The sequence below is a fragment of the Triturus cristatus genome, chromosome 2_2 (genome assembly GCF_964204655.1).
Source record: "Triturus cristatus chromosome 2_2, aTriCri1.1, whole genome shotgun sequence".
Lineage (NCBI taxonomy): Eukaryota > Metazoa > Chordata > Amphibia > Caudata > Salamandridae > Triturus > Triturus cristatus.
The window spans coordinates 308458676-309612108 of record NC_140582.1 but is presented as its reverse complement, the minus strand read 5'-3'; the positions used below and the strand labels follow the sequence as shown (position 1 = coordinate 309612108).

The window sequence follows — 1153433 nt, the reverse complement described above, 5'->3', positions numbered from 1 at the left end:
AAATGCTTGCTGACCCCACCCACCATCTGGCTAAGGGCTATCATTATCTAGCCTTACCTTAGCACTTCTTGTTTTGTTTCCTGTCTCTGCAGGGAGAACTGGGGATGTAGAGGTGACTCCCGGGTTTTCACCTCCATCGGACTGTTCAGGCGTATCTTCCTCTTCTGGGCTTTGGAAGAATCCTGTAACCATTGAGGAGGTGTCAGTATGGAGTCGGTTAGCTTAGACGGCCTCTCATGACTCCATTGTCAAGTAGAGATGGAGGCAAAATGTAGAAAGACGAAGATTTATTCATGGTAAAAGGAAGCACCACCGGCTACAGCTCTTAGCGCACCGAGAGGCTCCAAGCAACTGACTACCTTGGCTCACCGGCCCGATCAGATGCTCTATTCTAGAATATCTAGATCGTGCCATGAGGCAAGGTATTGAAAGAACAACATAAAGAAACATATGTGTGCATGCAAGCACGCGGAAATACAGAACAAGCTTAATGTAACACGCCTTCCCCCTTTAATGAGCAGAGAAACAAAAAAACATTAATTTATTTTACAAATTGGTTTCTGATGAAAGATACAGTCAGGCATCCAAATCGTTTTTTTCCGTGAGCGTTTACCAAGATTTTCAATACATACAATATTCTTGGGGATATTGCTAACACTTGGAACAGATGCATGACTTTCAACTACAACTTTATCATCAGAGGAGTCAAAAGAATTTGATTCAGTGGTGTTAAACTTGTCATTTGTTCAATAATGTGTTTCCTCATACACTTCTTTGTCAGCTTTGAGAATAGCAATTCTACTCAAACTCCAGACTTTGTTGTTGGATAATCTCAGAGTTTTTTAGAACTTCTTTAATTGACTCTCACCCTTTTTAACTTTCCAGGGGTTTTTCACTTTAAGAAGCATGCCAACCTTGACAATGGGGTCCTGTTTTGAACCCTTTTTATTATCGAAATACTCCTTATTGAAGCATGAGTCTGAGCAATTCTCTCTTTAACAGCTACCAAATCTAGGTTAGATTAAGTGGAAGGAGATAACCATGAAGGATTGCACTTGGTCCTAGGAAGTCTACCTCTCATGATTTCAAAAGGAGAACAACCAGTCATAACATTTGTGGTAGTTCTGTACATCCATACAGTTTTGAAAATGTGTAGTTCCCATTTACCGTTGTCTACCCCAGCGGATTGTATGGCACCCTTGAGGACTCTATTGAATCTCTCAATAACACCATTACCACTGGGGTTATACAAGAAAGTGGTACAATGAGTTATGCCAACTCTCTTGAAATATTCTTTGGCTTTATTGGATAAAAACTGGACACCATTGTCCGTGATAAAGCGTACAGGTAAACCGTCTTCAGTGAAAGTCTCATCCAGAAAAGTTAAAACAGAATCAGTATCAATCTTTTCAACAATTTTGATAACTGGCCATCTTGAGAAAACATCTATGGCCGCAAGAATGAATTTAGAATTAGGTCCTTTAGGTCCCACGATGTCCATGTCAATAGTGTTCCATGGATTGTCAGGAATTATATGGTCCCCATGTTGGGTTTAAGAGTGACAAGTGACTTATCTGAATTGGCACAGGTGATACAGTTTCTCACAATACGTTTTCAATAAACATGTCCATACCTGCCCACCAAAAAACATTTTTCACTGTTTGTTTCATTCTTACTATACCACTATGACCTTCATGGCCATGCAAAACTATAGAACGGTTTAACTTGCTAGGAGGAACAGCACGGTCCCCTCTTTTGAGTACACTGTATATGCACAATAATTCATTCCTAACTTCCCAAAAACTTCTGAGCTCTGAATCGATGGTTTTTTGTTGGGCCATCCACCCAAAATATAGCTTTCTACTTTTTTTAAAAGAACATCATTGTCAAATTCCTTGCACCATACAGCTTGGTCAATAGGCATGGAACCATCATCGTGTACTAGAGCAATTTGAAAGTCATCCCATTCATTGTAAAGATCTTCTGTGATAGATAGAGGCATCCTGGACGGAAAGTCAGCAGTGACATTTTCTTTACCAGGGACATAAACAATGGTGTAAATAAAATCTTGGAGACGCATGGACATACGTGCAAAGCTTGCAGATGCTTTTAACACCCCTTCAGTGGTAAGTAAGCGTACTAAGGGCTTGTGATCACTTCTTATTAAACATTCTTTACCCCCAGACAAACGCTCTAAAATGTTCTAGAGCCCAAACGCATGCCAAGGTTTCCCTTTCTATCGTGGAATATTTTTCTTCTGCTGGCGTAAGTGCTCTAAAAGCATGTACGATTATGCATTCCTTCCCAGATTTGGATTTCTGCGCTAGTACAGCCCCTGAACCCTTAGAACTTGCATCCGTGGTGATGATGCACATAAGTGAAGGGTCAAAACAAGAAAGAGCAGTGGCAACGCAAATAGCTTTTTTTACATCCAGAAATTCAGTTTCACAATCACTTGACCTCACAAACTTATTTTTGTTCTTTACTAATTGTCTAATGTTAAATGTTAAACAAGAGAAATTGGGAATATACTTTGAGTAAAATTCAGTTAATCTTAAAAAGGATCTAATATCATCCTTGGACTTAGGATGAGGTGCAGCCTGTATAGCTTCAACTAAGTCAGATTTAGGTTTTATACCTGCTTCACACAGCTCATGTTCAAGATAAGTAACAGATGTCATTCCATATTTGCACTTTGAATGCTTAATGGTCAAACCATGGTTACTAAGACCACTAAGTACATTTTCTAATGCTGAAATGTGTTCTTGTTCATCACTCCCAAAAACTAATATGTCATCTTGAAAACAGATGGCATTTTTGCAATTGTTTAAAATATCTTGCATGACACGCTGAAAAATGGCTGCTGCGGACTTTAAGCCGAAAGGCATTCTATTGTATCTAAAAAACCCAAAAGGGGCGATGAATGCTGTAAAATCTTTGCTCTTTTCATGTAACTCTATTTGATGGTAAGCCACAGATAAGTCTACGGTTGAGTCAAATTTTGAACCACCGACAGTTGCTAACATTTCAGAAATACAGGGTAAAGGAAATTGATCTACAACTATATTGTTGTTAAGATGGCCCAAATCAATGCAGAGTCTAATCTTACCATTGGCACATCCGGCTACCACTATGGGAGAAACCCATTCAGAGGATTCAATTATTTCAATAATACCTTCTTTAACAAGTGATTCAAGTTCTTTTTTGACTTCCTCACGTACAGCTACGGGAATGTTTCGTGCCTTGTGAACTTTGGGACATGCGCCATCCTTTAAGCATATTTCATGTTTGAAATTGACTAATATGTCGATTTCTGTTTTAAAAGCACTTGGAATTTTTTTTAACATTATGCTACTAATACCATTTTGTTCATCAACAACCATGACAGGATCAGAGCTATTAGGGTAAAGAATAATGTCAAGTTTACCTTGTTCAAATCAACTAAGCACTGATGGACCTTTTTTAGAAACATGTAATTTAGCAGTGCATTGACGATTTTTGAATCTGAAGATTAGAGTTTTAAAACCAAGAATCTCAATTCTTTCACCAGAATAACCTTCAGGATTGACATCAGGAATTTCTAGATTATCACCTAACCTTCTTGCAAATTGGGATTTCCACACCGACTCATTTACAATGGAATATGGTGAACCTGAATCAGAGTACATATGAATCTTCACACCTCCTATAGTCATATCGCAAACTGTTTTTTTTTTTTTACTAAAGAATTATCAATGTTGAGAATGGTGGGGTCAGCATCTTCGATATTGAGTACAAAAGAATTACTATTGCTAGAATCATTGTTGTATTCTTCTTCATCACTGCCATTACTATGGTCAATACATTTAACTTTGTTAATTCTGTTTCTTCTGCAAGCTGTAGCAAAATGTCCAATGACACCACAATTGAACATTTTTGTTTAATTGCAGGGCAGAGTTTATAATTGGCTAAATGCAACTTACTATTTCATCTATAACATCTCCAATTATCTTTATCATCAATTTTACTTTTAGAATTATAAACTTGTTTTTTCTTTTTTAAGTCTTCTTTTTTGCAGTCGACATTTCAGACTTCCTCACAATAGATAAAATGCTTTCAAGATCGGCGTCACCATTGACCCATAATCTCTCCTGAATAGTAGAATTGTTGACATGCATAACCACCTGATCTCTAATCAATTCCTTTTGCAAAGTACCAAACTTACAATCAAGAGATAAAGTTTTAAGAGCAGAGACATAATTGTCAACAGATTCATCTGTGAGTTGTTTTCTCTGAAAAAAATTATATCTTGAAATACATATGCACACTTTGGAAGAGCAATAGCGATCGAAATCTGAAAAAGCTTTATCTAAAACATTTCTATCTCCTTCACCCTCTGTTCTAGGCAATTGATTGAACGCCTTGAGCCCTTCTGGGCCCAAAGAATGCAAAAAAAACCTTTCTTTCTGCAGCTTCTATTTTGCCATTAGCATCTAATGTTTCAATGTAATTTAAAAAATACGCTTTCCATTCATTCCAGGGCATACAAGGTGTACTACCCGCAGACCAGAAACATTGTGGTGGAGACAGCGTATAATCTTCTGCACACATATTGTAAACAATACAGAAACTTGTTCACTGAGAAGTAAATAAAAGTAGAAAGAGAAAAATAAAACAAATTATAACTGAGAAAGAAAAAAAATGACAATGTCAAAGTTGTATGATGGCAGAAGAAATAAAAAAAATATACAGGGAATTGTTCACTGATAAAATAAATAAAAAATCAGAGTCCATACTTCACCCTGTGTAGAGAAGAAAGCAAGTCAGGTTCCATAAATCAACTTGTGTAGAAGAAAACAAGTCGAAGTCCGTAAATCACCCCTTTTTTTTTTTAGACTTTAATGGATACGAAGAGAGAATCCACGAAGAAACACATTTAAAAAAAAAAAAAAGAATCTTCCTCTATGAGAGGGAACAGAACAGAGCATGAAGAAACTCAATCGGGAATGGCAGATTCGAAGAAACTCAATCGGAATGGCAGATTGTGACGAAGAAGTTGTAAATCCTTTCTCGGTCAAAAGGTTGTCATGGAAACTTTAAACTTGCACATGCGCAGCGTAGGATAGCTTGTGCGCCGTGACACGTAACATGTTGGTTACCTAACGAGGTAACGTCATAGACTTAAGGAGCTGTTCCGGAGAAGAAATTCCACTGGAAGAATGGCGCCTTGGATTCGGTAAGAAGAATGCCAGGAGTAATGCCGGTAAGAGGAATGCCGAGATCTTTCAAATAATAACAACCAACATGTAATTCAGTATGTTGTGCTCTTGGAAAGGAAGACTCTCAAAACGTAGACAAAGCCACGAAGAAAAATCTTTTAACAGGGAAATCTTTCATAATCGTCAAAGCGATTAAAACAAATCCAGTAGAAATATCCGACACAGATCATGAAAGCTTGAAAACAGCTTAATAATCTGCTCCTTGAGTAATAAATAATGGCAAATCCAAAGCCTCTGAGTAGCACTTTGCCAGGGCCGGTTTTGATTCCCAGTCCAGCCCTGTTCGCGCTAAATAAAACTTAAAAAAAAAAAAAAAAAATAGGAGCAGCTGCAGGGTGGGATGTCGGATATGCAGATGGTATTCTCCGCGTCTTTGGAAGGATGCATGTATGCGTGTTCCAAATGAGAATTTACTTCTGCTTTGGTGAATTCCGCACGTGCGAGTGACAGCTGTGAATAATTGGTATATGCTGTCACTTGCACGTGCGCTAGTTGAAAGCAGTTCAAGCTGCCATATCGGGTGTATGTATTTAAGGCTATTCTGCATCATTGTTGGTGTATGGTTAGCTTTCACTATTTGCTGTTTTGCAATGGCGAAACATGAAGTGAAATGGAGGCACTGTTCTCCTTCATCATCGTTTTCTACTTCTGGCAATACTGTACAATCACCTCACCCAAGAAAAGGAAGTTGGGTGAGGAGAAGAGGAGGAGAGACTTAAGCAATCAATTTTGCATACTTTATCTGCCTTGAAGAAGAAGAAACCAGGATCACAATCTTTTTTGAGAACATGATCTGCATTCTGATATTTCCAGTTCTAATTCTTTGAATGAGTCCTCTCAGGGCTCAATAGAGCATGAAGGGAAATATGTGTCAAAAGACATGTTACCAGACATTCTTACCCATGTTAGAGAAAATATGGATTTTCCAGAGGAGGATGTTGTAAGTACATCCATAGAATCTGTCTTGTTGCAATTTAAAAAGATATCTAGCAAAGCTCTGCCCATTCATCAATTTGTTACGGACGTTCTGTTGAATGAATGGAAAGATCCAGAACACATTAATTTGTCTCGCTACATGACAAAACTTTATACATTGGAGGGGATGGAAGAAAATCTCCCAGAAGCACAGCCTTCAGGACTCGTGTTGTGAAGTCATAAGGCTGAACACAGGCAGTGTTTCAATGTCATTTAATCAAATTAGAGGGAAAGAATGTTTAGAAAGGAGGCCCCTGACTTCAATTTGGATGATTAATACATCCGTTATTTCAGCTGCTTTGAGATGTCTGTCCTGACACCTTATCGAACTGGCTTTTTGGAAGCAATTTGGCTGTTTTCTAAATGCATCCGAATTGTAGATGCATTAAGGGTATACGGAACACATCCAGTTTTACTATTTTTGAATACCCTGGTGCGCAAACCCAATTTTGATGTTGTCCTTTGAAACAGTGTGACACTTCCACACACATGGAATTCGTAATGCCAAAAACTCTGGGCATGCCAATGTCCACTTGGAAGTTGGCTCAGAGCAAACTGTCTGAATTTCATTTGATTGAGGGAATCTTTGCCCCAATCCTTTAGTGTCTCCATTTAAGATACTTTGCATCCTGATGATGACCCCTCTCAAAATGCTAATGTTGAGGGGTCGAAAGGTCAGCAAATAACTTGTGTGGACTGGGTTTTTAAGACATTTTGATTGTGGATGTCAACACTCGTTTCACGGGTGTGGACTTTAAAACTTTCTATTGTCCCTATCAGCCACATGTATATTTGTTGGACATAGCACAAATGCACTTTTTATCACTATATATCACTCTCACTGCGCCGTCACTTTTTAGAAGCACCTTGTATAAGTACTTCATTATACTGTGTGACTTGAACAATATATTCATAAATGAGGTATATGTAAATAAATGCACTAAACGCAAATATTGAACTTACTCATTGGAGTAGTTTTTTCCTCTTTCCCTAATATAACACTATTGCCGTGGTAGTCAAGGACTACACTACCCCCATAGGGACCACTTTATTGTTTATTAATTAAAGAAGAAGAAAGCAGGATCACAATCTTTGAGAGAACATGGTCTGCATTCTGATATTTTCAGTTCTATTTCTTTGAATGATTCCTCTCAGGGCTCAATTGAGCATGAAGGGAAATATGTGTAAAAGTACAGTTACCAGACATTCTTACCCATGTTAGAGAAAATATGGGGTTTCCAGAGGAGGATGTTGCAAGTACATCCATAGAATCTGTCTTGCTACAATTTAAAAAGCAATCTAGCAAAGCTCTGCCCCTTCATCAGTTTGTTATGGACGTTCTGTTGAATGAATGGCAAGATCCACAACACATTCATTTGTTTCGCTTCATGACAAAACGTTATCCATCGGAGGGGATGGAAGAAAATCTCCCAGAAACAGCCTATATGGTTTCGATTGTTGTCAGTCTAGTGATGCGACTTTCAATGGCTGAAGAAAATGGGAGACATCGTTTACTTCGCATGCGTTACATCTCATGCCATTATAACGTGGTCGTTACAACAACCACGTTGTTACATTGCATCCGATTACATCGCAAGTCATTACAACGACTTGCTGTAGGGGGCAGAAGGTGTTGCATTTACAATCCAACACCTTCCCTGCTGTTGCATAAACTGGAGTAGGAATAGTAAATTATAGTATTCCTAAGTCCAGCGTGCCCCCTACAGCAAGTCGTTGTAACGACTTGCAATGTAATCGTATGCGATGTAACAACGCGGTCGTTGTAACGACCGCGTTATAATGGCATGCGATGTAACGCATGCGTTATAATGACATGTATTCAAGAAGAAAACATTCTAAAGGATGGGGCTTACAAAAATACAGACACTTCATAGAAGAAGGCTTATGATGGGTTCCATCTAACCATTAATTCTGGAGTATACAGGCCTGTGTCGTACAATCTTTACTGTCTGACTTTAAGATTTTGTTCAAGACAATACAAGAAGGTGGCCCGTGTCCGGGTCTCTTGGAGTCTATGGAAAGAGAAACTGAATTTGTTTCTTATATTGTTTTTGATCCCGTCTGTCATGTGATGCATCTATTGTGGCCAGGAGAAACCTGTTCTTAAAGGGTTGGAACACTGATTATGCACAACGTTCTATGGCTTTGAGATTGGCATTTACAGGGCCATTGCTCTTTGGTAAGGACCTTGAAGGACAACTTCATAAAGTATTCAAGGAACAGAAGCATTCCTTTTCATTCTGGAAACAGCAGCAGAGCAAACAATCTTTGTTCTCTTCTTCGAGCATATCATTTCGCCAACCATCCCGTAGACAACAGAACACTGCAGGTGGTCAGAAGTTCCATGAAAAAAGTTTCCAAGGGAAATTTCAGAAGAAACAGGATTCAGGAAATATGAGTCATTGTTCCTGAATATGCCGCCTTGGATGTTCCAACTGGCGAGATACCAGTGGATGGGGGGAGACTCAGTCATTTCCTGGAGAGTTGGTGCTGCATGACATCCGACAAGTGGATGCTGAGCATTCTGGAGAGGGGTTATCGGATCGAGTTCCTGTCCCTTCCTCCATCAAAAGGGACTGTTCAGACACCCGTTCCAAGGGATCCAGTCAGAAGGAAAGCTTTGAAGGATGAGATTTGTTCCATTCTCCTAAAGAAAGCAATTGTACAAAGTGTTTATTCATTTTTTTTCCTAGTCCCAAAGGTGACTGGGGATTTCATGATTGTGATCAACCTCCAGTCTCTGAACAAATCTGTTCGAAAAATTCTGTTCAAGATGGAGACCTTACAACGGGTCATTCCATTGATTCAAGCGAGATACGCAATTATTACATTGGATCCCATGGGTGCATATCTGCATGTTACCATGGCATCAGAATTTCATCAGATCCTTTGGGTTTTTCTACTGGGACGCTACTGACTGTATTGTGTCCTACCATTCAGGCTACAGTTATCGCCCAGGGTATTCATAAAGTAGTGGCACCTCCTGTGACTCACCTTCATCTTCAGGGGATTTCAATCTTCCCTTACCTGGATGATTGGCTTCTCCAAGCCACATCGGTCCAGGTGGTGCAACAACATCTGGTGCAGAGCATAGTTACTCTAGAGAGTCATGGGGTTGTTTTGAACTTTCCAATGTGCAATCTTCAGCCTTGAACTGGAGAACATACATTGGGGCGGAATTTAACTCTCTTTGGGGTAGGTTCTTCCTTCCTCAGTCGAGGATACAGCGTCTATAATCTCTCCTGGCATCTCTGCTGTCTCAGAACATGGCCAAATTGTTTCAGTAGATGGAACACAGGGACATATGAAGGCTCCTGCCTTCACAGTACAGTGGGCGAGGTTACATCTACAGCCATTACTGTAGCACCTTCAGGCATTTGTGAAATTTCCTCTTCAGGATAGGACCATGGAGATTCCAGTTTCTTGAGAAATTGTTTAAAGTCTGCAGTGGTGGTTCGATTCGTCCAACCTCACCAAGGGGATGGTGATACATCCTTCACCTTCAACCGTCGTGACTATGGAGGCCAGTGCCCTGAGTTGGGGTACCACGTTGGACAATTTTCAGTCCAGGCTTCATGGATCGATCAGAAGTCATGCGGTCTTCCAATTGGAAAGAACTTTCAGAGTGGAGAGATTCTTCTGGTGTTTGGAGTCCCAGCTGATTTAATGCAATGTTCTATTATGCTCAGACATCGCATTGACATACCAACCATCAAGGCAGAACTCACAGCCAGTCACTCAATCAGGTGGCTTCTTTGATAGCATGATGGACAGAACTCAACTTCAAGCCATATTTAATCAGCGCATCAGGAGCATTGCAAATGCTTTGAGCTGCAATTTCCCTTCCTCTCGGGATCTGTGACTCTCCAACAGTATGTTGCAGCAGATCTGCTGGAAGTTCACATGTCCAAAGGGCACCTGCTTCCAGGACCAATGTAATCCTACTGACCTTCTGCACCAGTACTCCGGAAGTGAGGGCTTAGGGAGTGGATGCTTTGTCAATTCCGTTGCCTCTAAAGTTGCTATATGCATTTCCTCCCTTTTCCCTTGATAGAGATCAGGGTGTGTATAATATTCCCACTACCACGGATAAAGTAATCTCACAGTTACACGCACATGTATACATCATACGCTAGGGCCCATTTCACTAACATACGCTCAAATACTCTACCAGCAATAAACCTGTGGAAGAAAAACACTCCTGAACACCCTGCATCTATATCGAGGTCGATAAGACCTGGTTTTTGTGACTGTCCCTAAGCATAACCTATACAATATATACAACAATAATCAATAATGCAAACCCAATAATTGACAATAAAGAATATCCAACACCATGTTTAAAATTATATTGCTTTATCTAAAATTAGTCAAAGAAAATCAATCAGAGTAAATCATTTCTCATAGTTACCTATTCTAGCTAAATGTCAGAACGGGTCAGGACAAGTCTCTCGGTAAATGTCTCTCAAGACGAAGTCCCGTCAGCATCAATCCTCAGCAACGCAGGTTCAATACGCGGCAAGGCAAAATGGCAAGTGGCAAAAAGACCCTCTCTAGGCTAACATCTTATAATATTCTGAACAATAGAAAGATACATTGGGAACATAGAAAAAACATAATGTTCGCCGGACTTGCTGAACAGAGCGAGAAGGAAAGGATGTAACATTGCAACATTTGTGAACCTCCGCTCAGGAAAAATACACATAGCGAAAACTACGGAACAGGAACCAAGAAAATAAAACATGTAACACAGTTATCCTGCTTCTCCTCGGCCATCGAGCCACAGTTCAGAGCTTCTCTCTAAGGCTCCTTTGTTTCCCAAGGCTGCCAAGGACACTTTCACTTTTCTTGGAGAACTCCCAAAAACTGCTGCTGTCCTCATGGAAAGTTTTCCGACAAGAACCATGGTCAGTTAGCTTCAGGACCATTTCCAGCAGGGGTCTCCCTCGTCTCGGCTTTCAAATTATAATCACAGTCAGGCTCACTTATTCAGCCTTCTCTCTCAGGCCAACATAGGCCTTAATAGACCATCTTAATTAAAAGAGACAAAAACAACGTTACTACAGCATAGTGATTAAACAGTGTTAACCCCACTAATACCCTTATGTGTATGCATTTATCTAGCACTTGCAACATGGAAAAGCATTAATTCAAAAGCGTTTTGTGCTCAAAAATAAACAGCACATTGCAACGTTTAAACATGAAAACATGCACGTTAATTTTAGTCAGCACATTTATGCACACTCACGTGCAACTCTCTCTTCTCTTGTTAGGACAAACGGATTGATTAATATAAACACACTTGCACAAGACAAATAATTAATTATTAATTATTAATACTTAGTACAACGAATAGACATGCCAGAGCTTCAAAAGCCCCAGAATTTTCAAACTGAAAACTCTGCTCCAGCAATCCCCCCTTTGGTGATTTTATCACCAAATAAACCCAAAAAAAAAATTAGTGAAAATTTAGTCCCATTTTAGGAGAAATCGGAAATGTCTTTTCCCCTATACACAACATTAAACACCAGTCACTCTTTCATCATCCCTTTTTGTCTCTAAGTAAACACTCTCCCTCAATTCTTCTAGTTCAATTTCTTGAGGTTCTCTTTTCAACCTCTTGTTTTTCTTTTCTTTATTCAATTTCTTCCTCCCTCCCCTGTTTTTACAACACACACACACCAATCTTATTATTAATAAAGCCACAATTATACAAGACAAGGGAAACAATATTCTACCTATAATAGTACTACCTATCTTTGCAATAAAATCCTTAACAGCTATCATTTTATTAGCTATTTTAGTCCACAAACTCTCAGCTTCAAGTGGTACTAATTCTTCATGCAAATCAGTAATATTTTTGATATAGACCTTTAGGTCTCTGCTTTCATCTGGAATGTAAGTGCAACAATGTTGAACTTTCAGCATTCCACAGACTCCACCCTCCTTGGCCAATAGAATATCAAGGGCAAGTCGATTTTGCATAGACATGGCACGTACGGCACTTAATTCCGTATTCACCAAAAGAAACCCTCCAGCGGTATTTGTCGATAAGCGATCAACCAGTGTGGACAGTTTCCGAATTCCATAAGCATTCAAAGAAATTCCCACTGCTGGAATCAAAACCCCAAAAATATCACCCACTATTTCAGACCAAGTTTCTCTCTTAAAACGCATTAGTAAATTAACATCTTCTACATCTGTTACTTTATCTATATGAAAAATCTTTGGAAAAACTAGACCCACATAACATGTGCCATACCAATGGTCAGGCAACTTGTAATAAGCCTTATTCCCACAAACATAATATACTCCTGGAAAAATCGTATCTTCTCCACCTCTGAAACCCCAACCTGTTGCAATGAAGTATGTATCATAGCACTCACTAGTCCCAACAAAATACGTATCATATTGGGATTTCCTTCTTGTAATACAAAGTTTACCCTTCTGTGGTGCATCTAGAGCTAAAGTTGGACTAGCCCCATTCTTCAACTCCTTTCCCATCTCAATGTCCCAAATTGTCTCACTTACTTTATATTTCCCTGCTTTCTCATGCATGTTCAATCTCCTTTCTTCTACCATATCCAGGAAAGCTTTCTCCTCTCCCTTCAAACTGCAAGTTAAATTATTCTTAAAAATGTAGTCTAATGTTAATCCTTTTTCTTCAATAAAAATCTCACCAAAAGTGTTAGCTTCTTTAGCCGGATTCAGCTCTTTGTTCATTGGCAAGTGCCCAAAAATACTATCTCTGTTAGACATCTTATAATCTACTTTCCCTAACAAATAAAAAACACTACTTAAAATACTACAGGAAATACCATATGTAGCTGGTAAATGATGATAAGTAACACCCTCTGAAACAGATGCAGGTAATTGCATACAGACGTAGCAATCCCTTACTTCCATTGTCTTCACATATTCATATAACAGTTTCGAAAAAACATTACTAGAAAAGTTATTAATTGACCTATCTTTGTGTGTGTAAGCATTACTAATTCTAATTGGAACTACTTTTTGTGAATTCTTCTCTACATTTGTCACATTCTCTGTATGCATCTCAAACTCTACTTTAAAAGTAACTAATAAAACTAAAACACCCCATAGAAGCATTAATAATCCAGTACAACAGCAGCACATCCTACACCACCTCTTAAGGAAGGCACATCTATTTCTATTATCCTCTATGTTAGCCATTTTAGTTTTAGCCTCTACTACTCCACTACTGTTTGAACTTTTCAATTTCAATCCTCCAGCAATTCTTCAGGTTTCAGTTTATCCAAATGATCTCTCCGTTCACTTGATCCAAGTGAATCCTTCTTTCACTCAGTTTGGATACTTGTCATTCTTCACTTCAATTTCTTCAACATCAAATTGTATCAGATCTCCAACATCAAGATCCTCAGTACTCGACTCTTCTCCAATGTCAGCCAAGAGTACTTTCAGAATTTCACCAGTATCTTCCTCAACCACTTCTCTCAAGACCACTTCCGGATTATCTCGAGTCACTGCTTCTTCTTTTCCTCCTTCAGACAGTGCCACATAAGACCATTCCGGTGATCTGTACTTTTGGTTGGGTCTTCTTACTCTTTTTATTTCCACTGGTTCGTTTGACTCCTTTGATTCTTCTCCTTCAGCTTTTGAACTTTGACTCGAAACTTCATTCACTTGTTCAGCTTTCGATGTATTTGCTCTTATTATTTTGTATCTCAGCCTCTTAACTCTGTTGTTAGGCCAACGGTCTCCTCTCAACACCTTTTCCGGCTTTATTTCTTTATTATTTCTTTCTCCGATCCAAGTTCTCTTTCTCAGAACTCGACCCTCTGTTTGTTCATCTTCATCATCTGTTTCAAGTGCCTCTTGTTTCCGTTTTCCAGCAGCTTTTTTCTTTTCCACAGATTTTTTCACCACTGTTTGAGACTTCCCTACTCCTGTCCCTCCTCGGGTCTCCGACACGCAATCTTCTTGCTGTCTACTTGTCCCTTCACCTGGCTCATCAAGAATGTTCCCTACACCTCCTCGGGGGTCTTCCGCAATCTGTCCCTCTCTATCTTTTTCTGACCCTACTTCTTCAAGTATAATCTCAAGTGGTTCTTCAATCTCCTCCTCTTCTGATTCAGGAGTAATCTCTGTGTGATTTCTCTTTTCTTTTCTTTTTCCTTCGCTGCTGTTTGAAACTTCAGGCTCTCTTACAGAATTTGATCTCCTTTCTGATACTCGCAGTGGTTCATTCGAAGCTCTTCCTACTTCTTTCCCCACTGATTCTGTATCTTCATCATCGCTGGAATCTGACTCTTCAAAATACTCTTTACCAGTCCCTTCTTTCGGGTTTGGAACTCTCAGAGTATGACTTGCATGTACCCAGTGCTTCACTCCAGCACACTTTACTGCAGTCGTCGTAGTCAGAATAACTTGTCTTGGCCTTCCCCACCTTGGAATCAAGCAATTTCTTCTTCTGTGAACTTTTATCCTCACCCAGTCTCCTGGACTCAGATCATGGGCTTGCTTCTTCTCAAGTGTGGTAGCTTCTTCTCCAACCTGGTGAAACACAGAATGAACTGCGTCAGCCAGGCCTTTACAGTAATCCAAAATCATGTCATCAGTTATTGTCACCAACTTATTGACAGGCACGAATGCATGGCGCATAGCACGTCCCATGATTATCTCGTGCGGACTCAAACCAGTAGTTCTATCTGGAGTAGATCTCATTGTCATCAGAACTAGAGGCAAAACATCTGGCCATTTCATGCCAGTGGCTAAGCACATTTTTCCAATCCTATTCTTGATTGTGCCATTAATCTGCTCAACCACACCAGAAGCCTCTGGTCGGTATGCACAATGTAGCTTCTGCTGTATTTTCAATGCTTCACAAATCAAACCCATAAGCTCATTTTGAAAATGTCTACCTCTATCAGACTCAACTGTTACTGGAAACCCGTACCTAGGAATCAACTCCCTTAACAGTAACTTTGCCACTGTTAATCCATCATTTCTTCTAGTCGGGTAAGCTTCCACCCACCTTGAAAACAAACAGACTACCACTAGAACATACCTCAGTCTGTTTACTTGGGGCATCTCAATGAAATCGATTTGCATTCTCGTAAAAGGACCTCCTTCTCTGCCTATTGTTCCCAGACTCACCACTGTCTTTTTCCCAGTGTTAAATTGCTGACAAACTAAACACCTCTGACATATGCTTTCTGCAATTGTCCTGAACTTTGCATTGTACCAGGTCTGCTTGAATGACCTAACCATCGCGTCCCTCCCCAAATGTCCCTGGCCATGATACATCCTTGCCATTGACGACAAGATGGAGTTGGGCATCACTGGTCTGCCATCTCTGTAGACCCAAACATGGTCTGTTTCTCTTGGAGCACATCCTGCCTTAATCCAATCCTTTTTCTCTTCCTCTCCTGCCTCATCTTGCAACTGTTTCACTTCATCCCAGGTCTCTAGGACATTAGTAAACATCACAGAGAGAAAATACATTTCCCTTTCTCTGTCCCTGTTGATGGACTGATTCGTCTTGGCACAGTATTGCGCAACATCGTTGGCATATCTGTTTCCAACCGTTATAAAATCCTCCCCTGGACCATGGCCAGCACATTTTACAACTGCTAACTCCTTAGGCAGCTGTATCGCCTCAAGCAATTTACCAATCATTTCAGCATTCTTTATTGGAGTTCCACTCGATGTCAAGAAACCTCTTTGTAGCCAAAGTTGGCCAAAATCATGTACCACTCCAAATCCATACTGACTATCAGTCAACACAGTCGTCCTCAAATCTCTCCCAATTTCACAAGCTTTTGTTAATGCTATTAATTCAGCAACTTGCGCAGATTTCATTCCTTTCAATGGTGATGCTTCCATGACCTCTGAAACTTTGCACACCGCATATGCTGCACATAGCACACCATCATCATTTCTCAGGCATGATCCATCCACAAACAACACATGATCACTCTCATTCAAGGGAAGATCCCTTATGTCTGGTCTCGGTTTTGTACAGTACTCAAGCACATCCAAACAATCATGATCATCTTCCATTTTCACACCCACATTTTCAATATCCGGCAAAAGCGTCGCTGGATTCACATTTACACACCTCTCAAGAGTCACATTTGATGCTCCCAGAATCACTTTTTCATATTTGGTCAATCGACTATGTGACATGTACTGAGTTCTGCTTCTTGTCAAAAGAATTGCCACATTGTGAGGTACAAATACCCTTACAGGATATCCCATTATGATTCCTTCACTCTGTTCCAGACTCCTGCATGTTGCAGCCACAGATTTCAGACAACCTGGTAAACCCACAGCTACAGGGTCAAGTGTCGATGAGAAGTACGCAATAGGCCTTCTCAGTAAACCATGCTTCTGAATTAACACTGAAAGTGCACACCCATTTCTTTCACTGCAGTACAGCTCAAATTCTTTCTCATAGTCAGGCATACCCAAAGCTGGAGCCTCACACATTTTACTTTTGAGCTCTTCAAATGCTGCCATTTGTTCTGCATCTAGATCCAATGGATCTGTCATCTCACTTTTTGTCAGTTTAATCAGTGGCTTTGCTATCAGGGAAAAATTAATTATCCACTGACGACAATAACCCACCATACCCAGGAACATTCTCACTTCTCTCTGGGTCTTTGGAGCTTTCATTTCTCTGATTATTCTGATCCTGTCAGTAGTCACTTTTCTCAGACCCTTTTCAATATTGTGTCCAAGATAATGAACCTCTTTCTTGCAAAATTGCAATTTGGCTGGAGATACCTTTAACCCTCCATCTGCCAGATGATTCAGTAAAGCTATGGTATCTACTTCACAAGCTTCACGTGTCTTTGATGCCACCAGTAGGTCATCAATGTACTGCACTAGCACTGAACTCTCGGGCATGATCAAACTTTCCAACGATTTCTTCAATAACTGATTGAATATCGAAGGACTCTCCGTATACCCCTGTGGGATTCGACACCATGCTAAGATACGCTGGCCAAACCTAAATGCAAAAATCGGCTGGCTATCATGATGTAATGGAATTGAAAAGAACGCATGACACAAATCAATCACTGTATACCACTCAGCATCATGTGGAGTTTGATACAGGATCACTGATGGATTTGGCACAATAGGACAACATGCCACCACAATTTGATTAACTTTTCTCAAATCCTGTACGATCCTAAATTTCCCATTGGGCTTTTTTAGTCCCATTATCGGTGAATTACACGGACTACTCAGTAGTTCTCTCAGGACTCCTTGCTGAATCATTTTCTCAATTATAGGAGTTATCCCTTCAATTATTTCTGGTGTCATTTTGTATTGAGGAATGTTAGGATATGTGATTCCCTCTTTTACTGCAATTTTCACTGGATCTACATTATTCATCAATCCCACATCCTCTCCAGTAAAATCCCAAACTGTCCTTTTCACTGTGTCTCTCAGCTCTTGAGGCAAATCCTCTGGATTAAACACAGCAAATGCACCAATTAACTCACTTTCTCTATTTTCTAGAGTCACTCGGTACAAAGCATCTTCATCTGGTGTCTCAAAGGCTATACCATCCGGTGTACAAAAAATTGTACAGTTCATCTTACACAACAAGTCCCTACCCAGTAGGTTCACTGGACTCGTGTCACAGACAATGAATCTATGCATGTCTGAAAATTTCCCTATCTGTACTCTTACAGGTTCAGTAAGACGTGTTTTGATCTGTGTATTGGCTACACCAACTACTTGGATTGCTTCATCCGAGAGAGGAAGATTTCTAACATCTGTTGACCTGACAGTTGATCTTGTCGCACGTGTGTCTACCAAAAAAGTAACACTCTCCTCATTTATTTTCCCATCCACAAATGGTCCTGCCTGGTCTATTTCTAGAGTTGCACCAAGTATGCACTCTTCTTCCTCTCCTCGGCACCGTCAATAATCACCCTCAGACTCACTCCCTTCACTCTTTAACAAGTACTGCTGTACTTTGTTAGAACGTCTTGGTTTGTTTACCTGCTCATCATTGTAGAATCCTGAATCCTGATTATACTTTTGTAACCCTCTATTCTGCGGCAAGGGCGGTTTTGGCTCTTGACTCTGCTGTCTCACAACTTTCTGTTGTTGCTGTTGTTGATTATTTCCTTCGTTCTGGTTCTGCACCTGTTGATTTAAAGGTTTACTCTCATTACTCACTAATGGTGGATTAGGACACTCCGATCTCCAATGTCCCAATTGGCCACAGTTGTGACAAGGGAACTTTTTCTTCGCTTCCTCAAGACTTCCTTTTCCTTTTCCTGCATATCTTGGTCTATTCCCTGCATTATTTCCTGGATTATTCGCTTGTTCCACTAACTGTGCTTCTTGTCTCTCCGCAACTTTCACTTGTGCCCACATTGCTTTCTCTTTCAGCTTTCTTTGTTTTGCTTCAATTTCATCACTGAAGTATTTTGCATGTCTCAGGATCTCATCTACTTTCTTACTCTGCCAATCCACTGTGTGCTCACGAATTCTCTCACCAATTTCAGGTCTTAGGCCATATACAAGTCTGTATACAAAGTGACTCAAATCTTTGTCACCCAGGTGTTCATCTCCACTGAATTGTTTAAAAGCCAGTATCAGCCTTTCGTAAAAAGCATGAACTGATTCTTTCGCTTCCTGTTGTGTTCGATCTATCTTTACCCAGTCTGTCTCTTTTGCAGGTACTTTACTCTTCAGGTATACCATCACCTGATCATACTTCCTCATTACTTCTGGATCTGGCGCCCCTGTTCTTGGGTCTCTTGGGTATTCCTCAGTAGGCCAACTCACAACTATTTTACACTCAGTCCACAAGTCTGCTGGAACAATTATATCAAACAGACTATTCAGGTCAACCCACAGCACTTTTGACAATTTCACAAACCTATCTACCTGCCTATACCACTCGACGGGCTTTTCTCTCAATCGAGGGAAATCATTCGTAAATGATAAAATATCCTGTCTGGTCCATGGAACATGTACATATCCTCCTCCAGGTATTTCTCTCATAGGATAATTATCCACTGGTTTCTCCTTTTCTCTCACTGGAAATGCTGAATAAGTTGTTCTATCTTCAGTCTCATCTCTTTTCTTATACCACCTATCTTTCCACTTTTCAACATCACCCCATCTACGCAATAATGCTACCATCTCCTTAATCTGTCCTGTTCTACCAGTAGCATTCAAATTTTCAATATCCTTTTCAGTAAAATCCATCCTGTAAGTTCTCTGTAAAGCTTTCACTTTATCAATGTCAACTCCCTGTTCATTTGCTATTGCTCTTAGCCTGTCATGTGTATTCCTTGCTCTCCAGGTAACACTCTTGCACATAAACATTAGTTCACCATCATGATGACTCTTCAGAATCTCTGTTGGAACAGTTCCTGTAACAAGCTCTTCTAGTTCTACACGTAACTTAGCTACGTCAATTACTTGTGAATCTTTATCCTTTTTCTGTAGAACCTTCATCCAATCATTCAAATCATCAACTGTTATTTCAGCAGTTTTTCTCACTGGAACCACTCTCTTTTCCGGTTCTAAAATCGGCATCCCTGAACAACTAGCTTCACTAGCATCCAATATTTCACTACATGTGTCATGTCTTGATTGTCTCAGGTCATTTCTTTCTGCTCTTTTGTTTGAATCTCCTGAAGGACCAACTGAATTTGTCAGATTATTCCCAACATATGGAATCACCAGTCCATTCTCACCTGCTCTCTGTTTATCAAATACAGGCATAACTGGACCTATTGTTACAGGCACCGTAACAGCTTCTAGATACTTCGTTAACTCCCTAATCTTCTCAGTCAACTCTGTTGTAGTTCTGGCTAATTGTCTGGCATTCTTATCAAGGTAATGATCACTTCTCACTTCAGGTGTCTCATTTTCTGTCTCACTAACACAAACTGTATCCCTTATCGGAGAAACAACTGGTGTACTTTTGTCCGGTTCTGGTCTATATGGAGGTGGTCTTTTGTAGATCATGTCATTTAAGACCTCATCCTCATACTCATTAACTCCATATTTTCTAATTTCTGACTCAGGAACTCTTTCTGCTCCTCCTTCAACTGTTCTCATCGGATATAATCCCTCTGACATACTAACATCTCGCCACCTTTTCATTCGATCATGATGAGTTTCACGATCATGTCTCGTCCCAAACATATACCTATAGTACCCTCCTGATCTTTGTTTCTCTCTCTCATGTACTTCTTCTTCCCATTCCACTAAAGCCTCGAACTGTGTAGGTCTCGGCTTCGGGTCAAGACATAGCATCTTTTCCCGTAAGTTTCTCAACACGGCCAGATTAAATGAACCATGTTCTGGAAATGCTAGAACACCATCTTCTTTAGTATACCTAACCCAATTCTCCAACCATATACAAGTATGAAACCCATGTCTTGCAGCCATGAAGGATGCAGGTGTTTTCGGTGGAGGTAACAACTCACCCTCTCTTGTTTTAACATCTTTATCCTTGCTAAACCACTTTTTAACTTTACCAAAAATGTTTTTTTCTTCTTCTCTTCTTGATAATACATTTTAACGTTTACAAAGAACTTTTCTACTCTTTCCGTATTATAAATATACAATACGAATTTTCAACCAATTGCAGCGCGACTCACACTAACGCACCAATCCTGGAACGTTTACGTCACTAAATAGCTCTTCCAATCCTTGCGCGGCTCACACTAACGCACCAATCCTAGCGCGAGCACTATTCTGATCTACCACCCAATCAGAGCGCGGTCTTTCTGACGTCAACAGTCGCTGCAGTTTGTCTCTTGTCTTCTGTCACTCGTCTACCCCTCCTTTACAAAATCTTTTCAGTAGACTTCGTGTCAAAATTTCTACAAAATCTATTAGTTACAACATAAAAACATCTCCATTGTCTGCTTCGCTAACCACAGAATAGTAAAAAAAGATTCTATTTCATCAGAAACCTTTCATTGACACAGTAGCACTTCTTCTACTCTGTCCTACTAACATACATTCATTAACTGTTTCCTCTAGGACTTATCCAAAGAGTCTTACAATCAACTAAATGTACAAACATTCACGCACATTCATACAAAGGAAATATAGTACATACGCACAGAATCCTGCTTCCCGAGAACAGAAAATCTGCTCCACTACAGAATTATAACACACATTAACTAAGCAAGCTTTCTTTGCCCAGTTCCTCAAATAAGCTCAGAGAATACCTATTACTCCTCCCGCAATAAGCTTTAACGGAAATCTTTACAGATCCCTGGGACTTAGACCAGAGTTTCACAGATAACCTTCACTATCATTCACACTCCTTATATACCAGAAATATCTAATAGTAACATACGACGATGTCACTGATTCCGAACCCAGACAATGTGACGCGCAACTTCAATTGTCACACGTTATTCCTTACAATTCCGTCTTTCCCGAGAGCAGCATTTACTTCCCTCTGCCCTACTACGGAACTGCTACAGCAGCTTCCAAGTTCCAGAAGCACTACATATAACTCAACATTACGACTCCAACATATAGTATTAGTACATATACCAACATGAACCAATAATCAATAATCAAATAAAAATAATCTTATCTAATCAAGACAATCATCAAAAACCATCCTCTGCTACCAGGAAATTGATAGAGATCAGGGTGTGTATAATATTCCCACTACCACGGATAAAGTAATCTCACAGTTACACGCACATGTATACATCATACGCTAGGGCCCATTTCACTAACATACGCTCAAATACTCTACCAGCAATAAACCTGTGGAAGAAAAACACTCCTGAACACCCTGCATCTATATCGAGGTCGATAAGACCTGGTTTTTGTGACTGTCCCTAAGCATAACCTATACAATATATACAACAATAATCAATAATGCAAACCCAATAATTGACAATAAAGAATATCCAACACCATGTTTAAAATTATATTGCTTTATCTAAAATTAGTCAAAGAAAATCAATCAGAGTAAATCATTTCTCATAGTTACCTATTCTAGCTAAATGTCAGAACGGGTCAGGACAAGTCTCTCGGTAAATGTCTCTCAAGACGAAGTCCCGTCAGCATCAATCCTCAGCAACGCAGGTTCAATACGCGGCAAGGCAAAATGGCAAGTGGCAAAAAGACCCTCTCTAGGCTAACATCTTATAATATTCTGAACAATAGAAAGATACATTGGGAACATAGAAAAAACATAATGTTCGCCGGACTTGCTGAACAGAGCGAGAAGGAAAGGATGTAACATTGCAACATTTGTGAACCTCCGCTCAGGAAAAATACACATAGCGAAAACTACGGAACAGGAACCAAGAAAATAAAACATGTAACACAGTTATCCTGCTTCTCCTCGGCCATCGAGCCACAGTTCAGAGCTTCTCTCTAAGGCTCCTTTGTTTCCCAAGGCTGCCAAGGACACTTTCACTTTTCTTGGAGAACTCCCAAAAACTGCTGCTGTCCTCATGGAAAGTTTTCCGACAAGAACCATGGTCAGTTAGCTTCAGGACCATTTCCAGCAGGGGTCTCCCTCGTCTCGGCTTTCAAATTATAATCACAGTCAGGCTCACTTATTCAGCCTTCTCTCTCAGGCCAACATAGGCCTTAATAGACCATCTTAATTAAAAGAGACAAAAACAACGTTACTACAGCATAGTGATTAAACAGTGTTAACCCCACTAATACCCTTATGTGTATGCATTTATCTAGCACTTGCAACATGGAAAAGCATTAATTCAAAAGCGTTTTGTGCTCAAAAATAAACAGCACATTGCAACGTTTAAACATGAAAACATGCACGTTAATTTTAGTCAGCACATTTATGCACACTCACGTGTAACTCTCTCTTCTCTTGTTAGGACAAACGGATTGATTAATATAAACACACTTGCACAAGACAAATAATTAATTATTAATTATTAATACTTAGTACAACGAATAGACATGCCAGAGCTTCAAAAGCCCCAGAATTTTCAAACTGAAAACTCTGCTCCAGCACCCTCATTCAGTCATCACTGCAGAAGATCCGGCAAGAAAGAGCACATGTGGTGGCAGGGATTCCATTTTTGCCACAGAGGTTATGGTTCTCATTGTTGAAGAGAATCTCCATTTTCCCTCCATGGATCCTCACTTATTTATTTATTTATTTGGCTTATATCCCATTGCCTTAAAAATCTCTCTGTCCTCAGCTGCTGGTACCTCTAACATTAGCAGCTTGGAGGTTGAACGGAGGAACAGTTTGCCTGCTCACATTATTTCTGTGGTACTAGGTTCATGAAGGGACTCTAAACTGTCTTCTTATTTCAAACACTAGTTTAATTGTGACACCTGGTTTTCTCTTTCTAATCGTTCTCCTATTTCTTGTACAGTTTCATTTATTCTCCAATTCTTTTTGGATGGTTTTGAAAAAGGATATTCACTGTCTACCGAGAAGGGTCACTGGATGGCAAGCAGAGCATTCAGACTAACTTTCCTTTTCTTCGAATGATGAGCCTTTAGTATCCAGGTTGTTCCATAGTTTTTGTCTAACTTCACCTACTGTGAAACTTTCTGTTCCATCTTGGGATCTTTCTCTGGCTCTTCACTCTCTCCAATCTTCTCCTTTTGAACCTTTAACATCTGTGGTTATGAACTTTCTTCCCTTTAAAGTGGCGTTTCTGGCTGCCATAACGTCAGCCATGCATTTGGGGGAGCTGTCTGCTTTACGGTGTTACCCACCATTTTTGAGGTTCATGGACTATGCAGTGGTGTTAAATTTGGACTCTGGATTTATTCCCCAAAAAATTCACTCCAATTTCAATCTTCACAGGATCTTGTTTTACCTTGTATTTGTCCTTTCTCCCTCTTCTCCAGAAGAAAGAATGCTACACATTTTGGATGTTAAACACGCATTGTGAATGTTGACAGATCTGTTGCATTTTGGACTTCTGACAGTCTCTTAGTGACTCTTGGTTTAGCAGGACGCGGTAAAGCAGCATTTAAGGTAACTCTCAGTTGTTGGATTAAGGGCACCATCTCCTTGGCATATCAGGGCTCTAAATTTGCCTTGTCCTTCTAATATCCACGCAAGATCCACTAGAGAAGTATCAGCTTCACAGGCTGCTTCTAAAGGAGTGTCCTTGGATGAGATCTGTCGGGCTGGTATTTGGGCATCAGATCACATTTTTATTAGACATTATCGTTTAAATTGTGCTCAATCCAGTCACTTGAATTTTGGGTGTGGTGTGTTACAGGCCTTGGAGGATTGAGCTCCTGTTTGATTATTTCAGTTTGTTTTGGATATGGCATTAAAATCACTTGGGTGTGTATTATATCATTTCTTGTATTTTTGTTCAAGTGTCGGTATTTGCAGAGACCTTTATCTTCATTGTGTGTATGCGTTGGTAAATCTCATTTGTAAGGACTGGGTCTAGGACAAGGGATGTCGAGGAAATGCTCTGATTATTACCTGTAGTCATAATTACTCTTAGTCCCACTTGTCCTCGACCCAATCATATTTCCCCCCTAGCCTCCCAATTTCAGGCCTTTGTGGTGCTTGGTATTTCAGGAAGTGCTAAAGTAAGGCTAGATTTTTCTAGCCCTTGGCTGGAGGGTGGGTGAGGTCAGCAAGTGTTTTCTGTTTTGTTTCCTGTCTCTGATTGGATATTACCTCATTAGTAAGGACTGGGTCAAGGACAAGTAGGACTATGAGTAATGAGGTTTACCGGTAAGTAATCAGGGTATTCTGTTCCCTTATGGTGAAGACTAGATCATGGCCAGCTAAAGCTGTGGTCACAAGCACAGGATCACTGGTGATGCCAAACTATATTATGTTAGTCTATCTGGTCTTGTATTGCTGACTCAAACTAGTCATATTTACCATAACAGGGATAATAATATACAGACAAATGCATCAAAAGAAAAACCGGTCGCAAATGGGCAGATTCTCAGAATCTGTCCCTTTGCGACCGGTATTTTTGCATTTGGGATGCATCATCCCAAATGCACCCTGCATTTGGGATGCATGGTGCACCCTGAAATTGCATGCGCAATTTGCGAGTACCTATTGGTACTTGCAATTTCCCATTCATTCCTATAGGTCTGTAGGCCCATAGGAGTGAATGGGAAACTATTCCTTATTTGCGACTTACAATTTGCGAGTCGCAAATAAGGAATCGCTATTATTATAGCGATTCCTACATGCATAGGATTTTGCGAGCCCTTAATTGCGAATCCTTAATATTCGCAATTAAGGACTCGCAAAATCCTAGCTTGATGCATGTGCCAGATAACCTCTTATTATGGTATTCTTTCTTAAACTCATACTTCTAGCAGGGATTCACTTTTCTACTTCTAACCCTCTGGCTGCACATGCCACTGGCACTGCTCTTTGTTGCATTGCACAGGTTCTTGCAGCGGGTGTTGACCACCAGAAAGTTTTGGATGTAGGCACTGTAGCATTACCGAAGGCTGTGGAGTACTCAGCTATTAAAAATAGAGTAGAAGCTGAAGCTGTTGCTAGGGTACTGTGCCCATTGCAACACAAAAGGGTTTGGAAAGGATAGCATATGGATGCCCTGCTGTACAGCATCCATTTTAGGACATAATCCACCGCCTAAGGCATGATGGAAGGTGACTTACTTATTGAACTGAGCATCAAGGCAGACAAAAGTAAGGGGCCAGTTTGGTGAGCATGTTGTTTTAGTGACTTCCCTCTTAATGATGACTTGGGTGTTAATTTAACACTGCAGGTGCTGCTGTGGTAGACACCATGGATGCATACTTTCAGAGAACTGATCCTGTGGGCCAGCTTTCACCGCGCCCACTGACTCTCCCAATCTGAAGTGGTACAAGTGTGGCTGTAGCTCTTGGTGATAAGAGGCTACCTGGGCCATTAAGAGGGTCACAACCTTGTAAGCTTAAGATCAGCAAAGACAAATGGTAAAATAACAAAGACGCGGGTGGGGAGGTTTCATTTAAAAAAACAAAAAAGTTAACTTACCTTCGCCGGCCCGGTCCTGCGTCGTCTCTGCTTCTCTGCTCTTCTCCTGGACAGGCAGCATGCAGCCAACCCTCCCCTCCCCTAAGCCAATCACAACGCTGTAATGGCATCATTGTGATTGGTCGGGACGCCGACCAGCCTGGCATCTATGGGGAGGCCATTTTGCCTACATTGAGAAAAGGCGAGTGCACATGATTGGTTTGGTCAGCCCCAGAGGGCCGACCAAACAGTCAGTGCCCTCAGCAGTAGGCAAGCCACTCCTCCCCTGCCCTAGAGCAGATCTGCCCACTCGCCCGCCCCATCCAAACCCTTCTGCTTTCTCGCAGTGCAAGAAGCAGAAACATAAAATGGTATTTATAATACTATTTTATGTTTCTGCTTCTCGCACTTTGAGAAAGCAGTGGGGCGACGCTCCTCCGCCCACATGGAGGAGCCGCCCCTGCAGTCGTGTGACGTGGAAATGTTTTCCCATGAAAAAAGAATAAAGTTAGCTAATGCGTTTGCAATGGTGTTGCAGACTTTCCTATCCGAAAGTACCCACAGGTATCTTGAATCTGTAGTCTGGCAAATCTGGTGCCACATGTAGTCAGAAAGTGGCCTTGTGTGCACAGCGACTCTCCTTTCAAGATCTGATTCTTTTATGTCCTTTTGTTGACTGCTAAATCTGATGTAGAAAATCTTGATTTGGATCTGTGTAGCCAGTGGAGTTCCTGGAAGGCCGTGGTTATGTGTTAATCTCTGTGTTTCTTTCTTTTTTCAAACTCTGCAGAATGAAACATTATATTATTCCAATAACATCTACACCCATTTCTTTCCAGAAATAGTCTTCTTTCCAAGCCTCAGCATAATTTCAAATGTTCCTTATATTTGACACGCTACCATTTCTCTCACAGCTCTCCTACAGATATTCTTTTCTGTTTGTAAATTTGCTTTTAATTTGTCTTTTTGTTACTATTCTTTTTCCATCTTATTTTCATTTTAAACAAAATCCAGGACTCTCCCTTCAAGATCTGATTCTTTTATATTCTTCATAGTATTTTCTGAGCGTCTTTATTCACATTCAGATCAAATATATAAGCTAGGTTAAATCTTGAATGTAACCTTTTTTTTAACATTTCTAAATATGAAGGGGATGTCCATGACTGTATATCATACCGTTACTGTTTTTCACTTTATAGCAGGACCCAAGAGTTCTCTCCTGCCACTGGGGTTTAATAAATTATTGTACATCTCCGGAAAGTTGCCATTTCATTCACCCCTACTTTTCCTGTGTACTCTGCCTGCAAGCACTTTCCTGCATGTTCTTTGCTTCCGTAAGACATGGTAAAGAAGCAGCCTTGGGGCACTATACAAAAGGCCCAAAAACTTTTTTGTCTTATTGTATAAGGAACCGAGCGCTACAGGTAAAATACAATTGTACCTACAGTGTTTAAAGAGCATGCACAGTTACTACTGTCATGACCTAAATTCTGAGGTAGGCACAGCTGTCAGGAGCCCACTTTACCAACTTTAAGAACGTGGCTACCACCAACCTTTTCACTTTTATATCCAGGGTAGTGACAGCCTGCAGAACTAATCGCCTGCAGTTGTGATATTCCTTCCATACAGGCCTTGAATTTAAGTTACCTAACGCCTTCAGGCCAACCTCCCAGAGGCAGTTAACACTGTTACCACAGGGGGTCAGGAGTACACCCAAATATCTGAGTTAGAGCAACATTTCTAAATCACTGCAATGGGCCTGTAGCTTCGAAGCACTACAAATACCTATTTTCATATGATCTCAAGTGATATTTGCTCACCTAGTCTGGGAAAGATGGCCCAGCTGGCAGAGTTAGAACTAGTGAGTTCCGTAGAAGGTGCTTAATTTGCAGGACTATGTAAACAGGTCAGAATAGCCTTGCTGATGACCATGGCTCCCTTCCTCTCTGTCTCATCCTTACCATTTGTTACTAAAGTGGAACTTGAAGCAGTATACAGATCATGTATTCAGATTTAAAATGGATAAATTTTTGCTGGAAGTTGTTCCCGGGTCACATTGGGAACTAACATTATCTCAGGAAAACTGCAATACCTGCTCACATCTGGATCTGATGGACTGACTCCCTGATGTGGAGACCCCCCCCCACACTTACAATTTGTCGGTGGAGTGTGGACTCCCATTCACTGCCGTAGAAACCATGCCTTTCTCGCCTACCTGGGTCGGGTCTTGTCCCTTCCGGGGCACTGAATGTGATAAAACCCAGCCAATAATGTTAGCCTCTTGGAATGCAACTGAGTGGGGAAGACAAGACTGGCTCAACTTCATTGAACACTATGTGGTCATTTGCCTACAAGAGACCTGGCCCATGGCCTCTGTCTTCATGGATGGGCATACCACCTATTTCACACCAGCCATCAAGAGCTATGGGCAAGGCCAAGGTGGGGGGCCTTATTACTTTTTATTTCCCTCACATTCCATGCACAGGTAACATGGATGTATTGTGGCTCTGTGTACCAGCTCTGTGTATTACATAAAACATTCCATGCACACATAGAAAGAGCAATATGCCTCTAACGATTGTTTCTGTGTGAGAAAGTAGCCCTTCCTGCTCAAAAATAATCCTGCCCATAACACAGGCACCCTTGCATCATGGTGCAAAAGTGCCTGCTTTCGCGCTATACAGCAAACAGGAGAGAACTGAAATGCTCCATATCTTTGTAAATATTGAGCCTTTCTTTTCTCAACCCTTTTGCGCAAAGCAGAAAAAACAAGTTCCCATGCTGTGCTGCATGAAATAGTAGTAAATGTTCCCCATAGTGCCTTGAGTGTGTGTGAGGAGTTTGAAACGAGTGCCTTGGTGTATTGGGATTCAGTGGAGCTCCCTGTGGTTTGGTGTGATCTGTGTGGGAGGTTGAGAATGAGTCTGACTGCCAAATTCTAGATGGATTTTAGTCTTCTGGTGAGTTGCCTGGTAATGCCAGCTCAGACGGTGCTCCTGTAGTCCAACTTGCTGGTGACTAGGGAGGGAGTGAAGGTTTTCCTGGTGTTGCTTGGGAGCTATTTGAAACTCTTCCTCAGTGTAGGAAAGTGGAGTATTATTTAGTGAGGCTGGTTAGGCTTCACTAAGCAATACTCTCACAAAAACCCACAGATAGGTCCTTTTGATTCACAATAATAAATCCCTAGCTCAGTGCTGTTAGTGTGGCACAGAGCAGTCAGGCTTACTAGAGGAACATGTGTTAAGTATTTCAGAGTATCAACATGGATGATAAGTAACTGACATGACTCGAAAGAAATCCACACCAATTTATAAAAATATAGCAGAATTTTATATAACATGTACACAATCGAATAAGTATAACCGTGCCTATGGATTTTAGATGGAAAAATAAATCAGTGCATTTCTCTACAACAAAACTTTAACGTTGCGGTCAATGGCGAAAACAGCTAGTGACAATTGGTCGAGTACAGTGGAAACCACTGGAGGGGTAAGGAGATGTGGGTCCTAGGACCAAGCCACTACAGTCAGTAAAATCTTATCTGGCTCGTGGGTCCTGAGTGCAGAGTTGTCCTGGCTGTCCCTACAGCTGAAGCAGGAGCCTCGGGGTGCTGGTTTTACCGTTCAGATGGTGCCGGTGAGGAAACAGATGCAACAACTCAACAACGGGGCCACTGAGGTGAGGAGGTGAAGGTGCTGTGGAGTTCACTTGTGGCACAGCGTCGAACTAAAGTAGTAGTAGCCGTACTAACCACCAGCAATCCTTGGATGCGGCAACCTCAGTCCTAGGTCACTTCGACATCCTGGACTCTGGGGGAACGGAAGGTGCCTGAAACTTACTGGAGGTCAGGACTACGTTTCCCACAATGCACTAGACCATTTTCTTATGGGTGAACCCTCGGCAGGCCCAATGGCCAACGATTCCTTGGTTCTGGGAGCGTGCTTTTACCTGCGGGTTGCTCAGTTATGGAGTTGCCTTTGGTGCTGAAAGAGGTTCCTCGTAGCTTTGGAGCCAGTCTTTGGTGCAGGACAAGTCACAGCCATGCATTTGCAGGGGTGTTGTCACGGGTGCAGGGTATCCTGCCTTTGCTTTGTGCAAGTCCTGAAGTTGCAGACTGATATCTCTTCTTTGTCCTTCTTTGCAAGTTGTTTAAGATCTGAGGTTCTAGTGGCAGGGATGACACTTAATGCCTAGATTTAGGGGCATTAGGTGGTGTGGGTGCAAGTAGCTGTGGGCTACTAGCCCCAGTGGCTAATTCGCCTCTGAGGTGACACCTTTGCTACCCAGAAGCCTCTATTCTGCCACTGTTAATAATGGCAGAACCCTTCTTTGACTGTACAGAACAGGTAGCCCACCCTAGGGGTGTGGCTGGCCTTCTAGTGGTGTACACCACCTATCTAATTGTCCCAGCTACCCAGGAGCCTGGGGAATGGGGATAGCTGTTTCCTCTTTTGGGAGGCAGCCTGGTTGCTTATCAGTGTGGTGAAAGCTTTGAAGAGCACCTTATTGATGTGCCATTTCACTAGCCATCCTGTCTGGGAGGTAGGTGTCACCTCCTTCCCAGGCAGGCCTTTGTTTCTGACTCCTGGCAGTGTTCACATGTCCTGGCAGAGGGTCCGATTCCTGTCTTGGCGGTAGCATCTTTAGGCTGCCAGCCTGGGTACAGGAAAGGCTGTGGCAACCAGGTGGGCAACCTCTAAGGTAGCCAACTGGGTGCATGTCACAGTCGGATTTAATGAGATAAGTTGTGTGATACCAAACATGACACTTTTCAGTGGGACCATAATGAAGCTGGCAATCCCGGGTGCGAGGTGCCATGCCATGTGATCCTATGGCCCTCTGAACACTTATAGTAGTCCTTAATGGATGGGGCTATTATAGAGATATATCAGCTTGCATTTATTTGACCACACCTTTAATATAATGCACTCTGCCTCCTGGGCTCAGGAGGCCTACCTTAGGGGTGGCTGACATATATTAAAAATAGTGCTTTGACCATGGCACTCGTGGTGAGTTTGAGCAGTTTGCACTGCTCATGCAGTCTACACTGGCAGAACTGCTGTCATCTGTTTACTTAGGTCACTCAAGGTTTCACAATCTGTGCTTCCGACCCTGGTGAGCCCTTTAACTCACATGCCCTGGGTACCGATGGTGCCACTTATTGGAGACTTATATGGGGGTTAAAATCCTTGCCAATTGAGGTTACCAATTTATTTACATTACTTTTAGGGAGAACGCACTGGCACTAGAGCCTGGATAGCAGGCTCCAGTGTACTTTCAGTCATAAACATCAGCATTGGGGAAAAAATGTGGGGATGACAATGCAAAAAGGGGACTTTCCTACATACTCCCCAGACGGACGGTGATGAGCAACTAACCTATACCATGGTAGTTCTCATCATCTAAGTGGAAAAAACCTGGAAAGGCCATCTGCATTGCCGTTGTCATTCCCAGGTCTATGTTACACTGAAATGTCCACACCCTGTAGGGAAATGGACCACCTCAACAATTGGGGGTTCTCCCTTCTCATCTGCATCAGCCATCTGAGACGCATGTGGTCGGGTTGAACCTTGAAGTGAGTCCCAAAGAAGCAGGGTCTCAGCTTCAGCAGGAGCCACACCAAAGTTAAGCCTTCCCTCTCAATGGCATTCCAACGCTGCTCTCCTCATTATTTGTTTGCGACATCATTGCCCCAACCTCATGTTCAGAAGCGTCTGTTTGGACAATTAACTCCTTTTCATAGTCTGATGCCTTCTGGACAGGTGCTGAGCGCATAGCCTCTTTCAGGGTGTCAAAGGCCTTTTGGCATCCTGTGGTCCAGAAGACCTTCTTAGACTGCTTCTTGAAAGTGAGCTCAGTGGTAGGGGCCACAATGGAACCATACCCTGTTATATAGTTCAGCGTATTAGGACGACAGGACTTCAAAATGTAGGGGCTCAGTCCTTCTATCCCATCAGAGACTGTCGTCCCAATTCCGAATTAGCTCACAGTGCCTCATCCGAACCCCTAACCTTCCTGGGGTGGCAAGTGATTTTGGCAATCTCGAACTTGAAACTCAGATCCCCAGGGGAATAATAGAAACATATCTTGCACCTTTTATTGTTTATTTTTGCAAGACCATGATAAACACAAGATAAAGTTTTCAATACATTTATTGAAGCAATCGTAATCTTTCATAGAAAAAATGAGCTGCGATTATTAGGTAGATAAAACAAAGCAATGTAACCAAAAATATGAACATGGTGAAAAGAATAAACAATCCAACCATGGCAGTCTGATTTCTTTATATTTTTACCTATCAATGCCCCTGCTCTGAGAGCATAGTGGGTGTACCCTCTGCTCGATCTCTTAGGTTAGCCTGAGTCCCTATACCTGGATAGCTTGGTCAGGAGTTTAGCCTGGAGTGGGATTGGCAATCATTCTCTGCAGGATGGAAGACCAGCGTCAGCAGAGCTGCCTGTCCAACACAGGCTTTGTTCCAGGACAGTTTTGACAGGAGGCCTCTCCCCCTGAAGGCCAGTGTACCCTTAATATAATAAAAACCAATGTGTTAGAGGTGCAGCTCTGATGCAATGATATGTCCAGATGTTAGAAGCTGTCTCTGAACGGGCAGCGCAAGCACTAGGGTATCTTGTTCTGTGTTCCTAGCCTTGTACGAAGTGTACTGATTACATAGCGAAAAAGGCAAGCACCATGTTCAATGTCTTCATAGAATAATATCATGCAAGCATAAACTTACAAAATAGCATTGCTAAAGTGATGTCACCCTAAAACGTGCAAAATATAAAACTAAAATGGAGAACCAAAGTGGTACGAAGAAGGCCTCATGACAACCCCTTCACAAACCTCCTATAATACCCAGTCAAGTCAAGGAAAGCCCTGACTTGGGTCTGAGGCTTGGGAGCCTCCCAGTCCAGAATGGTCTGGATTTTGTGCTGGAGAGGTTGCATTTGTCTTTCACCTACAATGTGGCCCAAGTAAATAACAGAACTATCTGGCACTTACTGACCTTGATTGTTAGGCCTGACTGCTACAGGGCAGGTATTACCTCACTTAGGTGGACCAGGTGATCCTTCCAGGTGGAACTGAATACAGTAATATGATCCAGATGTGCTGCACTAAAGTTGTCCAGACCTGAGAGAACTCCGTTCACCAACCTTTGGAAAGTGGCATGTGCATTCCTCAGTCCAAAATGCAGCACGTTAAATTGAAAGTGGCCTTCAGGGGTTGAAAATGTTGATCTGTTCTTTGCTCCCTGAATGAGTGCAATTTGCCAGTACCCTGACGTTGAATCAAGGGTACTCAGGAATTTTGCTGCATGCAATTTGTTAATAACCTCATCTGCTCTTAGTATGGGGTGTGCATCAGTTTTAGTGACTGCATTTTAACCCTTTACTCCATACAAAACCCCATCTCTGGTTTTCTACCCTTTGAGTGAGGTTTGGGGACCAGTACCACTGGGATAGCCTAGAGACTGTCAGAGGGTCTATCACTCCTAGCTCTATCATCTTGCTGACTTCAGCCTTGATGCAGACTCTGACTTGATCAGACAGTCTGTATATTTTGAGTTTGAAAGGGAAGCTGTCACCAGTGTTCACATCATGGACACACCATGTTGTCTGTCCAGGGGTGAAAGAAGCAACTCGGTTTAGGACTTGCCTGAAAGCAGTTTGCTGTTGTGCAGTAAGAGAGCCTGATAACACAACACCCTCTACTGAACCATCTTTTGGGTTATTTGACAGTAGGTCAAGGAGGGGCTCACTTTCCTCCTCTTGGCTTTGATTAGTGAAAATGAGCATGGTCATGTCAGCTCTGTCTTGGTGTGGCTTTAAGCAATTTACTTGGAGTAATCTGTGAGTACTCTTAGGGGTGCCTAAGTCCATCAGGTGATGACTTCCCCTTTCTTTTTCAAAATGAGATAGGGCCCAGTCCACTTGTCCTGGAGGGCCCCAGGAGTCACAGGCTCCAACATCTACACCAACTGACTTGGTTGGTACTCAACCAGTGCTGACTTTTGGTCATGCCAAAGCTTGAGAAACTCTTGGCTGACCTCCAGATTCTTGCTTGCATTTTCATGTACTCAGCCATGCATATCATGTAGGCCCAGGACATAGTCCACTATTTCCAGTTTGGACTCTTTGAGCGTTTTCTCCCGGTCTTCCTTCAGCAGTTTCAATGGACCTCTCACAGGATGGCCAAACAGAAGCTCAAAAGGGCTAAAGCTAACCCCCTTCTGTGGCTCCTCTCTGTATGCAAACAAGAGGCAAGGTAATAGGGTAACCCATCTCCTTCTGGCTTTTCATGTAAGCCCATTCACCCCCTTCATGTTTTAGTTTTTTTTAATCTCTCAACTAAACCGTTTGTCTGAGGGTGATAGGAGGCGATGAACTTGTAGCTCACACCACATTCATCCCACATAGCTTTAGGTATGCAGACGTGAAATTTGGTTCTCTATCAGAGACCATATCTTTTAGAAACCCCACTCTGGTAAAGATACCAAGAAGGACCTTTGCCACTGTAGGAGCAGTAACAGTCCTAAGGGTAATTGCCTCTGGGTATCTAGTGTCATGATCCACTGCCACTAGAATAAATATGTTCCCAGATGTAGCTTGAGGGTCAAATGACCAACAATCTCAATCTCTACCCTTTCAAAGGGAGCTCCAACCACTGGAAATTAAATTAAAGGGATCATTTGGTTGTCCACTTGTCTTACCGCTGGATTAACAGGTGACACAGGAGTGACAGACCCCCTTCACTTTTTCAGACATCTGGGACCCATACAAATGGGTAAACGACCTGTCCCAGCTTTCGGTTTGTGCCAGATGTCCATTTAGGTGTATGTCATGGGCTAACATCAGAATATACTCTATGTACACCTGGGGGACAACCACTCTCCATGTTGCCCCTAGTTTGGGGTCCCTGGCCTCAGTGTACAGAAGTCCATCTTCCCAATAGTCTCTGTGGGTACCACTGACATCTCTCTCTTCTTGCCTTGCAGCTTGCTGCCTAAGGCCTTCAAGAGTAAGGCATGTCTTTTTGGCCTTGGCATAGGTCCTCTCTGGAGGGTCCCCCTGCACTTAGGAGGTCTGTCAGGTCAGGCCAGGCTCCTGCAATTCTATACTCAAGGACCAAGGCATCTCTCTGAGGAGGACTTCTTGCCCCTTCTCTTGTGCCGGAACTCCTGGGCCATTATTTCAGGCTCCAAGCTCCCATGACTTCCCTATTGTGCTGCTTCATACACACCCACTCAGTGAGACCCAGCATTTCTGCATTAGCCCTCTTTTTCACTTCTGTGCAAGCAGAATTTTCCAGATCACTTCCCAACAGACCTCTGATCTGGGATGGCAGGGGACACAACCACCTTCTTTGGGTCAGTAACCCCACCCAGCTTACCAAGGCCATTGAATGGAACTTTGTGTCATTGTCAGCACCGATCTCCTGGTGATTAACACAAAGTATCATTTGGACTGGGAAAACCAGTCTAGCTACCACCATAGTGACAATGGCACCTGGATCCCTCACAGCCTCTACTCTAGTCCCATTAATCTTTGTCTATACTTCACTATGATTGAAGGTAAGACTGTCAGGGCTTCAATATTCATCCCACCCAGGTAAACTAAAGTAGTCTCAGTGTATCCTCTGGCCTCTCCAGAGTATACTTCCACCGCCTCTCCTATGCTAGCCAATCCCTTGGATTGTTTACCATTGGAGTACTTTTTAAAGCATGCTGTATTTCCTTTCTTATGCCCTGACTGCTGACAGTCATAGCATACCCCAGTTGCCTTTATGGGATCCCTTACCTTGGTAACCCCTACCTTCGGACTGGGAAGATTCTTGGGCCCACACTCCTGAGAAGAACTTTGGGGGTCTCTCTTTTTATCCTTGGTGTTGCTCATCTCTTTCCCCGGCTAGGAAGTCAGAGCACCCTACTTGTGGTCACTCCCTCTATGTACCTTCTTGGGCACCCGGGTTCTGACCCATTTGTCAGGTACCTTCCCTAGCTCTCTGGGAGAAGACAACTTTGAATCTACCAAATGTGATGCAATTTCTCTGAGGTACAATTGGTTAAAATGTGCTCTTTCACAAATAAATAATATAGCCCATCATGAGTGTCCACCATGTTGCCTTTCATCCAGCCTTCTAATGCTTTGACTGAGGATTCTACAAAATCACCCATGTCTGTTTTTGAGCGTCTGAACTCTTCTGTGGTAACTCCAAATCCTTTTATCCAGGTCTTCTTCGTATGCTGATTGGGCTCAGCCACATCATTATTTTAAAGGTGTCAGAAGTCTATCTCCGCCCTTGACTGAGAAAAGCTCCCACAATAGAGAGCCCCAGTGCTGGTGACCTATCCTTCCCATTTTGCAGGCCCTCGAAGGGCTGCACACCATTTATTAATGTCACCACCATCACTAAACCTTTGACAAGCAAAGGTTTCTTCTCTTTCCCTATGAACATTACTGCCACAACTATATTTGCGCTTCAAGACCATCTTGACCATTCTTTCTTAAAGGGCTAGTCTTCTTTCCTTGAGTTTAACTTTTTTCTCCTCTAGTGAGGGGAAATCAAGCTCTTCCTCAGGGCTTACGGCCACCTTACCAGTAGGGTGTCTGCTAGAGTGACTTCTCTCACTTCCTGCTGGTGAAAGGGGTCTAGGAAAGCATGGAGTGTTGTGGTCTTCACTCTCTTTCCCATCATTTTTATTTTGGGTTAGGGCATCATCCTCACCCTCTTCAGGGTCTTCTCCTGATGAATGGTCCTCCCTCTCTTGTTTCCATCTCTCATAGGAGCTGAGGGCCTTTTCGAGATTCACTTTTTTGGCTTTTACTCTATAGCCAACGCCCATAGCTTTGCACAAAACTCTTAGATCACTGACCTTCATAGCTGGGATGACTGACAGGTTGAGGTTTTTTACCAGCCTCCATTGTACACTAGGTTTTATTTGAAAGTTGTGTTTTTTTTAGCCTTCTAAAAAACTTTAAAAAACCTTTGCCTAACTTCTTATCTTTGTTTTGCTTTACTTTAGAATGGAGTACTACATAGGTCCCTAATATATCCAATGTGAGTCTAATGCCAATAGTGAATTTCTCTTTTAAAAATCACTTATGATCAAGTGGTACTTCAAAACCAGAGTTCTGTATCCCACCACTGTAACATCAATGTAGGAAAGTGGAGTATTATGTAGAGAGGCTGATTAGGCTGCACTATGCAATATTCTCAGAATACCCCAAAGATAGGTCCTTTGGATTCGTAATTATAAATCCCTAGCTCAGTCTTGGTATTGTGGCACAGAGCAGTCAGGCTTTACTAGAGGAACATGTGTTAAGTATTTCAGAGTATCAACATGGACGATAAGTAACTGACACAACCTGAAAGAAATCCAACACCAATAGATAAAATAGAGCAGACATTTATATAAATTAAGACACCAAAACAAATACAATCGAATAAGCATAACTGGAGATATGGATTTTAAAAGGAAATGTGAATCGGTGCATTTAACGACAGGAAAACTTTAACGTTGCAGTCAATGGAGAAGACTACTTGTGACTATCGGTCACTTGCAGGTCAAGTCCAGTGGAACCCACTGTGGGACTAAAGTGATGTGGGTCTCAGGACAAAGCCTTGACAGTCAGTTCACTTTTTCCTGGCTAGTGGGGCCCAGGTGTAGAGTTGTCCTGGCTATCCTTGGTGCTGAAGTGAGAGAGGCGGGGGATGAGGGTTTTATGGTTTAGATAATGCTGGTAAGGAAATGGGTGCAAAACTCGACAAAGTGGCTACTGAGGTGACCAGGTGAAGTTGCTGCAGAGTATCCTTGAGGCACAGTGTCGAGCAAATGTAGTAGTAGCCGGACTGACCACCAACAATCATTGGCAGCGGAAAGCTCAGCCTTGGGTTACTTTGATGTCCAAGGGCCCGATTCACAGAACTAACTTAAGACAAAATCCTAAACTTACTACCATTTTGGTATTCACAGAAGGCACTTACTCATTTTGGTATTCACAGAAGGCACTTACTCATTTCGGTATTCACAGAAGTTAGGAGTCCTAACTTTAGGACTCCTAAATGCCTTCTGTGAATACCGAAAGTCTTAAAATTAGGATTTTTCTCAGTTTAGGAGTCCTAAAGTTAGGACTCATAACTTTACTACTACTAAAGTGAGAAAAATCCTAATTTTAAGGCTTTCGGTATTCACAGAAGGCATTTAGGAGTCCTAAAGTTAGTAGTCCTAACTTTACTACTACTAAATTGAGAAAAATCCTAATTTGAAGGCTTTCGGTATTCACAGAAGGCATTTAGGAGTCCTAAAGTTAGGAGTCCTAACTATACTACTACTAAACTGAGAAAAATCCTAATTTTAAGGCTTTCGGTATTCACAGAAGGCATTTAGGAGTCCTAAAGTTAGGAGTCCTAACTTTACTACTACTAAATTGAGAAAAATCCTAATTTTAAGACTTTCGCTATTCACAGAAGGCATTTAGGAGTCCTAAAGTTAGGACTCCTAACTTCTGTGAATACCGAAATGAGTAAGTGCCTTCTGTGAATACCAAAATGAGTAAGTGCCTTCTGTGAATGCCAAAATGGTAGTAAGTTTAGGATTTTGTCTTTAGGATTTTTCTCAATTTAGTAGTAGTAAAGTTAGGACTCCTAACTTTAGGACTCCTAAATGCCTTCTGTGAATACCGAAAGCCTTAAAATTAGGATTTTTCTCAGTTTAGTAGTAGTATAGTTAGGACTCCTAACTTTAGGACTCCTAAATGCCTTCTGTGAATACCGAAAGCCTTCAAATTAGGATTTTTCTCAATTTAGTAGTAGTAAAGTTAGGACTACTAACTTTAGAACTCCTAAATGCCTTCTGTGAATACCGAAAGCCTTAAAATTAGGATTTTTCTCACTTTAGTAGTAGTAAAGTTAGGAGTCCTAACTTTAGGACTCCTAAACTGAGAAAAATCCTAATTTTAAGACTTTCGGTATTCACAGAAGGCATTTAGGAGTCCTAAAGTTAGGACTCCTAACTTCTGTGAATACCGAAGTGAGTAAGTGTCTTCTGTGAATACCAAAATGAGTAAGTGCCTTCTGTGAATACGAAAATGGTAGTAAGTTTAGGATTTTGTCTTAAGTTAGTTCTGTGAATCTGGCCCCCAAGAGTCCGGGGGAAAACAGTAGCCACCTGAAACTTACTGGAGGTCATGACTATGTTTCTCATAATACACTAGACCATTTAGGTTTTAGGCGACCCCTCATGGGGCCCAATGGTCAGTGATTCTTTGGTTCTGGGAGCATGTTTTTACCTGAGGGCTGCAGGGGACTAGTACTTCTAGTCAAATGGAGTTCTTGAGTTGTCTTTGCTGCTCAGAGAGGTTCCTCGTGACTTTGGAGACGGGCTCTGGTCCGGGACGAGTGGCAGTCGTACAGTTGCAGGGTGGAGGCCTCAGGTGCAGGGTATCGCAGCTTTGTTTTGTGCAGGTCCTAAAGTCGCAGACTTCGGTCTCTTCTTTGTCCTTCATTCCAAGTTGCTTCAGACCTGAGGTTCTGGTGCCAGGGGTGCCCCTTAAATCCTATATTTAGGGGCTTTAGGGGTTTTAAAGCCAGTAACCAATGGGTTACAAACCCCAGCAGCTAATCTGCACTAGAGGTGACCAAATCCGGGGGGGGGCGGGGGGGTGTCACCTTTGCTACCCAGAACACTCCTTTCTGCTACTTTAAAAAAAGGCAAAATCCTTCTTTGGCTGTACAGATCAGGTAGCCCACCATAGGGGGTGGCTAGCCCTCTGGGGATGTACATTGTCTTTGGGTGTACAGATCAGGTAGCCCACCCTAGGGGGTGGCTAGCCCTCTGGGTATGTACATCTTATGACTATCTAATTTTCTGACCTGCCCAGGTGCAAATGTTCCTGGGGGCAGGGGGAAGGCTTTTTCCTCCTTTGGGAGGAAGCCTGGTTCCATATCAGAGGCGGTGAAAGTTTTGCAGCTCACCTTGATGTGCCACTTCAACCATCCTGCAGGGAGGGAGGTGCCACTGCCTTCACAGACAGAGCTGTGTTTCTGACTCCTGGGAGTGTTCACACTTTCTGTCAGGGGGTCAGATTCCTGTCTTGGCAGTAGCAGCTTCAGGCTGCCAGCCAGGGCACAGGAAGGCTGGGGCAACCAAGTGGGCAACCTCTAAGGTAGCGACATTGATGCATGTCACATTAAATCCGACTTTAGGAAAAAGTCGGAGTGAATGAGACAAACATGACACTTTTCAGTGGGACCATAATAGAGCTGGCAACCTCGGGGCACCGGGTGCCTGTCCATGTTATCCTCTGGCCCCCTAACCAATTATGGTAGCTTTTAATGGAAAGGGGCTATTATAGGGACATATAAGCTTGCACTTATATGTACCCATTTTAATATAATGCATCTTGCCTCCTGGGCTCAGGAGGCCTACCTAAGGGGTGACTGAACTATATTAAAACTAATGCTTTGACCATGCCACTCATGGTAAGGGAAAAGTTAAATTTGAGCAGTTTGCACTGCTCGTGCAGTCTGCAATGGCAAGACTGCTGTCATCTGTTTACTTGGGTCACTCAAGGTGGCACAATCAGTGCTTCCAGCCCTGGTGGCTCATTTAGCTCCTTTGAGCTGGGTACTACTGGTACCACTTACCAGGGACCTATAAGGGGGTTAAAGTCCTTGCCAACTGGGGTTACCAATTTACTTACATCACTTTACGGCGAGAGCACAGGCTTCAGTGTACTTTCAGTCTCATAACCATCAGCACTGGGGGGAAAAGTGTGGCGGTGACCATACAAAAAGGACACTTACCTACACTTCAGAGTGTGGAAGCAGTATGCAGTGATGGCGTTGACTTGTGCAGTCATGTCCATTTTGCTGTCTATGATAATTCTAAGGCTCGTTGTGTGAGCCCGAGTTTAGCTTGCAACCATTTGGTGTCTGTTGGACCTGTCAGCCTTTCAGCCTTAGGGTGGTCTCACCCTACCTTTTTCGCCCTTGTGCCTCCCATTTTTACCATACCTTTCTGTTGGACTTAGGCCTCTGGGCGCCTCACCACTGCTAAACAGTGATGAGGTGCAGGTTCTCTCCCCTGCTTAACCCTCCATAGGCTAACATTGGGAACCGCCCTTCTGGGATAAATTTTGACTGGGACCTAATAGCCCGGGATCTTCGTGGGGTGCCTTCCCCGTGATCGCCTCTGATTGCGACGGTGAGGGATCCGAGAGCGCTGTGTGCGTTCCCTGCTGCTGGTTCCGAGTGGTAACGAGGAAGCCGGCTGCACTCCGGCGTTGCCTGGCAATGGCAGACTCCTCTGAGCTGAAGAGCTTCGAAGAGGGCGAAGGGGCTGTCTGGCTCCTCACCCGTGCAGCGCCAGCCGAAACCGAGTGAGAGGAGCCTCGCACCAGCGACCACAACTGCTTCCGCAGGAAACACCTCCGCTCCCACCAAGTTGCTGTGACTGGGCGAGTTGCGGGGTAACCGGGCGGCTGTGAGCCTATACGCTGGGACAGGGCAGGCCAGTAAGAACTTACTTTGTTTTGGGGGCATTTCCATTGAGAACGGGCTGACGGGGACTGAGTTATTTTCCTTACAACGGAACTAGTTGACAGTACGTCGATAGCGCGCCCGCCAGCGGGACTGAGAAAAGCCTCCCCTTTGGGACCGGGCCGGTCCACTGGAACTTGCTCACTTTACTCTGGGACATCAGGGCTTTATTGACGGGCCGGCACACATTGGGGACATGTTTTTATCGTCACAGGCTGCGAAGTCAGCGTAAGGGATTCTGCCATTTCATGAGGAGCACCGCGCATCGGTAGCGCGTGAAGGGTGCTATTAATTAACAGAATTTTTAATAAAAGGGAGACACGGTTCCTACCAGTGACTTGCTCTAAGCCTGGGAACCACTGACTGCGTCAGAGGGACATGTCCTGGTAATTGCTCAACCGCTGCCAATCGAAGACATATCTATTGAGAACCTCTATGTGTGTAATGGACTCCTGTTAAGTTTTTAACTTTAATCCAAAACAAGAAGGAACAAGGGCTATTTAAGACAGGTCCAGCATACGTAGCCCAGGTAGAAGTATAGAAATACAGAAGTATGCTGTTCCTCAAAAGGGCTTATAATGATTGAAGAGATGTATGAGTCTGCAAGGTCAGGAGGAGATTCCTCCTTAAGGGAAAAGACCCTCACACATCCGGCAGACTAGCTGTCATATATCGTCAGCATGTGGCCCAGATGTCAAGTTTCATCATTAGGTCTGCTCCGAATCGGGGCGGCGCTGCAATCCCCGATCGGCGACCTTAGTGGCGCCTTTTAGTGGAGATCTTTATTCCGTTAACTGACGGTAGGTGAAGTGCAGGTGAGGGCCCTAAAGTGAAGTGTGTGTTGGAAATAGTGTGTTAAAAATAAGTAGTGGAGATCCTAAGTAACAAGATTCTTTTAATGAAGGAGGTCCCACTCTTAATTAAAAACAATAACGTGCGTAATACTACAGTTAAGGTGTCTGTTTTACGCTATAGTGATGAATGGTCAACATGTTTCTTGCATAGGTTGATATAACCGCAATTCTTCAGGACCAGAGAGTTCACACACTTATTGGTAGTGGTAGCAACTAATAAAGCACTTACCACTGGTACAGCACCCTAATAAGTGGTTACTTATGATGATAAGGTAAAAACGCCTGAAAAAGAAATACAGGGGGACAAACATACAAGTCAAAAACATCTTACTAACACAATCTTAGTAAAATCGCCTTATATACTGCAACCAACTAGTGTCATGCAGTACTCGTAACATTGTAGTGTTCAATTTTGTGACAAAGGTGTGTCAAACAAACTTATTAGTGGCTAAAGGAAATAGTGCCCCTGGTGTGATAAACGCTGCTGCAGAATCCACACGTGTCTTAGTATTTGAGGACCACCGTGACTACAGAACTTATTAAGAAAAGCTATTCAGTATGTTCAACTCACCCTGAGGTGCAGGGTTTCGGGTTCCAACGAGATGGCGCTGGATATCGACACTGAATAGTGCAGTGTCCTATTAACAAAAAAGGGGAAGGGGAACATTGCAATCGCATAGGTCTCATGTATGTATCTAAAAACTCGTAAAGTATCATAATATATTCTTTAAAATAGCGGCTACCAAAGACTAATTGGTCAAGGTTTAAATCCTGTTGAATGCACAAGAATAGTAATGAACAGGGAGAGCAAAAGCTCGCCAAAGATCATGGGGTAACTTACACCGGTCCGCAGTGCGGGATGCCTTGAATCCTACCCTGTGTCCGCGCCGGCTCGGTGGACACAACCAGGAAATGGCGGGTGGAATACAAAGGGACAGGGAGCCAATCAACTATGAGAACCAATCAACTCATTAGGTTGAGGAGTGGTGCGCTGGGTTACCTTCCGGTGGCGCGGGCTCAGGTATTCCCGTAGCAACGTTACTGTGTCAAGGAGCGTGCCACGTCATTACCTGTCGACGAGTAAAAATACGGAGATAAGCTAGTATGTAAACTAACTTGTTAGGTCGCGGTGATTCACGCGAACCGATCTAGTAACAGCTGCATATCAACAAACTAACTTGACAAGTGGTGTCGCCATTCAGAGATAAAGTTATAGCATGTTAAGAAATGAAATAAATATAAAGCTGTTTCACGAATAGTTCAAGGTTTCGAAGGGATGAAAAGGCCAATAACTTACTGTATACTTCCCAGAGGTAGTAGGCAGAGACCTTACCGCGATCATTCACTGTAGGTGAACTGGTGTGATGTATCAACTAGTGATTATCCAATCCTCTGGTTCAGATATTCACAAGGCTACCCCAGGGGATATCTTCGTTCAGCCCTTCCAGGTGGGAGGATAATCTCATTACCCACCTCTGTTCTAATGTAAATAATTTGGCTTTACTGATGTTTTTAAAGGATTGGAGAACTATCCAATGTAAAGAATCAGGGGAATGTTTTTTCTCAAAGAAATGTGTCGTCATTTTTGTATTCACTTTCTTACACCGGAAATTACTCCGATGTTCAATAATTCTGGTTTTTACTGGTCGCGTCGTCATCCCTATGTAGGAGAGATTGCATGGGCAAGATATTAAATAAATGCAATTCGGGGTGTTGCAGTTGGTGTGTGTTCTGCATTCCCAGGTGAACCCATTAGAAAATGTGATGCTCTTTGTGACTTTGGTTAATGGGCAGACCACACAAGAGCCACAGGGGTAATGGCCCATTACAGGGGGAAGGTTCCATAATATGGGCTGTGTGGTACACTTAGATTGTTTGGGTCTCGTGTGTATGAGTCTCTCCTTCAGATTGGTGGTACGTTTGAAAGCAAATCGGGGGGTTGTCATTGAAAGCCCCCCGGTAAGAAGGATGCTCCAATGTTTTTTGATGATATTCTTCAGTTGGAATGAGTTAGGAGTGTAAGTGGACACACATGTGAGGCAGTCATCAGTTTTGTGCTCCCTTGGTTCAAGTAACCCTTCCCTGTTATTGTTACGGGCACGTTTGTATGACTTCTTGACATCCTGACTCTGGTAACCCCTCTGAAGGAGATTAGTGGTAAGGACCCTAGATTCCTTTATAAAGTCAGATACAGAGCTACAGTTCCTCCTGATCCGGAGGAATTGACCAAAAGGAAGATTTTGTTTGAGGGCCACGGGGTGGTAGCTATGGAAATGTAATAGACTATTCCTATCGGTGGACTTCCGGTGGAGTGTGGTACTCATTTTATGATCGTTTAGTAGGACCAAGAGGTCCAAAAAAGGAAGTTGTTGGTCAGAAATCATGCTGGTGAATCTTAAGTACGGGTTTAGGGTGTTGATCCATTTACAAAACTCTTCACAGTGGGCCTGGTCGCCCTTCCAGAGGATCAGAATATCATCAATGAATCTCTTCCACAGTAGGATATTAGCTCTGTAGGGATTTGATTCATTGTGAATGGCTCTTTCCTCAAAGGCTGCCATGTAGATACAGGCCACACTCGGGGCGAAGGTACTCCCCATCGAAGTGCCCTGTATCTGATGGAATAATTGGCCCTCGAACTCGAAAAAATTCTCTGTTAGAGCTAGAGATGCACACTCAAGGATAAAGGGGCGGGGGGTGGGTGATACCCAATCTAGCCCACTCAACACATCCTCTATAACATCAAGGGTTGCCCTTTGTGGAATATTTGTATATAGGGCCTCAACATCCAGGGTGATGAGAAAGTCCACTTCTACCTGGTGCTGAGTACCCTCTAAAAGCCTGAGGACATCAGTGGTGTCTCTCAGAAATGAGGGAGTTCCTTGGACCAACGGTTTCAGAAAGTAATCAACAAACTTGGAGAGGGGTTCAAGCAGGGATCCAATCCCGGAGACAATCGGTCTCCCAGGAACCGGATTGGTTCCCTTATGTATTTTCGGAAGACAGTAGAAGTAGGGAGTTCTTGGTTCACTGATGACTAAAAAAGTCGCCTCTTTAGTCGTGATCCAGCCCTGGGTCTCTTCATGAAAAACCATAGTAGTAATCAATGTACTGAGCCGATTTGTGGGGTCCTCTTTGATTGGAGTATAGTATTTCCTATCACTGAGTTGGCGCTTGCATTCAGTGCGATAATCAGTGGTCGACATGATTACCGTCGCGCCCCCCTTGTCTGCTTGTTTAATAGTGATGAGAGGGTCATCGTTAAGTGACCGTAACGCTGCTTCTTCCTCATTGGTGATATTGTGGAAGACAGTGGCGGGTCTGATCTGTTTCCAATCCTTAAGAACTGCCTGTTCGAAGGTTAAAACCTCATTAGGGACCATCCCGCTATGTGGTGTGAACGTGGATGGTTTATGGAGGCCAGAGTCTTCGCAAGAATCCCCTGGTTCGTCATGAAAATAGGCCTTAAGACGTATTTTACGGAAAAAGGCCTGGATTTCACACATTTCTTTGAAAGAGTCGATCCTGGGTGTTGGTACAAAGCCCAAGCCTTTTTGGAGTACTCGTCTCTCTGTCTCATCTAGTGTACGGTGAGAGAGGTGGGGAACAACCTTTACAACGCAACTTTTACAACGCACTACCTTTACAACGCATTTTTTACAACGCATAATCCATTTCAACGCATGACATTACAACGCATGACACTACAACGCATTTTTAAAAACTACCTTTACAACGCATTCCATTACAACGCATACTACCATTACAACGCATACCATTACAACGCATAATATTACACTACACTATCCAACACTTACCCTACTGTTGCACCCCCTGGAGTTAGAATAGTAATTTTTACCCCTATACTATCCAACACTTACCCTACTGATGCACCCCCTGGAGTTAGAATAGTAATTTTTACCCCTATACTATCCAACACTTACCCTACTGTTGCACCCCCTGGAGTTAGAATAGTAATTTTTACCCCTATACTATCCAACACTTACCCTACTGTTGCACCCCCTGGAGTTAGAATAGTAATTTTTACCCCTATACTATCCAACACTTACCCTACTGTTGCACCCCCTGGAGTTAGAATAGTAATTTTTACCCCTATACTATCCAACACTTACCCTACTGTTGCACCCCCTGGAGTTAGAATAGTAATTTTTACCCCTATACTATCCAACACTTACCCCACTGTTGCACCCCCTGGAGTTAGAATAGTAATTTTTACCCCTATACTATCCAACACTTACCCTACTGTTGCACCCCCTGGAGTTAGAAAAGTAACTTTTACCCCTATACTATCTAATACTTACCTTAAATGTAATTTAATATTATGCGTTGTAATGGTATGCGTTGTAAAGGTAGTATGCGTTGTAATGGAAATGCGTTGTAAAGGTATTTTTTAAAAATGCGTTGTAGTGTCATGCGTTGTAATGTCATGCGTTGTAATGGATTATGCGTTGTAAAAAATGCGTTGTAAGTGCATGCGTTGTAAAAGTGTGCGTTGTAACGTCATACATCCGAGAGAGGTTAACAATTAACGTCTCTTGTTCTTGGTTTGGCTCCTGGTCTCCATTGATGTTGGGGGTTGGTCCTGCCAGTGTACTCTCTTGTCGTCTCCTCTTCTCTGCCCTCTTCCTCTGCCCCAACCTCTGCCTAAAAAAGGGGGGCCCTGTTGGAAAAAAGGGGGTGGAGGGGGACCTGGTTGAAAATTTGGAAAATGCCAGAAAGGTGGGGTCGGTTGATACTGTCCCTGAAAGGGAACCATTGGATAGGTGGGGTAATTCTGTTGTCCTTGTCTATTTCGATTATTGGAGTAGCCACCACTGCTAGAATCGCTACTCGTATTAGAATTGCGTCTAGAGCTGTTAGACTCCCCATCTGAGGAATAGCTGTTGAGCACTGATGTGTAGTCTGCCTTAAGGTATGGGTAGACCTTCTCCTTATCAAATTTCTTGATGTCTTTTTGTAGTTTAGTTATTTTTTGTTTCATCAAGAATTCTTTATTTTCCGCTATCTCATTGTTAATTTCAGACAATTTGGTTTTAAATACTGCGGTAGTAAGGGAGACTTTGACAGCACCCTCAGCATTCTGAATTCTGATCAAGAGTGCATCCGCTAGTCTCTTGGCTGTATTGATAATGAGTATCAACCAATCCCCGGTGCATTTCCAAGACACCAGGGACCATTCCTTCTTGAAGATCATGTCTTCAAGAAAAAGGCGGGGAAAATTCTTAACAATTAACCCATTGGGGGCGATGTTAGCCCTAAGATACTCCGTCATCATGGCCCCGTGTAATGTAATTTTAAGCCACTCCCGTTTCATGGTAGTGAGGGTCATTAGGTCGTCTGATTGGGCTCCAGAAGTGGAGCTGTTATCTGGCCCCATAAGGGACGGTGTTCGTAAAATTTCTGCAGCGATATCGTCACCAAAACTCAAACCTTGGCAGTCGTCCATGGTAGAGGCTTGGGTCAATGTAAGGACAAGAACAAAAGATACAACAAAAAGAAAAAGAAAAAGAAAAATAGGGCAAGTGAAGTATCAAGCCTTTTGTGATACACATGGGCCAAGGCTTCACAATTGTGGGTGTCCTTGGTATCCTATTTAGTTCCTACGAGGAAACCCCGTGCTGAACATAATCCAAAACAAGAAGGAACAAGGGCTATTTAAGACAGGTTAAGCATACGTAGCCCGGGCAGAAGTATAGAAATACAGAAGTATGCTGTTCCTCAAAAGGGCTTGCAATGATTTAAGAGATGTATGAGTCCGCAAGGTCAGGAGGAGATTCCTCCTTAAGGAAAAAGACCCTCACACATCCGGCAGACTAGCTGTCATATATCGTCAGCATGTGGCCCAGATGTCAAGTTTCATCATTAGGTCTGCTCAGAATCGGGGCGGCGCTGCAATTCCCGATCGGCGACCTTAGTGGCGCCTTTTAGTGGAGATCTTTATTCCTTTAACTGCCGGTAGGTGAAGTGCAGGTGAGGGCCCTAAAGTGAAGTGTGTGTTGGAAATAGTGTGTTAAAAATAAGTAGTGGAGATCCTAAGTAACAAGATTCTTTTAATGAAGGAGGTCCCACTTTTAATTAAAAACAATAACGTGCGAAATTCTACAGTTAAGGTGTCTGTTTTACGCTATAGTGATGAATGGTCAACATGTTTCTTGCATAGGTTGATATAACCGCAATTCTTCAGGACCAGAGAGTTCACACACTTATTGGTAGTGGTAGCAACTAATAAAGCACTTACCACTGGTACAGCACCCTAATAAGTGGTTACTTATGAAGATAAGGTAAAAACGCCTGAAAAAGAAATACAGGGGGACAAACATACAAGTCAAAAACATCTTACTAACACAATCTTAGTAAAATCGCCTTATATACTGCAACCAACTAGTGTCATGCAGTACTCGTAACATTGTAGTGTTCAATTTTGTGACAAAGGTGTGTCAAACAAACTTATTAGTGGCTAAAGGAAATAGTGCCCCTGGTGTGATAAACGCTGCTGCAGAATCCACACGTGTCTTAGTATTTGAGGACCACCGTGACTACAGAACTTATTAAGAAAAGCTATTCAGTATGTTCAACTCACCCTGAGGTGCAGGGTTTCGGGTTCCAACGAGATGGCGCTGGATATCGACACTGAATAGTGCAGTGTCCTATTAACAAAAAAGGGGAAGGGGAACATTGCAATCGCATAGGTCTCATGTATGTATCTAAAAACTCGTAAAGTATCATAATATATTCTTTAAAATAGCGGCTACCAAAGACTAATTGGTCAAGGTTTAAATCCTGTTGAATGCACAAGAATATTAATGAACAGGGAGAGCAAAAGCTCGCCAAAGATCATGGGGTAACTTACACCGGTCCGCAGTGCGGGACGCCTTGAATCCTACCCTGTGTCCGCGCCGGCTTGGGGGACACAACCAGGAAATGGCAGGTGGAATACAAAGGGACAGGGAGCCAATCAACTATGAGAACCAATCAACTTATTAGGTTGAGGAGTGGTGCGCGGGGTTACCTTCCGGTGGCGCGGGCTCAGGTATTCCCGTAGCAACGTTACTGTGTCAAGGAGTGTGCCACGTCATTACCTGTCGACGAGTAAAAATGCGGAGATAAGCTAGTATTTAAACTAACTTGTTAGGTCGCGGTGATTCACGCGAACCGATCTAGTAACAGCCGCATATCAACAAACTAACGTGACAAGTGGTGTCGCCATTCAGAGATAAAGTTATAGCATGTTAAGAAATGAAATAAATATAAAGCTGTTTCACGAATAGTTCAAGGTTTCGAAGGGATGAAAAGGCCAATAACTTACTGTATACTTCCCAGAGGTAGTAGGCAGAGACCTTACCCCGATCATTCACTGCAGGTGAACTGGTGTGATGTATCAACTAGTGATTATCCAATCCCCTGGTTCAGATATTCACAAGGCTACCCCAGGGGATATCTTCGTTCAGCCCTTCCAGGTGGGAGGATAATCTCATTACCCACCTCTGTTCTAATGTAAATAATTTGGCTTTACTGATGTTTTTAAAGGATTGGAGAACTATCCAATGTAAAGAATCAGGGGAATATTTTTTCTCAAAGAAATGTGTCGTCATTTTTGTATTCACTTTCTTACACCGGAAATTACTCCGATGTTCAATAATTCTGGTTTTTACTGGCCGCGTCGTCATCCCTATGTAGGAGAGATTGCATGGGCAAGATATTAAATAAATGCAATTCGGGGTGTTGCAGTTGGTGTATGTTCTGCATTCCCAGGTGAACCCATTAGAAAATTTGACGCTCTTTGTGACTTTGGTTAATGGGCAGACCACACAAGAGCCACAGGGGTAATGGCCCATTACAGGGGGAAGGTTCCATAAAATGGGCTGTGTGGTACTCTTAGATTGTTTGGGTCTCGTGTGTATGAGTCTCTCCTTCAGATTGGTGGTACGTTTGAAAGCAAATCGGGGGGTCGTCATTGAAAGCCCCCCGGTAAGAAGGATGCTCCAATGTTTTTTGATGATCTTCTTCAGTTGGAATGACTTAGGAGTGTAAGTGGACACACATGTGAGGCAGTCATCAGTTTTGTGCTCCCTTGGTTCAAGTAACCCTTCCCTGTTATTGTTACGGGCACGTTTAAATGACTTCTTGACATCCTGACTCTGGTAACCCCTCTGAAGGAGATTAGTGGTAAGGACCCTAGATTCCTTTATAAAGTCAGATACAGAGCTACAGTTCCTCCTGATCCGGAGGAATTGACCAAAAGGAAGATTTTGTTTGAGGGCCACGGGGTGGTAGCTGTGGAAATGTAATAGACTATTCCTATCGGTGGACTTCCGGTGGAGTGTGGTACTCATTTTATGATCGTTTAGTAGGATCAAGAGGTCCAAAAAAGGAAGTTGTTGGTCAGAAATCATGCTGGTGAATCTTAAGTACGGGTTTAGGGTGTTGATCCATTTACAAAACTCTTCACAGTGGGCCTGGTCGCCCTTCCAGAGGATCAGAATATCATCAATGAATCTCTTCCACAGTAGGATATTAGCTCTGTAGGGATTTGATTCATTGTGAATGGCTCTTTCCTCAAAGGCTGCCATGTAGATACAGGCCACACTCGGGGCGAAGGTACTCCCCATCGAAGTGCCCTGTATCTGATGGAATAATTGGCCCTCGAACTCGAAAAAATTCTCTGTTAGAGCTAGAGATGCACACTCAAGGATAAAGGGGCGGGGGGTGGGTGATACCCAATCTAGCCCACTCAACACATCCTCTATAACATCAAGGTTTGCCCTTTGTGGAATATTTGTATATAGGGCCTCAACATCCAGGGTGATGAGAAAGTCCACTTCTCCCTGGTGCTGAGTACCCTCTAGAAGCCTGAGGACATCAGTGGTGTCTCTCAGAAATGAGGGAGTTCCTTGGACCAACGGTTTCAGAAAGTAATCAACAAACTTGGAGAGGGGTTCAAGCAGGGATCCAATCCCGGAGACAATCGGTCTCCCAGGAACCGGATTGGTTCCCCTATGTATTTTCGGAAGACAGTAGAAGTAGGGAGTTCTTGGTTCACTGGTGACTAAAAATGTCACCTCTTTAGTCGTGATCCAGCCCTGGGTCTCTGCATGAAAAACCATAGTAGTAATCAATGTACTGAGCCGATTTGTGGGGTCCTCTTTGATTGGAGTATAGTATTTCCTATCACTGAGTTGGCGCTCGCATTCAGTGCGATAATCAGTGGTCGACATGATTACCGTCGCGCCCCCCTTGTCTGCTTGTTTAATAGTGATGAGAGGGTCATCGTTAAGTGACCGTAACGCTGCTTCTTCCTCATTGGTGATATTGTGGAAGACAGTGGCGGGTCTGATCTGTTTCCAATCCTTAAGAACTGCCTGTTCGAAGGTTAAAACCTCATTAGGGACCATCCCGCTATGTGGTGTGAACGTGGATGGTTTATGGAGGCCAGAGTCTTCGCAAGAATCCCCTGGTTCGTCATGAAAATAGGCCTTAAGATGTATTTTACGGAAAAAGGCCTGGATTTCACACATGTCTTTGAAAGAGTCGATCCTGGGTGTTGGTACAAAGCCCAAGCCTTTTTGGAGTACTCGTCTCTCTGTCTCATCTAGTGTACGGTGAGAGAGGTTATCAATTAACGTCTCTTGTTCTTGGTTTGGCTCCTGGTCTCCATTGATGTTGGGGGTTGGTCCTGCCAGTGTAATCTCTTGTCGTCTCCTCTTCTCCGCCCTCTTCCTTTGCCCCAGCCTCTGCCTAAAAAAGGGGGGCCCCGTTGGAAAAAAGGGGGTGGAGGGGGTCCTGGTTGAAAATTTGGAAAATGCCAGAAAGGTGGGGTCGGTTGATACTGTCCCTGAAAGGGAACCATTGGATAGGTGGGGTAATTCTGTTGTCCTTGTCTATTTCGAATATTGGAGTAGCCACCACTGCTAGAATCGCTACTCGTATTAGAGTTGCGTCTAGAGCTGTTAGACTCTTCATCTGAGGAATAGCTGTTGAGCACTGATGTGTAGTCTGCCTTAAGGTATGGGTAGACCTTCTCCTTATCAAATTTCTTGATGTCTTTTTGTAGTTTAGTTATTTTTTGTTTCATCAAGAATTCTTTATTTTCCGCTATCTCATTGTTAATTTCAGACAATTTGGTTTTAAATACTGCGGTAGTAAGGGAGACTTTGACAGCACCCTCAGCATTCTGAATTCTGATCAAGAGTGCATCCGCTAGTCTCTTGGCTGTATTGATAATGAGTATCAACCAATCCCTGGTGCATTTCCAAGACACCAGGGACCATTCCTTCTTGAAGATCATGTCTTCAAGAAAAAGGCGGGGAAAATTCTTAACAATTAACCCATTGGGGGCGATGTTAGCCCTAAGATACTCCGTCATCATGGCCCCGTGTAATGTAATTTTAAGCCACTCCCGTTTCAGGGCAGTGAGGGTCATTAGGTCGTCTGATTGGGCTCCAGAAGTGGAGCTGTTATCTGGCCCCATAAGGGACGGTGTTCGTAAAATTTCTGCAGCGATATCGTCACCAAAACTCAAACCTTGGCAGTCGTCCATGGTAGAGGCTTGGGTCAATGTAAGGACAAGAACAAAAGATACAACAAAAAGAAAAAGAAAAAGAAAAATAGGGCAAGTGAAGTATCAAGCCTTTTGTGATACACATGGGCCAAGGCTTCACAATTGTGGGTGTCCTTGGTATCCTATTTAGTTCCTACGAGGAAACCCCGTGCTGAACATAATCCAAAACAAGAAGGAACAAGGGCTATTTAAGACAGGTCCAGCATACGTAGCCCGGGCAGAAGTATAGAAATACAGAAGTATGCTGTTCCTCAAAAGGGCTTACAATGATTTAAGAGATGTATGAGTCCGCAAGGTCAGGAGGAGATTCCTCCTTAAGGAAAAAGACCCTCACACATCCGGCAGACTAGCTGTCATATATCGTCAGCATGTGGCCCAGATGTCAAGTTTAATCATTAGGTCTGCTCCGAATCGGGGCGGCGCTGCAATCCCCGATTGGCGACCTTAGTGGCGCCTTTTAGTGGAGATCTTTATTCCTTTAACTGCCGGTAGGTGAAGTGCAGGTGAGGGCCCTAAAGTGAAGTGTGTGTTGGAAATAGTGTGTTAAAAATAAGTAGTGGAGATCCTAAGTAACAAGATTCTTTTAATGAAGGAGGTCCCACTCTTAATTAAAAACAATAACGTGCGTAATACTACAGTTAAGGTGTCTGTTTTACGCTATAGTGATGAATGGTCAACATGTTTCTTGCATAGGTTGATATAACCGCAATTCTTCAGGACCAGAGAGTTCACACACTTATTGGTAGTGGTACCAACTAATAAAGCACTTACCACTGGTACAGCACCCTAATAAGTGGTTACTTATGAAGATAAGGTAAACACGCCTGAAAAAGAAATACAGGGGGACAAACATACAAGTCAAAAACATCTTACTAACACAATCTTAGTAAAATCGCCTTATATACTGCAACCAACTAGTGTCATGCAGTACTCGTAACATTGTAGTGTTCAATTTTGTGACAAAGGTGTGTCAAACAAACTTATTAGTGGCTAAAGGAAATAGTGCCCCTGGTGTGATAAACGCTGCTGCAGAATCCACACGTGTTATTAAGAAAAGCTATTCAGTATGTTCAACTCACCCTGAGGTGCAGGGTTTCGGGTTCCAACGAGATGGCGCTGGATATCGACACTGAATAGTGCAGTGTCCTATTAACAAAAAAGGGGAAGGGGAACATTGCAATCGCATAGGTCTCATGTATGTATCTAAAAACTCGTAAAGTATCATAATATATTCTTTAAAATAGCGGCTACCAAAGACTAATTGGTCAAGGTTTAAATCCTGTTGAATGCACAAGAATATTAATGAACAGGGAGAGCAAAAGTTCGCCAAAGATCATGGGGTAACTTACACTGGTCCGCAGTGCGGGACGCCTTGAATCCTACCCTGTGTCCGCGCCGGCTCGGGGGACACAACCAGGAAATGGCGGGTGGAATACAAAGGGACAGGGAGCCAATCAACTATGAGAACCAATCAGCTCATTAGGTTGAGGAGTGGTGCGCGGGGTTACCTTCCGGTGGCGCGGGCTCAGGTATTCCCGTAGCAACGTTACTGTGTCAAGGAGTGTGCCACGTCATTACCTGTCGACGAGTAAAAATACGGAGATAAGCTAGTATGTAAACTAACTTGTTAGGTCGCGGTGATTCACGCGAACCGATCTATTAACAGCCGCATATCAACAAACTAACGTGACAAGTGGTCCTGGTAATTGCTCAACCGCTGCCAATCGAAGACATATCTATTGAGAACCTCTATGTGTGTAATGGACTCCTGTTAAGTTTTTAACTTTGCCAAGTTACCTTTGAAACAATCTCTTCACAGACATTATTTACTGGAGACCTTGGATGACCTACGACAGATCCTGGTCATATTTTTGGATCTTGCATAATTTTTAGATAAAGATAACTTTATTTTTATATACAACTGGTGTAGTGTCCTTTTGTGAGTGTCTTTACTGTGTCACTGGTGGTCTGTGCTGCACAGGTACTTTACACATTGCCTCCTGAGTTTAGCCTACCTGCTCTGCGCCAAGCTACCCTGTCGGAAGCGGTGGTCCCTACTTGGACTAGGGTGCATACCCCTGCCAACTAGAGACCCCGGTTCTCATAGTGTCCCATAGCGGGGTGTTTTTGCTAAAGATTATTACTTCTGTCTTGTCTGTTTTGAGCTTGAGACAGTTGGCTTTCATCCAGTTAGCGACTTCGGTCATGTAGGAGGTGAACTTGTTTCTTGTGTTTGGGGTCTTTTCCAAAAGGTATCATTGGCATAGGAGAGGATGTTAATGTTGTGTGTGAAGATTATGTTAGCTGGATGAATCATGTAGGGGTTGAAGAGGGTGGGGCTGAGCAATTAACCTTGAAGCACCATGCAAATGAGTTTACAGGCTTCCAAGTAGGAAGGTGCCAGGCTGACAGCTTGTGTTCTATCCGTTAAGAAGGAGCAGATCAAGAGTAGAGCAGGTGCTTGGCTGCCAATCTTGTGCAGGCACTTGATAAGGATTGGGTGTGATACTGTGACAAATGCAGCAGAGAAGTACTGTAGATGAGGGCTGCCATGTCGCCGCGGTCAAGGATCTTGCAAGTGTTGCATGTGATGCAATGAGTGCTAATGAGTGCTGTTTCTGAAATATGGTTGGGCTTTAATCCGGACTGCTATCATCAAGGTGCTGGTGGTTGATGAGGTGGTCGGGAGGGCATCAGTTGATTAGATTCTCAAAGACCGTGGCTGGGTATGGTAGGAGGGAAATGGCTCTGTAGTTGGAGAGCATGGCAGGGTTAGCAGATGGTTTCTTAAGCAGTGGCTTGTTTCCAGGTGTCTGGGAATGTGGGTGAGTCAATGGAGGCGTTGAGGATAGGACTTAGTGCTTTGTTGATCAGTAGGAGGCCTTTGGTGAAGGAGTAGTGGAGGCAAGGTTCAGATTGGGCCCCTGAGTGGATGGTCTTCTTAGTAGTGACAGTTTCAATGGTAGTGAAGGTGGGCCTGGAGGTCAGGGTTAATTGTTCACCCATGATGGGAAGTTGAGTTGAGATTGTGACTGGAATCATATGGAGGTGATTTTTTTACAGTAGAATTCTGAGAGCAAGTTGCAGAGGTCTTGCGAGAGACTGATGTTGCTGGAGGCGGCAGGAGGTGGGGTGAAATCTTTGATGAAGGTGAAGTTTTCCTTGCTGCTGTTTGTGCCTGTGTTGATGCACTTAATGTTTCATGTCTGTTGATGATTCCGTATTTTGGCTAATTTGAAGATGTCTTTTTCCGTGGCTTCTTGATTTGTTCTCCATTTGCACTCCAATTGCTGACAGTGGGATTTCATCAGCCGGAGTTCCTCTGTGTACCAGCAGGCCTGTGGTCGGGCTCTTGTTGTTGGGTTGTACTTAAGAGGCGCCAAGGTGTTGGGCAAGCAGTGATCCACTGTTGAGATTCTCAATGACATTCAGCAAGTTACTGGTGTGCTCAGGCCCTGTGTGCAGCGAGAGCAGAAACCCAGACCTCTTCTGTGATGCTTTTCCTGTTGCAGCCGATAGGTTCAGTGGTGGTAGGTCTGTGGTGGTGCCGGAGGGTTATGCTGAAACTGACAATAGTCTATCGAGGTCGTCGTTGCTAGTTTGTTGACTGTGATGTAACTGATTTAGATCCTTGACCCAGCTCCCCATTGCTGCCCCGAGCAGCAGGTCTCAGCTTACCACCCGCATATACCTTCCTGAGAGCCTTCGGCCTTCTGTCTCATTTCTATTGCTTTTTGCTGCATTTTTTCTTCTGCTCTTGCCTTTTTTCTACTGCCTTCTGCCTCCATTTTCTACTGCCTTTCTACTGCCTTTTGCCTCAGTCTTCTGCTTTTTCACTGCTTTTGCCCTGTTTTTCTTTTATCTGTTAGATTGTTTTCTACTACTTTGACACTACCTTTTGCTGCTTTTTCACTGCTTCTGCCCCATTTTTCTTCTGTCTGTTAGATCGTTTTCTAATGCTTTGATTCTACTGTTTGCCTCCTTCTACTGCTTTTACACTGCTTTTGCCCCATTTCTATTTTGTTTGTTAGATCCTTTAAGTTCTATTTTACTGCTTTCTGGTGTTTGCCTTTTGCTTCTCCCACACGTTTCTGCTACCTCCCACTTCTCGCAAGCCCTGTCCACCTGCCACCCAGCACCAGTACCTCCTTCCAGGACCTACATGATGGAGGCTGTAGCGCTGGCTAAGAGCGACCGTGCCGCTGGCTCGTCAAAGCAAAACCCATCTACGCCCATCCACACCTGTCCGCACCCAGCGCCAGGATCCCTGGCTCTCAAGTCCATTGCAGATACACCACTGCCGACATCATCACCACCCTCACCCCCACGTCATCTTCCTCACTGAAACCTGGCTCACCCCTGCACCCCCAATCATGGAATACCTCAATTTTAAACAGATAGGAATTCCACCATAAGGGGCACCCTAGCTTACAGACCTCCAGGGCCACGACCCAGCTTCTGCAACACCTATCACGACTTCAATGCCATCGCAATTGACTCCAAGGGCCAGATCTTCCTTGGTGACCTCAATTTCCACTTCAATCACCTTAATGACGTCAACACCGCCAACCTCCTGGAAAGCGTGAACATCGAACTCACCAAACTAGTTACCAGTCCTACATACAACGAAGGACACACACTTGACTCCATCTTCACATCCAGCAACAGTCATTTACAGTTGTGTCACTGAGCTCACCTGGACAGACCATACCATCATCCATTTTGTCATCACTACACCCCCCTAGCACACCGCCTTAGCCATCCAGTGCCCCCCACCGCAACTGTAGCAAAGTGTCAGGGAGCCAGTGGACCGACACCTCCAACCATTCCCCACTCTGACCCGCACCCAACCTAGCACAAGCTGTCAAAAGCGTCACCGCCTACATCAGCGACTGCGCTGACAGTCACCCCATCAAGCCCAGCAAACGCAAAAGATCCACCAAACAAGCCAGATGATACACCACTGAACTGAGAACTGCGAAATGCAACTGCAAGCAACTAGAAAGAAAATGGTGCGCTAGTAAAGAATTCACAGACAGAGTCACCTTCAAGACAACCCTCAACCACTACCACCAGTTCCTGAAGGACATGGAGAAGAACACCCTGGCAGACCCAGCTCTAACTGTAGCAAAGAACTCTTCAACATTGCCAGAGAGTTCTCCAACTCCTCAGCCATGTGAAACATCATCACCCCTTCCCACAAACTTTGCAACACCCTAGCTGACTTCTTCCATGACAAGATCTCCACCATCTACAAGAACTTTGAACCTCAGCAACATCCCCTCTGACCTCTTTGGCAATCTCGCTCCCACTGAAGCAAGACCTGACTGCAAACTCACCACTTGTGTGCAGCTTTCCACAGAGACCACAACAGCAATCATGAACTACGTCCACTCAGGAGCCCTGTCCTCACCACATCTTCAAACTTGGGAGCAGGAAGATAAGCAGTGAGCTCACTCCCCTTCTTCAACGCCTCTATCACTCCAGCCACCTTCCTCGAAGAATGAAAGCACACAGAGTTAAGCCCCTTCTCAAGAAACCGTCCGCAGACCTCAACCAACTAAAAAAATTACCGTCCCATCTCTGGGCTGCCCTTCCCCGCCAAAGTACTTGAAAAATACATTGACTGCCAACTCACTGAACACCTGGGGAGCAGCCATCTTCTGGACACCTCCCGATCTGGATTCCGCACCAACCAAAGCACCAAAACTGCCATAATTGCTGTCACTGATAACATTAGAGGCCTCCTCGATTGAGGGAAAATGGACACCCGTATCCTCGTCGACCTCTGTGCAGTGTTAAACATCATGTCCCACCGCACCCTCATCAAAAGACTTCATTGCATTGGAATCCAAGGAGATGCCCTCAAGTGGATAGCCTCCTTCCTCACAGGAAGAAACAAGGGATTCAGGCTACTACCGTTCACCTCGGAACCCAAGAACATCATCTGTGGTATTCCTCAAGGCTCATCCCCTTGGCCAACATCGTCAGGGCCCATGGATTAAACATCATATCCTTCGCAGATGACACCCAGCTCATCCTCTTGCTCTCCAAAGATCCCACCAACATGAGAAAGAACTTCCGCAGGTGTATTAAGTGCATTGCCGACTGGATAAAAAACAACTGCCTGAAACAACACAGACAAAACTGAAGTGCTGGTCTTTGGCAACAACACAACCCCATGGAATAGCTCCTGTTGGCCCCTGGAACTAGGTCTCTCTCCCACTCTGACAAACCATACTTGGAATCTCGACAAAATCAAGGACAGCACATGCACAATAAAAACTCAGATTAAAGCAGTCTCATCCACCTGCTTACTCACACTTCGCATGCTCTAGAAAATCTTCAAATGGCTCCCCATTAACACCTGATGCACTGTCAATCAAGACCTACTCACTAGTCGCTTAGACTACAGCAACATACCTGCACAGGAATCATCATTAACCTCCCAAAAAGACTGCAATCTATACAGAGCTCAGTGTCCATGCTCATTCTCGATCTCCTCAAATGGACCCACATCACCCCTCACCTCCAAAACTGGCTCCCCATACAGAAGAGATGTCAATTCAAGATGCTGATCCACACCTACAAAGCCCTGCACAACCAAGGACTAGCTTATATAAACCACCGCCTAAACTTCCACCAACCCTCCAGACACCTGCACTCCACCTCCCTCTCCCTTGCACACAGGATGCTCCTTCTCCTACCTCATGGCAAAATCCTGGAACGACCTTCCCCTACACCTTTGGACCTTGCACTCTTTCCTGTAATTCCAGAAGGCATTCAAGACATGTCTGTGCAACAGAACACACCGACATCAGCAAGAACCTCAGCGCGGGGATACCCTCACGGGTAACTAGTCACACTTTATAAATCCCGATTGATTGAGCTAGGAGAAAATAGGTGTCTGGCAGTTTGGACATGTTTGGGAATGTACTGGGTGAGGAGAAGGTTTCCTAGGCTTTCTAGAAGGGCTGTATAGTTTGGTTTAGTGTGCTCTTCTAGGTGAAAATTAAGGTCGATGAGGAGGATGAAGATGCTGGCATTGATGATGAGGGGTGCAATGGAGTCCATGATGTTGCTGGAAAAAATGGTGTGGGGTCCTGGTTGTATGAAAACAGGCTTTTTGCATGTTTCAACCCAGTTTTTGCCCCCATTTGGACTAATAGCTGCTGGTTTATGACTCTGAAAGGGCACTGAAGCCTGCTGTCCAGGCCCCAGTGACAGTGCTCGCACCCTAAAAATGATATCAGTAAATTGGTACTCACAATGGGCAAGGAATTTAACCCCCTTTTAAAATAATAGTAAATGGTACCAAGGGTATAGAGGGCATTGGTGTTAAAGGGGTCACCAGGGCCTGAAGCAATATTAATGCCACCACGAGTGACACACGTAAACTGATGACAGCAAGCCTGTCATTGCAGACTGCAGGAACAGTGCAAACTGCTCCAACTAAACTTTGCCCTCACCATGAGTGGCAACGTGAAAGTACTATCCTTAAAATATGTCAGTCACCCCTAAGGTAAGCCACCTAAGTCCAGTAGGAAGGTAGGTTGCAGTATATTAAATGTGTGGACATATAATTGCAAACATAGATGCCCCTATAGTAGTACTTCCCATTAAGGACTATTATGAGTAGTCAGCTGTCCGTAGGATAACATGGGCTGGCATCTGGGCACCCTGAGATTGACAGCTCCATTATGCTACTTTCGAATATGGTCATGTTTGGCATCACCACCCCGGCATGATTTCAATGTCGGGTTTGATGTGGCATGCACCCATGTGGCTATCTTAGACGTTGCCCACCTGGTTGTCCCAGCCTTTCCTGTGTCCTGGCTGGTGGCCTGAAGCTGCTATGGCAAATAAAATATTTCGATCTCCTGCCATGCTTTGTGAACACTCCCAGGATTCAGAAACAGTGGTCTGCTCAGGAAGGAGGTAACACCTCCCTTCCTGACAGGATGACTCGTTAAGTGTCATATAAAGGGGATGAGCTTCAAAGCACTCACCAACTTTGTTATACCCACATGCTGACTCCCAAATGCCCACAGGCACATTTGCACCTGGGCAAGAGGCAAAATTAGTTAGTCTGAAGGCAAAACCCACAGAAGGATAGCCACACCCCTAGAGTGGGCTACATTGTCTGTACAGCTGAGGAAGGTTTCTGACATTTTTAGAAGTGGCAAAATAGTGTGTTCTGGGTAGGTAGTACAGGTGACCCACTCCCCTGGATGTGGTCACCTCAGGGGCAAGATTAGCCACTGGGGCTAGTAGCACAATGTCACTTGCACCCACACCCCTAACACCCAGGATTTAAGAACTACCTAACCTCAGTTCTGATCTAACTGGCAACAAAGGACACAAGAAGAGACCCAGTCTGCAACAACAGGAGCTGCACAACCCAAAGCATTGATACTCTGCACCTGTGGCAACCTACCTGTAACTGCACAACTGTGACTTGTCCTGGACCAAAGCTCAGTTACCCCAGGCAGGGGGATCCCTTTGAGAACCAAAGGCATCACCAGACTCCCCTGGACTAGTGGCACTAGTCCTCTGCAACAGCAGGTAAAAATCATGCACCGGCCACTTGCACCCACACCCCTAAAGCTACTAAATCTAGGATTAAAGAACACCCCTGGCACCAGAACCTCGGATCTGAAACAACTAGCAAACAAGTATAAAGAAGAGACCCGTGTCTGCAACTTCGGGCCTGCACAAAGCAAAGCTTCTTTTTGGAAATGTGCTCGGTGCTCTCTTGCATTAGATGCAGGGGGAGTTTATTCCATTCATAATGGCCTAGGCAAGAAAAGGAGTGCCCACCGGTCCTTAACCTATCCAATTTCCGCATGCTTGCTAAGGCCTGACTCGAGGACTGGAGATTCCTGGCGGCGCAGTGGAAATGGACTCTACAATACAAGTCACTTGGGCCAATGCTATTTAAAGAACAGAAATGTAGCAGCAGGGTATTGAACAGAATCTTCTTCTTAACAGTGAGCCAGTGCAAAGAATGATGATTAGAGGTCCTGATTCTCTAAGGTAGATTCAATAACAGGTGTGCCACAGCATTTTGTTCCACCTGAAGCTTATGGATAACGTAGCCCTTAATTCCAAGAAACAAAGCATTGGCGTAATCCAAGAGAGAAGTAAAGAGCGCCTGGATAACAGTTTTCCTGGCAGGGAAAGACAGAAAAATACAGGAACAGTTTCAGTGCCCGTAATAGCCCAAAACACTTCCAACCACCAAACTAATCTGCAAACCATAGTGCAAGGGTGCTTGCGTTGTAAGCAGGATTGTTTTTGTGCAGAAAGGGACACGTTCCTGCACAAAAACAATCACGGGAAGCATTTTCCGCTTTCTATGTGTGCTGCAGAATGCAGCACACATAGAAAGAGGAAAACATGAGGAGAAAAAAATATATTTCGCCTCATTATGCCTCATCTGGAGAGCCGTTGCATGTTGACGCTTTACTCGACGCTTCAACAAAAGGAACTCCGCAGCACCTTCACCCGACTATAGCAGTGGCCAAGTTGTTGACGTTTTGCATCCAGTTCCTTCCCAGCACTGACTAAGCTGTAAACCCAGCTCTCTCGTGGCTCCCTTTTCAGCACCAAAGACAGGCCAGACAACTCTACACCTGGGCCTTTCCGGACTGGTAAAATTGAACTGACTGTTGTAGCTTGGGCCTGGGACTCCACGTAACTCGACCTGCAAGTGACTGATTGTCACTAGTGCTTTTTCCCATTGACTGCAATTGTAAAGTTTTACTGTAGTGAATTGCATCAATTTATTATTGCTTCTCAAATCCATAACTCCGGTTATATGATTCCAATTGTATTCATTTTGGTGTCTAAATTAATATAACATTCTGCTTTATTATTATACATTGATGTCAGATTTTCTTTGAGTCATGTCAATTAATTATCGTCCATGTTGGTACGCTAGCATGCTTTACACATTTGCCTCTAGTAAAGCCTGATGCTCTTTGCCACACTACCAGGAATGAACTAAGGAATTATTATTGTGAATCCAAAGGCCAACTTTGGGGTATTGTGAGAGGATTACTTAGTGAAGCCTAACCAGCATCACTACAGAATACTCCGCTTTCCTACACTAGTGGTCTGTATAAGAGGGTTCCACATAGGGAAAAGTTGTCTGTGATGCATATCTTGAATGTGAGGTGATCCATGTAGCTAATGTGAGTGTTCCATGTAGATGGAGCTGATGGTGTCATTGAATGTGAAGGTGACTCACCTCCGGGATTGTGCTGACTATCTTGCTTGACGATCTTGTAGCCTGCGGGGATGGCTGTAGCAATATCTGGTGCAGAGGCAGGGTTTAGGCATGTTTCTGTGAGGAAGTGCAGGTCTGGAGCATGGTCATGCAGTAGATCCCATTTTGCTGTGGCATGTTTGGTGAATAAGCGGTTGTTGAGGAGCATGCGTGCCAGTGTGGCGTATTTTTTGTGAATGGTAGTTTTTAAAAAATATATATTTTTATTGAGTTTTCATCCATATAACATTGCAATGTTGCAGTGGCAGCAATTACATATTGTATATGTTCGAATACACAAATTAAAACAACATTACACTTCCATCTGTTATGAGTACAACTAATAGCTGATGCTATCCACTCCATACCGCAATTTGATACAAAAGAACAATGTCCAAAAACAAGTCTAGTCAATTCAACTATAAACAACCTCCCCCCACCCCAGGTCACCTTGGGATACACCTCCCCGCACCTTGTACCCGGAATATTTAGCAGCATTCACCGGGGCTCACCAATGGGTTTACAAACTGGGATTAGTCCCTGTTCGTGGTCCCTCCTCCGAGTCATGTCTAGCCAATTGCGGGTCCCCAGTGACGGGTGTAAGGGGACTCTCCTCCTCTAGGGGGACCTTCGAGGTCATAGCCTGCCACGCCCTCACGTCGTCCTCTAATTTATCATCCCTACGGACTCGTCTCATACGGATTAGTTCCGCTGTAGCCCATTCCTACAAGTCTTTAGTCCAGTTTGTCATCGTGGGGGGTAGCCCGCCCATCCAGCTGACTGCAATCCGTCTTATAGCCAACACCAGTCCCAGCTGCAGAAACTCCTTGTAAGCTTCTTTCCCTTGGGCCTAGGGGGAGTCCTAAAAGTACCTGCCCAATGGAATGTGCGATCGACCAACCCGTCACCTGCTTTAAACGTTCTAAGACCGACTCCAAGAAGAGTTTCATTTTCGGGCAGTCCCATGTCATATGTAGGAAGTGGGCGTCATTAGGACCACACTTGGGGCATTGAACGGAACGATCCGGGTAAAGTTTGTGTAATGTATGTGGGGTCAAGTATGTTTGATGCACAATATTAAATTGAGTGAACTTAAATCTCACATTTGAACTAATTTGTTTGACCCCTTTGTGTGCCTTTCCCCACTCTGATTCTGTCAAGAGTAGGGGTGGGCGGAATTTGCGTAATCGCGTTACGCAAATCTCCGCGAAACGGTAAAAAATCTCCGCGAACACGCAGAAATTCCGCGAACACGCGGAATTGCTTGTTCGCGATACTTTTTTCCTGTTCGCGATCGCTGTTTGCGTGCTCGGGGTGAAATATCTCGCGAACACGCATATTGAGAACGCGAACAAGCGGAAAATTTCGCGAAGTCGCGGAACGCATATTTTTGGGTGATTTCGCGTTCTCCGCGGAACGCGAAATTACGCAAATTCCGCAAATTCCGCGAACGGAACGGAATTTACCGCCCAGGCCTAGTCAAGAGCTCTCCTAATAGTCTGTCCCACCTAGCCTGCACTAGGAGCGGATCTGCGGCAAGGTCCTCTCTTAACACCCTGTAAATATGGGAACCAATCTGCGGCCCCCAGCCATCGTGATGAGGGTCCGGAGTGTGGCAGTTATGGGTGGTTCTTCTGGGAAAGATGGCCATATCTCCTGTGCAACCGCCGAAATCTTGGCGTACTGGAGATATTGTCCCTGAGCCAAGTCAAACGTAGATTCAGCTTCCTCTATGGTGAGGAATCGTTGCCCCAGGTATAGATCTCCCATATTGGTACAGATTCCCGCCGTCCACCTAGTAATGGCCATATTTTGACTTTTTCTTTTGAACAGTATCACCGCCCACAGCAGGGCCTCCGGAGCATATGGCGCTCGTTTCACCACTGTTTTAATGGCAATTTCCCATAGTGCAAGCAAAATGTCTAATGATATAAGGGAATCTTGCGGGAACCCCGGATCCCATCATAAGGAGATCAGGAAGGGGAATCCCCTCATGAGTACCCTCCAACAGCCGTTTCTCCCAGTTGTCATTGTCATCCAGCCATTGTATCGTATGTTGTAGTTGTGTTGCTATATAGTAATGGGTAATCCTGGGTACCTCCAGCCCCCCCTGGTCCCACCTCCTCTTCACGTCCTCTTCAGAGTATCCAATTTCACTCTCTTCCATTTGGATCCCCACAAGAGTGCCACTAGCAGTCGATCTAGCCTGTGAAAATACACCCATGGGATAGGATAGAGAGAGTGCTGCAGGACGTATAGGCAATGTGGAAGGACCACCATTTTAATCAGGGCAATCCTCCCCATCAGAGATAAGGGGAGGTTTCCCAAGAATCCAATAGAGTTTTGAACACCCTCCACGCATTTCCACACATTATGTTCCAGGTATGCTACCTGTGTGTGTGCCAATCGGACCCCAAGATAGCGGACCGAGTCATCCCCACTACAGGCAGAGCGTCTATCCCTACGCCCCATAGAGTGCCCATGGGGAAAAGTTTAGATTTCCCAGGGTTAAGGCAAAGTCCTGAAAGGTTGCCGAAACTTGTGAGCTCCAGGAGGAGATCTGGGAACACCGATGCAGGGTGTTGGAGGTATACCATGGTATCATCGGACTTACATAGACACGACATGAACCGAAGTCCCCAGCCGAACTCCCCAGCATTCCATCTGTCGTCTAAGGGCAATCGCCAGAGGCTCCATCACGAGGGCAAAGAGGAGTGGCGACAGGGGGCACCACTGTCAGGTACCTCGTTGGAGTTTCAGCTTATCGGATACCTGGTTCCCGAGGCATATCCGAGCCGTGGGTTTACAGTAGAGCAATTTCAACCATCATAAGTAGTTGGCCCCTAATCGCATTCGGGCCAGAACCAGCCGCATATAATCCCAATCAACACTATCGAAAGCTTGACGAATATCTAACAGACATAACTCCCAATCCGACTCTCAGAGATCCAGCGCATGCCACAAGTGTGCAAGTCTGCGTAAATTATGTGTGGTATTCCGACTCGGGATAAACCCAGATTGGTCGGGGTGGACCAACTGAGTCATATATGGCAAGAGTCGTGCCGTTAGAACCCCGCTCAATATTTTCTCGTCAATATTTAAAAGAGAAATAGGCCGGTAAGAGCCCGTGGAGTGGGGATCCCTATCCGGCTTAAGAATCATGGTTTGTGGATGGTAGTTGATCTGTGTGAGTGGGTGGCTGGTTTGTCTGTGAGTGAGTGGGGAGCTGGGTGCTGTTGGTGTCGGAGTAAAGGGTGTAGGGTCTTTGAGAGTGCCTGTGAATTTTCAGGAGGTGCATTTGAATGCTCCCTCCGTTTTGAGTGGTGCAGTGTGGCAGCACTGCATCGATAGGTGGCTGAGGTTGAGGGAATGGAGGAATGTGGAAGAGTATCGGTGGGAGGGGAGGACCAGGATTCCTGGAGCTGGGCACGGACGAGAGCAGACAGACTTGCCTTTGACACACATCCACTGCACGTCCATGCTGCAGCCGCCATTAAGTAGGTCCTGGGAGGGTAGAGGAGCGCAGGGGCGGTGGGCGGTGTGTGGATGGATGATGGGAAATAAAGACCTCTCACTTGGCTTCTTCTTTTAAAGAAGTTTTGAGCTGGAAATCAGTGATGTCACTTCCTCTATAGATGGATGAATGGAAATGCAGTGACGTCACTTCCTGTGCAGATGGAGAATGGGGATTTCTCTCCCCATCATCCATCTGCACAATGCCTATTTAACAGCCTACGTCATGGTCTAATTCCATAGCCGACTCCCCACAGTGACATTACAATAGTAAACCCCAGGCCCTGCCTTCCCTGTGACGTCATCCCACCATGGCTAGTTCTGAAAGTCCAGCTAATGAGCTTTGAGTTGCATTTTCCCGCGTTTCAATAAGTAATAAATGTTAATTTCCCATGTGGATCGTTGTGTTTGACGAACATCCGTGGCTGTTATAATCATTCGATACAAGTAGGAATACGACCAGTTCATGAGAAACAAGTCAAAGATTGCATGAGAAAACCGTGAGCCTGAAATGACTCTCGTAATGGAAATACCATGCGACCGAAACCACAGCTGCTGTCAGAGAATTTCAAAAGTTTAGTTTGTTTTTCCAGAGATTTGTTTGTAGAAGTCAGTGTTAAGCAATGTCATTTATGCACTCATTTGAATGTGTAAGTGACTTTAAATAATTTCAAACCACAACGTTAAATGTCCATAATATTTATTTGTGCCGTTTGTTTGTTTACTTCATCAAATGTTGAAAAAATCAGGGAACCGATTACAAGATGCCTTTCAAAGGAATTTAAGAGCAGAAAAGGATTTCGATTATGACTGACCACATGCTTTCTCTGAAAAACATGTTTTTAAAGTTGATCGGCAAATGTTCCTAACATCGAAAATCTGCAAGTGCACACCTATGTTTGTAGAAAAGCAGAATGCAGACATTGAAGTTAGGCTCTTGTATATATAGAATTCATTATGGGTCAAAGGAGGACAAAACAGCACACTTCTTTATTTGGGAATAGGGGTTTCATGAAGAAAAACAATGTCTCAATCGGAGCAGCATAACCTCCCTGGTTAAAATGAAACCGGATGATCAGTTCAGTACACAAGTACCCCATACACATTAACATATTAGAGGGAAGTCAAGATTATTGTATTATGTTTTGATAACAGCTTTCAGAAAAACCCAACAACTCACAATTTTTTTATTTTTTTTAATAGATCTTTTTATTGAAAAAGGCATGTAAACAGTCGAAGCACCACAATACTCAAATGGTCTGAACAATACCTCCAGACGTACATCCATTAATACATTAACAAAGTGTGTAAAAAAGATTTTAAAGCATTTCAAAACTTATAACAAATTTCCAGAAAACTATGGCTAAGTGCTATTGCCCTTTCCTTATTTACGGTACAATTCTTTCTCAAGCATATTTGTTCTATTAATGTCAAATAAATAAACATGTCCTAGCTGTGTTTTTGGATGCCACTTTTACACATAGGATACATCAGTTGAGACAGTTGAATATTGTCTCTATCACCTATACATCAGACTATGGAAAATTGTCCTATAACCTGAATTTTTGGCAAAAGGAAGGCCCCCTTTCTTAAATTAATATAAAACAGTCAAGCCCTGGGTCACATTATCAGCTCCAATTATGTTTGCATAAGCTGCCACCTACACTAATTAAAGCCTGGTCATTTATCCAGTGCTTTGTATCAGCACCAATCCATTTAATATTACTGCATTATATCAAATGAAATGAGATACCAGTATTTGTAAAGTGCACAGCTACCTCCGAAGTGGTGTCGGGAAGATTAAGCAAGCTATTGCCCAGAGTCGCATGGTGCTGAGCTGACCTGCCGCCGGCGATCGAACTGTGAACCCTGTAGTCCGGAGTCAGGCACCCTGGCCGCTGCGCCACACCTCTTCTAGTAGGAGCTGTGACTATTCTGCATACCCACCCCAGATTTTTCACCTTTTAGGGACCCTATTTTTGTTGGTAATTTGACCCCGGAAGCTGTTTTTCGGTGCCATATTGAGTATGCACTTTCCCTAAATCTCTTCCGTAAAACTGGTTTCATCCAGTTAATGCCTTTAAATTGTCAGTAAGGCCATGCTAAGTTGTTGCAGAAATCGCACCAGTGTTGTGAAAGTTTAATGTCATATGTGAGCTGAAATGTTCATTTACTCCTCCCACCTATATGACAATAAATTATGAATTCAGGAACAACATTTCTTTCTCATTGGGCTGCAGTTTAAAACCACTGGAGTGACGCAGGGTTAGGTGCTTTTGCCACGTAGAAAAGCCATTTTTTATGTATTAGCTAAGTCACCCATTAGGTGTGCCTTTTTGTTGTAATGCCTAATATATGAAAACAAGTGGCATACTAGAAATTGGAAAAAGATTACCTACTTGGTGAAAACAGCTATTTGTAAAATTGTTCACTGAGTGGGCAAAGTTGCATTTTCCATAAACCAGCTTAGATGTAAATAAAATCATTTCTCTATAGCTGCATGTAAAATATTAAGAAAAGGATTAAAACATATATTTCATTTAGTTTCAAAAATATATTTCAATGACGAAAGTAAATTTTTGATAGCTTAAAGGGAAAATTGACTTTAAGAACGTGTACTCTGTTGTGCTTGAGAGAAATCCGGCTTAGAAATGGTTTGCTTCTGAGCCCTACTCCCAAGGCCCACCACACATCCTTGGAATTGTACAGGCCTTTATACCTGCTCAGAGTGACAGATTGATGCCCACAGGTATCCTCATGTAAAGTTCATCTTGCATATGTGTATGTATGGTGAATGGTAGCATAACTCTGTGTTTGTGAGTGTATGTTTTTTGCAGCCCATAGGATCCATTTTGGATTCCCTTTGGTTTAACATGGCACTAGATGGTGATTATGATACAGTCTCCACAGACAGTGGAATTGTATTGTCTGGCTTTCTGAGCTGCAGGGTGTAACCCTAGAGGCTGGAGTGTGAAGAGATGGGGACAGGGCTACCTTTAGAAATTCTATGGTATTCCTTTATTAGGCTGTTGCTGGTTAGGCCTCCCTTAGTTCTTCCATTTGATTGTTGGGGCTGAGGGCCAGTAAGCAGATTTAGTGGTTAAATTGAGAGAGGTTTCTGAGCAGGGCAGGGCATGGTTCTATCATCTTCCCTTTGAGTGGCCCATCCAGCAAAACTCAAATAATCAATCAACTCAGATTTGTAGAGCACGGCAAATCACCGGCGAGGGTATCCAGTTGTTAGGTTCTTGCTGGGCTGAGTCAAAAAGTCAGGTCTTGAGTCCCTTTCTGAATTCTGGGAGAGAGAGGATGATGTTCGGAGGAAGAGGGAGGTTGTTCCTGTAGTTGGCGGTGAAGTAGGAGAAGGCTGGGGGCAGCCAGAGGCAAAGTTTCATAATTATTGTGCTCATGTTATGGGTTCTCTTAATTGGATTCAACCTATCACTACCTGCTAGGAGAGTCATTATTTTACCTAAAGACTGTGGGCCCGATTCACAGAACTAACTTAAGACAAAATCCTAAACTTACTACCATTTTCGTATTCACAGAATGCACTTACTCATTTTGGTATTCACAGAAGACACTTACTCACTTCGGTATTCACAGAAGTTAGGAGTCCTAACTTTAGGACTCCTAAATGCCTTCTGTGAATACCGAAAGTCTTAAAGTTAGGATTTTTCTCAATTTAGGAGTCCTAAAGTTAGGACTCCTAACTTTACTACTACTGAACTGAGAAAAATCCTAATTTTAAGGCTTTCGGTATTCACAGAAGGCATTTAGGAGTCCTAAAGTTAGGAGTCCTAACTTTACTACTACTAAATTGAGAAAAATCCTAATTTTAAGACTTTCAGTATTCACAGAAGGCATTTAGGAGTCCTAAAGTTAGGAGTCCTAACTATACTACTACTAAACTGAGCAAAATCCTATTTTTAAGGCTTTCGGTATTCACAGAAGGCATTTAGGAGTCCTAAAGTTAGGAGTCCTAAATTTACTACTACTAAATTGAGAAAAATCCTAATTTTAAGACTTTCGGTATTCACAGAAGGCATTTAGGAGTCCTAAAGTTAGGAGTCCTAACTATACTACTACTAAACTGAGAAAAATCCTAATTTTAAGACTTTCGGTATTCACAGAAGGCATTTAGGAGTCCTAAAGTTAGGACTCCTAACTTCTGTGAATACCGAAATGAGTAAGTGCCTTCTGTGAATACCAAAATGAGTAAGTGCCTTCTGTGAATACCAAAATGGTAGTAAGTTTAGGATTTTGTCTTAAGTTAGTTCTGTGAATCGGGCCCTGTGTCTGTGTTGCAGCCAGAAAATGAAATGGGAAAAGAAGCTGCAGGTTCCTGGACTTTAGACAGTGGCTCTACATCCCCTGTCTGGAAATCATAAAAATTATATTATGTTATGTGTATTTGCATAGCTCAGGACCCACCCGGGAGGGTATCCTGCACTGACATTAGAAGCTGTGTAGACCAATCCAGGGCTAGGTGAAGTGCAAGGTCTTCAGTTTCTTGCGGAATTCAAGAACAGAGGAGGTGGTTCTGAGATGCAGCGACAGGTTGTTCCAGCCTTCAGGAGTGAGGTAGGAAAAGGCATGGCAGCTGGATCTGGGTCTGCATATGCAAGGGGGTGTGTAAGTAGGAGTCCGGCTGAGCAGAGGTGTCTGGTTGGTTGTTGGAAGTGTTGTGGTTGTTCAGGTACATGGAGCTAATGTTGTGTAAGGCTTTGGATGTGTGTGTTAGGAGTTTTAAAAGTGCCCTTTTGTGCATTAGGAACTAGTGGAGCTCTTTGAGGTGCGGGGTACTATGATTGCAGGGTGGAAGGTTAAGGATGAGCCTGGCTGTTGAGTTTTGCATGGTCTGGAGTCTTCTGGTCACTTGAGCATTGATTCTGGTATTGAGTACGCTGCGAAAATCCAACTTGCTGGTGATGAGGGCTTGAGTGGCGTTTCTGTGATTGTTAGTGAGGCCCCATTTGGTGATCTTCTTGAGCATCTTGAGTGTATTCAAGCAAGAGATGGATAGAATGTTCCCATGGTCAGTCATGATGAGTTGATTGTCCATTACTATTTCCAGGTTTTTGTGTTGATTGCCATGAGTGGTGTGATTCCAAGTTTGGCAGGCCACCAGGTGGAGTCCCAGAGTAAGGTTTCATGTCTTAAGATTACTTCTTCTGTCTTGTCTGTGTTGAAGCTTGAGGCAGCTGGTTTCCATCAATCTGGCAGCAGAGAAATTGGTCCAGGTATTTGGTGTCTTGTCGAAGAGGAAGGGCATAACCTGGGAGTCATCAGCATAGGATATTTTGTTGATTCCATAGTTGGAGATGATGCTGGAGAGTGGGGTCATATAGGCATTGAACAGGGTGGGACTGAGTGAGGATCCTTTTGGAACTCTGCAAATTAGATTGATGGTGTTTGAGGGGAAGGAGTTCAGGCTGGCCAACTGAGTGGGACCCGTCAGGAAGGAGCAAATCCAGCTAAGTGCTGTTACTTAGATGCCTGCTCTGTGTACTCATTGTATGAAAATGGGGTGGGGGACAGTGTTGAAAGTTGCAGAAAGGTCTAGAACGATGTGTCACCTCTGTCAATGATCATCCAAATTTCGTCCATGGCAGCGATGAGGGTGGTTTCTGTACTGTGGTTGGGCCTGAATTTGGATAGAATGATGTTGAGGACATGGTTGTGATGGGTGGCTTTGCATTTGTTTAACATATTTTCCATGCTTTTTTCAGGGTAGAAGGATGATAGGCCATTAGTTAGGTAGTGTCTTCAGGCTTCTTGAAGGTTTCTTGAGGAGGGGTGAGTATTGTGGCATGTTTACAGGCATCTGGATATGTGGCTTTGAGGATTGAGTCATTCAGAATCGGGTGAAGACTGCACTTATGGAGTCCAGTCCTTTGATGAAGACATTGGGCCCGATTCACAGAACAAACTTAAGACTAAATCCTAAACTTAATACCATTTTGGTATTCACAGAATGCACCTAGTACTTCTGGTATTCACAGAATGAACTTACTACTTTTGCTATTCACAGAATGAACTTAGTACTTTTGCTATTCACAGATTGGATTTACGACTACTAAACTCACGTCCGCACTCGGGCCGGAAATTCCGGCCCGGAGGCGGGGCTTCTGGCCCGGAGGCGGGGCTTCCGGCCCGGAGGCGGAGCTTCTGGGCCGGAGGCGGAGCTTCCGGCCCGGAGGTGGAGATTTCGGCCATAGCTAAATCTCCGCCACCGGCCGGAATCCCCACCTCCGGGCCGGAAGCTCCGCCTCCGGCCCGGAAGCCCCGCTTCCGGGCCGGAAGCTCCGCCTCCGGGCCGGAATTTCCGGCCCGAGTGCGGACGTAAGTTTAGTAGTCGTAAATCCATTCTGTGAATAGCAAAAGTACTAAGTTCATTCTGTGAATAGCAAAAGTAGTAAGTTCATTCTGTGAATACCAGAAGTACTAGGTGCATTCTGTGAATACCAAAATGGTAGTAAGTTTAGGATTTAGTCTTAAGTTTGTTCTGTGAATCGGGCCCATGGTGAGGCAGGGGCCCGAGGATGTTCTGGAGTGAATGGACTTCATGATCTCCGCAGTTTCTTGAGTGATGATAGTGGGCTGACAGTCAGGATGGTCCTCTGGGTGTTAGTTGAGATAGGCAGAAGGGCTACAAGGGTGGAATGGTCTGGTTTGGCCTTGCTTGTTGTTGTACATACTGGTTATCATGTTGCTGAAGAATTGGGACAGCTAGATGCCAAGGTCCTGAGAAGGTGTTACGCTTGCTGTCAGAGAGATGATGTTTCTCACAATGGCACTGGTGTTACTTCTGTCAATACGGTTGGTGAGTGCAGAGCATTTATGGCTGTGACTTCCTAATGGTAGCGTTGGAGGCTGGATTCATAGGTGCTCTTGTCAGTGTTGTCCTGATTTTGTCTCTGTCTATGTTGAATTTGCTAACAGTGGAGTTTGGATAGCCTGAGCTCTTCCGTGTACCAGCTTGCTTGCGGTCTGGTTCTCTTGGCTTTGAGAGGGGCCCGTGCAAGCGGTGATCCAGGCTTTAAGTTGGAGATGGATTTGGGCGTGTTGTTGTGCTGCGGCCAGTGGTGTAGGAGTTCAGAAGACCAGGATGCTTATGAGATCTTGCTACAGTCCTGTTGTGAAGATTTGGCAATGGTGTTTCTGCAGTGGTGTGGGACAAGTATGTTAAAGTTGACAAGGGTGTGATCAGACCAGGTGACCAGTGTGGGCTTGTCTGCTGTGATGTTGCTAAAGCTGGTAAAGATGGGGTCCAGTAGGTGACCGAAGGCATGTGTGGGGCCTTCCTTTCACTGAGTGAGTCTGAAGTTGGACAGGTCCTTGAGGAGGCTGGTTGTGTTGGGATTGGAGAGGTCTTTCAGGTTGTAGTTGAGTTCACCGATGAGGATGAAGGCACTGATGACAAGGATCAGGGGTATGACGATGTCAGCGATAGTGCCGCTGAAGTTGGCATGTGTTTGCTGCGGGACGTAGACGAGGGTGTCACTCGGGGTGTAGTTAGCTGTGATGAAGAGTTTTAAGGTCAAGTGATCCTTGTTGCTGGAGGTCCTTTCCTAGGTGGTGTAACATTGTATGGATTCTTTGAAGATACTGGCAATTCTGCCTCTGAGTCTATTTGTCCTGTCTTGCAATCTTGTTTTTGGGGGAGAGTGCCATGGTAAAAACAGGGCCGACAAGGTTTTGGTTAGGTTTTGGTTAGGAAGGCCTGGTCCGAAAAGTTGTTGTGTAGCAAATCCCAAATTTCGGTTGTGTGTTTATTAGGATAGCGAGTATAGACAAGTATACAGGGAAGGGAAGGGTCCGGTGTGGTGTGGTGGGTTTCAGGTGTTTGTGTGGTCATGTGTGTGTTGGGTGTGTGAGTTGTTGGTTGGAGTGAGATAGGTGCAGGTAGGAGCCTATACAATGGCAGGTGGCACAGAAGATTGCACTTTCAGTTTTGGGTGGCGAGGTTTAGAACCAATGCTGGGAGACACGACTTGGGTTCAGGCTACAGAGGGCCGCAGTGGAGTAGTGACAAGTGGAGATGTCTGGGAGGAGGACCAGTGGACCAGACATTGGACGCAGGCTACTCACAGACTAGCTTGTCTGTGGTGTGCCTTTGGCGGACCAGCGGTAAGTCCACTTTGCGTTCATGCTGCAGCCACCATTAAGTGAAGACCATTTTGGCGTGAAACCAGTGACATCACTTTCTGTGTAGATGGATGATGGAAAACCCCATTGTCACTTATTGTGTAGATGGATGATGGGAAATCTAGTGGGTAAAAGTGAGCTCCAATCTTTCCTTCCCGAGACCCTTCGGACTTCTCCCCCTCACTACCCTAACAGCAGTAGCGGCTCCTCGTGGGATTGCTGCAGGGCGGTGGGGCGGGGTGGGGGAGGGGCAGGGGGGGTAGTAAACTCTGGCTTACGACTGAATAAATAAAACAAATTACATAGCGCGTGCTGAAACGCCAGTCGGCGATGCCGCGCACGCAATGTAATTTGTTTTATTTATTTATTTACTTAACTCCATTCGGCCGTAAGCCGGAGTTTACCATCATCCACACTGCCCCACCGGGGAACAGCCATTACAACGCGGTTATTACCACGCTGTGCAGTTACATCGCATGCGTTACAACGCATGCGATGTTACAACGCTATGCCATTAGAACGCAAGTCTGTACATCGACTTGCGCTAGATGGCGTGCTAACATTACAAATAGTGTAGTTTACTATCCCAACACCTTCCCTACTGTTAAGTGGACTGGAGTTGGAATAGTAAATTACACTTTTTTAATGTCAGCACGCCATCTAGCGCAAGTCGATGTAAAGACTTGCGTTCTAATGGCATAGCGTTGTAACATCGCATGCGTTGTAACGCATGCGATGTAACTGCACGCGTGGTAAAAACCCGCGTTGTAATATCATACATCCGCCCCACCTCCGCCCCACCGCCCCGTAGCACTCCCACGAGTAGCCGCTATTGCCTAACAGTCAAGTTTAGTGATGGTGTATTTGACCCAGTTTGCAGTTCTGAAGTAAAACAGACTCTAGGACACCAGAGGCAAAAAAAAAACAGTTCCAATGGTTGTGGGCGCCCCCCTGAACCAGGTATGACACTTGACCTTTGGCAGCAAGAAGGGAGAGGTGATGGCAACAAGTGGTGAATTAGCAGGGATTAGCCACCTCGGAGGGTTTCAGGAATATCCGAAGATCAAAGAATAGCTTTCCCAGTTATTCCTTTGCCTTGGAGATGGCAAATGTGTCTGTCAGTAACTGCTACCATTCTTTACCAGGGCCACTCCACAACTTTCTTGCTCCATCACCAGCAGGAGGAAAATCTGGCTGTAGCCCTGACAGAGGAGAGAACATCTTATCTCCTTCAGGGACTGACAAGAGGAATGACCTGAGCTCATCTTTTAGAGCTGCTGGATAGGTTTACAGTAAACCAAGAGAGAAAGAGGAAGTTCAGGAAAAAGGATGTGGGAACTTTGCGACAAAGTTGTCAAGATTGGGTGTGGGGAATTGTCCAATAACTGCCTAGTGCACAGGGTGATACCGGCACCTCACTGCCATCTCCTAATTCATAGACATAGGAAAAAAGCAGCTTGAAGAAGAAAGTTTATGCCTGGCTGCTGGAACAAGAATACCCAGGGACTCCTTACTTCTGACACGCAGGGACTTGAACTGCTCTTCACAAATCACATGGTTGGCCTCCTGTTACCTGCTGCAGGGACACAAAAAGCAGAAGGATTCCTGACTTTAAAGAAGCCAGCTGGAAACTGTGGACTGGACTCAGCAGGAGAGAGACTTGGGGGCATATGTCCTTATATTTAACGGAATGCTGGGCAGCACCCCCTGGTGCTTAGAAGCCTGCCGTGAGGACCTAGGTACTGCAGGAGCGACCAGTTGAAAACTTTCCAGTACTTAAAAAAAATGGGGCCTTGTGCTTGTGAAATCTCTTGTATTTAAAAAATGTTGCACAGCAGCTCAAGTTCTGTGCAACATGTAAAAAAAACATTGACTAAGGCAATACATTTCACATAGGCGAAATCTATTGGCTTTGCCAATGCTCGTTTTAGCCTTCTGAAGACCTTGACAGGGGCTGAGACTACCACATGGTGGGTGCACTATCTGTGGGCAAGAAAACAAGCGTGAGCCTGCCCCAAGCATTTTGCATGCAGAAAACTGACTCAGCATGACCTTGTGGGAAAGGTATACAGCTTCCTAGGGCCCTGCCCAGCTACAACTTACAGCTTTACCTGACTGGTGAATTTCGAGACCCAAAAATGTGACTAATTCTGAAGGTACAACTTTAGACCAGGGCAAGGTAGAAAATCTATCTCAACACTAAAGCAATGTAGGTGGTTATGGAATCCAGCATAGTCCTGTACACAAATTAGGCTCTAAACCAGCTGACTTCAGTGGGGACTCAACAATGCTGTATCCAACTTCAAGAGACCTTCACCAGCATTAGCTTCTTACCTTGCCCTGCTGGAGGTCTCTCAGGCAAGGACCCACAATTGAGTGTGGGAATCTTTAATCGAAAAGGCCTGTGGATACACAGGGATCCATTTAGATCGACCTGTACCAATGGACTGGTATTTGCTGCCGTTACCACCTGAAGAAGCACCTCATGCAAATTCACATGACTGTTGAGTTCACTAGTCAGTGAGAATAAATTAACAAGGCGAGACATCACAGATGTTTCAAACCATACCGAGGACATTTGTAGCAACATATAGTTTTTAAAAAAAATAACAGGCAACACAGGGCCAAATGTATCAGAATTTATGCAACTCAATGCAACAAGCTACCTTGCTGCACTGCGTGAAAGGGAGAGCGCATGAATGTGCCGTATTTACAGTGATACAGCGCATTCCTGCTCTCTGACTTCGCTGGAGCGCAATGTACTGCCAAGCGCCAATGCAGGCACCCATGGGTGCCTCTTTGTAGGCAGGATTGTTTTTTTGCAGAAAGGGACACATTCCTGAACAAAAATCATCCTCAGAGGCATTTCTCTCTTTTTATGTGTGCTGCAGAATGCAGCATATATAGAAAGGTGAAAAAAATAGGAGACATAAAGATAGTTCTTCTCATTACACCTCCTTTAGGGAGGAGTAGCATTTTGGCACATTCCCAGGTCTACCACTAATGATAAATCTGGGAATGTGCCAACATTCATGTGTGGATGCATGGGAACACCCATGCTCCACCCATGTAATGCCTCCCTGGGACAGAGTAACACAAGGCAGCTACATTTAACAAGCCACGCAGTGCCACGCAAGGTGAACTTGCGTGGCTAGGTAAATATCATTCTAGGTTTTGTGTCGCCCTTGCGCCCCCTTGCATGGTGCAAGAGCTACCTAAACCCATGATAAATGCGGGCCTAAGATTCTAAGGTCATTGCTTTTGTAGCTCTCTGACATGTACTTTCCATCTCTCTAAAATGTCTAAAACACAAGGAAACATGGAATACCCGTACCAAATCCAGTCTTTATTGTCCTTATTACAGTTGGTTTTTGACGTCTATAGTCACCAGTAATAAGAAAATGCTTCTCAACTGTAATATGTTATTAAAGCTGAGTTTTGATGTCACAATGTCTTCTGCTAGAGACAGAACCCAAGGTGAAAGGCTTGACATGGAACGAAATGACAGCACTAGTTTAAACAAAGAAAAGAAGATCTGGCTTTTCTATCTTCCGATGTGCTTTTTTTTTTTTAGGTGAACAGTGATCAGCAGATAGAAGATATTGATAGTAACATTTATTTCTTATACAAACTATTAGTCATTACATGACAAATAGAATTACGTGAAGGTTTCTGTTTCTACTCATTCTGAGCTACTGCATTTTGTTAATCTGACTACACTAATCTGATTCTAATATCTTTTTGGCAACAAATACTAACAGATTGTTTATGTGTTTAACTCCAGATTACAATTGTATTTGTACTTTTTATGTCTGCTAACATATTGGAACCAATTTGCCATTCTTTCATACAACGCAGCAAGGCAATTTTCTGTACAGTATAGCAGGAAATGTTCTATATATACAAAGATATGGAGCATTTTTGCTTTTTCATTGTGGTGGTGCACTGTGTGTCGCCTCACACCACCGTGGGCACCTTTTCACAATAGTGTAAGTGTGTGCGTTAAGGGTCAGATTGTTTTTTGTGCAGGAAGGGGCACCTTCTTACACAAAAACAACCCTTTGAGGCATATTCCTCTCTATGTATGCTGCAGAATGCACCACAGTGGAAAGAGGAAATAACAGGAGAATTAGAGCTATTTCTCCTTGTTAGGCCTCAGTCGGGTTGGCGCACCATTTTGGCACAAACCCAGATCTACAAGTCTTTGAAACTTCTACCCAATGCAAAGTAATGAAAAGTGGCACAATGCGTTGCCTTACTTTGTACTAACTAAACAAAGCACATTTATGCAAAGAGAGTTTGAGTGGCTTACTAATTCTCAGTTAAGGACTTGTTTTGTTTTGTTTTGTTTCTCAGTTAAGGACTTGTGTCACACAAGAACAATACAAGTCGTTAGTAAATCTGCTCCATTCCCTCTTTCATATGCAAGAACAAGACACTAAGGTCCCTATTTATCATTTTTTCATGCAGCGCAAAGCCCCCTTACTGCGCTGCGTGAAAGGGCAGGAATGCTCCATATTTCACATTATACAGTGCATTGCTGTCCTTTCCCAGCACTAGGTCACCTTTGGCTGCCTAGCGCCAACACAGGCACCCTTTCATCATGGTGCAAGGGTGCCTACGTTGTAGGCAGGATTATTGTATGTAGGAAGGGACACTTTCCTGCACAAAAACAATCCTCTGCAACATTTTTCTCTTTCTATGTGTGCTCCACAATGCAGCACACGTAGAAAGAGGAAGAAATGATGAGAAAGAAAGATATTTCTCCTCATTATGCCTCACCTGGGGAGCCGTAGCATTGTGACACATTCCCAGGTCCACCACTCATCGTAAATCTGGGAAAATGCCAAAATCCATGGGTGGATGCGTGGGAACACCCACTCTCCAACCATGGAATGCCTCCCTGGGGCAGAGTAACACAAGGTAGCGATTTGGTCTGCCTTGCGCTACTCCAGATTTATCAAGCCATGCAGGGCCTGGGAAAGTGGCCTTGTGTGGCTTCATAAATCTAACTTAGGTTTTGTGTTGCCCTTGCTTTGATAAATCAACCCTAAGGATTTAAGCTTTTGTTGCATAGGTGATGATCTGATTGTGTATTAAAACAACTTAAATACCTTTTGCCATACGTTAAAAGGATGGGAAGTCACCTGGGAGATCCATAACCTTACGAGTTCCATGGCCATATAGAGGAACAAGGCCGAAGTTCCTATCCAAGTGACTTGCAATATCCTTATAATCTATGTCATGGGGTAATATTTCCTACATATAATTAGATGTATGTAACCTAACACAACTCTTTATTGTGAACCTATTAAAGTCATTATAATAAAATATGTTGAATTTCTCTAATTCATGGTCGTACTAAATGTATTTATGAAAGCCTTTTGGAAGAATGGGAAACACACTTATCTCACTATTTTTGGGTTGTGATTCCAATGTAGGGCTCATAATGTATTTTTGTCATTAATTTGTGGTGCAAAACCAGCAGTGTTTTCTACCCTAAGGCGGAGGGGCGCTGCCCCAGTGCATTTTGAGTAGTGGAAAAAGGAAAAATAAATGATAATAACACTATGTTATTAGTATTATTATATTTTTCTGTTGTCAGGCAGGCTACAGGGTGGGGCGGAGCTTGGGTTTGTCCCAGCCAGCAAGGGGAGGACTGGTGTGCATTTAAGTGCACATAACGGTTTGGCCAGCCGTCTTGGGCTGGCCAAATAGTCATGCGCACTTTGCATGTTCCCCACCAGGCTGTAATGCACAGCCTTGTGAGGAACATGCACAGGCTCCCACTGCCTGTCTGAGCGCCGAACCACGCTGCTCAGACCGATCAAAATGCTGCATTGCACCGTTGTGATTGGCTTAGGGGAGCCTGGGTGTGCTTCCTGCTTCAAGCAGGAACAGAAGAGGATGATGTGAGGCAGCGGTCTGGCAGCAAAGTAAGTCATTTTTACATTAATTTTACTCCCCACCACCATACCCATGCTACTCGGTGGCAGACGCCACTCTGTAAAACCCTGTCTACTGTTGTTAATAGATAGGTATTTGCATCAAAAACTACAGGTCACCCATGGGATGCTCCCATGGAATGCTTCCTTGAGGCAGAGGAATGCTGGTTTGCCTTACGTTTTCTTACAAACCAATGCAAGTACCAATTTGCATTGATTTGTAAATCCCAAAAAGGGTTTTGTGTTGAGTCTGTTAAAAAGTAACACAAACCAGACACAAAACCTTTTTTAATCTGGGCCATAATGTTTGATTCATGCACAATGGGACCAATTCACAAAAGCCTTTGTAAGTAGGGACAGTAGTACTACAGGAGTACTCTTTTACGCATTTTAGCATGTCTTTGTGAATAAGCCCCGGAACATCCAACTCCCTATTAATAAATGTACATAGAAAGCACAGTCCTTTGTATTTTTCACTCAGTGTATGAATACTCCCTGAATATTACCATTTTATTCCAATTTTAGATGTTTTAGGGCCAATTTACCAACGTGTATCAGAGTACCTTAAAGACAACTCCAAAATGTCCTTGTGAAAAGGCATTTACATACAACATTTGGATTAATCAGATAGAGCTTTCCACATTTGAATGTCTTTAAAAAAATTGTAAAAGTCCCCCCCTTTCCCAACAAATCTAGCCAAAATTTGAGTACATCTTCAATCCAGCATTCAGTAATTATTTTGCTTGTAGGCATCAAATGTGACATTAAAATAATGTCTTTTTTCCCTTTCGTCTTTTTGTTTCAATGTGTTATTTTATTAATAAAGGCAGAAAAAGTTGAAAAACAAAAAAAGGTCTAATTGAACTGATTTGTTTTCACTATTGAAATGTTTAGTGCAAGGGAACACAAAGCATACCAGAGTGTGTGAAATTGCTGCACGGTGTTGCGTGTAAGAGAGATAGCAGAAATGCTTCATATTTATTAAGAAATGGAGCATTTCTGCTCTCTCCTTGTGGTGGCGTAAGGATGGCTGCATTATGGAGAGGATTGTTTTCTGTGCAGGAACGGACATCTTACGGCACAAAAACGCTCTTTAGAGGCATATACTTCTTTCTATGTGTGCTGCAGAATTCTGCACACATGGAAAGAGGAAATCACATGAAGAAATAAAGACATTTCTCCTAGTTATGCCTGTGTCAGGTTGGAGCACCACTTTGGCGCAAATCTAGAGTTACACGTCTTTGTAAATCTGGGTTTTTTATCAAAATGCATTGGTAGATGCATGGGAACAACCATGTTTCACCAATGTAACGCCTATCCGATGCAAAGTAATGCAAGGCAGCACAATGCACTGCACTGCATGCCTTTTTATTTACTAAGCCACGCAAAGCAGCTTTGCTTGGATTAGTAAATGCCAAAAATTATTTTGCAATGATGCTGTGCCACAAAAGTGGCACAACCTGACACAGACTCATAGTAAATCTGGGCCTCAGTATGCAAGGTCCCTGCCTCTCATACAGAAGCTTTTGTATTGTAATGTAATGTAATGTAAGTTGGTATTTGTAAAGCACTGACTGCCACTCCGCAAGGAGCATCCTGGCGCTGGTTGGTTGGAGGTGGGAGTGGGCCCTAAAGATACTAAATAAGACAGAGGCATAATTTGTCTGGGGCGATAAATACCCAAGTCTTCAAAACCTTCCTGAATTGCGTTTCTGTTTTTAGTACTCTTAGGTGAGGTGGTAGTAGGTTCCAGGCTTTGGTCCCAAGGACGGCCACTGTTTTTCCTCCTTTTGTTTTACATCTGAAAGTGGGTGGTTTGAGGAGGTTGGCAGAGGATGACCAGAGCGTCCTAGTTGTGATGTAGGGAGTGAACCGTGCCGCGAGGTACTTACGTCCCAATTTGAGCCTGACTCTATAGGTGATTAGGAGGATTTTGAAGAGAATTCTCTTGTGCAGCGGAAGCCAGTGAAGAACTTTTAATGCTGCAGATGCTGAGGATCTTTGTGGGAGTTTTAGAACTAGACATGCCGCAACGTGTTGGACCACTTGGAGCTTCTTTAGTGTCGATTTGTTGGCTCCAGCCAGAAGGCTGTTGCAGTAATCTAAACGCAAGAGAATCAAGGCCACTGCCACTGATTTCCGTGCGGCAAGTGGAAAAAGATCAAAGATTTTTTTTTTGCGATTTGATAAGGCTAAAGCAGGTCCCTGCTACAGCCATAGCGTGTGGGAGGAAGGAGAGCGTTGTATCAAATTGTACTCCTAAATTCTTGGCTACCTTGACCATGTCAGGCGGGGGAGTAGTTCTCTCAGGCCACCATTTACAAGGCTGGAATGAAACATCTTTCCCTATGGGGAGGATTTCAGTTTTGTCGGTGTTGCATCTAAGGTGGTTACCTGAACTCCTTGTTGGAATTTGATGGACCTGGCCCTCTCTGGAGGCTCACCCCAAATGTGTTGCCTTTATTCCCTTTCTTTGCTGATCCTATTTTTCTTTGCTTTCAGGTCTGTGTACTTTACCACTGCTAACCAGTGCTAAAGTGTTCATGCTCTCCCAAACATGGTATAATTGGACTACACCTAATTGGCACATTTAGCTTACCTACAAGTCCCTAGTAGAAGGTACTCCATGTAACTAGGGCCTGTAAATTAGATACTACTAGTGGGCTTGCAGCACTAGTTGTGCCACCCACTAAAGTAGCCTTCTAAAACACATCTCGGTACTGCAGCCTGTAGTTCAATTTTAAATTGTCATTTCAACTTGGCAAAATAAACCCTTTGTCAGGCCTAAGCTTTCCTTTTATTACTTAAAAGTCACCTATAAGGAAGGCCCTAAAGGCTCTTAGGGCAGGATGCGTTGTATTGAAAAGGTAGGACACATGGGTTTATGTTTTACGTGGCCTGGTAGCGCAAAAAACTACAGTTGTTTGTCACTACTGTAAGGACTATCTCTCCCTTTGACTAGCACTGGGTTACCTTATTACATATAAAAAAAGTAATAACTTTGGATTGCGAGAATTACTGTGAATGGCTCTGGTTTTGAGGTTTGTGTGTTCCTACCAGACAGTGACACAAAAAGTATTAGATGTGGGCAGGATGGTCAATCCTGCCAGGGTGGATGGCATTGAGCTGTTTCCTGTCCCATTTACATTTCAAAGGGCTTGCCTCCAGCACACAACAAGGAATCTACCACTAGCCTTTCGTCACAGCAAACTACTTGGACCCTTGACAGGGGAACGGAGGAACTTTCCAGAACCAGATGTGAAGGTAGGACTGGATGTTTCCCCCACACACAAAGGCTGACATCAGGTATACATATTGGACCTCCAGAGCCACTCATCAGAACAATTCCTGGACCCGTGGACACTACAAAAGAAAGACTTCCCTGCTGCTGGATGACTGCCTTGCTCTCTGAGAAGGAAGACTGGACGTTCTTACCTTCACTAACCTAGAGGCTAACCTAGAGTAACTCCAAGGGTCAGTTGACTGATCTCCTGTATGTGAGCTACAGGGACACAACACACTCCACAGTCATCCCTTCAACTACCCAGCTGACCTGTTGCAAATGGACCTGCCTGGATCTGCAACTGAACATTTAACTGGAGCTGCCTGAACCCTGCTGTCTCCTGTTGGAGTGAGTCCCTGATCTCCAAGAAATGCTCCCCAGTTCCTGAACCCTTGGCTGGCATCAGAGTATATTCCTCCTCATGAAAAGGTTAAAATCCTGAAGTGTAGGCTCTTTGAGACTGCAAATGAGCCTGTTCATGCCAAGTCTCTGCTGCCCGCAATCACCACTAAAGCACAGTTCTGGTGAGACCTGCTCTTCATGCTACTGCCACCGCCAGTGACGATCGGCAACGTGAGTGCCACACTTCACACTACCGCAACCACTGTCTGCGATGCCCTACTGGCTCTTCGCTCTGCAGTGACGACAGCCCATGACGTCCAGTAAGCTCTGCGTGCTACAGCGATGACCATCCGCGACTCTCTTCTAGCTCCTCGTGTTGTCCACCAGAGTGAACAGAAATCAGAAGTATCTGACCCATGCTCCATCACTGTTGGCCTGACGTTGTGACTTTCTCTCAGTCTAGCGCGACAAGAGGACACTAAGTGTTGCTTTTTGCTTTGAGGCGCTATTTTCATTAGGAACTTTAAGATTGCATATCTCTGGTTCTACTGACTGGATTTTTGTCATTCTGGTTTCATTTTACTCTATTTTTCTAAATTGGTTAGAAATTTTTCTTGTCTGTGTTTTCACTTTATACTGTTTGTGTGCTCAATAAATACTTTACGCATCAACCTAAAGTTAAGCCTGACTGCTTTTGTGCCAAACTACCAGCGGGTCAAGCACAGGGTAATTTAGTGACTTTTGTGGTCCACTTTAACAAGGATTGTGGTTGTTGCCTATGTGGGCTTCCACTCTCCTCAACCCAATTTCTCACAGCATTGATTTATCTGTTTTTTCTGTCTGACAATTGAGAAAGCAACAGTGTCTGCTTTCCGCTCACTTTTTTGTATACTTTAATGTGGGTCTAAATGAGATGGGTGTGCCCACATTATGTCTCATGCATAAAGTGTCACAGGAACCAAGCTATATGTGGCTGATGAGCCCTAACAAGGGTAAACCTTGTTCTGGGTTGCTTGTGTTCCTGGTCAGGGAGGATCTCACCTGGCAGTTCAGACTGTACTGATCTGATTGGAGAAGGGTCAAGGCTGATTTGCATATGACTTAGTCCACACTGAGGTGGAATGTTGTGCACACTAACGATGGATTGGGATGCGGCCTTTGGTGATTACCAATGGTTGAGATTCATTTAAACATTCACTGTAACACAGTTTTTTTTCTCATATACTTTCCTGCTCTTAAGTGTCATCTTTGTTTAGTTTACCTGTTTCTTCATTTTCAGGAAACTTGTGATTACATGACAGAGGGAGGGGCTTTCATGTGGGCAATCCTCTAATGAGGACTGGTGATATATTACATGTATGTTTGTCTAGGTAATCTGTCTCTCGCTGAGGGGCGTTCTGGAATTGAAAGACTTTATCAGTTCCTCCAGTGGCTTGACCCCGTTCCCCCTCCCCCCCCCTTTTCCCAAGGATGTTGGCCTTCAATGAAGTGGTAAAAGATAGCTCTTACTGCTCGATATGCATCAAGAGTATTGCAAAGATACTAATCTTGAAGTCTGATATGCTCTCTCTCTTGTCTGGGCTGTAGTAGAAATAGAAGAAAAACTTCCATGGCTCCTTGTTATCGAATCGCCAAAACAACTCTCTCTATATTTTTTTTTTGCACAATATTTGTTTTTGCATTTTCTAGTCTTGTAGAATGCCTAATGGTCAGCTGCAGCCAGCACGGCTCCAAGGTAGGGGGAGAAGGGGTGGGAGGGGTGCTTAGGACGTGGGGAAAGTGGGTGTTAACAAATAAAATAAAAAACTTACATTCTCGCTGGGTCTCTCCTCTGTAGTCCTCCTTCACAGGCCTGAACAGGAAGCACACCCAAGTTCCCAGTCACACAATCACAACACTGCCTTAGCAGCATTGTGATTGGTCTGAGCGCTGTGTTTCGGTGCTCAGACTCTGACTGGGCGCCTAGACATGTTCCCCACGCAGGCTGTAATGCATCCTACATGGAGAACATGAGAAGTGTACAAGACTGTTTGGCCAGCCCGAGAGGGCCGGCCAAGCAGTCTTTGCACACTTAGGAGGGTTTACCACACCTCCCCGTCCCCTGCCCCCTAATGCAAAGTTTTTGAACTAGGAGACGCGAGTTATTATCATTTTATTTTTCCTTTATTTCACTGCTAAAAAGCTGTGGGGCGACGCTCCTCCACCTTAGCGGAGGAGCCGCCACTACTAAAAGTACCAGAATCAAAAATCGATCCCTGGTCAGGTATAATGCATTCAATTAAACATTTTTCACCAAAGTGGATATTCTCCAGAAAAGGAGTTGCGTCATTTGGGGGTCATCAGAAGTGTGTTCTTAGATTTTCATCTGCTAAATTTGTTTCCTTTGAAGACCAACTGTAACTGGACTCCTCTTGAAGTGTGTCCCGCAAACACCATTTATTGCCCATTAAATGGACACTGGAACATGGGGCTGGTTTCTTTCCTCTAATTAGTGAGACTTACTTTTTCCAAATCAAGGTTCTTGTGTCATTCTTTCCTTTCTGTTAACAGAAGCAAAACAAAGTTAGTTCAGTGTTCCCTCAAGCGGAGTATGTTATAAGTTGAGAAGAAAATGGTTTGTTTATTCAGGAAAGTTCTCAACCACAAGCTTTATGGGAGGGATAGCTAACGGCCGATGTTATTCACCGGAAAAAATTGTTGATCAAATATAAAGGATGTGTAGAGAAATCTATAATTCTCATTACTGGTCTATTATCAAACTTGGTTTGTACATATTAGTCCACGTTGTACACTAACTGTTGGGATGGATAAGTCCTCTGCAAGGTAAAAGAGGACTGCCCCTGCCTTGAAAGCCCAACTGTACTGTTGCATGGATACCTAATGCTGATCATTTTTGTAATAGGCAAACACGGATCATGCATGTGCACCATGACATAATCCTGTCTCAAGGATTGTGGTCTTGTTGGACTGGGAAGGGCACCCAAAGTGCTACCCTCATAGTGGTGGAAGGCTACCACCTCCATCAGGAGTTAAGCAGCACAAGTGTGGTGATGGCAACATACTGTGTAGTCATCTGTAGTAGTTAACATGACGTGTTTACCCTGGGTCCCTGGAGTGAGGCCTACAGGCTCACTTGCCTTTTTAAAAGTTACACTGCTGTGTGCTTAACTCACCCTTGGCCTACATCAGGTAGATGTAGATTACTGCATAGCGTAGGAATGGTCACTCTGCATTGGGTGTATATGTGCCTGTGAGGGGTACAGTACAATGGGAGAAACAACCTTTACATCGCGGTCATTAGACCGTGATGCCTTTACAACACGGTCATCAACGACTGCGTTGTTACAACGCGATGCCTTTACTATGCAAGTCATTACATCGACTTGCAGTAGATGGTGCTCTAACATAAGGAATAGTATAATTTACTATTCCAATACCTTCCCTACTGTTGCATAGGCTGGGGTTGGAATGGTAAATTATACATTCCTAATGTTACGGAGCCATCTACTGCAAACTGACTTGCGTAGTAATGGCATCGTGTTGTTAAATACCGCGGAGTAAAAGCACGTGTTGTAACGTGCTATCTTCGTACAAGGGTAGCACAGTACTGTGCAGTACATGTTGGTTCGTACATTTGTGGGGTCTATATGCCAGAGAGGAATACATTACTTGAGAGATATAGTCCTGAGCAGTGCGTGAGCAGGGACTGCATGTCCCAGGTATATTTGTGCTTGCGTGAAGTATAATACATAAAGGCTGAAGAGGTGTGCAGCATGCACATAGTGTGTGTGCTGGGCGTGCATACCTTTTAAAATAAGCACACCCTCATTGACTATAGGAAAGCTTCAGTACTGAACAGTGTGTACAGAGTAAGGGGCATATTTATCATAGCGCTGCATTGCCCTTGTACCATGCAAGGTGGCACAAGAGCGACACAACACTAAAGTTAGATTTATAAGGCCACAACAGGCCACATTGCGTGGCCCTGCATGGCTCAATAAATCTTACTCTGCCCTAGGGAGGCATTCCATGGGTGGAGCACGGGTGTTCCCCCACATGGGTTTTGATTAATTCCCATATTTACCATTAGTGGTAGGCCTGGGAATGTGTCAAAATGCTACGCCTCCCCATGGGAGGCATAACAAGGAGAAATATATTTATTTCTCCTCATTATTTCCTCTTTCTATATGTGCTGCCCTGTGGCCCTCTGAAAGGCGTTCTTCACCATTTTAAGTTTGGGAATTCAAAGTGCATAGATACCGAACACCTTTTTTTTAAACTCGTCCTTTAGGGTGGGTAATTTTTATTTTATCCATGCCCCCTCCATAAGATTAAGAGTTGATGTTTGTGTATGAACCCTGCTTCAATGCTTAATGATACGATTCTTCATCAGGTCCTGTGAGGTTTGTTTGTACAAACCTTAGTTGTGGGTAGCTGTGGCTCAGAGCAGTCAGGCTTTACCAAAGGAACAAGCGCAAAGAATTAAGAAGTACCAAAACAGTTGAATAAGAAGAAAAAGCAACACAATAGAATATCCAGCAACAATTTATAAAAATAGGTTTTGATTTTCTCATTAAAGAGACACCTCAACTACAATAATCCACTAGAGGGTTCCAGAGATATGAAGTTTTAAGTAAACAATAAATCACTGCTTTTCACTCAAAATACAATAAATCATTTAAATCTTCCGTGACTCGCAGTATAGGGTGAGCCAAGACAAGTGACATGAAAATAAATATGTAGGAACCATTGTGGTTGCTAACTCTGAGGGAGAGCTAGTCACAGTTACCTTCCAAGAAAAGCAGTCTCTAGTCCAGTTCTAGGCTCTATGGGCGAACTGCCATTGGAATCAATAGAGTGGTTCTGATGCAAATCATATGGGATGCTGAAGATGCTAAAGGATGCTGAACCAGTGTTGGGGGTCTTTGTGTGGCCACCTCAAGTCTTCGAGCAAGGGGGTCGGGGGGGGCAACTGTGGCCTCAGAGGTCAATGTCCCACAAAGTCATGATAAGGTCCAGCACAAAACCAATTGCCACTGGTCTCCAGTTATAGCAAAACCAGCAGGTCTCTTTAACTTACAGTAACTTCCCTACTGGGTGACCAAAGTGCACTACGACAACTCTCCCGGCTCCAGCAGACTTGGATGCAACTTTTGATTGTCAGGACTTGGTCTCCCAGACTGAACCTCAGTATAGAGCAGCAACCAGATTTCTTGGCACGGGGCTCACAAGGGTGCAAGCTTTTCAACTTTTGTGGTCCTGTGGCTGTAACAGGGAGCCAGCCAACTGACTCCTGGAGTCATCTTTTCTGTCTGGGACTCTGGGTTGACTTTTCCACAAATGGGGAACCACATGCACAGTTCTTTCTTTGCTAGCCCAAGGATCAGCAGGTGCAGTATAGTCTTTTGTGCAGCATGTCTTTACTGGACCCAGGGAACAGCAGGACAGTCCTTCTTCAGTCCTCTCAGATGTGATCTGAGGTCTTGGTGCCAGGGATGCCAGTTTAAATGCCCACATTTTGCCCTCAGGTGATGTGGCGACTACTAGTCAATTGGCTACTTGATCTCCCCCCATCTAGTGATTGACTTCCTGTTAACTGTGGCATCTGGCTTTCCCAGAATGCACTATTCTGTCCACTACTAACATTTGAGTATCCTTCTCTTGGTATGTGGAGCTCCCTATCCCAACCCAGAGCTGTGGATACCTGGGGGCGACACTCACCTTGAGAAACCAGTTTGACAATGTTTTCTCCCTTTCTGCTGTGATGCCAGCCTGTCTGCCTAAACAAAAGAGCAGCCCCTTCCATGTGTGATCACCATATGCCATTCAAAGGCAACTTCCCCCACGAAGCTCGCCTTTTGGGCTCACACTCAGTCTTGGCCATCCTGCACGGAGGAGACTGGATCTGCCAAAGGAAGAGGTGCATTGCTTGGCTTCCTGAGGGTTGTTCTCACCTTCCCCAGGAGGGTTAAAAGGCTGTCTTGAGGACAGAATCGTGTGTGCAATCGAGAAAAAATACTTGAGACTTTTGCACAAATATCATCTTTAGAAAGTTGTTCTTTGGTTGCGCAAAGTTACATTAAATTTGACCTGAGCAAAAAGTTTGGTTTAATATAACGATTAATTTGAAACCTTTGAAAGTCATGTTTATTAGTCCCATTTGGAAGTTAGCACTACTGAGTTGTCAGGGTGTGACTCTATACTTACCAATGGGGCAACTAGCCTTTCCAGAGTAAAATGACACTGCAGGTTTTTTACTGTCAGGACATGTGAAGTTAACAAAGCACATGCCTATTTTAATATTAATATATTGCACCCTGCCTTTAGGGCTCAGTACGCCTCCCTTACGGGTGACATATAAATATTAAAAAGGAGGTTTGGGCTTTGCTATTGGTGAATCTGATACTGCAAACCTATGCCTCTTAAGGAACAAGGAGATCTAGTCAGAGTTTATTACAACTTTTTGTTAGATAACAAATTTAATCCACTCTTAATCAGATTCCATGTCACCTACTTTAGGAAAAACAACATTAAAAAACATTTAAACCATTAATGAATGGTTCCATGTTCTGAAAAGCACCAAGGGCAGATAAATGAAAATATAGAGCATGGAGTTCCACTATGTGGTATCCTTTCTCTGTTTATGTGCCTACTTCCTATGTTCTAAGATTTGATGACATAGTGTGGAATGTTCAAGGGTTGCTGGGTTTCTGGGAATGAAGATTCTTTGTCATGAAAACTGTTGGTAGGGGCGGTTGGATGTTGAAGGTGATGCTGCCTTGATGTTTCCCAGCTGTTTAGTTACTTCTACAATTAAACGTGACATGAATCTCTACAGCAATGCCGTCTGATTCACTACAAATTTGGCGACAATGCGAAAGCCAGAGTGATGACTCCGTAGGCTCAATAACACCTTGTTCGCAGAGAGATTTAAGTTCAGACTCGAGGTCATCCCTTACACTAAAAGGAACACCCCTCAATTTGTGTCTTACAGGAACAGCACCATCTTTGACGATAATCTTATGCCTGAAACCTTGAATGGTACCAAGATTACTTGAAAAAACGGTTGGATAACGTTCCTTCCAGCCACTTGAATCTTGATCATCTGAGACTACAAGGACTTGCTCAAGTGCACCAGGTTTGAGAATCATTTTAAACAAACCTTGGTGATACCATCCCAAAATGTTAATGCAACATAAATTTTCCCCCAAATTTTCCTACCTTTGAAGACTAATTCATCTTCAAAAAAACCTTGAAGATCTATTTTACGACCTTCATAAGATACGGGGGAACGATCAGGAGGTCGAAGACTCCTATCACCCCAAGTCTTGTAAAACAATTTCTGTGTCAACATAGTGATTCTAGCTCCAGAGTCAACCAGAAGATTTAAAGGTTTCCCCCCTATGACAATCTCAACAATAGGATCAACGCAGTCTGAGGAATCTTGAATGGATGAAATGACCTCATGATTATCTATAACAGCAGAGATAACATCTGAATCAGATTCTTGATCTGATTCTGCAACACAAGCTACAGTTCTCCTAGAATACTTTTTTTTTAAACACTCTTTCTCAAAATGCCCAGTTTTCTTGCAATAATTACAAACAGCATTTGCCCCGGGACACCTCCCCTTCTATACATGTTAAGAAGGGAGGTAATCTGTTCGGTCCTCCTGTTTCTGTTATTAAGGTGGGTAGGAATGCTGTCCAAGTTGAAGGGGGGAAGTGGTGAAATGTGTGTAGAATTGTTAAAGCTAGAGGAGTTTCCTCTTGCCGTTCATCGACCATCTGTGGTCCTAAGGTTGATGGCTCTTCTGAGTTTTTACGAAGGAAGAGTGGGAGAACAATTAATACTCCCATAAGGTATAGGGTATAAAAAAAAAAGGGGAAAAAAATAAACAGGAAAAAACCTTGTATTATCTGTTTATAGGTCTAAGTATAGTTTTTTATATCTGATTTGTTTAATTGTATTCTCAGTTTTGTTTTAGTTATTTTGTTGTTCAATTGTTTTGTTTCAGAAGAAAGGAGGACATGTGGTATCCTTTCTCTGTTTATGTGCCTACTTGCTATGTTCTAAGATTTGATGACATAGTGTGGAATGTTCAAGGGTTGCTGGGTTTCTGGGAATGAAGATTCTTTGTCATGAAAACTGTTGGTAGGGGTGGTTGGATGTTGAAAGTGATGCTGCCTTGATGTTTCCCAGCTGTGTAGTTACTTCTACACTTAAACGTGACATGACTCTCTACAGCAGTGCCGTCTGATTCACTACAAATTTGGTTTGCGTAGAAGCCTGGTGTAGCGGTATGGAACTCCACAAGACTGTCAGCTGTGTAGCCGGCACCGTGCTTTCCCATTTCATTCATCACATGTACCTATTAACGTGCGTATGCTGTTACTGGCCATCTACAAACTGTACTTTTCATCGGAATCCAAGGGATTCCTCGGGTGAGTTCTTACCTGTGTCATTTCGGACTTCACACGCTGCAGTTTCGTATGCCATATCCCATTTTGTAATTCATCTTTTTCTGCAGCTTTGACATTTTCTCCATCACTAATGACATTTCTCCATCTGATGTGCCATTGCCATTTTTTAGGGGCTTTACAGGGTCTACATATTACTATTCATGACTGTTTTCTTTACAGGTTTGATATCTGGGTGCGCAATTTGGGTTGTGCTCCGTTCACACTACTCGGGTGAGGGATCGCTCACCACCCTGGTTAAGCCTGTTTTACACATTGTGTTGTATAGGTCTTGAATCACTTCTCTATTACAGATCTAGTTTGATGGTGATATGTTGAAGCTGTTCAGAGACGTACGCTAAGTCTCTAAAAGTCCAAGTAAAGACTTCACCCCTGTTTTGTCAACCGGATCAGGAGCATAAAAAATCGCATCCAACAGACCCTGTCTAGGTCTGATTCCCTCACTAGAAATAAGATGACCCAGGTACTCAATTTCATTGCACATAAACTTAAATTTTTCAGATTTGACCACTACACCACGTGATCTGAATACAGGTTACGGTCCCAGCGCTTCTGAACGAATTTTCTCCGTTTTTGTCAAAAGGTTGGAGATCGAAATCGGTGAGTGAAAAGAATCGAACATTTTGAGCTCTCGCTGATCTGCTTTTATGCCTCTACGCTGACACGTTTTGCATCATTTGCGTGTTTCACATTAGTTCACGCTGATACACACAGCTCTGGTGTATCTGTGCTGTGAATCAAGAACAACCACTGTACTGTACATTCTCTGACGACGCAGACACGCTCAGCCCTATCTGTGTGTTTGTACATTTTATGTTCTGATATACACAGCACTGGTACATTTGTGCCTGAAATTAAGAACAATCACACTGAAGTGTATATCTGTAGACAACGCTGATACACTCAGCCCTGCATTTCTTTTGCTCGCTGATACACACAGCACCGGTGTATCTAATGGGACACATCCTTGTTGTTATACACATCATCTAATGGTCATTTTTTTCCTTTTCTTTATGTGATTTTAGCTGTTTACATCTGACGTAGTTCCCGTTCATCTTTATTTATTGTTCCACTAATTTAGCTTCCAGTCCTACTAGGAGAATGCAATCAGTTACGCCTCCTCCCTCGTTTTTGGAATCTCCTGGTGAACCTCCGGTTCGATGGGAAATATGGTTTGACGCCTTCCAAACTTATCTGGGTGCTATAGGAGCTTCCAGATTCAGTAGTGAGCGCAAGAAATACCTTCTTTTACATTCTTTAGGATTCGAGGGAAGGTCGATTTTCAAGCACCTTCCGGAAAAAAATCGTTCTCCAGACGATGATATTGATGTTTACGATGATGCTATTTCCAAACTTAAAACCAGGTTCGAAAAACAGCCTAGTTTGATGGTTCTCCGTCACAAGTTTCTAAAGAGGCATCAATCTGAAAATGAGGATGTCGATACTTACATCTCTGCCCTACGTAGGTTAACTGCTGTCTGTCAATTTGAAATGTTCACTGATCAACTGATCAGAGACCAGTTTGTCTGCCATTGCAGAGACAAACACATCCGTCAAAAATTGTTATCGTTAGCCAATCCTTCTCTAGAAGAATCAATCAAAATTGCTAAGAGTATTGAGACTTCACAAGTAGAACTGAAATAACTTGAAGTCAAACCTGCTGAATCTGTCAATGCTGTTAATGAGGGAGGTAAAAACAAAGCTCCTTTATCTCAAGGTCCTGTGAAATTCAACTCCTCAAATAATTTTTCCGCTGTCAAGAACAATTCTTCATTTAAATCCAATTTAGAAAACGTCAGGAACATGTGCTACCGTTGTGGAAACCCTCCCCATCAAAAAGGGGGGAGGTGTCCTGGGGCAAATGCTATTTGTAATTATTGCAAGAAAACTGGGCATTTTGAGAAAGTGTGTTTAAAAAAAAAAAGTATTCTAGGAGAACTGTAGCTTGTGTTGCAGAATCAGATCAAGAATCTGATTCAGATGTTATCTCTGCTGTTATAGATAATCATGAGGTCATTTCATCCATTCAAGATTCCTCAGACTGCGTTGATCCTATTGTTAAGATTGTCATAGGGGGGAAACCTTTAAATCTTCTGGTTGACTCTGGAGCTAGAATCACTATGTTGACACAGAAATTGTTTTACGAGACTTGGGGTGATAGGAGTCTTCAACCTCCTGATCGTTCCCCCGTATCTTATGAAGGTCATAAAATAGATCTTCAAGGTTTTTTTGAAGATGAATTAGTCTTCAAAGGTAGGAAAATATTTGGGAAAATTTATGTTGCGATAAAAGGCCTTAACATTTGGGATGGTATCACCAAGGTTTGTTTAAAATGATTCTCAAACCTGGTGCACCTGAGCAAGTCCTTGTAGTCTCAGATGATCAAGATTCAAGTGGTTGGAAGGAACGTTATCCAACCGTTTTTTCAAGTAATCTTGGTACCATTCAAGGTTTCAGGCATAAGATTATCGTCAAAGATGGTGCTGTTCCTGTAAGACACAAATTGAGGGGTGTTCCTTTTAGTGTAAGGGATGACCTCGAGTCTGAACTTAAATCTCTCTGCGAACAAGGTGTTATTGAGCCTACGGAGTCATCACTCTGGCTTTCGCCTTTGGTCGTCGCACGCAAAAAATGTGGAAAATTGCGCGTATGTGTGGACTTGAGGTCCCTCAACAGAGAGATTTGGGTTGACTCTCATCCCTTACCCAAAATTGATGATCTGTTTTCAAGTGTCAGAGGTTCATGTTTTTTTTCAAAGCTGTACCTAGCTGTGCGTACCATCAAATTGAGTTAGATACAGAATCACGCTCTCTCACAGCATTTGTCTCGCCTTTAGGTACTTTCCAATACAAACGTATGCCTTTCGGCCTCTCCTCTGCTGCATCCGTTTTCCAGCGTGTCATGCAAAGTATGCTGGGAGACATTGATGGCGTTCTAGTTTTTCAAGACGACGTGTTAATACATTCAAAGGATATTAATACGCAAGAAGCCATCCTAAAAAAGGTTTTTGATGTATTCAGATCTCGTGGTGTAGTGGTCAAATCTGAAAAATGTAAGTTTATATGCAATGAAATTGAGTACCTGGGTCATCTTATTTCTGGTGAGGGAATCAGACCTAGACAGGGTCTGTTGGATGCGATTTTTTATGCTCCTGATCCAAAAACAAAACAGGGGTGAAGTCTTTACTTGGACTTTTAGAGTATTACTCTAAATTTATTCCAAACTATGCAACAATTGTGCGGCCTATGACTTCCCTTCTCAGAAGAGGTGTTGTTTTTGACTGGAGCAAGGATTGTGTTTCTGCTTTATGCTCAGTCAAGGAATGTTTAAAAAATAGTTCTGCTCTTAAACCGTACAATCCAAATTTGCTTTCTTGCCTTACTGTTGACGCGAGCCAAATAGGGTTAGGGGCTGTACTTACCCAAAATGATCACATGACTGAGCACACGGTTGCATTTGCTTCTAGAGTATTGAGAGATAGTGAACACCACTACTCTGTTATTGAGAAGGAACTTTTATCTTGTGTGTGGGCAATAGAGAAATTTCGTCCTTATGTCTGGGGTACGCGTTTCCTTTTGAGAACTGATCATAGACCGTTGATTAATATTCTTAGTAATGTTTCCAGTAAAAGCTGTTCTCTAGAATTCTTAGGATGGTGTCACGATTCAATGTTGTTCATATCTCAGGAGGGAGGAATGTTAGGGCAGATTTTTTGTCTCGTTTTCCTTGTGATGAGGGTGGTAAAAACTATGACTGTGAAGAAGAGGATTCAGATGATTGTTTTAGTGCATCCATTGATCTATGTGGACAGGGCATTGGTACAGAAGATAACTGGGTGGAAGCTCTTTCTGATGATGTTGTCCTGCAGCAGGTCATTGAATGAGGGTGGCCCAGAGAACATGCTCTTCCTCAAAATTTACAACCTTTCTGGAAAGTAGAATCGGAAATTTCTTTGGAAGGTGGGATTCTGCTTCGTGGGTACAAACTTATTCCCCCTCAAAAACTCAGAGCGGGTATTATCTCAAATGCCCATGAAGGACATTTAGGCTCCACGCTTACTAGTAGGCGTATTAGGGAATGTTATTGGTGGCCCTCTATGGATAGAGATATCAGCGAGTTAATTGATATGTGTGTTATTTGTCAATCAGCTGATAAAGGTCTAAAAGTAGTCACGCCACCACTGATTCCCGTTGAATGTCCTTCCGGACCATGGTCTAAGGTGGGTGTAGATGTCATGGGTCCTTTTGATGTATTACCTGGTGGGTGCCGTTTTGTTATCGTTCTCATTGACTATGTTTCAAAATGGCCAGAGGTCAAAATGGTCAGAGAGGTCTCCACCTGTAGTATCATTGCTTTTCCTAAGGAAGTATTTTTGCGTGAAGGATTTCCAGGAGAGATCGTGACAGATAATGGTACGCAGTTTACCAGTCTGAATTTTGATAAGTTTCTACAATCGTGTTGCATCAAACATATTAGATCTTCACTTTATCACCCACAATCCAATGGTCGTGTAGAACGGATGAACAGAGTGGTGGGTGATTGTATTAAATGGGCCAAGTCTAGTAATTGTGACGTTGCTAATTCGCTTGAAACCATGTTATGGTTTTATAGAACAACTCCTCATTCCTCAACTAAAGTTCCTCCTTTTGAACTTCTTAGAGGAAGAAAAGCAAATACTAATTTTAAACCTGATTGGATGAACAAGTGGATCAGAGAGGTACCGGACATAACGTCTCTTATGGAGACAGTAAAAGGCAATGTTTTTGTGCTCAACAAAAACAAAAGTCTTTCTTTGATAAAAAGAAAAGTGTCAAAGTAGTACAAGTTGGAGTTGGGGATATGGTACGCATAAAGTCTCCTTTTTATGTTAAGAAGGGAGGTAATCTGTTCGGTCCTCCTGTTTCTGTTATTAAGGTGGGTAGGAATGCTGTCCAAGTTGAAGGGGGGAAGTGGTGGAATGTGTGTAGAATTGTTAAAGCTAGAGGAGTTTCCTCTTGCCCTTCATCGACCATCTGTGGTCCTAAGGTTGATGGCTCTTCTGAGTTTTTACGAAGGAAGAGTGGGACAACAATTAATACTCCCATAAGGTATAGGGTATAAAAAAAAAAGGGAAAAATAATAAACAGGAAAAAACCTTGTATTATCTGTTTATAGGTCTAAGTATAGTTTTTTATATCTGATTTGTTTAATTGTATTCTCAGTTTTGTTTTAGTTATTTTGTTGTTCAATTGTTTTGTTTCAGAAGAAAGGAGGATATGTGGTATCCTTTCTCTGTTTATGTGCCTACTTGCTATGTTCTAAGATTTGATGACATAGTGTGGAATGTTCAAGGGTTGCTGGGTTTCTGGGAATGAAGATTCTTTGTCATGAAAACTGTTTGTAGGGGCGGTTGGATGTTGAAGGTGATGCTGCCTTGATGTTTCCCAGTTGTGTAGTTACTTCTACAATTAAACGTGACATGAATCTCTACAGCAGTGCCGTCTGATTCACTACACACTACCTTTTTTACTGCTATCTCGAGATGAGCAAACAAAACGATACCCATGCATGTACAATATTTTATCATTTGTTTGTTAAAAGACAGAGGGCCCAAATCACAAAGATGTTACTCTGACATACTCATGCTATTCAGAAGTACTATAAGGGTGAGTCAGAAGTAACGCAAGAATAAATCACACTTACTCATACACTGGTCCTTGTGAATCTGGCCCAAAGTAGACAATAGTAAACAGTTGTTGAGGTTATTTGTACAAGGAGCAGTGCTTTAAATGGGCCAGTAGTGTCCGGTACTGAGGACCGGCACTTTTTTATTTTGTGAGGGAGAGTACCGGCACTTCTCAAGAAAAACGTAAGACTTTTAATTGGAGAGTATCGGCACTTCTCAGAAACAAGCAGGTACTCTGATACAGAGTACCTACATTTCTGTTTTTCCATTTCAAGCACTGACAAGGAGGCTTACCTTTCAAGTCTGACAGAAAATTGTTCATATCCAAAAGAGAGCTCACCTGAAAAGCAATGAGATTCAAGATAACTAGGGGCATATTTATAAATGTTTTCTGTCACCCTTGCACCACACAAGGGTGAACAAAGGAATCTCAAAACCTAGGTGAGATTTACCAAAACATGCAAGGCCACCTTGTGTGGTCATGCATGGCTTTGTAAATCTGGAGTAACAGAAGGAAGTGCCTTGCATTACTGTGCCCCAGGGAGGCATCCCATGGGTGGAGCATGGGTGTTCCCACACATCCACCCATGGATTTTGAAGCATTCCCAGATTTACCAATACTGGTAGACCTGGGAATTTGTCAGAATGCTACGCCTCCCCAGGGGAGTTGTAACAAGGAGAAATATCTTTGGGGCTAATTCACAGAACTAATCTGAGACAAAATCCTAAACTCCTACTTTAGCTGGGTCTGGTGGCTCAGTGGACGATGCATCCACTGCAGGGGCCTGTGTTCGACCTCATGGTCACAGGTTCAAATTCTGGCGAGTCCACTCAGCCTTTCATCTATTTGAGGTTGATAAAATGAGTACCATTGAGTTGGGTAACAATATACATCTGTTATTTCAGCACCAAGGTGCCCCGTTGCTGGGGTGAACGTGCGCTTTACAAATACACCTGTTATGTTATGTTTTGGTATTCACAGAAGGCATTTAGTAGTAGTAAAGTTAGGATTTTGTCTTAAGTCTGACTTAACTTTGACTTAAGACAGACTTAAGACAGACTTAAGACAGACTTTAGACAAAATCCTAACTTTACTACTACTAAATGCCTTCTGTGAATACCAAAAGTAGTAAGATTAGGATTTTGTCTCAGATTACTTCCGTAAATCAGGCACTTTCTTTCTCAAGGTATTTAGTTTTTCCTACGTGTGCTGCAATCTGCAACACACATAGAAAGAGGAAAAAGTCTCACAGGATTGTATTTGTGCAGGAAGGTGTTACATCCTGCATGAAAAACAATCCTGCCTGTAACGGAGGCCCCCTTGCACCGTTGTGGAAGGGTGCCTGCATTGGTGCTAGACAGTAGTTTGTGTGCTAAAGCAGGGAGAGAGTAGGAAGGCGACTTAAATACGGCACATTCCTGCCCTCTCCCTTTTCCACAGCACAGCAAGGTGGCTTGCTGAGTTGCTTTGCGTGAAATGCTGATAAATATGGCCCCTAGTGTAGTCTTTCATAAATATTATTGAAATGTATATCTGTATAACAGCCTCATGCACTTGAACACTACTCGATAGCTGCCTAAGATTTCCCCTCCACATAGTGTTTGCCGCAAAATCCACATGTGGAGAGGCTGTCATATCTCTCCAGGATCCAAGAGCCGGTCATGAATCTGGTACCATGAGATTTATCAAGAACATTCCTTCTGCTTCAATTAAACCCAGGATTGAGTTGCCACTATATCAAGTAACATGTAATATGTCATAGGGCACATTTTACCAATATCTCACACAGCGCAGCACAGCACACCACCTTGCTTTGCTACGCGAATGGGCAGGAATGTGTCATATTGAACATAATACGGCACATTCCCGACCTTTCCTTGTGTTGGCGCACAATGTGCTCCCTTGTGCCAACATAAGCACCCTTGCACCATAGTACCCTTGCACCATAGAGCAAGGGTGCTTGCGTTGCAGACAGGATTGTTTTTTTGCAGGAAATACATTCAAAGGATATTAATACGCATGAAGCCATCCTAAAAAAGGTTTTTGATGTATTCAGATCTCGTGGTGTAGTGGTCAAATCTGAAAAATGTAAGTTTATATGCAATGAAATTGAGTACCTGGGTCATCTTATTTCTGGTGAGGGAATCAGACCTAGACAGGGTCTGTTGGATGCGATTTTTTATGCTCCTGATCCAAAAACAAAACAGGGGTGAAGTCTTTACTTGGACTTTTAGAGTATTACTCTAAATTTATTCCAAACTATGCAACAATTGTGCGGCCTATGACTTCCCTTCTCAGAAGAGGTGTTGTTTTTGACTGGAGCAAGGATTGTGTTTCTGCTTTATGCTCAGTCAAGGAATGTTTAAAAAATAGTTCTGCTCTTAAACCGTACAATCCAAATTTGCTTTCTTGCCTTACTGTTGACGCGAGCCAAATAGGGTTAGGGGCTGTACTTACCCAAAATGATCACATGACTGAGCACACGGTTGCATTTGCTTCTAGAGTATTGAGAGATAGTGAACACCACTACTCTGTTATTGAGAAGGAACTTTTATCTTGTGTGTGGGCAATAGAGAAATTTCGTCCTTATGTCTGGGGTACGCGTTTCCTTTTGAGAACTGATCATAGACCGTTGATTAATATTCTTAGTAATGTTTCCAGTAAAAGCTGTTCTCTAGAATTCTTAGGATGGTGTCACGATTCAATGTTGTTCATATCTCAGGAGGGAGGAATGTTAGGGCAGATTTTTTGTCTCGTTTTCCTTGTGATGAGGGTGGTAAAAACTATGACTGTGAAGAAGAGGATTCAGATGATTGTTTTAGTGCATCCATTGATCTATGTGGACAGGGCATTGGTACAGAAGATAACTGGGTGGAAGCTCTTTCTGATGATGTTGTCCTGCAGCAGGTCATTGAATGAGGGTGGCCCAGAGAACATGCTCTTCCTCAAAATTTACAACCTTTCTGGAAAGTAGAATCGGAAATTTCTTTGGAAGGTGGGATTCTGCTTCGTGGGTACAAACTTATTCCCCCTCAAAAACTCAGAGCGGGTATTATCTCAAATGCCCATGAAGGACATTTAGGCTCTACGCTTACTAGGAGGCGTATTAGGGAATGTTATTGGTGGCCCTCTATGGATAGAGATATCAGCGAGTTAATTGATATGTGTGTTATTTGTCAATCAGCTGATAAAGGTCTAAAAGTAGTCACGCCACCACTGATTCCCGTTGAATGTCCTTCCGGACCATGGTCTAAGGTGGGTGTAGATGTCATGGGTCCTTTTGATGTATTACCTGGTGGGTGCCGTTTTGTTATCGTTCTCATTGACTATGTTTCAAAATGGCCAGAGGTCAAAATGGTCAGAGAGGTCTCCACCTGTAGTATCATTGCTTTTCCTAAGGAAGTATTTTTGCGTGAAGGATTTCCAGGAGAGATCGTGACAGATAATGGTACGCAGTTTACCAGTCTGAATTTTGATAAGTTTCTACAATCGTGTTGCATCAAACATATTAGATCTTCACTTTATCACCCACAATCCAATGGTCGTGTAGAACGGATGAACAGAGTGGTGGGTGATTGTATTAAATGGGCCAAGTCTAGTAATTGTGACGTTGCTAATTCGCTTGAAACCATGTTATGGTTTTATAGAACAACTCCTCATTCCTCAACTAAAGTTCCTCCTTTTGAACTTCTTAGAGGAAGAAAAGCAAATACTAATTTTAAACCTGATTGGATGAACAAGTGGATCAGAGAGGTACCGGACATAACGTCTCTTATGGAGACAGTAAAAGGCAATGTTTTTGTGCTCAACAAAAACAAAAGTCTTTCTTTGATAAAAAGAAAAGTGTCAAAGTAGTACAAGTTGGAGTTGGGGATATGGTACGCATAAAGTCTCCTTTTTATGTTAAGAAGGGAGGTAATCTGTTCGGTCCTCCTGTTTCTGTTATTAAGGTGGGTAGGAATGCTGTCCAAGTTGAAGGGGGGAAGTGGTGGAATGTGTGTAGAATTGTTAAAGCTAGAGGAGTTTCCTCTTGCCCTTCATCGACCATCTGTGGTCCTAAGGTTGATGGCTCTTCTGAGTTTTTACGAAGGAAGAGTGGGACAACAATTAATACTCCCATAAGGTATAGGGTATAAAAAAAAAGGGAAAAAAAATAAACAGGAAAAAACCTTGTATTATCTGTTTATAGGTCTAAGTATAGTTTTTTATATCTGATTTGTTTAATTGTATTCTCAGTTTTGTTTTAGTTATTTTGTTGTTCAATTGTTTTGTTTCAGAAGAAAGGAGGATATGTGGTATCCTTTCTCTGTTTATGTGCCTACTTGCTATGTTCTAAGATTTGATGACATAGTGTGGAATGTTCAAGGGTTGCTGGGTTTCTGGGAATGAAGATTCTTTGTCATGAAAACTGTTTGTAGGGGCGGTTGGATGTTGAAGGTGATGCTGCCTTGATGTTTCCCAGTTGTGTAGTTACTTCTACAATTAAACGTGACATGAATCTCTACAGCAGTGCCGTCTGATTCACTACACACTACCTTTTTTACTGCTATCTCGAGATGAGCAAACAAACCGATACCCATGCATGTACAATATTTTATCATTTGTTTGTTAAAAGACAGAGGGCCCAAATCACAAAGATGTTACTCTGACATACTCATGCTATTCAGAAGTACTATAAGGGTGAGTCAGAAGTAACGCAAGAATAAATCACACTTACTCATACACTGGTCCTTGTGAATCTGGCCCAAAGTAGACAATAGTAAACAGTTGTTGAGGTTATTTGTACAAGGAGCAGTGCTTTAAATGGGCCAGTAGTGTCCGGTACTGAGGACCGGCACTTTTTTATTTTGTGAGGGAGAGTACCGGCACTTCTCAAGAAAAACGTAAGACTTTTAATTGGAGAGTATCGGCACTTCTCAGAAACAAGCAGGTACTCTGATACAGAGTACCTACATTTCTGTTTTTCCATTTCAAGCACTGACAAGGAGGCTTACCTTTCAAGTCTGACAGAAAATTGTTCATATCCAAAAGAGAGCTCACCTGAAAAGCAATGAGATTCAAGATAACTAGGGGCATATTTATAAATGTTTTCTGTCACCCTTGCACCACACAAGGGTGAACAAAGGAATCTCAAAACCTAGGTGAGATTTACCAAAACATGCAAGGCCACCTTGTGTGGTCATGCATGGCTTTGTAAATCTGGAGTAACAGAAGGAAGTGCCTTGCATTACTGTGCCCCAGGGAGGCATCCCATGGGTGGAGCATGGGTGTTCCCACACATCCACCCATGGATTCTGAAGCATTCCCAGATTTACCAATACTGGTAGACCTGGGAATTTGTCAGAATGCTACGCCTCCCCAGGGGAGTTGTAACGAGGAGAAATATCTTTGGGGCTAATTCACAGAACTAATCTGAGACAAAATCCTAAACTCCTACTTTAGCTGGGTCTGGTGGCTCAGTGGACGATGCATCCACTGCAGGGGCCTGTGTTCGACCTCATGGTCACAGGTTCAAATTCTGGCGAGTCCACTCAGCCTTTCATCTATTTGAGGTTGATAAAATGAGTACCATTGAGTTGGGTAACAATATACATCTGTTATTTCAGCACCAAGGTGCCCCATTGCTGGGGTGAATGTGCGCTTTACAAATACACCTGTTATGTTATGTTTTGGTATTCACAGAAGGCATTTAGTAGTAGTAAAGTTAGGATTTTGTCTTAAGTCTGACTTAACTTTGACTTAAGACAGACTTAAGACAGACTTAAGACAGACTTTAGACAAAATCCTAACTTTACTACTACTAAATGCCTTCTGTGAATACCAAAAGTAGTAAGATTAGGATTTTGTCTCAGATTACTTCCGTAAATCAGGCACTTTCTTTCTCAAGGTATTTAGTTTTTCCTACGTGTGCTGCAATCTGCAACACACATAGAAAGAGGAAAAAGTCTCACAGGATTGTATTTGTGCAGGAAGGTGTTACATCCTGCATGAAAAACAATCCTGCCTGTAACGGAGGCCCCCTTGCACCGTTGTGAAAGGGTGCCTGCATTGGTGCTAGACAGTAGTTTGTGTGCTAAAGCAGGGAGAGAGTAGGAAGGCGACTTAAATACGGCACATTCCTGCCCTCTCCCTTTTCCACAGCACAGCAAGGTGGCTTGCTGAGTTGCTTTGCGTGAAATGCTGATAAATATGGCCCCTAGTGTAGTCTTTCATAAATATTATTGAAATGTATATCTGTATAACAGCCTCATGCACTTGAACACTACTCGATAGCTGCCTAAGATTTCCCCTCCACATAGTGTTTGCCGCAAAATCCACATGTGGAGAGGCTGTCATATCTCTCCAGGACCCAAGAGCCGGTCATGAATCTGGTACCATGAGATTTATCAAGAACATTCCTTCTGCTTCAATTAAACCCAGGATTGAGTTGCCACTATATCAAGTAACATGTAATATGTCATAGGGCACATTTTACCAATATCTCACACAGCACAGCACACCACCTTGCTTTGCTACGCGAATGGGCAGGAATGTGTCATATTGAACATAATACGGCACATTCCCGACCTTTCCTTGTGTTGGCGCACAATGTGCTCCCTTGTGCCAACATAAGCACCCTTGCACCATAGTACCCTTGCACCATAGAGCAAGGGTGCTTGCGTTGCAGACAGGATTGTTTTTTTGCAGGAAATACATTCAAAGGATATTAATACGCATGAAGCCATCCTAAAAAAGGTTTTTGATGTATTCAGATCTCGTGGTGTAGTGGTCAAATCTGAAAAATGTAAGTTTATATGCAATGAAATTGAGTACCTGGGTCATCTTATTTCTGGTGAGGGAATCAGACCTAGACAGGGTCTGTTGGATGCGATTTTTTATGCTCCTGATCCGGTTGACAAAACAGGGGTGAAGTCTTTACTTGGACTTTTAGAGTATTACTTTAAATTTATTCCAAACTATGCAACAATTGTGCGGCCTATGACTTCCCTTCTCAGAAGAGGTGTTGTTTTTGACTGGAGCAAGGATTGTGTTTCTGCTTGTGAATCTGGCCCAAAGTAGACAATAGTAAACAGTTGTTGAGGTTATTTGTACAAGGAGCAGTGCTTTAAATGGGCCAGTAGTGTCCGGTACTGAGGACCGGCATATTTTTTATTTTGAGAGGGAGAGTACCGGCACTTCTCAAGAAAAACGTAAGACTTTTAATTGGAGAGTATCGGCACTTCTCAGAAACAAGCAGGTACTCTGGTACAGAGTACCTACATTTCTGTTTTTCCATTTCAAGCACTGACAAGGAGGCTTACCTTTCAAGTCTGACAGAAAATTGTTCATATCCAAAAGAGAGCTCACCTGAAAAGCAATGAGATTCAAGATAACTAGGGGCATATTTATAAATGTTTTCTGTCACCCTTGCACCACACAAGGGTGAACAAAGGAATCTCAAAACCTAGGTGAGATTTACCAAAACATGCAGGGCCACCTTGTGTGGTCATGCATGGCTTTGTAAATCTGGAGTAACAGAAGGAAGTGCCTTGCATTACTGTGCCCCAGGGAGGCATCCCATGGGTGGAGCATGGGTGTTCCCACACATCCACCCATGGATTCTGAAGCATTCCCAGATTTACCAATACTGGTAGACCTGGGAATTTGTCAGAATGCTACACCTCCCCAGGGGAGTTGTAACGAGGAGAAATATCTTTGGGGCTAATTCACAGAACTAATCTGAGACAAAATCCTAAACTCCTACTTTAGCTGGGTCTGGTGGCTCAGTGGACGATGCATCCACTGCAGGGGCCTGTGTTCGACCTCATGGTCACAGGTTCAAATTCTGGCGAGTCCACTCAGCCTTTCATCTATTTGAGGTTGATAAAATGAGTACCATTGAGTTGGGTAACAATATACATCTGTTATTTCAGCACCAAGGTGCCCCGTTGCTGGGGTGAACGTGCGCTTTACAAATACACCTGTTATGTTATGTTTTGGTATTCACAGAAGGCATTTAGTAGTAGTAAAGTTAGGATTTTGTCTTAAGTCTGACTTAACTTTGACTTAAGACAGACTTAAGACAGACTTTAGACAAAATCCTAACTTTACTACTACTAAATGCCTTCTGTGAATACCAAAAGTAGTAAGATTAGGATTTTGTCTCAGATTACTTCCGTAAATCAGGCACTTTATTTCTCAAGGTATTTATTTTTCCTACGTGTGCTGCAATCTGCAACACACATAGAAAGAGGAAAAAGTCTCACAGGATTGTATTTGTGCAGGAAGGTGTTACATCCTGCATGAAAAACAATCCTGCCTGTAACGGAGGCCCCCTTGCACCATTGTGGAAGGGTGCCTGCATTGGTGCTAGACAGTAGTTTGTGTGCTAAAGCAGGGAGAGAGTAGGAAGGCGACTTAAATACGGCACATTCCTGCCCTCTCCCTTTTCCACAGCACAGCAAGGTGGCTTGCTGAGTTGCTTTGCGTGAAATGCTGATAAATATGGCCCCTAGTGTAGTCTTTCATAAATATTATTGAAATGTATATCTGTATAACAGCCTCATGCACTTGAACACTACTCGATAGCTGCCTAAGATTTCCCCTCCACATAGTGTTTGCCGCAAAATCCACATGTGGAGAGGCTGTCATATCTCTCCAGGACCCAAGAGCCGGTCATGAATCTGGTACCATGAGATTTATCAAGAACATTCCTTCTGCTTCAATTAAACCCAGGATTGAGTTGCCACTATATCAAGTAACATGTAATATGTCATAGGGCACATTTTACCAATATCTCACACAGCGCAGCACAGCACACCACCTTGCTTTGCTACGCGAATGGGCAGGAATGTGTCATATTGAACATAATACGGCACATTCCCGACCTTTCCTTGTGTTGGCGCACAATGTGCTCCCTTGTGCCAACATAAGCACCCTTGCACCATAGTACGCTTGCACCATAGAGCAAGGGTGCTTGCGTTGCAGACAGGATTGTTTTTTTGCAGGAAAGGACACTTTCCTGCACAAAACCAATACTCTGAGGCATTTTCCTCTTTCTATGAGTGCTGCAGCTAAAGATATTTCTCCTTGTTTCGCCTTGCCTGGGGAGGCATAGCATTTTGACGCATTCCCAGGTCTACCAGTATTGGTAAATCTGGGAATGCACCAAAATCCATGGTAGATGCATGGGAACATCCACGCTCCACCCATGGAATGCCTCCCTGGGCCAGAGTAACCCAACACAGCAATTTGCGCTGCTTTGTTTTAGTCTAGATTTTCCAAGCTATGTAGGGCCACACAAGGTGGCCTTGAGTGCCTTGATAAATCTGACTTAGTAGTTCTGGTGTCCTTGTTTTCCCTTGCGTGGCACAAGGGTGATGCACCTCTTTGATAAATCTGCCCCCATGCGATTGTTCTATAACCAAATGCCACATTTCTCTCATGCTATTACTCAACATTAAAAATCATGATCTTTCAATAGGTATTTCAATCTGGGTGCCCCTTGTATATAGATCTTTTACGTGTATCTTTATTTGAGAAATGTCAGTGTGCACTATAGCAGTTTGCACTAGTCAGGACCCACAGACAAGTCTACATTTTTGCCTATGGCTTTCATATAATGCTCTTGTACCATGATCTGTCAACACTTTGATCAACATTAGTGTGTTTTTGTGGTGGGTGGGGGTTGCATGGAAGAAACATAGGCAAATACTTCAATAGTCTCTCTAAGGTTTTCTTACAGACTACTAGTATATTATGGTGTACTAAAACAGCCTCACTAGGTATATTTTACATTCAATGTACAGTCAATGGACTTAATGTAAATTAGTACTCTGGAGTATGTATCACATGGATGGCCCACTTCCAGTGCTTAATTTGAGCTATTAGGGCCCACTGGCACTCTTTTATAGGGACTGCCACTTATTTTTTGTCATTCCATTTCCTCATATTTTTTCCTGAGAGCAAGAGAGGGAAAACACACAAAAGGAAAAGATGCAGAACGAGAAAGACGGAGAAACTGTCACAAATGTTGAAAGCAGGAATCTGTAAGAATCAGATAAAGGGGCCGGCAGTGTCTGGTAGTCATTGAAAGAGACATGAGATGTACTAAAGACTACACAGCCTTGGTATCTAGCACGCCGGTGCCGGGTGTGTGCTTCTTAGCAGCGCTTTAGGCAATTGCACATTTTCTTCTATAAACTAAGCATTGCTGACTCCCACGTATTGCTATTTCATTAATGTGCATTGTAAGAAATTGGGTGACTGGTTGATGGGGGTGAAATCAACTCAAGCAGGAACCACAATCCTTGTCAGGACGAAGTCACAAACAAACCCTAAATTAACCTGCGCGCAACCCTCAAGTAGCTAGACACAGAGCAGTCAGACTTTGGGGTCTGTAGTTCAACAGAAACAGGTCTAGTCCTTCTCACTCAAGCAAGAGGGCAGCAAGTCAGCAGGGCAGCAGTCAAGCAGAGGGGCCGTCCTTTCCACCGCACAGCAGTCCTTCTTCTGGCAGAGTATCCTCAGGCCCAGAAGTTTATTGAAGAGTTGGTGTCTGAGTTCCAATATTTATGCCTGGTGCCCTTCCTCTGGAAGGTGAGAAAAGATTCTAGAAATTGTCTTTGAAGTCCCCAGGCATCCTGCCTTCACTGTCCTGATTCCAAACTAAATACAAGGCGCATACATCCTTTTGAGTGGAGGCTGGAAAAAGCCTATTCAAGTGTAAGTAGAGCTGGGACCAGCTCCGCCCTCCCATCCTGCCAGTGATGGCCCATCCAGGTACGCCTAAACTCTATTGTGCCTGGCTATCTAGGAAGAATATACAAAGCTCAACTGTCAGCTGCACCCAGTCATGTGGCCCAGGGATAGGCTACAGGCACTAAATGGCTAATGAAGGAAAATGCCAACACTTTTTGCCCTAAGTGGGATGGGTATGCCCAGACGTGGGTCCCTTGCTCACTGCGCCACTGGATTCAAGCTAGCTTGGCTGAAGAAGGGTGACATACCCTGAAACCAGTCAAAGGATGCTTGTTTCCGGTCCAGGGAGGACCTGGCCTGGCTGTTCGGTCTGGACTGTTCCCATGGGGCACAGGGTCAAGACTGATTTGCATATGGCTGGCGTAGTGGGCAAAAGAACGATGGATTTAACCCAGATCTTTTGACTGGGGGAGAATGTTTGCATTGTCAGCATTCTGTCCATCATTTGTTTGCTGTAACACGTTTTGCGCTAAGTGGGATGGGTATGCCCAGACGTGGATCCCTTGCTCACTGCGCCACTGGATTCAAGCTAGCCTGGCTGAAGAAAGGTGACATACCCTGAAACCGGTCTCTGGATGCTTGTTTCCGGTCCAGGGAGGACCTGGCCTGGCAGTTTGGTCTGGACTGTTCCCATGGGGCACAGGGTCAAGACTGATTTGCATATGGCTGGGTCCAAACTGGGGTGGCGTAGTGGGTAAAAGAACGATGGATTTAGCCCAGATCTTTTGATTGGGGGAGAATGTTTGCATTGTCAGCATGCCGTCCATCATTTGTTTGCTGTAACACTTTTCGCCCTAAGTGGCATGTGTATGCCCAGACGTGGGTCCCTTGCTCACTGCGCCACTGGATTCAAGCTAGCCTGGCTGAAGAAAGGTGACATACCCTGAAACCGGTCTCTGGATGCTTGTTTCCGGTCCAGGGAGGACCTGGCCTGGCAGTTTGGTCTGGACTGTTCCCATGGGGCACAGGGTCAAGACTGATTTGCATATGGCTGGGTCCAAACTGGGGTGGCGTAGTGGGCAAAAGAACGATGGATTTAACCCAGATCTTTTGACTGGGGGAGAATGTTTGCATTGTCAGCATGCCGTCCATCATTTGTTTGCTGTAACACTTTTCGCCCTAAGTGGCATGTGTATGCCCAGACGTGGGTCCCTTGCTCACTGCGCCACTGGATTCAAGCTAGCCTGGCTGAAGAAAGGTGACATACCCTGAAACCGGTCTCTGGATGCTTGTTTCCGGTCCAGGGAGGACCTGGCCTGGCAGTTCGGTCTGGACTGTTCCCATGGGGCACAGGGTCAAGACTGATTTGCATATGGATGGGTCCAAACTGGGGTGGCGTAGTGGGTAAAAGAACGATGGATTTAGCCCAGATCTTTTGATTGGGGGAGAATGTTTGCATTGTCAGCATTCCGTCCATCATTTGTTTGCTGTAACACTTTTCGCCCTAAGTGGGATGGGTATGCCCAGACCTGGGTCCCTTGCTCACTACGCCACTGGATTCAAGCTAGCCTGGCTGAAGAAGGGTGACATACCCTGAAACCGGCCCCAGGATGCTTGTTTCCGGTCCAGGGAGGACCTGGCCTGGCAGTTTGGTCTGGACTGTTCCCATGGGGCACAGGGTCAAGACTGATTTGCATATGGCTGGGTCCAAACTGGGGTGGCATAGTGGGCAAAAGAACGATGGATTTAACCCAGATCTTTTGACTGGGGGAGAATGTTTGCATTGTCAGCATTCCGTCCATCAGTTGTTTGCTGTAACAACTTTCTAAAAAGGGCATTTTCAAAATTGCAGTTTAACATCTGACTTTACCATTGGGTAGGGTTTTTCATTATATGATTCCAAAGCCACCAAACATGAACTGGTTACCTGTTCCCATTTGGAAATTACAGCTTATTATATGTAATAAGGTAACTCCAATGTAACCCCCCTGCCCCGGGGAGAGATAGGCCTTGCAGTGGTGAAAAACACATTTAAGAGTTTTTCACAATCAGGACATATAAAGCTAAAAAGTATATGTCCATCTTTTTAAACACACTGCACCCTGTCCTGTGAGCTGTTTAGGGTCTACACTAGTGGTGATGTCTATGTATTAAAATGGAATGTTTGGGCCTGGCAAAAAGGTTTATTTTTCCAGGTTGAACGTTCAGTTTAAAGCTGCACACTCAGGTTGCAATGGCAGGCCTAAGACATGTTTAAATCAGTGCAGCAGGCCCACTAGTAGAATTAAACTTACAGGCCCTGGATACATGTAGAACCACTGTACTAGGGACTTATCAGTTAATTAAATATGCCAATTGGGGATAAGTCAATGTTACCATATTTTGAGGAGTGAGCACATGCACTTTACCACTGGTTAGCAGTCGTAAAGTGTGCAGCGTGCTAAGGCCAGCAAAAACGAGTTCAGCAAAAATGGAGGGGGAAGGCAAAAAGTTTGGGGGAAGACTACCCGATGGCTGACGGGTCCAAAATGAATTATATGCTTGGAAAACAGCATTGATCCCAATGTTGTGCAGTGGCTGCTCAGAAACATGCAACTTTTATTAATTTGCCTGTTGCTTCACATCGGCTCAGCAGTTAGGCACCGATTGATTGATGTGTCTTAAGCTTATATGCAAAATATTTTGTCACATGGGTAGAGGGCATGAGTGGTAGTTATGGTATCATGTTTGGGCTATATTTTTTCCTATTTAGATCTTAAGAGGAGTCCTAACTTACCTTTCATCTCTGCATAAAGTGTAACCAATTGAATCATTAAGTGGGGCCCTGCGTAGACTGTATTTATGTCCCTGGACTTTGTTTTTGTTTTCTTTGTGGTCATCCTAGTTTAGTTCAAGTTTCACAGGAATCTAAGCATTTAGCACCTGCATTGTCACTATTGCAATTATTGCGGGTCCACTGTTTCCAAGGCGTGTGTAGACTGAGATCAATGAACTCAGTTGCTGTTACCAATTTCCGGACTTGTTCAATGCCTCTTTAAACATTAGCATTTCTGAAGGGAACATGTTGTTTTTCTCTTGTAGATTTGTCTATTTATAATGAACTTTCTAATCTGGCTAAACTAACAGGATGTGAATGTACACTTAAGATTCATTGTTAGTGGTCGACAACAAAGTCTCAGTTGGCTTTTCTGAGTCTTCTGGTTTGCACTATCATTAGATGACTGCCTAGAATGGTTTACAAAACCCTCATTGATAGACATTACCATCTGTTGTGTAAAAGCTGTCATCCTTAAACGCTGAAGGATGACTTAACATTCGGGCAGTTTATTCAAGTTCAAAGGAAATATTGCAAAAAAAGCCGCATATGACTCACAAGCAGATGAACTGGCATCTAGAGTTTGAGATACAAAAAGTGCACCAAGGGTCTTCAAAAGGGCATGGAAGAGCTACAAATGACATCCATAATTTCTAGGCATTCAATAAGCACCAGAGACCTGTTTAAGGCTGTATGAGTGTGGATATTTTTAATTTTATTCACAAAACCCACGAGAATAACAGATGAGGATTTTTGATAGTTTTGTAGTGTCTGTCTATCACTTGTTTCTAATGAGGAAACAGTACAGTAGTTAAAGAATTTAAATTAAAAGTAATCTGGCAGTAATCTTGAAAGCGGCCAGTCCGGATGGGGTCCCAGTGGATTTATTTCTCATACACAAACACTTCTGGGTACCCCTGTTGACCATTGTATTTAATGCAGTGATCAAAACAGGCCCAATGACCTCCTGGAAGAGATCAGTGTGTATCCTGGTGCAGAAGAAGGGGGATGGTACACAAACCCAGCAAATTACCGCCCAATCTCACTAATTGATAGTTCAGCAAAATTAATGGGTAAACTTTTGCTCAAAAGGCTGAACGAGTGGGCGGAGGAAAAAATATCTTAGCGGAGGTACAATATGGTTTTTGGAAGGGCAGGGGAACACTTGACTAATGTCTGTTGTTATCACTATTAGCTTCAAAATCTACCATAGCAAAGAAAGGCCAATTTTACATGGCCTTCATGGATCTTTCAGCGGCTTTCGATTGTGTGGCCCACAGTAAACTGTGGTTCGTTTTGGAGGCCATGGGTGTGGATTAGAGATAATTGTATTCATAAGACAAATGTATGTGGCGGCAGAAGCGGTAGTGTGCTATGGAAGGCAAGGGGAGTGCACTAAACCTTTTAAAATTGAGAAAGGCGTAAGGCAGGGATGTGTCCTTGCTCCCTTCCTATTTTCATTATATACTAACAGTTTTAATACAGCTTTGCTTGATAAAAGCATGGATTTTTGTTACGCCGCCTCCATGCCCCTCCCAATCATGCTGTACGCAGATGATGTGGTCCTGATTGCCAAGCCCTGATGGCCTTGCAAAATTCCATAGGGATTTATTCAGCTTTTATGGCAGATTTGGAACTGCATGTGAATAGAACAAACACTTTTATTTTGGCGATGGGTGGGGCCAAGAAAAGAGCGATGAGTCTCTTTATAGAGGGTAATAGTATAGAGTGGGTCAATAAATGTACCTATCTAGGCATTCTGTTTGACTATGATTTAACCTGGAAGGAAATGATAAGAAATAGAGCAAACTACATGTCAAAAAGCATAGCCGCACTTTTTAAATTTGCAAAAAACGTAGGCAATAAACCGATCAAGGAGATGATTAAGATTTACTTTGCAAAAACCATATCTATAGCCACTATGGGGCAGCGATATGGGGCGCTGCACAAGTTGAAGCATTACTAAAGATAGATGACAAGTTCGCCACCAGGCTATTGTGAGGTCCGGGTTTGTGCCCCAATGTTATTGCACATAAAGAATTAGGCCTGCCACGTATTTGTGAGAGCATTAAAATAGCCCCGTTACTGTTGAAGCTAAAGAGGTCCAACCTAATCAGCACATCATAAGGGATGTTATGGATCTTGAACCTGCTGCATCTCTTCCCTTGCTAACAAATGTGAAGCAGACTTTCGTCTCTATGGCCTGAAAGATCTGTTTGAAACTCCTCTTAGCTGTGTAACTTTTGCTAAATCAAGACTGAAAGACCTCTTTTTAGTGAAAACTAACCAGGCAAGATGGGAAAGGAATATAGCAAAACGCATAGTAACTTTATATCAGGCTCTACCCTCTGTGCTGCCTGGGCCGTCTTCTTACCTCTCTTGTGTTACGAAGCCCCACCATCGACATTTATTGAGAAGATTTCATTTAAATTATATCCCCTTAATGTTGGGTTATCCAGCAAACACACATTCATTTTAATTCATCTTCCTGCATGTGATGCTACATCAAAACAAACAATTTCACATATCCTATTTTTTGGCACTTTTTACCAAATATCGAGAAAAAAGTATATAGTACCATCGGTGCGAAACTTTAGTTTAAGCAACTACATCTCTGCGCTTCTAGTTCTCCAACAATTGGAAATGCCATTTGTGTGTTTTGTGATGGTGGCTTTTTTGCAAGCGGCACTAAAAATCAGAAGGGTGTCCACTTTATAAGTAAGATTAATTAGGTATCACTAAAGTTTGGATGGTATAAGGAGAATTAGATAGGTTATGCGGCTAGTAGAAAGAGTAAGAGATTATCTATACTGTGTATTTATGAAACATATATTTTAACTATTTTATAATTTAGTGTAGTGTACATGTAATTTATTGAGCAACTGATATTAGTTTAACCTGGAAGTGTTATATCTTAGATTATTTTAAAGGATTTTATATTTTGCCATATTTTACCCAAAGCTGAAAAGAGGAACTAATGAATCAATAACTGTTTGTAATGAAATTCTCTGTACTTTTATGCATTTTTTATGCAAATAAAGTTTTGTTGATTGATTGAATCTAACAGTAGCTCAAGATGTGATCGTTGTCCCATAGAATACCATGTCCCTATGACTTTATGTTTATTGCAGTATAGCACCTTACTCATTTAAAAAGTTCAGCCATACAAACAAGAAGGTTTTGCATAACACCGCCTGGGGAACAGGTCTGACACCTAGCTCACTTCATAACAGCTCTACTGTACATGTTTGCAAATATTAATTTTAGAAGCAATATCTCTGGGTGAACTTTGTGAGTAGTTGTGTGTGACTACTTAGGCATTTTGTATGCGTGTTCCAGACCGCTTGCCAACTCCCACATTAGGTCTTGACTACTTGACAAGGTGTCCTTGTAGAGTCAAGTGTAGAAAATGAGTAAATTGAGGATCCAATTGGAGTCTGGTACTACCTGAGGCCCTGGAAGCAGAGTGGTAAATAACAGTGGGTGCCATGGATGCTGCCCAGACTGACTGCCCTAGGCCTAGCGGAACACTCTCATGATTTGTTACCCTGAGCCACTAGTGATACCGAGCCACTGATCATACTGAGCTTCTGAAGACATAGAGCCACTGATAATACTGAGCTACTGAAGACATAGAGCCACTGATAACACTGAGCCACTGATAATACTAAGCTACTGAAGACATAGAGCCTACTGAAGACATGGAGCCACTGATCATACTGAGCTACTGAAGACATAGGGCCACTGATAATACTGAGCCACTGAAGACATAGAGCCACTGATAACACTGAGCCACTGATCATACTGAGCTACTGATGACAAAGAGCCACTGATAATACTGAGCTTCTGAAGACATAGAGCCACTGATAACACTGAGCCACTGATCATACTGAGCTACCGAAGACATAGAGCACTGATAATACTGAGCTACTGAAGACATAGAGCCAATGATAATACTGAGCCACTGATAATACTGAGCTACTGATGACATAGAGCCACTGATCATACTGAGCTACTGAAGACATAGAGCCACTGATAACACTGAGGCACTGATAATACTGAGCTACTGAAGACATAGAGCCACTGATAATACTGAGCATCTGAAAACATAGGGGCATATTAGCAAGGGCGGTATCAACACTTTAGCGGCACTTTTTGCCGCTAAAGCGGCGATATTTCTATCCCCCTATTAGCAAGCTGTCGCTAACCGCTGTTAGCAACAGCTTTATGGCGAAAGCGACCGTTTTGGTGCCGCTATGCATGTCAGCAATATTTATCGCTAATGACATGCAAAGTGGGTGTTCCTCCACACAACTCCTTGAAAACACTCGCTAACCCAGCTTCGGGATATTAGCAAGGCTGCACAAGACCCGCGATGTGAGCTTGAAAGCCGCGCTAAGCCCCCTTTAGCGCAGGTTTTTAACACCTGCTGAAAATACAACTTAGCCATCTTTAACATGGGAGTTGGATTGCATGGCTGAGTCCATGCCTGCCTATCAGCAAGATTTGCAGTATCGCAGGGAAATCATCGCTTGTTTTCCCACGATACAGCATGTTATCACGGCTATTGCTGGATTTAATATCGCCTTGGAGATACGCGTTGCTAATGACACGCTAGCTCGGCAATAAAACCCAGCGATATCCGGCGATAGAAAAATGTGCGCTAAGCGCGCTTTGCAATATTTATCGCAAAGGGTTGCTAATATGCCCCATAGAGCCACTGATAACACTGAGCCACTGATAATACTGAGCTACTGATGACATAGAGCCACTGATAACACTAAGCCCTTGATAATACTGAGCTACTGATGACAAAGAGCCACTGAAAATACTGAGCTACTGAAGACATAGAGCCACTGTTGAGTACTAGACCAAGCCATACTTACAGCACTTTATATATTTAACTGATGGCAAATGCTGTGTCGATTGCAGTGATCAGTGTGTAACATTCATGCCGGAGGTTTGCATCCCACCCTGACATCTCAGCCTTCCCGGATGCATACATTTTGTACCCTTGGTAATGGTACGAAAAATGTCAAGTAGTAAGTAGAGGTAAATGACAATTATAGCATGTTCCTGTTTTATTATTATTCAAACTATCACATTTAAGAGGGACAAATCCATGCCACTTCAAAGCTGCGTCCCATATGTGTAATTTTTTTTGTGTGTGATTGTTTTCATAAATACTTGATGAAAGCAACTGTAAACATGCAACAGCCATCTATGTGTAGAATGTAGAAAAAAAGACAATGTTAATGTTTTTGACCAATACCTTAAGTAGTTTAAAGTTGCCCCGTGTTACTTATTCATTTAAAGAACAGCCTTAAACTCTACTCAGTAATGTTAGCCGACCTAAACAAGATGGACCGAGCAAAAACTTTAGCAGTAGACTATTTTGCTCATACTTTTGCAACAGTCAGTTAAACGAGAATTCTGAACTATGCCAACCAGTTACAGTATCTGCAAAATAGTCTGTTTCTGTAGTGACTCATGACCAAAGAACATTAGATTTGCTCTTTTCTGTTTCCATTGTTGAACGTGTATTGACAAAGCAAAATCATTGGGCAGTGCATTAAATATGAGTATAGAAGTTCTGGTACTCACTATCTGAGAACGTGTTTGCTCCTGAGAAGTGCGGGTACTCTCTCATTAAATGTACTGCAGCAGTTCTGAAAAGTGCAGGCACTCTCCCTTTCAAATAAAAGAAGTGCAGATACTCCATAGCAGACAGTGCGTGGCCATTAAATAGGGTGACCCGATTTTGAAAATCAAAAACTGGGACATTTACTAAACATGAAAGAAGGACTACTATTTTACATTGGCACTGAATGAGTTAAATGACAGCGCTCATCAACACAGTAACAAAGATGAGGCACCAAAAGACTAACTAAATTAAATAAAACTTTTAAACCCAGCCTCGCGAGTGTTAAATTGATTTCTTTTAAGAGCTGTCTTACCTTGGAGGACATAAAAATGTGCCTTCCCCTACTTACAGTCGACTCTTTCGGAAAACTGGGACATGTGCAAATTTTGCTGAAATCTGTCAGGACAGCTGGTGAAAACCAGGACTTTCCCATCAAATCCAGGACGCCTGATCACCCTACATTTAAAGCACTGCATTGGGCTATTGCTAGCCCATTCATACCACACGTGCCCCTGCACATACAATTTCACCCATCCATGCACATGCACTAATAAACAAGCATTAAAAATGCAATAGGTCTCGCCTTTCATTAAGTTAAAGCCATTTGCTTGGCTATACAATACCATTAGCAAAGCAAATGGCTTTAACTTAATCAAAGGCGAGACCTGTTGCATTTTGAATGCTTGTTTTTTCTTATTAGTAGTTTTCGACTGACCAGGGATTGCCTGCTGGTGTTCGATGTGGAGATCTTCCCTGCTGGGTAGGCTGCTTATATTGACATAGCACAGATCTTTAATTAGTGGAATAGTGCTGCTGACGATCATGCATTTGTTTCATCAACACGCAAGGAGCAGTGCTCAAGGTTCCTGTAGACAAGTGTGATAGACAGTTTGCTATGGAGCTAAAACACCAAAGGACCAGTGCTGTTGACTGTTGTGGAATGGTGCAACTGTGAATCAAATAATGGTGAGATCACCTCACAGGGAATGGTGCTATTCACATTTTTTTTGGGGGGGGGGGCAGTTTTATATAGCACAAACTCGACCCAAAGGTATTGGTGCACTACATGAGCATCAGTTATGTTACACAAGAACACCTTCATTTTTGGTAAGCACAGGGAGATTACGTGATTTACCCAGAATCACAGGATGTTCCCCAGCTCCAAAGTAAGCAGCTCTGGCCATTAGGACACATCCTATCAATAGCATGATGCTATTGGTCCTCGTGAGTGATAGCGCTTGCTCTGGTTCGGTGCTGCAGTGCACACTCTTGCAATGGTACTCTCAGCAACCAAGTTATGGTGCTCTCCTTGGGATGGTGCCATCTAGGCTTTTGCAGTATCTCAGTAAACATTAAACTACTGGTTCTATTGGCACCTCTGCAATAGCCTTATGGACACTCATAGAAGGCTGCAATTGACACTCTTGGAATGGTTGTGAGACACTTGTGAATAGATGCTATAGACTCTTGTGTAAGAATGGGATACGCACTTGTGTAATCGCAGAGTAGGTCACCTGATACTTATGGAATAATGCTACAGACAGTAATGGAATGGGGTCTTTGTCAGTGTAGACTGGTGTGATCGACCTTTACCAACTACAGAGCCTTAATGAAGTGTCCTATTGCCAGTCATGGAATAGTGCTAGCAAGCTCCCTCGAATGATGTCTTCCTCATTCAGATGTGCGTTCTATCCGGCAGCAAGCAGCTCTGAAGACAATCTGCTCTGCATAACTATTTGCATCTTTTTTTTGTCATTTCTAGACGTCACATCGCTCGGGGGATTCACAATTATAAAACACAAGGAATCACTAACGGCAAGCCCTCCGAACTCCCACAGACCAGACATGCAGAGGGAACCTCGTTTTGGAAAGGCACAGAGGTAGACATTAAAGGTGGAGGAGCAGGCGATATGTGAGCATGACTCCTCTGATACATGAACCAGACCCACTGAGTGTCACTGAGTCCTGGGGGCTTGGGTGGTCTCCAAAGAGGCAGCAATTGTCCTCAACTCTTGCACCCACAAGTGCTGACAATCCTAGCCAAATTACTATCTGAAAACGGCTACCCCTGGAAAACTGTGTAAACCAAATGTGTTACTGAAAAAGTGAATGCGACCTTGTGTAATGCAACTAATGCTCATGTAAAGCGCACCAATACTTTCAGGTCGAGTTAGCGCTATATAAAACTGCACACAAAAAATCTGGCAGGGAAAATAGAGATCTGACAGGGGCAGGAGCATTTTTCAGCTTCGTGTACATGAAATAGAGAGTCATCAAGACCTTCGGACAGGGAGCCGCTTCTGAGACAAGTAGAGGTCTCCTTCAATAGGAAACAGGCTGCAGAAAAACAGCATCCCCGCAGACAGGGAGCGCTACAGGCACAAACAGACAACACTTATACCGTCCTCAACCATGGGGGGTACCCGAGAGAAACAGCAACTCGTTGGCGGAGGACCACACTGACATGAATTGACTCACTAGGAAGCACCGCCTTCGGTGTGGAATGAACCTTCAGGTCGAAAGCAGAGCCACGGAGGGGCAGGAGTGCCCCAGCAGACAAGGAGCACCCCTGGATTCACAGCAGTCCCTCTAAGAGGGGACAGGGGCACAACCCGTGAGCTCCCTGTGACGTCGGGAGTCTGACGGAAGCCTAGTTCTCACATTTTCTATAATATTCTCATCAGAATGCACTATCTCTGCCAGTGCCTCAAAAACACATTTAACAGTCGCAGGTGTAGGTTTCAAGGAGAAAATAAGCAAAAAAACAAGCCAACCCCGCAGAGGGAGGAGAGAGACACGCACACAGGCTCCTCTACTCTTCACAAAAGGGCACCAGAGACAGACGTCTACACTGCACACATCAGCATCACACAGACTCCAGCAAAGCACTACGAACCACAGAGATCGTCTCGAAGGCTGCACATACATGACGACGCCAGCGACAGGCTTCAACCCACCACACAGAGACACCGGTAGACTCCATCACGTTATGACGACAAGTCTGCATTCAACATCAGAGACCAAACTACCCTGCACGCAACATACAGATGCAGTGAGACTGCAACTCACCACATATAAACATAGCCCAACAGACACAACCACCAGAGCCCTGTACATAACAACAAAAAGACAGATGCACTTGTACACTGCAATTCACAGGCAAACAACAGCGCTCCAACAGGTTCTATCCCTGCACAGAAAAACACATCGTCAAATACTTGCAGACTTCAGTCATATACACACATACACCAGAGACTAACAGATCTGTTTACTATGGCACAGAAGACAGACTGCACAGTGTCCACATACGCATTTGCACGCGCATGTTGACAGCCTGACGGCGTTAGCAGCGCACTGCGCTGCACTCGGCATGCGAGGGCTTTTTACATGTGCACGCCTACGGAGGGACAAAGATGGCGTTGGGCTGGCAACATGCGCGTGCATTTGCAGCTGTATGTGGACAGCCCGACGCCATCTTTGTCCCTCCGTGCGGATGCACATCATGAATTGATTACAAAAAACCCTCGCATGGCGAGGGTAGCGCTGTGCGCTGCTAACGCCAGGCGAGACCTAAAAACTAGTCCTAATGATTTTGACAATGCTTGCTGTAATGCACCTTAATACATGTTTACAATCTGATTGAAGAATGTATACCTTGATGATTACATTTATGTCATTTAGGGGTCACCAGGGGTTGCAGCTTTGACCCTTTGCTTGCCCCTTGTGACCTCTGACCCAAGAGGTCGCTAAAATAAGGGCCAAGAACAGAAAGTAAACAGTGCTAATCAGAACAGGGTTTACTGTCTGCTATTCCGGCTACACTTTTTAGTTCAGCAAAATTAAGTTATTAAGAAGTACAATGTGCACTCTTAAGAATACAAAATATAATTACGAAAATTGAAAAAAAGCAAAATGTTTTCAATTCATTGCCACGTTCCATTATTGTGAATACATGAAAATATGTCTGTGCTCCATAAGTGTTTACGTTCCTTACCAGTGATCATCAACTAAACCTATTAACAGTGGTAAAATAAGCAAAATAACGCTAAAAACCTAATTCATTTGCAATATATGTTCCATAGGAGTTAGTACCACGGGGACTGACCAATATTGTTTTTTTTCAATCTGTTTTTTGTGCAGCTCTCTATGGAATACATTTTCTCTGTGAAGTTTTCACTAGACTTCAGTGACATCAATTATGGTGATGTCATAATGATTAAGGTCTTATAGCATCCCTTCCTACGATTCAGGGCTAAAGGTCATATAATGTCACCTCAGGGTCAAAGGTCATATGATGTCACCTCTTGTCCTGGCATTGGGGTGAAAGGGTGCATAATGTCCTTAGCGCTACACGTGGAACCTTGGTGAATTGCTGTCCTTTCGTGTTTGTATCACAGAAGAACTTTGAAATTAACATTTATTAGGTATAGACAATGTTCTAAAAACCGTCATTGAAAAAAGAAAAAAAACTTATTGGCAATAAGTACTAGACCTTGTCTATATTTAAACAAGAAAGCTAAGGTATAGTAAGTAATCAGTGTGCATGTTATCACTAGGTGGCTCTTGGTGGGTAGTTTCTGTAATTAAGTGTTGGGTTCCACAACATCCAACTCCTTCCTCTTTCTTACATCTCTGTACTCTTTGTGACTTCTCATCCCACTCTTGGATGTTCATTTTCCATCCTGACTTCCCCATTTGTCACTGTTTTCCTTTCACTTCTTCCTTCTTTCTCCCCTTTTTGCTTTTCCATTTCCTGCTTTGAGTCAAAGTCTGGTGATGAAAAATAAGTCTTGGACCTTAGAAACGAGTGCTGGTGCACATCACCCAAAACAACCTACTCAAATTAGACACTGCATACTGTCCTGGAGTGATCCATCAGGCCCAACCCGGCAATACTACAAGACATCTCGCTTTTGAAAAAAATAGTGGACGGGCTGCTAACGCTGTCTTTTTTTTTCTTTCCCATTTTTACTCCAACATATGGAAATGTGTCCCCAGGTCGCCCTCTCTTCCATTGAGTCACCACAGAATGCCTGGTATGCAGATGGCGCTCTCGATGGCATTTCATTGAGACAATGAGTCTAGTGTAGCCGCTCTGCAGCAGCCAGGGACTGGGGAAACATCAGCCGATGCCAGCATTCCTGTAAACTCCTGCTAATATTTATGGAGCGGTCAAAGGCAAAGACTTTGTGTAAACAAGATTAGGAACGAAATAAAACATGCCATGTCCTGAAATAAATCACAGAGCACTCTATTTTGTAACGTAATAGGGTTTATCTGCATTTTCCAGCAAACGTTCAAAACAAGAGATACGAATCCCCGCGGAGTTCCCATAGCAGAAAGGCAGGACGTGTACGGAAGCAGCCTTATCTTGCGTGGTCGGCCAGTAAGATCGCCGCAGCTCCTTGAAAACACATCAGGTCCGTTCAGGAAGAGCAGGGTATGTGTGCTGCACTTGTAATGATCATGCAGCAGGGGGCGCAAGCTCCCACAAGATGGCTCATTTAGTAAATGTGTTCCTGGGCCTATCCCCGAGCACACAGGGGACACATGCATTTCATGACATTATCTTGTGGTGCCAATCCATTTATTATATCTTTTAAGGATCGTTTATGAATTTGGTGACACGTGTGAGGAGCAATGGGGTCTAACAGGATTGGAGCATTCTAGCTTCATTTTTTGGGGTAATTGTATATATTTACTGAGAAATGGGGTGTTTAGCAGAGTGAGATACAACATTTTCTTTGTATTTGTGTGTTTTCTTGTCAGTTTATGCCATGATTTGGCTTGGGAGCCTGATTCAAAGTAGTTTTGCTATGAGTAGTTGCGGAATACTCCTGTCTTAGATGTGAATTACTCCTGTATTACCAGGCCTAGTCAAAGACCACTTTCTGAGGTGAGTTATGTTTTACTCAAACCGTGAGGGTGACTTACACATGAATTTGCAAGAGTAAAACACGCTTACTTAAGGAAACACACTTTGTGACGCAAAACATCTTTTTTTGTAAGTATGTCTTACTCCTGGTCAATTCATAAGTTAGCAACCTCTGCGCCTGGAGTAAGACGCATCTCAGATAAAATGCTCAGTGAATCCTGCTTGGGTATTTAGGTGTAATTGACATCCAGACATGAGTAAGACACACCTAAATACACAATCACCAGAAGTGATTTCCTCGTTCTATGTGTGCTGCAGAATGCACCACGCATAGAAAGAGGGGAGGCGTAACATTCAGACGCATTTCCATGTTTACGATTTCTCAAAAATCTGGAAATGTGTCAGGTTCCATGGGTGTCGCGTGGGAACACCCACAGCAACATCCATGCAATGCCCTTTTCACGCAAAGTGCTGTGTGTAAAGTGGGCATATTTACGAGGACAAGAATCCGTGGCTTTTCCTGTTTCTGTAAATATGGGGCAGCAAAATGTGCAGAGAGTGCGTCACAAGCAATGCAAGGGTCTTGTAAATAAGCCCCTTGGAATTTGGCAGGGGCAACACTTTTGGTTGATTTTGGCGGGATAAACATTATTGACGCATTATTGCATTGGTGACGTAATTAAGAGACAGTGACAATTTTACAGTTATGGGGCAACTGATTTGTTTGATTTTGTGGTGGGCCCTTTAAGCACTTGTTTGCATGATATGAAGCATTAGTGGTCTGGAAGGGTTGGGTGGGGAACACCGCTGTCTTGTCCTCTTTTTAGGGGATTATTTATGGATTTGTTCACATAAAGCAGGGGCAACTGGGGGGGTTGAAATTGGGGTATTTGTATTTTCTTGGGGAATATTTGGCGGTCTGGTAAGGTAGAAGAGGTCCTGATTCGATTAAATTCAGTGGGTCCTGATGTTTTGCTTTATATTCCTGTGGGATTTATGTATATATGATTCACAGGCAGTGTGGGTCAAGCTTGGTTAAGAGCAATATTTTTTGCTGTTTTTGGCAGGCATTTGTGAAGGTCTTTCACGCATATGCCATTGTGATGCATGAAATGGTGCGACTAGCATTAATGAGGGAAAAACAGTTTTTATGTCGAGCCTGAGGCATGCTGTATTCGGGTATGGACTTGAAGCGCCACCCATATTTTGTATTGGCGTGTGTCATTGTTCTTTGTAAATGCTGACTTCTGATTAGTTAATAGGCTTGTTAGTACCTCCTTAGTATCACCTAGTCTTCATTTGTAACCTCCCATGAGGACTGACCCTTTTACTTCTGTTGTTACATGGTATGTCCTATTTAGTCTGTAAGCACTATTTTCTTTAATGAGTTTCTCCTACTGCAGGCACAACATGCTTTCCTGCAACATTCAGCGCGCCATGCGTGCTTTCACTTTCCAAGCTGCCCGGGACAATGGCGGCTGCTTCTTTGATGTGAAATAGGTCTTGCATTTACAAGAGTTTGAGCTATTGGCATTGTAAATGATAATGCCTTTTTTTATGTGTTAATTATCAAAACAGATAAATAAAAGGCATTGTCATTTACAATGCCAATACCTTAAACTCTCACAAATGCAACACCTATTGCATTGCAAATGCTTGTTCTTATTTGCGGGCTGTGGTCATTCTTGGTTAGGGAGAGGAAGCTAGAGCTGCAGGCATTTTGGCACATGTCTGCGGGACAATGGAATTAGGCTAGCATTATATGGGTACTGTTTTTGTATTTCTTGACAGTTTTGATGTAGTTGGTGTAAACATGGAGTTTTGGCACATATTTGTTCATTGCTTTCCAGGTAACTCTTACAGTACTTTCCTTACAAGCTACTCAAAGCAATAAAAGGGTGGCTGACGTGGTGCCTGCTGATACTTGCTTATAGGAGGATTTCTATTTTTGACATCCTGCCACTGGGTAAACACGGGATATGGGAATTCACCTGTTGTACATGGTTATGAAAGTACTATCTTGAGTCTCTGATCTACGATGAGCTTGAAGTTCTTTTTGATAAAATTCTTCAGCTACAATGGGCCCGATTCACAGAACTAACTTAAGACAAAATCCTAAACTTACCACTCATGGTATTCACAGAATGCACTTACGACTGTCCTAAGTTTACGCCCGCACTCAGGCCGGAATTTCCGCACCCGAGGTGTTAGCTCCGCACCCGGAGAGTAAGCTCCACACCCGGAGCGAAATTTCAACCATAGGGCCGGAATCTCCACTTCCGGGCCGGAATACCCGCAATCTGGTGTTAATTGACTATATCTGATGCATTCTGGCCCATGTTAGTGCAAATAATACAACTTCAAGATGGAACTGAGCACACCAAGATGGACGTATGTATTGGAAACTAGTCGAAAAACCCTTATATTCAAAACGAGGGTGTCCAAGGAGTGACCAAGATCAGGAAATGTACATAAGGTAAACATATGTAAAGTAAGCCAAGTTAGAAGAACGTTTGCTGCTATGTAAAAGTGGAGCAAACGATGGCCCCAATATCTATTGCTGATCATGGGCTGCTGTGTCCAAACAGATAAACATCAGTACATTGACGTGAAAATTGCTCAAGGATGTCGTATGCCACGACTTTCATGTTTGATTTTTTAATAATTATACCAATCTTTTTGTTCCACACACTCCTACCATCTGTAATCAGAACATTAACCATAACCTTTGGTGAGTCACTGATAGTCAAAGGTCACTGAGAGTTAATGATCATTCAGGTGAGTTACAGCAGGTAGTTCGTCCCCTAAGTACCCATCACCATGTTGCTCACAGGCCCAAAGCTTTGAGTAAGTTGTCCACTGGCTCCATGCCACAGTGCCCGTTAGCAACTAGTTCATGGTATCTTGCCCATGCACAACTAATTTTATTTTATTGTGCCCATTACCAACTTGCAAGCAACATACTCATTTTTCATTTATTCGTTTTGCACAATTCACTTATTTTCACACATTCAGAGTATTAAATACACATTTCTTTACAGTGAACATGTGTGTATCTAAGTCCACATGCCTTGATACTGGAGTAAGTATGACAGGGGCCCAAAGTAAATGTGTCTGCACTTTTCATTTTGAGTCACAAAAGTACTTAAACACACTAAGAGGGCCGTTTCTCTTTTTGCTGAGGTCATCGCACCGATGGTGTTAGTGCAACAAAGTCAACCAAACACTAGGAGGAACTAGTGTGGGGTTTACATGCCCATTCACAAGTGTACACACTCACACACATAGCTGATTCATTGCAAACTCAATGGCAGCACAAACATCACGTCACCAAAGATGGAATTTTAATTCCAGATTGTATTTTGTGAAGCAGAAACCTGTGCACTAGAGAATGTGATTTGAATACCATTGATGTAACTGTTTTACCGCGTGCAGGATCTAAGGCTCGGGAGCCAGGGCTGTGAGGTAGTGGAACAACTGATGGCCAAACACTTAATCCAAGGCACTGAGGGGCCAAAACTAAGCAATATTTTGCAACAACAATGCAATAGGGTACAGGCAGTGAGCAAAACCCATAACAGTAGAAATATTTTACAGAATGCGAGCACAAAAGTCAAAGAAAAAATACATCCTGCATGAGAAGCTTCCAGTATTACGTGGAATAAAGTGCGATGTAAGAGAGATTCATTTTTCTGTGCATGATGCTAGGATAATGAAATAAAAATTTTCACACAGAACCCGCGGTTGGACTGAGAGAGAGTGAAACAGACCAACTTAAGCTCAACTGCCCACTGATTTTGTGTCGAAGTCCAACATGAAAAACACTGAACACAAATATAATTAGAGGATCATTTTTAGGTCTCGCCTGACCCAGCGCATGCGCTGGTCTGGCGAGACTTATTGAGAGGGCCCCAAAAAGTGCTACCAGGCCAGCCTAGAGCTACAGTGCATGTTCGCGGGAGCGCGCGCCGCGCTTTACCGCTCTTTACCACGATTATTTTCACTTTGATGTTTGATCGTGATCACTTTCGCGGCTGCACGGCCGCTTGGCATAGCCAATAGGTCTCGCTTTTGGGACCTTATAAGTATTTAGTTATGCAACTGTTGCATGGCTAAACACTTATAAGGTCCCAAAGGCGAGACCTATTGGCTATGCCAATGCTTTTTGGTGATTGATTTCTAGATATAAGTTTGGCAAATTTTTGTGTAATAAAGAAATGGTTGAGCATCACATCCCTGATGCTAGGGTAAAAGTGTTGGACATTATATGAGGTGACAAGTCAATGCAAACTAGAGGGGCCCAGCCCCCTGATGCCATCACTTGACTGTTTAGCTAAAGCAACTTTAAAAACTTAGGCCTAAATTCTCAAAGGTTTAGCGTTGGGTTAGCGTAACTTATTCAGCGCAAACCTTATGCTAAACCTGTTTTGGGATTTACAAGCCAACACAAATTGGTATTTGCTTTGGTTTGTATGTAGAAGTAATGTATATTAATGTGAAACACTGCTTTGCATTACTTTGCGTCAATGGGGCTTTACATGGGTAGTACATGGGCATTCCCATGCAAACACTCATGATTTTTTACGCAAAACCCTATTCACTTACATAAGTAGACAGAGTTTAGCGCCAAAAATTAATGCCGCTGAAAATGAGTGTTAAACAGAGTGATGCCGCCGATAAGCAGCCAGATCCCTTGATACATATCTAAGCTGATCATGAGACATTGTGAGTAATCTATGACTGAACATGCACTAATTCTACAATGAAGAAACATTGATAATATACAGGAGGGAAATTAGTTATAGACGATTTAAAACTAAGAAAGAAACAAGAGGAATAAAAAGGATAAGAGCTGAAACAGAAGTAGTGGATATACAAAGTGTATACTATGATGAGATAAGTCTTTGGAAGAGTCTAGATTAAAGATCATGAAGACTATAATAATAATAATACAGACACTTACAAAGCGCGACATCTACCTCAAGCAGAGGTGTCCCGGCGCTAAGCGGTCAACAGTATGCCGAACTGTAACGTGTGACATCAAATAAGATAGTGATGTGATGGCTGAATTAGCCGGGGGAGGGGTGGGGGGGGGGGGGGTGATGCAGCTGATAAGCTGCTAGTTCCCTTGATGCATATCTAAACTGATCATGAGACATTTTGAGAAATATACTACTGAGCATGCACTAATTATATGTTAAAGAAATATTGAAAATAGACAAGAGAGAACTTAGGGCCAGATGTATGAAGCATTTTACCGCTTGCAAATGGCCCATTGGGCCGTTTGCGACCGGTAATTGCTTTTGGCATGTACAAAAGGCAAAATGCTACTCGGTAACTTGTTACCAAGTCGCATTTTGTTTTTGCAATTCGATGTTAGAAAGTAGGAAGAGTCGTGTTTAGGGCTTCCCTTCCTAATACCGAATAGCACTGGTATGTAGGAATATTTTGCGACCAGGAATGCGGTCGCAAAACATTTACAGTTACCACCAATTTTAAGTTGGTGATAACCCATTTGCAAAGGGGAAGGGGTCCGAAGGGACCCCTTTCCATTTGTGAATGTATGCGAATACTTTTTTCCAAGGGCAAGCAGTGGACCCAGGAACCACTGCCTGCTCTTACAAAAATGAAAAGTTTTCTTTTCATTTTTTCTTTGTAACGCATCCCATTTTCCTTTCAGAGAAATGGACTGCTAAACAAAAAAAACAACAACAACAAATTGCTTTATTTAAAAGCAATCACAGACATGGTGGTGACCTCAGCAGGCCACCATGCCTGTGATTTTTGCAATTACTAATGGGTCGTAAATTGTGACCTACGTCATTAATATTCATGAGGTAGGTCATTTGTGACCGACTGAGAATCGCAGAAAGTGTTCAACACACTTTCATACATGCCTTTTTTGCGATTTCCTAGTTGCGAATCACAAGGACTCCCATTGTAAAAGCATGCAGATAAATGTAGAATAGATGGCATTATATTCACATAATAATATAGGTTCTTAGATTTATCAATAAACCTTAATGGGCTATTTTAATATGACTTGTCAGTTCTTCATTTTAGCACTCCATGTAATGAAATCCTTAACTTTACTTATCGAAATATTAATGTGTGTGAAGACAATGAAATCTAGCATGTGATATTTAAGGGTTCATTCAGAATTTCATCATTGTACATGTGAAAACTGTGCACCAAATGAGAAAAGAAAAAGTGGTGCTGCATAGTTGTAATGAATGATAATTATATCAAGCTTTCAGAATTCGATCTTCATATATGTACTAATGTAACCCACTTGAAACAATGTTAATATTTCATGATTTGAAATAATTTTACTCATTGGTACTTTGAAAATGCAGTAATATTCATAGTTACATGGGAGATTTACAATACGACTAATGATGTATTCTTAGTGCCTATGCGCTGAAAGAATATTAGTGCATTGCTTTTATTCGTTCAATGTATTTTCATTAAAAGATGTGCAGAATATAAACTAAAGCAAATATACAAGGCCTGCATTTTCTTCTCCCTTTACACTGTTTTTTTATTGTGAGAAGTTTCTTAAACTTGCAATGTGAAGCGAAACTGTGTCCTTCTAGAAGAGTTCTCACTCGCTTACAAGGACTAACCGTTACAAAGTCCATACATTGGGAACATTTGCTCATTTGAATTCACTCATGTGCCTACGGCAATGGATCATTGTATGTGGAGTTTACGTGTACTGGATGATTCAACAACTTATGTGACCAGCAGTACCTCTTTTTCTTACAAAATGTGTCTTCTTTATGTCTCATGACAACTATCGTATACAAACTGACCAATGGACTGAGTGGTCTGCCACAGTGAGGGGATCAAGGTGGTGTCACCACCGGAACTGAAGGAATATATTCTACATTGGTCTGAAAGAGGAGAAGAGAACTATTATTTCTAGATTCGAGCCAGACCTGATCTCAGAGACTGCCTTTTGGGAACTTTGCAGACTCTAACTTTTGCCCTTTCCGCCGAAACATACGTTGTGAGTGCCTTCCATAAGGCGCAAGTGGGACGTCCTTTTCTCTTTGCTTACAGGGAGATACAGCAGAAGGGGGGTTGGCTTTAGCCCCTTTGGCCAGCTAAATGGGCACTTCTTAGCCTAGATACCTTTAGGGTGATTAATCACACTTTACAAATCAGGACACATTTCTTTTCTCCATATTTGACAGGTATATTCTCTAAAGACACTTTAATGCCTATTAGAGATGATAATGGAGAAATTAAATATGGTATGTTTCTGAGAGTGATTGCACAAAGCAAGCATGATATTAACCCGGTTAAAGCTTTTGTGTGTCTGTTAAATAGTGAGGAGCATGATTTCATTGCAGAATGTAATGAAAGACTAGTAAAGGTAGTGAGAAACTGGGAGGAACAGAAGATTGCATTAGAGGAAATAAAGAGAGAAGAGGGATTTAGATTGTCAGGTTTACATCCTAGGTTGAGAATGTGGCAAGAAAGAAGAGGTGAGTTGTGTCTGATAAAGTGTAGCTCCTTGAAGGCAAGTAAGGTAGAATTTGTAGGGCAGAGTGTGTGTGTGATAGGACTTATGAAGTTAGTGGAAACTATTTGCTTGGTGACAAAACTATTATGAGATGCATATTTTTGGGATAAACCAATTTTATACATTTTCTCAGTAAAACACTAAGAGGCTTATTTACAAGCCTCACGTTTTGTGATGCACTGGCAGCACAATCTGCTGCCCCATATTTACAAGGACACGTAAAGCCACCCTGTGTCTAGCAATATCATTGCTAGACATCAACAACAGCACACAGAGCACCCATAGGAAAGAGCACCAATGTGCTACCACAGTGTTTGCACACTATGCATAGTTTGATCCATGAATTAGATGATCCCACACGTGTGTATACATAATTACAAACATACAACACACGTGCAAACAGTGTTAACAGGTCAACTATACCCATCACACAGACAACTACATTTACTGTTTATTTTTTGGTATTAGGATGTGCGGTTTATGTTAATATTGCCAAAGTATAGGTCTCGCTTTAAGGAAAATTTATGCTACACCATTCAGCTGGTAAAATGTCTCCCGCCGCATATATTAAAAATGACGCTCTCCCGTGGAAGCGCAATATCAACATTATTTCACTGAAGGCCTTAAAATGAAAAAAAGATGCAATGAGCGCTAGCATGAAAAAAAAATGCATAGGCTGAAACCGTACCGCATCTTCCCAGGACGTGAAATAATGGAATTAGGAAAGTGATGTAATGATCCTACATGCTGCAAACCAGGAACTGTAAAGTTACTTTCACTTTAACAATCAGCCACAGTTTTACTGTCTGTGCTTGTGAGAAGTGGTGTTTGGATTGTGTTGGAGAGTGGTTTTGGAGACTGAGGAGTTTGTGCGTTGTGTCTGCTGTCCCCGTTGTGTGTATTGAGTCCTATTTTGTGTGTTTTTGTTGTATATTGTTGTTTATTGTCCTGTAAAGTGTTGGGTATTTGTCTTTTGGAGTACCTTTGTAATAGGGGTATTAGGGTGTTTTTTGGGGCTTTTGTAGTGGTAGAATTGTTGTTTGTGGGTGGGCTCATGCTGGGGCAGCGACGTAGTTGACCTATGAATTCACAGGAGTTGGGTACTTTCCTGTGGCTGGTCTGCCATTACCTCTCAAATATGTTAGCACAGGGTTCCGTGGGATCCAGGGCTACCATGCCACGGTCTTGGAGCAGATGTGGGAGAGCATCCATGGCGTGGACCATGACACCCCACAATGAAAGCATCACAGGGCAGATGTGGTTGGCAGGGAGTCCGTCCTCCTGCAGTACGTGGGCCTTGAAGTTGGTGTACGAACATTTAAATACACATAATGTTTCTGCTAACTTATGTTTCTCATTTACCCATTGATGCTTTTAGGATACATTAAGTCTGGCTCACAATAATCTTTTGCGCTAATCAGTCATGTCCCCATCAATGTTCCCTCTAATTCTTTTTCTCTATGTGCCGCAATAAAGGTGCTTCGTGCACTGAAGCCAAGGCTGTGTGCACTGAAGATAAGCAAAAACTTAATATACAAGCATGCGCTGCGTGCAAGCTATCAAAATAGGTGCCATAGTAAGGGTGCCATGGGCCCTAATGAAAACCAGTAAAAAAAGAAAAACCCCAAACACTTACACACTCCTCTGGGTTGGTTTTAAAAGAGACCCATTACTGGGGCACAGAGGGCTCCTTGCACCCCTGGGCATAGGTGCCACTGCATCTTGTGTTCTAATCATTCTACCTATAATTCCTCTCTATGTGCTATCTCCATGCCACTATTATCTCCTCCTTGCACCTTTTCTTATCTCTGTCCCCTTCCACTTGAGCTTCTAGATTGTCCTTATCACCTTCCTCCCTTTTTTTCTCTCCTTGCTCTTCCTTACAATCACACTTTTCTTTCTCTATTTCTGCTCTGCTCCACTTTCCCCTCATTCTGTCTCCTCTCTTTAATCTATGTCCTACTCTTCTCTCTCCCACAAAGTCTCTCTAATCTCCCTGTTATCGCTCATTCCACCCTCACTCTGTCAAATCTATATCTTGACTATGCTTCTCTCTCATCTTGTTCCTCTATTTGGCTCCGACCACCTTGTATGCTACCTCTTAGTCCACCTATCCCCTTTAGTTTGTGTTATCATCCTTTCCTTTTTTCTTTCCCTACCTTTTCCCTTTACTTTCTATGTTTCACTCCCATTTCTTTCTTTTTCTCCCCCTTTCTTGCTTGCTATCTCACTTCCATATCTCATCCTCTCCATACATGTTTCCTTTTCTCACTACACTCAAATCTCCCCTCTTCCTCACACTCCCAAATCATCTTTCCTCTCCTACTCTCTATTATTTCCGTCCTTCCTACTTTTCTAATTTCCTATCCAGTACCTTTTCTTACTTTCCAATCCCTGTTCTCTTCCAATCTGAAACCTGTCTACAGACATTTGGCATGCTCGGTGCGAGACACAAATAATTTTTCTCTCTTGCTTCAGTGGCCCCTTCTCTGTGGCATCTTCATTGTCTCTACTGGTTTCGCACAGTAAAGCAAGATTTGCTCTGCATTGGTCATTTGGTAACCTTATATTAGCTTGCAGTAATATTGACAAGTATCGGTTTAGAGATTCTGATCTAGATTTATTAACTCTTTGTGCTTTCTTTGCATCACAAAAGTGACACAAACCCAGCACCTAGTGTTGTGGTTGGATTTACTTTCCAACATACATCATGATTTGTGTAATTAAAAAAGGCCCACAGTAATGCAAAGTAGCACTATGCACTAAATTGTGCTATTTTGCATCGAGCGGCATACCATATGTAGTACGTGGGCATTCCCAAGCAACCACCCATGGGTTTCTAATAACATTTATAGATGTGGAATTGAGCCAAAAAATGATGACCCCTCAAGGCAGGCAGTGGAGTAACTTTTAAAAGTCTCCATATTTTTCAAACTTTGCAAGTATGATGCGCTTTACAGCACACATACAGTGAGAAATGTCAAATGGATATTTTTTGTAAAGGAAAGATACCATTCCAGTAAAAAACCTATGCTTGACAGACTGCTCACATCCCTGTTTTAAGGTCAGACACTGGAATTATTAGATTTTACATCCGTGCATGATGCCACATGTGCCACATAATTCATCATCTGCTGTATAAAATGCAGATTTTAATCCGCAAACTGTTGCTTCTAGCTTGAATGGTATTGCTGTGAAGTGGAAGACATTTCGCAAAGGTTGACTGGTCACCTTTTTGTCGCTTATAGTTGTATTTGAGTGTTAAATGGTACTAATCAGGTGAAACATTTGCCCCGTTAGTGTTAGCATGTGTAAAATGTCAAAATAATAAAGTAATACTATCATAACATTTGCAGGATTACACTGCATAACTTGCCTTTTTTTGCTGCATAATTCAACCCTGATGCATAATTTGGTCTTCTGCTGACGCATAATTCCAGTTACCTGGACTATGGCAAAAGGCAAAGGTGGGCGAGACAAAAAATTAACAGGGACAGCCGAGCCAAGGGTCTGCTCTGGCTCTTAGGAACCCATAAACAAGCCAAGCTTTGAAAATATGTGGCTGTCAATCATGCAGCACAGATTATGTTAGACTATAGTAAGCTATTGGAAGCACCTCATTTTAGTACATCAGATTATGTGCAAAGTATTTATCAAACATGAACTGAGAATTGCTCCAGCTCCCCCACCACCTATACCCAAAAGACAATGCTGTTTGTGAACTAAATGCAAGTCAGGGGTTTTGTACAGTGCAAAGCCTGAATTCATGTATTTGAAGGTGTATTCTTTGGGAGGATAAATAAAAAGTAGGATCGGTTTAAAAGTATTTGCCTATATTTTAAGATGAATGTTTAATGTTTTTTTACAGTTTTTTGACCATCCTCCACTGGAAAGTATTGGAGCTCTTTACTTGAGCATCAAGACTAGAACCTGTTTCCAGGGCCGTCTTTAGCGCTGGTGCTGCCCAGTGTGACACTGTTTGTTAGCATCCCCCAATGACTACTTTCGCCACAGATTCCCTTACTATCACCCTTTAACAGGATTTAAAATGTAACATCATGGCTGGGGGTTCTCTGTAATAATAACAATTGTTTTCTACTCAAATAAATCTTTTTTGCAACACTAAGAAAATGAAAGACTGGGGAAAAAATCATAGCACTCTAATATATACCGTGCAGTTTGCATGCAGCTCTTTGATTACAGTTGATGGCTCGCAGTTCTATAGGATTTTAACTTATAAACTGCAAGTAACTAAAGGATCACTCCAACAAAAGCAGTAACCCACTGTGCTATCTTCATAAATACAGGTCTGTGATGTGCACGTCCTTTACATCAGGCATAATAACCCTCTGTGCTACCTTGCAATGAGTCAAAACTTTCACTAGACAAAACTCCGATCTCACTCCAGGAAGAACATTAATCACTGGAGATATCTTAACATTTTTATTGTGGCTAGGAACGAGGCAGCAGGTGCATTTTAAACTTTAATATACTTGCCCTAGAGCCTAGGGGCCCTGCAATGTTTCCCCAGTTCCAATGTCAGCAGCACTGGCTGTAATGACACATCCACACCCTCTCATTGCAGTGTGAAACACATTCACATATGATTAGTTTCACACTGGCTGCTAGGGGCCTCTTGGAAAACTGTAAGCAGCCCCTTTGTCATTTAATTGTTGTACTGGGCCTCCTGGTGCGCTGCCTCCTTTGAAAGGGACGTTTTCACGATGCCCTTTTGTTATGTATTCTGCTCCTCGAGGGGAGAGCGCGCTCCCACAGAGTGTCTGGGCACTGTAGGAAGCAAGTCTGTGCGCGTGCGCAGCCTCGAGGGTACATAGGTCCCCATGCAAAAGGGGCAAATGCAATGACTATAGTGCAGAAATAATTAGTGCACCAGTGCCATTTGTGATACAGTGTGTCCCACACTATTGTCACTATTACCGTGGTGAGAGAGAGATGAGTCTCAGGGAAGCATGGAGTTGATGTACATTGCAGTAGCCTGTCTAGTCAAATTATTTGAAGACATGGCTAGTAGAGCAGATGTGCTCCAAAACTGTTAATTTCTCAGCAGCATTTGTCATGTCCAGTTATGATGGTGCATTACAGAACCTATGTCATACATATAGAGGCTTATTTACAAGGCCCTTGCACAGCTGGCATTTCACTTCTAACAACGTCAAAATGTGGCTGCGCTAGAACACTGTAAGGAAGCCCCATAGTGATGTGCCAATTATACTCCTTGGCATACCTCCCCTGAGTTGTATATCATCAATGAGGCGTGCCATGACTTACACTGCCTAGCTCACCTCTGAATGTTATATGTTGCAATCTGCTTAGGGATGCATGCTATATAAGTGTACATTAACATGCACTCAGCAGCACTGACAGATAGAGTACACAAGTTACTTAGTGGACAAGTATGTATGAATTGAGATGTATGTGGCTTACTCATTTACTGGTGCCTGCTTTTCAGAGGGCCTCCGGATACCATCACTTTACAGAGTATGGTATGTGAATTGTGAAGGTTCACAGCATCATCTAAGTCAGCTACCATTGTTGGCCAATTAGTACAATCACGTGCTGAGGAGCATCACTGCCTAAATACACAAGTGCATGTGTAAGACATTCACATATATGTTTGACTCAGCCAGCCTTATCATTGTGTATCATCCAGGCATGTCAAGTGTATCATCTGAACACTTACAACCTGAAAGGCTATATTGCCAATAGCGTTGAATATGCACTATACAGATGTTGCTTATCATATATGTGTAATACGTTAAATAATGTGCTTTACTTGTTATGTCTTGTAGCTGGACACCCACTTACATGGAACCTGAGTTGGCCAACTTAATCAAACAAAGGCACTCACAGGTGAAGTTCTATCTGTGCTATATGTTTAGTGCGAGGAGTGAGTGTCATGTCAGATGATTTGGTAATTGTCAGATTCATTGTGCATCCTTCTCACAATTGACCTTTTGGAATGTGAGAACTAGACATGCAACATGTCACCACAAATTTGCATGGCTTATCAGGCAAACTTTATTCCTAGATAGTAGTCTGAGGCTATCTGGTAAGTACAGCATTAAAGTTGTTTGAGAGGGTAGCCATGATCCCAGTGTCAGCCAATTAAACTGTATGTGGTAGCAGATGCACAAAAGATCTTGATGTGGGTGTGGGTATGCATATCATTTGCACATGCCATGATATTGGAAACACGGGGTCAGCGGTGGCTTGGTCCACTGTTGAGTTGCTACAGGGCAAATATGGGAAGTATCAGTTTTTTTCTGTATGAGCTGGTGTACATTTCCAGCATTCATTGTCACATGTCACGTGATCTGTATAGGTAGCAATGTGTCCTGATATGGCTCTTAGCCTTATCAATTACTGAATGCTTTGAGGCAAGACATGTGCTGTCTTTCTTTCCCAGTGGCACACTAACCACCACCACTGGAAGCTCTGCGAGCCATGGACAACCTACTGCAGGGCCCTCTCAAGCAGCCATTTCTAGCACCTCAACCAGTAGACCTTCACAAACACAGACACCCCCACATCAGCCCACAGGAGGACCTCAAAGTTTGAGAGTGACAGGAGGAAAGACATGCCAGACATTAAATTCCGTACGGCTGTGGTAGAAAATAAGGTAGACCAGGCCTTGTCCCTGCTACAGGGCATTAAGTAGGCAGTTTGGCAGGGCAAGAGATGAGACACACAGGGACCCGCTCCTGTCATTCAGCCTGCTTGACAGGCAGATATTTTTGATGGGTAGTTCATAGGGTAGATTAGGTTAGAGTATTGTTTGTGTAGTGTTAGTGGTCTAAGGTTTTTTAGGGGTGGATTGGTTTGTTGTTGGGTAGGACCACTTTGGGTTGGTTAGGTGTGGGGGTTAGTGTGTGTTATATGTATATAAAAATAAAATACCAACTAAAATATAACTTTTGTAAAAAGAATACCAACAAAATATCTGGATGACTAGATTTCATGTGTAGGTAGTTAATGATTAGGTGTAGTTTCTTTTGTCCTGTGGTACAATGTGACGTAAGAGGGGTGGGGGGCTGATGTTTACAATTTCATACTATTTGTGGAGGTTCAGTTAAGGATGTTTTAAATATTAGATAGGCTAAGTTAGTGTAGGATAGGTATTTAGCATATGGTACGTAGTTATAGCTATTTATACTTTTATATTTCCATTAAATCTACTATTTTGATACATACAGGTGTATGTCATGATTTCCTGTATGGAAGTGATCTAGTGTGCTCAGATGAAATTTTGTACTTGCACAACTCTTAGCTTGCAGCGTCTGCAACATGTGTGAGTGCGTTTCTTAGCTATGGACAGGGATCTCTCAAACTGCCCATGATGACACAGTGCTCATTTCCTACTCACATACGAGATCAATGTCTGTGTTGCTAAAGCAACATGTCTTGGAGGGATGTTGTGCCCTATGACTTTTGCACATATAGGTGCCAATTCCGATCCGGTAAAAACCGGGTACGAACCGTCGGACGGAGCCTTTTCTCCGTCCGACTCGTACCCGGTGCGAAATCCATCCGAAAATGCAAGTACGATTCATACGGAAACACCATTTCCGTACGATTCGAACAAAACACCGACCGAACAGAAACTAAACACAATTCCGATCCTGAAAGGAGCCGACGTGACGTCGGTACGCATCCAGCCTACGTTTCACGAACCAGGAAGTACGATTCGAACCGACGTCATCCCGCACGGAAAATATTTACCGGCTGCCAAAAACTGCCGGGAAATCAGGACGACACACGCAAGGAGCAGCTGGACGCGACGAACAGACATGGACCCGAACCTACGTGCCATCCCTGCCCTCCTAGCAGTCCACCTGGCGTACAGGAACCGACGCAGACGCCGCAGAAGGTCAGCACAACAACCAGGGGCAAAGGGGGGGGCAGGGGCAGGACACACAACACCAACACATGGTACCAAATCACACATGGCCTGGACATACCTGACCATCAGGGCCTGGTCACTTCCAGGGGGTGGGGGCAAGGCCAGCAACGCAAGCGTCCGCCACAACGGAAGTGGATGGTCACGCGAACCGGTACGTACCCTACCCAGGCCGCAAGAGCGTGGGTACGGAACGTACCACGCGTCCCCCTACGTCACTCCAACAATAGCGGTACGGCCCGTACCCACGTCAGAAAGGCCTTGGTACAGCTCGTACCAGCATTGCTGGGGTCATGTAGGGGTACGCGTGGTACGACCCGTAGCCACGCCCCCAAGGCCTGTGTACGGTGCGGACCCCACGGCCCGCAACAATGGTGGGACGCACCGTACCCACACACCAAAGGCATGGGTACGGCCCGTACCCAGGCACGCAGAGCGTGGGCAGGGGTATGTACGGACCGTACCCCCACCCGTGGAAGTACGGCCCGTACCCCCACCCGTGCATGTACGCCCCGAACCCCCACTCGTGTATGTACGCCCCGAACCCCCACCCGTGTATGTACGCCCCGAACCGCCACCCGTGTATGTACGCACCCAAGCGCCACCCGTGTATGTACGCCCCGAACCCCCACCCCACCCTGGTATGTACGCCCCGAACCCCCACCCGTGTATGTACGCACCCAAGCGCCACCCGTGCATGTACGCCCCGAACCCCCACCCCACCCTGGTATGTACGCCCCGAACCCCCAGCCGTGTATGTACGCACCAAACCCCCACCCGTGTATGTACGCACCAAACCACCACACCAGCCGTGTATGTACGCACCAAACCCCCACCCCAGCCGTGTATGTACGCACCGAACCACCACCCGTGTATGTACGCACCGAACCACCACCCGTGTATGTACGCCCCCGAACCCCCACCCCAGCAGAGTATGTACGCCCCGAACCCCCACCCGTGTATGTACGGACCGAACCCCCACCCCAGCCGTGTATGTACGCACCAAACCACCACCCGTGTATGTACGCCCCCTAACCCCCCCCAGCCGTGTATGTACGCACCGAACCACCAGCCGTGTATGTACGCACCAAACCCCCACCCGTGTATGTACGCACCTAACACCCACCCCAGCAGAGTATGTACGCCCCGAACCCCCACCCGTGTATGTACGGACCGAACCCCCACCCCAGCAGAGTATGTACGCCCCGAACCCCCACCCGTGTATGTACGGACCGAACCCCCACCCCAGCCGTGTATGTACGCACCAAACCACCACCCGTGTATGTACGCCCCCGAACCCCCCCCCAGCCGTGTATGTACGCACCGAACCACCAGCCGTGTATGTACGCACCAAACCCCCACCCCAGCCGTGTATGTACGCACCGAACCACCAGCCGTGTATGTACGCACCAAACCCCCACCCCAGCCGTGTATGTACGCACCGAACCACCACCCGTGTATGTACGCACCGAACCACCACCCGTGTATGTACGCCCCCGAACCCCCCCCAGCCGTGTATGTACGCACCAAACCCCCACCCGTGTATGTACGCACCTAACACCCACCCCAGCCGTGTATGTACGCACCGAACCACCACCCGTGTATGTACGGACCGAACCCCCACCCCAGCAGAGTATGTACGCCCCGAACCCCCACCCGTGTATGTACGGACCGAACCCCCACCCCAGCCGTGTATGTACGCACCAAACCACCACCCGTGTATGTACGCACCAAACCACCACCCCAGCCGTGTATGTACGCACCAAACCACCACCCGTGTATGTACGCACCAAACGCCCACCCGTGTATGTACGCACCAAACCACCACACCAGCCGTGTATGTACGCACCAAACCCCCACCCCAGCCGTGTATGTACGCACCGAACCACCACCCGTGTATGTACGCACCGAACCCCCACCCCAGCAGAGTATGTACGCCCCGAACCCCCACCCGTGTATGTACGGACCGAACCCCCACCCGTGTATGTACGCACCAAACCACCACACCAGCCGTGTATGTACGCACCAAACCCCCACCCCAGCCGTGTATGTACGCACCGAACCACCACCCCAGCAGAGTATGTACGCCCCGAACCCCCACCCGTGTATGTACGGACCGAACCCCCACCCGTGTATGTACGCACCAAACCACCACACCAGCCGTGTATGTACGCACCAAACCCCCACCCCAGCCGTGTATGTACGCACCGAACCACCACCCGTGTATGTACGCACCGAACCCCCACCCCAGCAGAGTATGTACGCCCCGAACCCCCACCCGTGTATGTACGGACCGAACCCCCACCCGTGTATGTACGCACCAAACCCCCACCCGTGCATGTACGCACCGAACCTGCTATAAGAATGGGGTGTGCAAAACACCCCCAGCAGTGCCCAGACACAGGAGGGGTGGGTGCAGGGTCCTCCCAGCAGTGCCCAGACACAGGAGGGGTGTGTGCCTATCACTCCCAGCAGTGCCCAGACACAGGAGGGGTGTGTACCTATCACTCCCAGCAGTGCCCAGACATCGGACAATATACCCCATCAACAAGTTCAGTGACCTACAAGGGTGATACCCCAGATGCAGGCGGAGCCATCGCTGAGCCAGCATGGCTATATTGAAAGGCAACCCTCACACATCCAGGAAATGTAGACACAGCACAGCACAGCATTTGGGAGACACCCTGCAGGAAAAATGGCCTGGGCCACAGAGGACGGAACACACCTTGGGACAATGTCACCATACAGTGAGAGCAAACATGACCAAATACCATTTGCAGAGACCTTTGTGATGGCACGCAGATGGCAGGGTACACCCCATGAGCAGCACACTCCAACATTTCACAGACCCCTAACACATTATCACCACCCCAACGCAGGGAGCACCAGCACCAACAGCAAGTCCAGGAAAGCATCAGTGTGCAAAACAAAAAGAAAAGGCTTTATTCAGCAGGAAAATATATCCGAGAAAATGTCCACTATGTACAAGGGCCATGGGCCAGCCCAGCAGCAATGTCCGGGGGGGGGGTACACATCGGGACGTGTGTCCCCTAGCTTGCCTGCACAGTTCACAAGTCCATTTCATCCACAGAAGAGGGGGCATCAGGGGGGAGGGTGGAAACAGGCACCGCAGGGACAGGAGGGGAAAGGGTAGGTGTTGTGGGTGCAGGGAGGGATGAATCTGCCACAGGGGGGGTGCCAGCGCCAAAGGTGGAGGACAGAATGGCGCTGCACACGTCGGCAAGTTCCCCCAGCGACTCCCCCGTACCCAATCCAACCACAGGCCCCAAGGAGGGGGGGGGGGCAAAGGGATGGGTCGCAGCGCCACTGGGGGAGGGTGTGGACAGGGTGGGGGACTCAACTCCCCTGGCCGGGTCCCGCCTCCACCGCTTGCGGGGTGGTGTCATCCTGGGGCTGGGGGGCACACTCGCAGTGGATGATGCTGTCACTGACTGTTGGCCAGGAGAGCTAAGGGGAGTGGATTTGGAGGGAGTGGGTTGTGTGGAATGCGGACTCCCACTGTGGCTGCGTGTTCTACGTTTCCCCCCCGACCCAGTGGGTGTGCCTTCCTCACCCTGTGTGTGCGTGACAGGAGGTGTGCGCTTCGACTTCCCTGGTGGTGTGGTGCCTGTGTCTGTTGGGGTGCGTGCACGCTGACGTCTGGATGTGCGTGGGACAGGCACGGGAGTGGGAATTGTGGATGGGGCAGGGGTAGGGGGTGTTACGCAGCGCTGCAGGAGATCCAGTGCTGCAGTCAGTGTGGAGTCTATGGACCTCAGCAACTGCCGTTGGTCAGACTGCGCAGCCGACATGCCCTCCATGTATGCCTCCATCTGGGTCAGCACCTGGGTGTGGGCATGGAGGACATTTAGCATCGCAGTCTGACCAACCTGCAACTGCCTCAGGATGTCCACAGACTCCGCACTCACCGCAGCAGTGGTGACAGGGGCAGGGGGTGCGGTGCCTGGCAGGAAGGAGACATGTGGGGACCGAGCACGGAGGGAAGGGCCACGAGCATGTGGGAGGCCGGTGATGGAACCTGAGGTGGCGGGGGGATGTGGAGGGCTGCCATCAGCTGGGGGGGCAGACTCCGCCACCTCTGGGAGCTCAGCCTCGGACCCGTCTGCGTCATAGTCTGTGTTGGCAGTCAACAGGTCCTCCGCCTCACTCCCTTCGGCCTCCGTGCCACTCCATGTGCCAGACAGGACAGCACTGCTGGTACTGGTGCTCAATCTCTCCTCCCGGTCCGTGCTAGTGTCTCCTTCCGTGTCCCCCGGCGATGCTGTGGGCAAGGTGAAGAGACAGGAGAAAATCAGACACCTGTACACTTATGTCACATGAGTCAAATATACATAGGTCACATTGCATAGCCTGAAAAGCAACAGGAGTAACACCTACAAAACAATGTACACATGTAGGCCATGGAACACACAGTTTTTCTACCCACCATGCCACTGAGACACAATGGAGATCATGACACAACAGCAAATCACTGCACCTGAAATTTTAGAGAGGAGTCAGCCTCTGGGGACAAATGTGCACAGCACCTGCACCACACTGCGTCGTCAAAAAGGGATGAGCATGAATCATATCCATTTACTCTTGCCGCATGCTGCAAAGGCAATACATGAAACCAGGCCACACATGACAGGGTCACTGCACCTTGAGCGTATGTCCAGTCAAACATCACACACAGGCTAAACCCAGCAAGCAGGATGAAGCTTCTGACATGTAGGCCTTGTACGCACAAACCACCCACACCTGAGACAATCTCATTGAGACGGAGAAAGTATGTACACCTCTTACTCTGGGATGGAAACACATGGCCTCCACTAATTCATGACTGTAAACACACAGCCCCTGGTGGCCATGTCCACACATCATTGACAGGCAAACATCATCAGATTGTCTCAACAACACACACAGGTAATGCCCACTGTGAGTATGCACAAGCAAAATGGGTCCCCCTGTACAGTGGACACATGTAGCAACCTGTAGGTCCTAACAGTTGAGCCCAGGGTACAATGCCACCCTACGCAACCCATGGCAAAGACACAGTGAATGGCCATATTGTTGGATGACGCACATGATACCTAGGAAGAGGTGCCCCAGGGCACAGTAGTGCCCACACTCCTCCATGGTCCAGGATGGACATGACTGCAAATTAAGCAACCGTCCCTGCACTTAGCAGGCCTCCCACTCAGGCACATCATGTCAGAGGGCACACAATTGGACATGCATGCTGGAAGGCTGTACATTTTGGAGACACACCCCTATGTCGTGATTCACAATCAGTGCCAAGTGACATGGACACCACAATGACTGAAATTGGCCATGGCACACGCAAGGTCCCCATACCTGTGGCACATCACCCCCACACATGATGCTGATAGCATAGGGCACCTGCATGAACTGCCTGCATAAATAACCTTGTGCAAGAGTGGCGACAGACCAGGGAACACATTTCAAGGAGGGGAAGGGAGGGAGTGAGAACAGCACTGTGCTACTTTGTGGAGAAGTTGACGCACTGCACAATCAAACCCTGGCAGTGTATCCATGCAACTGCACACTTACATTGGCTGGGGACACACAACTGACACACATGTACCTACCCCCTTCCTGCTGCTGCCTCTCCTGTAGGCGCCTGTCCATATCGGGGAAGACCACCGCCAGCACACGCTTCTGGATGTGGGTCAGACGACGGCGGCCACGGTTCTTACGGCTCTCAGGTGAGTCCCCCAGCAGGAGCCGTGCAATCCTCCTCGTCCAGCACCGGATGTCCTGCCAGCGTTTCCTCACCTGAGACAGGCTCCGCCTCCGACCCTCTGTACCCCTCACGGCACTGACGGCTTCCCTCCAGATCTCCCCCTTGGCAATGGCGCCTACCTGTGAGGATGCAAAAGAGAGAATACATTAATCCACATGAGCAAAGACACAGAGACACACATATAGAACAATCCTCATTATGAACAGGCCATGGTATGCATGCAACTAATTGCACCTTTGTCATAGGGACATTATCCACTGTGGAAGGCCAAATGCACTACGTGCCAGTGGAAGCACACGGGTGGCATGAGGGGTACCACACACTCACTGACCAGGGATCACACTGTGCCTCACAGGCTACACCAGGATTATGTACAGCACCTCACAGCAGTCACCTGCCCCAGCACACTGATGCTACCTCAGCAGAGTACACAGACACACACAGGTACAGGACAATCACATGGCATTGCCAACTGCGGGTACACACCTCACTCTGCCCATGTGCCAGTAGACGGGGGTGTCACAGGTGTGGGGCTGGCTCAGCACGGCATGCACACAGCACTGCTCCCTGCTCACATCCGATGGCCAGGCCATATCCATCCCTCATGCTGCTTGTGTGCAACACTCCCCATATGCACTCACCCACATGACAGGGGACTAACACACACACCAATGTGCAGGGGACGAACACGGCCTTTGGACACTCACAGCACAGGTACACTGAACAAACACACATCCATGGGTACTGACACCTGTCACACTGGGGGGAACACAGGATCACATCAGGACTGTGGAAACAACATCCCCAGGAGGAGTATGCAGGCAGAATGTGGCATGCACCTTGCATTCATTGTCACAGTAGGCACTATGCAAGTGAGGAGTGCACACAGGAAACACAGCATGCTCTGCATGGGTGACATGAGGCCTTCCACACCCTGGGACCCACTCCAAACAACAGTGCATGTCTGTCACACATGGACACAATGCCAGAAGTCACTGTCACACAAAAGGGGCACAGTCTAAGCTAGTGGAGTCTGCACTCACCTGAACCCCTGGTCGACCATACAGGCTCTGGAACTGTGGGAGGATCACATCTATCAGGGCAAGGTTCTCCTCCTGGGTGAATGGCTGTGACCTCTCCACAGTCCTGGACATGGTGCCAGAGGAATCACTATCAGCAGCAGTGGTCATGGATGAATGGATGTGCAGGCAAGTGCTCTCTCATGGGACCTGGCTGCCTTATATATGCCTGGCTGGCCTGTTCATGTATAGGAGTACAGATTGATTGGTCAGTCACATTAGCATCCTACGTTTCATCCAATCCCTTCAAACCTACCCCAGTGTGTGGCTTTGCATGGTTTCAGTTTTGATAATGATGTCAAGTCAACATCCACATTGCAACAATGTAGATTCTTTCAAACTGACTTCTGCTGTGCACCTGGTGCTCAAATTCAAAAATTTAACTCAGTCTCCATGGCAACCATCAGGCATTTAGGCCCTTATACTTGTCCCTCATGTGTCCCCTATGTGTTTTCATACATTTACACACAGGTACGGTGCGTTCCACGCCCTAGGGCACCCCACAAGCAGTGATACCGACCGTACATGCGCTTGTACGGTCCGGATCACAATATGGGCGCTGGCGTATGCGTACGCCACAGTAGTACGGACTGTACACGCGCTTGTACGGTCCGGATCACAATATGGGCGCTGGCGTATGCGTACGCCACAGTAGTACGGACTGTACACGCGCTTGTACGGTCCGGATCACAATATGGGCGCTGGCGTATGCGTACGCCACAGTAGTACGGACTGTACACGCGCTTGTACGGTCCGGATCACAATATGGGCGCTGGCGTATGCGTACGCCACAGTAGTACGGACCGTACAAGCGCGTGTACAGTCCGTACTACTGTGGCGTACGCATACGCCAGCGCCCATATTGTGATCCGGACCGTACAAGCGCGTGTACAGTCCGTACTACTGTGGCGTACGCATACGCCAGCGCCCATATTGTGATCCGGACCGTACAAGCGCGTGTACAGTCCGTACTACTGTGGCGTACGCATACGCCAGCGCCCATATTGTGATCCGGACCGTACAAGCGCGTGTACAGTCCGTACTACTGTGGCGTACGCATACGCCAGCGCCCATATTGTGATCCGGACCGTACAAGCGCGTGTACAGTCCGTACTACTGTGGCGTACGCATACGCCAGCGCACATATTGTGATCCGGACCGTACAAGCGCGTGTACAGTCCGTACTACTGTGGCGTACGCATACGCCAGCGCCCATATTGTGATCCGGACCGTACAAGCGCGTGTACAGTCCGTACTACTGTGGCGTACGCATACGCCAGCGCCCATATTGTGATCCGGACCGTACAAGCGCGTGTACAGTCCGTACTACTGTGGCGTACGCATACGCCAGCGCCCATATTGTGATCCGGACCGTACAAGCGCGTGTACAGTCCGTACTACTGTGGCGTACGCATACGCCAGCGCACATATTGTGATCCGGACCGTACAAGCGCGTGTACAGTCCGTACTACTGTGGCGTACGCATACGCCAGCGCCCATATTGTGATCCGGACCGTACAAGCGCGTGTACAGTCCGTACTACTGTGGCGTACGCATACGCCAGCGCCCATATTGTGATCCGGACCGCACAAGCGCGTGTACAGTCCGTACTACTGTGGCGTACGCATACGCCAGCGGCAATATTGGCCCAGGGACCCTATACACGCGCTCCGAGCGTATGTACGGTGCGTATAACAACTGTCAGTGGTGACAGGCGGCACACAGACAGGAATGGAGCGGACAGGTATTGCCAAGGGTGGACACCAATGCATTGTCTGTGCAATACCACCTGTGTGTGACACAGGTGTGTCAGGATGTGATGTGGCACTTTACCCCTGAGGTGTGGGCAAAGCACATGTACGATGAGCTGTGTACACATGTCGTGTGTGATGGTGCGCATTGTACCACACATCCCCTGCACTCCTTTGACATGTGTGCATGTCGTACACACTAGTGGAGCCATGAGTCACTTGCATGTCCCAGTCACGGACACCCGCACCTGTCCCCTGATGCCAGGTACACGGAATATTACATATGACACGTGTATGGCTGCGTTGCATGCTGCAACCATGTCATGTGTGTGGCATGTCTTTCCATGATTTTGCTGTAGGTGTGTGATTCAATGTGTCAGCAGTTGCTGCTGCCAACATGTGTCTGTGTGTCGATGGGCATGGCACACTGTTCCGCACACCAGCCCACATATGTGATTTGCCATGAGGTGTGTATGTATCCAACTACACGGAGTATCAACACAAGTACATATCCACATGCTCCCTATGTATGTTCTGTCTCGACATGTACTCCTCAAAGGCAATGTGTGTGGCCTGTCCTATTCCTATGACATGTGACCAGTGCATATCGCATCCAACTACCTGTCTGTACCATACGCATACTACCTCTGCACATGTGTGGATGTCTGTGAATCCTGTGATGCGTGTGCATGTTCACTTACACTGGCCCACAGCTAGTCTCATGCCATGTCATCGTGATCTTGCCCCCCTCCGTTAGTGGCTGTCCCTTGGTAGGAGTGTAACCTGACTGGCGTTCGTGTCCAGGAACTGTGGCACAGACCTGACTCACAACGTGGCATATGTGTATTGGCTGTGTAACATGTGCTCAGTGCATTGACGATGTTGTTGTACAGTGCTCACTCTTAGGTGTTCCTTCCATTTCACTGCAGGGCTCCGCCTCTCCCTCGACGTATGCCAGACATTGCTGCCCTGCATGAACGGGACTGTATACGCCGCTACAGATTCAGCCAACGGTTGATTGATGAGTTGACTGGCCGGCTGGAAGCACAACTCCTCCCGCGCCACAGGTATCCAAGTGCACTGACACCCAAGTTGAAGGTGATGGCAGCCCTACATTTCCTTGCCACGGGTACGTTCCAACATACCATTGCTGATGTCGGGGGCATGTCCCAGACGATGTTCAGCCGTGTTCTGCATGATTTCTTAGAGGCCATGTTGGTTCACCTGGATGAGTACATTAAATTCCCAAATCGTGAGCAGTTGACAGATGTCAAGCGTGAGTTCTATGCCCTGGGAGGGATGCCCCATGTCATTGGGTCCATAGATGGGACACATGTTGCGTTGGTACCACCACAGGCACAGGAGGTGGTGTATAGGAATCGCAAACATTATCACTCCATTAATGCCCTTGTGGTGTGTCTGTCCAACATGGTGATTTCACATGTCTGTGTTCGCTTTCCAGGATCAGCACACGATGCCTTCATCATGAGGCGTAGCAGGGTGCCAGAAATGATGCTGCAGCTGCGGAACGAGCGAGCATGTATTGTTGGTGGGTAGACTCTGGCAGTTCAGTGTTTGGCGTCATCTTCCAATCTCACTGCCTGTGCTGACACACTTCTGTCCATGATGTTTCCTTGTAGGGGACGCTGGCTATCCCAACATGCCATGGCTGATGACGCCTGTCCGCAACCCCAGCACGGCTGCCGAGCACCTCTACAACAACGCACATGGGCGGACCAGGAGAGTCATTGAGAGGACGTTTGGACTTCTGAAGAGCCGATTCCGGTGCCTCCACAAGACCGGCGGAGCACTCCCATATGCCCCGGTGAAGGTGTGCAAGATCATCATCGTCTGCTGCATGCTGCACAACATGGCAGTGGAGGAAGCTGTTCCACTCATACTGGATCAAGATGACCAGGACCATCCACCCGTGGAGGATGAAGGGCTTGGTGACGGGGCAAGTGATGTGGAGGAGGAGGAGGCTGTGGAGGACATGCGGAGTCGGCTCATACGCAACTTCTTTGCTTAGTGGTGAGTTCCAGTGTCTGAGTGTGCACGCATTGGGCCGTGTGTGGCATGTGTTGCAATGTGTGTGTCCATCTGCATGTCTGCCAAGTGAGTCAGTGGTGTGTATTGAAGTGTCACTCAAGTGATGGCGCAATGGAAGGATGTTGTCTGAGGGTCATCATTGTCACCTGTCATGTTAACAACATGATACGTGTTAAGTACATGCTTGCGGATGTGCTCCTTTGTGCTGAATCCTTGTGTGTCTCTCTTCCACAGGTCCATGTGCATGCTGTCTGCTGGTGGCATTGTTGTGCTCCTGCTACTCCTCATGAACACAGCGACATGTGCTGATTCAGCGTCACATGCACGGGCAAGTGTTGAAATCTCCTCAGGGTAAGGGATGCCTCACGTCGTTTTGGGTGTGTGAATTGTTTGTAGTCTGTGTGCACTTCTCCGGTTCATGTGTGTTCCATTTGCATACATGGTGATCCTACATGGGGAACATGACATGGGGCAGGCTTCACCTGGAGCCATGCTCAGACTTGGTGACTGTCATGTGGCAGGGGATTGGGGATTGTGATGAGGCCATCATTGTGTGTAACACTGGCCTCGGAAACATACAGGTTGCACCGGGTTGACATGGTGTGTGATTGCCCCATCAGGGCCTCAATGGTGTATAGCGGCCTCTCCGTGGCAGCAGGGGGTGTTTAGCTGTTATCCGTCACTTGTGTGCCAGGTCAATGGGATGCCAGCATCTGTGTTGCAATGGGGGGTGCCAGTGTTGCTCCCACATGTACATCCACATGACCTGTGTATGTGTTGACAGAGTATCATTGTCATTCCAACACACATGACTAATAAATTTGTCCCTCTGTCTCCAAGGTGCCTCTTCCCTGTCAATGGTGCCCTGTTGCCACTGTGCGTGCCGCAGGTCTGGCATAGTTTTCATAGGTGGTGCATATGTGTCTATGTGTAGAGTGACAAGATGCTAGGGGTTTGTCAGGGAGTGGGAACTGTATTATGCACAAGATGCACAGTTCCATCCACCTCAAGGCAAGAGAGACCATCCCCCAGGGAAACTACAACATCTGTGTAGAATCCTACCCTGCAGTCTACGGACATGTGCCTCACGACTCCCATGGTACTTGTCCATATCCGGAGTGCATCTGCACAGCTCTGCTACTGCGTCGGGCAACCAGGCCACATCAACGTCCTAACGGGATGGGGGGAATGTTTCACAGCCAGCTGCAGGATGACCTTCTAGATCCACGCCCACACTCATGATGCAGCCCACAACCCCAACACAACCATGTGGCACAGTGATCCTAAACTGCATTCTGGCATCTCCATGCATCCAACCTTGGCCTAGCCACCATTCTCAACATCCGCCTGACGCAAGCATGCTGCACATTGTAGGGACACATGTCTAGACATACCTGGGAGCGGCAAGCCAGGTCACTCCACATGATCCCTGACCTCTGCGCATGACTGTTGCTCCCCTGAATGTGTCTGTAGCCACAGTTGTGCGGGAACCACTCAGCTGGTTGGGCCCAGCACAGGTGAGTTTGGTACTCCATGTCTGTATCAGATGAGACATTGGGACCCATGTGTGTCCTGGGCAAGACTGCGACCCCACGGTTTGGATGGTTGGAGTTAATTCTGAGATCAGGCATGCTTTGACTGTACGACACACACATGTATTGTAATAATGTAGAATCACGGCATCATCTTGTAAGTGTGATTAATTTATTTGTGGTGGGGTACGGGTTTGTGGGGATGACAAGAGGTGCACAGCGGGAGTGTAGAATCCAAAGTTCACTGGGGGAGTTGGTATCCTTGTCGTAGCAAAATGTCAGAGTCCATGCCACAGTCTTCGTCAACATAGGTCAGACAGTGACCAGCAAGTCCATGTGGCAGAGAATGTCATGTGCTGCTATTGGGCCAGAGGGCCAGGTGCCAGGCCAGGTGACCTGGGAGATGGTGATGTTCTGCTGACTCTCACAGTCTTTTTCGTGGACGACCCACCTTCCTGCGGGGACCCTCGGAAGCAGTCCGTGACGATGTCTGTGACGCTCCGTCGGATGAATCCTCCTCCTCCTGATCCCTCCCTGTGTCTGGTAATGGCCTTCGCCTGGTGCCACAGGGAGGGTTGCCCATGTTGTCGGCAATCCGACGGAGTACACCGGTCATTTGGGTTTGCACCGCCACGAGCTCAGCCTGTCTATCCTCCATCCTTCCTTGGTGTTGCAGTTGACAGGCATGTTGCTGGGACTGCAGGGTCTTCATCTCCTGGAGGGTCCCCTTGATGTCATTGAGGGTGGACGCAATCTGGTCCATGCCCCTGGTGTCACGCCGGTATGTATCCAGGATGTTGCTGACCTGGGACACTACCGGGTCCTGAGCTGCCTGGTCAGGTTCGCGCCTCCGCCGTCCTCCACTCCCGCCACCCCTGCCCACGTGCACCTGGCCTGCCGTTGTGGGTGCATCGGGTCTCCGGGACCCCTGAGGGATGGCATCTGCGTTGCCGCCTGCCTCCTCCTGGGTGCCCGGAGGACCGTGTCCCTCCTGGGCAGACTGGCTGGGTGGTCGTGTGCGGGCAGGGCTCCTGGACGTCTCCTGGGATGTGGCAGGAATGGGGGTGGTGGTTGGCACAGTTGTACCTGACGCAGGTGCTGCAGGTGGTTGGACACCAGAGGGGCCAGGTTGGTCTGGGTCATCCACGGAGTGGTGAGAGTCATCGCTGGCGGTGGGGTCATCATCCCGCGGAGCCTGGTCCTGTGTGACTTCCCCCCCAGTGTTGGGGGGTGTTCGTCGACGTTGACCTGTGTGTGAGAGAGACAATGTTAACAGTGTCACATGTGGCATCCATGTTGCATGCATTTCTGATTTGGCACTCTTCCTCTGGGTAGTTGGATCTGTCCTGCATTCCTCTCACAGTGCACTTGTGCATGGCTATGTCCCTTGGCCACAGCTGTCAGGGCTTTACGCATGTGTGAGACACAATCTTAGTTGATGCATCTATTTGGGTACACAGTCAGCAGTGTGGTGTGCGGGCGTAGCGAGCCATGCAGAGGCGCCTTACGTGTTGCACTGTACGTGGCCAAATGGTGTTTTGGCAAGGCAATTTGATGTTGCAGGTAGGGGACTGAAGCATTTGTGACAGGGTTCTTACCGACACGGTGGGTGGGTATACTGGGTGTGTGGTTAGGTCTGTGCCTGCAGCACGGATGGACTCGTGCACAGATTGACACATGGACCGGTCTTCATCTACGGAAGGGGGGGTTGAGGCACTGCCAGACCTGGTCTGCATGCACACAGTCCACCGGCTGACGAGTGGACATGGCCACACCACCCAAGGGTGATTTAGTCTCCCTGTGTCTCCCTTCCTCCCTCCCTCTGTCACCCTCCTCCCTCCCTCTGTCGGTCTCCCTCTGTCACCCTACTCCCTCCCTCTGTCTGTCTCCCTGTGTCCCCCCTCTGTCTCCTTCCCTCTCATTCCCCCTCTCCCTCCCTCTCTTTGTCACTCTCTGTCACCTCAGGCCAGCTTCCTGGGCACACACAGTTAGCCGGTCTTTGAATGGCCATTGGCTTGTTCATGTGAGTTAGTCCCTGTTCTCCGGGCACCCATTGGGCAGTGTGTCTGAGTGTAGGCTGCTGCTGTGGCGGTGTGTGCTGAGACTCTATCAGAGCGATGCATCTTCATTGTCTGCTGTTATGTGCAAATTGTGCCTTCAGACCCATGGCATCCTGCATGGCAGCCATCATTTGCAGGCAAGACAGTACTGTGTGGGTACACACAGTTTGTATGGCTGTGCCCTGGGCCATATGGGCTGAGGGCATTGTTGTGTGCTTGTGAGTTGCTCAATGTTAGTTTTGCTGCCCCCACTCCCAGCATCGACCACATCCTGTGTTGTGTTGGTGTTTTGTGTGGCCTGTGACTTGGCATGGCCCTGATTGATGCATGGGGCATGGAGGTGCCAGTGGCATGTGTGTGTTTGTGGAGTGTTGTTGTGTCCGGTGGTGGCTTGGGGGGGGTGGCATGCATGATTGATTGTGTATGGCATCCCCCCCATGTGAGGTGAGTTGTTTGTGTACTCACCAGGGTCTGGGAGTCCTGGCAGTCCGTGTAGTCCCTCCACCGCCAGCGTGGACATCACCTTCTCCTCCCAGGGATGGTATTGTACCGGTCTGGGGGGCGGCCCTCCTCCAGTGATGTTCCCCTGGTTGTGATTGTCAGTCATCTTCCTCTTGACCGTCCTCCGCAGATCGTACCACCTGGATTGGCACTCGTGCCTGGTCCTTCTGGTTGTCCCAACAGCATTCACAGAATCGACGATCCTCTGCCACATGGCGGTTTTTTCGGATATGCTGGTCTGTCTGACCAATGTCCCAAAGAGCTGTGGCTCGACTCTGAGGATTTCGTCGACAAGGATCTCCAGCTCCTCCTTTGTGAACTTTGGATTCTTGGTGGTGGACATGGCGTGGGGTGTGGTTGTGGGGGTGTGGGTGTGGATGGCTGTGGGTGTGTGGGTGTGGTAGTGGAGGTGTGTGTGTGAATGTGATGAGGGGGTGTTTGTGTAGGTGGTTGTGTGAAGGTATGCAAGTGTGAGGTTCAAGTATGGTGGTGTGGGTCGTCTGTGGGCTCTGGCAGCAGTGGGTCTGTTGCAAAGGCTCATGGTTTGTGTGTGTGGTCCATTTTTATTGGTCCATTTGTGGGTGTGGCTGTGTTTGAAATTTGTGTGGGTGTGTTATGAGGAGTGATTGAGTTTTGGGCCTCTGTTTGGCAGTTTGGCAGTTGCAGGTGAGTGTATGTGATGTTTGTGGGGTTGTTGGGCCTGTTTGGTGGTGTGGGGAAACTCTACTTGACTCTCCTTGTGTAAATATGGTTTGTCCGGGTTCAGTACGTGTTTTTTTGGCGTCAGTACGGTCCGTACATGCACTGGTGGGGGTGCGGTCCGTACATTCCCTGGTGGGGTGGTGGTTAGGTGCGTACATACACGGCTGGGGTGGGGGTTTGGTGCGTACATACACGGCTGGTGGTTCGGTGCGTACATACACGGCTGGGGGGGGTTCGGGGGCGTACATACACGGCTGGTGGTTCGGTGCGTACATACACGGCTGGGGGGGGGTTCGGGGGCGTACATACACGGGTGGGTGTTTGGTGCGTACATACACGGCTGGTGGTTCGGTGCGTACATACACGGCTGGGGGGGGGTTCGGGGGCGTACATACACGGCTGGTGGTTCGGTGCGTACATACACGGCTGGGGGGGGGGTTCGGGGGCGTACATACATGGGTGGGTGTTTGGTGCGTACATACACGGCTGGTGGTTCGGTGCGTACATACACGGCTGGGGTGGGGGTTTGGTGCGTACATACACGGCTGGTGGTTCGGTGCGTACATACACGGCTGGGGGGGGTTCGGGGGCGTACATACACGGCTGGTGGTTCGGTGCGTACATACACGGCTGGGGGGGGTTCGGGGGCGTACATACACGGGTGGGTGTTTGGTGCGTACATACACGGCTGGTGGTTCGGTGCGTACATACACGGCTGGGGGGGGGATTCGGGGGCGTACATACACGGGTGGGTGTTTGGTGCGTACATACACGGCTGGTGGTTCGGTGCGTACATACACGGCTGGGGTGGGGGTTTGGTGCGTACATACACGGCTGGTGGTTCGGTGCGTACATACACGGCTGGGGGGGGGTTCGGGGGCGTACATACACGGCTGGTGGTTCGGTGCGTACATACACGGCTGGGGGGGGGTTCGGGGGCGTACATACACGGGTGGGTGTTTGGTGCGTACATACACGGCTGGTGGTTCGGTGCGTACATACACGGCTGGGGGGGGTTCGGGGGCGTACATACACGGGTGGGTGTTTGGTGCGTACATACACGGCTGGTGGTTCGGTCCGTACATACACGGCTGGGGGGGGTTCGGGGGCGTACATACACGGCTGGTGGTTCGGTGCGTACATACAGGGCTGGGGGGGGGGTTTGGTGCGTACATACACGGCTGGTGGTTCGGTGCGTACATACACGGCTGGGGGGGGTTCGGGGGCGTACATACACGGCTGGTGGTTCGGTGCGTACATACACGGCTGGGGGGGGTTCGGGGGCGTACATACACGGGTGGGTGTTTGGTGCGTACATACACGGGTGGGGGTTCGGGGCGTACATACGCGGGCGGGGGGTGGTGGGGTGTTCGGCGCGTATGCGGGCACATGTCTCCATGGTTGCTATGGGAGTTCGGTTCGGACGGTGTTTTTTGCGTACGGTTGTGAAATGGGGAGGACGGGAGGGATCGTACTTGCGCAGTCGGACTTTATTTTTCCGCACGGTGGGTTTCTCGCCCGGGGACGTGTCGGTGACTTTTCCCGACCCGAGGACGTGTGGGGAAATCTTCCCAATGCGATTCGTATGGACTTTTTTCCGTTCGAATCGTACTTGGCAGTTTGTACGCTACTTTGACGATTCGGACGGAAAAAAATCCGGATACGAGTCGGACGGGGAATTTTTTTACCGGATCGGAATTGGCACCATAGTTGTTATTTGGACTCCTACACTGATGGCTGCCTTGTAACCTCTAACACTTGCAACATCTACTTGTCAACCCAATGTTGTATGCTTGCTAATAACCATGGTTGGACCCAACACTTATGGGGTGACTGATCTCACCATTCACATTGACTGCATGACACCATTTGGACTATATTCTCGCTACCTTGAGTATGCACTTACCAGTCATCACACAATAGGTGCTTCCAATATTTCTTTCACTCTCACTGCCTAGCATTGTCCCTAACTCTGCTAACACAATGATGTCCCTTTTTAATGGTATGTGGTGTAGTAGCATCACTGATTGGACAAGGTTTGTCATTTGCTGGACTCATAGAGACACACAACACACAGGTAATTAGTACTGGTGCCTTTATTTACAAGTGCTAATGTTGTACGACATCACAGATAAAGTTGATTGGACAACAACCCCAAAGGATGTTTATAGCCAGTGGATGTCCAGACAGAGCACTTGTGGGAACATGTCATGGGACGTGTTGTGGTGAGGAATGTTTGCGGTCTTCCTCCTAACTCATTGTATTTTTGAGAGGATAGGCCACATCGCCCTGTTCACGTTGAACATTTGTGGACTGACAAAGTCAAAATAAGGTCAGTGACAAACAAGTTACTTACCTTCAGTAACAATGTATCTGTAAGAGACATATGTTAGTTGTAGAATCCTTACTGTAGAATTTCCCCCAGGCATCAGTCTATATCCGGAGATTTTTCTTTAGCAGAACCCCGGCGGATCGGTAGGTGGTGTTGATCGACTCCGCATCTGTCGTCGGCGTCATGGTTCCCGGGATGACATTGCGGTGCCTACTTAGATGCCGTCCCTGCACGCTGATGTCAGTTCTGACATGACTTTCCATGCCAGAGGCGCAGAGCCATGCAAGGCACTGAACACCGGTGCACCACAACTAGGGCCCTGTTAGGGAGTCCCTGTCCCTAGAAATCAGTTCGCAGAGTGGGGAGGATGGGTGGGGCGGTAAGTAATCTAAAACTAACATATGGGTATGTAAGGTAAGTAACTTGTTCATCTGAAAGAGAAAGTTAGTTGTAGATTCCTTACCTTAGAATAGATATCCCAACAATACCATCCCCGGAGAAGGGATTGCTAACCAAGTTCACACCAAAAAATCCTGGAGGACCGAACGGGCAAAACACTGTCTGGACAGCCAAGTCCGGAGGGACAGCTAATGTCTGGTGAACGTGTGCATAGATGCACACGTTGAAGCATGGCAGATATTGAGTGGGACTCCGTGTGCCAATGAAGTGGTCCTGCCGTAGCCCTAGTGGAATAAGCACGCAACCCTACTGGAGGATCCTTCTTGGCTAAAGCGTAGTAGATCTTTATGCTAAGGACAACCCATCGCGAGATGGCATGTTTTTGAACAGCCCTGTCAATCGAAGAAAAGCAGAGATAACTGCAAGATAACTTTTCAGAGTGCCTAGAGAAGAGCCCTGCTGGGCCAAAGACAGTATATACAAAAGGATCTCAGAAAGAGTGGCAGAAAGGGGATCAACAGCCTTTGCTGTGCACCATGCCACAAACTTGTTCCATCTACAGGTATGTACCTATTTAGTGGAGGGACTCCTGGCTGCCAAGATAACATAGCTTTTGACCTCCTGCCCAAAGTGTGCAATCAACTGTCGCCGCTTAATCTCCACGCAAGGAGGTTGAGACTGGACAGGTTTGGGTTAAGAACCGTTCTCTTCTGCTGCGACATAAGATCCTCTCGTAGGGGCAGTCTGATCGGAGGATCGATGGCCGTGCTCAGAAACTCGGGGTACCAGACTCTTAGTGCCCAGTCCGGAGCCACAAGATTAACTTGAGACTGGTTGCGCTTGATCTTCTTTAGCACTCTGGGCAGAAATGGTATAGGCGGAAAGGCGTACAGAAGACTGCAGTACCACTGACGAAAAGCGTTGCAGAGCGAGTGCTGCCTTGGAAACTCCAACGCGCAATACTGCTGTCATTGTGCGTTCTCTTCTGTGACAAACAGATCTAACCAAGGCTCTCCCCATCGCTAAAAGAGACCTTCCACCACCTCCGGATGGAGATGCCAGTTTTGATCGACCTGGCACAAACGGCCGAGTTCGTCCGCTCTGGCGTTCAGAGAACCCTCAAGGTGTTGAACCACCAGGCTTATGCCCTGATGTTCCACCCATGTCCAGTGGCGAAGCGCCTCCTGACAAAGGGTCCACGACCCCACCCGCCCTGTTTGTTGCTGTACCACATGACAGTGGTGTTGTCCTTGAACACTTGCACCACTTTCCCTTAGGCACTGAAGGCTTTCCTTCCCTCTCCCAGTCTGATCGCCCGTAGCTCCAGTAGGATGATATGGAGCCAGGACTCCGCCGGAGACCAGACGCCTCTGATATTCGCCTCTCCCAGATGGCCTCTTCATCCCAGGAGAGACGCATCTGTCACTACCATTAGATCAGGTTGGGTTAGAGGCAGATCCTTCTCCCTTTCCCAATCTTGGTTCGTTAACCACCGCTGCAGCTGTGTCACAGTCCCCTCAGAGATCTTTACATAGTCTGAAGGATTCCCCTAATACTGCACCCACTGGAACTTCAAGTCCCACTGCAGAGCCCGCATATGCTACCTGGCATGATCTACCAGCAGGATGCAGGAGGCCATGAGGCCCAGCAGTCTCAGAGTCATTCTTACCCAGACAGGGCCGGCTTTAGTGTTGGTGGCGCCCTGTGCGACATTGTTTGTTGGCACCCTCTAATAACCACCACCGTTCCGAATTTCCTCACTACTGCCCTTTTACAATGCCCCTCAAGTCTCCATAACCACTCTCTCTCAGATATGTTGAATTCGTTTTATAGCGCCGCTGTCACTCATACTAGGGTAGGGTGTCAGAGCACTTTACAACACACACAGTACACAGAGACAATCCATCATACGTGTGTAGATTTGTGTATAGGAAATTGTTAGAACCGGCGGTCTCTAGTTGGCAGAGGTATACACTTCTGACAAATAGGGACCAACCAACTCTAGTCAGGGAAAGGGGATTACACACTCAGATAACCCCTGCTACCCCCTTGGTAGCTTGGCAGAGCAGACAGGCTTATCTCAGAGGCAGTGTGTTAAGCATTTATGACCACATACAGTAATAAAGTGAATACACTACAGATGGACACGACACAGAAGTTATTATAAAAATAGGATCTTTATATAAGGTTTAGCACAAGACCAAATAACGACAAAAATATACCACAGTCTTAATAAATACTCTTTGGAAAGAAAATGATAGTTCAAGTAAGGTTTCTTTTTGGCAAATAGTTCTTTAGCAAAGTATTCTTCTGAGCACAGTTCTTTGGCAACAATGTAACCCCCACAGGAGTCACACGACGTCGAGTCTACAAGATTCCCAAGGTTCGGCGTCGACCGCGAGGAGCGCTACGTCGAGCCTGGAGTCGCAACAGACCCCACAAGTACAGTACCTTGAGAAACGAAGAAAACGATGATCCACGGCGTCGAGATCGGCGTCGAGGTCGTGCCTCGGAGTCGGGTCAATCCGCAGCGGCGTCGAGGGATGTCGGGCCGGAGCAGCGCTCACGGCGTCGTGAAGGGCGTCGAGTCGATGCGATCAGCAGCGGCGTCGGGACGGGGTCGCTTGGAGGTAGAGCCGATACTCACTCCTCACTGGCGTCGATACCGGCGTCGAGACGGGGTCACTTGGAGCCGGGGCCGATACCCACTGCTCACTGGCGTTGCTGCTGGCGTCGATCGGGCCCGGCGGCGTCGAGACTGCAGATTTCCCTTGTGTACTGGAAACAACACTTTCCAGCAATTCAGCAATTCAGTAGAGGGTGAAGTCCTTTGGCCCTGTGACTTCAACAGGAGACTGGCACTCTTCCAGTCCTTGGAGATTTCCTAGCAAGTGTTCAGAGAGTACACACCAAGTTCCTCTCTCCTTGTTCCTTGGCAAAAATAAAGAAGCAGCTTTCAGGTTCCTCCACAGCAAAACAGCACTCTGGCAGAAAGGGGAGGCAAGTCCTTAGATCAGCAGGCTTCTTGTCCTTGGTACAGGTTTCCTTGTCAGAAGTGATCTGAGTTCTTGGTTCAGGGGTCCTTCTCTTATACCCCTTTTTCCCTTTGTTCCCTTTGTCCAAGCAGGGCGATTCCCACCATCTCAGGTTTGTTGTGGGTGTTGCCAGGCAGAGGCACCTGGCCTATCCACTGGGCAGGGCAGAGTCCTCAGCCGCTCAGCAGGAGGCGGAGCCAGTATTGTCACTGGTAGGAGCAGGGCTATCAGTCGCCCAGCAGGAGGCGGAGCCAGTATTGTGTCAGGCAGGGCAGGCTACTCTTCCCTCACTCTACGTGTAAACGCCCCATTCACCCCACACTGACTCACTCAGACCTCTGGAGCCACCCAGCCCCGGACACACACACCAAACCAGCAGAGACCGGTAGATAGTTGGACAAGAAAATAGCCACTTTCTAAAAGGGCTATTTTCAAACATAGAATTTAAAAACCATCCATCCTAAAGGGTGTGTTATTAAATGCTGAGTTCAGGGATACTAAACTCGACTTGCTACCATGCTCCCTGAGTCAGATAGATTATAATGGAGTTAATAATCCGTCTGCCCAGTCTGGCCTATTGGAGGCAGGTAGCCCTTCAATAGTGAAAAACGAAAATGGCTGTAATTCACTATTAGGTCATGCCACACACATCAGGGCATGACCTACCTTTTACCAACAATGCACCCTGCCCTAGGGCCTACCATAGAGGTGTCTGAAATGTGGCAAAGTGAAGGTTTAGAGACTGGTAAGTAGGTTTCCTTACCAAGTCGACATGGCAGTCAGGGACGGCACGCAGGCGCTGCGGTGGCAGGCCTGAGACACATTTTACACGCTGCTTCTGTGGGTGGCACAACCAGTGCTGCAAGCCCACCAGCAGCAGTTAACTTACACGCCCTTGGCACCCGCAGTGCACTAGACTAGGGTCTGAACAGTAAGTCAACCAAGCCAATCATGGTAACACCAATCAATGTAATAATTTAACATAGGGAGCACTTGCACTGTGGCACTGATCAGCAGTGGCACAGTGCCCAAAGCAATAATCCAGCAAAAACATCGTAAACAGAGGAGGCAAACAGAAAAAAAAATGGAGGAGAGACTCATGCCAATGATGCCAGGTCTAACACGTGTCCCCTCCAGCTGAAATGTGGGGAGAACTACCCTTCACCCAGGGAGTCCTCATCACTAAGGCGGAAAAATCTGGACAGACCATCAGCATTGGCGTGATCTGTACCAGGGCGGTGTTCCACCGTAAAGTCCATCCCCTGTAGGGAAATGGACCACCTCAACAGCTTTGGGTTCTCACCCCTCATCTGCATTAACCATCTGAGGGGCCTGTGGTCCGTCTGAACCCGGAAGTGAGACCCAAACAAGTAGGGTCTTAGCTTCTTCAGCGCCCAGACCACAGCAAATGCCTCACGCTCTATCGCACTCCACCTTTGTTCCCTGGGAAGTAACCTCCGGCTGATGAAGGCTACAGGTAAGTCTCGGCCCTCCTCATTCATCTGTGCTAGAACAGCCCCCACACCATGCTCTGAAGCGTCCGTCTGGACAATGAATTCTTTTGAAAAGTCGGGTGCCTGGAGGACCGGTGCTGTACACATCGCAGTTTTCAGGGTGTCAAAGGCTTTCTGACAGGCGTCAGTCCAGATCACAAGTCTCGGCTGCTTCCGGGAAGTCAGCGAGGTCAAGGGGTGCACAATGTTGCCATACCCCTTGACAAACCTCCTGTAGTAACCCGTGAGACCCAAGAAGGCTCTCACCTGAGTCTGGGTTTTGGGCGGTTCCCAAGCCAGGATGGTATCTATCTTGGGTCGCAGGGGGGCCACCTTGCCGCTCCCTACTTGGTGCCCCAAGTACACCACTGAACCCTGCCCAATCTGGCACTTACTAGCCTTGATTGTGAGGCCTGCTCTGCGCAGGGCCAACAACACTTCCTGGAGGTGGCGCAAGTGTTCCTCCCAGCTGGCGCTGAACACTGCTATATCGTCCAGGTAGGCGGCGCTGAAATCTTCCAGCCCGGCCAATACCTGGTTAACCAACCTCTGGAATGTGGCAGGGGCATTCTTCATCCCAAAGGGCATCACACGGAACTGGTAGTGCCCATCTGGTGTGGAGAATGCAGACCTCTCTTTTGCCCCATCAGTCAAGGCGATCTGCCAGTACCCCGACGTTAGATCAAACGTACTAAGGTACCGGGCAGCCCCCAACCGATCGATGAGCTCATCAGCTCTGGGGATGGGGTGCGCGTCAGTCTTGGTGACCGAATTGAGTCCTCGGTAATCCACACAGAACCGAAGTTCTGGTGAAGCACCAGGCGCTGCAGCCTTTGGGACCAAGACCACTGGGCTGGCCCAAGGACTGCTAGAGGACTCAACCACCCCTAAGGCAAACATCTTGGAGACCTCCTCCTTGATGTATGCTCTGACCTTGTCAGTCACCCTGTAGGCCTTGTGCCTCACAGGAGTGCTGTCCCCGGTGTCCACATCATGGACACACCACTGGGTGACACCAGGGATTAAGGAGAACAGATCAGGGAATTGTACCAACAGATGGCGACAATCTTGCTGCTGCTCAGGGGTCAGTGTGTCAGAGAGGACAACACCATCCACTGACCCATCTTTTTCTTTTGCACACAGGAGGTCAGGAAGAGGCTCACTCTCCTCCTCCATCCCAGCATCTGTGGCAAGGAGCATGCCCACTTCGGACCTTTCTAAGTGGGGCTTTAACCGGTTGACATGCAGGACCCTTAAGGGGTTCCTGGGAGATTTCAAGTCCACCAAGTAGGTGACATCGCTCTTCTTCTCCACAACCTCAAACGGTCCAGTCCACCTGTCCTTGAGCGCACAAGGTTCCACAGGGGCCATGACCCAAACTTTCTGACCAGGTTGAAGCTCAACCAGAGTGGCATTCTGATCGTACCACCGCTTCATCTCTTCCTGGCTGGCCTCCAGATTTGCCTGAGCAAGATCTCTGAAGCGCCGAGTCTGGTTCCTAAAGGCCAGCATGTAACTATATACATCCTGGGGAGGTTTCCTGGGAGATTGCTCCCAGCCTTCTTTGACCAGACTCAAAGGTCCTCTTACCGGGTGACCATACAAAAGCTCAAAGGGGCTGAACCCTAGAGACTTCTGTGGCACCTCACGGTAAGCAAACAGCAGGCATGGCAAGAGGACGTCCCATTTACGCCTCATTGGTTCTTCAAGACCCATGATCATGCCTTTTAGGGTCCGGTTGAATCTCTCAACCAGCCCATTACCTTGAGGGTGGTAAGGAGTGGTAAACTTGTAGGTTACCCCACACTCCTTCCACAGAGACTTCATATAATTCGAAATGAAGTTGGTGCCCCGGTCTGACACCACCTCTCTGGGGAACCCCATGCGGGAAAAAACACCCATCAGTGCCCGTCCCACCACGGGGGCCGTCACTGTTCGGAGAGGGATGGCTTCCGGGTACCGGGTGGCATGGTCCACCAAGACCAGGATAAACCTGTTGCCCATGGCTGTCTTGGGGTCCAGTGGCCCCACAATGTCAATTCCCACTCGCTCAAAGGGGGTACTGACGACGGGAAAAGGTTGGAGGGGAGCCTTCTGCTTCCGCCCACTTTTCCCACTTGCCTGGCAAGTTTGACATGTCCTACAATGGATATCTGAATCCCTTCTCATCTGAGGCCAATAAAAATGGGTGACAAGCCTGTCATAGGTCTTGTCCTGCCCCAGATGTCCAGCTAACGGAACGTCATGAGCCAACCCCAGTAGGAAGGCTCTGAAGCGCTGGGGTACCACCAGCACACGGGCTGACCCAGGTTCAGCAGCCTTAGGCTCGCTATACAGGAGGTCGTTCTCCCAGTAGACCCAATGTGATCCTGACTGATCACCTGTCGTTTGGGCTGAGGCCTGCTGCCTCATACCCACAAGAGAAGGGCACACTTTCTGTTCAGCACAAAATTCCTCCCTGGAGGGACCACCATCCTGCTGCCAATGGGTCAGCTCGGGCAGGTCTCCCAGTTCGGCCACTTGTTCTCCTGTCGGGTCCAGGGCATCCCCCTCAGGGTCTGCTCCCTCCTGGACCGCGGGAACGATGGGGGACGGTTTCCCGCGCCCCCTGCCTCTTCTCTTCACGGTTGGGACCTGGGCCATACTTTCAGGCTCCGGGCCCCCATCAACACCCTTACTGACTGACATGGACCGGGTGGTCGCACACACCCACTCAGGCAGACCCAACATTTCCAGATGCGCTTTTCTCTCCACCTTAGCCCAAGGGGAGTCCTCCAAATCATTGCCCAAGAGACAATCAACAGGCATGGCGGGCCTCACAGCAACCTGAAGAGTACCTGAGACCCCCCCCCACTCAAAAGGAACTTGAGCTACCTCACACTTACTCTGTGAGTTGTCAGCAGCTACAACGGGGTAGAATGCATGAGGGACCACCTGCTCTCTGGACACCAAGTGACACTTGACAGCTGTCACACTCGCTCCGGTGTCTCTGAGAGCTTCCACCCTATGGCCATTAATGGTCACCCACTGCCTATATTTCTTAGTGTTACTAGGCAGAGGGGTTGGAGGGACCATTTCCACGTCTCCTAAAGAGACCAGGGACATTTCTGCGGGACCCCACCCACCGGGGGCACCCATCTCCTCCCCTCCCAGGGCTACACTCGCTACCTGACGAGGGGGTGCACGCGGCGGTGCATTCGAATCCTTCATGGGACACTGGGGATCATAATAACGGTGTCCCACCTGCTTACAGGCATAGCAGGTCATGGGGCCCCTGTGAACAGGTTTACCTGTCGGGGCCTCTGGCTTCTTTACAGGGGGAGGCTGGGAACCCTTCCCTTGGTTCCCTTGGGGACTACTTTGGGGCCCTTTCTGAAACTCCCTCTGTTTACCCCTGTCCCCCCCACTCTTCTGCTGGGGACCCTGCCCACCTTTGGCTGAGTCTCCCACTGGACCCTTGTGGACCCTGGTACTGACCCAGCGGTCCGCCTCCTCAGCAAGTTTTCTAGGGTTAGATAGCTTGCTGTCAACAAGGTGCTGGCGTAGCTCTGGAAAACAGTTATTAGACAAGTGCTCCCAAGCAAACAAATCATAAAGAGCATCATAACTATCAACCTTGCTACCCTTTATCCAACCATCCATGGTTCTGCAGAAAAAAGACACATATTCAACCCACGTAGTACCAGGCAACTTCTTACATTCTCTAAAGGTTTGTCTGTACTTTTCTGGGGTTAAGCCATATCTCAGCATTAAAGCATCTTTCATATGAGTATAAGACATCCTATCCTCAGCAGGAAGGCTCAACAAGGTATCTCTCCCCTCGTTTGTAAAGCGGCTCCACAACCCCGTTCCCCAATCCTTCTCAGGGACCCGGTGGGCCAACAATGCTAACTCATATGCTTTAAACCATTGGCTAATATCTTCATTCTTACTGTAATCTTTGATCACATCCTTAGGAAAATAAAACCTACTTTCTGCAGGCACGGATGGAGTGCTGCCACCAGAGGGATTCAACTCTAAACTCTTAGTTTTAAGCTCCATCTCCCTCACCATCTTCTCACGTTCAAACGCTAATTTCTCTCTCTCAAAATCTAATCTTTTGCTCTCCATTTCAGCTTCTCTCTTGCTTCTCGCATTCTCTAATTCCAACTGCCCTCCTAATTTAAGTTTTGCCATTTCTAACTTGTACCCCCTCTCCTTCTCCCTGTCTTCTAATTCTTCGGGGGAAAGGCTCCTAGAGGACGCACTACTGCCTGGAGATGACACTGGCCCACCTGTGGGCTCTTCCTCTTCCTCTTCTTCTTCCTCTTCCGGTACCACCACCGGATCAGAGGGATTTCTGGCCTCTAACCAGGCCTTCAGCGCTTTGAGGAAGCCCTCTTTCTTTGAGACACCTGTGGTAGGAACTTTAAACTGCTTGCAAAATCCTTTTAGATCTTTTAGCGTGTAGGAATCTATCTTCTCCTTATCAAATTCCCCCACAACATTCTCCACAGGCGTAGCAGCTCCGGCATTCTCCATGGTCAAAACTGGCAGTGTTTAAGAAAATAAGCTCCAGGAAAGCGGAGAACAAAAATAGAATATCCTACCAAACAGACTGTGGCTGCGTTACGGTCTGCTTTCACTATGTAGCGTACACTAATCACTGCACATGAGTCATAAATGCAAAGTTCAAATCCTCACCGCTGACCACCAATGTTAGAACCGGCGGTCTCTAGTTGGCAGAGGTATACACTTCTGACAAATAGGGACCAACCAACTCTAGTCAGGGAAAGGGGATTACACACTCAGATAACCCCTGCTACCCCCTTGGTAGCTTGGCAGAGCAGACAGGCTTATCTCAGAGGCAGTGTGTTAAGCATTTATGACCACATACAGTAATAAAGTGAATACACTACAGATGGACACGACACAGAAGTTATTATAAAAATAGGATCTTTATATAAGGTTTAGCACAAGACCAAATAACGACAAAAATATACCACAGTCTTAATAAATACTCTTTGGAAGGAAAATGATAGTTCAAGTAAGGTTTCTTTTTGGCAAATAGTTCTTTAGCAAAGTATTCTTCTGAGCACAGTTCTTTGGCAACAATGTAACCCCCACAGGAGTCACACGACGTCGAGTCTACAAGATTCCCAAGGTTCGGCGTCGACCGCGAGGAGCGCTACGTCGAGCCTGGAGTCGCAACAGACCCCACAAGTACAGTACCTTGAGAAACGAAGAAAACGATGATCCACGGCGTCGAGATCGGCGTCGAGGTCGTGCCTCGGAGTCGGGTCAATCCGCAGCGGCGTCGAGGGATGTCGGGCCGGAGCAGCGCTCACGGCGTCGTGAAGGGCGTCGAGTCGATGCGATCAGCAGCGGCGTCGGGACGGGGTCGCTTGGAGGTAGAGCCGATACTCACTCCTCACTGGCGTCGATACCGGCGTCGAGACGGGGTCACTTGGAGCCGGGGCCGATACCCACTGCTCACTGGCGTTGCTGCTGGCGTCGATCGGGCCCGGCGGCGTCGAGACTGCAGATTTCCCTTGTGTACTGGAAACAACACTTTCCAGCAATTCAGCAATTCAGTAGAGGGTGAAGTCCTTTGGCCCTGTGACTTCAACAGGAGACTGGCACTCTTCCAGTCCTTGGAGATTTCCTAGCAAGTGTTCAGAGAGTACACACCAAGTTCCTCTCTCCTTGTTCCTTGGCAAAAATAAAGAAGCAGCTTTCAGGTTCCTCCACAGCAAAACAGCACTCTGGCAGAAAGGGGAGGCAAGTCCTTAGATCAGCAGGCTTCTTGTCCTTGGTACAGGTTTCCTTGTCAGAAGTGATCTGAGTTCTTGGTTCAGGGGTCCTTCTCTTATACCCCTTTTTCCCTTTGTTCCCTTTGTCCAAGCAGGGCGATTCCCACCATCTCAGGTTTGTTGTGGGTGTTGCCAGGCAGAGGCACCTGGCCTATCCACTGGGCAGGGCAGAGTCCTCAGCCGCTCAGCAGGAGGCGGAGCCAGTATTGTCACTGGTAGGAGCAGGGCTATCAGTCGCCCAGCAGGAGGCGGAGCCAGTATTGTGTCAGGCAGGGCAGGCTACTCTTCCCTCACTCTACGTGTAAACGCCCCATTCACCCCACACTGACTCACTCAGACCTCTGGAGCCACCCAGCCCCGGACACACACACCAAACCAGCAGAGACCGGTAGATAGTTGGACAAGAAAATAGCCACTTTCTAAAAGGGCTATTTTCAAACATAGAATTTAAAAACCATCCATCCTAAAGGGTGTGTTATTAAATGCTGAGTTCAGGGATACTAAACTCGACTTGCTACCATGCTCCCTGAGTCAGATAGATTATAATGGAGTTAATAATCCGTCTGCCCAGTCTGGCCTATTGGAGGCAGGTAGCCCTTCAATAGTGAAAAACGAAAATGGCTGTAATTCACTATTAGGTCATGCCACACACATCAGGGCATGACCTACCTTTTACCAACAATGCACCCTGCCCTAGGGCCTACCATAGAGGTGTCTGAAATGTGGCAAAGTGAAGGTTTAGAGACTGGTAAGTAGGTTTCCTTACCAAGTCGACATGGCAGTCAGGGACGGCACGCAGGCGCTGCGGTGGCAGGCCTGAGACACATTTTACACGCTGCTTCTGTGGGTGGCACAACCAGTGCTGCAAGCCCACCAGCAGCAGTTAACTTACACGCCCTTGGCACCCGCAGTGCACTAGACTAGGGTCTGAACAGTAAGTCAACCAAGCCAATCATGGTAACACCAATCAATGTAATAATTTAACATAGGGAGCACTTGCACTGTGGCACTGATCAGCAGTGGCACAGTGCCCAAAGCAATAATCCAGCAAAAACATCGTAAACAGAGGAGGCAAACAGAAAAAAAAATGGAGGAGAGACTCATGCCAATGATGCCAGGTCTAACAGAAATGTTACATAAAACAGGACTACAAGATACAGGTGTCAGGTCATCCATTCTGGTAGACAGTATAGTTTAACATTGTTTGGGCTGGAGAAGCACAAACTCTGAATTTAAAACTTAGCTCCATGGTTGGGGGTTCTTTTTAATAATCAGAATAGATTTCTATCCAAATGAACCCGTTTTTCCAACATTAGCAAAATGAAAGACAGGATAAAATCATAAACCTTCTAATCTATGCCTTGCAGTTTTTATTCAGCTCTTTGGTGACAGTTAAGAGCTCACTGTTTTATGTTAGGATTATAATTTATAAAAGAAGACACAAAAGGTTCGCTCCGGAAAAAAAACTGTAACCCACTGACCTATTTGTATTATATGCGCTTTGTGATCTCCATGGCACATGTTCTTTGCAGCAGGCCCATTAACACTCTGCGCTACCTTACCACAAGTCAAAACTTTCAAAAGACAAACCTCCGATCTCTCTCTCGAAGAAGCTTATTAATTATCGCAGTTATCTTGACGTTTATGTTTTTGTCTGTACATTTCTGGAGGGCAGGAATGCGGCAGCAGGTGCTTTTAAAATCACACAATACTTCCAAATATGACGCCCCACCCGAAGTCAGTGCCCGGTGCGGTTGCACCGGTCGCACCGCCCTAGAGCCGGCCCTGTACCCAAACCCAGGATAGAGGCTGAAACATCGGAATCATAGCCCGACTATCCCAGACTCGCTGTTCGGGAGGAAAGGCCCGAAACTGCACTGTGTCCAGAAAAACTCCAATGAAGGGAAGCGTTTAAGAAGGAGTCAGGTGTGACTTGGGCATGTTTATAGTGAACCCCAGCGAATGCAGGAGGTTTGCCGTAGTCGGAAAACACACATTGCACCGAATTCAGTACAATGCATGCCATTAGAACGCATGGCATTACAAAGCATATACCTTTACAACACATTTCGTTGTAAAGGCATGAAGGGTAAAGGCATATGTGTTTTACATGTCAGCATAAGGTAAGTATAGGGTTGAGGGTGGTTATTGGTTTTGGTGTAGGTGTAATTTTAGAGTTCAGGGTGGGGTGGGTTTTGGGGTGCCCAGGGTAATTTTAAGGGTTCATGGTGGATAAAGGTTTTGGGGTGCCATGGGTAATTTTGAGGTTTAGGGTGGGAATGGGTTTTGGGGTGCCAAGGGTAATTTTAGGGTTCAGGGTGGGTATGGGTTTTGGGGTGCCAAGGGTAATTTTAAGGTTCAGGTTGGGTATGGGTTTTGGGGTGTAGAGGTAATTTTAGGTTTCATGGTGGATATAGGTTTTGGGGTGCAGGGTAATTTAAGGGTTCAGCATGGGTTTGGGTTTTGGGGTGAAGGGATAATTTTAGGGTTCAGGGTGGGTATGGGTTTTGGGGTGCCAAGGGTAATTTTAAGGGTTCCTGGGTGGATTTGAGTTTCGGAATGTAGGGGCAATTTAAGGGTTCAGGGTGGGTACGGGTTTGGGGTGCCAAGGGTAATTTTAGGGTTCAGGGTGGAATTGGGTTTTGGGGTACCAAGGTGATTTTAGGGTTCAGGGTGGATTTGGGTTTTGGGATGGAGGGGCAATTTTAGGGCTCAGGGTGGGTATGGGTTTTGGGGTGCTAAGGGTAATTATAGGGTTCAGAGTGGATTTGGATATTGGGGTGCTAAGGGTAATTTTAGTGCTCAGGTGGATTTGGGTTTTGAGTTGTTAAGGGTAATTTTAGGGTTCAGGGTGGGTATGTTTTGGGGTGCCAAGTGTATTTTAGGGTTCAGGTTGGGTATGGGTTTTGGGGTGTATGGGTAATTTTAGGGTTCATGGTGGGTTTGGGGTGCCCAGGGTAATTTTAGGGTTCAGGGTGGGATGGGTTTTGGGGTGTAGGGGTAATTTTAGGGTTCAGGGTGGGTATGGGTATTGGCGTGCCAAGGGTAAGTTTAGGGTTCAGGGTGAGTATGGGTTAAGGGGTGCTCAAGGTAATTTTAGGGTTCAAGGTGGGTTTGGGTTTTGGGGTGCCCAGGGTAATTTTAGGGTTCAGGGTGGGTATGGCTTTTAGGGTGTATGGGGTAATTTTAGAGCTCAGGGTGGTTTTGGGGTGCCAAGGGTAATTTAGGATAAAGGGTGGGTATGGGTTTTGGGGATGTGGGGTAATTTTAGGGTTCAGTTTGGGTTTTGGGGTGCCAAGGGTTATTTTAGGGTTCAGGGTGGATTTGGGTTTTGGGGTGTAGGGGCAAATTTAGGGTTCGGGGTGGGTATGTGTTTTGGGGTGCTAAGGGTAATTTTAGGGTTCAGGGTGGGTACGGGTATTGGGGTGTAGGGTTAATTTAAGGGCACAGGGTGCATATGGGTTTTGGGGTGTAGGGGTAATTTTAGGGTTCAGGTTGGGTTTGGGTTTTGGGGTGCCCATGGTAATTTTAAGATTCAAGGTGGGTTCGGGGGTGCCAAGGTAATTTTAGGGTTCAGGTTCGGGATGGGTTTTGGAGTACTAAGGGTAATTATGGAGTTTTAGGGGGTATTAAAAAACAAAACATGTATATATACATATATATACACACACATATACACATACATATATACATATTGTTCCTTAAATTGTGCTTAGCTGAAAACGGGTCCAACGTCCGCAGCCATGCAGAGGCTGGACATCTTGCGTGTACCGGTGGCTATGCTGGGGCCAGATGTGGCTGGGTGCCCCTTCCATAGCCACGAAAAGGACGAAAAGCAAACTGAGGAGGACGCAGTGAGGCCCAAAGATCTGGCCATAGCTCGAGAATCTTTGAAGCACTCATGCGGTGAGTCTGCTTTGTCGCCAAAAAGATGACGGCCATCGAAAGGCATGTCCATCAAGGTTGACTGGACATCCCCCGAAAAGCCAGATGTCCTCTACCAGGCATAGCGTTTCAGGGCTACTGACGTGGCAATCGTTCTGCCCAGTGAGTCAGTGGTATCAAGTCCACACCTAATGGCGAATTAGACTGCGTCCATCACATCCACAACTGCCTGGGAGAGAACAGCCCGGGCCTCCTCTGGGCACTGAGGCTGCACCTGCGCGACCGTATCCCAGATGGAATGGGAATAACAGCTCAAGAGGCACGCAGTATTCGCCGACCGCAGTGCTAAGCTGGAGTAAGAGAACATTCTCTTCCTAAGATGGTCCATCTTCTTGGATTCCCTATCTGGGAGAGCGGAAGAGAATGCATCCTTGGAAGAAGAGGCTTGGACCACCAGGCTCTCAGGGGAAGGGTGTTGGATCAAGGTCACTGGGTTTTCGGAAGCCAGGCAGTGGCAGCGGGCAATTTTCCTCTCCACAGGAGCCCCTGTGCTGGGCTTGAACCAAGTGCCCAGGAGGATGTCAGTAAGGGCTTCATTGAAGGGCAAAAGGGGCTCAGAGGATGAAGCAGCAGGCTGAAGCACATCTATCTGGTGGCAGTACCTCCTAAGAGAGCACAAGGCCAAAGGCATCAGCTGCCCTTCTCACCACCACTTCATAGGAAGCTCCCTTCTCCGTAGCCACGGTAGGGCGAGAAAGCAAACCAGTGTCTGGAGATGTGTCCAGACCACTGGCGTCACCCAGGGATGAACAGAGGAACAAAAGTACCCTCCGGCCACATGGTTGACGTCGGTCCAGTTCCGTGTTCAAGTCGGGATTGAGGATGGGATCGGTGTCGGCTGGGGACACAGCCGGCGGTAGGGGAGTTGTCATTGGGATCAGCGCTGGGGAAGGTCGAGTGAGATCAACCGGTGTTGATCCGGTTCCAGGCCTGGATCCATGGGGGCCCTCTGGTGCTGGGGCCAAAGTGCCGGCATCGAAGGCCCAGGACTCTGACCCGCTCCACGAGACCCGAAGGCATGTCGGTGGAGTTGGGCTGCCCAAAGACGAGGTGTAAGGCCTCGTAGAAAGTTTTAGGTTGGACATGAGACGCTCTGGCTCCCAGAAAGGGTGGGAGGCGTGGAGTTGTCTCTGAAGTAGGTGCCGGAGATGGTGCCTTTGAGCGATGATGCTCTAAATCCAGCGTTGCGTTGGCCAACTGACGGGGAGAAGGCAAAGATCACCTGTGCTTCTTCACCTTCTTCTTGTGTTTTGACTTACCCAAGGACCTCAACGACTTTGAGTGCGATGAGGAGTGGGGGATCCGTGAACAGCCTCGAGACCTTTTCTCTCGAATGAGTTCGGGAACAATGCAAAGACAACCGCCGGGCCTCCAGCAAATTTCGGGACTACTCCAGCAAAGTCTTCGGCCCCATGGCCCGGCAGTCAGAGCACGACTTTGGGTCGTGGTTAAGCTCTGGACACCACAAGCACACAAGGGGTGGGTCCGTCACAGATATCGCCTTGTGATAGGCGCCACAGGGCTTGAAGCCGGTTCAACATAGGGTCATGCCTCACGCACCAGGAGTCAAACAACTCATAAAAGAAGTCGGCAAAAAGTCACAAAATGTTAGCCATAAATAGGCTAAGGGGTAGCTCTCTCTGGATCTGTGAAAGGCTGGCGCAAAAAAGAAGGAACTGATGTCAGCAAGCAGGGGCTGCATCTAAGTAGGCACCGCAATGTCATCCTGGTGACCATGACGCTGGAATCGACTGACGCCACCTACCGATGCGCAGGGGTACTGCTAAAGAAAAGTCTTCTGATCCAGACTGACTCCTGGGGGAAATTCTAAGGTAAGGAATCTACAATTAATTGTCTCTTTCATATAGCCCTATGCTGATCAACATGCCAGGGAACATCTGCCAAGATGAAACTGGTTCTATGACACAGATGAATGCTACCGGACACTTCTTTGTTTGAAAGAGGTACCATCCACATCTTCCTCCTTAAATGTGTGCGCTGTCTCCCGTAAGGGTGATGTTATAGATGCAGCAGCTGAGGTAGGCACACACACACATCAGGGGCAGAAGAAGTGGATGCGATCCCTGCAGCAGCATCCATCTGTGCAAATACATGAGGTGTGCCTCCCTCAGCTGCTGCATCTATAACACCACCCTCATGGGAGACACCGCACACATCAGAGGAGGATGATGTGGACGGTACCCCTTGCCAACGAAGAAGTGTGCGGTAGCATTCATCTGTGTCATAGAACCAGTTTTTCCTTAGCCCTGTGGTGATCAATATGCCAGGGAACATCTGTTGTCACTGTCCTCATTTTGACTTCGCCCTGTTCACCTTGAACATTTGTGGACTGACAATGTGGTCTATCCTTCCTAATGACATTGCGGTCATCCTCCTGACTGAAGCATTCCTCAACTCAACATGCCCCATGACATGTACCCCACAAGGACTCTGTCTGGACATCCACTGGCTCTAAACATCTTGTGGGGTTGTTCAATCAACCTTAGCTGTGATCTCCAACAACATTAGCACTTGTAAATAAATACATCCATTACGTACTACCTGTGTGTTGTGTGTCTCTATGAGTCGGGAAAAGGTTCTCCATTGGCTAATCAGTGAGGCTACTACACCACATATCAACAAAAAGGGACATCATTGTGTTAGCAGAGTCAGGAAAAATGCTAGGCAGTGAGAGTAACACATATTGGAAGCCCCTATTGTGTGATGACTAGTAAATTCATACTCAAGGTGGCTAGAATATAGTCCAAATGGTGTCATGCAGTCAATGCGAATGATGAGATCAGTCACCCCACAGGTGTTGGGTCCATCCATGGTTATTAACAAGCATACAACATTGGGTTGATAAGTAAGTCGCAAGTGTGAGAGGTTACAGGGCAGCCATCAGTGTATGGGTCCAAATAACAACTATATGTGCAAAAGTCATAGGGCAAAACATCCCTCGAAGGAACGTTGCATTCGCAACACAGACATTGATCTCATATGTGAGTAGAAAATGAGCACTGTGTCATTATTCAACCATTAATGCCACGTCTGCTGCTCAACAATGTCTGATTGTAAGCTCATGTTAAGTCATGGGCAGTATGAGAGATCCCTGTCCATAGCTAAGAAAACCACTCAGCTTGCAGTGTCTGCAACATAAGACTAGTACAAAACTTCACCTGAGCACACTAGATCACTCCCACACAGGAAACCATGACATACTCCTGTATGAATAAAATTAGTATATTTAATGGGAATATAATAATTAAAATAGCTATAACTATCGACCCTTTAATAAATACTTATCCAAACTTATCCTACACTAACTTAGCCTATCTAATAATTAAAACAACCTTAACTTAGCTTAGCTTGACCTACACAAATAACACAGCATTGTAAACATCAACCGCCCACACCCCTTATGTCATATTTTAACACAGGACAACAGAAAATACACCTAAACATCTACTACCTACACGATTGAGTGACATGTGGTCTGCCTTGTGCTTGAGAAGTACTTACCAACCAGTATTCCATTCCCATAGGTCCCATTCTGGAAACGCTCATTGATAAGGGAATGCCATTAGATGAATGAGTGATGTGCACTCCCCGGGTACTTGACAAGGACGTTCATGAAAAGGCCTGGATGGTCCATGATTGCCTGCACATTCATGGAATAGGTGTGCTTCCTGTTGCAGTAGATATGGAATGTAGCTGCAGGAGGCACAATTTGCAAATGGGTGCAGTCCATTGCCCCCAACACATGAGGAAATCCTGCAATGGCATAAAAGCCTTACTGATCTTCTGTTGTTGCTGAGCTGTGTTGGGTAAGTAGAGGTATTGGGGCGTGAGGCTTATGATAGCATCCAGGACAGTGGAAAGGAACCTGGAGAACGATGCCTGGGATACTCCTGCCACTCTGGCTTTGGTGGGTTGGAATGTTTCAGACACCAGCATGTGCAGGACAGCCAGTAGTTTGGCCTGCTGAGGTAGTTGGTGCAACGCTGCGATGTTGACTCAATCTGGTGCAGGAGGTGAGCAATGGATTCCGTCTTGAGCCTGTAATGGGCAATGACCTCTTCCTCCCTGAGGTCAATGAGGATTTTCCCCTGGCGTATGTCCTCTCCCTTCTGCGCTGTCTCTATGGTGGTGGAAGTGGTGCTCGTCTCCTTGGTGTTCCTAGCTGCAATAGCAGTAGATCCATGGCATAGTTGAGCTTGCCAAATTAATTAGGGTATGCTCTGCTTTTATACAAATGTGCTAAAATGCAGCACGCATAGATAGAGTAAAACAAGGAAAAATGATAACATTTCTCCTCGTTGCACCTCCCTATACCTCCCCTGGAGAGGTGTAGCATTCTGACGCATTCCCAGGTTTATGAAAGGTTGTAAATCTGGGAATGTGGCAGAAGCCATGGGGTTGCGTAGGAACACTCACAGCAACAACCATGGCACACCCCTTTCACACAAAGTGCTACGTGAAAAGGGGCAGTATTTACAAGGACACAAAAAGCCACACAGGGTGGCTTTACGGGTCCTTGTAAATATGGGTCAGCAGTATGCGATGCCGGTGTGTCACAAAAAGTTGCATACCAGCAGCGCTAGGGGCTTGTAAATAAGCCCCTAAGTGCAGGTGAATAAAGACTTTTCTTAGAAGGTTGCAGCCTGCTTTCAACATTGGAACTACCACGGGTCTGCTTCACCACTGGTTCGTCCCACTTCCACCACTGCCTCATGGTTGCCATTCACGGTCTTTGGCATTAACTCCAGACCCGCCTCCAAGTAGTGGCTGCTGGTGATCCTTTACAGTGGTTGGAGATAAATAGCTGTGTCAAATAGGCTCCTTAACTTCTTTTGATTGATTCTGACCTTTTTAAGAGCAGGATCGGGCAGATTTTTGTCCCAAGAAAATACTGGAAAACACATAAATTAGTTAATTTCACAGCGCCATTTTCACATAAACATACTAACATTCCAGAGATTCTTAATAAGCCCAACTGAAATATTCCAAGTATTGTGTGGGGTGCCAGACAATACCCTCCCCAAGGGGAATTTGTGCTTATTCAATTTGATAAATTGTGTCAAAATAGGGAATTGTTCAGCACATTTTCAGAAAAATTGGCAAGAGAGCTTTATGTATTACAGGCAACTACAAAATCTAGTTATGCAAGTCCACAAGGCTATCATTTACCAAAATGTATATAACCTCTCACTTCACCTATTTTTCTAGTCTCATCCTTCCAGAAGGTGCAGGGTGTAGAAATAAAGTGTTATGCAAATCTCATAAACATGTGTCACAGATAGCAGTGCTACGCTCATAGAGCAAGGAAATGCAAAATTACACCAGGCTTACAGGATCAGATAACAAATATCCTGCATAGGCCCAGACAGCCGAATTGGTATCGCCTAATGAATTTTCAATGTGTTGTTTATTATTGTCTCTGTGGTTATGAGCGTGTTAATACCAAACTATTTCAAATACATGAGCTGTGTTGATTGTGCAGGTTGTTGTCTGGTGTGTTGTGTTGTATTCAGTGCATGTTATTTGCAGGAGATATCCATATGTTTACACATATGCAGTTGAACACATGTACACACACACACACACACACACCACAGACAAGACTCTAACCTGTAACCTGAGCATGAAACCTTTACTGGCCTTTGGCCTCCTTTTTAAGGTCACCATAACCTAGACATGGCAATATTGGACCATAAAACCTTCCTGTTGTTTTAACTAGAACAAGTATTAAACAAGTAAAGAAAACAACTTTAAAACTTCTGCTGTTAGTTGAAGTTTTGAATTGATATAAATGGCATGTATTGAGAAAAACATAATGCCCAGATATGAAAGCACTTGTGGAATACATGGGCTTGAAACCATTTCTGATTCCGAAACAGTCAAAGAACACACACCCACATACACACAATCCTACTGACACACACATAAATATATAAGCATGCATACATGTTGTCTGAATACATATATCCAAGCATATACGTACAAATAAATGAACTTAAATGCAGTGATTAGCTTTAAATGCTAACATTTCATAGTCAATTATTAGATGGTCATCGCCATAAAGTGATCGATGTGCTGGGAACAGGAAGAAAAACCGACTGACATCCTGCTAATACCTGGTGGGAAAACCCTTTACATATCACCATGCATTAGCACAACTTCCCTTTCATCTCCAGCTCACTTATGAAAAACAACTCTTAGCCCCCACTGCAACCAGCTTTCTACTTCACTGCTTTGCACCAACCAAATTGCATTGAATCTTATAAATTTGTCACCTGACAAATGCACAACACATAAAGAACAAATCATTTACACTCAGAATGCCAACATTAAACTATCCACTTAATATCGAGGGTAGCAAGGGGGACCTGTTCAATCAGCGCATTCCTGGGGCAATATTACAATGAGCTTCATTCAGTTCAGCCCTTTCCCTAAATGCAAAAGAAGCCATATACAATCAATGCACATGCATACTTGTTCCCCCGCATTGTAGCTTTAGCAATATCCCATGTTGGATGGGGATGGCCCTCTATGGGCCAGTTCTAATGCAGTTCAATCAGCCTCCTGTGGGGTTGCATCCTAGGGAGATCGTAGTGTAAGGGGAAAATGTAAACAAATCCAGGCATCAGCAAAGCAGCACCTGACACAGAGTTTTTCACTGCTATGTATTTTAAATATACGTACATATATTGCATGTATTGATTTTAATACTTAGAATAGCAGAGGCTTTTACAGGTTATCGTGTAAATGTGGCGGGACACAATCAGAGCAGATAAGGAGGAAGCTGTAGGCCAGGAACTGGACCATTGGCACTGCTGCACACACATGTGCTGGTGCTGAGCTTAACCCTGCTCGACTCACCCGAGAGTGAACACGCTAACCAAACCCTACTGCTTAGATTGGTTTCATTTTTATGCGCTTTTTTTGACTATGTGAGCTGTGCGTCTTTACAGCGAAGGCTTTAGGAGTTTTCTACACCTTTGTGTATGCTTTTTTACAGGGTTGTGTCCTGTGGGAAGAAAAGAGTGCTAGTGCTGCCCACCGGCAACCACTGGCTCAAATTAAGTTCTACACCGGAGAAGCCTGTAGACCTCATACAGTCATGGCACTCAAGCTCCACACTCGTGCCCATTACCCGACCCAAGTAGTCAGTCATGTTAAAGCCATACCTTTTAACACATTTTGCTGTATCCCAACGGTCCTGTATTGTTTGGGCTGAAGATGCAGGTAGGTCCTCGGGAACGTCCAATAGGATTTAACCAACCACATTCCATAAAGCATGAATGTGGCAGCCTAGGAGCCAGCTGGCATTGAGCGAATGCAAAGCAAGTCCAACTGATTAAAGCATGTGCTTTCCAAAGGTCTCCATGTGTTTAGACTTACCTTAGTATGAGTCATTTGAAAGGCGTTAGTGTTGGCTGGTGGATGCCTGTATCACTATACTCTCTGGAGTAGGGTGTTGTGTTAAAAAGTCTGGATCACCTGCTTACAGTCTATGGCAGCGAACTACCTGCTTGTTGACTGAGGGCCAAGAGCATGGATTTTCCCAAGTGTCCAAGATGGCATCCATTAAGGTCTCAGATGCTTGGCAAACCTGAAGAACCTCTGTCAGAACGTTAGTTTTGAGCCCCATTGTAGAGAGCTGCAGGTCAAAGAACTCTGCAGCCCGCCTCATGACTATAGCGAAAGACACACTCTCCTCTGTGGCAGGACCAGGGGGAAAGACAAGTCCAATGTCTGGGGAGGTGTCTAGACCACTAGCATTCTGTAATTCAGCGCACTTATTGCCCTCATCGTATTGTGGGTGAAATCTTGTTGGAATAAAAAATAATATTCTCTTTATCTATGTACGATTTTTTGTATTCAGCCACCATTTTGAGCCATGATTGAAATTAACTTCTGTCTCACTCTGTCTACCCTCAGCAGAAAGCAGCCTCATTATTTTCTTTTCCTGTATTTCTCCAAGGTTGAGTTTTGCTGCACTAATGAATAGACTGTTTGTCGTTGCATACTTTTCTTATTAGATAGGCCTGCTCCCACTCTTAGAGCAGCGGGCAGAGTAACCTGTACGCTAAGATAGCATGTACCCGGTCCCAGGTTTGCAGCTCATCTTTCTGTAGCTCCTTTGTTCACCAGCTACCAACTGGAAAATTCCAGTCTGGGCGTGTCTTTAGGGGTATTGGAAATGTACTTTATGAATTGCCGTGTTGACTGAAGTCAGTCCCTCTGCAGTAATCCAAGGAGGCTGATCAGATCGGACTCCACTTGAGTGTAATACTAATAAAAAATAAATTTGGTTTGTACTCTACTGACCGACTCTTCATGTTTTGGAAGGCTGAGAGGTGCTCACGAGTGACCCGCGTGGCCCTAAATCGGGTCACTTCCTTCATTTGGCACCCGAACAGGGACTCCATCGGGTGTGCCCCATCCTCACCAACGGACGGGTGGGGAGGTCAGGGCCACATCGGGTCAGAAGGCGGAATGGGGATCCCTGCAAGAGAGAGTCTGGTACTCGCAGCTGCCCCGTCTATCTGACCGGGCGATGTTATGTTATGTTATTTTTATTTGTACCGCGCACAGCTGCCCCAGCAAAGGGGCGTCCTGGCGCTTTGAGAAGGTGAACACAACACAGCACTAAAAGCGGACAAAAGGAGACGAGACACAACAGATAAACTAAACAAATAAAAAGGTCTTGATAGCCCGTCTAAACTGAAGGAGCTCATCGATGGCCCGGATTTATGGAGGAAGAGAATTCCACCAACTCGCTGCCAGGACTCGAAAGGAGCGGCCACCAATTCTGCTCAACTTAAAACGCGGGACCACTGCTAAGTTCTGGCCTAGCGATCTAAGAGTGCGAGAGGGGACATAGGGGATCAGCAATTTCTCCAAGATTTGTGAGGGAGTACCCTTTAGGATTTTAAATGCAAAGCAGAGAACCTTAAATCTAATCCTCTGCTGCACAGGGAGCCAGTGGAGAGAGCGCAGAGTATTGGACACCGAGCATCGCCTAGGCAGACCTGTCACCAGTCGGGCCGCAGCGTTTTGAACCCGCTGGAGCCTCAGAAATTCTGACTGGTTTATCCCCGCCAGTAGGGAGCTGGCATAGTCCAGCCTGGACAGCACTGATGCTTGGACCACCAGCTGTCTTGTGGGTGCATCAAAGAGTTTGAGGATGGGTCGAAGTCCTCTGATGATGCCATAGCAAGAAGCCGCCACCTTCTTGGTATGACAGATGAAACTCAGAGAAGGATCAAGCCACACCCCCAAATTTTTTATCTCTGCCGCTGGAAGGGGAGTCGCACCCAACTCCGAAGGCCACCATTTGTCATCCCACAAAGCCACCTGTTTACCAACCACCATAATCTCCGTCTTCTTGGTGTTTAACTGGAGACAGTTGGAATTCATCCAGTTAGCCACTTCCCGCAGACCATCACAGAACCTGGGAGCCTCCAGGTCTGAGTCCCCACTCAGTGTGACCGCCAGCTGCGTGTCATCTGCGTAAGAGACCATGGTCAGGCCCCACCGCTTGACGACCGCAGCCAACGGTCTCACATACAGATTGAAAAGGGTGGGACTCAGTGAAGACCCCTGTGGGACTCCCTGGTCTAGCGGGTAGGATGACGACTTACCGGGCGGGATTGCCACCTGGAATGACCTATCTGTAAGGAAGGAACGAAACCAGTGCAAGGCGGAGCCAGAAACGCCCACCTCCTCAAGACGCCGAATCAGAATCCCGTGCGAGACCGTGTCGAAGGCGGCACTAAGATCTAATAACAGTAGTGCCGCCGTCCGACCGGAATCCAGCACGGAACGCAGATGCTCGACCATCGAGAGAAGGGCCGTCTCCGTGCTGTGACCCGCACGGAACCCGTTCTGGGTAGGGTCGAGAATGTTAAGCCTACCAAGATGGTCTGTAAGAGTGGCATTCACATGGGCCTCCGCTATTTTCGTGGCCCAAGGGAGAAGGGAGATAGGGCGGTAGCTTTCAGGTTTAAGGGGGTTAAGGGTCGCCTTCTTCAGAATTGGTGTGACTACTGCCTGCTTCCATCTAACGGGAACCACTCCAGAAGAGAGAGACAGGTTGATCAAGGACAGCACCGGGGTACGGCAAACCGGTGCCAGGGTCTTGAGTTGGGCCGGTTTCAGCGGGTCTGCCGGAGATCCAGACTTGATTTTGGCGCTGAGAAAGTCAAACACCTCCAGAGATAAGGGGGGTAAGATGGAAAGACATTCCCCCTAACCTAAGGTGCGACCAACCTGCTCTAGCATCAGGGAACCGTTGGGAAAGTGCGATAGATGGCTTGCACTTTTTCATGGAAGAAAGAGGCCAAACCCTCACAATGTGAGTCCGAGCATATTTCCACTGCAGTTGCTCTCTTCGCCATCAAGTCCTTTAATACTTTAAAAATAAGTTTCGATGGATTGGCAGAGTTCTGAAACTGTTGAGCATAAAAGGAAGCGCGAGTTTGACACACTGCCCTGTGATAAATCTTGACCTTGGCCAGATAACATATTTTCAGATCTGGGTCGTACGACTTCCTCCATAATCTTTCGGCCTGTCTACAGGCCCTCTTAAGAGATGCCAAGGAAGTGTCATACCAAGGGCTCAGCTCCTTCCGGTGACACTTGGACCAACAGATAGGAATCAGAGAATCGAGGGCACCAGATATCCACTCACAGAAAGAGTCGTATCCACGATCGACCTCGGTGAGCGGACCTAAAGGAACCTTCTCGAGCTGATGGTAAAAATCCTCCAGTCTTAATTTCTTCCAGTGTCGTTTAAGAACAAGTCTATCCTGAGATAGAAAAGGAGAGTCAGACAAAGAGCATGCCGTTTTCACCAGCATGTGGTCTGTCCAGACCAACTGGGAGGAACCAAGAGCTCTGAGTCCTTCTAGATTTGTGAAGAACGGGTCAAGAATATGACCACCTTTATGTGTGGGGAAAGTAATCATCTGCGAGAGCTGTAAAGCCTCAAGATCCGCCAGAAAGCTCCTAATAGAGGGTAAAGAAGGGCAGTCCAAATGGAGATTAAGATTTCCCACAACATTAAAATTTGCGCATCCTAGTGCCTCTATGCTAATATACTCAGGAAGAGCAGCCCTAAAAACAGAGTCACAGCCCGGAGGCCGGTAAATTAATAGCCCAGAGAAGGTAAACTGGTGACTAAACGCTATTTTAAATAGGGCACCCTCACACCCCAAAAGTTCAGCGGCTTTCCACTCGCAGGGATAACACCGTTTGGTGGCCATCGCAATACCTCCACCTCTAGTCGTCCGATCTAAAATGAAATTAGCATACTCTGGGGGAAAGGCTAGGTTAATTATCGAGGAGTCAGAGTCCTGGAGCCACGTTTCCGTCAGAAAAAGCACATCCGGCGAACCATCAATAAGAAGGTCGTAAACCTCCTGATGGTGCTTTACCACAGATCTGACGTTTAAGCTCCAGATACTCAGGTCCCGTTGTCCTATCCTCTTTATAACAGGCCCCAAGGAGCGTATAAGAGAGGGGGTTCCAATGACCAAGCACCACACCTACAATGATATGGGCCACACAGCAGGACTACAGGCGAAAACTCGCAGCGTATACATCGGTCCCGAAGGGCCAGTAGATCGGCTCTACTATAAGTTCTCAAAAGTATAGTCATGATGGCCTGGTCCAGAGTTCTGCCGCGAGCCGCGCTTCCTAAGCGCGGACGGGCGCAGACGGGCAGGACTCTGGCACAGCGAAGGCACGCCCACTGCGCGTAACCGCTGCGCGTTGAAAGGAGCTTTAAATAGGCGTCCCTCCACTCAGCCGGAGTGCTAGACCGCTCGTCAGCAACACCCACCCAGAGTGACCACCACTCCAAGATGGCGCCCAAAGTGACCACCACTCCAAGATGGCGCCCAAAGTGACCACCACTCCAAGATGGCGCCCAAAGCCAATCCCACCCCAGAGACTGGACCCGCCAAAACAGCGGTGAAGGAACCGATTAGAGTGCAGGTGAGGGGGTTACAATAAATCCTATTAAAATCAGGGCAAAATACAACTAAGAAAAACACAAATAGTTATAAGGGTAGCTTTAAAAATGATAGCGCGGTATTGAGGCGCATAGCGCGATGCAAAGCGCGAGTACCTTCTCAGGGCAGTCCACATGGCAGGTCGCCTTAAATAGGCGTCCCTCCACTCAGCCGGAGCGCTAGACCGCTCGTCAGCAACACCCACCCAGAGTGACCACCACTCCAAGATGGCGCCCAAAGTGACCACCACTCCAAGATGGCACCCAAAGCCAATCCCACCCCAGAGACCGGACCCGCCAAAACAGCGGTGAAGGAACCGATTAGAGTGCAGGTGAGGGGGTTACAATAAATCCTATTAAAATCAGGGCAAAATACAACTAAGAAAAACACAAATAGTTATAAGGGTAGCTTTAAAAATGATAGCGCGGTATTGAGGCGCATAGCGCGATGCAAAGCGCGAGTACCTTCTCAGGCACTCGTCCAGTAGTCGTCCCGAATGGGGTCCTGAACGGTGAAACCCTTGGAGCTGACTGAAGAGTCGGCAGTGGTGAATAACTTTGTATAGCCTGTGTGCACCTGGTGAGTTTGCTCTGGTTCTTTACGGATATGGCACCATTTTGATTTGTATTTGACACGGTCTGAGGACCGTTTTTGGACAAGGGCTTGACTTTGTTTGAGTTCTTCATGAACATGGTTCTGAGGTAATTCAGTTTTCCGATTCCGTTCGTATTTAGCCACCATTTCGTGTCCTGCCGCCATTTTGTGTTGCCCTCACTCAGGCAGCACGGTGAACGAGGTGTTGTTTTCCCTCTTCCTACTGCAAAGTGTCAAATAACCTCCTGCCTCTGTTTAGAGCTGGTGTCAGGGTCTGGCCGACTCCACTAATCCTCATCTGGTTTGACTGATCCCTGTCTCGACTATCTGTTGGTTCGCACCATTCTTTCCTGACTTTATCTTATCCTCTGGCCTTCGCTATTCTTTACTCATATTCTCTCATTTCACAACTGTCCTCCGGGGCATACACATGTGTCCTGCCACCTGCAAGTCGAATTATAAACACTACCACTGATTAACTTGTGGGGAAGGGTGACAAACACTGTTGGAAGAGAGGCTTATTTGAGTTACTTAATATCTTGTTTTCACATTCTTCTCATTGGTTAACCCTGTATGCATTGGGAGTGTTCTTTGTGAATATGTGTGTTATAAAAGATTGTGCGCCACAAAGTAAAGTGGCAGTCTCCTAAGAACATACCGAGTGTACTTCTGGGACAACTGTACTTAGCTGCAGCTAATAAACCTTATCTTCTACGCCTAACGGAGTGTCCCGTGTCTCTGTTCGACAAAGCAGGTGAACTCAGGAGATTAAGGCGTACCCTCCGCCGCCAGGCCCATAAGGTCCCGGTTCTTCAAATTGGCACCCAACATGGGGCGGCTTCAGAGGTAGCAGTTCTGCCCGAGGATCGCGAGGAGCCCCGCAAGAAAATTCTGGAGGAATCGCGAACCACGTCAAGCGACCCCTGTAAGTCGAAGTGGTCCGAAGGTCTTTTGCAGCGCGGTTTCTCCTATCTGACGGCTGCTGACGACTGCTGCCCTGACTGCCGCCCTGCTTTGGTCCCTTTGATAATGTTTGGTATCACGAGACATTAGACTGGCCTCTGTTGGCGTAAGAAGACACTTAGTTAAGTATTGGTGGGTAGCTCCCACTATTTTGTTTTGATTTGGGTCTTTGATTCGGCTATTGCAAAAGCCGAGGGGTGAGTACGTTTGTGCTGTATTATTTGATTTAACCCACTTGATGTTTGTGAACAGTCCAGTGAAATAACGATGCCTGGTCTGAGTAAGTTTAGGAAGTTCTGTTGCCTTGGTTGTAATAGGGATTCCCGGCTGGAGGACTCTTGTCCGATTCCTCCGGTTGAATCTCCCACCTATGAGCTTTATTCAAAACATGGTGTTGGCCCCATTGCCTTTAATAAGGCATGGATCCGATACACGAAGAACAATGGCGTTCTACAGTGGCCACAGAATGGTAGTTTTGAGCCTGACATATTAGACAATTTGGAAGCGATATTGTTCAAAAGACAAGCCCGGCCGACAATGTTTGACTCTTTCCGCCTCTGGCGTAAGGAAGCCAAACAGAAAGAAATTAAGCAGGCAAAACGAGATAAGAAAGCACAAAATATGACGATTATACAGGCTGCCCAGCAGTTTAAAGATAATGAGATTGATAATGCAATGGAAATTTCAGAGAGACAGCATCGTATGGCAATAGATAGATGCTTTCCGGTGTTGCCTAATTCCCCTTCTGATAAAAGTAAGGATCTGGAGGATGACCCTTTGATGTCTCACCTATTAAGATTGCCTCCACCCAATGTACAAGGTGCTAATGCACCCCCGTTGTTACAACCTGTTCAGTTGCCTGTTGTCCCACCACCTTTTCCGGTTCTTCCACATTTGCCCCTTCCAGTATTGCCACTCCCACCTCCTGTGCCACCGATTCCTTTGTCTCCATCTCCTGAACATCAATCTCCTTTGCCTTCGGCTCCCCTTATAACTGCCAGGTCCTCTCCTGTATCGCCTAATACCTTGTCCCTTGTCCTTATGTCTAATTCTCCTACTGTGCGCAAACGAATAACAGATACTGTCTCTGGTTTTTTATCCCCTTTCTTTGGGACTCTGAACATGTCTCCGGCTTTTTCTCGAAGACAGTCTCGTAGTCAACTTCCAGGTTCCGACGAACGGGTGGCGTTGGACCCTCTCGCTCGCAAATGGATCGAGAAGGGTCCCCAGTATAGTGTGAAATATATCATGATCACCTTTCATCAGTTGGATGCGCCCATGCAGAGATATGTATTTAATGTTATGTGTGACACTCTTGCTAAAGAATGGGAGGATATGGATTTGGGTTTACTTCCCCAGGGTCTGTTGGATGTTCAGGCTAATTTCGATAAAGGACTCATTTTGGGTTCTAAGGTTGAGGACGCCGTAAGGACACTTGTTACTTTTAGGTCCTTATTTTCTTCACAAACTTATCTTGATTCTGATCCTGCTGTTCGGCAGACATTGAAACATTACCCAATGAGAGAGGTTCCTCCGATATGGAGGGAAGAGGTTGCGCAAGCAGGTAATAATCCAGCTATTGTCGCTCACTTCCAGCGTATATGGGTACATGTCCCCTGGAAGAGATCTGATGTTTTGGCCGTCAAACAATCTTTACCGGATCCCCGTAAAAACCCTGATGGTTACTATAAAGAATTGTCCCAGACTGTTGATGCCTGTATTATGAATTTAGCCGATATTGACATGTTGATGGGAAATGTAGTCCCACAAGCGTTATGGGCTCGGATTCGTAGAGAGGATCACGTTCAAGAATTGGGTGGTACATGGGCTGCTATAACTGCCTCGGATAGAGCATAAGTGGGTGGTGCTAAGCCTGATGTTTTGATCACAGAACTCCCTGGTAGGGTTATTACTTTAATGAAAACGATGATGCCCGCCTTACGAGTTAATTGGGATAAATTAGCTGCGTGTAGACAGAAGAAAGATGAGAGTGTCTCCGATTTCTTCACTCGTTTTGAGGAGACGTTTATTGATCACAGTGGTCAGGATATGACTACGGAGGGTGGGCAGCGATTATTTGTAGATAAATTCGTATTTAATTTGCTCCCTGAGTTGTCACATAAATTAAAAGACTCTGAAAGTTCATGGGCTGTTTCTTCTTCTGCTCAGATATTGGCTACTGCTCAATATTACGAAAACAGGGACAAAGAGGAAAAAGACAAGCAAGAGAAAAAGACTAAAGAATTAAAAACGAAGGTTCTTCTGCAACAAGCTTATCCTCCTCGCTCTGCTCAGCGCCAGTTTCAACAGCCTCCCCATTTTCAGAGGGTGTTTCAAAAGCCTGAGCCCTATATTCCGCGGCCTTTGTTAGGTCCTAACCAATGCGCCTATTGTAGGGAGGAAGGTCATTTTAAGAATGGCTGCCCGGTTTTATTACAGCGTAATGGAGGACTATCTACTCCACGAGGTCGTGGTGGTTCCCAGTTAGCGCCCAGGGGTAGAGGTCGAGGTATGTCGCCCCAGACACAGCGTTCCCTTCCACCTCCACATTCTATGAACTACTTTGATCAGCAAAATACTCAGTCTACACAGTATTACAATGATGATTACTATGTTGAAGGTGAGAATGACGGTCTTCACGCTAACTAGGACAGCCATAGACAAAGTGAGGGAGTTGTATCGATTCCAGTAGATCAGAATGGGCCTTATGTTAATGTCACTACAATGGGTGTTTCAGAGCCATTTCCTTTAGATACTGGTGTGATGAGAAGTTCTATTATTCACTCCAAACTCCCTGGAGCACCTTTGTCTGGCTTAACAAACGTATCCGTAGGATTTTCTGGCACCCCAGTTCATAGCCCGGTCTCTTGTCCTCTGCCTATTTCAATTGGTTCTTATGATTTGGAAGCTCCGCTTCTTTTAACAATTGGTTGCGGCGAAAATCTGTTGGGTTTGGATTTATTGAAAAGATTGCATGCAACAATATATTGTTCTTCTGGTGTACATCTCGCTTTGGGGCAGAAACTGACTTCTCCAATGTATTTGTCTAAAGATCAATTTCCACCTGAATTGCTCTCTCTCCCCGCAACACTTTGGGCTACGGGTCCAAATGATGTTGGTTGTCTTGAGATCCCACCCTATGTCGTTACCCTCAAGCCCAATGCTAAATTGCCACGCATCCTTCAATACAAAATTCCCAATGATGGTGAAAGAGCACTTTTTGCTATTATTTATGATTTGGTTCAGAAGGGTGTGGTTGAGGAGACGAGGGGAAATGTATGCAATAGTCCTGTTCTCCCGGTTCTTAAACGCACTGATCCTTCTCAGCCTCCTGTTTACCGCTTTGTTATTGATCTCCGGGAGGTTAATAAAATTGTTGTACCACAGTTTCCTGTTGTTCCAGATATCACTGCCCTGTTAACTATGATACCTGCCTAGGCAGCTTGGTTTTCTGTTATTGATCTGAAAAATGCTTTCTTCAGCATCCCCATTGCTGAAGAGAGTAGGGATATTTTTGGCTTCTCTTTAGGAGGCCGAAGTTTCCGGTTCAAGCGCGCACCCCAAGGCTATTGTGAAAGTCCCTCCATCTATAGCCAAGCTCCGAAGTGCCAGCTTGATGCTTTTCCTTCACCGCTAGGTGCTACCCTTATTCAGTATGTGGATGATTTATTGATTGCTGCTGATTCAGAGGATATTTGCAAGAACATGACTATTGCACTGTTGCATCACTTGTCTGACCTTCACCATAAGGTTTCACCTTCTAAATTACAATATGCCCGCCAAGAGGTCATCTCTTGTCGAAGAAGGGAAAGCGACTGACCCCAGAACGTATTCAAGCAATTGCACAAATGTCTGTGCCATCCACACAAAGAGAAGTGCGTGCCTTTCTGGGCATTACCTTTTATTGTAGACAGTGGATTCCAAATTTTTCTTTGTTGGCTAAACCTTTGTTGGCACTCACTTTGAAAGACACACCCCAACCCCTTCCTTGGACTGACAAATGTCAGAAGAGTTTTTCTGATTTACGTGCTGCTCTGTGCTCTGCTCCTGTGTTGGGTACTCCGGATTACAGTAAGCCCTTCACGCTCTATGTCCATGAAAGAGAGGGTTGTGCGTTTTCAGTCTTAACACAACGATTTGGAGACAAGCAGTGGCCACGTGCCTACTTTTCGGCTACATTAGATCCAGTGGCCAAGGCACTGCCTAGTTGTCTTAAAGCTACAGCAGCAGCAGCAATTTCTGTTTGTCAGTCTGCTGGAGTGGTGCTAGAGAACACTCTTATTGTTATGGTACCACATGCAGTGGATACCTTGCTAAATAGGACGAAAACGCAGCATCTTACAAGTGCTCGCTTGTCTGGGTATGAGCTGACACTCTTGGCTAGTCATGTGCACATCAAACGATGTAACACTTTAAATCCAGCCACATTGTTACCTCTTCCAGAGGAGAAAGGTATTCAGGAACAACATGATTGTTTTCTCCGTACTGAGGAGGAGACAAAAGGTAGGATTGATTTGAAAGATACACCACTAATGGACCCGGATGGGATCCTATGGGTGGATGGTTCTTGTTTTATACTCCCTAATGGTGAAACAACTTCAGCTTATGATGTTACCACCTTGCATACAATCATGGAGACAGCACGCATCAGACATAATTCAGCTCAGGCAGCTGAACTGATAGCTTTGACCAGAGCGTGTGTGTTATCTAAGGGGAAGAGAGTGAATGTATATACCGACAGCCAGTATGCGTTTGGTGTGGCACATAGTTTTGGTCGTTTGTGGAAGGAAAGAGGATTCTTTACCTCCCACGGTACTAAAATACAGCATGGTCAGTTGGTAACTGATCTTCTTGAGTCACTTGCTTTGCCTACCCAGATAGCAATCATAAAGTGTAGTGCGCATAAGAGGATTACTGATGATGTTGGTCGCGGGAATGCTTTTGCGGATGAGGTAGTGAAAGAAACAGCCAGAGATGCTATAAGTCGCATGTATGTTGCGGGCCCTGCAAATTGGGTCAAGGAAAAAGGAATGTGTGAGGATACAATAGAAAGTGTGAGATCGATTCAAGGTGAGGCTACAGAGAAAGAGTTGAGTAAGTGGAAAGAGAGTACAGGAATGTTAGACGCGATAGGATGTTGGATAGAATTGTCAGAACATCAGCATTGGCTGTTACCAGATGCCTATGTACTGCCTGTAGTTGCTATGGCACATGGTCCAGCCCACATCAGTGCGAAAGGAATATGTAAGCTTCTGGCTCCAGTGTGGCTGAACGAAGGGATTCCAAAATGTGCAGATAATTTAGTGAAGCATTGTATCGTTTGCTTGATGCATAATCCAGGAAAGGGAACCCCAACTCCAGCAGGTCACTTTGCTCCCCCAACATATCCTTTTGGGGTGTTGCAAATTGATTATATTCACATGGAACGATGCAACAATCTCAAATATATTTTGGTGGTGGTGTGTGCCTTCTCCAGATGGATAGAGGCCTACCCCCTGAAAGACAACCCTGCTTTGTCCACTGCCATAGTTCTTCTAAAAGAGTTCTTCCCTAGGTTTGGTTTGCCACGCATTGTCTGGAGTGAATTTGTGGGCCAAATTATGAAAAAGGTGTGTGCCGGTCTTGGTATCAGGCAGAAATTCCATGCGGTGAACCATCCCCAATCAGCGGGTTTGGTAGAGTGCTATAACGGCACTCTCAAACTTAAGCTTGCAAAGGTACAGGCTAGCACGGGACTTGCCTGGCCCGATGCTTTACCTTTGGCTCTCCTATCCACTAGAACAGCTGTACATTCTCGTTTGGGACTCAGCCCATACGAGGTTGTTTTTGGGCACCTGGCTAATGTTTGGGGAGTCCCTCGCCCTAAAAAGTATTCTGACATACAGTATCCAATGCTGATTGACTACTTACATGACCTCACCACTAAATTACGTGTTCTCCACCAACAGGTTCAAAACGCTTTACCAGAGGCCTCCACAGACCCAGGTCATTCTATCCAACCGGGAGACTGGGTCTGTGTGAAAAATTTTCAGAGGACAAGGAATTTGGAACCTCGTTGGAAGGCGCCTCGACAAGTTCTTCTGGTGACACATACAGCAGTGAAAGTCGAAGGGCAAAAGAACTGGATCTATGGCGTGCACTGCAAAAAGGTGCCCTTGCCCTTGCCTTTTGACCAGTGGGTCCGTAAGGGTGTAGGTGATTTTGAAGGCGAAAGGGTCCCCCGGTTTGAAACTTTCAGTAGTGCACACCTAGATGGAACTTGGTCAGGGAAAGAAGATGACGACGTTTTACAAGAAGCCGTACCGCCACATCTCCGATTGAACACTACAGATCCACAGACACTATTTCAGGACCAAACTGTACTGAACAGAACTCGATATAATTTAAGGCCTAGACTGGTCAAGGACACCTGAGATTTTCATCTCTTTCGTGACATGTATCATCTGTCCAGGTTGCAGGGTCACGGTAGGAGTCTTGGTTCGTGACCTGTATAGTGGCTAGGCCCCCAGGACTTACAGTGTCATAGGACGGCTAATAATCACAGCCAAGTGAGTAAGGAAGATTGCCATGAGCAACAATTTTAGAGGATGGATGTCAAATTGGGAAAGAATAATAAGAAGGAAGAGATGAGAAAGAAATATTGTAAATTAGTGTACAGTCAATGTGGCATAACATTGTGTGTTCTTATGTTTTTTAGTACCTTATTGGCTGGTGTAGGTTGGATTGTTCATGCTATGCAGCACAAATCTGTCCCTACTTATTTCCTTGCCTCTTCATTCTACTATCTCCCCACATCAATTACATACGCTTCCCCAACATGAACTAATCAGGAGAACAGAATATTTTAACAATTCATTTGTCCAGTTGTTGCATCAACACCAATTGGTAGTCAACACATCCGACTGTTGGGTGTGTGGACTTATGCCTCATACCACAGACAAAGGGATGCCATATTTAGCCCTTCCATTTTCTTATGAAGGTTCCGCTTGGGCCTATTTTGTGATGTTTTCAAATGCATATCAGAACCAATTTAGACGTCCAGTTGGTTCATATGGTAGTGGACAAGATTTTAGTCATAGTTCTCTGATAAAAGGAATAGTGGCTATGGCTAGAATTGTGGAGAATAGTAGGGTTCCTGTTGATGAGAAACGGGCATACGATGGTTGGAACGTGACTCGTTACGTTACTAGCCGTACATATAGAGTTAAACAGGGAAAATCTCCACCAATTTGGACTGTGCCTCATCAAGGTAACTTTTGTTTACAAATGAATGGCCAGACTACTGACACTGGACAAGGAAAGAGTTTTTGTTCCCATACATACATTTACACATCTCAGAATTCACCACCGTTAGTGCCATCCCAGCGCACGTATTTTGTCTGCCAAGATAGAGCCTACACGTGGCTACCGACGGATTTTTCAGGAACGTGCTATATAGCCTTTCTTCTCCCTCCTACATACACTGTTCCTTTGGGACATCACAGAAACAGATATAGCAGAGGGATTATTGATTCTAAAGACATGGCAGGACAAGAGGGAGGTGATTTCCTTAAAGGATTTCTCCCTTTTTGGGGCCCAATGGCCAACAGTAGAAACATGAGACAATTGGTTTGTGTTGTTGAGACTACCATAGATGTCACTGTGGGAGCCTTTAGTAATCTCACAGCTGAACTTCAGGCGGATCATCTCATGACATTGCAGAACCGGATTGCTCTGGATGTTATTCTTGCGGATCGTGGTGGAGTTTGTAAATTGATCAGATCTAGCTGTTGCATTTATATACCTGACGATGCCCCTACGGTATACCAAGCCATCTCCAAATCACATGTGATCTCCGAGTCGATTCATCAGGACGAAGGAGATTGGTCTTTATTGGACTGGTTTTGGGGATTACTGTCCAAATGGGGATGGAAGGTATTAACCTTCCTAGGAGTGGTTTTGGCCATCATTTTTTCCTGTTGTCTTTGTATGCAGTGTGGCCCCGCCATCTGTGGTCTTTGTGCCACTATGTGTGTCCCAAGGCCTGTATCACGGAAGACGGAGAGCATTAAAATGATGTTGCAGCGAGGGGGAGGAGCCTAGCGCGCAACCATGATGGACGCGTAGGCACAGAGCTCCCGAGACTCACGCAGCCTCCCACGATTATCCTGGATTTCATCCTGATATTTTGAAGGAATACTACGGGTGAACCTACGCTGAGGACACCCCTGTTCTCAAAACTCAAATCGGACTCTGGGAACTTTACTTCTTCGGTCTTTGGGAAAGAGGCCTGCTCCGCGACGCTGCCCCGGGCTCGGGTTGGCATCTTCCCCGTGTCCCAATTGAACAACAACGGATCCGGAGCGTCGGGCTGACCCGTGCACCCCGGGTTTCACTTTCGCTTTTGTCTCTCCTCAGTGACGTGGAGAGCGGGTGCCTGTGAAGGCTCCACATCTGAGCAGCCCGGAGGCCGGCGGGTGAGATCGGTGGTGGGAGCTGTCTACCACTGATCGCGGTGTGCCCCCCCCCAGGGAACCACTGCAACACACGGGCATCCGGTGGTTGGTTTCCCCCGCCGTGTAATGGCGGCCCGACTAGACGGGGACAAGCTAAGGCCCAAGGCTACCCGGAGAGGTGGCTATGTGCAGACGAATAACATGGATCGGTATGCCCATCAGAAGGGGTCTCCTGGTCCGAGTGGGCCCGCAGAGGTGGCTCGAGAGGGACCGTCATCCTCGGCGGAGCTGACACTTAACGATGTCATGGGTGCCATCGACGCCATGAAGGAATCGGTTGGCCAGCGGTTTGACTCTCTGGCCCAAAAGCTGGACACTGTGTCAATTGATGTTAACCTACTCAAAGCAGACCTTTCGAAAACCAGCGACAGGGTCAATTCACTTGCTCTCACGACCTCGGGCCTCACAAAAGATGTTACTGATATGCAGACGGAGCTTCACAGTCTGAGGGCCCTCACCGACCTCTCGGTCAAGCGGTTGGAGGATTTTGAAGGCCGGGTACGGCGAAACAACGTGCGCATTGTAGGTGTGCCGGAGAGGTCGGAGGATGGGTCCGTGGATCTTTTTGTGGAGGAATTGATCCTGAACCACCTCGTGCCGAAGGGCCTCAGTAAATACTTCATGGTGGAGCGGGCCCACAGAGTCCCGGGGGGTCGACCGAAGCCGGGGGCCCCACCGCGTCCCATCATCGCCAGGATCTTTAACTTTAGGGACCGCGACGCCATCCTACAGACCTCCCGTGTAAATGGCCCGCTGAAGTATGAGAACGTGGACGTTAGCTTTTATCCTGACTTTACTCAGACAGTCCAAAAACAGCGCATGGGGTTTCTGACTGTGAAACGGCGTTTAAGAGACATGGGACTGAAGTACGCCATGCTTTTCCCGGCTAAGCTTCGTGTTGAACTGGAGGACCAAACCCACTTTTTCGACCGGCCTGATGCGGTGGAGGAATGGCTTGATACATTGCATCGTCGGCGCGGGGGAGATGAGTGGACCGAGGACGACGGGGGTGGCTCGGCGGAGCACCCGTGAACTACTGAACTATTGTTCCTGGCTAATCGTGTGTTGAACTCAGACTTTGGTCAGGGGTGACCTAGTACATGGGACTGCATTGCCCTTCCTTTTGTGTTGGGGGGCTGCGGGGTATCTGGTGAGACTCTTCCTCCTCCGGGGGAGTTTTCTTTCTTTTCGTAGACTAGGTTTATGTCGGGGCGACAGGCACACTGCGAGTTGGGGTGGCTAGATGTTCTAGTGCAGGGGTGCAGGGTGGGGGGGTGTGTCATGGGAGTTGGGGGGGTGGTGGTGGGGGAGTTGTTGTTGTTTCAGGTTAGTTTTACACCAGGTGATCGATGTTCTGTTTCTTGCTCTCGTAGTGGGTGGGACGATCGTTGTGGTTGGGATGGGGGGTAGGGGGTTGCATATCTTAACATGGAATGTCAATGGTTTGGGGGATCGTGTGAAGCGAGGGGTGGTGCTACAATATCTGAAGCGTCTCTCTCCTGATATCGTCTTCTTGCAAGAGACGCATTTGGTGGGCAACTCCTGTCAGGCATTGAATAGACGGGGCTACCGTTTGGTGGCCCATTCCGGCTTTACTACTGGGTCCAGAGGGGTAGGCATTATGGTCCGAGCCTCTCTCCCGCTGGAAATTGATGAGGTGAAGCACGATGACCGGGGGCGTTACGTAGTGCTGGTTGGCCGGTGGGAGGGTAGAACTTTATGTTTGGTTTCAGTTTACGTCCCCCCTGGGTTGCAGACTACCACCTTCGTGGATCTGGGAGGTCTATTGCTTGGGCTTCCTGAGGGCCTGTTGCTGGTTGGTGGGGATTTTAACTCTGTTGTGTCTGGTAGAGAGGATCGACACCCGCCCAGAGACCTCCCTGGGGCGCATTCTTGGTTAGGTGGTTTTATTGACACTATGGGACTGGTTGACTGTTGGAGAACGATGCACCCGGGGCTGGCTCAGTTTACGTTTCACTCTGGGGCCCACGGCTCCCTGTCTAGATTGGATTATGTACTGATGCCGGCCGCCCAAGCCCCGATGATTGGGGAAGTTAAACATCTTGCTCGTGGCATCTCGGATCATTCCCCGGTGCTGCTCCACTTGGATATTGCCTTGGGGGCTGGGGGGAGGCTGGCACCGATTAACCCCTGGTATCTCCGTGACCCCACAGTTCGTGCCCAATTGGTGAAGTCCCTGGACCGGTTTTTCGCGGAAAACCAGGGTTCCGTCGCGTCAGCTTTGACATTGTGGGAGGCCTTTAAGGTGTTGATCCGTGGGCAGGCGCTATCCCTGATCTCCCTTGCTAAAAAGCGTAAAAACGAAGAGGTAGTGCTCCTAGAGTCTGACATAACTAGTATGGAAGGGGATCTTGGGCGGGGAGTCACGAGGGAGAAACTTCACGCCCTTAGCCTTAAGCAGTCGGACTATAGGGCGCTGGTTACGAATGCTGCGAGGCTCGCTAATCGGGAACAGCAGGGGCGCTTGTATGATGTGGGTGACAAGGCTGGAAAACTGATTGCGTGGCTGGAAAAGAGCGAAAGAGTGAATCGAGTGGTTCCGGTGATTGTGCGTGCTGACGGTGTGAGTGTCACGGATCCCGGAGAGATAGTGACTTGTTTTGCAGATCATCTGCGCGACGTCTATACGTCGGTTTCGGATAGGCCGGAGGATGACTCTCGTCAATTGTTACGGGATATTACGTTGCCATGCCTTTCTGTCTCCGACAGAGATTTGATGGACGCGGCATTGACGAATGATGAGATAGCACTGGCGATTCGCGCACTCCACTCCGGAAAGGCTTTGGGCCCGAATGGTCTGCCAATCGAGTTATACAAGCTTCGTCCTGAGACGCTTGCGCCTCATCTCCGTGAGATGTTTAATGCGTCGCTTAAGGTGGGCTCCCTTTCGCTGGACCAACGGCTTGCAACGATTGTGGTTCTCCACAAAGAGGGGAAGCCGCGAGACGGTTGTGCATCTTATAGGCCTATCTCACTCCTGAATGCCGAACCAAAAATTCTTGCGAAGGTCCTGGCAAATCGACTGATTACTGTAATTGGCGACCTGGTTCATCCGGATCAGTCTGGTTTTATTCCGCATCGCAACACCGCGTTGAACCTGCGGCGCCTACATGGAGTTCTCGCAAAAGTCGACTGTATCCAGGAGCCCACCATTTTGGCGTCTTTGGACGCCACGATGGCGTTCGATACGCTGGAATGGTCGTATCTTTGGGCAGCACTAGCCAAGTTTGGTTTTGGACCCGGATTCATTAAATGGGTGAAACTGTTGTGTGTGGAGCCGCTGGCGCAGGTGGTGGTGAATGGTAGGGTGTCTGCCCCCTTTGTGCTCGGGAGGGGCACCCGCCAGGGTTGCCCCTTGTCCCCGCTTCTTTTTGCTCTTGCGCTGGAACCCCTGGCGGCATGGCTGAGGTGGGAACCCTCTATGGCGGGTATCCGGTGGACTCCGACGTTTGAGGACCGTGTGTCACTATACGCTGATGACATTTTGCTCTACCTCACCTCGCCGCGGAAATCATTGATGGTGATGTTCGATGTTTTGACCTCCTTCGGCCGCAATTCTGGGCTTGTTATTAATTGGGCTAAGTCCTGTGTATATGTGTTGGTTGGCGACCCCCCTCTTCTCCCGCGCGGCTGTCCGATTCAAATTTCTCAGGCTGGATTTAAATATTTAGGCATTCACGTCTCCCTGAGTTCAGCGGATCGTTACTCTCTGAACCTGATGGCGCCGCTTCAGCGGCTTCGGGCGGATGTAGTCCGGTGGCGGAAGCTTCCGTTATCGCCGCTGGGCAGGGCGGCCTTATTTAAAATGATGTCTCTGCCACGTTTTTTGTACGCCCTACAGAATACGCTGGACGTGGTGCCTGCACGGTATTTTCGGGAGGTGGAAAGCCTGCAGCGACAGCTGGTGTGGGGTGGGAGACCACGCATCGCTCTTGCTAAGCTGACTCTTCCATGGTACGATGGTGGCATAGCTCTTCCTGATATCAGACGGTATTACTGGGCGTCCCAGCTGGTGGCAGTGAACCATGGGACGTATGGCCCGGCTTTGAACTCCGCGTATGAGATGGATAAGCTACTGTTGCCGGGTGGGGATTTCAATCGAATGCTTTATTCCAAGAAGGGACGCGCTAAACTCACGGGCCCCACGAACAATGCTGTACGCGCATGGCACGGCGCCACGGCGGCTACGGGCTGGAAGGGTCGCCTGACTCGTGCGACTCCGCTGTATGCTTCTGAAGAGTTGGGCGGGTTGTGGCGCACTAAGGGATTTGAGAAGTGGGACACGATTGGTATTAGTCGCGTTGGGGATCTGTGGGCGAAGGGCGCTTTTAAAACAATCGATGTCCTTCGGACCAAATATAGCCTGAGCGATAGGGAATTCTTTCGTTACGCGCAGATCCGCCACGCCCTGCTTTCTGCCTTTCCGAACCCGGCTGATATTCCTGAGGCCTCCCCTTTGGAAGACCGTATACTTGATGGTTACTTGCCAGACAGCACCATTTCCCTGATCTATAAAAAAATGATTAATACTCGCGCTGACCTTCTCACCCGCCTGCGAGAAGTATGGGTCGCTGATGGCCTAGAATTGGATGACGAGGACTGGGTTGCGGCTGTAGCCTCGCCGAGAGAAGTGGCCATACCCGCTCACCTCAGATTAGTGCAGTTAAAGATACTACACAGGGTCTATGTTACCGGTCCCCGCTTGCTTCGCTTGGGATATTCGAGTGATGGTTTATGTAGGCGTGGCTGTGGCCTGCTTGGTACTTTTCTGCATATTTTGTGGGAATGTCCAGTGGTTGTCCGGTTCTGGACTAGGGTGCATGCAGTGATGGAGGAGGTCACTGGTGTGGCCCTACTCCCGGAGGCGCGGCGCTGTGTGTTGAATGTGTGGGAACCGACTGATTGTGACGCGGCCCAGGAGCGCTGGGTGACTCTGGGCAATATGATAGCCAAAAGAGACATCGCGCAGCTGTGGGGCTCAGGTAGGTCTCCTACGGTGTCGAAGTGGAGAGAAAACATGGACTGGTGCATGTTCCGGGAGAAAACCGTGTATGTTGCTAGAGGCAAACCCAAAAAATGGAATAAGATGTGGGGTCCGTGGAATTCTTACCGTGGTGATATATGCACGCCCCCCCTGGTGATCGCCTCCGATGTAGCCCTGTCCCCTTAGCTCGGATATTCCTGTTCCTTCCTGGAATTGGTACATGTGTACTTCCCTGCCCCCCCTCCTGCCTCGCCTAATACTAGCTTTTGCTTATAGTGCCGCTGAGAGGCGGCTGCCCCCCCCCCATGGGAGAGCAAGTCCCTGCTTATATAGTTTTCATGCCTGGTTTTAGTTTTGTTTTGTTGTTTTTTCTCATAAAATGTTAATTCAAAACCTTCTTATTGTATGGAGTCTAGTTGTGGGCCGATTAGCCGCCCCCCCGTGCTGGTTGCTCATTTGCTGGCTGTATTGAGTTTTCTTTTTGCACACTAGCGGCCGGCCTCGGAGGTTGTAGGCCCGCGACTGTACATACCTGCTGTGTCAAATAAAGGTTTTTAAAAAAAAAAAAAAAAATGATGTTGCAGCAACAGCTTGATGACCTCATGGCCATTGACGTCGACTCAGATTAAAACGAGTCTGTGCGTTTTGCCTGAGTAATGGCAAAAGGAGGGTCTGAGGTAATTCAGTTTTCCGATTCCGTTCGTATTTAGCCACCATTTTGTGTCCCGCCGCCATTTTGTGTTGCCCTCACTCAGGCAGCACGGTGAACGAGGTGTTGTTTTCCCTCTTCCTACTGCAAAGTGTCAAATAACCTCCTGCCTCTGTTTAGAGCTGGTGTCAGGGTCTGGCCGACTCCACTAATCCTCGTCTGGTTTGACTGATCCCTGTCTTGACTATCTGTTGGTTCGCACCATTCTTTCCTGACTTTATCTTATCCTCTGGCCTTCGCTATTCTTTACTCGTATTCTCTCATTTCACAACTGTCCTCCGGGGCATACAAATGTGTCCTGCCACCTGCAAGTCGCATTATAAACACTACCACTGATTAACTTGTGGGGAAGGGTGACAAACACAGTCAGAAGAGAGGCTTCTTTGAGTTACTTAATATCTTGTTTTCACATTCTTCTCATTGGTTAACCCTGTATGCATTGGGAGTGTTCTTTGTGAATATGTGTGTTATAAAAGATTGTGCGCCACGAAGTAAAGTGGCAGTCTCCTAAGAACATACCGAGTGTTCTTCTGGGACAACTGTACTTAGCTGCAGCTAATAAACCTTATCTTCTATGCCTAACAGAGTGTCCCGTGTCTCTGTTCGACAAAGCAGGTGAACTCAGGAGATTAAGGTGTACTCTGCGCCGCCAGGCCCATAAGGTCCCGGTTCTTCAGTACGACTTTGATCTGAATTTGATGAGGTCTGTAGACCGCCTTTGGTGAAGATATTTGCTTGTTTCGTTTCATCAGGACCAGAAGTGAAGTTGGAGTGATGTGAGTGCACTGCTACAACTATTGCCTCGGCATCTCTCACCGAACCCTCACACCTGCGAAACAGCCACTTTGATGCCTGATCCTTCTGTTGCTACTCCTTCCTTGTTGCTCCATTCTCCAACAGTTCTGAGTAGCGGAACGCCCGTGTGTGGACTAGGGAACGGAGACTGAATTACTGCTAGGGAGCAACTGAGACAGATATTGATATGATCGGATGTCAGAGATGAAGAGAAAAAGGTGGTGCCATCAGGCCGCTCAGTGGGCTTGTAACCCCATTTATATTGTAGAAGATGTGTGGAGTGTGATGAAAGATGATGAGCGGTTTGTGCAGCAGCATGCCCTAAAACACATGTCGGCTAATTTGATTGGACTGTGGGAACAATGTTTCAAACATGTAGCACCTCAGATTATTTATGATATTAGGGACAACGTGTATGTTGCTGGTATGGCACCTGGTAAGGTTTTTGGTAATGTTGCAACGCTGGTTGCTTATCGAAATAGGTTGCTTGAGCAGAGCCTGAAGGTGGTCTCCCAGTTTCCGATGAGGGAAGTCCATTCCATATATCGCCCTGAACTACCGGCGCTACGAGATCAGCAGAATGCTGTTGTTAGACCAAGGGTAGAGGCCCGTTTTCAAGAACAGTGGGTTTACACTCTGTGGAAAAGGAGTGAGGTTTTGTCCCTCAAGACTCAGCTACCTGACCCCAGAAAAAATCCTACTGCATATTATAAGGAATTGACTGAGGCCACTTCATCGGCAATGATGACGCTTGCGTATATTGAAATGCTGTTTGGTTTGCTGGTACCTGTTGATATTTGGAGACAGGTGCACACACAGGACCATGTTGTGGAATTGGGTGGCACTTGGGATCAGATTAAATCATGGGACCAGGAGAGGAAGACTGAGGAGAAGCCTAGCTGTGCCTGGTTGAATTATTCCACCAAGAAGGGTAGATTGGGACAAGTTAACGGCATGTTGTCAGAAGAAAGATGAAAATTTGTCTGATTTTTTCACTCGACATGAAGGTGTGCTTGGGATTTTAGCGGACAGGATTTGTCGGTGGAAGGGGTTGTCCGATTGTTCGTTAACAGATTTGTTACAAACTTGCTTCCTGAGATCGCAACTCAGTTGCAGGCCTCGGACAGCACTTGGACTAGCTCCTCCCCTTTTCTTATACTGAGTACGACACAGTATTATGAACACAGGGAAAATGAGGAGAAGGAGAAGGTGGAGAAAAGGCCTAACTACTTGGGAGACAAAGGTGTTGTTAAAGCAGGCTTCTCGGAGGAAATGGTAGAGGTCATGGTGGTACACCCCGCCAGCCGCCTCGTACTGGCCGAAACACTACGCCTGTAGGGCTGAATCAGTGTGCATATTGTAAGGAGGAGTGACATTGGCGTAGCGAGTGTCCGGTGTTGTTTCAGAAAGTTGCGTCCCCCAGAGGACAAGCTTCTCGTGGATGGGATCGTGGGGCTGGTGGACAGGACAGAGCTCAGCAGGCTGCCGCCTCACAGGATCGTTCGGACGGTAACTATTCGATTACAATAAGGGTGGGCAGTACTATCACGATGACTATGACTTGGACGACGTGACGCGACTGTCTCACAGCTAGGACAGCCAGGGACAGAGTGAGGGGCCAGTTCAGAAACCTGTAGTTCATCGCAGCCCTTACGTTACTGCAGATTTGTATGGCTCGCCTAAGGAATTTTTGGTGGATACAGGTGCAATGAATAGCTCTGTTTCTCGGTTACTAGTCCCCGGGGCAGCCTTGTCTGGCCATAATAACGTTTCGGTAGGCTTTTCTGGTGTACCGGTTGTGAGTCCCATTTCAAAACCCCTTACCCTGACTATAGGTCCTTTTACTGTGGATTCACAATTTTTGTTAACATCTGATTGTGGCGAAAATTTGATGGGCTTAGACTTACTAAAGAAGTTGCATGCAACCATTTATTGTTCCCCGGAAGGTGTTTATATGGCGATGGGTCCGAATGTGGTCTGTACTAAGCAGTGTATGTCTAAAGATGTACCCCTCCCTGCTGAGTTTAAGGACGTGCCGCCCACGCTGTGGGCAATGGGTGATATGGAAGTAGGACTCTTGCAGATACCCCCAGTTTCCTTTAAAATTAAAGAAAATTCCATTTTGCCTCATATTTCCCAGTATAAAATACCGCAAGCTGGGGAGCGAGCCCTATTGCAGATTATACAGGACGTGATTCAGTCAGGTTTTGTTGAAGAGACGACTGCGAATGTGTGTAATAGCCCTATTCTTCCCATTCTTAAAAGTGCATCTTCGGGCTCCCCTGATGATCACCCCGATGTCTATTGTTTTGTGATTGATTTGTGAAGTTAATTAGATCGTAGTTCCTCAGTTCCCAGTGGTCCTTGACATGTGGAAAGCGCCGGGACGCTCTTTTAGAGTAGCCGAGCGCTATATAAGCGCATTTTAACATAACATAACATAACATTACTGCCCTTCTGACGATGATTCCTTCCTCTGCCAAATTCTTTTCTGTCATTGATTTGAAAAATGCCTTCTTTAGAATTCCGATCCATCCAGACAACAGGCATTTATTTGGTTTTACGCTCGCTGGTAGGAGCTTTAGATTCTGTTGAACTCCTTAGGGCTATACTGAGGGCCCTAGCATATATAGCCAAGCCTTAAAAGCCCAATTGGACTCCCTTATGCTTCCCTCAGGTAATGTATTGCTCCAATATGTAGATGACCTTCTCATTGCTTATGACACTGAGAAGGGTTGCAAAGACTGCACGGTTAAATTGTTGTTGCATTTGGCACACCATGGACATAAAGTGTCCCTTTCCAAATATCAATATTGCCGACAGGAGGTCACCTATTTAGGTCACCTACTGTTGAAGGAGGGTAGGAGGTTGACCCCTGAGCGCATCAGTGCCATTGTTAAAATGCCTATCCCTAAAACTCAGAGGGATGTGCATGCTTTTATTGGCGTTACCTCCTACTGGCGCCAATGGATCCCTAACTACTCATTACTAACAGAGCCTTTGCTGGCACTACCCACTAAAGATGTGCATGAACCCTTGACCTGGACACCTGAATGTCAGAAGTCTTTTGAGCAATTAAAAGTTGTGGTTTGCTTTACACCTGTGCTTGGTATGCCTGACTACATGAAGCTGTTCGTGCTGTACATACATGAGACGACAGGTTGTGCGCTCTCTGTTTTAACATAGGCCTTTGGAGGTAAGCAATGGCCATGTGCTTATTTTTCTGCTCTTCTTGACCCTGTCGCAAGAGCCCTCCTGAGCTGTTTAAGAGCGGTCGCAGCAGTGGCCATCTCTATAAGGCAATCGGCTGGGGTAATACTTGATACTGACCTCACAGTAATGGTACCCCATGCTGTGGATACACTTATGAATAAGACCAAGATGCAAGACTTTACCAGTGCACGTCAGACCGGTTATGAGTTGACCCTCTTTGCACCACATGTTACGATTAAAAGATGTGCCACTCTAAACCCAGCCACGTTACTACCCCTCCCTTCTGAAAGTGAGGAAATTGACATACATGATTGTATTTTTCGAACGGAGGAAGAGACGAAGGGATGGGAAGACCAGATTGACGTTCCTTATCTGACCCCCAAGGGGGACTATATGTCGATGGCTCTTGTTTTAAGTTACCTGCTGGCACTACCACTGCTGCATACGCGATCACAACACTGTACATGGTAGTTTGAGACGTCACAAGTTCCCTATCAGTCGGCCTAAGCTGCAGAGATCGTTGCCCTTATTCGAGCCCGCGAGTTGAGTGAGGGACTGGCTGTCAATATCTATACTAACAGTCAACACGCATTTGGAGTCGCCCATAAATTTGGATGGCTCTTGGCAGAGAGAGGATTTCTCACCTCCCATGGGGTGAAAATACGACATAGCCACCTTATACATAGGCTTTTGTCAGCTTTGACACTTCCCAAGAAATTAGCAATAGTAAAGTGCAGCGCCCACAAGGCAATTACTGCGGTACAAAAGGGGGTGGTGATGGACGGAGCATCAGAACCAATCAAACACTCACACCCAGTCAACAGATCTGGGTTTGATCCATCACCGTTCTTTAGCCCACAATGCCACCCCAGTTCAGACATGGCCATATGCAAATCAGTCTGACCCTGTGCCTCATGGGAACAGTCCCGCCCGAACTGCCAAGCCATGTCTTCCCTGGACCGGAAACAAGCTTCCTAGGACCGGTTTCTGGCATTTCAGCCGTCTTCAGCCAGGCTTGCTTGAATCCAGTGGCAAAGTGAGCAAGGGACTCACGTCTGAGCATACCCTGCCAACTTATGGCGAACAAAGCGGTACAAAAGGGGGTGGTGATGGACGGAGCATCAGAACCAATCAAACACTCACACCCAGTCAACAGATCTGGGTTTGATCCATCACCGTTCTTTAGCCCACAATGCCACCCCAGTTCAGACAAGGCAATTACTGACAATGTGGGTAAAGGGAATGCATTTGCAGACCAGACAGCTAAGGAGACAGCCCGAGCGAAGATGAAAAGGATGTTTGATGCAGGTCCCACCAGGTGGGTGCCCGAGGTCACTATGTTTGAGGATATGCTGGAAAATAATAAGGAGATACAGAGTGAGGCAACGATTGAGGTATTAGCAGTATGGCAGGAAAGCACAGCACGTTTGGATGAGGAAGGGTGCTGGACGGACAAGTCAGGGGAACAGAGATGGATAAACCAGATGCATATGTTCTTCCCGTAGTCACTATGGCGCACGGGCCAGCCCATATCGGTGCAAAAGGTATTTGTAAATTGTGAGATCCTGTATGGCAAAATGATAATATCCCAAAGACTGCTGCCCATTTGGTCAAATATTGCATAGTGTGTATGATGCATAATCCAGGAAAAGGTACCCCTACATCACCTGGTAATTTTGCCCCTCCCACTTTTCCTTTTGAGGTCCTCCAGATAGATTATATAGAAATGGAATGAGTCAATAATTTGAAATATGTGTTAGTGGTTGTTTGTGCATTCAGTAAGTGGGTTGAGACTTACCCTACAAAAGAAAACACAGCCATAGCGACTGCGAAGGTGGTCCTGAAGGAGTTCTTTCCTCACTTCGGCTTGCCCCGTTTGATTTGGAGTGACAATGGAAGCCCCTTCAATGCAAAAGTTATCCAATTAGTGTGTGAGGGATTACATATCAAACAGAAATTTCATGCTGCGAATCACCCTCAGTGAGCAGGTTTGGTTGAGAAGTACAACTGTACTCTAAAACTGAAATTGGCAAAGATTCCGGAGAGCACAGGGTTGCAGTTGCCAGATGCTTTACCATTAGCCTTTTTATCTACAAGAGCTACGGCGGACTCTAGGACAGGACTGTCACCCTATGAGGTCGTGTTTGGCCTCCCGGCTAATTTCTGGGGCGTCCCGCGTCTTCGTATGTTCTCAGAAATTGAATACCCTTTGTTAGTGGACTATCTGTATGAGTTAACCAAAAGTCTGTGTTCTATTCACCAACAGATCCAGGACTCACTCCCGCCAGTACCCGATGGGCCAGGACATGACATTCGGCCTGGAGACTATGTCCTCATGCTCAACTTTCAGAGACGAAGGAGTCTAGAGCCGAGGTGGAAGGGGCCAGTCCAGATGCTCCTTGCCACCCGCACTGCCGTGAAGATCACAGGCCAAAAGAATTGGATTCATTGCCAGCATTGCTGCAAAGTGCCTCTTCCTCTACCCTATGATCAGTGGGTCCGTGAGGGCATCAGGGACTCCTAGTGTGAGAACGTTCCGCGCTTCGTTCCCTTTTCGGATGCCCAACTCACGTGGACCCAAACAGAGGCTGAGAATGATGAGATCTTAAATGCGGCAGTGCCTCCGGAGATTAAGCAATTCTAGAGTCTTCTCCCACTGGCCCCTCTGTGTCTGACACCCTAAAGGGTCCCTCTGTGCCTAGAGTAGCTAGGTACAACTTGTGTCCCCGACGGAGGAACAGTGCACCAAAGGAAAAGTTAGATTAGCAGGAACGGTCTCGATAAGTCAGGCAACAGTAGCGTAGGGAGAGGCGAGATTGGTGCATTGTTTAGACATTTTAAAGGGTAAGCTGAGTGTGCTCCCCAGAAGGGAAGTACATTACCCTGCATTGTGGGATACGGATCCGAACTAGGACTGAGCAGCTCCAGAGCATCAATGTTGATGAACAATAGGAGTCTACCAGTGAGACTCAGATGGACACTGGGAACATTTGCCCCCCTTTTTGTTTTCTTGTCATCAGCTCCATTGCATTTCCTTTCCTTTGATTATAATGTATCCATTTGGGCGACCCATTTCTGAGGAGGAGCAGCCATTTGCAGCACCATGTGTAGAGCGGGATGAGTCTTGTTGGTCTGATTGGTCCATAAAGAGTAAAATTGTTTTTGTAGTGATTGTTGTGATCTTCCTAATAACACTACTTGGAGTAGCATGGTTCCTGGAGGAGAAATACCCAGTACATTCTCTGGTTGGTACAACGCCTGAACACGTTTGTTACTTTGGCACCTCCTTAAGGAGAACTTCGTAAAACATATAAAGACAATGTATTTTAGCAAATGTTGCATCAGGCCCATGATACGTCTAATGCTACTAATTGCTGGATCTGTGGTTTACTCCCATTAGTTACACATAAAAGTGATATTCTGTTATCGATGCCATTATCCTATCTGGGTAGTTGCGAAGGGTGGTTCGAATTGTTTACTATGGTGCATTATCACTTTCATTCCTCCGCTATGAATATGACATCTGCTGACTCTCGCATAGTGGTAAAATATATACGTTTCCACCAAGGGTTTAATTCCACGGGGGCAAGGTACCCCGGGTACATTGTCTCCATCAGCTTGTATGAAGGTAAAGAATGAAACATGGCTTCAAAATGAAATGCTGGATTTCCAAGGGTTCAAAGCCACTGAATATTTCCGATCCTTTCAAATACGCAATATTACTAAGGGTGAGGAGATGCCAGTATCAGTAGTCAACACAACAGATGGTTGCTGTGTCCAGAGAATAGGGAAGGTAAGAGTGGGAGAGAGAAATTGCAATTACACATATACGTTGAGAACGACTAGTAGCCCGCCTTTCCTCCCACCACATAATGTTTATTTTGTTTGTAGGTCCCAAGCTTATGTTTGGCTTCCTAGGAGATGGTCTGGTATGTGTTACCTCTCTTTCCTTCTTCCCCCAGTGTATATAGCACCGTCCAACTACCATAAGCACCATTGATTGCAGCGTAGGAGCACATACCTGTCCTGAGTGAGAAGAGGTATTAACACTGAAGATATAGATTAGACAGATACCACTTTGCAGCAGTTCACAGATGCCATGAAAGGTATTATACCCTTTTGGGGCCCTATGTCCAATAGCCTTAACATTCGTCGCTCACCAGATTTGTAGAAGGGGTCATTGATACCACAGCAGGAATTTTGACCAATATTACAGCTGAGCTCCAGGCTGCGAGGCTTGTTGCTTTACAAAACAGGATGGTGTTAGACGTCATCCTTGCTGATCAGGGAGGGGCCTGTCACGTAATGGACAGTAGCTGTTGTGTATACATCCGAGACCATGCCCCTAATGTATACACTGCCATCCAGAAGTTGCACAGACTTGCATCCGACATCCACCAAGAGAATGGTACTTGGACTCTCTCTGGATGGTTCTGGGGCCTGTTCGCATCCTGGGGTTGGAAGATTCTTATTTTCCTAGTCGTAATTGCTGGTATAATCTTTACCTGTTGCCTGTGCATACATTGTCTACCCGCTTGTTGTGTTCATTGTGTAAAGACTATAACGCCCAAACCAAAGGTTCCAGTACCTGACATTAAGACAACAGCTATGATGATGCAGGATATATAGGATCTAATGTCAATAGATGAAGGCATTTTGAATATTGACAATGCATGTATTTGCTTGTATTAGTAGCCCTTCTGTTATATAGGGAGTTATTTGCTCTTAGATAGTAGCAAAATGTGTTAGCGAAGGCTAAAAGGAAGTTCTGTTGAAATAAAAAAAAAAATTCTCTCTATCTATGATCGATTTAAGTTAGCATTCGTTGCACCATTTTGTATTCAGCCACCATTTTGAGCCATGATCAAAACTAACTTCTGTCTCACTCTGTCTAACCTCAGCAGAAAGCAGCCTCATTATTTCTTTTCCCTGTATTTCTCCAAGGTTGAGTTTTGCTGCACCAATGAATAGACTGTTTGTCGTTGCATACTTTTCTCATTAGTTAGGCCTGCTTCCAACCTTAGAGCAGTGGGCACGGGCAGATTAACCTTGACGCTAAGATAGCATGTAACCGGTCCCAGGTTTACAGCTCATCCTTCTGTATCTCCTTTGTTCACCAGCTACCAACTGGAAAATTCCAGTCTGGGCGTGTGTTTAGGGGTATTGGAAATTTACTTTATGCATTGCCGTGTTGATTGAAGTCAGTCCCTCTGCAGTAATCCAAGGAGGCTGATCAGATCGGACTCCGCTCAAGTGTAATACTAATAAATACTTGTGTTTGTACTCTCTACTATCTGACCGACTCTTCATTTGTTTGGAAGGCTGAGAGGTGGTAGCGAGTGACCCGGGTGGCCCTAAATCGCGTCACTTCCTTCAATCTGTTCCCCTCTTCATAGTCGCTATTGTCAGAATCTGAGAAAAAAAACCTGATGTACAGTGTGATCTCTGCCACGTGGTACAGGCAAGGTGTGGGAGTCAGAAGATTTGGCTATATGCTGCTTTTCAGTGGTATTGGAGAGCGGCCTCGCTCTAGACTAGGCTGGCTCAGAGTTGGAGACCACTATAACGAATGATACTGTTCCAGAGCCATAAGCATACAAACAGGCACTGATGTGAAAGAAACCGGTGCAGGGAGTTATCCTTAACCAAAGTCGCACTGAAACCAGTGGAGGAACCTTAAACGGGTTTAAGAGGCACAGATGGTCAAAAATGAGCCCACTGGCGGGACCCCAAATATAAGGCTCAGCTGATCCTTGGGGCCCGAAGGCCCACCAGGGGGATCTTGAGGTATGGCAAATGTGTAGCATGGCCTTCCAAAAGGCTTCTGTGTGTTTCAAAGTCACAGATGGACCTGGGAATTCGGGTTGCACCAGGACCAAATCCGGGATTGGATCTTCAGCAGTGAGACTGAGAGGCACATTGATGCCCACAAGCCCTCTCGGTAGTTCGAAAGTGGCAGGAAGGGGCAGGTTTCTGATTTGACTTCTTGTGCCTATTTTTGGACTTACTGTGACAAGGACCTGCTGCAGGAATGACATCAGGAACAGGAGTAGGACCTTCCTTCCACTTCGACTGGCCACAGCACTAAGGCGTCTGATGCTTGGTGATAGGTTTACCTTGACAAGTCGTCACAGGTCCTTCACTGGTGCTCCAAACCCAAACAGCATACCCCTTGGGTGTCTGGAAAAGGGTTTAAACCTTTTTGGGACTGTGACAATGTCTGACACTTTTGGGATGATATATTTTCCCTGTACACAGGTTGAAGATAACATTACTGGTGATAAATATATGTCAAAGCTGAGTGGAGTAGAGCTCCGGATCAGATCCGTGTCTGAAGCTATGGAAAGATTTGAACTGATTTCAGTGCACCTTGTTGGCGCTTATATGTGGCCCAGCTCGTCATACCTGGAGCCGAAAATATTTGTTACTGAGCAGTACAATGCCACCTACTGGTGTGCTGGAGTACTGCTTCTGAATTCCCCGATCCAGTCAGACACCTGTGGGAATATTCACAATTTGCATGAGTGTTGGAGGTGTCACAAGAATTAGTGTGAAATATAATACAAGTAAACCCCGAAAAACCTTATTGTTTCAAGACAGCCTGTAGTAGATGAACACGCATTTTCCAAGTATCATAAACACACATCTTACTATGTAACAATACTGCAAGTGTAATCAGTCTAAATATTGGAAACACTGTAACATATCGTTGCAACCTTTGAGATCCATAAAAAATATTTATAATAAACGGCATGACTCAAGTTATTCTTAGACTACAATTCAATTTATTCCTACACTACATGTTTGCTTTTGTAAATCGGGGAGCAAGGCATTTGGTGAGTGCAAAAGAATAAAACAATCCACAGCACGATAAACTGCAATATATATATATTTTCAAAGAGAAACATATAAGAAGTAAGGTCACAAAGACATGAAAATATGGGAACAAAGCACATGGGGAAAACAAAATGAACTACTATACCATCACAGCATGCCTGCCAGAGGGATTTAGCTGAAGATGTAAACAAGGATGTTATAATACAATACAGAGACTCAGAAGTTACAAACTATGATGAACCAAGGAAGGGGTGCAGTGGGGACGAACACAACAAAGGCTATAAAAATAAACAAAAGAGTGGACTCTCACAGAAGAAGAAAGTAAGGGATACTGTGGTACATGTGGAAAGTAAAGCCAAAAGAACCAACATAAACTGGGAGTGCACCACAATGGAACACTGTCCTTTCTGGCAGTGCACCTATACATACTATAACGTACATAGAATGCAACATTGCAAGTGAAAGGTTACACAGGGTTAACCAAACCGGTTAGAGAACCATTTGTTCATATCACTTCCTGGTGAATATTTATTAAAACAATAGATCAGTATTTGGTTCCATACATTATATGCACAACAAATCCTCTGTGCTTCCAGTAGACCGAGGCGTTAATTGGGAGGCATCGGAGTCTGGAACATGGCATTTGAATATTGCCTTTTTCAGTCACTTCCTTTATGACATACGTGCTCAGATCATGTGAAGTAGCCAGCACCACCCTTGAGTCTTTTCCCAAAACTGTATGATTTTGCTCAGGTTTCCAGATCAGGCGCTCACACGGTGACCCTGTAGATTTGTGGAGTGCACTGCTTATGACCCTCAAGGCCCCTTGTGCTACCACTTGATCAGCAGAGTTGAGTCACTAAACTAGGGCATGGTATCTTGAATGCAACGCCAAATGTTCTGAAGGACATCAGACATGAATGGCCGACACTGCTCTCTCGTACATCCGCTCCAGAATGCGGTGGATGCAGGCAAAGCTGGGCCTGTCACACGGCATCTTGCTCCAGCATAGGCGCATTAGATTGTACAGTTCAAGTGGGCAATTATCTGGACAGGAGAGAATGTTTCCATCCCGCACGTAATAGATGACCTCCTCGTGAGCCATGCCATAGTAGGGCTGCATGCCATAGGAGAATATCTCCCACAGGACCACCCCATAGGCCCACACGTCTGATTCTGAGGTGTACCGATTATAGAAGATAGACTCCGGAGGCATCCAGCGGATGGGAATGGCATCGTTCTCATTGGCTTTGTAATAGTCTGCTGAATAGATGTTTCTCGAAAGACCAAAATCTGCGATCTTAACCACCATGTTCTCACCCACCAAGCAATTCCTGGTTGCGAGGTCTCGGTGGACAAACTTGCGCTCAGAGAGGTAAGCCATCCCGCCCGCCACTTGTCGGGCAATGCATAGCTGGTCAGTGCAAGAGAGAGGGCAAGGGTTGGGATCAGAAAGCCGGACCCTTGCAGCAAGGCTGCTGTGGCTCAGGCTGGCTAGGGAGCGTGGCGACCGATGCCGTAGGTATTCATTCAAATCGCCATGGGCCATGTACTCAAACAGCAGACACATCGGCTTCCCAACAGCGCAGACACCTGCAGACAAAGAAAACAGAGTTACAATAAGTAAAAAATGTGCAGCTAGTAATCCTTTGACCATAGAGGCAACTAAGACATCAAGAGCATGGATAAATATGTTTATAGCCTGGTGAAAGTACTGTTTTCACTGCATGTGGTTGCTGCAGCTTAAGTTATAGAGGATAACATAAGACAGTTGGAAGGTTTTGGCTTGAAATATCAAGTAAATGATTAGAAAAATACCTAGTATGGAATCATTGGAACGCATACCATATATTTAAATTGGCACCTCCCAACTCCAAAATAAGCAATGAATCAGGCAGGGGGCTTGATCTGAAAGCTGCACCTTTGACAAAAGCGGTGTTCTGGCAGCCATGAGTTTGAATCCTGGCAAGGCAGACTCAGCCCTTCAAATCTGGTAAATTGATTCTATTCAGAAGCAGTAACACCTCTTATATACTTACTGCACTTTCGCTATTTCTAAGCACTGTAAATATCAATTATTCCAGAACCGATGTGCAGTAACTGTTGAAAGGAGTGTTTGCTATAGTTTGGGCAGCCAAATGAAGCTACTGTTGCTTGCAGGCAGCCAAGTAGGACCAGTAGCTGATTCATAAGCTTTGAAGAATTACTATTTTTGTTTGCAATAGTACCATCATTGTTGTAAATGGAATAACAGAAACCTTTCAGAATTTGATTAGGGCTCATGGCAGGGATGGTTTATCTGAGGTTGGGGAGGCATCTGAGCACTCAGCAGAGGGGAGTGTCTACTGCCTGTAAACACAGGTCTTTTTAGTAAAGGAGAGAACTAACTGACGGGAAAGCTTGCCTGGTTACTCTTAGTATTTCTTTAGCGTTATATTTGGCAACTCCAGGGGGTGGGACCAAAAGTCAGCTTTTTATTTGCCCACCCCCCCAAGGGATTTTATCAAAACATGAGTTCACCAGAAGCCATTGAAGCCAATCCCCTATATGAACAAGTTACTTACCTTCAGTAACGATAGATCTGTAAGAGACATGTATTAGTTATAGATTCCTTACCTTAGAATTTCCCCCAGGCATCAGACTGGATCCGGAGAATTTTTCTGTAGCAGTACCCTTGCGTGTCAGTAGGTGGCGCCGGTAGGTGGTGTCGGCCGACTACGCATTCGTTGTCGTCGGGATGTCGCCGCGCTGTCTATTTAGATGCCGCCCTGCGCGCTGACATCAGTTCTGACAAGACTTCCCACGCCAGAAGTGCAGTGCTATGCAAGACACTGACCACTGGTGCACAAAACGAGGGCCCTGAAAGCGTGTCCCTTACACTAGAAGTCAGTTCGCCGAACGGGGACGATGGGTGGGGCGGTAAGGAATCTAACTAATATATGTCTTTTACAGATATATCATTACCAAAGGTAAGTAACTTGTTCATCTGAAAGAGACAATTAGGTATAGATTCCTTACCTTAGAATAGATACGCCAGCAATGTCAACCCCGGAGGTGGGTCTGTGAACCAAGTTCACACCAGAAAGTTATGGAGAACAGAACGGCCAAAATAGACGTCTCTCCGGACTTGGCTATCCAGGCAATAATGTTTGGTAAACATGAGCGAAGATGCCCACATGGCTGCCTGGCAGATGTCAATGAGCGGGACTCCATGTCCCAAAACAGTAGTGGCAGCCGTCGCCCTGGTAGAATGGGCGCGCAGTCCTACTGGAGGTTCCTTTTTTGCCAAAGAATAGCACATTTTAATGCATAGCACAACCCCTTGAGATGGTATGTTTGTGCACAGCCCAACCTTTCTTAGCGCCCACATAACCCACGAAGAGTTGATTATCCACCCAGAAATCTTTAGCGTGGATCAAAGTAGAAGGAAAGCGTACTTTTTGGGTCTAGACGGTGGAGTCTCTCCTACTCTTTGGAAGAGTGCAGAGGTGGAAAGAAGGTGGGCAATGTGATGGTCTGAACTATATGGAAAGAGGTAACCACTTTGGGCAGAAAAGAGGGCCTAGTGCGAAGAACCACCTTGTCCGGATGAACGCAATTTAAAAACAGGTGGAGGGATTTTTTTGTAACATATTTTTATTGACATTTTCAGATTTAATATACCGTACATCATTCACAACTTTCCAGCAATTATGGTATAAAGTACAGTATGCGGTGTCACACACCATCTGTATATCCTGACGTAGATTCATCAGAAAAATTATATGATCAAGTACGAGCCCGTGTGTGTATCCCAAGGATACGAATGAGTAATATGTTATGTGAACAGGGGAGTAACACAGGTTTAAACTAGGGGAAGGGCATGGAAATTCACCTCCGGACCGCGTAACCGAGTGTACAAGCTGTCGTGTGGGTGTAACGCCTCGAAGAATCGCGCTTAGACCTCCACTTAGGGTCGACTGGCAGCGGTAATAGTGTGCACTATCAGGCTATGTGAGACTGCTCTATCGGGGCTAATAGTGTGAATGTGTCATCTGCAGGGTCCTCGCCAGGGGTCCATTGCTTGAATCGAAATAGTAACATGGCCCATTCCATTGATATAGGGTTCTTGCGGACCCCTCTCACCTCCTCCTCCCGAAATGTCTCCTCCTCTGCCGCCGCCAATTTATGTGTCGCTCCCACCCAAGCTGCCAGTGGGGGGCCAGTGGGGGATCGCCAGTACATGGCGATGCTGCGTTTGGCCAATAGCATCGCGAGGGAGAGAAAACGAGTCTGCACCTTATGTTGCTTACGTACTCGGAAGATCCCTAGGGCGCTGGCCTCCCACGTATTCATAGAAGTAATCCCTGTAAGATCACTTAGAGCAGCGTGAATGCGCTGCCAGAACGCTCGAATGATGGAGCAACTCCAAAACATGTGTCGGAAATCTGCGTCCTGTGCGCTGCATCTGGGACAAAGGAACTGTGTGTCAGGGTAGTAACGTTGGAGGCGCGCTGGTGTTAAGTAAGCTCTATGGAGTATGTAGTATTGAATGTTTTTAAAGCGTGCGTTTCTAGATACCTTCTTGGGGTACTCCAGAGCCCTCTCCCACTCCTTCTTGTGAAGCAGGCGCCCAATTTCAGTTTCCCATGTGGCCCGCAAGGTCTCTAGTGGTCTGATGGTTAACTCCCGTATGGCTTTATAGAGCCATGTAGTTAAATGGCGACTCGCTCCCATGTGCAGAATCGTGTGGAGGACTGGATGTACACGCGGTTCCCCCCTTGCGAAGTCGTGATATGGCCGGTAGCTATCTAGTAGTTGACGGTGAAGCAGGAACTGCCCTGGAGGCAGGTCGTAGTCCTCCACCAGATTGTGGAAGGGTCGAAGCTGCCCGTCCTCAAAAAGGGATTCCATCTCCGTGATGCCACAGGATGTCCAAGTGCGAAGAGCACCACTTGTGTAATAGTGTTCCCGGTTGGGCCATCCCACCAGAGGGAGCAGTGGGGAATACAACGGTGTCCCCGAGGACATGCGGTGAATCCTTTGCATGCACCTCCGTGCCACCGCCACCTGGAGGGGGTACGTACGTTTCGGCTTAGTGCCGGGGAGCAGCAGGCGCCGTATCTCCGGAACAGAGATCCGCCCCGTTATGGTATGCGTTTCCACAGCGTATTTGTCTGCCGTCCAGTGAGACAGCCACTGTAGTTGCGCAGCTAAAAAGTAGGCCTCAAATGAGGGAGCCCCCAAGCCGCCCTGCGTGGTGGGCAACTGCAGTTTAAAACAGGTGGAGGGATAGCGATTATTTTTAAGAATAAATTCAAATGCGACTTTGAACATCTCTGCATTCCCAACTGTGAAGCTTCCCTTTTTAAGCTAACTCTCTCTCCCAATTTTACGTTCTCGGACACACTTGTTTATCGTCCACCAGATTCCTCCTCAGCCTGGTCCTCAACTTTCGCCGAACTTATAGCCCCATATGCTATAAAAACAGCCAATTTCACCCTTCTAGGAGATATTAACTTCCATCTAGAAAACACAGCTTGTAAAAATAGCTCCAATTTCATTTCTGACATCGCCTCCTTGAATCTTCACTTATTAAACTCAGGTCCGACACATGCTGCTGAGCATTTTTTGGATCCTATCTTTTCTAACATAACAACAATTTCCTGCTCATCGGCCCTTCCAACTTTTTGGTCAGACCATTATTTGATCAAATTTGTCCTCACATTGCCATTAAGCAAAGGTACCATTACCAGCTCACTGGGGGCACTGAAAAGAAATTGGAAAAAACGAGATATGGATAGTCTCAATGATCTTTTAGACACCCAAAAACAATCATATGAACAAAATGTCGACCATCTCTCTACCTCAGTACACAGTTGGCTCACTGATGCCATAGATACCTGTGTACCTCTGACCAATCAAAAAACTAATAATCATCGCTCCCCCGCGCCTTGGTACGATGAGTCACTCAAAATTGAAAAAACTAATTGCAAAATCTTAGAAAGAAAATGGAGAAAAGATTACGCCTCTGCGTCCAAACGGGTCTATAAAATTGCTTTAAACAAATACCATACACTTTGCAAACAGGCACAAGCAAACTTTGTCACTGAAACCATTTCCAAAGCGGCAAATTGCTCGAAAACTCTTTTTAATATGGTAAAAGAATTAGCTGGATCTAAAACCCAAATGCAGCCCCCTGCACTGACCCAGTCTAAATGTGAGGAGTTAGCTTCTTTCTTTATTCATAAAGTTGACAAAATATATCAAGATATTGTATCGGAAGAGACAGCTCATTCCACCATAACCCATCCATTACACCACTCTTTAGGTTTAGCGCATTCCTCCCAAAACCAAATGGAAAAACGTTACGACCCAGATCATTCTCTTAGAGTATGGCCTCTACTTACAACAGATAATGTAATTATACTTTTAAAAAACATAAATAAGGATCCCCAAAAGACCCATCACCTGTATCCATACTAAAACAGTTAAATACCTCAGCACTATCTGTTATAACCCATCTTCTAAATGCTTCAATAGAGGAATCCACGATCCCTTTTACATGGAAACATGCGATGATACATCCCCTGCTTAAAAAAGCGAATGCGGACCCTGAGTTGTCCAACAACTACCGTCCCATATCTCTGCTCCCCGTGCTGTCAAACATTTTAGAAAAACACATTCACGGTCACCTAACTCAGTATGCCACAACACACCACCTTCTCCATTCCTCTCAATCAGGCTTCAGAGCAGGATTTTCAACTGAAACCACACTACTCGGGATTATGGAAGGCATACCTCACCATCTAGACAACGGTGGGACAGTGGCGCTCATTCTTTTAGATTTGAGCGCCGCTTTTGACACAATATCCCACACGGTGCTTATAAATACACTCAAAACACAGGGTATTGGAGGGGCTGCCCTAAATTGGCTCATTGCCTTCCTCTCCAAACGTACCTTCCAAGTTTTCTCTCAAACTGCCTGCTCTGAAGTCCACTATTTTGCCCATGGGGTGCCTCAGGGATCTATTCTCAGTCCTTTATTATTTAATCTTTATGTAAGATCATTAGCTGAGTTGGCAGAGAAATCTGGCTTATCCATGTTTTCTTACGCCGATGATTCTCAAATTATTTTTTCCCTATCTTCACATAATACAACCACCCCTTCTACTCTAAAAATTGGCCTAAACAATATAGCATTTTGGATGCAAAAGAATTTTTTAAAACGAAACGGCGAGAAAACGGAGGTACTGGTGTTGGGAAAACAGAAAGACCTTTGGAACCAGCAACACTGGCCGTGCAAAATGGGTGATCTCACATCCCCCTCGCCACAAGTCCGAAACTTAGGCATCATGATTGACGATGCACTTAGTATGCATCCTCAATCCGTCAAAGTTGCAGCAACCTGCTTTACCATCATTAAATGGCTTCAGAAAATTTGTTGGATGCTACCAGAAGCGACTAGAAAAACCGTAGTCAATGCCTTAATTACATCAAGGCTTGACTATGGCAATGTGCTCTATGTGGGATCAAATAAATCAGTGATCCAAAGACTACAGATGGACTAAAAATACCGCAGTTAGACTTCTATGTGGAGTCCCTAAGACCATCCCCACCTCAATTTATCGATGCAAATTACATTGGTTGAAAATCGCGAGTTGAATAAAATTCAAGACACTCAACTACATGCACAAAATTAAATCCCGCAATGCTCCCAGCTACCTGCTTGCCCTGGCCAAACCATACAATCCTTACCGCAATCTTCGATCAGCCACCCAAGGAAGGTTTGTTGTCCCCAAATTCAAATTGGCCCGGATGGGCGGCAGATCTATCTCACACCTAGGCCCCGCCTTTTAGAATTCTCTTACCACTGTTCTTCGAAATGAGGCAAACTATATCAAGTTCCGCAAGTCGCTAAAAACCTGGCTGTTCGATAAATAGAAGGCTTTATGTCTGTCACGCCTTGACCTGCTTCTGCACTGGGAAATCCTGTTTGGGTAGCTGCAGCGCATTATAAATTTAAAAACTAAATTAAACTAAACTAAACTAAACTGCAAGGAAAGGAAGCTTGGAGGAAAGTGCCTGAAGCTCACTCACCCTACGAGCAGATGTGATGGCAAGCAGGAACGCGGTCTTCAAGGTAAGAAGACAAAGAGGACAATTATGTAGTGGATCAAAGGGAGCACACATAAGGTAAATAAGAACAAGATTACGTCCCACTGGGGCATTACGAAAGGAGAAGGAGGAAAGAGATGAGTAATTCCCTTTAGAAATCTATTTACAATTGGAGACTTGAAAAGAGAAGGCTGACCAGGAAGGGACAGGAAGGCTGAGATGGCCGAAAGGTAGCCTTTAAGAGTGCCCAGAGCAGATACCTGCTGGGTCAAAGATAGAATGAAAAGGAAAACCTCTAAAAGATGGGCAGAAAGGGGATCCACTGCCTTTGCTGTACACCATGCCACAAATGTGTTCCATTTACAGGCTTGGAAGATGACATTACAGACTTCGGGAGGAAGGTCGAAAGCTGTCAACTGGCGCCGGCCAATCTCCATGCAAGGAGGTAGAGGCTGGGCAGGTTTGGGTGGAGGACTGTCCCCTGCTGCTGCAACAGAAGCTCCTCCCGAAGAGGCAGTCTGATTGTAGGATCGATGGCCATGCTCATGAGCTCAGGGTACCAGACTCTTCATGCCCAGTCCGGAGCCACAAGAATGATTTGGGCCCGGTTGCGCTTGCTCTTCTTCAGTACTCCAGGCAGAAGTTGTACAGGCGTCAAGGAGGCCGCATTTCCACTCGCAAACGAAAAGCGTCGCCGAGCGAGTGCCACCTTGGAAACTCCAACGCTCAGAATTGCTGACATTGTGCGTTCTCTTCTGTGGCAAACAGATCTAACCAAGGCTCTCCCCACTGCCGAAATAGACCTTGCACCACCTCCAAATGAAGACGCCATTTGTGATCCCTGATGCCCTGGCGTTCAGGGAACCTGCCAGGTGTTGAACCACCAGAGATATGCTCTGATGTTCTCGCCATGTCCAAAAGCGAAGAGCCTCTTGACCTAGAGTCCACGACCCCACCCTGCCCTGTTTGTTGCAGTACCACATGGCGGTGTTGTCTGTGAACACCTGCACTACTCTTCCTTTGACAGAGCTACAAAAGGTTGAAATAGGAGACCGGACTCTGCTGTAAACCAGAGACCCCTGATCTCTGCCTCTTCCAGGTGGCCGCCCCATCCCAGGAGTGACACATCCGTCACTACTGTGAGCTCTAGTTGGGGAAGGGAGGGGGATCTGCAGCAGACCCAATACTTGTTCATGAGCCACCACTGCAATGGACGTGCAGTCCCCTCCGAGATCTGGATGACATCTGAAAGATTCCCCTGATGCTGCAACTACTGGAACTTCAGGTCCCACTGCAGAGGCCTCATATGCCACCTGGCATGATCCACTAACAGGATGCAGGAGACCATGAAGCCCAGCAGCCTCAGGGTCATTCTTACCAAAACCTGGGATAGAGGCTGAAACATCAGTATCATAGCCCGAATATCCCGGGCTCGCTGCACGGGAGGATAAGCCCGAAACTGTGCTGTATCCAGAACTGCTCCGATGAAAAGGAGCTTCTGAGAGGGAGTTAGGTGTGACTTCGGCACATTGATAGTGAACCCCAGTGGGTGCAGGAGGTCCGCCGTAGTCTGGATGTGGGAGACGACTGCTTGAGGCGAGCCCGCCTTCAACAACCAGTCGTCGAGATAGGGGAAGACCGGAACCCCTGATCTGCGCAGATGAGCTGAGACCACCGCTATCACTTTTGTGAACACCCGCGGGGCACTGGTATGCCAAAAGGGAGCACAGTAAACTGAAAATGCTCGTGGACTACTGTGAACCGTAGGTAATGCCTGTGGGCAGGCAGGACAGGGATATGGAAGTAGGCGTCTTGCAAGTCCAACACGACCATCCAGTCTCCAGAGTCGAGGGCAGACAGGACCTGAGCCAACATGAGCATTTTCAACTTCTCCTTCCGGAGGAAGTGGTTGAGGGCCCTGAGGTCTAAGATAGGACGCAGGCCTTTGTCCTTCTTGGGTACCAGAAAGTAGTGGGAGTAGCAACCACGACCGACTTCTGGCACAGGGACCCTTTCAATAGCTCTCTTGGCCAAAAGAGCTGCAGCTTCCTGGCAGAGAAGGGCCAAGTGATCCTCCGACATTCAACGGAAGGATGGTGGCATGGATGATGGGGTAGTCTCGAAGGGGAGGGAATAGCATCTTCGGACTATCTGCAAAACTCACCTGTCTGACGTGATGTTTTGCCAGTAGGGGTGGTGATGGTGGATCCTGCCCCCCACTGGTAGCTGGTGGCCCTGGAAGTTCAGACTAGGAGGGTTTGGAGGCTGCTGCAAGAGGGTTATGGGTGGACTGTCCTGCCTGCTGGCCCCCAGACCTGCATCGCTGGGTCCCACGTCCGCAGCTACGCAGAGGCTGGGTGGCTTGCGCAGCCCTGTGGCCAGATAATCATGGCTTCCACAGCATTTTCTGAAAGTAATGAATCAATATCACCACTTAGGTGAAGCTTCTTGAAAACTTGTAGGCAACTACATAGATCATTTCCAACTCCTAGACCAATACCAATTCAGCTTCCATCAAGGGCACAGCACAGAATCAGCACTCACTCACATAGTGGATGGTGTATTAAAAGAATGAATTGTGTCTTCTTATCCTCCTTGACTTATCGTCTGCGTTTGATACTGTCACACTTGACAGTCTACTAAATCTACTTGAACGGAGGATGGGTTTACCAAGGTCCGTCCTACTCTGGTTTACCTCATTCCTCTATAACAGAACCCAATGAGTGAAGGTTAACCAATCCTTGTCCAAGCCCACTGCGGGCACCCTTGGGGTACCACAGGTGACCGCCCTCTCACCCACGATTGTCAACTTATTCATGGAACCTTTAGTAGACTTCTTGACATCCTCGAACATTCACTATCACATGTATGCAGATAACACCCAATTGTATTTAAAAATCTCCTAACCAGAAGACATCATGTCCCTCAACACTATTCTACAAAACACCCAGAACTGGCTTACTTGCAACCATCTCAAAATCAATGCTACCAAAACTGAATTCCTCCTCATCACCCCACCTTACCACAATCTCAAGATCGACCTTTGGATGAAGCATCTAATGGCCCTCAACTGCTCTCTTCACATTATAGACTCTGTGAGATCTCTGGAAAGTACCCTAGACAAATAGCTGAACATGCAGGATCACATCAACACTGCCACCAAAGGAGCGAATTACCAGCTGAGCATTTTAAGGAAACTAAAACCCTTCCTAACCCCAGTCCGACTTAGAATCTGCTGTCTAAATTCTTGTCTTGCCCAGGCTGGATTATGGAAGTGCTACACTCTGTGGCTTGCCTAGATACAAGGTTGCCAATATAAGGGCTTCTCTCAATTCTGTGGCCAGACTCGTCACCAGAACAAAAAGGAACAAGCACATCTCTATCCCTGAACTGGCTCCCTTATGAGGCAAGAATACAACTAAAGATTGCGTGCATGACTCATAAAGCCTCACATTTCAATACCTCTAGGTATTTGGCACAAAAGCTAGAATTATTGGGCAAATGCAGATCATTGCGAAGTACCAGCTCTCTCCTGCTGAAACCTCAGATTTTGCCCCCCAAAAAAAACGTGTAACAGATCCTTCTTGGGTATCGCCCCGAAAAGTTGGATCTCTCTGCCTCCGGAAGTCTGACTGATTCCGTCTACCGCCTCCTTCAAAAAAGAAGTGAAAACACGTGTGATGAACACATATTTGCCCTAAGATCACTCCTTTTGTCTCTTGATCTTATCTGTGATTATTTTCATCTGTTGATCATGACTACTATATTGCTGACCTTTGGAAGTCTAGTTTCTCATCTTATTAATCTTTGCTGTTTGCACCTCTCTCGTATATGTGATTGTTGCTTTTGTCTCTTACTTATATTTTACTCCCCACCCTTGTAAAATGCTCTGATACCCTCACGGGTCATGTTCGCGCTATATAAAACTTTATAAATAAAATAAAAAATAAACAGGCACTACATGATTTTGTGCAAGAGGGGTGCGACAATTAGCCACAGATACCACAACATATTCAGAAGGTGATAGGGTGACAGGCAATACATGATTATGTGCAAAAAAGAAACCCAATCAGCAAGGAATGTGGCAGGATATTCTTCGGAGTCGGATAAACATTTTTCAAGTCAATATGTATCTGACAGACCACTCTGGAAGGGATTTGAGCTCATTGAACTAGAATAACCAGAGAGAAGTTCCACTTTCTTTAACAATCTCACCCTCTCCAAAGCACGGCTTTTCTTTGGCAAAGATAAATCTACACTTGGCCGTTTTAATTTGAAAGAAATGCTGGAACCATTAGCCGGTGAAAATCGAACATCCAAAGATATCAAACCTTCCACCTACTCAGATGAAATTTAATTTAGTTTAATGGTATCCCAGGAGTCAATCATAATCGAATGACTTTTAACTGCTAAAATATCAGAGGAGATAATGGAGCAACAATTTCTAACATGCCTAATCCAATGAAGGACTTTATTTTTCAATGATTCATCACTTTCCATAGATTTAGGCGGAAGGTTGGGTACTTTAGTCATACAGACTACATGGGCCACTGGAAATCCAGGACCTGTTCCTCGTGATCAACGCAGAGGATTAACAGATAAAATGCTAGGTCTACTGCCATTATTGATATTCATATTAAACCAATTGTGCAGCTGGGGCTCCGAAGATCGTCATTGGTTGCAACTGGAACCTGCTCATACCTTTTTTTGTTTGATGGCCGAGGTTCACTGTGACTGTAACGTTACTTACCAAGAGACCTATTGGGGCCTTCTGTAACTCCAATTGTGAACAAGTCACGTCTTAGCGCTGCCTTAAATCCTGGATTAACCCCATAGCGTCTTTCAGTGTGGTGATATACTCTAACTTGTCAGCATCTTGAGTGAGAGTTTTAGTTGCACATGAAGGAAACAATGGCCCCTCTTCTTCCAGAATAGCATACCGATCAGTGCATAAAAGATCTTAGGCAACACCACTGGAAGATATGGGTTTTGCAGTAGTGACAATCCCAGAATCTGTACCTGGTATAATTCCATTCACCTCCTCCTGGCACATGTTTGAGTTCAACATGTCCGTACTTATTGTGTTTCTTGTAGTAATTTTAGGTGAAAATAAATCAGGAACTTTCCAGATTGACTTTCCAGGCCCGGACCCCGCTTTCTTACCTTTGAGAAAGGTCTCTACTTCCTCTATCAGGTCATCAATTTCATTCACCACACAATTAGAGGCGGTGCCAACATGCTGCTTAGAAATGTTTGATACTTTTGATTTGGTGGCCTTCCCACGTTGACTATTTTGTGCTTTTTATTTGCCCTTGATCCCAAAGGGGTATATTTGCTTTTAATCAATTGGACGATACAGAAGACACAAGCCCTATCGAGAAACAATAACACTTCTGGACACCCCCAAAAGTAAAAATGGCAAGATCTTTTACCTGGCGTCAAGAGGGGGGGCTCAGCCTAGCTTCCTCTGGGCTCTGATGGGCACAGCAGAACAAGCGTGTGTTAAAATAGGGCAGCTGAAGTTGATTAGGTCAGGTGATGCAGGAGGGGATGCTGGGAAATAAAGTCCCACAGCGGCCGTGGAGTTGCGGCTCTCTCCCCTGCCACTGCATTGTTATGCGGGCTGTGATTTGTGCTAGGAGATCCCGGGGCGCTCAGCAGGTGCGAGTCCCAGCAGCAAGGTTAGTCCTCTCCTTTCGAACCCCAAGGGCAGCAGGAGCAGGTAAAGTAGGGCAGCTGAAGTTGATTAGGTTAAGTGGTGCAGGACAGGATGCAGGGAAATGAAGTCCAACAGCGGCCATGGAGCGTTGGCTCTGCCCCTTGCACTGGTATGCTGGCAGTGATTGGTGCTAGGAGATCCTGGGGTGCTCACCAGGTGCGAGTCCCTGCAGCAAGGTTAGTCCTCACCTTTTGGCCCCCAAGAGCAGCAGAACCAGCGTGTGTTAATGCAGGGCAGCTGAAGTTGATTTGGTCAGGTGGTGCAGGACGGAATGCTGGGAAATGAAGTCCGACAGCGGCAGTGAAGCGGCGGCTCTGCCCTCTGCACTATTATGCTGGCAGTGATTTGTGCTAGGAGATCCTGGGGCGCACAACAGGCGCGAACCCCAGCAGCAAGGTTAGTCCTCTCCTTTTGGCCCCCTACGGCCACTCGTCACTTGTCGAACCGGAGCTAGAGAAACCATAGAGGCTTGACATTATCAAAAAAGAATCAGGCCCCACTCTATTGGGGTCTCTCATGGTCATAGCAAAAAAAATCACGACAACCGGGCAAAATTAGGCTGAACATCAATATACACCTGACCAACAGGGAAATTAAGAGAGAGAAACATATCACTCCAGTTATGGATGATATATAAAGCCGGCTTAAATGAAGCCAGATAGTTTTCAAAATTAGATCTGAATCCAGGGCATCATCAGCTACAACTGGACAAGGATAGTCAATATATAACTACATTTTCAATACACCTTGGCCTGGGAAGAAACAAGCACCTAAAGCTTTGAATCTCGTCAGCTGCCAAATTGTTCCAGAACACCATTCGTGGGACACTTTCCGGCCTTTAAAGCGTCATGAACAGAAGCAAAGACATTCTCATCTACTCCACAACCATCGAGGAACATCACCTCCGACTGCAGGTGATGCTACAACACCTGAGTGAGTATGGGCTAACACTCCATTGAGAAAAATACTCTTATTTTTAAACCAAGAATGAATTATTCGGCTACATCTTCACCAAATAAGGCCTTCAAGTGCATCCCCGCAAGGCACAACCAATCTAACAAACCTCAGCACCCAGGAATCCCACCGAGGTATGCAGCTTCCTTGGGATGGTCACATACTGTGACTGGCTACTCCCAAACCTAGCGACGCTGGAGGAACTGCTCCGTGCCCTCATGAAAGATGAGGCGCAGTGGGCATGTGGTCCCAAAGAAGCCGGTAGGCTTGAGGGTCTCAAGAAGGTGCTGCTCAACGGAGCCACCCTGGCATATTTCAACCCTGCAAAAACAAAAGAGCTAATCATAGATGCAAGTCCTGCATGCCTTGGTGCAGTGCTGACCCAAAAAAGAGAACCAGGTCAATGGGCTGCAATCTCATTCGCTAGCCGAGCCCTCACAGCCACGGAGACCCACTATAGCCACATTGAGAGGGAGAGCATAGCGATAAAATGGGGCGTTGGACATTTCCACCTATATCTATGCAGGCATCTGTTTAGAGTAATGGCCGACTATCAGCCATTAGTGTCTCAGTTTAAAGGAACAGCACCACACCCTTATTCTCGGATTGAGCGATGGGCAGTGCAACTCCAACAACACCAGTTTACCATCATGTATAGGCCAGTAGCAATAAACCCGGTGGACTTTTTATCACGTCGCCCCACAGCCCCTGATGAAGAACTCACTGCTGAGGATCCCCAAACTGTAAAATATATCAAGCTTGTGCGCAACGGTGTGTGTACAAAGGTACTGTCTATCACAGAAGTCAGCCAAGCAACCACAAAAGATGAAGTAATCGAAAAGGTAATCTTCACCCTTCGGGTAGGGAGTAGGGACATAGAAGATGTAACTGCAGGATGCCAATCAATGGATAAGCCCTGACAAGGATAGGCTGACACTGCTGTGGAGGGTAAGGCGTGAACTGAGTGTCAAACAAGACAGACTGCTGCTGCAGGGTGATTGCATCATTATGTCAACCTTACTGCCCAAAGATAGATAGAGATAGCCCATGAGGGACACTAAGGTGCATTGAAAAACAACGCTAATTTGAGGAAAATATATGATTCTCTGGGCCTGAGGAAGCCATAGACAACTTAATAAAATAGTGCATCACATGCCAATTGACAAGCAGACATGAAACTCACGCCCCGGTTGCCATCGAAGAACACTGACAGGCCATTGTCAATGGTCAGCTTCGATTTTTGCAATTTCCCTGATTGGTGCCTCACGATGCTGATGCTTGATAGTCAACTCTACTTTGGGATATTTCGAGTGACTGTGTCAACAGAGTTGCCAGGATTTGCTCCTTTGCTCTGTTTGGCCTCCCCGAAGAAATCAGAAGAGACCACGGTCCCCATTTAAAGGAGCCGACTTCCAAGAATTCTTGAGGCACCTCAGAATAAGACACAGGAATGGCCCCAAGCCAACAGGCATGTTGAGCATTTTATGCGCATGTTAAACATGACACTACTGGTTACGCTGGAAGATAGGTCAAGACACAGAAGCCAGCCTTCATAGATTCCTTATGGTGTATGGGAGCACCCCAGACTGCACGACACACTGTTACCCATGGTCACTGATGCTGAGAGGTCAGAGACTGACAATCCCCACCCACCCCTACAGAGAAACGACAACAGGGCAAGCTGGATAGGAGAATCCGCATCACAAAACTTACCCAGGGAGACTAGGTGCTACTCCGAGAACCGCGCCTAGGGTGGAAGTTCAGAAAACTCTATGAGAGAGGGCAATAGACTGTCACTGCTGTTAAAGGGACATTGGTAACTGCATGCATGGTGAGGAGACCGGTACACAAAATGTGTGGTGCCATCGCCGGAAGAACCATGGGTGGAAAAGCACAATGCAGTCATGGGCCCACCAGAAGGAGACAATGTTGCAGGGCTGTGTGGGGCTTTAATGTCAAACAATGCTGAACCACAGATCAGCAACCAGGGTGAGACTCAGACCGATAGACTAGCATAACACCCGAAGCCACAGATGCGATCTCTGGCCCAACCCGTGGCCACAGCCAGAAGCACAAAGAGTTTGTTTACAGTACTCAAGTGAGTCTGCAAAGATGCTGAAAGAGGACTAACAGAGTTAATGTCGTGAGTCACCTGGCCCGCACCACTGACCCTGACCCTGTGATGGTGCACCCAACCCCACAGCTAGGTGCTGCTTCGGGTAGTTAATAAAAGGTCATGAAACCACTCAAGGCTCAACCCAGACCAGACACCAGTGTATAACCTGCATTATTCCCATGCAGTGCTCTGAGCCCACTACAGCGCTAAGGTAATGGGGACCAGCAGCCCACCACAGCATGCACCCGATCATAGACTCCTGGTCAGTGTAAACTCAGATAAACAGCGAATGCCTGCCTGCTATCTGTCTTACTCATGCAAGTCCTTAATTACATTTGGACCCATTGCCACAGGTAGAGATAATGGAAAGAGTGTGAATATACATAGAAAAGGGGGAAAAACACTTATTAAAGGCAAAAGAGACATAAAAAACAGTAATTGTGATCGGTGGAATCCCTCTGTATGATTTATAGGGAGTTGGGGAGGAGGTGGAACCTAAGTTAGGGACTGGCAATAATATATTTATTTTTTACATTTATATTTGGGCAAAGGTGGGTAGATTATGTCTGTGTAACAAGGCAAAATTCGCGATACAAGAAAGCCAGGACTCATAAAGATTACTGATAAGTAATCTGGACATTCTCGTGTAAATTGTGATCCTGCTGTTGTTTTTACTTCATAAAGAGCAATTCACCTAGCCATTAAAGGATATAAAAAAATGTAAGAACATTTTGGGGCAGATTTACAATCCCCTTGTGTCACTTTTGTGACGCAGCGGCGGTGTAAAAGTTGCGGCTCATTTACAACGTGATGCATCTAGGGAGATGCGTCACGTTGTAAAGCCCTGCGTCACATTATACCTGCGCCAGGTATAATGTATGCAGGGTAGGCGTTCTCATGCAAAGAGCCAGGTAGAACTGGCGCAGTGAAATTTACAAGATTTCACTGCGTCACTCTACACCTTCACTGCGTCAAAATCCCTACGCCTACTCAGAGCAGGCGTAAAGATTGATGCAGGGCATTTTACATGGGACCTACCTATGTTTTCTGGCGCATTGCTGGAGTTGCATCACTTTTATGATAAACTCCAATAATGTGTCACTTTTCCTCCAACAGTTGCGTCAGAATTTCTGACGCATCTGTAATTCCTTGCGCCATGGTGCACTGTATTGTAAATACAGCGCATCCATGGTGTCGCAAGGACATTTGAAGGTGACGCAAGGAAACGGACGCATCTATGCAGATGCGTCAGTTCCTGGTAAATCTGCCCCTTTATGTTTAGTTACATAAAGTGTAGGGGCCTGATTTACAGAGCCAGTTGCGCTTAAGTCAGACTTACATGCTCAAATGGCTCAATGTACAAATGCAAGGTATTCACAAGATGGGACCTTGCATATGTAAATACGTTTAATAATGCACATAATTCACAAAAAGATGATATAAAAGTGTGATTGAGCAAATTACATTCGACACGTGGGGAGTGAGGATTCCAGGTTGGGGTTCCCTTGAAAAGTTTGACAACACCCACAAACTGAGTTTAGGGGAATTCTCGATTTTTTTCTAACCCATTACTACTGTGGAAATGGTCAATTGATTTGCTCCTGTAATGCAGCATAACATCCCTTTGTATGGTGAGAAGGGAATGTAATACCCGCAACATTATTGGGGCTGTAGAGAAAAGGAATTCTTTCCGGGGTCAAAATCTTTACCTTATTGGAAAACTAAATGTGGAAATTAAATATCGTTGCACAAATCCACTGGCACTTTCCCATGCACAATTGCCCACTTTGTACAACTGATCATGCAGAAATCCCCCGACATTTGCAAATTTACTATACATTTTCAGGAGCAGCAAGGCAAACTGAAACTGTCACAGATTTTGAGGCATAATAAGGAAAACCTTTAGAAGTGACCCAACTGCGCAATCGGTGTAACTATACACACATACCTAGGAGCTTCACAATGTTGGGGTGGTCAAACTCTGCCATTAAAGCTGCCTCCCTTTGGAAGTCGGCCTGCATGTCTGGTGACGCCTCTTCTTTGAGCATTTTCACAGCCACCATGGTGGATGGTTCATAGGGATGCAGACCAGGAGCCCTGTAAGAATACGGGAAATAAATGGAGAAAGATGCCTTATTAACCTTGATTTTTCAGCTTTGCCAAACTAAGCAGGGTGACGTTCAACTGGTTAGGTCTCGCTGAGCCCAGCGCATGCGCTGGCTCGAAGAGACATTTTATATGCGGGAATTTCAAAGTGCTGCTGGCTGGCCTAACGCTTGCGTTCACGCGATCGTGCACGCGCGCAGCCGCCCGGCCAGCAGCACTTTGCAAATTCGTGCGTCATCGCGATCGCATGCCTATGTGGCTTTCTCGCGTTCGGCCGCCAGGTTTGTTTACTTTTGCTGAACCGTGCTCATCCCCTCCCCCCTCCCTTACCCCCTCCCTTCTCCTACTTCCTCGTTAGTCTCATGCCTCACTATGCTGTAGCAGGCCGTGGGCGCGGCCCCAGCTGCCAGCTTTGTTTACTTTTGCAGAGCCGTGCTCAATCGCGGCACCCGCGCTTTACTTTAACATGGTTAAATGTAAAGCACCGGTGCCGCGATTGCTGCAATAGTAAAGAAATAGAAAAAAACATCTATTTCTTTACTTCGGCTACAATCGCGGCACCCGCGCTTTACTTTAACTATGTTAAAAGTAAAGCGTGTGTGCCGCAATTGTAGTAAAAGTAAAGAAATTGATTTTTTTCCTATTTCATTACTTTTGTGCAATCGCGGCACCGGCGCTTTACATTTAACCATGTTTAAGGTAAAGTGCGGGTGCCGCGACATTTCATCCACCATTTTCTTTAAGTTTTCTTTTTTCTTCTCCCTCAAACGAAGCCTCCTCACCAGCCACACTGCGCCCCTGCACGCACCCTGCCAATGCTTGTTCCATTTGTGCTTAGTTGCTTCGGGGGTTGGGGCCTGTAGTGTTACTGGTGTCACTTAATGCATGCTGGCAGTCCCCTACTGTGCTCTGCCGCAGGGCGGGTGAGGTCGTGAAACCCACCGAACCTTGCGGGTCGCGAATACTGCACCAGTTTCGGTAGACCGGATCAGCCCACTGCACTGCATAACCAAAGCTCCAGGGCTGGCGAGCACTTTAGCCATTTTCTCTCAAATAAACATTTTACAGGTGGGTGGCTACTGCGGTCTAGGGACATAGGATGTTATTGTATTTCTTATTAAAGAATATCGTGCTACTGTCAACCAGATTGTAAAGCTTCCTATTGGTTTAATTCACGTACAAAATTAACACAATCTGTGCGCTAATGTTTCATGTGTAGGAAATGATCCGCAACAGGGCCAGATCATGTATTTAAGATTTTCAGGAGACCATCACGAGTTGGCTGTAAACGCATTAGGTCGGTATCTATGCAGTGTGTCTCCTACATGAACAACCACATTTCCTTAAAACACTAACATTGTGTGTCAGGATGTGAACTACAAAAATATCATAGGTGCAATATGAAGTGCCAGATATGGTGAAGCGAAGTAAAGATTTACTATTCCTGTCTCCAAACCCATGGACCTTGTAGATATGTGTTGGTATGGTACCTATAATTGAAGTTACGTGTCACAAGGATACTCTGGTTATGATGTTTTTGTAGCATATATTTAGGAGGTGTTTTCCCCACAGTACACCATACAAAGTTAGGCACTATACCCAAATTCCCTACAAGTTGCGACTATAGCACTAGAAACTGTACTTCATCCTATTCTAGGCACTGTAATTTAAATGACAAACATTAGCTATTTTATAGTGGTTACAACCACAGAAGGGTGGAAGGCTGAGGATGATGTCAAGAACCTAACATTTGGCAGAGGCGAGCACTCAGCTCACTGAGCTATCCTTTGGCCTAGCAGTCTGACATACCACATCTATTATTTTCATACCCATTCCCAGTTACACCGGCATGTTCCTTAAACATTAAAAATCTGTGTACATTCTCATGCACGGGAAAGAATAGTAATATGAAAATCTAGAAACGTAACCATTTAAAATCGTGTAAACAAAACTATAAATGCATTATTTAAAAAGTGCACAGCAGTAGAGTGCTGCTCCGCCGAAGAGTGCCTTTACTATACAAGAGGAAGTCACAACCAATTAAAATCTAGGCGCAGAGCTCGTGGCACATGATCTGGTCTTTCTGCTGGATCAAAATTGGAGCGGAGGCCGACCTTTTCTTTTCCTCCACAGGCCAGATCATCTTCATCAAAAACAGATCACGGCATCTCCATTAGAAGCGGCGCCAACAGCTGCCACTGAATTATACAGCACCCAACACGGCGCAAATCGCAGCTACTGGCTCGATAGAGTGCTCTGTGTAGAGCCAAGAGTAACTACTACCTTAAAACAGTTCCCAGCGCAGCGCCAGGAGCAGCCAGTGCCTTGCATCAGTCTCCAGTATAATGCAAGGACAAACCACTGTGTTGAAATAGCACACAATTTGGCGCCAGTAGCAGCCCCAGGCTCGACACAGTAGCCCCCCCAATATAGCACAGAGAGCAACCACTACTTTACAACCGCATCAAATACATGGGTATGTGCAGCCTTCGTATCAAAAAGAAGCATTGGCATAGCCAATAGGTCTCTCCTTTGGGACCTTATGAGTATTTAGCCATGCAGCACATAATCATGGGCGTACAACATATAATGTTATTTTACGTGCCGCTGGTGTACAGCCACACCCAGCCAAGGATAGGATTCCGTGCTATTTAATGAAATATAATAAAGTCTCTTTAAAAATCTTTAACAAAGATGCTTTGACACGAATAGGCACATTGTAGCACTCAGAGAAGTACTTATTAAAGTGTTTGTTTTGTACAACTGGAAGTGCTTTCATACGCGATAATGAAGACAAGCATAGGCATAGCCAATAGGTCTCGCCTTTGGGACCTTATAAGTGTTTAGCCATGCAACACTTGATGTTGTTGCACCAAGGATATTGTGCTACACAACTAAATACTTATAAGGTCCCAAATGCAAGACCTATAGCCTATGGTCTGGTGAATCAGGTGCAGATCTGAATAAGGGGTGCTAGGTTTATCCCATTTGCTACATGCTTAGGCCAGGATAGCAAGAATGAGACCTGTTGGTGAACATGGTACTAAGCATAATACAGAATCGCCATTTGATCATTTTTCTATTGCAGTATTTGTCAGTTTCGTCAATTTGTCTAGGGGTGTGCACAATTTCCTAATTTGTGCAATTACACAAGAGTTCAGAAAAATTATGCCTTATCATGCAAAATGAAAACCTGGCATTTGGCACTATTTTATCGTGAAATGCATCATGGCATGCATAAAGCATTGGCATAGCCAATAGGTCTCGCTTTTGGGACCTTGTGAGTATTTAGTTATGCACCACAATATCCTTGGTGCAGCTACATCAACTGTTGCATGGCTAAGCACTTATAAGGTGCCAAAGGCGAGACCTATTGGCTATGCCAATGCTTGTTTTTTTTTGCTGCGGTCGGAGACAGACCTGACAACCAAAGTAGGGACAGGTTGAATTTGTACAGGCGTCAGAGAGGGCTCAGTGTATTATTAAGGATTCGGTGGCCCCAATATTCTAGCTAATCTACAGAAATACCACATATCGTTCGTCCTCTATGATGAATCTGCACAACATTTTCGAGAAAAAAATATATATTCACCCAAGTATGATTTTAGAAAATGTTGTGAAGACAATAGCGTAACGAAACGTGTGCCCCTCCCCTCCAGACTCAGCCAGGAGCGCTCAGGCCAGGGTACCTGGCTGAAGGGGTCCCTTGGAGCTCGGGGCCCCCACCGCGCTGCGGGGGCCTGTTACGCCACTGTCTGAGAATTTGCAAAAACACAGCTCAAAAAATGATTGAATATACTTTTAAAAACGATGGCACCAGAAAAACGTATGCTAAAGAGAATACTGTATTATTATTATTTTTTACCTAACAGAAAGCCCATTCCAAGATTGTTGGCTATGTGTGCGCATGCATCTAGATAGATTTGTTCATATACAAATGATAAAAAGCATTGGCAAAGCCAATAGGTCAGCTTTTAAGAGATGAGGCACATTGGGTTAGCAAATGCTTTATCTTTTATGAAATTCCAGTAATTGTGATTGTAATAGGAGCTCATATCATCCCCCAAAAAGCTGAACTTACAAAAAAGTCTGTAGCTTCACACCCTCTTACCCTTTCCATATGTCACTGGCCCATCATTTCAGTGTATATATAACTGTTTTTTACTACATTTTGATGCAGGTGATATCACTGGCCACCGAGTCCTGCCAATTACTACTGTGCAGTCCTAGTTGTTTTGCCAACACCTTGCACAATGCGACCAGCTCCTATTAGTAATGGAAGCCTTTCAGAGGAGCTCAGTGAGTATGCTGGTGATGGAGCATGGTTTTTCGTAAAAAGATCTGCTTAATGAAATCCGCATGTCAGAGAGACTAAAATAATAACAATTGGGTGATAAAATTACTAACTTACACCTAAATGGTGTATAACGTGAGAAATGTGCAAAAGCACGATGACTGTCCTGCTTTTGTTTTGTCTTTTTTCGATCCTGCTATGAGGGACAGGGCTTGACCCCGGACCACTGTTTTAAAGGCTTCCCATAATATTTGCGGGGAGTCAACGGTGTGTTCATTCTCCAAGAAATAATTGTCGATGGCTGTACTCAGGTCTTTGCATGTTTTAGGGTTTTTGAAATACCAGGGGTTGATAGGGGCAACTCGTCCCACCCGCGTGTGATCCAGAACTATGTGGACCCATATGGGGGAGTGGTCAGAGATACCTCTGGCTAAGTGTCGGATCTCATGGATATCAGTAACCTGCGGAGCTGAAACAATTATATAGTCTAGGCGGGAAAGGCTATTGTGTGCCCCGGAGTGAAAAGTGTGCTGGATCTTATCGGGATTATATGTTCTCCATCCGTCCACCAATCCCATTGCTTCCAAGAAGCTGGAGAAGGAGTGCGCAGTGTGAGGGATCGTGCAGGGGGATGTCTATCCAATGAACCCGTTATTATTGAGTTAAAATCACCGCCAAGTACTAGGTGCCCATCCGGTAAGGCTAGCAGCACAGCGCTGAGGTCTGTAAATGTTGCAGCCTGTAGCCCTGGAGGTGCATATATCGACATGAAGGTAATGGTTCGGCACTCCCAGGTGCCCGTGACCCCGACACATCTAACAGGGTCATCCACATGAGTGGACGCGAGTGTTAGGGGAAATGACTTTTTTTTGCATGATACCCACTCCTCTGGAGTTGGACGCAAAACCTGCGTGCGCAACCATTGAGTAGCCTTGCATGTGTTACCTATAGGGTGAGTTTCCTGAAGCAATACAATATCTGGTGATAGCCTCTTGATATGTTGCAATACTACACATCTTTTAATCTTGTCCCCCAACACGTTAACATTCCAACTTAAGATTCTAACTTCTTTGTTCCGTTGCACTCCCATTGACAAATACGTGGCGCGTAGCAGCTTTTCGTGCAAATAGGGACTGTACCATCGAGACAACGCAAAAAATAATAAACAAGAAAAAACAACAACCCCTCCCAACAACCCCCCACCCTGCTCCCCTGCACTCTGGGCTCAGAACTGCCCATGAATCTCAAATGCAGAGTGCCTGTCGCCCAACGAGTTACTAAAGGAAGAAAGTGGGGGAGGCCTTAGCACCCCGATGACCCCCTACCCTACCATTACAAATTACATGTGTATGTTATAGTAGTTAAGCAAAATCTAGACTAGCAACTACTTTAGTATACTTGCTTACAGTTCTAAATTTTAAATAATCTGGAGACCTTGAGTGATGCTCAACTTTTGGAAAAGAAGAAACCGGCGGCTGAAAGTAATCAAAAGTCTGTCCGACGCAAACAGATTGCCTGCCTCAATGATGGTTGGAGCTCCTTTCCGGTGAGGTCCTCAAGCTGTCCAGCCAGTCAGACGCAACCTCCGGCAGGTCGAAGAAGCGAGTTTTCCCATCAGCCTCGACTCGCAGATGCGCAGGGAAGAGCATCGCAAATTTAAGGCCTTTTTCACGCAGCCTCCGTTTGACAATTAGGAAGGAGCGTCGACGCATCTGTACTGCTTGGGTGAAGTCGGGAAAAAAGGCGATTTCCGAATTGTCCATTTTGATCGGAGGAGCAACCCTGGCCGCTTGCAGGATTGTGTCTCTGTAGTTTAGCAGTCGGGCCAGTATCAGACGAGGGGGGGCTCCCGGTTTAGGGCGTCCCCCAGGCACTCGGTGAGCTCTCTCAATTACAAACAGCTTGGATAAGCCCTTTGGTTGCAATTTCGTCACAATCAGGTTTTCAATAAACAGGTCGGTGGCGGGACCCTCCGAGTTCTCCGGTACACAGAGAACGCGGATGTTATTGCGTCTCGAGCGCCCTTCATAATCGTCCAGCTTATCCTCTGCAAACTTACGGAATGCTTGTAGTTGCCTGATGTTGGTCTGTAGTTGTGAGGTATCTTCCACAAGACTGGTGGCGGTGAGTTCCAGCTGCTTGACTTTCTCCCTGTATTTCATGAGGTCTGCTCTAATCAGCGTCACTTCAGAGGATAGTGTGTCTATGGATATGCGCACTCCAGTGATAGCTGCCGTCAGGTCTTTCATTGTGGGCTCTGCAGGGTCATGTTACACCCCACCCTGTTGTTTGTCACCAATTCCCTTCCGCTCTGGCAGGTCCGCCTTTGGACAGGCGCAGCAGTCAAGCCTACTTTGCTGGGCTGCTTTTGTTCCCTTCGCTTTGGCCGTCATCGGGACTTGGTCCGCACTGCAGGCCAATTGCGCGCCGCTTAGAGGTTCCGTCGGGTTCAGAGCTATCGCGGCAGGGCTCAAACACAGGGCAACAAGTAAAGGCCAATAGATAGGGTGGGGGGCGCTTGAAGGGTAGGTCGCCAGGCAGCAGCTGGTACACTGGGAGCGCAGTGACTCAAGGAGTGTGTCTATTCCGTACTCACAGCTATGGGCCCCTCTTGCAGCTTGTCACGGTGTGGGCAGAAGACCATTCAGCTGAGGGCCAGTGTGCAGAGGCTGGGCAGCCGGAGAGAGTGCAGACTGGTATTGTCCCAGGGTTCGGGGCCACGCACAGCTACAGCGAACCTCACACCAGAGGCTGACGGTCTCACCAGGATGTTGTAGGGGGCGACTGCTGCCCGCTGCGGCGAGCGCAATTTCACCAGTCATTAGCTTGCGCAGTTAGGGGGCCCCAAGCGAAGAATGCAGCAGCTCCAGTTGTCGGCGTCCGTGGTGGTGAGGAATTGTAGAGCAAGGTACCGCTTTAATTCCAGAGGGCAGAGACGATTCCCCGCTCGCGGCCGGCCGAGACTTGCCGTTCCGATTGCCAGGGCCCGGCTCCGTCACAGCCGGGTTCGGTAAGCAGTCTTTTGGGGGTCGCAAGGCTGCGAGCAGATTTGTGGCGCCTTCGCGCCCAGATGTCCGATGATCGTTGGCAAGCTCAGCTGCGATGGCTCGCGGCCCTCCGGGGATGGGGGAGGGGGGCCAGCCGGCAGACACAGTGTCCGCGACGTCGGGCGCACCTACGTGAGGTCCCGGCTTTCCCATGGATAGAAGGCCTCAAACTTCAGCCGGGATATCTCTAGCTCACAACAGCTGTCAGGAACCAAAGTTGCAGCAAATAGCACTGCTGCACCTCCGGTGTGCAGATCTGGCACCGGAGATCCAGATAAGTATGGCTGATTGACTGGGCAGGGAAGGAGGCCTAGGAAGAACCCTAACAGGCGGCCATGCTGTTTCGCCGCGTAGCCACGCCCCATGACTATCCTGCTTAGTAAAATGAAGTAAAACACAATGAGGACTAAATGGAATAAATATAGTTTATATGCATTTTCTAATATGTGTTATTCTGTCTCCTTTGCTGCAGAAAAATTAAAACAACTGGGAAAAACATAATTCTTCGTGAAAGTATAGTGTAGGATTTGTAGAAATAATTATTTCTTTGCTAAAAATAATTTTGGCCTTAGAATATTAGGAGATGTGTTCACGTACTCCTGTCCTTGTGATTTTGTAAAACAATGCTGTCTTTAGCTTTAGGCCTTCATGTGTTACAAGTTGTTTCCTGGAGTGTAGATATTAGCCTAAACCTGTCTTTTTCCTGTCTGAATGAGAGTAGACGGATGTTGAAAGTTACTGTTTCATTGCTATAAAATACAATTGTAGCTAGGTTACTTCCACTTCCTTTTTCGGAAGCTGGAGAATATTTTAGACAAAGGTTGTTTAGAAGAGTATGGTTAGGTCATAGTAAGAAGAACCGCCAGACCATCATGTTTAGCCAATGAAAATGTCTGTGGAGAGAGAAGGGTGATACAATGTTAACCAAGAGAAGGAAGCTACAGTGTATAAAGACCTTTGTGGGATGGTATTCTTCGGCTTGTTGTCAAGACTTCTGGGGACTTGTCATGCGTTTGTGGTGTGATCTGCATGCTGTGCTATTCTGGCTGGCAATCCTGCTGAACCATTGAACTTTCCTGAGATCTTTGCACATCATCGGCTGATGGTGTTGCATTTGCTATTCCTAACGGCCGTGGGAATAGTTTTCCTGCTAATGTTCGCTGAGCATTTGAATTTCCATTCTTACGTTAAGTGTTTTCACTGCTACTGTTTTCTTCTCTTGTTCTCTCTCCCCTATTCTCGATGAATCTGATATTGTGATTTGAATCTGTTTGCCTTATTGCGATAATCTGTATTCTTTGTGTACTGAGATGACATTCTATTTGGACTTTGTGATTGACCATTCATTATTCTAATAACAAAGAAAATATTCAAAAGAAAGGGTGTTTTTTCTTTATTCATGAGATAGATAAATATTTGCCTAGTGTTATGGAATATGTTGGTTAGTGTATTTCCTTCATTCTAGGTCTTCATGGGGAAATAGCATAAACGTGGTTCCAAATACACAGTCTCTTTTAACTCTACCAAACATCCGTCGGAGGACCTTTGTTACAGTTACTTGCGGAATAATGTCTTATGGGCCCGGCATTATGGATATGTTATTGTAGTTATTATGGAGTTTGGTGTGGTTAGTAAGTGATGAATATTATTACCCACACGCTTCCGCTACATTACTGGTTGCTTCCTCTCTTGGCCTGCTGCTGGGCTCGAGAGTAGGATCGCAGTGATTCATAATGCAAAAGAAGCCAATTGGGAGTGATATAATTTGACATGGCCTACAAAATTCTGTCTTCAGTCAAGAAATTCTATAAACAGGGAAGGAAGAAGGAGCTAAATTTAGATGAAGCACAAGAAGGACTGCTAATGTCCCCTGGGATGGGGAGAGGCGTTATAGTTTTTTGGTGCAAACAGCATTACGTAGGGGGGAGCACGTGGGGGTGATGTATCCCATGTACAGTGATCCGTTATGTCCACTGTGTTGAGTTATGTGTTTTTTGGGTATTGCTCAACCGACACATTTTTGTGACATAATCAGTAATTTCAGCATAAAAAACCCAAGGGGAGTGTGAAAAATGGAACACATTCTCACACACTGAGCCATGGCCTCTAAAGTACCCCAAACATTATTATTTTGGTGCAAGGAGTGTGGTGATACTAAGTGCTTCCTCTCTGTGTGCCAAGCCATCTGTACAAAGACTGAAACGGAGCATTAAATCTCACTTACAACACACAGGGATTCGTGTATCAAGAGCTGTCCCTGAACAGCCAGAACAAATGCATATTTCAGATGTCTCCTACGTTTCGCGGTGTTTTCTTCACTTGATCTACGAATGGATCTTGTTAGCTGCTGCTTTTTTAAGGAGATGAGATAGTAAAAACCTTATGGCAGTTTGCACTGGACTCAAGATGCACGTGTCACAGGTGTTCGCAAGCAGTCCCACATATGGATTTATTCTAACTGATCACGCAATGCAGTTATTCCATATGAACCCCTTTTCCCAACATATAATATTATCACTTTTACATTAGTGCATTCCATCTCATGGGGTAGAACACTAAAACCCCACATGTCTATTTATTAGGGACATAAGTATGTCTGGACATGGCTCCACTCCTGTGCTCACCTGGGCAGCCAAGCAGGCCTTTTGAGGCAGATTTACAAGACCATTGCGCTGCCAGTACTTCACTTTTTGTGACACACTGGCAGCGCATTACACTGCCCCATATTTACAAGGACAGGAAAAGCCACCCTTCGTGGGGTGGCTTTTCTTGTCCTTGTAAATAGGGCCCCTTTACACACAGCACTTTGCGTTAAAGGGGTGTTCTATTGGTGTTGCTGTGGGTGTTCCCACGCAACACCCATGGAATCATACACATTTCCAGATTCACGAGGATACGTAAACCTGGAAATACGTCAGCATGCTATGCCACCCTAAGGGTGGCGAAGCGAGGCACAACAAGGAGAAATTTTTCATTTCTCCTCGTTTTATCCTCTTTCAATGAGTGCTGAATTCTACAGCATGCATTGAAAGAGGAAAATGCCTGTAGAGATGGTTTTCATCCAAAACATTCTCCCCATAACGCAGGCATCCTTGCACCATGGTGCAAGGGTGTCTGTGCCGGCGCATGGCAGTAGTTTGTACGCCAGCGCAGGGGAGAGCACAAGAATGCGATATATCATTGTAAATATGTCACATTCCTGTGCTCTGAAAGTGCTGCAGCGTGGTGCAGCCAAAGGGCTTGCGGTGCCGCGCTGCAGCACTTTCTTGTAAATCTGCCCCTTTGTGTTTTAATTTTAAAGTTTTATTTTATCTAACTCAATTTCTCTGTGCCATGCTTCACAGCATGAAGCATAATAAATTAAAACAGATCCTGGTACATGGGTTGGAAAAAACAGATGCAAGAGGGTGGATAAGGTCTATTATCAAGATGGTCTGTTGTACAAAGTCATAAGTAGGAATTGATATTCTGAGGTGTCAGATTTAGGGATGTCCTTACGTTTCACCATGAGGTGGGAAAGTGCAGGCTGTGGTTGGGTAATGTAGGGCACAGGAAGGAACAGAATACCCCCGGCAGGTTATTTTTAAAAGGTTTTGTTTTTAGAGTAATTACAGTATAACTGTTTTCTATATTTGTGCTTTGGCAATGTTAAGCATTTGCCATGTAATATATTATTTTCAATTTACTAGTGAGGAAAGGGGGTGGGTCGCATCTAGAGGTTTGACACATTTAATGGCATTCGTCTAAACCTATCCACTATTTTTCATGCAAGTCAATCACTCAGTGATCCGTAATCATTGGCTTTGCATAAATGTTCAACAAAACAGAAGAGATAAAGGGATCCCAAAAGGAAGAAGCTTGGGGTAAGAGACAGACAATCCAGAAGAGTACCCATGGTGATTTTTCTTTACATATATATTTTGACAGCCACAGTTTGTTTGTAGAATTTGATAGTTAGGCCAAGAGCAGTTCAAAGTAATGAGAGGACAGGGCAGGAAAAGCAGCAATCATATCAACAGTACGATGCACCATCTAGCCAACCTGACTGTAGGCACAGATATATTATTTTGGATAGTCATGGCTATCCAGTTAGGCAACCAGGCAGGTCCCTAGTGCCTGAGGATCTGTTGTGTTAGGGGACCAAAAGAATAAAGCTCAAACAGGTAGAAGAATTGCTTTATTCCTCTTTCTTTCTCATCTCTAGATTCTCAGACTCAGCATGTCTTCCTTTAACCATCATTCCTTAACTCTATCCCTGGGTCCTCCTCTTTCACCCTTAGGCCTGCTCCCAAGGGATAACCATATGGTCACTGACTAGTGTTCCCTCCAGCAGGGTCCTAGCACCCTGCCCTGATCTCCTGCCTGTGACAATCAAACAGGATCTATGACAGTTTTGAATGCCACACAGTGCTGCTGTAGGAAACAGAGGACAGTAGGTGTTGCATTGAGAGGGGCTGGGGGTTGGACAGTTATTTAGGTAAATAGCAGGAATGCAATGCTCTTCCCTAACATCTTGACCATTAAGTCTTCAATAATTCAGAAGCCCCTGCAATGCCATCATAACTATCTGTACCCAACTAGATTGCTCATCTTTCTTTGTTTATAGAAAGAAAAAATGTATACATCGTCTCACAGAAACGTGACATTGACATTACATCAAGCAAACTAGGCACATATTTGTAACATTTAACATTTCGTTTACATATTAAAAAATGATTGTAGATAATAATATGGCACACACAGTTGCATAGAGAGGTGTTGATATCAGAATCAAATTGGTTACATGGAATACAGATAACATGTTGCAGAAGAGTTAGATAAGATCGTAAAGACATTCGGGAGTGTTCTGTGGAAGTAGGAAGAACTAATTCATATATCAGGTTTTCAATTCAAAAGAGGGGGAATTTCAAGTTTCTTTTGTAATATTTTACATAGGAGATAGCGCATAAATGTTAAGTAGTGGGGAGAACCAAGTAAAAACATTTGCCGTTTTATTTAGCACCAACTCGACTCGCAGGTAATACCAGTTACATTGCACAAGGACAAATTCATTTTTATTAGGCAGAGGTAGATTAGGGGCCATATTTATATAAAAATGGCATGCAATGCAGTAAGCCACCTTCCTGTACTGTGTGAAAGGGCAGGAATGTGCTATATTTACCATTATAAGGTGCCTTACTGTCCTTTCTGTGGTATCGTGGGCTCTGGGCCCACATGCTACCAGAATAAGTGACACAGACACCGTGGGTGTAGCTAGTTAATTGGCCATGAGCACATGCACCCCGGCCCTTTTATTAGCAGGGTCACGTCACTCGTAACGCCTGTGATGGATGGGTGTGGGGTGCATGTGTGTCCATATTTTAACAAGAGTCTACTGGGCACGAATGATGTGTCGATGGAGTCTGGGCTCCTTTGCAGCATGTCCGTCAGATCAATGTCCTCTCACACACTGCTTGATGAACTTGTGTGCTCTGGCGGTGATGCTGTTGGTGTCTGTCAACTAAACTATGTTGCATCAGGAATGTCGTGGGGTTCTACTGCAGAGTCTTTGCTTGAGGTGTCTGGGCACTACGATGACCAATCTGCCATGCTGGAATGGAGTTCATGATGTTCATGACATTATCCTCTGAGGTGACGGTGCCTCCCGGTACATTGTCAGTGGAGCCACTTGAAGACCATCTCTCGTGCGAGGATCCCTGGGTGCAGAAATGTTCTTGAGGACTTTGTGCGGGGCTGCCGTGATACTGTGTGGACTGTGCAGGGCTGCTTGTGGGCCACCTGGGGGCTGCTGCAGGAACACTGACCAGATCCAACGGAATTGTTTCGGCAGCTGCCTGGGTGTGTGACTTATTGGTTGGTGGGCTTTGCAACAGGACACAGGGGCACATGGACTGTTGGATAGCCCCTAGATACTTGGGGGCAGATTTACAAGCCCCCTGCTCCACCAGTGCTTCACTTTTTGTGACGTACTGGTGGCGTATTTCACTGCTCCATATTTACAAGGACAGGAAAAGCCACCCTGTGTGGCTTTTCCTGTCCTTGTAAATATGGCCCCTTTACACGCAGTAATTTGCGAGAAAGGGGCGTTTCATGGGTTTTGCTGTGGGTGTTCCCACGCAACACCCATGGAAACAGACACATTTCCAGATTTACGAGGAATCAAAAATCTGGATATACGTCAGTATGCTATGCCACCCTAGACGTGGCGTAGCGAGGCGCAACAAGGAGGAATGTTTTCATTTCTCCTGGTTGTTTCCTCTTTCAATGCGTGCTGCATTCTACAGCACGCATTGAAAGAGGAAAATGCCTGTAGTGATTGTTTTCTTGCAGGAAGGTGCCCCATCCTGCACGAAAACAATCTCCCCATGACGCAGGCAGCCTTGCACCATGGTGCAAGGGTGCCTGTGCCAGCGCATGGCAGCTGTTTGTGCACCAGCACAGGGGAGAACACAGGAATGCAGCATATTATTGTAAATATGTTGCATTTCTGTGCTCTGAAAGTGACTCAGTGCCAAATAACTTGAGTCACTTTCTCGTAAATCTGCCCCTCGGTCTCTCATTTTGATGGGGGTGCCTCGGTCTCTTGGTTCTTCTGTGGGTGTAAGGCTCCTCCCCGTTGATGATGTCACTCCTTGGTTGAATGGGGTGATGCACATGGCAGTGATGTTGTGGTTGCCATTTAACCTATGCTACAGGTGGTGACGATTTGCTGGGAGAGAGGATGTCTGGAGGGATTTTGCAGCCATGTATCTTTGTCTTGCTGAGGCTGTTCTTCACCAGTGGCATCTGCGGTCGGGAGCAGGGATGCCATCTGACTTAGACTGCCAATGTTTGGGGATAAACAGTCACACTGGGAAGCATTGGAAAGAGACTCGGTTCGCGCTAGCTGCGGCTTACATTTGGTTCTCCCATTGAGCTGTCTCCAGGGACGTTCGTCCCCCTTGGTGGAGGTCTGGTGTCTCTGTGTGCGCTCTTATCTTGTGGCGTTGTGAGTCCTCGATTTTATCCCCTCGGTCTCTCCAGCGCACCTGTGGTCGTCCGGTTCTTCATGGTGACAGGATTGTCACTCTTCTTTGCATGGACTTCATGCCAGTCCGATCCCTTCCTCTGGGTCTTCGGGGTGCTCCTCTACCGGGATGGCGGGTCGCCTTCACTCGGGGCCATCGTGCTTGCGACTCGAGCCTGTGCCATTGTGGTACCTGCTCCTGCATCTGTTTAGGCATGCTTGGCTGGGTCGGTCTGTGACGTGCTCCTTGCTTGCGGTGCGATTTGGTATCCGGCCACGTGTCGCATGTCGTTGAAGCACATGTAGCGGCAGCTTGCCATGTGGTTTGTGACTCTCCTCTTGCCTGGCATGGGCCACTGGTGACTCCGCCTTGAGGCAGTGTGATGGATGACAATTCTGTGTTGTCTTTGGCCCACTGCAGGGCTCAGCTGGAGCAGTGGAGATGTGGAGCTTCTCCTTGCTGCCTTCAGCATTGCTTCTTCTCTGTGGAGAGGTCTCTCTCTCCTGGGCGCCTGCCCGTGATGTCAGGTTTGTTGGTGCGGCCTTCTGCGCACCTCTGACCTTGTGTGCTCTGTCGTCTTTATGGGCACTATCTTGTGTTTTGCTTGTACATCGTCTAGCTCACAGTCGTGTCCATTCACCTTGGGGTGTGTGTTGCAATTTCCTTGCTTGTGGTGGCGTCAATAGCCACTGGGGGAAGCATGTGCAGCACTCGTTCCCCTGTGCCCTTCGTGGGTTTGCTGCCTTCAGCTTTGCTGCTTGGGTTCAGCTTGGCTCTTGGGAGCATCCATGGCTGCGGCAGCTTTGGGGTTTTTGTAGCTCTTTGCTATGTGGGGCGTTTGGAGTCTCTACCCTTCAAACACTTGGCAGCACCCTTGGCTACTCTCTGCTGTGGTGCTGGTAGCTGTGCTCAGTCTCTTCAGCTTTTTTTACCTGTGGCCGGGCTAAGGTCTCCTTCCTAGATTTGGGTACATGCCCTCCTTTAAATGTCATGCCTCCCAGTCTGTGGCGGGATTCATGCAGTGTTGAATGTAGTGGCAACTTCAGGAACCCACTGTGCTTCCTCCCTCCATTATGCTTTGTGGCTGCAGACACTTGCTGTGAACATGCTTTCACTCCCTGTTCCTCTTGCGAGCTGATGAGAGGCAGTTGCAGCAGCAGCAGCACCAGCAGCAAAGTCTCTTCTGGCTGTGGCTCCGATGGCCACCAGAGGGTGCTCTGTGCACTTGCACCTGTCTCGGCCTTTCACTTTCTCTTTAGGGTGGCGGCCGTGCTGTATGGATGCTCCGGTAGACAACAGCAGAGGTCATGGGCTCTGTGTGGATAGTCACAGTGGGGGGAGGCGCTATCCCGTTTCCTGTGTGTGGTACTATGGCTCTTCCTCCTGTAGGCAACAGCGAGGCATGGCTTTTGAGACTTTCACTGCTGGGTGCAGATTACTGGGCAATTGCTAGCTGGCACTACAGCCACCTGTATTTTGAGGCCAAGGCAGTCTCACTAACGCTGCTGGCCGTGCTGCTGATTCAGGTTCTGTGTATCTGGGTTAGCAGCCTGGGGTGAGGTTGCCGAGGCATGGTAGGCTCATGGTGATGGCAGGCAGAATTCATCTCTCTCAGCCAGGGTTTCACTCACAGTTTATGATTGGGGCCTGTGGAAGGGGGTGCAGGGCTTGCCGGCTTCCTTACTCATGCCAAGCGGCACGTTTCCATGTAAGCAGTCTGATTTCTCTATTGGGGCACCACATGTGTGTGCTAATGTCAACTCCAGGTGTGGTGCAACGAGCTACCACTAGGTGGCATCACCGTAGCACGACTCCGGCAGCAGCACCAAACCCAGCTATGTGGGTGCTGTAGCCTCAGGCGCTATGGCCTCCTTCGCTGCTGGTGATTCTGTTCAAGGCTCTTCCTCTTCTGTAACGCAGTGGCAGGCAGCTGGTAACCACCTCACTGGGCCTCAACAGCACTTGACTCCAGCTCCGACTTGAGGGATCCGCCACTGCGCAGTCTGAATGGGTGGCGGAAGGTGGCACCACTGTAAGGCACCTCAGCAGGTGGGGGGCACTTCATGTGCCATGGCAGCATGTGTGTGGTGCTTGGGCAGCGGCACAGCAGCCTCAGGACACTGTTCTTTGCCGGCAATGTCATAGTATTTCCTATTTGCACCTCAGGCGGGGGGGGGGTGCCGCCATGCGCTGCCAGAGGCGAGGTCGCAGGAGGCACTATTGGCTCATAGGTAGTGTTGGGCGGCAGCTGCTGGTGTTGGCGCTTAGGTGATGGTGCAGCCACTTCACATAGTGTCCGTTTCCAATGCGAATTGGCTGGAGTTCCTCATTATGCACAGGGGTGGCAGGGCTGCTTTATCAGGACAGTGACTGCCTAAACCTGGCAGCGGATTCTTGGAGGCATAGCGTGGGTGCGTTCGCTCTCACCGGTGTTGGCGTGAAGTGTACAGCCACTAGGTGACGCTGCAATTATTCCTTCCTTGCCGTGGCAGTCTCCCTGTAGCTGTGCCAGCACAGGGGATTGAGGTGTAATTGAGGGCTTGCAGGTGCTGGCGCGGCAGGGCAGTTCCTCCTGTCATAACTATCACCCTGGATGGGCCGCTCTACACCATGTGCTCAAGTGTCACTATACTTTATCTGCATGGGCTACGGCACTGCGGGCTATGTCTTCCTTGCTGGCTCAGTTCCGCTCGCTCCAGGGGATGTGTCATTCACGATGGATACTGCGGGGCCTATACACACTCCTTTCACCTGCAGGCTCCTCAGCCGTGCTGCTATTAGTGTCGTTTATTGACCCACTGAGCTCTTTAGGGGTGAAGGGGGGGGGGGGGGTTCGTCTCTCCCTGCAGCGAGGGTAGGCAGCGTGGAGGCACCACAAACTCAGTGCTGCTGCGGCGCTTCTCTCGCCTTGTATTTTGTACAACTGTGGGCTGTTGTTGTGCTGTCAGCAGGTGTAAGGGTGCTGCATACTCTGGCTCCACTCATCCGCACAAGGAAAGGCTGAGTGGCTTCCAGCAAGCATGCAGGGTCAGACCCACCTCGTCACCAATGTGGTATCGTGGGTCCTGGGCCCAACATGCTACAAGAATAAGTGACCGAGACACCGTGGGTGTAGTTAGTTAACTGGTCACGAGCACGTGCACCCAGGCCCTATTATTAGCAGGGTAACGTCACTCGTGTGTGATGGATCGGTGTGGGTGCATGTGTGACCACTCCCACGAGGGAGTGGCTGACTAACCAAGTGTCTGCTGAGACACTAGAACGTGTCTAGCCCAACACTACACTTTCTTAGCGCTGGTGCACTTTTGGCTGCCTAGTGCCAACGCGGGTACTCTTGTATCATGTTGCAGGCAGGGTCGTTTTTGTGCAGGAAGGGCCACCTTGCACAAAAACAATCCCCAGAGACATTTCCCTCTCTCTAAGTGCGCTGCAGAAGGTCGCACACCTAGAAAAAGGAAACAACGAGGAGAAAAAGATGTTTCTCCTTGTTTTGCCTCTGGTGGGGAGGCATACAATTCTAACACATTCCCAGGTCTACCAATGCTGCTAAATCTGGGAATGTGTCAGAATCCATGGGTGGATGTGTGGGAACACCCACGCTCCACCCATGACACCCCTCCCTGCCAGGGCCTTCAGCGAATGTGGTCACTACACTTTGGTAACCTTGTTTCGAGCATGAAAGAGGTCAGATGGCACAAGGGGAGTTAATAGGTATTTACAGAGGCTTGTTCTGCTTGACAAAATAATTACTCAACTTTTAAACTCATCCTGAGATCTTGTGGATCGCCGCACTAGATCAGCTGGGTGTATACTGGCATTAATGATACCTTGTACCTGTGCTACTATAAAATTTAGCATCTGGATTAATGACTAAGGCTATCTAAATTTGTGACTATATATTTAGTAAGAAATAATTATCTTTCAAACAAAGATGGCACGTGGTATTGCAATGTTTCCACTAATTGAGGGTAACCCATAATTTTCCATATATAAGTGTGTAACTACAGGAGCGGCCCACCCCTGCAAGACCATGAAGTAAAGAGTACACCCTTCCTGGTGCAAATGAGAAACTGCACTATGCAAGGCAGACATTTAGTCTATCTTTCAGTTTACTGAGTTAGAAGAGTTTCAGTATGCCTTTCAGCTTTGGAGAAGGTGTGATGGATTTCAGCTCACTGACAAATAGCCAAATTTAGGTTATCAAATATTTTCCCTTATGCATGGGTTTTTTAAAATTACATACTTTATAGGTCCCATTCAAAGTGCAATTTCAAAAGCTAAGCAACTCTTGAGCGCACAAATTGTAGCATTTACAAATTCGAATTCAACTTGCTTACCAAAAAAAGATAAAACAGGAATCGAAAATAGACTTATCCGAGGTAAAATAACATCAGTATGGATAAATTCTGCCCACGAGTAAATCTCCCTCAAATACACTTTTGTTGGAATTCTCTATTGGAGACACATGCTAAAGATGGCAAATTCTTGAAAACTAGCATGTTTGTGGATATTCACAAACCTTTTACAGGAAGTACCCTTCTGACAATGGTAGATGCACTCCTGCTAAGGGCAGCAATTAGTCAGTTTTCAGGGAGGGGGGGGGGGAAGGGAGGTGAAGCCCTACAGTGGTGAGGGTGTTGGAATAAGTTTCTCCAGGTGTTGACATTTTTCCACCATAGAAACATTTACCTATTTCAAAAAATCCAGACCCTGAACTTACAAATATTTATTTGCTCACACATGTGACTAGTCTTGGAGGTTGCCCTAGTTGCAGCTTTGCAGAACTACTCTTGAAATTCTCTATGCATGCTAAAAACATTTTCTGGAGATGTTGGAATGAAACCCTGATAGCAAATTTCCTTCTTTCTGAATTGGGCCCTACATCTTGATTGCACATGCAATGTGCACATTAAAACTAATACATTGAAAATCCATGTCAACATTTAGAATATGGTCTGACATTTAAAACAATCCAATTTGATGCTTTAGAGAACATTTACCACTTTTGTTACCTTGCTTGAAATACTCTTCCGAAGGCTCCTTCGCCGATGTCTCTCACATAGTCAATGTTGTTCCTAGGGTATTCTAAACTGAGGAGCTTTGGATTGAGGAGAAGTGGCAAGCGCTGGTACATTGGATTTGGATGAAGTCTGTCCAATATTAGCTCTGATGGAAGAGCTGTGAGTGTTGGAGCCTCTGCTTCTCTGTAAACAAGATGAAATTATCGCTAATGTCATATTCAACCCAACTAACACCTTCATTATCACTGTAATTATCTCAACAAATACAACAAGCCGCAGATCAAATTAACTGCACCTCCCCTTATTTCTGACATATCCCCACAAATATATACATACACGGTGCACACTACTGGATATGAGGTCTAGGAATATGAAATTTCCCAGTGAGGGATAGGATTCTGGGATTGAAAACATAAGAGGGGCTTGATTTGCAGTGCTTGAGAAGCTTAATGGATGTTTATCAATAGAATCTGAATGCCCTGAAGAAGTACACTGCAGTGGACGAAACACGTTGGCTGAGGCTGTAACATTTGGAATATGAAAGCACAAAAGTATTTTGGAATATAAAAATAAAGAAGAAACGCAAAAAAAACTGGATGATCTAAATGGACTTTGTTTTTTTCGATATTGTTCTTATCTTGGAGGCACCAATATATTTATATAAATTTTCACTGTAATTACTGTATTTATGTCCATTGAAAAGAAATGTTTTCCAGTTATATGAGATATACGAAAATGAAAGAAATTCAAATCATTAATTGTTATAGAAGCCTGCTCTGATGTCTGTGCTTGCCTCAAAAAGAAAATGCTACCACAAGTCACCATGAATATCAGATTACAAGGAAGTATTAAGGTCTCTGTTGCTCTGAGCCTAAAATGAATCACCCTAAATCCCTGATAGACATCCCTGCTAAGATCTTTGGAAGAATCCTATACAAAAGGATACTAACATGGGTCAACGAGAAAAATGTATTAAATGAGTGCCAGCTGGGTTTTCCTAATGGAAAAGGTACGATGTAACAATGTTTGATCTTACACCTTATGATAGGTAAATACACTGTGGCAAAGAAATCTAACCTGTATTTTACTTCGACTGTGTAAACCGAGGTAAGTTATGTCAAATATTAATTGGAAGTGGGGTGGACCCAACACTGGTGTGCACTTTATTATCTCTACACGAAGAGACAAAAGCATGTGTTCTGTTTGGGACTGGTAGGGAAGTATCTGATTTTTTTAATGTTGAACGGGGAGAGCGTCAAGGGTGTGTGCATGCTCCTTTGTTATTTATTATATATATAAATAACCTCAGTCTGGACACTATAGATAGCATCACGGATGTCCCCATGGTAAACGGTGCACCCATTCCTGTACTTTTATATGTGGACGCCGCAGTAATTATGGCCCGCACCCCGAAAGCCTTACTTATTTTAGCTAATTCTTTTATGGATTTTGTGGAGAATTTAGATTTAAGGACCAACTTCTCAAAATGTTTTACTATGTTCTGCTGCACGAAGCACATACGATCATCACTCATCACTGTAGGGTCAAATACGTTAATGCACACCAGCACTTTTACAAATGTAGGGATTTTATTTTGTGCTTCTAGCTCATGGACATCCCAAATCATGCAAAATAGAATGAAATTGCCGAAGGCTGTAGGTTTCCATCTTAGCTTACCATCTCCACCAGGAGGCAGGGCCATTGTCCCATTGTTACAAATATATTCAGCTCAGTGTGTACCCCTTGCTACCTATGGGGCAGGAATATAGGGCATTAGTGACCTGCAGTCACTGCAAATGGAAGAAAATCGCTTTTGCAAGCAATTATTAATGGTGCCTGCATCGACCTCACATTTTATTTGCCATAAGGAGTTAGCACTAAATCATTTATGTGACCAAATACATTTTTATCCCGTGCTGCTGTGGCTCTCTGTTATGAGCAATGTGAAAGCCTTACTCACTAGAAAGATACTTTCGACTGCCTAGCCTGTCAAAGGGCTCTATTCTCTGGCTGTCCTACGTAAAAAAAAAAGTAATTGGAAGGCATTGGTATAAGGTTCGCTGTTCCCTAGTGAGCTATAGGTGTGCTACCCAGCAGAAAGCAAGCACAGGCCCAGTTAGAAAAATTGCAGGGTATTAGGTTACATGATGAATCACAGAAACCCAGCATTGGGGATGACTTACTTGCTAACTTTGGTGCTTTGTAAACCGATTACCTGCTGAATACAGCCAGGAGCTGGGTGCGCTCACTCCTATTTCGATTTAGAGCAGGGACCCTTAAATATTCCCTCTGTTTCCTGCGAGGTTTCCAGCAGAATTTGAACTCACAAGTTTGCCCGTGCAATAATGTATCTAAGCAAACCATGATTCATTTTACTTTTTTTCTGTGGGTACTACCCATTATTTACGAGAACGTATTTAGTATCTTTTTTAAGGCTCAGCATCGTAAATTCCAACAAGCTTTTAGGTGTCTGCAAGATTTAACTGACAATGAAACCTGTTGTTGCATAAGTTTGTTTCTTAAGGCAGCTTTAAGTTCAAGAACCACCATGCACTTTGACTAAGATCTTATACTCTTTTAGTCTATTTATTTATGTATGCCATGATTTTATTCAAGCTCTCCATGACATATGCTGGTTGCTGCTTTTTAAAATGTTTTATTCTACCTTGCAATAAAAGTAAACTAGAGGGTCCCTGATATAGCTGTAAACAAATGGAGGAGGCAGGGAAAAAACTAGATAAATAGCAACAATACCTTCTCCACACAATTAATTAAGTTACGGCAATGTGTCCATAGTACATACACACTTGTCCAACAAACCAATGATTTCAAGGAATTTATTCTTCAAAGATATAAAAATGTACAACAATGAATACATCTTTTTTCTTTTTATACATAAACAATCTCATTGTGTAATCATACTGACAAGCAAAAACATATATAGAAAAATTAATTAGCACATAATCTATTAAAGAGCACCATCAACAACACTGTAAAAAAGAAACATATTTAACATAAGACAAATAAACAAAACATGTAAAAACTTAACACAGTACACAAACAAGTACACAAATGAACAATAAATGATCGTGACAAAAAGGAGAAGAAAACAAGTAAACAGACAATACTCAATATGATCAAATTCACTCAATTAATCACAAATACATATTTCAACACAAAACACGGACACGTGTTTCGGAAGTAACTGGAGAGTGAAAGATTCCTTCATCATTTCGAGATGGAGCCAAATAATGCTAGTGATCACAACCCCCTGACAGCTACTTTTAGCATAACAGCCCATCCTGGGAAAGTTGATGAGCGCCCTATACTTTTTAATCCAAATAAAGGGGTAAGACTCAACTGGAACAAAGTAAACGCATCTGATTTTGAGTCAAAAATTGTTATAGATAATTATGACTCAATCATGAGGTGTCTCCACTATGGTGTCTCCACTATGGTGTGTCCCCATCCGAGATCATTCAGGATTTTGAACTGATATGTGAAGTTATAGCAAAAAACCCTGACCAAATCAATTAAGGCCCAGGAATCTCCCGGAGACAAGGTGGTTTAACACAGCTTGCTCGAATGCTCAAAATTTTTAAAAAAATATTAAAATCAGCCTTCCACGCTAATCCTCATGACTGGGCACAAATTAAAATTGCCAGGAAGCTCTACAAAACCACAGTTAAGCAGAGGAAGGAAGAACTAAGGTCATTAGCTTGGGACGACCTGGAGAGAGCTAGCTCCCTCAAAGATTCCAAAAGTTTTTGGGAGGTTATAAATCGTCCTTTTTTCATAGAAGAGGTGAGGAGGATAGATTCCTTGATCACAGGGGAGGCTTGGGAAACTCATTTTTCGGCCATTTTTAACCCCCATGGCCGTCATCTAGATGCTCCCAGTGGTGATTTGCCTTTAAAGTTAACCTCGGCTTCTGAGTTAAGTTTATCTATCTCAGTGGCCGAGGTCGAGGAAGCCATAGCCAAAGGAGTCTTCATGAAAGCGCCAGGTCCTGATGGGCTCCCCTTAGATCTTTTTAAAAGTAATCTCCAGTTATGGGCTCCAGTGCTGACCAACGTTTTTAGGGCAGTGATTACTGACCCAATCCCAGTATCCTGAAGAGACGCCGTCGTCGTCCCAGTATTCAAGAAAGGTAAACGAAGTGACTCCGCTTGTTATAGGCCAATCTCACTTATTGACACTACGGCAGAATTGCTAGGGAGGGTTGTCCTTGCCTGCCTTGAAACATGGATGACTGACAATAGGGTATTGGCAAGATCGCAATATGGCTTCAGAAGAGGGATGCCTTAACTTGTCAATAGTGATGGGTAAGTACATGAGGGCCAGGAAGGGTTCCATCCACCTGGCTTTCATGGACTTGTCCAGTGCTTTTGACACTGTAAACCAGGAAAGGTTGTGGGTAATGATGGGAAACATGGGTGTGGAGGGGGCTTTGATTTCCCTCCTTCGCAGGCTCCATGCATCGACCTCTGTTTCTATAAGATATGGCCCCCAAGGTGAGAAAAGTAGGCCTTTAGCCTCCACGGAAGGTGTAAGGCAGGGATGTATTTTGGCCCCCTTTCTTTTTTCTAATTTACACCAATGGTTTGGAGGCCTCCTTAATAGACAAAGTAACTGATTGTCCGTGTATTGAAGGCACACGGGTCCCGCTACTCTCTTCTGCGGATGACACCATGTTAAGGGCACTAAAAGCACTTAGCCTCCAAAAATTGCTTAATGCAGGCTCTTGACCTAAAAGTTAATTTTATAAAATCGGATATAATGGTGTGTGGCCCTAAAATTACAAAAACAAGGAAATACATGGTGGAAGGTAAGAATATTGATAAACTGAATAATTTTAACTATCTAGGGAATGTTTTTAATAATAGGCTGAGTTGGGACCCGTTAGTTACGGTAAGGGTGCAACAGGCAGGCAAGGTAGTTGCGTGGTTTTTCCGTATTGCCAGAAAACTGGGCCATAAGCCGGTGTCTGAGTTGGTTAGCCTGTGTAATTCCAAATGTGTGCCCATTGTAACATATTGGGCAGAAGTGTGGGGATACCATAACAACCGACAGCTTCAAGTTATGGAAAACAAATTTATGAAACAATTATTGATGACTCCTAATAGTGCCCCCACCATCTTCTGTCATCAAGAGCTGGGGCTTGATTTCATAGAGGATCGCATTGGAATTGCCCCTCTGTTATTATGGGCCAAAATTTGGTTGTCCAAAGAACTAGTATTCTCCAGAGAGGTTATCAAGGACTGTATTAACCTAGATGGACCACTTTCTATCCCTTGGCGTCGATTCATAAGGGACAGCTGCTGTAAGTTAGGTTTGGGTCATTATTTTGATTGTCTGGATAGCATCCCTGAAAATGCTAGAAACATTATAAAAGAGGTACACTCTACAGGGGTGAAGACATCACGTTCTAACCATGATGTAACAGGGCGCCTTTGTTTATCCCCGAATCAACAGCAATTTTATATAACTTTTACGACAAATGTACAGACTGGTTTTTATTTAGCTAGATTACGTTTCCTTACCTTGCATTTTTGGTGGTTTTCCCAAAACAATCGGGATGGGAGGATAAACTGGTGCCTTGCCCATGTGATAACGTGGCAGCCCAGAGCACTGTGCACTTTATGCTATTTTGCCCCCTCTATAGGGTACCAAGAGGAAGGTTTTTAATCCTGATTTTAAAAGAAATTAGGCTGTGCTCTTATATAGAAGGGTTTTAATATCTATCCTCTTTGGCCACTTATGGTATATGTATTAGGTTTTCCAACTATATCAAAGTAGCTTTGGTGATTAAGAAACGGTATTAGGCCTTGCTACTGAACCCAATTAGAGTACATTTTTCACCTATAACCCTAAACTCTGATGTACCTTTATGGAGGGAGCCGTGTAATGAAATTAGGATGAGTGCCTTGTAATATAGACTGTACATTTTATTAGAGGAATGTTTTAAGGTGTATACTTCTCCCGCCTTTTATATAATGAATATACGTGTATGAACTGTTTATTTGGCTGCTTTGTATATAGTTTTTTTAAACAATAACCCATTATGGCGATTTTATGAATTTTTATAGTCCTTGTCTGAAATCAAATAAGTTTACCTTAATTTGATTGATGAGATTGTTATGAACTGTTCATTTTGCTGCTTTGTATATAGATTTTTTAAATAAAAATTTGTTGTGAACGTTTTTATGAACTTTTATGGTTTTCGTTTGAAACTGAATAACGTTTTCTTGACTTACAAACAAATAAATTAATTAATACATAAATGTATTTATTGTATTTCCTACCTATAACACCACACCAATAACAAAACACTTCAAGATTTCTAATTAATTTCCCCCAAAATTAACATAATTAATAATCAATTTAATAAATAATATTAATAAAACACGAATCAATATTAATTGACTACACACACTTTAACACTATGATATACACAACACACACCTAAATTAAACTCTAAAATAATAAAACACAATTAAAACGTATTTATAAATTTAAAACTATTACTATTAACAACTAATAATAAAGTAATTAAAATGTATTTAATACCCACCCTCTACCCCTTTAAAAGTAAAAGCAACAGAAAAAAAATGTAACAATTACCCAAAATACATATCAAATAATTAACATTAATTAACAACTATATATTAATTAATTAAATACAAATTACTTTCCACCCTTTACTCCTATAAACACCAAACACCTACAATTAATTACACAATTACCCTAATTAATTACCAATCAATTATTTACAATTAATTAACATCCAATTATTAATTCATCAATTAAAAATAAATTACTTCCCACCCTTAACACCTATAACCACCACAGCACACACCTAAAATTAATTACACAATTACCATAATTAACTACAAATTGATTAATTAAAATTAATTAAAAAACAATTAATTAATTAATAATAAATTACTTTACACATTAACACTATAACATCTCCATTAAACAAATATTAATAAATACAACATAATCAATAAATGTAATATAATTAAATTACTTCCCACCTTATGCCACTATAAACCCATAATCCGCTACGGAACTAAAAACGCACAATTCAATTTTTTTTTTTATAACTACTAAAAATGTAACACATATATCAAAAATACAAACAATTCTTATACAAAAAAACATACAACATATACATGTAAATGTAAAAAGGCCAAAATGGCTGAGAAATATCCTTTACCGGTGCCACTGCAAGTCCTTCATGGGCCAGGGATAAAACAAACAAAAAGACATCTGACATCTGGTCTTTGATGGGTAAGTATTGCTGATGTCACACCAGGCAACAAACTTGTCCCAGTGCCCGGCGTAGACAGACATTGTAGAGGGTCTATTAAGAGCCTGAATGACATCCACAACTTTGTGAGGAAGCTTAAATCCATTCATTTGTCATTGCTCAATCTCCATATTTGTAGGTGCAGATTGTGCAGGTTCGGGTGTAGGCTCCTGCTGCTGTGACAGGAGATCCTCCCAAAGCATCAGGCTGATTGAAGGACAGATGCTTATGCCCAGAAGCTGCAGATACCATTCCCTTCTTGCCAAATTTGGAGCCTCTAAGATGACGATGGTTCGATCATTCTTGATGTTCTTCAAAACTTGTAGAGGCAGGGGCGGAAAGGAGTACAGGAGTCCTGTGCTCCACTCAATCGGTACACGTCTTTAAGAGGGAGCTTTCTTGGAAACTCGAACTCACGAATATTTTGTCACTGTACGTTCTCGGCTGTCACAAAAAGATCTAGCCAGGGATTTCCCTATTTCTGGAAAATGTTCTGTGCCACCTTGTGGTGTAACCGAAATTTGCGATTTCCCAGGCTCCACAAGCTGAGTTCATCAACAGTGGCATTCAAAGATCCCACCAGATGGTTCACAACCAGTAATGTTCCCTGAGGCTCCAGCCTGCTCAAGAGACGAAGTGCCGCCTGACACAGGACCAAGGACCCCATCCTGCCTTGCTTGTTTCAATACAACATGGTGGTGGTTGTATTGTTTATGAGTGCCTGAAACAGCCTCCCTTTGTTGGACGGTAGGAAGACTTTAAGTGCCAGGTGAATGGCCATCAACTCCCAAAACATTGTCCTCGACTGAGACCGGACCCCATATCAGTGTCTCTGATCGCCACCCCTCCCAGTATCATTCACCACCATTTGTAGAGTGGGGCAGGGAGAGAGGTCTTCTACTTGTCAAAGTGCAGTTGAGCAGCCTCCACTGCAGGCCTTTACTGTCTCTGAAATCTGGATGAAATTTGACAGGTTCCCCTGGTTCTGGACCCACTAAGATTTCCCATTCTACTTGAGACCCAGCAAATACCACCTAGTATAGTTGAGGAGCAGGATTCAGTAGGCCAAGAGGCCCAGAGCCACAGAATCACTTTCACCGAGACTCAGGATTGAGCTGTAACAACAGGTTCATTGACTGAATGTTCAGGACTCGTTATGATGGAGGGCAGGCTGAAACTGTACCATATCCAGGATGGATCCAATGAAAGGAAGTCTCTGTGATGAAGTTAGGTGGGACTTATTATTATTATTATTATTATTAGTAGTAGTATTTGGCAAGTTGATTGTGTCCTCCAACGATGTCAGGTTTCCCATTATCTGGAGGTAGTCTACTGCTGACTGGCTGTTGAAGGCAGGCTTGACCCAGTCAATGAGGTAGGGGAGAACTGGTATCCCCAACAACCGAAGTTGTGCCAAGACCACCACCATTAACTTCCATAAACAGCTAATGGGCACTGGTGAGGTCAAAGGGGGGCATTGCAAATTAAAAATGCTCCTGGCTTACCTTGAATCGGAAGTAGTGTCTGTGGGACTGCATGATGGACACATAAAAGTAGCTGTCCTGCGGGTCCAAAGCCACCATCCAGTCACCTGGATTCTGGACAGACTGAATCTGGGCCAGCATGAGCACCTTGAATTTGTTCTTCTGTAGGAAGGCATTCAGAGGGCAAAGATCTAAAATAGGACAGTGGCCTCTATCCTTTTTTGGAACAAAGAAATAGCAGGAATAACAGCCAATCCCTATTTCTGGGACTGGAACCAGCTCTACGGCTCTTTTGGCCAAAACAGCACACACTTCTTAGAGCAAAATGGACAGGCGCTTCTCTGAAAGATTATCTGATGTGGGCAGGAGATGTGGGTTTTTTATAAGCAATGGCAGAGAATAGCCTTGTTAAATGATCTGAAGAACCCACCAGGGGCGTAACACAGGCCCCCGTATCCCCCGCCGTGCGGGGTGGCCCCCAAGCTCCAGGGGGCCCCCTCAGCACAATACACTGGCCCAGGAGCTCCTGATTGTGCCCCCTCAAGTTTCGTTACGCCACTGGAACCCACCTGTCAGGTGATATCTGTTGCCATTCTTGGAGGAAATATCTGATCCTACATCCCAGAGTGGTTGTATGCCACTAAGGGCAAATTAAAACAGCTTGGAGGCTGATGCCACAGGGTTGAAGGGCTGGGTAGTGCACTGCCACTGGTGGCCTCGGTGTTGTCTGCTTGATTCCAGTTTTTGACCTTGAAAGGCAGTGGACGTTGGCACTGGAGGTATGTCCCCCTGAAGGAGTTGCCTCAAAAGGGGCAAAACTGTTGTGAACACTGTCTCGCAGGGTTAGAAAGGCCTGATGAACCATGCCTTGGAATGTCACTCTTTAAAACATTTCAACACAGAATTGGCCTTCTTATCACACAGGTTACAAGCATTGAACAGTATTGTCCATCAGAGAGACTTGCATGTCCCCAGAGAAGCCTGTGGATCTCATCAAGGGTGCTGCTGAAGCACCACACTAGTGCAACTGCTCTGCTCATGCAGTCTGCAGTCAGTAGTGACCAGCTACCACAAAAGATCAGATATTTTTTGCCATTCTAACCATCCTGGATGGTTTGAGCCAAGTTGTCCCAAACTTCCTTGGGAACTGCCAACAAGATCTCACCAGCCATATCCTACGACGAGAACTGGCCACATGAACTGACTCAAAATACAGGAATGGGTCTGTGCCCTCGACTTCGAGTGGGGAGCAGGACTTCCCTAACTTGTTTTGGTGTTTGATGGCTTTGCTTTGCGTTCTTGGATTGCCTTCAGATTAATAAGGGCACACTCCTTGCATGACTAAGTGGTGTGCCAAATCCAAAAATTAGATGCACATCTTGTGGGGATCTGTCGCAGACATTTGTTTGTGACAGTTCCTTCAAGGCTTAAACCCTGTAGTTTAGGAGGAGTTTTGCTTGCATATTGAAAAAAGTAAAAGGCTGTAAGAAAAATTCTTCAACTGATGAAGAAAAAGTTGGGAGCGACCTCTGGATCCATGTACAAAGGCACGGAAAGAAAGGATCTGAGGTCAACACGCAGAGCTGGTAATTATGTGCAGCTTCATAATTACTTCCCCGGCAGTCTGAAGTCACTGTGGAGCTGAAGGGTGCTACCTAGTGGTGTGCTGGAGCAATGTTGTTTAAATCTTCTGGATTTATTTTCTAAATAAATCCAGTCTGGTGCCTGGGCATATTCTAAAGGTCTGCCATTATAAGTATCTTTCAGAAAGGGTTATATTGCACACTAAAACTGGGAAATTTTATTTTATTTTATGGTTTTGGATCATAATCATAACACCCCTGAAGCTTACATATTTTTAAGGGGATTTTCTGTTTTTCTTATTATTTGTTAGTTATTGATGTTAACAGAGAAGCATAGCTTCCATTAAGATAAGTTTGCCAGCAAATGTTTGTGATTTTGCTAAGATGTACTTGAGTAATTTCCTAGAACTTCATTCTAGCATAACCCACAGTGCCCAATAGGCATGGCTTTTGACTGAGCCTGCCGCCCAGTGTTTATTCCCCACTGACCCGGCAGGGTATGGCTTATGACCAGGTACAGTGCGTTGAAGGTGCAAGGGGTGGCCTGCAACAAAACCTTGCACCTAATTCTGCTGCTCCATTAATCAATCTGACCATACACAGTGGGCTCTGAGTACAGGATATGATCTTGGCTAGCCACTGTATTCAATCCTGTATGCTAATATTTAAATGGTCTTTAGCTGTGACTAGCAGGCTCTGGGCACAGGGCATATACTTTGGGAGATGGTGGCAGTGGCTGGCTGCAGGTCATGGCCAATTGACCAAGCAAAAATCCTTTTGGCTCAACAATGCAATTGTAATTCAGGAAGTATGCTCTAACCATAGCGAGTGCTCAACCTTACCACTTCAAGAGCCCATGGGTGAACCATCGAGAGCTGCTACAGCCTTAGAATACAACACAAATATTCACCTGCTTAAGAAGCCAAACACAATTTCCAAAGAACCCTCGGGTTACAACCATCATAATAAGATCAGGAACCGAAAAGGCCGCTCAGCAACCAAAGGGTATTTTAAAAGCTCCCTCAATCCTTCATAATCATCACTTATCTTTCTGTCCAGTAAGATGTAATGAAAACACCCTGACATATGTCAGGGATGATGTTTTTATGCCCCTTGACATATGACAGCTAGACAGCCTGAACATTTTGGCTATGCCAATAGATTATGACAATGGACTAAAATACCCTATTGTGCCACCTGGGAAAATTACGATGACAGGAACATCCTTCCAAAGGATGTCATTGTTTATCGCGAGTCAGAGAAAACATTTTATTATCAAACCCACTTCTCCATGAGTGAAGATAGTCCCAAGACACTTATCACTGTTCTCCCTGCACCTCAATGTCTAAATGAGTGCGGTAGCATGACAATTGTGTAGCATCAACAATAATTCAAATACATATTGACAACACTCCAATCTACAAAAGGGCCATAGAACAGTCGGGCCACAAAAATGATTCTTAAGTAACTTAGATTAATCTTCTCATGGGTGATCAAGAGACTTGGACAAATCAGTGGATCAAAGATGCACATATTACTGAGAAGAGTCAACATCAAAACAGCCCACCTTTCAATTGGCATGACTGCTTGGCATTCCCTGCTGAAACTAAGGAACATTATGGAACTGGCTAGGGTTCTTATACATTTCCAATTAAGATGCTGTATCATAGCCTATGCCAAGGCAATAACGGTGCGATCTAGAAACTCAGGAAGCTGGATCAAAATTTGCTGGACCTGAGAGCACTACAATTGCTCCCAGAATGCAAAGGATCATATTTAAAATTATATAGATAATCTACGAGACTCTTGGAAGAAAATGGCTGGAACAACTCTGAAAACAGACTCTCTCTGCATACAGATCTTGTTGTTCTAAACTGATTAAATCCACTACTTTCACAATGCAGAAGTATGAAGATAAAGCCATCCTGGTTATGGGTGTTCTCCTCTGAAATACTCTAGAACACCCTTCTAAGGGTCCTTATTGCCTCCGCTGTTTCAGGGAGGTATTATAGACAATCTTCTTCAAGAAAGATATTATCAAACTTCCACCTTGCAGTAGGACCACCTCTTCTTCCCTGCTTTCAAGAAATCAGGCCCCACTGATTACAAGCCAAGCCAAGCTGTATCCAATCCAGATGCCTAAGACAGGAAAGCATGATTCACAGGACTGTATAAATTGACAACTTATGTCAGGCCTTATGTAATTGATCACTGCAATCCAAAGTGGACATAAAAAGACATGTAGGTGGTGCAGAAACAAACCACAGAAATAAATATATCAATTTAATAATAACTATGTGTTACCTCTTTTTATTTTTCCAGTGTTTCTGCTTCCGGTAGCAAACAAGAGTTGTAATTATTAGAAACACCATGGCTGCAAATCCGGAGAGAACTGAGATGATTATTATCATTGAGTAAGTTGGCGAGTAAGAAGAGGTTGATGGCAGGCCTGGGGTTTCAAAACTTGGCTTTGCTGTGACCGCAAAAGATACTGTGATGGACAAGAAAAAAGACATCAGTAATTAACACACAACTGTTCTACAACTATGTTATACATAAACAGTTGCATTCACTAAAAATGGAACATCCATTTTTAAATCTTCACAGCCGCTAACACTCCACTGCTACCGCACCCTAGCCTTGTCCACCACAGCCCTTCCTTCCCAGGCTGTCTTGCTGTGCATTCTAAATTGGCTAACATTTCACAAACCCTCAATGAATATCAAGTAAGAGCATTGCTCGCTTTCATACAGCTCCTCTACATACGTATCTAAGGTAAATGTATTTGCTGGAGCCTCTTATGATTAGTGATCATGAATAATTGTAGCCAAAACTATAATACTGTTGTCACTGTCCCATGTTCTGGAGGAGGGTTCAGAAGGTTTTAAACTAGAAGATTTTTGTCACTCTGTAGATGGACATGCTGAGCAAGCATTCTCCTTATCCTCCACAACTGCAAGGACAAGTAAAATCAGCAGCCACATCACCGGAATGTACGACCTACCCCCACAACTGATGGGAATGGGGCTGCCATTTGGCTTACTCACCAACAATGAGGTAAGTCCAGAAGGTCATATTGCACCCCTCAATGAATATTGGGGAGCAGTATGAAGAGTATTATATCGGGGAAACTGTCCTCTAGCACCAGTGATGAAGAAGGCATAAATTAAAGTAGATAATATTGTGGCCTCAAAGAAGGAGATACAAACCAATAACCTCTCAGTTTTCCTTAGATCAGCATCAGTGAGTAGGGAAAAGATGAGTGGCTCATGTTCATACCAAACATCAATATATTAATGGCTGTATCCTCAGGAGGAAAATTATTGCAGAAAGGATCCACAGTCATGAGTTCTAGGGTTTTGTGACTGCTACACACTACACAGCATTTTCTTTCTGAAGGCCAGAATGGCTTCTAGAATTTAATCCACTTGCCAAGATGGTAAATATCGGCTTTCAGATAACAAACTTATTTTAAATGTATGCTTCTACTTGCTAAACATCCAGTATTGAGTATGGCTCCAATTTTCATATGCAGCCAATGAAGAATCAGAAGAATCCATATAGGCTTATCATAATTGAGCATGCCTGCTAAGGCCACAGTTATAGAGTATAGAGAAATTCCATGAGGGAATTCCAGGCAGCCGGAATTATTGTTATCAGCAAGAATTTCTTCATGGAATTCCTTATACTACAAGTTATTCCAGACTCTCTAGTATTTACTATGCAGAGCCATATTTTACTAAGTGTAATTCTACACAGTATTCACAGTTCCTTGGGGATTAACACAGGCATTTACCAAATGTTTGTGGGTGCCTAATCTGAGGCAAGAAGGGGAGTAGCTTGTGACTATCTGCATAAACTAAAAGTGCAGATAGTTGCCTGTGGAGACCAATTAAAGTAAGGTTTAATAACACAAGGTCATCTACATGAATAATCAATAATAGAGATAAACCTCCGAGTATTGAAGGGAACAACCTTATTTTCATCAGGTTTGTCTGAACAGAAGAGGTACACAATGAAAACAGTCGAGTCAGTATGCACCCCTGATTGAAGACATTTCCAACTACGTTCCTAACAGTAAAATTTATTTGTGGGTTCAAGCAATACTTTAAAACAATTGTCAGTATGCGGTGCGCAAACAGATTTTGGCTTATTTAAGCAATTATTTAGAAGATTTCACAATCTTAAATACTGTTTGCAAGAAATACTACCTCTAGCAGATGTCACAGAGACCCTGAATAACCTGCCCTAAAAATGCTTATGTGAACCGGGATCTGTGGTCTAGCTATCAGCTATATAAAGAAATGATACTACTACACCATGACTCAGCCCAATTGCTTGAAAATCATAGCCAAGACTGGAATCAGGTGACTGATGGTGAAATTTCACATGATTCATGATCCAAATACAGATCTTGTCTTAATTTAGACCTGGCATCCCTGGCATGGTTTCCCCAGTCGTTTTGCCTCTACCTCCTGTATTTCTGATGTTGTGCTGGACTTCGTTGGAATCTGAGAGTAAAAAGTATGAGATGGAGCAAAAGCAACAAGATAAGGAGAAAGCTTTTGCTCTGGAAGAGAGGACCCTTGCCTTGGAAGAAAGGAAATTGCTTTTGGCCCATGAGTTAAGTTTAAGGGAGCTGGACATCAAAGCCAAGCAGGCAGAGTCCAGTTCAAATGGGGGCGCGTGCAGCCAGTGCAGTCTGGGAGGAAGGTGCACCTTCCTAAGGATTTGGTGATTACAGGAGGGAGGATGACATACACAGGTGTTTTTGGGGTATAAATCAGCTGTCCACATGCATGAGGTCCCTGACATACACTAGAGGGCGGGCCTGTGGAAGCACTTTGATGCAGAGGGGAGGGACAACTTGACTGCCCTAGGGACACCCCAGAATTTAACCTACGCTACCATGAAGGATGCCCTAATCAACCAGTATGGTCAGAGCAGTATAAAGAAAGGTTTAGGTCTTTTAAGAAAACTGATTCTCATACTTGATTGGAATGTGTTGATCATTTTTGCAGTGCACTGGATGGTTGGATAAAGGGCAGCAAGGTAACAGATTATCAGGGGTTGTATTATTGTATTGCTTGCGAGCACTTGTATAATCTTTGTTTTCCAGAGCTGTGCCAACATCTCATTTACAATTAAACAAACAGGGGTAACCCTATAACCCAAGGAACCTGGGCTTTATCAACAAAAAATGAACAATGGTTCCGGAAGGGGGAAGTAATTATTTATACTAGAAAGAAATCAAATTTCATAGAACACAGCATAAGTAGATCAAAAGAAAAAATCAATCAATATTACGCAATGGATAACATTTGCAAAAAACCAAATAATTTATTTATGGAGATTCATTTTGATGTCAACTCAGTTATCAATTCATTAGAATATGAACGAAACATAGAGAAGGCTGTATATACAAGAATTGGCAAAAAAGCGACGCAGTGACAAAGTGAATAAGGTGACTAAGTGTAAATGTGAAGTTGCAAGTATTTACAATATATATACGTGATAATTAATAAAATACACAAACAGTTTTTGCAGAGATTCGCAAAAAACGTCCTCCGTTTGGTTATAGAGATAGGAGAAACCTTGTAAGCCACATGTCCTAATTGTTTTATAATACAAGGAGTTCCAATTGGTACAGGACTGTAGAACCGTCAACGTTTCGACCCTATAATAACCAGTCGTTGTGCAAAGTCGTATCGGGTCTTCTTCAGGACATAGGTAGTGTAAACCAGCCTAATATTCAGGAGATGAGACTGATTTTTCAATTACAATCGTGTCCATTCGAATTCAATCAGAAGGCACTGCCAGAATCATAGAGGGTCCTGATTCGTCTTGGTCTAGTTTTTGGGCTTTTTTCATTTACACTCTGATTCCAAGGACCTGACTTCAGGGCAGATATATGGATTAAAGTAGTGTGGACATCAGGACACAAGTTCAGCTGATGTCCTTCGTGTTTAACTTCTTAGTTAATGGGAGTCCGACTGCAGCATGCCAGATACATGCTGCAGTCGGACTCCCATTAACTAAGAAGTTAAACACGAAGGACATCAGCTGAACTTGTGTCCTGATGTCCACACTACTTTAATCCATATATCTGCCCTGAAGTCAGGTCCTTGGAATCAGAGTGTAAATGAAAAAAGCCCAAAAACTAGACCAAGACGAATCAGGACCCTCTATGATTCTGGCAGTGCCTTCTGATTGAATTCGAATGGACACGATTGTAATTGAAAAATCAGTCTCATCTCCTGAATTTTAGGCTGTTATACACTACCTATGTCCTGAAGAAGACCCGATACGACTTTGCACAACGACTGGTTATTATAGGGTCGAAACGTTGACGGTTCTACAGTCCTGTACCAATTGGAACTCCTTGTATTATAAAACAATTAGGACATGTGGCTTACAAGGTTTCTCCTATCTCTATAACCAAACGGAGGACGTTTTTTGCGAATCTCTGCAAAAACTGTTTGTGTATTTTATTAATTATCACGTATATATATTGTAAATACTTGCAACTTCACATTTACACTTAGTCACCTTATTCACTTTGTCACTGCGTCGCTTTTTTGCCAATTCTTGTATATACAGCCTTCTCTATGTTTCGTTCATATTCTAATGAATTGATAACTGAGTTGACATCAAAATGAATCTCTATAAATAAATTATTTGGTTTTTTGCAAATGTTATCCATTGCGTAATATTGATTGATTTTTTCTTTTGATCTACTTATGCTGTGTTCTATGAAATTTGATTTCTTTCTAGTATAAATAATTACTTCCCCCTTCCGGAACCATTGTTCATTTTTTGAACATCTCATTTACAGCAAGCTGACTGACCCCAGAAAGCTTGCTCAGGAGGCGGACCACAGTATGAGCACCAGGGTCCACAAGGGGTATGAGGAAGACTCTGCCAAAGGTGGGCAGGGTCCCCAGCGGATGACTGGAGGGACAAGGGCAAACATAGGGGGCAAACATAGGGGGGGTTTCTAGAAGGACCCAATCTAGTTCCCAGGTTAAGGATTTCCATCCCCAGGTGAGAGGAAGCCTTCGATTTCTACAGGGCAGCCTGCAGAGAAGGGTCCCCGCAAGTGTTATGCATATGGTCAGGAGAATTACATGAGAGGGGATCCAACTGTCCCAAGTGGACATCGGCACCCACTGGTGCACAGTCAAGGGGTTGGCAAGTGTAGCACTTGGGGAGGAGTTGGTTCCAGGAGAAGGGTGGGAGCTAGCTGATGATGGCCCTTGTCTCACTAGAGGACAGTGAGACGGTACAGAGGACCCTCGTGCATGAAAACACACAAAAAAAACAAGCAGTGGGTGACCATCATTGAATAGAAGGAGTAGGCTCTGAGAGACACAGGAGCCAGTGTGATAACGGTGAGGTGTCGCCAGGTGTCTGAAGAGCAGGTGGTCCCCAATGTATTTCACCAAGTAGTTGCAGCGGAGGACTCTGAGTGCCAGTACAAGGTGGCTCAGGTTCCCTTTGAGTGTGAGGGGGGGTCTCAGGTTCCTTGTGAGTAGCTGTGAGCCCAACTATACCTTTTGATTGTCTGCTGTGTAATGACCTGGAGGATTCCCCTTGGGGCCCGTAACACTTGGAGATGGTAGGGTTGCCTGGGTGGGCATGCGTGGCAGCCATTAAGGGTGATCAGTCGGACATGGATCCTGAAAGAGTGGCCCAGGTCCCTTCTAGAAAGATAAGGGGCAGGGGTCATGGCAAACACGCTCCAGAAGTTTCCATGTTCTGGGCGGAGGCTGAACCTGAGGGTGACACCCCGGAACCTTCAGGGGAACAAGTGCCCGAACTGGGAGACATTCCTGAGCTGACCCATTGGCAGCAAGAAGGGGGTCCCATCAGGAAGGACTTCTGCCAGGAGCAGAAGAATTGCCCTACTCTTGAGGGTCTGTGGCAGATTGCCACAGACCAGGCAGCTGGCAAGGAGTCTGGATCACACTGGATTTACTAGGAGAATGGTCTCATGTATAGTGAGCCTAAGATTGCTGAGCCTGGGGCAGCCTGGGGCAGCCCGTGTGCTGGTGGTACTCTATCACTTCTGAGCCTTTCTACTGGGTCTGGCTCATGATGTATCTTTCGCAGGACATTTGGGGGCAGGAGAAGACCTTTGAATAGCTTGCCACCCACTTGTTTCGGCCCCAAATGCGAAGGCACTCTAATGCACATTTCAGGTCGTGTTAAACTTGCCAGGCAAGTAGCAAGAGTGGAGGGAAAGGTAAAGCTCCACTCCAGCCTTTCCCTGTCATGAGCACCCATAATGAACAGCTGGGGATCGACATTGTGGTGCCTCAGGAACCCTAAGACAGCCATGGTCAAAAGATTTATTCTGGTCTTAGTGGACCATGCCACCCAGTACCCAGGCGATATCCCCTGAGAACAATGACGCTGCTGTTGGCGGCCCGGGCATTTATGGGGATATTTTCCCACATGGGATTCCCCTAAGCAGTGGTATCCAACCGGTATGCCATCTTCATATCCGCCTATATGAAGTCTCTGTGGGACCGGTGTGGTGTAACCTACAAGTTCACCACACCTTACCACCCCCATGGTAATGGTCTGGTTGAGAGATTCAACTGGACCCTGAAGGGCATGATTATGGGTCTAACCGACTCCATGAAGCATAAATGGGACATCCTCTTGCCATGCTTTCTCTTTCCTCACAGGGTGCACTGCAGAAGGGTCATGGCTTTAGCCCATTTAAGCTACTGTATGGGCACCCTGTAAGCGGACCTCTTAGTCTGGGAGGAAGCTCCCTGGAATATCCCCCATAATGTATTTAGCTACAAGCTGGCCTTCAGAAACCAGACTGCTTGCTTCAGGAAACTCACACAGGCAAAGCTGGAAGCAAGCCAGGATTATATGAAATGCTGGAATTGCCAGAATGCCACTATGCTTGAGTTTCAGCCTGGACAGATGGTGTGGGTCATGGCCCCAGTGGAGCACCGCACCCTGAAGGACAAGTGGATTGGACGTTTTGAGGTGGTGGAGTGCAAGAGTGATGTCACCTATCTGGTATACATGCAGACTCCAAGGACCCTTTGAGGGGGCGTGGTCCAGGGTGCTAAGATGCAGACGCTCTTTAGGCAGGCTCTGTGCAGCCATCCTTTAATCTGTACAATATCCTACCCACAATACTGGATTCTGCTTAACCCCTTCGCCGCGGCAGGAATTCCGCCGCGGCGCTGAGGGGTTTGGGGGCAGTTGCCGGTCCGCTGTGCTCGTGACGGAACCACTCCGTCACGAGCCACGGTTGAGCTGTGCTCATGACGGAGTGGTTCCGTCATGTCTCCGCCCACTGCGCTAATCGCCCGCACAGGCGGGGAATTAGCGCCGCGTGGGCGGAGCGGCCGCCAACGGCCGCAGCATGACGGAGCCACTCCGTCATGAGCACAGCGCAACCGTGGCTCATGACGGAGTGGTTCTGTCATGAGCAGGGAAGGGGTTAATTTATGCTGCCCGTGACCTAGGGGAGACAACCAGGAGCAGTTGTTTGTGCTGGCAGAAACAGGGAGCACTGGGAGCCGCGTGGTGCCAGTGGCTGTGTTTTGTGGCTGTGTTGAGAAGACCGTGGCCAGACTGCAGTGGTGCTGGTGAGGAAGGCGGCTCCTAGAGGGCCTAGCAGTCAGAGCCTTTCCGCCCAAGAACTAGTGGCGCAAGTGGACTAAGGTAAGGGGTGCCCCAGCACGGACACCCGTCGAGAGGCTGCGGCCCTATTTGTGCCCGGAGGTGGATTACGGTTGCTGGTGGTGTCCCGGGGCAGTGGTGACTAGGCCATAAGGCAGGACTCTACCTTCATTGGCCTGGGTATGGGAGGCACTCGGCTTTGTGCGGGCCTGAGCATGCGGGCCCCCCATTTGTTTTCTTGTGACTGCCCCTGGGGGAGGGGCCGGTGGGGCTCATCTGTGGACTGTGTGCGTTCCGTGGCTGGGCACCGGTGCCCCCCCCCGAAGGTGGTGTGGAGTGCCGGGGCGGGGGGGGGGGGGAATCTCCGCTGGTGCGGTCCAGGTGGCCTCAGCTGTTGGCATTCTTCCGGCCATAATATGTTCTTGCCTGATTCCGGGGCGACTGCTACGCATCTCATCTGCTTCTGTGGCCGCCGCATAGGCCTCTATCGTTGTGCGTGTCTATACCTCTAGCAGCTGAGTGAGGTTGACAAGCTTCTTAGTGCAGCACTCCATTAGGAAGGGCTATGCTACAGTTGGTTCCTGGTTGCTGAGGTGGCCAGGCCAGGCCCTGGTGTGGCTTGTGACCGGGATGGACTGGGCACAGAGCGATGGGTGTGGGGGAGAGGTTCTCGCTGCATCTGTATTGTCTATCGAGATATTGGAGGTGGGCCTCCTATATTGAATGTTTATGCAGCCTCTGCAACATACATACAGCCTAACAAGTTGAGCCCATCACTGTAGTTGGTGTCACCATTCTGTGGTGTAGTGGACTATCAATTCCATTATGTGTAAAGACAAGCACTCAACGACAGCCACCAAACAAAGCACCATAGATCAATTTACCAATGCCGGCTCTGGGGGTACCGTACAAAGGGGATCCTCAGTACAGTGCCGTGACAGCGCCGTGCAGCTCGTGGCTATTACTCAATCCAGGGATGCAATCAATGCTAAGATTGGGGCAGTGGGCTCAGATGTCACGTTGCTGCAACAGGACTTATGGAAAGCGGTAGGTTGTATCACAGAGGTGGAGAATAGGGACTCAGATATCGAAGACTCTCTTACAGCCTTGCAACACAAATTCACTACTTTAATGGCAACAACCAAGGAACTGGCTATGTGTGTAGAAGATGTGGAGGGCCATGCTCGACAGAATAATTTGTAGTTTGTGGGCCTGCCTGAAGGATGTGAAGGAGTTTCCATGGACAAATTCCTGACATAGTGGCTTAGGTCAGTGGTACTGGCGGAAAGCCTCTTGTCTTGCTTTGTGGTAGAGAGGGCCCACTGAGCCTTGGTAAAAAACCCCAGCCGGGTGGCAGGCCCCAACCTCTCATTGCAAGAATTCTCAACTATCTGGATAGAGACGTTATACTCCGACGCGCTCGGAGCCAGGATAAAATCATGTTTGACTCAGTGTCCATCATGATATTCCCAGACTATACCAAGATGGTTCAGCAACAATGTCAATCCTTCCTAGCAGTGAAACAAAAACTACGAGACCTTAAGATCCAATACATGTTACTGTACATGCTTGTGAGTGGTCTACAACTCCTGTACATTATTCTTTGACACCCCCGAAGCAGTACTCTAATGGATGGACGAATCTGTTGGGGTCAAGCCACATACCCCTCCATGAATAGACTCAGGTTCATCCTAAAGTGACAGACGCAATCTTTCCAAAAAGTCCACATCCAAACACCTCAACAGATCACGCTCCTCTTGGAGAAGCTCATGTAACGATGATGAACATAGAACTCTAACTTATGCTTCCATCCGCATACGGATATGTTATGTGAGATTGTTATTATTACATGGTTTCTCTTTCCTACTCCTAACCAGATATTTATTTGCAGATCCATGCATGTTAAGAATTGCGTGCTGTCTTCCTTGATATTCTTTTGTTCCTGCGTGCCTTGCTATTATAATACCTCTACCTGCTACATTGATTCTGCTAATGTGCTATGGGTGTCGGTAAGTGGGCGGCAAGTTATTTTACTGCTTCTCTGGAGAGACATAGTTTAGAGTCTTTTCTACAGATTATGTTTTGTGGGTTTCGGGTATTTGGGATCCATTGGCGGCGTCCTCTCCCATACCTCCCATTGGGGGTAGGTGACACCTACTGCAACAGATACTTCTTGTTCATTTAAGTATGGGGGAGGGGAGAGAAGGAGGGCAACAGTTAGTGCAAAGTTTTCTCTGTCTATGCTTTATTACAGCCACATAGCTCATGCCTTACCTGATCCACATCCAGCGACAGTCCCTACACGCCATCGATACTCATGACTGACACTATCCTAACAGTCTCGGGAGGTCTTATCCGAGCCCTCATATGGAATGTTAGAGGGGTGCTAGATAAGATTAAGCATGGTGCCGTTTTGCTGCAAGCAAAACAACTTGGGGAAGATATTTTACTTTCTCAGGAAACCCACCTTCAGGGCTCTAAAGTCCCAACACAATGTATAAAAACCTGATTGTACTTGAACACCAATCCTTTTCAAGGATGCCAGGTGCAGCTTAATAATATCTCCGCCAAGAGGATGGTTTCATAAAGTATGCCAGTCACATCCGGATCCAGGTGTTCAATTTTCACTGTTTGTCAATCCACCAAACTTCTAATCCGCTTGTAAATGTGATCAAGAAGAAAAAATGTGAGAAAGGTCAGAAAGTACCTCATGTAACCATCACCAAGGGAGCTGCTGGTTGGTACTCACCAGTTTGCTCACCCTTTCATCATTGGTGACTTTTATGACCGTGAAGAAAGCAGAATAGTGCCAAAATTATGTTTAGAGGTGAAGAAACAGAAAGAGACAGAAGTGACATGTTCAAGAATGCACGGAAGTACTTGTGTCATTCTATGCCACCTGGACCCAGTAGTGAAAAAAAAAAGAAAATTGCTTCTCCAAGCTAAAATGAGTTGTGAATCACTCGCAAATATACATACTTTAATGGATGCCGTGAGCACACTCAGATTAAAAAGAGCAGCATGTTTTAGACCATTTCAATTAGGAGAGGCCAACATGTTTCATTGCCAATACCTTGCGGCAATTTCATCAGGGCTCGGGGACCAGTCTTCACCTCACTGGTACTTCAAGCTTAGCCTATGGTGATTGACAAACGATAAAAGAAAGATGGTGCCAACCAATGAAGACATATAGAAACGTTAACTGGCAACATTTTCCAGACGGTAACACATGCAGATCAGCAGTGGTAATATATTTACCAGGTGGTTGCTATCAGAGTTCATACCAGCAAAACACCCCTGGGGAGTTTTCTCAACTTTTTAGCCATGCATCCCCTGTTGGTAATCACACATATATATTGATAAATGCGTACACGCTCCTAGATGTTTCGCATATTACACATTTTGTGCAAGATTGCCTACCACACCTCCGTCCATCTACCCTATTTGGTAAAGTCATACATATGTTTATAGACCGACTAGCACTGCCCCATATCTGTGCTGTAGTGCTAGTTCGTATTTCGAGTGATTCATATCTCGTGGAGGCCCCATTTAACATCTCGAAACATTAATTACATGCTGCCCCCGAATCAGCAGTATCTCAATCTGACAAGGCAAATCACTTGGCGATGTTGCCCCCCGAGTCAACAATATCTCAACTCGGCACAGTGGAATATTAAAGCATGCTGCCCCCGAGTCTGTGATGTCTCTTTAGTAGTTTGTAGATCTCGCCGGGCATTCTCAAAGCCCTTAGTCACGCTCACACGCTTTTACTGCATTACAGGGCGCCTCTAGCTTGCACTCGTCCTGATCACCCGGAGCATTCGCACGTTCCTTCAAGAGCGTGCACCAGAAGGGCACCTGTAGTCCCGCCCAGTGACCTCTCAAACTCGGCCCAACTACATAATCGTCCGCCGGTGCCATATTGAAGTGGTGCTATATATGCACACTCCAATCTAATATCCTAATATTTATGCTGCATTTAAAAACTGTTTTATGTTTTTAAAGGCATTCACCAATTGCGGGAATATTATAAGTTTTGCAGGAGACACCTACCATCACTGCCCAAAGTTACGTTACTACACTGTAGTGGGGTGTGAAAATGCTGGATCCTCCCCGCTCTCTGCATAAAGGTGTGGTAGCACAAAAGTGAGATACGCTTAAGATGTATGCATCTGCACTACATTGGAGCTAACTCTCTTCCTACAGTTTTTTAATTAACAGCATTCCGATACATATTTCAAAGCAGAGACAGGAATGCTCACTGCTGACAATTACGTAATGGTGCTCGAGTCAGATGTCAATATAATCGGAACCCCTATACTCCCCATTTTGGGGTAGTAAAATAATGTAATTAAGGATTCATTAAACACAACGATTGAGCTCAAACAAGAGGTGCTACTTTTCAAAAGAACTTTAGAACATGGTCCCTTTTTTTGTGATTTTAGACAAGTTCCTAGCTGTCTGATCAGTGTACCTCCATCCAGTAGTACAGGCGCAATGTGATATACATCTCATGTGTACTATCTATCCACTTTATTCCATTCAATACAATCATTCAGGCCTACTTTGTCCACCTTCTCTGATAAAATCCATTGTGCCTCCTTCCTAGCCAGTATATCTTCCACACTATGTGCGTCTCCCACTACTCTCTCGAGGACTATCCATTTAAAATCCCTGAACTTGTGTCTCTGCTCTTGATAATGGCGAACTAGTCGTGTGGTCAATTTTCCTGCCTTGAGTGTGCTGATGTGTTCTTGTATCCTCACTTTGACTTTGCGGGTTGTTAGACCGATATAATGCAATCCACAGGCACATATGAGTCTATATATTACATTAGTGGTATTGCAATTGCTGAATCTGTTCAAATGCCATGTCTTGCCATTTGTCAGCTGAACACTTTTCGATGTCTCCATAAGATCACACACCGAGCAACTGCCACATGGTAAGTGCCCTGGTGGGATGCCTGATTCTTTTATGTGCTGGATAGTGCGAGTGTGGATCAACTGGTCTCTTAAGTTAGGGGCTCTCCTAAATGCAAACCTTGGGGGCAGCATTTTGGTCTCACTCGTGTCCAACAATGACCAATGTTTTCTGATGAACTGCCTCATTTTCGTTGAAAGAGGGTCAAAAGTGGCTACCACCGGCAAGCAGACGTCCTTATGCCTCTCATTCCTATCTAGCAAGGCATCACGGTGGTATTAAGCTCTCTCTCGCGTGCCCTTTTCACCACCTTGGTTGGATAGGCTCTGTTTTCAAGCTTTGTCACCAAGTCCTCAGATTGCTCCATATACATTTTTGTTGATGTACAATTCCTGCGATATTATAAAAATTGCTCCACGGGAAGATTATCCTGCAAGGCTCTGGGATGGAAGGAGCGGTAATGTAACAGTGAGTTCCTGTCTGTGTTTTTTTGATGGACAGTTGTATGAAGTTTATTTTCAGCTGCAACAATGCCCAGATCTAAATAGACAGCAAAGTGCTTACTGATGGTCCATGTGAACTTGAGGCAACTGTCCACTTTGTTGATCCATCTCAAGAAGTCCAGCAATTTGTCCCCTGATGCAGTCCAGATGCATATCACATCGTCTATAAACCTCTTCCAAAGAGAGATGTTCTGTTTCAAGGAATTGGAGACATGATGGATAAAATTCTCCTCAAACTGGCTGACGTAAATGCAGGCCAGACTGGGCGCAAATGTAGCCCCCATAAAGGTCCCGGAGACCTGTAAGTAAAGCTGGTTCTTGTAGCCAAATACATTTCTAGTAAGGGCCAACTCCACACACTGCAACACAAAGGACTGTGGTGTGTCAAAAAAACACTCCCGTACCCCAAGATCCCGTGCTGCTGCCACCTGGTGGCATCTTGGGGTATGCTGGTGTACAGAGATTCGATGTCTATTGTCACCAGAAATTGATGCTCAGGATCATACTCCACAGTGCCCAGGATATTTAGGATATCGGTAGTGTCCTGGACAAATGAGGGTTGAGTTATAACAGATCCCCTCAAGAAAAAGTCAGCGGACTGTAATAGCGGCTCCAGTAATGACTGGATCCCCGATACAATCGGGCAACCCAGTGGTGGACGGTGTGCTTTATGAATTTTCGGCAAGATGTAAAATGCTGGCGTCCTGGGCTTCAGATTCACAAGGAAATCAGCTTCTTTGTGAGTGATCCACTTCTTCTCTTTTGCATTTGCCACCATGGCCATGATCAAGTCTTGAAGTTCACCTGTGGGGTCCCGTGCCACTAGTTGGTAATTAGCGCAAACCTCCAGTAAAGTCCCATGGCTTGTTATGGTTATGCACATGTATTCCATGAAGGATTTACATGTGGTTCACGAGGTACAGGCATCCTAATTCATCACAGAGTCTCATTCCAGTCCCATCAGGTATGGACCGATGTTTATGGCTGCTACATATTAGTGACTAGCATGTTATATGGTGAACAGCTTACAATGGAAAGTGTTTATGCCCCACTTCCACTAGGGACTTCTTTTGATGAGTGTATTATCCGCTTATGGGGGACCTACCCGAAAGTTTGTCTTTGGTGGGTTGAGACTGGAATGACATCATTGACCCTGGCGACGTTAGATGGCATGGTTTAGGCAGGCAGACTGACCCACAGGAGTCCAAACTGGCCGCCCTAGTGTCTACACTGGGCTGATACCTTCAGGTCCTATTAACCCAGATCACAGGAGTTACACATATTATTCATCGGGTCATGGTTCTTTTCCAAGATAGACTACCTATTGATTCCCAATACCTATCTCCATAGGGTATTAAATCTCAATATATTCATCCGCGGGGCTGTCTGATCACTCCCCGGTGTCTCTGGCGCACCATGCGTGCCCGAGTCGCTACCAGTTTTGCTGGCGCATGTCGCCATGGCACCTCCAAAACCCGTCATATATCACTACTTCATTGTACAATTGAGGAATATTTTTCACTTAATATGGCCACGGCGCCATCCAAAGAAGTATTATGGGAGGCACTTAAATCGACTCTTAGAGGAGTCGTCATCAGCTTCTCTACAGGAGAACGTAGGCGTAGAGCCCAAGAGCTGGTAGACTTGGAAGCGCAAATAGAAAATCTGGAGAGGGAGCAAGATCTCAGTTAAGTCTGACCCAACAGCTGTACCACCAACAACTTCTCAGTGAGGCAAAACAAGCATGGCAAGCCACGCAAAGTTGTATTCATCAATGGGGCGATATATGTAGTCGAATGTTACATAGACTAAGCCAAGCCACCAATGCGATACCACCGGTGCTGGATTCCCATGGGGAGCTACTGTTAGGACCCCGGGTTGCCCAGAGCTTTGCAGCCTACCACAGTAGGTTATATGCCAGGAATGATCAAATTGCCACTGACTTAGTGCAGGAATTCCTCAGTGATGTCGCACCACGATCCCTGTCAGACACAGCCCAATCCCAACTAGATGAGATCACCACGGAGGAGCTGGCGGCGGCTCTGGCCTAGATACGGACCAGGCAAGCTCTTGGACCTAATAGCTTCCCCAGTGAATTCCTAAAGTTATATATGCTGCAACTGGGGAGTGCTTTGCTAGACATCATTCATGCGGTGTCAGAGGACTGGCAGCATGCGAAAATTGTCATCTTCCTCAAACCTGGGCGCCCGCCAGATGCCCATTCATTTGACCGGCCAATTTCTGTCCACAATTTTGAGGTGAAACACTTCAACAAAGCCCTGGCCAATAACGTAATGCAACACATGTCCGACCTGGTCCACCCGATCAGGCAGGCTTTATGCCTCAGAGGGCCACATGCCATAATATACAGCGAGTCTATAATGTATTGGCTATGGCAGACCGATTGGGACGGCTGGCCTCCGTGTTATTCGTCTGACATAGATAAAGCCTTCGACTCGGTCAGTTGGCAATACCTGTTTGCTTTCCTTCGCAGTATCAATTTAGGCCTGCGCTTTCTATCATATGCTCAGCTTTTATACATCAAATTAACAGCTACAGTTCAGGTGCGCGTGTGAATTATGACCCCTTAAAGATTGGCTGGGGCACACGGCAGGGATTCCCGGTGTGTCCTTTACTATTAACCCTTGCGATAGAAGGATTAGCGGCATGGATGCGATCCGATCCATTGGAATTGGACTGGTCCATGGAGCTGTTTGATAAAATAGCCCTATACGCAGACAATGTTTTATTCTTTATTACTGATCCTCGATCCTCTGGCCCTCGTATCTGGCAAATCGTGCGGCTCTTTAGTGAGACTTTGGGGCTTCGTATGAATGTCGACAAGTCAGTGGCATTCTTTATTAATGGGACCGCTGTAGATAAATCATGGGCTTCCGAGCTAACATCGGCCACTACAAGGTTTATATATCTATGTTTATGTATTGCTCCAGATCCTGCTACATCCTGGGCCTACAATATGGCCCCCATACTACTCTGTGTGAGGAAGGAGGTGAGACACTACTCCCCTCTGCCCCTATCTCTGTTGGTCGCTCAATGGTATTTAAGATGGTCTCAATGCTCCGGATTTTGTACCATCTACAAAACTATCCCTTTGCCATTCCCCAAGCCTAGTTTAGGCAAGTGAATACAGTCTTGACCCAATTTCTCTGGAGTGGCAGGGTGGTATGCATCACCCTCCAGACATGTTTCAAGCTCCTTATAAGGGTGGCATAGCTGCACCAGATATTTATTCATATTATGCTGCGTGCCAACTATTACTTATAAATGAATGATGGTATACATCGCAGGCTGCTCCAGCTTATGCGATGGAGCGCTGGTCGATGGGAGACGTGTCAATGTTAGACCTTTTATATGGAAGAAAGATGAGAAACTCCTTTCCCCCGGTGACTCAGGTAGTGATTCATTTATGGAGGCGGATGGGTTGGTGAGAGAAGCGTCAATCCCATTTCAACTTCGTCTTATCACACTAAAATACTTCCATAGAGTCTATTTGATTAGATATCGCTTATCGTTCATGGATGCCTACACTGGGCGTGAGTGAGGGCACCTTCCTACATACAGTGTGGGATTGTATGGCTCTGACAGACTTCTGGTGGGGTGTAATGTTGTGCCTAGTGAAGGTTTTGTCCTGGAAGGTCCTGTTTAATGCAAAGATATTCCTACTTAATAGTACTGAGGGGGTGGGTGGTAATAGATATATAAGGCACTTGTTATTACTAGGCCTCACCCTGACGAAAACGGATAACGCTAAATTACGGAAGGATGCAACACCATCCAGAGTGGGAACCTGGAAGAAGGGGATGAATCATTGTATTGGGATGGAAACAGCAGTCTACCAGGCACGGGGGAGCCCACAAAAGCATACTAAGATTTGGCAGCAGTGGGCAGACTACAGGGTTTTGGTTCTTGCTCTGGTCCCCACTGTGGAATCCCTGCTTGATACAGAAATACGACATTATAATGCCCAGCCATGAGTTCTCCAGGGGACAGATCCCGGTTGCAATACATGATTTTGTCACAATCATATTGTGGATCATGGGAAGGGTGATAGGATTGATAGTTATTTCTTATGACTGCATCATTGAGTATGGACTATGGGTTATGATGCTTTATTTGTATCAGCGGGCCATGTTGGTCTGGATATTACAACAGAAAACTCAATTAAGTTTGTTCTGAAAAAAGACGTCACTTTGAGAGGTCTGAAGTAACCTGCTCTTGGTGACAGGTGATGGAATGGAGGAGGAGAGTGAGCCTCTTCCTGACCTCCTGTCTGCCAAAGAGCAAGATGGGTCACAGGTGCCGGTGGCCAGTGGTTTGGGTCCCAAAGGCTACTACACACTGTGCCACACCTGAACTCCAGTTCTGTGTTGACTAACGTGGGCTCAACACCGTCACTAAGACCGATACATACCGATGATCTCATAGATTGGCTGGGAGCTGCCAATTTCCTCAGTATGTATTTTATTTGTATTTTTTTACTTGTTTTTATTTCAATACTGCATAGACATCACAATGCATGTTAACCATTCAGCTCGCAATGCGTCAGAGAGGGTTAATGAAAAAAACACTAGTTAACATTTACATCAAAGTAGCGGTACATGGTGTCACAGAGGTCTGCACATGTGCCCATATGCCCCGCTCGCCAGCTTCATTGCTGGGCACATGGTATTTGTGTGGCATACAGAACAGTGCCGATATAGAAGGGATATGTGCAGTATTAGCTAATACAACTTATAGTAAGAGAAACAAGAAAACATAAAAAGAGAACCTTAGCAGCTACTGGTGGCAGGCGCTCGCCCCAGGAGGAAAACAGCGGACCCAAAAGGAGGATTAGCAAGTGGCAGGCAGATATCAGAATGTACACAGGCGAAGCCCTGCAGCTCTCTGGAGAGGGCCTCTTTGGTGTGTTGGAGCTGAGGGGTCGTTAAGAGACAATACCGGGGCAGCGGTCCAAGACAGTGCAGGTTGCGGGGACAGTGGTATATGTCGGCTGCTATGTTGGGACCACCATTAACTGTATGTATGTGAGATTGGCTCAGTTACATTCTGCCCCATTGTTAGCCTAGTCACCAGTACTGCAGTTCATGCATCCCATGCCAAAACAGACTACACCATAGACCAGTCAGTCCAACATGGGGTCATCCTCCAAGGTCTACCCAGGGGTTGCATTGCCGGCATCTGCGTGGAAACCTCTGCCCCCCCTGCCCCGACCCCCAGTAGACTGCATGCGCTCCAGCATATATTCCCATGTTTGAAAATCTCGCTCAGCATTCTCATCCGTGCATACGGCTCGCAGGTGGCACTCCTCGGCTACTCCTCACTCGCGCAAATCTGCCTTCCACTCATCCAGCCGGAGGGGGAGACAGTGTGTGTCCAATGTATGGCAATACGGCGCTTAGCCAATACAAGGTCCAGAAGAGCAAATTTATATCTAATACGAGTTCCCTTCTTTGGGATTGGGAGCATACATAATAGACAATGCTTAACCGATGTTTCGATGAGCACACCTGTGGCTGTTCGTAGAATACGTAGCACTCCTAGCCAATATAGTTCTAGGAGGGCGAAAGTCCAAGTCATGTGTATGAATGTTGCCGGGGTCACTCCGCACCAGAGGCACGCCGAGGAGCGCTCCGAAATAAAGCATGCCAATCTCTGAAGCGTTAAATATGTGCGTTGCAAATGGAAAAACTGGGTGAGATTAAATCTTGCACTACAAGCCACCTCAGGGGCCTGTGCGAATGCCCTTTTCCACTCACCCGCGGTGAGTGAAGATGGTAGGTCCGCCATCCATCTGTCTTGTATTTTCAACACACCAACCATACGATCCTCTTTCAAGGCTTTATATATGCGGGAGATCAGTCCTCTAGTGGAACCCAGGTCAAGCAGCAATGCCAAGGTCTGTGACTCCGTCGGGTCTTCCGGAAACAGGGTCCATATTTCACGAACTGCGCATGATATTTTTGCATATTGTAAGAAATAACCATCGGTCTGCTGCGATCTATCCCCCACTCCAATAACACCAGGGCATGGTCGGACAGAAAACACCCCAATAAGTGGGTCCAAGCTGCAGCCGCAGAGGCTTCCCCAGAAAGTAAAAAACAATCAAGTCTGCTAGAAACGGCTCGGGAGGCCCTGTAGTATGTATACACCCGCACTTCAGGGTGTGTCTCGCACCAGATGTTCAAAAGAGTGACCAAGTGCACACCTATTTATCCATATGTTCCACTGTAAGATTTAGATGTTATTTCAACTTTTGCGTGCTGCCCGGAAACGTGGTCTGCCCAAGTGCCAGAAGCTTGAGAACACATCAAAAACTGGAGCGAGGTATCACTCCAACGCCGGACGCACAGCATGCTCTGTGGTTCATAACCAAGATACTACCACCTGATCAACGTTTTTAATCAATTTTTTTCCATATCCTCCACAATTTCATGTAGTTCATTGCTTTTTTGTCCTTTCACATGTGAGGCACTTATGTATTCAAACGTTTCTAGTGCAGCAGGTATGCCAATCCAGGACTTTTTCTGAAGCATGAAGCATACATAAAACATCCTCAGTAGTTGATCTCTTTACCCAATGCATATCGGGCTTTCCAAAGCCGTTCTTCAGGGGTTCACTACAAGTTTAAAACACTGACATTAGATTGTGTTTTCGAACAGCTACGCATAAATAACAGACATTACTAAAATACATCAAGCAAATCATGCCATGTTTATCAACCGTCTATAACTAATGTTTTCCCTCTAAATGCGCAACCATACGCAAAAAAGTACCCAAAGAAGCCTCTCCCGACCTACATTACCATCCCGTATATTACCTCCACATTCTAATTTAGAACCCCCGATGCGAGTTCCCCATCTGCTAGTGCTGAACACTACTTAGTTACCCTGTACCCATGAACAAAACTCCATAATTATTCTCCCGTACCTTCATCAAGTAACAGAGTGATCTTCCTCCCAGCATATTCTCTCCTAGTACAAAGCAGTGTTCCACTCACTCCTGCCATTTCCCTTTTCAACTTGTGTACCATAACCCCTCCCCTCCGAATCAGCCAATTGTATTAACCAAATCGTTCACTTCCATGACCCTCTTGACTACTGGTCCCATAACCCACTACTTTGAACTCCTCGTTAACTCAAGAGTAGCCCTGTAAACTTGTCTCAGGTCTGCCATTGCAGTATCTGTCAGTGCAGTTTCAAAGTGCTATGTCGACCTGGCAAGTGCAACTACTAAGGTAGGCCTGAGGTACCCCACGGGAAGGGTGCAGTGTATGTGAAATGAAGGACATGTACTGGTGTGTTTTACATATCCTGATCGTAAAATACAGCCAATTTCGTTTTTCACTATTAAAAGGCCTATCTATCCCATAGGCTATAATTGAAGTTGGCTTGTATCATTTTACAACTGTAACTTTCAATGGGGGCGTAGCCAAGATGGTGGCCACAGTGGACGCAGTCTGCCCTTCTGAAATACGACATTTCTCCTGCCCATTCCACTGCCCCGCACCTGCACTGACATTCCCCGTTCGTGGTGCGATTGGGGGCTGTGCAGGGGTGCAGACTGGAGCGGGTGTTGGTGGACTCCAGTGTGTTGGAGGTTCGGCCTGGCGCGTGTTAGGAGCCCCAGCCTGGCCTGAGCTGGGGGATGGATGCTGGCTGCTGGAACCAGACTATTGCCGGTGAGGTGCTGCCAACAGGGCGAGCCCCCCTCTGCCTGCTACACCTGGTGCTGCAAGGGGCAGGCCGAGTGAAGGCCTGGGCGGCGACCCTGCATCAGAGGCTCTCTCCTCCCTGAGCAGGGGCTGGGAGCAGTGTAGCATTAGAGACCGGACCGCTGGACCTGCCCCCAGAGGGATGTTTGCTGACTGGCCAGGCGCGTGGTGGTGAGATGTGCCTGGAGCTCCTGGACCCGTGGGAGGAGGAATGGGCCTGGTGGAGACACAAAGTTCTCCTTACTGACATTCTCGAGTATTATGTCGGGCCAGCATGGCGCACCCCCAGTGATATCCTGCAGACCATGAAAGAGGGCCCGCACGGATAGCATGGAGTGCATGCTGCACCTGAGGGGGGTGCTTTGAGGCCTGCTAGATTTCTCTGGTGGAGTGGATGGGACGTGTGCGACCTACCTGCATGGTTGTGCTTGCCATTTTGAGTTGGGCACTCTGGTGCACACCGTATCACTGGATTGTTTTACCAGAGGGCACTGGGAAATGGTGCCTGGGGTTCCTGGGCAGTCACCAGGAACCCTATTTGCAAATTTGGTTGCAACCGCGACTGCGAAGGGGGCATTGCCATTGTTAGTGGGGGCTGCTGACCCTGGGATGGGTGACCTGTGAGACCATTGAGAGAAGTACCAGTGCAGAGATCTCTTTGGGGTCATTTGTGGTTTGCTGCTGCCTCCGCCTCACAGGACACTCCCGGCTGGGCTGCACACTCTTGCTTCCTGGACACTTCCTGGGTGCTGCAGATTGCCCAACACTGCAACTGACTGAGAGGGAGGTTAGTCCCTCACTGCCTGGTGGTACTACTTGCGGACTGCAGGGGACACAAACTGTTCCCTCCCCCCGGCTCTCTTACCCCACCTCAGGATTTCTTCCTGTGACTGTGCCTGGTCCTAGCCTGCTCCCCCCGTGCTGGGCCCCCTAGATGCATGTCCTACACCTGCATAGCTGAGTGACTTGGGGCCTGAGGTGATTCACACACCACAAAATTGTTATATGGACAATTGCTCTTCAGTCTGAAGTACGCCATGGGTAAGGATGGACTGCAGGGGGGGCACAGCAGACAAAGACTGATCAGTACACAGAGCAGGAGGGGACACTGCAGACAGATCCTCCACGTGAGTCCCCCCCTAGAGAGTGAGAGAACGCATACAGACCGCACTGGGGCTCAAATACTTGCAGCTATAGAGGCCTCCAGTGCAGCTGTGTAGGCCAAAATAGACGCAATATCTCTCGATATTTTGACTCCTGCGAGTTGACTTCTGCACTGTGGCAGAAAGGTTCCTCACTAAAGCGCAAAACATGTCTGAATTGCAGGGTTGGTTTCTACTTTGAAAGTGGCCCTTGCTTCTTTGTCTGCCAAATCGAGTGGCTCTGGAGCACAGAGTGGAGGATGCAGAGGGCCATTCCCAAAGATGTAATCTTCGATTGGCTGGGTTTCCGGAGGGAGCGGAGGGTAAGATTCCTGGACTTTTTCTTGAAAATGTGATTCAAACTGCTCTCCCCGCGGCTGAACTGTCCTGCATTTTTGTGATTGAACGTGATCATCATGCCCTTATGTTGGTGCTCCCAGTGGGAGCAACGCCTCACATGCTTATTGCAAAGATCCTAAATTACAAAGAACGTGACTGTATCCTCAAAGGAGTAAGTTGAGATGGTGATGCCACCTTTGATAATTATACCATCCGTATTTTCCCAGATTACACGTGTATGGTGCAACAACAGAGAGTGTTCTATGGGGGATTAAAACAGAAATTGAGGGCAATGGACCTGCAGTATATGCTCTTTGATCCCACCAAACTGAAGGTCATCCATGGAGATCGTACTAATTTTTTCACTACCCCGGAGGCTGCCTGGGATTGGCTGCAGGTGTGAAGCAACAAGCAGACCCTAGCTTCACGGGGGACAGATGGGCAGCCCTCTGGTGTGAGGAGATCGCAGAGGGAGAGCAGACGGGGTCGGCGGAGCAGATGTGCCTCCTGTTCATCCCAGCGAGTTGTGGTGCGCCATGATGGTTCCTTGGACTTGGAGTAGCCAGACTCAGACAGCAAAGGAAGACAATCACTTCAAGTGGACCCATGGCTGCTGCAGGCTGAATGTGAGGCGGCAAAAGCACTAGTGGAAGAAGTCACTGCCTCCAACTCTGACCTAGTATGGGGGCTATTGTGGAAGAAATCCCCCAAACTGCAGACTCCTGAATGGCTGAAGGAACAGTGGGTTGCATGTGTTTGCTGTTGATTGTTGATTGTTGGCAGGGGGGGTCAATACGCCTGACTGCTCTGGTGGAGAGTTGTGGCGACTGGAATATAAGGGTGTGTTTGTGGCTAGGACTCAGGGCCATGCGTTGTATGAATGAGATGGGCATTGTTATGATATGGGCGGGCGAATTGTGTGTCTTTTGTTTTGGTCTCTCTCTCCCACTACATCTTTTCATGGTTTCTTCTATTTTATCATCTCCATCGTTTTGACCCTTTCTTTCTCCTTTCTTCATTCTCTCTATGAGCAATTCTGAGACTAAGGGGTTGGCTGTGTGCTAGAGTATGTCTAGTATATGAGGAAGTGTGTTTTTCGCGTGAGTGGAGTGGCTAGGGTTAGGAAGGTTTGACTGGGGCTTGCGGCAGAGTGACTGCTTCTGGTGCATCTCCTGAGCCTGGCACTGCAACTTTTGTGATTGGGAGTGGGGCACCAGTACAGACCGTGGTCTACTGGTTGTTTGGGTGGGACAGCTGCTGTTTGTCAGTTGATTTGGATATTGAATATTTTTTATCTTCTGCCATTGTTGTGTGTGTGATGGGTCAGTAGACAACTACTGATTGGAGTTTGGTTCTAGGGTGGGTTTTGAGGGATTCGATGATGATTGGGGAGGTATGACTTGTGTTACTGTTGTGTTTACCAGGTGAGTAGGGGGTTTCGTTCATTGTTATTGTGGTTTTTGGTGGGCGATTGGTGGACAGAGCAGGGGTGGCCCACAGAGCACTGAGATGGGCCAATTTACATTTATAATTCATTTCTTTTGTGAAACACTATAGAGTGCAGACTTATCTCCGTGGACATGGGGCGCATGTGACACACACCCATCGGACCCCAAAATTCAAAACCTGCATAACAAATGGAGGGGTGAGATGTTTTCAGCCACTTATTCCACCTATGCCCGGGGAGTGGTAGTCTGGGTGGCCCACAGGTTCCGTTCCGGGTCTGCAGCTACACAGAGGACATAGAAGGAAGATATTTCTTGGTGCATAGATCACTGGACGGGGTGGAGATATGTTTGCTGAATGTCTATGCCCTGAATGTGGATGATGGTGGGTTCTATTTGAAACTACTGCTTCCGTATGTTGTAGTGCATATATTATGGGCAGGGGACTTTAACTGCGTACTTGATGGAACTCTGGATTGGCACTCTCCGAAGTTACACACTAAACCCAACATAACAGCTGCTCTGTGGAAGATGATGGATTGTCTGTGCTGCATTGATATTTGGCATGAGACACACCCTGGAGTACAGGGATATACACACACTCTTTCTAGTAGGATTGATCAATTCTTGATCCCGAGTGAGGCTGCAGCAGCCTCTGTGCAGGCACGCACGTTGGGATGCTTCCTATCAGACAACACTCCAGTGTTGATGGAATGGAGTGGTAGGAGGTAGCAGGCTGATAGTCCCTTTGTAGTGACACCTTGTTTCAGGAGACGCTTTGAAGGGCATTTGGCGGATATTTTGATACTAATCGGTAATTCAATATTAGTAGGGGATTGGAGTGGGATGTACTGAAGGTGGTGACACAAGGGGAATGCCTGTCTAGAGTTGGGGGTACAAGGAGACGTTTCCAGGGGGAGCTTACTGAGGATGAAGACATGTTGGCCGGACTGCAACTTGAGGGACAAATGATGGAACCACGCGGTGAGGCACTACTGCAGGCCCAGCATCAAGTAGGGAATATATGGGATAGACTTGACTGCCTGACTAGATGTGAATATCGCCAGTTACTGCATCAGGAGGGCATCAAGTCAGGGAGACTATTGGCGTGGCTATGGATTATACTGACACTCAAACACCCTGATGGGCCTGAGGCCACCACACAGTTTGGTGTTTACTCTCTGCTGTAGGGCCACCTGGCAGCAGTTGACAAGGAGGGGCCGTGTTTTGACCCGACCGAGATCGGGAGGTTTTTAGAAACCCTGCCGCTCCCCCATCTTATGGAGACACAAACAGGCAAACTTGGTGGGGCACTGCGACTCGAAGAGCTGTAGGAAGCAATACAGAACATGGCACGTGGTAAAAATCCAAGACCAGATGGTTTTTCAGTGGAGTTCTTCCCGGCGTTTGCTGACCTCCTGCTTCCCCGTTTACTATAGACTTTACAGGAGGCTAATGAGTGGGAGTTCTGCCGCCATCTCTGTGGGAATCGCAGATTTTTATGCTCCCTAAGCCGGGTAAAGACCCACTTGACCGTAGCTCCCATCAGCCTTTATCTATGCTGTGGGAGGATGCCAAATTACTGGGCAAGGTATTAGCAACATGCCTGGGTAAGGTAGTAATGCATTTTGCCCATGTGGACCAATGTGGGTTCATGCGGGTTGTGGAACACATTTGAATCTAGGATGACTCATGTGCTGCATTCAGTGGCAGATGTTGGCGTGTAGGCGGCGGTGGTCTCTTTGGACATCAAAAATGCATTTGATACCCTGCAATTGGATTACCTGTGGAAGTTCTTGGGGAGAATGTGTCTGGGCCAGAAGATTATATCCTGGGTCTGTCTCGTTTTTTGTCAACTGATGGCCCGTGTTCGTAATGGCGGCCTGATTTCTGAAGGCCTTTCTATTGAGAGGGGCACGAGGCAAGGCTGTCCCTTGTCCCCACTCCTCTTTACCCTGGCAATGGAGTCACTAGCGATCCAGCTGCGACGAGATATGGTCTGGTGGGGTATTACTGTGGATGGTAGCACCCATGTAATTTCCTTGTACGAGGATTAAGCACTGCTGTACGTTTGTCACCCAGAGAGTGTGGTCCCTGCACTCTTGGATGTCTTCGTCCCATTCGGAGTGGTTTTGGGGCTATACGTTAATCACCAGAAGTCAGTTATGTTCCCGCTGGCAGCTCTGGTTGTGGGGCGACGCTGGGGCCTCGCTGGGGTGTGTTTTCAGTAGGAACACAACCTTTTTCGCTATTTGGATACACATGTGGTCCACGCTGCCGATGCTCAGTATGCTTTGAATATGGGAGTAGTCATCACGGGTCTGGAGGCGTCTATAAAGTTCTGGAACCGCCTGCCCCTCCCAGTCATGGGGTGAGTGGCCTTGGCCAGGATGGTTATGCTTTCCTATTGCCTCTATGCTCCCCAGAATTCCTTTTGTTTTATCCCAAAGTCTGCCTTTGCCACCATAAATAGTCTCCTGATCTCATTGGTTATGGCCAGGAAGGGCAGGCGGGTGAACTGGAAGTGCTGAAACTGGATATGGACTCAGAGGGCTTATGTCTCCTGGACCTTTGTCTCTACTATCTTGCGGGGTTGCTGCAATATGTGGCGCAGTGATGTGCTAAGGGTCTAAATGCGGAGAAAGCTTTATTGGCAGACTGGTGCGCTGGGGTGGAGCTTCTGTGATACCTCATGATGGGCTTCCAGAATTCTCCGGATTGCCTGTTTGTGGTTCATCAGGTCGGGTGGGCCTGGGAACGTGCGATTGTCCTGCGCAGGGCCCCATATGATTGGCTGCTCCCCCTCCGTTGGATCCAGGGCTTCCATCAAATACAGACTGTGATGGACCTCGCAAGGTGCCATGAGGGTGGATGCATATTGGCTGGGGACCTGTACCTCAATGGGACCTTCCTTTCCTTTGATGACACGAAGGAGTGTTTTCGAGTGCCAGATGGTCACTTTTTGCAGTACCAAAAATATCACGCACAGTTCGCAAGATATGGACAACGCTTCCAGACTAACCGGGGGACATGCATACCTTGACTTTATTGCTCGACCCAGGCTCCTCTAGGGGACTGATCTCCCGCATATATAAGGCCTTGAAGGCGGATCTTAGGGTTAATGTGTCAAAAATCCACGATAAATGATGACTGACCTGCCACAGCCACTCATGGAGGACGAGTGGAGACGAGCATTTGCACAGGTACGGGAGGTTACTAGTAACGTAAGCTTTAAACTCAAGCTGTTTTTTTATTTGCATTGCACGTATCTGATGCCCCAGAGGTTGTCAAGGTTTATGCAACGTGCCCCCAGTGCGATGAGGGGCCTGCTGCGTTCCAACATATGACCTGAGATTGTGCCCGGCTTCAGATATATTGGGCAGAGGTACAGCGTGTGCTGCGGGAGGTCATGAGTGTAAGTGTTGAGGCATCGATTAAGGTTGTCTCCTGGTACTACACCCAATCCCCAAGTTTGCCCTCCAGGGACTTGTGCTGGCTAAGCACACCATTCCCACACACTGCACACATTCTCCACCCCATGGCTGAATAAATGAACGGCTGACCTGAGTGGGGCATGGCAAAGGAGCACCATCTGTGCACGATTCACACTGATGAGAATGCAGAGCGTGATCTGGAGGCCTGGGGGGACATGTTGGAGAGCCTGCTGTTGGATGGGAGGTCGGATGAGGCGGCTATGGCTTCTCCGTGGATGGCGGACCTTGTTACCCCCGCGTTGACACCGGAGGATGGCCCCTTGACTGGCCGACTGAGTCGATATGCAGTTTGTGACTATGCAGTGTATGTGGGGAGGAGTGACCAGAGGCTGCACAGATTGTGGGACAGGCTGTGGACTGGAGTGTGAGCCTGGGTGGACATGGGTGGGTTGGTACTCTCTGGCCACCTTGCTATCACTGTGGAATAGATAGATCGTATACTTATTTTAACATATCGAGCCTCTTAAAATCACTACCCCATGCCTGCATTTCGATTGAGCCCCTGCCCAAGTGAGATGGTGAACTGCCCCAGAAACCAGGGGGGGGCTGCTCAGGTGTATTGTTGGCTCCTGCCCCCTGTTCAAGGATTCTTTGGGGAATACTGCCCAACTGCCTGTCAGTGCCAAGTTTGTTGTTTACTGTTATGTTTTTTCCATGCATAACTCATTCCTATGGGAGTTTTCCTGTGTGTTACATATGAAGTTGGGTGCCTTGCAATGTCGCTCTAGGGCCGAGAGCAGGGGCAAACATTAAGGCTGCTGTGATAACCTGCGCTAACAACCTGAAATGCAAGGCAACATGTGAATTGTTTTTTCTATTGCTCCGTTACCTTGCGGGAAAACATGTAATGTGATACTTGTGCAATTCTGAATAAAAGACAAGTTTAAAAAAAAACATTGTCAGGTAATGCTGGTGGGTGTCACATGCTAAAGTTGTACAACATGTACAATCCAATAAAAATATATATTTTTTAAATGTAACTTTCAATAGTGAAGAGACAAAGATTTGAAGTTTGGACTCACTGAGCTTAGAATTTAAAAATACATATTTTAGTGGTTATTTTTCAAATTGTGTTTGAAAATATCACCTTTAGAAAGTGGGCATTTTCTTGTTGAACTATCCGATGCCTCTGCCTGCCGGTGGAATCAACATATTGCATAGACTGAGAAGGGCCTGTCTGTGCATTCACTCTAGACAGTCACACAAAGGGTGTACCCTGCATATCTTGTTGGCCCATCACCAGGCTGATGGGTCTTCTTGAGCTAGAGTGGTGGGAGGAGTTGTCATTGATACCTGAATAGGGCTGATCTCACAATGCAGTCTTCACCCCCTTGGAGTGCGTCTGGAGCCAAGACCAGGCAGGGCAAGAACTTATGCTCTGCAAAGACAATCTTTTGAAGAATACCTTCTTCAAAGACAACAAGCATTGGCATAGCCAACAGGTCTCGCCTTTGGGACCTTATAAGTGTTTAGCCACGCAACAGTTGGTGTTGTTGCACCAAGGATATTGTGCTGCATAACTAAATACTTATAAGGCCCCAAATGCGAGACCTATTGGCTATCCCAATGCTTGTTATTTATGTTTGTTCCTGCGCACTCTCTTCTCCTTTCCCTTCTGCTCATCAGCAGGGCTTCACGGATGCCCTTCTGTCTGCCTGTTTGTATGTGGCTTTCCCCTCCCTCCTCTCGCTCTGAGCCCTCCCGCACCCTCCAAGCACACACACAGCTGTCGGTTTCTCACGGCAGAGAGACCTTGCACTGTGAATCCTCCACTTCTGCTCTCTATCCCCAGTTAACCTGCGCGCTCTGCAAGGGTGCTCCTAAAGCATAATAGAGACTCACATGCAACCTGTGCCCCGACTCATGCCAAGCGCACTGCTGGATGCCCACCACGGTCCTGGAGAAAGTAGTGGCTCTAAGTTTCTGCAGGACAAACACCCCTTCGGGGAAGCCCCTGGTAGGCAACACAATGTATTGCTTTCCATGTTCATTTACTGCAGCTGAAGTGCCTGCTAAATTAAACAAGCAGGTTTTAGGCTTCCATTTTTATATCCAGCAAAGCTGAGATCTGCATGTTGTAAAAACACACATCTTTTCTCGGGTAAATGCTGCCCATGATTATTTGGAACACCAGGAAGCACCTACTGACAACACGTGACACCACTTTGAGCCCCTTTATCATAGAGATGGTTTACTAAGTGTTCAAGATGGTTAGCTTGACAGGTACACCCTTAAAAGGTAGTTGGGAGGCTTAAAGTGTATAATGTTGTTCATGGTGACTTTGTATTTTCAACGTCTTTGAGACTGCAATTCTAAAAGCATGTGTGTTTATTGTTACAGAATATATATCTCCCTTCTCCCCACCATCCCCTTTGTTTCTTGAGATGTGTGTATTTCTTTCTCGGAGGTTCTATTGCAATGCAATGCGTGTGGAAGAATTGCCTTAAGCAGTGTGGATTGGGCAATGGTGTTCAGTGAACTTTCTTTAAAGATTATTTAATATTAAACATTATTACAGTAAGTGGTACAAAGTTCCAAAGTTAAAGCACATAAACAGAGAATATCTGTTCTTATGCCTGGACATTGGCACAGAAAACGCGAGGTGGACCACTGAACACAGCCTATCCGGACAGATCTGTCCCAAACACAGAAGTGCCTTATCAGTCGCACACTTAAAAGTCAAACACCACAATTTAAACTTGATCTGCTTCCCAAGTGAAAACCCGTGCAGACTTTACATTAAAGGACCAGCAGAAACCGGCTTTGTTTTTCTGAAACCAATACAACCCGCAGTAATATGAATTTTTAATAAGTTACATAGGCAAAGGAGAAGACGTTAGTTTTCAATCTATTCGGCTTACAGCTCACCCACTGTCATTATTTAGCTGCCAAAAGCAGATTCTCAGATACTGCCCCAAGGCTCTCCCACACACCACCAGTATACAAGTTTAGCTACATGAGTAGTAGCCACTGCAATAGACGGAGGGCCGACATAAGTAATCAATCAACGAAATATTTAAAATAGTACACTGCTCTTAATGGCGACTGTATACAAATATAAATAGGGGTGACTTTACATAGGATTACAAATCACACACATGAAGTGCAAAAATTGGGTGAAGACAGCAAGCAGAAATGATTCTTACATAATTTCCTTAAGGGGAGGGGGGGCAGGCTTGAACCGCACCTGGTATCCAGCATAGGGCTGTACCTAAACAGCAGAATAGCATTCAAGAGGGCCTGACGCCTTATGTTGAAAAATGGCCATTTACAAAACGAGATATATTAAAAAAAAAAAAAAAGTCTCAGAGCATGATATAGACTTTAAAAAAATGTACGGTAAATAACTAGTGCACATTTAATTTTGAAACGATCGACAGAGGGTGACTTAAAATAATGAAAATACTCTAATATTTTTCAATGCAAATAAACCAATCACTGTAATTAAAAATGTAGCACTTTCTCAATAATAAACGTTGCCTACACCCTGCTCCTTGCTGAGTCAGATACTAAAGTGACACCCTATTCAGCCAGTCTACATAGATGTTTAGGAAATGAACTGAACAACAATACTGCAAGTAAAATACATTTAAAAAAATGAAACGTCCATTTCCGTAACTTTTGATATTTTTCTACATTAACTGACAAAGAAGAGAATACATGCAACACCCACCTCCAAATAAGATTAGGGTTTGTTTCTTATTTTGCACTGTTTTTTTCCAACAAAGAATTAACAGTGGAGTGCTTTCTAACTATAAATAAATGTTCTTATTTATTCTGTGTTTTATGGACGGACCGACCGGCTCCGAGCTGCAACCAACATAAAGCTCTAAAAGAAAAATGGATTGTTAATGAAACCCTTTGAAGCAGACGAGGGGGTGGTGGAGGGGCAGAGCGAGGGCTTGGGAGAGCGCTGTGCTTTATGAGCCCTGACGGCCAGATGGCTGCTGCGCGCGTGCATGTGCTCATGAACGCAAGCTTCATGCTAGGAAAAGCCTCTGGTGGCACTTTTAAAAGCCACTTACAAAATGTCTCGAAGAGACAGACTGGGCTGTCTCAGGCGAGACCTAAAAAGGGGTATAGGTATTGGACCTAAAACCCGAGACTTTTAGAAAACTTCTGGACTGAGGACTCTGCCAAGAAGAAGAGCTGAAGAGCTGTCAGGAGGAGTACTGCCCCTCTGCTGTGTGCTGATTTGCTGGGTTGGCCTGCAGTTGCTGCTTCTGTATTTGGGCAGTGAAGACAACACAGCCCGATGCTGGCCCCATATATCAATCAGAATGTCATCACCGAGGCCGCTGCCAACACTTGAATCAAGGGCACAGCTCGTGGAGCACACAAAGCACCACCCCATTGCCTGTCAACGCCAGAACCTCCCTAGCACCATCGCAGGGCCGAAAACCAAACCGACGTGGGTGACATCCTCAACTAGACACCACACCATTGTACGGAACACGCCTCGCAGCTGATGGCACCTCACCTCCCCTGCACTCAGGACTCAACACCTCGCCTCCTCTGCAAGGACTCTACACCTCACCTCCCCTGTAAGGACTCAACGCCGTTGTTTTTGCAGAGTGGGGGGACTCCAGGTCCCAGGACTTTTTGCGCCAGGAGGCGCTGGCAGCTGATCTGTGCAGGACCATCAAGCAGGATAAAGCGCTGCCCTCACACCTGCAGTGCGGAATGCCATAGTTGTTACTGTGTTGGGGGACTCAAGGTCCCAGGACTCTTTGCACCAGGAGGCGCTGCCAGCTGATCTAGGCAAGACCATCAAGTGCTATAAATTGCCGTCCTCACTCCAGCAGCGTGAGACGCAGTAGTTGTTGCTGTGTAGGGGATTGCAGGTCCCAGGATTCTTTGTGCCTGGAGGCGCTGCCAGCTGACCTGGGCAGGACAATCAAGCACTATACAGCGATGGCCTCACTACCGCAGCACAAGATGCTGTAGTTGCTGCGTGAGGGGACTCCAGGTCACAGGACTCTTTGCGCCAGGAGGTGCTGCCTGCTGATCTGGGCAGGTACATTAAGCTCTATAAAGCACCACCCTCACTCCTGCAGTACGGGACGGCGAAGTTGTTGCTGCGTAGTGGGACCCAAGGTCCCAGGATTCTTTGTGCCAGGAGGCGCTGGCAGCTGAAATGAGCAGGACCCTCAAGCGTCGCTCTCACTCCCACAGTGCAGGGCATGTGTGAGCTGTACCTGGTCAAACCCAGGGCCAAGGGTGGGCCCATCCTGCGTCCGTCAGCGATAAGAGCAACGCAGGGCCACCCCCTTGGCTCTGCGCCAAATCATTGGAAATATTCACAAACATAAGTAGGTGAATAGTTTCATATTTTTAAGCAAAGACAGACCCCTAATGTAGATTTACAACTAAACTCGAGGAGTGTTGCATCTGGTACAAGTAGAGTCCTGACTGAGAGTAAGGAAATCACAGCACGACATAGACAGTATGAGATCCAGTGACTGATTTGCCATCTATCATTTAATTAGTATTTCCTTTGCTTGTAGTCCTACCCTTGATTGTATCATATATCTTACATTTGGTGAGCAATTGTGACTCTGGGGAGATGTAAATTGCAGGAAGTGTCAATTAGAAGATCAAATATTACACGGGATAAGATAAATCCAACTAGGGTTCACAGTAAGGAGAAATAGTGAACATTCAACATTTTAGGAATGGATAAAAGGAAGGCCACTGAGGCTGTGGTAGGGAAGGGAAAGATAGCAAAAACAAAGACAAGCGCAGCGGAGTACTGTACCCTAGCCGCAATTGACTATTTAATTGCAGAGTTAGAACTTGAACAGAAGAAACCGGCTAGTGCAGGCACTAAAAAATAAAAGCTTTCTGCAAGAAGCAGGAGAGTGCACGTTGCACAGAACCCTTAGTACATCCTCCCCCCTCGCGATGAAGGGCCACTTGATTCATTGCTTTCTCCTTCTAGTCAAAATGGTACAAAAGAAACCCTTAAGGTTATCTCTCCCAGTGTTTTTTACTTGAATGCCATTGAAAATGGGGGTGGGGACATAATTTCAATAGGCTGTTCAAACAGATATGAACCACTATCACCTTGGAATGGTCAGAAATTATAGAAAATAACATCACTGTGCAAAATTATAAGGACCATAAAAGCAGTTATGAACAAAAGGCAATCTAAACTTCAATTGAAGATAGTCTTTCAGTTAATTCCAAGAATTCCAATAAATTGACAACCGAGCTCCACTCGAGACTAGATGCTCTGACTAATGAGGTTATAGCTCTGAAAAAATGAATTGGTGAACTGGTAGCTCAAAATAGTAGCATGGCGATTGGAACTGAGGGAGTTACTACTACGCACACCATTGGGAATAGTAGAATAGGCTAAGCCAGCAATATACAGGATCAGTGGCCACAAATACTACTCCAACCCCTTACCCAGTGAGTGTTAGCTAGTCAATTAACTACTAACATAATATACTCAGATAACCCAATCGCAAATACACGGTAAAAAAATAATGTGCAGAATGTAGGACCTAGTTCTATAAGAGGTTACAAGAAGGTGGGGGGGGGGTCAGATCTGGTAAGGGGCTCTGGTAGTTTTGGGGAAAGTGTGAATCTGACCTTTAACTAACCTCTATTATCGTGTAGACACTGATAGAAGCTCGAACTACAGACCAGTAATTGGAGGGCCGCTAAGATCTCAACCGTATGCAGATAATAAATATTCCTCTACTCAGCATCTAGGTACACATAACAAGAGACATAGAAGTGGAGCCTACAAGGTATTCATGACTAATGCTACAAAGTTGAAACAGGGTGGTTGGGAGGATGAGGATTCTTTGAAGAACAAGGTAATACATTGGATTAGACATTGCTGCCAAAGTTTATTCATAGTAAGATCTGATATAGTTGAGGCCAAATGGCTTCAGAGCACTGGTTGGAATTTAGATGACATACAGTTAGTATTTAGGTCAATGCTCATTGCTGATGGCCTGATAGCTCTTGACTTACTTATTCATCCATAGCCTAGGATATAATTTAAGTTGAATATGGCTAATACTGAGAAGAATTATTCCCAGAGGAAATGGATGGAGCCAGGCAATTACCCTCATATCCCCAGGTCGTTGACAATTTGGAATCTGTTGAGTGACTGAAAAGATGGGCTACCAATAGAGCCAACAGTGATCCCATATTGAATCTTTGTGGGGTTGCTATTGATTCTTCAACGACGGGCCAAATGGAGAACCAGGAAGCCCTGGTAGAGAGTAAAGTAATTATTAGCCCAATTAGCAATAGAAACATATATGCCAAGTGTAGACCTGATATGAATCTTGAGATATGAGCACCAAATATCTTGATGATTTCTTGGAATATTGTGGAGCTGAAGCAAAAACTGATAGACCCAGACTGGCAGCAATATATGGGGAAATTTGATCTCAATTTGCTCCAAGAGACTTGGCTGACTGGGTCTCCACATAAGTTAGGATATAGGACGTTTAGTGTTGGCGCAATCCCCTCCAAAAGAGGGAGGCCCTCTGGTGGATTGGCTGTATGGGTAAAAATCAATCTAAATGTAACTATAGACGTTATGAATATACACTCGCCAGAAATTTTAGGGTGGATTTATATGTTTTTAATGTTTACATTTGGCCAAGATTGTCCACTGTGGAGTTTGCAGTGATTAACGTATTAGATAGAGTCCTTGATTCTGTGAGACCGGAGGGAGTTGATTTCATTGGTGGTGATTTTAATTGTAGATTTGATCCTGTAGCGGGACTGGAATCAATACTAGAGGAAGAAGATTTAGCGAGAGGTATTGCGACTCTAGATACAGATTCCTCTGTTCTCTGCACAGTAGCGGTTATGCAATTAGCCCACTATACCATAGAACGAAGGCTCAGACCTGTAATGGCCGGTTCCCTTTGGAAAGTCCATGTGCCTACACTTTCAAAAGAGGTATTGTCAAGTCTAAAATAGACTATATCTTGGTGAGTGCTGCATATTGGGGTTATCTGAATGACTTTAGAGTGGACACTAGGGAAGAAAGTGATAATTTTCCTTTGTGTTTAACTGTGACAGGGAGGTTGATTGAAGCTTGAGTTGTTGACATCATGAATAATCCTTCCCAACTGATGATGAGTAATAATCGTAGGACAGATAAATGGTTCCATATAGTCAATAAAGTTGATTCCCTGACTGGCATTTATAATGTGTTTTTCGATGCTCGTAGCCCCTTTAGGGATGTATGCCCACCTGATATACTGAAAGTGCAAATTCAGCACCGTCTGGTCGAGAACATGAACGTTTTTCTGACTAAACCTAAAAAAATAGGTCTAAATTTAGGAGCATTTTGCAGTTTATCTAATTCTCCCTCTTATAACAAAGAGTGTTCGCTAGCCAAGAGAAGATTACTAGTGTCACTTAAGTCCAAAAAAGTGGAACAAATAAGGCTTCTTAGGGCAGAATATAAAAAAGTGCTAAATATGGTGTCAAAGATTTGGGATGAGGGGAACTGGAATGACCTTATTATTGCGGCTAGAGCTAAAGACCAGGCTACATTTTGGAGAATATCAGGGTATGGTTGCAAATAAGGTAGTACTGATACAGATAACTACCTGGATACAGGTACTTGGAGTAGACATTTTTCTAAGCTGTACTCTGGGGTCCCAGAGCCTAACTCAAATTCTATTGGACTCTTCCAGGCCCCTTCTCTTTAAACAACAGCATCTATTCTTCACTTTAGTAAAGAAGAGACTAGGGCAGCCATTGACACCATTAAAGCAGGGAAGGTCCCAGGCCCTGATAAAATACCAGGGGACCTTTTGAAGCACGACCAAGAAAAATGGGTGGAATATGTCAATTTGTTAAGTAATGCGGTGGCTTCAGGAGCGCTAATACCAAATTAATGAAATCGTGCCTATCCACAAGAAGGGCAGCAAGCAAGACCCAGCCAATTAAAGGCCTATAAGTCTAATTGATATCCTGCAAAAAGTCTACGCAAAGCAGATGTTAAATAAACTGAGTCATTGGATAGACGATAATGACATTCTCTCACCATGCCAGGCGGAATTTAGATGCAAGATGAGCACGATTGATCAGGTGTTCAGACTTTCATGTATAGCCTGGAAATATGTTAACTTAAAGGATGGACATTTGTAGATAGCTTTCATTTACTTGAAAGCTGCATTTGATTTAGTACCAAGGGAACTCTTATGGGAATCATTACGGCAAGAAGGACTACGTAAAGAGATCCTTATACAGATAAACAGGCTCCATCAAGATAATTACAAAAAAGTGCGTTGGGGACTTGGGGCTGAACTCACAGAGGCCATCCCTATTATGAGGGGGGGGGGTGAGACAGGGGTGCATATTGGCACCCACTCTCTTCTCATTTTGTCAATGATGTTGCCCAGTATCTACAAAATTGCACTCGTGATTCGCAGAAACTAGGAGCGGTCCCCTATACCTGCATGAATGTTTGCAGACAACAAGATTTTATTATCACAGATTTCGAGGGGGTTAGAAAGATTACTTGATAGTTTCAGCAACTACTGCAGATTGAAGGGCCTTGAAATAAACTCTAGTAAGACTAAATACATGACTATTAGACCACACAAAAGTTTCAGGAAAGATATTGTGATTGGCCAAATTCCACTGGAGCATGTATCAAACTTTAGCTTACTTGGAATAACAATTATTCAAACCTTTCATGGAAACCCCATATTAACAAGGACAAAGTAGTTTTGCTTCAAAATTTTACTGCAATTGTCAGAAAACTCCAAGCTACTATGGCTAAGGTGGTCTCTCCACCACTGGAGGTTTATAGATGTAGGGCTCAAACAGCAGCCGTTTATGGGGCGGAATTATGGCGTGTGGAGATTTTGAGTTCCTTTGTTGTAGGAGAAAATAAAATCATACGGACGTTAATATGTCTCGCCCAAAATACACATTTGATTCCATTTTCCTATGATATTGGTATTAAGAGACTGGAACACCAAGCTCTTTTGAGACACTAGGTAACAGAAGAACTAAGCCCCTTTAGACAAGGATTGAGGGAGCTTCTGGAACTAGCTCGCTTTCCCTTTGTTTCGCCACGTGCTGACCTGGTTTCATGAGTTGGGCCTGAGTAGGTACGGGATTGACCCTTTTTTACTGACTGTACATTCTAAGAACGAGTTAAAGGACACCTATTGGGAACTTATAATAAATAAGGTTCATCTTGATTGTAGAATGGAAAGAATTACTTCACAGTTTTTAGGTTTTAAGGTATTGCTACGTTTTGAACCTTACCATGATGAAATACAACTGCAACTAGAAAAACATTTGTCATGAAGTTGCGCTTTGAGACCCTTCAGATTAACTCGATTACAGCTAAATGGTCTCCTGGTCGAACAGTAGAGGAAGAAACTAAATATACTTCATGCCCGTTGGATGGCGAAGAAAATATTGCACAAATGTCATTATTTTGCCAGGTATATGCTGCTGTGAGTAGAAAATGAGTCAAACCATTGTGCCTGGGAACTAGGAAATTTTCAGAGGCCTTAAGTATTTTGAAAACAGACACTACATAGCTGATCATGTTTGGTATCAGCAGATTTCTGTTTGCTGTGAGTCTCATACGAAGGAAGAAAGGACTGAAATTTTAATGCTTTTAGACTAAATCATGTTCTCATTTTACATTAGTTTCTTTTATGTATTTATTTCACTGATGAACTGTAAATAATTGTGATGAATTTGTACTTATGTGTATTATGTTAATGTGCTTTTTATGGTTATTTTAACCAAAATCAAAGCTGCATTGATATATTGCTCGACACCTCGCCTTCCCTGTGGCAGTAAAGACCGACGCAGCCTCGATCCATCGACGCCTCACCTCTGTGATGCCATGCAACGTCTTTTGACTTCATCCTTTTCCAAGGTACTGTTTGGGGGGAGTCGTGTAACTCCGTGGCCGACGTGCGCGCACCTCGCTGTCAGCGCCGTACTGTGGATTTGTGCTTCTGACAACGTTGAAATAGCCTAACCTGAAGCTATTGTCTTCTAAGAGCTATATATTTACTGTCAAACTTTTAAAAGTGATATCTTGAGTATGTATTTTGGATTTTTGTCGTTTTGGTCTTGTTCGGTTTAGGTAAAGATACTTTATTTTTCTAAACTGGTGTCCATTTTCAGTGATTTCACTGTTTTACCGTGTGTGTTATGTACCAATATTTTACACATTGCCTCTGAGATAAGCCTGACTGCTCATGCCAAGCTACCAAGGGGGTGAACAGGGGTTAGCTTGGTGTGCAGCTCCCTTACCTTGACTAGAGGGTAGGGTCCATACTTGGACAGGGTGCAAGCCACTGCATACTAGAGACCCCCCATTTCTAACATTGTCTACAAGCCATAGGTCCTGATCTCAAATTGTGGCTAATCCAACAGAAATTCTTCTGCCAATTGTACTTGGTGGCTCTAAAACTTGCATAATTGGAATGAGAGAGGAGCATACCAGCTAGAGATGTGGCCCAGATCAATCAGGGTAAATGTATCTTTTAGTTTCTATCACAGTAGCAAAATGTCTGTGGAAGAATGTACATTTGATTTGCAGATGACAGTTTCATACATCTATGAGGAGGTTGTTTAATGATGTCTTAGAAGTGGAGAACTTGCATCAAGGGAAATTGGCTTGTAGTGTGAAAGCACTGTTGATCAGCAAGAGAATCATTTAACGAAACTGGAAACATAAAATTAGACTGAATGTTGATCTGTACATTCTGAAAATGGAAATGCGACGTTTCCTGAAGAGATGTTCTGAAATAAAAAAATATTTAGCAGTCTAGCCAGAATTCCCAATGTGGAATCACCATTGACATGGACTGACTAGGCATGATTGGCATGACTGTGAACCCAACCTATTACAGATGTCACCGCTTGGACGTCATATTCTCACTCATCTCAAATTACAGTTTGTGTCTAGGGGGCAGGAATCCAAAGTATTAAAATGATCTGTGAGACGTCTATCATGGACAAACAACAGAAAGCATGCAGCAATTGAAAAGTTGAAAAGTCAGTGACTGACCACAAAATAATACACTTTATAAGATCTTAATAAAAAAGACATTGGAACATAATGGAAAAGTACACTTCTAGTAAATAGGATTGACTGTTGTGGTGAATATACAGCTCAAGCAGACCCCCAGGATACTGTAGGGTATTGCAAAATTTTGCAGCCTCAAAACAAAAATGATTGTGGCCTAAAAAAAGCAAAATTTGTGGTATTTTTGCGACAGGGACTAAACGTGCCTGTCATAAAAATACAATGGCTCAGATGTGGGGCAGCAAACCACCACTGCACAGCATGACAGAAATGGGAAGACATATGCTTGGTGACAGAGAGAGTGCAGATTCAAATGCGCACTCTTTGTCACCACCTTGTTGTCATACTCCCAGGCATCAAATACATGATGCTGGAGGGAGCTGTTATTTAGGGCCCTTCTCTATCTTGCATAGTCAACACCATACAGCAAAGAGCAAAAGAGTACACCTCTCTCCTGCCAAGCCTCATTTTATTGGACCAGCACAGCAGCACATGGTCAATAAAAGTAGGGTTTACAAAAGGATTTCATTAACGATTTTGCTGGGGCTTTTGTGAAAATCGTGGCGTTTTTACAAAAGTCCCATAATCGTGATTTTTTTGCAAATCTTCAAAATCGCAAAAACCTGGAGGGTCTGCGTAATATATGACCTAAGCATTAATGTGTTTCATCTGGGTATTGGTTAAAGAGATACTCACCTGTTCCACAGAGGGGCACATTGCAGTACTCCCATCGCTTATTCGGGTCCATTGTATAGCACCATGGACGCTCACTCTCTCCTCCTGGATTCCGACAGTAGTTTTCAGCATTTGACAACTCTGGAAAGACTTGAGGAGATCTTTTATGCGAATGAGGCACCTAAACATCAATAGTTCATGTTTAGCATTGTACACTTAAACACTGTTCGACCGATTCACAAACTTTTCAGTGCACGTTAGAGGAACCTCAATGTGGTAAACACCCGGGTGCTCACTAAACCATCAGAGGAAGTGTAATGCCAGGTAATGGTCCTTATTTATAATCATGAAGATCATTGGACATTTCCCCCTGCATGGTCGGCTTATTACTTGCACTAATTTCTCAGATCAGTGCATTGTCCAGTGGACTAAATTACTGATTAATGTCAGGAAATTAGACAATCCTGGCTAGTTGGCAAAAAACACCGTGGCAAAAATCTACAAACTCATATGCTGTGTCCACAAACATTTTGTCAATCCTTATGCATGAACACGTTTCTATCCCATGTGGATGACATACAACAGGCACACAACATTTTTCATGAGGTGTCGGACAATGCATTTCACCACTCATTTTGAATATGTAGTCAAAAAGGTTACAAAAATTGCCTTGTCCACATTTCACCTTTTTTATTTTACTTTAAGTGACTTCCCAGGTAAAAAAAATGACTCGAATAAGAATAGTGGGTAATGAGTACGCCTCAAAATCTCTGTTTTGTGTAGATTTTCATTGTCGGTGGAAGTCTGGGATGCCAAGATTTACACATTGTCTGTGGCTTAGGCCAATAGACAAGAGAAATGTGGCCACTGGGAGGAAGGGCAGGGCAATAACAATCCACAGGCGCTCAATCCTGCTGTGACACATACAGATAGTATAAATATCTGTGAGATGCAAAATATTCGATTATAATGAGAAGTATTTGCCTGTGTCTTAATGACTGAACCATCTGACATAAAAGGACATAATTTATAAGCTGGATAAAACACATTATATATCAATATGTAGCTAAAAAGAGGTCCAGAAGGCAGGAAGTTTCCTGTTTTAAGTGTTGCACACATACTTTACACATTACCTCCTCAATTAAGCCAGCCTGCTCAGTGCCAAGCTACCAGAGGGGGGGCACAGGTTAATTTAGAATGTGTAACTGACATAACCTGACAGGGTGCCTACCGCTGCCTTCTAGTGACTCCAAGCAGTCAGAGACACAATATAAATTAACTTGTGCTCACCCTGCGGTAACATGACAAAGAGTAGACAGGCTTAACTTAAGAGGTAATGTGTAAAGTATTTGTGCAACACTTCAAACAGTAACACAGTGAAAACACCACAAAAAGACTCCACACAGTCTAGAGCAAAAGACTAAAATTACAAAAATCCTTTAAGTAGTAGCCAAGATATGAATGTTTAAAGAATAAAAGTTCAAATAGTGCATAGAAGTAAAAAGTCAAAGGTTCAGGCCAACCGCAATGGAGAGTGGGCCGAGTTGAGGAGCCACACAAGGCCCGCTGAAAAAAAAGTACCTTGATCCTGGTCATAACAGTGAGATGCGGGGTGCAGCTGAGCAATGCATCTGTGGCGATCCAACAGTCGAGGTGATGCATTGATTTTATCCACGCAGCGCGTCGGTTCCACTGGCGCAAGCACCTGGATCCACTTCCAATGGACCGGCAGCTTGGCAGATTTTGATATTCCTGAGACTTAAAACAGGTGGCAAGCCAGCATGCCCTTGGAGATTACTTTGGGTTCAATCAAGAGTCAATCAATCAATCAATCAATCAGGGGTTGGTGAAGCGAGCTACTCACCCGCGAGGGTCTCAAGGCGCTGGGGGAGGGGTAGGTCTAGCACCTCCGATCAGTTGAAAAGCCAGGTCTTGAGTGCTCGTCTGAAGGTGAGTAGGATAGTCGAGCGTCTTATTTCAACTGGGAGAGCGTTCCATGCTGTGGGGGCGGTGTAGGAGAAGGCTCTCCCTCCGGCTCTGCTTCGGTGGATTCAGGGGACCTCTGCCAGGGCGAGGTCGGAAGAGCGAAGGTTCCTCTTGGGTTTGTGGAAACTCATTCGGTCGTTGAGGTATTTGGGTCCGATGTTGTTCAGGGATTTGAAAGCGTGCGTGATTACTTTGTAGATGACCCTCTTCTCAATGAGGAGCCAGTGGAGCTCTCGTAGGTGCGGCGTCATTTGTTCCTGGCGTGGTAGTCCAAGGACGAGCCTGGCGGCGGCGTTTTGGATGGTTTGAAGTTTGCGAAGTAGTGATTTGTTGAATCCGGCGTAGAGGGAGTTGACGTAGTCGAGCCTGCTGGTGATTAGTGCGTGTGTGACTGTCTTTCGGCAGTCTGAGGGGATCCATTTGAAAGTCTTTCGTAGGGTTCGGAGGCAGTTGAAACTGGCAGAGGCAATTGCGTTGATTTGGCGGTTCATGGAGAGTGAGGAGTCTTAGGATTATGCCGAGGTTCCAAGCGTGGTCTGTTGGGGTTGGAGGGGGTCCGAGGGCGGGAGGCCACCAGGAGTCGTCCCAAGCTGAGGGGCTGGGTCTGAAGATGAGAACCTCTGTCTTTTTGGAGTTGAGTTTGAGGCAACTGTCCTTCATCCAGGTGGCTACTCCACTCATTCCCTGCTGGAAGCTCATTCTGGTGTCTTCGGGGTTGCTGGTGAGGGAGAGGATGAGCTGGGTGCCGTCGGCGTAGGATATGATGCTGAGTCCGTGCTGTCTGACGATGGCGGTGATGGGGGCCATGTAGATGTTGAAGAGGTGTGGGCTCAGAGAGGATCCCTGGGGGACCCCGCAGATGATGTCAGTGGTTTTGGAGAGGAAAGGGGGGAGCATGACCCTCTGTGTTCTGCTGGAGAGGAATGATCAGATCCATTTGAGGGCGTCTCCGCGAATTCCCGTGTTGTGGAGTCTGGTGGTCAGTGTGCGATGTGAGACGGTGTCGAAGGCTGCAGAGAGGTCAAGGAGGATGAGGGCTGTGGTGTGTCCGTGATCGAGCAACATGCGGATGTCATCGGTGGCCACGATTAGGGCTGTCTCGGTGCTGTGGTTGCTGCGGAAACCAGATTGGGAGGGGTCCAGTATGTTGTTTTCTTCGATGAAGGTTGTCAGCTGGGTGTTCACGATTCGTTCTGAGACTTTGGCCGCGAAAGGAAGGAGGGAGATGGGTCTGTAGTTCCTGAGGTCGGTTGGGTCCACCGATGGTTTTTTGAGGAGAGGCCTCACTTCGGCGCGCTTCCAGTCCATGGGGCAGGTGCCCGAGGCCAGGGAGGAGTTGATGGTGCGGGTTAGCTCGGGAGCGATGGCCGTGATGGCTCTGTGGAAGATGTGCGGGGGGCAGGGGTCCGTGGGGGCGCCCGAGTGGGTCTTCTTCATTGTATTGGTGATTAGTTCGACTGAAGAGGGGCTCCATGTGGAGAGTGTTGGGTTGGCGCTGGTCGTGATTGTAGGGGCGAAGGCCGTAGTTGGTTCGTTGAAATTGTCGTAAAGGGTCATAATCTTCTGGTGGAAGAAGGTGCTGAGCTTGTTTCAGAGATCTTAGGTGGGTGAGATGTTAGTGGATTCGCATGATGGTTTGGTGAGACGTTTGATGACGTTGAAAAGTTCACTAGAGTTCGCTGTGTTAGCGTTGATTTTTTTCCCTGATGAAGGTTATTTTGGTGTCCCTTATTAGTTGGTGGTAGTTCTTCATGGCGGTCTTGTGGTTGTTGAGGGCCTCATTTGTCTTCTGCTTCCTCCATGTTTTCTCGAGGCGCCTGCAGGGCGTCTAGTCTCTAGGAGTTCGGTGGTGAACCAGGCAGCTTTTGCGAGGCGTATCTTGGAAGACTGCCAGAGGGGGGCTAGTGTGTTAGCGCAGCTGGTAATCCACCGGTGGAGTTCCTTGGCGGCGGCGTCTGGGTCGGTGGTGGCTGTGGGAGGGTCCTGGAGGAGGGTAGTGTTGAGGAGGTCTGGAGTGATCTTGCTCCAGTTCCGTGTAGGTGAGCGCATGCTGGTTTGGGTGTGGTGCTGGAATTGAAGGTGAAGTGGATGCAGTGATGGTCTGTCCAGGGATGCTGGGTGGTGTGGGTGAACCAGATGTTCGGCCCTTCGGTTAAGATGGGGTCCAGAATGTGGGATTCTTTGGCTGACTCCTGTTGGGAAAACTAGTCTTCTGGTGGCCAGATTGGGTATGAGACCCTTTCTTCTGCAAAATATTTTGGGGGGGCTTGAGAGAATTCCCTTCCCCCTTCTGATGGGACCCCTGACCACCCTCTGGGAGTCCCCCTAGTTGCCTACTTGGACAATCTGGTTCTGACCCAGATGTCCACCTCCTCAGTAAGCTTTCTGGGGTCAGTTAGCTTGCTATCAACCAGGTGTTGGTGTAGCTCTGGAAAACAAATATCTATCATGTGCTCCTTCAAAATCAAGTTGTACAGACAAGCATATTCATCAACCTTGCTGCCCCTCACCAAGCCCTTCAGTGTTTCGCTAGCATACTCAAGGAAGTCCACCCATGTTTGTGAAGAGATTTTGTGGCTGTCCCTGAACCTCTGTCTTTACCTCTCAGGGGTCAGCCCAAACTTACTGACTAGAATGGCCTTAATGGGGGTGTGCTGGAGTTGATCCTCTGAAAGGAGTGTGTCCCTCCCCACCCCACATGTATTTCCACAAGCTACCCCCAGGACTCCTCAAGACCTTGTCCACCCTTAGAGCTACCTCCTAGGCGGGGAAGCATTTGTCAATGTCATCCCACACAACAAAATTGGATACCAAATCCTTTGGGATGCAAACTTTCCCTTCTCCAACAGACACTCCAGGTATGCTGCCACCACTACTGCTGGACTCCACTTGCATGGCTCAAACGTCCAGCTCTCTAGGACTTAGCTCATGGCCCATTCTCCTCTCCTCCATGGCCAGCCTTTTCTCCTCAAGAGTTTTCTCCTTCTCCAACTTGGCAAGACCTTGCTCCATTTTTGTAAGAGCCTGCTCCTTCTCAATTTTTGCAAGCTCCAGTTTTAGTTTCCTCTCCTCACTCCTATCCTTCACCTCTTCCAGGGACAGGTTTCTAGATGACCCACTGCTCCCTACACGTGGATGGACTTCCAGTCTTAGAAGCATTACACCCTCCCCAAAAGATCACATGTCAAGACCCTCAGTTAGGTCTTGCTCCAATTCTTCCTCAGATCCTGATCCTTCCTCCTCATTAACTATATGGTTCTGGTGGGTTTCTTCCCAAGCTCTCAAAGCTGTTTGGAGCCCTGCATTTTTTAGTACTCCCTTCGTCAAACAACCTCTTCTCCTGGCAGAATCTCTTGAGCTGGGTCACTGTGTAGCTGTCTAGGCTGACCAGCTCCAACTCCATCTTGTCAGGTGATGTCACAGAGTCAACAGTAAAAACAGGAATTGGGAAAAACTTTGGAAAAAACAAAAAATGTAAATCAGAGAGAATTGATTTGAGTTGGTCTAGATATGGAGTAGTAGCATACACCAAGCCACTGTATAGTACTGCACAAACACAAGTCCTATCCTCAACGCTTATCACCAATGTTGGAAATTGGGTTTCTGGTTTGCAGAGGTATGCACTCTGTCCAAGCAGGAACCACAATCCTAGACAGGGTAAGTCAGATAAACATCTAATATTAACCCTGCTAACCCTTCAGTAGATTGGCACAGAGCAGGCAGGCTTAATTTAAGAGGCACTTTGTAAAGTATTTGAGCAACAGTTCAAACAGTACTCCTGTGAAAACACTACAAAAAGATTCCACACCAGTTTAGAAAAATAGATAATGATTTTATAAATAAAACAAGACCAAAACGACAAAAACCCAATAAGTAGAAGTCAAGATATGACTTTTTAAAGAATAAAGACAAAATAGCGCTTAGAAGCAATAAATGCCTATGTGGGTAATCTGATCGCGTTGGACCAGGGCAAAGCCAAGAGTTCAGGCTGACCACAATGGATAGCGGGCCAGGTACAAGAGCCACGCAAGGCCCACTGATTAAAAAGTACTTTGATCCTGGTCACAACATCGAGATGAGGGGTACAGCTGAGTGATGCATCAGTGTCGAACCCGCAGTCAAGGTGATGCGTCGATTTTCTCCATACATGGATGGCGATGCATCTGGTTTGGAAGATGAAGCACCAGTTTTGAGATGCGTTGGTTCTGAAGCAGATGTGCCGGGTATCTACTTGCAGTCAAAGGGATGTGTCGATCATCTCCCTGGTGTGGCAGCGATGCGGTGATTCTGATGCGTTGGTTCCGATGACGATGTGCTGGCTTCCTGCGTGATGCGCCTGTTCTGTTCCAGCAGCAGCAGTGATGCTTCGATTATGCTCACAAAGCAGAGGATGTGTTGGTTCCACTTGAGCAGGCACCTGGATCCACTTCCAATGAACCAGGGGGGTAAGATTTTGATATCCCTGTGTCTTAATACAAGAGTCAAGCCAGCATGACCTTGGAGATCCCACTGGATTCAAGCACGAGTTCAGTTTATTCTCAGCAGGGCAGAGTGTAGAACAGCAGAAAAACAATTCTTCCAGAGCAGCAGTCCAGCAGAGTGGCAGTCCTTGCAGCAGAACAGCAGTCCCTCCTCATGGCTGAGTTTCTTCTTCTGATTTGTTGGGGTCAGAGACCCAACTCTTAAACACAATTTTGCCTGTGAAGTGGAGGGGGCTTCAAATAGAGGCTTTGAGGTGCACAGAGGTCCTCCCTCTCAGCTCTGGTTCCTGGCTCACTATAGGGGGGTATATGGCCCTCTGCGTGGAAACAGGACACTGCCTATTCAGGTGTGAGTGTCAACTCCTCCATCCTGCCCAGGAAGACCCATCAGGATGTGAGTAGCCACTCAGTCACACCTAAACTTCCTTTGCGTGATGCTGTGTAGAGGGAATGCACATAGTCCAGCTGTCATCCATGCCAGACGTGTATTGGAGATAGGCTGTAGGCACACAGAGCTAAAGTCAGAGAAATGCCAATCTTTGTGAAAGCGACATTTCTAAAATAGTGATGACAAATTCAACTTTGCAGCAAAAAGTATTTATCATTACCATTCCAATGATACGAAACATGACAGAGCTACTTGTAGTCACACACATGATGGCCCGAGGAATCCAACATGGCCACCACCATTTTCCCAGGGGAAAATGCTAGTCAAGGCACCAGCTGTGCAGAACTATGTCACTCAGCCATCCATTCTGGCAGCTGACTTAAAAAGAGTTGGGAGGGTAATGTAGGACACCGGAGACACGGAGCGTGGAGCCAAGAGGACACAAGAGGAGAGGGGAGAACAGTGCCAGAAGGATGCTGCCTTGGGACCTAGGAGAGCGAAGATGACACTGACTGAGATGGAGTGACAAGGCCACAAAGAGCAGAGACAGAAATCTGCACAACAACGGAGGCAAGCAACCGCTACCCCGATACAGAGTCCTGTGGTCCCAGAGAGCAGGAGGACGCTAAGGCTCCCCACGACATTACCCTGGAGGGTCTTCAGGCAAGTCCCAGGCATATTTGGGTTCTCTTTTTTTAGGTGGTGGGCTGGCGTGCTGGCACAAAGCAGTAACCATGCTGGGGTTATGAGAAATGACAACCCCTAGCAATCAACAACTCACTACGCACATAATTAGTGATGGGCACGATTTGTAAAGGAAATTCCTCCTTATTAGTGTAATAAGGAATTCCCAATGTTAACTTACCACAGGGGGTGGCCTCACTGTAGTGAAAAACGAATTTGGATATGCTAAACTTAACAAAACATGTCCTACTTTTTATTTACACAGCACCTTGCCCTATGGGCTACTTAGGGCCCACCTTAGGGGTGACTTATTTGTAATAACAGGAGAGTTTAAGGCTTGACAAGGGGCTTTAAATGCAAAGTCGACTTGGCAGTAAAACTGCACACACGCCCTGCACTGGCAGGCCCGAGACCTGTTTAAAGTGTTACTTATGTGGGTGTCGCAATCAGTGCTGCAGGCCCACTAGTAGCATTTAATTTACATGCCCTAGGCACAGGTAGTGCCCTCTACTAGTGACTTATAGACAAATTAAGTATGCCAATTGTGGAGAGTCAATCAAACCATGTTTAAGGGGAGAAGCAAATGCACTTTAGTACTAGTTGGCAGCGGTAAAGTGCTCTGAGTCCTAAGGCAAGCAAAATGAATTCAGCAAAATTGGAGGCAAGCAGACAAAAAGTTTGGGGGAAGACCTCCTTAGGGCTGTCAGGACTAACAATGCCAAATTGACATGTCACAATAACCCCTTTTGTCATGCCTAAACTTTCATTTTCAATATATATGTTACTCCTGAGTATGCCTTATTGGCCATAAAGCAAACACAAGGAGATGATGGGCAGAGCGCTAAAACTTTTCAGACACTCACCCCCCAGTCACAGATCTGCCCGAAGACCTGACTTGGCAGTTCAGGCAGGACTGTTCCCAGGAGGCACAGGGCCAAGACTGATTTGCATATGTCTGGGTCCAACTGGGGTGGCGAACTGAGCTAAAGAACGGTGATGGATTCAACCTAGATCTGTGACTGGGGGTTAGTGTCTGAAAAGTTTCAGCACTCCGTCCATCTACTCCTTGTGTTTGCTTTGTTCGCCCTAAGTTGGCAGGGTATGCTCAGACATGGGTCCCTTGCTCACTTTTCCACTGGATTCAAGCTAGCCTGGCTGATGAAGGGTGTTACCCCAAAACCAGTCCCAGTATGTTTGTTTCCGGTCCAGGAAGGACCTGGCCTGGCAGTTCGGGCTAGAATGTTCCCATGAGGCACAGGGTCAAGACTGATTTCCATATGACTTGGTCCAAACTAGAGTGGCAAAGTGAGCTAAATAACGATGATGGATTCAACCCAGATCTGTGACTGGGCGTGAGTGTCTTAAAAGTATCCTTGTGTTTGCTTTATTGGCCATAAAGGCAGGGTGCTTGGTATTTACCATTAAATTATTACATGTTGTACTTTTAAAAATGTCCATACAGTGAAAATGCTCTCAAAGTTATTTTCACTGTAGCAGGGTTGGCTGCTCTATTGGAAAATACTGGGATACAATAGTAAATACTAATCCTGTATCTTGGGAATGGGATTAGCTAAAAAAATAATATTAATAATAAAAATCCAGTTCAAAGGCAAAGTTGGATTTGTTGTAAATAATTCGGAAAGGTAACTTTTAAAAAGTTACTTTTGAACTTCCCTTTTCCCCTGTAAGCTACATCTGCATTTTGTCCTCTTACAGTATTAATGAGGTGTGAACTTGCTCTCAGGAGCAAAATAATAAACTAACTGGAATGGGCAGAGATTACCCCTCTGACCATGACAGAATATGGAATGGTGGGCTGGGAGGTTCTTTATTGATATTAAAGTGACATTTCAAGCTTGAATGTCACATCCAACTTGACAGGCCGGCTGGGCTTTTCATATGACACTTGGGTTGCACTTCAAAGAGGTCTACCCTGTCACCAGCAAATGTTAGCCGACACTTGGGCGTGGCCCTTCTGTTCTCTTCACAGTCAGTCAGGCCCTAATCACAGTGGGCCTTCTTTGACATTACAGTGTCACAGCCTGTTTGACAGGTCTGCTTGGTTTACATATAACATTTTGAGTGCACTACGAAAGAGGGACACAGAATGCCAAAACAATTTGTGTGCATCCACTGGTTGCTGAACGCTAAGCTTAGTTATACCAGACTTCTGTCTCTGAGGTTGCTGTGGGTACAGAGACTGCATAAAACTAGATTATGGTGTTAGATGTGTCAGATCACTAGGATTATGACATTACTTTTCATATCTCTCTCGCTCTCTCTCCTCACTCTCCCCACTGTGCAGAGTGGACAGGGTTAGCCCAAGGATCTTTTATCCCATTGGTTAGGACATCTCCAGTGGTCATTCCCACTCACTAGCTCATGGCAGGCATAAATGTCTCACCTCCAGTAATCAACTTTAGAGCAATCTTGGACCTGTGGAAGATGAAAAGAGGAGTGAACCTGCTGTCTGAAAACTGAGAAGGGCCCAGAAGGCTGGATCTGTTCCCCTTCTAGTACGCAAAACAAAGAAGTGGACTACAATGGTCATAAGGTTGACCTCCTCTTAAAGCTCCACGGACCTAAGCTACAATAGACCCTTTCTTGCAACTGCCCAGCTGACCAGTGGGAACAGGGCCTGAACTGGGCTACACTGTAGGCCTCTGTCTGCCAACCTTTGAATCTCTTAGTGCCTCCCCTGAAGTCACAAGAAGCTTTAGAAGTTAACTCCTCTGGTGGATTAGGACTTTAAAGACTAAAGTCTAAAGGCAAACTCTTTGACCAGGATGAACCTGGTTAGTGTACCCAGCCCATTTTCCATTACGGTCAGTGTCAAATTGCACTTAGGTCCTGTTCTACCGTGACCATTGACTATTACTGGCAATTTGTGCTTCCTGGAGTTAATTCTATTTAAAAATGTAAAAAGTCTCATCTCTGGTTACCCTTACCAGATTTTTGTCATCTTGTTATCATTTGGTGTATTATATTTTATTCACATTTTCTAAATTTGTTTTGGGATTTTTATTGCTTTGCATTTTGACTTCATTAATGTTTAATACTGCATAAATACTTTAGACATTGCCTCAAAGTCAAACCTGTCCACTCTGTCATAGATACCATGGGGTTCAGCCCAAGTTAATTTAGTGGCTTTAAAGGTTTACCTTCACAAGGTTGGAGATTATTACTTGGAGCGGGCACTTAACCCCCTCAACTAATAAACTCCATTTCTTACAGCAATACTTAGCAAGTACCAATCCAGTAGAGTTAGGAGCACACAGCTGTACACTAGCAAATGTGAATGTACACATACTCTGTGCACAATGTCAAGCAAGCTCCTTCATCCAAACTTTCATAATATTTAACTAAAATCCCATTTGTGTGTAGGAACTCACCTGAACACTCCATTTCTGACAAGGAATTCCAGACACCGTAATATTAACAATTCCCTGGTAAAATCTTCCATTATCTTTATAACATGTTTCTGTAAAAACAAAATACATATTTAATAGAAAGCACTGAGACCATTTTAGTGGCAGTAGGCTCAAAGTTGAGGGCTTCAATGGGTTATTCCACTGCTACCCTGCCTAGAAGAACTGGAGCCCAGTCTAGCAGTGCATCCTATTTGTGCTTCTGTCAAGCAATTTCCTGCATCTACGATTCCCTTTATACCCCGATATATATATATCGTGTGGGTGCTCATGCATCTGGCCTGGTGACCAGGAGGTGGAAAGTGGATCTGGCAGAATCAATTATTGGCCAGGATTTCTACTTAGAGCTCTAGCCACACTCTATGATTAGTGGCACATTTTCATCTCTCAATCCCAACCAAATTTAATGGATGTTTCTTAGGTGCTGTTTTAAAATTAACACCACATCGGAAGAAATCTTAAAAGTCTTAGGTAGTCTCTCAGACTGATAAAGCCAGAATGACCATCCTGAAAAGAACATTACTCAAACACGCATGCACAAAAAATAATAGTTTCCCTAGCATTGGTGTTGGGTCATGAATTTCCATTTTTGTTTTACAATTCAGGTTATTAGTTTCCAATTTGCTTATCTTTACTTATAGGAAAAGCTGCGATTGTTTTGACACATGCAATATACTATAATTAAAATATTTTTAAAAAATGTAGCCAGTAAAAAACCCTTGGAAACAAATTGAGGAAATGATACTTACTAGTAACACTCTCCTTCTTAAAATCTGTTGAAGAGAATGAAAGTAGTTAAAATAAATACTATGCGATGATACAGCAACCAAAATTGTTGTAACAACCGCAGCCACCTCCTCAGAGTATTACAGTATGTTGCTGAGAACCACTCCATACTTTTTACACACTTTTCATGTACGTCATTATTACCTGCAAGGCAACGTGCTAAGGCTCTGGAACTACAAGCCTGATTAAAAGGTATGTGCAACTGTGGCCAAAATGGCTCGCCTGCCGATTATCGCTATTGCACAGTGCAGTCATTAGGGGACGCACAATCTGCATCCCATTTAGAGATGCAGAGCTCTCAAGGAAGAATTGTGCATGTCTTCACAGTCTCCATATCGAGGTGTGCAAATTAGCTTACAGTGGTATTTTCCATCCTGATTTTTGCTAGGTTTTACATTTTAAAAATCAGGGGCCTAACATGCATCGTGCCCTGGGGGTGCAACAGGCATCAACACCACAGATGTTTGTTAGGCCCCTTATTTAAGACTGATAGCACGGGTGCACATGTGGCTCAAACGATATCATGAGAGGGTGTTCCTTCATTTTCATGAGGGTGTGTGGCACAAATCAACTGGATTGGACAAGGCAGGTGTCAAAGAAGCACATATCCGAGGATTATAATAATATGATCATGAAATGAACTAGGCCCTAACCCTATGACGCATGAAGCTCCTCCGTACACTGTATTATCTGCTATTTCTTTGGGTAAGATGTGCGCCTCATTAAATCTCCATTGATTAGTCACTCCAGGAATCAAGCCCCGCCCAAACCCATGATTTAGAGTTGGGTGGTAAGGGAACATCCAGAAGGAGGCTTTGCTGGTGGAGTTTTCTCTTCAGTAAATTGGGAATATTTCACTGGTGGATTATGTATAAATGTATCATTTCCTTTGTTAATAAGAAGTTTTATTACTACCCGACTCTAAATCACTCCCTTGTGTCAGGACAATCCCCTTTATGCACTGCTGGATATTCTTGGTTAGTACACCTTTTCTTAATCCCTCCTTGTAAATCTTTGAAGGATTCCATTTTCACTAGGTTACATCTGATGCCCTGCTCATCCAGTAACAGCACAGACTCCCTCTTACTTTTACTGCAGCAAACATAAAGCTACAAGTTTATAAAAATACATAAGTGTAGCATTAGCTGCTCAAAAGAGACAACTCATTAACCCTCTTCGATCCAGATTCCCCTTCAAAATCAGCACGTTTGTTACACCATGGACAACCAGTCCCTTGGCTGGGATCACTCACAGCTAGCTGCCGAAATATGACTCCAGTAACAGGACACAAAAGAGCGGGACTAACAAGAAAGGATATGGGGGCTTGGGTTGTTCAGACCCGAACGTCTGAGGCAGACATGAACATTTAAATCCGTATTCACAGGATGCACCACCATGGACTGTAGCCATGGACGTCTTTTAGGGGTCGCAGCTGTGACCTCTTGTTCGCCCCTCGCTACCCCTGGCCCTGCATTTGCGACCTCTGGCCTCAGAGGTGGCAAAATCAGTGCCAATAATGTAAGGGCAGGTTGTGGCTCCACTTTCCTTGATTTCAAACAATGTTTTATTACAAAATATTTTATTATTCACTGGTACTGTAATAAAGATTGGATTGCAATTAGCTGGAATATGACTCCCCTGGAAGCAAGGTAAGTAAATAGTGCTTTGAAATATATGCTGTGTGGGTACTTGTGGGTGAGAGCGTGTTTAAGTGAAAGTGTGTGTTTCTTTGAAAGTGTGTACCTGTTTAAGCATGCATGCGTGAAAGTAAAGGCTAAATGGCGTGTGACGTCGCTTCTGCTACCCCTGGCATTGTGGTGAATTGACGTTCATGGCCGTAGCCCAGAACTTCTCCGAGCGCGAGTAGAGTGTTAGGCAGGGAACCTTTCGAACATTCCGAACTTGCTTTCCACAAAAGCACTGTGGAAAAAAGCACTAATGCAGTCACAGTTTTCTCTGAACACTATTTAGATCAAATAAGAACATGCTGACAAGTGGTCGATGAGTGATTACTCCGAGTGAATGTAGGAAGTAAGCTCGATAAGCTGCCCTATGTTTGACACTTTCAGGACTTCAAACAGTGGCCTGATCTGCAAAGCCCCAGCACAAACACTCCCCTGGTATCCCAGCTATGCAACTGAACGACAGTACTTAGAACATGACAGAGTGCAAGCCTTCTCAGAACAATCCCTGGGCATTAATGGGGAATAACAAGAACGAGTCAGGGTACCGGGCTCCACTTTACCAAAAAATGGAATCTGGGTGCAGGCCTTCGGGTTCTGTAGGGTGCTGGGGAGCTTGTTGCAGTCAGGCAGCGACAGCAGCATTAGGCCATGTTTGAAAATCCCTTTGTGGGAATGTTCTTCCATGGACAGCCATTCCTTAAAACAAAAGAGATCCTTTACGGCAAGGCAATGCTCCCTAGAAAGAAAAGGGGTAAAATTAAGTCTTTGATGTGTTTGTGTTATCCACTACTCTAAGTACTGCAACAGCAAAAACGTTTTGCATCAGTTTAGCACAACAGAACATCAAACAAACAAACTGGCATTTTGATGCTCACACTGTGTTGTCAAATGCAAAATACCTTAAAAAAGGTGCTGTTCCTTACCACTGATTATTGCATGTGCATTTTTTATCCCCCAATAAAAGGAAAAAGTGGAAGAAAACGGATTATGAGTTTCAAAGGATATGAGTCCTTCACAAGTAATAGGTCACAATTATGTCCTTACTGGGAACCAAATACCCCATTGTAGTATTTGATTCTCTCGGGGTTAACAAGCAGAGACATCCAAGGCCTACACAGGGGAGGTGGTATTGCACACAACAACACTCAATAAATTATTGTTCAGTCAGTGCATTTTCTTATAAAAAGGAAAAGTACTTTTATAACACACACTACTATAAACTACACATTAAATTACAAATATATTCACCAGGTAGATGAATGACACACTCATATGATGTTGCACACTGTGGGTCCTAAATCCCTTAATCGCAATACCCAAGCGCACTTATACTAGATGCAAGGTCACAATATAAGGGGTGTCGGTATACATAAGGCAGTCCTACTGGCTTTTTCTTGGAGTCATCACATTAATAAAAAAGCCACATTTTAGGATTCATGATTGTATCACCATTAAAACCAATGGGAACAATAAACATATTCAAATGCACTCATGAGAAGCATAAACATTAGAGTGTTGATCAATAAGACTGACAATAAAGCATTTTAAATAAAACATTTCAATCCAAAGCAATGATAAACGTGTGTGTCAGAGCCTATCTTTACTGTCTGCAGGCCACACAATGCAGTCATTGGACCAACCCTAGAGGTCCCTGTACTACAGAGCCCAAGAGCAAAAGCGCAAGCTCTGAGCGCGCTTTAACAGATAGGCAAACCTCGACTGGGGTCACGTGCACTGGGTCCTAGGAGACTTAGGGTTAATCTTTTGAATACATGAGCATGAGCTACTGTACTGCTGCAGCCCCCCAACACTATTGTTAGTGGGGGACCATGCAAAGGAAATATGCACAATTGAGTCCAAATGGGGCAGTATGGAGTGCTCCTCAGCCCAGAATGGTGTAATTATGAGTAGCTTCTTTGTTTTCTACAGCCCACCAGTAATTTGCCTTCACGACTGCACTCCCTGCGCTGGCATCGCTGGCATTGCATCCCGCTAGCTCCGGTCTCCCGCCGCCGTGTCCTCATCGTTCGCGGCCGCGGAGCGGAGACCGGAAACTACACTCCCCACCACCTCTTGCAGCAGGAGAGCCGCCGAAGAAGATTTTGGCGCCAGGAGGCGCATAAAACTGACCAGCAGCCCCCGCGTCGCGGGACCGCGCGCGGGCTAAGCCCGGGCAAAGGGCGGGCCCTCTGTGGCCCTCCGTGGACCGACGAGACCGGCCCGGGCACAGCACTCCGGTCAGACGGAATGACATAGGAATACGTCCCACTGTAAGTTGCACATACTTTCTATTGTCGTAATTCATTTACCCGCCGCAGTTATTATTATGACCACCTGTGTGCCGAGCCCGATTTCTACGGTGGCTGACAGACTGGACACTATAATGAATGGCACTTTGGACAATTATCTTATTAAGGCTCCATCTGCAGGTATAACAGAGTCTTCTCTAGCAGAGCGCAGACTTGAGCGTAGACGCTCTATTGAAAACATCAAAAATAGGGCACTGCTCGAGCCTAATTCCATAGCCACTCTTCCAAACGACTATACCCCTGTATCAGCCCCCGCTGATGATACCCTAAGTACAGAAGGTGTTCCACTCTTGTTGAGAGATTGTGTAGCACCCAGTACTCTTCCCACTGGAACTGATATTATTAATCCGTCACTTGATCTACTCAGCTCTCCAGGAATTTCGACAATAGTGACACCTACTCCCTACAAGTCTAATAGACAAAAAACTAAGAAAGTTGTACAACCTGCTAAGCATGTTTCACCACCTACTAAGAGGAGACGCAAAGGGATGGAATCTACAAAACAGATGCTGAGCCACACCGATTTTGGGAAGAAGGCAATCCCCCCCAGTTCTAAGATCATATCCGCTGTAATCTCTAAGGATGTGACCGGATTGGACATTATTCCTATACCATCGTCGACCTCTGCACATATAGAGGGGGAATACAATACTGAACATTGCCCTAAAGACAATGGGTCTAACATTAAACTCACTAGCAATCTTTTGGACAATTTCGAGCTGATATTGCGCTCTTACACCCTCGCAATCGTGGAAAGATTAGAAAAAATAGAGAATCGACTAGGGAAAATTGAAGCAGACCTGGATAGGAAGTCTAGTCCTACACAATTAAAAGGTCACTCGGAGCTCAATCAGGCCCCAGTCCTCCCCTCTGGGGGTAATTCTACTGATAAATCTCGACCACTACTGACTGAAAATGGGCCAGCTGTAAACACAGTTCTAACTAATCCATCATTAGATGTCCCGTCCTCTAGTAGCAATTTATTGAGAGGGCCAGTTTCAGCCCCCAATTTCACTGCGAGCAATCTTACCACCAATCAGACAAATGCTCCTGTGCGTAATACATCAGCTAATACTAACTGTCATCCTATTATCTCTGCAAATAATATTACTAGTGATATGGGTAACTGTCTGAATGGGCCACAGAGACATGAGGAGGGAGGCTTGTGGCAGACCCGGGGGAATCAGTCTAGGGGACCCCTACCGGATCTTCCGCCTGAGGCTGTTCCTTATGTTGTGATTCTAACGGGGGTTCCTGAGCTCCCAGTGAATAAGAAAGAGGGTTTCTCCCAACTAAAGAATAAAATAACACACTGGCTGGCACTACATAGGCCAATCGCCAGTAATATAGATGGCGAAATAATCTATTTACGCCGGCTCCAGTGGTTGGGGGGTAGACCCAAAGATACTGGGGGGGATGTGGTAGTGATTAATTTCAGAGACCAAAATGCAGTACGCTATATCTTGAATTGGCCAGGGGTCAACTCAGATAGTAGCATTATTCCACGTCCTCTGACATATTTCTACCCACGATCTGTAGTATTTTCAACCCATCAGACTAGGGGTTATACATTATCTAGTATTAAATTCCCCAACATGATGAATATCAGGAACCCAGTCAAAACTTCAGAATTCTCTGGGTGGAATATGGTACCTACTAGGCCAGGTTTCCCTGTACATAGGAGCTTGGACTATCCGGCACTTTTCACTCCACTGGAAGTGTCTAACCGGTTTGACATCTTCAGTGGTCTGGATGCTTGTGATTGAAGTCTACAGCTACCCGGGGAGGAGTCAGTGGGTATGGTTGAGGCCTTGGATAGGATTTCTCCCACTGACCTAAATATACCCGATAGAGCTCTTAATTTGACCGGTGTTACCATTAACGTCCCAATTAACCCTGAGCGCAGTACACAAATAACTAATCAAGGTGACCGTACAAATGGTACATCTAATTATGGTCTAAATAATTATGAGATTCATGCGGGGGCCACAGGCTCTTCCATACCTAGTAACCTTTCAGGGAAATCAATTGATATCGACTGCCCGGTGAAGGGTAGCGGAATAGAGTCTGGTGGAAAGTTGGATACTAATGGTACAGGAGTTTCTGCAACTGCTCAAAATATCACAACCTGTAATGCGGAGACCCAGTTTCTGGTCTCGTGGAACGTGGCAGGTCTAAAAAACAAGTTGTCTTCCAGGGATTGGGCTACTTTTATTGATAACTTTATGATAGTTAATATGCAAGAAACATGGGCTTTAGAGCCCCAATATAGATCAGGGTATCTCCACTTTGCAATGGCCGCAACCAAAATAAATAGAGGGAGACCCAAGGGGGGACTGACCACCTGGGTAAAACAGGATGATGGCTTTACAATTTCACAACTTGAAATTAATTCAAGGGATATTCTGGCGGTTAAGCTAAAATCTCCATCGTTCGGTGAACTTATTATTTTTAATGTGAATGCCAGAGGAAAGCCAGGAGGGAAACCTTCAGAAGTTGTGATGGCACTGGGACACTATGTTAGCATTTGGAGGGGACGGGCCAATTTGCTAATCTGCGGTGATTTCAACTGCTCCTATGAGCCCCTGGACCAAACAGACCTGGAGCTCACGGAGGCAGAGGATATCTGCTGGCAAATCCCCACCCTCAACCTAACCCCTATCAAACGGTGGACCCAGGCAGCCCTACAACTTAAGACTTTTAGTTTAGAGCATGGGCTGAGAGCAGTGAACGGTAGGACACGAGGTGACAAACAGGGCAATCCAACTTTCAACAATGGATTGTGCACCAGTAGAATTGACTATATCTTGGTCAATCTCGAATTTTGGTCCGCCATATTTGATATGATAGTTATACAGCGTATCGAAAGTGACCATAATCCTTTAAGTCTTGAGTTGCAGCTATACAAAGGGCAGGGGTCATCACAAGTTGACTTGATAGATGACATCACCATGACAAATGATACCTGGCGGGTTAGATGGGCCGAGTGTCTGGGTAAGCCCGAATCTATCAATATAATGAATGACATGGTAAAAGAAGCAACAAACGAAATGCTGGGGCAGTTGGATTTTGAGGATTGCTGCAGTAGGGTAATCCATATTCATTCGACCCTTTTTTTAAACTTAGTACTTTTTTAAATATTTCCAGGAAAAAGCACCCTGGTAAGGGGAAAAGAAAACAGGAATCATGGTATGATAAAAATTGTAGGATCGCTTATAAATCTTTAGCTGATGCAGTGCGATCCACCGATAGGGAAGTTATAAGGGCGGCAAGGATTCACTACAAAAAGACACAAAATGTGGCGAAAAAAACCTGGGACACAAAATACTGGGAGGAGCTATTGGTAGCCAGTCAGTCCAGAGACTCGACGGACTTCTGGCATCTTGTGAGGTGGGGCATGGGGAACCAAAAACCAGCCCCGGTCAATCATGTCCCACCAGAACAATGGGTAAAGCACTTCAAGTCCCAGTTTGCCAATGTAAACAATGTCCCGCCACCCGCCCTAGCTTCTCTCAGTCCTCCTTTGCCAGTTACTACGCTAGTGTTCACCAAAAAGGATGTTGAATGTGCCCTCAATTTAATCCCTAAAGGCAGGGCCCCGGGCCTAGATAAAATTCCTGCAGACTTGTTCTTGCATAGCAGATCAGTCTGGGTCCCTTACATCGAACTACTGGCGAACACTCTGGCTAAAGGCACCACGGTGCCAGATATATGGCGGGGAGCTGAAATCATACCAATTTTTAAGAAGGGTGACCGAGCTGACCCGGGAAACTACAGGCCAATCAGCCTAATAGCCTGCATCCAGAAAGTTGTGGCTAGAATGGTACTTCTCAGGGTCCAGACCTGGATTGAGGAATCGGGAGTTATGTCCACTTTACAGGCTGGTTTTCGACCCCTGACCAGCACGGTGGACCAAGTTTTTAGATTTTCCACAATATACTGGAAATGGGTGGTTCTGGGGGGAGGTACACTATATGCAGCCTTTGTCGATTTAAAGGCTGCATTTGACTTAGTTCCGAGAGATAGGCTGTGGAGAGCGCTCCATGACCAGGGCATCCCACCTGAACTACTTGCAATTTTGATTACATTACATGAAAACAATTATGCGCAGGTCAGGTGGGGTAATCAGAGTCAGGTGACTGACAGCTTCCCAACGGATAGGGGTGTTCGGCAAGGTTGTGTGCTGGCACCCACACTATTCACACTGTATATAAATAGAGTTATTGATTATTATAGGGACTCTATAACTGATCCACCCAAACAGAATGGCATCCCCGTCCCCCTTCTAATGTTTGCCGATGATACCCTCCTACTATCTAAGACACAGGAAGGGCTACAGAAGGCAATAGACTGCTTTGAAAAATGTTGTTATGACTATGGCCTTTCTGTTAATGTCTCCAAAACTAAATTTATGACAATGCATAGGCATCGGAACATCAGGGGTAGAGTTTTAATGAATGGGGAACAACTAGAGCAGACTGACAGCTTTAACTATTTGGGTATCACATTGGGCTCCAGGTTACAGTGGAAGCCACATGTGGCCCATTTAATCTCCAAGCATGCGCAACTTTCTGGCGCTTTGTTAAGAGAATTTAAGCTATCAGCCACCAAACCCATAGCCCCAGTATTAAAAATCTATGACTCGAGAGTAAGATCTTCCATGTTGTATGGAGCTGAATTGTGGGGGTCGTCTGAAATAGCAGGCTTACAAAAAGCACACAATAGGTTTCTTCGCTGTATAACAGGCCTCCCACAATCTACGCCACTAATACCTCTTCGCATGGATCTGGGGTGTCAGAGTCTAGAAAATATATGTAGATTCAGACCAGTTGCCTACTGGAGAAGACTGTGGGTTACCCCTGAATTGAATCACTATGCGTTAGCACTTTTGGAGACGCGTAATATGGATACTGGGGAAAAAATACCTTGGTTCAGAAAGGTAAAAATTCTTTTAAAGTCCTTAGGAATGGGGGATCTTTGGGATAATCCACAGGGGACATCATTTCCTACTAAACAAGAGTTGAAAGAGGCTTACTGGTCACATATATCCCAGGTGGAGTTCCAGTCACACACTGATCCATCACATACCAAGGTTTTTCTGGAGCTGAAACATTCTATTGGGTATGAGTTGTACTGGGATTTGATCACATCGCCTCTTGATAGGAAATTATATCACCAGTTCAGGGTAGGCACTCTTCCACTGAACACGGTCACCTGTAACTGGGCTTCCAGTAAAAATGATCAAATGTGCCCTTTTTGTAAAATCCACCCCGAAACCATAGCACATATTCTGTTTATATGCCCAGAATATAAGGCCCCCCGCCTAAGATGGATAAGAGCAGTCTGTATTCAAAAGGGTATTAGGACGGGGATCACTGCACTGAGAATATTTCAAACTGATAGTTCTGAAATAATAGTGATAGCCCTAGCTAAATTTCTGAAACGGATGTGGCTAATTAGAGCTGGGAAACTGAAAGCCCTCCTGCCGCCCTAAAAGAAACCCAGTATAATGGTGGAATTTCTGTATTCTTTTTAGCTTGTTTTTATGAAAGATAGATATTTTTTTTTTTTATCTGGTCGACTAGGAATGCCACACATGCAGTAAATCTAATCATGTTGCTCCTAGCTTTAGTATCATGATTTTTATACACTATCTAGATGTGTAGCCTAAACTGGAAACACTTGATGATGAATTGTTTTTTAAATGTGCTTTTTGTAAATGATGGTGAGCTTTGTTTTTAAAATTGTCTTTTATGACACAAAGTCGAAATAAAGACTGTTTGATGATGATGAGTAGCTTGCTCAGTCCGTGATTTTCAGTGTATGGCCTCATGCCTTGTCTCTCTATTTTTTTGCATTGCAGGTGCCAGTGCCTACCGGGTGCCCACCGGGGTGTGGTTCGGGTTTGGGGACACATGAGGAGCCCACTTTCACTGCTCCACCAGCTCTCTACTCATGCAAACACTTTGAGTGTGGCATGCAGTGGGAGCAGCAATGTGTCCCTAGGTGTGCTCACCCTCCAGACACAAGCAAGTACTTGAGTCCCCGAGGCAGGTAATGAATTGTGCCGGCCCTCGTGTAAATGCTTGGTTCCCTCCTCCCTGAGCACATATCTCCATAAGAGAGGAAAAATAAAGCGCCGACCCCCAGCCTATCCTGGGGTTTCGAAGTAAAAAACAGCAGAGCACTTCATGCTTGGTTTTAGAGTTTTATCCTTTAAGCAAGCAAATTTTTAAAGCAGCATAACAATGGCCTCGTTGGGCTGATTTCCTCCATCTTTGGCTCATTTTGCTCCTGACAGCCAGGCCAAGACACCAGGCACTTTTGATCAAGCCTCCACAGGGGGAGCTTTTCTTGGGGAGCTGGATTTTCTGGTTCACCACACCAGACCTGTACTTTGACTGGCTCCTAGCGCTCTTCTTCTGCTTGTAGGGGCAACTTGTGCAGCCCCTCCTTAATCAGGCAGCAAAACACCCTCACTGCTGCAAGCACCAGGCCCCAGAGACTCCTGGCATCTTGCGAGAAACCTCGGTGGAAATAGAGTCCAGGTCCTTTCCCCTAACTGGTCACAAATGGGCATAAATGGTCAGCCTCACAAGCCCTTACGAGACCCATTACAGTCCAGGTGGTCAAGCTGGAGTGAAATCCTTAGCCTTCATTGCAGGGCATCAGGTGACTTTTCCCTCCAGCAGGCATCTGTTGGAAAATGCCCCTCTCTGAAGGGACACCCCAACATTTTTGACTTCCTCCTCCTCTTTTTCTGACCTCGTTTTTTTTGGCTTCAGGATACTGAGGTCTTTTGCTACTGGTGACCAGTGCTAAAGTGCATGTGTTTCACCCCTAAACATGGTAACATTGGTGTACACACAATTGGCATATTTAGTTTACTTGTAAGTCCCTTGTACAGTGGTTTCTCATATACTCAGGGCCTATAAATTAAATGCTACTGGTGGAGCTGTAGCACTGATGGTGCCACCCACACAAGTAGCTTCTTAACACTGTCTCAGGTCTGCCATTGCCAGGTCTGTGTGTGCAGTTTGCTGCCACTTCGACCTGGCATTGAAAACCCTTGGCCAAGCCTTAAACTCCCCTTTTAGTACACATAAGTCACCCCTAAGGTAGGCCCTAGGTAGCCTATAGCGGAGAGTGCTGTGTAAGTAAAAGGTGGGACATGTACTTTTAAGTTTTGCATGTCCTGGTAGTGACAAACAGCTAAATTCATGTTTCCCTACTGTGTGGCCTACTCCTCTCGTAGGTTAGCATTGGGAATTTTTAATACACTTTTAAGTTGTGATTCCTGATTAGAAAAGATAAGCTGCATCAGCTTGAATATATTCAGAATGGTAGTGATAAATCCTCTTTAATGGTAAAGTTGAATTTAACATTACTATTTTAGAAATGCCACTTTAAGAAAGTAGGCATTTCTCTGTTCTTACTGCTCTGTGTGCCTGCACCCTGTCTCCAATACACGTCTGGGGTGGGTGACAGCTAAACTTTATGCATTCCCTCTAGACAACTACAAACACAGGAAGGTTAGGTGTGACAGAGAACTCATCTGCATTCATCAGCATTCTGATGGCTCTCCAGGGCAAGAAGAGAGGGATGAGCTGACAATAACACCTGAATAGGCAGTGTCCTATTTCCCACACAACGGGCGGATTGCCCCCTACTGATAATCTGGAGCCAGGGCTGGGAAGAAAGGGCCTGTGTGCACTTCAAAGACACTTCTTTGAAGTCACCCCCACTTCTAAGGCACAACTGGGTATAAGTACTGGGGCTCTGAAACTACCAAGACCAGTGCTCAATTTGAGCTAGTGGTTTCCAGTGATCGGCACCAGCACTTAATTGGTTTCCGATGTTCGACACCAGCACCTAGTTGTCATCACCACACATATGACACTCCGCCAAATAGTTGCACTGAATTTAGAGATGAGCAAAACAACGGTGGTTTATGATTTCAATATACATTCAAAAATACTTATACCTGCTTCCCAGCCACTCCTTTAGCTTTGGGGACCTGGAATAATCTGAACTGTCACACTTGCAGGTGAGAGAGATGGTTAGTAGTTGTGTTGGTACAGTCATTGGCAGCGATGATGGGGCAATTGGTGGTGCAAGCTGCAGTGGCCTCCTGGTCAGGGCCCTGACACTTATTATTTTACAAATTAAGCACTGACCAAGACAGTACACTACTGGACCTGTGAATAACTCTGCCAGGAGTACAGACTGCTATGGTCCAAGGATTGCCACTCTGCTTGACTGCTGTGCTGGAAGAACTGCTTTTCTACTTTGCTGTGCTGCCCTCCTGCCTGCTGATTTCTGCCCTGCTGAGGACAAGGACTGGATCCATCTCACTTAAACCCAAAGTGACTCCAACGGCTTGTTGGCTTGCCCCTTGTTCTGAAGTCTCAGGGCCATCAAAGACTTCGTTCAACCCTGAAACAGCACCTGTACACTACCATCTGAGAGTCCCTCCCTGCCAAGTGGTGCCTATCCAGTCCTGGTCCCTTGAAAGGTGACTTCTGTTGTACAGAACCATCAAAATCGAAGCAGTGATGACTTTGCACCGATTGAAGCTGACTCGTTGCCCTTCGACACAGGAGCTGATCGACTACATCACTTCGAAGGACTGTGCATCTTGAGGACTATGGACAGCGCAGCTTGACAAAGACACATCACCTTCATCGTAAAGGGGATTGTCAGTGAAGCCTTTGATGGAGCAGGTAGTGCAAAATTTTGTATACCTCCACTATTTTTGCATGAAAATACTAATTATATAATTTATTAACTATAATATTATTAAACGAGTGTTGCATGAATAATAATCAACATTATTAATACTTAAAGTACATGTGGGATTTGCATTTTGCATGGCTTAATAACCTTTTTAACTAAAATCTGTACGCATGTTAATAATAGTATATGTGGTAATAGAATACTGCATGATATATGTTGCTTTGTGATGTTGCATCCTTGAGGAGGATCGAAAAATGTGAATATAATGGCTTTAAATGTCGCTATATGCTAGATAAATACAAACACATAGAGGGATTAGTAGGGGGTTAACATTAGAATCACCATTTCTATGTATTTTGTGTTTGTTTCGCTTAAGTTGACATCTGGGCCTAAATCCAATATGGCCGCTGTCACCACACGCCGAAGTGGCCACTGTCTCATGAGGCGCGGAGTGAGCTGCGCTTGTGCAAGAAATCTCCTAAACCTCGTAGCGACCTTTGTTCATCATGTACCCGGTCAAGGATATGAAACGGGACGTTCGCTAAGACAGGGGAACAATCAACCTTACAGAAATCCGGAACCGTTGACAAATGACCTCACCCCTCGAACTGTACTGAAAATCTGGGAATATAAGTCATGCGATCCCAACCAGCAAATCACGACTGTCCTAGAAGGGAGGATATCGGTACATGTTGTTCCCCATTTCCCGGTCTTGCGCTGGATCAGTTTTTCTGGTAGCAGTATGATGGTTTTATTGTTTTGGTTTGGTGATTTTTGCTTGTAAATTGCTTATTGCTTATTGATTGTGGGAAAGTATTGGTTTATGTATTAACACTCTATGTTGAGTCGCGTCGAGTTCTATGTTGTTTGACGGCTTCTGGGATGTAGGAAGTCGGAAGTTTGTAACGGTTCCGTAGTAGAGCAAAGGTAAGCGCTGCTCTCGGGAAAGACGGAATTGTTGTTGCCCTGTAGGTACACGGGGAAAACGTGTGACGATTGGAGTTGCACGACGCATTGTCTGGGTTCAATTCGGTAACATCGTCGTGTGTTGCCATTAGGGACATTTTCTGTATGAGAGAAATGTATAGTAGCGAAGGTCACCTGTGAAATTTTGGTCTTAGGTACCAGGATTCCAAAAGGCACTCTGATTACGCTTATCACTGGAAAGGTATTAGGTGTTCCCTAAGCTTGCTAGAAGGATAAAGTAGAGGGAAGTGCTACTTTATTAACGAGTGTCATAATTCTGTAGTAGGGCAGACTGTTCGCTGCTCTCGAGAAAGACAGAATTCTGTGTGAATGAACTACATTTTCCGTATGAAAGTGCGTGAATGAAATAGCATTTAGGTTAATTGTGAAACTCTGGTTTTATTTCTCAGGAGCAGAGCGTCTCCAACTAGGTGTCTTAATTCTGGAGAAACGGTTAGCTAATGCTTGTTAGAAGGGTAAGGTAGAGTGATGTGCTACTTTATCAACGGAAGTAACGATTCCGTAGTAGGGCAGAGGTAAGCGCTGCTCTCGGGAAAGACGGAATTCTTGTAAGAAAGGTCCTTAACTATTCTTTTGTTAGCGAAACAGATAATGGTGGCGTTTTTATGTCGTTACTAACAGATTTGTGAGTCAGAAAGAACGTAAGAAAGTTTGCCGATAAATGTTGTAAAGGAGGGGTCAGCAGGAGTAGCGAGAAAAGCTGACGTCAGAAAGACCACGCTGGGATTGGCCAATCAGTAAGAAACATAGACGCTCCTGATTGGTGCGTTAGTGTATGCCGCGCTAAGAGTGGAGAATTACAGGGTGACGTAGACGCTCCAGATTGGTGCGTTAGTGTAAGTCGCACTACGATTGGTTAAAACAACAGAATAGTCGTAGGGAAAATCAAGCAAAACACGGAAGATAAAATTATGAATTACGATCCACCAGAAAAAGAGAAAAAGACCTGGTTTGGAAAGATCAAGAGTTTATTCAAAAAGGACAAACCGATTGTGACTAGAGAGGGACAGTTGCTTCCTCCACCAAAATCGCCCGCATCCTTCATGGTTGCGAAATACGGATATCATACATGTATTTGGTTGGACAATTGGGCAAAGTATACAAAAGATGATGGAGTGTTAGCATTTCCGGAACATGGTTCATTTAATTTAGCGGTTTTAAGAAATTTGAGAGAGAGAATGATGAATCTAGAACCGAGACCTAGACCAACACAGTTTGAAGCATTAACAGAATGGGAAGATGAGATGCATGACAGAGAACGGCAGAGGAGTGGCGGAAGGTACAAGTATATGTTTGGTAGACCATATGGACAGGAGAATCATGACGATAGAATGAGGAGATGACAAAGCGCAAATAGGACTGAGGGTTTGTTTCCCGTGAGAAATGCTGAAATTAGCAATAGAAAATGTATGGAAAAAAGAAATAATATCGAGTCAAAAGGATATGGTGTGCATGAATCGGAGGATTATGTTCTTGACGACATGTTTTATAACAATCCACCCCCTTATCAGTCAGATTCCACATTATTGACACCAAGTGCCCCAATGAGAGAGACTCCACGGAATATAAAATTTGAATCAGTATCACAAGAGACAGTAAGAAACAATCCCTTTAAAGAAATGGAGAAAACTCAACATGGTAAAATGGGTAATGAAAATTCAGCTGAACTAGCAAAAGCAACTTTAGAATAAACTGAAAAAATTAGGGAATTGACTAAAAATTTGGAAGCCGTAACTGTTACTGTAACCATAGGACCTGTAATGCCTATTTTTGATAAACAGAAAGATAGTTAGCATTGTCTGACAATTCCTTATAACAGTAATAAACAAACAGAGAGACCAGAAAAGAATATAGACAAGAACCCATGGAGACAAACAACAAGTATTTCAGAACAAAGTACACCTAAACATTTGACAGTAAATCAAAGTTTAGTGGATAGAATAATAATGACGACAGAATCAGTTCCAGGATCACCAGAGAGATTAGCACAACAAAATATTGAGAAAGATAGTGTAGGGCCTACTTCAGAAGAATTAAGTGAATGGCTAAGGAGCTTACAGCAGAAAGATAAAGAATCCTAATCTATAGATGTGGCCAAGCTGAAGATTGTTTTGGAAGAATTAATAGTAGGGACAATCCCCACGGAGAAGTTAAAAGCCTATTAGGACGAAGAATTACTATTTTTATGTAAAAGTATAACCTGGAGAGCAAGGAATCTACATGAGAGACTAGAAGAAGTAGCAAATGAAATGGGTATAGACTTCGAAAGAGTAAAACCTTTACAAAAACCATACAGAGTAGATTTTTGTGAAAAGGATATTGAAAATCTAAACACCGCAGGAAGAACAACTCAGATTAAAGACATAATCATTTTGTTAAGAAAATGGGAAGATGTAGATGAATGGAAAAGTGGGTGGTTCCGGAAAAGAGAAGATGTTTCAGACAAAACCTTTGCAGCTTTACCTGTGAGAGAAAAGGAAAAGGTAGTAACAGAATGTCCCATGAGAGAAATTCCGGGAGGAGGACATGTACATGTCCCTTGGACTAGACAAGATTTTTTGTCATTTACCAATGATTTCCCTCGTCTACGCGAAAAGCCTGTCGAGTGGTATAGGCAAGTGGATAGGTTTGTGAAACTATCGAAAGTATTATGGATTGATTTAAATAGTCTTTTTGACATAATAGTACCAGCAGATTTATGGACAGAATGCAAAATAATGATTAGCTGGCCTACACAAGAATACCCTAGAGACCCAATAATAGGTGCCCCTGACCCCGAAGTTATGAAAAAATATGAACAGGTGATTTCTGAAAAACAAAGTACCTCCCAAAGAGACTGATTGGGTAAAAATTGACAGGACTCATCAGGAAGCTAAGGAGTCGGTACATGCTTATTATGAGAGGTTAATCCTCGTCTTTAAGCAGTTTAGTGGTGATGAAAATTTGAGTGAAAAAGATTTAAGTCATTTTGTATACCGATTTGTATATGGGCTGCGTCCAGAAATAAGTGAAATGATTAAACAGCATACAGTGGACTGGCAAAACAAGAAAATAGATGAAGTACTGAGACATGCAAAATATTTTAGTGATGAAATTGAAGCCAAACAGCGTAAGTTAAAAGAAAAAGCTATGTGGGCACAGGTCAAGGTGGCAGAAAGACAGGAAGCTCAATTTATTGAACAAGCCAATAGTGCAGGTATGAAACCAAAATTTAATATTGGAAAAGGAAAGGGACAATTTAATATAGAAGAAGCCAAAAAGAAGTGGCCATGTCATAATTGCGGAAGAATAGGTTACTGGACATCCGAGTGTAAATTTCCCCCGAGAACTAATGGTGATAATGCATCATTGAATTCGCAGGTGGAGAAAGAGGTGAGTTGTCAACCACAGCGACAGCAGCAGGTTGTTGCCCAACAGAATCAGGCGCCAAAATCGCCTTTCCCACAGAGCGTAAATCCTCAGAAATACAGCAATGAGACAGGATTCTACAACGAAGAACAAGTAACTGAGCTGCCGTGCACTAGTGCTGTTTCGCAGTAGTGGCTACAATGCGATGAGAGTGAGTCAGAAGAAAGCTATTGACGGTGCCGAGGTGAGGCAGAAGAGTGCGTCCTTGGCGCAACTCTAGAATTAGAGCAGACAGGTCCTTTTGTGGATGGTAAGGTAAACGATGAAAATATTATTTTCCTAGTAGATATTGGTGCTACTCGGTCCACAATCAGGTCAGCTGATGTTAAAAACCTTCCTCTCTCGGACGAAACAATCCAAGTAGTTGGACTATCCAACAGACAGATTAAAACGTATCTCACTGAACCAGTAAAAGTTAACATAGGGAAATTTTCTGAAATGCACAGCTTTGTCGTGTGTGATTCAAGCCCTGTAAATTTGTTAGGAAGAGATTTGTTGTGCAAAATGAATTGCACCATATTTTGCATCCCACATGGTATTGCATTTGAGACCCCTGATGAAGATGTACTGTATACAATGACTATGGCTAATATGGAAACCGAAATTACTGAAGCATTTGCTGTATTTAACCCTGAAGAACTACCAAAACAACTGAAAAAAACAGTAAAAGCAGAAGTCTGGGATTTCACAGGAGAAGATGTGGGATTAATGAAAAATGTAGATCCTGAAAAAGTGACAGTAAAAGAAGGAATAAGTTACCCAAATATTCCTCAGTACAAATTGACACCCGAAATAATTGAAGGAGTTACCCCTATAATAGAGAAAATGATTAAGCAAGGTATTTTGAGAGAAATAATGAGTAGTCCATGTAAATCACCGATTATGGGACTGAAAAAGCCTAATGGAACATTTAGAATAGTGCAATATTTGAGAAAAATAATCAAGATTGTTGTGTCATGCTGTCCTATTGTACTGAATCCATCTGTGATTTTGTATCAGATTCCACATGATGCAGAATGGTACACACTGATTGATCTGTGTCATGCTTTCTTTTCCATCCCATTGCATCATGACAGTCAGCAGATATTTGCGTTCTGTTTTGGCGAACGTGTTTTGGCATGGTACCGAATCCCACAGGGGTATACAGAGAGCCCCTCAATATTTAACCAGATACTGAAAAAGTCCTTAAAAGATCTAGAGATGTCCGAGAGCTCAGTACTAGTCCAATACATTGACGACCTGCTTGTGGCGTCAAAAACACGAGAAGCTTGTGTAGTGGATACCATAGCATTGCTAAATCGTCAAGCAGATGGAGGACTTAAAGTATCCCCATCGAAATTGCAATTTTGTCAGAAAGAAGTACAATATTTAGGCCACAAAATTGGTGTTGTGCATGACTTTGGCCAAATTTGGTCACAGAGAGGATTTTTGACTTCAAGTGGAACCCCTATAAAGAATGCTGAAGTGGTTGGGAAATTGCTTGAGGCGATACAGCTGCCTAAACAATTGGCTGTTGTGAAGTGTGCTGCTCATTCGAAGACCGAAGATTATATCGCAGTAGGGAACAAGTATGTAAACGATATGGCTCAATATTGTGCGAGAAACCAGAATTCAGTAAATAGGGCAAAGGAAAAGGAAATGAATTAATGTCCCTTGTTGTTTACTAACAGTGCGAATACATGGGAAGAAGTGAGGAGATGAGGAAATGAGACAATGGGTAAAAGCAGGATGTGCACCCAGAGAAACAGATCATGTGTGGGTTTATCGGGATGGAAGACCAGTTATGCCTTGTAGCATGGTGTCAGCCATGGCACGGATGTATCATGGACAAGCACATATAGGAAGAGACGCAATGATTAGATTATTTAATCAGACATGGTATAATGCGAAATTCAGACTTGTAGCTGAGAGCCTTTGTCAAAGATGCCTTATTTGTCAAAAGTTCACTCCTGGAAGAAAAACAGTTGTAAGTCTAGGAACGATAGGTCGAGAAGGAGGGCCTTTCACCAGAATGCAAATCGATTTCATTGAAATGCCTCCCTGTAACAGGTTGAGGTATGTTTTAGTGATGGTCCACCTGTTTTCTAGATGGGTAGAAGCATATCCCACAAGAAGTGATGGAATTACAGTAGCAAAACTGCTTTTGAGGGAATTAATCTCTAGATTTGGGTTTCCAGTTACAATTTAATCAGATAGAGGAAAACATTTCCATAATGAAATCATGAAGCTAATTTGTGAAGCATTGAATGTACAACAAAAACTGCATTGTGCCTATCGCCCAGAGGCTTCTGGTGTGGTGGAACAGGTAAATGGCACTATTAAAAACAGATTAGGAAAAATGTGTTTAGCCCAGGACTGAAATGGCCTGATGTCTTGCCTCTGGTACTCATGACTATTAGATCAATTCCAGATAGAAACACAGGTTTGAGTTCCCACGAGATTGTGATGGGGAGAGCAATGAGACATGTATTCATACCAGTCAACAAGTTATTGCCTATCTCTGATGACTTGGTGTTGGATTACTGTAAGGGGCTGGCTGACGCCGTACATTCTGTGTTTCATCAGGTTGGATCGGATGCCACCACCCTTGAAAAGAAGCCAGCTCATGATCTAAGCCCAGGTGACTGGGTGAGAATTAAAGTGCACAGAAGAATGAACTGTTTGGTCCCACGTTGGGGAAAACCACGACAAGTGATTCTAACCACGACCACAGCTGTGAAATGTGCAGGAGTAAAGAACTGGATCCATGCTAGTCATACCTTGCGAATTCCAAACCCAGTGGATAGCAAGGAAGGCGAGTACTTTGAAGAGTCAGAAACTAGTTCCGAATCTGATACTTAGGACACCAGAACAAGACAAAATCCTGAAAGGGGGGAGTCAGAACCAAATTTGACCATTGCCCCAGAGAACATTCCCTTGAGAAGAAAGTTGCAGATCTCAGACACCAGCTCAGACTCAGAAACTGAACAAGCCCAAGTACATACTGGACAAGAGAAAAGCAGTGAAGAGACAATTAAAGAAATTTTCGATAAAGGAGTCCCTGATGAAAGGTTGAGAGAAATTCCACCTGAAATAATAGAAGCAGATGGTCAGGTGCCAGATACAAATAGCGTGGGAAAGATTTTTGCGGAAGACCCCTGAGGAGTTGTAGGGAATTCAAACATCCAGTTAGAGGAAGGGACAGTTAGTCAGCAGGAAGATTGTGTGAAAGAAACACGAGGGACAGAAGTAGGGAAAATTGAAAAGGTGGTGGAAAGAAAAACAGTTGAAGGAAAGAGTCAAGTTGAAACAGAATCAGAAGACAGTGATGAAGAGGTACCAGTATGTCGAGTTCGGAGGAAAAGAGCATGGAGAGCTGAGAAGAATGATAAAGGAAATAAATTGAAAAGATTAGCAAAAGATGACATTTGGCCAAACAAAATAAAGAGATTGAGATACCGATTGACACGATTGAATTCACCTAGAGCTGAACAAGTGAATGAAGTATCTAGTCAAGAAAAGTTGAAAGACGAGAGGAAAACAATAACAGAGGAAAATAAGAGAACAAGAAAACCTAACCAGAAGTATAAGTCACCGGAATGGTCATATGTGGCGCTGCCTGAAATAAAAGAAGAGGCGGATAGCCAAGAAAATCCAGAGGTGACTGTACCAGAAGTGGTTGAGGAAAACGAAGAATCGGAAATCCTGAGAGTTATCTTGTCCGACATTGGAGAAAAAACGGATGTTCAGGAAGTTCTGTATCAAGATTGTGAAAGAAAAGTGAAAGACGATCAAATGCCAAACTGAAAAGACCAAAAGTGATACCAATGGAAAGACAATAAATAACTGGAAGGGAGATAACTGATAGAACCAAGTAGGTGCTTAGAGCCTTGGGTTAGACAAAACTAGTTGTGAAGTAGAAGAGGCTAAGTCAAAAGACACTGATAATTTTTTTTGAAATGGCAAACACAGAAAGTAGAAAAACGAAATGTGTATTTCTTAGAAGATGGTTCAAAATGTGTTGTTGTTGTACAGGATTACTAATGCTTCTGTGGAGTGTGTTAGCGCTAATGGTTTCATTTAAGGTTACACTAGAAACAATAGAAGGACATAGTAAGAATAAAACTAATGTAGAAAAGATTCAGGTTGTATATCCGACTAAAATAGATAGAAATTACTTACATAAAGATAGGTCTATAAATGATTTCTCTAACAATGTATTTTCAAAGTTACTGTACGAATACGTAAAGACGATGGACGTGAGAGATTGCTACGTCTGCATGCAGTTACCTGCATCTGTGTCCGAGGGAGTGACCTATCATCACCTCCCAGTAACGTATGGAATAACATGTAGTGTAATAGCAAGTTTGTTTTACAAAATAGGAAAATTAGAATATTATTTTTCAGATGTAGATAACATATTTTCACAAGTACCTGAAATCAACAAATTAAATAAAGTAAAACCTGCAAAGGTATTAGGTGAATTTTTCTTAGAAACTAATGAACTAACATTAGAGTCCATATTTAGAAATAATCTAACTTGTAGTTTAAAGAAGGAGGAGAAAGTGTTTTTGGATATGGTTGAAGAAAGGAGATTGAAAATTCAAAAGAAAGCATCTGAGGGAAGAGCGGAAAAGACAGTCTGGGATGTTGAAAGGGAAAAACATTTGAAAGGAGAAGCTAGTCCTACAATGGCTTTAGATTGACCTCAGAAAGGAAAGTTGTGTATTAGAAGGAATCAAACTGCATAGGATAATTATTTTGTAGGTAACAGTGATTGCCATGATACATATCGAATCATGGGTGGATGGGGATTTAAAGGAGGAAATGATCCAGTTTTTTCTGGATTATATTTTATCTGCGGGAACAAAGCACATTCAGCCTCATGCATCAAGCCAAAATCCAGTCGGTAAAATACCGATTCGCTAATAACACCCGTTAGCGAGTAAATAAAACCTAATTCCAATGCATCAACCCAAATACAAAAATCGCTATTTAAGTAATCCTTAAATAGCGATTCCTTAAATTGCGATTGCATTTAAGGAATCCCAAATTGAGATTCCTTAAATGCAATGCATGAAAGTTAAAAAATTAGCGAATTCGCTAATAGGGGGAGCAAATTACCATGAAGATGAACTGCATGGTAATTTGCTAAAAGTTTGAAAAATGCACTTTTGTGCATTTTTCAAAGTTTCATGTTGCGCACACACATGCCCTTAGAGCATGTGTGTGTGCAACATATGTGCACATATCAATTTCAGGGGTGCAATAGGGTGTCATTTTGACACCCTTGCACCCTTGAAATTGCATGAGCAATTTGCGAGAACCTACTGGTACTCGCAATTTGCTCATGCAATCTCCAATTCATTCCTATGGGCCTGGAGGCCCATAGGAATGATTGGGACGGCATTCCTTAATTGCTACTCGCAATTTGCTAGTCGCAATTAAGGAAAGTTAAGGAATCGCTATTTGAATAGCGATTCCTACATGCATAGCCTTTTGCTATTCCTTATTAGCGATTCCTTATTTTTCGCTCATAAGGAATCGCAAATGGCATTGTTGATGCATGTGCCCCATAATCGCTTACCAGATCACTGGTTTGGCACTTGTTACGTGGGCCTGGTTTTCCCAAAGATTTTCCATGTGGGAAGAGGAAGAGATGGTGTACATGAGTTAGGTAGACAACTAACACGTAGATAGAGAGAGAGAATCTTGGTCAGAAATTGTGAGAGACATCTTTGGAGCATTGATACCAGCAGTGGTATCAATGCTCCACACAAAATTAGAAAATTATCAACAGTAGTGGATCGCTTGTCAACAAGCACCGCTGGAGGATTTTTATTAGTAAATACAGAAATGGTTGCCATGCGTGCTATGGTAATGCAAAATCGACTTGCCCTTGATATAATTTTGGCAAAAGAGGGTGGAGTCTGTGGAATGCTGAAAGTTCAAAATTGTTGTACTTACATTCCTGACGAAAGTCAAGATCTAAAGTCATACATTAAAAATATAACTGATTTGCATGAGGAAATTGCACCACTGGAGGTTGAAGGTGTTTGGGAAAAGATTGGAAAGAAATTATCTTCTATTAAAGATTTCCTATTAAAATTAGGTAGTACATTTATAGGTAAAATCCTATTTCCACTAACCTGTGTAATTTTTCTAGTATTGGTTTTAAGACTAGGGTGTTTATGTTGCAAAAGAAAGAAAATACAGAAAAATTTAAAAAGAGAAACTTTGAAAAAGAAAGAGAATAAAAGAAGAGAAATAGAATTTGAAGAAGTAGAATTAGAAGAATTGAAAGATATTATGTATAGAAACTCGAGAGGAGAAAAAATTGGAGAAACAGAAATGTGAACTAAAAATCAATGAATTCATTTTCTTTTTATAGAAATCACAACATTTTAGGTATTGTGGTGATAAAATCACCAAAGGAGGGATTGATGGAGCAGGTAGTGCAAAATTTTGTATACCTCCTCTATTTTTGCATAAAAATACTAATTATATTATCTATTAACTATAATATTATTAAACGAGTGTTGCATGAATAATAATCAACATTTTTAATACTTAAAGTACATGTGGGATTTGCATTTTGCATGGCTAAATAACCTTTTTAACTAAAATCTGTATGCATATTAATAATAGTATATGTGGTAATAGAATACTGCATGATATATGTTGCTTGGTGATGTTGCATCCTTGAGGAGGATCGAAAAAGGTGAATATAATGGCTTTAAATGTCGCTATATGCTATTTAAATACAAACACATAGAGGGATTAGTAAGGGGTTAACATTAGAATCACCATTTCTATGAATTAATTACTCTTTTGTGTTTGTTTCGCTTAAGTTGACATCTGGGCCTAAATCCAATATGGCCGCTGTCACCACACGCCGAATTGGCCACTGTCTCATGAGGCGCGGAGTGAGCTGCGCATGTGCAAGAAATCTCCTAAACCTCGTAGCGACCTTTGTTCATCATGTACCCGGTCAAGGATATGAAACGGGACGTTCGCCAAGACAGGGGAACAATCAACCTTACAGAAAACCAAAACAAGCCTACTCTTCGTTGACAAATGACCTCACCCCTCGAACTGTACTGAAAATCTGGGAATATATGTCCTACGATCCCAACCAGCCAATCACGACTGTCCTAGAACTTAAAATTGTATCTTCTGTAACTTTCTTTTGTTATAAAAGAGAGGTAGAATAGGAAGGGGTGTTGTTCGTGGGTCGTTTGTTGGCCGTTCGAGGGTTGGTCGTCTTCTTCATTACTTTTTTTGGGAGAGAGCTCGTTCCCACCTTTGTCGTGACGCCTTCCTTGGTGATCCAGATGCTGTCCGACCTCTTGATGACAGCAAACGTTTTCTAAATCTACGAACTATGACAGATGCTTGCGCGATTTCTGGTCCTTCGAGAAATTGGGACTGTAACGTGCAGAGCAAAGAACTTTGAGCTTTGGCAATTTACAAAAAAATGTGGTTATGCAGAGCCAATGAATTAAAGGACTCCAAATAGCCAGATTAGGTAAATATGATGTTCTGTGATTTACTTGAATTGATCTAGAAATTCTAAACTTTGACGAGACAAATGCAAATATAAGTCATTATGAAAATTTAGTTAAACAATTATTGATTAACGAGAAATAGTGAGTGTGGTTTTTCATTAAGTAAGTTAAGGATTCCGAGTCTTAAAATGTGTTTTAGCTGGTTCTAAATCACCATCAACCAATCCAACTAATTGGTCCATCGACCAAGTGGTGGAGTGCCTTGATGTTAAAGCCAGGATTCTACAGATGCAGATGTACATAATGTATTTAATGTAAATATTTTACCTATAGGTAATAAGGTACCCCCCACATATCCAGCGCTTGAATTACTCATCCCTCCTGTGTGTGTAGACTCGTGAATGGTGACGTGTGTGAGTTGGTGTTATGGGCCCCACCAATGAATGCATGTATGAATGAGTGTGCGTGACGACGGGTCTGCGACGCAGGGAGGATATTGGTACATGTTGTTCCCCATTTCCCGGTCTTGCGCTGGATCACCTTCATTGACTGCGCGGATCAGAACCTACGCATTGAGTCTTTGAAGTCAACATTTTCTCCATACAAGGTACTTTTTCAGAGGGACCTGCGTGAGCCCTGTAGCCGGCCTGCCCTCCATCACGGTCAGGCTGAACTTTGGATTTACCCCAGTCCAGCGCGACCTCAAGTAACCTCTAAGCACTACTTTTTGATTTATTCTTCAAAAATTCACAACTCCAGTTCTATGTATTGGATTTCTGTTGTTTTGGTCTTGTTTTACTCATAAAAATATAATCTATTTTCCTATGTGGAGTATCTCTGTGGTGTTTTCATTGTTACTGTGAGTGTTGCATAAATACTTTACAGTTTTTAAGTGACCATGGAATTTTTTAGGGACTAGGCACCCGTGGCCAATCCTAGGATTCCACATCATCCATCCACCATTGCAACCCTTCTGCACAGCATACTGGAGTAAGTGAAAGTTGGCAACTTCTTGGTTTCTGTGTTAAGAGCTCCTCAGAAGGCTTCAGCTCCACCCCTTAGTAACACCACTGCCTGATCCCTTACCACCAATACGTCAAATACAAACCCCTACTGTATTTGATCCAAAGGACCAAGCTCCTGCCTTTGTTCCAATGGGCCTGGACTGTCCCAGCCCAGGTGCACTGTGGCAAACTAATTATCAGATGCACATTTCCTCCACACCCCTTTCCTTTCCCAGGAACTGGGTCAAACACTGATAACTGCCCGTTTGTATGGAGTGGTGTTGTAGAGTAATGCAAGCCAAATGGTTGGAACCTTTGCGAAGTGTTCTTAAAGAATGTTGGGGAGAGAATGTAATGATGTGGCAGTGGTCGGGATGGCAGTTGGATGCTGTACCACCATAGCTGAATAAAGTTTGCGCTGTGCTCTTCACTCGTGGGTTTTGCCATCTACTTATGTTGAATAAACCTGTTTCATTCACAATTACGCATGTGGTAGTATCTTTACGGCAGAAGGCATTTGATCGTTCAGCTGCAGAGTAGAGTAGTTAACTTGGCCCAGTAAGGTGGCCAAAGGCCTGGAATCTGATTATGTGATGAACCACAAAAATATGACAAATTCTGAAGTCTGATAAGATGTGTATGTGAGTTATTGTGGACTTAAAATTCAAACTTGGTGTGCATATTGTATCACAATTTGGTACTTTGCTGGACCCTGTGGGCTTAAGTGGAGCAAAACTGTACTCTAGGTGAGATTTCACCTATGATGTATATACAGTGTAAGCACCACACATTTTCCAGTAAGCACTGCAGACCCACACTAGGAATGCCTACTCACATTATAAGACCTACTGCAGTTCAGTACCAATCCATACAAAGTCTCTTCTGTTACAGGCAACCTATTAAACAATATCAGGCTGTGCACAATCATAGTCTCCCATGCACAGCCTGCCTATGTGCACACTCCTTTGTTCTCTCGTGTTCATGTGTTACCATCCTAGTGCCTCTTACCGTAGCTGCTTAGCAGCAGTCTTATCTTAAAAGGCAGACACAGGAGGTTTTAACATGCTCAGTCCAATTACCGTGAATTTACAGAGAGTGAAACCCAGTTAGTGTGACCCACCCACAGTAAAGGTCCAAAAACTGGATAGTCAAAAGTGAAAATAATAGTGGCCTAAATGAGTGGAACTCATTTGCTACATGAAGTTGGACCCATAACGTACATCTGAAATATTAATTCCCTTATGTGCTTGAATGCATAGTTTTCAGGGTTCCGAAATCACAAATGGTTCAATATATATGCAATCTGTAAACTTGTTTGCAAGACAATGTCCACAATCAATCATTGTAAATTAAGTGGATTTAATATCTATTGGATGGTGTATGAAACCCCTCTGCATGCGCAAAGTCTATGATTAAAACAAACCTTGGCTTTACGACCACAGAAGAGAAGGAAGCACTGCACAAAAGCTTTTTTGTGAGGTAAAAAAGTATTTTGACTCATGAAATAGCTTTTGCACAAAATAGCAGTGGTCGTAATGAGAGCACCCCTTTCCTATGTCACCAATGACCACAATTGTAGTCACAAACCACTGATCAGTTAGGGACACCAGAGTTCAAGTGGTAACTGATTTGTAAGCCCCTACTTAGAACAACTTCTACTATGACAATTGTGGCAGAAGTCAATGTCTTTCCTGGATGTCAATATATATTTTTTTCAGAACACCTGCCTCTTTGAAGCACACAGGCTACTTTTATGAAAAAAGATCCAGGGATAGCGCTCAATTGTCAAAGCCAATTTTAGGAAACTGCAAATTTCCTCCTCCCTCATTCATATCCAAGATGAAGGAGGTTTTGCAACATCCTGAGAATCTTATTTTACTATACAACTGATTAGTACATCAGTCAAGCCACAAAATGAAGAACAATTTGAAAACTAGCTGGAGGACATGATGGTCTGTGAAACTGCACTTAGTACCATGGGCTGTATAATCTGCTTATACTCATCTTTCATTAAAACCTTCAGATTATATCATATCTCTCTTTCAGGAAATATGCAATGCTATCTTAAAAGTTGCAATATATAATCATCATGATACAAATACCTCTGAAATTCTCAAAATCAAAAACAGCCCTTATTCAATATGGAACATGTTTGCCCCAAAAAACCTTTTGTGGAAATTTACTTTTACAACCGTTTTATACAAACTTCTCACTACTGCATATACAAATGGACAATTTGTAAAAGACAACACTGGAAAAAAAACAAATAGTGTAAAAACATTAAAAAAACCCATTTCTTAGGCATGTTTTAAATAAAGTTTTTTTCATAATCGCTATAATATGTAACATGAAACTGATTGGATTTTAGTAGCTTGTGAATTTTGACTTCTTAAGCTGTTTAAATAAGGCAATGGATCATATTAGGTTATATACGCTTAAATCAAACCAAATAATCATTTATCAGAGCTATTCTCCAAAACTCTTTAATAAAGGATGGCTCATGTGTCCTCCCCTTAATCTCTTACAATAAGCGATCACTTTTCTATCAATATTTACAATTGGTTTCTTGTTTCTCACAGTTATGGCACCATTATATAAATGTGGAAATAGCGCTCCCCCCTGGTGAAAGCATCTCTTACATGCACAGCTGAATTCCCAATGTAGGAAAGCAATCGAATATTCATTAATGATTAACATCCAGTAGTACACAATTTCATTTCTTTGCTGATTTAAATAATTCAAGAATTTCTTCATTCAAGAATAACCAAATGTTCGTAGTAAATGGAATTTCATTTGCAAAATATTTCAATACTCCATGAGTTAGCCGGGTCTGGTGGCTCAGTGGACTAATGTGTCTACTGCAGGGGCCTGTGTTTGACCTCATGGTCACAGGTTCAAATCCCGGTGGGTCGACTCAGCTTTTCATCCATCTGAGGTTGATAAAATGAGTACCGTTGAGTAACAACAAGCATCTGTTATTCAGCGCCAAGATACCTGTAGTGATGAACGTGCGCTTTACAAATACACATGTTACGTTATGTTTATTAGATAAATTATGTGAATTATCAATCATCGCAATGCATTTTGTGCTTCCCCCGGGGGAGCACTATTTCCGTTTATATAATTATGCTTGTGATCAGAAAGCAATACCTTACTGCATGCCCTCAATCTATTAAAAGAACCATCACACTTACTAATTCAATAGACAAACAGAGTGTATGAGCCAACCCACTTACTCATCTATCCATCTGATCAAGGCACACAGCACCCAACAGTAACAATGTCTTATGATGAGCCAACAGATTTGCATTTTCGGATAGCGAAACAACTTCCTCCAGTACGTATTCAATTCAAAGCAATATTAAACAATTGTTATATCTTACAAATAGAGAGAGAAGCCAGTTATTACATGCCAGCACACTCATCAAATACCACCCTGTGCAATGGATACCAAGAGGTCTTAGAATCCCATTAAAACCATCTTTATGTAAAAATAATCCCAAGTGTATTGACAGGTGGTATGAAATCTTAAACAAATGCCCCTTGGCACTGATACAAATGGAGCCTGATTTCAAAAGTATATTTGTTGATCTTCCTCTGTTTGATTATGAACAAGGCAAAAACATAAAGAACTCCTCAGAAAGAGAAGAAACACAATTGATGGAGCAGAATATAAAGGCACTGTTCTCTGTTTGAATTGCAACAGTTTTAACAATATCATAAAAGGAAATCACATTAACCACCCACTGAAAGGGACCAAGATCAAGATACACACTACTGCCGGAAGTGACACAAGGAACGTAGTCCATCTGTTGAAATACCCGTGTGGCCTGGTCTACGTGGGAAAGACTGAACGTAAAATGTAACACAGATTCAATGAGCACAAGGGCAACATCAGGACACAGAATGCTAAATTGGTCATATCCACTCACTTTCTGTCATTTAATCACAACACCTGTCAACTTTGCTACATGATATTAGAAACTGTTGACCCCGTGGAAGGCAAAGACCATCAAAAGTATCTCTTATAATGTGAAACACACTGGCTAAAAAGACTTGACTCACTGATGCCTAATGGTCTTAACAACCATATCGAATACAGTTGCTTTCTATAAGTGGAGAGCGTTCTGCACCATTCTTTATTGGACTTTCAGAACCTATACAATTGGATACAATTTTCATACAGTTTTCACTTCTATATTGTTTTTTTCAGTTGTTATTTTTAAACTTTTTTTGCTCTTTGTTGGTATTTTTCAGTCTTCTGTCATATTTATTTATCCACTTTGTTATTATGGTCTTTTTTCTATGTTCTCCTCTTGTTTGTATTCCTGAATTTAAATTTGTTACACTTTAATGGCCCATCCTGGATACATTATTCTCCTTGGTTAACCTTATCTCCTATTTCATTCCACCTACATCAATCTTGTGCATGCTCATTTAACCTTACACACTTTGTAACCAATATGATGTATATAACTGTCGGTCTTCACTGTTCTTGACACGCTTCTAACTTCGGGTCGATCTCGCCCATCATAATGGCAATGTACATAGACACGAGATCTACATGCAAGTCTTTCTGTTAGTTGGATTTACACCCCTCTAACATGGCAGCTTCATGGCGTGATGAATACTACTGCCTGTCCTCTCTATTCTTGACACGTTTATAGCCTCTGGTTGATTATGCCTCTTACAATGCCGATGCACTAAAACGTGAGATCTACTTGCATGTCTTTCGGCAAGTTGTATTTACACTTGTTTTACTTACTACTGTCACTTTACTTTTAGAGAGTATTAATGTGTCACATTTAATCTTGTTTCACCTTACTGTTTTCCTCCACAACCTTCCTGACATCGACTCGGCAGTCTGTTAAATTCTTTACCATGGATGGCGAGATATCATACAGGAGTTGACACCACTTGTATTCAGCATGTTTTCTAACTCTCCGGGGTTCACTGAGGCACGCATTTGGATTCTCTCGGCTTCACTGCCTCACACTCTCTGCATATCTGACTTTTACACGTTTTAACCGGTAAAAATGTTTTACTCCCAGGGAGTCAGTGGTCTATGTTTTCTTCCACTTAAGAGGTTCACATTAATGGTATGCGGTGCGATTTAACTTTTTGACAGCAAGTCTACTGGAAATTTATGTCATGCAGTATATGAGATTGACTTTTGTGGTTGCTATACACATTCACCCCATATGGCATGAGTCTTTTTAACTATCTTAACTGGAGGCTTGGTCTTATCGAAGGTTAGCCGGTGCTGCTTTGGGTCACTGCGGACCATAGCCCGTTGTAGTGTAGAGGCTCCGTGTCAATCAGCCCCGGCTAGGCATGACACTACAACACACACCCTATGTATAAATGAGAATGAGTTATTGATGAACCCTCAAAGCAAAGCTGCCAGCTGGAAAAGGGAAGCTCCTGTTTCGTCCAACAGGGGTTATGTGCCAGGCCATGTCCTGAGTAGAGGGGCAAAGGAAGTACAGGAGCTGCACCCCTTCGACAGGGGAGATGTGCTGAGAGCCCAGAAATCCTGCTAGGCAGGTATCTTTTCAATCACAGGGCGCTAGCAGTTGATTAGTGGACAAGACTTTCCCCGCAGTATGGTACTCCCACTGTGTTCAAGTGAGCTGCCTCTCCCTGCACACTCACACCCACAAGGTTGGAGACCACATGGCAGAGGGGGCTCCGGAATCTCAGAGTCAATGCTAGAGGATTCTATGTCATGCAAGTCCTCTGCAGGTTCCGCTCTTCAGGTCCCCCCAATGTACAGGGCCCCTGTACAATGTAGACAGGCAGGGCCTATAGCCCTATGTTAGCCCGACTTTTGCCATGATCCCCAGGCTCTTCAATTTCCAGTCTGGGTGTCCCAGGCCGTCACTCCCACCCAATCGAGGGCCAGTAAAATCCCCCCTGGTGGTGCAGCATATGTAGGGGTGCGGGGCAGGAGGCACACTCACAGCACTGAGCCAGCCCAGCTCAGCCCAGTGGCCGACCCCCAGGCTCATCCGTGGTCCCTGTCACTGTGGGGACTCCAGGGGACCCATGGGCTGGCCATATCTTGTTTTTGATTCTTGCAGCTCTGGGTGCGGCCTCCCGACAGCCCCATGACCTCTTTCCTGCAGTCCTCGTGGGAAGCCACCAGAGTCAGCTTCCACGATCACGCATGTCTTCTAGCTTCCGATCCAGGCACTGGCCGGGTTTTTCCACTGGTTCTCTCGGGCACTTAGCAGGGTGATAGGTCGATAGAGCTTTCTGTATCAGGAAGATCCGTGCCTCTAGTGCAGGCCCACCCTGCCTCAACAGAGCCAAATCGGGCAGCAGCAAGGCCCCGTCTTCACACCGGCTTTTCATAGGGGGTTGGTCACGGTCTCGCCGTTTTGCACACGGCGGGGTGATCTTCTGTGCAGTGGTTGCCGGCACAGTCGTTTCCGGCCCAGGATGGCAAAATATGCATATTGTAAGGCCAGGAACTTCAATGCTACGCGGCCATCATGGCCGGCAGCTTGGACATGCCCCCTTCAGTATCAACATCAAGTGAAAGTAGGGGGTGTAGGTGGGCTAGCCAAGATAGTGGATGTGAGTTCCTGAAGCTCGGTCTGCCAGCCTGCACATCGCCATCCATTCTGGCGTGGGGGGCCACGCGGCAGCCGTTGAGGAGTGTTCATGATTTCCAGTGACAACTGCCATTGACCGCCCCCCCGCTGCTGATTCGTCATGACCCCCTGAAGTGCGGGACTACTGGGAACCCAGCCGAGGCCCGCAAACCCACAGATGATACCACCGGCAGATGCTCATATATGATCAAGACGAACAGTTGATTCCTACTAAGTTGTAGATAATGGCTCTTGCTGCCTTTCTTTCATGCCAATGTTATTTTGTATTCCTGCGTCTGAATTTCTTCCCTTTTTCATGATCTCTCGTGCACTTCGAGGCCAGGAGCTAAACCCATTACACCACACATATACCCTTCCTCCTTGGCTTCCGGGCAATGGCCTGGTTCACCCCTCTCGGGGAGGGCCCGTGGGGCTCCACAATGCAAATCACGCTCCCCCACCTAGATCACTTACACTCTTACTTCTCGACCTCTATATGTGCGCTATATCCCCTGGGAGTCACAACAACTTCTGCAGGCTCCCATACTTTCTTTAATAGGGCACATACAGCTTGGCATCCCACCACACCAGCTGCTCTATCCCCCACACTCTTTGAGTTACAAACACGATAATGTTTGGGGGTACTGTAGTTGCGATAGCCTCCGTGTTTTACTCACCTAGATACATACGATTCTCCCCCTTACCCTACCCAGCACTGAATGCACAGAGAGGCGAATTCCCAGTACCAACCATACTTTAATACTGAGAATGGGACACTGTAGGTATACACGAAGAGAGGACCTCTCCGTCCCGTTGACCCCCAAAACTCATAGCCAACATGCAGTCTTCTCCTGACACTCTTTGCCTACTCACATTGAACGTGGAAGGCATGCACACTGCCGGGAAAAGGTTTGAGATATACTCCTATGTCCAAATTCAGCATGCACAAGTGGTACTCATACAAGAGATGCACAGATCAAAAACAGATTTGGTCCGCCTACGTAAATGCTAGAGGGGAGTCGTTAATGCCACTACTTAATCAGCGTATGCACGTGGTGCCCGAATTTGGATTAGACCCGGAGTCCCATGCCAAGTTCTAGATACAATCATCGACCCCGACAGCTGCTATGTACTCATAGAAGTATGCTTTGATGGCCGTCCTCTGCTCATTCGCAGCATTTATGCCCCCAATACAGGAAAGACTGATTTTTGGGACAACCTCTTTTCCACACTTGCTCGAAAAACCAAATTTCCCTGGGTCCTTGGCAGGAATTACAACTGTGCATTAGATCTGCAGCTCAATAAATACCATCTCCCCTCCTTGGCTTCCCTCCTCACATGCCTACATAACTGGGCACAACAATGGCCCCTCCCCGATCTGTGACAAATACACCACCCTACCCACAAACTATACTCATTCTACTCCATACCGGACAAATTACATGTGAGACTTGGCCGCCTCTTGTGCATGGTGTCCTTGACTCCCCTCGTATGTCGCTCTGACCATTTCAGGTGCATGATCTCGGATCACGGCACCCACTACATAGACCTCCGCTGGGCGTCCCCAAGTTTTGACATGCTTTCGACATGACGCCTCCAAAGCAGCTGTCTTGATGAGCCCATTTTCAAGAAGGAACAAGGCAATCCTATCACTTCTTTGTGGAGAACCAAGACACTGCTTTCTCAAGGATGGTGGAATGGGATACGTTTAAAATGATGATGTGGGGTCACAGCATACAAAAAGTAGTGAGAGTCCGCAAAGCGCTAGATAACAAAATACAGACTACTGAGAAGTGTCTTGCCCAACTGAGTAATAATGCAGATCAGGACCCAGGGAAGCTCACATTGTTAGCTACAGCGAAAACAGCCTATGCAGAAATCTTAGAACACCTTAGCAGATTTCATTTTACAGATCATGCTGCTTAAGTCCTCCGCGAGGGGGACAACTCGAGCAGACTCATAGCCTAGCTCGTGCGACAGGACGCCAATCCAGTTCCAATCACTGAACTCCTTACACCCACAGGTACTTCTATGCATTCCCAGGAGGCTATCTTACAACAGTTTTACACCTTTTATTCCACACTGTATCAGCCCCAGTTGCTCCTGCAGAAGATCACTCTAATGCCTTTCTCCGAGATATCACACTCCCCCCCGAATCCCCACTGCATCCAAGCACATATTTGATGCTAAAATCACCCCTGAGGATGTACTGTAGGTGCTCAAGGACATATCTTGTAGTAAAACCCGTGGTCTAGATGGCATACGGCTCAAATTTTACTGCACCTTTTCCTTGCAACTTGCACCCAAATTGAATGACATGTACAAGGGGGCACTGGCCTTGAGTGAACTCCCACCATCGCTCCGGAAATCTCTCCTGGTATCAATTTTGAAGCCCAGCAGAACCCCGGTCCAACCCTCATCGTATTGACTGATTGCCATACTAGATGTCTATTATCAGATATTTAGGTAAGATATTAGCGGACCGCTATGCCTAGATACTCCCAGTCCTCATACACATAAATCAAAAGGGATTTGTCCCAGGGTGCATGTACTTCCCAAAATATACGCTGGCTATTTCACATACAGGACCAAGTTGGAGGATGTTACCCGAGAGCGGCTTGTTTAATTTTAGACCTAGAGAAGGTGTTTGATTCCCTAACGTGGAACTATCTATTTAAGGTCCTAACCCAAATTGGTGTCGGTCCCCAGCTCCTCTCATACACGTCCCTCCTTTATACCAATCCGACCTCCTGGGTCCATCTAGGTTGCCTTATGTTTGCCCCATTCCCTGTGGGTAGAGGGACCAAACAGGGCTGTCCCTTCCTCCACTGCTGTTCGCCCTCTCAGCCAAGCTTTTGGCTATCTGCTTACGAGACAAGAGCACTGCCCAGGGCATTCCCCTGGAGGACAGTACCCGTGCTGTCTCTGTACACCGATGACTTCCTTCTTCATGTGAAAGACATCACATTAGATTTCACCCCTATACACACATAGCTTGAGGCATTTGCTCTTGCTGCAGGACTTCATGTCAACTGGGACAAATCAGTAAATCACCCCCTCCACCCTGATCAGCCGTCTCAGTCCATAACACTCGGCTCCGCACCAATACGTTGGCAGAGTGCACTTACGTGCTACTTGGGGATCCGCCTCTACAACACCTCGACGGATATCATTGACAGGAATCTCCGGGCGGCATTACAAGGTATTAAAGTGCAAATGCAATTCTGTCATTGATTACCTCTTGCCTCAATAGGGAATATTGCCCTGGTGAAAATTATTTTATTACCTCACCTACTTTCCACTTCACCAACCTCCCAGTGATCCTGCCTTGCTCCTTCTTTCAATAACTCAATTCCCTAATGGGCGATCTTATCTGGGGCAACGGACGGCATCATGTAGTGCTAAGCAAATTACAACTCCCACTGGACTGGGAATGGTTGGGAGCTTCATTTTCTGAGGCATACTATCTTGTGACTCAAACGCAGTGGGTATCTTGTTGGACTGATGGAAGATATGTCGGTGAGACCTTCAACACAGAAGGAGTGATGACATTCCCTGCTATCCATCTCCTCCTACTTCCTAGAACACTACCGCCTAGCTCAACGCCTATACTCGCATGTCCCCAAATCCCCAGCTTATGCCCCAGCCCCAGCCCTACCCCTAACTGGACCCCCCAAATTTCCTGGATTCTATACAAGACTCGATCTGTCCCCTTGGACACAATACTCGCTCCACACAGCAGGAGACCTGTACCATGATGGCCAATTACTCCCATTCGAGTAGTTAGTAGCTGAGTATGGTTTACCCTTCAGGCAGTTTCTCTTACACTGTTGACACTCTCACACTTACAACACCTTGTGGAATGAAATGATGACCGAACCAGTCTGCTAAGCTACATTAAGCTCCTGTGCTTCAGGTGAGAAGAGTGACAGCAAGAGGCCGCTCTTTCTCTGCGAAAGCCCCCCCCCTGTGGAATACAGTGCTTCTGTCTATTAGAACTTTTTCTAATCACTGGGCTTTCAGAAGGGCCGTGAAGACTTGATTGTTCTCTATCTAATCCTCTGCTCCTTTCGCCATGTTATCTCCCTAGACTAGCGCTGGGATGACCCATTGCTGGGGCAGCCATGCACTTTACAAATATTTTCACGTAACATAACATAACACCGCACATACCTCACTCCAGCCCAAATCAGCCAATTTTGTCCCCATGCAGATGCTGGCTGCCATGGATGTCAGGCCCCAGGTGCATAGCTACAGCACAGGTTTCGGTCTTACCCAATCCTACACCTATACTGGGAGACAGTACACAAAGTCTTCTGTCAAATCACAGAGTCCCCTGATATCCACACGTGGGAAGAATGTTTACTCTGTATTTTCAAGCTTCGCAAACCTCACAAAGTGCGTAAGTGCTTTGCCTCCCTGACACGTCTCCTTGCCAAATGTACCCTTACATTACATTGGTGATCCCAGACTGCTCCCCCCACAATTGAGGCCCGGCATGGACAAGTCCGTAGATGGAACGTGGTGGAAGAAGACGCCATCCATTATGAAGAAGTGCGAGGCTGGCACACAAGGCCCATCTCTCCCCAATGCTCCACTCTTTTCTCAGAGCTCATACAACATACTAGAGATGATGACCTCCCCCCACAGTGACCCAATGACAACTGCTACACACAGTTATATTCTTACCTCACCCTACAACCAGAAATTATTCACTTAGCAGCTTCCTCTTAAGAAAGGTGATTGCCCCACGTGTTGCTCTCATTTCTCTCTTATCTTGGATATTGTGAATAGAATGAATCCCGCTGTGCCCTCCATTGGAAAAGCCCTCTCCCCACTCTATTCCCCAGTTACTAATTTCAACCCATATCTCCGACATGCTAACAATGGCATACATAACTATTAGAGTACTTACGCTAAGTATGTTTTTTCTTAACATTCTCATTACATGCCAAACTTACATATTATGTACTTCTTGACATGTGATATATCAATTCTGTATGAAAAAGTGCATAAGTGTATTATCTAACTGTCAAGAGTATCTACTTTCTGTTTATTGTCTGCCTTTACAAACAATAAAACAGATTTAAAAAAGTTATCTATAGAGATAAAAAAAATTAAAAATCAAGTGAAAGTGAAGACGATGGTTGTGCAATGTCTATGCTTCTCTCAGAAAACTGTGCACATGTTGGTCTGGTTGCTTTTGAAGAAAAATACAAGTCAAAGAAAAGTTGACATGAAAGAGCACCAAAGTCAGTCAAACATTGTCCGAAGATTACACTAGAAGTAAACAGTTGCTCGATACCTTTTAACAGTGGTGTGTCGATAAACATAATGCATGGGGAGAAATGCAATGAACAATATCCATTGCCACGACCTACGACATCGAAAAATAAAGTGTATACATGGGCTGCATCAATGCCATTAAAAAGTCAAGGGTCATTTGACGCAACGATGAAACACAAGAAGACAAAAGTACAAGAATTCATTCATGTACTTTAAGGTACGGCATCAAGCACCTGTTTACTCCGTTTCAGCACAGCTGCCAATATGGGACTGATATCAGTGAACTAGAACACGAATGCTCATCATGAAATAGTAAGTTAGTTCCCTTCGTTGTTTCATGGATTAGGAAAACTCTAGAGTATGGGGCATATCTACAAGGCGGCGATATAAAATTATCGCCGCTTTTCGCTATATTAGCAAGGTCACGCTATCGCGTGAAACCTTGCCTTAGCGCCTGAATTCCTAACACCCATCTTTGCATCTCTAATGAGATGCAAAGTGGGCGTTCCTCCCCAGGATAACGGGAGAAATGTCGCTAAGCGACATTTCTCCTATTATCAAGCCTCACGCAAAGCAGCATAGCGACAAGAAAAGTAGCTATAACCTCTGTTATCGCTACTTTCCTTATGCCTGCTTTGAAACTGACTTAGCCATGATATCCTATGGAAGGTGGATATCATGGCTAAGTATGTGAGGCCCTATCAGCAAGCTATCGCCAAACTTCGTGGGATTATCGCTGGGTTTTCAGCGATAATCTCACGTTTGGCAGTTAGCGCAATTATTTTTATCGCTTTTGAGATAAGCGTTGCTAATAGCATGCTATCTCAGCGATAAAAATCCATGCTAGCCGGCGATAATTATCCTAGCGCTAAGTGCGCTTAGCGATAATTATCGCCGGTTTTTGCTGATATGCCCCTATGAAAGTACAATTACACTTTAATGAGGACATCCGTTGTATTGCTCAAAGACACAGACAAACTGCATTTCATTTACGGGAAGCTGTTAAAAAAAGAACTTGAATCATTTCTCAAACATTATATAATTGAACGATCCACTGGTCCAGTGCCATGGGTTTTTCCCATAGTTATAGTGCCCAAAAAGGACAGTGAAGGAGCTGTATGCATCTGCATTGATATGTGTCAAGCGAACAAGGCAATTGAACGAGAACGACATCCAGGTCCGCACATTGCCGGCATGATAACACATCTGAATGGTGCAGAGGTCTTCTCTCACCTTGATTTGAATAAAGAATATCATCAGTTGGAACTAGGGGAGAGCTGCAGGTACATTTAAACCTTTTCTAAACATATTGGTCTGTTCTGATACAAAAGACTTGGGGGGAAATTCTCAAGAACGTGTGATAACTACCGCAAAAGTAGCTTAACGCCACTCTTCACATCGCAGTCCATCGCAGGAAAATAACTCGGTGTCAACGTGGAATTTCCAACCCGGCGGCACCATGCGATAGTCCCACGACAATGCGTCAAACCAACGCATTAAAATCAACGTGATGCCGCGAAAATGCGAAACACCAACGCGAAAAATGGCGATGATGCCAATCGCGAATCAAAAATCAGGGAAAACAAGCCACAGGCCTGTAATCCCCAAGCGACATATGGGAAAATGCACTACAAAAGGTAAAAAAAAACATACAAAAGCCCAACAACAGTGAAGCACAATGGAGTCAGCCGGAGCAAGTGCAGAGGACAACCAGAACCCCACAAGCACCCCAGAGGACCAGCCTTGGACTTCGGGGTTAGGGAAGGGCAAGGAGAAGAAGAGTAGGAAGAAGCGGTTCAGTCAGCAGGAAAACAGGATCCTGATAACAGAGGTGATAGAACACCATCAACTACTGTTCATCACCTCCACTGTGTCACTGGCAACTAAAAATGGAATATGGCAGACCAACGTGGACAAGGTGAATGCAGTCAGAGTGCTGAAGAGGACAATGGACGAGGTCAAGACGTGCTGGAATGATGTCAAGCACAAAACCAAGCAGAAACTCGCAAACAGGAAGGCAGCAATGCAGACTGGAGGTGGCAGTCCAGCGCCACAGGAGGAGCTGGACGAGATGGAGGAAATGGTGTCCACAGTCATCAGTGGGGAGACGGTGGCAGGGGTTGGAGGTCCGGACACTGCTCAACACGACCAGACACAACAGCAACAGGATGAGTAACAACCAGGGACTGGGGGGAAGGGAGGAGATGGGCACAATGGCACACATGCACAAGTAAGCATAGCACATCTTCGGACAAACCATGCCCCAGACCCCAAACTCCCACTGAGATAACAATGCACCCAAGAATGCAACATCTCAGCACTGTAGAAGCACAGAAGTCAAAGGCACACTGCATGTAAGGGATCAGGGGCAGCCAAATCAGAGCTGCAGGGGCGACTCCCCCAAAAAGCGGCACACACATCACATGCAGAGCACATCAACATTGACAACGATGTGGCACATTCCGCAACACATCCACAACAGAACAGGGGACACAACTGGTCCTGCTTGTGTGCACTAACTGGCCATTCATGTATGGCCTCGCAGGGAAATGTGAGTTGACAATGTACAAGTCCAAACACACATACGTGAAGTTGTCGAAATGTCCACTGTCCCTCATCACATAGGCAGCTCACCACAAACAGTAACAATGTACACTGTCATTCAGTCTGCATGTAAACATGTACAATGCGTCAACATACATGTGAACACAATGTTAAACTGCATCTCCCCTTCACATTGCAGAGGGAAATTCAACTCCTCCTGCAGAGCAGTCCCAACCTCTCTTCTCTGATGACAAAGAGGACAACCAGACCTTCGACTCCGACGCCCTCCAACAGCTCGTGGACAGCCTGCGCAGCCCACTTCCAGGAGCAGGGCAGCCCAGCTGCTACGAGGAGAACCCACCCACTGCACAGTACACACAGCAGGCAGCACCTATCACCACGGCTGCCTCCCAGGACCCCCACGATGAACACATGGCCTTCCAACTCTGTGTGTTGGGGTGCCAGGAGAAGCTGGCCAAACAGGTGCAGGTGGGGTTCGACCGCATGGCAGCCAAACTAGACGCCACACGTGGGTGTCTAAGTCCTATCAGAGACCACTCACAGTCCACAACGGACACCCACAGTCCGCTCCATGCTCTTCAACTAACATTGGCTGACATCGCCAGGGTCCTGACTCAGAGGCAAGAATGACTGGCCAGTCATAGCGGCTCCAGTGAGCTCGCCCGGGAGTTAGGACTCATGTGGAGGCTCATGGAGGACAGGGAGCATCAGGGTGTGGAAACAGCAGCTGACATGGCTGCACACCAGCGAGAGATAGCTGGATCCCTCAATGCCATAAAGACCATCCTCATGGCATTGCTGCCACAAGGACTGGCGCTAATGCATGCTGCTGCTACCACTCCATCCACACCTCCGGCCCCTGATGTGTCAGTGCCACACAGTGCAGTGGACATCCCACCTCCGGCCCCTGCGGTGTCAGTGCCACACAGGGCTGGAGACAGAACACCACCACCCACATGTGAGGTGCATGCAACAGCTGAGGACGAAGATGTGGATTAATCTGCCCCCTTGGTCAGAAGAAAGGGGTAGCATTCATGTACGCCATATGCCTGTTTCTGCTTGGTTCTGCCCTCAGCATCATCCCCTTCCACTATCCCCCGATGCACTCTGCGACACTCACCTTGGACCTCTACGTGGGCTGCCATATTCTGTTTTGGCACCAAGGACACAGATATCAGACTGCGGACTGAGCTCCTCCACTGCCGATGTACATGTCATTCACTGAAGGACTCTGGCTGGCCCTCCACGGGCCAGCGCTGAAAGGTGGGGTTTGAATGACCCTGTACTGGTCCAGCTGCAACACTCCCCTGAATGTGCATTAAACATTCATTTACACAACGGAGTGTCATGTCTATGATCTTGCAAGTGTGGAGGTATGGATGCATGTAGGGTCAATGATTTCACCTTACGTTCATGTTGCTTATGTTGTGGGATTTGGGTCACAGGGTGACACATTGCCGATTGTGTGCCAGGTGGCGCCGACACTAGAATGGGGAAACACGCATTCGTTACTTCCTTGTCCAGGCCAGAACGGAAGCACACCCACAGCCCCGGAGTCATTGTTCACACCCTTACGTTGGATTGGCATAGCCAGGCCAGCCCACTCCGTTCACGCTCACGGGGGGACAACGCTACATGTCCCAGGTCTTCCCTATAGGGATCTGTGCTGCTCACAAGTCTAGTTTTCCACATGCCACAGCCACTCCCTCACAGCTGGTTCACACCCACACCACACCTATTAGGCACTGGCGTCACAGGACGCCATTTCCACTCTCCAAATGGGTGTCTCCGTGTGGGTATCCGTTTTGCATGAGCGCCTAGGGACCTGCCACAGCACATTGCCCAGTGCCTGTGGTGACATGATGGCATCCGCACCACGGGACTCAATCATTGAGGGTCCATGGCTTACGGTGCACAGACTTGGTGGCACCAGATACACTGCGGCAAGCACAGGCACACCGCCACGGGACGGTGTCTTTCGGTGCACTGAGATAGAGGCACCTTCAGTGCTGAGTGGGTGTGCAGCCTGCCATGATGCGCCGTCCGGGCGGACCGTAATGGTGACATTTGTGTGAGCCCTGCTGGACCGCAGTGTAGGCCTATGCCAGCGGGCAGTGCAGGCCTACTGCCACGTGGCGTTGCCTCGCCGTTCACAGAGTTAGTGGCACCTATTGGGCTGAGCGGGTGTGCAGCCTGCGATGAGGCCGCGTGCACTGATATGTTCCCTGCCACAGCGAAATCAAGACCCAGAGTCAGGTGTGTGACCTGGTGGCCCGCGGTGAGTGGCTGCATGATATGGAGGGTGCCATGGGTGTTGTTGCCCTATTGGGGCACCGGGCTGCATGTTCAGTTGCTGTGGGCATCTGTTGTTCTTCATGTTTGGCTATGGGCTGTGCTCCCTTGGCAGCTGCCGGTTGTCGTCCGACTTTGCACCAAGTCAGAGCAGGTGTTAGTTTCCTGCTGCTAACATGCCTTATTGCGTGTTTTGAAATTAAATGAAATTAAATGAAAAAGACATTTATATAGTGCATGGCTACCTGGGGCATCCCAGGGCTGGGCGAGACTAGTGACCAGTAGCAGAGAAACTTAGGGAAACAGTAGTGTCTTCAGCTGCTTTCGGGAGGCAGGATGGCTAGATTCCCTGCAGAGATACAGTGGCAGTGTGTTCCATAGTTTGGCCGCATTATGAGAAAAGAGTCGGCCACCACTTCTGGCCCTTTTAATCCATGGGACATCAACCGGGTGAAGTTCGTCCGAGCGCAGTTTCCTGTTGGCCTTGTAGGGGCGGATCATGGTTGAGTTTATGGGAGACCCGTTCCATTTCAGGGACTTATGGACAACACAGAGGGCCGTAAAGCTAATTCTTTCTTTCACCGGTAGCCAATGAAGGGAGCGAAGGGCAGGTTTTGCCGAGAGGCGATTAAACATTCCGACAACAGTCTGGCTGCGCAGTTTGGAACAGTTTGAAGCTTCGTAATTACTGCGATTGGAGCCCCCAAGTATAGTGCGTTTCCATAATCTATCCTCGAGAGTATCAGTGATTGGACTAATATTGGGCCATTCTGAGCAGGCCATAACAAGTGGCCACCGTCTTCTTTGCTTGCACCCTAAATGTCAAGTTCTGGTCTAACCAGATGCCCAGACTCTTTATCTCGGTCTTAGGGACCGGGACTGGGTTCATACATGCTGGCCACATAGTGCTCAATGTAAAGCTTGAGGGATTGCCCAGGATCAGGATCTCAGTCTTTTCACCATTGAGCTTAAGGTGGGACACCCCCATCCACTTAGAAACTTCCTCGAGATATGAGTAAAGGCCATTTGACAACTGCTTTGCTTGATTCAACGCAACGACCAATTGGGTATCGTCAGCGTAGGTCACCATGTGGATTCCGAAAGGGGCCACGATAGCCGCCAGCGGGGCCATATACACATTAAAAAGAGTCGGGCTTAGCGATGAGTCCTGAGGGACACCACACAGCAAAGGCAAGGGTTTAGAAACTGTCTCCCCTTCAAATATCTGGAAAAATCTTCCCTCCAGAAAAGAGCACAACCATTGCAATGCAGTGCCAGTTACTCCTATATTTCTGAGACGGTGAATCAGGATACGGTAATTCGCCATATCAAATGCTGCACTCAGGTCAAGGAGTATAATGGCTAATGACCCTGCTAAGTCCAGGATCTTTCTGCTTTCTTCTACCACTGCTAACAGAGCGGTTTCTGTACTTTGTCGTGGGTGGAATCCTGTTTAGGAGAGGTGAAGCAAATTATGGGATTCTAGAAAATTTTAAAGGGTATGGTTAACATATTTCTCAGCGATCTTCGAAATCACAGGAACAAGGGAAATGGGGCAGTTGTTGCCCAGGTCCGCTGGGTCTAGATTGGTTTTTTTCAGTAGTGTCTTTACCATGGCCCCTTTCCAATTGGGGGGGGGACTATTCCTGTAGCAAGTGAGGCATTAATCACGTCCGTTATGATAGGGGCAATTATGGGTGCTACCCTTTTCAGAATGTTCAGTGGTGCGGGATCCCTTGGCGAGCCACTTTTCACCAAGGACAGCAGGGTCAAAAGTGTTTCTTGGGGGAGAGAAGGAATAACCTCCGACAAGTGTCCGGTTATAAGTGGACCCCAACCTACGTGCTCATTTAAGGTGTCACATTTGTCGTCAATTTGGGGCAGAAGTTTAAGAATATTCTGTATTTTAGTGGTAAAGAACTCTGCCTGTTTATTGCATCGTTGACCCGAAGTTTCAGGGGCAACTGGCGGAGCAGGGGTTTTGAGGAGTTTTTTATGATAAGGAAGGTTTCTCTGGGGGAGTTGGCGGCTGACAGGATTTTTTCCTCGTAATAGGAGGTTTTGTGTTCTTATCGCAGATCAGGCTGGTTGTTGTGAATGTTGCGGAGTGGTGTTCTCGTGGCTTTTTGTTTGGGAACGCCTACTCTGCTTCTCATTAGCGATAGTTGCCGGGGTCATCCATGGCGATGGATTTTGAGGATGCTCTCACCGGAAAACTGGTGGTATCGGCTGTTTGCACCAGCTTGTGAATGGGGCGGTAATTGTATCGGGCTTTGGCTGCACTAAAGTGCCGATAACTAGGCGTTAGCTCCTTGAGAATATGACCCTAAGTGTGTGTCATGAGCTGTAGAGCTGTTTCAGGATGTCATTCAACATATCATACGGCCTTGTCATAAATACAGAGAAAACGGAGGAGATCCTTTTCGGAAATAAAGACATTGTTCTGGAATGATTCATGGTGGCTTGTTAATCTGAGTCCGCGTTCATCCCCAGTCAGGAAGGTGACAGATTTGGAGGTTCTATTTTCTGAGCAGCTGGATTTTTCTGAACAGGTTAACTATATAACATCTTCCTGTTACTGCTTAATCAAGATGTTAAAAAAGGTCTTTCCTTTCATCTCCATTGACATGCAAAAAATGGTGGTAGTGGCACTTGTCTTATCTAAAATAGATTATTGTAATGCACTCTACCTGGAAATTAACAAACCTCTTCAATCTAAGCTTCAAACACTACAAAATGCGGCTGCCCGTTTGCTTTTGAAAGTCCCCAAGTTTAGTTCCATCCCCAAGGTGACCTTCGCTGGCTGCCTGTCTCTGAAAGGGTCACATTTAAGGCTCTCTGCATGGTGTATAAAGCCTTGTATGGCACTGGCCCTCTTTATTTCTAAAAGTCCTTTAAGTGGTATCTCCCTCGTTGTGAGTTAAGACCGTGCTCCATCAAAATGACGGCCATTCCCTGAATAAAGAAGGCCAGATGGGCAGGCAGAAGCTTCTCATTTTTAGCTTGTAAACTCTGGAAATCTTTGCCCCTGTCTATGAGATCTCAAAGAAATCTTTTACCTTTCAGGAAATCGTTAAAGACGTGGCATTTTGTCTCCCCTTTAAAGAAGGCTTTTGTTCCCTCAGTCAATCTGGAGGTGCAAGCGCCAAGACACTTTGGTATTTACATGCTTTAGAAATCTGGTGCTTACTATGAATGCATTTAATTATAGTGATGACATTTTGGTTTTCGGAGCTACACAAAAGGAGCACAATAAAGCTCTCATGTAAGTGTGTCATTTACTTGCAGATGCAGGTTGGCTTTGAATGCTGAAAAATGTGAATTCCATTAGACAAAGCTAAAATTATTTGCCAATATATTTTCGGATGGGGGTATGACACCCGATCCAGCTAAAGTGTAAGCATTGTCAACTCCCAGTCTCCCATAAGATGGTTCCATGTTACATTCATTCTTTGACATGGCCGGCTACTGTTCTAGATACATACAAGACTTTACCACCAGAAGTGCTCCGTTGAGACACTTTAAAAAAATTATATTTTGTTTCATTGTCCCCATGAATGGTAGCAAAGTTTCAAAACAATCAAACAAGATATTGGGAACGCTACTGAAATTGCATACTTTGATCCAAAGCTTCATACAGAGGTTATAGATGACGCTGGCCCAGTCAGGGTGGGCGCAATCCTTGCAGAGAAAACACCTGACATATTGTGGCATATGCAAGCAGATGTTTATCCCAAACTGATCATGCTTCTACATAACCTGAGGAAGAAAGTTTAGCAGTGGTGTAGGCTGGTGAACATTTCCACGTACTCTTACATGGAAAGCTGTTCAGGCTTGTGAAGGATCATCAAGCCTTATTGACCATCTTTGGCAATCCAAAGGCCAAGATGCCTCCTTGCACAATCATGCACCTTCCAGGGAAAGATCAAAACTCTGCCAACTACTTCTCATGATTACCTCTACAGTGCCTTGGTACCCCTTACTAGATGGCTGAAGCCTACATAAATTTCATCATGAAATCAAGCACACCAGCTGCCATTTCATTAGAGCAAATTGTCACTGCCACCAGTCAAGATAGTGACATGTTAAAACTAAAAAACATTATTACACATCAGCCTTGGAACCAGTGCACTCAACCTCTTACCAGTGACAGTGAATACCAGAAGTTAAAAATGTCAAAGATGATCTGTCCATTACTCTAGAAGGGGTTATCCTGAGTGGTTCGAAAATTGTTATTCCGGACAGTCTGTGACAACACATAATTAAAGTGGCCCCTGAAAGACATTGTGGCATTGTTGCCACCAAACGAGCTCTTTGAGACAGAGTCTGGTTTCCTCATCTTGATGAGAGAGTTGAACGAGAATTGAAGGCCTGCCATCTATGCAATATTCTTTCATCATGAACCACTCAACACAACTTAAAAATGTCAGAGTTGGGAAAGCATGAAATGGAAAGAATTTCAGTTGACTTCTTCGGTCCTCCTGACAATGGACATCACCTGATGGCGACTGTTGATGAAAACTCCCATTTTCCTTTGATAGAAGTTCTCACATCTATCACACTAGAAAGAGTCATCAAGAGGTTAGATGGCATCTTCATGTCATGGGTTGTTCCTGCACTCTTAAAATCTGACAATGGCCCCCCTTTCAACAGTGGCGAATTCAGAGACTTTCTCAGTCATCTTAATGTGAAGCATCAGAAGAGCAAACCTCTTTGGCCACATGCCAACGGGCTTGTCGAACATTTCATGAGTACTCTCAAGAAAGCTGTTCAGAGTGCTGTATTGGAAAAGCTCGACCTAAAAATGGTCTTGAATTCTATTGTTCGTGCTTACCGTTCGACCCCTCACTCAACCACAGATGAATGCAGACAAGCGTCGACATGCAAAAGACGTTACATTTACTAGGGGAGCTCGAGTACTTGTTCATCAGTCTAGAAAACGAAAATATGATGCTCCCTTCGATGCTGAGCCATTTCATGTTGTGACCAGCAAAGGACCTCGCATTTCTGACATGTGACTCATTGCTCGTCAGGCACTGATGTCAATGTAGAGACTGGGTCTAAAAGGACGATTTTAGACACACTGACTGATGTTGTTACTACATCGCCAATGCAGATCATGGACACTTTGACTGCCTGTCCCCAGTGTCCAAAGACATGGTCAAGACGTGTGATCAGAGCATCACCAAGACTCATCGAAGAGCTATGATTGTATATATTTGGCCATTTTTAAAACATTTTATGTAAAAGAGGGGGAGTGTTGTGTGAGTTAGCAATGACAAACCCTTTTGGTTCCAGATAGACTCCGGACAACTGTGATGTAAGTCTTAGAGCATAGTGAAGAGAATGCAGGTTTAGAATGTTAAGTTTGCCGTAACATGCAGATGAATAAAGACATCATATAATAAGCTTCGTATGCGGTGTAGTAGTCATAGCGGGTCACTATTCTACAGAGACCACCCTCCTGGGAGTAACGGAAAGTCTGAGACACGCTATCGATCGCGGTGAAACCTCTGCGCTCATCCTTTTGGATTTGAGCGCGGCTTTCGATACCGTGTCCCATTCCATTCTTTTGGACTCTCTTTGTTCCCTAGGAATAGATGGTCCTGCGCTGGCTTGGATTGCCTCCTTTTTAAGTGAGCGCACTTTCCAAGTCTTCTCCGCGAAAGCCACTTCTTCCACTTGTTCTTTGGCGTATGGTGTCCCTCAGGGGTCTATACTTAGCCCCCTGTTGTTCAACATCTTTGTAAGACCCCTGGCCTCTATTGCTGAGGACGCCGGGCTTACTATTTTTCCATACGCCGATGACACTCAGATTGTTTTCTCCCTTTCCAGCTGCGAGAGCAATGACATATCGGTTCTGAAAATCGGGTTGTCACGTATAGCGGAGTGGATGCAAAGCCATCTCCTTAAACTAAATGGTGACAAAACCGAAATTCTCATTCTAGGGAAACATAAGGATTTGTGGGGCCCTCAACATTGGCCTAGGGAAATGGGATCCCTTCCCCAGCCGTCCTCTGTGGTCCGTAACCTTGGTTTTCTTATTGACGACCAACTCTCCATGCGACAGCAGGCCACAAAGGTGGCCGCTACTTGCTTTGCCATGTTGCGATGGCTCCAGAAAATTCTCTGGATGCTGCCCTCCTCCACCAGACGAACCGTTGTCCAGGCGTTAGTTACATCTCGCCTAGACTACGGAAATGTCCTTTACCTTGGTGCTGATGTGGCCACTGTTAACAGACTTCAGGTGGTCCAAAATTCAGCGGCCAGACTTCTCTGTAACATTCCTAGGAGACAATCGGCCACTCAGGCGCTGCGTGACTTACATTGGCTTCGGATCCCTAGTCGTATTAATTTTAAAGCCTTATGCTATCTCTTTAAAATCAAGCAAGGCTCTGCACCAAGATATCTACAAAGTTTGGTCCATCCTTACAAGCCTAGACGCACTCTCAGATCCTCTGCTAATTGCGACTTTGTTATTCCTCGTTTTAAACTTGTAAGAATGGGGGGACGGGCTTTTTCACATCTTGCCCCTAAATACTGGAATACACTACCCATTTCTTTAAAAATGGAAACACATTTTTTCACTTTCAGAAAAAAGCTGAAAACCATACTTTTTTCAATGATCTGTGCCGCTTTTGAGGTCTTATGGTGTTTTTTACAAGGTCTGCTTTCTTCTTGAGTCTATCCCTTGCGCCGGGAAACCCATTGAGGGTAGCTGTTGCGCGTTATAAATTTCAATAAATAAATAAATAAAATAAATACCCAGGCTGGGAAGAATGCTACACTCCACCTACTAATAATACACTTTCCTACAGAAAGCAAGATCAATTTACACTGATGCTAACTGAAAATATTAGTCGGATGAGATAATGGGATGCGCAAAGGGATCCTGTTGTTTTATGCAGGAAGAGGCATATATTTGGCAGTAGAGGCACACCATGTTCTGCTGCCTCCTACCTCCTTCATCACACCTGCATCATTCAATTTGAAGATTGGATTCCGCTTTATTCATTGTGGACAGAGGGCACATGTCGATGCTGCACCCAGGCTACTCTACATAACAAGACTACTGGCACACTTTTAGAGTTTTCCTTCAGCCACTGTACTTGACAGGTTGCAGCCTTTTGGATGGTTCATCCTTTCTCTCCAGACCCAGAAATGGTTGAGGAATGATGCCACACACTATACCGCATGACCATAATTAAGCAAGGGGGAATGAGTAAAAGGGAAGCCACTCAGAAACATGTGCTTGGCAAATGAAATAAACAAGAGTGGGAAGAACCAGGCATGTCACTCCTGAGTAGAGCATGGGTGAGTTGGGACCGGTCCAAAAAGGAAGAGGCCTCAACCAATGCATATACCTTTGGACAAAATTGAGGAACTGAACTGACGTGGTGAATGGCTGATCTCAGTTGAGCACTTGATGTCTTCCACTCTGATTCGTCCTGATCGTGACACATGAGAAAAACAGCCAAGATATAATAACTTGTTACAATGATGACTCTTGAGTAGGAACAACACCATTTTCTTGTTCAGATTTTGCAAAGATGGATGCATTGAACATTAATAATGTGTAGTCCTGCTCTTTTTCATCGCCAGTGTTAAAAGGGATGGGCAATTATTTTCGCTAAAAAGAGCTTGATTGTGGGGGCCTTGCGACTCTTGATTGGAGAAGATCTAAAGCGATGGTAATGGAAGAGATACAATAGAGCAATTAAAACCAAGGCTGAAAGAATAGTATAGGACTAATAAAATTTTAAAAAGAAAAAGTGATAAGAACCCTGGAGGGGAACACAAATGTTTTAAACGAGTAGAAAGGGATTAGCAGTGGATTAAAATGTGGGGCTATGGTGGAGGGTAGGGGGGGACCGAGAGAAGAAATAGGAACAAGGATGGTAAGAGGACTCTAAACAGTGTGGAGTTGAGGGGCATTCCTCTGAAAACAGGAATGGGCCTAAAGATCTATGTGACCCCGGAGAAGAGGCAGCCACAGAGAACAACATTATTAAATCATGGAATTCATCAGTATGGTTTTATCAACCTTAACAATTTAAACACTGCAACAAACTGGAATGTCTAATGTCTTTTTTTCAGGATAGATTTAGCAATTGGTATTTTTCATCTGCTTCATATATTTTCTTTCTCTTTCTACCCCATACAAGTTGTTGGACTTTTATCATCCAAAGGGACATTTTTTGATTCAACTGAATATCCAAGTCAAGAGCTTTAGCCCCCAAACCCACTATTAGTTGTTCAGAGGTTATGCTTATACATAAAACTGTTCAATCTCTTCAACTTTAGCTTAGCATTTGAGAAGTGCTCTTTTAAATCATCAATACTGGTAATCCTTTTGCTACAGTTCAGCACTGGTGACAACATACCTTTGTTCCCTTGGTTCTCCGCATAGACCCTATCTACCTTACTCCCATGACAAATGGTTTTGGTAAATGCAAAAACAACAATTGATGGACAGAATGCAGAACAATGTCATACATTCACCCCAGTACAGAGATCTGGGCCTAAATCCATCGTTTTTTTGCTCACCATGCCATTCCAGTTTGAACCCAGCCATATGCAAATCAGTCTTGACCCTGTGCCCCATGGGAACAGTCCAGCCCGAACTGCCAAGCCAGGTCCTCCCTGGACTAGAAACAAGCATCCTAGGATCGGTTTCGGGCTTTCAGCCCTCGTCAGCCAGGATAGCTTGATTCCAGTGGCATGGAGAGCACGGGACTCACGTCTGAGCATACCCGTCCCACTCGGGGTGACAAATGCAAAAACAACATTTGATGGACAGAATGCAGAACAATGTCATACATTCACCCCAGTACAGAGATCTGGGCCTAAATCCATTGTTTTTTTGCTCACCATGCCATTCCAGTTTGAACCCAGCCATATGCAAATCAGTCTTGACCCTGTGCCCCATGGGAACAGTCCAGCCCGAACTGCCAAGCCAGGTCCTCCCTGGACTGGAAACAAGCATCCTAGGACCGGTTTTGGGCTTTCAGCCCTCGTCAGCCAGGATAGCTTGATTCCAGTGGCATGGAGAGCACGGGACTCACGTCTGAGCATACCCGTCCCACTCGGGGTGACAAATGCAAAAACAACAATTGATGGACAGAATGCAGAACAATGTCATACATTCACCCCAGTACAGAGATCTGGGCCTAAATTCATCGTTTTTTTGCTCACCATGCCATTCCAGTTTGAACCCAGCCATATGCAAATCAGTCTTGACCCTGTGCCCCATGGGAACAGTCCAGCCCGAACTGCCAAGCCAGGTCCTCCCTGGACTGGAAACAAGCATCCTAGGACCGGTTTCGGGCTTTCAGCCCTCGTCAGCCAGGATAGCTAGATTCCAGTGGCATGGAGAGCACGGGACTCACGTCTGAGCATACCCGTCCCACTCGGGGTGACAAATGCAAAAACAACAATTGATGGACAGAATGCAGAACAATGCCATACATTCACCCCAGTACAGAGATCTGGGCCTAATTCCATCGTTTTTTTGCTCACCATGCCATTCCAGTTTGAACCCAGCCATATGCAAATCAGTCTTGACCCTGTGCCCCATGGGAACAGTCCAGCCCGAACTGCCAAGCCAGGTCCTCCCTGGACTGGAAACAAGCATCCTAGGACCGGTTTCGGGCCTTCAGCCCTCGTCAGCCAGGATAGCTTGATTCCAGTGGCATGGAGAGCACGGGACTCACGTCTGAGCATACCCGTCCCACTCAGGGTGACAAATGCAAAAACAACAATTGATGGACAGAATGCAGAACAATGTCATACATTCACCCCAGTACAGAGATCTGGGCCTAAATCCATCGTTTTTTTGCTCACCATGCCATTCCAGTTTGTACCCAGCCATATGCAAATCAGTCTTGACCCTGTGCCCCATGGGAACAGTCCAGCCCGAACTGCCAAGCCAGGTCCTCCCTGGACTGGAAACAAGCATCCTAGGACCGGTTTCGGGCTTTCAGCCCTCGTCAGCCAGGATAGCTTGATTCCAGTGGCATGGAGAGCACGGGACTCACGTCTGAGCATACCCGTCCCACTCGGGGTGACAAATGCAAAAACAACAATTGATGGACAGAATGCAGAACAATGTCATACATTCACCCCAGTACAAAGATCTGGGCCTAAATCCATCGTTTTTTTGCTCACCATGCCATTCCAGTTTGAACCCAGCCATATGCAAATCAGTCTTGACCCTGTGCCCCATGGGAACAGTCCAGCCCGAACTGCCAAGCCAGGTCCTCCCTGGACTGGAAACAAGCATCCTAGGACCGGTTTCGGGTTTTGGTATCCATCTGTACAGCAGTGGACTCACCTTTTCATGTCCAGTTTTCATATGCATCATAGAGACATAAATCACTGTCACACAAGGATGAATTTAGTGTAAGCATTTTGGTCTGTGGGTCAAGGAAAATCTTTCATGCAATTTTTCCTCTGGCGAAGCTATCACACATATGCACAGCTGCTGGCTGGATGCCATACTTGCAAGATTTTTGACAAACCTGGCACAGCAAGGTGATTCATAATTATGCACAACCGTGGCTTTCTGGAAAGTCAGGTAGATCCATATTTACTCAATCAATGCATGATTAATCACACCACACTCGGCAAACTCATTACCTTGTGGCTCACACATTTTAAGGTAAAATTTTGACTAACTATAGGCAGGGTCACCTCTTCCCTCCCTGCAATTGCATAGCCAGAAGTGTATTGGATCTGTTGTGAGGTGGTGTTATGTCTTTCCTGCATGGCCCATTTTAGTTTGTAATTATACACGTTGGAGGCTGCCATTTCATTTGCACACGTTATTCTGTAAACACGCCTGCTTTTGTGCCGCATTGTACTTTCACTCAGACCCTGCATATGAAACCACGTTCTATTCTTCCCCTGGGATTTAGTCTAAGCACCATAGACAATGTTAAACAACAATGCCCATTGTTATTTTCTCTAGTCAGGTACTAGCACATAGATATAAAACAAGAATAGAGCTGCTATTTGGGGGCACACGTCTTGTCATATAACTGAGCTAAGGAGTTTAAGTACACACACTGAGCAAGCGTTCTAAAACAAGATTGCTACGTCAGCTGAGATGCAGGTATATTCTAAGGTACGGGTTCTGCCACGAATCCCAGAGATCTTTGATATATAATCATTTCCTTTCAGTGGGGCGAGGGAGGGCTAGGCTAATCTGTCTTATAACATGACAGGGCTTTTTATACAATATGGTTCATTAGCCATGCTAACAGCATTTTTGATATGCAATTGTTTTTAACTGTGGCAAGAATACTGCATTTTAGAGCACGATAGTTTAAATAAATATTCTGAACTTCCTTTGTGTCTCTTGTTTCTCCTATTGTGGATGAGTATGAATGAGAGAGTGAAAGGGTGTGTCTTCTTACCGCGATCCTGGAGAGGTTTGAGAGTTTTGTGTTCTGGGGTGCCAAATCACTTGTTTCTCTGGTGGGTTAGGAGAGAAATTGAGGCCCTATAGCTAGTTGGACTCAGGCTCATAGATACTAAGATTGTATGGTGACTCAGTCCCTACATGCCAATGTTCTTTGGCCCCAGGCATAGTTCTGTTCCTGAGCAGAATCCCTGCAACAGTGGTACCCAATTAAAGAGTGAGGCCACACACTTTAATTGGGTACCACTCACAATAGAAGCCTACCAGCAGGAGTCAGGTAATTGCAACAACATCCCTCCCACCTATGACTTTCGCCATGCATGAAATTCCTGACTAGAAAGTGTTAGACTTACTGTTAAATGCTGTCACCCTTCTGTTGTGGCAAACCAAGATCCCATTTGATGCTCAAGACTAAAGCACAGGGCTTGTAGCCTTTTGTGATACACACTCAAAGGCATCAACAAGTCCAATAACTTATTTTTCCGCATAAGGACAGATGCTAATGCAGAGACTCTTAGGCTAGCAGGGGTTTGATAAGGCGTAGTCCCTGGGCATCTAGCTCTGGGATCCCCTTTGTTCAGCTGTGGCTGCAGGTTGTGACTTCTCGACTGCCGCCTGGGATGGGCTAGGATTACCAGACTCGCCACAGGGCTTTCCCATTGGTAGTGCTCGGGTAAATGTAACGTAAAAGAACGCATAAAAAACCAACATATGAATGAGGCAGATAATGGTGATGGTAGTTACTCAGTTCCATGTTTTCCATCCCCCTTCCTTCTAGTTCTGATACTGGATTGAGCCAGGAAAAGGGGATGGTGTTCTTGTTCAAAACAAGCGAGGAAGCAGCTATGTCTAGATTCACCACTGTCTTCCAAGCATTAGATATAGGGGGATGGCCCCTTACTACCAGACACTATGCTTGGCCAGGCAGAGAGAAAGGTATGAGCTGCTGACCTTTCAATTAGCAAAACAGGAAGGGCAAGAAGTAGCCCATTCACAACTAATTTATCATATAACAGGCAGGTCTCTTCCCACCCCTCTCACTTGACGGAACATCAGGCCTCCTAAACAGATGAGGGGGGGGGATTAGATCAACCGTATGCTGGGTTAAGAAGGATATGGGACAACTGATTTGGAATGGGTGAAAACGATCAGAATGTTTTCCTTCAATTTAAGTTCCTTTTTTTTTATATCACTGCAAAAATAAATCAGACAACATTTTTGTAACAAAAATATTCATGCGATGTAGAAATCTGCGATTTTCAACTCATAGACATGTGTGGACAAAGAGGGTACTGTTGCCGCCGGATTGGAAGTCTTTACCTAGACTGAGTTGCCGGGCTCCTCCAGGGGATGAAGTCAGCCTTTTGTTTGACGCCATTTGTGCCTGCCTGGAAAAATGTACATCGAAATGACCACCCTGAACATGGCTAACCTCCTGAGGTACATTAACTGGGATCACTGACATATTATCGATTACCAAAATATCCCCATACGCAAATATCGACACAAAAATAACGATTGCCGAAATATGGACATCTTATCTTTATAATGTAAATGACTAAAATATCAAAAAAATAATATAGATGTGAAAAATATCGATGTACAAAATATCAGGTTTATTGTATATATAAAAATTAAAGTTAAATTAATTAAATAATAGAATTATTTAGATTTAAAAAATGTAAACATACATATATAAAAATAATATATAAATGTATATTTAATTAATAAACTAATAATTTTAATTTATTTAATTTTTTTATAAATATATAAAGATTTACATATATATATACATATATATAAAACCTACTGGCGGTCGCCAGTAGGTAGTTATAGTTAGGACCTTGTTTCCATAGGAAAAGCGTTTTTTGTTTTCTCAATATCTTTGGCGCTGGTTGACGAATCGTCGCGAAATTTTCCAAACTAGTGGCCCGCTCCTGTGAGCTCCTTTCTTGAAAGTTTGGGGGTGATTTGAAAAGCGGGGGCTGAGAAAAAAGGAGGGTCCCACAACGTGTTTTCCCCATGTAATTTTCCATAGGAAACTTTAGATACAGCTGCAGCCCGAACTGCTGAATGGAATTACACCAAATTTGGCAAAAAGGTAGAACTTGGTTCAGAAAGAGACCTCTTTTTTAAATGGTGTACATTTGTTCAGTAGTTCCTGAGAAATTTGAAAAATAAAAAGTTTTGATATCTAGGGACGTGGTGGAGTCGTGACCCCTCCCGAGCACGAGCTTCACTGTGATTGGCTGACAACACTCCAAACCAGGAAGTGTTGGCAGCCATCTTGTGACTCGGTAAAACCGAGTCACAAGAAAAGAGTAAAACAAAGTTGGAAAACAAGAAAAGGATGCAGGGTAGAAACACCCTGACCCCCTAGACCTGTTCAGGGGGTCCCACAAGGACCCCCAGATCCCTAAAAAGTTTTTTTTGTTTAATTTCAGCAAAATGCACAGTGGGGTCGCAAATCCCGCCAACATTTAAAAAAAATAAAGTGTGGGCTCCCGCCCTGGATTTAATTGAGGCCCCCAGGTGGGCCAGGTCCCGGGGGCATTGCCCAAAAATATTAGCGGGGACACGCGGGGCCCCCACAGCCCCAGGGACCGCGACTTCCCCGGAGCTATGTTTATAATTTGCGGGAGGGCACGTGGCCCTCCCGCAGCCCTGGAGACAGCTACTCCCGGGGCTTGTTTAATTTGTGGGGGGCCTCCAAGGGCCCCCAAAAGCCCATGGGACCGCCACCCTCCAGGGCTTTTCTCAAATATTTGTGGGGGGGCGGATGGCACCCCACAGCCCCGGGGACTGCCACCCCGGGCTTCCTTTTTTTATTATTTAATACTGTGTGGGGGGCTTGAGCCTCCCACACTCCCCGGGGAATGCCACCAGCCCGGGGCACTAATCATGTAAATTTGGGGGTCCATTACGGACCCCCGAGCCCCAGGGACCACCACCTCCCCATGGCTGTACACTAGTTGGGAGGGGGGCCATGCTTCCCCCCTCCAGGAGCCCTTGATGGCCCTGGGGACCACTACCTCCCAGGGCCAGCTCCTGCAGTGTCCCGGGTGCCCACCCCTTGGACAATGCTGTTTGCTATGACAGGGCAGGAGCCATGTGGCTCCCGCCCTGTCATAGCAAACTTGCTTTGGATTTTGGAAGCGAGAGCAGGAGACCTGCTCTCTTTTCCAAAATCCAAAGCCGATTGCTTTTCCACACGGGGAGCTGCATGTTAACATCTCCCCGTGTGGAAAAGCAATACCTGTTCCCGCAGGAGGCAGGGAGCCGTTAGGGACCGTGGGGGCATTGGGTCTTGCCCCACGGTCCCTTACTATGAGGCCATGCCCCGGGGGATGGGGTCCCCGGGGCAAATGTAAATTTTAAAAAGTGGACGTTTTAAAAAAAAATTAAAAATTGGAGTCGCGACCCTAGCCCCCTGGTGTGAACATGGGGGGGGTGCACGGCTCCCAGCAAAAATAATTAAGATTTTTTTTATATAAACCTAGGTTGTATGTTGGCTTATTGGGTGGCTCTAAAAAGAGCATTTCACTGAATAAACCATAGGTTTCAGGCCCGTTATAGTTAGAAATTAGCATTTAAAAAACCTTAGAAATTCACTGAAAAACCCTAGGTTTCAGGGATGTTATAGTTAGAAATTAGCATTTAAAAAACCTTAGAAATTCACTTAAAAAAACATAGGTTTCAGGCCAAATTAGCATTTAAAAAACCTTAGAAATTCACTGAAAAAAACAGTTAGTTGGACATTTCACTCATACAAAACCATAGAAATTTCGCCGTTATAGTTAGTTCACCTACCTATAACTCGCGCCCCCGCAATGCACTGCTGATGACGTCACATATTACATCATTCATGACATGGTCAGTGACATCACTGATGACATCATCCAGTGAATGTGTGTTTCTATAAAGTTTAAATACGTATTATATAGATGTCAAGGTGTATTGAAGAATGAGTGGGTGTATAAGTGTCTGGATGGAGGATTTACTAGGTGCATGACTGACTGTTTAAGTGAGTTATTACATATGTCTTATTGAATGCATGGGTTAGTGACTAAACTGTGTGAATGTCTGTATCAGTCTGTCTGTTGTTGTATAAGCTGCTCCATGGGTTGGTTAGTAGCTACATGAATGTTTATATGGGTTATTGATTGCTTGCCACAGTATTTGTTTGGGTGCCTGAGTGTGTGTGTGGGTGTGTGGGTGCATGGGTGGTGTGCGACTCTGTGCATACATGTTTGAGTGATTGATTCACTGGCAGTATGGGTTCAAGAGTGCATGTGAAAACAGCTGTATGGGTGGGTCAGTGTGTGTATGGGTGTGTTACTGAGTGAATGGATGTCTCAGTGGTACATGTCCAAGTAACTACATATGTAAAAGGCAGTGTGTGTGAGATTTGGAGTATATAAATGACTATATGTGAGAGTCAGTGATTGTGAGAGTGGCTGTATAGATGCGTGTGTACTTGTATCAGTGATTGTATAAGAGAGTAATTATGCATTTGTTTTCGTTTGAATAAGTGATCTGTTGTGTGTATAACTCTATAGGTCAGTAAATGGAAGTGTGATTGATTCTTTGCATGACTGACTAGGTGTGTGAGTAACTCTGGATGAGTGCTGGTGTGTGAGTGTCTGTGTAGGTGTATGAGTGTACAGGACAGTGTTGTATTGATAAGTGACTGCATGTATGAGTGATTGTATGGGTGAATGAGCAGATGTGTGTGTAGTCCTAAGAACCAGTGAGTATATATGAAGTAAGTGGCATTGATGTGTCTATGGTTTTGAAAATAGTATTCTGTATTTTGGAGTAGGTGTATCAAAGGTTATATTAGGGTGTGAGGAGATGCATCAGATTATCACATGGATGATATCATCAGTGATGTCATCAGTGATGTCATTTGAGATGTCATCAGTGATGTAATCAGTGATGTCACTGACCATGTCATGAATGATGTAATATGTGACGTTATCAGCAGTGCATTGTGGGGGAACGAGTTAATTAATAGAAATTAATTATAATCAAAAACATTAAGTGTTACATAAACTTAATATTTTTTATTTCATACCCTATAACACCACACTATTCTCAACATACATCTAAGTTTCTAAAAAAGTCTACCTTCATAATTAACATAATTAATTATCAAATAAACAAATATTATTAATTAAAAAACAAATTAATTTACTCACCAAACATTACCCCTATAAAACCAAAATCCACACACAAAATAAAAGTAAACAAATACCATGAATATTTATCAATTAATAATTGAATAATAATGAGCAACTAATTATTAATTAATAGACCTAAAATACTTTCCAACCTCTACCCCAATAAATACTACAACACACACCTAAAAATAATTACGCAATTTCCATAACTAATTTTACATTATTAACTTATTATCAATTAACAACAACGTATTAATTAATTGAAAATAATTTACTTCCCACCTTTTACCACTATAAACCCCACAACTTAAATCTCAAATTAATTACCGAATTGCCATATTTAATTTTTAATAATTAATTACCATTATTTAACAATTTATTTTTTATTAATTTGAAATAAATTGTTTTCCAACCTTTTCCCCCATAGACCCCACCACCCATTTCTAAAAATGACACAATTAACATAATTAATTCCCTATTAATTAATTAATCAATATTAATTCACAATTGATAAATAATTATTAATGCATTAATTAATTCCGACAATTAACACTATAAATTAAATAAATCTGAATACATAAAAATTATAATTAGATGTATTAAAATTAAATGACTTCCCACCCTGTTCCCCTATAATCCCACAACCCGCTCCTACAAAAAGGATACAATTAACATAATTATAAATGTATTAATAATAATTAACAACAAATTAATAATTCATTATTAATTAATTCTCACAATTAATACTATAAATCTAAAAACGTTGACGGGATTGTAGCACATGTGCGGTTTAACCGTTAGACTTAGCCATTGGTTTTCATTGCTGCACTATGCGCGGAACATATATATGGGATCAAGAGACTATTATCCACATATATTCTTTTTACCACCCGGTTTATTATAACAACACCGTGAGGTTCATTTTGTCATTACGCGCTGGACTTATTAACAGCACCTATGGCGAAGGAAATATAACACTGGACAGAAGATCTGTAATAGACAGTGCCCTATGAGACGCATTACTAATATGCAACAGTGCACGTTCCAATTTGGATGCCACTTCCATCAGACCGTTAAGTATGGGTAACACAATTATTTGTCTCCAATCCATATGTCAGAAATTTCTTATTACATATTGCTTATTGTCTATAAGTTATATAATAGAAGGTCCATAACGCAATAGTGGGCTATGTAAGTGTATTGCAACACTCAGTGCTCAATCAGATGCAACATACTTGTATAATAGGACACAGTTCAAAATGGATGCGATAGTCACCAGACCCTTGCGTCGATGTAACTAAAATGTTTGTCCTTGGTCTATGTTCATTGTGACTTTAAGAGAGTAGTAGGATGTACTACCCAGTGTGTGAACAAGGGGACTGTGTTCCCCCAAAAGCGTTACTGGAATGAAATCAAGCCCGTTTACTGATCCCCCGAGAGAGCGCAAATATGTTGTTGTTGGATCTATTTGTCCGGTGGGCTTTGCCGGCATACGCTTCAACCACCATGGGCTGAGTGGGGCGGAAGAAGCACTGCATTTTCAAAAAATACGATGGCTGCCTCTTGAGACTGCATGCCAATTAGGGAATGGATGTACAGAGAATCACTGTTATCCGGAGGAATAAAATACAGAACGAGACCAACACCGCACATAGAAGCAAACGGTAGATGTACCCTTCACTCAGGCAGCCGCATGTAAGGAACGTCATCTCCAGGCAGTCAGAAACAAACAGTGAACAGCCACTGCGAACCGTGTCCCAGAGGTGAGTGAACCGGTGTCGGGGGTTGGTGGGGAGTTTGGGGGGATTTGAGCGAGTCGCAAGACGTATGCAGTCTCGCCTGGCACCCGTCAACTCCAACCGGACCGCTACATGTCTCTGGGCGGCAGTCGGGTACATTGGCAGCCTTCAATTACAGAGGAAAACATTAACAAGAAGGCTAAGAATTAGAGAGACATCTCGTACCTCTGTCATCCATATAATTCCTCGAGTCCGTGTCAGTGAAGATGACACTCTTAAACTACTTACCCCGCATTTGGCAGTAGGAACTCTCCCATTCAAAGGGAAGGGGGGGGGTCAGTCGGGTTTCCCCAGTCACAACGCAGTATACATTCTTACCCTATCTAGAACATACGTACAAGGAAGTGCAAAATAAACCACTATGTCTGAGGAATGGGGAAGAAGGGCAGCTGCGCAGAATTTATTTGCGAGAGCGCCCAACAAAAACCAACCAGCTAAAACAACGACAATTAGAGACACTACCTTGCATGAGAAATCAAAGAAAGTAGAGAAGCTGAAAAAATCGGAAATGTCAAAGTGGTGGGAGGCTATATCCTTACAGGATTACATCGATAAGGATATGGTCCGACGAGGTCTCAGAATCTACACCACCCCGTCCTACGAATCACCTAACCCAAAAATACTTGAAGAATGGGCCCAGAACTCTGCACAAAGTTCTAAAAACATGTTGACCATTCTTGTAAAATATGCCTGGGAATATCGAGACAATATCCTAAAAGAACTAAAAGGCACTAGAAGAAAAACTAAGAAACCATGAAGAACAGGAAACTGTGAAAAAATACATAGAAGATCTGAAAATGAGAGTAAAGATGTATGAGGACGACATAAAAGCCAGCAAACAAAGGATATTGCACAGGGACTGTATCGATTATGAGACAGGCAGAATCCTCACATACAGTCAAAAATATGACCACTTATATGATAAACTCATACAGGGTGAACCGATTGAAGACACCTCAACCATCAAGAGTGGCACAGATTCAATCACCGGTAGCGATGCTGAAGACTTGCCAGCCATGAACCAACCAACCAACAACAAGACAGGGGGAAGCTAGAGCCCCCACCACTTTTTTAGAGGAATATCGCCTCCTAAGAACGGGGCGACAAACATCAAGAGCAACACCCACCCCCAGAACACGGGGGAGAGGATGGGGAATGAGAGGAAGAGGACGGGGAAGACCAATGGAAGAAACAAGCAGAGACGAAAGCGAGAAGAACAGACGAAACAGAAGACTTGGCCACTGTTTTTCATTGCTGCACTGTGCACGGAACATATATATGGGATTAAGCGACTATTGTCCACATATATTCTTTTTACCACACGGTTTGTTATACCAAAAACCGTGAGGTTCATTTTGTCATTGTGCGCCGGACTTAATAAACGCCACTATGGCGAAGGAAATATAACACTGGACAGAAGATCCGTAATAGAGAGTGCCCTACGAGACGCATTACTAATATGCAACAGAGCACCTTCCAATTTAGATGCCATTTCCATTGGACCATTGAGTATGGGTAACACATTTATTTGTCTCATATGCATATGCCAGAAATTTCTTATTACATATTGCTTATTGTCTATAAGTTATATATTAGAAGGTCCATAACGCATAACGTAGTGCTCAATCAGATCTATCATACTTGTAATTATCAGAGCTTTCACACTACGAAACTGTTAATGAGGTCCAAAGGGATTACACAAAGTATTCTCTCTGAAGTAAAATCACCTAGACACTTAGATGTTACCTGCACAAGGGTTTTGGAGTTGGTCCATCTCCTGTGGGGTTGCACTCTTGAAAGATATAGTTGCAAAGTAGAGACTCAGCTGCTGGGCGGCAGGAGGAACTCACTGATTTCAGCTCTGTCCAAGCAGACTGGGCTAGCTGCTCCTGGGTCTCCTCGGGGTCAGCATTGGAAGAGTTGAAGAAGACAAGTGTGTCGCTCATTAAGACAGAGCTGCACACGTCCCCTCTGTAAGTGCTGCAGTATCCGGCCTCTCCTTTGTACAACCTGTTGGAAAAAATCTATTGTTATCTTGAATCTCTATGGTTAGCCAATACATCATCTTTACAGTGAATACGACATACTGAAAAAAATATCATCAAAATCCAAAGGATGTGATTGGAAAATTTGAGATGATGGGGATACACTCCAACACTATCCCTTGTTGGTTTTGTTGACAGACATTACCACCCACTTCCAAACCATCTAATCCTACTCTGAACCACACTCAACAAGCATTGGCATAGCCAATAGGTCTCGCCTTTGGGACCTTATAAGTGTTTAGCCATGCAACAGTTAATGTTACTGCACCAAGGATATTGTGCTGGATAACTAAACACTTAAACGGTCCCAAAGGCGAGACCTATTGTCTATGCCAATGCTTGTTAGCATTTGAGTGTGATTATAGAGGTATGGGCTAAACCGTTTAGGGCCGTTCCGTCCAGAATTTGATGGCCTGTGGTGTTGAAAGCACTGCTAGATAACAAGGGTATAAGAAGTCGGGAATGGGCACAAGTGAAGGGTATGACATGAAATTCCAAATGTCAAAATCATAAAATGTGTGATTTAAGATATGGATGTCGTTTAAGAACAAATGTGTTATTTTCTTGAAAGTTAACCTCTTCAGTGCCCATGACGAGATAGTCTCGTCATGGAGCACGGTCGCGCTGTGCCCATGACGAGACTATCTTGTCATGAACCCCACCCACTAATAAAACGCCCGGCACAGGAGGGGGAAAGGGCGTGGCACAGAAGGGGTTAAAAACAACCAATAACTGCATTGTAAATAGAGACACAAGTTTTCAATTTTTACTATAAATGCTTCCCTCTCTTTATTTTAAAAATCACAAAGAAGTAGACTTACGTGTAGTATAGGTACAAGTGTGTAGTCTCTGCACTCTGGGCAGCCTCTCTGTCCAGCGCACTGCAGTGAGTGCAGTGCGGAGATTCTGCCATGAGTGAAGAGACCCGTAACTTTATTGCATATTAGTCCCTTTGTGATTTGAGCCCTAAGCCTTCATTTAAGGGTCTCACCATATGTTCAATCATGTCTGCTAGATCAAACGTTATGCATATAATCAGAAGCCCTAGTATTAAAACATGCCATCTTGTAATGTGCCATACATTGTCATTACCTTTTCTGTTTGCGAAAGGCACCGGTTATCGAAAGTAGTAAAATAAACTTTTACTAAACTCACCTTGGTGAAACTGCAACGATTGCTGCTGCTTATTGAGGAGCATAAGGGCTGGTACCCAGCTAATGCCCCGTGCGCTCATTGAGAAAAGTGTGGGGTGACCAGCAATATCAAAGGAGAGGCAGAACGATCTAAGAGTATGAGCATAGACAAGAACAGAGGAGAGGATAGGATAGTGGAATGAAGGGTCCCGAACACAGGAGAGGGTTGAGTAGTCGGTTACAGGACAGGCAGTCAGTGCGAAGGGAAACGCAGGGGAAACTGTTGGATGGAAGAGGCAAAGATTTGATGAAGGGAGGACGAAATGGTTACAGGGGGGAGCACAGGGTGGATTAGCTACTTTCATAAGAGGAAACGTTTGTTAGGAGGATGTTGTGTTAAATCGTAATAATGTAACTGCGCAGGGTTGAGGCGAGTGAGGACTTGAGCACTGTGGACTAATTATAGTGTTAATCTTGGAGCAGATGTAGCAGGGTGAAGTCATGAGCAGGTAAGGATGAACAATAGAATACTGATAATTGAAGATGATGGAGAGAGTAAAGAGCTGAAGGTTTGCACAGAGCGCTTGTGGATGGTGAGGTAATGAGGTCCTGGAAATAGATAGATTTGACACCTCCTAGATCATTATGCAGTGTATGAAGGGCTTGCTTATTAACCAAGAAGTTAGCAGTGAATATGTGCTTTCGCCATTTATGTACTGCTGCCCTCATTTACTGTTATGCGCTCTTATTTCAAGTGTAATTCATGGCTGAGGCCTATCTTTGGTACAAGGTGGATAATGAAGCAGTTGTATGAGCTGTAGTGCAAGACTGAAGTGAGGTCTTTATGAAGATCACGTGGAAAGCAGTGAGAGCAGTGGGGTCCTGTTGTCTACAGCAGATGGGTACATGAGAGAGCGATCTACAAGGAGGCGAACTGATTTGCATGTGAAATGTGTGATGTCAGATGGAGCGATGATGGGTTTAGATTTGGATAAAGTGTTTGAAATTAGCATAAAATTGAGTGGCTTACCTTGCTTGTGGGTGGGATTAAGGAAGGTGTCATTTGAGGAGTGATCAGACAGAAGTGGAGACACTGCCGAAAGCATCAGTAAAATATTTTGGCAAGTTATGGTCACACCAGTGAAAGCAGAATCGTTTGGTGAAGGCAATAAATAGGTGTGTAGCATAATTTCCGCCAGCTGTAACTGAAAGCTATTACTATATAGTTACAGAGACGAATGCGTTTCCAGATGTTTGGAATGAAAGAGGCTTATGGTGCGAGTCCTAATGAGAAAACATCTTGTCATCCATAATAAAACACTGACCAAGGAGAGTAAGATCACATAGGTATGCTTTACTAAGGTAATACCTAAAACAAAACAAATGTTAGATTGGTTTTGAAATAACAGTAAAATCATGAGTCGGAGTCTTAGGACCTGGAAGGCCAGTGCAATCGGGAGTGAAATACGGACAGTATTGGAGCATGCTAGTATAAACTATGTTCAGGTTCCTTTGAGACACCTTTAAAAATAAATTTTAATACAAGTAAAAGGGATAGCTCCTTTCTGCTCCTAAAGCGTCTTTTTTTTAACGCAGAACAAAATGCTGTATGGTGCTCTGTAAAACACGTTAGCGCCACCTGGTGTATTTCATGCAATACGGCCCCAGAAATGTTCTGCCAAATGCAATGGATCTCCGTCACATAAACAAAGGCAATAAAAATCAAACATCAAAGCGGCGAAAGTGAAAGTAATCGAGCAGAGCATCAAAGGGCTGGGTGAGCAGGGAGGGGGGAATGCAAGGGTCAAAGCGGCTAAAGTGAAAGAAAGCTATAGAGAAGGGAGGGGGGAGTGGGAGCAGCTGTGCACGTGCATGTGATCGTGCACTCAAGGTTTAGGCCAGCCAAAAGACTGTGGGTAGCACTTTGAAAATCCCACATACAAAATGTCTCTTCGAGCCTTTGGCTCAGCGAGACCTAAAAAGGGAGCACTATAGCCCATATGCTTAAGCTGGCAAAAGTTACCCAACATGCACCATTCAACCAAAAGTTAAACTTACGGTAGGATACTTATTACGTTTAGTGTTTGCCTGCTGTGTGAGTTGGTAATGTTGGAAAGCGATTCTAGAGATTTAGTGGTTCAAGAGATTTAGATGTCATGTGAGTTGTACACTCTCTAGTCAGATATTTCTTTAATTGTATCAAACTGGTATTCCTCTGTGGGGCGAATGATTGTTTGCCCGTACATTATTCATCATGCATCCAGTGGACACTTTTTTGCAATGCCCCCAAAACAGTCCCTATCAGAAGGGGTTATTTATAAATGGCATTTTCAGATGAGTGAAGACAGTGCCTAATGCCAGTTAAGTTAGGTGCTTTTTTCATTGCTTAGGTAGAATATGAAACTTGAACTAAATAATGATTGATGGAAAATGAACAAGAGTAAAAAAACATTGTTTTTGAAAAACTTAACTGCTAGCCCATAAAACTCAATTCCATTAGCCGAGTCTAATATTCTGCTGATCTCACTCAGTGAAAAGTTGGGAGTGGTGATAACTATCATACCACAGAAAGTCAGAAGTTGGTCCTACTGATTATTTTGGATGAAGGTTATATGGTCTGATTTTAAAATTATGCACAGGTTCTTAACTTTTTGCAAAACTGGCTGTTATACGGGTTTGTATTGTAGGTCAACAAAATTGTGCCATCATGACCAATGTGCCTCCAGGGCCATAGCTTTTGTTTTGGAGCCATTAAGACATGAGTAGCTTTCCCGGATCCAGGTGAAATGGGGTACGCCCTGACTACTGCCCAATGAATAACTATGGGACACAGCATTGAGGACAAAATAACAAAAAAACATTGATGGGTAACTAAGTCTAGATTTTCTACACCTATCTGCACATATATGTACCTACCCTGTACATATATCTTTAATGTACGCAGATGCGGAGTTAGAAATAGTAAATCAATTCTTCCCTATATGCATTTATTTACCTTTTGATAATTTGTTCCTCGAAACTCTGTCCTTTATATTCTTCTATCATGATATTCAGGGGGGTCGATATTCAGTAGTGAAAATCGGTGGGTAGTCTGTAAACATTATTTGTTTTCTAATCATTATAAAATGCATAATCTGGCATTCAAATATATGCCACAACAGACAGGTTATTAACTTCTGCTAGAGATAGGATACTGATTTTGAATATTAATTTTGCAGGACGACTTAGCGGGACCAGCTTTGATCTGATGGCTATTAATTTTGAGGAGAGCTTCGATGCGTTGTAAGGCAGTGCATCGGATCCCCATCCATCTTTGAACACATTCAGCTTTACCTGTGTGTGCAGTGGAAACATTAAGTGCAGGTAATGTCTCTCGTAGACTGGATCTACCTACACCAGCAAGTGTGACAGCTCCAAGACAAATAATGCATCAGTGGAGCCTAAAGTTTCTTCCTAAAAGTAGACAAAATTAGAGACATATAAAAGCTTTGTGGCTTTTCAGTCTCAGAGTGTGCATGACTGTCGGACTTTTTAAGTCCATGCCCAATTCTACGACAGAGGACATATCTGCCTGGTGGTTTGTTTTATTTGTCTCTTCTCTGTCTACCTTTCAATATTTTGCTATACCCAACTACAAATCACGTTTGCATGTATGTAGTACAAATGCTATTGTGTCTGACAATTATCCGGCTAATCTGTAAATGGTTCAATAACAAGTTATCCGGAATCGATAGGAAACAACAAGCGATTAGATGATGGTTAATAGCGCCCCGAAAATACATCAAAGTTAGTAGAGTTAATAAAAACGAATGCTCTATAATGCTATGGCTGCTGATATGTTAATAGGGCGCCAAAGTGGAGAGAACCAGTGCTCAGGAGTATTGGCAAAGAACGTTCTCCTCATACCCAGCATGCATCACGACAACTGAGGAAAACAACGCAAGGTGTGCTTACCTCCATTCTACAGGAAAGGAGCAGAGACCAGCCACGCCGAGGAACCAAGAACAGTGGAAAAAGAAAAACAACATTGAAGAATTAGTATCCATGGGCCATGTATGCACGTCCCTAACCTCTCCTCTATGATAACCCCGCTGCCCTTGTACAAAATACAACCGCCGCTTGAGAGTGGTCTGAGATCTCTGAAAGACGCCTCGAGCCAGCACCGGAAGCAGGTGCGTTTGGTGACACTCTGGAACGGTGAAGTCAGAGGGGGCCTGCATGGGAATGGCTGCAGCTCCGACAAGAGCGGTGTGAGCAGAGGTCAAGCTTTACATGTCACCGGGTCAACACAGGGGGGCTTTGAACATAATGTTCTACATAGGAGGGAGCTGCAAGGCTCGCTTGCCTTTTCAGACTTTGTTTTTGTTTTGGAGCCAGGGAGCTGGAATCCACGAATTCCCTGCGTAAGAGAAAGTCTCATGGCTAAAATAAAAGTGGACGGATTTCAGCAGGTGATTTGTTCTTGCCATGGGGGAATGCTAGGAATTCAGTTAAAATGCCAAGCGACCATTAGCAGCAGGGAACAGTGGTATACCCCCACTGCCACCTAGCTATGTTGAAGCTCCTTTAAAAGAATCACTTCAAAGATTTTCTTTCATGCACAGAGCTTTTGAATTTCTGATGACAGCCTGTGGGGTCCTAGTTTTCATGTGTGGTCTAAAGTGTTTAGAAAGTAGCAAGTAGTGCTGAAAGTAATATGCATTCTACGTGCCCTAATAAAGACTTATCAAATACAAACTTGTATACAAATATCGTTGTGAAGTTGACATGTATAATTTTTTTGCACCTCGTTTTAACTATTCTTTTTTTAGCTAAAAATCAATCACAAATGCGGTCACGCAATGAAATGCAAAACGTGTCCCCTCTTACTTCTTCCTGCACACAGACTGTAAACTTTTATATTGTATTGCATGGTGAAGTGACCTCGACAAAAGTAATCAAGTGTTGGCAAAGTCAATAGGTCTGGTTTACATTTTGAGTCCTGGCTAAACCATTACAAAATAGTACGGCAATGGAAAAACCATTGCTTTCTGCATGCAATTCATCTGTAAGAGAAGGCATGTAACTTGTGATGCATCAGACTACCTCATGCATTGCTTTGACAGCATTCCTGAAGGGGAAGAATATTACACAGTAAACAGTCAGTAGCATGAGGTGAAACAGAAATACATCTCTGGGTGGAGCTAAAGCCGATTCTGTATAGATTGTAAAGAATTGGTAACAAAATAAATTGCAGACAACTGTTGCCAAGTCAGACACAACAAGTGATCACTTAGGTGAAGCAAGCAACGTGCAACTACACAAGGGAGAAATTATCTAACAACGCAGTAGCCTCATTAGTGTAACAAATGAGTTACTTACCGTTGGTAACACTGTTCAAGATGGAAAGTTTGATCTAAACACAAATTCCTCACTTTGTGAATCTACCCTGGCACCAGAATGGGACCAGAAACTCCTAAAACAGCTCCAGCTCGCTGATAGGGGGCACAATTGACCTCTGCTGTGACTCAATTCTGCCTCAAAACATGACATCACAGAGCTGCAAAAAGTTATCACCCTTGCACGATGATATCAATTAAATCATTAGATATTCCACACCCGACTGCCGAGTCACCGAGCAAAGATGGTGTCAGCGTGAGTGCGATCCTACGCCGCTCAGCAGCGCATGCCGCGCATGATCGACTATCGGCTAAGATTAGGACGCAAGTAATTTGGCTTCGCTTGCAAACTACCAAAGGCGATATTGACACGATTAACTTCAGCAGATTTGTCGCTCTAGGAAGAGCGTTATATTTCATTCTGTGCTTGTGGATTTCGTGCTACTGTGTTTCCGCTGCGCTTGCTCCAGTTTCCCTCACACTTCTGCTACCAGCAAGGAAACGGCGACGGAGGTTAAGGATGGCCTCCAGAGGCGCTAAACTTACGAAAAATAACAAACCGAAGGCAGCCCAATTTGTGCAAGCTAACACTGCTCTCGTGGAATCAGCAACATCGGACAGCCTGGCTAAAGGTAAACGAGAGACTAAAAGTCTAAAAAAAAAGCACGGGGGACGTGGGGGTGATGGGGGTGCTAAAGAGGGCTTGCAACCAACTATAGTCACATTATTTTCTGAGTCCAAGGCACCTCCACCAGCAGTAAACACTGCAGTAGGCTCTACACCCCCCTTCCCCCCTTCGCGCTTGATTTAGACAGCTCGCTTGCAGAAATAGAGCGAGGACTGCATCTTGAATTAAAGCCTACTGTTTCAATGGGATGTGGCTCCCCTGGGTTGAACGCGGCAATTCATCATCCTAGCAAGCAGCCAGAAGGGCAAAGTAATAGCATGGAAGGATTGCCAGTTCTAGAGGAAACCTCTGTCAATCTACCATTTATGATTCCCTCCACAAAAGACGTTGCAGGACTCACATTAGAGTCGGGTCTAATGCCATCTTTGGACTCGACCTCTTTAGCCCTTTTAAGTTCTGGCTCTGCCTTACAGATAGCTGAATCTGCTACGAGAACGAACTGCCAAGTAATAGGTACTAGGGATGGTAATTTTGACGCTGTATCTAAATCCGGTTTATTAGTCCTCGGGACTCTAGAAGTCCATAGCGAGAACTTTTACTCTCTATCTGACGACTCTCTGACAACCTCTGAGGGAGACCAAACCAGCTCAAGTGAAGATATCAGCATGGATCTCTCTAGAGGCACTGGAACTGTGCAGCGTCAGAAGAAAGTCAAGAAGCACATTAGGAGACACAGTCAACTCAAATGGGATTATTCCAGCTCACAAATGTCTTTTTCCCACTGTGAAGGAGGAGAACAGATCTTAGCAGGTGTGAGTGACAGATCTGCAACCGAACACACAGCAGAACCCTCCTTAACCTCAATTCTAGCCTCTATGAAAGAATTTCATGCAGAGGTTGGCTCCGATAACCAAGCAGCTAAAGGGGTTGCAAAAAAGCTACAAGGTGGCCTGCGCAAGTTAAATACAAGTTGTACTGATATTGGTGATCGTGTCAGCATGATTGAATGCCGTGCAGAGAATCTAGAAACTGACGTAGCTGCCCTAACAGATCCAGGGTCAGCCCATGATGCTTGCCTGATGGACATAAGGCAGAAAATGGAGGAGCAGGAAAACCGCCAGCACAGGAACAATTTCCGCCGGCTAGGTTTCCAGAAGTAATTGAAGGAGAAGATACAAGGTGCTACATCGTGAAACCACTAAGTGAAACGTTCCCAGATCCAGTGAACTGGAACTGGGATTAAGAAGTCCAACGAGCACATTGTTTCCCTTTTAATCTGAAACAGCGACGAAACGGCAGCGGTGCATTTGGAGAAAGACCCAGGGCATTTCTTGTGTTTTTTGGGAACTTTCTTCTTAGACAATTTGTCTATGATCAGGCCCGTCCGAATTCATTAAAGGGGGATTATGGTGTGATGTTTTTTGCCAAACCGGATTTTTGCCACACAATGGTTGAGCCCAGATGGCATCTACGCCAATAAATTACCCCCTTCCAACAACTAGGTGCCCAAGTGTTTTCAATGAACCCCGCCAGATTGAAAGTTATTTTAAACGGATCCTCCCGGGTCTTTCTCTCTGAGGTTAAAGCAGGGGAGTTCCTAGAGGAGGTCAAGGCTAAAAGGGGAACAAGTAAAGAATAGAGGAAATATACAAAAATAAGGGAACTTCCTTCTCTAGGGAGTAAGCACTGGCTCAATGGAATGTTTTCCCTATGGCATACAAAGAGATGCTAGTTGTTGACACATTTCTATCTTTTCTTTCTCTTCTTTTGGGTCTAATTACACAGGTTATTAAGAATATAAACCAATATTTTCTTCTGTTGAAAGGTATGATGCAGCTGAGTGGCTAGGTGCTCTAACTGATAACCATCATTCAGGGTTCCCCTGATTGCTCATTTTTGGGGGGAGGGTGGGGTGGGTGGGGCCGGGGGGTTGGTGCTCAGGGGTGGGGGGGATCACGGTGTGTGAAAAGGCAATACTATTAGGAGACGCTAAAACACAGAAAAAGAAAGGAAAAAAACACAAGAAAGTGAATGAGAAAGGGATAAAGAGAAATGTACCAAATAATAAATAAACGGCATCAGCAGACAGGAGGTCATTGAATCTTCTGGGATATTTCTATATAGAAAACAAAATAATAATAACAGGGGACACCCAAGGGGTATTTTGGTTTGACTCGAGAACAACAAAAAATATCTAATATGAATAAACAGCACCCCTTAAAAATTGTGTCAGTAAATATCTGTGGTCTAAATTACGCCCTTAAAAGACAAAAAGTAGCTCAGGGTTTGCGCTTATTGGGGGCGGAAGTAATTGCTCTCCAGGAAACACATGTGGAAGGCTCCCAGAAGCATCTGCTGAACTCTTTGGGATATAGGGTTATTGGAGGAACAACACAGGGTTCCAAGACAAGAAGGGTAGGGGTTCTCGTACAAAATAGACATCCACTAAATTCAAACAAAGTGAAATCTGGCTCTCGAGGTAGGTGGGTCATTGCGGAGTGCCATCTTCCTCCCAATTCGGTTTTTACATTTTGGTCCATATATGGAAGTAACTCTGATGATCCTGAGGTCATCAATTGGATCACAGGAGAACTATTTCACTGGCCACTTCCAATTATCATCTGTGGAGATTTAAACATCAATTTACCCCGCAATTGGAAGGCAAATGACCATTGGCCCTATATAGGTAGGAAACCTAAAGTACATCAGGCCTTACTTAACCTAATGCAAACCCATGGGCTCAGTGACGTGTGGGCTACCTTGAAACATACTCAGCTGGGTTATTCATACTTTTCAGCTCCGCACCTCTCCCTTGCGAGTCTAGAATATTTTTTGGTCTCTTCCTCCATACTCCAAGATTGTTCTATAGAGATCTCCCCTCGATTCATGTCAGACCACAACCCTATCATTCTAACTATTAGTGGGCTGGGTAGTGGGGGGAAACCTCGAACTGGAGTTTTGAAAAAGCTTTGCTCTATGACGAGGGATATAGAATTCATATGCAGGAATGGATCAGAGAGTTTCTGGAGTTTAATACAGGGTCCGCAACAGTGAGAATGGTATGGGACACATTGAAGGCGGGCATTCGAGGGGAGACTTTACGGTACTCCATAAAGAAGAACAGAAAAGAGAAAGAGCAACTCTTGAAGCTACAAAACAAGATGAAACTGGCAGAGGAGAGGTTAACTTTAGCAGTTCAATTGGGAGTAGATACTGAAACTGCTCAATTGGAAGTAATAGCCAGTAAGGTTCAAATAGGGTCTATCTTTGCGGAGAAAACTGCAGCCAAATGGGCTTCTGCCAGTGAGAAGATATATGAGTGTGGGGATCGTATTGGTCACCAATTGGCCCATAGAATTAGACAGCAGATGTCTGCTAGTGAAATCCTAGCTATACCACTTAGTTCAGGGGAGGTTACGAAAGACCAAATTAAAATCCAGAGGGCATTCTGTGAATTCTACCAGAATCTTTACTCTGAAGATAATGTTGGGCCAGCAAATGTGAGAGAGGAAGAAAGTTTGGCATATCTTGACCAGATCACTCTAGCAGAACTCAGTACAGAAGATCATAATCAATTAGAGAATACTCGAACATGGGATGAGATAGTCAAAGCCCTAGCAAGATTACCTGACGGGAAAGCAACCGGTAATGATTTCTTTACGGTTGTGTTCTACAAAATATTCGCCCCCCTGTTAAAAACCCTTTTTTACATCACTCGTAGTTTCTATTGTTAATGGGGCATCTCCACCTGCTTCCTGGTCTAATGCTAGAATTGTAATATTCCCTAAGAAAGACAAGTCACAACTTGAAATGGGATCTTATAGACCAATTACTTTGATAAATTGCGATTCAAAAATGTATGCCAACATTTTTGGAATGAGATTGTCCTTAAGAATAGAGCCCTCGGTCTCGCAGTGGCAACATGGGTTCATCCCTAAAAAGAAGCACGACAGAACACATCCGTAGGGCTATTACCTTATTGGATGCAGCTCAAGTTTCAGGGGACCCGATGTCGTTAATTCTGCTTAATGCTGAAAAAGCGTTTGACCGGGTCTCCTGGTCATTCCTCTGGGTTACTATGAGAAAGATGGGCTTTAGGCCTAAGGCAATTCGAGCCATACAAGCCCTCTATCTCAATCCCACTGCTAGTATTTTTATCAATGGGATGCCGACGGACCAGATCACAATCTCAAGGGGGACTCATCAAGGCTGCCCGTGCTCACCTCTACTTTTCGCTCTTTATATAGATCCCCTCATAAAAGCAATAGAAAACAATCAACATATTTGTGCAGCGAGCAGATTCGGGCTAGACATCAAAATCTTGGCCTATGCTAACGACCTGGCAGTGGTGACCCCCGACCCTTTAAATGCAGTTAGAGGATTAGAACAAGAGGCAGAAACGTTTGGAAAAATATCGGGCTATGCCCAGATTATCATAAACAGCTAAGTTAATTGGGTAAACAGCAGGGTGGTTCAGAAAGCAAAATACCTGGGGGTCAATTTAACAGCAAGCATCGACCACATAGTAGAAGAAAACTTAATTCCGCTGGCGAAGGAAATTGAACGGGCACTTAAACGGATAAATAATTTAAATCTAACCATTGTGGGGCGATGCAATGTCATTAAAATGACCTATTTCCCCAAACTTTTGTACTTTTTTAGGGCTATTCCCCTAGAGATTAGCAGAGCAATGTTTCAAAGATTCGAGCAGATTTTTTCCCAATTTATTTGGGCATATACTCGACTCAGACGAGCTTTCAAGCAACTTTCTCTTCCTCGGGAAAGAGGCGGCTGGGCGCTCCCAAACCTAAGATTTTATTATTGGGCTTCAGTCCTACAGTATAGTGGGGAGCTATTTCAGGACCAACCATATACTCCAACCGTAGGTCTCCCGTCTCCCTTCCAACTATTGCTAGGGGAGGAGACTAGGGGGTGTCTCTGGCGACAACTCTCATTTGGATATTACAAATGGGTAAGATTTAAGACCTTGATGAATTCTTTCAAGGTCTTTTGTAATGTCTGTAAGACCTTGGGGCTCGGCAGACTGAACTACTATTCCCCCATCAAAAATAACTCTGATTTGCCAGAGATTTGTGGGGTGTCTTACCTTCAGGAATGGTATAGAATGGGGATTTTAAAAATGGGTGATCTGATAACCATTGAAGGTATTAAAACATTTTCGACACTCAGAGCTGAATATCATCCGAGGGAACAAGAGACCTTCAAGTATTTCTCTATTAGAAACATTTTGACCCGAAAAACTGGGGGGCCTGCGGGATTTTCAAATGTGGATCTTATTGAGAAATTAAAAAATCCCACCATACCTCGGATTGGATACATTTATGTCACATTAATTAGCTTATTTCCCGACGACATGTCTATTATAGCTAACAAATGGCAGGCTAAATTAAAGATGTCTTGTAACATCTTTCAATCAGGCTGTGCAATATTCCAAGAGCGACTTATTGTCTGCTAAATTGCAAGCGCAATTTTATAAGACCGCCTTTTTCTTATATATTACATCTAGTAGAGTTGCCTAATGGGGGACGGGGACTGGAACACTCTGTCCTAGATGTTAAGAGTTTAGTGCATACTCAATACACATGTTTGCAACATGTCTCCAGTTGGAACCCCTACTTGGACAGGTGCAAGACTTTTGTATTAAAGTTCTTGCTCAAGATATCCAGCTAACCCCTTTGGCTGTTCTGCTAGGAATGCAAGATAAACTCAATAGCAGGAATGGAGGAGCACTCATATTTGTGGCTATGACTATACTATGTATTTGTATAGCCTCATCTTGGAAAGATCCGAACCCTCCATTATTTTCTCATTGGCTAGCCCGATTGATATCGACCAGTCATATGGAAACGGCCATATTTTCTAAGAAGGGTAACCGGGGTAAAAAGAAGGGCCTTGAAATCTTGGAACCCTTAATCATATGGCTCGGACAGACATAAAGTATGGGACTCCTAAATAGTAGGCATTGACCTATGTGTTTTTATCCTTCTGCAATACTTAGCGATCCCTGGGGCACTGAGTCACACCTATTGATTTGTTGGATCCTGCACGTATGTCCTATCTACAGATATCAGGGGATAAGAAAGTCTGCTGTTATTAGACCATTGGGAACTACTCGATAGGAGAACTGTTCTGGTAATAGCTCTAGGCCGGGTATTACTTAAATGTATTAATAAGGAATTCAACAGTTGTGTTTACAAACTTTTTAAATTGGTAAAATGTAGTCCTCAAATGTTTATCCTTTCATCGTTTTCGATATAGGTAATAATTGGAAAGTGTCTGTACCAACCTGAACCTTTCATAACCAAAAATTATTTTTGCTGTTGTCGCACCGTGGGGGGCGGGGGAGTGGGACGGGGAGGGGTTTTAACTCCAACTCTGTCGTTTTCTACTCTGTATTAGCTTTTGTACTTTCAATTAAAATTTTTTAAAAAAAAGATATTTTACACCCAAGTACTATTAGTGTAGCTGATGGAATCGATCTTTAATTGGCAGAATGTTGCTGCTAGCTTCTGACCTTATCAGTGCCCAAAAGTTCACTCCAATGAATGAGGGATGCAGGTGCGCCATGAGGAATCTGTGGGTATAGAGAGTATCCACCACAAAAATGTTCACCAAAATTATTTATTCTTGTCATGGATATTTCTAACCACAGATTCCTCAACCTGTGAATCAATACCAAAGCAATACCCCTCAAAAGTGGTGGATCCAGGGAGTGGATTTTGCACCAGGAAGTCCTGCAGGACTAAGTAGGCCATACTACCCTCACCTGTCTGGTGAAAGTATGAACAGATACCCAGGGAGTTGCCTGGCAGATGTCCAGTACCAGAACACCCCCGAGCTAAAGCAGTAGTCGCAGTATTTACTCTAATGGAATGAGCTCATAGGGCCTCTTAGGGATCCTGTTTGGCTAGGGAGCAATCGACTGGGACAATGTCAACTTTCTTTATTCGCTCCAGTTAACCCATTAAACAGATGATCACCCAGTAGGTATTCCTTATTGTTATCAGTGTAGAAACATAGGGTGTGCCGTGGGTCCAGTCGATGTAGCTTCTTCTCCTCTTTAGCTAGATGCGGAGGAGAAAAAAACATGGGGTCCGGCCCACATAGAATGGTGACACCACTCTCAGGAGAAAGGATGGATATGTCCTAATCATCTGTTTGTATCCTACCGTTTTTCTTGCAGAGGCTAAATTGAAATGGTATCTAACTCACTGACGCAACACACATACTCGAAGGCAATAAGAAAAACTGTCTTCAGAGTCACGAATCTCAGAGTGCAACTACGAAGCCTCTCAAAAGGAGAACCTATCAATAAAATTGCAAGTAAATTCAGGTACCTCTGCAGGATAATGAAAGAGGCAGGGAAACATAACTGAAACCCCTGTTAGAAAAAGCATCACAACTTTGAAAGTAAATGAATGAAGGCCAAAAGGTCCAACAAGCAACCCTCGACAGTGCCTGCAGCAAAGCTTTGTCGGGTCAAAGATAACACAAACAAAAGTGTATCAGACTAACCCTTAGACGTTCAAACTACTTCTCTTTATCCAAGCCACTGGTTCATGTTTGTTGCCTGATTTGGTGGAAGGGCGTTGAGCAGCCAAAACTATATCAACCACTTCAGGTAGCAGATCAAAGCCTCTTATGTGATTCAGCTCCGTTATCCTTTCATGAAGGTGTGGATTGTAGAGGTTGGGGTAAGGCAACCAACCTTCCAATGGGACACCAACTTCTCCTGAAGAGGAAGCCGAAGTAAAGGCCAATTGCTCAAGACCAGCAGTTCAGTATGCCAGACCCTCCTGGCCCATTGGGGCCACCACAATCTAAACTTTGTCTATTTGATATTTCTCAGTTCTCTCTCACAGAATTGAACGTGTCTTACAATTTTGGCAAAGTCTAGGAGTAGAATATGAATTCACAGGATTAACTAAAATTAAGGAAGCAGTCTATCATCAAAATTAGTGACTGATGGTCCTATTAATTTGAGTATTTCTTAACCGTTTATTAAGTGTAGCGTTTTGCACTATTGTGGCTTTATGTAGATCTGTTAATGACTACTTTACAATAGAAGGTGTGTGCAGTTAGTTGTGCTAGATGCTGGTCATTTTTATTAGCATATGTTATTGCAGGATAAACAGCTATGAGATACACATTTGTTAAATTCAAAATCCAGGGAACGGACAAGCACCATAGATCAGGTGTTTCGCCTGATAGTAATAGCCTGGAAATATACCAGGCTAAGAGACGGTCATTTATATGTGGCCTTTATAGATTTAAAGGCCGCTTTCGATTCAATTCCCAGAGAGCTTTTGTGGCCAAATCTGCTCCAACAGGGAGTTCCCAAAAATATCTTAATACAGCTGGTCAGGCTCCATGAGAATAATTACGCTAGAGTACGTTGGGGACAGGCGGGTGAACTCACCGAAGAAATACCAGTCAACAGAGGCGTGCGCCAGGGATGTGTCCTGGCGCCGACACTCTTCCTCCTTTATGTCAATGATATGGTGGAGTTCCTCCAAAGATCTAACCACGATTCCCCGAAGCTGGGGGGGAACCATGTCTGTGCTCTAACATTCGCAGACGACACAATATTATTATCGCAAACACCTAAGGGCCTGCAAAACCTCCTGAACTCACTTAACGACTATTGCACTTTAAAAGGTCTGGAAATTAATCCCACAAAGACTAAATATATGTCAATCAGACCCCATAAATGCTTCAAGCACAACATTAATTTGAATGGAATGAGCTTAGAGTGTGTTTCTAATTTTACTTACCTAGGTGTGAACATTGACTCCAAACTATCCTGGAATCCACAGATCACTAAATCAAGTACAATTTTAATGCAAAACTCAGTCCCCATCTTAAAAAAACTGCACGCAACCATGTCTAGGGCAATTACCCCAGCACTGGAAGTCTATAAGGCAAGGGCCCAGACTGCTGCCCTATATGGCTCAGAGTTATGGGGGGGGGGCCCGCTTGGTGTTTTAACCAAGGGGGAAAATAAGATACTAAGGAATTTTGTCACTCTTCCACAAAACACTCCATTAACCCCCTTCATGATGGACCTAGGCATAAAACGCTTGGGCCACAGAGCTGTGTGGATGTCCCTGTCTTACTGGATAAGAATCTGGACGACAGAGGAACTCTATGTGTACAGACAAGCCTTAATTGAACTTTTGGCCCTAGACACCAACCTTAGTTTTCCATGGTTGGCACACATTCGCAAATGGTTGCTGGACTTGGGTTTGAGCAGATTCTGGGCTAACCCGAATCTGCTCAATTCTGACTCAAAACAGGAAATAAAAAGTATCTACTGGAACTTTATAATGCACAACGTTGTTTTGAATTGTGATGCTGGCCCCCTCACCTCGCAATTTATAATGTTCAAAACAACCCCCTGTTTTGAACAATTTCTGGATGAGATCGAGCCTCAGCTCGCTAAAGTTTTATACCTTAAATTCAGATACGGCATTCTCCAAATTAAGTCTTTCACATCTAAATGGGGGCTTGCCCAGAGCGAGAGAGGGGATGCTGATGACACGTGCTCCCAATGCAATATAGGGACCAAAGAGGACGTTGCACATATTTTATTTTTTTGCCCTGTGTACAGAGTACCGAGAAATAAATGGATAAAACCGTTGGCCAGGAAATTAGGTGTTGGAAAATACCTCGAAATGTTACGCATCCTAAAAACTGATTCATCAAGACTCATTGTATTTGGTACCAGTAGATTCTTATTGTCAGTTTATTTTATTAGGACTAAAAAGGGACTCAGATTTTAGATCTATTTTACTGAGAAATGTGGAATTTCTTCTTTTTAAAAAAAAAAAAATAATAATTTTAAAATTTGTACTTAGTGTGTACTTAAAGTTTATGTCTGAATGCAATAATTCCTAGCGAAGTCATGTTTACACTTTTTTAAACCATAGAAGCTTAGGATAAAGCACTTTGCACCTTGCACTTTGTTTTTTCTACCTCGCACTCTTCTCTCGATGAAAATTAATTCTGTTTATATATGGATACTTAGCCCACAACTAAGTAACAAGCATTTTATGTGTCTTTGTTAGGGACTAAACATGTTCCACCATGTATCATCACAGGGCTTTAAATGCTGGTAGGTGTATTTTTTATGAAGGATTAGCACCAGCATTGTAAATAGTTTTTATTATATATTTTATCTTCTTGTTTGCGTAATGCTTTTATGATTCTGTGAATCGAATAAAGATCTATTGACTTGAAAAAAAAAGATCTGTTAATGACTACTTTACAATAGAAGGTGTGTGCAGTTAGTTGTGCTAGATGCTGGTCATTTTTATTAGCATATGTTATTGCAGGATAAACAGCTATGAGATACACATTTGTTAAATTCAAAATCCATTCAAAAGTTTATTCTCATGTGATAATGTCGAAGAGGTTTCATTGCACTCTTAATCAGTTGCCATAGAAACTGATTTATTGGCACATCCAATATACCAATAGTAGAGAACTTCAACCGCTCCTGCATTAGCATCGACAAATTTCGCCCATCAGGGCCATGATGTCACGTCGCATTAAGCTTTCAGTCAACATCCAGAGTACCCACAGGGCATGTTAATGTTGAAGAGGTTGTCATATGAATAAATAGTTATGTAGATATTACTTGTTTAGAAAAGGAGTGACGCAAATCCGATTTTCATTTTCATCTTTTGCTCTTTATATGTCTTTAGTAATTATATTTTGGTTTACAGCATACAAGTTACATTAGCACATTAATGGTTATGTTGAAATCACTGTTCTATTTATATTTTGTACGTTATTGTATATATATATATATATATATATATATATATATATATATATATATACATATATATGTATATGTGTATATATATATATATATATATATATATATATATATATATATATATATATATATATCTATGCCACCATTAACAACAGTATGTTCTGAAGAATGTGCCTCATTATAAGATCTCCAGCCAATTCAAATGTACACCTGCAATGTAAGACACATTTGTGTCACTTGGGAAGCTATATTAAAATTGTAGAAGGGAACGTGAAAGCTTTTAACTTTTTTATGGAGGAGTTAAGAGTTATGGAACTAACATTTTTTCACAAATATTGCATCATTAAATGATGAACATGTATGAATGATATTTACCTGTTTTCCTTCCACGTGAACTGCAAATTATTTTTTATAGGAGTTGAGTGGTTACATATGGTGTTTGCCAGTCTTTAAGTATGAACTCGCTTTTGGTGAATGTTTAACTATGCCCTTAAGGGAAGCCTGACATACCCTAATAATCTAGTGGACCACCAGCAGGTACGATGTCCATCGATGATGCTGCTGCCCGTAACGCGAGAATCAGATTCCTTAGTGACCAGTCCAGAACTTAAAAGATATTTTGCAGCATCTTGACAATCATTCACTGACTGATTGAAGGCATGAAACATGTCTTTTGGTAAGGTCGATAACACTTCATGCACCATGCCTTAATGGGCCTGAATACCACAATCCAGAAAACAAACTACATTCAGAGAGCGTAATGCCAAATTTTTGGGAAAAAAGACTCTCTTGCCTACAGTCATTTTTTTAGGTTCTTCATCCTTTTTAAAAAGAAAACGCAGTTCAGGTTTAATATGCACATGGGGGCCTGCACCACAAGGATCTCTGGGGTTGAATGTTGCGTCAAAAATTCGGGATCACCTGATGCTGGCCTGTGATGCCTTGCAATCCCGCAACTCCCAGGTCCAAAAATGGATTAGATTATGAAGCAAGGTCTAAAACAGCCAGGGCATCATTGAAAGGTGATAAGGTCTCAGAGGCTGATTGCCCAGGTTGTCAAATTTCTGTGAGGTCACCAGAGTACCTGAGGCGCCAATCTGCTTGCTGACCTCAGTACCTGGCATTATTTTTTTCCATGTCCCATCGAGGAATGTGGATAAGAACCGAGTCAAACAGTGACAAATACAGCTCATACCATGCTTGTGTGCCTTGGAGTCTTATTAATAATAGCACTAACTCATCAGGGAGAAGAGAGTGTGAAGATTCTGCGGTTCTATGGGAAGATTACATGTCCACCAGAAAGATCATTATTGAACGTAAATAACTGTCCTGCAGATTCCTCACTTAATGAATATGTTGCAAATAAGTACCTCCCTGGTACATGTGATTAAGTAGTGACAGTTAACCAAGGAAATCGTGCAAAACAGCTTGGACAAGGTATCTGTGCCTACAAAGAGCTTTTCATCAATTTGATCTCCCCTCATGCAGTCAATTTAGAATGGCATCACACACCTGCGATCCAGCCTATGATGCTCCTTCGTAGTTTTATGCCGAAAGGGTAGACAGATGGATGGGGATAGACTGGTCCATATGAAATTCAGAAACTACTTTTGGTAAGAAGAATAAACATACATAAAGGACTAACTTGTACGGGTAGAAAACAGTGAGGTATGGACAAACCATAAGGGCCCCAAGTTCCCTGTAGCTGTGGACAGAATTAATCGCCACTAGTATAACTATTTTTGAGTAGGAAGTAGAACTGGGCAACTCTGTATAGGAACAAATGTAGATGGCATCAAAAAGTCAAAACAATGACCAAATCTCACTGAGTAACAATAAACAGAGTAAGAGGATACAAACTTTCAGAAAACATGCCTTTAGTTTCGATTTAAACAGGAACGGTTGGTCCGGAAGACAGATTAAGGCCACCTGACATTTCTGTCTGCATTTAATTTTAGCCACCGCCAGGCCCTGCAGTGTAAAGCATAATGAAAACGAAGATGTTGGACAGGGTGAATGTAAAATGCCTTCTGCTCCAGCAGCTGTGAGATGGATTTGGTGGCAGGTTCCCTAGGCACGAAGATGTCTGAGACCTCACCCTGAAAGGGAAAGGATTCTAGCCTACACTGCTCAATCTCCACACATGCAAGCACAATGTCTGGGGACATGGTGTATGACCGGACCATCCAGCCATGAGAGCGGATCTGCTCTGAGAGGGAGGAAAAGAGTGGTCAATTGCTGAATGCCAACAGATCAGCTTACCTGATCCTCCTAGAAAAGTCTGGACTGATCAAGATCAGATGTGTGGCGTCCTCCTGCAGCTTCTGCAGAACCTTGCACAGAAGGGGGATTGGTGAAAATGCGTACAGAGTGCCTTGAGGTTAGCTGAACCTGAAGGCATTCCCCAGGGAACCCTCTGAGGGAGTGTATGGCACAACACTGAGAACACTTCCTGTTCCAGACTGTTGTTAAGAGATTCATGAATGGGAACCCCAATTTGGAGAAGATTGCCTCTGTGTCTTTGAAGTACATCTCTCACTTGTTCTCCTTCAAAATCAGAGGGCATGTGCTTTCACGCTGAGGGAGCACGTTAGATGGGCCTCTACAGATAAGACTCCCTGGGCCCGATTCACAGAAATAACTAAAACAAAATCCTAAACTTACTACCATTTTGGTATTCACAGAAGGCACTTTAGTTTAGGAGTAGTAAAGTTACGACTCCTAACTTTACTACTCCTAAACTTTCAAAAATCCTAACTTTAAGACTTTCGGTATTCACAGAAGGCATTTAGGAGTCCTAAAGTTAGGACTCCTAACTTCTGTGAATACCAAAATGAGTAAGTGCCTTCTGTGAATACCAAAATGGGAGTAAGTTTAGGATTTTGTCTTAAGTTAGTTCTGTGAATCGGGCTCCCTGCCAACACACCAATGTCCACAGGTAAAATTACTCCCTTGACAGGGTCTATGACACCACACTGCCCTGCTTCATGATGTAATGGGCAATAGTGGTATTCTCTGACAGAATCCGGATGCTACCCTCTCTGATAGATGGGAGAAAAGCCCTGAGGCCAAGATGCACAGCCCACAACTCAAGCACATTTATGTGTACACAGTACGTTTTAAAAAGAAAATCATTTTATTAAAGTTTTTCACACAGAACACCATGTACAACCGATACATACCACAAATCAAACCCCCCAGGTAGCTGCGGCACTCATATATAGACTTCTCAATAAATAACGGCAGTCGGAATTCAGACTGAAGGCAAAAGTCACTCACTTTGTAAAGACCAATGAGTCACCACCAGACCCATACCACTCCCAGGCATGCCCAGAACTCCTTTACCCACATGAAACCACCCACTTCACGCCCCTGCTATGTAAGACCATCTATACCATATTTTAGCAAATTTCCGTGGGTAGTCCCATGACCAGTATATCTGTTCCTCCGCCTGCCTGCACCACTCCATATTTGCCTCCCAGTCCTTCAATATTGGAAGCACTGCGCTGCCCAAAAACTGCGCCACATTCCGTCTGGCCACCACCAGTACCACACTGCATAATAAGAGCATGTACCAATCCAGCGTCACCTCACCTCAAACACCAGGCAAACCAATCGGGGAGTGAGCACCAGGGCCTGCCCCACCACCCCCGAGAGCCCACTCTGGACCCCCTCCCAGAAAGGCCACAGGCACCGCCAGAGTGTGTGTGTCAGTGTACTTTGCTGCCTGCTGCCCCGCTGGCCCTGATCCAAGTCTCACCCACCCCATCAGCTGAAGCTGTGTACACGTGAAGTATGCTGATGCAACAACTTCAACTGAATAAGCTGAAACACTGCTCGATTGGCAACCTCCCTGGGATATTTATCCTCCAGACAACCCAAGTCCCCCTCCCAACATTCCTGTAGCTATAGTAAGGAGGCCTAACAATTGCTAAGCACTGTGTAATACAGCAGCGAGACAACATGCCTGCAAAGCGGGGCGGCCACAGCCCAGTACTCCAATGGATTCTCGTCCGCCAACTCCTGAGGAAGAGGGATCTCCCATCTAAAAATACACCTAATCTGCAGGTAACACAGAAACTGCCCCATCCAGCATCTCGTATTGGCCCTGCAGGTCGGCAAATGTCAGCCAAGCCATGCCTCCCCAAAGGTCCCCCCCTTTGAAGATGCCGATCAAATCCCACTGCCTGTAGCCTGACATCCTTAGGAGCTCCACCAATGCCCCCGCATCCCACAACAGAGTTTCCAATATCAACTGACCCACCCAGCCTGTCCTATGCGTCACCCTCCATCATGTCCATACCACCCAGGCCGTTTTCTCTGGGAGAGTCGATGCCCTCACCGCACCGTAAATCCATCACGTGAAGCCATACGGCTCTAATGCCTGCTGATGTGACTTCAGTGCTGGTTCCCCCCGATCTCCAAACATCCAATCATTGATCAGTAGCAGGTGAGCCATCTAAAAATAGAGTTGCAGGTCCGGAAGTGCAACTCCCACGCTCCCATCTACCAGGCACCTAATCAATCTTTCAAGTGTTATCCTCAGGATACCCCCATCCCAAAGAAGGACCCCAACCTTCACCTTGGCATCCCCGAAAAAGCAGTCCAGAACCCTGAACATGAGTTTTGCACCACATAAAGAAACTTTGGGAGATTAATCATTTTATAAAGGGCCGTCCTGACTAACAACGACAGGGCAGTCGCCATCAATGTTTCACATCCCTTCTGCATGATCTGTCAGCATTGCTTTCATAGAACAGATTATGGTTCTCAGTCACATAGATTCTGAGTAGATAAACCCGAGGTCAGACCACACCAGCTGCTGGGGCCAGTCACCTCTTGGTGTCCAGCGGGACAGCGCATAAGCAGCAGACTTTCCCCAGTTAATAATGATGTTGGAAAAGAGCCCAAAAATATGCAGGATTTCCATTATCCTCAGTAGTGAGCAATCTGGGTTCACCAAATAAAGCAGATCGTCATTAACATATAGGGAAATCACATCCTCCCAGCGCCACGAGAAGAGCCTGCTCCTCTTTATTGAGCCTTTGAGCCAGGCAGCCAATGAGCCTCCAGAGAATATAGAGTGTAGATCTCTGTGGCATAAATCCTGATTGATCAGGGACCACCACTCAGTCTATCACTTGCACTAGGTGATTCACCACAACTTTAGCCAGCAGCTTGGGTTTCTCATATCGTAAGGAAATCAGGCTATATGAGGCACAGTCCTCCGGGGGCTTTCCAGGTTTATGGTTCAGTGCCACCTGTGCCTGCAGAACATCCTAGGGAGTTCACCCCCCAGCCGAGCCTCACAAAATATAGCATGTGTTGACAGTATCCCAGGTGAACACCACATACCAGCAAGGATGCATCCGTGACTTTGGTGGCCTGAGCTTGCCGAGGGCTGTATAGGTTGCCTTTTCAGCAACTGAAGATCTCCTCCAAGTGGGAGAACCTTTGGGCCCTAGAGAGGTGTTCACAATAAGTTCATAATTAAAAATAACCTTGACTTTCTCTTTCACTGCATGTATATTAGTTTCCCCTGTCAACTCTAGGGCAGGTGCCAGAGTCAACTCCTTGGGTGGCATCTTCTTAGTCTTCAAAATGGGCACAGATGAATAGCCTGAATTAAAGGGTTGTGGAGCCATTCAGAAAACATCCAGAATAGGTTGCTGGAAAGGCTTGACATTGAAGACTTCTCCTTCCTACTGCACATTTTGTGTTTTTGTGGATGATCTTTTATGAGAACTTTTCCTGGAAGGTGACCTTTGTAAGAGGGAGCATGCTTTGCAGTATCCTTACAGAAATTACCCAAAATAACTTGGCCTTCGACTCACAGAAGGCCTTTGGGTACATGGACTGGCAAGAGCTGCTGTCATATCCCAATACCCAGACACAACATACAGTCAATCCTGGGGGTCTGAAAGAGACACTTTCTTGTGGCACTTTCGGTAAGGTTTAAGACTGAGGCCCTTTGAGGACATGTTTGACCTATCGTCTGTCAAGAGCAGAGGAATCAATCAGGGAGACACTGAGAGAGAGCTCCAGGCCACATGACGAGGCGTGGAAAAACAGAAACTGAAGTCAGCATGCAGGATGGCTGATGAACTCCACTGAGGTCACATCCAGAAGTTAATTGATGCCTAGAGCAACATAGCACCACCTGGTGGTGCTGGGAAATCATTGTGGTATTTGCCAGGTGAAGAATCTGCAGGAAGATAGATCCCCAAGAAAACAAATATAGGGTGGACTCCATGTGAGATATCCAATCAACTTTCATTTAGTGAATGCGGTTGAAAGTCTGAATCTGCATAATAAAATGGAAGCAAATCATCTGTCTCTGCATCATCATCATCATCACATGCAGCATGTTGGAAGCCTTGAATGCTGTTGAATCTGACCCAAAAATGTCCACGATCCTCTGTAAGTAGCGTTCCCTAAGATGGGGAACTGGAGGACAGCACTCATTGTCAGCAACATTTGCTTTGGTATTTGTGTACCTTATTGCAGGTGGGCTCTTACCGAAGATGGTTTTGGACCTAAGACTGGAGCCAATGACGGGTCTAGAGCCTGTGCCACAGGAGTAGAAGCACTGCCCAGTGCTATCAGTGAAGCGGACTGGCTTCAAGTGAGGTCTTATTTAGTGCTTATTAGATTGAGGTGTGATCCTGATTTGCTTGTGGTTATTTTGTAGTGATTTTCTGGTGTTGAAGGTATGTGTAATTCCAATATCATTAAAGGCCTGCCCATTGGAAAGAGAGTTGTGGCTTAGCTTAGATAACTCTGAGATACTTCATGGCAAGGGAATCATATTCAAATTAAGCAATACATTTCATGCTGTTTTTAGTTCAATCATTGTGAGACCTAACCATCGTCTGCTGAGGGCAATGCAGTAAGGATTCATCCAGTTCTAGATAACCTGTCTGGTGATTTAGTTCCCTGTGTCCTCATTGACATTCCAATTATTCATCAAAATACAAAATAATAAAAAAAAGATCATGGAGTAATTCACATGGGCTTGAAATTCTTCCCTCCCCGACACTCTGATCTCATGTTACCGGTGATGTGCACCGCTACCAAAGGGCCAGGTGCTCCCCACAGAAGACTAGAGTCATTCTCTTTGTTCAGGAAATACCTAAACCTACCAGTGGATCCTTTTGACACCCCTGCTTTACTGGCCAATAATTCAAACAATGTCTGGTCACAGCTGACTGACCTTTTACCAGAAGAATATTAGTACTCATGGAAGAACTTGTGCAGAGTTCTCAAACTAATAATACATTACTTTTAAAGTTCCTTGAGCAGGTGAAGAGTAAGGTGTTTGGCTGTTAGTGCTAAAATAACTGAGTGGTTCTCAAAATGTAGTTGCACTGTTTTGTGCGGCAACTATTTGACAGCTTGATATGCTGTTTTAGTTATGTAAATGAGTTTGTGGAAAGCAGTAAGGTGCGTTTTAGAAGCAGCCTGTTGTAGTCTAATAAATCACCAAATATATGATGAGCATAGAACTCTTTATTGCTGAGCAACATCCATGTCCAATCTCTTCAGAAGGAACAAAACATCTGCCTCTACTGTGATAGCTGCCTTAACAGAATTCAACATTCCAAAGGGTGATGGTGCATAGGAAAAAGAAGAGGGTAATACAGACTGTACCAATATGATCTGTTTCGATGCCTTGATCACAGTGAAAAGTAAATACACAAGTATAAGATGAAATATGAATACATAATATGTACTTTACTTAATAATTAAAACATAGCCTTATTGGCTCTGTAAACTAATGTTCCATTTGGCTTCCAAATGGCTGACAGTGGACTCCCTTTCCTTTTGCAGATCTTTTAAACTTTGGGTTAATGAATATTGTTGACAGCAAACGAAAGTAACCCTCACACCCAAATCTCTCCCTGGGTGACAGCCTTGACATCATGTGCCTTACAGAAATCAGGTTCCTCCAAAATCTACTTCAATATTTTCTATGTTGCTTCCACCCAAAAACTAGTGCCTGTTCGAAAGTCACTCCCAAAAGGTAGAGGGTTTTCCAATCATTTATAGTACAGACTGAACTAGAAATGTTGTGAAGAAAATTATTTTTGATCACAACAAACCACCTTTTCTCCTCCATCATGAGAATATTATAGTATACAATTTTCCAAAAAGGTATTTTTTTTTAGAAAACTCTCCATTAACTGTTCTACAAATAGCAACTGTACTCAAGCAAAATGTATGAGTTAATAAAATTAGAATCGGCAAAATCATAGATCGCTCACCAACTAATGTGAACTATACCCTCTTGGCAGTTCAGGCTGAACTGTTCCCATGAGGAACAGGGTCAAGACTGATTTGCATATGCCTCGGTCTTAACTGGAGTGGTGAAGTGAGTTAAAGAACGATGATGAATTCAACCCAGAGCTGTGACTGGGGGTGAGTGTCTGAAAAGTTTCAGCACTCCGTTCATCATCTTCTTGTGTTTACTTTGTTCACCCCAGGGTTGGCAGGGTATGCCCAAACGTGGGTCCTTTGCTTACTTTACTATAAAGATTGTGCGTGCACAGCTGAAGTTCCTCTAGTAGGTTACTTTATTTATCCGTGCTTCTGGGTATCACTCTCTAGACCAGAGTGTGTGTTGCAATAATCTAAATGAGCATCCCCATTAGCGTGGGGTATGTCCCCTGGGCACTGGTTTATGGTCCTCGTTTGAGGTTTTCTGAAAGTTCAACACAACGTTCTATGTCAATCAATCATCCAATAGTTTTTGAATATGTATATGTTCATTTATTCAAAGGAAATTATACTTCAACTCCCATGATGCATCAATTATAGCTCATGAGTTGCTCAACTTCACAAATCCCAATTCATTTCGGCCATATCGGCCTTCATCTGGGGATAATATATGAACAATGGAAAGAATACATTCAATAAACAAGGGCCATGGGGTCCTTGAAATGATTATGTGTATAACAATGCTAAATTAAATGTTGTACATCGGCGGGTATAATAGAGATAAGTGGTGATACCTGTCAAACCAACTGATTTCCCCATGGTGTGATTAACGTGAATCTTTTACTTTAAACGTGCCAGGGTGTAATCAATGTGAGACCTATGTGAATTTGTGCATTGCACGGGTAACTGTCAGATAAACGCGTGTTATTGGTGATCGTACTTGCAGTGTGCTTAGGACTTTAAAGGTTGTTTGCTTGAAAATATAAAAACAAACAGGCTAACATTGTGGTTTTTGTGACCACGTCACAATCGTTGAATTAACATAAATGCGCTGCGTTTCTGGCTGAATATTCAACAACATGCTTTCAAATAAATGTGTGTTGTACGTGATATGAAAAAGTAAAAGTGCAAACATTGGAGTTTTTATAAACGCGGCGTGGTCATTAAGTTAACGTACATGCGCTGCATATCTAGGTTAGCCATGTGTATTTTGGTGGATAGCGCCTTTGCAAATGCTCAGAAGCATAATTTACGTTACACGGTTACTTACTGGTGAGGCTGGGTGTACGTTAGAGATAATTCTGGTGCGTGCAACGCAGTCCCTGAGAAACCGGAAGATACTGTGTGTTTATATGGGTAGTGACCTTGAGGTTCCTGAAAAGTAATAAGTATGAACAATAACAAATAGCTTCATGTTTTCCTGGGACGTGGTTACTTTCAAACGTAAATGAAAATATATTATTTACTCTATAATGCGTGTGATAAAAAAAATAATTTCTGATATAAACTGAAAATGAACATGGTAGCGGATATATGACGATTTAACAGTAATTGCGATTGTCAGTTGTTTGAAATAGTCTATTCAATGTGAGATAAATCATAGATAACACGTGAACTCCATTCGTTCATTCATTCCGTATGGTTTCATTGAGTTGAACAGGCGAATCCAATGTTTTTCATGATGTAATAGATAATTATGGTTGTCGCTTCCTTCATTTCTGGTTATAGTTTCCAACACACAAAATTTGAGTTGACTATTATGGCTTGCTTCAATAAAATGACTGGCTGTTGTCGATTTCATATTGTTTGTCCTAATATTACTTTTATGTTCGTTTATGTTAATTCAACGATTGTGCCGCGGTCACAAAAACCACAATGTTAGCCTGTTTGTTTTTATATTTTCAAGCAAACAACCTTTAAAGTCCTAAACACACCGCGAATACGATCACCAATAACACACGTTTATCAGAAAGTTACCCGTGCAAAGCACCAACTCACATACTCTGTCTCACACTGATAACACCCTGGCACGTTTTAAAGTAAAAGATTCATGTTAATCTCACCACGGGGAAATCAGTTGGTTTGACAGGTATCGTGGCCCTTGTATATTGAAATGTATTCTTTCCATTGTTCATAGATTATCCCCAGATGAAGGCCGATATGGCCGAAATGCATTGGGATTTGTGAAGTTGAGCAACTCATGAGTTATAATTGATGCATCATGGGAGATGAAGTATAATTTCCTTTGAATAAACGAACATACATATTCAAAAACTATTGGATGATTGATTGACATAGAACTTTGTGTTGAACTTTCAGAAAACCTCAAACGAGGACCATAAACCAGTGCCCAGGGAACATACCCCATGCTAATGGGGATGCCCATTTTGATCCTTTGCTTACTTTGCCACTGGATTCCAGCTAGCCTGGCTGATGAGGGGTGTTACCCCAAAAACGGTCCCAGGATGCTTGTTTCCAGTCCAGGGAAGACCTGGCTTGGCAGTTCTGGCTGGACTGTTCCAATGAGGAACAGGGTCAACTCTGATTTGCATATGGCTAGATCTGAACTGGGGTAGCAAAGTCAGCTAATGAACGATGATGGATTCAATCCACATCTGTGACTGAGGGTCAGTATCTGAAAAGTTTCAGTGCTCCGTCCCTCATCTCCCTGTGTTTGCATTAACAACCTTAATCTTAACAAATTGTTACCTCCTGCAAAACACCTTTATTACTACCTAGAATTTTCCCATCACTCTTCAAGACTCATGCTGAAACTTTTTCCAGAACTCAAGCTCGGTTACAGCAAATTACTCTCCACTAGGGTTTATTACATCCCTGGCCTCAGAACTGCACAAATAGCACTACTATAATATGCATTATCCTTGACAATCTCTTGACTACTGTAACTACAGATCCACCTCGAATAGTCCAACTCCTGCTAGATCTTGGAAAAATATATCACCATTTCTTTGAAAGACCTTTTTCAGAGCCATCCCGTAGATTACTACTAACATGGCATTTGCCCACACAAAAGCATAGGATCCAACTTAATATATGTCTGCTCAACTTCTGTGTGACCTCTTTTCAATCTTTAAAACTCTGGAGTGCAAGATGTGTCTTGACAGTCTCTCTATCGGCTGTTGAAGCTAACAATGTGCCTCATTGGTAGTTACATTAGTTTGTATTTAATTGGCTATAAATCATCAAGGTAGGCCTGTTGTTTTCCGTTTTATTTTGTTTTTGTTGTGGCATCCCACAAATTTCAAGGTTTTTACTGGCAATGGCACCTGGAGGTTATGGTACTCAGTGGCCTACTCCCTAGTAATACGCCTTCATTTATGAAAAGGACTATTATTACAATACAATTATAACTATTATTATTACATGCACTACTTTCACAGTCCTACTAAAAGGGTTCTAAGGAACAGGACTGCATAATGGATGGGACAACATATGTGTTTGTGGTGGCTTCTGATCCACCCCAAACACTTGTATGGAGTGGGATTGAATATAGCCATGTGTGGAGATAGGGAGGCCCAATGCTTAAATATGGAATTTTGCCAGTGCTCAAGGCATTGCAGTTTATCACACTGAGCATGTGCAAAGATGCTTGATCCCAGACTCCATTCAGGTAGCACTGACATTGCGCGAGTCTTAGGTAAAAGCAGTGCTGCAAGAAGAAGGCATTGTCCTGAGGGTGGTACCAACCTAGAACTTTACACAGGAACCGTGAACCACAGCCCTCTGTCTGCAGACTGCTCATATTCTATTTTGCTACTTGTAGTTTATATGTTACAATCCTAATATAGCACAGTGAGCTGTAAAGTATCAAAGAGCTTTTTTTAGTTTCAATTTATTTTTATTGGTTGATTTGAGCCAAAAATGCACACAAACATTACAAATTCCCTCACATTAATCTAGAAGAAACAATAAAACACACTTAAATTTAAAAATAACTTAATTCATTCATACCCCTCCCCAGCCTGCAGGGAACTTAATCTCTTCCTTAAAAGTCTCCTTACCGTGAATTAACTAGCATTATCTGTCTTGTTGGTAATATTTGACCTTTACCTATAATATTTGTACTTTACCTAGTAACCAAAAATCCGATTTTCTCGCTACTAACTGTGCACCTCCCTTCATAATACCATATTTCATATTCAGTTTTTCAAAATCTCAACAACCTTTATTCATAATACATCTAACCCATTATTATTTTTACAGCACAGTTCCTTTCCCTGTACTCCGAATATGTACAGCTACCTTATTCTGATTTAAAGTGCCTGTGTGAATAGTATTATATAAATTGCTGTACAATAATCCATAAAATAGTGAAAATAACGTTAATTATTTTAATTTGCCCTGTACGCATTAGGTCTTTCGATCTCTATTAATCATCATAATTTACCATTACTTTAAGTCTAATTGATTTACCTTATGACAGTTACGAGTGTGCCAAAATACATTGTATCAAGTAGAATAATAAAGTATTGTGAGACATGTGATATAAGGTTCATAATCAAGTGTATGTATAATATCGATCATATCAAAGTTATAAATCACTGCATTATCTCAGGCTATTATACACTGTTTCCATAAATTCACCGACCGTATAACATAGCCATGACCTTACTGCATGCCAATATGTAGACAACAAATCCAGAAGGTGTCATAAAGAAGCGCTCTAAAAATGGGAAGTAAGAAATTCGGTTTTTTTCTCGATTAAAAACACTGCAGAATATTAATATATGACATAAGAACAAGGGATGTTGCATACAACATGGACAAATAGCCTAAGGTTGGCACCCCTTTTTTTGGAATCGAAGTGCTACATTTCCACTCTATAAAGGCCGGCACTTCACCGAGTCTTAGCTTCAACATCCATTGTTAATTATTTCTTTGAACTGCAGATGGAGTATATCAGATTCCTCTAAAATGTCGCAGCCACAAAGTAATAAACTGTAAGTTTCTCTTAGAACATCTATGGACTTATGTCTTAGGGCTGAATCCATCTTCTTGAAGGAGCAAGCTACAGCCTTGGCCCCCTGCTCCTGAATAGCCACATGAGCCATGCAGACATCCTTGAAATGTATGCCCAGTAATTTATATTCACGTACTGTCTCCAGCTTCTCTGATTTAATACACCATTTCAACTAATTTTTTTTTTTTTGCCCTCAAAAATATCATTGCATTTGTTTTTGAAATATTAATGTTTAGGACGGTCATTAGTTAAATAATAGTTGAAGTTGAACAAGATGGTATTATCAGCATATAGTATAGCTGAAATTAATTCCCCTCCAGGTTTCATTGCAAAAGTACAATCAGAGTTTAAATTCATCAAAACATCAACTATATAAAGGGAGAAAAGCAGATGTGTCAACATACAGCCTTGGCGTAGTACATTAGGTATATTAATTTGTCTTGCTAATGCACTATTGCTACCCAGTTCCACTTGAGTCCAAGCGCCATTGTGAAGTTAAGTTGTACAATTAGACTTCATATCCCAGGTGGCATATTCCAATTCATAAGATTTCTCCACAGTTCTACTATATTTATCGTATCGAAAGCAGCAGATAGGTCTATATACACTACATAAAATGGCTGATTTCTTTTAAAAACATAATCTTCCAACATTAACTTTAATGCAAAACAATCATCAACAGTTGATGGTCCCTCCTATAATCCAACTGTACTTTGGGCAAAATCTGTTCTTTCTCTACCCATTCTTCCAGAACCTTTAATATATGTTTTGCATAAATGTAGCTTGACTATCTAGCAGTGTTGTTATTCTATAGTTGTTTGGTATAGACCTTGACTGACCCTTTTTTAAAAATATTGTGTCATGAATACTACCCTTCCAAGAATCTGGATTTTGATTGCTACACACTGCATCTGTAATCAAAGGTGTTAAAACTTGTGCCCAAAGATCAGGTTCCACTTCCAATATATCAGCCATCGGGCCTTGGGCATGAGACCTCTTTAAATTCTTTATTACCTTTGTGACCTCCTTTATCTTTGCTCCTGCCCTTGAACTAGTGTTAGAATCTGATGCAAGCCGAACAGGTTGGGGCGCCCGTAATGGACCACTCTTGCCTGGGTGTACATTGTCGCACGAGAAGTCCAGATTGCAGAGGAACCTTCAAGCATCTCTAAACAGTTGATATGCAGTTAGATGCCAAGCAAAAAACATAGCTCCATTCTTCTTCGTATGGATAACATTACTGCAGTTCATTACATCAACCATATCGGAAGTACCAGATCAAGCCTTAAGCGGAAATAGCAAAAAACTTTGGGGAATTTTGCCTTCTAAACTAAATTTTGCTACACTCAGAATACTTGCCAGGGCAGTTAGACTCTGTAGCAGACCTAAACTCAGTAGCAGACTGGCATTCCCGTTACCTTTGAGACTCAAGCAATTGAGAACTTCATCCTTCGGTGTTCAAGTCTTTGCTTCGCAGATGGGCTCCTTTCCAAACATGCCTTTTTGCCTCTAGAGTAAATTGCCAACTTCCTCCCTCTTTAGCTGGCACCCAGATCCCTTAGCTTTATTCTCGGATGTTTTTCTTCAGGACTGGTCCCTCTCAATCAATTAAGCTTTTTCTCCCTTTCTAATGATAACAAGGTCTTGGCTCAGGTCAAACGTCAGCGAGCAGTCCTAGTCCTAGTGGCTCCCTTCTGGCAATTGTAGGTATGGTTCCCTCCTCTCCTGGAATTACCGATCAACTTCCCAATTCTTCCGCCTTCTTTTCCCAATCTCCTCCTGGATCCATCCGGCCTTCCTCACAGCCTGGTGCTAGACAACTCCCTCACGCTTTCAGCTTGGAAAACAGTAGGAGCTTCCAATTTTTCCCTTTCATTTTGCCAAAAGCTTCGGAGTAAATTAATAAATGTTGGACCCCAGGTATCACCAAAGCTTGCAAATCAGCTTGGTCTTCATGGTCAAGTTGGTGTGTGGGAAAAAGTATCAATCGTTTTTCAGCGGACATAACCTACATCGTTAATTTCCTGGCAGCCAAAGGTAGCGGCAGGAAATTATACCGCACTATAAATCTTTACAGATCTGCCATCTCTATCAGTCATCCCTACATCAACAGAAAGTCAGTGAGACAGCATCCACTAGTTTGTCGTCGTTAAAGGGAGTACAATTTTGTAATCCCTCAATTCCAAGTACGGTAGATTGTGGGATATAAATGTTGTATTAAAATTGTTCCTTTCATGAGCGGATAATGCTAACCTTTCAATAAAAATGTTATCAGCAAAGCTTACCATGTTATTATGCCTCATATCCTCTCGTCACTTTACTCCTACAGGTGTGCTTTTTACAGTTCACAAAAGTACTAAAACTAATTTAACTTCTTATATCCTTATTTTCCTGATCAACCTAACCTGTGTTTTCCTGATCAACCTAACCTGTGTGTTGGACAATGTCTTAAAGTGTATGAACAGAACACAGTTGATCTGAGAACGTTCTCAGACATCCAACTTCTCATCGCCTTCAGAAAACCCCACAAGCCAGTTTCTTCCCCTACTCTAGCTCGCTGGCATATGTGGATTAAGGCCTGGGCAGGTACTGACACTTCAAGGATTCCAAAGCTTTCTGGACCGGCTCTCATTAGAAAATTTTCTGAGATCTGCTGATTGGTCTAATGATAATGCTTTCAGCACATTCTATTGTAAACCTGTACATACTGCATCTTCTGTGGTAATTACCATGCTTTAAACAAGCATAATAGGAGCCTCCTGTCTTGCAATAAAATGTAGATTTTCCTCCTAGTGATTTATAAAGGAAAGTCTTAATTTTATTAAAGACATCGAATCAATTATTCTCCCACCTCAACACTGTGTAACCTGATGTTTGTTTCCCACCCTTACAGCGGCTCCAGCACCTCCGCCTTCTTCCACTTAAGGGAACTTCAACACGTCCTGGCTTTTCGCTGGTGACTCCAGCTGTGGATTTTCCGGGTGTTACTGAATCTTTACACTCGCTGTTTGTCCATTTGGGACCCAGATTTATAGACTTTTGCCAAGAATTGTTCAAGCATGCTTTGGCACTTACCACTGTGTTAACTATATTCTCTTTGTTTGATGTATATTCTTAACTTCTTTGCCAAGAAAAGAGGACTGTTCACAGTCAAGCTAAGTGTTATAGGTGTTACTGTATCGCTATTTGTCATTATATGTACTTAGTATATTATCCCATTGGCTAGTTGTTCCTATGCCTCATGGAATTTGTAGTTTTTCGTAAGTTCTTCACTGCTGCTATTTAATGAAAATCAAGATCAGAGAAGCATAATACTCCCTTCTGTGTCTTTAATAAAATTAAGTCTTTCCTTCATAAATTACTAGGAAAATCCACATTTTCTTATGTAATATTTCCTATAGACTGACGTACACATGTAAGAATCAGAGGCCCTGCATAACGTGTGTGTGATGCAAAGTGCTCTGATACCCTACACTGGTATAAGTACCGCTATAAACAAATGAAATGCATGTGCAAGAGTGGCTATGGAGCGATGAGGGACACTGACAGAGCACTGCAGTGAGGGAGTTCATGGAGAAGTATTCTTTCTTTGGAGGTTGAGGGTTGGCAACAAAGTTTGTCGCACTGGTGCGACCAGCTCTAAAGCCGGGCCTTTCCACGTGTCATTGTGTATGTGTGAACATTTCTGTTTGCTTGCATGTGTCGATAAGTGAGTATGTGTCTCTATGTGATTCTGTTGGTTGCTAGACATACAATTACTATCACTGGTAAATGGCTTTGTATGGCTGAAATAGAGCGTCCATCCCAGTCAACTGGCGGCCCTATCTGACATCTGATGGCCACGTCTGGTAACCCGTGGCCATTTCTGGTGGGAATTTATGTAACATTGTGGCCATCAGTTGCCTACAGAGGACATCTCTTGCCATCTAGTGGTCACACCTTCAATCTGAAAATACAAGGTAATGTAAATCAGTGGGCGACGCAGAACATGGACATATGAAGCAGAATATGCAAACAACAATAAGCATATATTTGGAGAAAATATTACATTACTACCAATTGAGTGATGGAATTTCATTGCAAATATTGAATAACCAGAAAATGGCATGCTTTTATTTGTGGGAAATGTAACTGTTTACCAAAAAGAAAGTTTTTATGCCAGGGCAAAATTAGTGTTTTATATTAACAAACTACAAACTGATGTTTAAGAGAAAATTCATGTATATACCAATAATGAAAAGCTTGTATTTGATTGTAAAATGGGTATCTTTTTAGAAAAAAGCAAGCTGATGTCTGAAGGCGAAGGAGTGCATTTACCAAAAATGAAAAGTTGGTATTTAAGAGGAAAACGTATGCATGTCCAGAAAATGACAAGCTGTTGTCTGGAGGACAGAACTATTATGATTAATGAGAATGAAAAAGATGCCCTAGCATCTGAGACCACACAGAGATCTTGGGCCCAGCTCTCAAAGTATATTCTGCACCTGGGAAACTGCACTTTAGGAAACTCCTGAAGACATGGCTTTCAAACAGGGTTACCAATAAGTGTGGAGGATGGCCAATCAGCTACCTAGCGCCAAGAGACCGTCTGGTGAACGTGCGCTTTAGAAATGGACAGTAACATAACATAACCTAAAGTCAGCAAAGCTGAGTCGAATAATCACTTTATGTACGTAAAGTGCCAAACCGCATTCACTAAATTAAAACTTGTGGAATTTAAACGTTTGTAAAGTTTAATCCATATATGAAAATTCCACAAGGGCGGTGGCATTATAAAACAAATAGGTTTATAGCAGGATATTTTATCTATTGTGAAAAAAAACGTGCAAATGCACATTAACATAAATAAAAATGTTACACTTGGCAGAAAGTCTATATATGTGCATTTTACTTATTGGAATACTGACGGGAAGTCGCAAGTGGGTTAAATGGCCTGGAATACTTCTTGATTTCTTCGTGTAACTCATAAAATATCTGACCTTCTCAATGCACGGAGCAATCGGACAAAAGCTAATTCATTTTAATTTGCCTTTCCTGAATCACATCCGTAAGTCTTTATCTGTATTGTAATGAGTAAGATTGGCATGGCTCGCTGAAGTGCCAGTTTACAATAATGCAGGATGCCACTGAATGTAACTGGAATGAGCAACAAACCGACCTTGACATTTATTAATAAAATAGAGATGGACAAATCTGTGGTGTCGAAAAGGTTGCAGAGTTAGAAAGAGAATGCCAAGGGCACCCCCAACCCAGCAGCACAAAAACATTCACCCATGGTCCTGAAATGACATCTCAACGGCGACGTTCACATCACTTACAATTACGTTTGTGGTTGTAGATTTGATGAATCCTACCTGTTTATTATTATTTGATTTTTAAACAATTCTACTTTTGATGGTTTAGCAAATATTGCACGAGAAACGAATGAAACTGTAAAGAATAGAACATAATATGCAGTGAAATTTGACCCAGGAGTCTGGGACTACACTGTTGCAAGTGGCGCAAAGAAACTGCACAATGTGAAAATTAATGACACCCTTATAATTACATAGTTGTGAAAGTACATAATATACATATATAACTAACGCTTGTAGTTTAACTGAATGCTACCAGTGGGTTTGTACCAATATATAATTTAATAAATATTGGGGTAAGTATAGCTATTGACCTGTAAGAATAAAGAAAAATAGAAGTTGGTAGTGATCCTAGGATATCTGGAATTGCTCTGCTAAAGGAGAAATGTTGCACCAATAGTTGGACCGACCCACCGAAACTAACCATTTTTCAACTAGTCAATATGTACAAATTTCGGGGCATATCAGCAAGGGCCGGCAATAATTATCGCTCAGCGCTCTTAGCGTGAGGATAATTATCGCTGGCCAACTCAGAATTTTATTGCAGAGATAGCGTGCTATTAGCAACGCTTATCTCCAAAGCAATATAATTCAGAGCGCAAGCTGCCAAATGTGCGATTATCGCTGGAAATCCAGCGATAATCACACAACTTTTGGCGATAGCCTGCTGATAGGGCCTCACATACTTAGCCATGATATCCACCTTCCATAGGATATCATGGCTAAGTGAGTTTCAAAGCAGGCGTAAGGAAAGTAGCGATAACAGAGGTTATCGCTACTTTTCTTGTCGCTATACTGCTTTGCGTGAGGCTTGATAATAGGAGAAATGTCGCTTAGCGTAATTTCTCCTGTTATCCTGGGGAAGAACGCCCACTTTGCATCTCATTAGAGATGCAAAGATGGGCGTTAAGGGAAATGGCGATAAGGCAAGGTTTCATGCGATGGCGTGACCTTGCTGATAAGGCGATAAAATTATTGCGCTTTTCGTCCAAAAATGGACGCAAAAGCGTCGATAATTTTTTATCGCCTGCTTGCTGATATGCCCCCTCGTTGTTGTTCGTCATGCTTTGCAAATGTTGGTGCAAAATTGCACCGAAAAGGAAGCATTTCATGTGGTCCAGCCCTAGACTGGAAAACATGCCGTTGGAATTCAGCCCATGACCTCAGCATAGAATTGATTAAATAACAACGCTCAGGTTGCCATGAGATGCTATTAATGAACTGGGAACCTGCATGGAATTCACTGGGGGAATGAATCATTGCACAGGCATTCAATATAAATCGGATTAGCCATTGTATTGAAAACCTTTAAATGTATGCTCACGTCCTATTAGGGATTACTGGATTAAGTCCGAGAAACTTCTTGGACATTACATTTTGACACAGTTGTATACCACGACGAAGGACAAAAAAGAACCATGTTTTGTGAAACCCATTTCTGACCACAGTACCTGAAATGCTGATCGTGGCTGATGCCTTGGCGGAGCCAAAACTCCCGCTGTGCTTGTTGTCCGCCATGCACATGAACAGGCCGGGCCTGGTGACGTACACCTGCAGCTTGGAGGTGACAACCCCTTGTTTGTTCGTCTCTTTTAGGGACTCTGGAGGAACCTGCAATGTCAAAGAAGGAGGGGGTGTCAATGCTGATGGAACTTTGGCGCCATATTTGTACAGTGTAGCCACAACAACAAAACCCCACTGTGAGTCATGCAGTCATGGTCTCGCGCCGGTCAGTCAGTCAAATCAGCTTTATTCAGTTAAAATCAAAACCATAAACACAAACAAAGGTAAAAACAAACTAATAAAATATGACAAGCAGTTAAAAAGATCGTCCTATATAATTAATCAGTTGTCTGCGACAAACAATTTATAAAACATCCTAGACGAATTAGACACTACTTGAGAACCATAATTGTTCAACATGGATAAAGAGACGTGTTTTAAGGCATGTGTGAAGTGGGCTCTGGCCCAGGGCCCCAGCCTTTCAGAGGGCCCCCTGATAGAGCCAGCTCTGTTCTGCAGAGAATCTTAATCTGATGACCTTGACTAATTGTTAAACAGTTGTTTTAAATGCTGTTTTCCTTTAATTTATTATGTATTGTGGGTGATGTGTCGGACTCTATCACAGACATTTTGCTGAGAAATGTTGTGTTTATGTTTCATGCAACATTCATAAACAAGTTATTTTGGATCAAAACAGGACCTCACATACGAGAAATGTCAGGGGGGTCATATAAATTATTTGCAATAACATAGTGAGCTGCAGCTGTGTTACAAAACTGAACATATATCACTATCCCTGAATATTAGTTGTAAACACATTTAGAGTTTGGACTAGTGTGCCTGTGAAATGTCAGTGACCTGGCCACAGAGGTCCTGTAAGAGCTGAAAATGGATCATAAATTCAAAGCTGTTCCGAACAGGGGTCCCCAAAATAGGTTTGGCCCAGAGGCCCCTAAAATCATTTAGATGTCCCTGCAGGTAAACAGCTTTTAAAATAATTAATTATAGATAGACAAGTCCTGGCAGAACTAAATTGTTGTAGGTGAGCCATAGCTGCCTTCTGCTGTCTGATGATGGCCTCCTGCAAGATCGGCACTAGGAAGCGTTTCCCCAACAGTCGAGTATAAAGTACAAAAAAGGGTAAAATATGTTCTAGTCTGTTCTGAAACTTTGTCACAAGGACATTTTGGAAACACTGCAAACCATTTACCTTGTGTAAGAAAGGCCACAAAAAGATTAAATATATTAATAAAATCTATACCGAGGGTTGGGGGAAAAGTTTACATTTTGTCATAAAAGAGGCATTTCTGTGATCGACCAATAATGACTTCTTATCTTCAATTTACGTGATGCCACCATGTGAGTTTCTTTTTGAGATTTAAAATAAAATGTTTATTTAGGGACTTAGACCAACATGATATACTTTCGGCCTATCAAACAACTCACCAAGATCCAGATTGGTAAGAGCCGCATTACCGTATGCAGCCAAGGAATAACGCCCACCCGATCAACAATCGTCAATAATCATCCTTGTGATTTTTGCTTCTGATGTTGTCAAGACCCTTAACCAGAGCAACAATGGGCTAAGCTTAATGTTGTCCTCTACATACTCCAGCCCACCGCTTAATGACAAACTATGGTAGGAGTTGATTGGGGGACAGCTATGACCCTGCACAAAAATGTATTTTTAACCTTTTACAACTTATTATCTTTATTATACCCCCATACCCTCGCACCATAACAGCCAAGGGGCACACATTTACTTTTATACATATGCAACATTTCCCATATTGGTTTGTGGCCCAGTCTGGAAGCAAAACGGAAAACAGAATCAATTGCTGTTGTCATTTACAGAGCCCTGAGCTTGAGCAAGGGATCCCCAGCTTAATGGTGAATCAAATGGGATACCAAGGTAGGTGAACCTGTGTACCTTACCTCTGTGCCATTTCTTAGGAAAGTCTTAAATTTAGTTTTCTTTGGTCTGCAACTCATTACAAATAACTTATTTAAATTTGTTTTGAATCCGAGATTATTCATAAAGGAGTCAAAACCATCCAATAGAATCTCCAACTCGTTTGCTGTTCTGGCTAATCAAACTGCTTCATCTGCATATGAAAAGCACTGGGACAGACTGCTTCTCTAGACGTGGTAGATCCTTGCCCTTCTGCCCTAAATACTTGTCTAGCTCGTTCTTATATAATCAAAACAAACAAGGGGCCATCACGTATCCCTGGCAAGCCCCCTGAGTAGATCCATTATTTGGCGCAAGTTCTCCCTTTGGGATATTTCAGCTAAAACTCGTTTTCGCACAATGTATCCAATGCAGCAATCAAATCAAGGTCTTGACAATACCCACGATGGATTTAGGCCCAGACCTCTGTACTAGAGTTATTGTATGACATTGTTCTGCATTCTGTCCATCAATTGTTCTTTTTGCATTTGTCACCTTGAGTGGGACGGGTATGCCCAGACGTGGGTCCCATGCTCTCCATGCCACTGGAGTCAAGCTATCCTGGCTGATGAGGGGTGAAACCTCAAATCCGGTCCAAGGGTGCTTGTTTCCAGTACAGGGAGGACCTGGCCTGGCAGTTCGGGCTGGACTGTTCCCACTGGGTAGCGGGTCAAGACTGATTTGCATATGGCTACGTTCAAATTGGAATGGCATGGGGAGGAAAAAAATCACTGGATTTAGGCCCAGATCTATGTTTTTGGGCGACTGTAGGACATTGTTCTGCATTCTGTCCATCAATTGTTCTTTTTGCATTTGTCAATACCCATCACATCCATAATCTCCCACAATTTTGATCTTAATACAGTTTCAAAAGCACAGGAGAGGTCCAAAAACCCCATATGGATAGCCCCTCTCCTGGCTCTGACGTTTCCCTAGGTGAAGGTTAAAGCACTGCTCGACAGTGCCTACATCTGGCCTAAATTCAAACTGTACATCCGCCAGCACGTGATTTTCCTTTGCACAATCTTCCAGCTTGGAAATTAAAATTCTCCCCAGTATTTTTAACGTGCGATTTAATAAAGACATAGGCCGATAGCATCCTGGGTCATTTCTATCACCTTTTTTAAAAATAGGAACCACAATGGCCTCCCTCCAAAATGGAACTAAAGTGCCTACAATTGCTGCTCTTATGTTTGAAATCAGGTGGGCCAAAAGTGGAAAATTCACCTTAGAAAATTCAATAGGAACTCTGTCCGAGTCTGAGGCTTTCCCAACTTTCTCCTGACTGTCAGCGCAACATCATTGGAACTAATAAGACTTTTGAAATGAAGAGCTTCTCCATGGTCCAAAGTGTCCGTGTCCAAATCATAAGGTAAAGGGAGAGAATGATCAGGATAAACATTTTTGGGAAAATGCTAAACCCACCTTTATACAGGGATAAGGCACTGAATCTTGGGGCTGTGATAGCCCGTGAAAAAATATTATTGACTGCCTTCCAAAAGGCAGAACTATCATTAAGGGACCCTGCCAACTCAAGGTCTGCTCATGCCTTTACTCTAATCTCTGACTTTCTCACCTCCAATACTTCCTTGTAATCTTTTCTGGCCCTGATAATCTGAGCACTATCTTGTGGGTGTTTCCTTGGTACCGCTTTAAGAAATTGATGCGCAGCAGTACATGCATGATTGAACCAACACTGAAGATGTTGGCTCTTAGCCTGCTTATTTGTAGTCAATTTTGAGGTGATAGAGGCACATAAGAGGTTAAAAGTAGCTAAAATGGAGCCGGTTCTTCCTCGGGTTTCCTTTGAACAGTGTAGATTCTGATTCTCCCTAATTAACTCATGCAAGGAAAGATTGGTATTTACTTTCTCCAACTTAACCTTAGCTCATTTATTCCGTGAGTATTCAATCTCATATCACCCTGATTCTTTCCACCCCCTTAAATTAATGGTAAAAATAGCTAGGAATGTATTGTGGTAATAAGTGACATTACATTTCTGTAAAATGGGGGCTAGGTCAGAAGAAAAACGCATATGATCTATATTACTACATCTACCATTACCCTTGAAAGTAGGGAGGAGTAGCATTTCAGGAGCTATGTAATCACTACCAACAACCAGATCCCTGCACACAATAATATTATTCAAGTCCTATCCATAGATCACATGCTTAAAATGTGTCAAAGCTGTCCCCTCAAAGTCCTCGAGGCCACATGTTTTATACACAACAGGACAACTTGAACCTATATAATAAAATCTCCAACCCATGACAATAGAATCTCCTTTTAATGCTTGTCCTGAAATCTCTTCTTCTTGGTTTTCTATCATATAAGTCACATTTAGATCACAACAATTGTAGTAAAAATTAAACAGCAACAAATGAAAACATGATCCAGGGTAGCATTTGGCAGTGAGGAGAGGAATAAACTTCTGTAATTACCAACTTAGTTAAATTTCCAGATGTCAAAATCATCAACCCTCCGTTAGCCCTACCAATCATCGAAGGAATAGCTGGGATACACCAAGAATGAAAGATATCAGGATATAAGGTAAATAGAAATAAGACAGAAATTATGGAATTGAACCAATCAAAACAAACCCCGGAGGCAAAATCGCGTATGCGCTACCTTGGTATTATAATTACGCAGAAATTAGGGGATGTAACTTTTGTGAATTGGAAAAAGATTAGCCAGGAGGTAGGGAGATTGCTGGTTAGGTGGGCAAACCTCCCTCTAAATTTGTATGGTAGGGTAAACTTTATTAAGATGATTATTTTACCAAAAATCACTTTTCTTTTTAATTCTATACCATTACTATTTGATAAAAGGGAGATTGCTAAACTACAAGGAAGGATAGGTAGCTTTATTTGGGCCTCGAAGGGTTCTTGCATATCTTGGAAAAGATTAAGGAGGAGGTTGGTGAAGGGCGGGCTGGCATTACCCGATCTAATGATCTATGGGCATGCTTTCTTCTTTAAGAACTGTTGGATGCTTTTACATAAAGCTGATAGCGCAGCAATAGGAATCCTCTTTGGGGCAATGCTTAGTGAGCTGAGGGAGGGACAAGAGCCATTTTTATTTAAGTTTGGGGACCCGAAGTTTTAAAAAAAAGTAAGATTGAAGACTTTATTTGAGGCACTGAAAGCATGGGTCTTTATCCAGAAAAAGCTAGCAATATCCTACTACTCATCTAGGAAACGTTGAGCTTATCTATAGGGGGCCAACTAACCAGATTCAAGTATTACCAACCTTCTGCGTGGTGGGTAACTCAAGATTGGGACGAGGTGGAGGATGATACCTGGTTGGATCAAGCAACAAAAACTGGTACCTTTAAGAAGGAGGTTGCGTTGTGGTATCACACTTTGGTAAACACAGAAGACGATCTGGATAAAGACATTCAAAAGCTTTGGGGAGATGAAGTGACATATATAAACCTGAGGGAAGTTTGGTTGGGTTCCTTTGCAATGCTTAGGGAGACAGTTAAACCTGCCTATCTAAAACGCAATCATCTCTTCACTGTCTACAGGGTGTATTAGTCCCCAGCAAGATTAGAAACATTTTCAGGAATACACTATGCATGCCCAAAGATGTAGAGATCCCTCAGCAGATGACTTTCATATGTTCTTAACATGCTCAGAGATTATGAAATTCTGGTCTGAAGTTTGTGGATTTTTAACAGAAGTCACAGGTATCTCTGTGAGGGTAAGCCCTCTACTTGTATTTTTTGGAGTATGTCAAGATAATGCTACCTGTATTAGTAAGCTGGATGCAAGATTTATTTTTTATGTGATTCTATTAGGAAGACGGGAGATGTGTAAATCATGGAAATCGGGTGTTCCACCTCCTTTTCTGGAGTGTAAAAAGAACGTAGTAAATATAAGTAAACGACATAGCATGTGATCCCAGCAGTCAAGAAAAAATATGGGTTAAGTTGGTGGACTGGATTAAAAAACCTGGGGTCCAATGATTAAGCCAATGATTAGCTGTCGGTCCTGTTCCCTTCAGTGTTACGGGCACACCAGTGAAGGGTGGAAGTGGAAACAGCTTTTTACTCTTGCGTGGAATTACACCAACACGGCCTGGTTTACCAGAGATAGGAAGGGAGTATAACCAACAAGTGAATTGGCAGAATGAGGGCAAAAAAGAAAAGAAAAAAGAAAAAAAAAGAATGAAAGCCATTTACATAAATAGGGTCAGTGGCTCCTGTTTATTGAATACATACAATATTGTGTTTATGAATCAAAGAGGCCCAATCTGGATTACCCAGTTTTGAGCAGATACCTCCCACATTAAAGGAGCTCAGCCTATAACTCTTTCCGGGGTCAAGCTTATCCAGCAGAGAAGGTGTTATCGATACCTCCCGAGAATTACTTTTGCATTCAGACACAGTCTTAACAGGTAGTCAATCAAGTTGTTCAAGAGATGAAAGTATCTATTATTTGTCTTTAGTCCATGCACCTGCTGATGAACAAGTTACTTACCTTCGATAACAATATATCTGTAAGAGACATATATTAGTTATAGATTCCTTACCTTAGAATTACCCCCAGGTGTCAAACTGGATCCGGAGAATTTTTTTCTCAGCAGTACCCTTGCGCGTCGGTCGACTCCACGTTTTTCGTCGGCATCATGGTCGCCGTTGTGACATCTCAGTATCTACTTAGACACCGCCCCTGCGCACTGACCTCAGTTCTATTACACAACTTTCCGCGCCAGAAGCGTAGAGCCATGCAAGACACTGACCACTGGTGCACAAAACTAGGGCCCTGAAAGGGAGTCCCTTACGCTAGAAGTCAGTTCGTAGAAACGGGAGGATGGGTGGGGCAGTAAGGAATCTATACCTAATATATGTCTCCTACATTTATATCGTTACGAAGGTCAGTAACTTGTTCATCTGAAAGAGACTATTAGTTATAGGTTCCTTAGTTTAGAATAGATACCCCAGCAATACCAACCCCGGAGGTGGGTCTGCAAACTAAGTTCACACCAGAAAGTTCTGGAGAACCGAACGGCCAAAGAAGCCGTCTCTCCAGACTTGGCTAAGTTGACCGCCCTGGCATTCAGGGAACCTGGTAGATGTTGAACCACCAAGGACATGCCCTGATGTTTCAGCCACGTCCAGAGGCAGAGAGCCTCTTGACATAGGGTCCACAACCCCACCCTGCCCTGTTTGTTGGAGCACCACATGGCGGTGGTGTTGTCCGTGAGCTGACTGCCAGGACTCCAGAAGCTTTCGGGACTGCTCCCGCAAACACTTCGGGTTCATGGCCCGACAGTCGGAGCACGACTTTGGGTCGTGGTCGCGCTCCAGGCACAAGGTGCGGATCCATGACTGACATCATCTTGTTACAAGAGTCCCAAGCCTTGAAGCCGGTCGCCGATGTGACATCCCTACGTGCACCAGGAGTCAAACAACGCGATGTTGACATAAAGTCGAAAAACACTACTCAAAAAATGACTAAGGGTACCACTCTCTCCGGAGCTGCGCTGGCTGGCATGGGAAAAGAAAGAACTGACGTCAGCGCGCAGGGGCGGCATCTAAGTAGATACCGTGACGTCATTCCGACAATCACAACGCCAATAATGAACACAGAGTCAAGCGACGCCACCTACCGACAAGCAGGGGTACTGCTGAAGAAAAAAATCTCCAGATCCAGTCTGATGCCTGGGGGTAATTCTAAGGTAAGGAATCTATAACTAATAGTCTCTTTCAGGTGTTGTTCTTAATCCCCCAAATTAAACTATGAATATTGCAAAGCTAGAAATTCTTTCATATCAGCAGATCTGATTTGCTGTACAGAAGTTCCAAAAGAACATACTTTGATTATCTGGGCATTCTGGCCACCACAACAATGTAATTTCACCCATTACAATCTATCCAAATTCAGAAATTTTCGAGCAACTCAAAAGAATACGAGCCAAGCCCCCCCCTTCCTCACCACAGGTGACCCTCCAACGCAAGAGGTCTTGCTGTCTATTTTCTTAAGCCAAAAATTAGTAAAGAGTCATTGGAATTATGAAAGGGGCCATCTAATGTATTTATGAGTACAGAAAGTAGCACCTAAGGAGTACTCGTTTACGTGCTTTTACATTTACATGCCGTTCTGGTATACTCAGTGGTCCAGTTGGACTCAGCTTTGTTTTCAGTTAGACAACAAGACAATGCAAACAGGTTCCTTTTGTTTGTGTGTTAAAGCCTACAAACCCCCGCCTTTTCCTCTTTGCAGCTTCTATCGCCTTCTCTTTATCCTCCACTCTGCACACCTTTTTCCTCTCTGATCCCACTCTGCCCGATCACCCTCCATTTTAGTGGTTCTCCTCCTCTTTGCTTGCTCTGCTTTCTCTCTTTGCAGACTCTGCCTTCCTCACTTTTCCCTAACTTCTCTCTCTGGCCCCTCAACTCTCCATTCACAGGTCCCTGCTGGCTCTCTGGGTCTGCCAATCAGTCCAAAAAGCTGTGTACTCTGTGAATAAAATCAAAGAGCTTGTTTAGCACTGGAGGTAAGCATTTTTGGTGAGAAACTGTGCTTCTGTTTATTTGTAAAAGTGACATTGTAAACATTTGTGATTTTTGTGCAGTTCCTCCAGCCATTAACAAAACTTTACTGCAAGAAAACGGTTTCCCGTCTCTTTTCCCTTCATTTACCTCTTTCTATCTGCTCTCCCAACCCTCCTTCAGGTGCTCTCAATGGTGTGTTGCTGGGTGACCACATAGGCTCAGCTGCAAGCCCAGTCAAAGAGGATGAGAAAGGGCAGGTGACCTCCTCAGCAGCCTTCACAAGTCTTCCCTCTGTGGTGTCAAGGATACGCATATTGCCGGTTTGAGCTGGTTAGGGCCACAGGACAGAGATGCTGCCTGTTTCACTATAAAAAACCACACTCCAAGACACACCCACAACACACAGCCATGCACACCAACTCACACTAACTACACACTACTCTCTACCAACAAAGAAGGTAATTCCACCAATCACTCACCAAACTCTACCTAGAGGTATAACTTGCTCCTACATACCTTTCTGCCTTTACACAGCCCACTATTCTGTCCTACAACACAACCAAATACACATTTTGCTAACATACCAATATAACAAAAAACTCAGATTTATCTCACAAACTCCTACCCTTTCCAAACATAACCTATTCACTCTGCCTTCTCCTAGCAGTGTTATTGCCACCCCTCTCAACCCTTTCTCCAACCATCTATCATTTCACTTTACCACACAACCATCTTCTTCCCATCACACACAACCAATGAACACACTCAACACTCTCCACCAATAAGGCACATTCACCCCCCTTCCCAGCACACAACCCTCTCTCAAAACAACCATTTTCCTACTCTCACACTACACAGAAACTCTACTCTCAAACACAATGCAACCCCTTCTCCTTAAACATAAAAAAACCCTCAAATCCTACACCTTAAGTCACTACCAAAATATGATACTTCCCCGCAAAAACACAAACACATACAAAATGTATCTGAAAAAATCGCACACATTCAAAACTCCCCACAATCCCAACATACCTAAACACATCCACTCTACTCTAAATACCGGGATACATGACAACATATTAAACCCATTTATACTTCACACTCTTCATGCAACAAACGCATTATCCACTCAGTTCACAAACTGACAACACTCACTCACACATCTAACATCCATTGTTCAATTCAGAGACTTCGCACATCCCGCTCCTGCCCCACCACCACCACCCATCACCCATACAACTTCCACCTTCAACATACTCAAAATAAAGCAACTCCACAACACTGTTTATAACCTTTCTTCCCCTTGTCTACCACAAAATAAGCTTATCTCTCACACACAACTACAGATCACAGCCCATCAGTTTCAAGCAGACTCACAACCACACATAGAATAAGACTCAAAAATTGTCTTCTAAGTCTTTTGGAGGAAGATAATGATAAACACAACACTTTCTGTATCCTCCAAAAGTTAACACCACCCACAAAGTCAAACGACAGAACTTGACTTACTTTTCAGAACTAAATCATGTTGGCTGGGGGGAGATATGGCACTGGTATTGCATGAAGCTGCTCCACCAGGATATTAAAATGTAACAAAACAACAGATAAGAAAGGAAGCAGCATAGCCATCATATCTGAGGAAACAACAAACCTCACCAAATCTGAAGATGCTTCTTTATACTATTGTGAATCTCTCCTTATCAGAGGCAACCCTACCCCAACCTTTTCATGGCACATTCTCCTTCTCTACAGACCAACACCTAGCAATGCAACATTCCCAAACACATTGCTAGATACAATCTCTAACCTTTTTTTACAATATACTTGAATGTATGCATCCTTGATGACCTCAACTTTTGGTTTGACAAACTTAATATGACTCACACCAGGACCATCCTCACTGGCCTAAGCACACACAAAAGCTACAACAGCGTATTCCCAATCCCAAACACATCACTGGACACACATTAGATATCATCTTCGACAACCCAGGCTTTATCACATTTGAAAGGATCACTCCAGCCACATGGTATGACCACTCTCTAGTTGCATTCTAACACAAGAAATCAAAATTCACCCCAACTAAAAACATCTTGCCCTCCACTACATATCTACCTTAGAACAGGCAGAATTTGAAGGAACCAGAAAACCTGCTTACCTCCAACACAGATCTGGTCACAATCAATTCTGTACACACACTTCATCAATGGATCCAGAAAGCTTTTGGTCTCCTAATTCTCCTGAAAACATCTGTACAAAACAAAACACCCCTTGGATAAATGGGGAATTAAAAAAGATCAAAAAAACAAATTGCTAAATTTTAACTTAACTGTCTCGAAACAAACAACCTTGAAGACCCGATATGCCTACAAAGACAACAGAATATACAAATCAACAATCAAAAAGGCAAAGAAACAATACTAAAACAGCCCAGTCCACAATGCAATGTATGTTAATCAAAAAGTTATAAAATCCTTAAAGAATCAATGAACCAAAATGCACAGAAGCTACCTACTCTATTTCTCAAAAATTATATATCAAACTGGCAAATCATTACACAACTAAAGCAAGCAAGTTGTATTCTTATCTAACAACAACAACAACAAAAAACAGCAGCCCCAACCGTTTCTCACAAAATCCTCCAGGAAAAGGCAAGCACAGCCTCCCTGCTTCTTCAAAGAATTATCACCAACTGAATTTATGGATCTTGTCAAAGCAAGCAAGCCAGCCAGATGCCCCTCTGACCATTATGCACCTAAAATCTTCAAAAATATTCTATTAATTTTAGCGGCTATCCCAGTCAGAACATTCATCAACACCCACTTGAAAACAGGGGGTTTTCCAGAAGATTTAAATACATACTCCATTTATTGAAAAAACCTAAGCTGGACTATCAAGGCCGTAACAACTACAGACCCCTAGCAAACAGACCATTTCTGGGCAAACTTCAAGAAAAAGCAGCCTTTGTCCAGATGGCGCAATTCATTGAAAACAATTCCATACATTCCCACTTGCAAACTGGAATCTGATTAGGAAGAGCCACTGAATCAGCCCTAATCACTATCTGGGATGACCTTACAAACAGACTAGAAAGGGGTTGCTGCCCTTCTTTTCCTGGACCTTTCGGCAGCCTTTGACACAGTGCATCATGATACACTAATCCAAAGTCTTGAGAAAGCTAGGATGGAGGGCATAGCCCTCACTTGGATCACATCATTCCTACACAATAGAACAAATATTACACATACTACTACATTCTCTTCTAAACCATAAAGCATTAAAGCAGGAGTCCCTCAAGGCTCAATCATCTCACCCATCCTTTTCAACTTCTATATGAAATCCTTTTCAAGATCAGTGGGTTTGACTTCACCTGCTATAACTACGCAGATGACACACAGATACTTCGGAAATTGGAAAACCCAAAGGACATTGAAACTGCTCAAATCTTCAGTTGCCTCCAGTACATTGAGCAATGAATAGCATGTAGCCACCTCAAATTGAATGCCTCCAAAACTGAAATACTCACCTGTGGTGACTGGAAAACTATTACCTTCTCTGTGCCTGGCCTTATGATCCAACACCACCCCATCAATATCTCAGGAGGAAAACAACCTTGGAATTAGCATGGGTGCCAAGCTGTCAATTAATGCACGAGTGGATAACAAAGCCAAATCAAGCTTTCTCACAATGAAAACTCTTTGACGCATCTTCCCTTAACTAGAAATCCCTCACAAAGTTCAAGCTACCATCTCTTTTGTCCTAACAAAACTGGATTAGGCTAATGGTCTGTATCACAGCGCACCTTTGTCAACTATAAGAAGATTACAGAGAATTCAGAATGCTGCAGCTAGATTCCTCCTACATGCAAAGCAACAAGCACACATCTCCCTTGCCTTGAGGACCCTACACTGATTACCAGCTGTCAGAAGATCCACCTTCAGGCTGCTTTGTATCACACTCAAAGAAATACATGGCAAATTACCACTCTTCATCAGGAAGAAATCAACAAATAAATACAACAAAGGAACTCATGCCTAAGAATGGCTCCCTGCCTTAAAAGTCCTACCCACAAGAAAAAACATGGGTGATACATATTTCCCTGGTCAAGCAGCCAAACTATGGAATTAACTACCCACATACATAAGATTCACTGACAACCATCTTAGCTTCATAAGATTATTGAGCTGGCTGTCACTCATATGACGACTATACTCACAGAACAGTAGCGTACCACAATAGTATGCTCTGACATAACAAACTATGCCTCTTATGGTATGGAGTTGAAGTTGTCGTTATACATGTCTCATTGTACATTGAACCATGCTTCCTGTTATAAGCAGATACATTTATTTAAGAGAAAAATGTACATTACACAACAGGATACATGAGCATATCACACCATGTCATAATTGCTGCTTCTATGTACATAGAGATGTACATATGGAGGAGTTTATGCCTGCTACTTAACCTTTTAGAAATGTCATGAAAAATGTGCATATTTCACCACAAGATACATGTGCACATCAGATCATGTAAATATTGCTGCTTCTATGCACATATGGGTTTTTATATAGAGGGGTTTTCTCCTGCTAATAAAACTTTACAAAGTGTCATCTGCATAGATGTAGGAATACATTTGTTTTGTTATTAAAAAATCCTCCTTTCAACTTTTGTCCCACCCCTCCTCTCTCTGACTCATCCAAAACCTTTCTAACTACTATGAACTCCCAAACATCCTTCTCAAACGCCCCCTCCTTTGTTATGTATGTCACCCAACTAATACAGACACACGACCACTACTTACGAAAACAAATTTTGAATTCCCCTTTCAAATCAATACCCATCATTCCATCCTCACTCTAAACTGTACTGAACACGCAAGAAAATGAAACAAGAGTCTCAACATGCAGGGAGTACGAGGTTCTATTTTTTTTTACTGGAACAAACTTCTGTTGTTTCAGTGAAACAATAAATCATTGATGAGTTAGCAAATGGCTCTTGCTTGGCCTTCAGTGCATCCACTGGTGCTGCAGATGTACTGAAGTCACAGACATCTCCACCAGGCAGGCGGAGATTCCTAAATATGGCAGGCAGGTCTCCACCTGGGAGCCAAAGCCAAAGCCTTCTCTATACTTGTGCGTTAGTGGTCTGTCGGCCCCTAATAACTTAAAATACCCTTTGAGATCTTAATGGGCCACACCTTAAAGAAGGCTCAAAAGAGAAATGAGTCAGAGGCGTTTCCACTGTACTTAAAATTCCCAGCAATATCAATACTTAGTGAGCATGCATTATCAATAATTGCAGCAGTATTAAACCAACAATATTATTACTGCTAAAATACTACTATATTACAACACTGCTACTACTTTGATTAATATTTGATACACTTTTTTAGATAGTAGATGCAATCCAATTCTCACAAAGATTCAAACCTTGATAGAATTATTTCTCCCACTGCACATATTCTTCTGCAACTTGTCCTTTATCTTACACTGACTCAACTTCACATTGTACCTAGCTTGATTATATAACTAAAGATAATCATACTACGACTATTAATTCTACTAGTATGGATGGACCAATAAGCTGCGAGGATCTTCCAGCAGTCCCACTGACATGCATATTGCCATAATTCAATATGCAGCCTTACCAAAATGCTTCTTATTTCAACACTCTCCAACATTTAACTCAAGGTACTATGCAGATTTAGGGCTTGATTTAGATCTTGGTGGATGGGATGCTCCGTCACAAACATGACGGATATCCCGTCCACCGTATTACAAGTTCCATAGGATATAATGCACTTGAAATACGGTGGGCGGGATATCCAATAATCTAAATCAGACCCGTAGTCTGCTATATATCTATTTTTATTCAGAATCATCCCATTTGTAATAATTCGTAATTTATCTTGCATGTTGTCCACCGCTGCAACACCCATTAGAAAACCGGTATCCCAGCACACCGGCTGCAGACATCGATCGTTGTGCCTATGTCCCTAATTAACAACTTTGGCGTATTAAAACTTGTAAGCGGGGACCCCTTTACAGCCTGAGAGACTGATGGCTTTGGAAGTTAGGTCAACCGACTCCTTCTATGAAGAAACAAAAGGAACACTGGCTACTGCCTAGAGGCCCACGGCTACTCTGCAGAAAAGCTTCCTTCCAAATGCCCCCAATGGAATTCCTCTAAGTGATATCAAGAAAGAATCTCCAGCAGCAGTGCTAACTATGTCACTACAATTCCATCACCCTTTATCAGGACCAAGAAAAGGAAAAGTACAAATACAGCAAATTCCAAATCAATCGAATTTAAAAATAAAACAAATGGTTTCTATGGCAAGAATGAACATCCACAGTAAAGGAATAGCAAACTTTAAACATAGTCTCCAATTTCCTTAGAACGAAATATCCCATGTATATATTTTCTGCCCCCAACCTTCATCAGCTGACTATTCTCATTCAACATTCCATCAACATCTATGCTCAGGTCACAGTCCTGTCTCTCCAGTTTGCATTATTGACTGCCCTCAACTTGCTTGTCCAAATATGTACAGGATGAATGCAATAGCGCTTCAACACAAGAAGCTGGCTAATTTAGCAGATACAATTCTGCACAAGCCTCAGTTATAACCAGCCTTCAATCCACACAACTTGCATCAGCTTTTGCAACCCTTTTAAGAATTCACCAAGCGCCATTTCCAGAATGACTTAAGTTTTACCCAATTACCTTATTTGCTTGCAAGATTAATATTTTGAGCACCCTTTTTAGGGCTCGCCTTGCGTTGCAGCGCATGCGGTGTACGCTTTGCGAGGCATGCAGTATACACTATAGTGGGGGAAAGCTCCGCCCACTTTCCGGCCATATTTTTGATTGGCTTCAATCATAAATGCTGCATTTTGATTCATTTTCGGCTTGTTAGTCCCTCCTCCTGACGGCCATGTTGTCATTTATATCCTTCCCTGGCTATTGGCCCCTTTACTCCAAAACTAATTTTGACCCTGTGTTCATCCCCCACCCCCTCCCGCAGTCCGTGACTTTTTGGCCCCCCCTCTCCCCCCCACTCCTGTTCGTGCCTTCCTGGACCCCCGCCCTCCCGTTTCCAATGAAATAGGTCTCGCATAATTACTATGGAATTAAGAAACGCTTGTTTGTGCTGGGATTGGGTGGGTGATCGCACTCTTTTTTGGTCTCGTGCGCTGCTGACTCCGCCCTTGAAATGACAGCGGTGTTGTTGCTTAGTGTTTTGGGGTGGCTGGTACCTATACACTATTTGTGTCAGGTACATCTACACTTTTACCACTGCGCTTTATTCCGCAATGGGTAATTGCTAATACCTTCACCATTGATTACGGATGGGGCATCGGCTGGCGCCCTGCCCTTCGAACAGATGTGCTTTCTTTTCTTTTTCTTCTTTTTTTTTACATTGTTTTATTTGTGCATGGATGCAGTTTCCATGGCTGTTAATATAATTTATGGTTCTGTTCCTCGTTTTTTTTTCATTTTATAATAAATGCCCTTTTTGTTCCATCCATGCCAGTGTCTTTTTTAAATTATAATATGGCGGCCACAGGCGCGATACTTCTCGGACGTAGTTACATGACTATGATCACGTGATGGGCGTCAGGACACATCATGGCATAACGCCGCCTTCCTCAAACAGCTGTGGATGTGGCGCACGGTATAAACTTTGGATCCAGCATTTGCCTTTGTCGGGACACACAAGACTGGTATGCGCGTTTTTCTTGTAATACCAGTACTATATGGGCATACATTGTGCATTTCAAACGTGTTGCTACATAAGTCCTTACGGGGCACTTTGAGCACTATTAGTATTCATGTATACAAAGTTTATATGGGCACATACCTTTCACTTTAAACGTGTTGCTACTATCATAGGTCCTGATGGGGCACTTGCAGCACTACCATTATTTTTAACGCTGTACCGCTTTGCAGATGTGCATTGAGCACACATGCCGTGTTGGTCTACTTTTATATGCAGGTTCATTTATTATAAGGAGGTGTTCTAGTCATGTGTTCAGCGTTCCTGCCATCGCAGGACCGCTATATCCTATATCGTAGAGTGTTAACAAAAGAGGAGGAACATATTCCTCCGCAGCACAGCTATTTGCTGCAGCACAGTCATAATTACCCCACCCCTTTTTTCCAAGCAAGACTCCCTTGCAATCAGCAAGTACCCTCTAAAACATACCAAAAAGCTGTAGCTCATGTTTATAATTGGGTCAATAACTTCCTGATGCTCTCATGTAGACAAGTTTCACTCCACTTGACTAGTCTGCACAGAAAGCATGTACATACCCGTTTTTGTGTTAAACTCGTGCTTTTGTTTAGAAGGTAGGGAAAATAATATACTCCAGTGTGGAAGTTGTAAATTAACCCGGAAATCAAACTGTTGTAGCTTGGGAGGCCCTGCAGCAGTCAGAGACCCCTGGAGCCATCTACAGGAAGGCGGAGGGTCAAAGGCACTCCCCACACGCACTGTCGGAGTCGCCTGGAAGTTGCAAGGGGACTAAGTCCCCTTCTGCCACTAACAAGCTCGGGGCCACCCTGTGAGCAGTCTCTTCTGGGCTTTTTCAGATGCAGTTTTCTATGTGGCTGCTGCACACCTAAAAGCTTTCGAAAGTGAAAGGGCGGCATTTCTGGAGATCAAGTAAGAAGTACAACGCGTATTTGTTTAACGTGGCATTCTGCTATCTTTTGTTTTGGAGTTGTTTGTTTTGAGCATTCAAATCCCAAAGATTCTTTTCTTTTGATTTACATGTAAAAGAATTAGGAAAATATGCCTCATGTTGGTGCGTGATTTGTTGTTTATAGGCAGTGTTTCTGTCGCTGAGATCTGTTCACACTGCATTCGCCATTTTTAAAGGTACATACAATTCTTCTAAACCTAGTGCATGCATTGAGAGGGGCAACACTGGCCTCGTACCTCAGCGAAAGAGCAATGTTTTTTTTCAAAGTCCTTTAGTTCTAGGTAAAACTTCGCTACCTCGCTAATTTACTAATTTATACACTTTGCAACCACAAGCCATGTTGCTACTTGTCTTAGCATTTCACCAGTACCTGAGCAGAACTCTGCTACAATGCTTCTGAAGGCGAACTCACAGCATTTTTCAGCTGGCCTGCCCTTTCTTAATGGACAGCACATGTCACAAGTGTCTGATGTATTTTTAATAGCACTGCCCGACCCGTTCTACCCATCTCAACACAAAGCCAAAGATTGATGTGGCATGACAGTCTCTCATCTTCAACACAGGCCACATGCACACTGTTTAACACTGCGAGGCATCACACCGCTATACAATCAACATAACATATGTCCTGCAGCGCCTGGTAGAATGCACTTCAATGCCACTTTTTTGCTTTGCAATGGATTTCCACAACATGGCATAATGTGGTGAGATAAGAGTGTGAATAACATATTATAACAAAATGAGCTACATTGGTACCAGATTTGTTTTTTTAAAGAGCGCTGACACCAAACATGTCAAAACATACTGATTTCACTGACTTTGGACGCCTTTCTCATGATCAAAGAAACATAGATGCATTATTATTCACTGGTCTGGAGTTCTCCGTGTTTAATAGCACTTCTGGTTGTATCATAAAAGGCATCTGACGGACAGCGAAACAAAGTAATTTACCCAATAGATTTGTTAATTTATGTTCAGATGGAGAAGGCAACATTTAAACCCACTTGTGTGGTTCCAGAGTTCACAACTTGGGCAGTAAACCATATCTTCACCTTCTTTTATGTCTATTCTCTTAATGTACACATTATCAATAGCGTCTTCCGCTTCAAACATGGTATTTTAATATTGTATTTATATACTACACTCATAAGGCATTGAAGCACTTGCTTGCTTCCGTGCATTGCTTACGCGTTCCAAATAGTGTTTCTCGTACAGGGCATTGTGTAAGGCTAAATGAGAACAGTTGATATAACACCCAGGATAATGTGCTGCATGGCTAAATACTTTTAAGTTCCCAAAGGCGAGACCGGTTGCATTGCAAATGCTTGTTTAGATAGTAAATGCAATTCAACTCTCACAAAGTCTGCAACCTTAATAGAATTATTTCTCCCACTGCACATATTCTTCTGCAATTTGTTGTTTATCTTACACTGACTCAACTCTACATTGCACCTAGCTTGATTATATAACTTTTCCAAATCATGATAGGAATAGATCTGTATTGTAGACGTCCTGGTCGCATCACATTAATGGGTCTTCTCCCTATCAGCACTTCAAAGGGAGAAATACTGGTAGATCTATGTAGGGAGCAATAATCTGCTCAAAGCCCGAGTTTCCGCTCTTCATTAAAGCTTGATGCTGTGTTCAACTGCCTGGTCTCCATGATAATCTTGTTGAAGAGTTCAACCAACTCATACATGTGAGGCGAGTACAATTGGGATCTTCTGTCTAATTCCCCGAGGCTAAGAGTTGTCTCAATTTGTTAGACATCATTGTCCGTAGTAAAGGAAAAGTGAAATGCCTCCCGGCTAAACACACTTAAATCATCAATTACATTATTATTACAGCTTACACTACTTTACTTTGTTCATTTTTGCCTCGAGCCTGGAAACATCATGGATCTGGTATAGTGATGTCCATTAGAGGTGATGAGTTTTTTACAGGTGTGCTGGGGTGTCATTTCTGATGGCCTTGTTTGCGATGTAGATGTAGATGGTCTTGAAGATGATGGGGATCTTGAGTCGTACAAATGTAAAAAGTTGAGTATTGAAGGAATGTAGTCAAATTTCTTCAGGCATTTGATGAAACCTGCCACAGGTTGGATGCTTTTGAACGGTGCCAAAACAGAGTCCGATAGGTTATTAAGTGAGCCATTTTGTTCACCCAGGGATGTGAGGCCACTCTCTAGGTTAGTTTGCCGCTTCAACTTTCTGGTTGTGCTAGGAACTTGCCCCCTCCTTCATACCGCAGTAGTTTACTTTCTTCACTATTCTAATAAGAAGAGTTGATCAAGTTCTGCATTCATAACCCCCATGAGAACAACTCTAAACGCAGGAGCAAGGATGGTCACTGGAGCAAAAAGGCACGATCATATCTCCCCCTCTCTGAAAAACCTCAAAAGGCTCCCCATTGAAGCTCGCTGCCAGTTCAAAACTGCTTGTCTCACCCACAAAGTCCTTCACACTGGTAAACCAGTCCACCTTGAAGCTAAGCTCACCAAGGCAGGCCAGGCAAGACACCAACAACCTACTTCTCATTCTCCCAAATAGACACAAACTAAAAGACCTGGTGTGCTCCTAATCTGGAACTCCCTACCAGCAGATCTCAGAACTACACCTCCTTCGTGACCTTAAAAAAAAAAAAAAAAGGATCTTCTCCTCGCTCGACACCTTTAACCTTTGCACTAATACTCCGTAGTGCCTTCCAAAAGACTCTCCATTTTGTTCTGTCTGTCTGTGTACATGTTGTAAAGCGCTCTGATACCCTCGGGTCTTGTCAGCGCTATATAAAACTCTCTAAATAAATAAATATGCGCTGCCCAGCTGGGGCATCTAAGATGCATGCCCACAGTCCCAGCAAACCTATGAATGATTGAAGAATGCCTTCTGCTTTGCTGAGTGATTAATATATGAATCCAAATGAAAAACAACATTCACAAGCCCAGTGAATCTCAACGGTGCTGGATCACTTTGGATTCCCAACAGCTGTTGCAATATGCGGACGTCTTTAGTATACATCTCAGATTAGACCACAAAAAAATGTTCTCGCAGAAAGATTCTGTTGACTTTTCAACAAAACAGGGGGACAGTGTCATGAGTACAATTATGAAAATACCTGTCTTTCTATGGATGTTGTTAACACAAAGCAGTATTTTCTTTCAACTGCTAGGAGCCACCAGCACTCACTTTTGGGGACCGGCATTTCTTTTTCTGCATCAGACGTTTACAGATATGAGAGTGGGGAAAAAGCACAAAAACTAGAAAGATGGAAGAAGAGAAAGACAGAAAAACAGCCATAAAGAGAGAAAGAAGGAACCTGCAAAAGTGAGTTAAAGGGGCAGGGAGTGTCTGGTAGTGAATTAAAAGGCATGAAGTGGATTTAAAACTTCGCAGCCGTGGTATTCAGCACCGCAGCATTTAATTGCACCGACCGCTAGATTCTGAGCAGACTTTTAGGCACCTGCACTCAGTCTTTTACAAATGAAGCACTGATTCAAAGTAACAGGTAACCAAAGCAAGTCATAAATACACTACAATATGGAAAGCTATCCTGGAACATTATACACATCTGTATATTTATAGCAAAAGAACATCTACAGCTTAACATGACCTGGAACCAAAATACCTTCAATCGGCTGGTAGAATGTGCCTGCTTTGATATATTTATGCCTCAGCAGACCATATGCTGCAACAGGAGGCAGGTTTCCGTAGCCACCATGCTCTTTTATCTTTGAGGATCACAGCGCTTATGAATACTTTCTCTTTAGTTCTGAGTTTTGACAACGCAGCTGTTGAACAGACCTAATGCTTACAATGTACATGTAGAGTGGCTCTTCCCTTTTTAACCAATGGCTTTCTTTAGCCAGTCATTTTTATTTTAGTCATTGGCTTGGGACTTTGTCAATCATGTCTTGGCTCAGCCCAGTGAAGTATTCATCTGTCACTTAATGCCATTGGCTGTTTGGGTGGAGCCTTCCTGAACCAGTTGAGAGTACTTGTTTTGAACTGCATGACTAACAACTTTACAACTATAGTCCCCTCTGTCTGCTTGCTCCCTCCTGTGTATCACATTCTACTGTGCAAACTCTGCATGCGTTAGCACATTAATAACGGACTTATTGTCTTTGTCAATGGCCGTTTAAGATTTCTACATTTGTCAATGGACTTTGTCATTTTACAGAGCATATTTAAATGGGGCTTTAAAATTTGAGGCCATTTTAAGGTTGCTAAACAATGAAGCATAAATGTTATGTTATGTTATGTTATGAGTTTGTTGAAGCGCGACAGCTGCCCCAGCAACGGGGCGTCCCGGCGCTGAGAAACCATAGCATTACCTACTGAGAAGGGCGGAGAGGGCAAAGGCTTAAGGTCGTGGGAACAGATGAGTTTTAATTGCCTTAAAAAGACCTTAAAAAACAGAGTCCTGACAGCCAGGGTTTTGTATGTCTAAAGTGCTAACTGGAGAAATGAGGGCCGTACTTGGTGTATGCTCCCACACTGCCACCACTGTAATACCTGTGTAAAATAACTATCTCAAACAACCATAGAGGCAATATTGGAATTACTTCCAGCATGATGGTATAGCAAGACAATACGTATTTTTCGGTATTTTATATAGTGGTGATTGGTCCCCTTTCATAAATTTGGAAGAAATATGGTTAAAAGGAGTGGCAACATTAAGGTGTCCATATCATGGGATTCAATATCAGGCTCTGCACAGTCTGTGCTTTTACTCTCTTGTGATCAATAAGAGGGGGACAGTCCACTCGATTTTGCCAATGGACCGGGAAGGTATCAATAATAATGAGGGTAATAGGAGGAATGCAAGCAGAAATCCTTTACTATGGAGTACCTTGAATTTTATCTTAAACTGTTTTCTAATAAAAATTAAAAAAACAGCCTAAAACATAATGCAAACGCTTTAAAGTAAATATACCTTTTATTCACCCTAGGAGACAGATTATGCTGATATTTTCCTTCCAAGCAAGCATGTCGTGTTACGTTGTGTTTATTTGTAAAACGCACTACACCTGCAAGCGTATCCTTACTCTGAGAAAGAGTGTGTGCCTGGTCTATGGTAGTTTAGGTAATTAAAAATCTGTGGCTTTAGCTTCTAGTGGAATTCAAGATGAGAGGATGAGATTCTGATGTGGAGTTGGAGGTTGTTCCATGCTTTAGGAGCGATGTAAAAGAATGCCTATCCTCCTGTCTGGTTCTGTGTATGCATGAGATGTGCGAGTACGTGTCCTGCAGAGTGGAGGTGTCCAGGTGGTTGGTGAAAAGAGATATGAACGTTCAGGTGGGGCCTTAGTTATGTAGAGTCTTGAATGAATGTGTGAGAAGTTTAAAATGTGAGTGTTTGTGTATCAGGATCCATTGTAGTTCCCTGAGGTGTGGTGTGATACGAGTTCTGTGTGACGACGAGGATGAGGATGAGTCTGGCTCATGAGTTCTAGATGGCTTGTAGTTTTCCTAGTGAGTTACTTGGTGATCCTGGCATAGAGGGTGTTCCCATAGTCCAACTTGCTGGTGACTAGGGCATGAGTGACAGTTTTTCTAGTGTTGCTTGTGAACCACAAGATGATCTTCCTCAGCATCAGGGTGCCATAGCAAGGGGACAGTGTTTCTTAAGGGGATGACCAATTGTCGGTCATCCAATATTGTTTGCATCATCCTATGTCTATGTAATCTGGTCTATATTGGAGAAGCTGGACGTGAATGTAGAAAAAGGATAGGCAAACATGAATCTAACATCCGACTCGTCAAATAATCAGCTCCACTAGTCAATCACTGGAGAGAGGCCAACCACTGGAGGGTGATCTAAGGTGGTCCATTTTGGAAAAAATCAAACCCAAACAGGGAAGGGATATTACTGCCATCCGCAGAAGTAGGCAAGTTTTCTGGATCTATACTCTTAACACAAAGAAAAAGGTCTTAACGAACGTATTCCGTGGGAGAACGCGATTCTTGAATAGCTCCGGTCCCCATATTATTCTTCTGTTTGGGTTTGTGTCACTTCCACCCCATGTTTATAGCCCTGTCTACTTCATATTTGGGATTAGATTAGTGTCAGCTTAGACCGTTTCTCCTAGGATTTTATTTATCCCTGTCTCTATTTTTTCATTTTGGCTAACCTATTATTACTTTGGCTAACCTTTTTCACAGCCATTTCTTCATCATGTTGGCCATCCTCATCTCTCTGATTCATCCTTCTCCCTTTGTTACCCCCTATGCCTATGGGTTTCTAAACACATTCTAAGATGGAGCTGTTCATGGACCCTGCCACCGGCCTCTGTTTCCCTCGCTACGAGGGAGGAGCGCTGAGTCGTTGTGTGGCTCTACTTTATTGCTACGCATGCCGTCAGCTGAGCGGAGGCCCATATAAACACCGCGGCCTCTCCCGGCGTGCAATCCGCAACCTGGGGACGTCTTCATTTATACCCTGGATTCTCGTACTGCCGGAGGCGCTAGAGGGGACTGGGTGATACAGCATCTATTTTCTGGTAAGGGTAGTTGTCCGCTCCTCATCTAATCTTCCTGATTGTTACCCCACGTATACGAGTCAGTTTGACCTACATTACTTGTCCATTACCAGGTCCGCATATCGTGCCTGGTTTGTATTGATCTCTTGCATTCCGCCTTCTCAATGTGTTAACCTTATGCATGGCATACTCTTTATCACTTACCTGCAGCATTCTCGGGTTTCTCTCTGTAGCCATTTGTTTACCTGTGTCTTACCAGGCATACATAGCATGTCCCCTTTTTTCTTTGTAGTCCAGACCCCACACTAATAATCAATTGCTCATCCGAAATTTCGTTGTTTCCTCCCGGCCTGTGGAGGCCCCCAGGCCAGGTCCTGGACTACTCCTCTCTGGACCATTTGCCGCTGGTTCTTTGTGCTTATCCTCTGCGCTAACGTATCAGCGTTATCGGACCCTGGGCAACCACCTGTGCTTTGTTTTAGGTAAGCCCCAGCGTTTATCCCCCCTTTTTCCTGGACCCTGGGAGTCCGGATCTTTGTGATCCCGGTCTTAGTTATTTTATTTATTGTTTCTCCTATGCTCTGGCTGTGACCCCTGATATCACTCTTGACTTGCGGACGTGATTTTCCTTTTGCCCGAACCCAGGTAGACCTTATTGACGGCCCCTTGAGGTCTCACTTTTTGTTCTATCTGCTTGGTGCAATCACTGGCTTTCCAAACTGCTACGGTGTTTCACTACCTCTCCTTTTTTTTTGGTATTGGTGGCCATACGGGTGTATTTTCTTCTATATAGTTTAGCCCTATCTGGTGGCTTGTAACTCACGGTTTCTTTTTCTAGCCTGTGCATGCCCTTCATGTTTTTATCCTTTCTTTGATCATGAAACTGTGCTCCCTTCCCTTGCGTTGTGCTGTTTAAATCTTTGCCCACCAGTGGCACACAGCAGTTATCTATGTAGCAATGTTTTGTTTCTATTGCTTCCTAGGCGCTTCCTTCTTTGTTTGTTCTAAAGCATTGCGCCCTGAAGAAGGTGAGACCCACATCGGGGTCACCCACTGAAACGCTCGTCGGCACTGGAATTTCTATGCTCATCTGTTTCCCTGTGATGTAAACAACAATGCCAACACGATTTAAATCAACGATTGTTCTTTAGCTACGAAATAACACTGAATTGACAAACCTTTTCCCAATACTCAACTATTGTGTATTCTGCAGTGTTATCAACTGTGCTGTTCAGAGGGGGCTTTTGTTTCTTGTATATATCTGAATTTCTGAAATATCACAAATGGCAGAGTGGGGCATTGCTATTGCTTATCCCGTCGCAGAGAAATATCCGCATGTCTTAGCGGCACCATCACCTACTAAGGAAGTTTACTCAGTCCTAAGGGGGACAGAGTGCAACCCACAAGCAAAAAAATTACCCACAGAGTCAAGTCCGTACCATACATTAAGGATTACAAGTACCTCTGAACATAGGTCAGTGCACGCAAGTAGGCCAAACCATTCCCCTGGGATGGGTATTAGGTCTCGTCCAGCAAAGCAACAACTACGATGGCACCTATAACATTAAAAACCCTGCACGGCATCTGTACAGCACCAGAACTCCGGGAAATAACACTCAGCTGTCCATGATCTCCTGGAACGTAGCTGGCCTAAAAAGACTTCTTGAGCACAGCTTAGTGAGTAACTACTTCCGTGGAAATGACATCTTGTGCCTACAAGAGACCTGGACCACTGAACCATTAATTTTTCACGGCTTCTATGAATTACACACCACAGCTATAAAACGTAACATCTTCGGGAGAGCCTCTGGAGGGCTGTCAATTTACATAAACCAAGCACGCAGACTAGAGACAACTTTTATTGTAACCAACATCCCAGACATGCAAGCGGTCCTAGTAAGCGGCTGAAAACTAATAATAACCCAATTTGTCTCATGGTAATCAACTGCTATGTAAACCCTGCCTCCCAGAAAAAAAAACATGTCTTAAAAATACTGGCAACAAAAATGGACCAGCTTATAAACAAATATGCTTCACACCTCCCCGTTATTGCTGGTGATTTGAACATTCGGGAGTTAGGGAAGTCGAAAGTGCACATTCTACCGCACATTGATGGTGCCTTACTGCATCAGCTTGTTCTAAATCAAAGTCTGGTATCTGTTCACACCATTCAAACAGCCGTGGATCCTCTTTGGCTCCCACTCCCCACCTTTAGGGATAAGTCTACAATAGACAACATCTTCATCTTGGATCATCTAGTACCATACTTTGACAACTTTGAAGTGGACAACAGAGATGAGAGTGATCGCAGGCCACTGAGGATAACCCTCCAGCTAAATGGGGAATCTGCAACACAACTGGAAGCACTGGGGGTTTCAACCGGCGAAGAACGTTACGAAGTCCTGAGGAGAATGAAATGGACCACTAACCTTAGCCCCAAACTCCTGGAGTGGGTAATTTACAAAGAATTAAATTCCAAAGACACGAGTCTAGTCTCTCCCCTGGTGCACTGGGAAGCACTCCTAGTAGAATTAAAATCAGCCCTTGGGGTACGAACTGGAGGCATCCAAGTGCAAGATACCCACTCTCTGGGACCCCCTCAGCGTATAAAACCAAGAGACTTAATTCACACAAAACTTAGCCTTTCAAGGGCCTTGAAGGCAAGAAGGAAAGGCATCAAAAATCCTCAAACTCAGAAAATAACAGCTCTCTGTACAGCGCACAGGAAGAAAGTCTGGGAAATACGCTCCAAGAAAATCGAGGCAGAATGGCTGAAAATTGTTACCTTCCTCAAAGAAAGGGGGCACATCCAACTCTGGAGATATATTAAGCAACTCACTTGCAACGGTCAGATAAAAAAAAACGAAGTGGCAGCCTTGGAGTGGGTTAAACATGTAACTCAGCTGTACTCAACCCAACAGGATATTATTCAAATCTACTCCCATCAACAATCTCCAATAAAAGATAAAGTCATCAACACTACTAACATCTCTGTGGCCGAGGTAATTACCCTTATCAAAAATATGAGGTCAGATGGTGCTCCAGGACCCAATGGAGTTCCCGCATTTGTGTTTAAAGCTTCGCAGCGATACTGGGCAGAACAGTTAGCAACACTTTTTAAGCACACTTTCGCCACTTCTACTGTTCCATCATTGTGGAAAGGCTCAATACTTTTCCCAATTTATAAAAAAGGGGATAGCACAAAACCCGAAAATAACCGGCTTATCGCCTTACTAGATGTTGAAGCAAAAGCATATGCCAGAATACTTTTGAAAGAACTGGAATCCTGGGCAATAAATAACAACATTTTTCCCCTTTTTCAAACAGGATTCAGGGCCCAAAGCTCTACTGTAGATAACATCTTAGTACTGGGCCACCTGTCTAACCGTGCTACCCAGACATCTCAGTTACCACTTTTTTGCTGCTTTGTGGACTATAGTGCAGTTTTTGATCGGGTCGATCGTGGGAAACTGGGGGGAAAACTGCATTCCTGGGGAATTCCCCAACAGCTGCTAAAGGCCATAATCTCTTTTTACCAGGGGACCTGGGTCCGTATTAAAATCAGTCAAACATTAGTCATCGCCAAGGTACCAACTGATAATGGTCTAAAACAAGGGTGCGTTCTTGCCCCTATACTTTTTAATCTATACACAGCTGACCTGGGGAAAGCGCTGGAGGGGGCAAGTCTTCTGCCTCCTAAACTGGGGAACACGCGGCTTCAAATACTCCAGTATGCGGACAATATCGTCATAATGGACCACACGAGAATTGGCTTACAGAAGTCCCTAAAAGCTTTACACTGATATAATCAACAGAATAAACTCCTGGTGAACCAGGAAAAAACTAGGATACTTATATTCGGGAAGTACCCACGTAAGAAGACCACACATTGGCAACTTGGGGCCCTGCACATCAAAACAAGTATGAGCTACAACTATCTGGGCTTCTGGCTATCGGAAGGGAAAAAACCCATAGCCCACCTGAAACATCTGAGAAGGAAAGCGGCAGGCATCATTTTTTCTTTAAAAAGCCTTAACCTGCGGCTTCATAGTCCAACTGTTGAACACATTTTAAAAGTTCTTAAGGCAAAATGAGTGCCCTCTCTTAATTATGGCCACTTAGTTTTTCACGGTGCCTTCAACAAATTCCTTGCGAACTATCAAATGATGGCTTACAAAAAGGTCCTAGCTCTCCCTAGACAGGCGAGGAGAGCAAGAGTAAGGCTGGAGTTGGGTTTCACCAGTCCGGATATTACTTGCTTAGGTGATTTAATAAAATACTGTATCAGGACTACGCGAGCACCAGAACTGTCACTAAAAAGACAAATTAAAACGCTCTTTAAAGAGGAGGGCTCCCCACGGCAGGTGTACTTGGCAGCAGGCACTAGATTATTGGACATTAATGTCCAAAATCTGCACAACTCTGACATTCCACTAATAGCCTGGAGGAAAACAGTGAATACTCAGGCCAAGAGAATATCTTTTGAAAGGGACCTGGAAAGCCTGCATCACCAATTCAATCTTTCCTCACTGGACTCCTCATATATCATGGGAAAACCACAGCCCTACCTTGAGCAAGCCCTGACAGTCCTGGCTCGGGGTAGAATCACCCACATGAGACTTCTTGCTCTGTCCATCACGGATTTTAACTCAACTTGGGCCCGGCAGGATAATTCAGAGGCTTGCCGACTCTGCAACTACCATCGTGAATCCTGGCTCCATCTGTTGTGCTGTTGCCCAAAGTTAGTCAGTGAGCGGCAGCACTTGGTTTTCCCCATTTGTAAGTTGCATGGCCTACAAAGTTGCAGGGAAGTTTCCGACCTGTGCTTCTCCGCTAAAACACCTCAAATTGCGTCCCGACTAGGGAAATTCACAGACGCAATCCGAGCCGCACTGAAACTGAAAACGGAGTCATAACAGCATTCAGTTGGCCATCAAGCAATGAGAGTCTAGGATAAAACTTTTCAAAATTCAATATTCAACCCCTCACTGCTAGATAGGACAATATTTTCAGTAATGGTCCTTTCTACTATTTTTATCTCTTTTAAATGTCTTTTTCATTCTTAACTAACTGTGTGAGATTTTAAACAAGTTTTGTTTTATTGATGGAATACTGTAACAATTTTAATTAATTGAACAATAAAGATTCATTCATATAGATCTGAATTTAGAATGTTTTGAACCTTTATATTTTAGGACGTATGTGTATGTGTTGGTATGCACTGGTCTGTATGAATGATAGTGTGCTTGAATTTGTTGGTTGCGCTTGGGTCATTTATTATTTACTATATATTAACCTTCAAACATCTTTATTTTCTGTAATATATTGAATACATTTGATAATTTTGTATCCAATTACCTTGTGTTTTATATTGTGGAAGCAAAAAAAAACAAAGGGATCCACCCTTATGGGAAAATATAGAAGTGTTCCTCCAGACTACGTGTGTTTCCTACAATGGTGAAAAGCACACAGCTTTGTTTAAATACCCCTCACCCACCAAAAGGACCCTTGGTGGCATGCTCGCCACTCGCCAGAGGCCCCTCCCCCTTTCTCCACCACTCTGCACACGTGCCTTCTGGCATACTGCTGGTTGGGGGATGCAGTCCCCTTTGCTGTTGAGGGTCTTTAGCAGCCAACAAGACCACCTGTTACCACCAGTAAGCCCCACACAGTGGGACTGCTGAGAGGTGGTCGTAGGCCATGCCCCCTTTCTCCACCACCCTGCAAACATGCCTCTTGGCGCACTGCTGGTGGGGGGGGGTGAGCTACCCTTGCCTCCTTTGGGCCTCAGGACTAAAGTGGACTTCATCTCCTAAGCAGAATTGTGCCAGGAGACGTGTTTGCAGAATGGTGGAGAAAGGGGGCACGGCCTCTGACAATCTCTCAGCAATCCAGCTGTGTAGGTCTTACTGGAAGTAACCGGAGGTAACTCGAGGGCTAGTTGGCCCCCAAGGACCCTCAAGAGCCATAGGAACGTCATCCCTCAACTAGTAGTGCACCAGGAGGAGTGTTTGCAGAGTGGGGGAGAAAGGGGGTGTGGCCACCAAAAACCTCTCGGCAAACCCACTGTTTAAAACTTGCTGAAGGTAACAGAAGGAGAAGTTGGCCCCCAAGGACCCTCAATAGCTAAGGGGACTTTGTCCCCCACTAGTAGTGGGCCAGGAGGTGTGTTTGAAGAGTGGTAGAGGTAGGGGGTGTGGCCTGCTACCAGGTTTCAGAAATCCTGCTGTGTGTTACTTACTGGAGGTAACAGGAGGGGTAGTTGGCCCCCAAGGACGTCCTTGGGGCCACCTAACCATCCTGTTATCTCCAATAAGTCCCACACAGCGAGGTTAATAAGAGGTTTGCGAAGGCCACATCCCCTTTGTCCATCACTCTGCAAACGCGACTCGTCGTGCACTACTGGTTGGGAGAAGTCCCCTTTACTCCTGAAGGACATTAGGGGTCAAGAAGCCCTCCTGGTACCACCTGTAAGTCCTACACAGCGGGATTCCTGAGAGCTGGTCGGAGGCCCAGCCCCCTTTCTCCACCACTCTGAAAACGCGACTACTAGTTAAAAAAACATAGAAATTCACTGGAAAAAACAAAGGTTACATGCACGTTATAGTTAGGAATTAGCATTTTAAAAAACTTAGAAATTCACTGAAAAAAACAAAAGTAACAGAGACATTATAGTTTGGCTCAGGTTTCACTCGTACAAAACCAGTGAAATTCAGCCATTATAGTTAGTGAGCTAACTATAACTCTCGCCCCCGCAATGCACTGCTTATGACCTCACATATTACATCACTCATGACATGGTCAGTGACATAATTGATGACATCTCAAATGACATCACTGATGACATCATCCGGAAGCTGTGAGTATTTAAAAAAAGTTTGAGTGTTAAATTATATACCAAGGTGTATTGGAGAATCAGTGTGTGCACAAGTGCCTGATTGGATGATTCAGTGGGTGCGTGCCTAACTGTTTAGTAAGTCATTGGGTGTCTCAGTGAATGCATGGGTGAGTGGCTGGTTGTGTGAATGACTTTATAGGTGAGTGAGTATGCGTTAGTATCTGTATGAGTAAGTGAGTAAGTGTGTGTGTGTAACTGTCTGGGTAAGAGGATGTGTGATTGATTGTATGGGTGAATGAGTAGGTGTGTGAGTAGTTCTATGGGTGACTGATTCAGGGTGTGAGTGGCTGTATGGGTGTATGAGTGGATATGTCAGTGGCTGTATTAGTGTGTGTATGAGTGGCTGTATGGTTGAATGGATGTGTGTGTTGATCTATGAATCAGTGAGTCACTGTGTAAGTATGGGTGTGTGAATGGATTTGAGAATGGTAGTGTGGAAGTTGGAGTGGGTGTATGAAAGTTTATTTAGGGGTGTGAGTGGGTGCGTCAGATTCTGTGGATGATGTAATCAGTGATGAGATTTGAGATGTCATCAGTGAAGTCATTGACCATGTCATGAGTGATGTGATATGTGAAGCAGGGCATTGCGGGCGTGCGAGTTATAGTTAGCTCACTAAATTTAATGTCTAAATTGCACTGGTTTTGTATGAGTGAAACCTGAGCCTAACTATAACGTCTCTGTAACCTTTGTTTTTTTCAGTGAATACAAATATATAATTACTATTATTGACTGCATTCTTAGTTACATCTATCCTTATCACAATTTTAGTCACTAATAAAATTGCATGAGAAGAGCAAAGTAAATTAAAGTACTCACAATTATTACTGAAGACACCCTTTTTGTCAGAATGTTGGAAGAGAACAAAATTGAGATCCATTTGAAAAAGCTAAACAAAAACAATTCATAACATTCTGCAGACTAAAGAGGAAACTATGCTTCCTTTTATTTTTCATCCATGCCACCATGTGAACTACTGGAAAATGGCCCATATTACGTGTGACACTTTCTTCTTTTAGGGATTTATAGCCACGAGATTTTTGATTTTTTGGAACATGTAGTTTTAATATTAAATTTATAAGCGCAGGATTAGAACTCCCAATATGCATAATGGTACTGGCCTAAACAAAACAAAAAACTGAATGAAGACATCATACATGACATAAGGAACATCAATGTTCTCCTATTTCACATCACCATGTGCCCCAGCGGAACATAACACTTGAAAAAACATAATCCACGCTTCTCTGTGCCTCTGAATAGTACATCATCAAATGTTTCCCTAATAAACGTCACTCATGGCCCGATTCACAAAAGTAATCTGAGAAACAATCCTAACTTTACGACTTTCGGTTTTCACAAAAGACATTTAGGAGTAATAATACGACTTTTGATATTCACAGAAGGCATTTAGGAGTACTAAAGTTAGGATTTTGTCTCAGTTAAACTTAAGTTTTGGTCTTAAATTAAACCTAAGACAAACTTAAGTTTAACTGAGACAAAATCCTAGTCAAAAAGTTAGGATTCTGTCTCAGTTAAACTCAAGTTTGTCTTAAATTTAATTTAAGAACAAAATGTAAGATTAACTGAGACAAAATCCTAACTTTAGTACTTCTTAATGCCTTCTGTGAATACCGAAAGTCGTAAAGTTAGGATTTTGTCTCAGATTACTTTTGTGAATCAGGCCCTCAGTGATCACAACATCCAGTGGTCCCAAGATGTATAGGGCTCAGTGTTCCCAAAAAGCACATCACCCCTTTATCCCCCTTCTTTGCCATCCCTTCACCCTCTGACCCCTACAGGCACACATCAACCTGCATGATGCAGCTAAACTATCGGTGATTTAGGTGAGCTGGGAAAGTTCTGGGGATGTTTGTGTTCAGGGGCCAGTCCCTGCTCATCCAGATACAAAAGGGACCCCTTGTGGCCTCATTTAATTTACTACCATATTCAGGGGCACCAAATTTCTCTCCGCCCACGCCCAGGGTGCTATCTTAGCATAGGCAGGCTCTGCTCAGTGGTGTAGCGATTGTGCTATGGGCCCTAGTGCAAGGAAACAAATGGATCCCCTGGCTGGTGTTTGAACTGTGAAATACAACAATAATCAGGTTTCAGTGGGCCCATCAGGTCTCTGGGCTCTGGTACCACTGCACCTGCTACACAAATGGAAGCTACGCCCCTGATGTGCCTCTGACGCTCCTCTGAGTCAGACTGTCCAGTGTTCTGCTGAAGTACATCAAAGAGTCCTACCCTGGAGAACATCATATTGTCTCCCCTGGTGCACCTTACACTGCGCCCCCGCAATCTTTGATGCACACATCACGCGTGGCACCTGCTGCACAGCATCCTGTGATCCATGGATGCATCTGAATCGGTGTCCCATGATATACTAGGGATAAGATGATTGTTGGTGTGATTTATTGGAAGAATGTATGTTTGCAGATAGTGCTACGTCTGTCATGTACTGTAAACACGAATGCATTTAGATGCTGTGGTCTGTGTGCATGCTATGTTTTGCTACTTTCTGTTCCGGGCACTTGCACAGCTGTTGGAATGTATGCCCATATTTTGATTATCTATTATGTGCATGCAAACCTTAGACAAAACTAATCGATTTGCCCATTGTTTTTAGGATCATCATGTGGTCTGTTCGACATCACGTTTACCAGATGAGGCCCTTTCTTCCGGATATCGATTCAAATGTTTTAGTGCGCTTTTGTAAGACACAGCAAAATATATCCACTGACTACGGACGAGCAATAACATAATTACGGTGATTTACAGTGACAATAGTGCAGTACTGGCCCCTGTCTCACCACACCGGTGATTGTGCCTCTTGTTGGTATGATTTGTGTGCTCTTTACAGTGAACGCCGCAACTGTCTGCAGATGAGGGACTGCTAATGGCTTCTTCGTGTCTGCAGTTCACGGTGACCCCCACTAATGTGTCTACAAAGCATCAATGCTCTGAGCGCTGAACACGTGGCTGCTTTGATGTGGAGCAAAGACCTTCTGGAATTCGTCCCAGGTGCCTCAGCACTTGAGCTGAAACCATCTGCTGGGGCCTGCTCTCTTAAAATAGCCTCTCTCGTGCACGCCGCTTCTTTGCATTTCAACCACTTGTTTGCGCACATCCCCGTGACCACAGAGGAAGTGCTGTGCGAACTTACAACTTTTCCACTGTGTTATGTTACAACAGGCGCGCAACGTCCATTGGGCTCGAAGGGCTTAAGCCCCCCCCCCCTCTCGTGTGTGTCAGCCCGGGCTGGGACAGCTTCCCGGACACACACACAGCCGGAATCTGAGGCCTTCCATGGGATAGGAGACCCACCATGGAATATCCTATCCTCCAAGGGGTTTGAGGCACTTAATGGAGTATGATGCCTTCCAATGCGTATGAGCCCTCCATAGAATATGAGATCCTCTATAGAATATGAGACCCTTTGTGGAGTATAAGACGTTCCATAGATTCTGAGGCCTTCCATAGAATCCAGGGCTTTCCATGGAAGGAGAGGCCCTCCAAGGAATAGGAGGCCCTCCAAGGAATAGGAGGCCCATCAAGGAACAAGAGGCCCATCAAGGATTAAGAGGCCCATCAAGGAACAAGAGGCCCATCAAGGAATAAGGAGGCCCATCAAGGAATAAGAGGCCCATCAAGGAATAAGAGGCCCTCCAAGGAATAAGAGGCCCTTCAAGGAATAAGAGGCCCTCCAAGGAATAGGAGGCCCATCAAGGAACAAGAGGCCCATCAAGGAATAAGAGGCCCATCAAGGAACAAGAGGCCCATCAAGGAATAAGGAGGCCCATCAAGGAACAAGAGGCCCATCAAGGAATAAGAGGCCCTCCAAGGAATAAGAGGCCCTTCAAGGAATAAGAGGCCCTCCAAGGAATAAGAGGCCCATCAAGGAATAATTGGCCCTCCTATGAATAAGAGGCCCTTCAAGGAATAAGAGGCCCATCAAGGAACAAGAGGCCCATCAAGGAATAAGAGGCCCATCAAGGAATAAGAGGCCCTTCAAGTAATAAGAGGCCCATCAAGGAATAAGAGGCCCATCAAGGAATAAGAGGCCCTCCAAGGAATAAGAGGCCCTTCAAGGAATAAGAGGCCCTCCAAGGAATAGGAGGCCCATCAAGGAACAAGAGGCCCATCAAGGAATAAGAGGCCCATCAAGGAACAAGAGGCCCATCAAGGAATAAGGAGGCCCATCAAGGAACAAGAGGCCCATCAAGGAATACGAGGCCCTCCAAGGAATAAGAGGCCCTTCAAGGAATAAGAGGCCCTCCAAGGAATAAGAGGCCCATCAAGGAATAAGAGGCCCTCCTATGAATAAGAGGCCCTTCAAGGAATAAGAGGCCCATCAAGGAACAAGAGGCCCATCAAGGAATAAGAGGCCCATCAAGGAACAAGAGGCCCATCAAGGAATAAGAGGCCCTCCAAGGAATAAGAGGCCCTTCAAGGAATAAGAGGCCCTCCAAGGAATAAGAGGCCCATCAAGGAATAAGAGGCCCTCCTAGGAATAAGAGGCCCTCCAAGGAATAAGAGGCCCATCAAGGAATAAGAGGCCCATCAAGGACTAAGAGGCCCTCCTAGGAATAAGAGGCCCTTCAAGGAATAAGAGGCCCATCAAGGAACAAGAGGCCCATCAAGGAATAAGAGGCCCTCCAAGGAATAAGAGGCCCTCCAAAGAATAAGAGGCCCATCAAGGAATAAGAGGCCCTCCAAGGAATAAGAAGCCCATCAAGGAATAAGAGACCCTCCAAGGAATAAGAGGCCCATCAAGGAACAAGAGGCCCATCAAGGAATAAGAGGCCCATCAAGGAATAAGAGGCCCTCCAAGGAATAAGAAGCCCTTCAAGGAATAAGAGGCCCTCCAAGGAATAAGATGCCCTCCAAGGAATAAGATGCCCTCCAAGGAATAAGAGGCCCATCAAGGAATAAGAGACCCTCCAAGGAATAAGAGACCCATCAAGGAACAAGATGCCCATCAAGGAATAAGAGGCCCATCAAGGAATAAGAGGCCCATCAAGGAATAAGATGCCCTCCAAGGAATAAGAAGCCCTTCAAGGAATAAGAGGCCCTCCAAGGAATAAGATGCCCTCCAAGGAATAAGAGGCCCATCAAGGAATAAGAGACCCTCCAAGGAATAAGAGACCCGTCAAGGAACAAGAGGCCCATCAAGGAATAAGAGGCCCATCAAGGAATAAGAGGCCCATCAAGGAATAAGAGGCCCATCAAGGAATAAGAGGCCCTCCAAGGAATAAGAGGCCCATCAAGGAATAAGAGGCCCATTAAGGAATAAGAGGCCCTCCACGGAATAAGAGGCCCATCAAGGAATAAGAGGCCCTCCAAGGAATAAGAGGCCCATCAAGGAATAAGAGACCCTCCAAGGAGTAAGAGACCCATCAAGGAACAAGAAGCCCATCAAGGAATAAGAGGCCCATCAAGGAATAAGAGGCCCATCAAGGAATAAGAGGCCCATCAAGGAATAAGAGGCCCTCCTAGGAATAAGAGGCCCATCAAGGAATAAGAGGCCCTCCAAGGAATAAGAGGCCCTCCATGGAACATGAAGTCCTGCATGAAATATTAGATCCTGGATGGAATATAATAAGCAGCTGGATGTAAGGTAATTGCCTGAAACTTAACTCCAGTAAGGCAGAGATTTTGTTGTTTGGAAAGCACACCCGATCCTGAGATCATTGGTGGCCGGAAACCCTGGGGTCCCTTCCTCACCTAAATCCTCTATAAAAACAACAATTTGGTTGGACCCAAGTGAGTATTCTTGCTGGCATCTGTTTTGGCCTTTTGAGAGAACTTGAACCCATTTCTTCCAACCTCATATTAGACAGTTGATCTATCACTTTTCCTGTTGTCCCAAGACTACTGCAAAATTCTGTATCTAGGTGGCAAGAAATTGATCTTAAAAAGGCTGCAGTCGGTCCAATACTCTACAGCCAAATTACTGCTCTCCCTCCCTAAGTTTTGTCCCACCTATGGGCTCCTTCAGAAGCTCCACTGGCTGCCTATTGAGAAGCGTATTCAATTTAAAGTTCTTTGTACTGCACACAAGATTATGAATGCTTTAGGTGCCCGTATCCTTTCTGGTCTTCTGCAACCCTATCTCCCTACCAGAGCGATTGACTCAGCCGAGTGAAACCTGGCAGTGATCCCTCGGCTCAAAAGAAAAAGATTAGGAGGTCGCTCTTTCCGGGTTTCCCCGGCCCTTTGGAACAGTCTGCCCCTTGAACTAAGGAACACACAGAGTCATCTTTGCTACAGGAAAAAACTCAAGACCTGGAACTTTGCCTCATAGTCTTTTTCGTGCCCCTCCGCCCCCCTGTCTCTCTCTGGTGTACAATGTTTGATCTGCTGTGGGAAGCGCTGGGAAGTCCCGTTGTTGAGGCATCCATGCGCTCTATACATTTTATTAACATAACATAAAGTTTCTTATGGTCTTCCGTTCAGTAATTTTTTTTAAAAAAAGGTTCATTATATTAAAAATCAACTGCAAATTTTCAGTATAGGTGTGCTTTCAGGGCTTCCCTGCACTTTTATATGGGGGATCCTCAGTTTAGAAAGTGGCTTATCCACGGGCAGGGAGCATTTCAGGTTAGTGACAAATAGCAATTGCTACCACTTTGTTTCTGCGTGCAGTTCCCGTGGGCTAGATTGCAGTCCCTCTGAATTCACCTATGTGCTACAGATCTTTTAAAAGGAATTAGACTTTTTGCACTTACTTTGTAAGTGCCAACAATTTATTGGTGCCTATTTCATAACATTGTGCAGCATCTAGTTTTCTAAGAAGATTGCCTACACATAAGTGGCTATCCGAGCAAAAGGTGTTCTGAGTAGATTCTTTAAAACAATTGAGGTTTAAATGTGTGTGATATCCCTTTCTTTACCTCTATGATTTTGTGATTGCGTTGTTAGCAATAATAAGGGCATTTCCGAGTGAGTTTTTTTCACATCCTTTGTGCTTTTACATGTTTACATAGCTCAAAAGTTTGTGTAGTTTGCACATTGGCATGCATACATTTTCCTTTTAGTGCAGTTAGAGGACCATGTACAGCGCTTAATTAGAAAAACAAATGTGCTAGGGCCTAAAGTTGTCTTAGGAGCCTACCTTCAGCAGGGCTGAATGCCAGGGTTGTCGAATACCAAGGTTGCCTAGTCTTGAGCCCAAATCATGCTTCGTTGTTTCACCACCCTACACTTCCTCAGTCTTTAGAGTGCAGGTTGTTTTTTTGCCCTTGTTTTCTCTCTTTGCAACTGTTTTCTTTTCTTTCTCCCTCTTCAGCCTTTTATTCTTATTCCAAACCAAAGAGTGAAGATGAGAAATAAGCCATTGTCCTAATAGATGAGCACGAGTGCTCACCACCTGCAACCACCAACACAAATTAAGCACTGTGTGTTGGACTCAGTCTCCCAGCCCACAGCACTAACTGAACTGAAAATCTTAGCAGGCCTATGTATATTTTTCAGCTGGTTTTCACATCGACTTTACTGTACACTAGTATTCATTGTCTATGAAGATTTTTGCCTGGACCTCTATTGTCAGCCAGGAATACACAGTGCTTAATTTGAGCCGGTGGCTTCTGGTGTTCGGCCCCAGAACTTCATTGTCAACACCTGCGCTTATGACAGTGTGGCACAAAGTGACTCTGTTTGTCTAGTTTAGAGATGAGCACAACAACAGTTGTTTATTAGTTCTATATACTTTAAAAATGACTAACACCTGACACCCCATTCATTCCTATAGCTTTGGGGGCCTGGAATAGTCTGAATTGTCACCCTTGTAGGAGTGTGATGGTTAGTACTTGTGTTGGTACTGTCATTGGCAGAGTTGACATGGACAAGGGGTGGAGCAAGCTGCACTGGCCTCCTGACAAGGATCCTAGGGCATATTATCAAGGAGGGTGTTAAAATTATCGCCGGTTTTGCGGCAGAAAACTGCCGCTAAAGCGGCGATAATGGGCTTGATAATATGCCGCAGAGAATTCCCATAAAAGCCCATGTTGACACCAGCACATGGGTTTCTATGGGAATTCTCCAGGGCATATTATCAAGCCCATTATCGCTGCTATTGCGGCAGTTTTCTGCCACTAAACAGGCGATAATTTTTAACGCTGTCCTTGATAATATGCCCCCTGGTTCTTATTATTTTTTACAAATTAAACACTGATTAAATGTGTGGGGAAAAAGCAGATCTGGCACCTTGGGGCAGATTTACAAGCCCCTTGCGCCACTTTTGCGGCACTTTTCCCATGTTAAAAGTGACGCAAAAGTGGCGCAAGGGGCTTGTAAATCTGCCCCCTTGTGTTTTCGTCTGACGAAGGGCGACGTTTCTCCTTTAAGTCAAGGAAACTTACTGTTGCCACGTGCTCTGCCTTTTAGAAAGCCTCTCTGAAACACATGCAACTTTTTTTCATTTTTGCAGAAGCTTACCAAAATATCTTAAAAATATAATGAGCTTCTGTGTTTTATTGTCTGTTTTAGCTCAAAGGCTGGGCTCAGTACCGACCGGAGAGAGGAGGCCCCTGCAGGATAATTTACTCCTCTGTCAACGCATTGAGCAGATGTCAAGGAACGAGTTTTCCTCCTCCCAGCCTGTGCAACAACTGCTTCTATTCTCACTTTACACAATGACAATTGCCAGCAGATCAGCGAGGTGACCCTATCAACGGAGACGGGAGCAGGAAGCAAGTGGAATAGCTTCTAAAATTACTTCAAGCCGCTGGCCTCGGAGGTTGGCACCACTTATGCATAACTTTTATTCAGTCCAACCTCAACGCTGGTTTATCGTTTACAAAAGTGATCTTTCATGGTCATCCGGTGTCCGTGACTTATTTCTTTTAACCTTGTGGTTGGAAGGGCTGAGCCTGTGCCTCAGAATATTTTACGGCGAGCCTACCTGCAGGGGGTCTGGATGGGCAAATCCTTCCAAGTAAAACAACCGAGTCTAAGACCTTTAAAAGATTCACCAAGTCCCCGTGCCCAGTCCTGTCCCTTAGACTGCCCTGGCTGCTCTTTCAGTTTCAGCATGGGAGAGGCTGCGTGCACATGAACCCAATCTGTTGGCCTGTGGACAGTCACTCCTGCAGCGCCAGGCCACGCCCAACTTCTCCAATAGGAGCAAGCCGGCATGCCCACTGCTGTCACTACTGATTGATGGAGCTTGAACCAGTCAGTTTTAAGCGTCCGCCCACAATACTAGAGGTGGGCGAGCCACTGAAAGCTCTAGCTACGCTCGAGCCTGAAGCCTGGCTCTGGCTCAGCCCGAGGTATTGTTTGACCTCGAGCCCATAACGAGCCGATCTTTCATGTGGCTTCTGCTTGCAGCCCACCCTCTGAACATCATGCGGTGTTACGGCCAGAGCTGCCGGTAGACTGTGGAATTCAGGAACCAGGCTCACTTCTCTGTGTTGGCTCAACTTCCTATGATTCTGGGCAAATCACTTAATCTCCCCAGTGCCTATAAGCAGTGTTTTAAATGGGAAAAAAATAAGTGCAGGTACTCATTACTATGAACTAGAGGCGTGGCGAGTGGGCGGGGCTAGGGGCGGGGCTCAGGGCAACATATGATGATACATAATGACTTCTATATCAGTTGCAGCAACTATGAAAAACACATGAGAAATGTGTTTATGTAAACGAAACAGGTTAACTCATTACACAAAATGAAACCCAAAAAGGATGATATGTGAACAGTTCCTCATTTTGTAATATTTGCTGCTTCTTAATGTCGTACTGTTATTTGTTGATGTTTGGCACAATACTATATACTCTCAAGCGTACACACACACGCACGCACGCACACACACACACACACACTCCCTCTAAAATCTACTGAGTGTCCTGATTCTCTCCCTTTTCTCTCACAGAAAAACAGGCACACACACAAGTCGACAAGCGCACTTGCAAAAAGTCTCAGGTGGGATTAAATCAATTTTAAACTCCTTACCTCGCATGATTTTCTAAATTGCCGCTGTCCATGTGCTGCCTCCATACCTGCATTTCCACAAATTCACACAATAGTGTGAACGTGATTAACAGCACAGGGCCAAACTGGGCCCTCCACTGTCAAACACAGTGTGATGGTGAACACAGGGACATCATCATGCAAATGATCCCACGCTGAATAGTTCAACCGCTGCTCTGCTCGGGACTATAGAAGCGCCTTGGCTGTCAGATAGGTTCCAACCATGACAGCTTAGTGCTCACCAGTACTAGCAGCCAGTGAGGAGAGTATCATGAGTACTGGTACTCTCCTCAGCAGTAGAGAAGTGCCGGTACTAACAGGGATAAAAATAAGAAGCGCCGGGACTCAGTATCTGTGAGTACCGGGCCATTTAAAATAATGCCACTGCCCTTTTTCCTATGACCAGGCTCTTCCTGTCTCTTGCTGGCTCCGTGCCTTCACATTCACATGCCCTCTCCACTTGCCTCTAATCTTTACCCAGCCTTTAAACTCCTCTCACTCGTTCTGCGCCTCTTCCTCCCACCTTTTACTTACTCTCCACAAGTCTTACATTTTCTTCCTGGTTTTTCCGTACTTGTCTCCTGTTCTCCCCTCCATGCTGTACTCATCCCCTAAATTTACAGTCTGGAAAATTAAAGTTAAGAAATGCACCAGATTTATGACTTTAGAGAAATGTGTGTTAAAATACCATTTCTGAGACGATTCATGATTTCAAAACTCAAATATCTGGTATTTTTATCTGAAAATAAGTGGCAATCCTAACTTAACCTGCCACCTCACTTCTTTACATTCATCCCTACTCCTTCCTTCCACAAAGAAAAGCAGCTCCTGTCCTCAACAAAAGGATGGAAAGAAAACCGGCTTTGGCAAAGGCAGAGGATTTTGTTGGGTTTTCACTCGCTTTAGAATGGCCAGTGCAATCAATATCCTAAATAAGACTGGATTATTGACTGACTGCCCATCCCAACCCATTTACACACCTGATGGAGAGGGGCGGGGGTGAGGCTAAAGCACTTTTAGCCGAATAGTAGTTGGGCACCTGATCAACAGTGAAGGGTCTGTCTAGACCCTGTCCTGTTAATCACAGCGTGACGCAAGGCAAGCCCTCTTAGACCCTTGCAGTCTCAGGCCATTCACATGGGCGCTGCTGGAATCTCCAGCAGGGACTCTGCAAGAGGCTTGGCGCCCTTACAAGCTCCTGAGAAGCAGAGCGGCATCTACCTTGTGCTAGAGGAGATAAATAACCAGAACCTGCAGTGCCATCTATTAGGGTACCGGTACTCTCCCTGGCCAATGAGAAGTGCCAGTACTGAGGGCCAGAAAATTCAAAAGTTTCGGTACTCAGTACCAGTGAGTACCGGCCCATTTAAAGCACTGCCTATAAACAATGCATGTGACCTTGTGTAATGCAACTGATACTCATATTAAGCGATCCAATACGTTCAGGTTGAGTTTGCGCTGTATTTTAAAAACTGAAGAATAATGCACTAAGAGGTAAAAACAAAGCCTTAACAGGAAAGACACATAGACATCCATTTACTGGCAAATTTCCGATTAGAGAAACCATAAAAGCTGGATACATCGTGGCTTCCTCGCATAAATTGGTGATCTTAAGCAAATATTTAATTCAACAAAACTCTTTTATCTTCATTGTTGCGTATGACAGCACTTTTGAATATATGAGTTCAAAATACCAGTTGGACAAAACTATCACTTTTAATAAATACTTCTCTGTGCAGTGCTATAATGTGCCCTGTTAATGTCAAAGCTTCCATACTTTGAAGAAATATTGTTTGTCATCTTTGAAGACACTTTATAATATTTTACATAGTTTGTTGTATGAGTTACAGAACTCTTATTTTCAAGGCTCAGCTGGTGCACAGGCACCAGGATACAAGCCAGACCCTCTGCTCTGGCTTGGCTCCCACTGTTAAGTTGTTTGCTCGTGAAGACGAGAAGGCTGGGGCAGCTAGCTCACACCTCATCCAGCAATCTGTTTGACTCCTTGGGTCTGCTGCAAGATGGGTCAGGGGGAAAACAGCCCACTGCTAGACCAAAACCTAGGCTGATCAACTAATTGTCTGTCATAGGCACATCATTGTTGTTAATATTGGCACAATATACATGTAGTTGATTAGTTTAGGGTTAAAACTTCAGTTAAAGTGTTGGTGGATTGAGTGGTGGTCTACGAATGATCATGATAGTAGCAGTAAGAATTGGCATAATGTCTGTAATAATGAGGTAAAATCCCAGTAAATAGCATTAAAACATGTATACAAATATCAATAAGCCATAAAGATCTGAGATCTGAACATTGCTTTCTCCCATGGTCAGTTTACATGTGTGGGTTTCATTCCCATCACTTCTTCTCTTATGTTTAAAAACATCAGCCTACTCTAAGGAAGCATGGCTGGAGCTACTGCTTACTGCTAGGGATTTGGTGAACATGAGCAATACTTCAAATCTGCTTGCACTGAGGAGAGGCTGGCATCTGAGGGGTGTTGGCACTGCCTGAGGTTACACACATAATGCACCATGTAACAGCATGCAGACAGTAAACTACATTTCCAAGCAGGTGTTAATATCTGTGTATAGAATTTCATTACACACCATGAGATATGCAGGCCAGACCACGGCAATACCAATAAATGCACTGTAGATGCACATCATAAAATGTGCTCGCATAACAATGTCGATACCAATAGAAACAATGTAAATGAATGCCATAATCTATGCATGCATAACGATGTCAATATCAGTAAATTAAATATCTATGTACGCTATGACAACTGGACCTTCAATACTGAGGATGTGGGTAAAAATGATATCAATCACACCACGTTAATTGTACACATTTGCATGAACTCATGTCATTGCTTCGGATTCACACAAGGTGACCTCCTCATCAACCTCGTGTCGGAGATACGTGGTAAGACAGGTCCTGCGACCCAAACACGGGCCACCTAATTGACAGGTCACAAGTGGGATTACTCTTAGCCCAAAGACAAACATGCACCCAGGCAAAACCCTGCTAGATCCCACAAATAGGCCGTTACACCACAAATAGGTGAGAGGTAATTGGCCCCAATAAGTTACATTTGGCCAAAGGCATGCGTTCCCAAAATACCACAAAGTTAGATGCCACATACAGTTAAGAGCACAGCATGCACACCACACTTAGTGATCATGCGCTCCCTATGCCGGACATCTGGACACATACACACTGGCCCACTCTAGCTCTACACAAGGTCGAAAGCCACCTGTGTCCCTCTTTTCAGATGGTTGTACTTGTTGTTCATGACTAGGCCAAGAAAGCCAGATCAGTTTATTGTACCTCATGAACAGTATAAATGGTCGGCCAAAACTTCTGCACGAGAGACTTTCTTCAGACGCTACGCTGTCAATACTCTCCCGGTCCATGCGTTGAATTAAACCAACTTGTTACTGTTTCTGGAAAACTCCTCTTTTCTTTTCATGTTTTAAAGTAAATTCATGTCCAAGCAACCTTTTGGTTAGCAAGATAGGAGAGATTGGTTTATCGAGCCCGACTGCTGCTGAAAGAAAAGGACCCCTGCCCGAATGGATTCACATCTGCGCCACGAGTGAGCAGAAGCCATAATTGATCAGAAGTTCTGCTTAATCCACGAGGCGAGGTGCATCCGGAGGCTGCCGTCACAGGGCAAGAGACTACATCTGATGCTTAGTCCCAGCATGTGGTGTGTGTCAAACTAGGACAAGCGCGTATATCACTTTTTCCCTAGTCAACACGCTAGAGAAGGTGAAGGTAGTTTGCATGTTTTTTCGCTTGAACCACTGAGGGTGATGCAACTGGTACACCCCAGACCTTTGGTGTGTTATATAGGGTCGCTCACTTTTTTCTGTTGAACTGTTGAGCGTGACACAACTGGTACACTCCGGACCCTTGGTGTGTTTTATAGGGTCACTTATTTATTTTGCTTGAACTGTTGTGTGTGAGACAATTGGTGCACCGTAGGCCCTTGGTGTGTTATTTAGGGCCACCACCCTCATCTTATCTTTTAGTTAAAAGAGTTTTCTTAGGGACTGCTGGTTTCTTAACACTGACAGTACCTAAAAAGAAGTGAAGAGGTGGATTTATTCGCTTGGACCGCTGGGCGTCAGGCAGACAGTACACACGACCCCTGGGTGTGATATAGGGTGTAATTCAATATTAGGGAAAAATTCGGACCTTGGCGTATACGGTGTAGCTTGTGACTGGCCACAGAGGGCCAATAATTATCAAGTTATTCCTTTTTTCTCCACACAAATCATTGCTCTCTTTATGTCCACCTAGCTGATTTTGACAGACTATCGGGCTCACTTAGCACCATGTATTACACAGACCATCACCTCTCCATGTGCTGTATATGCGATAGGAGGGTTCTAAGGTTTTTTGGACAAAAAAATCTTTTTTTCTGTCAACCTATTCTCTTCTAGTTTCTATTAGATTTTCTATTTATGCAATATTGATGTTGTTGTACTCTTAAGAATGTGCAATTATGCTTCATGTCTAAATGTTCTTTTATAAATGCATAAACTCACTAACATCACATAGCTTTTATTCCACAGATCAAAATTCCATATTTGTTATTTCACTGCTAAAAATCAACTCGCACTGTTCTGAACTAACCGTTGCACTTTGTTACAGGTTATTATTTCATTGCATTTTTCTTTGTCAAATTGTTAAATGTTTTGGCGCATCAATTTTTATTGAGCTCATAACCAGTAGATTGTTTTTGGTGCAATTCAGGGCACATAGTTTCCCCACAATCAAAGTAGAATTTGTAAAATCTAGATAATCAAAACTTTATAAAATCCTTAAACAAGCTCCCTAATCCATCATGGAGACCCCATGGAGACAGCAAGCTAGGTTCCCTACACAGGCTTGGAAACTAGAGAAACAGTGCCACGAGTGGCATGCCCATACCAACGTACGCATTTCCCTGGCCTGAGGGGGGAACTTTGGAGACCCATATACTAGAACACACTCAGACCAGACTCACAAGACAAGAGGAGGCCAGCCACCAGGGTAGCTTCAATTGGCACCGGACACGCTAAGAGTACTGACCGTAAGAGAGATTAAAGCGAGAGAGGAAGGGGAAAGGTTTGCTTGTCGCTTTGGCGGCCTACTAGCGGAATGGATAAAGGAGAGGAATCAGTTTGGCCGGTCCTGGCCAGAAGGGGGGGTCGTTTAACTCAGAAGACATGGTGATGGTGGAGGATTACATCAGGTATTGAAAGAAAAATCCCAAATGGGTCTTTCCCAACATGCAGCAATGCCTCTTGAAATGGAAGAAGAAGCAGGTAGAGAGAAAAACAGAAATGAAAGTGAGTAGAGAGGAAGTGGAATTAGACCTGGACGCCGCTGCAGATACTCTGTACAGAGAGAAGGCAGGACAAGCCAGAAAAGCTGTAGCCTCAATGGCACAGAAGGCAACGGCACCAATGAGGGTACCACCGCAGAGGTTCAAGAAGACTTCAGCATGTAGTCGCAAGGGTTGAGGAAGTTTTACGGAGAAACCCCCTGAGCCTAGATTAAGCCTCCCCCTACCCTAATCTCACTATCCCAAGTAAGCTGCTATTCCTGCACCTATCAGGCTAGCACCACCCCCCCACTCCCACTCCCACGTGCCCCGTATTATTTGTAACCCGGTGATCCAATGTAGAGTCTACCGTACCGGGGTGAGGCATACGAGGGCAGCAGTTGTAATTGCTCATAGTCACGCAGCCTCTGAGACGCTACACATTACCACACAGCTGACTCTCTTCCACCACCTCTCAGCGCAGGCGGCAGAGCTAATAGAGTTAGTTGAAGCCCTCACCCAAAGCTCAGGGAGGACGGTGACCATCTACTCCAACTCCGCTAACGTCACCACTACTGTGCACTCTAGCATAGGAAGATGGAGGCAAGGAAGGTGTCTATAATGAGACGGCACCCGCGTTGCACACCAGGATCTCCTGGAAATACTGATAGATGCACTGACTGTACCCAAGCGCGTAGTGAAGTGTGCTGTCCACATGGGGGACAAAGTCTTCGTATCCTGAGGAAACGCATAAGTCGAACAAATGGTGAAAAAAGCAGCATACACGAGGGTTAACAAGGCACACATACTGTCAGACAGATTGAGGAGACCAGGCTATCACGTGATAAACCATACACAGAGACAGCAAGCTTATATTTGAGGGAACTACAAGAGACAGCCCCAACTGAGAAAAAGAAACAGTGGCTGGCCAAGGGTTGCACACAGACCACAAATGACCTTATATACCGCCACACAACAACTGGTAAACTTGTTATGCCCCAAAGTATAGTCAACATATCCTTGCCTCAATTACACCTCTCCACACACTTGGCAAAATACAATAAAGTAGCAGAGCTTCGTAGCGACTGGTTCATCCCTAACATTAATGAAACAGTCATTATGTGTCTGAGCAAATGCACCATCTGTCAACTGTATTCACCCAAACCCACACTAAAGGTAGTATCATCTGCTATTTCCCGCCCTACAGGGCCATTCAAAGCCCACTCAAAGAGATGATGGACGGAGCACTGAAACTTTTCAGACACTCACCCCCAGTCACAGATCTGGGTTGAATCCATCATTGTTCTTTAGCTCACTTCACCACCCCAGTTCAGACACAGCTATATGCAAATCAATCCTGACCCTGTGCCTCATGGGAATAGTCCAGCCCGAACTGCCAAGCCATGTCTTCCCTGGACCGGAAACAAGCATCCTGGGACCGGTTTCTGGGTAACAGCCTTCATCAGCCAGGCTAGCTTAAATCCAGTGGCAAAGTGAGCGTGCCCTACATATCGATGAAATCAATATGATCGATTGATGTGCCAGTTATTAATAACTAATAGTTGTGGACTGCCTTTACTCCAGGTGGATGGAAGCCGGCCCTTGCGTGCACTGTGATGCCAAGGCAGTGGCCACATTCCTAGTCAGGAAAGTGATACTGCGATGGGGAAGTGATACCGCGAAGGGGAAGTGATACCGCAATGGGGAAGTGATATCGCGATGGGTAAGGGATACCGTGATGGGGAGTGCCAGATGCCATCTGAACAGACAAACACTTTGTCAACTCCATGTTTGAACACATCTGCACCCTCTTGGGTATCACTCACAAACTGACCTCAGTATACCACCCTAAAAGTAACGGCATTGTTGAAAGACTCAACAGCTGAATAAAGAACAAAACCAGCAACATTTGTGCTAGTCTCAATAAAAAGTGGCCCCATTGCCTCCCCCTAGGCCTCTCTGCATTAAGAAACATACCTAGCAGTGATCATCACCACACACCTCACCAGATTGTAACAGGTAGGCTGATGGGTACACCTGTCTCAACAACCCGTACCAAATTAAGTGCTGAAGCAAGCTCTCAGGTATGAGGGGTGAGTTGTACATATATCTCACTGAATTGACAAAGACTGACAAATTTGTCTCCAAACAGGTCCACCACCGGAGCATTAAAGGGCCAAACACCAACTTACCCTACCAAACACATCAGCCAGTGCAAGAAGTCTACATCCACAACTTTGTGCGGAAGTGGAAGCAGGCCAAGTTTGAAGGGCCCTACCGAGTAATATTTTCATTGCCTACTGCCATCCAGGTGGAAGGGAGAGAGGCCAGGGTCCACCTCTCTGATGTACAACTAAAACGTTAGGTTAGAACACACCCTTTTGACAAATCACCTAATAATTATATATCCACACCTCCTTGCTGTTGCACGTAGTCCATGCAGGTCAGAAGGACCCCCCACACGCTGGTTAAACAATACACTTTTGAAAGAAACAGCCCACAGAGGAAAATGACTGTCCCTACCGTAGCAAGGAGCAGGGGGGGGACAAAGTATTAATCACTAAACTAGCTTAAACTCACTATTCCCTAAAATGGCTAGTGCCTCCTTCCAGTACCCCACTAGAAAACATCACTCACTGTGGAGCCAAAGAGTGTAAGGGTACAAAGTAAACACAGGAATTTTCTCAAAAAACTGCGTAACAATATGTTTTTCCTAGCTAACCTACAACTCAAAGCTCTTATCCTACAGGTCTGCGATCTAGCCACACATGCACCAACATTGCCACGGTCTGCCGCCCCTTTGATCTAAGCTTCTAAAATGGACCTCAACACGGCCAACCGCTCAAGATCACAGACTTCAAATTGACTCTAAAACAACTTTTCTTTACTAAAAAGTACTTTTTGTGCACCACACCAAGACAAGACACTCCTGAACACCCAGAAGATAAACATATCCCATAAAGACCATCCCCCAGACCAGACGACAGGCATCTCCCCGAAGACCATGCCACAGTCTACAAATGTTTTTTAACTTATGTATTCTTGTACACACACTGTTTAGTCTGGGTGCTCTCTTGCCCCTCCAGAGCCAGAAACTTGACTAATGTCATGAAATCTACTTCGACATTCATTCAACACATGCGCAGGGACCTCGCTCACCTTACTTTCACCTATGCTGAACCAAACGCAAGCATTCCTCATGCACTACACAGCGCACCCCAACACTACACCTGGTATCAACATATGACCGCTGTTGGCACTCAAACCACGAACAAGTCCTGTTACATATGTTTACTCATACCCCATGCCATCTGTGCAGACAGGCTGTACTTATACCAAGAGATAGCCCCCAGAAAATGTGAAATGCCTCATCCACCTGTGGTAAATAAAATATTACGCTCTATGTATTTCAGAATATCAATAAGATCATGCATAAAGCAAGAGGCTGAGTCTGTGGTATCAGGTTCATAAAGGGATTTATTCCAATAACTCGAGTCAAAGGGAGAATATTTCCATCACCAAAATTGGATCTGGAAAGGGGCTCAAAAGTATTCTCAATATTCTCAAAACATTATTCACAGAGTACAGTATATATACATTTCTCAATTGTACGTAAGCAAAAGAGCAAGAGAGAATGAGATAAGAGCATGTGGGCGTGTAAGTAGGCGTGAAGGTGGGCGTCCATGTGGGCGTCCACTTGATGATAATGGGTAATTTGTCATGTGTGGGTGGATACCTGGAGGGGGTTGCGTGATCTGCTGGAATTGTACTGGAACTTTGCCTTACTTGTGCTCAACTCGAGCATGACGTGTAACTGACGTGGGGCTAGAGGGAGAAAGGGACTTGACATTTAGCTCTACATGTGGAGACAAAAGTCTGGGGTTATGTCAACCTAATCCCAAATCATATCTAACATCCTATGTTTAAAGAACTATGTTATCCAAAAAGAAAGGTCTCTCGGAGTAGAACCTTATTCTATACTGACTATATTGACTGTGAGTGCGTGTACAAGCGTCTAAGTGTCTACACAATATGCGAGGGGGTAGGAATATTCCATGGTAACAGGGCTATGAATTACTTGCATAAAGACAGAGAAGCCGGGCCCTTTGCTCGGTAGCTGGAAGAATGTTTACTTAAACTACTAGACAGGAATGCATTGGATAGGGACGGAGGAGATAATCTTGAAGGTGAAATACAGTTCTTGGCAGGCGACGGGCTGGATCAGGCACCGTTAGCCGCGCAGGGAGTGAGACAAAGTTCATGGTCACAGATGCAGGCTCAGACTGGAGCTTTCAGAGGCAGAAGGCAGGAAAAGGCTTGATGACAGAATCAGGGCCTACTCGCCTGGACTGAAAAATGGGATAAATGAACCATATAAAGCCGGTGGCCTTTCATACTTAGAAATAGAATATCCGGCCCATTCATGGCGGATCTGAAAGAGGACATGTTGACGGTGGACGCACAAGTGTTTGCGTCTTCATAACTGGAACTGGAGGGAACATACATGTACTTGTGATTTATACATGAAACCGTTGGGGTCCAAGATAGGGGACATAACTGATCATAAAAATCCATATTTCCACATTCCCTCCTTGTCCCCTACTTGCCCGTTAAGAGATATCAATCTTCATCAATCCGTTGATCTGTTCATATAAGATCATTTGTTCTTCTTTTTTCTTCCGGGATGAATGAAATCTTGGTGGTGGAATACACGATGTGGCACACAGACCACAAATCGCTGGTCCACATTGTAGGCATAAGCAGCAACTGAATAGTATGAGAAAGCCAATACCTAGGAAGGATAGGACCCTCCGTCCAAAGGTAGATAATACACTCCAAAACCAACCGGACCAAGTCCAGGTGCCTGGATTCTGGTGTATCTGGCTTACAATCTTATGAAGGCGAGTTATGGCTTTATATACAGATGGCGAATTTTCTGGTATGAAAAATGCAACAGCTTGATTTGATGACCCTACAAGCTCCGCCCCTATCGGCCAGGATAACGTCAAGGACAAGACGATTTTGAAGCACAACAATCCGCATAGCAGACTGCTCTTCTGTTAAATTGCCTAAGGCGGAAATAGTTTCGTTCACTACTGCTTCAAGGGTTCTGGTTAATCTACGTATCAGCTTACTATTGGTAACTGTACCTACATAGGGAAAGAAACCTTTATTGAAATCTGTGTATTTTTCCCATGCTGTTTCAGTGTAATCGACAATTGGGAGATCTCTCTGCTGTCTATTGTGTACTAAATGAGTATTTCTATGATAATCAGGAGGAGCTAGGAAAACAGGTGGTAGGAGGAATGCTATGTAACAGGTACCATCCCAATCTAGAGGTAGGCGTATATATGCGGTCTGGCCACATATAAAGTAGGAATGACGAGAAGCTCTAAATGTAGACTTGCCTTGATCACTGAATTTTATTACAGTGGTGCATTTACTATGGCCCATGTGTATGGAGCCATTCTTTCTTATACATAATTCCCCTTTTACTGGGAATACGGACATGGCGGGCAAGATTGGTGTAGCTTCAGATTCAACGTTCAGGATCATGAGGTTAAGTGTAAAATTACCTAATCCATATACTTCATGTTCTAGATCAGTTCCTGTTCTTTTGGGAAGTCCCTCCTTGTTAGGGTAGCAGACTTTAAGCAAAACTAAGTTCAGGTTTCCCCATACCCAGTTGTCTTGATAAACTGCGGAATTCGAATCTAGGGAATTAATCAAACTAAACCATGCTCCACAGGAGCCATTGTGTGTGAACGGATAGAGAAAGAGGGGCAAAACTCCCTTATAGTTCTGATAGGGGGGGAGTCGGCCACAGACCCAGCAGTCTGTAGCATTGCTAGTCTGATGTGAATGGTGCAGCATCTGAATAAAGGTATTGTTGCGTAAGGCAAGTCGATATGATAGCTCATAGGATGGCAGATCACTAAATGTGTGCTTTATGGTATCATTGGTGGAGGAGTATAAGAGTGAGGCAATAGGAGGAAAAATAGCATGTAGTATTAAGCTGATACATATTATCGTGATGCACATCTTGCTCTTTTTTTATCAATATTATTGTCCAAGATCTTATGCAAGCCAGAATACATGTTCAACCGCTTCACCACCTAGTGGACTTAATTGATCAAACGGGTTCTGACTTTTTAGATCTAAGTTTAGCTTTGTGGAAACTGCTGGGGAGTCTCCTCTAGAAAATGGTGTTCAAAATCCAAAATCCAAGTTCAAAGTCTTTTTCCTTTGTAAAAGAGTGGTGAAGGTGCACTTTGACTTTAACGGCCGTCCCCGTGGTCCAGAGCACTGACTTTGGCGCCTTCCATCCAGGAGCGATGGAGTATTCTTTGACCTGGGTGTTGTCAGGGAAGGCGGCAGCAACCTGCGAACAACAAGAGAGTAGTGCAGACATCAAGGAAGCCAGGTAATCTGTCAGCATGTTATTATCAACATCAGTAATCTTTTAGGCATTGGAGTGCCCCACATATTTGGTGGTCTACCAAAGACCACTTCATAGGGAGATAAGCCTGTTCTAGAATGAGCTACCATTCGCATGTAAAAGAGGGCAACCGGCAGGGCTACCATCCAATCTACACCTTTGTCTGCGCACATTTTTAATGTCTGTTTATGTCTTTCTACAAGGCCTGCTGCTTCAGGATGTCGCACACAATGGAATTTCCAGGTATACCCTAACAGAAGGGACACCTGCTTCATTAGTACCAGGACATATTTGTAACCTCTACATCTGTTTATTTGGATATAATCCATTTGGAGCACTTCAAAAGGGTGGTCAGGTGGATGGAATCCACCTTGTTCCATCGGAATGCCTTTACCTGCATTGAATTGGCAACAGATCATACATGTTCTGACCTTTTGTTTCGCTGCTGCACGCAGGTGCTTGTTGAACCATATATTCTGTAAGCTATCTATCATTGCTTTCTCTCCTAAGTGTGCAGGACTATGTGCGGTATTTATAATCACTTGTACCATCGAATCAGGAAGAAGCCATGTGGATTTGCCCTTGTCATCCAACCCTGATCAGTCAGTACCCCTCCTTGTTCCGACCATTTCTTTAATTCGTCCATCGTAGCATGTGTCTGTATGTCTTGTACATCCTTGGAAGGATCCCTAACTGTCATGGCTTTGGACACTTATTGAACCTGTAACTTTGTCATGTCTAGTGGGGTCTGAGCTGTCTGTTTAGCTGTTCGGTCTGCCAGATCATTGCCTTGGGAAATGGTATCTGTGGCTCTAGTATGTGCTTTACATTTTAGGATAGCTATGGCTGTTGGTAAATGTATTGCTTCCAGTAGGGCTTGAATATGGGGGCCATGCTGTATCTTGGCCCCATGAGAGGTCAAGAAACCTCTTTCTCGCCAGAGAATCGGTGTACATGTTTACTCTCAGGTGCTTAGCTCTTATGCACGCTTGTGTCAGGGCGATGAGCTCTGCTGCTTGTGCTGACAATATGTCTATTCTTTTAGTCTCTATTATTACAGTATCAGTAGTCACTGCATATGCTGCCACTAATTCTCCCGCCCCTGTCCTCATGCATGAGCCGTCAACTTATAGTGTTAGGTCGGGGTCTGGGAGTGCAACGTCTGTCAAGTCTTGTCTTGGTTTAGTCACGGTATGTATTACTTCAACACAGTCGTGTGGTGAAACGCTTTCTGTATTGGAGGGCAAAAGGGTAGCAGGATTCAGTATGTTGCATCGTCTGATCTCTATGTGTGGTTGAAATAACGTTGGCTCATAGCCTGTCAGTCTAGCTACAGTCAGGTGTTGTGTTTGTGTCCGGTTCAAGAGAACCTCTACTGCGTGTGGTACTTGTACTGTCAGAGGGTGGCCCAGCACTATCAAGTCACTTTGTCTTATGGCTAAGGCCGTTGCTGCAACTGATTTTAGGCACGCAGGCAAAGCCTGTGCTACTGGGTCTAATGTACTAGAAAAATAAGCACAGGGCTCGTGTTTTCCTGCATGATCTTGTGTTAGGACAGATAGTGCTGTTCCATCCCGCTCTGTCACAAAAAGCATAAACGATTTGTTGTAATCAGGGTTTGCTAAAACTGGTGCTTGACATAAAGCTCTCTTTAATTCTTCGAATGCCACAGTGTGTTCTTGTGTCCAAGGGAGGACTTTAGTAGAAGCTGTATTAGGGGCTTGGACTAATACCCCTGAAAGATCACAATAAAACATGAGAAAAAAGGGGAAAACACCATACCTATTTCCTCGGCTTAATTTCTAAGGGGGCTAATTTCTAAGGGGCTTAATTTCTTAAGGGGCTAGCGGGAAGCGAACCTCCTCAGGGGCCAGCAGAAAGCCAATATTCTCCTCCTTCCCCCCCTTTTTGACAGGAGGAAATCTGAAACAGATTTCACTGCTGTCAAACACTATCAAACCCTGTGTCTTGTCAACACTATCAATCCCTGTGTGTAGCTACTGGGCGTAAGCAAAATTATAGGAGATACACAGCGTATTAGAAACGGCGAGAAATCCTTCAAATTAATGTACAAACCTCATTGTGTTAGCTCATAAGCTGGCCAAATGACATCTCATATGCAAATGTCCCTATTACATGAACCTACACCAACCTGAAGTCAATATTAATGCTAGTAGGCCCTAATAGGAATGCTAAATTACCTAAATATTCGGAAAACCAAGTTTAAGAACAGTTGTTAATGTCGATAATTAATAATTTATCTGCTAAAGAAATCAGTCATTTTGCAATAATTTCCACCTATACAATAAATAGCCTAATTTAAAAACAAGTCAACTTTTGGGGCCACCACTTACAAGAATGAGCTTACTAAAGCAAACATTAAAAAGGAAATCCTGTCAGATATTTTCTCATTACCCTAAATACCGAGCCTCATTTGTCACTCTGTGGTGGCAGTCCTTATATAAAACAGGCCTTTCAAGAGTTAAGATGCGAGTGTACAGATCATAATTGTTCCTTAATGTCCAATCTGGAAACATATGACCGAGGCTGCCTGTCTATAAGAGAAAGGCAGTCATGTGAAAAATATTTTAGTCTTGCATAACTTTTTCTTTTATTTCATTCATCTCCAACACCAATTAGACATACACTGATAACGTGTTGTCTGCTATTTTGACAGCATGATAAAGGTAATATCACGTCTGTGAAATTTAATAATTGTGAACAAGTTCCAGCCAAGCGCTGTGCAAAGATCGCCGTCGTCACGACTATCTCTGTACTTGCACAGGAGAACTTTGTATTAAACGCTAAACAGACTGGTCAATACAACACAAAAACAAAACATATATAAAATACATATGCCAAGCCATCAGTATACCAAGCACAGAAAGCATAGACAATTGCACTAACATATATAAATGAGCAGCAATGCGCAATTACAGTACCTACAGCTCAGAGGCGAACATTCTGGCCTGCTTAATTTGTCAGGCTTATAATCAATAATTCATTTACCTGCCCTATACACCCCCATCTGAAATCACCGTGTCAAGTCTGACACACAGAATCAGCAATAATAATCAAAAACGAAGAACACACGAACCTGTTTGTTTTCTTTTATAAAAATGAGCTATGCATCTTCGTACACAATGTACCCTCATGTCCTAGTCGAAGATGCATCTCCCATCTTTCCTCACAGACCCGTTACCACTGGATCATTTATCCAATGCAACTGGTGGCAGCTTGTGGCCACAATTCAAAAATGTCTGAATTTGAAAATCGTTTTTATATAGGCACATAGCCCTCAAAATTCCAAGCAAGAGCAACATTTTACTTTCTGGCCAGAAGCAATATAGCATTTGCTAAAAAATAAAACAAATCTTCTCCATAGACATTTCCTCGGGGCACTCGTTTTGCACAGAATAGAACAAGGGAATCTTTCTCGACTTACATTTCTCAGCTGCCCTGTCTTATCAGAGAAGTCAAAAATAGCCCCTCAGCGCGGCCTGAGCCTGGGCTGCCAGCCAACTTTTTTCGTTGTTCCGGCTGCAGGCATTACACAGATGCGATGTCAGAGAAGCTTTCTAAGCAGTGCCTCTGTTCTGCTCCTCTCACCGGCCCCACCTACACTGGCTACAAGGTCAGAATCTGTCTCCGATTTCTGTATCACATACTGCTCTACACAGCCCCCACCTTCTCCTCACTCTGAAGCTGTCAAAGACAAAAGGACTACTCAATTCCATAAAAACTGCAATAATTCGCTCAATTGAAAAATTATTTTTACATACAATTTGCACTCAGGGGGTCATAATCTTACCGACTTGACCCAGCACATTGGCTCACTGGACCACCAAGAACACAAACCTGTATTCTTGAATAATTTGCAAATTCGAAATACCCACAATTCTTTTTTTCAAGCTAAACTTTTCAAAAATTACTTTTTCGTTAGCACTTTGTACATTAGGGGTGTCATCAAATCACAGGTGTTGCTCCTTCTCTAGCTACACCCCTCTCAATTTCCTATTGACAACGTAGTCAAATGTTGGACCATGTAAACACCAGCTATGCGCTGTTCATTTGGTGGGTGGCTCAAGAACCTTTGGGCTACTATATCATTATTATATGTATCGTGGTACTTGCGGTGGCACTCTAACTGGTCTTTCTACTGGGGCCACTCTTGCTAGGTCCTCTGAAAGGACGGGATAAATACCAGCAACGTCAGTATTTCTTTCTCTGTCAGCCTGCGCTCATTTTACCTACTCCACTTCTCTCTGCTTCGTGAAACACTTACTCTGACCTCCTATGCGACTCCTTGCGCCAAAACTCAATGGCATCCTTCCAAGCTGGTCTACATTTTCTCTTTCATAATAGTGTTTCGTTGTCTATCTACTTGTTCTGCTTTTACTCGGATACCTTCCTCAACTAACACGTTTTCTCGGGCTTGGTCTGAATCCTCCCTACTTTTCTCTTCTTTTCTGAGCGCTTACTCTGTGCGTCTATGCTATTCTTTACGCCATAATTCTTCTTCTACTCTCATGATGCAATCTGCATCCCATGTCCCAACTGCGGGCCACCTCTGACTTTCTGGTAAATCCTTGGTGCAGTCCACCCATAAATCAAGAAATAATACGACATCTAGGCCATGCTTATGATACATAAAGTACCCTGGAGTGTCCCTAGGTGGAATGGGAACAGCTTCTTCGAGTACCCCTTTTCTAGTTTTGATCTGTCTTAATTTTGAAAAGAGCGGCATTTTTAGACCTCATTACTTGAACACACTTAATACAATAAACACAATAATGAACAGTCATTCACACCACAATATGTAGAACGTATTTAAAACATTTAACATTTAACATTTAACGAACAACAATGATCATTAGGGAACTAATCACTTAGCATAATACTCGATACTAACTAGATTATTCTGAATTATATACTAGACATACTAGATATACTGCTAAACAGTACAGATACACTGCTGAAACAGTGCAGACCGGATTTGTGTACCCAAACCCGTCTTGACCGGCACAACCTATGTGCACGTCAGAACGCCTCCCCGGCAATGGTACTCACCGGGTAGCTCGGAACGGAAGGCCTCGGAACTGAACTGGACTAGACCAAACTGGACTGGACTGGACTCGACTCGTGACCTGGATACTTCGGAACTTCGGAATCTGGTGGGCCTCTGTATACCTCGGACACAGCTCTCTCGCAGGTGGGCTCTGGGTAGGACAATCTGCGTTCCTCACCGCCTCGTATGGATGCCTGGTCGCAGTCTGTCCCCTTCGTTGGCCTGAGGGAGTTGGCGGGAAGACCCGCGACGTGCGCGCTTGAAGTCCATCACGGCTATGGAAGGGGGCAAAACTGGACCTTCATCTCCGGCGTGTGGGGAAAGAGATTAAACTGTTCGGGCGCCATTATGTGGTAAATAAAATATTACGCTCTATGTATTTCAGAATATCAATAAGATCATGCATAAAGCAAGAGGCTGAGTCTGTGGTATCAGGTTCATAAAGGGATTTATTCCAATAACTCGAGTCAAAGGGAGAATATTTCCATCACCAAAATTGGATCTGGAAAGGGGCTCAAAAGTATTCTCAATATTCTCAAAACATTATTCACAGAGTACAGTATATATACATTTCTCAATTGTACGTAAGCAAAAGAGCAAGAGAGAATGAGATAAGAGCATGTGGGCGTGTAAGTAGGCGTGAAGGTGGGCGTCCACTTGATGATAATGGGTAATTTGTCATGTGTGGGTGGATACCTGGAGGGGGTTGCGTGATCTGCTGGAATTGTACTGGAACTTTGCCTTACTTGTGCTCAACTCGAGCATGACGTGTAACTGACGTGGGGCTAGAGGGAGAAAGGGACTTGACATTTAGCTCTACATGTGGAGACAAAAGTCTGGGGTTATGTCAACCTAATCCCAAATCATATCTAACATCCTATGTTTAAAGAACTATGTTATCCAAAAAGAAAGGTCTCTCGGAGTAGAACCTTATTCTATACTGACTATATTGACTGTGAGTGCGTGTACAAGCGTCTAAGTGTCTACACAATATGCGAGGGGGTAGGAATATTCCATGGTAACAGGGCTATGAATTACTTGCATAAAGACAGAGAAGCCGGGCCCTTTGCTCGGTAGCTGGAAGAATGTTTACTTAAACTACTAGACAGGAATGCATTGGATAGGGACGGAGGAGATAATCTTGAAGGTGAAATACAGTTCTTGGCAGGCGACGGGCTGGATCAGGCACCGTTAGCCGCGCAGGGAGTGAGACAAAGTTCATGGTCACAGATGCAGGCTCAGACTGGAGCTTTCAGAGGCAGAAGGCAGGAAAAGGCTTGATGACAGAATCAGGGCCTACTCGCCTGGACTGAAAAATGGGATATATGAACCATATAAAGCCGGTGGCCTTTCATACTTAGAAATAGAATATCCGGCCCATTCATGGCGGATCTGAAAGAGGACATGTTGACGGTGGACGCACAAGTGTTTGCGTCTTCATAACTGGAACTGGAGGGAACATACATGTACTTGTGATTTATACATGAAACCGTTGGGGTCCAAGATAGGGGACATAACTGATCATAAAAATCCATATTTCCACACACCTATACTTATGCAGGATCGGGTCCAAGATTCAGCCCAATAGAGTAGTAACATGTAGAGCAATAGTAAATATCAACTGCTACAAGACGAGCTCCACAGCACTGTACCTTTTTATCGAACCTAGCGACATCGAAACTGAGGTAGGCAGAATGCGCAGAAGCGGCACTATAGGAGAGGACACTATTTGGCCCCAGGACTTCATACAAAAGAGGTTCTTTGAGGTAGTACGATCACCACACCAGTGTACAAATGCGTCCATTCCCACCTCCGTCTGCGGTCCCAGGGTTGCCCTTAACATATTTGGGGTCACCTTGTTTAATGACAAATGGACCCCAGACATGGAATTCCAGTGTAGGGCTGCTCATCTTGACCATGCTAGGAGGAAATGAGTCTCATGGAAGGGTGTCAAACATCAGTTTAGACGCCCATGCCAGGAAATCTAGGATACTGAGATTAATAGGTACAGATGGTTAGAAGGGAAAGGACAGCCCCTAATTGAGCAGAAACATACACTGTATTGCTCGCGTTTCAGAGGCAAAGGAATCATTCTGCCTGGTTATAACGAGAACTGTGAACTAGAACTTCATGAACCAGACTTACAATGGGGCACCTCCACGTTGATGGAATTTTCCTGGCAATGTGGTGAACTTTCCTACACCCACCTCATCGCTGGATGGTGGGACCTCTGCACCCTCTTGACCAAACACACCCCAATGTTGGTCATTCCTGGTGAAGATATGTCTGAGTTGTCTCAAGAGCTGCTACATAAGAAAACAACTCTGTGACATCAGGCACGAAGAAGAAGAACTGCTGATTATTTTGGCTGGGCTCAGTACAAGGACAGTCTGGAAAAATGTAGACTGTTTCCAGAGACTCAAATAAACACAGGAGGGTCCATACCCTTCTTCATCATGAAAATGCTGGTGATCAACCACTGGTTACAAATAACCATGTGGGTTATGTTGAAAATGATTAACGACACTGAGATCGCCCTAAATGCTATCAAGGAAAAACTGAGAGCCATCTGCCCTAAGGTGATGCAACATAGATGTGTGTTGGATTTGATGACTGCGATGGAGGGTGGGGTGTGTGCCAAGATCGGTGCTTCCTATTGTACTTATATCCCTGGAATTGACCTCGAGAACAGGACTCTCACTCTTTCCATCGAAGCACTCCATCATCCACAAGCTGACATGAAGAAGGGAAGTGCCCCTGAGTAGGGCTGGTTTCATGATATTTTTCCTTGGATCCGCCTGTGGGTGTCCAAACTATTCAAATCACTACTTTGGGTTTTTGTTGGTTTACTACTGTTATGTGGTTTCCTACAAATGGGTGTTTCCTATTGTAAAAATGCAGTCCTCCAATTAGGTAGTATGCAAATAGCTAGGGAAAAGATAACAGACATTACAGCAACACACACAGTCTCGAATAATGTAACTGTCATGACATATGATGGGGATGAAGTAGTTGAAAATTCAACTACAGGTGGAATGTTAATATCTGTGATTACAATGTCATTACACACTATGATATATGCAGGCCCAACCATGGCAATACCAACAAATGCAATGTCGATGCATGTCATAAAATATGCTTGCTTGAAAAAAGTCGATAGATTTATAAACAATGTCATTGTATGCCATAATCAATGCATGCCTAACGATGTTGATACCAGTAGAAACAATGTCAATGTAGGCCATAAACTGTACATATAATACTGAGGATGTCAGTAAAAATAATATCAATGACCGCTGTGTTAATCGTACACATTTGCACAAACTCATGTCATTGCTGTCGGATTCCCTCAAGGTGACCTCCCCATCAACACCGAGTCAGAGATACATGGTCAGACAGACCATGCGACCCAAACGCGAGCCTACCAATTGACAGGCCACAGGTGGGGTTGCACTTAGCCCAAAGACAAACGTGCACCCAGGGAAAACCCTGTTAGATCCCACAGATAGGCAGTCAAACCACAAACAGGTCCGAGGAAATTGGTCCCAGTAAAACACATTTGGACTAAGGTGCGTGTTCCCAAAATACCACAAAGATAAATGACACATACATTTTTGAAAAATCAGCCAATTGGGACACAGCATGCAAACCACACTTAGCGATCACGTGCTCCCCATGCCAGACATCTGGACACATACACTTTGGCCCACACTAGCTCTACCTGAGATCGTGAGCCACCATTGTTTCCTTTATGAGATGGTTGTACTTGTTTATGACTAGGTTTAGGACGACACATCGGTTTATTGTACCTCACGAACAGTATAAATGCTCGGTCAAAACTTCTGTACGAGAGACTTTCTTCAAATGCTACTCTGTGGATACGCTCCTGGCCGCTGCATTTAATTAAACCAACGTGTTCCTATTTTGCCAAACTCCTTTTGTCTATTCATTTTTTAAGGTAAATTCATATCCAAGCAACACAGGCAGCCATCTTGGATATCTGGGTGCTACTTACCTCGTGGCCCATGGTACCTGTACTGGATAATTGTTTATTTTATTTTATTTCTTTTTATGTAATGCAATTTTATATAGCGCGAATATTACCCAAAGGTGTCAGACCGCTTTACAAAAGAACCAGTTGCGTTACATAAGGATTTTGGATTACAAGAGTTACATAAGAGATATAAACAGAAAAAAATTGCAAATGTACAAGTTGTAAAGTAACTCAAGGAAGAGATACAAACAGATGAACTCTAAAATCCCAAAGGAGTGGTAGTAAGTACAATGGTCTACTACATATACTAGTGGTTAGAGTCATATATATATATATATATATATATATATATATATATATATTACCTACTGGCGGTCGCCAGTAGGTAGTTATAGTTAGGACCACGTTTCCATAGGAAAACCTCAACATTCTATTTTGAATAACTTTGGCGCCGGTCGACGAATCCTCGCGAATTTCTCAAAATAGGTGGGGCGCTACGCTCCGCTCCTACCCTGAAAGTCTCGGGGGGGATCCGTCAAGCGGGGGCTGAGATAAAAGGGGGGTCCCAAAACGCGTTTTTCCCATGCATTTTTCCATAGGACCTTTAGAACGAGCTACAGCCCGAACGGCTGAACAGAATTACTCAAAATTTGGCAGAGAGGTAGTCCCTAGGTCAAGGAAGTGCCTTTTGTAGGTTTGGTGTAAATCTGTTCAGTAGATTCTGAGAAAATAGCCTTTAAATCAATATATATATCTGAGCCCGCTTACGGTACGCTTACCGTACGCTTACGGTAAGCGTACGGTGGCGTGCGCGAGCGCGATTCTGATTGGCTCTTAGATCTTAGTAAACATTCGAATCGGCCGAAACCAGGAAGCGGCGGCCGCCATTTTGTGTATTTCACTCTGAAAAAAAAGAGTGAAAACAAGGAAAGGGGGCAATGAGGAGAGTTACAGACCCCCTGACATTTGTAAGGGGGTCAAAGAAGGACAGAAAAGTACAAAGAAAACATTTATTGATTTTAAAAAAAATCACGGGGTACGCGTACGGTAAGCTTACGGTAAGCGTACGGTAGGAAAAAAAAAAAAAAAAATGAAAATCAGATTTAAGTGTTTAGATATTAGGGGGCTCTAAAAAGAGCCGTTGTGTTTATGAAATGATTTTTTAGTGGTACCTACAAGTAAGTACCGATGCAGAGTCTAAGGAAGACTCTGTTCCCTTCATCATTGAAGTGCACACCATCTCCTCTATAAATGTCTTGCATGTCATAACGCAAGTTGTTGTGGTAAATGGCACCCATACCATAGTCACGGAGGAAAGCAGAAACAGATTTGTTGACGTGCTTTCTTGCTTTGTCATCGCACCGCGTGCCCACCGTGTGTGCACGGCACTAACTGCGTAAAGTGGGCGCGCGGTGCGCGAAGCGCACCGCGTGCTCACTGTGCGCGCACGGTGCGCGAAGCGCACCGTGCGCGCACGGAACGAACTGCGTTAAGTGGGCGCGCACGCCACGAATGGCGTAAAGTAACTTAGCATTTAAAAAACCGTACAAATTCACTGAAAAAACCATAGGTTTCACACACGTTATAGTTAGGAATTAGCATTTAAAAAACCTTGCAAATTCACTGAAAAAACCATAGGTTTCACACATGTTATAGTTAGCGGAAATTTTACTGATAAAAAACCAATGAAATTCCCCCGTTATAGTTAGTGCAGGCAACTATAACTCACGCGACCGCAATCTTCTGCTGATGACATATGTGTCTTTATGAAAAAAAAATATTTGTAATATATGTATAGCTAAAAATGTATGGAAGAAGACATGGGCAAATAAGTGTCTAAATACAGTATTAGCATCAGCAGAGGATTGCGGTCGCGTGAGTTATAGTTGCCTGCACTAACTATAACGGGGGAATTTCATTGGTTTTTTATCAGTAAAATTTCCGCTAACTATAACATGTGTGAAACCTATGGTTTTTTCAGTGAATATATATATATATATATATATATATATATATATATATATACAAATTGCAGATTCACTCTGGATTACATTTTAACAGCGATTAGGCTTGGACAATTATGTATTACATATACAGAGCAGGAAATTCTTGCCATCATTCAGCCAGGTGTTCAGGTGGTGTTGGAAGGAAGGCGTTGACCAACAGTGAGGATCAGTCCGAGTGTCAGTTGCAGCTGCAATATGGAGGGTCCAGGTCATGGAGGTAAATACCTCACAACAAAATGCCGGGCAATGCATGCAAAACCGAACCAGCTGAAAAGTCAGAGATTACTCCTACCCCTGAATGGGAAGGCAAAGTCCCCAAAATTTGAAGGAGGAATAGCAGGGTGTAGTCGATCCCTCGCCGGGCATCGAAAGTAAGGGGAGAAGTCAGCGCAGGCTCAGATCCGTAAGGGAATGGCAGTTGCGGGGTCCTTTCCTGCCAAGTGGTGCTGATCCAGTCGTGGGCCCTTAAAGGTTATTTCTTCTGTCCAGAACCATTATAATCGAAGTAGTGGTGACTTTGCGCCAATCAGAACTGACGCAGTGCCCTTTGACGCCGATCGACGACATCACCTTGACAAACTGCGCGGCTTAATGACGATAGACGGCACAGTTTGACAGAGATGCAGGGCCTGCATCGTAAAGGGGTTCTTCATCATCAATCACGGATCTGAACCAACGCAGCGTTCTTTGACGTCGACACTTGCTCCATCCAAGGTACTTTTTCAGCGATATCTGAGTGAGTCCTGTAGTCGACCTGCTGCACATTACGGTCGGCCTGAACTTTGGATTCACCCCGGTCCAGCGCAATCTCATGTAACCCAGTGACGGCCCGTGTAGGGCGTTTTACCGGGGCGGTGACGTGGCGCAGAGGAGGGGCAGGGTGGGGGGTTGCAAAATGCAGCATACAGGCGAGTACAGGTAAGTTACGAAACAAATTAATAAAACGAATATCTTTGCGCATGCTGCATCGCCAAATGCGATGCAGCGCGCGCAACGAAATTCGTTTTATTAATTTTTTTCGTAACTTACCTTAAATCGGCCGTTTGCCGCATTTTGCAACCCCCCACCCTGCCCCTCCTCTGCGCCACGTCACCGCCCCGGTAAAACGCCCTACACGGGCCGTCACTGATGTAACCCCTAAGCGCTATTTGACTCTAAGCACCCGATTTTTATTTAATCTTTAAAATTTCATTACTCCAGTTCTACTTATTGGATTTTTGTCGTTTTGGTTTTGAGTTACTCATAAAATTGTCTATTTTGTACACTAGAGAGGAGGCTTTTTCTGGTGTTTTCATCGTGTTACTGTGTATGTGTGTTGCACAAATACTTTACACATTGCCTCTTTAGACAAGCTGTACTGCTCTGTGCTTAACTACCTGAGGGTGATCACAGGTTATGTTTCAGTGTTTATCTAGCTGCTTCCTAGGATTGCTGTCCCTACTTGGACAGGGCTCATACCTCTGCCAACTAAAAACCCATTTTCTAACACTGACATCCACATGGAGTTACTGATACTGGGCCATTAGTTACCCTTTAGGAAGGGTGGAGGGGGGGGGGGGGGGCTACTCCCGATTCCCCACTATGCTTATTCCTGCATTTTTTACCTGGTATTTTACCTGCAGATTTCAGCTGCTTCCAGCAGACGTAGTCTGAGTGAAAATATTATGTTTTATAAATAATTCATACGAGGGTTAGAAATTCCCGGTTGTGATTACCGTGGCACTCTGAATGAGGCCCATAAATGGTGGGTTCTGGAGGAGATGGACAGACAAATTACAGACAGCTTTTCCCCTGGACTGGAGGGAGCAATTTAGCAATCACTCACAGGGAATGCAAAAGGAACAGTAAAAATACAAGCTTGCATTTCATCTGCAAAGATTCAGAGCAACAGATAACAATGAGGAAAAGTGCACTCACCGCCTTCCCACTCTCGAACCATCTGATGTGCGGGACTGGTATGCCGGTGGCCGTGCACTGTAGAATCACTTCCGTCCCAAAGGTGACATTCTGCGACTCCGGAGGCTTCAGGATTCTGGCAACAGCTGTGGGAAAGCACAAGGAAGCGTCATGGCAAAGAACGAGCTGGAGACTAAGGGGAGAGGACGAGTCTATAGGGCATTGCAGCCGTTTCCGTAGGCGTTAGTTTATGGCAACTACACAACAGGGAGAGGAAAACTTTCAATGAAATGAAGACTGGATTCATTCTATATTTAATTTGCCTTTCGTTGGATTATAGAGGAGACCCAAACACCCTGTATGAATCATGTTATTCTGCTTTATGACTGTATATAATTAACCTCATAAAATATATATATATATATATATTGCTCACGTTCACTGAAAGCACTTTAAATGGAACGTTTATATATACAATTGTTAGCACCTAATTAAATTGGTTCTCATTTCATTGGGTGAAGGCTGATTCAAGTTATGCCCTTATTAGAAAAAGTCAAATAACAAAGAAAAACGCCAGTGCTGCTACTGCCTTCAAACTCTATTTATAGCGCATTGAAACAAAACCAATGACACAACAACCACTGTTTCCGTTGGATTTAATCCTAACTTTTGCACAATTTACATTAGAATTTTAACAACAACACAAAACATTGTCGACATCGTTACATTTTTATCAAAAAGTTTTTTAAACATTTAAAACAAGCCACCCTTTTCCCCCTCACACTCTGAAAAAAGACTGCTTCACTTTCCATCCAACTTCACTTGTGCACACTCTCAACAAACCATTCACTCGATCAAAGACACGAACACTGTCAAACTCTCACTACACACCACTCTTCACTTTTGATCGTACATCCACTCAAACTCCTTTTTCACATTGTTTTGCTAGATAAACACTTTTAACAAAAAAAAAAATTTAAGTCCACAACACTTAGTACAAAAAACCAAGAAAAAGCATTCAACAAAATAGATTGGACTAAATTGCCGGCATATACAAGTTTTATATTTGATTGGCCTAAACACCGAGGTCAATTAGAAAAAGAGCAGGGCAGCATTCCCCAGTGGAATTCCGCACCTCTCAGTTATAAAGGGGTCAGTGTTCCCGCACCAGGATTTGCTAAGATTCCAAACATGGAACCGAGTTTACAGCAGGAGATTCTGGCTGGTAAAATCACAATGGACATGGGGTGGTCCCGGATCCCTGCTGATCCTCTACCCCGGCACAGGGGGAGCATGGAATGCAGCCCCTGAAAGCCAATATCCCTACTCCCCACCCCACACACTCCCTCCTCTGCTCCACACTAGCTGCGATGCACACCTGCTCCAGAGGGTGGTAAACGTGCCCATCAAACCCCATATACTCGGAAATTCATTTTGTAATTCTGCCAGGTAAACCCGGATCAATGCAGTTATTCCCCATTGCACAAGGTTTAATTTGTAACAAAAAGATACATGTGAAGAGATACAGACCAGTCTTTCATTCTGGCCTCCTGGTGTCTCCAAGCATATACCTTCCTAACTCATAATGAGACCTAAATCAGGATTTAAAACTAATCAGCAGATCAGATACAAATCTCAGTAAAAAAGGGCTACATTTGCTGAGCTATTTTACCAATCATAGAGTTCTTGGATTATATTCTAAATTAAAATGCCTTCCTCCCTGTGCTCACATTTCAGCAAGGGTTGCTCTGTAACCATAACCCAAGTGAGATGCTGCCGTCATTCTCTCAGCCACGTCTGCTTCCTGGGGCCAAACAGTTTTAGCCCACAGTTGACCTGCACCTGACATGTCAACAGTTTACAGGGCGGGAACTCTTCTAAATAAGTCAGTTTAAAACTGGAAGCGTCTCCTGAATCTGTCCTCATTTACATTGGCAATATATTCACTTTCAGCAGTGGCAGCATTTTTATCCTGATGGAGGCCTGCTGCCACAGGGCAAACCCTGCTCCTCTGAGCAGACAGCCATAAGCACTTAGGCCATCTTTAGGAGTGGCCTGGGAAATTGGACAGAATTTCCCAAACCTGGAATTAGGTTTACCGGGGACGGGTACTAGTAACCCCGGGTGTGGAAAAAACCCAGCACACTAGGACTTGAACCCTGACGGTCCACTAAAAAAATCGAGGTTTACCAGGGACCTTGTTAGTTCTAAGTCTGATTCCCCTGGTAAGTCCTCATTTTCAACTGCACTGTCATCAGAAGCTGAAAACTCTTGGTGAAAGTAAAAAACGTGTCATTGTGATAGGCAATATCTGCTGTTACCGGCACCATTGGGAACACTCGTAATTAGGGCCTAATCGGAACGATGGACGGAACAATGCCAGAAACACAACTTGAAATATTTGCACATAACATATTTACTACGTTCACTACATGACGGTCAATTCACACGTTTGCTAGTGTGGTGGAAGTAGAGTTGCACATTCCTACACTCCAGAAGACATGACAGGGTTAACCCTCCCCACCCCCATCCCCAATATTTTGCCAATCCACAGCCTCCTATTACAATCTGAGGGTCCATGAGCAGTAATGGACACAAAGCACACAAAGTAAAGAGGCCTTTCAAAGTTGGTTTACTTCCTGTTGTTACTTTTATGACCCTTTATGCTGAGGCATTAAAGACAGTGGCCGGGCCATCACAAGGCAAACCACTGATAGCAGCTGCTAGCCCTTAAGACCAGGGGTGTAGCTAGAATTGGTGCAGGAGGTTGGTGCAGTAGGCGCAGTGGCAATGGAAGTCCAGAACCCTGAGGAGTCCCTTGAACCCTGGCAATGCTGTATTTTACTACCCCAACCTCTGTATATAGGGGGGGGAGTCCTTGCTAGCACCCATGCAGGGCTTTAAGTGGGATGAAAAAAACTGGAGGGTATCTTAAAGGGGCGTGGCCAATGTAATTAAGGGCGTGGCTTAAAAACACATAAGCTAAAAATCAGTGCTTAGCATAGTGTGCCGCCCAACTTGTATTTTGCTGTTTCTGTCATTGCCTCCAGATATATGATACAACAAGTAACATCATACATACAACAAGTCAGGACTATTGGCTTTGCCAATGGTTTTTAGTTGCATAAGATAAATAAGCAGCAACTGTGGCTTGTTTATAATATTGAAAAAGCTTCTACTTAAAGCTCTGGTGACACCACGACGATGTTGCTGGTCCTGAATTTCAAAAAGAGAAGGACAATCAAGAGAGAAAATTACTCCCTTTAAATGATTTCCCTTCCCCTACAACGCTCTCCAGGCATGATGTAATGCCCGGTTACTCACTGGTAATATTCATTACTCTGAGTTCCCCCTTTATCCTCTCTGGATTGGTGGCACCATATTGGGGGAAGTACTGAAAGCTCTGCTAGGTTTTAGGTTTCTGGGGAGCAGACTAGCTGCTCGCTGTTCCAGTGACGGCCCGTGTAGGGCGTTTTACCGGGGCGGTGACGTGGCGCAGAGGAGGGGCAGGGTGGGGGGTTGCAAAATGCGGCAAACTGACGATTTCAGGTAAGTTACGAAAAAATTTAATAAAACGAATTTCGTTGCGCGCGCTGCATCGCCAAATGCGATGCAGCGTGCGCAACGAAATTCGTTTTATTAATTTTTTTCACTGCGCTGTTCAGGAATGGGACGGGAAGACAAGACGAGGAGGTAATGCCATAACTTCTCCACTAGTGAGAAGTGAGCAGTGAGAGCACGCGCACATCGATGGGCACAAAACAAAGCCCGATAGAGAACCGTTTCGAGGCCTCCTTTAAAAAACTGCTGGTGCTTAGCACCGGTGAGACCCGGCCCACTTAAAGCCCTGTACCCATGGCATAATTGCTAGGCTACTGCCTGCGACCTCTAACAGACGTCACTGCAGCTGACCCAGGGAAGCAGCGCCGTCAGGCCCGACTCTCAGCAATGCTAATGAGAGATGCTCTCCACAGGTGCCAACAGATAATCCCCATGCGGCTCTCTGCTGATTCACCAACTCGCCCCGGCATTTCCTCTGCGCGTGCTGACTCCTTATCAGATTTTCTCACAGCGAAATTCCAAAAATAGCTTTTGTCTTTTTGAATATGTCATGCAATAATAAACAGGAGTAAGGAGTAAGCAGATAGCTTACATCCTGTGTGACTATAAAAAATACCCTCCGCGGAAGAAGACACTTTCTATATAAAGAAAGGGACCCTGCGTCACTAGCTCTTCAGCACAAATGGTCACTGATATTAGAAGTCAAAGTAATGTAGCGTTTTGTTTAATTAAACTTCACAAAATTAGTAAGCACATAAGACCTTTAAAAAATGTAAAACATAAGAAATCATATTAAAGAACCTGGGGCAGGCCTTTTAGAGACTCTGAAAATACAATTTACTCACTGACTCTAATATGCACATCATTCAAATCTGCTATAAACTAAAAAGTATGCTCGATTCAAATACTGATGTGACTAACTTTTACAGTTCTTCTAGCTTACTACTAGATCTCAGGAGTAAATTAGAATGGGCCGGGTTTACTCCTGAAATTTTGAAGTAAGCCAAGCACTACAAGAGTAAATCACAGCTGCTCATAGCCAAAACGTTTTGAATATGTCCCAGCCTCCAACAGTTATTAATTGTATGAAGGGATGAGTAGAGCCGAGCTGCACCTTTAACCGGCCATGTCTCATATATTTTATATGCATCAAGAGACCAGGGGATTTGCCAACGTTGAGCTGTACAATAATCTTGTAACATAGCATCTGCAACTGCGTCTATATTTAAAGAAGGGTGACTAATGCATTTCTAAAAGTTCGTTGTTTAACATATCACCAGTCTTAAAAGTCTTTTAATCCAATGTTTATGAAGTTGGCATTGCTGGATGCTGATAAATTCCAGATTTGTACATTAACAGCGTTTTACGTGAGAATAAATTATTTCTGAAAATAACAATTTTTCAGAGGGCACCCCTTTCCTATTCATGCAAGTTTCACTGTTAATATTTGTCGTTTACTTTGAGTAATCACTGAGTGATACCTGAATTCGGCAAGAAAAATATGTCTGTTTGCAAGTTTTTATCTGGTAAACCCACATATCTTGTTTGAGCACAAAAGCTCACAATGTTTTTGCAAAACGTCCATCATGCCTTTTGCTGCCACCAGCAGTGGGCAGTAAATAGCGCCGTGCTGCAGTTGGCGCCTGCAAATATGCCTTTTTTTCTGAGGGAAGGTGACCACGGGCATCTGAATTTTTTCCTCTGGCACCAATAATCCTTGCACAGTTCCTTTTTCAGATGAATGCTTTTTATGGTACATCTGGCCAATACAGAACACACAACCAGAACTCAACATTTATTTATGAATTGTTTTTTCTTCTTCTTTTTTTAATGATACTTCTGGGATGTATTTTTTATTTGCACATATCAGGATGCATCTATTCTGGAGGCAACCTTTTGACTTATAAACGGGTCAGCTTGAGCGGACCAACGAATTGACTTTACAAAAGTCAATTTTGCTTCAGTCACAGATGAAAATTGGAATGTTTTTTAATCCATACAAAACAATGATATAAAATCTGCTGCACTCAGTCCTGTGGTGTGCATTATAAGTTTACTAGAGATGTGCCAGTCTTCCCCAAACAAACCATAAATGGCTCATTATAGGGGGTTGGAGACACTTATCTTATGACCTAAAGAGCAGGGGCGTAGCTTGGACAGGATTATTGGGGGGTGGGGGTGGATGAGCTTCATATTTCCCAACAATCACACCGGGACATCTTCTTAAAACACATTATTTGAGAAGCAGGGCATGAGTGGGGCTTAAGGGCCATTGGAAAGAGAGAGCATTGTGGATTGATAGAGGTACTTAAAACTCAATATTTTTCAAAGTAATCAACATTTTTGAAGGCCTTCAAAACATAGACCAGAGAGAGTGCGTGCATTTGGTTTTTACCAAATCCCAGGTGAAATCCGTCTGACACGTCACATGACCCAACTGAAAACAACTGTACCCAACTATTTACAACAGTATATACATTTGAGGGGGGGGGGGGTAACACCCCGGACCCCCTCCCCAGCTATGCCCCTACTAATTAGCAACAGGAGTTCCAGACCTTCCCGGGGTTTTCTAGTGAGCACAGACTGGGAGAGATCCATGTGTCCTGAGTTTGGTTAATTGGACCTGAGCTGCTGAATAACGATGCCTGCAGGTACACTGGGAATGACCCCTCCATGACATCCCTAATTTGGGAAATTTGTTTAGCATTTGTGCTACAAGCTATATTATGAGAGATTAAACCAGAAAGTCCTGCATAACAGGTACCAGGAAGTCTGCAAGAGAGATGACAAGAAAATAACCAGACTAAGGCAATAAAGACAACTTCTGCACATAATCACTCCCAGCCATAAATAATAAACAGCATCCATTCGTTATCTTGCCCCTCAAGGCGACAATCCGGATCGGTCAAAATATATACACATATACATTAGCCCTGACTTGTGCATGGTTCGGCATTACGAGTTGGGTGTTATTTATTGCACCCAGTAATCACTGGGTGCATTAAATATGGCACCCTTTGGTAAATGTCGGCTGGTCAAACCTGCTGGAATTTAACTGTGGTAAAATAAACAGTATTTGCCTTACCATGCGGACTTTGGTGCTGCTTACTGCACGTAAGTAAGACTTTATTGTTCAGTTAATTAAAACTTACAATACAACATATAATCATCAGATAAAAACTCTAACAGGCACATTATCAAGAACGGCGTTAAAATTATCGCCGCTTTAGCGGCAGGAAACTGCAGCTAAAGCGGCGATATTGGGCTTGATAATATGCCCTTGAGAATTCCAATAGAAGCCCAGGTTCACACCAGTACATGGGCTTCTATTGGAATTCTCTGCGGCATATTATCAAGCCCATTATCACCGCTTTAAGCGGCGATAATTTTAACCCCGTTCTTGATAATATGCCCCTAACGCTTGCTTATTGAACTGAAATCCACGTTATTCCCCTAAAACTAATGGTAGGTGTTATTTATAGCACCCAACAAATAACAAACCTTGCGGTATCGCTATTTATCAGGTCAAACTTGGAATCAGAGCCATTACGTAGTAGAAAAGATGGCATATGTTCAACTCAGAGTCGCTGTCAATAGCCCCCAATGGCTTGTTATCATTCTTGATGAATTTGTGCTCATGCTGTACTCAGGAACTATCGTTAAAGCAATGGTAATGATGACTGTGTTAATGTGTGTGAAAGGTGAAGTAAGTCTGTTTTGTCTAAGGCCATATCCCACAGATCTATGCAGCCAGGGAAAAAGTCGGAACAATGCGGGCAGAGCCACGCGTGTTCAGACAATGCAATCGCTACCATGCTTGCTGTGGTTAGGGCAGTGCACCGGGTAGCTGCTGATCGGAATCAGGCAGGATCGGAAGAGGATGCTGTGAGGTAAGTGGGGCTAGGGCCGTGTTTTGGGGAGTAGTTTGTAAGGGTTGGGGGGTAGCCCTGATGGCTTGTTTTTAGGGCTTAGGGGAGGGCAGGGTAGTTTTTAGGGCTCGGTAGTTTTTTTAATTAGAGGTTAGGGTTTTAAGCCTCAGAGCAGTGGGGGTGTTTAGGGTAGTTTTAGGGACAACTCGGGTGTGAGGGTGTCGGGGTAGTGTATTTTAAGGGGCAGGGTTTTAGGCCTCAGGGCAGGGGGAGGGAATGGGTAGTTTTCAGGAAAGGTTTTTGGCCTTAGGGCAGAAAGGGCAGGTAGGGGATTTGTAATTTAGGGCTTAGGGGGGAGAGGGGGGTTGGAGTAGTTGAGACCTACAGCCATAATGCTGGAGGTGACCATCACAACCATAGCTCAGTACCTCAACACCCATTGCAAAATCACAAGAAAATAGTACATTACATCAACATTTCAAACTAGTGCAGCACGATAATGACCCTAGGAGGAAACTTCATCTAAACTAGTACACTGATACAACCAAAACAGCTCAACATGGATGGTGAAACCTACTAGTCGCGTGAGTGGATGGCCAATTCCCCTGGATTTCACACTAGCGATGGGAAAGGTGCTGCCTGCACAGTATCTGTAGGTTCGGTGAAAGATCCCTGGAACTGAAGTCACTGGTCCTCCAGGCTGGATAGGGTGGGGGTAAGATGGGTTTTTGGCCTCTTAGCCATATTGCCAAACATTTATAGGTGCTTCTCTGTGAACCACGAAGGGAGTAGCCCTTCTGAAAAGCACAGCAGCAGTCAAAGAATAGGCCACAGGCCTGAAGAGAATAACTCCAGCAGAAGGTCCTTCACCTCTGAGGACCCCTTAGAAATCCCCAAGAGTTGAGTCAGGGGGTGTTTCTTTACCTCCCTCCTCAGGTGGACACTATCAGACCTGTATGCACCTAGTCACGAAGGGCGATGGAAATCTCCAAGCGTAAGAGACACACATGTATCCATCTCATTGCCACCCCTCACCCCACAGAAGACCCACCATGTGGAAATTCACAACCATGAATCCACAATCTCCATCAAAGCCTGCTAACAGACTGTGTAATTAATTAACATTAATTATAAAGAATCATTTATAATAACATGGCCAAGTGAAATAAGCATTATATAAAACTACTTACTATAACATGTGGCCAATAATGTATGTGGTAATCTAACCATGCAAATGATTTAACCATATTTCATTATTTTAAAGGATGGACGGTTCAAATGAGCCATTTGGTATACTACTCCAATTGCGAGTTTGCAATATCGTGCAACAAAAACATCAGAGTCAGAATACCTACTACAAATATACTATATTATATATAAGTGTAGATTTCCCATATTGCACTCCATATAAAGGTACATTGACTATATATGCTTTCCAGGTATGTAGCTTTGTAAATCTATACTTACCTATTTATTCGAGCAGTCACAATATTATGGAAAACGATATTCTGGTTATATTTTTTCAACACGATATTTGTTGTGTTCGATTTTCTGACATACAACCAACTTCATCAGCATACAGACACCTATTTATAGACCCCCCTTTTTAAAAAACAAAAATTAGGTTTTAAAGAGGTAAACAAAAAGTTATTTTTCACCCATCACTGTTGCAAGGATACACACATTTAAATAAATGCTTCACAAATGTTGCCTAAAAAAAAATTCTGACCTCTTTGGAGACACTACTGTGTTTTTTTTCTTGATTAGGGCTGTTAGGTGCCTAGAAGGCCAGATAGTGGAAGAGGTGTGGCACCGCGGCCAGGGCGCCTAACTCCGGAATCTGGGGATCACGGTTCGATCCCTGATGCCAGTGGCAGATTAGCCCAGCACCATGTGACTCTGGGCAATAGCTTGCTTAATCTTCCCGACGGCCCCCAGCGCCTAGAGACCCTTACGGGTGATTGTTTGCGCTTTACAAATGGGGATTATTATTATAGGTGGAGCTTTTCTCTAGGACCAGTGACACAGGTACAGCAAGAGTACCACTCCCTTGACCTCGAGTTTCAAGTGCTGGAGGTATTTGAAATATGATGATGTGGGAAGCCATAACCTTCCCAGAGAGTTATCCTGAACTCAAGTGGAACAGTAGTGTGGGAACCGAGCTACCTCAAGGTCAGTCTCATGAGACCTGTCTAAGCCATACTGCAGCAGAAAACCATGGCAAATGCCCTGGTAAATCGAGAGTGGGTTATAGAAAGTCTTTAATATCTACTAATTCAAAGATATACTTTTCTATAAATTAACAACCTGGACCACTGCTTTGGAACATCTTCACAGAAAGTTTGCCTACCAAACTATCTGAAGAAGCCTACATGGATATTGTACCATCGAGTGTGGTTTTCGAAAATATCTCGGTGAGAAATGACTTAGCAGTCTATAATTTTTATGATTTATTTCACAAATGGCTGACTAGCGTTTCTTGGCCCTATCCAGGAAAACTAGGATGCCTCTGCGTTGAAAGACAGGCTCCTAGTGTATCCCAGCGGAAGGGCGGTAGGGTTCACCCTACTTCCAGACTGTGGCCACCAAAAGACTAGCGCACAGGCATTTCTCTGCTCTAAACTCTGGAAAAAGATAGGGGCGTAAAATACATAAGCCCCTCCGGCCCCTGCGGCCCACGGGCCCCCAACCCTTCAGGAGCACCCTAGTCAGCCTAAGGCATATGAATAACTCTGAGATCTGGGAGTCTCAGGGGCACTCACCCCATTTTTCAAGGGGAGAGGCATGATTTTGTGTTACAGCGAAGATGGGCTTATTTCTCACTTACGTACCATGAGCATCGAGCTAATGGTCTCAAAAACATGGCAAATTATCCTACGTTTGAAAAAACACTTACTGCAGGAACACCTGATTTATGCGGCAGTGTTGGTCCAAATTACGCAGCACAGTTGGACCATTATGCAGCAAGAAAAGGAAAATTATGCAGCACACTACTGTACCTTTTGTGATTGCATTCAGGGCCGGACTGGCTGTAGCGGGCACAGGGCATAGCTGCAAAATCGGCCCTGTAACAATATCGGCCGAAAACCGGCCCTGGCAAAGAGCTCGGGGGCACCCCAAGGCCCAGGGGGGCCGGCCGAGCACTTTTCCAGGGCCGGTTTTGGTTCCCAGTCCGGCCCTGATTGCATTTCTTGCTTATTTTGTGATTTTGACAAGTTAACACAGTCTGGGCAAAGGTGTCCTCTCTGAGTACCGGTTCAACCCCCATACACAGCAATAAGAAACTGAGAGGCACCAGTCAGCCATTGCAAAGGGCCTTTCCATTGCTCGGGAAAATGAGTTGCCCTGTTGTAGTAACTTTTGACCTGTTTGAGCTAGACATTTTTGTGTGTTAATATCTGGTTATTTTGCACCAGAGAATGTAATACGCTGCAAATACTTAAAATCTATACTTATGTGGAAACACTTGCGGCCGCACAACCGCATAATTCCAGTGGCATGCCCTTCATGAAACCTCCCCTGACGCCCCCACCCACCACCACCACAGTTTAAAACATATATTCCATATGATACCCGGCCAGTAGGGTACCAAAGATAGCAATTGCTTGTGACAGTTCTATCAGTTCACCATGCCAGACCAGTGCCCACTTAACTGTAGAATAAATTATGTTTTTGTATCAGACACACAAAACTTTCATGAGAAAAGACCCACATTTTCCTGTAGGAAATGAAGTGGTTTAATTTCACATGTTTTGTGAAATAGACAACGTGGTAAAATGCATGGTTACTGGTTTCTCATCTCCCACCACCACCAAGCCCCCTTCCTCGCCTCTACCCAGCCCCTCCAAGGAATCCCTTAATCCGGAAAACATATGCATGATGACTGGGTGAAGAAAGGAAGAGCAAATATTTGGCACAGAATCAACTGCACTTCCGGAGCAGACTGTGCTACATTTCATGTTGTAAAGTATTTTCCTCTAAAGCTTGTACATATATTTACCCCTTTTGTTCTTGATGTGCAGATAAGTTAATTAAAGTAGTAACCCTTTCACTGCTTGACTGCCCCCCCCGCTAATCCTTTTTTTGGCTATTTGGGGTAGTCCTCGATTAGGTCCTTGTAACTTTCAGTCCACTTAATTTGCGTCTTTTTCTTCCAACATCATGGGGATTTGAAAGATACCCGGGGTTTGTGGTTTTCCCAGGAGGGGACCCAGAAATTAGCCAAAATACAGCTACATTTTGGCTATTTTTGGAAAACTGCTGCAGAAGCAAGCATCTGGTTTTGTTTCCTGCGAATGGTATCAAAAAAGGGTTTGTGGTGCTGAAATGAACACCTTCCCAGCTTTCAGGGACAGGCAGACTTTTGTCAGAAAACCAACATTTTCTACACAGTTTTATAATTTTACTGGGCCATAGCCTATTTTTGCTACCTTTTCTGCTTTCAACCTCCTTCCATTTAGTGGTAGAAATGGGTATGAAAGCAATAATGGATCCCTGAAAGCTATACATTTCTGAAAAGTAAACAACATTCTGAATTAAGCAAGGGGTCATTTGTGTAGATCCTTCAAGATTTTTTTAATAGAAACTAACAGTTGAAAGTAAGAAATGTTGAAAATGTTTTGAAGAAAGACAGCCATTTGTTCCACAGTTTTTACCTGTAACTTCTTCTAACTATGACAGATTTTTAAAAGCAATATACCGTTACATCCACCCTTCTAGTTGTGGGGATATATAGGACTTGTAGGTTCACCAAGAACCCGGGGAACCCAGAGCCAATAACTGAGCTGCGCCTTGCAATTGTTTTTCATTGTGTACTGGGTATATAGCAATTCATTTGGTAAAATATAAAAAGGTGAAAAATAGGTATCAAGGACACATATGTATTTGCGAAATGGAAATAAAATATAGAATTTAGAAGCAGTAGTTATTTGCACATTTCCGACATTTTTCAAAGTGACTTCTTTTTTACACATTGTTTTACATTTGGAAGGCAAAAATGCACTTAAATTCAATATTTAATAACAGTTGCTTTACAATTCTGTGTTCCCCTAAGTCTCCCTATAATGGTACCTCACTTGATTGGGTAGGCCTAGTGCCCGTGACAGGAAACAGACCAAAATGCAACGTGGACACACCACATTTTTACAGTGAAAAATTACCCTTCTTCTGTAAGTGCCAAGTTGCGAATTTTGAACCCTAGCTCTGCCAGCACCTAGGGAAACCTAGAAAACCTATACATTTTTTAAAACTAGACACCCAGGGGGATCCAGGATGGGGTGACTTGTGTGGTTCTCACCAGGTTCTGTTACCCAGAATCCCTTGCAAATCTCAAATTTTGTAAAAAACAAAACATTTTCCTCGCATTTCTGTGATGGAAAGTTTTGGAATCTGTGTGGATCCACAAACTACACCCACCCCACATTTTCCAAAATCTCCCGTTAAAAATGGTACCTCACTTGTGTGAGGGAGTCAAGTGCCCATGGCAGCGAAGGGCCCAAAACGTATTGTGGAGATATCAAAATTACCTATCACAAAAAGACCTGGTTTTGCAAGGGAGGCTCCTGGGTTTTTGGCCCCGGGATCAGCTGCCATCTTAGGAAACCCACCAAACCCATGCATTTCTGAAAACTAGACACCAGGGGTAATCCAGGGAGGTATGGCTTGCATGGATCCCCCAACATTTTCCTACCCAGAATCCCCTGCAAACCTCAAATTTAGCTGAAAAAAATACAAGTTTTCACACATTTCTGTGTGGGAAAGTTGTGGTATCACTGGGATAACACAAATTTCCTACCACCCAGCGTTCCCCCAGGTTTCCGATAATGGTACCTCACTCATGTGGGTGGGCCAACTAACCGCGACAGGCAAGGGCCAAAAACATATTGTAGAGACATCAAAATTACCGATCACAAAACAACCTGGTTTTGCAAGGGGGAGACCTGGGTTTTTGGCATGGGCTCGGCAGCCATCAAAGGAAACCTACCAAAACTAAATGTCTCTGAAAGATAGAACCCCGAGGAGTCCAGAGAGGTATGGCTTGCGTGGAGCCCCCAAAGTTTTCCTACCCAGAATCCCCCGCAAACCTCAAATTTAGCTGAAAAAAGTAATTATTTCCTCAAATTTCTGTGTGGGAAAGTTGTAGTATAACTGGGCTGACACAACTTTCCCACCACCCAGGGTTCCCCCAGGTCACCCGTAAAAAATGATACCTCACTCGTGTGGTTGGGCCAAGTACCCGCAACAGGCAAGGGCCCAAAACTTATTCTGGAGACATCAAAATTACCTATCACAAAACGACCTGGTCTTGCAGGGTGGGGGAGGAGGGGCACCAGGGTTTTTGGCTCCGGACTTGGCGGCCATCTCGGGAAACCTACCAAACCCACACATTTCTGAATACTAGACACCCTGGGCAGTCCAGGGAGGTCTGGCTTGTGTGGATCCCCCAGCGTTTGGGCACCCACACAAGTGAGGTATCATTTTTCTTGGGAGACCAAAGGGAATGCTGGGTAGTAGGAAATTTGTGCCAGCGCGGTGATCCTACAATTTACCCTCAGAGAAATGTGAGGAAAAGGTGACTTTGAAAGTAAATTTGAGGTTTGCGAGGGATTCTGGTTAAGAAAATGCTGGGGTATCCATGCAAGCTACACCACCAGCCAAGAGTCAGTACACGCACACCACCATCCACGCACATCATCAGCCAAGCGCCATCCATGCACACCGCCAGCCAAGCGCCATCCATACACACCACCAGCCAAGTGCCATCCATGCACACAGCCATCGTCCATCCACATACACCGCTCAGCCAAATGCTATCAATGCACACAGTCATCCAAGCAATATCCACGCACACTGCCAGCCAAGCACCACCCACTCACTCTGCCAGCCAAGCACCATCCCCGCACACCGCCAGCCAAGCAGGGCCGGACCGGGAACAGCAACCAGCCCTGGCAGATTGCTGCTCCACCGGCCCTGGGAAGGAGGGCGTCCTGGTAAAAAGCACCACTCCCTCTTTTGTTACTGGGGCCCGATATTGCAGCACTACTGCAAAACCAGCCCCTAGTGATAAAACTGCCCCCCACGGCCTGAAAATCGCTCCCCACCACTGCGGCCCACCGGGGAAACACCCGGTGTCCGCTACAGCCAGTCTGGCCCTGCAGCCAAGCACCATCCATGCACACATCCAGCCAAGCACCAGTACACGCACACTACCAGGCAACCGTAAATCTACACACACCTTCATCAAGCGCAAGTCCACCCACACCATTAGCCAAGTGTAGGTCCACACACATCACCAGCAAATGCCAGCCAAAGGTCAGTACACGCAGACCGTCAGCCAAACTCCAGTTTACATACACACAAACTCTTCCTGGTTTCTAGTGGTTTTCTGCCCCCGCTTGGATGCAGATGAGAATAAAAATATCACTGAAATAGCCAAAATGAGTGCCTAAGAAAAAGGGAGTGACCCTTGCCTATGGGGCTTCTCACTGGCATGCCCATCAACATATCTCTGGTGCCTAGTGGGCAGATAAGGGGATATTGTCCCGATCTGCATTCGGGGGGGGGGGGTCAGAAAGCCTTTTTTGCCAGTGGGGGCATTAGCATGCCCATTCTCAGCAGCCCCCGCCCCTACATATAAAAAAAAAAATCCCTGGTGGCTAGTGGGATTTCTGCCCATCACGATGGGCAGATCAGGGGCTATTTCCCCCATCTGCCTCCCAGGGGAGCAGTAAGGCTGTGGAATTTTTGTTTGGAGGTGGGGGCATTGGCATGCCCATTTTGGGCAGCCGACACCCCAGTATTCCAAAAAAAAAATCCCAAGTGCTTAGTGTGCTTTCTGCAATTGCCCCATCTGCCTCCTAGGGGGCAGAACGACTGTGGAATTTTGCAAATACAATGTAAAAAATAATCTCTGGCATCTAGTGTGATTTCTGGAGTGGGCAGAAAGACTGATTTTCCCCAATTCCTGCTTCTTGGTGTTCAATGAGTGGATCCCTGCTTGAGGATCACCCTCATGGGTCGATCCCCAAGCAGGGATCCACTAGAAAGGGGTACTATTGGAAAGGGGAGATTCTCCCTTTTCCAATGATACCTCTCCTGTCATTCTACGTGCTCGGGGGTGGGGGGGGGGTTGAGATAGCCTCCTGAGCACGTAGAAAGTGAAACTGAAATGAGCCTATTGGCTCATTTCAGTTTTAGTTTCTCTGAAATTACGTCAGCGCGATGTGTGCGCTGATCGTCATTTCAGAGAAACCAGGGGAATAGCCTCGGGAGCTGGGCAAGCTCTTCCCGAGCTCCAGAGGCTGTTGCAGGAGGAAAAGGAAATCCCTCTGGTGCCCTCAGCAGAGGAATTTCCAGTGCCATGGCGTCGGACGCGCTGGAGCCGTCTGACCAACATGAACACTTTTGCGTCGGAAGGCTCCCGTTTGTCCGACACACAGAAAGGGATAAAGGCATCATTTGTCAGTTCCTCTAATGTTAGAGCTATTCATCATTGTATAAATAGGTATACAAATCTAAAGGAAGTTCTTTACTGATATTGCCTGACCACAGCGGAATGGAGAAACACACCTGTTGTGATTCCAACGTAATTAGCTAGAATATGGTGGTGTAGTTGGAAACACAATCATCAATCTCAATTCCATGTGAGTTGTTACAGCATGGTATACGTATATGTGTGTGAGGTGTGCATTGTGAGCTACTGGACACACATGGCACAGAATGCAAGGTAAAAGTTGAAGCTTCCCTTAAATATGCAAAACCACTACAGCTAAGTCAGCAGCACAGCATGCTTCCTTATACCACGTGAACAGTAGCACCACACACTCCAATATGTGTGAGTGGGTGTGTTAAGGTCTGATGTGAGTGTCGGCTGGTGAGGGGTGATATGTTTTGATGTGGTAAGAGAAGCGTGGGGCAAAGACCTGGAAGGTGAGGCAGAGAGTAATGGCCCAGTTACTTCCTGGTAATCTTAATTATTTAGAGTTCTGGTTTTTCTTTTCACAGTCCTTACCTTTTGAGCATTTGAGTGTTTTCTTTTCGTGTAGAGTCTGCATTTTCCGACATCCAATAGTGCAGTAAAATTGTGAAATGTTTTTAGTTTTTGGAGGAAGCATGGAAAATAGACACTCTATCCTTTCCTTAGCCCAATCTTCTTCTCAACACCTTTCCTTTCACTTCATTATTTGTGAAAGTATTGCAGAAGATCCAAAAGAACCACACAGGGGTTCTGCTAGAGATTCTATGCTGGTATCCTCTACTCCTCCAACATTCAGTTTAGTCACAATCGGCGCTCACACTAATCCTCTCAAGGGCCCTCCTCTCCTTTAGGCTTCTCTTGTCCACCTACAGTTGGGTTTATCAACCTTCAAAGAGTAAACCATCAGTCCTTGGGGTGTTACCCGAAAGTGTTTCTAACAGTGAGACTTCATCTTCTGGAGATCCCTCAAAAGTTCTAGATTTTGATGATGGGTGGCTTGTTTCAGCAGTCTCTACTTTGCATGCAGTGGGCAGTTGTCTGGCTTTTTAATGTTCACAATCAAATCCATTTATTTGTGAAGAAACCAGGTATTCATTCTCTGTCTCCCTCCTGGGACTTGCCTTCAGTTCTACAGGCATGGCAGTTTGTACTATTTTGGGCTTCAGTAGACCTTAAATTTCAATCTTATAATGTTTTGTTTTTAGTGGCAATTTCCATAGGTAGGAGACCTCAGGAGCTGTGAAAACTTTTAAGTTTGGAGCCAGTCCAGATTTTGTCCCCAAAAATGTTTCTTCTATAAGTGTCCTAATGACTGGGTTTAACTGGTTCACACTGAATCTCCCTCATCTCTTGAGATGAAATAGTACATAATCTTGATATCTATAGGGCATTGAAAATGCATATTTCTAGAACAGAATATTTTAGGAAGGTAGGCTTTCTGTTTGTTACATTTGAAATTAAGGTAAAGGTCTTTGGTCTGCATCAGCAGCCCTGAGTAGGTGGTTGAAACCAACCATTGTTGTTGCTTATGAAAAACAAGGGAAATACATTTTGGCCCAAGTTCAAGAAAAGTCAATGAAGGGAATCTCTACTTTTTGGGCAGCATTTAAAGTGGTTTTAATGACTGACGTTTGCAATGCTGACATATAGTAAACTCCATCATATATTCATGAAATACTTCAGCTAGGAGAAGATGTACTTGTATTTGGAGTCAATGTTAGATCAAATAAATCACAAGCTGTGCATTAAATTTCTGTTACGTATTTTGTGATTCAGTGTGATAAAGTTTGAGACCTTTGACTTGAGTATAAGCTCAGTAGATAAGGACTTGGATGATGTTATGTGTGAGCTGAACCCCAATAATTTACTGACTCCTAATATGTTGGTCACCCCGAATTATACCTCTCGCATTTCAGCTCTGGGTTCCTGTTGATATATTAGCATGAGACACCACCCTCCACGTCATTAAACCCACCAAATTATCGGAGTAGAAATCATATAATGACTGGAGACACTGAGTTCTAGATCAAAAATAAGTTTTAAAGGTTTATTACAAAAATCTTAATATAGGTAACTCTGGAAAATTTAATAAATGCCATGAAGTCCCAGAAACAGAATACAAAATCAGAAATCTGAATAATAATCCCTATTTAGAAATACATCTCTCCAGATTCTAAGTGTCAAACTCATATAAAGTACTGACAGAATTTTAAAGGAGAATTGAAAGTCTCAAGTAAATGGGACGGAGTCTGTGAGAGGAAAATGAGAAATTACCCCTGAACCTTCAAAACTAGAAGTTTTTATAAAGATTATAGCCCAGCTAGTAGGTTTTTGGGTTTTCATTGCTGTCTTTTTATAAATTATATTTATATGTAATGTTTGATGGCCCAAAATTGTAGTTTCTGACGTGTATTTTTAAATGTTGTTTATGTGCTTTTATGGATGGTTTGTGAAATCCGAATAAAGTCTATTTGAATTGAATTGAATTGAATAAAGATTATATGCATAAACAAATAGAAAATCTGCAGATGTAACTATTACGACTTTGCTTTTCATTTGTCCAATGTGAGCTAACCATAAACATGTCAAATTCTTAGCACTAACCCATGACTTAAGGGAAAACAATTCTTCAGTTTGCTTCCTCAGCAACTACAGTCTGGAGATGTAAAATACAATATGAAACATTCTCAAAGGCTCATACAATAATGCTTTTTCTGCAGGCCTACATTGAAACTTCCAGCAGAAGTCGTTCAGATTGATGTATAGGGAACACAATGGAAAGCTTAATTTACAATACACACTTTCTAAGGGAAGTTACTATCTACCTCATAGTACACTGTGTCCGTGGAAACTGTGGGGAGAGAAGACATGCAACGGGTCAATGACTGGGAGGGGAAATGTCCTTGTCTTCCTTGTCATAGCCCACCTTTCTCATCCCGCCAATCCTGTTTGAGGTGAACTTTTTGACTTCTTTTTTTAAACTTGAAACGATTATGGGAAGTGTCACTAGGAAAGGAAGCCATAATAGGCAGGCGGAATTGAAATTTGGCTTAGGAAAACAAAGGGCCTGATTATGAGTGCGGCCGAGGTGGTGCGGCAGCGGAGGTCCACCGCCTATCAGATTATGATTTTCAAAGTCGTACTGGCGGCAGACCACCGGCTGCGCCAGCGGTGCTGTGTCACAATGTAAAATGTTCAGCGGGACTACGTCAGTCCCGCTGAGCATATTACGAGTTTCTGCATCGCCAGCCATTTCATGGCGGGGGCCCCACCATGAAAAGGCTGGTGGTGCAGGAAAAAAGGGGGAACTATAGGGCACCTATGCCCCTCACAAAATGTGCCCCCTGTCTGTATTCCCCAAAGTTGCAGCACATCATGGATGTAACCGTCCATCCCGTGCTGGAACTTTTTTTGCTGTTCCCATTGCGGTGCTTGTTTTCCAAGCATAGCCCATGGGAAAGGCAAAGGACCATCCGCCTTACACAAGTTCAACTCATAATAAGGCAGGCGGTCCTTGTGCAGCTTTGGCACAGCAGTGTGAACTGGCGCAACTGCGCTAAAGTTGTAACCAGCCCGAAGTTCTGTATGCGGGTGCTGATGCTCAGTAGGTAAGGACTAGCATGAGGAAGACAGACAAGGTCATAAAGTGAGACAATCAGAAGTGTGAGGTTGAGAGACCATTGTAAATTAGAAAGGATATTGTGGGAGACAGGAGGGTGCGCTGAAGAGAGGATGGTGAAAGAGCTACTGCTTACAGATCTGAAGTGTCATAAACTATGTAGGTGTGTAAGTTTGTCTGTAGTGTAGCACTACATGTAATCTGTAGATCCCAGTTCTGTTTAGTGGGACCATTCATTTGGTCAATGTGTTTGTTACAGAAATGCTTTTGTAACACACTAGACACCCGTGTCCAACAAACAGAGCATTAATTTTTTATGGTGATTCTGTAATTTGTGTTTTCCCCCTGTTTTTTTTCAGTAAATATTTTCTCTGAATGTGGCTGAATAGCGTCATTTTTAGGAATTTTGCGTAACAAGTAACCCAAAATTCTGATGGTGAAATGCAAATTTTGCCTGTACCTATTTGAGAGCACAACACTGTCACACAGAAAGGGAGTGTCCACACTCCATGTAGTTGTCTATGTATGGCCCACAGCCTTGAAGTGGAATCATTGCTCCAATTAAAGCCAGTGCAAAGGACACAAAGCTGTTGAGTCAGTCCCAGTTCAGTTAATAGGGAAATTAGATCTGACATAAGATCTTCAATCAAACTTTCCATAAGATCATGCTTTTATAGCTGTAAATATGATATTAGCAAGGGTGATGATATGAATATGGTGTTGACTGAATTATGTTTTAGGTACCTGTCTGTCAAATGAGTAGGTATATATTTATAAAAACATTATCAAGAAATAATTGTATAATACATAACAGTAATAAAAACTTTAAATGAAACAATGAAAACATTGGAACATGGTTATGTACTTTGCAGACCAATGCTCATATATTTCAAAATGTACAAGAGACATTGATTTCACAGGCAATACTTCCAACTCATTTTGTTTCCAGCTTTTACTGCCACGTTCCACAAGTAAAACAAACCACATCTGTCCTTATTTATGTAGCAAGAAATAGAGACCTAAACTAGCACCTCCTCAGCCAGCTGTATGGCAGATAAAATAGAAATGGGTAAGAGATTCTAATGCTGTCTCCCTGTACAAGCAGTTTATTCTTCTCATACACTCTCTGCTACCATACCCACCACTGGAGCCAGCAACAACTGAGCAACAGTGAATATAGCATAAAGGTGCCACATGCTAGTGTGTGCAATACTGCATAGAGTGCTCAAAGCAGTCCTGGTGTTTTTGTCCTCCCTATTCTATGGCAATCCAACTCATACCCCATGAAGCAGTTTCTTTCCGTGTTGTGATAGCGGTGATTAGTGGGCGTAACTTGTGTAATTCCATGTAGCATAATCATGGCGCATTGGGGGCGTGGCTTGAACGCCGAAGAAAATGGCGGCTACCTGCCGGAGCTCCGTGACGGAGTAGCGCGTTAGGCGTCCCCCAGGGCTTCTTTTCTTCACGGCGGGCTCTTCCAGTGGTGGGAACATGTTCTGGATGCTTGCCTGCATCGTTTGGGTTGTCAGTGAAACCTGTTTGACAGCGGAGTTGGCTGCTATTTGCTTCTGGTGTCCTCTCGCGGCTCCGTGAAAACCGCGGCCGCCATTTTGAATGCTCCGGTTTCCCGCGTTTCGTCGCTGAAGGTTTTCCTTACACCCATTTCATTATGTGACCAACGGTGAGCGTTTCATGGCCTCAAATGTTCCATTTTTAACTTCTATTTCTTCCTGACGTCGTGGTGTGGCTTTTTAGTCAGACTCTGGATTTGGGCATATTAATTCACAGTGTTATTTGCTTCAGCCTCATTGGATAACTTTATAATCGCAATTTATTTACCCTCATTTCTTGGTGTTATTTTCTATTTTTCTTGAGTTGAATGGCAATGCCTCGCACTAGCCGTGGTAGCGCCCAGCAGCCCAAAAACTCTTCCATGGAGGACTCTAATCCTTTCAGTGTGCTGCAGGAGTGTGTGGAGGAGCCCGTCTCTGATGTTGTTAATTCTAAACCTTCGGCTTCGGTTACTTCTTGCTCCAGCACTAAGTCACTCTCTAAGATTCCCTCTGCCTCCTCTTCATCTTCTGGTAAGAGAACAAAAATTAATCCCCCTTCTCCTCCTAATACTTCACCTACTCTTTCAATGGAGCTTTTGTTGGAAGAAATACGCTCTCTTAAGCCTTACATGACAGAGACTAATGTTCGCCTCCAACACCTTGAGGATAATTGGTCAAATACAGAGAAGAGGGTGGATGACGCAGCAGGTGGAGAATTTTGGAAAACCGAAATAGGCGTAATAACCTACGCATTTATGGTCTCACACCTCCTCTCAACATCCAACGAGCTCACCGCTTGGGTCACAGCCCGGGTTCTTCGGCTACGTCCTCCCATGTGAAACCTAGAGGGGTTATTTTATATTTTTTGGAGTACACTGATCTGATCTGCTCAAAGTCCTACAAGCTGCCAAACAAAAAGGAAAGATTCTTTGGAATGGTTCTAATTTGTTACTTTAAAGCCACGGCGGATCGCCGGCAGAAATTTTTGGATATGAGGCCTGCCCTCCGCAATTTGAATGCTCGTTATGGTCTATTCCATCCATGTTTGTTCAAAGTGACATATCAAAACAAGACAACTAACTATGAGGATCCTGCACTTCTCCAGCATTTTTTGAATACTTGTAGAGATGAATCTATGGACATGTCTCGAGCGTAATTTCTTTACTTGTGTTGGCATTTGTCGTCCTTTTCTGTTTTACGTCAATTTTTGCATTTTCTTTTCTGTGTTCAGTACATGACTTTGTTGGTTAACATTTTTTCTTCTTTGTTTCCTCTGTAGATTCATTGTGCAATCCCTTCCTCCTTATTCACTCATTATCCCTGGAGGTTGTTGTTCCTCGTGCCCTCGTCAGTCCTGGAGTTGTCCGTCTTGATATGCTGCCTTTTCCTATGTGGCTTCACCTCCCCCATCCTCAATGTTTATTTGTGGTATGTTCTTATGATATATTTTATTGGGTTTCTGTACTGTGTCTCTTTGTTTTTTGTTTTTCTTCTCAAGTATTGGTGATATTTCATATCTTTTATATGCTTTTTGACTCTTTTTCGTCTATTTCTGTTTCTTTTTACTCTTTCTCTCTTTCTTATAGTCATATTACATATATTGAAGTTGTTGTTTTTCTGCATATTGTCCTCGTCCTCTCTGTCATTTACTTCTCTTCTTTCAGTTTGGTAATTTTCTTCATTTTCCGATTTTTAATTTATCTTTGGTATCTCTTTCTTTATTTATCTCTAATCTTCACTTTTTTCACTTTGTATCTTTCTGCTTGCAATTTCTTCTTTTTCAGATTATGTATGATTTCATGTTTCATTCTCATATCCTTTCATTTCTCCTCTAGCGCTATTGCTCCTTTCTCAGATTTTTATATGATGTTATTTATTTCTTTGGTTATCCAGATCTTTAGTATCTCTTACATAATGTTTTTGTTATGAGTTATATATTTAGATGTCGTTGAATATATTTACTTGGAATGTTAAAGGTTTGGGTTCCCCCATTAAACGGCAACAAGTTTTATCTCACTTAGCAAACTTAAAAGGGGATATCGTGTTGTTACAAGAAATTCATGTAAAAGAAACTGAAGTTATGAAATTACGCCGTAATTGGGTGGGTCATGTTTTTGCGTCTCCTGGTTCAGGGAAACGTAATGGTGTTGCCATTCTTTGCCATAAGCGGTTAAATATCAAAGTTATAAATCAGGCCAATGACTCTGATGGTAGGTGGGTTACTGTTTCTTTGTTGGTTGATAAAATCCCTCTAACCATTTTTAACCTGTATGCTCCGTCTATACAAGACAAATTATTTTGGCCCCAGATTCTCAATTTGCTGATGCAACTCTCCGATGAATATCTTATTCTAGGGGGTGATTGTAACACAATTATGGATCCTATCTTAGACCGGAGGTCCCATTCTTGTTTTTCACCTTCTTTCATGCATAATCAATTCACATCCACCATGTCCCAACGCTCTCTTGTTGATTCCTGGAGACTCTGCCATCCCACGCTCCAGGAATTTACATATTACTCACCGGCCCATTCTTCCCAATCCCGGATTGACTACATTTTTATTTCTAAAGCCCTGATCCAACACATTATTCAGTCTGATATAGGTTCTATTTTAATTTCTGATCACGCTCCAGTTTCCTTGCGCTTAGATTTACTTCCCCCCTTAAAAGGTACTAGAAGGTGGAGGTTTATTAATTCTCTTTTATTAGATCCCAAATTTACCCCTGCTTACCTTGAGTTTTCATCCCTATTTTTTTTCAGAAAATGAGTCTCCTCTGATATCTCCTCAGATGTTATGGGACACTTTTAAAGCTGCTTCTAGAGATTTCATTATTTCGTTCGTTTCTCATAAAAGACGTGTTGCCTCCCAATCCTTACAATCAATTAGCACACAAATTAAACAATTGGAACATACTTACTATTTAACTAAATCTCAGTCTGATTTAGACAAACTTATTAAAGCCAAACTTTCCTTTAATTAATTCTCCACAGAGTCTGCAAATTTAATTTTGCTTAAATCCAGTGCCAAGTACTACAGCGCGCAGAATAAGGCAGGTAATTTTCTTGCAAATTATCTTAAGGTTAAGAAGGAGCGCACAAAAATCGAGTCTATTGTCTCCGCATCTAATATCACTCTTCATAAAGATGAAGATATTCTGGCCGAATTCACACATTTTTATCAGAATCTTTATACCCCGGAATCCCCTCCTCTGTTATCGGATATTGATCTTTATTTATCCTCTATCCCCTCTCCTTCCTTTCCAGACACTGATTTTGCTCCATTAGAAGCAGATATAGGCCCTAAAGATATCTTGGAATCTATTCAGGTGCTTAAAAAAGGCAAGGCTCCTGGACCAGATGGGTTTTCAATAGAATTTTATATTCATTTTTCTAAGTTGCTTGTTCCCAGACTTCATCAGCTATTTTCATTCTTTATATCTTCCAAAAAATCTGAGGGTTCCTTTCAGGAAGCTTTAGTTTGTCTCCTCCCTAAAGATAATAAGGACCATACTTTATGTAAGAATTATAGACCTATTTCTCTGATCAACTTAGACTATAAAATATTTGCAAAAATTCTTGCACTTCGTCTCGATAAAATTTTACCTAATATAATTGGCAAAGAACAATGTGGATTCATTAAGGGTCGTCATCTTTCTGACAATACCCGCCTCTTTTTCAACGTCCTTAGCAAGTCCCACTCCTATCAACACTCTTTAGCTGCTATTGCGTTAGACGCCGAAAAGGCTTTTGACAGGGTTAATTGGCAATTTATGTTCGCAGTCCTTGTTTGGTTTGGCTTTGGCCAGAAATTTCTTGCTTATATTTCTTTATTATATTCTTTTCCTAGATCGTTTATCTTAGCTAATGGCCTTATTTCATCTTCGTTTCCTCTCTTTAGGGGTGTACGACAAGGATGTCCTCTTTCTCCTCTTCTTTTTATTTTGACTTTAGAACCTTTCTTGACAAAAATCAGAATGAATAAGGACATTACCAGCTTCCCATATGGGGATAAGCATTTGAAACTTTCTGCTTATGCGGATGACATTCTTTTATTCATTTCTAACCCCCAATCCTCTATTCCATCCTTTCTATCGGAAGTCTCTGCCTTTGCAGACGTATCAGGTTATAAACTTAATGTTGATAAATGCGAAATCCTCCCTTTGAATAAATTTTGCTTTCACGTAGACTTCTTGGCCTCTTCTTTTCACTGAAGTCCGATTAAGATTAAATACATAGGTTTGTGGTTCAAACCCTCTATTAAGGACACTGTCACATTAAAGATTAAAAATTTACAATCAACGCTAAAAGATTCTACGACTCGGTGGCATCCCTTGTTTTTATCCTGGTGGGGTAGATTAGACTCGATTAAAATGATGTTAGTACCAATAATTTTGTTTTATCTTTCTAATCTTCCAGTTAATATCCCTAAGTCTTGTTATAAGGATATCTACTCTACTTTGTCAAAATTCTTATGGAGTCATAAGAGAGCTAGGATGTTGTTTGCGAAACTCAAATGCCCTAAACAACTGGGTGGCGTTAACTTTCCGGATTTTGCGTCCTATCACACCTCTTTTTTCCTCAGACACTCTGTTTCCCTGTTATCTGAACAGAGATCTGTTATCTCTTCAACACCTTTGTGGGTTGAGATTGAATCTTCTTTCTTTCACCCTTTTACTTTTGAAGAATTTGTGTCACTGTCCTATATTCCTAATAAATTCTCTCTTCCTATTCTTAAAAATTCTCGGAAGATCTTTTCCCCTCTTTTCTTGGAGGGTTTAGATGATCGCTCTCGTTTTTTGCAGTCTTCTTTGTGGTACAATCCTCTTATTAAAATTAGGAACAAGATGATATTTTGGAAAGACTGGAAGGATTTTGGTGTTAATTGGACTCATCAATTGTTTGATGAAGGTACTTGTATTTCCTTTTCTATCTTTCAGTCCCACTTTTCTGTGCCTATATCATTCGAACCCAAATTTAATTTATTACGCACAGTTGTTCAGGATAGTTATGATGCCCTCTCTGATTCCGTTGTTCACATTAATTCTTCTCCTCTTTCCCTCCCTTATGTGCTTGCTTCTTCCTCCGCTTCCCATATCACTAAAAGATTGAGAGATGTTTCTAGCAGCCGAGATAAATCTAAAGTAGAAAATGATTGGGAGTCAGATTTGGGAGAAGCTTTTTCTGTCTCAATGTGGCAAAAGATCTGGATCAAGATAAGGAAATCACCTAGAGCAGCTAATACAACTCAAACATTATTTTTTTTATATATAATAGACTTTTGATCACTCCTGCCAAATTACATATAATTGATCCCTCCATCCCCTCCTCTTGTTGGTCTTGTTCAGCCTCACTAGCAGATTTGAAACATATGTTATTTACATGCCCGGTGATTTATAAATTTTGGTCTGATGCGTGGAGTCAGATTAATAAGATTTTTTCCACCCATTTCCCTCTCACTTTTTCGCATATTTTTCTAGGTAGTCTCTCAGATATATGGTCCTCTTCTAATGCTAATACATCCATTATTGACCTACTTATAGCTGTAGCGTTTCAACAAATAACTAAATCTTGGAAGGATTCTTCAAATGTTTCTTTTCAAGCGTGGTGGTATGGAGTTTGCTACCATCACAGATTAGATAGAGCCTATGTTTACCCCATTACACTAGCAATTAAGCGTGATTTATTATGGCTCCCCGTTACGGATTTCTTAAACTTGTCTGCCCGATGCCTGCCTTTACATAATCCTTGTGCAGAAGAAGTTCCCAAACCTCCATGAACATATTCCTGATGGTTTCATATGTCTATTTTTAATGATTGTCTTATGGTTATCTTTATATATTTTTTTTTTTCAGTTTAAAGAGGATTTTATTGAAGAATGAAAAAAAGTTGCAATACAATAATAATATACATTTATGATAAAAAATACATTATAAATCAGTTCAGAGCAATGGGAGAAGTAGAGAGAGAAAGAGAAAGAAGAAAAGAGGGAAAGAAAAAGGGATATCATCAAAAACATATTACAACAATATATTAAATAAGTGGCAGTATAAGGAACAAATATGATTTCATAATACAGGAATTAGTATGTAACAAGCGATAGAGTAAATTGGCAAAATTACCTATATTAATACTATCAGAATTATTAATAAGAACAAAAACATCAAGGAGGTTTAGATACTTCCTCCCTGCAGGGGTTGTGTAAGGGGATGGATTGGGCAGACAAATTTAGAAAAGAGGTAATGGGTAGCCATAATAAGTCTCTTTTAATCGCAAGGGAGATAGGATGGACATATGCTCTATCTAGCCTATGGTTATAACAAACCCCATACCACCATGCTTGATAGGAAATAAGGGAAGTATCTTTCCAAGCTTTCGTGATTTGTTGAAATGCCACAGCAAGAAGGAGGTCAACAATGGAAGCATCAGTGTTGGAGGAGGACCACATTTGTGAGAGACTCCCAAGAAAAATATGAGAAAAAGAAAAGGGGAAATTAGTAGAAAAAATGGAATTAATTTGTTGCCAAACTTTGTCCCAAAAAAGAGGAACAGCAGGGCAAATAAACAACATGTGATTAAGATCAGCCACTAAAGCCGAACAGGACCAACAGCTGGACGGGATAGAGGGGTCAATGTGGTGTAGCTTGGATGGGGTAATTAAAAGTCGATTGTATATAAAAAATAGCGTTTGGGTTGTATTTGCCGCTCTAGATGATTTCCTTATTTTGTTCCAAATGTTATCCCAAGTAGTAAGAGGAAAACAATCCTCTAAATCTGATTCCCAGGCACACTCCACAGGAGATTTCATTCGATTAGCAGACGTATCTCGCAATTTTTTATAAATTTGAGAAGCAGATGGAGAGGAATGCAAAGATGGTAAGGAAATGAGAGAGGAATTGTGTTGAATGGAAGTATCCGTAAGGGTATCAAAAGTAGCTTGAGACGCCGATTTTAATAGAATATATTTAGGGTGAGAAGAAAGAGGGAGAGAGAAACGATCCTGAAGAACAGAAAAGGGGATAAAAGAACCATCATGAAAGAGTTGATGAGTCCATTTAAGACCTAGAGATAGCCAATCATTCCAAAAGATAGATCTATTTTTAATCCTGATAAGAGAGTTATACCAAATAGGGGATTGTAGAAAACGAGCACGGTCATCCAGGTTATGCAAAATAATAGGTTGAAAAGTCTTGCAAACATGTTGGAGAATAGGAAGCGAAAATTTCTTTGGAGCTTGTGATAATGAAACAAATTCTTCAAACGTAAAAGGCTGAAAAAAGGAAGTCTCAACCTCTACCCATAGAGGACAAGAAGAGGGGTCAGGAGTATGATCAGAAATGAAAAAAGCAGAATGAGCAAGAAAAAAGGAAGTATGATACGACGAAAAATCAGGAAAATTAACACCACCTAGGTGTTTAGGAGATTTAAGTCTAGAGAAAGACATTCTGGCCGTTTTGTTTTGCCATAAAAATTTAGATAAAATGGAATAGATATTCTTGTAATAGAACTTAGGAATGTGAACCGGAAGATTCGACAAAAGAAATAAGACTAAAGGAACCAACATCATCTTGATAGAATCTAGTCTACCCCACCAAGATAAGAACAAAGGATGCCATTGATTCGTAGAGGTAGTGAGAGCAGTAAGTAAATTTTTAAAGTTCAAAGCCACTGTGTCCTTAATAGAAGGTGTAAACCAAAGACCAAGATATTTGATTTTGTTCGGGCTCCAATTAAAGGAAGAAGTTAAGAAATCGGCATGAAAACAAAATTTATTAAGAGGAAGAATTTCGCACTTGTCTACATTAAGCTTATAGCCAGACACTGACGCATAGCTCGAGACTTCTGATAAAAATGCCGGAAGAGATGTATGGGGATTCGAGAGAAATAATAAAATATCATCTGCGTATGCAGAAATCTTTAACTGTGTAGAACCATAAGGGAAACCAGAAATATCAGCGTTCATACGAATTTTAGTTAAAAAGGGTTCTAATGCTAATATAAATAGGAGTGGGGACAGCGGACAACCCTGTCGAACCCCACGGAGAAGCGGAAAGGAAGAGGAAACAAGGCCATTAGCTAGAATAAAGGATCTAGGAGAAGAATAAAGCATTGAGACATAAGAAAGAAATTTAGGGCCGAAACCAAACCAAGAAAGGGAGGAAAAAATAAATTGCCAGTTGACTCTATCAAAAGCTTTCTCAGCGTCCAATGCAATAGCTGCCAATGACGACTTATGAGAGTGCGATTTACTTAAAACATTAAAGAAGAGACGGGTATTATCAGATAAGTGACGTCCTTTGATAAACCCACATTGTTCTTTGGCAATTAATTTTGGGAGAATTTTTTCTAAACGAAGTGCAAGGATCTTGGCAAAAATTTTGTAGTCTAAATTAATTAAGGAAATGGGTCTATAATTCTTACAAAAGGTGTGATCCTTACCATCCTTGGGGAGAAGACAAATAAGGGCCTCCTGAAAGGTACCTTCTGATCTTTGGGATGTTATAAAGGATGAAAATAGTTGGTGAATCCTAGGAAGAAGTAAGGAGGAGAAATGGGAATAAAATTCGATAGTAAACCCATCAGGGCCAGGAGCTTTACCCCTCTTCAGAGTTTGGATAGCCTCCAGAATGTCATTGCGAGTAATGTCAGCCTCTAAAGGGGAAAAATCAACTTCTGAATCTTTATATATTTTTTATTAGAGGAGTTTCTGTATATTTTGTATTCTATTCATGTTTACTGCATAATTTTGCATATTAATAGATACATTGTTATTTGCATATGTTTTGTTGCATTAAATGATATTGTCCTCTTTCTTTTCTTTTTTCTTTTTCTCTCTTTTCTACTTCCTTCCCTTCTCCCTTTATTTCTCTATCGTGCCTATGACATTTCTTTTTGCACCTTAGATGTATTTTAGACACTGTATTTTATTGTTATTCTGTTCTAATTGACCTCAATAAATCTCCTTTTTAAAACTTAAAAATAATCATGGCACATTACCCAAACATTGTGCATGATTATACCAGTGCTTAATTTGGGCCTGTGATTTCAGTTGCTCGGTACCAGCACTTAATTGTCAGCACTAACACGTATGACAGACCACCACATGTTGGTGCTGATTGTCTAATTTTGTGATAAGTACAACAGTTCTTTAATAATTCAATACCTGCCATCCACAGTTATGAGGATAGCTTTGGTGGCATGTATTTGGCATGTTTAATGTATATTAAAAGTCTGAATTGTCACACTTGTAAGAGTGTGATGGTTAGAAGTTCTGTTGGTACCGTCATTGGAAGCACTGGGAGGGGCAATAGGTGGTGCAAGCTGCAATGGCCTCCTGATGAACGCTCTGGCTTTTTTTTTTATTTGGTTTTAGAAATTAAGCACTGATTACATTAAACTGCGTGAGAAGTGTAACTCTGCATTTAGTGATGTTTTCTAAGCACCAAATGCATCCTCATGTTCATTTTGGACACAAGACAGCATTTTTGTGCTAAGAAATAGCACTAAATGCAAAAGAAAATGAATAAGCGAGAGTGAGTGGCTGCTCGCGCTTGCTAATGTTCACTTAGGATAGGATATTCCCCCAATTTACTCTAGCATTTAGCTCTAGTTTGTTAGCACAGAATGCACCCTCGCATCCACAATTGATACAAGAATGCATATTGCGCTATGAGAATATCCGTAAATGCAACAGAAAATAAACAGAAGACGCTTGCGCTTTCTAAATGTGCTTATGGTAGAATTTTTTCCCCCCAAATTACTCTTAAATACGTGAGTGGAAATAATCCCATTACAATCGGCAATTCTGCATCAAAGAATAACGCAGAATTACTGAAAGTACTTTGGTGTAATTTCAATTTAGCTCAGGCCTAGTTGTGATTCTTTAGCCCACTTATTTAAGATTACTAGATCCTACTGCACCCTGGCATGCAGGGCTCTTCCCAGCTAACTAAATCAACTTTTTCCAAGCTGGCCTCGATTTCCCCTAGAAATCCACACTTGCCATACTTATGAAGGCTCATTAATTCACTGATAGCATATCTATAGATGGAGGCCACTGGATTTACACACAGCTTACCCAGAGAATGGCTTATAGCGGGCCACCTCATTGACAGGGTCTACTTCCACTTGCCTTTCAAACAATATTGTGAGGCACCTCTACCTACCTAGATGAGGCTCCATAAAAAATATTTTCAAAAATTGCTAGCCACTGTCCTCCTCCAAAATCCCTGCAGCATGTAGTGTGGCAGGTAAAGTTCTAGCCTGATTGGCCTCTCTCTTGGCTGAACCTCTATGCCTCTACCTAAACCTCACAATGCCCTCAGTCCTTGGGCCTCAGTGATAGTTATACCATGAGGTCTAGCAAAATGCGCCAATCAACCAAAAAATATAGGCCACCGTACCAGAGCATGTATATTTTGGTGCAGCAAGATCCAAAATTCACCTTTTTTCCCATTATTGAATAGGTACTAATTATCACACCAGATACATTCTGAACTCTGGGGTGTCGGGTTTTACCAGGTGCGAGAAATTCTGCAAACCCTTCAGGGACATTGGTAATCAGGCATTCAAAGTCATTCCCAGACGGCTTTCAAGATCCTCCCAATTTGGTCAATATATTGATCTTGTTTTCATCTGTTATCTCTTTCGTACATAGATGAAACTCTCCTGACACGTGGAATGTTCCTGTTTACCACATTCATTTGCCAGTGGGTGACGGTACCAGGATGAGTAATAAAATGGTTGTAAGACAGCTTACATCAGTTTATGGTCAATTCCTTCTTAATCGAAGTCCCGTTAAACAGTCAATATATTTTGCTGAAAACAAGGTCACCAATTAATAGCCCATTTGATAGGACGATCTGCTGATTAAGGATTTTCGTCTCGATTTATCAAGCAATTAACATGTCGAATGGAGCACATTCTGAATTTTGTGCTGCAAATTCACTCTATCAACCTCTCATACTGAAAAATAACACACAATGAAAGATCCTGCAAATTCTCGCAGTTTTATCATCTTTTCTTTTAGACTGACAACTGTAGCCCTGAGGCCACGTTTCTGACCTGTTGGTTCCATAAAATGTCACCCTACTTGCAAATGAAGAACGCTCTTGGGCCAAGAATAAAAATAAGACATAGGGACATATTAGCAAGGGCTGGCGATATAATTATCGCCGCTTTAGCTTCCGTTTTTGGGCGAAAGCGGCAATAATTATATCGCAATATCATCAAGGACACGCTAGTGCGTGTTTCCTTGATGTAGAGCCCGTTTTTTCCCAGCCTCGCATCGCTAATGAGATGCAAAAGAGGCGTGGCTGTGAAAACAACACATGTTAACATCATGAAGGCAGCTTCGCGATATTAACAAGGAGGTGCAGCGATTAAAAAAATCGCGCTACCTCAGCCTTAACTCAGGAATTTAACGTCTGTTAAATTCCTGACTAAGGAATACTTGTAATGGGAGATGGATTATGCTGATAGGACCACAGGGTCCTATCAGCAATGTTATCGCTGTTTTCAATGGAACATCGCTGGAAAACCAGCAATGTTCTATTGAAAACACTGCTATTGCTGAAATATTATCGCCATAGTGCTATGCGTTGTAAATATAGCGTTATCATGGCGATAATATTCAGCGATAGCCGGCGATAATATTTCTATCGCTATGAACGGCCAGCGATAATTATCGCTGGCCGTTGATAATATGCATATCTGAAAAATACCTGAAGCACACCTTGTTTAATTTGCTCAATCCTTTGTCAATCCTTTTTTCATGGTTGGCGTGCATGCACTCGTACATGCTCCGTTCCGGTAGCACATTTCTAAAATCATCCGAAAGTTGTGACTCGCGCCTTGCGAGTCACAAACGAGTTGCACAGCCTTGTAAACAATTCATAATCCAATTAATACACATAATCAGCAATCTGCCACATAGTTATGGAGAACTTTTGACAATGCTAAGTAGGTCAATTTACTAATCTATTTATTGAAAATGAAATATCGAAATTTGTGTGCACGAATTTTTGAAACACATTTTAAATGAATTTCTATTTCATAACACAATTCAATGTAGTGTTGATCACAGAGTAAGTGCTTTGTCCTTTGTCATTACAATGCCTCAATTGTATTGTGAGGTTAAGGTGCCAAGCTGAAGATTCTGCTTTATTGCGCCCTGACCAATGGGTCTGAATTGTTTAATATCAGTACAAAGCTCAAGAGTTCAAGATGTAATGCTCGGACAAGGTTAAAATCGAAAAATCTTTCCACTCAGTGCCACCTAAAGAGATTTGCACACAGAAGGCAAAGAAAAGAAAACCACACTAAAAACACAAAAATGTTCGTATGTAAGCTGGAGAGAGTTAGAGGAACCAGTATGAAACTTGAACGCCATGGCGGTCAGATGTTTTCGTAGCTAAAGCGTTCTAAAATTAGGAAGGTCTCACTTACTTTGGGAAGGGATAGAGAGTGCGAGGAACAGGGCAGCGTGGGGGCTACTGGGTTACACCAGACTGCACTAATTAGAAGCTTCCTCTGGCCCCATCCATAGCGTGAACAGGATGTAATTAGGGTTGTTGCTCACCCACTCACTTTTGACAAATGTTGGGCTCTCCATCCATTTCGATTTGCAGCGCCTTTTGCTTTACTGCAACTGCAGCAAATCCAGAAGTACATGTGTGAGAGAAAAGGAACTGCATGACTATAAACTATATCCTGGTTGTACATCCTTTCTTTAAGTCTGGTTGCATGCCCACTTGCTGAACTACTGTTCAAGAGAGAGAGGAGGAAGTTGGAGTTGTTTTTTGTAACGGTTCAAGGACTAATATTGTATTTGATCAAAACTGAACAAGCATTGACAATGTCAATAGGACTGGCTTACGAATGAAAGTGTATTTGGTGTCATTGATGGGTCTAGACACTAGAAGTGCATGTGTGATGACTTATTGTCACTCACCTTAGGACTCATGAATCCATTCATTCCTCTTCCACAGACTCAATCCTGCATTCATACTCGGAATGTAAAACACACAACATCAACAATATATGGAAGCTAAATGAAAAGAATACAAGTAGAAAAAAGCAAATGCTTGCAATAACGTAAATAAACATTGCAGCGGGGGTCTATCTTGAATAGGTATTGTCAATAGCCTATCGTCGCTTTAAATGTCAGCATGGTTTGCACATTTACAACCAAAACATTGGCCTTCTTAGAAAGGTCAAACAAGGATACGCTAACAGCATTTCATGATGGACGTCTGGTTTAGAGGAAGCAACCACGTGTGATGCACTGCAGATGAACTGAGCAGTAAGCAGGCAACCCATTATTACTGCCTTGATGCAGAGTGAACCATTACCCAATGGCGTACACTTTCACGAAAGGACACAGAGTGTAAATGACACCCAGATAGACCAATCGGAAAACAGAGCTGACCCAAAGCTATATGTATATATATATATATATATATATATATATATATATATATATATATATATTCACTTAAAAAACCATAGGTTTTACACATGTTATAGTTAGCAGGACATTTCACTCGTGAAAAACCAATGAAATTCCCCCGTTATAGTTAGTGCAGGCAACTATAACTCACGCGACCGCAATCCTCTGCTGATGACGTCAGATATTACATCACTGTATTTAGACACTTATTTACCCATGTCTTCTTCCATTAATTTTTAGCTATACATATATTAAAAATATTTTTTTTTCAGAAAGACACATATGTCATCAGTGATGTAATATCTGATGTCATCAGCAGAGGATTGCGATCGCGTGAGTTATAGTTGCCTGCACTAACTATAACGGGGGAATTTCATTGGTTTTTCACGAGTGAAATGTCCTGCTAACTATAACATGTGTAAAACCTATGGTTTTTTAAGTGAATTTGCAAGGTTTTAAATGCTAATTCCTAACTATAACGTGTGTGAAACCTATGGTTTTTTCAGTGAATTTGTACGGTTTTTTAAATGCTAAGTTATTTAAAAAAAATTTTTTTAAGGTTTTTCACCGTGCGCGCACGGTGCGCGAACGTTGCGCGAACGTTGAGCTTCGCGCACCCACGTTACGCATTTCGCGGAATTTTTCCGTTTCTACCGTGCGCACACGCTACGCACACTCCGCAATTTTTCGAAAAATAAATAATTTATTTTTTGGCCCTTGGGGGTCCTTCTGGGACCCCCTGACCACGGCTAGGGGGTCAGGAACTGTCCACCCTGCCCCCTTTTCACGTTCTCGACCTTTGTTTTTCACCCCCTCAGAGTGCGAGAGACAAAATGGCAGCCGACACTTCCTGGTTTCTACCGATTCGAATGTTTACTAAGATTAACAACCAATCAGAATCGCGCTCGCGCACGGCAGCGTGCGCGTACGGTAAGTTTTACCGTGCGCGTACGGTGCGCGCCTATAGATATATATATTGGTTTAAATGCTATTTTCTCAGGAAATACTGAACAGATTTACACGAGACCTTCAAAAGGCACATCCCTGACCTGTGGGCTACCTCTCTGCCAAATTTCAACTAATTCTGTTCAGCTGTTCGGGCTGTAGCTCGGACTAAAGGTCCTATGGAAAAATGTTATGTTATGTTATGTTATGTTAAAGTGCATTTTTATAGCGCTCGGCTACTCTAAAAGAGTGTCCCGGCGCTTTCCACAGGCAGCTACAGAGTATAACAACATAGCAAGAAGAACAGAACCCAAAAGAGAAAGAAAGAAGCCCACCTAAACAGAATGATTAAAAAGCCAAGTCTTCAAATTCTTCCTGAATTGAAGCAAGTTGGGAGTGCTGCGGAGTGCCAGTGGAAGCGAGTTCCACAGCTGGGAGGCCTTGAGGCTGAAAGAGCGTCCCCCAATGCGGGCCTTCCTCACGCGTGGGACCACAGCAGTGAAAAGGGATTCCGAACGCAGTGAGCGAGCAGGGCGATAGAAAGCCAATCTTTTCTGCAGATATCCTGCGCCTGAGCCAAACAAAGCTTTGTGCATCAGCGTCAGGGATTTAAAAATAATCCGCTTCCGGATCGGCAGCCAATGAAGCGTCTGCAGCAGCCCAGAAGCCCGTGCTCGTCTATGCAGACCAAAGATCACACGGGCTGCAGAGTTCTGTGCCACCTGCAAACGCTGGACCAAGTAGTCCGGAAGGCCTAGGAAAAGAGCATTGGCATAGTCTAACCTAGATCCGATGAGCGCCTGCACCGTAATCCGTCTGTGCTCCGCAGACAATAGCGGAAGAAACTTGCGGAGCATTTTCAGGATGCCGAAACAGGTGCCGGACAGGCCAAGGACATGCGCTCTCAGAGAGAGCTTGTTATCAAGCTTCACACCAAGGTTCTTGGCAACCAAGGAGGATTGTGCCGGAGGACACATGGCGGCCGGCCACCACTGCCGCCACTCGGGATCGATGGCACAGCCGAAGAATAAAACCTCCGACTTACTGGAGTTGGCCTTCAGGCTATTCCGCTGGAACCAGCCGAAGACCCTGTCCAGGCAGTCCCGAATTCTCTGCCCATCAAATGTCTGATCTTTGCCACATGTGAAGAGGAGTTGCGTGTCATCGGCGTAGGACACGATCTGGGCTCCGTAAGCCTCAACCACAGCCGCCAGGGGGGACATAAAGATGTTGAACAATGTCGGGCTCAACACAGAACCCTGTGGAACCCCAACTCCCAATGGCGGCATCTCGGCGGAGCTCTGGGAAACCCAGACCGTCTGGCGGCGGCCCTCCAGAAAAGATGTAAACCATCTGAACACCGTCCCCCTTAGGCCGATGTCAGAGAGCCTGGCGAGAAGCGCCTCATGGGGGACGGTGTCGAAGGCCGAAGACAGGTCCAACATGACTAACATGGCCTTGCCACCCACATCCAAGGTCTCCCTGATTATCTCAGAGACCTCCACCAGCGCCGTTTCCGTGCTAAACTTCGGACGGAAACCGGATTGGGATGGATGGAGCAGATTGTTGGACTCTAGGAAGCTCAACAAGACGCCATGAACATGTTTCTCAGTGATCTTAGCCAAAGCCGGGAGAAGTGAGATTGGCCTGTAATTGGCCAAGACCTCGGCATCAAGACCAGGCTTTTTCAGGAGGGGGATCACCATCGCCCTTTTCCAGGTGCGTGGGACACTCCCCTCCCTCAAGGAGGCATTGAGGATCGGGTTGACCAGGGGATTCACCACTGCCGCCATCCCAGCCAAAAATTTGGCGGGGCAGGGGTCAAGTGGGGAGCCAGATTTAAGACTGGCCAGCAGAGTCCGGGACATGTCACTGGAGACAGGAGGAAAGTCCTCCAGGGTAGCCGTAGGCATGGACGATGTTCCAAGTCCTGCCCCGGGGTCACAGCAACCCTCCACCAAGCTCTCCGAGAAGGAGGCCTGAATTGCCTTAATCTTGTCGGTGAAGAACGTGGCAAGATCACACGCCCACGCATCAGGTGATACAGGCGGGGGTGAATAAGAGGTAGGGGACGTGAACTCCTTCACAATCGTGAAGATCTCCTTACAGGAGTTCGCCGACGCCTCAATCCTCCTGGCAAGATATTCCCGCTTGGCACCAAGAATGTCACGGTGATAGGCCTTCACCGCCGACCTATAGGCGAGTTTAGCCTCCCCATCATATTGATGGCACCAGGCCCGCTCAGCAACCTTACATTGGCTGCGAGCCATACGTAGCGCCTCCGTAAACCATGGCGCTGATTGCCGTATCGCCGTGGACCGGGGGGTTGCCCTTGGGGCAAGATCATCTAACCTCTCAGTCAACCATCGCTGCAGGGCCTCAGTGTCTCTTTCCGGATCCCCCGAGAGAGGACAGGGATGTTCCGTGAGCGCCTGCTCCAGCATAGCAGGCGTAACTCTGTGTAACGCTCTCGAGGCCGATCTGGGCACCGTGGGGGCGCAGGTGTCAGACCGCCCATTCTCCAACACAGAGAACCCAATCAGCCTATGATCCGACCAGAGCACCGGCCGCGTTACAATGTCAACAATTGGGACAGAGGAAAACACTTGATCAAGGGTGTGTCCTTTCTCATGTGTAGGCCCTGATACAAACGGTGCCAGGCCAAGCGGAGATGTGATATCCAACAATTTAGCCCCATCCAGGTCGTCCGTGACATCAAGATGAAAATTGAAATTGCCTGCCAGCAGACAATGCTGTGCAGACAGCGCCAGCTCCGAAATGGCTGTCTGTAGGTCCTCCCAAAAGGAGCCCACCGGGCCAGGAGGCCTATAGACCAACAGGCCCTTAAGCGCATGGCCTGGAGACAGTCTCAGCATAAAACCAAGGGATTCAGAGCCCTCAATGGAGTTCACGGGAAGAACTGAACAGGAAATGTTCTTCCTCACCACCACAGCGACTCCGCCCCCCCCTGCCCTTAGCTCTGTCTTGGCCAAAAATGTTATAGGTTGGAGGGATCGCAGTGAAGATGTCCGGATTGGACGCCTCTCCCAACCAAGTTTCGGTCAGGAACAGACAAAGAGGATTCTCCCTGACAATAAGATCGTAAATGTGCAAGGCATGTCTTCCTACCGACCTTGTGTTGAGCAGCAGACAAAGATGTTTCGCATGCACCTCGGTTGTCCTAGGGGCGCTACACTGCGCCCAAGTGGGCGACCAACCGCAGGCCGGGCAGCGTCGTTTACCCTTGTGTCGACCAGGAAATACTGAGCGACACAGGCTAGATGTAGTACGCATGGCGCGGAGCATCGCCGAGGTATAATGGATCATCCTCGCCCACGCCTGACCAGAGTCCTACGTCGCCCCGCCGCCTCCGGGACGCTGACGGGCGCAGACGGGCAGGACTCCGGCACGACTCAGGGTACGCAAAGGCGTCCACCTGCGCGTCCCGCTGCGCGTAGGGAGCGACTTTAAATAGGCTCTCCAGTGAGCCCTTGCATGGGGAAAACACGTTTTGGGACCCCCCCTTTTTCTCAGCCCCCGCTTGACGAATCCCCCCGAGACTTTCAGGGAAGGAGCGGAGCAGAGCACCCCACCTATTTTGAGAAATTCGCGAGGATTCGTCAAACGGCACCAAAGTTATTCAAAATAGAATGTTGCAGATTTCCTATGGAAACACGGTCCTAACTATAACTATCTACTGGCGACCGCCAGTAGATAATATATATATATATATATATATATATTCACTGAAAAAACCATAGGTTTCAGGGGTGTTATAGTTAGCTGGACTTTTCACTCGTACAAAACCACTGAAATTCCCCCGTTATACTCGCGCGCCCGCAATGCACTGCTGATGACGTCACATATTACATCACTCATGACATGGTCAGTGACATCACTCATGACATCACTGATAACATCTCAAATGACATCACTGATGACATCATCCAGTGAATGTGTGTTTTTCTGAAAATTACATATGTTTTATATATGTATATCTCAAGGTCGATGGAATAATAAATGGGTATATAAGTGTCTAAATGGATGATTTGTTTTTGAAAAATGGATTGTATAACTAACTGATTAAGTGTATCTTAGTGAATACATGGCTTAGTGAGTAATGTTTAAATATGTAAATATCTGTATCAGTCTCTCACTTTGTGTATAAGTGGCTGCATGGATTGGTGAGTAGCTACATGAGTGTCTATATAGGTTATTAGTTGGTTTTTTGAGTATCAGTATGAGTGTCTGAGTGTCTGTATGGTTCGGTGGGGGTATTACGTAGTGCATAGGTGCATGAATGAGTGACTCACTGTTTGTATGTGTTGAAGACAGCATGTGTGCAGGACTGTATGGGTGGATGAGTGTGTGCATGGGTGTGTTTGTGTGTAAATGACTGTCTCAATAGTGTCTTTATGAGTAACTACATATGTTTTAAACTAGTATATGTGATTATTGGTGTATATAAGTGAGTATATGTGAGAGTGAGAGATTGAAAGAGTTCCTGTATGAATAAGTATGTGTTTCTATAAGTGATTGTTTAAACGACTAAGTATGTGTATGTTTCTGTAGAAGTAAGTGTGGTGGTGTGTGTATAACTGTATATGCAAGCAAATGGATGTTTGATTCTTTATTAGCATGAGTGACTATGTGTGTGAGTAACTCTATGGATGAGTGGCGTTGTGTAACAGGATGTATAGGTGTATAAGTACATATGATGAGTGAGTACATGTATGAGTGACTGTATAGGACTGTTGGTGAATGAATGGATGTGTATGTGGATCTTAGAATTACTGAATAGGTTGTTGTAACTGGTAGTGGTATGTCCATTGTTTTGAAAATGTTAGTTTCTATTTTTGAATGTGTGTATCAAAGGTTATATTAGGGGGAGAGGAGGTCTGCCACTCTATCACAAGGATGATGTTATCAATGATGTCATCAGTGATGTCATTTGAGATGTCATGAGTGATGTCACTGACCATGTCATGAGTAGGGGTGGGCGGAATTTGCGGAATTGCGTTACGCAAATCTCCGCGAAACGGTAAAAAATCTCCGCGAACACGCAGAAATTCCGCGAACACGCGGAATTGCTTGTTCGCGATGCTTTTTTCCTGTTCACAATTGCTGTTTGCGTGCTCGGGGAGAAATATCTCGCGAACATGCATTTTGAGATCGCAAACAAGCAAAAATTTCGCGAAATCGCGGAAAGCAGACTTTTTAGCAATTTCGCGTTCTCCGCGGAACGCGAAATTACGCAAATTCCGCGAGCGGAACGGAATTTACCGCCCAGGCCTAGTCATGAGTGATGTAATATGTGACGTCATCAGCAGTGCATTGCTGGCACGCAAGTTATAGTTAGCTGAACTAACTATAACGGGGGAATTTCAATGGTTTTGTATGAGTGAAAAGTCCAGCTAACTATAACGCCCCTGAAACCTATGGTTTTTTCAGTGAATTTCTAAGGTTTTTTAAATGCTAATTCCTAACTATAATGTGCCTGAAACCTATGGTTTTTTCAGTGAATTTCAAAGGTTTTTTAAATGCTAATTTCTAATTATGCCTACAGAGACAGGACAAGTGAAGAAAGAAGAAAAAACGCACAGAAAGAAAAAAAAGAAATGCAGAAAGAAGCAACAGAAGTCCTCAAAGACGAAGAAAAGTGCAGGAAGAAGGATAACGTGCAGAAAGAACAAACAGAAGAGCAGAAAGAAGCCTTGTTGCAAAATCATCCTGTACCCCCAACTTTTTCAGACGGATACTGGTGGTAACTGAGTCCGACTAACCAGTCCTAGAGCCAGTGCTATGTTAAAAGACACTCAGAATACAGTGAAAACACCTACATACACTAGGGAACACTATGCGCTGGGGTCCCCCTGTGATTAGCATGACCTCCTCTGTAAGCCCCTAGTATATAATAGGGCAGGGGATTAAAACTACCTCTTAAAACGCGCAACAGGGCATGTTTGCACATGTCACCTCAGGCCCCGTCCCCTCCCTTCCCCACTGTGTAAACACGCCCTGTGGCCATTTTAAGTTGGGAGATTAAGTCCCCTTGAATCCTGAGGGTCCCTAGGGTCCAACTAGACCACTTGGTACTTCCAGTAAGCGCCACAGAGCTGCGTTGCAGAGAGATGTAAAAAGGGGTACGGCCTAGACCACCTCTCTGCAACGCAGCACAGTGGCGCTTACTGGAAGCACCTGGTGGGCTAGTTTTCCCCAAGGGTCCCTTAGGATTGAAGGGGAATTATTTCCCCAACTTAAAACGCGCCACAGGGCTTGTTTGCACACGTTAATTCAGGCCCCGTCCCCTCCCTTCACCACAGTGTAAACACGCCCTGTGGCCGTTTTTAGTTGGGAGATTAAGTTCATTTGAATCCTGAGGGTCCCTAGGGTCCAACTAGCCCACTAGGTACCTCCAGTAAGCACCACAGAGCTGCGTTGCAGAGAGGTGTAAAAAGTGGCACGGCCTGGACCACCTCTCTGCAACGCAGCTCAGTGGCACTTACTGGAAGCACCTGGTGGGCTAGCTAGCCCCCAGGGGCTCTAGGGATTGAAGGGGAATTATTTCCCCAACTTAAAACGCGCCTTAGGGCGTTGTTGGACCTGGCCCTTTTGGCCGGATGGTCCCTAGACTTTTCGCCTTCCACCTGTACTTTTTCTGACCTGTTGTTGGCTATTCTATGACTCTGGGCACTTTACCACTGCTGTTCAGTGCTAAAGTGCATATACTCTCCCTATTTAAAATGTATATGTTGGTTGGATTCCATGATTGGCTTATTTGGTTTACTGTCAGACCCCAGTAAAGTTCACCAGGAGTGCCCAGGGCTTGTAAATACAAATGCTGCTGGTGGGCTTGCAGCATTGGTTGTGCCACCCACAGAAGCAGCCTGGTAAAATGTATCTAAGGTCTGCCATTGCAGAACCTGCGTGCAGTCTGGTACTGTCATGCTGACTGGGTAAGTGCACACACTTGCTAGTCCCTAAACCTTCCCTTAACTGCATATCAGTCACCCCTATGGTAGGCCCAAGGGCAGGGTGCATTGTAAGCATAAGGTAGGACAAGCTCTGATGTGTGTGGCATGTCCTAATAGTGAATTACAGCCATTTTCGTTTTTCACTATTGTAAGGCTACCTGTTCTCCATAGGCCAGAATGGGCTGTTAGAATTGTTACATTCTATGATCCTAACAGACCCAGGGAACATGGTAGAAATTCGAGTTTAGTATGCCTGAACTCAGAATAATAAAATACATCTTTTAGTAAAGTTTATTTTAATATTCTGGGTTTGCAAATACCACTTTTAGAAAGTTGGTATTTGCTTGCCTGACCATTTCAGCCCGCCTCTGCTATGATGTGTATCTGCCTGTCTGGTTGTGTGAGTGACAGGGCTGGGGAAACCCAGAGGGGCAGGGCTAGGTAGCCTGGTGGTGAATAGGAAGATTGGCAGTCAGATGGGTGGGAGGAGTACACCTGGGCTCTGAATAGGGTTGTGCTCTGCTACCACAATGCTGGCTCCACCTCCTGTGGAGCGGCTGATGTCTCTGCCCTGCACCCTGAATAGAAAGGCAGAGTCATGTCAACAGAGTGCTCAAGAACTGGTTTGGACTGGGCAAAGGCCCCTCAACCCCAGAGGAACAAAGGAATTAGGGGTATAAGTACTGGGACCCTGCTCCCAATAAATTAGATCCTGCTGAAAAAGAAGAACCTCTGCCAGAGGAGAAGGAACTGGGAAAGCTGTAGGAGGAGTAACTGTCCCTGACCTGCGGGATTGGCCTGCAGGGGTTGCCTTGTTGCTGAAGGAGAGGAGAAAGACTGCTAAAGACTTTGCTTCAACTTGTGCTTTGAAAAAGATCTCCAAGGGCTTGAACTGGGCTTGCCCCCTGAACGAAGTCCCAGGACCAGTGGACTTCACCCCCAGCTCCCCAGAGTCTTTTGGAAGTGCCTGCTGTTGTTGTTGGGCCTTCTGAGGGACTGCGTGTCGCAAGGAGCTGGAAGCGCGACGCAAGGAAGAGAAGCGTGCCGCCGTCGGAGCCGCTGTCGTCGCATCTCGCAGAGAGTGTCGCCGCTGCAGCATCGCATCGAGCGGAAGCGTCTCGCATCATTCCAGAAGTGTCTCGCAACACCGAAGAAGCGTGTCGCCCTCGCAGCCATCGTAGCTGTCACATTGCACCGCATCGAGAGAAGAGTCTCGCATCGAGGAGGAAGCGTGTCGCCATCGCAGCCATCGTAGTTGTCGCATTGCACCGCAACCAGAAAAGCGCCTCACATCCACGGCGAAGCGTGCTGCCATCGGAGCCACTGTCGTCGCATCTTGCAGAAGGGGTGTCACCGCTGCAGCATCGCATCGAGCGGAAGCGTCTTGTAACGTCGGAGAAGAGTGTCGCTGCCAAGGCCGCTGTCTTCGCATCTCGTCAAGGGTGACGGCGCTGTAGCTGACGCTTCGAGTTGAGCCTTCTCGCAACATCGGAGAAGCGTAGCGCATCTGGAAGATCACGTCTTTATTTCTTTTGCACCAAGAACTTCAACGCATCTGCATCGCTGCAACACTTTCGTTGCCCTGCGTGTCGCATCTAAGGTACATTGACTTAAAGTGTCGCATTTAAGAACTTAAGAGAAACTAAGCAATCTTCTACCAACTAAGCAACCGTATTGTGTATTTTTAATCGTTTAATGGTCTTGTGATAATCCTATATAAAGAATCCTTATTTTTAATATAAATACCTGTGTGGTGTCCATTTGTAGTGTTGTCACTTGGTTACTGTATGTGTTCACAAATGCTTAACCTATAACGCTCGGAGATAAGCCTTGTCTGCTCGCGCCAAGCTACCTAGAGGGTGAGCAGGGGTTGTTTTAGTAGTGTAACCCCTTCCCCTGTCTAGAGGAAAGGTTCCCTGCTTGTCACAAGTACCTACCTGTGCCAGCCAGAGAACCCGGATTCTAACAGGCGTGTTTGCACACGTCACCTCAGGCCCCGTCCCCTCCCTTCCCCACTGTGTAAACACGCCCTGTGGCAGTTTTTTAAGTTGGGAGATTAAGTCCCCTTGAATCCTGAGGGTCCCTAGGGGCAAAATAGTCCACTAGGTACGTCCAGTAAGCGCCATTGCAGAGAGGTGTAAAAAGGGGACGGCCTGCACCACCTCTCTGCAATGCAGAGCAGTGGCGCTTACTGGAAGCACCTGGTGGGCTAGTTGGCCCCCAGGGTCCCTCAGGATTAAAAGGGAATTATTTCCCCAACTTAAAACGCGCCACAGGGCATGTTTGCACACATCACCTCAGGCCCCGTACCCTCCCTTCACCACTGTGTAAACACGCCCTGTGGCCGTTCTAGGTTGAGAGATTAAGTCCCCTTGAATCCTAAGAGTCCCTAGGGTCAAACTAGCCCATTAGGTACCTCCAGTAAGCGCCACAGAGCTGTGTTGCATAGAGGTGTAAAAAGGGGCGTGGCCTCAGAACACCTGTCTGCAACACAGCTCCCTGGTGCATACTGGAGATACCTGTTGGGCTAGTTGGCCCTCAGGCACCCTCAGTATTGAAGGGGAACTAATTCCCCTAATTACAACTGGCCAGGGGGCGCGTTTGCAGAGTGCTGCAAGGAGGGGGTGTGGCCTCCGGCACGATGCCGGTCTTTTATTTATTTAATTTTTTTAAGAAGGAGGGCTGTGTGGCTCCCCTTCTTTTTCTAATTTATTGGCCCTGGGGACCCCATCCACCAGGGCCTGCACCCTAATTGTTTTTGTTGAAAAAAATACATTTGGCCCTCCCAAGGCCTTAATCGGCCCCGGGGACCCCAACCCATGGCCTTTTAAAAAAAAAATCTTTAGGAGTGGGGCTGCGTTGCCCCCCTTCTCAGGCCACTTATGGCCCCGGGGACCCCATCCCCCAGGGCCGGCCTTTGTTTTTTATTATTTTAAAAAAATGTATATTTACAGAAACACCTAGGACATGCTGGACAAACCGTATGTACCTATCACCATGACGATTTGCATGATATTAATTAAAAGGCGACTATGCATACAATGAATCCACGTGGAATGTATTTACACCGCTAGTTAAGCTCTGACGTGTCTGACACCCTACTGTGCCTAATCACGGTGCCCCCGCCGGTGGGTACTCTCCAAGTAGACACCCTTGTCGTTTATTTATAAAAACATGGATAGCTATTGACGGGCACATTTAATACACACGCACACCAAGCCATTCAAAGGGGATTCGACAAAAATTCGACCAAACTATGCAAGAAAACCCCCTCACGGTTAATAAAACACACATCCACCGCCGGATGTGTAATACTTTTTATTTTACTCTCTGGAAAGGAGACAAACCTCACTTGAGAGTCACAGCGTGCTCCTGGCTGAGCCCAATGCTGTGTTACACCCACCAGTGCCCGCCGAGTGCCACACACCTGTGTGTTGTATTCCACCAGCTAGTGCGTATGCTATGACACTCTCTAGCCCATGTGCACTGTAACACCACCCCGTGAATATGTCATGCCACACTTGCCTTCGCACGGGTTATATTGCCCCATCTAACGTGCCTTCCTCGATGCCTATGTTATAACGCACAGCGCTATGCCATACATATTACAATCTGGGATCCATATCTTTGTCACAGTGCATATGCAACGTTACACTACCCAGCACATATTTTATATTACAACTTTAGAGACTAGTTAGGTTACACAACACTGCCCTGTGCATATTACACTCCAAGGTGCATATCGCATAGCACGCGCTAATGCCTGTGCTATCTCGCGCTCTCCAATGAATCTGTCATTGCGCACAATGTATTGCATATTATATTTCACGCCCCGGTTCATCTTATATCACACTTTTTGGTGCATAGTTTATACCATATACTATATCTAGTTTTCATTTTCAATCGTGCTCTCAGGACTTGGTTCAATATAACACTGCGTCCACCTATAGGTAGTTGTAGTTAGGACCTTGTTTCTATTCAAAAAGCGTTTTTTGTTTTGCCAATAACTTTGGCGTCGCTTGCCGAATCTTCGCGAAATTTTCAAAACTAACGGGGCACTCCGGTCAGCTCCTGCCTTGAAAGTTTCGGGGTGATTTGTCAAGTGGGGGGGGCGAGAAAAAAGGGGGGTCCCAAAACACATTTTCCCATTGTTACTTTCCATAGGAAAAATTGGAACAGGCTACAGCCCGAACTGCGGAACGGAATTACACCAAATTTGGCAAAAAGGTAGCCCTTGGGTCAGAAAGCGACCTTTTTTTAAAAGGTGTAAATCCATTCAGTAGTTACTGACAAATAAAAAAAAGCAACCTTTCGATATCTGAGCATCGAGGAGCCGTGACTCCTCCCGGGCACGAGCTTCACTCTAATTGGCTGCCAACACTCCAAACCAGGAAGTGTTGGCAGCCATCTTGTGACTCGGTAACCGAGTCACAAGAAAAAGAGTGAAAAAAGGTTGAAAAAGAAGAAAACGGGGCAGTGTAGAAACACCCTAACTCCCTAGGCCTGCTCTGGGGGTCCCACAGGGACCACCAGGCCCCAAAAAAGCATTTTTTTAAAATAAAATCAGCAGAATTTGCGCTGGGTGCGCAAATCCTGCTGGGAAAATAAAAAAAGATGAAGCCCGGGCTCGTTATCTGTAGGCCCTCGGGTTGGCCAGGTCCCAGGGGCAATGACAAATTATATAGCGGGGGCCTGCGGGGGTCACCACCTCCCCGGGGCTTGTTTTAATAATAGGCAAGGGGGTTCTCTCAGGCCCCTGGGACCGCCACATCCCCATGGCTTTATTTACATAGGTGTAGGGGGCACACGGCCCCCCCAAGCCCTGGGGACCACCACCTCCCCAGGGCTTTAGAAACGATCCGAGGGGGGCCGCGCCACCACCTCCCCGGGGCTAAAACATGAATAAATAAATGTGTGGGGGGCCTCACAGACCCCCCCAAGCCCCAGGGACTGCCACCTCCCTGGGGCTTTCTACAATTATTTGTTGGAGGGCCTCGCGGCCCCACATAAGCCCCGGGGACCACCACCTCCCCGGGGCTTTAGAAACGTTGGGAGGGGGGCCGTGCCACCACCTCCCGGGGCTAAAAAATTAATAAATAAAAGTGTGGGGAGGCCTCAAGGAGCCCTACCAAGACCCCGGGACCGCCTCCTCCCCGGGGCGTTCTACAATTATTTGCGGGAGAGCCTCGCAGCCCCCCCAAGCCCTGGGGACTACCACCTCCCTGGGGGTTTAGAAACATTGGGAGGGGGGACACACGGCCCCCCTCCTGAAGCCCTTGATGGCCCTGGGGACCGCCACCACCCAGGGCCGGCTCCTGCAATGGCCCGGGTTGCTAGGTACACTGAGCTAAGAGTGTATTGGGGGAAGGGTGTTAAAGAGACAGAACATTTTTTTTAAGTTGAGGAGTGATGACACAAGTCAAGTGATGGCAACCTTTAATTTCCAACCAGCTCAGGACTATGTAATAAACTGTTGTGTAGGATTTTATGTTTTCAAATGGAGCTAGATATAGGTTTGGACTCCCTTTTTCAATTTCTCAGCGATCATTGTGAATACATCACAGCCACACATAGATAGCAATCTGTTTTTGAAAGGGAATGGAGAGGGTTAACAGATATTAACCATTCACAAGTGGAGATAGTGCAGTCTTAAATGAAAGACTAGATTTCATTTGCTGCCTTTATTACGATCATAGAGTGCAAAGTTGAAGAGGTTGCCATTACATGGTTGCTTTGTATGAGAATAGTGTACCATTCTTGTGCTTAGTTTTTACAAATCCGAACAGTCTCAAAACTATACAGAAAGAGCTAAAACAACAATATAATCTACAAACTGAATTCAGTGGTATGTATAACTTTGTAATCCTTTATAAAAATGAAATTAGAAATGAAGATGTATATGGGAGTTTGATTAAAAAAAAAAGAGTATCACAGTGATGTGAAAAAATATATCAGATGAACTGTATCTATTAGAGGGTATGTGTTTAAGAGCTTAGTGATGAATGTTTTAGGAAGTAAGAGAAACATGAATTTGTGCCTCTTTATTACATTGTGTACTTTAGTGAAAAATAACAGTATAGTCTTGTGGAAAGTTGCAATGAGGAACAAGAATATTTTAAATGCCTAAACATCATGCCCAGAAGAGAGACATCTGTTATTTGTATTCTGGGAGTTGTAGTACTTTTAGTAACATAATTAACCTGGAATAGTGTAGTCACAAATAAAAGCAGAGAACATGTTGTCTGCCTGTATATGAATTAGAAAGAAGCAATACTTGTTAGGTATGTATTGGGAAGGGTTTGTCAATGTGGTGTTTAGCTTATATGACCACTTTGTAAATGCTTAGATGGTGAGATATGGTTCTTGTGGTTGCAGATAGCTATATATACGGTGAGACTTTTGAGTTTACTAAAAGATGCAGAGATATATATATTTTTGGGAAGATAGCTCGAAGGTGTACATCTATTAAGAAATTGCATTTATGTTTACATGGTGAACAATGTTCATTAAGGCTGATAAAAAATTTGTGTATATGATGAGGGTGGTGTTTTTTCTTTAAACATGTTTTGTTTAAAATTGAGGAGGATTAATAGTGCAGAATGCCTCGAGAGTTCTTGTGCTAGCTTCATTTGGAGTGCAACCTTTGTTTGAGAAATGCTGAATATATGTTTTAGAAGCAGAAGAAGCATTTGAGAAATAATGTAGGTATACCATTCACAGAAGACTTTGAAAAAATGTAAAGTATTGTTTTCCATTTTAGAAACTTACTGATGCATGTGCATGCTGAGTAACAAAGCCATGTATGCTCCTAGAGTGCCATGTATGCAATTATATAACAAGTGTGATATCTAGAACACTCACACATAGCTCAGTAGAAAAGCATATATACAGTAAAACAGGTAGTTTGATACTGACAGACGGAGATAACCAATGAGTCAGCCATATAATCACAACTGTTATGTATCTAACAGTAATGAAGGTACTTTCACAGTCAGTCAGGCAGTATTCAGGGACTCATGCAATCACCTAAACACTAGTGAGGCAGTCATCATATCAGTGATTCTGTATCCATGGAGTTATTGAATTACCTAGACATGATACATGTACTCTTCAAATCAGGCAGGCAGAAATTATGTAGTCATTGAATTATGGAGGCACTAACTATACTTTCATCTAGTCACCCAGACACTAACCATTTACTTACGCAATTAACAAGGCTGTAACTATACAGTCATTGTAACACTTGCGCATAAGCTATGCAGTTATCTAAACACACACTTACAACCCATGCAGCCATTGAAATACTGAGGCACACCCATGAACTCATACAAACACTCAGGTACTACTCATGCACTCATCTAATTACGTAGAGAGTACTATTGTAGTAAACCAGTTATCCATCCAGTAGCTATGCACTCATTTATTACTGAGGGAATACTCTTGATACAATCACCCCAGCAGTACATTTACTTTAATCCAATCCCTCAAGGTTTAATAATGGAGTCATGCAATCGCTCAGACACTAGTCATGCAGTCATGTAATCAGCCAGGCACTACTGATGCACTTATTAAATCATCCAGGCACTTCCCATGTAGTTATCCAAACACCCAGGCACTACCTGCTCACTGAACCAAAAACACATGGGCAGCAGCCATGTAGTCATGCAATCACTGAAACACTACTCATGCACTCATCCAATCTGCTAGGTGCTATGCAAGTACTTATACAACCATGTATGCACTATCCATGCACTCTATAAATCACTATATACTATCTATGCACCCCTGCAACCATCCAGGCACTAAAGTTGCACACATTTAATCATCCAACCACTATCTATGCATGTATTGAATTAATGAGCCATTAATCATACACTTATCTAATCATTCAGGTGCTACTCATGTACTCATCCAAACACCCAGATAGTAGTGATATACTCATGCATACATGCAGGCAGTAACTATGCAGATATGGAACGTCCCATGGAGTTCTGATATACATTTCTAGGCCCCTACCTGTATCCTCAAAGAATCATCTAGGTACTACCTATGCACTTATTCAATCATCCAAGGAGTATTCAGGTATTCATCAACAAACAAATGTTTTCACAAGTTTTACTGAGGAATATGTAGTCTTTTAGAACCATCTGGTGAATTATATATGCAAGCTGTGACACACACTTTGCCTGTAGCTGGATGAATAAGTGAGCTATCTGCTTTGATAGAGATTAACATGTAGACTATTATATGCACCGTTTACCAAAATTCCAATCTGATACCGTTTAATGTAGACCAGTACTGAGATACTAAATACACCACCAACACAGTGGTAGAGAGGCATCCAATAGCTCTTATGTTGTGTTTTCATATTTACAGTGTTAAGACATTGTATGTAATTGTATCTTGGGGCTAAATCTACAAGAAAGTAACGTCTTTTTCTTTTTGCTTTTGTCACCTCGAGTGGGACGGCTATGCTCAGACGTAGGTCCCATGCTCTCCATTCCACTGAAGTCAAGCTATCCTGGCTGATGAAGGGTGAAACACCGAAACCGGTCCTAGGTTGCTTGTTTCCAGTCCAGGGAGTACCTGGCCTGGCAGCTCAGGCTGAACTGTTCTCATTGGGCGCAGGGTCAAGATTCATTTGCATGTGGCTGGGTTCAAACTGGAATGGCATGAGGGCAAAAAAAAGAATGGATTTAGGCCCAGATCTCTGACTGGGGTGAATGTATGACATTGTCCTGCATTCTGTCCATAAATTTTTCTTTTTGCTTTTGTCACCCCGATTGGGACAGGTATGCCCAGACGTGGGTCCCGTGCTCTCCATTCCACTGTAGTCAAGCTATCCTGGCTGATGAGGGGTGAAACCCCGAAACCCGTCCTTGGATGCTTGTTTCTTATATGACAAACAGCAGCATAATGTGACAAACAATGAGAGGGACAAACTTTCAGATGCAAAATGATCCTCCTAACGTCAAGGAGCACAGTGGTCAAAGCACCAGGTTTGAGCTGAAATTCCTGATAATGCATGCAAAGTGGTCATTAGTAGTTGAGGGCAATACAAACACCCATAGCCAATAACGCTGACACATATCTACTAAAATCATCCCAAGTAACATAAATAAGCACCTGGCCTAATTTCTAAATTGTAAAAGAAAAAAAGGAACAAAATATTTGCACTTGCAGTAATTTCATGAAGACACTCACAAAAGTCTGAATATAGAAAGATCATAATGGAGACTTAAATACTCAGACAGTTACAGCTTCTGTTGCTGTGGTCCAGAAGTGATCACAGGAGAAGGCTGTGCAAGGAAAAATATCTACAAAGTACAATCTGGCAAACCTGAAGTAGAGACCAAACAAACGAAAAGGTAAACGCATGATATTACATGGAGGTTCTCTGAACAAACTACCCTGTTTCATGAGTCCACAACAGGTAGGTCGTATGCAATACTAACTCATGTTAAATTGCTTGCTGGAGGGCATCTGTATGCAAGTGGCCAGTTGCAGGCCGGCGTCTTTGGGAGAAGCCACTAACGGGAACCCCTTTCACATCCATCTCTCAAATGAATGTCTCTAGGCTCCCCAGAACAGTTTCTGGTCCAAAAGTGCTTTTTCTTTTATTTATCTTTGCCCGCCCCCTCCCCCTCTGTGAGCATGCGTAGGGGCATAGTCAGTTGGGTTTGGTAGCTGTGAATCGTAAATTTCCAGACTCAAAAATAGAATGCCGAAGGGCGGGGGATGACGAAGGTTTGGGATACCCTGTTCCCAGGAGGAACAGGTTTAATACTGATTTGCATCTAGTGGGTCCCTGTCTAAGTTCATGAAAAAAAATAATAACAAGTCAAATGAGGACGATAACCTAACTCAAGCCAAGAATGCATTTTGTTTTGGGGGATGTCACATCCCAAACACCACCCCCTGAAGCTATGCCCTTGAGCACGTGGTGGGATTGAACACAAGTACCCATCTTTTTTGCCTGTCGGCAACTCCCGCATCTCGGGCCCTGGAGCCAGGTAGTGGTCTTCAGTTTTTTGAGGGAGGGGTGTCCTTGTGTGGGTCACGCTGGCAGGCAGAGACAGCACAGTCTGCCTACAGCTGTTACTCTCACGGCTCCTGCATGCTCAAGGACGGCGGACAGAGATGGCAAAGGACAGTACTACCACAGCCCTGCAGCAGCAGGCTAAACATATAGGGGCATGCAGCAAAGACAGTCATGCACCCCTCCCAGAAGCCGTGGATGGGAGAATAAAGTCACAGTTATGTTGAAAGAGGAGTGGGTAAATACACAGCCAGGATTGGTTCATGCAACAAGTGTGGGGGTCCCCGGCAGTGGAAGAAAAGCGTCAGGGCATAGCGCATCATCAGCACATGCACCGGAGTGTAGAGCAGTAGCGAGCAAGAGGCCACCAAGGTAGAGCAACAGCCCTCATCAGCACCACATGTAGCCAGAGCGGTGGTGCAGAGGTGAAAAAGGCCGGCACCCATCTCCTCCACTGTCAGTGACTGCAGCTAGGAGACAATGGTGAGACCAGTGAGTCTAGCACCTTGGAGGCACCTGGAGCAAGTGTTACTGGTGCAGGAAGGAAGCAGTCCAGTCAGAAGGCAACAGCTTCTGGCAATGACTTGTGAGTATCATGGCACACACAATCACAGGATCATGAACTACAGCACAGAGGTTGGAGTAGTTAACTCCACCCTACTTTAATACTCATAGTAACCAACCTCACCTCGAATCTATCCCAATGATGGACAGGCCAGTATTGGAAAGTCTCCTGTCTCAGGTAAAAAGTGGGTCGCCAAAAGATCCAGTAACCCTAAACATATTGAGGAAGGCGGCAGGAGTCGTTTCCGCTGTCATCTTAGAGTTGATAAATGCCTCATTTTCCTCTGGAGTGGTCCCTCCCCTATGGAAGGAAGCTATGATAAAGGCACTTTTTAAAAAACCCAGCCTTGATCCTTCGGTTCTGGGAAGCTACCACCCCACATCACTTCTCCCGGGGGTCAGCAAAATCGCTGAAAAACACATCAACTCTGTACTGTCCACTTTCTTAGAGACACTCAAACTCCTCCACATGTTCCAGACAGGTTTTCGACCTCATCAGGGAACTGAAACGGCTTTGCTATCAGTCGTGGAAGAGTCAAGAAAAATTGTGGACTCCGGAGGCACCGCTGTGGTCATTCTTCTGGACCTCAGCGCTGCCTAAGATACAGCAAACCATCATATCCTGGTCCATAGACTCAGAAAACTGGGAGTTACCGGAACTGCTCTGTCATGGCTACAGTCCTTTCTGAGTAACAGATCCTTTCAGGTCTTTGAAAATGAGGTGACCTAGATGCCCCTTTGTTGCGAAGTACCGCAGGGGTCATCCCTGAGTCCCACCTTATTCAACGTTTACATGTGCTCCTTAGCAGAGGTGGTATTACCTTTTGGCATACACGTAGTCACCTACGCAGATGACACGCAACTTGTGATAGGGCTTAATCAAGCTGAAAGTTCCCACCCTAGTCTTTGCCCTTGCTTAGAAGAAATTGCCAACTGGATGAATGTTTCCTTCTTGAAACTGAACGGGGAAAAAACGATATAATGATCTTGGGGAATCATTCCCCCCTTGATCTAAACTCAATATGGTCGACCACCCTCGGTCCTGCCCCTACCCCAAAGACTCAGTTAAAAAGCCTGAGCGTCTGGGTGGACCAAGACCTCACCTTCAAGAAACAAGCTCGGAAGATGGCGGCCATGTGCTTTGGTATCTTGAAAATGATTCGAAAAGTTCTCCCCCTTCTTCCACTCCTGGCAAGAAAAATCATGGTCCAGGCCCTCATCCTGTCTCGGCTGGACTATGGGAATGCCCTTTATCTGGGCGCTCCTACCGCAACCCTTTCCAAACTGCAGACTATACAAAATTGGGCAGCAAGACTTCTCCTGGGCACTCCAAAACGTCACTCAGCTAAACCTGCTTTGAAATCCCTCCACTGGCTCCCCATCCGAGAGAGAGTTAATTTAAAAGCTCTGTGCATCGTCCACAAGTAATTAGCTGGAAAGGGCCCCGCCATTCTTCACACCATCATTCAGCCCTACCGGCCTAACCGAAGTCTTCGCTTTGAGGTTATGAACTTTGTCACTGTCCCCAGGATCAAGAAAGCCAGAAGCGGGTGTCGGCTATTCTCAAATAATGCAGCCAAGCTGTGGAACTCCCTCCCAACCCACCTACGAAAGGAAACCAACCACCTGGCCTTTCGCAAACTGTTAAAGACCTGGTTATTTCCTTAGCTGGCGGAACTCCATTTATCTGCTGCTACCAGCGCTAGGATGCTTCCGGGTAGCCATGCGCTATACAAATGCATTTTTTAATTTAATTTAATTTAATTTTATTTCATTTCACCCTCACCTCCACCACCCAGCGAGGGTCCCAACACCTACCAGACGTAGTTGCATACAGGCACACCCTGCAGGAAGGCAACTGGGCCCCATTCTGAAGACAGGCCTTAATTAAGGAATGGAGGGCACCCAAGCTTGCCAAAATAGCGGCGCGCACACACAGGTTCACCCCTTTGATGCCATGGCAGAGAGTAGGTGCTCCCAGTTTGCCCAAGGGTGCACCTGTGGATTCCTTTCAGGGCCGGGATTGGGAAAATATAGACAGGCAGTGAGCTACTACAAGAGGGATTCACAGCCCACAATGCAGGCCCAGCAGCTGCAAGAGCAGCTGCAAGGCAAGGATAAGGGGGCAGGGCACGATGCTACCTCATCCCAGCAGCATTCAACTATATCACACTCCTCATCGGTTGCCTCAGGCAACCAGACAGCAGCACCCGACCGGAGTGGAGCATGTGGTGGGGTTGCCACACCAGACACAGTGTGTGGAAAGTCAGCTAGCGAGTACGTAAGGGCTTTCCAGGGTGACCACCTCATGATTTCTCGGGAGACATGATTAGCTAACCTCATTCCCTTAATGGTGGGGGGAAGAATTTAGTGCAAGGAATTCATTGACATTTTCTCCTTGTTATAGGTTGGGCATGTTGGGCCTAGTGGCGCACAATAAGAGGAGAAGCGCAAATCTAGGATTGAGAAGTCTATTGAAAACTGGCAGCATGCATTTAGGATGCCGGCCTGTGTTTTAGTGAAGAAGTTCCCACAAAGTGAGGCAGCACTCTTCCTCTATGAGCAAAAGATTCAAGACGCTCAGCGGATGTACCAGGGTGTTGCATGGTTGAAGTATGATAAAGGTTTCAGAGAAAAGATGTAAATGTGGCCCATTATAGAATGGGGTGACCCAGATGTGATGGGTTACACACACACTATGGTGGCAGCTCAGGAGCGGGCGAGCAAAATGGAGACTTAATAAACAGCCTATGGGAATAAAGGAAAAAGGAATGCCCCAACAAGTTGGGAAATCTAGGCCCTACACTGGGGAGAAAGCTGGGAGAGGCCTGTTGGAAGTGTGATTGAGGCGAATGCAAGTGGAGACAAGCATGCGGATTCAAACACATCTACGGGAACCTAAGGGGATCAGGCCCGGCCAGTGAAAGCCAGAAAGGGAAAGGTCACACTGGTAAACCCCCCTCCCCCCCCCCAAGAAGCAGTAGCATCAGGAACCATTCAGGGTTCTGGAAAGGTGAGAAGGTGATGTTCCAGAGCACCCACACCCATCAAAGTCAGTCAACTTAGTCAGCCCCTCAACAAGTACCATAAGCCCGAAAATGCACAGCTACTATCTACAGGATTTGAAGAGTGTTTCCCGATACCATACAGTGGCTCCCAGGTGGAGCACTTCAGAAAGCACCCGATTCCATGTAAGACTCACACTTTTCTTCCTGCAGAGAGCTTCAGGAATGTGCGGTGTGGCTTCTGGGGCATTCATATATTGCAAGGGCCCAGCGGAATCACGAAGACAATACAAAAGAATTTGGCTGCGCAACACCACCCTGGTATGGTTGAGTAAACATGGTAGGAGGTGGGCACAGCTCCTACCAATGGTAAGGAAGACCCTTCAGTCACAAGGGATGCCAGACAGCGTTGTGGTGCAACTGTCAGTAATTACCTCACAGACCTTGGCAGGAAGAAGCTGCTCGAGGTCATGAAAGCTGACTTGACATGCGCCGCTAGGTTGGGTTGCCCTGCAGACATCCTGTGGTCCGAAATTATAGTATGATTTGAATGGAGGGGGCCACCAATCACGGTGTGGTCGAAAGGTCCAGGAGAAAGCTCTATATTTGAGTGCAGAGGTATGGGTTGGGAATTAGTCAGTCATGGCCTCATCAATCTCAGGGTCCTGGGTTACTACTCGGAAGACAAGATTCACCTCTCCGTGGTCGGAATGGACATGTTCCTTTTACACATCGTCGGGGCTCTCAAACTCGTGGGTTTCTCATAGGATCAGGTGCTTCAGGATGTAAAGGGAAGCTTTCGGTGGTCATGGAAACACTGGCAGCATGGCACAGACACCACCATTAACTGCCATCAATAACACAGTAGGACAGATGGTAGGCGTCAAAAGGAAGAAGTGCCATAACAGTGTCCTTGGGATGCCTTAAAGCAGGGGCATAAGTGTAGTGTCTTGTGTATTGTAGAGTGCGGGACCCCTATGGTCCCTAATGGACTCCGTAGTTTAGAGACATAAGTGATTGGGTGTGGCTGATAAAATTCATGACACAGTACGTTCCAGCTACTGGTTACACTCTGAGAAATAAAAACGTTTAATACTGCGCTCCATGTGTGGCATAATTCATTTACATGCTACCAAGCTGGTGAGGACGCTACAAAAAAAGGGTCGAAGAAGGGGTTAGCTGCTGGGTGGACACGGCACGTGCAGCGCGGGCACGGCCAATGAGAGCTACAAACGCCACACATCAGTAACAAGGGAAACCTAGATGCTTCGATGCCTAACCCCCTAGGGGGGCCTTCATTGGAGGGTGCTGTCAGGGATGATTTATTGTGATGAACAATCAGCTTAAGACTCTGTGAATCTTTGAATTATGCCCTTCTAATGATTTAAGACAGATGCTAATCTCATGACTGTGGTGCATATTAATGATCAAGACAGTTGCGATGATTTATGACCCATCATGTGAATATGACTTCTTGGCTAATAAACTGTGCCCGTTTTTCACACCACCCAAGTCTAAGGACTTTTGTGACAGTTTGGCGAGGGGAGGGGTAGCAGTTTTAGGCCCAGGAGGACCGAATGGCACGTCTGGAGCGGGTTAAGCACAAACATTTGCCCTGTCCTGATGGCATCTGCAGTGAACTTGATAGGCAATTCACAAGAGGTATGAAGAGAAAGAGTGCTAAATAGGTACACACTCTGAAGTAGTTCTCTGTTACAATGGGGTGGGGGGTGGCGGGGAGGTCTAGCCATGAGGTAGCAGCTATTGGTCAGGCATTTAAGGTTGACTCCCCATCCCAAGAAGAGCATGGAATAACAAACAAGACTGTAAAACACTGCAAAGAACTCAGAAGTTGTTTGAAGTTAAATGCAGCCTTTAAGTCTTTTGCCCCTAGATGCGTGGGGCTTAAGGGGAAAGGCAAAGGAAGAGGGAAGCAAACTTGCAGAGTACGAGTAGTGACACTAGATGCCTCCAGAAAAAAAAGATTATTTTGAGCTCATCAACTTAAAGAATAATACTCTATAGGGAGATGATAAAGGATTTAATAACAAATGCTTTTTATTCCATGTTCCAGAATCGATTGGACATCACAGTAGACATCATAGGCCAACACGTGTTTCGCGACAACATGTCGCTTCATCAGCGCCAAAAGATGCTTCACTACAATGCAATAATCGATGACAATTGTCCGAAAAAGAAACAAACAGAATAAATCTTGATCCGAGATGCATATAATAGACAACTTTTTCACATAGTCGGGGATCTGCAACCATAAGGTAATGAATGCTATTCAACACAATTGTAGTATGATAACCGACTTCTTACTGGCCACGGGGGTCTGTAACCCAGATGCCTCCAGGGTTACACCCTCCCTAAACACTTTCTTTAAAATCATGACTCTTAAGGGGAAGTCAAAAGCAGGGGGGTCTGATACAAACAATGCTCTACCTGGTTCCTCCACAGACATCACCTCCAGCTCCACGGTGTCCGCAGCAGGAAGTAATTTTAATCCAGGTCCAGCAGTAAGTCTATGGGGACCTAGGGACATCAATAAGGAATTAGGTATGTGTCAAACAAATGCCCAAGGCAGATTTCAGAGGCACACACAGCTTGCCTGCCATCCGGCGTATTTTCACTCCATCTGCTCCCAATCCCGGAAACAATGCGGGCCAACGCGTTTCAAAGCTTGGCGCTTCTTCTTCGGGGCCAGAAATCACAAGCGGCACAAAACTCGTTGCATGAGTGAAAACACAATTTATTCACTCTGTGGCCCTCTAGTGGGCGTTACCACATGGGACATAGGCATTATGGGATGCGTAGTCCTAGCAGCGAGATTACATCTCCCCTGAGTGGGTGTGCGGCATGTGAACAGTAAATCAATTATAATCCTTAAGTAGGAACCAGTCTTGGGGGCAAATGTTCGTTTGAGTAGCTCGCTGTACTGCAAGTCGGCTCGACATAGTTCCAGCCAGCAGTCTCACATCCGTGATAGCGTGATGGTGCTCTCCATCGTGGCAGGGCAGCCACGCAGTTAATGTGTCAAACAAATGCCCAAGGCGGATTTCAGAGGCACACACAGCTTGCCTGCCATCCGGCGTATTTTCACTCCATCTGCTCCCAATCCCGGAAACAATGCGGGCCAACGCGTTTCAAAGCTTGGCGCTTCTTCTTCGGGGCCAGAAATCACAAGCGGCACAAAACTCGTTGCATGAGTGAAAACACAATTTATTCACTCTGTGGCCCTCTAGTGGGCGTTACCACATGGGACATAGGCATTATGGGATGCGTAGTCCTAGCAGCGAGATTACATCTCCCCTGAGTGGGAGTGCGGCATGTGAACAGTAAATCAATTATAATCCTTAAGTAGGAACCAGTCTTGGGGGCAAATGTTCGTTTGAGTAGCTCGCTGTACTGCAAGTCGGCTCGACATAGTTCCAGCCAGCAGTCTCACATCCGTGATAGCGTGATGGTGCTCTCCATCGTGGCAGGGCAGCCATGCAGTTAATGTGTCAAACAAATGCCCAAGGCGGATTTCAGAGGCACACACAGCTTGCCTGCCATCCGGCGTATTTTCACTCCATCTGCTCCCAATCCCGGAAACAATGCGGGCCAACGCGTTTCAAAGCTTGGCGCTTCTTCTTCGGGGCCAGAAATCACAAGCGGCACAAAACTCGTTGCATGAGTGAAAACACAATTTATTCACTCTGTGGCCCTCTAGTGGGCGTTACCACATGGGACATAGGCATTATGGGATGCGTAGTCCTAGCAGCGAGATTACATCTCCCCTGAGTGGGTGTGCGGCATGTGAACAGTAAATCAATTATAATCCTTAAGTAGGAACCAGTCTTGGGGGCAAATGTTCGTTTGAGTAGCTCGCTGTACTGCAAGTCGGCTCGACATAGGAATTAGGTATCCAGGCTGAGAACAGCTTTGAGGTGTTGGGAGGCAGGGGTGATGAAGGAGGGTGTAGCAGGGTTGCCCCCGTACCCTTAAGGGGAGGCCAGACCGAACAATCTCTACAGTTAACATGAGAGGGACAACCAGAGAGACAGCAAAATCTTGTGGGGCCAGTCTAGTTTAACAGATGTTGCTTGATCTTCAAGCCGAGCTTCAGAGGTGCTTCAAGGTATCAGAGTCTAATCAAAAGGCAATTCATGACACATGCCAGGCTCTAGGATCCAAACTTGATGATATATCCGGGCGAACTGCAGTGTTAGTAAGCGATGTTGAGAAATTGGAATGAATATTGGAAAACAACAGCTAGGAGATAGCAGCCCTGAATCTCCAGAACCAAACCCTACAAGAGGAACTGGAGATGCTGAAAAATAATTCCAGGCATGATAACTTGAGAATTTTGAACATCCCTGAAGGGGCAGAGGGGAGTGGCCTTAAGAGCTTTGCATCTGCTCAATGAATAGTCACTGGAGAAAAAAATCCTGAGGGTTCATCGTGACCCATTTACACTTAAGGAGGGTCGAATGCCATCAAGGAAGATCATACACAGTCAACGAGCAAATACTGGACCTAGAATTAAAAGATAAAACTTTAGCAAGCCAGAGCTTCAGCTTCAGCATTCAGTCAGACATTTGCACAAGCACAGAATGACAACCGTGGATACGCAAACAAATGACGAATGAGTTAGAGAAGTTGAGGACCAAGGTGCAACAAAGGTGTCTGGCCAGGCTTAGGATTATGGTGAAGAATGAAAAGTATAACTTCAGAAAGGTGAAGCCGGCAGATGAGCTGATAGAAATTATGCATAGTTCAGCTCATGAGGCAGTGTGATGTAATAATCATCCCGACGGATAGAAACACTCAGAGGTCAGACCCCTCCTGAAGAAACACTCCGCCAAACCCAGCGAACTCAAGAACTACCGCCACATCTCTCTGTCCCTTTCCCTGCCAAAGTCCTCAACAAAGCCATCAACCGTCTGATCACTGAACACCCGGAGAGAAACAATTTGCTGAACACCTCCCAATCCGGTTTCTGCGTCAACCACAGTATCGAGATTGCCCTGATCGCAGCTACAGATGACATCAAAACCCTGATAGACTGGGGAGAAACAGCAGCCCTGATCCTCCTTGACCTCTCAGAAGTGTTCTATACTGTATCCCACCATACCCCCATCAAGAGACTCCACCACATTGGGATCCAGGGCGATGCTCTCAAATTGATCACATCCTTCCTCATAGGACAAACCCAGAGAATCCTCGTACCACCCTTCACTTCGAAACCCAACAGAATCATCTGCGGTATCCCTCAAGGTTCATCCCTCAGCCCCATCCTGTTCAACACTTACATGATGCCTCTGGTCAACATTGTCTGAACCCATGGCCTCAACATCATATCCTATGCAGACGACATCCAGCTCATCCTCTCGCTCTCAGAAGACCCATCCACTGCCAGGTCCAACTTCTACAACTGCATGAAGATTTCCACCGACTGGATGAAGACCATCTGCCTGAAACTCAACAGACAAGATGAAGGTGTTGATTTTTGGGAATAAGATCTCCCTGTGGGACGACAGCTGGTGGCCCTCGGAACTCGGACCCACACCGACAGACCACACCCGCAACCTTGGCATCATCCTGGACAGCAAACTCACCATGAAATGCCAGATCAACGCAGTTTCCTACGCTTGCTTCAACACCCTCTGCATGCTCCAAAAGATCTTCAGATGCTCCCTGTCTCCACCAGGTAAACCGTCAATCAAGCCCTGGTCACCAGCCGTCTGGACTATGGAAACACGCTCCAAGCAGGAATCCCCACCCATCCCCTGAAGAAACTCCAGACGATACAAAACTCATCCGCCAGACTCATCCTCCCCAAATGGAGCCACATCTCCAACACCTCAGAAACCTCCACTGGGTCCCCATCCAGAAAAAATGCCAATTGAAGAGGCTTATACACGCCTACAAGGCTCTCCATGACCAAGGACCAGCATACCGCAATCCCCCCTGAACTTCACCAACCCTCCAGACACCTGCACTCTGCCTTCCTCGCCCTCGCATACACTCACGAATCCGCCGAAGCTACAGTGGAGAATGCTCCTTCTCCTACCTCCTGTCAAATCCTGGGACAACCTTCTCCTGCACCTCCGACATCATCCTCTCTCCCTGAATTCAGACCTGACTTTTCAACTGATCCCAGCAAGACATGGCTTTTCAACTGATCCCAGCAAGAACCAGCGCCTGGATACCCTCGTAGGTGAATAGCCACCCTCTACAAATCCGAGTTGATTGATTGATCATACTTTGGGCACCTTAGGCAGCTTAAGAATTCGTGAAGATCATAAGCAACCTCCAAATATTATTAAAAAGGCTGTTTCTTTCACATTAGTTGCTAACCTCCCCAAGGAACAGGTAGATGGGTGGGTTCCCTAGGGAGGGTCATTTGGTGGAGAGCATGGAGGGAGAAACCTTAAAATAAAATAAAAAAGGATGGATGGTTAGGTGTGGAAATACCTAGGCAAAATGAGTGCAGGAGGTAAAATATCTGAAGCTAGGTTTCTGACCTGGAATGCAAATTGGCTCTGTGCTCAGAGGAAGCAGAGATTAGCATGCCAGTATTTGAGTGATTGTCCAGCGCAGGTCTTAATATTTCAAGAAACTCATCTTACCTCATCAGAGTGTAAGGCCCTTTTTCGTAATAGGGAAGGGTGCTTCGGGTGATATGCATGGATCAGGTTATTAGCTTTAAAGGAGTAGCAGTGGTAGTTAGGAAGAACACAGTAGTTGAGGTTCTTGAGTAAACAACAGACTCGTCTGGGAGATGGATAGTTAAGAAAATTACTGGGGTCCAGTGTTTTTTCACTTTGTCTGGGTTTTTATGGCCAAACTGCAATGACGTTTTATCACTTAACATGATGGCTGCTATACTTCTGGACTATCCCACTCCTATTTTTATATGGGGAGATTTTAACATCCTCTTAAATGAGGAATAGATAGGTCCTCAAAGGGTGAATAAAGGGGGATTAAAGGTGATTAAAGTTAGGAATATGATTCAAAACCTGAGGTTATGGGACATCTGGCACAGCAGAGCGGGCACGAAAAGAGGAAACCCGTTCTATAGTAAGAAATACAACACGTTTCTAGAATCGTCTTCTTTCTAGTTGACAGTACCTTAATAGACAAAATAAGTTCAGTTAGGCACATCCCAGAACATTGATATGATCATTCAGCTGTCCTACTAGTAAGGCAACGATCTGCCATTCATTCTAGTGCTAGATGGACTGTTGATAGAGCCCTTTTACTGGATACAGGGGTGGTGGGTAAGCTGGCGGGGGAGTCCAAATAATTTTGTAAGTATAATGTGGGCACCGTTAGCCCTGGTGTGGCCTGGGACACCTACAAGGCATACATCCGGGGAGTGCTGTGAAAGCAGGGGAAATACGTGCATAAAATGAGGTGGGAGGAGGTTAGGGAATTGGAAGAAGCTGTTGGGAAATCGGAGAGAAAGTTAGAGTCCACCCAAGAGATTAATCAGAAGATAGAAAAGAAACTAGCTGAGCAGCAGGATGCCATTCCAAAGCTAGTGGATAGAAGAAGTAGGAAAGAGTGGCAGGCAAACAAGCTGAAGAATTTTGAGTATGGGAAGAGGCGTAGTAGTTTACGCACATGAAAAGTGGGGACCGACAGGGTGAGGAATAGCATCATAGATTTAATAACTGATGAGTTGGGGACAGAACTCAGAATACTGATAAGATCGGGAACCATGGTTGTACAGGGATTGGAATAGATTACAAAGAGATAACAGTTCTAGATCTCCAGGAATTAAGAGCGTGATTAGAGAGAATGAAGCTACTGTATCACTTGAGTACAGATAAACAGTTCTTGCAGGAGATTACCTCAGAAGAAATCTTGGCTCAAATAAATCAACCCTGGGGTTTAAAGGCAACCGGTCCAGACTGTCTACCAGCAGTGTTGTATAAGGCACTAAAAGAAATCATAGTCCAGATATGGCAACATCTGTTCAGTTTTAAATATACACAAATAAAGCTTTGACTCTGACATCATGGAATGAGACCATGATCTCTCTGATTTCCAAACCAAGTAAAGACCCAAGGATGGCAGAGTTTTATTGGCCAATTTCCTTATTGAATCACCATTATAAAGAACATACTGGTGTCCTGTCAGGGTGATTGACCAAAATAAATAATCAGGCTCTAAACGTAGTCCAGAAACGCTTCATCCAAGGCAGGCAATTACACAACCTAATTCACCTGCTAAAATCTTCAATAGGCATGGCTAAGGTGAAAGCCAGCTGACTTACAATAATAACGATTGATGTAGCTACAGCATTTGATAGAGGAAGTTGGACCTCTCTATGAAAGGTGATGGCTGCTGTTGGTCTACCCATAATATTTATAGAGGGAATAATGCAGCTATGTAAGGCCTCAACTGCTCAGATCTTGTATAGTTCACTAGGGAGTTTGCTATTGACCATCCCCAGAGGAACCCATCAGCGGGTGCCCTCTGTCCTCCCTCTTCTTTGACCTCTCTATTGAGCCCTTGGTCCATGATTTTAGGAGAATGAGGATTTAGTCCCATTTTTGTGAGTCAAAATTTCAAAAATAAAATTGCTCTCTGTGCTGATATTAGTCTGTATACTAGTGATCCTAATAGAACGCTAGTGATCCTAATAGAACGCTACCCCGGATGGAGTAGTTAACAGAAGACTTTGGAGCTTCCTCAGGGTACCTAATTAATAAGACCAAGACAGAGATAATGACATGGAACATGAAAGACGGGATGCTGCAGTCTCAATTCAAGCTTTGATACGTAGGTATAGATGTCACACCATCATGAGAGAAATAAACTCCCAATAGTATATGTGGGAAAATTAGGCACTGACTATTTATGCTAGTGTGAATCTGGTAAAGATGGCTATTTTGCCCAAGTTCAAATTTATTTACAACATTTTCCCCTTACTCTCCTCAAAGGATTTGATGAACAAGTTACTTACCTTCGGTAATGATGTATCTGGTAGAGACACAGTCTAGCCGCAGATTCCTTAACTTAGAAGATTCTCCAGGGGCCAGTCTGGATCTGGAGATTTTTCAGCAGAACCTCTGCGCCAGGGGATGGCGTTGCATGGCTCCGCCCTGACGTCATCCAAGGATATGATGTCAGTGGAGCCATATAAGTCCCTCCCAACGCGCTGACATCAGTTTTCTACTGTGAAACTTTTCTGCACCACAACGCAGAGCCACTACTAAAACTGTGTGAGTGTGGGAATAGTGTGCCAAAAAGATTGAAAATCTTTGAAACAACAATGACAAATAAGAAAATGATGAAAAACATCACAATGCATGGTAGAGAAAAACACTTCATACTGTAAGTAACAGAAGGGAGAAAACAGAGTACTTGCCCCTAGAAGCAGTCTTGCAGAAGCAAAGCACCATACCCTCCTATGAGGCAAAACAGCAATGGAAAAGAATGTTATGATAAACGACAAGCATTCTGAAACCACATGAATGTGATGGTAATGGACAACAAGACTGTAACCACAGGAAGTCATGGCAATTGACAGCATTTCTGCAACAACAGAGAATGTGCAACCATACACACTAAATATGACCAAGTGACTGTGGTATAGTCAAATGAAACCCAAACTAATGGAGAAAAAGTATCAGGGGGAGGGAGGGGCGAAGGACATGACCAATCTCCACACTGGAAAGAACCAGGGTGCAAGATCGTGGATGGATATATGAACCCACTACCCAATTGCGAGAATGGGTGGAAAAGCAACAGAAAAAACAGAACAAGACATCCTGACCTGGGCAGGATGTGAAGAGCAACACGCATGAAGATAGAGACCACAGGTAGAAAGATCAGTAGGTAAGAACCCAACCTGAAAAGGTCCTCACAGAGCGGGGAGGATGGGTGGGCATTAAGGAATCAGCGGCTAGACTGTGTCTCTACCAGATACATTGTTACTGAAGGTAAGAAACTTGTCCATCTGATAGAGACATCTAGCCGCAGATTCCTTCACTTAGAATAGATACCAAAGCTATACCCCATCAGAGGTGGGTCTGCAACTGGACCCCACCAAGTTCCAAAGAGAACTAATCCATCAATAAAGATTGACTAAAATGGGTGGAGAAAGCAAGTGCAAGCGTGGCTGACACTAGACCCCTTAAGCTCTGTGAATGGAGCATGAACAAGGAAAGGCAATGGCACCACAGTCTGGCAGAGGGCAGTACAAGACTGTCACCTTCCAGGAAGGGACGAAGGGAAATCACAGAAACCAGAACGGCCAGTGCATATTGGAAGGAAATCCATAAGCTTCTGTAAGAAGAATTAGAAGCAGAACTGTGTGCAGGACCCCATGGATCTGCAAAAAATAAAAGTTACAGAGAAGGGACAAAGAGCAGGACAGAGTCAGACCGTATAAAATGAGCAGTGGATGCCAAGAATGATATGTATAGAGACAGATGTCACCCACATAAAGATATACAAAACCAAGACTACAAGGAAATACATGTATGTGGATAATAAGGACACACATATGCAGGCAGTGAGGACCCTGGGAGCCAAACCACACACATGCAAAGCCCAGTAACTGTAGTATCAACAGCACACATGCGTCAGCAGAAAGACACAGAATATATCACCAGGTAGTCATACTGACCACCCATACAAAGAAGTACATTGGTCAAAGGATACCGGCAGAAGCTGGATAAACATAGGGCGCGGCCGGTTAGGCGAGTGGAGGCAAGATGGCGGCCGCTGGTGTGGCCGGTTAGGCGAGTGCTTCCCACCTCTACACTCTCCCGTGTCCGTGCCCTGTATCTGGCTATGACCACGACGAGCAACGAGCGAGATATTTCAATATTTGGATTCTGGTAGTAAATGGGAACCGGTATTTGTTACCGGTGTATGGCGGTGCGGTTCAAGGCGCCGAAAAATCAGAGAAGCGGTCCCTCCTGACCTCTGAATCCCGTCTCCTGTTTCCCGGCCGGTATCTGTGCGTGGCGGTGGCGGTGTGGTTCTAAGACGCTGAAACCGGAGAAGTGGTGCTTTCCGACCTTCGAATCCCGCCGTAGTCAAAGTCCGTCTCATGTTTCCCGGCTCACATCCTTTGATTCTGCCTCCTCCTTAGTTTTTCCCGCGGCGATTCGGAGCTTCGGAGCTTCGGAGCTTCCGCAGAGGAGTTGTGCTGTTTGGATTTGGAACCTGTCCGGGGGTGAATGCTTTGGAGGATTTTGATAATTACACGCCCAGATTTGGGGGCCACCGGTTATTGGTGCAGTTGCTGGCGCTGGCAGGTATCTACCATTGCTGGAGCCATGGTGGGAAAGAATCGGCAGAGAGGTGCCGGGAATATGGCCGGGACACCGGTAAGAACACGGCAGACGTCCATAAAGCCGAATGGGGCCGGTAAGACGGGGAAAGCGCCATATGCACAGAAGGAGGGGGGAGAGACACAGACACAGTCTCAGCTGACTTCTTCTTCGCAAATTCCCGCAATGTTTAAGGCTAAACAGAAAGTAGGTATCCCTGTAACCCCTGAGCTTGTTAAGTCCACTGAGTTTACCGAGGAGGGTCAGCACGGAACTCGGCAGCAGCAGCAGCAACTGAGTTTGAATCCGGATCAGAATCAAAGCTCATTGGACAGAGGGACTCTGGGAGATGTAGTCCAAGAAGGGCTAGGTCAAATTCAGAGCGCTGAAATGCGTCAGGCGCTACATCAGGCGCAGCAACTGCATAGTCAGAAGGGGGAGGAGAAGGAGAAAACCTCAGCAGCACCATCCGTGGAGAATGCAAGCATAGTAAAGTCATTAAGAGCTAACCTTCTCGAGTCACCAGCGGGCATAGGGGAAGCACCGGATAAAGTATCTACTACAGAGGATTTTTTCTCCTTGTCCGATAGATCTTCAGTGGATAGTGCGGTCCAAGAGTGGCTGGAAGGGGCTAGTTTGGGGGGGGAAGAGGAGGTTGGAGGAGACCCGGCAGAGCCCCTGAGGAGCAGCAAGGAGACTAACAGTGGAGGGGTCTTGAGAGTATCTGAGGCTTCATTTATGTGGGATGATCAGAGCTCCCCGAGTTCGATTTTGTCATGTCTTCCTGGTAACCCAGTTGCGCTCTCACAAGGCCAACAAAGGATGGAGGAGTCAACCCCTGGAGAGATTACTTTAGCGACTATTTATGATTTAATTATGACCCATAGGGCTGAGACTCAGACCGGTTTGCTACGCACTCAGAGTGCGTGTAAAAAGCTGCAAAACGCTGTAAGACGAATTGCAAAGACATGTGTGGATGTATCTACAAGGGTGACTGAGGCAGAGGCAAGGATCTCTACACTTGAGGATGAACTTTTAGCCCAGAAAGAACTAACGGAGTCTCTTAAGGCACAGCGAGAGGATGTACGCTGGAAGATCTCTGACCTTGAAAATAGGGCTAGGCGTAATAACTTGAGGGTGCTGGGGATACCAGAGGGAAAGGAGGGTTCAGACGTACTAAAGTTTATGGTGGGGTTATTAACAGAGGCTTTCCCGGAGCTGGGGCATTGGGAGTGGCAAAAAGAGGTTCAAAGGGCTCACAGATTTCCTTTTGTCCAGAAGAAGGGCCAGGTGGAATTCCCTAGGGCCATTCTGATATGTCTGAATAACTTCAGGGCGAGAGAGGAGTTATATGATCTGGCCCGCCCGAACAAGAGAAGAAATGCTGGGGGGTGTGAGTTTTTTGTTCAGCCAGATTATTGTCATGACACGGTGGAGCGTCGTTGGAGGCTAAGGCAGTTGATATCGGGTTTTCAAGCAAAGGGGGCTCAGGCGTTTTTACAGAACCCAGCTAAACTTAAAGTCATAAAGGGTGGTCATAGTCAGTTCTTTACGTCAGAAGTTAAGGCAAATGAATATCTTCAGTCAATGTGATGAGTTAGGCAATTTGAGGATTATTGGTATTGATGCTCATAGCGATGTAGTATGAAGTGAGGCAGCCATGTAGTTAAAGGTATGTGTCTAACTATGCCAAATGTTTATGTATAGTTTGCCTTATTATTCTTTTTTTTTTGTTATTTGAGTACGGGGGGGGGTGAAAGAGGTGGGGTCAAGCACGGGCTTACCATCAACAGGGACTTGTTCCCAACGCCTGTTGCGGGAGGTTCTGGGTGGGGGGGGGAGGGTGATGGTGGTGGGGGGTGTGGTAAGGGGGGTTGGGGCTGGGTGGAAATCAATTCAGTGGGGCTAGAGTTAAATAGCAGCACAATGTCTTTGGAAAATGGTGATAGTATCAAATACAAGCAGAGCAAGCTATCTGATATAAGTGTGTCTCTCTTTTCTTGTAAGAATTTCCTCTTTTGTTTGAATGATGAAATTAACTTGCTGCTCATTAAATATCTGTGGTCTAAATGATGTTAAGAAAAGACGAGTATTGGCCAGAATAGTCTATAAAAGCTCGTGGGATTTGCTCTTTTTACAGGAAACACATATAGCATGGTCTAATAGGGCCTGGCTTGGCTCTTTGGGGCTCGAGGTGTTGGTGTGCACATCGCAGGCAGTTAATCAAAAGGGGGTCGCAATCTTGGCCAAAAGGGGACTGTTGGAGGTTAAAAAATCTAAAGCGGATAAATTTGGGAGGTGGGTGCTAATGGAGGTAGTAATTTCACGGCAAGTAATGACGCTGTGTTCAATATATGCACCAAATGAAGATGACCCAGACTTTTTTCAGGTAATTAATACGGAGCTGTCTAGTTATTCTCAGCCCATGCTGGTCTGTGGGGATTTAAATATACATATGTATTCACAATTGAATATAAGGACAGCCAAAGCCTTTAAGGGCAGGAAGCATAGAGCTTTTAACCCCTTCGGTGCTCATGACGGAATGGTTCCGTCATGACCCACGGTTGAGCTGTGCTCATGACGGAACCATTCCGTCATGACCACACCCGCGCAAGATTCCGTCAGCACAGCGGCGGAATCTGCGCAGCATCGAAGGGGTTAAGAGCCTGCAAGCTCTGGTTCAAGACCAAGGTTTATATGATGTGTGGGAGGAACTAAAAGCAGGGCAAGATGGGTTTACGTATTTTTCTGCCCCACACAAGATGATGGCAAGACTTGATTTATTTTTGGTTTCAGATGTTATATTAAGGAGTGCCTCTATAAATGTTCTCCCCAAGATAATTTCAGATCATAGCCCAGTGGTAATGGAGTTTGAATGTGGCAGGTTAAAGGCTAAAGGAAGGAAATGGACTTTTGATAGGAAGTTATTGATGAATCATGATTATTGTAGCTGGATGGAACAGTGGATCCCGGATTTTATTCAGCTGAATACTGGATCCGCTAGGCCCGAGATATTGTGGGATGCTTTTAAAGCGGGTATAAGAGGCGAGACAATAAGATTCGCAGCAAGGAAGCGGAGGGAGGACCGTGTGAAATGTTTAAATGACTTGGCGGTCCTTTCGCTGCTGGAGCAGAAACTAGCTGCTGAGATAAAACTAGCTGGGAGAGTAACCGAGGCTCAAGCGGAAGTAGCTGCGTTTCGCTCAATTGTATATCAAGGATATGCTGATGAGGCAGCTGCTAAATACCAAGTTCACAGAAGGGAGTTTTACGAATATGGGGAAAAGGTTGGGAGTGTCTTGGCCAAAAGGCTTAGGCAAAAGGAGGTCTATTCCAGGATATTAAAGATTAAGGATAGAGACGGGAATGTGCTAGAGACTCCCTCCCTAATTCTTGACTCGTTTAAAAAGTATTATGAGAACTTATATACAGCAGAACCGGTTAGAGGAATACAGCAATATTTGGAGGAAATGAGCCCCCTTGAGTTAGAACAGGGGGATAAAGAGGAATTGGTAGATGGGATATCCTGGGAGGAGATTGAGATTGCTATGCTGTCATTAGCCTCAGGGAAGGCGATGGGGTCGGATTCAATCCCGTTGGAGTTTTATATTAAGTTTAGGAAGAGGCTAGCTGGGTTATTTACTCTGGTGGTTGAGGCTGCATTTAGGGGGTTCCCCCTAGCCTCATGGTCAGAAACAGTAATAATAGTTTTCAAGAAGAAGGGAAAGGATCCTTGTGAGCACTCTTCATATCGTCCTATCTCCCTCATAAATGCCGATAATAAAATATATTCTAAATGCCTAGCAAGAAGACTGGGGTCGGTTATTACCCCCTTAGTCTCACTGCGTCAACATGGTTTTATTGCTGGGAGAGGCACTACGGATCACATTAGGCGGCTTATTTCGGTTTTTGATTGGGCACAGGCAACGGGGGCTTCTGTGGGGGCGGCCCTGTTGGATGCCGAAAAGGCATTCGACAGGGTCTCCTGGGAGTTTCTGTGGGCAGTGATGAGGTGGAAGTCTTTTCCCGAGAACTTTATAAGAGCAATACAGTCTATGTATTGCATGCCGAATGCGGTAGTACGATTAGAGGGAGAAGAGTCTCAGAGGTTTATGGTTAGCAGGGGCACGAGGCAGGGGTGCCCCTGTTCTCCACTTCTGTTCGCTCTATATATAGATCCTCTTATAAACAGATTGGAGGCTGATTCTGAAATCTGTCCGGTTAAAGCACACCTGTATTCAGTGAAAGTGCTGGCTTATGCAGATGATTTAGCGGTATTGACTGCGGATATGGGGAAAGCCATGGAAAGAATTGTGGTAGTTACCAGAGATTTCGGTGTAGTATCAGGCTATAAATTAAACCTGGACAAGACGCAGGTGTTACACACGGAGGTTGGGCTACCAATAGGGATCGATATATCTAAGGAGGCAATGTATTTAGGGGTGCTTATCTCTGTTAAGATCCAAGAGATACCAAGGATCAATGTTGATCCACTGATCACATCGGTTACTAATACCTTGGAGCGTATAAATAGGCTCCATCTATCTATATATGGAAGGGGGAATGTATTAAAGATGTCAATCTTCCCGAAGTTTTTATATTTGTTTCGGGCGATTCCAATTATGTTTTCTAACATCTTGTTTAGGAGAATGGAGCGTATGTGCTCACGGTTTGTTTGGGGGTATAGGCGCTCTAGAAGAGCGATGAAATGGCTATATTTGCCGGTAGAGCGGGGAGGTCTCGCTATTCCTAATTTTTATGCTTATTATTGTGTTTCATTGTTTCAATATATGGGGGTTTTATTATGTGGAAACACCGAGGTATTGGAGGCTGCCTTTTCTCCTTCAATATATGAATGGTGTCTTGGCGAATCGGCTCGAGGATTGTTGGTCAAAGTACTAGAGCCTAGCTACTATAAAAAGACTAGGTTTAAGATTTTACAGGCAGCATATGCAGTATGGAGGAGGGTCAGGAAGCAATTGGATATGCCCACTATTTTATGGTGTACACCTTTTGACTCGTTTGTGTTGTCTTCTACTATATGTCAAGATTCAGTTATGAGGAGGTGGTCACAGCAAGGTATAAGAGTAATTGGGGATCTTTTTGAAACTGGCAATATTCTTACTTTCCTATCGCTACAAGAGAAATTTGGGGTTGGTAGGGTGGATTTTTTTAAATATCTGCAACTTAGAAGTTATCTTCAAGCTGAAATTGCGAGGGGGAGTTGTCAAGTGTCCCAGATTCGGATCTTGGAGTTGATAAAGTGTAAATCTAAAATCGGACAAATATATGAAGAATTTATGCTGAAGGAGTCTGATGATATCCACAAATTTGAGGTAATGTGGGAGGGGAAATTAACCTTGACTAATATTGATATTCAGTTGGCTTGGAGGACAGCTAATGCTATTCTGCTCTCTGGCAGTCTAAGAAGCCAAGCATATATGGCCGCGTTTAATTTATATTATACGCCGGCAAAGATTTCAAAGTGGAAGGCGGGTAGGGGGACGAGCTGCGCTAGGTGTGGGTTGCATGCTGCAGATTCAATACATATGTTCTTTTCCTGCCCATCGCTCTCCCAACTATTATTGGATATTGAACGCTTTATCTCAGGATCTTTGGGTATCTCGATTACGGTGACTGCACATTTGGTTTTGTTTGGGATGGAACATGGTACGGAGGCGGGGAGTAAAACGGTTTCATACAGAGGATTTAAGTTCATATGTATGTCGGTGTTGAGGTTATGTATAACATCTCAGTGGTTAGATTCAGAACCCCCCTCATTTGATATTTGGAGGGCTAAGCTTATTTCATTGTATAATTTGGAAATGGCCCTGTATAAATTAAAAGGTAGGGCAAGAAAGAAGCTCGGGGTAGCAATATGGGAGCCGATCGCAAATTGGCTTTAGAAAGGCATCCTTGATGATCCGCTTTGGGTCTGTTTGTAAAGTCAAGGATTATTTTTGTTGTATCTGATTGTATGTTTGTATACGTGCTTAATTTAAGGCTGTTTTTTCTTTTGTATATTATGAAATTTATGTAATACTATTGCCTCACTGAATTGAATAAAAGTAAAAAAAAAGAAAAAAAAAAAAAAAAAAAAGGAATCTCAGTAGCTAGTGGCATAAGTACAATAAAAAATGTGTCTTTGTTAAATCAAAAAAAAAAAAAAAAAAAAAAAAGGAAAGAACCAGGGTGCAAGATCGTGGATGGATATATGAACCCACTACCCAATTGCGAGAATGGGTGGAAAAGCAACAGAAAAAACAGAACAAGACATCCTGACCTGGGCAGGATGTGAAGAGCAACACGCATGAAGATAGAGACCACAGGTAGAAAGATCAGTAGGTAAGAACCCAACCTGAAAAGGTCCTCACAGAGCGGGGAGGATGGGTGGGCATTAAGGAATCAGCGGCTAGACTGTGTCTCTACCAGATACATTGTTACTGAAGGTAAGAAACTTGTCCATCTGATAGAGACATCTAGCCGCAGATTCCTTCACTTAGAATAGATACCAAAGCTATACCCCATCAGAGGTGGGTCTGCAACTGGACCCCACCAAGTTCCAAAGAGAACTAATCCATCAATAAAGATTGACTAAAATGGGTGGAGAAAGCAAGTGCAAGCGTGGCTGACACTAGACCCCTTAAGCTCTGTGAATGGAGCATGAACAAGGAAAGGCAATGGCACCACAGTCTGGCAGAGGGCAGTACAAGACTGTCACCTTCCAGGAAGGGACGAAGGGAAATCACAGAAACCAGAACGGCCAGTGCATATTGGAAGGAAATCCATAAGCTTCTGTAAGAAGAATTAGAAGCAGAACTGTGTGCAGGACCCCATGGATCTGCAAAAAATAAAAGTTACAGAGAAGGGACAAAGAGCAGGACAGAGTCAGACCGTATAAAATGAGCAGTGGATGCCAAGAATGATATGTATAGAGACAGATGTCACCCACATAAAGATATACAAAACCAAGACTACAAGGAAATACATGTATGTGGATAATAAGGACACACATGCAGGCAGTGAGGACCCTGGGAGCCAAACCACACACATGCAAAGCCCAGTAACTGTAGTATCAACAGCACACATGCGTCAGCAGAAAGACACAGAATATATCACCAGGTAGTCATACTGACCACCCATACAAAGAAGTACATTGGTCAAAGGATACCGGCAGAAGCTGGATAAACATAGGGCTCGCTCTCATAAGAAAGAGAAAGTGAGGTGTAGTGAGGGCTGCAATTTATATACATACATTGCTAAGTTAGCATAACCGCGTTAGATTTTAGAAAGCTATCTTGCTGCTTTTGCACACGACACTGCAGTTACATGTTATTATTTGAAAAATGCCTGCTCGCCTTTTCCTTACATGAGAACTGTCTGTTGTTCACATCCCTATCTGTGAGCAGCGACCTTGGTCTGAACATTGTGTAAAGAAACAGTCTGGGTCGCTAGACAATGCATGTTTTTGAATTCAGGTCGATCGGCCCACTATTTAGCCATAACACGCACACAGCGGCAAATACCTGAGAGCCGAGCACTTTTAATATTGCAGGCTGCATGCTTAACACACACATTCTGAAGAAGAGCTTTCCCAGGAGCAGCGCACACCTGGTCCTGTGATGTGATTCAACTAAGCTGATCTTTACGGTATGGGGTTCCCCATTCAAGCCTAGAGACCTTTTATTAATATAATATTATTAGTTTACTAGTGAAAGGAAGGTGGCTGTATTCCACTGTCATTTGTAAGATCATCTCTCCTTTCATTTTTTATTGTATTGTAACAATGCTGATGGTTTTGATTTTAATCATTTGTCTGCTTATGTTAGCCAAAGTACTGCATCTTAGGACACGAGGTTTATAAAATAAACTCTTTAAACTTTACCGTGTCTTTGTTTACTCTTGTTGTGGACTGATATGAGAATATTAACGAACAGGTATTTCTGATTCCCACCATTCCTGATAATACACTAAGTCGCTTGTTCTGGGTTGTCTATACATTGGGACCGCCGAGATAAATACGGATAACGAATGGGACACTGATGCTGGTCGGATAGGGGTTCTGGGTTCTGAGGTGAGTTTTTGGTACACCGCAATTCACTGAGGTCCTGGTTTCCTGCGCATAGTTCTGTGCATGAGCAGAATCCCTGCAACAGAGGGAGATAGAGAAAGAAAAAGAGAGAGAAAGAGAGACAGAGAGTGGGAGAGAGTGAGAGAGAGAGACAGACAGAGAGAATAAGGGCCTAAGAAACCCAAGATACTGCAACAAGGAAAAACCAAGTATGTGTGCTCTCTCACAGTTAGTATACGTATGATATATATATATATATATATATATATATATATATATATATATATATATTCACTCCAAACAATCTCACGTATCTCTGAGAAATACTCGGACTCCCAAGTTGAATGCAAAGGATTTATTTACAAGTGCAGAACGACGCGTTTCGCCATTACGGCTTGTTCACGTGAACAAGCCGTAATGGCGAAACGCGTCGTTCTGCACTTGTAAATAAATCCTTTGCATTCAACTTGGGAGTCCGAGTATTTCTCAGAGATACGTGAGATTGTTTGGAGTGAATAACTTTGGAAATCCGGTTTCCAGACTCGGACCGCCGGCGACAGACCGATATCTTTAAACCGGAATTGGTGGACTACATATATATATATATATATATATATATATATATATATATATTCACTTAAAAAACCATAGGTTTCACACATGTTATAGTTAGCTGGACATTTCCCTCGTAAAAAACCAATGAAATTCCCCCGTTATAGTTAGTGCAGGCAACTATAACTCACGCGACCGCAATCCTCTGCTGATGATGTCAGATATTACATCACTGTATTTAGACACCGATTTACCCATGTCTTCTTCCATTAATCTTTAGCTATACATATATTACAAATATTTATTTTTCAGAAAGACACATATGTAATCAGTGATGTAATATCTGACATCATCAGCAGAGGATTGCGGTCGGGTGAGTTATAGTTGCCTGCACTAACTATAACGGGGGAATTTCATTGTTTTTTTACAAGGGAAATGTCCAGCTAACTATAACGTGTGTGAAACCTATGGTTTTTTCAGTGAATTTGTACGGTTTTTTAAATGCTAAGTTATGTATTATTTTTTTTTTTAAGGTTTTTCACCGTGCGCGTACCGTACGCGCACGGTGCGCGCGCTGTGGGCGTGCGGTGCGCGCGCACCGCACGCCCACGTTACGCATTTCGCAGAATTTTTTCGTTTCTACCGTACGCGCACGCTACGCGCACTGCGCGATTTTTCAAAAAAAAATTAAAAGAAATTTTGGCCCTTGGTCCTTCTGGGACCCCCTGACAAAGGAATTGTCCACCCTGCCCCCTTTTCACGTTCTCCACCTTTGTTTTTCACCCCCTCAGACTGCGAGAGACAAAATGGCGGCCGACACTTTCTGGTTTCGACCGATTTGAATGTTTACTAAGATCTAACAACCAATCAGAATCGCGCTCGCGCACGGCAGCGTGCGCGTACGGTAAGTTTACCGTACGCGCACGGTGCGCGCTTATCGATATATATATGCTTTTAAATGCTATTTTCTCAGGAAATACTGAACAGATTTACACCAGACCTACAAAAGGCACATCCCTGACCTGAGGACTACCTCTCAGCCAAATTTCAAGTAATTCTGTTCAGCCGTTCGGGCTGTAGCTTGGACTAAAGGTCCTATGGAAAAATGCGTGGGAAAAACGCGTTTTGGGACCCCCCTTTTTCTCAGCCCCCTCTTGACGAATCCCCCCGAGACTTTCAGGGAAGGAGCGGAGCGGAGCGCCACACCTATTTTGAAAATTTCGCGAGGATTCGTCAATCGGCGCCAAAGTTATTCCAAATAGGTCCTAACTATAACTATAACTTAACTATAACTATCTACTGGCGACCGCCAGTAGATAATGTGTATATATATATATATATATATATATATTACCTACTGGCGGTCGCCAGTAGGTAGTTATAGTTAGGACCACGTTTCCATAGGAAATCCGCAACATTCTATTTGGAATAACTTTGGCGCTGGTCGACGAATCCTCGTGAAATTTTCAAAATAGGTGGGGCGCTATGCTCCGCTCCTACCCTGAAAGTCTCGGGGGGATTCGTCAAGCGGGGGCTGAGATAAAAGGGGGGTCCCAAAACGCGTTTTTCCCATGCATTTTTCCATAGGACCTTTAGACACAGCTACAGACCGAACGGCTGAACAGAGTTACATGAAATTTGGCAGAGAGTTAGTCTACAGGTAAAGGAAGTGCCTTTTGTAGGTTTTGTGTAAATCTGTTCAGTAGATCCTGAGAAAATAGCCTTTAAACCAATATATATCTGTGGCAGCTTACAGTGCGCTTACCGTGCGCTTAGCGCGATTCTGATTGGCTGTTAGATCTTAGTAAACATTCGAATCGGTCGAAACCAGGAAGCGGCGTCCGCCATTTTCTATCTCGCACTCTGAGGGGGTGGAAGAAAAACAAAGACAAAAAACATATAAAGGGGCTGTTTAGACTGCTCCCAACCACCTAGCCTTGATGAAGGTGTCCTCAAAGAACCCTCAAGGCCAAAAAATGCAATTTTAAATTTTTTCGAAAAATCGCCGATTACGCTTACCGTACGCGTACGGTAAAAAAATAGAAAAAAAAAATATCCATATTCTCCACACCCCGGGGGCATATGGTGCCCGAAGGGCACCATTTGTGCATGGCATATGTCTTTAACATTGCACTTCAAAAAATCAAACATTACCTTTCACAACGAAGCGCATAATATGTCCTCCATGTGCGCACGGTGCGCGAAGCGCATCGTGCGTACATGGCCCATCCAGCGTAACGTGGGCACGCGGTGCGCGTAGCGCACCGCGTGCCCACCCTGCGTGCACGGCACTAACTGCGTAAAGTGGGCGCGCAGTGCGCGAAGCGCACCGCGTGCTCATTGTGCGCGCACGGTGCGCGAAGCGCACCGTGCGTGCACGGAACGAACTGCGTTAAGTGGGCGCGCACGCCACGAATGACATAAAGTAACTTAGCATTTAAAAAACCGTACAAATTCACTGAAAAAACCATAGGTTTCACACACGTTATAGTTAGGAATTAGCATTTAAAAAACCTTGCAAATTCACTGAAAAAACCATAGGTTTCACACATGTTATAGTTAGCTGGACATTTTACTGATAAAAAAACAATGAAATTCCCCCGTTATAGTTAGTGCAGGCAACTATAACTCACGTGACCGCAATCCTCTGCTGATGCTAATACTGTATTTAGACAATTATTTGCCCATGTCTTCTTCCATTTAATTTTAGCTATACATATATTACAAATATTTTTTTTTCATAAAGACACATATGTCATCAGCAGAGGATTGCGGTCACGTGAGTTATAGTTGCCTGCACTAACTATAACGGGGGAATTTCATTGTTTTTTTATCAGTAAAATGTCCAGCTAACTATAACATGTGTGAAACCTATGGTTTTTTCAGTGAATATATATATATATATATATATATATATATATATAAAAATATATATATATTATCTACTGGCGGCCGCCAGTAGATAGTTATAGTTAGGACCTATTTTCCATAGGAAATCTGCAACATTCTATTGGGAATATCTTTGGCGCCGTTTAATGAATCTTCGCTAAATTTTCCAAACTTTTGGCCAGCTCCGCTCCGCTCCTACCCTGAAAGTTTCATGCTGATTCGTCAAGCGGGGGCCGAGAAAAAAGGGGGGTCCCAAAACGCATTTTCCCCATGCAATTTCCCATAGGACCTGTTGTCGCAGCTACAGCCCGAACTGCTGAACGGAATTACACCAAATTTGGCAAGGAGGTAGTCCTCAGTTCAGACTCGTGCCTTTTGCTTAAATGGTGTAAATCCGTTTAGTAGTTCCTGAGAAAATTAGAGTTAAAAGTTAGTGATATCTATGGCCGGGGAGGATCCGTGGATCCTCCCCGCACGCTCCCCGAACCCTCCGGAGCACGAGCTGAATGCTAATTGGCTGCCAGCACTCTGATTCAGGAAGTGTTGGCAGCCATCTTGTGCCTCGGTAGAACCGAGGCACAAGAAAGCACAAAAACAAAGGCGCAAAACACGACAAGGGGGCAGGGTAGAAACACCCTGACCCCCTAGGCCTGCTCAGGGGGTCCCACAAGGACCCCCAGGGCCAAAAAAAGTATTTTTGGGGAAAAATAAAATCGGCGAGATTCGCACACCCAGCGCAAATTTCGGCCGAAAATAAAAAAAATAGAAGCGCGGGGCTCCCGCGCTTCTTTGGTAATTGGCCCCTGGGGGTGCCAAATCCTGGGGGCAGAAATAAATAAGTGGGGGGGTCCCAATCCCCCCCACACTGCCCCGGGGACCGCCACCCCCCGGGGCTCAGAGATACTATATGGGGGGCTCACGGCCCCCCCAGCCCCGGGGACCACCACCCCCTGGGGCTTATAGAAAATGGGTGGGGGGGCTCGCCACCCCCAGGGCTTGAAAGTATTTCCGATGGGGGGCTCTCAGGCCCCCCCAGCCCCGGGGACCACCACCCCCCAGGGCAACTTGTCCGTGTGGGAGGGGGGCCACGCGGCCCCCCTCCTGGAGCCAATGATGGCCCTGGGGACCGCCACCCCCCAGGGCCAGCTCCTGCAGTGTCCCGGGGTGCCCACCCCCGGGACACTGCTGTTTGCAATGAAGCAAAGCTGATTGCTTTTCCACATGGGGAGCAGCATGTTAGCTGCTCCCCCTGTCGAAAAGCAATGCCGGCAGAAAAGATCGGGATCGGGCCGGAGGCCACGCCCCCTCCTTACCCCACTCGGCAAACGCGCCCTCTGGCGCGTTTGCAGAGGGGGAACTAATTCCCCTTGAATACTGGGGGTCCCTGGGGGCCAACTAGCCCACCAGGAACCTCCAGTATGCGCCAGGGGCCTGCGTTGCAGAGAGGTGTTACACCTCTCTGCAACGCAGCTCCGTGGCGCTTACTATCGGTACCTGGTGGCCTAGTTGGCCGCTAGGGGACCTCAGGATTCAAGGGGACTTAATCCCCCAACTTAAAATGCGCCACGGGGCGCGTTTGCACAGTGGTGAAGGTAGGGGGTGGGGCCTGAGGTGATACTGTGCAAACACGCCCTGTGGCGCGTTTTAAGTTGGGGAATTCATTCCTCTTCAATCGGGAGGTCCCCTAGGGGTCAACTAGCCCACCAGGTACCTCCAGTAAGCGCCACGGAGCTGCGTTGCAGAGTGCTGTAAAAAGGGGCGTGGCCTCTGAACACCTCTCTGCAATGCAGCTCCCTGGAGCATACTGGAGGTACCTGGTGGGCAAGTTGGCCGCCAGGGGACCTCAGGATTCAAGGGGACTTAATCCCCCAACTTAAAACACGCCACAGGGCGCGTTTGCACAGTGGTGAAGGTAGGGGGCGGGGCCTGAGGTGATATGTGTGCAAACACGCCCTGTGGTGCGTTTTAATTTAGGGAATTAATTCCTCTTCAATCCAGAGGTCCCCTAGGGGCCAACTAGCCCACCAGGTACCTCCAGGAAGCGCCACGGAGCTGCGTTGCAGAGTGTTGTAAAAAGGGGCGTGGCCTCTGAACACCACTCTGCAACGCAGCTCCCTGACGGATACTGGAGGTACCTGGTGGGCTAGTTGGCCCCCAGGGGACCGCAGGATTGAAGAGGAATTAATTCCCCAACTTAAAATGCGCCACAGGGCGTGTTTGCACTCGTCACCTCAGGCCCCACCCACTTCCTTTACCATTGTACAAATATTTCTCTAAAATCAGCCGAACTACAAATTCCGATTTACTCACCTGTTATCAGGAGAGAACCCAGGGCTGCATCTTTTAGCCCAGCACTGACCCTTAAAAATAATTCTAAGCGTACTTACCAGTAACTTGCATTTCCTTCCATAGGAATCCATTGTGTGGTTTTCAGCAGAAAATTTTCTATGTGTCCATTTCTGAAACGTACAAATATTACTCTAAAATCAGCCGAACTACGAATTACGATTTACTCACCTGTAATCAGGAGAGAACCCAGTGCTGCATCTTTTAGCCCAGCACTGACCCTGAAAAGTAATTCTAAGCGTACTTACCAGTAACTTGTATTTCCTTCCATAGGAATCCATTGTGTGGTTTTCAGCAGAAAAGTTTCTAAGTGTCCATTTTTAAACCTACAAATAGTCCTCTAAAATCAGTTGAACGACGAATTCAGATTTACTCACCTGTGATCAGGAGAGGACCCAGTGCTGCATCTTTTAGCCCAGCACTGACCCTGAAAAGTAATTCTAAGCGTACTTACCAGTAACTTGTATTTCCTTCCATAGGAATCCATTGTGTGGTTTTCAGCAGAAAATTTTCTAAGTGTCAATTTTGAAACGTACAAATATTCCTCTAAAATCAGCCGAATTACGAATTCCGATCTACTCACCTGTTATCAGGAGAGAACCCAGGGCTGCATCTTTTAGCCCAGCACTGACCCTGAAGAGTAATTCTAAGCGTACTTACCAGTAACTTGTATTTCCTTCCATAGGAATCCATTGTGTGTTTTTCACCAGAAAATTTTCAGTGTCCATTTTTGAAACGTAGAAATATTCCTCAAAAATCAGCCGAACTACGAATTCCGATTTACTCACCTGTTATCAGGAGAGAACCCAGGGCTGCATCTTTTAGCCCAGCACTGACCCTGAAAAGTAATTCTAAGTGTACTTACCAGTAACTTGTATTTCCTTCTATAGGAATCCATTTTGTGGTTTTCATCAGAAAATTTTCAGTGTCCATTTTTTAAACGTACAAATATTCCTCTAAAATCAGCCGAACTACGAATTCCGATTTACTCACCTGTTATCAGGAGAGAACCCAGGGCTGCATCTTTTAGCCCAGCACTGACCCGGAAGAGTAATTCTAAGCGTACTTACCAGTAACTTGTATTTCCTTCCATAGGAATCCATTGTGTAGTTTTCACCAGAAAAGTTTCTAAGTGTCTATTTTCACAAACTAAAAATATTCCTAAAAAATCGTCTGTATGACTTAAACACATTCTTTCAACTGTTTACAGGAGGTTGGCCAGTGCTGGATCCAGGATCCACCACTGAGTAAGAAAAAGTAATGATAACACTACTTACCTGCTAAGTGAATTTTCTGCCGTAGGATAACATTGGTGATTCTATGTGAAAAAAATTCTAAGTGTCAACTTTTAAAATACAATAATATTCCTTAAAAATAACTACTGTAACCAAAGCGCTGTTACTCAACTGTTTACAGGAGATGTCCAAGGACTGAATCTAGGATCCAGTCCTGTGGTTAGAAAAGTAATCCATAAAGTAACTAATTGCATTTCACTAGAAAGTCACATTGAGCTCGATGTTGCTTTGTGTTTGAAATTGTGTTGCCCATTGCAACAACTGTAACTACTGTACTTACAAGTCTGTTGCCTATTTGCCAAGTATTTAAACTAAAGTAATTCATTCTGAGAAAGTATATTTTGTATTGTAATGTATAATGTAATTATAATGTAATTAAAAAAAATATATCTAAAAATAATTAGTTTAAAAAATATAGTAAATCAGTATCAAAAAAATCAGTATAACAATTAATACATTCAAAATTGTCATTTACAAAACCTTTGAAATTCACTGAAAAAACCATAGGTTTCAGGCCTGATATAGTTAGGAATTAGCATTTAAAAAACCTTTGAAATTCACTGAAAAAAACATAGGTTTCAGGGCCGTTATAGTTAGGAATTGGCATTTAAAAAACCTTAGAAATTCACTGAAAAAAACATAGGTTTCAGAGGCGTTATAGTTAGCTGGACATTTCCCTCGTACAAAACCCTAGAAATTCCCCCGTTATAGTTAGTTCAGCTAACTATAACTCACGCCCCCGCAATGCACTGCTGATGACGTCACATATTACATCACTCATGACATGGTCAGTGACATCACAGATTTTTTTTTTTTTTTAAACAAACTTTATTAGGTCACAGAACAAAATGCAGTCAATCCCCGTCCCCCATAGTCCTCCCCCCAGCCAAATCAGGACATCTTGCAATAAGCACCCCAGCACATAAGCTACATCTGTACAGCATTCACCCCAATAATGTCCGTGCTACTAGGTAGTGCATCCACAGGAGTAATCCACCATAGGTGTGCGAGACAGCCAAAATACCCCCCACCCCCAGTGACATCACTGATGGCATCACTGATGACATCTGAAATGACATCACTGATGACATGACTGATGACATCATCCAGTGAGTGTGTGTTTCTGTAAATTTTAAATATGTTTAATATATATATAGGGAAAAAACTATGGAAGAATGAGTGGGTGTATAAGTGTGTGAATGGATGATTTAGTAGGTGCGTGACTGACTCTATAAGTGAGTCATTAAACGTATCTCACTACAGACTAGTGACTAAACTGTGTGAATGTCTGTATCTGTCTGTTGGTGTATAAGCGGCTGCATGGTTTTGTGAATAGCTATATGAGAGTTTCTATGGGTTATTGATTGGTTGTCTGAGTATCTGTTTGGGGGCCTGAGTGTTTGTGTGGGTGGGGTGTGTGTGACTCTGTGCATACATGTGTGAGTGGGTGATTCTATGGGTGCATGGTTTTAAGAGTGTATCTGTGATGGAGTGTATGGTTGGGTGAGTGTATGTATGGGTGTGTTAGTGATTGAAGGTATATCTCAGTGGTACATGTGTTATGTTATGTTATTATGTTATGTTATTAAATCATTTATTGAGCGCACTAACACTGATTAGTTTCTTGGCGCTAAAATTGACAGTAACACAATCGAAGGTAGAAAAGATGGATTAAAAAGCTTGTCTAAAAAGCCAGGTCTTCAGTGCTTTCCGGAAAGGTAAGAGATCTTGGCAGGACCGGATTTCCAGGGGAAAGGTGTTCCATAGGCAGGGGGCCAATATGGCAAATCTACGTCCACCAGAACGTTTAAGTTTAAAGGGAGGGGTCTGGAGAAGGCCTAGGTGGAGTGAACGAAGGTTACGGGAGGGAACGTATCTGGTGATTAATTGATTAATGAATTTAGGGCTTTTGCCGTGTAGTGACTTAAAGATCATACAACCTGCTTTGAAGGAACAACGTTGTATGACCGGAAGCCAATGCAGCTTGATGAGGAGAGGAGTCGCCGCCTGCCACCTTGGTTGCTTCAGGATCAACCTAGCAGCATAGTTCTGCACCATCTGGAGACGCTTGAGTAAATAGTTTGGGAGGCCCAGGTAGATGGCATTCGCGTAATCCAGATGGGACAGAACAGTGGCGATCACAACCTGGGTAATAGCTTCTGGCGTTAATAGTCGCCTGACCTTCCTGATTTTTTTTAGCTGGTAAAAGCATTTGGAGACCACTTGTCCCACTTGTGCTTTTAGTGAAAGGTCACTGTCCACAATGACTCCAAGCGTTTTAGCCGATGGTGATGGTTGCGGAGCTTGACCCAGATCTGAAGGCCAATAGTGAGGACCCCAGTACTTAGCACTGTCCCCAGTCAGTACCAGTTCGGTTTTACCTGGATTTAGTTTCAGCTGATTTTGGTCCATCCAGGATTTAATAAACCTCATGGTTGACTGGAAATGACTCATAGATTTTTCGGAATTATCAATGGTGAAGAGTAGCTGCAGGTCATCTGCATAATTAAAAACTCTCACCTGTTTGTCCCTCAAGGTTTGTATAAGGGGGAGTATGTATATGTTAAAAAGATGGGGTGACAGGGAGGAACCCTGTGGCACTCCACATGAGATGGACTGTTTAATACCGATCAAGTCCCCCAGACGCACCGCTTGGGAGTGATCCTCCAAGAAGGACCTCAACCAGCAGGCCGCCACGCCCTGTATGCCGGCCTGTCCGACACGGTCGACCAGGATGTTGTGGTCGACCGTGTCGAACGCGGCCGACAGGTCCAAAAGCACCAGGGCCTGGGGAGAATGTCTATCTGCGCAGTCTCGAAGTGTGTCCAGAACTGCAGTGACCACTGCCTCCGTAGAGTGTGCAGGCCGGAATCCAGCCTGATGAGGGTCAAAGCAGGAGGACTCCTCCAAAAAATTAGAGAGAGTTTTCGCCACGTGTGCCTCTAGAATTTTTGCCAAGTAAGGCAATAAGGAGATGGGCCTGTAGTTTGCCTTACATCCAGGATCCGCCCCGGGTTTTTTTAATAGAGGTATGACCGTGGCTTCTTTGAAAGCGGACGGGACTATGCCCGACAAGAGGGAGTCATTTAGAAGGGCAAGAACAGGGGTTGGATAGGTGGAAAAGCATTCTTTCAAGATACGAGGGGGACAGATATCCAGTGGGGAGCCAGATTTGACTCTCATCAATAATTCCAAGAGCTGGCCATGAGTTATGGGTTGAAAATTGGTAAGGGTGGCAGAGCCAGTCTTTATTGCCATGCCGGTCGTGATTAGGGTCTTTGATTGGGGAATGCTAGTTTTTATGTCTGTGATTTTGTCACTAAAGTAAGAATTCAGTGAGTCACACAGACACTGAGTGGGGATTACTTTAGGACGGACATTCTCCAAGTTGGTCAGTTCATTAAAGACAGAGAAGATATCTTTAGATTTGTTTGATGAGTCTAGAATACGAGAAGAGAAATACTCCACCTTTGCTGCTGAGATGGCATTCATATATTCCTTCCTCGCCCTAGTATATTTAATTTTTCCCTCAATGTCATAATCACGGCGCCACAAGCGCTCAAGATGACGGAGAGTCAGCTTCCTGCTTTTCATGTCGGCGGAAAACCATCTATTGGCATCCGTGCGCAGTGCAAGTTTAATTCTTTTGTACGGGGCATGGAGATTGCTGGCCGCTTGTAGCCAGTCGGTTAGAGAAGAAACTGACAGATTTATGTCATTGTCCAAGGAGGGGTCATCATTAGCTAATGACTGTAAGAAAGTAGTCTTATCCATAGCGTTCCAATTCCTGGCTAATCTGCCGGCAATTGGCACAGTGGTTCTGATGTGAGTAACACAAATCTTAAATTTAAGGATAAGATGGTCTGACCATAGACAAGGCAAGGCTAGCGGGGAGGTCACGCAAGTGGTATTAGACCACACCTGATCCAATATGTGTCCTCTATCGTGAGTGGGGGAGAGCACCAGTTGCTTGAAGTTGAGGTTAGACAGAAGGTCAGTCAGTTCCGCCGATTGAGAGCCCTCTGATGGGTCTTTGTACCAGTAATTGAAATCACCTACTAACATAACCCTGGCGTGATCCAAAGCTAGGTTAGCAACTTGCTCACTAAAGGCCATGGGAAACAATGGCATTGAGGTGGGCGGTCTATACAAGAGGACACATGCTATAGTCATGTGAGGAGTGACAATTTTTAGTACAAGATTATCTGTGTTGGCTAGTGTCAGACAGGTAAGAGTAGTGACATCCAGGCTAGAGTGGATAATCGCCGCAACTTCACCTCCTCCTTTCACGCTGGCGCGGTCTGCCTGGATAATATAGTAGTCAGGTGGTAGAGCTGCTATGATATCGGGTGCTGAGGTAGGAGATAGCCACGTTTCTGCCAGCAGAAGGATGTCAGGTTTCTCCGTGTCGAGTAACAGGACGATGTCCATCTGATGCTTGACAAGGGAACGGGTGTTGAGGTAAAGGATAGCGAGCAAATTGGGGGGTGGATTGGATGGAGCCAAACATGCTGCACGAGTGGAAAGGTGACAGCCTTGGCTCAGGATACCATGCTTACAGAGCTGGTGGAGTGTATCCTTTGATAGAAGTAAATGATCATTGTTCTTATTGCACTCCAAAAGGTCGGCCCTGGAGTAATGAAAAGTTTGGGTATTATGAGGTGCCCCTAGTCCCGGTCGGTCGCGGATGTGTGAGCAACTACATATGTGAAAGGCAGTATATATGTGTGTAAGAGTATATAAGTGGGTATATGTGAGAGTGTGTGATTGTTAGAGTGGCTGTATGGATGAGTGTGTGCTTGTATCAGTGATTGTATAAGAGCGTAAGAATGTGGTACTATTTTTATGAGTAAGTGAACTTGTGTGTGTATAACTGCATAGGTGAGTAAATGTGAGTGTGATTAATTATTTGCATGACTGACTAGGTGTGAGAGTACCTCTATGGATGATTGGTGGTGTGTGAGTGTCTATGTAGGTGTATAAATACATATGATAGTCCTGTACTGAGTGACTGTAAGTATGAGTGACTGTACAGGTGAGTGAGTGGATGTGTGTGTAGATCTAAGAGTCAATGAGTGGGTATGTAGTTATTGGTATTGGAGTATCTATGGTTTTGAGAATGGACATCTGAAATTTTGATTGAGTATATCAAAGGGTGTGAGAAGATGCACTAATTTATCACATGGATGACGTCATCAGTGATGTCATCAGTGATGTAATTTCAGATGTCATCAGTTATGTCATCAGTGATGTCACTGACCATGTCATGAGTGATGTAATATGTGACGTCATCAGCAGTGCATTGCGGGGGCGCGAGTTATAGTTAGCTGAACTAACTATAACGAGGGAATTTCTAGGGTTATGTACGAGGGAAATGTCCAGCTAACTATAACGCCCCTGAAACCTATGTTTTTTTCAGTGAATATTACCTACTGGCGGTTGCCAGTAAGTAGTTAGGATCTAGTTTCCATAGGAAAAGCGTTTTTTGTTTTCCCAATAACTTTGGCGCCGGTTGACGAATCTTTGCGAATTTTTCAAAACTAGTGGGGTGCTCTGGTCAGCTCCTGTATGGAAAGTTTCAGGGTGATTTGTCAAGCGGGGGCTGAGAAAAAAGGGGGGGTCCCAAAACGCATTTTCCCCATGTAATTTTCCGTAGGAAACTTTAGCCAAAGCTACAGCCTGAACTGCTGAACGGAATTACCTCAAATTTGGCAAAAAGGTAGCCCTTGGTTCAGAAAGAGTCCTTTTTGTTAAATGGTGTAAATCCATTCAGTAGTTCTTGAGAAATTTAAAAAAAGAATAAGTTTCAAAATCTGGGCCAGCGGTGGGTTCGCGAACCTTCCCGAGCACGAGCTTCACTGAGATTGGCTGCCAACACTCCAAACCAGGAAGTGTTGGCAGCCATCTTGTGACTCGGTAGAACCGAGTCACAAGACACCAGTGAAAAAAAAGTTTAAAAACAAGAAAAGGGGGCAGAGTAGAAACGCCCTGACCCCCTAGGCATGCTCAGGGGGTCCCACATGGACCCCCAGGGCCCAAAAAAAGCATTTTAAAAAACTATTTTGGCCGAATTGGGGTTGCGAATCCCGCTGAAATTATTTTAAAAAATGAAGCGCGGACTCCCGCAGTTCATTTAAATGAGGCCCCCGGGTGGGCCAGGTCCCGGGGGCAATGCGAAAATGAAAAAGCGGGGCTATGCTAATTATGACAGGGCCGCAAGGAGAGACAATATGGTGTCTGTAGCTCCGAAATAAATCTGTCGCAGGGTCTCTGGGGCACCAGGACACAGAGAAGAAAGACGATAAGCCTTCCTGGCAAGGAGAGCTGGCAACTGGGGCTGCGGCAACCAGCACGCCGGGGGAAAGAAAACACCAGGAAGCTACGGTGCAGCGAGTAAAGAGACACCGAGAGCGGGAGGTACGGAGAGACCCCTAGGCGGAGAGCAGTCAGTGGGGATGGAATCGGACCGTGGGCCGGTCAGTGGAGCCCCGAGAAGCAGTGCACGGGCTAGAGGAGAACAGCTCAGGGGGAACATGCCTGCAGTGTGTCGAGGTGAGGAGGGCTGGGCGACAGGGGCGGCGATAGCCGGAGCGCCGGAAAAGCACCGGAAGTCAGCAAAGCGGCAGGTATAGATCTCGCACAAAGACATTGCGAGGGGGGACAAGATGGCACTAGCGCAGGAGAGATGAGCGCGGAGCGCAGCCCCTAAGGCCCCCGGGCAGTGGCCAAGTGCAATCCATCAGAGATCTAAAATCAGGCTACAACAATGCCAAAGACTATATGGAAAACTTACCATGTTGTAATGCTGCATCATTTACATTCCATTTAAGAGACGAGTGCCTCTGATTGTTTGCTGCTTGCTTATCGTAATGACAATTGCAAGGATCAGGCATACTGATATGACTTTCTTCTCGAGGGACAATGAGCTTCACATTGAAATCCTGAGCATCACTAATGTTAACATTTGGAAACACTGCAACACTTCAAGGGATGTATCATGCATTATTAGGGACATATAACTCGGAATTTCTATAGTATACAAACTTTAGGCAAAGTAAGTCGGAAACGGTGAGAAGAGATTGTGTCTCTCTCTGTCTGTTATGTGTAAAGTTCATGCATTAACTCGTAGATATTCCAAGGTATATTTGTGAACTTTAGACGCCTCAGACTTCAAAAATGGGTATTTGACTCTGTGCTGAGCCGCCGCATCTCATCATAATATGGCCCTAGGTTGTGGCATAGTTATACTTATGTACTATATGTAATTGACTTTTTAATTCTCTGCTTGATTACTGCATTGGTGGGTGGATAGTATGGAATAAATACTGTTAATTCATGTATTTCCAAGGGTTAAAATATTTGTCATTTGAATTCATAAATGTATATCTGCGTATTTCAAAGTAGGACTCTGCAATCTGGCAACAACAGTGAATGTAATTTAAATGTACCTCTGGAAGTTTGGTAAGAGAGATTCCAGACTTTGCTACCAAAAAGGAGTGGCAATAGTGTTATTGTCGTATTTCTCTTGCAGAGCTCTTTGTTTCGTGGTGTTAAGAACACCCCTATCTACAGTGCATCCAAAAGGCATCTCCAGGGAAAGAGACCTTGAAAGGCAGAACCTCCGGGAGCCAACAGCCTGCATGTTTACAAGAACAATGCACAAACATAAATGTCAACACAATGTCAACATGCATCTCCCCTTCACATTGCAGAGGGACAAACAACACCTCCAGCAGGTCACATCAGACAACCCATCAGTGATGCTGGAGACGACTGCCACACCTTCGACACCGACGCCCTACAACAGCCCATGGACATCCCACGCAACCCACCACCAGGACCAAGGCAGACAAGCTACTTAGAGGAGAACCCAGCCCCTGCAACAGAACACACAGCATGAAGCACCCGCATGCACGGCTGGCACACAACACTTCACCGACCCACACATGGCACACCACAATGCCAGGTATCAGAACGCCAAAAGGAGGTGGTCCAACAGGTGTGGGTGTGGTCCGAACCCATGGAAGGCCAACTTGAACACATACGTGGGTGTCTACCCTTCAGGGACCACCTACACCGCACAAAGGAGACCCACACTGCCATAGAGACACTTGCAGATGCACATTCCCAGTACAGAACCACGCCCAGGGGCACGCACATATCAGTCACACACCCACGTTGGCTCTGTGTACGACGGCCCAGTCCACTTCCCTTACGAATTGAGTGGGTGACGACAAAGCTACATGTCCAAGCTCTAACCCGCTGCCTGCGGTGACATGTCTGCGTCCGCCGTACACAGCACAATGTAATGTCGTAGGGCCCAGTGCCCTCATGCATACAACAAGACCACAGGCACAGATGCAGATATTATGTCGAACTGGCTACGGGCACATGCGACCGGCCCCTTGATTGCAGGGCTACATGTACAGTGATGCCTAATCTGGATGTGTGCGGGGTGAGTGCAAGCCAGCCCTCAGGGAGTTGTTGGTGCTGGAAACGAATACAACAGTGAACACAATGAATACGGAAACAGACAACACCAGCATTACAGGGACAACTGTGGAGCATCATGGAGGTAGCCTGAGCAGGTCCAGAGGGCACACAATGAGCAAACAGAAGTGGCCGTGAGTTGCAGTGCGCTGAGTCTGGGGCACCAGAGCTGAGTGCACTCATGTGAAGAGAATGTCTAGGATTCTGCCCCTTCGGGACCCACATGATGAAGCTGCAGTGGGGGGGTGTCGCACCTGCATCATCTTCATCATCGTCGTCCCAGGGCTCCCAGACTGCCTGAGGTGACATTGCTGCATGAACTCCCCACAGTACATAACCAATACAGTAATGGACGATGATTTGGGGTGCACTAAGTCAGTGACACCTGGAGCGCTGAGCAGGGCATCAGGCCGATGATGGCATCCACGACAGGTGTGAGCAACTCCATAAGTCTGTCAGGACCACCGTTTCGACTCTGGCAGATGGCGGTTGGAGGTGGTCCTTGCGGTGGTGGTGTGTGCCTCCTGCGGTGATGTGACGTCCGGGCCGGTCAGGACTCGATTCTGTGTGGGCCCTGGTGGGCCACAGTTGAGGCTGGAGGCTGCGGACAGCACAGGGCCACAGACACATGGCGTTGATGACCCCTAGACCATCACTTCAGAGGCCATCCAATATCTCAGAAGAAGGGGTCCCGGACCTGACCAGCACAGAGTTATTGGCCCCGGATGCAATGCGGCCTGCACAGGCACCCAGCCACGGGAAGGTGACATGCGGTGCAGTCAGATGGACCATGCGACCTGAGCGGCTCCCCATCAATGTCCGAGGTGCATGTTGCGGAGGGTTGCGGGGGACAGTGGAAGGTGTCCTCCAGGGCATGATGCAGAGGGTGGAAGCTGTCCGGAAGCAGCACATGGAGGAGTGGAATACCACGGCATCGTTTTCGCCACAAAGTCAGTATCACCGAAATGATGACGACAACAACCCCAAGTCCATGGACTCATCGCCACCAAAGTCCAACCAGAAAGTGTCCATGAGTCTCGGGGAATAGACATAGTGGCACCGGGGCTGAAAGGGGATGCAGTCTGCGTTGAGGCCTGTACAATGACATCAAGTTAATGTTAATGTTAATGTTAAAATGGTACTTGTAGAGCGCACGGCTACTCAAAAAGAGTGTCCCGGCGCTTTTATTTAAGGTGAACTACAAAATGGAGACACAGCATATTAAAAAAGAAAAAGAAGAAGTAACACATTCAAAAGGAGAAGCAGCCATCAAAGCAGGACCTACTGAGTAAACAGCCAGGATTTAAGATCCTTTCTAAAGGCAAGTAAGCTAGTGGCTCCCCGCAATGTGAGAGGCAAAGAGTTCCACAACTGTGGCGCCAGTAGACCAAAGGAACGACCTCCCAAGCGCACTCTCCTTACTCGCGGGACGGAAGCCAAAAACAGATGTTCTGATCTCAGAGAACGCGCCGGTCGATAGAAAGCAATTCTCTTTTGGAGATACTTAGCTCCCGTCGCATGGAGAGCCTTAAATGTCAAAGTCAGAGCCTTAAAGGCAATCCGCTTGCGGATTGGAAGCCAGTGCAGGGTCTGGAGTAAGCCCGCAGCACTGACACGTCTGTTCAGGCCAAAAATCGCTCTCGCCGCAGCATTCTGCACAATTTGAAGCCGCTGTAGCAGGAAGTCTGGCAGGCCCAGGTACAGAACGTTGGAATAATCTAACCTGGAACCTATCAGAGCCTGCACAGTCAGCCTCCTGTGCTCCTCCGATAAAAGGGGAAGAAACCTCCGTAGCATCTTCAGGAGGCCGAAGCAGATGCCCGACACCCCCAAGATCTGCGACTTCATAGTCAGCCCATTGTCCATCTTAACCCCCAAGTTCTTAGCCAATTGGGTTGAGCATATAGGGGGGAACATATTGGCAGGCCACCAAGCCTGCCAGTCTGGCTCCGTATCGCACCCAAAGAAAAGTACCTCGGACTTATCGGAATTGCACTTGAGGCTGTTCAGTTGGAACCATTGAAACACAGCCCCAAGGCAATCCCGGATACTCTTCCCATCAAAGTCTCCTCCTCTCTTACACGAGAAGAGGAGCTGGGTGTCGTCTGCATAGGATACGATCCGGGCCCCAAACGACTCCGCCAACGCCGCCAGAGGGGTCATGAAGATATTAAAAAGGGTCGGGCTCAAGATAGAGCCCTGAGGGACCCCGACTCCCAGAGGCGGCATCTCGGCGGAATCAGGCGAGGCCCAGACCGTTTGCCGGCGGCCCGTTAGGAAGGAAGAAAACCAACTAAGCACCGTCCCCCGCAGTCCAATCTCATAGAGTCTTAAGAGAAGACCATCATGGGGGACGGTGTCAAAGGCCGCCGACAGATCCAGCATCACCAGCATGACTTTGCCCCCAGTGTCCAGAACCCCTTTAATGGTTTCTGAGACCTCGAGGAGCGCAGTCTCCGTGCTAAGATTTGGACGAAAACCCGACTGAGTGGCATGCAAAATCTCATTCGACTCTAGAAAGTTGGACAGCACCGTCTGCACGTGCTTTTCGACAACTTTCGTGAGAGCCGGCAGCAGGGAGATAGGCCTATAGTTGACTGGGGCATTTGGATCCAGACCAGGCTTTTTGAGCAGCGGGATGACCATTGCTTGCTTCCAAGCCTGCGGAACCACTCCCTGGCTAAGCGAGAGATTCAGTAACGGGTTAGCCAATGGGTTGACCACCTCGGCCAGTTTTGCCAGGATCTTAGCAGGGCATGGATCCAGGGGCGAGCCCGATTTCAAACTACCCAGAAGTGCTAAAGAGGCGGGCGCAGGTAAGGGTGGAAATATGTCCAGCGTCAAACCTGGCAGAGCAGAGGACGATCGAATAGCCCCAGAATTAATTCGCTCCACGGGAACAGTTAATTGGAAAGAATCCTGTATATGTTGGATCTTGCTAGTAAAGAAACCAGCGAGATCAGAGGCCCAAGAATCAGAGGGTCTCTCTTCAGAGATGTTAGTCCGTGGGGAAATAAATTCTTTAACTATGGAAAAGATCTCCTTACAGGAGTTTGAGGCAGCCTCTACCCTCTCTGCCAGGTAGGCTTTCTTGCTCAGGCGGATATCTCGATGGTACTCCTTAACCAAGCTCTTATAGGTCAGCTTAGCATCCGAGTCATATTTTACTCGCCAGGCTCTTTCTGCTACCTTGCATTGCTGCCGCCTAGCCGACAATGCTACGGAAAACCAAGGGGCGGAGACTCGTTTAGGAGTAAGATGAGGAGCCAGTTCCGGGGCCAAATCATTAAGCCTGTCAGAAAGCCAAGCCTGTAAGGACTCCAGATCCTTCGACAGGTCGCCAGAGAGAGGGCAAGGGTGATCCAGGGCCGCCTGAGCCAGCATCTCAGGGGTCACTCGATGGTACGCCCTATGGGTACGACCATGCTGCTGTAGAGCGGCACCAGCCACTATACCTGTGCCTTTGATCAAAAATTTAGCCAGCAGATGGTCAGACCACAGTACCGGGATAATTTCTAAGACTTCCAGAGAGGAAGTCGAGAAAACCTGGTCCAGAGTGTGCCCCTTAACGTGCGTCGGCCCCTGCAAATAAGGGAGTAAACCCAGCGGTGCCATAGCCTCAGAGAATTTAATAGCAACCGCATCAGAAGGGTCATCCATCCGGAAATTGAAATCTCCGGCCACGATGCAATGTTCTGCTTTCAAGGCCAGTCCCAAGAGGACGGAGTCAAGATCTTCAAAAAAAGTCGCAGGTGGGCCAGGTGGTCTGTAGACCAATAGTCCCTTGACTGATTGATGCGGAGCCAGAGCGATGGAAAAGGCAAGGGACTCCGAGCCACGAATATCCTCCACTGGCAAGATAGTGCAAGCTAAGCCTTTCTTCACCACCAGTGCCACTCCACCACCCCTACCCTTCGCTCTGTCCTTCCTGAAAACGTTATAATCAGGTGGAATTGCCATGACGACGTCTGGGTTCGAGAATTCTCCCCACCATGTCTCGGTCAACATAAGACACAGTGGTTTAGCCGTGTCAAGGAGCTCGTAAATATCTTGTGCGTGTCTGCAAGCCGATCTGGTGTTTAGTAGCATGCAGAGAAAATCCACATTGGCGATATTATTGCCGGGGAGACACGCCAGAGCGCGGGAGGGACGCCATCCGCAACCAGGGCAGATGGACTTACCTCGATGACGTCCAGGGAAAACAGTGCAGCAGCCGCTGGAGACAGTGCGGAGAGCACGAAGCTCCCCCGCCGTATAACACAGCATGCGAGGACCTGTATGATACACGCTGGAAGGCCGAGCCTGTCCCGCCGCCCCGAGCGTTTCCGAGACGCTGACGAGCGCAGACGGGCAGGACTCTGGCTTGACTCAGGCGCGAGTCAGGCGCTACCGCTGCGCGTCACCGCTGCGCGCCAATGCGAGCTTTAAATAGGCATTGAGGCGGAACAGCGGCGCTGGAGCGCTAACCCCCGACCCCAGGATGTGCCAATAGCCCTCTGCAAGATGGCGGCGGCGCATCACGTGACCCCGTGAGCCCGGACCCGCAAAGTGCGGTGCTAATAACTATTATGGTGCGAGTAAGGGCCAGGGGGGGGCGCAGCTTTCATAAAAGCAGGGAGACAAAACAAAAATGAAATTAAATACAGAAACAGGGAGGTTTTAAAAGTTTCCTCAGCAAGCCACGAGAATGCGCGCAGCGCGAAACCCTCATGCAACGTAGTAGTCACCTTTACAAGGCTGACCCACCTGCCCACTCACCTTAAGTAGGCAGTGAGGCGGAACAGCGGCGCTGGAGCGCTAACCCCCGAACCCAGGATGTGCCAATAGCCCTCTGCAAGATGGCGGCGGCGCGTCACGTGACCCCGTGAGCCCGGACCCGCAAAGTGCGGTGCTAATAACTATTATGGTGCGAGTAAGAGCCAGGGGGGGGGCGCAGCTTTCATAAAAGCAGGGAGACAAAACAAAAATGAAATTAAATACAGAAACAGGGAGGTTTTAAAAGTTTCCTCAGCAAGCCACGAGAATGCGCGCAGCGCGAAACCCTCACGCAACGTAGTAGTCACCTTTACAAGGCTGACCCACCTGCCCACTCACCTTAAGTAGGCAGTGAGGCGGAACAGCGGCGCTGGAGCGCTAACCCCCGAACCCAGGATGTGCCAATAGCTCTCTGCAAGATGGCGGCGGCGCGTCACGTGACCCCGTGAGCCCGGACCCGCAAAGTGCGGTGCTAATAACTATTATGGTGCGAGTAAGAGCCAGGGGGGGGCGCAGCTTTCATAAAAGCAGGGAGACAAAACAAAAATGAAATTAAATACAGAAACAGGGAGGTTTTAAAAGTTTCCTCAGCAAGCCACGAGAATGCGCGCAGCGCGAAACCCTCACGTCAGCCATAAATAAATGAAGGCTGGATTCAAAATTGTGTGTGACCTATTCGACCACAGTGTAGGCCGGGCGCAGCGGTCAGCAAGGGCCCACGGCCACATGACGTTGTCTTGCGATGCACAGAGTTAGTGACACCAGAGCAGTTGTCGGTAGTGTCCGATCACCTCCGTAAGGATGATCCTTTTTTCCCTCCTGCCTGAACTGCGTCTTCCTCTTACGCCTCTCCTTGCGTGCAATGATTCTTACTCTGCCTTTAAATGATCGATGTCCAGTTCCAAATCTGTGGCCTACTCGAGCCCAGCGTAGGCCGGGAGCAGTAATACGCGTGGGCCCATAGCCACGTGTTGTTGGGATGGTATGCACATGGTTGCTGCCAGCTGAGTGAAGGGAGTACAGTGAAGTAGAATCTTCCTTATTGTGCGTACATGGACAATGTATGATCAAGACTCAGTTCCAAATGTGTGACCTGCTTGTCTGTAGTGTAGGCCGAAGGCAGTGGTCAGCAGGGGACAACAGACATGTGTCATATGGCAAGGATGTTGGGCTTTCCGGAAGAGGACCACTCCCAGGGCTCCGTGCTTTTCATTCACACCCCTACACTGGCCTGGCGTACGCCGGCCCATCTCACTCCGCTCACGCTTACTGGCGGGATGTAACAGGCAACATTTCCGCGAACTCCCCCACTGGGTGGGGTGACATGGTTACGTCCACTGTCCACTACACTCCATACACCAGAGCTGTATGTCGCCATGGATATGGGTGTGTTCTGCACACTGCGGTCTGTCCAGCACATCTCCGACCACTCTTGGCATTGTGTACTTTCCCAATCATGGTTCTCCTGCATCCTTCACACATGCCTGGTTGCCACCTCTCCCCACATATGGCTATTGTGTGGCTGAGGTGCCATGCCGTTGATGGCTCATGTTCACGGCTTGCCCAGGTTACCATTGTAAGTTGTTCTGTCATGTCTGGTGGGTGGGCATGTTGTTTTGCATGATGTTTGTGATTTTGTGACGTGTGCATTGCTAGAGTTGTGAGTTGCATGGTTGTGGACTTGAGGTGAGTGGGGTGTTCATTTGGAACTTGCCAAGGGGCTGTGCATTTCCCTTGATGCCATTCTGGGAACGCTGGTTGATGATGGACTCTCGGAGGATGAAGGACTCATGCACACTGGCTGGGTATTTGGTGGCGACATTGGTGGAGGTTCCACGGTGTTAGGATGTTGCCTGCATATTGATGTGAGACGTGTGCTTTCTGTTGCGGTGATTGTGTGCTGTATCACCAGGGGGCACAGGTAGGACATATGTGCTGTGGATTGCCCCCAACATGTGCGTGCATCCAGCTATGGCATATGGTCCTTGCTTGGTCTCCAGAGGATCCGGTGCATTGTGTTGGACGTATAGGGACTGGGGTACCAGGCTGATGGTGATGTCCATGACAGGTGTGAGGGACTTGGATGTGGCTGGCTGTGAGACTCCTCCGACTCTGGCAGGTGTTGGTTGGGGGGTACCTGGGGAAAACAGGTGCAGCACAGCCATCAGCTTTGTGTGGGGTGGAATGTTGGTTGTCCGCTGTGTTGGTGTCATCGGCCTGTTGGGCCATGATAGTCAGGATGCGTAGGATGGTTGTTCTTTAGAGCCTGTAGTGGACAATGACATTGTGAGGTGTTGGGTCTGTGAGGCTGGTGCGTTTCCTGGGGGTCCGCTGTCTTTGTCTGCGCTGCCTCTGTGGTGGTCCGGGGGGGGGGCGTTCCGGGTGGGGGTTGGGGTCCTGGGGTGGTGGCGGTGGGTGATGTGGCCCTCTTGAGTGTCCGGGCCGCATGATCAGTGGCTCCATGGCATCTGTTGCCCTTCCGATGTAGCTCTGGGCTGGGCTCCCTTTTGTGGTGCAGGCTGTTGTCCGACTTTGCAGCAGGTCTGAGCAGGTGTTAGTTTTCGGGTGCTAACACGCCTTATCGCCTGTTTTGTGTTCTTATCGCCGATCTCGCTGGTCGTTGAGAATGTTGAGGCGTGGTATTGTTGCGACTTTTCGCAGGGGAATGCCTACTCTGCATCTCAATCAATCAATCAATCAATCACAGCATTTATATAGCGCACTACTCACCCGGAGGGTCTCAAGGCGCTAGGGGAGGGGGGGTCCGCTACTGCTCGGACAGCCAGGTCTTGAGCTGCTTCCTGAAGGCGAGGTGGTCCTGGGTCAGGCGGAGGTGGGTCGGGAGGGAGTTCCAAGTCTTGGCGGCCAGGTAGGAGAAGGACCTTCCTCCTGTGGTGGCTCTTCGGATCCGGAGGACGGCGGCGAGGGCGTGGCCGGTCGATCGAAGTTGGCATGTGGGAGCGTAGAAGTTGAGGCGGCTGTTGAGGTATCCTGGGCCTTGGTTGTGTAGGGCCTTGTGTGCGTGGGTGAGGAGACGGAAGGTGATTCTCTTGTTGACCGGGAGCCAGTGCAGATCTCTCAGGTGTCCGGAGATGTGGCTGCGACGGGGGATGTCCAGGATGAGTCGTGCTGAGGCGTTCTGGATTCGCTGGAGTCTCTTCTGGAGTTTGGCGGTGGTTCCGGCGTAGAGGGAGTTGCCGTAGTCCAGACGGCTGGTGACGAGAGCCTGGGTGACCGTCTTCCTGGTCTCGGTGGGGATCCACCAGAAGATCTTACGTAGCATGCGCAGGATGTTGAAGCATGACGAGGGGACGGCGTTGACTTGTCTGGTCATGGAGAGGGAGGAGTCCAGGATGAAGCCCAGGCGGAGGGTGAAGAACCCAGGATGAGGACTTCCGTCTTGTCCGAGTTCAGTTTCAGGCGGCTGTTCATCATCCACTTGGCTACGTCTGTCATCCCTTCGTGTAGGTTGGCTCTGGCGGTGGCGGTGGCGGGGTCGTTGGTGAGGGAGAGGATCAGCTGGGTGTCGTCGGTGTAGGAGATGATGTTGAGGTTGTGTTGGCGTGCGATGGCTGCGAGGGGGCTCATGTAGACGTTGAAGAGGGTTGGGCTGAGCGAGGAGCCTTGAGGAACGCCGCAGATGACTTCGGTGGCTTCTGATCTGAACGGGGGGAGGCGGACTCTCTGTGTCCTTCCGGCGAGGAACGAGATGATCCATTCCAGTGCCTTCTCCTGGATTCCGACGTTGCTGAGGCTTTGCACTAGGTTACGGTGGCAAACAGTGTCGAAGGCCGCGGAGAGGTCTAGGAGGATGAGGTCCACTGTTTCTCCATTGTCGAGCAGGGCTCGGATGTCATCGGTAGCTGCGATCAGGGCGGTCTCGGTGCTGTGGTTGGCCCGGAAGCCAGACTGCGAGAGGTCGAGGGATCCGTTCGTCTCAAGGAAGGCGGCCAGCTGCTTGTTGACGGTCTTCTCGATGACTTTTGCTGGATACGGGAGCAGCGAGATGGGGCGGTAGTTCTTGAGGTCGGTGGGGTCGGTGGGGTCAGCTGATGGCTTCTTTGGTAGGGCGCTGAGTTCGGCATGCTTCCAGCTCTCCGGGAAGGTAGCGGTGTCGAAGGAGGTGTTGATGATGTCCCGCAGGTGGGGTTCGATGACAGCGTCGGCCTTGTTGAAGACGTGGTGAGGGCAGGGGTCGGTCGGAGATCCGGAGTGGATGGAGTTCATCATGCGGATGGTGTCTTCGGTGCTGATCGGGGTCCAGGTGCGGAGGGTGGTGGTAGGGGGCGGTGGTTCAGTCGTGGCGTGCGTCGGTTGAGAGCTGAAGTTGTTGTGTATGTCCACGATCTTGTTGTGGAAGTGGGAGGCGAGGGAGTTGCAGAGGTCTTGCGAAGGGGTGATGTCGTTGTTTCCGGCGTTGGGGTTGGAGAGCTCTTTAACGATGTTGAAGAGTTCCTTCCTGTTGTGGGCGTTGTTGTCCAGTCGTTCCTTGAATGCAGTTTTCTTGGTGGCGTGAATCAGTTGGTGGTGTTTTCGGGTGGCGAGCTTGAGGGCAGTCATGTTGTTCGGTGTTGGGTCTCTGCGCCAGGCTTTCTTGAGGGCTCAGCAGTTCTTCTTGGAGCTCTTGAGTTCTTCGGTGAACCATGGGGCTTTCTTGCTGCCGGGTCTGCTAGGCGGGGTCTTCAGAGGGGCGAGGTCGTCTGCGCAGTTGCTGATCCACTTCGCGAGGTTGGTGGCTGCCTGGCTTGGGTTCGTTGCGCTGGTGGGAGGGTTCGTGCTCAGGGAGGTCGCGAGCTGGTCGGCTGTGATCTTGTTCCAGCTTCTGCGTGCAACCTGTTGCTGGTGGTGGTGGATCGTGGTCCTTCTGAAGCTGAAGTGGACGCAGCTGTGGTCCGTCCAGTGGAGTCCGGTGGCGTGACTGAAGGCGATGTCCTTGCTGGATGAGAAGATGGGCTCGAGTGTATGTCCGGTGTAGTGAGTGTGGGTGGTCACCAGTTGCTTGAGACCGAGGTTGGCGAGGTTGTCCAGTAGGGTGGTGGTGTTGCGGTCGTTGTTGTTCTCCAGGTGGAAGTTGAGGTCCCCAAGGAGGAAGTAGTCAGCGGAGGGGAGGGCGTGCGGGCTGATGAAATCGGCGATGTCTTCGCTGAATTGTGTGCGTGGTCCCGGGGGTCTGTAGATGAGGGTGCCTCTGAGGGTGGTCTTGGGGTTTATGTGGATCTGGAAGTGCAGGTGTTCGACGGGTGCGAGGGTGTCATCGGTGTTGGTCGTGATGCGGATGGAGTTCCTGTGGATGATGGCGATGCCTCCTCCTGTCTGGTTGACGCGGTCCCTCCGGATGATCTTGTAGCCGTCCGGGATGGCGATGTCGGGCGCTGAGGAGGCGTTCATCCAGGTTTCCGTGAGGAAGGCGACGTCTGGGGCTGTGGTGTCGAGCAGGTTCCAGAGCTCGACGGCGTGTCTGTGGACGGAGCGGGTGTTGAGCAGGATGCACTTGAGTTGGTTGCTGCTGGAGTTCGGCGCTGGTGTGGTGCAGGTCCGAATGCAGATGAACTTGCAGGAATGGCAGCAGAAGGGTCCGTGGGTGCGTCTCGGGGTGGCTCGATAGCAGCCCGGGATTCTGCCGGCGTTGAGTGCATAGAGTTCGGTGGCGTCGTAGGTCCGGCGGGTGGGCTGGTGTCTGCGGGGCCAGGGGTCCTGGGACTGGGCGCGGTCCAGGCCCGGACGGGCGCAGACGGGCTTACCTTCGGCGCTCAATCCGTGCTCCCGTTGCGCGCGTCCGCTGCGAGGTCGCTCTGGGGGCGTCATAAGAAGGGAGCCGGGAGGGGAGGGTCCGCTGGGAGGCGGGAGCGTGTTAGCCTATCGGCTGGCGGGGGGGCGGGGCCGCAGGCAGGCAGCGGCGGGAAAATCGAGTGCGGGCTTGGTGGGCGGCCCTGCGGCGGCTGGGGCGCTGGGGGAGGGAGAAGACGGCGTTCGGCGATCAGGCAGGCACAGGCAGCAGGTGAGGCACAGGAGCAGGAGGGACGAGGAGCGTGGGGGTGACCAGACCGATGAAGGCGCAGTGGTTGCTCCCGAGAAGGAGTCTGGGTCCCCTTAAGAAGGGAGCCGGGAGGGGAGGGTCCGCTGGGAGGCGGGAGCGTGTTAGCCTATCGGCTGGCGGGGGGGCGGGGCCGCAGGCAGGCAGCGGCGGGAAAATCGAGTGCGGGCTTGGCGGGCGGCCCTGCTGGGGCGCTGGGGGAGGAAGAAGATGGCGTTCGGCGATCAGGCAGGCACAGGCAGCAGGTGAGGCACAGGAGCAGGAGGGACGAGGAGCGTGGGGGCGACCAGGCCGATGAAGGCGATAGTTGTGGGGGTCGTCTGTGGCGATGTTTTTGCGGCTGATATCATGGGTAAACTGGTGCTGTGGGCTGTTAACACCAGCTTGTGATTGGGGCGATAAATTTATCGCAACTTTGGCTGCGATAAAGTGCTGTTAACTCGGCGATGGGTCCTTGTGAATATGCCCCAAAATGTACAAATCAGACATTATGAGTTGCAAACATGTTTTCAACTTTCAATGTCAACATTTAGTTTCCTTGAGAATCTCAACGAAAAGGTGGCAGCAAAGGCAAATCCCCTCCCTTCGCAATTCACAAGAAAATGTGTTAATTAATGATATGCAATTGTTCTTCCCTTAGCAAAGCAGTGTAACTCTGTGACCATATTCACAGCAGAAGCTGTCTGTGAGGGAGAACAAATGACTGATGTGGGCACACAGAGGAAGGGATGGAGCATGACCAAAGCCACTTGGCCATTAAGGCCTTCATTTTGAAACGTTGCAGAAGCAGAGCAGTCAAGAATTTGAGGAGCTTGGGTTGAAACGTGGTGTACAAGGTGCTGTGCATGGAATCTTAAATCATTTTATGGAACTATTTCTCTTCCAGGTTTATCTTTTCAGTTTGTCTCCCAGAACCTCCATGCTCCTCCGTGCATTGCAATACTTCAAAGCCCCCTTTTCTCTCCGTTGCACCTTCCATTCGAACCTGTATAGCTCTCTTTCCCGCACTTCCACACTTCACACTACAGCCGGAGGTCTTTAAACTGTGGGGTACGCCAGCCCCTGCAGGGTTGTAGCTGTATTTCCAGAGGGGCACAAATACCTCAGCAATACTTAAAACTAAAGAGGCCTGGAAGCGCGACCTTGTTTATTTTCATGTTTCCAGGTCAGTCTTCATGTACAAGCTGAAGTTTATGTAATAAGGTAATGGAACTGTGACGCTTAGTGGATGATGTCATCAGTGATGTCATTTGAGATGTCATCAGTGATGTCACTGACCATGTCATGAATGATGTAATATGTGACATCATCAGCAGTGCATTGCGGGGGCACGAGTTATAGTTAGCTGAACTAACTATAACGGCGGAATTTCTCTAGTTTTGTACGAGTGAAATGTCCAACTAACTATAATTTTCCCTGAAACCTATGGTTTTTTCAGTGAATTTCCAGGGTTTTTTAAATGCTAATTTCTAACTATAACGTGCCTGAAACACAATGAAATTCCCCCGTTATAGTTAGTTCAGCTAACTATAACTCGCGCGCCCGCAATCCACTGCTGATGACATCACATATTACATCACTCATGACATGGTCAGTGACATCACTCATGACATCACTGTTGACATCTCAAATGACATCACTGATGACATCACTGATGACATCATCCATTGAGTATGTGTTTCTGAACAATTTTAATATGTTTAATATATATAGGGAAAGGCCTGTTGAAGAATGAGTGGGTGTACAAGTGTGTAAATGAATGATTTTCTGTGGTGCGTAACTGACTCTATAAGTGAGTCATTAAATGTATCTTACTGCAGACTAGTGACTAAACTGTGTAAATGTTTGTATGTGTCTGTATGTTGGTGTATAAGTGGCGGCATGGTTTTGTGAATACCTATATAAGTGTCTATATGAGTAATTGATTGCTTGTCTCATTATCTGTATGGGTTCCTGAGTGTTTGTGTGGGTAGGGTGTATATGACTCTATGCATAGATGTGTGAGTGGGTGATTCTATGGGTGCATGGTTTTAAGAGTGCATCTGTGATGGACTGTATGGTTGAGTGAGTGTATGTATGGGTGTGTTAGGGATTGAATGTATATCTCAGTGGTACATTTGTGACTAACTACATATGTGAAAGGCAGTATATATGCGTGTAAGAGTATATAAGTGGGTAGATGTGAGAGTGTGTGGTTATGAGAGTGACTGTATGGATGAGTGTGTGCTTGTATCAATGATTCTATAACAGCGTAAGAATGTGATACTATTTTTATGAGTAAGTGAACTTGAGTGTGTATAACCGCATAGGTGAGTAAATGGGAGTGTGATTATTTGCATGACTGAGTAGGTGTGAGAGTACCTCTATGGATGATTTGTAGTGTGTGAGTGTCTATATAGGTGTATAAATGCATATGATAGTTTTGTATGGAGTGACTGTAAGTATGAGTGACTGTACAGGTGAATGAGTGGAGGTGTATGTAGACCTAATAGTTAATAAGTGAGTATGTAGTTATTGGTATTGCAGTATGTATGGTTTTGAGAATGGAACTCTTAAATTTTGAGTCGGTGTATCAAAGGTTATATTAGGGTGTGAGAAGATGTGGTAATTTATCACATGGATGACGTCATCAGTGATGTCATCAGTGATGTCATTTGAGATGTCATCAGTGATGTCATGAGTGATGTCACTGACCATGTCATGAGTGATGTAATATGTGACGTCATCAGCAGTGGATTGCGGGCACGCGAGTTATAGTTAGCTGAGCTAACTATAACGGGGGAATTTCATTGTTTTTTTAAGAGTGAAATGTCCAGCTAATTATAACATGTGTGAAACCTATGGTTTTTTCAGTGAATTTGCAAGGTTTTTTAAATACTAATTCCTAACTTTAACGTGTGTGAAACCTATGGTTTTTTCAGTGAATTTGCAAGGTGTTTAAAATGCTAATTTCTGAATGTTTTATTATATTTTTTATTTATTTATTTTACAATATGCTACCTATGTATATAATTATAGATTTACTGTATCCTGCAATATGGAATGGCTCAGCTTTTTTTTATTTTTATTTTGGATATAGTTGAACAGCATAGTTAATATCTTCTATAAACCTCTAAACATTTTTTTTAAAGGATTTTTGACCATGCGCGCACCGTTGCTTGCATGCGTACGGTACGCGTACAGTGCGCACACGTTGGTTGCATGCATACGTGCTCCATTTGCGCATGCGTACGTGATCCACGTGCGCATGCGTACTTCGTGCGTGATGCGTACGCGCGTGCTCCGTACGTGCATGCGCGCGTCCTCCGTACGCGCGTGCTCCGTATGCGCATGCGCGCATGTTCCGTACACGCATGCGTGCTTGTACCGTGCGTGCTCCGTGCGCGCACCGTACGCGCTCGGTGCGCGCACGGTAAGTCATGTGATCAAGAAACAACACTTTTCATTGGTTTATAGTAGTTTCAGGTCATGTGATTAAGAAACAACACTTTTAATTGGTTTATAGTAGTTTCAGTTCCACCACACCCACTCCCCTCATTATTACTTCTGATTCCCTGGGAGAAGGAGCTGAGCAGCTTTTCAAGTACTTCAGTACTTCAGAATGGCAGAGCAGCAGTCATCTTCTAGGACTGAGCAGGAGACCCTTGTGAGACAGAGACAGAGGAAACAGAAAGACTCTTTTATACGGCAATTTTTACATTTTCACTGGGGCAGAAGAAAGTGAATGCTTTCAAAGTCACCTGCACTCTTTGTGATCGTGTCTTATCAAGAGGAGATCCTAAAAAGAAATACTCTTTTAGTATCTTCACTATGATCAGGCATGTTAGAGATGTACATCCTGTGGCTTATGCTCGAGCTGCTAGAGAAAACCCTCCAGCAGCTCAGCCGAGCACATCCGCAGCAGCTCAGCCGAGCACATCATCGGCAGCTCAGCAGAGCACTTCATCTGCGGCGGCAGCTTCACCTTCTTCGGTTCCTCTGGATATACACCCTCTGTTTGAGAGGGTGCATAAACGGTGCAACTTGTGTAATGCTCTTATCTCTTATGCGGACACCAGCATTCCGCTAATAAAGAGGAAGATACAGCAGCACACGTGCGACACCCTATAATTTTTGCCATGTCTTTTTTTTCCTCTGTCCCTCAATTAACACAACTGCTCTTTTTAGAGCCACCTAACATCTAAACACTTAAAAAAAAAATGTAATTCTATTTTTTTAACTTTTTTTTTCCCACCGTGCGCGCACCATGCGCGCACGGTACGCGCACCCCTCGATTTTTTTATAAAAAATAAAAAAAAAATTTCACCCTTCATGGTCCTTCAGGGACCTCCTGACAAAAGCTAGGGGGTCAGGAACTCTGTACCCTGCCCCCTTTTCACGTTCTCCACCTTTCTGTTAAATGGAAACACACATTTTTTTTTTTTGCATATTATAACCCTTTCCAAATGATTTCTACCGCCAACATGACTTCTGCCTGCTAGCATAGCATTAGATCATGGAACACTGGTGTGTGCAGAGACGTCAGAAGTTCAGCACATGTTTCAAATCCAAACAGCAAGATTGCTTAACTTTTCAAACCTAACGGCAAATCCAAAGTAATGTTCTGTTGGAACACATTTTTCTGGACCAATACAAAACATGCTTTTAAAAATTTAAACATACAGCCTAGTTTTTATTGTAAAATGGTCTGAAACAGCCAATGAGTTCTTTTTTTAAAAAAAAGTATATAAGCCTCCATTTTACAACTACCTTCCTTTTCATTTTGTCATTCTACCGAAAGACACCTTCAGAGTGCATCCAGGACTCCTCCTCACTCCCTGAAATACACTGCTGTTCTACCATTTTCAAGTAAAATTGATTGCTGCTCAGCTCCTTGTCCCAGGTAATAAGAAGAAATAGTGAGGGGAGTGGCTATTATTATTATTATTATTAGGAGCTTATAAAGCGCACTTATACCCGAGGGTGTCCTGGCGCTGACAAACTGAGCATCCCTGGAGAGCGAGTGTCTAATCCCTAAACAGCCAGGTCTTCAATCCCCTCCTAAAAGAGAGAAGTTCCTCCGTTTTCCTAATGTGTGCTGGCAGACAGTTCCATGCGGTGGCTGCACCGAAGGAGAACAGCTTTCCTCCCCAGCTGGCCTTTTTAATCCTGGGCACCACCACTAGATTGCCCTCCATGGAGCGCAATGCCTTCCCCGGCACATAACTCTTGAAACAATCCCTCAAAAACTCTGGGCCAGTGCCTTTCAGTGCCCTGAAAACCGTACACAAGGCCTTAAATTGAGAGCGTCTGTGAATCGGGAGCCAATGAAGTTTCCTCATTCCTTCACGGACTGAGGCATGCTTAGGCGTGCCTAACAACAGTCTCGCTGCCGCGTTTTGCACCATCTGCAGTCTGTACAGGTGTTTCTTTTTCAAATTGAGGTACAAACTATTGCAGTAGTCAAGACGTGACAGGATGAGAGCTGACACTGCTAGCCGGAAGCCATCCGTGGGAAGCAATGCCTTTACTTTCCTCAGTATCCTGAGGATATGAAAGCAGGACGAAACCACTCCACTGACCTGTCCTCCAAAGTCCAGGTTTTGGTCCATAATCACACCCAGATTCTTAGCTTTGGGTGTGGGCACTGGAGGCTTCCCCAAAGCGTCAGGCCACATAGCTGGAGTCCAGATATTAGGATTATTTCCGAATATCATCAACTCGGTCTTTCCAGCATTTAGTTTAAGGCAATTAGCGGCCATCCAACTTGCGATGCCTTTAAGACAATCGTGACACCTTGCTGACAAATCCACCTGGGACCCTTTTTGTACTGATAACACGATCTGCGTGTCATCTGCGTACAAGGTGAGTTGGAGGCCATACGATCTAATCAAGGCTCCCAGAGGGCTCACATAAATGTTAAAAAGAGTGGGGCTCAGGGATGACCCTTGCGGAACCTCACAGGGGAGGGCAAAAGGTTTAGATCCCTCTGCTCCCAATTCCACTGTCTGGGTTCTGTCGGCCAGAAAAGACTTCATGGTGTATGGTGTATGAAGATTCTGGAAGAGAAACTACTATGAACCAATGCTTCTGAGTGCATCCAGATGTCCTCCTCACTCCCTGAAGTAGATTGCTCTTCTGCCATTTACAACTAAAATTGATACCTGTTCTGCTCCTTGTCCCACGAAATAAGAAGAAATAGTGAGGGGATTGGCAAGGCATTTATAGAGTAAACGGTGTACATTTCACAGATGAAGGGAACACAGTCTTCCTCTTGATCTTTAGACTCTGCATCGATACTTACTTATAGGTACCAAAAAACACTCAATTAACACAATGGCTCTTTTTAGAGCCAACCAACATCCAAACACTTAAACTTTATTTTTAATTCTATTTTTTATGCGATTTTTTTGTCGCATCTCTATGCTTCCCCTGCGCAGGCGTACAAACTGCAGCCATGCGCCGGCACTGGCTCCCTTGCACCATGGTTCAAGGATGCCTGCGTGGTGGGAAGATTGTTCTTGTGCAGGAAGGGACACATTCCTGCACAAAAACAGTCAAAAGAGGCTTTTTCCTCTTTCAATACGTGCTGTAGAATGGAGGACGCACTAAAAGAGGAAAAAATGAGGCGAAATAAAACCATTTCTCCTCGTTGTGCCTCGCAACACCACCTCTAGGGTGGCGTAGCATTCACACGCATCTCCAGAGTTACGATTTCTCGTAAACCTGGAGATGTGTCTAGTTCTTTGTGTGTTGCGTGGGAACACCCACAACAACACCCATGGAACGCCCCTTCAATGCACAGTGCTGCGTGTGAAGTGGCTGTATTTATGTGGAGAGGAAAAGTCACGCAGGGTGGTTTTTCCTCTCCTTGTAAATATGGAGGAGCTCCCTGCGCCACCAGTACGTTATGAAAAGTGACGTAGTGGTGGCGCAGGGGCCTTGTTAATCTTCCCCAGAGATGTTAAGCACATTAATGGTAAGACAGACAAAGGGAGAGAGACAGAAACAGAGACAGAGAGCAAGGAACTGAGAAGGAGTAAGGCAGTTAGAATGACTGAGACACATGGAGACAGGGAGAGATACATGGTTGAAAAAGTAGTGATGGAGGCAGTAAACCTAGGGGAGTAGTATAGAAGGAGTGAGGGAGTTACGAAATAGCAGTAAAGGAAGAAGAGAGAAAGAAGGGGAATGAGAAAAGCAGAGTGAGGAGAAGTGAAGAAAAGGGAGCATGAAAGTGAAGGGGTGAGAAATACAGATATTTCAAACTTACCTGACCAACAAAATAACTTAATTATAAATAAATAGGTTTTTTAATTGCTAGAAGAAAGGATTACATTTCCTAAATTTTCTTTCTCGATCTGAAAAAAAAGAAAAAAGTAGTAATATTTAACAATACATTTTAGAATACAGTACACATATTTTCATATTTAACAAAGTAATTTTTTGCCCTTTTTTTGCTGTTTTCAGAATGCATTGAATTTCACTGCAAATTGTGAAATCAATTGCATTCATCACTTAACAGCGGGCAAAACAATTAACAATCTGAAAGATTGTTTAAAAAAAGCCCTGAATCTCTACTCAGTAAAACATACCTTGATAGAAATGTAACATATATATTAAAAATATCATCTAAGAACAATAACTATTTGCAATAAATAACGTCTGTAAATCTTGTTGCTTAAGGTCATACACCAAAATAATATCTGTCAAAGGAGTCCACAATAGAAACAGTTACCTTTCCATGAGGCCAAATGGTAATTTTTTTATTATTTTTGGGTGAAATATCCAATGGTAATCCTATAAAATCGAAATAATGGTTTCTTCAGATGCTGCAATTTGTATCTAAAATTTTGGTTTTAGAAACATTAAGTAGGAATTTGGTAATTCTGCAGGCAAACGTTGCTTGAAAATCAATTGTGAATCATTACACAGTGTCCAGCCTTTTTCACATTTTAGATAAACTGTGTAATGACCAGAAGTTATAGAAGGTCCATCATGGAAAATGATTGCAACTGCAACAAAAGTTTTTCCTGATATTGATAATTGATTTCCTGTAAACTTCTTTATTAAAGTGTCCAATTTTGTTCCATCAGCTCTACAACGTTGCATCATTAAAATTACATACTGTCCATATTTCTTTAAAAATAACATTGATAACATTTCTGATTTACATTGAGAACATTCCATGTTGTGATTTGCATCTTTAACTAATTTACTAAAAGTCACTGATTTACTCTCTGGTAATGTTAAATATATGAGCCTTTCAGAATCAACATTAGAGCTGCATGTGTTCAAACAGTTTTCACAACTATGTTCCCATTTATAAGAGAGACCAAACATATTTTCTATTTCTACCCCTTCATCTTCCAGTATCATAAGCATATACATTAAGAATTCCTGTGCATCTTGCTGGACATTTTGAGTAAACTGTGTACATCCTGAACATACATCTAAAAGATTTCTAACATCAGAAGCACTTTCTATTTTAGTTTTATCATTACTCAGCTTCTCATAAAGGAAACTCAGCAGAGAACAGAATCTTTTTTCATGATTTAGTATTATCTGCTCTTGCAAACTTTCAAGATAAAATACAACATTCAGCACTACATTAGCGTAGCAGTTGACACCAGAGCTATTTTCAAAATGACAACCAACAACCTCTTCAGCATTGTCCTTTTTCTTTTTGCTTGCAATCACATCAGTCTCTATTTGTTTACTCTTCTGTACATCCTCATTACAGATATTCTCAATTCTCCTTTTCCGACAAACAACACGTTTTTCAAACACAGGATACTGACCTAAATGAGGAGCATAGCTTTATCTTAATCTATTATATTCCTTTACACGGTTTGCATCAGCACTAACTTTTGACTCATCAAAGTCTATCATGAATAAACCAGATATTTTTTTCACGCGTGACAAAGCAACATATGCCATACCTTCTTTAAACACAGTAGATCCAATGTTTACAAAAGCACTATCTACAGTTAATCCTTGAGATTTGAGAATAGTTACAGCATATGCTAGAGAAAACGGAAACTGCTTCCTACGTACATATAAGTCTTTCACAAGCAAGAAATGAACTGAACAACGACTAATGTCTTTAACCTCTTCAATCTGATCAAATTTTATTTTTAAAAATTCAATTCCATCTTTTTTCTGGTAATTAACAAAACCCACAACTTTACCCATAGCTTCATTCACTAAACCTTTTTCTACATCCAAATTACGTCTTAAAATTATTCGACAGTTCATACATACATAAAGATTATTTTCTAAACCAGCTGTTTTTGATATGTTTTTCTCTAGAGAATCCAATTTAGTTGTCAATTTGCTTGTCAATATAATAGTTATTCCTTCATGCTGTATTTTATCCACAGCTTCCAGTTTTAGAATCTCTTCATTTTCCAATTTCAAAAGTTCTTGATTGAATATAGAGCATTCATGTAGTGTTGGCATTAAGCAGATTACAGTATTTTTTCCAGCAATTTTCTTGTATATTTTCTCTGGAACTATTTGTTCTGTTGGAAACAAACTACATAGCAATTGACTCTGTAAAGCTTTTCTGCCATGTTCTGTGAGTAGTCCAATTCTGATATCTTTGAGAATACTTGCATAATCATCATCATTTGCTTGCCGCATATTGGTAATGAGTTCTTTGTACTCAAAGTATGTCCAAATATTCACATTACCTATACTTCCTAACGACTTTTTCGTGTCTTCATGTGTAAGAGTATGAAATACTGGTTGTCCTTTAGCTGGAGTGAGCTGCAGTAGATCCCCAAAACCTATAACATGTTTTCCTCCAAATAGCACGTCATAGTTTGTCTTTAGAATTTGCTGCATTCTTAAATGCACAAAGGCAAGCATTAAGTTTGATACCATGCTTACCTCATCAATAATGAGAACTTTCATTTTTTTCAATACTCTTGAAACTTCAAAACATGCTTCTCCTGTTAGCTTGTGGTATTGTATTTTGTTCTCATGCTCTACTGGTAACATTAGCAAACGATGGAAGGTAATTCCTTTTATGTTATATGCTGCTAACCCAGTTGGAGCAGTAACAACACAAGACAAAGTTGAATCAGTTTTTTTCTGTAGGTAGCTTCTAATTACTTTAATTAAGAAACCTTTTCCGGTTCCAGCTTGTCCACTCACATACATTCTGATTGGTTCAAATGATGTGCATCAGCACTCTTTATTTTCATGTAGTAATCCATGATCAATTTGTTTTGTGACTTCCTCATAAATTTGTTGTTGTTCATCATTCAGTTGCTGTTCCAAATTTGGTAAGTTTGATAAATCTTCCTGAGCTTGATTCATAGCTGTTTCCACTTCAGTCATGGCTATTGCAGCTTCATTTTCTATAATTGGTTGTCCTAGGGGATCTTGACTGAGCGTCCCAGAACTTTGACTGTCTTGAGAACTGTCTCTAGCTACTTCAGCTGCAATTGTTGCTTCTTGTTTAATTTCTTCATTTAACATTTGTACATAAGTTGTGAAAGTACTGCATTCTATGGTATCTTTGCATGCATTAAAGGAATCTTCATAGCTCTGAAAATGTCCAAGTAATTCATCCTCTGAACACCATGGTTTAAACAACTGTAAAAGTGCTAAGTGGTAAAATTCCTTCTTGTCAGTAGTGTCGCAACTCAGCTTTCTGTGATTAATCAAACTTCCTTTTGTTTGTTTTACCAAACATCCTTCCTCACCAATGACTTTATATTTACCATTGTTGATGTCTTCTGTGGTATTCCGTTTAAAAATGTAGTTCTGCAGCACTTCATAGAGACACATGTTCTCAAGATGATGACTTCTCTTTGGGTAATATGTGTCCAACATGTTTGTTCTTAAAATGTCTGTACTTTCTGGTTCGTACTCTGCTAAATATTCAATTTCTCGAATAGATTTCAATACCCGATTTCGCATTCCTGCAAGGCCTAAACTTACCCAAATTATTCTTCTGGATTTGGAGTACAGACTTGCAGATGATAACCTATCTGAGCATTCGTATGAGCCAATTTCTCGATGCGATAACATCTTTAAACTGAAACTGTATAGCTTTTTACTGACAGTCTTCTCGTGAGAAATCTCTTCCTACATTTCTTTCAATTCCGTTTTCTCTGATTTAGTGATGTAAGATTTGACATACCGAGAAACAGCAATAGAATTGTCAGCTACATACTGAATATCCATGTTAGCATTCCACATGGATAAAATGACTGGGTTGTAGTCATTTATATATTTTGACTCTTCTTTTCTTCTTAGGTTGTAGGTATTTTTAGGTGATTTTCTTGTAATAGTATGTCGCACAGCTGACATAAAACTGTTTACTCTTCCTTTTGAAAGAACAGGTCGTGGAAATCCAAATTGACATTTTGTGTAGAATTTATCTTTACTCTTGTACTTTCGTCGACAGTATTTTCCACACCGATGACTTTGGAAACGTAAAACTTGCTCTTTTAAGTTTTTTTCTTCTGTGCTTTTAGGTATAGCACATGTTGCATATCCTTCAATGAAAGATAAAACTGCATCATCAGAATCTGTTCCAAATTTTGGGGCATCCTTGATCCACAAAAGCATATGAATATGAGGAGCACCTCTTGCTTGGTACTCTTTTCTCCAAATGAAATCCACAACTTCTCCAAGAGGTGGATTTTTTTTATTGCAGATGAAGGACATCATAGCCTCAAATCTATGATTGAAATATCTGCAAACTTTAACCAGCTCCAATGAGCACAATTCTCCTGCTGTCTTGTATTGGATGTTTTCAATATTTGAATTTGCCTCTTGAAGAAAATCCAGTAAATCATCCCAAGCGTACTCAGCACAGCTTAGGGTAAGGAACCATGTAGGAGTTCCTAAATTCCGTAACATACATTTCAATTCTCCATGGCATCGGTACCAATATTCATTAGTCCCACGCTGACAAGCCATCAGATTAATCAATTTTGATTCCAAATGATCATCTTGCTGTTGCACTTTGTTCAGAAAATCCTTTGCAGACACATTATGTAGATGTACTCCAGTTTTTAAAATGTGATTTACTGCATAAGATAGTGCAGATAAGTCACTTTCAAATAAAAGATGGAACAAATAAGGAATACTTTGACGAAATCTTGGATCTTCTGCATATAATCTTGTAGTCCGATACTCAGAAGCAGGAATCTGTAATGAACGTTCATCATATCGTCCACCTTTTCCTGTAGGAAACAGCTGGGGAAAACAACGAGCTTCCAAGCTCTCCTCCCATACACTCACGGGTGTTCCTTATGCTTTTTTCATCTGAAACAGATCAATAGTGTTTCCCATAACTTCTTTAGAATGAAGAGGATGTGTGCTGAAATGTTTATACATTTCTTCTTCTTTTGACTTATCCACTTTTTCAATTTGCCCAATTGGTATTCCTGTGTCTGCTAGTAAAACTTCTTCATCTTCATCCATATAAATTGATTCATACCATTTATTATTTCTTTTCAAATATAAATTTGCTCTTTGTACTTTTCGTACATCTACAAGCTCCTGCCAAATTTTCTTATTCTTTGTAGGTACACCATTAACCAGAATAACTAATGGTTAAGTTTCCAAACTATCTGCATCAATTGTTTCAATATTTTTTTTCAAATCTAATGGCAAATAGACAACTCTTCCTTTTAAACCTCTTCGTAAATCTGAAGGAGGTAATTTGCCTGTTTTGGGCTCCATACAAACTATAGTCTGAAACGGATGGACACATTGAATGAGTATAGACTCATACGTATTTAAATCACTAAGTTCTGCAGGAATATCAACCAATTCTAAATTATTATGTACAGCTCTAGCTGGCATTTTATTTTCTTCTAACTTGTTATAACAGTATTTACAAATACGCTGATCTTCACCCAATTCAAAACAATTTTCCAGAAACAAATATGTAGTAAAATCCTTCCACTCATAACTATTTTCTTTTTCACTTTTTTTATAGAGATCAACATTCCTTGTTTGAGTTTTATAATGGCTTCTCTGGCAACAAATACAAGTAATATTTGGTCTTTCATTAGAGATGATAGTACATTTTGTCATTTGATCTTCAAATGTTTTACTAACAGTGGGTTCTACATTCTCTTCCACATTTTCTTCAATAACTGTGTCATTTCCTGCACTTTCTTGCTCTGGACCAAAGTAACAAAACTCAATATCCTCACAAACCTTCTTCACATCTGATACAGATCCACGTAACAGAGCACTATTCAACTCATGTAACTTTAGTGCTGGACTTTTAGCAAAATACAATCTTCTCACAAACTTTCTCATTTCAGTATGATGAACTGCCAGCATCCTAAAATGGTGAAAAACACTTTGACAAACTTTCCTAGAAAGACAAGCAAGAGAATGTCCTTGCAAACCAGTATTCTCTCTCACTCTGCATGGATCTAGTCTTTGAAGCACCTTAATCTTCTGTTTAACACTTTTTTTTACTATATTCTCTTAGAAAGTCACGAAATTTATCAATAGGTTCCTGTCGTACAGTACAAATACTACTACAATTCCAAGTGTACACTGGGGCTTTAGGACGTCTCCCCATAACCTCATCAGCTAACACTTCTTCCTCATTTCTTGGAAACATTTTCTCCTTTTCCATTACACAACCATCCTTAACTTCATATGCTCGACCACTGGTGTCAATTGCATGCAGCAAACTATTACTTTGAAGATAACTCTCTTCATTAAAAAATGGTTTAGTACTTGAACTATGCTTCCATTCTCCTAAGAACACTTTACAAAAGTTTTTTTTTCACTTCTCTTTTTCTTTTTCTTTTTGACTTCATTACATTCACTAATTTATCTAATGTACGGATCCTGTTCAAAATTAAAATGAATAGTTTTCTTTTTAATTCCAAAGCCTTTGCAACAATTGATTCAATATGTTTCTTTTATTTATAAAATTTGGCTTTCTTCCTATATTTTTTCACATCCTTTAGCAAATTGAACATCACTCTTCTCTGAAACATTTTTCTACGAATGTTTTTAAAATCAATTTTTAATTTTAAGTCATTCTTTCTTACTTCTGATTGTACATTAGTATTTAGTATATTCTGTCGATTGTCTTGTTGTTTTCTACTTGAAACACTATTTCCAGTGGATATATTTTTTATATTTTTCTTTGCTTGAGGATATTTTTAATAAAATCCTTAGTCTGCTTACCAGAAGGCTTTTTCTTTTTTCCAACATGAGGTTCTTCAACTAATTTTGTTGACCAGTTGTCTTCAAATATAGATGTTGTTGCTGTTCTTTTCTCTTTCTTGATTTTATAGGCATCTTTAATTTATTTCAGTGTTGTTCAGCAATACCTGAAAGAAACTAAAAAAGAAAATACCTTTATGTAATTTAAATATATTACTATATTTTTTATGAGCTTTTCAAAACCTATCATATGAGCTGTCCCTTTCCTACGACTGCAAGTCTTACACAACAAAAGCTACGCAAATGAAATCTCTGACAACAATTCCTGTGTGCACACAGACTCATGGTGTGATTCTAGGCAGAAAACGATATTTGATTGGCAATTTCAAAGCACATTTACTACTGTGGTTTTGCAAGTGATAATTACTGTAACAGCCTGACACATTTTTCTTATAGTTTAGAGATGCAGAAAAGAGCACATGTCCTAACAGCTACTTGAGAGCATGAGCATGTGGAACCTGGGGGAGTGATTAGACTAGAGCAAAGGAAATGAGCCTTGGTGATGTTGAATGTGGTAGCGTTACACACTACTATTTAAAATACCACACAGTGCTGAATAGTAAGCATGGGAGTGCAGGAGAAGCACCTGCCTGTGTGCTAAGAGCGTGCTTCTGGAGACTGTGTATTGTCAGGTGCAAGAGAGATCTGCATGGACGCTTGCACAACTGCATGAAGACTGCAGAGATGTATGTAAGAGTACATGTATGGTAAGGGTTAATTGGAGTTTGGAACATGTAGGAACTACCTCACCCATGGCAGGAGTGGAAGGAAAATCTACCCTGTTGTTTTCAAATGTGTTTGCATTTGCCTCTCATCTGTGAGATAGTGATTTGTGCTGAATGCTAGCCATCACACTTCAAGAAAACAAGCTGCCCCTTTCCTACGAATGCAAGTCTTACAGAACCAGACCACCACAAATTAAATCTCTGACAACAATTCCTTTGTGCACACAGACTGATGGTGTGATTCTAGGCAGAAAACGATATTTGATTGGCAAATTCAAAGCACATTTACTATTGTGGTTTTGCAAGTGATAATTACTGTAACAGCCTGACACGTTTTCCTTATAGTTCAGAGAGGCAGAAAAGAGCACATGTCCTAACAGCTACTTGAGAGCATGAGCATGTGTAACTTGGGTGAGTGATTAGACTACAGCAAAGGAAATGAGCCTTAGTGATATTGATTGTGTTAGCGTGACTCACTGCTATCTGAAATACCACACAGTGCTGAATACTTAGCATGGGAGTGCAGGAGAAGCACCTGCCTGTGTGCTAAGAGCGTGCTTCTGGAGACTGTGTATTGTCAGGTGCAAGAGAGATCTGCATGGACGCTTGCACAACTGCATGAAGACTGCAGAGATGTATGTAAGATCACCTGTGGTAAGGGTTAACTGGAGTTTTGAACATGTAGAAACTACCTCACCCATTGCAGGAGTGTAAGGAAAATCTACCCTGTTGTTTTCAAATGTGTTAGCATTTGCCTCTCATTTGTGAGATATTGATTTGTGCTGAATGGTAGCCATCACAGTTCAAGAAAACAAGCTTCCCCTTTCCTACGAATGCAAGTCTTACAGAACCAGACCAACACGAATTACATTTCTGACAACAATTCCTTTGCGCACACACACTCATGGTATGATTCCAGGCAGAAAACGATATTTGATTGGCAATTTCAAAGCACATTTACTACTGTGGTTTTGCAAGTGATAATTACTGTAACAGCCTGACACATTTTCCTTATAGTTTAGAGAGGCAGAAAAGAGCACATGTCCTAACAGCTACTTGAGAGCATGAGCATGTGGAACCTGGGTGAGTGATTAGACTAGAGCAAAGGAAATGAGCCTTGGTGATGTTGAATGTGGTAGTGTTACACACTACTATCTAAAATACCACACAGTGCTGAATACTTAGCATGGGAGTTCAGGAGAAGCAGCTGCTTGTGTGCTAAGAGCGTGCTTCTGGAGACTGAGTATTGTCAGGTGCAAGAGAGATCTGCAGGGACGCTTGCACAACTGCATGAAGACTGCACAGATGTATGTAAGAGTACATGTGGGGTAAGGGTTAACTGGAGTTTTGAACATGTAGGATCTACCTCACCCATTGCAGGAGTGTAAGGAAAATCTACCCTGTTGTTTTCAAATGTGTTAGCATTTGCCTCTCATTTGTGAGATATTGATTTGTGCTGAATACTAGCCATCACAGTTCAAGAAAACAAGCTGCACCTTTCCTACGAATGCAAGTCTTACAGAACCAGACCACCACAAATTAAATCTCTGACAACAATTCCTTTGTGCACACAGACTCATGGTGTGATTCTAGGCAGAAAACGATATTTGATTGGCAATTTCAAAGCACATTTACTACTGTGGTTTTGCAAGTGATAATTACTGTAACAGCCTGACACATTTTCCTTATAGTTTAGAGAGGCAGAAACTAGCATATGTCCTAACAGCTACTTGAGAGCATGCGCATGTGGAACCTGGGTGAGTGATTAGACTAGAGCAAAGGAAATGAGCCTTGGTGATGTTGAATGTGGTAGTGTTAGACACTACTATCTAAAATACCACACAGTGCTGAATACTTAGGATGGGAGTGCAGGAGAAGCAGCTGCCTGTGTGCTAAGAGCATACTTCTGGAGACTGTGTATTGTCAGGTGCAAGAGAGATCTGCATGGACACTTGCATAACTGCATGAACACTGCACAGATATATGTAAGAGTACATGTGGGGTAAGGGTTAATTGGAGTTTTGAACATGTAGGATCTACCTCACCCATTGCAGGAGTGTAAGGAAAATCTACCCTGTTGTTTTCAAATGTGTTAGCATTTGCCTCTCATTTGTGAGATATTGATTTGTGCTGAATGCTAGCCATCACAGTTCAAGAAAACAAGCTGCCCCTTTCCTACGAATGCAAGTCTTACAGAACCAGACCACCACAAATTAAATCTCTGACAACAATTCCTTTGTGCACACAGACTCATGGTGTGAATCTAGGCAGAAAACGATATTTGATTGTCAATTTCAAAGCACATTTACTACTGTGGTTTTGCAAGTGATAATTACTGTAACAGCCTGACACCTTTTCCTTATAGTTTAGAGAGGCAGAAAAGAGCACATGTCCTAACAGCTACTTGAGAGCATGAGCATGTGGAACCTGGGTGAGTGATTAGACTAGAGCAAAGGAAATGAGCCTTAGTGATATTGATTGTGTTAGCGTTACTCACTGCTATCTGAAATACCACACAGTGCTGAATACTTAGCATGGGAGTGCAGGAGAAGCACCTGCCTGTGTGCTAAGAGCGTGCTTCTGGAGACTGTGTATTGTCAGGTGCAAGAGAGATCTGCATGGAACGCTTGCACAACTGCATGAAGACTGCACAGATGTATGTAAGAGTACATGTGGGGTAAGGATAAATTGGAGTTTTGAACATGTAGGATCTACCTCACCCATTGCAGGAGTGTAAGGAAAATCTACCCTGTTGTTTTCAAATGTGTTAGCATTTGCCTCTCATTTGTGAAATATTGATTTGTGCTGAATGCTAGCCATCACACTTCAAGAAAACAATCTGCCCCTTTCCTACGAATGCAAGTCTTAGAGAACCAGACCACCACGAATTAAATCTCTGACAACAATTCCTTTGTGCACACAGACTCATGGTGTGATTCTAGGCAGAAAACGATATTTGATTGGCAATTTCAAAGCACATTTACTACTGTGGTTTTGCAAGTGATAATTACTGTAACAGCCTGACACATTTTCCTTATAGTTTAGAGAGGCAGAAACTAGCATATGTCCTAACAGCTACTTGAGAGCATGCGCATGTGGAACCTGGGTGAGTGATTAGACTAGAGCAAAGGAAATGAGCCTTGGTGATGTTGAATGTGGTAGTGTTAGACACTACTATCTAAAATACCACACAGTGCTGAATACTTAGCATGGGAGTGCAGGAGAAGCACCTGCCTGTGTGCTAAGAGCGTGCTTCTGGAGACTGTGTATTGTCAGGTGCAAGAGAGATCTGCATGGAACGCTTGCACAACTGCATGAAGACTGCACAGATGTATGTAAGAGTACATGTGGGGTAAGGATAAATTGGAGTTTTGAACATGTAGGATCTACCTCACCCATTGCAGGAGTGTAAGGAAAATCTACCCTGTTGTTTTCAAATGTGTTAGCATTTGCCTCTCATTTGTGAAATATTGATTTGTGCTGAATGCTAGCCATCACACTTCAAGAAAACAATCTGCCCCTTTCCTACGAATGCAAGTCTTAGAGAACCAGACCACCACGAATTAAATCTCTGACAACAATTCCTTTGTGCACACAGACTCATGGTGTGATTCTAGGCAGAAAACGATATTTGATTGGCAATTTCAAAGCACATTTACTACTGTGGTAGAGCAAGTCATAATTACTGTATTAGCCTGACACATTTTCCTTATAGTTTAGAGAGGCAGAAAAGAGCACATGTCCTAACAGCTACTTGAGAGCATGAGCATGTGGAACCTGGGTGAGTGATTAGACTAGAGCAAAGGAAATGAGCGTTGGTGATGTTGAATGTGTTAGCGTTACACACTGCTATCTGAAATACCACACAGTGCTGAATACTTAGCATGGGAGTGCAGGAGAAGCACCTGCCTCTGTGCTAAGAGCGTGCTTCTGGAGACTGTGTATTGTCAGGTGCAAGACAGATCTGCATGGACGCTTGCACAACTGCATGAAGAGTGCACAGATGTATGTAAGAGAACATGTGGGGTAAGGGTTAATTGGAGTTTTGAACATGTAGGATCTACCTCACCCATTGCAAGAGTGTAAGGAAAATCTACCCTGTTGTTTTCAAATGTGTTAGCATTTGCCTCTCATTTATGAGATATTGATTTGTGCTGAATGCTAGCCATCACAGTTCAGGAAAACAAGCTGCACCTTTCCTACGAATGCAAGTCTTACAGAACCAGACCAACACAAATTAAATCTCTGACAACAATTCATTTGTGCACACAGACTTATGGTGTGAATCTAGGCAGAAAACGATATTTGATTGGCAATTTCAAAGCACATTTACTACTGTGGTTTTGCAAGTGATAATTACTGTAACAGCCTGACACATTTTCCTTATAGTTTAGAGAGGCAGAAAAGAGCACATGTCCTAACAGCTACTTGAGAGCATGTGCATGTGGAACCTGGGTGAGTGATTAGACTAGAGCAAAGGAAATGAGCCTTGGTGATGTTGAATGTGGTAGTGTTAGACACTACTATCTAAAATACCACACAGTGCTGAATACTTAGGATGGGAGTGCAGGAGAAGCAGCTGCCTGTGTGCTAAGAGCATACTTCTGGAGACTGTGTATTGTCAGGTGCAAGAGAGATCTGCATGGACACTTGCATAACTGCATGAAGACTGCACAGATGTATGTAAGAGTACATGTGGGGTAAGGGTTAATTGGAGTTTTGAACATGTAGGATCTACCTCACCCATTGCAGGAGTGTAAGGAAAATCTACCCTGTTGTTTTCAAATGTGTTAGCATTTGCCTCTCATTTGTGAGATATTGATTTGTGCTGAATGCTAGCCATCACACTTCAAGAAAACAAGCTGCCCCTTTCCTACGAATGCAAGTCTTACAGAACCAGACCAACACGAATTAAATCTCTGACAACAATTCCTTTGTGCACACAGACTCATGGTGTGATTCTAGGCAGAAAACAGTATTCCTGGGTGATACCAGTACACCTTAACTTATGGTGAAGACATACTCCATAATATCTTACAAGTTCAAGGCAGTTAAATATCTTCCAAAACATAAAATGTAAAACACAACTTTAAAAAACAAGAATCACATTTATATTTTTTATATCAAAATGCACCACATACATCCCCTCTCAAATTCATAACTCACCTTTAAAAGTAGTTAGTTGAGAAAGAAATGTGACACTCGCACAGCAGATTATCAGAGCCAGAATCTCTGAACTGTACACCTCTCAGCAGAACCAGTAAATGGCAATGTTTCCCTCTCTTTTTTCACACATATACATGTTAACTTCAAATCACAGTGCTTCCCACATTTTTTCAAATGGAAACACACATTTCTATTGGTTGCAAATTTCAACCCTTTCGATCCCTACCCCCAACATGACTTCTGCCTGCTACCATAGCAACATGTCATGGAACACTGGTGTGAGCAGAGAGGTCAGAAGTTCAGCACACAATGTTTCTAATCCAAAAAGCTTGACTTTTCGAACCTAACAGCAAATCCAAAGTAATGTTCTGTGGGAACACATTTTTCTGAACCAATACAAAACATGCTTTTAAAAATTTAAACATACAGCCTAGCTTTTAGTGTTGAATGGTCTGAAACAGCCAATGAGTTATTTTTATTTTAAAAAAGTATGTAAGCCTCCATTTTACAACTATCTTTCTTTTCATATTGCCATTCTACTGAAAGACACCTTCTGAGTGCATCCAGATCTCCTTGAAAGATGTTCACAGTGTGGATTGTAGGTCATAGCTATGTCTTCTGGAATGAAAAGTATGCAGAAAAAAGGTATTTTGAAAGACCTTGCTTTGCCAAATGTAGACATTAAATGGATTGGTCAGAGAGGGTTAAAGTGGCACCAATTATTGCCTTTGGTGAAATCCTTTCTACAGCTCCCACAGCCTGACCTTATAATTGTGCACTGTGGTGGAAATGACCTAGGCACTTTAACTGGGGTAGGTCTGGAAATGCTTGTTAAGGACACCTTTGTGCAATTGATGTCACTTTTTCCACAAACTACCTTTGTATATTCTAATATATGCCAAAGGCAAAAGTGGAACTGGTCCAACCAATATTGTCCGCAGATTGACAAAGCAAGAAAGCACGTCAATGAGTCTGTTTCTGCTTTCCTCAGAGACTATGGTATGGGTTCTATATACCACAACAACTTGCGTTACAACATGCAAGGCATTTATAGAGGAGACGGTGTTCATTTCACAGATGAAGGCAACAGAGTCTTCCTCTTGAACTTTAGACTCTGCATCGGTACTTACTTGTAGGTACAAAAAAACACTCAATGAACACAACGGCTCTTTTTAGAGCCAACCAACATCTAAACACTTAAACTTGATTTTTAATCGGCGTTTTTTCAAAAAAAAATTAAAATGAATTTTTGGCCTTGGAGGTTCTTTTGGGACACCCTAACCATGGATAGGTGGTTAGGAGCTGTCTAGCCTGCCCCTTTTCATGTTATCCCACTTTGTTTTTCCTCCACCCCTCAGAGTGCGAGAGAGAAAATGGCGGCCGACACTTCCTGGTTTCGGCCGATTCGAATGTTTACTAAGATCTAACAGCCAATCAGAATCGCGCACACGCACGGCACCGTACACGTACGGTAAGCTTACCGTAAGCGCACGGTAAGCGCACGGTAAGCTGCCACAGATATATATATTGATTTAAATGCTATTTTCTCAGGAACTACTGAACAGATTTACACCAGACCTACAAAAGGCACTTCCTTGACCTGTAGACTACCTCTCTGCCAAATTTCAAGTAACTCTGTTCAGCCGTTCGGGCTGTAGCTGTGTCTAAAGGTCCTATGGAAAAATGCATGGGGAAAACGCGTTTTGGGACCCCCCTTTTTTCTCAGCCCCCGCTTGACGAATCCCCCCGAGACTTTCAGGGTAGGAGCGGAGCGTAGCGCCCCATTAGTTTTGAAAATTTCGCGAGGATTCGTCGACCGGCGCCAAAGTTATTCAAAATAGAATGTTGCGGTTTTCCTATGGAAACAGGGTCCTAACTATAACTACCTACTGGCGACCGCCAGTAGGTAATATATATATATATATATATATATATATATATAAATATATATATATATATATTCAAATACATACATACATACATAGACATACCGATATACATATATATACACATACAATATTTATAGATAAATATATATATATCTTTTTCAAATGAAAGACAAGGGAAACCCGAAGGCATACCCAAGACAAATATAGCAGCCTGCACATTAGGTACCTACGGCACCGATGTGAACCATAGCAGGGCATAACAAATATAAATATCCAGAAATATTTACATAGAACCATACACAGACCCTGTATAAATGACAATGAACATCTCTGAACCAAGAGACTTCCAAGGATAACAGCGGCAGAGGCCATGAGCAGAGGGACATGAGCCCCTGGTTGACAATGAGCAGAGGGAAGACCAAGGACATAAGCACTTCCTAACACCAGAAATGGAAGAGTACACAATACTACAAAGAGTAGAACGCAGCCAACTCTGTGGCGCAAGTTGGACCACCTGGCGCCCAGTGCCTGTGAACGTACCAAGTGTGAACCCACATACCGTGCCAGAACTGAAAGCAGAATAAAAACTGTTCCGGAAGTGGAACAGAGAAACAAGCTCATAAGAGACACTGACTGACCACTAAGACAGCCAACATAGGTGACCAAGTGCGGAAACACAGCAAAATGCTTGAAAGACAGCCAAAGGCAAGAAAATGAAGACTGTAAAATAAAGAGGTAAACACGAGCCTGTCTTGGCGTAAACCCAACAATGTTCTGGAGAAGTCTGCATCCTCACAGGCAGGAGAGAACTACAGAGCAACAGTAAAATACAAGCATGTAAACTCCAGCGAAAGCTAGGCCACCATGTACGCTCCAAAGAAAGCTACGCCACCCTTGTGGGTCATACTAAAGGAGAAGTCCCACAACAGTAGGAAGAGCCTGAAGAAGCGAAAACCATATCGCGATAAGCCTACAGCATGAACTATAGGAAACTTCCACAGGGGGAAAGAAGATAATAATCCTAAGAGGACTCGCAGGATCCTCAGTAAGGACCTACACCATCCAAGAAGAACAGTTCCTGGAGCATTAAACACACCCCACCCAAGAAGAACCCTTCCCGTGGCAAGATAGAATGGCTGTACAATAACCAACGAATACCCCACATAGGGTATGTCACATCCCTATAAAAGCAAGGGAACACCTCTTGAGACTAGCTCTGAGGCAGAGGAGTCGAAAATAAGGGCGCGAACAGCTGTATAGCTGTAACGTCCGTCTGGGAAATAGCTTGAACCCAGAGACGGATACCAGAGAAAAGCAATGACAATACTGCAACCAATGCAAAAAAGACCCCAACAATGGACTTAAAACAATGTCAATCACGGGAAGCCAGACATGAGACGCTGGAACGCTGAGTTTGCACGAATGTCAAAAAGATGGGCCCCATCAAAGGGCAAATCTTGGAGACACTCCTGAACATTTTCAGGAAAACTGCCATCAGGCAGATAAGAATGGCGAAGTAGAGCAACTGACCTGGCCATAGCATGACGTACCGAGTCAGTGGTGTCCATGGCTAATCGAATTGAACATTTTGCCAGCTCAGGACCATCTTGGAGTATCCGAGATAGGTCAGCCCGGGGGCCTTCCGGAAGAGGGGGAAGGAGGCACTCTACTGAGTTGCAGAGGGCGAAAGTAGCCTGTGCAAACATGCAGGACATGTTCAAGGACGGTGAGCGACGTCCTTGGGAATGACTCCAAGACCTGCCCTGGATAGGAGCCCCAGCTCGAGATGGAGACCGGCGCCGCTTGGTCTCCGAACAGGACATCCGGGCGGACAACAATTTCATCCTACGTTCCTGCAGGGACGTCGGCTTTAGCTTCCGACAGGTGTCACACTCCTCGGAGTCGTGGTGCTCACCCAAGCACCACATACAAATCGTGTGCGGATCTGTCGCTGACATCTGCCGCATACAGGTCTCACATGATTTGAAGCCCGAAGGCATCGGCACACTGTTCCCATATGCAAAAAGGCGTCAGTAAGGCCTAAAAACAAAAACAGGTTAGAGGAACCGCTTCTCGTGGATCTGCGTCGCAGGCGCGGAAAAGAAGAAAACTGATGTCAGGGCACTAGGAGGTACTTATATGGCTCCACTGAAGTCATATCCACAGACAACGTCAGGGCAGAGCCATGCGATGCTGTCCCCCGGCATGCAGAGGTACAGCTGAAAAATCTCCGGATCTAGACTGGTGCCTGGCGGATATTCTAAGTTAAGGAATCTGCGCCTAGATGTCTCTATCAATCAACAAGATTGAAGGGAGATTAAGGTCCTTCATTTAGGCTTCAACAGCTCCAGGATTGGCATGCAAGAAATTAAGGAGGAAGTTAAAGAATGTGGGGTTAGCATTCTTAGTTGTCCTGATATTTTGTTATAGTTTCTAGTTTAAAATTAGAAAATCATTACTGTCATCCCGCTATAACACCTGCAAAGCGAGATTATATACATGCGTGATAGGGGATCTGGTGTGGGAAGTTTTCATTCGTAAATTTGGAAACCCAAAAATCTCAAAAAATGTGCGCCTGGAAGTACTTAAGCCTGCCTAGTGATTTGGTTCATTATAACGTGAATGTTAGTATTTGCTCCAGTCCTGGGACCCCTAAATTCCTGGAAGATAAACTTAGGCTACCAATGATAACAGCAGGGATAAAACAGTTGGGACAGTTGCAAGATGGTCTAGGCCTTATTTCTTTGGAAGCTATCAGAGTGTTGACTGACAGTGAGATCTTAAGATTCAAGTACTGTCTGTTAAAATCAAGGTGGGATGCTCAATCTTGAGCAGAATGACTCCCGTACATGCCTGGGAAGGATATTTGTCAACATCTGAGAAGCAAAATCTATGGCAAGTATCTTTGAAGCTTCTTTATGCCAATGTAAAATCTGCCTCTTTAAAGATTTTTTTTTGTATGCTTTGCACAGGATATATTGGAAGCTGGACAAGCTGTGAAGGATAGTCAAAGAGATAGCACCCAGAGGCCAAAGTTGTGGAGAGGATAGCACAAATGACATCCACATACCTGTAACCTATCTGGCTTTAGTGGACTTCTGCAAGGTAGTAAGTGGTCCAAAATTGGATAAGTTTGGCTCTGAGGGTAGAGGTAAGCTTATGCTTGGCTATCTTTGGCATTGAACTGGAGCTAAGTATGCACATTCCAGCAAACATGAATAGTTTATAATTCTGTTTAATGCTTATCGTAAGGGGGAGTTTGCGTAAAGTGGTTATCGTGTAATCCCCCCCCACCCACTGTCCATCAGTGGTTGGACCCTTAAACAAGATTAGGAAGATGGATCAAGAGACTTGCCCTGGCTGAGACCAATGGTCTGGGTTTTGAAAGTGGAAGGTGGATAATCCCGAAAAAAAGTCCAATGATTAAGCTAACTGTGCTAGCAAGGTCCTGTGCAAAAGGATGCTCAGGTCAGGACACATCCAGAAGAAGTGAATTCAGGTGTAAAGGGCGCCTCTTAAAAGTCGATACATCTGTAGGTGAATGAGGAAAAAAATTGTTTGCTCCTATGTCCTTTATCAACCAATCAGTACTTGTAAAGCACAGCTTATCACCCGTGAGGGTATCCAGGTGCTGGGGGCCCGATTCACAGAACTAACTTAAGACAATATCCTAAACTTACTACCATTTTGGTATTCACAGAAGGCACTTACTCATTTTGGTATTCACAGAAGGCACTTACTCATTTCGGTATTCACAGAAGTTAGGAGTCCTAACTTTAGGACTCCTAAATGCCTTCTGTGAATACCGAAAGTCTTAAAATTAGGATTTTTCTCAGTTTAGTAGTAGTATAGTTAGGACTCCTAACTTTAGGACTCCTAAATGCCTTCTGTGAATACCGAAAATCTTAAAATTAGGATTTTTCTCAATTTAGTAGTCCTAAGTTTAGGACTCCTAACTTTAGGACTCCTAAATGCCTTCTGTGAATACCGAAAGTCTTAAAATTAGGATTTTTCTCAGTTTAGTAGTGGTATAGTTAGGACTCCTAACTTTAGGACTCCTAAATGCCTTCTGTGAATACCGAAAGTCTTAAAATTAGGATTTTTCTCAATTTAGTAGTCCTAAGTTTAGACTTGGCACATTTAAATAACACTGCCAGACACATAGCTATTATTTCCATTGCTTGATTGCTTCCTTCATTGTTGCCACAGAAACTATGGTGTGGGTGGGCACATAGCTTCCATTACCTCATGTCTTGTGCCCATGTGAGGCCTGGTAGGAAAAAGTGCAATTTTACATGTACACAGTTCTTTCCTAAAGTTGCCTTTCACCTTATCACACCGACTTTTGACAAAACATTTGCATTTGTGACACTTGGGTTAGTTTCTGAGAATCACCGACCTTGCTGCCACGGAAAACTTTCTAAGAACACTATCACGCTGCCTCTGCATTATGTGCAAGGCCCTCAGGTGCATGATACAAATGTGTTTGTTATTACGTCCATATGGTGACACAGCTATCTGTGGAATACAAATAATGGCAGCTTGATCACAATCTCGGCCCAAGGCATGGATGCCTTTTCCTATATATAACCTTTTGTTTACAAATACAATCAGAGTAGACGCTTCTGCTGACTTTGAGCGGCCCATGCATGCTGGAGCTTTCTCCTAGCAGCTGACATCTCCATAAGGGGTGTCCAGTTCGTGACCAAGACAGGGTCCTGCACTCTTACCCACCAGGTAAAGGGGTTAGATTATCCAGAAGGGGGTTTCTTGGCAGAACGTACATTTACACCCCAGACACGCAGGTTAGGGTTTGCATCGTAGGAGTATGCTAGATTGTTATATCATTTTTATATGCCTGCATATATTTACTGTATTATCAAAATGGTGGGACTGTTTGTTCTATTCACTATTTTGATGCTCGCTATAACTTTCATCTGCTTCTGTTTATTGATCATTGCAGCACATCTATTCTGTACAAGAATCACTTTGGTTCAATAAATATTGAAAACGTCCCTTTGTGTATTCTTTGTACACTTCTCTCAGGACAAGTGAAATACCAGCATCTGTAAAGCACACAGCTACCTCTGGAGAGGTGTCCCAGCACTAGGGGCCATCGGGAAGATTAAGCGAGCTATTGCCCAGAGTCACATGGTGCTGGGCTAACCTGCCGCCAGCCCTGGGGATTGAACCATGAACCCTGTGGTCCAGAGTCAGGCACCCTGGCCGCTGCACCTCACCTCTTCCAGCACAAGTGAGCACGAGTGACTGAGCAAAAAGTTCCAGGTCTGTCACCATGATCCCTGAGGGGTCTGGGTTGTCATGTTCAGTGGTTGCCAGAACTGTTCACTCCCAGCCAAGGTTTAGGGGGGGCTAACATTGGCACTGTGAGCTAGCTGGTCCAAGGGACAACATATCCTGCGGAGGTACGCAGAATTAGTCTGTCACAATCCCTATGTGTATGTCATCTACAAATGTGCGGTTCCTACTGATTAATGGAAACTACATGCCACTCAGGTACACAATGAAGAACAGAGGTAATGCCACCTTGATAGTTTGCCATTTGGGCAGTGATGATCTAATTTTGCCTGTCAATCATGTGGATAGCCCTTGTCAGGCTCCTTATCATCCACCCCAGTGCCCCATGGGACCTCTTCATCTTATTGCTTAGTTCTCCAACAGGGTGCCTGGCAGATCCCCTTAGCTCTTCAGACTGAGTTGTGGAAAATGAACAAGGGCCTTCTTGATGCCAAAAGCGTCTCATCAATTCTCTTTATGAATGGCTGCTATCTCACCATCGACAGCCATAGCAGTGCGGGACTGTCACCACGAGCCTATTGCTGAACTCTGGAAACTGGCCTTCCTCATGGCAGTCGGGGGAAGGCTGCTACAGATGTGGTTTCGCTGATGGTCCCATACTCTATGCTTGCAGTTGTTAGCTGTGATTGTTCATCGGTGATGTCATCAAGCAACAACATCAGGGTTTCATAGCTGCTGCTTAATATCCCATTTACTTGAAGAAGACATAGCCATATTTGGTACACTATTAAACAGAGCATGTGTGTCAGACTATTTGCTAAATATATTGATGTCTGCCAGGTCTGGTGGCTCAGTGAACTAATTCTTTCACTGCAGGAACCTATGTTCGACCTCATGGTCACAGGTTCAAATCCCTCCGGGTCCACTCAGCTTTTCATCCCTCTAAGGTCGATCAAATGAGTACCATTGAGTTGGGTAACAATAAACATCTGTTATTCAGCACCAAAATACCTAAGGGTGAACGTGCGCTTTACAAATACGCATGTTATGTGTGCAAATGTATAATGCCTCAAGTATATAAACGGAGCTTAAGAGCACATTTTCAGTCATCGCTTTTAGCGTGTCGATTTTTGGACTCAGTAACTGTTCGATCACAGCTGTGCTCGCCCATCTGTCCTTATGTCCCTCAGAATGGAACGCGGGACCGGCGTGGAAGCAGAGCTGCTGGCACACGCAGGTTGTGAAACTATTTGTAATGTATATTTAAAAGTTGGAGGGAGCCCAGTTGGGGCCGGTGAGGTTTGTAACACTAGCGTGCATGTTAAAGCTCTGGTTCGAGTAACATCCTGCAAAGGGCCGCCTAAGTCCAAACCTGCTCGCATCATTAGCAGTGGCGCAGACACTTCTGCGAAGGTCATTATCAAACGCGGCGTCGGAAGTCTCCTGAACCGCTTTCTCGGGTGCCACACTCAATGCATTAAGCTAATGAGGGATAGAAACAAACAGTCACCACTTTTGAGTTCACAAAGAAGCTTCTTTAGGGGGTAACCAGCACCATAAGGCAGAGGTTGTAGAAATGTGCTCACACTTTGCATAGTCTCTTTGGCGCTCCGGGGGGCGGAGTCACTCCTGTCACTCAGTGAGCCCGCCCTCTCATGTAATCCGAGTATGTGACTGGCACCCAGAGACAACCTTGTTTAATAATCATGGTTGAAGAGGAAGACATCTGATCCCCTCCTGACTGATTTACAGCAACGACAGCTACCGGGGCTGAGAAAACCACATGGGATGACGTCTGGACTGGCAGGCAAACAGGTAAAGAATAAGTGTGACATTTGAGAGTAGTTTTTCACAAAAAGAGGGAGAGAAAGAAAACTTTTTTTTAAAGTGAGCAAATACATATTTAAAGCATCAACTTAGATTACTGTATTTTGTGATGGTGAGGTCTTCGAACATCCCATATAAACCAAATTCCTCCAACAGTTCATTGGTTAAACACCTGCATTACCCCTGTCAATGTCACAATAGCACCGATGGCATCATACATGGCTCCACTACTGGAATCATGTATGAAATCACGAGGCGTATCATACAGGGCTTGACTCATGGCCTTGCTAAACCCCCACACACTTTTAGAAGGCAGTAAAATACATTGAAACTTCTACCGAGAGAGAAACATGAAAAGGTGGAGAATTCTGTACACGCAGCCTGATTTTGGGATCTGTCGGCCAACATTTCAATGAGGTGGAAAATACTGTTTGTATGGTTTCAAGGGCGTTACAATCAAGGAGAACAATGCAGGGGGAACAGTAGAGTGAACAATTAAATTGGAGAGGCTGTGCAGAAAAAAATCAAAGGTCACAGTGACTAGCGAATTTCAGTGTTCTTTTTGCTTGTAAATGTTATTTCTTGTGTTACTTTGTCACCTAACTATAATGTCACTTTAAACTTTGTTTTTTTTATTCCACGGAATTTCTGTTTATCAATTTTTATCTTTTTCATAGCCAGCCAACTGCCCCTTTGTGCACAAATTTTGGCCATAGAGGGTGACCTCTTGCCACAACCTACGCCCCCCCACGGCCAGAAGACCCCCTGCTGCATATGGCCGAAGTCTGTGGTTGCATGGGGATGAAGCTTGAGTGAGTACCACTGTACTTCACCAGAGGAGAGTACTGGGTCCTGTGAAGGACCTGCGCAACATTTTTTTTTTGGGGGCCTGCTCGACATCCTGCTGGATCCCCCGCCAGGTGGTCATGGTGTTCTTACACCGTCCTCTTATACTATTTTTACTAAAGGTTTTCAGGCTACGGGGACCCAGTACTGTAATGGTGGCTACTACATTTTCTTCTGAGTTGCAGCCAGCCAATCAGATCATTCATGTGGTACTGAAATGGACAATGGAGCAAAAAGCTCCCTTGGGCAATCCAAGTTTTTTTTTTTCACTACTGCAGGACTCCAGTGGGACCAATCATTCAGATACATCTAACTTTCTAATCCCCTTCCAGCCCAACCCAAACACATCTTTACATGCGAATGTCTCAAAAACAGTTGAATGGATTTACACCACATTATTAAGCATACTTCCTGAGTAAAGTTCAAATTCTTTGCCAAATTAGGTGTAATTCCGTTCATCTATTTTTTCTGTATTCCAGAGCAAAATTTCCAATGGTAATTAAAATAGGAAATCAACTTCTTGAGACACCCCTTATTTTCTAGCCCCCCACTTCATGATCAGTGGGAAGTGTTCTATGAAGCAGGCAAGGTGGATGAATTTTGATGAATTTGTATGAAATTTTCCAAAACAAAACACTTATCAGCTAAACAGAAAAAGCTCATGCCATGGAAACTCTGACCTAACTAGAGCTACACAGTGACAAATACATAAATACACACATCGAAGCAACATGGCCATGAATATATATTAATGTCACAACCTGAATATATACTGTAAATGAGATGATGAAGTAGTACATGAATAAAACTAGGAAATTATCTTTTAGTTAAGCAAGTAGGAACATACATCATATTAGCAAAACCACACTTCACACTAGATGATCTCCTCCAAGCAAATTAAAACAATGTTCAGTGATTCAGCCTTCTCCAGGGGCGTAACACAGGCCCCACAGCCCCGTGTTGCGGGGGGGCCCGTGCTCAAGGGGCCCCCTTAGCAGAGCCAGCATTTGTTGGTACTCAATACATTATGCAACTTAGGTTACGCCCACCGCCGCCGTCGTTCGTTGCACCTCACTGTGGCCTCTTCATATTGGTGCGCAGTGAGCAGATGTCTTCGCCTCCGTGGTTGCCCAGTCTCCACCCGTAGGGTGGGCCTGGTCTGGTGACCATTGTCATGCGCATCGCGCATATAAAAGTGCACGCGTTACTGGTGAGATGAGGCATCACAGAGGCCAGAAACGACTGATAGGGACCGTGCTGCTGCCGGCTTAGTTTAATTATTTCTAACCCCTGGCTAGTCTTGCCTCGTCGTCTTCCGCCCGCAGGTGAGTCTGTCTGTCGGAGCCAGGAGCAAGAAGTCCAAGTCAGAGGGTGGGGTGGAATGGAATGCATCATGGGGCGGGAGGCCTGGGTTAAATAAGTAAAAGGTGGGATAGGCCTCGGACGGTTCCGTTCTGTGCAGTGGAGACCGCAACGATTGCTCGTTTGTGAGAGTGGGGACGGTGGTTGCGGCTTGCGCAACGTCGCGTGGCTGCAATAAATCAAAATTTGTAATCATGATGATTGTCACTGTTACAATCATCATGATTAAAATGTTTGACTTATTGCAGCCATGCGACGGTGCGCAAGCCGCAACCACCATCCCTGCTCTCACAAATTGCACCCCCACCGCCGTGAATTGCAGAGGGAGTGACATATTGCAGGCCAGTACTGGAATCTGAGGAGGCAGGTGACCAGGCCCGGTCAGCACGCCCTCGCGGTAATTAACCCATCACCACAGCTCGCGGCCTGGGCTGGCAAGCTGTAGTAAGGTCAATCTCCCCTGGGCATGGATACAGGCTCGAGGCTGCCGGTGTCTCGTTTTGAGTCTGCCTATCAGTGTTGCTGATTGAGGATCCGTGGCGCCTTCAACAACAGGAAAACCATCTACCTCGTGTACAAGTCAGGAGGCGGGCACATTGAAATGTAAGGAGACTGATACATCTGCCTATTTTAGCCGGTGTGCCACTACTAGTTTTCTGTAAACCAGGCACAAAAGCGTGTGCTGAGCTCTGTAGAAGAGTTTCAAAATTTATGAGGCAGCAAAATCTGGTCTTTTGTTTTAATAGAGAATCACATATTTGGAACAGAAATAGAATTTTATGCAAATCCCATTGGATGTATTTATTGTTTTTCATAACACTGTGCATAGCCTTTCGGTTACTTCAGAGCACTCGGTATTTCAAAAATGTACATATTTGTAATAACCTAAGAAATAGATAACTAATGTGTCTCTTGCAAAAAGGATGATGAAATTAAAGACATGTTATCCCAATTCATTTACCGCCTCTTACTACCTGGAGGTCAAATGCACCCATTAAAAAATCACTGCCGCCTTCTTATTTTTGCCCTCTTCTCGGCGCTAGGATACCTGTATAGTTAGCAGCGCATTACTAAAACTGATAACATATTGTAAAGCAAACGTGAGCTACCTCTAACACATCTGCATCAGGCTTATAGAGGAAACGTGGTAAACGAGTGTTACACCTCGAATGGGGGTCCACATTTGCTGCATCTCAATGTCCGGCCTATCGCTTGCATTTAGATAAAACCATACACCGGTGCCGGTGGGCTGCAGCTAAGTGTGTGCCTCACAGAGCCTGAGGCTGCCTTGCCCAAAATCATGCCCGGCGGTGCGCTCTGTGGTTTAGCGCCATAACGAAGACCATGAATCCAGCTCCACTAAAGAAATTCCTGTAGACTACAGTTTTTAAATTATAGAGCATTAATTCCATAAGCTCTATTCATTAAGATGTTATGGAGGCTACACTACAGCCTGGAGTGTAGCCTCCATAACATCTTAATAAATAGTGCTTGTGGTATTATTGCTCTATAATTTAAATACCTTATAAGAAACGCCTTTGGTGCTTCGGTGGGCTCTGCGATTACAATCGCAATTGAAATGACACCATAAGCAATCTAAAAAAACTTGGCAGCAATGCCGCAGGTACGTGCGCACATTATTTCAAGCGCTTGTTAGTAAATGCAGCCGGCTTTCTGGCAGCCGTGCTTCATTTGTATCTTGGGGGTAATTTAAAACAGGTGGGTCTCTTCTGACAGTCCTACTAGCTGTTGGTTTTGCCGTGAGATTACTGCACAGCTCCTTCCTCAGCCTGAGGCTAATGCAGTATGGTGCCTGTCCGTGCGCGAGTCAGTGTCACACTTAGGCAGCTAAAATGGATCCCTGTGTTGTAACTCTTCATGTTGGGGTTGCCTCACATCCTGTTGGGTTGGGTCCCATGTGGACAGACAGGCACTGGAGTCCTGGTGCTCTCCCCTTTGATTGCTGGCAGGGAGGGGGCCCAGTGTGGGCAAAGGCTGGCAATCTTAGGGGCGCCTCTGCAGCAGGCAGCAATCTTGTATTTCATAAAAGCACATGGGATGTGCAGATTTAGTATCAGGAGGTGTTTTAAATATTCCTTTACCCCACATACAACATGGGGGTTTCCATACTGGTCATGATGTGTACCACAATCCATGTCATGTGCTTAAACCTTGTTCCCAGCTGCCCTGTGTTATAAAACACTACTAATAGCTTCTGACAAAACACACTTCCAACTGGTAGGTTGGCAAAAACCTTTGATTTCTGTTTCCCGGCATTAGGTTTAGGTATGTGTCTTTTAACCCCTTCAGTGCCACGCCCTTTCCCCCTCCTGTGCCGGGCGTTGCACTAGTGGGTGGGGTTCATGACGAGATAGTCTCGTCATGGGCACAGCGCAACCGTGCTCCATGACGAGACTATCTCGTCATGGGCACTGAAGAGGTTAATGATGCTTGGCCCCGGGGGTTAGTGTCTATCAAGGTGGTTCTACATTGCCAGAACTGCGCCCTGTGTATTGTGGTGCAGTTACTATACCCTGCAGGTGTGCTTCTTCAAGGATGGTATGGCTTGGAAATGGCCCCTGGCCTCTGTGGAAGGAAAGGACCCGCACAGTACATGACCATTTACTATACAATGAGAGGCCATATTGTGCCATTCCATGACTGAGTGCCCTTCCATTTCTGGTGCTTTACACCATTTCTAGTGTTTTAAGATCCTCTTCAAGTTGCTTCTTGCTCAAATGGGTGTAATTTCTGAAATGTATATATTTTGATCGTCTTCATTGCATAATTTTGTTCGCAAGAAAGTGTCACTCAAAGTCGTTGAAATGTCACTCATAATTACACTGAAATTATGAAAATGTCACACATAGCAATCTGAAACCTTGGCAGCTATGCCCGCAGTAGCACCCGTGTTCCAGCCTCCAGGTGCCCCATCAGCGCTGTAGCGCACACAGGCAGCACTACACTCTCTCGCCAGCGTTGGTTGCAACAGTGAGTTGCCTCATAACAGTCCTGCCTCATAAATTAAATGGTGCGTGCCGTGTGCGGTGGGTGCAAGTGAGCTGAGCTTCTAGGTCCTGCAGCAAGGGGGTTGAAGGCAACTGCCTTGAGGCCAGAAACAATTTGCATATTTACATACCTTTGTAAACTGGTTACAGAGGTTTAGTGTTTTTTCTAGTTCCAGTACCTCCTTGGCCCCCACTTTGACTATGCCTTACATTTGAAATGTACATTTACTGCTGTAGTGTGAGAAGGCCTTTCATGAAAAGGAGTATAAAGTAAGGTTGCCAAAAGAAAAATGCCAGCAATGTGTGGTTTAAAGAGCCTGGAAAGACCTTGTCTTGACACTAAATAGAGTTATAAATAAAGTTTGTATTGATTTGTAATGTGACTTTTCTGTCTTAGTTCCCTTTAATTATCAGTCATGGATCATTCAGGCAACCCTAGAACATAATTAAAAGTGCTTTCTATTCATATTTGCTGTTCGACTTATGCACAGATAAGTGCTGAAAATACTGCTTTAGGTGACTGCTTTTTTTTGTACGTCTGGGACATCAAAATAATGAGCTGGCAAACCTAATCATAAGACTGGAAGTTTGTTGCAGGATCAGCACATTATTTATTTCCACCCTCGATCCCTGATTAACAACATAATAGCAATAGTTCAACATATCTGAAACCCTACATCACCGTCAATAACATGCTGAGTTACTTTGAGTGTCTGGGAATGCACCCTTTATTCAGACAACTCACTCCTCATTCTCGCCCTTCACTTTTACGCTGACCCTGCACTCACAGCGATCACAATGCACTCACTGATCACCATGTACTCCCACCATTCACCCGCTCACCCTGCACTCACAGTGATCACTCTGCACAAGCGCTGTTCACCCTGTACCACACCCTGCAGTCACACGAGCACACTACTCACCCTGCACTCGTGTGACACTTCACTCACCTGTCCCCCTCACTGCTCAATCTGCAATCTCACTCAAACAAGCCCATCACTAACCATGCATGCATTCGTCCCACTCTGCACTTACATCCGCACCCAAATTCATATAGTCACCTCACTCACCCTGCAGTCACTCCTCTTACCCTACTCTCACACTGTGCATTGTTCGCCGTGCACTCACATGGGCACTCCTGCCACCCACACAGCACAGAGGGTTAATGTGCCTGCTACAAAGAACATGTACTACGCAGATCACAGAACTGAGTGTGAGTAAACTATGAGTAGCGCTATATAAAAATGAAATGTTTGTCAGAATGGTGTTATAGAGAGATGAGGTGCTTTGTTGGTGAGTGGTAGTGAGGGAATTCATGGAAAAGGAGGAAATGGGGGAGGGCGCACCAAAAAAGACTGTCAGATGCCATCCAGAGACATTTTGAGGCATGGGCAACCTGGGCTCCGGCCCAGGTCCCCGGACTTTCAGGGGGCCCCTTGATAAAACCAGCTCTGTTCTGTAGAGTCTTGCCCTGATGGCATTAAATGATCCTTGAACAGGTTGCTTTAAATACAACCTTTCTTCGCTTTTTTTTTCAATATTGGTGATGTATGTCTATTACAGACATTTTGTAGAGGAATGTTGTGTTTCATGCAACATCCATAAAATGTTCTTTTGGATGAAATCAGGACCTCACACATGTGAGAAATGGGGGAGTGTCACAGAGATTATTTGCAATAATATGCTGCTGTGTTACAATATTGAAAACACACATCACTATACCTGAATATTACATATAAACACATTTAGAATTTGGACTAGTGTGTCTGTGCACTGTCTGTGACTCGCCCAAAGAGGGCATGAAAGAGCTAAAATAGGATCATAAATTCAAAACTGTTCTTACAGGGGTTCCCAATATATGTTTGGCAGTTGGCCCCTAAAATCCTTAAGATGTTCCTGGTGCAATCAGCGCCCATGAAAAAGACATTTTATGTTTAAAGTTCAGCAAAAAAAGCAAATTGTAGCAAAGGTGCAGAATGTTTAAACTCTGCATTAGTGTTTCTGTGGTGGTGCACAAACAAGAGGGGAATTAGTTTAACTAAATAGGTTTGCTTTATGTATGCTTCTGCTTGCTGTACTTGTTATTGTTTTACCAGTCAGTTTCAAATATTTGCACCTTCATGCACAAGCACAAACCAAAAGGTCATTGGTTGACTAAAGTGGTTTGATTTTTGTATGCTGCCTGCTGTACTTGTTACTGTTTTGCTAGTCACTTTGAAATATTTGATCCTTCAAAAAGGGAATTGTTAGTTTAAACTGGTTTGATTATTGTATGGTGCTGTAGTTATTGTTTACCAGTTGCTTTGAAATATATGTGACTTTATGCACACACCAAACAGGGAATTGTTTGACTAAACTGGCTTCATTTTTGCATACTGCTGGACTTATTTATATCATGCACTTTGAAAGTGTTTTCACGTTGATGCAAGAAGAAAGTTAATTGTTTTACTAAACATGCTTGATAATTGTTTATAGCTGGACTGGTGATTGCTTTATTATGCACTTTGAAAGTAGTTGCACTTTTCTTTTGCTTTACCAACTACAGTTTGTATAGATTGTCATTAGGTACTTGCTGATATGGTTTGTTTTTACTCTACATGTGGTATTATTTATGGCGTTGCTTGCACTTGTCTGTAATATGTGTGCCTTAAATCTTGTATTTAGCATTGTTTACACTACAGAAATGATAAATTAAAACAGACAAATATCTGCATCAATGTTCTGAAGCATCCGAACAGTTTTCATCCTCAGCCTTTTTTGCCTGCCTGTTTTGTAATACTTACTAATAAAGAAATGATGGCAGGAATTGAAATTGCTTGCTCAGTTCACGTTATTATCACGCACAACCCTTGACAGTCGCTAGTGTGTGGCATGCAGATAATTCACCCGTCTATTTCTCTTGACTTTCGTAGGATACTGAGTTATATCTTGTGTACTTCTCATGTATATTGTCAGTCGAGTTTTTATGGAATTGCAGGTTTGGGTTTGTCTTTCAAAGTTTCACGTTATTGTCCATTAATGTCAATTCTATTTCAGACCCTTCATAGTTATTCTTCAGCCATAGGCAGTTCCTGAGACAATAGGATCGCTCTTTGGCATTGTTCTGATTGCTGCCTCAGTTAAATAATCTGCTTTTGACATTGTTACAAATGGTGTAGCTTATATGTTAAGAAGGTTTCCCACTTTCTCATTAGAACTTTGAGAAAGACAATGTAGAGGCATTTCCTTTAAATCTTAGAGGTTTCAAATCAAAATATGCCAGATTTTTGGGTGGTGGGGCAAAGTGGTAGGTGGTGGGCAGGGCCGCCGGGGGGGGCCTCCTTCTGTTTTGCAGGGGGGCCCCCTCAAGTTTCGTTACGCCACTGAATGGGCTCTCAAGTATACATTTTTATATTCATGTATCTAGGCGTAATATGGATGAGTGAGTGCGGCCATATTGTGCACGACTTTCCCATGATTCATCTACTCCTGCGCTGCTCAGTACAAGTGTAGTGGGGACAATACAGCAATATGTAAATTAGTCCATGAGTTACTGTGAAAGCGTTTTTCGCCAAGGGGATCTGAGTGGCATCATAGACAACTCAAGCGTCTATTTCTTTGTCTATGTGATGTCACTCAGCTCCCCTTTTTAAATCACACCTCCGTTATTCGCAGTTACACATTTGTGATTGTGTATCTTTCCAATGATTAACTAAAGCCAGGAAGTGCTCTGACATTTTTGCCACCGCGTTTGTGGAAATGTGTTGCAGATTGCAGCTTTCACAAACATCTTTAGTCGAAACACCATGAAAATCAAGAAGTTCAGCAAACCCAGAACAGCAGAAACATTCAAGCACTTTGGCCTCTGCAATTATGTTCGACCGGGGCTTGGTGTTCTAATGACCGTTGACATTAGTATGTGGAGAATTTTGTGAGAAGTATGTTAAGCCTTCAGGAAAGTAAATGATTGTGTCATCTCTTATATGCCCACACGGATTAAAAAAACGCTGGAACCACATACTTAAACACAAGTGCCAACATGTGATGCTTGAAAACTTGAAAATCCGTTCCAAATATAGGCCCATGTGTATATGTATTACTTTTGTTGAAGTAGATTTATGAATCCTGCTTGATCTTTTAAGTTACGACCATAGCAGTATAACTTGTAGTATTTCAGTAACAAGCTGCTCCAGGCTTCCGATATGTGGCCCAGACTGGGCTTTGTGGAGATGAATGGAACAGGGAGATTAGGAAAGGGGAAATGAAGGGTACAGTGAAACAAATAACTGTGACTTCACAGAGATGGTTAGTTGAGAAAATGTTTTATCCTTGTTAAATTTTTCTTATGCGCACAAAAAAGTCACAAACCTATTTTTAATTCTATAGTCAAATCAAAAAAGAAAATTTTATCCTAGTTGACAATTCAATCCAATGCTTATAATCTAAATTAGGAGACATTGGACCCAACGAGGGAGCAGAATCCAGATGGTAAAAGGTACATACTTAATCAAATGTAGGGTATTTGAGGTGAAGGGAACATGTGTCATGCAGTTTCAGACATACTTCCACACGCACAAAAGGGTTACTGACAGAGGTTGGAGTCTATGGATTATAGAACATGGTAGATGGGGCTGTAGGTTAGCGATCTAGTGCCCCACCTGCTGAAGAGAATACTTCCTGCCTGTGTTTTCCCATCTCCAGTTTTTCAGTTTCCTACCCTTCCTTCCTTGATCCAGTGAGGACTTGTTGCTTTGTTTGTTTCCTCCCATTGCAGGTTCTGGTGGCCCTCTAGCATTAGCAGATTCTAATCCTTCTGGCGTATTAATGGGGGGGGCTTTCCAAAACCAACGTAACATACCTATTCCGTGAAGTAACAGTTCAAACCTATTTGTTGTGTTAAAGAAACTAACCTAAACACAGGAGATGTACTTTAGGAAATAGAAACATTGATTATGGTAGCTCAGTCTGGACCGTTGGAACAGTTGCGGAGTGATTTTATTTATGCTCCAGTGTTTGCCATCATTCTAGGAGCCACGTTGCGCCATAACCATGATCTGATAATTAAGAGGGCCAATAGTGAAATCATCCTTGGGTCTCCATCTACAAGGAAAGGAGTCACCCTTATCTAATTTCCAAGACTCCGCAACTATTGAAGTGGTTTACCTTACATAAGACGGTTATGTCAGAATTACCAGAGACATTATAGAATCTTCCTGAATGTCTTTAGCATCAAGGGGGCTGACACTCTTCCTCAACACTGGGAATACAATGGTACCACTGATCTAAACCCAGGATCTATAATGTCTCACAGCAGAATTTATATCCTTACTGTTAAGGAGTCCAAGGTCTTCAGAGCTTCCCTGAAAGACATCTGGGACACGGCTTTCATCTGGCACTCCATGGCCAGGCTGGAGCAGCTGTCTCACTTTGGTTGCTTGCGATGTCTCCTGGTCTTCCTCAGTGATCATCACAGCCACACTGGAGGGAGTGCCAGGAAGCGGGAAACCAACTGGAATTCTGACCTGCCTATATTTGGTTATTTCCATTCTGGGTTCCTATGTAATGCCAATACATGGCTGTATAGTTGACAGGGTTCCCACTCAGTTTAAAATGACCTGCTGAACACCAAAATACAAGAGTGGGGTTCCTATGATGATACTGAGCTGCCTGCTGAGATCTGAACAGTCACTCAAGCTACTGTGTTCTGTCTTCCCGATACGCATTCTGTCCACTGTGTTTAGCCCTACCATGGAATCATTTACAACACTGAAGAGAGAGGTGGGATCATGCTGGAATTGCTTCCGTCCAGGTTCCTGACATCAAAAAACTAACTCTCAGATAGTGATCTTAAGATTAGGGTTCTCTCTGAGAAATCTAGGATTTCTATTAGGGTTTTTTTGTGAATTCCCTAATAGATATCTAGTGAAATTGTTGGGAACTTTTTGAGAGAGGTTTGTGAACGAGACCCTTTGTCTGTAAATTAGCTAGGCCACTAAATTGTGTATCTGACTCATCCTAAGAGTATGACTGCGCTGTAATGAAACTAAACAATTTCCCTTACCTTTTAGTGACATTTAAAAGCTTAAAAATGATCACATAATGAATGTCCAAATGGAAAACATGAAGTATCTGAAACACCTACCATCCACTTCCAGCATAGCAGGTTTGGAATACGCAGTCCCAAGGCTGTTCTTGGCCACACATCGATACTGCCCTTCATCTTCTCTTTGAACCTTATGAATCCTTAAACTTCCTGATTCCAAGATAGCAATGCGGGCATTTTCCTACCAAAGGAAGATAATGATTTTACACACATTTCAATAGTGTCTTGAGAAACCAATAGAAAAAAAGACAAAAGACTCCTGTGATTCTACAACAACCATGCATGTTTCAAAGAACATGGCAGACATTTTTTGTTCACTACGGATTTGAGCCTTTCATGCAAAAATAGGTAAAAACACACATTTCATAGTGAACTTTTCAATAAGACTATATGTCACAGTTGCCTGTGAAATCTAGATTCATCATTGTAATGACAGATCCAAAATCACTCTGCAGAGCTTTTCTATTGTTAGCACTATTAGGAATATGCAGCATGGAAGACCAAATTATGCTGCTAGTATTTTTTTAATTATTCTGCAAAAATTGCAATTTATGTGGCACATTCTCTGGAAGTATTATTTTCATCTATTTTGGCTAGGAACAAAGGGGCATATTATCAAGAACGGCGTTAAAATTATCGCCCCTTCAGCGGCAGGAAACTGCCGCTAAAGCAGCGATAATGGGCTTGATAATACGCCCTTGAGAATTCCAATAGAAGCCCAGGTTCACACCAGAACATGGGCTTCTATTGAAATTCTCAAGGGCATATTATCAAGCCCATTATCGCCACTGTAGCGGCAGTTTCCTGCTGCTAAAGCGGCGATAATTTTAACACCGTTCTTGATAATATGCCCCAAAATTTGTTAAATCTACAAATTGTGCATATTATGTGGCAAATGCCCTGATCCAGTTGATCAGCCTCTCTCCCTGTGTCAACTGACAGCTTCTCCTCCCTCATTTTCCTCTCTTTGGAGAAACAGCATGCTTAACTGTTACATTTAAGGATCATGGGTGCTGTACCTGATATTTAGCGTCTTGTCCTTCCTTTCGTTTATAGTTTATATACGGCGGCTCAGCTGTGAGATGTTCTTATGCATATTTTATCTGAGCTTGCATTATTCAGTGCTCACTCCCGTGTTTGAAGAATTCCTCACACAGCATTGTTCTTCCCACTTTTAAGACTATACCAGGCAGGTCCACACATGGTTGATACCACCCATATCCGCGACATGGACAACAACCAGAGCCTCAGCTACGGCAACGATATCATAGCTGAGATCCGTAAAACCCTCTCCCTACTGAGGGCAGATGGCAGTACTCCATCAAATAGACATAATGACGATTAGAATTCAATTGCAGCACTAAAGAAGCAACAAGTCAAAATTGCGCTTCAGGGAGCAATCACGACGGAGTATTTCAGGACCAATATCACATCCAATGGCTTACTAGTATCAACCGCACCCTGCAGTTTCCTAGATGACATCTTTAGGCGCGAGTGGTCCCAGGTTTCATGGAAGTGCAGCTGCGATTGATAGATTCTGATAATCAACATAGTCAAACACCTCTCAAGCGCTGATTGTCAGAATCACCATCGGAGAGAATGTCCTCAAAGCAGGCATCCACATTACAGCATTCTAATTTCGACTAGCTGAGATTAATTCAGAGATAAGTGAACAAAAGGACTATCTGATGCAACAGAACATTTCCAAACTACGGAAGGATATTAAGAAAATCGAGAATGAAAAGGTTTACCCCTACCTAAAAGAGGACTTTCAAGCAACTAGAGGGGAAATCTCAGCTGATGAGGGAGGCACCACACAATGCAGGAAACAGACCTTCTTTAGTAGTTTATCAAGTACAGACAGTTGGGGCAGAAAAGACAGTCAGTGTGGTGCACCACCTATGTATGGGCACCAGATGGCTCCCTACCCAGGACATCAACCAATGTGGCCTCCCAACTTTCATATGCACCCTCAAGCCCCTCACCCACACTTCCCTCAACACTTCACTCACCCACCTTTTTTAGACAGAGGCTGGGGTAAAGGAAGTAGAAAAGAGGGACACAAACAGATCTAGTGGCAACAGCCAGACCCACAAATGTAAGAACAGAAGCCAAACTACCAAAAAACCTAGTGGTCGATTTGTCCCTCAGAGTAATCACACCAGAGAAGAACGTTGTTCTTCAAAAGGGCCTAGGTTTTGTCCCGACTTCTCGAAAAGACAAGTTCTGACTTGAAAAGTGAGCTCCACAATTTTTTCAAACTCCAGGCCTTTATCTAGGGCAAACCAACACAAGAAACTGGTGATTCAGGGCTACGCAATCCTTCCAGATTCACTCCATCAGCTGGGATGACTTCCCATGAAATACTTACCTTCAAACAAGCTGTGCTCAAGGAGGTAGAAGAGACTAACCACCCAACACCCTTCTACAACATGTCCTCACTGCATCCAATTCTATGTTTGACATTAGCCAATGACCCATCTAGCACCATTAAGCCAGCAGACAAGGGTGGTGCCACTGTCATTATAGCCACCCCTGACTACAACAATGAGTGCCTACGACAACTTGCGGATAGTAGGTATTACCGCCCGATCAATACAGAGCCCACGGAGGGCTATCCACTAGGATTCAGACATTGGTCACAGCAGCTGAAACCCAAGGGTGGGCCACAAAGAATGAGGCAGAGTTTCTGGTCAATAGGTCTCCTAAGACACCAAACTTCAACATCCTGCCACAAATACATAAAAAGAGGTAACTACCCCACCTGGAAGACCAATAGTGTAGGGGATTGGATCCCTCCTAGAACTATTGAGCAAATCTGCGATCATTATCTTCAACTGCTTGTAATGAAGACTCCACTCTTCCTCAAGGACACAAGGATGCCCTGAACCTGATTGAAGAAGTCAACCACATTAACAATATCGACCTCTTGGTAACAGTTTTTTAAAGGTTTTTATTGGGTTTTATGCATATGATGAATCAGCACCTACATTCATCTCAGCAGGCAGAGACTTGCTGCAACATGCAAAAGCCATATAACAGTCAACATCACCAGAGGAACAGTCGTGCCCGTTTTGAAAATGTAATTAATAAACACTATTATATCGAACAAAACATCATAACAAAGGAAACAAGCTCATGAGACTGCATGGAAGAAGTAAGAGGTCATGTCATTGTGGAAAGGAGGGAGACAGTCCAGAAAGGCACCGCCAAGCGTGAAAAAACAAATAATATGTGTAGTCATGTCACCTAGGGGTGGGAAGGGAAAGGGTAGAGGAAGGTGGGGAGAAGGACCCCAACCCCAGTATGGAAAGGGCAAGGAAGGTGAGGCATAGAAAGAGGAGGGCAGAGGTGCACGTTGGGAAGTGTATAATGTGATGATCTAGTAGGCCCGCGTGTTGCATGAGAGGCACTCTCCCCTGCGCTTGCCAACAAGCACCGCTCAAAATGTAATAAGAGTAAGTGTGGATTCAAGGGGTGAGAGTGTACTGTTTTTGGCTTGTACATAAAGCAGTAAGGTCTCCCTAGTACAGAGAATCCCCCTGCATCCGGATCAGGTGGAACAGGCAACTTCCAGGCCATTGCCACCTGACGTTTGAACAAAATAATGGCAAGATCAATGAATCTATGCAAGTGCTTGTCCCACTTCCTACGGCGGCGGAGCCCCAGCAGACATGAGGAAGGTGTGGAAGTGAGGGCATGTGCTGCCGATTCCCCCACCGATGTGGTTACTGTGTGCCAAGTAGGTTGTAGTACCGGGCAGTCCCACACCATGTGGTAAAATCCTGCTTCCTGAACTGTGCAGCGGGGGCAAGCAGGGGAGAGCATTGAAAACATATGCTTAATGCATTGAGGGGCAAGGTAGGCCTGATAGACATAGTTGAACTGTGTGGACCTGAACCTGGGGTTACAAGTTACCCCCTTTTCCATCTGGAGAGATTGGTACCAAACTCCGTCCAACAAAGGTTGCTGCACTACTGAGTCCCATCTGGCGCCCGCCCCGTCACGTAGTCTGGTGAGGTCTCATGTAGCTCTGTGTAGAGAGTGGTGATGGCATGCCATGTGCCACTGGAAGAAAACAACTTATTCAGCACAGCTGGGTTGGGGGGCTCCTCTTCCCCACCACCCCAGGTGACGCGCAACGCACGTTGGATAGTGTAATGGGTTAGGAACTGACCAGCAGTGAGACCGTAGGTAACCAAAATGTCCTGAAAGGGCATAAGGACACCATCAAGATAGAGCTAGCTGCTCAATGCCTGCCTCCCTCCAAATACCCCTATCATTGATCTGAATCCCCTCATGTAATTTCAGTAGGTCCCAAACAGCAATTGCCTATGAATACGGGAGGTGGGGACCCTTAGGGTGCACAAATCTGAGCCAGCAAGCGCGGGCCAAAGTCATCTATGTCATCCTGTGCCTGGGTGGATGGAAGAGTCAAACAGCCAGGTGTAGATGCCCACGCCATTCTCCACCGCTCCAACAAGAGGTAACTCCGTGCAGGCAGAAGTATACAGTCAGTATGTGATGCCGGTCGTGGCGCCAGGGGAAATAAACAAGGAGAGCAGCTTTGACATCCCAAAGGTAAACCAAGGCATTATCCATGTAAATTGAAGTGATGGATGTCGAGCTCATGGATACAATTCTTGGGTTTGAATACGCGCAACTACGTGTTTTTCAAAAGTTAATATGGCTTATCGATGTTTATGTGTGCTCCTCGGGCGGCGTTTTCATTCTCAACGTCATAAAGCAAATTGATTACTGCATTTCCTACACGGAATGTGTCCCCCTGGGCACTACTTCTGTCCTTTTTATAGGCTCTTCAAGTTGATAATAGAGGTAAACAGGTTATTTCTGAATGAATATAAATTCATGTATTTTATTCATACATTATATATCTTCATCTCATATTTTTTTTCATATTTTTTTGTAACTCATAGTATATGGACTATGACATCCAATGCATTTCCGGTATCATTACCCTTCATCAGGGATTAGTCCTATAATAAACATAAATATCATGAGAGACTATGCACATAATCATCAATGTTTTATGTGTTATTCATTGTTTTATGACATTTATTGTGACTCATGCATGATGGTAGGCAGGTGGTGGAATAACACATAAAACATTGATGATTATGTGCATAGTCCCTCATGATATTTATGTTTATTATAGGACTAATCCCTGATGAAGGGTAATGATACCCGAAATGCATTGGATATCATAGTCCATATACTATGAGTTACAAAAAATATGAGAAAAAAATATGAGATGAAGATATATAATGTATGAATAAAATACATGAATTTATATTCATTCAGAAATAATCTGTTTACCTCTATTATCAACCTGAAGAGCCTATAAAAAGGAGCTCATGGATACACCACAAACAAGCATTACCCCACAGGTGACAAGCCAAAGGCTCCATGGTCAATGCAAAGATGAGTGGGGACAATGCCAGGCCTGTTGTGTACCCCATTGAATGCTAAATCTGTTTGATATCATCTGGCCATTCTCCACCCATGCAGATGGATCTGTGTATAAGGTGCATACGCAACGCAGGAACCCAGGCCCAAACCCCATGGCAGAGAGGGTTGAGAAAAGAAAATCCCACCCCAGAGTATCAAAGGCCTTTTCAATTTTCAATGATACATTCACTTGGATTAGAGCCTCCAGGGAGGTGTTATTTATGAGGCGCAGTAACTGACGTATGTTGACAAATGTGCTGTGTCCCGGTATGAAACCGGACTGTTCCGCATGCACAAGTGAGTGAATGATGGGGAGCAAGTGGTTCGCCAGGACTTTTCCCAAAATCTTGCAGTCCAGGTTCAGCAGTGAGAGGGGGCGATATGACCTGACATTCAATGTGTCACGTCCAGGTTTAGGTTGGACCCCGATCAGGGCCTCCTGGAGGGAGCTCTGAAATTTACTACAGTCCTTGGCCTCATTAAACATAGCCAATAGGTGCTTGGCGATCTGTGTGGAGTAGGTGCCATTATACTCGATCAGCCTAGAGTCTTTTTCTGGGGGATCTGGGAAATATCCGCACAGATTTCTTCCATCTGTATGGGCTCTTTGAGTTCAGCCCAATGCAGAGGGTTTTGTCTAGTAAGGGACAGCCCGCGCAAGAACCTGGGGCCCGATTCACAGAACAAACTTAAGACTAAATCCTAAACTTAGTACCATTCTGGTATTCACAGAATGCACCTAGTACTTCTGGTATTTACAGAATGAACTTACTACTTTTGCTATTCACAGAATGAACTTAGTACTTTTGCTATTCACAGAATGGATTTACGACTACTAAACTTACGTCCGCACTCGGGCCGGAAATTCCGGCCCGGAGGCGGAGCTTCCGTCCCGGAGGCGGGGCTTCCGGGCCGGAGGCGGAGCTTCCGGCCCGGAGGTGGGGATTCCGGCCGATTTAGCTATGGCCGAAATCTCCATTTCCGGGCCGGAAGCTCCGCCTCCGGCCCGGAAGCTCCGCCTCCGGGCCGGAAGCCCCGCCTCCGGGCCGGAAGCCCCGCCTCCGGGCCGGAAGCTCCGCCTCCGGGACGGAAATTCCGGCCCGAGTGCGGACGTAAGTTTAGTAGTCGTAAATCCATTCTGTGAATAGCAAAAGTACTAAGTTCATTCTGTCAATAGCAAAAGTAGTAAGTTCATTCTGTGAATACCAGAAGTACTAGGTGCATTCTGTGAATACCAAAATGGTAGTAAGTTTAGGATTTAGTCTTAAGTTTGTTCTGTGAATCGGGCCCCTGAATATGAAATCCAGACACGGGGCAGATCCCAGGTACAGTCCCTTGTAATAGATGTAGGAGGCATCATTAATGGCCAGCTGGGAGGCAGTGAGCTCGCTGTCATGTCGTTGTAGCGCTGCAGTGGGGGTGCAGTGCTGCTCCTCCCAAACAAGCCATGCTAACAGTCTGCCAGAGTGATTGCCCTGAGCATGCTGTAAGGCTGTCCTCTTCTGTCGACTCAATGACGCCTCTTTCTTTCTGCGCTGTACATGCAGCTGTCTCAGCTGGGTAGGTGATGCCTGTTGGACTTGGCCCTTTTTGGCAGGTTCACCCCTAAACGTTTTGCCTTTTCTCTGACATGGTGTTGGTGGTTTTAGGCCTCTGGGCACTTTAGCACTGTCATCCAGTGTAAAGTGCGTGCGCTCTCAAAGTACATTTGGTAAGGTTGGCCTGCCCTCACATAAGAATGCATTGGAGATTCCCTGATCAGTGTGTCAGTGGTAATTCCTGGAATGGGAGGAGCAGCTTGGGCGGGTTTAGTATGTATGAAATTGTGAGAATAAATGTTGTGCAATGGTGTGCGCAGATTTATTATGACTATTTGAGAAATGCCACTTTTAAAAGCTGTGATTCATGTACTGTAATTTATGCCCCCTGTTTTATGCCTCTAATGTGGTTTATGTATGAGGTTATTTGCATACTGTGGTTTATGCTTGTGAGGTTATCCTCTACTGTGAGTTATGCATAATGTGAGTTATGATTAGGAGGTTATGGTCTAATATGTTTAGGCTTATGAGGTTGGCGTATAATGTATTTTGTGCCTGATGTGATACAGTGCATAATATGGTTTGTGTTACAGGATGATGCTGAGTACAGTGTTTGCCAGTAATTACTGGTTGTGGTCTACGTTTATTATATGTTCTACATTGACTATGTTCACTTTGTGATGGTTCTGACAGTGGTCCAATTGCCGTTCAGTGGCTACCCATATTTTCATCAAGCGAGGATACAGCTCAATGGCAACGAGGTGCTCAGTCAAATGACAGTAGATACCCCAAGAGGCCGCCAAGCAGAGGTTGTGAACCATAACCTTGTGAGCATCCCACTCCTGGGCGCAGGACAAGGCAGAACCAGTCCACTTCAGGTGGTCACTACCTTGGGGGAAAAAGAAAAGAGAAAGGGGGGATTGGAGAGGGGAGTGTGGGACGGAGGGGTAGGTCACACAGTGCAAACAATGCTGATAGCCACTATACCTTATACAGCTGCAATTATTAAGTGTCGGTGGTCCAGTGTTCCCAGTGGGGGTCCATGGGCATACGGGCCTCTTCACTCAGAAATTGAGGGGTGTAGCTGTGACACATTTTAGGGATTGTCTCGTAAGAAGAGTATCCATGTCCTCCTGAACACCTCCGATTGTTCTTGCAGGTTGTAGATAACACGTTTGTTTATTGTTGTCTTTATCATTGCTACTGTACAGTCTTCCTGCGATGGGGGTGTGGGGACCTCCATTGACGGAGGATGCATATTTTGGCTGTTGCCAGTGCCATGTGGAGGAGGCACTGCTGCACGCAGAAGAGATCCAGTGAGTTACCAATGTCACGGAGGAGGATTAAGGAGGGGGTGTCACAGTGTCATGGATGCCCCCAGGGTATTACCCAAGGCCGTCCAAAAGGGTTGGATCGAGGAGCATTTGCAGAGGAAGTAAGATCGCAGCAGGGGACGTGCATCTCCGGTAGTACGTGTGAGGTAGGAGCCCCAACCTGTTCAGTCTCACTGGGGTCCAATACAGTTCATGGAGTGAGGTGAAGAGGCAGAACTTTAAGTGTGCCTCATGAGCTCCCTTCTCCAGGGCGTCCAGAATTTCAGCCCACTCGTCCTCCTCGAGCGTTATCTGTAGGCGGCCCTGCCATTTGATGCAGAGGTTGTGAAGGAGGGGCTGTGAGAAAAGGTGACGCATGTGTGTGCTGTAGATCCCTGACATCACTCCCTTATGGCGACACCAGGTGGCGAGATAGGGCACCACCAGTGAGGTCTGCAAGGACCATGGGCGTGGACCCCAGAATCATCTCAGTAAGTGTTACAGCTGCAGATAGCACCAGGCCTGTTGCGGTTGGAGATGGAATTCCTCCCTCAGGCGCTCAAATGGTTTAAGTTCACCATTGTCCATGAACTGGTCCAGATTGTATATGCCCACCTTTATCCACTGATCCCAGTGGAGGGCTCTTCCATTAATTTGCAGGCCATCATAGCCCCATAGGGGTGCCTTGTCATGCAGGTATGGGCCCACACCAAATAGGTGGGATGCACGCTGCCAGGTCCTTTGTGTGACCTGCAACACAGGATGTGTAGGGCAAGACTGGATAGGGCATCCTTTGTAAAGGGGGCCGAGGCCCTGGCTTCCAGATAGTAGTAAGCGTTCCGTTTAGACCCATTGCTTTGGATCCAGAGTATCGGGGAGCAGGTTAGCTAGTTGCGAGAGATGAAGGGCTAGGGCATAGTATTCCCCGGATGTACCATGAGTTTGGCTGCTGTCAGATGGAGCCACGAGGAGCCCCATACAAAGGAACACATTTGGGAGTTTAGGAGGATTAAAGTGCCAAAGGCACCGTCACAGGTAGCATGCCTAACATGTTTGTGAAGCGCGGCAGCATCACCATCCTCACTGCCTGTACTTTGCTCCACACGGAGAGCCCCAGGTGTGACCATGTCTCAAAGTTCAGCTTCATTTGTGCAACTAGGGGGTCTAAGTTTTCTGTGATCATCCTGTCCAGTCCCCTATTAACCAGAATCCCCAGCTTTTGAGGAGTGAGGATTTCCAGCAGGCAGAAAGGGTATCGTGGTACAAGTCAAGAGCTCTTGTCCCAGTTTACCCTATAACTGGACAGTGCCACAATGCCGTCAATAACCTGCAGTAGGGCCGGTAAGGAGCAGTGTAGGTCTGTTAGGGTAAGCAGTACGTCATCTGCATAAAGGTAGATCTTGGACATTCCGCCTGTTAGGGGTAATTCTGCAATGTGGGGTGATTGGCAAATGGTGGCTGCTAGGGGTTCCATAGCCAGGAGGGGAGAGAGCGGACACCACGGGCGTGTACCCCTCTGGATCTGAAAGGGATCTGATAAAAATCCCTCGCAGTTGGCATGGGCCATTGGACACTCATACAGTAGGCACACCTTTGCAATGAATCGGTCCCCCCCGCATCGAGGGAGAGGGCCAACATGTGCTGTATGTCTTTGGCCAACCAGGGGGTGTGAGTGAGAGTGCGGAGATGGTTCTTGGAGGAAAGTTCCGGGACAAAGCCCACCTGCATTTGGTGTATCAGAGAGGGGATGACTCTGCTGAAGCGGGTTGCCAGAATGCTGGCGAGGATTTTGATGTCTCCATTCAGAAGGGATATGGGCCTATAGCTGCCACACAGCAGAGGATCCCTTCCTGGTTTGGGGAGGACTGCAATCACTGCCATGTTGAAGTGGGGACCCAGGGACACCTTCTGCTCCACCTCCTGGAAGGCAGCGTGTAAGGAGTCAACGACCTCCTCACCTGACCACTTATAAAACTCTGCGGGAAATCCATCTTCTACTTGGGATTTGTGATAGGGTAGTTTGGAGATGGCTAGTGTGATCTCGGTTTTGCTGATCTCCCAGTCAAGTAGTTCCCTGCCCTTGTCTGACTACTGGGGAGTTTCACACCCTCCCAAAACAATTTTACCAGTTCCCCACTTGATGTAGTCTCCAGGGTGTACAATACCTGATAGATTGATGCATAGACATTAATGATGTACTACGAACGGGTGAGGACCTCTCCACTCTCCAGCCGTATGGCAGGGATAGCCATAGCAGCCTCCCCTTGTCGTATTTGGGAAGCCTGTAGTTGCCCCACCTTTTCCCCTTGCTTGCAATGACGTCACTTTAGGCGTTGCAGCACATATTCAGCTTTAGAGGCAGAGACCCCACTGAGGGCCATACGGGCCTGTCCCAAATGGTGACAAGTGGGAAGTGTGTGCCGGGAAGAGTAGAGGCGGTTGAGGGGTGCTATCTGCACTTCCAGCTCAAACTGGTGGAGAGCTGTCTGTTTGTATGACATGGCGGCATCTCTCATGAGCTGGCCCCGTATGATCGCTTTCGCGGCTGCCCAGAAGACCCAATGGGAGTCCACCAAGCCTTAGTTATCCGTCATATACGCGGAGATGTGTAATTTCAGATGGGACTTTCCCTGGGGGGTGCGGTACTGTTGCACATTCAGACACCATGGTTTGCGGCCTGGGGAGATCATGCCCATGTCGAGGGACAGTAGGAATGGGGAGTGGTAGGACAATGTGGCCTCTAATATCAGGGACTCCCTAACGAGGGCCCCTGCCCTCTGGGAGAGGAGAAAATAATCCAGTCTGGATTGTGTGCCGTGTACCAGTAAGAGGAAAGTTTATTCCTTGTCTGTCAGATGGCTAAGGCGCCAGTGGTTGACCAGGCCATGCTCTGAGGTCACGTCCCCTAATAGGGCCCTGTCTACGTTGTTGCCCTTGTACAGAGGGCCGGTCCTATCCAGCACTGCATCCCGGGCATGGTTCCAGTCTCTACCCCGATAACGTACTGTGATACTCCTATCTCCACTAGTAAGTGATTCAATTTGAGGAAAATAGGTGTTTCGTTCCCATTGGGGCATACACCGATCCTACACAGGGAGACGTGTCCCCCAGCTGCAACTGGACAAATGTGTATCTACATTCTGTATCGGACTATGATTTAACAATAGTGACGGGCAATGATTTGTAGAGGAGGATTGCTACACCCCATTTCCGGGGAACCCCTCCCTCCAAGCTTGGCGGTGCCGGGACACCGCTGTATATCACTCTTCCTACCCAGTCTCGGTGCAGCTTAGCAGATTCTAGGCTGTGAAGGTGTGTGTCTTGTAAGAGAGCCACATCTGTTCTTTTTGCTTGGGTAAGAGAGCACTTTTTTCCATTTGATGTAGTGCATCAAGCCATTGAAATTCTGCGACAAGACATGGAGAGGATGGGATGTGTGTGGGGGATGACCTGCCATGGGCTCTCAGTCAGTGCGTGGTGGTACCTTACGACGGTAGGGTCTTGGAAGTGAGGGCTGGGCATGGACGACGTGAGGGAGGAGGCAGTGAGAGGGGTACTAGGAGAGAGTGGGGGGTGAGGTGGGACAGACGGGGGTGGGCAATCTGGAGTTTGAAGAAGAGAGTATGTAGGAAGGGGGACAGGGGCGGGGAGCAAGAAGGTGGGCAGCTAGATAGTGGAAGAGGGGAGGAGGGGAGCAGGAGAGTGAGAAAGGAGGGGAGGGGAAGAAAGGGCGGCAAAATAAGGTGTAAGCCACTTTGTGGGTGGGCAGGGTGAGGGGGCAGGGGCAGACAGGCAAAAGGACAGAGAACCCTCAGACACGCGGAAAAGTACCCTGTGAGTTGCACCAGCAGAGGAGGAAGCAGGTGGATAAGGGGCACCAAGGAAGTATGCATTAGGGGCTATAGGGATGTAGTGGGAGGTAGGTGTATGTCGGGGTAACCGACTCTAGCCGAAGCAAAGCCCAGTGAGCTTTGGTCTGTATACCATGAGTCCAAGCTTGCGGAGTCAGCACACCTGGGAGGCCCCATTATGAGGGCAGGGTGAGCGAGGTATGTTGTGTGTGAGTGTGCGGGGGAGCTAGGTCAGCTGACTGGGCAGTGGGCCTTAATATACTTCCCAGGGCAACCAACAGGGGCACGGGTGTCTGTGAGACAAGGGTCCCACCCTTGGCCGGAAGACACGCTGCTCTGCTTGGTATGGCGGACGGACGAAGGTCTGGGGCTAAGAGGTAATAAGTGACAAGGCGGCTAGTGGGCCGCCATGGAGGACCTTCTCAGGATCGGGGGCTCCCCCGATATGGAGAGTGCAAAGTTTGGGCATGCAGACAGAGGATCGAGGATAGACGACACTCTCATCCAGGTCAATCATGTAAACAGTTGAAGCATGCATGTATCACAAAACATATTCAAAGTCAACAGGGCAACTTAGAGTGCCAACAACAACATTCTCGCCAATGCTGTTGGGGAAACTAAACTAAGGAGGAGGAAGGGATGCCGCGGGACTAAGCACAGCCAAAGGCATAGCATCATAGCGCACAGTGAGGTCTAACATCACCGTCGCCAGAAGGGTGAGTCATTCCAGCGTGCAGCTTACAGTGTCCAGAGTAGCAATAATCATTCAAACCAGTAGAGAGACACTGAGTTGCCCATTGGGAAGTGGTCCAATCATTCGTGCTTTGGACACCCGTGCTGAAATGGAGTTCAGCAGCTCCCATCAGAGTCAGTCCACGGTGGGACGGGTTTCAGGGGAGAGAGCGATTTTACTCTGTCTTGATCCTGGGTGAGGACAGCCATTGCCTGGAGCACATGGGCTCTGTCACCTTGGGATTGCGCTGCTCTGTTGGGGTCCCAACCCCTGTGTCGAGCTCCGCTGATGTTGCACCAGCGTCTGCAGGAGGAGGCGGGCAGGGGCAGTGCTGCTGGGTGTGACTCTCCGTTGCTGTGGGAGAGACAATGTCCATTTCCTGTGTAGGTAGTCCATCCAGGAAGTGGCGAAGGCCCTCCAGGTCAAAGAAGTCTTTTGACTCACCATCCCTTGTGATCCTGTCAGGCAGGTTCGAATGGGACATATTTTATGTCCTCTGGTGAACCCGGGGTCAGAGGGATAGAAAGGCCTATGGCGGTCATTAGGTTCACGTTAGAAGTCCATTGTGATGTGGACCTCGTGGCCCACGTACGTGTAGGGGCCATGGGAGCGGCTCATAGTTAATAGATGCTGTGCCTGTTCGTGCCGCAGGAAGCAAGCAATGAGAGGCCAGGGTCGGGCTTGATCATCTCGGCAAGGTGGACCTATGCAGTGAGCTTGCTGTAGTTCCGGGGGGTGAGTGTCGGGAGGGTGTCCCTTAGGAAGGACTTAGCGTCTGACCCCTCCGTATTTTCTGAGAAACCAAAGAAGAAGGGGACATTGTCCCTTTGGCTCCTATCCTCTAGGCCGATGACTTTGCTGCGTAGGAATAGGAGTTCTTGATCCCACTCCAGCATGGTGTTCAGGTGGTCCTCCACTGCCGCAACTTGCTGTTCCAGTCCGGTTACGCGAGTCTGTAATCCTGCAATATACAGGTGTATGGACTTGGTCTCAGCCGTCAGTGTGGAAATGTTCAAGTCCTTCCCCTGTAGACGGCGACCCACCACCCCACCACCATGATTTCTTGGAGGATGTGTTCTATGGTGGTATCCTGTGGGCTGCCGGTGGTGGATGAGGGCTAACCAGGTACCGGCGGTGCTGTCCCCCGTTGGGTTGGCCATGCGGTGGGTATCGTTGAGAGCCTCAGTAAAGAGGAGCTGGTGTGTGGGTTTACCAGTGGTTTTGCCATGAGATATCGCCAGCCCTAGGTCCGGTGTTGTGGGGGTTGGGGCACTGCCCCTATGTGGATTTGTGCACAGCTGCGCTCAAGGTCCGTCAGATTCTCCCCTCAGGGTGCGCCTGGGTCTGGGCTGCTGGTAGTGGGGTCAGTGATGATTTTGGGTCCCGGTAAGACTGTAAGGGGTGCCTCCCCAACAGCCCCACTCCGTGGCCCTCTTAGTGCACCTACCGGGAGGGTTGCTCAGTTCCAGGGGTCTAGCCTTCAGGGCAGGGGTACACAGGCTGGCACACATGTGGTGAGAAGAGGTAGATTGTGTGTGGCATGATGGTGCCTGGGTCCCCAGTGGTCCGGTTCCTGCAAGTTTGGGCTGTCTTACATCGGCAGAGAGCAGGGTTCCCTGTGGGGCTCCCTTCAGGATGCCAGACGCTCAGTGTATGGTGGCCCTGGCAGGTCAGCCAGCGTGAATAATGTGGGTGGGGAGGGCAGTCTACTTCTGCCCCCCCCTTTTGCCAGGTGGGGGGGAGTCTGTTGAACTAGGCTGTTGTGAGTGGGTGCCCAGTGGCCTGCGCGGTGATGAGCCGGGAGGTATCGAAGAGCCTCGTGTGCAGGCCGGCCGAGGGCAGGGGCAGTGCCAGTCTGTCCTGTAGGTCATGTCCTGAGAGGAAGTCCGGTGTCACACAGGACAGTGCTGATGTGGTGGTATGCTGGGGCTCTTGGTGGTGCCTCTGTGTTGCAGGTCCGCGAGGCATCTGCCAGAGGAGGTCCGTGGGAGCGGGCAAGAGCCCAGTTGCAATTGGTGGGAGGGTCCGTGCTATGCAGGGTGCCCCTCCCAGGTTGCAGCAGGAAACAGTTGAGGGGCAGGGCCAGCAATACCCTGGGGCGGCAACTCTCAGTCAGTGAGGTGTAGGCCGGTCGCAAGGTGCACTGTGGGGCGCGGCTTAACTCACTCCTCCAGGCCCGGCACTCCTCGCTGCGGGAAGATCAGGCTGGGAGGAGACAGCATCGGATGAGGCCCCACAGGACAGCGCCAGTATTTTTGTTTTGGCAGGAGCACTCAGCGGGGACCCGTTGTGGCAGGCCCATGATATCGTTGGAGGTCCCTGCTCCCCTTGTTGTCTGCCAGGGAAGGCTCGTGAGAGAGGGGCAGAGGCCCAGTTATCTTCAATGAGGAATGCAGTGTGCGGGCGGCTCCCTCCGGTTGCAGCAGGCAGCAGTTCTGCAGCAGGACTGGTTGTTTCAGGGACAGCAGCCCTTGGCTGGCGAGGTGCAGGCCAACCGCATGGTACACTGTGGGCTGAGGCATCACTCATGCCTCCAGGCCTGGTGCCCCTCTCTGCTTGGAGGTCAGGCCGGGAGGAGCCAGCGCTGTCTAACTCCCTCGGGCGGAGTTTGAGGACCGGCAGTCAGTAATTCCCCTCATCGGGTGTGTCCGCGGGGTGTTTCTAAGGCCCCAATCGTGTTGGTAGTGCTGCTGCCCTGTACAGGGCCCATCGTCGAAACACAAGACTCTGGACTCAAGCGGCCATCTTCACCTGTGGCGAGACCATTTCATGGATGCAGATTGCCTGTGGCGGTTCTTGCGTCCACTACAGTCTAAAAGCGATTCCCATCGTAATGTGGTGGGGGGGAAATCGCTGTATGATGGCGGATGGCGGAAGGACTGCCACCGCATGGCTGGCAGTGGCGGTCCGTCCGCCATCATAATCGGCCCCTTAGTGTGAGGGCCATCTCCAAGGAACTAATAAAGAACTTTGTAGCATGCTTGCTTTTAAATACTGAGGAATCTGATACAAGAAGGTAAGCAAGCTCTCTTCTCACTCTCTTTTTCATTACGCTTTGCACAACTACTTTACACATTGCCTCTAAGTTAAGCCTGACTGAATGTTGACCACAGGTTAATTTAGGGTTGACTTGTGCCTCACTTTGACAAGGATTGTGGTTGCTGCTTGACCAGGGCTAACACTACATTCAACCAACAATCCAATTTTTCCATAGAAACTATGACGTGTCATATAATATGGCTAATTAGTGAATTTGGGACAGATTTGTAGAACTTTGATGCTTTTGTCCTGAGGCAGGTTTTTGGTTACCATCCAGGCTTAAGGTAGAAGTAGTTAGGACCATGAGCCTAATTTAGATCTCGGCAGATGGGATAATCTGCCACAAACGTGACTGATATCCCAACCACATTATTACGATCTCCACATGCTATAATGGAATCATAATATGGCGTACGGGATATCGGGTACATTTGGGACGCTGTATTCCCCTTCACTAAGATCTAAATCAGTCCCTTTAATAATTTAAGCCTTTTGGAAAATGTCCCTCTCTGAAGAGTCACCACAACCGTTTTGCCTTCCTCCTTCTCTTTTTCTGACCTCGTTTTTGTTGGCTTTAGGACTCCGAGCACTTTACCACTGCTAACCAGTGCTGAAGTGTACGCGCTCTCTCTTATACACATGATAACAGTGGTTCATACCCAATTGCCATATTTAATTTACTTTAAAGTCCCTAGCAATGTTGTAGGAAAGTAGGATCTGCTTTCATGGTTAACCCCACTTTTTGCTGGTGTCAGTATGCTTTTTTGACTAGTCTGACTTGGATGCTGCTAATCAGGACCCCAGTCACTGTTCTTTCTCCCTAAATTGACAATGGTAAGTACTTCTATGCATCCACAAGTGGCTACTGGTGTACCCTTATAAGTCCCTAGTATATGATAATAAGGTACCCAGGGCATAGGTACACCATAGATCTCCAATGGACAGCAACATGTATTGGCCACCCATGAGAGACCACTCAGACTGTGACTACAGGTCTGCCATTGCAGCCTGTGTAAGTTGGTGCTAGCACCCCTTATAACAGATATATGTTTTCTTATATCTGAGGTAACTACATTCAAAACCTATAAGTCACCCCTAGGGCAGGCCTTTCAGTCCTGAAGGCAGGGTGCTGGGTTATAAGTGTGAAGGTGCCCCTGCATGATCGGGACACCCCTACAAACCCCAGAGTCGATTCTCCCGGCTTTGTAAGTGCAGCCAGCCATATTTAGTATGAAACATGTTGGAATCATACCCCAACACCGTTCCCGGCATTGGAGGTATGATTCCATGCACTGGGGTGCTCCTCCGGGAAGACCCCAGTACTCCCCGTAACAGTCTTTCAGGGTCTACCAGCAAGCTAATGCTGCTGCCGACCCCAGACACGGTTCTGCCCTCCTGCTGCTGTGCTGAGCTCCAGCAGGGGAAAGTAGAACAATAGGTTTCCTGTCACAGGGAGGTGTGACCACCTGCCAGACAGTACTTAGTTTATTAGGATGGGGCGCTTGCCAGCGCCACCTGACCGCTTTGAAGGGCACCTTCGGTGCCCTCCTTGCATACTCGCATACTCTGGTTTGAGCCAATTCAGGGAGCCCTTGGCTCCCGCTCTGGTGCGAAACTGGACAAAGGACATGGTAGTATCCTCCCATGTCCAGCTCCTCCTCTGGGAGGGACCCCATAGTCGCCCTAACCCCCTTACAAGGGTATTTAAGGATTTTCCTGTGGGTGGGTCCTCAAATTCGTCACGGGACAAGACTCAAGCCTGAAATCACATCACTCTTTGACCTTCTGAACATTTGTACTTCACTGGACTTTGCCTGGGACTGAAACTGCATCAAGGAAGTCTCCTGCTGCTCGTGGTCTCGCTGTTCTGCAAGTTTTGTTCATTGTCTGTGTCTGTGCTTCTTCCAGGATCTTCAACAGACCAGTGGGCATCAAGGACACCTAAAGTAATCTCCCTTGGAGTAGAAGGAGTCACTCCCATGTATCTGCAGGCACTGAAACAAAGCTGACCAGTCTGCTGCTCCTAGCGTTCCACAGACTTAGAAGGGGCCAGTAACACAGGTGGTGGTTCTGCAACCTTCTCGAGATCTGACCTGTCCTCTCTGCAATTTTGAAGCCAGTATCCCTCATCAGAACCGCTGGGACCAAACCCTTGTGCACCGAGTTGACTTGCTGTTGCCAAGGCTTGTTGGCTCTGCACTCCAGAGATCATCAGGCTACGAAAAGCTCCAGCCTCCAGCATCTCTTCCTGCCAAGTACAGTGTTCTCTCTGCATCCTCTGCATCGTGGGCCTTCATCTTTGGTGAACTGCTCAAGGTCCTCTTATGACTCCTGTGCCTTCGGCCTGTGGGTCCTCTCGAGGGTCTTCTTTTACTCCAGTGGGCTCCCCTATTTGCTTGGGGCCTGTTCTGACTCTCCTGCTTGTGGTGAGTCCCATGGACCTTGCTGATGCCAAAGTTGCCCCTTCTTCACTTTCCATGCCTGTTGCAGCTGCCAAGGCTTGTCGATGTTCCCGCCAGACACAAACCACCTGGTTCTCGACTTTCAATGTGGGACAGCTTGAGCACAGCTCCTGGTCATCCTCAGCATCACATGGTCCCCACAGCTGCAGTGACAACATCACCGTCATCTCTTCTGGACCAACCACATCGGTGGGCATTGCTCTTCCGTGCCTCCTGCTCACCTCCGAGTGGCATAACTCTGTCCCCTCTGCTTGCAGGTTCTTCACTTCAAGTATCCAACTTTGGATTCCACCGGACCCTTGCGCAGATCACTACATGTGTCCAGGGCCTGGAAATTAAATGCTACTAGTGGGCCTAAAGCACTGATTGTGCTACCCCTGCAAGTAGCCCTTTAAACATGTCTCAGGCCTGCCACTGCAGATCCTATGTGTACAGTTTACAGCTACTTCAACTTGGCATTTAAAACCCCTTTCCAAGCCTTCACCTGCCCTTTTAATAAATATCGGTCACCTCTAAGGTAGGCCCTAGGAAGCCTATAGGGCAGGGTGATTTGAAACCAAAAGGAAGGGCATGTACTTTCAAGTTTTGCATGTTTTGGCAGTGAAAAACTCCCAAACTCGTTTTTCACTACTGAAAGGCCTACCCCTCTCATAGGTTAACACTGGGAATTCCTTATTACGCCTAATAAGCTGTAATTCCTAATTGAGAGAAGGTAGAATTATTATGTTTAGTACAGCTGGAATGGCAATAACAAATACTCTTTAAAGGTGAAGTTGGATTTGGAGTTACCATTATGAAAATGCTACTTTTAGAAAGATGGACATTTTCCTGCTCTTAGCCATTTGGTGTCTGCTGCCTGTTTCTGATCACTGGCTGGGCAACAGTTCACTTTGTGTATTTCCTCCTGACAGTTTCACACAAAGAAAGGCTGAGTATGACGTCATGTATCTTCCTGAGAGGATGGGAGGGAGGAGCTGGGCACAGCCTCACACTTATGTATACTTCCCTGTAGTGAGACTGCAGCCAGGGCAGGATGAGAGTACCCACCCTTGTTTCAAAGGTACAACTGGGTATACGTACTGGACCCCTGACCCTACCAAGACAGTACAATTCTAGACATAAAAGTAACTTTCCAGGAAGAACAACTTCTGTGCTAAGGACTGCCACTCTGCTGGACAGCTGTTCTGGAAGACTGCTGCATTGCTGTGATGCCCCGCTGCCTGGGGCTCTTTCCAACTGGACCTTCATCACATGACCCATAGTGACTCCAAGGGATAGCAGACTAGCCTCCTGTTCTTCACAGACTTAGGGACATCCAAGTCCTTAGCTCTGCTCCTGTGCCTGGTCCATTGAAAGTGGATCCAGGTGCTTGCGATAGCAGAACAGACGCATATTAAGCTGCATGAGGCAGATCGCCGCATTGCTGCTGTTGCGGGAAAAGCACTTGGAACCAGCGTATCGCCATCTGAACAGATGTATCGGAAGCACCGCATTGCAACTGCTGCAGGAGAGACAATCACGACGCATCCCCTTGACTGCATGGAGAAACCTGGCACATTGCACTCAAAACCAATGCATCTTGGGACCAGAGCTTCCGTCTTCGGAACCAGCGCATCTACATCTTTGCACGGGAAAAATAGACACATCTCTTTGACTGCGGGATTGACACCGACTAATCACTTGGCTGCACTCCGCATCTTGTGTTTGTGACCAGGATTAAGGTACTTTTGTTGAGCGGGAGCTGCGTGGGTCTTGTGTCCGGCCCAAGCTCTATCATGGTCGGCCTGAACTTTTGACTTTGTCCCAGTCCAGCGTGACCAGATAACCCCCATAGGCGCTTATTGCTTCTAAGCGCTATTTTCACTTTTATTCTTTAAAAATCTTGAATTCTACTTATTGGATTTTTGTCATTTTGGTCTTGTATTATGAACAAAATTACAATCTATTTTTCTAAACTGGTGTGTAGTCTTTTTTGGGTGTTTTCACTGTTTTACTGTTTGAATTCTACTTATTGGATGTTTGTCATTTTGATCTTGTATTATGAACAAAATGACAATCTATTTTTCTAAACTGGTGTGTAGTCTTTTTTGGGTGTTTTCACTGTTTTACTGTTTGACGTGTTGCACAAATACTTTACACATTTCCTCCTAAGTTAAGCCTGCCTGCTCTGTGCCAAGCAATTAGACGGTGAACACAAATTCATTGATGGTGTATATCTGACTTATCCCACATGATTGTGGTTCCTGCTTGGGAGGGTGCATACCTCAGCCAAACAGAAACCCAGTTTCTAAAAAAAAGCATGAGAATGTGGCAGCTAGAATTAGTTTCATTGCTTCTTTAACACGAGTTGAAAATGGTTTCTCAGCAAATGATTGCCTGAAAGAGTTGTTTAAAAGTGCTTGCGACTGAAACTGCATCAAGGAAGTCTCCTGCTGCTCGTGGTCTCGCTGTTCTGCAAGTTTTGTTCATTGTCTGTGTCTGTGCTTCTTCCAGGATCTTCAACAGACCAGTGGGCATCAAGGACACCTAAAGTAATCTCCCTTGGAGTAGAAGGAGTCACTCCCATGTATCTGCAGGCACTGAAACAAAGCTGACCAGTCTGCTGCTCCTAGCGTTCCACAGACTTAGAAGGGGTCAGTAACACAGGTGGTGGTTCTGCAACCTTCTCGAGATCTGACCTGTCCTCTCTGCAATTTTGAAGCCAGTATCCCTCATCAGAACCGCTGGGACCAAACCCTTGTGCACCGAGTTGACTTGCTGTTGCCAAGGCTTGTTGGCTCTGCACTCCAGAGATCATCAGGCTACGAAAAGCTCCAGCCTCCAGCATCTCTTCCTGCCAAGTACAGTGTTCTCTCTGCATCCTCTGCATCGTGGGCCTTCATCTTTGGTGAACTGCTCAAGGTCCTCTTATGACTCCTGTGCCTTCGGCCTGTGGGTCCTCTCGAGGGTCTTCTTTTACTCCAGTGGGCTCCCCTATTTGCTTGGGGCCTGTTCTGACTCTCCTGCTTGTGGTGAGTCCCATGGACCTTGCTGATGCCAAAGTTGCCCCTTCTTCGCTTTCCATGCCTGTTGCAGCTGCCAAGGCTTGTCGGTGTTCCCGCCAGACACAAACCACCTGGTTCTCGACTTTCAATGTGGGACAGCTTGAGCACAGCTCCTGGTCATCCTCAGCATCACATGGTCCCCACAGCTGCAGTGACAACATCACCGTCATCTCTTCTGGACCAACCACATCGGTGGGCATTGCTCTTCCGTGCCTCCTGCTCACCTCCGAGTGGCATAACTCTGTCCCCTCTGCTTGCAGGTTCTTCACTTCAAGTATCCAACTTTGGATTCCACCGGACCCTTGCGCAGATCACTACATGTGTCCAGGGCCTGGAAATTAAATGCTACTAGTGGGCCTAAAGCACTGATTGTGCTACCCCTGCAAGTAGCCCTTTAAACATGTCTCAGGCCTGCCACTGCAGATCCTATGTGTACAGTTTACAGCTACTTCAACTTGGCATTTAAAACCCCTTTCCAAGCCTTCACCTGCCCTTTTAATAAATATCGGTCACCTCTAAGGTAGGCCCTAGGAAGCCTATAGGGCAGGGTGATTTGAAACCAAAAGGAAGGGCATGTACTTTCAAGTTTTGCATGTTTTGGCAGTGAAAAACTCCCAAACTCGTTTTTCACTACTGAAAGGCCTACCCCTCTCATAGGTTAACACTGGGAATTCCTTATTACGCCTAATAAGCTGTAATTCCTAATTGAGAGAAGGTAGAATTATTATGTTTAGTACAGCTGGAATGGCAATAACAAATACTCTTTAAAGGTGAAGTTGGTTTTGGAGTTACCATTATGAAAATGCTACTTTTAGAAAGATGGACATTTTCCTGCTCTTAGCCATTTGGTGTCTGCTGCCTCTTTCTGATCACTGGCTGGGCAACAGTTCACTTTGTGTATTCCCTCCTGACAGTTTCACACAAAGAAAGGCTGAGTATGACGTCATGTATCTTCCTGAGAGGATGGGAGGGAGGAGCTGGGCACAGCCTCACACTTATGTATACTTCCCTGTAGTGAGACTGCAGCCAGGGCAGGATGAGAGTACCCACCCTTGTTTCAAAGGTACAACTGGGTATACGTACTGGACCCCTGACCCTACCAAGACAGTACAATTCTAGACATAAAAGCAAGTTTCCAGGAAGAACAACTTCTGTGCTAAGGACTGCCACTCTGCTGGACAGCTGTTCTGGAAGACTGCTGCATTGCTGTGATGCCCCGCTGCCTGGGGCTCTTTCCAACTGGACCTTCATCACATGACCCATAGTGACTCCAAGGGATAGCAGACTAGCCTCCTGTTCTTCACAGACTCAGGGACATCCAAGTCCTTAGCTCTGCTCCTGTGCCTGGTCCATTGAAAGTGGATCCAGGTGCTTGCGATAGCAGAACAGACGCATATTAAGCTGCATGAGGCAGATCGCCGCATTGCTGCTGTTGCGGGAAAAGCACTTGGAACCAGCGTATCGCCATCTGAACAGATGTATCGGAATCACCGCATTGCAACTGCTGCAGGAGAGACAATCACGACGCATCCCCTTGACTGCATGGAGAAACCTGGCACATTGCACTCAAAACCAATGCATCTTGGGACCAGAGCTTCCGTCTTCGGAACCAGCGCATCTACATCTTTGCACGGGAAAAATAGACACATCTCTTTGACTGCGGGATTGACACCGACTAATCACTTGGCTGCACTCCGCATCTTGTGTTTGTGACCAGGATTAAGGTACTTTTGTTGAGCGGGAGCTGCGTGGGTCTTGTGTCCGGCCCAAGCTCTATCATGGTCGGCCTGAACTTTTGACTTTGTCCCAGTCCAGCGTGACCAGATAACCCCCATAGGCGCTTATTGCTTCTAAGCGCTATTTTCACTTTTATTCTTTAAAAATCTTGAATTCTACTTATTGGATTTTTGTCATTTTGGTCTTGTATTATGAACAAAATTACAATCTATTTTTCTAAACTGGTGTGTAGTCTTTTTTGGGTGTTTTCACTGTTTTACTGTTTGAATTCTACTTATTGGATGTTTGTCATTTTGATCTTGTATTATGAACAAAATGACAATCTATTTTTCTAAACTGGTGTGTAGTCTTTTTTGGGTGTTTTCACTGTTTTACTGTTTGACGTGTTGCACAAATACTTTACACATTTCCTCCTAAGTTAAGCCTGCCTGCTCTGTGCCAAGCAATTAGACGGTGAACACAAATTCATTGATGGTGTATATCTGACTTATCCCAAATGATTGTGGTTCCTGCTTGGGAGGGTGCATACCTCAGCCAAACAGAAACCCAGTTTCTAAAAAAAAGCATGAGAATGTGGCAGCTAGAATTAGTTTCATTGCTTCTTTAACACGAGTTGAAAATGGTTTCTCAGCAAATGATTGCCTGAAAGAGTTGTTTAAAAGTGCTTGCGATTCAATGTAAAAGTTGAGACAAATATTTGATATGAAACCTTTAATATTCTAAATTATTTACCACCATCAAATCTAAGACGCAAGTTGCATTTTTCCTGCATTATAACTGCTGGCTGTCATTGCAATGTTATAAGCTACATAAAATATATGTTCCGGAATGTGATAAAGTATACTTTTTCACAATCCTATAACTGTCAATGTTAAATGTTAAATAGCTTTAGGTTTATAAGTTCCTGTATACGGACCAGGGCTGCTGAATGTTTCACACAGTGATATCGTAAATTAATAATTTATTGGCTGAAAGAATAAATATTGAACTTTCAAGCAAAAGTTCTTTAGAGATAATCTTTTCATTTTTGCGTAAATTATCATCAGGTGGGCTGAAAAGAATGCAGTGCAGTGGAGGGAAACACACAATCAGCGCACTGTCATCACATGCTCGAAGTCAATCGGCTTTACACAAACACTCCTAAAATGACCACATTACATGTAATAACTGCATATATCAATCAATGCTCACCTTTACAACTGCCTCCCCTTTGATCCATGAGACTGATGGCTTTGGGTTTCCCAGCGTTCTACACTGAAGAACGGCTTTCACCCCCTCAATTATTTTCAAGTTGGTGGGAGAACGATCAATTTTAGGCTCTGCAACACATTTTAAAAAAAAGTAATTTAGTTATATTTAGTGATGTGGAATATATTGGATCAACTGTTTATGAACAAAATGAACAATACACATTGATTAGTAGTGAGAACTAGAATGTTTTTATGGGATAGAGAAAAAGCCCTTTTAGGTTTTAGGCAGGAGGCTGACAAACTCACAGGATGCAAGTTCCACAACCCTTTATCCAGAGAGATGTCTGGAGATAGCAGCACCTACTATTCTTATAGGAAATACAGTACTGTAGGTACTGTAGGGTACGGAGAAATCATGTTCATGAATACTATGTAAGACCCACAAACACTCCACTATTTTGGGAGAGTTTCTTCAGAACTTTCTTTAAAATCTATGGATTTTTAGACAATTTATTTTCAAAACTGTACTGTAACACTGATCAGTTCGCTCCATCTATTTACATGAACTTCTGAGAGGATAACCCCATCCCAACTAATATTTTACCTCATAACCCGGTCCCATCAGCTGTTGTTTGAGTATTGATCTCTGTTATAACAATTAGGGGCATCTATGGGCCCGATTCACAGAAGTAATCTGAGACAAAATCCTAAACTTACTACTTTTGGTATTCACAGAAGGCATTTAGTAGTAGTAAGGTTAGCATTTTGTCTTAAGTCTTTCTTAAATCTGTCTTAAGTCAAACTTAATACAAAACCCTAACTTTACTACTACTAAATGCCTTCTGTGAATACCAAAAGTAGTAAGTTTAGCATTTTGTCTCAGATTAGTTCTGTGAATCGTCCCCCATGCTTTTATTCATTGATTTGCTGGCGTATTAATTTTATTTTGTATCTGTTTAAGTGCTGCCAAGCATTTTAGGATTATTTCCTCTAATACAGCCCAGAAAGAACATCAATTCTTGTGATACGTGAGGAGATTGCTAGGGATGAGATCATGAGATTAACTCTCAATTGTGTTGATTTTTGTGGGGATCATGTTTATTACCTTGATTTCCGACTGTTTGGGCAGAAGCTAAGGATTGTGTGTTATCAGACTTTTCTTGAAGGAAAATAAGTTGTTTGAATACTAGCGACAGGAGCAATGTGTTTCAGAATTAGAAACATTACGGTGGGATTGATATATCACCAGAACTGATCTGTCTGAACCTGGCGGTGGAAGATAAAGTGTGTGTCTCAAATTCTATCCAGTGGTGTTGTGGGAGCCAGGGCCTTGATATACCTTAATGCCTTCACGTGATTTTATACATATACATATACATATATATCTTCTGGGCTCCTCATTAAACATACAGAAAAAGCACTCAGCGATATACAAAAAGAATTGAGTGAAATCGAAGATTCCTTAGATAAACTTACCCTATCCGAAGAACATCGAAAATTAAAAGAAGAAATCACCAAAAATCTGGAAAAACATGAAGATCGCGTAAAACAACGTAAGCAATTTAAATTCCAGAGGGATAAACTCGATTTTGAAGAAGGACGCATCTTCACTTTCTCTAGGAAATATGAACAACAAAGAAGCAGGGAACAACTAGAAGCAGCCAGTGCACAATCTTCTAGTTTTGAATCTTTGACAAGCACAGATTTAAGTGAAAACAAAAGCGTCAATGCCCCCCAACAAACCTCAACAACAAGCACCAAAATTCCTTTTTTAACCGAAATGCGCCTGGCCCTGCAACAACAAAATTGGGAGAAGACAAGACCACCAGGCCGTGGGAGAGGAAGAGGAAGGGGCAGAGGACAGGGCAGAGGAGGAAGAGGAAAACAAGGAGAGGCAAAAGAGGGCAAGGGAGGCAACGATGCTTCAATGGAGACCCGGGGCAGGACAAAACGTACCTAGTAACATCAACAAACCAAGAAGAAATAGATCACAGCAGTGATTCTCAGGAATTGAATGTCATCAACCTTTCAACCCGCCATTTAACGAATTCAGAGGAACAACTTCTAAAGAAAGGTCTCAATTTCTGTCCTAAAATACATATTGATATTGCCCAAACACGCATCGATCTCTATAAATATATCTGCAAAATTAAATTGGTCAAAATATTTGCGGAAAAGACTAGACCAACTAAGGAGAAAAATATCACGCCTTACAACAGCGAGCTACTGGTTGAAGATGAACAAGCTCTGGTCACCCTCATAACCATGGGTGAAGAAGAACCAGCAGACCCGAGTGAAAATCTGGGAGAAATACTTCCACCAGTAGGAGCCGGAATAAGCGGCAAGAAACCGAAATCCTATTTCTATCCCACCTTACCACCTGGTAATAAGATTGATTTGTTCCATGAAACAATCATACATGATTTATATCACCTTAATCAACGCAAAGTAAAGGACAATCTCTTGCCTTCAGAAAGACAAGCGTTAAAAGATTTACAACAGGATTCAACAATTGAAATCAAACCCGCGGATAAAGGCGGAAACGTTGTAATCCAGAATAAAGCAGACTACATATGGGAAGCTAACCATCAGTTGCAAGATGAATCATGTTATAAAGAACTTAGTACCAATCCAACTAAAGAAATTGAAAATACCATCAATAAATATCTTAATGATTGGCTCAACGAGGGTCTGATAGACGAAGAAGAGAGAAAATATCTAACAGTGCCAAATCCTATTGAAGCTACAATCTACTTCTTACCTAAAGTGCACAAACGTCTGATCAGACCACCTGGCAGACCCATCATCTCCGCCAATGGTTCAATCATGGAACCTATCTCTAATTATATCGATAATTTCTTAGCTCCCATTGTAAAGGATCTCACTAGCTATCTCAGAGACACAACTGATCTCCTTCAGAAACTTGAAGGAATACCTTGGAACCATCACTATAAGGTTGCGTCAATGGACGTAGTTTCTCTATACACAAGTATAGAACATGAAATAGGCCTAAAAGCATGCAGCTTCTTTTTAGGCAAAATAAATATTCAATACAAACAACATAACACCATGTTGCTACAAATGATTACTCTGTGTCTGCAAAATAACATCTTTACCTTCAACAAAAAACATTATCAACAAATGAAGGGCACAGCCATGGGCTTTTCCTTTTCTCCAAATTTTACAAATCTTGTTATGGGGTGGTTTGAACAGAAAATAGCATGGAACTGTGAAAACGACAAACATGTGCAAAAGATTATTGCATGGTTGCGCTTCATCGACGATTTGTTTATAATATGGGATGGCACCAATGAAGAATTTGCAACATATTTCCAAATCCTGAACAACAATGAGACTAACTTACAATTCACTTATGAGATAAGTTCGAACAAAATCTCATTTCTTGATATTGAAATATATGTGCAAAACAATACATTACAAACCACCCTTTTCAGAAAACAAACAGCCACAAACTCAGTTCTTCATGCAGACAGTTTCCATCCCACAAATCAAAAATGGAATATACCTTATGGGGAATTTTTAAGACTGCGCAGGAACTGTTCCGCAGACAATGAATTTGAAAACCACAGCAGAGCAATGAAAGTTAGATTTGAAAAAAGAAAATACCCTGGCAGAATAATTCAAACAAGTCTAAAGAAGGCCAAACAAAGAAATCGGACAGAGATACTCAAAAACAAACAAAAGGCAAACCAGGAAGACTTTACAAAAATACGCCTTATAACAACCTATTCTATTGAAACCAGTGATCTGGTCCACATCTTGAAAAAACATTGGGGCATCTTGAAACTAGACACCACCATTGCAGACCTCATAGGGAACCATCCCAATGTCACATACAGGAGAGCACCTAATCTAGGTGACAAACTAACTCGCAGTCATTTCAAGTCCAAACCACATAAACCATGGACTAACATCGAAGGCTTCTGGCCATGTAAAAATTGCAAAGCCTGCAAAATTGGAATTCCAAAAAAAGAGGTTGCGGGCAGAAAAGGCGAGAAATGGAAAATTCAACAACACATCTCCTGTAAGAGCAAATATGTGGTGTATGTGGTGGAATGTCCATGTAACTTGAAGTACATAGGCAGTACAATCTGTGAAATTAAAAAAAGAATCTTGGAACACATTAGAGCCACTGTCAACCTAGATCGCTCCAATGCAATCGCCAAGCACATGGAAAGCATGCATGAAAGCAAATGGGAACTGCTTCGATACTACGCCATTGAACAAGTGCCATATTTAGAACGCGGAGGTAACCGGGAAAAACTTCTCCGTCAAAAGGAGTCCAAGCACATTGTTTCATTCATAACTCTGACTCCTTATGGTTTAAATCAGGATGAGGAACTTTTTATACACTTGTGAACATCTACTTTGTGGTTATTGACTACGCTCCTGTACTACCACAATACAAAAGTTTTCTTGCAGGTTGTCACCTATGTATGGTGTAGCAGTATAAGGCTTAATAGAATTTAGTTATTATTTTATCCATGGGTCCAACCAGCCAATCTTGGCATATTTAAATGTACAACGTTTCAACACCCACTAGAGGGATGTGATCCAATGTTTATCTGTGGTACCCTGTGTTTTATCCCGTACTCGAGGGTAGTTATAGCCTTAAAATACTGTTTTAATTTCACCCCCTTTTTTTGAACCGTTCACATACCCACTAGAGGGTATTAAAGATTATGAACTGCAGCAATGGTATTCAAGAGTTGAAAAGTTGAGTTTCCACATCGTCACAAAATTGGGCATTGCTATTTGTGATAGCCGGTCGTTAAGAATTTCATTAATGACAAACTCATCCCTTTTCTCTTTTCTCTATATGTTATTTTATTTTTTGAATTTTCTTAAATTCTCTAGCATAATGCGCAATTCAAATGTACTACAATGACCAGAATGCTTTGCCATCATTGCAACAGGAAGTAAAGGCAACAATAGAAATAAATGATGCCTGGTCATGTCTGTAGGTAACCCGTGATCAAGGTTCGAGTAAGAACTGAAACGCGTTGGGCCAGTGTTGTTTTGCTTGTTTTGCTGATGAATTTGAATTAAAACCAACTGCAACCTAAACAAGCGGATTCCGTTTGAGTGCGTGTTCTTTTGACCTCTGGGCTCAGAGGTCTCTTGCTGTTCAATTTTACCGGTCGCCCTACCGGGCGTACTACGCACCGCCCCAAACAAAGAGCGCCGACCTTCGACAAAGGGCATCACAGGATTCACATACATATATATACATATATATATATATATATTCACTGAAAAAACCATAGGTTTCACACATGTTATAGTTAGCGGAAATTTTACTGATAAAAAACCAATGAAATTCCCCCGTTATAGTTAGTGCAGGAAACTATAACTCACGCGACCGCAATCCTCTGCTGATGCTAATACTGTATTTAGACACTTATTTGCCCATGTCTTCTTCCATAAATTTTTAGCTATACATATATTACAAATATTTTTTTTTCATAAAGACACATATGTCATCAGCAGAAGATTGCGGTCGCGTGAGTTATAGTTGCCTGCACTAACTATAACGGGGGAATTTCATTGGTTTTTTATCAGTAAAATTTCCGCTAACTATAACATGTGTGAAACCTATGGTTTTTTCAGTGAATTTGCAAGATTTTTTAAATGCTAATTCCTAACTATAACGTGTGTGAAACCTATGGTTTTTTCAGTGAATTTGTACGGTTTTTTAAATGCTAAGTTACTTTACGCCATTCGTGGCGTGCGCGCCCACTTAACGCAGTTCGTTCCGTGCGCGCACGGTGCGCTTCGCGCACCGTGCGCGCACAGTGAGCACGCGGTGCTTTACGCAGTTAGTGCCGTGCACGCACGGTGGGCACGTGGTGCGCTACGCGCACCGCGTGCCCACGTTACGCTAGATGGGCCATGTACGCACGATGCGCTTCGCGCACCGTGCGCACATGGAGGACATATTATGCGCTTCCTTGTGATAGGTAATCTGTTGAAATTTTTTGGGGAAATGCTGTGCTCTTATATGCCATGCACAAAGGGTGGCCTTCGGCCACCATTTGCACACGGGGTGGAGAGAGTGGTTTTTTTTTTTTTAAATAATTTTTTACCGTACGCGTACGGTAAGCGTAATCGGCGAAATTTTTGAAAAATAAAAAATTACCGTTTTTTGCCTTGGGGGATCTTTAAAGACTCAACTAACATGGTTATGTGCATGGGCGCTGTCTAAACAGCCCCTTTATATGTTTTTGGCATTTGTTTATCAGCTCCCCCCTCAGAGTGCGAGAGAGAAAATGGCGGCCGCCGCTTCCTGGTTTCGACCGATTCAAATGTTTACTAAGATCTAAAAACCAATCAGAATCGCGCTCGCGCACGCCACCGTACGCGTACGGTAAGCGTACCGTAAGCGCACCGTAAGCTGGCTCAGATAAATATTTTGATTTAAAGGCTATTTTCTCAGAATCTACTGAACAGATTTACACCAAACCCACAAAAGGCACTTCCTTGACCTGAGGACTACCTCTCTGCCAAATTTCAAGTAATTCTGTTCAGCCGTTCGGGCTGTAGCTGTGTCTAAAGGTCCTATGGAAAAATGCATGGGAAAAACGCATTTTGGGACCACCCTTTTATCTCAGCCCCCGCTTGACGAATCCCCCCGAGACTTTCAGGGTAGGAGCGGAGCGTAGCGCCCCACCTATTTTGAAAAATTCGCGAGGATTCGTCAACCGGCGCCAAAGTTATTCAAAATAGAATGTTGCGGATTTCCTATGGAAACGTGGTCCTAACTATAACTACCTACTGGCGACCGCCAGTAGGTAATATATATATATATATATATATATATATATATATATATATATATATATATATATATATATATATATATATATATATATATTATCTACTGGCGGTCGCCAGTAGATAGTTATAGATAGTTATAGTTAGGACCGTGTTTCCATAGGAAATCTCAAAATTCTATTTTGAATAACTTTGGCGCCGGCTGACGAATCTTCACGAAATTTTCAAAACTAATGGGGCGCTCCGCTCAGCTCCTACCCTGAAAGTCTCGGGGTGATTCGTCAAGCGGGGCCGAGAAAAAAGGGGGGTCCCAAAACGTGTTTTCCCCATGCATTTTTCCATAGGACCTTTAGTCGAAGGTACAGCCCGAACGGCAGAACAGAATTACTTGAAATTTGGCAGAGAGGTAGTCCTCAGGTCAGGGAAGTGCCTTTTGCAGGTCTGGTGTCAATCTGTTCAGTATTTCCTGAGAAAATAGCATTTAAAAGCATATAAATATCTATACGCGCGCACCGTACGCGCACGGTGCGCGCACGTGCGTGCATGGTGCCGTGCGCGAGCGAAATTCTGATTGATTGTTAGACGTCAGTCAACATTCGAATCGGTCGAAATCAGGAAGTGTCGGCCGCCATCTTATCTCTCGCACTGAAAAGGAAAGGGGGAAAAAAGGTGGAAAATGTGAAAAGGGAGCAGGGAAGAGAGTTCCTGGCCCCCTAGCCTTTGTCAGGGGGTCACAGAAGGACCCCCAAAGGTGAAATAAACATTTTATATTTTTTTTAAATAATTGCGGGGTGCGCGCTGGGTGCGCACACGGTGCATGGTGCGCGCAGCGTACCGTGCGCCCAACGCGCGCGCACCGTGCGCGCACGGTGAAATACCTTAAAAAAATATATATATATTAATAAATACATAACTTAGCATTTAAACAACCGTACAAATTCACTGAAAAAACCATAGGTTTCACACACGTTATAGTTAGAAATTAGCATTTAAAAAACCTTGCAAATTCACTTAAAAAAACCATAGGTTTCTCACAGGTTATATTTAGGTGGACATTTCACTCGTAAAAAACCAATGAAATTCCCCCGTTATAGTTAATTCAGATAACTATAACTCGCGCGACCGCCACTCTATCACAAGGATGATGTCATCAGTGATGTCATGAGTGATGCCACTGACCATGTCATGAGTGATGTAATATGTGACGTCATGAGCAGTGGATTGTGGGCGCGCGAGTTATAGTTATCTGAACTAACTATAACGGGGGAATTTCATTGGTTTTTTATGAGTGAAATGTCCACCTAACTATAACCTGTGTGAAACCTATGGTTTTTTAAGTGAATATATATATATATATATATATATATGTACGTATATATATTCATATTCACTGAAAAAAACATAGGTTTCAGGGGTGTCATAGTTAGCTGGTCATTTCACTCGTACAAAACCATTGAAATTCCTCCGTTATAGTTAGTTCTACTAACTATAACTCTCGCGCCCACAATCCACATATTACATCATTCATGACATGGTCAGTGACATCACTGATGACATCACTGATGACATCTCAAATGACATCACTGATGACATCATCCACGTGACAATCTGATACACCTCATCATACACTAGTATAACCTTTCATCACTCATTATAAAATATACGTTTCTAAAAACCCACTCAGTGATTCCTAGATCTACACACACATCTAAATACTTACCTATAGATTCACTCATACATGCTGACAAAGATCAATAGAACACTATCAAATATACTTATACACCTACATCAACATTACACACCAGCATACATCCTATTCACGTATGCAGTCATCCTACTCACTTATGCAAACAATTGATCATACTTACATTTACTCAGCTACACACTTATACAAACACCACTTCATTTATTCATATAGCTAGTAACTCATACTTAGTGTGTTATAAAATCACTATAACAGGTATACAGTTATCCATAGTCACTCATAGAATCACTGAGTCTTATGTATACTTATTTATATACGACTTTCACATACACTGCCTTTTATATTTCTACTTTGTTGAACATGTATCATTGATAAATATATTTACTCATCACTACACCCATAAAGACATTCACTCACCCAAACAACTGTTTCCACATGCAGTCTTAACCTCATATACCTACTAAATCAACTATTTACACATCTTTGGACAGTCACACACCTCCCACCCAACCACACACACATTCACTCTCTCATAAAAATACTCACTTAACTATTCAACAACTAATATAGACTTTCACATAGCTAGTAACCAACTTATGCAGTAGTTTACAAAACAAGAGACAGAGTGATACAGATATTCACACAGTTTAATCACTATCCCATATATTTAGTGAGACACTTTAAATTAGTCACTTAAACAGTCAATCACACTGCTAGTAAATCCTCCATCCAGACACTTATACTTCCACTCATTCTTCAATGCAGATTGCTATATATATAATACATATTTAAATATCGAACCAAACCACATTCACTGCATGATGTCATCAGTGATGTCATCAGTGATGTCATTTGAGATGTCATCAGTGATGTCATCAGTGATGTCACTGACCATGTCATGAATGATGTAATATGTGACATCATCAGCAGTAGATTGCGGGCGCACGAGTTATAGTTAGTAGAACTAACTATAACGGAGGAATTTCAATGGTTTTGTATGAGTGAAATGTCCAGCTAACTATAAAACCCCTAAAACCTATGTTTTTTTCAGTGAATTTCTAAGGTTTTTTAAATGCTAATTCCTAACTATAACATGTCTGAAACCTATGGTTTTTTCAGTGAATTTCAAAGGTTTTTTAAATGAAAATTTGTAAGTCCATTTACAACAACAATCTGCGTTTTAATATGGACGGCAACTATAGGAGAGATGGTGTACATTTTACAGATGAGGGTAACAGAGTCTTCCTCAACAACTTAAGACTCTGCATCTTACTTACTGCATGGTACTTACTTGTAGGTACCAAAATCTCCCAATAAACACAACAGCTCTTTTTAGAGCCACCCAAGATCTAAACACATAAGCTTGATATATATCTGAAAATTATTACTTTTTTTTTCTTGGAGTCGCGCACCCAGTGCGTTAGGAGTCATGCACCCAACGCGTTAGGAGTTGCGCATCCAACGCGTGCACACCAGGGGGCCGCACTGAGCACCGCGCTGGGTGCGCGGCTCCTAATTTTACCGTAAATTTTTTGTTAGCACCTACCACTAATTTCTATTCTCCCCGGGGACCCCATCCCCTGGGGCCTATATACAATGTCGAGGACCGTGGGAGGAGCCCCAATGCCCCCACGGTCCCAGCTGGCTCCCCGCCTCCTTCGGGAGCCGGCATTGCTTTTCCACATGGGGAGCTGCTAACATGCAGCTCCCCGTATGGAAAAGCAATCTGGTTTGCATTTTGAAAGAGAGAGCAGGTTTCCCTTTTTGCCAATTTTGCTGTAATTCCGTTCAGCAGTTCGGGCTGTAGCTGCGACTAAAAATTCCTATGGAAAATTGCATGGGGAAAACACGTTTTGGGACCTCCCTTTTTTCTCGGCCCCCGCTTGATGAATCACCCCGAGACTTTCAGGATAGGAGCGGACCGGAGCTGGCCAAAAGTTTTGAAAATTTCACGAAGATTCGTCAACCAGCGCCAAAGTTATTGGGAACAGAATGTTGCGGATTTCCTATGGAAAATAGGTCCTAACTATAACTACCTACTGGCGACCGCCAGTAGGTAATTTTATATATATATATATATATATATATATATATATATATATATATATAGATATGCTGAGTCCAAGTCGGATCCCCTTTCGACGTGGGCGCTCGTATTCTAGCGCGGTGCGAATCTATTCGGCAGGATCCAGCCAATATATATGTACCAAGTTCTTAGTCTCTCGATTTCTCAGGCTAACAAAAGATCGCACTCACACGTGGTTTTTCATGAAAACGGCTTTATTTTCCTCGCCAAACCCAACGTGTTTCGCCTCTGCCAAAGGCTTGATCACGGGATGAGGTCACAAGACAAGTGCCTTTCTTTTATGTTTAGCACCTGTTTTATTTAAACTAGTGCATTGTGGTTGATGAAGTGTATTAAAGTAAAATATAAGTTGTGCTTGTTGTCAAGTGAAATTAATCAAATGATTTTTACACATTCAGACTTCTAACAATTGTCTTATTTGTACTTTAGTGTACTTTTTTCATTTGTCATCTGTTATTGGTTGCCTTATTTCTTTTACAGTCTTTCTTTTACATTTCTCCATGTAATTTCTTTATTAGTGAGAAAGTTCCTCATCCTGTTTGTAGATGGGCTCTTTTTTTGCTCTCTGGTGAGCTTTGTATTTCAAGTTGCTTGTAAAGGGAATCGAAAATTGTTCTTTATTTATAGGTGAACATAAAGTTCTTCGTTTTGGTTCAAGCCTCTTGGATCCAGGGTTCTGAACTTGAGACTGTGTTTAGATTCTTTTTGTCGGAGGATTTTCAGCCGATCTCCTCCTCTTTCTGATATTGGTATCTGTTCCAAAGCCCAGTATCTTAAGGTTTCCCAGTCGCCATTGTGTTATTTTTCCATATGTTTCGCGACTGCATTTGTTCGTTCTTTATGGATCGTGGCCCGGACATGCTCTAGAATGAGTTTTTTTACTTCAAAGATAGTATTTCCTATGTATTTTTTATGGCATGGACATTCAACCATATATATCACATAAGAGCTTTTACATGTGAGATGTTGTCGTATCTTCCAAGTCATGCCCTTTTTGATATCAACTTCCTTCAGGGGTGTGGCGATTTTGCAGACCTTGCACTGTTTACATGGCCAAAAGCCTTCCCTTTGTAACCATGTTTTTTTCGGTGCTTCTTGGAAGTGACTGTGGACAATTTGGTCCCCAATGTTTCTCGCTCTTTTGTATGATATTGCAGGGTGGTCTCCTATGATGTCCGCCATTGTTGTGTCCAATTTTAAAATGATGGTCACTCCTGATTGGCTGTAGGAGCTTTTACATTTTTCATGCCATTTGTGATATCATCACTGATGGCATTTAACATGTGAGAGCACAGGCCGTGCATAACAGCAGGTCACACTGTATGTGATATATACTAACTTTAACTTTATAACTGGTGACTTTCAATGACTTTCCTTTTTTTAGTCATTAGTTCTTATCTCATTTCAACACCTAAGTATAACATCACTTTCAGTAAATTTCTGAGGGTTGTTTAACATATGTTAAGACCTTACTACGATATCCAACTTAAATCTTTGTTTTTTTAGTCTACCTGAATACACTAAGCATCCTTTAACCCTAAAAATCATTATCTAAATCAAGACACTACCCTTCCATTCCCCCCTAAAAAACACCCATTACTACTTCTATTCATTGCACATCCCTAACCCTTAAAAACCTCTTACTACCCCATACTCTACCCATCCTAGAACTCTAAAGACCTCTTAACAGTATCCATTCATAAACCCTAAAAACTCATTGCTTTCCCAATACACCACCCACCCCTAAGTCCCTTACTACCCCTGTACACTACCCATACCAGAACCCTAAATACGTTTAAATACCCCTAAAAAACACATAAAAATGTAAATCAATATGTTTAATTACTTTAAATTTATTAATTACTAAAATGTATCTTACACAATGTTATATAATAGAAAATAACAGATTTCATAGAGATTTACTAATTAATTTATAAAATTAAGAAATGTCATTTAAATTCAATATTAATAGCTACCGAGTTGAATACACTGTGTATTGGGGTGCGCGAGTTAGAATAATTTGAAGGTGGTGCACAGTTAAAAATTTAAGGTACAACTTTAGAATTTGTAATGTTTGTGTAGTTTAAGTTTGGCTTGTATAGAAAGAATAAACAAAGTTTTCCTAACTATAACAAAGGTTTCACCTTTGTTTTTTTTAAGTAAATGTTTTTTGTTCTTTTTAAATGTCTTACAGATTGTAGAGTCCAGTGGAAGAGTGTGTAAGAGTGGATTGGGGTACAGAGGACTACAGTATCAAAGTGCAGTGGCATGTTGTATAGAACAGTGGCTTGGAGGGCACTAGAGTAGACAGGCTTAGCGAAGAGTTGAGTAAACAGTCATGAGTTGGAGTGGTGTGTTGTACAGTAGAGTACAGTGGAGTGGTGTGTTGGAAAGTGTTGTAGAGTGCAGTAGAGTCTTGCAGAGTGGAGTGTTGTACAGTGCCAAAGCAGGGTAAAGTGGTGTGCAGTAGAGTAGAATGGCGTAGTGTACAGTGGAGTAGTGTGATGTAGGAAGAGTGGTGTGGAATGGAGTAGCATACAATGGAAAAACTGTTGTAGAGTGGTGTGGTGTGTCGTACAGTGGAGTGGAATGGCGTGTTGTAGAGTGTCAGAATGTGTTGTACAGTAGAGCAGAATGCGGTATAGCATGGCAGAGTGGAATGGCATAGCCTTTTGTAAAGTTTAGTGGCACACAGTAGCATACAGTGGAGTGGCATAAAGTGTGGAGTGGATTTGTGTTGTATAGTATAATAAAGTGGGCTGGAGTGGTGCAGCATAGAGGGAGTTGCATATAGTATTGTAGAGTGGGATAGAATGTCGTGCAGTGGCATGCAGCAAAGTAGAGTGCTGTAGAGAGGTATTGATAGTAGTACATTGTGGTATTGTGGAGTGTTAAAGAGAGGAGTATAGTGTGGTAGAGTAGAGTGGTTTAGACTGTTGTTGAGTGGAGTACAGTGTAGTTAAACGGAGTACTGTGGATTGACGTGAAGTGGAGCTGAGTGGCGTGGCATACGTTAGAGTAGCGTAGAGTAGACTAGCGTACAGTGGAGTGGAGTGGCGTACACTGGAGTGGCATAGAGGGGAGTTATGTACAGTGGAATAGGATGGCATGGAGTGGTGTAGAGAGGAATAGCCTACAGTGGAGTGGTGTCCAGTGAAGTGAAGTGACGTAGAGTACAGCAGAATAGCGTGCACTGGAGTGTTTAGAGGGACGTGGAGTGGAGTAGAGTGGAATAGTATACATTGCAGTGGTGTATAGAGGAGTGGCCTAGAGTGGAGTGGCATACAATGAAATAGTGTAGAGTAGCGTGGAGTGGTCTACAGTGGCGTGGGGTAGACTGGAGTGGTGTAGAGTCGAACATCATAAAGTTGAGTGGCATACATTGGAACAGCATATAGTGGAGTGGGTACAGTGGAGTGGAGTGGCGTACAGTAAAGTGAAGTGGTGTAGAGTAGAGTGGCAGAGTGGAGTGAGGTACAATGAATTGGAATAGAGTGGAGTGACATAAAGTGGATTGGTGCGGTGTGGTGTGGAGTGGCATGGCATACTGTGGTTTGTCGTGGAGTGGCGCTGAGTTGAGTAGCGTGGCATAGGGTACAACAGCATACATTGGAGTGGTGCAGAGTGGAGTGTTGCAGAGTGGAATAGCGTAGAGTGAAGTGATGTATAGTGTAGTCACATACAGTGGAATAGCGTAGAGTGAAGCGGAGTATAGTGGAGTGGTGTAGAATGTAATATAATACAATCAAGTGCTGCATAGAAAAGTGTCGCAAAGTGCAGTGCTGTATAGTGGAGCAGGGTAGACTGTAGTGGGGTAGTGTGCAATAGTGTGAATTGGAGTGGCATATTATGGAGTGATATTGAGTGAAATTGGATAGAGTAGTGCCATAGAGTGTAATAGCATACAGTAGAGTGGAGTGGCATAGAGTATAATAGCATACGGTAGAGTGGAGTAGCATATAGTGGAGTGGCATACAGTGGAATAGCGTACAGTGGTGTATACTGGAGTGGCATAGAGTGAAGTGGCACAGACAGGAATAGCTTAGGGTGTAATGTTGTAGAGTGGAGTTGTGTTCAGTGGAGGGGTGTAGTCTGGAGTGTCGTAGAGTATGATAGTGTAGAGTGGATTGGCAGAGTGGAGTGGCACAGAGTGGAGTGTGGTACTTGAAACAGATGTAGCGTGAAAGTGGGTGAACAGATGTAGATATGTCAGGAATATAGATTTTGAGGTGTATATGTTAATTTTTGGTAGTATGTGTAAAACGTTTAAGTTGTGTTAAAGTTATAAGTCTTAAAATACTTAGTTATATATTGTGCCGTGGTATACCATGGTACATGCTGTGGACCCACCCCCTAAACCCTAAAATTAATCTTTCCTCCCTTAAACTCTACCCATCCCTAAACCCTAAAATTACCCTTTCTCTCCTTTGCTTTTTCCTGCCCCTAACCCTAAAATTGCCTTTACCTCTATGCACCAAGCCCAAAAATACACTTACTTCTCTTTACCTCTACCCACCCCTAAACTCTAAAATTACCCTTTACATCACCTTTACCTGTTTGTTTGTTTTTTAAATAACAAACAATATGTGATTTAAAAAAATATATCTTTACCTTGGTAAAGGCTGTTTCCCAAAGTAGAGCAATTACAAATGATATGTATTGTAATAAGACATATTTTGTGTTTTTATTCATAAGAATACAGCTGTGCTTAGTAATATGTGGCTTTCTCTCACTTGTCCAACTGGTGCTTGCATCACTTTATCAATTCACTGTCTTGCCACCCAGGGTGGGGCCAGGACCACAAGGACTACGTTGATAAAGATAAGACAACAGACCATTCAAAGAGCAGTTCATCCACTCCAGGATTAACATCCTGGATGGGAGAAATGTGTATATGACCTTTTGCATAGCAACTCCAGGAAACTATCCTGAGAGGACAAAGTCATCTACCAGCACACATTGGGGCCGATTCACAGAACTAATCTGAGACAAAATCCTAAATGTACTACTTTTGGTATTCACAGAAGGCATTTAGTAGTAGTAAAGTTAGAATTTTGTCTTAAGTTTGGATTTTGTCTTACGTTAGGATTTTGTCTTAAAACCAAAACTTAAGACAAACTTAAGTTTAAGTTAAGACAAAATCTTAACTTTACTACTACTAAATGCCTTCTGTGAATACCAAAAGTAGTAGGTTTAGGATTTTGTCTCAGATTAGTTCTGTGAATGGGCCCCATAGAGGGTTTGACCTCCATATCTACTGTCACCTTCTGTCGTGTCAGTGTCCCATCCCGAATGCACCTCTGACAACATTCCTCTATGTCAAGCATGAAAGTTGACACATCAGTGTTTCAGTGAACATTTAGCAGTGCTCAGTTTCACACTGTGTCCAGGCCTGTAAGATGCTGCTGCTTGAAGCACCTGGCCCGGAGACTACTTAAAGCTGGGTGGCAAGATAGCAGGTCCTTCAAACTCTTCATGAAAGGAGTATAGCATTTTAAAATAAGGTCCATCAAGAAACCAACAAAATTGTAGTAACCAGGAGGTCTAAGAAAAACCTACTGGATGCTAAAGTATGACACAAGGAGCAAAAACACAAAACACCCTGTGACAAAAGGCTATTTGTAGGAAGGATTGTTCAAAATAGTCTTTGCCAGTCAACTGCAGAATTTTGTGCAACTCAGCAGGTCCCCTGTTGCTGTGTGGAGCTGCCAAGTTCACCAAATTCAGACTTGGCATGACATTTTTATACCCCCATGGAGGGTCAGTACCCAGAGGAAAACAAGCCAGCTTAGAATGCACTTAAATTACAAATTTTCCACAGGCAGAGCCAAGGTGTGGGCCAAAACTTGCCCCAGAGGCCCAAAGACTTGGCTGACTATAATGATCTCCTTTCTATGGCCTGGCTCCCTACACTCACAAAACAAGAGCACATAACCCAGCTTGCTGTCAGTAAAAGGAGAAGTGCCAGGCAGGCAGACAGTTAGCCTCAGCACCTGGGATTTGGCTTTCAAATGGTGCTGAGGACGAGCATAGATTCCCCACATAAGGGATAGGGCACACACTGCAGTTTAACAAGAAATGCCAGTGTGCATGCAAAACAGAAGGAAAAAAGTAAAGTGAATATTTACTGGTCACATACCAATAATTATTGTTGAAGTAAAAAACATTTTTAGGTCGCAATAATTTGGGGACCAGACCCAGTAAACCACAACTTTGCAAACCTAGTGCCGACAAGGACACTGCCCAGCAGAACACAGAGTGTATTAAAAAATGATGGGACAAGCCCATACCTAAAGAAAAGGCTAGTTCTAGAGGTCGTTTTCTGCCACCGGAGCCCTCTGGCAGACTCTACAATTTGCGTGATCGCACACTATAAAAAAGCACCTGATAGGTATCAGCTTTCTGAAACTCATCCTTCCCGTTCCTTTCAGGAGTCATCTGAGAAACACAACAAGAAGAGGAGGGCGTTATGAACGCAGACAGGAAGAGTGCATAAAACCAAAAACAGATTCACAATGCTCATCTGACGTAAAAATAAAGAAGGAGGAGAAACCTCTAATCCTGAACAGGAGGCGGGCAGTGACTCTTCTTGACAGCATGGCAGAGGTCACTATAATGCACCGAAATCACCAGGAGTTTCTGGGAGTGAAGGCAACTAATCAATATGTAACAGTTGAAACCCCAGATTGACTCGTAACCCCTCCTGACAGATTGTATGATTTTGACATACAAATTAAGGGTGACATACAACACACTAATCGTGTAATATTCTGGGAAAATGTAACATTATCATATCACATTCCCTTAGAGGAGATCGTTTAACCCCTGAACTTTGTACGAACTTCCCCAAAATGTGAAGATGTTATACTACGCGCATTTTCTGTGCTTCTCCCTGATGAGGTCAAACCAGCATACGCAGCAGAATAGGCTCTTGCACTGGCCCCAGCTTAATATCACGATCAGAAACGCTGGGATAAAGATTCTCCTTATTAAATAATACCCATAAGGATCAACCAACAAGTGCCACCAAAATATCCAATAAAACAAGATGCTAAAGCACCTGTTAGTGAAATATTCTCACAATTGGAATATAAGGGAGAAATTGAACCTGTGTCTCTCAAATGAATAATCCCCTTGTTTCTGTCTTACAACCTGATCTTTCATGTCTTATTGTCTTAGACTTTAGACATTTGAATAGTCATACCTGCACATTTGCAATACAATATACACACAGTACAACACTTTTAAATAATATAGTCCATAGAAAATACGGAACAACCTTGGATATTTCCAATATTTTTTTCTGCCCAAATTTAGCGCCTAAAAGCAGAGATTGGAATGCCTTCCCCGGGATGGGCTATCAACGTCACTTTTACGGACTCCCCATGGGGTATAAGAACAATCCAGGGCTGTCTGCTGTCCACATTGTGTCAATTCTACATAATAGTGACCCAGACGCGTTGTCCTACGCAGATGATATATACTTAAAGGATGATGAGTTAAATACATATAAGGAGAGAGTTCAATATTAAGAAATCTAAAATAGCATTTCCAAGTGTCCTATTTCTAGGATACAAACTTACCCATGAGAGGAAAAAGCCTTGCGCCACACTTCCTAGAGAAGTATGCTCTACTACCAAACCCCCTTAGGAAACTACAGTCCTCAATAAGATTCCATAATTTTGGCAGAACCTACATACCTGATTAAATCACTATATGAATGAATTGATCCAGTTCCAATTGGACATTAGAACATATAGAAAAACTCAGGTTATTACAATCTGACTAGTTTGCTACAATTCAATTACATACAATACTTCAAACCTGGCCATCCGTAGAGTTGCAGATGCCATTGGCATTACATACATCACCTTTAATGAAGGTGAAACAGTGCAGATTGCAAATAAAATGCATTTATTTTCAAATGCAGAGATGCGTTTTGCATCCACTGAAAAAATACTGACTGCAGTGCTGATGGCTATACTAAAGGAAGGGCCTCTTGCACAAGGGAAAGGCATCATTACTCCCATTCCCGCCTTAGAGGCTGCCCCAAAATCAAGCGTTCCTAATACTAAAGCTCTCCATCCTAGATGGATACAGTGGGTGTTAGATTGGCATTCGGTATGCACCCTGTCCAAGTTGGGTACCAAAATCCTAGTCAGGGTAAGAACAGCCGCCGCCGCGGCCGCCGCCGCGGCCACCACCACCAATGTACTTAACACCAGTTTAGAAACATAGCTTAACATAACTTAAGGCGGTGCAGGGTCGTTGAAGCTTTGCTGCTCCAGCACTACATGTTTCACAGATGAGGCTATGCATCTGTTGCAGTACGAGACCTCGGTTCCTGTTAGGGGATGCAGTGTTGATGATGCATCAATGGTGAGAGGATGGAGTGTCGATTCCTCAACGTCGAAGTCAAACCACTGGACCAAAGGTGATGCGTTATTCGAGATTTACGCAGGGCCAGGGATGCGTCACAGTGAAGATGGTGCACTACAGCTACAGCTTTAGTGGCGCGTTCAAGACTTATGCTGAGGTGGTACTTTTGGAAGCACTGCGGCAAAGTCACAACTGCGTTTGAAGTTGAAGTTTGCTGCATTACGCAATCGGCGAGCGGTGTCCATGACTTCGGTCCAGGCAGCGGCGATGCAATGATTTCACAGGGATGCTCAGGTTCCGAACAGACGCTTTGGGTCTATGCATCGGCTTCTTGGTTGCAGCACCACATCCACATCCAAGGGCCCAGGACTAGGTTTGGCACTACTTGGCAGCTCAGGACAAAAGGGGAGCCCAGGTGCTGGTTGCAAGAGCAGGTGAAGTCTTTGATGTTCAGCAGCAGGAGCAAGCACAGTCAAGCCCTTGGAGAAACTATGCAGAGAGTAAAGTTCAGTCCTCTCACTCCCAGGCAACAAGCTGCAGGTAGCAGGCCAGCCCAGCAAAGCAGGCAGCAAAGTGGCAGTCCCTCCTGGCAGCACATAAGCTCTTCTTCCAGGCAGAATATCCTCAGTCCAGAAGTATTCCGACTATATGGTGTCAAAGGTCTAGTACTTATACCCATTTTAGCCTTTGAAGTAGCGAGACTTCAAAGAAAGGTCTTTGTAGTGCACAGGACCCTACGGTTCCTGGCCCAGGATCCAGACACACTACAGGGGGTATTAACCTTTTTGTGCAGAGGCAGGCAAAGGTGCAAGCATCGAAATTTCCAACCACTCTAGCTAAGGAAGGCTAATCAGCCTGGAAATGGTCCATCAGGGTATGCATTGCGCACCGCAGCTGCCTTTGTGTGTGACTGTCTAGAGTGAATTCACAAAGTCCAATTGTCATCCAACCCAAAGGTGTTTTCTTGGGACAGGCAGTGTCACAGAATGGGTAAGTAAAAAAAGGCCAGCTTTCTAAAAGTGGCATTTACAGACTTACAATTTAAAACACGTCTTTTTGTGAAGTGTTTTTTAATTTGCGAGTCCAGGGGCACCAAAATCCAATTTTCTATCTGCTCCCAATTCGAAGATACACTTGTAAAGTGTTACAAGGCAGCTCCAATGCTAACCCATAGGATGATGTGCCTTGTTGTAGGGAAAAACGAATGTAGCTGTTTTTCAGTACCAGGACATGTAAAACTTAAAAGCACATGTCCTACTTTTTAAATACACTGCACCCTGCCCATGGGGCTACCTAGGGCCTACCTTAGGGGTTCCTTACATGGTATAAAAGGGAGGTTTGTGCAGTGGCAGGCCTGAGACAGGTTTATAGGGCTACTCCTGCGGGTGGCAAGAGCAGTGCTGCAGGCCGACTAGTAGCATTTGACTTACAGGCCCTGGGCACAGGTACTGTACTAGGGACTTACCAGTAAATCATATATGCCAATCATGGAGAAACCAAATGCCATTACATTTTTAAACACAGAGCACACGCACTTTAGCACTGGTCAGCAGTGGTAAAGTGTCCAGAGTCCTAAAACCAGCAAAAAGGAAGTTCGACACACAGTAAAAACAGGAGGCCAGAAGCAAAAAGACTGGGGAACCCACTCCAAAATATGCCAGGTCTAATAGTGGGCAACATCCTTAACACCTGTTGATGTAGACTTCATCTTCGACCCGTCTTATTAGACACAAGATTTGTCTTCAATATGAGCATGTTTATCCCATGCCCAGCAATCTGTTGCCTCTTCAGCAGTATAAACATGTTATTTATACTGATGATTCAGCCCAGCCCGCTTTAGGTACTAAGCAGCAATATTCAGCGGCGTGCGCCACCGTTCTTAGTATGATGTTGGATGGAAAATTCCAAACACAAAAAACTCTCACACAGACCTTTGGAGACTGCACTGCACAGTTGGCTAAACTGAAAGCTTTAGTTCTTGCACTAGAACATACGGATCCTGAATTCCCCACATTCATAGTCTGTGATTCGTATTATTGTGTTCAGTCTTTTAATGACAATTTGCACTATTGCCGCCAAAATTAATTTAAATACTCTAAAGGCAACACTATGTAGCTTAAAACTCTTTGGTTGAAAGTAGCAGACGTAAAGAATGGGCTGCCATAGACATGTCATTCATACATTGAGTCATCAATGTGTGGTACCACACACTGTATGAAATTCCTTGGCTGAGGAGGAGACCAAATCTGCAGTTGCGACTGCAACAGTTGCTGCGATTAATCGTTCTCCTACAATATGCAGCTATATTAGTTGCCATTGCTGCAACACATGACAACACCCCTTTGCCGAAAAGATTTCCAGCAAATCCACATATAATTTAAGTGAACTATGGGTTCCCTGTGTTACCATTCCAGGGATTGATGATCGTTTGATTCCCAACCAGGACCGCAGGCTAGCCTTAGTGATAGCTGCACATAAAGGTGTTGCTTCTGCACACACAAGTATGGCAGACACAATTTAGTTGCTAGAGCAACGCTATTGCTGGCATGTCTTATATAAGCAGTCCAAGAAATATGTCAACAAATTTTAAATTCTATTGTGGCACGGCCACCACAGATGCACCTGCTGATTTCAAACAAACCTTTCGGCTGCATTTATTTGGACCACTGTGGTCCTCTTATTTCGGATGGAGTCTCTAAATTTATTCTATTTGCAGTTGATTCCTGCTCAAGCTTCCTCTGAGTGTGGCCACAACGTTCCGCTGATGCTCGCACTGTTTTTAAAGATTTGTAAGTCTTTATAAGAACACATGCATGCACTACATGCACTACATGCCACTCAGACCAGGGACCTGCTTTCACCTCTGAAGCGTATAGGAATACTACGGCTTCCCTGGGTGTAGAGGTGTATTACTCTTCTCCCTACTGTCCAGAGGGAAATTCAGTTGTGGAGAGCATGAACCATGACGCACAGCAATCCTTAACAGCAAGAGTATTAGGTACAGGGCATAGTTGGATTCATCACCTATTTGGGGTGCAAAGGGATCTTAATAATCTCCCTAAAAGATCTCTGTGTGTCCAGACCCCATAAAAGGTCCTTTTTGGCATAAAAATGTATGTTAAAGAGCTTGACGGTCTAGAAATTATATCGGTGGCCATGCCCTTTCACGTAAATGATGGTTGTGCTTCCTTAAAGGATTTCCAAAACTTCCGTGATGGCCAATCTAATGAGCAGTTGAAGACGTCTGATTAACGGAATCATGGAAAAGCCATCGCTTTCCGGCTGGTTTCCACAATTTGGGAATCTTTATCATGAAACGATTGCAATAAAAAAGGAATTTGGCCCATCATATTGAGCACCGGTGCCAGTCTTTGGCATTCAAGGTTCAAGAACTGTAATTTTGCCACCGCATGCTTGTTCTAAAGACAATCGATGTGCCTCCATTGATCAAATCAAGTTGCATCATGTAGCTGAATCTAAATAGAAGGCCATGAGGAGTCCTTGATAGTTCCCTATATCCTCTCGCTACCATAGAGGAAATTCCTCTACAGCTAGTGAGCAACATCGAAGCTGTTCTCCCCAGCTGGGGGGCGGGGTGGAGAATGAACTTCAGTTAATTCCTAATACCACTATAAATGTCAGCCATACGACGGATGAGAGTACTATACTTACAACTACAACTCCTACAGATGATGGCAAAGTTGAAAACATCAGCTCTGAGGCACTGAACTGTGACCAGAGAGGCCTGGTCAAAGCAGAGTTGTGTGATCAGTGGCAAGGGGAGGCGTAGATATAGTGTAACCATGAAGGCGATTAGAGCCCTGGATGCATCCAACATAGAACAAGTGCGGTTCTTAGTGCAGTCTAGATTCTAATGTGGAAAGGTGTCCTTAATGTTGGTTCTGGTGGATGGTCCATTTTGTAAGGAGGCTGGGGAGTTCTATGAAGGGTTGCAATCTGCCTGATAATGAATAACACCAAAAATTATAGCTAGATTCTCCCCCAAGTCTCAGCTGGTATTTCCATATGTGAGAAGAGGGTTCTGGCCCGCTTAATCAACTCACAATTTTTTTTATTTTGAAGAATCTGGTTTTTGTATCTCTGCTGTGAGTGAGATTCCAAAATGGAGTCCAGTCCATTGTAAGCTTCTGTTAATATCGCAAGGTTCTGTCTTTTTTTTTTTTTTTTTTAAATAATTTTATTGTTTTATGAAACAGTGAAACAGTAGGACATTGAAGCGAGCCTCGTATACATATCCATAGAAAGAGCACCACCCCATTGCACAATCCCTCAACCAACCCAAGTTCTAATGCATTTCGAAATACCCCAATTCCCCATCCCCCCACCGCCCCACAGGTCCCCTTAGCCATCTGAGTCAGAGGATTCCTCATCGGAAAGAGGCGGTGGTTCGCATATTTCTCCCCTGTACTTGTTCCATGCCCCCCAGACCTTGGCCCACTTGCGGGGACACCCCCGCCTAAGGAACACAGAACGCTCCGCAAACATGGCTGCATCCATGTCTTTGCGCCACTTGGACAGCAGCGGCACCTCCTCTGCACCCCATTTTTGGGCTATATTTCTTTTGGCCGTTATGAGGTTCTGTCTTTTAAAATAAGGCTTGCTGCTGCACAGTTGGGGTAAGATACCATGCGTGGGTTACAAGTACACACATTGGGATCATAGAATGGATGTCACCAACTCCTTGCAGGAGTGGGAAGGTCCCTTATCAAGTATTTCCTCTGTACTTGCTAAAGATGGGATTTGGGCTCATTGATAGAGAGCCTGGAGCAGAAAGCAAGGACACTGTTGTCTGTATGTGGTCTGAAGCCGGCTGTGGTGATCCCACCTTCAGCAGCCAGTTGGTGAGTTATGGGAATACATATATAACCTGTGAAGATGTTCCAGGACCACAGACATGACCTTCATAAAGAACTGAAGTGCTGAAGGACCATACAGTACTTTGGATGTTTGCTGACCCATCACAAGGTGGAGGTACATGCTGAAGGGCTATAAGATTATTGTAGGAAAGCATGCGTGCTGCAAGTCCAGGGATTTGATCCAGCCTTTGGTCCAATACCTGAAGAACCTAAGCAAAAATAAGTAATTATTTTTGATTTCTTCTTAAGAATGATTTCAAGAGTTTGCAGTTTAGAATTGGTCTTAATCCCCCTAGCACCTGGAAGACCAGAAAGTAGTGGGAGTGACGACCCAGTCCTCCCTCCGCTACTGTACCAGTTTGATTCCTCACTGATTATTAACATCTTCACTTCTTTTAGCAGAAGAGGCATGATCTGCCAACGTCAGAGTAAACAGAGGTGCCTCCAAAACCAACTTGGAAAATTTGAAAGACCCAGTAGTCCAATATGATGGAGTGCCAGTATGACAGACCATGTTAAATTTTGCCAGCCGATCATTTCAATGACAGAATGAAGGGTATAAAAGATAGATTTGGCAATGGTGTCAGGATAAAGGGAGGACAAGGTGTGTGGTTGCTGTTGCTGATTTAATCCCTCAGAACCGCACCTATGTCTGCCCACGCAACATGTCTGTGTTGCTGCATATACTGCAAGGATTGGAGGTGGTGATACATAAACCGCCTTAAGTATCCTCCGAAAAGGGCATTAATGATGGAACTGGGGAGATGGGGAAGTAGCCCCAATGAGCAGGTTCTAGCTCTGAATTACTTAGAATTTTCTAATGCAGCCTTAAAGAGCCTGAAGCCATTATATGTCATGTCTTTCAGGGAAGACAGGACTTTTTCTTCAGAGAATCCAGTCAAAATCATCGAGGCATGATGGTAAGTACAATGAAGATGCTTATTACATAGACAACAGAATCCATAGAGTCCAGACCAGAAACTAAAACATACTTTGCATCATCTACTTTTGTCGAAGGCAATGCAGATGCTTTCTGGCAAGGACAACAGCACATCATGTGCCATGTCTTTAAAGGTTTAAGAGTAACACCCCACAAGACAAACTGGCTATTTTGACAGTATGCTCCATGAATGCAAATAAAAAACATCCTTGTTCATGTAATAAACTATTTTATTTCTATAACTAGTGGAGTAGGAAAAACATGTTTTTTACTTTGCTAATGGGGACCTGGAACACAATGCGGTCTGCGGTTGGATGTTGCATTACATCACCTGGCACTAGTCCATAATGACTTACAATGTCACAAATCAAATCTGGGGGAGAGGTGTCAGCAAATGTTATTGTGTGTTAGAGGGAGTATGTATAGCAGGAACTGTCACCCATAAGGGTACCCTGGCATTGCAGTATTTGCAAATCACAAACTAATCTAATTAGACAGGAGAAGAGAATGGGCACATTTAGTTTTTTAAGAACCTGACTATGCAAGAAGAGCGACATTAAGGCAAATGTAGACAGGAATGGTGGTCAAATATTTAGCAACCAGGAAGGAGAAGGATCAGCTGCTAATTCAAGATTGCTTGAATGATGGAAGTACCTAGCAGGCTGAGGGATTGGGACCAGAGAGTCATCAAATGGATGCCAGGTAAACTGACCCTCTCTTGTGGAGGGCACAGTACACACAATAGAGAGTCCTTAATTTTTTCTGGGTAGCTAGAGTCAGTGTAAGTTACCCCAGTAAAGAGAAATTTGAGAATAGTCGGGAAGGATAAGAATGAGGCAAGCTCCAGAACTTTGGATTCTTTGAAGTCTAGCTATCTGGTAAGTCAGGATGCCAAGTGAGAGGGGACCTACACTTATCAAGCTGAATTAGAATCATGATCTGGACAACCATGTAATGGGCAGGAAAAGGCAGGTATGAAATGTTTTTTCACAAAACGTGAACGCAGAAGAAGCATAGGCAAAGCTAAAAGTTCTAGCCTATGCAAGTTCTATTGGCTTTGTCAATCTTTTAAAGTTAAGAAAAAAAGCGCTATGCTGTGGCCAGCGTTGACCATGAGTGAGGGATGCCTAAATTGCTTCTTCACCAGGCATTGGTTTACTCAAATGAGCCTCTCAATCATCAGTATCTCACTCTTGTTAATAATGAGTTTATCTAAGATGGAACTCATTCAACAAATGATATGTGTGAGGCATTGTTGGAAGCCTTCTGTGACCACTCTAGTGTGTTTACTAAGGTGGATGATGAGCTGCGCGTCATCCGTTGGTCAGATACAAGTCTTAAAAGTGACATCTTGGAAAGTGGGCAGAAATAAACATGAACTCGCCCAAAAAGCCCTGAAGAATGATCCCAAGGGTGGTAGGTGGATTGCTTGAGTGTGGTCTGATGCATAAAAAGTAATGCAGTGTAGAACAACGCTTTTTACCCAAGTCTCACAGAGACCATGGAGAATAGAAAAGTTGCTAAGAGGCTCAGTAGGATGAGACATAGAGCTTCTCTCATCCAAGAGGAAACGTAGATCGCTCAGCATCAGTAGAAGTGCAGTTTCTGTGCTGTGTAGACCGCAAACCAGATTGAGCTGAATCTAGAATGGTTGCATTCGAGGAGGCTTGAGAGTTGTGCCAGTGGTAGGCACCCGCACTCATTTTTTGTGGACCGGGAATTGTTTATTTTTCCTCATCACACTTGACACAGAATGAGAGAAAAATGCCGAAAAGGAGAAAGATGGTGGGGGAGAGAGATAGTGAAAAAGTGACAAATGGAGCAAGCACAGATGAAAAAGAACCCGTCAGAATGAGATTTAGAGTAAAGAAGCGTATGACAATTAAAAGAATTAAGATAGCCTTGATATTTGGCAGCCACAGCGTTCGGCGTGCTTATTCAATTTCTTACAAGTTAAACACACTGGCTGATTACATAAAGTGTTTTAAACAAAGATGCTTTTACACATTTTGATCAAAGTTATACAGTGGGCAAGAAAGTTAAACCTTTGACATTTTAACTTCTAGACCAGCAGCTGTGCTCTCATTCATTTTCTAGCCGAAGAGGTCAGAGGGCTTGTCTGAGTTTCATTTGGAGCAAGTCCAAAAACATCGTTCTATGCCTTTTTAACACCTGCTCAGGAAAGGCGCTTGCCAGAACTTTCCTGGAGACAGCATCTCATAGGAACACTGTGCACTTTTTCATAGGGAGAATGTTTAACATTCAAGGGACAAGGTCAGAATACCAAGAGAAGTATTAACACTTCTAAAAAAAACAGTCAGGAGATAACCAAGAGAGGGGTCCGGTTAGGTTGGCAGCTAAGCATAATTTGTAGAAAGTTATTTTTGCACATTTTCTGCATGCGTAATGGGACACACAGACTTTGCTGTAGTCTATATGACCTACGGGAATACTGGTAGGGTAACTGTTCCTGTAGGAGTGAATCTCAGGGTAGAAATGGGGATCTTCCCATTTAGGAAGTGGTGCCTTCACACACATTTGTGAGGGCGTCATGCTTCATCATTGGGCTTAGCTCCTCATGGGGTCAGCGCTGCAATACCCCATGGGCCCAGAGAGAGGGCTCTTTAGCAGAGGTCTTTTAATCAAATAGCCATGATGATGAGTGTGAGTGTGTGGGCTAAGTGAAAGGGTGAGTGAAACATACCTAAGGAGTACCAGAAAAACAATTTAATCTGGGGTCCCCTTAATAGAGATAAAAGTAATGTGTCAAATGTTTGCTCCTAGTTATGGAGAAAAACAATTGGGCAACGTGTGCAGATTGTGTTGGTCAACATGTTTCATGCCTCATTGTCCAGGAGGGATCAATGGCCTTTCATCAGAACCAAAATGAGTGATAATGAGGATCCCTACCCTTAGTCAGGGTTGGGAGGGTACTTACTGGTATCAAATGATTACCAAAATGTGCTTACATAGAGTTGTAAATAACATATGTACCTAATAGGACGTAAACCAACGAAGGTTTTCCTGTGTTCCAGCCTGAAAAAGAGAAAGTGTGTGATATTTTAATACTACCTAAAGACAAAAGAGTATCCCTCTGGAACCAGGCTGGTTCCTTCAAGAGAGAGATGTGGAAGGGGAAGGGACATCAAGGATTTTCACACCAGTCTTATGCCGACCCACATTAGTGGGTGGGAAAGGAAAGAGACCCTTTTCTTAATATAGCCCTTATTCACTCTATTAGTGACATGCTTCGTCATCGGGCTCACCCCAATTCCTAAAGGACGGGCTGGCTCAAACATACTTCAGGGAGCACTTGTGAAGACTTGGTGTATGGGGGCATAACTTTAAAGATAAAATTCCTCCCCCACTTCTAGAGTATCCTTTATTAATAGAGTGGGACGGAAGGTTTAAAAACAAAATAGTAGGGCTAAAGGATGTAATGGTTCTATGACCCGAACTAAAACACCAACATATTTCAGCTCTTCCTAGTGGCCTAAAACCGGTCCTGGGCTTTTGTCAGGGTGGGATTCAATGAAGTCACTCTCCCCGAAGATGTGAGAGAAAAGTGGGCATGCAACTGTGAGTTTAGAAAAACATTTTTAGGAACAAGTCTAATACTTGAAGCTGTTTCAAAGAGGAACTACCCCACATTAACAGGGCTCCTGCTCCCAACGGGGGCATGAGAGGGAGGCTTTGTAGTCACACATTCATCAAAGGTCCAGCCTGTCTGCAACCTACTGTGTGCCCTGCTGCCCTGCTTGTCCCTGTAGGTCGCAAACAGGGACTGACCTTTGATGAATGTGTTTTTTAGTTAGGGTTATAGGACCATTACATCCTTTAGCCCTACTATTTTGTTTTTGAACCTTCACTCCCACTTTACTAATAAGGGATACTTTAGGAGTGAGGGGGAAATTTTATCTTTAAAGTTATGCCCCCATATACCAAGTCTTCACAAGTGCTCCCTGAAATATGATTGAGCTCAACCCGACCTTTAGGAGTTGGGTTGAGCCCGTTAATGAAGCATGTCACTATTAGAGTGAGTGAGGGCTATATAAAGAAAAGGGTCTCTTTCCCTTCCCAACCACGAATGTGGGTCGGCATAAGACTAACGTGAAAATCCTTGATGTCCCTTCCCCTTCCACATCTCTCTCTTGAAGGAATCAGCCTGGTTCCAGAGGGATACTCTTTTGTCTTTAGGTATACTCATTAGGGAGGACGTATCCCCTCCAACCCCTCTGGTGAGGACCTCTCTACCCTCAAGGGCCCTTCCTGGGTTCCTTTACCCTGTGAACAAGAATGTTTTAATACTAAACATACCCTGGGTTGCCCTCAGGGAGTATACAATGACATTACAATATCTTGTGTCAATCATCACATTCTAGGAGTGCAATGCAAAGCTCCTCTCATGCATTGTGTCACACATCCCCAAAAATGTAGGTGACTGACTTTGTAATCATAAATTGTAGAAGTGTAAAAACAGACATACAGATACAAACAAAACATATAGTGACTCATCCTTTGTCAAGGGTGAGTTTATATTCTTACCCTACGAGCGCGTATTATTCCCTCCCCCCCCCCAGGTCAATTGTAGATGAGGGCGTCAATGCTGCAGTGAGAATTTCTGAGAGGGCAAGTTTAAGAAAGTGTCAAAAAACAAATAGGCGGGCGTTCAGGAGCAGTAGAACGTCCTGCTCAATTTATGTTGTACTTGCATAGTTAGCACGGTGTGAGGCGTAGTAACCTACACTGTCATCTGCCTGCCCGGAGATGTTTGTGCACTGCTCAGTGCTGGTCTAAATGCATCCTTCAGGTCCCACCTGAATGTGTCCGCCCCTCTTTTCCGTGACCAACGGCACATAGCGGAGGTGGGTATACCACAAGGGACATACATCTATGGTAGTGTTTGGTGGAGGGAGCACAAGCCTAAAAACAAGGGCTTGGCCAAAGTGGCTAATATGCTGACTAAGGATCTGAATACTCAGAGAACCGGTGAAAACAGATACTTAGGCGGAGTTCAGCATATGCTGGCCATATCGCAATTGTGACATGAATATGTCATTGTGGGTGGAGAGAAACAGGCATGTAGATGTTTGTCATGCATGTTAGTCCGAATTGTGATGATCGCGTGTTACCTATCCACCTAAGTATATAGAGTGTAGATGTACATATTTGCAAAAGTACCTTGTTGAAACGGGGAAAGGATCATAAATGTGGATGATGACATATACTTCATTAGATCAAATAGCTCATGGATCCCTTCTGGACCACTGAGGAATGAAAAATGTCGACCTACACAATCTGCAGTTGTTGCTTAATTGTTTTTCTTTATAACTCCTTAGGTATTTTTAACTCACCCTTTCACTTATCCCACGCGCCTGCACTTATTATCATGGGTATTTGATTAAAAGATCTCCGCTAAAGAGCCCTCTCTCAGGGCCCATGTGGTATTGCAGTACTGGCCTCATGAGGAGCTAAGCCTGATGATGAAGCATGACACCCTCTGACGGGTGTGTTAGGATATCACTTCCTAAATAGCAGATCCCCTCACTTATGTCATTTCCACCCTGAGATACACTCCTACAGAACAGTTACCTTACCAGCATTCTCATACTTTTTCTTGGGAGCAAGGATTCTGGACCTTTTCATTAGCTCCCTGTCCCCCCTCTCTGTGTAATTGAGTCTATATGACATACACATTTTTTGCACCAGGGTAAGAAATGGGTTTCCATTAGGTTGTCATTTAAACTATTATATGAGCAATATATATTTTATATACATAGCTCAATGTTTCAGAATGCTTCTCCTGCTTTTTCTCGTAATACAAAAATATTTATGAAACATGGAGCAAGCTCTCTGTTCGCTCATTTAATGTTTTAGATGGCCATGCTAGGCTATCTACAGTTGATACAATGTTGAGGAGAGGGATCACTATATCCTCAAAGTCACTAGTATGAAAAAAAGACACTGACTGTATTTGTCTTAGAAACACTACACTCCAAGAAGAAAGAAGACATTCCTTGCAATCATGGTTTAGTTATATGACACAGTAGAGTTTTCCCATCTGGGCCACTGTGGTTCTCCCTTGATTGCACATGTTAGCTGCTTTAGGCTGCCTTTGCTTTGCACAGCCAAATATAAAACATTTGTTTTTGTGACATGATATTAGTTTAGAAGACCGCTGCACATACTATTTGTAATTCAGTGAATCTTCTTGGGATTCAGTCTGAACATTTTGTGCAAAGTCGAACACATGTTGTACTGTTTTCTTGTGCCCGGTCAGCAACATCTCCTAATGTTTTAGACACAACATGGTAGCACAGCAGCAGTTTTACAACACAATGGTTCTTATCATATAAACTGTGTCTCGCCCCCTTGGAGAGCACAGAGGAAAATTCCAGAAGAGAGAATGGTCTTAGAACGAAGGCAGCAGCCTTGCGTAAACTGAGTGTACATCGATGATGAGAACCACCTAACTACACACACCAGGTATTGGGTCAAGTGCTAAACCCAGAGATCACTAATATGTCCCTGTGCTCACATAGTAAAGGTAGGCCTAGATAGATTTATCAATTGCCATGGTCAGGTTGTTCATTGTTTACAGCCTGCTAGTAATGTTGATTACATTGCTTAGTTGTATTTGTTTACTTATCGCAGCACATTTGCTTCAAAATAGACCACAATAGTTTCAATAAATATATTGTAAACTTCCTTCATGTCTTTTTTCTGTTTACTATGGGTATTTAAGGGTGAGAATGGAAGTTTTCCACGGTTCTATTGGGGACTAGAGGTTCATGTTCTAGGTTTGCCGAAATCACCTACTACTCTGGAAAGGTTAAGGAGTTCAGGCGAGACACATTGAGCTTGTGAGATTTGGGCCTACAGGTACTGACGTGGTAGAGAGACTCAGTCCCTACATTCTTCAATCCTGTTCTCCCAAGGCACAGCTCTGTTTCACAGGAGAATCTCTGCAACATGGCACCACCAACTGTGGTCTGGTACTAATTATTTGTGTCTCCTGAGCAGTCCTTGTGTGTGCCTATAGTACCCTCACACCTACCACCGGAGATATCTGTGGTGTTGGGGATATATCCTCCACCGTATTTTTTACGAAGCACCTAATGTTTTCTATTGGCTGTTCAAGTTTGAACCTTTGAAAGGATTATCCATATTTTTGTTCGCACTTTGTTTCCATTACTGTTTTTCTAATGGTGCAGCTACAGCCTACACCAATTGCAGACCTGCAGTCTTTGCACATGGAACTTGGAATGGCCTTGTTGCTGCAAGTGGTGACTTTATCTTTGTGGTTGAAGCTCAAGACAACTATTGCTTAGAAGTCTTTTACTTTTGGGTTAATTTTCCAGCGCTGGATGCTAATACAGATACATTCCATGAATACACATTAAGTCTAACCCAACAATACAGAGCATATTTGCTCTTAGAAATTCCACTTTCACATTGTAAACATCAAAAGTGGTTCTGAGGTACCCTTAAACATGCCCTTGCACCAGTAAGCATGGGTCCCCTTAGTAATGAAGGGCCCAACTGGACAACATTAGTTGGTTATACAGCATACACTAATATATAAGGTCTCAATGTTAATGAGCTACAACAATTGTACAGTGGTCTAGTTAGACTCAATAGAAACTTGACTCAATAAGTTTCGTGCACCTTGCTGGCTGTTCCAGCAAGAGCCGGCATGGCAGGGCAAGTTTAGTTGCCTGCAGTGTCAACCATAAGTCCTGTAAATGTCCATTCAATTATGGCCAAAATTCTCACAGATCATATACAAATGCCTTTTTAGATTGCCCCCAAAAAATGCAATCAAATTGAAGCTGTGCTTCCCCTTTCGAGACCACAAGACAGTCACAGAATATTGACTATGTGCTTACCTCATGAGATGGTTCCCATAATAAGTGACTGCGCCACTTGGGGCACAGTCTTTGCTGCTATCTATACCATGACACTTGGCACTCGGTGTGTGTCAGTCTTGCTTGAGGTGTTGAAACAAATACAGAATGAACACGGTGCAGCTGCTGTCCCCGATTTGGAGATGAAACTAATGGGAAACTTTCCCATAGTCTCCGCAATGATTCTGTCTAACATTAAATGCAAAGCGGCTTCTCTGTCTATACACCAGCAACTCGCACGGGTTGTACTGGTAAGCCAGGAATGCGAGCTATCTATAATTATTGCTGAAGTATATACTTCTGTAGGATGCATTAATTTGTAAACCACAACTTGGAAAAGCTAGTTCCGACAAGGACACTGCCAAACCAAGCCCGGAGTTTGTTAAGAAACGATGGGACAAACACAAGACCTGAAATAAATAACTAAATATCGAAGGGAATTTCCACCTCCGGAGCCCTGACAGATGCTATAATTTGCACGATCGCACACAAATAAAACTACTCAATTAGTATCAGCTTTCTGATACTTGTCCTTCTCATTCCTTTTAGGACTCATCAGAGAAAATACGAGAGAAGAGGGTGTTCTGACCGCAGACAGGAAGAGTGTGTGAAACTGAAGAGGGATTCACAATGCTAGTCTGACGTGAAGATAAAGAAGAAGGAGAAACCTCCTCAATTTAAGCCCCAATTTCAGAAAAAGAAAGTTGCAGCTATAACCGCAAAATATGCCTCAAATGCTGAGAATACTCCTCCTGAACAGGAAGTAGGCGGTGATTCATTGGAACTCCAGGAGTTTCTGGCAGCGACAGCAACTGATAACTTTGTTTCAGTGAAACCCCAGACAGGTGCATAGCCCCTCCAGACAGATTATATAATTTGGGTATACAAAAGGGTAACATACAGCGCACCATTAGGGTAATATCCCGGAAAAATTTAATTTTACCATACAACATTCAGAGGTCGATTGGCCCCCGCCTTTTGTCCAAACATCCCCACAAGGTGAGGATGTAATACTCTCAACATTTTCTGTGCTTGTCCCTGACGAAGCCAAACAAGCAGATGTGGCAGAATGGGATCTTGCACTAGGCCCAACTTTATATTTCAATCATGTCGTCAGGGATAAGGATTCTCCTTATCAAATTGTGCTCATACAGGCCAGCCCACAAGTGCAACCACAATATCCCATAGAACAGGATGCTAAGGCACATGTTAGAGAAATATTCTCACAGTTGGAGTACCAGGGAGCAATTGAACCATCTGTTTCTCAAATTAATAATCCCCTTTTTCTGAAATTGGATCATTCATATCACATAGTCTTAGACTACAGACATTTAAACAGTCATATACACACATTTGCTATACCAAATACACTCTTAATGCAAAGGTGGCTCCTGCTTTTCAACAAACTGCTTCTGGTTATTATGTGGAAACAGGTGACTTTTCATCATCCCTTGCCGAGGTAGAAAACAGAGTTATGCTACATTTGGTCGGAGTCCCCGTCAGCATCCTCCCCCTTACCCCTTCAGCTGGATAGTGGGCAAGATCAATTAGTGCCAGTGCAGGATTACGTCCTGTGCTTTACTGGAGAAGGATTTGGGCAACTCCAGAGCTGGAAACTTACAAGCAAGGGCTTCAGGAGGTAATTTCCCTCCATGGTTCCAGTGGTAATCCATGGTTAAAGTGTGTGGAGAATTCTATGATGGAGATAGGACTGCCTGATCTGTGGGAAGTGCCAGAGATGGCAGGGTCTGTTTCTAAAGCCGATATAAAAACATTGACTACACAGGGATTCCCTCTAAAACTCACAAGTGAGACATGGCATCTTAACAGACACCTTTCTTTTGGCCAAGGACTCCTATGAGAAGGAGGATTTCCTTGACGAGACTGAGCCACCACTGGCCAAATGTCTTTGCCTACAGTTCCAATATAGATCTGCCACTTCACAAGTTCACTGCTAAATGGTCACGTGCACCAAGTGCCAATGACAGAATGTGTCCAGCTTGCGATGACCACACCGAGACCACGGAGCATGCTTTGTTTTTTTGCTCAATCTATAGGCTAACCAAGAGACGATGGTTTATCCTGATATGCAAGATTGTGGGAGTTAGGGATTATAAAGTGGATCTCGTGATTTTGAAGTCTGACACTAGTAAACCACCTGTGTATTTACTTATTCGCTACCTGCTGGGAATGTGGAGATTGAGAGCAAGGCATGTAATGACCAAGACATTTTGGGAATAGGGACCCGCCACTGTCTACATTACCAAGCGAATAACTAAAAATCATAGCACATTTTTTTTGTATCGAATTTTAAAGGAGTTAGATCATGCTTTTATGTTTTGTTATTATTTTAATTCAAGATTTACAGAGCTGACATTATCTACTATGTATTGCCCTTCAACTATGAATGAACCAATTCAATCATGGCTGTGTCGATGTATACAACTTGATCATGAATGATTTAACTGCATTTTCTATGCTCAATTTTATAATTTTTTTTAACGTTTTACATTTTATCTGTTTGATGTTCATTTATGGCCTAGTGCCGAAATAAAGATTTTTGCATGAATGAAAGATATGTATGCACCCAACACTCTTTCCAATGCCCAATTTGACAATTGGCAATATCTCACAAATGACACTGAACAACAGCTCAATAGCATGCTATAGATTGGAACATTTAACTCCACACTTTCAGGTGCAAATGAGTGGTTATTGTGGCCAGTGGACACATATGGTTATTATGTTTTTTTTTTTTATTTCACACCGGGGTCTAAGGCAAGCAGACCCAACCCTAGCTATTCCCATTCCCAACACTCAGGTTTTGTCACCACATATTTGGTAGGGAAATTGTGACAACAATGGTTGGAACATTTGACAATGTCTGCAGTAAAATAACATCTTTCCTTACTTTTGGAAGACATGGAGCGATCTGATTTTTTTTATTGGGCTCTTAGTCTCTGTGTGCAAAAAGATTTATTTATGCCACAGATAATGAAATTTGGAAACTATCACAAGTGGAAGCTGCTGCACCTTTAAGACAAATTGTTGAAGACAGTTTGGTTAAAGTTCTTACTGTTGTTAATAATATTATTATGTATTGTCTTTTTGCATTTACAACTTGAATAACATTGTGTCATCTGTTATTCATATTATGCACAGTGGCATGTCTTTTTTATACTATTGGCAAAGTCAGTTTAGATCTATCATGCAGTTTAGTTGGACTCTTCAGGTCCTCAAAAGTGGCCGCGTGCCAATGCGTTACCTTAATACTACTTAGCTATTCTTGCCTAAATATCTGACATGTAAACAAAGGCTCATGGCAAAGAAAGACGCACTTTACACAATGTTACATCTTGAGAAGTTAGAACAGCGCCCATTCACAATAGCAGAGACTAGTAGCATTTGATTTACAGGCCCTGGCACACTCAGTGTACTTTAGTACGGACTTACCAGTAAATCAAATATGGCAATCATGGATAAGCGATAAGAATAACAACTTACACAGGGAACACTTGTACTTTGACACTGATCAGCAGTGGCAAAGTGCCCAACGCATCTAAGCCAGCAATAACCAAATCCAGCATTGCATCAAAAATAAAGGAGGGAGAGGCAAAAAGTCAGGGAAACCATGCCAAGGATGCCAAGTCTAACAGACTAGCTTAGTCAGTACCTTCCAGAAGATTTTTGAAGTTATACTGGCATTTATTTAGTCATTATTTTCCAGTGTGTTCTAGGGCATACCCTTGCTTTTATTCCTCATTTGCAGCATTTTGGTTCTATTTTTGTTACTCCGCAATGGATGTTCCATTTTGAAGCCTATTGGCATTGGAACTACCACTGGTCCAGCTGTGCTATGCGCGCATAATAAGACTCTTTGGAGTCCCTTTGCTTCAGGAATTGAACACTGACTGGTCATTGCCATTTCGACGCGCCTGATTCACCTACGAACAACCCTTGTTTGATTGCCTATGGTGCCCTTTCTAAGGGGCACTGGATGTCTGCTTGGCTTTGCAATTGTCTGTTCCTGTGGCTATGAACCTGTTGATGAATCTGATAACAATCTATTTTTGGAGCTGTCACATGAACTTGCGGCTGCTTCAAGATGCATGGCACAAGCCACTCACCCCGGAGGAGATGGGTGCTTCAGCACAAGAAATACCAAACACTGACTCTAATACCATGTATACAGGTCTCCATGCTACTTTATCAGCATCGGCAGATAACGAGGATCATGTCTGTTCTTTGGAGCTTTTGAATGGGGCAATTGCGGAATCATCATCTGCGGAGGCAGAATCGGTTCTGGATTCACTAAACATTGATCTTGCTGAGGAAATCTTGAGTGCCTCTGGCTCATCTTAATTTGGCCACGTTTTCCAAATTGTCATGGTATATTTTTTATTATGATGCTAATATTTTTTTATGTATAACATGCTTTTTAGCATTGCATTGAATTTGCTTAGCATGTGTTTTTATTATTTTGTAAGCCTCTAAGTTACTTTCCCACCAAGGAGGGGGGGGGGTACTATTTTCCCTACGGGGCCCACTTTTGTTCTCCTTGGTTGCACGCATCAGCTGCTTTAGAATGCCTTCGCTTTGCACAGTCACACATAAAACATGTGTTTTTGTGACATGATATTATTTTAGAAGTACGCTGCACATATTTGTTATTCAATGACTCTTCTTTGGATTAAGTCTGAACATTTCATACAAGTTCAAACAACATGGTGTACTGTTTTCTTGTGCCCGGTCACCAACATCTCCTAACGTCAGAGACACAACAGAGTAGCAAAGCTGTAGTTTTATAACACAATAGTTCTTATCATATAAATTGTGTCTCCCCCCCTCGGGGAGCAGATAAGGGAATTCCAGCAGAGGAACGGAGGTAGCAGGCTTGCATAAGCTGAGTATACACCTATGATAAGGACCACCTAACTACACACACCAGGAATGGAGTCCAGTGCTAATCCCAGAGATCACCAATATATCCCTATGCTCACATAGTGAGGGTAGGCCTGGATAGATATATTAGTTGCAATGGTCAGGTAGTTCATAGTTTACAGCCTACTACTAATGTTGATTACATTATTTAGACTACGATAGTTTAAAAAAATCAATTTCAAACTTCCTTCATATCTTTCTTCTGTTTACTATGGACATGCATGTGTGAGAACGAAAGGTGATGATCTGTTTCAACGGTTTTCTTGTGGACTAGAAGTTTATGTTCTAGGTTTGCCGAAATCGCAAGCTACTCTGGAAAGTTTAGAAGTTCAGGCAGGGCACTGAGAGCTAATTGGATTTGGGCCTACAGGTACTGACGTGGTAGAAACTCAGGGGCACATGCATCAAAGGTTTTTGCGATTGCAAACGGTGCGATTCGCAAAAATCAGCCGTTTGAGATTGCAAATTGACCTTTTGCGATGCATGAAAGTGTTTGCGAAGCGCAATTTAGGAATTCCTAAATTGCAATTGCATTTAAGGAGTCACAATTTGCGATTCCTTAAATGCAATGCTAGAAGCACTTTGAAATAGCGAATTCGCTATTTGGGACTGTAAATTACAGAGAAATCATACTGGTCTGTAATTTGAAAAAACTTTGAAAAATGAACTAAAATGTATTTTTCAAAGTTTCAGGTCACACACACACACATGCCCCTGGGGCATGTGTGTGTGCGCACCATGGTTGCACATCACAATTTCATGGGTGCAACAGGGTGTCCTTGTGACTGGGTAGCCATTCCTTAATTGCGACTCCCCGTTTGCTAGTCGCAATTAAGGAATGTTTAGGAATCGCTATTTTTATAGCAATTCCTACATGCATATGCTTTTGCGAGTGCTTAATTGCGATTCCTTAATAATCGCAATTAAGGACTTGCGAAAGCATGTCTTGATGCATGTGCCACTTAGTCCCTACATTCTGACGTCCTGTTCTCTCAAAGCATAGTTCTGTTTCCAAGAACAATCCCTCAAACAACACTGGCTGTAAGTATGAGTTACATCAGGTCTGTAATAGAAGGTTTCTTAAAGGATTTACCCGAGTAACTTCCTTTTTTTTTTTTTTTTGTTTAATATAAAAATCCACAGTATCAAAAATACATTAAAACAGATATCTTAAATCAGAGCACAGTAACATTTCAATTCATTCCCCTCTGTGAACATCAATATCAGTCCATCATATGATCAATCAATGCCCCCCAAAAATATTGAAAATAAATATGTGCAAACAAATCTTAAATCAGAGCACAGTAGCAATTCAAATCCATTCCCCCGTGCGAACATTAATGTCACCCCGTCATATGATCAATCATTGCCCCCCACACATAAAGACCAACGTTTCGCTTTCTGGGCCCTTTAACAGAATACAGACTAAACTCCAGATTGAAGGTACTGTACAACCTGGCACGCCACATTTCGAAAGATGGTGCATCGGGCTGTAGCCAAGTTGCCGCTGAACATAACCGCGCTACTTCCATGGCAATAAAAATTGAATAACGATAAATCAGCATCCCTTGGCGTAGATCTTTCCCAATCCCTAGCAACATCATGGAGGCCGAGATTTTTATAGACGCTCCAGTGACCTCTGATAATCTTTCTATATATCCTATATAGGAGTCAAATTAGCACAAGAATAGAATATATGGAGAATATCAGCATTGCCTGCACCACACCGAAAACATTTCCCACCATTTCCTCCTCCCCATTTCATCATCTTTGCAGGGGTGTGGTACAGACTGAACAATGTTTTATAGTGCTGGGCTTTTAAGTTAGCTACAAGGAGAATTTTCCCTGCAATATCGATTGACTTCTCTAGAGACACAGACTGTTCTCCCAGCCAATTTACCCATTAGAATCATGCTTGTCTAAATCATCCATCCTAGAAGCTAACAATACCTTATAAAGAGACCCTATTTATTCTTGGCATCTGATAGCTTTTACTGTCTTGTGCGGTGCCATCATAGTTGACTGTTTACCTAAGAAATCCCGTATTTGTAAGAATTTGAAAAATTGAGTTTTAGGTAATTGGCATTTATCCACCAAACTTGAATAAGAATAGCATAACCCCCCAGCCTGATAAAAGTCACCAATTTGAGTGATGCCCTTGAGTCTCCAATTACCTACCACGTGATCCCAGATGGAAGTAGCCCTACAGCGGAGGTAGGTGTATAAAATGATTGCCCTGGAATCTGCAAGTTTTTCTGCACTGTATTCCAGACTTTAAAAAACTGAACCCAACGTTTTTATAGTAACAACCATCTATTCTTTTAAACAAACAATTTTTAACCTCGGTCCCCAAGACCATCCGATATATTGAAGGGGCCTCGGCTAGATTATTCACTTCTTCGGTCAGTAATATACGTATATTTGATCAAATACACCCATAGTAATAGAGTGCAAAGTCGGGAACCGACCACCCACCTCTATCCCGAGGAAGAGTCATGAAGCGAACAGCTCTACGTGGTTTCCCTGGGGCCCACAGGAATCTGGCACACAATGATTGTAAATATTGAAGTTGTCCACGGGATAATTCCAATGGAACCGCTCTAAAAAAGTAAAGAACCCTAGGCAATATATTCATTTTAAGGACATTAGATCTGCCCACCAAGTAATGATGTAAACACTCCCATCCCTCTAGTGATTGTTTAACATTGCCAATAATAGCTTCCCAATTAACCTCGACCAACTCTTTTAGACAGACCCGAATCTTAATGCCCAAAGAAGTAACTTCCTTGACAGCTCTGGAATCATTAACCAAAATGTGGTTTATACAAAGAATCTGTATTTTTGACGTGTTCAACTTGTAGCCTGAAACAGAGCCAAACTCATGTGCCAAATATTAAATTTCAGGTAAAGTCGCAACAGGATCAGATGTTACAATCGCAATGTCATTGGCGTAAGCCAAAACACAGAAACAATCCTGCCGAACAACAAAAGGTTTAATCTGGTCATTCCGCTCCAACATGTTTAAAAAGGGGTTAATGTACAGAGCAAACAAGAGCTGGGAACAAGAACACCCCTGCTGTGTACCTCTGGAGATCTGTACTGCTTCAGATGCAAGCCCCATTGAGCAGATCTTGGCCACGGGAGATCGATATAAAACCCGTAGAGCCTGAATATACCCCAGGCCAAACCCCATCTGCTGTAGGATACCCCAAAGGAAGTCCCACGCGACGCGATCAAATGACTTTTCGGCATCGAGCAGGATCAATTCTAGGCCCCTAGACTCAACCTGCACGATATCAAATAGAGTCACTACCCTACTAATATAGTTCACTGTCCCCCTACCGGGTGTAAAACCGTGTTGTCTTAAAGAGACCAGGGGGTAAATGACTTTAGCCAATCGATTCGCAAGCATTTTGGCGTAGATTTTTCCGTCACACTTAACAAGAGAAATTGGGCGATAGGACCCCGGCAGGTCAGATGGTTTGTCCTTCTTCTTAAATATGACGATATTAGCCTCATCCTAAGATTGCGGTGTGCACCCAGTTTGTGCTGCTTGAAAAACAGCAAGCATATCCATTTTGAGATCTTGAAAAAAGGTCCTACAGATCTCCGATGGAAGCTTATCCGGGCCAGCAGCTTTTCCAACCACTATACTATTGATAGCCTGTTCTAATTCATCAATAGTAATAGGGCTATCCAGCATCTCGGCTGCCTCCAGATCCAACCGCTTCAATAATAAATACTGCAGCCCCAGATCCTTAGGGCGTCGCCTCGTATCTTGCTCTCTGTACAGTTCTGTATAGAAGTCATAGAAAATCTTAAGGATCTCCTGAGGATCAGGTACTATATTACCCAGAGCATTCTTCATAACCATCTATTCTCTGTGCAGCCTCCTTTGAACGTAGTTCCTGAGCTAGGCAGTTCCCTGTGGCCTCCCTATACTCGTAGCAATCCTTTTTGTATATTTGATATTTTAGCGCAATTCCCTTGCTCCATAACAAATTAAAATTGGCTTTGCATCTGGCCACACTAGTTTGCAGATCAGTAATATTATTGCCAGCCGAAATCCCCTCTGCCAGATTCTCTTCCGCTGTTTTGAGTTTATTATATAATTCCTGAACTACTAGTTTAGCTTGCTTTTGTTTATGTAGTCCACAGATGAGGACTTCCCCTCTAAAATAAGCTTTAAGTGTATCCCAAACAACCCCACGTGTCGTGGAGTGCCGATTGATTTGGAGGAAGTCCTTTATCCAAACCTTCATGTGGTCAATAAAAATATTATCCAAAAGGAGTTTCCTATCAAAAGTAAAACCCCTTGAAGTGATACATGTACCAAGTGCAGGAATATCCAATACTACTGGCGCATGATCAGGAGTGATTCTTGGAAAAACTTGTATCTTAATTCCTGTAAATAGTAAAGGAGACACAAAAAAAGAATCAAGCCGTACTAGCTTGCTATGCCGGTGAGGATAAAAAGTAAAGCCCGGATCTTGCATATGGAAAGTGCCAAAAACATCCATCAGGCCATGATCAGACAATAGGTGATATAATGTCTTAAAAACCCTAGGTTTTCTACCTTTATAATTCTGAATAGCAGATTGGAGTTCTTTCCCACTCAAATTAATATTAAAATCCCCGCACAGCACAAGTGAAGTAGGCCATAGTGCAAGTTCCAAATGTAATTGCTCCAGAACGAGGGCCTCATCGAGGTTGGAGACATATAGAGCCCGATTCACAGAACTAACTTAAGACAAAATCCTAAACTTACTACCATTTTGGTATTCACAGAAGGCACTTACTCATTTTTGTATTCACAGAAGGCACTTACTCATTTCGGTATTCACAGAAGTTAGGAGTCCTAACTTTAGGACTCCTAAATGCCTTCTGTGAATACCGAAAGTCTTAAAGTTAGGATTTTTCTCAGTTTAGGAGTAGTAAAGTTAGGAGTCCTAATTAAGACTCCTAACTTTACTACTACTACTAACATTAAGACTTTCGGTATTCACAGAAGGCATTTAGGAGTCCTAAAGTTAGGAGTCCTAACTTTACTACTCCTAAACTGAGAAAAATCCTAACTTTAAGACTTTAATCGGGCCCATAATGTGCACAGCGTGAATTTCACTCCCCCCAAAATACATAACAGAATAGCCCAACATCCTTGATTATCAGCTAAAACACGTCCTGTTGTTTGTATGTCCAATTTAGCTAACACCCCCACCCCCCTAGTCATGGTTGATTGCTTCGAGGCTGCCAAGACCACAAAACCCAATTCTGACAGGATCTTCCGCTTCTCCCGTGGTATATGCGTTTCCTGCAAACACACTAGATCGGGCTGAATCACACAGAGCTCTGTGGCAACTCTTTTTAACCCACAGACATTTAGAGGACAAATTCGAAGCCCTATCTTAGCCATTGATTAGACATGGGTGCCAGCACTTGCTCAATTCTAATATAACAAAACCTTAAATCTCTCAACTTCAACACTTTGACGATACTTAATTTTCTTATTTTACGCGACCCTCCCCCCTTAGCCCTGCCTGAAACCCCACCCACCCAAACTTCTCTCCCACCCCACCCTCGAACCCAACCCCACCCCTTCAAAAAGGCTTTATGACCAATGGTCCCTGTGATGACAAGCTCCCGCCACCCGGCTGTCCCCCCCGCACCTATACACAACCCCATGTGCAGAAAGCTGAACAGATGTCACAATAAAACACAAAGCATCCCAATACATCATACCAATAATGCAAACGCAGTAATGTACTTTTATACATATGAAAGAAAAAAGTCGCTCATAGAGTGCAATAAAGCAAGGAAAAAAAGAGGAAGTATACATATCAAAGCTAAACGACCCACATAATGACCAAAAAAAGGCCTAGAAATGCAGAAGCTTACACATCCTAAAAAGAGTAGTAAAAATTTAAAAATGATACATTATGACTAGTATATCAATAGCCTAAACAACTACTTTACAAAGATTGTAAGAACTCTTTGGTTTCCACCACGGAGATAAAGAATCGAGAATGCTCTTTATGAAGGACTTTTAATTTAGCTGGGTTTAATAGAAAAGCTTGAGCCCCTGTGGCCTGAAATTGTGCAATAAGCTGGCGTAACTGCCAGCGCTTTTCTACAGTATGATGACAAAAGTCTGGCCTGACGAAAAACTCCACACCTTTCCCGGCTCTCTTTTTATCATGACGTGCTAACTCAATACAGCTTCCCGGGCAAGAAAATGATTGAGAGATATCAAAATGGCTCTAGGTCTAGTTACTGTTTGACCAGATCGAGGACGGAGGGAAAACGGAAAACGGTGCGCCCTCTGTATCTCTCTCTGTCAGTCCCACTGCGTAAGTTCTGGGAAGGCCACCGTAAACAGATCGATAATAAACTTGCGTGGATCCTGCCCTTCCGTGCCCTCAGGAATTTGCAGAACTCTCAGATTATTCCTGCGAACCTATTTTCTAAATCAACCAATTTCCACTGAGTGTCCTCTGTTAGAGCTGTCATAGCCTTCTGTGCTGCCAGTTCATCCTCTAGGCACGAGATACGAGCTTCCGCTTCATTAAACCTAGTAGTAAATTCTGTACAAGTCTTGGCTATGCAACAAACTGATGGCCCGATTCACAGAACTAACTTAAGACAAAATCCTAAACTTACTACTTTTGGTATTCACAGAAGGTATTTCTTAGTAGTTAAGTTAGGATTTTGTCTTAAGTCTGTCTTAAGTCTGTCTTAAGTTTGTCTTAAGTCTGTCTTAAGTCTGTCTTAAGTCTGTCTTACTACTTTTGGAATTCACAGAAGGTATTTAGTAGTAGTAACGTTAGGATTTTGTCTTAAGTTTGACTTAAGACAGACTTAAGACAGTCTTAAGACAAACTTAAGACAAACTTAGGACAGACTTAGAACAGACTTAAGACAGACTTACCCCCGTGATGGCGGGTAAAGGATTGAAGTTCCAGGAGACTGAGAGCTCTGTGTGAGATATAACTGCTTTAAACGCTACGCAGGGCAGCCCCAAGATGGAATCAGAAGCCTTACTAACAGAACAGGCGACTATGAGGGCCTCTTTGCATACATAACCCTTGGAAATTCCATCACGTTGACCATCCAGAATTAGACTGTGAACTCAGAAGAATTATACTTCCCTGAGAGAACTCCAACGGCTTTTTAATATGAAAATTCCACATTACCTTGGAGCATCAAACCATTGCAGTTAAGGCCATTTCCAGTCCCCGTCCTGAGGTGAATACTAGAATAACTCAGGGTTTGAAACGCATTGACTCTGAGCTGAAGCCAGAACATTTGTGGGGCACTCCAGGGAGCTATAAAAGAAATGTATCCCCCTATGGTGTAACGACCCCTTTTACATAGAGTAGTCTTCAGCCCAGTAAACAGGCAGGACCTTTTGAATTAGGATATGTCCGCCTGTTCCTTCATTTGTTACAAAAGGACTGGTGCCCTCTAAAGATTTTTGGAGGCAATTGACATTTCACATGGTGTTCATGTTTTGTATATGTGTTTATTGAGTATTTTGTGTTTTGATTTATATGTATTTTTGGTGATAAATGTTACATCTGTGTCTCTTTTAAGGACATGACGAAATGTTCCCATGCATAATATTTTGAAATTGAAAAATAATGTAAAATAAACTATGCATACTTAGGATTTATTGGCTAGGTGTTGCTAAATAATTGTTCAACAACCTTTCTGGTCATCTTCCTGTTTCCCAAATTATAGTGGTCCAGGCCAGATAGTGAGAGGACCCAAGCCTTTTTTGTTTCACTTGTCAGTATTATGAGCGGCAGGAATTGGAAGCGAAGGGCAAGGAGGATAAAAAAGCTAAAGATTTAAAGACGCAGGTTATATTAGCTCAGGTTTATGGTCCATCTTATAGAGGTGGTGGTAGAGGCGGACATGCGATGTATCGTCCTGGTGCACCCCCTTTCCCTCGAGCAACTTTGTCTTCTGATCAGTGTGCTTATTGTAAGGAAATTGGACATTGGCGTTTTGAGTGCCCTCTTTTGCAAGGACGGCAGTATCAGCGTGGTAGAGTACATATGAGAAGCCGCCCAGGGAACTTAGGAAATAGGGGTGGTATGGATAATCGTACTAGGTTTGAGGCAGTTGAGCATACTCAAAATTCTTCTAATACTTTTGACAGGCAAAATCAATATCAAATGTCCGATTATTCGACCGATGATTTGAAGGACTCTAATTATGCATAGGAATGCCTAGGATGGGGTAAGGAACCAGTTGAAGTCCCAGTAGATCAGAAGGGTCCCTATGTCGATGCAAACGTCTTGGGTTCTACTGATCGCTTTCTGGTTGATAAAGGAGCTACTCGTAGCGCCCTGTCTAAACAATTGGTTCCTAGGGCTCCTCTATTTGGCTTAACAATAACATCGATAGGATTTGATGGGACACCTTCCCTTAGCCCACTATCACAGCCACTTGCATTTCATGTTGATAAATTCACTGCAGCATGTCCTTTTTTGCTTTCCCCTAACACGCCGGACAACATTGTGGGCCTCGATATGCTCAAACATTTTCGTGCTACGATGCGTTGTTCCCCAGGAGGTGTGCATGTTATTTTGAATGATAACTATCCTATGGTTGAGAAGTCTTGTCTCATCAATAAAGTTACTTATGCAAGTTTGAGATCATCCAGATATTGCCGGCACGGCTAAAAAGATGTTTTGTCTGATTTGTCTCCAGTATAATCCTGGAAAGGGAACACAAACTCCAACAGTAGGGTTTGCAATACCAACTACACCTTTGAGGTTCTGCAAATGGATTACATTCAGCTGAAACGCTGTAATAACCTGAAGTATGTTCTAGTAGTGGTCTGTGCCTTTAGTAAATGGAGAGAGGCATACGCTACGAAAGATAATACAGCTCTTACCACAGCAAAGGTGCTCCTAAAGGAGTTTTTCCCCAGATTCGGCATCTGTCGAGTCTTGTGGAGTGACAACGGACCCCATTTCATTGGGCAAGTTGTTGAGTACCTTATAAAAGAATTGGGAATTAAGCAGAAGTTCCATGCAGCTTTCTATCCACAATCAGCAGGGCTGGTGGAGCGATACAACTCCACGCTAAAACTGAAACTTGCCAAAATACAGGCTTCCACATCTTTGAAATGGCCTGATGCACTGCCCTTGGCTTTGCTGTCCATTAGATCGATACCACATACACGATCTGGCCTCACACCGTATGAGGTGGTTTTTGGGAGGCCAATGAACATTTGGGGAATTTCTAAACCACGCCCTTTACATGATGTACCTTATGTATTGATGAACGACTATTTGTCTCAGTTAACTGACAGCTTGTCTTCTATTTATCAACAGGTTCGGTAGACTCTTCCAGACAGGTCGAAGGGTGAAGGCCATGATCTGCGGCCTGGAGATTTTGTCATGACAAAGTCTTTTCAGAGAACCAGCTCCCTTGCCCTGAGGTGGTGCGGTCCTGAACAGGTGCTCTTGGCTACCAGGACTGCGGTGCGAGTGACCAATCGGAAGAACTGGGTCCATGCAACACACTGTCTGAAAATGCCGCCGGACCTAGTGAGCCCAGCTGTAATTACGGACCATCGAGACATCCTAGCTGCCAAGAAAGGGCAAGCTGCAACACCTGAAGGACCTGAGGAAGTCTTCTCGGACCACACGATCCCTGGTACATCTCGATATCAGCTGCGACCCCTGAAACTTTGTTGTTGAAAGAGACTGGTTGAGTCACTGTCCTGGGTTAGTGAAAGCCTGAGTAGCAAAGGGGGGATCCTAATAGTGATACCCGTCTCAACCTCAGTGAGGAAACCAACGGCTGCCCAGGACCTTAGTGTGAAGATCTGCTTTGTCGTTAAACGTCGAGATACACATGCCTGTGGAGAAAAAATCTAAAGTTTGTGATCGAAAGATTGTGTTTAGTATTGCGCTTACTTCCATTGTTATCATCATTGCTGAGATAACATGGGTTGTAGAGGGAGTAGCTCCTGCTCGAAATCTACTGACTGCTACTAATCCTGTCCCCATTGAGCACCACTACTTCACCCTCCCTTATCATGAGCAGAAACATGAGCAGAAACATAGACAGTCTTATCTCAACAATACGTTCATCCAAATATTACATCACACCCATAATGCTACGAACATTACCAATTGTTGGGTGTGTGGAATGATGCCTGCTCATCAGAAGAAGGGAGGAACACCTTTTATTCCTTTGCCATTTTCACATAACGGCGCCTGCAGAGCCTGGTTTGCGCTGCTATGGGCTACTCATGTTGCTAACATCACTGACTTTGGCGTAGGAAGACTGAACTTTCAGCTAAACAGAGCCTGTTACCCTGATGAGGAAGGAGATCCACAGGCCAAAGGAACTGTATGGGAAATGGAGGAGTATCACCAAGGAAATTCCTCCACACATTATGTTTTCCCAAACACTCGAACTACCAAGGATAATGGACCTTTTGTTATAGCTGTTACTAGAGCTCGAGCAGACCTGTGTGTAAACAGTGTTGGTAGTATTCCCGTGGGGAAAAGCGACTGTACTCTGGTATTGAAAATTACTGGAGTAAACAACAACAGTTTTATGTCAACACACAATACTTACTTTATATGTGGGAATAAAGGATACTACCATTTACCCATTGGTTGGTCAGGAACTTGCTATGTGTCCTTTTTGCTACCACCTGTGTTTTTGGCTCCTGCATCCTACCGTAAAGACTATAAACTGTACAATGACATTTCTAAGAGCCGATCAAAGAGAACAATAAATCACGATGAGGTGGATCAGACTGACACTGCACTGCAGCAATATGTTGACTTTAATTTGGGATTGTTCTTCTTTGTTGGTGCTGCCTTAAATAGCCGGAAAATTAGTCGCTTGACACGCGTTGTAGAGGCTTTAACCAACCAAACAGCTATGACACTTGGAAACATCACCGAAGAACTGCAAATTGCTAGGATTGTGGCGTTCCAAAACAGAATGGTCCTTGACGTCGCGTTGGCTGATCGTGGTGGTGCATGTCGCATCATTGGGAACAGCTGCTGTGTCTACATCCCTGATCACGCCTCTTCAGTTTTTGATGCAATCTCTAAATTACATAAGATAGCTGCTGAAATTCATCCAACATGGACTTTAACTGGCTGGTTATGGACATTGTTTGTTACCTGGGCTGGAAACTGTTGACAATTCTATGTATATTCTTTGTGATCCTAGTGTCATGTTACGAACATTACCAATTGTTGGGTGTGTGGAATGATGCCTGCTCATCAGAAGAAGGGAGGAACACCTTTTATTCCTCTGCCATTTTCACATAAAGGCGCCTGCAGAGCCTGGTTTGCGCTGCTATGGGCTACTCATGTTGCTAACATCACTGACTTTGGCGTAGGAAGACTGATCTTTCAGCTAAACAGAGCCTGTTACCCTGATGAGGAAGGAGATCCACAGGCCAAAGGAACTGTATGGGAAATGGAGGAGTATCACCAAGGAAATTCCTCCACACATTATGTTTTCCCAAACACTCGAACTACCAAGGATAATGGACCTTTTGTTATAGCTGTTACTAGAGCTCGAGCAGACCTGTGTGTAAACAGTGTTGGTAGTATTCCCGTGGGGAAAAGCGACTGTACTCTGGTATTGAAAATTACTGGAGTAAACAACAACAGTTTTATGTCAACACACAATACTTACTTTATATGTGGGAATAAAGGATACTACCATTTACCCATTGGTTGGTCAGGAACTTGCTATGTGTCCTTTTTGCTACCACCTGTGTTTTTGGCTCCTGCATCCTACCGTAAAGACTATAAACTGTACAATGACATTTCTAAGAGCCGATCAAAGAGAACAATAAATCACGATGAGGTGGACCAGACTGACACTGCACTGCAGCAATATGTTGACTTTAATTTGGGATTGTTCTTCTTTGTTGGTGCTGCCTTAAATAGCCGGAAAATCAGTCGCTTGACACGCGTTGTAGAGGCTTTAACCAACCAAATAGCTATGACACTTGGAAACATCACCGAAGAACTGCAAATTGCTAGGATTGTGGCGTTCCAAAACAGAATGGTCCTTGACGTCGTGTTGGCTGATCGTGGTGGTGCATGTCGCATCATTGGGAACAGCTGCTGTGTCTACATCCCTGATCACGCCTCTTCAGTTTTTGATGCAATCTCTAAATTACATAAGATAGCTGCTGAAATTCATCCAACATGGACTTTAACTGGCTGGTTATGGACATTGTTTGTTACCTGGGCTGGAAACTGTTGACAATTCTATGTATATTCTTTGTGATCCTACTGTCATGCTGTCTATGCATACAATGTGGCCCGATGATTTGTTCCCTTTGTGTTTCTTCTTGTATACCCATCAAACAAAATGTCAAGAATGTTAACGTCCAATATGTATTAGACAAAAAAGTTAGCGATATGATGAAAATTGATGTGCAATATGTTTTCCTTGTTCCTTTGTGGTAAATAAAATTCATTACCGGGACTTAATTTGATACAGAAACATAATAAAATAGCTCAGTAAAATAAGAGGCAGAATCCGTGGTATTAGAGGTTCGGAATGGGCTTTATTCCAATGATCGATTATAATCGGTTGCTCCAAGTTCCATCACCACGGAGGTTCAGGAAGTGAAGTACATACTTTATTGACAAGAAATGATTTTTATAGAACATACATTACAATGAAGCGAATGTAGTAGGCGTAACAATTGATAAGGAAAATGACGATTCATATGCGTAACCAAAAATGGGTGTAATAAGGAGTAAAAAGGAACATAATTGGTTATGATGTCATATATAGGTGGATCTATAAGATAATACTTGGCATAGATGCGCGCGCAGCAGCATGACGTGTGATTGACGTGCAACTAGGGGGTGAAGGGGACTTGACATTTAGCTCTACATGTGGAGACGAAAAGTCTGGGGGGTCAAGTCAACCTAATCCCAAATCATATCTAACATCCTATGTTTAAAGAACTATGTTATCCACAAAAGAAGGACTCTCGGACAGAATCTATTCTATACTGACTGTGCGTGCGTGTACAAGCGTCTAAGTGTCTACACTAAATGCGAGGGGGTAGGAATATTCCATGGTAACAGGACTATGAATTACTTGCATAAGGACAGAGAAGCCGAGCCATTGCTCGGTAGCTGGAAAGAATGTTTACTTAAACTACTAGACAGGAATGCATCGGCTAAGGGGCGAAGCAGATAACTCGAAGGTGAAATACAGTTCTTGGCAGAGAATAGGCTGATGTCAGGCTTCGTGAGCCGCGCAGAGAATGAGACAAAGTTCATGGTCACAGATGCAGGCTCAGACTGGAGTTTTCAGAAGCAGAAGGCAAGAGGAGTTTGATGACAAAATCAGGGCCTACTTGCCTGGACTGTAAAATGGCATAAGTGAACCATATAAAACCGGTGGCCTTTCATACTTAGGAATGGAATATCCGGCCTATTCATGGCGGATCTGACAGAGGACATGTTGACGGTGGACGCACATGTGTTTGCGTCTTCATAACTGGAACTGGAGGGAACATACATGTACTTGTAACATGCACATAGAACCGTTGGGGTCCAAGATAGGGGACATAACTGACCAGAAAAATCCATATTTCCACATTCCCTCCTTGTCCCCTACTTGCCCGTTAAGAGATATCAATCTTCATCAATCCATTGATCTGTTCATATAACATCATTTGTTCTTCTTTCTTCTTCCGTGACGAATGAAATCTTGGTGGTGGAATACACGATGTGGCACACAGGCCACAGATCGCTGGTCCACATTGTAGACATAGACAGCAACTGAATAGTATGAGAAGGCCAATACCTAGGAAGGATAGAACTCTCCATCCCCAGGCTGATATCACACTCCAAAACCAACTGGACCAAGTCCAAGTGCCTGGGTTCTGGTGTATCTGGCTTATAATCTTATGAAGGCGAGTTATAGCTTTATATACAGATGGCGAATTTTCTGGTATGAATACGCAGCAGCTGGATCCGATGACCCTACAAGCTCCGCCCCTATCAGCCAGGATGACGTCAAGGACAAGACGATTTTGAAGCACAACAATCCGCATAGCAGACTGCTCTTCTGTTAAATTGCCTAAGGCGGAAATAGTTTCATTCACTACTGCTTCAAGGGTTCTAGTTAATCTACGTATCAGCTTACTATTAGTAACAGTACCTATATAGGGAAAGATGCCTTTATTAAAATCTACATACTTGTCCCATGCCGTCTCAGTATAATCGACAATTGGGAGATCTCTCCGCTCTCTGTTGTGTACTAAATGAATATTTCTATAATAATCAGGAGGAGCTAGGAAAACAGGTGGCAAAAGAAATGCAATGTAGCAGGTACCATCCCAGTCTAGAGGTAGACGCATATATGCAGTCTGACCACATATAAAGTAGGAGTGGCGGTAAGCTCTAAATGAAGATTTGCCTTGATCACTGAATTCTACTGTAGTAGTGCATTTACTATGGCCCATATGTATGGAACCAAACTTTCTTACACACAATTCACCCTTTGCTGGGAATACTGACATGGTTGGTAAAACTAGTTCAACTTCGGATTCGACATTTAGAATCATGAGATTAGGTGTAAAGTTACCTAATCCATATACTTAATTTTCTAGATCAGTTCCTGTTCCTTTGGGGCGACCCTCCTTGTCAGGGTAACAGACTTTGAATAAAACTAGGTTCAGAGTTCCCCATACCCAATGGTCTTGGTAAACGGCTGTATCTGAGTCTATGGAATTGATTAAACTAAACCACGCTCCACAGGAGCCATTATGTGTAAACGGATGTGGAAAGAAAGGCAGGACTCCTTCATAATTCTGATAGGGAGGGAGTCGGCCACACACCCAACAATTAGTTGCATTACTAGTCTGATGGGAATGATGTAACATACTAATGAAAGTGTTATTGCGCAGCGCAAGTCTATAAGACAATTCATGCGGGGGTAAGTCACTAAAAGAATGTTCGGCAGTAACATTATAAACGTTTCTGGCAATAGGGTAATATATGTGCAACAATATACTTGCAGTAATTATTAAAAGACTTAAGAAAAACAAGATTAATAATGTCACTATGCAATGGCTACGCAGTGATTTACAATACGCCTGTCGTTTCATCATTTTTCGCGACTGTCCATGATTCAGGTCTAGGGGATACATGTCGGAGACAGATTCAACCGCTTCACCTAGGAGAGGACTTAAACAATCAAATCGTCCGACGGTCTAGGCCTTAATTTTAGTTTATAGAGTTCTTTACTGTCGGCCTCAGCCAGAGGTAATTTTGAGTCAATTGGTGAAGACACACGAGGTGGGCTATTTACATCTGCAGGAAGTCCATGAAATTTCTTGATATGACTTGAATGAATCCATCCTTTTCTGCCTTCGATCTTCACGGCTGTCCTTGTGGTCAGCAAGACCAACTGGGGTGTCTTCCACCTGGGCTCCAGCTGAGTCTTTCGGTCGAAATTTCTCACAAGCACAAGGTCCCCCGGAACTACGTCATGGGGTTTCACCTCAGTGTTGTCGGGAAAGGCTGCAGCTACCTGTGAACGACAAGATTGTAGTGCAGACATCAAGGAAGCCAAGTAATCTGTCAGCATATTACAGTCAATATCAGTTATTTTGCGTGGTATAGGCGTCCCCCACATATTTGGTGGTCTGCCGAAGATCACCTCATACGGGGATAGCCCTGTTCGAGAGTGTGCTACCATTCTCATGTAAAAGAGTGCAACTGGTAACGCTACTACCCAGTCGACACCTTTCTCTCTGCATATTTTGGACAATCTGATTTTCAGTATCTGATTATGTCTTTCTACGAGACCTGCTGCTTCGGGGTGCCGGACACAGTGGAATTTCCACTGATAACCTAACAGAAGTGAAACATGTTTCATTAATTCGGATGAGAACGGCTGGCCGTTATCTGAGTGAACAACACGTGGTAAACCGTATCGTGGGAAGAATTCTCGAACCAACTGTTTGGCAGTAGTCGGGGCAGTGTAATCTGAAACCGGGTATGCCTCCGTCCAACGGGACAGAGCGCAGACAACTACGAGAACATATTTGAATCCTCGACATCGTTCCATCTGGATATAATCCATCTGGAGTACTTCAAAAGGGTGATTAGGAGGATGAAATCCACCCTGTTCTACGGGAACGCTTTTTCCTGGGTTGAACTGGCAACAGATCATACAGGTACGGACCTTTTGTTTGGCTGCTGCTCGCAAATGTTTATTGAACCAAATGTGTTGAATGCTGTCTAGCATAGCTTTTTCTCCTAGATGTGCTGGACTATGTATAGTGTTAATTATAACTTGGACCATTGAATCAGGAAGGAACCACACAGACTTTTCCTTCATCATCCATCCTTGGTCCGTTTGGATCCCTCCTAATTCGGTCCATTTCTTTATTTCGTCTGGTGTAGCATGTGTCTGTATGTCAATTACGTCAAGAGTAGGATCTTTAACTGTCATACAATGTGTCGGCATCGGGACTATTGTCTTTGTCATGTCGGATGTTTGAGTTTGAGCAGTCTGTTTAGCTGTTCTGTCGGCTAGATCATTGCCTTGAGAAATGATATCAGTAATCTTCGTATGAGCCTTACATTTCATGATTGATATTGCAGTGGGTAGATGTATTGCATCTAATAAGGCATGAATGAGGGGTCCGTGCTGAATGTGGGCACCGTGGGAAGTTAAATAACCTCTCTCTCGCCATAGCACGCCGAAGTCATGTACAACTCCGAATGCATAACGTGAATCAGTATATATGTTGACTTTTTTATTTGTGGCTTGAATACAGGCTTGTGTCAGAGCGATAAGCTCTGCGGCTTGAGCTGACAAAGTATTTATACGATTAGTTTTAATGACTTCAGTATCTGTTGTGACTGCATAAGCAGCCACTAACTCTCCTGTATTTGTTCTCATACATGAACCATCTACATACAATGTCAGGTCTGGGTCTGACAATGGGACATCGGTTAAGTCTTGTCTAGGTTTCGTCGTTATTGTAATAACTTCAATACAGTCATGGGCTAGTGGATCTGTTCCGGTTACTGGCAAAAGTGTGGCAGGATTCAATGTGTTACAGCGTCTGATTTCTATATGTGGCTGAAACAATGTAAGTTCGTACCCTGTAAGTCGCGCTATAGTCAAGTGTTGTGTTTGTGTTCTATTTACAAGAACCTCTACTGCATGTGGTACTTGAACTGTCAATGGATGTCCTAACACTATGGCGTCGCTCTGCCTTATTGCTAAAGCTGTCGCTGCTACTGATTTTAGGCATGCAGGCAAAGCCTGGGCTACGGGATCTAATGTACTAGAAAAATAAGCACATGGTTTGTGTGCTCCTGCTTGTTCCTGTGTGAGTACTGACAAGGCAGTACCTTCGCGTTCTGTAACAAAGAGTGTAAACTGTTTTCTGTAACATGGCGTTGCTAAAACAGGTGCTTGACATAAAGCTTTCTTTAGGCTTTCAAAAGCTTGTGTATGTTCCTGAGTCCAAGGGAGAACAGTCGACGTGGCTGCCTCCTGTGTTGTCAACTGAATGAGTGGTTTTGCTAGAAATGCATACTGAGGGATCCACTGCCTGCAATATGAAGTGAGGCCTATGAAAGCCCGCACCTCCTTTTGTGTCTTGGGTATTGGCATGTTAGCTATTAACTGAATGCGGTCGGGTGTAAGCTGCCTTCCCTCCTTGGACAGCGAGTGTCCAAGATAAATAACTCGCTGGACACAGAATTGCAGCTTAGAAGGGGACACCTTGTGCCCCTTTTCGGCTAGAAATTGTAAAACTGTCAGTGATGCTTTTTCACATTCCGGTTCGCTTCTCGCGGTGATCAGCAGATCATCGACATATTGAAGCAGAGCAGTGTTAACTGGCATGTGGATACTGTCGAGTTCTCGTTTCAGTGCTTGGCTATAGATGCTGGGGCTTTCTGTAAATCCTTGAGGTGCGCGTGAGAATTTAAAGCTACGCCCATTTAAACTAAATCCGAACAAATATTGGCTTTCCGGATCTATTGGGACGCTGAAAAAGGCATTCTTGAGATCGATTACAGTAAAGAATGTTGCTTCGGAATCAATAGCTGTCAGTAATGACGAGATATCTGGGACCACAGGAAATTGTGGCACAATGCATTTGTTTAATTCGCGCAGATCAATAACCAATCGATATACTGGCGGGGCCTTTGGATCTGTTCGTTTAAGAATCGGAATTATCAGTGAATTACATACATTGGAGTCTGTTTCCACGACTACTCCTTGGGTAATGAGCTCGTCAATGATTTGTAGTAAAGCCACTACAGCATCTGGTGGTAACTTGTATTGTCGCATTCGTGGTAGCACCACTCCTGCCTTTAATGTGACTCGATATGGTGTAATATTCATGCATCCAACATCAGTAGGGCCTTGTGCCCATAGATGTGTAGGTAAAGTCTGCAGTCGGGGATCCATGTCTCTAGACACATAGTGACCTTTAAAATCACGTAAAAACAACCTTACTCCTTCCGGAGAACAACATATTATAGCTCCTAGGGCTTTCAGTGTTTTTATTCCTAACAGATTTTCTGGACATGATTTAGTAAGCAATAAATCTGTAGTTCGGGTCAGAGGTCCTATCGTAAGTGGAAGAGGCTGTGACACTTCATTAACAATAGGTTTTCCTGAAAAACCAAGGGAAATATTCTGTGAGCCTGAGAGGGGTGCCCCTGGAACTTCACTACGTTTTATTGTTGTTCGACTTGCCCCTGTATCGAGTAAAAATTTTCTATCTTGGCCTAATAATTCACTATGTACATAAGGTCCTTCTTGATCTACAGGGATCTCGATAAGGGGTAAGTCAACTTCCCTCTCTAGGCTGGTTCATGCGTATCGCTGATAATCAGGATAGTCGTACTGTGCGGTCTGGTACAGTTGTCGTGTCGTGGTTTGTGTGGCAGCAACAGGCAGCGCTGGTGCAGCTGGCACAAACTGTATAGACTGTTGTGAAGCTGGCATGGACTGTGCATGCTGCGGAGCTCCTTGTTCATTCTGGTCCTGTCTAGGTGGCCGTGGTCTTTCTTGTGTTTTACCTATGCTGATATTATGTTTCAAAACTGGACAATCGTGTACGTAATGACCTGGTTTCTTACAATAATTGCATGTCCCTTTTACAGGTCCTGCTGAATCACCGGAATGTGTCATACCCTTTTTATGTCCTTCAGCTGGAACTGTCTGAGAAACTAGCATTTTCATTTTCGTGTCTTTCATGCGTCTGTGTTCATGTTCTTGTTCCTCTCTAATTCTATTGTGATGGTACTGTAACATTTGTAACATTTGTGATGGAGTGTTACCTTGCCAGGTACTCTCGAATTTTAATACTCTATTCTTTACTTGGGGCAGGGCATTTTCTACTAATTTTGTTACAAACAGATGTGGGTATGATTCGCTACTTGCTTTTAGGCCACTATTTATACCAAAACATTTTTCAAATCGGGCATAGTAATCACTAGTGTCTTCATCTTGCTTCTGCTTACAGGCTGAAATTGTACCCCAATCTTCCTTTTTCGTAGTTAATAAACGTGGCAGTACCTGTACTAATAAACCTGGTAGTGCTTTAGTTTTATCCCCAAGTCCTGCGCCTGCAGTTCGGGCCTTTTCTTCCGCTTCTAATACTGACCATTCTATCTTTTGGTCTCCTACCTCCCACTCCTTTTCCCTGAGTTTCTCATAAATGCCAGCAGGCATCAATACCTTTAATATTGTCATAATGTCGGGATAGGTATACTCTCCCATGAGTAACATGTCTTTAATTTCTCGGTGAAAACCCGCTGGATCTTTGTCATGACTGGGTACCACTTTCTTCATTTCTAACAATTCTATTTTCGATATGGGCGTATATACAAATACGCGCTTAAACTCGTTGTCCTCGCCCTTTATTGGGTGCACTTCTCGTAAGGGATTCTGTCTATCCATGTGATACGTGGTTCTTTCCTTGATGGGCAATGAGACACGGTCTGAACATACAAAAAGAATATACTGCTTTCTTGATTCTAGAATTTCTTTAATTAATTTAGTACCTGAACCTCTCCATCTATTCATAAGCAATTCAGTCAATATGTCAGGTAAGGGACCAGGGTCCGAATGCTGACTCTGATATAGTATAATGAGTTGTTGAATCATATAAATCCCAGCTAACCGCTGTTCATCTGGGGTGAGATTCAAAAATGTACGTGCTACTGTATCATCACTATATTTTCCGGGACTGTCCACCCAATGGACAGCTGCCCTAGCTAAATCTTGTTCATCCATAGAATCGAGGAAATGATAACCCCTTCGTTCTTGGAGTAGTTTGTCGGCGGCTTGGAACGAATGCTCGTTAGACCTGATGTTAATTATAGGTATTTGGAAATTCCTGTTATTATCTGGACATATCGGACGTATCGGGTCAATAGGACATCTATTACTATTACAAGATCTTCCTCTACCTACATAGGCTATGGTGTCTGACTGTCCTGCGGGCAGTCCAGACCCTTCCTCCTCGTTTTGTTCGAACTCGTCTACCGCTAATCTTTCTTCGTGTAGGCGTTCTATTTCTTTACGGATCTTTCGGCACATGGCTATTATACAATTTTGCTTATCATGTCTACCTTCTGATATATTCTGGCTCCATCTGGTAAGAATTTGCATTGCTTCCGGGTCTACCCCCGGTCGGTCTTCATTTCTGATCACACAATTTATGAGGAAACGTAACAGTTCCCCCTGTATCTCCACTTTCTGGTATTCCATAGCTCTGTTAATACATTCTGGATCTCGCCCTGTTTGGACAAAATGATATATTTTATCTAGATGCGCAGTCATTCCTGGTAACTTCCCTAAATACACTGCGGCTCGTCTGATACGCAATGATGCCATGATCATTTCGTCCTCTTTGCCGGGCACAGGGTCATATCTACAATCTATAAGAAGTTCCTTAAGCGTACGGGCATTTATGAGTTTGGGGGTACGTGAATGTGCTGACTCTTGAAAAGTAAGTTTATTTATTCTGGGTGGCGTAGAAAAAATATTGGCAGCACCTCCCGTAGCCCCATCTGGGGTGTCGGGTGTGAAAGGATTCGTTGAACGTGACACAGCAACTATAGGTGTGGACACAGCTATAGAAGTAGCTGTAGGAACGGATGTAGAAACAGATGCGCTTGCCGGAACTTGTGACACGATCTGTTGCTGTAGGGATACGGGTACTGGATCTTGGCGTTGAACCTCCCTGGTATGCGGTCTATGTGGGGCGGAATTAGCATATTCGGGAGCTGCGTCATCTAAATATGAGGAAAGAAAAACATCTTCTGCGGTTCTAGGATGCCCCTTAGGGTGTACCTTTATTGGGAATAATGGGGGTGGCAAGTCTTTTGGTATCTCTGGAGTAGCCTTAGGTAATCCTTCGGCCAGAAGGGGATACATACCATTCATAAGGGCATTTCTTTGTCTGTCTACTTGTTCTGATTTCACTCGGATACCTTCTTCCATTAATAGATTTTCTCGAACTTTATTTGAACTCTCTTTATTCTTTTCTTCCTGTCGGAGTGCTTTTTCTGTGCGTCTATGAGATTCTTTACGCCATAACTCAACGGCGTCTTTCTGTGACTGTCTGACTTTCCTTTTCCATAACTCTTCCTCGACTTTCATGATGCACTCTGCATCCCAGGTCCCCGCTGCGGGCCACCTCTGACTTTCTGGTAATTCCTTGGTGTAGTCTACCCATAAATCAAGAAATAATATAGCGTCTAAGCCATGTTTATGATACATGAAGTACCCTGGAGTGTCCCTAGGAGGAATAGGAACGGCTTCTTCGAGTACCCCTTTTCTTGTAGTGATCTGTCTTAGTTTCGAAAAGAGCGGCATATTGAGAACTGATCTGATACTTGATCTTTGAACAAACTTAATACAGTAAACACGATAATGAACAGTCATTCACACCACGATATGCAGTACGTACTTAAAACATTTAACATTTAACATTTTTTTTTTTAACCTTCAAAATAACCAACAATGATGATCGTCTGCATAACTAATCACCAAGCATAATTCTTTGACAATAACTAGATACTTCGGAATACTTGATATACTGCTAAACAGTACAGATACACTGCTAAAACAGTGCAGACCGGATTTGTGTACCCAAACCCGTCTTGACCGGCACAACCTATGTGCACGTCAGAAATGCCTCCCCAGTAATGGTACTCACCGGGTAGCTTCGGAAACGGAAGGCCTCGGAAACTGAACTTGGACCGGACTGGACTCGACTCGACTCGTCGGAAACTGGACTCGACTTTGAACTGGTGGGCCTCTGTATACCTCGGATCTTGCTCTCTCAGCTAGGCTCTGGTCGGGATACTTCGCACTTCTCACCGCCTCGTCTGGGTGTTGATCGCAGCCTCAGTCGCCCCCGCTTGACCGGAGGGAGATACAGGAAATCCTGCTGGTACGCGTTATTGTCCGTCCAGCTGTGGCAGGAGACCGGGCCTGCAACTCACCGCCGGCGCGTGAGATGAGAAAGTGTCCCTGTTCGGGCGCCATTCATGTGGTAAATAAAATTCATTACCGGGACTTAATTTGATACAGAAACATAATAAAATAGCTCAGTAAAATAAGAGGCAGAATCCGTGGTATTAGAGGTTCGGAATGGGCTTTATTCCAATGATCGATTATAATCGGTTGCTCCAAGTTCGATCACCACGGAGGTTCAGGAAGTGAAGTACATACTTTATTGACAAGAAATGATTTTTATAGAACATACATTACAATGAAGCGAATGTAGTAGGCGTAACAATTGATAAGGAAAATGACGATTCATATGCGTAACCGAAAATGGGTGTAATAAGGAGTAAAAAGGAACATAATTGGTTATGATGTCATATATAGGTGGATCTATAAGATAATACTTGGCATAGATGCGCGCGCAGCAGCATGACGTGTGATTGACGTGCAACTAGGGGGTGAAGGGGACTTGACATTTAGCTCTACATGTGGAGACGAAAAGTCTGGGGGGTCAAGTCAACCTAATCCCAAATCATATCTAACATCCTATGTTTAAAGAACTATGTTATCCACAAAAGAAGGACTCTCGGACAGAATCTATTCTATACTGACTGTGCGTGCGTGTACAAGCGTCTAAGTGTCTACACTAAATGCGAGGGGGTAGGAATATTCCATGGTAACAGGACTATGAATTACTTGCATAAGGACAGAGAAGCCGAGCCATTGCTCGGTAGCTGGAAAGAATGTTTACTTAAACTACTAGACAGGAATGCATCGGCTAAGGGGCGAAGCAGATAACTCGAAGGTGAAATACAGTTCTTGGCAGAGAATAGGCTGATGTCAGGCTTCGTGAGCCGCGCAGAGAATGAGACAAAGTTCATGGTCACAGATGCAGGCTCAGACTGGAGTTTTCAGAAGCAGAAGGCAAGAGGAGTTTGATGACAAAATCAGGGCCTACTTGCCTGGACTGTAAAATGGCATAAGTGAACCATATAAAACCGGTGGCCTTTCATACTTAGGAATGGAATATCCGGCCTATTCATGGCGGATCTGACAGAGGACATGTTGACGGTGGACGCACATGTGTTTGCGTCTTCATAACTGGAACTGGAGGGAACATACATGTACTTGTAACATGCACATAGAACCGTTGGGGTCCAAGATAGGGGACATAACTGACCAGAAAAATCCATATTTCCACACCTTCTAAATCATAGACATGTCTTCAGCTAATGCTAAAAGGGTTGTATATGGAAAGCAGCAGGAATCGCTGTGAGCATGAGCTGAAGCCATTTTGTTTTGGCATCCATTTTCGATAGCACATGGCTAATGAAAATGGATGCCAAAACAAAATGTTCCTTCTGTCTTCACTGTCGTCTGCTTTACTATTCTGTCTGAGTCATCAACTATAGTTAACTCTTTCAGTACTGAGCCAGAGCACTGCACATGCTCAGAAAGGCCTGTAGCTGCTAGAAAACACCTGTTTTAGAGTGTAACTGTTAGGCTATTACAACTGATGTAAGCAGTTTCATTACCCCTCACACTCTACTTACTAAGTAATTTCTGTATGTCCATATTTGTGAATAGCTATTCTTGTGTATACTTGTACCGCCTCTTTTTGAGTCTCCATGCTTACTCTGCAACAAAGGGTGTAGATAAGCACCATGGTTTCTGTATTCCATGTACTGCCTCATACATTGCCTGAGGGTGCTGTATCGGTGTAGTCCCACTCATGACTGATAATAAACTGTTTGTTTGATATTACAGCTTCCGTGCCAATCTCTATTTTGTTAGTCCAAGGACTATTTTAACTATCTTCCACATCCCACAAGAACTCACAGTATTTACAACAAAAGGCTCCCTCAAAAAGTGAGGTAAAGCCCCCGCGTAATGCTAGAAGTATTGGGCAAGGACTTAGGGATGAATTGTGCCACACAGTAGTGTAATTGAGAGTCCTTTAAAAAGATACGGTTAGTTTCCCCTTACAATTGAATGAATCCTTTTTCCAGAGGGTAGACTTGCATAGGACTTCTCTGTTATATCAGTTGTTCCAGAGGAAGTTGAGGTGTCCTTCCAATAACGTTCTCCACTCACTCTGCTGAGTAACACGTGCAGAGGACCTTACCACAGTAGAATCAAGGGACATTTTACAGAACATGAAAAGAGAGCTAGAGCACATATACCTGACAGACTACTTGTTCAGGGTTTCTGCAATTATGGCATTACGTCAGGTTTAAACAAATAGTTGTAGCTTCTGGACATACGCAGAGATCCTGTGTGGAGTAATTCTGAAATCTGATCATGCCATTCTCTCAGTGTTACAACATCAACCACTTCCTACTTCCACAAAAGGTGGAAAAGCTAATGTATCTAAGTCAATATGCTGCTAAAGTGCTGCTATTGTATTGCTCAAATACTCTGATTGAGATGGAAGTTGCATCAATAGTCTAGTTCAAAAGAGTTTAATCTAAGCTGCTGCAACTATTTCTAAATCTTGTAACAAATCGAACATTGCCTACCATGACACGGCTACATTTAGCATAGCCCCCTCCCACAAAAACTTGTACAGTCTCACTAAAACATAATACCGGGCCTTTTGCTACATTGTTAAGTCTGGAAATCTGCTACAATCTCTAGTCTACGGTGCTAAAATAACACCCTGGGAGAGCTACTGCACAACACCTAGACGATTCTTCTAAAACAACGTCCTTGCCATCTGCTTCTAAAACAGACAATTTGAATGAACTGCTGCTTCTACAAAACAGGCGCATTGAGCCTGATTCACAAAGCTTTGTGTGTGTTATGTTTTGCTTACATAGGTTGATAGCCTTTTTTACAAGCACCAATCAGTATCCGAATTCACAAAACTTGATTTTGGACATGCAAAAGGATTTAGTCGTAGGAAGATCTACTCAAGGGAGAAGGCAGTAGGGATTTATAGGCTGGCATCTCCTGTGAGTTTATGCAGTCCCATCCCTGATCCTTACCCATTGTGAAATATTTGACAGTTGTACCCCTGATAAGGATAGGTCTAAATCCATTTCCAGAGTTGGAAGGAAATCAAAACACCTTCAGATTTAGTAGATGTGTAGGGAAAGGGATGTCCCCATATATCTCCACATGAAAAAAGTATGTTCCATGCGGAGACAAAAGAAAACAATGATAGAAAGTTAAAGCTCTGCAGATTTTGCTCAAGCAAATATAGATACATCTTTGCACTTGTGAAAATATAATTCCAATTTTTTTTTTTGGGGTATATCTGGAAACTAGTGACTGCCTTACCTTTCCTACTATACAGCTGGAAACTTCTCTGGCTAGGTGTAAATTTATGAGTTTCAGAAAATATCATACCTCAGCCTGTACCGATTTATGACTTTCTTCAAAAAGTGGACCCCGTTTGTTTTACAATACAAAGAAGTCTACCCGGCTGCAACAAATGCAGTTGAGTCTGGCATACTATCACACCATTACAATTACTCTTTTACTATATCTTTTCTAGCATTTTTATAGTATTTGCTAGTGTTTTATACAATAACAGCCAATCTAACCTAGTACCCAAACCTTAGATAATCCTACTTCAGCACTCTGGATTACAGTCATTCCCAAAGAGGCTGTTCATGTTGAAGTGCTTTGCATCATTTGCATTGTGAGCTACCTAACACTTTGTGTAGCACAAGATTCAATAATTCTTTGCTGCGCTGTCAGGTCCACCTTCCTTGCCTTGTTAATATTATTGGGGCAGGAACTGGCTGTGGCCCTCAATTTGCAAATTAGCAAATATTGGAATGATGACCCCAAGCTCAGCTATTGAAATGGAAATGTACTGGCATTGAAACCCCTGTCCCTTAAAAGAAAAGTGGGCATAATACCACAAAAGGTGACACATTGTAAAGGGGGCATCGAATGCAAAGCACATTTGTAAATGTGGGCCCAAGTGCTGGCAAGGAAACATGTTAATATTAGATGCCATCTGTGCTCCGGTTTGGACTGGATCCTATGCAGACAGAAATTTTCTATAGGTCTTACCCTGCTTCTTTGGGGTGTTCAAGTAAATGGAGTATATTCTTTTACATTAATTTGCCTAGGTCTATGTCACAACAAGCATCTCTTTTTAATCACTATAAAACACTGATGCAGGAGAACACCAGACTGTTCGTAAGATATCTATTTAAAACAGGGAAGCTATGTTGGTTAATTTTTTACTGGAGACATTGTGTGCTTGTTTCAAATATAAGCACAGAGTTTAGAGCATTGTTGCTTAATACATGAGCAAGCATGTCCACATGGTCTCCGTGCTGTGCTGCCAAGTTGATAGTACAATCTAGTAATCCTGGCTGCTACATTGTGCCACATTTTTTGCATCCTTGACAAATGTCCTCATAACCCAGGCATCAGATTCGGTCTCACTCAGAATTTGCACTGCCTAGCATTGGCCCGGCTTTAACAAAAGTAAAGGGGTTGCATGCATCTCTCCAAGAGTGGGAGAAAAGTCATTTATAGAGAAGTTGTCCATCAATAAAGTAATAGGAGTGCATCCCATGCAATGTAAAGCATGCTTTCCTAAACCACATGGCCAAAGGCTATATGTTTTAGAGACACTTCTGAAAGAAGGCTGTGATGCTTCAAGTCATGATAATTTACTCAGCAGCAGCAATCTTCTTCCATGCCCACGTAAAATCTTGTCTTATAGAAACACTGAATGTGTCGTTGGCACATGCCAATGTCCACGTCAAAAGAGAAACGTGAGTGTACCGTAGAGCATTCGTTTAAGGTGTATGTGCACAAAAGTGCTCATATCTCTACTCCTGTTGGCTGGACATTTGGGGAATGTACTTCCCGGGGTTACAGAAAGACGCACAAAGTCTATATGGCCTGACCAGAATCGCATAAATGCCTGTTTGGCCTAGTGCATCAAACCCTAGCGGACAGCTCTGGTGCTCATTTAGGATTACATTAATGCATGTGATCACCGCCCACCCTTAAGCCAAGGGCTCACTCATCAGAGACAATGCAATACATTGAGGCTTTATTTATCTACCTCAATTTACAAGTGTTTCTAAACTTCATATATGGATGGTACTCATTGTGCTGCTGCTCAAATTCATTCATGTACTCAGTGGGACCAAAGGGCATATTTTTCACACTTGCAAGGTGGGCAGAGTTTAATATACAGTGTGGAACATGGTTTAAGCCTCGACACTGGCATCCTGATGCATTCTACCCGGGATGCTTGGTTCCTCCAGGTCCATATCTGTGCTTTTCATGAAGCATGGCTATTACCACTGTTAATCCCAGGGAACCCTAAATAACGTAGGTGGAACCTACTTGAGTTCCATATAAACTAAGAAAATTGCATTTACACTCGCTGAAAAAGTGAAGTGCACTTGAGATTGAACACATACTGGTAGTAAAGGACAGAACTGCTTGCCGTAAATTATCTGAATGCAATGTTACTATAAAATTCCCTTGCACTGGATCTAGCTAAATTAGCTAACATCATGCATATAATTAATTTTACTTAAAGTTTTGAGACTAAATCCTTACTCATTTTTACTTGCAACGCCCCACAGCTTTTTGAAGGATCTCCTACTCCATTCTTAGCCGTGCAACAGTACTCTCCATCGTCAGTTTCCTCCACACTTAGAATAGTTAACAGTTGCCCATTTTCCCGTATACTGTATCGGGTGTCGAACAACCTGCAGAATAAACAGTAAAAACATTTAGTATCAACTATTGATAGTACTTGCACAAAAACATGTTTTTTGAAACAAAGTAAACCAAATTCCAACAACTGGAGATTGATGTTTATCCATCCAATAACACTACATACAACTGGTTGTGCAAAAATATCATTATTCTTTTGTAAAAGGAGCACAGCATTCACTGCTATAATGCTCACTTTTTTATACATTCCTTTTATCAACCTCAAGCACATGTTAACTTTTTTGTGGCAAATAGGTGGATCTTTACCTTCTCTCTAATTTTTAGATATAATGATTGTCATTATGAAATTCGGAAAAAGCACAATTGTCAGATCATTACAGGCCAATATATTTTGATTAACTACTAATGAAAAAAAATGTATTGCTCCTTTTCAAGAGTTTGATCATTTTGAATTATGGCCAGGATGATATTGGTTCAAGTGGTTTCCTAATGGAAAGGTTTCCCTTTGAGAACACTAAACAGTGGACACTAAGAAAGGCCTTGACTATGTGGAATAGGATTTCCGCAAACACACCTTAAGAATCTGAAGACTGAGAAAACGTTCTATAAATTTGCTGAGGTGTTGTACAGAACATCAAAAAGCATGGACTTTATAAATTGGCATTATCTTATTGAGACAACTGTTCTCGATCCCCAATTTGGTAGAGTGAGCAGCGCATCAAAAGGGGTCAAGTTCTCAGCCAATGCTGATGACGTACGGTAATATGTTGCAAAACGTGAGCTGTGTCTCAAGTTATCTTGCAAATTAGTCTCTTACATCAATATGTGTTTCGTCCTCTCTAAGACGGGTTTTATTTTTACATAATGATTCCTGCTTGCCGGGCACAGGTTTATATAATTGATCCTTGAACATCACAGTTAACAAAAACTGAAGAAGGTTGCTTAGATCAATTGCAGGCAATGTGAAAGACTAGTATCCACTTCATTTGTGTTGATGGAGCAGACTTGAACTAGTAAAGATCATAATGGAAGTTCACATTGCACTATGTCCATGTTGCAGCTCACACTCTTGTAGCACTTCTTGAAGAACTGATTTGAATTCTGAGTAAAATATTCTGGGTTAGAGTCACTAGGATTGCCTCAAGGACAATTAAGAGAGAAAAGAACCCGAATGCCCTGTGCACTTAGGTTTGAGGCTTTATAATGGAATCCACATCAAGCAACACAATGGTTACATGCACATTCACATGCAAGACCTGCCTCTCTGGCTACATATGAAGAGTGGCCAATTATTTATTTCCCTGTAACTTATGGTCCAATTTAGGGCCCTGATTTAAGTTTTGTCCTTGCATAGACTTGTACCTCCTACACCACTGAAATGCAAGTCAAGAGGAATAGTTAACCGTCCCAATTTTTCCAGTTTCTCCTAAACTCTCACATCTGTTTCAGCAGTAAGTATGATTAACAATTAAATGGATATCAGAAAGATTCAATGTTGTGTAAAAATCAACAGGCACATGCATCAAACATGCCATTTGCGATTCCTTATTAGCGAAAAATAAGTATTCGCTAATAAGGAAGCGCAAATGCCTATGCATGAAGGAATCGCTGAGAAAATAGCGATTCCTACAAGTTCCTTAATTGCGTCTCGCAAATTGCGAGTCGCAATTAAGGAATGGCTCCCCATTCATTCCTATGGGCCTACAGGCCCATAGGAATGAATGGGAGATTGCATGCGCTTTTTGCGAGTACCAATAGGCACTCGCAAATTGCGCATGCAATTTCAAGGGTGTCAAAATGACACCCTGTTGCACCCCTGAAATACTGATGTGTGCCAATGTTGCGCGCACACATGCCCCAAGGGCATGTGTGTGCGCAACATGAAACTTTGAAAAATGCACTAAAGTGCATTTTAAAAAGTTTTTGCAAATTTCCATCAAGTTCAACTTCATGGTAATTTGCGCCCCCTAATAGCGAAATCGCTATTCTAAAGTGGTTCTTGCATTGCATTTAAGGATTCACAAATTGTGATTCCTTAAATGCAATCGCAATTTGAGAAATCGCAAATAATTGCGAATCCTCAAATTGCGAGTGCCTTGAACCTTGATGCATCGCAAATGCCCTTTTTGCGGGCGCAAACGGCCGATTTTTGCGAATCGCACCGCTTGCACTCGCAAAAATGGTGGATGCATGTGCCTGCAATTCTCTAAACAATTGTCTATCACTACTGCTTGACTCGACATTAACATACATTCTTGTACAACTAATGTTTTCCAAAAGCATTCCCCACTTTATAAAAATAATGGGATATGCCCAGATGATTGCATACAATTATCTTTTGTAAACAGGATCTGGACACAGTCATCGGCGCATAGAAATGGTTAGTCCGATTGTCTGGAATGCTTTTTGTCTTTGTGAATCAAATGGGCATTTTTCATGAAAAGTACTTTCTTTTGTCATAGTCTAGAGCCTAAGTGGTTATAAAAACACAAGACAAAGATTTACAGCAGAGAACCAGAGGTTTGGTTGAAGCCATGGTGCCATTTAAACCCAGTCTCTTTGGATCCAAATGTCATCATACAACCATACTGGTAAATAAAGCTATGTGGGATAACGCGCTGCACAAATTAATTTTGGTTGGAACAGTGAAATGAGATGCAAATGCCTGTAGAAAAAGATGGCATGCTCTACATCATAGCATTAAATAGTGCATACTCTATCTTATTAGAATGGATCATTTTTCTGATGCTCAGCTCATCTTGCCCCTGTTCATCCACCCTCCCAATCAGAGACCGGCTACAAGTCTTTTCTCTCACAGTATCTGCGGAGCACATAGTGCTATGACAGAAATTCTGATTGCCTTTAGAAAGCTTGTATTGTAAGTATATCTTTCCACTATGTACTCTAGGCATCATTTTGAAGGGTTTCGGATGGAAGTTACGATGCACGCCTATAGAAGAACATAATTCTATGAGCTTTTGGTTGATAAATGTTTCACATTGCATTGCATATTTCTTCAGAGTGCAAGTGCAGAGGAAGCAAATAGAACATTTCTTTTAACTTAAGGAATGGGTTAGTGTTGATCATGCCATTCTGAATCTGCTGCTTTGCTAATTGCTTATGCATAAAATGTGTATAAAAACCCCTAGTTTAGGAGGTTCAGTGGCAACTTCTCATTGTCCTCTCGGGACTCTGATTTATTTGCAACTTTCTTCTTCTCCTTTAGAATGCTGTCAGTACTCTTTACAAGTTTGACACTTAGAGGGTCATTAGGATAGCGGGCAGGCTTTGACCGCGCGCCATCCTGTCGTGGAATGGGACCGCCCGCCATTGGTGCGGGGATCCTGTAGGTGAAATTAGGATGCGCCCACCACACTGGCGGGCGCATCCTGCATTCCTGACATTGCGGCTGGCGGTGCTCTCAGCACCGCCCGCCGCAATGCCAAGAAGGCATGTCGTGCACTTCCATGCACAACATGGCAGGCACCGCGCGGTGCCTGCCATGTTGTGCACGGAACTGCAGGGGGTGCCATAGGTACCCCCCATGTGCACCCCCCACCCCCTAGAATCCCTGGGGGCCCGCTATGGCCCCCAATGTCAAAAACCGCCTGCCTGCATTGTAATATGGATGGCGGTGTCTACCATATAAAATGCTTTTCCGCCCGGTAGGCAATCGGGCGGATTGCCTACCGGAAGAAAGGCGGTGCCGATCCGCCCGCTATACCAATGACCCCCTTAGAATCTGGAGAGAGTTTACCGCTTATATAGGGATTCTTGCTTTTTTCTGATTTTGTATTCTGTATCCGAGCATTCATGGTTATCTATGCATATTTATGTGTCGTTTAAATTAAGAATTCTGCAATAAATCTTTAAAAAAGGTATATAATCTAGGATTCAGTCATTGAGTGGTCCCAGTTTCTATTTGGATTTTAATCTGCTAATTCAGTTGGTTTAATGTCAGGGAGCGAGGTGTCTCCTACTGCTATGTCAATGAGAAAGAAGCCAGTTCGCGCGAGGGAAACATTGGGGTGGAAAATTATTGCGTTTCAGTAAATTATTGAGGTTGGCTATCAAGGACATCAAAATATAGAAGGATTGAAAGGCATGGACGCTTGTGAGGACTACACTGGTGATGTATTAGTACTGCCTCAGCAGTTTGCTTTATTATGTATGAGCATAGTACTATCTGATTTTTCAGTCAGTCACATGCTGTACATTTGTTTACTAACAATAACCTATCAGCAGTTGAAATCAACAGCACTGCACTGTAAATAGTGTTTCACAACTCTTCTACTGGTGACAATACTGACAAAGTGGAAGTAGAAATGGCAACCCATGTAGAAGTGCAAGGTTTAGACTTGACATCTTTGGTGTGGCATCCCCCAAACATTTTTTTCTTAACGCCTCCTCCTGTTTTCTGAAGTCGTTTTTGTTGACATTAGGATTCTAGCACTGGTTAGCAGTGTTAAAGTGCACAAAGTGCTCGTGCTAATTCCCTCAAACATGGCAAACGTGACCTACACCTGCTTGGTACATTTAATGTATTTGTAAGTCCATACTATATGATATTACTGGTACCCAGGGCCTGTAAATTTAAATGATATTAGTGGGCCTGCAAAACATTAAGCTGCAATGGGGTAACCCTATATTCCTCAGAACCTGGGTATCATTTAGTATATAAACACAGTTGGTTCTGTTGGAGTAAAGAAAATGATGTATTGTCAGTTGCTTAGCAACTGCATACACAAAGTATGAATCTCTTTCAAAGTAAAATATAAAATGACAAAACTAACCGGTCTGTTTACCATTTTTAGTATATTCAAACAATTTTAGATTAGAGTCCAATAAAATACTCATGGAGTCTGCTTCATACGTGCAAAGTGAAGATGCACGTGCAGTGCATCAAGTGACAAAATGTGACTGAGTATGTACAAATAAGAAACAAATTTGACTACACAGAAAAAATACAATAGACTAATAAAATCAGCAAGCCTAGGTAATCTGGTTGATAATTTTCTGCTGCACAGGGTGGAAGGTTGTATCGTCTCTGCTGTCCACTGGACTTTGGTTACAGTACAGGCAATCTAAATCAATCATCAATGTTTTAACTCTTGAAAATCATGGTTACAACAAAACATTAGTATGGGTCTTCATCAGGACAGGGTGTAAAGCAACCTGTACGTTAGAATATATATCAGGATTTCAGACCTCATGTGTTGGAATTATTTTGACTTGAAGTATATAGGTATGTATGTTTTCAGGCGCGACTCACCTGGTCATGCCTCAATGTAGTTTTACACTATTACAGTAAGATTCCCACCCTGAAAAATGACATGAGAGGAGAGACTGCACTTAGGACCACCCCTACAATCACACCTTCTTCACACTTGATGTCTCGCAAGGTGTTAGCCTTTGAGCAAGTGGTCCTGCGGGATCTCATGCAGCTCAATAATCAAAGGAAATACAATAAATACAACATCAGCAAGGACGAATGCAATAGCTTGGAGTCTCTAAAAAGAACACTGACATTGTAATCAAATCAGCGGACAAGGGCAGAGCCATTAGGATACAAAATGTAAGGGACTATGAGATGGAATCATCTAAAATTGAAAGGAGAACCTACTCAGGACTCAGTATGCCACCCAGTGGATATTCGCTGATGGTTTGTGATAAAGAAAGTCATTACCAATCCTGGAGGTGGGGATCAGATCAATGTTATGAATATGAGATAGTGTAAAGGTGATTTTTCCAAGGAGGTAGCTTTACCCAACAATGGCTGAACCATGTTGGGTTGTGCTGTGGGATTATGCTAATAACAGAAACTGTAGCACTGTGAGCTGTTTATGCTCTGCACAAGATGTTGATGTAGAGAGACACAGATATACAGTGATGTTTTTTCTAAGTCTGTGATAGTGGGCTCCTGCTGAAGTAGATGTCATTATCCAAAGAGAACATAATATTGGATTTGTTCCTGGGTCATTGGCCGGTACAGCAAACAGGCTGCTAAACACCAAGCATATTACATTACAGCTAAGGCTAGACTATATAAAACTATAAGTTATTTTACTGTGCATATATGTATATATCTAGACCTGGAATAATTAATGATCCTTATGCATACATATGAAATCATATCATGAACAATGTAATGTGTTTCCATATGTATAAACCACCAGTTTTGAAGACTGTGCGGATGACCCTCACAGAGGCATGACTTGAGAGTAAGATATTGGCACAATTCAACCTCTTTTTTCCAAAGCGTAGTAAATGTGTGAATGCTTTGATACACTGTAACCCAATTTACAAGTTGTATTCTGTGAAATCTAATTGGTTTTGGGCTATTATGCATGTTCTGCATTAATTCACTTCTGTTTTTAACAAACATTGTAATACTGTATTGCTAATATGCATAGATGATGTGTTAATGTTCACAAACACTCGAGTTGCTAGTGAGATCTTGTTACAATCCACCCCTCCTTCACAGCGGAGTAACTCGGGAACACTTTGATGCACTATAACCCTTTCTCAAGTCCACAGTATTAATTTGCATGACTTTGCTACCAATTCCAATGCATTTGGGCTGAGCATCCACGTACCTTGCAAGGCATAGACTGCCTCCCGATGTCTGCCATTTTTATGTCTTGCCTAGGCAGTGCATGTATGCTGTCTCTTCCAGACATGCCGTTTCTACAATATGGGCTTCAAGATCCGCCCATCTTTTTAATTGGTTCCTCTTACTGTCCTTTGTAAATTATCACTTTTGTTTGTTGAATATGCTTAGTAGTCCCTCCTTTTGGACTTTTTATATCCTCCCATGAGGACTGCCCCTGTTACATATGCCATTACACTTCAGGTTATTTGGGATACTTTCAGAGCACTCCTGTTTTGTTGGCTCGTGTTAAGTGTTCTGTCTTTACTTTGTGCATGAAAAATTCACAGCCGCTTCATTTGCTGCGCCGTTTGCCCATTTTCGGTGTTTCCGCTTTGCCTGTCACTTAATCTTCTCGTGCTGGCCCCCTACCTCTTCATCCCTCCCACAACATTGCTTGCCCATCCCACCAGCCCTCCGAGGTCACTGCTTGTTTTTTCTTTTGTTTATCGTAAATTAAATTAAATTATATTTGTAGATTTATATGTCGGGCTGTGAGGGTATCCAGGTGCTGTTCCATGTGCATGGAGAGATTAAGTGATTTGCCCACAATCACAGGATTTTGAGCTGACGCTGAGACTCAAACATGGATTGCCAGCTTCCGAGTTAGCAACTCTGCCCCAAGGGCTCTTAGAGCAGGGTTCACTATATTTAAAAATTAGGTCATATGGGTTTAACTTTTATATGTGCTGGTAGTGAAAAACTCCCTCATTTGTTTTAAACTACTGTAAGGCCTATCTCTCCTATTGACTAAGCCTGGGTCACTTTATTACTTTTAATAAGTACTAACCTGGGATTGGGAGCAGATAGAGATGATATGTTTAGAATCAAATTGTAATTATTTAAATATCCTCTTTAATGGTAATGTTCGATTTAAAGTAATAATTCAGAAAATTCCACTTTTAGGACATTGGCATTTTATTGTTGTAACCATTTGTTTTGTTATGTAGATTTGTCAAGCACACATCACCCGTGAGGCGGGGTACTGTGGGGAAGATGGAGAACTGATTGAAGAGCCAGGTCTTCAATTTATTGCTGAGGTTGAGCAGGAAAGGAGATGCCCTGATGTGTTAGAGAAGGACGTTCCAGGTTTTGGTGGCACTGTAGGAGAATGAGCGGCCTCCTGCACTGCTTCTGTGAATGCGTGGGATCTGTACGAAGCAGACTGTGAGTGAGCATAGTTGTCTTGCTGGATGGTATAAGTGTGAACAGTGGTTGAGGTAGGCAGGTCCGGAGCTTTGTGCGTGTGGATGACCAACTTGAACTGGCATCGATTTTTTATGAGGACCCAGTGTAGCTCTCTGAGGTGAGAGGTGCTGTGGGAGATGTTGAGGATGAGTCTGGTTGCAGTGTTGTGTGTGGTATGGAGTCTCTGTAGGAGGTGGGTAGGGACACCAGCATAGAGTGCATCTGCTGGTGATGAGTGCTTGGGTGATGGTGGTGAGTCTGGTGTTTTGAGGAAGCCATTTGAAGGTCTTGTGGAGCATACGTATGATGTGGAAGAAGGAAGAGGAGTTCACCTGTTGGGTCATTGAAAGTGTGTTCTCCAGTATGAGGCCAAGGTTTCTGGTGTGGTCTGCAGGGGTGGGCATGGGTCGCAATTCAGCTAGCCACAAGGAGTCCCATGGAGAACTGTTATTCCCGAAGGTCAGGACTTTCATTTTGTTGTTGTTGAGCTTTAGGCAGTTCTTTTTCAAGTAGTTTGCCATGCTGGACATGCAGGTGGTGAAGTTTGTCCTGGTAGTGTTGGCTTTGTTCGTGAGGGAGAGGACGATTTGTTTGTTGTCTGTGTATGCGACAATGTTTTTAGTTTTTTTAGCTATAATTTTCTACAAACAGAATGCGGAAATCATGTGACATACATCCAATGGCACAGCGGTATCATGCCAGTACTACACAGTGGAGAATGTAGAATATAGTGAAAAACAACGTGATTGATGAAGAGACTGACTTGGAAAAGGGCAAACTCTATGCAATAGTGTCTTGACTGGTGGAATATGAAGAGGATGCAGCAGGAGGAATGTGGTGATGGTCTCTGGGGGTCTGATTCCAGAGAGAGCAAATAAGTAAGGATCAGTTGACAAATATCTTTAGGGCTAGCAGGTGGGAAATTGTAGCGTGGCATAATCAGACCGCAGTATGACATGCTATGTAGCCAGACCTTAATAGTAGGGCATATCCCACTGCCCAGCTGAGCGCTCTTTCTCTCTTCGCCAGTAGCAAAGCAATTGCAGGGAACCTGCGGCTGCTCTTTGGGACGGTCGCCACATTGCCCAGAAGTGCTATTATAGGAGACAGTTTGAAAGCCAACTAAATCATGTTGGAGAGGGTACGAAACACATCAGTCAAAACATAGCAATAGGAAGACAAGTCCATGGTCTTTGCTTTGGAAACACGACCGGGAAGCAAGATGGCGCCTGACTGACGGCTGTCGATCGTAGCCCTTTGCTGCTGGTGATTTATGGCAGTTTATGGATGCTGACTAAAGTTTTGAGAACGTGAAACGTGGAATTAAGTCTCCCATTCAACAACGAATGACCTACCCAATTGATGGTCTCGATTCCCTCGTCGTGGCCGGGGAGCTGCTCGCAGTCGCGGTGATCGCGGTGTGGGCAGCGCAGGCGGCGTTGGTGGAGCTCTGGGACCGGCGCAGAGGCGGAGCCGAGATCGGGAGCGAGACGCTCGGACAGGCTGAGTGGCTCTCGGTGGCGCGATGCACGCAAACGCCTGGAAACGCCGAGGCTCCCAGGATGCCACCAAAAACCAACCGTGGTGGGCAAGTAAAGGCTCATGATCCTTCTGAGCGTGGAAACAGCACTGGGGGCGCATTGTCTAAAAGTACCAGAGTTACGATTACCGGCGCACAGCTGAGAGACACTGGGGGCCATCTGGATACTGTAGGTGAGAACTCAGAAGCACCTAAAAAAAGTGAAAGTATGACCGCTATGAGCAGCATGCGGGGGAAAGGATCAAAGACCGGGGGGCCGGATACGGGGGGTCATCAGAACATAACCGAATTTTTCTCCCCCGCAACTTCACCTATTACCAAGAAAGGCACACCCAGTCAAGGAAAAAAAACTTTGGTCAATAAAGGGAAAATCGGGCAAAAAGAAGTGGAGAATTATCCACATGGACACACGTCGCATCCCCAAATAGCCTCTATTGGGATTGTACAGGTAGCTGATATTACTGAGTCTGAGCTCATAGGGGGGAACGGAGATAAAAGAATTAATACTGACCATTGCAATCCAAATGAAAGTCCCCCTCAGCCTCAGCATCAACCTCTAATACCTCAAGTACCTTTAATTGGTGAGAAACAGGGCACGGTCTCAGAAACAGCTAGGCCATTAACAGACCCAGGAGGCATAGCACAATTGGAAATAAGTAAGTTAGTGCAGGGGGCTATAGCTAGTAGCAATCCAGAGGATACACTCGACCTGGGCGATACGTTTTTTTCAGTAACAGATGAATCTGAACTGAGTCCTTCGGAGGTGGAAGGCAGCAGCAACGCCCCGTTTTCAAGCTTTATATCTAGCTTTGACTCTGATACAGATACCCCACAAAAAGACACAGTTGTCAGGAAAAAGAAATTCTCAAGGAGACAAAGGGATATTCACTCCTTGGAGAAAATAGGCGAGGAGCTTGGTAGGGAGGGTAGAGCTAATACTAATACTAATGATGCCTTAAAATGGGACTACTCAGCTACTAGGAGTGTATATCCAGACCAGGTTGGGCAGGGGGCGTTGGAGGCGGGTGACACTGCGCCCTCTTTGAAAATGATATTCGATTCAATAAAACAGCTTCGGGAGGAGACAAGAAACGACGGTAAAAAGAATCGGCTGGCAACTAAGACACTACAGGGGGCAGTTAGAAAAATGGCCAAGGCATGCACAGATGTAAACACTAGACTAACTCAGCTGGAAGATCGCACAGGTCTCCTAGAGGATAAACAGGTGAAAGATCTTGGCCAGACAGAGATTAATGATAAAAAATTCACGGATCTACAATGGAAAATGGAGGATTTCGAGAATCGACAAAGGCGAAATAATCTTCGGATTCTTGGCATTGAAGAAGGGGTTGAAGGGGAAGATATCAGGGCCTACATCCTGAGATTGATGAAAGGAGCCTTTCCAGAGCTCCTATATTGGAACTGGGAAGTAGAGATACAACGAGTCCACCGATTCCCAATGATGCTCAAGAAGAATCCACAAAGAGGCAAGGATGGTGATGGTGGTGCGATGCCAAGAGCAATCTTGGTTTATTTTGGGAATTTTTTACTCCGGGAGGAAATATTTTCTAAAGCTCGTCCGAATGCAAAACGGACCTTTGAGAATCAGTCATTCTACACTGGACTTTTGCCACGTCACTGTGGAAAGGCGCTGGCGATTGAGAGAACTGATTGACCCTTGCCGACTATGGGACTTCAAGCTTACCTGATGAATCCTGCAAGGTTAAAGATTATATACAAGGACAAATCAAGGGTCTTTGTATCTGAAGTTCAAGCTAAGGCTTATATGGATACTTTAAAATTATAAAAGTGCCGGGTATTGAGGGAGGCTGTATCTGCTTGATAAACTCTCCCTTTTTTTTTTTCCTTCTGAGAAAGATAAACCACAGAGTGGGCGAGTTTAACTTTATAAAAAGAAAGGAGGGAAGAAGAAAGGGGGGGAAAAAAATGGGAGGAAGGGCTAAGATATTGTCAGTATAAATGCAAATAGGAAAGCAGCAAAGGGGGGTCGATCTTCAGGCTCCATCATAGAGACCTTAAGTCTGTTTGCTTCTTTTTTTTGGTGGGGGTGGGGGGAGACTGGGGGTAGTGAGGTCTGTGGGGGGAAAAGGGGGGGAAAAATCATCATCCTATAGGGAAAAAATGCAAATAGATTCACATAATTGTAAATGGGAAATTAGAGATATAGTATGCGCATCGTAACTATTAATGTATGCGGGCTCAATAATGCTGCAAAACGCAGGACGATGAAAGAATATTTTAAGTCCCTGCGGGCTGATGTTATATGTCTACAGGAGACTCATGTCGAGGGGTCTCGTAAGTTCCTCTTGGAACAGTTGGGTTTTCAATTAATAGTAAGTACCACACAAGGGACCAGGACACGGGGAGTGGCGATACTCACTCGGGGAAAGTTAGTATCAGTTAGGAGACGCCTCTCAGATGCTTAAGGTCGGTGGGCCATAGCAGAATGTCAAACACCAGGGCTTAATTTTACCCTCTGCGCTGTCTATGGTCCAATGGTAGATGACCCTGCGATGCTTAATCAAGTAAATGCACAATTAGCGAACTGGTCTCTCCCAATTATTATGTGTGGAGATTTCAACATCAATGGATTAAACGGGCTTTGGAAAGGGGATCCAACTAAATTTAAGGGACGAAAGAAGAAAAGCCATAGAGCTCTGATCCAAATAATGAAAGGTAATGGACTCTTAGATATGTGGGAACAAAAAAAACCCTCGGGACAGGTAGTACATATTTTTCTGCACCACATAGGGCTATAGCACGATTAGATTATTTTTTGATTTCTTCCACCCTAATCTCCATTAGCAAAATAAACAGGTTGCCACGAGTTGTTTCGAACCATAATCCCCTAGTGCTAGAGGTTTCAAATTCAAATAAACCCCTGCAATCTACAAATTGGTCGTTTGAGCGTGCTTTGCTGCAAGACGCAAATTATGTGATACCTATCGAGAAATGGCTCAAAGATTTCCTTGAAATTAATAGGGGGAGTACCCAATCTGGGATAATGTGGGATGCCCTGAAGGCAGGTATCAGAGGAGAAACTATGAGCTATTCATTGAGACGAAATAAGCTAGAAAAGAATGAGATGGAGATAAAATCGAGATTAATTGTTGGACTCGAAGAAGAATTAGCTCGGGCCATCGGTTCCAATCTCAATATAGATGAGATAGCTCAAAAGCTTGCTCTCGCAAAAGCTGCGGCCGGGGATATCTTTGCCGCCAAAGCAGCAGGAACATTTCTAGCCTGGAAACAGGTTCAATATGAATTTAATGAACAAGCAGGACGCATTTTAGCTGCTAGAACTAGACAGGCAGCAACTAGAGGGGATATCTCCGAAGTTATTTCGGAAGCTGGGGTAACTGCTACAACTCCAAAGGACATCTGTAGAGTATTTCAAGAATTTTATCAAAAATTATATAGCAGGGAAATGGTAGCGGAAAACAAGAGAATAGATGAATATCTAGAATGGGCCGCAATGGAAAGATTTTCTGGGAAGGATACAGTGCAGATGGAGGCCAGCTTTTCTATGGAAGAAATTCAAGGAGCGATTAATGATCTACCTGCTGGTAAGGCTGTAGGGCCATATCTTATTCCCCTGGAATTTTATAAAAAATTCTTTCATGTTTTGAGGGAAGACCTGTGCAACATAATGATTCAAACCCAAAGAGGACAAACACCTCCACAGTCTTGGGAGGAAGCCACTATGGTGGTTTTCTTGAAGAAAGGCAAGCCACCAACTGATCCAGGGTCATATAGGCCAATCAGCCTTATGAACAGTGACACCAAGATTTACTCCAAGATCTTAGCGAATCGTCTCAGCTCTATAATAGGGAAAGTGATCTCGCCTAGACAACATGGATTCATTCCAGGGAGGGGAACGGCAGACCATGTTAGGAGAGTATGTACTTTATTAGATGGTACGGCAGCCTCACGAGACCCTATGGCTCTTCTACTACTTGATGCAGAGAAGGCGTTCGATAGGGTCTCGTGGGGTTTCCTTTGGCTAGTATTGGAGAAATCAAATATTGGTATAGGGTGTATAAGGGCTCTACAGGCGTTGTACAGGAATCCTAAGATTAGACTTCGAGTCATGGGAGAACAGAGTGACCTAATAAACATTCGGCAAGGAACCCGACAAGGGTGTCCTTGTTCTCCGCTTCTTTTCGCATTTTATATAGATCCTTTTATCAGGAGAATAGAGTTAAATAGATGTATTTTACCGATAAAATTGAATGGGTTTGAAACAAAGATTCTAGGTTATGCAGACGATTTGGCAATCACTTCAGCAGACCCCATTTCAGCTCTGGATGAAATAGAATATGAAGCGGATTGTTATGGGGCAATCTCTGGTTATAAATTAAATCAGGGCAAGACGCAAATTGTGATTAATAATAAGGTAGACATGATAAATCCAAGAGTGACAGATTCGGCCACGTATCTAGGTGTAATCATAACATCAGACCTAACTAAAATTGTGGAAAAAAATGTAGGCCCGGTAATCCAAAAATCGAAAAAAGATCTCGACAGAATGAATAATTTACATCTGACAATAGTAGGGCGCTGCAACATTATTAAAATGTTGTTTCTCCCAAAAGTTTTATATCTGTTCAGGACCATCCCCCTGAAGTTTGGTAACAATTGGTTTAAAGAAATGGAGGAAGTAGTCAACCGTTTCATTTGGTCTCATGGGAAAACAAGAAGGGCAATAAAATATATGTCCCTTCCTAGGGATAGAGGGGGCTGGGCAGTACCTGAACTAAGGGTATATTATTGGGCCTCGGCTCTCCAGTATATGCGTGGGTTGTTGGGTAGTATGATCATAGATCAATGGAGGAGTCGAGAGGCTGTACCAGATGTCTATGAGCTACTATTAAGCGGTGAAGCACGCAATTGGCTTTTAACATTCAGCGATGCAAGTTATTATAAAAAAGTTAAGTTCAAGACGTTAGGTGCAGCTATAATGGTTTGGACTTCCATTCGGAAGAAATTGGGACTTGGGAGAATGAATTATTATACCCCTTTATTCAAAAATCCCGCCCTATCAGAGGTTTTTCATGATGAGGTAATGAGACGGTGGGATGTGCTTGGAGTTAAAATAATTGGAGATATCACTGATTCTGAAGGTATAATTTCCTATGAAAGAGCACAAAATCTGTATAATCTAGATCGTAGAGAGTTTTTTAAATTCTTGCAGATTAGGTCGGCCTTGGTAAAGAAGCAAGGAGGGAATAAGGCATTTGAAAGAGATGCGGTTATGGAACGATTGCAAGATCTAGAAGGGTGCTCAATTACACAGATCTATGGGGAATTGAATCAGTGTAAGAATGATGATCTGGAAAAAGTGTCTGAAAATTGGCGGGAAAAATTGAATACGGAAGGGAATGAATTTGAAAACTCGCTTAAATTGGGGGGTACGATTCTAAAGGTGGCGAACCTTCAGGCCCAACATTATAAAACTATTTTCGAACTATATTTTACATCAGCAAGAATAGCTCGCTGGGGGGGGACAAGCGGTATTTGTTGCCCGCGTTGTCAAAGTATAGAAGCTGACACGATTCACATGTTTGCCTCATGTCCAAAACTGACCCCCTTGAAAACTGCAATAGAGCTTTTTATTGGACAGACTTTGGGTATTCAAACAAGCCTCACTAATGAAATAGTGCTATTGGGGGTGGTCAGGGACGGGGCCCTTGTAGCTCATCATGAATTTCTCTTTATGGTAACGGCTATCATTAGGATCTGCATAGCATCAGTATGGAAGGACCCCGACCCACCCACCTTTCAACAATGGTTGTCGAGGTTGTTAGCTACATATAGCCTAGAAAAAGGATTATATGAAAAAAAAGGATGGAAAGCAAGACAGCTAGGAAAGCGCATATGGGCTCCAGTAATAGAATGGAAAGGTAGGCTGGATAGAATCTAGTGACAGATAGTTATAACTAGTAGAATAGCATGTTTTTTAAGTATCATGTCATTGAAGGGTGGGTTGGATGGGAACGGGGTATTAAACTTAATGAATTTGGGGGATCGCTGATTTTCATGAATGTTTACCTTATCTCTTTTATGAATGGGTGAATTGCATTTAGATTCTATTATTAATTATATATGATTATGGAATTATGTAGGGATGAAGTGTCATATGCTATTACTTCTCATGTTGGGCTTATTCATTTAATTTCTACAACTGTGTGTAATATTGAATTGATCAAGGATGATGAACAATAAAAAATATTTAAAAAAAAAAAAAGGAAGACAAGTCCAAGTCAAGTGTGGAAAGTCACCTCTGGAAATCTGCACTTGGGACACAAGGTGGATCTGGTGGGGTTGAGTCTGTCCAGACCGTTGGGGGTGGTATAGGATCTGTGCAAACACTGAAAGTGAAGTACATTATGATGGTGGCTGAGGGATATTAGTTTAGTTTGCGCTCAGCAATAGAACAAGTCCTAATCAGAGATGGGATGGCTTAGGTTTTTTACCCACTGAAGTTTGGACTCTGCTGTCATGGGTACATCTGAGAACCATGCAGGTAGAGTTTAGCAACCATATGAGACCTTCATTAACAACCTAAGGAGAGTGAAGTCGTCGGGGCTAGAGTATAGGAAGGGATGCGGGAGTCTTGCAGTGAGATATGAACTTTTCAATCAAGGGTTTTAAAGCACACTACTTACCCATGAGGGTCTCAAGGCACTGGGGGGATGCAAGCAGCTCCGTTGGTCATTCGAAGAGCAAGGTCTTGAGGTCCTTTCTGAATTGGTGCATTGTCTGGCTTTGTCAGATGCGTTGGGGGAGTATGTTCCAGATCTTGGCCGCGAGGTATAAGAAGGAACTGCCACCTGCTCTGGCACTGTGGATGCGGAGGACCATGGCTAGGGCAAGGTCAGCAGAGAGGAGGTTTCTCTTGGGGGTGTGGTAGGAGATTCATTCGTTGAGGTATTGGGTTCCAGTGTTATGGAGGGCTTTGTAGGCGTGTGTTAGCAGTTTGAAGGTTATTCTTCTTTCAACGGGGAGCCAGTGAAGGTCGTGGAGTTGTTGGGTGATGTGGTCATGTCATGGGATGTCGAGGATAAGTCTGGCTGTGGCGTTCTGGACGGTCTGGAGTTTGTGGAGGAGTTTTTTGTTGATTCTGGTGTAGAGAACGTTTCGGTAGTCCAGTCTGCTGGTGATGAGTGCGTGGGTGACTGTCTTCCTGGCATTGGGTGGATCCATTTGAAGGTCTTGCAAAGTATGCAGAGGGTGTTGAAGCTGGTGGAGGACACGGCGTTGATCTGGCTGTTCATGGTGAGTGAAGAGTGGAGTATGATGCTGAGGTTGTGTGCGTGGTCTGTTGGGGTGGGTGGGTTTCTGAGGACGGGGGGCCACCAGGTGTTGTCCCATGCAGAAGGGGTGGAGCCAAGCATGAGTACTTCTGTTTTCTCTGAGTTGAGCTTCAGGCAGCTGCTTCTCATCCAGATTGCAAGGTCCCAGAATTCTGCGAGGTGGACTGGCCGTCTGTGTAGGGAAGAGGAGCTAGAATGAGTTATCCCTGTTGATATCAAAAAGTTCAACTTCTATCTAAGTCAACTATTGAGGATGTCACAAAGCATGCCCTTGTGCCTTGAAATGCAGATGCCACATCTATATGCCTTGAAGGCATCCCATAAGACGGCGTGACTGCTAACGGAGCCCAAGTCGATCTCGAAATATTCAAGGAAGGAGTCGCAAAGTTCCAAATGAAAAACTGGCTCCAACGGAGCAGTTGTAGAGAAGGACCAGGGTTGCTCCCAATCTCCACCGTGGGGGACGGCAATAACTAGTTTGACTAGGGCATGGTCGGACAGTGTCTGTGGCAAAGTATGTATGTGTTTGAGCCATGGACCAACACTCTTGGAGATATACCAGTTGTCTAACCGCATCCACACTGCATGGGGAGGAAAATAAAAGGTGTATCCTGGTGTATTGAAGTGGCAAAGATGCCAAACGTCTTTGAGAGTATGTGTATCAATGACATTTAACAGCGCACAAGTTTTACCACTGGAACATCCACTGGTGGTGCCCATCAAGGGCTCAACAATCAAATTCAGTTCCCAGCCCAGCAATGTGATGTCTGTGTCAAATCGACCAAGGAGGGCCGTCAGCTCCTGAAAGAAGGGGGGGGGGGGGGTCATCCACGTCAAGGGCATAAACATTCAGGAGGACCCGCTGCTCCAGCAATGTTCCGGTCACAAGGACGTAATGACTGTGCTTGTCTGTGATAGTGGTGTAATGGCTGAAGGGAAGGCTTTTATGGAGAAGTAGTGAACACTAATGGAGGAGGGCTGGGAGCAGTTGAGCTGAGCCTGTAATATATAAACAATTGTAGTGCTAGAACTGCCCTTCTATTAAAGCTACCATTTTATTCTGGAGTACACATTTAGAAAGAGTGAAACAAAATGTGTCAGAAAAATGAATTCATTCTTTTGTTTGATTGAATCAATATTTTAATAATCTAATTTATAGATCTTTAGAACCTTCCTGTTGCCCAAGGGGCTGAATATTTAGAAAAAATAATTAATAGAATATTTACAACATTTGTACATTCAATCCTGACATATCACAAACACATCTCATGCAATCACATCCATTCCTACTATCACACAGACTTAATTCACATTGAAGCACAATTTTAACAATCAAAGGACCACAGAGTTAGTTATAAGAGCGCCAAGTTTGACTGCTAACACTTCATAATTTTCGGTATTTTAGCCTCTTGTGGTCACAGTATAAGGTCTACGCGTTTCGAGACCCATAGATCATCGGGTCTCTCTTCAGGACCTGTAAAGTAATAATAAACCTAAATCAGTTTGGGTACTTCCCCTTAGCCTCTCTCAGCAATCTTTTTAAGGGAGCTCAAAGCATTTACCTTGTGTCAGATGGAGACGGACGGGATTAGTCTAAACAAAGAAGAAATAGTGGAAGAGTGTAAGGACAACCATACCTTTTTTAGAAAAAGAAGTGCATTCAGAAAATGAGTAAATTCGGAATTGACTTACAGTTATGTGGGTTTGCTAAACCAACGTGAGAATACTTGTTTGTTAAACAGGAAGGCAGCAGGTTGGGCTGGACCTGGTTGAAAAATTGGGGAAGCAACAGACATGGCATCAGATGGAGCTTAATGCTTTGGAGGGAAACACCTGGGTACGTCGCGTGTGAAAGCCAGGGTTTACCTTAAGTGAAAGTCTCTTGTAGTTGTGATTGAGTTTGGGCGTTCGGTGCGGGGACGCCGCTTTTCATCAGAAATGGTGATGGTCAACTCTGTGAAAAATCGGTACAATATTAAGAAACGGAGAAGGGGAAATTAAACAAAGGACTGATCAGACCGTAGTCTCAATCTTCCGGCGTTTCATACCTGTCGAAGTCAGAGGGTTTTCGCAAGGTGTCCGTTCGTTTCCGAGTTGTTCTGCCGATTTTCGTCGCAATGATGTTCCCCTATTGATGACGTTTTATGCGTCTGGTAGCCAATTGGTTGAGAGATTAGGCATAGAAAGAGGACTAATCGAGGCGGCTCATCTGTAATAGAGTGTTGTTTGCTATACGTATCTCCTTCATAGGATAGCGTTTCTTAAAGCGAAAAAAGTTGCAAAAAGCGGTGATTCAAATTTAATTAGTTGCGTTAATTGCGGTCTCCGCAGAAAGATGATAAAACTCACGTGCTAAATTCCAAGGAATTAAATTAAGTGAAATCCAACTCAGTCCGTGAATTTGGTGGTCCTTAAGCAAACATTTCAGATGTCGTCTGATGTAGTACTAAAAAAAGGGAAGAAAACAAGATCAATGTTGTTTATCTCTTAGGATGATGTGATTGGAGGGAAAACGACCCGGTGAAGGTGGAGAAATGGTTCCTATGGTGTAAGTTGACGTGACCTCATGAGTAATGGTTCAAAGAAAGAGGGGGGACAGAATGAACTAGTTCAACTCGCATAACGTCATATGTCAGCCCGTGGATAATTGGTTATACTAATGTATGTTATTTCGTGCAGGTTGGTTGTCCTTTTGTGACACTCATTCTCTTTGGATGGTTGATTCGAAATGATGGTACTTTGGTTTAGAAAGTAATACTGTCCTGGTAGAGATGACTCATAGTGTTCTGACCATGTACTAAGTTAAGTTGTACAGTTCAGAAAGTTCATTCAGGCCTTTGGTGGCAGAGTTGAATTTGAGAATAAGCATAGCTTCTGTTCTTAAGAGTTTCTGCTCCAGGTCGCCACCTCTTGTGTCTCTATTTACTTTGGCGATTACTGTCCATTTTAGATCTTTGATTTGGTGGTTGTTGGTTCGCCAATGGTTGACCAAAGGGGCTGATATAACATTGTTGTTGATCCTAGACTTATGTTGTGACATTCGAATTCGAATTTCTTGGCTAGTTTTGCCTATATAGACTAAATCACACGGGCATCGTATGGCATATATCACTGATTTACTTCGACAGTTGGTAAATGATTCGTGTTTCCAGTAAATCTGATTGTGTTCAAAGAGATCGCCTTCGATAGTCGTGTCACAACATGCACATGAGCCACATTTGCGATGGCCCTGAATGGGTTGTAGTCCTACATAATCCCGCACTGTCGGTGTTTTACTTTGTGGCATAGCTGCTCGGATGATTTGATTGGCAATATTGCGATCTTTTTTGAATGCAAATAGAGGATTTTGTTTCAGTGATACGTCTAGATTTTTTATTAGGTGCCAGTTCTGTATAATACATTTTCTCATTAGATTGGAATTAGGACAAAATGTCGAAACACAGACAATCCTTTCTAGTACCCAAACTGATTTAGGTTTATTATTACTTTACAGGTCCTGAAGAGAGACCCGATGATCTATGGGTCTCGAAACGCGTAGACCTTATACTGTGACCACAAGAGGCTAAAATACCGAAAATTATGAAGTGTTAGCAGTCAAACTTGGCGCTCTTATAACTAACTCTGTGGTCCTTTGATTGTTAAAATTGTGCTTCAATGTGAATTAAGTCTGTGTGATAGTAGGAATGGATGTGATTGCATGAGATGTGTTTGTGATATGTCAGGATTGAATGTACAAATGTTGTAAATATTCTATTAATTATTTTTTCTAAATATTCAGCCCCTTGGGCAACAGGAAGGTTCTAAAGATCTATAAATTAGATTATTAAAATATTGATTCAATCAAACAAAAGAATGAATTCATTTTTCTGACACATTTTGTTTCACTCTTTCTAAATGTGTACTCCAGAATAAAATGGTAGCTTTAATAGAAGGGCAGTTCTAGCACTACAATTGTTTATATATTTATGGAGAAGTATGCATACCCTCCGAGAATTTGTGCTATAACCGGTAAAGTATCTATGGGGCCCCCAGGCTGCTGCAAAAGAAGGACAGGATTGTGGAGGAAGGTGAGTTTCCTGTAAGAATGCCACCTTAAGGCCATATCGAATGAGATATACAATACTTGCTTGCCCGTTTGGGGATTGTTAAGGCCACGGATATTTTACGAAAGGAGCTAGAGTTCCGCAGACAGTCTATCACCCCTGTCATCAATGTAAAGGGATTGGTCCTGCACGTCAAGTCATGTATCCGAAGCCAGGAGTGGTATCATTCAGCATACTATAAAAAAATAAAAGAAAACTGTATCCACAGAAACAAGCAAGAACCGCCCCCCCCCACCCACACTGGGCGTTAGAGACCCAGTGAGTCCCAGCAATACCCAAAAAGCAAATATAAACCACAACATTTGAGAGATGGAGTACTTTTTTAGGGGCACACAACGCTGCTGCAATTGATGCCAATAATTGAAAGTGATAACTAATGCTTGAAAAAAAGAATTTAGGGTTACATGAGAAGGGTTATTTGAGCAGAATATAGAACCAGGTAGCAACAATAATAGTCAGCTTGCAGAAGAAGATAATAAACAGATAGGGTTGAATAGAGGCCAATGAGCAGTTCAGCCGGGAGGGAAAAGGTCGGCACTGGCTGATACGTGGAGGTCCGGAAAGGAGCACTCCAGGGTGATGCGGGATGTGAAAGGTTTATTAGGTCCCAGTTGCTTTCAAAAATAGACTACTTCTGCCGGAGTATCAAAGATTCGGTCCTTACCATCCACAACCATCTAGAGTCTAGCTGGTTGCAACATACTATACTTGAGCCCATGCTTGTAAAGTTGGGCTTTGCAATCGTTGAACTTCCGCCTTGCCTCCTGGACTGCAAGTGCAAAGTCAGTGGAAATGGAGATCGTTGTGCCCTGATACTGCAATGGACCATGTTTACGAGCTAGGCGAACTATAGTATCACGGTCTCTGTAATTTAACAGTCGAGCCACAATAGGATGAGGGGAGGAGCCCAGAGGTGGGCGGGGACCCAAAAATCTGAGGGCTCTTTCTACAACATATGTGGATGCGAAATGCTGGGAGCCAAATAGTGTGGTGAGCAAGTTTTCCACAAAATGGACAGAGCGCCCCATGTTGGTGGATTCCACAAGGTCTACTATGCAAATGTTGTTACGGTGCAAATGCCTTCAATGTCCTCATGCTTAATAGCCACTGTCTTCAGAAAACGCTCAGTCTTCTCCAATTGCTGGATTAGGGATGTCGCACCATCTTCCAGGCCAGAAACATGCTCCTTTGCTGCATGGAGATGAGTGCATGGTGCTCTAGGCAATCCCCCATGGGGTCCTGCCACGCAGCTAGGCTGTCGAAGCCAGCAGCCATGGCATGGAAGCCAGCCCAGCGCTCCGCCATGATAGCTACAGAAGGCTCCAGGGGGTCAGGGAACCGAGCCATGTCCATCTTCATCCGATAGGGAGTTAGACCTCCTAGTCACCTTGACGTGATCAAAGGTAAGTTTGCGCTATTTTTAGGTTCCCACAACCCATGACGAATGGATACCCGGTGCACTACAAGGATAGCAACAGTAGAACTTGTGAGCGCCCCATACAGGAGGAAAGCGATGACGATGGAGAAGGGGCCAATAGTTCATAGGCTCTGAACAGGCCCAAAGCACTTACAAGTTCAGAGGCAGATGTATCAGCAGGTGCAGTTACAGCAAGAGGGGGCAACAGCGTGGGGAGTAGTTCCAATCAGTCCCGCCAATACAAGGGGAGTGGGCTTGAGCAAGTGGCAGATAAAAAGTAGGCCAAATTCCAAGAGACAGCAAGCTGACTGGGAGGCAGAAGGGGCTCATAGCGCAGGCTAAAGCAATGGAGGAGACCACAGGATGAAGCATGGCAAAAAGTTCAATGATGAACCTCAATCGCTCTGTTGCAGCATGGAGAGGTGGGGAGTAGTTCTAAGGGTGTTCGGTAGATCACTGAGGGAGAGCTAGCAATGTAGTTACATGTTGCCACCTCCTGCAGGCACAAGTGATAAAAGCAAGTTGAGGAGTCCAGCCTCCTTGCAGGACCAAGGAAGGAGGGAGGGAGGGCCAAAGGGACGCCCTCACAACCGGGCACCCTAATGGAGCTCGGGATGAACGGAGCTTCAACCACGCCAGTCCCAAGTTATAAAACCATGTGGCTGCCAGGACCCTTGCAACGCTGCGGTGCTGGACGAGAGAGGCATCGGCACAGCTCAGGGCAAGTTGGGTGCAGAGGCGGTGTGCGCAGCGTTCCTCCGATCGGATCCCAATCAGGCAATGTACCCTGAGGCCCAAGGCCCACTTGCACCACCAGGACCTAGGTGGGCATGGCTGGCTGAAACAAGTCTGGTGGGGTAAGGGGAGAGCAACGCTGATCCAGAGTGAGGTGGAGAGGAGGCAGCGAGGTATAGGAGGAGAGCCCAGCGAAGCTTGGTAGCCTGGGCCTCAGGCTCACCACAGCCCCAGTGGCTGAGAGGAATCCATGGCAGGCTAGGCCATGCCTTCCCATCCCTCAATTTCTGCGAAATGAGGCATCAGAAAGGCAGCAACCAGTACATTTTGGCACAAACTGGGACTGAGGCATGGGTTCTCAAACTTTTGAGGAGGATGGAGCACTCTGGAGTACCGTTACCCCCAGGATACGGGCTAACAGCACCAGAGCTTCACTGCCATGCGGCCATTACGGTTGACGGCGTGGCCACGTCCCTGCGTATGAGACAATGTTGATTCTGTGGGATCTTATGTCATGGGCGAGCAGTGCCATGTATATGTTGAAGAGGGCAGGGCTGAGGGATGCATGTTGTGGGACTCCGCAGATAAGGTTATTGGATTCTGAGGTGTACAGTGGCAGTCTGTCTCAATGAGTTCTGTTGAAATGAGGCTCTCCATTTCAGGGCAGGTACTTGAATTACGGTGTGGTGCAGTCTTGAGACGAGGGTGACATGGGAGATGTAATCAAAAGCTTTGGAGAGTTCAGGCAAGACAAGTACTGCGGTCTCCCCCGTACATGATTGTCAGGATGTCACCTGTGGCTACAGTGAGGACCATTTCGGTGCTGTGGTTGCTGCGGAATTGATGGAGTGCTGTTGCCTAGATTGTAATGGGCTAGATGGCTGGAGTCTCCCCCGTACATGATTGTCAGGATGTTACCTGTGGCTGAAGTGAGGGCCAATTCGGTGCTGTGATTGCTGCGGAATTGATGGAGTGCTGTCGGGTAGACTGTAATGGGCTAGATGGCTGGAGAATTACCTGCTGGCGACTTTATTCATGACTTTGGCTGGAAAGGGTAGAAGCGAGAAGAGTCTGTAGTTGCTAAATTTTTCAAGGTCTGCTGCAGGTTTTTCAGGAGAACCTTGATGTTTGCGTGTTTTCAGTTGTCTGGGAAGGTCGAGCTTTGGATGGAGGTATTCATGATGTCAGTGAGCTTAGAGCTGATCAGGGTTCAACCTATGATGTAGACATGATGGAGGTAGCGGTCTATGGGGCCCCCTGAGTGGACTGATCTCACAATTTCAGCAGTGCCCTCTGTGGGGCGGTGGGTGGGGTCAGGAAGGAACAGGATGAAAGTGTGGGAGAGATGATGTGAGAGAGCAGATAAGAAGATGGGGAGGAGGAAAAACGTGGGAGCGACGGAGTTCCAGAGAGAATGAGGCAAAGAGTGAATTACAGCATTAGGAAAATGGAAAAACAAGTGAAAAATGGTAAAATGAGTGAGAAGAGGATTAAGAGAAGTGGAAGAGTGAGGGAAAGGCACCAGAAAGGTAGAGAACGAGAGAGGATAAAAAGACAGGATCTGTGGAAATAAGAGGCAACATGATTGCCAAGAGTGGCGACAGAGAAAAAAGAGAAGTGTGTGCAGCGAAGGCCCAAAAAGGAGGAGAAGGGCCAGGACAGGGAGGCTGGCCTCAAGGTGCAAGGCCGGGCCCAAGAGGGCCTTAGACTGGTTGAAGGACCAGTCCAGGTAAGTGGGGAGGGGAGCTGGGGCCTAGGTCATTTGGTACCTTCTGCCAATGTCCTGGGCCGCATGACTGTGAGGAATACACAAAGCACAACAGCAGAGCCTTTCACAGACAGTGAGACAAAAAGGGGCTAAGGTGTAGGAAGGATAGGCCAACCTGCCATGATGGCCAGGGAGGAGCTGTTAACTGCCTCACTTAGACTTCAAAGGGCTTGACTGCAATACACACAACAGAATCAGACCCTTGCTTTTGGCCACCTCAAACTTCTTGAATCCTTGGCAGGGGAAAGAAAGATGTATTAAAAACGATATATAAAGATAAATATTGGACCCGCAGAACAACTCTTCAGTACACTCCAGGACCCGTGGAAGACTTCAGAAGGACTGCCCTGCTACTAGAGGTCTGCCCTACGGCGTGAAGGACTGCCTTGCTGCCTGAAGGAGAACTGGATCATCTCTTTTTTGACTTCCAAAAAGGTGCCTAAGTCCGACGGTAACAATCTCCAGCGGGCTCGAAGGAGAGCAGCCACCCATAGATGATGACCTCCTTGGCCTTAAAATGCAGCTTCTCCTGCAATTGCCCAGGGTTTCACCAAGATGTTGTCCAGCGGCTTCCAGGCATCTACAGCTCCTCATCGGAAACAGTCTGCTACCTTGCCCCGCTGAACTCTACACATTCTCAAATAAGTTTACTTCAGGATTTTTTCTAAGTCCAGAGGTAAGCAGAGAACAGACCCAATTCACCTTGTGTAATTGACCCATGCTCCTTTGCGTCCTTAACTTTTGAATGTGACCCCATCTCGTGCAACCAGATACCAGCAGTTCGCACTTTGATCTTTTAAGCACTAGATTTCACTAAACACTTTAACAATTCATAATTTCGGATCTACTGATTAGATTTAATTTGTTTTGGTGTCATTTTATTTATTCAAATGTTCTTTTTCTTTTAGACTGGTTTGGTATTTTTCTTATGTTGTGTTTTCATTGTATTACTGTTTCTGATAAGCCTGATGGCTTTTGTGCCAAGCTACAAAACAGTTAAGCACAGATTAATATAGCGACTTTTGTGGTTCACCCTGACAATGATTGTGGATGTTCCTTGAGTACGGTTTCCAGACCCTTAATTAATACCCAATTTCTTACAGATTTTTTATCATAAGAAGCAATGTAAAGCACATGTTTCACTGACAATGCACCTGAAAGTGAAACTCCACATACAGGCAGCACTATTATAAGTTTCCATGACAAGAAGCAGTGACACCACTGCAATGGATATCCACATAGGGTCAGCCAAAAACACCCCAGAATACCAATCAGCACACAGTTATTTTTTACCCATTGAATGAGAAAGTTCTGTATGACTTAAGCAACTCCAGGGGAAAAAAAACTCCAGACGTAGTGTGAGATAATGAGGCACAACTCCTCAGCAACTTGAAATTGTAAGCAAAGATTCTGTGCTGACACACTGCCCTGATGAGAAAATCAATGGTTGGCATGACGATCGAAATCTAAAATCTGTGAACTGGTGTCAGTAGGGCAGACAAATGCCTATGCAGAGAGTATGCACCCATAGAGGCACCAAAAAGAGTCAACATGAATTTTTGTAGGCACTGTTGTGGAAAGCTGTCATAGCAGCACTCCAGTGCACAAAAAACATAATAGGTGGGATGCTTGAGTTAATAATCCCAGTGCCTGGTAATTACTTGGGGCTGCATCCCAGTCCATCGCATTTGCTCACAATGCCACCTCAGGTTAGATCAGCTGTTAGAACTGGGAGTCTCTAGTTGGCTATGGTATACACCTTTGTCCAAATAGGGACCCTTGCGTCTAAGTCAGGGAAAGGGAATAACGCTGCTGGATAACCCCTGCTCACCCCCTTGGTAGCTTGGCACGAGCAGACAGCCTTATCTCAGAGGCAGTGTGTAAAGCATTTGTGAACACATACAGTAATACAGTGAAAACACTACAGATGGACACCACACAAGTTTTATAAAAATAAGTATTCTTTATATAGGCTTAACACAAGACCATAAATGACAAAAATCCACAATACTGTAATCCAAGATAATACTTCAAGATGGTGGAAATAGTTCAAAAATAGGTTATTCACTAAAACGCAGTCTTTAGCAACAGGTAACCCCAACTTGAGTTATCACAACATCAAGGTAAAAGAAATCCCAAAGTACAGCGCCGACCGCGAAGTGCTCGGCGTCGGGCCCGGAGTAAAAACAGACCCACAGAGAACAGTACCTTGGAAAAGTGAAAACAAAGACAGCTCATGATGTCGGGGAGGTGCGGGGTCGTTGGCGCGTTGCGGCGTCGTTCCTTGCTTCGAAGGGAGATGATGCGTTGGTTGTTATGGATGCTTGCCCAGGCAGGGGGGGCGTCGGTTCCTGACCGGAGAGGAGGTGACGTCACGATGATGCCAAAACCACGGTTCCGTACAATGTCACGATGTTGATGGATTCTTTACCACCCACGTCGACTATCGGCTCCGTGATGTTGTCGGCCTCGGAGTCGATGCGGCACAGCAGCAGGCGTCGGGCCTATGTTGCAAGTCGGAGCAGCGCTCACGGCGATGGCAGCCAGCATTATGGAAGGCAGGCAAAGCCCTATTCAGGCCCAGGTGCTACTCCTCCCACCACTCTACATGCAGATAGGTCTATTCAGCCGTGTGCTGACTCATCCTGTCTCCTGGAGTCTCCCCAGCCCCTGTTACTCGCAAACCAGACATACAATACACAGGATAGCAGAGGCAGGCTGGATGGTTAGGTAAGAAAATACATACTCTCTAAAAGTGGTATTTTTAAACACAGAATGGTAAAACCAACTTCACTAAAAGATGTATTTTATCATTCTTAGTTCTGGCATACTAAACTTGAATTTCTACCATGTTCTCTGGGTCAGTTAGGATCATAAGGTGTTATAATCAAACTGCCCATTCTGGCCTTTGGGGACAGGTAGCCCTGCAATAGTGAAAAACGAAAATGTCTGTAATTCACTATCAGGACATGACACACACATCAGGGCATGTCCTACCTTTTACAGACAATGCACCCTGCCCTTGGGCCTACCTTAGGGGTGTCTGATATGTAGAAAAGGAAAGGTTTAGGGACTGGTAAGTGGGTGCACTCACCAAGTCGACATGGCAGTACTAGACTGCACAAAGGCTCTGCAATGGCAGGCCTGAGACACACTTTACAGGCTACTTCTGTGGGTGGCACAACCAGTGCTGCAAGCTCACCAGCAGCATTTGATTTACAGGCCCTGGGAACACATGGTGCACTGTACCAGGGTCTGAGAAGTAAATCAAATAATCCAATCATGGAGTCACTAATCAATAAATTAATTTAACATAGGGAGCACTTGCACTGTGGCACTAAATAGCAGTGGCAAGTGTCCAAAGCATCTAAACCAGCAAAACATTTAAAAAACAGGGGAGGCAATCAGCGAAAAATGGAAGGGAGACTCATGCCAATGGTACCAGGTCTAACACCAGCCATATGCACATCAGCCTTGATCCTGCTCCAATAAGAACAATCGAGCCCAAACTGTCATAGCCAGGTACTAGCTGAACCGAAACACAAACAACCAAAAAACATTTTTTCTCTAGTTGAGGCTAGCAGTCGGGTGAAGCTAGGTTTCAGTAACAAAGTGAGCATGGGACCCACATCCGGGCATACTTATTGCACTTAGGGCATTGTACTGACATATACAAAAAACTGATGGGTGGGATGCTTGAATTAATTTATGGTAATTACTCGGGGCACATCCCAGTCCATGTTTTTGCCCACAATGCCACCTCAGATTAGACCCAACCAGCTCAATGTACACCTTGTCACATGCCTGAATGCAACAGGCCGCATGCCATTAAAAAAAAAACACAAGAAATAGTGACTCAACTTTTTACGGGTATTGTTGCCAAATTTGTTTGGTTTCATACACAAATCCTAATCGCAAGTCATGAAATTAATTGTGCTTCATTCACATTGTTGCACTTTTGGGGTGGGGCTATGAGAATAGGAGAACTGTAATACACATTTGTCTGTGATTCAAATGTCTTAACTACATACATTATTTATAAAACTAATGCAAACTGCTTGTCACACAAATTTCTGACTTTTACCCTTAGGCAGAGTTATTCAATATGTGCCTATGCCCTTCCTATTATTGCAAGTTGTAATGGGATGCCAGATTGTCCAACATGTGCATAACACAATGATGCAAAAGAGAACATGAGGTCACTGCCCGAAACAGTCAAACAAAATCAACTTTTTAGTAGTTCAAAATTTGTCTCAATGGTATATCTCGTTTTTATGTTAGCTATGTTGTAGTTTTCCACTGCATTGTTGTCAGAACCCGCTTGATACAGCAGGGCAGACAGGGACTACTAGGCCCCCAACTGTGCTGTTTGAAGATATTTGCCACTGGTGTCTGTCCCACTATGGCTCTGCAAACTGGGCCAATTACAGACCTTTCTGCATATGGCTCTCATGATAGCAAGGGCAAGTTGTCCAAGACTTCTCAAGTAAATATCTTGGAGAACAAGAGGTCAGAATGCAACATCTAACCACAGAGACAATGACATATTGTCCAGCCCAATTCAATTATTTCATGTAAATGAAAGTACTTTAATTTCACAGCAAAACTAACTACTACACAGTTCAATAGGAATGTAATACAGGGTTGTAACCTTAGGTTATGCTTATCAGTGAGGTGCTATACCCCCTTTGCAGTACTTGCTCCTCACTATGGTTGGGATCCCATGATTACAATCCTTAACGTACTATGAGTATAGGGACAAATGGACACAAGTTCAGGTGTCATCAAATACTTTCACTGGTCAATTACAAAACTTACTTATTCAACAAAAGTCTTTCACACATACAGATGAGGCTGTCGCACAAGTTCGTCTCTTGTCAATGGTGCATACTAACCCCCGGTTTAACTCTGCTGATCTTTGAAGTTCTGGTGGTCCTGCGTTGCAAACTGTGTGCTCAATCTTGCAAGAGTGGCTCCTCTTATGTGGGGGTCATGTCATCAGTTTAGCATTTGAACAGAGATCACAGGAAGCAATCAGCAAGGAGGCCAGCACAGCAACTCTCATGCTTGGCAGCAGCATCAGCACTCATCCTTGGCAGCAGCAGCAGCCATCCTGGTCGCTTACAGACAAATGCTCAGATTGGGTAGGGTTAGCCTCCAGACCAAGCATTCTATGGCATTCTGTCTTTGGCAGTTTAGAAGAACTTCGACATGGAACAATGTCGAGTAGTGTGGATCCCACTTTTATACACAATTTCCAGACAAGTGCTGTAGAGTCACTATAGAATTTGTAAAAGTAGCTCTGTCTCCATTCTTTCCCCATCGTCCAGCCACAGAAATGTAAGCAACACACTTCCATGGTCTAGAAAAGCTGACCTCATCCTCTATCTTGTGCTTTGCTAAACCAGATGCATAGAAAATGGATCCCACTTGCCCGGTACTCAGACCTACATAACACACAGTCATGCTACTGTACGTGCTACATACTCATTCCACATACATGTACTCAACATGCACAGTGATGTCAGAGCAAGGTTCTTGGTTTCACATAACAACGGAACTTTACATGTGAGAAACCTGTAGTGTCACCTCTCCCTAGAATAGAGAAAAATGTCTTGTGGTGGCAGAATGAAGCGTTTTGTGAATCAGTTTTGTGACCACTTTATGAGATGTCCCCAGGGCATCGACAGTAGTCCAAGGTCTCATACAAAGTCATGCTTAATACACAATCGACATCAAAGAACAGGGTCTGCACCTCTCATTACCCGAGATATAAGTAAGCCTCTACACACCCGCTAGTTTAACTTAACACCACAATTAAAATAAAAGCCAGGATACCAGTTTCACATGCAGTCTAGCACTCGCAGGAAGAGTACGCACCCATTCAACATGTAGGGGACATACGGGTCTTAACAATTGTATTATGGATGCAGTAAAGGAAATTATAATCATGGCTTTAATAGATAGGCATCATCACTTTTGTGTTAAAGAATGGTATTTCTTAACAAAGTCCAAATGCACTGTGAAAAAACAAGGAAGAGACAAGGGAATCGCAGCATCATTTATGAATTGAATGTCGTGGCCAGTCTATTTGTGTTTTGTAAAAAAAGGCATACCTTTACATCAGATGTTCTACATAGGGGCCACTTGTTAAGAAACAGAACCACTGACACCCATTGTTACAACTTAACATAACAGACAGAAAATATATATGTAAGAACTTGCCCAGTAACTAATTGCTCTTCTGCTGCATGTCACCAATGTGACGTATGAGCCATTATTTTCACAATGAAAGAGTACATTCTTTTCCTGTTAGGTAACATTTGTTTCCTCACTTATGGCGGAATGATGCTTATTTGAATACAACCAATAACACCCACCAGAAGGGACAGTTTTTTCATCAGCCAGTTCTGCAGTGTCCCTTTGCAAATCTTAGAATATGGATAGCCTTGCAACATGACTTTCACAACTTCTTTTAAAATTCTGAAGAAGATTGCTTATGCCATGTCGGATTAAATATCCCCAGTCCTTTGGAATGAGCACCTTTCACAAAAACAAGCATTTGCAATTCAATAGGTTTTGCATTTGTAAAGGTAGAACTACTGGTGTTATAAATGACACTATTGTTGTATTTATGTTTTTTATTTGCAGTGGAGTATTTTTTTAAAGAAATTAAGTGCATGCAATAAAGAATAGAAGCATGTGTGTAAGCAGGAAGCTCAGAGGGAGTGAAATCGTATGTAGGACATTTGTGGGAAAGAAGGGAATTGGTATGGTGACTTATTGGGGGAAGGGAACAACGTATGTTTAACGGGCACCTTGCTGAAAGCTAAAGCCTGTGCATATTGAAATTAGTGCTACAAAGGTAAATAAATGGAAAAAAGGTGGCATCCGTCCGCTTTTTTATGTATTTATTTACTTTTGTAGCAATGGTGGCAGGCCGCGCTTTAGCATAATATGTTTAAAGCTAATGAGCGGCATGCCAGGATTGCAAGAAAAGTAAATACATTTTAAAAAAGGCATGCAGCTACAGCTTTATTTTTCACTTTATTTTCTTATGTAGCAATCATAACATGCCATGCTTTTGCTTGAAATGTTTAAAGCTAAAGCGCGGCGTGCTGCGATTGCTACAAAAGTAAAGAAATGTAAAACAAATGCGGCGGCTGCATGCCTTTTCTTATATTTATATTTATTTACTTTTGAAGCAATTGCAGCATGCCGCGCTGTAGCTTTAAATGGGTGAAGCTAACGCACGTCGTGCAGAAAATGCTAATTAAATAAATAGCAACAAAAAAACATAACTTTGTAAATTTCACACAAAAGCACACTTTAAACAAATTACCTCCTCCGCAGAGTCACAAGCTGAACATGTGCCTCGTCCAGCAACTACAAAGCAGGGTGGGCGGCAAAAGCCAGACAGCATGTCATGTCTGCTTCAGCACGATATTATTAACTAATATTGCTCACTAACTGTTAGTAAAACCTAGAAAGTAAGGACACATGTATGAAAGGGTAACCTCATGGGAGGTAACAACAGAAGAGAGGGAGTTACTAATGAGGGACTACCAATACTATTTACAAATCAAAATCCACCATTTATAAAGGACGGTATTAGAAGCCAATTGAATAGATGGGCGGAAAATGGGCGGAGCTTAAATTCCATGCCTGAATACAGCATGTCTAGAAGAGGCAGCGCAAGAGCTGCCAGGCGAGACCGAATGAAGCATTGACAATACGTTCACCAAGACAGTAACATACATGTGTTTGTGCTTGGCTCCAGTTTTGTCTTGATCCTCTCCAGACTGTATATTCTTATAATACAAATAGTGCTTGCTCACAGATCATGTTGAACAAATCCACTCTCATCCTAAAACTATGTTTCTTTCTTGTCTTCTGTGGCACTAATGGATTCAGCTACAAGTTGTTGAGCACAGTGTCTTCTCATGTGGTAAAACACTTTTGGCCTTAAACAGCTCTTGCTTCTTCAAAAGCTTTTCTCTTCACAAAATGCAGTGATTGCACTCCTCTTCAAAAGGAAGACTGCAGTGCCCGTAAACTAGTGCTTTTTAAATACAAAAATGTTTTTCATAAACTTAAATAAGGCATTAACCAAAATAATATCTCCAAGTTCATGAACTATATGTTATTGAGTGATATTTACGGTAGCAACTGCGGAATGATTCGTGAACCTGCCAGCCTTTTATAAAAATAAAAAAATTTATAAAAACACATGAAATATAAAGAATCGGACATTCAATTTAAAACATAAAAACGTAAATACTTTTTAACTTTTGAGCATGCGAAAATGGAGAGCATGACAGAAAATTGTCATGTAAAATGTAACTAAAAAGCTTAAATAAAAGTATTTGCAAGATACCATAACATAGAGAAAAATGAAGTAATCAGTCGCACTAGGAGTTAAAATAATACCTACACAAACTGGTGCGGTATTTATCAAGCATGAGGAGCCCTCTTGGAACATTTCAATGGATAGTTTTTTGAGTAAATTGTAATAGAAATTATGTTTCAGTTAGTGCACGAAGAACCAGATGCTACTTCATCTCGTGAGTTTGTCGTGAAGTATAACTTATGTAAGTCCAATTTTTAGAGCACCCGTACCGCCAAATTCTTGATTGGTGCTGGCAGGTGGCGAAAAATGGGCAGATGGAAAACGTTAAGCTGAAATTGCCTTTTAGAAAAGCAATGTTTTTTAGTGACTGCCTAAATGATGGTAAGTTTGGTTTCGCTGGCAAGATGGATGGAAGAAGATTGCAAGAACTTGGGTCACAGAAGGAAAAGCCACATCCACTATTTTCTGCTTTGCAAACTTTAGGGACAATCAAAAGGAAGAACGTAGCGTACGCCCAGAAATATATCTCACCAAATACCCCTAGAGTAAAGCAGAACCAATGCCATGAGTAATTTTGACAGTAAAGCAGAAAGATTTAAACATAATCCTGTTTTAAGTGTACGTCAGTTAAGCTATTGAAGAAGAGTATTTGCTTTTGCAAGTCAGGGGCCTTAAGAGCCTCTTTATTGCAGACTTCTGAACCACCACAAGTCTATTCAAGAATGATCGATGCTGGTGAGCCAATATAGAATTAATTGCAATAATCCAATCTAGAGCCAATGATTTCAGTCACTGAAGCTTTTTTTGCCATTTTCCATTAAAGAGGCAGATGTTTCCCCAAAGTTCTAAGATGAAAAAAAGAAGGAAACGACTGAGGAGACCTGGTTTGACAAAGATAGGGAACTGTCAATTTTCAATCTGAGGCCTTTCACCGCTGATAAAGGAGTCAGTAAAGGACGTTTTTCTGCTGGACAACAAGTATCAAGCCAGAGATTAGACTTTCCATTGATAACTAAAACCTCAGTTATGAGCATTTAATTTCAAACGACTGCTGCCCATCCAAGACCAAACATATGACATGAGTCACTGAAAAGCTTCCTAGGCACACAGGATATAGTCTAGAACCAGCAAGATTTGACAGTCATCTATCTGCGTGTATCTTTTAAAGCCCAAAGTTGCTATGGCCTTTGCAAGATGGGACACATACATTGTGAGGAAATTATAGATCCTTAAAGTACCCTGCACGATACTGAAGTTTTACTTTACAAGCAGTGAAGCTGGCCAATTTCAAAGATTGATAGCGTTCTGACAAAAATCACTCATACCATTTCAATACAATATGCCCAAACCTGCTGCATCTAAACGGCTGAGTTTGATACAGTTAATAATACCATTCCACTCAGCAGATAGGTTTTAGAGGATTAACGCATTAACATGACCCTGGTCAAGGTCAAGTCTAAAGTCATAAGAATAGCTAACAGCACAGATTCAGTGTTGTAGACAGGTGGATAGCCAGCCTGAGAACAATCTATAATGGTAGTTTCTTGCGAATGACTGTAGATAATTGTGACCACATGTTTTTTGATCATTTGTCCCAAACCGGGAGTAAGGAAATTTGGTGTAAAGTTTTGACTCAGTCGGCTCAGGAAAGTCAAGAGAAATTTTACTTACATAAAGGCTGTAGGTTACAAAGGACATAGTAGCACGGTTGCATTCACATCTTTTCTGTAAGATTGTTCAGGGAAAATCCTCCCACCATTAAAACGTGGAATGTCATTTCGTTTTTTTACGGTTTCTCAACTATGTTTGGTGTAATTATCTACCCAAGGATACATGCTAGTCACTATGGAATAGGTCACACCAATCATCATCAGCTGTAGTCACTCATTTCTTTATATCCCGGGGTAATCTCCAGTACCCAGGTGAATGGCCCTGGGGTGATATTTCTGAACAGCATCATTGTGGGCATGGCTACGAGGAAAGACGGCACAGTACATTTACATTATTGAACACTGCCAATTCTCTGAGAGTTTAGGAGGATCATACTGAACATCACAATGCTCCTTTCACTTTTTATCGTCATGATCTGTCCACTGGAATAAAGAAATATACCTCTAATCCTTCCTAATAAACTACTAAATAGTCTCATTGCAAATGGATTTCAATTCATTGCTATGAATGTGAAATATCAATAACAATTGGTTAAGCTTGAAAGGCTGTTTTTTTCATGTGGGTGAGGGTTAAACTACTGAATGCGAATTACCCATTGTCAAGTTATGAAGCTGTTGCAAATGGGCTCCACCAATTTAGTCCACTAGGATTTTTTTTTTTGCTTTTTATCACCTGCTTTTTTTGCACTTTTAAGGTGAGTGAGTCTCACTATCTGATCTCAATCACAGTAACATGTTTAACGTCAGTGTCTGCCTTTTAAGCAAAGGCTGCTGCAGCAAAGATAGGGTAAGAGGCACTGGGTTGGCTGCACATGAACCCATGTGTGTGGACTGCACATGAGAGTCTACGGTTATGTGCAGCCGGGTACTGTCAAACAGGTAGCATGCCTGATGCAATTTCAAACTTCAAGTTCAACCTGCCAAAATAACCCCTTTTTGACAGGCCTAAGCCTTCCTTTTTAATATAAATAAGTCACCTATCAGCCCGTCTTATTGCCCATAGGGCAGGGTGTCTGGTATTTAAAAGTAAGACTTGTAAAAGCTTAATGTTGCACGTGTCTTTACAGTGCAAAAACCTAAAATCCAGTTTCAATGTAGCAAGGGTGTCTGCTTCAAGAGGGAAACGCTGAGTAACATTGCTACATTTAGTATATGCTAAATTCAGATTGGTAGCAGCTAGAGAAATAATTAAAGGACTCTTTCGCATTTAAATAACAATTATATTAATGGTAAAACCAAATTCTGTCTATTACACAAAAGGCACTTTAAAAAAGTTACTTTTTTCCTGCCTAAAGCTTCTAGAGGCCTTTCTGCAAGTATTCAACTGTCCCCTGTCAGCTGGATGGCTCCCATGCAGTGAGGTGTGAATTGCTCCCAGAACAGGGACAAAGGGCCTGGAGCCTGGGGGGCAGGGTGTGTTATCTTTCCCTTGACTAGATGGTCTGAGGACTGTGCCCAGTCCCTAGGTGCACTTCAAAGGGTCCTCCCCTGTCACAGTCAGATGTGGCTCACACTTGGTCCTGCTCCCCTTGTATCTTTCTAGTCAGGCTGGCTCCAATTGCAGTGGGTGGGAGAGCTGGCCCAGAACTTGTTTGCAATGAACGCAGAGGAGGGGCTGCTCAATTCTCTGGCCACACCTCTGGGTGCGCACAGGAGCTCTGCACAAGGGGCGAAAAGATCTGCCAAAAATAAATTGTCCCAAAATGCTGGTTGGACAGGGGTGGAGGGATGAGGTAGCATCCTAGGATTGGCCAGGCTGGCAGGCATCTAGACAGTGAGCAAGACTCTGGATCTGGAAGGCGAGGACAGTGGAGTCATGAACATCTGGAAAGAGGAGCCACCTGATGGCCTGCAAAATGGACTAAGGAGTTTTTCACTAACAGACCTCCAAGACTAGGAGGACCTCTCTAGGGCCAGTGGAACGTATGACTCCTGAGGACTAGTTAGGGGACTATCTAGACTGCACCTACACCCCCAAGTGCTCTGCAAGACAGCTGGAAGCTTGGGGCTTGGGATTGTGGGCAGGACGGTGCTCTGCTAGCTGGTAGTGGGGTCTGTGCAAGATGCTCCCATCAGCCGGAGAGGATCAGCGGGAGCCAGGAAAGGGGAATCTGGTACAGGGAGCCAGTAAAACCAGCTCCAATCTAAGTGCATCCTTCAGAGGCAAGGATGCCTGTGGAAAATGGTCCTGGTAGCTAGAGCTCACCACCAGGAGCTAAACAAGCCAAATATTGCAAAAATCAGTGTAGCAAAGCCAGAGGTATGCTAGTTTAAAGATTTGTCCAATTAAATATGCCCAACGGCTTAAACAAGCACATGGCGCTCTTCCATATTTTCAAGAATTACCTCTCGGGTGGTCCAGGGGTTGGCCTAACTGCATTTATTAACATTATGCAGAAAGGGGCGTGCATGCCCCCTCCATGCTCCGGACCCGACAAAGGAAGACTCGAGAAGGAAGAGGGCTGACAAGTGCAACTAAGGCCGCAGGACCCCATCCAGGGGACCCCAATGCAGTGGAAGGCCTGCTGGGTGCTCATCCCCCCATGACTGTGTTTGGGCCAATCAGTTGCCAATGATGCTCAGTGCCCTGGAAACAAAAGAAAGGACAAATGTGATTGTGGTGCTCCTGGGTGGAAACAAACGGACAAGCTTAAGCTTTTGACAGCTGCTGGAGGGGAGGAAGAGGGATCTTAATGAAACAGTCAGGCTCTTTAGACCCATGGCTATTTTGTGGTCCTAGATCATACCAGGATTCTAATGGAGTGGGGCAGAAGATCTTGGTGAAGTAGAGATCTAAAAGAATGCTGAACACTGTGATGAGCAATCTCTGAAGGAGCATGGGTTGGAACTTTGTTATGAATGGGCTAATTGCTCTGTGAATCCCGGGATATTATGCGAAGGACAGGCCCCCCCTGTCAGGATTGGGCATGGACATGTTCCTGCCAAATATCGTGGGTGTTCTGGAACTCGTGGGCTGGTTGTAGAAAGGGAGGGCAGAGCAACAAAAGAGGTTCTGCCAGTGGTCAGTAAATCGGTGGCAGCGTGGTGGAGGCAGCACCATTAATTGCTAACACAAGTGACTAAAGGAAGCTGGTAGCCAAATGAAGAGAAAGAGTGCCATAACACGGAGGGGGGCACCAAAGAGCCAAAAGGGGATAGTCAAAGAAGCAGACATGGCACTTACAGCCCAGGCGTAGCTGGAATGGGCTTGGATGTCACTCATCATAGAAAGGGAAACCTAGAAGCTGCCACGCTCATTCTAAGGGGCCTCATAGCCTGTGCGTAGGGGAAACTGTGATGTGATGGAGGAGGCTTTCAATGATTTAGGGTTTTGGCCACATGATTTAGGACTTAGATCAGTGATTTATGACTTGCCATGATGATTTATGGCCCATTTTGTGATTTATGACTTCAGCAACTAATAAATTGGAGCCTGGTAACTCCAGCATACACTCAGTGTATAATATTTCAGGGGTATGACAATGGCAGTTTGTTGCAAAAAACATCGGGTTGGACCTGTTAACCCAACTGGGGCATGTAGGCAATAATTCTAGAACCTTCCGACTTCTAGGTCCCCTAGAAGCGGGCGCAGGATGTTCCATTATCTTACTCCCCGAACACCACCTCTAGGCAGCGCAAGTCAGAGTGATGGTCATTGGCAGGTTGTAGGATGGGCAGATCCATTGGTATAGTCTGACTCAGAGAGAAGGAGTGAAGGAGGAAGCCATCTCAGTTCATGACCCATGAAGTGATGACGGCTAGACAGGTACAGGAGAAGAATCAACCATGATATAAATAGAACGATTTTTAGCTGGCACCTGAAATCCTTTTAATTAATTACACAAGCTAAGGACAGCTACTTAAAAAAGTAATTAACTCTAACTAGCACAGAAGGTTATACTACTTTTCAAAATGGGAAAAACACAATCTCTGCAAGAAGCAGAAGAAAAAATATTAGCCCAACCTAGTGTAATTAATGTTAGACGTTCCCAAACACTGTAGCAAAGTAAACAGTGTCATACTATCCCTCCTACAGAGTGAAGCTGGATCTTAACCAGTTGTCTGTTCATACTTTCAAGGTGTCACTGTACAGGGAAAATGTGAAGTAACCAATATGCTCCCCTTGCAATGAAGGTCAGTTTATGAAAAGGATGAAGGGTTCGGGTTCAGCCATAAGACACGGCCTTTACTTGTGTTCAGAACATAATCTTAAATCAGTCAGCAAGGTGCTTTCCACCCAGTGAGCTGACCCCTGCTCTGGAACTAGGCAGCTTTTCAAAAACATCATAGTCTATAGTTACCAACAGAATCTAAATCATCTTTTACACGACTCTCGTACATTTAAATGGAGTGAGCAGATGACAAGATAGGCAGTGCAGATTTAATAAATACTATTTGGAATCAAATTTGACTAAAGTAACTTTCTTTGAACCATACCCCTTGAGGCAGACACACCAATAAACATGTCTGCAGGTGGCCTTTCTATGAGATTTTTATGAAGACTGTTGTCTCGCTTATTAGAACTATTTGCACCACGTGTGGCTGCATCTTTTGTTGCATTTTGAGGCACAATCCAGTTGAGCAAATCATATAAAATGCTGTGGTAAATGTACTGCTAGACTGGCAATGGATGAGACACTAGAGGAATTTTATGCAGCTCAGGTTTCCACAACACTCTAGCAGAGCTATTGAAAGGCAGAGCGAATGTGTCTTTCAGATGCACTTGTCTCTCTTTCAAGGGAGCTGGCACTGTTTAACTTCTAACGTTTCCAGAGATGATGGGTGAAGCATCAATCAGTAAGCAAAATAGTTTTAGTTCAGAGCTGAAGCTCATGACGTCCAGACAAAGGTTGACATAAAAAGCACTGGCAAAGAAAATAAGTCAGGCATGAATTGAACGGGATACCTTTACGGCATTTCTTAGAGCCTTGGGTACATCGATTATGTCTGGGAAGAGGCGTTTCTCTAGGCAGCGAGAGAATGGTCTTTTGGAAAAGATTCAAATTAAGGAGTTAGAACTGCAAAAGGCTTCCCTAGAGTTTTTCAATAAAGTGCCGCTTCTCATGAAGGAGTTGGAGTACCTTCAACTAGAGTATCAGGGTGTTTTAGATAAGATAGATGGAAGGTCAGCAAACTTCAAAAAATTTCTTACGGTGAGAAGAGCGGCCGGCTTCTGGCTTGGAAAGTCAAAACTGGTAAAGTTCGTAATCATATAAGTAGCCTAAGAGAGAGCTCTACTGGTCAGATCTTGGACACTAACATAAAAATTGGGGCTGAAGTTCGTCGGTGTATGGCCAAGTTATATAAAGAGGATACTGTGCCCGGGTTGGAAAAGATTAAAGAATTTTAGGGTAAAATCGAGCTACCTTCCCTGAATGAACATCAGAGAGAGTACTTGGTCTCTGGAATAAGCGAAGAAGAGATCCGAGTACAGATAAAAAAAATGTTAAGAGGGAAGGCGGCCGGGCCAGATGGCCTCCCGATAGAAATGTATCGACTTCTTGAGGACCACTTAATACCAGTGTTTAAAAAGCTCTTCCATAAGATCTTGATAGAAGGGAAGGACCCCCGATATCCTGGGCTGAGGCAACGATAGTCTTAATCTTAAAACCAAATAAGGACCCACTGGCAGCAGAGTCTTATAGGCCTATATCCCTGTTGAACACCGATTATAAAGTGTTAACGGGGATATTGGCAGCTAGAGTCGCTAAAATCATAAAGAGTGTAGTCCATAGAGATCAGAGGGGTTTTATCCCTGGAAGGCAGCTTAATGAATTTACTTTTACAATGCTGGGCGTAGTAGATTTGGCAGAATCTTTTAACCTTCCTGTGACTCTGGTGGCAGTAGACGCTGCTAAAGCATTCACCCAGGTCCACTGGCCATATCTCTGGGAGTCCCTAAGAATTTTTGGTTTCCCCATGAATCTAATAAAAGCGGTACAGTCACTTTATAGTGCACCTAGAGCCAGAGTTTTAGTTAATGGGGAGTTAACTGATTGGTTCAGCATTATGCGGGGAACAAGGCAGGGATGCCCATTGTCACCTTTGTTATTTAATACCTATATTGAACCTTTTGCAGCCTTAATTAGAGAAGATCTCTCCATTCTTCCATTTAGATATAAAAACTTCGAGGTTAAATCAGCACTATATGCGGATGATCTTATTCTTTATACACAGAATCCCAAGGAGGCTATTCCTAGGTTATGGGCTAAAGCAGATTTGTTCGGGAAGGTTTCCGGATATAGTGTCAACAGAGACAAAACTGAAGTTATGGAGTGGAACCAGCCCTCTCAGACCCTTGGGGTAAAAACCACAATGCGATATCTTGGCATCATAATTACCCAGAGGTTAGCAGATGTTCCTGGGGTTAATTAGAAGAAGACTAGTCAGGAGGTTTGAAGATTACTGATTAGATGGGCAAATCTCCCCCTCAATTTATACGGCAGGGTAAATTTGATCAAAGTGATCATACTCCCCAAAATTACTTTTCTTTTAATTAATATACCACTCCCTTTTGACAAGAATGAGATAGCAAAATTGCAGGGCAAGATTGGAAGTTTTGTTTGGGCCTCAAAGGGCTCACGCATATCTTGGAGAAGGCTGAGGAGAAAGTTAGAGAAGGGGGGACTAGCTTTTCCAGATCTATGGGTCTATGCACACGTTTTTAATTTTAAGAACTTTTGGATGCTATTAAACAAACCAGATGATTCTGCATTAGGTAATATGTTCAGGGCATTACTCAGTGATTTTGGTGATGAACAGGTGCAGTTCCTTTTTAAGAAAGGAGACCCAAAATTTTTGAAAAAAGTAAGATGAAAAATCTTGTTGCAGGCCGTTAAGAATTGGGTCTACATACGGAAAAATTGGGAATTCCTTATTACTCAGATTACTCACCAATTTGGGGTTCTCCAGGCACTCCAGCATGTTTAGAGGATTTGCTCAGCCTACCACTAAAGCAAGCAGGTATCTCCCGTTGGGGAGATTTAAAAACAGGTATGGATTTGATTACGTGGGAAACTTTGACATCATGCACTCGTGGACAATTATCCAGATTCAAATACTATCATTTGTCTGCTTGGTGGGCTGGGCAACAGTGGGTGGATCAGACGCATGACGCCTGGCTAATTCAAGCCATGAAAATCGGGAGTATTAACAAAGAGGTGGCTTTGTGGTATCGAACCCTGATTGAAGCAGGCGACGATTTGAATCAGGATATTCAAAAGCTTTGGAGTAATGACGTAGAAAATCTCAATCTGAGTGATGCTTGGTCAAGCTCTTTTACACTGCTTCGCGAGACTGTTAAACCTGCATACCTTAAGCAAAATCATCTCTTTACCCTTTATTGGGTTTATTGGTCTCCGGCGAAACTGACAACATTTTCTGGAAATCAGTATGTTTGTTCGTGGTGTCAAGATTCTTCAGCGAATGACTGTCATATGTTTTTAACTTGCCCTGCAATCACTAAATTTTGGATCGATCTATGTGGATTCTTGACGGAGGTGACGGGAATCCAGATAGAAGTGACCCCTGTACTTTTTGGGATTAGGCCAGGATAGTATTTTGGTTTCAAATAAAATTGTGGCAAGATTTATCTTTTATGTTATCTTATTGGGAAGACGAAAGATCTGTAAAGCCTGGAAATCGGCTGTTCCACCCCTATTTTCTGAATGTAAAAACAGTATTATACATATAAGCCAACAAGACATGGCATGCGATTCTAGAAGTCGGGATAAGATATGGGCCATATTGGTCGATTGGTGTCAGAGAAATGGGGTCCAATGATTAAGCCAATAAATAGCTGTCGGTCCTGGTCCCCTTCTTTGGCATATTTTCTATGTCATGTGTAAGAGGGGTTGGAGTGGAAACGGCTAGATTTCTTGTGTGGAAAGACTATTTCTCATCCGGTCCCAGTCAGGGAAAGTGAATATTGCCAACAAGGTAATTGGCAGAATAAGGAACATAAAAAAGCATGAATTGAAAGCACAATACAGTGGCTTAGTAAAAGGAAAACTGTGTTTCATAAAAAATAGAGAAAAAATACATGTTGACTGTCTTATTTAAATGACAAATGTTTAAGTTTATATGAAATTAGTAATGGAGTGTACAGTGTACTAGCCTTTGCCACACTACATTGAACTGCTGATGAAATGTATGATATGGGTAGGGTAGCAATGAGAATCCTATCGTGGAATATGGGCAAAGCAAATGAGTAAATGAGTGTGTAAGAGTGAGCGAGTAGGTGTACAATAGTATCCGTTAGGGAGTAAAAGTTTAATAATAAGTGAGACTGTGAGGGAGTGAATAAAAGAGAAAGGGCCCGATCCACAGAACTAACTTAAGACAAAATCCTAAACTTACTACTTTTGGTATTCACAGAAGGCATTTAGTAGTAGTAAAGTTAGGATTTTGTCTTAAGTCTGTCTTAAGTCTGTCTTAAATCTGTCCTAAGTCTGTCTTAAGTCTGTCTTAAGTCTGTCTTAAGTCTGTCTTAAAGCTGTCTTAAGTCTGTCTTAAGTCTGTCCTAAGTTTGTCTTAAGTCTGTCTTAAGTCTGTCCTACTACTTTTGGCATTCACAGAAGGCATTTAGTAGTAGTAAAGTTAGGATTTTGTCTTAAGTTTGACTTAAGACAGACTTAAGACAGTCTTAAGACAAACTTAAAATAAACTTAGGACAGACTTAAGAGAGACTTAAGACAGACTTAAGACAAACTTAGGACAGACTTAAGACAGACTTAAGACAGATTTAAGACAGACTTAAGACAAACTTAAGACAGACTTAAGACAAAATCCTAACTTTACTACTACTAAAAGCCTTCTGTGAATACCAAAAGTAGTAAGTTTAGGATTTTGTCTTTAGTTAGTTCTGTGAATCGGGCCCTAAAACTGTAAGAGTAAGTCAAGTGAATGAGAGCGTAAAAATCTAAGAATGAAGGAATACAAGTGTAATATTGATTGAGTGAGCATTAAAGTTGAGTGAGTGAGTTGAGTGCAATTGTTAAAGTTAGGACATGAGCTTATGAGTAAATGACAAAGTTAATAAGTGCGTAAGGTAGTAAGCATGCAAAGGAGTAAAAAATGAGTAATATGAGTTGCTGATTTATTTACTAATAAATGTATTAGTAAATAAGTGAGCAAAAAGTCGATGAGTGTCAAAACTTGCACAATAACGTGAATTCTTTCATCCACCCCAGACTCATTACGTCAAGAGGCACATTGAACTATGTTGAATTGTGGTGAAAGTCCAGTTAAATGCTTTAAAATACATATGGATGACTTCCTAAATAATTTTGTCACGAATAGTTTGAAGATGAATTTGACTAGAATGAATGTTTCTTTTTCTTTTAAGATATGTGATAGCCTATAGCCCATATGCGGCTTAGGGAGTTGTCATTAATGCTATCATTGTGATATGTTAATGCACAATTATGTAACCTTGCTTTCACAGTCCTATCACATAAAGCTAACTGTCACAGTCACTTTGTGTAGGCAGTCACACATATGATAGCATACAGAGTGATATTAATTTAACACAAACATATGTTATGAATCATGGCATATCATCCAATCACTTTCCGGTTTAGCACCAATAATCTGGAAAACAAATGCCTCTGTACTCCGAACAGCTACCTTATCTTGCCTTCAAGAAAGGGATAAAAGTTTGAGGAGTTGAGTATTCGTCCAACTACATTTCAACCTTACTTAAAGAGAATACTTGGAGCCAAATTCACAAAGGTAAGTATACATGTGCAGATTCACTCACATGTATATTTATTACTAATCTTAGTTATAAATCAATGTTTTGCTATTCACAAAGATTTTTGCAATTCACCATTTCCGATTGTCGATTTATGCCTAAATATATACTTACATGTCTCCACTCCCTGCTTCTGATAACAGGATTTACAAGAGTAAAGTTACTTCTAGTAAGACGGCTGTAGTAACTTTATAAGTGCAGCATTAGAATTGCAATGGGCTTTCTAATTTGTGGGTGGGAGTTTGTAGTAGCATTTCCCTCTCTAAACCCCTCCCTAAATTCCACCAAACACCTCCCATTTAGTAGTTTGCATTTCCCATTTTCCAGTCATCCGCTTTGTCTCACCCACATTTACTACTAAAACTTAGTTTTAGGCTTACATATGCAGAGATTTCCTACAGTGTGGCTGAGGTTTCCACATAGAATAATAGAAGAGGCAGTGTTCCCCGCCCATATGTTAGTGAAAAGCATTTTGTAGTGCATGAGTAATTCTACTGTAGCACTACTTCAAGTACTACAAAATGCAGTATGTCAATCGGGCAATAGCTTTATTAACATTTTGTAAAGTGATACTTAGGTGTCAACCCCTTTCTTGCCATCAGTTACAGCTACACTTATGCCTTCCACTTACATAGTCATACATTGGCTATAAGAAGTTCCAACATAGGTGGAAAGCACCTTAGATAGTTTACTCTTCTTACTCTTATTATATAGATATAGATGATTATTTGATATGAACCTTTTGTTCATTCACATTTCATTGGCCCCTGTGAAATATGTAGACTTGGAGTAGTGAGAGGATCAGCGAGGCAAATTTAAAGATAGACAAAGAGGGAGACAACGATAACGTCTGTGGCAGAACTACAACAACTTTCCCCCACCTCTTAATCCCCACAGCATTATGGTTAGGTATATCCCTATGATCGTTATATACGACAACAATTCCCACAACCAAATAGGTGACTTTTTTTTTTTTTAAGAGAGAGGCCAGGGACTGTAGAGAGGGGAAAAAAGACATGCAGGGCCAGTGGGAGGAAGGACAACAGAAAGTGCACACAATGAACATGATCAGAGGCACAACACCAGGGACAAGCACAAGCACAACTTTGTGATCACACTGACAGATAAACATCTGAGTGACATACAACTGAGGGTTCTCAACAACAGGCTAGGATTCATTTTCACTCCCACATTGGACAAGTCCTAACTATACGGTGAACTAGCAGATTTTTTTTAGAAGTATCAAACTTAGATCGTTCTTTGACAATAGAAAAGACATATCAGACCAGGAAGAAAGAGGACTGCATACAGGGGTCGCCAACTTCATCCTGCACACAGGCAACAACCTGAACGGTGCAGCAGCCATCTCCTCACACATCGCAAAGGAAGTCAACTCAACAGAGCTCCCCACTGGACCTTGATCTCTCCAAAGCGCTCCTCTTCCTGACAGGGTACACTGGTCTTTGCAAGCAGGCAAGCGTTGGTGCTCCAGGGCAAGTGATGTTGGATACAGTGGCAGCTCCTCCATTAAGGCGGAGGAGCGTCGGCCCAATGCAATAAAAAAAAAAAAAATAGTACTAACAAGACGTTAATTTCATTTTATTTTTCTGTGCCACTCAAAGCAATGTTTTGGCGGTGCTGGGCAACACCGTCAAAGGGAGCAGGAGTGGTTACCACTCCCTAAGTGTGCATGGTGGTTTGACTGGCCAAACACTTAGCATGTTCTCCACCTGGCTGTGTTGCACTGCCCGGTGGAGAACATGTCTAGGCTCCAAAGCACTGCCTGAGCGGCCAAACAGGCCGTTCAGACAAATCACAACACTGCTGATGCAGCGTTGTGATTGGCTGGGAGAGTCTGGGAGCCACGGTGCTTCCAGTGCTGCCAGCAGACTGAGCACGGAGGAGAGGCATACAGCAGAGGACAGAGGAGAGGCAAGTGGTGGCAAAGGAAAGTTTATTTTTATATTTTTTATTTTTTTATCGCCACACCACGCCAGTTCCGAGGCAGCCGCCACTACTTGGATACCCTGGGTGATATCCCAACACCCACTAGGGAGACTAATAGGCCTTGGCCCACCCAATCCTGTTCGCAGACAAAAGTCTTGAACAGATTCCCCTCCTCACACAGCCTGCCTGGTTGCTTGGCAGATGACAATTTTTTGGGTCTCAAGTTCCCCTTCATATAGTCCATTTCCAGACGCCAAATGTGATTTAGGGTCTGAGTCTTTGAAGTTTATGTTGGGCGTCTGCTTCATTTGGAAGTGCCCACTCTTCTGCCTACTCTTCCTTTTGAAAGGCAGTCTGTCACAGCAGGAGTGACTCCAACTGACAGCCCCACAACACAGGCTATGGGAGGGACCTGAATGTATTTGAGGTGTGAGCGTTTGTTAGGCTCGATTCCACGGCCACTCGCTCGCCAGTGAAAGGTCTTGTCTTAACAGATGTTACTAGTTTTGAATTAAAAAGCTACTTATTTTTGACCCATGAAGCAGGGAGTAGGGGTTTGATATCTGTTCACCCCTGTCAATTTACAAAGAAAGAGGAGGAGCAATCCTTGCAGAATTTGTCACCGGAATTTTTATGCGAGCCTTTTCTGACTCCAGTCACCGGTGAATCCAGGATTCAACTTCCCTCGTCTGCATAGCTCGCCCTTTGAGCTTCAGATAAGCAATGGGTATCTGCTAGTGTGTTCTCCCCCACCTCGGTTGTGATTTTATGTTCACTGAGTCATCAGCCTGTGCCCTGAAGAAGGTGGGTGGTCGTCGGATCACCTTTCAGTGAAACGCGCATCTGTACCACTGCTAGTGCCATCCTGACACAGAGAAAATGATGTATGTATAAATTGTGCTCTTTATGAATGTATATAAAATATACTGAATATTTAATAATACAAACAACTGCTGTATTAAATTTAGAAATGTACCCATATGTCCTACTGATGATTTGAAGCATAAATGACATAGTATTGTCTCTAAGTATCATCCAGTACCAATATCGAGGGTGTTGTGAAATGGCGTAATATACAAGAGTTTTTATATTTCATTGTATTTGGATGTGTCCCTATGGTATGAGTGGCATGTGTGAAGTTTGAATGTTTGTTGTGATATTTATTCTGTATCATGGGAGTGAGAGGAGTTCTTTCTTATATATGAGATTAAGTCATTGTTTAGTATATCTGATTATGTGTATAAATAAATAATACAAATCATTGAGATATTTCCAATGTACTAATTTTCTGGTTGGTTAATTTTAATTTATTTGACTCTCTTTGTAGAGTTTTAGTTTGGAGGTGTTTTTTTTCTTTTTTCAGTGTTTTATTTTCCCTGTCCCACTCCTTCATTATTCCTTCTGGGGAACCCCTTTATAGATAAGTGACCAGGATGCCAGCCACAGTGGCCATCTCCTCACCAATAGGTGTATAAAAAGGTTAGCCCAGGGTATTAGCCCTTCTCTTTATGATTCTCTTATCAGCCTCATGTCCTTCCTGAGATGTGCCCAAGCCCCTTCCTTGTGACCTCTCACTGATTCAAAGAGAACCCATTGAAGTATACAGAGGTCTAGCTCTCCCCTCTCCAATGTGCGCTACACCCAGGCTACAGGAATGCAGCAATACAGAAATCTGTCAAGAGGGAGGAGCCAGTCCTCCGTCTTATCTCCTCATACTTCACCATGTAGGCCTAGATCTCCCAAAATGAAGCCCAAGGTCTGCCATCTATTGTACCCTCAATAGGCATGCATACACCTGTACATGCATTTAGTATACATTCACCGCACACACTATAGCCTTCAGATATTGTACCAGTCACAGACAAACTAAAACCCAATACCTGCATTCAGCCTACATGCACTACACAGTACTGCCTCATCACTGAATTGCTCCGTACCCAGGCACACATACACCCTGCACAGAGACACATCTCCTGTGCTGCACAGCACTCCACATCAACACAATATAGTGCAAACAGTAAGTTAAGCACACAGCATCTGAACTTTAAATGAAAGAACCTGTGGGCTTCCCTCCAGTGACACAGGTTAAAAAGGATCTGTTCACTCCTACTTATCACTGCACGGTGTGCTGCCACCACTGAGGTCGTGCTTCTTAACTACTGATGAAGGAAGTAGCATTCCACCACTATGAGGGTAGTGCTTTGGGTGCCCCTCCCAATCCCACAAGAATGCAATCTGTGAGACAGGCCTTTGTTATGATGCAAATGCATGATCAGTGTTTGCCTATGACAGCAAAAATCAGTTATTTGCATTCAGATATCAGTACTGTTGGGCACTCAGGGCAGAGATGCACGTCCAATACCATACAGAGGACATTTCCATCCCAACACCCCTGTTTTCACATAAGCGAGGAATACGCATGAGAGAGGCACCCTGGCACATTTCAAGCGAGAGACAACCAAAGATAAGCAGTACCAAGACATCAACACTATGGGGCCTCCCTAGGTTGCTTGGACACTATCCGTGTGGTCAATGTAGTGTATATGTGTTAACTACCCATACCACATCCTTAGATTTGGGCTTGATGAATGCTTGGACACTACGCAAACACACAGATTTTTTTCTGCATTTGTTGTCTTCATGCTTACATGCCTCTGCAAGCTGAGGCACATAGGGATGACCTGTAGAAAGGTTGAGATCTGAGTAAGTGAGCAATTTAAGGAGTAAGAAGAACACAACCATGATGGCCAATCACTACATCACAAAAGGCCATTCAGTAGCAGACTTGATGTGGGTGGTACTTGAACAACTAGATGACAATATAGGAAATCCCGAGAGAGTTCTTTTTGAGAGGGAGTAACAGGGAATTTACAGTCTCCAAACCCATATTCATGAATGAATGATGACATCACCTGGGCCTCAATGTACAAATAAGAGAATGACCTGGCACAAATACCATCATGAGAGGACAGACACAGAAGGCTATAGGTAGTGTTTCACATGGGCAATAGTAGGGAATAGTAATTTTTTTCATTTAATATAACAAGATGAGGCCCACACTATCATGGAGACACAAACGGGGTACCATGAACTAAAGATCATGTAGAGTAAAGTGAGGTTGACAAGACATTTGTTGGAATTTAGAATAACTGTATATCAAATAATGCCACTAAGACAACATATTCAAAAAAGGCCTTCAAAATCAGCAATTCCTTTAAATGAATATAATTGATATTGAAATGACAAGGCCACTCCATCTGTGAAATTCGCCTACTAACGTTAGGTCTTCCTTGACGGCAAATGAGTCAATTGTTTAAGATAAAATATACTTCAATTTCTTTAATGCATACCCGAGTTTTACCCAATCGCCCACTATTTTTTTTCTAAATGGGACCTTTTTTGGCACATAATTGCGAGAAAGGGCTAAATCACTAGGAGCGCTGAGATGCACTACTGCACAAAAAGACACTGGCATGTGCACCACACGACCAGAATTTCTTTTCACAGTTCGAAAGAAAAGGTATGCACTTAGCTAACTCCGCAAGATGCAGGTAACAGCAAGAGCCTTAGGTGGTGCAGCAGGTCTGGACCTTTGATGAAGTAAGTCTTTATGATGATTGCCCGTTCTCACGCATCCTTTCTTTTTCCAGATCAGAAACTGCAGCTGTTTAACCTTGTTGTTTTCAGTGTGTGACTACAAGGCATATCCCTCCCTGTATCCCTATGGGGCCTGAAATAAGGAAGTGATAGAGTAAGTGTGTGCTGTGCCATTATCAAATTTTGCATGCTGAAAATGAATTAAGGATCAGTCTCACTTTGAGAAATCGCCAATATAATGGATACATCAAAATAATACCATGGTTGAATCCACATGATATGAAATTATTGCAGTGCTAATGGAGTATATCACAGGAAACAAGAATTAGTAACTGTGCTGGCTATTAACAGTAATGTTTTTATATTACCCACAGTGACTAAACTAGCAAAGTCCCTCAGGAGGGTTTGTAAACTGTGGCACGCTAGAATGAGCGCATGGGGCACTGAATAGGGTGCACAGATTCAACATTTTCTAAACAGGAATGCTACAAGGAATTTCACGACTTGGTCCTGATGAAAGCCAAGCGACTGTTTTTGGCAATATCTGACTGAAACGTGTAGACTCTAGATGCAGGAGTACATCATTTGCTCCAATAGCATCAAATCATGTTTAACCTTGCTAGGAGGCTCAAGAATAAATAAAATCACCGAGGCAATTTTAGGTATAGATCCCTCTAAAAACAGACAGCGCTCCCGTGAGTTTCATGGTTGAGCCTGCCCAGGTACCTTCCTGTATCTGGGCTTGGGTTCCATGATGAAACATACCCCTGAACAAAAGGCAGTGGGTGAGAATCTTTTTTTAAAACCATAAAGGGATGCCTGGGTGGGTCAATATCTCCCATCATAGAGGGTTTGCTCTCTTTGATTTGTCGACTTTAAACATTGGAAGCTGAATAAATTCAAAAGTAAGCTTCTGTCTCCCTCCTGTGATTGGGACCACATTTTGCAACAAGGTATCTAAATTCTAAAAGTGCAGTAAATCAAGAGTCAGAAGATTAAATGGTAAATACCACTGCTGCAGAATTAAACTGGCCCAAACCACTGTAGATTGTTTTATCAACACACTATTCACCAAGGGTAAACAAAAGCTAACATTCTAATTCCAATCAGTGCCCATTTTTAGCTGCACCTTGAAAAGAACAGCTTTGACATTCTTGCCTTTCTACAGACCGAACATGCTTTTGAACAGGGCAAATTGTGTATTTTTTTGTCAAATTCAACAGTTACCGACATAGTTAAATATTGTTCTCTTCTTTCAACAGCGGACAACCAAACAAGTTAGTCCAGAATTACACTTACTGTTTTCAGTAAACTTATTCAGTGCTTTTTCTGTTGTAATTCATAACCATTTATGTATTTCGTTTTTGTTTTTAAATGAATTTGGGACTTTTTCTTCTCTTAAACGTGAAGGGTTATAAACATAGCTAACCATACATCACATTTACATGGTTTCTTTTATTAATGTCTTGGGTTTTTGATCATAAATGACATCCAACTTCTAGGAAAGTGCACCCTACTCAGCAGTGTATAACCCCTGGTAATGCACAGCAAAGGTTGGTCACAAATAACCTATGGGCAGGCCCTGCATGTAACCCACCGCAGGCAGCCTACCCCTGCCTCACATTGACTTTGCATGGAGGTGAACAATGCCAACTGTACATGGCCTTTGGCAGTAAGCAGTTGGGGGTTGGTCGAGGAGCCTGGACTATGGCCAGGTCATACATACAACCCTACATGGGTGGCCAATCCCCAATTCACACAGTATTCAAGGGTGTGTAGTGACTGTTGGTCACAGGACCTGGCCTTCAATAGGGCCAGCATCAAAACGTTCATGAGCAGCCAACCCCTGCTGGACACAGCTTTCAGTCTTGCACAGTGGAATTTAGCCACAGGGCCTTGCCTTTGGCCAGGGCCTGATCCTAACCCTTTGGCAGGCACCCCCAGTGCATGAAGCCTTCGCAGTGTGCAGTGGGAATTGGCTGCAGGACCTTTGCAGTACACATTCCTCTGCAGATAGTCAACCCCCGAAGCATTAGCATCCTTTTTTATTATTGTTAAATGTTTTTAACCTCTTCCATGCTCATGACGTCTCCCGGCCGTCATGAGTCACGATGGGCGTGTGGGGACGACGGCCGGGAGACGTCATGACCACGCCCGCGATCGGAATGTCAGCACTGCGGTAGCGCTGCGGCGGAATTTGCACCGCAGCGAAGAGGTTAATAGTTCACAGTTTAATGTCAACAACACTATCATAGATGAGGTCATCATTGAGTTAATCAATGACATAATTTGAGATGTTATAAGGGAGGTCATTAATGATGTAATTTAACATATCATGAGAGATATCATATTTGAGGTAAATGGTAGTGAGTGCATTATGGTGGAGGAGTGACTTATTGTTAGTTTACCTAATCATAACTGGCAAATTTCAGTTATTTTAGGCTTTGTTTAGTTGTATTTTATCTTCAACACATTTCTGCGTTTTAAAAAAAAACAGCATTATGGTATTATAAACAAGCTAGCCATTACTACACTGTATCATTTGGTTTTTCCATTGAATTTCCGTTTTGTTCTTTTCAGATACCCCTGCCAAACTGTTTATTGCACCTAACCTCCTACTTGCAGCCATACCCCACTGCCCACAATGGATACAACAACATTCTTCTGCAAATTGTGACCTGCCAATCTGATTGTTCCTGCTTTGCAGATCCAGGTTTGCAGATCCTAAGGTAGGTTTGCGGACCAGAAAGGCATGAGGAGAGAATACGTTCCCTCATCCAATTTGAGTTGAGTATTTTTTTAATCTTGGGTCTGTGGAGGCTTGGGAAACTGGGTTCATGGAGCTCCAAAAATAAATTGTCCAGATGGCTCTAAAGGTTAACGCCTTTGTGCCAGACCGGAATACTTTTCAAATGCAAATTTCTTGACACTGCTGACCAGATTTACACCAAACCAAATAAAGGCATTACCTTGAGCAATGTTCTACCTCCATGCTAAGTGATGCAATAGCTTCCAGCCATTTGATGAGAAGCAAATATTTCTATCGGCTTTTAAAAGCGAAACATCACTTCTTGGATCTCCACCTTTTGTTGCCCCCCCCCCCGACACCCCCACTTGCTGGATCTGTGCTAAATGTGCCATGAAGGCAACTCTTTTTTGGGAAAGTTTCAAGCAGATTCAAAATGTATTTACAAAACAGAAATTTCCTTTTCAACAGGTGCAAGAATCTGCTTGTAAATTCTTCAGCTGTTCTTCACAGATGAAGATGTGAACTGTCCAGGTAATACATAGTTCATCGGTTTATTGTGTGTGGCTTTCAATACGTTTCTGCTCAAACATGCAGCTTTTCTCAAGATGATTGTGACCCATCCCCAATAGAAAGAAATCATTTCCGTACCATGGACGCAAAAAACATACTTCCATGTTCTCAAATTGGGTTCTCAACCTTTCACTTATGCAAAATATTTAATAATTTTTTGTACCAAATGTTATTGAAATTACAATTTCAGGTAAGTTCTTCCCCAATCAACATCAGAAAAAATGGAAGTATCTTGCCTGCTACAGTGTAAGATTCACTATTATTAAAGACAGTATTCACATACATACATCACAATACAATGGTAAATCATATGGAAGTGCTTCAAACGTAACAGATCAAATCCAAGTGGGTATGTAGCTGGTGAATCTGAGATCATATAGTGCCATCATTAGCAATACACCTCTTGCCCCATGTACCTAAAAGTACTGTCAAATATCCAGAATTAGCCAACAGGGATGTTGTGGATATCTGTGGGCCATGGAGTTAAAATTCAGCTTCACCATTCCTACTCCCAATTTTTGTTGCATTACTTTCATACTCAGACATTAACTTACATGACCTATTCTTCTTCTGCCCAGTGAAGTATCATCCTTTATGTTTTCATTGTACTCAACTAGCCAGTGTCTTCAAATTTGCAAGCACTCTTGTGTTTTATTGCTTTCTACGGGTAGAGGTCATAATTAGGGGTGGGTGAAACTCGCGGAGTTTCGCTCTGTGGAATTCCGCGGAGTTACATGAAAACTCTGCGAGATTCTGCAGAGTTCCGTGTACGTGTGGAAATCGGCATATAGCACTGGTTTTTAGCACCAGGAGCTTGTTCTGCTCTGCAAAATCAGCACCAATGGCACCACGCGGCGTCCTAGAGGACACTGCTTCTTTGCTGCCGCTCAAGTAGATTTTCGCTCGAGGGTAAGCTTCCTCACCACAAATGGTAGCCAGAAGCTGCATTGAGAAAATTTCACCGGGTGCCCTCCTAACACCAGAAAATCTTGCTAGGGGATGACAATTCTCGCTCTCTAACTTACAGTTGGTGAGCTACGTGATAGAGAAAAAACTCCACCACACGGGGGTTGGCAGAGTTTTGCCAGAAGTCTGCTTTACAAGAGTAAGGTGGAGTGAGCAAAACTCTGCGGATTCCGCCAGTGGAGCGGAATTTATCACCTACACCTAGTCATAGTTTGCAGAATGGGAGGAAACACTACTACCTAAGAACCAAAGTTCGATACTGCCCAACATCGAGATATCATGCCCCGTTGTGCAAGAGACCAATTTCACCATGAACGCCTTGCTGTGAGGATGTTGTCGAGGTTGAACCATTCAAGACTGGGGATTGTGAACCTCTACAGATCCCAAACTACTTTACCCCATTTGTGTGGTCTCTGAAGCCTGAATACTTTGTTCTAAGTCCTAAGCAAGAACCTTTCTGCAACCAATGATCATGAAAGGGCTCAAGTGCCTGTGCTACACATTCCTTTATCTCTCTGTGCCTGGATATCAGGACAGATCTGTGCATGCACAATCCATCTATGCAAACCGCTGATGATCCTGTAGCACCTGTGTGACCCAACATTTGTGTAATGCCTTCACTTTAAGTGACGGTTGACTGTGCAAGGCCTCTGGGCGTTCCTGTGCAGCTGCTGCTTCCCCCTTTTTCAACTTGTGGATGCGTGACTCAACTTCCATGACCAGTACTCTTTAGGATCTGTGTGACCACTGCACGAAAGAGTGACTCCCTTGTGTGGGTGCTGATGTCACCACGAAAAGAACTGCTAAGACTGTCAAGTATGGAACTATGTAAATGGAATGCGTACATGCAGGTGCTTCACTTGGCTATTTTGTGGGCACTACTCCCTATTGTTGTACCCCTTCATCATTTTTTAACATATCCTATTCGGTTTTTATATTTTTCAGTACAACAATATTTTACCACAGCTTGGTTTAGCAACATAGCACATATCACTGTAGCATTTTGCATAAAAAGGAAAGTTTGCAAGGTAAAGCTAGAGCTTGGCAAAACAACTACTATCCTTGTTGGTGTACCCCTCCATCACTCTGGTACTGAACGGCATTCTTAAACTTATGCGCCTAAACTTGAAGCATTCTAAACTTAAGCGCTTGATGTACCCTTCATCATGCATGTAAGTTTAAAATGCTGATCAGTAACAGAGTAGCCAAGATACGCAGTCAACGGTTAAAGTTGATAACCTAAAATGTTGAAAGCCGTAAACATTTAACAGTTACTGCACATACTTCTTTATTGTTAATAAAATCTTAGGGCCTTACTTGGAGTGTGGCAGATGGGATACTCTGTCAAAATGTGGCGCAAGTCCCATAGGCTGTAAGAAACCTGTAATATGAGGGGGATTTGTGAGTATCCTGCTCTGGAAACTCTAAAAAAGGCCCTTACATCTTTAACAAAAAGAAAGCACTCCTTCCGGAGTCTAATCGTTGCAAGAGACTCGTATGTAATCTAATTCAAACGAAACTTCTACCAATTGGTATTCACCAGATTGATTTCTCCTAACTATCCTCTAAACCCATTCTTGTACAAGCAATCTCAGCTTTGTAGATTGCAGCCAGGAGCGAGGGGTGGCAAGCCATTAGGAAATGCGTTTCATGGTGTCCTCATAAAAACAGCACCAGCATCACAAACAGGAACATACAATTTATACAAGTGTCTGCCTTAACTGAAGGACGCTCAGGACCACGACAAAGCCCTGTTGGCTCGTGCACACTTCACTGTTTAGACTGCACCAGAAAGTAGGCGGTGAGCAAATGGAAAATGTTATGTTCAGCTGTTGTGGTGAGAGCAAACTTCAGACAAACCTACTCAACACACAGATAGCTGACAACAACTGTCAGAAGTGAGGTCATTCCCAGCGTCCCCCGGTACCACGAAGGAATGCAGAGATCCAGAGAGTGCTAAACCTGACTGTTTGGAGCACAGATGCTTGATGCGAAGAGTGGCGTTAGGCAGTAATGCTCGTTTCTGGTACCTGCCCTCCCTTTCCCATCCAGAGTTCAATGCTAACCGGCTTCCAGACAGTGTTGGGAATGGACTCAATTTAAAACAGAGCAGTCACAAAGAGTAGCATGAAATGAAACTGTCCGATTCTTTGCTCTGTTCCTTCCTCATTTGATAGTGCGAGAAGGATGCCCAGATTCTCGTTTTCAAAATCTTGCTTTTACTTGTGACTTTTCTTGTGTTTTCAGATGCGAAAGAAGAGAAGCATTCGATCCTAGAGCAGCTTGCAAAGTCATAAAATAGCCCGCTGTTTGGTAAATAGTGTTTTATGTTTGCTATTTACCCGGTTGATGGAAAAACAGCAGAGAATACGCATGTGCATATAGAACATAAATGTAACTTTTTTGTCCGGCAGATGGCTAAACAGTCAACATTATGCACGATTTGGCCTTTAGCCAATTAAAAACAAAAATTCTCGGTTTACAACTTTACACATCCATTTGCGCGCTCAACTGCAGAAATTATGCAGAATATGCTGCCGTACACATAACAGCATTTTTTATTTATTTAACCAGCTACTAGGTAAACAGAAGTGAATGCTATTTACACAGCTGCCGGCCAATGTGGTGCACAAATAAACTTTACTACTTTCCTGGCTGCTCGATGAAAATCAGAGATTACGTACTGCCTGGTCGATGGCAGTCCAGGTAGCTAAAAAACGTCACCCTTTACTGGGCAGGTGGCTAAACAGCAGAGATTCCACACTGTTTGGCTGGCAGCCGGGTAGGAGTGGGCGGAATTTGCGGAATTAACCTTCGCAAATTATCGCGAGAATGTTTAAAATTATCGCAAACAAGCAGAAATATCGCGAAGATGCAGAAGTTTTTTTCCGGCATGTTCGCGAGATTTTCTGCATGGTTGCGGGTCGCCAACTTACCCATGTGGTTGCTTGCGGGCGCGGCCATCTTGTTTTGAGTTGTTCTCGCGGTGCATGATCGCGAGAAGAAAGACGTGATCGCGCGACGCATGACGTCACTGCGGGCGCGAACTGTCGCGAGACAGCGCAAATGGCTAAAAACAATACAACATCTCATGGAGAACGCGACCGGATCAAGGAAACTTGTCGGCGAATGCAGGGATTCAGGTAAGGCGATCGCGCGCGCGCGAGAATGTATTATTTTACAGCGCGAGCAAGAAACAAATTATCGCCAAGCTGCGGAAACCGGAATTTTTGACATTTTCGCGCTCTCCGCGGAACGCAAAAATGTCAAATTATCGCAATTTCCGCGAACGGAACGAAATTTTTGCCCAGGCCTACAGCCGGGCAACAAGAAAAGGAACTTCGCTATTGAGCCAGTTGCTGGGTGAAAGACACTGCATATTTTGGCAGCTGGCCCGGCAAACAACAAACACACGGCTATTTAGCCGGTAGCCAGGCACGTGGTGAAAAGATTACGCACAATTTGGCTGGCGGCCGTGCAAATAGTACAGAAAAATCATGATTTACACAGCAGCTAGCTAAATAGCAGAAATTATGCATGGTTTGGCCAATGTTTAAGCAGATAGGAAAGATCACTATTAAATGAAAGCCTAACTGCAAATACTCTGTACTATTTATCTAGCATTCATAAAAAAGAAACCTCTATTACACAAAAACCAAATAAAACGCTGTGATGCCAAACTATATGGCGAGCAGCTAAGCAAATAGAACAACTTTATCTGGGGTGGCACACTATATCCAGCGACCCCGGAAATAGTTAAGTTTCTCTTATATTTCTCTGGCTACCCATTAAGTACTTGCGATTGTGTTCTACTTAGCCAGTAGGCAAGCTGGTAGACAAGCACATTTCCTTCAGCAGCTGTCTATATTGAATCAATTTCATACGTTAGGCATCCGCTAAGTAAATAGAAAGGTTTCCTGCTATTTGCTTTGGACAAGTAGTACATAATCTTTCATATTTAGCAGACCATTGGATTATGAGTGAAAATTCTTTGTTGCTTCCCCGTTCAGTCAAATAGTGTTGAATCTCTGCTATTTGCCTGGTCACCTGCTGGCTTATTAAAAAATATCTGCTATTTATACACGTGCCATCCAACACCACAGATTCTGTTATATTTACTTAGCCTCTAGTTAAATAGTGATGTTTCTCTGCTATGTGGCAAGCAGTTAGCATCTAGTACAGAGTTTCTGTAGTACAGATTCCTGTTGGCTAACAGTGCTGCATCTCTGCTAAGTACCTGACTACTGGCTAAAGAGGACATCAACTCTGCTCTTTACCTGACAGGTGACCTGGCTGCAGGCAAATAGTAGACATTCTGTACAATATATTCAGGAGCTGGGTAAATAGCAGAGAAGCACAATTATTTAATTGGTAGGCACGTAAATAACCCAGAACCTGCATTGCTTAAGTAGCAAACAGAAAAATACCACAAAGGTTGCTGGCCGCAGACCAAAAATGGTACACTATTTATATGGCAGATGGTTAAGTCCTAAAGCCTTGATGCTATGTCACCATACAACAGTGATGCATTTCTATTTCCTTTCCGGCTGCAATAGAACCGCTATTTTGCTAATGGGGGTAAATACCAAACTTATTTGCACAAAATGGCTGAGGCTTCATGAACATATCCACAGTATCTGCACCAATTGTTGAACTGGTAAAAATCTTCAAATCTTTACCTTTAATTGTCATTATTAATACAGTACAGAGACACGGTGGGAACCTGTAAAATCCTCCCAAAACTTGGGCATAACATATCTGTAAAACATTCTCTGTATGGAAAGATTAATATGTTATTCTGTCAACGGTAAAATTATCTTATAGGACACTCTTGTTACATATTTGTACTGTGTTGCACCCTAACTTGCCCACCCCTTATAGTATTAATAAACAGTGGATGTCTGTGTTTAAATACTTTTCAACAAGGGATGTGCCAGTATAGATTTGTGGTATTGGAGTGTTTTGTTTTGTGGAAATCTTTTTATTAACTTTGCTCAAGGTCTCATACAATTCACAGCAGTGTTCAATTGGCATGTAGGAGAACAACATTGCATCGTACATCCGAAGGCAAACTTGGCAATGCAATGGACCAGTTACCCTTATTCCCCCTGTCCAACCCCACCCCGCATGGCTCGATACTTTTGCCAAGGCCCCCACACCTTCTTCCATTTCTTAACACATCCCCTGGACTTGTAGATCGTTTCCTCCGCCCTCTGACACCAGTCCAAGTCTCGTAGCCATTGATCCCATTGTGGGGGCGCCTGCGCCCCCAGCAACTGGCTATATTACGTTTTGCCACCCCGGCAGCCATAGCCAACCAGATCTCGTTATACCTGGACCAGTCCGTGGCTCCTTTAATCATAAGTAATAGCCACCTGGGTTCCACCGGGACCGGCGATCCCACTACTGTTGCCATCGTGTGCGCTACTTTGGTCCAGAAGGGCACTATGTTCGGGCATTCCCATAGAATATGGTAAAATGTACCCTCCCCCTGACATCCCCTCACACACAGGGGGGACAGGCTCCTGCCCCATGAGAATAGGTGGGTTCACGGGTAATTCATCCAATGCAAGATTTTTAATTGCACAAGATGGAACCTAGTCCGGATTGCAATTTCGGGGGGGCTTTGCAGGGCATCCTGCCAATCCTCGTCCTCCTGGCTTCCGACATCCCCTCCCATCTCTCCGCAGGGATACTAGAGGGTCAGACATATTATTTATGAGCTTGCGGTGGATAGTTGACGTGGGTTTTCCTAGAATGGGGTCGAGTAGGAGCCTTTCCTCCATAGGAGAATATTCCGGGATCAAAGTGTCTGTGTGTATGTAAGAGCGCAGGGCGTGTGTAAGGCGCAAATAGTGATAGTGTTGGGAGTCGTGTAGTTGGTACTCTTTTTTGGGATAGTCAAAGGATCTAGGGGCACTCCCCTTCCATACATCGCCCAAGTAGTCAATCCCGATTAATTTCCATCCCTTGAAGCCTGTTAGTCTTGTCACCTCCGTTAGCTGGTCTCCAAGCCAGAGCGGGGTCCTACCTGTCAGGGTGCCTGCCCACGGCAGAAATTTGTTGGCCTCCCTCCAGCACTGAAGCTCCACCCCGTGTGCGAAGGTAGATCCCTGCATTGTTTTCTTGAGGACAGAAGAGGCTTGCAATTGCCTCCCGGCATGACATATCTATCTACCCTTTAAGCAGGTTCCGACCCTGCCGCATACACCCAGTCATTAACCACCTGCAGCTGGGAAGCCCAATAATACAGTTGGACGTCCGGGAGGGCCAGCCCCCCGTCATACACCCCTCTTGTGAGCTTTCGCAACGCTATCCTTGGGTTCCCACCTTCCCAGAGCAGCGTCCGCAAAGCCTGGGATATGTGCCTGAACACCCCACCGGGGACCGGTTATGGTGTGTTTTGTAGGGTATATAGGAGTCGCGGCAATGCCAGCATCATAAAGAGCGCGGCGTGCCCCATCAGGGAGAGAGGCAAGGACCTCCAGTGGGTAACGTCCGATGCTAGTAGCGCCAGGTGAAGAACTCCGCCCTGTCCATGGTGACGTACGCCCCCAGATATTTGAATCCATCAGTCGCTATTGAGGCAGGACACCTCGTCGGAGAGGGGATAAATCAAAGATTTGGCCCAGTTAATCATGTAGCCGGAGTAGCTACCAAACAGTTTGAAGAGATGGAGCGCCTGCGCCATTGAGTGGTAGGGTCTGGTCATATAAAGGACAATGTCATCTGCGTATAAGGATGTACGCTCCTCCCATTTGAAAAAGTATTAAAGACCCTAGCAAGCTGGGCAAGGGAGAATTCTGCCTCAATGAGGGGGAAGAAATGCATACAGCTGGGTCTCTAACTCAAGCCCAATGGCACGTAGGCAGCAATACACAGCCTAGCAAATAATTTTCTAAACAAATATGTCCAGCTGCAAGGCTGCTGAATCTAATATGCTAAGAGAATAATACTAATATAGGGATATGTGATGAACAGTGTTTGGGGTGTTTTTAGTTTCTGAGATCATTATGAAGATAATTATTGGTAACAAAATGTATACACGGATAGCATATAATATTAATACTTTATAAAATACCATTATATGTGTGTTTACTTAGGGCCTAATTATGAGTTTGGAGGTCTAAGAACTGCCTTACTCGCAGTTGAGGTCTGACCACCTTGAACTCGGCGGTCCGACTACTGTATTAGGAGATTGTCGTATTGTTGTTTAGAAGACCGCTGGTGAACCGTCAACTCCATCAGCCATCCGCAGAACACAGCCGCTGCGGTTGGGGAAAAGCAGCTGCCATAGGACAGTACTGAGGAGCCATCCGTATAACAAGTTGGCTTTCTGACGAAGTCGACCGCAGCCGTGGGTCCCCCGTCTTCAAGTCAGCAGAAATTAAGGATTGGGGTGCATACTCACCCCTTTTCCTGTTCTTCCCGTCAGAGTTCGACATGAATCCCTTTCTCCAGGTCCCCCCTTCATAGCAGCATCTGCAGCCTGCTGAATATGACCCTGTTTGCGGTGATATACTGGTAAGTCCTTTCGGGACCATATACCCATTGCTTCGACTGCCCACATATGGGCCACTCTCCGGCAATGGGTAGGTGGTATTTTTCCACATGTATCGTGCATATGTGTACATTCACCACATGTGCAGTCAAAATGCTCACACAGGCATCGTTATATATGGAAAACCATTGGCCACTGCCACAAGACCACTGCAGCCACACCGCGGGCACGGCAGTCAACATGTAATACGGTGGTTAGAAGACCGCCAGCACTGTGGTCTTCTAGAGATTGTGGCAGTCGGACCGCAAACTCATAATCAGGCCCTTAGTCTTGGTGTAGGGTCGAGCTCGGCTGTATCACCTGCAGCTGTAGGAGATTTCCTGACGGGTTTGTCTGACTCCTAACACATTCATTGGGGTGAGAGACTCCCGCTAGTGAGAGACACCTGCTAGTTGTCCTATCCTCTGAAAAGGGCATAGCATCCATTTATGGATTAGGAAATAGTATGACCTAAATATCTTAGCATAAATGACACTAGTCTATGTATTTTTAGTCCTTTTTGTGGTTCTCCTGTTCCTCCTGGCTTTTTAGGTATTCTTGGTCTTGCTCCTCGTATTTGTAGACCATACACAACACAGAACAAGATATTCCCAATCTTCCTGGTGCTTCTGGTCCTTCTTCTCTTCCAATTCCACTGGTTGGCCCAAATCTTTCTCCTCCTGGTCGACCTAATCCTCTTCCTAGTGCAGATCATAGTACTCAAAATACTACTAGATGTGACAGTCCATCTGGTCTTGGGTTCCTTTTGGTTTTCTTAGTTCTCCAAATGCTCCTCTTCATCCTCCGCCTTTCCTCACTGGCCCTCCTCAAATTAGTTACCTTTTTGGGCCTCTTCCTGGTCCACCCATGCTTCTTAACTAAAGTCAGATAGGTATGAACTCTAAGGAGGTTCAGACAAGAACCTCTTGATGTCCATCTCACAGTCTTGTTCTCTGAGAATGAAGATGAGCAGAGGAACCTGTGAGGAGTATGAGTTTGTTCACAAGTTAACTGAGTGCCAGGAGCTGCAGCACCAATGATATGATGATGAACTCTGCTTTAGAAACAGGTTTTCACCTTTACAAAAGCGAATAAGGAGGAAAGGCAACAACTGCACTAAACAGGTCTTAAAATAGCAAGGGAGTGGCCCTAAACAAGAATGGGGCTGGCATAAAGCAGCATTAACCGATTTGGGATTGATTCCTAAACTGACTCTTAGTTTATGTAAAGTAATTTACTTACTACCAAGTGCCAATTCTTAAACCTACAGACGGAGATCTCTACTTCTACCTCTACAATAATATTTCTGTACGATAATCTCCATACATGTAAGAATACTATTTGGTAGTAAATGTGAGTGGTAAGGTGAGTGATGGCAAAATGGGGAATAAGTATTACAAATGGTGTTAAAGGAAATTTACGGAGGGTTGAAAGGAGGCACATGATTATACTAAAACACACACCAACAAAAGAGTGGGACCATTGTAATTCATAACATGCACTTCAACATTTACAACATCCCTAACAGTATCAAAACAGGCTTAAAAGTAGTCAAGCCCTGCATTGGAGTCAAGCATTCCACATGGCCATCCACTACAGTTAACAAATGTTTAAGGGGCCCCCCTGCAATCTACACGGAGGGGCCTCCACTCCTAATTGAATGCGGAGCACTCAGATTTAAATACTGTGCTGAGGGGCCCCCCTGCAGCTCTGGGCTCCCCCGCACCACGGGGTATGCGGGGGCCTTTGTTACGCCCCTGACTCAGTACACACTTCCATAGAAAACACTGAAGACAGGGAATAAATTGAACACCCCATAGGAATTAATGCTTAATGAATTACATTAATTCTAAATTTAAATTATAATTGTATTTACTATTAGTGATTAAAAAGATAAATATTTGTATTTAATGTTTAAGATTTAACAATACTGTTAATTGAAACATACCTATTTTAACTTATTTTAAAAAATACAAAGTATTTAATTAATTAAATGCATAACTTCTAACAATGTATTACAAATTGAACAAAAATAAAAAAACTAAGTGAGGAGGGGTATTTATGTTAATGAATGTTTACAAGATAATGTTTATACATTAAATCAATATATTTTGAATTATTGTGTAATTTAATGCATATTTCATTTAATGCAGTAATATATTTTTGACTTGTTATTTTATAAGCTCAAGGTTAATATTTATTTTAAATAAATTTACATTTTTATTTTAATTAGAATACTCGTAATTATTTTTTTAAATAGCTTCATTAAATATCTCTATACTTGGCAGTGGGATAATGCATACCCTGGTGGTGGTGATCTCACCAACAGGTTGAAAGATACTAATAGAAACTTTACACTCATAAATTCAGTCAGAGGAGGGTCCACCCCCTAACAGGAGGGTGTGGAGAAATGCATGTCTATACCTAGGTGTAAATCCCTAGTCGTAAAGGTGGAAGAGAAAGAAGTGGAAAGTTACACCTAGGTGTAGAAGTAGATCTGCACATGTAAATTTGCCTAAATCAGCAGCTGGAATTTATAGAAGCTAAACATTATCAAGACAAGCTTGAACATGCAAAATGTGCTTACAATTGATATTAGAAACAGTGACCCTCACAAACAAATAAAAAAGTTACCTATCCCACTTTCCCACCGATCAATTGGAAGACAGTGCTTACGCTCTATTCCAAGAAACGAGGCAGTCTTTCTGGTAACAACAAGTCTAAGTATAATAAAATGCCATGATGGAAGAATTATGATCACATTGACCAACTGAATGCTTGGAATGAAACAATACAGCAGTTCTGTGATAAATAACATGATTCAAATGTGGAAATGTCCACATGGATGGGATACTTTCTTAAAAAATAACTCAAATTCAGATCAAGAAGTACATAGCACAAGTTTGAAGGGCTGATAAACATTGAAGGCATGTGGTCAAGCAAGTTGATCAATTGGAAGCAATGCTTTAACATTTAGATTGATTTGTTTGGAGGAGCCAAAAGGAGACAACAGGAATGAAATGTTGCTCCACAGGGATGAATTCTTGGCATTCACCCCGGATGCACTGTTTTCCAATGGATTAAATATTGACCACAACAAGTCAAATTGTGTTACTAAAGAAGTCAGGGATGCTTTCTGTGCAACGTCGCCAGTATTCATGTTGTGCCTACAAGTGAGGTGAGGGCTACGTGTCTCTTGAATAATAGAGAACAATGACACGGCACACCTGCTTAGGGGGAGACGCGCCTATGGAGGGACCCCAGACCCATTTCGAGGGGTGGAGGGTTAGAGTGGAGGGGGACCCAGGGAGTGTGACACTGGCCCTACAAGAAGAGGGTGGAGGAAACATTAGTCAATTGAATTAAGGGGTTTTACATTTATCAGGCAATCTTGGTGGTGCGCTTTAATGGTTTGACATCCCAGCTGGTGTGCTACCTGAACAGGATTACGTGTGCGCACGATGAGTATGGTGGTGTGGAATGGAAAGAGTACAACAGAGAGTGTACGAGAGCTAAGGCAACAAATCCCACTTTGGAATGGAATCAGATTGACATTGTTTTATGGTTGCACCAAATGAAGAACCGGCATCCGGTGCTGCCCCCTGCAGCCCTTTCGGTCAGGTTCCTCCAGCAGCCAGGGCGGGGGAGGGAAGAAGGGGACATGCTGAGATTTCAATAAGCGTTCCTGTTCCAGGCCTCTCAGGTCATGTAAATTCAAGAATGCCTGCTCATTCTGTGATGTTTGCACATCCTGAATCAACGTGCCTCAAGAAGTCTAAGGATAGAGGGGAAAAGACGCAGAATTGATGATAGGCAAGGCTCCTCCCCAGTGAATTTGATGGCAATGATTCCATGGCTTTATAGATACCGGTAGCCTGGTAGTATCCCAGGTTCTCTTGGAAGGTTTTAGGCACAGGCCCTTGGGGGGATAATGAGGGTGTAGGGGGTGCCCAAGGTAAGTAACCTGGTAGGCAGACAGGCTCCCTGCGCAAGATAAATCCATGGTGGGATAAAAAGTGGTGGGTCCCCTCCCTCTTTGAGAGGGAACCTCCCAGGTTGACCAGTCATTATCTCACTCGTAGGCTCAATGCTGGATATGCAGGGACAAGACTAGATATAGCTAGGAATGGCTATGTATTCGAGTCTACGTTATGGTTGGCCATCCATCAAATTGTAAATAATATTGTATGGGATTTGATGGGGTTTCTGAGTATTAATTTTGTAAAATGATATGGAGTAAACGTTTTTGAAGTATGTTTTGTTATGTTTTCATAATAATTACCGCCGAGGGTCTACTACCCCTAACCCAAAAGGTTTACAAAAATTGTCGTGTGCTTTCCTTGCGATGGGCGATGATGGGAGGTATGGGGGGTCCTGGTGCTCATGAAAAGTCAGGAGCAGGGTCACGGTGATACCTGACCACATAAACTTATGCAATTGAATGTGCTGCAAGTAGAGTTCCCTTGTCAGGAGCATCCTCTCCCTCTCAGTTACTAAACAATGTAAGAAGGCCCAGTGTGATTAAGCAAATTGCAATCGCAGATTTGCTACACACTCATGATGATCTTACCAATACTGTAACGTCTCATAAAGCATAATTTTTCATTAGACATTACAACCTAAAATAGTTTAAAGCTGAAGAGAGCCATGGTCAGTGTTACTCACATGACCTTAGAGAGAAATGGCTAACATTTGTCGGCACATTTGTAAGTTTCCTGTTGGTACCAGCTGTTGCTCAGCATGCATTGTCTCAATACAAGCTCAACAAGCACTTGCAATGCATCGGTATTCAAGTCTTGCTACACAATCAAGGACACCATGTAAAATACAGTAAGTGGCAGAACATTCAAACATTAATGTGTGTCTACTAAACATTTAAATCCTTTTCTCACCATTTCACTCTCATAATTAAGCATTTCGTCTAGCTTTACTATTGATCTTGTTAGAGTGACCTGATAACAGAACCTCAATGTCATGTTATTTCAAAACAAAAGTTAATGATAACCTGCACAATAAAAGCTTTTCCTGCCTTTTAAATCTTGTGTGTGTAAAATAGGAAAAAACACAACAAAACGCTTGTGCTGTACTAAAAGGAAAAAAAACATTCAGAGCTCGAGTAGCACCTACAGATGCTTTGAAAGACAAGCTCTGGCAAGAGTTATATTTAGACTCAGGGGGTATGATCATTTACTTGACTCACTGCATTATTTTCATTTTACTAACACTTGTGCTTCAGATTTAATCTATTGTTCATTTAAGACTGAAAGACTATGAAAATGAGAAAATGTAACAATGACTTTGTTGATTATAGCAACAAAAATGTCCTCATATACCCTTAAAAACGTTGTCTATTGACACTTTAGGCGTATTTAAGACAGCTATTTTCAACTAAGATTATGGCAAAGTACACCCATTTCAGATTTCTCTCGAATGCTATACAAATATTTCTCACTATGCTTATTCATGTATCTTAGTATATGTCTGTTAATATTGTAAAGGTTTTTAATAATAACGTTTTATTTGATTTTGTCCAAGAGCAGTCCATAAACCTCATGACATAGAACAGCATGTGTTATCCAATTTACAAGCTTTCATTCACAGAAAGGGATGACAGACTAGCATGTAGTAGATCGGTAGGCAACACTTTAATGTATAGATTTAGAATAAAATCAACAACACAACACAAATGGATGCAATAATAAAGCATTATAAAAAATTAATATATGTTGATTTTACTTTTTGTATATTTCACATTTCACCATAGATAGTTGGTTGAATGAAAAGTAAGGAAATGCCATTAGAATGGTGTTAAGCCATCAGATAACCCCATAAAATAATAAGTGGTGGCCTCTATATTGTTCTGGTGTTGGCAGCTCTAAACAAGGGTTGCAGATATTCCTTTCTTTAATCTAAAAGTTTGGGACATAGACAAATAATGAGCTTCTCAGTTGCACACTTCTACTTTCATAGGTAGCATAATATCTCACCTTTTGTCGGGTACCTCTCAGTACCCTCATTGTAGTTCTTGGAATCTTGAATTAATGAAATTTTTTTGTATGTTGATAATAAGCTAAATCATTAAAATAACTTATTTTTTATTTTGCTCCCAATAGGTTACTAGCGATATATCATTAATTTGGCACCAAGTATGAGTGAAGGTAAAGCATGGTCGTAAGTCACTATATTTTTCCTTTTCTTCAATGAATGCAGTGAACTGCTATTACTGGAGATAATTTCTCAAAAGATTAATTTTTTTAAACATCTGCCTTTAGCAGTCCCACAGTTAAAAATGCAATTAAGGAAACCAATATAATCTTGAGAACATAAAGATGTTAATTTAAATGCATGCCTTATTTAGCAGTGCAGAGTTGATGTTCTCAGGTTCAGCAGATGACAAATGTTCTTAATGAATGATGTACCACAACGTTGAACAGTTTTAAATCTAAGAATAGGAGAACCATAGAGAAGAATAGGATTCAAATTAGAATAGGCAGTGGTAATAGTTGGTATGATAGCCTGCCTCCATAGTCTAGAGAATCGCAAAAGGGCGTTTGTGATGCCACTACAACTGTTTCGTTTCGTGCCATGCTCTTGCCAATTTAATTGTTTATCGATAGTTACACCAAGATAGGGGTAATATTTAACTAGCTCAATTGTTGAGACTCACAACCAACCATTTACATTGTTTAAATAATCCACCAAAAGTAATGATTTTATATTGTTGTAAGATTCGCTGATAAACCATTATTTCTGTTATATTCATTCAGTCAACTTAGTTGATGTTGAAGACCAAATTGCATTACCAAAAACATACTAGCATGTGCCAAAAGTGGTCAGTCATAAAAACAGATTTCACTCATCCCAAAACAGCTAGTTAATTATAGAAATGTGGTCAAAATTAGCATATGAAATCTCCAGTATTGATAGAGAGCTAACTTCACTCAATACCCAGCCATAATCAATGAGGAACAGATTACACCAATAGCTTCTCACCATTACCTCAAACTCACCAATAAAAACTATCATGCTCAAAACTCAATACAAACAATGCCTTGCTAGGGCTACAGGAACAACTTGATAATTTGATCAAGTTCTCTCTCTGAAACCGTAAACCAAATGAGTTGTGAATATGTCTCCTTTAAAAAAAAAATCTAAGAATGTTTCCATTCCTAGTTTTCTTTCACGATGACTTAAGATAAATTAAGCAATTTGATGAAGCCGTATGTAGACCTCTCTGTAAAATTAGCTTCAACCAGTTTAGAAGGTTGCTGATTGCATTTTCACAGGTGTACATCTTCACACTTTCCACCCCCAAAAAACTTTATACACATATGTATGCATGCTTAGGTATGTATATAGTGCAAGCATAGCTAAGAAACAGAACTCAGTAAATAGCAATAGCACGTATGGGGATAATTCAAAATCCTACACAATAGTGATGGCACTACAGTGTGGGGAGTTCTGTTGCTGGGCCAAAGTAGGATTTAAGAAGCGGGTAGCAATAATAAATTAACCTTTTCAAGTCCAAGCATCTTCACAAAGTCTCCTTCTTAGTGGTTCCCCATTGACAAATAACCATGGACAGTTTCTTTTCAACTGATGCAGTTTCACTCAAAATTGCATTACGTCCCCCACTGAAACATGTACTCAATTAAGAAAAACCAGCAAAATCTGCCTTTTGTCCTGTGGTCCTTCATGATTGCTGGCAATGGTTGTTGTGTTGAGCTGACACGATAGGTGGAAGGATGGCTCAGTGATCTGAAAGTATGCCAATCACAAATCAGGTTATGTGTAGGTCACAAGTTGAAATCCCGGCAATGCTACCTCAGAACTTTCTGAAGCTCATCAACTGAGTTTAATTAAATTGGATATTAGTAACACCTGTTTACATCACTTGGAAGCGTCATAAGTGCAGCCAGAAGCACTACGTAGATTCGGAGAAACATTAATATAACTATTGTTTTTATATAGCATAACACACTGCACTTCTACCATTTCCAAGAAATGTAACTGCATTACCCAATTTGACTGCACATAAAAAGATGGCACATTGAGTTGGCAGTGGAGGAAATTAATGTGAATTGCAGTTTGCAGTAGCTGTCAGCAGTAAGTGTTATATTTACTATGCCATCTTGCATGGTAATTGAACATGCTAAACCAAAATAAATACATACTGGAAATTGACCTTAAGCTTTTTGTATATTACACATAACTAGTTTAAATATGGTCATAAAACTATTAGTTTCTTCTGTTTTGGTAAGGAAAGCCATTTTCAATAAGTACCTTGACCATTGAAATGCCCTTTTTCACAGGAGTGGTAAACCAACATCTAACTCCAAATCCAGAGAAATAGTCCAGTAAAGTCAAGAATTACTTTACTCAGTCTACATGAGACCATGAAAGTGCTAGAAAAATTAAAAACATACATCACATAATATACCTTGATAATATTAAAACTACAATTAAACTGATGAAACACATAAAAAGGGATACCGATTTAAAAGGTGGTGCGATCACAAACAACGCTTCTATTGCCAACCCCGCACACTGCTTATGCGGAGAAATAGTCCTATTTTTCATCCACTTCTTGCTCTCGCCCACCTTAGACAGCATGGTGGTAAGTTTACAAACTTCTGGGTTTCATTTTTAGTGGTGTGGGGCAAACCGTGCATGCAGTAAGAAGTCTAGGCCCGCTGCCTGTCACAATATACTGATAATGCAATTTGGAGGATACCATTTATATTACAAAAGAGCAGAGTCAGATGGTATAGCAGGCCGATAGTTAAACAACATCTTCATTGCAAATATATCCTCTATCTTCTGACTGGCTGTAAAAAAGACATAAAAAGGGGTACATGATTTGCTGCACCGTGGCCAGAAGTAATTATTTGACTAACGTCACAGAAAGCTTTTGCTTAGTTATCCTGCTCTTCAGAAGATCTTATTGTAACAATCACCTGGATTTTCACATACCTAGTCCCTGATTATATGGCATACAGAGTTCAGTGCAGGTGGTAAATGTATGCATTAAACCTAATTGAATTTGGAATTTTGTGTGATTTCATGACTGCAAAAATCACACTCGCTCAGTGATTCCCTATTCTAGAAGGTTCAACTAGTAACTGGTTATTAATGGGGCAAAATTACCACACAGTAACCTTCAACTCGTAATCATGGGCTCAGTAAAGCTGCAATTAGAGATCTATTCACCACTAAGGCTTTTTACTAGAAGTTGCAGTGAACAATCCCTGTACTGTGAGAGCTACAGCTCATTTTCATTGGTTTTATATGACTTGATTTACAGAACCACACGATGTGACATGACCCTTGACATAAATCACTTCATAGTCCCAAATCCTTCTTGTATAATTATTCCCTATGCCTGGTTCTTTCTTAGAGTGAGGCACCATAATTGCCTTCAAGAAGGCCCACTGCCTTTCTGTTTCCTGACTTTCTGACATCTGGTTTAGCTTGCTTGAAGGGATTAAACATTGACAGATTCATAATTGTTGGTTGTCGTTCTATGACATTTTGTCCATTGTCCTGATTATCTAGCAAAATAGACCTATATTTAGACTACATTCCCCAGTTGGCATTAATATTTGTTCCATTCAATTTCTCCACTCAGAAACTGAGATAATGTGTCTCTTAATACACCCTCTAATTTTAAGATAGTCAGCAAACAATATTGCAGGGGCCCATATGTGTTTGGAGAGCTAGGATACCACACAAATGGCCAGATGTACTTTGCCTGTGCCATTCCTTTGAGGACTATCTCAGGTGTACCAAGTACAAATATTCACATCTCTAACAGAAACATATTTCAGCATGGGGTGGTCGAGCTTTTGGGGTTTCTTGGACTCTCATTGGTTTCCTGGCCTTTGGAACCACTATTAATAGCCTGACTTACTGTCTGTCACATTTGTCTATCTTTAGGCACCTAGAACACTGTCTCCTGTATCTTGAAGCACTGCTGTAATAGTTGTGTTAATATTAATAGACTAAGGGCCAACTGTGTGATAGGATATTGTGGTCGCATTACCTTCATTTCACAAAATTGAAACCATTGTGACAGTAAATTGGCCTTTTGGTATGCACAAAACCCAAATGATGGTTCGGCAATACATTCATTAATCACAATTTGGGTTTGTGAGTACATACCGAATCACTATTTGCAAGGGGTGGGGGTGAAACTCGGTCACAAAACATTAATATTTTACAGACCACATTAAGGTAGTGGCAACCCATTCGCAAACGGGAAGGGGTCCTCTTTAAGAATGATGACAACATTTTTTTTAAGAGTAGGCAGTGGTCCCATAAACCACTTAATTATTTATTTATTTTAAATTTTAAAAAAATGTAATGTTTTACAAACGCATCCACTTTTCCCTTAAGGAAAATGAGCTGAATGTTTTTTTAAAAAAGATTGCTTAATTTAATAGCAATCAGAGACATGGTAGGCTGTTGACCCCAGCAGGTCACCACCCCTGTGAAGGCAGGGAATTGTAGGGTTGCAATTTGCTATCTACCTCATTATTATTCATGAGTTGGGTTGAACTGAACCCATTGTAATTTAGAATTTTCCAAACCAACCTACATGTACATAGCATAACATTTGAACAGTACCCTTCACTCAAATTATATTTAAACCTTCACCCAGTCCTGATGATGGTCCTGATATACTACCTACATTGGTCTGAAACGTCGACATATACACATGTCCAGATCAACCCCTTTGATGATTTATTATCTCTCTTGGCATCTTTGTGAAAGGATTTTGATGGAACATGTTGTTTATGTTCTACTGATGAAACAGCTGCCTTGCTTTTATTATTTGTGTCAAGGTCTATTTTGTGTTCTGTGTATAAGGGTTGATAATATTTGGGTGGGGTTCAGACAGGTTTATAATATTGTACCATGAATTAGACATTTATTATTTTTGTATAATAAATAGAATTATTTGTATTTTGTATTTTGCTTCCATTCATCCACATTCCTTTACTTTTGTGTTTATGTTCTTTTAGGATCATTTGACTTTTTGATTCCACGAACACATTAGCACATACATACTATTGACTACTGCTCAAGGGGCATTTTTCTGTGCTGTTATACTCATTACTTCAGCCCCTGCTGCTTAAAAACGGTACACTCAATGATTAGTACATAGGTTAGTTCACAAAATACCAGTGGATTAGATACCATTCGGTCCACAAATTGTGACCACATTTAGCATTATAGAACTTCCCTATGTATGTACATTTTCCCCTATTATTCTCTGTTTAAAGCTGTAAAGCCCAATGCTCTCTATTGCTTATTGGCTAGATTTTTGGCTGGTTGTTGTTTCAATGTTATATTTATAGATAAGATTGTTTTTACCTTCATTCTAACACATTAGCTTCTAGGAAGTGAAGAGTAGCAGAGTATAGAATTCGGTTCACAAATACTGTACCAGCACATGTTGTGTGTATTCTCACTAGCAAGACCATTTTGTACATCCATGTACCTTGCAGCAGTCACAAATTTCAGCATTTGAAAGAAATGAACACAAAAGACTTTTAAATTTGACCTAGATTCATGGTTGAGGTGTAATTCACCATATAATACTTCTATATATGTAAAATATAGTAACACTATTTGTTGACATCACCATACCCTGGCCATTATAGTGATTCCTTGTATTGAACCTATCCACTAATGTTTGTATTGCAGTGGAGAACTTGAACACATCGCAAGGTTCTTTTGCTTTTCTAACCACTTTTATTAAGCTATTGTAGGAATCTAGACTAGACACAAAACATGCATATGTTCTATCATATAGTATCAAACTGTAATTGAAAAAAATGCTTCCTTAAGCTTTTATGTATTCTAGAGGTCATCTCTTCTCCTGTAACATCCACTCATGTCTGACTAAAATCCCAACTGTTTCTCTTTTGCTTGCAGCCAGTTACCAACTTGCTGGAATGATTCATGCAGCCTCAACACAATTGCTGTAAACAAATTTTCTCCGCTAAAGAAAGCTAACTTCCACCTCAAGTTGGGCATGGCCAAGTGAATCAGAACTAAAATCCTAAATCACAAACATCACCCCTACCCCACTTTTAATGATCATGCTGGCACCCCAAATTATTCTCTTCTAAACTCACCAGCCTCTCTCATTGTACAATGACATAGGATTTTCAAGGTTCCCAACATCTCAATAGAGTAATTACCACACTTAAAGGGGCACATGCCACACCACACACTTTCTACAACCCAAGTTTATTGCGTCATTTAAAAGAATTATCTTATAAAGCACTCAATAAAGGGTGCCGTCATTTCAGAGAGCTTCTTGCTTTTACCTCTCATGATCAATGCCTATCTAAGGGGCATATTATCAAGGCATTAAACATTATCGCCGGTTTAGCGGCAGAAAATTGCCGCCAATGCAGTGAAAATGGGCTTGATAATATGCCCTTGTGAATTCCAATAGAAGTCCATGTTCTGGTGTGAACATGGGCTTCTAGTGGAACTCTCCAGGGCATATTATCAAGCCCAATATCACTGCTAAACCGGCGATAATTTTAAGGCCGTCCTTGATAATATGCCCTTAAGTCTGTTGACTTCCGTATCTTTGTTCATCCTCACATTTAAGTGATGTTGACTTCTGGATTCCAGTAAAGATGAACAAAGACTGCAACGTCACTCAAGGATCCCAACATCATGTCAAACAATTTGCACCAGTCCTTGCTTGAAATCCACTGTTAGAGGCACAATAACTGGTTGTGTCTTCAAACTGAGGTCCTTTTTGCTACTTGCAATAAATGTGGTTAATTCAAAGACAGAGCTTCAAGTCCCTCCACAAATCTTAGAACTACGGTCCTTTCACAGGGCCCTTTCACATTCCAGTAGTTATTATCTGTTCTGTGTGATCTAAACAGCAGCACACCAGTGAGTGATTTTGACTACCTCTCACTTTTCTAGAACAGATATATCTTTTAAGTTGGTCAGTACTCTTAGCATCACGCCTAAGTCTGTGAAGATTTGCTAGAACTTGAGAACTGGCATAAAAGAGTGTGGATATTTTTTTTAGATCTTGAAGAATACAGCTAACATAATCCAAATTTAACATTAAAGCACACTCCTACAGAGCAATCAAAGTATTAGCTGTTTAGGAATGGTTTAGCAAAGAAAGGTTTTGCCCTAAGGACATTACAACTTCTGAATTTTAAAGCAATTGTCAGTGAGTTAAAAGTTTTGATTTGATGGTTAATAAAGTGAAAACACAATTCAATGTTCATGGCAAATCATGAAATACAAATCGCACAGCGAATGAACTCACAGCAAAGATCTCAGACAAAAAAAAATTCATCTACAATGAACTTGAATTAGGTTTTTGAAATGGACTTCAAGCCTTGTCACAGCCAACATTAGTACGGTTGCGAGATATCATAGATCCCAATGTCTTCTGTTAAAATTACTTTCACAGCTTTAAGATAACAAATATTCCATAAAGGCTCACCAAGGTCTTGAAAATGTGATAAACTCAAAATTATTAAAATGCAGTACAAGTTGGCCACGCATCTGGGAAGTGGACAAGAAATTTCAGTGTTTTCTTCACCTCCAGAAAAAAATCTGCAGGACATGCTCAAGCAAAACTTTGGTGTTCTCATTAAAAAATAAAATCAGTAGCTATACTGAGCATAGTAACTCCGTTGAGCTTTAGACAAACACCATCCAGCAGAGCTTCAATAGGTGTGGTGTCTGAAGTGAAGACATGGTTCAAGAAATACCAGGAGCGGAAATGCCAGTTTCTGAGCATGTAAACAACTGCATGGTAACTTGCTTATGTGTCTGGGGAACCAGATTAACAAACTATGATGCATTCTAATGAAGGACATTATAATGGCTTCCTACGGAAATACTTTTGTTAATTTCAGCAATGTGAAATATATGTGGAAAATTGCATTTATTCTGCTACTAGCCTTCCCTTGTACCCAGGATGTTATGTTATGTTAAAGAAATTTGTAAAGCACGCGATTACGCTTGGGTGTCTTGGCGCTGGCTAAAAGCTTAGCATGCTAGATTGACACATTTAATTTTTAAGCAGCCAGGTCTTAATCTCCTTCCTAAATTCCAACAAGGAAGGGGTGGCTCTGATATGTGCTGGGAGGCCATTCCATAATTTTGATGTGCAGTATGTGATGCAACTTCCTCCCCAGTTTGCCGTTTTAGTTTTGGGAATTGCTAAAATCTTACAATTTGTGGATCGTAAGGATCTATTAGGGATGTACCATTTGAGTGCATGGACCTGTCTTATAAGTCCTCTATGCACAAGGCATAGGGCTTTAAATTTAGCACGGCTACGAATTGGAAACCAATGTAACTTTTGAAGTCCCTGAGAGACAGGACGACATTTAGGCAGATTCAAGATCATTCTGGCAGCAGCTTTCTGCACCAGTTGCAGCGTACTTGCGTACTTTTATTGCACATTCAAATAAAGACTATTACAGTAGTCTAGTTTTGAAAGGACTAATGCCGTAATAACATTTTTCCTAAAGTTATTGGGGATGTATGTCAGTATTTTTCTGATCATTCTGAGGATGTAGTAGGCTGATGAAATCACAGAGGACACCTGGGCACCCATATTGAGTTTCTCATCGATGATGACTCCCAAGTTTTTGGCTTTAAGGATAGGAGTTGGAGGTTGACTCAGTCATTCTGGCCACCAGTTAGGGGACCAGGCTGGGAAAGATTCCCAAAAACAATCACCTCTGTTTTTCCAGAATTGAGCTTCAAACAGTGTCTGCTCATCCAACTACTTCCACACAATCTCGGCATCTTTGTGGAACTGAGGAGTTGTTATTAAGGGCAGTGACTACCAATTGAGTGTCATCAGCATAAAGAGTTGTCTCTAAATTAAACATTTTAATAAATGAGGCCAACTTAGCCACGTAGATATTAAAAAGGGTTGAGCTCAATGACAATCCCTGTGGCACCCATAAAGTGGAGTATATGGTGTTGCTTAATCCCTATTTCTGCTGGACGGTGAATCAAGATTTTATGGTCCACTGTATCAAAAGCAGCTGATAAATCCAACAGAATAAGGGCTGCAGATTCCCCTCTGTCCAGGGTCATCCTTATCTCTTCTGTTGCTTTGACCAGGGCAGTTTCAGCGCTATGCCCTGGTCTGAAACTGAACTGTGTTGAGTCTAGAATTTGATTATCCTGAATGTATTTGGATAATTCTATGTTCATAATTTTTTCAATGATTTTGGAAGGAAGTTGAAGGTGTAATATTGGATGATAGTTGTTAGGGTCCATGCAGGTCTGATTTGGTTTTCTTATGAGAGAAAGAATGGAGGCTTGTATCCAAACAGACGGAAATATGCCTGTAGAAAACATGATGTTACAAATATTGGACAATTTTGTTGCGATAATTTCCGGTGTTAATTTAAGTATTTTAGGAGGACAAGGATCATACGGAGGACCTGATTTGCTTTGCATAGGTAATGTTGTTACTTGGCCTGGTGTGGTAGGTGTAAATTCCAGCAATGGCACATAGTCTTGTGATAGCTGAGTTGTCGGATCACTCTTAGGGTGATTATTAGCTTATCAAATATTATAAAAATCTCATTAACCTTCGCTTTGAAAGTGCAGGCTAAGGTGTTGCAGAACTGTTGACTATGATCAGAGTAATTTCTATTGGTGGTCGATGCGAGTTTGGTGACCACCTGGAATAATTCTTTGTTTGAAGTGGAAGCTTTCTCTATCAATGAGGTATAGTACTTGCTTTTTTCCTTGATAATAAGGTATTTATATCTAGTTAGTGCAAGCTTATAGGCCAGTTTTTCTTCTGTATTAAATGGTCTCCTCCAGCTCCTTTCAAACCCTCTACAGGAATACTTTTCCAGTCTCAGGGCTTCTATAATTCAGGGGTATGACAGTTTCTTTCTATTGGAATATGTGCTTTTAATGGAGGCAAGCTCTTGCAAGGTATCAGACAGCCAGTCTGAGTAACAGTTGGATGCTAGTTCTGCATCAAAGGCATTAAGGATTGGTTGTGTCTTAATGCATGATCTAGTAATTCTGTATTGCGTTTGTTCCAGGCCCTATTTATGATAGTATCAGAAAATGTAGTTGATATGTAATGTCTGCATGGGCTTTCAATGTTAAAAATAACTACATAGCGATCAGACCATACCAACGGAGATACTTTTTGATTTTTTATGAAAGAGTTAGTAGTAAAAAGACCGTCTAGAATATGACCTGCTGAGTGCATAGTTTCCTTTATAGTCCTAAGGACTTCGCAATATCAAGGAGAGCGGCTGTATCTTTATCTTCTACTGCTTCCAGGCGGGAATTAAAATCTCGGATTGCAAACTGATTTCAGCTGATAGTTAGAAATTTTGTAAAAATTTGTTTTTGTTTGACCCTGCTGGGCGATATAGAAGTTTTCCAGTAAATACTGTCTAAATTAAGCAGGTTAAATCAAATAAAAATGCCTCGCAATCGTTGGTGACCGCTTGGCAGGTCGCTGTTAATTCACTGGGAAAGATTATGGCTAACCCACCACCTTTTCTTAGCGGTCTAACCCACCTAAAGTGGAAATAGCCCTTAGGAACAGCTTTCAAGAAATCAGGGTTACATGATTGATTGCCCCAGGTTTCAGTAATGAATAATCCATCAAGATATTCTATATCAATTGATTCCACAATTTCAAATTTGTGTTTGGGAAGGGAGTGGGCATTAATTAGTGCAAGAAGTAGATCTTTCACCTTATCTTTAATATGTCTAGCGGCACAAACATTGGCATTCGGCTGAAGGGCTGGATTAAAAATATTGCTATTGCAGTTTAGGCATATTGCTGACACAGGATCCACCGGCGACTTTAAATCTAGATGCATGCAATGAGGATGGCGTGGTGGACAAAGCAAGCATAACTCCTTATCTGAGTACCTAATTCGATTTTCATGGCCGATGGCGAAAGGAACAGGGGTTCTGACCCTGGGCCCGGTCCAGGCGCAGATGGGCTAGCCTTGCGCGCAGATGCAAGATAGTCATGTTTAAATACCCTCTTAGAGGAGGGGGGCGTGATCCAACAGAGCGTCGGCACCGGAGAGTAAAAGTTACGGACAAAGAAAATGGGGCTTTTAACTGGGGTCCAGGAACCCCTACAGCACCTCCAGGCTCCCCTGTCAGTGTTGCTACTGGGAATAAAAAGGTAAGGAAATCAAGCGTGGAATAAAACTCATAAAATCATTAAAGGCGGTCTGAGTCACCTGACAGTCGCCCGAGTCGTGGGAGCCAGGCACCTTCCAGGGACATGAAATCCATACGCGTTCTAGCATGCTCTAACCAATGTTTGGACCTGTAATACATTACCGCCATCAATCTACTGTTCCCCTTCCCTTCTCATACTTCTCACAGCCAGTTCTCCTCACATTTAATTTCACCTCTCACCTATGCCTTTCTTTCGCCTCTCTGTGTCACCTCCCATCACTTGCCATGAGTGACACAGACCACTAGATGCTGAAACTACAAATTATGGAACTGACGGGACCAAAAAGAGTTATTGCTTTAATTTAGACTCCCCACTCAGACATACTGCCCTGACTTGACACCTCACGGCCAGTGTGGGCCCTCTATTTTTACTTTACTTGGCTGCATCAGAACATGCAGCAATCTCTTCCCAGAACAGCTAAGAAAATGCTGGAGGAAAGCCAGGGTTTCTCTTTGTGTCTGCTATTAGACATTCAGTCATCTAACTAAAAAACTAACATGGAGGTAAACAGATGTCAATCACCATAATGCTCATCAAACATTTGGTAACCATTACCTCCCTTGCATATTTTTTTTATCTTAAATATATGAATTGGAGTAAATTTCAGATTTTTCAGGAATTTATAAAAGCCTGGGCTTCAGGCACTGAGAGAAACATACATAAAAACACACTTTGGGCAGTATATTACCTGTAAACTGTTGGTGCACCGGCCAGCGAAATTGCAGGTGTTTTCCTGGTTTTGCTGGTAGACCCACCCATTACAACCCAAAGCATCACATCTCATAGTATTTTTGCTCACACAGAAATTCCACCATAGAGGCAGCATTTATGTGTGAATTCATCCAATTGGCAGGGCTACTCTCCCACAATGCCTGCATCTTTGAATAAGGAACATTACTCTGCACTTACAAATGATGTTTAAGTGCAGACATCAGGTGTGTTTAAAATATTTTGAGAATCGTTCCACATGCCTAGATATGCAACTGAACTTAGTCAGTGCAGCACGAAAAAGGTATTATTAATACCAATGAGAATACTAATGGAAGGAAGCACTAAAACAAATACTAATTGAAGTGACAGTGAGCAGCACTGGGTGGCTATGCTAGGCACTTTGAAACATTATGTATAATCGGTCATATTGGTACTCACGTTTGCAGTGGAACGATTTGAACCAACATATTGTTTTTTCATGAGGTAGCTGTGCCTGTTACCATGCAGTCCATGAAAAACTGATGCACAGCAGGGTCACTGGCAGCTCTAATAGCCATATATCAACAAAAATGGGAGAGACAAGAGGTACTATAGAGGAGGACTCACCCTCATTACTAGGAAAATCCAACACAAAAGAGAGAGCCCTAATCCAATGAATGGACTGGTCCTTTCTTTGGGTAAAGCAAACCGCTTTTTATATTATAACCCTCATCCACCAGGGTTACCCCTCGGTGGCATGCTTCACCATTGGGTTCTTCCCGTTCTGCTGTGAAACAGGGTGTGCTACTACCAGTGAGCTATATAGAGCTGAATGCTATCAAACCACAAAATAATGGAGGATAGGAGATAGAGGGGCTCTTAATAGGTTACCTGGCTGGTAGGAAACTGTGTTTTAATCATATCGGCTGGAGAAAGTTAATAAAATATGGGAAAGAAAAGGTGTAAAGTTGACTCTGGTTTAATGACCCTGCCCTCCTTCCTGTGCTCAGTCCACACATTTCTGCAACACTTACCTGTGGCTTTCGATAGAACCATGAATCTCACTCCCTGAGGCCACTCCTTACTTTACTTTATAATAAGTGCCAAGTGCTACACAATCATGCACTCTGCATGCCAAATATATACCATACACCTACTTGGTATTTGTTCCAACTCTGCAACATAAAAGGGAGAATTAGCTTGTAATAGTAGTGGGCACTAAGCAGGATCCTGTGCGTCCAGAAGCTATTTAGCAGTCATAAACGCTGTTTGTATTAAAATTCAAAATTCACTATCTTTTGTTATCTCCCATGCACCTGAAAAGGGGCTTTGAAATGCTATGAAAATAATGAAATTGGTGAACACATCTAACTCACTCGCTGGACATAATCCCTGTGATCAGGGACAATCAAACACAAATTAGTGCTCCATATGCCCCATGGTGCGAGGCAAGCCTGTAGTCCTACTCAGCATATAAAGAGGGAGTCAAAATTATTCATTGAGTATTGGTCATTAAATTTATCAAGTGTGATCATACAATGAGGATTCACTCAGCTGTGCCGTACTTACTTTGTCAGGGTCTCGTCTGGTTTAATAACCTAAATTAGCATCACTGGTACCTGCATATTGAATGTGCAAGCTCGCTTGCCGAACTTTTAAATGATGTGCCTTGCTGACAGCAGTATGCACGCATCCCGTTAAGGATGCTGGGTGTCGGTAGTCTAGACCGTGAGCCCAGCGAAAATGGTGGACATTAATGGAACCACTTCCTGGTTCTATTACCAATAACAAGACTACAACGGCAGTGTTGAGGAGGGTATTCTTTTGTAATATTTGGTATTGCAGGGATAGTTATTAAAAAAAACAGCTGTGGGGGAAAAGTAAACAAGCATTGGCATAGCCAATAGGTCTCGCCTTTGGGACCTTATACGTGTTTAGCCATGCAACGGTTAATGTTGCTGCACCAAGGATTTTGTGCTGGATAACTAAACACTTAAAAGGTCCCAAAGGCGAGACCTATTGGCTATGCCAATGCTTGTTAAAGACTAGTAGGCCTGGAGACAGACTTGCTCTTCAGAGATAAATCTAGATTAGGCATTAACTCTATCCCACACATTTGTAAGTGTTGGGTCTGCAAACACACGAATGTGTGCAGTGTGCTTCAGTTAACGCCAACATAATTTCTAGCAGCCGCTGCTCTGGCCACTTGTTTGCCGTGCATTTGGGAACGATTATACACAATATATTTATATATACAATAAACACAGTTGTGCAAACACAGAACATACAAGAACACACACAAGCATGTATACGGACTCATAAGCATGCACAGGAGAACACAGGCACACACAAACACACACAGACCGGCACTAGAACACAGTTAAGCACACATATATGCTATCAGATTTACAGTACGCATGGGCATATAAATATTTCCTGCGTCTCTCTTTAGCACTAGGACTCACACCACCAAGGCCAGTGCACTGTGTCTCTCTGCCCAGTGCTCTGGGAGTACCAGGACTCGCACCACCCAGCCCGTGCAGTGTCTCTCTGTCAGACGCTCTGGGTGCACACCATCTCTAGTGCAGTGTGTCTCCTTGCCCAGCGCTCTGGGTGCACCTGGAAGCACACCACCCAAGCAGTATCTGTAGTTAACAAATGTACTTTCTACCATTCTTATGTGAGTTTAGAATGTCTCTGTTTGTATCTTTTATGTTATTCATATACTCTAAAGTCCTTATGTAATGTAATGTAACTGGTTTTATTGTAAAGCGCTCTGACACCTTCGGGTAAAGGTCACGCTATATAAAAACACATAATAAATAAATCCCTGGGAGGCCCCACCCCGTCCTCCTCCTTCCTGCTGTACATTGTATCTTCAATTACTGTTGCCTGCGTATATTTGCGTCACTCTGTGGGGCAGATTTACAAGCCCCTTGCGCCTCTTTTACGCTGCTGTTGCATCACTTTTGTGACGCAGCGGCGGCGCAAAACCAGCGCCATGCTGCGGGGTATTTACAACGTGATGCATCTGGGAGATGCGTCACGTCGTAAAGCCCTGCGCCAGAAGTAGGCGTTCCTGTGCAGGGGGGGGCGTTCCGTCGCAGGAACGCCTCCTAAAAGTGGCTGGGTGAAATCTACAAGATTTCACTCAGTCACATTTGAGCCCATGCTGCGTCAAAACCCTGCGCCTGCTTGAAGCAGGCGTAAGGATTGACGCAGCATTGTAACAATAGGGCACCCCCGAGCCTTGCTGGAGCTCCGTCGCGCTTGCAACGCAACTCCAGCAATGCGCTGTCTTTACGACACAGATGCGTCACGCTTCAGTACGTTTTTGCCCCATGGTGCGCCGCATTGTAAATGAGGCGCATCCATGGTGGCGGAGCCGTGACGCACAATAACTGGCGCATCCCTGCTGATATGCAGTGAAGCGCCAGTTCTTGTAAATCTGCCCCACAGTGCCTTCTTCACATACCAAGCATTTACAATGCAATAGGTCTCGCATTTGGAAAAGATTGAGCTATTGGCATTGTAAATGACAATGCTTTTTATTTATATGTTGGTTTTGAAAACGGATATATAAAAGGCATTGTCATTTACTATGCCAATAGCTTATACTCCCGCAAATGCGAGAACTATTGCATTGCAAATGCTTGTTTACCTAGGCTATTACAATCTATGGACAAAGTGGATAACTCTCCTCTGCAGAAACATGGGTACAAGGCGGCACTTAGAACACTTCAGAATACTTTATGGGTTCTAATTTGCATTACTCACACTAAAGCATTTTACACTGTGGAATCGACCTTTGAGTACTGGAAATCAGGCTTTTGGCCTATCCAACACTGCTATTTATGGGTGAGTTTTGTCACTATGGTAGTAATTGCTCAACCTATCCTCTCCAGTTCAGGAGTTAAGATGTTGGATGGGCAAATAGGAGACGTCGATCCTAACTGTGGCAACATCACCGGTCTGAAAGTATGTGATCCTGGGCAAAGTACATTGTTTGGCTTGGCACTCTTTTTTGCGCTCTGGCATATGTGGGAGCACATCCAAATATGTCAACTAGAAGTGAGATAGATACGGCTTTACGCCGGTGCAGTGTCCGCTCACAAATGTCCTGCCATTTGGGCTTTATCGTGATGGGCTCTCCAGCAATCGCAGAGTAGCGGAGTGCACTTGTAGTGCGTCAAGTTAATGAATGAATATATATGGGATTTGTAAAGCGCACAGCTCTACTCCTAGTGTGTCCCGGCGCTATACATAAAGCTGAAGGGGAGAAACCAGCGTAGTCTTTGAACAGGTTTTAAGTTGATTGCGTGAAATCTTGTTGTCGGGAATACATCTAAGTGCCAAAGGGAGTTCATTTGCTAGGACAGCAGGGTTTCCCAGAGTTAGTGTTTATTTTCAGACTGTACAGCAAATTTTGTCTCTTTCTGTTTCTGAGGTGTGCAGTCTGAGAATAAAGCACTAACTCCAGGAAATATCTGGTTAAATGAATTCACTTAAAGCCCTGCGGGTGCGTAATACAGGCGCTCGGCTCCCCCACTGCGCCAGAAAAGTCCATCAAGCTACGGCCGGTCTTCACCTTGGCAAACACAAACCAGCTTAGACTTCAAAACTGAACAGACAGACCACTATTCGATTTTGTAATGTTGATTTTACACTGCTCTAGATGGAAAATCCGAATGTCTTTGGAAGCAGCGTCCTCTATTGACGGCTTGACAAATTGCAATTGAGGAAAGACACAATTTTAAGATTAAAACAAGCATTGGCCGTGCGCTGGCCGGAAAACGCGATATGTGGTGGGTAAGGGGGAGAAGCGGGAGTTGTGTGTGCGCGCGGCCAATGCTACGAAAGTCATCGCGATCACGATCGCAGTGAAAGCGAAAGTGATCACGATGACGCGCTAATGGCGTTCCTGAGTGCTGCTGGCTGCCCTAGCGCATGGCGGCAGCGTGCGTGCATGCTCACGTGCACGCAAGCGCTAGGCCAGCCAGCAGCACTTAAAAAAGCCACATACAAAATGTCTCTACGAGCCAGCGCATGCGCTGGGCTCAGCGAGACCTAAAAAGGATTGGTGAATGTGATCCAAATAGGATGAAACAGTATGGTCTTAATGGGTGAGCAGGCAAGACAATAGGCCTTCTCATTCCTCATTAAAAATGTTAGAGTGAGTGAGTGTGTGTGTGTGTATGTGCACATGTGTGTGTGTCTGTATATATAAATATTGTGACTAATGATACCCCACATCTGATAAAAGTGTTTATACATGTATATACTAAGAATTTATAAAAAACGGGGAAAACAAAATCATGAAATGATTAATAGAATTAGTATAAAAACTAACAAAGGAAAAGTGGACAAAAATTGCAAAAAAATATGAAATAAGGGGGTTCAGATAACTTCTAAAAAACATAAATAATGTATATGTGGAAAAACTGATATATGTGTGTGAAAAACTATTTTGGGCCACATGTCACGCTCCTGTAGCTATCTTATTCACAATAATAACCATTATCTGAGAGGGTATATGACGAACAGTTGTTATGTGTGTCCCATGAATTAAATCATGAACTGATTATGTCGTAAATTGGCCCTAAGGGATGTTGTCATTCAGGCCCTCAGTATGTGTGTTCAACTCGAAGACCCAATGTTGTTCTCTCTCTAGTAACCTTATTTTCACAGTTCGTTGCATCAGATATGTGTTTAAGGACCACCCAACTTTTGGTAAATAGATACTGTGCGTCTTTTTTCAATAAATCTGTTCATATTCCGGCCACATCTCAGGTTGCTGCAATGTTCACCAATCCTAGTTTTAAACTTTCGTATGGCCATTCCAATGTAACGTAGATGAAAAGGGCATGTGATCATGCATACTGCTCGGGGGTAGTGCAAATTGTACATTTCCTTAGTTCCCCATTGATGTTGTTGCCGAAATCAATTGTTTGGTGATTTTAGTCAAATGAAACATGCTGCATCTTCCACACGGATTATGGCCCCACAACCTTCACGAGTATCCTTGCCGTCTGTCTAATCTTAGTCTATTCCTCGTTGTTTGTTTAAGTGGACATGTGTAGATTAGTGAAATCAATCCCACTTTTATCAACACCTTTCACAACATAACTAGAGACCAACAGTTAGCAATCAGGGAACTTAGGAAAGACAACACTATTGTGATCAAGCCAGCAGATAAGGATGGAGCAATTGTAATCCAGTCAACGGAGCTGTACCGGGAGGAATGTCTCTATCTGTTAAATGATGAAAGAAATGATCAATGCTTAAGAGCAGACCCCACGGAATTCCTCAAGAAAAAGATTGAGTAGAACAAAACTGCCATTAGTGAATGACTGGATAACTAAAAAAAGAGTCTGAGTTTTTAAAAAACAAGTCACCAGTTACCCTGTACTTCTATACTATCCCCAAAGTTCACAAAAATCTGGCCAAACCTCCTAGACTCCCCATTGTTTTGGACATTGGTTAAGTTTTGGAACCCTTGTCGAAGTTTGCAGATGCTTTCCTTAGACCAAGTGTACAAGGAAATATCACTTATTTGAAGGATACCAAAGATGGGTTGTGCCTCCTGCCAACATGGATTTTGATCCAGCATCCAACCTATTGATTGATTAGACAAAGAGTCTCTACACCAGCCTCCCACAGCCTGAATCACTGGAAGTAATAGAGGAAGTACTCTTCGAAGTAGAGGAGAATTAGCACATTCAAAGAAATCTGGTCGTGGAATGTTGCAAATGGGCATTGACTCACTCTTTCTTTGAATTTGAAAGGTCAAGGCTAAAGCTTCAGAAAGAATTTCTAAAGTTCACCCATTCTATGAGTCATAGAGAGATAGTGTTCTTGGACCTCAACATCATAGCAGAATAGGTCAAACTAAAAACTACTGCACATCCCACAACTGTGGTGCAGCTGCTAATACCACAGTGCGGCTTCCTTCAAAACCACAGTGCCTCCTGGGGAGGTGGCCGAGCCGGTGGCCAAATTGGTCGCCTGACTCAGAATCACCAGAGCCATTGCCAACGACGTTCCGCCTACATGCGAATTCTTGGCGCAGATCCTGCATCTGAGAGGTGTCAGAGGCCTTTAGTGTGCCGGGAACCGTACAACCCGAGAATCGCTCCAGAGGACGCACGCTGAGTCAAGATCTGGCCCATTGAGCTTCTGGGCCTGCCACAGCCCTCGGAGGCTCCAAGTCGACAGGGTACTCGGTTGAGCCTGAGGGTGGGGCCCGGTGAGTGGAGACAGGGCTGATGAACGGGGAGCTCCGCGGCATGTGGGTGCGGCTGCGGTGCGACCTCGTGTGCCCTGCGACTGACGCTGAAGCCACCGATGCGGCGTTTGGTGAGACGAGATAGATCCAGACGACGACTGGAGAGGGGAACGGAGACTGGTACGTGCCACAGTAGGATTCTGACATTCCAAATAGCGGAAGTCATGGGCTCATACCATGCGGCCCTTGAACTAGACGGTGCGCCCGCATAATTGATTGCAATTCCACATCGGGCTACAGAGGAGTCACTACATACCACACAATGATGCAGTGCTAAACCCGTTTTTGTGACTGCCTTCAGCCCCTTACATCGGGTTATTTAATATTATGTAGAGTATTCTATCCCTCTCTACATCCTACAGCGGTGTGTTGCGGGTTGCTACATACTATATGTAGGGCATAGACAGCGCATTGGTGAGAGCCTAACACCTGGATACTGCAGCCAAATCGTCTTCACTACGAACATTACTAGTTTAAATAGAGAATCATTCCCCGAGAGCTCCTCTCCCACCTCCCACAACATCCAATGGGCCGCAACGACCTCAAACACCAGCAGCTCAGTTTTGAGGGCAGGAAGACTACCAGACATGAAGAAGCTGAAAACACTACTGAACCGGAGTAGAATGAACTAAAGGGCGCAGCTGCCATTATGGCAGAACTCCAGGCTGGGTTTCAATCTATCGATTCCTGCTTGGACACTCTTACCAGTCGGCTGGATGAAATACATGGTCGACTGGAAGTGTAAGACACCCGGATTGGCAATGCGGAACAGCGAATTTCAGATCTTGAAGATTCCCAACTCTCTGTTCAGAGGAGACTGGAGAGGGCGGAGGGCCTATTCAAACAACTTGCTATGAAAGCCGAAGATTTAGAAGCACGTTCGCGCAGAAACAACATCCGCGTCGCTGGTATTGCTGAGTCCACCAACACTGGTCCAATGATTAAATTGATTGAGTCCGTCCTTGTGGAATTGTTCGGTAGGGAAGCTTTCTCTGCTATGTTCACAGTGGAGCGGGCGCATCGGTGACTGGGGCCCCCCTAGCACCAGGAGAATCCTCTAGGATAATCATTGCCAAATTCTCAACTATAACGACTGGAATGTGGCACTCCGTTTATCCAGAGAAAATGGCTCGCTCACCTCTCATGGCTCAAACATCTCTCTCTCTCCGGACTTCACTCCCTTAGTGCAAGACGCACGACACAAATATGTAGGTATTAAGCTATCTCTCCAAAAGGCGAATATCAGATATGCCATGTTATACCCGGCCAGACTTCGTATCCAGATCGATAATAAAACTCACATCTTTGATACCTCCGATGCAGCGGCCAAATTTTCGAAAAAACAACAGTCTGTATTGCAGCAACAGAGAAGAGATGGCAAATCTTATCCTGGCTCTTGATGGCCCTTGGATTTCCATTTTGGCGCCATGTTCATGGAACATTACTTATGATGGAAAGCAGTTGGTGCAATCATAGACTCCTGTGTAGAAGGGTCGACAGTTGGTTAGTGTACTGCGGAGGCGGAGGCGCTCATCTGCTCCTATATTCGGCAACGCAGACTTATGTCCGAGATAAGAGCGAAGGTTGGGTGGACACATCCACTGTGTTGACTATCCTAAAATATGATGGCTCCACCGGATCGTTGCTATCCCCCTCAGGATGATCTCTTGCTCTTTTCCTCCCCGTCCCCCCTTCCTCTTCCTTTTTCCCTAGTTCACTATTCCTCGATAGGGATTCACCGGGTCCCTTATTTTTGTGTATCCGATGGGGGTGGGAGGAGGGGTGGGGATGGGATTTTCTTTGTAGTATTGTTATTGTTGGTCTATTTGTTGGTTTGGGGCACATTATATTGCATAGTATGGTTTGTTGCTATTCCATATCCTCAACTTGTAATAATGGGACCATTAGTGGTTAAATGCCTCCAGAGGATGTAAACAATACCGGTTTGCGCCTCCGATGTATGTCCTGGAATGTACGAGGACTAGCTAGTCCTAAAACGAGTAGACAGGTGTCAGATTGCCTTTCTCCAGGAGACACACTACGCACCGCTCCGTGCGCATGGATTTGCCGCAGTATGGGGTGGGACCTGGTTTTTCTCTTGTTAGAGCACATATTCGCGTGGAGTATGTATATTGGTGCACCGCTCCCTCCCTTTTCAGACCATGGCAGTTGTGACGGACCCTGAAGGAAGATTTGTTATTGTGCAGGGATCAGTGGGGAGTGTATCATTGATTCTTATTAACATATATGCCCCAAACATTGACACCGCTGTTTTGTTTCCTACAATTGCTACACATATTTACCAATAAATGTTGATACTATACTGATGGGCGGTGACTTCAACCTCATGCTTGATCCCACTACTGGATCTGGACGCACTACAAAACTACAAGCCACTAAGGGCCTTCTTAATCTATTACAGGCAGCACTGCTAGAGGATCCCTGGCGCATTAACCACATGGGAACCCGTAACTACTTTTTTTTATTCTGCCCCACATGATACATGGTCCCGAATAGATCATTGGTACCTTACACCGCAACTACTTTTAGAGGTACGAAAGATTGAATATTTACACCGCACTATATCTGATCATGCCCCGGTCCTGCTTGTGGTTGATTTCCCTTTGATCCCCAGGCAGCGACCACTATGGAGATGTCCTGCGGCTGCCCTGCTGGATCAGGTATTTCGCAGTGAAATTGGTGACGCCATTAGAAAGGTTTTTAATTGAACGAGGGAACGGTCAGTTCACAGCTGGTACTCTGGGAAGCCTTTAAGGCATTTATTCATGGGGTCTGTATCTCGAAGCATGCTGGGGTGCTGCGCTCCATATGGGGGGAATTAGAGAAACTAGAGCAGAAATTAAAGGACACAGATGCAGCCATGCAAACTGCCTCATCGTCGGAACTGCTCCGTGACCGCTCAAAATTAATGACTGGATTGAATGACGCAGCTGACCGAGAAGTTAAGTATCTCGGGAAATATGCTATGGCCCAGGTGTACAGTGAGGGAGAGAAGCCCAGTAGGACATTTGCCCGCCTCCTCCCGCCACAGTACCAATCAACATTTGTGACTCGTTTAGACACAGACACAGGTGAATTATTGACAAAAAGAGCAGACATTTCGGCTACCTTTCTTGATTACTATATCCAGCTCTACAAGACACGTAACCCCCCGGTGGGACAGGCCCTTATGGACTATTTGCAGGAGATAGCTATGGTGTGGTTTGAGGAGGGACAGCGGGAGTTTTTGGATTCTCCAATAGATGTAGAAAAAATTATGCAAGCTATAAAAGATCTGGCCAGCAGTCGTGCCCCTGGCTCTGACGGTCTTTCCGGGGACTTTTATAAAGCCTACCAACAAGAATTAGCTCCTCGCCTCCTGGAGGTATACGATGAAGCATTAGAGAGCGGATCACTTTCCCATACAATGCGTGAGGCCATAGTTACATTATTGCTTAAACTAGGGAAGTCACCAAATAAATGTCAGTCTTAAAGGCCACTATCATTACTTAATCATGATTATAAAATTCTTGCCAAAATATTAGCCACACACCTGTCGCTCCTGGTAGACGACACGTTATGGCCCTTTCAAGCTGGATTTGTTCCTGGCAGATCCACGACACTTAATTTGCGAGCAGTTTTCTCAGTAATGAATCTAATGGAACCTACTTTACCAGCAACAGTGGTTTTACTTGATGCCAAAAGGGCTTTTGATTCCTTCGAATGGCCTTTTCTATATGCCATAATGCAGAAATTAGACATACCTATTGGCTTTCTAAACCTAGTTCACCTGCTGTATTCGGACCAGTGATTCGACTGAAGATAAATTGGGTGATAACAACTCAGTTCCCCTTATCACGTGGCACCAGACAGGGGTGTCCTCTCTCGCCCCTGTGGTTCATTATAGCTCTGGACCCACTTGCCCATCACATACAAAACGATACGTACATCGCGGGCTACAGTTGCACACGGGCCTACTTGCCACTTCCGTCTATGCGGACGATGTAATGCTGTTTGTGTGTAAACCGGCCGAAAACCTGTCCCCCCTTTTGAGAGAGGTGGTGCGATTCGGAGCGCACTCGGGCCTAGTTATAAACTGGACCACATTGGCAATATTTCCATTGACCCCTGCTACTACCCCGGTGGACCTTGAGTTCCCCCTGCAGTGGTGCGCTGACCGCCCTAAATACTTGGGTATTTACTTACACTGTAGCGCGCCTGAGGTCATTTGTCTAAATTATGGCCCCGCGATAGACCAACTTGGGACACAGATTGACAAATGGATGAAGCTCCCCCTCTCCATCACTGGCAGGATTGCTATATTAAAGATGGTGGAACTGCCACGATTTTTATGTCTCTTTTTAAATATTACCATTGCCCTGACAGCAACATTTTTCGATACACGGGGGTCGCTTCTCATACGACTGGTCTAGGCGGGTAAACAACCGTGGGTAAGCTGGGCCACCCTGACTATGCCATACGAACGGGGGGGTTTGGGGTCCCTGATTTTCACTTGTACTACTTTGTAGCCCAAGTACACTTCACGTATTACTGGTATCACCCAGTATCTCAAACCCGACAGATCCCAGATATACCCCAACTCGCTCTTGACGATCTTTCCCCGAGGCCTGCCACTGTGTCCTACAGAAATCCAAACATTACCCACGACATGCAGGTACTTACAAAACAAGTCCTTATATTCCCCACATATACCATTAGCAGATAATCTGTGGATACCTCCTACCACTGAGACTTTCACCAAAAAGATGCTAGTAAAGCATAGACTTCAGAAGGTGGGAGACTTGTTTAAAGACTCCAGACCGTGTACGACTATCGAACTTGCCTCCCGGCGTGCCGCCATATATGGATAGATTCTTACTTCATAGAATCTGTGGGTCCCTATTGGAAACTATACCAGACTCCTCAACGGAACTGGACGACTTTCCCCCACTTTCGCTTGTTATAAGCTCATCAGACGGCACTCATCTAGTTTCACGTATATACCATTTATCATTACCCCTCCTCCCAGCAGTACGCACTAAAGCCCGGGCATCCTGAGAGCGGAATCTTGGCACTAAGATTACTGACTTTGTATGGTACTATTGTTGTTAGTAAACACGATATGTCTCAAATAATCATCGGCATAAATTATTACATTTCAAATACCTCCACAGAGTGTATGTAACTCCGAAATTACTATCCAAAATAAACCCCGCCGTACTGAATACATGTGTGAGATGTGGAGAACCAGAGGCGGATTTTTTACACCTTGCATGGAATTGTGCACCTGTAAGGGCATACTGGGAGGAGATATTCTGTCTCTTGTCCATCATGGTGGAACATATTAAACCTCCAACACTGATAGCATTATTGGGGTATGTCAAACCACTCAAGAGAAGTATTATAAGGTTCTCTGCGATAGCTCTACTCATAGCAAAACGCCAAATCTCTTCGCACTGGGGCAGAACGCAAACACTATCGACACAGGCTTGGCTTCGTGACCTTATTTATTGTGACACCATGAGTGATGTTTATGCCACTTTATTACCTATCACTTTACACCCTTGTGATATTTGGCAACCACTGAAAACCTATTTACAAGCCTACCGCATCGATAATGGCTGAGATGGGTAAACTCATACAATGATATGCATATCTGGCAAACATGGTGGAGGTGGGCAAAGAACGGGAGGTTTTAAGGTAAAGAACCGCTAAAAATCATATGTGAGACTGTACATACCATCAAGATTAATGTAGTGAAAATACTGTACTGTGATTATTTTTGAGAATTTGCTTGAGAATTGCTCCTTTGTAACCTGTTTTGAGTTTGGGGAATGGTAGTGTTCTATATTTTCATTATGGTACATAACGACCTGCACACGCGGGCCTTTGGCATCACTCCCTAATTGTTTGTTTTACTTGAAAAATGCAATAAAACATTTTTTTTTAAAACAACAAAAAACACAGTGCCTCCTAGCTTCAAGGACCGCTCGGGTCCGATTGCTAATAACGCAAAGGCCAAGATGCCCCTCTGCGTTGAGCACTGCTCAGGCTTCAAGACTCCTCCAGGTCTGATCCAATACCAGCTGTGCAGCAACAGTAAAAGCTTTGCAGGGGGAGCACCCCTCGGCTTGTGGTTCTCTGTGGGGCTCCTCATGGTGTCATCTGCGTTGCTCGGGCTTGGGACAGAAATCGAGTCCCTTGCGAGATGCGCTGGCCCCTGGAGAACCCCTCACACATGGGGATTCTGTACCACGAGGGGGAACTGCAGTGGATGCCTGCTTGTGCCCCGGGTCGCTATAAAGTGCATTCTTGTCCGGAGTGCTGCAGATGAGGAAAACGGCACTAAAATCACCCGGTCTCCACAGCACTGAGTCCGCGCTGACCTTTGAAGAACACAGGACAAGTCACAAGCCATGGGAGAGCACCAGGGGCACAAAGGACCAAGAAGGCAGGTAGTCAGGCTAGCACAATCAGGACAGATGCAAGGTGGCAGTCACTTCTGCAGCCCAGCAATCCGTTGGCAGCAGACCAGCACAACAAAGCAAATTGTCCATGTGGTGGTTCCTCCTGGCAGCACAGCAGTCTATTGTAATGTACATCATGTACAGCCAGCAGTGTCTGGTTACAAATCCCACGCAGTGTCTAAACTTATAGGGGTCAGGCCCCTTATACTTATACTCAAAATGTCTTTGATGTGGAGGTAACTTCAAAAGAACACCCCCATTCAATCCCAGCACTGGCTCCATACATCAGTAGAGAGTAAACAAGCTATTTGTGTGAGGGCAGGGCCCAAGCCTATACAAATATAAATGCGCTCCACCTCCCCCTCTCCCAGCCCAGGAAGACCATTCAGTATACAGATGCAACCCTGTTACACCCAACTCTTCCTGTGTGGTGTGATGGTTGTCTGGAAAGTATGCACAAAGCCAAATGTCAATCTATCCTTGTCGTGGATTGGAGCCAGGCTGCAAGGTGCAACAGTCACTTGCACAGTGAAATGCCCACTTTCTAAAAGTGGCATTTCTACCACAGTAATAAAAATCTACTTACACCGATAAGCAGCATTTATCACCACTATTCCAAGCAGCACTCACAGTAATAAAAAACGAAGTAGGGTGTTTGTCCCTACCAGGACATGCCACACAATAAAGGCACAAATCCTACCTTTCACTTACACAGTACCCTGCTCATAGGGCTACCTAGGGCCTACCGTAGGGGTGACCTATATGTAGTAAAAGGAAAGTTTCAGGCTTGGCAAGTAACGTTAAATGCCAAGTCAATGTGGCAGTAAACTGTGCATGCAGACACTGCAGTGGCGGGACTGAGACAGGTTTGAAAGGCTACCTCTGTGGTGGGGGCGGGGGGGCAAGCAGTGCTGAACGCCACTAGTAGATTTTAATTTACTGGCCCTGGGTGTAAGCAAATCATACCATGTTTAAAGGAGAGAGCACATGCACTTTAACACTGAATAGCAGTAGAAAAGTGCCCAGGGATCAAATACAGGACGAATGCAAGAAGTTTGGGTATAACCCTGCAAAAAGGGCCAGCTCCAACACTACCAAAACAAAGCCATTTTTGTAAAAGGAGACTAATGAAAGACTGGGAAAAAACACATAAGTACCTATCCAAGATTACAATTGTCACTTTTGACCAGCACACTAACAAAACGATCTCTGTGACAAACGCAGTAATCCACAGAGCTATGCACATAAAATACTGTTTTTGATCTGCATAGTACACGCTCTTTGCGGCAGGCATATTAACCCTCTGCTCTACCTGAGATGAGTCAAAACTGCTACTAGACAAAACTCCATCACTCTCCAGCAGGTACATAAATCACCAGAGTTATCGTGGCACTTTTATTGTTGCCTGAACACTGTTGGATATTCAATGAACTCTGCAGTGTTTTCAAAACGACTGCACTTCCACAAAATCGTCCCCCAGTAACGAAAGAGGCCCCTCACCCTTCCAGCCTCCCTGGAAACGCCTGATGCCCGATCCAGCCATACCGGCCTTGGACCTGACGGAAAATCACACTTTTGGTCAATTTCTGAGAATAAGGCAGAACTGTTCTGACAAACATGATTACAAGACACTATCTGCAAGATTGACTGCTAAACTCAAGGCCAGAAAACCAGCAAAAGTAGTCAGGAAAACTACAAGGCGAACACGTAATAATAACAGGGATGCTCTCTTAGATCATGTCCCACATAAAAAAGACAGAAGACCATTTAATCTGTGTCACAACACTCAATATTGCATCAGACAAGATCAGTAAAATTATCAATTGTGCCCTGAACTTACCAATCCAATGTTTTCATGTTTAAGAGGCAGACGTTTAAGGGACTCACTTGTCCACACACGTCCACTTAAACAAACCATGGGGAATGGCAGATACCAGGGATACTCCAGAAGGTTGTGGGGCATTATCCATGTGAAAGATGCAGCATGTGCCATTTGAATAAAACTACCAAGACAATTGATTTTGGCAACAGCATCAAGTGGGAACTAAGACAATTTATAAATTGCAATACCCACAGAGTAGTATACATGATCACGTGCCCTTGCGATCTACGTTACATAGGCATAAGTGACGGAAGTGGAATGGAACAAAATTCTGAGCAGCTCAAAGACTATCTCTAGGAATTTCAACTTTAAATACACTCAGTTTAACTTTCTACATATGACCTGCCTCACCCCGCATAGACTCAACATCATGTTGGGGACCACGGATCGTCAGTGCCCCAGATGCGAGATTCGGGACGCAGGATTTGCACATATGATGTGGGAATGCCCAGTCGTGCAAGAATACTGGCGCCAGATCATCAAGATCTTGAAACCCCCACGCAATAGAGGCCTGTCTCCTGGGACTGTTCCTAAGGGCCAAAGCCAGGAAAGTGGTCACTAGATTTGTAGATCTGGCACTGATACTGGCGAATAGGCGTATAGCCCTCTGCTGGCAGACTACAATAGGCCCCAAAGTAATAGACTGGGAAAAAGATGTTGAGGCCTGGGCAAGAGCGGAGGAACGGGTGCTAATTGAGGAGGATAAGCGAGGCATGAGACGTCGCCCGACTGCAGGAGTATGGCCCGGGGTACTGCGAGAATAGGATTCCAGGGGAGGAGACAAGGGGTAAAGCTCTACTAGTACCACATAGAACACAGAATCACAAATGATCAACCCCAACCTCTCACAAACTAATCCAGCACATGGAGGTAGGCAAACTAACTGAGAATGGACTTACTCCCCCATCCGACACTAACACTAGGGTCTCCCACACTCATTCTGGAGCATAGCCCCATACGGAGTGAGAGAAACTATGCAATTAACTAAATACTAGACCTCTGGTAGCCACAGTTGTTCAAAAGATTAATATATAAGTTGTTTTATTATGTTTTATTACAATGTAAAGAAATATCCAATTGACGACATTAATCTGGACTCCCTTGAGGCACATTGCGTGAACTGGGGATGGAATGTTTATCTGTACTGATATTACCAATGAATGCAACGCTACTCTTTTGTTTTGGAGAAATGTAACTCCTAAAGCACTGTATAATTGATGAAATAGTCCTCCTGTAATATAATGCCTAGCTGTATATGCAAAGTCTATAAAAATAAATGCCAGTAAAAAGACATTTATGTTACATAGGAATGACCAGACGATAGATGAACATTGCAGCAAACTGAGATGTGGCTGAAATACGACCAAAATGTCTGCACACTTTATTGAAAAAAGGACACAAAGTATCTGTTTACCAATGGGTGATCCTTGAACACATATCCGACATGACGAATTGAGATAGAAGACTACTAGAGAGAGAACAGCGTTGGGTCTTCAAGCTGAAAACACAGACTGAGGGCCTGAATGACAACATACCTAGGGGCCAATTTAGCACATAATCAGCTCATGATTCCATTCATGGTACACACAAAACAACTGTTCATACACCCTCTGAATCAATGTTTTTTATTGTGAATAACGTAGCTAGAGGAGTGTGATATATTTGGCCCAATAGCATTGTTTCCACATATATATCAGTTTTTTCCACATGTACATTATTAGTGATGTTTGGAGGTTACCTCAACACTCTCATTTATACATTTTTAGGAATTTTTGTCCTCTTATATTTACATCTACACACACATATACACCTACATACACACACACATTAAAATCTTTAATGAGGAAGGAGCAGTCCTATTTTTTCCTGCTCTCCCATTAAGACCATTTTTTTTCATCCTATTTGGATCACATTCACCAATCTTGTTCAACCTTTTTCCACAGCTAGTTTTTCTAATAAATATGTCTGCAATACCGAATAAAACAAAATAATCCCCTCCTGAACACTGCCATTGTAGTAAGCCTTGTTATTGATAATGGAACCAGGAAGTGGTTCCATTAATGCCTGCCATTTTCGCTGGGTGCGCGGTTTAGACTTCCAGAACTCAGCATCCTTAGGGGGACACAAGAGTGATGTAGGCATGCTGCTGTCAGCAAGGCATAGAGTTTAAAAGCTCGGTAGGAGAGCCTGCACATTTAACATGCAGATACTGATGATGCTAATTTAGAGTATTAGACCAGGCGAGACCTTGACGGAGTAAGTACAGGACAGCCGGCTGAAACCTCATTGTAGGACCACGCTGATATACTTAATGGTTAATACTTAATGACTAATTTTGCGTCCTTCTTTTTATGCAGAGTGTGACAACAGGCTTGCCTCGTAACCATGGGACCTATGGAGCACTAATTAGTGTTTCTTTATGTATGTGCTGTCCAGCTTGCATGCAGTATGTTTAGTGTGAATGTTTGATCACAGGGGTTACGTCCAGCAAGTGAGCTAGCTGTGCTCACATATTCCTTTATTTCACAGCATTTGGAGGCTCCTTTTCAGGTGCATGGGCAATAACACAAGATGGTGAATAATGAGATTTAATACAAGCAGCGTTTATGACTGCTACACCGTTTCTGGGCGCACTGGATTCTGCTTAGTGCCCATTACTATTGCAAGCTAATTCTCCCTTTTATTTTGCAGGTGAGTTGGAACAAATACTAAGTATGTGTATGGTTTATATTTGGCATGGCGTGATTGCATCTTATTATCAAGTAAAGTAAGGAGTGATCTCAGCGAGTGAGATTCATGGCCCTGACGAAAGGCACAGGAAAGGGTGGCAGACTCTTGTAGACCGAGCACAGAAAGGAAAGCAGGGTCAATAAACCAGAGTCAATTTTCCACCTTTTCTTTCTCATATTTTAATCATATTCATTGGAGGATTTAATAAAATAAGGTTTCCTACCAGCCATGGATTTGTAACTTAAAAAGAACCCCTCCATCTGCTATCCTTCATTATTTTGTGGCCTGATATCATTCAGTGCTCACAGGTAGAGCCCAATGATGCAGCATGCCACCAAGGGTAACCCTGGTGGATGGGGGTTATACTATAAAAAGCTTTTTGCTCAAAGGAAGGTCTAGACCATTCGTTGGAGTAGGGCTCTCTGTTTTGTGTTACAACTCTGATAGGAAGTCCTATGAACATTGATAGAGATGCTTCATCCAGAATAGGAATGATGTTTGGAAATCTAAAGCCAAAAGTGAAATCTTTGAGCCTGACAAACACCCCGAACCCACAAAAGAGTGCAGTCCACTGATACTATCATTACTTTCCTTGAGCATAATAGCAAACGCTCACCTAATGTTACAGCTTCATTAGTTTGCATTGCATGACTGTCTAGCTGTTAGAATTTAAAAACAGAAATATTTGTGAACAAATATGCCTGTAAATCACCCAATGGCCTGGCTGGGATGGCCAGGCCTTGCTACATCACTTTGCAAAAGTCCAACATCACTGGACATTTTCTCAGACCATTGAACTACCACTCTGAGTGAATCTTGAGCAACATTCAGGCTGGTTACAAATGTCATTTATAATCTAAATCAGGGGTAACAAAAGCTACTCCTGAAAACTCATTATTGACACCCATGGTCATGCTCAAGATTTACACGGGGCTTACAAGTGCAGTGTCAAACTAAACATATGTACTATATTAAAATGTAAACATTGAAATATACAATGATGAAGTGGTAAGGTTATTAGCTAATATATAGATTTGGTAAGTACCAGCTACCCGAAGGTGCAATAAAGAACCTTGGTAGTTGTAGTTCGGGAAACTCACAACACCAATGAGAATGGTTTGTTGGAGACACTTGCAATAAATATAGGCTGGCATCACTGATATGATGCCTTCCATGTACTTAGGTATGGATGAATGAGTTATTCTGCCTAAGCAAATATGTGTTGCAAAATCGACCCTGTAAAAAATCAGCCGAAAACCAGCCCTGGCAAAGAACTGGGCTGCACCCCCATCCCTCCTGGGGCGGGGGGGGGGGTTTAGGGGTGGACGAGCACTTTGCCAGGGCCGGGTTTGGTTCCCAGTGCGGCCCTGCCTGGCAATAAAGCGTGTGAAAAATGTATTTCTTACAGTAGCCTTTTATGGATTTCTCTCCTGCTGGCATCCAGGCAGTTCCCCACTGCCGGCCAATGATCTGCCTCACACATAATCTGTGCTTCAAAGCAAATTTTCATAGACACCGTATTAAAAATCCCTCAAACAATAAAGAGGAAAACACATTGGGTGGTCAGGTCACAACACAGGAGAAAACCTAAAATGAAATTGAAAAAATTCCAGAACTTATCGTGGGAAAGTCAGAGAATAACACTATTTATGCCTGATGTTAATAAAGGCACTCCTCTCAGTTCTTTCCCTCATCTGCTTCCCCTGAGAGAGCATTGTTCTGGGGTTGTCCTTCCAGTCATTCACAATCTGAAGTGAGGAAAGAAGTTCATCCTTAAAAGAGAACACTTACAAATAGCAATAAAATATTTTTAAAGAAAAGTCTGTTGGTCAAACTTTGGTAACTCTATTAATGCACTTTTTACCATTAGAGAGTACATCTCCCTTATTTGCAAAGACATTTTTACAAGTTGTAATTCTGCATCTGGTAGATTTTCTCGTAAGGTTTAATTATATAAATAACTTTCATTAAATACACAAAAATCACTACGCATGCACATCTAAATCTGTACGAACAGTACATTAAATTGTGCAAATCTAACACTAACCAGGTAGAGTTTCTACAAGCATGACAATATGCCAGTTACTAATTATTTCTATGATACAAATGAACTGTAGCATATGTTAATTCTCTACAGGAAACGTGGAGAAGCTCATGCACCTACTCTTACTTTGACTATCAGGGTGTCCTTGGATTTTCATATCCCATTCACACATTTACTAGGACCAGTCTCAGTTACATGGGTCCCCATCAAATTCCCAGTGATTCCTGGCACGCCCATCCCACAGAAGGGGGTGGAGCTTGTTAATGGCCTGTGGAAGTGTTAAAGTGTGTTTTGCACACCCTAAGTACTTTTAAAAAGGGTGATTAGAGTTAAGCATGGGCCCGTTAATTTATAATTTTCATAAATTTAAGTTTTACATAATCTTCATGTTTGAGATGTATTGCACTAGAATATATATCGACAACAGAATATCATTGGGCTAAAATATCGCAGTAAAAATATCAAGACCCAAAATATTATGAAGGTACTTTTAAATAGGTAAGCATAGGTTTACTATACTCACATAGGTGTACTTTGACAATATGTATATTAGGAAGGTCCGTAGATGTGGAGTAAAGAATGGTAAAACTATACTTACCTATATAAACTTACTTTCATGATATTTTGGCCAAACAATATTTTTGCCCTCATATTCAGCCATACAACAGTTTGAGCATTGCAAGGTCAACCTTAGCTGGTGTCCATAATGGTTTGTAGCATGAAACTGATATTGTGTGTTTTACAGTACAGACCTTTTGGATTCATAGAATTGGAGCCTAATTGTTGACCTCTGCTTGGCAGTAATGGAGGAACCGGATTCTTCCTTCAATGTGAATTAAAAAAATGGTTGGGCTGATATGGCATTCACCTCATTGTCTAAAGTACATTTTTCTGGCCTGATTCACAAATAATTTTTTTTAAGTTGGGTATATATACATCATCACAAACCTCTTTCTACTACTCTTTCCAATGCACTACCCTATTTTTCACCCTATACCTTATCAATATATCCTCTACCTCCACTCTCTCATTCCTTCCAAACCCCATACCACTACCATGATCCCCAAAATAACCCTTTCTACACTGTTCCCTACTCAACCCCTCCTTGCATCATCTCATACCTCTTTTACTATTCCGATCCCCCAAAACAAGCCTTTCTAAACCCTTCCCTCTGACTCTTCCCCCTCCACATCCCATTTACTCATCCCAAGCCTTCTACTACTGCTATGACCTCCAAAACAAACACACGCTAAAAACCCTTCTTCTTCCAATCGCTCCACTATCCTTTTCAATCCAAATAACAGACTAACAAGTCCACCTCTCAAATTAATTTTCATATTTTACTATACTAATTCACCACTAATTCTTAATGGCTTCCGGAGTAGTGTGCTACTCACCAAATAAGCAGTTCAACACCTCATCAAGGATAGCAAGCTCTATATAAATGCAAGTCTTTTTCCCTCTTCTATCCCTGCACTATCCTTCTCAACCCAAATAACTGACTAATATACCCACCACTCAAATTACTTTCATATTTCACTATACTAATTCACCACTAATCCTTTATGGGTTACGGAGTAGCGTGCTACTCGCCGAAAAAGTACTTTGACGCCTCATCAGGGGTAGTAAGCGCTACATGAATGCAATTGCAATACAATTATATCTATATATCTATATATATATTCACTGAAAAAACCATAGGTTTCACACATGTTATAGTTAGCTGGACATTTTACTGATAAAAAACCAATGAAATTCCCCCGTTATAGTTACTGTAGGCAACTATAACTCACGCGACCGTAATCCTCTGCTGATGCTAATACTGCATTTAGACACTTATTTGCCCATGTCTTCTTCCATTAAATTTTAGCTATACATATATTACAAATATTTTTTTTTCATAAAGACACATATGTCATCAGCAGAGGATTACGGTCGCGTGAGTTATAGTTGCCTACAGTAACTATAACGGGGGAATTTCATTGGTTTTTTATCAGTAAAATGTCCAGCTAACTATAACATGTGTGAAACCTATGGTTTTTTCAGTGAATTTGCAAGGTTTTTTAAATGCTAATTCCTAACTATAACGTGTGTGAAACCTATGGTTTTTTCAGTGAATTTGTACGTTTTTTTAAATGCTAAGTTACTTTACGCCATTTGTGGCGTGCGCGCCCACTTAACGCAGTTCGTTCCGTGCACGCACGGTGCGCTTCGCGCACCGTCCGCGCACAGTGAGCACGCGGTGCGCACGTTACGCTACATGGGCCATGAACGCACGATGCGCTTCGCGCACCGTGCACACATGAAGGAAATATGTTGAGCATCGCTGTGATAGGTAAAATATATGTTAGTTTTAACACTAATAAGTTCGGGCACCTTTTGCACACGGGGTGGGGAGAATGTGGATATTTTTTATTTATTTTTTTTAAATTTATTACCGTACGCGTACGGTAAGCGTAATCGGCGAAATTTTCGAAAAAATTAAAATTGCCTTTTTTCCATTGGGAGATCGTTGGGGACTCCCTGGACATGGCTAGGTGCTTGGGAGCTGTCTAAACAGCCCCTTTACATGTTTTGGGGCTTTGTTTTTCAACCCACTGTCAGAGTGCGAGAGAGAAGATGGCGGCCGCAGCTTCCTGGTTTCGACCGATTCGAATGTTTACTAAGATCTAACAGCCAATCAGAATCGCGCTCGCGCACGTCACCGTACGCGTACGGTAAGCGCACCGTAAGCGCACCGTAAGCTGGCTCAGATATATATATTGATTTAAAGGCTATTTTCTCAGAATCTACTGAACAGATTTACACCAAACCTACAAAAGGCACTTCCTTGACCTGAGGACTACCTCTCTGCCAAATTTCATGTAATTCTGTTCAGCCGTTCGGGCTGTAGCTGTGTCTAAAGGTCCTATGGAAAAATGCATGGGAAAAACGCGTTTTGGGACCCCCCTTTTATCTCAGCCCCCGCTTGACGAATACCCCCGAGACTTTCAGGGTAGGAGCGGAGCGTAGCGCCCCACCTATTTTGAAAAATTCGCGAGGATTCGTCAACCGGCGCCAAAGTTATTCAAAATAGAATGTTGCGGATTTCCTATGGAAACGTGGTCCTAACTATAACTACCAACTGGCGACCGCCAGTAGGTAATATATGTGTATATATATATATATATATATATATATATATATATATATATATATATATATATATATATATATATATATATATATATATTCATACACACACGCAGTTGATATTTCTTCCTACAGTTTATCCAGAGTCGGAGTTTTATGGGTTATGCAAAAATAAACAGGAGCATGCATGACAATCTACACAAATAGTAGAATTCAGGGCCTTGAGTGCATATCCTTATCCCCTGTAATTACAATGCAATAAAGAAAAGAATTGGAGAAGATGTGCCTAGTGCCTATACCTTGAATGAAATCAAAGGAGGATTGCCCATAAAATGAGGCTCGGGTCAGAGGTAGTTTATAAAATATACAAAATGTGAGTCTCCAATCCACCTGGTCGGAGGCTTTTTCGAAGACATTAACTCCATCCACCATAAACTGAGATAGGCCTCTCCAGAAAAAGAATTAACCAGAAACAGAGTATCATCATCTTCTATATCTGAACACAAAGACAGCCATCACACCGAGAACCGCAGACACAGTTGATTAATGAATACGACAAGCTTCTTTTTGGTAATTATAACCCAACAAACCATCTGCTCTCAATGAAGGATCCCAAACTCAGACTTTCTGACGGGAGAAAATATCAAAGTGGCAGCAGAATACTTTTTTTAATGTAATATCAGCAACGAATCACAGAACTCATACATAAAATTGCTGTGATACCTTCGAATATGAAACGTTTCAGCAATAACTAATCCCATATGGAATGCCAATAAAGTGTCCCTGAATTCAATTGAATCTAATGACACTGAGAGAACAGAGAGCGAAAAGAAAAGCATCAATGGCACAGAAAGAAACAAAGGCTGAGGCAGATTGAGAGAGGAAGACAGAATGAGATGGTCTGGAATGTATATGTTTGCTTCTAAATAATAAAAATTAAAAAGAGATTGCCTGGAATTTAAAGTCTAAATGGCCCCTTCATATCATTCATAAAGTGGGCTACAAACCATACCCAAATAGTTTCTTTGACTTTGACACCATTTAGTTTTTTGTATTTAAAATGGCTAACAGAAGTAAGTGACTTTCAGTGAGCAACTAAAAAGACTGTCGTTGTGTCAAGAGAAACAAATGTAAGGAGTAAGGAGTGTAATGTAATTTGATTTAAACAACATATGACACTGATATGCCTTATACAGACGTAAAGTATCTTTCTTGAAATGGCATGACTGAAAATGTGTTAACCGCCACATACCTGATCGGAATGCTATTGCGTGTCCACGTGATCTCTGGCTCTGGGTTGGAATCCACGACGCACATGAAGGTGGCTACCTCTTCAACCAAGGCATCCAGGGTTTCAAGGGGAGTGGTGATTAAGGGGGCTATAAGAAGAGAGCAAGAGAAAGGCATTGGAACATTCACTGAAAAAGAAAACATTTGCTTTCCTGCATAACATGATAATGGCTAACCTATACAACGCTATATGGACTCCAGACATTACACCCTACTAATTTTTCATCTTACCTATGGTGCATTAGTATTATTCTAAATAATGCAGGGGCAGGCAGCACACTGCTGGCATCTTACCAACAGCGCTCCATTGCATTCTGGTAAATACAGTTTGCTCTAATTTCATTAACTCACAAGCAAGGAAGTGTACCCTTTCAGTTGGTGCAGTCAGTGCTGGCATTTCTGTGCATTCCTGCACAGGTGTTTCTGGGTGATTGGCCTTCCTGGTGACCCCCCCCCCCCCCCCCGCATCTGGGCGACTGCCTTATTGGCCCCTGAAAATGATGGTTTCCAGTGATCATTAAGCCATTTGGGCAATTGTAATCTTCTGGTCAGAGTTTTGGGAGACTGATGCAGAGAAATAAATAACTTCTGATACTCATGATAGATCAATACATATCTAGGCCAGGCTGCTTAGCTAGCCCCAAGGGTAAACCTTAGTTGCCAAATGCTCAATCTTAAAAATGAGTTATGTTTCCAGGGAGAGTTCTTGACTGAGCGGTGCTGATATCAGTCCTAGGGAGGATCCCACAACCGAGGCATCCACTAGCTATTTAACCTTAAAAAGAGCCCTCAATGAGAAAGCAGAGCATTTTGATTTGTGTTAGTGCAGGTCCATGGGAAAACTTTGGTGATTGAGAGCTATCAGTTAAGAGTAGAGAGAACTTTTTAATCTAGATTATTTGTCAAGTACCATGTCTGCAGTCTTGCATTTAAGAGATACAGCTCTAGCAATAATTTAGCATAATGCCTTGTATTTATTTCGAGTGGACTTGACAGTCTCAGAGTAAAATTCAGTGCTTTTTCTGTAGATATGTGATAGCGTAGTTTGTATCTACTGAAAGTGGGTACATCCAATGTGTACCTTCTACCATAGTCCGAGCTCTGAGTTGCCAAGCAGTAGTGACAGTGGATTTTAGTTCCGTGGTTGTTGCATAGTAATCCTGTGGTCCCTCATTTTTTTTGCTCACAGGTACTGGTAGTAACTGACTCTGACTGCACCAGACAGACATCACGTTTTTGTAAGAGGAGGATGTTAGTGAGCAATACAACCCTAGATATAGGGCCCAGTTTTGAGTATTTGGGTATAAAATTGACCTAGAATTTATGCTGGATACCACAGGTAGAAAAAGCACATTTATCCCGATCCAACATACTGGCTATATGGGGAAAATCCATAGAAAAACCTCATCCAAAAGGGTGGCTCTGGCACTTGAAATATACACTGTAAAGGCCCTAGAGCGGTTTTATATGGTGCAGATTTGTGGGGTTATTCACACACAGAGAGCCTTTCCATAGTGGAGCACAGGTTTATGAGAACCCTACTGAATCTCCCAGTAAGCACACCGCTGACCCCCCTGTACATGGATAAGGCCCAAAAGAATAAAGCCCACAAGATAGAGTCCAGAATGTTGACCTATTGGTCTACCCTCGATTCCTATCGGGAGGGAATTAAAGATCTTTTGGTCCGACAGTATGCATCGAAAATTCCAGGGCTCTGTGCTATCAAGGCCCTACTTTATAGACTGAATTGGGAAAAGCATTTGACCACTCCAGAGAGTATGTGTTTAATGGCAAAGCCAGCACAGCATATAGGGAATATTCTGGGAGAGCGTGGCAATAGACAACGTTGGACAGTGCAAGGGCTCTTTATCTGGGGTCTTTCATTGACAGGAAACCAATGGCTTTTTACGAAAGTGCCATCTAGGAAATTGTTCTTCCACTAGCAAAGAAACTCTACCTTCAATTTAGGTAAGGCACCCTAGCTGTGAAATCATTCACTGAAAGATGGCATCAGGGAAATGGTCCATATAATGATCTGCGTGTAAGTTGTAAAGGGTGTTCTGAATTGCTTATCCATTTTTTGCCTCTGCTATAAACACATACGTGTAAAATGGACTGTCCCCTTGTGGAAAAATCTGGGTTGTAGGGAATTCCAGGAATCGTTTAGATTATTGCGATGTGACATTAGATCGTGTTTTTTTTGTCTGGCTATGTTTTTAAAGGCATTTTGGATTAAGCGTGCAAAACTCTTACAGTCAGCTACCTATCTATGAAAAGACTCACTTGATGTGGGTGATGCACTATGGTGGGACATTTAATATTGCTGTAGATCCCAACCGTGATTTCTGCCTTCCTATGCTTTTAGACAGTGGCTTGTGTTATGAAATTTGTAGTTTTATAATATTGTTCTTTAAAAAAATGCTAGCTGGAGCTTTTTTTATATATTGATATAAGTATAATTTATTGATATTTATATTTGCATTTTTATGTATATGTGTATTGTGGCAATTTTTTTGTTTATACTTTTATGAACCATAGAGATCGAAATAAAGTTCCTTGATGTTGATGAGGACTTTGAATGTCCCTAGGCTCTGCCTAAATAGGCCCAGAGCCAGTGCAATGCTGCAATCACACATAGAATACAGTGAAAATACCTATATACACTAGGGTAGCCTATGGATTAGGGTACCCCTATGATTGGCATGACCTCCCCTATAAGGCCCTAGGAAATATTAGGGCAGGGAGATTATCCCTAGTATATATTAGTGCATGGCAGTTTAGAGGCCAGCAGCCTTACTGTACTTGCATGTGTGCACTGCTGAGGCCTGAGGGCAGTTTAAAAGCAGCCCTGTGTTGCTACAATATTTTAGCACATTAGGTACCCCCAGGGTCTCCTCTAGGTGTCCCATGAGTGGGTGGTGGGGCAGGTACTTTTAAGGAGTGCGCATCAAATAGGTTTTATATGGCCTAGGGCTAGTGAAATTGCATATTTCACTTCCCACATTAATCAACCTTTGTGTTAGGAGCACTGTGGAGTGACGATCTGCAAGCTTTTTACATATACAGAACCCCTAAAGTCTCCCCTATGTGTTCCAGGGTGGGGGGTCCTGTAGATATAGGGAGAGTCCTTAAAAATGTTTTTTATAAGCCCTGGTGTTAGAGAAATTGTCCAATTTATTTTCCCCAATTGCAGCTCCCCAGCCACATAGGTTAACATGGCAAGAATTAATTAATTAAGAATTCCCACCAGGAAACATAAAAAAATATAATTCAAGGGCTTAGTATTATGGTAGTTATAAATCGAACAATATGCTATTGTTGAATTTATCCTAAAATATACGGACAAGAAGTTATAAGACTTTCTTGTCAGTAAGCCAAAATTCAGCCTTCCAGTGATCTGCCCTGATTGGTGAGAGTTAAGTGGATTATCCAGGCTGCTTTGATGAGGTGATAAGTAGCCCTGGGGTAAAAAGCCATTCTGGGAGAAGAGGGTTCTGCTCCAAATGAATGCCAGGGCAAAGGGGAGGGGTCGTAAACCATGCTCTTCAAAAGCGGGAGGGAGAGGCAGAGGAAACCAGTTTCATTTATACCTCTACCCTCTGAACTCAGCCAGATGGCAGTCCTAAGGAAGGAATGTGCAGATGCCAGGGGGAGGGAGCCTATGGAGATGAGCCATCCTGGAGGTTGGTTTAGCCAGCTCTTGCCTCTCTGCTGAGACTTTAGCCATATTTAATTTTGGAGAAATTGTGCTATCTGAGAGACCATAGTACTATACTTTGGAGGAAATAGACCTTCTCTGTGGTGTTGCCCTGCACCTCATTGGACAGGAGTGCCCTTCTGTGTGACCCCAGAGAACACTGAATAAGTATCAGAGACAGGCAGTGCCTCTCAGATCTGCTGCGTCTAACAAGAATAAGAAGGGTCCATGCTAGAAGTTTGATTTGCACTAACAAAGCCCTGCACTGTGAAGACTGTGCCTGCTGCACAATCTAGAACTACAGCCTGTGGACCTAACTTGCTTCAATAGGACTAAAGAGTGGACTCCCTGCAAGCTACAGGTTAACCGAGCTCACCTGGATCATCACCACCAAGAATCCCCAGCCTGAAGTGAGTCCAGTGGATTTGTAAGGGGTTGGTCCTAGTGGATTGTGGGAACTGAAGTCCAAACATTTTAAGGACCATCTTTGAGTTTCCAGAGTAAGTTCTGGACATGATGGGACCCTCTGGGGAGCTTCAGGAAGAAGTTCCAGAACTTTGGAGCAACTTTGAAAAAAGCTCCATAAGAAGGCCAACTCGACCTGGCAATCCAAGCCGGTGACCCTCAACCACAACCCGCCCGTCTGCTCAGGTTCGTACCGCTGAAAAGCTCCAGGGGTCCAACTTCCAGAGTTTGACCAGAGGCTGGTGGAATCCCAAGCTGGCAAACCCTCACCTTGGCTGGCCTGGTGAAGAACATTGAGAGACCCCTGAGGAAAAAGCTCCGTAAAACTTTCTATGTCCGAGCGTGGAGGAGGTGACCGGGACCAACCATGAGAGGCAAGTCTCCCACCTTCAACCGCGAGCCGGCCTGGATCTCTCGTTCATCCCGCTGGAAAGTTCCGGAAGTCTTACTTTAGTAGGTTTGACCGGGATCTAGTCACAAGGCAAGCCGGCGAACCCTCACCGAATCCAGACTGGCTGAGAGCTTCGAGGGACCCCGGGAAGCAAAGCACCAGAAAAGTTTCTAATTCATAAGGTGAAAACTTGGACCAAGGCCTACTGCAAGGGGTAGCCATGCAGGGCTCCATTGCGGGCAGCCTGAAACCTTGACCCCTTCTAGAGTGACCAGATGTCCCAATAGGCGCTAAAGGTTTCAATATGCTAAATCTTTAAAAATTCATATCTCCGGTTCCCTACATTGGATTTTTTTCATCTTGGACTGTGTTAGTGGCCTTATTGCCAGTGGTAGATGCATATTTACCACTAATAATAATCCACTTTCCAACAACGGTACAGACTTTTTTACCTGCACAAATATTGAGGAGGTTATCTTCCCCAGAAAAGTTCCATTGAGTTCCCCGTACCTGAGCTCCTTGTCCATCCTGAAGTGAGATGTGTGTGCAGGTTTATTCCTCACTGGGTTGGGCCTACAGAGGAGGTGACTATTTGGCGCAATGTGCAAGGCTGGTCAGGATGGGGGTTCCTCTGCAAACAGTCCTTAGTTTTGGTCGCTAGGACTGCCTGCCTGTTAATTTATTGGCGTGCAGTTCGTAGCACGGAAGCAGAAGTACAGGAATTTAGAAGTCCGCGGCATCGATCTTTGGATGGTGCTTTCTAGGTCTCGCCTAGGCAGCGCGCATGCACTGCTCTAGGAGGGCCTTTAGCCATCGGTCTTCACTTTTCAAGCACTGCACTCGTGCTTGTGGCGGCATCCACCTTGCGGGAGCGAGCATCAGCACGCCAAAAGCAGGAGTGCAGTGCTTGAAAAGTGAAGAATGCTCTCCCAAGTGTGCGTGCGCCTCTCTCCTCGCCCACACGACCCGGCCACTCACTCGCTACGCCCTCTCCGTCTCCTTTTTGCTCGTGCACCCACAGAGCAGCAGATTTGTTCTTTGGGTTAGTTGTTCCCATCACCGGGATCCGACCATTACACTAATTCGCCATCAGAATCAACCTTGCACCAAATCACCAAGCTGCTGCCGCTGCTACCCCAAACCCCCATCTCTGTAGATAACAGCAGCAGGTTCTGCTACAGCCGAGACAGTCTATCGGCGCCAGGTCTGTATCTAATGCTTTCATCCGCTTATCGAGCCCATAAAAGCGTAGAATCAGAGCACGATGCAGCTCGAGCAAAAGTGTTTGCGCCCGGCAGTAACATGTGTGGTCTAAGTAGCCAATCAGCATGTTGAAATTCCATGCAAGTACTAGGATTGGCTTAAGAGGCAACATGCTCCAATCTTAGGTCACCTTACACATTACAATCCCTCCTACTTCCAGATGACTCCTAGAATAGATTCAGCCGTAGGATTGGTTGTTTTGAGTCCTGGAAGTTCTGGAATTAAAGATACATGTGTCCTATAAACTAAAGCGCTCAATAACAGAGTAGGGACACTGGATTGTAATTACAAGCGGTCTGTGTAAGTAACGGACAGGTTGTCTTCTTGTCTGCTTATTATTGACTTATAATAATAATAAGAGCAATAATAATAAATGATAATGTTCTGTTTAACTTTTCTGAGTTGCTAGCGCCCTGTTCTGTTTAACTTTTCAAAAGCGAGCGCGCTGGTTCTTTATCTGACATTTTTGGGTTTTCTACTTGATCCACTTGTTAAAGGGTCAATTGGCTAAATTCCAGTTGGGTAAATTCATATGCACGATACCTGTAACTCTGGTTTGGCGTCAGTGATGTACAGTATCGATTTGATTTGGGCTCAATTGATTCCTTTTGTTGATTCTTTTCAGCTGTTCATTGCATTTTTCATGACGCCCGCTGCTTCCTTATTCATGTCCCCAGTGGCCCAACGCACGAATGGGATGTCTTAATTGCACTGGTTGCCTGTTGACATTTTTGAAAAACAGTAAGTACCACGGTTTTTGCAGGCAGGCACTCATCAAGAATTTAATACCGCTTTTCAGTATTGTCGCTCGCTATTTGCTGAGCACTTGGATTTATTCCTGTTCTTTTTCTATTGCAGTCCCTTCTGTGCTAGAAAGGGAATGGACTTAGCCTGGGTTCCCATAAATTGGCTATTGGGGGTGGCAACAGGAAGGGGTTGTTTTGCAGGGTGAAGGGCCATCAGGAGCGAACCTCCTAGTCAGCTCACATATTTATTTTTAGAAACTCTGCCACAACAAATTGGCAACACGCACAAATGTAATAGTAATTTGTTCTGGTTTTCTTAATTGATTCCAAGCAGAATGCATTTTAAAATGTTACCCGTTAAGGCACCCACTGCAGAGATCTTTGTGTACCTGAAAGTTTCCATAGCATGATCACAGCAGGATAATACTTGAGGTTAATGCATTTACCGGAAAATGCTGTGTGCAGTCTGTTCACAGGTTTGATACATCATAAAATAGCATAGTAGGTTTATGTGTGTCTGTAAAGCACAACATGTAACATGCAGCTCACAGACCTGTACTTTATGGAGACAGCTCAGTAGGTCACTGTTTTTTAGGTCTCGCCTAGGCAGCACGCATGTGCTGCCTTCAGGCGGGCCTTTAGCTATCGGTCTTCACTTTTCAAGCACTGCACTCGTGCTTGCGGCGCCATCCACCTTGCAGGAGCGAGCAGCGGCGTGCCACAAGCACGAGTGCAGTGCTTGAAAAGTGAAGACTGCTCTTCCAAGCATGCGCGCGCCTCTCTCCTAGCCCACACGTCACGGCCACTCACTCGCTCCGCCCTCTCCGTCTCCTTTTTGCTCGCGCCCTCAAAGAGCAGCAGCTTCGTTCTTTGGGTTGGTTGTTGGCCCCGCCCCCAAAGCGCCAGCCCTTTTTCTAAATTTGCTCCCACTGTAGCCCCACCCCTTTCTCTCTGTATCTTTCTGAGTGCATCATCACTCTCCTCTCTCTGTCTCGTCCTCCTTTCTCTTTGCCTCACGCTCCTTTGTCTCCACCTCAGCCAGCTATTCTCACTCTCTGCATCCTCCTACCTGACTTGTCTCTTCACCTCACCATCCCCTTGCTCTGCCTCACCCTTCTTTTGTCATCTCAACCTCCTGTCTCCCTACAGTGGCCTCCTCGGTCTGCTTCAACATCCACTCTTTGAAACACAACCTCCTCTCTCTTCATTTCAACCTCTTCTGTCAGCCTTACCTTCACTGCTGCTGCCTGTGGGGGTAATACTTGTGTCTATCTATGTGTTTATAAAGTACGTTTGAACTGCTTCCATACAAGATGTCATTGTTGTGTGGGTGTGCTCAAATGGAACTTGCAATCCTGCTGCCTTGTACCTGTTCTCCACTGGCAGCTCTCAACATTTAAAACAGTGGCAGCACCAAGGCCTGGATCAAACAGTGTGTGTATACAGAAGATCTACAAAGACTTAGGGCACATGCATATTTTGAAGAGATTGTAAAGGGCTTTGTCACTTTTTTAGTTTGTTGAAAGTGTCTTCTACTGTCCATTTACTTTAAACAAGTGTAATAACAATTGGAAGATCAATCAGGGCCCACAACTGGCCAAACATCAAATGCGAGCCTGTTACTTCCCACCGTGCCTGTCAAGAGCACAGATTGTGAGGATGACGGCTGAAATTGTAATTTCATGGCTAGTTTTTCTACCAATATTTGGCTGCCCATCCTTTGAGTACAATGTATTTGAAGGCAAACAGTGGAAATGTATAGCTCATGTGAGTGCCTCAAGATTGAACAGTTTATCTAACTTTGATTGGCAACTTTCCTCCTCTTCTTACTATCTCAAGCTTGTCTCTCCTCTTCCATCACCCTCCCCACCCATCACTCTCTTCTCCCTTCTTTTTTACCACTCTCCTCTTAACGCTCTTTCCGTGCACCAACACAATTTAACATTTGCTTATTCTTCACTCAAATAATTTTTGTTTCTCATCATCCTAATCCTTTCTCAGCCGCATCCTACACCTTCACCCTTCCCTACTCCTCACTCCGTACTCACCACTCATCCATTCCACAGTTTAGGTCTATAACCCACATTGCTCATCGTTCTCCTGCCATATCCTACTTCACCCACCTCTAACACCATCTTCATCACATTCTCTGCCTGATGACACACATCACTCCTTTGTAATCAGTCCTTCTGTAATGTTTCTTCTCTTCCCTCCTGCTCACTATTTTACACTTATTTCATCCACCTCTTTTCCATTTTAAAATGTTCAATTATACATTTTGCTTCTTTATTTATATACACTTTATTATTCCACTAATATTATTTAACTTTCTAAGTTGTGGTAGACCACCTGAGTAGGTTTCGTGGTCCCCCAGGGTTCCCCAGACCTCGTGTTAAGAAGCATTGCTCTAACTCACTGACTGTTTGTTTGGCTTTCTGACTCACACACACTCAGTCATACTCCTATGCATGCACTCGCTCATTCAGTTGCTCACTTACACATTCACTCACAGTGCTTGCTAAATTGACAATACACCAACAGATTTCAGAACCACTAACCCAAACTAAACTTTAAGACGTTTTCATATTTTGTGTCTTTCAAGGCAGATAATTTAAAATAGACTTAAATCAGTTCTTGTGTACAGACAGCTTTAGCTGTCTATTTGCAACAGACAGATTGTATCCAATAGAGGTTCAGGGTGGGTTTGATGTCTTTACCTTGCTCATGATTCAGTGACTTTCTTGCCAAATTTCAGTTCTCTGTTCCTGATTTCATCACTTTCCTCCCTACTCTTGTTCTTGTCCTACCCTAGGAGCATTTTTGATTCATTGTGTTTTGATTGGTTGAGTTGTATCCTTTTACTGCTGTTGTCAGACCTTGTGTTGCAGTGCACTTATCACAATTTTCTCTTCTTCATTATGTTGCCTCTTGCTCCCTCTCCATTCCCACCTTCATGCTGTCTTTAATAAACAAGCATTGGCATAGCCAGTAGGTCTCGCTTTTGGGACCTAATAAGTGTTTAGCCATGCAACAGTTGTTGTTGTTGCACCAAGGATATTGTGCCGCATAACTAAATACTTGTAAGGTCCCAAAAGTGAGACCTATTGGCTATGCCAATGCTTGTTCTAACCTGAGGGTGTCTTTCCGGGCAAATCATCAATACTTCCTAATTTATTCTCTACAGCATGGGTATATCCCTTAACTGGTCGCTATCATTGTCATTTTGTCCTGATGATGACCCTGACAAAATTGCTTTCAACAGGGTCGAAACGTCGACAATTAAAGTAGTTGCGTGATATGACTGAGCACGATAATCACTATGTATTCAAATTTGGAGACTTGCCATGATTCTATCAGCCCCTAGATACTGAAGTACATATCAACTGTGTTTATATATAATTTTGTACAGCACCAATGTAGATCTTCCTCACTGATGTCACTTCACTTTCACTGTGTCGTTTTTAGAGAACCTGCATTGTAATTTGGTACACTGAATGAAATTATGCTTTTAATTCATATGGATTGATTCTGAATTTGAATTCTTTGCCTAGGAGTGTTATGCTTGAACCTTCCCCCACAGGTGACCATTGTTTTTCTTGTGTTCCTTTATTAGGGCTTCCATCCCGACTCACAAAACTGATTTGTCATGCTTAGCTCCTTATTGTCTCAGAAAGCAAATACATCCATCACAGAACACCCATCAAAAATAATATGTCCTCCTCTGCAAGCTGGTTGTATTCTGGAGTGTTTAGCTTCTTTCAGCTGAACGATTTCCATCAAAGAAGATACAGAAACCAATGAACACAATAAAACATCTTCATACCTTTGAAAGGGGGCAACAGCTCTGGCAGTTTAGAAAGGGTTCCAGCCCAATGCTTATTTTAATGTGCTACAAATGTGTTTGTGCCCTCAGATTTTATCTCATTGCTGGGATTAAAAACACATTCTCTCAGATTCTACTATTTAATGACCATCCAGCAGGAGCACACAATAAGAATTTTTTTGTTTTTACACAGAGCCTTGACTTGATATAAGTGAAAATATAGAATTAAAGATGGATAACAGTTTATTATGGGGAAAGTTTTCAATGAAGGTTTCTGAGTGACATCAAATAGACAAATCTAAATTTGCTCTTATTGTCTAGGTCATTACTCAGAAACTCAAGATGAAAAACATCCCCATAATTCACTTTTTACCTGTCTATTATTTTATGTCATGTATGGCTCCCAAAATCAACTTCCCCTGCTTTAAACTGCTATGCAGGTTCAGCGAAGTAAAGGGGAAGCCATACATACCATGGCATCTCCTCCCTGACACAAATGTGACACAAATACCTTACCTGCCATCTTTAACTAACATCCACCACCTTCCCTGCCTATGATACCACTCCGGCCAATGTGGTTTTTGATTTCAGGCAAAGCAGAGCTGCACTAACAGACTCTCAGAGCCTTGTCAGCCTGGCCTGGGAGACCTCTATGACATAGCAACAGTGGGTAACACGTTTTGTTTCGAATTATTGCTACGTCATAGCAGTGAGTGACCAGATTTAGAATCTGGGGTGAGTGATAGAAGGTTGCTAGGTAAGCCATGACTAACATATAGAATTAAAGATGGGTAACAGTGAATTACAGAGAGATTTTTCACTGACGTGTTCTGAGTGTTATGAAATAGATTAAGAAATAGAAGCTTGAGTTGTTTATGTCACTCAGAACCCAGAGATGAAAAACATCCCAGTAATTCACATTTTACCCATCTATAATTGAATATTATGTGTGTCCCCCCAAATCATCTGCCTCTGCTTTCACATGTTATGCAGAGGAGTAATAGACAGTCATACATAATATAGCCTTTCTTCCCAGTCCCAAATTTAAAATATATATATATATATACAATGCTTCTTGCCAACCACGCCCACCATGCTATGTGCTTTCTCTTCCCTCTGCTGCAAACGCCGTGCTTCCTGCTTTCCTCCAGTTTGCAGCTCAGCCCCTTGGATGTCTCCATGTTAAATTCATCCTCTGACTTTAAAGTACGCTTTGCATTTCACCATCCCTCCACATAGGTGTAGCCCATGTGAACTGAAGGCTTAAAGCAGAGACTGTTCTTGGTCCCCTAGGGTTCATTGGTTAACAGTGTGACCCCTTGTGCGGCTCCAGCCTATCTAGTACATCCTCTGCAAGGAAGGCCTGGATATTTTTTCCTGTTATGGGGTTCCCGATGTTGCATCATTCCGCAGACAAACCCAACAAGAACGCCACCCACTTGATATCCGTGATTGTATGGCATTTGTCATCAGATTCAAAAATGAGACCTAAGAGATATGTCCATCTGTATCTAATGCCAACATCACAGACTATCTTTGTGATCTGTCAGACTTCAACGCAGTGTTGAAGAGTTATTTGAGTAACCTCCTGATGCAGGAGTAGACCTTAAAGCAAACATTACAGACATCCCTGGTTATTTTTAAATCCTCTTTTTTTCAAGATTTGATATTTAGTAAGCAAATACCGGGTCTCTGTTGGGCAGATTTCCTAGGGCAAGCACAGTGCAGCCTGTCAATGCACACTTCTGTGTGATCATCGCCTATAAGGGATAACAGCATTCCTGTAACAAATGTCCTACGAATAGAGTCTGGGATCTACTCTTTTAAGCCATAAAGCCTCAATTCTCATATTTTCTCTCCTTGAGGGGTTCTCGAGCTCCTTCAGCTTGTCATGGGCTCCTTTTTGTTTCTCCCCCATTGTGTCGCTTTTAGCCACTGTGGTGGCATGTCTTGTCTACAGGCCATCCAGTCTGGTCACCTCATCGAGTACCGTCTGGCCCACCAAGTCAATATCATATCAGACCTCCATGATCTTGGTCCTGGGTTGGGAGTGCAATTCTGCAAGGCTTTTATCCAAATCCTGTCTGAGTTCATCCTAAAGTTCACCCTTGAAGGTGTGAAGGGTCTCTAGCAGGTCCAACCTAGGTCAGAGCCACATTGGTCTGTGTGAGGTGAGGCAGAGGTGCCTCTGGCCTATTAGAGCTCTCCAGTCCCAGCTGGGGCCTGTCAAACTAGGCCAGGAGGCCGCAGTGGGCAGGTTTCTTTTTGGGGGGCATAAGGGAGAGGAGAGGTTTCCACTGTGCTCTACCTGTGTTATTCCAGCCTCAATGCACCCAGTGGGATCATCCCCTCATAGTCCCTCAATGAGGAGAAAGGTGACAAAATGTTCATCGGGGGTGCCACCCCTAACAGGAGTATCTCATGACCCTGAGGAAATCACAGCAGCAGGTGAACATGGCTGCCTCCCCACTTCGGCATCCAGCATATGGGCTCCACCTCAGATATATTAGGGCAACATTGTTGGTCATTGTGGGTGAAGAGGTCCCATCTACAACATAGGCATCATTCCCGGTGCTCCCGAGCCCCATCCTATAGCATGCTTATGTGAGATCGAGGTTCTCCACTATACAGGGCCCCAACCCCAGTCTGCGCACTGCTTGTCTCCAAAGGTAGTAAGAGTAGGAGTGGGAGACCCAATAGATCCTTGGAGGCTTGGGCAATTAGTACGTCAGCGGGTAAACGTGCCTACAAGAGATTTTTTTTCTCTACTTAATCTAATATCTATAAGCAAAAATTGGTCGTAAGATCTATCCAGTAGCTTACATTGAGTTATTTCAGAAGTTAAATTAACTTATTTCAACTTGAACAAATCCGCCAAAAATTATTTAACATGGGTGTATGCTTTTTGAAACATAAATGTATAATGAAAAACTTTTTAAAGGGTACAATTTTGTTTTACATATATCAACATATATCAACACATAGTAACTGAGATTCAACAATTATTTGTTGTTATAAGCATCTCATTGGCACTAATGTGGACACCTATTTCAAACAATATTCACAGATGGAAATTGTGACTGATTAAGCAGAAAACAAATCCTTTAGTGAAACAATTCACAAAGAAAAAAGGTGTAATTGTTGATGTTTCAGTCTAGGTAGTGAAGCCATCTGTTAGACCATCTTCAGGACGGTAAATTCATATGTTGAATGACCCTTAGAAGACTACATAGGTGACTTGAGAATTGTGAATGTGTCTAATTCGTTAAAATCGTGTACTCGACGTCAGAGAAACAGCTAATGAATAGCTCGTGATACTCCAAGGAGGTCCCAAAAACGTGAAACAAAAAGTGCTTACAATCCTCCAGCGGTACACACGGACAAACTATTAAAAGTGCCGGCGTCGCCTATCACTTAGTATAGAATTGAAGAACGGACACTGCTCTGTACAACAGACCGCTGTCTCCACAGTCGGGTTTCTCTCCAAAGGTGTCAGTTAGGTCTCTCTCTTCCATGTAGTCCTGGCTGGCTGCCCGGCTGCCGTCGCAGCATGTGCCAAACATAACATGGCCTCCTCTCTACTCCCCAGAATAAAAAAAGGCCACCTCCCCCAACCCCAACCCACACCACTCAGTGCCTTCCTTTGATTCCCCTCAAGAAACTGTGCTCTCTGCTTTCCAGAACTGCTCTGACAGGCCCTCTGAGAGCCCAGCAAGAGCAGCCTGGTATTCCATTAGGACGTAACAACAGTGTTAACAAGTTCTATTAACCCCTGTTGCTACATCATAGCAGTGAATTACTGGATTTAGAATACAGCCATTCACGCTAATGACTCTTAGAGATCCATGCATAACAAACAAATAAATCCCAAGTCAGTATATGTTGAGATAACAATAAAATTAAGAGACCTTGATATGATATCTCAGTGAGAGTGTGTCCTGGAAATGTATTTTTCAATGATGGTCAATTCCTGATGCATATTACAGCTTTGTGGAATACAAATTCTTGCCCCACCCACACAAGTGAGGTACCATTTTTATCGGGAAACCTGGGGGAATGCTGGGTGATAGGGAATTTCTGATAGCCTGATGATCCCACAACTTTTCCACACAGAAATGTGAGGAAAATTTAAATTTTTTTAAGCTAAATTTGAGGTTTGCAGGGGATTCTGGGTAAGATAACATTGGGGCATCCACGCAAGCTATAACTTCCTGGCCTCCCCCGGGTGTCTAGTTTTCAGAAATGTCTGGGTTTGGCAGGTTACCTAAGTTCTAGTGCGGGGAGAGAGATGGGAAAGTGTCATGTATAATGCCGCAGGAATCCCTGAGTTGGTAATATAGAAGAGTGTCTAGTGTGATGGGGATCAGGGATATCATGGTCTCAAATGGTGGGATGAATTGGTCCTCAGGATACAGGTTCGAGAACAGCTTAATGTGTGGCCTACTTGCACGCACCCCTCTCCTGCAATGGTAGAACTTGGGGATTGTTAACAAGAGGACTGTATGGAGCATATAGATACGACAGCCTGCCCACTTTCTCAAACCACCCCATACCCAGCATTTGCCTATTTCCACCCTCTGAGCTTAGTAAGGTAGATAAAAAGCCACTGTCAATTGCTACAGGGTAGCGCGGTCTGTCTATATGGCCATGTGGGGCTGTAATGGTGTTGGATAGAGACAGTTATGAAGGCATTGAGCTTGGGCGCACAGTGAATATAGCAGGTGATCTCAAGCTGCCCTGTGCAAGCGCTAAGGTGAGGAGTTCCCATTAGATGCATACTTGTTTGCCAGCCCAGATCAATATTACCAAGTTTGATTTTAGGCGCTTGAAAAACTTGACTGTAAGTGGAAGGGGTATATTAAGGAAAAAGTAGAGGAATTTGGGTAGAACAATAATTTTTGCTATTGCAATGCGTCCTACAAGGGACAGGGGCAATTTGGACCATTTAGGAATTCTGGCTTCCAGCCAATCGACGGCTCGAGAATAATTTGTGTGCCACAATTCCTCAGGATAATGGCAGAAGCCATATACCTAACTACCGAACCGGTTCCATCGTCCTTTTCAGAGGGTATTCCGTGTTTAATGACCAGCAGCAGACAGCGTCAAACCAAAGTAGCGGGGGGACCGGGACGATGACATAACACACAACAAAACACAAAAACAAATAACTTAACTCCTGCATCGCCGCTCTTCTGCTCTTCTCTGGCTTCAGTACACTGCAGGCACAGGCTCCCAGACTCCCCAGTGGCCAATCCAGATGCTGCAGGTTTTCTCAGGGGTCACTTGCATAGAGGGTAATATCATCTGCATACATTGAGACAATCAGTCACCTTGTGGTGAAGCTGATGACTCTGTCTGTGTGACACTGCCTGAGCCTTGCTGCCAATGGCTCCATTGCTATTGCAAAAAGGAGCTGCAACAGCGGGCATCCCTGTCGCGTGGCACAGGTGATCAGGAAGTATTCTGAGAGAAGCCCATTGAATTACACCTGAGGGGGGGTGTAAAAGAGTTGTATTTGCCTAATGAATTGTGGACTAAAGCCAAGACGTGTGAGAAGTTGAAAGTGCTATGTCCATTCCAGAGAGTCGAACGCTTTAGTGGAGTTTGGAAGGGAAGCAATTGCGGAGATCGGGGGCCAAGGTGGTGCATTAACACAAAGATGGTGCGGAGGTTGTGTGAGATGGACCAACCAGAAATGAAACCTGATTGGACGGGGCCTAACTATTATTGGCAGCAAACAATTTGCGAGTACCTTGGCATAGATCTTATTGTCTATGTTTATTAATGAGAGGGGTCTGTATGAATCACAATGGTCGGCCGGTTTATCTGGTTTAAGGAGCATTATTATGACTGCCTCTCTCAATGAGGGAGGCAGAGAACCGGTTTCCAATGAGTCCTTGAACATAACCAAGAGATTTGGGGCAAGCAGGGAGGCGAACTCCTTATAAAAGGTAGCCATTAAGCCCTGGTGCCTTATCCCCTGGTAGGCTCATAATGACCTGTTCTATTTTCTCCGTAATAATGGGTGAGTCTAAATAAGCACGGCAGGCACGATTGAGCCACAGCAGGTGTATTGTGTTGAAGTACGCAGTTAGTTCAGCCGAACCTAGGACTGAGATGACTGTATATTGTTTGGAATAGAAGGACATCGCGTTTAATGCTCCGGTGGGGAGGAAACAAGTTTGGACTCTTCGTCCAGTAGTTCCACCTCAAAAGTAGAGGCGCACGACCTGCGATGCATTCCCACAAATGTCTTACCCTGTTGGTTTCCTTACCCAAAACATTGAGATTGTCTGTCATGGTGTAGGTGACGGGTTTCCCGGACGACTCCTTCTTGGTACTCCAACAGATTGTCCCGAATGTGGGCCAGTATTGTGACATCCTGGGATCGGAAATATTCTACCTCCTGAGCACGGATGTCCTTTTCAAGTTAGGTAAGTCTACCACAGATGGCTTTTTTGACTCCCAATTGTTTTGAAATGCATGCACCGCGTATATTCACCTTCAAGGCTTCCCACAGCATGTACGGCAACCATATTGAGACAACATTGTGGGCAAAATAGTCTACTATGTTACGACGAATATCCTCACGGAATACCAGATAGTGCAATGCGTTAGGCAACAGTTACCTAGCGAAGGCACAGGGGGCCACCTGGGGGACCTTCATTTCTAACAGGACCAGGGCTTAGTCCGAGCAGGTGTGAGGTAGATGGGTGTCCATTTCTGGACATCTTTAGAAATTAGCCAGTAGTCTATTCTGGACCAGGTATAGAGTTGCGCCGACAGACAAGTGCCCTCCAGAGTGTCTGCATGTATGTCTCCAAATGTCCTGAAGGCTTGGATGATTGTGCTTAGTGTCAGTACAGTGTTAGGATGCAGACACTGGGAGATACCAAACGGATCCAGTCGGTCACAGAGGCACAGTTTAGTCAGTATTATTAAGCATGTGTGAGTCTGAAATTTCCCAATAAGGTATACCCAACAAAAATGTTTAGGGCAACTGGGGCCACAGGAGGGTTGTAATGGACAGGGTTAGGGGTATTAGTTTTCCGTTATTTGGAAAAGTAAGGACAGTTAGCATAGGGCCTCAATGAGATAGCCTGACTATGTTGTCCACTCTAGGCCTGTTCCTCCTCATTCCAATGTAGGGCAGAGGGGCCTAGGACAGCAGGCTTGCATCAACCCATATCTAACATCAGCAAACCATGCAGCATAGGCAGTGAGAGCAGACTTTTTATTAGCCCAGGCCCAGCAGTAGACAATGGTTGGAAGAAGAATGGAATCTGGAAGCTAGGTGAAAACTGCAAAGTGGTAGAAAGTGCTGCAGAACACCTAGCAGTGTGCAATGACATAAGGCACCTAAAACTCCAGCAAAGGAAAGTTTGAAATTAACTGGACCATAAAACTCGTATACATGGTGGTAATCTACATAGCAAGAAACCAGTCATTCCTATTTTTTCTCTCTTTTAAAAGAAAATATGGAAATGGAATCCCAAATTTAAAGATATGTAGATTTGATTTGCTCTGCTGGGCTGTACACTTATCCATTGCTAGGCTTCAAGTGATTGTTAAGTTTTGAACTGCCTTTCCTAATTATGTAGCTTTGATACCATTCTAAGTGTTTGTGGAAGTAGTAGGTTTGATCTAACTTTTCACAATTGATATGGCAATTAATGATAGAATGCCATTTGCCAGTATAACTTGAAAGGCTCTACAACCGAGGGAGTGAACACTTAAGACAGTTGTATGACTTTGTTGTATTGTACATATGTTGGTGACAGGCATTGTGTTTATTGTATGCTTTTGTTGTAGGATGGTGTGTTTAGAGTGGCTTGGTGCAAAAATCAGATTGCCTAGCGCAATGTACATGCTTTTGCACAATAGCGCAAAAGTGTCTTCGTCATTTCGGACATAGGTTTTGTGGTGGAAAACCCTTCCACTACAGAATATTACACTTTGACTAACTTTAAAACTCTTCCCAATTTGAATGTGTGCTGTCCAGTGGGAACCCGTAGAAGAAATAAAAGCATTTCTCCTCTCTTACGCCAACTTAAAAGAGGCTTTATTTTTTTACTCAAAATTATTGTTAGTAGATAGAGTTTACTGAAATAAAATGTGGGTGGTAGCATGGGAATGCCAATGTATCACTCATTGAATGTTCCCTTAATGCAAAGTTATGCAAAACAGTGCAAACCCCTGCTTCGGTTACTTTCAGGAAACTTTCCAGTACTAAACATGTTTTTCCGTAGAAAGAAAACAGAAAATAAACATTTTTCGCAGGTTTGTGTCGCTTTTGGGATGCAAACCCAGCATAAAATGTTTGTAAATCTGCTCCTGAGAGTTTTTCACAAACTGCTATTTAGGTTCCACCTCCTGGCCTTCTCATAACCTCAGCATACACAGAAATGTTGAGCATTTTTCTCTGAGAAATGTTGCAACTATTCCTGGAGGTCTTCCAAGAAGACAGGAAACCATGATTGAAACCCACAGCCAGATGCACCCATATGGCATCAACAGACAGGAGCACATCAGTGTTTGTATTCTTATGCTATTTCATCATCAAAGTATTTATTTCGGTAAAAATACCAAAAAGGACACATGGGATCGAGGGATAAGTTTCGTACATATCAATATAAAATCGGACAGTGCACTTCAATGATAAAAGCAATACAATCTAAAAGTATCGTTAGGTATAAAAATTAAACTAGCAGACGTTAAAAAAACTGAAATTAGGACCTACGGATACTATGTAGGTCTCAGTTATCGTCACAAGTTCATACCAGCTGGAAAGATAGATATGAAACCTGAGCAAAGTCCCATTTCAGAAGTAAAGACATGTTTGATGACATCGATTCTATTCACCAGTGCAACAGGCGGAGTGTTCATCGCAAATACCATCCCGCAAAAAGGGCTGAAGTGCTAATTTAGCAACGTCCCGTTGCTAAGGTGCAGGTAAACTTTGGGAGTACAAATTTGGCAAGAACCAGAGTCTGATGCAGATGCCTTGGTTGCTGTTAATTACATTCTTCAATTAAGCAAGTCATTTTTCCATCACAGGTTCGTGGAACGTAAGTGTTCAAAATCTGGCAAAAAGCCATTATTAAAAAGGCAAGTGCTAAAGGATTCGGTCACATGTCCATGTAATAGAAGCATAAAAAATATTTCATACTAACATATAAAAGGACAAAAAAGTATTACTTGCAATTTTTAAGTTTGCTGTTCTGTGTTTAATAAGGAATTAAACGTGTACGCTGCTCACAGGGCTGAGCCGGGAGGGAGTCAACGTCCTCCTTCTGATTGATCATGCATTTCCCAATTATTTACCAGTTGCGCACACAAATAGGGGTCTTGCAGCTGATTTTAGTATGCGCAGAGCCGCTCTAAAGTCTCGGGTACCAAGTTATCTGCAGACAGGAGAAAGCCATCTGCTCCTAGGTTTGGTGTATGCTATACATGCAAAGAAGAAGTGGGCCGTGGATTCTTGTGGGCAGGGACAACAAGGGCAGCCCTTTCACTGTGCTTTGTTATGCAGCCAAGAATTTGTGAATGCATTAATGGGCAGGCTGCCAAGCCTGAACTGGATGTATAGCTTCCTATCGGCCGGCACTTTAATGATGTTGAGGTAACTTTCAAGGGTACAGCTATGCTTGAAGTCACTGAATTCCTCATTCAGTCTCCACTGATTGCCAGCTAGATAGGCAATGTGCTCAACTCCTTCCCAATAGAGAGATTTGATCTGTCTTCAAGCGAGGGGTATTGGGCAACCAATGTTGTGTCCTGCAAGGCCTATGTGTGATAAAAGAATTTTGACATGTTTGGTCCAACCAATTTTGTGTATGGTGTCTAGGGCACAAATATCCCGGAAAGCAGCAGCATAGAGCGACAGTTCTAGGGTGGACAGCATCCGCTGCAAGAGCAGCAGGGGACGGAGCTCCGTTAGGTCGGTTATGGGTTTGATGCCCATGTTGAGCAGTATTGGGCAAGTGGTGGTACTCTGTGGCAAGGAAACCAGATTTTCGAAGAACCTGTTCTCCAGGGATGTTAGGTCATTTGTTCTTGCCATGCTCCACAGCTCAGCTCCATAGAGTGCACTGCTCACGGCCTTGCAACTATACAGTTTCAATGTCGGTGCAACAATATGGCATCAACAGACAGGAACACAACAGTGTTTGTATTCTTATGATTCAGAATCATTAATCACAAACTCCCTCATAGAAAAGGTACAGCACACCAACTACAATGCAAGTGGCACTCACAGAATGGGAACAGCCAGGCATGAGCAGTGCAAGCTTCCCTCTCTCACAGAACAGATATGCCATTTACATTAATGATCAAACTTCCTATTTTGAAAGAAAAACTACAACACAACATCTCTTAGACAACAAAGTACAGCTGGGCTTCAGCAGTTTGTGCTTCTGTGGGCATACACAGTTTGGGCACATGGAACAGGTAGCATGGGCAGCACTACAAGCTTCCGATCTTCAGGGAACAGGTATACTGTGATAGCAGTGCAAGCTTCTCTCCTTGACACTGGAGCAGCAGTATAAGCTTGCTGCCATCACAGAACAGGTAAAACTAAGGCAGGATCAGTGAATACTCCTTTCTAAAGTAACAGGGACAGCACCGTCTACAGAAAACATCCTTGCCTATTTGATCTGTATGTTTCTATATGGTTGTGTGATTGGTAAGTGCATGAATGGTTGAGCAAGTAAAATGGGTAAGTAGGGATGGTTGTGAATAAACAGCTGTTATTTCAGCACCATGCTGTCCCAAAGGGTGAGTATTTACTTACAAATACAGATGCCATCTCATGTTATGTTTGGAGGGATGAATCGCTGTATTAATGCATTAGTAAATGGAACTGGATGCTGGTGTCAGTTGGTACACAGTTGGATGAGTGGGTGGCTGGATTTATGTTTTTATGAATGGTGAATTTGGTTTTTCAGATGGTTGCGTAGATGAGGGTAGATGGAGATTACATGTGGAAGGAAAATGTCTGTGGGTTGATGGGTATTTGTGCAACGATGTTTGATGGTTAGTTTGTGTGTATGGGTGGATTAAAGGTCACTTTGTGTATGTGGTATATGTGTATGACTGTGGTGTGTCTATGGATGTGTACTAATGTGTCTTGTGTGTGAGTGTGCACGTGTGCCCAGAGGGACCTATATGTGAATGGATGCATGTAAATGACCTTGATGCTTCTGCATTTGTAGCTGGTTCCCTTGTGCACTTGCTGAGCTGTACATGGGGCTGGTGACTTTAAAGGGCAAGTGCATCTACCAGCAGCTGTATTTATCATGTTCCCCATTCAGTATTTACAGCACTTCAGAATGACACAACATGAAGAGCTATAAGAACTAATCTTTGGGATGCTACTACACAATACGAAACCAGAAAATCTGGGATCAAACCCAGCTTTCCTGCTTGAACAAATTGTGTGATCCTAGACAAATAATTTATTTCTCCGAGCCTCCTTTTTCTTCATTATCACCGAGAGTACTTTCCAATGCATGACACTGTGCTGTACACATTTTTTTTTATATAATTTTAACAACTTTAACGTTGCTCCATCTATAATAAGAAAAGAGGCCACATACTGGCTTACACATAACAACTGACTTGCCTCTGATTTCACAAGTGGCATTGTTGTCAGGGCAGGGGTGGCATGAATATTTTTAGGTTCATGTTTTAAAACTCTCGTTTTAATAAATACCTCAGTGCAGTGATATAATCTGAAGTACAAAAGTAAAACCTTTCAGCATATCGAAATTCCAATTTGAAGCGACTGTTCATTTTTTTGGCATATTTCTTTCATGATTTACTTTGCAACTATGGGGCATATCAACAAGGGCTTTATCTCTGCTTTTTTGGCTTGAAAAGCCAAAAAAGCAGAGATAAAACTAGCACCCTATCAACAACAGGGTGCTAACACGCAAATTTGCATGTTAGCACCCTTTTATTCTACGCTTCCCCTTGCATCTCTAATGAGATGCAAAGGGGGCGTTCCAGAGTAAAATAATAGGAGAAATGTTGCTAAGCGACATTTCTCCTATTATCAAGAATGTCGCTAACCCTGTTAGAGACAAAAAAAGCAGCGCTAACCGCAGTTAACGCTGCTTTTTTACGTCTGCTAATTTTTAGACTTAGCCATGATATCCTATGGAAGGAGGATATCATGGCTAAGTTTGCCTGTCCCTATCAACAAGGTAACGTGTGATTCTCGCTGGGTTTCCAGCGATAATCTCACGTTAGCCTGTTAGCGTGTAGATTTTTATCGCTATTGAGATAAGCGTTGCTAATAGCACGCTATCTCAGCGATAAAAATTCACGCTAGCCGGCGATAATTATCCTCAAGCTAAGAGCGCTGAGCGATAATTATCGCCGGTTGTTGTTGATATGCCCCCAACTTCTTAGCTGATCCGACTGTCATGTGTGACCAAGACCCGACTAGGAAATTATTAGGAGAGTTATACACCCCATACACACCCCCACGAAAGCTAAAAGAGAAGTCATAAATCCGTGAATTATAATATGAAATCATGCCTAAAGAAACTCATTTGAGATTCAAAGGAAACACTCCATCTAATAAACTATCATATTAAGTGGATTAACATACAAATATGTTGAGCATAACACACGTTTCCAAAGTTGGAAAATGTTACATATGTTGCATTCGGTGCATTATATGCAAATAAACAAAAAACTAAATTAAACAAGATACTTTCTGTGGCAAACACATCTACTTGTACATATCTGAGTAGTATGTTTCAAATTTTCTATTGTACGCCCTTTGAACCTTCCTGGGCATCTATTGAGGTCTGTGGATTTTTATACATGTCCTAATGTTATACATATGGGCTCATTATACCTGGTTTCGGTTCAACAGACCCCATAAAATGTTAGGGCCAAGAAGCTTGACATGAGTTTGCAGGTCCAGGCCATGAAGCTTGTTGCAGGGGCCCGGTGCCTTGGCCTGGTTGCCCAGACCTCAGTGGCCACGCTGAGGACCACAAAACCAGCCCAGAGGTATTCCAACACCACAGCAAAATCAGCAGGTTTATTTACATGTTTTTCACAGGAATAGTGCCTTGGTGCGTAAGGGCCAGACTAGCCGTAGAGGTCATCGGGCGTTTTCCCAGAAGGCTGGAAGGGTGGGAGTCAGTTTTGCAGCTGTGGGGGCCACTTTTGTTACTGGGGACCAGTTTTGCTGCAATATCGGGGGGGGGTGCTGGTCCATCAAAATTGCCAGGGCTGCTTTCCCAGTCTGGCCCTGCTTTGCACCCCGCCCCCATAAGAGCCAGGGAGTGGGAGGATGCTCCCCATATCCCTTTTTGTGCTTTGTTTTTATTTCTTTCCTCAGGACCAGTAATGGGGGCTGCAACATTTTTTTGTAAGTTGTGGTCAGCTATTCAGAGAGTTTATGTTCATATACTGAGCTGTGGGTTCACAGACTCTAAATGGCAATAGGAGAAAAAGCTCTGTCTTCCAATGAGATAGAAATATTTTTCAAATTTTGGCTCTGCGGTGGTCCTTGAACTGTGGTTTGTGCCCCTTCCCGAATGGTTTGTTTAGCTAGCTCTATAAATGACCTCTTAAAAGCTGACAAAAAAAAATAATAAAACACTATAGTTTTGAAAACTACTGAATGGATTTACACCTAACTGAGCACAGACACATACTTGAGTAAAGTTCTAGTGACATTTAAGTTGGTTTAATACCGTCAGCCATTTTGTTCTGTATATGAAATCAAAGATTCCTATGAGACGTAAAATGGGAAATGTCACTTTTTTCACATACCCTCTTTTTTTTTTTAGTTTTTTTTAACCTTACAGAGCCAAACCCAAATTAGAACAATAATATTGGAAAGTTTTTTGCAGATTTATTTAACGGTGCTAAAAGGTATTATGAGTAAGAAAACAAAAAGAATCAATTTTCAATGGAAACTCTGACCTAATTATAAGAACTCATGCGTGATTGATATCTATCTATCTATCTATCTATCTATCTATCTATCTATCTATCTATCTATCTATCTATCTATCTATCTATCTATCTATCTATCTATCTATCTATCTATCTATCTATCTATCTATCTATCTATCTAATATATATATATATATATATATATATATATATATATATATATATATATATATATATATATATATATATATATATATATATATATATAACGTCCAAAGGTGCTGGCTCGCGTGTCACACCAGACCGAGAGGGCATGTCGGCAGCCGGTGCCAAACCGGCAAAACATACAGTCCAAAGCCCACCCAGGGAAAAGAATGAGCCCGACATATGCTAGGGCAACACCAGGATTTATTCCATATTCACGGAGGCACAAGGCATGCAGAGAGTCCAAAGGGTTCTGGAAACGCCAGGCAGACGCGTTTCAGCATTCCTGCTTTCATCAGTGCCGGTTTCAGTTTCCACGCAGAGTCTCTGGCTGGGGGGTGTGTTATGGGTCTTGTAACGCTCTCATTGGCTCTGTGTTTGTTCCACCCCCTACTCGCAGCTGTAGTGCATCCAGCATTCCAAGATGGGACCAGAGGCATGCTGGTCAATAGAGTCCAAGCGGCAACCCGTAAAGTGAAGGGCTGTCGAACACCAAGTGGTGTGTCTCGTAGACCTTTAGTTTTCCGATCCCACCTTCGTCGATGTACTAACTGGAACCCAGTGTTACCCCTGCAGTAAAATACTGCATCCTCTCTCCCCTTATGCGGCGCATCGAAAAAAAAATTTTTGAAGCCGCCTGGGGGGGTGACACGCTGTAGAAACATACAACGTCCAAAGGTGCTGGCTCGCGTGTCACACCAGACCGAGAGGGCATGTCGGTAGCCGGTGCGAAACCGGCAAAACACACAGTCCAACGCCCTCTCAGGGAAAAGAATGAGCCCGACATATGCTAGGGCAACACCAGGATTTATTCCATATTCACGGAGGCACAAGGCATGCAGAGAGTCCAAAGGGTTCTGGAAACGCCAGGCAGACGCGTTTCAGCATTCCTGCTTTCATCAGTGCCGGTTTCAGTTTCCACGCAGAGTCTCTGGCTGGGGGGTGTGTTATGGGTCTTGTAACGCTCTCATTGGCTCTGTGTTTGTTCCGCCCCCTACTCGCAGCTGTAGTGCATCCAGCATTCCAAGATGGGACCAGAGGCATGCTGGTCAATTGAGTCCAAGCGGCAACCCGTAAAGTGAAGGGCTGTCGAACACCAAGTGGTGTGTCTCGTAGACCTTTAGTTTTCCGATCCCACCTTCGTCGATGTACTAACTGGAACCCAGTGTTACCCCTGCAGTAAAATACTGCATCCTCTCTCCCCTTATGCGGCGCATCGAAACAAATGTTTTTGAAGCCGCTTAGGGGGGGTGACACGCTGTAGAAACATACAACGTCCAAAGGTGCTGGCTCGCGTGTCACACCAGACCGAGAGGGCATGTCGGTAGCCGGTGCCAAACCGGCAAAACATACAGTCCAACGCCCACTCAGGGAAAAGAATGAGCCCGACATATGCTAGGGCAACACCAGGATTTATTCCATATTCACGGAGGCACAAGGCATGCAGAGAGTCCAAAGGGTTCTGGAAACGCCAGGCAGACGCGTTTCAGCATTCCTGCTTTCATCAGTGCCGGTTTCAGTTTCCACGCAGAGTCTCTGGCTGGGGGGTGTGTTATGGGTCTTGTAATGCTCTCATTGGCTCTGTGTTTGTTCCGCCCCCTACTCGCAGCTGTAGTGCATCCAGCATTCCAAGATGGGACCAGAGGCATGCTGGTCAATAGAGTCCAAGCGGCAACCCGTAAAGTGAAGGGCTGTCGAACACCAAGTGGTGTGTCTCGTAGACCTTTAGTTTTCCGATCCCACCTTCGTCGATGTACTAACTGGAACCCAGTGTTACCCCTGCAGTAAAATACTGCATCCTCTCTCCCCTTATGCGGCGCATCGAAACAAATGTTTTTGAAGCCGCTTAGGGGGGGTGACACGCTGTAGAAACATACAACGTCCAAAGGTGCTGGCTCGCGTGTCACACCAGACCGAGAGGGCATGTTGGTAGCCGGTGCCAAACCGGCAAAACATACAGTCCAACGCCCACTCAGGGAAAAGAATGAGCCCGAAATATGCTAGGGCAACACCAGGATTTATTCCATATTCACGGAGGCACAAGGCATGCAGAGAGTCCAAAGGGTTCTGGAAACGCCAGGCAGACGCGTTTCAGCATTCCTGCTTTCATCAGTGCCGGTTTCAGTTTCCACGCAGAGTCTCTGGCTGGGGGGTGTGTTATGGGTCTTTTACTGCAGGGGTAACACTGGGTTCCAGTTAGTACATCGACGAAGGTGGGATCGGAAAACTAAAGGTCTACGAGACACACCACTTGGTGTTCGACAGCCCTTCACTTTACGGGTTGCCGCTTGGACTCTATTGACCAGCATGCCTCTGGTCCCATCTTCGAATGCTGGATGCACTACAGCTGCGAGTAGGGGGCGGAACAAACACAGAGCCAATGAGAGCGTTACAAGACCCATAACACACCCCCCAGCCAGAGACTCTGCGTGGAAACTGAAACCGGCACTGATGAAAGCAGGAATGCTGAAACGCGTCTGCCTGGCGTTTCCAGAACCCTTTGGACTCTCTGCATGCCTTGTGCCTCCGTGAATATGGAATAAATCCTGGTGTTGCCCTAGCATATGTCGGGCTCATTCTTTTCCCTGAGTGGGCGTTGGACTGTATATATATATATTACCTACTGGCGGTCGCCAGTAGGTAGTTATAGTTAGGACCACGTTTCCATAGGAAAACCTCAACATTCTATTTTGAATAACTTTGGCGCCGGTCGACGAATCCTCGCGAATTTCTCAAAATAGGTGGGGCGCTACGGTCCGCTCCTACCCTGAAAGTCTCGGGGGGATCCGTCAAGCGGGGGCTGAGATAAAAGGGGGGTCCCAAAACGCGTTTTTCCCATGCATTTTTCCATAGGACCTTTAGAACGACCTACAGCCCGAACGGCTGAACAGAATTACTAGAAATTTGGCAGAGAGGTAGTCCGTAGGTCAAGGAAGTGCCTTTTGTAGGTTTGGTGTAAATCAGTTCAGTAGATTTTGAGAAAATAGCCTTTAAATCAATATATATATCTGAGCCCGCTTACGGTACGCTTACCGTACGCTTACGGTAAGCGTACGGTGGCGTGCGCGAGCGCGATTCTGATTGGCTCTTAGATCTTAGTAAACATTCGAATCGGCCGAAACCAGGAAGCGGCGGCCGCCATTTTGTGTATTTCACTCTGAAAAAAAAGAGTGAAAACAAGGAAAGGGGGCAATGAGGAGAGTTACAGACCCCCTAACAATTGTAAGGGGGTCAAAGAAGGACAGAAAAGTACAAAAAAAACATTTATTGATTTTAAAAAAAATCACGGGGTACGCGTACGGTAAGCTCACGGTAAGCGTACGGTAAAAAAAATAAAAATAAATAAATGAAAATCAGATTTAAGAGTTTAGAAATTAGGGAGCTCTAAAAAGAGCTGTTGTGTTTATGGAGTCATTTTTTTAGTGGTACCTACAAGTAAGTACCGATGCAGAGTCTAAGGTTCAAGAGGAAGACTCTGTTCCCTTCATCATTGAAGTGCACACCATCTCCTCTATAAATGTCTTGCATGTCGTAACGCAAGTTGTTGTGGTAAATGGCACCCATACCATAGTCACGGAGGAAAGCAGAAACAGATTTGTTGACGTGCTTTCTTGCTTTGTCAATCTGTGGACAGAAATGATTGGACCAGTTCCATTTTTGCCTTTGGCATATGTTGGAAAACACAAAGGCAGTTTTAGGGAAAAGTGTAAACAGTTGTGCAAAGGTGTCCTTCATAAGCATTTCCAGACCTACCCCAGTCAAAGTGCCTAGGTCATTGCCACCACAGTGCACTATTATGAGGTCAGGGTGTTGGATTTGCATGAAGGATTTCACCAATGGCATCAATTGGTGCCACTTTAACCCTCTCTGACCAATCCATTTAATGTCTACATTTGGCAAAGCAAGGTCTCTCACCATATCTGTTTTCTCTGCAAACTTTTCACTCCAGAAGACATAGCTGTGCCCTACAATCCACACTGTGAACATCTTCAAAGGAGAACTGGATGCACTCAGGAGGTGTCTTTCAGTAGAATGGCAATATGAAAAGAAAGACAGTTTGGAAATGGAGGCATACATATTTTTAACAAAACAAAAAGAACTGATTGGCTGTTTCATACCATTCTAGAAAAAAAACTAGGCTGTATGTGAAAATTAATAGAAGCATGTTTTGTATTGGTACAAAAAAATGTGTAACCAAAGAACAGTACTATGGATTTGCAGTTAGGATTGAAAAGTCAAGCACTCTTGCTCTGTGGAATTGAAACATTGTGTGTCGAACTTCTGACCTAACTGCACACAGCAGTGTTCCATGAGCTGTTGCTATGGTAGCAGGCAGAAGTCAAGTTGGGGGAAGGGTACTAGGCAGAAGTCAAGTTGGGGGCAGGGTACTTTTGGAAAAGGGTTGGTTTTCAACCAATAGAAATGTGTCATTACATTTGAAAAAAAGGGGGAAGCACTGAGATTTGAAACTTACATGTATATGTGTGGAAAAATAGAGGGAAAGTTTGCCATTATCTGGTTCTGCTGAGAGGAGAGAGGTGTACAGAACAGAGATCCTGGCTCTGATAATCTGCTGTTTGAGTGACACATTTCTTTCACAACTAACTAATTTTAAAGGTGAGTTTACAGTTTGAGAGGGGATGTATGTGGTAACTTAAGAAATGAATAATAGAAATGGGAATTGTTTTTGTTGTAGTTACACATGGTGGATTCATAATGTGTCAGTCTGTAAAAGAGATTTTCACTTGGCCCGAAAAAAAAAGAGCAGTAAGTGTGCTTTCAAATTGGCAAAGAAATTTCGTTTTGGCACTAATGTGAAAACATGACTCTGTGTCCATAGAAGAATTATAGGCAGAAATTTATTGCGTCTTGCTCTGGTGATTTCACAGTTGCAGTAGATGGAAAAGAGGAGCGAATTTTTGGGGGAAGAAGCAGAGGCTTAGCACACACCCATGTGCTTGCCATGTATAGTCATGCACAGTAATTAGAAGCGAGTGGGGTTTTCAGGTTTAAGTCTGTAATGCAAATACATTCAGCATCACTAAGGCTGGTTGCTCCTGCTGGAGTGTAGGCAGTCACAGAGAATACACACGGTGGTGGTCTGAAAAAAAAACAGCTTGGACATGTGCATTTAAATAAATTTAAAAAAAAGGTTTCAGAATGTGTCAGTCTGTAAAAGTGATTTCAAAGTGTAAAAAGAGATTTTCACTTGGCCCAAAAAAAAAAGAGCAGTAAGTGTGCTTTCAAATTGGCAAAGAAATTTCGTTTTGGCACTAATGTGAAAACATGACTCTGTGTGCATAGAAGAATTATAGGCAGAAATTTATTGCGTCTTGCTCTGGTGATTTCACAGTTGCAGTAGATGGAAAAGAGGAGCGAATTTTTGGGGGAAGAAGCAGAGGGTTAGCACACACCCATGTGCTTGCCATGTATAGTCATGCACAGTAATTAGAAGCGAGTGGGGTTTTCAGGTTTAAGTCTGTAATGCAAATACATTCAGCATCACTAAGGCTGGTTGCCCCTGCTGGAGTGTAGGCAGTCACAGAGAATACACACGGTGGTGGTCTGAAAAAAAAACAGCTTGGACATGTGCATTTAAATAAATTTAAAAAAAAGGTTTCAGAATGTGTCAGTCTGTAAAAGTGATTTCAAAGTGTAAAAAGAGATTTTCACTTGGCCCAAAAAAAAAAGAGCAGTAAGTGTGCTTTCAAATTGGCAAAGAAATTTCGTTTTGGCACTAATGTGAAAACATGACTCTGTGTGCATAGAAGAATTATAGGCAGAAATTTATTGCGTCTTGCTCTGGTGATTTCACAGTTGCAGTAGATGGAAAAGAGGAGCGAATTTTTGGGGGAAGAAGCAGAGGGTTAGCACACACCCATGTGCTTGCCATGTATAGTCATGCACAGTAATTAGAAGCGAGTGGGGTTTTCAGGTTTAAGTCTGTAATGCAAATACATTCAGCATCACTAAGGCTGGTTGCCCCTGCTGGAGTGTAGGCAGTCACAGAGAATACACACGGTGGTGGTCTGAAAAAAAAACAGCTTGGACATGTGCATTTAAATAAATTTAAAAAAAAGGTTTCAGAATGTGTCAGTCTGTAAAAGTGATTTCAAAGTGTAAAAAGAGATTTTCACTTGGCCCAAAAAAAAAAGAGCAGTAAGTGTGCTTTCAAATTGGCAAAGAAATTTCGTTTTGGCACTAATGTGAAAACATGACTCTGTGTGCATAGAAGAATTATAGGCAGAAATTTATTGCGTCTTGCTCTGGTGATTTCACAGTTGCAGTAGATGGAAAAGAGGAGCGAATTTTTGGGGGAAGAAGCAGAGGCTTAGCACACACCCATGTGCTTGCCATGTATAGTCATGCACAGTAATTAGAAGCGAGTGGGGTTTTCAGGTTTAAGTCTGTAATGCAAATACATTCAGCATCACTAAGGCTGGTTGCCCCTGCTGGAGTGTAGGCAGTCACAGAGAATACACACGGTGGTGGTCTGAAAAAAAAACAGCTTGGACATGTGCATTTAAATAAATTTAAAAAAAAGGTTTCAGAATGTGTCAGTCTGTAAAAGTGATTTCAAAGTGTAAAAAGAGATTTTCACTTGGCCCAAAAAAAAAAGAGCAGTAAGTGTGCTTTCAAATTGGCAAAGAAATTTCGTTTTGGCACTAATGTGAAAACATGACTCTGTGTCCATAGAAGAATTATAGGCAGAAATTTATTGCGTCTTGCTCTGGTGATTTCACAGTTGCAGTAGATGGAAAAGAGGAGCGAATTTTTGGGGGAAGAAGCAGAGGGTTAGCACACACCCATGTGCTTGCCATGTATAGTCATGCACAGTAATTAGAAGCGAGTGGGGTTTTCAGGTTTAAGTCTGTAATGCAAATACATTCAGCATCACTAAGGCTGGTTGCCCCTGCTGGAGTGTAGGCAGTCACAGAGAATACACACGGTGGTGGTCTGAAAAAAAAACAGCTTGGACATGTGCATTTAAATAAATTTAAAAAAAAGGTTTCAGAATGTGTCAGTCTGTAAAAGTGATTTCAAAGTGTAAAAAGAGATTTTCACTTGGCCCAAAAAAAAAAGAGCAGTAAGTGTGCTTTCAAATTGGCAAAGAAATTTCGTTTTGGCACTAATGTGAAAACATGACTCTGTGTGCATAGAAGAATTATAGGCAGAAATTTATTGCGTCTTGCTCTGGTGATTTCACAGTTGCAGTAGATGGAAAAGAGGAGCGAATTTTTGGGGGAAGAAGCAGAGGGTTAGCACACACCCATGTGCTTGCCATGTATAGTCATGCACAGTAATTAGAAGCGAGTGGGGTTTTCAGGTTTAAGTCTGTAATGCAAATACATTCAGCATCACTAAGGCTGGTTGCCCCTGCTGGAGTGTAGGCAGTCACAGAGAATACACACGGTGGTGGTCTGAAAAAAAAACAGCTTGGACATGTGCATTTAAATAAATTTAAAAAAAAGGTTTCAGAATGTGTCAGTCTGTAAAAGTGATTTCAAAGTGTAAAAAGAGATTTTCACTTGGCCCAAAAAAAAAAGAGCAGTAAGTGTGCTTTCAAATTGGCAAAGAAATTTCGTTTTGGCACTAATGTGAAAACATGACTCTGTGTGCATAGAAGAATTATAGGCAGAAATTTATTGCGTCTTGCTCTGGTGATTTCACAGTTGCAGTAGATGGAAAAGAGGAGCGAATTTTTGGGGGAAGAAGCAGAGGCTTAGCACACACCCATGTGCTTGCCATGTATAGTCATGCACAGTAATTAGAAGCGAGTGGGGTTTTCAGGTTTAAGTCTGTAATGCAAATACATTCAGCATCACTAAGGCTGGTTGCCCCTGCTGGAGTGTAGGCAGTCACAGAGAATACACACGGTGGTGGTCTGAAAAAAAAACAGCTTGGACATGTGCATTTAAATAAATTTAAAAAAAAGGTTTCAGAATGTGTCAGTCTGTAAAAGTGATTTCAAAGTGTAAAAAGAGATTTTCACTTGGCCCAAAAAAAAAAGAGCAGTAAGTGTGCTTTCAAATTGGCAAAGAAATTTCGTTTTGGCACTAATGTGAAAACATGACTCTGTGTGCATAGAAGAATTATAGGCAGAAATTTATTGCGTCTTGCTCTGGTGATTTCACAGTTGCAGTAGATGGAAAAGAGGAGCGAATTTTTGGGGGAAGAAGCAGAGGGTTAGCACACACCCATGTGCTTGCCATGTATAGTCATGCACAGTAATTAGAAGCGAGTGGGGTTTTCAGGTTTAAGTCTGTAATGCAAATACATTCAGCATCACTAAGGCTGGTTGCCCCTGCTGGAGTGTAGGCAGTCACAGAGAATACACACGGTGGTGGTCTGAAAAAAAAACAGCTTGGACATGTGCATTTAAATAAATTTAAAAAAAAGGTTTCAGAATGTGTCAGTCTGTAAAAGTGATTTCAAAGTGTAAAAAGAGATTTTCACTTGGCCCAAAAAAAAAAGAGCAGTAAGTGTGCTTTCAAATTGGCAAAGAAATTTCGTTTTGGCACTAATGTGAAAACATGACTCTGTGTGCATAGAAGAATTATAGGCAGAAATTTATTGCGTCTTGCTCTGGTGATTTCACAGTTGCAGTAGATGGAAAAGAGGAGCGAATTTTTGGGGGAAGAAGCAGAGGCTTAGCACACACCCATGTGCTTGCCATGTATAGTCATGCACAGTAATTAGAAGCGAGTGGGGTTTTCAGGTTTAAGTCTGTAATGCAAATACATTCAGCATCACTAAGGCTGGTTGCCCCTGCTGGAGTGTAGGCAGTCACAGAGAATACACACGGTGGTGGTCTGAAAAAAAAACAGCTTGGACATGTGCATTTAAATAAATTTAAAAAAAAGGTTTCAGAATGTGTCAGTCTGTAAAAGTGATTTCAAAGTGTAAAAAGAGATTTTCACTTGGCCCAAAAAAAAAAGAGCAGTAAGTGTGCTTTCAAATTGGCAAAGAAATTTCGTTTTGGCACTAATGTGAAAACATGACTCTGTGTCCATAGAAGAATTATAGGCAGAAATTTATTGCGTCTTGCTCTGGTGATTTCACAGTTGCAGTAGATGGAAAAGAGGAGCGAATTTTTGGGGGAAGAAGCAGAGGGTTAGCACACACCCATGTGCTTGCCATGTATAGTCATGCACAGTAATTAGAAGCGAGTGGGGTTTTCAGGTTTAAGTCTGTAATGCAAATACATTCAGCATCACTAAGGCTGGTTGCCCCTGCTGGAGTGTAGGCAGTCACAGAGAATACACACGGTGGTGGTCTGAAAAAAAAACAGCTTGGACATGTGCATTTAAATAAATTTAAAAAAAAGGTTTCAGAATGTGTCAGTCTGTAAAAGTGATTTCAAAGTGTAAAAAGAGATTTTCACTTGGCCCAAAAAAAAAAGAGCAGTAAGTGTGCTTTCAAATTGGCAAAGAAATTTCGTTTTGGCACTAATGTGAAAACATGACTCTGTGTCCATAGAAGAATTATAGGCAGAAATTTATTGCGTCTTGCTCTGGTGATTTCACAGTTGCAGTAGATGGAAAAGAGGAGCGAATTTTTGGGGGAAGAAGCAGAGGCTTAGCACACACCCATGTGCTTGCCATGTATAGTCATGCACAGTAATTAGAAGCGAGTGGGGTTTTCAGGTTTAAGTCTGTAATGCAAATACATTCAGCATCACTAAGGCTGGTTGCTCCTGCTGGAGTGTAGGCAGTCACAGAGAATACACACGGTGGTGGTCTGAAAAAAAAACAGCTTGGACATGTGCATTTAAATAAATTTAAAAAAAAGGTTTCAGAATGTGTCAGTCTGTAAAAGTGATTTCAAAGTGTAAAAAGAGATTTTCACTTGGCCCAAAAAAAAAAGAGCAGTAAGTGTGCTTTCAAATTGGCAAAGAAATTTCGTTTTGGCACTAATGTGAAAACATGACTCTGTGTGCATAGAAGAATTATAGGCAGAAATTTATTGCGTCTTGCTCTGGTGATTTCACAGTTGCAGTAGATGGAAAAGAGGAGCGAATTTTTGGGGGAAGAAGCAGAGGGTTAGCACACACCCATGTGCTTGCCATGTATAGTCATGCACAGTAATTAGAAGCGAGTGGGGTTTTCAGGTTTAAGTCTGTAATGCAAATACATTCAGCATCACTAAGGCTGGTTGCCCCTGCTGGAGTGTAGGCAGTCACAGAGAATACACACGGTGGTGGTCTGAAAAAAAAACAGCTTGGACATGTGCATTTAAATAAATTAAAAAAAAAGGTTTCAGAATGTGTCAGTCTGTAAAAGTGATTTCAAAGTGTAAAAAGAGATTTTCACTTGGCCCAAAAAAAAAAGAGCAGTAAGTGTGCTTTCAAATTGGCAAAGAAATTTCGTTTTGGCACTAATGTGAAAACATGACTCTGTGTGCATAGAAGAATTATAGGCAGAAATTTATTGCGTCTTGCTCTGGTGATTTCACAGTTGCAGTAGATGGAAAAGAGGAGCGAATTTTTGGGGGAAGAAGCAGAGGGTTAGCACACACCCATGTGCTTGCCATGTATAGTCATGCACAGTAATTAGAAGCGAGTGGGGTTTTCAGGTTTAAGTCTGTAATGCAAATACATTCAGCATCACTAAGGCTGGTTGCCCCTGCTGGAGTGTAGGCAGTCACAGAGAATACACACGGTGGTGGTCTGAAAAAAAACCAGCTTGGACATGTGCATTTAAATAAATTTAAAAAAAAGGTTTCAGAATGTGTCAGTCTGTAAAAGTGATTTCAAAGTGTAAAAAGAGATTATCACTTGGCCCGAAAAAAAAAGAGCAGTAAGTGTGCTTTCAAATTGGCAAAGAAATTTCGTTTTGGCACTAATGTGAAAACATGACTCTGTGTGCATAGAAGAATTATAGGCAGAAATTTATTGCGTTTTGCTCTGGTGATTTCACAGTTGCAGTAGATGGAAAAGAGGAGCGAATTTTTGGGGGAAGAAGCAGAGGCTTAGCACACACCCATGTGCTTGCCATGTATAGTCATGCACAGTAATTAGAAGCGAGTGGGGTTTTCAGGTTTAAGTCTGTAATGCAAATATATTCAGCATCACTAAGGCTGGTTGCCCCTGCTGGAGTGTAGGCAGTCACAGAGAATACACACGGTGGTGGTCTGAAAAAAAAACAGCTTGGACATGTGCATTTAAATAAATTTAAAAAAAAGGTTTCAGAATGTGTCAGTCTGTAAAAGTGATTTCAAAGTGTAAAAAGAGAATTTCACTTGGCCCGAAAAAAAAAGAGCAGTAAGTGTGCTTTCAAATTGGCAAAGAAATTTCGTTTTGGCACTAATGTGATAACATGACTCTGTGTGCATAGAAGAATTATAGGCAGAAATTTATTGCGTCTTCCTCTGGTGATTTCACAGTTGCAGTAGATGGAAAAGAGGAGCGAATTTTTGGGGGAAAAAGCAGAGGCTTAGCACACACCCATGTGCTTGCCATGTATAGTCATGCACAGTAATTAGAAGCGAGTGGGGTTTTCAGGTTTAAGTCTGTAATGCAAATATATTCAGCATCACTAAGGCTGGTTGCCCCTGCTGGAGTGTAGGCAGTCACAGAGAATACACACGGTGGTGATCTGAAAAAAAAAAAAAGCTTGGACATGTGCATTTAAATAAATTTTAAAAAAAGAGCAGTTTGTGTGCATTCAAAATGGCAAAGAAATTTCGTTTTGTGACTGTTGTGAAAAGAAATGTAGTAATATATTTAAATACAATAAAGGATTTTTTTTTTTAGTTTTTTTCAGGTATTGCTGAAGAACAGTGAACAAAATTTAAGATGCCTACAAAATCTCGAGTTCAAAAAACGCTAAAAAAAAAACTATATTTGAGGACAACTGGAGGACCAAAGTTAGTAGAAGATGCTGATGTTGGGAAAAAGAAAAAATCTTCTGGTAAGCAAAAAAAACAATTCCTAAACAAAATATTGAAAACAAACAAAAATGTACAAAATGTCTGTTCTCGGAAAAATGTAACAAAACCTACAGAACAGCAAAAAATTGAGGATTTAGTTAATGCAAATATACATTCTGCAATTGAAAAGTTTAACATAAACAGAAAAACAGCATTTAAAGAGATACGTAGAAAAATGTTTCAGAGAAGAGTTATGTCCAATTTGATAAAGGATATAAAGAAATATAAGCAAAAGGCTAAATATTATAAGAGAAAAAAAGAAATTGAAGCCATTGCAGCAAAAGCATTAGAATTAAAAAGGAAACTATTCATATTAATTTTGAATAGGATGCGTACATTAGATAAAATGGTTAATGTACTGAAATCACAAAGCAAAAGCAAAAGAGTAGTGAACAGAACAAACTTTTGTAAAGTGTTTTTAGGAAAGTGGATGCATAGTTCAAGTAGTGAACCTTTTTTTAATGAAGAAAGCTATTTTCAAAGTAATAGTTTGCTGCATGCAGTTGACACCAGAGGTCGTTCATACGAAGTAAAAAATGGTTGCATAATGGAGAAGGAGATAATGGTTCCAAGAGATGAGGTACAAGTGATGGCAGATGAGGCAATGGGGAGACGTCCTAAAGCCCCAGTGTACACTTGGAATTGTAGTAGTATTTGCACTGTGCGTCAGGAATCTATTGACAGATTTCGAGAGTTTCTAAGAGAATATAGTAAAAAAAGTGTAAAACAAAAGATTAAGGTGCTTCAAAGTCTGGATCCATGCAGAGTGAGAGAGAATACTGGTTTGCAGGGTCATTCTCTTGCTTGTCTATCTAGAAAAGTGTGCAATAGTGTTTTCCATCATTTTAGGATGCTGGCTGTTCATCATACTGAAATGAGAAAGTTTGTGAGACGGTTGTATTTTGCCAAAAGTCCAGCAATAAAGTTAAATGAATTGAATAGGGCTCTGTTCCGAGGAACGGTATCAGATGTAGAGAAGGTTGTTGATGAAATTCAGTTTTGTTACTTTGGTCCTGAAGAAAACAGTGCAGAGAAGGACACAGTAAATGAGGCAGAAGTGGAAGAGAATGTAGAACCCTCTGTAAGTAACACATTTAATGATCACATAACAAAATTTGCAATAGTCTCTAATGAAAGACCAAATGTTACTTGTATTTGTTGCCGCAGAACTCATTATAGAAAACAAACTAGGAATGTTGATCTCTACAGAAAGAGTGAAAATGAAGATAATTATAAGTGGATGGATTTTGCCACATATATATTTCTTGAAAATTGTTTTGAATTGGGTGAAGATCAGCGTATTTGTAAATACTGCTACAACAAGTTAGAGGAAAATAGAATGCCGACCAGAGCTGTACATAATAATTTAGAATTGGATGCTATTCCTGCTGAACTTTCTGAATTAAATACATATGAGTCTATACTCATTCAATGTGTTCATCCGTTCCAGACCATAGTACGTATGGAGCCCAAAACTGGTAAATTACCTCCTTCAGATTTACTGAGAGGTTTAAAAGGTAGAGTGGTGTATTTGCCCTTGGATTTGAAAAAAAATATGGAAACTATTGATGCGGATACTTTGGAAACTGAACCATTAATTATTCTGGTTAATGGTGTACCTACAAAGAATAAGAAGATTTGGCAGGAGCTGGTAGATGTGCGGAAAGTACAAAGAGCAAATTTGTATTTGAAAAAAAATAACAAATGGTATGAATCAATTTATATAGAAGAAGAAGAAGAAGAAGAAGAAGATTTACAAGGAGACACAGAAACACCAACTGGACAAATTGAAAAAGTGGACAAGTCAAAGGAAGAAGAAATTTATGAACATTTTAGCATACATCCTCTCCATTCGAAAGAAGTTATGGGAGACAATATTGATCTCTTTCAGATGAAGAAAGCAAAAGGAAATCCCGTGAGTGTATGGGAGGAGAGCTTGGAAGCTCGATGTTTTCCCCAGCTGTTTCCTAAAGGAAAAGGAGGACGATACGATGAACGTCCAGAACAGATTCCAGCTTCTGAGTATCGGACTACAAGACTATATGCTGAAGATCCCAGATTTCGACAAAGTATCCCTTATTTGTTCCATCTTTTATTTGAAAGCGACTTGTCTGCACTGTCTTATGCAGTAAATCACATTTTAAAAAGTGGAGTACATTTACAAAATGTGTCTGCTAAGGATTTTATGGAGAAAGTGCAGCACCGAGATGATCATTTGGAAACACAACTGATCAATCTGATGGCTTGTCAGCGTGGGACAAATGAATATTGGTACCGACGCCATGGTGAACTAAAATGCATGTTACGCAACTTAGGAACACCAACATGGTTCCTTACCCTAAGCTGCGCCGAGTACGCTTGGGATGATTTACTGGATTTTCTACGAGAGGCCAATTCAAACATTGAAAACATCGAATACAAGACAGCAGGAGAACTGTGCTCATTGGATCCGGTTAATGTTTGCAGATATTTCAATCATAGATTTGAGGCTATGATGTCCTTCATCTGCAATAAAAAAAATCCACCCCTTGGAGAAGTAGTGGATTTCTTTTGGAGAAAAGAGTACCAGGCAAGAGGTGCTCCTCATATTCATATGCTGCTGTGGATCAAGGATGCCCCAAAGTTTGGAACAGATACTGATGAAGCAGTGTTATCTTACATTGAAGAATATGCAACATGTGCTATACCTAAAAGCACAGAAGAGAACAAGTTAAAGGAGCAAGTTTTACGTTTCCAAAGTCATCGGTGTGGAAAATACTGTCGACGGAAATACAAGAGCAAAGAAAAATACTACACTAAATGTCGATTTGGATTTCCTAGACCTGTTCTTACAAATGGAAGAGTCAACAGTTTTATGTCAGCTGTGAGACATACTATCACAAGAAAATCACCTAAGAATACCTACAACCTTAAAAGAAAAGAAGAATCAAAAAATATAAATGACTACAACCCAGTCATTTTATCCATGTGGAACGCTAACATGGATATACAGTATGTTGCTGACAATTCCATTGCTGTTGCACGATATGTAACGTCTTACATTACGAAATCAGAAAAAACAGAATTGAAGGAAATGTGGGAAGAGATTTCTCACGAGAAGACTGTCAGTAAGAAGCTGTACAGTTTCAGTTTGAAGATGTTATCGCATCGAGAAATTGGATCCTACGAATGTTCAGATAGGTTATCTTCTGCAAGTCTCTACTCGAAGTCAAGAAGAATAATTTGGGCAAGTTTAGGCCTTGCAGCAATGAGAAATCGGGTACTGAAATCTGTTGGAGAAATTGAATATTTGGCTGAGAATGACCCAGAAAGTACAGACATATTGAAAACAAACATGTTGGACACATATTATCCCAAGAGAAGTCATCATCTGGAGAACATGTGTCTCTATGAAGTGCTGCAGAACTACATTTATTCACGGAAAGCTGCAGAAGACATCAACAGTGGAAAATATAAAGTTGTTGGTGAAGAAGGATGTTTGGTGAAGCAAACCAAAGGAAGTTTGATAAATCACCGGAAGCTGAGTTGCGACACTACCGACAAGAAAGAATTTTACTACTTGGCTCTTTTACAGTTGTTTAAACCATGGCGTACAGAGGATGAACTACTGGGAGAATTCCAGAGCTATGAAGATTCTTTTAATGCTTGCAAAGACAGCATACAATGCAGTACATTCTCAACTTATCTGCAAATGTTAAATGAAGAAATTGAACAGGAAACTACAATTGCAGCAGAAATAGCTAGAGACAGTTCTCAGGACAGCCAAAGTTCAGGAACACACAGTCAAGATCCCCTAGGACAACCAATCGTTGAAAATGAAGCATCAATAGCCATGAATGAAGTGGAAACGGCTATGAATCAAGCTCAAGAAGAATTTATAGACTTAGAAAATTTGGAAAGACAACTGAATCAAGAGCAGCAACAAATTTATGAAGAGATCAAAAACAAAATTGATCACGGATTTCTACATATCAAAAAAGAGTGCTCATGCACATCATTTCATCCAATCAGGATGTATGTAAGCGGACAAGCTGGCACTGGAAAAAGTTTCCTAATTAAAGTCATCAGAAGCTACCTAAAGCAAAAAACGGATTCTACTTTGTCTTGTGTGGTTACTGCTCCAACTGGGTTAGCAGCATATAACATAAAAGGAATCACCTTACATCGTTTGCTAATGTTACCAGTGGAGCATGAGAACAAAATACAATTCAACAAGCTAACTGGAGAAGCATCCTTGGAAGTTTCACGAGTATTGAAGAAGATGCAAGTTCTCATTATTGATGAGGTGAGCATGGTATCAAACTTAATGCTTGCCTTTGTGCATTTAAGAATGCAGCAAATTTTGAAGACAGACTATGACGTGTTATTTGGTGGAAAACACGTCATAGTTTTTGGCGATCTTTTGCAACTTACTCCAGTTAAAGGACAACCAGTGTTTAATACTGTGACACATGAAGACACAAAGAAGTCATTGGGAAGCATTGGAAATACAAATATTTGGTCCTTCTTTGAGTACAAGGAACTTACAACTAATATGATGCAAGCAAACGATGAAGAATATGGAAGTATTCTGAAAGATATCAGGATTGGACTACTCACAGATGTTGGGAAAAAAGCATTACAGAGTCGGCTGCTACATAATTTATTTCCAAAGGAAGAAATAGTTGCAGAGAAAATATACAAGAATATTGCAGAAAACAAAAGTGTCATCTGCTTAATGCCAACTCTACGTGAATGCTCAATATTTAATGAGGAGCTTTTGAAATTGGAAAAGGAAGACATCAGGAAATTGGAAGCAGTGGACAAAATTGAGGATGGAAGAATTACAGTCACAGTAACAGGCAAACTGAAAAATAAATTGGACTCACTAGAGAAGAACATCTCCAAAACAGCAGGATTAGAAAAAAATCTTTATGTTTGCATGAACTGTAGAGTGTTTTTAAGGAGAAATTTGGATGTTGAGAAAGGCTTAGTGAATGGAGCGATGGGAAGAGTTGTGGGTTTTATTAATTATCAGAAAAAAGAAGGAATTGAATGTTTACAGATAAAATTTGATCAGATAGAGGAAGTTAAAGACATTTGTCGTTGTTCAGTTCGTTTCATGCTTGTGAAAGACTTATATGTACGTAGGAAGCAGTTTCCGTTTTCACTAGCATATGCTGTAACTATCCACAAGTCTCAAGGATTGACTGTAGATTGTGCATTTGTGAACATTGGTTCAACTGTGTTCAAAGAAGGTATGGCATATGTAGCTTTGTCACGAGTCAAAACATTATCAGGTTTATTCATGATAGACTTTGATGACTCAAAAGTTAGTGCTGATACAAACTGTGTAAAGGAGTATAATAGATTAAGAAGAAGCTATGCTCCTCATTTAGGTCAGTATCCTGTGTTGGAGAAACGTGTAGTTTCTCGTAAAAGGAGAAATGAGAATATCTGTAATGAAGATGTAGAGAAGAGGAAAAAAAAGAGGAGTGATGTAATTGCAAGCAAAAAGAATAAGGAAAATGAAGAACAGGTTGTAGGATGTCATTTTGAAAATAGCTCTGGTGTCAACTGCTACGCTAATGTAGTGCTGAATGTTGCATTTTATCTGGAAAGTTTGCAAGAGCAGATAATAGTAAATCAGGGAAAAAGATTCTGTTCAGAGCTCAGTCTCCTTTTTGAAAAGCTGAGTAAAGATAAAACTCAAATAGAAAGTGCTACTGAAATTAGAAAACTTTTAGATGTATGTTCAGGACGAACACAGTTTTCTCAAAATGAACAGCAAGATGCACACGAATTTTTGATGTATTTTCTTCAGGTAGTGGAAGAAGAAGGAGTTCCCATTGACATTTTTTTTGGTCTCTCTTATAAATGGGAACATAGTTGTGATAATTGTTATAATATATGTGGCTCTATTGTTGATAATGAAAGGTTTATTTATTTGACATTGCCAGAGAGTAAAACAGTCACTTTTGCAAAATTAGTTAAAGATGCTAATCATAGCATGAAATGTGGTGAGTGTAATTCTGACATGTTTTCAACATTAATTTTAAGGGAATACGGACAGTATGTAATTTTAATGATGCAACGATGTAGAGCTGATGGATCAAAATTGGATACTTTAATAAAGAAGTTTACAGGACAGCAATTATCAATTTCAGGAAAAACTTTTGTAACTGTTGCAATAATTTTCCATGATGGACCTACTGTTACTTCTGGACATTACACAGTTTATCTAAAATGTGAAAAAGGCTGGACACTGTGTAATGATTCCCAATTGATTTTCAAACAACGTTTGCCTTTTGATTTAGCAAATTCCTATCTAATCTTCCTGAAACCTAAATTTTAGAGAGATTTGGCAAGATCTGGACAAAATAATTTTACCATTTTACTGGATTACCATTGCAATTTTGTAGAAAAAAGATTTTTAAAATTATCATTTGGCCTAAAGGAAAGATAACCAATTGTAATGTGGACTTTTTTAAATTTTAATGCAATTTTCAAAAACCAATAATTTAGAGATAATCGGTAACTTCTGCACATTTTAAATTATGGAATGCTATTGGACTGCCATTGGAAATTTTTTCAAAAATGATTTAAAAAATTACTATTTGGCCATGTGGAAAAGTAAGCAATTCTATTGTGGACTAAATAAATTATTCAAAAAATTTTCGTGAACCAAAATGTTACAGAGAATTGGTGAGATCTGGACAGATTAAACTTTAGAATTTTAATGGTTTTCCCTTGGAAATTTATTCCAGGAAAAAAAAAAAATACTATTTGGCCTAAAGGAAATAAAATCAGATGTATTTTGGAGTTATTTGAGATATAATATTGTGATTATACTTCTGAAACAAACATATCAGACGGTATTTTAAAGAAAAAAGTATTGTTTTTAGATGATATTTTTTTAGAATAATATGCATTTCTGTAATGATAAGTTTAAGTGAGAAGACATTCTGGGCTTTTTTAATACAATCTTTGTGATTGTTAATTTTTTTGCCCGCTGTAAAATGATGAATGCAATTGCTTTCACAATTAATAGTGAAATGCAATATATTCTGAAAACAGCAAAAATAAGGCAAAAATATTTTTTTGTAAAAAATGTAAATATGTGTATTGTATTATAAAATGGATAAAAAATATTAATACTTTTTTCTTTATTTTCAGATCGATATAGAAAATTTTCGGAAACTACAACCATTTTAAAAACTATTTTTTAAAAAAACAAATGAATAAATATTTTTTTGAGTGAGTATGGTAAGTTAAAAATAAAAATTGTAGTCTCTCAAGGACTTTGTAATGAGATAAATGATTTTTAGTGTTTTTTTTTAAAAAATAAAAAAAAGGTACGCTTACCGTACGCGTACGGTAAAAAAAAAAAAAAAAAGTTTTTAAAAAAAAAGAAAAAAAAAGATGAAAGATAAGGTTGGCTCTTAAAAGAACCGTTGTGTTCATGCAGGGACAGAGGAAAGAAAGATTGGGAATATTAGACGGTACGACAAGTGTGCTGATCTATTTTACTGTTCACCAGGGAAACACTGGTCTCCCTATAAGTAATTAGATCGTGACAAGTGGCGCACCGTACTTCAACCCTCGCAAACCGAGGGTTAATTTCCAGAGGGCCAGCAAAAGGAGATTCTCCCCCCACAGATGAAGGGCTCACCTGACCTGCAGAAGAAGGAGTCTGCCCTGCAGATGATGGTCCAGGCTGAGCTGCTGTGGATGTACTGGCTCGTCTTTCTGAAGAGTTACCTCCAAAAAGATGACCATGTGTCCTTCTGTGTACTTCCTGGAGGTGTCTCTTCATGGTGTGATTCCCAAAGGAATACTTCCTGTTAGGATTACCTCTAGAAAGTACACGCTTACACAGCTTGCAAGTAACTAAGGGTGCATTCACCTTTTGCTGGCCTTCTGGAAAAGTAAAATACTCCCAAACGTAAGAAGGCTTTACTTTCCTCGCTCTCTGCCTCAAGACAGTGCTGCTGGTGCTAGCCTCACTCTCAGAAGAGCTCTGCTGTTCTGCCATCGTATCCCAAAGACAAACCAGCTCCTTCTCCCAAGGGATCACAAGCAGAAATGAGGGGAATGGGTGTGGTGTAGGAGAGTTCTAGAACTGAAAGTAGTTTCAACCAATCAAAAGTTGTGTTTCAAGATCACATGACCTACCGTACGCTTACGGTACGCTTACGGTACGCTTACGGCAAAAAGTACGCGTGCGCGTAAAAAAGACACGCGCTTGCGCGCATGCGCATAACAGTCATTTCCCGGCACTTCCGCGTAACGTGCGCGTGTTGCGTAAGCGCGCACGCGTCCCACGCGCAGTACGCGCGGCTACGCAAAGTACGTAACTATGCGCAAGCAGCGTAGATAGATTACGGACGTTGCGTAAACCGTACGCTTACCGTGAGCTTACGGTACGCGTACTATAAAAAAAAAATAAAAAAAAAATAAAAAATCTGGAAATACATTTTACATGTTTATTTTAAAAAATATATATAAAAAAAATATTTAAGGATTTTAAAAATTTAAGCATAGTCTTTATAAAAGATAAGAAAATTAAATTAAAAATATGTTTGAAAAAAATGAAGAATAAAAGAAAAAAATAGCATTTAAAAAACCTTGCAAATTCACTGAAAAAACCATGGGTTTCACACACGTTATAGTTAGGAATTAGCATTTAAAAAACCTTGAAAATTCACTGAAAAAACCATGGGTTTCACACACGTTATAGTTAGGAATTAGCATTTAAAAAACCTTAGAAATTCACTGAAAAAACCATAGGTTTCACACACGTTATAGTTAGGAATTAGCATTTAAAAAACCTTAGAAATTCAGTGAAAAAACCATAGGTTTCACACATGTTATAGTTAGCTGGACATTTTACTCGTAAAAAACCAATGAAATTGCCCCGTTATAGTTAGTTCAGCTAACTATAACTCGCGCGCCCGCAATGCACTGCTGATGACGTCACATATTACATCACTCATGACATGGTCAGTGACATCACTCATGACATCACTGATGACATCTCAAATGACATCACTGATGACTTCACTGATGACATCATCCTTGTGATAGAGTGGCAGACCTCCTCTCACCTTAATATAAGCTTTGATACACACATTCAAAAATAGAGACTAAAAATTTCAAAACAATGGACATACCAATACCAGTTACAACAACCTCTTCAGTAATTCTAAGATCCACATACACATCCACTCATTCACCAACAGTCCTATACAGTCACTCATACATGTACTCACTCATCATATGTACTCATACACCTATACATCCTGTTACACAATGCCACTCATCCATAGAGTTACTCACACACATAGTCACTCATGCTAATAAAGAATCAAACATACATTCACCTGCATATACAGTTATACACACACCACCACACTTACTTCTACGGAAACTTACACATACTTAGTCTTTTAAACAATCACTTATAGAAACACATACTTATTCATACAGGAACTCTTTCAATCTCTCCCTCTCACATATACTCACATATATACACCAATAGTCACATATACTAGTTTAAAACATATGTAGTTACTCCTGAAGACACTATTGAGACAGTCATTCACTCACTAACACACCCATACACACACTCATCCACCCATACAGTCCTGCACACATGCTGTCTTCAACACATACAAACAGTGAGTCACTCATTCATGCACCTATGCACTACGTAATACCCCCCACCGAACCATACAGACACTCAGACTGATACTCAAAAAAACAACTAATAACCTATATAGACACCCATGTAGCTACTCACCAACCCATGCAGCCACTTATACACAAAGTGAGAGATACACTTAATCAGTCAGTTACACAATCAATTTTTCAAAAACAAATCATCCATTTAGACACTTATATACCCATTTATTCTTCCATCGACCTTGAGATATACATATATAAAACATATTTAATTTTCAGAAAAACACACATTCACTGGATGATGTCATCAGTGAGGTCATCAGTGATGTCATTTGAGATGTCATCAGTGATGTCATGAGTGATGTCACTGACCATGTCATGAGTGATGTAATATGTGACGTCATCAGCAGTGCATTGCGGGCGCGCGAGTTATAGTTAGCTGAACTAACTATAACGGGGCAATTTCATTGGTTTTTTACGAGTAAAATGTCCAGCTAACTATAACATGTGTGAAACCTATGGTTTTTTCACTGAATTTCTAAGGTTTTTTAAATGCTAATTCCTAACTATAACGTGTGTGAAACCTATGGTTTTTTCAGTGAATATATATATATATATATATATATATAGATAGATAGATATAGATATAGATATATATCACCACCAATTGCTGACCTTAATGAAAAGTCAGCGAGACACATGCTCCAGGCACAAAAAAGGATTTACTCAGCATAATTAAAACGCTCTCCTGCAGTCCGTGAAACGCTTATGGCAGACGCGTTTCTGGCCGGAATGGCCGTCATCAGTGCCGGTCTCTCATGGACTTCAGAGACCACTCCCATAGAAGTAGTGTCTCGACTCCTCCTCCCATAGGCAAGTGTGTTAATTGCGTTAAGAATCCCAGGTCTACTGCATGATGGTAATTGTAGTCCCCACGAGGTTCCTCATACCGTGATGTGGAACTCTGAACAGCGATATTGTCCCCAATTTATTGGCGCTGGGCTGCACTCCACCACAGAAGTCAAGGATATGGTGGTCCCGCTAAGACCTTTACTTGGGCCTTATCAGGCAGCGCAATGCCGCCTCCTCTCTCCCCTCGCTTAAATACTCTCCAATTGGAAATACCTCTGCTTGGGGGGGCGCCACGATTGTACTCGTCGTACTGCACCACAGATTGCTGATTTCGCGGAGCTCCAGAACGAGAGGGCGTGCCCCCTGCCGGTATCAGCGGAAACCGGCTACACATCACCACCAATATCTATGTATATATATATATTACCTACTGGCGGTCGCCAGTAGGTAGTTATAGTTGGGACCTATTTTCCATAGGAAATCCGCAACATTCCATTCCAAATAAGTCTGGCGCCAGTGGACGAATCTTTACGAAATTTTCTAAACTTTTGGCCAGCTCCGGTCCACTCCCATCCTGAAAGTCTCGGGGTGATTCATCAAGCGGGGGCCGAGAAAATAGGGGGGTCCCAAAACGCGTTTTCCCCATGCATTTTCCCATAGCACCTTTAGCCGCAGCTACAGCCCGAACTGCTGAACGGAATAATACCAAATTTGGCAAAGAGGTAGTCCTCAATTCAGACTCGTGCCTTTTGCTTAAATGGTGTTAATCTGTTGAGTAGTTCCTGAGAAAATTACAGTTAAAAGTACATATATATCTATGGCCTCGGAGGATTCGCGCACCCTATGCGCACCCTGAGCGCACACTCTGCGAACCGTGCGCGCACCCTCCCGATCATGCGCTGAATGCTAATTGGCTGTCAAGTGGTTGTCAGCATTCGAAACTAGGAACTGTTGGCAGCCATTTTGTGCCTCGGTAGAAGCGAGGCTGAATAAGTAAGGGGAATAAGTGTGTAAAACATATAAAGGGGGCAGGGTAGAAATACTCTGACCCTCTAGACCTGCTTAGGGGGTCCTGGAAGGACTCCCAGGACCCCTTTTTTTTTTTAAACGGCTAATGCCATTTGAGATGTCATCAGTGATGTCATCAGTGATGTCACTGAACATGTCATGAGTGATGTAATATGTGACGTCATCAGCAGTGCATTGCAGGGGCGCGAGTTATAGTTAGCTGAACTAACTATAACGGGGGAATTTCAATGGTTTAGTGCGAGGGAAATGTCCAGCTATCTATAACGCTCCTGAAACCTATGTTTTTTTCAGTGAATTTCTAAGGCTTTTTAAATGCTAATTCCTAACTGTAACATACCTGAAACCTATGTTTTTTAAGTGAATATATATATATATATATATATTTCTATATATATATATATATATATGTATGTATGTATATATAGATCCTCAAAGTATCGCAGAATGCGTGCTCTCAGAAAAACTAACCAGGCGATGTCGGTACTGCAGATAGATTTATTAATTCATTAATCATATCTATACAAACACACCCACATTCATACATACCATTACATTTTGGCTCAGTTTAAAATATCAATTTTACATAAGACTAATGAAATTATTTTCCTTCGAGGCAGCATAATCTCATGAAATTAGTATTAGTGAACCGGCAAAAGAACACTTGCATTATCAGTCTTTTCATTCTTCCATAAAATTAAAATACCGAGTGTGTCACGAACTGAGTTTTGGCCCGCTGTTCTGTTCATATCATGGAAGCTCTGTCTCTCAACAGAAACACGGAGTGACCACAGCAACCGCGTCTGCACCACACAACAAGCGTTCATTTAGAGAATGACTGCTTTTAATGTACTAGGTTTACATGACAGCTGTGTCCATATCACACTCATCTCCCACTTGTGAAATGCAGCTACGGACATGGACAAGTGCTGAGCAAAATCACTGACCTTTACGAAGTGTAGGGTGTTGAATAGAGCACATGCAGGCATTAAGAACTCAGGAGCGTATGTCACACAACCTCGCGCTGCACTATGGGCAAGCATTGAGTAACTGTTATTGCAAGGATGATGAGACAGTTTCTAAGTAAAACTCAACACCACACTAAAATTGTTAAGACAGTGCTGTGGCTAAACAGTGTAGCAGGTGTTCTGGGCCGCTGAGTCAGAGAAAGCCAGGGACCAGCCACTGAGCAGACTTAAAGAAGATTTATATATTGTGGATTAATAAAGAGAATCAGTGAACAGGGAGTACAAACTACTGGAGAGAAAGATGCACAACCAGAGAAAATAGATAGATATGCTTAAGCCCTGATTATTAGCAAAGTATGTGGCATTATGTGCCACATTTTTTATAGCATTACTTTGTTATTTTTTAATTGTTACACATGGTAATATTGCCTGGGAAAAGATTTCACCTCAGTGGTACCCGTTTAACAACCAAATGCAGAAATAAGCAAATGAAAGATTACCAGTTAACCTTTGAGAATGGCCTGCCCCTGCTTGAAAAAACATGTCGCCACGTTTTTAGTAACTTTTGACCCGTTTTTCAGCTAGAAAATAACTATTTTGCACAAATCTGCATATTATGCAGGAGATGATGGATTATGTGGCAAATGCGGCAAATCCATAATAATGCACACAAAAAAAGCGGAGGCCTAAGAATCCCACAATTCCAGTGGCCCGGCTTATGAGTGCCCCAGGTGGGTTCGAGATAAATTTCATACTGATGAAATCCAATACACCAGGGCTTGTTATTTTTTAAGCCTGGTAATTAACAACCTAATATGTCCTTCAAGCTGGGACATACTATGTAGATGTCAGTGCTTTCTACACCAAAACGTCCATGTTCTAGTATTTACTGGACATGTTCCCCATGTACATATCCACATGTTTGACGCAATATGTACCAAGGGGTCAAATGTGGGGCTGGGGTCTAATCGCCCCTTGTAATTACTAGGAGTGCTAAACTCAACACAAGGTAGAATTCCTATCCTTGTGCCAACAGGGCTTTGCGATTGAGTAGGATTTATTGAGCCCACTTTTAGCCAGGGCCGCATACTCTGACCTGGAGACTGAATTCTAGCCACGCTGGACAGACTCCATGACACAAGGCAGCTCCAGTATTGTTACTTAAGTGATGTGGTAGCTTGCCAAACATGTCATTTCTGTTCATTTATAGAAAGAGGGGCAGTGGAACAGTGGAATCAACCACAAAGTTTGTCCGGCCTGTATGGCTTGGCAACTACATAGAAAATACCTCCCCTCACTATATACATAAGGCCCTGAATCCATCTTACTATATCATAGCCGTAAAATGAGCTATTGGGTCAGCAGATACCCACTACAATGTTACAATGTTTTATTGCAGTTGCCAAAAGTTATAGTCAGCAACATTAAATCCTCAAGTGCTGTTGCGTGATTGTTACCTTTTTGACGCTTGGGAGATATTACAGTAGCTGTCAATCTTGCTTGTGTGCGAAGTGGGCCATAGGATCACTTGTAAAGTCCTATAATTGCACCAGGCAATTTCGCCTTGATCCTAGCCTCGTGAAAAACATGCTCTTCATGGACGCCTGTCACACAGACCACAATTTCCCACTGAAGCAAGTGTTTAATAAAGTATACCGTAGTTAATGGGGAACAGTTATTCAATACACTCAGCAAAGTGCATATTTCAAGAGCACTGGTTTGATCCTATTTGGACTACTGCCACATCGCCTGCAAGTGCATGTCTAAAAGGGACATACGTAATATGTGTTGGAACACATACAACCATAGTTAAAAAGTTGTTCAATTTGTTGCGTGCCTCTGGGGTCTCACTCTCTGGTCAAAGAGTGTGGAATCAACATGAAAAAGTAGCGTGTCCTGATTAGGGGACATCCCTCTGAGCACAGCGTAGAACCCGCTGACGGGTATTTAAAGTTTCTGACAAAACATGCAAAAGAATGCCTTAATCTTCAATAGAACGATGAATGCATGAAGAATTTCTTCAATAATTGATATTGGTGTCTCATATCAGAACATCAAATATGACTTTGAATGCGAGCATCAAGCGTTTTAAATATGTAAAAACGTTTGATGGTCACATTCAAAGTTGTCTTACATTTATAAGGCAGAAATGCAAAGAAAGTCAATTGGTAATAACACTTGTTCTACTATTCTGTGTTCTCTCAAGTCTCCCGATAAACACGCTACCTCACTTGTGTGGGTAGGCCTAGTGTCCGCAACAGGAAGCAACTCAAAACGAACTGTGGACACATCAAATTCTTCCAGTGAAAACTGACCCTTTTTTTTGCAATGTGCCTAGCTGTAGATTTTGAACCCTAGCTCAGCCGGCACCTAGGGAAACCTAGCAAACCTATACATTTTTGAAGACTAGACACATAGGGGACCCAGTATGTGGTGACTTGTGTGGCTCTCACCAGGTTCTGTTACCCAGAATCCCTTGCAAACTACAAACTGTGTAAAAAAACACATTTTCCTGACATTTCTGTGATGGAAAGTTCTGGACTCTGCGTGGATCAACAAAATTCCACCACCCCACATTCCCCAAAGTCTTCCGATAAAAATGGTACCTCACTTGTGTGGGAAGGCCTAGTGCCTGCGACAGGAAACAAGACAAAAGGCAACATGGACACACCACATTTTTACAGTGAAAACCGACCCTTTTTTTGCAAAGTGCCTAGCTGTGGATTTTGAACACTAGCTCAGTCGACACCTAGGAAAATCTAGAAAACCCATACATTTTTTTAAACTAAACACCCAGCTGAACAAAATCAAATTTTTCTCTAAATTTCTGTGTGGGAAAGTTGTGGGATCACCGCACGGCACAAATTTCTTACCACTCAGCGTTCCCCTCAGTCTCCCAATAAAAATTATACCTTACTTGTGTGGATGGGCCAAGAGCCTATGACATGGAAGGGCCAAAAAACGTGTAGAGATTGAGGGGGGCCCAAAGTGGGTCCAAAAGGGCAGTTTGTTTGTACGTTTTTATGCTGACGCTACTTTGGGCACCCACACAAGTGAGATATCATTTTTCTTGGGAGACCAGGGGGAATGCTGGGTAGTAGGAAATTAGTGCCTGCACGGTGACCCTACAACTTACCCACACAGAAATGTGAGGAAAATGTGACTTTGTAAGTAAATTTGAGGTTTGAAGGGGATTCTGGGTAGGAAAATGCTGAGGGATCCATCCAAGCCATACCATCAGACAAGAGTCAGTACATGCACACCACCATCCACGCACACTGCCAGCCAAGCACCATCCATGCACACCACCCGCCAAGTGCCATCCACGTACACCAACAACCAAGCGCCATCCACATGCACCGCTAGCCAAGCGCAATCCACGCAAACCACCAGCCAAATGCTATCCATGCACAGAGTCAACAAAGCAATATCCACACACACTGCCGGCGAAGCGCCACCCATGCACTCTGCCAGACAAGCGTCATCCCTGCACACCACCAGCCAAGCAGGTCTGGACTGGGAAAAGCAACCAGCCCTGGCAGATTGCTGCTTGTAGTAAAATGTACTACTCCAGCTTTTGTTACTCAGGCTTGATATTGCAAGAACTGCTGCCCCCCACGGCAAGAAAACTGGCCCACCGGGGAAATACCTGGTGCCCGCTACAGCCAGTTTGGCTCTGCAGCCAAGTACCAGTCCACACACCGCCAGCCAAGTAATACTCCACGCACACCACTAGGCAAGCTTAGATCTACACACACCGTTATTAAGCACAAGTCCACTGGGACTATTAGCCAAGTGCAGGTCCACACACCGCCAGCAAAATACCAGCCAAAGGTGAGTACACACAGACTGCCAGCGAAACTTCAGTTTACACACACACACACAAACTCTCCCTGGTTTCTAGTGGTTTTCTTTCCCTGCTCGGGTGCAGATGGGACAAAAAATATCACTGAAATAGCCAAAATGTGTGCCTAAAAAAAGGGAGTGACCCTTGCCTATGGGGCTTTTCACTGGCATGCCCATAAGCAGATCCCTGGTACCTAGTGCGCTTTCCGACCCCCAGGGGGCAGATAAGGGCCTATTACCCTGATCTGCCTTCCGGGGGGCAGAAAGACTTTTTTGGGGATGGGGTATTAGCATGCCCATTATCGGCAACCCCAACCCCAATGTATATATATATATAAAAAATAATCCCTGGTGCCTAGTCAGCTTTCTGCCCCCAGGGGGGCAGATTAGGCACTATTGCCCCCATCTGCCCTTCGAGGGGAGGCAGAAAGACTGTGGCTAATCTTTATGAGGGAGTGGGAGCATTGGCATGCCCATTCTGGGCAGCCCCCACTCCTATGTATAAAAATAATCCCTGGTGCCTAGTAGGCTTTCTGCCCCCCGGGGGGCAGATCAGGGGCTATTGCCCACATCTGCCTCCTGGGGGAGCATAAAGACTGTGGAATTTTTTGCTGGGGGGGCATTGGCATGCCTATTTTGGGCAGACCCCACCCCTATAGACATAAAAACTATCCCTGGTGCCCAGTGTGCTTTCTTCCCCCTAGGGCGCAAATCGGGTGCTATTGCCCCCATCTGCCACCAAGGGGGCAACAGAAACACTGTTGAATTTTGCAGGGGGCTTTGGCATGCCCATCTTGGGTAGCCCCTACACCTAAATCCAATTAAAAAAAACACTGGTGTCTAGTGGGCTTTCTGCCCCCCTGGGACGGCAGATCGGGAGGTACTGCCCCATCTGCCTCCTGGGGGGGCAGAAAGACTGTGGAATTTTGCGGGGGTGGGGGCACAGGCATGCCCATGTCGGGCAGCCCACTCCTACGTATAAAAAAACAAACATTCCCTGGTGCCTATAAGGCTTTCTGCACCCCCAGGGGGCAGATCAGGGGCTATCGCCCTGGTCTACCACCTGGGGGTGCATAAGACTATGGTAGATTTTTCTGGGGGGTTGGGACATTGGCATGCCCATTTCGGGCAGCCCCCCTATATACATAAAAAAAATCCCTGGTGCCTAGTGTGCTTTCTGCCCCCCGTGCGCAGATCATGGGCTACTGCCCCCATATGTCTCCCAGGGGGGCAGAAAGGCTGTAGAATTTTGAAGGGTGCATTGTCATACCCAGGGAAGGGGCTAAATACTAAACTGCCCCAAAACCAATTGGGGGGAGCAAAGGCCCTTGCTCAAGGGGCAGCTCCCCACTACCAGGTGTCCAGTGGGTATATCTCTGCTTGGAGATCACCTCTCCTGTCTTTCTATGTGCTCGGGGGGCTGAGATAGCCCCCTGAGCACGTAGAAAGTGAAGCTTAAAGGAGCCTACAGGCTCATTTTAGTTTTGGTTTCACTAAAATGGCATCAGCTTGATATGAGCATTGATCGTCATTTCAGGGAAACCAACTAAACAGCCTCCAGAGCTGGGGAAGCTCTTCCCCACCTCCCAAGGCTGTCTAGAGGAAAAGGGAATCCCTCTGGTGTCCGCACCAGAAGGATTCCCTGTGCCATGGTGTCGGACTCGCGGGAGCAGTCCAAAGCACATGAGTACTTTTGCGTCGGACGGCTCCAACGTGTCAGATGCATAGAAGGGGTCAAAAAAGACTCAATCAGCAGGCTAACTGGAAGCAAAAACAATATGGAGGAAAAGCTTTTAAAATGCGGGCATCGATCTGCAGAACTCATTGTCCACTAACCAAAAATCCCTACAAAGTCTTCACATCTATTTAAGATGATGCTGAAAATGACCCTCTTTAAGTAAAGACAGAGGGGCAGATTTACAAGCCCCTTGCGCATCTTTTGCGTCATTTTCAACATGGGAAAAATTATGCAAAAGTGGCGCAAGGGGCTTGTAAATCTGCCCCAGAGAACTTAAATGATATCCACAGGTCAAAGAAACACTCTCTTCTGAGGCAACAAGCCACCCAAGTGAGGAGTATTCAACTGATTTTCTGCAATCTTACTTTCAGTTGAATACAATTATCAACTGTTCTGGGTTCCACTGCTTCTAAACAATAAAACATAAAAAAATTAAAACAAAGAATTCCACATTTGCATTGACCACCTGCTGAACAAGCTCCCTAAAGATGCCGTGTGACAATAAAAACAAAACTCTTCATTAAATAAATGCATAAATCAAAATAAAAAAGTGCCACCTCCTGGGTTTGCTGTGGTCATACTGAAAATTGAGGATATGAAGACAATAGGTTTGTAACTGAACTGAGTTGCCAAATGCTGCAGTGTCTCTCCCACAAGGGTACGCAATCGCAAGGTGCAACTGTGAAGAGAAAAGAGGCTGGGGTGGCCACAGTCTTTAAAAAGCTTAAAGGACAATTTACACTCAGCTATACCTGGGAGTGAAAGTCTGCTTTTCTCCATTGAATTATCGGTCGCATTCACCCTCTCAGTTATATTGATGTATCGTCCCCCAGGCCCTGCCACTCAATTCATCCAAGCACTGCCCGAGTTAGTAGGAGAATTTAGCCTGCAGAAGGCTAACTTCACACTACTGGGAGATCTAAATCTGCACCTTGATAACAATAGCTGTAAAAGCATTAAGAACATACTTCAGGATCTAGCCGCTATCCAGATGGTTCAACTTGTCAGTCACTCCATCCACACATTATGCATCTATTGGATCCCATCTTTACCTAATATTAATGACAGAACCACAGATGCTCCCATCCAATATATTGGTCAGACCTTCTCCCTACACATTACTGGGAACAAACCTAATCAACTACCCCCCCCCCCGCATAGTCGATGCTGCTCTAAACTTGACACAGCAAGGTGGGAAACCTCTTTAGCTGAATCTGCCCCTATAATGGAAGGAGACATTGCAGAAAGATACAGTTATTTTGAGGACTAGCTCCGGGGCTCCCTATGACAGGGGCCCATGGCCCTCATGATCATCTGAATTCGTTGAATTAAAAAAGGAAGCAAGAAAGCGCTGGGAGGAATCCATATGATGGGCCTAGTAAGGCATTCTACAAAAAAGGCATGAAATACCAAGAATAGAGTGAGGAGCACTCAAAAAGAAAAAATTCACAAAATTAAAGGTCCATCATTCAATGCCAATTTATGCGAGTCCCTGTTTGAAATGCTACATCTGGAGCTTGGAGTTACAGTGCTTGACATGAGGCTCAGTTGGTTTAATTGTGAGCCGGTTTCATCCTCTCTATGATATGTCCATAATTCAATGCTAATTTATGCGGTTCCCTGTTTGAAAAAATTGGGGAGCACGAGTGCAGATATTTTGTTTGTTGTAACATAATGCAGGGTCTGGGATTCCTGTTTGTATATTTGCATCCATTCTCTGAAGACCCTGTTAAAGTAGATTCTGTAGAGATAATGCTAGTCCTTTGAGAAGGTAACTTATTCCCTTTTCGTGGGAACGGATGGGTTGATAATTGTGCCTTCTGTCACAGCCAAGAGGGACGTATGACCTTGGTATCACATGATGCCCGTATTTAATATGTCTTCTTTTTACTTCTTGGTGTAGATTAATATAGAGACGTCTGCTAATGACCACTTCCAGAACTACAGTTTTTTAAATGCCTTTAGAGAATAATGGAATATGGTGTGCACGGAGTTTATCAAGTTTTGACAGCAGATATAAATACACTTTTGGTAAGCCTTATATTATTTCCCCTGACATGGGTTAAGAGTGTATGGGTGGTTACATTTCCTCTAGTTCTGGGGGCTTATGGGACACATCTTTGTCTTCATTTTTGGGAAGTCCTTCTGCGAATGATGCTAAGGACCCTGTGTATTTTGTGATAAATGGGCTTTTGTATTACCTTTAAAATCTATGGTAAGCAGAAATGGTCTCTGCTTGTTGTAGTTTGCTATGAGGTATTACAGAAATATAATGAGATACACAAGTGGATGTGAGTTACCTTCTATTTCGTTGACTAATTTGTGACCAATTCAAAAAGAAATGTACTACGTGATGCACTTCAATAAGTTATAATATTAGAGTTGGCAATGTTAACATCAAGCTGTGTCTATTAAGGGTATAGTCAATAGGGGGCCGATAAACATAATTGCAAACATGTTTACATGGGCTCATTGGTTAAAATTTGAAATAAGCATGTATTGTACATATTTTGTTGTGGTTTTTCACATATAATGCTTAGGTTTGGATGTTTTTATGTTTTTTATATATGTCTGCATGTTGCTTTTAATATTGTCATAGATGTTTCGTACAAGCATATGTAAGATGCAATATTTTTTTTTTTTTTGTCTATTTGCTTTTAATGTATTATGTGTTTTTAATAGCCCCAAAATAGTCCCCATGTTAAGGGACGAAACGCGTTGGCTGTGTCCATGTTTATTTTCTTTGTGGAAACAAAAAATACAAAAATATTGAGAACACACATGGCTTACGAGTTATGATGCTTTTTGGTCTGTTTATTTTATATGTATTAGTCAAAATATTGACCTGTTGTGGGTACTGTATCCAATGTGACAACTCAAATGATATGCTTTTGTGAATTTGTTATTTTTGAGTGCTCATCCCTCTATTCTTAACATTTCCTATTGTTGGAGTGTTTTAGACAGTTGGCCCAGAGAGTGACCACAGATTCTCTAGGAACTCATACCATGACATAACCGGTTTTTTTTCTGAATGAAAAAATTCCAATACGCAATAAAAAAAAGAAAGAGTCTCTTATTTTAGTGCTAAAATAGAAAATGCTCCCAGCTCATCGAAAGAGCTATTCAAGCTGGCAAACAGCGCATATAGCAGCCAACAGGAGGAGCATTCTTCACAAAATTCCCAAGCACCTGTCTGTTGAGCCAGCCTTAGCAGCCTTGCACTAGTTACTGGTTGATAAGAGAATCCATTTTATAAAACTTATTATGGCCCATCGTGCTATACATTAATAGGATCCTCAGCTATTATAGCATCTGCTGACTCGCCAACATTCCGAGGAGACCACTATTCTCCGGGGATCAAAAAGTGCTGCTGGTCCCCAGGATCAAGGGAGCAATGAGCAGAGGGAGTTCCTTTGCCTATTTAGCTCCTAATATCTGGAATGCCCTAGCAGCTAACATTAGACTGGACCAATCTGAACTTAGATTCAGAAAACATCTGAAGACCTTCCTATTCTAGTTCTGCCTAAGGTATGCAAGGATATCCTCTGACTAATGTTTGTTTCCAGCACTGGGAGGCCCTTTGGGTAGCCATGCACTTTACAAGTTCTGCTGAATAGAATAGAGTTGCCACTGATTTCACTTGTGCAGAAATGAACAAATAATGTATTTTCTATATTCCTTCTATACAAAGAGGCAAAAGTGTACTTACATACTGTATCCCGACACCACAAAAAGAGCACTGATGGTTTACCCACCTCTGCAGCCTTTCTTAAAGCCAATAGATATTTTTTCCTACTTCATTAACAGCTTCTTGAGGTAATTTTAGAAGCACATACCTTTTTGCATGCTGAGTATAGACTGCAACTTCATTGCCAAAAGCTGTCTCGTGCTTAAAGTGTTTAAGTGCAACAAATGCACCTAGAGAAAAGGTCCATTCTCAGCACATTTTGGCACAAGAGATTGTACCCTTGCAGAAAAAAACACCACATGACTTACAATGTTAAAGGTGTAACATGTATGCAGATTTACTGAGGTAGGACTGAGAGGAGATCCTGCACAGCTGGCACTCAGAAAACCCATGTAGTCCAAGTTGGCCAGAAGACCTTAGACAAAAGGGCCTGATTCAGACCTTGATGAACATGGTACTTGATCCTAAACATGACAGAGTATCCTGCCCACTGTTTCGTGGCAGACATCTTCGCTCCACCTGCCTCATTTAGACATGGGAGGATCTTCAGTTTTCTGTGAAGCCCTCATTGGCTCCGTAGATGGAAAACTTCCTCTGATGGCCTGAAGGAGTATGGGCCGTCAGAGGAAGGACGTTACACCACCTACTAGAGTGTCTTTTTTCCCCGGACCATCAGGAAGAAACAGAAAAATATTATGACTCCCACAAACTGAAATAAAACTCAAGTGGTGTGAGGGTTTCTCTGAAACAATCTTCCACTTTGTCAGTTTGTGTCTGAAAGAAAAGAATGTTAAAAGTTTTGTGAACTGTAAAAATCGATCTTTTGTACATTGAAAGGAATCATCGGGATTTGTTGTTCCTGTCAATATACAAGATGACCACTGGGCCATGACCTTCTCTAAATTTGATCAATGTTAGCCAGGATGGAGACAATATCCTTTCCTACCTTGACAAACACATTGCCGTCCAACAAATACTAAATCAAGCCCTAAAGTTGGCTATCACACGACACAGCAACAACGGAGTATCTGTGATGGCAGCCACTGCACCTAGAGCAAAAAGTTAGGAAATGCCAGGCTCACCCCTGACAATAATTCAACCATCTCTGACATATAGGAAAATACATCAAAGTTCACTAAACACAGTCAGTGTGACAACAAACTTTGCTGGCATTCTCACTAAAGTCTAAATGCAGTCATACAGCTTACTTAGACTGATAATGCATAAAGTCACAGAGATCAAAGAAAACATACAGAGGACCATCCTCATTTTCAAGTCAGAGAATAACTGTTTTTTTAAATGGTGAACAGAACTGTTGCTGCTCCATGTCAAACTAACTCAGCCTCCTCTACTCGGCTACAAAAAATAGAAACTGTACAGATGAGTAATATGGCTATCAAACTCAATAGATAGTTTATTATCCACATACAATAAGATGATATGCAATAAGGCATGTCCTAATCTAAGCTAAATGCTCAGAAATGGCTAACGTGTACTCAAAGATGGCCATTGTAGGGCTCCAGGGTAGACAGTGTGCTGCCTAATCTCTGTGTGCCCTGTTTGAACAGCACTATGGGGTAGACCAGACTAGAGATTGAACCTACTAAGTAGTGTTTAGTATAAGATGAGTGAGAATAAAATTAATCATACATGGCAAATACTGAAGCTATTGAAACCTATCTCTGGAGAATCCAGGAGTGACTGAAGACTGTGGGGAATGGAGAATCAAAAAGGCAGCCTTGCGCGAGTCGGTTATGGCAGCCTACTCACCAGGGGGGCTAGCAGTGATCAGGAGATTATTGGGCAATATGAATGGAGGGTCACTGCATTCCTTGGGACTGAAGGAGGCAGAGACTGTGAAAGTGTCGAATAAGCTGGAAGACCAAAGACTGGCAAACCCAGATGCACCAGAAATTGCACTGAGACAGGCAGTCCTTTCTTAGGACACAAAGAGCATCTTTGGAAACCTCAATTCTAGAGGGGCAGAAGGGACCGTAGTCTGGTCCTTTCAAATCCACAGGAAAGCTTGAAAAGGAAGTATGGCTTCACCACACATGCTACTGCTAAACCAGGAACAAGCTACAGCATGAGCCATGCTGGAGAAACCTGACCTACAGTAGAAGAAATAAGGCTAACCTGGAGCTTGACGTTTAGAATGACATGCTGAACAGGAGTAACAAGCGGAATAGGGAGACTTTTAAGCAGATTATGAAGGAAGGACAAGAAAAATTAAAATGAGAAAGTGGAAAGACTACAAACATGGCATGGGGATAAGAACTCTCCATGTATAAGGGGAGGGCTTGGTGGGTGGAGTAACTAACACAGAGTCGGAGTTATATTACATGCTCTGAATTAATTCCACATTAGCCTTTAAAGATGGCACCTCCAATTCAACAGCCTTCCCTCCTAACCAGAGGATATGCATACTGGTGTCAAGGCAGCATATAGAAGGGCCACCAGTTGAGTTAATAAAACAGTTACCATACCCTCAGTTATCCATTTAGATTTACTTCTGAAGAAGTCTGATCAAATAATACAATTAACTAAACAGCCTAAACAGATTAAATGTTTGCTCCAGGCTTCAGAAGCACCTTGTGGGGGGAGGGGGGTGGAGGATAGTTGGAACATGACATTAAGTGACATGTTAAAGCTCTTGATCTATGTTCATGTGCACAATGATAAAGTTGCATTAATTTATTATTAATCATTGAGTGTTACATGCTTCAATAGTGTAACTATAAAAACCAATTCTACCAGTCAAGTGGGGGTTCTGATCTGATCTGATCTCTGAAATTATATCGGCTAAGGAAGATGACTAAATTATGATGCTCAGAAGACCTTTTAAAAAAGAATTGAGTGACTTCTTTGATAATTCTACGGATAAATATATTTCCAAAGTGGTTGCCTTATTGTTTAAAACTGTAGCCTCTCATATTGACCAATGTGTGGCTTACGCTATATCAGGTACTTTCTGAGAATGAAGGAGGAAACATCTACCAAATCAAAACACTGATGTGCATAGTAGTGTGCAAGCACATGCAAATGGTTGCAGTTTTGTTCCGCAAACTGGTGGTCATTACTACCAAGTAGCATGATTCATATCAGAGTTCTATGACAGGTCAACTCAAGAGACCAATTGTTGTATCTCAAGATGTTGGTGATAATGATGACATTTATTACGGTATGGTCTATGACAATGTGACTTTCTCTACTCCAAAGAAGGCTAAAACTGATTTATCTCGGGAGGTTTTTCTCGATGTTGAGGGAATTGCTATGTTTGACCCAGGCCTTATGTAACATCCTCACTCATCTGAAAAGTTTCCACCTGTCATAATTGAATTTATGTTGTTGCCAAAATTAAGACAACAATAGACAGGGCAATCAGATTAAAAAATGAGAGTAGAGAGCCCCAGGTCCTAGATTTCTAATAAGGCAGCCATGACACCAGTCTTGGATCCCATTGTGGCCTTTTTGAGTAAAAAACGGGGACCAGTCCATAGAAAGTAGGATAGAGCATGTCCTGCAGTCAGGTCAAGGTCCCGAGTATCCTGGGGTCCTCAATGAAGATTCTTTGTGAAGCTGAAGCGGGCAAAAGTCTCAGAGGACAACTCGGGCCCAGAATGTACATCTAACTGGGCTCTGAGGGCTATTTGTTAACTTTGCAAGACTAATGTGAGGCTTTCTTTCTAATGGAGTTTGCTTCTTAGAATTTACCCTAAACTGGGCAGCATGGCAGTGTCAGAAGCTGTGAGTTCTACTCAAGGAGCACTTTGTGTGGATGATTACATCACAAGCCTTTTCTACTTTAGATAAAGCGCATTCATCACTCATCGAAGTTTTTGAGCAGGTCTCTCGAGACCAGCAGATACTGGGGTCAATTCGCTGGCCACGGAAATCCTACAGACCCTACTTTGGTTGCCAGAGCAGTTTATTGAGACCAGTCTTCTTCCAGCAAAAAAGAGGACCACATTTTTAAACGGTTAGTGGACAAGCAAAGCGAGGGAGAACCCAAGGTAAGCGTTTCTACCCTATTCTTTGCATGTGTGGGTGGCAGGTTGGCCCTTTTATTCAAGAGTGGGAAGCTCGCACAAGACCCTAGGATATGTCAGACTGTAAGAGAGTTTCAAATAGATTTTCTGTTTCCCCGTTACCAACAGAAACTGTCATTTCCAATGTTCTTTTCCCAAAGAAGGGTGCAATACAAAAATGTATGTTACACCCAAAATGCTTTGTCAGCAATATCTTTATGTTCCATAAAAAGAACAACATTTTCAGACCAGTGGAAAACCAGAAAGACCTAAACCATTCAATAGTATACAGACATTTTAAAATAGAGACAGTGACAGACCTAATGAAAATTCTCTGCCTGCCCCAGCCGCCTACTTGAAGCTCCAATGTACTAGACTTTTCATGCTACGATGACCGGCAAAATGAAATCAGCACTTTGCGCTACAACATCAACAGCCTGTGATGATCACCAACACCATCACCAACATGAATCTCCAGCAACAACGGTTCACAACACTCAACAGGATCTTCCCGCTAAGGCAATGACCATCTACAATGCCCAGCATAAGAGGCGCAACTAGACCCACATTTCGTGGGGGGAGGGGGCTACTAAAATTTTCGGGGGGGGGTAATTATTCCAGCGGCAGCCAGAGTGGAGATGCAGGGGCTCTGAGAAGGGGTGAAAAAAAAACAAAGGCTTGTTAGCAAGTAAATAGTCTTTTAAAGACCTGTGAAGTACTCAGGGCGGCTGTGTCTGTGCCCGGGAAACTGTCTTAGCCCGGGCTGACCAACACGACGGGGGTGGCTGAAGCCCTTTCAGCCCAATGGACGTTGCACGCCACCCAGCATGCCCCCTTCACCACAAACTGGACTCTTCACACTAGACTTTTGAAGGTAACTCTTTTTAGTGGGACTAACCAGGTCCCTGTGTCCGGCCCGCACTTCTATCATGGTCAGCCTTAATTTGTGACTTTCACCTAATTTTGCATGACCAGATAGCCACAAGTGGTGCATTGTGCTGTTAGGTGCTATATTTACAGTAATCTTTAAAATTGCATATCTTTGGTTCTACTAATTGGATTTTTGTCGTTTTGCTGTCAAATAAGTTATTTAATTTTACTCCATTTTTCTAAACTGATGTGGGATTTTTATTGTGCTGTGTATTCACTCTATTACTGTTGGAAGCACTGCATAAATACTTGCCTATAAGTTAACCTTGACTGCTTTTGTGCTTTTGGGCCAAGCACAGGTTAATTTTGGGTTTGCTTTTGTTTCACCCTGACAAGAATTGTGGTTGCAACTTGGGTAGGATTTTACTCCCCTGTATCCCCACCAGTAACCCAATTTCCTGCGATAAGTTAATCGATGTATCCACCACCAAATTAAGCAATAGGGGAGAAAGAGAAGATTGCAAGGTAATCCAAGTGCAAACCGGGATATCAATTAAATTCTGATGACACCCAACTCGACTGCACTGACTAACACAAAATACACAATATGAAAACAGGAGAAACATTTTAATATTTAGGCTTCAAGTAGGTTTAAACATATCAGGATCTGTTTAAAGTGGAGTATGAACTTTAGTTGTGGAAGTGTGTTAGGCTTCTAAAGTAATTGTAGCATCTTCCTTTGTCAACAAGGGTATGGGCATTTTGATTACCCTAATGTGTCCAATCAATGTTCTTGTACTACTTCAGAGCCTTTTCAATATTTATTCTGGTCTCTTATTTCAAGAGGCTCCACTCAGTGCTAATCGTTTATATTGAAGCAAGCTTTTAAATTCTTACAACTTTCCCAGCCACAAGGTGAATGAGCACTACCTAAATTTCAATTCAATCACTGGGCAGCATTAGTAAGTTGTGCAGAAAGAACTGGCAGAGCCCTCAGCATTAATAACATATGTTCAAATATATTAATATCCTCAGTAATATAATCCAGTTAGGTATACAGAGCCAAGACCTCAACCCAAACATAATGAATATAGAAATATTAGAAGAATCAGGAGCAACATAGCTAATTTTGGACGATGTCAAAACACAGGGGGTGGCCCGATTGAGGAAAATCCCCATCAAGTATCTTTTTTCTAGTTTAAATGTACTGAATTAGAGGCGAACTCTGCACTACAGTTCTTGAACCAAATATTCAATGGACATGGAGTGGAAACATTTAGAGAGGTGCCGAATATGTAGGATCCCCAAACAGTCATTTTGGAAGTATCTACAACTAAGAGATTTTTTATTAAACAAAACTGTGTTGATGTTCTTGGTATCCTACAACACTGTATTATCTGTATATTGGCCAAGATCAAACATGTGCATACTTTATTCTTGAAGGCATAACTGGTGATGTCACAGATAAGGTAGCTAAATGATCATATCAATGTAGTTTTGCTTAAGGAATCCATTTGGTTGATGCATAATGCATCTTCTAGCATTATTACAAATTAGTAAAGCCCTAAAGGATATTTGATTTCTACATAAAACCCCTCAAAATCTAAAAATGGAGACATCCGAATCTGACAGGCAGAAACTATCCTTGATGAAGGCAAAAGAAAGCTGATCGAACAGACGTTATGGCTTCTTGTGTAGAATTCACAGAATATTGGACTACAAAATCGGAGAAATACACATATGCAATTGATGAACTGAGAGAAGTCAAGACTACCATAACACATGCAGTGGTAGGGATAGCGAGGATTGTGAGCATAAACGGCTCCTCTGTACAATACTGCGGGCAGAATGATGATTGTGTGACACTGGGAATACCTAAATTCTCCTAACATGCATGAATGGTGAACGAAGTTACTTGAAATGCGTCTTTGTGGGAGAAAAAGGATGTCGGAAGCTCACTTTGCATGTAACTTGGTTTCAAGGACTCAGGGTGACATTTGATTCAACCAAATGATATTTGGTTTTTCTGGTTACTGAGATTGGAAGGGGTGATGTGGTGTGGTAGATCGGAAATAGGACAATAAACGTGTGTGTTAATTTTCTTTTAAACCCTGCTCCTCTTTCCTTTGTCCCCATGGTTATCTAGTTATATTTGTATGGGGATTTAATACCTTATTGATAGAATTTATTGTGTAAATTCTGTGATTGCATAGCATGTCTTGATAAATAAAAATTAGAAAGGGAAGTGACTAAAACTGTCTAATACTTTCCAAAAGACTGTATTAAATTAAACAAAAATATCCTCACCTTTCTCAGAAAAAGATTTCGAAAACTGGTGGTGGTTTGTTGTCAAGAAAAGGATATTTGGTTTCCCTAGTTCTGTTGCTGCTCATAATGCCCTATTTAATAGTGTGATAATATAAAATACAGAAAACAATTAAAATCCCACAATTCAACCACTGGGATTCTTCCCTAAATAAGCGTAATGTGGATTTTCTTTGGTTCTGCTTTCTCGCTTTCATGTACTTACTGGGAAATGATGCAAATGCAGCGTGGCATGGATTAGAAAATTAGCAGTTGTCTGGGATATCCCTCTTGGCAATGGCGGCTCCTCCATAGGAGCTGAGGAGCGCCATCCCCCCCACACTGCTGCAGGAAATGTGGAAAATAAGAAGGTAGTAAATGATTTTATTGCCATTTTATTTTCTACTCTGCCGTATGGTGTGTGGGGGTGTGGCCAGTGCATCACTGCTGCTGATTGGCAGCAATGAGGAGTGGCCTCTTCGTCTGAAGCGTGTCAGCAAATTTGGCGGGCTATCTTACTACGGGCAACTTGACATGCACAATTTAAACCTTTCCAACCTAGCTGTCTTAGATAGCTGGGTTGGAGAGCAGGCAAAGGCCTCCAGTGCCTATTGGAGCGGTGAGGCAGCCTGCTCCATCCAATCTAGAAGCTTTTCACTCACATTTCTTCACAGCATGAGAGCAGCGTCTGAATTGGATAAAGTAGTCATCTGTGTAACGTCACATCGTCCTCAGAGGTGTCCAGAGTCAGGGACGTGCTGCAGGATAAGGTAAGAGAAAGTTCCATTTTCTATTTCTGGTAATTTTAATTTAACATGCTTTCATAATGTATGTGTTTGTTTTTATGTATATACCGCTCCATCGTTTAATGTGTCACCAACCACCACTGCTTTTGGGTGTAAAACCTGGTAATAATTACTGAAAATGATGGTGCTATAAAGACATGTTTACACAGCCTTTCCAAAGTCAACAGGTTTGCCTTTTGAAAGTGAGTAGGAGCACCCTCATTATGTATGATTAGGTTTATGTCACTTGCTTCAAAACTCTATTGAATCTAGCAGACTGTTGTGGTATTACTAGACAACCTGGCAGTATCTTACATTACAAACCACTATTCATGCCTGCTCAAGGTCTATAAACAGACATCCTTAAAATCCATATTCAAACCAATCACTCCTAGTACTTGTTCATTGCATTACTCATGTTGCAAATGAAGTTGCACTTGCAGAATGATCGGCGTATTACATGTCCTGCAATGGCATGTTTGTTCAGTAGAAATACCTCTTGCTTATCAGCACATATTAACTCCTGATTCCCATGTGAGTCATACCTCAAAACTGAGAGAGACACACAAATCAGGGGCTCCTACAGTGGACAAAGGCTGAGCCCTATTTATTGACAAGTGCACATATTGCTACTGTAAGATGTTCCACATTCACGGTTTAAAACTGCTACATACCAGCAGTGGCCCAATATTTCTCTGGCAAATGTCCTAAGCCTTCATAATTATACTCACTCAAGTACATGGTTGTGATGCCTGGGCTTGTGAAGGAGGTGGGGGAGTTTAATTTTACTGCAGTGCTGGTAGTACGTTCTCAAATTGAGAGAACTAAACTGGATTTGCACCGTGGTTGGTATATTTTTTACTTGTTGTACCCTAGTAGAATCTTAACGTGTAGAGATCAGGAATAATGAGAAAGACAGGCTACCATAATAATTCTTCTCTTCGTCTGCAACGCAAGGTTCTTCTTCTTTCTTAGTTGCATAGTGTCACCATTCCTGGTTGTTACCGAAATTCCAAAGTCACTAATAGTGTTGTTCTTGCAGTTATCATACATGCCAATTGGATGTTGAGGGTTCAATGCTACCGTCAAATACATATGTGATGACAGTTTGTGTGTTTAAAGCTGCCCTCAGGGCCGACAATGAACAGTATCAAGCCACAATGACAAAGTCATGTCTTGCTTCAGTATGCCATTCTGTATTATGCAAGTTGTTGAGCTGCTGCTACCTCCAATGTTCTAACAGTAGTTGTGTGGTCCTGTTACCTTACTGCTTTGCACTTTTAAGCTACTTTCAGCAATACGTAGATCAAGGTAATCTCTAGTCCTAACACTTTCAGTATCATCATCTTATGGCCATTATGAGTGTTTCTGCTGTTTTCTTTGTTACACCCTGTAAAATGTCACTCGGTGCGTGTCTGGTTTCATTTTCCATGTCCCCTGGTAGGAGCAATAGTGACATCAGGCAGGTGCTGGTGCCCAATCTGCCCGAATAAAAAATGAAAGTAACAAACTTGTAATTTTGTTGAAAGCACATGTCACAGGTTACTTGTTTGAAGTGGTTTGCAATGAAATATGGTATTCCTAAAAGCACCTGTAACTATCTTGTGGTCTCCCTCACACAGTATTATACACTTTGTCATGTGGAAAGTGTAAGTATGTTAACTAGCAGACTTCCTTGCGCATGATTTGACCTCTGAGGTAAATCCTTTTTGTCTTAATGTTGATAATGTAAATCCTTTTTGTCTAAGGTATCCAGGTTATACATTTAGCAGTATGCAATTATCAGGTCTGATAGTCTATAGTGCACTGTTGTAAATTTCATCAGCATGGCACAACAAAATCTACAAGCAATGTTAAGTCTACTCTTGATAAGATACATGGTATTCAGATACTAAAAGCTACATTGAAGATTTATACAAACAAACAAATTATTCAGTCCAAGAAGAATGTAATGACTATACAATTTGCCACAATATGTTCAATAACTGTTTTATAGTAAATACTTTAAATCACCAAGATGTAGGAAATTGTTCTAAATGTGCTGAAAAGTTTGAGTACCATCATCCATTTTGTACATGGTATGCTCTCTGAGGGTCAGTTGTATAATATTGGAATCCCAGGATACAATTCTCAAAAAAGAAGATTGGCAAATCTTTAGTATTATTCTTTAGGCCATTTTATTTTCAGAGAGCAGTGTTACATGAGTACTATTGTTTGTAGAGGACCATTCCTCATTTTGTGATGATGTCCAGAGTCCTAGCCAAAATCAGAAGGGAACAAATATCTTTAGTAATGATAACCATATTCTGGCCATCTCAGACTTGATTTATGGATCTTCTACAGATGTCAACCTCACAATCTCGTTCCAGCAGGCCATCTCTAATTAATGGCATGGAAAATATCAGCCACAATTTCTTTGCAGAGAACCTTTCAATTGATTCTGTTAAATTCATCAATTCTGCATGGGCATCTGGAACAAATAAAGTATATAACTCAGCTTGGTATCGCTAGTGTCTGGAATCAAATTCCAATCCTATTTCTTCTGATATTGTCACAATAGCACATTTTCTGAGTAATTGGCCTCTTCAGGTAAATGTTACAGAAATATTAACACTCACAGATTGGCAATTTCTTTGAACCACAAATTCATAAATAACAAACCTGTCGGACAACATTTAATTTGCAGATTACTTCATGGAATCAGGATGAGTATTCATTCTTCTCCTAAATATTATATTCTTTTTCATGGAATGCCAATATTATTTTACAATTTCTTCAAAAATGGCTAGGTAATATTTCATTGTCACTCAAACAACTAATCGCAAAATTAACAAGGCTATTTTCTTTGATTTCTTGTAAAAGAGTTTCAGACATAAGAGCTTTGGAACTTTCAGGTAGGCAATATACTTCTACTCGAGTCTTTTTCTCTATCCTTAGGAGATCAAAGACCCTCTCATCTTTGGTATAGTATCCCTGTTTCCCGATACATTCACAATTATGTGTAGTTTGCTCTCTACAGGAATATGAAGACAGAACGGTTGCGTTAAAATTTCCTGCAGTGTCCCAACTTCAAATTTCTCATGTTAAACCCTATGTCCCAGTTTCCTCTACCACCTTAGCTAGATGAGTCAAATGGATAATGCCTCAAGCAGGTAGTGATATTTCTCAGTTTGCTGCTCATTCCACTAGAGAGGTCAAGGCATTCAAGCTTTTTATGTGGGTGCTAGATTGGAGGATATCTTGAGAGCAGCCGATTGCCCTTCATCTTCTACCTTCAAAACGTTTTACCATAAATAAGCCTATTGACCATGTTTCATTACCAGTGAGTAATATGCTTTGAAATAGCATAATATGAAGCCTCTGGTCCTATCATAAAATCTGGATTTTCTAAGTAATCATGATGGAAAATCCACATTTTATTAAGGACACGGAGGCAAACACTATCCCGCCGCTTATGATTCTAGGGTCAATGTCCTTTTATTGTTATGAATAGATAGTATTTATTTGTTCAAATAAATATGCAGGAAATCTGGGACAAGATTGATTTATTTTGCTCTTGATAGATGAAAGCTTATCAATTACCTCGCGTATTTCAAGATGGCCGACACCGTTTTTTACTTTCATTAGAGTTAACACACAAGCTTCCCTCTCTGCATTGTTACCAGATACAGGAGGAGTCTGCGCCTTCAGCTTACCTTAAATAGGTGGGTGTAACTAATGGCCATCACTTGCACATCTGTGTTCAGTGAGAGTGAATGCTAGACATGCCCCGTGGGGACGTGGAGCTGTGAAGATCATCATTGAGGCAAAAAAGTAAGATATAGAATTGAATCGGCATGAGGAGACTCGGGCGCATAGCTTTCAAAAAGAAAGGTTACCTTTTCTTCGGGTGTATATTTTTCTTGCGGGCTAAATTTAAAAACTTAATTTTGTATTATATTTGTAGACATGACTTTCAGCCTTTTTTATCTTTGACCCTGCCTGGCGCATGACACATTGGGGACTTCACACTTCTTACGAGCTGTTTAAAACACAGGATCCATATTTTAAATAGGCATTACAGGTTTTTTCTGCATAGTGGAGTCCGGTTCCTCAGTCCACCGTTTAGACGCCTACTAAGCCTTTCTGTTTTGTGCCTATGCTTCCAGCTTAGTATGCCCTTTTCAAGCTTCGTGTGCAGGCTAATTCTGAAATTGTACAGAGACCAGCTTGCTTGCTCCATGACACCGAGCTGGTATTTTGATAAAACTCAGGTGCTGTAGTCTGTATCTCCGACTCTGTCTTCTATACCCTTGGGGTTGCCTATCTACATGGTTCCCTTTCTGGCCTAATGGAATATATAATTTAATCTGACACAATAAATCAAAGGTGCAAAAAGGTAATAGTGCCTGCACAGGAACAATAGTGTGATGTACAGGTGGATGCATGGTGGATGCAGATCGTCCACAAACCCACACACATCGCTGCACACATCCTAGTTGTCATCTTTGCTAATACAGAACTAGGTATCTTTCAAACAATAACTCCGGTCACATGGTCAGACCACTGTTTGCTTGCTTTTCAACATAAAACTCCATTAAGCGACACACTTAAAACCACCTTACGTGCATCCACCTACCGACCATTGAACAAACTCAATTTGGAACACTTGGAAACACAACTAACATCCAGTGCGGATCTAGAAACAACATATTCTGTTAAAAATCTATATGAGTGGCTACAGGAAGCTTTTGATATCCTTTACCACTAATGACCACACAACAGAAAAAAAGAAAACAAGCACCTTGGAGAAATACAGAGATAAAACAACAAATTAGAAAGCTGCAACGTGCCTCGATCAAAACAAATACCAATCAAGACATACTTAGCCTACAGAAAATTAACACATTATACAAGTCAGCCATCAAAAATGCAAAGAAACGACACTATTCAGACAGAATTCAAACTGCTAAATGTGCAAATAAAGAATTCTATAAAATTCCTAATGAATTTCGTAAACCAGATTGCCTAGAAAGAGCTCATTCCGTTACTCAAAATTTCACAGACAAACTGACAATTCATTACATGGCCAAAGAAGACATGTTGGACTAATACTTAAAACAAAGACAAAGCACCAGCACTGACCCTTTAACAAAACAACAATCCAAGAATACTCTAACCCAGCCCTCCGTTCCTTCCAACACATTTCACTCAATGAATTTATGGGCCTAGTCAAAGCAAACAGGCCTGCCGGTAGCCCTTCTGCCCCATGTCCACCGCAAACCTTTAAGACAATTCTTCTAAGAACATCTGCTGCCACTCTAATAAAAATAATCATCAACAACTCCTTAACTACCATAATATTTCCAGAAGAACTCAAAAAGTCATAAATATGCCCATTAAAGAAGAAAACTTGGACCCGCCGAACCCTGACAACTACAGAGCGATTGCAAATGGACCTTTCTTCAGCAAACTGATAGAGAAGCGTTCACCCAGATGTCACAATTCATTGAAGATAATGCCATACTTTCAGATTTCCAAATGGGATTCCGTCCAGGAAGAGGCAGTGAATCTGCCCCCCTTGCTATCTGGGATGACCTGAAGAACACAGTTGACTGCAACAGGGTTACTGCGTTACTTCTCTTGGACCTCACTGCTGCCTTTGACATGGTTGACCATGACACTCTGATACAAAGACTCTACAAAGCCGGCATAGAGGGGACTGCTGTAGACTGGATCACATTCTACCTTCGCAAAGGAACTAATGTCATCCATACCCCACCTTTCTCATCCAAACCGTACTTCACAAAAGCCCTCAAGGTTCTCTCATCTCAAACATGCTTTTCAACATCTACATGAAGTAATTACCGGCACTGATCAAGCAATTTCACCTCACATGCTATAACTATGCAGATGACACTCAAATACATGCAAATACTCCTTCAACTGGAATGCCCCAAGACATTGGAAATCCGCCAATTTTCAGTTGTCTCATAGCCGTGGATCAATGGATGACTTTGAGCCATCTCAACTTGAATGCTTCCAAAACGTAAATACTCATGTGTGGCGATTGGAAACATTATGTCCTGCAGGCCGCGTGGCCTGATGATCTCGGAACACCGCCTAAAGTATCGAAGGAAGAAGGAAACCTCGGAATGACCATGGACTCCAAGCTATCAATGAATGCCCAAGTGGACAAACCAGCAAGATCAAGCTTTGTTACTATAAAAACTCTGCAACTAATCTTCCTCTATTTGGGATTTCCAAACAAGGTCCAGGCTACCATCTCTCTTGTTCTGTCCAAACTCGATTACGCCACTAGCCTCTTCCATGAATCACCTTTAAAAACCATGAAAAGACTACAACAGATTCAGAACTAGGCTGCCAGACTACTCTTACATATAAAACCCCAAGACCACATCTTCCCTGCCTTGAAAGACCGCATTGGTTACCGGTTGCCAGAAGATCCACGTAAAAGCTGCTTTGTATCACCCACAAAGCAATACATGGAACGGGGCCGCTCTTCATCAGGAATAAAATCACCAAACACATTCAACAAAGGAATCGCCGCCCTAGAGTGGCATCTCACCTCAAAATCCCAATGTACAAGAAAAAAAAACATGGGTGGCACATCCTTCTCTGTTCAAGCGGCAAACAATGGAACTCTTTACCCCTCAACGTGAGATCCACGGATAACCACCTCATCTTCAGAAAACTACTCAAGAGTTGACTCTTCCCCACATAACCACCATATGCAAACAGAAATATACAACATATCCCTGTGTATATAATCATTTATTTGTACTATAGATATGTACCTATATATGTGTATTGCTTTATATAAAAGTGTAGAATAATTAAGTTTAAAAAAATATATATATATTCATTAGTTCTGCTTAATCAATGTACATATTACTGATAGTTACATTATTCTATGTTTTTAACATGTCTAAAAGTGACTGCATAATTAAGCAAATCTTTTATCATAACTATCTACAATTGCTTCACTACTGAATTACAAATATATATATATATATATATATATATATATATATAAATACAATTAATTTAAAGTACAACACTTGAAAGCAAGAGTTTATTTAATGCATCTTTAATCTACATAAACTACCTCCCTTTATGCATCTATATATCTATATACCTTCCATGTACTTCTGGATCTAAATATTTATTACTTTTCTTCTAATTCAGCATATCCAATAGAGGACCCTCTTTCTCACCTTATACCACTCTCAATATATCCTCTACCTCAACTCTATGACTCATCTCAAACATCTTTCTACTACACTTTCCAATGCACTACCCTATTTCCTATCCTATACCTCTATCTATATATCCTCTACCTCCACTCTCTCATTCATCTCATACCACTACTAGGATCCCCAAAATAAACCCTTTTTAGACTCTTTCGTACTCTACCCCTCCTTGCATCATCTTATACGTCTTTTACTATTCCGATCCCCCAAAGCAAGCCTTTCTAAACCTTTCCCAACTCTTTCCTCCCCCCACCTCCCTTTTAGTCATACTAAGCCTCATCCTACTGTTATGAGCTCCAAAAGCAAACAAAAAAAAGAAAAAAAAATCTAAATCCTTCCCTCTTTTATCCCTGCACTACCCTTTTCAATCCAAAAATAAGACTAACATGTCCACCGCTCAAAATAATTTCAGACTTCACTATACTAATTCACTACTAATTTTTGATGGGTTCCGGAGTAGCGTGCTACTCGCCGAAAATGCACTTTAACACCCCATCAGCAAGCGCTATATAAATGCAAACCTTTTTCCCTCTTCTATCCCTCCACGATCCTTCTCAATCCAAATAACTAACTAACATTTCCACCACTCAAATTACTTTCATAGTTCACTATACTAATTCACCACTAATCCTTTAGGGGTTCCACGGTAGCGTGCTACTTGCCAAAAAAGTGCTTTGACGCCACGTCAGTGGTAGCAGGTGCTATTTTAATGCATTAACAATGCAATACAATGTAGGGATTTGTATATGTTTGTATATATGTGAGACTGAAAGATAGAGGGACATTGATTGCGCTTTGTGGCAGTTGCTTACTTTTAATTTTGAATTCCATTACAGACTGATCTTTTCTATGGCCACTATATTTACCTCCCTCCATGTTTTTAAAGGCCTCTTATACATAATACTTAATTTTTCCCTGAAGAAGGTGGGTGGTCCCTTGCTCACTGACGCGCGTCGGCACCTGCACTGGAGTAATTGGCAACAGCAGTTGAGCTATTGGAACATGATTTAGAGGCTATACGATATATTATATGTGTATTATAGATGTTTAGAACACGTTAAAAATAAACTGTATAGAGAATGACTAAAAATAGATGGATTTAGTGCAATATTTTGTGAAATTGATTATTACATGTCTAATATGCATTGTTGACTAATTACAAGGATGTTCCACATTATAGATTTGTACATCACAGGTTTTTATAATAGGTTTGATTGACTGTCAGGTTGTGTTATGGCTGGTGCATGTGATTTGTGAGTGATCATGATATGTTTTCTTTGAAGGGTAGGAGGTTAAGAATTGCTTGGAATTGTATTAATATAAGACACACTTCAAGTATGTTTATTTAGAACTTGTATGATATATATGTTGTGAAAAAAGAAGTTCAGATATAAATAAAGAAATGGAAATGGAAAATAAAAATTTACATGAGAAAATATAATGATTTGGAATGTTTTCTGTAGCTTGTGTACACTGCTGACTCTTTATAGAGTGTTGATTGGAGGTGGGTTTTCCTTTTTGAAAGATTTAGATTTATTTCCCTGTCCCACTCCAATATCATTACTTTTGGAGGAACCCTTTGATTCTAAAAATCTAGCTGGACACATCCATGAGGTCAAATCCAGAACTAGTTGCTTTTCAAATGAATACTCAGTCACAACGCCAGACCACCATTTGCTAGATTTCCAGCATAAAACACCACAAAGCAACACGCCTGAACCCACCTGCTAGGCATTCATCTATCTACTGTGGAACAAACTCAATTTTGAATACTTAGAAACACAACTCACATCCAACACAGAGCAAGACATAATAAATTGTGAGTGGCTACAAGAAGCTTTTGATATCCTAATACCACGCATAACAACAAAACAGGACAAAAGATAACAGGCACGTTAGAGAAATACAGAAGTAAAAGAGATAAAATAGAAAATTAGAAAGATGCAATGCCCATAGCTCAAAACAAACAGCAGCCAAGACAAACTTCATTACAGAAACTTAACAGATTATATAAGTCAACAATCAAAAAAGTTTAAAAAAAAGGTACTATTCAGACAGAATTCAAAATGATAAATGTGCAAATCTTTTTATAAAATTCTCACCGAATTCATAAACTTAAATGCACAGAAGGAATTCATCCCATAACTCAAGAATTCACTGGCAAATCATTACACAACCATAGCAGACATGTCGGACTCCTATTTAAAACGAAGGAAAACCACCAGCACCAACCTATTTCCAAAAATCCCCTCTAAGAGTAGGTTAACCCAGCCTCTACAAACCTTCAAACAAATATATCAAAGTGAATTTATGGATCTGGTCAAAGCAAGCAGGTCAGTGGGCAGCCCTTCAGACCGTTGTCCACAACAAATCTTCAAGAACATTCTTTTAACTACCACTCCTGCCACACCAGTAATAAGAATTATAAATCATTCTTTAACTACAGGAATCTTTCCAGAAGGCCTAAAAGAGGCATACTTATGCCCATTATTAAGAAAACTAACCTGGACCTGCTTGACCCCGACAACTACAGATCAATTACAAATGAACCTTAGATGACCAAACTGAAAGAAAGAACAGCATTCGCCCAGATGTCACAATTCATTGAAGATAACTCCATACTTTCTGATATTCAAACAGGATTCAATCCAGGAATAGGCACAGAATCTGCCCTCATCGCCATCTAGGAGGACCTTAAAAACACAGTAGACAAACTGGATTGCTGTACTACTTCTCTTGGACCTCTCAGTTGCCTTTGACACAGTTGACCATGACATCCTAATACAAGACTCTATGAGGCTGGCACAGAGGGGACAGCTCTCTTCTGGATTGCACCCTACCTTTAAAACAGAACAAATTGTCACGTGGTCACATTTTAGGCCTGAGTGGGAACACCACCATTTTACATGTTGACGTTTTTTTAAACTTGACATCTTTTCATAAACATTGGCATTTAACATACATTTCATTGTGTGCACGTGTAGGATAATATTCTCTGAAATGGCTTTTGCTTACACTTTCACTACGTAGGCATATTATCAAATACCTTAAACATTCTGCACAGGGGCTAAGTTCACTACGCAAAATGTTGTTGCTTGTTTTGTCCACTCGGCGACAGAGCTATTACAACAGAATCAACAATAGCGGCCTGACTGGGACTTTGGCATGGCAACATGGGTGATGTTGATTATATAAGCAACATTACTTCCTTCTTTAGTTAGAGGAGCATTTCACTAGCACTGAGAGGTTGCCAAATGCCGAAATTCCAGCCCAGCTGATTCCTGTTTACCTCTGCGAGAGATGATGGCCAGCTCTCCACCAAAACGGGCACACAGATTACACGTACCCACAGGTAACAGGAAGTTAGATCACGCTACAGGGTTTCTGGCAGATTTATCCACCCTACACAGACTAGGATAGGTAGCACTAGGTAGGAGTACAATAGCACAATATATTACAGTACATATATGCAAGCATTTATTCTCTGGAACGGCACAGTGGTTAAACTGTGTATCTTCTACACCATTCTCGTAATGCTGTTCATGTTTTTCTGTTTCCTTCTATTGATTATTGCAGCACACTTATTTATAGAAGAATCTCAATGCTTTGATAAATATTGAAACGCCTGGCTGAGAATTTCTTGTGCATCTCTTTTGGTATGCATGAGTAACCAAACGAAAGGGTTCCAGATCTGTTACCATGATTTCCTTGTGGAGTCAGAGTTGTCATGTTCTGAGGTTGCGCAATCCATTTGTTATCTTGTGAGGTTAGGGGTACAGATGTTGCACTGTGAGCTAGCAGGACTAAGAGCAACATATCTTGATGGTGTGTGTGGAATGGGACTCCCACAATCCTGACGTTTATGTTGTCCAACAAATTCACAGTTTTTACTGAGAAAGTATACGCTGTACAACAAAATGTGATCCATTTTCTCCCTTTCTCATCCAAACCGTACTTTACAAAAGCAGGGTCCCTTAAGGCTCTATCATCTCACCCATGCTTTTCAACATCTACATGAAGTCATTACCGGCAATGATCGATGAATTTCAGCTCACATGCTATAACTATCAGTGGCGGCTGGTGACATTTAAAAGTGGCAGGGCGTAAAATCAGTGGTGGAGCACACCGGGCGAGCGAGCGTAGCGAGTGAGGCCGAACCACATAAGGAGGGTTCGGGGGGGGGGGGTTCTTCCCCCGAGAAAATTTTGAAAAATGAGTAGGCAAATTGTGCATTTTCAAGACTTTCGGAAGCCACTGTGCTAAACAGAAACAGGCCACTGCCTCCCCTCAAACTATCATCAGTGCCAGATGACACCAAAACCCATCTAGTGGGGTAATCTGTGAGATTCTTTGTAACAAAATACCTCTTTGAAGGCTTTAACACAGCATATTAACAATCCACCCCTATAGGCCTATTGGCTTTAATTTGGGGTTTCCACTAAAAATAGGACACCTCTATTGCCATGTGGTAACTGCTCAACTTAAAGAGATAGACCATGGAGACTGACTTAACTTTTTGCAATGAACCAGTCAGGCCTATAGCAGTGCTTAATTTGAGATGTTGGTTTCCGGTGCTCAGCACCGGTGCTTATAGCATTAGTTAAGGACACACTCATTCAGAGTGTGTGTGATTTTCCTCAGAGTCACAGGATGTTGAGCCACGCTGAGACTCAAACCCGGTTCCCCAGCTCCGAAATCGGCAGTTCTAGCCATTAGGCCAAGTCCTCTCCAGAATAATGAGTGCCGGGGCTCTAGTCAGGAGGCAGTTTGCACCAGCACATTTCTCTTGTTAGCGCTGCCTCCTGAGGAGAGCCCCGGCACTTTTTATTTTACAAATAAAGCACTGGCCTATAGCCTTTATCCTTGGCTTGTCACACTAACCATCTCAGGCCTATGGCGTTGAACATAAGCTTTCCCATAAGGCAACCATTGGCATTCAGTCACAAAAGTATAAACTTGTACAAGATTAGAGTTAACAAGCTAAAACACACCCCACCTAAATGGATCTAGGCTATTCACAGTACAAATCTTCTACCCACGAGTTTTGGTGGAGAGTGTAGCCAACACTAAAATCATTGTCTATTGCGCAAATCTGTGAAATTCTGTGTAAAACTACCCATTTACAGACTTTACCACTGTACAATAACTATTCACCGTTAAAGGGATATTGCTTTTAAAATTTGTTATCCCTATAAATAAGGCAGTCCTACTACAGCCTCTGTTGTAACTTTTCATAATAAACAGACCATGGCATCTGACTTACATTTTCCCCAATGAACCATTCAAGCTTATAGCCTTTAATGTTAGCTTGTCCACATAACCAACTCAGGTGCACTTATTTTGAATTTATGCTTTCCCACAAGCCTACAGTCATAGCATTACACATTCGATCAAATTTACAGGTGGCAAATTAACATACAACCCCTCCGAAATGGGAGTTCCATGGTACAGTCTTTTATCTCAAGGGAAAGTCAGAGAGTGTGACCGACACCAAAATCCTTGTGCACTTATGATATCTGTGAGATTATCTGTAACAAAATACCTGTGTATGGATTAAATAACAATACACCCATACAGCCCTGTTGAATTTAGAATGTGCTTTTCAAGATAAATAAGTCAGTCCTTCTGCTTTTGTCATAACTTTTCATAGTAACAGATCAGACCTATGGCATCATTGGTTTGGAAATTCCAAGATTACAAAACTTTCCATGATTGCCCTACTGAATGCCATGCAGAGATTCTCTCTTTTACAGCCACTGTGGCCCTATCTAGGAGAGATAAAACAAAGTATATGGTGCATTCAGGGCTGGACGGTCCATTCTGCCTCTAGCATTTACCCGATGGGCTACATACAGGGTAGATGGCTGCTTGCAAAGACTGATACTAGGAAAGAACAATGGTTCTGTTGGGTCAGTCCGAGTGAATACCTTAAATGTTTTGGCAGACACAAACTATGAATTCACCTGCAGTGATAATTAACTAAACACCACAGGTTCCCTTTATGTCCAGTGTAACCTATGTTTTGGTTTTTCATCGAACACACACAAGTACAACTGGTGTACCATCTAAAACTGAACAGCGCATTGCTCGGGAGCAGTGAAACAAGTGGAAATACACAAATTCACAGTATGTGCAATATAACGTCGAAACGCCAATGCCCTTTATTTCAATTCTTGTTATGCAAAACCTGCATGATACGCTGTATTCTAATCTGGACTAATGTTTAAAGTAATTAATGTCCATTGCAGTGAAGCGTTTCTAAAGGAACATCTTCGATTTTATACTGGGACCTGGTACATTTTCAACCCTGCATGCTTGTTTCTATATTGAAGAGCAGTCGATGGCTCCTCCTTTGATGCAGTGGCAAGAACGGTTTCCTCATGAGAATCTGCTAAGTATATGGCAAGTACCTATTTGTTTGCTGCATTGTACTTTTCAGTCTGCCAAGGTAAAGAAAAAAGCACACCAATACCTTCCACAGGCTATATTGAACTTCAACAAAAAGTAATAAGATGAACCTGGACATTGTCTGCTGCGCATGTTTACAACTTAAAGCTTTCTATAGCAGATGGTCGACCTATGTTCCTTGAGTGCCCTCACTGCAGTGACGCGTTTCTAAAGGATGCAATGTATACTTCTACTTGGACGACTGACACACGTTATAAAAATATGAACATCCGTAGATGAAATCAATACACAGCCTGCACAACCTTGTTTAAGCCTCATTACTAAAATGACTCTTTTTGTAACTAGTCCTTTACCTGCCTATCTCGCGAGCATGTGGCCTTTGCAGCATACGGAGATGGAATTAATAATGCATTATGAAGCGTCGCACATGGGCACCCTATGTCAATACGTTTATCGTACAGTCACTAAACGATCCGAATCACTCAGGCAGCAGGCTCAGCTGTAACGCGGTGGGCCTATAAGTTAAAAACTGCCAGCCTGGGCCTCACCTGGTGTGAACTGTTTGAGTTCACAAGTCCTTCCTCCTACTACTGCCCTACTCCGGACAGCAACCTGGCGGCCTGCAACATGGACTAGCTGCTGCTGCTGGTAATGGCACGAGTCACACGATGATGCTTCAGGACACACTGCCTCGCCTCCTCGACCTTGGTTCTCCGCTCTGCAGTCCATCCATCTGGAGTGGAGAGTAAAATGGCTGATACTCCAACTGCCGACTCACGCACGCGGGAAGCAGTCAGATCGACGTCATCGAGCCTGCGCAGACGGTCAGGGGTGGGGTGACACCTTGACAAGCTCTCCTCCACTCTCTGATTGACGTGGAGAGTTAGCGATCCCGGGCTTGTATTTAAAACGCCCGGGGCTAACTTAACTTCCACGTCATCAGGGGGTGGAGACTGGGCCTTCCAGCTAGGTCTTTGCCGAGCTGATGACATCACAGCCTTCAGGGCTGTGATGTTGTCGGCCCGGCAAACACATAGCAGGCTTCTTTGGGTCCGGGAGCAAATCAGTCACGTGACGTGACAGCAGAGCTGCGCCAGTATTGGTGAGACTGCAGACTCTGCAGTGAGACAGTGCCCCGTGTTCTACTTTGGGATTTTTTTTTTATAAAATAAAATGTGATCTAAGCAGTCCCTGTGTTCTACTTTGGGGATTTAAAAAAAAAAAAAAATGTGATCTAATCTCTCCTCTTGAGAAATGTACCTGGGGCGGAGCCCCGACGCCCTCAAAGAGAAACCGCCACTGATAACTATGCAGCTGACACACAAATTGTCCTTAAACTGGAAAGCCCCAAAGGCATAGGAAACTCACGAATCTTCAGTTGTCTCAGAGCAGTTGATCAGTGGATGACATGGATCCATCTCAAGTTGAATGCTTATAAAACAGAAATACTCACATAAGGCGATTCTAAAATTTATGACCCTCTTGGCGCCCGGCCTGATGATCTGGGAGCGCCTCCTAAAGTATCCAAGGTAGTAGGAAACCTTCGAATTACCATGGACTCCAAGCTATCAATGAATGGCCAAGTTGTCAAATTATCAACATCAAACTTCATTACTATGAATACTCTGCAATGCATCTTCCCCCACCTGGGATTTCCACACAAGGTCCAGGCTATTATCTCTCTTGTACTGTAAAAACGTGATTTCGCCAATGGCCTCTACCACGGATCATCTTTATCAACTACAAAATGTACACATTGGAATTGATGGGACCAATATATTGTATCACCAGGTTACATATATATGTATATATTATCTACTGGCGGTCGCCAGTAGATAGTTATAGTTAGGACCCTGTTTCCATAGGAAATCCGCAACATTCTATTTGGAATAACTTTGGCGCCGGTCAACGAATCCTCGCGAAATTTTCAAAATAGGTGGGGCGCTACGCTCCGCTCCTACCCTGAAAGTCTCGGGGGGATTCGTCAAGCGGGGGCTGAGATAAAAGGGGGGTCCCAAAACGCGTTTTTCCCATGCATTTTTCCATAGGACCTTTAGACACAGCTACAGCCCGAACGGCTGAACAGAGTTACTTGAAATTTGGCAGAGAGGTAGTCCTCAGGTCAAGGAAGTGCCTTTTGTAGGTCTGGTGTAAATCTGTTCAGTAGTTCCTGAGAAAATAGCATTTAAATCAATATATATATGTGGGCGGAGCCTAACCACACATCTCATCCTGAGATCTGATTGGCTGTCAGCACTTCATCCAAGAAGTGTTGGCAGCCATCTTGGGACCAATATACATGATAGCACCTCATTAAAAAGCATTGCAGTTAATAGAAGATTTTAAGACTTTAGTTACATTATAAATCATTTGTTGATGGTACCATACTCATTTTAGGAATTGTGGTATGTTCTAAGGTGATTTCACCATGTGAAAAAGCCTTCTGCTGGGATATCATGATTGAGAGAAAAATATTTTCTCATGCTTTTACCACAGAGGTTTGGAAGGTGATCTATAAGCTAAACTGAGAGCTTATTTTCTGTAAATTCACATTATCTTTCTCAGTCATGTGAGAATGAAGTCTGACATTCTCAGTAAAACATGTACATCCAACAAGGGCAGAGACTGTCAGTTGATTCCTTTGTGTTCTACTGCAGCTTTCCAGAGTGTTCCAAAGAACTACTAGAGCGCTAACCGTCCTACTTATGATAAATGTATGGCACACCTGAAGCCATCTTGCTTGGATTAAAGTGGTAACTCTTAAAACATTTAATTTAAAAAGGAACAAAATGAGGTGGTTCATTTTTCCATAAAAAGTATGATTAGTGCTGCATAAAGAAAAATTAGGGCACATTTTGAGTGACTTCTCAAATCCTGGCATGCAGACTGAAACATGCACTTTCAATACCAGCAGCAGTTTTCCCTGGTGAGCAGTAGCTTTACTACAGTGATCTAATGAGCAAAAAGAGTGCTAACATTCTGATTTTATGGCAAATGTGTGACACATTTGAATGCCTTCTTGATGGAATCAAAGTAAAAAACTGAAAGTATTTCCTACTGAGGAGACTGCAGTAAATGAGGAAATTAGGAAACTTCATAACAAATAAGTCTCCCAAGATGGCCACCAGAGACAAAAGAGCCCAAATGTAGCCCAAATATCACCCAGATGTAGCCCAAGTATAGCCCAATGACAGAATGTCCAAGAATGTTCTTAAAAACAACTAGAGCACTTACTGTCTTCATTATGACAAAAGTATGGCACACCTGAAGCCATCTTGATTGGAATAAACTGGTAACACTTAAAACATTTAATTTAAAAAGGAACACAATGAGGGGGTTCATTTTGCCATAGAAATTATGATTAATGCTGAAGAAAGAAAATGAGGGCACATTTTGAGTGACTTCTCAAATCCTCTTCTATTTCATTAAAAAATTCTGACATGCAGACTGAAACATGCACTTTTAATACCAGGAGCAGACTTCCATGGTGAGCAGTAGTTTTACTACAGTGATCTAATGAGCAACTAGAGTGCTAACATTCAGAATTCATGGCAAATGTGTGACATATCTGAATACCTTCATGATGGAATCAAAGTAAAAAACTGAAAGCATTTCCGACTGAGGAGACTGCAGTACATGAGGAAATTAGGAAACTTCATAACAAATAAATCTCCCAAGATGGCCACCGGAGACAAAAGAGCCCAAATGTAGCCCAAAATCACCCAGATATAGCCCAAATATAGCCCAATGACAGAAGTGTGCAAAACACTTATTATTTTGTGTTTTTGCAGTGTTATATAGTGCAGACTTGTCAGGTATTGGAGTGCTTTACATGAGCATTGGTTACATCACACAAGAACAAATTCATTTTGGTTGTAGACATGGGGAGACTAAGTGATTTGACCAGAATCACAGAATGTCGAGCTGAAGCAGAAACTTCAACCTGGTTCCCCAGTTGCAAAGTCTGCAGTTCTGGAAGTAACACCACATCCTCTCCCCTAAGTGCAACATTTAATCAAGTTGTCAACTAGATAAAAAAACATAAAGATAACAAATAATTTAAAAGTGCTTTGTCGCTATTTGAAAACTCAGAAAATATGTCCTTATTTTAGTCTTTTAGAGCACTAACCATAATTTTGATGCCAATAAGACCCTCTCATATATTTAATTTCTAAAGGAATGCTCTAGGTATTACAGTTTTGATTACATCAAGATGATGTCAGGCGCTCCACACTTTTGTAATAAATATAGAATGTTAGCAATCTAGTTGTTCATTAGGATACTGTTGAGAGGCAGAGGCCAGGGGCACGGACTCTGAAAATTGAAGGCAGGTAGGAGGGTGCAAAGGCAACAATTTAACCACACTGAGCAGGCAGGAAGGGCCGTGGAAGCACAACAGACTATGGAGGGCAGTGGAAAGGGGGGCAGGGGCAACAAACCAACAATACAGGACTTGCAAGAGAGGCTGTTGGAGGGAAGATCTATTACGGGTCAAGGAAGCTAGGGGCGGTCCCCAGAGCCCCGGGAGCCACCACAGAACTGAGCAGGAGAGTGAGTCAGGGACAAAAGGGGCACCTTAATTTGAGCCGGGGTGCCTAGGAACGCTTGCTCCAAAAATGAAGAAAACAGACATATGAGACATGGAATTGGAGGCAGAATACAATGGCAGTTTAATGAGAAGATGCAACTTCAAAGAAACCGCAGAATAGAGACCTAAAGTACAAAATACAGAATCCAGATAATCATACAGCTGTCATGATATTCTCTGTATCTCAATTAATGGACTGACAGAGAGAGAGAGAAAACACATCTATAAATGCATCATGAGAAACAAGTTACACCAAGGAAAATGTTACCTAGGGACACTCACATTTACTCTTAGAGCAAGCATTCCTGCAATTACAATACAACATCTTTTAAATGCAAAAGTAAAGAGAACAATGGTTAAACATAACATGACATTTCATATAGGTAAAATAGAATAAGATACTTCAAGCAAAGCCGAGCAAGACATTTTAAGCAAAGGAAGACAAGAGCTCCCAGTTCTTGGGGAAAACCTGCACAGCCTGTTAACCTACATACAGACGGCGAGGTTGTCCGTCGATATCTGTGGGTGCTCCCTTTTTATATCATTTTGTGGGCTCCTTTGCACGCTACATCTACCTACGTATGCTACCCAAAAGCTTCGTCTGCAGATTTTACCAGACATTTCGTCATTTACCCACTTAATGCTGACAATGGACTGGGTGAAAAGGTCAGTCTCTCAGGCCAATCACTTATCGTAAGTTCCATAGAGCAAGCAGAAAATAATGGGTATTGTACAGGAATTCAATATATTCATGTACAAAATCTCCTCAGTTCTCCTAACTTGACGCTCTGCGGTTGCCACTTCCTTAAAAGCGGGAAACCTGCCCAGGAAGCAAGTACCAGTCCAGGATGCAGCCTACTGTATGTCGACAGCTTCAGGGGGATGTTGAACTTTGATACCGAGCACGGAGCACTCGGGTAGGGTGGGGGCTACTAGTTTGGAGCAGAAGGCCTCGCAGACCTGCCTTCAGACTGCTATACACTAAAATTGCAGAGCTATGGTCAATTTAACAAAGAGGCCTACATATTGAACAGAAGGGCCTACACAGGGGTTTTATGCTGGCTGAGTGGTAAGGATGTCTCAGGATAATTATATAGCAACACAGGACCCGCTGGTCAATTTAATACGGCCTACAAATGCGGCTGGCAGGGCAAGGACAAGGGTCTCATACTTCAGGTGTGGACAGAACGGGCCAGGGGCCCCCTGTGATACAAAATCTATCCTCCTTCAAGGCTGTGGCAATGTAATAGACCATTGTGGGCAGAAGGAAGAGGCAATGGTAGTACAACCATACATGCCAACAGACCCGATTCAGCCAGGAAACGTCCAATGTTTTTAAGCTCAAATGGGCTTTATTTGATCTGTCTCCTGTCTACAATATCCTCTTTTTCAATGTAACTCAAAGGGGAAAATCAATACCCCAGTTTTTTTTCAAAATCTCCCTCTTACCAAGTTCAAAATGTTCGCAAGTATGGTACATTGGATCATGGAAGGAAATGGGATAGGGACATGGACTTGGATAACAGAGGACAGGAGAGACATGGAGAGGTGCACCAAACTGACCCTGCAGGGCAGGCATCAGGGTTTGCAGCAGCACAATACACCACACAGGGCATGCAGGACGGGAGTGCAGCACAACAATCCATAGAAAGCAAGAGGGAGGGGACAGGACCATGCACATGGACAACAGAGAACAGAGGGGCAAGAGGCAATGGTAGCTAGCTGACCATAATGGACAGACAGGAGAGAAGGCTGCAGCATAACAGACCATAAAGGGCAGGAGGGACGGATCAGGGGCATTACAATGGAACAGACAAGCCAGGAGGGAGGGCGTAGGGGTCTGCACATGTAAACAGAGGGCTGGGGGCAAGGGGGCAGGGCAGGAGCAGCAAGATGGCCATGGAGGTCAGGCAGGATGGGCACTAGAAGCAAGACACAACATGAAGAGCAACAGTGAGACTGTGATGGCATACACACAGACCATGGAGGGAAGGTGGGAGGGGGTCAGGGGCAGCTAACTGACCACACAGGGAAGGTGGGAGGGGCCATGGCAGCACAGAATACCATGTATGGCAAGTGGGAGGGTTAGTGGCAGCACAATGGCTATGATGGGCAAGAAGGAGGGTGCAGGGGCATGCACAAAGGACGATGGAGGATAGAAGGGAGGGTCAGGACCTGTGCACAGACAAGAAAGTTCAGGGGAAGGGGCCTCACAACAGACCACACGGGGCAGGCAGGACCAGGGAGGGCAGAAGGGTGTGGCAGTACAATGGACCATGTAGGACAGGAGGAAGAGGATAGAGGCATGGCATGTGGACAGGCAGGGTGGAGGTGGCAGGGACAGGTTACAGTCATCTGACAATGCTAGGCAGGTGGGAGGGGAGTGGCAGCTCAACAGAACACTCAGAGTAGATAGGAGTGGCAGGTCCATGGGACATGGTGGGCAAAAAGGATGGAGCAGGGGCATGCACAAAGACATCGGAGGGCAGGGGGAAGGAGAATAGGGGCAGCAAGCTAAGCACAGAGTTTAAGCAGGAGGTCAATGATGGGGCATAGAATTGGGCAATGGAGGGCAGGAGGAGTGGACTGGTACATCATAATAAATTGAGGGCAGTGGCAGCACATCAGACCATGCATGGCAGGAGGGAGGAGGCTAGTCCATGGATTCACACAACAGAGGATAGGGAGGAGGGGGATGGGGCAGCAAGCTAACTGTTCAGAGAAGGCGGGTATTAGAAACTTTATTGTTTTTAAAACATTTTGTCTGTGCAAACTACTTAAAATATGAACAAGTATGCAGCATAATCTCACTTTTTTTCAGGAAGAAGAAGACGTTAGTGACTGTGACTCCGGGCTCACTTGGCAAAAACACCCCCTGACCCTCCACCCCCTATCGCAAAATGTAATGCTCGTGAAAAGGGTAGGTGAACACAGTGTTATATAGAACATAGTCCTGAGAGCACGATTGAAAATGAAAACTAGATATAGTGTATGGTATAAACTATGCACCAAAAAGTGTGATATAAGATGAACCAGGCGTGAAATATAATATGCAATACATTGTGCGCAATGACAGATTCATTGGAGAGCGCGAGATAGCACAGGCACTAGCGTGTGCTATGCGATATGCGCCTTGGAGTGTAATATGCACAGGGCAGTGTTGTGTAACCTAACTAGTCTCTAAAGTTGTAATATAAAATATGTGCTGGGGAGTGTAACGTTGCATATGCACTGTGACAAAGATATGGATCCCAAATTGTAATATGTATGGCATAGCACTGTGCGTTATAACATAGGCATCGAGGAAGGCACGTTAGATGGGGCAATATAACCCGTGCGAAGACAAGTGTGGCATGACATTTTCACGGGGTGGTGTTACAGTGCACATGGGCTAGAGAGTGTCATAGCATATGCACTAGCTAGTGGAATACAATACAGAGGTGTGTGGCACTCGGCAGGCAATGGTGGGTGTAACACAGCATTGGGCTCTGTCAGGAGCGCGCTGTGACTCGCAAGTGATGTTCGTCCCCTTTCCAGAGAGTAAAATAAAAAGTATTACACATCCGGCAGTGGATGTGTGTTTTATTAACTGTGAGGGGGGTTTCTTGCATAGTTTTGGTCGAAATTTTGTCGAATCCCCTTTGAATGGCTTGGTGTGCATGTGTATTAAATGTGCCCGTCAATAGCTACCCATGTTTGTATAAATAAACGACAAGGGTGTCTACCGGGATTAGGCACGGTAGAGCATCAGACATGTCAGAGCTTCACTAGTGGTGTAAATACATTCCACGTGGATTAATTGCATGCATAGTCGCCTTTTAATGAATATCACGCAAATCGTCATGGTGATAGGTACGTACGGTTTGTCCAGCATGTCCTAGGTGTGTCTATAAATATATATTTTTTAAAAATAATAAAAAACAGTGGCTGGCCCTGGGGATTGGGGTCAAAAAAATATAATTAGGAGACAGGCCCTGGGGGATGGGGTCATCAGGGCCAATAAATTAGAATAAGAAGGGGAACCACACAGCCCCCCTTCTTAAAAAAATAAAATAAATAAAAGACTGGCATCGTGCCGGAGGCCATGCCCCCTCCATGCAGCACTCTGCAAACGCGCCCCCAACAGGCATCTCCAGTATGCGCCAGGGAGCTGCGCTGCAGACAGGTGTTCTGAGGCCAAGCCCCTTTTTACACCTCTCTGCAACGCAGCTCTGTGGCGCTTACTGGAGGTACCTAGTGGTCTAGTGTGACCCTAGGGACCCTTAGGATTCAAGGGGACTTAATCTCTCAACTTAGAACAGCCACAGGGCGCGTTTACACAGTGGTGAAGGGAGGGGACGGGGCCTGAGGTGTCGTGTGCAAACACGCACCATGGCACGTTTTAAATTGGGGATATAATTTCCCTTCAATACTGAGGGCCCCTGGGGGCTAACTAGCCCACCAAGTGCTTCCAGTAAGCGCCACTGAGCTGCATTGCAGAGAGGTGGTCCAGGCCGTGCCACTTTTTACACCTCTCTGCAACGCAGCTCTGTGGCACTTACTGGAGGTACCTAGTGGGCTAGTTGGACCCTAGGGACCCTCAGGACTCAAATGAACTTAATCTCCCAACTAAAAACGGACACAGGGCGTGTTTACACAATGGTATAAGGAGGGGACGGGGCCTGAGTTAACGTGTGCAAAAACGCCCTGTGGCCTGTTTTAAGAGGTAGTTTTAATCCCCATGCCCTATTATATACTAGGGGCTTATAGAGGAGGTAAGGCTAATCACAGGGGGACCCCAACGCATAATGTTCCCTAGTGTATGTAGGTGTTTTCACTGTATTCTAAGTGTCTTTTAACATAGCACTGGCTCTAGGACTGGTTAGTCAGACTCAGTTACCACCAGTATCCGTCTGAAAAAGTTGAGGGTACAGGATGATTTTGCAACAAGGCTTCTTTCTGCTCTTCTTTTTGTTCTTTCTGCACGTTATCCTTCTTCCTGCACTTATCTTCGTATTTGAGGACTTCTGTTGCTTCTTTCTGCACTTCTTTTGTTTCTTTCTGTGCATTTTTTCTTCTTTCTTCACATGTCCTATCTCTGTAGGCATAGTTAGAAATTAGCATTTAAAAAACCTTTGAAATTAACAGAAAAAACCATAGGTTTCAGGCACGTTATAGTTAGGAATTAGCATTTAAAAAACCTCAGAAATTCACTGAAAAAACCATAGGTTTCAGGGGTGTTATAGTTAGCTGGACTTTTCACTTGTACAAAACCATTGAAATTCCCCCGTTATAGTTAGTTCAGCTAACTATAACTCGCGCGCCCGCAATGCACTGCTGATGACGTCACATATTACATCACTCATGACATGGTCAGTGACATCACTCATGACATCACTGATGACATCTCAAATGACATCACTGATGACATCACTGATGACATCATCCTTGTGATAGAGTGGCAGACCTCCTCTCACCCTAATATAACCTTTGATACACACATTCAAAAATAGAGACTAAAATTTTCAAAACAATGGACATACCAATACCAGTTACAACAACCTCTTCAGTAATTCTAAGATCCACATACACATCCACTCATTCACCAACAGTCCAATACAGTCACTCATACATGTACTCACTCATCATATGTACTCATACACCTATACATCCTGTTACACAATGCCACTCATCCATAGTTACTCACACACATAGTCACTCATGCTAATAAAGAATCAAACATACATTTACTTGCATATACAGTTATACACACACCACCACACTTACTTCTACGGAAACTTACACATACTTAGTCTTTTAAACAATCACTTATAGAAACACATACTTATTCATACAGGAACTCTTTCAATCTCTCACTCTCACATATACTCACATATATACACCAATAGTCACATATACTAGTTTAAAACATATGTAGTTACTCATAAAGACACTATTGAGACAGTCATTCACTCACTAACACACCCATACACACACTCATCCACCCATACAGTCCTGCACACATACTGTGTTCAACACATACAAACAGTGAGTCACTCATTCATGCACCTATGCACTACGTAATACCCCCACCGAACCATGCAGACACTCAGACTGATACTCAAAAAACCAACTAATAACCTATATAGACACCCATGTAGCTACTCACCAACCCATGCAGCCACTTATACACAAAGTGAGAGACTGATACAGATATTTACATATTTAAACATTACTCACTAAGCCATGTATTCACTATGATACACTTAATCAGTCAGTTACACAATCAATTTTTCAAAAACAAATCATCCATTTAGACACTTATATACCCATTTATTCTTCCATCGACCTTGAGATATACATATATAAAACATATTTAATTTTCAGAATAACACACATTCACTGGATGATGTCATCAGTGATTTCATCAGTGATGTCATTTGAGATGTCATCAGTGATGTCATGAGTGATGTCACTGACCATGTCATGAGTGATGTAATATGTGACGTCATCAGCAGTGCATTGCGGGCGCGCGAGTTATAGTTAGCTGAACTAACTATAACGGGGGAATTTCAATGGTTTTGTACAAGTGAAAAGTCCAGCTAACTATAACACCCCTGAAACCTATGGTTTTTTCAGTGAATATATATATATATATATATATATATAGCACCTTATACGTAGCATCCCATATGGAGAGATGCTCCGCATTAGGCGAATTTGCAGTTCGGATTTTGAATGCGACATTGCCCAGGAGGCAAGTAAAAATCGATTTCTCGCCAGGGGCTATTCACCTAGTGTGATTGATCAGGCTATCAAAAAAACAAGGCTTCTTTCTAGAACAAAAACCTTGCTCCCTAAAGTGAAACACGATACTATATTGGATGTGGCCCCCACTTTTCAATCTAGGATCATCCTTACGTTCAGTAAACAACATCAAGAACTAAGGAAGATTTTTAATCGCAACTGGAATTTGATCCAGGGTGACCCAATAATTGGGGGCGCTGTAACTAGCAAACCGGCTCTAACATTTAGAAAAGCATTCTCTATGAGTGATTGTTTAGTGAGGAGTAGCCCTGAATCAGTTTCCACAGCCACCTGGATGGCCCAAGTAAAAGGTTTTAGAAAATGCCCCAGCTGCAAAGCATGTAAATTTGGTTGCAGCAAAACCCATTTTTTAAGTCCGTTCAAATCCAAACTTATTGAGATCAACAAAAGATTAACTTGCAAAACCAAATTTGCCATATATGTGCTGGAGTGTCCTTGTGGACTTAAATATGTGGGCAGCACTAAACTGCTGGCTCACAAAAGGATACTGCAGCACATTAGGGCCATCTCGAATAAAGATCAGGCCTACCCCGTGGCCAGACATTTTGAACAGATGCACAATGGCAATCCTAGCTTCCCTGAGTATTATGTCATTGATACAGTGTTGCCAATGAAACAGGGGGGTAATCGAGAGGCCAAACTTCGCTTGTTGGAAACTAGATATATCTTGGAACTGGATACAAAAATTCCAGTGGGTTTGAATTCGAGTGAGGACTTTCACACTTGTTTATAGCTTTCTAGACTTGAGGGAGGTTTCACAATGTGGGCTCACATTGCAATCCTGTAAGGAACATGGAGGCTTTAGTTTTATAGATTACATCATTAATTTAGTTTAGGAGTTCCTTTTTTCCTAAGAAAGCATATAGAAAGTAAGTTTTCTTATGTCTTTCTGGGTTTCAAAAGAAAACATAAATACCATAATTTACATAAAAAAAGCAATACAAGCATGTAGAATGTAGAACAAGAAACATAACATAAATACAATGAATAAATAAAAAATAAAATAAAAAATGGAAAAAAGTAGAACACACTCCAATCTAGATTAGAATAACATGCGGATAATTTTTTAGATGAACATTTCAGCCATACTCTCTGTGTGGGAATGCAAATGAGAGATGGAGGACAGAGTTTCTGTCTCCATAGTCATTAGGTGTTTTTTTATGAACAAACAATTTTTTGCACTACTTACGCCTAATAAGTTTTAGCGGCTATTTTGGTAAACACTTTTAAGATGTGATATTACTAGCGCAGCATACACCAGCCCATTGGGGCAACATTGAATGGATGGACAAATTGAATTTAGACCAACTTAGAATGTACTGTATCGAGGTAACCCAATTTATGGAGCCAATAAAATGCACAATCCAATATTAATTCATTTTCAAAACTATGTACATTTGGCTCCTTTTAGCACTGATGTGGTATTTAATAGATATTGATGTTTTTATGTATTTAAAGGGATCTTAATATTTATTTTAACATGAGTATTTATATATTTATTCAAATATTGATATAGTTACTGATGAACAAAGGAGATAACATTTTTGAATTGTGCATGGTACCTCTTCGAAATGGTGGGATGAAGATTTTAAAGCGGAACTTTTCGCTGTCTATCAATTTGTGTTGATGATGTCATTTCCTGCTGTGTTGCCCTTTAAATGCTGCTTATTCCCACAGCGTCATGTGATCAAGGCCCGAGTGGGGGTCGAAACGCGTCATGACGGACAGGCTCGACCTATATTCAATAAAGTAAAACTTGATTGGCACTGATCTCTGGGTCCGCTCTCCGTCTTTTTCTACCCGTGGGAGGCAGAAACATAAGGCAAATTTACGTTTATATATATATATATATATATATATATATATATATATATATATATATATATTACCTACTGGCGGTCGCCAGTAGGTAGTTATAGTTAGGACCCCTTTTCCATAGGAAATCCGCAACATTCTATTTTGAATAACTTTGGCGCAGGTCGATGAATCCTCGCGAATTTCTCAAAATAGGTGGGGCGCTACGCTCCGCTCCTACCCTGAAAGTCTCGGGGGGATTCGTCAAGCGGGGGCTGAGATAAAAGGGGGGTCCCAAAACGCGTTTTTCCCATGCATTTTTCCATAGGACCTTTAGAACGAGCTACAGCCCGAACGGCTGAACAGAATTACTAGAAATTTGGCAGAGAGGTAGCCATAAGGTCAAGGAAGTGCCTTTTGCAGGTCTGGTGTAAATCTGTTCAGTATTTCCTGAGTAAATAGCATTTAAAAGCATATATATATGTGGGCGGAGCCTAACCACACATCTCATCCTGAGATCTGATTGGCTGTCAGCACTTCATCCAAGAAGTGTTGGCAGCCATCTTGGGACAAATATACATGATAGCACCTCATTAAAAAGCATTGCAGTTAATAGAAGGTTTTAAGACTTTAGTTACATTATAAATCATTTGTTGATGGTACCATACTCATTTTAGGAATTGTGGTATGTTCTAAGGTGATTTCACCATGTGAAAAAGCCTTCTGCTGGGATATCATGATTGAGAGAAAAATATTTTCTCATGCTTTTACCACAGAGGTTTGGAAGGTGATCTATAGGCTAAACTGAGAGCTTATTTTCTGTAAATTCACATTATCTTTCTCAGTCATGTGAGAATGAAGTCTGATATTCTCAGTAAAACATGTACATCCAACAAGGGCAGAGACTGTCAGTTGATTCCTTTGTGTTCTACTGCAGCTTCCCAGAGTGTTCCAAAGAACTACTAGAGCGCTAACAGTCCTACTTATGATAAACGTATGGCACACCTGAAGCCATCTTGCTTGGATTAAAGTGGTAACTCTTAAAACATTTAATTTAAAAAGGAACAAAATGAGGGGGTTCATTTTTCCATAAAAAGTATGATTAGTGCTGCAGAAAGAAAAATTAGGGCACATTTTGAGTGACTTCTCAAATCCTCTTCTATTTCATTAAAAAATTCTGACATGCAGACTGAAACATGCCCTTTCAATACCAGCAGCAGTTTTCCCTGGTGAGCAGTAGCTTTACTACAGTGATCTAATGAGCAAAAAGAGTGCTATCATTCTGAATTTATGGCAAATGTGTGACACATCTGAATGCCTTCTTGATGGAATCAAAGTAAAAAACTGAAAGTATTTCCTACTGAGGAGACTGCAGTAAATGAGGAAATTAGGAAACTTCATAACAAATAAGTCTCCCAAGATGGCCACCAGAGACAAAAGAGCCCAAATGTAGCCCAAATATCACCCAGATGTAGCCCAAGTATAGCCCAATGACAGAATGTCCCAGAATGTTCTTAAAAACAACTAGAGCGCTTACTGTCTTCATTATGACAAAAGTATGGCACACCTGAAGCCATCTTGATTGGAATAAACTGGTAACACTTAAAACATTTAATTTAAAAAGGAACACAATGAGGAGGTTCATTTTGCCATAGAAATTATGATTAATACTGAAGAAAGAAAATGAGGGCACATTTTGAGTGACTTCTCAAATCCTCTTCTATTTCATTAAAAAATTCTGACATGCAGACTGAAACATGCACTTTTAATACCAGGAGCAGACTTCCATGGTGGAGTAGTTTTACTACAGTGATCTAATGAGCAACTAGAGTGCTAACATTCAGAATTTATGGCAAATGTGTGACATATCTGAATACCTTCATGATGGAATCAAAGTAAAAAACTGAAAGCATTTCCTACTGAGGAGACTGCAGTACATGAGGAAATTAGGAAACTTCATAACAAATAAATCTCCCAAGATGGCCACCGGAGACAAAAGAGCCCAAATGTAGCCCAAAATCAACCAGATGTAGCCCAAATATAGCCCAATGACAGAAGTGTGCAAAACACGTATTATTTTGTGTTTTTGCAGTGTTATATAGTGCAGACTTGTCAGGTATTGGAGTGCTTTACATGAGCATTGGTTACATCACACAAGAACAAATTCATTTTGGTTGTAGACATGGGGAGACTAAGTGATTTGACCAGAATCACAGAATGTCGAGCTGAAGCAGAAACTTCAACCTGGTTCCCCAGTTGCAAAGTCTGCAGTTCTGGAAGTAACACCACATCCTCTCCCCTAAGTGCAACATTTAATCAAGTGGTCAACTGGATAAAAAAACATAAAGATAACAAATAATTTAAAAGTGCTTTGTCGCTATTTGAAAACTCAGAAAATATGTCCTTATTTTAGCCTTTTAGAGCACTAACCATAATTTTGATGCCAATAAGACCCTCTCATATATGTAATTTCTAAAGGAAATGCTCTAGGTATTACAGTTTTGATTACATCAAGATGATGTCAGGCGTTCCACACTTTTGTAATAAATATAGAATGTTAGCAATCTAGTTGTTCATTAGGATACTGTTGAGAGGCAGAGGCCAGGGGCACGGACTCTGAAAATTGAAGGCAGGTAGGAGGGTGCAAAGGCAACAATTTAACCACACTGAGCAGGCAGGAAGGGCCGTGGAAGCACAACAGACTATGGAGGGCAGTGGAAAGGGGGGCAGGGGCAACAAACCAACAATACAGGACTTGCAAGAGAGGCTGTTGGAGGGAAGATCTATTACGGGTCAAGGAAGCTAGGGGCGGTCCCCAGATCCCCGGGAGCCACCACAGAACTGAGCAGGAGAGTGAGTCAGGGACAAAAGGGGCACCTTAATTTGAGCCGGGGTGCCTAGGAACGCTTGCTCCAAAAATGAAGAAAACAGACATATGAGACATGGAATTGGAGGCAGAATACAATGGCAGTTTAATGAGAAGATGCAACTTTAAAGAAACTGCAGAATAGAGACATAAAGTACAAAAAACAGAATCCAGATAATCATACAGCTGTCATAATATTCTCTGTATCTCAATTAATGTACTGACAGAGAGAGAGAGAAAACACATCTATAAATGCATCATGAGAAACAAGTTACACCAAGGAAAATGTTACCTAGGAACACTCACGTTTACTCTTAGAGCAAGCATTCCTGCAATTACAATACAAAATCTCTTAAATGCAAAAGTAAAGAGAACAATGGTTAAACATAACATGACATTTCATATAGGTAAAATAGAATAAGATACTTCAAGCAAAGCAGAGCAAGACATTTTAAGCAAAGGAAGACAAGAGCTCCCAGCTCTTGGGGAAAACCTGCACTGCCTGTTAACCTACATACAGACGGCGAGGTAGTCCGTCGATATCTGTGGGTGCTCCCTTTTTATATCATTTTGTGGGCTCCTTTGCACGCTACATCTACCTACGTATGCTACCCAAAAGCTTCGACTGCAGATTTTACCAGACATTTCGTCATTTACCCACTTAATGCTGACAATGGACTGGGTGAAAAGGTCAGTCTCTCAGGCCAATCGCTTATCGTAAGTTCCATAGAGCAAGCAGAAAATAATGGGTATTGTACGGGAATTCAATATATTCATGTATAAAATCTCCTCAGTTCTCCTAACTTGACGCTCTGCGGTTGCCACTTCCTTAAAAGCGGGAAACCTGCCCAGGAAGCAAGTACCAGTCCAGGATGCAGCCTACTGTATGTCGACAGCTTCAGGGGGATGTTGAACTTTGATACCGAGCACGGAGCACTCGGGTAGGGTGGGGGCTACTAGTTTGGATCAGAAGGCCTCGCAGACCTGCCTTCAGACTGCTATACACTAAAATTGCAGAGCTATGGTCAATTTAACAAAGAGGCCTACATATTGAACAGAAGGGCCTACACAGGGGTTTTATGCTGGCTGAGTGGTAAGGATGTCTCAGGATAATTATATAGCAATACAGGACCCGCTGGTCAATTTAATACGGCCTACAAATGCAGCTGGCAGGGCAAGGACAAGGGTCTCATACTTCAGGTGTGGACAGAACGGGCCAGGGGCCCCCTGTGATACAAAATCTACCCTCCTTCAAGGCTGTGGCAATGTAATAGACCATTGTGGGCAGAAGGAAGAGGCAATGGTAGTACAACCATACATGCCAACAGACCCGATTCAGCCAGGAAACGTCCAATGTTTTTAAGCTCAAATGGGCTTTATTTGATCTGTCTCCTGTCTACAATATCCTCTTTTTCAATGTAACTCAAAGGGGAAAATCAATACCCCAGTTTTTTTTCAAAATCTCCCTCTTACCAAGTTCAAAATGTTCGCAAGTATGGTACATTGGATCATGAAAGGAAATGGGATAGGGACATGGACTTGGATAACAGAGGACAGGAGGGACATGGAGAGGTGCACCAAACTGACCCTGCAGGGCAGGCATCAGGGTTTGCAGCAGCACAATACACCACACAGGGCATGCAGGACGGGAGTGCAGCACAACAATCCATAGAAAGCAAGAGGGAGGGGACAGGACCATGCACATGGACAACAGAGAACAGAGGGGCAAGAGGCAATGGTAGCTAGCTGACCATAATGGACAGACAGGAGAGAAAGCTGCAGCATAACAGACCATAAAGGGCAGGAGGGACGGATCAGGGGCATTACAATGGAACAGACAAGCCAGGAGGGAGGGAGTAGGGCTGGGGGCAAGGGGGCAGGGCAGGAGCAGCAAGATAGCCATGGAGGTCAGGCAGGATGGGCACTAGAAGCAAGACACACCATGAAGAGCAACAGTGAGACTGTGATGGCATACACACAGACCATGGAGGGAAGGTGGGAGGGGGTCAGGGGCAGCTAACTGACCACACAGGGAAGGTGGGAGGGGCCATGGCAGCACAGAAGACCATGCATGGCAAGTGGGAGGGTTAGTGGCAGCACAATGGCTATGATGGGCAAGAAGGAGGGTGGAGGGGCATGCACAAAGGACAATGGAGGATAGAAGGGAGGGTCAGGACCTGTGCACAGACAAGAAAGTTCAGGGGAAGGGACCTCACAACAGACCACACGGGGCAGGCAGGAGGAGCAGTTGCAGCACAACAGACCAGGGAGGGCAGAAGGGTGTGGCAGTACAATGGACCATGTAGGACAGGAGGAAGAGGATAGGGGCATGGCATGTGGACAGGCAGGGTGGAGGTGGCAGGGACAGGTTACAGTCATCTGACAATGCTAGGCAGGTGGGAGGGGAGTGCCAGCTCAACAGAACACTCAGAGTAGATAGGAGTGGCAGGTCCATGGGACATGGTGGGCAAAAAGGATGGAGCAGGGGCATGCACAAAGACATCGGAGGGCAGGGGGAAGGAGAATAGGGGCAGCAAGCTAAGCACAGAGTTTAAGCAGGAGGTCAATGATGGGGCATAGAATTGGGCAATGGAGGGCAGGAGGACTGGACTGGTACATCATACTAAATTGAGGGCAGTGGCAGCACATCAGACCATGCATGGCAGGAGGGAGGAGGCTAGTCCATGGATTCACACAACAGAGGATAGGGAGGAAGGGGATGGGGCAGCAAGCTAACTGTTCAGAGAAGGCGGGTATTAGGAACTTTATTGTTTTTAAAACATTGTGTCTGTGCGAACTACTTAAAATATGAACAAGTATGCAGCATAATCTCACTTTTATTCAGGAAGAAGAGGACGTTTGTGACTGTGACTCCGGGCTCACTTGGCAGAAACACCCCCTGACCCTCCACCCCCTATCGCAAAATGTAATGCCCGTGAAAAGGGTAGGTGAACACAGTATTATATAGAACATAGTCCTGAGAGCACGATTGAAAATGAAAACTAGATATAGTGTATGGTATAAACTATGCACCAAAAAGTGTGATATAAGATGAACCGGGCGTGAAATATAATTTGCAATACATTGTGCGCAATGACAGATTCATTGGAGAGCGCGAGATAGCACAGGCACTAGCGCGTGCTATGCGATATGCGCCTTGGAGTGTAATATGCACAGGGCAGTGTTGTGTAACCTAACTAGTCTCTAAAGTTGTAATATAAAATATGTGCTGGGGAGTGTAACGTTGCATATGCACTGTGACAAATATATGGATCCCAGATTGTAATATGTATGGCATAGCACTGTGCGTTATAACATAGGCATCGAGAAAGGCACGTTAGATGGGGCAATATAACCCGTGCGAAGACAAGTGTGGCATGACATATTCACGGGGTGGTGTTACAGTGCACATGGGCTAGAGAGTGTCATAGCATATGCACTAGCTAGTGGAATACAACACAGAGGTGTGTGGCACTCGGCAGGCAATGGTGGGTGTAACACAGCATTGGGCTCTGTCAGGAGCACGCTGTGACTCTCAAGTGATGTTCGTCCCCTTTCCAGAGAGTAAAATAAAAAGTATTACACATCCGGCAGTGGATGTGTGTTTTATTAACCGTGAGGGGGGTTTCTTGCATAGTTTTGGTCGAATTTTTGTCGAATCCCCTTTGAATGGCTTGGTGTGCATGTGTATTAAATGTGCCCGTCAATAGCTACCCATGTTTGTATAAATAAACGACAAGGGTGTCTACCAGGATTAGGCACGGTAGGGCATCAGACATGTCAGAGCTTCACTAGTGGTGTAAATACATTCCACGTGGATTCATTGCATGCATAGTCGCCTTTTAATGAATATCACGCAAATCGTCATGGTGATAGGTACGTACGGTTTGTCCAGCATGTCCTAGGTGTGTCTATAAATATATATTTTTTAAAAATAATAAAAAACAGTGGCCGGCCCTGGGGATTGGGGTCTAAAAAATATAATTAGGAGACTGGCCCTGGGGGATGGGGTCATCAGGGCCAATAAATTAGAATAAGAAGGGGAACCAAACAGCCCCCCTTCTTAAAAAACTAAAATAAATAAAAGACTGGCATCGTGCCGGAGGCCATGCCCCCTCCGTGCAGCACTCTGCAAACGCGCCCCCAACAGGCATCTCCAGTATGCGCCAGGGAGCTGCGCTGCAGCCAGGTGTTCTGAGGCCAAGCCCCTTTTTACACCTCTCTGCAACGCAGCTCTGTGGCGCTTACTGGAGGTACCTAGTGGTCTAGTTTGACCCTAGGGACCCTTAGGATTCAGGGGGACTCTCAACTTAGAACAGCCACAGGGCGCGTTTACACAGTGGTGAAGGGAGGGGACGGGGCCTGAGGTGACGTGTGCAAACACGCACTATGGCATGTTTTAAATTGGGGATATAATTTCCCTTCAATACTGAGGGCCCCTGGGGGCTAACTAGCCCACCAAGTGCTTCCAGTAAGCGCCACTGAGCTGCATTGCAGAGAGGTGGTCCAGGCCGTGCCACTTTTTACACCTCTCTGCAACGCAGCTCTGTGGCACTTACTGGAGGTAGCTAGTGGGCTAGTTGGACCCTAGGGACCCTCAGGATTCAAATGAACTTAATCTCCCAACTAAAAATGGACACAGGGCGTGTTTACACAGTGGTGAAGGGAGGGGACGGGGCCTGAGTTAATGTGTGCAAAAACGCCCTGTGGCCTGTTTTAAGAGGTAGTTTTAATCCCCCTGCCCTATTATATACTAGGGCTTACAGAGGAGGTCATGCTAATCACAGGGGGACCCCAACGCATAATGTTCCCTAGTGTATGTAGGTGTTTTCACTGTATTATAAGTGTCTTTTAACATATCACTGGCTCTAGGACTGGTTAGTCAGACTCAGTTACCACCAGTATCCGTCTGAAAAAGTTGAGGGTACAGGATGATTTTGCAACAAGGCTTCTTTCTGCTCTTCTTTTTGTTCTTTCTGCACGTTATCCTTCTTCCTGCACTTATCTTCGTATTTGAGGACTTCTGTTGCTTCTTTCTGCACTTCTTTTGTTTCTTTCTGTGCATTTTTTCTTCTTTCTTCACATGTCCTATCTCTGTAGGCATAGTTAGAAATTAGCATTTAAAAAACCTTTGAAATTCACTGAAAAAACCATGGGTTTCACACACGTTATAGTTAGGAATTAGCATTTAAAAAACCTTAGAAATTCAATGAAAAAACCAAAGGTTTCACACATGTTATAGTTAGCTGGACATTTCACTCGTAAAAAACCATTGAAATTCCCCCGTTATAGTTAGTTCAGCTAACTATAACTCGCGCGCCCGCAATGCACTACTGATGACGTCACATATTACATCACTCATGACATGGTCACTGACATCACTCATGACATCACTGATGACATCTCAAATGACATCACTGATGACATCTCACTGATGACATCATCCAGTGATTGTGTGTTTTTATGAAAATTATATATTTTTTATATTTATGTATATCTCAAGGTCAAAGGAAGAATAAATGGGTATATAAGTGTCTAAATGGATACTTTTTTTGGGAATTTTTTTTGTGTAACTGACTGTTTAAGTGTATCATAGTGAATACATGGCTTACTGAGTAATCTTTAAATATTTAAATATCTGTATCAGTTTCTTACTTTGTGTATAAGTGGCTGCATGGGTTGGTGAGTAGCTACATGAGTGTCTATAGGTTATTAGTTGGTTTTTTATCACTATGAGTGTCTGAGTTTCTGTATGGTTCGGTGGGGGGTATTACTTAGTGCATAGGTGCATGAATGAGTGACTCACTGTTTGTATGTGTTGAATACAGCATGTGTGCAGGACTGTATGGGTGGATGAGTGTGTGCATGGGTGTGTTAGTGAGTGAATGACTGTCTCAATAGTGTCTTTATGAGTAACTACATATGTTTTAAACTAGTATATGTGACTATTGGTGTATATAAGTGAGTATATGTGAGAGTGAGAGATTGGAAGAGTTCCTGTATGAATAAGTATGTGTTTCTATAAGTGATTGTTTAAAAGAGTAAATATATGTAAGTTTCTGTAGAAGTAAGTGTGGTGGTGTGTGTATAACTGTATATGCAAGTAAATGGATGATTGATTCTTTATTAGCATGAGTGACTATGTGTGTGAGTTACTCTATGGATGAGTGGCATTGTGTAACGGGATGTACAGGTGTATGAGTACATATGATGAGTGAGTACATGTATGAGTGACTGTAGAGGACTGTTGGTGAATTACTGTATGTGTATGTGGTTCTTAGAATTACTGAATAGGTTGTTGTAACTGATATTGATATGTTCATTATTTTGAACATTTTAGTTTCTATTTTTGAATGTGTGTTTCAATGGTTATATTAGGGGGAGAGGAGGTCTGCCACTCTATCACAAGGATGATGTCATCAGTGATGTCATCAGTGATGTCATTTGAGATGTCATCAGTGATGTCATGAGTGATGTCAGTGACCATGTCATGAGTGATGTAATATGTGACGTCATCAGTAGTGCATTGCGGGCGCGCGAGTTATAGTTAGCTGAACTAACTATAACGGGGGAATTTCAATGGTTTTTTACGAGTGAAATGTCCAGCTAACTATAACATGTGTGAAACCTTTGGTTTTTTCATTGAATTTCTAAGGTTTTTTAAATGCTAATTCCTAACTATAACGTGTGTGAAACCCATGGTTTTTTCAGTGAATATATATATATATATATATATATATATATATATATATATATACATACATTCACTTAAAAAACCATAGGTTTCACACATGTTATAGTTAGCTGGACATTTCACTCGTAAAAAACCAATGAAATTCCCCCGTTATAGTTAGTGCTGGCAACTATAACTCACGCGACCGCAATCCTCTGCTGATGACGTCAGATATTACATCACTGTATTTAGACACTTATTTACCCATGTCTTCTTACATTAATCTTTAGCTATACATATATTCCTATTATTTATTTTTCAGAAAGACACATATGTCATCAGTGATGTAATATCTGACGTCATCAGCAGAGGATTGCGGTCGCGTGAGTTATAGTTGCCAGCACTAACTATAACGGGGGAATTTCATTGGTTTTTTACGAGTGAAATGTCCAGCTAACTATAACATGTGTGAAACCTATGGTTTTTTTAAGTGAATTTGCAAGGTTTTTTAAATGCTAATTCCTAACTATAACGTGCCTGAAACCTATGGTTTTTTCAGTGAATTTCAAAGGTTTTTTAAATGCTAATTTATGTATGTTTTTTTTTTATTAAATTTTTTGCTTGCGCTCACCGTGCGTGCACGCTTCGCGAACTTCGCGGAATTTTTCCGTTTCTACCGTGCGCGCAGGGTGCGCGCACTCCGCGATCTTTCGTAAAAAAAATAAAATCTTTTTTTTGCCCTTGGGGGTCCTTCTGGGACCCCCTGACAAAGGCTAGGTGGTCAGGAACTGTCCACCCTGCCCCCTTTTCACGTTCTCCACCTTTGTTTTTCACCCCCTCAGACTGCGAGAGACAAAATGGCGGCCAACACTTCCTGGTTTCGACCGATTCGAATGTTTACCGACATCTAACAACCAATCAGAATTGCGCTCGCGCACGGCAGGGTGCGCGCACAGTGCGCTCACGCTGCGCACGTATAGATATTGATATGCTTTTAAATGCTATTTTCTCAGGAAATACTAAACAGATTTACACCAGACCTGCGAAAGGTACTTCCTTGACCTTATGGCTACCTCTCTGCCAAATTTCAAGTAATTCTGTTCAGCCGTTCGGGCTGTAGCTGCGACTAAAGGTCCTATGGAAAAATGCATGGGGAAAACGCGTTTTGGGACCCCCCTTTTTTCTCGGCCCCTGCTTGACGAATCACCCCAAGACTTTCAGGGTAGGAGCTGAACGGAGCACCCCATTAGTTTTGAAAATTTCGCGAAGATTCGTCAACCAGCGCCAAAGTTATTTAAAATAGAATTTTGAGATTTCCTATGGAAACACGGTCCTAACTATAACTATCTACTGGCGACCGCCAGTAGATAATATATATATATATATATATATATATATATATATATATATATATATATATATATATGGCGGCGGTGGTGTCTACTATATTTAAATAAATAATTTTCACCGCACCTTGGGTTTGCTTCGGTTTCTTGAGGAGAGATCTTCAGTTCACGAGACGGAGTATTGTTATATATATATATATATATATATATATATATATATATATATTATCTACTGGCGAGTTATAGTTAGGACCGAGTTCCCATAGGAAATCTGAAAATTCTATTTTGAATAACTTTGGCGCCGGTTAACTTATCTTCGTGAATGTTTCAAAACTAATGGGGCGCTCCGCTCAGCTCCTACCCTGAAAGTCTCGGGGTGATTTGTCAAGCGGGGGCTGAGAAAAAAGGGGGGTCCCAAAACGCGTTTTCCCCATGCATTTTCCCATAGGACCTTTAGTTGAAGGTACAGCCCGAACGGCTGAACAGAATTACTTGAAATTTGGCAGAGAGGTAGTCCTCAGGTCAGGCATGTGTCCTTTTTGCTTAAATGGTGTAAATCCGTTCAGTAGTTCCTGAGAAAATCAAAAGTAAAATCACATATATATCTGGGCGGAGCCTAACCACACATCTCATCGTGAGATCTGATTGGCTGTCAGCACTTCATCCAAGAAGTGTTGGCTGCCATCTTGGGACCAATATACATGATAGCACCTCATTAAAAAGGATTGCAGTTAATAGAAGGTTTTAAGACTTTAGTTACATTATAAATCATTTGTTGATGGTACCATACTCATTTTAGGAATTGTGGTGTGTTCTAAGGTGATTTTACCATGTGAAAAAGCCTTCTGCTGTGATATCATGAATCATGTTTGAGAGAAAACTATTTTCTCATGCTTTTCCCACAGAGGTTTGGAAGGAGATCTATAAGCTAATTGAGAGCATATTTTCTGTAAATTCCCATTATCTTTTTCAGTCATGTGAGAATGAAGTCTGACATTCTCAGTAAAACATGTACATCCAACTAGGGCAGAGACTGTCAGTTGATTCCTTTGTGTTCTACTGCAGCTTCCCAGAGTGTTCTAAAGAACAACTAGAGCGCTAACAGTCCTACTTATGACAAACGTATGGCACACCTAAAGCCATCTTGGTTGGAATAAAGTGGTAATTCTTAAAACATTTAATTTAAAAAGGAACAAAATGAGTGGGTTCATTTTGCCATTGAAAGTATGATTAGTGCTGCAGAATGAAAAATTAAGGCACATTTTGAGTCACTTCTCAAATCCTCTTCTATTTCATTAAAAAATTCTGACATGCAGACTGAAACATGCACTTTCAATACCAGCAGCAGACTTTCCTGGTGAGCAGTAGCTTTACTACAGTGATCTAATAAGCAACTAGAGTGCTAACATTCTGAATTTATGGCAAATTTGTGACACATCTGAATGCCTTCTTGATGGAATCAAAGTAAAAAACTGAAAGTATTTCCTACTGAGGAGACTGTAGTAAATGAGGAAATTAGGAAACATCATAACAAATAAGTCTCCCAAAATGGCCACCAAAGACAAAAGAGCCCAAATGTAGCCCAAATATCACCCAGATGTAGCCCAAGTATAGCCCAATGACAGAATGTCCCAGAGTGTTCTAACCAACAACTAGAGCGCTAACAGTCTTACTTATGACAAAAGTATGGCACACCTGAAGCCATCTTGAATGGAATAAAGTGGTAACACTTAAAACATTTAATTTACAAAGGAACACAATGAGGGGGATTCATTTTGCCATAGAAATTATGATTAGTGCTGCAGAAACAAAAATTAGGGCACCTTTTGACTTCTCAAATCCTCTTCTATGTCATAAAACAATTCTGACATGCAGACTGAAACATGCACTTTGAATACCAGCAGCAGACTTCCCTGGTGAGCAGTAGCTTTACTACAGTGATCTAATGAGCAACTAGAGTGCTAACATTCAGAATTTATGGCAAATGTGTGATACATCTGAATGCCTTTTTGATGGAACCAAAATAAAAAACTGAAAGTATTCCCACTGAGGAGACTGCAGTAAATGAGGAAATTTAGGAAACTTCATAACAAATAAATCTCCCAAGATGGCCACCAGAGACAAAAGAGCCCAAATGTAGCCCAAATATCACCCAGATGTAGCCCAAGTATAGCCTAATGACAGAATGTCCCAGAGTGTTCTTAAGAACAACTAGAGCGCTTACTGTCTTACTTATGACAAAAGTATGGCACACCTGAAGCCATCTTGATTGGAATAAACTGGTAACACTTAAAACATTTAATTTAAAAAGGAACACAATGAGGGGGTTCATTTTGCCATAGAAATTATGATTAGTGCTGAAGAAAGAAAAATTAGGGCACATTTTGAGTGACTTCTCAAATCCTCTTCTATTTCATTAAAAAATTCTGATATGCAGACTGAAACATGCACTTTTAATACCAGCAGCAGACTTCCGTGGTGAGCAGTAGCTTTACTACAGTGATCTAATGAGCAACTAGAGTGCTAACATTCAGAATTTATGGCAAATGTGTGACATATCTGAATACCTTCTTGATGGACTCAAAGTAAAAAACTGAAAGCATTTCCTACTGAGGAGACTGCAGTAAATGAGGAAATTAGGAAACTTCATAACAAATAAATCTCCCAAGATGGCCACCAGACACAAAAGAGCCTAAATGCAGCACAAATATCACCCAGATGTAGCCCACATGTAGCCCAATGACAGAAGTGTGCAAAACACTTATTTTTTGTGTATTTGCAGTTTTATATAGTGCAGACTTCTCAGGTATTGGAATGCTTTACATGAGCATTGGTTACATCACACAAGATCAAATTCATTTTGGTTGTAGACATGGGGAGATTAAGTGATTTGACCACAATCACAGAATGTTGAGCTGAAGCAGAAACTCCAACCTGGTTTCCCAGTTGCAAAGTGTGCAGCTCTGGAAATAACACCACATCCTCTCGCCAAGGTGCAACATTTAATCAAGTGGTCAACTGGATAAAAAAACATAAAGATTACAAATAATTTAAAAGTTCTTTGTCGCTATTTGAAAACTCAGAAAATATGTCCTCATTTTAGTTTTTTAGAGCACTAACCATAATTTTGATGCAAATAAGACCCTCTCATATATGTAATTTCTAAAGGAAATACTCTCGGTATTACAGTTTTGATTACATCAAGATGACGTCAGGCGTTCCACACTTTTGTAATAAATATAGAATGTTAGCAATCTAGTTGTTCATTGGGATACTGTTGAGAGGCAGAGGCCAGGGGCACGGACTCTGAAAATTGAAGGCAGGTAGGAGAGTGCAGAGGCAACAATTTGACCACACTGGGCAGGCAGGAAGGGCAGTGGCAGCACAACAGACTATGGAGGGCAGTGGAAAGGGGGGCAGGGGCAACAAACCAACAATACAGGACTGGCAAGAGAGGCTGTGGCAATATAATAGACCATTGTGGGCAGAAGGAAGAGGCAGTGGCAGTACAACCATACATGCCAACAGACCCGTTTCAGCCAGGAAACGTCCAATGTTTTTAAGCTCAAATGGGCTTTATTTGATCTGTCTCCTGTCTACAATCTCCTCTTTTTCAATGTAACTCAAAGGGGAAAATCAATACCCCAGTTTTTTTTCAAAATCTCCCTCTTACCAAGTTCAAAATGTTCGCAAGTATGGTACATTGAATCATGGTAGGCAGGAGGAATTGGGGTAGGGACATGGACTCGGATAACAGAGGACAGGAGGGACATGGAGAGGTGCACCAAACTGACCCTACAGGGCAGGCATCAGGGTTTGCAGCAGCACAATACACCACACAGCACATGCGGGACGGGAGTGCAGCACAACAATCCATAGAAAGCAATAAGGAGGGGACAGGACCATGCACATGGACAACAGAGAACAGATGGGAAAGAGGCAATGGTAGCTAGCTGACCATAATGGACAGACAGGAGAGAAAGCTGCAGCATAACAGACCATAAAGGGCAGGAGGGACGAATCAGGGGCATTACAATGGAACAGACAAGCCAGGAGGGAGGGAATAGGGGGTCTGCACATGAAAACAGAGGGCTGGGGGCAAGGTGGCAGGGCAGGAGCAGCAAGATGACCATGGAGGTCAGGCAGGATGGGCACTAGAAACAAGACACACCATGGAGAGAAACAATGAGACTATGGTGGCATACACACAGACCATGGAGGGAAGGTGGGAGGGGGTCAGGGGCAGCTAGCTGACCACACAGGGAAGGTGGGAGGGGCCATGGCAGCACAGAAGACCATGCATGGCAAGCAGGAGGGTTAGTGGCAGCACAATGGCTATGATGGGCAAGAAGGAGGGTGCAGGGGCATGCACAAAGGACCATGGAGGATAGAAGGGAGGGCCAGGACCTGGGCACAGACAAGAGAGTTCAGGGGAAGGGGCCTCACAACAGACCACGCGGGGCAGGCAGGAGGAGCAGTTGCAGCACAACAGGGAGGGGAGGGCAGAAGGGTGTGGCAGTAAAATGGACCATGGAGGACAGGAGGAAGGGGATAGGGGCATGGCATGTGGACAGGCAGGGTGGAGGTGGCAGGGACAGGTTACAGTCATCTGACAATGCTAGGTAGGTGGGAGGGGAGTGGCAGCTCAACAGAACACTCAGAGTAGATAGGAGTGGCAGGTCCATGGAACATAGTGGGCAAAAAGGATGGAGCAGGGGCATGCACAAAGACATCGGAGGGCAGGGGGAAGGAGAATAGGGGCAGCAAGCTAAGCACAGAAGCTAAGCAGGAGGTCAATGATGGGCCATAGAATTGGGAAATGGAGGGCAGGAGGAGTGGACTGGTACATCATGCTAAATGGAGGGCAGTGGCAGCACATCAGACCATGCATGGCAGGAGGGAGAAGGCTAGTCCATGGATTCAGACAAAGGAGGATAGGGAGTAGGTGGATGGGGCAGCAAGCTAACTGTTCAGAGAAGGTGGGTATTAGGAACTTTATTGTTTTTAAAATGTGTGTCTGTGCGAACTACTTAAAATATGAACAAGTATGCAGCATAATCTCACTTTTATTCAGGAAGAAGAGAACGTTTGGGACTGTGACTCCGGGCTCACTTGGCAGAAACATCCCCTGACCTTCCACCCCCCCATCGCAAAATGTAATGCCCGTGAAAAGGGTAGGTAGACGCAGTGTTATATAGAACATAGTCCTGAGAGCACGATTGAAAATGAAAACTAGATATAGTATATGGTATAAACTATGCACCAAAAAGTGTGATATAAGATGAACCGGGGCGTGAAATATAATATGCAATACATTGTGCGCAATGACAGATTCATTGGAGAGCGCGAAATAGCACAGGCACTAGCGCGTGCTATGCGATATGCGCCTTGGAGTGTAATATGCACAGGGCAGTGTTGTGTAACATAACTAGTCTCTAAAGTTGTAATATAAAATATGTGCTGGGGAGTGTAACGTTGCATATGCACTGTGACAAAGATATGGATCCCAGATTGTAATATGTATGGCATAGCGCTGTGCGTTATAACATACACATCGAGGAAGGCACGTTAGATGGGGCAATATAACCCGTGCGAAGGCAAGTGTGGCATGACATATTCACGGGGTGGTGTTACAGTGCACATGGGCTAGAGAGTGTCATAGCATACGCACTAGCTGGTGGAATACAACACAGAGGTGTGAGGCAATCGGCGGGCACTGGTGGGTGTAACACAGCATTGGGCTCAGCCAGGAGCACGCTGTGACTCTCAAGTGAGGTTCGTCTCCTTTCCAGAGAGTAAAATAAAAAGTATTACACATCCGGCGGTGGACGTGTTTTTTATTAACCGTGAGGGGGGTTTCATGCATAGTTTGGTCGAATTTTTGTCGAATCCCCTTTGAATGGCTTGGTGTGTGTGTATATTAAATGTGCCAGTCAATAGCTACCCATGTTTGTATAAATAAACGACAAGGGTGTCTACTTGGAGAGTACCCACCGGCGGGGGCGCTGGGATTAGGCGGGTAGGGCGTCAGACACGTCAGAGCTTCACTAGCGGTGTAAATACATTCCATGTGGATTCATTCTATGCATAGTCGCCTTTTAATGAATATCACGCAAATCTTCATGGTGATAGGTACATACGGTTTGTCCAGCATGTCCTAGGTGTTTCTATAAATATATATATTTTTTAAATAATAAAAAACAAAGGCCGGCCCCGGGGGATGGGGTCCCCGGGCCATAAGTGGCCTGAGGAGGGGGGCAACACAGCCCCCTCCTAAAGAATTTAAATTAAAAAAAGGCCATGACCCGGGGGTTGGGGTCCCCGGGGCCGATTAAGTCCTTGGGAGGGCCAAATTAATTTTTTTCAACAAAAAAATAGGGTGCAGGCCCTGGGGGATGGAGTCCCCAGGGCCAGTAAATTAGAAAAAGAAGGGGGGCCACACAGCTCTCCTTCTTAAAAAAATAAAATAAATAAAAGACCACGCCCCCTCCTTGCAGCACTCTGCAAACGCACCCCCTGGCCAGTTGTAAGTTGGGGAATTAATTCCCCTTCAATACTGAGGGTCCCTGAGGGTCAACTAGCCCAACAGGTATCTCCAGTGTGCGCCAGGGAGCTGCGTTGCAGACAGGTGTTCTGAGGCCACGCCCCTTTTTACACCTCTATGCAACGCAGCTCTGTGGCGCTTACTGGAGGTACCTAGTGGGCTAGTTTGACCCTCGGGACCCTTAGGATTCAAGGGGACTTAATCTCTCAACTTAGAACGGCCACAGGGCGCGTTTACACAGTGGTGAAGGGAGGGGACGGGGCCTGAGGTGACGTGTGCAAACACGCCCTGTGGCGCGTTTTAAGTTGGGGAAATAATTCCCTTTCAATCCTGAGGGACCCTGGGGGCCAACTAGCCCACCAGGTGCTTCCAGTAAGTGCCACTGCTCTGCGTTGCAGAGAGGTGGTGCAGGCCGTGCCCCTTTTTACACCTCTCTGCAATGGCGCTTACTGGACGTACCTAGTGGGCTATTTTGCCCCTAGGGATCCTCAGGATTCAAGGGGACTTAATCTCCCAACTTAAAAAACGGCCACAGGGCATGCTTACACAGTGGGGAAGGAAGGGAACGGGGCCTGAGGTGACGTGTGCAAACACGCCCTATGGCGCGTTTTAAGTTGGGGAAATAATTCCCCTTCAATCCTGAGGGCCCCTGGGGGCTAACTAACCCGCCAGGTGCTTCCAGTAAGAGCCACTGAGCTGCGTTGCAGAGAGGTGGTCCAGGCCGTGCCACTTTTTACACCTCTCTGCAACGCAGCTCTGTGGCGCATACTGGAGGTACCTAGTGGGCTAGTTGGATCCTAGGGACCCTCAGGATTCAAATTAACTTAATCTCCCAACTAAAAATGGCCACAGGGCTTGTTTACACAGTGGTGAAGGGAGGGGACGGGGCCTGAGTTAACGTGTGCACACAAGCCCTGTGGCGTGTTTTAAGTTGGGGAAATAATTCCCCTTCAATCCTGAGGGACCCTGGGGGCCAACTAGCCCACCAGGTGCTTCCAGTAAGCACCACTGAGCTGCGTTACAGAGAGGTGGTCCAGGCCGTGCCACTTTTTACACCTCTCTGCAACGCAGCTCTGTGGCGCATACTGGAGGTACCTAGTGGGCTAGTTGGACCCTAGGGACCCTCAGGATTCAAATGAACTTAATCTCCCAACTAAAAAAGGCTACAGGGCGTGTTTACACAGTGGTGAAGGGAGGGGACGGGGCCTGAATTAACGTGTGCAAACAAGCCCTGTGGCGCGTTTTAAGTTGGGGAAATAATTCCCCTTCAATCCTGAGAGACCCTGGGGGCCAACTAGCCCACCAGGTGCTTCCAGTAAGCACCACTCCGCTGCATTGCAGAGAGGTGGTCTAGACCGTGCCCCTTTTTACATCTCTCTGCAACGCAGCTCTGTGGCGCTTACTGGAGGTACCTAGTGGTCTAGTTGGACCCTACGGACCATCAGGATTCAAGGGGACTTAATCTCCCAACTTAAAACAGCCACAGGACGTGTTTACACAGTGGGGAAGTGAGGGGACGGGGGCTGAGGTGACGTGTGCAAACACGCCCTGTGGCACGTTTTAAGAGGTAGTTTTAATCCCCTGCCCTATTATATACTAGGGGTTTACAGAGGAGGTCATGCTGATCACAGGGGGACCACAACGCAAAGTGTTCCCTAGTGTATGTAGGTGTTTTCACTGTATTCTGAGTGTCTTTTAACATAGCACTGGCTCTAGGACTGGTTAGTCAGACTCAGTTACCACCAGTATCCGTCTGAAAAAGTTGAGGGTACAGGATGATTTTGCAACACGGCTTCTTTCTGCTCTTATGTTTGTTCTTTCTGCACGTTATCCTTCTTCCTGCACTTTTCTTCGTCTTTGAGGACTTCTGTTGCTTCTTTCTGCATTTCTTTTTTTTCTTTCTGTGCGTTTATTCTTCTTTCTTCACATGTCCTATCTCTGTAGGCATAGTTAGAAATTAGCATTTAAAAAAACCTTTGAAATTCACTGAAATAACCATAGGTTTCAGGCACGTTATAGTTAGGAATTAGCATTTAAAAAACCTTAGAAATTTACTGAAAAAACCATAGGTTTCAGGGGCGTTATAGTTAGCTGGACTTTTCACTCATGAGTGATGTAATATATGACGTCATGAGCAGGATTGCGGGCGCGCGAGTTATAGTTATCTATATATATATATATATATATATATATATATATATATATATGTATACATATATATTATCTACTGGCGGTCGCCAGTAGATAGTTATAGTTAGGACCGAGTTTCCATAGGAAATCTGAAAATTCTATTTTGAATAACTTTGGCGCCGGTTGACGAATCTTTGCGAAATTTTCAAAACTAATGGGGCGCTGCGCTCAGCTCCTACCCTCAAAGTCTCGGGGTGATTCGTCAAGCGGGGGCTGAGAAAAAAGGGGGGCCCCAAAACGCATTTTCCCCATGCATTTTCCCATAGGACCTTTAGTCGAAGGTACAGCCCGAACGGCTGAACAGAATTACTTGAAATTTGGCAAAGAGGTAGTCCTCAGGTCAGGGATGTGCCTTTTGCATATATGGTGTCAATCTGTTCAGTAGTTCCTGAGAAAATTGCAGTTAAAAGTACATAAATATCTATATGCGCGCACGGTGCCGTGCGCGAGCGTAATTCTGATTGTTGGTTAGATGTCAGTCAACATTCGAATCGGTCGAAATCAGGAAGTGTCGGACGCCATTTTGTGTGTGGCAGTGAAAAAGGAAGGTGGAGAACGTGAAAAGGGGGCAGGGTAGAGAGTTCCTGACCCCCTAGCCTTTGTCAGGGGGTCCCTGAAGGACCGCGAAGGACCCGGAAGGGTGAAAAAAACATTTTATTTCTTTTCAAAAAATCACGAGGTGTGCGCACCGTGCGCGCAAGGCAGAAAAATATCATTAAAAAAATAGAATTAAAAATAAAATTTAAGTGTTTAGATGTTAGGTGGCTCTAAAAAGAGCCATTGTGTTAATTGAGGAACAGAGGAACAAAAAAATGAAAGAAATTATGGGGTGCCGCATGTGTGCTGCTGTATCTTGCTCTCTATTAGGGGAATGCTGGTGTCACCATAAGAGAGTAGAGCATTGCACGCATTGCACCGTATATGCACCCTCTGGAACAGAGGGTGCATATCCAGAGGAACAGAAGCAGGTGAAGCTGCCGCCGCAGATGAAGTGCTCGGCTGAGCTGCCGATGATATGCTCGGCTGAGCTGCTGCGGATGTGCTCGGCTGAGCTGCTGGAGGGTTGTCTCTAGCAGCTCGAGCATAAGCCACAGGATGTACTCCTTTAACGTGCCTGATCATAGTGAAAATACTAAAAGAGTATTTCTTTTTAGGATCTCCTCTTGATAAGACAACACCACAAATAGTGCAGGTGACTTCCGGAGCATTCACCTTCTTCTGCCCCTCTGGAAAAGTAAAAAATTGCCATATAAAAGAGTCTTTCTGTTTCCTCTGCCTCTGTGGCACAAGGGTCTCCTGTTCACTCCCAGAAGATGACTGCTGCTCTGTCATTCTCAAGTACTGGAGTACTGGAAAAGCTGCTCAGCTCCTTCTCCCAGGGAATCAGAAGAAATAATGAGGGGAGTGGGTGTGGTGTTGGAAGTTTCTGGAACTGAAACTACTATAAACCAATGAAAAGTGTTGTTTCTTAATCACATGACCTGAAACTACTATAAGCCAATGAAAAGTGTTGTTTCTAAATCACATGACTTGCCGTGCGCGCACTGTGCGCACCCCGTGCGCGCACGGAGAACACGCGCATGCGTGTACGGAGCACGCGCGCATGGAGCATGCGCGCATACGGAGTACGTGTGTACGGAGCACGCACGACGTACGCATGCACACGTGGAGTACGTATCCAAGCGCACACGGAGCACGTACGCATGCGCGCACTGTGCGTCAAAAACCCTTAAAAAAATAAAAGTGTTTATAAGTTCATAGAAGATATTAACTACGCTGTTCAACTTTATCCAAATAAAAAAAAAGAGCTGAGCCATTCTATATTACAGGATACAGTCAATCTATAACTATATACATAGGTAGGTTATTGTAAAATAAATATTTAAAAAATATAATAATACATTCATAAATTAGCATTTAAAAAACCTTGCAAATTCACTTAAAAAACCATAGGTTTCGCACACGTTATAGTTAGGAATTAGCATTTAAAAAACCTTGCAAATTCACTGAAAAAACCATAGGTTTCACACACGTTATAGTTAGGAAATAGCATTTAAAAAACCTTGCAAATTCACTGAAAAAACCATAGGTTTAACATAACGTGTGAAACCTATGGTTTTTTCAGTGAATTTGCACGTTTTTTTAAATGCTAATTCCTAACTATAACGTGTGTGAAACCTATGGTTTTTTCAGTGAATATATATATATATATATCTTAATGCAAATTAGAACGGTGAGGAACTGTACTACTTTTTGCCCCAGCATACACAGATCTCATTAAACTGTGGAGAATTTAACCAGTGTACTTGTGAGGTAAACTGGTTATCATCCGTATACATATTTTTCACATACAAACTGATGGTGAGGCATTATGGTTTTATCGACATCCTCATGTGGTGCCTAATGTCACATCTATATGCTTGCATGCGCTCACTCTTGCATGAGTTGTTAAAAAAAAAGTTTGCACATTTGTTTTTCCTGCACAAACCTAGTGCTAAATATTAGTCTAATTACATTAAGGTTGCATGCCAGTGTTGTATTGAAAGGTCTTTCAATGCTAAACATCCAAGGGTACCATGTTGGAAGAGAGCCATGATAAAATACTCTTTTTTTTCAATTTCACAACCACTCGCACAATCTCACATTCAGAGATGTGCATGTTGGGTATCATAAGTCAAATTAAAATGCCCTTCACTCACCGTGGTGGACACATTCAAATAAATGAATTAGAAAAACTGACGCTCTCCTTAACATTTCATCCTTGATAAAACCCCTGGCTATACAGCTTCTCAGGGGGGAAACACGTGTCTGCTGTGTTTGGAAATGTCAAAACACTAATCAGACAATGGAATGTGTTAAAACTTAAGAAATGAAGTCTGAAAACAGAATGTGATCTATATCAAGGATGTAATTCAAGGGATGACTTGAGGATGAGTCAAGGAAAATAAAAAGAATCACATCGAGGATAAAATATATTTGTCATTTGTTTTTTATAACAGAATTGTGTGTGACACCATTTAAGTAAACGACTACTTGATAGATACACTCATCACTTACTTAAGTATTTGGCTTGAGAGAGTAGTAGTTGGTACAAACCTCAAGAGTGAACTACCCCCTGATAATAGGACATTACCTAACAAGACATGAGTGTTGGGGCACAACTTTTGTTCCACACAAATCTTGCAAAGTAAGGTAGGATAGCTGCAAAATTATTGTGATGTGAGCAACAGTATCACTTCTTTAGCAAATCAGAACACAAAAATAATACACGTCATAACCTATGTACATAATGTATTCTAAAGTCATCCAGAGATGTTTAAACAAATATGAAACATTTAGACAATATAGAAAATAAGGCTTTCTCCCAGTCAATGGACCCAATGAAGAAACGAAATGAGATTGATACTTGTTGCAATCTTGCATCCACACAATAGCAACTCCGACAAGACAAAGGCAGCTACTGTAGTGGAAGTAAACCACTATGTCATCACCTTACTGTTTTTTGCGAAGCATGTGGGGAGAGGATGTGTGCAGTTGGGGAGGAGGTGAGCAGGAATGAGTGAAAGAGGTGGCATCCATCGTGGGCCAAAATGGAGATCTATACCAACATGTGGCTTAACTAAATCTTATTAATAACTTCACTTCTATACATCATATGAAATTTGGTTAAACTGCAACTATATTGATTCAGTCTATATATGCAGGGTCATATGTAAAATTGCATATCATATGTTGTTAGTGCACAAAAATATAAACTTTAAAACAATCCCACAGTGGCTAGCTAAAGGGCAAGGAGCAGAAATTAAACATTTCTGTTCCTGAAGTTGCCTTTATATAATGAAACCAGGAGTGTCGAGGGAACTATCTTAGATGGTCAGAACCTCTTCATTTTGGAAAGGTCATTCTACATTCCCATTCACTACATGTTCTCTTTGGAACTATCACCTGCTGTTATCAGTAAGTGTAAGCAGCTTATGCACGTACAGCAAAATCAAGAACCAGTGAAAGCCAAAATAAATATTACAACATACATGCAGTATGTTTACTTTTTTCACCTACTTTGCAAAATGACTAAACATGTTTAATCCCTACAAAGGAGGAAATAAAAATAAGTTAAATTGTCTTCAGTATAATCACTAAGGGGCATATTTACAAGCTGGGGATAAAAAATTATCGCAGCTTTTGCGGCCATTTTCGGCCGAAAAGCGGCGATAATTTTATCGCCTAATTAGCAAGGCCACGCTAACGCGTGAAACCTTGCTTTAGCGTGGGGATTCCTAACGCCCAGCGTTGCATCTCTAATGAGATGCAAAGTGGGCGTTCCTGACCTAACATGAAAGGAGAAATGTCGCTAAGCGACATTTCTCTTATCATCAAGCCCCACGCTATGAAGAATAGCGGCAGGAAAAGTAGCGATAACCCCTGTTATCACTACTTTCCTTACGCCTGCTTCAGGACTGACTTAGCCATGATATCCTATGGAAGGTGGATATCATGGCTAAGTTTGTGAGTCCCTATCATCAAGCTAACGCCACACTACTGGGTTTCCAGCGATAATCTCACGTTAGGCAGTTAGCGTGAGGATTTTTATCGCTGAGGAGATAAGCGTTGCTAATAGCACGCTATCTCAGCGATAAAAATCCACATTACCCGGCAATAATTATCCTCACGCTAAGAGCGCTGAGCGATAATTATCGCCGGGTGTTGCTGATATGCCCCCAAGTTTGTAAAAGCTTGGTGAATCAAGGTCCATGTAAGTTAACCAGATCATTAATCTGCTTCTTGATTTTTGATTCACTTAATAAATAAGTGCATTCTGAGATTTGCAGTCTTCATCTTCTTCAATTACTGAAAATTATTTGTGAAGGGAAAAACCAAGGCTATATACATATTGTTTGGCTTAAGTGCAGTAATAAGGCACCACTTTCTGTGACTTATGTTAGTGCTAGAGAGATGAAGGTACTGAATTTTACTGTTACATGTATATAATTTTGTAAGAGACCAAAAGCTTTACATGCATAAACTGCATGTACTGATGCCAACAGGTGATATTTCCAAAGAGGCCAAATATTGAATGAGGCATGGATAATGTTCTTTCCAAAGTCGAGAAGTTTTGATTATCTAAGATAGTTCCCATGCTGCTCTTGGTCTCATAATAAAAAGGTAGCATGAGGAACAAAAATGTTTACTGACCCTGTGTATATAGACTGAATTAATATAGTTGAAACTGAAACGAATTTCATATGATGTATAGAAGTGAAGTTGTTAGACCTGGCACCTTGGCGTGAGTTTCCCTTCCACTTTTTGATGGTGTGCCTCGATTGTTTTGCTGGTGTTGTCCGCTCAGGGCACTGCGCCACGGCTAATCCGTGCCGCAGTGCAAGTGCTCCCTAAGTAAAGTGTACCTGTAATTGATGTCCATGATTGGTTTATTGGATTCACTGTCAGTCCCCAGTAAAGTGCACCAGGGGTGCCAGGGCTTGTGACTGCCAATGCTGCTGGTGGGCTTGCAGCGCTGGTTGCGCCACCCACGGAAGCGGCCTTGTAAAATGTGTCTAGGGTCTGCCACCGCAGACCCTGTGCGCGGTCCGGGACCGTCGCGCTGACTGCGCAAGTGCCCCCACTTGCCAGTCCCTAAACCTTCCCTTACCTACATATCAGCCACCCCTCTGGTAGGCCCAAGGGCAGGGTGCATTGTAGGCATAAGGTAGGACATGCCCTGATGTGGGTGGCATGTCTTAGTAGTGAATTACAGCCCTTGTCGTTTTTCACTATTGAAGGCTACCTGCTCTCCATAGGCCAGAATGGGCTGCCGGGATCACGCCAACGCTGTGACCCCAGTGGACTCAGAGAGCATGGTAGAAGTGTCAAGTTTAGTATGCCTGAACTCAGGATGATAAAATACTTCTTGTAGTCAAGTTTATTTTAATATCCTGGGTTTGTAAATACTACTTTTAGAAAGTTAGTATTTACTGACCTGACCATCTCAGTCCGCCTCTGCTATGTGTGTGTGTTCTGCCCAGCAACAGTAAAGAGCAGGGTTGGGGAATCCCCAGAGACAGGTTGGCTGCCAGGTGGTGGGTAGAGAGATTACACCTGGATGGGTGGGAGGAGTACACCTTGACTCTTGAATAGACCTGTGCTCTGCCACCACAAAGCCGGCGCCACCCCCTGTGGGGCGGCTGATGTCTCTGCCCTGCTGCTGAAAGGAAAGAGCAGAGTCACCATAACAAAGTGCTCCAGAACTGGACTGAGCCAGGCCTAGGCCCCCTGGCGCTAAAGAACAAAAGAATTGGTGTATAAAAGTAGGAGCCTGGCTCCTAAGAAATCAGAATCCTGTTTACCACAAAGAACCTCTGCCCGACTAGAAGGAGAAGAAGACGCCGGAGGAGGTGGCCTGCTGCTTGCCTTGCTGAGAGAGGAGAGGAAGAGACTTACTGAAAAGACTTTGCTACTTTGTGCTCGAACATTCTCCAAGGGCTTGATCTGAGCTTGCCCCCTGAACTGAACCCCAGGAACAGTGGGTTCTCTGTGCTTCTTGCTCGTCCTCCAATTCGAGCCGTGTGTGCATCCCGCTGGAAAAGAGACTGCGCCCCTCATCGCCCCTCCTAGGGCCGTGACACCCAGAAGCTCGCCTGCCTCAAACCCGTGAGAGCCCCGCTCCGTCCCGAGCCGCTCTCTGTCCCCGGGCCAGGCCGCCTGCATCCCTGTCACCGCCTGCCATTGGAGTGCGCTGAACGCGCTATCACCCCTCCTGCCGGAAGCCGTCCGACGACTGTGATCTACGCCGGGTCACCCAGCTGCACTAACCGTGCCCTGCGACCCCGCTTCGCTATCCCCGGACATCTCAGGCCGCGCCGCCCCCGCTGTGGAGACCCTCCTGCACCGCCGTGCTAAAGGGTCGCGGGCCGCGCCTGCCTACTTGCCCACACCTGCTGATTGAGGACCCAAGAACACGTCCCAAGCTGAGAGTCGCACCGACCTGTGCCGACTCTCCACATCACGAAAGAAGTTCCAGTATCGGGCTCGGGGCCCGCAACGCCTTATTTCCCCGTTCGCAGGAACCGATCTCTGTGAGTACTGGAACTACAAGTAAAGAACCTACGAACTATCCATTTGAAACGACGAACCAAGAACATTTGCCTGCTGTATAACCTGGTGGCATAGCGAAAACGTTATTGGTCTTGTGATAAGTCTGCTGAGATATATATACCTTATTTTTACATAAAGAATCGTATTTTTATATATATCCAAGTCTGGTGTCCGTTTCTGGGGGGATTGATGTATTTACTGTGTGTACGATTGTAAGTGCTTAACCAACAACGCCTGAGGAATCGCCTTGGCTGCTCACGCCACGCACCTAGAGGGTGAGCAAGGGTCATTCGCGAGGGGTTATCCTGCGCCCTGACGTGGAGGAGAGGGTTCCTGCTTGACACAAGGGCAACCTTGCGCCAACCAGAGATCCCCGACTCTAACATTGGTGGCAGCGGTGGGATTTCGGATTTGCACTTGTAATTTGCATACAGTGAATTGTTAATCACCAGATAGTGAGAGCAGACCAAGTAACGCAGCCACAGGTTTTCATTTTCTGAACTTTGTTGAGTCATCTGCCATTACTGCAACCATGCCTGGCTCACACTCCGCTGGGAGAGCACTCTCTGTGATTTCTGGAATCGATGAGGTGGATTGGGAGAGACTGGAAGGCTACACGATGGAGCAATTGAAAGGCTACAGTGTACAATTCAGAGTCCCCCATGCTGGATGCAAGAGGAAGACCCAGTACACCAGGGCGTTGAGAGCCTGGAAGGAGTCACGAGACCTACGGAATGCGGGGGACATCGTTCCACCCGACAACCTTGAGGAGCCCAGCAGAGTCCGGTCGCCAGAGGAGCTGGCAGACAGGGCAGCAGACAGGGCGCATGCAATGGAGATGGCAAAGTTGGCAGGACAGATGGAAATGGAAAAGCAGAAGTTGGCCCTGGAGGCACAACAACGCCAAATGGATCATGATATCAGATTGAAGGAGTTGGAGCTGAAGGCGAAAAGTTTGGACACCGCTCCTTCTGGTGGCAGCACTCCACCAGCGCAGGTAGAGTCCAAGGTGTACATCCCCAAAGATGTAGTAAAGGAGTATTTCAGAAAGGATGACATAGGGCAGTGGTTTAGGGCCTACGAGGTGGCCATGTCCTCACACCGGGTCCCTGAGAAAGACTGGGGAGCGGGGTTGTGGGGAAGGTTCCTTGCTGAAGGGCGGGACACACTGTTAGATTTGCCCTTAGAAGTCCAAACCTCATACCCCCATATGAAGGAAGCTTTAATGACCAGGTATGGGTTAACTCCGGAGCTATATCGACAGAGGTTCAGGGAGACCAAGAAGATCCCTGAGAGTACGTATGTGGAATATGTGACCTTTTTCTGCAGAGCGCTGGATGGTTGGGTGAAGGGTAGCAAAGTGAATGATTATCAAGGGCTGCTTGATTTAATTGCATGGGAGCACTTGTCCAGTCAATGTTTTCCTGAGCTACGCCAGCACCTGATTGATAGCAAGCTGTCCAACCCGAGGAAGCTTGCTGAGGAGGCGGACCGCTGGCTCAGCACCAGGGTCCACAAGGGTCAAGTGGGAGACTCCGCCAAAGGTGGGCAGGGTCCCCAGCAGAAGAGTGGGGGGGACAAGGGTAAACAGAAGGGGTTCCAAAAAGGCCCCCAAAGTAATTCCCAAGGGAACCAGCAGAAGGGTTCTCAGCCTCCCCCAACCCCGCAGCAGAACGGGGCCCCGACAGGTAGACCTGTTCCAAAGGGGCCCTTCAATTGTTATAAGTGTGGCGATCCGGGTCACATTGCCTCTGATCCTAAGTGTCGCCTGTTTGGTAAGACCGCACCCACTGGTGCTCCACCCCGGCAAGTAGCTAGTGTTAACTTTGGGGAGGAAGTAGCAGTCCAGGAGGGTGGGGGTCCCGGGCAGATGACCCTAGTCTCGCTAGGAGACAGTGAGATGGTCCCTGTAACCTACCTGCCCTCTAACACTAAGAAATATGGGCAGGTGGTGACCATCAATGGAAAGAAGGTGGAGGCTCTTAGAGATACAGGAGCCAGCGTGACCTCGGTGAGGCAACACCTGGTGTCTCAAGAGCAGATTGTACCCAATGCCTACTGTAGGGTTGTCAATGCTGACAACGTAGAGAGTCGTTGTCCAATGGCTCAAGTTCCCTTTGAGTGGGGGGAGGTCTCTGGTACTCTACAAGTCGCTGTGAGAACTGACATGCCTGTAGATTGTCTGCTAGGGAACGACCTGGAGAGTTCCCCTTGGGAAAAGGTGGAGAAGACCACGCATCTGAGGATGGTGGGTCTACCCGACTGGGCGTGCGTGACCACCCGGTCCATGGCAGCCAGTAGGGGTGTTGAGAGGGTCCTGGAGCCTGAGGGAGAGGTCCAGGAACCGGCCTTAGGGAGAAGGCGCAGGAGGCGCGGGAAACCGGCCCCCGAAGTTCCCACGGCCCAGGAGGAAGTAGACCCTGAGGGGGATACTCTGGAGCCTACCGGGGAACAGATTGCCGAACTGGGAGATCTGCCTGAGCTGACCCATTGGCAGCAAGAAGGAGGTCCCTCCAGGGAGGAATTCTGCAGGGAGCAGAAAGAATGCCCTTCTCTCGTGGGTATGCGGCAACAGGCTGCAGACCAGGCCAATGGTGTTCAGGCCAAAACACACTACGTATACTGGGAGAGTGACCTCCTGTATTCCGAGCCTAAGGCTGCTGAACCTGGGTCAGCCCGTGTGCTGGTGGTACCCCAGAAGTTCAGAACCTTCCTACTGGGGCTGGCTCATGATGTGCCGTTAGCGGGACATTTGGGGATGGACAAGACCTATGACAGGCTTGTCACCCACTTTTACTGGCCCCAAATGCATAAGAATTCCGATTCCTACTGCAGAACCTGTCAGACTTGCCAGGCAAGTGGTAAGAGCGGAGGGAAGCACAAGGCTCCTCTGCAACCTTTCCCTGTGGTCGGTACGCCATTCCAACGAGTGGGTATTGATATTGTGGGGCCTCTGGATCCCAAGACAGCCCTGGGCAACAGGTTCATCCTGGTCTTGGTGGACCATGCCACCCGGTACCCTGAAGCCATCCCTCTGAGGACAGTGACGGCCCCCGTGGTGGGACGGGCACTGATGGGAATTTTCTCCCGAGTGGGATTCCCTCTAGAGGTGGTGAGCGACAGGGGGACCAATTTCATATCCACATATATGAAATCCCTGTGGAAGGAGTGTGGGGTAACGTACAAGTTCACCACTCCTTACCACCCCCAAGGAAACGGGTTGGTTGAGAGATTCAACCGAACCCTCAAAGGCATGATCATGGGCCTGGACGGTCCAATGAGGCGTAAGTGGGACGTCCTCTTGCCATGCCTACTCTTCGCTTACCGGGAGGTGCCACAGAAGTCTCTAGGATTCAGCCCCTTTGAGCTCCTGTATGGTCACCCGGTAAGAGGACCTCTGAGTTTGGTAAAGGAAGGCTGGGAGCAATCTCCCAGGAAACCTCCCCAGAATGTATATAGTTACATGCTGGCCTTCCGAAACCAGACTCGGCGTTTCAGGCAACTTGCTGAGGCAAATCTGGAAGCCAGCCAGGAGGAGATGAAGCGGTGGTACGACCGGAATGCCACTCTGGTAGAGCTTCAACCTGGACAAAAGGTGTGGGTCTTGGCCCCAGTGGAGCCGTGTGCACTTCAGGATAAGTGGACAGGTCCATTTGAGGTTGTGGAGCGCAAAAGTCCTATCACCTACTTGGTGGACATGCAGACTCCCAGGAACCCTTTGAGGGTCCTACATGTTAACCGCCTTAAGCCCCACTTAGAGAGGACCGAAGTGGGCATGCTGCTGGCCACTGATGATGGAATGGAAGAGGAGACCGAGCCTCTTCCTGACCTCTTAGTGGCCTCTGAGAAAGATGGGTCAGTGGATGGAGTTAACCTCTCACCCACCCTGACGCCCGAACAACAGGAGGATTGCCGCCACTTGCTGGGACAGTTTTCCGACCGATTCTCCCTGGTTCCTGGTGTCACAGATTGGTGCGTCCATGATGTGGACACAGGAGACAGCTTACCTGTGAAGCACAAGGCTTACAGGGTAACTGACAGGGTCAGAGCTTGCATCAAGGAGGAGGTCTCCAAAATGCTTGCGCTAGGGGTGGTTGAGTCCTCCAGCAGTCCTTGGTCCAGCCCCGTGGTCTTGGTCCCAAAGGCTGCTGCGCCGGGAGCCACACCTGAACTCCGGTTCTGTGTGGACTACAGAGGACTCAATTCAGTCACGAAGACTGACGCGCACCCCATCCCCAGAGCTGACGAGCTCATTGATCGGCTGGGAGCTGCCCGGTTCCTCAGTACGTTTGATTTAACGTCTGGGTACTGGCAGATCGCCTTGACCGATGGGGCTAAAGAGAGGTCAGCATTCTCTACACCAGATGGGCACTTCCAGTTCCGAGTCATGCCATTTGGGATGAAGAATGCCCCTGCCACCTTTCAGAGGTTGGTCAACCAGGTACTGGTTGGGCTGGATGCGTTCAGTGCCGCCTACCTGGATGACATCGCAGTGTTCAGTGCCACCTGGCCTGAACACCTGCGCCACCTCTGGGAAGTGTTGATGGCGCTGCGCCGAGCAGGCCTCACGATCAAGGCAAGCAAGTGCCAGATCGGGCAGGGTTCCGTGGTGTACTTGGGACACCAAGTGGGGAGTGGCAAGGTGGCACCCTTGCAACCCAAAATTGAGACCATCCTGGCTTGGGAACCCCCCAAGACGCAGACCGCAGTGAGGGCCTTCCTGGGGCTCACTGGGTACTACAGGAGGTTTGTCAAGGGCTATGGAACGATCGTTGCCCCCTTGACAGAGCTGACTTCGAAGAAGCAGCCCAGGAACGTGATTTGGACTGACACCTGTCAGAAAGCTTTCGACACCCTGAAGACTGCCATGTGCACGGCGCCCGTGCTCTTGGCCCCTGACTTCTCCAAGGAATTCCTAGTGCAGACAGACGCTTCAGAGCATGGTGTAGGGGCTGTTCTTTCACAGATGACTGAGGAGGGCTGGGACCAACCCGTAGCCTTCATCAGTAGGAGGTTACTTCCACGGGAAAGTAGGTGGAGTGCAATTGAGCGAGAAGCATTTGCTGTGGTCTGGGCGCTGAAGAAGCTAAGACCCTACTTGTTTGGGTCTCACTTCCGGGTTCAGACGGACCACAGGCCCCTCAGATGGTTGATGCAAATGAGGGGTGAAAACCCGAAGCTGTTGAGGTGGTCCATCTCCCTACAGGGTATGGACTTTACGGTGGAACACCGTCCTGGTACAGATCACGCCAACGCTGACGGTCTGTCCAGGTATTTCCGCCTTAGTGACGAGGAACCCCCTGGGCAAGGGTAGTTCTCCCCACATTTCAGCTGGAGGGGACACGTGTTAGACCTGGCACCTTGGCGTGAGTTTCCCTTCCACTTTTTGATGGTGTGCCTCGATTGTTTTGCTGGTGTTGTCCGCTCAGGGCACTGCGCCACGGCTAATCCGTGCCGCAGTGCAAGTGCTCCCTAAGTAAAGTGTACCTGTAATTGATGTCCATGATTGGTTTATTGGATTCACTGTCAGTCCCCAGTAAAGTGCACCAGGGGTGCCAGGGCTTGTGACTGCCAATGCTGCTGGTGGGCTTGCAGCGCTGGTTGCGCCACCCACGGAAGCGGCCTTGTAAAATGTGTCTAGGGTCTGCCACCGCAGACCCTGTGCGCGGTCCGGGACCGTCGCGCTGACTGCGCAAGTGCCCCCACTTGCCAGTCCCTAAACCTTCCCTTACCTACATATCAGCCACCCCTCTGGTAGGCCCAAGGGCAGGGTGCATTGTAGGCATAAGGTAGGACATGCCCTGATGTGGGTGGCATGTCTTAGTAGTGAATTACAGCCCTTGTCGTTTTTCACTATTGAAGGCTACCTGCTCTCCATAGGCCAGAATGGGCTGCCGGGATCACGCCAACGCTGTGACCCCAGTGGACTCAGAGAGCATGGTAGAAGTGTCAAGTTTAGTATGCCTGAACTCAGGATGATAAAATACTTCTTGTAGTCAAGTTTATTTTAATATCCTGGGTTTGTAAATACTACTTTTAGAAAGTTAGTATTTACTGACCTGACCATCTCAGTCCGCCTCTGCTATGTGTGTGTGTTCTGCCCAGCAACAGTAAAGAGCAGGGTTGGGGAATCCCCAGAGACAGGTTGGCTGCCAGGTGGTGGGTAGAGAGATTACACCTGGATGGGTGGGAGGAGTACACCTTGACTCTTGAATAGACCTGTGCTCTGCCACCACAAAGCCGGCGCCACCCCCTGTGGGGCGGCTGATGTCTCTGCCCTGCTGCTGAAAGGAAAGAGCAGAGTCACCATAACAAAGTGCTCCAGAACTGGACTGAGCCAGGCCTAGGCCCCCTGGCGCTAAAGAACAAAAGAATTGGTGTATAAAAGTAGGAGCCTGGCTCCTAAGAAATCAGAATCCTGTTTACCACAAAGAACCTCTGCCCGACTAGAAGGAGAAGAAGACGCCGGAGGAGCTGGCCTGCTGCTTGCCTTGCTGAGAGAGGAGAGGAAGAGACTTACTGAAAAGACTTTGCTACTTTGTGCTCGAACATTCTCCAAGGGCTTGATCTGAGCTTGCCCCCTGAACTGAACCCCAGGAACAGTGGGTTCTCTGTGCTTCTTGCTCGTCCTCCAATTCGAGCCGTGTGTGCATCCCGCTGGAAAAGAGACTGCGCCCCTCATCGCCCCTCCTAGGGCCGTGACACCCAGAAGCTCGCCTGCCTCAAACCCGTGAGAGCCCCGCTCCGTCCCGAGCCGCTCTCTGTCCCCGGGCCAGGCCGCCTGCATCCCTGTCACCGCCTGCCATTGGAGTGCGCTGAACGCGCTATCACCCCTCCTGCCGGAAGCCGTCCGACGACTGTGATCTACGCCGGGTCACCCAGCTGCACTAACCGTGCCCTGCGACCCCGCTTCGCTATCCCCGGACATCTCAGGCCGCGCCGCCCCCGCTGTGGAGACCCTCCTGCACCGCCGTGCTAAAGGGTCGCGGGCCGCGCCTGCCTACTTGCCCACACCTGCTGATTGAGGACCCAAGAACACGTCCCAAGCTGAGAGTCGCACCGACCTGTGCCGACTCTCCACATCACGAAAGAAGTTCCAGTATCGGGCTCGGGGCCCGCAACGCCTTATTTCCCCGTTCGCAGGAACCGATCTCTGTGAGTACTGGAACTACAAGTAAAGAACCTACGAACTATCCATTTGAAACGACGAACCAAGAACATTTGCCTGCTGTATAACCTGGTGGCATAGCGAAAACGTTATTGGTCTTGTGATAAGTCTGCTGAGATATATATACCTTATTTTTACATAAAGAATCGTATTTTTATATATATCCAAGTCTGGTGTCCGTTTCTGGGGGGATTGATGTATTTACTGTGTGTACGATTGTAAGTGCTTAACCAACAACGCCTGAGGAATCGCCTTGGCTGCTCACGCCACGCACCTAGAGGGTGAGCAAGGGTCATTCGCGAGGGGTTATCCTGCGCCCTGACGTGGAGGAGAGGGTTCCTGCTTGACACAAGGGCAACCTTGCGCCAACCAGAGATCCCCGACTCTAACAGAAGTTATGGGTTTTAGTTAGGGCACATGTCAGTATAGATCTCCATTTTGAACAAGATGTATTACATTTCTGTTACTCACTCCTGCTTCCCCCTGCACACATCCTTTTCCCACATGCTTCGCAGAACACAAAGATGATGACATAATGGTTTATTTCCACTGCAGTAGGTGTCTTGTTAGTGCTGGATTTGTAATTGGTGTGAATGTAAGATTCCAAAAAGTATCTCATTTGATTCTTTCATCGGTTCCACTGTCTAGAAGAAAGTCTTACTGTCTAAATGTTTCATATCTGTTTGAACATCTTCGGATGACATTAGCATAGAGGTTGTTGAATATGTTTTTTATAAATGGGATGGTGTTTGTGTTTAGATAGTGACGTATATTATTCTTGTGTTCTGATTTGCTAAAGAAATTATACTATTGCTCATACCACAATGATTTTGCAACTCTCCTAATTTACTATGCAATATTTGTGTTTAAGAAACCCTTGATTTTAGCGGTGAAACGCTAATTTTCCTGAGCTTTCCTGTGCTGCCTGAGTTTCTTCTGATTTTAAGACGTAGAATATTTTCAGATTTTTTTTTTAAAATGCTTTGTGTAACTTTGTATGTGAGATATTTTATAGCATTGACTTTGTACAACATATTTGGAATTTTTGTATAAAACCCTTTACATTTCTATTGATCTAGAACTCAATTATTGAGTGGTAGCTATTATTTAAATAACTCATCTTACTCTGCTATTGATGTTTGGGGAGGTGCCTTAACACAGTCACACACTACCTCATGACATTGAGGTTTAACACTGTCTTCGATCCAGCAAACTGATTGCAGTAAATTTCACGGTGTCCAAATGTTGGGGTCCGGTTTTTCACTCACACCACTCAGTAGCAATAGGATGTTGCTGGGCAGGGCAGTAGCCACAAGGGGGCCCAGCAGGGACCAGCCCTCCTATAGGTGTGCCTGGCCCCCTAAATCTGAGGCCAGTATATTGCTAAATGAACCTTTACATGAGTTTAAATATGTGTCCTTATGTATTACCCAGCCTTTTCTGGCATGCTTACAGTTTAAATTTTACTCTGGGGGTTGGCATAGCTTGATTCATTTCCGAGTGTGTCCTCTCTCCATGGTACCTATTACTGGTGTGTTCTAGACACTATAGCGCACCGCCTTCAATCAGTCAATAAGGGTAGGGCGGTACCACAGTAGCAGAGGAGATTTGTTCAGCTGGGTTCCGTGCTAGTTACATCAAGTTCACAGTCACCGCCTCCCTCAAAATTGCACTGGAGAGGGCAGAAGCAAAGTGTGCACACTGTGAAGCGGTGTTGGTTGGTTTGCCTTATTATTTTCTTTTGCTTGACGCTGGCATGGCAGCAGTATATTATGGGAGTCGGAGTAAAGTTGCGGCCACAGCCTGTTCTTGTAGCAATCTTCGGCCAGCCTGAGAGAAAGGCTGATGAACACAGAAAGGTAAAATGTTAATCTAAGATTAAACCTAACAGTGCCCTATTTAGACGAGGCACTGGTTTTAGCGTGAAAGGAATATTTTTGAGGGGTGGTAGTGGAAGTGCCATCAGAGGTAGGAAGAAATAATGAAATCAAAATATATATTTTGCAAGCCCCTCACATCTGTCTAATGATGTCACTGTGTTGCGTAAAAAGAAACTCAGATATGCTTCCAGTAAATCAATGCCTTGAACAAATTTCATGGAAACTGTCACATTAACTTTACACACACTTGTACAAATGAAGAAGTATAAGAGAGAGAGAGTCTGCTGCTTTAACTTGTGAGAAACATACCGGTCACAGCCTACAGTACCTGCAATATCGTTTGGTGGGTTAATGCACCTTTTGCATAGATTTGAGTATTTGGATTATCGAGGTCTCTTATTTATGATATGAATTCATACAGTGTAAAGCCAGATCCATGGAGAGGTGGAGAACTACAGAAAGGAGTTTCAGTATCAGGTCATATTTATTTGAATTTAGACTGGAACAGGGCAATATGCAATAATCACCCCAATGTTTCCCAGATATAGATCTCATATAACCTGACACATCAGTTCTGCTGTTTTGAATAAACTCAGCACTGAAGCAGGTGTGCAATTACACAGTGTCCCACGTGGCTACTCCATGACCAAGAGAGCATACTAAGAAATGTTGGAACAGGAACAAGAGGAAAGAAAGGGTGGGAAGAGGGAAACATAAAATCCAAGTGAAGGGGGGGAAAGGCATGAAGAAATAATACAATTCTGGGTCTTGCATGAATGCAGGAGGTGTAAATGGAGGGAGAAACCACATCAAAATATCACCAATATACCAGTGCTGCACATCTACCGCTGCCCCAGAACAGCCCCATATACCTAGAAGGACAATCAACTGGTATTACCTAACTCAATAGGGGGATCACTACTACAAAATAGCAGTCAGAGTTCACCCCTCCAGTAGCTTTATTGATGCTGTCTGCCCTTGTTCACGAATTTTAGCCTTGCCAGATAAATTAAGGAGGATGTGACTACAAAGCAAGCAGTTCTAGTGCAACAGCCTTTTTATTGGCATGCATCTTCAAACTGATAAATGGGAAAATGAGGATCCTCCTACGTTCAACTTGCATTTGTCCGAGCCACCCTTTTAAAAATAAGGTCATAAACGTCCAGGTCACAATGGAACACCATCTCAGTACTGCTCCCACTTTTTCTAGGGAGCCCTCTCGCTGAGACAAAAGTCTATACATGCACGCAATCAGAGTACTACCAGACTACTCAGAGTGGGATGGTACTCCGAAAGATGCTTCCATCTTTTCAATCAAAAACCCACCAGCCTAGTATCTGAAAACCCTAATTCTGGATCGGTGTCTGATTTTCCAGTTCCTCAATCCTTTCTTCCACTGACAATACCCCAGTTACCTACCTCAAACTTAGCCTACATGCCATGTCTTCATATAACTTGTCCACCTGCCCCTCCGTTTGCTGTGTTTCGCTCGCACGTCTTTCATTGTGGCAGCCATACCTTTCATTTTAGTGTCAGCACACTCAACTTGTGCCTAAGCAGTCATAGATGAACGTGTTTTCAACTTTGTGCAGCTTTTTTAAGTGAGTGTCTGTCCCTCTGCAGATCACACTGATAGTTGTCTTACTGATACCATCACTTCCCATCCCTCTCTTCCTGCAAGAGTTTGAGAAAAGGGGACTTTTTCTTCTTACTTGGAATTATTTTGTCCACATTATGTCATTGTACATGGTGTATACTGCTGTCAAAAAAGCTTCAGAAAACTCCTGGTTTGCTCCCACCTTCAGCCCGCCGAGCTGGACAGGTCTGCACTGATCCGACTAAAAGCTGTATCCAGTAACCATATCAGGAATTGCCCATTCCTCCATATGCTGCTGGCAGTGCGTCTACACCTGAGGCTGCACCAGTCCTTCTTTCTCACAGGTACTACCAGTGTCTCCTACAAATTCATTTTTCCCAAGTTTCACCTTGCCATCATCTCCGACTTCAAGGGAGAGCACTTCCAACACCACAGATTCAGTAGCCTTAGAGGTGCTAGGAGCCAAACAATGGCAAAGACCATAAGTAGCTCAAAAAGCAGCAGCAACTCAGCACACAACCAGGTTTGGCCCCTCTCTAGAGACCAATGTAATGACAGTTGGAGTATCTCAACCACTACATATATATTTTGTAACTGTCTTGTAATTGCTTTTATATGGTGCTTCACACCATTGATTAGTCACCAAAGCAGATTGGCGGACAGGCAGGACGCTGCATGATTGGGAGTGCTTGGTTAGAAGCTTGTTGAATTGCAGTGTCTCCTACCTGGGAAGTTCTACAGTTTTGTGCATGACTCACCAAATTAGGCGCTGAAACCTAAATCGGATTAAGAGCACTCGTTGCGTAGTGGAGCAGAGACAACTGAGAGATGGTATGCATGTGGTTTACGTTAATTTATAGTTTTAGCTGTTTGATCGTGTTTTAGTTGAGTGTGGCCTTGGAAGTGATTTGGTGCTGTGTGTGATGGGTCATTGAAAGCATTCCTCATGTTGTTGCGCTTATGCATGAAGTGGAACAAACTAGTGTCAAACACAGAAGCACATGTAGACTTTGCTACCATCCTAGTCAGACCAATGGTTACAGTTCATGGTTGGGTTTCAGCACCAGAGGAGAAACCCAAAGCAATGCAGTGGATTACTATACTGACATAATAAATTAATTTTCTACTCTACCTAAAAGCAACAGAGGGCAACCTAAATGGTATGTACTGGATACAGGAAATTAAAGGAAATGGCATGAAAAGTCAACTTAGGAGTGACATAGAAGGAAACAGAGGAAGCCCCAAGTTTACATATTGTCATAGTAAGTGCTTATTCAAGTCTATCCTTAAGCACTATGGGGCGACCCCAAGCATACACATGGTACAGGCAGCATGACAATTTACTTGAAGAGTCCTTTCAGACGTGAGAGCGGAACATCATACCAACAACCATGGTGATTTATTTGGTCTACCCCTGGGCACCAAACAAGTAATCTACAGGAATGCACTGGAGGTACACATGGATGGTAAATGCTAACTAGCACACAGTCAGAGCTTTTGCTCTGTATTTGCAGCCACGGTACATTATCTGAAGAGTCCACCACTGAATGCTTTGGTTACATGCTACTAGGTCATGATTAGACATGTAGGCAAACAAAGGAGGCAAACAAATTTGGCAATTCACAACACAACAATATAGCCCAAATGTCCAGCTCCTAGAAGTCATGTGTAGTCTGTTATCATACCCAATGAACAGCGTCACACAGGTTTCAGTACGTGCCTAAAAGGGCAAATATTTTATAGATCTCACCCAGGCGCACCACGCAAGCAACTCATACTCAAGCATCAAATACCAGTTGCCAGAGTGAATCCCTTTAGAATCTACCCAGGATAGACTGAGGAGCCACCCACAGGTGTGCAATGGATGCAGGTAGCCATGGTGTGAACTCTATAGACCCATTCAGTGGGCAACCAGATGATAACAGGATGGTGGATATTTGGTGCTACACACGATAATAGTGCTGATAATATAGCAGTGTAGAGTAAGGAATGGAAGGAATATGATTTGTAGGTTAGATAAGGTGAAGGAGAAGTTGAAATGTTGGGTAAGAGGGAGAAAAGAAGTCCCGGGTCTTGCCATGAACCTACTATACCATAAGAGACTCAAATAGGGAAGAGCTGAAAGGGAGATGGTATTACCTTCCAGCCCTTCATCTGAAAGACTGAGCTAGAAACACTGAGAACAGAGGTAATATCAGTGGTTGGAGATGTCACCTGTTCTTTGCCAAGCAAAACAAAAAAAGAAAAATAGTAGACCTGTTGCAGTGTCAGCATCTTTTGAATTACTTTTATCGAAATATCCTAGTGACATTGTGGTTTGGTTTTAAAGAATAGCACCTCTGTGCTACGAGATGGCAGTGGGGGAATCGAGTGGTGGTCCTAGTCACCTCTCCTCTCTGCCTTTGTTATAATCATCAGAGTAACAAAAAACAAGTGAAGTATTAGGGAAGAAAGGTAATAAGCATGGTTTTAAATGTAGACATTTTTCCTGCATCAACTCTAACAGAGTCATCAGGCCTTAGTGCACGTTAATAACTACATTCATATTCCCTGCCGGGTGGCGAGAGTGATGGTTGGTCTGATGGAACATTTCAGAGGTTTAAGGTGACAGCCTGCTGTCCCTGGAGTTATGCTGATCTGAGGGGAAAACCCAACAAAGACATTGTCCAAAATGATGCAGAACCCCTAACCTACCTTTCAAACTAAGAATGCATTTATTAGGGGGTGGCTGCCCATATCCCCATAAAGATATGCCCCTCTGAGTATCCTTTATTATGTGTGAAAGCAGATTGTCTACTGCCACATCCCCCCAGCAGTGATCTGAGGAGTGACCCTGGGACACTGACACCTTTTCTTTAGTGCTTCAGCTGCCTTGTGGCGCCAGAATGTAGATAAACAATGTTTGCTTCCTATTACAAGATGATCAGGATTGGAGTGAAAGTGGGCGTATGATAAGGGTGTAGACAACAGGACTTTGTTTTCTATGTTTTGTGGGGGGGTGTGTTTATAAAAAAAAATGTCTAGTCTTAGCCTACCAAGTACTGTTGACTAAAAAGCCAGAAATGTTGCGCGATAACACAAATGATACAGAGACACTTAGAAACTCATTCTTATCTACAAGTTTTCAGTGTCTACAGACCCGGAATTAACGAGTTCTCAAAACTCCTGGCTCAGATGAGTCTGGGTTTGGTGTTTGGGTAGCTGTAGGCAGCTGTTGTGCCTGTCCCCCTCTAGCTCTCATACTTTAATATGGGGTAGCAGAAAAACCTCCCTGCAGCTAAAGTTAAATGAACTGTGCCTTCCCGTATGCCCTGCCCCCCTCCAGAACCCCCATGGGGCAAAAGAAAGGGCCAGTAACATTTACCACCTGCTGGTAGAAAAAGTCTGCAGATGTGGGCCGTTTTGTTTTCCTTTTAAGGGGGAGAAAAACTTGCAGAATTGGATCCGGTATTACTGGGCCCGCATGTTATTCACCATTCCAAGGGGAAAACTCAGGGGAGAAACCGGTCTGTATTGTAAATTCCTTTACTGTTATCTCCCTGCAGAGGCAATGGGGAACTTAGAATAAGGTCCTTAGTGGTTTAATGATTTGGAGAAATTGGGTACTTTAGCAGAGGCCCGACTTGATAATAGGCACAGTCGGCAGGTCTGTATGCTGTGTGTATGCAAAAGCCTACGCACTTTTGATAAGTCTGAGGAATATATCCTGCTGATATGTTCGAGGATGTCCAATGTGCCTACAATAGAGGCCGCCCTACATACTGTGCACATTTAACAGTGCACCATGTAGCTATTGGGCAGGTTGACAGAATTGTTACTCATAATCTATCCAGTGTAACTAAAGCTATCGCCTCTATATACAGAAACCTCTTGTGCGTGTGGTGGCCTGCTGATCCCTGACCAAACGTTCAGCCTATAGGTTGCCTAACAACAGTTTGGAGCCCTAAATATAAACGTTTGAGTGAGAAAGAGCTCCTTGACAGTGATATTTTAAGAGGAAGATGGTAACAAAAATATTGATTTTGAATATTTGATATAGCGCGGACATAGCTACAAGTAACAGCAGAGGGCTTTGCAAAGATCATTTTTTTTTTGGCAGAAACATATATAGCAGGAGATTCCATGCATAGAACAGTATTATGTTTGGATTTTTGATGACACCAGAATAAAGAAACCCAGATTTTGTGATGGGGGAGTAGGTGGGCCCTTATAATTAGGAGTGCACCCTGTTCAATTATTCTTTTCTCATTTTTATATTGGCAAATTGCAGCTATTTATAATTTAAGTTACATAAAGAAAAGTGTAGTCCCTCAGAAGCGCACAACCATTCGTCCAACTGCGAATTGAGAATCCCCGAAGATGCTGACTGCACCCTTGTAGATTTGTTTATATATTACAGCTAGATTTGACCAATATGTGCTAAAATGCAGCATTTTCCTTATTAAAAAGAATCTTTAAGGGTGATTCGTTTTATAATAAAAACTATGATAGGAAATGCATTGTGTGTATTGAAACCTGAGGACACATCATTTTTGACAACTATTACTCTGCTCTATGCCCAAAATCATTACTGGACCTGAACTTTTATTTTGCGGTCATCATTTGGGGCCATGCCCCCAATCATATATTCCTAGTTACAGCCCTGCTGCTGTGGGCTGCATGTGGGATGGGTGCTATCCCTGTGATGTCACTAAGGTAGTCCTTGATTTGAGTTAATTGTTCCCATGAAGCCTGGGGGAGAGGCAATCGGTGAGCCATGAGTATTACAGCAAAGGGTGTTGACACAAGAGAGAGTTGGCGAGTTGTGTAAACAGCGGATAGATTACTGTGAGTGTTACACATACTCACAAATCTCTAGATAAACCGCAATGCAGACGATATATATTGCCTACAGTGTTCGGACACTGGCAACTTTTTAGTATATTACAAGAATACACTATTTCCTCTTCTATGTGTCTCTGGATCAAACAAGACACATATAGGTGGAAAGTCACCTAACTGCCTAGGCAGAAATAGGCTTTCATGTGAAAGTACCACAAAAAGAAAGGTAATTATATTATGTTATCTATTCAGCAGTTTGCAGATGTATGTTATTTGGCAAGTCTCCATTACAAAATGAGTAACAGTTTTCTGCATGTTTTTTTAAATACAACTTGATTTAAAATGTAGTCCCTAACAGCCATAAATTGCAATTCTGCCCAGATTTTAATTAACAAGAAAATATAACCCCGCGTCAAGCATTTAATGTCCAAGCAGATTACACACTTCCTGGGGATGTGACTGAAGTAGCATTTTACTCCACGCACGATTTGAAGAAAATCACTTATTTCGAAAATTGCTTGCCCCCTACCTACAGGAATCTACTTTCAAGCTAGTAATTTGTCCCACGAACATCGGATGATGTTGTGTCAACATAGATAGTTTACATTAATATGGAAATAATTCGTATTGATATTGCTGCATGGGATGGACACTACCAGGTTTCTTTGTTTAAGTTGTAAAATGAAAAATGCACTCTGTTTTCACAATATTTGTACTTCTACAAATAAGTATGTTCCTTGCATAATTGTGGTTCATATCAAAGTCAAATCTTTATTATTTAGCTACAAAAAGCCATTGTAAATAGCGTACCTCGATAAAAAGTTAAGGACAGGCAGGGATTCAAAGTGCATATTACAGCACCACTGTAATAGCAAGCTATAAAATTGATAGTATAAACATTAAAACCAATAAAAACTCTCAGGATGGTCAGCAGGGAACTTGTTATATTGGTCCTAGCGATAGCCTAGTCTGTCTGTGCTCCTGAAGGGGGGCTGTTGTCTTTAATTGAGAGAGCTGCTGTTTTAACATTTTCACAAATTTGGCATATCTCCCCAACGCCACTGAGGACTGGCTACTAAAGCAAATAATGGATGCCTGTGCGCATGTGCGTGCACTCTCGGCCAAAAAAGACTGGTTTGAGCAAAAGTCTCCTTTGGTTTTTCATATCTTTTCAGCTAATTCTTTTCATATCTTTTTTAAAAACGTGTGCATTTCATCACTGACTAGTTCATGGTTGACTCGGGCTGTATATATTCATTATTAAATTTTCTGACTGGTTTTAATTAGAACAAAAAAAAATTATGATTTTATACACTTCCAATGTGTCTTCCACAGAGCATCAATTAGGTATATATCATTCCAAATTAAAGTGATGCACAGGTGATGCCTAACATCAAAAACAGGTTTTTACAAATACAACCACTTGCCACAAGTTAACAGATGTTCTATAACCTGATCTTTCTTCATCTTTCTCAACCATCTTACCTACCTCACTTACAGGACACATTTGAAGTATACATTTGGAAAAGGGAAAAACTATTTAATTTCCTAGATCCACCTTTCAACGAGTCACAAAACTGTACACATTAAAACCACAAAGCTGCCTGGTCATTGGCTATAAAAGAGCCATGACGGCATGTGCTGGGTGCATCCCAAGAGAAGACACCAACGAGGCAGGACCATACCAGTGTCCTTATATAAGATGCTAAACATGTATCTCACACATCTGTACACATGAAGGAAGTGCAGGACCTTCTGAGCTGACCTACCTCGGGAGGATACTGAGCCATGGTTGCCCAGTGCCTTTATCATTGACAATACAATTTGTGGTAACTAACTCTTACTTCTCTAATTCATGGTCAGTCCACAGCTTTGCCTTCTCTGGAGCTGCCAGTAAACAACAGTAAGTCTCAAAGAGATATGACTTTCTATTGCCACTTCGTGCTCCACAGACAGGTGACCCCGTTTGCCCACAGTGAGCGCAGCTGAAGCCAGTTTTTGATCAACAAAGAGAGGCTCAGAAGAAAAATATAAAAAATGAAGCACCCGAACACAGAGAACATTGAGTCCTTGAAACACAAGGGCTCGTGTTTTCCCTCAGCTTAAAAGAGGGGCCGCTTTTAGTGAAAATCATAGCGACTTAGCGCAAAAGCAAGTAATTTCTGAGCTTCTTGAAACACAACTATCTCATCAAAACGAAAATACAATAATGCATTTTCTGCCCCAAATAGGTTGAAGTTTACGTATATAATAGCCAAAAAACAAACATGTTTCAGAGAAAGTCATTGCCAAATAAAACGATGCATGTTGTTTTCCATTAAACTCCTCAATTGGTATCAGACGCACCGATCAATCCATGGAAGTCACTTACGAACGCCACACAGTACAAGCAAAGGCACGTTATTAACGTACGTTCATTTTCACGAAAACGTCATAATGCACAGTTACGTCCACAGTCATTTTATCTTCTGTATTGAAAAAGCGTGGCTGATCGAGTTTGCTGCCACAAATCTAACTCCCGAAGCACACACACACACACACCCCAGAGAGGTGCAGCACCACTCACCTTTTGGAAGTTTTTCCGCCGAGCACAGCACGGCCAGGGCAAGGATTTGGAGGACTGGAATGTTTGCAAGGTCTCTCATGGTGAACCCCACGAAAAGAGTGTCCTAGATCCAGGGGGCCACACTCCGTCTCTGTTTCATTTTAAAATCATGGCTTGGCAACCCGGTTCTCGCAGCTCCCGACCCTGGCTGCTGCAGGTCCTGCCGGGTCTAAGTATATTCAGGAATTCTCCGCCTTGGCCGCAGTGACAGACAAGAGCAGCTGCCCGCATACACTGATGTCGATATGAAAACACAGGGCTTATGAAAGAAGGGAACGAAAACCCCAGCAGGATATTTGGTGGAGGAGACGAGGAGGACGGCTTGGAGCACAATGTGGCTACTCTACACTGGCGACTGCGCAACTGTAGCTTGTAGCCCGCACTGTTGCTTACGTAGGAACAGGAGCTTTCTCCTTCTGACACCTGTCGCATGTGTGACTGTTATTTCAGTTACTCTCGCCCCTTCCGTTTTAGTTACCACTTTCGAACTGTTCTTCTGTTCATAAACTGGAACAGACCACCTGTCAGCTGTCAAAGGAGGCTTTTGTTTGAGGTTATTTTCGTGGTCTAACCTGGATGAAAAGCTTTTGTGCCCGGCCTTCTTTGCTGCAGATACCGCGTTGTCAAGTATTCACGTGGTGCTCTGTACCATGAGAGTTTACGCGTTGGTTGTGCCCAGTGCTTAAAATGGAAAAATAGAAGCGCAGGTATTCTGTACCAGAATACCTGGTTGTTTCTGAGAAGTGCCAGTATTCTCCAATTTAAAGTATTACGTTTTTCTTGAGAAGTGCAGGTACTCTCCCTCACAAAATAAAAAAGTGCTGGTACTCAGTACCAACCCATTTAAAGCACTGGTAGTGCCAAATGACAATTCCTATTGCAATGTTTGCCTTCCCCAGGAGTTCTAAAGGAAGTGCCGGAGCAAGCGTGCCATGGGACATCATGCAATCAAGAGAAAAAGGCCTCGATAACCCTTTGTTTCGGGGTAAAAAGATCAATAATTGGAGTTTAGAGGGCACCTCGCAGCCCTGGCCCCTGGGCCTTGGTACCAACGTGTCTACTGCACCTTTAATAGCTTCACCCCTATCTAAAAGGGTGACATATCTAAAACACAAGCCCAGGCGCATCATACAGCGCCATCCCATAAAATTACGGAGCTGTCAAAAGTGTAGTAAAGGGACATACTGTATCACTCACGCTGTGTAGCAATTAGAGTGACCAACTGACATGAAGGCAAATTCTGGACAGGACTGTTAAAATTTCAGGACAAAGGGTCAAAATTCAGGACAAAAAATTCAGGACAAAAAAATCAGGACAAAGGGACAAAATTCAGGACAAAAAGTCAGTTTTACAGACACATGAAGGAGAGGCCATACCCCACTATTTTCAATGCATTTATTTACTACTTTCTACACAGTACTATATATTCACTATGGTCTTTATGTGATTGCCTCTAAGTATGCTACATCAAGGTGGCACATTATTTCCTTGTTCAATAGTAAATGAATGACCTTGAGCACAGTGTCAAGTACATCACCCCTATCCAGATTTCGCCAAACTTTCTTGGAGAAAAGCAACAGCAAAATTGCTAATTTTGATTATGCTTCTAAATATTTTAAAAACCTATGGCCAACAGTTTGCGAAACATTAAGGTAAGTGACCATCTGCTAGTTTCGACCAGTTGAACAAAAACATCTGCTTGACCTCGACCTCCAGTCAACATAAAACCTAAAGAAAAAAGAATTTATGAGGCAGAGCAGATAGTTTTGGCGACAGTCTCACACACAATGTCAGGAGGTGAGGTACCCCCAACTTGTCTGTAGTCTTATAGTACTAGATTAGGCACCTGAGATTCGACATTTAGCACAGAATTGGGAGCCCAGTAAACCAGGCAACTGATTTAAAGGAGTCTTGCTAAGAGCTGGAGGCATAAGGAAGAGAAGAAGAACATGGGACAATTCGTAAATTCAGACAAGAGGGGCTCACCATGAGAATTGTATAGTATTGTGTACCTGGAAATTTGTCTCAGCAGAGAGAAGAGAAACAGAAGAGGCACTGTCAAGTGGTTGAACATGCAGCACCCACCCATCCTAGCAAACTCTGCTAGTACAATGAGCTGCTGATTGTGCTTCTGAAGGGTGAACTGGGGCCAGACCCTTTGGAAGGTTGTGCCTGGCAATCACCCACTCTGTCCATGTCTTAAAATGGTTCTGCAGTCGAGTCAAGGCCAAACCAGTGATCTGGCTCATTCTTAAATGCCAAAGTACATTAATTGTAAATTACACAAGCAACGTTTTAGAACATGTTAAAGACTTTATATTGTAAAAAGTGTTTCTTTAACATATGGTAGTGTTTCCCCTTTCTATAAAATTAGACTCCAGATTGAATGGGGAATCAGATACCTTTCAATACCTAGCCCAGTTTGCTTTTTGATCTTCTCTTCCACTTTCAGTAATGAGCCGCATGGCACTAGTGAAGATGGTGATGCTACCTAAGTTAATGTATTATTTTGAAAATCTTCACCTGCTCATCCCTTGTTCCTTCTTCGGACACTTCGAGACATCCCACGTCTGATTTGGGGACCAGGGAGCCACCAGGTAGGCCTTACCACTCTAAAGCTATCTGTGACTACTGGTGGAGTAGCCCTTCTGGACATAGAATGCTATTATATAGCTGTACAGCTCCTTTGGTGGTCGCTGGCTGTCTGACCGTCTATGCATATGACAGGATTTACCCATAAAGTCTTTAAGGAGGTTTTACTGCACTACTCATTGTTTCCTACTGACCATTCTACCCAACACCACTCGTGGTTATCCCGCACAGCTTTCTCTTGCCTTACTAGAACCCGTAAACTCACTGAAACAAAGAAACTCTATGCTCCTGCATACCTTTGCTAGGACAAGCAACACGCACACAATGGCTTCACTCAGGGCAACTCCATTCAGTGACATGCTGCAGGCCTCTCAAATTTGGGGTATTTGTTTGATGACAGTGAGCTACGTGATTTCCAAACCCTTATGGCAGATTAGACTGTTCACCCAGGCCAATTCCATTCTTACGGACAACTTAAGCAATGATTAAATTACCTATTTCATGTCGGTCCCCTAGCCCACCCCCATATTAAGAGTACCAGACGCTCTACACAATAGGAACTGGAGGTAAGCTGATAAGATGCGCATACAGAGCTTTCCTGCGACATGGGGACCACTACAGTTCTACTCTCCTTACTAACTGGGAGACTGACAAGGCCAAACCTCTGCACGATGCGGAATGGGCCAAAATATTGAAAAATTCCCACTAAGTATCCAGCGGCTCCCACGTTAAGTACATTCAATTTAATATTAAGTACAGTGCCTAACTTACACCTACCTGAATTAAAATATACATGGGAGTTGCAGCTGCATGTCCTTGAGGTCTGCAATTTGATACCTACTTGCTTCATATTCTTTGGTCTTGCCCCACACTTCTTTCATAATAGTAGAGAGTTCTGGAGGTGCAGTCAACTGCAATGGGCCGTGTACTAACAAATTCCCCAAAAGCAATCCTATTGCGCGTATTCCTCCGCCTGAAATTCGAGAAACCCTCGATCAAGTTCCTCGGCCTGGCTCTTCTGCTGGAAAAATGCAATATTATACTGCCCTTCAAAGATTCAATTTCTCCAGTTATCATAAGTTGGACCAAGGTCTTGTTCTCTTGGTTTTGATCAGAAAGTACCCTGATACACAGGGAGAAATGAGCCGGTCTGATAAATCATCTGATTTCACAGGCGTGGGAAATTTGGGTGCAGGGCTTCGAAGACTGCACCAAGGATGCTTCTCTCCATCCATAATCCACCCCAAAACATGCACTCTCGGTTTGTATATTGTAGTTGTTCTTGCCACATCTAGTCAACTACTCAAGGCACTGGTTTAAGGGCACCTATCTCCTACACACTGTCATAATTTCCCCTCTGGAACACTTTCTTTTAAGCTCTGCACGGTTCATTGCTCTGCTTCCCTATGCGAATAGATAAAGCAGCGGCAACTGGGCAGGGGGTGTGGGGATGGACTGTTTATTATGGGTCCGTTCATTAAAAAGAAAAATGTAAAAATTGTGCGTTAACTATTCATAAATAGCCCAGCACTGTTCTTCTGTAATTGCATTATGGAATCTATTGCAACATACATGGTTACTATCATGCTATGTAATCTCTCACACAGGGTCAGACTGATTTGCATATGGCCATGTCTGAACTGGGGTGGTGGAGTGAGCTAAAGAATGATGATGGATTAAACCAAGATCAGTAGACTGGGGGTGAGTGTTTGATTTGCTCAAACGCTCCGTCCATCATCCCCTTTAGTATCGCTTTGTTCGCCCTAAGTTGGCAGGGTATGCCCAGACGTGGGTCCCTTGCTTACTTTGCCACTGGATTCAAGATAGCCTGGCTGATGAGGGTTATGAACCTGAAACCGGTTCCAGGATGTTTGTTTTCGGTCCAGGGAAGACATGGCTTGGCAGTTCGGGCTGGACTGTTCCCATGAGGCACAGGGTCAGACTGATTTGCATATGGCTACATATGAACTGGGGTGGTCGAGTGAGCAGATCAGTTGACTGAGGTGAGTGTTTGATTTGCTCAAACGCTCCGTCCATCATCCCCTTTGGCATCGCTATGTAATCTATTTTGGCATACAACAATACAATCTTTTTTTAAAACATATGCTAGTGTTTTATTTTAGTGCATTAGGCCACAACATTGCATAGGCAATTATCTGAAATGAAAGTTTCTAAACATGAACTTCAAAACATTCATTAACCCTCCCTCTTGGCTACACCTAGAGTGAACTGAGTGAGCCAATTCTCTGGTGCCCCTTACATCATGACCAATGTTATTGTTATAAATGGTGGATCATTCCAGGCTTATAAAAACAAACAAGTGGTTTTTTTTGTTCACAGCCCATCTAAAACGGAATTACTTGAAAGTGCTCTAAAGTGTCACTATCAAGTACATTAGACATATGAAGTAAATTGATATGACTAAGATCACACAACTTAGCCGTGCAGGAAATCCTGGATATGAACCCAGGCTTTCTGGTAATACATAGTGCACTTAAGTCATTGACTGGATTAATGTATTTTTTTGCAATCCCCTTTAAAACCAGATGAAAGTGTTTTGTACAATTCAGTTAGATGAATAGAATACGGTATTAAGTAAATACAGATCACCGGCTAATCTGACAAAATATCTAATAAAAAAAAGGTCTATAATGAAAATAAGGGAAGGCAGGACACCATATGCTAATATCACTGACTGTTTAGACATTATAGAGCTATTCTAGATGTGGCGAACCACTGAAACGTTGAAACAGGCTTGAGCATGAAACCTGGCTCTGGCTCAGCTCAAGGTCCTGTTGGACCCTCAAGCCCATACCAAACCCGGCTTTCATGTGGCTTCTTCGTACCTCCTTCCCTCTACCCAGGATGTGGCATCAGGACCAGAGCTCCCGATTTTGGAACTGGGGAACTAGGTTCAAGACTCAGTATCAGCTCAACATCTTGTGATTCTGGGCAAAAATACTTAATCTCCCCTTGCCTATGAACAATGAATGTGACCTAGTGTGATGTAAGTGGTGCTCATGTAAAGAGCTCCAATAACATTTGGGTCGAGTTCACGCTATATAAAAACTGCAGAAAAATGCACAAAGAAATAAAAACAAAGCCTTAACATATGGAAAGACAAATACCCATGTCCTGGCTAATTTTTACAAAGCTACATTTGAAAACTGGGATAAATCACATTTTCCCTACTCAAATTGTGTGATCCTAGGCAAATATTTTACTTCACCTACTTTTTTTCGATTAATGCATATGACAGCATTTTTAAATGCATGAGTTCAGAATACCAGTTGTACAAAAACCTATTTATTTAATTTAATATGGTTTAATGTGATGTCTTAACGTAATTGCTTCACCTGTTGAAGAAATACACTCCTCCTGAATTTTACCATATTTAACATGAAGTTTGTTATATGATATACATGGCAAACATATCAAGGCTTGGCTCGTGCACAGGCTCTAAGTTCCAAGCCAGACCCTTGGCTCGGCTCACTATGTTAGTTTGTTGGCTCACCCACCTCAAAGCTATTCAATGCAGAGGTTGGAGTGCCTCCATTTTTTTTATAGATACTGCCATGGCGATGGGATGAGGGAGAGCAGGGATGGAATCAAAGACATGGCTAAAAGAGCAAAATATTGTGTAAATATTTTGTTGCTCTCTCACCATCAGGTAACTACACAAAAAATAATGCACAGCTTAACTGAAAAATAAATTAAAATTAAACTAATCAGTAGAAAATGTTATACACAAGGCTTTTGAGGACTATTTTGAGATAAACACAGGCTCGGTAGATTCATGGGCTGTAATGTGGGAGGGATTTAAAGCGGTTCTTAGAGGCACATGTATTGCTAAACACATCGAAGTATTAAAAGACTTACGCAACACGCTAGCACAGCTTGAGCGAGACCTAAAAGCATTGGATGAGACAGCTGCACATCAGGCAACATCCACATATGAGAAGAGACGATTGGTATTACTGGAGGAGTACAGAGACACTGCAGACAGGGAAATTCTATTCTTAGGGAAATACCAGACAGCCAGACGCTACGGAGAGGGTGAACAACCTGGGAGGGTTCTGGCTCAATTACTGGGACCACCCTATCACAAAACCTACATTACTGAATTACAGGCATCTGACTCACACACCCACAACTCAACTAAAGATATTCAGAGTAGCTTTCTGGAATTTTTCTACAGGTTATACTCATCTACCCTAGGGGACGATTACAGGGCACAGGAGAGCTATCTCGACAAAATTGCATTAGTCTATCTGGAAAAACATATGCAGGAATTCTTAGCTGAACCCATCTCTGTCGCAGATGGTCTTCTTGCCATAGACACCATTCAGGGCTCCTCGGCACCTGGGTTAGATAGATTCACTGGAGTGTTTTACAAAACATTCGAAGACATACTGGCTTCTAAACTTATTGAAGTCTATGCGGAAGCTTTAGAAAAACAGATTCTACCTCCTACCCTGCGCGAAGCAGTCATAATTCTTCTTCCCAAACCAAGCAAAGACCCTCTGCAATGTGGCTCCTATCGCCCGCTGTCACTCCTAAACTTCTATTATAAAATACTGGCAAAGGGCATCTCAGATAGATTGTCCCAACTAATGGAATTTATAATCTCCCCGGCGCAATCGGCTTTGTGCCTCATCGCTCCACCTCCCTCAATCTCCGCACGTTGTTCTCGGTCATTCATAGAATTAACCCAGACACTCCCGTAGCTGCTATCCTACTGGACATGAAAAAAGCCTTTGACTTATTGGAATGGCCATTTTCTCTCTCCATCATGCGTCGCATGGGCATCCCCATGGGCTTCATCGCCACGACAACCCTCCTGTATACTAAACCAACTGCCCGTCTGCGTTTAAATTGAACACTCTCCACTCCTCTGCAGCTTACATGTGGTACTAGACAAGGCTGCCTTCTACCCCCCCTAATGTTTATTTTATTTTGGCCATGGACCCCCTCATAAGGCACTTCCAAGAGAGACATCTGCACAGGGGGCTGCAATTTAACACTGGCCCCCTACTGGTGTCGTTGATTGCTGACGACACAATACTCTATGTCAGACACCCAAAAGATAACTTACACAAATTGATTAGAGAAATTATTAGATTTAGCCGTTTTTCCGGGGTGGGCATAAACTGGCACAAATCCGTCATATTTCCATTGAAGAGCAGTACAAAGTTATGGGACCTGGAGTTCCCTCTAGAATGGTGCACTGAATCAGTGAAATACTTAGGTATTCACATACACCTAGACACAGCCCAAATAATGAACCTCAATTACGGACGGGCAGTGGACACACCAACCACTCAAATAGAGAAATGGTTGAAACTCCCCTTGTCATTAGCTGGACGTGTGGCCATAATAAAGATGGTAGTCCTCCCCAAATTTTTATATGCCTTCAATAACAAACCGATCCCGCTCACCAATCAATTTTTTAGCACACTTAATTCCCTCCTGAGTCGCTTGGTATGGGGCAGGGGGCAAGCACGGGTCCGCTGGGCTGTCCTTACATTGCCATATGAAAGAGGGGGTTATAATGTTCCTGATTTTCAGCTTTATTATTTGGTAGCACAAAGCAGCTACGCCTGTGCATGGTATCACCCTGATGCCCGGATTCCCTATATGAAGCCTGAAGCGGACCTGGTGGTGCCTGAGGGCCTCTCGACGATCCTCCCCACAGGTTTCCCCAGAGACCCACTTGACATTCAAACAGTCTCCACCACAAGCTGGGCATGGCATTAATTATGCCGGATCACTGGTACAGAGAGACTCTAGTCCTTCACCCTAGCAGCCGCAAACCCACGTTTAATCCCCATAACAGGTGAAAGGCTGGTGCAGCGCACCCTGACGCAATTCGAACTAGCAAGACTGGTGGAACTGTATCCAGAGGGCCACATTTTCTCCCCCACAGAAGATGCACGCTTTAATTCTAGTAGCATCATGGATAAATTAGTTCTGGGCCACATACACTCCGCATTACGATCCCCTTTCCCATCATTACCACTCGAACCAGCCTCATTTCTCCCTCTAACACTGGTCATAGACAACGCAGACGGCACGTACCTGATCTCCAAGCTTTACAAGGCGTGTGCCTTACTGAAGCCTGTACAGGACGGCAAGGTTCGTAGCGCATGGGAGAAAGACCTGGGAACCACAATCACTGATGCACAATGGGCTTACTGCTGTTCGGTTACGCAAGACGTATCCCTGAACAGCAGACACAAACTGCTACATTTTAGATTCCTGCATCGCATTTTTTTCACACCTGCCTTAGCTCACAAAATAGACCCAGCCAGGCCACATAACTACCACAAATGCACTGCACCACACGCGGACTTTGCTCACCTCTCCTGGACATGCCTCAACGTACAAAATTATTGGAAACAGGTCCACCACACGTTGGGTCAGATGTTACGGATTCTCCTGACCCCAATCCCAGAAATTGCCTTATTAGGATACACACTTACCTTCCCCAAGAAAACCCGCAGGTTTGCGTCACTGGGTCTTTTATTAGCAAAGAAAGAAGTGGCCCTACACTGGGGGCGAAAATCTGCCCCAAATGTTCAGGGCTGGCTACACAGTCTCGCCTATTGTAATGTACACAGAGAGCTCTATGCAAGTTTGATGTCCAGTACATCTCGCCCCAAAGATGTCTGGGGACCCTACAAGTCATACGTCGATGAGCTTCGACAGGAATCTGAAACCCAACTAGAGCATGGCATAACTCCAGAGGGAGTGGGGTGATCCTGCATCCACATCTGTCACATATATTTTGTATAAAAGTCAGTAAGTTTCGCTGTGATGCATGTTAATTTCTGGAAAGTGGAGTGCTGTGGTGGATGATTTTTGCAGGTATACATGTGGGGGAGGTAGTTTCAGTGGGACCCTTACATGATGCACAGTTATTATCGCAATTGATTCTTTTACTTGGTGACTGGTTCAATATATTTTTGTAAAGATTAAGACGCTATCTTGGAATGATGTGACAATCTATGACCACAGAATGATGTACGACCATATATATGCATTTCCTTTGTAAGAAGAAAATGGAAAATAAAGTTAAAAAAAAAAATCTATAGAAAATGTTCTATTGTTTGTTATGAAACCTCTGTTGGTTAATGCATTCACTACAGACGTATACGTGTGCAACCAGAGGTCCACAGAATTAAATCCTGTTTGGTGTAGTAGGGAAAAGTGACATGTACATTTTTGGTGCTAGGAGATCCCTGAAAACACAGTGAATGTTTAAGTCATTATTTTAAATGAGCACTAACACCCAGTATAATATAGCCTGCCACTAAATGCACATATAAAAAGTGCTATTAAATTATAGATATCAGTAATACACAGATTAAACCTAGTGCCATGTACGTCTATTCACCAAAATGCAAGGGGGAGCGGAAGTGACATCACAATGCCCTTAGACACCAGTGACATCACAGGAAGTGACATCATATGGCCTTTGATGTCTTCCCGGGAGTGATGTCATATGACCTTTGACCATGGTGATGTCACAGGAAGTACATCGCTATAATTAGTGCAACATTAATAAAATAGATATCATTTTCATACATTTATCATATCATCCGATTTCTCTTACATTACTATTGTTCACCTATTTACCATCATATCTCCCTCTTATTCTCTCACCTTTAATTTAGGAAAGGTATTTGGTCGGTTCGAGCGAGCAAGATTGCATAAAACATCTGGAGGCTAGCAATGCAGGCTTATACAGTGCCATTTATAAATTGTTAGTTACAACGATTTTTCCAGAATCAATATGTTACTAACCCGTATTTTCAGAAACGGGACTCACTAATCTCTGCTTATTTTCTGACATGTTGCCATCTATTAGAAAATGTTATGTTTTTCACAAGCTTTAGCCATATTATAAGAATAAAAAATAGCATCAAAAACAAAACTGGATGTGTTAATCCTGTTAAGTCCTTCAGTGTATGCTGTAGATTGCAAAAAACATACACGTTATTGCATAACACAAAGAATTAGTGCTGTGAAAAGCTCTCACAACTAACTTTTGGGTTATAAATGTTGGCGTTCTGATCCTTTAAGATCACCACAGATACAGACATATTTAAGAGGGGCTATAGTCGTAGACAATGAACATGCACAGAGATCTTCACCAAGAGAAGAAAGGCTATGTATGCAACATATTGTGCAACTGATACAGTGAACCCTTGATGCTTAAACTTTGTCATTCTTAAATGGGCCATCCCATGAATGATATCACCATAGATCTCAAAATGCAAGCCAATGTCATCAAATATTCTCGAAAGCCCATGTTGCTGGCCATTGTTAGAGGTGCAGGAGGGGGCAAAGAGAACTGTTTTTTCTCCACACTACATGGTCTCTTTAAGACAAGAGGGCAGTGGAGTCCTGAGGTGATGAGTACACAGTGAGAGAGGCCTGCATCAGAAATCAATGGGTACAAACTGACATTCCTCCCAAAAAAAAGAACAATGCAGCTGCACTTTTCTTCACCAACACCTGTAACTGACTCCCTTTGTCCCTCAGTGCCCTCCCATAGCAGGCCATTCCAACCATCTCAGTGAATAACTAGGACTGTCTTTCAGGCACTCCTCTCAGATGTTGTAACCCTACAAACCTCGCCGTTAGGAGCTAGGAAAGAAATGCTCGGTTAAGCAAAAGAAGGGTGTGAGGGGCTTAGGCAAAGGTGATGATCAATGTTTCTGTTGCATGCACTCACCACGTATTTTTACTTCAGAGGGAAAAAAAATGACACCCAACACAAATAAGTGCCTGGATGTTACCGAGAATGATTTCAAAGGAATGTGTTTCCCGTTTGATGTGTCAATGGACCAGTGTGTCAGGGCATTTCACACGAAGTGTACCGATCTTTGCAGTAATAACCCATAACTTTTCAAAAACGCCCTCTCTTATCAGGAAGTTTCAAGTGACTCCATCAATTAAAGACAATACTGGCCCCAACACAGCTTGACATTTTCTAACTGCACACATTTGCATTTCTTTGTCAAAGCAGACAGTGTTAAGAAGGCTCCTTTCATTCTAGCTCTCAGATCCTCCCTCCGGAATGCTGCACAGGATAATCACAATTGGGGAATTCACTTTTGTCTTTTAGTGGAGAGGCTACAATTACGGACAAATGCCATCCGTTAACACACCTATCACGGACATTAGAGCTAATTTACGGGCAGTCTGGGAAAATTAGGGAGGGTTGGTCACCCTAGTAACAATGCCATTCAAGACCACCCAGGTCAGTAGATACACCAGTTGCCTGCACGAAGGCTCAGGTCTTAAAATGTCTCAGCAGTGACCTAGCCGCTTGAATCAGAGGCGGCCTTTTTTTGCAGTGTAGATTTAGCATCTTTTTATTTCGTCATGTTTTCTCAGCCCTCTCTGTGGGAACATGTTTTATATGATGGACATGTTGTGCCAGATGTAATTGGCTCACTTGGATGGTAAGCATTCATAACTATGGTGGAACAGACCCTTGGTTAGGCATATCATAAATTAGACGTTTCAAAGTACTGTAAAATGTGCAAATATAAATCTAATGGCGCAGGACTATTCAATAAAAACATTAAAGCACACAGTAGCGCTTTGGTTCTCGCTTTGAACATTTACCTTTGTTGTCTTTTGCAGATCTTGACAGCACTTTTGTTCCATGGGAGCCATGGAAGGAGTGAGAGGGTGAGCTATTGTGAGTGAGGAAGATTGTTCTACTATTAAACTTTGTTTGGGGCTCAGGGCTTTCTAGCTGTTCTTTGAAGCTCAAAAACTATGCATTTCAGTTGCCTTTCATTCTGGGCTACATGTCAGGTTGACAGATGAGTCAATTCCTGAAACAAGCACTACTTTAACTGACAATTAAAGATGCCATCGAGGATAGGGAAACGGGTTTCCTTGTCCAGTCCTGTATCTCAAACAAACACCAACAATAGGCATTCTGGAATGTTTGTTTGATGATGTCAGCTGGGGGTTTACACTCCATTATAACATTATCTACTGATGGCCATTTTTAACCCCTTCCCTGCTCATGACGGAACCGTTCCGTCATGAGCCACGGTTGGCGTGTGCTCATGACGGAACGGTTCCGTCATGACAATCCTGTCGGCGGCCGCTCCGCCTGCGCGGCGCTGTTTCCCCGCCTGTGCGGGGCGACAACGCAAATGGGCGGAGTCATGACGGAACCGTTCCGTCATGAGCACAGCTCAACTGTGGCTCATGACGGAGCGGCTCCGTCATGAGCACAGGCCCACCGCGCTGCCCCCCTGCCCCCCCCAGCGCTGCAGCGGAATGTCCGCAGCAGCGAAGGGGTTAACAAATGTGACACTTATTGACACTTATTGTTATTGATAACAAAGGAAGGAAGGAGTATGCAGTTCCTACAGAAATTGGAAAAGTGGCTGTAAGTAAAAGTGCATCAGAGTGGCTTATCATGAGGGGGAATGGGGAATTCCTCCTTTCTGATAGAGTGCCCTCACACACACACCCAGCCCGCTGGGTGTCATGCTTCATCATTGGGCATGCTCCTCGTCGGGTCGGCGGTGCAATACCCGACGGGCACCCTCGGGTATTGCAGTTTTAAGATTACCCTCTGCTAGTTGTATGCGAGCCATCAGCTATCCTTTTTGCTGTATTGATGACCAAGATAAGGAGGTCCCTAGTACATTTCCATGATACCAGGGACTATTCCTTCTTGAACACTGGATCATCCAAGAAGAGGCGGGGAAAATTATTCACAATCAAGCCGTTCGGGGCGAAGTTAGCCCATAGATACACTATCATTAGAGCACCATGAAGATTAGTCTTAAGCCATTCTTTTTTAAGTGGGCTTATGAGAGCCCAATCTTCTGATTGGTTCCCTGTTGCTGAGCTGCCCTCAGCACCCAGGATTGATTGTGTTTTAAGAATTTCTGCTGCCACATCCTCTCCAAAACTCAGACCCTGAGTTTCATCCATTATTGGCAGAATATCAGGAGAATATCAGGAGTGGTGTGGGTGAACGAAATGTAGATAATATGGTCCAGGTAGCACAATTTTACAGGTCCAGCATACTTGCCCTGATATTAATGACAAAGGAAGGAGTATGCAGTTCCTACAGAGATTAAAAGTGGCTGTAAGTAAAAGTGCATCAGATTGGCTTATCCACAGGGAGAATGGGGAATTCCACCTTTGGGATAGAGTGCCCTCACACACCCAGCCCGCTGGGTGTCATGCTTCATCATTGGGCATGCTCCTCGTCAGGTCGGCGGTGCAATACCCGACGGGCACCCTCAGTGGGGGCTCTTCGGTGGAGATCTTTTTATCCTTGCCGTATGGTGAGTGTGTGTGAGGGGCCCTAAAGTGTAGAAGTGTAGTGATGTGTAGTGGTTACTAATAAGGACCAAGTGAGTTAAAACAGGGTAAGGGGGGTCAGGGCCACTAATTTAATAATTCTGCCTCCCACCCGTTGATTAAACGTGCCCATTCGATGCTGCTAAACCGATGGGGCCAGTCTTGAATAATAGTTAGGTGAGTGGCTATATCTCATGCTCTATGCGATAAACACTTACCTCTTTTCCAACATGCTGCGCTGTTAAAGTACCTTATAGGATTTTTGGGTTTCTGCATGCCTAACATTTTAACAGTACACAAAGGTATCAACCCGGTACCTGGGATACCTATAGTCTTCGGGATAGGATCACTGTTGGAACCACTATCAAAGTTCTGTGATCACTTCCTTCAGCCACTAGTGAAACAAACACCGGCCTTTCTTCTTGACACAATGTCTGTATTACGGCTCATCAATGAATGTCCCCGCCAAAACGAGATTGATTTCTTAATTACCCTAGACGTGGATGTGCTTTATGCAAACATACCCCAGCGTGCCACTCTAGAGGTCATTGAGGATGCACTGAGTTCATCGAACTGAACATCGCCAATACCAGAACCATTTTTGATGGAATGTGCTACCCTGGCCCTGACTGAGAATTTCTTTGAATACAACCAAAAACTTTACCATCAGACACAGGGCACTTGCATGGGTAGCACATTTGCTCCTAGTGTGGCCTGTCTCTATGTGGCAGCCTTTGAATATAGATCCATCCTCTATTCATCCAACCTGTATATCAACAACCTGATTGTGTGGAAGAGGTACATTGACGATATTTTACTCTTTTGGAAGGGTGACAGGGGCAGTTGTGAAGAATTCTGCCTCTGGAATAATTCCTTGAACCCCTATCTGAAATTCACGCACAACATCTCTGACTCTACAGTCCCCTTCTTGGACCTGAATATTAACCTATCTTCAGGTACCCTAACCACAACACTACATAAGAAACCGACTGACTGTAACAGTCTCTTACTCTTTAGCAGCCACCACCCAAGGGTCCTCAAAAACAACCTACCATTCGGACAATTTCTCTGCATTAGGAGTAATTGTACCTCGGTGGAGGACTATAACGTGGAAGCTACCAAACTAGTGTCAGACCTCCGCAAACGAGAATACCCACAACAGTCTATCTCTGTGGCTATGAAGAGGGCTAGAAACAACCACAGAGAGGCACTGCTGGAGAAAAATGACAAAAAACCTACGGAGGCAATTACATGCGTAACTTCCTACATCCCTGTGTCTAACCAGATTAGGAACATCATACGCAAACACTGGGCCATTCTGACCACAGGCGACCAAACTCTACCAGCCCCAAAATTTGCTTTCAAAAGAACAAATAATTTGAAAGACCTACTGATACACACAAGACCTAGGTCCAAAACTGTCCAAACCCAAAGAAACATATGGGATTTACCACCTGTCACGGGCCACTACCCCTGCGGATGTTGTGCTGTTTGCCCCCAGACTAAACATACCAAGGAGATAATTTTGAGCAACAATTTCACCTGGCAAATGAGGAAACACACAAACTGCAACACTGCTAACTGCATTTACCTGCTGTCCTGCCCCTGTGACCTCAAATACGTGGGGATGACTACTAGACCTGTTAAAACCCGCATTACTGAGCATAAGAGCAACATCAGGTGCCACAAAACCACAGCACGTCTGTACACTCACTTTCATACAAGTAACCATACCTGTGACACACTTAGATGGGTAATATTGGAAGCACATGCATCAATCACCCCTAATGCGCTCTTCAAAATTGAACAACGCTGAGTACACCGGCTAGGCTTGGATAAAAATGGCTTAAATGAGGATATCCCATGGAGCACCCTAAACAACCATTAAGCAGGGTGATAACTAGTGTAGGACCACATTACCATACTTTCCCATATCTACTTACTACTGGGATCCTCCTCCACTGTTATGATTACCTGCCTTCCTTAATAATTAACACAGACAAGAGCGACAGTCACGCACAGTACAACGCCATTGTCTGTCAGAGGCACATCACGTGTATACGCATCAGCACATCAAAATGCACGCCTTGACCAGTTTAGGCTAAGATTTGAATGCTCACGGGGCCTTCTACAACAATATGCCCCAATTCTTAAGTACGACATCTCAGTTTAATCATTCTACTAAAACTAGTAGGTGTTGATGATATTTCATGTGTTTTTAACATCCTGGCCCAAACTTTAACCTCCTTTGGGCCCCCCAGCAATGTCTTTACAATTTGGTCGGACATTGCTCTTCCCACAATAAACATTCCAATATGGCGCTCACTTTGAAGGGCTTGTATTACATCTAATATGGCCACCATTTACACCACTGAGGATAGTGGCGGTCAGCACTGCAGCTCCCGCACCACAACGCTGTCGTCCACAACGTGCACCGATCCCGCTGGGTTAACTGTAGCAGGAACCGAGCTGATAGACCTGTGCGACTCACTGGCCACCTTCTTCCATCGCAAGATCGCAGACATCCACGACAGCTTCGACACCGTCACCACCCCGGCAACCGCTGAGACCCCCGCTCCCACGACCACCACCAGCACCAACCACCTGCTCGCCTGGACCAACATCAACAACGACGACACCATCAAGATCATGAACACCGTCCACTCTGGATCCCCAGAAGACCCCTGCCCACACCACATCTTCAACAAAGCCAGCAGCACCATCGCACCCTATCTCCGGAAAACCATCAACATCTCCTTCGAGACAGCGACCTTCCCGGAGAGCTGGAAGCACGCAGAGATTGACGCCTTACTCAAGAAACCCAAGGCGGATCCCAAGGACCTCAAGAACTTCCGACCCATCTCAATGCTCCCGTTTCCGGCGAAGGTCATCGAAAAGGCCGTCAACAAGCAACTGATCAGCTTCCTCGAGGAGAACAGCATCCTGGACCCGTCCCAGTCCGGGTTCCGCAGCAACCACAGCACCAAAACTGCCCTCATCGCCGCCACCAATGACATCAGGACCCTGCTTGACAACGGAGAAACCGCGGCCCTCATCCTCCTGGACCTGTTAGCCGCCTTCGACACAGTCTGCCTCCGCACACTACGAACACGCCTCTACGACACTGGAATCCAAGAGAAGGCCCTGGACTGGACTACCTCCTTCCTCTCGAGCAGAACACAGAGCGTCCGCGCCCCCCTTCCGCTCCGAAGCCACCGAGATCATCTGCGGCGTACCCCAAGGCTCATCCCTCAGCCCAACGTTGTTCAACGTCTACATGGCACCGCTCGCCCACGTCGCATGACGGCATGAGCTCAACATCATCTCCTACGCTGATGACACCCAGCTGATCCTCTCCCTCACCAAAGACCCCTTCCAATGCCAAAACCAACCTCCACTAAGGAATGAAGGCCATCGCAGACTGGATGAGAAACAGCTGACTGAAGCTGAACTCGGACAAGATGGAGGTCCTCATCCTCAGACCCACCCCCTCGGCCTGGGATGACTCCTGGTGGCCGACTGCACTAGGAGCACACCCTACACCCACCGACCACGCTCGCAACCTAGGGGTCATCCTCGACTCCACCCTCTCCATGATGAAGCAGGTCAACGCCGTCTCCTCCTCCTGCTTCAACACCCTCCGCTTGCTTCGCAGGATCTTCAAGTGGATCCCCACCGAAACAAGAAGGACGGTCACCCAGGCCCTCGTCAGCAGTAGACTGGATTACGGAAACGCACTCTACGCAGGAGCCCTGGCCAGACTCCTAAAACGGTTCCAACGCATCCAGAATGCCTCTGCGCGCCTGATCCTCGACATCCCCTGCCACAGTCACATCACACCCCACTTGAGAGACCTGCACTGGCTCCCCATCAACAAGAGGATAACCTTCAAACTCCTCACCCACGCACACAAGGCACTCCACAACACCAGACCAGCGTACCTCAACAGCCTACTCATCCTCTACACCCCCAACCGCCAGCTCCGCTCCGCAGACCGTGCCATCGCCACCGTCCCCCACATCCGAAGAGTGAACGCCGGTGGCAGATCATTCTCCCACCTCGCCGCCAAGACATGGAACACCCTCCCCATCCACCTGTGGCAGATTGAAGACCTTCTAACCTTCAGGAGACTTCTCTAGACCTGGCTCTTCGAACAGTAGCAGCTCCCCCCCAGCGCCTTGAGACCCACACGGGTATGTAGTGCACTTTATAAATGCTATGATTGATTGATTGATTGATTGTCACCTTCTGGAACCGGAAGCACAGGTTAGGTCCTCTGCCGAGTGGGCACGAGTCTTTGTAAGTATTGACCCCATCTTCTTCGCCGATGCAACGACCAAGGTAAGACCCACCAACGCTTAAGATACGTAACAGCGGACATCCCACCGACTTTGGTAATGTCCTGTGAAGTTTTATGAGTCGCAAACTGCCGTCTGCGGTCATTGGGCGCAAACCGATCTGTATGCTAGCAGGAGTGGCGCTGCGATATGGGGCTGGAGGGGACACCGAATCAATCACAGATCGCGCCCCTACCGGGACACGTCTCTCGCTCCCTGCCTGCATCAATATTCCGACTGAGACGGCAGACCACTTGTACTTCTAACGATTGGTGTGATGCCCCGCTTATGCTACCACTTAACGCTGGGTCCTCCGGAGTCTCCAATTGCTATTCTCTTGCAATATTTAACTGAGCTACTTTTAATCCCTTTGCACACTCCATCATTTACCCAGGAATCCACGTTGATTAAACGTGCCCATTCGATGCCGCTAAACCGATGGGGCCAGTCTTGAATAATAGTTAGGTGAGTGGCTACATCTTATGCTCTATGCAATAAACACTTACCTCTTTTCCCAAATGCTGCGCTGTTAAAGTACCTTACAGGATTTTGGGGTTTCTGCATGCCTAACATTTTAACAGGATTAAGCCGCATATATGACCTGTTCTCCAACTTGGAGTAAGCACCACATTGCTTGGCTAGATTAAAAAGCATCTTCTAATATGATCAACTTGTTTGGCTATGATATAACCCTTATTGGGCCAACCTGTTGATATGTGACTGTTTGTTTTTATAAATTGTGTTTTTATCTTTAGATTGGCTACTGCACCTACGGACACCTCACGCCGCTGGTGCCTACGGACTGGTAATATTTATGTCATTGCACCACACTACCAGCTTTCCAGTGTGGATTTAAACTAATATAACTTTTTTAGTCCTGAAGAATTGCCGCCTGATCCTATTTTTGGGACATATTAGGCAAGAAACATGTTGACCACACTGAGCAACTGCCTATAACATCACTGTAGACAGTCACCACCACTCTCTTTTAATCAGGGTGGGAGGCAGGATTATTAAATTAGTGGCCCTGACCCCCCTTACCATGTTTTAACTCACTTGGTCCTTATTAGTAACCACTACACAACACTACACTTCTACAATTTTTGGCCCCTCACACACAATCACCATACGGCAAGGATAAAAAGATCTCCGCCAAAGAGCCCCCACTGAGGGTGCCCGTTGGGTATTGCACCACCGACCCGACGAGGAGAATGCCCAATGATGAAGCATGACATCCAGCGGGCTGGGTGTGTGAGGGCACTCTATCCGAAAGGAGGAATTCCCCATTCCCCCTCTGGATAAGCCACTCTGATGCACTTTTACTTACAGCCACTTTTAATCTCTGTAGTAACTGCATACTCCTTCCTTTGTTATTAGTATCAGGGCACGTATGCTGGACCTGTAAAGAGCCCCCCCTTGTCTCCACTTGATGTTAACACTTATTGTTATTGACCATTAGGTTGGCCTGATCATAACGTTGATCACAATTGATCTTGGGATGTAGATATATTCCCCAAATGTCACTGAGCGTGAAGCATTCCATAGAGGTATCAGTTTCCACCCCCTTCCAAATTACATTTCAAATATTATAAATGCTAGGAGGGCAACTTTGTTAGTTGAACCCTCGCTGCAGACAACAGTTGTGTTCAAGAGTCACATGTTTGAACTGCGGCAGAGACGACATATCCTTTTGAGGTTGGTTATTGGAGTCAATAAATTTCTATTAATCACATCTGCTATTTACAGCACTTAGAAATGAATGCCTTTATACAAAGAAGTCATTATTACTGCTAGTAAACGTGTAGGCAATTAGAACAGGACTTGAAGGAGAACGATAAGAATAGTTAACAATTGTTTCTTTAAAGCACATATATTTTATCTTTAGCGTTCTCGATAGTGTCTCGCAGTAGTTCAGTAGTTACTTTCTAGTGTAATTTTGCTTTCTAAATTTAATTGAGTTGTATATGGTATGCTGTTTCAGCATAGGGACATTGTTGGTTTCACTATTGACATAAAAAGTTAGCCTCCTTTGGTTAAACACTGGGGCCTTATGGGTTTGGGACCCAGAGAAAAGTGATGTGGTCAATTTCAACTTAATTTTATCCAAATCTTCTTAGAGAGCGTAAGCTTCTTCTGGATTATAAAATTAATACTATCCTAAAGTTAGCAAAATGGGTGCAAAGCCAGTTTTGATTTGGATGTCCAATAGGGTGAGTTGAGATCTCTTCAACACAATGGGGCCAATTCACAGAACTAATCTGAGATAAAATCCTAAACTTACTACTTTTGGTATTCACAGAAGACATTTAGTAGTAGTAAAGTTAGGACAACTAACTTTACTAATACTAAACTGAGGCAAAATCCTAACTTTTACGACTTTCGGTATTCACAAAAGGCATTTAGTAGTAGTAAAGTTAGGAGTCCTAGCTTTACTATTACTTAATGCCTTCTGTGAATACCAAAAGTAGTAAGTTTAGGATTTAACCTCAGTTTAGTAGTAGTAAAGTTAAGAGTCCTAACTTTACTACTACTAAATGCCTTCTGTGAATACCAAAAGTAGTAAGTTTAGGATTTTATCTCAGTTTAATTTTGTGAATCAGCCCCTAGATTTTTTAAACAAGGAGTAATCACTGGCCAAAGAAAAGCGTAGGTGGACTAGAATAACGATTGCTGCAGTATATGCTAATATTTAACATTAAGGGCCCAATAGTGTGGTATCATGATTTATTCAACTTAAACCAATGAACACAAATCTGGACCGAGGATTCCAGAGAAAGGAATCAAAAGAGCTTTCCATAAATACAGCAGAAAACCCCTGATAAACTGTTGAAAATTTGTAGAGTTCAGTTGATATGAAGAAAATGTGAATATGAGGGGTGAAGGAAATTGCTGATAGTAAATGCTAGGCAAGCAAGATTGCGAATACTCTTTCTTCCAAGAATCATGCATTAACATAGCGATCAGTGTAAGAGAATCATGGGCATGATAACAGTTGGGTAGCATGAGTGTCTAGAATGTCATATTAACCATGGTGTGAGTGGTGATGGCAAAGACCTTTTTTTGGATTTGAAAGAGAGACCATTCAGAAGCAAGTTGCAGTAGTCATGATTAAAGACAGAGGACCTTATTACAATAGTGGTCGGACAACCACTGACAAGCCATCAGAGGCTGTCTGACCATTGACAGTCCTTCAGTCTGATATCCGGATTACAATTCCAGCAGTCTGACCCACAGCAGTTGGGGGGAAACATCTGCCTCCGCCAAGATCAGTGATCCTGACAGGAAGGCGGTTGAAATCGTATTCCTGAATGGCCGTGGTGCTGAGACAAGCACCTCCGTCCGGATTACTATATCCCTTTCCGAAAGCCTTTTCATTTCAGGAAGACCGCCATTAAAAGGATGTTGGAAATGGAATTTGGATGCCCAAACAGGGCTCCCATTCATCGTGAGCCAATATAAAATGGCCCTGGGGGCACATGTAGTGCCCCCATTCACCTCCATGTAGTGTACCATGCACAACATGGTGCATGGCACACGGTGCATGAAGTTGCTTCATAACACAGTGGCTTGTGTTGCTGCCCTTTTCCTTAGCTGCAGCACAAGCTGACGTGGTATGAAACACTTTCCGACCGCAAGCATGGTAGACATATCATAATGCGGCAGTCGGAACGCCCCATGCTTGTCGGGCAGTCTCCTAACCATTGTAACAGCGGATGACAGTCTGACCATCCATTATCAAAACGAGGCCCAAAAAATACAGCCCATAAGCTCAGCGTGCGGCCTTAGGAAGTTTCAGCAATAGTGAAAACATTAGGACAGGATTTTGCATGGTTGGGGATGAGGTTTTGGTGGCGAGCAAAGCTGGTGTGGAGCTGAAAAGTCTGGGGATAAGGCCATGGGTCAGAAAATGATAACGTTAGGGACATGAAAGTATGAGAACAAGTAGATTATCCATGATCCAAACAGTCCCACATGAAAGCATATTGAGAGGAAATGACTCCCGACTCCCTGACCCCTTCCTACTTACCGTACGTTCCTTCGGTGCTTCCTTGTCTTCTTCCAGTCTTCTGTGCCTGACCTGTAAAAACAAAAGACAGACTAGTAATAGGAAAGAAGCTCATGCACTGAAAGAGGACTACCATTGTCTCCAACAGATGGGAGGAGACCCAAGTCCGTCCAACCAATCCCGATGCCAGACAGACGGAGAAAAAGAAGTCATCGCAGGAAGGGTAGAAATCCATCCAGAAGAAGAGGAGCGTGGAGAGAGAAGCAATGGACCCGGAAGCAGAATGCCAGAGGACAACGCTTCATGGGTGCAGGAGGACGCTGACTAAGATGAGGCCCCAGACTTGTGGAGTGAATAGTGGTGGTCCACACAGAGGGAGTTGACGAGCGACCGCAACTCAAGAGAGTTGCGGCAGATGCTGGTACGTGACCACAGAAGTTAGCGTGATAGCTTTAAGGGCGGTTGGGACAAAACAGGGACACTGGTTGGTGTGCACAGCTGGGTGTGGGCATTGGGGTTTCTTTTCTCCCCTATATTTTTCTTCTTTTCTTTCCCTTTCTCAAAAATCCAAATTCAAAGTCTCATTGGACCTTCACCAATATAGGGGTCTTAATGTATTTATTAGAGAACTCTTCAAGTTAAAGGCTTCCAGCTCTAGGGTATGAGAGCATGATTTGAACTATGCGTTTTTTTACTTCCTCTGGGTCACTTTAAAAAGGGGCGGGTGAGAGGAGAAAACACTAGACAAGTGTCTGTGATTTCTCACTTATAGATTAAACCCTAGGAAGAGGAAACGTTAGGGATGAACAAGACTGCATGCGCACTTTTTCACTAAGACTGAGGTGGTTAAATCACAGAATCCCCAGCAACTGGGTGTGGTGATAGTTTCTATTTCTCATACTTACTGTTGCATTTGTTTTTCATTTGAGCCTCCGTGAGACCCCCTCTTATTAGAAACAGACGTGCTGGAAGAGAGAATAGTAAAGAAGACGTCAAAGAAAACCACTCAAGAGCGACCAATTTTTTGAAGAGACATATTATCATAATTTGTAGGCCATAAAGAAAATAAAAAGACTCCAACGTTAAGAAACACATTCGGCCTTCTCGCTTCTTTTTCTGCCCAGCCCTTCCGCACATGGAATCTAGGGAAAGTCAAAGACAAATCCACTCCATACAATATGGTTGTGGCTGGCTGTCATGTGGTAAAACAGAAAAGAAACTTCAACCAGAATTCAGAAAATAACTGATCAAAATTACACATTTTGATGAAGGTCCATCATATTTTAAAAGCAGCAATAGTATATTGACTATGACAGTCAGATGCATAAAAATATACAGTTAATCGAAAAAGAGCTTATCCCTTCAAAACAAAAGTAGAAGTTATGGTTTTTCCCATCACTCATCAGCACAGGAAGTGACATCACGTCATTTCCCATTATCCTCTTACACAGGAAGTGATATCGCTGAATTTCCCTTCTTACATCTGGACAGGAAGTGACATTACTGTTTTTTTGGCCAAAACTGTCTTTAAAAGAAGAAGCCAAGCTACAGGACTTCATCAGCACTGGAAATTATATCACAGCCCCTTGCCCTCCTCCCAGGATCTACTTAATGGCAGCTGTAACACTGATGCACAGCAGACGCACCGCTGGAAATCCGACTGAGAGTGAACCACGCCCAGTGCCAGTAGCCCAGGACCCATTACTGCCCAGTGATACTATGCAGCACTCCATAGGTTGTTGGACCCCAAATGCAGTGCCCCCAACTGCTGTTGTGCCTCACACCATGATAGGAGTTTTCACCACATCCACTGCTGGTTCTCAAACAACCCCACACCCCCTACGCAAGTACTAACAAAAACCTGAACACTCCCTCCCAACAAACACACCGCACAAGCACCAACAATGTCTACAACCCTATCTTACACCACAAACAACAGTAAACCCACATGTCAACACCCACTCGCATCCATGCACTAAACACACGACCACTCAGCAAACATATTACCGAAATATGGGACATGCTGAATAGTGACAGACCTGACATCCTCTTTATCACAGAGACATGGCTCAACCCCTCATTGGCTCCCAGCGCCGCCACGGCAATCCCAGCGGGCTACAAGATTGATTGAAAGGACCACCTCACAAGCTGGGAAGAGGACTCACTATCATCTACAGGAATCCACTAAATGCACAACATCCACAGAGAACACCACCTCATTCATGGAACACCTTCGCTTCAAGCTGCAAATCTCAGAAAATGTTGCCCTATACCCCGGACAGCTCCAGATATCTGTGCCCAGCTCCCCTTTGCAACAGGGAGGGCTCCACATCTGTCTGCAGGATCCCTCCCCAGGCCTGCTGAGGGGCTGCACCACTTCCTTCCGCAGTAGGCCTCGGCAATGACTTCAGGAAAGTTCACCTGTCAGCTGTTCTTTATGGAGGTGGTCTCACAGTCACGCCCAAAAGCCACCTCGCCTGGCCCGGACCGCCCGCTCTGGCCTTGGCCGCTACACCCACAGACCCAATAGTTGAGCACCTCTTTCAGGAAATCACTGTGGTGGGCTGCCACCTAAAGGGTATGGACGATAAGACGATTGATCTCTCCTCAGATCCGAAATCTATCCAGGCTGGCATTGCTGGCTTCAATGATTGAGTGGAGGGAGTGGAGCACTGCTTATCAGTAATGGAGGAGCAATCCAACTGGGACTCAGAACTACACAATGAAATTACCAACCTTGAAGACTGGAGCCACAGAGACAAACTCTGTTTCTTTGATTTTACGCAATGTGTGGCAGGAACCAGTTCTTGGGGTTTCCTGATGGACCTACTCCCACCTTCATGGTCTTGACCTTCTCCCCCCCCTCCAGAGATCCAAAGGGCCCACCGGCTCAGCTCAGAGGTGCCTGCATCATCGCTTGCTTTCTCCAGCATTAGCAGGTCTGGACTTTCCTGCCCGCAGCCTGGGACCATGGCCCGTATGACTTTGATGGGTAGAATATCTGCATTGCGGCAGACTTTTCCAGAGAAACTAGCTACAAAAGAAGGGCCTTCCTTGCCCTACGACCACTTCTACACAAACTGGACATTAAGCTTGGCCTCTTCAAGCCTGCATGCATGTGGATCACAAAGGACGGCAGGTCCATAGACTTCGATCCTCAGGAGCTGCAGTATTTTCTGGAGGATCTTCAGGACCAAGTGAGGGACATTGTACCTTTCGACTCATCAGCAGAGACCTACCCAGGGGACACCCCACCCTTGGACTGTGAGAAGCAAAGCCCCAGAGGGGGCAGAAGCCTGGCCAAGCTGCAGGACTGCTCAGGCAGGAACCAAAGTAGAAAAGGCAGAGCCATACAGGCTGTGGTAGAGTTTACGCAGGACCGATGTTGCGACAAGTGACGCTCTCCACTGAAGCTTGGCCTGCCAGGGGACTGAGGCCCCCCCCCCACGACACTCCAGTTGCTGCTTTTGACATGTCCTGGCAGCTGCTGGCCTGCGGAGTTGACATCCTCCAGCTAGATGGATAAGTATTTACATTCACCTTGAGATACTTCCCTTTGGGCTCCTGTTACTGTTGTGCTGTTCCACTGTTTTCTGGCTATGTAACTGCCTTCTGCATTCATTTGCTACTTGCTTGTATGGTGTACGATCTGTTGCCCTTACAGCTTTGCCAGGCTCATTTTCTCAGCTGCTTCCTCCCCAAGGCGCTTCTGGCATGGTGCCCAAACCAGGGACCACCTTGCAGCATATCCCCCTAGCACACTGCTCCAGTGTTCCCACTCCAAAGCCCTGAACCCCCCATCCTCATGGCACCAATACCATCCTGATCAGACCTCCGCCCACTCCCCGGGGCTCCCCCGGGCCACAGTGGCCCATTTGATTGTTTGATGTCTGGGTTAACTTTCGCCCAGGTTTGGACCCATGGCACAAGATTTCTAGATTTCCCCATGGAACTGTCCCAGCTTGTTTTCTCATTCCTTGCCTCGACCCCACCCGTTCTCCTCCCTTGCCGGGACCCGCCTCCTTTCAGACCCCCTGCATCCCTCCCCCTCATTTCCCTTCTTCACCCTCCTGACACCCCCAAACCCTCAACGCCCAGGGGCTTTCCTTCTTCCCCCTGCCCTCTCTACCTGTTCTCTGCCCCTCTCCTACTACTGCCCCCCCACTCTCCCCTCGGTTCTCCTCTAATGCCCATTTTCTTAATGGTCTCCTGTACTCCCTGTCCTGTCCTTCCAGACTGTTTTCTGTCATCTAGTGGAACGTGAATCACTTCACCCAATTCATTAAGCGCAAGAGGTTCTGACGTACCTTCAATCCAAGCACACTGATGTGGCCACCCCCCACAGGAGACCCACCTTTCCGCGGAGGAATCGGAGAAGCTGCACCATGATTGGGTGGAAAGAGAGATACATTTCAGCTGGCCCCCTCTGACTGGCATCCCTGGAAATGCGATGGGCGATCCTTTTGCGCAAGTCCCTGACCTTCATCATCCCTGGGTCATGGACTGACCTGGATGGCTGCTTTGCATTCGTCAAACTTCGCTTCAGGGGCAGAACGCTTTTTGTGTGTTTGATATATGCACTGACAGGGCCCGAACGCAAGATTTTTCTTCCGCTTAGGTGCCTTCTGACCGAAATTGCTGCCACACATTGGCTAATTAGAGGTGATGGAACCTGGCTCACCATGCGGTCCTGGACTGCACCAACCCACTAGATGTTGCTAGATGTTGCTCATCTCCTAACTGGTGGCTGCCCTTATGCGGGATGGCCAGTCCTTGAGGGTGCGCTCTTCGACCACTCTATGGACCTCGGGCTAACCTCCCCAAGCCGCACGCCATGGTGGCTCAACATCTCCCGCTACTGCTTCTGGGAAAGTCTCAGCTCCAGACGCACATTTCCTCCTTTATGGAGCTTACTAAGGGTTCAGTCCAGCTGCCACAATGAAGAAGTGGTGAGGCGTGTGGATGGGGCGTGGGTGAGCATAGGAGAGGGGGCATGGGTGAGCATAGGAGAGGGGTGCATGGGGTTTAATAATAAGAAATAAAAAAAATTACTTACCTGTAGCTGCTACCAACATTGAGCCTCTTCCTTCCTGGTCCCAACAAGCACTGAGGCAGCATCATCGACCCACTGGGCAGGCCCTGTGCTGCTCTCATGAGAGATCAGTGTGAGGATTGGTCTGAGCGGGCTGGAAAGATGCTATGCTCAGACCAGGGAGTCTGTGAGGATTTCTGCAGCCCTGCTGTTCAAAGCAGCCGGGTGGGAGAAAACCTAAGTGCGCTTGGTTGTTTTGATTGGCCTGAGATGGCCGGCCAAACACATATGCACACTTAGCGAGAGCACATAGCACTCCTTCCCATGCCCCGGCCCTCCCTGAACAAACTGGTATAGAGCAGGTAAACGAAAAATAAAACGATGCTAGAACATTGTTTAATTTTTCATTTGCTGACTCTGAGCCAGGTAGTGGGGCGATGCTCCTCCTCCACTGTGGAGGCACCACCGCTGGCTCAGCCGCCTCCTAGAGCACTCTTTGGGCAGCTGCAAAAGCAACTATTCGGGGTCAGCTAATGGAAGGTGCTGCCCTTGCCAACAAACAGAGGACGGAGCACCAGAGGACGTTGGAGGACGATTTTGAGACTCTCACCCGCCAATATACGGTGAGCCCCTCTACCCCTCTCTTTGACTAAAGAAGACCTGCATGGACCTCAATGCACTCTACACCTCCAAGGCCAAATATGCGCTACAGCAGATGAAGGGCCGACACTTTGAGCAGGGCGAGAAGGCAGGGAAACTGTCGGTGGCCTAGATGTGCTAGCATGGGGCAGCATAGGCCATTCCAGCCCTTTGGTCCTTGGATGGCACCCTTCATAGTGGACCACAGGACATTGTTGATGAATTTGCAAACTTCTACCAGGTTCTGTACACCCAGGAGTTGGCAGGTGACCCTGCCCACCTGGATGCCTTCTTTGACATCATACACCTCCCCCGCCTCAATGACTCAGAAAGGAACCCCACTCAGGGTGAGATCACCAAGTCGAAGATAGCCTAGGCCTTTTCAAGACTCCCATACCATAAGACCCCGGGGAAGGACGGCTTACCGTTAGAGTTCTACAAGTGGGTGGTGGACGGGGTGGTGGATTCCCTCTGCAAGCCATTTCGGGATGCAGAACATAAGGGAATCCTTAGATTCTGTGATCAATAAGGAAGGGACTGCAGTCCTCTCCAAACCCAGGAAGGATCCTCCTCTGTGGCAGTTACTGGCCCATATCCCTACTCAACAGGGAATTTAAGATTCTAGCTGGGGCCTGGCAGTTTGTCTCAGGGCAGTTATCTGATGGGTGATCCACCACTGCTAGGTGGACTTCGTCCCGGGGTGCTCATCCTTGAATCACTTCCGATCCCTGGCCTATGCGATTTGGTTCGCCAGGAACTTACTGGAGGAAGCTCTAGCCCTGATACTGAATGCTGAAAAAGTGTATGACAGGATAGAGTGGGGATAGCTTTTTCCAACCCTTCGGAGGTTTGCAGTTGATGAGGATTTCATGGCCAAGATCGGGTGGCTCTACAAATCACTTACTGCCCAGGTCAACTTTAGCGACTTCCTCTCTGATCTCTTCCCTGTCCACCGTAAGATGCGGCAGAGGGGCCCACTGTCACCCCTCCTCTTCCTCCTCGCTATGGAGCCATTGGCTGCCTGTCTCCAACAATCGCCATAGCTGACTGGTAGGTCAATCCCCAAGGTGAACCTTGATCCTCTCCCTTTATGTGGATGATATCCTAATGATGCTCTCGGACCTCTTCCACTTGATCCCGGCCATCTGAGATCTCATCTCTGATTTTTCAGCCCTCTCGGGATACTGGATAAAGTGGGACAAGAGTAAGGCCTTGTCAATGTTTCAGGTAAACACCTGCACGGCGGTGACTGCCTATCCTTTTAAGTGGATGCCCCCCGTCTAAAGTACTTGGGAATCTACATCAATTGGGGCCTAGAACGGATGGTGGCAAATAACCTTGAGCTGCTGATGGGCCACGCTGCCCTGGACAACAATAAGTGGTCCCATCTGAGGATCTCATTATAGGGCAGAACACAGGCAGTCAGGATGGTGACCCTACTGAGGTTCACCTATGTCCTGGGCATGTTCCCACTGCTCGTACTACTCTCACTTTTATGCACTGTGAAAAGGCAAGGGAATCAGGTCTTTTATTTGGGGATCGTCTTGCCCCCAGGTACCCGGCAATAGGCTCATGGCCCAACGCTCATTCCGGGGACTGGGTCTGCCCTCCGTGGAGCACTGTGCCCTGGCACTGCATTTGACGCAATTGACCTACATGCTCCCCCAACCTGAAGCTGTAAGTCACGATTAAACACACCATTCTGTAATGCCCACAGGGGCTTTACCCCCTCTACCGGTAGAAAACCTCAACCCCTGGACTGCGGAATCTGATGTTTCTGGTGATAAATAAATTCTGCTCACAAACCCATTGCCTCTTTTCAGTAGATGCCACCTTTCACATCCACGCACCCCTATGTGAAAATACTGGCCTGTGTGTCAGTGGCAAGGTGCTTAATTAGGGAGTGTGGCTCGCTGTGGGGATTCACTCCCTCCACCATGTGCTCATTCAGGGTGCCCTGAAGTCCTTTATGCTCAGTGAGGAGTAGGACCTCCCACTTAATCAGCTGGGGCGCTAACTCCAGCTGCATTATTGCTTCACCTACAACCTAGCAGCAAGGCCCTTGGCTTTTCAGCTCTGCCCAGTGATCTCCTACCTCAGGACTTGGGGCCACTTCCAAGGGGTGATGTCTGGTCTCTAATGTCAATTGTTGCATCACCTCTATTCACTACCCCTGGCGGAAGGCCTCTGGATCAATTGGCAGACCTGCCCACATGCGGGGTATGAGCCTGAGGACTGGGCAGAACAACTGGAGGCACTGGATCACGGGACTGGGAAAGCATGACTGAAATGTTGACTCTTTAAATCCCTCCATGAGTGGCACTGGACCCCGACAAAACTGCCGGTGGCGGGTTTCCTGCCCCACTCCAATTGCTGGTGCTGTGACAGCGACCACTGCGACATAGTCCACATCAATTGTGATTGCTCTACTGTCTAACCTAGTGCGGTCAGGGCCACTCTGAGTTCAACTCTACCAGTCTTTATACCCCTAGCCTGACCCCGATCTTGCTTCATTACCGAGCAAACTCCCTTAAATTATCTCATCATGAGGGCCTACTGCTCCACACAGCACTTACTACAGCGAAGAATGGTGTCCTTTGCCACTGGCACTCCCCACTCACAAGGAGTGACTTTTGACCATGTATCAGATGGCTTTCAACAAATTGGTAATCTACAAGATGCAGAGACCTTCATCTCAGTCTGGGTGCCCTTCCTACATGCCGGTGATCGCTGAGCAGCTGCTGCTGCCTGACGGGTGCTTGCCTTCTTACCACTCCTCTCTCTCTTTCCTCTCCTTTCTCCTTCTTCCCGATGTCGGCAGCCTCGGCCTCCACCTCCTTGGCAGACTCGGCCTATCACCCACCTACCTGGTACCTCCCGCCTCGCCCCTCACAACCCCCTCCTTTTTCATCCACCCAGTTAGCATGTCCTTTGCTGTCCCCCTGGACCGCTTCACCCATGCTTGACATTGCCCCACCTTGCTCCCATGTTGCCCATAGGTACCATGGGTCTAGCGAGCTACAGCAACCTTCTATCATTTACTGTAATATGCTTCTTGTATTGATTTCTTATGAGTGGAATCTGTAAAAAGAAATATGAAACAAAGAAGCCACAGCTGACCTGAATCAACTGAGTAATTTCCAACCCATCTCCCTGCATCCCTATCCAGTCAAAAGAGATTGAGAAGGTCATCAACAAGCAACTCACAACTCACCTCGAACTTAATCATCTTCCAGACAAAATTCAATCAGGATTCAGAAGGAACCAAGCACCAAAACGACAAACATCGCAGCAACCAATGACATTTGAATCATCTTGGACCGAGGAGAAACACAATCCTCATCCTGCTCGACTTCCATGTGGCCTTCGACACTTTCTCTCGTAACTCCCTCATCAAAAGACTCATGCTATTGAAATACAAGGATCCCCTCTCAAATGGATCTATAATTCCTCATGAGAAAAACACAAAGGGTCTGGTTGCCACCCTTCACATCAGAGGACAAGAAACTGATATGTGGATTCCCACAGAGATTGTCCCTAGCAAACTGGATGTGAACCAACTGCCTGCAGCACAACTTCAACAAGATGAAAGTGCTGGACTTCGAAAACAAGACATCCACATGGGACTCCTCATGGTGGTCGTAAGAGCTAGGATCAACACACACCCACAGACCAAACAGGAAATCTAAGAAACATCGTAGACAACAAGCTCAACAGGACGACTCAAGTCAATGCAGTGCACAACTTTCGCTTCCACATCCAATGCATGGTTAGCAAAGAAGGCAATAAAATCCTAGCAGGATATTAAGGATATTTTGTGGAGGAGACGAGAAGGATGGCTTGGAGCACAATGTGCCTACTCTACACTGGTGACTGCGCAACTGTAGACTTTTAGCCCACACCGTTGCTTGCATAGGAACAAGAGCTTTCTCTTTCAGACATCTGCTGCATGTGTGACTGTTATTTCAGTTACTTTCTTTCTCACCTTCCATTTTTGTTACCACTTTCGAACTGTACTTCTACCACAAACTGGAACAAGCGAACTGTCTGAGGAGGCTTTTGTTAGAGCTTATTTTTATGGTCTAACCTGGCTAAAATGCTTTTGCGCCCAGCCTTTCTTGCTGCAGGTACCACTTCATCAAGTATTCATTTGCTGCTCCGTACCATGAAAAGCTACGCGTTGGTTGTGCCAGTCACCATGCTGCCTTCTGCGGGAGCTCCTAAATTAGTGCCGGAGCAAGCTTACCATGATCTCTCATGCAGACAAGAGAAAAAAGCCTCAGTAACTCTCTGTTGGGGGGTAAAAACATCAATATTTGGAGTTCAGAGGGCCCCCCGCAGCCCTGGGCCCTGGTGCCACTGTGTCTACTGCACCTTTGATAGCTTTACCCCTTTCAAAAAGGGTTACTAATCTACAACACAAGCCCAGTAGCATCATCCAGCGCCATCCCATAAAAATACTGAGCTGGCAAGAGTGGTCTAAAGGGACATACAGTATCACTCATGCTTCGTAGCAATGAAATTCAAGATCACCCAGGTCAGTAGATACACCAGTTGCCTGCACAGAGGCTCAGAGCTTAACATTTCTCAGCAGTGAGCAAGCCGCTTGAATCAGAGGTGGTCTTTTATTGCAGTGTATATTGAGTATCATTTTTGTATCATTATGTATTCTCAGCACTCTTTCTGGGATCAAATGTTATATAATGAACATGTTGTGCCATATGTGATTGGCTCACTTGGAGGGTAAGCATTCATAACCATGGTGGTTATTTAGGCATATCACAAATTTGGTGTTCCAAAGTATTGTAAACTGTGCAAATCTAAATCGAATGAAGCAGGAATATACAGTAAAACATTGAAACACTTAATTGAGCTTTGGTTCTTGCTTTGAACACTCACCTTTGTTGTGTTTTGCAGATTGTGACTGCACTTTCGATTCATGGGGGGCAGGGAAGGAGTGAGAGGGTGAGCAATTTTCAGTAAGGACGATTGTACTAATGCTAAACTTAGTTTGGGGCTCAGGATTTTCTAACTGTCCTTTGAAGCCCAAAAACTATGCGTTTCAGTAGCATCTCATTCTAGGCTACATGTCAGGTTGACAGATGAGTAAATTTCTGAAAAAGCACTGCTTTCACTGACAATTAAAGAGGCCATTGAGGATAGGGAAACAGTTTTCTTTGTCCAGTCCTGCATCTCTAAGAAACACCAACTAAAGGGATTCTGGAATGCTTGTTTGATGGTGTCAGCTGGGGGTATAACCTTCATCATACCATTATCTACTAATGGCCATTTTAAACCCATGTGACAATTATTTTGATTGGCCATTAGCTTGACCTGATCATAACATTGATCACTATTGCTCCTGGGATGTGGATATATTCCCCAAATGTCACTGAGTGTCAAGCATTTCATAGAGGTATCAGTTTCCACCATCTCCCAAATTACATTTTAAATATTATAAATTCTAGGAGGGCAACTTTGTTAGTTGAACCCTTGCTGCTGACAACAGTGGTGTTCAAAAGTCACTGGTTCAAATTGCGGCAAAGATGATGTGTCCTTTTGATGTTGGTTAACAGTCATTAGTGTTAGACCTGGCATCCCGGGCGGGGTTTTCCCTGACCTTTTGCCTCTACCTCCTGTGTTTTTGATGCTGTGCTGGATTTTGTTTTTGCTGACTTAAATGCTTTGGGCACTTTCCAACTGCTGATCAGTGTCAAAGTGCAAGTTCTCCCTGTGTAAATTGGTATTGTGATTGGTTCTCCCTGATGTGTGTAGCATTTCCTGATAGTGAGAATATTGCCTATTTCGTTTTTGAGTATTGAAACGCTATCTTATCCCATAGGACAGAATGGGGTAAGAGAGCCTTTCAATGCTTTGTAACAGTTTACAAGCATATCTTCACATAGGGATAAGATAGACAAGCATTTGCAATGCAATAGGTCTCGCATTATTTAAGTTTGAGCTATTGGCATTGCTAAATAATGCAACACCAATAGCTCAAACTTTAATAATGCGAGACTTATTGCATTGCAAATGCTTGTTTTGTGTGTAGTGGAGTGCGATATAAAGTAAATTGTATGATTTTTCATTAGAAGAATATCTAAACCTCCCTCGCCTCTCAGGCGACCCTCTGGGTCCCGAGCCTCTGATATGAATTTTAACCAGCACAACACTCCCCCTCCACTGCCAATGCGTTAAAGTGACACCTTGCCTGCCCACATTCAGCATCATTTATTTAAAGACCCAGGGTCACCATCTCTTCCAAGTCACCTGTGAATGAGGAGTGTTCGTGTGCTGAGAGCGGGCCAAGGTTTATAGCGAAAACAACTTGTTTTATACAGCGCTTCAAATCAAAGACTTGGGGCCTTATGTAGGTGGGCTTGCATTTACCACTTCATAAATACCGAATCATACCGATTCGGTATTTATGAAGTGGTAAATGCTATGTAGGTAATGAGTCGGTAATTATTACCGATTCGTTAAAATTCGGTAATTACCGAATCAGTATTTACCGATTCGGTAATGAGGCATACCTTCCCATTGATGGGAAGGTATGCCTCATTACCGAATCGGTAAATACCGATTCGGTAATGGGGGGAACACATGCAAGGGTGGCAGGGTGTCACAATGACACCCTGTTGCACCCCTGAAACGGCCATGTGTGCACATGTGGCACACATACATGCCCTAAGGGCATGTATGTCTGCCACATTGCACACTTGTAGGCGCTTTGAAATGCATTTCCACATCCATTCTTCATTTACCACCAACTATTAGTTGGTGGTAAATACCGACTCCAAACATCACCCACACACTCCCCCTACATCTCATTTCTGTATTCGGAATTTACCGAATCGGTAAAATTACCGAATCGGTAATTTTACCGATTCGGTAAATTCCGAATACAGAAATTGTCCCCCTACATACCAAAAGCCTAAATACCGGTCGGTAATGGTATAATTATCGAAAATCGTCCGTTACCGACCGGTATTTGGCTACCTACATGAGGCCCTTGATGTCTCCAAGCGCTGTAAACAATAGGTGTTCCTTAACTCCAACTGTATGGCAGCTTATAGCTTCCCTATATAAGGACGAGCGGCAGAGAAGACCTTTTGCAGGATTCAAAGTCGTTACCTCCCGGTACTAGCAGATGTTAGTGGTGAGCGTTTAAATGTGGATCATCCTGCTGATAGTCGGGTGGTTTATGGCCTTTGAAACAGTGCGCATCTGGAGCCCTTCACTCCCTTCTGGTTCATAAAACAGCGCGGTCAATTATTGTCCGATAAAGGCCCCGCACTGTGATTTACATCGCCTGTACCGTTAATCGAAGTGGGTTTGTCCAGTCGGTTCATTCAGACGGACTGTTCTCATGGGGGCATATATTCCCCTATCCCAGAAATAATTTACTATGTGGCGGAATCATTCGAAATGTTAGTGAAACAAGAAGCCAGTGGATATGTTCTCATTTTTATAAGTAAACCAAGAATGGCGCCCGAAGGCTCTGTGCAGAAATAACTCATGATAAAGGCCCTATTGTCAAGACAACATGAAGGAAATTTGGGGACAGCAATATAATTAACTTCCACTGCACGTGTGTGAATTTGTAGACGTAAATAAGAAAATGTTGATTTTTCGAGAGTTTGGAACTGCTTTGTGCTGTGTGACGTGCTGAAAAACGGGGAATTTTATTTCAGGCGGTTTTTAGTAAATGTGCAAATTATGGACGCGCTGCTTCACACACGGAAATACATTTGGTAAAACTCCCACACCCTTACAAGTTAAATACATGCCAGTTTTATAACTATCAACTATGTTATCGGTATGTTGATATAGTAAACACACATGGGAGAAACTGACTCGCATTAGAAATGGCACCGGAGAGCGGCGCATGCCGTTATATTAAAAGGCGGGCATCTTTTATTTTACCCGATAGGGCCCAATAAAACCCTGGCTAAAATATGTGAAAAAGACAAAAAATTGGCTCCGGCACCAGAGGAATGAGTACATGCTGGAGATGTTGGTAATATATCATTCACAATCAGTGTAGGGTCCGTTCGTGGACAGATTAATAATGCGAACCATTTTCGGAATGTGTTAATGGGCCACAGTGCAATAAAAACAAGATGTGGAAAGAGCGTGAAGTAAAGTTACTAGTGGAGGGTAAATAGTAAGTTTGGAAGCGCGGGTAGCCCTGCGCGCGCCCTCTGAAGTCTCTCCGTGTACATTGCCGTCCGCATTCCATGGTTGATTAATACCTAACCTCGAGAAGAAACAATTTCTCTTTGCTCAAAATGGAAAGCAACAGAAAGGCAAATATCGCACGACTTTAAGCAGCAATGTTGGACGGAGTGATTACCGGAAGAAGGCACATATAGGAGCCAGCGCAGGGTGAGTGCTTGTGACCGTGTTAACACTGCCCTAGACTGCCTAATCTTCTTAATTAGACAAGCGTTGGCCGCGCGCAAGCGGCTGGAGACGCAGTATGTGGTGGGGGAGGGGGAGAAGCGGGAGTTGTGTGTGCGCGTGCGTCATCGTGATCGCGATCGCTCTGAAAGCGAAAGTGATTGCGATCACGATGACGCACGAGTTCTCAAAGTGCTGCTGGCAGCCGGCTGCGCGCGTGCACGATCGCGTGAACGCAAGCGTTAGGCCAGCCAGCAGCACTTTGAAAATCCCACATACAAAATGTCTCTTTCGAGCCAGCGCAAGCGCTGGGGCTCAACGAGACCTAAAAAATGGAGTTTGAGATCCCTAAACTCAGAATTTGATAACACATGTCTTAGTAAAGATGGCTTTCAAATTGTGTGTTTGCAAATACCACTTTTAGAAAGTGGCAATTTTCTTGTTCAACCATCATGTGTGCTTCTGCCTGTTTGTGGATTGATTGTCTGATTTCAGTGTGACAGACATAGAGACAGTACATTCCCTGTAGACAGCTTCTGGGAGGGTTGAGGTGTGCCTGGCCCTTCCTGGATGACTCAGCCCTTAGCTGAATAGACCCTGGCTGCATATAGAGTGGTGAGAGGAGATTTACCTTGCACCTGAATGGAGCCTGTCTCCTTTGCACAATGTTGTCTCCACCTATTGTGGTCATGCTGCACCAGTGAAGGCAGAATTGGCTTGAACTGGGCTTAGAGCCCCTTGCCCAAAGAGAACAAAGACATTTTGGGTTATAAGTATCAGACCCAAAACCCCAGGCTTTTATATAATTCCCGGTATTCAAGAGGAACCTTTGCCAAGGAGAAGAGCTGGAGAGACTGAGGAGAAGTTCTGCCCCTTTGTTGTGTGGGGTTGTCTTGCAGTTGCTGTTTCTGCCATGGAAAGGAGAAGGACTTTGCTGTGTGCTGTGTCCCCTGCTTGAAGGAGATCTCCAAGGACCTGTGTGTGCTGGCCTCCTGTTCTGAAGTCTCAGGGACACAAAGACTTTACCCCCAGCTCACCTGTACTCTAGTGCTGTGGGTTCTGACCAGCCAAGAGGTGCCTGGGCCAGTTTTGGTTCTCTGGAGGCTGTTGCTGCTGTTTGGGAGGTGGAAAAAAAGAAGAAACTCAAAGAACTACAGAAATCGACCCATCTCTCTTTTTGTGGCTGTTTTTCTGAGGCATCTTCACAGCACGAGAAGAATTTCCACGCATCGCCACTGCAAAAACCAGCGCAGTGCCTGTCGCCGTGGCAATAATCGACGCATCGAGGTATCATAGCTGAGGAGGTCCAATGCAGCGCTGCTCGACGCCGTCGCATCGACCATCGACGCATTCCAGATTTCCATGCATTGTACCTGTGCGGCAAGTTTTCCCGACGCATCACCCGCGAACCGGAACCATCACCAGAATCAACGCGTCACTCCCCATACAGACCGGATTCGCCGCTACTCGTCCTCCCCAAGGTCTCAGGAGTCATGCATCACTTTGTTTTCCGACTCTGCGGCTGTTTGGCTTTTGGAACTTTGACGCATCTACAGGTACTTTGAAGAAAAGTCACGCATCCATAGCTTTCAATGGTAAAACGTTCTTAAAACCCATTGGAAGTCATATTTTTAACTGTGTAAGTTGAAATGTTGCCGTTTTGGTCTTGTTTAGTTTAGATAAAGATATTTTATTTTTCCAAACTGGTGTTGCGTCCTTTTGTGGTGTTTTCACTGTGTTACTGTGAGTGTTGGTACAAATACTTTACACATTGCCTTTGGGATAAGCCTGTCTGCTTGTGCCAAGCTACCAAGGGGACGAGCAGGGGTTATCTATAGTGTGTAACCCCCTTACCCTGACTTGAAGCAAGGGTCCCTTTTTGGACAATGGTACCTACCTTTGCCAACTAGAGACCCACATTTCTATAGCTAATAATTACTGCACTTTGAAATGTCATAAGTGAGGTATGAATGTCTCCATAAAAAAGAAAGTCATTATTACTGCAAGGAAACGTGTAGGCAAATAGAATAGGACTTGAAGGATAACAATAAGAAACGTTAACAATGCTTTCTTTACAACACATGTATTTTATCTTTAGTGTTGTCAATAGTATTTACAAGTAGGTAATTTTTAGTTCAATTTAGCTTTCTTATTTTCTTTGAGTAGTATATGGCATGCTGCTTCACCTTAGGGACATTGTTATTTTGACTATTGACATTCAGATGAAGAGTTACCCTCCTTTGGTTACACAATGGGGCCTTATGGATGGGCCCAGAGAAACATGGTGTGGTTAACTTCAACATAATTTTATTCAAATGTTCTTAGAGAGTGTAAGCATCTTCAGGATTGTAAAATTAGTACTATCCTAATGTTAGCAGAATGGGTGCAAAGTCAGTTTTGACTTGGGGTTCCAATAGGGTGAGTTGAGATCTCTTCAACACTAGATTTTCAAAACAAAGAATAATCATTGACTAAAGAGAAAATGTGTAGACTAGATTAATGATTTCTGCAGCATATGCTAATATTTAACATTAAGGACCCAATTGTATGGTTTGGTGATTTATTAAACGTAAACTAATGAATGAAAAAGCTCGACCCAGGATTAGAGGTAAGGAATCAAAAGTGATTTCCAAAAATACATTTGAAAACCCCTGAAAAACTATTAAAATTGCATAGACTTCAGTTGATATATAGAGAATTTGAATATGAGGGGAGAAGGAAAAGGCTGATAGTAAAAGGTAGGCAAGCAAGGTTGTGAATACTCTTTCTTCCAAAAATCATGCACGAACATAGTGATCGAAGTAAGAGAACCATCTGCATAACAGTTGGGTAAAACAGGTGTCTAGAATGTCACATTAAACATAGTGTGAGTGGTGATGGTGAGGACTTTTTATGGGATTTGAAAGAGAGACAATTCAGAAGCTAGCTGCAGTAGTCAGAGTTACAGACAGAGGGCGTTATTACAATAGTGGTCGGACAGCCTGTCGGTGGTGGTCCAACCACCGACAGCAATTTGATCCGACTGCCTGATTACAATTCCAGCAGTACGACCCACAGCAGTTAAGGAAAAACAGCAGCCTCGGCTGATCAGTGATCCCGACTGGAAGGTGGTAAGAATCGTATCCCGAATGGAAGCCATGCTGAGGCAGGCACCGCCGTCAGGATTACGATATCCCTTTCCTACAGCCTTTTCAATTCTGGAAGAATGCCATTAAACGGCTGTCGGAAATGGAATTTGGAGGCCCCATACAGGGCCCCCATCCATCGTGGGAAACCTTAAAGTGGCCCTGGGGGCACATGTAGTACCCCCACTCACCTACATGCACAGTGTGCTATGCATGACATGGTGCATGGCACACGGTGAATGGAGGAGCAGGAAATGTCCCATACCACGGTGGTTTGTGCTGCTGCATTTTTCCTTGGCTGCATAACAAGCTACCATGGTATGGAGCACTTTCTGACCATCAGCACGGTGATCATATCATAATGCATTGGTCAGACCTCCGCATGCTTGTCCGTTCGGTCTCCTGACTGCGGCAACAGCAGACGGCGGTCCAACCGTCCACTATCAAAATGAGGCACAAAAAGACAGTCCATAAACTTAGGGGTCGATTACGATGGCGGATAGACCGTATGCCGACCGCGAGTTTCCCCCCACCAAATTAGGATGGCGGGGGAATCTCACCATGACCGTGGCAGTCGCAAAGACCGTCCACCACGGAACCGCCGCAGGCAAGCCTTAGGATTGCCTGGCAGAGTGGTCTTCACCGGTAAAATGGCGGCGGTGCCTAGTAGGCACCGTCCGCCAAGTTACGATGATGGCTGGAGACAGCCTTTCCATGCCTGTGGAACCGCCATGGAAAGGCTGGTGGAGATTGGTTTTGGGGGCCCGTTGCGGGCGCCCCTTCTGTTGGGGGAGGTGTGGGTGAACTGGGGGGTACCCATGGTACCCCCAACATTCCACTGCTCCAAGTGTCAGGCACCGTGTGGTACCTGCCAGGTAGTGCTGTGGAATGCATCACCCGGCATTTACGCATCACGGAGATTGCTGCTTTCAGCAGCACCCGCCGCAATGTTAAACTGCGGATGCGTCCGCCATGGTGTCGGACGCATCCTGATTTGTGGTGCGGGACCGCCGCATGTTTGGCAGACGGTCCCAGTTTACACCAGTCCCCCCGCCATCCTAATGAGCCCCTAAGTGTGCAGCCTGAGCAAGTTTCAACAATAGTCAAACCATAAGGACAGGATTTTGCACAGTTGGGGATGAGGATGTTGTGGCAAACAGGGCTGGTGTGGAGCTGGAAAGTCTGGGGATAAGGCCATGGGTCAGGAATGATAGAGTTAGGGACATGAAAGTATGACAACAAGTATATTATCCATGATCCAGACAGTCCCACATCAAAGCTAAATGTGAGGAAATGCCTCCTGACCTCCCTAAACCCCCCTTCTTACCTTACGTTCCTTGGATGTCTTCCTCGTCTTCTTCCTGTCTTCCATGCCTGACCTGTAAAAACGAAAGAAAGACTAGGATAAGTAAAGAAGCTTAGGCACTAAAAGAGGACAACCATTGTCTCCAAAAGAAGGGAGGAGACCAAAGTCCACCTGAGCAATTCCTGAAGCCGGACAGATTGAGAAAAGGAAGTCATTGCAGAGTAGAGACCACTCCGGAAGAAGAGGAGTGTGGGGAGAGAAGCGACGGACTGGGAACCAGAACGCCAGAGGACCACGCTACACGGGTGCAGGAGGATGCCAACTCCGATGAGGCCCCAGAGTTGTGGAGTGAAGAGTGGTGGTCCCCCACGGAGGGAGAGGACGAGCAGCCGCAGCTCAGGAGAGCTGCAGCACACGCGGGTACGTGACTACAGAAAAAAGCATGGACAACTGTAAGGGCGGTCGGGACAAAACAGGGTTTGGGTGGGTGAGCACAGCTGGGTGAGGTTAATGGGGTTTCCTTTCTCCCCTGTATTGTTCTTCCTTTCTTTCCCTTAATCAGAAATTATCATTTGAAGTCTCAATGGCCCTGCACCAATATAGGTGTCTTAATTTATTTATTAGAGGACGCTTAAAGTTAAGAAGTCCCAGCTCTAGTGTTTTTTTTACTTCCTCAGGGTCACTATAGAAAGGAGAAAAACTAGACAACTGTCTGTGTTCCCTCACTTGTAGACGCAGTCCTAGGGAGAGGAAAACGTTCAGGATGAACATGACTGCATGTACCCCTCTTCACTAAGAGGTAGCTGGACCACAGAATCATCAGCAACTGCCTGTGGTGATGGTTTCTGTCTTTTTTTAAGTACTGAGGGAGTGCTCGTACTTACCGCTGCATTTGTTTCCTTTTGAGACTCCGGGAGACCCCCTTTTATTAGAAGCAGATGTGCTGGAAGAGAGAATAACAAAGACTACATCAAATAAAACCTCTCAAGATCAACCAATTCTTAGAAGAGATGTAATATCATAATATGCATGCCATGAAGATAATAAAAAGTCTCCCCCATTAAGAAACACTTTGAGCCTTCTCACTTGTTTTTCCGCCCAGCCCTCTCACCCTTAGAATCTAGGGAAAGTCAAAGACAAACCCACTCCATACAACATGGTTGTATCTGGCTATCATGTAGTAAAGAAGAAAAAAAACTGCACCCAGAATCTAGAAAATAACTGATCAAAAATACACATTTTGATGAAGGCCCACAATATTTTAAAAGCAATGTTATGAACCCTTATGTCCCCAAATATTGGCCTAGGTAGTTAAACGACCTTTTACCTACGTCTGTCCTACCATTGTTCTACACAACGGGTCTGATGCTGACCTTTTACCTAGTTAGGTACTACATGACTGTCTTGTGGTATTCTCTTAAAACTAGCCTCATGTATTATGCATGAGGATTCTCAGTATCACAGCAGAATTACCATCTTCTGCATATTAACTCTGTATAAGGGTCACCTCTATCATTATCCTTGCTCGACATGCCCATAGTACACTTTAGGTGGAACCCCTGAGGGTGCCTTTCAGGTATATAAGCAATACATCTGCGCTGGGCAAACAAGAGGAGAAAAAAGGCTTCATGCTGACATGGTGACTCTAGATGTTGAGGTTCCTGCACACCGACACTCCAGCACACAGTGGTCTGATATCCCTCTCAGTGTGTCCTTCTTGAGAGCAAGACGGGTCTTTCGTTCTCTCACATCAGTTAATGGAGTTGGCTTTATCCTAAGGGGCTTCTTGGTTATAAACCTACATACATGCTAGGTACATTTAGGTATATCTAGTGGTTCACTGATAGAATATTGATTCCAAAATATCCCCATACACAAATATTGATGCAAAAATATTGATGTTGAAAATATTGACATTCTATATTTAAAATTGTAAGTACAAAAGTATCGAAACAAAAATATCGATGTAAAAAATATAAAGTAAACAAATATTGTTTTATTTAAATAAATATTAATGTTAAATATATTAAATAAAATTAACTTTAAAGAAGTATTTAGATTTAATATACATCTTAACAAATATATTAAAATTAATTTAATTTAAAAAATATTTAAACATACATATATAAAATGTAATATATGTCTGTATATATATATATATTTCCTTTATAACAATTGTGAACTATTACTTTTATTTATTTTTTAATTTTATAAATATATAAAAATTTACAAATAAATATATATTTATATATTTTCATACACTTATAACATTATGGTGCCGATTCCGATCCTGTAAAACCCGGGTACGAATGGTCGTACGGAGCGTATTCTCCGTACGACTCGTACCCGGGAAATCCTCCTTACAAACCAGCAAGTACGATTCGTACAGAAATACCATTTCCGTACGATTCGTACAAAACTACGTGCGGCTAAAAAATACCCACAATTCCGATACGGGACATCGCGTACGTGACGTCCGGACGGAGTCATGCAGCGTTTTACGGACCAGCAAGTATGATTCGTGCCTACGTCACTCCGCACGGCTCATTTTTTACGGCAGCCAAAAACTCCCGGGAAGTTGAGGACGACGCGAAGAAGGAGCACCTGTACGCGACGGACAGCCATGGACCCCATCCTACGTGTAATCCCGGCCCTCCTAGCCTACGACCTGGTGCACAGAAAGCGATGCAGACGCCGCAGAATGTCAGAACAACACCCATGGTCAAGAGGGGGGGGGGGCGAGGGGCATGAAACTTAACCCCTACCCAAATTACACCACATATATAATGTACATACAGTATCTCCAGGGTCTGGTCACTTCGGGGGCATGTCCACCAATCCCTGCGTCCCGCCACAACGGAAGTGGACGTGGACGCGTCCCGTCACCACAACAATGGTGGTACGGCCCGTACCCACGCCCTCAGAGCGTGGGTACGGGCCGTACCCCTATGTCACCCCAACAATGGTGGTACGGCCTGTACCCACGCCCTCAGAGCGTGGGTACGGGTCGTACCACGCGTACCCCTACATCACCCCAACAATGGTGGTACGGCCCGTACCCACGCTCTGAGGGCATGGATACGGGCCGTACCACCATTGTTGAGGTGACGTTGGGGTACGGCCCGTACCCACGCCCTCAGAGCGTGTGTACGGTCCGTACCACCATAGTTGTGGTGATGTAGGGGTACGGACCGTACCCACGCTCTGAGAGCGTGGGTACGGACCGCATCACGCGTACCCCTAGGGCACCAGTACATTAGCGATACAAGGCGTACACGCCACGAATGTTGTCATAGGGCCTGGCGCAGCATCTAACCAGTATATTGGGGGGTGTATGCCCAGGAGAACAGTGTACTGCACCAAGGATGCAGGCGGGTGGGTGGGTGTCTGCCTAGGATTCACATCAGTGGACAGAGACATGTGAGGGGTGGGTGCCTATTACTCCCAGCAGTGGACATAAACATGTGAGGGGTGGGTGCCTATCACTCCCAGCAGTGGACAGAGACATGTGAGGGGTGGGTGCCTATCACTCCCAGCAGTGGACAGAGACATGGGGGTGGGTGCAGAGGACTCCCAGCAGTGGACAGAGACATGGGGGTGGGTGCAGAGGACTTCCAGCAGTGGACAGAGACATGGGGGTGGGTGCCCATCACTCCCAGCAGTGGACAGAGACATGTGAGGGAGACAGAGACATGTGAGGGGTGGGTGCCTATCACTCCCAGCAGTGGACAGAGACATGTGAGGGGTGGGTGCCTATCACTCCCAGCAGTGGACAGAGACATGGGGGTGGGTGCAGAGGGCTCCCAGCAGTGGACAGAGACATGGGGGTGGGTGCCCATCACTCCCAGCAGTGGACAGAGACATGGGGGTGGGTGCAGAGGACTCCCAGCAGTGGACAGAGACATGGGGTGGGTGCCCATCACTCCCAGCAGTGGACAGAAACATGTGAGGGGTGGGTGCCTATCACTCCCAGCAGTGGACATAAACATGTGAGGGGTGGGTGCCTATCACTCCCAGCAGTGGACAGAGACATGTGAGGGGTGGGTGCCTATCACTCCTGGCAGTGGACAGAGACATGTGAGGGGGGGTGCAGAGGACTCCCAGCAGTGGACAGAGACATGGGGGTGGGTGCCCATCACTCCCAGCAGTGGACAGAGACATGGGGGTGGGTGCCCATCACTCCCAGCAGTGGACATAGACATGGGGGTGGGTGCAGAGGACTCCCAGCAGTGGACTGAGACATGGGGGTGGGTGCAGAGGACTACCAGCAGTGGACAGAGACATGGGGGTGGGTGCCCATCACTCCCAGCAGTGGACAGAGACATGTGAGGGGTGGGTGCCTATCACTCCCAGCAGTGGACATAAACATGTGAGTGGTGGGTGCCTATCACTCCCAGCAGTGGACAGAGACATGTGAGGGGTGGGTGCCTATCACTCCCAGCAGTGGACAGAGACATGGGGGTGGGTGCAGAGGACTCCCAGCAGTGGACAGAGACATGGGGGTGGGTGCAGAGGACTCCCAGCAGTGGACAGAGACATGTGAGGGATGGGTGCCTATCACTCCCAGCAGTGGACAGAGACATGGGGGTGGGTGCAGAGGACTCCCAGCAGTGGACAGAGACATGGGGGGGTGCCCATCACTCCCAGCAGTGGACAGAGACATGTGAGGGGTGGGTGCCTATCACTCCCAGCAGTGGACAGAGACATGGGGGTGGGTGCAGAGGACTCCCAGCAGTGGACAGAGACATGGGGGTGGGAGCAGAGGACTCCCAGCAGTGGACAGAGACATGTGAGGGGTGGGTGCCTATCACTCCCAGCAGTGGACAGAGACATGTGAGGGGTGGGTGCAGAGGACTCCCAGCAGTGGACAGAGACATGGGGGTGGGTGCCTATCACTCCCAGCAGTGGACAGAGACATGTGAGGGGTGGGTGCCTATCACTCCCAGCAGTGGACAGAGACATGGGGGTGGGTGTAGAGGACTCCCAGCAATGGACAGAGACATGGGGGTGGGTGCAGAGGACTCCCAGCAGTGGACAGAGACATGTGAGGGGTGGGTGCCTATCACTCCCAGCAGTGGACAGAGACATGGGGGTGGGTGCAGAGGACTCCCAGCAGTGGACAGAGACATGGGGGTGGGTGCCCATCACTCCCAGCAGTGGACAGAGACATGTGAGGGGTGGGTGCCTATCACTCCCAGCAGTGGACAGAGACATGTGAGGGGTGGGTGCCTATCACTCCCAGCAGTGGACAGAGACATGGGCGTGGGTGCAGAGGACTCCCAGCAGTGGACAGAGACATGGGGGTGGGTGCAGAGGACTCCCAGCAGTGGACAGAGACATGTGAGGGGTGGGTGCCTATCACTCCCAGCAGTGGACAGAGACATGTGAGGGGTGGGTGCAGAGGACTCCCAGCAGTGGACAGAAACATGGGGGTGGGTGCCTATCACTCCCAGCAGTGGACAGAGACATGTGAGGGGTGGGTGCCTATCACTCCCAGCAGTGGACAGAGACATGGGGGTGGGTGCAGAGGACTCCCAACAGTGGACAGAGACATGGGGGTGGGTGCAGAGGACTCCCAGCAGTGGATAGAGACATGTGAGGGGTGGGTGCCTATCACTGCCAGCAGTGGACAGAGACATGTGAGGGGTGGGTGCAGAGGACTCCCAGAAGTGGACAGAGACATGGGGGCGGGTGCCTATCACTCCCAGCAGTGGACATAAACATGTGAGGGGTGGGTGCCTATCACTCCCAGCAGTGGACAGAGACATGTGAGGGGTGGGTGCCTATCACTCCCAGCAGTGGACAGAGACATGGGGGTGTGTACATCATCCTCAGATGACCACAACTCCATGGGTGTATGAACGCATCCCCAATGTGTGACTATGTTGAGAGTGCCATAACAACACATCACTGACAGCAGTGTCCCACTCCCATGAGGATGGATGTCCTTCCCCCACTGCATGACACACCACATGTGTGTGTGATGACAAATGACACATGCATACCCACCCCTGGCGGATGCAGCACAATACACACACTGAGATCATGCCACAAGACTGTATAGTCATGTTAAAGCCTACAAAACTAAGAGAGCCAAAGGGAACACAGACTGTCACGCATATTCCAGGACTGATAGGAATGTACAGGTGCTGGGACAGCCACCAAGTTGTTGTCTCCCATGGAAGGAATAGGGTGGAGTTCCCACAGATACAATGCCCACAATTGTGAGTCAGGTGCCCAAATACCCTGCAGAACAAGTAACATATGTGTGCTAGGCTGGGAGTACACACATGCATAGTGCGTAAAAGGGACAATTTCTACATGAAGGCATGGCAACATACTCTATACACAAGTACAGTGACTACCAAGGATGGCACAGACGATGCAGGTGGAGACATTGCTCAGCAGGCATGGCCATAGTTGAAGGGATCCGTCACCCACCAAGGAAATGTAGACACAGGTCAGCACAACAATTGTGCAACTACCTGCAGGGAATATGTCAGGTGCCACAGAGGAAGGAACACTCCTTGGGACAATGTCTCCAAACACAAAGAGCATACACGACCAAAGAATCTTTGCAGAGACCTTGTGATGGCACGCAGATACCAGGGTCCACCCCATGAGCAGCAGACTACAACATTTCCCAGACACCTAACACATTATCACCACCCCAACTCATGGAGCATCAGCACCAACATCAATACCAGAAAAGCAATAGTGTTCAAAGGAAAAACAAAATGCTTTATTCAGCATTGAATTAAAACGTATAAAATGACACTATTTACAAAGGCCATAGGCCAGTCCATATGCGAAGTCCTGGGGGGGGGGACACATGGCCACGCGTCTCCCCTAGCTTTCCTGCAAATTAGACACTTCATATTCATCGACTGGGGGGGGGGGCATCATGTGGGGAAGGACCAGGCACCGCAGGGACAGGAGGGGGAAGGGTAGGTGTTGAGGGTGCAGGGACGGACGACTCCACCACAGGGGGTGGGGCAGCACCAAAGGTGGTGGTTAGCACGGCGCTGTACACTTCCGCAAGCTATTCCAGCGTCTCCCCTGCACCCGAAGAAACCACAGGCCCCATGGAGGGGGGGGCGGTCGGAGGGATGGGTTGCAGCACTACTGGGGGAGGTGGTGGACAGGGGGGGGGACTCAACTCCCCTACCCATGGAGTGCCTTGCCCGTTTGTGGGCTGGTGAACTAGTGGGGCTGAGGCCCAGCACAGCCAAGTAGGTCTCCTTCTCAGATTGTGGGGCAGGGGAGCCGAGGGGAGTGACATTGGAGGGACTGGGGAGTAAGGAATGCGGACTCCGACTGTGGCTGTGTGTCTGCCTGTGTGCCCCAGACCCAGTGGGTGTGCCTTCTTCCCCCTGAGTGTGCGTGACAGGAGGTGTGCGCTTGCCCTTCCATGTTGGTGTGCTGCCTGTGTCTGGTGGGGTGCGTGCCTGGGAATGTCTGGGTGTGCTTGGGACAGGCATGGGAGTGGGATGTGTGGATGGTGCAGGGGTAGGGGGGGGGCAAAGCGCTGCAGGAGACTCACTGCTGCCGTCAGTGACGAGTCCATGGACCTCAGCAACATCCGTTGGTCAGACATCGCTGATGACATGCCCTCCATGTATGACACCATCTGTGTCAGCAGTCTGGTGTGGCCATGGAGGACACTCAGCAGCGATGTCTGGCCAACCTGCAACTGCCGCTGAATGTCCACAGACTCGGCAGTGAGGGCAGCAGGGGAAACAGGGGCAGGGGGTGCGGTGCCTGGCACGAAGGAAATATGTTGTTGCCCTACACGGACAGAAGGGACCGGAGCAACTGGGAGGGCGGTGATGGGAAAGGAGGGGGCGGTGACAGATGTAGTGATGCTGCCAGCTGTTGGAGCAGCCTCCGCCCCCTCTGGGAGTTCAGCATCGGACCCGTCAGCATTGCAGTCGGTGTTGGTACTAGACAGGTCCTCCGCCTGACTCCCCTCGCCCTCCGTGCCACTTGCTGCGCCAGACTCGCAAGCACTGGTGGCACCGGTGCTGGATCCCTCCTCCACGTCAGTGCAGGTGTCTCCCTCGGTGTCCCCCGATGATGCTGTGGGCAAGGTGAAGAGACAGAAAATAATCAGACACCTGTATACATATGACACATGAGTCCAAACAAAATAGGTCACAGTGCATATCAGGAAATGCATCATGAGTAACATCTAGAATACTCCGCACATATGTAAGCCCTGCACTCCCCAGTTGGTTGACCCAACATGCCACTTGGAAACAATGAAAATTAGGACACAACAGCAAATAACTCGATATCCAATTATACAGAGGATATGGTGTCTGGGAATTGTTGAGCACAGCCAGACTATGAAGGCATGCCACCTCTTGTTCACTGTGAAAGAAACAGTATTGGTGCACCCAAGGGCAAATAACAGACGCCAATGCTGAAGGTGTCCCCACACTCAGAGACCTGTGAGTAATTTTGAAAGCCAAAAGAAATACATTGTGAACCCTTTAGAATCACAACACTTTACACAATCGACGTGTTTGGAATGTGTGACTGTGCCACTTTTTGATCAGAACACACATGTGCCTGTATAACAGAAGTCACACAAGGAGGTGCACACAAAACTACATTTACACAGTCATTGTATGAGCTGGCAGCCTAAATCAAATAAGCCACTGTAAAGAAGAAATGGGGTATCAGTAAGTACATATACATGGCAAAACGGTGGTCTGGATGACTTGACACTCGCAAGTTGGTATCAGCAACAACCAAGGACTTACCCAAATGCAAACACACTGTGGGAACATGGATATGTATATTCTCTAAACAAATTTTTTCCTAACTGTACCTTTGTTTTAAATGTGCCAGCGTGTCCCAGAAAAGTGTAAAGATGGTGTCTTGTGCACTTCCTTGGGAGACATATGTCATGCAGGCACATTATTTTCATTCACCACAAAACAGCAAAGTCATGCATATCAACTATTGAGACATGTTGACAAGTGTAGTGAGTGCCAACGTACAAGACTTCTTGATTAACAACTTGAATCATGCCACCTGTCACATGGCCATCCGTACCATGATGACACATTTGGCAACACATCTGACCCACTACCTGTCATGTGGAGTGGCACACATGTCCAAACACAGGACAATGCATTAGATAATGGCCCTGCAATTGTGTCGGAATAAGGAGCACCTGCACTGAGGAGACACCCTCATGGGAACCAAGATTGTCCACACAGATGTCAGCACACACAGACCAAACTACGTAGCATCTGGACCACACACCGTTGCCAAAAATGGATGAGCAGGAACCATGTCTTTTAACTTTTGACACATGCTGCAAAGCACAAACATTAAACCCTGCACAACATGACTGGGTCACTGCATGTTGAGTGTCTGTCCAGACAATTATCACACACAGGTCAGACCTGGCAAGGAGACATAAGTTTTGGACATGTAGGCCTTGCCCGCACAAACCCCCCTACCTGAGACAATATGATTGAGACAGAGCAAGTACTTACACCTCTTAATCTGGGTTTACTAAAATGTGCATCAAGAACTCCTAAATGTACTCAACATCACCTCGTGAGGCTGACCACACATATTAGTGACAAACAACCATCAACAGATAGTTGTAAATAGACACACAGGCACTGCCCAGTGTGAGGATGCACAAGCCAAATGGGGTCACCCTTACCAGTGGACACATGTAGCACACTTTACGTAAATACAAATGAGGCCAGGGAACAATGCCACAGAGGCCAACCTATGCTGAACACACCGAGAATGGACACAGTGTTGGATGACACACATGATTACTAGAAAAAGGTGTCTCAGGGGACTGTAGTGGGCACACTGCTCCATGGTCCTGGAATGATCTGACTGTAACAGGAGCAACCGTCCCGGCACTATGCATATCTCCCACTCATGCACATCATGTCTGAGGCCACAACATCGGTCATGCATGCTGCAAGTCTGTTCATTTTAAACCTCACACTCCTATGTTGAGACTCAGCATCAGTGCCAACAATCATGGACCCCCAAATTACTGAACAGGACAGGGCACAGGCAAGGTACCAACACATGTCACAGACCAACCCCACACATGATGCAGCAAGCATTGTGCACTTGGATTAACTGTCAGCCTAGATGACCATGTGCAAGAGTGATTACACACAGACCAGGGAACACATGTCAAGGAGGGGAAGGGAGGAAGAATAGCCCCGGTTGACTTGGGGCAACAGAATATGCACTGCACATATAAACCCTGGCAGTGTATCCATGCGACTGAGCACTTCCTAAAGCTGGTGACACACAACAAACACACATGTACCTACCCCCTCCTTGCTGCTGTCCCTCCTGTAACCGCCTATCCATGTCAGGGAAGACCACTGCCAGGACACGCTTCATCTGGTGGGTCAGACGCCGACTCCCGCCGTGGGGGCGTGGAGATGAGTCCCCCAGCAGGACCCGGGCGATCCTCCTGGTCCAGCACCGGATGTCCTGCCAGCGTTTCCTCACTTGGGGTAGGCGCCGACTGCGACCCTCCACCGACATCACGGCCCTGATGGCCCGCTTCCAAATTCTCCCCTTCTCGTAGGCGGTTACCTGTGAGGATGACAAAGTGAAACAACATCACTACACCTGCTCCATGTCACAGAGACACACATTTGAACATCTTTGATTTTTTGAACAGGGCATAGTATGCTGCCAACTAATAGCACCTTTGTCATAGGGACATTAGCCTCTGGGGAAGCCCCATTGCACTACATGGCATTGAAAGTACACAGGTGGCATGAGGGGTGTGACACACTCCCTGATCATGGCTCACACTGTGCATCACAAGCAACACAAGGCTGATGGACAGCACCTCAAAGCAGTCACATGCCCCAGGCCACTGACGCAACCTCAGCAGAGTACACAGAAACACACAGGCACAGATCAATCACCTGCCATTGGCAACAGCGGATACAAACCTCACTCTGCACATGTGCCACTTGCCTGGGGGTGTCACAGGTGTGGGGCTAGCTCAGCACGTCAGACACACAGCACGGCTTCCTTCTCACATCAGATGGGTAGAGCAGTTGCCTCCTCCATGCAGCTGTGGTGCAACACTCCACATAGACACTCACCCACATGACAAGGAACATTCACACACATCAATGTCCAGGGGGCGTACACATCATTTGGACAATCTCACCATAGCTCCACTCAACTCACACACATCTGTGGGTACAGTCACCTGTCACACCGGGGGGACCACTGAATCACATCAGGACTATAGAACAAAAATGCCCAAGAGGATTAGCCAGGCTGAATGTGCCATGCACCATGCAGTGATTGTCACAGTAAGCACAATGCAAGTGAGGAGTGCAGACATGAACTACATCATGCCCTGCATGAGAGATATAAGGCATTCCCCCCCCCCCCTGGGACCCACTCTAAACAACATTGCATGTCTGTCACACCTGGACACAATGCCAGAAGTGACAGTCACAAAAAAGGTGCACAGTCAAAGCTAGTGAAGTCAGCACTCACCTGCTCCCCTGGTCTCCCATACAGGCTGGGGTACTGTGGGAGGATGACGTCCAGCAACGCCTCATTCTCCTCCTGGGTGAATGGCTGGGCCCTCTTCACAGACCTGGACATGGTGACAGAGGAAGCAATGACAGCAGCAGTGGTGTCCAATGACGTGTTGTGCAGGCAAGTGCCCTCTCATGGGTTCTGGCTGCCTTATATCTGCCTTGCTGGGCTGTTTCATTTACAGGAGTACAGAGTGATTGGTCAGACTCATTTGCATCCTACGTTTCCTCCAATCCCTTTAAACATACACCAGTGAGTGCCTTTGCATGGTTCAAAATGTGAGCATCATGTCAAGTCAACAACCACTTTGCAACATTGTATATTGTCTCCAACCGACTTTTGCTGGCCACCTGATGGAAACATTTGAACTGGAAACTCGGTCTCCATGACAACCAGCATGCATTTAGGCCATAATACTTGTCCCTCATGTGTCCCCTATGTAATTTTACAATCCACACACAGGTACAGTGCGTTTCACACGTACCCCTACGGCACCAGTTGCACAGTGCGTTTGACATGTACGTGTACACACTGGTCGTACACATACATGTACTACCAGTGTGTACACGTACGTGTACGACCAGTGTGTACATGTACATGTACGACCAGTGTGTACACGTACGTGTACGACCAGTCTGTACACGTACATGTACCACCAGTGTGTACACGTACGTGTACTACCGTAGTACACGTATGTGTACACACTGGTCGTACACGTATGTGTATGACCAGTATGTACACGTACGTGTACGACCAGTGTGTACACATGTGTACACGTACGTGTACGACCAGTGTGTACACGTACGTGTACTACGGTAGTACACATATGTGTACACACTGGTCATACATGTACGTGTACGACCAGTGTGTACACGTACGTGTACGACCAGTGTGTACATGTACGTGTATGACCAGTGTGTACACGTACGTGTACTACCGTAGTACACGTACGTGTACACACTGGTTGTACACGTACGTGTGTACGGTCCGTACACACACGCGTACTCCTATGTCAACACCAATATAGTGATACGTACCGTACACACGCCCTCAGAGCGTGTGTATGGTGCGTTTCACATCTTCCACTGGTGATAGGAGGTGCACAGGAAAGGAATGGAGGTCTCAGACTCGCACAAGGCTATGAATCAAGTCATTGTCAGTGCAGTCCTTCTTGTGCAGGGCCTATGTGTGTCAGGGAGTGATATGGCACATGTCTCCTCATGTTTTTGCACAATAGATGTGTGATGACCTGTGTACACATGCCATGTGTGATGGGGCACTATGTGGCACACTTCCCCTTCACATTTTGCACGTAGTACAAACGTGTCAAGCACTGCATCACTGGTATGGCACAGTCACCAACACCCGCAACTGTCCCCTGATGCCAGGGACAGGGACACTAACACCTGACATCTCACTACCAGCGTGGCCCGATGTGACTATGTCGTGTGTGTCATGTGTTCCCATGAGCTTGCTGTTGGTGTTCCGTCAACTGCATCTGCTGTTGCTGCATCCAACATGTGTCTGTGCGTAGATGGCCATGGCACACATATACGCACACCATGCCACATGTGGATTCACACGTTACGTGTGTCTGGATGCTTCGAACATGTTCTTTTGACATGAGGACATATCTGCGTCGTCTCCATGTCTGTGTTTTCACGTGTACCCCTTCATTGCAATGTGTGTGAGCTGCTAATTTTTAATGACATGTGCCCTGTGCATCTAGCTTGCCGCCAGCAGTCTGTATGAGATGACATCCTTCAAATGCAGATATGTGGATGTATGTCACTCCTGTGATGTCTCTGGCTGTTCACTTACACTGGCCCACAGCTATTTTCAGGGCATGTAATGTAGAACTTGACAATCAACGGTTGTAGCTGGCTCTTCGTAGGAGTCTCATCTGGCTGGCATACGTGTCCTGGATGTATTGCACAGACCAGACTCTGTATTTCGCAGATGTGTATTAGCTGTTGAACATGTGCTCAGTTTATTGACAATGGTGTTGTAATGTACTCACTCTTCGTTATTCCTTCCAAATTTCTGCAGGGCACCGCCTCTCCTCAACCAATGCCAGACTTGGGTGCCATGAGGGAACGTGACTGCATAAGACGCTACCACTTCTCACAAGAGTTGATTGAGCACTTGACCGCCCGGCTGGAACCACACCTCCAACCGCTACACAGGTATCCTACTGCGCTGACCCCCAAGATGAAGGTGATGGCAGCCCTACATTATTTTGCCACCGGTACGTTTCAATTCACCATAGCTGATGTTGGTGGCATGTCCCAGACCATGTTCAGCCGTGTCCTGCATGATGTTTTAGAAGCCATGTTGGAGCACCTGGATGAATTCATCCATTTTCCGACTCGTGAGCAGTTGACAGGTGTCAAGGGTGAGTTCTATGCCCTGGGAGGGATGCCCCATGTAATTGGGTCCATTGATGGGAGACATGTGGCTTTGGTACCACCACAGGCACAGGAGGTAGCCTATCGAAACCGAAAACATTATCACTCCATTAATGCCCTTGTGGTGTGTCTACCTAACATGCTGATTTCCCATGTCTGTGCACGTTTTCTAGGGTCAGCACACGATGCCTACATCATGAGGTGTAGCAGGGTGCCACAAATGATGCTGCGGCTGCACAACGAACGAGCATGTCTTGTTGGTGGGTATACTCTGTTTGTCCTGTATTTAGCGGTATCTTTGTATCTTACTGCATCTCCTGACCCACTTCTTTACATGATGTTTCCTTGTAGGGGACTCTGGCTATCCCAACATGCCATGGCTAATGACGCCTCTCTGCAACCCCAGAACAGCTGCACATCACCGTTACAACAACACCCATGGGCAGACCAGGCGAGTGATTGAGAGGACGTTTGGCCTCCTGAAGAGCCGATTCCGGTGCCTTCACAAGACAGGCGGATCCCTCCCATATGCACCGGTGAAGGTTTGCAAAATCTTCATCGTGTGCTGCATGCTGCACAACATGGCAGTGGAGCAAGCTGTGCCACTCATCCTGGATCCGGATGAGCAGAAACATCCACCCGTGGAGGATGAAGGGCTTGGTCACGAGGCAAGTGAGGAGGAGGAGGACATCCGGAGTCAGCTCATACGCAACTTCTTCTCATAATGGTGAGTCCCTGGGTCTGAGTGTGCATGCTTTGAGCCTTGTGTGGCATGTGTTGCAATGTGTGTGTCCAGCTGACTGTATGCTAAGTGACTTAGAGGTGTGTTCTGATGTGTCACTCGAGTGATGATGTCATTCCACACATTGTAGCTGAGACAGTAAATTTAAAACTAGCATGGTGACAACCTTATTCCTGTAGAGTAAATGACCATGCATGCGGTTGACTATCTTTTTGGTGACTTCTTGTGTGTCTGTCATCCCCAGGTAGTTGCGCATGATGTCTGCTCGTGGCATCGTTGGGCTCCTGCTATTCCTCATGAGTATTGCAACGTGTGCTGAATCAGCTTTACATGCACGGACATGGTGAAAAGTCTCCTTTGGGTAAGGATTGCAGCACGGCATTTTGGGTGTGGTAGTTGTTTGGAATGTGTGGGCACTGCTCCTGTGCAGGTTTTGTTACAATGCATACATGTCGACTCACCATGGGGCACATGACATGTAGCATGACTCCCATGAATTGATAGTCACCCTACGTGACAGTCATCTGTAATGGGATTGTGGATTGTGAGGAAGGCATCAATGTGTTTAAAACTTCCCTCTGAAACATACGGGAGGCTACGGGTGGACATAGTGTGGGACATCCCCATAAGAGGCTCAATGGGGAATTGCAGCCTCTCCGTGTGCAGCAGAGGTTGTTTGGCTAACCCCCTTCACTTGTGTGCCAGTTCAATGGATTTACAGCATCTGTGGTGTGAAGGGGGTGTCCAGTGTAGGTCCCACATGTTCAGCCAAATGACCTGTGAGTCTGTTCATATTGATGCATTCCCCTAGATGTGAGCCTGAGTAATAAAGGTGTTCCTCACCCTCCAAGGTGCCTCATCTCTGTCAATGCAGGTCTCTTGCCACTGTGCATGCGGCATCACTGGCATAGTTGTCAAAGATTGTGCATATGAGTCTATGTGTAGATTAGCAACATGCATGCTGTTCTTCATGGATTAGAAACTCTATTGTGCATGAAGTCCATGGTTGTGTATGTATTTGGGCATGTTGGTCCCCACAACGGGCCCTCAACACCTGCTGAGGGCGTGTTTCCTGTGCGCAGCTCGGCCTTCAGTTTCCTGATCCGGTGTCAGTCATCTTTGGTGATTGTGCATCCATTGTCTCTGGGTGTGCCATGGAAAACCGGACACTCCTTCCTTTACATACGCCTGTTGCAGTTGTCCTTTCTGACATCCTTGTCTTTGTGTGCAACTTGTGGCATATTTTCCAGGACATGCTGCCTGCTGCTGCAGCCCCTGCAGCAAGGGCACACAGAGTTTCTGGATTTGGCAACACACACGCCTCAAAGATGCTCCTCCCTTCCTCCCTCCACCCATTCATTTGGCTGTCATCAGCTTGTCTGTGCCACTGTTGCGGCCACGCGGTGCCAAAGGCTGGACCGTCTGCACATGCAACGTGCACATTGCACGACCCTCATGTCCTTGCATGACCCACATCACACTACAGTCTGATGTTGCAGCCACCCTCCAAGCAATGTCCATCCGTACATCTACCGCCTGCTCTCAGGCATACACTAGGCGCACACACAACACCTTTGCATGATAAGTGTGCAACTCCGACTGCCTACACAGTGCTGCCATGCCTTCCAGGCCCTGTCACACCAACCAGGTCATGTCCCTCCTACTCCCCACCGGCTCTGTACCCCAACAAGGCCATGGGAGTGGGACTCAAGGCTTCTGCATGTAGTATGGTGGAGTCGTCTGGCACATGGCACAGGTATCATCTCTCAGCGTGTCAATCTACAATGTGTCCAGGACCCCCCTCACCACCATCACATGTGCACAGCACCTCATCATCAGCTCGTATGCCATTGACAGCCAGGTGCTCCTCACCCTCACCAAAGACGCCGACATTGCCAGTTCCAATATTCAAGAATGCATGAGATCCATTGATGAATGGCTGAACATCAGCCACCTGAGGCTGGACTTGTACAGGACTGAGGTAATCATGTGCGGATTGTCCCCTTACAGCTGGGTCAACTGCTTGTGTCCCACCCGCAAGAGCCCTGCACAAGCACCCAGTGGGCACGCACACAAGATGGTGTGCATCATGTATTGCTCGCTCACATTTGCCATGGTAATCACCAGCATCTGTACCTCAGGCTGCAACACCCTCTGCATTATGCACATAATCCACAGATAGATCCACTCCAAGGAAAGACAGACCATCCCCCAGGTCCGTGACAACATCCGTGTCAAATACTGCCCTGCCCTCTACGGAGCAAGTACATCCAAACTCCCGGGAAACTAGTACACATCCAGGGTGCATCTGCACACCTCAGCTTCAACATCCCGCGCCCCAGCCACATCACCGTCCAGCAGAGATAGCTGCAATGGATCACTGTCTGCTGCAGGATGACCTTCAGAGTCCCCACCCACACTCAGGAGGCAGACCACAACCCTGACCCCAAACCAACTTTGTACCACTGTCATCCGAGACCCCGTAGGGCCATCTCCGTGCATCCAACCTTGCCCTGGCCACCATTCTTCACATCCACCGTACTCCAGCATGCAGGACATAGTTCTCCCACCTGGCAAAACATACCTGGGACTCCCTCCCCGGGAACCTCCACATGAGCCATGACCTCTACGCCTTAATGATACTCTTCCAAATAGGTCTGTCCGCACAGTATTGCAAGCCCCCCCTCAGCAGCTTGAGGCCATTACTGGTGAGTATTGTGCTCCATGTCTGCATTGAATGATACATTGTGACCCATGTGTGTCCTGTACCAGACTCAGATCCCAGGGTATGGATGGGTGGAGTTAGTTCAACACTAAGGCATAGTTTGACATTTACACACACATATGTTGTGGACTAATGCAAAATGACTGCAACATCTCATAATAAAAAATAAATCTTTTTATTTGCGGTGGGGTACGTGTTTTGGTAAATAAAATAAGGTGCTCTACCGGGTGCATGGAATCCAAAGTTCACAGGGGGAGATGGTATCCTTGGCATTTGAAGTCATCAGAATCCAGACAACAGTGTTGGTCATCATTGGTCAGACTGTGACCAGCAAGTCCATGTGGCAGAGAATGTCATTGGATGTGGTGCTGCTGTTGCGCCAGAGGGCTAGGTGCCAGGCCAGGTGACCTGGGAGATGTGGATGGTCCGCTGCCTCTCACGGTCTTTTCCGTGGACGACCCTCCTTCCTCCGGGGACCCTCAGATGCAGGCGAATCCTCCTCCTCCCCCTCCCTCCCTGTGGCTGGTGCTGGTCTGCGCCTGGTGTCACAGGGAGGGTTGCCCATGTTGTCGGCGATCCGACGGAGTGAATGGCTTATGTCCCTTTGCACCGCCAGGAGCTCAGCCAGTCTTGCCTCCATCCGTCCTTGGTGTTGTTGTTGACTGGCATGTTGCTCGGCCTGCAGGTTCTTCATCTCGTCGTGGGTCCCCTTCATCTCTGTGAGGCTCCCCACTACCTGGGTGCCCGGAGAACCTTGTCCCTCCTGGTCAGACTGGCTCTGTTGTTCATTGCGAGCAGGGCTCCTGGGTGTCTCCTGGGATGTGGCAGGAATGGGGGTGGTGGTTGGCACCGTTGTACCTGAAGCAGGTGCTGCAGGGGCTTGGGTACCAGAGGGTCCAGGTTGGTCGGGGTCATCCACGGAGTGGTGAGAGTCATCGCTGGGATCATCTTCACGCCGAGCCTGGGACTGTGATTGTTCCCCCCCATTGTTGGGGGGAGATCATGACGTTGCCCTGTGTGTGAGAGAGAGACAATGTCAATGCTGTTTCATGCGACATCCATGTTTCATACATATTCAAGTTGGCACAGTTCCTACAGGTAGTTGGATGTGCCTAGCATTCCTCTCAATGTCCACTTGTGGATGGGTATGTTGCGGGGGACAGATTGATATGTTCTCCTGAGTGTTTGACCTGTAGAATTGTGGCTAGGATGCTTATTTGGCTATGGATTGATCTTGTTGTGTCACATGTCCATTGTGAGAGTGGATAAATCCGTTGCCTGCCCAGGGGTGTGTGCTTGTGTAAGGGGGGGTTGTGACCGGGCCTGCTGTTGTGTGTAGTGTGATTTGTCATTGGGTCTCCCAGATGATGTGTCTGTCCCCTCATGGTGCATGCTGGCATGACAGTGGGTGTGAGTTCCTGTGCTAGATATCTGAGCTAGTGGAGTTGGTGTTTGAGTGTACAGTGGTCACAGGAGGGCCTTGTGCTGCATACAGCAGGGCCAAGTGTCAGCTACCTTGTCAGTACTTTGCCAGTCCCTGTGCCTTGGGCATGGTGCATGGGTATGTACCTAGGCCATATGGGCTGAGGGCATTGGTGTCTGCTTCTGAGTGTCACAATGTGTTTTGTGAGGCCCACCCTCCCAGCATCCCAGACATCCAGTCTTGGGTTTGTGGTTCGTGTAGCCTGGGACATGGCATGGCCTTGCTTTGTGAATGGGGCATGGACATGTTAGTGGCATGAGCGTGCTTTTTGAGTGTGGTTGTGTCCGGTGAGGGCTTGGGGGTAGTTGCGTGCATTTGGTGTATTTGGGGTGTGGATGCCATTGCCCCCATGTTACGTAAGTAGTTTGTGTACTCACCAGGCTCTGCGACTCCTTCTACTATGTGTACTCCCACCGGCGGAAGCAGGGCCATCACCTTCTCCTCCCAGGGATGGTAATGTACGGGTCTGCGGGGCAGCCCACCTCCAGTGATGTTGCTCTGGGCGTATTCCTCGTTCATTTTCCACTTGCCTGCCCTGCGCAGATCGTACCACCTGGCTTGGCATTCATGCCTGGTCCTTCAGATGGGCGCAACAGCATTCACCTTATCGACGATCCTCTGCCACAGGCTAGTTTTTTGGGCTATGCGGGTCTGTCTGACCAATGTTCCAAACAGCTGTGGCTCGACTCTGATGACTTCGTTGACAAGGAGGTCCAGCTCCACCCTTGTGAACTTTGGATTCTTGTCTGTGGGCATGGTGTGGGGTGTGGGTGTGGATGGTTGTGGGTGTGTGGGTGTGAATGTGACGGTGTGTGTGTGAATGTGAAGAGGGGGTGTTTGTGAAGGAGGTTGTGTGAAGGTGTGTAAGTTAAGGTGTAGTTAAGGTGCAAGTAAGGTGCAGTTGTTTGTCTGTGGGGTCTGGCAGCAGTGGGTCTGTTGCAAAGGCTCATGGGTTGTGTGTGTGGGCCCTTTTTATTGGTCCATTTGTGGTTGTGGCTGGGTTTGAATTTTTGGTGGGTGTGTTATAAGAGGTGGTTGTGATTTTGGGCCTCTGTTTGCCTGTTTGGATGTGCCAGGTCAGTCATTGAGATGTATTTTGTCATGTAGACGTGTTTTGTGGTGTTGTGCGAGTCGAATTGACCCTCCTTGTGATGTTTTACAGTGTCCTGGTTCTGTACGAGTCTTTTTCGCGTAGGTAAGGTCCGTACATACGCGATGCTGGGTGAGGGTGCTGGGGTACGGTCCTGGGGTGCGGCGCGTACAGGTGCAGGGCTGGGGTATGGGCCTGGGGTATGGTGCGTACAGGTATGGGGCTGGGTTATGCGCCTGGGGTGCAGCGCGTACAGGTGCGGGGCTGGGGTACGGGCCTGGGGTACGGTGCGTACAGGTACGGGGCTGGGGTACGGGCCTGGGGTACGGTGCGTACAGGTGTGGGGCTGGGGTACGGTCCTGGGGTACGGTGTGTACAGGTACGGGGCTTGGAGACGGGCCTGGGGTGCGGCGCGTACAGGTGTGGGGCTGGGGTATGGTCCTGGGGTACGGTGCGTACAGGCACGGGGCTGGGGTACGCGCTTGGGGTGTGGCGCATACAGGTGGGGGGCTGGGGTACGGGCCTGGGGTACAGTGCATACAGGTACGGGGCTGGGGTACGGGCCTGGGGTACGGTGCGTACAGGTACGGGGCTGGGGTACGTGCCTGGGGTGCAGCGCGTACAGGTGCGGGGCTGGGGTATGGGCCTGGGGTACGGTGCGTACAGGTACGGGGTTGGGGTACTGGCCTTAGGTACGGTGCGTACAGGTGCGGAGCTGGGGTACGGTCCTGGGGTACGGTGTGTACAGGTACGGGGCTGGGAGACGGGCCTGGGGTGCGGTGCGTACAGGTGGTGGGCTGGGGTATGGGCCTGGGGTATGGTGCGTACAGGTACGGGGCTGGGAGACGGGCCTGTGGTGTGGCGCGTACAGGTGCGGGGCTGGGGTACGGTCCTGGGGTACGGTGCGTACAGGTACGGGGCTGGGGTACGCGCCTGGGGTGCGGCGCGTACAGGTGCGGGGCTGGGGTACGGGCCTGGGGTACGGTGCGTACAGGTACGGGGCTGGGAGACGGGCCTGGGGTGTGGCGTGTACAGGTGCGGGGCTGGGGTACGGTCCTGGGGTACGGTGCGTACAGGTACGGGGCTGTGGTACGTGTCTGGGGTGCGGCGCGTACAGGTGGGGGGCTGGGGTATGGGCCTGGGGTATGGTGCGTACAGGTACGGGGCTGGAGTACGCGCCTGGTGTGTGGCGCGTACAGGTGCGGGGCTGGGATACGGGCCTGGGGTACGGTGCGTACAGGTACGGGCTGGGGTACGTGCCTGGGGTGCGGCACGTACAGGTGCGGGGCTGGGGTACGGGCCTGGGGTACGGTGCGTACAGGTACGGGGCTGGGGTACAGTGCGGATGGGGGGTACGGTGCTGACATACGGGGGTACGGTGCTGACATATGCGGGGGAAGGGGGGGCTGTACAACTCGTATCCGGGCACAAGTTTACCCGTGTACATGTGTGCTACTGCGTTCGCTCCGTACGGGGCCTTTTACATGCGGTTGTGTATTCGGACGGGCGGTACGGATCGTACTTGCGCGCTCGGACTTCTGTTTTACGATTTGCACGTAAAAATGTCCGGCTCCCTCTCGTACACTTTTCCCGACGCTATTCGCATGTATTTTTAACGTACGAATCGTACTTCGCCGGTTGTAGGGCACTTGTACGAATCGCACGTAAAAATATACGGATACGAGTCGTACGCCAATTTTTTTTAACGGATCGAAATCGGCATCTATATCTAATAAAACACATATATTATAAATTAAAACAATAAAATATTTAATAGTCATTAAAAGTTAATTTTGCACTCCATTGAGTGCAACAGTATGGAAAGTGTTGGATAGCGGAGGGGTAAAAATTACTATTCCCCCTCCAGTCAGTGCAACAGTAGGTAAAGTGTTGGATAATAGAGGGGTAAACATTACTATTCCCACTCCAGTGGGTGCAGCAGTAGGAAAAGTGTTGGATACCGGAGGAGTTAAACTTCCTATTCCCACTCCAGTGAGTACAACTGTCGGGAAAGTGTTGGAAAGCGGAGGGGTAAAACTTAAAATTTCCACATCGGTAAGTGCAACAGTAAAGAAAATGTTGAGTAGCGGAGGGGAAAAAATTACTATTCCCACTCCAGTGAGTGCAACAGCAGGGAAAGTGTTGGATAGAGTAGAGCTAAAACTTAATATTTCCACTCCAGTGAGTGCAACAGTAGGGAAAGTGTTGGATAGCGCAGGGATAAAACTTAATCTTCCCACTCCAATGGGTGTAACAGTAGGGAAAGTGTTGAATAGCGGAGGGGTAAAACTCAATATTTTCACTCGAGTGAGTGCAACAGTAAGGAAAATGTTAGATAGCGGTGGGGTAAAAATTACTATTCCCACTCCAGTGGGTGCTATCAGTAGGCAAAGTGATGGATAGGGGAGAGGTAAAAATGACTATCCCCACTCCACTGGGTGCAACAGTAAGGAAAGTGCTGGATAGCGGAGGGGTAAAAATTAATATTCCCACTCCAATGGGTGTAACAGTAGAGAAAATGTTGGATAGAGGTGGGGTAAAAAATTACTATTCCCACTCCAGTGAGTGCAACAGTAGGGAAAGTGTTGGATAGCGGAGGGGTAAAACTTAATATTCCCATTCCAGTAAGTGCAACAGTAGGGAAAATGTTGGATAGGGGAGGGGTAAAAATAACTATTCCCACTCCAGTGGGTGCAACAGTAGGGAATGTGTTGGATAGGGGAGAAGTAAAAATTACTATTTCCACTCCACTGGGTTAACAGTAAGTAAAGTGTTGGATAGCGGAGGGGTAAAAATTACCATTCCCACTCCAATGGGTGCAGCAGTAGAGAAAGTATTAGATAGCAGAGAGGTAAAAAATACTATTCCCACTCCAGTGAGTGCAACAATAGGGAAAGTGTCGGATAGCGGAGGGGTAAAAAATACTATTTCCACTCCAGTGAGTGCAACAGAAGAGAAAGTGTTGGAAAGTGTAGGGGTAAAAAATAATATTCCCACTCCAGTTTGTGCAAAAGTAGAGATAGTGTTGGATAGCGGAGGGGTAACAGATAATATATCCACTGGAGTCAGTTCAAAATTAAAAACAAATTAATGACTATCACATATTTTAATGTTTTAATTTATAATATATATTTTGTTATTAGATTCTATGTTATAAGTGTATGAAAATATATAAATATATATGTATTTATAAATTTGTATATATTTATAAAATTATAAAATAAATGAAAATTAATAGTTCACAATTGTTATAAAGGAAATATATATATATATACATATATAAGATTTTAAAAAAACAAAAAAAATATATAAAAGTTTTAAATATCACAAAAGATAGAAACAGATTAGAATGTTTAAAAGATCTAATAAATACCTAGAATGACTATTTGAAAAAAATTCAAAAATAATTTTAAACAAAAAACTATTTTGTAATAAAAATTGTTAATTAAAAAAACATTCTTTATTACATAAATGTACTATTTTTATTTCCTGCCCTATAACCCCACAAAATTCACAACCCACATTTACATTTTTTTAAATGTACCTCTATAATTAACATAATTAATTATCAATTAAACAAATAATAATTTAAATATTGTTTAAGCAAATAAAAAGTTAATTTACTCCCCAAATGTTATCCCTATAAAAACAACACACACACACAAAATAACAATAAACACTTACCATGAATATTGATCAATTGATAAATTAATATTAATAATCAACTAATTATTAATTTATTAAACATATGTTACTTTCCACCCTCTACCCCAATACACACCACAAACCACACCTAAAAATAATTACACAATTTTGATAATTAATTTTACATTAATAAATTAATATCAATTAACAACAACTAATTAATTAATTTAGAAGAATTTACTTCCCACCCTTTACCACTATAAACCCCACAACTTACATCAAAAATGAATTACACAATTGCCATATTTTAACTTTAATTAATTAACATTAATTAACAATTATTAATTAATTCTAAATAAATTACTTCCCACCCTATTCTCCTATAAACCCCACCACCCACTCCTGAAACAATGACATAATTAACATAATTAATTACAAATCCCTTAATTAATAATAATTGAGACCCAAGTAATAAATATATAATAAAATAACTCCCACAATTAACACTATAAAATCGAAATTAAATAAATACAAATTAATTAAATTAAATGATATAAGTAATTTATTTTAATTAAATTACTTTACCACCCTATTCCCCAATACACCCACAACCCGCTCCTAACAAAATTACACAATTAACATAATTACCAATTATTTAATTAAAAGCAATTAACAACTAATTAATACATCATTAATAATAAATTAATTCCCACAATTAACACTATTAAATCTGAATTAAATAAATACTAATGCATTAAAATTATTCATTAATTTGAAAACGCAAAATTTTATTAAGATAAAATTAATAACTACTAAAAATGTAACACATATATTAAAAACAAAACAAACTCTTATATAAAAAATAGATCACATACTTTTAAAATATATACTAACATTTATAACACTAATTAAAACATCGATATTTTAAACAACTATTTTTTGGCAAACGATATTTAACAACTTCGATATTCCCAAAAATGATATTTCTTACCTGCAAGTCGATATTCTTGACCACGGTATTCTTCCTGTTGATATTTCTGCATCACGATTTAAAACTTGAAATTTGTGTATGTCGACATTTTAAACTCGATAGTCTGCACCACATCTAGTTAGGATTTACATCATAGGAGTAGACATTATTATTGTCATGTATCCATATGCCTGTATATATTCATTGTTTTAGCACTATGGTAGAATTCTACCTTTTCTTTACTCTGCTGGTGCTCATAATCGTGTACATCTGTTTCTATCTCATGGTTAATACAGCGCATTTGTTTTACACTAGAATGACGCTGGTTCAATAAATGCTTATTGAAAACATCCCCACCGTTTATTCTGTGTATATCTCTGAGACAAAGAAAGCACGAGTGACTGAGCAAACAGTTCTGTAATGTTTCCACGATCCCTGAGGGGTCAGGGTTGTCATGTGATATTTGCTAGAAACTATTTGATACTTGGTAAGAGGAGCTCATAGTGGCACTGTGAGCTAGCTGGTCTACAGACTAACATATCGTCTGGGGGTGGCTGGGATCAGTCTGGACACCAGTCCATTATGTTGTCTAAATGCGCAGATCCTATATAGATTTGCAGGACCTACACGATATGGCACAGCCAACGTTGGTTTGGTTCTTCTTTAACAGTCAAATCTGAGTAGTTCAGTCATCCTTTTTTCAGAGACCCCTACTCACATTTACCCAGAGACATCTGGGGTGGGAAGGGAAAAATCCTCCACATCTGACTAGGTGTATTCTATGCATTGGCTGGAGGTTTATTCAAGCTGAAGGATTATAGTTCCCTACATTGTGCATAAAACCTTATCTCATTTTCCTTGAAACTCTTTCAACAATGTCAAAGAGAATGCTGCACCAGCATTACATGTGAATGCAAAGGGGGATGGAGAGCAGGATGGTGCAATAAAGAATCCAGAAAATGTCAGAAATGCACTTACTTTGAAATTAGCAGAGTTCCGAGTCTTAGCATTAGGTGGAACTGTAACATTCGTGATAGAGGCACACGAGTCATTCAGGATGGAAGTTTTCTATTCATGATTAAATTCCCACCTGCAGATGCATGCACAAATACATGTCATTCTTATACCACTGTGGGAATCGAAAATAATGGCTGTTAGCATGGGCTGAAACCATCTTGTTAGCAGCATCCATTTTGTTAGCCTTGTGATTCTCCGTCTTCACTGTTGCCTGCTTTTCTATTCAGCTTGAGTCATCAGCTTTAGTTAACTCCTTCTATACTGAGCCAGAGCAATGTATGAGTTCAGAAAGGCCTGTACGTGCTAGAATGCACCTGTTTGAGAATGTAACTGTCTATCATATCCTACTGATGTAAGCAGTTCTGTTTCCCCTCCCACTTTGCTGACTAGGTGATATTCAGCTGTCCATGTTTGTCAGTAGTTATTCCTGTGTATGCTTGTACCTTCTATTTGTAACTACATGCTTACCAGTGCAGAAAACTCTGTATAAAAGTAGCATGGTCTGTGTATTCAAGCCACTATCTCCTGGAACACTTGAGGGTGTTGTATGGACGTGGTCTCACTCATGAGTGAATAAACTTGTTATTTTTAATTTCAGCTTCAGTGCCAATCTCTATTTCGTTGGTTTAAGGACCCGTGGACAAAGATAAGGGTGAACCCTGCACCGGTGTGCCCCTAAAAAGCCACATTTCCACAGTTTTGGCGCCCGACTCGTGGGGCTCATCAGAGACGTGGCCCCCCAAAGGAGTGGTCTTGACGGAAGAATGGAATCTTGCTGAGGAGACGTCCTGCATGAGGAGACCCTTGTCTTTGCAGACCAAAGTGACTTTTCTGGTATTCTCAATATTGACCCTCCAGGTGGTGGCCGGTCCCGACTGAGATTTCCTTTGGCGCAAGTTTCGCAGTGACCATTAGGTCGACCAAGAGATTGGCAGTTAGAGGTTGGAGACTTTTTTTTGGTAAGGTCGCTGAAGCGGCACTCTTGATTTTGGATTTGCTTGGCCAAGATTCTGGTTTTGTTTGTTTGTTTATTTATTGCAATATATAAAGGCAGGTAATGTGGAGATTTTTCTCTGCTTTTGAAATTTTTTTAATAGTAATATTTTACTATAATTTGGCAGCATGCCTGCTCCTAGCGCACTTCGTAGGTTGTGTTGCTGTCTTGGAGGTACCAAAATGGATTTAGAAAGAAGTCAGCCGGCTCCCCCAGAGGGGACACCTAATAGGTACATGTATATTAAATACAGTATTTCTTCCATAATGTATAGCACACCGTGGAACAAATATACGAGAAAGGATCCTGATTTACGACGGCCTGTGAAAGGGTCATTTGACTTTAAAAAGATTCAGTATGTAGAGCAGTGTCTGTTTAAAAGAAAGCGTCGACAAGATATGTTTGATTGTGTACGAATGTGGGAGAAAGAAGTGCATGAGAGAATGAGGAAAGAAGAAGCTATAGCAGAAAAAGAACAGCGAAAAACTATATATGAAAAAAGCGTTGGTATTGAAAAAGAAGGAGATGAAGGAAATAAAAGAAAAAGTAGATAGGGAGCGTTCTTTAGAGGTAACTGGCCAGTACCCTATTAGGCGCCCTATTTATCCCATAATTAATAAACCTCAAGATGATTCCATCTTGTTAGATAGACCTCTACCCGGTATAAATTCCCTAGTGCCCCTGAGAATGAGGTTTCCGACGAGGAGCATTTGTCTTCAGATGAAAAAGATAAAGATAAGCAAGGTGGGTGGCTAACTCACTCTACTTTGACCAAGGAAGAGAAAGATAACTTACGGGACATTGCCAGAGAGGAAGCGCGTCGGACAACTACACCAACGGTCCTCACAGTTACAGTTCAGACTTGAGAAAACGCCAAACAGTTATATTTTTTAGAAAAATTCTCTTGGGAGGAAATATATGGTTGGTGGCATAATTCTAATGAAACAGAGCCAGATGATATAAGTATTGATTATAAACAGTAGATGGGACTTTCCTTTTTTCAAACTTACCTGATATGATTAGGTGAGTGGTCAAATTATGAGATGAAACATTGCATTTACGAAAAGAGAAAGAGTTAGCTAGAAAAAATAACATAGTAGAAATAGCTCCATCTCAGACAAAGATTATAGATGCTTCAGTAGATACGAACAAACCTAGTAGTAGTGAAGCTGTTATGAAACCAATGCGTGAAGCAGCACCTCTGTATGTTCCCCCAAAGGGAGCGGTAACGGATGAGGATAAAACCTCAGATAATGCAAAGGGATATTTTATTTATAATTGGGTCTATACCCCTTGGAGTAGAGCAGATGTTATGGCTCTTAAAGCTGCTTTGCCTGATCCGCGGAAAAATCTGGCCGCTTTTTATGAAGAAGTGGAAGGAGCTATTAGCTCCTGCACTATGACCCTGCCAGATATGGATATGTTTTTTGGACTTATTTTGCCCCCTGATATGTGGAGAACAATTCGGAAGGTAGACGATATTGCAGCTTATGGTGATACTTGGGTGCATTTAGAGGAAATAGATGTGACTAGAGAGCCTACGTAGAAACCACAACAGGAGATATTAGATCTTCCCAAAGCTATTGTAACTAAGTTAAAAACTCTCATACCCCCTAAGAAAATAGATTGGACCACGTTAGCGTCCTGTAAACAGAAAAAGGATGAGTTAGTTTCTGATTTCTTTTCAAGATTTGAAGAGACATTCTATGATTTTAGTGGTCAGTCATTGACAGATGACACAGGTAAGCATCTGTTCATCGACAAATTTGTTGCTAACCTGTTGCCAGAAATAGATAGTCGCCTAAAGGCCAGCGAGAGTTCATGGACTACGTCTTCCCCAGTCTCCCTTTTGACTATGGCCCAGTATTATGAGTGTCAGGAATTGGAAGCAAAAGGCAAAGAGGATAAGAGGGTAAAGGAGTTAAAAATGAAAGTTATGTTAGCTCAAGTATAAGGTCCACCATTTAGAGGTAGTGGAAGAGGTGGACGTGTGATGTATCACCCTGGTGTGCCCCCTTTCCCTCGAGCAACTTTGTCTTCTGATCAATGTGCTTATTGTAAAGAGATGGGACATTGGCGTTCTGAGTGCCCCCTTTTGCGAGGTCAGCAGTATCAGCGAAGTAGAGGAAGCATGAGAGGCCACCCAGGGAACACAGGAAATAGGGGATGCATGGATAATCATACCAGATTTGAGGCAGTTGAAAACAACCCAAATTCTTTTAATACCTTTGATAGACGAAACCAATACCAAATGTCTGATTATTCGGCTGATGGTCCTAAGGATTCTGTTTATGCATAGGAATGCCTAGGATGGGGTAAGGAACCCATTGAGGTCCCAGTAGATCAGAAGGGTGCCTATGTTGATGCAAACGTTTTGGGTTCTACTGATCAGTTTCTGATTGATTCAGGAGGTACTCGTAGTGTTTTGTCTAATAAATTGGTTCCTAGGGCTTCCCTGTCTGGCGCAATGATAACATCGATAGGATTCAATGGGACACCTACACTTAGCCCACTGTCACAGCCACTTGCATTTAGTCTTGATAAATTCACTGCAGCATGTCCATTTCTGCTTTCCTCTAATATGCCGGATAACATTGTGGGTATCGATATGCTTAAACATTTTCGTGCCACAATACGTTGTTCTCCGGCAGGTGTGCGTGTTATTTTAAATAACAATTATTCAATGGTTGAGTGATCCTGTCTTATCAATGAGGATGCCGCTCTGGTGTCCTTACCTACTGTGAAGAAGGAACACTGTTATTGTTCCTATTTCTTGCCTCCCATCATCACAAAGTCTCTAGAAATAAATTACAATTTTGTAGACAGCAGGTTACCTATTTAGGTCACCTGCTGTCTAAGGAGGGACGTGCACTCACACCAGATCACATTCAAACTATTTTGGACATGCCTGTACCCCGCACTCAGAAGGATATCCGTGCACTGATTGACCTTACCTTTTTTTTGTAGACAGTGGATCCCTAGTTTTTCACACATTATTAAACTTTTGTTGGCCCTTTTTGACTAAAGACACTCCGAAGCCTCTCCCATGGACCACTGAATGCCAGAATGCTTTTCAACAGTTACGTCAAGCTTTTTATTCTGCACCAATATTAGGAACTCCAGACTACACTAAGGCCTTCACACTCTATGTGAACAAGAGGGATGGTTGCGAGCTCTCAGTTTTAACACAGACACACAGTGATAAGCAACGTCCTTGTGCATATTTCTCATCTGTCCTTGATCCAGTTGCTTGTGCGTTGCCTGGGTGTTTGAGCGGTGGCAGCGACAGCTGTGTCCATACGTCAGAGTGAGGGAATAGTTTTGTCACATAGATTGTTTGTGCTAGTACCCTACTCAGTTGATGCTCTGCTAAATCAAACGAAAACACAACATTTGACTAGTGCCTGTTTGACAGGCTATGAATTGACACTTTTGGCTCCTCATATCACACTGAAAAGATGTTTGACTCTGAATCCTGCTACATTATTGCCATTTCCAGCTACTCAGTCTCAGTCACAAGAGTTACATGATTGTATATCCCTTACTGAAGAACAAGCATAGGGTCGTGTTGACCTACAAGATACACCTCTTTCTAGTGTTGATGGGGAACTGTGGGTTGATGGGTCCTGCCTAACGTTGCCTGATGGTATGACATCTGCTGCTTATGCAATTACAACACTTCAGACAGTAGTTGAGACAGCTCGTATCCCACAGAAGTCGTCTCAAGCAGCCGAGCTGATTGTATTGACAAGAGCATATGAGCTTAGTGCAGATCTACTTGTTAACATCTACACCGATAGCCGATATGCTTTTGGAGTTGCTCATGATTTTGGGCAACTCTGGAAGGAAAGAGGCTTTCTTACTTCACATGGGACACAAATAGTGCATGGGGAATTAGTACATAATCTCCTTACTGCCTTGACATATCCTAAGAAAGTGGCAATTGTTAAGTGTAGTACACACAAGAAGGTGACTGATAAAATAGGAAAAGAAAATGCCTTTGCAGACTACACAGCTCGTGAGACTGCAATGCAACAAAGTACTACATCTATGTATGTAGTTAAGTTACAGGCTGAACGTTGGCATGATGCCAGGCAAGAAGTGCTGGACTTGCAACAATCTGCCTCTGTCGGTGAATTAGACCAATGGTCCAAGGAGGGAGCATTGGATGATGAGGGCTGTTGGAGGAATAAAGAAATGACAAAATGGAAGTCACCCACAGCCTATTTACACCCTATGATTCATATGGCACATAAGCCGGCAAATGTTGGAGCATCCTCAATAGCAAAGCAACTTATGCAAGTTTGAGATCATCCAGAGATTGTCGGTACAGCTAAGAAACTAGTCTAGTCTTGTCTGATCTGTCTCCAGTATAATCCTGGAAAGGGAACAAGAACTCCAACAGGAGGGCTTGCAATACCTACTGCACCTTTTGAAGTTCTGCAAATGGATCACATCCAATTTGAACGCTGTAACAATCTGAAGTATGTTCTGGTAGTGGTTTGTGCCTTCAGTAAATGGGTGGAGGCATACGCCACAAAAGATAATACAGCTCATACTACAGAAAAGGTGCTCCTAAAGGCGATTTTCTCCAGATTCGGCATTTGTCGAGTTTTGTGGAGTGACAATGGACCCCATTTCACTGGGCAAGTTGTTGATTACCTCATGAAAGGGTTGGGAATTAAGCAGAAGCTTCATGCTGCTTTTCACCCACAATCAGCAGGACTAGTGGAACGTTACAATTCTACCCTCAAACTAAAATTGGCCAAAATACAAGCTTCCACATCTTTGAAATGGCCTGATGCACTGCCATTGGCTTTACTATCTATTAGATCTGTACCACAAACACGATCTGGCCTTACACCGTATGAGGTGATGTTTGGAAGGCCAATGAATATTTGGGAGATTCCTAAGCCACGCCCTATACATGATGTACCCTATGTATTGATGAATGACTACTTGTCTCAGTTGACTGACAGTGTGTCTTCTATTTATCAACAGGTTCAGGAGACTCTTCCAGACAGGTCGCAAGATGAGGGCCACTGCTTGCGCCCTGGAGATTGGGTGCTGGCGAAATCCTTCAAGAGAGCCAGCTCCCTAGCACCCAGATGGCGAGGTCCTGAGCAGGTGCTCTTGGCTACCAGGACTGTGGTTCGAGTGCGCAACCAGAAGAACTGGGTCCATGGGACACATTGTGGAAAAGTGTTGCAAGACCTAGTCAGTCCAGCTGCGTTGCCAGATCACCGCGACATCCTGGCCACAGAGAAAGGACAAGCTACGACACCTGAAGGACCTGAGGAAGTCTTCCCGGACCACACAATCTCTGGTACATTTCGATATCAGCTGCGACCCCGGAAGAAAGATGCTTTGTTGCTGAAAAAGACTGTTTGAGCCACTATCCTGGGTAGTGAAAGACTGAGTTACAAAGGGGGGGGCTACTCTTTTAGTGGCTACTCGTCTCAATCTCAATGAAGAAACCAACGTCTGCCCAGGACCTTAGGGCACCATCTGTTTTGTCGCCTGACAGAGATGAACATGCCTAAGGAAAAGAGCCAAACTGCTGCAAGAGTTTGTGATTGAAAAGTATGTTTATTATTGGACTCACTTTGATTTTTGTCATTATCGCTACAACAACATGGGTTGTAGAGGGAGTAGCTCTTGCTCAAAATCTACTGACTGCTACTACTCCTGTCCCCATTGAACACAACTATTTCACTCTTCCTTATCATGAGCAGAAGCCCAGAGTGCCCTATCTCAACAATACGTTCATTCAAATATTGCATCACACCCACAATGCTACGAACATTACCAACTGTTTGGTGTGTGGAAGGATGCCAGCTCATCAGAAAAAAGGAGGCACGCCTTTTATTCCTTTGCTGTTTTCACATAATGGCTCCTGCAGAGCCTGGTTTGCACTATTGTGGGCTTCTCATATTTGTAATATTACCAACTTTGATGTAGGAAGACTTAACGCTCAGTTAAATAGAGTCTGTTACCCTGATGAGGAATGAGATCCACAAGCTAAAGGAACTGTATGGGAAATGGAGGAGTATCGTTGAGGAAATTCCTCGGTGTGCTATATTTTCCCTAACACTCAAATTACCAAGGGTAATGGACCTCCTGTTATAGCTGTTACTAGAGCTCGAGCAGACCTTTGTGTGAGCAGTATTGGCAGTATCCATGTGGGAAAAAGTGACTGTACTATAACATTGAACATTATTGGAATAAACAATAGTAGTTTTTTGTCCTCACATACCACCTATTTCATTTGGGAAGTAAGGGTTATTCCCACCTACCTATTGGGTGGCCAAAAGCTGATATGTGTCCTTTTTGCTACCTCCTGTGTTCTTGGCACTTGCATCCTACTACAAAGACTATAAACTGCATAATGACATTTCCAAGATTCGATCTAATAGGACAATAAATCATGATGAGGTGGATCAAACTGATACTGCACTGCAGCAGTACGTTGACTTTAATTTGGGACTATTCTTCTTTGTTGCTGCGGCCTTAAACAGCAGAAAGATAAGGCGTTTGACACGTGTTGTAGAGGCTGTAACCAATCAGATAGCCATGGCACTTGGAAATATCACAGAAGAACTACAAATTGCGAGAATCGTGGCGCTCCAAAATAGGATGGTCCTTAACGTCATCCTGGCCGACCGTGGTGGAGCATGTCGCATCATTGGGAGCAGCTGCTGTGTCTACATCCCTGACCATGCCCCTCTAGTTTTTGAAGCAATTTCCAAGCTGCAGAAAATAGCTACTAAAATCCATCAGGATTCAGGAACATGGACTTTGACTGGATGGGTATGGACCATGTTTACTGTATGGGGCTGGAAAATATTGTCAGCCCTATGTATATTTTTTGCGATTCTTTTCACCTGTTGCCTATGTATCCAATGTGGCCCAATGCTCTGTTCCCTTTGTATTTCTACCTGTACCTCATGTATACCGACTAAACAAAATGTCAAGAATGTAAATGCCCACCTAGCAATGGATCAGGACATTAATGAATTAATGATGATTGATATCTATGAAAACTTCCATGCCCCTTCTAATTTGTAGCGATGTCTTCAGCCAATGCTAAAAGGGCAGTCTGTGGGAATCGAAAATAATGGCTGTTAGCATGGGTTGAAACCATCGTGTTAGCAGCATCCATTTTGTTAGCCTTGTGATTCTCCGTCTTCACTGTTGCCTGCTTTTCTATTCTGCTTGAGTCATCAGCTTTAGTTAACTCCTTCTATACTGAGCCAGAGCAATGTATGAGCTCAGAAAGGCCTGTAGCTGGTAGAATGCACCTGTTTGAGAATGTAACTGTCTATCATATCCTACTGATGTAACCAGTTCTGTTTCCCCTCCCACTTTGCTGACTAAGTGATATTTATCTGCCCATGTTTGTCAATAGTTATTCTTGTGTATGCTTGTACCTTCTATTTGTAACTACATGCTTACCAGTGCAGAAAACTCTGTATAAAAGCAGCATGGTCTGTGTCTCCATCCACCGCTTTGCTTTCACCAATTTCGATTTGAATTCAGTATCAATTATCTTATATGTATAGATGTGTTGTATCAAATTTTCTCATGTATATAGATGTGTTATATCATATCTTCAACCATTTGGAATTAATAATATAAGTTGAAAAGAATAATCTTGTATATTATCACTAATTTTCTTTTATGAAAATACTCAATAAATGATTTTTTTTTAAAATAATTCATCCTGTTGGAGCTGCATTTATAAATAGAGATGAGTAAATCTATATAGTTATACACCTGGCAAACGAGTGGTAGTCTTTGATCAAGGTTGCTATAATTTTTTTCTAAATTCATTATTCAAGCCACTACCTCCTGGAACACTTGAGGGTGTTGTATGGACGTGGTCTCACTCATAAGTGAATAAACTTGTTATTTTGAATTTCAGCTTCAATGTCAATCTCTATTTTGTTGGTCTAAGGACCCGTGGACAAAGATAAGGGTGAACCCTGCACCGGTGTGCCCCTAAAAAGGCACATTTCCACACCACAGATGAAACACCATAGGAATATTGTCCATATGAGGACATTGAAGTTCCGCTCAGTTACCAGGAACATATAAACTGGTTTAAAGGTGCCCTCCCACACATCATAGATAAAGTAAAACTCGGTAAGCTCAGCAGAGACGGAGCAACTTGGCTGGTCCTAGCGGCTTACACTCTGCATCCAGACGTTGGCACATTGCCAATAGCAGACTTACGCCACTTCACAAAGAAATAATTAAACTTTACAGACTCTGACACAGTTCGTTATGAGAACACTCACACTTCAACCAATTAAAATAACACTGGCAGGTCAACTACAAGGGACTGCAAATAAAATTAGCCCACAAACACTGAACACAGTTATGGGAAGAATGCCCACTAAACATGAGCAAATGCCATTCTGGATAGCACAGAAAATAGCACAGCTAGAGGCAGTGTTTGCACACACAGGCCAACAAGAAAACCACAGAATACTGACAACTTGCTTGCCTCTGGGGATAGCTCCCCCGATAGAGGATTGTACCACTTGGGGTACAGTTTTCGCTGCCATCTATACCTGAACTTATGGTATCCCTTCAATAGCTGTGATACCTGAAGTATTAAGACAAATACAGAATGAGTATGGAGCAGAACCTGCTCTGAACTTGGAGATGAAATTGTTAGGCAATTTTTCCCAGGTATCTACAATTATGTTAGCAAACATAAAAGGCGAGGCAACAGCAGTGACCATACAGCAACGCCTGAGGGAATGCACTCCTGCACAGCAGGAGCAAGAATTGCCGAAAAATTATCGAAGATACATACTCTGAATTAGGTAGAGATAATTTGGAAGCCAGAGCTATAAAACCACAAGTAATTGGTAGTCCTGAAAAGGATAACACCCAGCAAGCACCCGATTTTTCAAAAAAAGAAATGGGATAGTAAACAACAAAAAATAGACAGAATAGATCACAATCAAGGGTTGGTTCTCCTCAACAGGAGCCCTCTGAAAGGAGGTATAACCGTAGAAATTGTGATAAAAAAAACTGACAGGTATCAGGAAACTGACACAAGTTTCTCTTCTTTCTTTCAGGGTTCATAAAAAAAAATCAGAGAGGGAAGGACAGTCAGAATACAGATCAGAAGAGTGAACAAAGTCCAGAGATACACATCGTACTTCGGACTATAATACCAAAAAAGAAGATAAACTAAAATCAAAACCTCAATTTAAAAAGAAGAAAGTAGCTGGTCTTAAAGTAAGAAATGCCCAGGCTGCTGAGGACTCAACTTCTGAATGGGTAAATGGGCTCTGACGACGCTAGACATCGCAGTAGAAGTAACAATAGCTTGCCAGAACCTGATGAGCGGTGTTGAATGAACATATCACGGTGGAGACACCTGATACTAGAGTAAGGGTCCCACATCAGTTATAGAAAATAGCACTTCATATAGAGGGGAACATACCCCGGAAAGCTAAAGATCTCTTTTGGGAGAACCTGTCCTTTGGATACGAAATTCTTTTAGCAGAAAAAATAGGCCACACCAGTTTGTTATGGATTGCCCAAAGGGAGAAATGGTAATTTTACCAGTCTTCTATGACCTCGTTCCAGAATCTCTAAAACACTCAAATGCGCAGGAGTGGGCAGTAGCATTAGCTCCTGCATTATACCACAACCATGTAGGGTGGGATGTTGAGTCACCTCACCATGAAATCCCAGTACAAAATACTCCAACTACACAGAGACAGTACCCAATAAAACATAATGCGAAAAAACAAGTCAGAGAGATCTTAGATCAACTTGAATACCAAGGTGTGATTGAAAATTGCACCTCTCCTATGAACAATCCTTTGTTCCCAGTAGCAAAACCCGACAATTCATACAGCCTAGTTTTAGACTACAGACTTTTGAACTCATGCACAAAAACATTTGTAGTACAGAATGCACACAGTGCTGCATTCATAAATAACATTGTGCTGGAAAAGTACAAAAGAACACTTGATATTTCAAATGGATTCTTCTGCCAAAATATAGTGCCAGGAACCAGATATTTTACAGCATTCTCAGCTCTTGGCTTTCAGCGTCAATTCTGTCAACTGCCCCAAGGGTATAAGAATAGCCCGGGTTGTTCTCAGCGAGATATCAGAGTTACTTCCAAATTTTGATGAGGCATTGTCCTATGTAGACGATATTTATCTGATGGATGATGAATTATTGGATCATTTGGACAGGGTGAACAACATAAATTTGGGGTGCGCCTCAGAGGCTACAAATGTAACTTTAAAAAATCAAAAATTGCACATCTCAATGTCCTATTTTTGGGAAATGAGCTTTGAAGTGAAGGGAAATGCCTTGCAGCAAATTTGTTTTAGAAAAATGTGTGCTGCTCCAATCTCCAAATACTCTGAAAAGCTTACAATCAGTCAGTCAAATTCACTTTATTCGGTTAGTAAAAACCATAAAAGAACACTACATAAAATCAATTTAAAACACTAATGTAACACAAACATCAACAAGATAAAATAGGCTTACAATCTATTTTAGGATTCCTACATTTTGGAAGAACTTACGTTTTGGATTATGCAGAAAGAGTGAAACTTTTCTACGACTTAATTAGACCTGATTTCTCAGTTCAACATTGGTCACAGGAACACACAGAGATACTACTTTCCTTACAAACTGACAAGATAGCTTCCAAACACTTACACACACTTGTAAACACCACGAATGTGGTGATCCGTGTAATAGTGGGTCAATCTGGGTAAACTTACTGCACCTTCAACGAAAGCAAAACGGTACCCATGGCATACAAATCACATTTGTACACAAACGCTGAAATGAGTTTTGCATCAACTTAACCCCTTCAGTGCCCATGACGAGCTGGACTCGTCATGGGCCGCGGTGGCGCTGTGCCCATGACGAGTCCAGCTCGTCATAGACCCCGCCCGCTAATGCAACGGCCGGCACTGGGTGGGGAAAGGGGCGGGCACTGAAGGGGTTAAAAGATCCTGACAGCAGTACAGACTGCTGTAGTGAGAGAAAGAGCACTGGCTCAGGGGACACAATTAATTGTCGTGCGCAAGTACCAACCTTGGAGGCTGTTACAAAAGCAAGCGTTCCTAATGTTAAGGCATTACATCCACATGAGATACAATGGGCTAAGTCTCTCACTGCAACAGATATAGACTACTAATCTGATTCTACATTACAAACACAAGCATTTCTGCAGTACGAACAAGAATATCCTCTCCTGAATGACATAATGCCTCTAGATCAGTATGAATACATAATTTACACCGACGGTTCAGCTCAGCCAGCCGTAGGAAGTAAACAACAATAAAGCGCAGCATGTGCAATTGTAAAGGGTCGTAGGCGGGACGGTAGGTTCCGTCCTAGCAATACGCAGGCACAGTCTCTAGGAGATTGCACGGCTCAACTGGCTGGATTAAAAGCCCTTGTACTGGCACTAAAGAATACGGATCGAGAATTCCCCAAACTTATTGTGTGCGATTCATTTTACTGTGTAGAGCCTTACAATGAATACCTTCACTACTGGGACCAAAATGGATTCAAAGATTCAAAAGGTTGCACAATAAAGCATAAACTGCTTTGGGAACAAGTGGTAGAGCTGAATTTAGGCTTGCCACGGGCTCACGTGATCCATACACTGAGTCATCAACGTGTTGGCGTGCATGTTGAAGGGTATTCATTGGCTGATGAAGCCGCCAAGGCAGCAGTGCGAACTGCTGCCGTAGCTGCAATCACTCATTCTTGCGCAAGACTAGACAGACAGATAATGGTAGCTACCATCGATTCGCGTAAAAACAGCACACTCTTGCCAAAAGGCTTTCCACTCAAGTACTCCTACAAGTTAGATGCACAAAATATTCCATATGCTCAATTTCCAGGAGTGGGGGATAAAGTAATACCAAACATGGATCCCAGATTAGATTTAATACTAGCTGCACATGAGGGTCTGTGTTCAGCACACTCAGGTATCACTGCAACAGTTTCATTGTTGAAACAATGTTATTGGTGGCTAGGTCTAACCAAACACATGAAAGCATTTGTCCTTAAGTGTGACATCTGTCAGCAGATGAAGAATTCCACCGTAGCACGTCCACCACAAAAACCACTACTGATATCAGACATACCTCTCGCATGTGTCTGTATGGACCTCTGTGGCCCCTTACAATCTGATGGGGCTTACAATTACATCTTGGTGGCAGTGGATTCATGCTCTAGATTCTTATGGGTTTGGCCTCAGCGCTCAGCTGACGCCCAAACTGTTATAAAGCATTTGTGAGTCTTCATAGGGGCATACGCAATTTGCATATTACATACTGACCGTGGCCCAATGTTCAGCTCTCGAGCTTACAAGGAAGACATGGGAAGTTTGGGTGTGGCATTGCGGTTCTCATCTCCATATCATCCTGAGGGAAATTTGATTGTGGAAAGGAAAAACCAGGACTTTAAGCAATCCTTAACAACAAGGGTATTAGGCTCGGGCGGAAGTTGGGTCAATCACCTAAATGGGGTCCAAAGGGCACTAAAGAACATGCCATGAAACTCCCTGGGAGGCCGTACTCCATACAAGGTCCTGTTTGGGACAAGAATGTGGGTACCAGACCTCGATGGTGGCAGCACAGTGGCGGATGTAAAAGGAATTTGACACTGATGATCGTTTGGCTGTTTTACGGGAACTCAATGTATTCCAGTCACTACAAATCAACGCCCAAGTAAAACGCACTGCCACTGGGGAAGTCAAAACTGTTATGACAAGACCTGCCTGGGTCCCAAAGATTGGGGATCTGGTCAGAGAAAAGATCGTAGATAAAAAAGAGTTTGGGCTGCCTTACAGATGCCTGTACCTGTCCTGGCTGTTGAAGGAACAAGAACAATACTTCTACCGCATCTTGCCGGAAAGAAAGAAAAGAGATTAATTTCTAACGATATTATCAAAACACACTATGTGGCCGATACTGAATAGCAGGCTGTGTGGGCTTCTGGGTAGCCGCAGATCTTCTTTCGCTACCACACAGGAAGTTCAAACAGAAAGATTAATAGCGTTTAAAGATTCGACTCTACGAAGTGAAGGAGTTGCCAACAATGGAATGGAACTCGTGCCTATTGAAATTGAATAACAACAAAGCACAAATGAAGCACAGATTCCAATTCGGCCTAATACACACATCTATGTGAATATGCCTCAAAATGAGTCAACTACCAGTTCAACAAAACCTGCTGAGCTACAGATTGAACAGCATCCGGCTACTTAATCGATTTTGATACTTTCTCATTGGATCCAAGTGAACCTGAGTCAACCCCAGCTTCTGGGTCCTGCTAGGGAAAAGTATATAACATCTACCTTTGGATGAAAAAGACTTACTTTGTTTCGCACTGGCTACAGCTCTGGATTGCAATTGGTCTACTGGTCCTAGTCTTCCGGATGGGGTTGGTGACTGTCTTTATCCCGCTTCTGAATGGACATTATCTACCAGAACGATCTGCAGTACCACATGTGAACTTGGTCCTGAAACTACATAAGTCATCTCATCATGAACAAAGAGACCTGTCATTTGTGAACATTAAAGCAGTTCCAGCTCCTGAAGGAATAGTTTGGGACAGGGTTTCATATGATGTATTTTGTCCCACAGAACTTTTGACAATACCACATGTATTTAAAATTTCTTTAAACGATATCATCACATCCAGTACATTCTTTGATCATTGGGACTTTGAAACTGTGACCAGCATGATATCTGATTTAGAACAATGTGCTGCATTCTCAAAAAACAAATTGTATGATGAAACAACAGATTTTGACTCCAATAATTGTTACCAACACTATGTCATCATTTCTTGAACAAGACATGTATTCAACAGAATGTTTTTTCTTTCCATCAATGGAAACATTGCCCAACACCACCATAAGGTAGTTCACAGACATTTGCACAGACATTTGCTTATTTTTCTGGGTTTAACACTTCAGACTCAACATCTTATTATTATAAGGTTGAACCTACATCACAAAGAAAAATATGCTCACAAACACTAAACAGATATATTCTGCTTCCTTTATTTCCCAGATGTCTTCACAAGGTTTCAAATTTTGGAGAGACACTATAGACACAAAATCTGTCTAGGATGACTAAAGATTGGCAAGTTCAGGGAACTGAGGTGTTATTTAGAGCAGGCCTCATACCACAGCAAATTATCTTCCTGAACGAAACAGGGCAACAAACTTCCTGTCTTGGATTAGCCAAGATTAAGGACCTGAACACACCTCGGATTCCCTCACATACACACTTTGAGAATGCACTGAATGACATTATACATGATGGTTCATACAATTCTTCAGACCCATATTGGAAGGGATGGTTAGTTTGGCCTATCAAGATCCAAGGGTATCACAGAAGGGTTTAATATCCATAGGCCTGACCAACGCTATGTACAACGAGAACATCCAGGGGCGGTGATATCCTACAGTGTTGGGAAGTTATGCCTAGATTGTCTAAGAACCTCAACACTGTCCCAGGTGAAACAACACATGTCCTTAATCTCAGATTACCTGGATTTAAGGGATTTTTTGCTAGGTCCCAGAAAACCACGTCATAAACGCTTCTTATACGCTATTTACAACAAAGTTTGGAAAATCTCTCATCAGGAAGCTGCGGAGAGATTGCTTGAAATTGACAGAGTTAACCTAGAAAAGGCTTTAGCAGTGGTTGATAATGGCATGATCACACTAACATTCAAAATGTATTCACTGGGCAACTTTGTGTCTTCTGATATAGATATAATGGAACAGGATCTGCCCATCTTACAACATGGGCAATCACAGTTGCAGTCCATTCTATTGTTAAGCTGCAATCGCTGCGCTCTGGTCACATGCCCTGACGTTATATTAACAGTACATCTCTGTTTTCTGCTTATAATTTAACAATAAGGCAGACAACAATGGCACAGAGAGATGCGAGGTATACAATGCTGCACATTGAAAAATTGGACCAATTACCTTTCACAGTGGCTGAGCCACCGTCCACAGAATGGTTAATTCGTGGCCATATAGCATTGCCTGTAACAACATTCCAATTTCAGTGCTGCCTAGAGTACCATCAGGTAGGCAGGTATGAAGCAATGGGAAAGTAGTACATCCATTAATCATGGTAATTACTGTAAGATGTAGGAATAGGGACACTTTGTATTTTTCAGTGGTTCAGACTGTGAAAATGTGTTAAATGGGTCTCTAATTTGTCAGGATATTATGCTTCACGGAGCATGCAACGCTTCAGTTGCAAACCTATCTTGCCACATAAAAGGGTCTCAGCTTCCAAGATACATCCAGTGTTCAAACTGCTCTCAAATGGGAGTTATTTAATGCTGAATGATCAAGGTTGATGTGGGATGCTACCAGGCAACGCATATCTGGTCACAATAAGTTCTAGGGTTTCTTGTTGTATGCAAGTATTGTTTCCACCGACCCACACAGTCAGAGAGGCAACGCTATGGCCTTCATTGAATATTTCCCTTGTACAGTTTGATTCTCTGAGCAGATTGAAAGACATACTTTTACAGAAGAAGGTGGCCTTAACCTCAGCTTGAGAGACTTTTGATCTCCAGATTATCAAGGTCTTCGGCTGAGATACAGGCTGTAGTCCGAACTAACTTCCGCTCCATTTCGGAGAAATGGTACATTTTATATTTAACATCTCTGAACATGTGAGATAATCCACCTATTTAAGATCATAGGTTCGGGGCTATTAAAAACACCTTTCAGACGGTTTTCGGAGTTATTCGATCGTTAACACTCTCTGTATTTGGAAGCATTTTTGGTGGGCTCAGCGCTGATTCTGCTACGAGTGTTGGGTATCCTGATTTTAATTTTTCTGCTATGCAATGGACATCCCCAATCCCAAGGAGATGGAAAAAGCGCTTTTGGAGCGATGTTGCCGTGAACGCATGGTACTCCATCTGGGCACACCTCGGCTTGGGAGCTAAGCGAGCATTGGTTTCTATCATTCAGATCAGTCTGAGTAGACTGCATCTTGCCTGTACTCTGCTGCATATTCTGCGCACACGAATGCCTGTTAGACATCTGTCTAACACTTCCATCGGTTGCGCCTCCGTATGTGGATGTACTGCTGGACCCGCTAAAGGCCCATGTAGTGCAGTGTCCTCAGCATATTCAAATCCTGATGTCAGTATTTTTAGAGCCACCATGGGATGCTTCGATCCTGTTGGAATGGACACCGGCTCTGTACCCAGCTTACAGGCATCAAGTGCTTCCTCAGCAATGGCTGTGGGAACCGGAGAAGATCACCTTTACTCTATTGACTTAATCCAAGAGGTGCTACAGGGACTGTCGTCTGCAAAGGCAGGCAAGTGATGTCGCGTCTCCCACACAGGACGCTAACATTTGGCTCTCTGTGTGCTGGGAACAATTTGGCCCTTTTTCAAAAACAACTAAAAATGGAACACGAAAACATAATTTTGTTTTATTTTTCCTTCTCTGCTCTAAATGAGCACTATGACTTTTGGCATGCTAAGTCAGTCTCACAGTATTATGACTTTCTAGAGTACGTAACTTTATTAGCATATACCTTGCTTTTTTGATGATTTTATACTCATATTTTTAGCAGTATTTTTATGTTTTTTTTAAAAACATATTATAGGCCTAGGTAGTTACACAACCTTTTACCTACATCTGTCCTACCATTGTTCTACATAACAGGTCTGATGCTGAACTTTTAGTTGCTACATGACTGTTGGGTGGTTTTCCCCGAAAACTATTGTCATGTATTATGCATGAGGATTCTGAGTATCACAGCAGGATTACCATCATTCTGCATAATAACTCTGTATAAGGGTCGCCTCTATCGTCATCCTTACCCAACCTTTCGGTTATATAAGCACCTCATCCTAACTGGGCAAACAAGAGGAAAAAAAAGGCTTCCACGCTGACGAGAGACGCTGAGGTTCCTGCACGCAGACACTCCAGCATGCAGTGGTCTGACATCTCTTGCGGAATGTCCTTCTCGAGACCAAGACGGGGTCCTTCGTTCTCTCACATCAAGTAATAGGGATGGCTTTATCCTAAGGGGATTCTGGGCTATACACCTACATACATGCTAGGTACATTTATGTAAATCTAGTTAGGGTTTGCATTGTAGGAGTACGCATTATTATTGTCATGTATCCATTTGCCTGCATATATTCCTTGTTTTAGCACTATGGTAGAATTCTACCTTTTCTTTACTCTGCTGATGCTCATAATCAAATACATCTGTTTCTGTCTCATGGTTATTAGAGCACATGTGTTTTATACTAGAATGACGCTGGTTCAATAAATGCTTATTGAAAATGTCCCCACCATTTATTCTGTGTATATCTCTGAGACAAAGTAAGCACGAGTGACTGAGCAAAAAATACAGTACTGTTTCCACGATCCCTGAGGGGTCAGGGTTGTCATGTTCTATAGTTGCCAGAAACTATTCCCTCCTTCGTAAGAGAAGCTCATAGCGGCACTGTGAGCTGACTGGTCTACAGACTAACATATCCTCGGGGGTGTCTGACCAGTCTGGACACCTGTCCCTTAGTTTATGTAGTCTAAACTCGCAGATCCTATATAGATTTGTAGGAACTACGTGACAGGAGCAATAGTATCTTAACTATGAAAGTCCGGTGCATTAAAATATACATTTAATCGAAAAAGAGCAGTTCCCTTCAAAACAAAACTAGAATTTATGATTTTTCCCATCACACATCAGCACATGAAGTAACATCACATCATTTCCCGTCATCTCTTACACAGCAATTGATAAGAGTGGATTTCCCATCTTAAATCTCGACAGGAAGTAACATCACTAGTCATCCCACCAAAACTGTCTTCAAAAGAAGCAGCCAAGCTAGATTACTTCATCAGCACTGAAAATGACATAACGGCACCCTGCACTCCTCCCAGAATCTACCTAATGGCAGTTGCAACATGGATGCACAGTGGAAGTACCAGTGGAAAGCCTGTCTGAGCGTGGACCACGCCCAGCAGCATTAGCCCTGGTCTTATTACTGCCCAGCGATATTCCGCAGCACTTCCTAGGTTGCTAGACCCTCAGATGCCATTCCCTCAACTGCTGTTGTGCCTCACACCATGATAGGAGCTTTCACTTGTACCCACTGCTGGTTCTCTAGCAAAAACACACCCACACTCCCCACGCAAATACTAGTAATGCCCTCAACATTCCCTCTCAACATACACAGCATTCAAGCACAAACAATGCCTGCACCCCAACCCTACACCACATTCCACAGCAAACCCAGAAGTCAACACCCACTTGCATGTATGCTTCTAAAAATATGATCACTCAGCACACACACAACCGAAATATAGGAACTGCTGAACAGTGATGCACCTGACATCCTCTTTATCCCAGAGACATGGCTCAACACATTATCGACTTCTAAAATCACAACAGCAATCCCTGAGGGCTACAAGATCGCTTGAAAGGACTGCCTTCACAAGCCAGGAGGAGGTCTTGCTATCTTCTACAAGGAATCCATTGAATGCGCAATATCCACAGAGAACACCACCCCCTTTATGGAACACCTTCACTTCAAGCTGCAAATCTCAGAAAACTTCGACCTCTACCCTAGACAGCTCCAGTTACATTGCCTCCTGCTCCCTTTCACAACAGCGAGGGCTCCACATCTGTCCACTGAACTCCTCCCCAGGCCTTCTCCCGCTCTAAGCCTCGGCAATGCCTTTCAGCAAGTCCACCTTTCAGCTGCTTTTTATGGAGATGTTCTCATGCTCACACCCAACAGCCACCTCGCCCGCCCCGGCCATCCCAGCTCCGGCCGCTATACCCACAGACCCTACAATTGAGCTCATCCTTCAGGAAATCACTACCTTGGGCTACAACCTAAAGGGTATGGATGCCAAGATGACTGATCTCTATGCAGAAACTAAATCTATCCAAGCCGGCATTGCTGGCTTCAATGATTGAAGAATATGATCCAGCACACCATAGAAAGTATATACAGTGCAATAAGTAAATTCCAACAGAAGTGAATCCAGTCAGCAGGTCCCGTTTAAAAATTCTTTATTCAATGTTCTTCTTAAAATCTGCGTAGCCAACGCGTTTCGTCCTTACGGACTTCTTCACACATGGACAATGACCTGGAAGGACTGCTTTTGAAACTGGGAAGCTAGAAATATTGAGTCCACCCTTATATGGGAAATGCCATACTGAGAATTGCGCAACTGGATACTCAAAACGATCATAAACCAATGTGGTCCATATAAGAAAGAACGTGCGCTGCTTTAAGACTTGTGGGAACGTATAAAGGAAAGTCCGATGAAATAAGAACTTTGCCCTGAAGAAGTCCATAAGGACGAAACGCGTTGGCTACGCAGATTTTAAGAAGAACATTGAATAAAGAATTTTTAAACTGAACCTGCTGATTGGATTCACTTCTGTTGGAATTTACTTATTGCACTGTATATAATTTCTATGGTGTGCTGGATCATATTCTTCTTTTGTGTATAACCTTATTGGAGATTTAGAGGTATTGAATCTCAGATCCCTAGCACCCTAAATAAGCCCAAAAAAACTTTTGACCAAATTTAATAATAGGTGCAGATAAGATTGCCTCATACCTCATTCTCTGTGTCTGATCTGGCTTCAATGATTGAATGGAGGGCGTGGAGCTTATCATTAATGGAGGAGCAGCCAAACCGGGTTCCGGACAGGGACTCAGAACTGCACAATAATATTACTAACCTTGAAGACACGAGTCACAGAGGCAATGTCTGCTCCTTTGGTATTCCATTACGTGTGGTAGGAACCAATGCTCGGAGTTTCCTGATGGACCCTCTTCCAACCTCATAGGCTTGGCCTTCTCCCCCCCCTCTGGAGATTCAAGGGGCCCACAGATTCAGCCATCAAAGCTCGGCGGCATGCCCTATCATCGCTCACTTCCTCCAGCATGAGCAGGTTTGGCATCTCCTATCCGTGGTTTGGGACCACTGCCTGTATGACTTTGATGGGCAGGAGATCCGTACTGTAGCAAACTTCTCAGAGAAACCAACATCAAAAGAAGGGCCTTCCTTGTCCTAAGGTGATTTTTGCACAAATTGGACATTACGTTTGGCTTCTTGGACCCGGCATGCATTTAGATCAAGAAGGACGGAAGGTCCAAAGACTTCAAGCCTCATGAGCAGCAGTCCTTTCTGAAGGATGTTCAGGACCAAGGGATAGACACGGTACCTGAGGACTCATCAGCAGAGACCTACCCGGGGGACGCCCTACCCCTATACTGTGAGAAATGAAGCCCCAACAGGTACAGAAGCATGGCCAAGCTGCAGGACCAGCCCAGCAGGAACCAAAGGGAGAAAAAGGCAGAGCTATCCAGGCTGTGGTGAAGTTCATGAAGGACCACTGTCGCCACAAGTCCTGCTCTCCACTGAAGTCTGGCCTTCACCCCCACCACATTCCGGCTGCTGCTGTTGACATGTACTGGCATCTGCTGGCCCACAGCCATGACGTTCCCCACATAGATGGATGAGTAGTGACATTATGCTTGAGATACTGCCCTTTGGGCTCCTGTCACTGTTGTGCTGTTCCACTGTTTGCTGGCCACGTTACTGCCTTCTGCATTCGGTTGCTACTTGGTTTTGTGGTGCGCAAACTGTTGCCCTTACAGCTTTGCCAGTCTCCTTTTTTCAGTTGCTTCCTCCCCAAGGCGCTTTTGGCACGCTGCCCACACCTCAGACAACCATGCTGCAACTCTCTCATAGCGAGCTACTTCTGTGTTTCCATTCCCAGGCTCTGCGCCCACCCATCCTCACGGCACCGACACCATCCTGATTAGACCTCCCCCCACCCCTCAAGACTACCCCAGGACACAGCAGCCTGTTTGACCATTTGATTTTTTGATGTCCTGATTAACTTGCTCCCAGGCTTCGACGCACCATACAAGGTTTCTAGATTTCCCGAAGGAGCTGACCCAAGCCTCCTGTAGATTTGTCCCTGCTTGTTTTCTCCCACTTGCCTCGGCCCCCACTTTTTCCTCCCTTGCCTCAACCCTGGGTCCTTTCTGAACCCCCTGCATCCCCCTTCCTACTCATCCTCTCACTTCCCCCTCCTACCAACACCCCCCCAAATCCCAGCCACCTGGGGGCTCTTCTTCTTCCCCCGCTCTCTCTCCCTGTTCTCGGACCCTCTTGGTCACTCCTACTAGTGTTCCCCCAACTCCCCTCTGCTCTCATTGAGCGCCCATTTTCTCGATGGCCTACTGCACCCCCTTTCCCTGCAAGACCGTTGGCTGTCATCTACTGGAACCTGAAAGATCTCATCCACTTCATTAGGAGCAAGTCGTTGACCTACCTTCATTCCAAGCACACCGATGTGGCCCACCTTCAGGAGACACACCTTTCCGCAGAGGAGTCTGACAAGCTGCACCATTACTGGGTGGGAAGAGTGATATATATCAGCTGGGCCCCTCCTCCGGGCAGCCCCGGAAATGCGAGTGGCATTACTTTAGTTTAAGTTTCAACCCGCCATCATCCTTGGGACATGGACTGACCCTGATGGCTGCTTTGCATTTGTCAAACTTCACTTCAGGGGCAGTTTTTTCATACACTTAATTACCTTCTGTCTGAAATTGCTGCCACCCACTTGGTCTTTAGAGGTGATTGGAACCTGGCTCGTAATGCGGTTCTGGACTGCACCAGCCTGCTGGATGTGGGCAATAATGTGGACCGGGTACTAGGTACTAGGTGATATAGACCCAGGCGACGGCCTCGTGGACATTTGGCATCCCTCTCACCCTGCAGACCAGGAGTTTACTTTTCTTTCCCCAGTGCATGACTCCCAATCCTGTCTGGAGTAGTTTCTCATCTCCTAACCGGTGGTTGCCCTCATGCAAGATGTGCGGTTCCTTGAGGGTGCGCTCTCCAACTACTCTCTGGACTTCGGTCTGACCTCTCCAGGCCGCAAGCCATAGCAACTCAACACCTCATGCTACTGCTCCCCTCTAGGCAATTCCCAGCTCTGGACGCACATTTCCTCCTTTATGGAGCTTAGCAAGAGCTCAGTCTCCTCCTCGAGCACCCTTTCGGCAGCTGCAAAAGCCAATAAAAAGAGTCAGCTAATGAAAGGAGCTGCCATTGCCAACAAACAGTGGAGGGAGTGCCAGTGGAAGTTGGCGAACGATATTGAGACCCTCATCAGCCAATATATAGTGAGCCCATCGACCTCTCTCTGGCTTCACCTGGAGAATGTCATCAGCCAATATATAGTTAGCCCCTCGACCCTTCTTTGGCTTCGCCTGGAGAAGGCCCGCATGGACCTCAATGCACTCTACACCTCCAAGGCGGATATGTGCTACAGCAGATGAAGGGCTGACACCTGGCAGGGCGAGAAGGCAGGGAAACTGCTAGTGGCCTGACTATGCCAGCAGGAGGCAGCATTGGCCATTCACCCTTGTTAGTCAGCCACAGGACACTGCTGATGAATTTGCAAACTTCTAACAGGTTCTGCTCACCTATGTCTTGGGCATGCTCGTACCACTCTCGCTCTTCGGCAGTGTGGACAAGGGTATCAGGTCCTTTATTTGGGGATTGTCTCCACCCCGGGTATCCGGCAAAAGACTCATGGCCCACCGCTCATTCTGGGGACTAGGTCTGCCCTCCATGGATCACTATGCCCTGGTGCTGCATTTGGTGCAATTGGCCTATATGCTCCCACACACCTGCCGATGTGAGTCACGATCGAACGCACCATTCTACAATACCCAGGGGGGCTTTAGCCCCTCTACCGGTACTAATCCTCAACCCCTGGACTGCAGAATCCAATGTTCCAGGTGATGGATAAATTCTGGTCACAAGTCCATTGCCTCCCTATCATTAAATCCCCACTAGCACAACCACGCACCCCTATGGGGAAATACTGGGCAACGCGTCAGTGGAAAGGGGCTGCCCATGGGGATTCACTCCCTTCACCACGTGCTCGCTCAGGGTGCCCTTCAAGGCACTTGAGATGCTCAGTGACGAGTATGGCCTCACGCTTAATCATTCGTGGAGCTGCCTCTCGCTACATCATCCAGCAAGGAGCTCTGCCCGGTGCTCTCCTACCTCAGAAATTAGGCTCGCTTTCAAGGGGGATGTCTGGTCTCTTCTGCCAATTGTTGTGTTACCTTTATTCACTACCAGAGGCAGAAAGCCCGTGCGTCAAGGGGCAGACCTCCTTACATATGAGCCTGAGGATTGGGCAGAACTACTGGAGGCACTGGATTAGGGGGACAAGGGGAGCATGGCTGAAATTTTGTCTCTTTAAATCCCTCCATGAGCGGCACTGGACCCCAACTAACCTGCAGGCGGCGGGTTTGCTGCCCCACTCCAACTGCTGGCACTGTGACAGCAACTGTTGCAACTTGGTCCACATCCATTGAGATTGCCCTACTGTCCAACCCTTCTAGAGTGTGGTCAGGGCCACGCTGAGTGGAACTCTGACAGTCGTGATACCCCTAGCACAGCCCCTGATCTTGCATCATGACCTAGCAAACTCCCCTAATTTATCCCGGCATGAGGGCCAACTGTTCCACATGGCACCCACTACAGCCAAGAAATGTGTCCTTCAGCACTGGAACTCCCCACCCACAAGGAGTGGCTTTCGGCCATTTATCAGATGGCCTTTCACAAATGCATCATCTACAACCTGTAGGACAAAGCAGAGACCTTCATCTCAGTCTGGGTGGCCTTCCTATATACCAGTGATCACTGAGAGACTGCATCTGCCTGATAGGTGCTTGCCTTCTTACCGCCCCTCTCTCTCTTTCCTCTTCTTTCTCCTTGTTCCCGACCTCGCCAGCCTCAGCCTCCCCCTCCATGGCAGCCTCGGACACTTTACCCCCTGGCACCACTCCCTTTTCCCTAGCACCTAACACCCCCTCCCTTTACATCCACCCAGTTAGCATGTCCTCCGCTGCACGCTCAGGCCTCTTCACCCATGATCAAAATGTGCCCAGTCTTGCTCCCATGATACCCATATGTATCTTGGGTCTAGCGAGCTATCGCAACATTCTATCATTTTACTGTAACATGCTTCCTGTATTGTTTTCTTATGAGTAAAATCCATATAAATATGAAACAAAGATGCCTACAGCTGACCTGACTCAATTGAGCAACTTCTGACCCATCTCCCTGCATCCCTATCCAGTCAAAGGGATTGAAAAGGGCATCAACAAGCAACTTGCAAACCACCTCGAACTTCATCATCTTCTAGACAACACTCAATCAGGATTCAGAAAGAACCAAAGCACCAAAACGGCACTCATCTCAGCCACCAATGGCATTTGAATCATCCTGGACCGAGGAGAAACAACAACCCACATCCTGCTCTGCCTCTATGTGGCCTTCAACACTTTCTCTAATAACACCCTTATCAGAAGATTCCGCAAGATTGGTACACAAGGATCCTTTAGTACCAGAGGCCCTCACATATATTGGGACCACTTGATGACCTTTGACTACCATTATTTAAATTGACTTTTGGTGTTTTACTTTATCCTATCTTGAAGGTATGACATCATGTTTCCTGCATGTGCCTTTTTTACTTGAAGATTTATTTTGTGTCTCCTTGTAGCTGCAGAGGGGAGTGTTCACTTCTTACAGCCCTGTCAGGAACAGAATGTGTGGGATGTGCAGTTGAAATTCAGAGAGAGAGAGAGGTGTGGAATGTACTTCTTGGTCTCGGAATGCAGTGGTGCTCAAATGTGTATTATTTTGTACATTCAGAGATGAAATGTGTAGTGCTATAGGCAGCGGTGCACAAATGTGCATTGTGTTTTACATTGGGAAGTTTAATGAAGTTCTTACTATTGGCTTTGTCATGCCCTCATGCCATCTTGAATTCTGACTCTGTCTAGCTCGAGCTTTTGCGCACACAGGCAGGCCCCCAGATTACTCAAGTTGTTCAGGCTATTCACGTTCAAGGTTGTTTTTGGAGATTGTTTTCTGTACCGTTGGAGACTTTCTTAAGCTTCTTTAAGATAAGGGTCTGGAACATGTGAGAGCACAGAAGGATATGTGAGAACTCTTTTGCCTTTGGAATGCTTGCTTAGAAAGTGGCCAACTCCAGTAAATTTCTTTGGCGCAGCGGACATCCTCTCAGAAACTTCTAGTGCTTTGAGATTATAAAACTGGGTTTTGTTGACTTGAAATTTTATATTCTGAATGGAGACAGATGGGTATACTTCAGTAGAACCCGGCTTGCTGAGGCTCTTAACTCTGGCTGTGAATCCCCCAGTCTGGAGTAGGCTAAGATGCAGTGTTTGCAGTGGGTGAGGTGTTTTATTTTTCAGTATTGGTATTGTGATGTGTGATTGTTTCTGTGTGCACATTCAAGTCTTCACTGGTTATAATCATCGGATGTATTTAGTGTATATATCTTTCTGATTTCTAGCAGTGGACGTCCATAATATTATCTGCTTGTATCTTATTTCATGTATTTTATTCCATGCATTTAACAGTTGCATTTGCCTACTTATAAGTGTAAAATGTTTGCTTGCACATATATACATCTCTATATACATTTTAATGTTGTTCACTTGAGATCTGGGAAAGCCTTTTTGTTACAGAGTATTGCACAAATAAAACCCCGTGCATTATTCTGAGAACAGTCTTTAAATGTGTCTCATTATATGAGAGTGAAATCCCTTTGCAGGTGGTGTTTTTATTGCTTTGCCGTGTTTGTGCCTCAGAGTGGGCGGGCAGTATTTTCTATTATTTGGGAGGATGAAGCAATACATTTTGGCATCACTCTGCAGGATTCGAAAAGAAAAAAGGGAAAAATGTTTTCTAAAATGTCAATGTATTCCGTTGCAGATTCCCAGATGGCAACCGAGTTATTGGGGTTGGAAGCTGCCTCTATTGCATGTTTTACAGATGATGACCAAGCACAGATACTTAAATGTTTAGAAAATGTTTCTTTTGAAGAGGGAAAATGAATTGGTATTTCAGAGAGAAAAAGTGATGTCCTTTTGAACACTATTTACAGCATGTATGAAAAAGGTGCGCAGTTAGAAAGAGAATGTAATTAAATAAAAAAGCGGATAATTGAGGTTAAAGAAAAATCTGATCTGTTACTGTTTGAAAATAAATCATTGAAAAAAGAGTTGCAAAAGTACCAGGCAGGCAAGATCAAGAAACATGGGGTATGATGCAGTTCATATTAACAGACTGTTTAGATAGCCAGTATGAATCACCGGCAAAGAATGTAGTTGAAGGGTGGCTGCAGGTTGATTTACAAGGCTCACAGCAGGCTTTAATTAATTCTATGGAGGACTTTTCTCAGTTAGAAATTAAGGGTATTATGTGCAGATTTCAGCAGAGACCGCAGGAGGATTTGATAACATGGCTTGTACGTTTGCTTGATTTAGAAGCTTCTGAAGTAATGTTGAATCGAGAAAATGTAGTACAGTTTCATGCACTCAGTCTTGACTGTAACGTGCAATAATATTTTAGAAATTACAAAGAAGATAAACAAATCAGCCAGTTAGAACTAGCAATTGTTGGTTGCGGATACAAGTCAAACTGGTCAGTGAGTGACAAACCTTGTTTTACATGGAGAAAATAGAAATGATGAAAAATGCTATTTTTAAACATGACTCTGAGTGGGGAGAGAAGAAGCAATGTGCTTTTGAATCTGCAAAAGAGGTTATACAATGTGTTTCAGACATGTGGCCAATACAGAAAGAAAACATTGAGTTACATATGACAGTTCAGGGGCAGTGCGCTACTTGGAGAATGTGGGAAAAACAAGGAAAGAAGAGGGTGCTCTTGGGCTTTTGGATCAAAACGTCAGATACTGGAGAGTGGTCTATTCCCTTTGAAAAACAGTTGTTTTTGTGTCACTGCACTGTAGCAGACACTGGGCAGATACAGTTGCTTTTGTGTTTTTGCACGCTGACAGACACTGGGTAGATGACAATAAGGTACAATGTGGTTTTAAAATGTGGACTTTCTCAAGTGCAATGGGTGATGAATTCTCATGAGTTATTGTTAGAAATGGAGATCTTTAGTTGTCAAGGGTTTGCACCTTTGTCCAAGTAGGGGCCCTTCCTTCTAGTCAGGATACAGGAGTTACACTCCTAAAATAACCCCTGCTCACCCCCTTGGTAAATTGGCACGAGCGGTCAGGCTTATCTTGGATGCAGTGTGTAAAGCATTTGCACATAAGCAACAGTAATAAAGTGAAAGCACTACAAAAGGACACCACGCTAGTTTAGACAAGCATTGGCATAGCCAATAGGTCTCGCCTTTGGGACCTTATAAGTGTTTAGCCATGCCACAGTTGATGTTGTTGCACCAAGGATATTTTGCTGGATAACTAAACACTTATAAGGTCCCAAAGGCGAGACCAATTGGCTATGCCAATGCTTGTTTGTTTTTCAGTCAGTTCTTACTGCTATCCTCACCTACACTGACTTTTCCTCCAAAAGCAATCACTGTTTCAAGGATTACAGATAAGGGACTGATTAGGAACCTGTTTCAGCAGGATTTAGTATTTGCACAAGGAGTTCTCAATATACTTGCTGTTGACTTATTGGAAACTGATCTAGCACCTATCCTTGGTAGTTTCCAGGTGCACAGCATATCAAAAATGCAGTATGGCACAGATTCTTCAACCACATCCAACGAAACAACTGGCCAGCACAAATACCCATTTTCCTCAATGTAACAAAGTGAGAGGTATCCAAATAGGGTATCTAAACCCATCTTAACAGATTCCATCCACTTTAGTAGCACGAGAAGCAGTGGAAACTTGCCAGGTCTACTACATATGTAGCTTGGAATTTGTTATTTTGAAAATGTGTCTCAGAGCAACACAAAATAAAATGGGCATTGTAGTTACTACATAGGGATGGAATGAGTCAGTGGAGAGGTTGCTTCAGTAGATGTAGAGCTTCATTACAAGTACACTATACAAACAGGGAGGCCATGCTGCAATCTCGAACATGATGAGGCCCGCCAACCCCCAGCACTTTGAGGCAACCCAAGGCTGGCTTGGCGTGTCATTCATATATATCTTAACATGACATCACGGTGCTTCACCCCAGCTGCGACTCTCACTGAATTACCACGCGCACAGATGTTGCCCATAGTTGCCAGTTGACAATAAGAACAAAAAATCAAATGTATCAAGTTAGTGTTTATAACATGCTATGCAAAGTAAATTTTCGCATGTGATGCAGGGCTAACGTGCCATTTAATCTTGCCTGGGTTGATAAAAGTACTACCTTTAAGGCAGGTGGTGGTAATGCAACTACAAAACTGCAGATGCAAGCATTGTATAAAAACAAACAATTATTCTTGTGCACCTAGATTTGCGCTACAAAACCCCCCCGCACGCGAGTAAAATAGGCGAGGGGCATATGTAAAACAACAAATGTTAGAGCTTCGTGTTTGGTCCTGCGGTAAGGTGTGAAATTCAACGCAAACTCTCGAGGTTTTTACATGTGAAATTTTATCCAGGTAGTACTTGCAGGAAATTGTGTAAAGGTGAAAGTGTGCAAAAACGACAAATCTGTCCTTGTGTAACGTAACTGGTGCTCATGTAAAGGGCTCCAATACCTTTGGGTCGAGTTCGCGCTATATAAATCAGTAGAAGAAAACGATAATCCGCAGAGGGCAACATAATTCCCCATTGCATGATGCAAAAGTTGGAGCCAGATACAAAAAACGACCATAGAATGAATTGACGCAGCAATTTTTGTACTTGAAAATACCTGTGCACGTGAAACAATAGTCTAAACATGCAAATGTGGAAGCAGAAGTTGAGTGCAGGAGCGCCGAGACCTTGGCCAAGGGGCGCTGAGTCTGACCATGACCAGAAGAGCTCATTTGTCAGAGAGGTGAGAAGCGAAACCTGGAGTTGGAACAGTTTGAGTGAGGTGCATGGTCGGAATAAAAAACAAACAAAAAAAACATACACGTAGATGGGGAGCTCTGTCGGGCTACATTTAAAATTGGAGTCTGTTGGAAAGAGCGACACAACTGAAGAAAGGGCTGAAAGGGTTAATGGGAAGGTCGCTGATGTGGAAAAGGGGAGGTGGGGCAAAGGGTAAAGAGAATGTGGGGGGAAGGGTACAGGAGAGGTGGGGCGCTGGGGGAGTCCTGCAAGGAAGGACAGATATGGGAGTAAAACCACTGGAGGCTAGAAGGCTAAGGTGCCTATGAAGAGATTCGAAACTGTGACGTGCCGTTCACTAGAGGAAGGGATGAGGTGGCAAATGAAAACGGCAGGTTTAAGGTCAAGGGTGGCATAGAGGTAACGCAAAAAAACAGATCGACCCTGCCCGCGGGGACTTGGACGCGAAAGGAAAACAAGACAAGTAACCTGATACTGGAATGCATTCTGCTGTGCAGCTGGCGCACTGCGCGCAGCTGATGACAGCATACGCCCCCGAGACACTTAGGCTGTGGGAGGGGACTTTTAAAGATAAGGCGGGACATACCCGAGCCTTTGGCCATATGCGTGCTTTCTTTTGTGGAAGACTTACGCAATGGCCAACTAAATGCATGGCCGTGAAAAAAACAACACGAGGAAAAGCTCTGGGAGTTGGAAGTCCTCACAATAAGCCTCGCAGAGTAGCGCATGCACGCTGGCTCAGGCGAGACCTAAAAATGAGGCCTGCATTGGCCACGGAGAGCATGTGCAGCTCCAGAAAGACTCTTCAGCAGGAGCTGAAGCACCCTCTAGTGGTCAGCGGACCGATCCGCACATGCTCTGCCTGCCTAAGAAAGAATCTGTTTTTTGCCACGTAAGCAACACACTAGACGTCCCCACGGTACCCTGAACAAAGAAAAGGAGCGGTTATCACCTTGAATGCACCAAACAACTAAACAAACATCATTTTCTAAAAATTAAGGTAATCGCGAGGGAAATTAACTGCTGTTATTGGAGCAGTGAAGAAAGAGGATCATAGAGGCTGACAAATTACTATTATGGACTATGACAGACTATGATTGGTTGTTGTTTTGCTCATAGATTTCCCGAGTTCTCATGGGAAATATAGTTATTTCGTTTTTTTTTCTCGGCTGCTAGAGAAATAAACGAAGAAAGATACAGCTAATCCTCGCCTTGATCCTGACATAGAACTTAATTAACTTCTCTCAACATTCAGCCATATTTACATGCTTCATCCTACTTGGGGCTGGAAATGGTCTCCCATTTGGGAGAATCAATATGTTGGAAATCCAGTTTTTCTGCGTAGTCACCTTTTATTGTTCCCCTTTTGCATATTTGTTTTGCTGTTTTAGACTTGTCAAGCAAACTCTTTTGACAGGTCAACTCCTCCCTATTGGATATTTAATGTCACCCCTATGTGGCTTTGTAGCCCACAGGGCATGGTGCTTGATATTGCCAAGTAGGAAATGTAGAAATTTATTGTTAACATGTCCTTCCAGTGACTGGCACCAAAAGCTATTTTCGCTGTGGCAGGCCTAGCCATCCTATTTAGAAAACCATAGTGCAGATTAGAATCCTACACTTTGTCTCTGGATTGGGACTAGCTACAAAAATAGTTTTTAAAAATCCAATTTAATGCTGAAGTTGGATTTTTAATAAAGATTATGGAGAAGTAACTTTTAGAAAGTCATTACCTTTTCGCTGACAGAAGTTCCTCTGAAGGCTCAATTGTATTGCCTCTCAAATTTCTCCCAGCATTTTAGTAGGTGTGGAAAAAGTGTGAAATGCCTCCCAGGAGCAATCAATAGACTTACCTGAATGGGCAGTGATGACTGGTTGGGGAGTGAAAGCATTCTTTAGGCATTACAGTTTCACATCCTGCATGTGTGTCGGAGCCTGCTGGCAGGCCTGCAAGGTTTACAAATACCGCTTAGTACAGACTTGAAAGGCAGATAACAGGATGCCAAGATAATTTTTGTTTTATCTACTGTCTGGTTCGTGAAGAACCTGCTTTGCACCATCAGACTTCTGTCACTGGGGTATTCATTGAACACTTTGAGGTGCACTTTAAAGCACTGAAAACTGGATGCCAAAACAATGATTGTGTCCTCTGTGTGGTTGCTGGAAAACGATATCAGAGTTTTGTCTTTGGGTTTAATGTGTGTACAATGGCTACACACCCTCCCAAAACACACCGCCAGCCCTCTGAGCCCAAGTTTAGTGTGGCTGAAGATTTTTGCTTTCTTGAAAATGTCCAGTGTGGAGAGGGTTATCCCCGGCACTTTTACCCTATTGATTGGGGGATGCCCAGAAATCATTCCCGCCCACTAGCTCATACCAGGCATAAGTGTGGCATCTCCAGGCATACACTTCATGGATACTGCTGGGCCTGGGTATGAACAGATGATGACTGGACCTGCTGTATGTGACCGGAGAGGAGCCCCAAAGGACTGGACTTGCTCTCTCTTCTACCCCTGGACAAAGAAGTGAACTCCAGGGGTCGGTTGGCTGACCTCCTGTGTAGCTACAGGGAGACAAACAAGCTCCAAAGGGCCTTTTCCACGGCTGATGAGCTGATCAGAGGTAATTGGACCTGGACTGCACCCTTCTGTTGTCCTCTACCTGACACCTTTGAGTCTCTTAAGTAGCCCCTGTGGTCCTGGAGGCCTTAGGAAGTGTACTCCTAAGGTGGTTGGAGACTTGAAGTCAGCAGGTAAAATCTTTGACCTCAATGAACCTGGTTGGTGTATCCGACCCGAGCTCTAAACCCCTTCAGTGCCACGCCCTTTCCCCCTCCTGTGCCGGGCGTTGTATACGCGGGCGGGGTTCATGGCGAGATAGTCTCGTCATGGGCACAGCGCGACCGTGCTCCATGACGAGACTATCTCGTCATGGGCACAGAAGAGGTTAACACGGTCAGCGTCAAACTGTGCGTAGGTCTCCCTGTCTAATGTGACTGTCTTTGGCATTTTATGTTTCTTGGCGCAATTCCACTTAAAACTTCTCCTTTATTGGATTTTTGTCATTAAGGAGTTATTTTGTCTATTACTCTGTTTTTCTAATTTGGCTTGGGATTTTTATTGTTTTTCATTTCAACCTTATCGCTTTTTTGGTACTACATAAATGCTTTACGCATTGCCCTAAGTTAAGCCTGTCTGCTCTGTCCCCTTTCCCACAGCTACCATGGGGTTGAACTCAGTGTCCATGTGTGCTTCTTTCTTTTTTTTTTCTCCTAATCCTCATTTGCCTCTAAAAACACCATTCCATTTACACCTGTGAATGGAGTATCATGCCCTTTTGTGCTGGAAGCAGGAAAACAGACATAAGAAAGGGAGTCACCGGCTTCAGCCTTTTCCGCCCTCGTTTGTTTGAAGCACCGTCTTCCATCCTATGCTCCCTCGCTATCACTCCCTGGCTATCCCTCATGAGCCAAAGCAGAGAATGGGAAGCAAATAGGAAACCAGATAGCCAGACGAGGCAGAGAAGGCATTATCTTTGGACTTCGTTGTTCATTTATTGGTCACACCACTCTGTTAAGGGAGACCAGAAATAATGCTTTTTAAAGGCCTTTATATCCAGACTGGCAACATATTTAATAGAAGTCAGCCAATCATAGAACCTGGGGGGAGATACAGCTATCCACTGTTTGCATATTTCTCTGCGTGCCAGCAGAATAGAATAAAAAAGCAACCTTGCTTTATTATCTGTTATTCTTACGGGGGAATCTACACATCCAAACATAACCAACAAGACACTTACCTTAATGTCCATATCCAGCACAATAGACAAAACCCTACTGACATCATTGCAGAATGACTGAATCTCAGGACATTCCACAAATATATATACATCATCCTCTTTTGGACTGCCGCACTTAGGGCATGCCACGTCTCCTCTGCTCCCAAACTTTGACAGCCTCTGTGGCATCCAGTAGGCTCTGTGGATGGAGAAAAGGAGATTTCTTCTTAGGTGTGCTGGTTTTACTATTTTAAACAACATAGACATTGAATCTTGCCATTTATTTTCCAGTGAAGACTCCGGCAAGCATCTTCCCCACAATTCCGTTTGCAGTGTAAAAGCCCCATCTTCCAATTCAACCATCAGCCAATATATTGTTGCGAGGTCCTTTTTAGATACAGCCTCGTCCAAAAGTCTGTCCTCCAGTTCGTTTGATCTTCCTATCACTGTGCCTGGATCTTGGAACCAACTTTATATTTGCATAAATTTAAATCTGGACACTTGTTGTTCCGAGAGATGGTTACACATTTCCCAGCTTATTAAAAGACCATCCTGTGTAATATGCTTCCATCTTGTTAGACGCGCCTCTCTCAAGGGCCGGGCCAGTGCATCTTTTGACCAGGCCGGTGAGCCAGGCGAGTCCCAAATAGGAGCCAATTGGCTGTAGTATGGTATTTTTAAGGCTTTTCTGACCCTGTGCCAGGTCTCGGCCAGGCCTCTCAAGATCTTTAGCCTGATTTTCTTGAAGTATTTAGGGTCTGCGTATTTGAACATGAAGCCAACGCTACCCCCTGGCTCCTGTCTTGACATTACTCCCAGCAGTCTCCCAATTTTCAAAGTTGTAGATGTGTTCAGCAGCATTTTCCTATTCTTTAATAAAAAATCCCATGAATAAAATAGCAGGTCTGGTAGTGCTAAGTCCCCTTTCTCCACCCTTCTTCTCAATTTCTTCCAGGCAATTCTGGGACCCTTGCTTGACCAAATAAAGCTACTGATTTGACCTTGCAGCTTTTTAAGTGCTTCCTTTTCAAAAGGAAGGGGAACAATGTCAAACAAAAAAGTTAATTTTGGGAGGATCAACATTTTTACTAGATTTACCCGACCTAGTAGGGTAAGCTGAAGGTGTGCCCAGATTTTTAAGAGCCCACTGATCTCTTTTTTTGCCTTCTCCAAGTTAACTTTGGTTAATTTCGAAATGTCATGTGGGATCATAAACTCCCAAATACCTCATTGCCTCCCTATTGGCTGCTTCCCCTGCTTCCAAATTCCAGGCCATAACCTCTGTTTTGTTCCTATTTATCTCGTAGTCCGAGATTTTCCCAAAGTCTGTTGTTAGAGTTGTAATGTGACTCAAAGTGTTTTGTAGGTTGGATGTAAAAATGAGAATATCATCTGCATAGAGGCCCAATTTCTTACACGAGCCCTCATATTGAAAAGGTGCGATCTCTAAATCTTCCCTTAGTTTTCTGGATAGGGGCTCAATATATAGATTAAATAGGAGTGGCGATAAGGGACACCCCTGTCTCGTTCCCCTACTAATGAGGACAGGATCTGTCAGGGAGCCATTTACCAAAACTCTAGCTTTTGGCATCCTGTAGATGACCTCCAGTATTCTACAAAAATTTCGACCGAGATTTACAGATTTTGCCACAGCCTGTAAAAAGACCCAATTCACCCGGTCGAAAGCCTTAGTGGCATCTAAAGCTATTACCGCAAATGGGAGCTCATGAGCGGATGCTAGGTCAATCGAGCCTATCAACGAAAAAGTCACCTCTCTCAGAGACCTACCCTGGATAAACCCTTTTTGATCCATATGGACCATCTCTGCCATAGGTCCATTTACCTATCAGCCAATATATTTGCAAAGATCTTATAATCACAGTTTAGCAAAGATATTGGCCGATACGAATCGCAGTTTTTTGGGCATTTGCCTGGCTTCAGGATTAGGGAAATATTGGCCTTGTCCCCTGAGGCTGGTATTTTGGCCCCATTCAAAAAGAAATTGTTAAAAAATTCTACAAAGATAGGTTTCAGTATGCTAGCCAGTGCTTTGTATACCTCAAGAGGCAAGCCATCGGGACCAGGGGCTTTTCCTTTCTTACCAATTCTTAATGCAGTCTCTACTTCCCCTTCCCTGATCTCCTGATTCAACTGCCTTCTTTTCTCTACTTTAAGGGTATGACTTAAACCCTGACCCAACCAAGCTTCAACCTCTCCTTGGGTGGGTTTTAGATCTTCTTGGTAAACCCTGCTATAATAGCTGTGAAAAGCATGCTCAATCTCCCTCTTTTCACAAATGAGGTCACCGGTATGTTCGCATTTGACCTGCTCAATCCTATTTCCCACCTGCTCCTTTTTGACCTTCCAGGCCACCAGCTTGCTGCAGCCTTCACTATATTCAAAATGGGCCAATCTGCTGGCCTCCCATTTTTTCTCACCCTATTTTGTAAGATTACTGCCAAATTAGATTTTGCTTCTTGTGCTTTTTTTTAGCAGAATTTTCCGGGCTTCCTTGTCTAACGTGGGATCAATCAGTTCCTTCTCTAGGGCCAGAACCTGTACCTCAACTGTTGACACCTTTTTGTGGCAACTGTGTCTTTTTTCAGCAGCCAACGCCCCTAATTTTCCCCTCACAAAGGCTTTGTAAGCATCCCAGATTATTCCAGGTGCTGCTGACCCCTGATTAAGATGGAAAAACTCTTCTGTCTCTCTAGATAGTGATAGTATGACTTCGTCTTCTTGTAGAATTATGCGGTCTAGGTTCCATCTGGAGTGGGGGGATCTCTCATATAGCTTCAAATGTAAAACCACAGCCAAGTGATAAAAACAGATGAACCCCCACATGCTCAACCTTCTGAATCCACTCTGCCAGATTACTATTGACAAGGAAGTAATCTATCCTCGACTGGTGCCTGTATTTTTTATTATAATAGGTGAAGCCTTTTCTTTTTCCTGCCTTCTGTTTCCAGATATCACAAAGCCCCAGCTGGGCCACTATTTGCTTAATGAGCGTGGACATTTTTAGATTGACACATGCTCTGCTACGTGAAGTTCTATCTAGGGAATGATCTAAAACAGCATTAAAGTCCCCAGCCATAGCGATTGGGTCGGAAGCTTCTACTAGTTCTGCCAGCAGATCTTCTAAAGGGGTGACATCGTTGTTTGGACCATAATATCCCACTAGGGTAAAGGCCTGGCCTAAGATCTTAGCTTTAACAGTTAACCACCTTCCAGCTTTGTCAGAAATCTGGGCCCCAAAAACCACCTGTGCCCCTCTCTTTGCTAAAATTGTCACACCCTTTTTTACAGCCGTATGGGATGTGCAAACAACCTGAGAAATCCAGTTTTGTGCCCTAAAAAGAACCAGCTCCTCCTCCTCTGATAGATGGATCTCCTGCAAAATAATAATCTGGGCTGAACAATCCTTTAGATATTGTAGAATTTTGCCCGCCTCCCTCGCACCCTGAGACCGTTAACAATCCATGACAGGATTTTGATTGTGTTTCCTCTCATCTCACCCATCTTTCTAGAAGATCAAGAAACCAGCACCATAATTCCAAACACCTACTCAATACTAAAAACATTATAGAGGCAATAGAGGATCTTTTTTGTCTTTTTTCCCACTGCTCCCCACCCTGTGCACCTCCAAAACCCCCCTCCCCTAAGGAAACCCTCCCCTATCTCTACATGACCCAAGGCCATATGGGTGTCCCCCCCCGTAGCATACGTATTATTGAAAATAGATAAAAATGTGAAGTTATGCCTAAATACATTTTCTATGCCATTGCATTCTTGTTAAGTTTACTAAATTTATACCCTTGGGATAAGAGAAAGGATATTTTTTTTTTACGCCCTATCCTAATAATGTAACATTAGTATGATACTATTCAGGAGAGAGGTCTAGCCCCACGGTTGTACATTTTTGATGATGTCATTCAACTTATCTACAGAGTGAAAGATATGCATCTTATTGTTTAACATGACCTTTAAGAAGGCGGGGAATCTCAGCTGTACCGAGGCTCCTAAGCTCTTTAACCTGTTGATTCTTTGTCCCATCTCCCACTGCCTATTAGAGGTGGTAGTAGAAACATCCGATCTGATCTCGTATCTAGCACCACCACCTCAATAGATTTCATCCCCAGGGCTTTTGACAGTATTTTCTCTTTCAGAGAATACATTAGATAGTTAATTCCTCCATCTGAAGCTTATTCTGGATAATTTTTACTACATATGATTTAATATCTTCACCCTCTCTGCCTTCAGGTACTTTCAGGATTTTCAGATTATTTCGTCTCTGGAAATTCTCCAGCCTTTCGACTCTATCCAGACTCTCTTTCTCTGCAGTCCTTAGTTTATCTATTTCAACGCAGTTTGCCTGTACCGTTTCCCTAAGCTCTTTGACCTCCTCCTCTAATGCTGACGTTCTGTTGCTGAGGTCATCTATCTTCCTTTCCTTTACTTCACAGGCCTTCTTTATCTCCAGCTGATTAGACTCTGATATTTCAAACCTATTTTTGATTTCCGCTGATAATACTGCTAAGAGTGCTCCAACTGATGCATCCTCCTTCAGTGGGTGGTTTGGCCCCTGTGCGGGATCTTCAGAAGTAGGGACTGAGCTATCTGGGTTTTTAGCGGAATGCTGATTGCCTGTGTCGCTGTCAGTAGCGGTATTTACCCGATGCATTGCTGCTCCGTCTCCGTGACCCGTCATCGTACTATCACCCAGAATTAGGACCTTTGGTAAAACTTCAAAATACGTTTTGAGGGAAGGGGTAATTTTTACTTTGGGGTCTTGTACCCTTTTCTTTAGTGTAGACCTCTTGTATTTTATTTTGGGGTCAGAGGGTATTGTTTTCTTATCTGTGGAGTGTAATATTTCAGAGCTCTCACACCTCTCTTTTCCGTCTTTCACTGCCCTGTCCACTTTCTCAGCCTTCTCTCCCTCTCCCTACTCCCACTTCTCCCCCTTCTGCTTCCTCTCTTGTTTCACGCAAATCTCCCTTTAGTTCAAATGATCATGTGTCTGCTGGCTGACCCCCTTTTCCACTGTCTTTGCTAAACTTCGGAGTGCATATCTGGAAATCCCCTCCACAGATGTACCCCCATATATCGCCTTCCTCCTACCTCTGTTGGTGTCAGAGCTGGTGGAATCCGCCTGATCAGGCACTACTTTCTCTTCTATATCTCCCTTCAGGGTACCGACACAGCTCTGCCTATAGTCTGACGATGATCCATTTCTTGCTAACTGATCCTCTCCCTGGGAAAAGCCGCCGATAACCGCTTCCTTCCAAAAACCTCCCCTGCCTACTATCCGCCAAAGGGAATCCTTGCCACTGCACCTCTTCCTCTTCGAAGCTCCAGGGCCGCTCTGCACCACACTTGCTCCGACGCCGTGTTGCCGTATTGCCAGACGGCTGTATCCTCCCACGCCGAGCCGGAGTGAGGAAAAACGAACCGCCTCCTAACGCGCCAAAGCCTCTGGCTGCATTGGAAGCCTCACCCTGCGCTGAGCTCAGAAACGGCAGATCGCTGCAGATCGGTAAGCTAAACTAGCAAGACACCTCGCACAATTTAGCGGACTACACAAAATGTGGGCATCCCTATTTAGGTATTTCGTTTTTTAAAGGCAAAACTTGGTTCAATCCTTCCAGTTACATATCGAGCCCACGTACGCTCCGGGAGCTCTCCCGCGACCCGCTACACGCTGGCCGCCATGTTTCCTCCCGCCATGTGTGCTTATTTCATTGTGTTTTGAGTAGCTACCAGGCCCTTACCATTAAAAAAAATAAACATTGCCTAAAAGCAAAAATATTTTGTTGTGGTCTCACAAAGTGCACTTTACCATAGCAGTCCCTGGTACTGAATGGAACAAATTCTGAGGATGCACTGTTTGTGAAAGAGCAGAATGCCTCACTCACAGTAGCCAGTGGTTGACCAGTTGTCCCATGCTTTTTGCTCTATTACAGTGGTTCCAAAACTGTGGTCTGGGGACCCCTAAGGGTCCACCAAGCCTCTTCAGGGGTCCGGGACTACTTGGATAATAACATATTATTAACAGATTAATAAAGTGTATATAAATAAAGAAGTTGAATGTATAATTGAAAATATAAAAAAATACTGTAAATGTAAAGGAATTTGAAATTGGATGCTAAAAAATAAAATTAATATATCAGATTGATTTGTGGGAACAGTGCAGGTGCATCATACAGAATATTGTGTGGATGATGTGTGGTCTCAATTGAATTTAGAAACGCTCCCATCTTTCTATTAAACTTACATTTTTTAAATTGTATTTATTTATGTTTGCTGATTGGATAAAAAGTGTTAACATATGTGCATTTGTTTGATAAATGTTTTTTTGTGCATTGTTTTGCAGTACAAATCATCGACAATGCTTAGGCCTGGGTCCCCAGCTTCCAGTAATGATTCGTTGGGGGAGCTGGGGAGCTCAGGATTCCAATAATTTATTGGGGGTTCCCAGGTTCCAGTAATCATTAAGTGGGGTTTCCTAGAAGTCAAAAGTTTTGAAACCACTGCTCTCTGCTGTAGTGGGCAGAAGAAAAATATGGACGACAGATGAATGGATGAAGGCGGCTGGCTAAAAGTCCCTGTAAGTAATTACATTATATATAGTTTAGTAAAATCATACCAAAAAGACCTAAAGAGACTCCAGGAGTCCATACATTTTAGAGTCTATGAATAGTGGCAGAAAAGGGACAAAGCCATGTGGATTGTAGTTGTTGACAGTTTTTACCTTATTTTTTTAAAACACCACAGTAAAGAAATTGTGAACCAGGACATATATTAGTGACAGTAAAAATGCGACTAACTTAATTTGTCACAACCAGATTGCACTTTCATATACATTACCAGGCGTCGAGTGGTGCTTCTACCTTTGTGTATCCTGCAAAAACAACAGTTGATGGACCGAATGCAGAGCCATGTCATACATTCACCCCAGTACAGAGATCTGGGCCTAAATCCATCGTTTTTTTGCTCACCATGCCATTCCAGTTTGAACCCAGCCATATGCAAATCAGTCTTGACCCTGTGCCTCATGGGAACAGTCCATCCCGAACTGCCAAGCCAGGTCCTCCCTGGACTGGAAACAAGCATCCTAGGACCGGTTTCGGGGTTTCACCCCTCTTCAGCAAGGATAGCTTGATTCCAGTGGCATGGAGAGCACGGGACTCACGTCTGAGCATACCCGTCCCACTCGGGGTGACTAATGCAAAAACAATAGTTGATGGACAGAATGCAGAACAATGTCATGCATTCACCCCAGTACAGAGATCTGGGCCTAAATCCATCGTTGGGTCCTGGGCTCACTGTGCCACTAGAATCAAGCTATCCTGGCTGAAGAGGGGTGAAAGCCCGAAACCGGTCCTAGGGTGCTTGTTTCCGGTCCAGGGAGGACCTGGCTTGGCAGTTCAGGCTGGACTGTTCCCATGAGGCACAGGGTCAAGACTGATTTGCATATGGCCAGGTCTAAACTGGGGTGGCATGGTGAGCAAAAGAATGATGGATTTAACCCAGATCTCTTTACTGGGGGTGAATGTTTTGATTTGTTCAGTAAGATTGTGTGCAGTCTAGTAGCTAGGGGGGCGGAGTATCCGGGAGGGGGGAAGAGGAGGAGCAACGGTTGAGACGGGCAGTTAGAGTAGGGACAGGGAAGAATGAGGACAAGAGAATAAAGCTCCGTACAAGAGATTACTGTGTCTGTCGTCGTTGGGGGGGTAACACGACACGACAGCTGGTGACGAAGGTGGGATGAACGGCATGCTCTCCCCTGAACCCGAAGAGAAACGTGGTCTGTCCCTGAGCACAGCGCGGAGAAGAAATTTGAAGATAGCGCTGTTCACGCTGAACTCCGGGCCCATGCCAGATCAAGTGCCCTGAGAGAGCGGAGGAGTCGTGGGTGAGAGTGAGACCCTGGCCCCTGCTGCGCGGACTGGAGCACCAGTGTCGGTGGAAGGCGAAGAGTGACTCGCCGTAAGCAATTAACCCCCCCCCCCTCCAGTGCGAGGTCGGAAACACGTGCGTGCCAGGAGGAGCTGAAGCCACAGCGCGCGCCTACCCTGAGATTGTCGAAGTCCGGTGGAGCTGGTGAGTGAGGCCTTCGGTGCAGCGTGGATCATGTGGGGAGGATTCTGAGAAGCAGCTAAGCCTCGTGTCAAGCCCCGTGTGTGGTGTCGGTCCGGCGGCCATCTTTGAATCAGGCAGCTGAAGGAAGACACCCCCTTTCGAATTGAGTAGGCGGCCATCTTAATGTCAGGCACCCAGGAGTCACCAGTGAAAGTAAACAAGCCCAGGCAAAGGCAAGAAAGAAAATAAACAAGCCCAGGCAAAGGCAAGAAAGAAATTAAACAAGCCCAGGTAAAGGCAAGAAAGAAAATAAACAAGCCCAAGCAAAGGCAAGAAGGAAAATAAACGAGCACAGGCAAAGGCAAGAAAAAAAAACACGGAGGTGAAGACAATAAACGACACATATAAGACTGTCAGGACCATTCATACTGTAAAAAGGTCAACAAACAAGCACGAGCAAACACAGGAAGGGAGCGCAGTAAGCCACGCCATACAAAGCAGGGCGAGATGTCAAATCACGGATCGCCCGCACGTCAGGAAGTAAAACCCATCGTGATGGGACTGTCACACTTGCGCCCTCCAGAGCCCCTGGCGCTCGTGGCTGGGGGAAGCATGGGGATCCGATGGGAGGAATGGATCGAAGATTTTGAAGACTACATCAAAGGCTCCAAGGTAATCGGTGATGAAGATCAACTAATTGCGCTCCGCAATCTTGTAGGAAAAGACATCAGCAAAATGATCAAGGAGATTCTGGCTGCAGAGGCAAGGACGTATGCCGAGGTACGAGAAGCTTTAGACAAGAAATTTCTACACAAGAAAAACGTAGACTACGAGAGGTACGTGTTCCAGCGGGCACATCATGAAAAAGACGAGATGATGAGTGCATACATAACTCGACTACGCCGGTTAGCCCACCACTGCAATTTTGAAGCGTTCTCAACAGACGACGCCATCCGGTTGCGCGTCATTGATGGTTGCCTGTTAGAGACACTCCGGAGAAAACTGCTGAAAAAGAGCCACAATCTTGATGAAATCGAAGAAATGACGAGAGTGCACGACCAGGCCGAGGAACAGGCCAAGAACATGGAAGCAGGACGTACTGAACGCAGAGAGCAAGTCTGTCAAGTGCAAGCTAGTCGCCCCCGCCAAGGTTCCAGAGAGCGTGGGCGGCACTCCCAGCCATCGTCGCGTCACCGTCATTCTGGATACCGTCGGCCTGAGTCGAGGAGGAGAGGCACACGCCATGACCACGCGAGAAAGGCACCCGTGAGAAGATGCTACAGGTGCGGGTATGATTTCCCACATACAGGTGCGTGTCCAGCTATGGGACAGCAGTGCCGCAAGTGTGGGCGGAGCGATCATTTCGAGGCCATGTGTGGAGAGTATCGCCGGGAGAAGGAAAAGAGCACACATGGGACATCGCGAGGGGACCCCCGCCGGCACCACGCGCGAGCGGTGCATGATCGCCCAAAGTCCTCGTCACGATCTTCTCACTCCAGCAGGGAGTCGCGGACATCGCGATGGTCGAGGAGGTCACCATCTCGAGACTCCAGATCAGTATCAGATGAACGAGAATACTCGGTTGAATATGCGAACATGATTGCCGACCCGGATCAACTTAAGAAATATCCCAGACTGGACATCAGCGTCGGTGAACATCATACAAAATTTGTGATGGACAGTGGTGCGTCACTGAACTATATTCCGGTGACGGAGTACAAAAAAATGAACCCCCTTCCTCGTCTGAGTCCGGCATATGTCCGGGTCTCCACCTGGATGTCCAGGAAGCCACTTCCTTGCCTCGGAAAGTTTTCAACTATGCTGAGACACAAATCAATGTCAGTCCCTGCTGTGATCCACGTCATAGAAGGGCCGGAGGCTGACTGTCTTCTTAGTCTGCCGACGGCCGAACGACTGCGACTGGTGGAAATTCTGTATCGTGTCAGCAACGACAGTGACATTGTCCACAAGTTCCCAAAACTGTTCCTGGGACTTGGCAAAATGAACAGGGGTCAGATCCGTCTACACATCAATGACCAAGTCCAGCCGGTCGCCCAACATCCTCGGAAGGTGCCATTCCATCTCCAGCAGGCTGTGGAAGATGAACTGCAGGACCTGCTAGCGGCTGACATTATCGAACGGACGGAAGGTCCCACACCATGGGTGTCACCAGTGGTAATAGTTCCAAAGAAAGGGACTCCCGGAAAGGTGCGGTTGTGTGTGGACATGCGGATGCCCAACACCGCCATTGAGAGGGAGCGTCACCCAGGTCCCCACTTGAGCGACATGATAGCCGCACTGAATGCCTCTCGAGTGTTCTCCAAACTGGACCTCAACAAAGGGTTCCATCAGTTAGAACTTCATGAGAGCTCTCGGTATATCACAACGTTTGCAACCCACCTGGGGTTGTACCGATATAAAAGACTAAATTTCGGCATTTCTTCAGCTGCCGAAATATTTCAGGAGGCCATTCGCCAGACCATCCACCACATCCCCAACACACTGAACTACAGTGACGACATCTTAGTGTATGGGGCTAATGTCCAGGACCATGACACCGCTCTAGACAGGGTCTGCCATGCCCTCCTGGAAGCGAACTTAACGCTCAACAAAGATAAATGTGAGTTTCATCAATCGAAGCTGAAATTCTTTGGGCACGTCTTCTCGGGGGCCGGGATGAAGCCCGACCCTGATAAAGTAAGCACGTTAAATGACACCAAGAGCCCACGAGACGTCAGTGACGTGCGGTCCTTCCTGGGAATGGCGAGCTACTGCTCGAGGTACATCAAAGACTATGCCACCCTTAGCCACCCGCTCCGAACACTGACCAAGCAAGGCCAGCCATTTGAGTGGACTCATGAGTGCGAGCAGGCTTTCCAGGAGATCAAACAAGCTGTGGGAGCAGCTGAGAGCTTGGCATACTTTAGCCCTGACCGCAAGACAGAAATAACGGTAGATGCAAGCCCTGTCGGCCTAGGCGCCATTCTAGCTCAATACGACAACGACATGGAACAACGACACATAGTGGCTCATGCCAGCCGAAGTCTCTCCGACACGGAAAAGGCGTACTCCCAACCCGAAAAGGAGAGTCTGTCGGTAGTGTGGGCCTGTGAACACTTTCACGTGTTCATATATGGAAAACACTTCACCATGTGACGGATCACCAAGCGCTCGTCACCATCTTTGGGAATCCGCGCTCCAAAATGCCACCTCGCATCGAACGCTGGGGACTGCGCTTGCAAGAGTATACGTACACCTTTGTACATAAGCCGGGAAAATCAGCCAACCCGGCTGACTACATGTCGCGACACCCCAGGGCATCCCAGTCCTCCAGACCGTCTGTCGCAGAGGAATATATCCACTTCGTAGTGGATCAAGCGCGACCACCCGCGGTTCCTCTGGAGGCCATTCAACAAGCCACCTCGCAAGATGAGATGTTACAGAGGGTGATACGCAGGGTACAGACACACCGATGGCGGCACGAAGAGCCCCATGAGGGGAGGGATCCGACGACGCGTCAGGAACTACAGGCTTTCAAAAACGTGAGTGAAGAGCTGTCTTTCACCGCAGAGGGCCTGCTACTAAGAGACCACCGGATTGTCATCCCCAGTCAACTGCGACAAGGGGTTATCAACCTGGCTCACGAAAGTCATCGGGGCTTAGTGGCGACAAAAAGGGCTCTCCGAGAGCGTGTTTGGTTCCCGCTTCTTGATAGAATGGTGGAACTCACTCTGAAGGATTGTCCGCAATGTCAAGTGGTAGGGCACGGTGATCCTCCAGCCCCACTTCAGATGACATCGCTACCACCTGGAGTATGGCACGAAGTAGCCATGGATTTTTACGGTCCAATGCAATCAGGCAAATATGTTCTCGTAGTAATAGACGAATACTCACGATTTCCCATTGCCAAATTTGTGTCGTCCACCAGCGCCGCCGCCACCATTACGGTGTTGGACGAAGTCTTTGCAGCCTGGGGTGTGCCCAAGGAGCTGAAAACAGACAATGGTCCACCTTTCAACGGACAAGAATTCAGTGACTTTGCAAAACGAATGAATGTCCGGCACCGGCGAATAATGCCCCTGTGGCCGCAAGCCAATGGCACCGTTGAAAGGTTTATGGCCACCCTAAAGAAGACATTCCAGCAAGCTACGCTCGATAAACGAGACTTGCAAACGGCTCTCAATGAAGTGCTTCGAGCGTATCGAACAACACCCCATGCTACCACGGGCAAATGTCCGGCTACACTCATGCTGGGACGCCCCATTCGGACACGGATACCCACCTGGGAGGGAGCTCTATGACCAGTGTCTCCAAATCGTATCCACCAAGAGGTAACAGTTGCTGATAGTACCTCTGTATACACATCTGTGCTGCGTCCAAACCGTTGTTAATGTAAACCGCTCACAGAGACGAGTGCGCAACCCTCTTCTTCCAGTGTTTGATGCACTTCTGCATGACTTTTAGGAAAGTGCCCCCTAATCAAAGTTACCGTACGCGGAATAAAGAAGTAAACTTAAACACATCTTTATAGCATCCAAACATGGAATGCTACACATCCATCATTAGATATACACACCAAAGAAATACATTTCCATGGATGTTGAGACATTAAAACATGCAAACCCCTCCGCGTGCTGAGCCTTCATACAATCTTACATGCACCCCAATGTTACACACAGACTCAATGCACACAGGTTTCACTGTTTCACACATACCGAATGCAGTTCCCACTGTGTGCACTTGTGTTCAAACCTATATTTACAACGAAGAGAAACTTTTGTCCCAGAAACTAATAGGTGCAAAACAATCAAAAAAGTGTTTAAGTGTTAAAATAGCAAAGTCTAATATTTAGTGAAATTCTGAAGTTAAAGTATGCATGTACATATGTGTTGTTTGTAATGGTATCATGGCAGAAGGCAGTAGTGCGTTGTACAGGTTTGAAGACATAGACCCAGTCAGAGAGTCAGACTTGATGGAGGGTATGGGAAGATGGACTCATTACTGTGCCATTATGGATGTCTTCAGAGGGGTGTGTCTCTAGCTAGTCTTCTCAAATTGAAGAAGGATAAGGACCGTCCTGATAGATGTGGGGTTGTGATTCTCCTTCCAGATACGGATGGAAAATTCTGGTTGACTGTATTTTTCTTTCTCCCACTTGTCCGTCTTTAGTACCAATGTAACTTAAAGTCTCCCTTCAATAGTGGCAGTAAGGAAAACAAGTCCGAGCGCCTCGTGCGGAAGCAGGGGGAGGGGCAGAGAAGAGGGGGCCTGCGCCGGATTCCCCTGCGGGAGCGAGCAGCAAGGCGCGATAATTGCAAACATATGGCGCTGCTGCTCGCTCCCACAAGGGAATTGCCAAACGTGCACCCGTTGCCATTGAAAGCAATGCAACGCGTGCACGTTTTTGGCCTCAAAACCGACTCGATTGCTAAAGGTCTTTTGCCTAAGCAGCGCATGTGCGCTGCGTAGGCGAGACCTAAAAAATGGTAAGCAACCATTACAATGCAGTCATTTCAACGCACTACATTTACAACGCAGTCATTACAACGCAACTGCCTTAATATCGCATGCCATTACAACGCAGCCATTACAACGCATTTCACTACAACGCATGCCATTACAACGCATGTCACTACAATGCATGCCATTGCAGCGCATTATAAGGTAAGTAATAGTAATTTTTACCCCTACACTTTCCAACACTTACCCTACTGTTGCACTCACTGGAGTGGGAATAGTAATTTTTACCCCTACACTATCCAACACTTACCCTACTGTTGCACTCACTGGAGTGGGAATAATAATTTTTACCCCTACCCTATCCAACACTTACCCTACTGTTGCACTCACTGGAGTGGGAATAGTAATTTTTACCCCTACACTTTCCAACACTTACCCTACTGTTGCCCTACATGTATTATGCATTGTAATGATATGCGTTGTAATGGTATGCATTGTAATGGAATGCGTTGTAAATGTAGTTTCTAAAAATGCATTGTGATGGCATGCCTTGTAAAATCATGCGTTGTAATGGATGTTGCGATGTAAAAACCACGTAGTGAAGGCATGCCTTGTAAAGGTTTGCGTTGTAACGTGTCTTGTTCTAGAAAAATAGCTGATATTTGTATGTACTTTAAACAAGACCAAAAACAATAAAAAATTCCCCATACCGTTCTCAGAAAACTTCATTAATCAAAATGGATCAAAGTACAGTTCCTTGAAGTCCATAGATCCCTCTGGGGCTATCACGGCGTTGTCAACCACAAATCCAAACAGTTCTGGCTGACTGCGGCGTCGCGGGCCAGTTACGGTGTCGGGACGACCCGCAAAACAGTACCTTTAGAAATGCAGGGCGTTGGTGACCTCTCAATGAGCCTCAAAGAGCCGGCGTCCACAGGGATCGGTTCCGGAGTTCAGTGCAGGAGTCATTGGGCCCTTGAATTCACACGCGTATCTGATCAAACTCCTCCCGGTTGAAGTCAGGAGCACCGGCATCAGTGGGGTTCGGGTGCTGTGGTGCGAAGTGCAGCATGTGCTGCCCTCAGGTCGCAGTGCAGGCAGCGGCTCGGTGATGGTCGTTCAGCTGCATCGGTAAGACCAGGGCTAATGTGCGAAGTGATGCGGTGCTCGTCGGGGTGCTGGCAGGTAACATTTCAAGCAGCGTCGTCGTCATTGCTGAAGCGCTGTCGTCGGCTGACAAACTGGAGTCGATGGCGCCGGCATCAGTAGGCCAAGGCTGTGGTGCGGGATCAGGATGGTGCATCGTGTAACTTACGAGCGGTGCCCTTGAACCATGCTGCAAGCAGCGGTGTCGATGTCGCCGTGGAGTGGCATCATCAGGGATACCAAGGCGTCTTTGTGCAGCAAAGCGGGGCAAAGTGAGGAGCCCACAGGTTGCGGTACAACCAGCGGCTCAGTGGCAGCGTTGGTTGGCATCGACGGTGAGACCAGGGCTGTGGTGCAGTGTGCAGTGGTGCCATCTGAGGTGCCTTCAGGACACTGAGGTGGCAGCGGCATTGTAGACAACGTTGGGTTGCTTTTTCTTCTGTTGCAGCACAAAACACACAGTCCCCAGGGCTGATGGCAAAAGAACTTGAAGTCTTTGCTGTTCCTGAGACTTCTTGAACAGGGGTCAAGCTCTACCTTAGGCCCTTAGAGAAACTCACAAAAAGGAAGTTGCAGAAATTTCAGTCCAGTGCTTCCACTGCCCACGACAGAAGCAGCCACTGCAGGTCAACAAGAGCAAAGCACACAGCAAAGTGGTAGTCCCTCCTCACAGCTTGCCAGCTCTTCTTCTTGGTAGTCCTCTTGGTTCCAAAAGAGTTCTACAATTCTGGGGTCTGGGCCCCAATATTTATACCTCAAATTCCTTTGTCCTCTCAGGCAGAGAGTGTCTGTGCTTAGTCCAAACTAGTTCTGTCCTCGGGCCCAGCTTCCTGGCAGCATTGTGGAAGGCAGACCATGCCCATTCAGGTCCATGGAAATCTCCTCCCACTAGTCTGAATGCAGCCCAGATCTATTCAACCCAGCCCTGACCCATCAGACTCTCTGGAGACAGTTCACATCCCTAGCCCCTGTCACTCCAAAGCCTGACAGTCAATCTACATCCTAGCAGAGGCACACAGGATGTCTAAGCAGGAAAATACCTACTTTCTAAAGTGGTATTTTCAAACACAGAATGTAAAAATCACCTCAACTGAAAGATGCATCTTTAGATTCTGAATCCAGGCATCCTAAACTTTATTTTCCTATCTGGTCCCAATATTTATGAGATGTTATAAACTAACTCCCATGCTTTTCTATGTGCCAGATAGCCTTTCAATATTTAAAAATGAAATTGGCAGTATTTCACTATCAGGACATGCCACACACATCAGGGAATGTCCTACCTTTCACATAAACTCCACCCTGACCACAGAGGTACTACATTAGGGGTGACTCACATGTAAGAAAAGGAACGGTCAGGGCCTGGAAAGTGGGTGCCCTTGCCAAGTCAACATGGCAGTACTTGACTGCACACAAACACTGCAGTGGCAGGTCTGAGTTACCTCTGAAGGGCTGCTAGTGAGGGTGGCACAACCAGTGCTGCAAGCCCACTAGCAGCATTTGATTTACAGGGCCTGGGCATTCACAGTGCACTGTACTAGGGACTGACTAGTAAATCAAATAACGAATCATGGAATCACCAATCCATAACAACAATTTACAACAACAGCACTTGCACTTTAACACTGAACAGAAGTGAGAAAGTGCACAGAGACAGGAAACCAGCAAAATCAGAGTCAAAACCGAGAGGTCAGAAAGCAAAAAGACAGGGAAAACACACCAAAATGTGCCATAACAGTTATACAGAAAAGGTAATGCACAAGAAGCAAATGTGATCAAGTGGGACATACAGGATGAAACTGCAGTTTTGCATGAACAGTTGGTGCAGGTCCACGTAGAAGTCCAGGGGCAGTGTTTGAGGTACCTGAGATACAGAATTTCCCTGCGAAGTTGAACAAGTAGTTGTGGCAAAAGATTTGGGAAATGTTACTGCAAAGGACAGCTACTGTATATCATGTAGATGCTCATTGTCCCAAACATTTACTAGACAGACGCTTTAATTTCCTTACAGATGAAAAGGCTAAAATCATGGAGGCAGAGGTGGTGATGCACGATTCTGGTTTGGTGGGTGTGACTAAGTGCAAAAACCTAGTAGAGAAAGACAATGCTAACAGGTGGGCAGAGAATGAAGGGATACATATTCCCCTAGACTCACTTAGAACTGTGACTCCTATTTGTCAGCATGCACAGCACAGACCTGTCCAACAGATGGTGAGAGGCCAGTTGGAGAAAGGAAAATTACCAGCGCAGATGGATGGACTTGGGTTCATGTCAAATGATCAAGGATGTACTTATTCAGCAGTGTGTGGCGAGATAGTCAGGAAGGGGGACTGCACCAGCCCTTCTTACTGAGCCTTGGGAAGGAGAGTTTGACTCCACTGCCAAGAACACAGAGGCAACAGTGTGGGTAGAATTGTCAGATAATTCCCTAGAACCAGCTGAGAATTGTGCAGCCAGAAAAGATAAAACTTTGCCATCAGACCCAAAACAGAAAAAGGAGAACGTGTGCTTTTCGAAAAAATTTTTTTGCAAGAAGAGTGATACTCGTTTCTTTCCTAGATCATACTGTGATGTGTTGGTGTACCTGATGTCCTTGCCCTGCATGTGGGCGCCTTTCCCTGAGTGGGGCCTTGAGGGTGTGGGACCACCCCATCCCAGAAGTGACCACCTGACAGCACAGACTGACACCGTTGCGGACATCCTTTGGCTGAATCAACTGAATGAATTTACGTAGCAAAGACGTTTTTTGAATGTGCTTTAATGACAATGAAAGTGAAATGATCCTGAAAGTGAAAATTATGATTCCAAGTGTACTGTTGAAAGAAGAGAAAATAAAGAAAAAATATATAATTTCAGTTTGATTACGAAGATTTTGAGATTCCTTTATTCTTAGCACACCATATAAGTTTGGCTACTTCAATAGTTTTATTATAGGATTGGCCATTTATAACACTAGGAACATTAAAGAGTTAACATGTTTGATTCATTTTCTGTATTCATCATACATTTATTTCTGTAGCTGTGTTATCAGATATACATGACTTATTTTTAGATGAAGTAATATGTTACATGCTTTTATGGTGTCACTGTTTTAGTGTGGGCTTCAGGTTATATTTATGCTTTCCCTCAAAAGTCGATTTTAGATATGCATGTTAAGATAGTCAAAGGTCTTGGGGTGGAATGTAGTGCCAGAGATACTTCCATATATTGCGACCAAGTGATGACCTTTGACTACCATTATTTTAATTGACTTTTGGTGTTTTACTTTATCCTAGCCTGAATGTACAACATCATGTTTCCTGCATGTGCCTTTTTTTTGAAGATTTCTTTTGTGTCTCAATGTAGCTTTAGAGGAGAATGGTCGCTTCCTACAGCCCTGCCAGGAACAGAACGTGGGATGTGCATTTGAGAGCTTGAGAGAGAGGTGTGGAATGTACTTCTTGGTCTCGGGGTGCAGTGTTATATGCAGTGGTGCTCAAATATGCATTATGTTGTACATTGGGAAGTATTATGAAATTCTTACTATTGGCTTTGACATGCCCTCATGCCATCTTGAATTCTGGCTCACACAGGCAAGCCCTCAGATTACTGAAGTTGTTTAGGTTATTCACTCTAAAGGTTGTTTTTGGAGATTGTTTGGTGTACTGTTGGAGACTTTTGTAAACTTCATTAAGATAAGGGGCTAGAACATGTGCGAGCAGAGAAGGATACGTAAGAACTCTTTTGCCTTTGGAATGCTTGCCAAAACCAGTAAATTTTCTTGGCGCAGAGGGCGTCCTCTCAGAAACGTTTAGTGCTTTGAGATTGTAAAACTGGCGTTTGGTGATTTGGAAACCAGGATATAAGGATCTGAATGGAGACGGACGCATCTACTTCGGCAGAACCCGGCTTGCTGAGGCTCTTAACCCTGGCTGTGAATCCCAGAGTCTGAAGTAGGCTAAGATGCAGTGTTTGCAGCAGGTGAGATGTTTTATTTTTGTTTATTGATTTTCTGATGTGTGAGTGTGTCTGTGTACTCATTTAAGTCTTCAGTGGTTATAATCAACTGATGTGTCATTCTTGTTTATTGGCATTGTGATGTGTAGTGTGTCTATGTGCACATTCAAGTCTTCAGTGGTTATAATCATCTGATGTATTTAGTGTATATATCTTTCTGATTTCTTGCAGCGGACGTCCATATTATTATCTGCTTGTATTTTATTTCATGTATTTTATTCCATGGATTTAACAGTTGCATTTGCCTACTTATAAGTGTGATATTATGGCTTGCACATATATACATATATATATATACACACACACACATATATATATTATATATATATATCTATATCTATATCTATCCATATTATCTACTGGCGGTCGCCAGTAGATAGTTATAGTTAGGACCGAGTTCCCATAGGAAATCTGAAAATTCTATTTTGAATAACTTTGACGCCGGTTGACTTATCTTCGTGAAATTTTCAAAACTAATGGGGCGCTCCGCTCAGCTCCTACCCTGAAAGTGTCGGGGTGATTCATCAAGCGGGGGCCGAGAAAAAAGGGGGTCCCAAAACGCATTTTCCCCATGCATTTTCCCATAGGACCTTTAGTCGAAGGTACTGCCCGAACGGCTGAACAGAATTACTTGAAATTTGGCAAAGAGGTAGTCCTCAGGTCAGGCATGTGCGTTTTGCATATATGGTGTAAATCCGTTCAGTAGTTCCTGAGAAAATCAAAAGTAAAATCACATATATAGCTGGGCGGAGCCTAACCACACACCTCATCGTGAGATCTGATTGGCTGTCAGCACTTCATCCAAGAAGTGTTGGCAGCCATCTTGGGACCAATATACATGATAGCACCTCATTAAAAAGCATTGCAGTTAATAGAAGGTTTTAAGACTTTAGTTACACTATAAATCATTTGTTGATGGTACCATACTCATTTTAAGAATTGTGGTGTGTTCTAAGGTGATTTTACCATGTGAAAAAGCCTTCTGCTGTGATATCATGAATCATGTTTGAGAGAAAACTATTTTCTCATGCTTTTCCCACAGAGGTTTGGAAGGTGATCTATAAGCTAACTGAGAGCATATTTTCTGTAAATTCACATTATCTTTCTCAGTCATGTGAGAATGAAGTCTGACATTCTCAGTAAAACATGTACATCCAACAAGGGCAGAGACTGTCAGTTGATTCCTTTGTGTTCTACTGCAGCTTCCCAGAGTGTTCTAAAGAACAACTAGAGCGCTAACAGTCCTACTTATGACAAACGTATGGCACACCTGAAGCCATCTTGGTTGGAATAAAGTGGTAACTCTTGAAACATTTAATTTAAAAATGAACAAAATGAGGGGGTTCATTTTGCCATAGAAAGTATGATTAGTGCTGCAGAAAGAAAAATTAGGGCACATTTTGAGTGACTTCTCAAATCCTCTTCTATTTCATTAAAAAATTCTGACATGCAGACTGAAACATGCACTTTCAATACCAGCAGCAGACTTCCCTGGTGAGCAGTAGCTTTACTACAGTGATCTAATAAGCAACTAGAGTGCTAACATTCTGAATTTATGGCAAATGTGTGACACATCTGAATGCCTTCTTGATGGAATCAAAGTAAAAAACTGAAAGTATTTCCTACTGAGGTGACTGTAGTAAATGAGGAAATTAGGAAACATCATAACAAATAAGTCTCCCAAAATGACCACCAGAGACAAAGGAGCCCAAATGTAGCCCAAATATCACCCAGATGTAGCCCAAGTATAGCCCAATGACAGAAGTGTGCAAAACACTTATTTGTTGTGTATTTGCAGTTTTATATAGTGCAGACTTGTCAGGTATTGGAGTGCTTTACATGAGCATTGGTTACATCACACAAGATCAAATTCATTTTGGTTGTAGACATGGGGAGATTAAGTGATTTGACCAGAATCACAGACTGTTGAGCTGAAGCAGAAACTCCAACCTGGTTCCCCAGTTGCAAAGTCTGCAGCTCTGGAAGTAACACCACATCCTCTCCCCTAGGTGCAACATTTATTCAAGTGGTCAACTGGATAAAAAAACATAAAGAATACAAATAATGTAAAAGTTCTTTGTCGCTATTTGAAAACTCAGAAAATATGTCCTCATTTTAGTTTTTTAGAGCACTAACCATAATTTTGATGCAAAGAAGACCCTCTCATACATGTAATTTCTAAAGGAAATACTCTAGGTATTACAGTTTTGATTACATCAAGATGACGTCGGGCGTTCCACACTTTTGTAATAAATATAGAATGTTAGCAATCTAGTTGTTCATTGGAATACTGTTGAGAGGCAGAGAACAGGGGCACGGACTCTGAAAATTGAAGGCAGGTAGGAGAGTGCAGATGCAACAATTTGACCACACTGGGCAGGCAGGAAGGGCAGTGGCAGCACAACAGACTATGGAGGGCAGTGGAAAGGGGGGCAGGGGCAACAAACCAACAATACAGAACTGGCAAGACAGGCTGTGGCAATATAATACACCATTGTGGGCAGAAGGAAGAGGCAGTGGTAGTACAACCATACATGCCAACAGACCCGTTTCAGCCAGGAAACGTCCAATGTTTTTTAAGCTCAAATGGGCTTTATTTGATCTCTCTCCTGTCTACAATCTCCTCTTTTTCAATGTAACTCAAAGGGGAAATTCAATACCCCAGTTTTTTTTCAAAATCTCCCTCTTACCAAGTTCAAAATGTTCGCAAGTATGGTACATTGGATCAGGGTAGGCAGGAGGAATTGGGGTAGGGACATGGACTCGGATAACAGAGGACAGGAGGGACATGGAGAGGTGCACCAAACTGACCCTACAGGGCAGGCATCAGGGTTTGCAGCAGCACAATACACCACACAGCGCATGCGGGACAGGAGTGCAGCACAACAACCCATAGAAAGCAATAGGGAGGGGACAGGACCATGCACATGGACAACAGAGAACAGATGGGAAAGAGGCAATGGTAGCTAGCTGACCATAATGGGCAGACAGGAGAGAAAGCTGCAGCATAACAAGCCATAAAGGGCAGGAGGGACGGATCAGGGGCATTACAATGGAACAGACAAGCCAGGAGGGAGGGTATAGGGGTCAGCACATGGAAACAGAGGGCTGGGGGCAAGGGAGCAAGGCAGGAGCAGCAAAATGACCATGGATGTCAGGCAGGTTGGGCACTAGAAACAAAACACACCATGGAGAGCAGCAATGAGACTATGATGGCATACACACAGACCATGGAGGGAAGGTGGGAGGGGGTCAGGGGCAGCTAGCTGACCACACAGGGAAGGTAGGAGGGGCCATGGCAGCACAGAAGACCATGCATGGCAAGCGGGAGGGTTAGTGGCAGCACAATGGCTATGATGGGCAAGAAGGAGGGTGCAGGGGCATGCACAAAGGACCATGGAGGATAGAAGGGAGGGTCAGGACCTGGGCACAGACAAGAGAGTTCAGGGGAAAGGGCCTCACAACAGACCGCGCGGGCAGGCAGGAGGAGTAGTTGCAGCACAACAGACCAGGGAGGACAGAAGGGTGTGGCAGTAAAATGGACCATGGAGGACAGGAGGAAGGGGATAGGGGCATGGCATGTGGACAGGCAGGGTGGAGGTGGCAGGGACAGGTTACAGTCATCTGACAATGCTAGGCAGGTGGGAGGGGAGTGGCAGCTCAACAGAAAACTCAGAGTAGATAGGAGTGGCAGGTCCATGGAACATGGTGGGCAAAAAGGATGGAGCAGGGGCATGCACAAAGACATCGGAGGGCAGGGGGAAGGAGAATAGGGGCAGCAAGCTAAGCACAGAGGCTAATCAGGAGGTCAATGATGGGCCATAGAATTGTGCAATGGAGGGCAGGAGGAGTGGACTGGTACATCATGCTAAATGGAGGGCAGTGGCAGTGCTCCAGTGCGGAGTGCAAAATCCCTCCCTACCGTTGCGGACCAAAAGATCTCACACACACACACTATCCATACATTCGCTGGTGGGGCCCATAACACCAACACACACTCACCATCAGTCCGTACGAGAGGCGATTATCCTTCCAAGTGCTGGATAATGAGGAAGGAAGATACCACTTTACCCTAATGAGCAACAAACCTACAAACCCTTCTTATACTCCTAGATACTACATTTGGTATTCCCCTCATGACCGGGATGGATCTGTTAGTTGTAGATTTAAGTGAATTTCTAATACTCTAATTAACCTTTTCATTAACACATTTCAATGACTAAACAACCCAACTCATTTCTGTAGATGTTCAAATCCAAATTTATATTGATATTGCAGATTAAATCATTCATTTGATCAAGTTGCCATTCATATTTACCTATTCTGGTTAGCAGGTTAAGTTCATCAGGATTTTGGGCATTAATTCAGGCCGCCAAAGATTCAGGCTAACAGCTGTCCTGCAGTGTCACCGTCCTCTTCGTCAGCATATTATCAGGAAATCGAAGGAGCGACCCTCCAACCTCTCTATTCTATGGGTTTTATAATAATTTCAATAGCAAAATGTAACAATATTGAGTTTTAAACTGTTCTGATTGGCTGATCAGGGGTCAACCTCTCCGTTCCCATAAGGTTTAGTCCATGTTGTCAGCATACTTGCTGGTTCCGGTTCTTTAATAAAGCCTTTTGTCTGTAGCGCTGGCACCTTTCCCAGTGGCCTTGATAAGTACAGCTTGCCTGGGGTCAAGACAGGGCCAATGTTGCTCATCTTTTAGTGCAGGCGCACTTCACCCAAGCCTGGTCTAGCGTCGGCAGTTGGGTTAGGCACCAAAAGCAGCCATCATTTGATAGGCCATAATAGTCAACTTAAGCAAAGAAACACAAAAACGTAATTAATACATAGAAATGACTAATTAAGTGTTATTTCCTCGCTAATACCCATATGTGTGTGTATTTATCTAGCCAAAAGCAACACTCAATGCGGTTTATACTTACTAAATAAAGCACGAATCACAATTTCATCACCAAAGCGACATATATCATGCAATGTTCTAATTATCTATCATTAATATGCGTACGAAATTTAGTTCACGTCATTTATTAGGCCATGCAGATGCAAATCCCACGTGTATTTCGGTCATTAATAAGGTTGATTAGTTATTTCCACATCACTCCAAACCATTAGTACGATTATGATTAATTAATTAGGCGGGCGTGGTCTCGCGCCACGAGAAGATGGCAGCGGACTGCTGAGCTCCGCTCGCACGCGGAGGTTTCTTTCTTTTTCCAGCCTCTTTTACCTGCCATGGACCCTTTATGCGGCTGGCGTATGAATGAGGAAGGGTCGGTGCGGTGATTTCGTCCGTCCCGACCCTCCAATTTCCTCTCGCGGACCCGGTGGCTGCAGCGGTGATATCTCCACAGCGCTGGAAGTGTAGCGGCCGCCATTTTGAGATGGCTCTTGCGGCGTTACTGAATACTGTGAGGTAATCCGGCGCTTTGTTACTTCAGCGCGCGGCAACGTTTTTTCACCTTTTTTCCTGCCTCTGCTTTTTATTTACTTTTTGGCCACAATGCTCCATTGACTGTTTCTTAATTTTCTACCATTTTTTTCCTCATGATTAAGTTTTCTGCTCCTTCCTTCAATAGCGCAGGACCCACTTGCAGCTTGTCATTTCTTGTTGAACTCTCTTGGCTGGCAGTGTCAGTTGTGCTCACCTCCTAGTCATGTGGTGGCTTATTTGATCTATTTGCGAAACTGCTCTGCTCATGAGTTTTCACTGCCTCTAGTGTGCTGTCAGAAGGTGACGTCTTCTTTTTGGTGGATGTTTTTTTTCTTGACGGATGGGCAGACAGAAGTCGTTGTTGAAAATTACTTCTCGTCCACCTTATCGTCTCATGATGGCCAGTGAGGCTTCTTCTTCGGCCAGAGCAGTTTCTTCGGGTACCAAGCCCAAAAGAGCCAGAAATGACCCTCCATCTCCCATTCTTTCTTCTCAACACCCTGTTCTGGATACTATTTTAGATGAGGTGAGGGGTCTTAAATCTTTTATGCCCACCACTAATGAGAAGTTGCAATTAATTGAAGACAGATGGATCTCTATGGAAGCTAAGGTCTTTGATATGGAGCAGCGTATTAGTGATATACAGGATATCTCCACTAAAATTCCAAGTATGGAACAAGAAATTCAACGCCTTAAACTTCAAACCGAGGATTTGGAAAATCCCAATCGGCGTAACAACCTACGCCTTTATGGCTTGCCGGAAAATTTGGAAGGGCCTGACTTACTTCTCTTCTTGAGGAAATTTCTGTCTGAACTTTTAAATATTGCCCCGGAGCCTGCTTTGAATATTCAACGCGCACACAGACTTGGCCGTTTTCAACCTAATGCCTCTAAGCCTAGAGGCATCATCATGCTATTTTTGGAATTCACGGACCTAATGCGTGTTCTCTCTGCTGCAAGATTGAAGCGCCATCTTACTTGGTCCGGCCATAATATTTTTATCTCACAAGACGTCTCCAATGCTACTAATGCGAGAAGGAAGGAATTTCTGGCACTTCGTCCTCTCATGAGACAGTTGAATATTCGTTATGGCATTCTTCACCCGTGTCTGTGTAAAATCACTCATGATGGCTCCACCCGATCCTTCGATGACCCTCTTAAACTGAAGTATTTTCTTCAAACCCTGTCTTCACGTTCTGCATCTGGCTCTTCATCTTCTATTTAATGTTTTTATGTCCTTTTTCTATACTTCTCAATGCGGCTGTTACTTGGTGTTCTATTCCTATTTTTTCCTCTGTTGCTCCGTCTCTAGTTGGTGCTGTTATGCCCCATGCACCTGTCTTTATCGTTGTTTTTCTTTAGATCTGGATATCTTTCCTTGATCTATCTTCTTATTCTTCTTTTTCTCTCCCCTATTTTTGTCTTTGTCTTTCTACTCTTCTCCTCAGTATGTCCTAATATTATGTTGACAATGTTTTGCTTATTGCGTATGTTTTTTGTATTTATGAGCTATCCTATTGTATATTGTTGTTCCCAATCCTATTTTGATTCATTTTGGTGTCTCTTTTTTTTTAGATGTCTCCCTGAAGTGTTTCAGCTCATTTCGTATTGTTCCCTCGAGACCCCTCATTATGTGTGAGTTTGTTACTTGGAATGTTCGTGGTCTGGGCAACCCTGTTAAAAGACAAAAGGTACTTTCCCATTTATCTAAATTAAATTCTAAAGTGGCTTTCATTCAAGAGACTCACTGTAATGAAGCGGAATTACTTAAGCTAAAACGACAATGGGTTGGTCAAGTTGTGTATTCCCCTGCTTCCAGTAAAAGAGGGGGTGTTGCCATATTGTTTCATAAGTCTTTATCTGTGCAAATTGTTTCGTCTCAAAATGACTCTGAGGGACGATGGGTAATGGCCAGGACGGTTATACAAGGCAAGGATTTGATGTTATTGAACATTTATGGCCCGGTCAAGCCTGACCCCAAATTCTGGCAAGATATTAAGGTTCTACTCTCTTCCATTGATTGCCCCAATATTGTTATTGCTGGTGATTTTAACCAATGGTTAGATCCATTTTCAGATAGACAATCTCAATCTAAGTTTCATCCTGACAAATCCCATAAAGCCTTCCAATCCGCCATTGCTTCTCGTCCTCTATTTGATGTTTGGAAGACATGTAATTCAGATTCTCTTGAATTTACGTTTTTTTCCAATGTTCATCATACACGTTCTAGGATTGATGTTATTCTGGTTAGTAAATGCATGCTCCCATCTATTCAATCCGCGGAGATTGGGTCAATTTTTATTTCAGACCATGCACCAGCCCTTTCTGTTTTAGATTTGTCTCTGACCTCCCAAAAATTTTGTTGTTGGAAACTTAATAATATCTTATTATCAGACCCTACCTTTATAAAGGAAGTTAATTCCTTTGCTAAAGAATTCTTTATGTTTAATGACCCTCTATCAACCTCTGTTTCCAATAATTGGGATGCGTTTAAAGCCTCACTTCGGGCTTTTATTATTTCTTTTGTCTCCAAGAAAAAGAAAATTGCTCGTAATAAATATTTAGCATTGCTACAGCAGCTTAAGAAATTGGAGCATAATGACTTCACCTCTAAATCACCATTGGTACTTCACGACCTCATTAAGGCTAAGTCTGAGCTCAATAAGCTTGCGACAGTGGAAGCATGTAATATTCTCCTAAAAATTAAATCCAAATACCATGGTGGCCAAAATAAAGCTGGCAAGATGTTAGCCAATTATTTAAAAATCAAATCTGAACGCAAAAATATTGGTCCTATTTTAAATGAATCCACTAACCGTCTAATGTCCTCAGACGATGATATTGCTAATATATTTCATAATTATTATGAGACCCTTTACTCTGATGATACGAACCCATCCAATCAAAACTTTGATACCTTTTTTTCAGGCCTTCCTCCTCCCCCATCCTTGCCATCTGAATTCGAAGCTTTGGAGGAAGCTATTACTGCTCAAGAAATTAATACTGCCATTAATTTCCTAAAAAAATCAAAGGCTCCAGGACCGGATGGCTTTTCGGTCGAATTTTATTCCGCCTTTGCCTCGTTTTGTGTCCCTAAACTCCTGACACTGTTTAATTCCTTTATTACTGAGGCTAAGGCCTCTGGTTCCTTTATGGATGCCTTAATAATCATTATCCCTAAACCTGATAAGGATCATTCACTGTGTAAAAATTACCGCCCTATTTCTTTGATTAATTATGATTGTAAGATATTCGCAAAGATTCTTGCTCTCCGTCTTGAGGGTCTTCTCCCACTATTGGTTAAGACTGATCAGGTTGGTTTTATTAAAGGTAGATTAGCAGCGGATAATGCTTGAATGTTTGCAAATATTATTTCATATGCACAGAAATGTAAATCTCCTCTTGCGGCACTATCTTTAGATGCCGAAAAGGCCTTTGACCGTATTAATTGGCAATTTATGTTTAGAACCCTTGGATGGTTTGGCTTTGGTCCAACTTTTATTTCTTATATTAAATTATTATATTCCTGTCCCCGCGCTAGTATTTTTGTAAATAACCATTTTTCTAAGCCCTTTCCTTTATCTCGTGGGACTCGTCAAGGCTGCCCTCTCTCCCCTTTGTTATTTGTTCTTTGTCTCGAACCCTTCCTTGAGCGTTTCCGGGTCAATACTCACATCTCTGGTTATACCCACAACTCGGTTGAAATTAAATTATCAGCTTACGCTGATGATGTATTGATTTATATGTCTAACCCTCTCTCATCCCTCCCTCCCTTCCTGGATGAGGTTCGGCTATACTCCAGCATTTCTGGGTATAAGCTGAACCTTTCTAAAACAGAAGTTCTACCCCTGAACCCGTTATGCTCTCATTATATGTTTCATGATACTAATTTCACCTGGTGCCCTACAAAAATTAAATACCTTGGTATTTGGTTTTCTGCGTCTTTACCTGCCACAATAAAATTTACTTTTGCAGCATTAATTCTTAAAATTCAGTCGCTGTTACTCTCTTGGTCCCCATTGTTCCTTTCCTGGTGGGGAAGGTTAGATACTATAAAAATGATGATTGTCCCTCATGTCCTCTATATATTGTCTATGTTACCCATCCGTATCCCCCTTAGGTATTTTTCGCAAGTCAATTCTATCTGTGTAAAATTTTTATGGAATAAGAAACACCCGCGTATTGCCCTTACAAAACTTCAACTCCAAAAATCCGAAGGTGGAGTACGTTTCCCCGATTTCAAGGCCTACCACTCAGCCTTTATCATCAAGCAATCCTTCGCCTTATCTTTTGACTTTGCACATACTCCTATTCCGAGATGGATTGTTTTTGAACGATCCTCTTTAAAGGATTTTTCTTTTCAAAATGTGATTTATATGTCTAATTGTACTTTTATTTCCAGCAACCCGATTATAAAATTCTCCCAAAATTTACTTTATAATACGTTTACAAAAGGTCTAACTCCATTTCAATGTTTTCTCTCCTCCTCGATATGGTATGATAAATTTCTCCGATACAAGGGCAAATGATTCTACTACAAACATTGGAAGGAAAAGGGTATTATTTTTGTACACCAATTGATCCTTCAGCAATCTGTTATGTCCTTCCTGGATTTGCAAACGCGGTTCCAATTGTCTGACACATATCGTGCTGAATATCTTATAATTTCAGCCGCTTTACAATCACATTTATTGTCCTTTGACGTACCTTCATCGATTCCATCCCTTACGCCTCCCACACCCCTATATAGTATATTTTCTTTGCATTTACCCAAAGCAGCCCTGGTTTATAAATTGTTACTATCACATTCATCAGAAAGACCTAAATCCCCCATTGAACTCACTTGGGAATTAGACTTATCCCTTTCATTTTCAGTTGATGTATGGGACAAGCTATGGTCTAAGTTATTTAAAGTCTCTGCTGCTGCTCGTATAACACAATCCCTATACTTTATTTACAATAGAGCGGTTATTACTCCTGTGTGCATATCCAAGTTTTCCCCCACCTCGTCTCCTCTATGCTGGTCTTGCTCTAAATATACTGGCACTTTGAGACATCTTTTGTATGATTGTTTCAATGTTATGCAGTTTTGGAAGTTAGTTTGGGCAAAGTGCATGAGCATCTTTAATTGTAACTTAAGTTTATCATTTCATAATGTTATGCTTGGTTCCTCATCACCTGAACTGGATGATTCCACTCCTATTTCTTTATTGTTTGATCTTTTCATTGCACTGGCATTAAAAGTTATTTTATCTTCACGGAAAGACAATTCAAAACTTTCGTTATTAACGTGGTGGAATTTAATTTGTGATGAACATCGAATTGCCTCTGTCTCCTCCCCTCTCCTTTCACAAAAAATCAAATCTGATCTCCTCTGGTTACCATTTACTTCCTATCTTTCATCATGAGCTCATTTGCTCTAACTTTGATCTTTCCTCTTCTATTTTGTTGCATACTTCGTTTTAGGACATTTCTATTCTTTCCTATTCCGTATTTTTGTTCTCATTTCCTTCTTTCCTTCCTCCCCTTTACTCCTTTTTTTTTTTTCTCTTTTCTCTCGTCTTTTCTTTTCTCTTACTTTCTGTTAGAATTTATGCTTCCATCACTTGTTTGTTTTATTATGTAGATATAATTCTGAATTCCTGATTGATTGAATTATTATGTATTTTTGTGTTTTGTTTCTTCCTGAAAATGTAATAAAAATTCTTAAACAAAAAAAAATGATTAATTAATTAATCTAATTAATAAAACGACATGCAAAATGGGATGGGTATACAAAAATTTTGCATAACCCGCTCCAGCAGCAGCACATCAGACCATGCATGGCAGGAGGGAGGAGGCTAGTCCATGGATTCAGACAACAGAGGATAGGGAGGAGGTGGATGGGGCAGCAAGCTAACTGTTCAGAGAAGGTGGGTATTAGGAACTTTATTGTTTTTAAAATGTGTGTCTGTGCAAACTACTTAAAATATGAACAAGTATGCAGCATAATCTCACTTTTATTCAGGAAGAAGAGGACGTTTGTGACTGTGACTCCGGGCTTACTTGGCAGAAACTCGCCCTGACCCTCCACCTCCCATCGCAAAATGTAATGCCCGTGAAAAGGGTAGGTGGACGCAGTGTTATATAGAACATAGTACTGAGAGCACGATTGAAAATGAAAACTAGATATAGTATATGGTATAAACTATGCACCAAAAAGTGTGATATAAGATGAACCGGGGCGTGAAATATAATATGCAATACATTGTGCGCAATGACAGATTCATTGGAGAGCGCGAGATAGCACAGGCACTAGCGCGTGCTATGCGATATGTGCCTTGGAGTGTAATATGCACAGGGCAGTGTTGTGTAACCTAACTAGTCTTTAAAGTTGTAATATAAAATATGTGCTGGGGAGCGTAACGTTGCATATGCACTGTGACAAAGATATGGATCCCAGATTGTAATATGTATGGCATAGCGCTGTGCGTTATAACATAGGCATCGAGGAAGGCACGTTAGATAGGGGAATATAACCCGTGCGAAGGCAAGTGTAGCATGACATATTCACGGGGTGGTGTTACAGTGCACATGGGCTAGAGAGTGTCATAGCATACGCACTAGCTGGTGGAATACAATACAGAGGTGTGAGGCACTCGGCGGGCACTGGTGGGTGTAACATAGCATTGGGCTCAGCCAGGAGCACGCTGTGACTCTCAAGTGAGGTTCGTCTCCTTTCCAGAGAGTAAAATAAAAAGTATTACACATCCTGCGGTGGATGTGTGTTTTATTAACCGTGAGGGGGATTTCTTGCATAGTTTGGTCGAATTTTTGTCGATTCCCCTTTGAATGGCTTGGTGTGCGTGTATATTAAATGTGCTTGTCAATAGCTACCCATGTTCGTATAAATAAACAACAATGGTGTCTATTTGGAGAGTACCCACCGGCGGGGGTGCCGAGATTAGGCACGGTAGGGCATCAGACACGTCAGAGCTTCACTAGCGGTGTAAATACATTCTATGCATAGTCGCCTTTTAATGACTATCACGCAAATCATCATGGTGATAGGTACATACGGTTTGTCCAGCATGTCCTAGGTGTTTCTATAAATATATTTGTTTTAAAAATAATATAAAACAAAGGCCGGCCCCGTGGGATGGGGTCCCTGGGGCCATAAGTGGCCTGAGGAGGGGGGCAACGCAGCCCCCTCCTAAAGAATGTTTTTTTAAAAAAGGTCATGACCCGGGGGTTGGGGTCCCCAGGGCCGATTAAGGCCTTGAGAGGGCCAAATTAATTTTTTTCAACAAAAAAAATTGGGGTGCAGGCCCTGGGGGATGGGGTCCCCAGGGCCAGTAAATTAGAAAAAGAAGGGGGGCCACACAGCCCTCCTTCTTAAAAAAATAAAATAAATAAAAGACCGGCATCGCGCCGGAGGCCACGCCCCCTCCTTGCAGCACTCTGCAAACGCGCCCCCTGGCCAGTTGTAAGTTGGGGAATTAATTCCCCTTCAATACTGAGGGTCCCTGAGGGCCAACTAGCCCAACAGGTATCTCCAGTATGCGCCAGGGAGCTGCGTTGCAGACAGGTGTTCTGAGGCCACGCCCCTTTTTACACCTCTATGCAACGCAGCTCTGTGGCGCTTACTGGAGGTACCTAGTGGGCTAGTTTGACCCTAGGGACCCTTAAGATTCAAGGGGACTTAATCTCTCAACTTAGAACGGCCACAGGGCACATTTACACAGTGGTAAAGGGAGGGGATGGGGCCTGAGGTGACGTGTGCAAACACGCCCTGTGGAGCGTTTTAAGTTGGGGAAATAATTCCCTTTCAATCTTGAGGGACCCTGGGGGCCAACTAGCCCACCAGGTGCTTCCAGTAAGCGCCACTGCTCTGCGTTGCAGAGAGGTGGTGCAGGCCGTGCCCCTTTTTACACCTCTCTGCAATGGCGCTTACTGGACGTACCTAGTGGGCTGTTTTGCCCCTAGGGATCCTCAGGATTCAAGGGGACTTAATCTCCCAACTTAAAAAATGGCCACAGGGCGTGTTTACACAGTGGGGAAGGGAGGGGACGGGGCCTGAGGTGACGTGTGCAAACACGCCCTATGGCGCGTTTTAAGTTGGGGAAATAATTCCCCTTCAATCCCGAGGGCCCCTGGGGGCTAACTAGCCCACCAGGTGCTTCCAGTAAGCGCCACTGAGCTGCGTTGCAGAGAGGTGGTCCAGGCCGTGCCACTTTTTACACCTCTCTGCAACGCAGCTCTGTGGCACTTACTGGAGGTACCTAGTGGGCTAGTTGGACCCTAGGGACCCTCAGGATTCAAATGAACTTAATCTCCCAACTAAAAATGGCCACAGGGCGTGTTTACACAGTGGTGAAGGGAGGGGACGGGGCCTGAGTTAACATGTGCAAACAAGCCCTGTGGCGCATTTTAAGTTGGGGAAATAATTCCCCTTCAATCCTGAGGGACCCTGGGGGCCAACTAGCCCACCAGATGCTTCCAGTAAGCGCCACTGCGCTGCGTTGCAAAGAGGTGGTCTAGGCCGTGCCCCTTTTTACATCTCTCTGCAACGCAGCTCTGTGGCGCTTACTGGAGGTACCTATTGGTCTAGTTGGACCCTAGGGACCCTCAGGATTCAAGGGGATTTAATCTCCCAACTTAAAACGGCCACAGGGCGTGTTTACACAGTGTGGAAGTGAGGGGACGGGGCCTGTGGTGACGTGTGCAAACACGCCCGGTGGCGCGTTTTAAGAGGTAGTTTTAATCCACTGCCCTATTATATACTAGGGGCTTACAGAGGAGGTCATGCTGATCACAGGGGGACCCCAACGCATAGTTTTCCCTAGTGTATGTAGGTGTTTTCACTGTATTCTGAGTGTCTTTTAACATAGCACTGGCTCTAGGACTGGTTAGTCAGACTCAGTTACCACCAGTATCTGTCTGAAAAAGTTGAGGGTACAGGATGATTTTGCAACAAGGCTTCTTTCTGCTCTTCTATTTGTTCTATCCGCACGTTATCCTTCTTCCTGCACTCTTCTTCGTCTTTGAGGACTTATGTTGCTTCTTTTTGCATTTCTTTTTTTTCTTTCTGTCCGTTTTTTCTTCTTTCTTCACATGTCCTATCTCTGTAGGCATAGTTAGAAATTAGCATTTAAAAAACCTTTGAAATTCACTGAAAAAAACATAGGTTTCAGGCATGTTATAGTTAGGAATTAGCATTTAAAAAACCTTAGAAATTCACTGAAAAAACCATAGGTTTCAGGGGCGTTATAGTTAGCTGGACTTTTCACTCGTACAAAAACATTGAAATTCCCCCGTTATAGTTAGTTCAGCTAACTATAACTCGCACGCCCGCACTGCACTGCTGGTGACGTCACATATTACATCACTCATGACATGATCAGTGACATCACTCATGACATCACTGATGACATCTCAAATGACATCACTGATGACATCATCCTTGTGATAGAGTGGCAGACCTCCTCTCCCCCTAATATAACCTTTGATACACACATTCAAAAATAGAAACTAAAATTTTCAAAACAATGGACATACCAATATCAGTTACAACAACCTATTCAGTAATTCTAAGATCCACATACACATCCACTCATTCACCAACAGTCCTATACAGTCACTCATACATGTACTCACTCATCATATGTACTCATACACCTATACATCCTGCTACACAACGCCACTCATCCATAGAGTTACTCACACACATAGTCACTCATGCTAATAAAGAATCAAACATCCATTTACTTGCATATACAGTTATACACACACCACCACACTTACTTCTACAGAAACTTACACATACTTAGTCTTTTAAACAATCACTTATAGAAACACATACTTATTCATACAGGAACTCTTTCAATCTCTCACTCTCACATATACTCACTTATATACACCAATAGTCACATATACTAGTTTAAAACATATATAGTTACTCATAAAGACACTATTGAGACAGTCATTCACTCACTAACACACCCATGCACACACTCATCCACCCATACAGTCCTGCACACATGCTGTCTTCAACACATACAAACAGTGAGTCACTCATTCATGCACCTATGCACTACGTAATGCCCCCCACCGAACCATACAGACACTAAGACACTCATACTGATACTCAAAAAACCAACGAATAACCTATATAGACACTCATGTAGCTACTCACCAACCCATGCAGCCACTTATACACAAAGTGAGAGACTGATACAGATATTTACATATTTAAACATTACTCACTAAGCCATGTATTCACTAAGATACACTTAATCAGTCAGTTATACAATCAATTTTTTAAAAACAAATCATCCATTTAGACACTTATATACCCATTTATTCTTTCATCGACCTTGAGATATACATATATAAAACATATGTAATTTTCAGAAAAACACACATTCACTGGATGATGTCATCAGTGATGTCATTTGAGATGTCATCAGTGATTTCATGAGTGATGTCACTGACCATGTCATGAGTGATGTAATATGAGGCGTCATCAGCAGTGCATTGCGGGCGCGCGAGTTATAGTTAGCTGAACTAACTATAACGGGGGAATTTCAATGGTTTTGTACGAGTGAAAAGTCCAGCTAACTATAACGCCCCTGAAACCTATGGTTTTTTCAGTGAATATATATATATATATATATATATATATATATATATATATATATATATATATATATATATATATATATATATATATATATCTTTGGATCTCCCGTGTATGAGTTGCCTCCTCCTGAACGAGAGTTGCTTCGTTGTTTCCGGATCTCACGGAAGCCGGTCTCTTAATATTCTTTTCAAAGTCTTCCCCAGTATTGTTGGAAGAAAAACGAAGCCTTGTGTGGTTTTTCTGCAAATTTCTTTATTCCTCAATCAACCGCTCGCCAAACGCGTTTCGAGTGCGTAGCACCCTTGTTCACTGACGTGGAGATACGTTATTGGCGGCTATTTAACTTCCTGTACACATATTGTATTGAACTACAATTGCAGTGTATATGAAGACAGACTCGTAGTTCTCACATAGTGCGGAAATCATAAAGTAATGGCAGGCAATGAAAAATGCGCTTATAATCACGGTCAATTATTGAAGTTTTAAATAAACAAATTAATTACTTGAAAGGTTATATGAGTGTTTCAATTAATTAATCACTCTTGTATCTTCAATAAAGGTATTGAAAGAGGATATGACGACTCCACTGAGTGTGTTTTTTAATATTCGATGAAGGTAATGATAACGCCTATTAATTGAGGTCTTAATTTTGGAACAATGCATGACTATGATTATGAGTGCTTCCATTTTTTGCCAATAGCAAATGATTTAATATTATATTAACTTCTGCCCACTAGGGCTCTATTACTATGTGTCATTTAATTAGACCCACTCGGGTCCTAATGTCGTCATATCCTCTTTCAATATCTTTATTGAAGATACAAGAGTGATTAATTAATTGAAACACTCATATAACCTTTCAAGTCATTAATTTGTTTATTTAAAACTTCAATAATTGACCTTGATTATAAGCGCATTTTTCATTGCCTGCCATTACTTTATGATTTCCGCACTATGTGAGAACTACGAGTCTGTCTTCATATACACTGCAATTGTAGTTCAATACAATATGTGTACAGGAAGTTAAATAGCCGCCAATAACGTATCTCCACGTCAGTGAACAAGGGTGCTACACACTCGAAACGCGTTTGGCGAGCGGTTGATTGAGGAATAAAGAAATTTGCAGAAAAACCACACAAGGCTTTGTTTTTCTTCCAACAATACTGGGGAAGACTTTGAAAAGAATATTAAGAGACCGGCTTCCGTGAGGTCCGGAAACAACGAAGCAACTCTCGTTCAGGAGGAGGCAAGTCATACACGGGAGATCCAAAGAAAATTATGCTGCCTCCCCCCGCACGGTGTAAGAGACTGTAAAGGACTCTCTAATTGGATTACGAATACCAGCACGAGAACGCGACGTGCCGCCCGGAACGAAGGTTGACGGCAGCGCGGAAGCTTCGCGGTAAGTCTGGATTCGAAATAACAAACACGGAGGGAGAGAGTGAAGTTTAGCGTATCAGTGTATTATTAACGCTATTACGCAAGCGGTTGGGATTTCAACGGGAGATCCCGTAAAGAAAGATTTAATATTTTCTCAATGTGTCAGCCACGGAGATTCAAGAACGCGAAGAAGCAGCTTCGCAGATTCAATGATGCGTGCACAAATGCGAATAGTGCAGGGGGGGGCAACGTTAACCAATAAAGTAACGAGTGATTTAAACACACGACTGAAACGTCTTGAGAAGCTTCAACGCTCAGAACTCTCAAAATGGTGGGAGGCAAAATCGCTACAGCATTACTTAGAAGTACAGAGAGTGCCCAGAGGACTCCGCATAATGGTTACCCCAACCTATGAAGAGCCGAACCCAGAAATGCTACGTGAATGGGCTGCAAACAACAATGATGCCTCTAGAAGAATGTTAGCAATTTTAATCAAATATGCGGACATCGACAGAAATAGGATTCTGTCTGAAATAGAGGGCCTATTGAATGACCTACGCAAAGAAGAAAATCAAGATCAGATCACGGAGTTTAAAACAGCCATGAAAGAAAGAATGAAAAAATTTGAAACAACTATAAGAGAAAGAAAGGCACAGAAGTTCGTGAGGGACAAACAAGACTACGACAGAGGTCAAATCTATACCTTTGCGAAAAAGTTTGATACAATATGACGCAATAAACTAGCCCAAGCAAACAAACCTAATATGGAAGTACACTCCGAACAAAGTAGCCTACATAGCTCAGAAGTGGATACTGATCTAGATGATGAAGGTGCAACGTTGACCACAGTACCAACAATAATTGAAGAGTTTGATTTTTTATGCGAAGAACGCAGATTCAACTTGCGACCAAGGCCACTAATACAAACACAAAGACCACCAAGGGGAAGAGGCAGAGGACAGCGAGGAGGAAGGGGGCATCCTGTCGGAAAAGGGCAGCAAAGACAAGAGAAGAAGAGGAACGATCAACATCAATAGAAGCCAAAGAGGCAATAATTAATTTGACACAAGTACACCTAACCGACGAAGAAAAAGAAATTTTACAATTGGGTTTAACATTCTGCCCTGAATCAGACCTGAGTTATGTCCAAACGAGAATAGATCTCTTCAGATTTATTAGAACATTAAAATTGAAGAAACATTTCCTTGTAAATCCGGTGCAAAGAAGTATATCTACCACAAATCAATCTACAAGTGAAGCTAGTGGATTACAAGTCGAGGACTTCGACTTGATGATGGAACTTAAAACAATGGATACAACACAAACAAATGAAATCAATGCAGCAAGTATGGCACAGGAAGAAAATCCATCTATTGCGCAAGGACCATCTACTGATTTCAGACCAACTTCACGGTTTATTCCCATGTCAGCAAGAGATGGAATTGATGTCTTCTGTGACCTGGTTACAAATGAACTGAAGAAATTAAGTTGCCAAATAAATGCAAAGAACTCCATCAATAAAAACGCAAAGCAAAAAGAATATCAAGCTTTATTGAAAAAATTGTCTGAGAAAAATTGTAATTGTTATTATTAACTGTATTGTACGCAATGCGGACAAGGGAGGCAACATAGTCCTGTGGGATAAACAGAAATACCTCACGGAGGCCTACAAACAACTTAACAATAGAAATTGTTATGTAAGGGTAGATGAGAAAGCTATGCGGCCAGCAATGATGTTTACAATATTCAATTGCAGAATTGGTTCGATCAGGGTTTACTCAGTCATGATGAATTTAAATTTTTAAAAATTGACTATCCAATAACAGCAGTTTTTTACCTGATTCCTAAGGTTCATAAGGATATTTTAGAGCCACCAGGACGTCCAATCATATCTGCAATAGGAAGTGCTCTAGAAAACACATCTAAATATGTAGACTCCTTCATCAATCCCCTTGTCCAAACTTTGCCCTCATATATTCAAGATACGGGGGATTTTCTGAGGGGCATTTATGATCTGCCATGGGAGGATGATTACCTTTTAATAACAATAGATGTGTCAACACTCTATACGAGCATACGTCATACCGACGGGGTAAAAGCTGTTAGATACTTCCTGAGGACAAGACCAATCACGATGTGGGCACATACCCAAATGCTCTTGACAATGATCGAACAATGTTTAACTAATAACTACTTTATCTTCAATAATGAATTGTACCAACAGGTGTGCGGTACTGCGATGGGCACCTGCTTCGCCCCCAGCTATGCTAATTTACATATGGGCTGGTGGGAGGAGCAGGTGGTCAGGTCGCAGTACCAGCAACAATGGGAAAACAACATCCTTCACTGGAGTCGTTTTATCGATGACCTATTTGTAGTGTGGAAAGGCACTGAGGAGGAGGCAAAGTCATTTATTAATGATTTACAAAATAATGACCTCAATTTAAAATTCACAAGTGAAATAAGTAAAACTGAAGTTAACTTTTTAGACTTAACAGTATACATCGAGAATAGGAAAGTAGAAACTAAACTATACAGAAAACCCACCTCCAGCAATACCATTTTACATGCCAAAAGTTTTCACCCGGTAAATCTTAAAAGGAGTATTCCTTATGGTGAATGCTTGCGTAAAACGCGCAACTGCAGTAATGAGCAGGAAATAACAAGAGAATTGGCAGTAGTAAAAGAGAGATTCAAAGAAAGAGGGTATCCAGATGAATGGATAGACAGTGCTATTTTCAAAGTTGACAACAGAAAGAGAGAGGATATTCTGTTTGAGAAAAAAGAGAAAAAAGCATTAGATCAAGGAAGGAAGAAAACCTTGAACCAACCAGAGAGATTCATTACCACGTACAATGCACAGCATATAAAACTAAGAGGAATTTTAAACAAACACTGGCATGTGATTAGAAATGACCCAATCCTTGGTAAATCTGTTTCCCGCAGGCCGCTCATCACATTCCGCAAAGCAAGATCTTTTAAACAGACACTGGTCAGGAATACTCTAAAAAAAACCCAACCGAAAACAACTTGGTTGACCAAAAAACAAGGATTCATAAAGTGCACCAAATGCAAGGCATGTACACACGGTGTAAACACAGAAGTGTACAAACCAGGTTTAAGCGAGAGAACAAAAAAGATAAAGAGAAAATACTCGTGCAAAACGGATTTTGCTGTCTATGTACTTCAATGCCCTTGTGGCTTGCGGTACGTAGGCAGTACAATCCTAGAAGTACACAAAAGAATCCTTCAACACCTGAGAGCAATAAAAAATGGTGACAGGTCATACCCTGTCGCTCGACATTTTGAAAGCTTTCACAAAAAAAGAGTTGAGGGATTATCTTACTATGTGATTGATGCCATAGAAAAAAATCCAAGGGGAGGTACCAGAGAAAAGCAATTGAGGAGGTTAGAGTCACGTTATATAATTGAATTAAATTCAAAACAGCCAGATGGTTTGAACATCGAAGAAGATTTGTACACGCATTTTTAGTATCTTAGTTCATATGATTACTTGTTTAAGAAATGTTTTTAATTATGAGAATTTTAAGACTCGGTTCTCACATGTATCAATGTACTGTATTGGCAACTGCTCTATTAGAGCTAGAATGATTAGTGCTATCATTAAGCCCACTGGGGCTCCACTGAGTGTGTTTTTTAATATTCGATGAAGGTAATGATAACGCCTATTAATTGAGGTCTTAATTTTGGAACAATGCATGACTATGATTATGAGTGCTTCCATTTTTTGCCAATAGCAAATGATTTAATATTATATTAACTTCTGCCCACTAGGGCTCTATTACTATGTGTCATTTAATTAGACCCACTCGGGTCCTAATGTCGTCATATCCTCTTTCAATATCTTTATTGAAGATACAAGAGTGATTAATTAATTGAAACACTCATATAACCTTTCAAGTCATTAATTTGTTTATTTAAAACTTCAATAATTGACCTAGATTATAAGCGCATTATTCATTGCCTGCCATTACTTTATGATTTCCGCACTATGTGAGAACTACGAGTCTGTCTTCATATACACTGCAATTGTAGTTCAATACAATATGTGTACAGGAAGTTAAATAGCCGCCAATAACGTATCTCCACGTCAGTGAACAAGGGTGCTACGCACTCGAAACGCGTTTGGCGAGCGGTTGATTGAGGAATAAAGAAATTTGCAGAAAAACCACACAAGGGTTCGTTTTTCTTCCAACAATACTGGGGAAGACTTTGAAAAGAATATATATATATATATTACCTACTAGCGGTCGCCAGTAGGTAGTTATAGTTAGGACCCCTTTTCCATAGGAAAACCTCAACATTCAATTTTGAATAACTTTGGCGCCGGTCGATGAATCCTCGCGAATTTCTCAAAATAGGTGGGGCGCTACGCCCCGCTCCTACCCTGAAAGTCTCGGGGGGATCCGTCAAGCGGGGGCTGAGATAAAAGGGGGGTCCCAAAACGCGTTTTCCCCATGCATTTTTCCATAGGACCTTTAGAACGAGCTACAGCCCGAACGGCTGAACAGAATTACTCGAAATTTGGCAGAGAGGTAGTCCCTAGGTCAAGGAAGTGCCTTTTGTAGGTTTGGTGTAAATCTGTTCAGTAGATTCTGAGAAAATAGCCTTTAAATCAATATATATATCTGAGCCCGCTTACGGTACGCTTACCGTACGCTTACCGTAAGCGTACGGTGGCGTGCGCGAGCGCGATTCTGATTGGCTCTTAGATCTTAGTAAACATTCGAATCGGCCGAAACCAGGAAGCGGCGGCCGCCATTTTGTGTATTTCACTCAGAAAAAAAAGAGTGAAAACAAGAAAAGGGGGCAATGAGGAGAGTTACAGACCCCCTTACATTTGTGAGGGGGTCAAAGAAGGACTGTAAAGTACAAAGAAAACATTTATTGATTTAAAAAAAAATCACGGGGTACGCGTACGGTAAGCTTACGGTAAGCGTACGGTAGAAAAAAAAAAAATGAAAATCAGATTTAAGTGTTTAGATATTAGGGGGCTCTAAAAAGAGCCGTGTTTATGAAATGATTTTTTAGTGGTACCTACAAGTAAGTACCGATGCAGAGTCTAAGGTTCAAGAGGAAGACTCTGTTCCCTTCATCATTGAAGTGCACACCATCTCCTCTATAAATGTCTTGCATGTCATAACGCAAGTTGTTGTGGTAAATGGCACCCATACCATAGTCACGGAGGAAAGCAGAAACAGATTTGTTGACGTGCTTTCTTGCTTTGTCATCGCACCGCGTGCCCACTGTGCGTGCACGGCACTAACTGCGTAAAGTGGGCGCGCGGTGCACGAAGCGCACCGCGTGCTCACTGTGCGCGCACGGTGCGCGAAGCGCACCGTGCGCGCACGGAACGAACTGCGTTAAGTGGGCGCGCACGCCACGAATGGCGTAAAGTAACTTAGCATTTAAAAAACCGTACAAATTCACTGAAAAAACCATAGGTTTCACATACGTTATAGTTAGGAATTAGCATTTAAAAAACCTTGCAAATTCACTGAAAAAACCATAGGTTTCACACATGTTATAGTTAGCGGAAATTTTACTGATAAAAAAACAATGAAATTCCCCCGTTATAGTTAGTGCAGGCAACTATAACTCACGCGACCGCAATCTTCTGCTGATGACATATGTGTCTTTATGAAAAAAAAATATTTGTAATATATGTATAGCTAAAAATGTATGGAAGAAGACATGGGCAAATAAGTGTCTAAATACAGTATTAGCATCAGCAGAGGATTGCGGTCGCGTGAGTTATAGTTGCCTGCACTAACTATAACGGGGGAATTTCATTGGTTTTTTATCAGTAAAATTTCCGCTAACTATAACATGTGTGAAACCTATGTTTTTTTCAGTGAATATATATATATATATATATACATTTGAATATTGTTCTTTTGACATCTGGGAAAGCCTTTTTGTTAGAGCACGTTAAACAAATAAAACCACATGCCTTATTTTACTAATGCCATTTGTTCACACTATATTGATCTGTTTAATCTTTTTTCTGACCTACAAGCCAAAGCAGTAAATTATCACTCGCAATTTCATATGTTTCTGTGTGGTGACGTTAATACAAAATAAAACAGGGCTTCTCTGAGCCATGATGACTGTGCAGACAGCTATGCCATCACCCAGGATGCAAGGGGGCATAGCTCCTGAAGTAACTCGTAGGCCACCACCTGGTTGATTTACTTGAGGCTGTAGGCGGCACTAATAGCACAGTCCCAACATTCAGAGGGGTGGGCAAGGTCTCAATAATTGATTATATGTTTGTTAGCTTTGCTCCATGGTTCTCCAAAGGAGAGATTTTACTCACCTGATCACAATGCCCTTTGTGCCTCCTTGGTATTACCGATTAAGAGACACCTGCGTAACAGTAACCTGGTCTCTACAACTGAACACTCAATGGATGGCCTAAGATTAGTATGGCGCTTGAACGTACCCCTAGAATCATTGTCTATCTTACTTCACTTGCACTCAGGCCTGTTCCTCAATTGCCAAGCAGACAGCAGACATGAGATGATGACTTGGCACTACAATAGCCTAACTCATTGTTTCAGGGAGTCTGCTCAAACCACTTCACTCACTTAATGTAGATCGTAGGTGGTTTGATTGGGCCTGCTCCAAGGCGAACAGCAATCTGAGAGTGGCTCTAAATGCTTAGCCGAGGGTAAGATCTGAGATTCTCCAGGCATGTTGCAAATATAAAGCTGCACTCTCACATAGGAAGAGGGAACTGTACAAACGGGACTGGGAGTCCCTGGAAAATGCTGCCAGGGGGAAGGAAGGCAAGTCCTTTTGGGCCCTAAATAACAAATTAGAACAAGGAACTCCCACCGTACAAAAACAATATTGCTATTTCAGATTGGGTCACACACTTTACCTCCTTTACCATATCGAGGATGACCAGAGTATGCTAGCATCTTTATGTAACAGACGAAAAAATTACCTCCCCTCTCGATATCTCTACAAGAAGTGGAACTGGCCATCCAACACAGCTCATGTGGAAAAGCACCAGGCCCAGATGGGGTGTCATTGGATTTGGTGAAATGTTTGCCCGAGATACGGGCCCTCACATCACTAACAGATTCAATTGCTGTTTAACAGTTAATATTCCACATTCTTGGTCCACTGCCACAATTGTATCAATGTTCACAAAGGGTGATCGTATGTCTCCTAGGTACTACTGCCCGATTTCTCTTCTTGACCGTACAATCAATGTTATTGGCAAAGTTATATTTGATCGATTACTTAACTAGGCAGCTGACAAGGGCATTTTGTCGCCATTTCAATTTGGTTTCTGACCAAACGTAGGTTCTAATGAGTAATATCTCAACCTAGCTTTGTTAATCTCTAAGTATACCCACATTCGGTGCTGCCCTATTTACCTTGCTTCTATGGATCTGTCTACTGCCTTTGATTCAGTAAACAGAGTCAAGTTGTGGATAATGTTGCTGGATCAAGGAGTGGTCCCACTTTTGGTAAACTTCCTGTAATTGCTGCACACTGATCTTTCAGCTAGAGTCCGCCTAAACACTTGTGGTTAGCTGTCTGCGGATTTTTCGTTGCAGAGCAGGGTTTGGTAGGGTTTAATTATTGGCACTGTTGCTTTTTATTTTTTGTATGAATGGTTTAGCAGCTCATCTAACTTCAGCCCAAACAGATATACCTAGAACATCTGGCCCCCCGGTGCCATCCTTATTATAGGCAGACAATGCTGTGCTTCTAGCCCGTACTCCCAATGTTTTGAGACAGCAGCTGGTGCATTTTGCTAATTTTATGCAAGATCTTGACTTAAAAACCAATACACTGATTTGCATATTATGTCTTGTGGACCCGGTACATCAAGATTATATAAAATCACTTGCAGGGGAAAGCATTATCAAGTGTTAAAAACTTTTCCTACTTTGGCTTGACCTTTAGTCCTCAGCATTCTGGATCCCCAGCTTATCAACTCCAGCCTTCAACTCAGCAGAACTGCAAGAGCAGTTTGTGATCTCATTAGACAAGGTCTTAGAGGGACTGTCCTGTCAGCACTGAAGGTGTCTAACTCTCATTGCATCAGTGCAGATACCTACAGTGCAGATGTGTGGGGTCACAATAAATGCAGCTCCTTGCGGGCTGAGGAAAATCGTGTTCTCCATAAGATGTTAAACTTACAGCTCACTACCTCGAGTTATATCATACATTTGGAACTAAACCAGGGTTTTATTTCAGACAAGGTGCGTTTGGGGCCCCTTATGGGTCAGTGTTTGGACAAACCAAGATGTAATGTTATGTATGGATATCATCTTTGATTGTCTTAACCTGGACAAGGCTTTCTCCACGGCTGAGATATATCCAGGATACTTTTGCATCCCTGGATCTTTCTGCCCTCATGACTGAACCTAGCAGCATATCAAAAGCTGAAAAACAGAGGTGAAATCAGTATTCCTTGGGCATTGCGAAGACTCAAGACTAGACTCAAGACTACAACATCAGGTAGGAAAACCCTCAGTTTTGAATTACTATAGCTCTTTAGTCACAGGTGAACTCCCCATGTTCCTATTCCTAGAATGCACACAATTGGAGTGTCCTCTCCTTCTTCATTTTAGGGCCGGTTCAATGTATTGGTCCTTGTGTTTTAAAAGCTTCATATATTCAGAAGGACATATAGTATCTTCGTGCCACTGTGAACACTGATCTGCACAAACACTTCTGCACGTTATGTTTTTCTGCAATTTGTACAGTCTACCACGTAAGCACTCTCTGGAGCCCCTGCTATGCCAATAGGACTCCAGCAGTGTAGAGTAGCCCTACTTCACTTCATGGCCCGGATCTAGAGGGTGGGCCGGGTGGGCCAGGCCCACCCAAACATGAGCCTGGCCCACCCATACATGAGCCTTGGCCCTCGCAGTGAATCTGCCACCGATGTACAACAACAATAAAAGCTGTTCAGATAACTTGTGATTTACGATCCTGCTGCAGAGCAACCATTTGTCTGTTGGTAGTTTTTAAATGCAGATAAACTGACTGTTATGGGAATAGCTCAGTGGGTTACTACCTCTGTCACAGATATCCTTGTGTTACTTGCAGTTCAGAAGTTACTTTCCTAACATAGGACAGGGACCTATGAATTGTCATCAAAGAGCTGCATACAAACTTCGCTTTTTTGTGTTGTGATATAGTTAGAACTTCTCCATTCTTTCATTATTCTAATGTTATTAAAAAGAGTTTGTTTGGGCAGTTATACATTTTTATCAGTAAAGCCAAACCTCAACCACTGGAGTACTCTTTAAATCCTGAGTTTGTGCTTCTCCAGACCAAACCCCCATAAAATATATTGCTCGATAGTATGGATGAAGGGATTTCAACACCTTGTAATCCTCATTGGTTTATGTGACATTCCGCGTAAACTGATTTATTGTTTCTGTATAATGTGTTCTGTTATGTAAAGTACTGTGACACCCTACACTCATATGAGTAGCGCTATACAACAAATGAAATGCATATGAGAGAGGGGCAATGGAGAGATGAGGGGCACTAGTGGAGGGAGGCAGTGAGGGAATCTCAGGAAGAGGTCATGGGTGGGGGAGGAGCTACAGAGAGATGAAGGGCGCTGGTGCGGGTTGCAGTGAGGGAGTCAGAGGAGGAGGTCACGGGGTGAAGGGGAACTACAGAGAGATGAGGGGCACTAGCGGAGAGTGGCAGTGAGGGAATCTGAGGAGGAGGTCATGGGGTGGAGGGGAGTTACAGAGAGATGAGGGGCACTGGTGGCGGGTGGCAGTGAGGGAATCCGAGGAGGAGCTCACAGGGAGGGGGGAACTGCAGAGAGATGAGGGGCACTGGTGGAGGGTTGCAGTGAGGAAATCTGAGGAGGAGGTCATGGGTGAGGGGGGCTATAGAGAAATGAGGTGGACTAGTGAAGGGTGGCAGTGAGGGAAGCCGAAGAGTAGGTTATGGGGTGGGGGGGAACTACAGAGAGATGAGGGGCACTGGTGGAGGGTGGCAGTGAGGAAATCCGAGGAGGTCATGGGGTGGGGGGGAACTACAGAGAGATGAGGGGCGCTTGTGGAGGGAGCAGTGAGGGAATCAGAGGAGGAGGTAATGGGGTGGGGGGGCTACAGAGAAATGAGGGCCCTAGTGGAGGATGGCAGTGAGGGAAGCCGAGGAGCAGGTCATGGGGTGAGGGGGAACTACAGAGAAATGAGGGGCACTAGTGGAGGGTGGCAGTGAGGGAATCCGATGAGGGGGTCATTGGGCAGGGGGAACTACAGAGAGATGAGGGGCACTGGTGGAGGGTGGCAGTTAGGGAATCCAACGAGGAGGTTATGGGGTGGGGGGGAACTACAGAGAGATGAGGGGCACTGGTGGAGGGTGGCAGTGAGGAAATCCGAGGAGGAGGTCATGGGGTGGGGGGGAACTACAGAGAGATGAGGGGCGCTTGTGGAGGGAGCAGTGAGGGAATCAGAGGAGGAGGTAATGGAGTGGGGGGGCTACAGAGAAATGAGGGCCCTAGTGGAAGATGGCAGTGAGGGAAGCCGAGGAGCAGGTCATGGGGTGAGGGGGAACTACAGAGAAATGAGGGGCACTAGTGGAGGGTGGCAGTGAGGGAATCCGATGAGGGGGTCATTGGGCAGGGGGAACTACAGAGAGATGAGGGGCACTGGTGGAGGGTGGCAGTTAGGGAATCCAACGAGGAGGTCATGGGGTTGGGGGAACTACGGAGCGATGAGGGGCGCTGGTGGAGGGTGGCAGTAAGGGAATCTGAGGAGGAGGTCATGGGGTTTGGGGGAGCTATGGAGAGATGAGGGGCACTGGTGGAGGGTGGTAGTTAGGGAGTCTGAGGAGGAGGACATGAGGGGTTGTGGCTACGGAGAGATGAAGGGCACTGTTGGAGGGTGGTTGTTAAGTTATCTACAGAGAAAGAGGTCAAAAAGACTTTTGCACCAGCACTAAAGCCGGCCCTGTCATGGCCTTTCTGTTTTTTATTTATTTAATTAACAGTCAGGTGATTAGGACAACTGTGGAGCACACTTTAACGTGCATGCTAATTACATTTACTGCTATAGTCAATGTTTCAAGTTTGAAGGTGATTTTACTATTGTTTTGTACTGGAAATAATGAAAGTGAAACTGAATGGTGGCTGATATGGGGCTGGGTCCCAAGGTCAGCTGTGAGATAAGGTGTAATGGAGAGGGGTGGTAGAAAAGTGGATAATCAAGCCTGTAAGGGAGTGCGCTGCAGAGTCAGGTGGAGGTAGGAATGAAGAGGGTTTCTCCCTGAAGGCTCGCACAGAGGGAGTCCGAGTAGAGTCACTTGGTAGATACTCCCACCTTAGAAAACTCCTCTTCGCACCAAAGGGACATTACATGGAAGAAAAACACTTTTTGAGAGTCATAACATTTAGAAAGAGACTTGGAAAAGAATGTGTTTTACTGTACCTTGCAAGACTAAGGAGAGATAAAAGGAGGGCACAGAAGCAGGCCTGGCTAGATATATAAGCGATAAATCGGGCCCACACGAATGTACCCTTGGCCCACCCAAACAAAAATTCCTGGAGCCGGGCCTGCTTCACTTACAGTTTGTAGGTTCGCACGAAACTTGTCATAATGTTTGCGCTTTTCTGAAAGCAGTCATCTGTGCTAGAAAAACTATGACAGGATGATTCTCTCGAGGTCACTGCACTGTTCTTCACTTCCCCAAAAGCATCTACTTGTTATATGCATGTGGTAGGTTTTTTAAATGACTGAACACAAGTTGGTATGCATTAGAGGAGATCAGCTTTTTGTTTTAGTATACGTTTAGGTAGATGTATGTGTTGCACTCATTCCTAATAGCTGGCGTAAAGTGGAGATGCCACTCTCGACTATTGTGATAAGAGGAGTACAATAGTGGACCCTTCTTGTAGTTTTTTGCTTTCCTTTTTTCTGGCCTTGTCTGAACATGATATGAGTGTTTTGTGACCTCGAATGCTTGATTATGAACTGCATCGTCGGTCACCCCCTGAACCTGTTATTTGCTGAAACATGAAGTTTTAAAATTATACTAAAGTTTATTTTTCTTTTAATTTATTTTAATCAATTGTTTAATAGTTTTAAACTTTTATGTGTTGTGATGAATTTATATTGCACTCTTATTTACTATTATGACCTTTATTAGACCGAATAAAGAGCTGAACTGATCTGAAATGGACAGAATAACATGTAAAACACAATATATATATATGAGTGATTGAATGTAAATGTGTAGTAGAAGCAACTCTTCTCCTCTTCACAAAAGAATATTAGAACAAATATGAGCTGTTGAGCTGTTACAAATAAAAATGCAACTTATTTAATTTCAAATCATTATATTGAAGAACACACAGAGAACTTGCGCTCAATTTGTTATTATGTACTGGCACAATACCGAAGAATGGAGGAGGCAGATGAGTGTGTTCGAAAACCAAGACAATTAGAATCAAAATACACCATTAGGCTTCAAACCTTTGTGCACTTTGAACCAAATAACAATGAGAAGGTTTGAGTACTTCTTATAAAAAATGTAGGCATCCCGTGAGAAAATAATGATTTACCAGTAAAGATGAATTTACAAAGCAATAAATGAAAAATGGGAAATATAACCAATTTACTACAGAAAGTGCAATGGTTTGGATATTATACATCAGTGAATCTTTTTTCCCTATATTGAACAATCAGTTATAAAGGAGGATATGTGAAACAATTCAAATCACCAACCAATTTCACCCACTTAGGGAACAGTAAATTAACACTCGAGACCCTAGTACAATGAAGTATACGATTAGTATTTGTAGCTAACCACAGACAGTGACTCGTGGATACATGTAATATGTTCATACCAAATATGTGGGTGGCAAATTGAAATTATATACAAACAAGCATGAGAAATTTACAAGTTATGATAATTTTAAAAATGTCAATTGGGTACAATATAATCTTGTATATAAATGATGTTTCTAATGACCCTACATATACAAGAATGCCACCTAATGGGCCATATAGGAGGAAGTCGATATAAAGGTGTAGATATAAAAGAATCTACATATTGAAATGCGTTGGCGTTTTTTATCTGGATGTTGTCACCGAATGAATAAACTTTATTGGGTATAACTTCTCTGAGTGCCTATCATCTATTGAATTACACCACTACTATATATATCAATCCCTGAGACTGAGAAATCCGACTATGGCGTGAAACAAAGGAGGAATGCCAGAAGGCGCAAGAGAAGAAAGTGCCGCCAACATAAAAGGAAGGAGAAAGCAGAATCTAAGATGGAACAAACGCTAGTCTCCACGGATAAAACTGTCATCAATCTCACAGACATCCAATTGAGCCAAGCAGAAAAACAAATTTTGGTCCTCGAATTATCGTTCTGTCCAGAAAGTAATTTTAACTATTGCCACACAAGAGTGGACGTCTACAAATTCATAAGAAAATTAAAGCTCGCCAAACACTATGCAATTAAACAACATGCAGATGTGACAAACATGAATACCAACATGGAGACCCAAAGGACTTCTGGCAGGCGATGTCCCATTACTTAAGATGATACGTGAGTTGAAACTGAAACTAATAATAATAATAATATCTTCTTTATTCGGTTTTTTACAATTTTAAAAACCATAAAAGAACAATTGTTTAGACGATACAATACAGAATAAAGAAAACACACTAATCTTAAAAAATGATGGTGAAAACTAATCAAATATCATATCATATAGCTTTAAACCAAGGATTTACATAGTTTCGTTTCGTCAACATAGACTAAAATCAAACTCCAAATTACAGGTTATTCCTATGTTTCACAATACATCTTAGAAAGTTGAGGACATGATAACAGATCAATTCAGAGTCTAACATTTGAAGACGTAGCATCGCCGGGCGACATTGTCTTAATCCCCATCGCTTTAATACAGGTAGTAACCAGACCTTCCTATGTGAATGATAAAATTTACAAAACAGAATAGTATGTAAATTTGACTGTGTTGATACTTCAGCACAAGGACAAAGAGTGGGAATCGAATCCCAACTATTTCTATCGGGGAAAAGAAACTAATCTGAAAAAAGAATCTAATCTGAATTTTGTCTGCAACATTCTATGATAGGTGCTAAACTGTATTGTCAAATATGGTTGAATGGAGTAAGTGATCTGAATCAGATTGGCATGAACGGCCGATGGCTTTGTTGCCACAGAGGTCAGCCTCAAGGACTCCAGATGCGTTAACGCCAATTTTTTCAGCACTCTCTTTGGGATTTCAATAATTTTTTTAGGGTCGGAATAATATTTCTCCAAGCCAAGATCCTTGAGGAAATTTCTTACATAGCATAACCATTTTGTTTTTACAGAATGGTCTATGGTCATTGAGTCCATCAAAATTTCCTGCGAAAAGACATTATTATCGGACGTCTGAATACGTCTCCAGAGCAATAGGGGCTGAATTCTTATCAGATCCTCGAGATAGGGGATTCCAAGCTCCAAATGGAGAGCGTATACTGAGGTGCTCGTTGGTACGGCTAAAAGAAATCTCAGGAAATTATTTTCAGCAACCTGGAGGGCGCTGACCTCTACGGATCCCCACACTCCGGCTCCGTAGAGGGCAGTCGCCTGGCATTTAGCTGAGTAGATTTTTAAAAGCTCCACTGGGGGCCTTTTCCCTAGTCTCTGTGAGAAACTTATCAGGGACATTATAGCTCTCTTAAACAGATGACATCTGGCCTCTACTGCTGCTCTCCAGTTGAGCCCGTCGTCAATCACTATCCCCAGGTAGCAATACTTCGTAGTCACCTCCAATTTTTGATCTTTGAGAAAGATGTTCTTTACTCGCTTCTTTTTTCGCCCGGCTACCATAAAAAATGTTTTTTTAACATTGACTTGTAAGTCCAGGCTACCCATAAACTCGACATGCCCCTTTGAATTTTAAATGTTCTTGATTCTAGTCCCATCGTCAGAACTTTCGCAATTGGTTCTTGATACATTGCTTGAATTGCTCTAACATAGCCGGCCCCAAAGTTATTAAAATCCATTATTGCCCTCATATATCTCCATGACACTCGGTCAAAGGCCTTCTCGGTGTCAAGGAGGATCATGGACATCCGACCCCCCGTCGCAGCCATGATATCAAATAGTGAGATAACCCTATGGGTATGATCCGTGGTTCCTTTATGAGGAATAAATCCATGCTGCCACGGGAGACCTGGTGTTCGACCACCCTCCTGAGCCGATTAGCCAAGACCTTTGCATATATTTTTGAGTCTGAATTAATTAGGGAGATAGGGCGATACGAGGTAGGAAGTTCTGGAGGCTTACCCTTTTTGAGAAATATTATTATATTAGTCTCCTTCCAAGATACAGGCGTATTTCCATTCCCCTGTATCCCTATACAGAGATCTAATATAAATGGTATGATTACCGATCCCAGAATTTTATAAAGGTCTACGGGGATCTTATCAGGGCCGGCGGCCTTGCAAGATGCGAGATCTATTAACGCCGCTTGAACCTCCGCAAGAGTAATGTCCTTGTCTAGTTCTTCTCTAATACTTGCGTCAAGAATAGTATTCCCTCCACAACCCCGTAGTGATTCTTTTAACTCGTCCAACTCGAGAGAGCCTTCGTTCTTATAAAGGTTTTCGTAGTATCCCTTAAAGACCTCTAATATCTTAGCAGGTTCGCTATATATCATACCGTTTGCATGGATATTATTGATTTTGTTGAATGATTGTTTTTGTCGGGTACGAAGAGCTAATTGCTTTCCAACCCTCTCACCATCCTCGTATAATTTATTTCGGTTAGTTTGGAAAGTTTCTGCGGCTTTCTGATTGATTTTACTGTTAATCTCAGTTTTCAAGATTATCAGTTTACGTAATGTGACTTGGCCATTATCTCCTTTAATTATAGCGGTTGTATGTTAGCTCTGCTTTGGCTAATTCTAACATCTGCTGCTGGTTAACCAGGGCTGCCTCTTTCTTTAGTTTGGCTACAAAGCTCATAGTTTCCCCCCTAAGAGCAGCCTTGAAACAATCCCAGACCATAACCCTCGATGTGCTATAGCGGTTACAGTCGAAGTATCCCTGTACCCACATCTTTATGTGATCAATATACTCTTTATTTGCGAGAAGTTTTCTGTCAAATGTCCAAAACAGTGATATTAATGATCATACATATGATTTAATTCAATATTGTCCAATGGACAGTTGTAATGATGATAAAAATGTTAAATGAACTAACGCATAAGTCACAAAAGTCAAAAAACGCAAATGAATCCAAGCATGTAAATATATTCCATGAACAACATAGAACTATATCTGAAACATGGAGAACTGTTATGAAATTCTTTAAGTCATGTCTTCTATGTCCATTAGCCGATTTGCGCACGTGGTATTCCACAACAGCACTCGTCACTTTAAAAATGAAAGCTACTTTGTTACCATGTCATATGATCAAGGCTTGGCAGAGCTGAAACGCGTAATGGTGACGAAGCAACAAAGAATTCATGAAGCACGTAACTGTGGTCTGTATCCTTTCTTGCAGTAATTACCAAGGATCAACGGAGTTGATGAGACACAATGTACATATATTTATATGTAGGGAATGCACCACCCCTTGATCACTGGGGGCCACGGGAACGGTATTTACCTACCCTGCAGTGGGGCATCTACGCCAGGATTGAGGACGGTGACACGAGCGGGGGCTCATCCAGAGTCTTCATTTGCAACAAGAAAGTGCACCCATCTATGGATTTTAAAGTGCGGCCCTCCAACTCCCAGAATGCAACAGGACACAGTCTCATTTGGGCGGCCCATCCAGGGCATGGTATCGAGCATTTAAGATGCGGGGGAGTGCCGGTTTGCCATTTTGTCGTCTAAGCCTCTGAAGAAGAAGTTATTCGAAACGCGTAAGGCATGACGAACTTATTGCTACAATGTTTCCAGCTTGTTGTGCACCGCCCGTAACTTTCATTAAAGGTTTAAAGGTTGAACCTTCGTAGCTGCCGAGTGCTTCCCAATTTGTGTGGTAACCTTGGAGCCTGATGTATGTGCGGCAGCCTCAGCCGTAGGGAATGCACCACCCCTTGATCACTGGGGGCCACGGGAACGGTATTTACCTACCCTGCAGTGGGGCATCTACGCCAGGATTGAGGACGGTGACACGAGTGGGGGCTCATCCAGAGTCTTCATTTGCAACAAGAAAGTGCACCCATCTATGGATTTTAAAGTGCGGCACTCCAACTCCCAGAATGCAACAGGACACAGTCTCATTTGGGCGGCCCATCCAGGGCGTGGTATCGAGCATTTAAGATGCGGGGGAGTGCCGGTTTGCCATTTTGTCGTCTAAGCCTCTGAAGAAGAAGTTATTCGAAACGCGTAAGGCATGACGAACTTATTGCTACAATGTTTCCAGCTTGTTGTGCACCGCCCGTACCTTTCATTAAAGGTTTAAAGGTTGAACCTTCGTAGCTGCCGAGTGCTTCCCAATTTGTGTGGTAACCTTGGAGCCTGATGTATGTGCGGCAGCCTCAGCCGTAGGGAATGCACCACCCCTTGATCACTGGGGGCCACGGGAACGGTATTTACCTACCCTGCAGTGGGGCATCTACGCCAGGATTGAGGACGGTGACACGAGTGGGGGCTCATCCAGAGTCTTCATTTGCAACAAGAAAGTGCACCCATCTATGGATTTTAAAGTGCGGCACTCCAACTCCCAGAATGCAACAGGACACAGTCTCATTTGGGCGGCCCATCCAGGGCGTGGTATCGAGCATTTAAGATGCGGGGGAGTGCCGGTTTGCCATTTTGTCGTCTAAGCCTCTGAAGAAGAAGTTATTCGAAACGCGTAAGGCATGACGAACTTATTGCTACAATGTTTCCAGCTTGTTGTGCACCGCCCGTACCTTTCATTAAGGGTTTAAAGGTTGAACCTTCGTAGCTGCCGAGTGCTTCCCAATTTGTGTGGTAACCTTGGAGCCTGATGTATGTGCGGCAGCCTCAGCCGTAGGGAATGCACCACCCCTTGATCACTGGGGGCCACGGGAACGGTATTTACCTACCCTGCAGTGGGGCATCTACGCCAGGATTGAGGACGGTGACACGAGCGGGGGCTCATCCAGAGTCTTCATTTGCATCAAGAAAGTGCACCCATCTATGGATTTTAAGGTGCGGCACTCCAACTCCCAGAATGCAACAGGACACAGTCTCATTTGGGCGGCCCATCCAGGGCGTGGTATCGAGCATTTAAGATGCGGGGGAGTGCCGGTTTGCCATTTTGTCGTCTAAGCCTCTGAAGAAGAAGTTATTCGAAACGCGTAAGGCATGACGAACTTATTGCTACAATGTTTCCAGCTTGTTGTGCACCGCCCGTACCTTTCATTAAAGGTTTAAAGGTTGAACCTTCGTAGCTGCCGAGTGCTTCCCAATTTGTGTGGTAACCTTGGAGCCTGATGTATGTGCGGCAGCCTCAGCCGTAGGGAATGCACCACCCCTTGATCACTGGGGGCCACGGGAACGGTATTTACCTACCCTGCAGTGGGGCATCTACGCCAGGATTGAGGACGGTGACACGAGCGGGGGCTCATCCAGAGTCTTCATTTGCAACAAGAAAGTGCACCCATCTATGGATTTTAAAGTGCGGCACTCTAACTCCCAGAATGCAACAGGACACAGTCTCATTTGGGTGGCCCATCCAGGGCGTGGTATCGAGCATTTAAGATGCGGGGGAGTGCCGGTTTGCCATTTTGTCGTCTAAGCCTCTGAAGAAGAAGTTATTCAAAACGCGTAAGGCATGACGAACTTATTGCTACAATGTTTCCAGCTTGTTGTGCACCGCCCGTACCTTTCATTAAAGGTTTAAAGGTTGAACCTTCGTAGCTGCCGAGTGCTTCCCAATTTGTGTGGTAACCTTGGAGCCTGATATTTATATGTATATACACCTATATGTATATATAGATATAGATAGTATACTATAGATAGTATAGCAGTGAGTAGTTATAGTTAGGTCAGTGTTTCCATAGGAAATGCCTTATTTTTTGTTCAGAGGTTTGCTGGTGTTTGATAAATCATCATAAAACTTTTCAAAAAGGTGCTTTTCTTTACCAAGTTTGTGCAGGAAAAGATTCAGGGTGACAAATCAAGTGGGGGCCGAGAAAAAGATGGGTCCCAAAATGCAAATCTTCATGCATTTTCCATGCACTTTTTTAATAAGATCTACCATATAAATTGAGGAATGGAACTGCACCAAATTTCGCAGGAAGCTAGACCTTGGTCCAGAAAGTGTGCTTTTGGGGTTTTGGTAGAAATCCATTCAGTAGAAATTAAGGATCAAAAATATTTGTATTTCTGGACGATTGGGTTCGAGGTACTCTCGCTAGAGTCCCTGGAACCCAAATTAAAAAAATAGAGCACTTTGATTGGACCAGAAGGTCTTTTTTTCACCCTTGGGCCAATTCGCCACCACTGGAGTAAGGCTTCCACAGGAGCAAGCGCTCTAACTGGCTGCCTTCAACATGAAAAAAAAATGTTTCAGGCCGCCACTACATGACTCAGGGACTTAGTTACCTGTCCTTACCTGTAATTAAAAAAAAGATATAAGGGACAGGGTATACCAACCCTTGTGGGTGTGTCCCAGAGGGAGCCCCCCTCCTTGGGCCAATGTTTTTTTTTTAAGTCACGATTTTGGAGTCCCACAAGATCGTCACATATTTAAAAAAGAAAACTCTGGCTGACATTTTTAAATGAGGAAATTTGACTCTCATGGTGGGCCAGGGGTACGGCATCTTGGCTATGATTAGGCTTTCCTGTTTTCAATTTCTATTTTATGTAAATTTTGGTGTTTTTTTTCCCAGTGATTTCTATATCTTAACAAACAGTGGTTATCAGTGGCCACATATTTCCGTGCCATTAAAATCAACAGAAATAGTGTTTTTCTGGTGTTCATGGAACAATTTGCTTTGATTATTGCTTGCTTTCTGCACTGATCGTACTTGGTATATAGACAGTGTACATACAGTATATATGAGGTCCAAATACATTTTTACAAATCAAGCTTATTGTACTACACCATACAATACTTCTTCAGTGAGTCTTTGGTGATGAGTGATCACTCTCGCTTCCCATGTAAACTTTTATCTGTGAAAAAGGCCGGCTCAACATTGGCACTTGAGACGGGCAACGCCAAAACGGCCATTACACAATTTTCTAACTCGGGCCACCTACATAGCTTTCTATGCCAATACTGGTATGCCTGAAGATTGTGATTCTCTTGGACAGGATCTGCAACATATTGAACTGGGTGTATATGGCCTCGGAGTTATTGAAGAGGTAAAAAATGAAGCACTACTTTTCAATGTCCGGAGAAAATTCCCCTTTACAGAAGAGATCTAGAACTTGTGCAGAGTACCACAATGAGGCTTCATTGACTTCAAATGGCTTGGTTGGTGAAGGGACATATCTGTGCATCATTGCAAGCCATTTCTCATGCATTGTAAAATGCAATTTCCTGAATTGCTCCTCAACATTTCTTTACTTAGTAAGTGGCAAGCATTCCAACATGAAACATGTTGCAATGCCAAAGTCATTAAATGTGTGCCCAGCCTACTGTCAAAGAGAGGTTTCACATCTACCATAATTACTCGCAACACTTGGTAGACAAGGGTGTTTTCAGACTCTAGTTTTTTATTATGTCCACTACAGCAGTCATGTTTTCCTGTAAAAATGTAAGAATGCAGTAGAGTGTACTTTTTTTCACATTACCATCAATATGCGGCCGAAGATCCTCACATTTCTTGCCTTTGGCATCATCAATAAGCAAAGATTCTGTGAAAGGTCGCTACGGGGATAAAATAGCATTCACGACCTCTAGGACTGAGAACCACTCGCTAAATGAAACAGTTGGTATGAATCTTTCTCTGATGACACACAAAGCACAAAATTAAAAATATTGCTTTTTAGTTGCCACACATAGCGAAACAGTGCCCCATAATGGACTACAAAGTCAATAGCATGCTTCATTAACTTTGAAGATTGTAAATATGCTTTCAGCATAATGAATTACTGAATGACGGAATTTGTAAAGTGCCGGAATCACCCTGAAACGGTATCTCCGCGCCAGAGGAGCAGGAATGTACGGCCAGTAAGATCAGTTACTGAAGAGTTCTGTTTATAGGATTTTCCTGAAAAGGAGGTTATCTGAGTAATTACGTAGGTGTACAGGTAGTGAGTTCTAGGACCGTGGGGCAAGGTAAGAAAAAGCTTTGCCCCCCACATGAAGTTTCCTATAACGGGTGATAACAAGCATAAAATATATACCAAGTGGCTAGGATTTCTTACAGATGAAGCACTTCAGCTCAGTAATCGATTTTGACAGATCATCACACACCTTTCTCATATACATAGCTGAATCATTGTAATGCAAACTATATCACTCCAATCTTTGTTGAATTTGGTAAGAACTTTTTGCAGCAGTACTCCAAGTGACACTGTGTTCCATCTTTTCCAAAAGTCTGGTGCCATATTTTCACCACTAACCCAGATGCTTGGTGTTGGAAACCGGGCAACCGGGTTAGCAGTCACCAGGTTCCCAGCACAATGGTAGCTTGGCTCGAGCGGATGGGGGTCAGGCACCGTGTTAAGCGTACGTCACACCCTCACAATAACCATGCGTTCATCCGTTCCAAAAACGACACTACACCGTAAAAATTATGAAAGAAAGTAGTTTGTCTTTATCTTATTTTCTCTTAGTTGCAGGTTTCAAAACATACATATAATACCATAAGACTTTTCTTGAAAATAGCAGGTCAAATAAATAATACCACAGTGGGGTTTCAATAAATAGGATCAGGTCATAAATAAACACGGAATAAATATAGGTGCAATAAATACAGATGGCAAATAAATACAGTCAGGCAATAAATACAGTGCAGGAATAAATTAGTGGAAGACAATAAATAAAGCACCCTCAACAACTTAAATAACACAATCAATGACAATTACAGTTCACAACCCTTTCACGAGGTAGTTTGGTTTTACTTTGCCCAAGTACAGCTTGTGGTCATTTGGATGACATGGGGGGTGTCCCACCTAGATTGGTCAAGACTGGGCCTGAACTGAGGTAGAATAAGGGTAACCTAAGGATCTGGTTCTCCCAAAATACACAACCCCTCACAGAGGTCACTGCACCAGTCTCAGTTCACCCCTGGCACTCCCAGGCTGGTTCTAACACCCCTCTAGCCCCTAGAATGGTCTTTTAGGGCTCCACGGGGCCTCAGACGCCCCCTCTACCACTTACTGCCCTTTTCAGGATGATCGGCTCCGCTCGGCGCCGGGTCGACGTCGCTGGGTGGCTCCGGTTCGATGTCGCTGGGCGGCCTCGGTTCGGTGTCGCTGGGCGGCTCCGGATCGATGTCGCTGGGCTGTTCCAGATTGATGTCGCTGGGCGGCCTCGGCTCGATGTCGCCTTCCGGCGTCGCAGGGTCACGGTCTCCCCGCTTCCGGGTGTCTCCGGAGTGCGACCTCCACTCCCGACCTCCGGCGCGCTTCACCTCAGATTCCGGCGTCTCCAGAGTGCGATCTCCACTCCCAACCTCCGGCGCGCTTCACCTCGATCTCCGGCGACTCCGGAGTGCGATCTCCACTCCCGACCTCCGGCGCACTTCACCTCGATCTCCAGCGACTCCGGAGTGCGATCTCCACTCCCGACCTCCGGCGCGCTTCACCTCGACCTCAGGTGACTCCTTACTCGACCTCCGGTGCCTCTCCACGACCTCCGTCTGCGCCCTCTCTCGACCTCTGACGGCTCCGGGTACGACGTCTGCTTTCTGTCAGCGCCGCTTCTCCACCTCAGGCCTCAGGTCTCCAGGCTTCTCGACGTCAGGACTCCAGGAGGACACCGCTAAACAGGTCAGGAGCTTGCTGGTCTTCTTCTTTAAGGCCTCTTCACAATATTTAGGTCCTTAAGATGGTTTTTCTGGTCTTGGTCCCACACAGGGCTCTAGGCTGGGCTTGGTCAGTAGGGACTAGCATCAAGGGTGGGTTTCTGGACCCCACTCCAAGCACTGGTTTCCACCCCTGCTGCTTTACTCCGACCTCCTTCTGAACTGGTCCTCTCTCCTCTCTAGTCAGATGCCAACTGCCACTCTGAGATGGCCTCCCAACATTCTAAACTGCCTCCCACTGTCACAGGGTTCCAGAATGTTGCAGAAGGTTCTAGAAACCTCTAGTGGGTTCTGATGATGTCACAGGTGACAATGGGTGGCCACCATTTTGTGTCTCAGGCCCTCAGACAGAAGTTCCAGGGGTAGGGAAAATGGCTCCCTGACCCTGCATCAACACTAAAAAGTCTGGTGGTTCCCAAAAAGGAAAAATTCTAACAGGGTTTGAGGCAGAAGTGGGACAAAATAAATAATGATGAGGAGGGACCACCCAAAGGGCTGACAGGTCTAACACGCGTCCCCCCCAGCTGAAAGTGGGGAGAGCTACCCAACCCCTTGGGAGTTCTCATCACTAAGGCGGAAATACCTTGAGAGACCGTCTGCATTGGCGTGGTCCACTCCAGGCCGATGTTCCACCTGAAAGTCCATTCCCTGTAGGGAGATAGACCACCTTAGCAACTTGGGATTCTCCCCCTTCATCTGCATCAGCCAACGAAGGGGTCTGTGGTCGGTCTGAACTAGGAAGTGCGAGCCAAACAGGTATGGCCGCAACTTCTTCAGAGCCCATACCACTGCAAAGGCTTCACGCTCTATTGCACTCCACTTCTGTTCCCTGGGAAGTAGTCTCCGGGATAGGAAGACCACGCGTTGATCCAGACCCTCTTCATTGAGTTGCGATAACACTGCCCCACTGCCATGTTCTGATGCATCCGTCTGGACAATGAAATCCTTGGAAAAATCTGGGGCCCTTAAGACTGGGGCCTCGCACAAGGCTTGCTTCAGTTTCACAAAGGCCTGCTGGCAAGCCTCCGTCCAGACTACCCGTCGAGGTTGTTTCTTGGACGTAAGCTCCGTGAGGGGGGCCACAATGGTCCCATACCCCTTCACGAAGCGGCGGTAATATCCGGTGAGGCCCAGAAAAGCTCGGACCTCAGTCTGAGTCTTGGGGGGTTCCCAGGCCATGATTGCCTCGATTTTTGCCTGGAGGGGTTGCACCGCTCCCCTACCCACCAAGTGTCCAAGGTACACTACCGACCCCTGCCCGATCTGACATTTACTGGCCTTGATCGTTAAACCAGTGTGTTTCAGGGCCTGGAGAACAGTTTGCAGGTGACGCAAGTGATCCTCCCAGCTGTTACTGAAGACGGCAATGTCGTCCAGATAAGCAGCAGAGAAACTCTCCATTCCAGTGAGAATCTGGTTCACCAGACGCTGAAACGTGGCAGGTGCGTTCTTGAGCCCAAAGGGCATCACGCAGAACTGGTAGTGGCCCTTGGGCATGGAGAAGGCTGACCTTTCCTTAGCTCCATCAGTCAGAGAGATCTGCCAGTACCCGGAAGCAAGGTCAAAGGTACTCAGATATTGGGCAGCTCCCAGCCGGTCAATCAATTCATCCGCTCTTGGAATCGGATGAGCATCAGTCTTGGTTACTGAGTTCAGTCCCCGGTAGTCCACACAGAACCTCAGTTCCGGTTGGGCTCCCGGTGGTACAGCTTTTGGTACTAGTACCACCGGACTGGACCAGGGGCTGCTGGAAGGTTCAATCACTCCTAGCTCCAGCATCTTAGTGACTTCACTGTGAATGCTGGCCTTCACCTTGTCTGTCATCCGGTAGATCTTTGACTTCACAGGTGGGCTGTCTCCTGTGTCCACGTCATGGACGCACAGGTGAGTCCTACCCGGAACAAGGGAGAACAACGAAGAGTACTGCCCCAGGACCTGGCGGCAGTCCTCCTGCTGTTCAGGAGTTAGGGACGGGGAGAGAATCACTCCCTCCACCAACCCATCCTTCTCTTGAGACGCAAATAAGCTCGCTTTCCACGTCCTCTGCTCCGTCAGTCACCATCAGCAATATGACTTCGGGCCTCTCATGGTGGGGTTTGAGGCGGTTGGCATGCAGCACCCGTAGGGGCTGACGAGGGGTCTTCAGGTCCACCAAGTAGGTAGCCTTACCCTTCTTCTCTAACACCTCAAAGGGTCCTGACCAGCGATCCTGGAGGGCGCTAAGCTCTCCTGGTTCGATCACCCACACCTTCTGGCCAGGCTCCAACTCCACCGGGTGAGCATTGTGGTCATACCACACCTTCATCACTGCTTGGCTGGCTTCCAAGTTGTCAGAAGCTTGCTTCCACAACTTAGCCATTTGGCTCCGGAAGGCCAGCATGTAGCTCACCACATCCTGGGTAAGCTTTCTGGGAGTTCTTTCCCATCCGTCTCTCACCAGGCTGAGAGGTCCACGCACAGGGTGCCCATACAGAAGCTCGAAGGGGCTGAAGCCCACTCCCTTCTGTGGCACTTCCCTGTAAGAAAACAATAGACAGGGTAGGAGGACGTCCCATTTCCTCGGCAGGCTTTCAGGCAGACTTCTGATCATGCCTTTCAAGGTCTTATTGAACCTCTCCACCAGACCATTGGTCTGGGGGTGGTAAGGAGTGGTGAACCGGTAGGTCACTCCACACTCCTTCCACATGGCCCGCATGTATGCTGACATGAAGTTGGTCCCCCTGTCGAACACAACTTCCTTGGGAAAACCCACTCGGGTAAAGATTCCCATCAGGGCCCTAGCCACAACAGGTGCAGTAATGGTCCTCAGAGGTATGGCCTCTGGGTACCGTGTGGCATGATCCACCAGAACCAGGATAAACCTGTGACCAGCTGTAGTAGGCGGATCTAACGGACCCACAATGTCGATGCCCACCCTTTCAAAGGGGGTGCTAACGACAGGAAGTGGTTCCAGGGGAGCTTTCAGCTTCACCCCTGTTTTCCCACTGGCTTGACAAGACACACACGTCCGGCAGTAGGTGTCGGACGACACTTTCATTTGAGGCCAATAAAAGTGTGGGACAAGACGAGCAAAGGTCTTGTCTTGCCCCAGGTGTCCTGCCAAGGGGATCTCATGAGCCAATTCCAGAAGGAAGGCTCGGTAACGTTGAGGGACAACCAAGGCCCGTGACGATCCGTGCATGGGTGCCTTGGGTTCACTGTAGAAGAGGCCATCCTCCCAGTAAATATTATAGTTCCCCTCAACGTTCCCTGCTGCCTGGGCTTCGGCCTGTCGCCTCAGTCCCTCAAGGGTAGGACACTCCCTCTGGCCCTTGCAGAATTCCTCCCTGGTCGGCCCTCCCTCCACGTGCCACTCGGCCGGGATGGGTAGGTTCTCCAGTTCGGTAACATCCCCCTCCGCGGACTCCTGGTCCACCACCTCCGGTGGCCTATCCGTCACACGGGGCGCAGATGCCGAGGCAGGCTCCTCCTGTCCTCGGTTCTTCCCTTGATTGGCAGCCGGCGGTGCCTTTGTTCCAGGCTCCCGCCTAAACGAACTCCCTCTCCGGGTATTCGCAGACCCTGTGCTGACACAGGCCCAGTCAGGTGTACCCAGCATCTCAGCATGAGTCCGGTATTCCACCTCCTTCCAAGCATTATGCTCCATGTCATTCCCCAGCAGACAATCGACTGGCACGGCAGGGCTTACGGCAACTCGAAGTGACCCTGCAACCCCTTCCCATTCAAATGGAACCTCGGCCACCAGATAGTGGCCCATTCTGCCGTCAGCCATCGCGGCAGGGTGGAGTATATGGGGAATCACCTGCTCTGGAGACACCAGTTGGCTACGTACCATAGTCATACTGGCTCCTGTGTCTCTCAGAGCCTCCCCTCTTTGGCCGTTGATGGTGACCCACTGCCCATACTTTGTGGTATTTGCGGGCACCTGGATCTTAGGAACCATCTCCCGTTCTCCCAGGGACACTAAAGTGACACCCGCCCACTCCCTTCCCTTATCTAAAGGCATCTCCTCCCCGAGCACTACACTAGCTACTCCGGGGGCCTTTCCTCCGATGGGAGGGGGTGGTCTTTTCGGGCACTTCACATCTCCCTTATAGTGTCCGACACCACCGCACTCGTAGCAATGGACAACCCTTGGCTGCTGACTCTGGCCAGGATTAGGGTTTCTGGGTGGGTTGGCCCTAGGGGTGAATCCCGTTCCCTTCCCTTGGGAACTATTTTGGGGGCCTTTAGAGAACTCCGTTTTCTTTTCCCCTCCCTCTTTCTTCTGGGGGGCGCCCTGTCCGGTCTTTTGAGAGTCCCCTCCAGTCCCCCTTGTGGACACCCGGGTACTAGCCCAAATGTCCGCCTCCTCAGCAAGCTTCCGGGGATTGGTCAGCTTGCTATCCACCAGGTGTTGACGCAGTTCAGGGAAACATTTTTCGAGCAGGTGTTCCTTCAACATCAAATCAAACAACCCCTCATAGTCCCTCACCTCACTGCCTTGTATCCAACCCTCTAATGCCTTCTTTGCATAGTCCAGGAAATCCACCCAATTCTGTGTGCCCAGTTTGTGGCTACCCCGGAACTTCTGTCTATACTTCTCGGATGTTAGTCCAAACTTCCTCACGAGCGCCACTTTCATGGTGGGGTAGTGGGTCTGCTCATCCTGCTCCAGGGCCAATAATGTATCCCTACCAGCTGGAGGCATGTATTTATACAATCCCCCTCCCAATACTTCTCTGGAACCCCATGGACTCTTAATGAGATCTCATAGGCCGCTAGCCACTTGGTGATATCATCACCCGCACTATAGCTAGCTACTATGTCTTTCGGCAGATAGGGTTTGGATTCCCTGGTGATTTCTCTTTCTTCGCTGCCACCACTAGGAACAGGGTGTGCCCCGACCCGTAGGATCTGGAGATCTATCTCCCTGAGCCTCAATTCGTGAGCCATCCTCCGTTCCTCCTTTTCTTTCTCCAGCTTCGCCAAATCCCATGTGAGCTGTCTTTTCTCCCTCCGGTCAGTGAATTCTGCTTCTAATAAGCCGTTGCTAGAGACACTGCTGCCCTTCCTTGAAAGTGTTCTGGGCCCTGCTACTAGGTTCCCCACCTCAGGTTGGTACAAACCAGCCTCCTCGCTGTCAGGCTCTCCATCCCTGTCCTCCTTCTCAACCTTACTTTCTCGTCGTGCCTCCCCCCAAGCCCTTAAGCTGGTCTGGAGCTCACCCTTCTTTGCACCTTGGGGAAAAAAAACACCCCCTCCCGCTCACAAAACTCCCTGAGTTGGGCCACAGTGTAAGTTTCCACATCCTCCAATACAAACTCCATTTTGCCCACTCAGGATAGAAGACAGTTGCCTACAGAAGCTATGCAGGGGGGTACCTTTTGTAATACCTCCTCCCACCACCAGAAGTAAATTTGGAAAAAACAAAACTCAAAATTAGGAAGTCCGCTTGGAGAAAACTCCCGGTGTAGGCCTATGGACTACCCACAGTTATTGTCAAGTAGACGCAAGCACAGCTCTATCCCACCACTGAACACCAATTTTATGTTGGAAACCGGGCAACCGGGTTAGCAGTCACCAGGTTCCCAGCACAATGGTAGCTTGGCTCGAGCGGATGGGGGTCAGGCACCGTGTTAAGCGTACGTCACACCCTCACAATAACCATGCGTTCATCCGTTCCAAAAACGACACTACACCGTAAAAATTATGAAAGAAAGTAGTTTATCTTTATCTTATTTTCTCTTAGTTGCAGGTTTCAAAACATACATACAATACCATAAGACTTTTCTTGAAAATAGCAGGTCAAATAAATAATACCACAGTGGGGTTTCAATAAATAGGATCAGGTCATAAATAAACACGGAATAAATATAGGTGCAATAAATACAGATGGCAAATAAATACAGTCAGGCAATAAATACAGTGCAGGAATAAATTAGTGGAAGACAATAAATAAAGCACCCTCAACAACTTAAATAACACAATCAATGACAATTACAGTTCACAACCCTTTCACGAGGTAGTTTGGTTTTACTTTGCCCAAGTACAGCTTGTGGTCATTTGGATGACATGGGGGGTGTCCCACCTAGATTGGTCAAGGCTGGGCCTGAACTGAGGTAGAATAAGGGTAACCTAAGGATCTGGTTCTCCCAAAATGCACAACCCCTCACAGAGGTCACTGCACCAGTCTCAGTTCACCCCTGGCACTCCCAGGCTGGTTCTAACACCCCTCTAGCCCCTAGAATGGTCTTTTAGGGCTCCAAGGGGCCTCAGACGCCCCCTCTACCACTTACTGCCCTTTTCACGATGATCGGCTCCGCTCGGCGCCGGGTCGACGTCGCTGGGCGGCTCCGGTTCGATGTCGCTGGGCGGCCTCGGTTCGGTGTCGCTGGGCGGCTCCGGATCGATGTCGCTGGGCTGTTCCGGATCGATGTCGCTGGGCGGCCTCGGCTCGATGTCGCCTTCCGGCGTCGCAGGGTCACGGTCTCCCCGCTTCCGGGTGTCTCCGGAGTGCGACCTCCACTCCCGACCTCCGGCGCGCTTCACCTCAGATTCCGGCGTCTCCGGAGTGCGATCTCCACTCCCGACCTCCGGCGCGCTTCACCTCGATCTCCGGCGACTCCGGAGTGCGATCTCCACTCCCGACCTCCGGCGCGCTTCACCTCGATCTCCGGCGACTCCGGAGTGCGATCTCCACTCCCGACCTCCGGCGCACTTCACCTCGACCTCAGGTGACTCCTTACTCGACCTCCGGTGCCTCTCCACGACCTTCCTCGGCGCCCTCTTTCGACCTCTGACGGCTCCGGGTACGACGTCTGCTTTCTGTCAGCGCCGCTTCTCCACCTCAGGCCTCAGGTCTCCAGGCTTCTCGACGTCAGAACTCCAGGAGGACACCGCTAAACAGGTCAGGAGCTTGCTGGTCTTCTTCTTTAAGGCCTCTTCACAATATTTAGGTCCTTAAGATGGTTTTTCTGGTCTTGGTCCCACACAGGGCTCTAGGCTGGGCTTGGTCAGTAGGGACTAGCATCAAGGGTGGGTTTCTGGACCCCACTCCAAGCACTGGTTTCCACCCCTGCTGCCTTACTCCGACCTCCTTCTGAACTGGTCCTCTCTCCTCTCTAGTCAGATGCCAACTGCCACTCTGAGATGGCCTCCCAACATTCTAAACTGCCTCTCACTGTCACAGGGTTCCAGAATGTTGCAGAAGGTTCTAGAAACTTCTAGTGGGTTCTGATGATGTCACAGGTGACAATGGGTGGCCACCATTTTGTGTCTCAGGCCCTCAGACAGAAGTTCCAGGGGTAGGGAAAATGGCTCCCTGACCCTGCATCAACACTAAAAAGTCTGGTGGTTCCCAAAAAGGAAAAATTCTAACAGGGTTTGAGGCAGAAGTGGGACAAAATAAATAATGATGAGGAGGGACCACCCAAAGGGCTGACAGGTCTAACACTTGGTGACAGCACTCTTTTCACATATACCTGTCACTGCACCTTGCATTGCATTTTTAAAGCCTGGGGTGTTTGACAATTCACCTACTATCAAGACTGACTTGCTAGAAATAGGGGCTGATGTATCAAAGGGTTTCACCTATTCTCTATCTGTGGGTACATGTGATGGTACATATTGGGAATATTTTATGAAACCAGCCATTTTACCTATCAGTGAAAGAATCAAAGGAAGCCAAAATATCAAATATGATTTTGATAATTCCTGATTCTCTACAGTTTATAAAATAATCAAATATGACCTAAACATGCTTCTAAACCCTGCAACGTTACACCAAACACCACAAAACTGAAAAAAGCAAATGTGACCTCCCTAAAAAGCAAATCTCAGGCAAAATAATGTTAGCCCAGTCTTACTTGCTGCTGCCTTGTATAGCAGTTACATTGTATTGGCCCGTTCAGGAAGAAATAAAAATTACTCTTTCACTCTCCTTTTCTTTTCTTTGAATGGCATTTTGTTTGTGATTATGCAGGTGTTTTTTCAGTGTTTATATGTTTACACTGGTGAGGGCTATTTCACTTTTGGTGGGGTTTTATCAGTTATTCTAGGTTGAAACCCAAGACAGTACAGCCTAATTATGATATAAATGGGGAAGGGAACAGGAATGAGGACCCCCTCCCCAAGCCACTCTGGGCCCCAGGGACCCCAACCACAGGGACAAATGTTAATTCAAGGGGAGGGGTCATGTGTCCCCCTTCCAGAGCCTCCATTGAGCTTCAGGGACCCCATCCCTGAATTGCTGATTACTTAGTAATGAGGATGGGGCTTGCAGCGTCCCTTCCAATGTACTATTGGGCCCCAGTGTCTCCATCGCCTAGGGACAAAATGCCTATAGAAAAGAACGTGACTGCATGCCCCCCCTTTTCCTCATGATAATATTGGCCCCAGGGGCTCTTTCCTTGGAGCATGATAATGTATGGTGTCACCGGGAGCCCACACCCAGGACACTGTGGTTCCCTTCCCAGGAGAGTGCAGGCAGGGAATGTTGCTATACTCCCACCTGACACAAGCAGTAAAAAAAAAATAGTGCTCCCACCCAGGTGGGAGCAAAGGAAAGGTGCCGGCTCCAGCCAGCACCAAAATTGGTGCTAGTTGGGGACCTGGCTGGGGTCGCTGGGGGCCTGGGGTTCCCCTGTGGTGTTCAACATAGTGTTTTGTGGGGATGGTGTCCCGGCGGTTGGCAAAGTCTTGGTGAAGGGGCCATGTGCCTCCCTCCCCATATAAAAAAATCAGATAGGGTGTCCTGGGGGGGCACCAGCACCACATATAAAAAAATGTAAATGAATAATAAATAAGCAGCGCAAGCTGCTCATTTATTATTCAATGCTCCTAAGGAGGAGCTCCCCATAATGCACTTGGGCACTGTAATAAACACTATTTTTATGATTGTGGTGCCCCTAGAGGTGGGAGGGGCACACCCTGAATTTGTTTTAATATTGTAGGGGGGGGGGGGGGGTTGCAGCTAGTACTGCAACCCCCAGCAACATTGCAGAAAGAAATAGTCTCCTGGGTCATTAAAAACCATGATCTCTATGCTCTTCAGCTGGAGTGCAAGATCCTCTTGTGGTTGTTTTTATGAATGCACTTTCTGGGCTGAAAAATGTCAAAAGAAAGACTTAGGCCCACATGCATCAAAGCAAAAAACGGTCGCAAACGGGCAGATTCTCAGAATCTGCCCCTTTGCGACCGGTATTTTTGCATTTGGGATGCATCATCCCAAATGCAAAAATCGCAATTTAAGTAATCTCTAAATTGCGATTACTTAAATTGCGATTGCATTTAAGGAATCTCAAATTGAGATTCCTTAAATGCAATGCATTAAAGTAAAAATATTAGCGATTTCGCTAATAGGGGGAGCAAATTACCATGAAGTTGAACTTCATGGTAATTTGCAAAAACTTTGAAAAATGCACTAAAGTGCACTTTTCAAAGTTCCATTTTACACACACACATGCTCTTGGGGCATGTGTGTGTGCAAGATGTACTCATATGCTGATTTCAGGGGTGCAACAGGGTGTCCTTTTGACACCCTGGCACCCTTGAAATTGCATGAGCAATTTGCGATTCTCTAATTGAGAATCGCACATTGAGAAAGTCTTCCCATTCATTCCTATGGGCCTCTAGGCCCATAGGAATAAATGGGGAGGTATTCCTTAATTGCGACTCGCAATTTGCGAGTCGCAATTAAGGAATGTTTAGAAATCGCTATTTTGTAAGCGATTTCTACATGCATAGCCTTTTGCTATTCCTTATTAGCGAATCCTTATTTTTCGCTAATAAGGAATCGCAAATGGCATTGTTGATGCATGTGCCAGTTAGAGACAAGTTGGATAGTGGCACTCATGTTAGTTAGTTCTTTTAACATTTTTCTCTTCACAAAGATGTTATAATAAAAACTATGTGAAAAGAAAGACACACAGACTTCTATTGAAATGTTATTAAATATTTTCATAATAATCACTATTATTAAACATTACATTGTGTGAATTACTAAAACGTACATTAGGTTAAAAATATTGGTGGTTTTTGGAGAAAGATGATAATAGCCTCATTTTTAATATTATGGAGTTGTGACTCTGGCAAAATCAGAAGTGCACCTGATAGCAGCCAGAACCTGCAAGACCAACTGCACGGTGTGCATGCCAGAAAGCCGTGTGTGGCTTGAGGTTGGGTGCATGCAAGAAAAAAAAATAGCAGTCTCCTGGGTGATTAAAACAATGACCTCAGGAGAACTCACCTTATTTTCTGGATGGATTAAGTAACAGAAATCTACTTTGGAATACAAAGCGGGTTGACGTGATATCCACAAATGGAAAGCCCTAACCCGAGTTGCAAGAAGTCTACTTGATCTCGGGTTGGTTATGAAGAAGATGTATATAGAGGTGCAGACACTCATACACATGCAAATTTAAGTAAACCACGCTACTTTGTATTGAAAAATATTTGGACAAATTAATGTGTGCGACAAGTTGCAGTTTCAATTTGCTTTTCTTTTGTGAGTCCTGGCATATTCAACAGCTGCGATGTTGGTGGGGCCTTCGGAGATGGGGCAGTTAAAGTTGTGGCCCAGACCACACATATCCCACTCTAGAGATGCTTAGTATGTCAAGAATGGATATTTGTGGAGAGTAATTGGCTTTTGCAGCTTGACATCCTGGAACCTGTCCACTGTGAGCTATTGGAGACACATGCAACCAGTCAGTAAGAGACCGAGGTAAGAACATGGGAAAGGAGGGACACTTCTCACAAGAGGCTCACAGCTAGAGCATGTTTTGGGCGCTCTGTAATATTGTTTCCATATTTAAATGTAATGTTCCTTGTATGTTGTACATTGTTTCCCCTTTCGGCAGGTTCCTTTTGAACTCTCTTTTTCCCCTCCCTCCTTCCTTATGTCTGTATGCACTACTCATCGCTCCCTGTATTTAGAATATGGGGGACAAGAGGCAGTTGAGAGCCAGCGGTACGCAATATGGGCCAGATGTACGACCATTTCTAGAAGTCACAAATGGGAAATCGGCCGGTTTGCAACCTCTACATAGGGCTGTAGCATGTACAACCCTTAATTTGCGAGCCTGTGACAAATTAGCGACTCACAAAATAGGGTTTGCGAGTCGCTAATAGGAAGGGATGTGCCAAGGCCGTCCCTTCCTAATAGCGAGTCACTGGGGGATGTACTATTATATTGCAACCTCAAATGTGGGTGCAAAACAATTGCAGTTTCCTACCTACTTCAAGTAGATGGTAAGCCACTTACAAATGGGAAGGGGCCCCCAAAGGACCCCTTCATGATTGGCAGCAAAAACGTTTTTTAAGAGCAGGCAGTGGTCCCATTAGTACATACAATAACACTGATAAAAAGATATGCGACCAAGTGGTCATGCTCACCACATATACTAACGGACAAGAAGGATTATTGTGACACAAAGGCTATTAAAAGTTGTGAATGCCCTGCAGAAGGTAATAAAATGCTGTAAAAACCAGAGGACCATCCCACGATATAAATCTTGTGCAAACTAATGTGCAAATCAAGAATGAGCATGCAAAGACTAAAGAAAAAAATGAATCTACTGAGACATAAACAAGAAGCAACTAGAAGAAACTATTGCTACCAATGAGGGTCTAACAATCATGCAGCATCCTAAGAAAATTGTCCAGTACTTGGCAAGGAATTCTGTAAATGCGGAAGACGAGACCATTTTGTCAAGGTGTATCCGGTTAGTCGCCACACAAAAATGTGTTTGTAACCCAACAAAATGATCACTGGCATCAATGAGCAATTGGATGATCTTGTTCTGTTGCTGGTCATCCTGGAGAAATGCAGTGCTAATGGTCAACCAAACTGCAATATATAATTTAATCAGCAGGGATTTGAAATTGTAGTCGAAACCAGCTGACGTAGCAGTATCATCCCTAGGGAAGAGTGCAATAAACTACTCAAATAAAGAAGGCACTGCAACCTAGCTGCAGCACACAGGGTGCATATGGGGGACACAAAATTAGCCTTGAAGGTGCCTTAAGTGCCAATCTGGGTTTTAATGACAGACCAGCCGGAGCCAAGGCTTTCATTGCAACCCATGGAATCAGCCTTTGGGTTGGCCTGAACAGCAACACCTCTGTATTTTGGTGAACCTATGTAAGGCACCTATGAGGAAACGCACATGCACCACCCATGGTGTGCCCCCTTGGCGCTGAGTAATACAAAGCTGCTTTGCACTACTTTCGAGTGATTCTCCAGCTTTATACAAGTTTAGAATTGGAAAGTATATTAGTAAAAAATGATTTAGCGTTGATGTGTGTCACTTTTGTGACGCAAACATGAGTGTAAAACTTAGTGAATGTATACCCACGTGCTATTTATTACCTGAGACTCTGTGATTCCTACATACACCAGCAGCAGCCTAGCATCTGCAAGACAGAACAAATAAAGGTACTTCAATTCCATTGGTTTTCAGTACCACACCTCCCCCCTACCCCGCCCACCTCCTACTCCCCCGTATAGTTGTTGAATTAGGAACAGCACAATTATTTGCGCTTGAGCGTGGCAAACAACTTCACATATTTAACAAGCAACACATAAAGCTTACATTTAATAACATTTGGATATAGTGTACTTTATTATTTCAATGAACGGTAAAAATCTGGGCAAAAAGGAATTTTGAGTGCGGTATGTTTATAGGTATAGCATTAACTGCATTAATGAGAAAGTTGTGCCTCTGCTGGGAGCATCTGGTTCCCTGAAAGTTCTAAAACAGGTGCATTTTCTTTTTCTCCTTCAAGCGTGGACAGATAATAAAGTGTCTGCTCTAAAAGTAAAACGTTAACCTTATGGAACAGCTTGCATTTATTTTGTGTTTTCAGTGGTAGAGAAAGATGCTTTCCTTGTGGCGATGTTGCCACCTGCTGGCAGTTTTCTGAATTGTATGTTAGATTTAGTGTAATTTCTTGTTTGAATCATAATCTCATTGGAGTGAGTGGCTTTTTCTTTAGCTTCAATGCCTTGAGTTTGTTTAATGCCACGTCCTTTGTTCTGCAGTAGCTTCTTTACTGGAATGCATGCCCTTAACTCAGGGCTTTGAATGGGATGAAAAAACTGGCGGGTTTCTTAAAGGGGCATGGCCGATGTAAATGAGGGCGTGGCTTAGACACACGCAAGCTAAAAATATATGCTTTCGCATATTGTCCTGCTCGACTGGTATGTTGGTGCTTCTGTCATTGCATCCAGATATATAATACATCAAGTGACATTGGGCGTCATTTATGAGGCCCGTTGCGCCATCGGAACGTCACTTTTTGTAACGTTCCGTGGCGCAGAAGCCTGCGTGATATTTATCAGGCAGCACTGAGCCACTTTTTTTGGCTTAATACTGCCTCATAAATATCAGTCCCTTTAACGCAGTGTTCTGCGTTAAAGGGGCGTGCAATGAGTGTTGCTGGGGGCGTTCCCAGCAACATCCATGGCCTTTTGACACTGCCCCAGATTTACGAGAAATCGTAAATCTGAGGCAGCGCCAAAAGCTTACGCCTCCGGCGTAAGGGAGGCGCAACGGGGAGAAATATCTTTATTTCTCCTCGTTTTTCCTTTTTCTATGTGTGCTGCATTCGGCAGCACACATAGAAAGAGGAAAGACCTCTTGTGATTATTTTTGTACAGAAAGGTTTCCCTTCCTGTACAAAAATGTTCATCCCCGCAACGCAGGCACCCTTGCACCATGGTGCAGAGGTGCCTGCGTTGGCGCAGGCAGCCCATTGTGCGCCGGCGCAGGGAAAAAGGACAGGAATGCGCCGCATTTTATAGATACGGCGCATCCCTGCCCTTTTCTTTTGCCGTAGGGAAGCGCAGCAGGAAGGCCTGCTGCGCTTCCCTACGGCAAAACCTCATAAATCTGTCCCATTATATCTACAACGAACTAGGACCATTGGCTTGGTCAATGGTAAGGGTGAGCATTCGCGGTCTTTTTCAAATAGTTTGTTTCCTTTTAAGTATTTTCTCTCTCTCTATTTTCTTTTTAATAACGTTGGTGTTTAACAAAATATAGGTCCAGAACCTGGATTACACACTCGAAGCATTTCTTCCTGCAGAACAGTTCTCATGTAAAAACGTAAGGTTTTCATGTAAAGCACTCTAGTGCAGCGGGGGCCGGCACAGGTATTAATTTATTTAATTATACCTTTTCCGTCTGTCAACTTCCCCCCTTCCGCTCGCCCTGCCCACCAGTTTACTTGTGCCCGCCGCCGCTGCTCTAGTGCCCTTGGGCCAAGTTCGTGCTATAAAAACTGCAAAGCATAATGTGACCTTGAGGTGCTCTGGGGGCAACAACATAACCGTTGCCTTGATTCTAGAAGTATGAAGTATACAAGCACATGAAGGGCAGAAACCTTGCCTAGTAGACGACAATGAAAGTTAACGTCATTTGTAGTGAACACGGTAATAATGTACTCCGCATTATATCAGAAAGTGCCTTGCTGTTCTACACCATGTGTTGAACTGTAATAACTGCCACGCTTTCCTGCAGCAATGAACATTATTTCTTCAAATAGCTGGATCAGAGCAGACATTCCAGCAAACACAGCAGTCACACAAAACAGGTTTTTACGCCAAGGTTGAGGGCCAGGGCCGGACTGGCTGTAGCGGGCACCAGGTATTTCCCCCGTGGGCCGGAGGGGTGGGGGGCGGTTTTCTGGCCGTGCGGGTCGGTTTTGTCACTGGGGGCCAGTTTTGCAGCAGTGCTGCAATATTGGCCCCCAGTTACAAAAGCAGGAGCGGTGATTTTTACTACCCCCCCCTCCCACACGCTCCCAGGGCCAGTCGAGCAGCAATCTGCCAGGGCTTGTTGCTGGTCCCAGTCCAGTCCTGGTGAGGGAAAACATGGAGAACCTGATAGGGACTCGTCTCATCAGCTGCTTTTTAGAACTGTCGGTGCTGAGCACCGGCAGGACCCTGCCCACTTAAAGCCCTACCTAAACTTACTGCTGAGCGTGACTGTGCTGTTCAGGTTTCAGTTCTTACCCAAGAAGCATTAGAAGATGGGCCTGGTGACCACTGTGCACCAACTTTTTGCACGCTGCCCAGTACAGTATGTGACTAGAATACTAACCAGCCATTGCACAAACAGAAACACACTGCCTTTTAATCCCATTTTCTCAACATATTCCAAACATCTCTGGCAGACATTTTATTGAGTGAGGTTTGAAGTTCTAGAGAGATGAATAATCGTCCATTATGTAGCAGAGGAGGACCAACTTATGTGGCAAGGTTCAATTAATCAACTAGTATTTTTGTAGCACAGCTCATCGCCCTGGCTGGGACCAGGCACTGTGCTGCGGTTCTGAGTTGAAGAGCCAGGTCTTTAGTCCCTTCTTGAAGTGGTTCAGTGACAGTGAAGTGGAGAGGGAGGGTGTTCCAGGCTTTGGCCTTTGTACTAAATTATGCTGCAAGAAAAGGAAAATGATGCTGCCTAATGCTGAACATTTTGTGATAGTATTTATTCCTTATTTTGTCATTTTTACACAGGCTAACACTGTCTAGGCAAAGGTTTCATTCCATTGGTACGAGCAACTGAAAGGTGACCATTCAACCTTTGCAAAGGGACTTCCACGGCATTTGAAACATGTGTTTGAGCATTTTAAATAACTTTTGATCTATCGGCATCAAAACCACATTTTTTTGTTAAAACCTGTAGATTATGCAGCAGATAATGTGGCTAATGCGGCACCGCATCGCACAACACAAAATCACATAATTCCACTTGCCCACGGAGACAATGATACTATACAGTTAAACTAACAGACCAATCAACATTGATCCAACTCCTCACAAGGAGACACCTGAGCAAAAAACACCCAGAAGAATCCACCAAGTTTCTTCTTAAAATACCCGATTAGCCTCTGGAAACCTCTGTGGACATCCTAGTTCACCTCAAATTCAAAATGTCCAACACTCTGGATACTCTGGCCCCCATTGCCTCCTAGAAAGACAGCCTCTGCCAAATGAACCTCTAAGGTAGTGTACTGGAAAAGTGCTGTAGCAAAACATTTTTACCAGCTTCCAGTGCCACACCAAAAGAAGCTATAAATCTGCATATGCAAGAGCAGAGGATGAACCCTTCCAGGCCTGCATTGCTGTGAACTTGACCAAAGGTCTGTTCCTTTCCCCAGTTCATCAGCTAGCAGTTGTGGAGCCATAACCCACAACAGTTGGATTGCCACCACAATCCCTAACATAAGGAGTTGTCTGTGGGTGTGCAGAGCCAAAGGAACTTTAGAAGCCTTACACCCAGTCTGTCATAAGTATGTGATATTCAGACTAGAATAAAGAGCAATATTTCCATATCAGAGAAATAGTTTTCAGAGTTTTTGTGAATGAGGCATAGAAAATGCTCCTAGCACTAGAAATCACTAAAGGCTCATATGAAGACAATTAAACTTTTATTTAAAAACATGCTCTTAATGCAATTCTCGACACTTCAAATATCAGGCATAGGCAAGAGTCTATGTGTGGCACACCCAGTTATCAATGTAAAGCTATGACATACTATGTAATGCACTGACTGGTATTGCTATGATTTTGCTTGCTGCTGTGATTCGCACCTTAGAGGGATTTGCCAGTCTACATTAGAGACACCTCTTTCATTTAATACTCTTTTAATTTCATCTAAACTTCTTCTACAACTTTGCTATTCCCTCTGCATATTTTATGTGTGTCTTCCCTAGAGGCATGTGCTTGCGCTACAAGAACTAATACAAATGTAATTCCAGTGAATGATAAGCACTGGTTGCAATGTATGAATATGAAAACTCTAGATTTGCTCATGACTAATGTTAAACCCTGTCTTCAAATCTAGTGATACAGAACCCTTTTTTATGCTGCAGAATAAATGGCTGCATTTGCCAATACATTCCACAAAACATTACAGAATACATTAAAATTGCTATGCAGTACTATCGGCTATCTGTGGCGGCTTTTCACATGGTTGTGATATTTCCAGTAGAGGCCAGAATCAGACCGCACAACCATGTGGTGCTGTTTCATATAGTGTATTGTATTGTAATTGCATTCATATAGTTCTTACTACACCTGACAAGGCTCAGAAGTGCTTTTTGGTTGGTAGCCTGCAACTCATGAATCCAGTGTTAGTGGCTGATCCAGTGGTTACTGGTTATTCAGGGTAATTGAGGTTATTCTTTTGCTATCAAGAAAAACCTTTCTATACATTTACTCTGGATCTTCAAAGTAGATTAAATTTTATAGGAGTTAGATGTGATTATTAGTGGGGGTATGCAAGTTCATGTGAGTGCACGCAAATGGTTGGTGAGGTGAGTGGATAGGCAAGAGATTAGGTATTTTTTTTTTCTTAATTTCCCTCATTTAACCACAATATGCTCTGAGTTCAAGAAGGGAGTATTCCAACCACCTCAAGTGACCAAAGTAGTTGTTAGGGGCCCGGTCACACTACAAGGGAATGAGTGATATCAAATATCTCCGGGCCACACCTTCGGCCTTTTGGGTGGCGTCACGCTCCTAATCTTGATTCTACTGTTAGACCATTGCTTTCCTCCGTTTTGGAGGTGGTGTGGCCCTGCCAAAGGCCTCCTTTTAGAGCATATTCTTAATCATCGGACCAAGCAAACAAATACCAAAAAAAGAAGAAACAACGAAAATACCAGAGATCAGTGAAGAGAAAAACAATAAACCAACAGGGGCCAGGTTCTAATAGCTTATGTGTGATTCTAAGAAGAGCCTGTCTCCACCCACTTATCCCAGATTTCCCAAAATTTGGCTTTTTTTATTCTGTTTACCAGATTGATCTAGAGAAGATACCCTCTGAATGGAATGAATCCATTCTTCTTCCGTAGGGGAACAAGGTAGAATCCATTTAATACATAGCTATCTATGAGCCAGCAAAATTAGGATAAAGAAGAGTGCGCTGTGCCTTTTTGTTAAAGGACAGCCGTCTAAGTCCCTCGGAAGTATCCCAAAAATTATGGACGGGGTTGTTAGTTTTATTTCAAGCCCCATAATATCTGAAATGGTCTCACCAACCAATAAGAGAATATTACAGGACAGCTCCAGAACATATAGACCTCGTTTGCCTTATCTTCTCCACATTTTGGACACTTCTTGATCTCTTGACTTCCCATTTTCGATATTTTCTGAGTTTTCCAGAAGGCTTTGTGTACTGTGAAGAGGTGATTCTTTTTTAAGGGTGCAGCATTCACATACGACCATAAGAAAGACATAGATACTTGCCCTGTTTTCTCAAGGTCTTCGTCCGGCAGGTCCTTCTTCCAAATCTCAGTAAATGAGGCCTTCATCTCTTCTCCATCATGAACTAGTAACCAGTAACACTCTGCCACTTCTTTCGATTTTGTTTGACGTGAGCATATCTTTGATGCCAAGTCCGAGTTCCCTTCTAGTTCTTTACCTATAGATTTTGCCCAGCTTGACAACTGATAATATTTAAAATTTGAAACCGAGTTCTCACATATCGCTGAAAAATGAGGCCAAGAGATAAGATCCGCGCCGACAATCAATTGCCCCATGTAGTGATGCCGCAAGCACGAAGAGGAGCAGCAAGGGCATCTTCTCAATACGGCGGTGTGCCTGGGGAGTCCCAGATCAGTGCAGCATCATTGTAATACGGGATTTGTAGAAGGCGTCTCACCTGAGACTAGAGCTTCGTGGCTGTTACCAAAATTTTCAATTTGACCTTTTTAAAATATTTTGGATGGACAAATTTTAGAAGGAAACACCCTGCTTGTTGAATAAACTCGGTTGTAAGGGCTTTGTAAAGTGGAGAAAAAGTTGAACTTTCCATCAACAATTGTCGGAAATTTTTTAATTGGAAGGCACAGAAATACAGATATAAATTGGGGGTTCCTCTGCCTTCATAAGATTTTTTCTTTCTAAGTTTTTCTAAAGCTATTCTTGGAATTTTGTTTCCCCACATAAAGCTTGAAAAAAGCCCCTGCACTTTCTTAAACAACATTTTTGGGAAGTTTAAAGGGATAGCATTAAACAAAAAAGTATTTTTGAGCAAAATTGACATTTTTAATAAATTTGACTTACCCAAGAAGGAAAGTGTAAGCGCCCCCCATGATTGTAATTGGGAACTGACTTTCTTTGTTGACCAAGGCTATTTTGTCAATATTTTGAACTATCTGGATACCAAGATATCTAATTTCCTTCTTTGTATAAATGCTCCTGAAGTTGGTATTCCATTTCATTAATTCTGTTTTTTGTTGATTGATAAGGTATCCAGAAACCTTTCCAAAACTCTCTATCTCTGACCATATCTCTGGAAATGATCTTTCTAAATTGTCGGTGTATATTATAAGATCAAATGTGTAAAGGCCGATTTTCTTCTTCTATCCATTACATCTGAAGGGGGTAATGTTCTGGCAAGCTCTCAAGTTACACGCAAGGGGTTCAATATAGAAATTGAAAAGTTAAGGAGAAAGGGGGCAGCCCTGTCTGGTCCCCCTTCCTATTTGTATTGATCTAGTTAATTTCCCGTTTATGAGGATTTTAGCGGATGGATTTTTTTACATGGCTTTGATAGCCGTCAAAAAAGTTTCACCTAGGTTAAGCTTTGAATTATTTTAAACAGGAAAGACCAGTTGACCCGATAAAAAGCTTAAGCAGCATCGAATGTCGTTACTGCTAAAGGGGTCTTGTAAGTTTGAGCCATATCTATCGCCCCAATTAAATCCTGTATCAATTCACTGAGTTGCCTTCCTTTCATAAACCCTTTCTGGTCTGGGTGTATTAATGGGCCTATTACCTTATCTAGGCGTTTAGTGATGATCGGCTTGTATATTTTATGGTCACAGTTCAAAAGTGAGATAGGCCTGTAGGACTCACAGAGTCTTGGATTTTTATTTGGTTTTAACAGAATTGTTATGGTGGCTTCTTCACATGACACGGGGGCTATGACCTTCTATAAAGAATGAGTTTAACAGTTGAAAAAGAAAAGGTGCAAGATCTTCTTTTAAAATAATGTAAATGTCGTTAGGGATGGAGTTAGGGCCAGCGGCTTTCCCCTTTCTTTTAGGGAACTAATAGTTTGAATAACTTCCTCCACCGATATGGGGCGGTTTAGTTGCTCCTTTTCATTACACTGAAGCGAGGGAAGAGCTAATTCTGAGAGGAATTCTTCCATACGGTCTTCATCAAGTCTCGTCTCATCTGTAAACAAGTTTAAAAAAAATTGAACAAAGGCCTTCTCAATTTCGGAGTCATCCATGATAATATTACCGGTATTTAAGCATCGGAGATCCTTTATCTGATTTCTTGTCTGATCGACTTTTGTTTTCCAAGCATGAAGCTTGCTACAACCCTCCCCATATTTGTGATGAGCTAGCTTGCTGGCATCCCACTTTTTTAAAACTATTATTTCTAGGAAGTCAGCGAGCTTATGTTTCGCAGTTACTAGTTCTCTTAAAATATTAGGGTTCCCCTGATCATTCTCTAGATGTTCCTGAAGCTTGTGTATATCAGCTTCTAGCTTTTCGATCTCCTCTTGCACTTTCCTAGATTGAGAGATAGATGTGGTTGCTAAAAAACCTCTCAGGTAAGCCTTATATGTATCCCATACAACTTGAGGTGGAGCTGAATTAAGGTTAAAATAAAAAAACTCTTTAGTTTCTACTTTTAGTTTTCCAATTACTGCATTTTCTAGCAGTAGTGCTCGATTAATGATCCACCTATGGGGAGAGAGGCCCGCATCCATAGCTAATTCTAAGATTACTGCGGGGTGATCTGACATATGCTCCGGGACATGGCTAACAGTGATGGTATTTCTACTTGTGACAACGTCGACTAAGAAATAATCAATTCTGGAACGATGTCAGCACTTTTTGTTATAGAATGTGAATTTCCCACCAAATGTCCTTGTCTTACGGGCCATCTCTCTCCATATATCTACAAGCCAAATGTCTGACATTAATTGCCTCAAGGCAACTCTCATTTTTTGTGTGTTTACTGCTACTCTGCACAAGGTAGAGTCTTGACTCGGGTCTAAAACCAAATTAAAATCACCCCTAATATAATACGGTCATTTATTTTGGTTAGTTGAAGAAGTAGATTATACAAAGCAGCTGGATCATCTAAATTCAGCCCATAGTTACCTACAAAAGTCAACCATGCGCCGTTGATTTTAACCCAAGCAATTGACCACCTTCCTAAGGGGTCGACTGTGCATTCACCTAGCATAGCTTGGGCAGTTTTTCTAATTAAATTGGTGACCCCTTTCACTGTACAGGATTGGGTTGTACAGATACAATGTTCAATCCATTTTTGCTGTTTTAAAACCGCTGTCCACGCTTCTTTAAGCAAATGAGATTCTTGAATAAGGAAAACATTGCAGTCAGATAGTCTTAAATATTCTAATATTCTCTTTCTTCTGGAGGGAACCCCTAAACCATTAATATTCCAGGACATGATTCTCATGGTTTTCGCTTTTTCATTCTTTGCCATGACTAACTCAGAAAACGTAGAAATCACCAACATTATTAACATCTAAGAGAGAATGTCAAAGATTACATACGACCCTCTGAATGTTGTTTATAAATGAGGACATTTTTTTCTTTTTTCCCACTAGCTCCCCCTACCCTGTGTATAAAAAAATAAATAATAATTTTGCATTTTATATGTGATCCAACCCCCCCCCCCCCCTCCCCTGGGGAACCCTCCCTTAATACTACTAGAGGTAAATTTGAATACCCCTGGTTTTCGGACTCTATCTCTAACCAGGCCTAAATCCATTGATTCTCATTTGGATGTACTCTTTATCTGGTTTATCAGGGCGTTTGCCTCTTCGGGATCCTTAAAATTAAACATTTTTTTATTCCACATCACTTTTAGAGAGGCGGGGAATCGTAGGTTTGCTGTAGCGCCCACATTTCTTAGTTCCTGCATAGATTTCCCCAGCTCCCATTGTTTGTCCTGAGTGATGTGTGAAATGTCTGATCTGAAGCGAAATGACCATCCAGCTTTGTTGTACACCCCTGCTTTTAACCCTCCTGCCAAAATCTTTTCTTTAAGCACATAAGACTTAAAATTAACTAGGATCCTTCTTGTATTTTTCTTCTCAGGTCTTTTAGAGAAGGGATCCTGAAGTACTCTTTGTATGTCATCCTCAAGAAGCGGGTTTGTCAATATCAGGGTGTAATTCTGTAAGGAGGTTGATTATAAAAGATCTTATATCCCCTCCCTCCTCGTCTTCTGGTATATTCAGGAGCCTGATGTTATTCCTCCTAGCATTGTTCTCTAAGCTTTCCAATTTCTCCCTCAAGACTTTATCGCCGCCTTTTAACGTCTGAATTTCACGTGCATTTTTATTTACTTGTCTCGTGAGGTCCTCCATAGCTCACTCCATAGCACCTACTCTTTCTGAAATGGCATTCATTTTAGTTTCTAATGTCTCGCAGACTGTTTGTATTTTCAGTTGGTTATTTTCAGAGACAGCAAATTTATCTCTTATTTCTGTAAGAAGGGTAGTTAGTAACCCCTCCGTGGAGGTGAGGGCCCCTGTACTACACGCTGTACTTAATATCCTTGATGACCCTAGCTCTTCTGCTGAACTACCACTCTGCGAGGAGCTATTTGTCTCAGTGCCATTAGTGCCATTAGGTTGATTAACAGCATTAACCTTTTTAGCCAGGGAAAGCGGAGGATTATTAGCAGTGTTATCTTCATCAACCAAGTTTAAGAGAGAGTCATATCTATTTTCCAGGCGTACAGGATCCATTTCTGTTTCTGCTCCTTTGCCTTTTTCCAGTGGCGGTTGTGTTTTCAGAACTCTGGTGTTACCCGATGTTGTCCCAGCGTTAAATTCAGGGCTTTGATTTGGTGCTTTCAAAGAAGATTGTGTAGCTTGGACTTTGAAATACGACCTTAAGGAGGGGGTAACGCGAATATTGCCTGATTAATTTTTAGACTGTTTCTTAAGATCCTTGCATAGAGGAATCTTACCGATAGAGGTCTTTGTACTCTGAGCTGTACTGGTGGTTTTTGGGGGCTTAGTTTGTGCCGTAAATAGCACCAGATCTTTATTGACTGACTCGGGGGGGACTGATTTCGACCCCACATGTCCCTACTTCTGAGGGTATATCTATTGAGTCTATTTACCCCTGTGTATAAATCCCCGTCCTGCTTCTCCTCCCCTAAGGCCCCTCATTCTAAATTCAGCTTAGGCCCCCAGTCTCGCCCCCTCCTCCTTGCTGGGGTCATTGGAGAAAGCCATGAACTAAAATCTACCTTCTTTAAACACGCCACATCTCTGTCTCTGTCCTTGGCCGTCTGAGTCTCCGTCCGTATCCACCGGGGGTTCTGTGAGCCCTCAGGGGTTAACACAGACTGCTGGAACTGCAGACCCGGAAGTGCGAGGACGGGTGCCTGATTCCAGCTACTCCGAAATCTAACTCTGGCGGCGATGTATCTGCTCCGCGCAATCCGCTCCGCTGCCTCTGACCAGCAACCTCTCCGAGGCACCGCTTCCCCTCTGACCACCACCTCCGCACGCCAGAACACCGCAACAGATGCAGGGAAGGAGGGATCGCGTAAGTAGACTAATCCCTACATAAATTTTACCCTGAACCGTTTCATCGACTTCTTGTGTCGGTTGCATCCATTTGCTTCGGATTTGTGTGTAAATGCCATGGTAGAGCGAGAGCCCGCAGCCACTGCTAACTAACGGCCGCCATTTTCCCCTCCTCTGGAGAGATTAGGTATTGTTATGTTCCAGAGCTATGCGATCACCCACACAAGGGAGGCCACCCAGAGGCCTCTAACATAGTCCATCACTGCAGGTTCCAAGCCAAAATGCCTTTTCATTCATTAATACAATCACACACAGGATAACATTTAGGATAATCATAACATAAGTCATACAAGTGGATATCCATCTTCTTTTTTCCTACAACCCTCTTCCCGTCACCAATCTGTGTAGAATGGTAGTGAGAGAACAAATCACAAATATATAGGACTCTAGTTAACCCTAGTGACTAACCTATTATGAGAAAATGTTCAGGTGTGCAGCAATGTGCTTTTTGTTGAGGTGTGGATATATTATTTTGATATCATGTCACAGAGGTTGCTGATTGCCCCCTTAACTCTTAGGTTGGAAACACGCCTCTTTCTTGGTGGTTAGAAATACAATAGGCAAAGCTATGTTGCGTGTTTGAGCTGTTTGAATGTGAGTGTATGTGTGGATGTGTGCATGTGTGTGAAGTTAGGTGTAATTTGGGTTTAGGTTTATGATGTTTATCATTACTGCCTTATGTGGATAGTTTCTTACCTTGATCTTGCAGTAAGATTCCTCAGAGCTACAGTTCCTCTTAGCTCTGTGGAATTCACTATATAGAATGCTCCACTTCAGATGGGGGGTGGCTGCTGGCAGCGTGTAAGATAGAGATAGAGATAGTGTAGCAGTGAGAACATCTGCTACTGTAAGTTTTAAATCGAGACACTCTACATTGTTTTGACTGTGTTGCATGGTAAATTTGAGATTCATTGCATTTCTATTCAATTCAGTGAAGAACATTTCCAACTCTTGTTCACTTCTCTCCCATACAAAGAATATATCATTGATATACCTTAGCCAAATGTTGACTTTGTTGGTCCATTGTTTCATTTCTTTGCTCCAGAGAACCTGCCTCTCCCACCAGCCCCCCATCAGATTGGCATAACTGGGGGCAAAGCATGTGCCCATGGACGTCCCTTGCATGTGTTCATTGCACTCTTTTTCAAACATGAAAACATTCTTAGCGAGACATATTTTAATCATTTGAAAGATCATGTGACAGTGTTCCAACTTATGAATGTTCCTGGCTTTCAAGAAATATTTACAGGCCTTTAGACCATCAGTGTGTCTGATACATATATAGACTTTCTATGTCTAGGGTCACCATCCAATGTTCACTGCCCCAGTACAAATTTTGAATCTTCTGTAAAAATTCTTTAGTGTCTCTTACATATGAGCTGAGGTTTTTAACATATGGAAATATAAAATAATCAACAAAGATGGAGGTGTTTTCAAATAGGTTAGTCTTGGATGACACTATTGGACGCCCAATGAATCTGTTAGATTCTTGTGTACTTTGGGAAACAGATAAAATGGTGGTGTCATGGAGGCCTCATTTCTGAGGAATTGCTGTTCATCCCAGTACAGGTGCTCTCTGTCATACCACCCCTGTATTAAATTAGAGTATTTTCTGTTAGAACTGGGGGTCTCTAGTTGGCTGAGGTAGGTACCTTAGTCCAAATAGGGACCCTTGCTTATAGTCAGGGTAAGGAGGGACACACCTTTAGATTTATTTTTATTTATTTTATTTTTATTGAATGCGATTTTATGTAGCGCGAACATTACCCGAAGGTGTCAGAGCGCTTTACAAAAGAACCAGTTGCGTTACATAAGGACTTTGGTTTACATGAGTTACTTAAAAGATGTAAACAGGAAAAGAATTCCAAATGTACAAGTGGAGCGAAAGGAGGGAAGACTTGTAAACGTACAAGTTGTAAAGTCACTTAGGGAAGAGATACAAACAGATAAACTCTAAAGTCACATAAGAATGGTAGTAAGTACAAAGGTCTACTACATATACTAGTGGTTAGAAATAAATATATATACAAATTGCAAATTCACTCAGGATTACATTTTACCAGCGATTAGGCTTGGACAATTATATATTACATATTTACAGAGCAGGAAATTCTTGCCATCGTTCAGCCAGGTGTTCAGGTGGTGTTGCACTCAAGGGTGGTTCTTGGGTGACCGAAAGTCCAGAATTGGGGGAGGGGGGAGATGATGAGGATGGCATGATAGGAAAGGATATGTAGCTTGGCTTCCATCTTACAGTGGCTTCGCTCCTGCATGTTGCTCCTCTTCTATACTGCGGGCGTCAAGTCAGGGTCAGGCAAGTCTCGTCTTGGGCGCCATGTTGAAGTCAGGCAGGGCTTATCTAGATGACCGCACTGTCGTCTTAGTCCCCCAAGCCCGTACGATTCAATTAATCAGGACCGCATGAGCCCCTTCTCCTTTAAAGGTGGGAGCAACAATTCCTCCTGTGAACGGTGCTTTGCGCAGCTGCCCTGACTCGGCAGCCGCAACAGCCTCCACCCCAGGCCACAATGCTTAGCTTTCAGCAGCGCCATTGCTTACCCGACGATCCTGGCAGTGCGGGCGGGCTCGGCTGGGGTGTGGGCCCGGGGGCGGCCTAACTGCATCAGGCAGAGATAACCCCTGCTCACCCCCTGGTAGCTTGGCACGAGCAGCCAGGCTTATCTCCAAGGCAATGTGTAAAGTATTTGCAACCACACTCCCAGTAACAAAGTGATAATACCACAAATGGCCAACACATCGGTTTTATAAAAAATAACAGTATTTTTGTATCTTTATAAAAAGGGATACGATGAGACCAAACGATAAAAAAACAGCAATATGCATATTTGTAATAATTTACTTGGCCGGTTACAAGGCAAAGAAGCACTGTATGTTCTTGCGGTACTAATGAGCAATTTGCGATCTCCAATGCCGTCCTAATGCAATGCTATGCAGTTCGTAATGTAATAATAGAACAGTCCTTAATGCAAGAATCAGGCAATTCGTAATGCAATAGTAATGCGATTCGTAATGCAAGAATCAGGCAGTTCGTGATGCAATAATAATGCGGTTTGTGATGCAAGAATCGGGCAGTTCGTAATGCAATAATAATGTGATTCCCGATGCAAGAATCAGGCAGTTCGTAATGCAATAATAATGCGATTTGTAATGCAAAAATCAGGCAGTTCGTAATGCAATAATAATGCGGCTCGTGATGCAATATGCGCGGTCAACTCGGGCCCCCACTAGGCCTCAACAGCAGAGACAACAGTCATAGACTTACAGGGGTGGCCCCGGTCCTGGGCAGGTCCGGGCCGCTCGGGGACTCAGCACGTCTAACACGGTGCAGCGGGAGAGAGCTCGGAGCACTCCTGCACTCCTCCTGCATGCCTCCCCAGGCTACACACACTTGCGGCTCCCGACCGGAGACCAAGCCTTACCTGGGGGGGGGGGGTGCGCTGCCTCACTCTCTCTCTCCCCGCTCGTCAGACGTCCTGCTGGGCGATCCCGATCATGTTGCGGCTCTGTTCTAGGTGGCGGTGTAGCCGAACAGGTTACGGCACTGCCTTCTCCGTCGCTGATGATCTTGGGCAGATTCCTTTCGACGAACAACGATCAAGATCCCTTTCACCTTGTAGCTTCCTTAGCATGAAGCAATCCTTTAGCACGTTGCGGCTCGGGCCGGCAGCGATGATTCTCACTCACAGCCTCAGTTATGATGACGGCTTGGGCCACAAACAGCAATACAGCAGCGTGGATGATGTTTCGCGCTGCGGGGGTAATGCGATCCCGGGGCACCTCTTAAACAGTACCATGGACCACACGGCAGTCTCAGGTGTGCAAGAGCAAAATGCACACAGCGTCACTGAGACACAGTCCTTAGTTCCAAGTACCCCGTTAGCACGTTGTGGCTCCGGCTGGCGGCGGTGATCTTTACTCGCAGCCTCAGTTGCGATGACGGCTCGGGCCACAAACATCAATACAGCAGCGTGGACGATGTTTCACGCTGCGGAGGCAATGTGATCACGGGGCACCTCGTAAACAGTACCACGGACCACATGGCAGTCTCAGGCATGCAAGAGCACCACGCACACAGCGTCGCTGAAACACGGGTCTTAGTTTCAAAAAGTCCTTTGGCACATTGCGGCTCAGGCCAGCGGCAGAGATCTTTACTCACAGCCTCAGGTACGATGATGGCTCGGGCCACAACAGCAAGGCAGCAGCGTGGACGATGTTTCACACTGTGGGGGCAATGCGATCACGGAGCACCTCGTAAATAGTACCACGGACCACACAACAGTCTCAGGTGTGGAAGAGCACCACGTACACAGCGTCGCTGAGACACAGTTGGAAACTTTTGTGTTCCTGAGTTTACACAACAGAGGACCAGCTCTCCTCGGGCCCTTGGAGACATGCTACTTCAGGACACAGCACACAGCAAAGTCCACACAAGCAGGGAGACACAGCACACAGCAAAGTCCCTTGTCCACTCCTTAGTCAAACCAGAAAACTGCAGGCCAGTCCCAGAGCACACAGTAAGGGCAGTCCTTCTCTTCAGCTGTTCTTCCTTGGCAGAGGTACCTCTTGATCACAAAGTAGGTTCAATCCTTTTTCAGTATGGATTGCAGTCTTGAGTTCAGGGGTTTCAGCTCTTACATTTATACCCCTAAATGCCTTTGAAGTATTTGTGTTCAGGGGGCTCTGAGTCCAGTCCAAACCTGTTCTGGGTGCCTTCCTGCCCGGGCACACCTTCTTCCTCTGAAGATGGGGGTTTGGGGCCCAGACGCTCAGCAGGAGGTGGAGCTATCCTTTTGTGGCAGCAACAAAGCCCTCTTCACATCCAGGAAGCTACTCCTCCCCCCCTACATGAAAAATCCAGGCCCAGGCTGTTGCTGTCTCACCTTCTCCTCCCTGGGGTCAGGACACTTTCCGGACCCTGTCACATCTAAACCCAGGCAGGCTTTTAAAAACGTGGTTCCTAAGCACACAATTTAAAAACCATCTTCACAAAAAGATGTGTTATTAAATTCTGAGTTCAGGCACACTAAACTCTATCTTTCCATCTTATGCCAATGGGAAGATATGCTGGAATAATGGGACACAGCATTCCCCATTCTGTCCTATGGGCAAGATGGCCTTGCAACAGTGAAAAACGAATTTGGCAGCCTTTTACTGTCAGGACATGGTACACACCTCTGTACATGTCCTATCTTTCACATATACTGCACCCTACCCAGGGGGATACCTTGGGCCTACTATAGGGGTGTCTGATGTGCATCAAAAAGGAAGGTAAGGCCAGGCCAGTTGGGTGCACTTATCAGGACAACAAGGCAGTTGACAAACTGCGCGCAGGCACTACAGTGGCAAGCCTGAGATCTCTCTTTAGGGCTACTTGTGTGGGTGGCACAATTAGTGCTGCAGGCCCACTAGTACCATTTGCATTACCAGCCCTGGGACACATAGTGCACTTTACTAGGGACTTTACTAGTAAGGCAAACATACCAATTATGGAGAACCAATTACCATAACACTTTATGCAGGGTGCACTTGCACTTTGACACTGATCAGCAGTGGCAAAGTGCTCAAAGCATCTAGGTTGGTATTATTATGTCAGAAATAGGTCTAGGAGGAAGGCAAAAAGTTTAAGGAACTTTAGCCACAAAGGGTCAAGTCCAACATATACTCTGTAAGACTTTCAGATACAGTTTATCTACTTTTATGATAGTCTGCCTCATATATTCTTATTGTAATTCTTGTTGTTTATTGAATGGATGTTTAAGGAATGTTGGATCTGATTTTATCCACCTTTTAGGTCGGCTTTCTTCTTAAGGTTAGCACTATTGACCAAGGCTTTCGTTTTTCACTTCTAACATGAAAATGCATCACTCTGTTCAAAGATCATCCGTATGCGACTTTTGTTGACCTAAGGGTGTGCTCAATCTGGTCCCCAGAAAGAGACTAAGGGAGATCCTTCTCAATGGGTGTACTCTGTCACATACTAGATATCATAATTAGGCACCATCAGTCTAACTACACACAGATTAGCTGGGGGAAGCTTGGAGAGTTAACTACTGCCATTCCAATTCATAGGGGGGTTCGCCATAGTTGTATCCTGGCACCCAGCCTATTTTCTTTGTGCATAAGCTATGTCATAATTATCTCAACAACTGGACAAATGATTCTCCCAAATTGAACTGTAAAAAGGTTCCAGCACTTCTTTTTGCTGACACTACATTTATTTAGAACTCTTGTAGGGTGACTTGAAACCGTCAAAATGAAAAAGACACAGACTCCTCTTGACAATGCAAAGAAAACTATTTACTGTTGCAATAGGGAGACAGACCCTCCTTACACACTGGCAGCCTGCTGGTCTCTCTCCTATTCCTGCTTCATGGGCGTCTCTTTTTATACACAGCTAACACAGTACCTTATTACAATCAGTAACTGATAAATGACTTGCAGGTTAAAGACAGAAAAACACGTACAGACCTGTGACCCAGTTGGAAGCTGGCTCTTTATGTGATGTATCAATAATCTGATACACCGTGTAAAGACTCCAGGGGTTCCCTTACTAGTGGACAGGGGCTTACTATGCAATCCCGAAGTGCTCTATTAGGGGGTAGGGTGGATGAGCAGCCTTAAGCTTAACACAGTGGTGTGCAAGACATTTGCAAATGCACACAGTGATTAATAAATACACACACAATTCAAGAAGGAGAGCCACACCAATTTATAAAAATTGCAAGTATCTTTATATATGTTTAGACATCAGAGAAAAATCGTTCAGGTAAGTAGATTTTCAAATATACATTCTTTCCACTTTAAAAAGTGGATACTGAGTTCTGCCATGTTATCCTGCAAACAGATACAGTACATCGACTTACAGGACCAATCTTCAGGAGTTAAGGTGAGTGGAGGGCAAGGTCAAAGGCAAAACTAGCAGTACACCACCAGCGACATGAGGGCGGCTGGGTGCAGGGTGCAAATCAGCGTCGGGTGCCCAATAGGATTTAATGGAGATCGGTCACCGTTAAAAGTAACTGCAGGCTCTGGCTATTATGCCAGTCGTGCTGAACCACTGTTAGACTTAGCATCTTTGGCGTGGCTGCCCCAGACATTTTGCCTCTATCTCCTGTATGTTTGATGCTGTGCTGGATTTCGTTTTTGCTGGCTTAGATACTTTGGGCACTTTACCACTGCTGATCAGTGTCAAAGTGCAAATGCTCCCTGTGTAAATTGTTATGACAATTGGTTCTCCACAATTGGCATTCATTGGTAAGTCACTAGAAAAGTGCACTGAGTGTGCCAGAACCTCTAAATCAAATGCCACTAGTGAGCCTGCAGCACTGATTGTGCCATCCACATGAGGAGCCCTGAGAAGATATCTAGACCTGCCACTGCAGTGTTTGTGCGCAATTGTGAACTGCCATGTCAACCTGACAAGTGCACCCACCTAACCTTCCCTTTTCTTACATAGAAAACACCACACAGGTTGGCCCAAAGTACCCCCAAGGGCAGGATGAAGTGTATGTGAAAGGTAGGACATGTAGTAGTGTTTGTGACATGTCCTGATAGTGAAATACTGCCAATATTGTTTTTCACTATTGAAAGTCTATCTGTCCCATAGGATTGAATGGGAGATGCTTTGTAACATCTTACAAGTATAACTTCTCATTGGGACAAGATAAAGAAATACAGTTTAGGCTCTCTGAACTCATAATTTAATAACACATATTTCAGTAAAGATGGTTTTTGAATTGTGTGTTGGTAAATGCCACTTTTAGAAAGTGGGCATTTTCTTATATAACCATTCTGTGTGCCTCTGCCTGTTTGTGGATTGACTGTCTGGTTTTGGAGTGACAGGGGCTGGGGATGTGCATTCACTGTAGACAGCCACTCGAGGGGATGAGGAGAGCCTGGCCCTTCCTGGATGACTCAGAGCTGAGCTGAATAGACCTTGGCTGCATTTAGAGTAGTGGGAGGAGTTTTCCTTACAGCTGAATAGGGCCTGTCTCACTTGCACAATACTGTCTTTACCCCATGTGGTCATACTGCACCAGTGAGGACAGAACTGGTTTGGACTGGGCTCAGAGACCTTTGCACAAAGAAGAAAGACAAAATGGAGTATAAGTAGTGGACCTTAAACCCCAGAACTTTAAATCACTTATGGACTCAAGAGGAACCTTTGTCAAGGAGAAGAGCTGGAGAGCTGTGAGGAGGAATACTGCCCCTTTGCTGTGTGCTGTGTGGGGTTGGCCTGCAGTTGCTGCTTCTGCCAAGGAAAGGACAAAGACTGGAACTTTGCTGTGAACCTGCTGGAGAAGATTTTCCAAGGGCCTGTGTGTGCTGGCCTCCTGTTCTGAAGTCTCAGGCACACAAAGACTTCACCCCAGCTCCCCTGAACTTTATTGCTGATAGTCATGACCTGCCAGGAGGTGCCTAGTCCAGTTTTGGGCCTCTGGAGGCTGTTCCTGCTGTTGGGAGCTGGAAGCAACTTGAAAGAAGCAAAAAATCCTGCCTCAGACGCAGTCAGCAATGCTGCTGTGATCCCGCGACCTGCACTGCGCCAGGGGCACTGCTCGTGAAGTGTACGACACGCCACCTGTCAGCACCGCAGCTCTGATGCCCTTTGACACCCTTCAACATCTGCAGTTTCCCGATGCCAGATCTCACACCGACTCGGTCATCGCTAGTGGCTGCCTCCTGTTATCGCGGCGTGATAACCACAGAGTTTGACTCCACAAACTCCCTGACTTCACCTCACCGGAACTGATGCCTCACCACCGAACCAACCAACTTCCCCTGTCCTTAATTCAACACATTGCCTCCTTGCAGACACAATGTCTCACCTCCCATGTGGCAGCCAGGGAACCTGCCTTGACCTTGGCACCGATGCCTCACCTCCACGACGCTGTGCATCATCATAGACTTCGCTATCCAAAGGTACTGTTTGCTTGGGGGTCCATGTGACTCCATGCCCGATGATGCACACCTCGCAGTCGGTTCCTTACTTTGGATTTACTGCTGTCACGATGTCGTAATAGACCCTAAGACAAGCTGTTTGTTTCCTACAAGCTTTATTCTTGAAATTACTATTTTGAAGTGCTATTTTACTACACATGTGTTGGAATTTTGTCATTTTGGGCTTGCTGAGTTTAGATAAAGATAGTTTATTTTTCTAAATTAGTGTGGTGTTATCACTGTATTACTGTGTGTTTTGAGTACAAATACTTTTCATCTTGCCTTTGGGATAAGCCTGTCTGCTCGTGTCAAGTGGGTGAGCAGGGGTTATCTAAAATGTGTATCCCCCTTATCCCGACTAGAAGCAAGGGTCCCTACTTGGACAAAGGTACTTACCTCTGACAACTAGAGACCCTCATTTCTAACAACCATCAAGTGGGCTCAGGCCTAGCGATTCTTGTGTACGAGGGGATACCTTTGCTCCTGTTCTCCAAGGCCCAGGGGTGTCAGTTGCAGAAGTGTCCTTAGACATTGGGATTTTCTTAATGGAGCAGTCATGGTCGACAGGGTCGACATACTGGGGCTTTAGGTGATGCCAGGGAGTCCTGGAGAGATGAACCCATGATGAACTCAGACTCTGGAGGGCTTGGGAACCTTGTGGACACCATTGGCCCATTTCAGCTTGGGTCAGAGGTGAGGAGTGCAGTAGTTGCTTCAGGTATCAGGTTTTGGCGGTTCCAGAGACCTCAGAATCTCTTCATTGGAAGTTCTTTTGAACATGTTCTTGGTCTTTATTGAGGGCAGGCAGGCCTTCCATGGTTTTGGAGGCTCCACAGCTGCAGGATGAGACTTCTTTGCTGCAGAGCAGACGGAGAACAGCAGACAGGTCAGCTGGGGCCAAGTCAGGATTTCTTTAGTCTTCTCTGCTTTCCTGGCTCTTCGTGTCCTTCTTCTCGTAGGTTGTCAGAATCTGTCTCTCTGGTGCCAGGGACTACCTAAATACTGAATTTAGGGGTGATAGGGCAATGTAGAGTAGAAGGCAATGGGCTACTGACCTTGGGTTCACTACGCCCCCATTCCAGAATTCCTAGGTATGCCATCGTAAAGATGGCTGCCTCTGAAAATTCGTATCCATGTTGCAGTTAGCCCACCTTAGTTGTGGTACAAAGGCACGCCTACCAGACTAGCTAATTTTCCCACCTGTCCAGGTGCCAAGTGGGCACTGGATGGGGGGGTGGCTTCCTCTCCTGTGAGGGGAGCCAGATTCACATTCCAAAGCTTGCCAGCCCAAGGGGGATAATCAGCAGGTCATACTGCGGGAGGGGGTGATATACCCTCTTCCAAGCTAGGCTTTTGCTCCTGGCCTCCTGAGAGCAAAAGGCTCTCACCTTAGGAGGTTCAAAACTTGTCTCGGGTGGCAGGCTGGCAGAATTCAATCAGAAAGCACACCAGAGGCTAGTAGGCTTTCAAGTGGCAACTCTAAGGTTCCCTTTGAGTGCATTTATTGATAAACCCAACACTGGCATCAGGGTAGGTTTAGCAAGATGAGATGTTTGGTACCAAACATCCCTATTTCAGTGAAGCCATCATGTAGCTGTGAACTCATTTTCACCAGTGTCCAGTACATGGTTTAAGATGGCTCCCCTGGTCACTTGCACTTGCAGCAACAGGACTGACCAGCAAAGGGGCATATCTGCTCATGAGGATATGTCCTCACCTTTAATATTCAGCACCCTGCCTTAGGGCTGTCAGGCCTGCTGTAGGGGTGACCTACAAATATAATATGCAGTAGTAGGGGACATGACACACACAGATGTGTGACATATTGTGTTTTCACTTGTGTCTGCACCGAGTCACGTAGCCTTCAATGGCAGTCATGCATGTGCTTGGTGAGGGGTCCCTTAGGGTGGCACAGTTTGTACTGCAGCCCTTAGGGACCCTCTTTAGTACCTCAGGCCCTAGGTACCACGGTACCATTTACCGGGGACTTACAGAGGGTGCTAAAGGTTTTGCCGTTTGGGTGAACAATTGCACAGTTTTGGGAAAGCGCTCTGGCACTGGAGACCTGCTTGGCAGGAACCCAGTACTCTTTCAGTCAAATTCACATCATGTACCAGGGAAAAATTGGCCAACCATGTCAGAACTAAGCACTTTCCTACAGACCCCATAGCCCCAAACTCTGACCTAATCCTTTACACATTCTTTATTGCACTTTCAACATTGCTTAACAAACAAAGCATTCTTACACTCGTGAATGGACTTGTATTCGAGGTAAATGTAATTTTAGTGAAATGTGTGCTTTCATCATTTAGCAGCTCAGCCCTCCATGTATTCTATGCTAATTTGATTTCCTGCACCCAATGTCTAATATGGTTACAATCTGTTTGGAAGCACGAAGTGCATGCAGGTGATCCCGAGTGCTAAAACCATAAATATTTTTGTGCTTGCTAAACACGAGTTGGCTTTTAAATGAACACCTTTAAAGTTTCTTATCCTATTGTGTCCTCAAGTAAACTTTTCACCTTTCTCTTGTCAGCACAAGAACTGGGCCTGAACTGTTCTTTCACCACGTATAGCTTTGTGCTTTCTGCTGGTGTCTGTTGTTGTGCTATGTTTTAGTTTTTTACATTTTCTATTGTGCAATTATAGTTTACATTCTCTACAGCACTCTTCTGGGCCTGCAAAATTTCTTAAACAAGTTTGAACAATTCTGATTAAAGAAGGCTGGAATTAAATATCCAAAAGACTAAGAGGGTCATTAGGATGGCGGGCGGACTTTGTCATCGGTGCGGGGGTCCCGTTGCAGACATTAGGATGCGCCCGCCACACTGGCGGGCGCATCCTGCATACTTGATATTGTGGCGGCGGTGCTCTCAGCACCACCCGCCACAATGCCAAGAAGGCATGTCGTACACTTCCACGCACAACATGGCAGGCACCATGCGGTGCCTGCCATGTTGTGCATGGAACTGTAGGGGGGTACCATAGGTACCCCCCATGTTCACCACCCACCCCCAAGGATCCCTAGGGGCCCGCTATGGGTCCCCAATGGCAAAAAATGCCTGCATAATAATATGGATGGCGGTGTCTACCAGACACCGCCACCATATAAAATGCTTTTCCGCCCGGTAGGCAATCAGGCGGATTGCCTACCGGCAGAAAACCGGAGGGCGGTCTTCCTGTCTGCCGGGGTCCCCCCCGCCATGGTAATGTGGCGGTGGGAAATTTGTAGTGGGCGGCGGTTTTTGGCGGGCGGATCGCCACCGCCATATGGGCGGTGGCGATCCGCCCGTTATCTTAATGGACCCCTAAATATATGGTTTATAATCCACGCAACTATGGTTTATTCACACCAATATGGTTTATAATTAGGGCTCCTGGTTTTATGGTATTTATTTTTGTAACATTTCCGTCTGTATTTATCCATATTTATTTTTGGGACATCTAATTGGTATTCATCCAGTTTTATTTTGTGGTTTGTAAACAGGTGAGAGGATAACTTGTATATTTCTGCATTTATTTAATGGGTATACGTGGACTTTGATTCCTGTCAGGTTTCAGGACATTACACAGCCAAAAGTAATAAAATAATAAAACCACAATAAAGAAATAGTGTAATAACACATATACATGTTGAGATATGCAGTAATTTAAGTACATCTCATTGAGCTTTGTAGCTCCCCATGCTGTCAATATGTACAGTATGGTAAAGAGTCAGAATATCAAGTAGGAAATGTCGACTTGCACTAATATCGAGTGCAAAATATCGGGATACATAAATATCTACTGAAAGAATATTGTGGTCAAGAATATCGAGTTTCAGGTAGGAAATATCGTTTCCTAAAATACTGAAGTCAGTAATATCATTTACCAAAATATAGTTGTAAAAAATATCGTTTTTTTAGTTAGTGTTATGTATTTTAGTATGCATTTTAAATGTATGTGTTCTATTATTTTGTCTAAGTATTGCATTGATTTTTTAATATATGTGTTACATTTTTAGAAGTTATTAATTTTATTTTAATTACATTTTGCATTTTATGTGGGAGTTGTGGGGTGTATAGTGGTAAATGGTGTGAAGTAATTATTTTTAGAAATTAATGATTTGTTGTTAATTGATATTAATTTAGCAATGTAAAATTAGTTATGGAAATTGTGTAAATATTTTTAGGTGTGTGTGTTGGTGTTTATTGGGGTAGAGGGTGGAAAGTAATTTAGTTTAAATTAATTAATAATTACTTGAACATTAATATTAACTTATTAATTGATAAATATTTTTGGTAATTTTTTATTTTGTTTGGGGATTTAGGTTCAATAGCTGTAACATTTGGGTGCGGATTCCAATCCTGTAAAAACCCGGGTACGAATGGTCATACGGAGCGTATTGTCTCTACGACTCGTACCCGGGAAATCCACCTTACAAACCAGCAAGTACGATTCGTACAGAAATACCATTTCCGTACGAATCGTACAAAACTACGTACGGCTAAAAAATACCAACTATTCTGATCCGGGACATCGCATACGTGACGTTCGTACGGAGTCAGGCATCGTTTTACGGACCCACAAGTACGATTTGTGCCTACGTCACTCCGCACGGCTCATTTTTTACGGCAGCCAAAAACTCCCGGGAATTTGAGTACGTCGCGAATAAGGAGCACCGGTACGCGACGGACTGCCATGGACCCCATCCTACGTGTCATCCCGGCCCTCCTAGCCTACGACATGGTGCAACGAACCCGACGCACATGCCACAGAAGGTGAGAACAACACCCATGGGTCAAGGGGGGGTGAGGGGCATGAAACATACCCCCTACCCAAATTAAAACATACAATATGGAGGACATACATTACCTCCAGGGTCTGGTCACTTCTGGGGCGTGTCCACCAATCCCTGCGTACCGCAACAATGGAAGTGGACGTGTACGTGTACCCGTCACCACTACAATGGTGGTATGGACCGTACCCACGCTCTGAGGGCATGTGTACGGTCCGTACCACGCATACCCCTATGTCACCACTAAAATGGTGGTAGGGGTACGTGTGGTACGGACCGTACCCACCCCATGAATGCAAGGGTACGGTCCGTATCACCCGTACCCCTATGGCACCAGTACATTTGTGATACAAGGCGTACACACGCCACGAATGTTGGCTTAGGGCCTGGTGCAGCATATAACCAGTATATTGGGGTGTGTGTATGCCCAGTACAGCAGTGTACTGCACCAAGGGTGCGGGTGGGTGGGTGCGTTGGCTGCCTAGGATTCCCAGCAGTGGACAAAGACATGTGAGGTGTGGGTGCCTATCACTCCCAGCAGTGGACAGAGACATGTGAGGGGTGGGTGCCTATCACTCCCAGCAGTGGACAGAGACATGTGAGGGGTGGGTGCCTATCACTCCCATCAGTGGACAGAGACATGGGGGTGGGTGCCTATCACTCCCAGCAGTGGACAGAGACATGTGAGGGGTGGGTGCCTATCACTCCCAGCAGTGGACAGAGACATGTGAGGGGTGGGTGCAGAGGAATACCAGCAGTGGACATAGACATGTGAGGGGTGGGTGCCTATCACTCCCATCAGTGGACAGAGACATGTGAGGGGTGGGTGCCTATCACACCCAGCAGTGGACAGAGACATGTGAGGGGTGGGTGCCTATCACTCCCATCAGTGGACAGAGACATGTGAGGGGTGGGTGCCTATCACTCCCAGCAGTGGACAGAGACATGGGGGTGGGTGCCTATCACTCCCAGCAGTGGACAGAGACATGGGGGTGGGTGCCTATCACTCCCAGCAGTGGACAGAGACATGTGAGGGGTGGGTGCCTATCACTCCCAGCAGTCGACAGAGACATGTGAGGAGTGGGTGCCTCTCACTCCCAGCAGTGGACAGAGACATGTGAGGGGTGGGTGCCTATCACTCCCAGCAGTGGACAGAGACATGTGAGGGGTGGGTGCCTATCACTCCCATCAGTGGACAGAGAGATGTGAGGGGTGGGTGCCTATCACTCCCATCAGTGGACAGAGACATGGGGGTGGGTGCCTATCACTCCCAGCAGTGGACAGAGACATGTGAGGGGTGGGTGCCTATCACTCCCAGCAGTGGACAGAGACATGGGGGTGGGTGCCTATCACTCCCAGCAGTGGGCAGAGACATGTGAGGGGTGAGTGCCTATCACTCCCAGCAGTGGACAGAGACATGTGAGGGGTGGGTGCCTATCACTCCCAGCAGTGGACAGAGACATGTGAGGGGTGGGTGCCTATCACTCCCAGCAGTCGACAGAGAAATGTGAGGGGTGGGTGCCTATCACTCCCAGCAGTGGACAGAGACATGTGAGGGGTGGGTGCCTATTACTCCCAGCAGTGGACAGAGACATGGGGGTTGGTGCCTATCACTCCCAGCAGTGGACAGAGACATGTGAGGGGTGGGTGCCTATCACTCCCAGCAGTGGACAGAGACATGTGAGGGGTGGGTGCCTATCACTCCCAGCAGTCGACAGAGACATGTGAGGGGTGGGTGCCTATCATTCCCAGCAGTGGACAGAGACATGTGAGGGGTGGGTGCCTATCACTCCCAGCAGTGGACAGAGACATGTGAGGGGTGGGTGCCTATCACTCCCAGCAGTGGACAGAGACATGTGAGGGGTGGGTGCCTATCACTCCCAGCAGTGGACAGAGACATGTGAGGGGTGGGTGCCTATCACTCCCAGCAGTGGACAGAGACATGGGGGTGGGTGCCTATCACTCCCAGCAGTGGACAGAGACATGTGAGGGGTGGGTGCCTATCACTCCCAGCAGTGGACAGAGACATGGGGGTGGGTGCCTATCACTCCCAGCAGTGGACATAGACATGTGAGGGGTGGGTGCCTATCACTCCCAGCAGTCGACAGAGACATGTGAGGGGTGGGTGCAGAGGAATACCAGCAGTGGACAGAGACATGGGGGTGGGTGCCTATCACTCCCAGCAGTGGACAGAGACATGTGAGGGATGGGTGCCTATCACTCCCAGCAGTGGACAGAGACATGTGAGGAGTGGGTGCCTATCACTCCCAGCAGTGGACAGAGACATGTGAGGGGTGGGTGCCTATCACTCCCAGCAGTGGACAGAGACATGTGAGGGGTGGGTGCCTATCACTCCCATCAGTGGACAGAGAGATGTGAGGGGTGGGTGCCTATCACTCCCATCAGTGGACAGAGACATGGGGGTGGGTGCCTATCACTCCCAGCAGTGGACAGAGACATGTGAGGGGTGGGTGCATATCACTCCCAGCAGTGGACAGAGACATGGGGGTGGGTGCCTATCACTCCCAGCAGTGGGCAGAGACATGTGAGGGGTGGGTGCCTATCACTCCCAGCAGTGGACAGAGACATGTGACGGGTGGGTGCCTATCACTCCCAGCAGTGGACAGAGACATGTGAGGGGTGGGTGCCTATCACTCCCAGCAGTGGACAGAGACATGTGAGGGGTGGGTGCCTATCACTTCCATCAGTGGACAGAGACATGTGAGGGGTGGGTGCCTATGACTCCCAGCAGTGGACAGAGACATGTGAGGGGTGGGTGCCTATCACTCCCAGCAGTGGACAGAGACATGGGGGTGGGTGCCTATCACTCCCAGCAGTGGACAGAGACATGTGAGGGGTGGGTGCCTATCACTCCCAGCAGTGGACAGAGACATGGGGGTGGGTGCCTATCACTCCCAGCAGTGGACAGAGACATGTGAGGGGTGGGTGCCTATCACTCCCAGCAGTCGACAGAGACATGTGAGGGGTGGGTGCAGAGGAATACCAGCAGTGGACAGAGACATGGGGGTGTGTACATCATTATCAGATGACCACAATGCCATGGGTGTATGTACGCATCCCTAATTTTCGACTATGTTGATAGTGCCATAACAACACATCACTGACAGCAGTGTCCCACTCCCATGAGGATGGATGTCTTTCCCCCACTGCATG

The 1153433-nt window shown here is 44.3% G+C and overlaps 1 protein-coding gene across 1 annotated transcript; it reads right to left on the bottom strand.

The window, feature by feature from the left end:
* Positions 1–210402: 210402 nt before the first annotated feature.
* Positions 210403–953874, bottom strand: MUSK (muscle associated receptor tyrosine kinase). Its single transcript, XM_085641353.1, has 17 exons — positions 953666–953874; positions 815824–815950; positions 711082–711233; positions 645382–645509; positions 621044–621185; positions 478888–479012; positions 413577–413736; positions 380718–380724; positions 375332–375595; positions 315069–315244; positions 312787–312810; positions 312002–312090; positions 301092–301251; positions 261416–261602; positions 248721–248912; positions 229203–229351; positions 210403–211961 (listed from the first exon to the last, which is right to left on the bottom strand). The coding sequence occupies exons 1-17, from the start codon at positions 953742–953744 to the stop codon at positions 211279–211281; spliced, it is 2844 nt and encodes a 947-aa protein (XP_085497479.1). The 5' UTR covers positions 953745–953874; the 3' UTR covers positions 210403–211278.
* Between the last annotated feature and the right edge of the window lie 199559 nt (positions 953875–1153433).

Bases quoted from the DNA above. Each gene is read 5' to 3' on its own strand.
- MUSK (XM_085641353.1), bottom strand. From the start codon at position 953,744: ATGAGAGACCTTGCAAACATTCCAGTCCTCCAAATCCTTGCCCTGGCC. The intron at 645,510-711,081 runs GTAAGGATTTAG...AATGTGTTGCAG, and splicing joins GGCGTTGCAAGTAAAAATGA to AGCCTAAAATTGATCGTTCT. The intron at 315,245-375,331 runs GTAACATCTAAG...TTTTCTTTCTAG, and splicing joins ACTCCAAAACCCTTGTGCAG to GGAGCATTGCCTTGCCGTAA.